The sequence below is a fragment of the Triturus cristatus genome, chromosome 8, assembly GCF_964204655.1.
Source record: "Triturus cristatus chromosome 8, aTriCri1.1, whole genome shotgun sequence".
NCBI classification, from domain to species: domain Eukaryota; kingdom Metazoa; phylum Chordata; class Amphibia; order Caudata; family Salamandridae; genus Triturus; species Triturus cristatus.
The window spans coordinates 960,095,081-961,248,513 of record NC_140591.1 but is presented as its reverse complement, the minus strand read 5'-3'; the positions used below and the strand labels follow the sequence as shown (position 1 = coordinate 961,248,513).

At 45.6% G+C, this 1,153,433-nt stretch overlaps 1 protein-coding gene, 1 long non-coding RNA gene and 1 pseudogene across 2 annotated transcripts; 1 reads left to right on the top strand and 2 right to left on the bottom strand.

The window, feature by feature from the left end:
- Positions 1 to 247,618: 247,618 nt before the first annotated feature.
- SMS (spermine synthase) lies at positions 247,619 to 834,179 on the top strand. The gene is made up of 11 exons (XM_085622475.1): positions 247,619 to 247,919; positions 439,763 to 439,883; positions 516,068 to 516,155; positions 525,222 to 525,286; positions 559,325 to 559,500; positions 610,635 to 610,789; positions 617,359 to 617,448; positions 683,300 to 683,414; positions 752,626 to 752,705; positions 800,553 to 800,668; positions 830,636 to 834,179. Exons 1-11 carry the CDS (start codon positions 247,862 to 247,864, stop codon positions 830,676 to 830,678), a joined length of 1,107 nt encoding a protein of 368 aa, XP_085478601.1. The 5' UTR covers positions 247,619 to 247,861; the 3' UTR covers positions 830,679 to 834,179.
- A 165,945-nt stretch (positions 834,180 to 1,000,124) lies between these two features.
- On the bottom strand, positions 1,000,125 to 1,002,092 carry LOC146805290 (28S ribosomal RNA; annotated as a pseudogene).
- Positions 1,002,093 to 1,057,855: 55,763 nt separating this feature from the next.
- On the bottom strand, positions 1,057,856 to 1,058,837 carry LOC146805289 (uncharacterized). Its single transcript, XR_014967445.1, has 2 exons — positions 1,058,761 to 1,058,837; positions 1,057,856 to 1,058,025 (listed from the first exon to the last, which is right to left on the bottom strand). It is a non-coding gene; the product is annotated as an uncharacterized LOC146805289 (long non-coding RNA).
- Positions 1,058,838 to 1,153,433: the final 94,596 nt, after the last annotated feature.

Here is a 1,153,433-nt window from a genome sequence, read left to right as displayed (position 1 = left end):
CTTCCCTGTGAAATGGATCCAAAAAAGAAAAACACTCTTGCGGGAAATGCCCTTTTTCTGACATTTTTCTATTCCAAAGTGCAGCGGGATGGAGAGAAATAGAAGGTTTTAAATATGAAAAATAAATACATAACTAAATAAAGCAAGACAGAGTGGTTGCAAAGTGGCCAGATTGGTTTTATTCACATCCAAATACATGAGCCTCAATTTACAGAGTTTGCCAGTGGAGCACTAGCTTTGTTTTCTAGTCTTTCTTTGAACAGCATTGTTGTCCCCAGGTGGGAAAGTGTACCATTCCTGGAGGGACTGCAATACCTGGTTGATGGGTGGATTGGAAAACAAAAGGTGTGCCATGGCTCTGTGTTTATGGATGTGGTCTTTTTAAACCATACTGCTTACGTTTTGCAAGGATATAAGCAATGGACATTGAAACGGTTCCCTTCAGGGCCCTGTAGTCATGTCCTTAACTTTTCAGGTAAAACCACTCGCTGATTTCTGAATAGTGAGTGAGAGATCGTTAAGGTAACCATGTTGTTTCTGCTTACTTTTCACATGCTTTACTTAATCTTGCATTCCCTATGAGTGTTTGCTTTTACTTTTTTTTTTAAGGCAGCATATTACTCTTATCAAGTGCATAATTTGAATTGAGCCACATCCAAGTGTTTATAGCGGGCACAATTAGGTTGTAGCTGAAGGCAGTGCGAGTTTCTCTCAGTGGGGCAGTATGGTGTTCAGTGGGGGAGAGGATGTGGCACTATGGCCAGAGCTGTCGAATTTGGAACTCGGGAACTGGGTTCAGCCTTCATGACCAGTCCACCAGACCACTCTACTAAGGGAGCATATTCCCATGCTAGACCTGAGAAGGCCCCACTAGACCTTAGAAGGCTTGATGTCTTAGCACAAGCAGATGTACCCTAGTGGTGTCAATTGTGAGTTAACCTTGAAGGCCTGTCCACCACAATCCATACTGAAGTTCATCTCCAGTCTTGCGGGCAGACCTACGAAGCAGCACACCCTAGAGCAACAGTGATCCAGTCACTGTGACTCTGTCACTGAGGTCACATGAACCTTGAGCAGGTTAGGGCGGTGCGAACGGTGTGACCACACTGGGTACCTATTTCGGGTGGGTGCGTAGTGTTTGAAAGTATATCATGGTTTAAAAAAAACTTGCTGCCTCCTTCTTGGCCTCCAGCAATTTTCAGAAACAATAAAAATGTCATGATAACTTCGGTGATTAATGTTCTTCCTGGAGAGAGATCCGAGTTTTGTCTAGTGGTAGGGTTGACTCCTGGAAAGGTAGCACAAGGGGTTAATGTGCCTGCTGCAAAGAACATGTACCATGCAGATCACAAAGTGCACTGCTTTAATGGGAGGACCATGATGAATGGTCATTTAATGTCAGCTGTAGATAATGGATCCCTTAACAGTGTCATGTATGTGCATGTTTGCATTGTGCTGAGGGGATTACCAGGTAATTGTTCACGCAGCTCTCTGATCGATGTCACATGCGGTTTTTCGGAGTCCCCAGATAGATCATGCAATCTGTGTGTTCTCTTTTTTACTTCCAGTCACTGCCAGTCACCGGTGTATTCAACTGTGTAGCCTTGGACCGTGTCATGTATGTGCATGTAACGTGCATGATTCAGGTAACTATTAGCGGCGATACTACGTGTCTCTCGGTCCTCTTTCAAGTGCTTGCCGTCCTTTTTCCCCAGCAACCCCCTGCCCCCCAGGGGCGGCAATCTGAGGGATAGCCCCGGGCGCCACAAGCTCTAGCTACGCCTCTGGGCCTCAAATATTGATCTTGGGAGCAGGCACCCTTGCAGGCTTTTTCCTTCGTACTCAATGCCTTCTTCTTGCCTGTCCATGGGGTATTGGACCCTAAAAATCTATTCAGAGTACAGACCCACTGTGCACATTTAAAAGGATTAAAAAGATGGTGCTTTTTCCTCACCAGTTTAGGGCGTTTGGAAATATAGACTGAGCCTACTGAATTTAATTTAGCCTCACTGTTTCCTGAAAGTAAACTGTGATTTCCCCCTTCCGTTGCTGATCACAATACATCTGTTGCTAAGTCAATACTCTAGGTAGCTCGTGGGGTATCTTGTTCCCCACCTCCGGTGACAATGGGGCTCCTGTATTAAAATGTTTAAGAACAGTATTCTTTATTGAAGTGACAAGAGGTGAGCATGAGGCTTTCCCATTTGATAGAGAACTTAGATCAGATTCAACGATCACCTTCTTCCCTCCTGTTTTCCTCCTTTTACAGACTCTCCCTTGAGATCTTCCTTTAGGGGCACCTGAAAGGGCTCTCTTGCAGCAGAGCCCTGGAGGTGAAATATGAGTGGCGGTATTCATTACTGGTCAAACCATGCAATAGGCGAAGTTACAGCCAAGTAAACTGGAATTATACTTTCCTCCTTCATAAACATGCCCCCAACTTAGAGCTGCGGCCGCTGCCACATCCACTTATCAAAGAGTCTCTTGGCACTCCTTAGAAGACCTTTTAAACATGCTTAACTTTTCACAGGGGTAAATGAGTAGTCTTCTTCCATGATATGGAGATGAGGACCAAAGAATAGGAGACCAGATCTGGGGGAAGGGTTATAGCTCTGGGCCAGGACTCCTTGGGTTCCACAAGCCTACCTGGGATCTGGATAGTAGGTTGACTGCCAGATGACTGAAACCAAGGACCCACTTCTCTCCCTGCCGCACGTCCAAACCCCCCTGCTCCCCGAGGGGGATATGATGCAGTGGTGGAGGGGAGCATCTGGAGGTTGACTGACAACAACTACCTCCTGACTCGCTCCCCTCCTAGTTTCTTACAGCAGCTCACAAGTCTCCTGGACTGACCCCGACCGGGAGCCAGGCTTGGCTCTGCAGCCTTACGAACATAGGGGTATGTCTAAGGCTGCCCGCGGCAGGGGCAGAAATCCCTGGCGTTACAGTCCAATATTACTCAATATTGCCCAGTCATGCAGTGTATCCCAACGCAATGCGGTCAAGAGGACACCAAGGCGGAAACGAAATTCCTTACTGCCATTTAGAATGGTACGTTGAATAGTCTAGCGCTGCATGGTCGTGTTGCTAAGAGCTGCGATGTCACAGTTCCGAGCAGCCTGAACTGGCCCAACCTGGAACCAGAAATCCAGAAGAGTGGAACAGCGGAGCATCTGAAGCAGAAACACGGCTGGGAGGTCAAACGGGCGGAGAAGCAGCAGTGGGCGTGCAAGGAAGGATGAAGAGAAGTGACTGAGTGCCCCTTTTTTATGTATATAGGTATATATTTGTCATGATTTTTTGGGGGGAAAACGTGGAGCTGGAAAGTTTAAGTTGTCTCTAGGCCAGACCAACTGGAACAGAGTCCGACACTGGCATCTCCTCCTCACTCTGCTTCTCTTCAGACCTACTCTGTAAGCCTGTTTTTTATGTTGTTAACATTGTATCTTACTGTGTACTTTTATAGTTCAAGGACCGAAATAAAGTATGTAACTGAATTGAATTAATTTGCATTTTCTTTTACCTGATATATCTACGAGGATTAATAAATAATACTGACTTTTATGCTTACTTGATTTATTTATTTACTGAATTAAAAAGTTTGTAACTTTGACTAATCTGCTAATAAACCTTCATGGTTTGTAAACCATCCTTGCTGTCGTTCTTGTGTAACCAAATAGGTTTCACTCTAATTTGAAATTGATTAACTGATGTTAGCTTTCAGGATACACTTTCAGCAAATATTCAACGGTCCATGCGGCCAGTGGCGCAATCTGTTAGACGACCATGCCAGAGCCAGAATGGATAGAGAATTGCGCTGTATCACTGCCTTCCGCGGCTGTATTAAAGGTCTCTTTTGTATCATGAAAACTATTGAAGACACATGCAAACAATTATTATAGAGAATTTATACGACTGGACTTTTTCTGTGGGCTATTTCCTTTCTGATGTAAAAAGTAAGTTCTTGTCCTATATTTTTAATAATCATTGTTAGAAATGTAGGACAAGCATTTCTTCTGTTCTTATGGAAAGTATCTATCTCTCTGCCGGCCCACTGTATTGACCCCAGCATCATTTGTCTATTTATTTATGAGTTTTATATAGCACTGGCTAGACCCGAAGGTATTGGAGCGCTTTACAGAATCAAGAGCAAGGCAATCACCCAGTCACTAAGTATATAAACGTGCAACAATCTTACGTTCAAGTACCATAACAACAATAAATGCACATAAAATATATTAGGCAATGCAGGTGGAATACAATATGTACACGACAAAGAAGTTCGGCCCTGAGGGCGGTTACTGAATGTGGTCAAGTCACAAATTTTTAGGCCAGTGAGAGAACGCCCTTATAGGCACAAGAGGCAAGAAGTAGACAGCCAACTGTTAAGCGGGGTCAAAGAGAGACTAATAGAACTGAGTTTAAGAATTGCTCATGTCAACCTTTTACCACACTATATGGGACTGCCCGTACATACGACCCATATGAGAGGGGGCCCGACGCACTTGCATGAAGCAATAGGGAAAAAGTAAAATTTTACTACTTCATTGGGGCTCCTTAACATCTGGGACGCAACTGATCTTACAGAGGTGGAGCACCAGTTCCCTACTTTGGGGTACACACTAGTAAAAAGAGCTATATAGGGATTGCGGAAAGACCATCAACCAGAACCTGGGTGGCTGAACTAGACAAGTGCATGATTGCAGAAAAATAATTATACAAATCTAGAGGCTGTCCTAAGAAATGGGATAGAAAATGGAGTGGGTTGAATGCGCATCGTGGAGATTTATGTATATCCCCGACTGTAGAAATGGAACTGTCAAAGGAAAACCACCTATTCGTCTGAACTGTTTGAATGATTAACCATCTGCTATTTCAATACATGCACTTGATGTCATAGGGCTGTCATGTATGCATACCACTGACTGTGAATATTTGAAGTTTGTACTTGATAAAAAGAAAAGAAAAAAAGAATTGCTGAGTTCCATATTGTTGGAGGGAGGACCACCGGGGAGTCGGAGGGACTACTCCGGGCACCTTCCTACCACCAAGCTATAGCCGAGCGTCGCTGAGAAGCCTCCTAGGAGAGGTCCTTCTCCTATAATCGTACTAGGCCCAGTAACACCACCACACAGGACTCCGTATCAGTTGCTTATCTTGGTTCTTTTATATAAAACAAAGGAGCACGTTCAATATGTACAATGGGATCGAGAGATCCAGTAAGAGTCTCAATATTTTGGAAGGAATAGGGTAGCGGGACAGTCTTAGTACCAACCAGGTACGGGAGGGCTCTGCACCAGACCTTGGATGCTGTCTCAGAGCGGCTCGGACGTGGAGAGCCGCGACGGCGTCAGCAGGGCTCGGGTGGTAGTTCCGCTTGGGTCGAGCCGCGACACAGTCAGCAGGGCTCCGGTGGTAGGTCCGCTTCGGTCGAGCCGCGACGAGGTCAGCTGGGCTCTGATGGTCTGTTGCAACAAGGTCGGGCCGCGACGGCGTCAGCAGGGCCCCAAAGGTTCGTGAAGGTCTTGTAAGCACGATGGAGCCGCGACGTCGTCAGCAGGGCTCAGCAGGTAGTTTCAGGAAGAGTCTTTCTCCGTAGGGTCAGCCGCGATCCGATCAGCAGGGCTCTTGACTCCAGGATACAACTGTCATCTTGTTGTCGGGTCGCCCCAGATATAGGTCTTGAGCCCCTTTGATGTCCGGACCCTTGCGCCCAGGAGGGCGGGGAGGCCGGGTAGGGCGCGGCCAGACGCCCAGCAGGAGAGGCGCCAGGCCCCAGAGAGCTGTGGGGCGGTCGCACCTAGGTGTGGAAGGACGGTTGGGGGTCCCATCGATACTGCCCTCCGCCGGGAGTGGGAAGGGCTCACGTGGTATCCCCCGGGCCAGGGGTGGGCGCCTCGATGTCGGGCCTCGCTGGGACCGAGGCCGGGTAGAGTAGGGTCACGGAGGTGGTCACGTGGAGTGGCGTGTAATCCAAGATGGAGGAGCCCCGAGGTGCATGGGACCTCGTGCAGCTGAGCGAGGGGGAACAGGACCACGCCACGAGGCCGGCTCCAACACGCGTCCCCCCCAGCTGAAGGCAGGGAGAGTCACCCATCTCCTTGGGGGTTCTCCTCGCCGAGGCGGAAGAATCGGGACAGGCCGTCAGCATTGGCGTGGTCGTTGCCGGGCCGGTGCTCCACGGTGAAGTCCATCCCTTGCAACGAGACGGACCATCGCAACAGTTTGGGGTTCTCGCCCCGCATTTGCATGAGCCACCGCAAGGGCCGGTGGTCAGTCTGGACCCTGAAGTGGGTGCCGAAAAGGTAGGGCCGGAGCTTCTTGAGAGCCCATACCACAGCGAAGGCCTCCCGCTCGATGGTGCTCCACCTCTGTTCTCGTGGCAGCAGTCGGCGGCTGATAAAGGCCACAGGTCGGTCGAGGCCCTCGGCGTCCATCTGGGAGAGGACCGCCCCGACCCCGTACTTGGATGCGTCGGTCTGCACCACAAATTCCTTGCTGTAGTCAGGGGCCTGTAGCACCGGGGCAGCACACATGGCCGCCTTGAGGGCTTCAAAAGCGGTCTGGCAGCGGGGCGTCCAGTGCACCACCTTGGGCTGTTTCTTGGAAGTGAGCTCCGTAAGGGGGCCCACAATGCTGCCATAATCCTTAATGAATCGCCGGTAGTAGCCTGTGAGGCCTAAGAAGGCCCGGACAGCGGTCTGGGTTGCGGGGGGCTCCCACGCCTGGATGGCATCGACCTTCAACTGGAGGGGCGCTACCTGGCCACTCCCCACCTGGTGGCCCAGATAGGTCACAGATCCTTGATCGATCTGGCATTTGCTGGCCTTAATTGTGAGCCCGGCCCTTTGGAGAGCGGCCAGGACTTTGCCGAGGTGTCCCAAGTGCGCGGCCCAATGGTCGCTGAAGACTGCAATGTCGACGAGGTAGGCCGCGCTGAAGGTTTCTAGCCCGGCCAGGACCTTGTTTACCAGCCTCTGAAAGGTCGCTGGGGCGTTCTTCATACCGAAGGGCATCACCCGAAAGTGGTAGTGCACATCGGGGGTGGAAAAGGCGGATCGTTCCTGGGCGCCGGGAGTGAGCTTGATCTGCCAGTACCCAGCGGTGAGATCAAAGGTGCTTAGGTAGCGGGCGGCCCCTAAGCGATCGATCAGCTCGTCTGCCCGGGGCAGGGGGTGGGCGTCGGTCTTGGTGACTGCGTTCAGGCCCCGGTAGTCTACACAAAATCGGAGTTCCGGAGAAGTACCAGGGGCGGCGGCCTTCGACACCAAGACCACCGGGCTGGCCCACGGGCTGTCGGAGGGCTCAATGACTCCGAGGGCGAGCATCTTGGCGACCTCGGTCTGTATGCAGGCCCGGACTCGGTCGGGTACTCTGTAGGCGCGATGTCGCACAGGGGGGCTGTCCCCGGTATCCACGTCATGTACGCACCAGGGGGTCACCCCGGGCGTGAGAGAGAAGAGGGCAGCGAAGGGTTGCAGCAGCCTCCGGCAGTCATGGCGCTGTTCTGGGGTCAGCGTGTCGGAGAGGTGGACTCCCTCTAAGGAACCGTCTTGGCTCGAGGACCCCAGGAGGTCGGGCAGGGGCTCGGAGTCGCTTTCGCCCCCATCATCAGTAGCCAGCAGCAGGCTTAGTTCAGTTCGGGCAAAGTGGGGCTTGAGCCGGTTGGCGTGCAGGACCCGGAGGGGGTTCCTCGGGGACTCCATGTCGACTAGGTAGGTGACGGGGCTCTTCCTCTCAACCACCTTGAAGGGCCCGGTCCACTTGTCCTGCAGGGCGCAGGGGTCCACGGGTGACATGACCCAGACTTGCTGGCCTGGCTCGAACTCGATGGTCGAGGCGTTTGCGTCATACCAGCGCTTCATGTCTTCTTGGCTGGCTTCGAGGTTGGCTTCTGCCAGGGCCCGGAACTTCCGAGTCTGGTTCCGCAGGGTCAGGAGGTACCGGTAGACGTCGGGGGGGGCATCTGGGACGTTCGCCTCCCAGCCCTCCTTGACCAGGCTGAGGGGCCCTCGGACGGGGTGCCCATACAATAGTTCGAAGGGGCTGAAGCCCAGGGATTTCTGCGGTACCTCTCGATAGGCGAACAGGAGGCAGGGCAGCAGGACATCCCACCTCCTCCGCAGGGGCTCTTCCAGACCCTGGATCATCCCTTTTAGGGTCCTGTTGAACCGCTCGACCAGTCCGTTCCCCTGGGGGTGGTAAGGGGTAGTGAATCTGTAGGTGACCCCACATTGTTGCCAGAGGGATTTCATGTACCTTGAAATAAAGTTTGTACCCCTGTCGCTCACCACTTCTCGGGGGAACCCCACCCTGGAGAAGATGCCCATCAGGGCCCGGCCCACCACTGGGGCTGTCACAGTGCGGAGTGGGATGGCCTCTGGGTATCGGGTGGCGTGGTCGACCAGTACCAGGATGAAGCGGTGTCCTAGGGCGGTTCGGGGGTCGAGGGGCCCCACGATGTCGATCCCCACTCGTTCGAACGGGGTGTGGACGGCTGGAAATGGTTGGAGGGGGGCTTTAACTCGACCCCCAGTTTTCCCGCTAGCCTGGCAGGTCTGGCAGGACCGGCAGTGGTGGTCCACATCTCTCCGCATTCGGGGCCAATAGAAATGGGTCACTAGACGGCTGTAAGTCTTGTCCCGCCCGAGGTGTCCGGCGAGGGGCACGTCATGCGCCAGGTTCAGGAGGAACTCCCGGAACCGGAGGGGAACCACCAACACCCGGCCGGCTCCCAGCTCAGCGACTTTCTGCTCGCTGTATAGTAGGTCATTGTCCCAATAGACCCAGTGGGTTCCCGTGGGGTCCCCCGAGGCCTGGGCGGCCGCTTGCTGTCGGGCCCCCTCGAGGGACGGACAGGCCTTCTGTTCCTGCTGGAACTGTTCGCGGGTGGGGCCCCCATCGTGGCGCCACTGAGCCAGCTCGGGGATCTCGCTGAGGGAGGCGGCCTTGTCGGGAGACAGTTCGGACGGCCCGGCCTCATCGTCGGGTTCCTCCGTGCCGGAGGAGGGTGATAGTTCTGGGCCCGTAGGCTGGTCGGTGGCCGCGGCAGCGGCGGGTTAGGCGGTCATGGACCGGGTGGTGGCGCAGGCCCACTCAGGCAGCCCTAGCATCCCCAGATGCTCTCTGCGCTCCACCTGGGCCCAGGGGGAGCTCTCTAGGTCATTCCCCAGGAGGCAGTCCACGGGGGCGTCGTCGCGGACAGTCACTTTTAGGGTGCCGGACACTCCTGCCCACTCGAAGGGGATCCTGGCCATCCGGCACATGCTTTCGGTGTTGTCCGCGGTCCGGACCGGGCATAGGACATGTGGCAGGATTTGTTCGGGGGTCACTAGGTGGCAGCGGACAGCGGTCACGCTAGCCCCAGTGTCCCGGAGGGCTTCGGCCCGTCGTCCGTTGATGGTGACCCACTGCTGGTACTTCTGGGTGTTGCTCGGGATGGCCGCTCGGGGCACCATTTCTCGGGAGCCCAGGCAGATGAGCGACATGGCAGCTGGTTCCCACTCGGGGGACCCGTCCTCGCGGTTTTCCTCCTCTTCTTCTCCTTCCCCCAGGGCAGCGGCGGCTATTTGTCGGGGAGGGGGCCCAGCGGCCCCGTTTCGTCGGTTCACGGGGCACGCCGGGTCGCTCGCATAGTGGCCGGTCTGTTGGCAGCCGAAGCAGGTCACTGGTGGTCGGGGCCCTGGTCGGGCGATGGGGGTCCCCCTTCGGCCCAGGGTCGGGGACGTGTGGTTGGCGGCTTGGCCTTGTGGCGGGCTTCTGGGCGGTCCGGCCGGCGAGCTTCCGGGGCTCGGTCAACTTACTGTCCAGGAGGTGTTGCCTTAGTTCTACAAAGCAGTTGTTGGCGAGGTGCTCCCAGACAATGAGGTCGAACAGTTCATTGTACGAGGTGACCTTGCTCCCTTTTATCCACCCTTCAAAAGCCCGGCTGAAGAAGTCCACGTACTCGACCCAGGTGGTACCGGGGAGCTTCTTGCAGTCCCGGAAGCGCTGCCGGTACATCTCGGCTGAAAGTCCGTAGCGGGTGAGTAGGGCTTCCTTCATGTGATCGTAGGAGGTCATCACTGCGTCGGGGAGTTGCAGCAGGGTATCCCGGCCCTCGCTGAGAAACCTCCCCCATAGGCCGGCACCCCAATCCTTCCGGGGTACCCGATGGGAGGTCATGGCTACCTCGTAGGCTCGGAACCACTGCTGGATGTCGTCGTTCTTGTAGTACTCTTTGACGACATCCTTGGGGATATGAACCTTTGGCTCGGTCAGTGGCAGGGCGTCCCGGGCCCCGGGGGTGCTGGTCTCCCCCGTTTTGGATTTCAGTTCGAGTTCTTTGAGGCTCCTCTCGTGCTCGAGGGTTAGCCGTCTCTCTTCGAGCTCCCGATGCCGTTTCTTCTCCTCGATTTCCTCTTGCAGCCGTAGTTGCTCCAGGGCTATTTTCTTCTCCGCTAGCTGGAGCTCGCCGTCCAGCCGGAGTCGTGCGAGGTCCATTTCGTGTGCCCGGACCCTCTCCCGTTCTCGTATTTCTTCGTGGGATAGGCGGGCTTCGGGGATGCCTTGCCCCCCATCTGTCGGGGTTGTGGTCGGCAGGTTTTCGTCCCGGGCCGAGGTCCCTTCGGTGCGGGGCGGAGTGGCCTCGGCTTCGGCCCAGGCTTTCAGGGCTTTCTGCATTTCTTCCTTGGTGCCCAATCCTGTGGTTGGGATCCCTTTGTCTTTGCAGAATTGTTTTAGTTCTTTGTGGGTGTATTCTTCCAGTTTTTCCAGCTGGAAGGTTGCGGCCACGGTTGCTTCTTGTCCGTCCATGGTTCCCTTTTTCTTTTTCCGTCTGGTTAGGTAGTGGGTGCGTTACTTGCTTGTACGATTGCGTCTGGCTCGGATCCCGTCGCTGGCCACCAAATGTTGGAGGGAGGACCACCGGGGAGTCGAAGGGACTACTCCGGGCACCTTCCTACCACCAAGCTATAGCCGAGCTTCGCTGAGAAGCCTCCTAGGAGAGGTCCTTCTCCTATAATCGTACTAGGCCCAGTAACACCACCACACAGGACTCCGTATCAGTTGCTTATCTTGGTTCTTTTATATAAAACAAAGGAGCACGTTCAATATGTACAGTGGGATCGAGAGATCCAGTAAGAGTCTCAATATCTTGGAAGGAATAGGGTAGCGGGACAGTCTTAGTACCAACCAGGTACGGGAGGGCTCTGCACCAGACCTTGGATGCTGTCTCAGAGCGGCTCGGACGTGGAGAGCCGCGACGGCGTCAGCAGGGCTCGGGTGGTAGTTTCACTTGGGTCGAGCCGCGACACAGTCAGCAGGGCTCCGGTGGTAGGTCCGCTTCGGTCGAGCCGTGACGAGGTCAGCTGGGCTCTGATGGTCTGTTGCAACAAGGTCGGGCCGCGACGGCGTCAGCAGGGCCCCAAAGGTTCGTGAAGGTCTTGTAAGCACGATGGAGCCGCGACGTCGTCAGCAGGGCTCAGCAGGTAGTTTCAGGAAGAGTCTTTCTCCGTAGGGTCAGCCGCGATCCGATCAGCAGGGCTCTTGACTCCAGGATACAACTGTCATCTTGTTGTCGGGTCGCCCCAGATATAGGTCTTGAGCCCCTTTGATGTCCGGACCCTTGCGCCCAGGAGGGCGGGGAGGCCGGGTAGGGCGCGGCCAGACGCCCAGCAGGAGAGGCGCCAGGCCCCAGAGAGCTGTGGGGCGGTCGCACCTAGGTGTGGAAGGACGGTTGGGGGTCCCATCGATACTGCCCTCCGCCGGGAGTGGGAAGGGCTCACGTGGTATCCCCCGGGCCAGGGGTGGGCGCCTCGATGTCGGGCCTCGCTGGGACCGAGGCCGGGTAGAGTAGGGTCACGGAGGTGGTCACGTGGAGTGGCGTGTAATCCAAGATGGAGGAGCCCCGAGGTGCATGGGACCTCGTGCAGCTGAGCGAGGGGGAACAGGACCACGCCACGAGGCCGGCTCCAACACGCGTCCCCCCCAGCTGAAGGCAGGGAGAGTCACCCATCTCCTTGGGGGTTCTCCTCGCCGAGGCGGAAGAATCGGGACAGGCCGTCAGCATTGGCGTGGTCGTTGCCGGGCCGGTGCTCCACGGTGAAGTCCATCCCTTGCAACGAGACGGACCATCGCAACAGTTTGGGGTTCTCGCCCCGCATTTGCATGAGCCACCGCAAGGGCCGGTGGTCAGTCTGGACCCTGAAGTGGGTGCCGAAAAGGTAGGGCCGGAGCTTCTTGAGAGCCCATACCACAGCGAAGGCCTCCCGCTCGATGGTGCTCCACCTCTGTTCTCGTGGCAGCAGTCGGCGGCTGATAAAGGCCACAGGTCGGTCGAGGCCCTCGGCGTCCATCTGGGAGAGGACCGCCCCGACCCCGTACTTGGATGCGTCGGTCTGCACCACAAATTCCTTGCTGTAGTCAGGGGCCTGTAGCACCGGGGCAGCACACATGGCCGCCTTGAGGGCTTCAAAAGCGGTCTGGCAGCGGGGCGTCCAGTGCACCACCTTGGGCTGTTTCTTGGAAGTGAGCTCCGTAAGGGGGCCCACAATGCTGCCATAATCCTTAATGAATCGCCGGTAGTAGCCTGTGAGGCCTAAGAAGGCCCGGACAGCGGTCTGGGTTGCGGGGGGCTCCCACGCCTGGATGGCATCGACCTTCAACTGGAGGGGCGCTACCTGGCCACTCCCCACCTGGTGGCCCAGATAGGTCACAGATCCTTGATCGATCTGGCATTTGCTGGCCTTAATTGTGAGCCCGGCCCTTTGGAGAGCGGCCAGGACTTTGCCGAGGTGTCCCAAGTGCGCGGCCCAATGGTCGCTGAAGACTGCAATGTCGACGAGGTAGGCCGCGCTGAAGGTTTCTAGCCCGGCCAGGACCTTGTTTACCAGCCTCTGAAAGGTCGCTGGGGCGTTCTTCATACCGAAGGGCATCACCCGAAAGTGGTAGTGCACATCGGGGGTGGAAAAGGCGGATCGTTCCTGGGCGCCGGGAGTGAGCTTGATCTGCCAGTACCCAGCGGTGAGATCAAAGGTGCTTAGGTAGCGGGCGGCCCCTAAGCGATCGATCAGCTCGTCTGCCCGGGGCAGGGGGTGGGCGTCGGTCTTGGTGACTGCGTTCAGGCCCCGGTAGTCTACACAAAATCGGAGTTCCGGAGAAGTACCAGGGACGGCGGCCTTCGACACCAAGACCACCGGGCTGGCCCACGGGCTGTCGGAGGGCTCAATGACTCCGAGGGCGAGCATCTTGGCGACCTCGGTCTGTATGCAGGCCCGGACTCGGTCGGGTACTCTGTAGGCGCGATGTCGCACAGGGGGGCTGTCCCCGGTATCCACGTCATGTACGCACCAGGGGGTCACCCCGGGCGTGAGAGAGAAGAGGGCAGCGAAGGGTTGCAGCAGCCTCCGGCAGTCATGGCGCTGTTCTGGGGTCAGCGTGTCGGAGAGGTGGACTCCCTCTAAGGAACCGTCTTGGCTCGAGGACCCCAGGAGGTCGGGCAGGGGCTCGGAGTCGCTTTCGCCCCCATCATCAGTAGCCAGCAGCAGGCTTAGTTCAGTTCGGGCAAAGTGGGGCTTGAGCCGGTTGGCGTGCAGGACCCGGAGGGGGTTCCTCGGGGACTCCATGTCGACTAGGTAGGTGACGGGGCTCTTCCTCTCAACCACCTTGAAGGGCCCGGTCCACTTGTCCTGCAGGGCGCAGGGGTCCACGGGTGACATGACCCAGACTTGCTGGCCTGGCTCGAACTCGATGGTCGAGGCGTTTGCGTCATACCAGCGCTTCATGTCTTCTTGGCTGGCTTCGAGGTTGGCTTCTGCCAGGGCCCGGAACTTCCGAGTCTGGTTCCGCAGGGTCAGGAGGTACCGGTAGACGTCGGGGGGGGCATCTGGGACGTTCGCCTCCCAGCCCTCCTTGACCAGGCTGAGGGGCCCTCGGACGGGGTGCCCATACAATAGTTCGAAGGGGCTGAAGCCCAGGGATTTCTGCGGTACCTCTCGATAGGCGAACAGGAGGCAGGGCAGCAGGACATCCCACCTCCTCCGCAGGGGCTCTTCCAGACCCTGGATCATCCCTTTTAGGGTCCTGTTGAACCGCTCGACCAGTCCGTTCCCCTGGGGGTGGTAAGGGGTAGTGAATCTGTAGGTGACCCCACATTGTTGCCAGAGGGATTTCATGTACCTTGAAATAAAGTTTGTACCCCTGTCGCTCACCACTTCTCGGGGGAACCCCACCCTGGAGAAGATGCCCATCAGGGCCCGGCCCACCACTGGGGCTGTCACAGTGCGGAGTGGGATGGCCTCTGGGTATCGGGTGGCGTGGTCGACCAGTACCAGGATGAAGCGGTGTCCTAGGGCGGTTCGGGGGTCGAGGGGCCCCACGATGTCGATCCCCACTCGTTCGAACGGGGTGTGGACGGCTGGAAATGGTTGGAGGGGGGCTTTAACTCGACCCCCAGTTTTCCCGCTAGCCTGGCAGGTCTGGCAGGACCGGCAGTGGTGGTCCACATCTCTCCGCATTCGGGGCCAATAGAAATGGGTCACTAGACGGCTGTAAGTCTTGTCCCGCCCGAGGTGTCCGGCGAGGGGCACGTCATGCGCCAGGTTCAGGAGGAACTCCCGGAACCGGAGGGGAACCACCAACACCCGGCCGGCTCCCAGCTCAGCGACTTTCTGCTCGCTGTATAGTAGGTCATTGTCCCAATAGACCCAGTGGGTTCCCGTGGGGTCCCCCGAGGCCTGGGCGGCCGCTTGCTGTCGGGCCCCCTCGAGGGACGGGCAGGCCTTCTGTTCCTGCTGGAACTGTTCGCGGGTGGGGCCCCCATCGTGGCGCCACTGAGCCAGCTCGGGGATCTCGCTGAGGGAGGCGGCCTTGTCGGGAGACAGTTCGGACGGCCCGGCCTCATCGTCGGGTTCCTCCGTGCCGGAGGAGGGTGATAGTTCTGGGCCCGTAGGCTGGTCGGTGGCCGCGGCAGCGGCGGGTTAGGCGGTCATGGACCGGGTGGTGGCGCAGGCCCACTCAGGCAGCCCTAGCATCCCCAGATGCTCTCTGCGCTCCACCTGGGCCCAGGGGGAGCTCTCTAGGTCATTCCCCAGGAGGCAGTCCACGGGGGCGTCGTCGCGGACAGTCACTTTTAGGGTGCCGGACACTCCTGCCCACTCGAAGGGGATCCTGGCCATCCGGCACATGCTTTCGGTGTTGTCCGCGGTCCGGACCGGGCATAGGACATGTGGCAGGATTTGTTCGGGGGTCACTAGGTGGCAGCGGACAGCGGTCACGCTAGCCCCAGTGTCCCGGAGGGCTTCGGCCCGTCGTCCGTTGATGGTGACCCACTGCTGGTACTTCTGGGTGTTGCTCGGGATGGCCGCTCGGGGCACCATTTCTCGGGAGCCCAGGCAGATGAGCGACATGGCAGCTGGTTCCCACTCGGGGGACCCGTCCTCGCGGTTTTCCTCCTCTTCTTCTCCTTCCCCCAGGGCAGCGGCGGCTATTTGTCGGGGAGGGGGCCCAGCGGCCCCGTTTCGTCGGTTCACGGGGCACGCCGGGTCGCTCGCATAGTGGCCGGTCTGTTGGCAGCCGAAGCAGGTCACTGGTGGTCGGGGCCCTGGTCGGGCGATGGGGGTCCCCCTTCGGCCCAGGGTCGGGGACGTGTGGTTGGCGGCTTGGCCTTGTGGCGGGCTTCTGGGCGGTCCGGCCGGCGAGCTTCCGGGGCTCGGTCAACTTACTGTCCAGGAGGTGTTGCCTTAGTTCTACAAAGCAGTTGTTGGCGAGGTGCTCCCAGACAATGAGGTCGAACAGTTCATTGTACGAGGTGACCTTGCTCCCTTTTATCCACCCTTCAAAAGCCCGGCTGAAGAAGTCCACGTACTCGACCCAGGTGGTACCGGGGAGCTTCTTGCAGTCCCGGAAGCGCTGCCGGTACATCTCGGCTGAAAGTCCGTAGCGGGTGAGTAGGGCTTCCTTCATGTGATCGTAGGAGGTCATCACTGCGTCGGGGAGTTGCAGCAGGGTATCCCGGCCCTCGCTGAGAAACCTCCCCCATAGGCCGGCACCCCAATCCTTCCGGGGTACCCGATGGGAGGTCATGGCTACCTCGTAGGCTCGGAACCACTGCTGGATGTCGTCGTTCTTGTAGTACTCTTTGACGACATCCTTGGGGATATGAACCTTTGGCTCGGTCAGTGGCAGGGCGTCCCGGGCCCCGGGGGTGCTGGTCTCCCCCGTTTTGGATTTCAGTTCGAGTTCTTTGAGGCTCCTCTCGTGCTCGAGGGTTAGCCGTCTCTCTTCGAGCTCCCGATGCCGTTTCTTCTCCTCGATTTCCTCTTGCAGCCGTAGTTGCTCCAGGGCTATTTTCTTCTCCGCTAGCTGGAGCTCGCCGTCCAGCCGGAGTCGTGCGAGGTCCATTTCGTGTGCCCGGACCCTCTCCCGTTCTCGTATTTCTTCGTGGGATAGGCGGGCTTCGGGGATGCCTTGCCCCCCATCTGTCGGGGTTGTGGTCGGCAGGTTTTCGTCCCGGGCCGAGGTCCCTTCGGTGCGGGGCGGAGTGGCCTCGGCTTCGGCCCAGGCTTTCAGGGCTTTCTGCATTTCTTCCTTGGTGCCCAATCCTGTGGTTGGGATCCCTTTGTCTTTGCAGAATTGTTTTAGTTCTTTGTGGGTGTATTCTTCCAGTTTTCCAGCTGGAAGGTTGCGGCCACGGTTGCTTCTTGTCCGTCCATGGTTCCCTTTTTCTTTTTCCGTCTGGTTAGGTAGTGGGTGCGTTACTTGCTTGTACGATTGCGTCTGGCTCGGATCCCGTCGCTGGCCACCAAATGTTGGAGGGAGGACCACCGGGGAGTCGAAGGGACTACTCCGGGCACCTTCCTACCACCAAGCTATAGCCGAGCTTCGCTGAGAAGCCTCCTAGGAGAGGTCCTTCTCCTATAATCGTACTAGGCCCAGTAACACCACCACACAGGACTCCGTATCAGTTGCTTATCTTGGTTCTTTTATATAAAACAAAGGAGCACGTTCAATATGTACAGTGGGATCGAGAGATCCAGTAAGAGTCTCAATATCTTGGAAGGAATAGGGTAGCGGGACAGTCTTAGTACCAACCAGGTACGGGAGGGCTCTGCACCAGACCTTGGATGCTGTCTCAGAGCGGCTCGGACGTGGAGAGCCGCGACGGCGTCAGCAGGGCTCGGGTGGTAGTTTCACTTGGGTCGAGCCGCGACACAGTCAGCAGGGCTCCGGTGGTAGGTCCGCTTCGGTCGAGCCGTGACGAGGTCAGCTGGGCTCTGATGGTCTGTTGCAACAAGGTCGGGCCGCGACGGCGTCAGCAGGGCCCCAAAGGTTCGTGAAGGTCTTGTAAACACGATGGAGCCGCGACGTCGTCAGCAGGGCTCAGCAGGTAGTTTCAGGAAGAGTCTTTCTCCGTAGGGTCAGCCGCGATCCGATCAGCAGGGCTCTTGACTCCAGGATACAACTGTCATCTTGTTGTCGGGTCGCCCCGATATAGGTCTTGAGCCCCTTTGATGTCCGGACCCTTGCGCCCAGGAGGGCGGGGAGGCCGGGTAGGGCGCGGCCAGACGCCCAGCAGGAGAGGCGCCAGGCCCCAGAGAGCTGTGGGGCGGTCGCACCTAGGTGTGGAAGGACGGTTGGGGGTCCCATCGATACTGCCCTCCGCCGGGAGTGGGAAGGGCTCACGTGGTATCCCCCGGGCCAGGGGTGGGCGCCTCGATGTCGGGCCTCGCTGGGACCGAGGCCGGGTAGAGCAGGGTCACGGAGGTGGTCACGTGGAGTGACGTGTAATCCAAGATGGAGGAGCCCCGAGGTGCATGGGACCTCGTGCAGCTGAGCGAGGGGGAACAGGACCACGCCACGAGGCCGGCTCCAACACATATGCTGGGAGCATTACTGGAAAAAGAGCAAGCCTGGGTATATTTATTTTTTAGTTTGGGAGGAATGAGAAGAAGTGTGTTGGAACTTCTCAGTGATCTACTTGTTCCTGCCTTTGTGAGTTTGTTATCTAAATAGTCATGGGTGAGTGACTGAAAGGCCTTGTGAGTGATACAGGCAGTCTTGTAATTGCATCTTCCTTCGATGGGAAGCCAGTTGAGGGTCTTAAGTGCAGACGTGATGTGATCATACTGTTTAATATCTGTTATGAGTTTGGCTGCCATGTTTAGTACTGATCTGAGGGGAGCAATGTGCGATTTTGGGGTTCCTGTAAGGATAGCATTCCCGTAGTCCAGTTTGGAGAGGACCAGAGATTGAACGACCCATTTGAAATCATCCGAGGGAATGAATGGTTTGATTTTTTTAAGGTGTTTTAATGTGTAAATCGCTCTTTTGGAAGATTTTTTGATGTGATCTTTTATTGACAGGGCTTTATCCAGGTTGAAACCTAAGGGTTTAGCCGAATTGGAAAGAGTGAGAGTACAGTTAAGAGCCTTCAGGTCACTGATCCAGTCTATGATTGGGAGGTGGTCACTTTTGGGGGAGAACAGGATTATTTCTGTTTTGAAGGGGTTTAATTTTAGATGGTTAGCATTAAAACAAGATTTAATATTACTCAGTGTGATGTTGAGATGTAGGATGTCTCTGGGTGATTTAATTTTGTAGTAGAGTTGAGTGTTGTCTGCATAGAGGTGACATTCGATCCCTGCTTGCCTCAGGATGATAGTAAGGGGTTCCATGAAGAGATTGAACAGAGAAGGGGAGAGGATTGAGCCCTGGGGGATGCCAAGAGAGACAGGTGTGGGTTTCGAGAGGCAAGACTTGATTCTGATTTGTTGTGATCGGTGTAGAAGGTAAGAAGTGAACCATTTTAAAGCAGTGCCATTGATACCGGAGCGGAGCTTCAAGGATTCCAGTAGGGCTGGGTGGTTCTCAGTGTCAAAGGCCGCTGGTAAGTCAAGTAGGATAAGTATGCATGCATCACCTTCATCTATGATCTATGGATGTCATCTGTGATATTGAGCATGACAGTTTCTGTGCTACAGCCTTTCCTGAACCCTGATTGTAAGGAGTCAAGTAGGTTAGAATCCTCAATATGCCGGTTGAGTTGTTGGAAGACGCATGTTTCCATAGTTTTGGCTAGGAACGGGGGGTGGGAGATAGGTCTGAGGTTGTTGAGATAATTCAGGTCCGCCCTTGGGTTTTTGGGAATGGGTGTGATTTGACCTAGTTGGAGAGAATCCGGTACACAACCCGAGGCGAAAGAAGAATTGATGATTTCATTACAAGAACGGAGGCTACATTATGCATTATTCCTTTAATGCAGTCCAAGCAGCTGCTTACATCACAATATTAAAAGGTTCCAGAATAGAACAATAGCAACACATGAAAGGCATGAGCCATCAACAATCTGCCTCTTTTAAATGAGGCTCCAAGCAGATAAGTTCATTTTGCTTCATTAACATTATTCATTTTTATCTCTATTTTGAAGTTCCCTTGTGTGTGGCTTAACCCCACCCCCCCTTCCTACTGCCTCTATACCGATCTCCAATTTACGGAGATCTCCCTGCACCCCCTTCCCTAGTCCCATCCTTGCGTGACTGACCAGATTAACCTGCCTTTTCCTTCAGCTTATGTACTATTTCTAATGTTTGAATATATTTAAAGATTTTTAGATGTTTAATCAAACCTTAATATTTTGTTTTTTGTGTAAACGATTATTCTTAAATTTCATCCTTGTTCTTCTTCCTCATGCCATAATGAGCTTACCTAATGTCTTCATTTAACTCAATTTTTTCACCTCTTTCCACCGATGCAGGCCGCGCACTCCAACACGGCTGTACATCGCTACCTTTTATTATTTCAGATTTCATCCGCAAGTAGTTATTATTTTACAAACTTATCCATTAAAAAAAAAAGGGGGTTTTAGCAGGAAATCCTCATATAACTGGCCTTTTCAACATTCTATAACAAAATTAATTATAATAAGAGAGGAAGTATTCTCTTGACATTCCTTCATCTACAAACCTTGTCACTATTATTAAGGGAAATCCTCCCTAATTATCTTTCATTAAAGGGCTTTACCACTTTTTACAAGTTAACATTTCCTATATACCATGTCTGACTCTGACTCAGACAAGGCTCCTGCCCCTACTCCTAACATAGACAACGAAGCCCTGCAAAAAATCCTTCATAAGGAATTGAGGTCCTGCATGTTTGAGACCTTAAGTCAGATCATGTCCTCTAAAAGGTCACTCCCTGATGAGGATGAAATCTCAGAAATTCCATACCCCTATTCTGACAAGATCACTGAATTAAGGGGTACAAGACTTAAGAAAAGTAAAAACATTGATAAGAGCAATATAGAAGGTCCAAGCATCTCATCAATTCAGGGAGGTCTTAGCACCTCAACTTCTAATGGAGGTCCTCGCACCTCGAACTCCCAAGGTGTCCCTAGCGGCACAACTTATCTGGGTGTCCTTAGCGGCACAAAACATCTGGGTGTCCCTAGCGGCACAAAATATCATAATGCTCTTTACAATATGGGAGATAACAAATCTAATGATAAAGAATCTTCAGACACACCTGATGAGTATGTCCTTGATCTTGATGAAGATGATCAAGAATTTTACAATCCATAAGAGGAACTCCCATTATCCTCTAAGGACATTACCCATGACCCCTTAGAGAAAGAAATGTTTTCCCCATTAAATATGAAACACCTAAGAAGTTCTGAGTGGTTCCCTCAGGACCACGTCACAAAATTCATTAAAAAAATGGATAAGAAACCTCTTAGAAAGGGACACTCATAACATCCTTAGAGCTGAATGCTCTAGACCTTCTACTGAGGATAAAAGCTGCTATACCCCCAATTTGGACCCTGAACTCATTAAATTCCTATTAGAACTTGGAAGTGATCCAAGAAAGGGATGGAAAAATCCCTGAAAGGGTGCCAAGACCGTCTTCTCTACGTACTGGGACCATTAGCCAGAATTCTAGATTCCGCAGGAGACAGCCACATCAATGGCACCCCTCTCAACACCAATCTCATCAGGGGATGGAGCCAGAGAGCATTAATTCTACTGGGTAATGCCAACGCTAGCATTAATGCAGAAAGACAAAGAGCCGTTTTTACTCAAATAAATCCAAAAATAACTGACATGGTGGATAAAGAACCCTCGCAAAACCCAAAAGGTTTACTCTTTGGAGAAGACCTCATTAAATCCTTGGGGAAATACGTCTCCACTTTCACCGCCCTGGACAAGGCACAGCAAAATATGCGCAGAGTTTTCAATTCTAACCTTTTTGGGAGGGCCAGAAGATGGGGCCTCTCTTCCGGCCGCTTCAATCAAAGGCCATTTCCAAGATTCTGTGGTTTCGGAAGAGGGTATCAGCAGTACAACGTGCCTCAATTTTACCCCCAGAGAATTAGAGGCCAACGCATCAGAGGATTTAGATCCCGTGGAACCTTCATCTCAAACAACCCTGCAAGTGAGAACTCTCTCCCCTCTCCCTTCTCCTTCTTTCCCCCAAAAAGTGGGTGGCAGACTCAAATACTTCCTTCACAACTGAAGATTGATCACTCAAGATCCTTGGTTCTTAAACACTGTCAATGGGTTTATGATAGATTTGACTCGCATACCTTACAAACCTCTTTCCCGAGAGACAAGCCTCTCTCTCCAGAGCAACAAAAAATAATAGAGGAGGAGATCTCCTCTATGCTTCAGAAAGGAGCCATAATAGAGGTCCCATTAGAAACTTTAAGATTTATAAGCACACTCTTTCTTGTAAAAAAGAAAGACAAAGGTTGGAGACCTGTCATAAACTTAAGAGAACTAAACAAATATTTGGTTTACAGACACTTCGAGATGGAGGGCATCCATCTCTTGAGGGATTTACTTCTGGAGGGAAACTGGCTAGTCAAACTGGACCTAAAGGATGCTTACTTCACCATTCCTATGGCCGAATCCCACCAACCCTTTCTTCAATTTGTCTGGAAAAATCACCTTTACCAATTTCACGCTATCCCCTTCGGACTATCCTCTGCCCCTTGGTGCTTTAACAAGGTCATGAGAGCTGTTGCCTCATCTCTAAGAATAAGGGGCATTTGTTTAATCATTTACTTAGACGACATTCTTATAATGTCTCAAGATCCTTCACAACTAGCCAAAGACTTGAAGACTGTGATGGATGTCCTAGAAACATCATAAACAAAGAAAAATCTATTCTGTCCCCTTCCACATCTCTGGAGTTCCTAGGTTTCATAGTAGACACATTGAAATGTCTCCTTTTACTACCTTTCAAAAAGATTACCAAAATCAGGAAGGAAATAAGACATGTCCTGAAACAGCAGGACTTATCTCTGAGAGAGCTAGCTAGACTTCTGGGTCTCCTCTCCTTCTCCATCCAAGCCATCTTTCCCGGTCCCCTCAACTATCGGGCCCTCCAAAGGGTAAAGGCGAGAGCCTTAAGATCTGGCCTGTGGTACAGTGATCGGATCTGTCTGGATCAAGAAGCCAAATTGGAACTAGCCTGGTGGCTCGAGAACCTAGACGCGTGGAACGGAAAAGCAATCTTTGGTTCAAAACCAGAGTTTGTTATAGAATTAGATGCGAGCCTTCATGGCTGGGGAGCTTGTCTTCTCAATCAGAACACCTGCAGTATCTGGTAACAAGAGGAATCATCTGACCACATAAATTATTTAGAACTAACAGCTGGTCTTTACGCCCTCATGAGCTTCAAACACTCTCTCCAAGGGAGGTCCGTCATTCTAAAAATAGACAACATGTCAGCGGTAGCCTATATAAATCGTCTGGGAGGCACCAAATCTGCGCACCTCTCGAATCTAGCAAATAAACTTTGGATATTCTGTCTGGAACACAAGACAAAGCGGAATACCTTCCGGGGAAATCGAATATCTCTGCAGACTGGAACTCAAGATTCCTGTTAGATCACAGCAATTGGAAACTGAATGTTTCCGTGTTCAGTACCCTAAACAAGATCTGGGGCCCTCTAGAGATAGACTTATTTGCGAGCTAACCTTTCAACTGGAGAACAACTTCAGCTGGATGCCCGACCCGAGTGCTCTAGCAGTCAACGCCTTACTACAATCTTGGAAAGGAGCCAAGGTGTTTGCATTCCCTCCCTTTGCGATGATTCAGAGAGTTCTTCAGGGAGGGAATGGATACCAACCAACCTCAGGCCCTGGTTCTCCTCGACCTCTCAGCCGCCTTTGACACGGTGGACCACTCCATCTTACTCTCCCGTGTCAGGGCGGCGGGGATCGGGGGTACCGCGTTGGTCTGGTTATCCTCCTTCCTGAGGGATCGCACCCAGGCTGTCCGCCTGGGTGACTTCACTGCAGACTTCCGTGACGTTCAGTGCGGGGTTCCCCAAGGTTCCTCCCTTTCCCCCCTCTTATTCAATCTTTACATCTCCCCCCTTATCTTTTCATTGCAACAAATGGAGGTCACCGTATTTAATTATGCGGATGACCTCCAGCTTGTGTTCAACCTCTCCTCTTCCCCCGATTCTGTCTCCAACTTTCAAACTATCATGATTCACATCCGAGACTGGATGAACCACAACCATCTTAAGCTCAACCCAGATAAGACCGAGCTGGTGTTGACGGGTGGTTCATCCAGCCCCTGGTCCCCCATTTTCTGGCCCCCTTCCCTTGGTGCCCCACCTGTTCCTTCCACCTCGGTTAAAACCCTAGGCATCAAGCTCAATTCACAACTCACCCTTCACTCCCAGGTGAGCTCTGTGGTTTCTTCCTCCTTTCTGGCTCTTCGCACCATTCGCAAGGTGTCCCGTTTCTTTTCTTTTGATGCCCTAAAACTTATCACTCTTGCCATGGTCGTATCCCGCCTGGATTATGGCAACGCCCTATATGCAGGTATCCCTGCATATAGTCTTCGGCGTTTGCAGCAGATCCAGAACCAGGCGGCACGCCTGGTGTTCAAACTCCCTAAATCCTCCCACACCACTCCCCTTTTGAAAGCTTTACATTGGCTTCCCGTCTGGGCCCGTGTCCAGTTTAAGCTTGCATCTATCACCTTCCAAGCACGACTGGGCACGGCGCCAGCTTTTATCTCCTCGGAGATCATTCCCTACGTTCCATCTAGGGAACTGAGGTCATCTTCCCAATCCCTTCTCACTGTCCCACGGTTCCGAAGAAAGAAATGGGGAGGCTCGAAGTTTGCGACTCTCGCCCCGACTTTTTGGAACTCTCTGCCTGCAGAACTCAGGGCTTCAACCTCATATCTGTTATTTCGGAAACAACTCAAGGCATACCTTTTTGCCAAATCCTTTAATTAATACCTTAGTCTCTCTTTTTTCCCCTAACCCGGGACTTCTTCTCTGACCTCTTTCAGTTTTTAGCGCCAAGAAACCGCTGGTGTACGTGCGCTGTACAAATAATTTTAAATAGAAATAGAAATAGTGAGACAGGATCAGTGCTTCCTTGTCCTAATAACTACCTTTTGGCCATCCCAAGCATGGTTCTCCACCACTCTAGAACTAGCTTGCAACCCCCCCTTCTTAATTCCTTTCCTAGAGAATCTTCTTGCAGACGTAGACGGAGGAGTTCACCCCCTAATTCAGAACAGGAGTTTAACCCTTCTTGCCTGGAGAGTGTGAGGAGATCCAATGAAATCTCATGACTTTCGGCGACGGCTGCAACTCTCCTCAGAGAGTCTTGGGCCCCAGGCACTCACTACAGATATAACAACATATGGAGAATCTGGGTACGTTGGTGCCTGGAAAGGAACCTGGATTCCTTGGAAGCACCTATTGTTGACATAGTTAACTTCCTTTTTAAACAATGTGATAAAGGCCTCAGCTATAGAACTATCAATTGCTATAGATCGGCTATTTCTGCTGGTCATGTCCTTGTCTATGGTAAAACGGTAGGTAAAAATCTCATTGTTTGTAGAGTGATGAAAAGCATTTGTTTAAGAAGACCTCCTAAACCTAAATATGAAAGTCTTTGGGATGTCAAACTAATCCTTGATATTTTCAATAACTGGCCTGTTAATACTCACCTCAATAGAAAAAAAAATCCATTAAGGTGGCTACTCTACTATGCCTATTCTCATGCAGAAGGGTCTCTGATGTCAAAGCCCTGGAGATTACGAATAGATCTTATAACATGTTCGGAATCAAATTTGAGATCTATAGAAGAACAAAGACTATGTCTGATTCAATCTTTTACCCACGTTTTGATTTATGTCCAAAACTTTGCGTTGTTGACTGCATGAGAGAGTATGATCGCAGAATGTTTGCTCTTCGCCCTCAGGATGTTAACCAATTACTTATATCCTTTGTTAAACCCCATAAAGGCATAACCTCTGCCTCTATTGCTAGATGGATTGAGACTGTTATGAGTTTAGCAGGTATTGACTTAACGAAATTTCAAACTCACTCCCTTAGAGGGGTACTATGGCCAGTCAATCTCTCTAGTCTGGAGGTAAGTTGGGCAACATTCTCAAAGCTGCTGACTGGTCAAATACGAGTACCTTTGCACGTCATTATTGCAAGCCTATTGAACATATGTCTGATGTTGTTTTACAAAGCTACCAACATGCATAATGTAGCCTCCGTTCTTGTAATGAAATTGCGATTCTCATATTACTATGACTAGAGAATCTGGATTTCATTAAAGACATGGAGGCTGACATTATTCCACCCACCCTTACAATGATTTAATGCTGTTTTTGTTACAGTTTATTACTGTACTGTTTATTAACAGTACTTGTTTCATCTCTTTTTCCTTTTAGATTGATAAACTTGACACTATTTTTTACATTCAAGAGATATTTACTTCTTTCTCTTTTCAGGTAACGCTCCTTAACTGTGTCGTCTGGCCTTTGGCTTTACCTTCGTTCTTCCTTCTGCTTCATCCTGCTCATCAGAAGATCATTTTGATGTTTCAAGTTTCATTAACTTATTTTCCTCCACATTTAAAAGAGGCAGATTGTTGATGGCTCATGCCTGTCATGTGTTGTTATTGTTCTATTCTGGAACCTTTTAATATTGTGATGTAAGCGGCTGCTTGGACTGCATTAAAGGAATAATGCATAATGTTAGCCTCTGTGTCTTTAATGAAATCCAGATTCTCTAGTCATTGTAATATGAGAATCACAATTTTTGTCCATCATGGGGCGATAATGTGGTTAAGCTTATGTACTATTTTTGCATGGAGGGGATCTTTGGTGTGAGAAGTGGGCTTCAATGTCACAATAATATTGAAAACGTAATGTTCATGGGTTTGAAGACCGACCAATTGGTGTTGTTTTTCAATTGTATGTTGAAAAGGTTGGCGTTAGTTCCATTTGGGGCCATTTGGTCATGATGAGATCAGGAGGAGTGACTGTGGTGAAGTAGGGAGTGTCAGAGCAGATTGATTGTAGGGGGTGTGGGGGGTGACTTGAAGAGAAGATTGCTCAATTTTAGTTATTTTGACAGTTAAGAAGCTGGCAATTTCTTAACATTGTTCATTAGAGGCTATGATTCGTGTGGGGAGAAAAAAGTGGTTTGTCGTTTGACAATGTTGAAGAGTTCTCTGGGCCTGTTCTTTGCATGGTCAAGTTGGATGAGGAAGAAGGTGGCTTTTTCTCGGAAGATTGCTTCTTATATGCCATCCTTGCAGTTCTGAGTAGATTTAGATGTAATGCCGATGGGTTTTGTCTCCACTTCCTTTCAGCTTGTCTAAGATGTCTTTTGCGTTGTTGAGGTTCGAGTTAAACCAAGATTCTGATTTGGATTGATCTCAGTTGTTTTAATTTGAGCGGTACGACTTGGTCGAGCGCTTCTGTTATAGCAGTGTTGAAGTGGGAGGTGAGGTCATTTACATTAGGCAAGGGAGGGCACTGTTGTAGTTGCTCACAGATCTTGCCTTCAAGATCCGTACTTGGGACTTGTTTGAGGTTTCTGGTCCACTGCTTAAGTTTATTCGTTGAGTTTAAGTGTGTTTTGACAAAGGTATCGATGGTGAATAGTATGAGATGGTGGTCTGACCAGTCTATAGGTTAGACAGCACTAAAGGAGACCTGTTCATTGCTGGTGATAATCGCGTCAAGTGTAGCGCCTTTAATGTGTGTAGGTTTATTGCAGAGTTGATTTAAGTCATTCATTTCCAGAAGGTTCATGAGGCGCCTGATTGTGGGGTCTTCTGTGGTGTTCCAGTGTAAGTTAAAGTCTCCCACAAACACGTCCTTCGTGTCCGTTAAGGAGAACCGAGTTAGTAGGTCTGATAACTCTTCTGCGAAGAGGGCACAATTCACAGGAGGGTGGTAGATGGTGTAAAGTTTGATAGGAGAGGAGCCTTTACCTTTAGGTTCAACGCCGAGGTATTCAAAAGTTGAGTATTCTGCGTTATTTTATCAGAGTGGGGAAATAGAGTAGAGGTTGGGGCTGGTGTGTATGCAGGTCTGTGAAGCTTCTGCTGGTAGAGATAGGTTGTGGTAGGTCAGCATTGCATTCCAGCACCTCACTGTTACCACGGTATATCTACTGGTCTTGTCCCCTTCCACTGGAGCCATGTGTGGGAGCCAGTGTGTCTACCTTGCCACAAGCCTTAGCCCTTATCAGCCAGAAACCAGATATGAGAGTTGATGCTACAAGCAGAAAAAGATCCTATGTCAGCCTCTGTGCTGGCACATTCAGTTATGACTTCAAATGATTATCAAATCTTAGATTCCTAAGACGTGCTGGTAAGTGCAATTCCGGCTTTTTAAATACACACACACCCACACCCACCTTGGGACCTGGGCAAAGACCGTGGATTTAGCCTATCTCTAATAGAGACTAGAATTATTTCACACTATATCTCACTCTATGATTGTTTAGGGTTATTTAAAGGTATAATTGAGCTGCGTCTCAAATCCTGTATATTAATGGGAGTATTAGCGCTCCCCCTTTGGAGCTATTATTGGGTGTGACAGACGGTTTGTATTAAAAGATGGGCTACAACTGACAACTCTAGGTTGTTGGAAAGACATTTAACCAGAGGTAGTACTCTCATTTGGGTTAAATGCTAGCAGTGCCCTGCCTTCTCCGATGCAAGGCACTTTGTTCCTATCTATAGCCACTTACAGAGCTATCTGCTCCTCTTCAGAGTATTCTCCTCATCTTCATTTTGCTGTATGCAGCCTTCTCTCCTCTTACCATGTGCTTCTCTGCACAGTTTGATGACATTCTTCCAGTCCACTCCTATTCCTAGCCCTCTGGCTCTCCTCAAAGCCTGCAACATTTTTTGGATATTCTTTTGCCTTTCTTTACGGCCCTCTTCTTCACTTGACGGACCTCCTTCCCTTGGGAACCATTTGCACCTGTTGTTGGCAATTTAGTCTTCTTTACATCACCTTAGTCGTCTTCTCTGTCCGCTGAAATATGTATTTTTCAAAAGTCAATATGTTTGCCTTGCTTTGCCAAAGCATTCAAATACAAAAACATCAATTGATGGACAGAATGCAGAACAATGTCATACATTCACACCAGTACAGAGATCTGGGCCTAAATCCATAGTTTTTGTGTTCACCATGCCATTCCAGTTTGAACCCAGCCAGATGCAAATCAGTCTTGACCCTGTGCCCAATGGGAACAGTCCAGCCCGAACTGTCAGGCCAAGTCCTCCCTGGAGTGGGACGGGTATGCCCAGACGTGGGTCCCGTGCTCTCCATGCCACTGGAGATAAGCTATCCTGGCTGAAGAGGGGTGAAACCCCGAAGCCGGTCCTAGGATGATTGTTTCCGGTCCAGGGAGGACCTGGCTTGGCAGTTCGGTCTGGTCTGTTCCCATGAGGCACAGGGTCAAGACTGATTTGCATATGGCTGTGTCTAAATTGGGGTGGCATGGTGAGCAAAAGAACGATGGATTTAACCCAGATCTCTTGACTGGGGGTGAATGTATGATTTATTCAGCATTCCGTCCATCATTTGTTTGCGCAGTGCTAAAGCATACAAACAGGCCCATATTTATCATGGGTTTGCACCGCCCTTAAGCCACAAGACCTTGAATGATATTTACCAAGCCACGCAAGGCCACCTTTTAGCTTAGTAAATGCTTGGTAATGGCTTCGTAAATGCGAAGTAATGCAAGACAATTCAAATTGTTGCCCTGCGCTACTTTGCCCCAGGGAGGCGTTACATGGGTGGAGCATAGGTGTTCCCATGCATCCACCAATGAATTATGGCTCATTCCCAGATTTACTATTAGTGGTAGGGCTGGGAATGCGTTTAAATGCTATGCCTCTATAGGGGAGGCGTAACAATGAGAAATATGAATTTCTCAATGTTTTTTCCTCTATTTGCATGTGGGCAAAGGACCCAGGTCTGGGCATACCCTGCCAATTTATGGCAAACACAAGTAGATGATGGACGGAATGCTGACCCTTTTCAGATGCTCACCCCAGTCACAGATCTGGGTTGAATCCCTCAACGTTCTTTAGCTCACTTCGCCACCCGAGTTCAGACTCATCTATATGTAAATCAGAGTCCAGTCCACTTTGGCACTGGATTGAAACTAGCCTGGCTGATGAGTGGTGTTACCCCAAAACCGGTCCCAAGATGCTTGTTTCTGTTCCAGTGAGAACCTGGCTTGGCAATTCGGGCTGGACCGTCCCAATGAGGAACAGGGTCAAGACTGATTTGCATATTGCTGGGTCTGAACTGGGGTGGCGAAGTGAGCTAAAGAACTATGATGGATACAACACAGATCTGTGATGGGGGGAGTGTCTGAAAAGTTTCAGCACTTCGTCCATCATCTCCTTGTGTTTGCTTTGTTAAGTTAACTTATACAATACAGTCAGGTGTGCCTGGAAAAGCTAAAGAAAACAAGGCAGCAACAAGGGTTAATCAACCGCAATACGGTCAGTAGCAGGCAGATCTGGAGAAGGGGTTGTGCCATACAGCCAGGCTGTGCTATTGGCATAAGATCTGAATTCAGGCACCATCAACAGGCATCATGTATACTATTGAAATAAATCATATCACTCATCCAGTCCCTGACAGGGTCCTGGAAGCATCTATAACTCGGACACCCTTCTATGGGAAATTAAGCCGGCCAACCACTGAACCCATTATATTTTATGAACAAAGTGGTACTAAAATATTGCAGCTTGGCAAAATGGAGGGCAGTGAGTTGAATTCCCACAAGACAAAATCCGCAGAGCAATCCCATACCAAACATATGAAATTCGCTGCAAAGTTCTATCTAGTGCACACATCTCAATAGTTTTTCAATCAATGAAACGTAATATCTGCATTCTAAAGCCACAGAGCATATATTTAATGTTTGAGGCTGAACCAAACCGAAGGAATACATTTCTAGTTAAGCCTAGAATAGCGGGTGCTGCCGTACGTAAGGCAGCAGCCGTGACATACGACAGTAACACAGACAAACCAGAACTGGGCAAGCATTACAAATATTTGCACAAGGAAGGACTGTACATAATATTAGTCTGTGATTATACCTTAGACTGAAGCAAGAACAGGATCTCATGACCTGAAAGCCCAGTGATAAAGGTGTTTTGACGAAGAGTTGAGTTATTAGACACAGAATAGGTATTGACTTTCTCCCGTTTACATAAAGGAACCAGAAATGCTAGATTCAAATTTATCCACTTCTATTATTTACACCACACCTATCTTACACCACACAATTACATGTTTTCTGGCGTCTCAGACAAGTGCCCCATGTGCTGTGGAGAAGATGCTATATTTTACAATACGATCTGGTCATGCCCAGTGATTTAGGTTTTTTGGAATAAGAGAGTAGATCATATTTTCAAACTGGACAGGTAGGCAAACACAATGCCATAGATTGTTTTTTGGACCTTCTACCCAGTCCCGGAATGGACCAAATTGCCTACATTTTTATTGACCATGCTATGGTAATGACCAAGATGGGTATAGCCAGTGCAGGAAAGTAGGGGGATCGCAGGGGGGGGGCAATTCCGGCAGCTATTTCTGGGCCAGATCTGGCTGACCCAAGAAAATATGCTGGATAGTCCTTGTGTCATTTTCCGACACATGGACCTAATTAAACAGTGCTCACGCTTTGTCTGCATTCTATTCAGCACAGCAACTGCAGGCAGTGAGACAGGGTTCTTATTTTCTCTTCCAGCTGGGCATAAACAAAGGCCTAATTTAAAGGTTCATCAGCTCTTCTTTTGGTCAAGGATTACCCTTGCTGGGAGCTATCCGGAGGCTAACATCCAGATAGCAATTCAATATAAGGAAATAAAGGCACATAGGTATCACATCACAGGTACTTTAGAGAAACTATGACTTGGAGACAGGTTTTTGACTATGGTCAACCTTCCTTATGTAAGAGATGTGGAAGTACTGAGAATAGAAGAGTTATCTGTGTGCAAGAATAATTACACTAATAATGATTTAAACACCACCTACTAATTTGATTGGTTTTTTTTTAGTTTTTATGGTACCACCCACCCCAGTGTAGGGTATTAGAGCCCTGACATAATATACAAAGACACATTAAATCATAGAAGTTTGTAAATCAATGTACAGAAAATGTTACTTAAGGCAATGAAGGTTCTAAGGTGTAGAAACCAGATATCGTCCATAATTGTAGACGTTATATGTTAAGAGTGAATGCTTAGGAGGAATACAAAATCCAGATATAAAATGTAATGCATTGATTGTTTATTAGACCTGGAAATCTTGGTGTGGTTTCCCCTGACATTTTGCCTTCTGACCACCTGTTTTGCTGACTTCATATTTGCTGACCTGAGGACTCTGGGCACTTTACCACTGCTAACCAGTGCTAAAGTGCATGTGCATTGTACATAACACATTGTAACATGGGCTTATCCACAATTGGCATATTTAATTTTCTTATAAAGTCCTAATAAAGTGCTCTACATGTGCCCAGGGCCTGTGAATTACATGATGCTAGTGGACCTACAGCACTGATTGTGCCACCCACTTAAGTAGCCCTTTAAACATGTCTCAGGCCTGCCACTGCAGAGCCTGTGTGTGCAGTTTTAAACTGCCATGTCGACCTACCAAGTTAACCCTCTTGCCAAGCCCAAACCTTCCTTTTTAATACATGTAAGTCACCCCTAAGGTAGGCCCCGGACAGTGTCAAGGGGGGCAGAGTGCTGTGTATTTAAAAAGCAGGACATGTCCTTTAAGTTTCACATGTCCTGGTAGTGAAAATCTCTTAAATTAGTTTTTCCCTACTACAAGGCTATCAATCCCATAGGTTAACATTGGGACGACCTTATTACACATTAAAAGTGTAATTTCCCATTAGGAATAGATAGACTCATCTAGTTTGGTAACTCTGGACTCAATTTAAAATCTCAACTTATGGTGATGTTGGATTTTAAGCTGCAGGGTCTGAAAATGCCACTTTTAGAAAGTTGGCATATTCTTACTTTAACGATTATGTGCCTTCTACCTGTCTTTGAATACATGTCTGGGGTGGGTGACAGCTCGGTATTCTGCATTCCCGCCAGACAGCCATACACAAATGGAGCTTAGGTGTGACTGATGGGCCATCCACATCCTGATGGGTCATCCTGGTCAGGCTGGGAGGGAGGAGCTGACACACCAGAATAGGCTGTGCTTGTCCCACATAAAGTGCTGCGTACCCCCTGTAGTGAGTCTGCACCCAGGGAAGGGAACCTGTGCACTTCAAAGGCCTCTCTTTGAAGTCTCCCCACTTCAAAGGCACAACTATGTATAAGTACTGGACCTCAGAAACCACCACTTCAGTACAAGTCTGGACCTGAGGATACTCTGCCAAGAAGAAGGACTGCTATGCTGCTGAAAGGACTGTCATTCTGTTGGATTTTGCTGGACTCCTGCTTTGCTGTGCCTATCCTGCTGCCTGCTACACTCCTTCCCTGAGAGTGAGAAGGACTGGACATCTCTACATCCCAGAACAAAAGTGACTCCAAGTGCTTGCTGGCTTGCTTCCAGTTCTGAAGTCTCAAGTATATCAAAGACTTCCAACAACCCTGACACAACACCTGGACTCTGCCAACTGAGAGTCTTGCCCAGTGAAGTGGTGCCAATCTAGCCCTGGGCCCTTGGTGTATTTTTTCTGTATGGTATCTGCAAAATCCATGCATCGCTGTTATTGAGCCTGTCAGAACCGACGCATCTCCCCACGACGCTAACACATCACTGCTGCTGGCTAGGATGAGGACATCACATCGCTGGGGCGCTGCTTAATTACAACGCATCGTCTACCTCCAGTACAAATCAATGGCAATGCATCTCCAAGTGCGAGGCTCGATGACGACACATCGCCTACGAATCCTAAGGATCGTAACTGATGCATCGCCTCCCTGCTCCTCATATCTTGCCCTCGACATCCATCCCCCGGCTTCCAAACAAGGTTGGTCCCTGTACCCGACCGGCACTCCATCACGGTCAGCCTGAACCTTTGGATTTACACCGGTCAAGCGCGACCAGATTGCCCCGGTTGGTGCTTTATGCTTTTTAAGCACTATATTTGCAGATATTCTTTAAAAATTCATAACTTCGGTTCTATATATTGGATTTTTGTCGTTTTGCTCTTTTTTTGTTCAGTAAATTAAGCTCTACTTTTCTACCTAGGTTGGGAATATATTTTTATGTGGTGTTTTCATTGTTTTACTATTTTAAGTGTTGCACAAATACTTTACACATTATCTCTTAACTTAAGTCTGACTGCTCTGTACCTAGCTACCAGAGGTTGAGCACATGTTAATTTAGGGTGTGTATCTGACTTACCCTGACTAGGATTTTGGTTCCTACTTAGACAGGGTGCATACCTCTACCAACCAGAAACCCAATTTCTAACAGTTACTTCAACCTTTTTTCCAGTGAATTTCTAGTTTTTTTTAGATATAAAGTAATATTTTGGTACCATACATAAAGCCAAACCCCCATCACACACAGTCTTCAGCAGGGTGCAGCAAGGAGTTGGCCACTGGGTATGAAAATTTATGAGAAAGCTATATCTTTACCCAGAAAGTGTTCTATTTGTGATTTGGTTTAGGTCTTTTCAATAGTTTTTGAGAAATTAAGGTTCAGAATGTATGTATATTTCATGAAACAGAGGATTTGCAAACATGACCGTTCAAAAGATTAGATCTGATTGGATACCGTCAACATCAACAATGATGTTGCTTCAACCATATTAGAACTCAGGGACTCAGTCTCCTGTACTGAGAAAAGAATTAAAAATATATAGCGCAGTAGGAATACCCTGACCCCGGGGGGCGTGGCCAACCGCAGAGAGCAATTGGTGCTTTCTAAGGCAGCTCCGTCCGCACTACAAAGATCCGGCAACTGAGAAAATTCCATACCGGGGGACGCAGGAGCTCACCCTGAATGAAAGGAGCCGCTTCCCGGTGAAATCCGACTGGCCGGTCCGGTGATCGGCCCGCTGGTGCACATCGCGGCTGAGAGGAGGAGCCGCCTACCACATTGTGCGGAGTGCACTGAGCTAGGAACCGCGGCTCCGGCATTGCGATCGGGCCATGTCTTTTTCTCCCAGCAGGGCGACGCTTGATTGCCATCTGACCGGGGCCCTGAAAAACAGAATTGGGCTTGGCACCCATGCTTCGAGTCTGGAGGGGAGTCATCGCAGTGGAAATCCAGAATCACCTCGAACTGCCTGCCTGCCTGCCTCCAGCCTCTGGGACGCCCTTGGCTGTGCGGGTGCACAATACCAGGGGCCACGACCTGCCCTGCACTGCTGGTGAGGGGATCCGGACACCGCCTGCTCTGTCCTGTGGTGGTTAGGTGGTACCGTTTAGGTCACAGTGAGTGGATTAGGAGCTGGGCACGGCGACTTGGCCCCCTCCCCCTTCCTTGGGCTCTGTGACCTCTGAGCATCACACGGCACTCCCCCCAGCTGACCCCAGCCCTGTGCAGTGACTGCTCATTATCTCCGAGGCGGCCGCGTCCGTGCGCAGCAGAAGCTGGGATTTCGTCTCGCCACGGAGACTCTGTCATCATTGAGGCCGCCTTGGGCTCCGAGTTGACTGCGGCACGAAGCTGAAAGAGGGTGCGGGCCCTGTTGACCCTGTGGGCAGGTGGAGCACCAGGCCATATCGGAGGGACGCCCTGACTGCCTTGCGGATTGGTGTGGGGATTGACACCTGGCCCCCGGAGAGACGCCGTTGGCGGGGCCCACCTACCTGCATCATCTTCCCCGCGGTGCTGCACCGGGCCCTTGCTGGCGAGGCCCGACTGGCAACCTTACCAGGCCCCCATCTGTGTGGGATGGCCCTGCCCTTTCCCCGCTGCACCCTGCACGGCGGGAACAGATTGTGCCATGGCCGGAGGTTGCGGCTCCAAGGCGGCCGCCCAGGCCAAACTGACCAAATCCGCATGGGTCGGAGGCCCTGGCGCAAGCCCAAAGGGGGGATCCACCACGCAGGATAAGCCACAGAAAGGTGAGAAGAAGAAGGAGACGACGCTACAGGATATCCTCAAAGCTATCATAACCGTACGTTCGTCGTTGGAATCACGCATCGACTCTGTGTCCTCGGAGGTCTCTCTTATCCGGGCAGACATGCGCTCGATGAACTAGCGCATAAAGGACGTGGAGATCAAAACCATCTATCTGGTCGAGGATACCTCCGAGCTCCAGCGCAGGATGGACGATATGCAGACCCACACAGCCAAACTGGAAGCGCAACTTGACGACTATGAGGGAGGCTCTAGGCGTAATAACATCTGCATTTTAGGAGTGCCGGAACGGGCAGAGGGACCGCCGACGGACCAGTTTGTGGAAGAATTAATCTCCACCCATCTCAAACCGAAAGGGCTCTCCAACTTCTTTTCCGTTGAAAGAGTGCCGGGTGGGTGGCCAAAGCCCGTGCCCCCTCACGGCCCATGTTGGCTAGGATTTTTAACTTCCGGGACAGGGATGTCATCCTGCAGTGTGCTCGATCGGTGCCTCCAGTGGAGTATCAGGACAGCCGTATCACCTTTTTCCTGGACTTCACCCTCAAGGTGCAACGACAAAGACGCAGCTCTCTGGAAGTTAAAAAATCCCTTCGCGAGAAGGAGTTGAAATACGCCATGCTCTTCCCGGCCAAACTCAGGGTGAATGTCTTCGGGTCGCCTTCCACGTTCTCAGCGTAGGCCGACACTGCCCCCGTGATGTCGATAGGGACCCACAATGGCTACGTCACGTCATGGGAGTCAGTGTTGGCCTTTACCGGGGACGCGGAAGGCCTGCCCCACCCCTGTAACACTGTGGTTGTCAAGCAGCTCCAGGGACACCATCAGGGATTCCTTATTGTCTGCGGCTGTATTTGTATTACAGCCACAGGGCCATGTTCGCAGAGCCCCTGGGGTTGCTAACGCAGCCCTAGGGGCTGTAAATCAAATGTCTGCTGCAAAGAATGTGTACCAGGCAGACCACAAAGTGCACATAATGTAAATACGGCAGTGGGTTACTGTTTTTCTAAGAGACAGCCTTTTGTTACTTGCAGTTTATTAGTTAAAATCCTAACATAAAATGGTGAAATATTAACTGTCATCAAAGAACAGCTTGGACGCTGCAAAGTATAGATATGAGCATGGATTATTGTTGCAAAAAGGCGTCATTTGGGTAGAAAACCATTCTTATTATTTAAAAGAATCCCCCAACTAGGGTGTGGTGTTTTCAATTCTAAGTTTGTTCTTCCCCAGACCAGACCCTCTTTAACTATACTGTCTACCAGTAGAGATGACATGTGACTCCTACAACTTGTACTCCTCTGGCTTATGTAACATTTCTTATAGGTTGATTTAAACCCCTATGCTTGTGTGTCTCTACGTAATATGTGTGATGCAAAGAACATATACTGTGTAGATCTTAATGTATGTAAACTTTAGTTAGTTCATTGGGTTACTGCTTTTGTCAGAGAGAGCCTTTTGTTACGTGTAGTTTATTGGTTAGAAATCCTAATATAGAACGGGAGGCTATTAACTGTCAAAAAGAGCTGTATGCAAAATTTAAGGTATAGTTAGGATTTTCCCCACATCTTTTATTATCCCGAGGTTGTAAAAAAACCAAAAGCGTTCAATTTGTATAAAGCTTTTTTTTTATATATATTTGCAATGTTTTTGGGCATAGTTGTATTACGTTTATTATCTTGATGCAAGTGCTGATTGTAGCAGTGTTTCTTTTTTTTTTTTTAATAAAGAAACCTTTATTTGGCTTCAAAGAGTTACAGACATGGGCCTACAACCACTTGGGCCGGCCGCTAAGTGGTACAAGAAGAGTTAGTTCATCGTTATACAGACATGTCAATCAAAAGATCCCGTTAGTCCGTCCGCACTCTAATTGAAGGCAGCGGTTGTATCTGAATACCAGTATAAAGACAGTTTCAGCTTTTAATGTAAAACTTATAAACATTTCACACGAACAAGGCAATAAGAATTATAAGTATCAGTACGTGCTCCCCGGGGTAGGAAAGTCCCCTTCACATAGTAATCATGAATGGTCTGCGACAGAGGAGGGGGGGGGGGCCAGGGAGCGGAGAAAAAGTCAAACTATAACATACTCATCACATAGCAAATTAGGAATGTTCAGCTAGGGGGACAAAGGGACATCCAATACTATCGCCAGAGGAGGGGCGCAGATGTCTCCGCGATAATAATTCCACGGACCCCACACCTTAGACCATTTCCTGGGCTTGCCTCTCGCCACATACACCGTCTTTTCTCTAAACATGCACCAGTCCATATTCTCCTTCCATACCGAGATCGTGGGTGACCTCTGAGAACCCCATAACTGTGCGATGTCGCGTTTAGCCACCATATTCCCCAAAGTCGCCCACTGCGTCTGCGCCACATCATAATCATTTGGCTCCCACACGTTCAGCAGACACCTTCTAGCTTCTGGTAACAGAGCAACGTGTGTGACCTCTTCCATTACCGCATGCACCCGATTCCAAAAGCGAGCCACCTCAGGACATTCCCATATGACGTGAAGGAAAGTACCCAGCAAACCACAGCCACGCTTACACAGGCCATCCACAGAAAGACCCATGCGCATCAGGCGGGGTCCAGTGACATACACTCTATGGAGTATCTTCAATTGTACGAGCCAAAGGCGAGCCGGAATTGCCACCTCCCTCGGGGAGGCCACCGCCGATACCCAGTCCTCATCGTCTAATACCAAACCGTCAGCTACCCAGACCTCCCTCAGGTGGGTCAACAGGTCCGCCCGGTCGTTTATAAGCTTTTTATAAATCAAGGAGATTGTGCTGTCAGGCACGTAGCCATCTAGCACCCTGTCCTCCAATGGGGAATATTCCGGGATAGCAGTAGCATCAGGAAAAACCGAACACAACGCATGGCGGACCTGAGCATATCGGAAGTACTCCCTATCGTTCAGCTTATATTCTACTTTCAGCATGTCAAACGTTTTAAACTTCCCTTTCACCCAAAAATCACTCACCTTACATATGCCAATCAGATCCCATTTCTCAAATCCTTTCGTCTTCCACATACAGCCCAGCCTTTCTGAAGCATACAGCGGGGTCGCTCGAGTCAGGCGGTCCTTCCATCCCATCGCAGCATTCGCAGCATGCCACACACGTACTGCTATCTTTGTAGGGCCTGTCAACTGCACACCGGGAGACTTCGAATAAAGTGCCCTATTGTAATCCCCACCAGGCAATAACATTATATCCATTGCAAACGCCGGGTTCAGGGCCGGTCCGTACATCCCGTGATTCACCGCCACCAGTTGGGACGCCCAATAATATCACTTGATATCAGGGAGTGCAATACCCCCATCATACCAAGGGAGTGTCAATTTTGTGAGAGCGATTCGCGATCGCCCGTCCCAGAACAATTGCCTCTGCAAACTCTCCACCTCACGAAAATAGCGGGCCGGTATAACGTCAAGCGTGTTTTGTAGTGCATACAGGAATCGTGGTAGTGACATAATTTTAAACAACGCCGCACGTCCGAGCGGTGAAAGCGGAAGCCGTCGCCAACCCAAAACGTCGGCTTTTAGTCGCTGAAGTGGGGGGAGCAAGTTCCGCTCATAACGGGCCACAGGGTCTAATGTTATGAAGACTCCCAAATATTTAAACCCCGATTGCGAAATCTGGATAGGGCAGCCACGCGGGAGGAGAGGAGCATCACCCGAGAGAACGTAGACGCATGACTTAGTCCAGTTAATGACCAAGCCGGAGTTACGACCAAATGAGTTTAGAACATCGACTAATACAAGTAAAGACTGCCGGGGAGATGTGAGGTACAGGAGAATGTCATCCGCATAAAGAGAGATGCGGTCCTCAAATTCAGGCGTCCATCGAATGCCCCGCAAGAAGGGCTCCCATCGGAGCCAGGCAGCCAGAGGCTCCAAGGCAAGTGCGAAGAGAAGAGGCGACAACAGACAACCCTGCCGCGTGCCTCTTCCCAACACAAAGGGTGTCGACACTCTGCCATTCACTACCACCTGAGCCAATTGTTCATCATACAACAACTTCACCCAACCGATAAACCCAGGGCCAAAACCAAATTTCGCGAGTGCCGCCCAAAGATACGGCCACTCGAGAGTGTCAAACGCCATCGTCGCATCCAGAGATGCCAAAATGGCCGGCTCACGTATGTGCGCCGCTCTGGCGAGCACTCCGTGGAGACGCCTCAGGTTGAGAGCCGTGTTACGGTGAGGTATGAAACCAGACTGATCCGGATGGATCAAGTCGCCAACGACCCTAATCAGACGATTAGCTAAAACCTTAGCTAGAATTTTGGGCTCCGCATTCAACAGTGAGATAGGTCTATAAGAGATACATCGATCCCGCGACTTCCCCTCCTTGTGAATCACGACTATTGTGGCAAGACGCTGATCGTAGGGGAGGGAGCCCACTTCTCGTGCTTCAAGGAACATTGCACGTAGATGAGGCGCCATCTTGTCCGGACGCAGTTTATACAGTTCGATGGGAAGACCATTAGGACCCATGGCCTTGCCGGAAGCGACCGAGCGAATGGCCAAAGCAATCTCATCAGGCGACAACGTCGCGTCCATCAGTATCCTATCCTCCTCTGACAAAGACGGCAACGCAATATCTCTCAGCAGTAGGTGAGAGTCATCCTCAGAGCGATCCGAGACTGGAGAATATACTTCGCGGAAATAATCCACGAAACATTCAACAATTTCCACAGGGTCAGTCACACGCACGCCATCCGCTCTCTCAATAACCGGTACCACTCGACTCGCTCTCTCTTTCTTGTCCAACCATGCAATCAACTTTCCAGCCTTATCCCCCACATCGTATAAGCGCCCTTGTTGCTCTCTACTCATCACCTTGGCGGCATCGGTGACCAGCGCTCTATAGTCAAGCTGCTTGAGACTGAGAACGTGCAACTTCTCATTCGTAACACCCAGCTCCAGGTCCCCTTCCAACTCAGCTATTTCATTCTCAAGGCGAACCACCTCCTCAATCTTGCTTTTCTTGGTGTGGGAAATTAGGGAAAGGGCTTGCCCACGGATCACCGTTTTGAAGGCTTCCCACAACGAGACAGCAGATGATACTGACCCCACATTTTCATTAAAATAGTGTTCGAGAGACTTAACCAGTTCCGCCCGGATTTTAGGATTACGCAGGTACGAAGGGTTAATCGGCGCTACCCTCCCCCCAAGCCCCGGGGGTGACCTCCATGTGCAACAGTAGTGGGGAGTGGTCAGAAATACCCCGGGCCAGATGTCTTACTTCCCTAACCATCACAGCTTGAGCCGCCGGCATAAGGACATAATCAAGTCTCGATAGACTTCCATGAGCCCCTGAGTGGAAAGTGTATTGCGCCTGTCCCGGGTGCAGTAATCTCCAGCAGTCTATAAGTCCGAGGGTATCTATAAACCCACTCAGCCAGGGCTGCGCCCCATGGAGATCCCTGGGCGGGTGACGATCCGCTCTACCGGATACGACAGAATTAAAATCGCCCCCCATCACCAGAAACCCCCCCGGGAGTCCCAAGACCATGCGCCCTAAGTCAGCAAATGTTACAGTCTGCAATCCTGGTGGGACATACACAGAAACCAGCGAGACAGTTCTGCCCTCCCACCGTCCTACGAGTGCAGCATACCGCCCTCTGTCATCACAGATTATATCGTCCACCTCCAGCGGGAGAGAGGCTCTAACCAAGATGCCCACCCCCCTCGAGCCAGAAGTGAAACCGGAGTGAGCAGCGAGACGATATCCCCGCCTATTCATAGCATGGCAAGAATTCCCAATTAAATGCGTTTCCTGCAGAAAGACAATGTCTGGCGAGAGCCGTTTCAAAAACTGCAGCACTACCCCACGTTTAATCCTGTCCCCCAAGCCATTCACATTCCATGAGAGTACTCTCAATCCCCTACCCCCATCCCAGCCTCGCGCACAACCCCCTCCCCAGAGAACACGACCCCAACCACCAGTCATATAGCGTTACGTTGCCTTCCCACCAACATTCCTGTTACAACTCCCCCCTCCCTGCACCCCTGCGTGAGCCCATGTAGCCCCCCCAACTTGCAGTGTGCCTGTCGCCCTACCATTGACTAATCTACGAAAAGAAAACCCCAGAGGAGGAAAGAGCCTCACTAAGCACCCCACAACCCCCGGGCATGTAAGAATAAGGCACTGAATAGAAACATCGAACCAAGGTATCGAAGTGTCCTCGCAATGTTCAGTCACCGGGAACCTCCAGTCTGTTCCTCTCGACTGCGTCGCTTGGGCAAAGTATCAAGCCAATCTCCAACCACCTCCGGTCGATCGAAGAAATGTGACCGATCCTCAAACTCAACACGCAACCTGGCCGGAAAGAGCATCGCATATTTCAGCTCCATGTCCCTCAGGCGCCGTTTAACACGCATGAATCCCTGTCTCTGCTTTTGGACCGATTGTGTGAAGTCCGGGTAGAAACTTATATTAGTGTTCTCAAACTTCGTCGGCCCACTCACCCTCGAGGCCTGCAGGATAGCGTCCCTGTCCCTGAAATTGAAAATTCTGGCAATAATAGGCCGTGGGGGAGCGCCCGCTTTCGGCTTACCACCTGGAACTCTATGGGCCCGCTCGACCGCAAAAAAGTTACTCAACCCTTTGGGTGCAAGATGGTTGACCACGAGGTCTTCCACGAAGAGGTCGACCGCAGGAACCTCCGATTTCTCCGGCACCCCTATTATGCGCATATTATTCCGCCGAGCCCTACTTTCAAAGTCCTCCAGCCGACGGACAAATAAATCATTGGATGTCCGCTGATTACGGACCTCGGTTTGCAGGTCGGACACGTCTGTTGTCAGGCTCGACGTTTTCAGATCCAAGTATTTGACCTTTTCATTCGTTTTTGAAAGGTCCGCTCTGACTAGATTAACGTCGATCAAAACCGTGTCCAATTTATGGGCCAAGGTGTCGAATTGCTGACTAACCGCAGCTTTCATCTCGTCGATGGCACCCATGACATCCTGCAATGTTAATTCTATGGACGATCCCGGGTCCTCCTTGGGTCTCTCCGGTGACTTATGCAGTCCACTAGGGGATCCTTTTGACTGAGCATAGCGGTCCATGTTATTTGCTTGGGTATAACCTCCCCGCCTGGTCGTCTTGGATTTTTTTTTATCTCCGTCCGATCTAGCTGCCATTGTCTGAGGGCCACCAAGGTTGTCGTCCACCAACACGATTAGTAATCACTGGACAGCCGATCTGATGAGCCTCGGCGATCACGAAGTGTAGGCCAGGCTAGTGTCCAAGATCCAGTCAGGATTCCCAATCTTCCCACTATCGACGTGTCGTTGACAAGCCAGGGTCTCTCAGCCAGTTTCAGCGAGGAGACCCGAAACCGAAAGTGAAAGTGCGGGGTACACACCAGCCCAGGTCCTGCATGCCGTTGTTGTTCACGTTCTGCCCGGGCACCACGCCAATTCGAGTCCGGGGCAAGGCCAGGAGTAGGCCGCCAACTTGAAGCCACTGCTATCCCGGTTCCTGAAGTCCGATTTCAATTTGGACGACGGGTATCACCTCCGCTTATGTTCGCCTATAGAAGCCCGTCGATAGAATCAGGATTTATTCAAGATAGACGTGAGAGGTTGTGGAGGCCCTCGGGAGCCCTGTGCCTACGCGGCCATCTTGGTTGCGCGCTAGGCTCCTCCTCGTAGCAGTGTTTCTTATGTATTACCAGTGCACAATTACTTGCAAACTGCGAATATGTTTGAAGGCACTGCACTTCGCTAAACATGTATCCGCATTTTTCTGAGGTAGATGTAACAATGGTAATGCTTTGTTTATTAGAGTTGTTTTTATAGCAATCCTGTCTGATCTACCCCCCCAGGATCTCCCAGAAAAAACTTTGAGTGATGAGGAAATGCTATTTTGTTAACTGGGGTGTCTCAACACATTAGTTTTTCTAATTGTATTCTTATGTATATGTGTTTTAGAGGTTATGACGTTGAGGTTCGAGTGGTGATCAACGCGTTACAGCAAATCCTAGAGGCTCAAGTCGCAATGCTGAGCGTACAACATAATCATGCTCTTACAGTTAAATATAAAGGGCCCTGCTATAAAAACTCTGTAATCATTAGGCCCAGATAGCAAAAAAAAACATTGAGTTAGTCAAGGTATTGTATTATACTGTAAATCTGACATTTCTTTCTTTTTCTTTTTCTTTAAAGTTCCCATGGAGGCGTACAAGGACAGCGTACTGCCGCAAAAGGTAGTACTGCAGGCAAAAAAGTAGTCCAAAAAAGGAAGTCTTCAGTGTCTAAAGACGGTCCTGCTACAAAGAAATGGTCACCGCAAAGGAAAATATTAGGTGTTTTTTTTTACAAAATGCAGATTCAAAAGGACCCTACTGTCTTTTTCTTTCAATCAGCTTGTTCCTCCAACATATAGTAAGGGGTATAAAATGTGATGTCGAAGTTAGGTCGGAGTGGGGGCGGCCTTGGGGGACTGTAAACAGTTGTATAGACCTTTTATTCTTTTTTCTGATATATATTTTTATGTGTATATCCTAGAAACACCGCAAAAGATCTCTGGAGAAGTTCCCCATAAGGCTAAGAGAACATCAACACCTTTAAAGGACATCAGAAAGACCCTACATAAAGGCCACACATCAACAACCGGTAAGAGCAGGCGTATGTGCCAGGACATACAATGCTCTGACTATGTATACATGTCATAGACCCAGTACTGTGTGTTTAACCAGGGCACCACTTTACAAGTCAAGCCTACAACTAATATATTGAACACTCCTGCAGGAACTCCTTTTATGCAAGTGGTTGAAGACCCCAGCAGGTGCATGCTTACAGTCCCAGACACACGCCAGTAGGAGTTGTGTAAAACCGTTGAAGAGGATCTGAAAAAATGCCAAAATCCAAAAGTGAATCGCCTTTCCTTAACAAATCAGAAGAAGAAGCCATTGGTCCTTGAGCTACAAACAGTTCATTTAGACCTCTCCTTAAAAGAAACCGTTACAACTCAGACCTGTATCCGAAACCCGCAGGCCTCTAAATGTTCAGTGGCTGAGGTGTCTAATGTAGATTTGCTCCTCAGAGGTCCAATCCCAAAACCTGCTTAACCCCTTCGCTGCTGCGGACATTCCGCTGCAGCGCTGGGGGGGGCAGGGGGGCAGCGCGGCGGGCCTGTGCTCATGACGGAGCCGCTCCGTCATGAGCCACAGTTGAGCTGTGCTCATGACGGAACGGTTCCGTCATGACTCCGCCCATTTGCGTTGTCGCCCCGCACAGGCGGGGAAACAGCGCCGCGCAGGCGGAGCGGCCGCCGACAGGATTGTCATGACGGAACCGTTCCGTCATGAGCACACGGCAACCGTGGCTCATGACGGAACGGTTCCGTCATGAGCAGGGAAGGGGTTAAGCCAGCCCTCATAGTCTTATGGACTCTAGGCATGAAAATGAGCTGCCCATAAAGCACCCTTATCTGTGTGTATAGGGTTTCTCAAGGCACTGACAGGGGTGGTGGAGAGTTCTGGAACATCTGTCGAAGCCGCACACAGTGGTCCTTTTAGTGTAGACCCCGAAGTCCGCAGGCATCTGTTCAGAAAACACCTGTTCACAGTCCCAACCATTCCTACACCTCTGCAGCCCTGAGTTATTACGACCAACATTTAAATTCCCCGTACCCTATGTCCCCTATTACACCACCAGGCACATATGGCCCCACCAGCCCCCTGTCAAGTGTAAATCCACCATCACTTGCCTCAACATACCCCGACAGTAGTACAGGATGGAGTTGGTGTCAAAATCAATATTTGGAAACAACATCTAGCGGGTAACCATCCTCCGAAGCACCAGGGTGTTCGCACTGGGACCCCATTTCTTTGATCTCCCCAAGTCCCACCGCCCAGAAAGGGGCTTGGGCACTAAATAACTGTCTTTAGGGTGCTTCAGGGTAATATACACACCACCCTAATGGCCACCCCTAATGCCCTGGAATATGATTCACTAGACCAAAGAACTGTACTAGGTACAGATATCAAAGACATACAACAGGCTGTCAGAAAGCTAAAACGCAAGCTGAATTCTAAGACCTTAAATTTGGGGAAGGCGGGAAGCAAGAAGCAGCCCTTGACAGATGCCCAGGGGGAAATAATTCAAAGATTGGAAAGGTGTGGAAGAGAGGTGCTACAATCTTGTGAATCAACCGTGTCAGACATAGGGGTTATACCAGCATAACTAGGCCTAGGGCGACTCCTAAAGGACGACGGTTCCTTATTTATTGATAAAACTGGACATAGGTCAAAATATAAAAAGAATGTTCACAATATACTAACTAAAGCTCTTCGGTTCTTGTGCATCCTCAAGAACAAAAAGCAACCTCAAACATGGTCTTGAAGTTCAAAACACCTTGACAGAGCCATATAAACCAGCCCCTAATAGACGGCAAAACATAATTATAGGCGAGAACCTCCCAAGTTGAAGACGTTTGATGCACTGAAGAGGTAAAGTTGAGAGACTGCAACACCCTGAACACACAGAAGGGTCAGATGGAGGAGCTGTAACTGGGGAAGCAGCACAGACGGTGCTCACAAACACAACCCAGACTGAGCAGTGCAGGCATTTAATAGGTTAATTAAAGAAAGGCAGAATATGCGCTACACTGCGGCTTTAAAATACATCTGCACACAGCCTAAGGCAGACACACCAAAATTATTCACCCGAGAGCTCACCAACAAACACTATTCCTCAATCTGAGGATTCTGAGCCCCGGCTTTTAGAGAGCATTAGAAGTTGCAGGTATACTATACAGAGATGTAACGCTACATAGCAATACGAGGAATTTAGGTTTGTTAAACTTGAGCACATAAGTTCCTCTGATCATGGGGTTTTAGCTATCCATCAGACAATACAAATGCTCATAGAACAGTTGTTACACAATGTGTGTCCGAATTATTTTTTCCAACAATGCTTCCAGGGGCAGCTTATTGACAGCCCGTTGTTCACCAGACGAACACACCGCAATGTGTTTGACGCTGTGGAATTTCTGGAAAACCTTCTAGTCTTTTACAGAGTAAGTCTGAAATAATAGCATATGGCACCTCCAGAGTCAAAGCCCTATATGTGCGGGGTCGTGAGGGGGTTGTTTCCGGGCCTTCAAATAGTTGTTTTGTACAGTAAAATCATTGGAAAGAAACAGCGTTAGTTGCTCAACTTTAACAACGGAGCGACCAACACTTATCTGGCGGTTTGCATCATAGGGTTACTGCTGGATTGCAGCACCCCAGATGCTGTCATTATTCCTAGAGCGGCTGAAACCCACACAGTGCTTAAAATACCACACAAATACCTGGTAGGCTTTGTAGACCTAGGACTTTTTGAGAAGTATTTTGCCGTTACAGTGAAAGTTCTATACCACCACAGGTCTTCACAACCACTGAGGGTGTGAAAAACAAGACTGTATATGTTCTCCACCATGAAAATCACTTTTACGGCATCTTTAACCTCAATAGCTTTCTAGAAGCCAAGTATGTGTGCGCCCATTGCGACCACAACTACAACACTCAGGCAAATCACCAGTGTGAAATGCACTGTAAGATGTGTGAAAGGGACGGATGCGCCGTAGTCACCGACCACAAGGTGCGGTGTCGCAACTGTAATCCGTTTTATCACTCACAAATCGTCTTGAGCTTACATACCAGGGATGTTATGTGTATCCTTAAAACAAATTGTGCGGATGTGGGCACTACATGGCAGAAGATCACAAATGCAAAGGCAAGAAAGTCCCAGGTGTCATGTGTCTTTTCAGGCTGGAACAGAACACATGTGTTCCATGGTTTAATGGCGACTCCGGACCAAAAGAGAAGACTACATAATGTTCGATATAGAGTATACACAAGAGACAGATGTACAACAGCCTCAATACATTTACGCTCATCATCTAACTTCCGATGACAACTGGGAGTTTGAAGGACATTCAGGGCTTTAAGTGGGATGAAAAAACTAGGGGGGCTCTCAAAGGGGCGTGACCAAGGTAATTATGGGCGTGGCTTAAAAACACCAGCTAAAAATCTGTGCCGCCTGACTTGTATTTAGCTATTTCATTGCATCTAGATATATGATACAAGTAACATCATACATACAAGAAGTTAGGATTATTGGGTTTATCAATGGTTGTTAGTTGCTTAAGATAAATAAGCAGCAAGTATGGCTTGTATAGAATATTGAAAAAGCGTCCACTTAAAGCCCTGGTGACACCAGGACAATGTTGTTGCTCCCGAGTTTCAAGAAGAGAAGGGAAATTCAGAGAGAAAATGTCTCTCTTTAAAGGATTTCCCTTCCCCTACAACGCTCACCTGGCATGACGTCATGCCGTAACTTCTCCACATCGATGTGCCCGCTGTCTCGAAACGGGTCTCTATCCTGCTCAGTTTTGCGCCCTGGAACTTTTTTCTGGAATGCAGTGACAGCAGACTGCTGTCGCTGAAGTCCAGAAAAAAGACGGACTGCCTGAGCCAGGGCACAAAACAGAGGCCGATAGAGTACCGTTTCGAGGCCTCCTTTAAAAAACTCCCGGTGCCCAGACCCGGTGAGACCCGGCCCACTTAAAGCCCTGAGGACATTCATGCGTGAACGACTTCCTCAACACTTTTATACAGCCAGAATTTAAAGAATATACCGTGATGGTACATAACTCAAAAGCATATGACTCTTTCTTTATTTTGCAAAATATAATTCGCAAAAAGATGGCCATAGAACTTATCACCCAGGGCTCCAAACTGATGCTGTTAATGGCTGGGCCGTTATCAATAAGGTTCATAGATACCCTGATTTTTTTACCCATTGAATTTGAGCAAGCTGCCAAAAGCCTTTGGTTTTCCAGGGTGTAAAGGTTATTTCCCACACTTTTTAAACTCCTGGGAGAATCAGAATTATGTGGGCCCCATCCCGCCACCTGACAGCTACAGCATGCATTATAGGATGCCTGCAGAGAAAGACAGCTTTCTACAATAGTTTGGTGAAAAACGTTAAAATATGTTTCATTTTCAAACCAAGTTGAAATCTTACTGTCAGGCTAATGTGATGATCTTGTGAAAAACAGCAATCTCTTCCGAGATGTTGTTGCAAAGATGACTAAACAGGAAAAGGTTTTCAAATCTAACACATCCAAGATGACAAAATCCATAGACCCTTTTAAAAACATTTTGCTGGCTTTCATGTGTAGGTCTATCTACAAGCACATGTTTTTAAGACCTGTAAGTATCACCCTAGTACCGCCAGACCTTTATAACTGTAAACACAAACGTTATTCAACCCCATCCATCCAATGACTCATGTACGTCTCTGCCAAGGAAGGCATCCATATTCAACATGCCTTACAGGGTGGTGAATACCACTTGGGCCCTTATTACCTAGATAGGTATGTTATAATTAAGGGTGTGCCAACTTCCTTTAAATACAATGGGTATTTTTACCATGGTTGTCCTCGTTGTTACAAACCCCACAACTCTGACAGACTGCTAGGTACCAAGTTTGAACATCTACACCGCTGTACTCAGGTGAAGGCCCAATATGTTGAAAACTGTGGTTTTGTTATGAGATTACTTTGGGAGCACGGGTAGTTAGAAATAATAACAGCCAATGTGGAACACTTTCATTAAGAGTTGCACGTTACAAGAACCTTAGGAGCTCCGCAATGCCTTATTTTGGGGACGCACAAAGGCTATACAGCTGTACAGGGCCCCAGGTGAGGGGAAGTAAATACACTATTCTTATCTCATTAGTCTATATCTGTTCACGAACATGTTAAAGCAATACCCCTTAGGACACCGAATCATCATATATAGGTACTTAAAACCCATAGCTGAATACTTTTGACTAGTTAAATGCCAAATCTACCCTCCACAAGAGCTTTACTTTCCCGTACTACCATACAGAGTTGATGGGAAGCTAATGTTCCCCCTACGTCGAACAAGTGCTGAAAGCAAAGAGCCTAACGAGTGCAGGCACACTGAAGGACAAAGGATGCTCACAGGGACCTGGTGTAGCATCGAGGTACAGTCGGCCTTAGAGAAAGCATACCGGCTAGGAAGAGTACAAAAAGTTTGGCACTTTAAGAGGACAACAACCCAGCTCTTTTCTGAGTATGTTAACTTGTTTCTCAGAGAAAAACAGGAGGCATTGGGGTATCCAGAATGGTGCATTAGCCAGGCTGCAAAGCAAAAATACATTGAGGACTACTACGCTCATGAGGGTATATGTTTACTGCCCTAGTTCATAGATGTCAAACCCACCAGACGGAAGTTAGCCAAACTCTGTCTCAAACTCATTATGGGGAAAATTCGCACAGCGTATATACCTGCCAAACACAACCATAATCTCTGATCCTGACAAACTGTTTAAGTACCTTTTTGTGCCGTGTTACAAGGTGTCTAGCTGTGAGTTTATAGATGATGAGACCGTAGCTTTGTATTGGAAATACACAAAAGAGTAACCCACAGCGTGTAACAATATAGAAATCTTCATAGCCTGTTTCACAACCGCTCACACTCTTTTAGAGCTTTACATGGTTATGGTAAACTACAGGAACGGTGTTTGTATCACAATACCAACTCTCTTATTTTTGTGAATAAAGTAGGGGATGAAGACCCTCCGCTAGGTGATTATCTAGACTATTTGACCAGTGAACTCAAAAAGGACAAGTATATTGTTGAATTCACTTCATCAGATCCCAAGACCTATTCTTACAAAGCGACGTACAAAGTATGTATGAATGTCAAAGGCATCACTTTTAAATGTTAACAACACCTGCAAAATCAATTTTGACAGTCTGCAGGATCTGGTGAATGAATACTCGGCATCAAGCGGCTGTGAAAATCTGCCTAGCATAGTATGATCCAAAAAAGGGGGAAATTATAACCCAACCCTTAGATAAATCCTTGTGCGTGGTGTTTGATAAAAGGGTCCTGACTGAGGACTACAAAACCCTACCGTACGGTTATTTTTTTTTTTTTATTTTTTTTTTTTTTCAAAAACCTTTATTTGTGCATAGTAAAAGAACAAATACGGGCCTACAACCATCAGGCCGGCCACAATACGGTTGAGCACAGAGACAAACAATACATCCCCTGTGCGTCAAGGTCAAGATTAGCAACGATTCAGGATTCATACACTGGAGGGAGCCTTGACACCGGGGGAAGGAGAAGTGAAGGTTAATTTTAAGGTTTTCAAAAAAAAATTTTATCGGGAAAAAAGTCAGTAAAGGATAGAAACAAGGAGATTCGAGTCCGCAAGTCGGCTTCATACACTGGAGAGCAGCAGCATCATTAAAACAGCCATAGAAAATCTCATACAGTAAGGCGATGCAATTAGATAACAGGATCATCACAGTAGTAAATACGCACCCCCTAAAAGCCGCCCCCACTCAATCCACCCCACACCCGGACCCCGAATCGAAACAAGTATAGCGCAGAGACATGAAAGAAAGAGGCCCATAGAACTAAAAAAGAAACAGTAAATTACCCCCCCACCCTACACCAATGCGGAGGCTATGGCCTACCCCCCCCCCAGCATAGTGCCTGTCGCCCAATGAACCCGAAATATAGACGAGAGAGAAAGTAGGAATAGAGTAAAGAAACTAAGAGAAGAAAGAAGAAAGGAGGCGGGGAGGAGCCCACGTATCCTCAGGAGCGCCCGACACCACCGGCCAACCAAGCCTCCACACACTGAAACCCCACTACACCCAAAGGCGGTCGTGGGAAGACAGCATGTAACACCACGGAAATGAAGGCAGACAGATCGCGACGAGTGCGCACAACATAAGTAGACAATTCCAGTCCCAGTCCAGCCCGGCCGTGAAGCCATGATGATAGAAAGTAATCTAGCCCTGGCCCGATCGCGGGCGTACGATTAGACCCGCCCCCTCGTGAATGCCCCGCATCCCGAACAGACAAAGACAATATGGCCACTTGGGAGAAGATGGAGAAGTAGAGTCACAAAATGGCCGCCGATCATCTATTGAGGTCCCCTTGCACACCATATAAAATCCAGACCTGGCTTGTAAAGTACATGAGTTCCACATAAAAGGAGTCGTAGGCCACCGTGAACAGTTCCTCGAGGTCGCCAGGTGTAGTTCAGCTGGAAACTCCTGCGGGCACGGTGAGGCAGGCAACAACAAAGCAGGCGGCAATGACCGGGGAAACAAAGTATCTGCCATTGAGCAGGAGAGCGATTGATCCTGAGCGCCGGGAAAGCCAAATGCAGACACCAGTGTAGCACCGTTATACCCAGTCGTTGCTTCCCCGCAGGAGGACCACAGCACTGGCAGACTCACGTCTTGTTAATCACAAACGGGGCGCTCACGGCCCGCAGCAGACAGTGTAGAGTCGAACCGCTCACTCAGCGTTTGCAAGCCGACACACAATTGCAGACGAAAGTCCCGCAGGGCAGCCAGAACGGAGCCGTATGTCAGCGGAAGCTGCGTCCCCCCAACGGCAGCAATCCGGGACGGCACTGGGGAGCTGGAGTCTGGTAGAGGGAGGGCGAAGCGGGCAGCGGGCGAGACCGGAGCATCACCCCCCAGCAGCGAGCAGGCAATCAGCGCCATGTTTTACCGTTGAACGGTACCGTGGCCAGGGGGGGGATCGTGTCAAGGAGGCAATTCCCAACAGGTCTGCGCCGCAACAGGTGAAAGCCAGCAGTCTCTTCCCCTCCCTCAGGCTCTCTTTGCAGCCGACTAGACCATAGAAGAAGGGGGTCTGCAGCCTTCTACAGCGTGGTCCACAGAGCGGGGTAGGAGACCCGCCACACCGGGGCTTACCCTCTGGCTCCAGCCCATCAGATGCAGGGTACAGGAGGTGTCCGGGCGTCTCTCTCCCGGCTCTTCTGGCGACCGTGCGTGGCGTGAGGCGGGATCGGGACCTCGGGCTCAGATTTGCACCAGCGGGTCCGGTGACTGCAACGATTCCAGGGGGTCGGCCGAGGCCACAGTAGAGCAAGGGTCCAGGGCGGGGAACAAAGGCACCAAAAACTCCGGCATCCGGGCGGGCTAAGACTTCGGGAAAGCGGCGGCGCAGTCAGCGCGTCGTCGCACGCGTTGCACCTCGAAAATCGGCAAGGATAGGAATCAGGATGATAGTCCGAGGCCAAGGGCCGACGGAGCCGGGCGCTCAAGCGACTGCTCCGGTCGCCATCTTGGCTCCTCCCCTACCGTACGGTTATTAAAAGGCATTAGAGCAGAGGGCCCCTACATTATGGTCACTAGATTGCAACATCCGTTCTCCTGCATTTTAGCAGGTCCTTCAAATTGTGGCAAAAGCTACTTTATAAAGAAGCTTTTAGAAAATGCTCCTGGGGTTTTATCCCAAACCCCTAACAATATTGTATGGCTTTATTCATGCTGGCAAGATCTTTGTGCTGAACTCTCCCTAAGGTTCCCACACATCAGGTTTATAGAAGGTATTCCTAATAATCTCAACGACAATGCATTGTTGCCTACGAACCTTGTAAACATGGTGATTGTAGATGACCTTATGCGTGAATGTGGGGATTATCCAGGGCTAGAGAAAGCCTTTACTCAATATTCACACAATCGGGGGCGTGGCCAGGAACAGGGCCAACTAGCAGCGTCTGCCGGAGCTCCGGCAGACCGACATTCATCCTGTGCATAATCCTGCCCTCTTAGCTACCATCCGCTGCTCATTTACGCTTACCACAACACACAAGCATGTCTAACGCTGTTCCCGCTGTGCTAAGCAAGGAGTAAAAAATTGAGACGACCCGGAGGTGACGTGCAGCCGCCCAAGATGGCAGACGGGGTATGCTGGACTGAAAATACAGGCCTGCGTCTTGAGCTGAGGCCGGATGTCGGTCCCCCTGTCCCACCCCGTGGAACACTAGGCGTTGGGGGTGCATAGAGTGGCAGTGACAACAAGTAACCAGAGACTCCACCCCCAGCGGAGAAGCCACGAGAATCCGGCCTACCCTATGCGCAGGTGAGAGGGACTGTTCTTGAGCGAGTGGGAATGGGTCGAGTTGCGTTCTCCTGCTGGGCTGCAGAAGGAGCCCCAAGGCAAGTGATGGCCAGGAGACCCCCATGCTGTGCGACCGGACCTGCCTGGAGATAAGGGGAGGCCCCACTGGCAATCAGGCTGAGAGCGCATTGAGCAGCAGCGGAAATGGGGAGGACGAAAAGCAGAGACTCAACCTTTATCAGAGGAGCCACAAGAATCTGGGCCTCGCACTTGGACGACTGAGAGCGGATCGCTTTTTCTCGCTAGGTTGTCAGCAGAGCCCCAGAGCGGGGGGCGGAAATCGCCACGCTGAGTGAACAGTTTTGCCTGGGGCCGTCGGCCGCCGGGCAGGGGACGCGTCGAGTGGCTGTGAAAGTGAAGAATCAGGAGTCCTTGTCAGAGGAGATAAGAAAATCTGGGCATAGCCCTTGCGCAGGTGAGAGGGGCTGCGCCCTGGAGAGTGGGGATGGGCTGAGTCCCATTCCCCTGCTTGGGCTGCGGATGGAGCCCCGGAACGGGTGGTGGTCCAGGGAACCCCCCAATAAAAGAACAGGCCTTACCTGGAGACAAGTGGTGGCCCCACAGACAGCCAGGTTGGTGCGATGGGGCGGCTCGCCGTCCCCAGTGCCATGAGGTACCCGTGACCCAGGCCGATTCTCAGGCAAAAGGGGTTGTTCAGAGGCATTATAGAGCAGGCCGTGCCGTGCCTTTGTACCGGCTGGAGGGGAGGGCAAGGAGAGGAGAGCCATCTGGAGGATACCCCAATACAGCTTGGGGTATGCGTGTGAGAGGAGTGACCCCGTAACCCACACGAGGGGTGAAGTGGAGACACTCTGAGTATTGGGTGGAAAAGTTAACATTAAACACCAGCCTATACCTCCAGAAGCCTACAGAAACCAAAGAGTCAACACTGTTGGCCTGGTGAAGGGCGTACATGACAAAACCAAGGCGGACGCCTGTGCCACAGATCTGAAAAAGAGGGAAAGAGTCGAATAGAGCCCCCAATAGTGAGATCATCCGGAGGGCACCCAAGAACGGAACACAAACACCCAGAGGGCACCTAGAAATACAGCACACTCTTGGCTGAAACAGGGGGATGGCCTGCCACCCACCAGATCAGGGGGCAGGAGACCCCGGGCAACCTCTCGCAGCGCAACCATTACCGGTACCTGGCATATGGACGGGCGAGAAAGACTGCACCTAGACGGCGCTGGCCACACTGGACCGTGTCCCCCTCACACTAAGAGGTGGAGGGGTGACACAGGAGTCCATCCAGAAATCCCAGTGACATCAGGAGGGCTCGGGGTTGCTCTACTCCCAGAAGCTCAACAAGCAAAGGGAAACAATGGGTGCGATCCCAAATGGCCGTAGAGAACAGACTAAGATGCAGGCCCACCCTGTGGGCCTCAGGAAACTGATTCCACCGATAGTGGCTTCAGAGGAAAGATCGGCCAAGGGGCACTCAGGCGGGTACCACAGCATTCGCTGCAACAACCAGGAGGCCTGCCACCCACCAAGTGGCCTGCGCGCCGGAGACGGGATCCCGTATCCAATGAATAAGTCGTGCTCCAATACTGCTTAATATGACTACACAGCACTTGCCCTTCAGACCCCCGAAAGAGAATATAGAGCTAACTAAAAGCATACTAGAAGATTCAACCCCTTCAACTAAATAATGGCGAGGAGCAAAGAACTCAAAACCCAAAAGCAGGGCAAAATGGACAAATATGCAAAAGTGCTTCCGCCGCCAACAGAAACAGAGGGAGAACCCCTGGGACCACCAGATGGCACGACCATCCTTCAAGTGAGCCACACCTCCAGAGATGCCATTGAGGCAAAATGGCAGAGATAAGGTCAGAAGTCTCCCTCCTGCGTCAAGACGTGCAATATCGTGGAAAGGGTGACCCAAACTGAAACTCTCAGTAGAAGACACAACACACAAACTGCATTCAGACATCAAAGATCTGAAGACAACTATGAGAGAGGTTGCATGGAAAGTGGATGATGCGGAAAACAGAGCAAGCAGAAGCAACTTGCGCTTTATCGGGTTCCCAGAGGGAAGGGAAGGCTCTGACCCAGTGGCATTCTTGATGTTGTGACTGCAAGACTCCCTCCCTGTGGCAAAGTTCTGACCGTGTTTTATCATGAGCTGGGCCCATAGGATGCCCAGCGCAAGACTGCCATCTGGCACTCCCGCGACCATTAATAGCAAAGTTCTTAAATTACCGAGATCGGACACAATTTTCAGAGAGTCACGGTGCACTGGGGAACTCGGGCGAAGTGCAGAAGATGAGGTGAAAATTCAACTCAGTGAAGGTCAAACTGAGAGCCATGCAGATTGAATATAGGCTCCTCTTCCCTGCCAAGCTCAAAATGATCTTTCAAGGCACCTCACAATTCTTTCAAACCCCAGAGGAAGCATGGGCCCGGATAGAGGAACATCCCATGCTACAAAGGGAATCGAGAACCAGTGTGTCCCAACCCAAAGACACAACAGCACGATGGAAACTGAAACCACAGAGAGTGAAAAAGAGGTGTCTGCACAGGGGAGGACACAGAATACGGATGGGGACCCCACTGAAGGACCCCATACAGGCCAGAGACGCAGATGCACTCAGAATCAGATGAAGACTCGACTCATGCCCGAGCCGAGGGAAAAAACACTTCAACCAGTGGGAAAGCACCCACACAGAACAATCGGACAAAGAATCTTTTGCGAAAACGAACTGTGATTATCCGCTCTTCAGAATATTAACAGCTGCAAGATCTAGGCACCGAGACATGAAATACAGAGAAAATGCACCAGCAGCAGGGAAAGAGTGGTGGGGAAGGTTGAAATATGGGCTACACCTATGGCAGATGAACTGCAGAGCTTCCACAAAGTCACCCCAGATATTATTGGGCTTAGTGTTACTAAGCGAAACATTTCTCTTGAAGTTCATATCCTTTATTGCTTTGGCTAGAATTGAGTGGATTTGGAAAAGGGTGGGACTACAGACCTCTCAAGCTGAACTTATGCCAAGTTGTCATGTTGACAGTTCAGGGAATAGACGTAGGAAGGGGGAGACATTGGGGTGGGGAGGATAGGATAAGGGACCAAAATCTTTATAGTTTAATTGTTAAATACGTTCCCCATACAGCCAGCAACAGGAGTGTTGAAGTTTAAAAAACAAGAGCAGAGGGAAAGAGGTCAGCAGGCTGACCCACCCGCGCACACGTTGACTGATATGAGATATACACACAATGAGTGATGAAGCACACACATCAGTGACAAGTAATGTCAATGGACTAGGTAGCAATATCAAGTGGGGATTGGTTGCCAGACAATTAAGAGACTTAAACCTGATATCATCTTTTTACAGGAAACCCACCTACAGGGCACACATTGTGCCTTCATTGGAAGGGGGACTTACACAACCCTTGCCCACGCGGGATTTTCCCTGAGTCACGAGAGATCGCAATACTACTTAGAAAATCCCCTCCCCCCTTCTGTACAACTAAAATCTGGACAGATCCCAATTGGACCTTTGCCGCCGTCCAGGGGATCTGTAGACAATGCGAGCTCACGCTAATCAGTGTCTATGCCCCGCCACGACTGCAACCCCAAATCCTAGATGCAATTGTCAAGATGCTAATAGAATCAGGCCCATTCACGCACATCATTTGAGGTGACTTTAATGATGTAACTGACCCAAGCCTCGGCCGCACGCACAATGCCACAGGAACCCGCGTTCCCACCCCACTGGCGGACTTATTCCTATTTCTCCGGGGCACACAGGGTCTTTTCAAGACTTGATTACATTTTTGCCCCGGCGGGTGTAATACGAACAGTAGATAAGGTGGTCTACCTTGCAAGGGCCATTTCAGACTACTCACTGCTGTGGTTGACAGTAGGAGGTAGAGGTGACAGACAGCGATCAGACTGGAGCCTGAATGCATGGGAGCTCCGCGACAAATCAGTAATAAGGACAGAAACTGAGCGATACTTCCAAGAGAATGAGGGCTTGGGGGCCTCACATACCACCCTCTGGGAGGCCTACAAGACGGTGGTTCGGGGCAGAGTGCAGGATGTTATAGAGCGTAAGTGTAGGGAAGAAACTCACCAAATAGAAACCCTAGAATATAAGCTCCTGAAACTAGAGAGAAGCATTACCTCAGAGACTGAAGCCACCCTACTAATACAACTAGCAGTCACGCTTAGGGAGCTTCACACCCTAGCAGAATGAGAGATGCAGACCCAAATTCAGGCCACACATCATAGACTCTATGAGATGGGAGATAGAGCAGGGAGATCCTGGCTTGGTTGGGCAGGAGGGAAAGAGAGGCGAGTTGGGTGAACCAAATACAGGAGCTGGCAGAACGACACACAACCACACATACTATAGCAGGAGCCTTTGCACGCTTCTATATGGAGCTATATGAGCCGAGGCCACTAGCAGATGACACACAAATAGCAGCATGCCTTAGCAGTATAGATACTCCTGCCCTGCAGTGAGACGATAGGGAAGCTTTAGAGACAGAAATCACCCTCACTGAAGTGCAAGACGCCATAAATAGACAAAAATTGGGGAAATTTCCAGGGCCAAATGGATTGCCAGCGGAATTCTTTAAGCAAAACGCTGGTTTGTTAGCCCCTCATCTCCTAAAGATGTTACAGGCGCCACAGGAAGTAAACCCCCGGAGTATTGTGGTTCTTACCGCCCAATATCGTTATTAAATATTGAAACCAAGATCTTGCCTGTATGTTAGCGGCACGACTTTTAACAGTAATTACATCATTGGTCCACCGTGACCAATCAAGCTTTATGCCCGGCCACGCCACATGCTTCTATCTCCGCTGACTCGACAATTGGCTAGACACAGTGAAGGACAGGTCTACCCCGCAGATGCTTCTCTCACTAGATGCAGAGAAGACCTTTGACACTGTCCACTGGTCTTTCATGGGACAAGTCCTTGCAAAGTTCGGGTTCAGACGAGAATTCATAACTTGGGTGGAATTATTGTATACTCATCCCAGAGCCAGTGTTAGGATCAATGGGTTAAATCAGCTGACTTCCCCATCCAAAGAGGACTACGACTATCTCCCCTGCTCTTCGTGCTTGTCTTGGAGCCACTGACATGTCAGATCAGGATCCACCCAGAACTTGAGGGGTTCCAGGACACCGGAGGTCAGCTTGTAGATGAAGAAATCTCCCTTTATGCTCTACTGACTGCCTCACTCACACCATTACGCGAGTTTTGGTGTAGTTCTGGGATGACGTTGCTAGATGGCGACGTCTCCCCCTGACGCTGCTGGGGAGAGCGGCCATGTATAAAATGATAACGCTCCCCAAACTACTGTGCATATTCCAAAACACATACCATAAGATCCCACAAACAATCTTTATAACAATTAATGGGGGCCACCCTCGAGTGGTGTTGCAAACATTACAGCACAGTCTATATAACGTGGGAATTGCCCTGCCAGATATCCAAGCTTATTATCGGGTGGCACAATTAACAGTGATCAACGAATGGTGTCATGCTCCGGGAGACCACCCTACGCATGCCCTAGAGAGGGTCCAATTCCAGAAACACTCTTACCGTCACTATTTATATGGGGACGCTGGGGTGCAAGGCTTACTACCCGATACCCAGAGGACGATCAAAGCCTGGAAAGGGGCTGAACAACAGATGAACTGGGGCAGGAAACTAACTAAATTTACACCCCTGTGGGAGGGTAGGCGGTTGCCAGAACAGGCGAAACTACAGGCTTTCAAGGGCTGGGACACAGTCAGGATCACAAAGCTAGGTGACATAATTAGAGGAGGAGACTTAATTACATTTGCAGATCTCTAAGCTGAATATCAACTATCAAATGAGCAACAATACAAATATTTACAATTGCTTGGAGGACACAAAACCCTGACATCACAGATCTCCCCAAATATGCACCACTAAAGGTCCGACTGCTACAGGAGGAGATACCCTCAAAGGCAGTCTCCGGGACATAAAACCCTAATAAATAACATAGATAGACTGCTAGCCCTCAGGTGTAAATGGGAGGAAACCACGGGCTCTCTAGAACACATTGATTGGGAGGCAGCACTGATGCATCCAAGGGAGGTGGCGATTTAGCTCCATCTCAGGCTAATACAGTTCAAAGTTCTGCACAGGGTATATTATGATAGGGCACGACTCCATACAATGGGCAGGGCAGAAATGCCTAACTGTTTGCGCTGCAAAACAGTTCAAGGTACCTATATACATAACTTGTGGGAATGTTGGCAGACACAAAGATACTGGTCACGAATAGTGAAGGAACTTAATGACATATTAGAAACACAGATCCCAATAGATCCAAAATATATAATCCTGGGCATCCCCACAGATATTGATAAAGCCCTGAATATCAGCTACTACTGAGTAATCTGGAGCTCATAGTTTCAAAAAGAGACATCGCAAGGTACTTGGGAAGAGCAGAACTGGGGAGAGGATGTAGCCTTACGGCTAGAGCGGTTGACCTCGAAACTGGGGAACTGGGGAACTGGGTTCAAGTCTCGGCATCAACGCTCAACATCCTGTGATTCTGTGCAAATCCCTTTAACTCCCCCATGCCTAACAAAAAATTTATGTGTCCTTGTGTTACGAAACTGGTGCTCATGTAAAGCACCCTGATATCTTCAGGTCTAGTTCGCGCTAAATAAACCGCAAAAACAAATATTTTAAAAAAGAACTTCCCACCATTGCGGAATGGCGTGCCAGTATGGATTTATATATGGGGGCTGAGAAAACAACATACAAGGCCAGAGGGTGCCCCAAAAAGTGCAGGACAATTTGGCAGCCGTAGCTAAGATACTACAACCTTGGGATGATGGGGGCTAGGATTGATAATGTATACCCCGACACACAGGACTCGTAATCTGTCAGTGGACAACCTTATTTTTTCCAAAATATGCCATGAGAGAGGGTGATGCCTAATCTAGAGAGTGGGAGGGGGAGGAGTATTGGAGGAGGAACTACTGTAATGTAATCTCTGTATCCTTGAAAGTAACAATGGATTATAATAATGTTAAACCCGATGTGTATAAGACTCACCTTCTGATGTTTTGGCTGATGTTTAAAAATGAAAATCTGCTTAAAAAAATATTCACACCATCACAATTTAAGCATATGCTGCATTGTGCAGAATTTGTTCTACAAGGGTAAAGGCAGTTGTTCTATAGCTCTCAACGCCTCATACCTTGTTTTATTTAAACCCCCGTGAAAAACAGCAGATATCAATCATAGCTAAACAGATGTACCCGATAAACACCCAGTTTTTCATGGAAGCATTTAATGACGCTACAGAGAAACCCCATGGCTACTTGCTGATCGACTTAAAGGGTGCTTCCCTGTTATTGAAACCAGAGCAAGATATTCTCTGATAAAATTAGAGGTTCCAAAACTGGATGTGTAGGGTTTTTCAGGAATCACAGATCCCTCGTAGTCCATCGCAGCGTAGTTGATGTTATAGTGTTTGAAATTGAAAGGGTTTGCAGTAAAGAGGCCGCATAAAGCTGTATTGTCCACAAAATCAATGATAATTAGTTTGGGTCGTTGCCCCAAAAATAAACTTTGCTGTTGGGTTAATCTGCTACCAACTGAGATGCTGAATATCTTCAGAGCTACTCTTACAATTGCATACTTGGCGTTCAATAGATGTAAAGCATCTGCATGAGCTAGTCTGACGCTTGGTGACACTTCCACTCTCTTTACAAACAGGCTCGCGGACAGTATGACCAGTTTATGCTGTTCAGCACTCCCTCTGATGAGACAGAATAAGTTGCGGTTAAGTTTGATCTTAAGATCAATACCAATGATGAGCAGTTTATCTTAGAAGAAGAGGCCTGAATGTGTACGCTTTAGGAGGTCAAACTGTCTACTGCCTGTGACTAAGCTTGCTCTTTTTACAAAATGTGATTGTCACTGTCCAGTTCCTTGTCTTCAAACATCCTTGTAGAAGAGACCCTTTAAAGGCTGTGTGTCAAGGCATCGCTACTGTAATTTAGAATACTCTCGATGTAAGCTCTGTAGGCATACATGTTATCACTCTGCATGATGAGTCAATCGCCGATGGCGCTGTCCACTTCATTAAACATGGATGTGATGGGGTAAGTGACTGTTGCCACTTCAGCGGCTGCGGCTATGTTGGTACCATCTGCGTTTACGATTTTGCATACAAGAGGCAGCAGAGTGTTGTTGAGATCCAGATACATATCTGTGGACCCTGACACAAAAAACTCCATCGGCGCCAACTACGTCAAATGACTAGAGGCAACAACTCCATAAAAAAACTGCTTTTGATGCTGGTCTGCATGGGTTTTAGAGAAAAGCAGTCTACCTCTGAATTGGCGCATTCGCCCGATGCGCAATATACGAAGGCCATGTTTCAGGTTGCAGAGCTTTAAAAAATATTTACTTTAGAGGCTGTTCCCTTCTTCTTTGAAGCTCTCTTCCATCTTGGGGTTCTTCTTTTGTGAGCGCTTATTGAAGAACTCATTCTGCTTTTATTGGGAACCAGAGGCCCCCTGCGCCTCGAAGACCTTCACTTCCTTCTAATACTTGTAGCGGCTTGTACACAAGTCCTACTCCTTCTTGGGGTTGCTTGTACATGCGCTCGGCGATAGCTCACGTCACAGAACTAACCACATCATGGGCAATGTTTGTAGCCGCCGCTTTAACGTGGGGTTTTGCAATTTCGTAGCATCTTCTCAATAAAGACATAGCTCTTCTAAACAAACTACAGAAGAAATCTCCCAAATCCTCCCCGTACATAACGGGTGCCCCTTGAAAGTATCCATCACCACCCCCTTTTGTACTGCTTTGTTTGCCATAAGTTGGCAGGGTATGCTCAGACGTGAGTCCCTTGCTCACTTTGCCACTGGATTCAAGCAAGCCTGGCTGAAGACGGCTGAAATGCCAGAAACCGGTCCTAGGAAGCTTGTTTCCGGTCCAGGGAAGGCATGGCTTGGCAGTTCGGGCTGGACTGTTCCCATGAGGCACAGGGTCAGACTGATTTGCATATGGCCATGTCTGAACTGGGGTGGCAGAGTGGGCTAAAGAACGGTGATGGATCAAACCCAGATCTGTTGACTGGGTGTGAGTGTTTGATTGGTTCTGATGCTCCGTCCATCACCACCCCCTTTTGTACCGCTTTGTTTGCCATAAGTTGGCAGGGTATGCTCAGACGTGAGTCCCTTGCTCACTTTGCCACTGGATTCAAGCAAGCCTGGCTGAAGACGGCTGAAATGCCAGAAACTGGTCCTAGGAAGCTTGTTTCTGGTCCAGGGAAGGCATGGCTTGGCAGTTCGGGCTGGACTGTTCCCATGAGGCACAGGGTCAGACTGATTTGCATATGGCCATGTCTGAACTGGGGTGGCAGAGTGGGCTAAAGAACGGTGATGGATCAAACCCAGATCTGTTGACTGGGTGTGAGTGTTTGATTGGTTCTGATGCTCCGTCCATCACCACCCCCTTTTGTACCGCTTTGTTTGCCATAAGTTGGCTGGGTATGCTCAGACGTGAGTCCCTTGCTCACTTTGCCACTGGATTCAAGCAAGCCTGGCTGAAGACGGCTGAAATGCCAGAAACCGGTCCTAGGAAGCTTGTTTCCGGTCCAGGGAAGGCATGGCTTGGCAGTTCGGGCTGGACTGTTCCCATGAGGCACAGGGTCAGACTGATTTTCATATGGCCATGTCTGAACTGGGGTGGCAGAGTGGGCTAAAGAACGGTGATGGATCAAACCCAGATCTGTTGACTGGGTGTGAGTGTTTGATTGGTTCTGATGCTCCGTCCATCACCACCCCCTTTTGTACCGCTTTGTTTGCCATAAGTTGGCAGGGTATGCTCAGACGTGAGTCCCTTGCTCACTTTGCCACTGGATTCAAGCAAGCCTGGCTGAAGACGGCTGAAATGCCAGAAACCGGTCCTAGGAAGCTTGTTTCCGGTCCAGGGAAGGCATGGCTTGGCAGTTCGGGCTGGATTGTTCCCATAAGGCACAGGGTCAGACTGATTTGCATATGGCCATGTCTGAACAGGGGTGGCAGAGTGGGCTAAAGAACGGTGATGGATCAAACCCAGATCTGTTGACTGGGTGTGAGTGTTTGATTGGTTCTGATGCTCCGTCCATCACCACCCCCTTTTGTACCGCCTTGAAAGTATGGCGACTCTTCATATCCGGCCTGGTTTCTGTAATAGTTCTTGTACATAGAGGGGTCGCCGTATGTTTTCATGATCGCCATGATTTTTTTTTTTTTTTTTAATTATTTTTATTGCAGGAATCAGTAAATCGTTACCTGATCGGCCAACATTATATCGTAAACCAGAGCATTGAAACACAACCCTCCATCCCCCTCCGGATGTTGCTTACACAGCCATTCAGCCCACAACCCTGGGGTCGGGCGGCGAAATTCAATGGGGGCTCAGGAGGATGTCGGGGTTGGCCCGGAAGATCCATTGTCCTTCATCTGCTTTTCTAAACAAGCCTATAACTCCAAAAGAACCCCCCACCCTCAAAACACCCCAATCCCAGGAAAACCCCTCCCCCCCCCCCGCCATCAACGCGCGGCATCAACCGCAACCGGATCTTCTAGAGGACCCCTGGGGAAAACAATAAAGCTGAGAAGTGCAACCATCTAATGGGACTCGGGGCGCGCCGCTTCCTCACGTTCGGCATCGCCGGGGGCGCAATAATCCCTAAGGGCCTGCACTAGCATCTCCCACTCCAGCGCTGTCTCCTCAGCCTTCTCGTTACGCTGCCTCCAAGCTAGCTGGTATCTAAGCGTGCTCTCCCCTGCTGCCCACTTCAAAAATTCGCTGTGCCACCGGCTCCCCGTCGGGCCGGCCCGTGCCTTCCAGTTCCTGGTCACCTCCCGTTTAGCAAGGAGCAGCCCCAAATCAATGAATTTACTAGATATTTTATTCTTGGGGGTATGAGGGAACCAGTGCAGGAGACCCACCGCCGCATCCAACGAAAGGGATCGCCCCGTCGTCTCCTCCAGGGTCTTCCCCACTTCCTCCCAATAGGCCGACAGTCCCGGGCAGGCCCACAGCATGTGGAGAAGGTCCGGCTCCTGGGCCGGGCACCTGGGGCATTCCGCCGATGCCGTAGCAAAATATCGCCTGATTTTCACCGGGGTCAAATATGCTCTATGGAGCACATAATAGTGGACTAATTGAAAGCGGGCGTGGCGTGTGCCCTTCCAGGCTCGCCGCACCAACTGAGCCCAGGTCGTCTCTGGGATCTCCCTGCCAATGTCCTCCTCCCATCGGTTTCTCAGGGTGGTGAGGGGAGCCAGCCCCTCGTTGAGCAACCTTCCGTAAAGGCAAGTGACCGCCTTTACCGTGCCCGCGGACATCATCACGTATTGGCACACCGGGGATAAAGGGGGTTCTGCCTGCCCGGACCGCCAGTGCGCCTGGATCGCTCGAACAAGGGCCGAGTGCAGCAAAAAGTCGCCGCGGGGAATCCCGAAGCGATCAATGAGCTCCTGGAATGGCAGGATCGTCCCGTCCTCATATAGATCACCGATGAGCTGCAGACCGGCGTCCTCCCAGGTCGCCAAGCGCGACCAATCACCCCCATGGGGCAGAGCCGTTAGCATCCCCAGCGGTATTTCGGGTGCATACGGTGTTCGCTGGTGGCCCCGGGCGTGAGCTCGGTTCCAGCACAGGCGAACGGTCCGCTCCTCCATTGACAAGTCCTGCAAGGCCAATCGTTGCCTCATCACTATGAAGGAGAGAACATGCCTGGCCATACCCGTTCCCCTCCTGTCCTCGGGGCCCCGGAACTCCCGAGCGATCTCCTGGGTGAAGGTCTGGAGCTGCGCCGCTAAGTAATACTTTTCGAAGTCCGGCACCGCAAGCCCACCCTCCTCCTTCGGCCTCATCAGGGTCTTGAGGGCCACCCGCCGGCGGCCCGAGCCCCAGAGGAATCCGACTATCAATGACCGTAATAGTCGAAACGTGGTCGGTGGGATCCAGATCGGTAGTGTCCGGAAATAATATAACATCCGGGGGAGCGCCACCATTTTAAGCAGAGCAATCCGCCCTGCCACCGAGAGCGGCAGCGTGGCCCAAAAGCCCATACTGCCTCGAAGTGCCCGGATGCCCCGGGCAATGTTCCCATCGAGGAGGCCAGAGGGTTCGTGATAAACATACACCCCCAGATATTGGAAGCAGTCGGGTTCCCATCTAATCTCCCTACTTAAAGCAGGTGTAGGGGTGCCCCTGCGAATCGGGAAAAGACAAGTCTTAGTCCAATTCACTCGGAGGCCCGAGACCTCCCCAAACTCCGTGAGCGCCGTCGCAGCTCCCTGTAGGGCAGCAAGCGGGTCTTCTAGGAAGATCAACAGGTCGTCTGCGTATAGTGAGACGTAGTGCGGGCCCGACAGGGTCCATAGGCCCGCGTAATGGGCCCCCGACCGGAGATGCAACGCAAGAGGCTCCACCGCCAGCGCAAATAGCAGTGGGGACAGCGAGCAACCCTGCCGCGTGCCCCGTTCCACCGGGTATCGCGAGGAAATCAGCGGTCCCGCCCGGACCCTGGCCGACGCCGAGGCGTACAGCACCCTGGTCCATCTGACGAAACCCTCCCCGAGGCCGAACCTCCGCAACACAGTGCAAAGGTAGTCCCATTCCAGGCTATCAAAAGCCTTCTCTAAGTCCACTGATAGGACAACCGGGCACGGGGCGTCTACAAGCGGTTCCCCAAGCAGGCGGCACAACCTGCGAATGTTCATGGTCGTGTTACGCCTGGGGATAAAGCCAGCCTGGTCCTCATGCACCAAGGAACTCATGTGCCCAAGCAGCCTCGTGGCCAAGATGCTGCTCAGTATTTTATAATCCACCGTCAGCATCGATAAGGGACGGTAGGACCCCGGATCGGATGAGTCCCTGCCGGGCTTGAGGAGCGGGACCACCAATGCCTCACACATCGAGCCTGGAAGACGCCCCAGCCTCCTCGCCTCTTTATATACCCCCAACAACCTAGGGGCTAGGAGGTCGGCATAGGCAGCGTAGAACTCTACAGGAAGCCCGTCCAGGCCCAGGGTCTTATTTCTCGCCATCTTTTTAATGGCGCTACGGATCTCTCCCAGTTCTATGTCGGCCCCCAAGGTTTTCGCCACCTCCTGCTCCATTGTTCGAATCTCTAGGGGCCGCAAATAATTATCTAGCAGGTCAGGGTCTCGGACAGAGCGACTGCGGTATAAGCACTCATAGTATTGCCGGTAGCAGCTCAGAATCGCAGGCTGAGTATACACCAGGGTTCCGTCTGCCCTACGCATGGACGTTGTCAGTGAAGTCTGCCGCGTAGGGTTGGTCAGCCAAGCCAACAGCGCGCTCGACCTATCATCATGATCACCATGATGCCTCCTTAAAAGTCACTTTCATGTTGCGGTCTTAAATGAAGCTTAACAATAACTTTCCTGTTTAAAGGACACCGGCACAGACTGGTCATTGAAGATCATGATTGAAATAGTGTCAAAATGTTTTTTAGAAATTGCTACAAAGTCGGCCTTATTAAATTGGATATTAACCATTGTTTTATTTTCACCCTTCACCTGGACCCATCTTAACAGCGGTGAATAACTATCCCCGATCCTCTGCGCCTCTACATTATTGCTATACATGTAAAGTGTATAGAACCCCGTAAATATCGAGGCACGTAGGATCCAGCTCAGCCTGGCTTTTTATATGTTGTACGGAACATAAAACTCTTCTTAATTTACCAGTGCACCGAAACATGGTATTGTGATTTGGACCTATAGGAAACACCTTCCTTCTAATGTTATCTAACATCAGATGCTTATTTAAATATGTTTCAATGCTGGCTCTGGATTTGTTAATGGCGTCAACAACCGCTGCGATGGTAGGGTAATAATCGGGTGGAAGACTGGCGTGTATGCTTAAAGGGTCCTGTTCCCGCATTATGTTAAATATGGCCTTGGTCATTGTAAATGTATTCCAGGTTCTCGAGTATTGTATTTCTGTTAGGGCTATCTCCCCCATACTCACACTCTCTGCAGGGAGCTGGCTAGCACCCAACTGTTAAATTTCTCGGGCCATCCTCTCCATTTGACAAATGCCTGCCTGATAGCCCGGCTACCTTTCCTTTTCAGAATCCTTTCAACCCTGTACACCCTGTGCGGACCGTCAGGTAACTTTTGTAACTCCTCTTTGTTAAAGACGCCTGACACAGTTTCCCCATCGTAGTCCTTTTACCTGTAAATCTATACATCCTCTTTAAGCTCCACACTTTCCACTGTAAATATCTCATCGCTAAAAGTCTGCTGGTCCCCTTTCGTAAAGACCCCTTTCAACTTTGAAATCCTAACACGATCACCTTTTTTTAAAAGAGGTTTCTTTACCCTTGCAGCGAAGCAGGTCCCATTCACCATTCTCCATACAATTAATGAATTATTCGGGGTTACCTGTACAGGGAATGCTTTGATGGTTCTGTAAAAACCAGCCTTTTAAACATCTATAAAAGCCTGTAGATCAGAGGTCTTCAAACTTTTGGATGCCGAGACCCCCCTGTCAAAATTTTCAGGCGTAAGGACCCACTCCTGACAAAAATTTCAGACTTGGTACTCTTCATCATCGACAACCATAAACACCCCCAGTTCCCATGGCAAATCATTTTTACTATGGGGAAATATTATTAAACCGGGTTTAGCAAATCAAAGGTTTGTGGGGGACTGTGGTTCAGAGTCGGAGGCTTACTACACAGTTTAAAGAAAAAGTCTCCAAAAAGAATTACCCAAAAAGGCACAACAGTACTTTATTTTTCCCCAAACACAACATAATTTGACACAGCTTATTTGGATAATTACACATTTCTGAACGAATGTGTGGGTGTGCCAGTTTTTCTCCAGAGAAACTGTCAATTTGTGGATGTATTCTGTGCTCCACCTCAAGTCTTGAACTGTACTTCGTCTTTAATACTGCCAATGCTGAGAACCCAATCTCACATAAATATCATGGCTAAAAGGCAGAAGAGCCTAGAATGCAATTTCTGACGAATATTAATGTTCTTCACAAATTGAGGCAAATCTATAGCTGTGTGGAACGCACATCACCAAATCTATAGCTATGCAGAATACACAGCAACAGCAACACTGCATAATTCTAGTGTCCCTCCCTGCCTGTAACCAGGGCAGTCTGAGCCTAAGCACTACTGCTCAACCAGGACCATTCACTGTTCCCTACCAAGCCTGCATGGCACTCTGCTCCCTTGACACTGCACTGCTCCCCATCCTTTGGACCCTGCACTTCTCTCCACACCTTTAAATGAAGCGCCAATTACTCAATGCTGCAAACACCTTTTGAAAATATACAAACATCAAAACAACTATAATTGAAAATGCTTGTTTTCATTGTGGCGGTAGTTGTTTTCTCTGCCTGCAGCAACATCCACATACAGAGTAAATTTCAGTTTTGGTGTCAAGGCAAATCTTTTTAACAATGCTTTGTTTTTTGAATGAATCTTATGTGTAACTGGTTTCTGGTCCAGACTTTCTAAAGAGAAAGAAAAGGACAAATATTTGGGCAAAATATTTAAAAAGAGAGTGCGTGAGATGAAGATTGACGACAGTCACAAGAGAGTGGTACGAAAGAGTCCACTGATAAGAGAGAGAGGCATGCTGAACTAAGACAGAGCACAACCGCACACTCAACCATGGAAAGGGGTGAGACGCACCAAGCACCTCTTGTTTCCACTGGCATCAATGTCCATGCCAAAAAAGAAATCCTGAGACGGGGTCACCCAGTGACCCGGAGGTGCTGCAGATTTACACTTTTGAGAATTTGTAGATAACATGTTTGCAGTCTGAATAAAACCTCTCTTAGTCGCTGATCCTTCCCAGTCTGTAACTAGAATAAAATGGTAGAGTTAAGCCAAGTCCTAAACTTCACACTCTCCAAAAGGTCTGATTTCGTCTCTCTTTGGGCTCAGTATAATTTTGAGTGTACGAGGTATATGTTGGGAGTATAGAATGGATGACAAGATCCCTGTCCAACAAGGAATGTACAAGCACTTTTCATGCCTCTGAGCACTCTCATTGAGCTCTTCCACAGTCAAATCACGAACTGGTACATCATTTGTGATCCCCTAGAGCTGCCAAACCTCATGCTCCCTCGCGTTAGAGGTGGGGTAGCCCCCAGGTGTCTGACAGCAAAGCTTCAGCTGGCTCCGCCATTTTACACCTTTCTCCGGTGGACTTTTACACACTGGGTCACAGTGTCTGAAGTCCCTATGCTATGTACGGCAGAGATTCTGATGTTGATTTTTCCAGGTTGGGTGTGCCATGCCAAAAAATGTGCGTGAAAACTCTGTGCATGTCAGGGACATTACAATTGTGTTCTTCAGACATAGAACTTTGGAGGTTTCTTTGTGCAGAACAAAAACATGCAGAGAGCGCCTTAAAACCCGGTCATCCAACCTGGCATGACGTTTTGCTGAAGGTTCTCCCATGGCATCAACAGAAGCAGTTTCGGTACAAAACGATCACTGCCTGGCTGGCGGAGAGTCGAAAATGGTGCAATTGGTCCTGCCAGTGGGCCACCCGCCAACATCAAAATAACTCTCTCGGTCATTCACTTTTCAATGGTAAGATGCCTACAGACATATGAAGCACTGCTAAAAAAGTGTTATCATTAGGTAGAAACAGGTGGATAATTCCAAAAGCATTTCACATATGCATGCATTTGTATAAGATACATTAATGTGTGTGTGGGTCTGTCCCTCCTCATTTGTACATGAACGCATGCTTGTGTCTGTGAATGATCATTAACATACGTTTATGGTTGTGGCGACAAAAGCATTTGATTATTGTTGAAATACTTGCTCCCTTTTCACTTACTTGGGGGATGGTCATCAACCTGTCTTATGTCAGAGACCTCATCATCCAGAGGGCACAGATCTACCTTTTCTTTCGCTCGTAATGCAACTACAGAACCTGGTTAAGAGTATGTTTGTGTGTACGTCTGCGGGGTGAAAAGTCAGGGCACGGTGGATGAGGCGGGGGAAGAGGCAGCTTAATTACAAGTTCTATGAAGCTTTGGTTGCCTTGGCAACATGGAAACAGTTTAGAGAGGATTTCAAAGGCTGCCACGAAGAAGCATGAAAAGGACACCAGCTGAAAAAATAAACAGCAGCAACGAGGAAGATCAGGAAAGGCAACAGGGCGGAGTGCAAGGAAGCGGGACAAAATAATATTGAAGCACTCCAGAGCATTCCACAGGTGCATATTAATGGCCTCAGTTCCCAGCATTTCCTGATGTTCATCCTACAGTCTCTCTGATTGGAGGACAGTCGTGGATGACGTTGTATTTCTTAACGATGTCCTCCAATCAGAGAGCACATTGAGATGCACTGATTCAGAATCCAAAACGAAGAGCAAACGTTTTGGATTCCGGATCCAGACAGTTCCTTGCTGGAGTGCGACTGGGAATGCGCGACCCACAGATTGAAGACCCCTGCTGTAGATCATCCATGTATCGGTAGGTGTTGTAGACCGTGAAACATCTCCACATCTTAGACTTTAAAGTTCTGTGTAAATGCTCTATAACAGCTGCTTTTACCTCTGTGTGCATTAGAAAGTGCTGAACAGAGTGCTGCTTTAATAATTTCTGAAACAATTTCTTTAGGAATTCTTTTCCGGCATCTGTTTGTAGTTTTTGAGGGGTTTGACCATTCCCAAAGATAGCTTTAAAATCCTCTGTAACGCTAGCCCCACTTTTATCGCTTAGCTCTTCTGCAAAGGCGTACTTGGACAATACAACTTTGACCATTAATATATATCGAGCTTCGTTATTATGCTTTGCTAACTCTTGAAGACTGATTATGTCTGCCTGCCACTGATAATCTATTTGTGCATTAATGATTGTCGGTCTCCTCTTAAAGCGCCTCCTGGATGGTTTGTGGAGTGAATACTCCTCCTCCCCAGATAACCATGTCTGCACCAGGGCTCTTTTTACCAGTTCGTTTTCAACTAAAGCCCTTCTAAACAACGCTTCTGCGCTTCCGACCCCTCTTGTATCGTAATAAAGCTTTCTTAACCCATCCACTGACAGGCTATCAACCGCTACAGCCCAGGAAATGAGAGAAGCAGGTTTTGTGTAAGGACATTTTATTAACAATAAAGAATGTTAGCAAAACAGAAACAGGACATACTTTACATTTTTGTAGTACAGGTATTATCGGCATTGATATCTTTACACATATACACTCCATAGCTAGAATGGCCTTCCAACTCTGGCAATACACATGTATCTAAGACATACTGCATCAGCATCTTGCACAGTGTAATTCTGGTGTTCGTCCTAAAAATGCGTAAGTATGTAACATTAAAAAATAAAATAATAATTTTAAAACAGTCTTTGTGGGGCTAAAGACCCAATTCTTCTATTTTTAAAATAAAAATTGCGCATACGCCTTTCTATCATCTTTCTATCAAATATGTGCACAACCCCAGCTTACAACAGAGTTTTGAGCATGGTTCGCTGGAGCATCGGATCTCTTTGAGAGCTGCTGACAAGATCTTAACCATATCAGGGTGGACATATTTATTTTCCTCGGACAGCCCATGCACCACCCTTAACAGTTTTTACACCTTGTATGGATCTAACAAACTACATATATAATGGATTGTTCTTGTTCTGTATGAGTCACACAGACACTCGTGAGCTTCCTGCTGCGGATCTTTAATTTTATGACCGTAACAAAGGCTTGAATAGTCACATTTGACACATGCTGGTACAACAGTCGCCACAAAACCTTTTACAGGCAATATGGCATCGTAGGGGATGCCTGGAGTTTCCTTTTCAAAATCGACGCTTTTAGAATTACAAAGTAATTTCTTACAAGTCTCATTGTTTTGGCTTGTGTAACTTTCATCTGTTTCAGACAGCATCAGCAGGCAGTAAAAAGTTACGCCGTTAACTCTTGACAGCTGACCCTCTGCCACGGTTCTTTTTGTTGAGGCTTTCTACAGTTCAAAAGAAGAAAGAGAGACAATCAATTAGTTAATAAAGTTGTTATTAACCTTGTCATTTTCATGGCACTCAACGGCGGCTCTGAAATCTTGCGAATTGCTAATGGTCCATCAAAGCGTCACAGGCGTCAGAGCTCACGTCCGGCTGTTGCACGACAACAGCCTCGGGAGCCGTTTACTCCAAAAACCCATATCTTCATGGACAGGTGAGTTCAAAGGAACTATACATTCTTCAATGTCGAACATTTCCTTCGTTACTCGAGGCCTCGCTGCTTCTGCTATTTACCTTAATCGGGGATACCAGCTCAGGCAGTCCTTAAGGCTGAGCACTTCCATCTGGCGGCAGAGTTCCTCGTGAAAACCTGTAACGTCGAACCCACATCTTTAGGAGCTCCTTGTTATGCTTTCTCGTCTAAAACCGAAAGTGTTAGGCACTGACAATATCTATCTATCAATCGTGGCCTGGCCACCAGCCAAGGGGTTCCTTTTGATGAGGGGGATGCATCTCTTCATGTTGACACAGTGCTCTCTTTCTGTAGTACGGCTCTCAGTTGTTGCAAAGCTCGCTTAAGGGCTCCTTATATGTATGCTAAGCAGCCCAGAAGAGGTGTACACCTCTACAGCTCATAATGGGTACATGATCTCCAAGGATTCTGGATCACTGAGGGCTCCCGCATAGCCACGTCCCACCTGTAGGACCATGAACATGTGTCTATCGCATGACCTCAGTGATGTCATAACACAAGTGATCCCACCCTTAGGGCACGTGACCCCTACAACAGTTCTGGAGTGCAACCCTGAGAGACCGGAAGTCCCGGTCAAAAATGATATCCCTTCCGGGGCGGGACAACTGTGACTTTTTGGATGATTAGTAAAGGTAACCCTCCTTTCTACTGGCGGCAAAGAAGAAGCAACTCTCAAACTGACTTCTAAAGCAAGACTAGTCAAATTAATGAGGCTTGACTCTCTGGCTAGTGCTCAGTCACACCAGCTCATATATAGAAATAGTATCTTAGTTTCCTGCTGAAGCAGGAATGCAACCAGTGGGAAATAAAAAAAAACAAATGTTACCTTAATTGTTGCATTATATCACTGGTCATGGACACAGGAAACAAAATAGAAAGTGTTTATGGTTACACATCCCAAAGTAGTGATAGGGGGCAGAGCTTAAGTAGGAGATGAGGCTTTAAAGACTATTTCTGAAATAAGTTTGTTAAGATACTATAGGCAGATGGATCCTGTCTGATAAACAAGACAACTTCAATCTGTTAGAAATAGGACAAGGAAGAGAGACGAGGAGGTAATGCCCAAGGCTTTAAGTGGGACAGATTCCCTTCAAGTCTCATACCTGGTAGTAATTCAAAATGGACATTAAAATGTGTACCTTTCGGGCCCTATATTCATGTTCATAGTATTTGTAGCAAAAATACTGATTGATTACTGGAAAATGTATGGAACAAACGTTAAGGTAATCCATGTCAGCCATTTATTTCCAATTTACATTTTATATCTTTTACTTGACCTTGCATTCCTAAGAATGTTTGCAATTTTTCAGGATGTTGTGTTTCTGTATTTTTGTGTGTGTGTCATTTTATTCTTGTATAGTGCATAGTTTGAACTGAGTTGCCTCCAGGGGCCCTATTATGTACAGGGCACACTTTCTCTGTTTGTGCCTGACGCAACTTAAAACAGGTACATTTGGCATAACCCGCTTGCAATTTTAAAGGGAATTAGAGATCCCTTTGCAGGCGGGTGCAGTGGGTGACTGCACCCATCTGCAAGAGGATGTCTGGGCAGTCCATAGGATACCCTTTTCCCTTCCAGAGGGCTGCAATCAGGAGGCACACTTGACAGTGTGCCACTTTTTAGGTGATGCACTGTCAGTGCGCCCCTGACAGCTTTTTTGCCTCTGTGCCTGCGTCTATAATTCGGCGTGGGCGCAGAGGCAAAGATATTCCCTCATTTCTGTGGGGCTGCGCCCCCATGCAAATGAGGGAATGTGCTCTTGAGAAATCGCTGGCGCTGTATGTGTGCCAGCACTTTCAGTATTACAGAAGGGGCCGCACAAGCGCCTGCCGCCCCTTCTGTAATACCAATGTGCCCCGGGGCCAGATAAAACGGGCGCACTTTGTTAAAAGCGGCCCCAGATGTTTATAAAGAGCAACGATTGAAGCTGCTGATAATACATGGTCATCCACCCTTGACCTTTCTGCAGAACGTACAGAGCAATGGTCACATATTCCAGTTGCATTCGTGATTCTCAGAAAATGAGCGTGAAGGAGGCATACATTTGTCGACATATTTACAAGGCGAAAGTCAAAATAAATGCAGTGCTTACAGGTGAGTGGATGTGTTGCGTGATTAAGGGTGGTGAAGAGAAAGAGGTCAGAGATGAGGTTGTGACATGCGAAGTTTGACGAGATGTGGAGAAAAAAAAAGGTGTACATGTCTAACACAGAGTAAACGTAATGGGAGGGTGTAGGAGAGTGGCATCGACTGCATAGTTGCCCCCAACTTTTTGCTGATGTTTTGACTGTTTTATGACACTAGCCAGGCTGTGGCCCTGCTATCCAGGACCCCAGCCTATCTGCTTCTTCTCTAAACTGATGTGAGTACCCTAGGTACCTTCCAATTGGATACTGAGGACACCCTATCAGCCCCTTGTAGATGGTACCCTAGGTACCCAGGGCATGGGTCCTTCAGAGGCCTACCAGGGGCTGCAGCACTTATTGTGCCACCCCTGGGACAGCCATACCAAATGGCACCACCAGACCACTACTGTAGTCTGGGTAAGGTGGTCCTTGCACTCCTTACAGGGATATAGGTATCCTGTATCCCACTTAATACAACACATATATCCTCAAAGGTCACCCCTAAAGCAGGCCTTGCTAATCCTACAAGGCAGGGTGCTGAGATATGTGTGAGGGGGGACCCCTACCAGAGTAGGGCCCCTCTGCAACCTTCATAAAATCATTGCTGGGTTGTTTGTAGTGTAGCCATACCATATACTCTTAACCGCATTATAAGTATATCGCGATAGCGTGATAACTTGAGAATGGCTAGACAGAACCATATCGTGTTTGGTGTCAAACATGTAGGAATCATACCCCCAATCCAGCCATGGGACTGAGGGCATGATTCCCCCCTGCTAGAGCGGCGATATGGGAAAAGCGGCAGAATTTAGACACCAATTTAAAAGTGCACACGTAGTACAAAATGGATGCTACCCGCCACCCACACGACTCTGGCTTCCTGTTGCTGGGCAGAACTCCAGCCATGGCAGCTGGACAATAGGGATCCTGTTGCATGGAGGTGTTCCCACCTCCCCAGACAGACTATGTGGATTGGAACTGGGTGGGTGCACCATAGGATGCTTTTCAGAGTTGCACGTAGGCTTCTCCAGTGCCTACATTCTGCATACACCGCCTGGAACCGGTTCAGGGGCATCCTGTTCCCTGCCCTGGTGGGAAACACACAATGGGTAGAGGGTGTAACCACCCTTTCCCGCCTGACATCTCATTGGTGATCTGGACACTCCCCTAATCTTTGGATAAAGGTGAATACTGGGTCCCCAGAGCCTCAGATTATTCTTGAACTTCACAGACTTGAACTTCGACTTGCTGCCGCACAGCTGACTGAAGAAATCTCCCTTGGGGTAAAGGAGTTACCCCCCTGCTTGGCAGGCACCTGAAACACTGCAAGTGACCCGGTTGGAACCTTGCTGCTCTTACGGACATCAACGACTCTTTCCAACCTTGAGGTGGGTTTCCAAGCATCCCAGAGGCCAGTGAGTGCGCACAGCAAAGCTCAGCACCGTGGACCCCGTGGGTGCCGAGATCCCCAATACCCCAGGACATCGGCCTCCTCTTGCACAGCACCCGACCCCGACAAGTGGAGAATTTGTGCTTTGGCCCATTATTGTGCCAACCTCTCAGCATCATCTGTGCCAAAGATCGACGCCCTAGCCCGCTCCGGCGACCCGCTGGCGCATCTTTACGCACGCCAAATTGCTGCCTCCCACGGTCCCTTGTCTCTCGACTTGTGGGCCCTAGCTGAGGTCAATCTTCGATTCCAAGAGTTCCCCTGGTTGCTCCAGGCCTGCTCTTCAGTCTCCTTGCTGGAGACCTTGCTCAGACCTCGTGGGTCTGCACCAGTAGCAGTTTTGTGTTTCTTGCTTGGGTTGCAGTTGTCAAGGCTTAGTGGATCCAATCTGGCCACTAACACCGCAGCGACCCTCATCCTTTGTGGCACAGTCGCCCTCCAGAAGCTGGCCTTCCTTGACACCTCCTGGTCCCCGTGGCTGACGATCCACCTCCTCCACCTGGAAGCACCCGACATTGAAGGGCTCCTTCTCTTGAGCCCCCTGGGCACTGTGCTGTGACCCAGACTCTGTCCCCTCTGCTTTCAGGTCCTTCTCTACAAGATCTACATTTTCATTCTTCACGACAAAGACAACGCTTCTGGCTAGCAGCAGTTCTTCACGTTTTGCCATTGAAAATCAGCCCGCGAGCCAACATTGAAAACGACCTATGCACCCGGCTTCCCTGGGGCAGGTAACAGTGGTACCTCGGTACTCTTGTGGGTGTGGGCTCTTCAAAAGCTTAACTCTAAAGTATTGAACTTGAACTCCTGCTAGAAGTGTTTTTAAACTTGTAAAATTCAACCGCGACATTCTCCATAGGCTTTAATAGAGATCCCGACAGTAGCTTTAGCCACTGCCCGCGTCTCCCGTGGGTCCCCTTCCTCACTACCTTGGGTGGTTTCACAAGGGGCCAGCGGCCCTAAATGCCCTAGGCATTGTCTGTAGAATTGTTGTGGTTCTTATACCACTTTTTGTTGATATATGGTTGGTCCCCCCCTGGGGCCCTGTGATTCCAGTGCTATTTATTGTAACTATCAAAGCTTGTTTGAATTGTATCTTCACCTCTAGCCTCATAAAGAGACTAGTGGGGTTATACCTAGAATAAATACATATATTTTATATATATACCTGTGTGGACTACTCTTTCATTTGGTCATTCAAGAGGTTATCTATGGTAAAACAATAAGCTTAACACTCCTTTAAGACTTAGCCTGAAGGCTGCTCTCCACAGCTACCACTAGGATCGCTTTCTTTAAAGGTTGTCTTTAACCTATCACCATAAGAGTCGAATTGGACTGGTACAAGGTGTCCCCTGTAACTAGAGGACAGCATATGCCAGGCCAACTTCTCACAGAGGGACTGAGACACTTTGAACCCCACTACCTTTTCCATAGGCTTCAGTAATGTTTGACTCAGAGTCTCATAATTTCAGAATTAAAACAGTTTAAGGGGGCAAGGGGATGTGGTTTGACTTAATGCAAGATAGTCACTGCTCTCTAGAGATCCATGTGGCTCCAGTGGCAAGGTGAGAGTAACGAGCCTCTAGCCTACTCCCACGTAAGTACATCTTCACCATAAACGCTGCAGTGCGGGCGTTAGATGGGAAGATGATTCTTTTCGACTCACCTCCCGGTACATAACAGGCTTCTGGTTTGGTGCGCTTCCCGGCGGCCACCATTTTGTATGCGGGATGCCCCTCTGAGGTAATTCTCCTTGTGGACTTACTTTTGTTTTATTTCCACAGGGCTGCAGAGCATCCTTTTTTCACTGTTCTCTCTTTCAGGATTCCACTACTTGCATTCTTCACTGATGACTCTCTATGACTGCCTTATTTACATTATGGCATCTGGCATATGCGTCACATCCCGAACACCACATTTCTTGCCCTGCATGAATTGCTTGGATTTTGTGCTTGATCACTGGGCATTAGTCACCTTGGATTCCATCCTGGTTGGTTTCTAATCTCTCCATACCACGAAGGTTGGGGCTGAATGAGTGTTCCTATACCCTACTGCTTACATTGTGCTCTTCTATAGAGAGATCTTGAAAAACTCAGGATGATAGAAAGAATTCTACTCTGCTTAAGTCTTTGAGCACTTGACGCGCTAAGCGTGCACAGTCAGTCAATCCCTCCTCCTCATCCTCTGGAGAACGTTGAGAACATATCAGAGTTGGGAGTGAGTTCTTGCCTCCCTCTCAAGCCACTGGTGCCATTCCAAAGAAACCTACTACTTCTATTTATGTTAAGCGACCTAAAAAGGATTTAGACTCCCCCCTCAAAATCACCTCCACCTCTAACTCTGGCGGATGATATGGAGGAACTGAGGACACAAAAACTGTTTATAATTTACACTAATGCCTCCCTTCAAAGAACTAAGGACAAATGGTCCTCCCACGATCAACCCATCTCTACCTGGAAGCAAAGAGCTTCCTTGAGGATTTCACTCCAAATGTTTCCAAAATTGCCAAGGGTATTGATCAACTTGAACAACTAACAGAAAATGTGGAGAATAGGAACAGAAGGAGCAACCCCAGTCTCTTTGGCATCCCAGAAGGTTCAGAAGGATTCAACATGATTTTCTTACAAACAGCTATTCCTTCAGTCTTGCATCTACTGCATATCCCTTCTTTCTCCATACAGTGGGCTCATTGTCTTGCTCCATGATCTTCCTCCGCCTCCAGTTCACGGCCCAGAGGTATCCTCATTCCATTTCTCCAATTCAGGGAGCTAATGCAAGTTCTCTCAGCAGCAAGAAAGGCGGGAGTTCTTCAGTGGTATGGACATAAGTTTTTGTTCATATAGATGTCTCTCCCACTACAGCCTCTTGGCTGAAACAGTTCCTGGCCATACTACCCCAACTGAGATCCAGGAACATCAGATATGTTCTAATACATTATTACCGCTTCAAAATCACCTTCACGGATAAAGTTTATTATTTTGAGGAACCTTTGGACTTATGAACCTTCATCAACCAGCACAAAGCTGAAGCTATGGACTTTGGACTTCTGATTACTAGTTGATATTGTACAATGTTTCATTGACACTTATTTATTTTACTTTCTTCCAGGTGACTGGTATACTTGCTGTATGTTACACTGCTTACTAGTTGAATTTCTTTTAGCTTCCTTCTGTATATAAATATGGATCATTTGTTGATCCCTTTTTGGTTTTGCCTCCTCCATGTTCATTCTTCCCGAAATGATTCTCCAGAATTGTTACTCTTTTGTATACAAACTCCTCCTAATCTTATACGTTCTTATTCTTCATTTTTCTCATCCTTTTTTTGGAGTCACAACTCGCCTGTTTTATTCAGGTGCTGCTCTATCCCTTTGCCCAACCGCATGTTCCTTATCTATTCTCAGCTTTGCCAGCATCTGCGACCAAGTCTATGTCATGCCACATATTCTCACGTCAACTTCGTGGAGGAAGTTTTCCTCCATGTCTTTTCTTTTTTCTCCCCTTTCCTTCTCTCTTTCTCTATGAATGTTTATTTCAATTATTTTACAATGAGTCCTCTGATGTTTGCTTTCCACAATTGTCATACAACTCAGAACGATTACATGGAATGTCAAGGGGTAAAAAAACTTGGTTAAACGCCATCGTATATTGTCTCATTTAGCTTGCTTGAAATGTCACATAGCCTTCCAACAGGTTAAATCTAAATGATTCAGAGATTATTTAATTAAAAAACAATGGATAGGAGATTTTATTTTCTCCCTCTACTACCAACAGGAATGGTGTGCTAATCATTTGTCATAAATCCCTCAACATCATCACACACTCCCAACATCAGGACTCAGAGGGTCGTTGGATATTGTTAACACTCAATATCAATGATACCACCCTTACCATAATAAACATTTATGGTAAAAACTCACCCAGACCCAACGTCCAGACGCACTATCTCTGAACATGCTACTGGCAATTTACTAGTTGGTGGCAACTTTAATGAAATCATGTACTGCTTCCTGGATCAGCAATCTACTTCACGATTTCTTCTTCATACCTCCTATAAAGCCTTTAAAACTAACATTTCTCAACAGTCACTCTCTGACTCTTGGATACTCTATAACCCTGACCTTCAGGAATACTCCTTCTACTCGCCCATACACCAGTCTAAATCTTGTCTGGACTATATATTTCTTAGTAAAAGCTTAGTCGAGCACATGATTAATTCAGTTATATATGTTCCATCCTGATATCGTACTACACTCCAGTGTTCACAGATTTGGATATTCTTGTTGGCAAGCCTACCAACTCTTGTTGGAGATTTAACAACTCTTTGCTCTTCGTTGACTTACATGCTGCTCGGCATTTGTCTGAATATTTCTCGATCAATGATACTTGCCATACCCGGCTTTGCAGTTTGGGCTGGACTGTTCCAATGAGGCACAGGGTCAAGACTGATTTACATATAGCTGGGTCTGACTGGGGTGGCGAAGTGAACTAAAGAACGATGATGGATTCAGCTGGGGGTGAGTGTCTGAAAAGTTTGAGCCCTTCGTCCATCATCTCCTTGTGTTTGCTTTACTATCAAAATGATGCCTCTTCCCACTATCAATTTCTTTCTTATGATGTTGCCTATTAAGAACTTGAAGGGATTATTTTGTCCTGTTGACAGGATCCTTTCTAAATTAAAACTTCCTAAGTCAATAGGCGGTGTTAACTTTCCCGATTTTATGATATACCACAAAGCATTTGGCATTAAGTAAATTCACAGTTATGTATATCAGTCAGTCAGTCAAAATAACTTTATTCGGTTCCAAAGATCATAAAATGTTTCACAAACATACATAACATTTTAAAATGTTCTCATCATATATGTACAGAGGCATAGATAAAATCAATTAAACGACAATAGATAGCATTCAAATGATTAAATAGGAAAAAAAAAACCCTTGCACCAAATACCGATTGCAACAGTCTATGTTAACAACCATAAGTTTTCATAAATAAGAATGGTTATTATCTAAAAGGTTAAAAGAGTTCAGTGCATCTATTGTGACTCATAGCGCTTTCTTATAGACATTGCAACTTTAATATAATTAGATACTGCAATGCAAATCGGTAAAGTAGACAAGGAATGCAAAATGTTTAAACCTAAATGTTAGAAATGGGATTTCAGGTTAGCTAGGCCTTGCGCCTAAGCCAGGCAGAAACCATCACTCTAGTCAGGGCAAGGAAGCTTCACGCTGAAGATAACCCCTGCTCACCCCCTTGGTAGCTTGGCACGAGCAGTCAGGCTTATCCCAGAGGCAATGTGTAAGGCGTTTGCGCAGCACACATACAGCAGTAACACACTAGGCACACCACAAAAGGAACTCCACACAAGGTTATATATAAAAATAGCCTTTGTATTATCCAAAACACATTAGGATAGTAATCACACAATCTACACGGTGCCAACTGGCACTAGGCAATATTTACAGGGGATTATATACACACGACAGGGCCAACTGGGCCACTGTCAGAACCATCACAAAGTGAAAATAGTAAATGTAGAAGCAATAATAATGTAGAACAAAACCAGTAATACTGGCAAAATACTGTACTCAGCATTATCCTGCAACATAGATCATAGTATGCAAAACCTCATAATCATAAATCACATTAGGCATATCATCATGTAAGGGTCATAAAACACAATATGCACCAATCACCAGCATAAACACATTATGGAACTTTGTAGAGCCTGGCGCTCTACCAATCTCCCCAAAATGACCCCAGGCCAACTGGCCTTCCTCTGGGGCGTAAATGCCCTATGTTCAAAATGTCAGGGCTTCTAATGAGGCCTTCCAACTGGCCCCCTGGCTGCCTCTGCAGCGAAGCTACTGCGCAAATGCGCTGGGGCGTGTGGTGCAACTCACCCCCTGTCTCATTACCAATAAAATGCCCCCAAATGTGGCAGCTGCCCACTGTCCGGTGGGGCAGCTGTGAAAATGACAAAGGCACGGGCACCTCTTTGCCTTAGGTCGACCCAAGGGGGAGGGCACACCCCCTACCTCTGGGTCAAGACAACAGTGCCACAAGGGAGAAAATGGCACGGGCACTATACGTGCCGCCTGAGCCCTATTCCGGGACTCTTAAAGTCCAAGGTGCCCTCTTTAAAAAATGCGCACTGGCACCACTATGCATGAGGAGCCCGTCCGTCTCGGGGCTCCTCTCTTGGAAACAAAATGCCCCCCTGCAACCAAGGAGGCCTCCAAACTGGCACGGGCACCCCTATGCCACTCGAGCCCCACTCACCAGGCTCTCCGGGGACTCCTTTCAGGCTGCGGGGTAGGACCCGACAACGTGCCTCGACCAGCCCCGTCTCCTTTCTCCACTTCCCTCCTGGATGGGGTAGTGCGGGGTAGGCTCCCGCCGGGATGTGGACTTCTCTTCGGGTCCTGCGGCTTCCCTGTTTCATTCAGGCTTCCTGGAACGCAGGCGCAGCTCCGCCTGTGTTCTGACTGGCACTTTTCTTCCAGCCCGGTTCTCTTTGGCCCGCCCACAACCAGGCACTGCCGCCTGGCTTCCGGGTTGAGCCGCGGCGGTAATCTCCTTAATGCAGAGGCAATACGGGGTAGGCTCCCATTTTAAATAAATACAAAAGCAGGGTGGGCACCCGCTCTCTCTGGTGAAACCGTGGGGTGGGCACCTGCTCAATTTGAAGATACTGGCAGGGTGGGCACCCGCTCGGTGTACAGCAATGCAGGGTGGTCTCCCACCGAAATCGGCAAAACGCGGGGTAGGCTCCCGCTGAACACCTGAAGGCACACACAAATGCGGGGTGGGCTCCCGCTTCAGAAAACAGTGCAGGGGGAATCCCACACGCCGGGATTCCCTCGGGGGGACGTCACAGCCCCGCGCTGCCATGCCACATGCTCCTCTCTTCTTGGCAGTCTTGGAGTCCCCTCCTCTGGGGCTCCAGGAAACAAGATATAGCGCTCTTGAGGCGCTAAGCTCCTCCAAGAATCCAGCAGGCAGGAATAACAAGTCCTTGGGGCTGGGGACACCCAAGCAGAGTGCAGCCAGGCAGGCCAGCATGCAGGGACCCCAAGAAGGTGCAGCTGGGTCCCACGGCGGTTCCTCCTGGCAGAGTGTCTCCCCCAGCCCAAGTATGCACAAGCACAGCACCCTTTCATGGAGTCACAGCCCTTATATTTATACTTCATTTACCTTTGTCTGTAGCACAGGGCATGGGGGAACCAGAGGCAACTGGTTCAGGGGGGAATTGGAGCACTTTGTTTTCCAGGCTCCTCTTCCCCTTTGTCAGGTGGGGGCTCAGTGATAAGACGCACCACAAGGGGCAGAGCCAGCATTGTACAGGCTGGGCACAGTCCTTTTCAGAGTCAGGGGATTACTCCTCCCACTATTTCCAGCACAGATGTGCCATTCAGCCTAGTGCTGACTCTACCTGCCCCTCCTGGAGCCACACACACCTCCCAGCCCCTGTCACTCACAAGCCAGACATGCAATTCACATCAAGCAGGCAGACAAATAGCACACAGAAATGCCAACTTCTAAAAGTGGCATTTCTAGAATAGTCATAATAAATCTGCGCACACCATTGCGTAGCATTTATTATTACTATTCCAACCATACTAAACTTGACCACACTGCTCCTCTCATAACAGGAATTACCACTGACACACTCATCAGGGAACTCCCCCAATGCATTACTATGGGAGGGCAGGCCAATCTCACCAAATGTAACACAGAGCAAGCACGCACTTACACTGGACAGCAACGCTAAAGTGCCCAAAGTCCTAAAACCACTACCACCATGTTGGGAAAAAAGGCTAGGAGAAAGGCAAAAAGTTTAGGGATGACCCTGCAAAAAGGGCCAAGTCTAACACTCAATATAAGTACAGGGCTGGATGTCCCTCAAAATTGAGGCTAAAAAATTTCCCCTCTGATCTTTATAAAGAGGGCAAAACAACATAAAGTGCATAGTGCTCTGAGCTGCCAAGTTGTCGCATGGGCAAGGCGTTAGTTTATTAACCCATCCCGACTGTATTGGAAATGCCACTAAAAAGTGTAAGGTACTTCGACGAAATCTGGTCAAAAAGAATCGTGCCGGAACGTTGGTGGTAAATGTTACATAAAATTGCTGTTGTGCAGGAAGCAAACGAGAGGGACCTGTCACTACCAGTTGTAAGCGGCGCATATTTGTCCCTAGATGATGCGCCTCTTTTATAATGGCTTTCTCATTTGTATGGATACTGGCAGGGTTGTCATAGTAGTGCCCCGAACCTACCTCATAAAGTTTGTCTTTCACGAAGCAGAGCCAAGTGATCAACAATGCGCTATCTAAGTTAATACAATGCTTAATAACTTCCCGTGAGAGTATTAAGTCCTCAGATAGCCAGATTTTTGCCCAAAGGAACAAAGGGGCAATATCTATTCGATCCTCAAGATAGTCCAGCCCCAGCTCATGATGACAAAATAGTGTGGGGGCACTATTTGGGGCAGACAACAGCTTTTTTATTAATGTATTTTCCAAGACCTGCAAGTGCCGGCTTGTGTGGTAACCCCAAACTCCTGCCCCATAGGATGCCACAGATAAGCATTTAGCTTTATCGACGATAACCAAGTCCATCACCGACTTGTGGCCTAACTTGCAGGCGAAGCGAAATAGACCTTCCTCAACCTGACTAGTATGTTAAACCCTTGCAATGATAAGGGAATTCCAGTTCATAGTTTATTAAAAATGTTCCCTAGATATGTAAAATTAGACAACTTATCAATGATCTTGCCCCCTACAGCGAATTTTCTTGTTTTAATTGATTTTGGGCCACACACCATAACATATGATGTGATAAAATTGACTTTTAAGTCTAGAGCTGACAAAAAATCTGTAAAAGCATTAAGTGTTTTTGAAAGCTATTAGCTGTTAAAACCATTAGCACAGTGTCATCCACAAAACATAACAATGGAACCGAGTCGCCTTCAATTTTATGAAAATCAAATTCCTTCTCTATTATATATGCCTCTAAACCATTTGTATACAATAAAAAGAGAAATGGAGCTAAAATGCACCCCTGGCGAACACGTTCTGTGGAGACAATGGGCATAGTCTTTCCCCCCAGTGGCCATATCTTATGACAACCGTAGTGGAAGTATGGAGACTACGCTACGCAGAAGGGAAAAGAGAGCCTCCTCAATACCCATTTTCCCCATTAGTCCCCACAATTTCTCCCGATTAACCATGTCAAAAGCACTGGACAAGTCCATGAAGGCCAGGTGGATAAAACCCCTCCTGGCCTTCATGTACTTGCCCAGAATCAGTGACAAATTAAGGCACCTTTCTGTGGTGCCCATCCACCTTCTAAAGCCATATTGCTTTTTGGACATGATCCCTGTACTGCTCGTTCAGGTCTCAAGGCGTGCGAGGACGACCCTTCCCAGTACCTTTGCAGTGGCATTGATAGAGCAGGTAAAACAACATTTTGTATACCTCCTCTATTTTGCATGAAATTTATTACGTAATCATTCTAAGAATTAACTTGCACTAATTAGTTTGAAGTGAAAAGTATTAACCAACCATTACACCTTGATAAACACAAGATACACGTGGGACTAAAATGCTAATTGCATGGCAGAACAATTAAATTAATTAACTGTGGTACGCAAACTAACTTTAGATTATGGTGAAATAGAGAATTGCATGATTCATGTTGCTTTGTGATGGTTTGTGCTTTCAGCAATGCAGAATGGTGAGTATTATTGCTTTAAATGTTGCTACAAGCTAGGAAAATACTAATATACATTGGGATTAGAGTGGGAATAAACATTAGTATCTTCATTTCTATATTCTAATTACGGTTATGTCTGTTTTTGCTTAAGTTGGCATTCGGGGTCTTCTAGGCCTCAGTACTTAAAATGGAGCTCCTGTGGTGCCGCTGTCATGTGAGCGCGATAACTTCTGCGCAGAATCGGATGGCTCTGGAGATCTCCAAATGACCTCAGCTCCTGTACCATTGTGTTCCTTGTCAAGGATAGGAGCATGGAGGGTTGCCAAGAGATGAATGGTGTGAACTACCAAGGTGACAATGGCTTGTTATTACTTCGGAACTTCCGCCTGTGAACCGAAGGATACAGGACATTTTACGCTTTGCTATGCCAAGTCTCATGGACAACTAGTTGGTCCTGGGTAATTTTTAACAACTTACAAATTGAAATGGAGTGACCAATCCGAACAGTTTCTACCCCTAAAATTATTGCATATTGATCTGAAGTAAGCGGGGAAAAAGCGTATAAAGACCCTCATCCACCCAAGGGGGGTGGTTCACTGGGCTGATCTTCCGTGGCGTTGGGTCTACGTTGAGCTGATAAAGATTTCAATGGTTTACCTTGGGTTTCTTTGATTTTTGGGAAGTTATTTCATCTGATGGTTTGATCATTGCTGTGGCTTGGAAAGTTTTACTGGAGATTGTAGCAGAGAGTTTGAATAATCCTCTGTGTGATCGGAGGGTCGCCAAATTTTGCTACCTGGTAACTATCAATTGCATTTCTAAATCTATGTTTATGTTCCAAAGATTTGATTTCCTCTTGAAATAAACTGAATTATGTTATATTCTGTAGCGCCTAAATGCTAATTCAGAGCAAATTAATATTAGATAAACAAATTTGGATTAATAAGAAATAAGTTTGTGATTCTTTAATGGAGTACTGAAAATTAATCAAATGTTTCCTAGGCTTTAATTGTGTTTTAGCTGGTTCTAAATCACCATCAACCAGTCCAACTAATTGGTCCATCGACCAAGTGGTGGAGTGCCTTGATGTTAAGGTCAGGACTCAATAGGTGCAGATGTATATAATGTGTATAAGGTAAAGAAATGTAAATCCTGATAGGTAATAAGGTACCCACATGTCCAGCGCTTTTTCTCCTGTGTACAGATTTGTGTAAGACGAGTGCGTGTTGGTGTTATGGGCCCCACCAATGAATGAGTGTATGGATGAGTTAGTGTGATGACGAATCTGTGACATAGGGAGAATATGTAAATTTGCCTTTTCCGCTGGAGCAGTTTTCTTGGTAGCAGAATGATGGTTATTATTGACTAGTTTGGTGATTAGTAATGGTTATTTTACTAGTTTAGTGTATATAAAAACCCTATATTCAAAGGTTTATGTCTAACTCTTGATGTTGAGTTTGTGTTGTGTTTTATGGTGTCAAATGTTCTAAAGACTTCCGGGAAGTAGGAAGTTGGTTGCCCTGTATGCAGGCAGGGGAAATGTGTGGCAAGTGAAGTTGCACAGCACATTGTCTGGTTTCAAGGTGGTAACATCGTCGTGTGTTATCGATAGGGACATTTCCGTGTGAATGTGTGTGAGTGAAATAGCAATAGGTACTCTTGTGAAACTCTGGCCTTAATTCTCAGGAGCACTGTAGTCTCCACATGTGTTTTATCCCCAGAGAAACAGTTTGCTTTTTGCTTGTTAGAAGGGTAAGGTAGAGGGAAGTGCTACTTTATCGGCGAAATGGAAAATTCTGTGGTAGGGTAGAGGTAAGTGCTGCCTACTGGAAAGACAGAATTCTTGTGTAAGTGGACAAAACTATCACGTTGGTTTAGCGAAACAGGCAATGGAGATGTTTTATGACGTTACTAACAGATTTGATTAAAGAAAACGTAAGAAAAGTTTGCCGGAAATTTTTGTAAAGGAGGGGTCAGCGGGAGTAGGAGTAGTAAGAAAGGCAGACGTCAGAAAGACCGCGCTGGGATTGGTCAGTTGTAGAGAGACAAAGCTTTCACTGATTGGTGCATTAGTGTGAGCCGCTCTGGGATTGGAGAATTACCGGTGTGACGTAGACGCCCAGGATTGGTGCGTTAGTGTGAGTCGCGCTGGGATTGGAGAACTTCAGGAGTGACGTAGACGCCCAGGATTGGTGCGTTAGTGTGAGTCGCACTGGGATTGGACAGAATACGGAGAAACAGCAAAGAAAGTGATGTGCAAAGCCTAGTGATTAAGAACTTTGAAAAATAAAAATGATGTACTACAATCCACCTGAGAAAGAGAAAAAATCATGGTTTGGGAAAATTAAAACCCTATTTAAGAAGGATAAGCCGATTGTGACTAGGGAAGGACAGATACTTCCTCCACCTAAATCACCTGCATCTTTTATGGTAGCAAAATATGGTTATCACACATGTATCTGGCTGTAGAATTGAGCAAGGTATACCAAAGAGGATGGAGTACTAGCGTTTCCAGAAAGTGGTTTGTTTAGTTTGGCTGTATTATGAAATTTAAGCGAAAGAATGATGAGGTTAGAACCGAAACCCAGACCTACCCAATTCGAGGCTCTGACTGAATGGGAAGAAGAGATGTATGAAAGAGAAAAGCATCGGAGTAAAAGAAGGTATTATTACATGTTTGGTAGACATTGTGGTCAAGAAAGTCATGATGACAGAATGAGAAGATGGCGGAATGCGAATATGACTGATGGTATGTTTCCTCTGAGAAATGCTGAAGAGACGAGTGGCAGGAAATGTATGGAAAAGAGAAATAACACAGGGTCGGAAGGTTATAGATATGGAGTGAGTGAATCAGAAGATGAAGTGTTGGAGGACATGTTCTATAAAAATCCACCCCCATATCAACCGAATTCTATGTTACTGACGCCGAGTGCGCCGGTAAAAGAAACTGTGATGAATAAAAATTTTGAGCAAACGCCACCTAATTTGGGAAAAATTAATCCATTTAAAGATTCTGAAATGCCACAACCCGTTAGAACTGGAAATGAAAATTCAGCCGAGTTAGCTAGAACTACACTGGAATTAACTGAGAAAATTAGAGAGTTAACTAAGAATATGGAAGCAGTGACCGTACCTGTAACTATAGGGCCGGTGATGCCTGTCTTTGATAAATGGAAAGATAGTGAGCATTGTTTAACAGTTCCTTATAATTGTAGTAGGCAAAAAGAGACAGAAGGAAGCGGTTCCGGCGGGAATTAATGGAAAAATATGGCAGGAACATCAGGTTTAAGTACTCTTAAAAATTTAACTGTAAACCAAAGTCCAGCAAGTAAGACAATTATGACAATGGAATCAGAAACTGAAACCCCAGAGAGAATAACGGATAAAATAAGAATTGAGACAACCCCTGTAGGACCCACATCTGAGCAATTAAGTGATTGGTTAAGAAGTTTACAGAGGAAAGATACAGAACCACAACCTTTAGATGTAGCAAAAGTAAAGGTAACATTAGAAGAATTATTCGTAGGAACCATTCCAACTGAGAAATTAAAAGCATATCAGGATGAGGAGCTAATGTTCCTCTGCAAAAGTATAATTTGGAGAGCGAGAACTTTGCATGAAAAATTAGAAGAGATAGAGAGTGAAGTGGGAATTGATTTTGAGAAAATAAGGTCATTACAAAAACCATATAGAGTAGATTTTTCCGAAAAGGATATTGAAAACTTTAATACGGCAGGAAGGTTGACCTAAATTAAAGAGCTGATTGCCTTGCTGAGGAAATGGGGAGATGTGGATCGGTGGAAAAGTAGTTGGTTCCGAAAAAGAGAGGAAACTACAGATAAGGCTTTTTCAGCATTCCTGGTGAGAGAAAAAGAGCCAGTGGTAACCGAATGTCCCATGAGGGAAATACCAGGAGGAGGTTATGTGCATGTCCCTTGAATTACACAGGATAGTTTGTCGTTTACCAATGATTTCCCAAGGTTAAGATAAAAAAAATGTAAATGGTACCGATAGGTTGTCAGCTCCGATAGCTTCAAGTAGAGTCCGATGACCACCTCGGAGTTGGTTCGTTGCACAAAGGGTTCCACCTCTTGATCGTTTCCTCTCTGATTGCTATTATAGCACAAGAGATAGATCGGATCAAGTGAGGGAAGGAAAGGATGGGAACAGCGGGGAGGGAGACCTGTAAAACATAAACATAGACCATTAACTTTATCTATACTTCCTTTCTACATAACTACATAAAGCATGGGAATGTACCCTGTGAAAAGCTTTCGTTACCTGTAAAGAAAAGAATTAAGAACTTAATTCAAAAGGCATAGGCTATTCCAATCTCTGTGAAATGTCTTGTATCAGGGGTTTGTATGGAGCTTATAGTTTTGTTACTCAGTGAACCAGGTAAGCGTTATAACAGCACCAGAAACAACAGGGATTGATATTCATAGCTCCATATGATTTGAACTCCACCGTTTCTCAACACGGTTTCGGCAAAATAGATTCTGTGCACTACAGATGCCGGTTCTCAACCCGGCTTCGGCCCTCAGTGCTCCCCGTTACTTCACTGGGTTTCTCACGCTCTCTCTCTCTCATTCAACAGTAGAGCCGTTCACTTCACGGCGAGTTTTGTCACTCTCTCTACTCTCTCAAAATGAACAGTGCCGTTACCTCACGGCGATGTTCTCGCTCTCACACGCACTTCTGCTTTCTCCAGGTTTGAGGGGCACCCCAATGTTTGACACCGTTCTCGTATCACCTGTCCCAACACCAATACCCTGGGAAGCGGTACGCCCACGATGCAGTTTGTAGCGTAGCGGCTTCCCCGAACCCAATGCCTCCACACTCTAAATATACCAGAGACTTGACTGGTGCAGCGGCACCCTTACCCGACCTCCGCCTCCTTCCGACTGACCCTCCGAATCACCGCAAGACTGGAACCAAAGTAGGAATATCCGACAGCGCCATGGTTCCTCCGTTCTTCTTTTCACGGCGCGTAAAGCCGGAACACGACGCAGAGCGTCGGAAGTGACGTCAGCGCGTGAGCACTGCGCCGCACAGGCTGCTGGGTAGGGTAGTTCCGGTGAACCTGACAACGTATCGCTAATAACCCCGTAACAGTACATCCCTCCTAACGGGACGTTGTCAGGGTCTTGGTTTCAGTGGATTCAGAGCGTGAAACCTTTTTATCAGACGCGGAGCATGTACATCCTCCGCAGGCTCCCACGAATCTTCCTCAGGTCCGTATCCTTTCCAGGATATCAAATACCAGATCTTCCTTCCTCTTTTCTTGGAGTCCACCACTGCACGTACTTCGAATTCTGGTTCATTGTCAATGAGCATTGGCTTTGGGTGTTTGAGTGCAGGAGTGTGGGCTGGTTTTAACAAAGACACATGGAAGACCGGATGAATCCGCATGTGATTTGGTAACGCTAGTCTGACCGCTACCGGGTTGATGATCTTGAGTATTTTGTAAGGACCAATGTATCGAGGGTTGAAGATGCTATAGCGTCGGAAGCGGATATTCTTGGTGGATAACCATACTACATCTCCGCTCTTATACAAAGGTTCGGGCCTCCTATGTTTATCGGCTTGTGCCTTATACTTGATCTTTGCTGCCTGGATATTTCTTTGGGCGTTCCTCAAGATGCCTTGGATTCTGTGGATCCTAGTTTGCACTTCTGGTACCTTACTGGTGTTCTTGGGCAGAAGGAATGGGAGGAACCGGGGATGAAATCCATAAGTAACAAAAAACGGTGCTAATTTTGTGGTACTGTGTTGAGCGCTATTGTAGGCTATTTCTGCTAGCCATAACCACTCTACCCACCTTTCGGTAGTGCTTTGGACGTAGGCTTTCAAATATTGTTTCAATGTTTGATTTAACCTCTCCGTCTGTCCATCTGTTTGTGGGTGGAAACTAGTTGACATGTTAGACGTTATTTGCAAGGCAGAACACCATACTCTCCAGAACTGAGACGTGAATTGGGTGCCTCTATCTGTTATGATAGTCTTGGGAAGGCCGTGTAGTCGTACTACATGAGTCAGTAAGAGTTTGGCTACTTGTCCGGAAGTAGGAAGACTCGCACACGCAATAAAGTGTCCCATCTTAGTCAAACTATCGATCACCACCAGGATGGTGGTGCATCCGTTATCCTTAGGTAATCCTACAATGAAATCCAGCGATATGTGCTCCCAGGGTGTGTCTGGGGTGGGCAATGGCCGTAGCAGCCCATACGGTTTACCTCGATCCGGTTTCGTTTGCATGCAGACCTGACATGTTTGTACTAGTTCTCGTACATCGCTGGACAGTGTGGGCCACCAGAATTGTCTAAGAAGCCTGTCTTGGGTCTTTTCCCTTCCGTTGTGTCCGGCTGTGGGTGACGCATGACACCAATGTAATGCTTCCTGGCGTAAGCTGGGAGTGGGTACGAATAACTGTTTTCCTTTCATAGGGAGGCCTTCTCGCACCTTCCACTCTTTATGCTCCACCAGCCATCTTCTCCATTTGGGTTTTCTCATTTCTGTTTTCACTTTAGTGAGGAATTGTTCGGACTGTACTGCACATATTGCCTGTTCAGGATGTATGATGGATCTCGCAATCGGTTCGGCTATTGTGGGTGTACTCTCCTGTCGTGAAAGGGCATCTGCCTTTTTGTTTGCACTTCCAGGTCTGTATGTGAGCACGAAACGAAATTCTTCAAAAAATAGCATCCACCGTAGTTGTCTGGGTGAGAGGAGGCGAGCGGAAGTCATATACTGTAGATTCCGATGATCGGAATATACAGTGGTCATGTGTTTGGCCCCCATTAAATAGTGTCTCCACTCCTTGAAAGCGTCTCGTATAGCGAGTAGCTCCTTTTCTGCGATTGTGTAGTTAATCTCCGGTCCACTGAGTTTTCTAGACATGTAAGCTATGGGGTGTAGCAGCCCATTCTGAGGATCCCTTTGGGATAGTACCGCACCAATTGCAATTTCGGAGGCATCGGCCTCTACCAGGTATGGTCTGTCCGGATCCGGGTGGGCTAGCACAGGCGCAGTTGTAAACGCTTCCCTGAGTTGAGTGAACGCCTGTTGTGCCTCTGGAGTCCAACTGAATTTAACCTTTTTTCGGAGGAGTTGTGTTATGGGGGCTACTATATTTGAGAATTGAGAAATGAACCGCCTATAAAAGTTGGCAAATCCTAAAAAGGATTGCACGTCCTTTACATTCGTAGGGGTTGGCCACTTCTGTACTGCCGAAACCTTTCTTTCCGCCATGGTTTGTCCCCGAGCTGACAACATTACCCCCAGAAACTCAACCTGATCTGCATGGAACTCACACTTACTGAGTTTACAGTACAAATTATTGGTTCTCAAGGCCTCTAACACTTTCCCTACATGTTGTGGGTGATCCTGGTCGTTGTCTGAATAGATGAGGATGTCATCTATGTAGACAATTGCAAACCGATCCAAATATTCTCGCAAGACTTCGTTTAGAAAGAATTGGAATGCGGCAGGTGCATTGCACAGCCCAAACGGCATCACTCGATACTCGAATAACCCATATCGAGTGCGAAAAGCCGTTTTCCACTCATCACCCTGTCTCATGCGGACAAGGTGGTAAGCGCCCCTTAAATCCAGTTTGGTATAGATTACTGCCTTTTTCACTTGGTCCAACAGGACGGAGATCAAAGGAAGCGGGTAACTATTTTTTATTGTTACTTTATTCAAGGCGCGAAAGTCTATACAAGTTCTTAACTCGCCGTTAGCCTTGGGAATGAAGAAAAGGGGCGATGCTGCTGGGGACTTTGATGGTCTAATAAACCCATTTGCTTGGTACTTCTCGAGATAATCTCGCAAATGCTCGTTTTCTCCTTCCGAGAGAGCATAGATCCTCCCGCATGGAACCACTGCCCCCGGAACCAGATCTATTTGGCAGTCGTAAGAGCGATGGGGAGGAAGCCTATCAGCCTGCGTCTCATTAAAAACATCTATATATTCTTGATATATGTCTGGTAATTTGATGTCCTTTTCTGCCGCCGTAGCGATGGTATACCCCTGTGAAGGAGGAGCTTCCGTCTGCTTCTTCTCCATCCCGCAACATTGCTTACAAAACGGGGATGCGAAAACTAAACTGTGATTTATCCAATTTATGGTGGGGTTATGTTTGGTTAACCACGGTAACCCCAAAATTACCCCATACATAGGAGTCTTGATGATATTAAATGTCAACCATTCACTATGTCGTTCCCCACATCCAACCTTCAGGGAAGGGGTACAGAATCCTATGGGTCCGGAAGCTAGATTCCTACCATCCACCGTTAGCACAGTTTCCAACTGTTTCTTAGCTACTCTAGAGATGCCCAACTCCTGTACTACATCGTCATCCATAAAGATACCTGTAGCGCCTGAATCCAAAAGGGCAGTTGCTTCAACTGGTTTCCCTTTGACATGTATCTGAATTTTAACAAAAAAATGTTTTTTCTGTCCTATCACTGAAGGTATTTCATATTGGCCCATGGAATTTCCTCCCCCAATCCCGGGGCCTGCTAGTTTTCCGTCTTAGTTACTGTCAATGGAGGAGCCCGTAAAAATCCGCTCTCCTTAACCTTGGGTTTAGCCATGCATTCTCTTACGTAATGCCCTTTCTTCCCACAATACATGCATAAGCCTTGCTTCCTCCTTGTTTCCCTTTCTTCCTGTGTAAGGGCCGCTCTCACGGTGCCTATTTCCATAGGTTCCACCGCTGGGCCGGACATAGCTCCCTGTGAACGTGGTCTTTCATTCCTCACAAAAGGACGATCGTATTTTCTTCTGTCTCCCTTTCTATCCATGAGACGGTTATCTAAACGTCTCGCTAAATTAATGAGGTCTACACAGGACCTCGGTTGTGGATCGATTTGAGCAATCACATCCTTCAACTCATCCCGCAACCCGTGGTGAAAGACCGCTGCTTGCTTTTCTTCAGGCCAATTCGTCTCTGCTACTAATCGCTGAAACGCATTGACATATACCAATAATTCACGATTCCCTTGCTTTAACTCCAACAACTCTCTATCCACAGAATAGGTCTGAGCCCTATGGTCAAAAACACCTTCAAACTCCTCCCGAAACCCATCCCAATCATATAATAAGGGATCATCCTTCCGTACCAAGGGGACCGCCCATTGCGCTGCATCTCCTGCCAAATATGAGATTAGAAAGGCCACTCTAGCCTGATTTGTACTGAATACCTTGGGGCGACACGTGAAATGGAGCATGACTTGTGTCATAAATACTTGCACTTTCTTCTCGTCCCCATGGAACCGTTCTGGAGCGGCTAAGGGAATTGGGGTGGGTATTTCCACCGTAAATGGAGTGGACGGTGTTGTGGTAGCTCCCTCTGCCCAACTACCTCCACTAACTGTTCTGCTTCCCACTGCATCAAAAGGATTACGCTGTATCCGGTCTACGCGGTCCTGCAACACCGCTGTTTCTGCTCGGGAGGCTGCTACCTCGGTCTGCACTAATTGTAATGCCGCTAAAATCTCATCTAGGGTGGCCATTGTGCCCCGAACCAACTGGGAGGTAACAGTGTAAATAGGTCGGATATTCTGTCAGCTCCGATAGCTTCAAGTAGAGTCCGATGACCACCTCGGAGTTGGTTCGTTGCACAAAGGGTTCCACCTCTTGATCGTTTCCTCTCTGATTGCTATTATAGCACAAGAGATAGATCGGATCAAGTGAGGGAAGGAAAGGATGGGAACAGCGGGGAGGGAGACCTGTAAAACATAAACATAGACCATTAACTTTATCTATACTTCCTTTCTACATAACTACATAAAGCATGGGAATGTACCCTGTGAAAAGCTTTCGTTACCTGTAAAGAAAAGAATTAAGAACTTAATTCAAAAGGCATAGGCTATTCCAATCTCTGTGAAATGTCTTGTATCAGGGGTTTGTATGGAGCTTATAGTTTTGTTACTCAGTGAACCAGGTAAGCGTTATAACAGCACCAGAAACAACAGGGATTGATATTCATAGCTCCATATGATTTGAACTCCACCGTTTCTCAACACGGTTTCGGCAAAATAGATTCTGTGCACTACAGATGCCGGTTCTCAACCCGGCTTCGGCCCTCAGTGCTCCCCGTTACTTCACTGGGTTTCTCACGCTCTCTCTCTCTCATTCAACAGTAGAGCCGTTCACTTCACGGCGAGTTTTGTCACTCTCTCTACTCTCTCAAAATGAACAGTGCCGTTACCTCACGGCGATGTTCTCGCTCTCACACGCACTTCTGCTTTCTCCAGGTTTGAGGGGCACCCCAATGTTTGACACCGTTCTCGTATCACCTGTCCCAACACCAATACCCTGGGAAGCGGTACGCCCACGATGCAGTTTGTAGCGTAGCGGCTTCCCCGAACCCAATGCCTCCACACTCTAAATATACCAGAGACTTGACTGGTGCAGCGGCACCCTTACCCGACCTCCGCCTCCTTCCGACTGACCCTCCGAATCACCGCAAGACTGGAACCAAAGTAGGAATATCCGACAGCGCCATGGTTCCTCCGTTCTTCTTTTCACGGCGCGTAAAGCCGGAACACGACGCAGAGCGTCGGAAGTGACGTCAGCGCGTGAGCACTGCGCCGCACAGGCTGCTGGGTAGGGTAGTTCCGGTGAACCTGACAACGTATCGCTAATAACCCCGTAACATAGGTAGAAAGATTTGTCAAACTGTCAAAAGTGTTGTGGATAGATCTGAATGGTCTTTTTGATATAATTGTACCTGCAGATTTATGGGCAGAATGTAAAATTACAATAGATTGGCCAACGCAAGAGTATCCTAGGGATCCTAAGACGGGAGCCCCTGATCCGGAGGTAATGAAAAAAAAATATGATCAGGTAATTACCTTTTTGAAAAATAAAGTACCTCCCAAAGAAACTGACTGGGTAAAAATTGACAGAACTCACCAAGAGGCTAAAGAATCTGTACATGCATATTATGAGAGGTTATTATTAGCCTTTAAGCAATATAGTGGAGATGAGAAATTAAGTGAAAAGGATCTGGGTCATTTTGTGTATAGATTTGTTTATAGTTTAAAGCCTGGGGTTAGTGAAATGATCAAACAACATACAGTGGATTGGCAGAATAAAAAGATAGATGAGGTGTTACGACATGCAAAATATTTTAGTGATGAAATCGAAGCCAAACAACATAAACTGAAAGAGAAAGCAATGTGGGCAGAGGTTAAGGTAGCTGAACGACAAGAAGCCCAGTTGATCGAACAAGCTAATGGCATGGGCCAAGCTAAACAAAAGCCTAATATTGGAACAGGACAGGTCAGGATAGAGGAAGCTAAGAAGAAGTGGCCATGTCATAATTGCGGAAAATTAGGGCATTGGAAATCCGAGTGTAAATTGCCACCGAGAGCTAATGGTGATAATTCATCATTGAATCCAAAGGTGCAGAATGAGGTGAGTTGCCAACTGCCGCGACAGCAGCAGGTTGTTACCCAACAGTGTCAGGTGCCAAAGCCACCTTTTCCACAGCACAGCACGTAAATCCTCAGAGATACAGTAATGAGACAGGATTCTACACCGAGTAACAGGTAACAAAGCTATCGCGCGCTTGTGCTGTTTCATAGTATTGGCTGCAACGCGATGAGAGTGAGTCAGAAGAGAGTTATTGACGGTGCCTAGGAGAGGTAGAGGAGTGCGTACTTGGCGCAACTTTAGAGGTAGACCAGACAGGACCCTTTTTGGATGGAAAGGTGAATGAAGAGAACATTACTTTCCTAGTAGATACTGGTGCTACTCGTTCAACTGTTAGATCAGCTGACGTTAAAAATCTTCCTCTCTCTGGTGAAACAATCCAAGTAGTTGGAGTCTCAAACAAACAGATAAAAACTTATCTTACGGATCCCGTTAAGGTTAAAATAGGAAAATTCACCGACATGCATCGATTTGTCGTGTGTGACACTAGCCCGTAAATCTGTTGGGGAGAGATCTGTTGTGCAAAATGAATTGCGCTATTTTTTGTACCCCTGATGGCATAGCTTTTAAAACTCCTGACAAAGACGTACTGTATAGAATGACAATGGCAAACTTAGAACCTGAAATCACTGAGGCATTTGTTGCATTTGATCCGGAAGGATTGCCTCAAGAGTTGAAGAAAACCGTAAAACCTGAAGTATGGGATTTCACAGGAGAGGATATTGGATTAATGAAAATAATTGTAAAAGAAGGAGTAAATTACCTGGATATTCCTCAGTATAAACTAACACCAGGAATAATTGCAGGAGTCACGCCTGTAATTGACAGAATGATTGAACAAGGAATTCTGAGAGAGATAATGAGTAGTCCATGTAATTCTCTAATCATGGGTTTGAAAAAACCGAATGGGACTTTTAGGATAGTACAGGATTTGAGAAAAGTGAATAAAATCGCTGTCCCATTGTACCCAACCCTTCGGTAATCCTATATCAGATTCCCCATGATGCAGAATGGTACACAGTCATTGACTTGTGTCATGCTTTCTTTTCTATCCCATTGCACCCTGATAGCCAACAAATTTTTGCGTTCCGGTTCGGTGCGCGTATTTTGGCATGGTGCCGTATCCCTCAAGGGTATACAGAAAGTCCATCAATATTTAATCAGATTCTAAAAAAAATCCCTGGAAGATTTAAAAATGCCCGAAAATTCAGTGCTCGTGCAGTACATCGATGACCTATTGGTGGCATCGAAGACACAAGAGGCATTTGTGGAGGACACAGTTGCACTGTTAAATCATTTGGCTCATGGAGGACTCAATGTATCCCCATCGAACTTACAGTTTTTTCAGAAAGAAGTACAATACTTAGTCCATAAGATTGAAAAGGGTATGAGAAAGGTGACTGTGGACAGGATTAGAATAATAAGAGGAATTAGAGCACCAATAACACAAAGAGAAGTCAGAATGTTTCTTGGGATGGTAGGATATTGTCGCCAGCGGATCAGCAACTTTTCGCTGATTGCAAAACCATTGGTACGCTTAACAAAAAGGGATGTGAAAGATCCCCTTGAGCTGAATAAAGAAGAGATGAAGGCTTTTATACAATTGAGAGACAGCTTGTGTGAAGCACCAGCTCTTGGAATACCTGATTACGAAAAGGAATTCAAGCTCTATTGCAGTGAGAGAGATGGATGTGCACTTTCTGTGTTGGTACAAAGGCATGGAAGATTGAGACTACCGATTGCCTATTTTTCGGCTGCATTGGATCCCGTAGCTGTAGCTTTACCTGGTTGTTTGAAAGCTGTGGCAGCCACGTGTAAAAGTTTGGAACAGAGTTAAGGAATTGTGATGGGATATCCTGTGAGAGTGTTTGTGCCCCATGATGTGGCAATCCTTTTGACAAGGAGCAAGACTCAGTTCATGACGCATAGTCGTCTGACCAAATATGAAAAGGTCATTTTGGGTGCTACAAATGTGAGTCTTGTAAGATGCACTAATGTGAACCCATTGACATTACTACCTGATGCTGTGAATGCGGAAGTGAAGGATGATGTTGATCATGACTGTTTGGAAGTGCTTGATTTTTGCACCAAACCGCGTTCGGACATAAAAGATGTGCCCCTGAAAGAGAGTGACTATGTGATGTTTGTGGATGGGTCATGTCTGCGAACTGGAGAAGGGATTTTGAGTGCTGCATATGCTGTATGTACTGTAGCGACTGTGTTGCAAGCATCTTGTTTGAGAGCAGTACGATCTGCTCAAGTTGCTGAGTTGTTTGCACTGATTAGAGAATGCAAGTTGGGAAAGAATCTGCGAGTCACTGTGGTTACTGACAGTCAGTATGGGTTTGGAGTGGTGCATGAATTTGGGCAGATTTGGTCCCAAAGAGGTTTCTTGACGTCGAGTGGAACTCCAATCAGAAATGCAGAGATGGTTGGAAAATTACTTGAGGCGATACAGCTGCCTAAACAAATTGCAGTTATAAAATGCGCAGCGCATACGAAGGGCACTGACTATGTGTCAGCCGGCAATGAGTTTGCCAATGACATAGCACAATATTGTGCGCGAAATCAAAACTCCTTGAATCGTAATCGGGAGAGGGAAATGGAGTCATGTCCCTTGCTTTTTACTAACACCGTGAATACATGGGAGGAGGTGAGGCAGTTGCAAGAAGAGGCAGGAGAAGAGGAAAAGAAACAGTGAATAAAATCAGGATGTGCACCACAAGAGGCAGACAGAGTTTGGGTTTATCACAATGAAAGACCAGTAATGCCTGACAGCATGATCTCTACCATGGCACGGATGTACCATGGGCAGGCTCACATAGGCATCTGTGCAGATCAGTTCAAAATAATGAACCACCTCATTTGGGGGAAGAGTCATCTTGAAGACATCTCTTAATAAGGTTTAGATTTGCCTTAACAATTTTCTCCTCAAATTGGGTAGGGTTTATTTTACCCCAATTTAGACTTACCCCTTTATTACAATTATAGTGAATAGGGCAACCATCGCCTTTTTCTACCTGACCTATTATACTGATTGAAGCGGTGAGGGGATTATGGTCACTCTCATGTTTTGGTTTCACCGACAAGCGACGAACACTTTATTGTAATGAACATGAAATCAATAACAAATTCTCTGCCTCCTCCAACATAAGTAGGGCACTGTGGTAAGGGACTGCTGACCGAGTTATTAATGTTAATAAAGCCCAGGTCATTTTCAGTATTAATAGCGTTTGGAGCCTCGCCCTGTGGTGGGTGGATAAAATGTGGGTGGATAAAATGCGGCTGAGGCTCGCCCTCTATGTCCAACAACCCACAAACTCCTTTGGTGCTGTACAGACTGGTGGTACAGTTAAAATCCCCCACCCAGAGGATACATTAAGGCTGCCACTTCCCAGCAATATTATTTATCCTCTCCTGTAGGGCTTCAATAACATGAGATCTATTTTGGTCAAAGATGTTATAGTACCAGTTTACCAGTAGTAACTTAACCCAAATCAAGTTAGAGATGAGGATTAATTAATACCAGGGTGAAGTATTTACAACAATGGCTTGTATGGACCCATATTTAACAGAAATTAGAGTCACCAGCCCTCCTTTTGCCCTCCCAGCTGGTGAATCAACCTTATGCCATGTTTCCTGGAGGCAGACAATATCAAAACTCCTAATATACTCCATCCAAACCTCATTAGACAGATTTGCTATACCTGCGATATTCCAGGAAATAATTTTGCATGGAGGGATAATTTGACCCTGGTTCACGAGCCCACCTCTGTCCAGTTAGTGACAGGCAAGGTTGCTATGCTAGACCCAACTCCTCCTGAATTATAATTGGGAATTGAGATAGAAAGCTGAGAACAGGTTTCAAGGTTATCTACATCATTACTAAAGCTGCTGGTGTTTTGCAGTGGGACCAAATGAATTTACAAGCTGTCTGTTAGCAGTATCCTCTGTGGGTGAATCTCTCCCTAGGTTGGCACGTTGTGAACTTATTCTTCTCAGTTTGGCTAGGCTACCAGGTCATACAGGTAGTCAGTCAATATTTGTCAAGCCAGAGAGAGCGTCAAAGTGATTGGGATGAAAAAAACAAGAGGACTGGGGGGAAGGGATCTATTCAGCCCTAACCATGAGGGGTATTGCCACTTACTGGTCCCCTCTTGGGGGGATAGAAAAAGCCCAATGAATAAGCCTTTATCGACTCGCTAGGTGAGTTTCTAATGTAGTTGAGAGCAAAACGTGCACACCTAGCATTGTTAAAATTAAGTACTACACAGTCCTCTTCCACACATTTAGCTGTGGGAACCAACCAGCCGACCCTCCTTGCCATGATGATATGTTCTGACCAGATTATCGCGATGGAATTTTCCTAGAACACCAATTTGATGATTTATTTATGAGGCTGTGGCAGCTTTCTTGTTGGCCTGGGAGAAGGTGAGTAACTCCTATAAAGATCAATGTGTACGGGGTGCAATCAGGGGGTAGATTTAGGGTGTTATTAGCCCCCGGCTCGGTTAGGAGACCATGCCCTGAGCCTATTATATTTATGGTTTCTTGTGGCAGTCTCCCTCCACTAAGAGGGCCAGATCTTAAGTGTTCCATCACCCTGTGCCCTCTCCTTCGGTTATAACTGTTAAAGGTCTTACCCGGCCCAGCTTCCCATGCTGTCGTAACCATTAACTGGTTATTTGCGTTAATGGGCGGAATCTCATGCGTAGTGGGCAGATTATTTATAATAGATAATCCAATTGCGAGGGCCAGTACACCCAGGGAGGCATTAGCAGGAGCATCATCTACCCTTTTATCTTTGTGGCTAGATGGACTGTCCATATCATTTTGTTCTTTAGGTGGCATTTGTTTGCTTGGGTCCTGCAATAGTCGGGCAAGGTTCTCCTCTATGCTAACCAAACAAGATAATATAGGTCCTAAAGCCTCTTGTATTGCTTTACTTACTTTTTCAGTCAACCTGTCCATTTCAACCTGCGCCGTGGCTTTTCCACCAATATTGCGAGTTCTGCCTGCAGTACCTTGAGAGTGGGATTGTTTAGTCCTCTTAACCCTTGGTGACTGACCCTTCAATCTATGGTCAATCCCTTCCAGATCAGTGTGCTTCCTCTTCCCTCCTGTTACGCTCTGGGGTCCAGTTGTTTCTGTAGTTGGTCAAGAAACAAGCACATCTGCCTTTTGCATAGCATATAAGTTACCCTGGCTCAAGGTAATGACCGTAGGCGAAAGTGGAGCTTGTGTCCTCTGTTCAGAATCTATATCAATCATAACTATGTGGGACTCCCCAGTAGCAACAGCTGGTGGGTCAGGCAGTGGGGCAAGTGAAAGTCTTCTCTCAGCCATTTCTATTTCCTTATTAATTGCCCCTACCGCCTCATCTAAGATAGTGTCTGTGTTTTTTGCAGCAGAGGTGGGCATCCGTTTTCCCATAGTAAAGAGGGCCTTATATAAAATAATTAGGTGGAATTACAGATTTTAATTTCGCACTGCTTCACCAACTTCTGAATTGATGCCTGTATCCTGGTGTGAAGACAAGAAGAACCAAGAGAATGGGCCCAGCCCAGCCTCTGACGGGCGTGCACGGGCCAACCCTTGGCCGGGCTTTGCCCGGGCACGGCCTTGGCACGCCCACATGCGTCCCGCACTGAGGGAGCCAGAGGCTGCCTTTCTGCGCCTCCAGTGGACAGAAAGACACGTTGGCGCCTCCTGGCGCTATGGCAGATGGGGTACGAAGTCCCCGAAACAAAGTGCAGAGTGCTGACGCTGTGGCTGGTGGGTGAGGGCCAGTTACATATATCACCCTATGGATACCCCCACACAAATTATGGATGGTTCTCTCTGCAAGCCAATGTACATGTGTATAGTGCACTCCCTATTTATAAAAAAACAAATTATTCCAAATGATCTTGTGTTGCGTACACACCTTATCTTATGCTGCCAACATAAGTGAAAAGAATCACGAACAAGGCCAAATATCAAAGATTATTTGGACTGAGTATTCTCTGCTGTTGGTAATATCCACAAATTAAAAACAATTCTCCAATTAATCAACAGTTATCCTGTTTAATTCAATGCTAATTGAAAACGATTTTGCTAATACATAGACCATGCCTATTCTGATGACCTGATCGATGTTTATTTCACAATATAAAGACACAATAGTAATTTCATTGTTTTTTCGCATTCAAAATGAATACTCCCAATGCATTTCGGGATGAAATCCTCTTTTCAGGGGCTGTTCTAACCAAAAAAACAATGATACCAAGATTGGGAATTATCACAATAACAATATTCATTGTTCACTTGTTTTCATTTTGTTCAATTTATGTAAAGTCCCTTGCTGTGCTGCAAAATACACAGTTATAAACACCACCAGAACGCCAATACTGCTATCTTTTTAATCCATTACTTATGGAGGTGACACATGGACCAACTCAATATGACACCAAGATTCATTTGATTTTCTTTTTAATTTTAAAATTATTCGTCATTATTTTTTCACACATTTTCTACACGTAAATTTTGTAAAACGGTGGGAGTGGTTTGTAAATTGGTTATGTGAAAATTGTTGAAACTTTTTTGATACATGAATGAAAAAATAATCACGAATAATTTAAAAACTTAAAAAAGAGAATCACATGAATCTTGGTGTCATATTGAGTTGGATTAAAAAGATAGCATTATAGGCGTTCTGGTGGTGTTTATCAGTATTGGGCCCAGCCTTACTGTTTAAGGGCCGAACCTTCTGCTGTTAGTTGGCAAAATACATAGTGTCACTGCAGGAATTAATTGCCAACTCTTGTGTGTGACATTAATCAAATGTTTGAAGTCGTTAGTCAGTGATCAGTTTATCCAAAGAAAGCCTCTTCTACTGTGATAAAGAAACCTCTAACTAAAAGAAGTATTGGCAAGCCAATAGGTCTTGCCTTTGGGACCTTGCAAGTGTTTAGCCAGAAAGATTGGCTTTGACTATGTCTTTAAACTATATTGTAAAGCAGTCTGGCTGCTGTGAGGGATGCTGAAAAGTTATAATAAGAAAAAGTGTTATAAGCATTTTTTTACCTTATATATAACCAAGAAGACATTACATACAACTGACCAACGTGTGTGCAACTGAGTTGAGGTCTGTTGAGCTGGGTTTGTGTGGTATTTGAGCAAGGTATTTCCTTTCTGCATAAGGTGATAATAAGTTTCACTTCATTGTGTTTGAAAATAAGATCAAGGAAGGGTAAGTATAATCATCGCTATTGCTGGTAAATTTGAGATTCTCTTGGGTTGTGCAGAGTTATAGGAATGCCAAACATGACTATACTATGAACGCAAAAAATAAACATTTTGCAACATGAAGCGGCACATTTAATGGTATTATTATTTCATTATTTGTCATTTTAATTCAACTGAATACTGTCTGGGAAAAAGTGTCACCTCATCAGTGGCCGTCTGGCAGCAACTAAAAGGTAACCAGTTATCCCTTGCAGAAAAGGTCTACCAATTTACAGCACCACTTGTGGCAAATTTTGAGTAACTGTTGACCTGGTTGCGCTAGATTCATTTTTTTGGTTCACATCTAAAACAGTGCAGCATATGGTGAATTAAGTGATAAATGCAGTAAATCCATAATTAAACTAAACGTGTGTCCACTGAATCACATAAATTCAGAGGCCCCAGACATCTAAAAACAGAGTGACAAAGAATAAATAGATGCAAAAGAAACAATTGATGGACGGAATACTGGACAATGCAAACATTCACCCCTAGTCACAAGGACATGGGTTTAATCCATCATTCTTTTGCTCACCACACCACCCCAGTTTGGACCCAGCCACATGTAAATCAGTCTTGACCCTGTTCCTTGTGGGAACAGTCCAGCCCAAACTGCCAAGCCAGGTCCTCCCTGGACAGGAAACAAGCATCCTGGGACTGGTTTCAGGGCATCACCCTTCATCAGCCAGGCTAACTTGAATCCAGTGGTGTACTGAGCATGGGACCCACGTCTGGGCATACCTTTCCCACTGAGGGCGACATATGCAAAAGAAACAATTGATGGACAAAATGCTGGACAATGCAAACATTCACCCCCAGTCACAAGTATCTGTGTTTAATCCATCATTATTTTTCTCACCACACCACCCCAGTTTGGACCCATCCATATGCAAATCAGTCTTACCCTGTTCCTTGTGGGAACAGTCCAGCCCGAACTGCCAAGCCAGGTCCTTCCTGGAACAGAAACAAGCATCCTGGGACCGGTTTCAGGGCATCACCCTTCATCAGCCAGGCTAGCTTGAATCCAGTGGTGTAGTGAGCATGGGACCCATGTCTGGGCATACCCTTCCCACTTAGGGTGACATATGCAAAAGAAACAATTGATGGACGGAATGCTGGACGATGCAAACATTCACCCCCAGTCAAAAGGATCTGGGTTTAATGCATCATTCTTTTGCTCATCACACTACCCCAATTTGGACCCAGCCGTATGTAAATCAGTCTTGACCCTGTTCCTTGTTGGAACAGTCCAGCCCGAACTGCCAAGCCAAGTCTTCTCTGTACCAGATACAAGCATCCTGGGACCGGTTTGAGGGCATCACCCTTCATCAGCCAGGCTAGCTTGAATACAGTGGTGTAGTGAGCACGGGACCCACGTCTTGGCATACCCTTCCCACTTAGGGCGACATATGCAAAAGAAATAATTGAAGGACGGAATGATTGACATTGCAAACTTTCACCCCCAGTCACAAGGATCTGGGTTTAATCTATCATTCTGTTGCTCACCACACCACCCCAGTTTGGACCCAGCCATATGCAAATCAGTCTTGACCCTGTTCCTTGTGGGAACAGTCCAGCCCGAACTGCCAAGCCAGGTCCTCCCTGGACCGGATACAAGCATCCTGGGACCGGTTTCAGGGCATCACCCTTCATCAGCCAGGCTAGCTTGAATCGAGTGGTGTAGTGAGCACGGGATCCACGTCTGGGCTTTCCCTTTCCAAATTAGGGCAATATATGCAAAATAAACAATTGATGGACGAAATGCTGGACAATGCAAACATTCACCCCCAGTCACAAGGATCTGGGTTTAATCCATCATTTTTTTGCTCACCACACCACCCCAGTTTGGACCCAGCCATGTGCAAATCAGTCTTGACCCTGTTCCTTGTGGGAACAGTCCAGTCCGCACTGTCAAGCCAGGTCCTCCCTGGATCGGAAACAAGCATCTTGGGACCGGTTTCAGGGATTCACCCTTCATCAGCAAGGCTAGCTTGAATCCAGTGGTGTAGTGAGCACAGGACCCATGTCTGGGCATACCCTTCCCACTTTGGGCGACATATGCAAAAGAATCAATTGATGGGCGGAATGCTGGACGATGCAAACATTCACCCCCAGTCACAAGGATCTGGGTTTAATCCATCATTCTTTTGCTCATCACACCACCCCAGTTTGGACCCAGCCATATGTAAATCAGTCTTGACCCTGTTCCTTGTTGGAACAGTCCAGCCGGAACTGCCAAGCCAGGTCCTCCCTGGACAGGAAACAAGCATCCTGGGACCGGTTTCAGGGCATCACCTTTCATCAGCCAGGCTTGCTTGAATCCAGTGGTGTAGTGAGCACGGGACCCACGTCTGGGCATACCCTTACCATTTAGGGCGACATATGCCAAAGAAACAATTGATGGACGGAATGCTGGACAGTGCAAACATTCACCCCCAGTCACAAGGATCTGGGTTTGATCCATCATTCTTTTGCTTTTCACACCACTCCAGTTTGGACCCAGCCATGTGCAAATCAGTCTTGTCCCTGTTCCTTGTGGGAACAGTCTACCCCGAACTGCCAAGCCAGGTCCTCCCTGGACCAGAAACAAGCATTGTCCTGTGCTCTCCATGCCACTGGAGTCAAACTATCCCGGCTGATGAGGGGTAAAACCCCAAAGCCGGTCCTAGGATGCTTGTTTCCAGTCCAGGGAGGACCTGGCCTGGCAGTTCGGCCTGGACTGTTCCCATTGGGCGCAGGGTCAAGACTGATTTGCATATGGCTGGCTTAAAACTGGCATCGCATGGTGAGCAAAAAAACAATGCATTTAGGCCCAGATCTGTGTACTGGGGTGAATGTATGACAACGTTCTACATTTTGTCCATCAATTGTTCTTTTTGCATTTGTCACTCCGAGTGAGACGGTATGCCCAGACATGGGTCCTACGCTCTCCATGCCACTGGAGTCAAGCTATCCTGGCTGATGATGGGTGAAAGCCTGAAACCTGTCCTAGGATGCTTGTTTCCAGTCCAGAGATGACCTGGTCTGGCAGTTCGGGCTGAGCTGTTCCCATTGGGCGCAGGGTTAAGACTGATTTGCATATGTTTTCTAACTGGGTACTATCCCGGCACTCAAGTGTTGCTGATGACAATGTCAGTCAAAATAATTTAGGATATAACACAAATATGCAGTACCAATACAAGTGGTCCTTGCTGTCCCCAAATACTATCACTCAAATAAGAACTGAAGCACTTTTTTTGGATGAATAGGAAAAAACAGTAATGTCCCAACATATGTTCTTCATATGAAATCATGAAATTTAATGTGTCTTGTAACAAATTATATACAGTTCAAAAAAGACCTATTCTCCTTGTTGCGTTGATATATTAGAACAATACAGTGTACACATGAATATATCATATTTTTATATGAATTCCAAAGGAAAACCTTTCTCCTTATTGACTTTGTACATCATAACAGTATAGTCTACACATTTAGTCCCTTAAGGACGAGCCAAATCCCCGCGAGGTGAGAAGAATCAGATGTCGAAACCCCGTCGAGGAAGTAGTCCGGAACAGCCGACTCGTGTTTCGTTACGCAATGTAACTTTTTCAAGGCTGTAAATGTAATCATTGCAAGAAAAACTTATGTTGACAGGTAAGCATAGCAAAAAGTATTCTCTGAACATACATTTGTTCCTTTATATACGATATATAGTGATGGCAGAAGGAAAAAACGTCCCAGCAACGTCCCAGCAAGAGATTCGGTCCAAACATGTGCGTATTTCATTGCTCACTAGATTAGTTATACTCCATTTCTGTGCAAACCCAACAGTAAAGAACCAAGAGCAGGGAGATAGCCCAAAGAGATTCCATGCCAAAAGTACAAATATAAATATTGGTCATAGTATTGTGAAATGAAGGAAATCCAGAATTGTGAGTCAAAAAGATAAAGTATGTCAGGCAGCCTAACGGACAATGCCCAGAAACAAATTTTTTATCATGCAATTACCAAACAAGGTGTATTAAGTTGGAAATACGTGAATCCATCCCCACTGTCTAGTAGGAGTTGGACAGTACCTTCAATATAGTAGCGATGTTGAAGAAATTTAAGAGTATATCCTAGTCCAAAAGTATGGTCATCCGACGAGTGAAAGTGTCAAAAAACAATCCTGTTTGCTGGGTTCACCCTTCAGTTGTCTAAGACAAAGACAAAGGTAAAAATTAACATGCAAATGTATAGATTTGTGCTATTGGTTAGTTCCCAATGCGGGCTGAGCCTCGCAGACGAAAAGCTCGGAAAATATTCCAGTATTCCTACAGTGTCCCTGAAAAGGACGGTCCATACCTGAAAAAGACAGATCCCAGAAAACTATCACAGACACGTCACGTTTATTTAAAAGAGGCGGTGTGACAGTGTATAAGGTTGTTACCATTCAGAAATATGGCATAAATTCATCTAATGTAAAACATTCCACGAGGTGCGATTTGTAAAGTAACTTACTTCTAGCTGCCGTAATCCAGCAGCAAATCCGTAAAAAAATCAGTGGGGCTGTCACAGTAGGACAATCAGCGATTTTAAGGACCCTTAAGGCAAGTTATCTGAAAAAGAAATATAGTGCACAGACCATGTGTCACAAAAACTGGTCGACGTATGTAGCCCATTATCCAATGTTTTGTTAGAGGCTGAGGTATGTTACATCAGTCTCATTTCTCATACAGGGCGAAGTCGAGAAATCTCTACTATGAAATCACACACGCCTCAATCTGTGCTACAGTAACACAGACACATGTAATGTTCACACTTGTCACCAAGGTTTGTAGCCCATACAAATCACTATTGTGGGTGCCAGAACGATACATCCAATAATTCAAAAATTATGTAAGGCCATTATTTATGCCAATACCCAAAGTTATCACAGTCATCCAATCATCACTGGCGGAACTTACTTTCCAAAATTTGGAGATAACGTCCAAACCTCAGGGCAGCCCCAATCAATCGCTGCACCTTTCTTTTTATTTTTAAGAATACGTCGCCGGAAAAGGTATAGGGACTATGAGTCCCCTGAGTGTTCTTCCTAAACGTAAAAGGTAAACCAAAATTTATCACACGAAGGGAATCCAAACTGTTAACCCTCAAACTACGTTAGTATGTAACCGTCAAATAGTGTACTCACTTGGCCCAGTGCCTGATTTGCATATGGCTGGCTTCATCCTCGAAAGGCATGGTGAGCAAAAAAACAATGGATTTAGGCCCAGATCTGTGTACTGGGGTGAATGTATGACATTGTTCTACATTCTGTCCATCAATTGTTCTTTTTGCATCTGTCGCCGCTAGTGAGAGGGTGTAGGAGAGTGGCATCGACTGCATAGTTGCCCCCAACTTTTTGCTGATGTTTTGACTCTAGCCATACCATATTGGAACAGAAGGGAGCGGTCACCTACTTGGTGGACCTTGGCACTCTCAGAAGTCCCCACAGGGTACTTCACGTAAACAGACAAAAACATATGTGGACAGGGCTGACATGGGCTTGCTCATGGCAACTGATGAGGGACAGGAGGAGGAGAGTGACCCTCTCCCAGACCTGCTCTCTCACAACCCTGATGATGGGTCAGTATATGGTGTATCCTTGGCAGACAGCCTCACTGCCCAGCAACAGTCTGACTGCAGACAAGTTCTCCAGTCATTTAGACATATGTTTTCACTGACTCCAAGTCAGACCACCTGGTGCACTCATGAAGTGGACACTGGGGACAGTCTGCCTGTAAAGAATAAGATCTACAGGCAACCTGACCATGTGAGGGACTGCATAAGGACAGAAGTCCAAAAGATGTTGGAATTGGGAGTTATTGAGCCCTCAGATAGCCCTTGGGCTAGCCCAGTAGTCCTGGTACCCAAGCCTCACACCAAGGGTGGCAAGAAAGAGATGAGGTTTTGTGTAGACTACAGATGACTCAATGCAGTCACTAGGACTGATGCACATCCCATTCCCAGAGCAGATGAGCTCATAGATAAATTGGCCTCAGCCAAATATCTGAGCACATTTGATCTGACAGCTGGCTACTGGCAGATAAGGTTAGCTGAATCTGCAAAAGCCAAAACAGCATTTTCAACCCCTGGTGGGCACTATCAATTTATTGTAATGCCCTTTGGTTTGAAAAATGCACCTGCCACTTTTCAAAGGTTGGTGAACCAGGTTCTCACAGGCCTTAATGACTTTAGTGCAGCATATCTAGATGATATTGCTGTCTTCAGCTCCACCTGGGAGGATCACCTGATCCACCTGAGGAAAGTTTTGGAAGCCCTGCAAAAGGCAGGACTCACTATCAAGGCTACCAAATGCCAGATAGGGCAGAGTCAGGTCATGGACTGGGTTGCTCCAACCACCCAGACTCAGGTCCGAGCTTTCTTAGGCCTGACTGGATACTACAGAAGATTTGTAAAGGGATATGGATCCATTGTGACCCCCTTAAATGACTTAACCTCTATGAGGATGCCCAAAAAGGTTCAGTGGACTGTCAGCTGTCAGAAAGCTTTTGATGACCTAAAACAGGCCATGTGCTCTGCTCCAGTGCTCCAAAGCCCCAACTACTACAAAGAATTCATAGGTCAAACTGATGCATCTGAGGTGGGGGTAGGTGCTATATTATCACAACTGAATGAAGAGGGCCAGGATCAACCAGTAGCTTTTATTAGCAGAAGGTTGACCCCCAGAGAGAAACGTTGGTCAGCTATAGAGAGGGAGGCCTTTGTTGTGGTCTGGGCCTTGAAGAAGCTGAGGCCATACTTGTTTGGCACTCACTTCATTGTTCAAACCGACCATAAGCCCCTCCTATGGCTAAAACAGATGAAGGGTGAAAACCCCAAACTACTCAGGTGGTCCATTTCCCTACAGGGGCTGTACTATACAGTGGAACATAGACCTGAGAGCAACCATGCCAATGCAGATGGCCTCTCCAGATATTTCCACTTAGAACATGAAGACTCAACTGGTCAAGGTTAGTTTAATGTCCCTGCGTTGGGGGGGGGGGTTATGTAGGAGAGTGTCATCGACTGCATAGTTGCCCCCAACTTTTTGCTGATGTTTTTACTGTTTTTTTTACTCTAGCCAGGCTGTGGCCCTGCTATCCAGGACCCCAGCCTATCTGCCTCCTCTCACAACTGATGTGAGTACTATAGGTACATACCAATTGGATACTGAGGACACCCTGTGAGCCCCTTGTAGATGGTACCCTAGGTACCCAGGGCATGGGTCCCTCAGAGGCCTACCAGGGGCTGCAGCACTTATTGTGCCACCCATGGGACAGCCATACAAACTGACACCACCAGACCACTATTGTAGTCTGGGTAAGGTGGTGCTTGCACCCCTTATAGGGATATAGGTATCCTGTAGCCCACTTAATTACAACACATATATCCTCATAGGTCACCCCTAAGGCAGGCCTTGCTAATCCTACAAGGCAGGGTGCTGAGATATGTGTAAGGGGTAACCCCTACCTGAGTAGGGCATCTCTGCAACCTTCGTTAAAACTATTGCGAGGTTGTTTGTAGTGCAGCCATACCATATACTCTTAACCGCATTATAAGTAATCGCGATAGCGTGATAACTTGAGAGTGGCTGCACAGAACCATGTCATGTTTGGTGTCAAACATCGTGGAATCATACCCCCAATCCAGCCATGGAAGTGAGGGCATGATTCCCCCCTGCTAGAGGGGTGATATGGTAAAAGCGGCAGATTTTAGACACCAATTTAAAAGAGCACACGTAGTACAAAATGGCTGCTACCCGCCACCCACACGATTCTGGCTGCCTGTTGCTGGGAAGAACTCCAGCCACGGCAGCTGGACAATAGGGATCTTGTTGCAGGGAGGTGTCCCCACCTCCCCAGATAGACTATGTGGATTGGAACTGGGTGGGTGCACTTTAGGATGTCTTTCAAACATGCATGTAGGCTTCTCCAGTGCCTACTTCTGCATACACCGGCTCAGACCGGTTCAGGGTCATCCTGTCCCCTGCCCCGGCGGGAAACACACAAAGGGGAGAGGGTGTAGCCACCCTTTCCCACCTGAACTCACATTGGTGGGCTCTGATTCAGACACTCCCTAATCCCTGGATAAAGGTGGGTGCAGGGTCACCAGAGCCTCAGATTAATCTTGGACGAGAACTTTGCTTCAAAGACTTGAAACTTCGACGAGCTGCCGCTCAGCTGAAGGAAGAAATCTCCCTTGCAGGCACCTGAAACACTGCAAGTAACCCGGTTGGAACTCCGCTGCTCCTACGGACAACGAAGACTTCTGCCTACCCTGAGGTGGGTTCCCAAGCATCCCAAAAGCCAGTGAGTGTGCGCAGCAAAGCTTAGCAACGTGGAGCCCGTGGGTGCCGAGATACCCAATACCCCAGGACACCGGCCACCTCTTGCACAGCACACGAAACCGACCAGTGGGGAAGTTGTGCTTTGGCCCATCATTGAGCCAACCTCTCAACATCACCTGTGCCAAAGGACGACGCTCCAGCCCGCTCCGGCGATCCGTGGGCACATCTTTACGCACTCCAAATTGCTGCCTCCCGCGGTCCCTTGTCTCTCGACTGGTGGGCCCTAGTGGAGGTCAATAGGTTACAGCAGAGGGACCCTGAATATATTAATAAGTGAGGAAGGAATCAGGGAAAGAAACTATTCAAAAAACAAAACTTCCTACACTATTCTATTTAAGTGGAAGGCAATATGTCCATGAAATAGAGTAGAACCCACAGTCAACGGTGTATAAAACTATATTATTTCATTTATTAGTTCATTTTTTCATTTTTTATCATTTTTTCAACAACCTCAAAGAACATATACATAGACATTTTTCAGACTGTATAATGATACATGTAATACACTTAACATCAAAATGTTGAAACACAATTGTGATTAATCATAAACATTATACAACCATGACATAAATAAGAAACATATATACAACATATATTACACACAATTAAAGACAATAAACCTGAAAACTCAAAAAAAAAAAAAAAAAACAACAATATATTGATAATTAAAATCATAGGTTGTGGAGTTTGAACATAGGACCAGCCCCTAGTGGAGGTCAATCTTCAGTTCCAAGAGCTCCCCTGGTTGCTCCAGGCCTGCTCTACAGTCTCCTTGCTGGAGACCTCGCTCAGACCTCGTGGGTCTGCACCGTAGCTGTTTCTTGATTCTTGTGTGGGTTGCGGTTGCCAAGTCTTAGTGGATCCAATAGGGTTTAATAGGCATCCCAACTGAAGTTTAAACACTGCACCCGCTTCCCGTGGGTCCCCTTCCTCACTACCTTGGGTGGTTTCGTAAGGGGCCAGCGATCCTAAGTGCCCTAGGCACTGTCTGCAGAACTGTTGTGGTTCTTATACCACTTTTTAGGTCTCGCCTGATCCAGCGCTTGCGTTGCTCTGGCCGAGACATTTTGTATACAGGCTTTTCAAAGTGCTGCCGTGGCGTAAAGCTTCAGTGCACGTGAACGTGCACGCGTGCAGCGCCATGTGTCTTTCCTCCGTAGCACGCGATCGTAATCGCGATCACTTTCACTTTCGTGGCCGCGTTGCCAAAGCTTGTTAATGCTTGTTTTTTTTTATTGCCGAGGCACATTCTTCTCAGGCCGCCAGCTCATAAATTTAAAATGCACGGCGAGCGCTTTCATTACTCATTTCTCATTACCATGTTGCCCGCTTCACGGGCTGCCACCATGCGTCTAACTTATGTACACAGGCGCCGTGATATCTTTCAGCACGGCGCTGCTTTCATATATTTCTGGAAGCCGTATGCTTAGCCTGCTTGTGCGGCTACGTTGTCACCAACTGTACAGTGTTAGGTTTCTGTTTCACATAAATTTAAAATGCACGACGAGCGCTTTCATTACTCATTTCTCATTACCATGTTGCCCGCTTCACGGGCTGACACCATGCGTCTAACTTATGTACACAGGCGCCGTGATATCTTTCAGCACGGCGCTGCTTTCATATATTTCTGTAAGCCGTATGCTTAGCCTGCTTGTGCGGCTACGTTGTCACCAACTGTACAGTGTTAAGTTTCTGTTTCTCATAAATTTAAAATGCACGGCGAGCGCTTTCATTACTCATTTCTCATTACCATGTTGCCCGCTTCACGGGCTGCCACCATGCGTCTAACTTATGTACACAGGTGCCGTGATATCTTTCAGCACGGCGCTGCTTTCATATATTTCTGGAAGCCGTATGCTTAGCCTGCTTGTGCGGCTACGTTGTCACCAACTGTACAGTGTTAGGTTTCTGTTTCACTTCATATCTCAGTTACACAGATGGGAGCTGAGGCTTCAACGTGTGCTTAAAGTCTGGAATCATGAAAAGGAAATGTGAGTTCAGGTATTCAGTGTAAATTAAGTCCGCTATTTAATGTAACGATATTTATTTGAAAAAATAGACTTTTGGCAGCGGTGGGATTCGAACCCATGCCTCCAGAGAAACGGGAGCCTAAATCCAGCGACTTAGACCTTCTGCCACGTTAATACATACGAATTTGGTCTTCCATCTGCTTATGGGTCTGTCCTCTAGTTTATTGATGGCAGTTTATCTTTCCCCATAGCCAAACGCTATTTCACTATTGAGGCCGCAAAACGACCCAGTATATGCTGTGGGAACTGTCTCCCCTTGGACTGCGAGTACAAAGCCATGGCATGGCCTGCCACTGTTCAACCACAAACATGCAGCGTGTGCTCTGTCAGAGCGTGTACACTACCATAATACAGCAAAGCACACCTCCACAATCTGCAGCCTCGCAGCGCTATGAAATATCCGATCCATTGTGTGCATCTGGCATCACGTTTACCATTAAAACCAGCAACTCAAAATGATCGTCACTAGTCACGCATACAACATGTAGAAACCTGAAATGAGGGGAAGAACTGATTTTTAGTAGTTAATTGATTGACTTGGAAGCAAGATGTAAGTAGTTCTAAAACTTGGTTTTCGGACACCAAATTGTGTGATCTTGGGCTAGCAACTTTTTCACGCGCCTAAACTTTGTTTTGCATTACGCAGTTTGTCCACTGCTACAGCGATACTTAAGCATCTCCTGGCCATAAAAAAATGTCATTTGAGGCAAGGCATTTTGGCATTGGATACACCGAGAGCCTGGGTGGTAACGGAAAAAGCTTTGATAACTGGGGAAAGAGCTAAATGCGCCTATAATATTGTCAAACATATTATGCCTAGGAGAAAGCAAATCGACTGGTAGATTCGCCACCACATTTAGCACGAACTCTGCAAATCCTAGCGTTTTCCATTACCACATATCTCTAGACCAGGAGCGGTGTTACCCTGATCCAGTGGGAATAATTCATCCAGTCCTGGTTTTTCATTTGCTTTTATATGTTATTTTATTTTGGGCAGTTTTATATAGCGCAAACTCGACCCAAATGTATTGGAGCGCTTTAGATGAGCATCTGTTACATTACCCAATGACACATTCATTTTTTGGCAGGAACGGGATTAAAGGGATTTGCCCAGAATCACAGGATGTTGAGCTGACACGGAGACTTGAATCTGGTTCTCCAGCCCCAAAGTCGTTAGGTCTGGCCGTTACGCCACCTCCTCTTCCTGTAATCCTGATAATTGCATTATACAACCAGGAGTACTACTACCAAACTGCAAAGAATTAACACGGACTGGACAAGCAGCTCACACATAGAACTGAGATTCTTCAGCACACTGGTCTTAGATAGCTTCAACAATCACAGACACTTCTTATCTTTTTGGCGCTCATTCGTTTGTCGTTGCTAATCTGCCTTAAAACATGCTGAGTTTAGGGAGAGTAAATAGAGGCAGTGAAAATGAGTTAAAATCAGAAATGATGTTGCTTACTGTGATCGCCAGCATGGAGGGTGCTCTTCCCAAGGACAGTGCCCTGTGCGACCACTATTGAATCCAGGCTCCAGGAAAGCAGCAAACGAGCGATTTGGAAAAGATGCCAGAGGATGTCATTACCAGCTGCGAGCCTCCAATGAAGAAGCAGGAAATAGGATCTTAGTGGCATGTACAACAAGCATTTGCAATGCAATAGGGCTCGCATTCGAGCTATTGGCATTGTAAATGACAATGCCTTTTATTTTATGCGTTTTGAAAACCTGCAAGCGGTTTGTAAACAGGCACCTTGTACTTATAGTCGTTGCTTAAGAGAAGCAAGGCTGGCAGTAACTGTGCCTCTTTTACTACCAGCCTTGCTGCTCCTAAGCAATGACTATAAGTACAAAGTGTGTCTTTACGCACCGCTTGCAGGTTTTCAAAACACATAAATAAAAGGTTTACAGCCTCATGCATCAAGCCGAAATCCAGTCGGTAAAATACCGATTCGCTAATAGCTCCCGGTATTGAGTTAAAAATACCCAATCCCAATGCATCAACCCAAAAGCAAAAATCGCTATTTAAGGAATCCTTAAATAGCGAGTCCTTAAATAGCGATAGCATTTAAGGAATCCCAAATTGAGATTCCTTAATTTAAGGAATCTCAATTTGGGATTCCTTAAATGCAATGCATGAAAGTTAAAAAATTAGCGAATTCGCTAATAGGGGGAGCAAATTACCATGAAGATGAACTGCATGGTAATTTGCTAAAAGTTTGAAAAATGCACTTTTGTGCATTTTTCAAAGTTTCATGTTGCGCACACACATGCCCTTAGAGCATGTGTGTGTGCAACATATGTGCACATATCAATTTCAGGGGTGCAATAGGGTGTCATTTTGACACCCTTGCACCCTTGAAATTGCATGAGCAATTTGCGAGAACCTACTGGTACTCGCTATTTGCACATGCAATCTCCAATTCATTCCTATGGGCCTGGAGGCCCATAGGAATGATTGGGATGGCATTCCTTAATTGCTACTCGCAATTTGCTAGTAGCAATTAAGGAAAGTTAAGGAATCGCTATTTGAATAGCGATTCCTACATGCATAGCCTTTTGCTATTCCTTATTAGCGATTCCTTATTTTTCGCTAATAAGGAATCGCAAATGGCATTGTTGATGCATGTGCCCCATTGTCATTTATAATGCCAATAGCTCAAACTCTCGCAAATGCGAGACCTATTTCATTGCAAATGCTTGTTTAATATATGGTTTGGTCCCCCCCTGGGGCCCTGTGATTCCAGTGCTATTTATTGTTGTTATAAATGCTTTATTGAATTGTATCTTTACCTCCAGCCTCACAAGAGACTAGTGGAATATGGATGAACGGAGGTAAGTACACATTTAAATAAATAAAACGAATTTCGTTGCACGCGCTGCTTCGCATTTTGCGATGCAGCGCGCGCAAAGGAATTCGCTTAATTTATTTAAATGTGTACTTACCTCCGTTCATCCATATTCCGGTGTTTACATTTAAACTTAAATCTCTGTCACATCCAAGACCAGTGATAATTAAACCTTTAAGGTACCAGCATTCTGAACAAATTTTAGCTCACATGAGGAGAATTAGATCGCTACAATGGGAAGGCCACAAAATCGCTATCTCTCAAGACTTTGCCAGAGATACAGTCATCCATCGGAAAGGTTTTTTAAATCTACGAAGAAGACTTCAAGAGATGAGCATTCCGTTTTCATTTACTGGCCCTTCGCGCTTCAGAATAACTTTTAGAGGTCGCACCCAGATATTTTATGAGTCAGCGGATCTGTCCACTGTTTTGGACAATCAGTTTGAGTCTCGAATGGATTCGGATTCTCCTGCAGGCACATCTAATTCTTAATCACTTCTTTTTCAGGTGGTTGGGTTAATGCTAATCTGTGCTTTTCCAGGTCCTTGTGGTGGGTTTAATGCTCATTTGTACTTTTCCAGGTCCTTGTAAGTTTTAGTGTAAGCTTTAGTGTTTTGTCGAAAATTTGGATGTAGGGTCCAGTAGTGATTTAGGAAATTTGGCTGCTGTTGTTTTCTTCTCATAACGTTACTAATTTTCCTTTACAGAAGCCTTCATTCAATCCCAGGATAATGGTCTCTTAGTATCAATTGTTTTTATATGTACATTTATTATTTATGTCTTCTTGTCTGTTTGTTTTTGTATATACTCATTCTATATATATATTTTTTACCCTCCATTTTCTATGATTCATGTCTCCTCTTCCCTCGTTTAGTTTGCTTTCATGTTAATCCAGACATTCTATTTGGATTTGTTCATCCTGTATTATATGTTCTCTCTTTCTTTTTTATGTGTTATATGTCGGTCTTATCATTGCTTTTTGTCTCTGAAGTAGGGTATTTTTATGGTCTGTCTTCATTTGTGATACTCGCCCTATTATTCTCTTTTGGCATTTCTTTTGTATGTTTTAACATATGAATTTATTATATGTAGATTTCTAGATTATCGTGCATATTCATAGACATAAAAAATGAACTATTTGGGGTAATAGCACGTTATGTATATCAGTCCTTATATATTGTTTATTTCTTAGTATGTATATTCCCTTTTCTACGGATAGAAATGGATTAATGTCTTATGCTTACCCTTAGTTTGCCTTTACTATTTAAAAGTAGGTTTTGATCCATTTTATCTCGTTATATAAATGGATCATTTCTCTACATATTCTCTAATTTTCAGAGTAGCTTATCATCTTAGTCTGTATATCCAGATTTATCTAATATTTAAATTTAAGGATTAGTTCTGAGAATTATTAGATGCCGGTAGTTATTACTTTTTAATTCAATATTTATTATCCATTCTTGTGCCATTGATTAATTAACAGAATGATTTTGTACAGGTCTCTCTTTAAATTCAAATGTTTAGTTTTTTTTTTTTGGACATTCTAGTGGTTCTGCTACTTAATGCATTATATTTGTTGTTGAGTAAGTTGAGTCGTATGTGCTCGCCTCTGTGGTTGCTCCTTCATGTTTTCCTCCCATGCATTTTGTCTACTACAGACATCCCCTGGTGTGCTTTTTTGTCTTTTGTGTTAAGTTTTCTCTTGTTCTTTCTTTCGCTATCTTTCTATTTTTTCTAGCTTTTGTTCGCTCTTTCTTTATTTCTTATTTCCTGGGGACTCCTGCTTCAGTCAATTCTTTATGTTTTTTTTTATCTTCCATTTACTGTTATATCCGAGTTGAAATCAATGTGCCTTTCTTTTTATCATACATCATATTTGCTTATTGATGTTGTTTTCTGTCCATTATGTCCGGTCTGAATGTGCTCTCACTTAATGTGCATGGTTTAAACCATCCTGTTAAGAGGGCCAATATCCTAGACTACTGTAAAAGCTTGTCTGGTGATATTGTTTTACTTCAAGAAACTAAGGTTGCTTATAAAGAAGCCTTATTCTTACGGAAAGAATGGGTATTGGATGTAGCTTGCTCTGAAGCTTCTGGTAAAAGAAATGGGATTATAACGTTGATTTCCAAGAATTCCGGTCTAACTATTCTGGCTGCAGAGCCCGATTCAGATGGTAGAAGGCTGCTTTCTCGCTTGTCTAATGGATCGACTGAGTTTTACGTTATGAATATTTATGCCCCCAATAATGACGATCAATCTTTCTGGCGTGCTATTAGTAAAAAACTTTCTGACATCCCTCAAAATGCTAAAGTGATTGTTGGTGGGGATTTTAATCTTCCTATGGATCCTATTCTAGACAGACAATGGGCTTGTAATTTTCGTCCACCTAGAGCGCATAAACAACTGATTGATATGTGCTCTTCTCATCATCTTCTGGATGTATGGAGAATGCATAAACCTAATGGTAGTGATTTCACCTTTTTCTCCTCTCCACATTCTACCTTTTCTCGTATTGATTATCTCTTAGTGGATGCAGCACTTTTGAAACATACTACTAATGTGACGATCCATCCAATTCTTGTCTCGGATCACGCGGCGGTTTCGGTTACTCTTCTTAACTTTACAGATAATCATAGATCGCGGCCTTGGCGCCTGAACACAGAAATTATAGATGATAATGAGGAGGTTAAACAATTGAATGTAGATACTCATACTTTTTTCAAAGACAACGTGTCTTCAGTAAGCTCCCCAGTAGTCTTGTGGGATGCCTTTAAATGTACTATTAGAGGTCATATTATAAAAAAATGGCGAAAAGGAACGCTGATATTAGAAGATCACTCATTGCCTTGGGTGATGAAATTAAAAGTAAAGAGATCTTATATAGAGACTCTACAAGAGATCCATAGTTACCAAAAGGGCTCACATTGGGGTTCAGGCACACAAATCTAAACATTTAATTCTACGTAACCGCGCAGGTAAGATGCTAGCTGCTACACTAAAATATCAGGATATAAATGTTAAAACGGCTCAGATCTCTTATATCGATGATATTTCTGGTTCCAGGAAGTTTCATACTCAGGACATTCTTGAGGTTTTCTGTGATTTTTATAAAAAAATATATGCCCAAAGTTCAGTGTAACCTAGCTACATGTCAACAATTCTTGGCCTTTATTCCTACAAAAACTATTTCCAATTCAGACATGGCTGACTTGGGGAAACCAATTGATGCTGGAGAAATAATTCAGGCCATTAGGGCTACTAAGTCAGGGAAAGCTCCAGGACCTGACGGGTTCCCTATTGCCTTCTATAATACTTTTCTATCTTCTTTTTTAAATTATCTCAAAGATGTTTTTGATAATTTTGTCTCGTCTGGTAAGGACTCTGGCTCAGCTGCGGAGGCCACTATTGTTGTAATTCCTAAGGAAGGAAAGGATCATTCGGACCCTAAAACTTTCCGCCCAATTTCCCTTCTAAATATGGAAGCAAAGATTTTTGCCAAAATTCTGGCTAAACGCTTGGAGGGCCATATCCCTAGTCTTATCCACTCCTCCCAGACTGGATTTGTTAAAAGAAGGTTGGCTAGAGATAATATTCAAACTTTTTGTCATATTCTGGAAAAAGCGAAACTTTGTAACCTTCCTTCAGCAGCGATTGCCCTCGTCGCGGAGAAGGCTTTTTTGATAAAGTCTCTTGGCCTTTCCTACAAGCAGTTCTTCAATCTCATAATCTTGGAGATTCATTTATTAATATGGTAATGTCCCTATATGCTCAACCTAAAGCTAATATTAGGATCAATGGGGCTACATCTTCCTTTTTGGATCTTTGCCAGGGCACTAGGCAAGGCTGTCCATTGTCTCCTCTTCTTTTTCTTCTGTCTATAGACCCACTTCTTCGGTTACTTAACCTCAATCAGGACATTAGAGGTTTTCAATTTGGTTCGCAGACCATTAAAACAGCCGCTTATGCAGATGACGTGCTTATTTTTTCTGAGGATATTGTGAAGGCGATCCCTGCTGTTTTCAACACTATTGAAAATGTTTCTCTTGTTTCAGGCTATACTCTGAATAAGGATAAGACAGAAATGTTCCCCCTGAACGCGTTATGCTTCCCTTCACACATGTGGAATGTAGGGTTTAAATGGCAATCGACGCGTATTAAGTATCAAGGGATTTGGTTCTGTAAAAATATGTCAGATACTATTTCATATAATGAATCTCTTATCATAGCCAAGGTTAAAGACCTACTGAACGCGTGGTCACCTAAATACATTTCCTGGTGAGGACGCTTTCAAACCTTGAAGATGATGATTACTCCCATTGTTAATTTTGTTTCGTCTATGCTGCCTATGAAGCTATCCTCATCCTTTTTCCATGAGATTGAGGTTCTTACTTCAACATTTTTATGGAGTGATAAACGCGCTAGAATAACATATAAACATCTTAGAAAACCCTATGCCCTGGGGGGATGCAATCTTCCGGACTGGAACTTGTATCAAACTGCCTTTTTAGCATCCCAAGGGGCTATCTGGTTTGCACCGGATTCCAACCACACCCCTCCATGGATCTTTATTGAATGAGAGTTGTGCTCTCCTCTTCTCACTTCTACTTTTATGACCGCATCTACGTTGACCCTTTCGTTCTCAAGTAGCATTATCTCAGATACAATCAATGCATTAAAATGCATAGACAAAAAGGTTTCTAAACCAATTCATAAATCCAGGTGGTCCTCTCTATGGCATAATCCTAAAACTGTGACTGATATTGAATCTGGTACGATGTTTTCCTGGGCGAGGAAGGGTATTACGTTGGTCAAAGACCTTTATGATTCTAAGCAAGACCCGATTCCTTTTTCCTCTTTAGCTAAAGACTATAATCTCGGTAATATGGATTTTTATTCCTTTCTGAAACTGAAGGTAGCTTTATCTAAAATACCTTTTTATCCTGAGTCAACTACCTTTTCGCTTCTCTCTATGGGGTACAGATCAGGTCATATTGCCTCCAAGATTTATAAGTTTTTATCTGCTACATCGCCTTTACAGTCTACTGTTACACAGGAGAAATGGCTACACCATTTTGAACATGATAGAACATATCTCACAGGCAACCTGGCAGCTCATCGGGAAGTTTTCGCTAAGGAATAAGATTGCTCCTCCTCTTATTCAATCAAAAATTTTACTCTGAATCTCCTACACTGGACCCCGGTTCGTCTACATAAAGTAAAACGTAAAGATAATGATCTTTGTTGGAGTTGCAAACTAGTTGCTGGAACCCATCAACATGTGTTTTTTGAATGCTCGATATTGCAACCTTTTTGGGAATTGGTCCACAAACACTTACTGCTAATTTTTGGTATTAATTTTGAGCTCTCAATAGCTTTAATCTTATAAGGCTCATGGGATGCACCTACCCCATTACTGCTTGATGATACGGATATGCAATTGCTAGACTTGCTTATATCAATTGCTGTTAAAATTATATTAACAGAGTGGAAATCTTTTAATTCAGTATCGTACCATGCTTGGTGGGCTTGAGCATCATTTCTTCGAGGGGCTCATACCTTGGTTGAAGACAGGCACTATACGCCGTCTATTTCTAGTGTGGTTTGGACATCTTTGGATAGATACATGGACGTGGGTTCGCAAGGGCTGGTGGCTCAATTTCCTTTTGTGTCTTCCTCTTAAGCTATTTCTCTCAAAGAAGCAGGCGTTCCCATCTCGTGCTCATATTGGTATGTGTAACGAGGCGAAACCAACCGTGGAGAACCCCCTCAGAACAGCAAAGGTGATCGACACCCTTTCCCCTCTTCTCTCTCGCCAGCAACCGGAGTGGACTCCCTCGGGCCGCAGTTCCCCTTCTCAGCCGAAGAAAAGGGACACCGCTCCTTTAATTGGGAAGGTCTATCACTCAACCCTGCCCCCAGCAGTGACGACGACGAGGGATGGGCTGAGATACCCGGAAATGCGCTATCGCAGGTGTGTGCTGACACCGGAGGACGAGAGGAGGAGGAAGCAGTACAGGACGGCGGACAGAGAGGAGAAAAGAAGCGAACAGGATCTCGAGGAGAAGCCGACTACGGGTCATCGAAGCCAGGAGGCCAACGACACCGTGAGCCGCCCAGCCACGTTGCCGGAGGAGCGTGGCTCTCGCAGGTACGCGAGCGCTTCACGGGCTGGGTGGGGAACAAGGGAGGGTGCCTGTAGCAGCTTAAGGGAACCTCAGAGCATGTACTCGTGATACCCTGGTGATGTACCGGTAACAATCCACCCCGAGCACCAACCCACACAAAAAGCATTGTCTTGAGCACTGAGTGGTCCCTCATTCCCCTTTCCTCACCTCCTTAACTAAAGATAACAGGCCACTGACCTCTGGAACCCTTTCTGGTTTTTTTCTTCCCGGGATCATCGGTACTACGCCGCCACCCGCGGACCGAGCCAACCCAAACTGGAACGATACCCAGGGAGGAGGAGGACAGCAGGAAGGAAGGAACCCCGAGGGAGCGATAAAGAGACTCCACTACCATATTACTGACCCACTCCCATACGCCGACGTGTGCACAAAGCAATAAAAACCCTTGAAACACCAAAACGGTCTCCAGTAGTGTCTACCCGCTCACAGTATGATTTATAAGACTTGTTGTATTGTATTCTATATAATCTTAATTATCTGTATTCCTTTATTAAAACAATAAAGAATATTGTAACAAAAAAAAGAAAAGAGAGGTATTGGTTTAACTCAGTTCACGTTAAAAATGTTCGAACTTAGTGTAAGGCAATATCTTTAACAGCACTGAGTTCATTTTACAGAGGATTTATCTTTTGGCCAAGCATGAATGTTTACGATTCTGATTGGCAGTTGTAATTTCGTAAGTAGTGTTGGACACTCAAACTGTTGTTATTAGTCATGCTTATTTAATCACAATAAAACAGTTGACACCAGTATGTGTTTCATGGTTTCCTTTAATGTATTGTTTTCCTTTTTTCCTTTTTTTAGTTAGAGGTTTCTTTATCACAGTAGAGGAGGCTTTCTTTGGATAAACTGATTACTGACTAACAACTATATACATTCGATTAATGTCACACTCAAGAGTTGGCAATTCATTCTTGCAGTTACACTATGTCTCGCAGCAAAGACCTGGAACACCCTGCCTCTCCAGTTCAGGCAATTGCCGTCACTGCCTCAATTCGGGAAGGACCTCAAGATCTGGCTCTTTGACTGAACCACAGCGCCTTTGTCAAACTAGCTGTTCCCCAAGCCCCCCAGTGCCCTGAGACCCTTACTAGTGAGTAGTCGTGCTTTGCAAGTCTCTTGATTGATTGACGTGTTTTGCAGCACAGCAAGGAACTTTACATAAACTGTACACAGTAAAAACGTGAACAATGAATATTTTTATTGTGATAATTCCCTCACTTGTTGTCATTGTTTCTTTGTTTAGAAAAGCCACTGAAGAAGGGATTTCATCCCGAAATGCATTGGAAATCTTCATTTTGATTGCAAAAAACAATTAAATTACAATTGTTTCTTTATATTGCGAAATAGACATTGATCAGGTCATCAGAATAGGCGTGGTCTATGTATTAGCAAAAGCTTTTTGCAATTTAGCACTGAATTAAACCGGACAACTGTTCATTAATTGGAGAAACTTGTTTTAATTTGTGGATATTACCAATAGCAGTGCGTACTCAGTCCAAATAACCTCTGATATTTGGCCTTGTTATCCCCCTTTTCTCACAAACACATTCTATTCATGTCTAATCCCCCCACGTTTTGGCTCCCTGCAACTATATCTCACTCCTCCACCCTACTGAAACCTGTTCTTCTCTACTTTATCTCCAGTTAATAAGTTCTTAAACAACACTATTTGGTATAATAATCTGCTTAAGAAAAATGGTAAGACTTTAAGATGGAAAGTATGGATTAATAAAGGCGTCTCCCTCATCTGTCAGTTATATAACTCTGGAAATCTCATACCATTTGCAGAGTTATTTTTCTCATACAATCTACCGTCTAGTTTACATATCCAGTACAAAGAACTTTCGGTCCTGGCACAGCATGTCTTCGCACAACTTTACTCTCATGTACCCTCTCACCGTAGTTCACCTCCTCTCCAATTACATTCCAAGGCTGCTATCTTTTACAAACAACTTAGATCACTTGATCCTGACATGGCTAAAACAAACACACAAGCAGCCTGGGAATCTGATTTAGACTTTATTTGGTTGGTCTCCATGGGATAGAGTGTTTGTTGTAAAATACCCGTACTGCCAGTCTCACCCAAATTTTTTTTTTTCACAACAGATTTCATTGGGTTTTGCAATAAGACAAGGCCATTATGACCTGCATGTTTAGACAGAAAATTATAGGGTGCATACCCTTTAATAACAATAGGATAGAAAACGTGCACAGTCCTTCCCAATTCCCCCCCAAAACCCGGAATCCCCCCCCCCATGGATCCCCACTGCAAGTACAATTGTGGTTCATTTTTTTTTTAAACAAACTTTATTGCAGTTTTATTTCGACATGACAGTAAGCACAACAATAACCAATGCGAGATAGGCCGTGCCTGAATACGTCACATTCGCTAGAGTTCCTGTTAAGGCCTCCCGAACAACTACTGTTGCCTCGATGACCCTCTACCCTCCACAACATAAGACAGGGTCGTTCCTTAAGCCCCCAATGCTGAGATCTCATCCTGCACATACAGTATCTAAGGCACCTGGAAGGAGCATCGCTCCTCTTACCCTTATTCCCCCCCTTGGTCCTTCAAACCCGCACATCGTCAGCAGCGTCTGGTTAGGCACGGCCTATAGCCCCTTCCGGAGGATCCAGTTCAAAAGTGATCTACAAGGCCTCGCTGTACGCCTCCGCAAAAGATAACAAGTGAACAAAACACCCTCTGCCCACCCCCAATCCCTCCAACTCCCCCCCCCCACTGTCAGACATGCCGCTCCATTCGCTATCTTTCAGTATTGACGATGAGCCCCGCTGATCAGACCACTGGTAGCGCGCTGTCAGGGGACGAACGAATGAAATTTACCACTCAATACCTGCCACCCTCCAGCCCTGCCACCCGCTCAGGAAGGGCGGTACGGCCATGCCTGTGTACTAGTGTTGTTGTGAAGGAGATCAGTCAGTGTCAGCTGCCGTTGTCTTAAGCAGGTCCACCAACGCCGCCCATGCTCTGGCTGCAGTCAGCATTTTGTCATTATCGGCTCTTCGAGCCATTTGAAGTCTGAGAGCCCCCTCGCAGTCAGCCCACTTTGTAAATTCTCGCAGCCATCGCGCAACATTAGGCGCCGTGGCCGCTTTCCAATGACTGGTGATGTCTCGCTTAACTAGGACTAGTCCCAAGTCAATAAATTTACTAGTCACCTTGTTGCGGGCAGTGTGGGGAAACCAGTGAAGTAAGCAAAAACCCGGGGTCTGATCAATGCTCCTATCCGTTATGTCGCCTAGCTTAGCCGTTACCTCCCCCCAATACTCATGTAACAATGGGCACTCCCAAAACATATGCAAAAACGTGGCATTTTCAAATTGGCAGCGGGGACAGGCAGTTCGGGAACCGAAAAATTTGTTGATTTTGTGCGGGGTGAGGTACGCCCTATGGAAGACATAAAATTGTATCAGCTGAAATCTCGCATTTCTAGAGCATTTCCACGCCCGCTCCATCAGGTCCTCCCACGGTCTCTCCTCAATAGGCATCCCAAGGTCCGCCTCCCATTTGGTCCGTAGCCTCTCCAATGGGGACCTAAGCTCCTGAGTAAGACGCCTGTATAGGCAGGTTACCGCTTTAATCGTCCCCGCTGCATATACCACATATTGACAGGGGAGAGAGGTCGGGGGCTCCTCCATTCCCCTCTTCCAGTGCTTCCGGATAGCTGCCGTCACAGCAGCATGTAAAAGAAAGTCCTGGCGGGGTAGTTCGAACCGCTCCAAGAGGTCCTGGTAAGGCAAAAGCACGCCATCCCCATAGAGGTCCCAAATAGTGGAGACCCCCATTTCCTCCCAACTTCGCAGTCGCTGCCAATCCCCCCCATGTGGCAGAACCTCGCAGACCCTCAACGGGATCTCCGGGGCGTACGGAGGACCCAACTTGGCCTTTCTGCTCGCCTGATTCCAGCACTGTCGCATCACCCACAGCTCCCTCGGAGTCTCCCGCTCCCGCAGGGGAAGCTGGAGAAGCGTCCGAGAGAGCTGGCGCAGGCCCGGGCCCAAGCCCCCAGGGTCCTCCCCCAGGCGCAGCCCCCTGGCCATCCATTAAGTAAACCATTGAAATTGGGCAGCATGGTAATAGGCCTCAAAGTCGGGGACTGCAAATCCCGCCTCACGCCTGGGGCGCTGCATGGTAGAAAGCGCCACTCTGCGCCTCCCAGATCCCCATAAAAACCCAGAGGTCATAGTATTGAGCTGGGTGAAATATTTTCGCGGTATCCACAGGGGAAGGGAGACAAAATAATACAAAAGATGCGGTAGGGTGACCATCTTTAACAACCCCACCCTCCCTGCCACTGAAAGGGAAAGGGTCCCCCAGAATTCAAAGTTGCTCCTAGTGGTTCGCAACGCCCTTCCGATATTCCCTTCTAGTAGGTCAGAGGGTTCATGATAGATCCGGGCCCCCAGGTAAGTCAGGCAGCTGCCTTCCCACCTCACATCTGGTACACCTGGAGGTGCCCCTCTACCACCCCGGATAGGGAAAAGGCACATCTTATTCCAGTTGACCCTGAGGCCTGCCACCCGGCCCAGTCTGCCCAACAATTCTCGGGCCCCCTGCAGCTCCTCACCAGCATTGGCGAGGAACATTAGGAGATCGTCCGCGTACAGAGCGATGCGATGAACCTGGCCCCCCGTCCAATCCCCGGAAATATCGTCCTAATCGGGCATGCACCGCCAGGGGCTCCATTGCCAGCGCAAACAGGAGGGGAGACAATGGACATCCCTGCCTCGTCCCTCTGCCCACATTGCAGGTCTCTGAAATCACCCCCCGTGTGAACCCTGGCAGTCGAGAGGTGGTATAATATCCTCGGACAATCCACAAATCTCTCGCCCAGACCGAAGGCCCGAAGAACTCGGAACAAATACGGCCACTCCAAGCTATCGAATGCCTTCTCCATGTCAATCGATAAAATACACGTCTCTTCCCCGAAGTGCACTGAATTGTGTAGCAATTGACATAGGCGGCGAACATTCATGGCCGTGTTCCGGGAAGGAATAAACCCGGCCTGATCCGGATGGACCATTGTGAACATATGGGTCAGTAGACGGCCGGCCAGGATACTGCTCAAAATCTTGTAGTCAAGATTAAGCATTGCGAGGGGGCGATAAGCGGCGCGATCCCACTCCGGTTTGTCCGGCTTGAGAAGTGGTACAATTATTGCCTCTCTGGTTGTGCGAGGCAGGTAGCCCTCCCGCCTCGACCTGTTTTAGAGAGCTAATAAGCAGGGGGCCAACTGGTCTACAAATGATGCATAAAACTCTATAGGGAGTTTTATTCCTGGCCATCCGTTTTATTGCTCCCCGGACCTCCTCCAGTTCCACGTCACGACCCAGTTTCTCCGCGTCTCTCGTCTCAACCTGAGGGAATATCCAGGAAATCATCCTCCTCCAACACCCGGGGGTCTAATTGACTTTGATAGAGGGCGGTATAATATTCTAGAAACTGGCCATTAATAGCCTGCTGCTCATAGTGCACTGCCCCATCTCCATCCCGCAGCTCTAGGATTGGAGTTCGCCTGCGCGCTGGGTTGGCTAGCCACGCCAGTAGGGCCCCAGATTTGTCTCTCTCAGCGTGCGCCCGCACCGCGTATGCCCTATAATCAAAACATCGCAGGCATTCTAAGTGGGTCGCCAGACCTTCCTTGGCCGCCATAAGCCCCTCCTGTCCCTCCACCCGTTCAGGTCTCTCCCTTTCCGCATCCCGGAGTTTTTGTTCTGCCCTCTGAACCTCCTGCAACAGGGTTCAGAGGGCTTCTCCTATACAACGACCTCTTATCACTACTTTAAAAGCATCCCACTCATTATGAATGCTAGCGGTCGTGTTAGTGTTGGTCTGGAAGTACTCCTCGATGGCAGTGCTTATTGTAGTGCGGAAGACCTGGTCTTCCAACGTCTCCGGCCTAAGGCGCCAGCTGGGAATAGCGGACCGAGCTCGCAGCCAATTCAGGGATACCAGTAGGGGATTATGATCTGATATCGTCCTGGCAAAATATTCACTCAGGGTGAAGCCGCCATGCACATCTGGGGAACAGAGGATGGAGTCCAGCCTAACATGTAGCTCATGTAGAGCCGAGAAATAAGAATAGTCCCGCTCCCCTGGGTGATGCGCTCTCCAAGTGTCTATCAGGCCCCAGTGCCGCTGCCAGGTACGACGAGCTTCTGCTATTCTATGCGTGGAGGCGTCGGGGAGGATGAGACCGATCCAGGGTCACATCAGTGACACAATTAAAATCCCCCCCCAACAGCACGGAACCAGTCAGGACCCGCGCCAGCTTCTGAGACAGCTGTGTAAAGAAGGCCGGCTGATCTACATTAGGAGCGTATATACTTGCCAGAGTGATATCCCAGCCATCCAGACGCCCCTTTACTACCACAAAGCGCCCCTCAGGGTCAATGATCTGTCGTACACATTGGAAGGGAACCCCCGCTCACACCCAAACCAATGTCCCTCGCGCAAAGGCCGAGTACGTAGTTTGGAATACCTGACCCCTCCATCGGCGCTGTAGCACAGCCCCTTCAGTCTTAGTCAAGTGAGTTTCCTGGAGTAAGGCTATTTGGACTCCCCTCCTCGTCAGATAGGCATGTACTTTGTGCCGTCTGTTCATCGTATGCAGCCCCCTGACATTCCAAGTCATTATTTTTATGCCTACGGAGGTACCCATGATCCTGACTCAATATATTGATCGCTATGAATCCCCTGAGCGACATGTCTGACCCCCCCCTCTTGTCCCAAACACTAAACCCTACCCAACTCCCACACCCCAGGACAGGCACACAAAAGCAGGTCCCCATCCAAACTAAGGCAGTCATGCTTGAAGCTAAGAAAAGGTGGAGGTACGTGTCCCACTCCCGATGTCCCCAGAACCCCCCCCCCCGGCTCCCCCCGCCAACACTAAGCCATCCTACCGGGCCCCATGATATAGGCAAGCCCCCCCATCAGATAAGAATTAGGCCACCGGGATCAGGACCCACAGAGGGCTGCCCACCAGCTTCCCGCCAAGAGACCGGTCAGCAACCTAGCCAAACACCTCATCCGCCGTCTGTGGAGTGACATCCGGAAGCTCGACATCAGAGAGCCCCAGGACACTACTCGCCCCCGAGCTCACAGATCTGTCCCTCTCGCGGTCTGTTGCAGCGTCAGCCGGATCACCAATCCCACGGCTAATGGTTGCCACTGCCAGGACCACCCTGTCTCGTTCTCGCCGGCGGTCGGCAGGAGAAAGGGGCCTCCGCGGGGGAGAAACAGGGGACAACCGCCGCCGGGGCGAGTTCAGAGGTGGCGAGCGTGGCCCAACGCCACCTCGGGTGTCCAGCCAGTCCCAGGCGGCCTGCGGGGTGAGGAAGAAGTGCGTCTTGTCCCCAGAGGTTACCCTAAGGCGGGCCGGGAATAACATTGCATAGTGAAGATGAAGCTGGCGCAGTTTCCGTTTAACTGCCAGGAAGGAGGATCTCTGACACTGCACCTCCCTAGTATAGTCCGGGAATATCATCACCTTGCTGTTCCCGATCTGTAGGTTCTGCTTCTCGTGGGCCCTCTGTAGAAGAAAGTCTCGATCCCGGTAATGTAACAGCCGCACCACAAATGGACGGTGCGGTGCCCCAGGTCCAGGCGGGCGAGCCGGAACCCTGTGAAGCTGCTCCAGTGCATAGAAGGGGGAGAGACCCTCCGGGGCCTACTCAGCTTTCAGCCATCTCTCCAGGTACTGCACCGCGTTAGCCCCCTCCTCCCGTTCCGGAACGCCAATTATGCGGAGGTTGTTCCTCCTTGAGCGCCCCTCGCTGTCCTCAGCCCTCATCTCTAGGACCTTAACCCTGTGCATCATCTCTTTCAGGGAGCCTTGAAGGCTAGTGACAGCATCTGGGATGGCCTTCATGGTGGTCTCGTTGGTCACCACCCTCTCTTTGAGTTTCCGGTGGTCATCTTTCAAGAGGGTAAGATCCGACCCCATGGTGTCTATCCTCGCCTCCAATGCCTCTCAAGAGGATATGATGGCCTGCATAATGTCGCCCAGCGAGGGGTCTCCGGGCCGCTCACCACCTCGTCCCTCAGCCATGCCGCCTTCGTCATCCGTGTGTTGTTCCGATTCGGACGGCCGCAGAACCTCGTGTCGCTTGCTCCTGGACACCCTCCCCATTTTCCAAGGCAGAGCTGGGAGAACAGTGGTGCGGGCGGAAAGGTCGTGGGCCTCACCCTTACAAGTCAAGTATGGGGTCGCTTCTTCCTCCCGCGGGTGCGATGGCACCTCAGCCCATGCACGAAGTGCTTGACAGCATGTGGGCCCAACGTCTCCAGCCCGGAGTCGCCCCAGGGAGTCTCCCCAGCCCCCTCAGCAGGCTGCCGGATGGTCCATCCAAGCGCAGGCGGGCTCGCCCCCGTGACGGTAAAGGAATTAGAAAGCCCCGCAGTACTGTCGCTGTGGGCCTCCAGCGCAGCGGGTCCTGGGCCTTAGGCGGGATGGGCCTGCCCCTCCAGGGACGGCAAACCTCACTTCCCCCACTGCAAGGCGGACCCCAGCGCCAGCACGACCAAGCCGCGAGCAGCGGCCTCGCTCCCCATCAGTCCCGCTCACTGGTGAAGTCTCCGTGCTACTCAACTTGGGCGAGCGAGGGGCCCACCAGTACGCACCAGGGGGAGCCTGCACTCTCCACTCACCACATCCCGGGATCGCCGACTCCCTCGGGTGCCTCCAGCCACAGGCCACGCGCACCCTCTTCTTCTCAGGGTCTCCGGAGATCCACGGCAGTCGCTGCAATCGCTAGTCCCCCTGGGCACCGCATCTGTCCGCGAGCCGCGGGATCACCAGGCGTGCGGACCGCAGAAGCGCCGGTCACAGGTGCAGGCGGATGGCACCACAGTCCGCCGCCACAGCCGGACGGGGCGCCCCAAATCTCTAGCTGGCGCCGGTGGGCTCTGTGTTTAGGATAGGCGGCCTGGGTGCGGGCAGGCTCAGTTCAGGGAAGTCGGTGTCCCTCCATCCGCCATTTTGAGGTCAGGCAGCCCCAGTCAGTCCGCCCGCCGTGTCGAGCCCGTCCCCGCAGCCTCACCATCCCGAGGGCTCCCAGGTCGTGCCCCGCCTCCAAGCAGCTAGTCCACGATAGCCAGCAGTCGCGCCAGGGGCCCCCAGGTTCCCTAAAGGCTGGCGTCACCCTCTCCCGGCGCAGCCGCCATCTTGGGTCCCGCTCCGGCAGGGAGCAGCTCGCAGAGAGCGTCTGGATTTCTCCTGCGATCGGCGCCCCTCACGCCTCAGCAAGTTTAGCCAGGGGAGCACCCGGCATTCCGCTCCAGTTTGCAGTGTTGGGGGCCTCAGTATCTTATGAGGATAAGCTTCGGCGGAGGGCAGCCACTGAGGAGCTCCGAGGTCCGCTGCTGCTCACATCGGCGCTAAGCCACGCCCCCTACACTTGTGGTTCATGACATGTTCCCTCATGTGGTATCTCCATATGTTCGTATCTCAGTGTCCAACTGGGAGTCGACAGTACTTACAGGGGCTAGGACAATACCCCTATAATTGTCCCAGCCTTTCCATATATTTGGGTGTTTTGGAGGACAGCCCCTGGCCTGAAAGACTATTATTTCCAAACTTATACAATGGTCATTACATCTTTTCCATGTGCCCATGAACTGTGGGAGATCGCTTTCCGCTTTTTGGCTTTGTCCCACTTGGCCAGTGTGAACCCCAAAAATAACAGGTGTCGTTTAAGGCAGTTTTCACCAAGACCTTCTGTACTAAGAAGAAGGATCAATTTGGGATCTCCCACAAAAGGACATCTGCGAGGCAAGATGTCACTCTCTGCCAAAAGCACTTCATGGATGAACAATCCCACATGATTTGTTGGAAGGTGCCCCTGTCTATCCCACACCAAAGGCACGTCAGGGACCCAATTACTCCCATGCGCCACAGGCGCTGCCTGATGTAATAGGCTCTGTGCAGATATTTGAATTGAATCTGGTGGAGGCATGAGGAAATAGCTGCTTCATGGTGGGACACCACGGCCTCTGTACAGTGTTCTTCTTCAACCTCACCTTGTTGCAGCGTGGAATGTCAAATCCTCCCTTCGTCACAGACTAAATATCGCAATAACACATTAACTCAATACATTCATTGGTGGGGCCTATAACACCAACACTCACACTTCATTGATCTGCTTTCCCGGGAGGGATAAGTTTCCATACACTGACATGAAAGGAATATCTTTTCACCTAAACCCTAATATGCATTGAATACCTTTATTGGCTTCAAACCTCGTGATATTCCACTCATTTGGCGATGAATCAGTTAGTTGGTTTTGTAATTTGGTAAATCAATTCTTTTATTTATGCTCTTCTCTTAATCTAATTTCTTCAAAAAAACAACTCAACACATTTGTCTATTAAATAAAGCATCGTTTATCTAATTAAATTCCAAATTTTAGAAAATCATCGTCTAAACCGCAGAACATCATATTTACCTAATCTGGCTATTAGTCGTCCTCTAAGTCAGTCAAGTCGTAAAAAAAAAAAATCTTTAAATTCATCAAAGTCAGGCCGCAATTCAGTCTCTCAAAGATTCAGGATAACAGCTGTCCAGCAGTGTCACCGTCAGCATAACGTCAGGAAATTCGCAGCAAGACAAATCGAACGACGAACATTCTGATCTCACTATTCTACCGACTTTTATAATGATTTTAATGTCAAAATGTATCAAGAATGAGTTTTAGACAGTCCTGATTGGTGGATTTGGGGTCATTCAGTAAAGTTCTCACATAGTCCGTTAGATTAAGTCATCGCACTTGCTGGTTCCGGTTTTAAAGACAGTCCTTTGTTTTGTGGTCCTGGTAACTCTCCCAGTACGACCTTGGTTGGTACATCTTGCCTGGGGTCAGGACGAGGCCACTGTTGCTGGCGGTGGCGCAGGCGCACTTCACCCAAAACCTCGTGGGACTGTAGCAGTCACGTTGTGTGTCTCAGTCAGCCATCTTTACGAAGGCCCAAATGGTCAACTTAAGTCAAACAAACACAAAAACGTAATTAAAACATTGAATTGGCTAATAAAATGTTAAACCCTCACTAATTCCCCTATGTGTAAGTAATTATCTAGCCTAATAGCAACATTTAAAGCGTTTATATTCACCCAGTGATGTCATCTGGTGCAACTTACAATTACGTCACAAAAGCAACATACATCATGCAATATTCTAATTTTCAACCATTAGTATGCGTACATATATTAGTTTACAATTAGTTTAGCCATGCAAAATGCAAATACCACGTGTAATTATTTTGTTAATACAATTGGTGAGTTATCACTTCAAACAGATTAATAATATTACAATTAATTGATTATTCGGATTAATATAAACATGCAGAATGGGGGGGTATACAAAATTTTGTACTACCCGCTCCAGCAATCCCCCCTTTGGTGAATATATCACCACACCAACAAAATTATGTATCCCTTTTACGGAATTTCAAAGTGATTTCTTGTTTTTATTCATATTTCAGTTTCCCCTGTTTCTTCTCTTTTTGTTGATTTATACATACGCTCCTTGATTTCCTCCAATTCTATTTCTTCAAATTCTCTTTCTTGTTTCTTATCTCTTCTCCTTAAATTTTGTCTTCTTAACTTTTTCTGATTTTTATCCTTTTTATGACAGATACACCCTAATCTAATTATTAATACTATGAAAATCACACATGTTAATGGAAATAATATCTTACCTAAAAATGTACTACCTAGTTTTACTACGAAATCTTTAATAGCGGATAATTTCTTTCCGATCTTTTCCCAAACACCTTCAACCTCCAGTGGTGCAATTTCGTCATGCAATTCTGTAATATTTTTAATATAAATTTTCAAATCTTTACTTTCGTCAGGAATGTAAGTACAACAGTGTTGAACTTTCAACATTCCACCGACTCCACCCTCTTTTGCCAATAATATATCAAGGGCAAGTCGATTTTGCATTACCATAGCACGCATGGCAACCATTTCAGTATTTACTAATAAAAATCCTCCAGCGGTGCTTGTTGACAAGCGATCCACTACTGTTGAAAGTCTTCTAATTTTGTTTGCATTCAGAGATATTCCCACTGCTGGTATCAATGCTCCAAAAATGTCACCCACAATTTCTGTCCAAGATTCTCTCTTACTACGTGCTAAATAACTACCTAATCTATGTACACCATCTTCTCCTCTATCCATATGAAAAATCTTTGGAAAAACCACGCCTACATAACATGTGCCATACCAATGGTCTGGCAAACGATAATATGCCCTGTTCCCACAAATGAAATATAGTCCAGGAAAAACTGGATCTTTTCCACCTTTAAATCCCCATCCACCCATGATTCGGTATGTATCATGGCACTCACTATTACCTACAAAATAATTATCATATGCAGTTTGATTCCTCCTAATACACAATTTCCCTGTCTGAGGCCAATCTAAAGCCATAGTTGGACTAGCTTCACCTTTCAGATGTTTCTCCATTTCTACATCCCAGCCTGTCTTCTCCACTTCTCCTTCAGATGCTTTTCTTTGCATTTTCAGTCTCCTTTCTTCAACCATATCTAAAAATGTCTTTTCCTCTTTCTTTAAACTGCAAGTCAAATTCTTTTTAAATATATATTCTAATGTTAGTTCTTTAGTCTCTAAGAAAAATTCACCTAACACCTTTGCAGGTTTTACCTTATTTAACTTGTTAATTGCCGGTACTTGTGAAAATATAGTATCTACATCTGAAAAATAATACTCTAATTTCCCTGTTTGATAAAAATGGACTAGCTATTACACTAGATGTTATTCCATAAGTTACTGGAAGGTGGTGATAAGTCACTCCCTCCGATACAGAGGCAGGTAACTGCATGCAGACATAGCAGTCCCTTACATCCATTGTCTTTACATATTCATACAACAATTTTGAAAACACATTATTAGAAAAATCAGTTATAGACCTGTCTTTATGTAAATAATTTTGATCTATTCTAGTCGGAACTATCTTTTGAATCTTCCCTATATTAGTTATGTTTTCATTATGTCCTTCTAATGTATCTATAGTAACTTTAAATGAGATCAGTAGAGCAAGTATACTCCATAGAAGCATTAATAATCCTGTACAACAACAACACATTTTACACCATCTCCTCAAAAATGTACATCTACCTTTGCTACTATCTATGTTTGCCATCTTTGCTAAAATGGACCGTGTCTTTTGACTTAGCCTCTTCTACTTCACAACTAGTTTTTCTAACCCAAGGCTCTAAGCACCTACTTGGTTCTACCAGTTTTTGTCTTTTTTGGTATTTAATTGTCTTTCTCTCAGTTGGTTTCTTGACTCATTCAGTTTGGCATTTCATTATTTGTCACTTTTTCTTCGTTTTCGGTATACAGAATGTCCTGAACATCCGCTTCTTCTCCAATATCGGACAAGACAACTCTCAGGATTTCCGATTCTTCGTCTTCCTCAACCACTTCCGGTACAACCACCTCTGGATTTCCTTGGCTATCCGCCTCTTCTTTTACTTCAGGCAGGGCCACATACGTCCATTCTGGTGATTTATACTTCTGGTTAGGTTTCCTTCTTCTTTTGATTTCTCCTGACTCGTCACTTCATTCACCTGTTCAGCCCTTGGTGAATTTACTCTTGTCAGTCGATATCTCAATCTTTTCATTTTATTCGGCCAAACGTCGTCTTTTGCAGTTCTTTTCAATTTACTTCCTTTATCGTTCGTTTCAGTTCTCCAAGCTCTCTTTCTTAGAACTTGACCTTCAGGTATTTCATCTTCGCTTTCCTCTGACTCTGTTTCGACTTGCTTTTTACTCTCAACAGTTTCTTTTTCCACCACTTCTTTTGTTTTCCCTACTTCTGTCCCTCCTCGAATCTCTGACACGCAATCCTCCTGCTGACTGCTTGTCCCTGCTTCTAACTGGATGTTGGTGTTCCCTACACCTCCTCGGGGGTCTTCCGCAATAACCTTTCCCTCTCTCTCTGTATCTTGCACCTGTCCATCTAAATGTGTTGTTTCAGGTGGAATTTCTCTTAATCTTTCATCTGGCACTTCCTTCTCATGAATCTCTTTTATCGTCTCTTCACTGTCTTTTTCTTTGTTCTTTCCTTGTTCTTTCCTGGAAGATTGTGCTCCTTGTTCGGTTTCTGAGTCTGAACTGGTATCAGAAATCTGTAACCTTCTCCTCAGGGAACTACTTCTGGGGACAAAAGTTAAACTTGGTTCGGTTTCTCCCCTTGCCGGGTTTTCTTTGGCTGTTGGCTCTCTGTCATCTGACTCAGTACTAGATTCTGATTCATTAAAATACTCCTTTTCTGTGCTGTCCACTGGATTTGGAATTCTCAAAGTATGACTTGCATGGATCCAGTTTTTCAATCCAGCACACTTCACAGCTGTTGTTGTGGTCAAGATTACTTGTCTTGCTTTTCCCCACCTTGGAACCAAACAGTTTCTTCTTCTGTGGACTTTTATCCTTACCCAGTCCCCTGGGCTTAGATCATGGGCTGGCTTCTTTTCAAGGGTGGTGGCATCCACTGCAACCTGATGAAACACAGAATGAACTGCGTCAGCCAGGCTTTTACAGTATTCCAACACCATGTCATCAGTTATAGTCATCAGCTTGTTGACTGGTATAAACACGTGGCGCATGGCTCGTCCCATGATGATTTCATGTGGACTTAACCCTGTAGTTCTGTCTGGAATTGATCTAATAGTCATGAGTACTAGAGGCAAGACATCAGGCCATTTCATACCTGTGGCTAAACACATTTTCCCTATCCTGTTTTTGATAGTACCATTCATCTGTTCCACCACACCAGAAGCCTCTGGTCGGTAGGCACAATATAGTTTTTGACGTACATTTAATGCTTCACAAATCAGTTTTATGATCTCATTATGAAAATGTCCTCCTCGGTCTGATTCAATTGTCACTGGGAACCCAAATCTAGGGATACATTCCCTCAAAAGTAATTTTGCCACTCTCATCCCATCATTTCTTCTTGTTGGAAATGCCTCTACCCATCTGGAAATTAGACAGACCATAACCAAAATATACCTCAACCTGTTACAGGGAGGCATTTCAATAAAATCCACTTGCATTCTGGTAAAAAGCCCTCCTTCTCGACCTATTGTTCCTAGACTCACTACTGTCTTTCTTCCTGGATTGTATTGCTGACATATTAGGCATCTCTGACAAAGACTTTCTGCTACAAGTCTGAACTTTGCATTATACCAGGTTTGTTTAAAGGACCTAATCATAGCGTCTCTCCCTATGTGTCCCTGTTCATGATACATCTGTGCCATGGCAGACTTCATGCTATCAGGCATGACTGGTCTTCCATCTCGTTAGACCCACACATGATCTTTCTCTCTGGGTGCACATCCTGCTTTTACCCACTGCTTCATTTCCTCCTCTCCTGCTTCTTCCTACAATTGTCTTACTTCTTCCCATGTTCCCACAGTGTTAGTAAACATCAAAGAACAAGAAATCACCTCTTTTTCCTTAGCCCGATTAATTGAATTCTGATTTCGTGCACAGTATTGTGCCATGTCATTCGCAAATTTATTTCCAGTAGCGATATAATCACCACTGCGACTATGGGCAGCACACTTTACAACAGCCAATTGCCTAGGCAGCTGTATCGCCTCAAGCAACTTTCCAACCACTTCAGCATTCTTAATGGGAGTTCCACTTGAGGTTAAGAATCCTCTCTGTAGCCATATCTGGCCGAAGTTGTGGACAACTCCATAGCCATACTGGCTATCAGTTATCACAGTCACTCTCACACTTTTCCCAATCTTGCATGCTCTCGTCAAAGCAACGAGTTCAGCTACCTGGGCCGATTTTACTCCTTTCAAATAAGATGCTTCCATTACTGCTGCAACTGTGCATACCGCATATGCTGCACTTAACACTCCATCATCTGTCCTCAAACAAGATCCATCAACAGACATAACAAAATCACTTTCTGGTAAAGGTTCATCTTTTATGTCAGGTTGTGGTTTTGTACAGAAATCAAGTACATCCAAACAGTCATGATCTGCTTCATCTCTTACTTCCACATTCTCTGCATCAGGCAACAATGTTGAAGGATTCACATTCAAACATCTCACAAGACTTACATTTGTTGCACCTAATATGACCTTTTCATACTTAGTCAGCCGACTATGTGTCATATACTGAGTACGACTCCTTGTTAAAAGGATCGCCACATCATGAGGTACAAACACTTTCACAGGATATCCCATCACAATTCCCTCACTTTGTTCCAAACTCCGACATGTAGCAGCTACTGCTTTCAAACACCCAGGTAGGGCTACAGCTACTGGGTCCAACATTGATGAAAAATATGCAATTGGTCTCCATGCTTCTGTACCAGAACAGAGAGTGCACATTCATTTCTCTCACTGCAATACAACTCAAGTTCTTTCTCATAATCAGGCATACCCAATGCAGGTGCTTCACACAACCCATCTCTCAATCTTTTGAATGCTGCCAATTCCTCTTTGTTCAAATCAATGGGATCTTTCACATCAGTTCTTGTCAATCGTACCAAAGGTTTTGCGATCAACGAAAAATTGCTGATCCATTGACGGCAATATCCAACCATTCCCAGAAACATTCTCACTTCTCTTTGGGTCATAGGTGGACTCATTCTTTTTATGATCCTGATTCTGTCTATTGTTATTCTTCTCAGTCCTTTTTCAATGTTATGTCCTAAATATTGTACTTCTTTCTTACAAAATTGTAATTTCGATGGTGACACCTTTAGTCCTCCATCTGCCAAATGATTTAGCAAGGCTATCGTGACTACCTCACAAGCTTCACGGGTTTTCGATGCCACAAGTAGGTCATCGATGTATTGAACTAACACCGAATTTTCTGGCATTTCTAGATTTTCCAAGGACTTCTTCAATAGCTGATTAAATATTGAGGGGCTTTCTGTATACTCCTGTGGAATTCGGCACCAAGCCAAAATACGCTCACCGAAACGAAATGCAAAAAATTGCTGACTGTCATGGTGCAATGGGATGGAAAAGAAAGCATGACATAGATCAATCACTGTATACCATCCTGCGTCATGGGGAATCTGATATAAAATCACAGATGGATTTGGTACAATTTTGTTTATCTTTCTCAGATCTTGTACTATCCTGAACTTCCCACTAGGCTTTTTCAGTCCCATTATTGGTGAATTACATGGACTACTTATTATTTCTCTCAAAATACCTTGTTTTATCATTTTTTCAATCACAGGAGTCACTCCTTCGATTATTTCAGGTGTCAATTTATATTGAGGGACATTTGGATAACTTACTCCTTCTTTTACTGTTATTTTTACTGGATCTACATTTCTCATTAATCCTACGTCTTCTCCGGTGAAATCCCAAACTTCTGCTTTAACAGATTGTTTTAATTCTTTAGGTAATTTGTCAGGGTTAAATACAGCATAGGTTTCAGTAACCTCCTTCTCCCTGTTTGCCATTGTCATTTTATACAGCACATCATCATCTGGTGTTTCAAATGCTATTCCATCTGGGTTACAAAATATAGTGCAGTTCATCTTGCACAACAAATCTCTACCTAACAAATTCACAGGACTGGTGTCGCACACGACAAAGCGGTGCATTTCAGAAAATTTCCCTATGCTAACTTTCACTGGATCTGTAAGGTAAGTTTTAATCTGCCTGTTGGATACACCAACTACTTGGATCGTTTCATCCGAGAGAGGAAGATTCTTAACATCAGCTGATCTAACAGTTGATCGAGTAGCACCAGTATCAACTAGGAAAGTAATATTTTCATTATTGACTTTTCCATCTACAAATGGGCCTGTCTGATCTACTTCTAGAGTTGCGCCAAGTACGCACTCTTCTTCCTCCCTTCGGCACCGTCAATAACCCTCTTCTGAATCACTCACATCGCGTTGCAGCCAATACTGCGAAGCAGCGCTAGCGCGCGGCGGTTTATTTACCTGTTCTCCGTTGTAGAATCCCGTTTCGTTACTATACTTCTGGGAATTTTTGCTCTGTGGAAAAGGTGGTTTTGGCACCTGATTCTGTTGTGTTACAACCTGCTGCTGTCGCTGCGGTTGACCACTCACCTCATTCTGCACCTGTGGATTCAATGATGCATTTTCATCATTAGTACTCGGGGGAAATTTACACTCGGATTTCCAATGCCCTATCCTACCGCTATTATGACAAGGAAATTTCTTCTTAGCTTCCTCTATATTTCCTTTACCTTTCCCAGGACTAAATTTTTGTCTTGATCCTGTATTATTCGCTTGTTCTGCTAATTGAGCTTCCTGTCTCTCCGCTACCTTTACTTGTGCCCACATAGCCTTTTCTTTCAATTTTCGCTGTTTTGCTTCAATCTCATCACTGAAATATTTAGCATGTCTCAGTACTTCGTCTATTTTCCTATTTTGCCAGTCTACAGTATGCTGTTTTATCATCTCACTAATTTCTGGACGAAGACCATATACAAACCTGTATACAAAATGACTTAGATCTTTTTCACTCAGATTTTCGTCTCCACTAAATTGTTTAAAGGCCAAAATTAACCTCTTTATAATATGCATGTACTGACTCTTTGCTTTCCTGATGTGTTCTGTCAATTTTTACCCAATCTGTCTCTTTAGGAGGTACTTTGTTTTTCAATAACCTGTTCGTATTTCTTCATTACCTCGGGGTCTGGAGCCCCTGTTTTTGGATCCCTTGGGTATTCTTGTGTTGGCCAAACACTATCATGATTTTGCACTCTGTCCATAGATCTGCTGGTACTATTATGTCAGACTGGTTAGATCAATCCACCATACTTTGGACAATTTTACAAATCTGTCCACCTGTCTATACCACTCGACGGGTTTTTCACGTAGTCGAGGGAAGTCATTTGTAAATGACAAAATATCTTGCCTAGTCCATGGGACATGTACATATCCTCCTCCTGGAATTTCTCTCATAGGGCATTCTGTCACTACCTTCTCTTTTTCTCTAACAGGGAAAGCTGAAAAGGTTTTATCTGAAACATCATCTCGTTTTCGATACCATCTACTTTTCCATTTGTCCACATCTCCCCATTTTCTCAACACAATAATGATTTCCTTAATCTGACTCATTCGTCCTGTGGTATTCATATTTTCAATGTCCTTTTCTTTGAAATCTACTCGATATGGTTTCTGTAGGGCTTTTACCTTTTCAATATCTATACCCATTCCATTTGCCACTTCTTCTAATCTTTCATGGAGACTTTTTGCTCTCCACGTTATGCTTTTACACAGAAATAACAACTCCTCATCTTGGTAGGTTTTTAACTTCTCCGTAGGGATAGTTCCTACTATTAACTCTTCCAGTACCATTCGTAATTTGGCCACATCTATTGACTGAGATTCTTTGTCTTTCTTCTGCAAGCTTCTCAACCATTCACTTAATTCCTTTGTAGATGGTCCTACTGACTTCTCTACATTTCCTTGTCCAAAATCCTTTTGTGTTTCTAATATTGACTCCACTGTTGTTATACGCCTTTCTGCACAATTCTGGCCTACAAACGGATTATTTGAAACATTTGGTTCAATCATACTTATTGTCTGTCTCCATGGATTATCATTTTGACTCAGTTTTGGTTGTTCCACCTGTTTATTGCTTTTATAAGGGACCGTCAAATAATGATCGCTATCTTTCTGTTTATCAAAAATAGGCATTACTGGACCTATCGTTACGGGAACCGTTACAGCTTCTAGATTTTTGGTCAATTCTCTTATTTTCTCTGTTAATTCTAGGGTTGTCTTTGCTAGTTCTGTTGAATTTTCATCATTTATTTTACCTCTGGACTTCTTCTCTACCTCTCTAATGGAATTGTTTTTTCCAAAATCTTGGAACTCTGGTTCTGATTTTATGATTCGTACAGTTTCTCTCATTGGGGCACTTGGGGTTAATATTTCTGGTTCTGGCCGATATGGGGGTGGATTTTTATAGAACATGCCAACAAGAACATCATCTTCTGATTCATTCACTCCATACCCTCGCGATTCCACATTATGTCTCTTTTCTACGCATTTTCTTCCTTCATTTTCTCCTGCAGTTCTTACGGGAAACAAACCCTCAGTCATACTTGCATTCCACCACCTTCTCATTCGATCATCATGATTCTCATGTCCATATGATCTACCAAACATGTACCTATACCTTCCGCCACTTCTCTGTCTTTCTCGGTCGTGCATCTCATCTTCCCATTCTGTCAATGCTTCAAATTGTGTCGGTCTAGGTCTTGGTTCTCAATTCATCATTTTCTCTCTTAAATTTCTCAAAACTGCCAAGTTAAATGAACCATGTTCTGGAAAAGCCAACACTCCGTCTTTCTCAGTATACTTGACCCAATTGTCTAACCAAATACAGGTGTGATATCCATATTTCGCAACCATAAAGGATGCGGGGGTTTTCGGTGGAGGAAGTAACTGTCCTTCCCTTGTCACAATCGGTTTGTCCTTTTTAAACCACTTTTGAATTCTACCGAACCAGGACTTTTTTTCCTTTTCTGGTGGATCGTAATACATTTTCCTGTCTTCCGTGTATCGCTAGTCCCTCCTTACAACTGCACCGCTATTCTGCCCAATCGTAGCGCGACTCACACTAACGCACCAATCCGGAGCGTCTACGTCACTTTTGCAATTCTCCAATCCCAGCACGACTCACACTAACGCACCACTCAGATGCGTCTACATCACCCTGTGCTTCTCCACTCCTAGCGCGGCGTACACTAACGCACCAATCCGGAGCGTTCTATGTTTCCGACTTACTGGCCAATCCCAGCGCGGTTGTTCTGACGTCAGCAGCCGCTGCCGCAGCTCCTGCTCCTGTCTACCCCTCCTTTACAAAATGCACTCGGTAAGTTTTGTTTCAAATTTTTAATTCTGTTAGTAACAACACAAAAACACCACCATTGTCCGCTTCGCTAACCAAGGAATAGCAATAGACCTTTCTCACAAGAATTCCGTCTTTCCCGAGAGAAGCGCTTACCTCTGCCCTACTACGGAATCGTTACTTCCGTTGATAAAGTAGCACATCCCTCTACCTTACCCTTCTAACAAGCATTAGCTAACCGTTTCTCCAGATTTAAGACACTTGGTTGGAGACCCAATGCTCCTGAGAAATAAAACTAGAGTTTCACAATTAACCCGAATGCCTTCACATTCACGCACTTTCATACACGAAAATGTAGTATATTCACACAGAATCCTGTCTTTCCCGAGAACAGCGAACAGTCTGTCCTACTACAGAATTATGACATGCGTTAACAAAGTAGCACTTCCCTCTACTTTATCCTTCTAGCAAGCTCAGAGAACATCTGTTACCTTTCCAGTGATAGGCGTTATCGGAATGCCATTTGGACTCCTGGTACCCAAGACCAAAATTTCACAGGTGACCTTCGCTATCATACACACTTCTCTCACACAGAAAACGTCTCTAATGGCAACACATGACGATGTCACCGAATCGAACCCAGACAATGCATCGTGCAACTTCAATCGTTACACGTTTCTCCCTGTGTACCTACAGGGCAAGAACAATTCCGTGTTTCCCGAGAGCAGCGCTTACCTCTGCTCTACTACGGAACCGTTACAAACTTCCGACTTCCTACATCCCAGAAGCAGTGCAAACAACATAGAACTCGACGCGACTCAACATAGAGTGTTAATACATATGCCAATATCAATCAATAACCAATAATCAATAAGCAATGTACAAGCTATATTCACCAAACCAAAACAATAGCAACCATCATTCTGCTACCAGAAAAACTGTTGCAGCGTGGAATGTCAAATCCTCCCTTCGTCACAGACCAAATATCGCAATAGCACATTAACTCAAATACATTCATTGGTGGGGCCCATAACACCAACACTCACACTTCATTGATCTGCTTTCCCGGGAGGGATAAGTTTCCATACGCTGACATGAAAGGAATATCTTTTCACCTAAACCCTAATATGCATCGAATACCTTTATTGGGTTCAAACCTCGTGATATTCCCCTCATTTGGTGATGAATCAGTAAATTGGTTTTGTAATTTGGTAAATCATGTCTTTTATTTATGCTCTTCTCTTAATCTAATTTCTTAAAAAAAACAACTCAACACATTTGTCTATTAAACAAAGCATCGTTTATCTAATTAAATTGCAAATTTTAGAAAATCATCGTCTAAACCGCAGAACATCATATTTACCTAATCTGGCTATTAGTCGTCCTCTAAATCAGTCAAGTCGTGAAAAAAAAATAATCTTTAAATTCATCAAAGTCAGGCCGCAATTCAGTCTCTCAAAGATTCAGGATAACAGATGTCCAGCAGTGTCACCGTCCTTTCTGTCAGCATAACGTCAGGAAATTCGCAGCAAGACAAATCGAACGACGAACATCTTGATCTCATAAGTCATCGCACTTGCTGGTTCCGGTTTTAAAGACAGTCCTTTGTTTTGTGGTCCTGGCAACTCTCCCAGTATGACCTTGGTTGGTACATTTTGCCTGGGGTCAGGACGAGGCCACTGTTGCTGGCGGTGGTGCAGGCGCACTTCACCCAAAACCTCGTGGAACTGTAGCAGTCACGTCGTCTCAGTCAGCCATCTTTACGAAGGCCCAAATGGTCAACTTAAGTAAAATAAACACAAAAACGTATTTAAAACATTGAATTGGCTAATAAAATGTTAAACCCTCACTAATTCCCCTATGTGTAAGTAATTATCTAGCCTAATAGCAACATTTAAAGCGTTTATATTCACCCAGTGATGTCATCTGGTGCAACTTACAATTACGTCACAAAAGCAACATATATCATGCAATATTCTAATTTTCTACCATTAGTATGCGTACATATATTAGTATACAATTAGTTTAGCCATGCAAAATGCAAATCCCACGTGTAATTCTTTTGTTAATACAATTGGTGAGCTATCACTTCAAACAGATTAATAATATTACAATTAATTGATTATTCGGATTAATATAAACATGCAGAATGGGGGGGTATACAAAATGTTGTACTACCCGCTCCAGCAACCTCACCCACGTCCCCCTGCCATGTCTTCTGAAGAGCGGATAGTGTCGTTGTACTATTTGTGATCAGTGACTGGTATATTTGTGTAATTTTATGCGTGCCTAAGTCACCCATTATTAATTTACCCTCCAGAGAGCTGATCTCTGGCAACTCCTGAAGGTCACATAGATAGGGGGATGTGGCATGACAGAGCTGTAGATACTTATAGAACTGGCTACGATAAAACTGAAACTCGGTCTGCAGCTCCTGGAATCATTTTAAGACGTGACATTTCATAACCTCGCCCAGTATGGACACCCCTATGTCATCTCATTTTTGGAACCCATTTAGTAAGGCTACCTTATGAAGAAGGTTACCATGCCACAAGGGAGTCTCACATATTAATCTCCCACACCACCCTAACCTCCAAAGGGAGCGCTGCCTTAGGAATATAACTAATGCTGTCACAGGGGAAAGCCCAGCCGCATGCCACTGTCCAGGAGTGGGGTGCCTCCCATTGCCCATTTCTTCGAAGCATATGCTGGGTCATCTTGAGAGCTATACCACCATTCATTAATGATCAGGAAGTGTAAGGCACAATACTAGGTTTATACTTCGGTTGCTGCGATTCCCCCGCAATAAGTGGACTGAAAACATGTCCGAAGGGCAACGTGTGTCACGCTAACACCCCATAAAAACTACTTTAGCACGGCATTGATCAGTTGGAACCATGACATTGAAATAGTTTAAGGGCGATTCTAGAGCTAATAGAGCATATGCGGGATTGAAACCATTTTAAAGATTGTTGATTTGCCCCACAGAGAGAGTGGCAGGTGAGACCAGACTTTCAACTCCTCTATAACACGTGACAGCATTGGACAATTGTTGCGGGGCCATGATTTCGCATGGTCGTGGGAGATAAATACCCCCAGGTATTGGAAACTGTGTCAAGCCATTGTTAAGCCAGCTGCCCACTCCATGTATTTGTTTTAAATAAAATACTTTTTTTTATACTGTTGTTCATCTCTTTCAGGGCAAATTCACACACAGTGACACCTGCTGGCGTTGTAATACTCACACAGGAACATATTTTCATATGTTTTTTTCTTGCCAAATCTTATGTAATTTCTGGTCCTTGGTTTGGGAACACATTACAGCTATTACCCAGGTGCAGTTACCTCTTTCATATGATTTACTTTTTCTGGGTAGCTTGCATAATATTTAGTCCTCCAACAGAATGCTTGGGAAATTTGTCCACCTCCTGATTTCAATCTCTTTTCATTTAAGTACTTCCATTTGGAAGTCCACAGACAATATAACCCTTCAATGTTGGTAGAAGTTAGTATGTCTTCATCACAGGTTAGATACAAATAATCTTAATTCTGTTCAGTTATCAGCTAAGCGCAGGGGCGGCTCCTCCGCTATGGCGGAGGAGCGTCGCCCCACTGATTGCTCACAGTGCGACAAGCCAAAACATAAAATGGTAATAACTTTCAGTTATTACCATTTTATGTTTGCTTTGCGGGCTGCTCTGCTATGCTCTCCGAGCTAGGCAGGGGAGGAGTGGTTTGCCCGCTCCTGAGTGCATAGAGACTGTTTGTCCGGCCCTCTGGGGCCGCCCAAACCAGTCATGTGCACTTTGCCCTTCTCCATACAGGCTTTACACATTATGAGCCCACCGCGCGCCCCCCACTGACTGAGTGACCCACCCACGCCTACCCCCCACCCACGAGCCATTCCGCCTGCTACTGAGTTGTGGGTGGGGTGGACTTACCACTTACTTGTCCTGCAGGATTGGTGTTCCTTTTCACTCCAGTTAAATTCTGGCTATTATTGTATTTCACGTCTAATTTTGTAACAGCTTCCGGTTTTACATGTTCCAAATGTTATTTATTGACTCATCTTTTATATTTATCACTTTTCACCCTTTCCTTCTTCTTCTATCCTTCTTTCGATCTTTAAAATCTTTAACTAAAAAAAAAAGAAAGAAAACACCTTCAATATTAATTTGTAGTAATGCAATCACTCTTGGTTGCACTACCTTACTCGAGCATACAAGCGTGTGCATTCTTTCCTTCACATTCCTCTTAGAACGTGTGTCTGAATGTAGTGTCAGACAGTTGCTGTACTTAGATTTGGCTGCCGCCATGTGGCTCTGCAATTAAAGTACTTCCTAGTTTAGACCTGAACCCATTCTTGTTACAATTTGGTGAGGAGGTTGACGAGCTTCCTCACAGAGCCCATCAGCCATTTCCACAATGGTTTTCCTCTCAGCCTGGTCTGAATCTACCGCTACCGTTTGAAAGCGCCTCCTCCTACAGTTAAAGCTCTCATAAAGATGGAACCTCGCTAATAGATAGTAAATCTCGATATTGGCTGCCAATTGGTATTGTGGGTGCATGGTAACTGTTTTGAGCAATGTCAGTGTCCGCATCTCTGCTCCCACGCAGTACGCCTCCGCCGGCAGTGCTCCAAAGCTGTTGTGTTCAGGCATATATTCTGCCTGTAAGCACTTCTTTGTCGAATGACATCCGGCAATAGCATTTTCTATGTGTTTCCTTCCTTCAGAAAATAAAATAAAACTCATCTTTAATTGTTTGTTTCAGCAATTAATAAGCTTACACAACTGTTAGCTGAAGACGAGTAATGTGTGGATGTTCCCTTGATCTCTATCAGCCGTGGTATGTTGACTGTTTGCATAAAGTGACTTTGGTATTAGTTTTAAAAGTTGTTTTCTGGTGCTCCTGCTATGGCTCTGACGAATTGCACCATCATGCCTCATCAATGTGGAAATCCTCCACCTTATTTTTTAAATGAACCAGGTTAAACTAATATGAAGTGGGAACAATTGTTACATCTATTCAAAAACTGCCTGCTTGCTATTGATGGGGATTCATTTGATTCCAGCTGGAAAGCTGCCATTCTTTTAAACTGTATTGGCATTCAACGGGAGGACGCTTTATGAGGGCTTACCTCCATTGGCTGCTCCTAGTGGGAGAGCTGAAGAAGATTATGATTAATTCACTGAAGGAACCTCATTTAGTAATGGAACATTACAATTTTTACACAAGACATCAACTTGAAAATGAGTCAATTAATTCATATGTAGCTTCTTTAAAGGTTCTTGCAGCGAATTGTGTGATTAAGATCAAAGACAGATATTTATTTATATTAGAGGTCAAATAATTCTTAGATGCTCTAACAAGAAAATATAAGAACACATTTTGCGACCAAGGAATTCTTATCTTAAAAAGACGATAGGCATGGCTACAAGTGTTGAATGTACTGTAGCTTCATTTATGATGCTTAATGTAGATAGATTCCTTATCGTTGGAGGTTGTGGAGGCTTCCAAGAATGTGGAAGAGAAGAAGAGACTAGAAAAGAGTAGAGTTAAAACCAATTTTGGAGTGAGAGAGAGGATCAAGGGTTCTAGATGTGGTTCTAAGATGCATGTATCTACTTTTAAGTAATCTCCTATTTTAAGAAATAATGTTTTCAATGTGGCAAGATGGGTCATTTTTAGGTCTCGGCCTGACGTAGGCAGCGCATGCGCTGTCTCGTCATACGAGGCTTCTTGGAATCGATACGATTCCAGAAGCCTCCTCCCAGCTCCGCCTTAAGTTTTGATTCGTGCGCGTCCTTTTGCGTCACGAATTATGCCAAAGGCAGTGCAATGATTGCACTGAAGGCATGCCACTCGCTGATTGTTGCCACCCTGTCTCCTTTAATCCACGCCCTGCGGGATTGGATCTCTCACCAGCGGCGTGACACAGTAGGTTTATTGTAAGCATGCTGCACTTCTTTTTTTTAAGACATCGCATGCGTTTGTTATCGCAGGCAGCTTCAACTAGCCGATTCACTTGCTGTAAGCTTTACTTCACGGCGCTTTGTTTTCCGGCGGTTTTCCTTATGTTTCAAGCTAATAAGTAAGTGTTGGATTCAATATGAGGACTCATGGAGAGAGCATGCCAAGCAGTAGGTGAATTCATGGTTTTCGAACACAACTCAGGATGCAAAGTAAAAGATGTTCCTTGTCTGCTCAGTTTTCAGTGTGACTTATCAGTTGCGAATTCATCACACACCTGAAGCTGCAATACCCAGACATAAACTGTACCTTTTATGAAAATGCTCAAAGTCAATGCATGCATTGGCCAGAAGCAGTGTGGCTCCATATCTGAAATAAGTGTTTGAAATTGAGCAGGTGAAGAAGACAGCTTCAGGTGTAGTTCAGTTTGCGTCTACGGTGAAGTACTCTTCTGCTGCTGGTATTGCGCTTTGTGTGTTAACCAGTGGATGTGTTTGCGTAATTGGGTGTGGTGATGGGTGAGTGAATAAATTGCTGCTGGTGTACTCACTCTCTAATCACTCTCTACTCACTCTCTACTACTCTCTCTCTACTACTCTCTACTACTCACTCTCTACTACTCACTCTCTGCTACTCTCTACTACTCACTCTCTACTACTCTTTCTCTACTACTCTTTACTACTCACTCTCTACAACACTCTACTCTCTACTACTCTCTACTACTCTCTACTACTCACTCTCTACTACTCACTCTCTACTACTCACTCTCTACTACTCTCTACTCTCTACTACTCACTCTCTACTACGCTCTACTACTCTCTACTCTCTACTACTCACTACTCTCTACTACTCTCTACTACTCACTCTCTACTACTCACTCTCTACTCACTCTCTACTACTCTCTACTACTCTCTACTCCTCACTCTCTACTACTCTCTACTCCTCACTCTCTACTCACTCTCCACTACTCACTCTCTACTACACTCTCTACTACTCACTCTTTAGTACTCACTCTCTACTACTCTACTACTCTCTCTCTACTACTCTCTCTACTACTCTCTCTACTACTCTCTACTACTCTATTACTCTCTACTACTCTCTACTCTCTAGTCACTCTCTACTACTCTCTACTACTCACTCTCTACTACTCACTCTCTACTACTCTCTCTTTACTACTCTCTACTAACTCTCTACTACTCTCTACTACTCACTCTCTACTACACACTCTCTACTACTCACTCTCTACTACTCTCTACTATTCACTCTCTACTACACTCTCTACTACTCACTCTCTACTACTCACTCTCTACTACTCTCTGCTACTCACTCTCTACTACTCACTCTCTAATACTCACTCTCTAATACTCACTCTACTACTCACTCTCTACTATGCTCTACTGTCTACTACTCACTCTCTAATACTCACTCTACTACTCACTCTCTACTATACTCTACTATCTACTGTCTACTACTCACTCTCTACCACTCTCTACTACTCACTCTCTACTACTCACTCTCTACTACTCACTCTCTACTCACTCTCTACTACTCACTACTCTCTACTCTCTACTACTCTCTACTACTCACTCTCTACTCACTCTCTACTACTCACTACTCTCTACTCTCTACTACACTCTACTACCTACTCTCTACTACTCACTCTCTACTACTCACTCTCTACTACTCACTCTACTACTCACTCTACTACTCTCTCTGTACTACTCTCTCTACTACGCTCTCTCTACTACTCACTCTCTACTACAAACTCTCTACTACACACTCTCTACTACACACTCTCTACTGTTCTACCTCTCTACCTCTACCTACCTCTCTCTACCTCTCTACCCCTCTACCTCTCTACCTCTACACCTATACCTCTACACCTCTACACCTCTACCTCTACACCTCTACTTCTCTCTACCTCTCTACACGCACACATATGCACATATATATGTATATATGCCACAAATTTCCACAAAGGAGAGTCGACGCCGTGTCGTTCAGTTAATCCACTTTAATGTCAGCTGATAATGTCAGACGCGTTTCGCCTGCCCAGCAGGCTTGCTCACTAACAATGCAATAAAGTTTTTCCACCATTTTAACTGAAAATTATACCGTGTCACGTGAAGACTACAAAAACATGAAGGGTGAAGACAGACTCGTAGTTTTTGATTCTAAATTGCGGCATTTTACCCAATCAGTATCAGACCTTGTACAATTTCATTTTTAAATTTTTAAAACAATACAAATGCAAGTGCAATTCGAATTATGACTTCAAAATAACCCATTTGGTAAACATTAGATTGCTAAGTTCACTGCATTGTAAACTTTATAACGGTTGCAATTTATCGCAAGTAACCATGAGCGAGCATCTCGAATTTTACAATGTTGCTGATCACGATATTACAATTCATTATGTTATATTGCACTCTATTTCTGTCACTGCCCAAGTGGGCCGAAATGTATGTATCATTTTTCATTGTCCTTCATAACCAACACTAAACGGTCAAGTGACCAGACTCACATATATTATACATTTTATCACTCGCCAGTAACTTCATTACTTTACCCACCACATGGTCTTAATGAAAACCGTATGTATAACCCCAGTGGGTTATTAACCAATTCAATATTGGGTATAGTTTGAACTATTTACAAGGAACTGGTCATTACAAAGCCTGTTTGCTGTCTGTTATTTCCCTCTTTGTTATAGTGTAAATAAAATAAAACAGTTAAAAAAGAATGACAAGATCGTAAGGATAATTACAGGTATGTATGGAGATCTTCTTCCATGTTTAACCCCATTGGGGTCTTCGTGTTCAGTTTGATAATATAGCTAGATTCTAGCTTACGTAATGCTTTTTGGCGATCACCTCCTCTGATGTTCACTGGTACCGGTTATTTTGAAGTCATAATTCGAATTGCACTTGCATTTGTATTGTTTTAAAAATTTAAAAATGAAATTGTACAAGGTCTGATACTGATTGGGTAAAATGCCGCAATTTAGAATCAAAAACTACGAGTCTGTCTTCACCCTTCATGTTTTTGTAGTCTTCACGTGACAAGATATAATTTTCAGTTAAAATGGTGGAAAAACTTTATTGCATTGTTAGTGAGCAAGCCTGCTGGGCAGGCGAAACGCGTCTGACATTAGCAGCTGACATTAAAGTGGATTAACTGAACGACACGGCGTCGACTCTCCTTTGTGGAAATTTGTGGCATAGTTGGACCGAGTCTCGGAGGTCCGTAAACGCCGACGCGCCCTTCGATCTGGAGGTGGTGGGTTTACCGAGGCACCAGTGGAGTTTATATATGTATATATATGCATATATATGTATGTGTATATATATATATATACTAATATAAACATATATATACACATCTGCATATCTATATAAATACAAATATAAATGCATGCATACATATACATATACGCATACATATGCATGTTATGTACATGGAAGTTTGAAAAACACTAATAAAAGCAAAGCTAAAAAGCCACCTAACAGAATTGCTTTAACTTAAACGAGGGCGAGACCTATTGCATTTTCGATGCTTGTTTGAATGTGGGCATGAGTATGAAAATCACTACAAGATCTTTTAATAGGAAAATGTTGTTAGCCGAGGACGAAAATGCTAACGAGTGTAAAGAAAATACCATCTTAATAGTTCAAATGTCCACAGTTGAGTGTGTAAAAGTTTCCAAGGATGAGGAAAGGTTAAGTGGTGAAAAGTGCAAGATGACTACTGTTACTACTACAGGTATCAATGAAGAGTCAGTACAAAACAAGGGTATCTTAACCATTGAAGGTGAACATTTCAAGCAACCCACTTGTCGTATAGGACTGGGTAGTATAGTTGTGGATGTGATGGCTGATTCTGGCTCACCATTCAATATTATATCAGATGTTTTATTTGACAAGCTAACGAGGTATTAGACCCTAGTGACATTGTTGTGTTTGGTTTTTGGAGAAAAAAAGCATTGGCATGCTTGATTAGTTTTAGCTAATATTGTATTCCTAGATAGGTCTATAATTGACAACGTGTATCTTGCCATTGATAGGCAGCATGTGTTAGGATGGCATTATCAAGGAAGCGCGGGTATTTCACTTAATCCAAATGCAAACTTTCATGTATTTTGTGTGGATGATTTTGATCATAATGAGTTATGTTTTATGTCTATTCATGAAGCTAATCAGAGCTTTTGGCTCAGCAAACCCCTTGGTAGGATATCTGGATTCCTATATAAGATTGAGTGACGTTAAAGTATTTATCCTGTTAAGCATACGTTAAGGAACATACCTGTGAGTGCAAAGAAGAAGCTGTGTGAGATTTTAAAAGAAGTGTGTGATAGTGGGGTGATTAAGTCTGTGGATTTTCTCAATGGGTCTCCCCAATTGTTTTAGTAAGGACAAAAATAACAATTTGAGGTTGTATGTCGACTTGAGGCCTGCCAATAAGCTAATTGTTGTGGATTGTCACCCTCTTCTGCACATTCAATATTTGCTGGCAAAGTTGGATTGTGCTTCAGTTTTCAGTGTGTTAGATCTTCATTAGGCATATCATCAAACTGGTTATCCAAATAATCAAAAACACATTACTAGTTATATTACACCTGAGGGAGAAAATAAATATCCCAGAATCTCTTTAGGTTTAGCTTCGACTGCCTCAGTGTTTGAAAAATTAATGCATATTTTGTTTGGGAACATTGAGGCAGTCTTCCCATTCAGGATGATATACTCATGTATGTTTTGATATGGTGGTGGAAAAACATTCTATGATTTTGAGGAAAGCTTTGATTATCCTTCAGGACAGAGGATTAACTCTGCAACTGGACAAAAAATTGTTTTTGGCAAGTGAATTCGAATATCTTGGCTACAAAATTAGTGGCAAAGGTATTGCTACCAAAGATAATTTGATTAGGCAATAATGAGGTCTATGTGAATATTATTCCTGTTTTGTTGCCATTTTTTCAATCATTCCTGCACTATTAAGGAGTCCTTTTAAGTAAAGTGAAAAATATAAATGGTCAAGTGACAAAGATTATGCTTTTCACGGTTCACTGACAAAATATCAACTCCCAAAATATCCTCATACACAAATATCGTCACAAAAATATCAATGTCAAAAATATCGACATCCTATATTTATTATTGTAACTACAAAAATATCAGAAAAGAAATATCGATGTAAAAAATAAAAATGTACAAAATATATATATTTTTAATTTATATAACAAATAATGTTAAATATATTAAATAAAAAAAATAACTTTTAAAAATATTATTTACATTTAATATACATTTTAACAAATATGATAAATAAATGTAATGAAAAAAATATTTAAACATACATACATAAAGGTGCCGATTCCGATCCGGTAAAACCTGGGTACGAATGGTCGTACGGAGCGTATTCTCCGTACGACTCGTACCCGGGAAATGCACCTTACAAACCAGCAAGTACGATTCGTACAGAAATACCATTTCCGTACGAATCGTAAAAAACTACGTGCGACGAAAAAATACCCACAATTCCGATCCGGGACATCGCGTACGTGACGTCCGGACGGAGTCAGGCAGCGTTCTACGGACCAACAAGTACGATTCGTGCCTACGTCACTCTGCACGGATCATTTTTTACGGCAGCCAAAAACTCCCGGGAAAGTGAGGACGAAGCGAAGAAGGAGCTGCGGGACGCGACGGACAGCCATGGACCCCATCCTACGTGTCATCCCGGCCCTCCTAGCCTACGACCTGGTGCACAGAAACCGACGCAGACGCCGCAGAAGATCAGCACAACACCCAGGGGCAAAGGGGGGGGGCGAGGGGCAGGAAACATAACCTCCACCAAATTTGTAAAATACCATATACTGCCCTAACATTACCTCCAGGGTCTGGTCACTTCGGGGGGCGTGTCCATCAATCCCCGCGTACGCGTACCTGTCACCACTACAATGGTGGTACGGGCCGTAACCACGCCCTCAGAGCGTGGGTATGGCCCGTACCACCATTGGAGTGGTGATGTAGGGGTACGCGTGGTACACGCCGTACCCACGCCCTCAGAGCGTGGGTACGGCCCGTACCACCATTGGAGTGGTGATGTAGGGGTACGCGTGGTACGGGCCGTACCCACGCTCTGAGGGCGTGGGTACGGCTCGTACCACCATTGGAGTGGTGAAGTAGGTGTACGCGTGGTACGGGCCGTACCCACGCTCTGAGGGCGTGGGTACGGCGCGTACCCCTACATCACCACTCCAATGGTGGTACGGGCCGTACCCACGCTCTGAAGGCGTGGGAACGGCCCGTACCACCATTGGAGTGGTGATGTAGGGGTACGCGTGGTACGCGCCGTACCCACGCCCTCAGAGCGTGGGTACGGCCCGTACCACCATTGGAGTGGTGATGTAGGGGTACGCGCCGTACCCACGCCCTCAGAGCATACGAGGGGTGGGTGCATATCACTCCCAGCAGTGGCCAGAGACATGTGAGGGGTGGGTGCAGAGGACTCCCAGCAGTGGACAGAGACATGTGAGGGGTGGGTGCAGAGGAATACCAGCAGTGCCCAGAGACATGTGAGGGGTGGGTGCAGAGGAATACCAGCAGTGGACAGACACATGTGAGGGGTGGGTGCAGAGGACTCCCAGCAGTGGACAGAGACATGGGTGTGTGTACATCATGATCAGATGAGCACAACTCCATGGGTGTATGTACGCATCCCTAATGTTCGACTATGTTGATAGTTTCATAAGAACACATCACTGACAGCAGTGTCCCACTCCCATGAGGATGGATGTCCTTCCCCCACTGCATGACACAACACATGTGGGTGTGAGGACAAATGACACATGCATACCCACCCCTGGCGGATGCAGCACAATACACACACAGAGATCATGCCACAAGACTGTATACTCATGTCAATGGCCACTACACTAAGAAAGCCAAAGGGAACACACACTGTCACACACATCCCAGGACTGATAGGAATGTACAGGTGTCGGGACAGCCACCAAGATGTTGCCCCTCATGGAAGGAATAGGGTGGACTTCCCACAGATACAATGCCCACAATTGTCAGTCAGGTGCTCAAATACCCTGCAGAACAAGTACCAAATGTGTGGCATGACAACATACTCAATACACAAGTACAGTGACTATCAAGGATGGCACAGAGGATGCAGCCGGAGACATTCCTGAGCAGGCATGGCCATAGTTGAAGGGATCCGTCACCAACAAAGGAAATTTAGACACAGGTCAGCACTACAAAAGTGCAACTCCCTGCAGGGTAGATGTCAGGTGCCAAGAGGAAGGAACAGTCCTTGGGTCCACCCCATTAGCATCAGACGACAACTTTCTCCTGACACATAACACATTACCACCACCCCAACTACGGGACCATCAGCACCCACATCAATACCTGAAATGCAAAGGTGTTCAAACAGAAAACAAAATGCTTTATTCAGCATTAAATGAAAAAGTAGTTAACGACATTATTAACAAAGGCACATGGCCAGTCCAGATCTGAAGTCCTTGGGGGGGACACATGGCCACGCGTCTCCCCTAGCTTGCCTGCACATTAGAACCCGCAGGTTCCTCGACTGGGGGGGGCATCATGTGGGGAAGGACCAGGCACCGCAGGGACAGGAGGTGGAAGGGTAGGTGTGGTGGGTATGAGGAAAGATAGAGGGTTGTGCCCTCTTAATTGGTCAACGTTGGTAAACAATAAACATCAAAGAATTTTTCTGATATTTATCACGTGCTTGGTTTTATTTGTATATCCATAAATAGAGTGCAGATAGAGATTATGAAAAGAAAAGCCGACACGTGTTTCGCCCTAGTGGCCCATTAGCTGTGGGCTTTTTCAAGGCAGAGCTTCGCTATCATCAATATCTTCCTTTGAAAATCAATTCCTTCGTCTCTGCGGTCCCAGGTGTGGTGGGTGCAGGGACGGATGCCTCCACCACAGGGGGTGGGGCAGCGCCAAAGGTGGAGGTCAGCTCGGCGCTGCACACTGCTGCCAGGTCGTCAAGCGTCTCCCCTTCACCCGAAGACAACACAGCCTCAAAGGAGGGGGGTGGTCGGAGTGATGGGGTGCAGCGCTACTGGGGGAGGGGGGGGACGGGGGGGGGGCTCAACTCCCTACCCGTGGAGTGCCGTTCCCGTTTGTGGGCTGGAGAGACAGAGAGGCTGAGGCCCAGCACAGCCAAGTAGGCCTCTTTCTCTGGAGGTATGGTAGGGGAGCCGAGGGGAGTGCCTTTGGAGGGACTGGTTAGTGCGCCATGCGGCCTCGGACTGTGGCTGCGTGTATGCCTGTGTGCCCCAGACCCAATGGGTGTGCCCTCATCCCCCTGAGTGTGCGTGCCAGGAGGAGTGCGCTTGCCCTTACGTGGTGGTGTGCTGGCTGTGTCTGGTGGGGTGCGTGCTTGTGAATGTCTGTGTGTGCTTGGGACAGGTATGGGAGTGGGAAGTGTGGATGGTGCAGGGGTAGGGGGGAGACGAAGCGCTGCAGGAGACTCACTGCTGCCGTCAGTGAAGAGTCCATGGACCTCAGCAACATCCGTTGGTCAGACATCGCTGATCACATGCCCTCCATGTACAACACCATCTGCGTCATCATTCGGGTCTGGCCATGGAGGACATTCAGCAGTGATGTCTGTCCAACCTGCAACTGACGCAGAATGTCCACAGACTCTGCAGTGAGGGCAGCAGGGGGGACAGGGGCAGGCGGTGCGGTGCCTGGCACGAAGGAGACACGGTGTTGCCTAGCACGGACAGAAGGGACCGGAGCAACTGGGAGGGCGGTGATGGGAATGGAGGGGGCGGTGACAGATGTACTGCTGCTGACAGGTGTCGTAGCAGCCTCCGCCCCCTGGAGGAGTTCAGCATCGGACCCGTCTGCGTCATAGTCAGTGTTGTCACTAGACAGGTCCTCCGCCTGACTCCCCTCGCCCTCCGTGCCACTTGCTCCCGCAGACTCCGCAGCAGTGGTGGCAGCGGTGCTGGATCCCTCCTCCACGTCCGTGCAGGTGTCTCCCTCGGTGTCCTCCGATGATGCTGTGGGCAAGGTGAAGAGACAGAAAATAATCAGTCATCTGTATACAACAGACACATGAGTCACAATTAAAATGTCACAGTGCATATCAGGAAATGCATCATGAGTAACATCTAGAATAGTCCGCACATATGTAACCCTGCACTCCCCAGTTGGTTGACCCACCATGACACTTGGAAACAATGGAGATCATGACACAACAGCAAATAACTTGATATCGAATTATACTGAGAAGCTAGTGTCTGGGGACAGTTGAGCACAGCAAGAATATGAATCCATTCCACCTCTTGTTCACTGTGAACGAAACAGTATTGGTGCACCCAAGGCCAAATAACACACCTTAATATTGAAGGTGTCCCCACACTCTGAGACCTGCGAGTACTTAGGAAACCATAGCCAAAAACATTGCAAACCCTTGGGACTCATAACACTTTACACAATGTACATGTTTAGAATGTGTGAATGTGCCACTTTGTGAACAGAAGACACATCTGTCTGCATGACAGAAGTCACACAATGATGTGCACACAAAAATACTTTTACACAGTCATTGTATGAGCTGGCAGCCGAATTCTAAAAAGCCACTGTAAATAATAAATGGTGTATAAGTAAGTACATATACATGGCACCACGGTGGTCTGGATGACTTGACACTTGTAAGTTTGTATCAGCAACAACCAAGGACTTACACACATGCAAACACACTGTGTGAACATGGATATGTATATTCAGAAGACAAGAGGTAATCAAACTGTGCCTTCCAGTGAAATGTGCCTGCGTGTCCACGGAAAGCGTAAAAGTATTTTCTTTTGCCCTTCCCTGGGAGACATCTGTCATGCAGGCACATTATTGTCCTTCACAACCAACTAGCAAAAAAGAAGCATAGGAAAAATGCAGACATGTTGACAAGTGTAGTGAGTGCCAACGTACAATACTTATTGACTGAAAACTTGAATCATGCCACCTGTCACATGGCCATCCGTACCATGATGACACAGTTGGTAACACATCTGACCCACTGCCTGTCATGTGGAGTGGCACACATGTCCAAACACAGGACAATGCATTAGCTAATGGGCCTGCAATGTGTCTGGATAAGGAGCACCTGCACTGAGGAGACACCCTCATGGCAAGCAAGAATGTCCACACAGATGTCAGCACACACAGACCAAACTACGTAGCATCTCGACCACGCACTGGTGGCAAAAATGGATGAGCATGAGCCATGTATTTCCATTTTTGACACATGCTGCAAATCACAAACATTAAACCCAGCAAAACCTGACTGGGTCACTGCATGTTGAGTGTCTGTCCAGACAATTATCACACACAGGTCAGACACGGCAAGGAGACATAAGGTTTGGACATGTAGGCCTGGCCCGCACAAACCCCCCATACCTGAGACAATGTGATTGAGACAGATCAAGAAGTGACACCTCTTAATCTGGGTTTACTCCAATGTGCATCACGAATTCCTAAATGTACTCCACATCACCTCGTGAGGCTGCCAACACATATTTGTGACCACCAACCATCAACAGATAGCTGTACATAGACACACAGGCACTGCCCATTGTGATGATGCACACGCTAAATGGGGTCAGCATGTACAATGGGCACATGTAGCACACTTCAGAGAAATACAAATGAGGGCAGGGAACTATGCCACAGAGGCGAAACTATGCTGAACACACAGAGAATGGGCACAGTGTTGGATGACACACATGATTCAGAGGCAAGGGTGTCTTAGGGGACTGTAGTGGGAACACAGCTCCATTGTCCTGGAATTATCTGACTGGAACCTGAGCTACCGTCCCTGCACTATGCATATCTCCCACTCATGCACATCATGTCTGAGGCCACAACATTGTTAATGCATGCTGCAAGTCTGTTCATTAGAAAACTCACACTCCTATGTTGAGACTCAGCATCAGTGCCAACTAACATGGACACCCAAATGACTGTACCGGACAGGGCACAGGCAAGGTAACAACACATGTCTCAGACCCCCCCACATGATGCAGAAAGCAATGTGCACTTGGATTAACTGGCAGCCTAGATGACCATGTACAATAGTGATTACACACAGACCAGGGAACACATGTCATTTAGGGGAAGAGAGGAGGAACAGCCCCGTTTGACTTTGGGGAACATGATATGCACTGCACAAATTAATCCTCGCTGTGTATCCAGGCAACTGAGCACTTACAAAAGCTGGTGACACACAACAAACACACATGTACCTACCCCCTTCCTGCTGCTGCAACTCCTGTAACTGCCTATCCAACTCAGGGAAGACCACCGCCAGGACACGCTTCATCTGTTGGGTCAGTCGTCGGCCCCCGCCGTGCTTGTGTGGAGGTGAGTCCTTGAGCTGCCACCGGGCGATCCTCCGGGTGCAGCACTGGATGTCCTGCCAGCGTTTCTTCACCTGGGCGAGGCGCCGACTGCGACCCTCCACAGATCTCACGGCTCTGACGGCCTGCTTCCATATCTCCCCCTTGGCGTAGGCGGTTACCTGTGAGGATGAAAAAGTGAGACAACATCACTACACCTGCTCCATGTCACAGAGACACACATTTGAACATCTTTGATATTTAGAACAGGGCATATTATGCTGGCAACCAATTGCACCTTTCTCATAGGGACATTAGCCTATGTGGAAGCCCCAAAGCAGTACATGGTATTGAAAGTACACAGGTGGCATGAGGGGTGCAACACACTCCATGATCATGGCACAAGCTGTGCATCACATGCAACACCAGGCTGATGGACAGCACCTCCAAGCAGTCACATGCCGCAGGCCACTGACGCAACCTCAGCAGAGTACACAGACACACACAGGCACAGATCAATCACCTGCCATTGGCAACAGCGGATACAAACCTCACTCTGCACATGTGCCACTTGCCTGTGGGGTGTCACAGGTGTGGTGCTAGCTCAGCAAGTCAGACACTCTGCACGGCTTACTTAAACCCCTCAGATGGGTGGAGCTGTTGCCTCCTCCATGCAGCTGGGGTGCAACACTCCACATAGACACTCCCCCACATGACAAGGAACATTCACACACATCAATGTCCAGGGGGCGTACACATCATTTGGACACTCTCAGCACAGCTCCACTCAGCTCACACACATCTGGGGGTACAGTCACCTGTCACACCGGGGGGGGCCAGGGAATCACCTCTGGACAATAGGACAGAATTCGGCATAAGGATTGGGTAGGCTGAATGTGCCATGCACTATGCAGTGATTGTCACAGTAAGCACAATGCAAGTGAGGAGTGCACACAGGAACTACATCATGCTCTGCATGGGAGACATGAGCCATCCCCCCCCCCCCTGGGACCCACGCTAAACAACATTGCATGTCTGCCACACCTGGACACAATGCCAGAAGTGACAGTCACAAAAAAGGGGCACAGTCAAAGCTAGTGGAGTCAGCACTCACCTGATCCCCTGGTCTCCCATACAGCCTGGAGTACTGTGGGAGGATGACATCAAGCAATGCCTCATTCTCCTCATGGCTGAAAGGCTGGGCCCTCTCCACAGTCCCTAACATGGTCCCAGAGGAATCACAAGCAGCAGCAGTGGTGTCGAGTGTAAGGTAGTGCAGGCAAGTGCCCTCTCATGGGTTCTGGCTGACTTATATCTGCCTTGCTGGGCTGTTTCATTTACAGGAGTACAGAGTGATTGGTCAGTCTCATTTGCATCCTACGTTTCCTCCAATCCCTTTAAACATACCCCAGTGAGGGCCTTTGCATGGTTCAAAATTTGAGCATGATGTGAAGTCAACAACCACTTTGCAACATTGTATTTAGTTGCCAACTGCCTATTCCAGGCCACATGATTGAAAATTTGAACTTGAAAATCGGTATCCATGACAACCAGCATGCATTTAGGCCCCAATACTTGTCCCTCATGTGTCCCTATGTAATTTAGCTATCCACACACAGGTACGGTGCGTTTCACACGTACTCCTACTGCACCAGTTGCACATTGCGTTAGCCACGTACGTGTACGACCAGTGTGTACACGTATGTGGACTACCAGTGTGAACACGTACATGTACGACCAGTGTGTACACGTACGTGGACTACCAGGGCGTACACATACGTGTACGACCAGTGTGTACACGTACGTGGACTACCAGTGTGAACACGTACATGTACGACCAGTGTGTACACGTACGTGGACTACCAGGGTGTACATGTACGTGGACTACCAGGGCGTACACATACGTGTACGACCAGTGTGTACATGTACGTGGACTACCAGTGTGTACACGTACCTGGACTACCAGTGTGTACACGTACGTGGACTACCAGGGCGTACACGTACGTGGACTACCAGGGCGTACACGTACGTGTACGACCAGTGTGTACACGTACGTGTACGCCCTGGTTGTCCACGTACGTGTTCACACTGGTAGTCCACGTACGTGTACACACTGGTTGTACACGTACGTGTACGCCCTGGTAGTCCATGTACGTGTACGCCCTGGTAGTCCACATTCGTGTACACACTGGTAGTCGACGTACGTGGACTACCAGTGTGTACACGTACGTGGACTACCAGGGCGTACACGTACGTGTACGAACAGTGTGTACACGTACGTGGACTACCAGGGCGTACACGTACGTGGACTACCAGTGTGTACACGTACGTGTACGACCAGTGTGTACACGTACGTGTACGACCAGGGTGTACACGTACGTGTATGACCAGTGTGTACACATAGGTGTACGACCAGTGTGTACACGTAGGTGTACACACTGGTTGTACACGTACGTGTGTACGGTCCGTACACACACCCGTACTCCGGCGGGAACAACAGTGTGATGATACGGACCGTTCATACGCCCTCAGAGCGTGTGTATGGTGCACTTCATAGCTTACACAGGTGATAGGAGGCGCACACACATGGAATGGAGGTGTCAGACTCGTGCACGGCTGTACATCAAGTCATAGTCATTCCAGTCCTACATGTGCAGAGCCTAGGTGTGTCAGGCAGTGATGTGGCACATGTCTCCTCATGTTTTAGCACAATAGATGTGTGATGACCTGTGTACACATGTCATGTGTGATGGGGCAGTATGTGGCACACTTCCCCTTCCCACAATGCACATGTGTGCATGTAGTACAAACGTGTCAAGCACTGCATCACTGGTATGGCACAGTCACCAACACCCGCAAATGTCCCCTGATGCCAGGGACAGGGACACTAACACCTGACATCTAAGTAACAGCGTGCCCCGATGTGAACATGTCCTATGTGTGTCATGTGTTCCCATGAGCTTGCTGGTGTTGTTCCGTCAACTGCATCTGCTGTTGCTGCATCCAACATGAGTCTGTGTGTAGATGGGCATGGCACACATATACGCACACCATGCCACATGTGGATTCACACGTTACGTGTGTCTGGATGCTTCAAAGATGATTTTATGACATGAGGACATATCTGCGCCGTATCCATGTCTGTGTTTTCGTGTTACACGTGTACCCCTTCATCGCTATGTGTATGATCTGTACATTTCCAATGACATGTGACCTGTGCGTCTAGCTTGCCGCCAGCAGTCTGTATGAGATGACATCCTTCCAATGCAGATTTGTGGATGTATGTCACTCCTGTGATGTCTCTGGCTGTTCACTTACACTGGCCCACAGCTAGTTCCGGGCCATGTCATGTAGAACGTGACTATCAACGGGTATAGCTGGATTGTCGTAGGAGTATCACCTGGCTGCCATACGTGTCCTGGATGTGTAGCACAGACCTGACTCTGTATTTCGCTGTTGTGTAGTAGCAGTTGAGCATGTGCTCAGTTCATTGACATTGATGTTGTTAGGTACTCACTTTTCGTTCTTCCTTCCAATTATCTGCAGGGCACCGCCTCTCCCCCGACCAATGCCAGACTTGGCTGCCATGAGGGAACATGACTGCCTAAGACGTTACCGCTTCTCGCAACAGTTGATTGAGAACTTGATCGCACAGCTTGAACAACACCTCCAACCGCGACACAGGTATCCTACTGCGCTAACCCCCAAGATGAAGGTGATGGCAGCCCTACATTTTTTTGCCACCGGTACGTTTCAATTCACCATAGCTGATGTAGGTGGCATGTCCCAGACCATGTTCAGCCGTGTCCTGCATGATTTGTTAGAAGCCATGTTGGAGCACCTGGATGAATTCATCCATTTTCCAACTCGTGAGCAGTTGACAGGTGTCAACGGTGAGTTCTATGCCCTGGGAGGGATGCCCCATGTCATAGGGTCTATTGATGGGACACATGTGGCTTTGGTACCACCACAGGCACAGGAGGTGGCCTATCGCAACCGTAAACATTACCACTCTATAAATGCCCTTGTGGTGTGTCTTGCTAACATGCTGATTTCCCATGTCTGTGCACGTTTTCCAGGGTCAGCACACGATGCCTACATCATGAGGCGTAGCAGGGTGCCAGAAATGATGCTGGGGCTGCACAACGAACGAGCATGTCTTGTTGGTGGGTATACTCTGTTTGTCCTCTATTTAGCGCTATTTTATTATCTTACGGCATCTCCTGACCCACTTCTTTACATGATGTTTCCATGTAGGGGACTCTGGCTATCCCAACATGCCATGGCTGATGACACCCCTCCGCAACCCCAGAACAGCTGCAGATCACCGTTACAACAACGCACATGGGCAGACCAGGCAAGTGATTGAGAGGACGTTTGGCCTCCTGAAGAGCAGATTCCGGTGCCTTCACAAGACAGGCGGGTCCCTCCCATATGCACCGGTGAAGGCATGCAAGATCTTCCTCGTGTGCGGCATGCTGCACATGGCAGTGGAGAAGGCTGTGCCACTCATCCTGGATCCGGATGAGCAGGAACATCCACCCGTGGAGGATGAAGGGCTTGGTCATGAGGCAAGTGACGATGAGGAGGAGGAGGAGGACGACGACATCCGGAGTCAGCTCATACGCAACTTCTTCTCATAATGGTGAGTCCATGGGTCTGAGTGTGCACGGCTGGAGCCTTGTGTGGCATGTGTTGCAATGTGTGTGTGTCCAGCTGACTGTATGCTAAGTGACTTAGATGTGTGTTCAGATGTGTCACTCGAGTGATGATGTCCTTCCACACATTTTAGCTTAGACACTCAATTGTAATATAGCATGGTGACAGACTTATTCCTGTAGAGTACATTACTATGCATGCGGATGACAATCTCTTCCATGACTTCTTGTGTCTCCGTCATCCCCAGGTTGTATGGCATGCTGTCTGCTCGTGTCATCGTTGGGCTCCCGCTATTCCTCATGAGTATTGCAACGTGTGCTGAATCAGTGTCCCATGCACGGACATGGTGAAAAGTCTATTTGGTTAAGGATTGCTGCACGGCATTTTGGTGTTGGTAGGTGTTTGTAATGTGTGGGCACTGCTCCTGTGCATGTTGTGTTACTATACATACATGTCGACTCACCATGGGGCACATGACATGTTGCATGACTCCCATGTATTGATAGTCACCCTTCGTAGCAGTCATCTGTGATGGGACAGTGGATTCTGATGAAGGCATCAATGTGTGCACAACTTCCCTCTGAGACATACGGGATGCTACGGGTGGACATAGTGTGGGACATCCACATGAGAGGATAAATGGGGAATTGAAGCCCCTCCGTGTGCAGAAGGGGGTGTTTGGCTCACACACTTCACTTGTGTGCCAGTTCAATGGATTTACAGCATCTGTATTGTGAAGGGGGTGTCCAGTGTAGGTCCCACATGTTATGCCAAAAGACCTGTGAGTCTGTTCCTATTGATCCATTTCCCTAGGTGTGAACCTGAGTAATAAAGGTGTACCTCACCCTCCAAGGTGCCTCATCTCTGTCAATGAGTCTATGTGTGGTTTAGCAACATGCATGCAGTTCTTCAGGGATTAGAATATCCATTGCGCATGATGTCCAGGGTTGTGTATGTATTTGAGCATGTTGGTTGCCACAACAGACCGTCAACACCTGCTGAGGGTGTGTATCCTGTGCGCAGCTCGTCCTTCAGTTTAATGATCCGGTGTCAGTCATCTTTGGGGATTGTGCATCCATTGTCTCTGGGTGTGCCATGGGGAACCGGACACTCCTCCTTTACATACGCCTGTTGCAGTAGTCCTTTCTGACATCCTTGTCTTTGTGTGCAACTAGTGGCATAGTTTCCATGTCATGCCGCCTGCTGATGCAGCCCCTGCAGCGAGGGCACTGAGAGTTTACAGATTTGGCAACACACACACCTCAAAGATGCTCCTCCCTTCCTCCCTCCACCCATGCATTTGTCTGGCATCAGCTTGTCTGTGCCACTGTTGCGCACACGCGGTGCCAAAGGCTGGACCTTAAGCACATGCAATGTGCACATTACATGAACCTCATGACCCACATCACACTACAGTCTGATGTTCCAGCCACCGTCCAAGCATTCTCCATCCAAGGATCTACCGCCTGCTCTCAGCCATACCCTAGACGCACACACAACACCTTTGCATGATGATTTTGCAACTCCAAATGCCTACACAGCGCTGCCCCGCCTTCCGTCCCTGTCACAGCAACCAGGTAATGTCCCTCCTGATCCCCACCAGCTCCGTACACCAGCAAGCCCATGGGAGTGGGACTCATGCCTTCAGCATGTAGTATAGTGGCATAATCTGGCACATGGCCCAAGTATCATCTCTCAGCGTGTCAATCCTCAATGTGTCCAGGTCCCCCTCACTGGCATCACATGCACACAGCACCTCTTCATCAGCTCGTATGCCATAGACAGCCAGGTGCTCCTCACCCTCACCAAAGGCACAGCCATTGACAGTTCCAACATTCAAGATGGCATGAGATCCATTGATGGATGGCTGAACATCAGCCACCTGAGGCTGAACTTGTACAGGACTGAGGTAATCATCTGAGGATTGTCCCCTTACAGGTGGCTCAACTGCTTATGTCCCACCCGCAAGAGCCCTGCACATGCACCCAGTGGCCACGCACACAAGATGGTGTGCATCATGGAATTGTCGCTCACATTTACCATGCTAATCACCAGCATCTGTACCTCAGGGTGCAACACCCTCTGCATGATGCACATGATCCACAGATAGATCCACTCCAGGGAAAGACAGACCATGCCCCAGGAGCACAACACCAGCCGTGTCAACTACTGCCCCGCCCTCTACGGAGCGAGGACATCCTAACACCCGGGAAACCAGTACACATCGAGCATACATGTGCACTCCTCAGCTTCAACATCATGCGCCCCAGCCACCTCACCGTCCACCAGAGATAGCTGCAATGTATCACTGTGTGCTGCAGGATGACCTTCAGACTCCTCACCCACACTCAGGAGGCAGGACACAACCCCAGAGCCCACACCAACCTTGGCCGTCTCTCATCCGAGACCCCGTTGTGCCAACTCCGTGCATCCAACCTTGCCCTGGCCACCATTCTTCACATCCACCGTACTCCAGCATGCTGGACATAGTTATCCCACCTGGCAAGACATACCTGCTACTCCCTCCCCGGCAACATCCAAATGAGCCTGTCAAGAATTCCTGTCATGCGAGGGGAGGAAAACGGTAACCAGCGAAAACGGACTACATCTCCCAGGATGCTTAGCGGTTGAGAGGTTATGTAAACAGGAGAGCTGTTACATAACTCAAGGAAAACACGCCCTTATGTAAAACAGGAGAGCTGTTACATAACTCAAGGAAAACACGCCCTTATGTAAACAGGAGAGCTGTTACATAACTCAAGGAAAACACGCCCTTATGTAAACAGGAGAGCTGTTACATAACACAAGGAAAACACGCCCTTATGTAAACAGGAGAGCTGTTACATAACTCAAGGAAAACAACGCCCTATAAAGGGAGGAACCGGGAGGTACAACGCTGTCGGATATTGTGTTTACACTGACGTACCTGCTTAGGGAAGAGCAGTGTTCAGGAGTGGTGCTCCAGTAAGGCAAGAACGGAGGTAGGTCGAGTCGTTACTCCCTGGGCCGTGTCTTGCCCCATCGTCACCTGTGAAGGACCCGGAAGCTCTACCGGATAACCATTGAGCTTCGCATTTTGACTCGGCTGAGTCAAAGCGCAGTGGCGCTTTTGCTGGTTGGAGTCGTAACTCCCAGCCCGACCAGAGATACAGGGACTGCCAGCTGTAACGCACACCAGGAGGTATTTGCCGCGTTACAGACTCGGAAGTCCACAGGATCGATCGAGCGGCTGCTCTCGGTTCAGTCTTCTTTGCTTGTGATTGGGGTATCGGTGACGCATCACCAGGAGGTGACTCCGCGTCCCGGTGCAGTCTGAGGAAGAGGTTGAGCGGCTGCTCCCTTCAGGTAGAGACCCCGGCTGGGTGTTTCCCTGACTCCTCGATTCTCCCCAACACTCTTCGTGCCCCTCACAGCCTACCGATTGGCATTGTCGGCCATTTCATTTCTGCCCTCTGTTGGCATACGCCGGGATCGGCGTATATGCAGAGGACGGTTAGGACCATCCGTGCTGTGGGCTGGTAACGTACTTAGCCTGGAGGATTCCAGTGACTATAACCTTTGTTTATTCCTTGTATTATTTTTGCCTTCATTAAAATAACTAAACCTTCACAAGTGGTTGCGTTCTCATTATCGTGTCTGTTAAACGATCCTGAGACGTTCAGGGCGTTACAGAGCCATGACCTCTACGCCTTCAGGATACTCTTCCCAATTGGTCTGTCCGCACAGTAATGCATGCCCCCCCTCAGCATCTTGAGGCCATCACGGGTGAGTATTGTGCTCCATGTCTGTATAGTATGATACATTGTGACCCATGTGTGTCCTGTCCCAGACACAGATTCCAGGGAATGGATGGCTGGAGTTAGTTCAACACTCATGCCTAGTTTGACATTTCCCCACACATAGGTTGTGTACTCATGCAAAATGAATGCAACATGTAATTGTAGAAAAAGAGATTTATTCTCGGTGGGGGGCCTGTTTAGTGTGGACAAATAGGTGCTATACAGTGTGCATGGAATCCAAAGTTCACAGGGGGAGATGGCATTCTTGCAAGTTGGAGTCATCAGAGTCCAGACCACAGTGTTGGTCATCATTGGTCAGACTGTGACCAGCAAGTCCATGTGGCAGAGAATGTCATTGGATGTTATGTTATGTTATGTTACTCCGCACTTTTTGAGCGCACGGCTACCCCAAAAGGGTGTCCCGGCGCTTTGGCAAAGTGACCCAGAGAAACACGAAACCAAAGGGAAAGACCTACTGCCGTCACACTAGGTTACTTAGTAAAAAGCAGAGTTTTCAACTCCTTCCTGAAAGCCAGAAGATTATTCGCTTTCCGAAGGGAAAGTGGGAGCTCGTTCCACAGGCAGGCTGTCACATACTGGAAGGAGCGGCCTCCCATCCGGACGCGTTTAACCACCGGCACCTCCGTTTTAGCCAGGTCCGCTGACCTCAGCAGCCTCCGCGGCACATAGAAGACGATACGCTTCCTCAGGTAGTGAGGGCCAATCGCATGAAGGGCCTTGAATGCCAGAGAGAGGAGCTTGAATCTGATTCTCCCCAAAATTGGGAGCCAGTGCAGCCTAGCCAAAAGCGCAGAGGCACTAGCTCTCCTAGGCAACCCATAAATAACTCTGGCCGCCGAGTTCTGGACAATCTGCAGTTTGGATAACAAATACTTAGGTAGGCCTGCAAAAAGAGCATTTGCATAATCCAGGCGGGAGCCCACAAGCGCCTGGACAACCTTCCTACGATACTGCAGTGAAAGTAGGGGAAGAAATTTCTTAAGCATCTTAAGGATGCTGAAACATTTCCCTGCTAATCCCAGGATGTGTGGACGAAAAGATAGAACATCGTCAAACACCACTCCAAGATTTTTTACCTGGGAAGATGGCTTCTCTGGGGGGGACATGTCCTGGGGCCACCATGACTTCCAGCCCGGATCAGGGGCACAGCCGAAAAAGAGCAGCTCAGATTTGTCTGAGTTGCATTTCAGGCTGTGCCGCTGGAACCACGCAAAGACTGCACTCAGGCAGTCCTTAATTCTGCCGCCGCTAAAGGCCTCTCCCTTCCTGCAAGTGAACAAGAGCTGGGTGTCATCAGCATATGAGATGACCCGGGCCCCAAACGCCTCCGCTACCTCCGCAAGAGGGGCCATGTATATGTTAAAGATGGTGGGGATGGATGAGGTGCTGCTGTTGCGCCAGAGGGCCAGGTGCCAGGCCAGGTGACCTGGGAGATGTGGATGGTCCGCTGCCTCTCACGGTCTTTTCCGTGGACGACCCACCTTCCGCGGGGGACCCTCCGATGCAGGCCTTGACAATGCTTGGGACGCTCCATCGGATGAATCCTCCTCCTCCTCCCTCCCTGTGGCTGGTGCTGGTCTTCGCCTGGTGGCACAGGGAGGGTTGCCCATGTTGTCGGCGATCCGACGGAGTGAACGGCTTATGTCCGTTTGCACCGCCAGGAGCTCAGCCAGTCTTGCCTCCATCCGTCCTTGGTTTTGTTGTTGACTGGCATGTTGCTCGGCCTGCAGGTTCTTCATCTCGTCGAGGGTCCCCTTCATCTCTGTGAGGCTCCCCACTACCTGGCTGATGCCCCTGGTGTCACGCCGGTATGTCTCCAAGATGCGGCGTATGTGTGACATACCGGTTCCCTCAGCTGGCTGGTCAGGTTCGCGCCTCCGCCTGCCTCCACTCCCACCACCCCTGCCCACACGAGCCTGGCCTGCCGTTGTGGGCACATCAGGTCTACCGGACCCCTGAGGGATGGCATTTGCAGGGTTGTCTGCCTCCTCCTGGGTGGCCGGAGAACCTTGTCCCTCCAGGTCAGACTGGCTCAGTTGTTCTGTGCGGGCAGGGCTCCTGGGTGTCTCCTGGGATGTGGCAAGAATGGGGGTGGTGGTTGGCACAGATGTACCTGACGCAGGTGCTGCAGGGGCTGGGGCACCAGAGGGTCCAGGTTGGTTGGGGTCATCCACAGAGTGCTGAGAGTCGTCGATGCCAGTGGGATCATCTTCCTGCCGAGCCTGTTATTGTTCCCCCCCAGTGTTGGGGGGAGATCCATGACGTTGCCCTGTGTGTGAGAAGGAGACAATGTTAATGCATTTTCATGCGACATCCATGTTTCATACATGTTCAGGTTGCCAAAGTTCCTCCAGGTAGTTGTATGTGCCTAGCATTCACATCAATGTTCACTTGTGGATGGGTATGTTGCAGGGGACAGATTGAAAGGTTATCCATGGTCTTTGACAGGTCGCATTTGGCCTTGGATGCTTTTTTGGCTGAGGCTTGATCTTGTTGTGTCAATTGTGAGAGTGTGTGACTCCCTTGGCTGCCCCGGGGGTGTGTGCTTGTGTGAGGGGTGAGTGGTCATCACTCAGCCCGACGCTGTTCAACATCCACATGGCCCCCCTCACACAAGTGGTCTGCCACCACAACCTCTAAGACATCTCCTACGCCGACGACACCCAGCGCATGCTCTCCCTCACCAAGCACCCTCACACCGCCAAGACACACATCGACGAGGGTCTGAGGGCCATAGACGACTGGATGCAGAGTGGCCATCTGACACTGAACTCGGACAAGACGGAGGTCCTCATCCTGGGAACCATACACTCAGCCTGGGGCGACTCCTGGTGGCCAATTGCTCTGGGGACATCACCGACACCCACCAAACACACACGCAACCTAGGATTGATCCTCGCATCCTCCCTCTCCATGTCCAAGCAGGTCAACGGCGTCTCCTCCTCCTGCTACGACAGCCTACGCACGCTCCGCCAGATCTACTAGTGGATCCCGAATTAAACAAGTAGAACAGTGACACAGGCCCTCGTCAGCAGGTGACTGGACTACGCCACTGCACTCTACGCAGGACTCCCATCCACACACCAACGGCGGATACTACGCTTCTGCAACGCCTCGGCACAAGCGATCGTCAACGCCCCCCGCCACAGCCACATCTCCCCCCTCCTGAGAGACCTGCACTGGGTCCACATCGACAAGAGTATCACCTGTACGCTCTTCGGCCACGCACACAAGGCACTCCACACCCATGGACATGCCTACCTGCACATCAGACTCAGCTTCTACACCCTAACCCGCAAGCTCGGCTCCGGCATCCTCGCCCTCGCAGCTGTCCCCCGCATCCCCCGCATCCAACGTACGCCCGCCAGCAGCAGATCCTTCTCCGACCTTGCCGCAAGGAGCTTGAACACACTCCCAACCCACCTACGACTGACCCAAGACCTACTTGCCTTCTGATGTCTCCTCAAGACCTGTCTCTTCGAGCAGTATTGTAACCCCCACTCAGCGCCTTGAGACCCTGACAGGTAAGTAGCACACCTTACAAGTACCCAGATCAATTGTTGATTGATTGACGGTGCCTGCTGGTGGGTGTAGTGTGATTTTGCGGTTGGTCTCCCAGGTGATGTATCTGTCCCCCCATGGCGCATGCTGCCATGTCAGTGAGTGTGAATTCCTGTCCTACGTATCTGAGCTGGTTGTGTTTGTGTTAGATTCGTCAGTTGTCACAGGAGGGCCTTGTGCTGCCTACAGCAGGGCCAAGTGTCAGCTACCTTGTCAGTACTTTGGCAGTCCCTGTGCATTGCGCATGGTGCATGTGTATGTACCTGGGCCATATGGGCTAAGGGCATTGGTGTCTGTTTCTGAGTTTTACTATATGTTTAATGATCCCCACCCTCCCAGCATCCCGGTCATCCTGTCTTGGGTTTGTGGTTTGTGTAGGCTGGGACATGGCATGGCCTTGCTTTGTAAATGGGGCATACTCATGTTGGTGGCCTGAGCGTTGTTTAGAGTGTGGTTGTGTCAGGTGAAGGCTTGGGGGTAAGTGAGTGCATTTGTTGTAGTTGGGGTGTGGATGCCATTCCCCCCATGTTACGTGAGTTGTTTGTGTACTCACCAGGCTCTCGGACTCCTTCGACTCCGTGTACTCCCACCGGCGGAAGCAGGGCCATCACCTTCTCCTCCCAGGGATGGTAATGTACCGGTCTGCGGGGCAGCCCACCTCCTGTGATGTTACTCTGGGTGTATTCCTCGTTCATTTTGCGCTTGACTGCCCTGCGCAGATCGTACCACCTGGCTTGACATTCATTCCTGGTCCTTCTGATAGGCGCAACAGCATTCACCCGATCAACGATCCTCTGCCACAGGCTAGTTTTTTGGGATATGCTGGTCTGTCTGACCAATGTTCCAAAGAGCTGTGGCTCGACTGATGATTTCGTTGACAAGGATGTCCAGCTCCGCCGTTGTGAACTTTGGATTCTTGTCTGTGGGCATGGTGTGGGGTGTGGGTGTGGGTGGTTGTGGGTGTGTGGGTGTGAAGGTGTAGGTGTGTGTGTGTATGTGTAGAGGGGGTCTGTGTGAAGGAGGTTGTGTGAAGGTGTGTGAGTTAAGGTGTATGGGTGCAGTTGTTTGTGTGTGATGTCTGTCAGCAGTGAGTCTGTTGCAAAGGCTCATGGTTTGTGTTTTTTTTATTGGTCCATTTGTGGGTGTGGCTGTGTTTGAACTTTAGGTGGGTGTGTATAAGTGGTGGTTGTGATTTTGGGCCTCTGTTTGACTGTTTGGATGTGCCAGGTCAGTCTTTTAGTATTTTTTTGTCCTGTAGGCGTCTTTTGTGGTGTTGTGCGAGTCGAATTAACGGTCCTTGTGCTGTTTTACAGTGTCCTGGTTCAGTACGAGTCTTTTTCGCATAGGTAAGGTGCGTCCATGGCTATGTTGTTGTTCTGTGTTCACATGTGCAATGGTGTTGTACGGCTCGTACATACGCGATGCTGGGGTACGGTGTTTGGGTACGGTGTGTCCAAGTACGGGGCAGGGGTGGGGTGTACGGAGCATACATACGCGGATGCTGTGGTGGGGGGTACGGCGCTTACATACGCGTGTACTGGGGTACGATGCGTACATGGGGGATGCTGGGGTACGGTGTTGGGGTACGGTGCGTCCGAGTACGGGGCTGGGGTGGGGGGTACGGCGCTTACATATGCGTGTGCTGGGGTGGGGGGTACGGCGCGACCATACGCAGGTGCTGGGGTACGGCGCTTACATGCGCGGGTGCTGGGGTGGGGGTACGGCGCGTACATGTGCGGGTGCTGGGGTGGGGGGTACGGCGCGTACATGTGCAGGTGCTGGGGTGGGGGGGTACGGCACGTACATATGCGGGTGCTGGGGTGGGGGGTACAGCGCGTACATACGCGGGTGCTGGGGTGGGGGGGTACGGCGCGTACATACGCGGGTGCTGGGGTGGGGGGTACGGCACGTACATATGTGGGTGCTGGGGTGGGGGGTACGGCACGTACATGTGCGGGTGCTGGGGTGGGGGGGTACAGCGCGTACATGCGCGGGTGCTGGGGTGGGGGGTACAGTGCGTACATACGCGGGTGCTGGGGTACAGCGCGTACATGCACGGGTGGGGTAGGGGGTCCGTACGACTCGTACCCCGTGCACAAGTGTACCAGGGTAGTGGTCATACAAAGTTCGCTCCATACGGGACGTTTTCCATACGCTTGTGTATTCGGAACGCCGTTACGGATCGGACTTGTGTGCTCGGACTTCAGTTTTACGACTCGTACGTAAATCTGTCCGGGGACGTCTCGTAGACTTTTCCCGAGGCAATTCGTATGTAATTTGACAGTACGAATCATACTTGCCAGTTTGTACGGGACTTGAACGACTCGTACGTAAAAAAATACGGATACGAGTCGTACGGGAAATATTTTTACCGGATCGGAATCGGCACCAAAATGTAATATAAATATATATTTACTTTAAAACAATTGATAAAGTATCAATTTTAATTTATTTTATCATTTCATTAATATATAACAATTTGCAAATATAAATGATATTATAAATTAAAACATTAAAATATTTAATAGTCTTTAAGCTAAAATGTTACACTCCAATTAGTACCATAGTAGGGAAAATGATGGGTAGCAAACTAGTAAAATGTACTAATCCCACTCCAGTGAGTGCAAAAGTAAGTTTTGGATAGCGGAAGGGTAAAAATTAGTATTCCCACTCCAATCAGTGCAACATTAGGGAAAGTGTTGGATAGCCGAGGGTTAAAAATTACTATTCCCACTCCAGTCAGTGCAACAGTAGGGAAAGTGTTGGATAACTGAGGGGTAAAAATTACTCACTCCAGTGAGTGCAACAGTAGGGAAAGTGTTGGATAGCGCAGAGGTAAAAATTACTATTCCCACTCCAGTGAGTGCAACAGTAGGTAAAGTGTTGGATAGCGGAGAGGTAAAAATGACTATTCCCACTCCAGTGAGCCCAACAGTAGGGAAAGTGTTGGATAGCGCAGAGGTAAAAATTACTGTTCCCACTCCAGTCAGTGCAAAACAAACAAACAACATATCAACAACAACACAAAAGATTTTTGAAAACAAAAAAATAAAACATATATAGAAATATAAAAAATTACAAAAGGTAGAAACATATTATAATGTTAAATAAATATAACAAATACCTGGAAAGATTATATTAAAAAATTAAAATTCTAATTTACAAACAAATAACTATTTTTAAATTGAAAATATTTATTAAAAAAACATTAATTATTACATAAATTAAATCTATTTTATTTCCTACCCTATAACACCACAAAATTCACACCATACATCTAAAAACAATTTAAAAGTACCTTCATAATTAACATAATTAATTATCAATTAAAACATATATTAATTAAAAAACAAATTAAAAGAAATACAATTAGTTTACTTTCCAAACTTTAGCCCTATAACACCAAAATCAACACTCAAAATTAAAATAAACAATTACCCTAATTAATTATCAATATCAACTAATTATTAATTAATTAAACATAAATTACTTTCCACCCTCTACCCCAATAAACACCACAACCGACACCTAAAATTAATTAGCATTAATTAACAAAAAATTATGAATTAATTAAAAATAATATACTTCCCACCCTTTCAGTCAATCAATCAATCAGGGAATTGTAAGCGCGCTACTCACCCATGAGGGTCTCAAGGCACTGAGGGGGGGGGGGTCCGCAGATCTGTTTAGCCAAAGAGCTAGGTCTTGAGGGTCTTCCTGAAGGTGTTCAGGGATGGGGCGCCTCTGATGTCTGCCGGTAGCTCGTTCTAGGTCTTGGCTGCAATGTGAGAGAAGGATCTTTGCCTGCTCTGGCGCTGTGGATGCGCGGGGTTTCGGCCAGTGAGAGGTTGGAAGATCGGAGGTTTCTTTTGGGTATGTGGAAGTTGATTCTGCCATTGAGGTATTTGGCTCCGTTGTGTAGGCATTTGTAGGCGTGAGTGAGGATTTTGAAAGTGACTTTTTTCTCCACAGGGAGCCAGTGGAGACTTCGTAGGTGTTGACTGATATGTTTGTGCTGGGGGATGCCGAGGACGAGTCTGACGGTGGTGTTCTGTATTGTCTGGAGTTTGCGGAGTAGGGACTTGTTGATGCCGGCGTAGAGTGCGTTTCCATAGTCCAGTCTGCTGGTAATTAGTGCGTGGGTGACTGTCTTCCTTGACTCAGGGGAGATCCACTTGAAGGTCTTACGGAGGATGCGGAGGGTGTTGAAGCAGCTGGAGGTGACGGCGTTGACCTATCGGTTCATGGTGAGTGATGAGTCGAGTACGATGCCGAGGTTCTTGGCGTGATATATAACGAAGTGGTTCTGTCGGGAATGTGGCAATTTCTTTTTTTTAATATTCAAACACTCAATTTTCAATAGAAAACATTTACAAACTTAATAGAATAAAAAGGTTCAACATCGCTTTTAAAGAACCAAATAGAAATACGCGGAACACACCACAAGGACAAAATATTTTCCGGTCAGAAATGACAATTTATATTGTATTAGTATTATGCACACAAATTAATTAATATGGCTGTCAATAAAACAATACAATGCAAGGCGATAAAGTGATTGAAGTACAGAAAGAGTGACTCGTGGTGATAAGTGAAAAAAGTGCTATACATATATTATACAAATAGGTAATACATAAGGCAAATAGAAGTTATGCTGTACTGTCCATTTCTCAATGCATGAATACATGACCCAAGAGTGATTTTATGTTGGGGTCAGGGAAGCTGCATGGACTAGTGTGACTTGGCGTGGTCTGAGGGGGTAGGTGGGCTTTCGAGGGTGGTCGGCCACCAGGTGCTGTCCCATGCAGAAGGGGTGGTACCGAGGACTTCTGTCTTCTCGGCGTTGAGCTTCAGGCAGCTGTTGGTCATCCAGACTGCGACATCTTGCATTCCTTTCTGGAAGTTGAGTTTGGCAGTGGTGGGGTCTTTGATGAGGGAGAGAATGAGCTGGGTGTCGTCGGCGTAGGATACGATGTTGAGGCCGTGTTGTCGGACGATGGGTTCGATGGGGACCATGTAGATGTTGAAGAGGGTGGGGCTCAGGGATGAACCCTGTGGGACTCCGCTGGAGATTTTCGTGGGGTCGAAGAGGAAGGGTGGGAGTCTGACCCTTTGGCTTCTTCTGGTGAGGAATAATCGGATCCAGGCCAGGGCTGTTCCTTGTGTTCCTGCTTCTTGTAGTCTGGCGACTAGTGTGCAGTGGGAAACGGTGTCGAAGGCCGCTGATAGGTCGAGTAGAATGAGGGCTGCGGAGTGGCCTTGGTCCAGAAGGGTGCGGATGTCATCTGTGGTGGCGAGTAGGGCAGTCTCTGTGTTGTGGTTGCTTCGGAATCCGGATTGGGTCGGGTCGAGGATGGCGTTCTCTTCAGTTTCCTTTGGACTGTTTTCTCTGCAACTTTGGCTGCGAAGGGGAGGAGCGAGATGGGCCGATAGTTCTTGAGGTCGGTGGGGTCAGCGGTGGGCTTCTTGAGCAGAGATCTGACTTCTGCGTGCTTCCAGTCATCTGGGAAGGTGCCTGTTTTGAAGGTGGTGTTGATGGTGCGTTGTAGTTCGGTGCGATGGCGGCCGCAGCACTGTGGTCGATGTGAAGGGGCAGGATTCGGTGAGGGTCCCCGAGTGGATGCTTTTCACAGTTGAGGTGGTGTCTTCGGTCGTGATCGGTGTCCAGTTGGAGATGGTGGGCTGGCTGGTGTTTCTGGGGGGCCGTCTGTGGCGCCTGGTGGATGGTCAATGAATTTGTCATAGAGGTTTTTGATCTTGAGGTGGAAATGGGTTCCAAGCTTGTCGCAGAGGTCTTGGAATGGGGTGATGTCTGTGGCTTCACTGCGTGGGTTGGTGAATTCTTGAATGACACTGAAAAGTTCCTTGGAGTTGGTGGAGTTGGCCAGGATTTTGTTGTGGATGAAGTTCCTCTTGGTGGTTCTGATCTGGTTGTGGTAGTCCGTCATGGCGTCCTTGTAGGTGGTGTGGTTTTCGGTTGACTTGGTGTTTCTCCAGTTCTTCTGCAGGCATTTGCAGATGCGTCTGGCTTCTTGGAGAGCGGTGGTGAAGCAGGCGGCTTTCCTGGGGCGTTGTCTGTCGGGATTGCGTAGCAGGCGAGCTCGTCTGCGCAGTCGGAGATCCAGGTGTGGAGTTCTCTGGCTGCGTTGTTTGTGTGACGATTGCCGACCGGCGGAAAAGCGGCGGACGGTCTTTCCTTCCGCCGCGGTATGTGGTAAATTGTGGTATGATGGCAGGTGGATCGCCACCGCCGGCCGGGCGGTGGTGATCTGCCCGCCATCATAATGTCCCCCTTTGTCTCTACACCGCTTTTTCACATCTAAAACTGAAAATGATTGAGGCAATTCCTCTTAGTCCTCATTCCCATTTTGGTATGAATATTATTACTGTTGATGCCATTGCTGATGGATTGTTTTTACCCAAGTCAAAGATGGTAAAGAAGAAAACATTGCTTCTGCCTCTAGATCATTAACATTAGTAGAAAGCAGATATGGCACCATTGAAAGAGAGGCACTTGTATGTGCCTGTAGTATGGAACAATATCAAACTTTGGGGTGGCGCAAATCATTAATTAATAGAACTGATCATAAGTCTCAGCCTGCAGAACAGTAATGGTATTGGCATGGTTTCTACACAACTCATCAGAATTTTAGCACGGTTCTGGGAGTAAAATGTTAATGTTTTAAGGTTTGATACCCCCTTAGTGTTTTGCAGTGCTCTGGATGATTGCTGGGAGATTCGCTCGGTGCAAATAAAGCATTCTAAAGTATTTAGCGCAAGAAGGAACAAGAGGAGGGTATTTACCAGCTAAATGTTTTGGATTATGGGACTCAAGTCATAACACATTTGAACTTTAGAGCAACAATTAGGGCTGATCTAGTGGTAACACTTTTTAGTGTCATATAGCGTATAGAGAAGAATTGATCTAGTTGTGTATGAGAAATGTTTATTCCAGCAGTGTCTGTCATAAAGTATTGATATAGCACCAGTATACAAGTTAACATACCCGCTTGTTTTGCTGAGTGGAATAAATTACCAGGCCCAGGTCCTGAAGGAGGTGGTCAAGTAAACTCTGAATTCACAGAAATGTGTTTTGACCAAGGTTGCTTTGAAACCCCAGGCAAAGACTAAGCAAGGGAAGAACAAAAGAAGTGGCCTCCATGTTGGGTTGTTAAGGAAGTTATGGGTTCCTGGAAGAGTTTTGTTTTTAGTGTGCATTAGTGTGGTGGCCAGGTTTGATTCAGAGATATTGAATAACGAGTGAAGTGGTTTGTGACACATTCTCTATTGATTTAGTTGCTTTGCTATTTAACAGTTGTAATTTTTGGTGTTATAAGGATGTGTAATTTGTAGGCTTTTATTGTAAAATATGAAAAACCTTAAATAAATATTTGTATAAAAATATGAAATGCATGTAATTTAAAGTTATTTATAAATAATGTAATAAATATATGAAGGATATTGCTGGGTCAGTGACTATTTTGGTTTAATTCCTTGCATTAAGTAGAACAGGCTGAGTGGGAATGTTTATTCATAATTGAAGGCTTGTTTCCCTCTATTCCCGAACCTAAAATATTATATTTGGGGGTGCCCATTCTGTACGAGGCAATATTAAGGTCAAGTACATTCCAGGAACAGATAATGTTTGTGCAGATTGTTTATCTAGCTTACCAATGATAGATGATACTGTATTTTTGAAGGACAATTTGGAAAAATGTATTGTAGCCTCCTTAAGTGATGTGCAGTATGGTTTTAACTAAAGTATTTTGGGAAAAAAGTGTTTTTTATCTACAGATTAAGTTGAAGTGTTGAAGCAAGTTAAGATTTCCATTATTGAAGGATGGCCTGGTGCAATCTTTTTTGTTTAAACTCTTTTTATTAAACAGTTGCTCAGGTCACGTTTTAACTTATAATACAAGGAATAGACATATATCAACGCTTTTTTCCCATACTTCTCAGAAATACCCTCGTCTCTGATGGTTCGCAGAAACCAGGGTCCCCATAATCTACATATATATACTATCCTATTCCTATATCCTCCCACACTCTCTTTCAGCGTCCACTATACTCACTCCACCTACCCCAAACTTTACTCCATTTTTGTGGGAATCCTCTGGCTTTGTAGATTACCTTTTCTGCCCCGGAACACCAATCTAAGTCGGTTTCCCATTCCCTCAGGCCTGGTATCTGGCACACTCACCATTTTTTGGCTATGTTCCCTTTGGCTACCATTGCTGCTACTTTCAACCATATTAAAGTGTACTTGGGCCATTTTTCTTTTTCAGTGACACATAATAGTAGCCATCTTGGGTCTGTTGGGATTTCCATGTCAGTGATTTTAATCATGCCTCTCGTCACCTCTCTCCAGAAGACATGGATATATTTACATTCCCATATGATGTGAAAGAAGGAACCTATTTCACCACATCCTCTCACACAGTACCTAGACACATCCCGCACATTCGATGCAATAGTGTTCTGGATGCATATGATCTATGAAGTATACGCAGCTGGACTAGACAAAACCGGGCCCTTATAGCTACTTTGCGTGGGCTCTGCACTGCCTCCTCCCAGTCATCATCCGCCAAAAGTCCTAGTCTATCTCCCATGCCACCCTCAAGGAGTCCACAGGATTGGGTGAGTTGTACATTATTTTCTTATATGTTAATGAAGTGGCCTGTGTAGCCATTGGGTTCATCAATAATCTGTCTTCTAATGGTGAGGAGTCAGGCAGAGTCTCCCCCTCTCTGAGATATTGGTGAAAGCATGGCTTAGTTGCATAGATCGATATTGTTCTGTCTCTGTTCATACTCACTTTGTAGGTCTTCAAAGGTGTGCTGACTCTGTCCCCTCCATATATCCTCCAGCCTTTCAATTCCCAACATTTCTCATTTTTTAAAGAATCCCCTTAGGGCTCCCACTTCTGCCAGTTGGTCACTGTCCCACAATGGAGTTATCCCTGTCAATTTTCCTTCCCAGCCTATGTGTTTTAGCACTTCTCTCCAGGCTCGTACTACTTTCTGAGCGTGTGGCGGGAATTGTTTTTCTTTACTTCTACTGTATAATGCTGCCGGATATCCCCTTTTACCCATAGCCCAATGATCCGACCTGAAAGCTGGATCTCCACGGTCAGTAAATGCCCAATCATACACTTCTATCAGCTGTGAGGCCCAGTAATACTTGCATACGCCAGGGATTGCCAGTCCTCCCTCGTATACTCCCCGCAGGAGCATACAAAGAGCAATTCTAGAGCTACCTCCATTCCATTGAAGTTTACACAGTTCACTTTTCATATCTTGGAACACCTTCTTAGGTATTTTATACAGAGTTTTCTGCAACACATATAGCAACCTAGGTAGGGTCATAATTTTGAAAAATGACGGCCCTGCCCATCTGTGACATCGGTCATTTTCGCCAATGCTCCATATCGTTCCCTAGTCGCTGTATTTGGGAATATAGATTGTCTGTTAGGAAGTCTTCTTCCTTTGTGGATTTCTGGATACCCAGGTACGTGAACCTTGCCTTAATTACCAACTGAGTGGAAGAGAAGGGATTTATTCAAATTTATTGTGTACCCCGAATAGGTACCAAACAGGTAGAATATTTGGAGCACCCTATGTACTGATCTATACGGTTTGGTCAAATACAGGAGTATGTCATCTGCATACAATGATATTCTATCTTCCCAGTTGCCCCCTCCCTGTATGCCTTGTAGTACTGGGTTGTTTCGGAACCATGTGGCTAATGATTCCAATTCCAGTGCAAAGAGCATTGGCGAGAGCGGGCAGCCCTGCCTTGTGCCTTTCCGAGCTGAAATGAACGAGACACCTCTCCATTGACCTTCACCCTTGCCTGGGGATCTTGGCATAGGAGTTTTACCCACGCCCTGAAATTTGTTCTAAAGCCCAGTCTATCTAGTGTTTGCCGAATATGAATTGCCACTCGATACTATCGAATGCCATTTGGGCATCCAAGGAGAGCAACACTGCCTCTTCTGTTCTTACCATCTTTGTACGATGTAACACCCCATACAGCCTACAGAGATTAAGCAGTGTGCCACTATATTGGCATAAACCCAGAATGATCTGGGTGTACTAATGTGGATATGACTGCCCATAGTCTGGTTGCCAGTACTTTTGATATCACTTTTGCCTCGACATTTAACAGAGATATCGGTCTGTACGACCCACACTGTACTGTCGATTTGCCCTTTTTGGGGGCCACCGCTATCGTGGCGATACGTTGGTCCAAGGGTAGTTCCCCGTTTTCCCTTGACTAGCGATACATATTAAGGAGATGGGGAGCAACCTTACTTGCTATGTTCTTCTATTGGAAGCCTGTTTGGATCGGCTGACTTTTCTGATTGTAAGTCGCCTATGGTACCTGCTATCTCTTCCACTGTAATATCCTGCTCTAGTGCCTGCCAGTCTTCCACCCCTAGGCCTGGGAGATTCATTTCCCATAGCAATTCACTACAGTCCTCTACCGTTCTCGTAGTTGAGGACGTATAGAGTTCTTCATAATATTGTGCAAATGCTTCTTCTATTTCTTTACCTGTACGATTGTCTCCTTTCTTGTGGTACCCCGTACTTTATTCGCAGCTCTCCTAAATTGTCCCGACTGTGCTAGAAATGGGAAAATATAATCTATTCTGGAGTGGCTTTTATGTGCAGCTGTGGTATGTGTGTTGTCGTTCCATTAGATTGTGCGCGCACCACATGTGGACCATGCCCATCGCTGATATAAACCCCTCCAATAGGCCTCCATCGTGTGTCCCCGTAGCTCCCGTCATCCTGTCCAGCTGCAGGTAAATGACCGTGTTCATATCGCCTCCCAGGATTAGCGTGCATAAGGGCATCGCAAGTATAATGCTTCCCAATGCTGTTAGGGTATCGCTCTGTAGTCTTGGTGGAGTATACACTAAGCAAATAATTCGAGTTTTCCCCTCCCATGAGGCGGTGAGCACTGCATATCTTCCTAGCTTATCTTGCCAACATTTTTCACTGTCAGCAGGACAGAGGTCTTAGTTAGTATCCCAGGACCCCTGGAGGCTGAGGTGTACCCTGCATGCACTTGTAATTTGTACCCATATCTATCCATTGCCTTGAAGTAGTTGCCCCACAAGTGGGTTTCCTGGAGGAGCACCACATCTGAACAGTGTCTCCAAAGGTACTGGAGCACCGGCGTTCGTTGTATCTTACATCACAACCCATTGACGTTCCACATCAGTACCCCAAGTGTCATCTGGGAAAACTATTCTTATCTTGATGAATAAGGATCATCTGACCACCAGATTTACTACTGTGTGATACTAGCTCCTCATTGTGCTGTATGTCATCCCTTAGAGACAATTTGTATGTCTTAATGCCTTTGTTGGCATACTCTTGTGCGTTTTCAAGTTTAATGTCATTGAGCCTATAACTACTAACTTTTACAAAAAACTTGTAGGAACCCTGATCCTTGAAGTTGCACCCCCTCGTAGCTTCCCTGCTAGACAGGTCTATAACTACCAGCCCACCAAACTTGTCGCCCCATAAAATTTGCTTCTCTCTAGCGTAGGCCAGAGGCCTCACCCGTCTCGCTCTCGTCTACATTTCCGGCCCATTTAAACTTACTATAATTTATTCCATTGCACAGTGTCCAGGGTTTCAAGTCTTGGTTTGTTTTTTCCCTTAGTCTGCTGTTCACCCCTCCCCCCATCCCCCACCCCTCAGACCATCAGCGACCAAGGCTGTGCAGTAGGGTCCATTCACTGCTGATCTCATTTCAATGTTTTAACAACATGGCAGCCCTTCTATTGGGTTTCAGATTTCTACTTTACCGTGTGTCTCTATCCTCCACCTTGCGAGCGCTCTCGACTCTGCCTGACTCCTCCGTACCCTGTATTTTTCTTTGGTCTAACTCTTTTGAGGATTTTGTTTCACCACTCACCAGTCACCACCCCTCCAGCCACTCCCGTGGCGCTCTTCAACCCCAGCCCCGACCCTTACCGGCAAAACGGCAACAATGCCTCCATCCTAATCCTCGTCAAAGAAGGGAGGGGGGAGCGAACGATGCAGTTGCATTATTCCCACCTTCGGCGGCTTCACGTCCTTTGATCGTCTTCTGGTCTCGCGTTTGCTCGCCGGTGTGAGCTCTCGCGTTTCGCTGTTGCTAGGCCTGTCCGCACGGTCCCAGTTTTCTCAGCTTTTTGCCCCTCGTAGTGGATTCTTCTCACTCGATTTTGAACTTGGAGGTGTTGCGGTCTCCTCAGCACTTCCCTTCTCTGTAGCAATCTGGATTTAGTACGGATATCGGGCTTTTCTATTCTCCGGCACACGGAGCTCTTCTAGTGAGCAACCATTTCCAACGGCTCCAGTCCACGCCCCCTCCAGCCTGGTACAACCTTGAACATCCAAGCTTGCATACCTAGTGACCACACCGTCATCCGCTTCAATCAACACGCATGCACAGACGTCACCCAATGATTACACTGACACTTTCTTTGTGGGTGAAGAACTGCTGCAGGTTTATTTCATACAACATAGTATGACAATAAAATTGGGTTATCTTACGGGCGATCCAGGGCAAGCAGCCCCTAGCTGCTCCGCCCGCCTGGTGAGCCAGCACACACGGTGGGTCGATGCCCGGCAGTGTGGCACATAATTATTTTCAGATCATCCACTGGGTCACGTGATCTGTCTCCTACTCCCGCCCCTTCTGACAGGGGCGGAGCGTGTTGTGGCACACCCCCGGTTGGTCAGGCCCCCCAACCGCCCGAAGGACTAACGGGGCGCCGTCGCGGTCTTCCCAGAACCCCCTTCGGCTCCTGGACCTTGGCTCGGGCACCCTTACTGTGCCGGACAGGGGTACCCTTACTGTACCGCCTGTCGCAGAGGTACCCTTACTGTACCCGTCTGCATCCAGATCGCCCTGTAACTCCGCCTGCAACGCAAAAGAAAACATTAAAACATTCCAATAACGCGCTGTCTCCGCCACGCAGGGTAAGCGGAAAGGGTGGGAATACGCGTGTCCGAGCTGGAGCGGCGCGCAGGAAGCAGAGGAGGAACTGGGCGAGAGGGCCGCCTAAGTAGGGGGGCTAGCCTCGCCCCCCACCCCCAACGGCCCGCCTCCACCTACACACTATTGGGAGGTCTCCTCCCTGGGCGTAGCCTCGCGCGCGAGGCAGAAGAGGGGGAAGGCTGCGACGGGCGGCCACTAGAGAGCTGCCCTGCTGATGTCCCACTGCGTGGGACGCGGGCAGCGGCATAGTGACCACACCGTCATCCGCTTCAATCAACACGCATGCACAGACGTCACCCAATGATCACACTGACACTTTCTTTGTGGGTGAAGAACTGCTGCAGGTTTATTTCATACAACATAGTATGACAATAAAATTGGGTTATCTTACGGGCGATCCAGGGCAAGCAGCCCCTAGCTGCTCCGCCCGCCTGGTGAGCCAGCACACACGGTGGGTCGATGCCCGGCAGTGTGGCACATAATTATTTTCAGATCATCCACTGGGTCACGTGATCTGTCTCCTACTCCCGCCCCTTCTGACAGGGGCGGAGCGTGTTGTGGCACACCCCCGGTTGGTCAGGCCCCCCAACCGCCCGAAGGACTAACGGGGCGCCGTCGCGGTCTTCCCAGAACCCCCTTCGGCTCCTGGACCTTGGCTCGGGCACCCTTACTGTGCCGGACAGGGGTACCCTTACTGTACCGCCTGTCGCAGAGGTACCCTTACTGTACCCGTCTGCATCCAGATCGCCCTGTAACTCCGCCACAGCTCTGGGGAGGCTACCGTCGCTGCCAGAGCCCCCCTTCCTCCCTTCGCTGTTTATAGGTGCCCTGCCCCTGCGAGCCAGCTTTTAGTGGGCCAAAATAATGGGTCCTGTTCTGTAACCGTAAATACACGGCATTAATTTGCAACATTACTCAGAAGCCCAGGGCAGACTAACAAAGTATGTCTTTTGGCCCCAATGCCGCTCAGCTTGGACGTGACTTGAGTTCCTAGCTTTCTTAGCGGTGCCACTGCAGATCTTTCTAACGTAATTATGGGAAGATCTAGCACCTACATATGGAGCCAGAACTGAACCATAGCTGAATTTGTCAATCCATCGATTCCCTTCATATCCCAGCACTAAGGTGTTAATTTCCACTTTGTCTACAAAGGTGATGTATGGATAGCGTCATGGTTCCTGAATTGCTGCTGCTGCTGCGGGGATTGCATGATTTCGTTAGCAGGACAAAACGTTTTAACGTAACTTGCTAAATGGACGTATTCTTTTTTTCATGGCTCCGGATAAAGCCAATATGACTGACTGAGCTGCCGAAGATACATCGCTCAGCTCGAGGACCCAAAATTTGTGAACGGTTCCCACCTCCCTGACTCCAAGGAAAGGCTGGGCGAGAAGAGCAACACCTAAATTGGTTCTCAGGCTGGTAAATATGGCATCGGTAACAACGCATTGGTGAAATAGGCGCTTATGGACCTGCCATCCTATAAAGATTTTTCAATTGGCCAAATTAGGTGCCACCTGGCTTGGAATTGTGTTCCCAACAGCTACAGCACAATGAGCAGGGTGAAGGTAACGTGTGATTTAACCACTTCACCTACGTATATAAACACAAGCTGACATCCCGGTTACCTAAAATTGCTTCCTTTCACATCGTATTAGTCTATTGTTTACTACAAACTGGCCCATATCTTAGCAACATCTCCTCGTTTTAGCCTCTCTACTTGAAAATTAAGTTACCTTAAATTGGACGATAGAGTCTTGTACTAGCCCCGCTGTCCATCCCAATCTTTTCCTGCTCTCCGCTGGGACAGCGTATCAAATTGCCTCGCTTGTTGATTAGAAGCTAGCTTTCGAACTTTATTGCTGCTGGAAAGGGTCAATAGGTTTGCCTACAGTCCTAGTTATACCGGTGTTGCTGTGCTATAGGTAATTCGTGGCACCGCCATAGTGGCTTGAAAATGAAACGTCTTATTTTATCAAATGATTTGTTGTGAGCCCCCAGTTATGATTTCGTTCATATCTTCATAGTTGACAGTGTCTCTATCTTGCCAATGCCTGGGTCACGTCCGCCTTAAATGACGACATTACATCTGGCTTTCCGCTAGCCTTGCCCATTAACCTGTCAAATGTCTGTGGAGAGCAGCACATCTCTGGTCATGCGCATGGTCGCTCTCTGCTCTCTCAATATTACTATGTAGCTGAGGGCATGCCATACACGGGTGTCTGATTGAAGTATGCACAAGTCATTGACACCCTCCCACGCGCAGTGCTGTGAACCGGTTGAAGTAGTTCATCAGATTCGGCCAGCCACCCCCTAGGTGGAGGCTTGCACTCCCAAACGTCTGCTCATGTAAAACCCGGCCACACCTCCAGTTCAGTGAAATTTTGTAATTCACGACACTGACAACCCCAGGGGCCAAATACTGAGCTGTGTAAATGCGGCCCGATACCACCATGACAATTAGCTTGGAGTGGGTGGGCAATAACCTAGGCTGGCTGAAGGCATAGAGCTAGGAACGCCCCCCCGTGCTCCTTGTGCTTACTGAATGGACCCGCTCCTTAGGTTACCTCACATAATGCACTTAAATGTCATCTGGCCCTGGCGCCTATCAAACCAGTGACCGCCTCTGTCACCTTCATACAATACATAAACAAACCTCACAAGGTCGCAGAAGCGGCAGCCAGGCTAAGTTTCGGTCAACCATGTCACTCTTTGCTTTCCCTGTCCTCCCTGTGGACAGGGAGAATAACCTCAAAGATGTTAAGTGTGATAGACAAGCCTAGGCCTTCCGCCTGTCTCAAACAGCTCATGCTGCTGCCTATCCTATATAGACTAAGCTGCCACTATGACTGGGTTGCAGAAAATATCACACCAGCTGTTTCCTAATAGCAAGGCTAAAGATGAAAGGCAGCCGCATCTCTTGACTTCAGCGTGGAACTACACAATACCTTCAAGATGTTATGTATGATACACAAACCCAAGCCCACAACTTGCCTCAACACAGCACAGGCTGCTGACTTTTCCATATACGCTAAGCTGCCACTATGACTAATTTGAGAGAAACCTTACCCCAGCTGTTTTTTAATAGCAAGGCAAAGATGAGACAGCAGCATCTCCTGACTCAAGCGTTGAACTTACAATAATAACATTGGTCGCTCCATTACTGTGTTACACCTTTCCACAAGCTGACCATTGCATCATGGTTGAGACTGGGATTTAGGCTGACCATTGACATATTTGTACACCTGCTGCCAGGGGACATATATCTACCTATATACCTGCCCTTATCCTGTTGCACCACTTGGGACACAACTTCGTCCCTTCGCACCCACCGGCGGAACTAATGCCAACGAGATACCCCCTATTACCGGATAATCCTAATAAATGCTGCACTTTGGTACAAAATTACCAGGGGATAAATGCAAAGGGGGGGCTCTCGAGTGCGTGGGAACCCATGTCATTGCGATTAGTAACAGTTGCTCTGTTCGAGCTAGAACATGCGACTTTATTCATTTAATCAATTAATCTGTATGAACTAACTGCCACTTATGACCGAGTTGCAGAAAACATTACACCAGCTGTTTCAGAAGAGCGAGGCGAAAGATGAAAAGCGGCAGCATCTCTTGACTTAAGCGTGGCACTCACGGTAATAAATACCTTTCAGATGTTCTGTATGCCCCACAAACCCGGCCTTCAGCTTGTCTCAAAAAACAGCGCAGGCTCCTGACTTTCTGCATAGACTGCTGCCACTATGACTGGTTTGAAAGAAACCTTACACCAGCTGTTATCCAATTGCAAGGCAACGGAACGACTTACACAAGGGGCTGGTAACACAGTAGATACTGCTAGATGCTTGCACTTGGCCACACAAGAACTCGCGCACTGGTCAGCCTGCCTGTCCCAACGCAAGCACTAACCGAGAAATCACACCTCCTTCACGGCCAAGGCTAAAGTTGCATCACACACTATGCAGTGTACACCGGGGCACAAGGTGTACCAACAGTACACTGCAGAAACAGCCTTTGGGCACAACAAGCACACAGAAGGCATTAACGGGCTAAAGGTAGCACGGGCCGTGTATTATTGCTCTGATAATCTTCTTTGGCACAAGACGCGTAAACAACGTTGCCACGAAGTACTGACAGTGCATCAATGCGACAGCCTGCGGGCATGAAAAAACAGAGTGCTACTAGAAAATGTCCAGGCACAGGGAGCGCCCCGGGCATTACTGCGACGATCTGTGGGCACAAGGTGCACACACAGGGAATAATTAACACGCATCGGAAAGTAGATTCACTGTCTTTGCTGCCTACGCACTAGCCAGCCAAATTATTTAGGCTACACGCGGCACCACCAAGATTCTTGCCAGTCCCCCCTCCGCCCCCAGGGTCCAGGCTGGAGCTCGGGCAAAGCGTTCCCCGGCTCAGGCTTCCGTCCTGTGCGCCGAGCCTTCCATCAACAACTGTACAGTATTAAAATTATTGACGACCAAACGTTTAAGTGTGTCACGTCAGCAAATCCTTTTAAAAATGCCGCCTTTACATTTCGTTGTGGCCTGCCACGCCCACAAGTTACCGCTCCGATTGCTGCCAGCAGCGGGAATGAAAGGAGGGAGCACAGGCACAGGACCGGTAGAGAGCGTGGATAACAAAGCAAAACAGCCGAAACTGGGGGTCACTGAGGCAGCAAGTGAACTGTCCTGCGGGGAGACTAAACTCACGGAACACTCCAGCCCAACCAAGCGGTCGTGCATTCGGGGCAGTCAACAGCGCCTTTTTAGAGAGGATGCGCCGGCATCCCAGCGATGGGGCGCAGTAAATTATTTAACGGTGAACATACCATGTGACAAGCAATACGGCATTATGTTCGCGTTAACATCGGTAAGCGCGCGCGTTGGGTTATAACGGCGAATTGCGGCATGGAGAGGATGGAATGGGATCGTTACAACAGGGGGGGGGGGGAACTGCTCGTGCTTAGTCCATGGTAAGACCACAGGGCGACGCAAATACCCCCAGCACCGACTGTGAGCCCCCCCTCAATGGCTTATGGCCACGGGGCTGCCGGCGACGCGGTGTGCAGGCAACTGGGCACAACAACCAAGACAAACTGCCCACTGGTAGCGGCGCCACGCGCAAACAAGAAACCACACGTGTAAAGCGTGAACAATCACCCGTCCGGGCCTCCGGGCGCCAATTAGCCGCCGGCTCCTGGGAGAAGCGAGACCGATTGCATTGCAAATGCCAGCCCCTGTTAGGCAGGGGTAGATAGGGTGATTTGCAGAATCACCGGATGCTCAGCGTCTATCCCGAGCCTCGAATCCGGTCCAGGTTCGAGGTTGGCCGCTCTCGCCGTTAGGCCAACCCCGCAACCAAGCACAACCCTCTCGCCCCAACTAAAAGGTGAGCGTACCATGCCGGGGTGGCCTCCCGCCCACCCGGCCCGCCTCCTGGAAGAGAAGCCTCGGGACGCCAGCCGGTTGGTCGCACTCCTGCAACGGAGACACTAAATGACCTACCCAGCATCCCAGCCCCCAAAACTGGCAGAGCCAGGAGGCCTTGTGTGCGAAATGCATAACGGATGCAGGAAAAACGCTCATGCAACACAGCGCCCTTGCCGCCCTTGGTCATCGCTCCCCGAGCGGTTTTCCCTGTTGCCTGGCAGGCTCACGCATTCATCGCCAAACAATCCTTAATATAGTACCGAATCCGGCTCGCGCGTGTTTTAAATCGCGTGAAAGCCCGCCCCCCGCTGCCCTTCTAACATTGTGGGCTACATGCACGCGCCCGAGTTTCCGGCGTGGGTGCGGGGGGGAGATGTTCGGAGCTATGCAAGAGATACCGTTCCATTTACCCCGATGGTACCACACATGGTCTGAGAAGGCACCAACAGCTGGGCGAGCAAAGCCGGGGGCGCTAATCACCGCGCGGAGGCCACGTGACTGTACGGTTACCTGCGCATGTCCGTGCACGCTGCTGCCGAAAAGCTAGAGCGTCCCTGCATTCTACATCTTTGCGTATCAATATCTGGCGCGAACTCAACCAGCCGTAATGGAGCGCTTTACACGATCACCGAATCACATTACACATTCAGGTGCGGGAGAGGGAGTTATTGCCCAGAATCAACCCCCCGGGGTCTATTAACGCGCCACGCCGGCCGATGGACCGTGTGGGTTGCGCGCGAACGGAGAGCCTTCCTATTTCGCAACTATTTAGCCACTTTTTCAAATACCGGAGGCAGCGGCCTAAAACACCCAGGCCGGAGACTCACCAAGCCGCGACGAACAGTTGAAGCTGGGGGGGAGAATGCGTTGCGATTTTAAATTTAGCGCGAACCCCACCGCCGGCATTGGGGCGCTACAAACGGTCACCGCATTCGCATTACAAATTCAGGTGGGGGGGGGGGGTTAACAATCACGCAATGTGGACGCTACGTCCAAACAGGCACCAAACCCCCTGCGGCCCGCCCTGTGGCGGAGGAGCCCCCACTCTTCCCTCAAGGCCTCCTGCGGCCCTGTAGTGGCCCGCTCGCGCCTTGCCACCATTACCTTCCAGACCCGGGTGCAACATTTCAAAGCGCTGCGAAATTGAGGACACGCCCGAATCCCCATTCCCTTCCGGACCCGGGTGGATCAGTCTAAAGCGATGTGCAATTAAGGACCCACCCGAATCACCCGAACCCGATATTGCGCAGCGGCGCAAAACCTGTCCCACGAGAGCCTTGGTACCGTGGAACCCCAAGGCAAGATGGCCGCGCAGGGTAGGGGGGGGGCTTGGGTTCCAAACACCCATACAACGGAACGAACGCGCGTGGCCGCTACGCAGATTGTTTGTTGGGCATGGGGCTAGCAAAGCCACCGAAATCGGCGGCGGGGGTCGATTAGGGGTGGGGAGAGTCTTCACGCGATTCGCACGAGGGCCCCCACGCGGCAGGCGCCGTCGGGGGGGTTGCTCTCAAGCATCCCCATCCCGCATTTCAACGCACTGCACCCATGACACCGGGACTCACCCCCAACCTTCTGAAAAGATCACAGGGCCGAGCGCGGTTTGAACTCGTGACCGCTGGTAACTAGACCAGTGCTCTACCCCTGAGCGATGCTCCGCGGCAACTCACCATGTTGGAGTCCCGACGTCTAACCTCCAAGCACACGGTCCCGTCTACCGGCGCTAGAAATCGCGCTGTCCTGCAAGCCCGCCCCGCCTTTGATTCTCTCGCCACGAAACCGACCAAGGCGTCCCCCCGACGCGCATCACGCCACTTGCGCCCCCCCCCCCACCCGTGGACATCGAGCCACAGGGCCCCGTCAACCTGGTACTGCCCAGGGACAGGGCCGGGGTGGGAGGGGTTGCGCAAGACTCACCATTGCGTTGTTCAAAAGATCCCGAAGGCCCGGAGCGCGTCGCAGGTCGGAACGTGGCCAGGAGGGGCGGCGCAATACGCGTGTCCGAGCTGGAGCGGCGCGCAGGAAGCAGAGGAGGAACTGGGCGAGAGGGCCGCCTAAGTAGGGGGGCTAGCCTCGCCCCCCACCCCCAACGGCCCGCCTCCACCTACACACTATTGGGAGGTCTCCTCCCTGGGCGTAGCCTCGCGCGCGAGGCAGAAGAGGGGGAAGGCTGCGACGGGCGGCCACTAGAGAGCTGCCCTGCTGATGTCCCACTGCGTGGGACGCGGGCAGCGGCAATTCCCTTACATTCCTTTTAGAATATGTTTTTTTATGTAGTACCAATTGCTGTACCTAGATTTGGCTGCTGCCCTATATGGCGTGTGACCTCTGAAAATAAAAACCTTTCTCATTTAAACGTGGACTGATTCTTACTACATAGTTATTTACAACAAAATCATTGTTACTCATTTATCTTAAATGGTTAATAGTCCTGGCTGATTTTACGTGTATGTCAGTTGTTGACTTACACATATTGATGCAATAACAGAAATCCCAGAGAGGCGCCAAAATAGCAGGTAAGTGGCATACTATGGAACTCACAGAAACGTGTCTTAAAGCCACGCCCTTAATTACATAGGCCACTCCCCCTGATGGAACAAACCACTTTTTTATCCCACTTATATTCCTGGTAATGCCCCAAGGTTTTATGTGACTACGGGTTGAATGTGACAACAAGATTCATATCTGCAGTGCAAACTTCATACCTTTTCTGGTACAGACACTAGGAAGTAACCCACTAATTACTGGTTAGTAAAGCTATGCAAAAACCAAAGGAAATGATGGACGGAGTGTTGAACATTGCAAGCACTCACCCCCAGTCAACTGATCTGGGTTTAATCCATCACCGTTCTTTAGCCCACTCTGCCACCCCAGTTCAGACATGGCCATATGCAAATCAGTCTGACCCCGTGCCTCATGGGAACAGTCCAGCCCGAACTGCCAAGCCATGTCTTCCCTGGACCGGAAACAAGCTTCCTAGGACCGGTTTCTGGCATTTCAGCCGTTTTCAGCCAGGCTTGCTTGAATCCAGTGGCAAAGTGAACAAGGGACTCACGTCTGAGCATACCCTGCCAACTTATGGCGAACAAAGCAAAAACCAAAGGAAATGATGGACGGAGTGTTGAACATTGCAAGCACTCACCCCCAGTCAACTGATCTGGGTTTAATCCATCACCGTTCTTTAGCCCACTCTGCCACCCCAGTTCAGACATGGCCATATGCAAATCAGTCTGACCCTGTGCCTCATGGGAACAGTCCAGCCCGAACTGCCAAGCCATGTCTTCCCTGGACCGGAAACAAGCTTCCTAGGACCGGCTTCTGGCATTTCAGCCGTCTTCAGCCACGCTTGCTTGAATCCAGTGGCAAAGTGAGCAAGGGACTCACATCTGAGCATACCCTGCCAACTTATGGCGAACAAAGCAAAAACCAAAGGAAATGATGGACGGAGTGTTGAACATTGCAAGCACTCACCCCCAGTCAACGGATCTGGGTTTAATCCATCACCGTTCTTTAGCCCACTCTGCCACCCCAGTTCAGACATGGCCATATGCAAATCAGTCTGACCCCGTGCCTCATGGGAACAGTCCAGCCCGAACTGCCAAGCCATGTCTTCCCTGGACCGGTTTCTGGCATAAAGAACGGTGATGGATTATGGATGGTTTTTGCTTTGTTCGCCATAAGTTGGCAGGGTATGCTCAGACGTGAGTCCCTTGCTCACTTTGCCACTGGATTCAAGCAAGCCTGGCTGAAGACGGCTGAAATGCCAGAAACCAGTCCTAGGAAGCTTGTTTCCGGTCCAGGGAAGACATGGCTTGGTAGTTCGGGCTGGACTGTTCCCATGAGGCACAGGGTCAGACTGATTTGCATATGGCCATGTCTGAACTGGGGTGGCAGAGTGGGCTAAAGAACGGTGATGGATTAAACCCAGATCAGTTGACTGGGGGTGAGTGCTTGCAATGTTCAACACTCCGTCCATCATTTCCTTTGGTTTTTGCTTTGTTCGCCATAAGTTGGCAGGGTATGCTCAGACGTGAGTCCCTTGCTCACTTTGCCACTGGATTCAAGCAAGCCTGGCTGAAGACGGCTGAAATGCCAGAAACCGGTCCTAGGAAGCTTGTTTCCGGTGCAGGGATGACATGGCTTGGCAGTTCGGGCTGGACTGTTCCCATGAGGCACAGGGTCAGACTGATTTGCATATGGCCATGTCTGAACTGGGGTGGCAGAGTGGGCTAAAGAACGGTGATGGATTAAACCCAGATCAGTTGACTGGGGGTGAGTGCTTGCAATGTTCAACACTCCGTCCATCATTTCCTTTGGTTTTTGCTTTGTTCGCCATAAGTTGGCAGGGTATGCTCAGACGTGAGTCCCTTGCTCACTTTGCCACTGGATTCAAGCAAGCCTGGCTGAAGACGGCTGAAATGCCAGAAACCGGTCCTAGGAAGCTTGTTTCGGGTCCAGGGAAGACATGGCTTGGCAGTTCGGGCTGGACTGTTCCCATGAGGCACAGGGTCAGACTGATTTGCATATGGCCATGTCTGAACTGGGGTGGCAGAGTGGGCTAAAGAACGGTGATGGATTAAACCCAGATCAGTTGACTTGGGGGTGAATGCTTGCAATGTTCAACACTCCGTCCATCATTTCCTTTGGTTTTTGCTTTGTTCGCCATTAGTTGGCAGGGTATGCTCAGACGCGAGTCCCTTGCTCACTTTGCCACTGGATTCAAGCAAGCCTGGCTGAAGACGGCTGAAATGCCAGAAACCGGTCCTAGGAAGCTTGTTTCCGGTCCAGGGAAAACATGGCTTGGCAGTTCGGGCTGGACTGTTCCCATGAGGCACAGGGTCAGACTGATTTGCATATGGCCATGTCTGAACTGGGGTGGCAGAGTGGGCTAAAGAACGGTGATGGATTAAACCCAGATCAGTTGACTGGGGGTGAGTGCTTGCAATGTTCAACACTCCGTCCATCATTTCCTTTGGTTTTTGCTTAGTAAAGCTATGCACCAATTGGTAGCCTAAAAAACATGCTAAAGCCCATTTATGAAGAGACAACCAATCCTTTGAAAACTTATATGCAGGAAGCCGTAGAATCAGTGGTCCTGGCAACACAAAACTGGGGACGAGAGGGCCTAAGCTACGTGGCAATCAAAAACAGATTAAACAAACATATCTACCAACTGTCATGGAAAGCAGATTTATCAAGCTACACAGCACGGGGAGGCCTCCTGGGGCTGATAACAACATATAAGGAGCATAAAATACAGCCTTATCTGACGCAATCAGTAGGAAGGAAGGCTTTAAAAACATACAATGGGGCAGGCTAGTGCCCCTACTCACCAAAGAATTAAATGCTGGATGGAATTGCCTGGCCTCCATAACCAGGTGCAGAATCTGTGATTAAAAAAAGGAGTCTCAGCTACATTTAGCCTGCCGCTGCCCCGGCCTACTAAAATAACGTTAGAAGCTGCTAAAAACGATATGTTGTTTGAAAGGGGTTCGGACATGCAAAGAAGCGGTAGCAGCTGTGTTTGTCTGCACTACACCAACAGATTTGGCCAAATTTGAGAAATATATGGCTGAGATGCGTGTTCAGCTCTCTGACAAAGAAGGTTTGGTTATCATCTGAAGAGCTTTTATTTTTATTGTCAAACAGATTTTATCTCCATTTTTTTGTTAACAGCTGTCCTGTTACATATATTCATGACTTGTATGTTTCTACACGATTTTCACATTTCCATTCTGCATTTGTTTAATGCATTGATTCTATATCGTGGAGCTGTCCATGTTACAACAAACCCCCTCAACTCCCTCCCCTCCCACTTCCCCACTGCAAGTCACTGAATTATCAATCTATGCGTGCATATGATACTCTTTATTAGTTACTGTGGCGACTGACCTTTCTCCCTTTTGTAGTCTTCACCTTTGAACCGCCTCTGGTCCTCCAGGCCTATCTAGGGTTCCTCCTCCAGTAGTGTCTGCTCTATGGCCCCTGCAGGTTCACGTCTTATTGGGCTTCACTGTTGGGTGTGGTGCTTCCGGATTTCAGGTCTTCATGTTGCATGCTCTCTACGAGTGCCTCCCACGCCCTGGCCCTCTCAATTTTACCTAGTGCATTCCTAAGCAGGATCCTGCCCTCACTAGCCGCCCATTTCTCCAGTTCACGTTTCCACCTAGCTATATTGGGCCCCCCTGGTGCTTTCCATCGACTAGTAATTTCTGGTTTAGCTAGAATGAAAGCCAATTCCTGAAACTTGTTGGTGATCTTTGTTTTAGCTGTGTGGGGGAATAGGTTAAGAAGGCAATGTGCTGATGTGCATGGAACCTCTCGATCAATAATTCGAGCGAGTTCCATTGTCACTGCCTGACAGAGCCACAGCATGTGTATAAGGTCCGCTCCCACCTCACTGCATCTCGGACAGCCCGCATCCTCCAATGGAAGTAACGGTTTATACGGTTTGGAGTGAGGTATGCCCAGTGTAGTACATATAAACTCATCAGCCTAAAGCAAGCATTTCTTGAAATCCTGAGTGTCTTGTCCATTATGTTCTCCCAGTCCTTATCCTTTAGGGGCCTACCTAGGTCTTCCGTCCATTAGTCTCTCAGTGCTGTCAAAGGTCTGATGGCGTTGCTGCCTATTGCCCTATAAAGGCAGGTGACCGCCTTTATGGTGCCCTTTGCCCTATGTATTTGCACGTGAAGTGATGGTCTGGCTCTACTTTGCCCCCTCCCCAGTGACTTCTTATGGCCCTAGTGATCACTCTATGTAGCAAAAGCTGACCCTGAGGGATACCCCAATCCGTTCTAAAAGTGTTGAACGGTATAAATCTCCATCTTTGTACAAGTCTCCCACTTTTGTAGCCCCTGCCTGCGTCCAGTCTTCTAGCCCCCTCCACTGCCCCCCATGTGGTAATACTCGGAGTGCTGTCATTGGTAGGTCCGGGGAGTAGGGTCATTGGGTCCGCAGCTTCTGGATGCACCTGTGCGAGCATCGCCTATCACTTTGGATTCGTTCGTGTCTTCCCGGGGCGTACCCTCAATTCTCCGGAGAGTATGCAATAGTATGTCCCCCTCAGGGGTGAATGGTCCTACCTCCTTATCTGGTATTAGCCTCCCAAACACCCACTCTGTATGCCTCTGCAGTTGCCCTACCAGATAGTATGATGGGAAGTCCGGGACAGCTGGTCCTCCCTCTGCAGCTGGGCGTTTCAGTGTCGCAAGGGCCACCCGTCATCGGCCAGACCCCCATAAAAAGGCAGAAGAACATGAGTCAAGCTCTCGGAACTATGCACTTGGGACTCATATTGGGAGTGTGGTAAAGTAATATAGCAGTCTGGGAGAGTCACCATCTTCAATAGAGTGATTCCGCCCACCACTGATATGGGGAGTCCTCCCCAGAAAGCCATGCTATCCTTTAATGAGCGTAGTGCCCTCCCTATGTAGGTCTAACTGTGAGTGATATATCTTAACCCGCAGGTGTCTAAGGAAGTGTGGCTCCCACAGCAGGTCCCCCAGTCCCTCTGGCGGGAGTCCACCAGCTATTATTGGGAAAAGATTAGATTTCTGACAGTTGACCCTGAGTCCCGATAGGACCCCAAAATCCTCTAGCATGTCCCTGGCCTCTCGCAATTCCACCTCCAGATCCTTCAGGAATAAGGGAAGATCATCGGGATACAGCACAATGTGGTGCACCTGTCCTCCCAGATGCAGGCCTTGGTATCTATTGCCCATTCGGGCAAGACAGGCCAGGGGTTCCATGGCCAGGGCAATTAGCAGAGGGGACATCCCTGGCCATGCCCCTCTCCACTCCGTACTGTTCTGATATTGTGTGGCTTGTGCACAACCTGGCCAGTGGTTCCGAGTATAGCAGGCACGCCCACCTTATGAAACCCTGCCCCACTCCCATCTGTTCTAGGACAACATAGAGAAACTCCCACTCCAGGCTGTCGAACGCCTTCTCTATATCAATGCAGAAGATTGCTCCCTCCCGTTCCTCGCATCCCCTGCCTCCAGTGTGGAAAGGAGTCGTATGATATTTAGAGTCACGTTCCTTCCCGGTATGAACCGTGCCTGGTCCGGGTGGACAAGTGTGGCCATATATGCAAGTAGCCTCATCTCTAGAAGCTTGCTATTTTGAAATCTTGATTGAGCATCGACAACGGCCTAAAGGCTGCGCATTCCAGGGGGGATTAAGTAGGGAAATCACTAGTGTTTCTCGTGTGGTCTTTGGAAGGAGACCCTCCTCCCCGGCTGATGTATACATCTCCACAAGCTTGGGGGCCAGTTCCCCAACATATGTGGCATAAAACTCTCTAGGGAGTCCATCAGTTCCCGGAGTCTTGCCCCTGGCCAGTCCTTTAATGGTTGCCCTAACCTCAGGCTCTGAGATTTCTGCCACCAGCTGTTTCGCGTCATCGTCAGTCAGGGTGGGGAGGAGGAACGTAGCCAAAAACTCCCTTATCTCCCCTCTCTCATGGTCCCCGGAGCATTTTTTTACAGGGACTTATAAAATTCAAGGAATGTACCATTGATGTCCATTCTGTTATTGCCCCTATGGGCCAGGTTGGCCAGCCAAGCCAGAAGTCTACCCGCCTTATCCCTCTCCACATGGGTATGGTCCACGTATGTTTTGTAATCAAAAACATTGCAATCGTTCTTTTCGAACTGCCACTTCCTCTTCTGCGTCGGAGCTCCGGGTGTTCAGGTCATCGTGTCTCTATGTCCCGCAGCACCCTGTTCGCCCATTCCACGTCTCTTAGTAATGTCCTACGGACCCCAATAGATGTCGCTATGCACTTACCCGTGATTACAGCCTTAAGGGCTTCCGACTCCGTCAGTCTGGAGTCGGTTGAGCTGGCATTATCATCGAAGTATAAAGTTATGTGTTCTCTAGTTTCCTGAAGCAAAACCTGGTCCTCCAGTGCTTCAGGTTTGAGGCGCCAGGTAGGAATGGACTGGTGTTTCAATACCCAGTGTAGCCTCATCAGGACTGGTTTATGGTTCAATATTGTACGTGTTAGGTACTCCACCCCCTGCGTTAGAGCATGCATGTCAGGAGAGCATAGGAAAGTGTCCAGGCGCACGAGTAGTTCGTGGGTATGTGAGAAGTGAGAGTAGCCTTTGTCAAGTAGATGCGTGCTCCTCCAAGTGTCCACCAATCCCCATTAGGTCTGCCACCCTCTGAAGGCCTTCGCCACTCTATGCACTGGGGAATCCCTGAGTGGAGGATGAGATCGGTCCAAGGCAGGGTCCGCTACACTGCTAAAATTGCCTCACATAATGATGGAGCCAATCAAATAGGGTGACAGAATGCCAGCCATATTATCCAGGAAGGCAGCATGTTCGAAGTTTGGCCTGTATATGTTAACTATTGTTACATCATGCCCATCCTGGCATCCAGTGAGTATTAGATACCGGCCCTCCGGGACGACCTTGTGTCTCTTATAGTGAAAGGGAACTCCCGCCCTAATCCAAATCAGTACTCTTCTGGCAAATGCCAAGTATGCAGTGTAGTATGCTTGTCCTCTCCACCTGCGGTGTAGTGCTACCCCATCCGAGGCCAGGGTGTGGGTTTCCTGCAGTAGGGCGATATGTACCCCCGTCAGTTCAGGCGGGAGAATATTTTATGTTGTTTCTGCATAGTATGCATGCCATTAACATTCCAGGACATTAAATTATATTTAATTCCACTGCCCATTGCATCTAACTCCTCCCTCTCCATTCTTCATTTGTTCTTGGCCATTCCTCAAAGTATGTGTCAAGCGGCCTGTGTTGGCATTCAGCTTCTGATAATCAAACCTGAGCTCCCTGCAGTGCCTCCAACTTAAAACAACATAACCCCCATAACTCCCCTTCCCCAGGACAAGTGAGAAACTCTCCCCCATCCAAACTTTGCACTCGCATGAGACAACTGATAGAATTAGAAACTCAAGTGGGGTAGTCCATGCGGTCATTCCAGAGAGTAGCAGTGCCCACTTGCCCCAGCAGCTTCAACCCAGTCCAGCGTTCTCATAGATCAAGCTGTAAGCCTGGCTCCAGGGCCTAGCATTTCCCGCTATATCATTGCCCTTCTGATGTGTTCCCTCCCCCAGCTTATCCCATCCTACTATACTTGCATGACCACCAACGTTCAGATAATGTCGTCCGCCGATCTGGGAGTCACCGTCGGGAGTTCTTGACTGGCTTTCCCAAATGTGCTAGAGCTTTGGTCGGAGTCCGAGTCCCTGGAGTCATCCCCTGACAGTGAAGCAGTTTCTCGTCTTCCCGACGCACTCAGGGATGCAATCGCTGCCACCGCCCTATCTCTTCCTTGTGGTGTCTCTGCTTCCGATGGGGCGGCCACTGTCTTCACTCCTCTCTCTTTTTGCCGGTCTTGCCCCCTTTCCTTTTTGTCCTGCCTGGAAGTGCCATGCTCCCGTGGCACCTGTTGGTCAATCCAGTCCCACACCTCCTGTGGCGTGTTAAAGAATTGTGTCCAGTCGGTCTTTGTCACTCTCAATTTAGCTCAGACATCATAGAGTATTGTATGCCCAGCTGGCACAGTTTCCTTTTGGCAGCCACATATGATGCTCTCTGCTACTGTACCTCCCGTGAGAAGTCCGGTAATACTTGAACTGTGTTATTATCCACTACCAGTTGACCCTTCAATCGAGCTTGGCCTAGCACGTGGTCTCTGTCCTTGTAAAATAGCAGGCGTGCCACTCCTTCTTCCGCCACCCAAGTGCGCATCCAGCCTTATAGGTATGTGGCCATATTAGCCCCCATATTTTTTCGGGCAGGCCAATAATTCGCAGGTTGTTGGGTCTCGTCCTGTTTTCAACATCCTCTGCTCTGAGCTCCAGCGTGTGCACCCTTTCTTCCATATCTTAGAGTCTATTTGTTGATGTGACCAGCATAGGTTTAATTTCCTGGATATCGCTTTCAGACGTTGTGACCCATTCCACCAGCCACCTATGGTCCGCCCCGGGCAGTCCCAGGTCTCCCATGAAGGTGTCAATTTTCGTCTCCACCGCCACCCTTGAGGTCTCGATGGCTTGGAGTATATCCTGGAGCAGGGTTACTCATAGTACGGCCCGCGGGCCGCCAGCGGCCCGGCAAGCCTTCCTCGGCGGCCCACGGACCTTGCAGACATCCTACATGTGTTTTATAAAAAAATTTAAATAGTGTTAGCAAACACTGCCGGTTGCAGCAGCCCGGACTCTGAGACTCTGCTCTGTGGGGGCCGGGAGATTCCAGTGATTGTCAAAGTGGAGATGCAGGGGCCTAAGATGTGAAATACAACAAAGCTTTATTAACATGTAAATGGTCTTTTAAAGACCTGTGAAGTACTCGGGTGCGGCTGTGTGTGAGAGCTGGGAAGCTGTATCAGGGCGGCTGTGTGTGCGCGCTGGGAAGCTGTCTCAGCCCAGGCTTGAGGGCTGACACACACGGGTGAGATGACAGAGGGTGACGGAGGGAGGGAGAAGGACAGGGAGAGAGACAGGGAGAGATAGAGGGAGGGAGACAGAGAGAGAGAGACGGAGGGAGGGAGACAGGGAGACGGAGGGAGGGAGAAGGAGGGGGACGGAAGGAGGGAGAGGAAGGGAGAGGGAGGGAGACGGAGGGAGACAGGGAGGGAGGGAGACGGAGGGAGACAAAGGGAGACAAAGGGAGACAGAGGGAGAGGGAGGGAGACGGAGGGAGACAGGGAGGGAGGGAGGGAGACGGAGGGAGACAGAGGGAGGGAGACGGAAGGAGAGAGACAGGGAGAGAGAGAGACAGGGAGGGAGACGGAAAGAGGGAGACGGAGGGAGGGAGACGGAGGCAGGGAGACGTACGGAGGGAGAGGGAGGGAGAGAGACAGAGGGAGAGGGAGAGGGAGGGAGACAGAGGGAGGGAGACAGAGGGAGAGAGACAGAGGGAGAGAGACAGAGGGAGAGGGAGAGAGACAGAGGGAGAGAGACAGAGGGAGAGAGACAGAGGTAGGGAGACGGAGGGAGGGAGATGGAGGGAGACAGGGAGGGAGGGAGATGGAGGGAGAGGGAGGGAGAGGGAGGGAGACGGAGGGAGAGGGAGGGAGACGGAGGGAGGGAGAGAGACAGGGAGGGAGACAGAGGGAGGGAGGGAGACGAAGGGAGAGGGAGGGAGACAGAGGGAGAGAGACAGAGGGAGAGAGACAGAGAGAGAGAGACGGAGGGAGGGAGACGGAGGGAGAGAGATGGAGGGGGACAGAAGGAGGGAGACGGAGGGAGACAAGGAGGGAGGGAGACGGAGGGAGACAAAGGGATACAGAGGGAGAGGGAGGGAGACGGACGGAGGGAGGGAGGGAGGGAGGGAGACAGAGGGAGGGAGACGGAAGGAGGGAGACAGGGAGGGAGAGAGACAGGGAGGGAGATGGAAAGAGGGAGACGGAGGGAGGGAGACGGAGGCATGGAGACGTACGGAGGGAGAGGGAGGGAGAGAGACAGAGGGAGAGGGAGGGAGACAGAGGGAGGGAGACAGAGGGAGAGAGACAGAGGGAGAGAGACAGAGGGAGAGAGACAGAGGGAGACGGAGGGAGGGAGACGGAGGGAGATGGAGGGAGACAGAGGGAGGGAGGGAGAGGGAGGGAGGGAGACGGAGGGAGAGGGAGGGAGACGGAGGGAGAGAGAGAGACAGGGAGGGAGACAGAGGGAGGGAGGGAGACGGAGGGAGACAGAGGGAGGGAGGGTGACAGGGAGGGAGGGAGACAGGGAGGGAGAGAGACAGAGGGAGGGAGAGAGACAGGGAGGGAGACAGAGGGAGGGAGAGAGACAGGGAGGGAGACAGGGAGGGAGGGAGACAGGGAGGGAGGGAGACAGAGGGAGACAGAGGGAGGGAGGGAGACAGAGGGAGGGAGGGAGACAGAGGGAGGGAGTGAGACGGAGGGAGACAGAGGGAGGGAGACAGAGGGAGAGAGACAGAGGGAGAGGGAGGGAGACAGAGGGATAGAGAGAGACAGGGAGGGAGACGGAGGGGGGAGACGGAGGGGGGAGACGGAGGGAGAGAGACGGAGGGAGAGGGAGGGAGACAGAGGGAGGAGGGCGACGGTGGGAGGGCGATGGAGGGAGGACGACAGAGGGAGGGCGACGGAGGGAGGGTGACGGAGGGAGGGCGACGGAGGGAGAGAGACAGGGGGAGAGAGACAGGGGGAGAGAGATGGGGAGAGAGGGAGGGGAGAGAGGGAGGGGGAGAGAGGGAGGGGGAGAGAGGGAGGGGGAGGGAGGGAGAGGGAGGGAGGGAGGGGAAGGGAGGGGGAGAGGGAGAGGGAGAGAGAGATAGAGATCTGTGTATGCTGGGTCTGGTGGCTCAGTGGACAAAGGCGTCTGCTGCAGGGACCTGTGTTCAACCTCATGGTCACAATTTTTTTTTGCTTTAGCCCCCGCCCCTCCCCCTCTGACCCCGCCCCCACCGGTGCGGCCCTCGGCCACAAACCACACTGTAAATTTGGCCCCCGAGAGAAAGTTTGTGAGTACCCATGTCCTGGAGGGTAGGGCCATTGGGGGTAACTCCGCGACCTGCTCTCTGCTCAGCACCTCCCGGGTCATCAGTCAACTGCTCCTGCTGATCCAAATCTTTTCTCCTGGACACTTTCCCCATGGTGACAGCACTGAGTACATGCTGTTCCATCAGATTGATTCTGCTACCTCTTCTCGTCCAGTCGTCCCGTCCCGCAGCCCAGGACCATATGGGGGCTAGGGTCACTCTGTCTGCAGCGTTTTTCGCCTCTCTGGGGTGTTCGTTATCGGTATGGTGCACCCCAGCGGGCACCCTTGTATCCAGAGAGGGCTGGAGCACGTCTGGTTCCCCTCTTCTCTCTTTCCAGTGCAGCGCTCCCCCAGTCCTACCAGGTCCCCCCTCCAAAGGGTCTCAGTTCTGGGCCTTGATTATTTAGGTCCTCCACTCTCCGTCCCGCTCTGCCTAGTTGTGACCCTCTGCTCCTTGCTCTGCTGCGGGGTATTGATGCAGCGGAGTTTACCAGCTTTAGTCACACACATACACACAACTCTCGTTTGGGCCCATATACATTCATACATTCAATGAGCTAGCAAATATCCGCTGGTCATCAACTTTGATTTACCTTAGAGACCTGTTACACCAGTATTATTACCATTCCCTGTCTCCTTAAGTAAATGTACTTTTGTCGATAGATCTAGTTGTAGATTACAATAGGGAGGAAATAATAACCCATTTAACCTTTTGTTTAAAAGAACCACAGACTTATTAGGAGTTTTAAAGATTTATCTGGATTAATAATTTTGTGAGTCAAATCAGAATACACGTAGGTACACCAAAACTCTCCATCAGGAAAATAGTACAGTTAGCTTAAAATCAATTCACAGTAATTAAATTCTCATGGTGACAGTACCTGAGGAGAGAGAGAACAGAGAGCAAATACAGAGCATTACCCTCAGAACTATAGTTACCTAGAATGGTATGAGGACCTGGGCATCTGAGTATCAAAGATTCAGGAATGGTTCAGGACCGGGAAGGTGACCTCTTCTAGTGCAACGCCAGCATTACACCCCTCTCTGGTGCTACTCTCTCCAGCTCGGGCTCGTCCGAACCCCTTCCTAGATGTGCCTCCTTGGTTGTTCTGCAATTCTTCCCTAGTATTGGATTCTTCAATCAGCTTGCAGCGATTTGGGCAACCCCTCAGCATAGCATCAGCATGTGCAGCATCAAGTGTGTCTAACTAACTAAATTTACCTGTTATACCAATTCGAGTGTATGATCCACCCCCAAATTCAATTCTATGTACACCCCTCAATTTGATTGGGCCAGGCAGTGGGGTAAGGACATCACACCATACTAAGTGCAATAACCTTCTTTAGTTCTATTGTCTAATTTACCGCCCCGTAATTTTAATACCCACAAGGTTTATTCCCACAATCATTTCATATGTGGATCGATAGATTTGAAGTACAATGTTTCGGCTTCTTCCTTTTGCAGGTTCAAGAGTTTAGTTTCCCATGTCCTTGCTAGGCACATGTTCTTGGCAGAAGTTCAATGACTTCACTGGTTTCAGAATAAGGATGCAGTGCGCATGTGTAGTTGTCGCAAAGGGATAAGAACATCGGTCACCCTCCAAGGCCCAAATACAAACTATTAATAAAGTCAGAAAAAACATGCTAGAACACGAAATTAAATGAATTCACTGTATACCACTTACTTCTACTCTAACCCCATTTACTTAATATCTGTTTTGCATTAATAGCTTAGTAAAACTTGCACAGGTTAGTTTCAGCACAGCATGTGCGTTAATGCGAGGGTTTTGAGCAGCCATGTTAAAAGCTATTGCGCAGCTGCAAAGATTTCCCACCAAGCGACGAAACGTCATTACTACGTAGATGCAGTAGACGCATGCGCAGAAAGTTCCCACGTTTTCGGCGGCCATTTTTAGGACACTCAGGTTACTGGTTAGTAAAGCACATAGAAAAGCTTCCCCTAAATACAGTATGTAAAATGTGATGCAACGTTAGTACCCACAAACATGTTGGTAACAGTATTATAAGTTATTCGAGAGGATTGCATACGAGCAAGTATCTTTTATACGAAACCTTGCTCCATCAATCCCCTCTCTGATGGCATTTTATGCCATCACTAACTTCTATCATTAAATCAGATGCCAAGTTTAGCATTCTATACAAAAATCAAAAAGGAGTGGATCACTAGTCCCAAAGAACCAGGGTGTGCAAAAGCAGTATAAGGTGCTGTTTAAAAAACCCTCAATCACGTTATATAGGGATCGATGTTAGCGGTATATTTTCATTCTCCGCTTCGTTATTGGTAACGTGACAGCATCATCATTGGGTTTGTTGTAATGCTTTCTCCACCTGGAGAACGTACCACTGGTTGTATTGGTAGTGATCGTAAATAAAAAGAGTGAGTTTGGTGAAGTGTTTAGTGGTGAGAAAAAAGGAAATATTTAAAATCCAACAGAGCCATTAAAAAATCTTTAATTGTACTGGATGTAGGAGAGTTTCGTAGGTTCTTCAGTGTGCACTCAGGGGTGAGTTAGGACCCTGTGCATTCTAAAAAAATGTCCTTAAAAAAGGTCGACATTTTTCAGCCCTTGTTATGCCCCGAAGGGTCACACGGGGTTTCTTCAGGACCTAAGAGGTGAGAAAAGACCTGAATATTCACAGGATCTTTAAGGTGAAAGGAATTGGGTTAATTAATCCCAAAGGTAACTGTTCATTTGAACCTGTAGTTGTTATTCCAATGAGTAGAGGTGGGGAAGAGAATAAGGGGAAGAAAACAGACCTTGTTAGAACAAAAAAGTTTTCGTTAGATTAAAAACAGTTTTCGTTAGATTAAAAGCAGAAAGCAGGTCGGGAGGAGCTTAGCGCGTGATCAAGATGGCCGCGTGAGCCTAGAGCTCCCGAGACCCTCGCTCCCTCCGGCAGCTATCCTGTCTATTATCCTGCTTTTGATGCCCGGAATATTGGAGGGGAGCTGTTGCTGAGGCGAGAGCCGCTGTCCGGATCGAAATCGCCCACCGGAGACCGAAGTTGTACTGCCTGGAAGTTTGTGGCCTACACCCCGCACGGTGCCCGGGACTTGCGTTGGCACAGTGCCCGTGCACTAATTGAACAACAGCGGCCAGGCTGGGGAAGAGTCGGCGGAGGGAAGGTGTTTTCACTTTCACTTTCACTTTCGCCTTCCAGTCTCCACAGCGCCCGGGACGGGGCGTGCGTAGTGCCAGCCACTGGTTGCATGGTCGTTTACTCTGTATGGGCAAGGAGATTGTCTACATGGCAGATTGCGATGTCGACCAAATCGGACGCCGAAAAACAGAAGCCCAAGAGTACTAGGCGGGGCAGCTACACCCAGACTAACAACATGGACCGTTATGCCCATCAGAAGGGGTCTCCGGGCGGATCGGGCCCGATACTGGAGGCCTCGAAGGACGCGACACCTCCCTCCGCAGAACTAACCCTGCAAGATATCATGGGGGCCATCGAAGGGATGAAGTCCTCGATTGGGCAACAATTTGAGACCCTGGCACATAAAGTGGATGCCATATCGATTGACGTCAATCTGGTTCGGGCAGACCTGGGGAAAACTAATGAGCGGGTTCAGTCCTTGGACCTCAAGACTGCCGGCCTCCTGGGCGACGTCTCCGGCCTTCAGCAGGAAGTCCGTACCCTGCGGACGGCAAATGATCACTTTGCCCGACGGTTGGAAGAGTTCGAAGGCCGTGCAAGGCGCAATAACGTGCGCATCATTGGGGTCCCGGAAAATTCGGAGGAGCAGTCGGTGGACCTGTTCGTGGAGGACCTGGTGGTGAACCATCTGGCGCCCAAGGGCCTCAGTAAGTTCTTTACTGTCGAACGGGCCCATAGAGTCCCTGGCGGGAGGCCCAAGGTGGGGGCCCCTCCGAGGCCGATTGTCGCCAGGATTTTTAACTTCAGGGACCGAGATGCCATTCTGCAAGCATCACGGGTGGCCGGCCCGCTGCCATTCCAGAACACTACCGTAAGTTTCTATCCAGACTTTACCCAGATGGTGCAGAAACAACGGCAAGGCTTCCTGGCGGTCAAGAGAAGGCTACGTGAGATGGGACTGAAATACGCCATGCTCTTCCCGGCCAGGTTGCGTGTGGTGTTCGAAGAGCGGACTTTCTTTTTTGAGTCACCTGACATGGTCGGAGACTGGCTGGACACACTGCCCCAAGGACGGACTGGCATGGAACGCGCCGGTGGCGCAGGCGGTGGTGGGGATGAACATTGAGCCGTGACTCAAGTACTAGGACTCCGGTGCCTCCGGGTGGTTGATAATCCGGGGGGTAGCGAGGGCAGTATGGGAGCCTTTTCCTCCTCTGGGGTTCTTTTTGTAGATTAGTCGTTATAAGGGGCGACAGGCACACTGCAAGTTGGGGGGCACTTTGGAGCTTACGCAGGGGTGCAGGGTGGGGGGTGGATGGGGGTTGTTGTTGGGGTTGTTGTTGTTTTTGGTTATGCAAGGCGTAAAGATGCAAGCTTCTGTGACTCGGGTCTGGTTCCACGCGGGGGGTGGTGGTCTCCTTACATGTTGGGATGGGGGGTAGGGGCCTAAAAATACTCAGTTGGAATGTAAATGGCTTGGGGGATCGTATTAAGCGTGGGATTGTCCTGCAATTTCTGAAGCGATGTACCCCTGATATTGTCCTATTGCAAGAGACGCACTTGATTGGTAACACGTGCTATGCACTCAATCGTAAAGGCTATAAATTTGTTGCACATTCCGGGTTTTCCGCGGGTTCTAGAGGGGCGGGAATACTAGTCAGGTCCTCTCTGCCATTCGAGGTTGACTCCACTACTGTTGACGATAGGGGACGCTTTGCGGCAGTGGCGGGGCGGTGGGAGGGCAGGACGCTGGTCCTGGTGTCGGTTTATGTCCCCCCTGCACTGCAGCCCTCTACACTAGCGGACTTAGAGAGGACATTGTTGGATCTCCCAGAGGGAATGTTGGTGGTGGGTGGCGACTTCAATGCGGTTGGTTCTGGCCTGCTCGACAGACACCCGCAGAGGAGTTCGGGGGGGGGCTCAGAAGTGGCTTCCTGATTTTATAGATACCCTCGGGCTGGTTGATTGTTGGAGACTGTTGCATCCCACACAACGACAATATACTTTCCACTCAGGGGCGCATGGCAGTCTCTCCAGAATTGATTATGTTCTTACCCTAGCTGCGCACGCCTCCTTTGTCTCTGAGGCCAGGCACATGGCACGAGGTATTTCTGACCATTCTCCGGTGTGGATCTGTATGGATGTTGGCAGAGGAGTGGGTGGTAGGGTGGCCCCAATTAACCCGTGGTATTTCAGGGACCCTGCGACTCGTAGTGCGGTACTGAAGGCGGTCGACCGTTATTTTCAAGAAAACCTCGGCTCGGTCACGTCGGCGGTGTCCTTGTGGGAAGCGTTCAAAACAGTGATTAGGGGTGCGGCCCTCTCCTTGATAACAGCGGCCAAGCGTCGGAGAGACGCGGAGGTCGCCCGGCTTGAGGCGGAGATCGCGGATCTAGAGTTGGCTCTGGAGGGGGAGGTCACGGCGGAGGCGCTGCATAACTTGAGCCTTAAACAATCGGAGTACAGGGCCCTCGTGACGGATGCGGCCAAAGCCCTGAGTAGGGAACAGCGGGGCCGTCTGTACGACGTCGGGGACAAGGCCGGGAAGTTGATCGCGTGGCTGGATAAAAAGGAGCGGGTCAATCGTGTTGTGCCGGACCTTGTGACGGAGGATGGCGTCATGGTCACGGAGCCGGATGGCATAGTCCAGTGCTTTGCGGATTACTTCCACACGGTCTATACCTCCGTGTCGGACAGGCCAGTGGAGGATTCATGTGAGCTCCTGCGCGATCTTGCCCTGCCTTGCCTCTCCGACATAGACAGAGACGATCTTGATGGCGACATCACAGTCGACGAGATTGCGGGGGCTATCCGTTCTTTGCGTCCGGGCAAGGCCTCGGGTCCGAATGGCCTGCCAATTGAGCTTTACAAACTCCGACCGGACAAGATCGCTCCGCATTTGCGAGCTATGTTTGTGGAGGCGCGGGAGACGGGCTGCCTCCCGCTTGACCAGCGCCTGGCAACGATCGTGGTCATCCATAAAGATGGCAAGCCCAGGAACAGGTGCAGCTCATACAGGCCGATCTCGCTCCTTAATGCTGAGCCGAAGATCCTTGCCAAAATCCTCGCAAACCGGCTGGTCAGGGTGGTCGGTGATCTGATCCACCCTGACCAATCTGGCTTCATCCCGCATCGTAATACCGCGTTGAATCTTAGGCGCATCCACGGAGTGATCGCAAGGGTGGGGACGATGCGGGAGCCGGCCGTGGTGGCTGCGCTCGATGCAACGATGGCATTCGACACAGTAGAGTGGGCATACCTGTGGGCTACGCTTGCGAAATTCGGCTTCGGGCCCAGATTTGTGGGCTGGGTAAGGCTATTATACGAAGGACCTCTCGCCAAAGTCGCGGTTAACGGTAGGGCGTCCCGTCCCTTCGACCTGGGGAGGGGTACCAGGCAGGGTTGTCCTCTATCGCCGCTGTTGTTCGCTCTCACCCTCGAGCCGCTGGCGGCCTGGATACGATGGCACCCAGATGTGAGGGGGATTCGTTGGTCCCCTGATCACGAAGACCGCATCTCCCTCTATGCTGACGATATTCTGCTCTATCTCACTTCACCCCGGAAGTCCCTCATAGTTGTTTGCGACATATTGACTTCCTTCGGGAGGAATTCGGGGCTAACCATTAACTGGGGTAAGTCATATCTGTATGCCCTGTGTGGAGACGTCCCGGTTCCCCCGCGGAATTGCCCGATCCAGATCGCCCGGGAGGGTTTCCTGTATCTTGGGATTTATATCTCTGCCGACCCAACGGTGCGGTATGAGAGGAACCTGCTCCCTCCGTTGGCGCGCCTGCGGCGGGACGTGGCGGGACGTGGCGGGCTGGCGGCGGCTGCCGCTTTCCCTCCTTGGCCGTGCGGTGCTATTCAAAATGATGTCTCTTCCCCGTTTTCTCTATGCCCTGCAGAACACCCAGGAGCTGGTTCCGGCCAGCTACTTTCGGGAGGTTGAGAGTCTACAGCGTTCGCTGCTGTGGGACGGCCGCCCGCGTATAGCGATAGCAAAATTAACGCTCCCTTGGTACGACGAGGGCATCGCGCTTCCCGACATCCGAAGATACTATTGGGCCTCCCAACTGAGCACGATCAATCATGGAGTATACGGTCCGGTGCTTAGCCCTGGCTTTGCTATGGACCGGTGGTTGCTGCGGGGTGGTGGCTACTATAGAGCACTTTATTCGAGGCCCCCGGCTGGGTCCCTCACAGGGCCTACCGGGGTGGCGGTGCACGTGTGGAAGACAGTCACAAACTCACTGGGATGGAAGGATAGGCTCACCCTCGCCACTCCGTTGTATGACTCAGACATGCTGGGGAAACTCTGGCACTCTAAGGGATTCGACAAATGGGATCTGATTGGCATCTCCAGGGTGGGGGACATGCTGACCAAGGGGCGGATTAAGTCGTTTGACGAGCTGCGGACGGAATATGCGCTTGAGGGCACGGAATACTTCCGGTATGCGCAGGTGCGCCATGCGCTGCAGTCGGTCCTCGTTGAGGGGGAAAAGGTACCTGAGTCCTCTCCATTGGAGGACCGGATCCTGGACGGCCATATGCCGGAGAGCACAATCTCCCTAATCTACAAAAAGCTTGTGAACGTTCGGACCGATCTCCTCCTGGGGGTGCGGGACCAGTGGACTAGAGACGGTCTTGAGCTGGACGATGAGGATTGGCAGTACGCTGTCTCCTCTCCTAAGGAGGTCGCAATCCCCGCCAGGTTGCGGCTGGTCCAGCTTAAGATACTCCACAGAGTCTATGTCACTGGCCCCCGATTGGTCCATATGGGTTTCTCCGAGGATGGGCTGTGTAAGAGGGGCTGCGGGATGGTGGGCATCTTTCTGCACATTATATGGGAGTGCGGTGTGATTGCAGAGCTATTGAAGCGTATTCACGTTGTGATGCAGGAGGTCACGGGTATTGTATTGCACCCAGAGGCGCGGCGCTGTCTCTTGAATGTGTGGGGTCCTACAGACTACGAAGCTGCGCAGACTCAATGGGTGACCCTAGGAAATATGGTGGCTAAGCGAGATATTGCAAGATTGTGGGGATCCCCTGGCCCGCCCACCCTGGATGCGTGGAAGGACAACATGGACTGGTGCATGTTTCGGGAGAAAACAGTGTATAGTGCGCGGGGGAGGCCCAAGAAATGGCATAAGGTGTGGGGAGGTTTGAACCAGTACAGGGGGTACATATGTTTGCCTCCTGCCATTGACCCACTAGAGGAGCAACTTTCCCCCTAGCCTCACTTCCGACCTGGGTTTTTCTGACGCACCTCCGTTAGAATGTTAGCGCCTCTGCTTCTCCCTCCTCCTCTCAATCGGTGGCTTGATCTGATGTTGGAATTGGGGCCGCCCCCTCGTTGGGAACTGACGCGAACTTATGATGTATATTGCCTTGCTTGTTGTGTTCATTTTCAAAATTGGAACCTTTGTTTTTATCCTGCATGAGAGCTATAGATGATTGCACGTGTTGATTGACGAGCTGCCGAACCTCCGGGTTGTCGGCTGAATAGCTGTGTATCTGAATTATACGAATAAAGGTTTAAAAAAAAAAAAAAAAAAGCAGAAAGCAAACAGTCTGAAATCATTGATTTCTCTTCAGACAATATGGATGTCTGCAACAACTAGAAAATGGCAATTCTTTTTTTTTTTTTTTTTTTTGAAAAACCTTTATTGACGTTTCAATCATTTACACGTATGGGCCTACAACCCCCCGGGGCCGGCGGCTAAGCAATCAGAACAATAAAAGCACGTGTAAACACAGGCGGCACCTCGGAGAGCAAAGTCTACAATACAGTATAGTCCGGCCAATGAGCCGCTCAGGTAGGACACCAGGAGAGAAAAGGTTTTTCATTTTATAATAAAACAAAACAGTAGGATCAGGTGCCAAACAGTTTCCCAACAGCGATAAGGGCTAGGATAAGAGACGCAAGCAGCAAGCAGCAATACATTGAATCAATGGCGCAGACACGGGAAAGTACGGATAGGGAGAAATATCAAAGATAGTTGCGCCTACAGGTCCCCGTACCTAACGCCCAGCGAACCCCCCGGAAACTGTGGCACACAGTAAGAGCAAGCGATTCACGATAAGAGAGGTGTACCGCGCTGATCCCAGAAAAACAAGCAAAAAGAAACAGAGAAGAAAAAGGAGGCCATGGAAAAAGAGATAAAGACTAAAGAGTCCCCTCCCCCATCCCCCCACCCTGCACCTCTGCGAATGAGTATGGCCCCACCCCCCAGCAGTGTGCCTGTCGCCCTGGAACTAGACCCGAAATATAGAAGAGACAGGGAAAAAAGGAGTAAGAAAGAGCCCCCCCAGACGGGGGGGCCGAAGAAATGTAATAAAACTGGAGGAGGGCCTTCAAAACATACCCCCGGCTTCTCCCTCCCGCACGGTGAAGTCTCCCCACGGCAAACAATTAGCAGCACCAAGTTGATCATATCAAAAAAGGAGGGGGGGAGTGGGGAGCATTATGCACCAACTATGCGAATAACCATGAGAGCACGCAACCATGAGTCCGCCTGTCTACTAGGTGACCACTCCCGAAGGATCAGCCTCAGCCTTGACCGCTCTTTGCAATTCTGCCCATGCCTGCCCCTCGACCCAGCACCATGTCCGATGTCCCAAGGTACAGGAGTGTCCAAAAACAGTCGGGAAGCGACGCACACAGGTGGGGTGGAAGTCTCTGAGCATCAGCACGGACCGCTTCATGGGGGGGCGTCTTTTCCAGTGCTGCCCCAGGATTTACACTGCACACAAGGTCCAGACAGGCTGAAGCAGTCGAATGAGACACACGCTGCCGGAATCGTCCCTGGGCCGCCAGAGACCGCGCACGGGACAAGGCCTCCATCTTCCGCTCAGGTCCAATACCTCCGGAGCAGATCAAGCCCACAGTTAGCCGACCACACGGTAGCATACTGTCCGGAGTGTCCGGCTGTACACTAATCGCGGGGGGGGCCGCAACATCTTCCTCCTGTGTGCAGTGTGGAAAGCCACTATGTACTGGTGGACCAGCATGCCGCCACTGTCCCAACGCTGATACCACACCATCTAGCTTCCTCCCCAGGACCCCGGCGCCATGAGCCAAGGAGTAATGAAGGGCACCAAGGGCCTCCAGGAGGTCGCCGTACCCCAGGGCAGCTCTCTCCGATCGCTCTGCCACACTCCCGACCGTCACACACCCCCAGTCCCGCTGCGTCCCAGCGGACAGGATGGTAGGCTGCATAGTGACAAAATGGCCGCTGGGAAGGCCCGACTCGTATTGGGGCCAGGACCCCGGGACCAACGCCTCAAGGTCCACGTCGCTGAAGACAAGGATCCTGGGGGAGGAACAGATGCAACCGTTGCGCGGTCACGGGCAATAGTCGTCTCCGCCACGGACCAGCTCCCGCAAAAAGCCGGGAGCAGCCCGCAAGGATCAGGGCGAACCAGGGACGGCGTCCGGGCAGCTCACAGTCAAAGGCAGGGGCAAACACCACAGAATCCGAGAATCGCACACCCGGGCATGTCCTCGGTCCGCAGCGCTCAGCAGGGGGGGAGCGACCACAGCAAAATGCAGGCCGAGGGGAGCAACACTCCGGCGGACCGACTCCACCCAGTCACCACAGGCCGCTGTTGTTAAACTGCCGCCCGGCCAAGGCGTCCACTCGAGGTCCCGGCTTCGGGACCGCACGGGCCGCAAAGTTCAATCGCTGATTTCTCCGGCGGTACTTCAGTCGGAAACCTCAGGATCACACGATCGGTTGCCACTTTCGTTTACAAACACGATCGCGTGGCGCAGAATAAGGATCTCATGCAGGATATCCGTGCGGGATGCGGAGGTTCACGGAGCCGGGAATCTACGCTGCCGTCCCGGTCGCCATCTTGGCTCCTCCTCCCTCGAAAATGGCAATTCTTATTTGTGTCGAGACAAGACACTGAGGAGTGTCCTGTCTCTTATGTGGCAAAATTCGTCCCTCCTTCCGATACTTGTAAGAGAACACACATTCCATCTTGTCATATATGATATACAGAGCGCTCATTGTGATAGCAACATTTCTTTTAAGTTCGTAAATTGCGAAATGCATCTGAACGCATCAACATTATCAGTATTGAGACAGTATGGCTAGCATACGCTTGTGAGGTAATTACTAAATGAAAAAAATTGACTGTGAGGTTCAGAAATAGTTTACGCGCTTAAATGTGGCTTAGCATAAAATATACCAAGCTAGATTAAAAGTGCGCGTAATTATGGCAGCAGTTATGATCTTGTTACAAAAAACAGTAGAGCTTATGCGTTTAGGAGTGGCTTAATAGGAAAGATAATAAGTTAGATTATGAAAACGCATGATGTTGTCAGCAGGTAGGATCTTATAACAAAGGAGGGTGGTTTAGTATGTTCCATACAAGTAAGTGTAGTATTATAGTAATCCTAGCAGTCTAAATATAAAAGACGCGTAACCGTTTAGAATAGTTGGGTGCTTGTGTCAAAATGCTTAAGCTGAATAAAAGAGACATAATACATTTACATAGCGCCAGAAACGGTGAAAGAGAAGAGCAGCCGTACCTGTTTCCCGTTTCTGTGGGCAACAGCGGGTGTTAAATAGGGCGGTCGCTCGCGCTCTTCAAAAACAATAAAGAAACAGAGGGAAAAGGGAAACTGTCAAATCTTTGACCAGATTATACATTACAGTGCTTCCGTGAAGATGAGTCCGCCATCCTTCTAACCTCTTCGGCGCTGAACGTGGGTTCTGTGCTGACTCTGCCCTTGATGACCCGGTACTACCAGTGGGGCCTGAGGACTCGCGTTATAAGCGATGTAAGGGACATGGAAATAGAGGAAGGACCAATACGAGATGATTATTGTAGATCGAAAATACCTTCTCGGTATGTAGTCGTCTTCAGCGGTTTACATATATCATCAAAGTGGAAATGGTGACATAGAGGCGGGTTACTTTAGATACACTGAAATAAATGATGTTGTTTTTAAAGCCAATAAGACTATAATATTAACCGATAGTAATCTGTACAATATTGTCAGTAGAAAGTATTCTCTGACAAGACAGCGTGTGGTTGGACAAAAAATCGGAGAATACGGAGGTAGTACAATGATTAAGTGTACTGCCCCCCTGTGTATTTTTTGGGGTGATACATGGTTAGCATGGCTTGATGTGTAGGTGGTGTCTGTTTTTTGTCAATAAAGTTTATTCAAAAATCGGATTTTCATTTTCTCAAGACGCTCAACCACGGTATATTGTCATTCAGACCCTGAGTATTTGTACAAAGTCGATGGACCCATCTTTGTTCTTTTTCGAACAGTACCTTCTCAGCGTGGTTGTTCTTGATAGTGAGGGTTTCCAGGATCACCCAACGTAGATCATTTACAGTGTGTCCTTGCTCCAGGAAGTGATTGCTCATCTTTGTAGTGCTTCTCTTGCACTTGATGTTACTGCGATGCTCGCAGAGTCTCTGTTTCACTTTCCTACAGGTCATTCCAATGTAGCGCAAACCGCATGGGCATGTGATCATGTAGATAGCGTGGGTGGTATTACAATTAGTGTGGGTTCTCATGGTCCAATTCAGATTGGGTGACAATTGTAAATTTTTGGTTGCCGTTGTCAAGTGGCAGACTGAACATGACCCGCATGGAAAATGTCCTGTAACCGGTGTATTGTGCCAAAGTCCCTGTTGGGTCTTCGTAGCTGGTTTTTCCAAAGGTCTCGTGTGTACGAGTATGTCTTTAAGGTTCTTGGTCCTTTTGTTTGAGAATCTAGGTTTGGGCCATTTCAGGTTTCCAGAAGTTAGAATTCGCCAGTTCTTATTGACGATTTTTTTGATATCGTTTGTCACTGTACTGTAAGTGCTCACACATGTCATCAAATCCGTAGCGGGTTCTTTCGCTGTGATGTCTAGAAGGGTCTCCCTTTGTTGGTTCCTTGCCCTTTCTTGGCATTTTTTAATGATGTTCATGGGGTAATCTCTGATTTGTAATCTATCACTCAGTTCCTTCGCTTGACTCTTGTAGTCTCTGATGTTACTGCAATTTCGTCTGAGTCGAAGGAACTGTCCGTAAGGGAGGTTTTCCCTCAGTGGGCGTGGATGAAAGCTTTTGTATGATAACAGGCTGTTCTTGGCCGTAGGTTTGAAATAGGTCTTTGTTTGTAATTTGTCCCCTTCGATGAAGATAGTGACATCTAGGAAGTCCAGTTTACTTGAATCTGCTGTATATGTGAACTTCAAGCAGTCTTCCCTGGTGTTGAGCCATTGGTGGAATTCGCACAGATCTTCATTATCTCCTTCCCATATCAGGAGAACGTCATCTATATAGCGCTTCCAGAAGACGATGTGACTCAGGAAGGGATTAGAGGGATCGTGGATGTAAGTGGTCTCAAAATTACTGACATAGAGCCCCGCTACACTCGGCGCAAAGGTACTGCCCATTGAAGTACCATGGCGCTGTTTGTACATGATCTTATTGTATTCAAAGTGGTTTTCTGTAAGTGCTAACCTACAGCATTCGAGTACGAAATGTCTCGGTGTCCTGTGTTCCCATTGTTGGTTAAAGAGTAATGTCTCTAAGGTTTCCAAAGTTCTCTGTTGTGGGAGGCTGGTATATAAACTTTCAATATCAAGCCCCACTAGTAACATACTGTTCTCTGAGTATTGTAGATTCTGTAGGAGATTCAGGAGGTCTTTTGTGTCCTTTAAATAGGTGGGAGTTTTTTGTACCAGTGGTCTCAAGTAGTGGTCAGCGAATTGTGACAGGGGTTCTAGAAGGGAACCAATCCCAGAAACAATGGGACGTCCGGGTGGCGGGCGTCGTTCTTTGTGGATTTTGGGTAAAGAATAAAAGTAAGGCATTCTTGGTGTCTTGGTTATCAGGAAGTCTGCTTCAGTCTTGGAGACCCAATTGTTGGTTTCTGCTTCATCAACCATGATAGCGATGGTGTTTTGTAAGCGTTGGGTTGGGTCTGTCAGGATGATTTCATAGAACTTTTCATCAGAAAGTAATTCGATGCACTGTTGATGGTACCCTTCTTTGCTGAGTAGTACAATACCACCTCCTTTATCCGCTGGTTTAATTATTAGTTCTTCGTCTTGCCGTAATGTGTCTAGTGCTCTTTGTTCAGCGTTAGATATGTTCATGAAAGGTCTTTTAGTTTGGTCTTTTAAATCACCCACTTCCTTCATTATTGCCTGTTCAAAGGCTAGTACTTCTACTGGGACTTGGTGGTTTAGTGGACAGAAATTGGATTTCCGGCGAAGCGTCGTGTCGCCGTCTTTTGTTACTTCTTCTTGTCCATTGAAAAAGGCTTTCAGCTTGATTTTTCTACAGAACTCCGCCATTTCACACTGGAGTCTGAAGATGTCTAAAGGTGGTGTAGGTACGTAACTAAGACCTTTATTAAGAACGTCTTCTTGTTCTTTGGTGAGTGTTACATTAGTGAGGTTGAAGATCAGGTTGTTGTGCTGGTCCCTGGTTTTGCGCCCGTCATGCTCCTCGTGTGGACTTGGTGTTGCTGGTCTGACCAGGTGACCCCTTTGCGCCTTGACCTGTTGGTTGTCTGGCCTCTCCCTAAAAAAGGCGGTCTATGCGTGTAGTTGGATCCCATGTCAGGCATTACTGGAGGGCCCATAGGTGGAGGACCTGGATAGAAAGGGTTAGCCCAGCCTGGAAGGTTAGGATTGAATGGTGTAAAGGGCATTTGGGGTGTCTGTGTGCCAAAATAAGGATTAAACCAGGTGTTTGGTCTTCTTCTGTTTTGGCGTCTGTATTGACCTCTGTTCCTCCTCGGCGTGTAGGATTCCTCTCCATTCCAATCAGAGCCATTATTTGTAGAGCCTGTGCTCGAGTTGCTTGAATTGTCGAATGTATCATCCGGGATTTTATAATCCTCTGCGCTGTAGGGGTGCATCTTTTCCATAGAGAATCTTTTGAGATCCTTCCCCAATTTCTGAATCTTATTCTGTGTAATGTAGTCCTTTGTTTCGTTCATTTCTTTATTGATTTCTTCCAACCTTTTTTTGTATACAGTCAATAGTACAATGCTCTTAATTTTCGTTTCTAGCACTTGTATTTTGATTGTGAGTTCTTCTGTGAGTCGTGTGGCAGTTTTTATTATGAGGACTAGGTAGTCTCGGTGCACTTCCAAGAGATGGAAGACCAGTCTTTGCGAAAGACTAGGTCTTGAAGGAAGATACGTGGGGCATTGTTTACCCAGAGTCCTCTTGGTGCTGCGTTGGCGCGCAGGTACTCAGTCATAATTACGCCATGGATGGCTGTGCGTACTTGTTCTTTCTTTGTTTCTGATAACTCTTCCGAGTCGGTAGTTTGGGCTAGGGTCTGTGTGATGTCTCTGTCATGTAGTAGTGAAGGAAGGGACAAAATCGCATTAATTTCTTCCGTGGAGTAGCTCAGGCCCAGATTCTCAGCCATGATGGTCTCCACAGGCGGTAGTGTAGGGGGAAGTCTTAGGGGGGGGGAAGAAACTCCCACAGCTGCACGCTGCTAAGTATTATAATAATCAAACTGGAGGGAGAAGGAAGAACTTCTGATCCACTCAGCTTCCTTGTCACAAGTATACAAAAATCAAAAAGGAGTGGATCACTAGTCCCAAAGAACCAGGGTGTGCAAAAGCAGTATAAGGTGCTGTTTATAAAACCCTCAATCACGTTATATAGGGATCGATGTTAGCGGTATATTTTCATTCTCCGCTTCGTTATTGGTAACGTGACAGCATCATCATTGGGTTTGTTGTAATGCTTTCTCCACCTGGAGAACGTACCACTGGTTGTATTGGTAGTGATCGTAAATAAAAAGAGTGAGTTTGGTGAAGTGTTTAGTGGTGAGAAAAAAGGAAATATTTAAAATCCAACAGAGCCAGTAAAAAATCTTTAATTGTACTGGATGTAGGAGAGTTTCGTAGGTTCTTCAGTGTGCACTCAGGGGTGAGTTAGGACCCTGTGCATTCTAAAAAAGTGTCCTTCGGGGCATAACAAGGGCTGAAACATGTCGACCTTTTTTAAGGACACTTTTTTAGAATGCACAGGGTCCTAACTCACCCCTGAGTGCACACTGAAGAACCTACGAAACTCTCCTACATCCAGTACAATTAAAGATTTTTTACTGGCTCTGTTGGATTTTAAATATTTCCTTTTTTCTCACCACTAAACACTTCACCAAACTCACTCTTTTTATTTACGATCACTACCAATACAACCAGTGGTACGTTCTCCAGGTGGAGAAAGCATTACAACCAACCCAATGATGATGCTGTCACGTTACCAATAACGAAGCGGAGAATGAAAATATACCGCTAACATCGATCCCTATATAACGTGATTGAGGGTTTTTTAAACAGCACCTTATACTGCTTTTGCACACCCTGGTTCTTTGGGACTAGTGATCCACTCCTTTTTGATTTTTGTATACTTGTGACAAGGAAGCTGAGTGGATCAGAAGTTCTTCCTTCTCCCTCCAGTTTGATTATTATAAAGTTTAGAATTCTACCATTCCGGTTTCTTCAAATCTTTCATTCCTTCCTTTATCCTTTTTAAATTGTGATCCTTTCATTCTTTTGTAGATATTTCCTTTCAATTCTTCAAGTCGTATTTCGTCTAATTTTCTTTTCCTACATTTTTCATTCACTTCTTTCTCTTCCCACTACATTTGTGGCAACACATTATTATCAAAACTAATAAAGTTATGCCCATGATTGGCTAACATTTGACCTAGGATACTTTTACCTATGCTAGAAAACCAACCACCTATAGTGGAAAACTATTAGTTATTTTCTTCCATACACTGTCAACCTCCAGTGGTTTCAGTTGCTCTTCCAAATGTGTAATATTTTTAATATACCCTCCAATTTCTACACTTTTATCTGTAATATAAGTGCAACAATGTTGCGCTTTCAACATTTTACAGGCTCCGCCCTCTTTTGGTAATAAGCTATCAAGGCCAAGTCGATTTTGCAAAACCATAGATCTAACAGCAACTAATTCTGTATTGATCAATAAGAATCCTCCAGCAGTGTCAGTCGATAACCGATCAACTACTGTAGACAATTGACAGATTTTTCGAGAATTCAGCAGAACCCCCACTGAAGGTATCAATGCACCAAATATGTAACCTACTATTTCAGAAAAACTAGCTCTTGTATATCGGGTTAGTCCATTACTGTCATCATTGCTTCCAGTGATTCTTTTAACATGATAGACTTTAAGGAATACTATTCCAAAATAGCAACTCCTGTACCAATGATCAGGTAGCCTAAAATAGGCTTTGTTTCCACAAATATAATATATTTCAGGAAATACTGGATCAGTTCCTCCTTCTAGTCCCCAACACCCAATTACTAAGAAGTTATGTTCACACTCACTGGAACCAATAAATGCGTTATTATATTCTGTTTTTAGTCTATGGAGACAGATTTTTCCTTTCTTTTCAAAATCCAGGGTCATAGCAGCATGAGTCTTGCCAGTTACCAAGATGTATTCCTTCTCAGCCCATTTAGGTATCTGAGGTTTCGGTTCAGAGGCACTTCTTTGGAAATCTTGTCCCCTTTGTTCTACTAAATTCAAAAATATCTTTTCTTCTTCATGTAATTTACAAGTTAAGTTGCGTTTGTGTGCATCATCTATATCTATTGCTTTCATTGTTAGGAAATATTCACCCCTGAATTGTGAGTCTCTAATACTAAGGACAGGGTTCATGCTCTTTCGCATAGGGACCTCTGAAAATATTACATCTACATTTGAATAATAATACTGTAGGTTTCCAGTTCTATAAAATAAACTAGCCAATACACTACATGAAATACCATATGTCAAAGGTAAGTGATGATAAGTTACCCCTTCAGCTACTGAGGTTGGCAATTTCACACAAACACAACAATCACTAACTTCCATTGTTTCTACATAATGTACTAATAAGTTTGCAAATACATTTAAATCAGTTTTGTTTTTATTCACAGTGTGGTGTAAATTTAACTAATCTGGTGTTTCTAAGTCTACTCTATCTCCTTTAATGTTTTCCACCTTTGCATGTATATTAGTACTATTCTGTTTGTTCGTAACCATCAAATAGGGAATAGCTAATATTACCCACATTATGAAGACTAATAATAAGCTACATATACAAATCCTACAGCACTTCTTTATACAGCTTTGTTTTGATTTTCCAGTAACTTTATTTTCAGACATTTTTGGACAAGAAGATTGTCTCTTCTTTAATTCAGAAACTTGGTATGTGATAACACATTAAGGGTGCATATGTAGGTACCTAAATACCGGTCGGTAACGGCCGAAAATCGGTAAATATCCCGTTACCGACCGGTATTTAGGCAATTGAGATGTAGGTGGCTAGATTTCAGGATTCGGTAATTTACCGAATCGGAATTTTAAGAAATCGGTAAAATACCGATTCGGTAAATTACCGAATCCTGAAATCCTATGTAGGGGGAGTGCATTTGTGGTTTCTGGATTCGTTATTTACCACCAACTACAAGTTGATGGTAAATAACGAATACCTTTTAAAAAGCAATTTTGTGCTTTGTGAAAAGTGCCATGTGGCAGACATACATGCCCTTAGGGCATGTATGTGCGCCACATGTGCACACATGCACGATTCAGGGGTGCAACAGGGTGTCAATGTGACACCCTGCAACCCATGAATATGCTCCCCCTATTACCGAATCGGTATTTACCGAATCGGTAATAGTGAATGGCTTCCCATTCATTCCTATGGGCCTCCAGGCCCATAGGAATGAATTGGAAGGGATGCATTATTACTGACTCGGTAAATACCGATTCATAAATACCGAATATTACTGATTCGGTAATAATTACCGAATGTTTACCTACATTCTATTTACCGATTCATCAATACCGAATCGGTAAAATTCGGTATTTATGAATAGGTAAATAGAAATTATCTACATATGGCCCTAAGTGTCTTCTTATCTTTCAAGTCGGTCTCACTTCTTCGTCAATTCGTTCAACATTCAGTTTTTCGTCACTTTCTTCATTTAAGTCGAGATTTTCAAAATCTTCAAGAATGACATATGTCCACTCAGGACCCTTGAACTTGTTATTCAATGTCTTCAATCTTTGGCTCCTCCGTTTTGGAGTTGCAGTGGAAGGTCCAGATTGGCTGGATACTTCGTTTACTTGATCAGGTTCTTCACTGATTGTGTTAAGGCGATATTTCAGTCTCTTGATAATCCTTGGCCAATTATCACCTTTTCGGCTTTTCTCAGTTTTCACTGCACTGTCAATTTCTTCAAAGCTTCTTTTATTTTATTTTATTTGTGGCACAATTTGATCATTTTCATCTTCAGATTTCCTCTCTATCTGACAGTGTCCAGGGCTTATTGTTTTGGCCTGTTCTGCCTGGATACGTTCATCTACCTCAATCTGACCCTGTTCAGGATCGGTGATGTTTTGGTTTTCTTCTGTATCCTAAACCTGTGTTTCTATGCCTGTCTGGTCCTGTTCAGGTCTTCTTACCCTTTGACTTTCTTCCGCCTGAACGTTTTCTCTAAACCCTACCTGTCCCTCCTCAGACTCAGGAATGGGGCTCGGATTTTCTTCTGAGTATATTGATCTCTCCTTAACTGTTCCTTCTCAGGTTCCCTAATAGTTGTATCCCCACTCTCCTGAGTTTTTCTATACCTGACTGATTCTCACTCTTTCCCTGTCTATCTAACTGTGTTTGGCTTCTAGTTCTTACAGTTACTTCAGGTATGTCTACCACTGGGATCCAGTCATCCTGATAGGTGCTTGGTTGTTCTTGGGCAGCTACTTCAGGATCCTCTATGGGAGACTCTTCAGCTGCGCAACCTTCAGCAAATTCAACTGCTCGTGTCACTTGAAAATCCTTTTCTTCGGGAGCTGGTACCCTTTTAGTATGACTTGCATGAATCCAATTAGGCAATCCTGCACTCTTTACAGCTGTTGAAGTAGTTAGTATAATCTGATATGGTTTGTCCCACCTTGGTGCTAGGCATGATTCTCGAGTGTGATTCTTCACAACTACCCAATCACTGTGATTCAGATCATGCGCTTGGCTCAGCTGTCTGTTGACTGCGTCTTCCCCTACCTGATGAGAGATAGAACGCACTCTGTCAGCCAACTCTTTGCAATATTCCAAAACCAAGTCATCAGTTATATTCAACAGCTTGTGTCCTGGTACACATGCTTGTCTCATTGCTCTTCCCATGAGTATTTAATGGGGACTCAATCCAGTATTTTTGTCAGGAATACTTCTGAGTCCCATCAGAACAAAAGGTAAAGCATCAGGCCATTCCAGTGGGGTGGATGCACACACCTTTCCGGGTCTTGACTTAATTGTGCCATTCAATTGTTCTACCACCCCAGAAGCCTCTGGGCGGTAAGCGCAGTGCAATTTTGGCTCGACTTTGAATGCTTCACATATGAGTCGAATTATTTTATTATTAAAATGAGACCCTCTTTTTGATTCAGTCATTACTAGAAAACCAAATCTAGGGATGAGTTCTCTTAATAAGAGTTTGGCCACTGTCAAGCTGTCATTTCTTCGGGTTGGGTATGCTTCCACCCACTTTGAGAATAAACAAACTATGACAAGTACATATTTCAATACTCGACAAGCAGGCAGTTGAATAAAATCTAGTTGAAGTCTTACAAAGGGACCTTCTGCCTTTCCAATCTTTCCCATACTAATCATGGTCTTCCTACCAGGATTCATTTGTTGGCATGTTAAGCATCTTTGGCAAAGACTCTCTGCTACGTTCCTGAATTTTGCGTTAAACTAATCTTGTCTGAAAAATCAAATCATTGCGTCTCTGCCTACATGTGTGTCTCCATAGTGCACCCTAGCTATAGCTGCAAGCATACTGCCTGGCATTACTGGTCTGCCATCATAACAAACCCACACACCATTTCTGCTCTTCTTTGACATCCTATTTTCACCCACTCTCCCTTTTCTCTCATTTCTACTGCAACCTGCAGATCCTTTACCTCCTCCCAGGTCCCCACTCCTGCAAGTAGCATAAATTGGCAGCTGATTCCACAAGTTTCAATTTTCCTATTTAATGCGATTTTATGTCTTGCACAGTGCTGGGCAACCTGGTCAGCATATCAGTTACTGGCTGTCACATAGTCATCTCCTGATTGGTGAGCAGCACACTTAACCACGGCTACCCCTTTTGGTAATTGAATTGCCTCAATTAATTCTCTCACAAAATTTCCATTTTTAATGGGAGGTCCTAAGGAAGTCAGGAAATACCTCTGCATCCATAGCTGGCCAAAATCATGCACAACCCCATAACCATATTGACTATCAGTAAATATGGTTATTCTCCAATTTTTTCCAATTTTGCATGCTTTAATTAAAGCGATTAATTCAGCTACTTGTGCAGATCTGACTTCTGGTAAATAGGATGCTTCGACAATTCCAGCCAATGTACACACAGCGTAAGCGGCACATAATCCTCCCTTCTCGTGTCGCATGCATAAGCCATCTATAAATAGCTCATGATCTGCATTTTCAGGGGTTCCTCTTGTATGTCAGGACGTGGTTTGGTGCTAAGTTCAGTCACGTCAAGACATTCATGTTCGATCTCATCTTTCACCTCTTCTTGGTATGGATCAGGTAATAAGGTGGCTGGATTGAGAACAGTACATCTTACTATAGTCACGTTTTCAGCCCCCCGTATTATTCTCTCGTATTTGGTTAACCTACTGGGAGTGAGATACTGCGTTCGGGTTTTGGTCAGCAAAATCACAATTGAATGGGGAACGTACACCTTTACAGGGTGTCCCATCACAATTGACTCACTTTATTCTATGCTTACACAGGTTGCAGCTACAGCTTTCAAACAACCTGGCAATGCACACGCCACAGGGTCTAGTGTAGCAGAAAAATATGCCACTGGTCTTCGCATTAATCCATGTCTCTGTGTCAGGACTGAGAGTGCACAATTATCTCTCTCATAGCAGAACAACGCAAATTCTTTTGAGTAGTCTGGCATTCCCAGAGCAGGTGCTTCGCACAAACAATTTCGTAATTTTATAATCAATTCCATGCTTTCATCGTCCCATTCTATGGGGTCCTTTGCTCTCTTCTTGGTCATCTGTATCAGGGGTTTAGCCAGTAAAGAAACCTACAATCCACTGTCTACAATATCCTACGACCCCAATAAACATTCTTATTTCTCTTTGGGTTTGTGGCAACTGCATTTGTCTTATTATTCTGATTCTTTCTGAGGTCACCTTTCTAATTCCTCTCTATTTGATGTCCCAGGTATTTGACTGAGTTTTTATAAAACTGAAGTTTTTCGGGGGACACTTTGTGTCCACCTTTTGCCAAGTGATTTAGCAATGCAATTGAACCAGTGACATAGTCATCTTGTGTGTTTGACACAACCAATAGGTCGTCAATGTACTGCACCAGGACTGATTCTCTGGGCAACACAAGAGATTAAAGACTTCTTTTAAGAATCTGATTAAAGATTGAAGGACTTTCAGTGTACCCTTGAGGCACACGATTCCACACGTAAACATGCTATGAATTTAAATGAAAATAAAAACTGACTATCTGGATGCAGTGGAATGGAAAAGAATGCATGACATAAATCTATTACTGTGAACCAACCTGCTTTCCATGGTTTCTGGTAAAGAATCACAGCTGGGTTGGGCACCACTGGACAACATGGTACAACAATTTTATTAATTTTTCTTAGGTCTTGAACCACCCTATATTTCCCATTAGGTTTCTTAATGCCAATTATAGGAGAATCACAAGGGCTACTCAATATTTCTTTCAATAGGCCTTGTTCGACTAATCCCTCAATCTCTGTTGCAACACCTGCGTTTATTTCAGGACTCATTTTATATTGACGAGTATTTGGATAGATAGCACCTTCTTTCACTGTCACTTTTACGGGATCTACATTCGCCATTAATCCTATTTCTTTTCCAGTAAAATCCCATATCTCTGCATTTACAGTCAGTTTTATTTCGGCAGGTAATTCATCTTTGGTTATCATTGAATACATTTCATTTGCTTCTGTTCCTTGTTTGACTAACATGAACTTGAAAACTCCATCTTCATCTGGGGTTTGTATTGCAACACCATCCGGTGTGCAGAATATGGTGCAATTCATTTTGCACAATAAGTCCCTTCCAAGCAAATTTACAGGACTTGAGTCACAAACTACGAATTTGTGCATTTCTTTAACATTACCAATGTGTACCTCTACGGGCTCTGTGATCGGGGTTCTAATCTGTTTGTTCGTGACACCTACTACTTGGATGGCTTCACCCGAGAGGGGCAGGTTAGGAATGTCTGCTGTTCACACAGTAGACCTGGTAGCACCAGTGTCCAACAAGAAAGTGATATAATTTCCTTCTACTTTACCTTCTATGTATGGACCTGACTGATCTAGCGGTAGGGATGCGCTAGGTACGCACTCCCCTTCCTCCCCGTCAGGCACCGTCATTCCTGCTCATAATTGAGAAGTGGGTCCTGCAAAAGAAACTGCAAGGTTAACAAAATGTTCTTACCACTTCCTTCTGGGAATCCGGTGTCCACACTGTACTTGGCTTGACTCACAAAATTTGGCTTAGGGGCTGATGGCAATTGACTCTGAAGATCTATACCCTGTTGCGGTTGTCTCATTAACACCTCATTCTGCATCTGTGGATTTAAATTTTGATTCGGGCCATTATTAACTTGTACAAATTTACACTTGTTTTTCCAATGCCCCAACTTCCCGCACCAGTGACAAGGAAACCTTTTCTTTGCCTCTTCCCTGTTCAATTTCCCCCGTGGCTTACCCCCATTATTTTCATTTTGACCTTGTACCCTTCCTTGATTTTCTGACTGTTTATTCAATTGAAGCTCTTGCTGTTCAGCTAATTTTACTTGAGCCCACATTACTTTTTCTTCTAAGGCTTTTCGTCTGTTATCAATTTCATCCCCACAATACTTGGCATACTTTAAAATTTCGTCTATGGGCTTTGATTGCCAACATAACATGTGCTGCTTAATCATTTGAGATATATCCAATCTTAACCTTGTCACAAATCGATACACAAAATGAGTCATGTCCTTGGTCTCTATACTTTCAAACCCACTATACTGTTTGAACACCTGTAAAAGACGTTCATAGTATGCATGTACAGACTCATTTTTCTCTTGGGTTGTTCTGTCTATTTTTACCCAGTCAGTTTCTTTGGGGGGAATGTTACTCTTCAGAAAAGTGATCACCTGGTGATATTTTTTCATTACATTTTCTGACGGAGCTCCTGTCTTTGAATCTCTTGGATACTCTTCACTAGGCCAATCTACAGTAATTTTACACTCTGTCCACAAATCTGCTCGTACTACTATGTCAAACAGACCATTCAGATCTTTCCATTTGTCAAGATCTCCCCATTTTTGTAATAGAAATAATAACTCCCTGATCTGTAGTTTTCTTCCGGACATATTCATGTGTTCCAAATTTTTATCAGAAAATTCTGCTCTATACGGTTTTTGTAACACCTTTGACTTCCCTATGTCAATTCCCATTTCAGATGCCAGATTTGTCAACTTTTCATGAAATGTTTTTGTATTTTGGGTGATGTTTCTACAAATAAACAATAACTCTTCCACGCTGTATGTGTTTAATCTGTCTTGACTCACATTTCCGGCTACCATTTCTTCCAATTCTACTCGCAATTTGAAAATGTCTAATATTTTTGGCTGTGGCTTTGGCTTCTCTATTTCTTGAGTCCATCCCTCTATATCTTCTGGGGTTACTATTGTGGCACTTCTGGTTCCAGTTTAGGTTTCTAGTCTAACGTCCTTTGAACAACTGGGCAAATTTCTCCTCGGGGTTTCCACTATTGGTTCCCATATGGGTAAATCCATTAATGATATTACTGATTCACATTCACTTGCTTGATCACCTATAATGACCTTTTCTTTTCCAGGTTCAATGCTTGGGGTAGGCATTACAGGAACTTTGGGACAGTTTGACTTTTCGCCATACAATGGGACTACTGGACCTATTGTCACTGGTATGGTCAATGAGCTATTTCCTGGATTAATTCATCTCTATTCTTATTTATTGCTTCCTTTTCTTTTTCTTGAAGTACCCTGTCCATTGTTGTGTCATGTACTATTTGTGGAACCAAAGGTGTTCCTATCATCGGGGCACTAGGGGTCATTCTATTAAATCCATCATTATAAGGTGGAGGACTTTTCATCAATATGTCTCTTCTAAGTATCCTTCTTCTCCTTCTCCACTACCTGTCATGGTTAAATGCTTGGTTTTCTCTGTACATTTGTCTCCAGTCTGCTCTTCTGACCTTATCACAGGATATAGGCCTTCTGCCACCATGGCCTGTCTCCATTGTTTCATTTGACTATCTCTAGTCTCTCGGGGAAATTTTGGATAATATTTGCTTAGGGTCCTGTTACTTCGTGGTCTGTCACGTTCAAAGACTTCCATTTCCCATTCTTCTAAAGCCTCATACTGAGTCAATCTAGGTCTGGGTTCTAATTCATTCATCCAAGTTCTTAAGTTATACAGTATTCTCCCATTAAAGCTTCCATACTCTGGAAATGCTAATATTCCATCATCTTTTGTGTATTCTACCCAATTTACTAACCATACACAGGTATGATAGCCTCTTTCTACCATCATGTATGAAGCAGGCGTATTTGGGGGAGGAATAAGAATCCTTTCTCTACTTTTAATGGGTTTGTCCTTTTTAAAATAATTCTTAACCCTTTGCATAAATGGCATCTTTCTCTTTTCTCCATACATTGCGTGCTTGTGCTTGTTAAGATACTGTTCGTAAGTGAACCCTATCAATCTTCTGTTTGGACGAGTCCCTGTTAATGTTGGATTGTACATGCAAACTCCACTATCTATTATTATTCTTGGGATTTCTATTTTGGTGACCAATCAAAAGCTTGCTTTATTTCTAATGATTATCCAATACCAGCGCGTTTTCTTATTCTTAGGACCAATCAACTTCAACTCTGCTCGCTCCCGTAGACAATGCTTGCACGGCTTTTCTGTGACGTCAGTATCACTCCTTACTACTGACCCCTCCTTTACAATTTCACATCAACTACACTCCCGCTGTTTTAACCAATCCCAGCGCGGCTCTCAGTGACGTCATTTCAGCCCCCTCAACTGACCCCTCCATTACAAAGTAATGCGAAAACTTATTTCTCTCACAAAATTCACACAAATGTTCATTAATTAACAACATAGAAACATTCGCCATTGTGTCTGACCCACAAAGAATAGTAAAATTTCTTTCACTGCGAGTAAAACCCTTCCACTTACTCTTCACACAAGCATTAGAGAACCTACTACTTCTTCAGTATTACCCGTTCTATGTGATATAAAACCAAATTTTCACCAGCGAACTTCTTTGCTACCAATTATTCTCACGAACATACAAGAAATTAATCCCTAACTTAGTGCTTCTAGTCCTGCGTAACTTTCGGCACTTTCTCGATCCAGACCAATAACCTCACTGCAGTGTGGCTTCCATTCACTACCCGCTATTCAATATTCCCGGGAATTTCCAAACAACATAAAACAACACATAACGGGTTTGGTTAAAACATAAATTAATAATTCAAATTTGCAAATACAATCCTCACCTAACTAACTAAACAAACCATGCCTCTGCTACCAAGAAAAACTGATGCAGCGGAGTTTACCAGCTCTAGTCACACACATACACACAACTCTCGTTTGGGCCCATATACATTCATACATTCAATGAGCTAGCAAATATCCGCTGGTCATAAATTTTGATTGACTTTAGAGACCTGGTACACCAGTATCATTACCATTCCCTGTCTCCTTAAGTAAATGTACTTTTGTCAATAGATCTAGTTGTAGATTAGAATAGGGAGGAAATAATAACCCATTTAACCTTTTGTTTAAAAGAACCACAGACTCATTAGGAGTTTTAAAGATTTATCTGGATTAATAATTTTGTGAGTCAAATCAGAATACACATAGGTACACCAAAACTCTCCATCAGGAAAATAGTACAGTTAGATTAAAATCAATTCACAGTAATTAAATTCTCATGGTGACAGTACCTGAGGAGATAGAGAACAGAGAGCAAATACAGAGCATTACCCTCAGAACTATAGTTACCTAGAATGGTGTGAGGACCTGGGCATCTGAGTATCAAAGATTCAGGACAGGTTCAGGACCGGGAAGGTGACTTCTTCTAGTGCAACGCCAGCGTTACACCCTTCTCTGGTGCTACTCTCTCCAGCTCGGGCTCGTCCGAACCCCTTCCTAGATGTGCCTCCTTGGTTGTTCCGCAATTCTTCCCTAGTGTTGGATTCTTCAATCAGCTTGCAGCGATTTGGGCAGCATCTCAGCATAGCATCAGCATGTGCAGCATCATGTGTGTCTAACTAACTAAAGTTACCTCTGTTATACCAATTCGAGTGTATGATCCACCCCCAAATGTTTCAATTCTATGTACTCCCCTCAGTTTGATTGAGTCAGGCAGTGGGGTGAGGACATCACACCATGCTAAGTGCAATAACCTTCTTTAGTTCTATTGTCTAATTTCCCGCCCCATAATTTTAATACCCACAAGCTTTATTCCCACAAGCATTTCATATGTGGATCGATAAATTTTAAGTACAATGTTTCGTCTTCTTCCTTTTGCAGGTTCAAGAGTTTAGTTTCCCATGTCCTTGCTGGGCACATGTTCTTGGCACAAGTTCAATGACATCACTGGTTTCAGAATAAGGATGCACTGCACATGTGTAGTTGTTGCAAAGGGATAAGGACATCGTTCACCCTCCAAGGCCCAAATACGAACTATTATTAAAGTCAGAGAAAACATGTAAGAATACGAAATTAAATGAATTCACTGTATACCACTTACTTCTACTCTAACCCCATTTAATTAATATCTCTTTTGCATTAATAGCTTAGCAAAACTAGCACGGGTTAGTTTCAACACAGCATGTGCGTTAATGCGAGGGTTTTGAGCAGCCATGTTAAAAGCTATTGCGCAGCTGCAAAGATTTCCCACCAAGCGATAGAAACATCATTACTACGTAGATGCAGTAGATGCATGCGCAGAAAGTTCCCGCATTTTCGGCGGCCATTTTTAGGACACTCGGGTTACTGGTTAGTAAAGCACATAGAAAAGCTTCCCCTAGATACAGTATGTAAAATTTGATGCAACTTTAGTACCCACAAACATGTTGGTTACAGTATTATAAGTTATTTGAGAGGATTGTATATGAGCAAGTCTCTTTTATACAAAACCTTGCTCCATCAGTATCGGGTTTCCTCTTGGGCCGTAGCCAGTTGTATTAGACATGGACATTGCCCTGTCTTTATCTGTACTCTCTGTCTAAGTGTCAGCCTTATCCCTCGTAGCGCCACGCCAACCAATTTTTGCCGTCGTCCTCTACTCCTGTATGCAGCTAGGTGGAAACTATCCTTGCTGGTCAGGGCCCACCAGCTTAAGTCAGGCCGCCATCCACAATATTCTTCTGTTTCCCTGCACCCCTCTCCTTTATGCCGTGGGTCTCTTCGTAGGGTGCCACGTCAGCCTTCCATTAGTTTCCAAATCACCTGTGTGGGTCCTTTGTGGCCGCGAGGCACTCGTGGCCCTGTATCTGGCCTCAGGCGCCAGAGTCCTTTATCCTCTGGTGCTCCCAGGGAGCCCTCCCAAGCACCAAGGCCCGTCTTCTGTATAGTGCCTCTGGGGTCTAGCCACTTCTCTGCTCCACCAGCCCCGTCAGCAGATGTGTTCCCTGCTCAATTGCTCAGTCGGGAGGCGGCCGCCCTCGCAGCTTATTTCCAGGCCCCAGCCTCCGGAGATTCGCAGTTGCCTCCGCCTCTGATGGAGAAGTCCGGGCCCTCCGGCACACCTCCTCTGCTGTTCCCTCCGGGTATACGACTCACCCACTCTCTACCCACCGAGACCTCCAGTGCTGGTCTCCTCCTTCCTGGTATGCGGCAGTCGGGTGCTGATCTTACTCGCGGCTTGGCTTCAGTTTTTTTTTCTGTCCCTTGTTTTTGTGGCAGCCGGGGGCCCGTCGCGCTCACCTCCCCTCTCTTTCGGCTTCCAGTCGGCGATACGCTATGCCCCGGGGCCTACTAGATGTTATCAGCCGCTGCGGACGCCATTTTGCCTTTTCGTGCAGCTCGCTGTTTGGTCCCGGCAAGCAGCTTCCTGCGCTCTATTGGCTCTCACTGTCGGTGTATAATGTGCACCCCCAGTGGGAATCTGGCCCCTCTTGTTTGCGCGCCTCAGGGCCCCTTGATCGTGGCAGGATGGCACTGGATGGGGATCGCCGAAAGGAGCAAGGCCAAAGCTTCCTACTTCATAGGTGCCTGGCCACGCCCCCATCTGAAGAGCTTTTATGGTAGCAAAGTAAATTAACAGGAAATAGACGTACTTTCCAATTTTAACATCAAACTCTCACATAACACAAGGCGCTCAGTCACCCTAAACAGGGCTTTAAGTGGGATGAAAAAACTGAGGGGTCTCTCAAAGGGGCGTGACCAATGTAATTAAGGGTGTGGCTTAAAACACATAAGCTAAAAATCTGTTCTTAGCATAGAGTGCCACCCGACTTGTATTTTGCTATTTATGTCATTGCATCCAGATATATGATACGAGTTACATCATACCTACAAGATGTCAGGACTATTGGCTTTGTCAATGGTTGTTAGTTGCATAAGAAAAATAGGCAGCAACTTTGGCTTTTATATAATATTGAAAAAGCTTCCACTTAAAGCCCTGGTGACACTACAACAATGTTGCTGTTCCTGAGTTTCAAAAAGAGAAGGGAATGCAGAGAGAAATTGACTCTTTAAAGGATTTCCCTTCCCCTACAACGCTCACCTGGCATGACGTCATGCCATAACTTCTCCACTAGTGACAAGTGAGAAGTGTGAGCTGCGCACATCGATGTGCCTGCTATCACTGCAGTCCAGAAAAAAACGGACCGCCTGTGTCAGGTCACAAAACAGAGCCCGAAAGAGACTCGTTTCGAGCCCCCCTTTTAAAAATCTGCCGGTGCTCAGACCCGGTGAGACCCAGCCCACTTAAAGCCCTGTCCCTAAACCTAGTGGTGCTTAGACAAATGGTGGCCGATTTACATGTCACTACTGTTCTACACTTCCGCCGCCCGATGGCTTCAAGACACTGAATTGGACACTCATTTCTTAATCGCTGCTAAAATAACTCGTTTTTTTGGGAAAACAAGCATTTTTAAACAATCTTACTATGTTGATCGGTTTGCATTTTATTCATGTTTTCTATTTACAAATGTAAGAAACATTGCAAATGTTTCTAAGTAATTGAGCAATACATTTTTCGTTCATTCACTCCAATTATGGCTTACTTTTACTACTAAGCCGTGGGAGGCGAAGGGTACCAGGCATTCACGTTGGAACTAACCCCTCTTCTATTGTTTTCTGTGCTTGTTTTTCCAACAGTCTGTATCTGTCCTTGTCTTATTATGCATGCATATTTCCAGCTAATTTCCTTTGAAGGTATTGCATTCCAGTTTTATCTGGTTGCCTCCTCCTTGCTATGTATCGCCTAATTGGTGTTTACTTTTCCTGTTTGTGGCGTTCCTCTATCCATTTTGCCCACTTGTCTGTTTTGTCAAGCACTTTGGTTTGCTTTCTGTGTTTAGGTCTCGCCTAGCGATGCAGCGCAAAGCGTTGCTCGCTATCGGCGAGATCTATTGCTGCCGACTTGAAGTCGGAAGCCGGACAGGACCTGTGCACGCGCGTACCGCAAGACATGAGCTGTGCACGTGTACGGCTCGCGGCGTTATTACAACTCCTGCTGGCACCATACGCGTGCACATCTCCTGTCTGTGCGCGCCGCTCTTACGTGAACACGTGTGGCCAGCGTGTAATTAAATCTACAATCCCCAGCTGTCCTTGCACCCCCTCCAGTGTCAGCCAGCCATGCGCCATCTGCCAACCCCCACCATATTCCTCCACGACTACACACTTCATTTCCTTCCCCCGCCAGGACTAAGGCATCGCTTCAGAACATTTCAGCCCCTGAGGCCCTCTCCATACAGCTACTCTCTCCCCGCATTCCTTACCGTCGTTCCGCCATGCTTCAGCGCGATGCCCTGCAGTGTGTCCCCAGAGCTCACAGGGTGCTCGGTGAACCTCTCGGCCCAGGCGGCCGCCGTCACGCTGGCCGTGCTGCCGTAGAAGCGTGTCTTTGAGCTTGTGCCCGGACAGCCGATGTGCACGCTCATGGCGTGCCTACAATGCGCGCATGGCGCGCTTTCACTTTCCCTTGTCATTCCAGCCACTGTAAAACAATGTGAGCAGTATAGCAAAGTCTGGAGGCTGCAAACAGAGATGGCTGAGCCGTGCCGGGTGCCCTTCATCAGTCTTCCTGCCACCCAGGTGGTTATTGTGGATGATGAGGTGAAGGGACAGGTCGGACAAGTGCTAGAAAAGCAGCGCCAGCCCTCGCTGGGACACGAGGTGGATTAAAGACGTCAGGGTCCGCTGCAGCAGCTCGAGGCACCCCAGCGCCAACTTGAAATAGGCTTTTTTGAGTCTGGCTTAGAGAGGTAAACGTGCTCTGTAAGCAAATGGTCTGGTTTGTGTGATTTGTAAGGACAGTGTGCATAGCATTCTGTTCCGTCATTGAAATGCTATCGGCTGCTGTCATCGCCGAGTTCAGCAGACTCCTCTCTTGAAAGGTCTCTTTCTAAAGACATTCCTGGATAAGAACCGGCGTGAAAGCCCTTAAACATGTTCAGCTTATTCAAAAACGACGGAGGGTTGCATTTTCATTCTGGCGCCTCAGAATGTGTGCCTGTTAACTAAGAGTGGAGCAGTGTTCAAGTGCGAGTGAGCGCGCGCAGCCAACTTTCAGGTCGTTTTAGGTTTTTCCAAACAAAGAGCAGTCATTGCTTGGCATGTGGAAACATACAAACATAATAAATACTGTACAGAAATACAGTGCTGTTGCCACGGCTGCGGATGGACGTCAGTAGCAAAGCGTCATCAATCCTGAAGGTGTTGAATGCAAGAGAATGTGTTTTTTTTCACCAGTGCTGGCAACTGTGAAGTATTTTATTTGCAGAACTCACAAGCAGTCCTAGATGAGGTCATACATTAACAACCATTTGCAGTTGGCCACAAATCTTTGAGATGCATGTGCTACCAAGAAACCAATACTTTGTTCTTCATAAGAAAGACGCATGGATTTGTCCCTCATTCTGTACCTGTGCTGCTTTGTGTGTGTGTGTTTTTAATGGGGAACAACCTTTACAACGCAACTTTTACAACGCACTACACTTACAACGCATTTTTTACAACGCACAATCCATTACAACGCATGACATTACAACGCATGACACTACAACGCATTTTTAAAAACTACCTTTACAACGCATTACATTACAACGCATACTACCATTACAACGCATACCATTACAACGCATAATATAGTAATTTTTACCCCTATACTATCCAACACTTACCCTACTGTTGCACCCCCTGGAGTTAGAATAGTATTTTTTACCCCTATACTATCCAACACTTACCCTACTGTTGCACCCCCTGGAGTTAGAATAGTAATTTTTACCCCTATACTATCCAACACTTACCCTACTGTTGCACCCCCTGGAGTTAGAATAGTAATTTTTACCCCTATACTATCCAACACTTACCCTACTGTTGCACCCCCTGGAGTTAGAATAGTAATTTTTACCCCTATACTATCCAACACTTACCCTACTGTTGCACCCCCTGGAGTTAGAATAGTAATTTTTACCCCTATACTATCCAACACTTACCCTACTGTTGCACCCCCTGGAGTTAGAATAGTAATTTTTACCCCTATACTATCCAACACTTACCCTACTGTTGCACCCCCTGGAGTTAGAATAGTAATTTTTAACCCTATACTATCCAACACTTACCCTACTGTTGCACCCCCTGGAGTTAGAATAGTAATTTGTACCCCTATACTATCCAACATTTACCCTACTGTTGCACCCCCTGGAGTTAGAATAGTAATTTTTAACCCTATACTATCCAACACTTACCCTACTGTTGCACCCTCTGGAGTTAGAATAGTAATTTTTACCCCTATACTATCTAATACTTACCTTAAATGCAATTTAATATTATGCGTTGTAATGGTATGCGTTGTAAAGATAGTATGTGTTGTAATGGAAATGCGTTGTAAAGGTAGTTTTTAAAAATGCGTTGTAGTGTCCTGCGTTGTAATGTCATGCGTTGTAATGGATTGTGCGTTGTAAAAAATGCGTTGTAAGTGCATGCGTTGTAAAAGTGTGCGTTGTAACGTCATACATCCGTTTTTAATGTAATTAGCCTATTTGAGATAAAACAAAATCTAAATCTTTTTTGTTGTGATCATTAGCATTGGTTCCGTTATATAGAGGTTTGCTAATTGTTTGACATCAACCTGAAAGAGACAAAGCAATGTGTTAGACCTGTCAGCCCTAGGGTGGTCTACCCCGTTTTGTTTTTTTTGCCCTTGTTGCCTCATTTTTTCCGCCACCTTTTTGTTGGACCTAGGTCTCTGGGCGCCTTACCACTGCTGAACAGTGCTGAGGTGCAGGTGCTCTCTCCTAACAACATGGCTGCCACAGGCCCCTGCTACTGCGGAGTGGCCATTGCATACACACACTATTGGTTGGGAGCAGGCTGGGACATTTTGATACAGTATCTTTTTCCATCCCGCCTTTTTGTCCCATAGACTGTTATGTGGAAGCTCCTGGAACCTTCCAGCCTTGGGAGGGATTATGCTTTGCCGCCTTTGCAGGAGGGTCACCTGACCTGGGGGTATAAGAGGAAAGGAGGGAAACCTGACTAGTCAGTTGGGGCACCTGGGGGAACCTCTGCCGGAGCGTAGGCGGTTGGGCCTAGGGGAGAAACCTACACTACTGGGACTGACTGAGTCTAGGCCCTGCTGTACCCAAGTTAGATGATGGACTCCGCCTGCCTACTGATCTTGCCTGGTGAGGGGGCAACCCAGGGGACCATCTCCAGTGTGCTGCAGGGACCTGCCCTGCCTCTGAGGCCTGCCAACTGCACCCCCTTCTCCCCCTCATAAGCCTACCAGGGGGACCTGCCATCTTCCCCCCCCTAAGACAAGTGCTGCCCTGAAACTTGGACTGTCGCTGTGCACCCTGCAGGACCAACAGGTAAAGCGCTGTGTCCACCGAGCGCTGTGCTGACGGGACTGTGCCCCTGAGGGAGAAGTTGCCTACTGTTATGCGCTGAGTCACCTCACGGCGCTATCTCCCTGCTCCAGGACTGAATCGCTGCTGTCCTCCCCCCTGCCTGCACGTGGTGCCTTGTAAACGTGGTGCCTTTTAAGCGCTATGCCTTTTAAGCGCTATGCCTTGTATGCGCTGTACCTTGTAAGCGCTGTGCCTCTTAAGCGCTGAGCCTTCTCGGCGCCGTGAGCCCCCAAGTCACCGCCGCGGCCCTGGCACCGCGATCGCTGAAGCGCTCTCAGCCCCGATTCACCGTCGCAGCCTGGCACTGCCAGAGGACCCCGCTGCGGCCCCCGAAGTCTGGGAGGGCCGCCACGATCAAAGAGAAGGCCGCGCTGGGCCTCGCCACGTGACGCGAGTGCCGGGGAAGGCCGCGCCAGGCCTCATCACGTGACGGGGGTGACGGCCGCGTCACCGACCGCACCCCCGCTCGAATCGCACACCCGTTGGCGGGTGTAGCTGTGCGAGCTGCGCTCTGATTGGCTCCCGGGCCCCGGGCGGAGAGGGAAGCCCGGAGCCCTCCGAGAAGCGGTGTGGCGGGGCCGGGGCCCCGAAGAGAAATCACCGGACCGGAAAGGATTCCACCCCCCACCCCCCCCTCCAGGCGAGGCCCAAGTGCAGAGTGGAACGGGCCACCTGGGAGCAGGGGTGCGAGGGGCTCGCCAGCGCCAGTGTGCCACAAGTCGGCCTACGGGCCTCAAGTGCAGAGTGGTGAGTGCAGAGTTCCTGGGGGCCGGAAAGAACAAACTGCCCTTGACAAAGCGGAGTATTGGCCTAAGGTGTTGATGCTCTTTTGAGGCCAGACTTCTGGAAAGGCATGAATTGTCCCCCCTGAGAACTACCTGCACGGGTGACCTGAGCTAATTAACTGTGCTGAGAAGTTGTTGGTGCTAACCCCATGAGTGAATTTACCCCAGATTTACTCAAGTAAATTGATTGTTGCCATGACATGCATTATCTCATTACAGAAATGAATTTATTGTTGCATTGAATTGCCCTATTTGATGCTCAGGGATGAATTAATTGGGGTATTGAAATGCACTACTTTGTTCACAGGTATGAATTAACTGTTGCACTGAATTGCATTGCTCTATTTGCAGGAAGGGATTAATTGTTTCCCTGCGAACATCGGTTGAGTTACTTAAATGAATTGATTGCTACTTTGAATTACCTTCCCTATCCTTGAATGCATTGATTGTTACCTCGGAAAGTGTTGATCCGTGGACTTGAATGAATTTAGGGTTGCCTTGCATCTGCCTGCCTTATTCCTGAAATGAATTGATTCTCCCCACCTTGAAGTTGATAAAGAATCTTGTTTTCATCAAACCACTTGGTGTTGTGTCCTTCATTGTGTGCGCAAGGCTGAGTCCGTGAGAGTGAGTGCTGCACAACTGCTTTACACATTGCCTTCGGGTGCCTTCCTACCTCGCGCCAAGCTACCACGTCGGAATTGGTGACCCCAGTTCTAACACAATGTCTTTTAGTATTTATTTATTTGTAGTATTTATATAGCGCAGACCCAGCCACACGGGCAACAGAGCGTTTTACATACAACTGGAAAGAGAACTGTTTACTATCTCTCTGCTGAACTTAAAATGAGAAGGCTCCACTGAATAGGCGGTTAGTCTTCCACATCATGTAAGTGGATATAGTTTCACTTGCTTTTGAGTGGCTCCTGTAGTATCCTTTCACATGGATAGTTTCAAAGCATCACACGAGCCCCCCATACATTAATAATTAATCATTACTTCTGTCTTTGAAAAGTCTGGCTGAACGATGTTATTGAAGTTTAGCATTCAAACAGTATGCCATGACAAGCTCGTGCGATGGCTACATATTTTTTGATTTCTTATTGCAAGCATATGCAGTACAAGCATTGGCATAGCCAATAGGTCTCGCCTTTGGGACCTGATATGTGGACTACTGTTAACAAGTAGGCAGTAGCCCTTGTGAAAAGCACAGCGCTCTAAAAACAAGCATTTGCAGTGCAATAGTGTGAGAAAGTGGCTCTGTATATACTGTTCCCAAATAGGTACAGTGTGTACAGAGTCCACAGTCCCCAAAGGTTTGGCAGAGGCTAAAGTTAGATATAACCTTACTCTCTAAAGTGGTAGCTTGGTCGAGCAGTAAGGCAGTATCAGAGGACAGTATAAAGCATTTGTTGTACACACTCAGTCAGCAAATGGTCTCACACACTCAATAACTGAACTCTAGGCCAATGGTTTATATAAAAAAATATATGTCTGTTTTATTTTAGAACCAACAATAGGTATGTCAGGGGATCTCTTTGTACGATCAGCCACCTGAAGAGGACGATAGACATCTTCCCCCCTTATATCTCCCCTGTTCTTTGTTTACAGTCCACAAGAGGAATAGAAACCGACGATCCCTTTAACCTCTTCTATGCCCATGACGAGATAGTCTCGTCATGGAGCGCGGTTGCGCTGTGCCCATGACGAGACTATCTCGTCATGGACCCCGCCCGCTAATACAATGCCCGGCACAGGAGGGGGAAAGGGCGGGGCACTCAAGGGGTTAAGGATGACCCGGCGGCAGATGACATCACACTCCATATGACCGCATCACGTGCTTTTCCCAAACCTCCGTCGGATGGCACGAATTAGAGTTAGGGACCACTGGAGGGGCCTACATCAGCAGCAGTTGGGGGGTGGGGTGGGCGGGGGGCGAGTTCCTGAGGTAGGAGGGTAGTGTTAAATCGAGTTGGATGGGGAGAGAATCTGATTGGACAGAAAAGCAGAGGCTCTCATGGGGCATGGACCGGGCACCGCTATGAGGCGATAGTTGTGTTACTTTGCTTAACTGTCTATATATGCCGCCCGGCCCCCGGGATGTGGGCTAAATGGCTGTGTGCATTGCTAAACCGAGGGGTGTGATCGGAGATTGTACGGGGGTGTCGGTTGCCCCGATGGTTATTTTGCTGAAAATGCTGCAATAAAAAACATATTTAAAAAAAAAAAAAAAAAATCACGTGCTTTTCCCAACGAAGCCTACCCAATCGCGGCGGTACTTGAATCAGCGGAAGGCCGCGAGGTGCGCGCTGCTGTTGTTGTGGCGAGGAGGAGACTCACGGAAGGGGAAGAAGCAGACAAACGGGACCTCATCATTAACCTGGCGGCGTCATCCAACTCATCCCACGGGTCGTCAGAAGCAGAGGTTGCGGACCCCGAGGAGTCCCCAAGGTACCGAGGACAACGACGCGGAAGAGACCCACAGCGGGACCCAGAGAAACCCGTAGAACAACAAAAGAGGAGACGGACCCAGTCCAGTACCGCGAAGACTCCAGCCACGCATCAGGAGATGCGTGGCTTCCTATGGTACGTGCAAGGGTACGGGCTGGTTTAGGAGGAACGCCCGACTCGGGGGAGAGGGAGGGTACCGTTAAAGCTCCGGGGCTATCTTTTCTTAAGCTCTGGAAACACGTGGTGACGGTATGGGTGTGCAACCCTCACCCCTTCCCCTTTAAAGAGCAGGATAAAGAAGAGGATTCGTCCTTAAACATTTTCTTTTCTTTCTTCTTTTTTTTTCCTTGTTCTGTGGTGCATTCGGACTCTCTCGACTGAGTGTCTTCACCTACCCGACCCGGGGGAAGAACGCCGGAAAAGACTTGATATACAGAACCCTGTCACGCCCTGAATAACAAGAGCGGAGAGAAGGACTATATGATTTATATGGCGGGCCTGCTTGAATTAATAAAACGCCCTGAACTAACCCCTCTTTCTCTGGCCTCCTCGTGTTTATGTACAAGGTATTAAAATATACTTTCTCAGAATGAGCTGCTTTAGGTAAATACTTTTGCAATATTCAATTGACTTTTGTAAATACTGGGTACAGGTTGTTGCAATAGGCAACACAATTTCAAACACAATAATGCATTGAGCTCAATGGAATTTTTAAGTTATTTGCAATAGATTACATTCAGGATTACTTTTGTAACTCCAGGACTGGATTCTAGATTCAGTCCTGGGACAGTTCTTAGAAACAAGTGATAAAAGTCGACTTAGTTACTGTTGTGATTTTTAGGAAATATTTAGCTATTTTAAAAGTTGACAGAAGAAATTTCATAGAAAAACAGTCAATGATTCCCTATGGAAGAAAATTCAAGTTGCAGGTAAAGTAGGTTCTTGTTACTTTTGTAATCCAGTACTGGGCTCCTAGACTCAGTACTGGGACCTCTATCTAAAATAGGTAAGTAATTGTGTTTTCACAGTTAGCATGATTTTTTAAGAATATTTAAAGTTTGCAAAAATCGACAGAAGAAATTTCACAGAAAAACAGTCAATGGTTTCCTATGGAAGAAAATTGGGTTACTGGTAAGTACGGTTGTGAATATTTTTCAGGGTCAGTGCAGGGCACCAAGATCCAGCACTGGGATCTCTCCTAAAAGCAGGTGAGTATTTTCGTTTTCGTTACTCGGCTGATTTTTGGTGAATATTTTAAGTTTTAGAAACTCCACACTTAGAAGAAATTTCAGAAGAAACCAGTCCATGTTACCCTATGGAGAAAATTGAGTTATCGGCTGTTGGGTAAGTACTCGACTGGCAAAGTTAAGGTTCTGGGCACAGACTCAGGGGTCTCCCAGGGTCAGGTAGGTACAGTTATTACACCCTCAGCGGCGCCGGGGCAGCCGGGTGCAGAGTGAGTTAGGCCCAATGTTATCCTATGTGAGGCAGGGGGGCCTTGGTTGGTGGCTGCTGACTAGCAGTCCACGCGGCTGTGGGAGCTGTGCTCCTGGTCACTTGCTCAGGGCAAATGGGGAAGTAGATAGGTGTAGAGGTTAAACTGCCAGGGCCACTTGGGCGGCTGGGTGTAGGGTGCTTTTGAGCCTTCAGGCGCTCAATTGATTTCAATGGGAAAGCTCCTGGTTGGAAAAAGGCTGCAAGCTCGGGGACGAAGATTCTTCAGGTGCCACCACCACTTCGAGAGGTAAGTTGGGGGATAGGTAGGTACCCAGGAGTTGGGCACAGGGGGCCGCAGGGCGCCGGGGTGCCTTTTGGTGTCGGGAAATCTTACCTTCTGTTGATTGCGGTTGGGAGGGTACCTGGTTCTGAGGCTGCAGGCATTGGCAGGAGCGTCGAAGGAAGTCCTTGGGTGCCGGACTCGGGGTCACAGTCGCCGGGGGGTCGTCCTCGTGGTCTTTGTTCACTCCGGCACAGGCCAGGCTTGGCGGGTGCAGAGTGTGCAGGGTTCGTGGTTCCGGGCTGCTGCTAGGGATTAGAAGCTGATTTTGAGCAGAGCCTCTGCTCATGGGAGTCCCAGGTGCTTAGAGCCAAAAGGTAGCCAGGTCCTCCGGGGTTTGTGAGGTTGCTGGCCACAAGAGGTGCCGGTATGTAGCAGGAGCAGGTTCGAGGGTCAACAGACCGGTAGGGCTGGGGCCAAAGCAGTTGGTGTCTTCCTCTTCTTAGGAGCTGCACAGCAGGTCTTCTTTCTTCTTGCTCTTCTTTGTATTTTGGAGTCTGGAATCTGGGGAAGGAAGGTTCAGGGTGTCCTTAAATACTAGATTTAGGGGCGTTTCAGGTAGGTGATTGGGTAGGGCCTCCCATCTTCAAGATGGCGAGTGCCCGGAGATGTGCTTCACCTCGCCTCCCCCACCTGAGGGGTGGGGTTGGCAGGCTGGCACATCCCCTGTCCTTATTTGGGGTTTCCGAACATGGCTTCCCGCCAGAGTGGGGGCTGCAAGTGGCCTGGGGAAGCTCACAGAGGCGGCATGCCTTTGAAGCTTCCCCCTGTCCATCCTGGGGGAGGAGACCTAGCACCTCACCCAGGATGTGCATTGTTGCAGGCCCAGGAGAGCAGGGGCTCTCCTACCCAGGGGTCCAGCAACATGTCTGCTGTGTGCCAGCCTAGGCAGCCTCTCAGACCAGACGTAGATTGTAGGTTAGGTTTCAGGGGGCATCTCTAAGATGCCCTCTGTGGTGCTTGGTACATTAAATCCCACACTGGCATCAGTGCGGGTTTAGTGTGCTGAGAAGTTTGATTCCAAACTTCTAAGTCTTTAGTGTTGCCATTATGGTGCTGTGGAGTTCGTGTTTGACGAGCTCTCAGCACCATGTACTCTTAAATGGCAGCACTGCACTTACAGGGCCCAGGAATGGACCTGGGTACTGTAGGGGCACAGGGCTCATGCTCCTGTGCCCACATCACTGGCATAGGACACCCAGCTAGAGGGGTGGCTGATGTATGCCAGGGCAGTGTAGGTGGTGGGCATGGCACATGTGTGCCATGTCGACTCTTTGTTTTGTCTTGTACCCAGACACTCAGCCTGCAAGGGCAGTGTGTGTGTGTGTGTTAGGGTACAGGGCCTCTAAGGGTGGCACAATGAGTGCTGCAGCCCTTAGAGGCCTTCCCTGGTCACAAGGCCCTGGGTACCTAGGGTACCATTTACCAGGGGCTGACATGTGACCAGGGTTTGCCAATTTGGGTCTTAGGTTTTCGTAGGGAAGGAACATAGGCCCTGGGCACCTGATTGGCAGGAGTCCAGGGCACAATCAGTCAACGTACATTCAGCAATTCAGCAAAAAGTGGGGGCATAGCATGCAAGAAAGATGGCACTTTCTCACAAATAGGTCTCGCATTCACGCTAGTTTGAGCTATTGGCATTGTAAATGACAATGCCTTTTATTTATGTTTTGGTTTTTAAAACATAAATAAAAGGCATTATCATTTACAATGTCAATAGCTCAAACTCGCGTGAATGCGAGACCTATTGCATTGCAAATGCTTGTTTATCTACCTGCCTGTCTGCATCTTTCTCTGTCTGGCTGCATATGTTGCTATCTCGATGTATGTATTCCTCTTCTTCTACAACTATTTCTGTGTTACTGTGTGACCCTGGTTGGCTGCCATCATTTATTTAGACCCCGTTTGTCATTCAGCCCCACTATGTTTTATTTCCCTATCTCGCCTTTGCTCCGTTCAGATCCTCTCCGCCATCTGCGTGCACGTCTCTCTCCCAATAACTGCGTCCAGACAGCAAAATATCCGCCCAACCCCTGCTCTCACCTCCTTTGCCCCGCCCCCTCCAGCCCCTGTCAGTGTGCGAGCACAGCAGAGCGGTGGCGGGTCTGGGCGTGCTGTTGTCCTCCCTCCTCCTCAGTTGCACAGCAGCGGTCGGTGCTCCGCTGCTCTCGTGTCCCGGTGGGAGTGCTGTCCTGCCCTCCCCTCTTTCGCCCTCCCGCATATACTTCCTTTCGCTGCTCGCTCGGGCACTGGCTCTCAGTTGCGGCCGCCGCCACCAGGCATGGCACAGGGCTCCGCCTCACTATGGCAGCAGCAGTGCGACACAACACCCTCAACATCCAGCTCACTGCAGCAGTCGCAGGTAACGGCAAGTCGCCTTCTCGGGAAGGGGGTGTAGATCAGGAGTCAGAGTGCTCACAAGGCGTCCGGCTGCAGCTCGTGCACGCTCCCTGGCTGCAGCCTGCTCACCATGGCGGCTCCTCGACTCATTGCGTCCTGTGGTGCAGTGATCCATGCTTTATATGAGAGCGCATGGTGTTTTCCCTTCGGCGCCCGTCCGCACCTTTTCTTGGCTCTGCAGGCCCAGAGGCTGCAGCAGAGTCATCAGAGGACGGGGCCTGCTGGCAGCACCGCGGATTGCTGGTGCCGGGCGGCACATGCTCTGCCGGGTCTTTATTAGTTCTCTCTTTTGTATTTGGTATCCGAGGGCTGTCTGTCGGGTCCCTCTTTCTATGACAGGTGTGACCTTTACTTATCTATTCCCCGGCTGCCTGTCACACACCGGTGGTAGCAGTCCTGTGGTCACACTTCCTTCGCTCACTATTTTTGTAAGTCGTGTGTCTGATGTTGCTGTGTTACCTTTTTAAAAAGACATTTCAACTGATATATGAACGTTTGTCGAGTCCTGTCAAATTCTGTTTATTGGTAATAAACAGGACGCAGTCTGTACATTTCTCGCATTTTTGCTCAAAGTTTGTTGTGCTGTACGTTAGCAATAATGACGGATCTAAATCTCAGGTGACGTTACCCAATGACTACATTACAAGTTATAGGTTTTATTTAATAGACCGATGCATTCTGGTAGTTGTAGTCGTGCATCCAAAAAATATTGCTCTCGATATCAGTTACTTTTTGCAGCCCTTCTATGTACTGGTTGGTGTAACGGTAACAAGTAGCCACAGGGTAATCCTAACCACAGATCCTGTAGCAAGTTGTAGTGGCCGAGGAGTAAATATTTCAGCATCTCCCCCCCCACCCCCCCCAATATTCTTAAAAATCACGTCTGAAAAACGCCAACCCTATTTGTGCGTGGTTGTGGCAGCTCTCATATTAATTTTTAAAATGTTGATGTGCTGGTGCCTTAAGAAAGCAATGTCATTTGTATTGTAGAAATGGAGCCTGTGGTATTAAGTGACATGACACTTCATGTGTCCCTCATAAAGTATATCTGGAGTATGGACATGGCTTTTTGTGTTTTCTTTAGCATGTTGAGTTATATTGGCCTGACTGTATCCAGTTTAAACTTTTGGATCTTTTTCCATTCTTTATATTTATTTTACGTCTGTTCTTTGTTAACCTCATGCTTTTATTTCATTAGATGGACCAGGCGTGGATACATTTTTAAGACGAAATAACTTATGCCAATCAGACAAAAGAATAAGGGAGGAATACTTAAAATAGTCCAACCACTGGCATTTGCTCGGGGAGCATTACAATCCATTGTTTATATCTGTACTTCAAGTGAAAAATAATCTTAAATATCTAATACTGAAAATTGACCAAATATGGGCGGAAGACAATACTTGAAATGTGGCCCCATGCTTCATTTAATTTACCTCCAAGTAAACATTAGTATTTTCCAAGATTTTAAAACAAAACCCTATTTATTTTCATTGCACAGACATGTTTTTTTCTGAAATGTGTAATTTAGAGAAATTTTCGCTTTGCATTGGAGGGAGTGAGAGCCTTCCTAGAAGGAAAGGTTCTGGTTGAGATATTCTGAACCCTGAAAGTTAAGGGCTTCAGTTATGAGTCAGGCATTTTTCATAGTGCACATTGCCTTTCAGAGACAGGAAAGAGAAATTTGGGTTAAGACTTTTGAGTTTGTGGCGTTCGAACCTGCCCGATTTAGCCATAACTTGGATGTGACTTTTAAGGCTAAAAGAAAACCAAAGGATGTAGCAAAGGTGGGCAGCTTTCCTGTGATATCTGCCAATTTCAAGATTCAAGTCCAAGAACATCAAAGCTGGGTCAGGTTTGGGTGTAAGATGAGAAATTGTCTTCCCCACATTGTATTTGAGATGTTTTTGCTCGATCTGTCTGTGGATGCCGAGCAGTGAGGATTTTAAATCTGACATACAATAAGGGGAGTCGAGTGTTAGGTAGACCGTCTTGGCGTAAGGCAGAGACTTCATGAATTTATTAATTGAAATTATTCAATTGAGGCATATCCTGTCTTTCGAGGACGATTTGAAGGTCGACTTTTTCAAAGGCCACAGATAAATCGAGTAGGAGGAAACAGCATGCATATCCTCGGCCAAAAGTGCAGAGGATATAATTGATCACCATGTGCGTTGGAGAGTCTTACTGAGCCCTCCCTAAAACCATATTGGAACAAAAATAACAGTTCATTCTTCACTATGTGCTTTGTCATTTGGAAGTCTCCAAAATGGTAGCTTTGAGATGAAGCGGTAATGGTTAACAGAGGGGTCAAGGTTAGTTTTTAGGTTTTTTTTTTGGGCCTCACATCTGCATATTTGAAGCACTTGGCTACAACCCTTTTTGGAGAAGTGAATTGGTGAGGGCAAGCCAGTTAGGAAGAAGGTCACTAGGGTAAGGGGAGGGTTTGGTATCGGAGATGGGAGACAGTGTAGAGTGGTTAAGTATCAAAGATAGCAAGGAATAGGCTTTCTTCTAAGATGAGGGAGAATGTATTCTAAGAAGACAAAGATTTAATTCCGGGTTGGCTTGTGAAATCAGAAATTAGGCAGAGTGAGTTTTGGAGAGTTATGAACTGTTTGAGGAAATGTTATTGACTATCAAGTTCCAGTCCGATTTTGTTGATTTTTCTATCAGGGAAGAACTAAGAACATTTGTTGCATTTGAAGGCAGCAGTGAAGGAGGCATTGCAAATACAAAAAACAGTTTATTAGACCTGTTTTGGGAAGTGGGAGGTGATGCTTGCAGCTTTAATCGAGAAAATTGAGCATGTGTTGCTTTTCCTTTTTAGTTTCCTCTTGAGTAGTGATGGAAGAAAGCTTTCGATTTTTTTTTCTCTCAATCCTCTTAGGCTGGCCGATTAAACCCTCACTCAAAATAGCCCTCTACACATATTAGATGACTAGGACGATAATTGCTATTCTGAGGCCTTCCGAACTGCATGGATTAGGGGCATGAATCGGTAACCTTTGCCAGAGAGAGAGACTGTTTATTCGGTTAAGGGATGGCGTCCAAACAACGTGCGATCTGGGAACTCTGGCATGAGCATTTTCAATCAGCATGCCGGATGAGTGCTCAAGGGGGAAGCTTGGTAGGGTGGGGGGGACGACATGTTAGTTGTTTCTTCTTTAATCTTTTCTCTTGGGGCTTGGTTCAAAGGGATAGCCGGTTTATTCCAGGGTGATTTGGGGCTTAATCTTTTAGCAAAATACTTGTTGGAGGCATATTGATATAGATGTGCATAATGTATGAAATGGCAATACATATTCTATTAATTTTCTGTTTATTTATTTTTTAGTATGTCCTTTAACAGTGGCTCCACCAGCCTCCTGCAATAAAAAAAAAATCATAAATAAAATATACATATATAAATACAAAAAGCGGCTTTTCGGTGAGCACTCTTCATTCATTGGTCTGTTAAGCTGTTTTTCACATTTTGCTAACCTCTTCCCCCTAACACAGCATTAATGCTTGGGATAATGGGTCAGCCCTCTTCAGCCATTGTTTCTATTGCGCTGTGAATGGCAGCATTTCCTGAGAACGTGCACATCTTCCTAAAAAGAAGTGCATTTCAGTGCTAAGGCCCGTGGGACAATACTTTATTTCTATTGTTTTTTCTTTCCATTCTTTATGCACTATTGTGTCATTCTTGTGTGTTTAGACTGTCTTCATGTTACAGTAATTCAAAGCAAATAGTAATTTTTTTGGGGCTAATAATTGCAAGCATATAGCTGCCACGATTATGCACTGACAACCCCCCCCCCCCTTTTTTGGGGGGGCCTATGCCTGCTATAAACAAATCATGCCAGCTTGCTGAAGCTTGTGTGTGTGGGTGTTTTACTGTTTTTGCAGACACCCACAAAGAGCAAGTGGTCAGTATTATATGCCTGCTCCACAAATTCAGTTCCACTAGCCCTGGTTTTGTTGAGAACTATTCCTTGACAGAAGTTGATGTCACATATAATAATGAAAACAATTGAGCTTTTGTTACCCAGCGCCGTGGTTCCTAATCTATTAACCTAGTAAGGATGAAAGGCTAAGCAGATCCTGGGATCCAAGCTTGATTTTTTTTGCAGAATTCTCATAAATCTAAACAGTACACGCTTAACCTACTCAACTATATGAATGTTATGTCGATTACTTGACTGACTCTTGTGATTCCTCGTATGTATGTATGTGCGGGATTTCGGTGTTTGTTTTCAAATTATTTCATTCAATCATGTGTACAACATGATTCCCATTGACTATTGCGTGCCTCCGTGTGTGTGGTCCACGTGAAGAAAAAAAAAATAAACATAACATTTTCTTGAAATGTAAACATAAGGAGCTGGTAACCCAGTAAAGTGGTACTATTGTGTCACCACAGCTTTGACACAGAAATCACTTGACGTTCTGTTCACATCTACCATGTCATTAGAAACCCTCGGTGGCATTATTGGAATAGCATAAAATCAATAAAATGTTATATAAAAAAAAAAAGTCATGAAACCAGTTCTGGAATCGCCTGTTGTGGATGTAAAAGGTTAATGGTGTTTACATACTTGCCCTATCTCACCGACATTTCACTGCTTCAGGCCTGCCAGACCGTTAATTTAAAAATACCTTGTTTCCACTTAGTGTGTTCTGGCCCAGACACAAGAGGTAGGAATTAGGTGTTGCTTCCAGCTCGGTCATGGTAAAATAAAACAAGACTGTCCACCTCAACCCAAACGGGATGCTATACTGACAACACCAGCTGCAGGGCAACTAACAAAACACTACATTAACCTCTTATGCCTCATATAGGTTTAAATCTTGTTTTGACTGGAATGAGTCTTACTCGTTTCAACATGCTCTCGACTGGATAGTCTCAGAAACTTCTAAGCATATTCTTTGGAATCAAAGTTATTTAAAAAATATATATTCATTGATCAATACTGCTGCTATGTTACTCCTGAACAGGCAATTCTACATACATCTCCTCTGGTATAGATAGATTTTAGGATCTGTAAATTATTAAATCACACTAATTTGTCGCCATTCCACTAGTGGCTGTCTACAACGTTTAAGTAGACTCTGAATGCTCCTCTGAAGCACTACCATAACAAATCAATGTTTCAGTGGCTAGTCATCTCTGACGATCCTCATAAAGAAACCTGTTGCCGCCAAATACTACTCCAGTGGTTCTATGCTTTTAGCATCGTCAGTCTCCATCCTTCTTTTGATGTGGCCAGAGAGGTTTCTGTATGAAACTCATCCTCCCCTACAGTAAAGACTGTTGTCTGATTCTGGGATATTCCATTCTAGATATGCCTGATCTTTTATGTGTGTTCGTTCCTGGTTTAAGGCAGAGTCCACAGCCATTTCAAGTGTCACCTCTTCCACCCCATTGTGAAGGGCACATATCCTTTACCCCTCCCGTTCACTGTAGAACTTGCTTCATTCTGTTTAAATCGCCGTAGTCAAACATTGAGATCATCAATGTGGTTGGGAAGGAGTGTACTTACTTTCAGCATACAAGTAAACAATTCGTGTTGTTAGTAATAGTCAGAGATAAATAGTAGTACTTGATGTTACTAAATGAAAAATGTACACATTGATGCCTTCAGGAGAGCAGTAAGGGATAAAAGGGAGACAATGCTAACAACAGTTTTTATCCACCTCGACTGTTAAAAATTGACGTGTGCTCTGGAGATACAGTTAGGGAACCCTGCACAATACCAAATGCACTCCCTCTAACTATGTTTTCCCTGGTTATAAAGGCTTCTTCAAGCTTGTGACTCCTCGCCATTTAGGGTTTTGACTTCAAAAACTGCTTTCTTAGTGTCCATCACTTAGTTGGCTTGATTAACGTAAAGCTCTTTATGCTTTATAATTCATAGAGTAATTCCCTATGCCCACTCTTATTCTGGCAGTCTAGTAGATCTCCACACCAGGCAGACTATTATGCTTGCATTTTTATAATAGTTTGTACACTAATGTGACTGCAGAAAAGGTGTTCCAGCACAAGGAGAGACTACAGTTTTTTGCCAAAGAGAGATCCAACCATTCAGTCTTCGCTCAGAGAAGAAGTCTGCACTCAAAAACAGATGGACGTGAGCTGAGGCAGTCTGATCCCTCAAGAGTTACACATTTAATTTCCACAAATTGTTTTTTTCTTTTCTTCTTCAATACAGCACAGTACAGTAGTAATTTTCCCTCGAACCTGTGTGCCTCCTCATACACATTTTAATTTATTCTATGTCCCAAGCTGTGTTCCAGGGGAGCAGAAAAGCTTAATACTGGACAAGAACCAGAGGTGCCTTAATGCCGAACTCTTCTCCTGTGTCTCCTATCATTGAGCAGGTGCCTAATTATAAATATCTCATGTCCATGCCAGAGACTGGACTCGACTTTGTTTTTTAAGCTTTATCCAGTGAGAGTGTTGTCCATCACTATTTGAAGGTGGTTACAACCACAAAAGGCATCTCACTCATTTAATGATTCTGTACGCCACTGAGAGGAACTTGGGATGTGCCTGATACTCTGGCCCTTGAATCCCTTTGAGAGGACCTAGAAGGCTTGGACCATTGGGCCCGCTTAAATGACTGTCGCATGAGATTAATCTCTTGGTTTCCTCAGGTTGACCTGTGATTATTCCAATAGTAGCTGCACAACAGCATGTGTTTTCTAGGTCTCCCTGTGGGACAGGTGTACTGAGTGTAACTTGCTTATAAGTTGACACTTCAGGGTTAAACTTCCTCTCTCATGACATACTCACGGTGAATTTGTTTATTGTGTTCTATGATAAAATGATGTGAGGGACTTCCGCTCTGCTATGTTATGGACCAGTGTGACCTCAAGCTTTTGTGTTGCTCATGCCTTGCCCTCAATAAGTGACCTCCCTCCAAATCCAGTCATACTGAATATCTCTCAGACCACAAGACATTCAGACTAGGAATAATTTAGTATCTGATCCACAAACCTAGAATGTCTACTAGTTTGATCCTCTCGAATTATAAGGGTAACCTATCGGATTGCAGTTGCCTCATGCTTACAATGTGAGATATTGTTTGACATGGTAATGGGAATTCAGTGTGTTTTAGAGAGAAGAAAAACTAACACTAATTGATTGAAACCACTCTCTTCCATTTCTTTTTAATCCTTTCTGGATTTTAGTATTTCTCTACCACGCCTTCAATGCAGCGTGTTTAAATTTCAGCATCTGTAAGCATCATCAAACTGAAAAAAAGTTGTAGCAGTGCCAGTAGGTCCAGCTTATAACTTAAAGTGTCACTTATTTTTTTTTGTGTAAAATCTGTTTTTATTGATTTGCAGAGTTTACAGTTTACAAACAGGCAGTAGTCAACTATGAACATCGCCGTGAATCAGGAAAGCCCCCCCACCCGGCATATAGAGGGGTCAGTGAGAATGTGGTGACAATACAAACTGCAATACGGTACCCGGTATCGTGCTTTGGTAGTATAGGTCCAGTGGTATGATGCATAGAGTCTACGCAGTGTCTTCAGGATACGTACTTATACAGATAGTAAGAACAGAACATGAAAGGGCAGAACTTCGGGAGTCCCCAAAAAACCAAGAACAGCAGCAAAGTCCGACATGCAAATTTCCATCCCACGGCATTTCCCCAAAGCCCCCCGCCCTCCCAACTTAGTGTCTCCTATGCTGAGTTTAAGCATGCAGTAACTTCACACATGCACTCTCTCTCATTCCTGCACTCATACATCCATCCATCCATCCACTGACTGAATCTTGCAGTCACCCAGTTACCATTCACAATAAAATACACGCATAGTAAGTCAACACACATATGCACTTGATAGTAGAAAAAAACCTGAAGCTACCTTAACGTGGTAGGTGTATGCTTGTGATAAACAAAAATAAACATAGCATTAGGTGGGAGTCTTGCAGTGGTATTGTACAGTTGTTTTGAAGTTCCAGCATGGGTGCCAAGTTAAGAAACAAGTTGGCTATTTTTGAAAGGTAAAACAATGATGCACTAAGGACAATACCATTTCAAGATTACTGTGTGGGTTAGAAGCTCTGGATGTAGCACACTGCAGATTAAAAGAGAGGCGGATAAGCATCGTCTAGGGAGCTGCAGTACACTTTAATAAACAAGCATTTGCAATGCAATAGGTGTCGCATTTTAGAAACTTTGACCTATTTGTATTGTAAATGAAAGTGCCATTTATTATTGCAGGTTTTTTTGTACACATAAATAAATGGCATTGTCATTTACTATGCCAATAGGTCAAAATCTTGCAATTGCAAGACCTATTGCATTGCAAATTTGCATTGCGTTTTACAGCCATGAAGCTGCCAGGAACTTCCAAACACCTGGCATTTGTTACCCGAATTAAACAAATTCGGCACAGCATGTGAAAGCGGGCGCCTGGGTTACAGTGAAAGTGGGTGCCCGGGTTACAGTGATGGCGAGCGCCCGGGTTACAGTGAAAGCGTGCGCCTGTGTAATTGAAAATGGGTGCCTGGGTTATTGAAAGCGGGCGCTCGTGTTAGGGGGAAAGCATGCGCACATGTTGTTAATTCATAAGCAGATAAGATAAAGCGCGGCTGTGATGCTTAAAAAAACACAAGCGGTTCCAGCTGAAGCAGTGCATGTCCTGTCTGCAGTTAGAGAAACTTAATAGAGAAAATAGTGCTTACAGACTAAATAACACGTACCATGTAACAACCGAAGTAAAAGGGCCTGTCGCCATGGGAGGTTACAAATGGAAGACAAGGCGGTACTAAGGAGGGACTAACAGGCCTATTTACAAATCAGAAGCCACCATTTATGAAGGACAATGACACAAGCCAATGACAAATATGGGAGAGAGTGGGTGGGCTTCAAGTGCATACGCCAATACAGCATGACTTGCAGAACAGAACATGCGGTGCCCAGGCTCGACCTAAAAAAGAGAACGTTAAAAAGGAGGAGGAAAGAAATGAAAGGGGCCCTAAAAAAGTAGAAATAGAAAAGGAAGGAACTGGCCCACCAATCCATGCACTGAAGCACACCCATTTTCATGCATAATTCTAGACTTTTATCATAAAAGGTGTCGTCATGGTAGCAGTTGATTCCAAATGGATGAAAGAGTATGAATAAAAGACAGATTGACGGTAGAAGAGGGCTGGCTAAAGCTGTGTGTATGTGCATATATACATATCTAGTGAAAGTTAGGACCTAGTTTCTATCAGAAAAGCTTTTTTTGTTTTTGGTTTGGTTATACTTTAGGTGGCATTTGATGAATCTTCAAGAAATAATCCCCCCCCCCCCCCGCCCCCCCCAAAATGGCCTGGTTTGTCTAGTTCTTCATGGAAAGTTTCGGAGTGATCCGTCAAGCGGGGGCCGAGAAAAGGGGGGGGGGGGCTTGGTGGGTACTTTTCCCATGCAATTTCCCATGAGGGATTTTTAACACGACTACAGACCGAACTGCTTGACGGAATTACTACTGCTGGAGGGAAGAGCCCTTTTTGTGATTTGATGTAAATCTGTTCAGTAGTTGCAGAGTTATTAAAGAAAAAACAAAATTGTATATCGAGGGAGGCGGAGGTCATTTTAAGTATCTTGGAACGTTCCCGCTCTTTTAAATTTATCTGCAAAATGATTAAAGGGGTCAGGGTAGAGGTACCCTGACCCCATGGGTGTGTCAGAGGGACCCACGTAAGGAATCCGCGGATCTACTTTGAGTCTCAGCGCAGCCCCTGTGTAAATCTGCGACCAACTTGCAAATCTTGACGCACTTTGAAAAGGAAAATAAAAGCACTTTCAGATTTACTCAGACACCCGCACAGGTACTCTCACCCCCATTTACAGACCCGCACAAGCAGTCACACACCCACTCGCAGACTTATGCAGGCATTCACACACCTACTCATAGAGCCATGCTGGCACTCACAGACCCACTCACATATCCATGTAGACACTCCAAGACGCATGCAGGCACTCAGACCCGCTCACATACCCATGCAGGCACTCAGGCTCACTCACATACCAATGCAGGCACTCACACACCCACTCAAAGACCTATGCAGCTACATATAGACCCACTCACAGACTTATGTAGGCACTCAAACACCCATTCACATACCCACTCAGGCACTCACACACCTTCTGACAGACTCACACAGACACTCTCTCTCACACACACTCACACACTTTGAGACCCCCACATGCACTCTCATACCCACTGACAGAACCACACAGGTACTTACATACCAACTGACACACCCACTCGCACACTCATAGCGCCACTCGCACACCCATAGTGCCACTCACAGACACATACAGGCATTCACACACCAAGTGACAGACCCACACAGGAACTCACACACTCACCTGGAGACCCACTCAGGCACTCACAGACCCACTCAGGCACTCATACACCCACTCACATACCCACTCGGACACTCGAACACTCACTCACAGAGCTATAGTGCCACCCACACAGGCATTCACTTACAGACCCACACAGCCACTCACTTACAGACCCACACAGGCACTCACACACCTAATCACAAACTCCAAGCACCACTCATGCACCCATAGTGCCACTCGCAGACCCACTCGGGCACACTCACAGACCCACTCGGGCACTCTCACATCCACACAGCCACTCACAGACACACACACCCACATACAGGCATTCACACACCCAGTGACAGTTAATAGAGAACTACAGGGAAACCAGCAAAAGTTATGACTTGTTAAAAAGTTTGGCATGTGATGTAAGAAGCTCCTCTGCTCATTTTGATCCTGATAACACCCGTTCCACTAGCAGAACCAGAGCGCCTGATAGTATCTGTCATGGGAGGGGCGGGTCTGACACCTAAAAGCTGTGCATGCGCATACTATCTGTTTGTGGCTCGTTATGTTCAGACAGTTCTTGTAATGGACAGTGGGACGCTTGCGGGAAGGTCTAATGTATAACAGCCGGCGCTTATAGGAAGAGTGTCCAAACTTTGAGACTGTCTTAGCCACCAGTACTTCTAAAGCAGAGGGGCTGCATATGAGTCCGTTTTTCTGCTTAAAAACACTGTGGCGAGGTATTAGAAATGTTGTGCTTTTCTTGTAAAAAAAAAAAAAAGGTTGGTCGACTTCCTGGTGCAACAGTTTTGTACGTCATTGAAATAGGCACACTGAAACCAGTTGAGACTTTGTGTTACTTAGTCCCACCCGCTCCTGTTTTTTCTTCCTTTGTCCCTTCTCCCCCTAGCATCCACCTCATCTCTATTTCTACCCACGTTAGTCACCCCCACCTAATTGCCACAGTCAGTAGCTCTCCCATGGGCGAGACATGTTGGCTTTGCCAATACTTGTTCAATGTTATTTCCTAACTCTAACATTCCTGTAACCTTTGTTTTTTTGTGTGTGAATGAATATAAATATATATAATATATATGTGTGTGTGTGTTTGGGTATTTTTACCTTTTTAGGTCTCGTTACGTAAGCAGCGCATGCGCTGCTCTCATCTTACGAGGCTTCTTGGAATCAATATGATTCCAGAAGCCTCATCCCAGCTCTGCCTTAAGTTTTAATTCGTGCGCGTCGTTTTGCGTCACAAATCATGCCAAAGGCAGTGCAATGATTGCACTGAAGGCATGTCAATAGGCGCTTGTTGCCACCCTGTCTCCTTTAAGCCCCGCCCACCGGGATTTGATCTTTTACTTGCGGCGTGAGACGGTGTCTACTAATTAGCCGCTTTGCACTTTTTTTGCGATCATTCCCCTTTGGCAAAGGCATTGCGTGTTTATAATTGCATTGCGCTTTCACTTTAAGTGAAAGCGCGATGCAATTATAAACACGGGGCTGCCTTTGCCAAAGCCGAGAGCTTTTTGAAGGCAGACACAGGAGAAGACCCATTGCATTTGGTGAGGGGAGAGAAAGGGGTTCGTTAAGGACTAGCTAGTTTCTGTGTTACGAAAGTGTAACCCCATGTCAAGCCGCTCCCTCATCTTCATTAGCGCCGGGCTTATCCGTCCAATAATAAGGCGCTATCCGTTCGGCAATGGTGGGAAAGCTGAAGACTGTAAATGAATTCAAGTGTTTGGAACAGGCACAGCGAACCTGTGTTGCGTATAAAGCCGGAGCCCTCTCAGACACAGTGTCACTAGCACAGGTAGGTGGAAACCGAAGCGGCCGGGGTCACTGTCTTAAGCTAACTTCTCTGTGTGACGCGGCCTGGCGACCTGCCAGAAAGCCCCCGCTTCCTCATCCAGCGCTGTCTGATAAGAGTTATTGACTCCAGAGGAAGCAGGGCAAACTAAGGATAACACAGCCGAGAGCTGAATCGTGCAGCTGGACATCAGCCGCTTCTCCAACTCCCCCAGGAGGCTGTCCGGCTGTTTCAGCACTCTCCTCCTGCAACTAGATCTCGTCCTGCCCACACTTTTAGCCCCCTTCGTCCGAGTCTCTTACTCAATTGAAACTTTCTTGCCAGACCATTGTTCTGCCTACCCAGCCACAGACTGCAAGAACCCTGCAGGGCTGCCCCGGGTCCACGCAGGGGGCCCCCCTAAGAGGTGGGACAGCCTCTGAGCCCGAATTGCCTATTGCATATAGGCAATTTGGGCTCAGAGGCTGGCCCACCCGCCGAGAGGACGCGCGGCCTGGGGTGACCTGCGAGCCAGCCGTCGAGTTCAGAGTTAGGTAGCACTGAGTGCAGGCGGGCTCGGCAGCGTGAGTTGGCGCCTCCACGGCCACACAATTAGCAACTGCAGGGCAGAGCCGATACGCCCCAGTGTACCGGTACCTAGGGACGAGGACAGGGTCAGTCAGGCTTGATAGGTAGCACTGAGTGCAGGCGGGCTCGGCAGCGTGAGTTGGCGCCTCCACGGCCACACAATTAGCAACTGCAGGGCAGAGCCGATACGCCTCAGTGTACCAGTGCCTAGGGACGAGGACAGGGTCAGTCAGGCTTGTGGGCATCGTCGTGTAAACACTGTTCAATACATGCCATGCTGGTAAAGTACTTTTCACCCTGAAGTGTACCAAACTACGTGTTTCTCGCCGTGTTTTTGCAACGATTTCCTCTGGGTACATACTGCATTTGCAGCGGGTGCTAGAAGTCTAGAGGCTTTTATCAGGTAGTTTGTGTGTCAGCTGTCCCCCGACATACAGGCTGCATGTTTCATTCGTATCGAGTGTTGATTGCTTTCGATCCCGGGGGTAAACGCTGCGCTGGCTGCTGTAGGTACAGTGCTCGGAACTGCACAGGATATGCTTCGATGCTGCCCCCCTTTACAGGCGTCTGCTGCCTAGGAGTCGCTTGGCTTGCAGGGGCCTTGATTCCCCTCTTCATTCAAGGCTGGCAGAATCCACTGGACACAGCCTGACAGTGGGTGCGCGTCGCGTGGGCACACATACCGCATGCTGGCGCCGCAGGTACCTGCGGTGCCTGCTCGGGGATTGGGTTTCATGTTAGTGGCAGGGGGGCATGCCCCCTTGGCATGTCATGGCGTTGTTGCGTGTCCGGTAGGTAGGCCGGAAATTTCTAGGGTGCCGGGCAGAGGCATGCGTGGTGCACGTGTGTGAGCCGGCCCCCATTAGGCTGCTGGCTGTGTTGTGTGTTTTACCGGGTCCACACCCCAGCTGCGGCTCGGCATCCCCGTGCATAGGCACGCACTAAATAGGAACAAAAACGCACATTTCTTAATGTCCTTAATGCAGTGTCGATTGAGGACTAGTGGTTATTATACAACTTCAAGTCATGATGATAATAACATTTAGAGACATTTATGAGACATTTATGGGCAACCCCTTTATGCAACAACTCAGCAACTAGTCTAATACCTCCAAGAGACTCCTGTGCCACTGGCAATACATCAGCTTTTCATGTGTACACATGAAGGGCCTCAACTTTGTGTTGTCAGTTAAATTTATTTTTTGAGGGGCAGTCGTACCTTGCACTGCACGGTCACAAAAGTCGTGAGTCAGCTTCACACAGCCATGTCTCTGGAACTATGCAATGCCGTGGCTCATTTCGGATAACCATGGGCTGGCCACATATTCCTTCATCTCCAGCATGCTTTGCTGTTTAAAATGAAGAAAGTCACATATGTTTTTAGCTCAAATAGAGCTACAGTTACTAAAACGCAATGACATGGGTTCACACGCAGTGGAAGGCCCTTTACATAGGTTCACTGGTAATCTTTTGTCCCGACATCCAGTATTTATTTAGGGTAAACAGGTACTAAGGTGGGGATATCTTTGGCAGTAGTTCCATGCCTGTTGGTACGAAGTGACGAAGTAATGTGTCCCAAGTTGTGCAACATGATAAGGGAGGGTATATATATATATATGTTACCTTGGATTAGCAGGAGTACAAATTATGTCAAAGGTTCAGCCTAGGAACACAGTTTCAACCAAAATGCAATGGTCATCTTGCAGAAAGGTGTAACACGGAAATTGATCTAAATCAGGACTAGACTTCCTGTTAAGGAAAGTGGTTGAGTACTCTCTATGAAGGGTTTTTTTGTTCTTTTTTCTAGTACAGCTAAATGACCCGGGAAACTCTCTCCCTGTTCAGGTACACTTACTCCGCGACAGCTAGCTGTCAAGGGAGCAAGCCAGCCTATCTATGATGCAGTGTGTTGGCTGCATGATGCAGTGCGAGACTGCCTGTGTGCACTGTGCTGTAAGAGGTGATTGAGAGAAGACAGCCTGTGCGATGGCTGCATGGTGGAAGGCGAGACCACCTTTGTGCACTGAGCTGTAAGAAGGGATTGAGCGGAGGCAGCCTGGGCGACGGCTGCATGCAGTGTGAGACTGCATAGTGTGCAATGTGATGTAGGAAGTACTTGTCCCTTGACTTGATGAGCGATTTGTTCAATGCTTTTCTTTCATAGAACTATTTTCGCTCATTTTTAATTCAGCAGTTTTGGATGGCGCCTAAGTCTCAAATCCATCACTATTTCACTGACGATCTGGTGACTCACTTTTAAGGGCATGTCCATGGTTCTTTGCACAAAGACACCCGTTTTAACCGTATGGCCAAGACAGAGAAACTATTCAGGTCTGATTCATTAGGCCACAGGGTGGCACAACAGAATAATTATAAACCTGCAGGTGGCACATTTTAAAAGGTGCATGCTAATCATGCCGTCTAACATTGTGGTATCTGGTTTTTCCCGCCCTCCACTCCTCGCTATTGTCGGAGGGGATTTGCAAGTAAACCAGGTGGTAGATACAGGACGAAGAGCCTGAACGGTGTGGCACGCTATGCCTGGATAAGTTTACAGCTTACATGTTTTAACCCTATGCTTTGATAGTCTAATCGTCAAGGCCTGAATCATGGGGCCACCTGGTGGCTCGACTAGTTACCTTTTAGCATACAGAGGGCACATGTGGTTTGGTGCAGGGTAATTCCTCCCACTCCACCATGTGCCAGAGGGGGTGACTGGTACTTGGAGGCATATACTTTATTAATCTGTACTTCATGTGATTTGGTAGGGACTTTGGCCTATTTTCTGACTGGCATTTGTCCATTATTCGTTCCCACTCCCTCTGCGACGGGTGTAACAGATTGTACCATTCCCAGATGCACTGCGCCAAGCTGTCCCTAGGGTCCCTCTTAGGACTCAGCTGGCTATCTTACTACAGAAGTGGTTATATCAAACAGTTGGCATCATTGTATCCCACTCACATTTTACATCAGGGCTTTAAGTCCGTGCGACAAGGGGGAAGGGTCTTTCAAACTGTGCCTTTAATTTTATTTAGGTATGTTATATGTTAAAAGAGATTCTTCTATTTTTGCATTGCCTCAAAGGCCCAGTTAAATGCCACTTGATTTTTGCATTGCCTCAAAGGCCCAGTTAAATGCCACTTGATTTTCTGTGCCCTACAATCTAGTGCTGGGTCGGATGTTGCTTTCCCATACCAATCGGTCTACAGATTTCCACACTAGGAACAAGAACTCTGTGCTACCTTAACAGCAGTACAAACGCTTCTTTAGTAAGAAGAGCTCAGTGGAGTAAGGCGTGCACTGCAAGGATTGGTGGGTAACCGTCAAAGGTTTGCTTACAAGGATGCGATGGGTCATTTCTTCCGCAAACCACTAGGCATAATCTATAGGTCAGAGATTTGCATGCTAGTACATTTCATATAGTGTTCTTGCATTTGGCATAGAGATCGAGGTGTAATCCCAGGTCAAAGATCCTTTCCAAACAAGATAGCTCACTGGGGTATGTGCCTGCTGCAAACCCCATCTGTACTGTTCACTCTGAGTGTGATAAAAAGAGTACCAGTAAGTTGCATTGCAATTAACAGCTTTAGTAATTTTAAGGAAAGTTTTCCGAGTGCATTGGGTGTAATATGCCCAGTTATTATTAGTGTAATGATTCTGCTACACCTGCACAAGTTGGACTGGGATGGGGACTGCGTCAGCTGAGCAGGACCTCTTATTCCCCGTTTCTGCGGGCTCAGCGTACACTGCGGGGGTCGGGGTTCTACCTCCAGTTTCCCCCTCCCCGTGGGGTTTCTCTCAGCCTGGCCCCTCTCTTCAGCTCCTACATGCCCACAGGTTCATGCGCTTTCATAGTACATTTTCAGAGCTTGGTATCAACACAAGAGGACTCGTGTTGCTCTGAAATGACGGTGAATGCATAGTAAATCGCACTCCGTACAAACTCCCAGGCTCCCCTCCAGGGCGGAATCTATGAGGTCTCTATTCGTCACTGTACCAGGGGCCTGGCGGCACTGCACTTCTCCCAGGTTCACCGCACCCTGCTGCTGGCTCACCAGCCAGGGAAGACCAGATAGCGCCTTGCACCGAGTGAACCCTCCGGCTTCTGGGAGCTAGCGCACTCCTGTGAATTCTAGGCGGGCTCACGCAAGGCGAGGGGCGCCGGACTTAAGGAACGGGCCTGAATCTTTCAAACCGAGCGCTTGGATTAATGTATCTCTTCCTCATAGTTCCTGGGAGGATGGGCCGGGTGGCAGATTAACCGGAGACTGCACCTTTCACAGGTAAACGGCCCGTTTCCTGTCTTTTTTTGTAAAGTTTGTATTCGTTGCTATAGTCATGCATACACCGGAGGCGAACTGTGCACTTGAAGGGGTGCCCTAAATGACGTTCTGTTTTTTATTTTTCTATTGACCAATATGCTGTCTTGCGAAAGATCAAAACTCGCGTTTATGCCAAACTCTAATTTTCAAACTCTCGTTCTGCTTCATGCATTCCTTGAGCTAGATATACTTTGATTGTTCAGTAATATACGGGGATAACCGGGCATCCTCTCAACTTTTTTTCATTAAAGTAGCAACCGGTAAGAGATCTTTCTGAAGGTTCGCAGTTGCCAGGGTCGGGCCAGCCTGGCAGCGAACAGTCCTCCATCTAGCATTTGATGTACAGACTAGACTGGAAGTAGCTTCCTGGACTTTAAATCCACCAGCTTCAAACATTGGGATCAGTGTGGTTTCTCTACTTTACCCGCTTTCATTTCAAAAGCAAATGTTTAATATGGGGTTACTAGAGTCAGAGAGAGAGATTAATATTGGCAGCTTGTTTATTTAGTAAGGGCTGTGCATGGTGAACCCCGATAATGTTGAACAGCGAGCGAGAAATGAGGCCCTTGCTGACAACATGCACTGAGTAAACTTAAATATGTTTGCCTTGCTTGTGAAGCCTCCCTCAATTCGTTGGTGTCCCTGTCAAGTTCCCGCATGAAAAGCAGCTTTCGTAGCGGGCATCACTTAGCTGGATAGGTCGCTTCTGTCGCATTATGCCTCAGAATCGTACTTGGGCTCTTAGAGAGAGAATGACGAAGCAACTTTCAGTGTTAAGTAGAAGCATATCCGTCTTGTATTTACAATAGTGGGTCTTAAGAAATCTTCACAAATGAGACGATTTAGTCTCAACACTTCCTCCTTTCTAATTTTCAGTGATTATGGACACCTGAACTACCATTTCTGAGTTTGCTGACTCCTATTCTTGCTTTCAAACAGATTACTCTCTCAGGGATATCTTAAGGATTTTGGGGGCCCTGGGCCAAACATATTTTGGGGGCCCCTTTTCAGAACAGCTTTGAATTTATGATCCAATTTGAGTCCCTGTTTCCCACGCAGTTTTCACTTGCTCAGCTGCGGTAGCGATCCAGTTTGCATCATAGGCATTAGCCTATATAGTCCCGCTGCAAAATGACGCACACAACTGACAGTGGCAGGATTTAGTGTTTCCTGCCCTGCTACTAGGTTTTTAATACTTTTTAAATTGTATATGTGGGGCTGAATTACTCTGTGCTTTTTAACAATTTCTCCTACCTATGCGCACTTGCACTTTACTTGATTCTGCTTGCCTACACCTCCTTAGCTGCTCCAATTCGCATCTCGCTTTTCCTCCAGTCCTGGTCCGCCACGGATTATACGCAGATTGTGCGGAGGGCTGGGGCTACTACTGGGCTCCTCACTTCCACCCACGCAGTTTCCGCTTCCTCAGCTGCGTTAGTGATCCAGTTTGCATCACAGGCATTAGCCTATATATTCCCGATGCAAACAGACAAGCCCGTCTGCGCCCGTCAGCTTCGCGGAGGCGTCCGGCGCCAGCCATGCTGCCCAGTTCCCCTCTGGTGAGTTTCTTCCACTATATTACAATAGGGAAAACTGCTTAGCCTTAGGCAGCTACCATTATGTCAGTGTACAGCGGCTGATATGAGCTTGGAGGTAGACTTTCGATGCAATAAGTGCAACTGGTCTCTCCTCCAGCCCAGGAAACTCGCACCCAAGATCCTCCCACGCACCAATAAGTGTAAAAACAATAAGAAAACAGAGGACTAATAGGCCACCCTTTTAAATTGTTGCTCTATGCAAAAGCATGAACCACACATTTATGGCCTACTTTGAGACGAACAGCCTGATCTTGCATTTCTCACTGAGACCTGCCTGTCTGAAGCCTCCAACTCTACTATCACCTCGGCCATTCCTACGGGTTATAAAATCCTTTGGAGGGACAGACTGAGTGGGAAGGGAGGCGGTGTCACCATAATTTACAATAAAAAACTAGACTGCTCTCCCATCCCAATGGAAAACATCGAGGGTGCAGAGAGAGTCCTTAGGCTTCCGCTGTACCTTATCCCCCCATTCATAGCATAGCTGGTTTTCTGATTTATAGACCTCTCGGTGCAATAGGAAATTTTATTACTACACTTAATACAGCCACCACCTCCCTGGACTTAAAATACAACAACTGCCTTATTCTGGGAGATTTCAATATACATATGGACAATGGAAAAGACCCTCAAACAACCTAGAGATAGCCTACTGGTTAAATCTCTTAGATTTAAACAAAGAGAGGTACTTCTAGCAAGGAAAAAAGAATTGCAGGAAATAGCCTGGTCAAAACTGACTCAAGCGGCGGAGATGAGGGATAGTAAGTTATTTTTGGGACACTGTTAACTCGTCTTGTTCAAAGGATGATTCCCTTTCTGACTTCCTGGCATGTCACCTGCGAGGCATGGGTGGCGCACTTTACTAGTATCTTTAATCCCCCTGTAGCAAAAAGGGGCCAGTTGATAAATCCATCGTTACCTCTGGATATTAAAGGTGAAGGTACCAGCATAATGGACATGATACTCAGGAACCTGGAAATGGTCCACGACCTAGCAAAATCTACCAAGCTTAACACGGATCTTCCTAGTGAGACTCTTCAACTCACTGACTCCCTCCCTTTGTTCTCCCTGACCCTTGCCTTTAGTGGATCCTGTCTTTTTCTGGATCGCTAATTTATCCGGGTATTGTAGGTGTTATCTTTCTGTAATTAATGCGATTTTCTTTTGCCGTTTGTTCCCCCTCTGTTGACCTGCCAGTTCCGACCCTCCTCCTAGCCCCCTGTCCCTTGTTGCCCTTTGACTAAGCACTCCTTCTCCCCTTGTTGGAGAAAGATCTAATATTCTTACTTTGGAGTCTCAGTGAACCCTCTGAGAGAGTCCACGGCATCAAGGGAACCACTCACAGTTGAGGCATGGTATGGCGCCCCTTACCAAAGCACTCCCTCTCCCCTTGTTGGGGAAGGATCCAGTAGGTAGGCCTTGGAGTCTCAGAGACCCCTCTGAGAGAGTCCACTGTGTAAAGAGAGCCTCTTGCATCTGAGTTAGGAGAATGATATCACTTCCCCTGGGATCACAGCTTACTGGACTTTGGACGCAGCTTTTACTTGTCTACTGGTTTGTGCCCCCGTCACCCTCCCCCCTCTTCTTCCATGCTGTGTCTCTCACCCTCCCCCTCCTCTTTCCCTCCTTCATTCGCTGTCTACTTCCCCATCTCCTACCCTCTCCCCACTGAATCGCTCCCCTTGCCTGCTTTTTCCCTTACGCATATGCCCTTATTGTTTGTCTCGACTGAACATGTAACTATGTAGCTATGCTCGAATAACTGTGTAACCTTTGTAACGATGCAACCTGCAACTATGGTCTGATACTCATGTAAAGCGCTCTGATACTTCCGGGTCTAGCCAGCGCTATATAAAATCTTTCAAATAAATAAATACCTTACAGGAAGTGGTTTGGGCACTGAATGAAAGCAAAGGGGGGAAGCACCGGGCCTGGATGGGGTACCAGTGGATGTTTTTAAGCAAAATGTTAGTTTATGGGCACCAATTTTAACTAGAGTTTTTAATATGGCTGCAGAATCAACTCCTCCTCTTACTTGGGGTGCATCTATCATAGCTCATATTCATAAGTAGGGCAATAAATCAGACCCCAAAAATTACAGACCAATTTCATTGTTAGACTCGTCTGTTAAAGTGATGAGCAAGGTATTACTGAAAAGATTAGAAGAATGGGCAGGGACTGTTCAATTCTCTCACCTGCGCAGTTGGGTTTCCGGAAAGCCCTAGGGTCTATCGAGCAATGCGTGAATCTTGACCTGCTTATAGGCAAGTATACTCGTGCCAAAGGTGGAAGATTATATCTTTGTTTCACTGACTTGAGCAGCGCTTTTGATCTAGTAGATCACCTCACTCTTTGGACTACCTTGCTTGGTATGGGTGCCCCTAGACCACATGTCTTCAGACACACACAATAAATGAAAAAACAAAGCAAATGAAACAAATGTTTTGAAAATATACTGTCTTACGTTATAAACCTCAGTTAGCTAAAGCAATAACTGCAGATTTCTGTCTTACCAGAGATTCGCCGATTTGAATCCTGGTTTTTACAGTGGGAAATAGTAACTAGTGTATTTATAGAGCTACAACTTCCATGCCTGTGGTAAAAAGCACTCTGACTCCAACAGTTAGAGCATATATTAGCTCCTCAGCAGCTTTTGTGTGTTGCTTAACCAGTTGCATAGGGTCCAGCGTCATGAGGCCAATTAAAGCCAGGCTCACCGGAATTATGCGGCAGGGGAGGACCAAATTATGTGGCAGTGTTGACTAAATTATGTGGCAAGAAAAGAAAAATTATGTGATGTTATACAGCACATTTTGTCATACATTTATTTTGTTATTTTGTCATTTTTACATTTGGTAAAAACTATCTGGGCATAGGTTTCACCTCATTAATACCGGTTTAATACCCAAATATAGCAAAAAGCATACTAGTCAAGCTTTGAAAAGGACCTTTCATATAGAGATGAGAGCACCTTTGCTGCAAAAAGGTGGGGGCAACACGCTGGAGCTCTTTTTTTCTGAAAGGGAGGAGTTGTAGCCTAATGGCGTGAGCTGCCTACTTTGGAACCTAGTTCAGGTCCTCATGTCAGCGCAACTCAAATCACTTAATCGTCCAATGCCTAAAATAAAAATAAAAATATATGATGAATGAATATGAAATAGTGTTTGTGTAATGTATATGGTGCTTTTGTAAAGTTTTCCAATGCCCTTGGGCCAGGTCCTCCCTCCAAAAACCAAAAAAGGGATGGATAACCTGATTCAAGATTGGAGTGATGGCCATGGTCGATAAGTTGTGAAAGAGGCAGAGAAGGGTAGACTTCTACTTAGGGCCTCAGCTATCATTAGTGTAGTAAGTGCAGTAGCATTGGAGCCCAGGAGTGTGAGGGGCTCACAATAACCAAATTATGGAGAGAACAGTTTTTAGTCAATTTCTGTTATTGTTTGATGATTTTCCCTATTATATGTTTCACATTTATTGTGGATTATGAGCCACAAAAAAAACGTATCCATGATATGATCTCAAAAGCTCTGCCTCTGCGCTCAGCCCTGCATTTCCTGTTTTCCGATCCTTGCCATAAAGTTTTGCAGGGGGGCCCCGACTCCAAAACATCGTCGACCTTATATTGAGCCTTGTTCTCTGAACATAAAAATCTATTTGGTTGTGGAGGTTTTCTGCGTCACACATAACCTCTACCTTGTTCAGATGCTGGTTGTATGAAGTTTGTGAGAGTATGCATGTGTTCGAATGGCTGTGATATGGATGTATTTATTGAAGTTAGTCCAGGGGTTGTTTTTCTATTAAATGGATTTGTGCATGTGAAATGTTATGTAATTATTGTGATGATTTTGTTTTTTGTACAAATTTTCATAATCAGTTTTTTCTATTTGAATGAAAGAAAGATATACATAAAAAGAAAAGTGAAATGTTATAAAATATATAAAGCAATGAAATAATAAAAGTAATGACAATTTATATGTCAAGTGTCACTGTTGTGATTATATGCAAGAGAGAGCAAGTCCTTGATGTAAGGAATAGATAGGCTATGAGGGAGCATATTTAGTGGTCTCTGGTTCTTTCCCCTCTTCTCCCTAGCCTTTAGAGGGGCTCCCCTATAGTGCAACGGTTCTCTGGGAGAACGCACTAATAATTTTGCAGTTAAACGTGGCTTTCGACAAGGTTGTGTTTTAGCCCCTATTTCATTTTCTTTATTTATTAATGGGGTGGATCAGACTTTGCAAACTGTCTATGCTGATGTCCCACAAGTGGATGGGTGCCCCATTCCGGTACTACAGTACGCAGATGATGCGGTCCTGCCGGCCACGACCCCTCTGGGGTTGCAAAGTCTAAGGGATGCTTTTGGGGATTTTATTGATGCACGGAAACTGGTCATTAACAAAAGTAAAACTTACACAATGGCATGTCGGTCCAAGGTTAAAAAATGTAGATCATTCCTTTTGGATAAATTACCAGTGGCTTCTGTTGATTCATTTTGTTACTTGGGCATTACCTTCTCTGCTCCTGGACTCGTGAACTCATTAATGTTAAGAGTAAAATGGACAGAAGTACACATGGCATTTTTAGATTTTCTGCCAAGTTGGGCGCCAGACCAGTTAAGGAGATGACTGAAATTTATAAGGCAAGGGTTTTATCCATTGCAACATATGGGGCTGGTTTTTGGGGTTATTTTAATAGTAAAGTTTTGCAGACTAAGGAAAATGGTTTCCTAAAACGCTTACTTTGTCTGCCTACCTCGGCTTCATCTGAGATTATTCACAGAGAAGTAGGACTACAGTACCTCACAGATGTAGTTGCATCACGCCCCCTATTGCTTTGGCATTCTCTATGGTCCAAAGACAAAACCAGCTTTACCAAAGCAATTATCCAAGACAGTCTTAAATTGGACCACGCCATTATGATCCCTTGGCTAAGCTATATCAATTCTGTGTATAGCAAAATGTTTAATATGTCAATCCAGAATAACCCCCTTCAAGTTTTAACACTTAGTAAATTGTCCATCAGAGAAACTTATATATGAATATTAGGAGGGAAACCCGGCTAGTTAGTGAGAATATAAAACCATCAGTTATGTTTTATCTAACGCTTAACCAAGTACAGGGCTGCCAGGATTAGCTGACCTATATCCACAATCCCATGCATCACTTTGTCCTAGTTGGACTAAGATTGGGTATTGTCCATCATTTGGTTGCTTTGCCCATAAAAATCCTGTCCCTCAAACACGTTTCCGTGCCCATGCGATGGACAAAGTAAACCGAGCACAGTGCTCTTTGTGTTGTTTTGCTAATTTTATACTGGTTTCAGAATTTACTACCTTAAACCACTTTTGCTCGCATTTGGTGGTGGATCACATCTTGCTGCAGCAAAATTTTTGTCCTAGCTCAGCGATGCTAGGGTCTGTTTTAACATGGCGCTTTTTTATTATAAATGCACTTAATATACGTAAAAGCATAATTATTCCCATGGAGCGCTGAATTCTTGATGATTTGATGTAATTGTACTATCTTTTTAAAGACATTTTATGAGTTTTTATGTTATGAACTACTCGCGATGTACTGTATTTTCTGAATACCTTTATGGTTGTTTCTACACACTGAATAAAGTTTAATAAAATGAAATGATCCTCAAACAATTTCCTTATTGGAGATGCTGCAGGCGTGCAACATGTTCCCATCTATTTCTTCACCCACCCATGAGAAAGGGCCATACCCTAGACCAAATCTTTCACAACTTTGACATATCAGTAAGCCTACCTCTTCCCATTACCTGGTCTGACCACCTCTTATTAAAATTCGTCATTCCCAACTCTGACACAGCCCCTCGGGCTAACGCAGGGCAGGGGGTCCCTATTTACAGGACGTTCCATAAAATATCCATCCCGATGTTAGCAGACTCCCTCGGTCGTTCCTCACCAGAGCTGTCTAGCCGCCCCGACTCGGACGCCCTCTCAATAGATTCATGTCTCCGAACCAACATGGGTGCAGCGGTACCGGTATTTTCTCGCTCCTCAAAGAGGTTGGTCCCACCAGCTCCATGGTTTAACGATTCCCTCAGATCTAGCAAAAGAAATTGTAGAAAAATGGAACTGAAATGGCGTAAATCCTATCTACCTGAAGCCAGGAAGGTGTATAAAGACACCTTAAAAGCTCCTTACATTCTTGTGAAGGCAGCCAAGAAAAACTTCTTTAAAACCAAGATCGAAAATGCCCAAAATAAGAGTAAGGAAATCTTTAGCATAGTTAAATCCTTTACAGCACCAAAAGCCGGCACAAACCAAGGGCCATGCATGGAAGTATGGTCTAAGCAAATAGCTCAATTCTTCCACAAAAAGATCTCCATGATCCAACAAGCCTTCACTAACATCTCAGAGGAAGAACTGACCTTCTACCTCTTGGATCCTCCATCTTACTAGCTTTCCCTGAGTTTCAGCTTGAAGAGTCACTGACCCTTCTCCAAAGCATTAACTCCGACTCTCCTACCGACCTATGTCCAGTGAATATCCTGAACCTATTAGCTCCCACCATAAACCCCATGGTAAACCAGCTCTTTAATTCTTCCTTTTCCTCAGACAACGTGCCAAATTTATGAAAGAATGCTAAGATTCTCCCACTGATAAAAAAAAAGCTACAGCCAAACCGACCGACCCTGCCAACTACAGGCCAATCTCCCTTCTTCCGGACCTCTCCAAAGTATTAGAGAAGCATGTAAACAAGGCCCTCCAAAAACACATTGAAGATGGGAAGCTCCTTCCTGAGTCCCAATTCGGTTTTAGGGCAAACTACAGTACGGAGTTCGCTCTGATGGAAGTGACTGAGTTTGTCAAACGTAAGCTGGACCAGGGAGGCAAGGCTGTTCTGATACTGCTCGATCTGTCGGCAGCCTTCGATACGGTCCCACTTGAGAAGCTCCTGGAGAGACTTGCTAACATTGGCCTGGGGAGGACCGCCTTAACATGGATGTCATCCTTTTTGGCAAACCGATCTCAGGACATCTGGCTCCCCCCTTTCCCAGCCCCGGTTCCGGCCATGAATGTAGGTGTCTCCATTCTCAGTCCTACCCTTTTTAATATATATCTATCCCCCCTTGCATTTCTGGTAGAGGAAGAGGGTGCCAAAATTGTTTCCTATGCTGATTTTTACATGTGAAAAAGGAACTGATATTGATAGGGCAATGATTAGGTCTTGCCTCACAAAGGTTTTTAACTGGCTTAAGATCAACCAGCTGAAGTGCAATCCTGACAAAACTGAAGTTGTTTTCTTTGGTAATATTATATTAACTCCCTCCTCACGGACCACATGAATTCCAACAACAGGCTTGACCCTTCCCAAAATGGCTTTCGCTCTGGCCACAGCTCAGTCGGCGCTCTTGGCGGTGACAGAACATCTTTGGACAGCTTTGGATGCTGGACAGACATCGGCACTGATCCTTCTGGATCTCAGTGCCGCGTTTGATTCAGTGTTCAACGCCATTCTGTTGCGATGCCTGGAGAAGGCTGGAATTGTTGGTTCAGCCCTGAAGTGGCTGGCCTCATTCCTTGCTGATAGGATGTTTCAGGTGATAGCTCCCCGTATACCTCTGGCATCTTTCCCATCAAGCAAGGGGTGCCACAGGGCTCTTCCCTGAGCCCTCTGCTTTTCAATCTATATGTACAACCTCTGGCCACAGTAGACAAGAGCAGAGGGCTGACCATGGTCTCCTATGCCGACGACACATAGTTGGTGGTAGCTCTCTCGAGCGACTAAGCAGGATGCTTTTAAATTTCAAGGCGATCTTGGGGTAGTCGCCGAGTGGATGACCGCCAACTGTCTCCAACTTAATGCCAACAAGTCGGAGGTGTTGTTGATAGGAAAGGACCATGGTCTATGGAATGAGCTCTGGTGGCCCAAGAGCCTAGGCACTGCCCTTCCCCCAAGCAGGCAGTGAAGAACTTAGGGGTTTGGATGGGTGCGTCCCTTAACTTCCAGACTCAAACGAAAAAGGTGGCGGGAACCTGCTTTGGGTTGTTGCGAGGGCTCAAACCCATTCTGGGCTTCTTTGATGCTCCCACCAGGCAAATTATAATCCAGGCCTTGATTATGTCAAGACTTGATTATGCTAGCTCACTGTATCTGGAAGCAAACAAGACAGGAATACATAGGCTACAGAGAGTTCAGAATGCGGCCGCAAGATCTCTCCTCGGTCTGCACAGAGCCTGCTCAGTGACAAATGCTATTCGCCGTCTCCACTGGCTGCCTGTGGCTAGGCGGATTGAGTTCAAGGCTCTCTGTATAGCCTTTAAAGTTCTGAAATTTGCCTCTCCTAATACTTTGACTGACTTGCTTCTACCTTATGTTCCCTCCTGCCAGCTCCGCTCCATGGGACAACACCTGGTGGTGGCCCCCCCTGGTTAGTAAGGTTCGTGCCGGAGGTAGTTCTTTTCGGAACAGAGCGGCCATCCTTTGGAACACGCTGCCGGCCCACATGTGGGGGCTCCATAATTACCTCGAATTTAGGAAAGCCATCAAAACCTTTCTCTTTCCCACTTCTTAGGCCTCCTTGGGCCCTCCCTGATCTTGGTCACCTCATTGCTGTCAGTGCTGGGACGCCTCTTTGCTGGGGCAGCTGTCACGCTTTATAAACCCACTAACATAACATAAAATAATCCAGAAACGCCTGACTGGAGCTCTTGGTGGCCAAAAGATCTGCCTGCACCACATTATACCTGCGCCAGGTACAATGTATGCAGGGTGGGTTTTCCCCCCGCAAAAAGCCTCATAGAAGTGGCACATTGAAATCTTTGAGAACTCAGTGCACCACTTCTAGGACGCCATTGCGTCAATATCTTATACCTGCCTCACAGCAGGCGTAAGACTGATGCAGGCCCTTTCACATGGGGCTTGCCACATGTGAAAGGACCCATTGCTGGACCTGCGTCTATTTTCAGACACACCCCAGCAATGCATCACTTTTGCGCCTACAGATATGTCAGAAATACTGACGTATCTGTAATCATGTCGCAAGGAGGGCGCACTAAGAAGTGACGCATCCCTGTTTTCACACAGCGATGCATCACTTCTCATAAATAAGGCCCTAAATGAGTTTAAATCTAATATTCAGGGATAGTTATGTGTGTTTTCAATATTGTAACACAGCAGCAGCTCACCATTATTACTGCAAATAATCTCTGTGACGCCCTCCCATTTCTTATATGTTAGGCCTTGTTTTGATCTAAAATAAACTTTTTTTTATGTATATTTCATGAAACAAACACAACATTTCTCTGCAAAATGGCTGCACTAGACTCACACATCAGGTACATAAAAAATAAATTAAAGGAATACAGTATTTAAAATAATCTGTTTAAGAAATATTCAAGGTCATTAGGGCAAAACTCTGGAGAACGGAGCTGACTCTGTCAGGGGGCCCCTTGAAAGGCTGGGGCCCTGGGCCAGAGCCCACTTTGCCCCTGCATTAAAACGTCTCTACTCTCTTATTGACATGGATATGATTGTAATTCACTAATTGTCGGAAACGTACGATTCACTCAAGATTTTGCAAGGCTGAGTCACTCTGGACATAATCAAATATTTGGGCTGATCATTTTTCTATTTCGTTTGCTACTAAGAACTTAGAATGTAAGAGAAGTGCAAGAAATGTATTTCTGAAAACAACCACCAGTTTGTTGAAAACGGAAAAATTGAATGTTCTGGAAATTCCAGCATTCAGAAATGACTGTGCAGCTTTTTTGATATTAGACTTTTCACGTTGTTGACCAACACCCTTAGTCACATATGTAGCATCTCGGCACAGTAGTCGCTGTCAAAACTGTAACTAGTAAGTAAGTAATATTTTATTTCCAGATCAATTAAAATCATTGCATTTTACATAAAATGTCTGGGTAAGAAAACATTTACAAGTTAAAATAATTAATTCATTATTAAGATTTCATTACTTTACAAAAATACGGTAGTGTAAAAGAGGTGATAGTCCATCAAGTGCTCCAAGAATTTTGACAACAAAGGTTTTTTATTTAGCAATAAAAGGAAAACTGGAACTAGTTTCTTGCAGTATATGAGACTAACAACTCTGTATTATACTGTGTCCCCTTTTTTGGGTGGCATATGGTCCCCGAACAGTAGAGGGGACTTGGCCCTGTTTGAAAGCTCTAAGAGCTGACGGAGCACTTAGGGGTACTGGTATAGTATGATACTAGTAAAAAGGGTAGTAATTAGCCAGACTGCCTACTCTTCAGGGAAATCCTCTAAAGTGCATCCACCACCTGCCTTGTTTACTTTGGGCAATATAGGAGTGTGGGAGGGCGGGCCGGATAAACAGACGCGGAGGCTGAATATAGTGAGCCAGTGGATAGGTTTTTATTTTTATAGCAGTTGGTATGGCCGGTGGTTCAGATATCAGGGACTCTTGATGTGGTCTCAGGATCTCTTCCGCTTCGTCCTCTTCTCTACGGTCTTCTCCCCCGGTGGCTTGCTCCGGTCCGGTCGGGATGGATTCCCCAGGGAGGCTCATGAGAGGGATAGAGAAAAAACGGAAGGCCGTCGGGGAGTTTGTCCTCTTTGGTCTACACTAAGAGAGATAGATCCGACACCACACCCGTGTGGTTTGGGGGGGGGGGGGTGTTTTGGCCGGTTTAGGGCACTGCACCCAGGGATTGAGGGGGTTGAGGAATGAGGAATGAAAAAGACCCGATCACCAATCTTGTCACAAGCCAGGGGGGGGGGATTGGGTTTGTAGCTTTTAAAATATCAGTGAGGAAGGAAAAATGAGAGACGTTTCTATACTGCAGCACTGCACCGCCACCACAACACACTACACCCTGTGTTCCTGTAACCACCTTCCTCCCCGTTACCCCTCCCAGTCTACCACCCTCTTCCCCGTCCTGTTTCCCCGCAGTTTAGCCACTCACCGGCCCCGCCGCAACACTTCCTGGTTGCGGCCGCTCTCCAGCCTCCTCCTGTGGGGTCCACCAGTCCTCGCACCACGCTTCGTCCGGACCCTCCGCGGTTTCCTCCTCTTTGGTCCTCTGCAACCTCGCGCTCGCTCCTCGCCGCTCCGGTTCCTCGTTCCGCTGTTCCACGCTCTCTGCTTCGCTTCTTTCTTCTTCCAGTTCTCGCTCCACCTTCGCTGCTTCCTCCGTCTCCCGTCTCTCTCCGGCACAAGTGCGCCCGTCTCCTCTCGCGGTCCTTCTTTTCTCCTGCAGTAAAGAAGGACATCCGGGTTTAATCCCTCCCCCTTCCGGGTCACTCCTGTCGGAGCCAGCACCTGCTCGCCTCTGAGGGTCGCGGGGCGGGGCCCGCCTCCGGAATGGTAATGGCCGATCGTGTGAGTTCTCGAGGACTGTCTCCCCAGGCTGAGTCCACAGGTAGGAGCGGGGAAGGGGCGTCGGCATTGCAATGTCCGGGGATCTCTCACAAGGAGCTCAGAAAGTAAATAAGCAACCTTACAAACGTGGGAAATATGCACAAACTTTAACCCGTTACAGTCCATTGCTCACCTGCCAAACTAGAGAAAGTAGATGGAGCCCAAGCCCCTAAAACATGGCACAGAACAGTTACTTTCACTTGGTATAGAATAAACTGTCCTTAATAGGAATCATTAACTTTGCCTAAAATTGATAAAGAAACAGATGTAGAAGTTCTTAAAATTGTGTCAGAGAGAAAACACTGCCAATCTGTACCTGACTGAAGCTGAAGTCAGCGCCCTGTTTTTTCCTTGGCAGGATAACCACTTTCCTGCATCTAGCTTTTGGGATGAGTTTAGCCCAAGTTAACTAAGAGCAGATTTCAGTTTTACTAGACGGAAAAATCCAAGAGCCAGCCACAGAACCAGTTGTTACCTCTCGGCACAGGCTGACGAGAAATGAAAATATTCGCTCGGCTCCTCTCCTCAGAAAATCAACCTTCAGAGACTGTTTTATGGTACTCTGCATGCATAGTATTTATAGAGTGCTGCTACTGAGTGGTCCCTGATGCTGACCTATAGGAAGCTAAAATCACAGACTTAACACAATGACAAAGAGACGTAAAGTAGTCTAAAGTTTGTTCGTAAAAGCAATTTCATCAGATTAGATCAACAATACTAGAGAGAACCTAAACTTTAAAACATGGGCCTAAGCAAAGAATGCCTTGCCACCAAATCTTTCTCAACCATATCTTGCTAGTCTTAAGAGAGTTGAAAATGTAAAAATCCGTGTTTCCTTATGCTGGAAAGGCTTCTGTTGTTGCAGTAGACCAGAGAAGCTGGTACTGTAATAGCGTAGGGATCCAAGCAGAAGTCCTTAAACCTTGTTCTTGCTGTGATAGGTAGCGACCGATGAGTGTCCAGCATTGGGGAGGCATAGTCAAATTGGCACTTAACATAACTCAAACGTACGTCTTCAAAATGAACGTTCTGGAATCTTTCAAACAGGTTTTCAGGGAGGCCTATGGACAAAACGTTGCTCAGTCCATTTTGGTACCAGCAATGATGGCCGTAGCTAGTTTGCAATCCTTCAGTGTCAGCCAGGGTATAATTTGACATAAGCCCTTGAGAGGAATTGAACCAGAAGTTAACTGCGTTGAAATTAAGTTTGTATGACGAGTATTTGGGAATGGGACAATTTCTCATGTTAGAAGGGCAGAATATTTCCCCAATGTTCTTTCCCTAGCACATTCCATGCACCAACCTACATAACATCTGTTTTCTATATTTAGTTTCAACCAGTTATTGCACTTCATTTATGAGTTGGTGGTAAACACCGTTGAAAAGTACCAATGATCACTATCTGGAACTAGAACAACTCAACCATACCCAAACGTACTTAGTTTATACAAACCAGGTACACATTTGATTGACAAACACACCCACCAGTCATACTTGGAATCACTTTGAGCATTCACAGACAAAATAACGTTCATGGAGGAAGGAGGGTCACATATCGTTCTTTCCAGTCAATGTATTGTTCACACATATTGCAGATATCATCATTGTCTCTCTCATGCATTGCCTAAACAGATAGTCTTTGAAGGGAGATAGCAACTAGAATGTTGTGCTCAAGTGTTTCATGTAAAACAAGGTCCATTTCTTGCCTTTGGCAATGTGATCAGTCCCAGTGTAGAAGGGAAAATGTAATGTATTCCTTTTCCCTGTCTGTAGCCCGCAGTAGTCCACAGTTCTTCGCAAATTCAATTCAAATGTAGTTAATTGTAGTTTAAAAACATATAAACAGTACAGCCAAATGGCAAAGTGAATATGTCTGGATTGCATTATAAGTTACAGCTTGACGTAATGATACACCAAACAGCCAATAACTCTTTTGGATTGATTTGAGATGCGATTGACATTGTTCAAAAGTATTAGTTGCATATTTTCCTGTGAGATATTTCTAATACTAGAGAATGAAGCATGCAGTGACTGATCAGCTGATCTACGTAAGTTAGGAAAACACACAAAAAGAGTGCTAGGTCTACAGGAAGCTATTCCAACTGAAGACCCTTATTTCCACGTTAAATTTGTTGACATTTTGGATCCTCCACCCAATAAGAGTCACGAAAGGCTTAAGATCTCAGATCTGGCATATATGGCAACCATATTGTGGGAACTGTAAGTTAGAACTGACATGATTTTCCAATTATAAGCCTTAACAAGTGGAAATACTCTATGAAAGCCATGCATTTTGTAGAAGTCATGAATACTCCACCTGATATTTTCACACCTTTTATTTTTTTCTTGACTTCCCTTTCTCAAACTGATTTATCAAATATAACTCAAGTATTTGTACACTTTCTCATGGGACAGCTTAACACGTCTAACTGCCAACTTGGTTTATAAATTGGAGAGCCATGCATCAGAGTTTGGGTTTTAGGTCGATTAATCCCCAAACCATTTGCCAGTGCAAACTTGCCAGGCTTTTTAGCTGTATGGTAGTGCCAAGTCACAAAAAAACAATGACATTAGCATAATTATAGACGCTGAAAATGTACCATTTCAAAATTTAAGGAGCTGAAAGAGTTGTCCCTCTTGATTTGTCAGCCTGGATCGACAAAAGGGGTGTGAGATATGGACACAGTCCCAATGCCCCACTCTAAAGTTTGCTGACTTTATTGACAGCAAATTTAGCAATCACTCTCCAAGGCTTTTTGTACATATTACATATTAGGATAGCAAAATTCCTAATAGCACCCCACACAAGACCTCCATTAAAAAAAAAAAAAGAAATTAAACGGGTAGGCCTACCAATGATGTTGGGCTTTCAAAAGGCTCTATTTAGCCCAACGTGGTCGATGGTTACACGCAAAAGAATGCTCTTCAGCAATTGTATCCATTTTACCTTAGCTCTGGGTTTTTTTTTTCTTAATTTGATTTTTTACGTAAGGTGGCCTGAGTTTTTTAATCTCAGTGACACAGTATCTATTAATACACAATTTAGCATAGTGCAACTGTGAGGTTCAGTGTCCTTCCATTTAAAGAACCTTACATTTGCACAAACCATTTTTAACTACAAATATGTACTTATTAAATCGTTTTTGTTTCCGATTGATACGATCAATCATATTCATTGTGCTCTCTAATAGGGAGGAATGTTTTTAATTGTATATAGTGGTGAATCACCCTAAGCAAAACTATCCTTGTAGACTAATCTCTTTAGAGGAGTTTGAATTATTCTTTGGAATACTGACATATTACAGGATGTCTGTTTCAACAGGTAATGTAGAGCACTTTCGTTAGGAATTATTTGATTTGTAATTTTTTTCAGTTTAATAGAGAAACATTGAGGGAGGTGGTCTCTTTCCAATTGAAGGCCAATACAAAAGGAAATAAACCAATGGAAAAAAATTGGCCATATAGAAATGTAAATCAATTTGAGCCTGAGGTGGAGTCCGATATGGGAATCCATCTAGGCTACCCAGCCTGCGGTCCCGGGACTTAACCTCCACATCCTTTACCAAGTAGTGTTTTTCACCATAAAAGGAATTCAACTTGGCAGGTTTAGTAATCCCCAAACGCATATCAAGAGCTAACACTCCATCACAATAGAGGTTACATGATATTCGATGATTGTGTGAGCCAAGTCATTTGTCTGCTTCCATCCCTAACTTGTCACCAACAGTTTTCAGCATATTGTTATCCACATCCTTACTCATGGAAGGATAGCAGCTGATGATCAAGACCGGATGTAAAGAGCCTCGGTTCCCAATTCTCTAATAAGCGATGCACTACTAATAGGTTAGGCATTACAATAAAGATAGAGATTCCTTTAAGACAAAACATCTCAGAAGTAGCTGTCAACAGCCCGCCATTCAAATTCTCTCTGATGTCATGAATAGGAGAGCTAATAACACCTCATACCCCCCCCCCCAAAGACAAAAGTATCCATTAACTGAGTTCCCCAAAGCATTACAAAATCTTGACTTCACAGAAACTCTTTCAAGCCATCATTATCCTCTTGTTTAGCCAGCTCAACTACGTTCCACATGATCTTTCTTCTTCCTGTCATTACCATTACTAAAGCCTCTTACTGTTTTGCCCACCAAATCCTTAACAGTGCTCATTAAATCAGATTCTGCACACCTTGCGGGCCAGAACTTACCATGACTCTCATTCATATCTGGGCTACAGAGCATCATCTCAGTGTAAGTTTTTCAATTCTTGGTCTCTGGACCTCTGTTGTGGTGCAAGCCTTCCTAATATAAGGCAACCTCTCTGTGGACAGGTAGTGTCATGGACTCTGGATAGGTTGTAGGGGACATGTAAGGCAGTGTATGTGCACTGTGCATATTGCTTGTGTGGATTAGAGTTAACATGGAGAGTCTGAGGTGCTTACTATATGGGGACAGAACTCCATTATAAATCTTCTGTGTGTGGATAGCACACTAGATGGAGGATTACAGCGGCCTGACATTGGATACATTGGAGAGCCAAGCATCATTGTTTGGGTTTTCAGTCAATTAATAACCAATTCTTTTCAACAAGAAGGAGCATTAGAAAGGAAAAATAGTTAAAAAAAGGGCACCCTCCTCTCAACAATGCCATTTACAAAAGTCCTTTTTGTGCACTTCACAGCACGCCAATATTTCTTTGGCTCCACTTCTTCTTATTTTAGTGGACAAGGGTCTAATAGCTACTTATGAACCCTCCGATATGTGTATATAAATACAAATATAGGTCCTATGGTCAAAGGTGCTTCTCGCATAGGTTAAAAATAAGTGAAGTAATAAACGTGTGTTCAGGAAGTGCCTCATAGAAGCAACCTCTAAGGAGTGATTCACAGGTTCTCACGAACTTGCTCACTTTTATCATCTGCACTTTGCTTCAAAGGAACGAAAACCAACTTTCATAACATGAGTTAAAAAGAAATGTGTGTGTACCCTAAAATAATTTAAGTGCACATCTAAAAATATGTTTCCTATAGATTCCCATCTAAAGAGAAGACGATTCTTCCTCATAAACACTTAAGAATGAGTTACGGAGGAGCACAATGCACTTGTCTTTAATTTGTTGTGCTCATACTCATAATTAAAAAACATACCACGTTTAGACCATTTTAAGCTTAACGGCCAACATGTTTTATTGCCACGCACTTTTTTGGCAAATTCATCAGGACACTGGGATCCCTTTCCACCTGTAGGATGTAATGGACATGTAGATTAAAAGAAATAAAGGGGACAACATATAGCATAGAGAATGCAAAGTGTAAAACCAAAGGGTAGCTTTATATTGACTAGGCCTGGGCTAAATTTCCGTTTCGCTCGCGGAAATTGCGATAATTTGACATTTTCGCGTTCCGCGGAGAGCGCGAAAATGTCAAAATTTCCGCATTCCGCAGCTTAGTGATAATTTGTTACTTGCTCGCGCTGTAAAATAATACATTCTCGCGCGCCCGCGATCGCCTTACCTGAATCCCCGCGTTCGCCGACAAGTTTTCCCGATCCGGTCGCGTTCTCCACGAGATGTTGGATTGTTGGTAGCCATTTGCGCTGTCTCGCGACAGTTCGCGCCCGCAGTAATGTCAATGGTCGCGCGATCACGTCTTTCTTCTCGTGATCATGCACCGCAAGAAGAGTGAATACAAGATGGCCACGCCCGCGAGCAACCGCATGGGTACGTTGGCGAGCAGCAACCACACAGAAAATACCGCAAATGGGCGGGAAAAAAAACTTCCGCATCTTCGCGATATTTCCGCGTGTTTGCGGAGATTTTTAACATTTTCTCGATCATTTGCGAAAGTCACTTTCGCAAATTCCGCCCACCCATAATATTGACAGGAAATAACTTCTAACCAAACAACAAATTATTTCACTTAATGTAGAGTGTAGTTACCATGTGGCTACCAGGTGGACTCCTCCTGGCAGCCCACATGCAGAAGCGTAGGGAGAAGTTTCCACTCAATCGCCTATAAAATGAATGTAAAGGACCAGTCTAAAACTTAGCAACCCATATTCAGCATTGAAAGGTTAGTCAATAAATGATCGCAGAAAGGTATTTCTTACGCATATCAATCTATTTGTTGGTAGGGTACCTGTCCATCCATTCTCTGTTTACTATCTGGGCCAAAGGGCAAGATATTGTATCAGCCCAGTGTCCCCAGAGACACTCCAGTTGTTTTATAAATACCATCTACTGTTTTGCATATATAAAATATGCCTGTCATATCCAGACTAAAACTCTCCTACAGATAGGTTGTCGTAGTGGACCTTTTGTAGCACCAGGGTGCTTGCTCGTACATGACAATACATATACTCATGCACACTGACATGCCCTCCTGTTAAACACTGCTACTGCTCACGGGGAAGGAGGAACTCTCACACCATTTTGCGGTCCCTTGCCATGTCTTAGGGGTACATTACTTTTACAGATCACAACTCGCACACCACATGGACAGTATTCAACTCAAGAAGCCCTGCTTACTTTAGTGTGTAGCTACTGCGAGCACTTTGTATCCTCGTGCTGGCACTCCGGCTCGAGGATGTCTCGCTCTTTCATATGTGTTCTTTGAAAAGGGTTCCACGATCGGACGCTGCTCGGCGTGTTCCAGGGTTCTGACCACGTTAATCAGTTGTCGGAAATCCTGGTGTGCGGCGGGAGCGTCTGGTTGTGGGTGCTGCATTTCCAGGAATAAACTTCATCCTACTTACCTTACAAAAGCCTTCAGTCTTTCATACTACATTTGGCAACAAGCGGACGAAGCTACGCGTCCAGCACCCACCAACCAAACCTTTTCCCTCTCGGCATTTCCTCGTTGAGCCTCGCTCCTCCACACCATTACTTCAAGTGGAAGACTACGGGCGGTTCCTGTTTTCTCAACCACGTCTCCCCGACGAACAGGATTTCAAACAAGTTACGGAAGTTACTAGATGACGTCATGTTCCTCGGCATTGGTCTCCCTACTTTCCATCACCTAGCAACAGGAGCAAAACACCGATGTTCATAGACGTTCTTCGACTCAGCTTCCTGATGCCGCAAGGTCTTCACGCAAGCGTCATCACGTAGGCGGCCATCTTGGCTTCCTCTGGTTGCCTGGTAACACATCGTCACAATTATCCTCGCTGCACAACGCTGCAAGACGCATCCTGCGCAGGGCACAGGTAGGATCTAGCCTGCACGCTTTCGCGGTGACAGGCACACCTTCGCTTCATGTTAAAACTGTCAGCACTTGTAGAATAATTCAGCCTGCACGATTTAGCGGTGACAGGCACTCCTTTTGGCTTCATTTCAAACTTTGCAGTTCTTGTCTCCTTCTGAGCCCTCTGATTCGGTGATAGGCTCACCCCTTTTAACTATTTTATGATGAATTTAAATGTGGCCTGCCCTGTGAAAATCGCGGACATTCTCATCTATGAACAATTTATTTACTGCTTATTACCATTCTGTTTATTTGTTCTTGTTAACTATATGGAAAATGTTGTTTTAACCACAACTTTATTACACTGATTCTTTCTTCATAGTTTCTTGGCTCATTCAATCCTCATTAATGGCTACCTCTCAACAATTTGCGCAACCTCCTCCCTTTTTACAACATCCTGGCAAACCTAGTATTCCATGGCGTCAGTGGGTAAAAGCTTTCGAGAACCATATCGTTGCCTTTGATGCTGTCAAGTTTTCTCCGGTTGCAATTTTGTACGGTTGTCTAGGTCTTGCTGCACTGCATGTCTTCGAGAATTTACCTACATTTCCTACACCTAGTGGAGAAGCAGGTGATGCCGAGCATTGGCATTCTTACAGGAAGCATCATCTCGCCTAGCAAGACATTATGACGAAGAATCAAATATAATGCTTGAAAGACACAACTTCTTTAGGAGAAAACAACGTGAAGATGAAACAGTTGAATATATTGCGCAGTTGCGAGTCTTAGCCTCGACTTGTGAATTTGAGGCGGATCCTGACATTTATATTCGTGATCAATTTGTCTTCGCTTGCTATTCTAGGAAAATTCAAGAACACCTCCTCAGGTGCAGAAAACCCACACCTACCAGAATCAATAGTATTGAATATTCTGAAACTGTTGATGATTGTACAGATCATTTTCAAGATATGATTGTATCAATTGAGTGTACCTCTGTTTTTACTCCTCATTTTGTCAAAGGCCCTATAATGACCGCATGTTTGGGGAATATAGAAATTCCCATCATGGCAGATTCTGGGTCACCAATAACTATCTTATCAGATGTCATGTTTCTTGAGAAATGACAAGGATCCATATCCTTATTTCAAACTGTCGTCAACCCTCAAGCTTTTGGCGAGTTTGAGATAGACATGCTAGGCTACTTCAATTCAAGATTAGAATGTTTAGGAAGGTCCCTATTTACAAAGGTATATGTTGCACTTAGGGGACGCAACATCATTGGCTGGCAAGACCTTGCCAAAATGGGTATACGTCTTGTCCCCGACTCTGATAACCCAATCACTCTTGGTGATCCTCCCCCAGACAACAGTCCTGCTGTTTCTGGGAATGATCCACACCCAAGAACTGATTGTTTAAGTCACACTGACCACACCTCTGACCTTAAAAAAGGTCTGGACAAATTTCCCAGACTCTTTTCTAATAAATTGGGTACTGTCAAAGGTTTCCAACACCAGATTAGATTTAAGCCACACGCTCAACCCTTTGTCCATAAGGTGCGTCCTTTGCCCCTTAGTGCGAAGGATGAACTCAAGTCAGTCCTCAAATCTTTGAGTGATGATGGTGTTATTGCTCCTTCTGACTCCTCAGAGTGGGTTTCCCTCATCGTCATTGTCCGAAAGAAATCTCTAGAGGTCAGATTATGTGCGGACTTGCGCACCTTGAATAAAAACATCTTGATTGACTGTCACCCCCTTCCCAAAATTCATGAACTACTTGCCAACTTGAGGAGAGCCAATTTTTTTTCGATCATTGACCTGCCTTCAGCCTACCACCAGATACCTTTAACTGCAGATTCCCAAGAGTTCACCACGTTCATCGCACCTTTCGGGGTTTACAAGTACCTCCGACTCCACTTTGGCCTGGACTCTGCGGCCAGCGTTTTCCAGAAGATTATGGATAATCTTTTTCAAAACATGCCGGGGGTCCAGACCTACCAAGATGACACTTTGTTTTTTTCTGATAACTGGGAATCACACTTGGCCAATTTGTCATGTGTGTTGACTAGGTTAGATGAGGCAGGCATGACAATTAGGGCTGACAAATGTAAATTTGCTACGCAGCAATTGGATTATTTGGGTCATACCTTGACTCCAGAAGGAATTAAACCCAAAGTGTCCCTCATTAAAGCCATCAGCCACGCTACCCCCCCCCCTCCCCCCCCCCAAAGACAAAGACTCATTTCGATCGCTCTTGGGCCTAGCAGAATACTACGCCGGTTTTGTCCAAGGATATGCACAAATGGTTGAGCTATTGCGTGCTCTTTTGCGGAAAGGCTCCAAGTTTGATTGGTCAAAAAGCTCATTGTCGCAGCACCTGCCCTGCATCCCTTTCATGACTCTTTAAAGTGTTTCGTAATGGTGGATGTCAGTCTCACAGGATTGGGGGCTGTTCTTGGCCAATGGGTCTCAGGAAAAGAGCACCCTATAGCTTTTTCATCAAGAATGCTTAAACCATCTGAGGAGACCCATTACTGAACTATTGAACGCGAATCTCTTGAAGGTGTTTGGGGTATCGAAAAATTTAAAAATTACATTAGGGGCGTGAATTTGGACTGTTCACGGATTACAAACCCCTTACTCAGCTACTCAATGGTAATGGTCTTGGTAAAGCCTCAGCCAGGCTTGTTAGACTGCTTTCGAAGTTACAGGAATTTCGCTTCTCCATAAAACATATTTCTGGAGGGAGAAACTTCAGGGCTGATTGCCTTTCACGTATGGCTTTTCATGATCCTTCAGAAATTGAGGATTTAGAAGATACAGAATGTGTGGTCGCTGCTCTAGATGCTGCTAAATTGTGTCCCAGCATTACTGAATAATCCTGGTTGGAAGCACACAACAAGGACGAAAACCTAAAACTTGTAACTGATTATATTGTTAAGGGTTGGCCAGAAAATAGGAAACTTTCCAATGAGTTGAAAGCCTTCGCCATGGTTGCATCTGAATTATCCTTGGTTAACGGCATGGTAATGAGACATGATTCTTTTGTTCCCCCTGTCCAGTCTCAGAAATGACATCATTAAATGTGCGCACCAAGGTCATCTTGGAATTCCAAAGACTTCACAACTCAATAAGTCACACTATTGGTGGCCATCCCTAGAATCTCAGGTGAAGTTTTATATAGATTCATGCCCTGAATGTCATATATCTGACAAAAAATGGAAAGTTATGAATACACCTTTACATCCTGTTCCTTTTCCCCCACTAAACCTTGGGATAAAGTTGGTTTTGACTTCTCTGGACCTTATGATCTCCTGTCACATGACCTTAAATATCTCATTTTGTTAATTGATTATCACTCCAAATGGGTTTACCACATGTTCTGTCACTCTGCCAATTCCACCAATGCCATTACGTTTAAAAAAAAAATATTTTCTGTATAAGGATCACCTTCTGTTATTGTTACAGACAATGGCACCCATTTCATTTCCGATAAGTTTAGTTCATTCCTAACTGAGCGTGATGTCAAACATTATAAGGTCGCTCTATATTCACCAACCTCGAATGGTTTGGTGCAAAGGGCACACAGGTAAGTTAAGGATGCCATTCAAACAGCCATTTCCTCTCATCAAGATGTACAAGAATTCCTTGAAGCCTGTGGTCTTATAATATTTCCCCTCATTGTACCACAGGTGTATCCCCATTTTCCCTTTTAAGGAGTAGGACTGCTCACACCAGTTTGTGTCCTAATTGGTTACTTAACAAGAACAACAAGAGCATTGATGGCAATCAAGACTTGGCATCCAAAGTTTTACAAAAACGAAATCTCATGAAGTCTGTGCATGACTCTGCAAAAAAGTTCTACATGCTAGAATTGAAAGTTGGTGATCGGGTTCTCACCAAAAATCCCAAAAGAATAGCAAAAGGTTTATCAAAATTCTCCGCACCTGTACAAGTCACCAGTGTCAGCAGAGGTTCAGCTTTAATTGGCCTTAAGGGAATGCTGGAACAAGAGCTCGCTGGTACACCTTTCTGATTCACAGGCTTGTTCCTTACTTAACTTAAGCAAACAGGAAATTGAGCATTGTGAATGGTCTTATTGTTACATGATCCAGCATCTGATGTTGAAACTCCTCCACAGTTCGGAGTCCCGTTGTACATTCCAGCCCAGTACGTGCTTCTGCCCCTGACACTGCTGTGACCACTGCTGACACCTATTCCATACCACCGGAATTGGGAGTTAGTTGTAGAAAATTACCTTCCAAGTTGAATGATTATGTTTAGTCATGATATTATATTTCATGATAATTTTGTCTGCTCAATCTTCTTTAATAGTTTTTGTATCGCCTCTTCTTAATGTTCTTTGTTTATGTTTTTGCCTCTTCACTTTGTTCCTTGTGGAGAGGGAGAAGTTGTAGTGTGTAGCTACTGCGAGCACTTTGTATCCTCGTGCTGGCACTCCGGCTTGAGGATGTCTCGCTCTTTCATATGTGTTCTTTTAAAAAGGGTTCCACGAGCGGACAGCGTGTTCCAGGGTTTTGACAACGTTAATCAGTTGTCGGGAATCCTGGTGTGCGGCGGGAGCGTCTGGTTGTGGGTGCTGCATTTCCAGGAATAAACTTCATCCTACTTACCTTGCAAAAGCCTCCAGTCTTTCATACTACACTTACCTACATCACATCCCCCGGGGCTTTCCGATCACTCACCGCCGTGCTCGGCGTCTTCCGTGTTTGACTCCCCTGGCAGCATCCAGCCGGGGTCGTCTATTTGAAGTTCAAGGCACGCTGACTGAAGTCGGGACGCTGGAGTTGGGAGCCAAAGCAGCTGACCAAATCCGTCGACATGGGCGCCACATTGAAATGTGGGAATCAACCGATACACTAGGTATAATATGGAGCCCAGTGTGCCTTTAAAAAAAAAAAAGAAGTATAACCTCATTCCTTCTGCTATTTTTCTGAGTTGAGCAGATGTATTCGTAGACTCTAGAGAAGGCATCTTTAGGTGTAATTAATTTCCGAAGCCACCCAATCAAGTTAAAAACTTTATACCGGTGTAAAGACTCTTCAGTGCCCACCCAGAGCTTTGTGGTAGATGCATCATGCTCCATTACATATTCCAGTAACTATGGCTAATCACAAAGATGTAATTCTGCATACTTTTTGTTTCCCAGTATTTTACAGCATAGGACAGAAACTCGGTCTGGGACCATTCATTACCACAATTATTTGTGTAATTTATGCCATTCAATTAAATCATTCAGGCCCCCTTGATCAGTCTTCTACAAAAAGATCCAGCAACCTCTTTTCTGACCAAGGTGTTATCAGCGGTATTACAGCCTAATACTGTCCACTTAAAGTCTCTGGGTCCATGTCCTGTCTCGTGAAAGGGTCTGACCAGTTGTGTCGTATGTTTGCCTGCTTTTAAAGTACCAATGTGTTCCTGAATTCTGATCTTAACTTTCCTGGAAGTTAAGCCACTATAGTGCATTCCGCAACTAAAGGTCAACTGATATGACATTGTTTAAACCTGTTTTGGAACCATGTACGGCCATCGTTCAAGATAATACTCCTAGATGTCTGAAGATTAATTACCAAGCCATTTGACAGTGCAAAACTAGGCAATACATTTTAGGCTTGTAGCAGTATGGCATTGCCAGGTCACAAAAAACAATGGGATTCCCATGTCGAATTGTAGGGGCTAAAAAAAAACATTGTTCCCCTTGATTTGTCCGCTTGGATAGAGTAAAGGGGTGTGTGATACAGACACAGCCTCAATGCTCCACTCTAATGTTGTTATATTATTGACAGAAAAGTTAGCAATCGCTGTCCAAGGCTCCTTGTACATATTACTGATTAGTATTACACTATTCCTAAGAGCATTCCACTCAAATCTTTCATTTTAAAAAGACAAACGGGTGGGCCCTCCAATTATGTTTGGCTTTCAAAATGATCAATTTAGCCCAATGTGGTCAGTGGTTACATGCAAAAGAATGGTCGTCAGCAATTTTATCCATGTTACATTAGCTCTAGTTTTTTCTTCGAATTTTATTTAGGTTGACTGAGTTTTTTTTATCTCTGGTACACCGTATCTATTAGTATGCAAAGTAGCATAGTACAACTGTGAGATGTAGTGTCCTTCCATTTAAAGAACCTTATATTTGCCCCAATCATTCATAACTCTAAATGTATAGTTACTAAATCGTTTTTATTTCCGCTTGATACTATTAATCATAATCATATTGCTCTCTAATAGGGAAGGACATTTTTATTTGTGTTTAGTGGTGAATCACCCTAAGCAAAACTAACCTTTCAGACTCCTCTGGTCAAAGGAGTTTGAATTACTCTTTTGAATAGTGCCATATTACAGGATGTCTATTTCAACAGGTAATGTAGAGCAATTTCTTTAGGCATTAATTGATTTCCCATTTGTTCCTGTTTAATAGAGAAACAATGAGGGAAGTGGTCACTTTCCAAATGAAGACCAATAGAAAAGGAAATAAACAAATGGAAAACATGGCCAGATAAAAATGTACAGTCAATTTAAGCCCAAGGTGGGGCTGAAATGGGAATCCCTCTTCTCCAAGCATCAAAAGGCTAACCAGCCTACGGTCCTGGGACGTAACCTATGCATCCTTTACCAAGAAGTGTTTTTCACCAAAAAGGTGCTGCAGCGCGGAAACTTGGGTAACGGGAATTAAATCAAAACCCCGTACCTAATATCCTCCCTTCGTCACAGGCCAAATATCACATCAACCCATTCACTCTCTCATTCAGTGGTGGGGCCCATATCACCAACAGTCACACTTCTTTTCTCACTGGCCTGCACTTACAGGATAGAGAAATGTTCCAAGCGCCGACATGAAAGGAGTACCTCATAACACAAATATGTACATTAAATCATAACTTAGAAAACCTTCAAAATACTCCTCCCACGTATTCGATGGAGCATTTAGTTGGATCAGTGAGGTGATTTATTCCGACTAAATACATTTAAGATCCTGCTCTATCTCCTCTCAATAAAGGACCAGAACACATTTGCTAGTTAATCAATATTTAGTTTATCTAATCAAATATAAGAATTTAATTCAATTTAGTAATTTTATTAATCATCACACAAATCACAGAATACCATATTTACCTATTCTGGCTATCGATCGTCCTCTAAGTCATCAAATTTTGTCGTCAGCACGCTACAGTCCCAAAGGTCGGGTCAGAGAACAAAGTCGTGCAAATATCGATCAGTGCCCATATGGTTTCAGAAGTCTCTGGTTCATCAAGAAATTGGGCAGCAATTCAGTCTGTCAAAGATTCAGGAACACAGCCGTCATGTAGAGTCACCGGCGTCTCCGTCAGCAAAGAACATCAGTCATCAGAGCGAGCAAAAGCAAGAAGCGAAAAGCAAAAAGCACACCCCTCTCTATTCCAACATCTTTTATAATAAATTTAAAGTCAAAATGATACATTCTAAAGATTTGGGCATCATCCATTGGTCCATTAAGATCGTCCGGTGAAGTTTTACATATTTAATGATGTCATAGCGTCAGGCATGATCCATCCGGTTTCTTGCAAAAGTCCTTTGTTTGAACATTTGGCAAGCCTCCCGTCGTGACCTTGCTTGGGTACATCTTGCTTAGGGTCATGTCAAAGCAACTGTCGCATGTGGTTGGCGCAAGCGAACTTCACTCGAAACCTCGTGGAATGGTGGCCATTTTGTCGAGTAGGTCGGGCGGCCATCTTGTTTTTGGGCCCAAAGGACAACTTAAGCAAAACAAACACAAAAAGAGATTAAAACATAGAAATAACGACTAAAAATGTTATACCCTCACTAATTCCCCTATGTACTTGTAATTAGCTAACATATAGCGACATATAAAGAGTTCATACTCACCCATTGATGTCATCTGGTGCAACATACGATAACGTCACAAAAGCAACATATATCAAACAATATTCTATTTTTCTTATGTTAATATGCGTACATAAGTTAGTAATAACAATTATTTAGCCATGCAAAATGCAAACCCCACATGTTTTCGTACATTAGTAATTGTTGATTAGTGTTCACACAAATACATTAATACTATTATAATTAATAGATTATTCTGATTAGTTAAAACATGCAGAGATAAGGGGGTATACAAAATTTTGTACTACCCGCTCCATCAAAGGCATTAAACATGGTAGGTTTAGGAATCCCCAAATGCATATGAAGAACAAACACTCCATCAATAAAGAGGTTACATGATATTCGTTGATTGTGTGAGCCAAGTAATTTGTCTATTCCATCCCTAACTTGTCATCAACAGCCTTCAGCATATTTTAATTCACATTCTTACCCATGGAAAGATAACAGCTGATCAGGACCAGATGTAAAATGCCTCCATTCCCAGTTTGCTAATAAGCAATTTACTAATAACAGGATAGGTTTTACAATAAATGTAGAGATTCCTTGAAGACAAAACATCTTTGATGTAGCTGTCAACAGCCCAACATTCAAATGCTCTCTTATATCATAAATTGCAGAGATAATAACACATCCTATCCTCCCCAAAGAAAACGTATCCATTAATAACTAAGTTACCCAGAGCATTACCAAATCTTGACTTCAGAGAAATTCTTTCAAGCCATCATTATCCTCTGGTTGAGCCAGCCCAACTACATTCCACACAATCTTTCTTCTTCCTATCATTACCATTACTAAAGCCTCTGCCTGTTTTGCCCGCCAAATCCTTAACAGTACTCATTAAATCAGATTCAGCATACCTCGTGGGCCAGAGGTTACCATGACTCTCATTCATAGCTGGGCTACAGAGTCAGAGTCAGTTTTTCAATTCTTGACCTCTGGACCTCTGTTTTGGTGTGGTGTAATCCTGCCTAATATATGACAACCTCCCTGTGGACAGCTAGTGTCATGTTCTCTGAACAGGTTGCAGGGGACATGTATACATAGTGTATGTGCATTTTGCATATAGCTTGTGTGGATTAGGGTGAACATGGAGAGTTGGAGGTGCTTTACTATATGGGGACATAACTCCAATATGAGTCTTCTGTGTGTGAATGGAACACTGGATGGAGGATGACAATGGCCTGACATACTAAGATATAAATTGTAGGTCTAAGAACAAACAAACCAAGTAAGATACATTTCAGGACAAAACACCCTCACATGCTTCATCATTGGGCCTCTCTTGACATAGGTCTTGGGGATTCTGGTGTGAGCTACTACCTCCATGTAGTGAAGCTCATGAGGTGTTATAAAGGTTGATAACCGGATTGGTGATGTCAGATGAGCACGTATAGATGTTAGATGAGGCGGATATACTGCACTGAGGAATCGGTGTAAGTGAAAACGACCTATTAATGGAAAAAAAGTTTTTATTCTATCTCCAGCAATAGGAGTAAAATAAGACTGGGGTTAATTTGATCCACAAAGAGAAGTCAACTTGCTTCTGCCTAAAATGCACTCTAAATTGACCATGGCATTCTCAGATTCTATTTTTATAATCTATATTTTGATGCACCTTGATAGCAGTGAGGAGTACAAGGTCCTCATGACTGCCCATACAATTCAATTAAGGATGCTTATTGGGGAGAAACATGTTTTATGTTGACCTCTCTGTGTGGGTTGAATTAATCCCAGCCTTTTTTATTCCTACCATTTGGGATACAATGACATTTTCTTTTTCACTAATCGGTACATTCAACCTATGTCCTTTACCATCTGCACTGTATCCCCCCCTCATCTTACACCATAAGTGTTCATCAAGCAGCACCGATCCTGTTATCACCCTCTTAAACACCCCTAGAGCTCCCATACACAAGGATAGCAGCTTGCAGTAGAATTGCCAAGACCAAAACCAGGACCCAAGGATCGATAAAGCATACCACTCAAGGGTAGGTGGGGGCCTTTTGTCCTGAAATAAACAGCACTTGGTTTTTTGGCCCTTCAAGCTACTGCAGTGTCTAAAGTGATTTTCTAAACCCAAGCAAAGAATATTTGTGTTGGCGTAAACTGGAGAACATAGGTCCTTGCTTTCTCTCCTCTCTTTCCCTCAGTTGTGATTTGATTTAAATTGTAGGATCATTCACAAGGTCCTTTGAGTGGACCAGGCTCTTGTGAATGAAGAAAGACGACAAAGGCCCAGCTGAATTGTAGGGACAGTGTCAGTCACCCTTTTCCTTTATTTTTTCCCAGAGGTGTTGCTGCTGACTGATATGAGTAGTGGCTGAATGAGAAGACCGTTCTCTCTTTTGTTCCTTTTGTCTCCGATTCCCCTGCCAGGGAATACCCAGCTCCACCCATTCATCCTGTTAAATTTGAGTGACAGAAATTGTAGCCTGACCAGTGTGACAATAATAAACAAAACATCAGGAACAGCATAAAATCAACTCATGAAATGTATCCGTGGAATCCACATCTACATCTGCAAAACTAAGATCAATACAGGGTAGAAACCCAGGTCGGTGTGCCAGGATTCTCATTGACTAGTGCTAGGTCCATAAAGCAGTGCGGTTGAGAAAAGTTCTTCTTTTATTTAAAGAGTATTATATAGCGCGAACTTGACCCAAGACATCCCGGTCTCAGAACGCTTTACATGAGCACCAGTTTAGTTACAGAAGGACACATTCATTTTTTGTTAGGCACGGGGAGATTAAGTGATTTGCCCAGAATCACAGGATGTTAAGCGTCGTTGCCGAGACTATTTTCCCCAGCTTCAAAGTCGACCCCTCCTAGCTGTACGGCTGCATCCTCTCCGGATTCTCTCTAGAGCCTAGACCCCTAATTGCTAGATTACTTCATAGGTGACTACAAACCTAAGAAAGACCCATGCAAAAAAAATCTGTGGACATACTGAAATAGGAAGAACTGCCTATTGGACCAAGGATATTGCAGTACTGCATGGTTGAGAGGATAGATGTGTATTGTGGAGCCATGGGCCTAACTGCCTAGTAACTAAGAGGATGTTCAAGAGACTTTGATTCTTTTCTTGCTAGGAGAAGCTGTTTTGAACTACCTTGAGATAAGAGTTTACTGAGTGGTGAGGGGTACTGCTGGTGTCCATACTCTATGTAAACGCTGCCTATGAAAGGAGGTCCTGACGGAGCTTTTTTTGGAGTAACTGGCAGTGGGCATGTTGCAGCCTAAGAAAGGATCTCTACTACGAGGCTGTGTTGAGAGCCAGTTGTGTCTCAGGTTTCCTCCAGTGGGCATCCCAAAAGAAACTCCAATCTGCTCCTAAAGTCCCTTGATTGTGAATGGTTTTTTGTCCTCTCTTGAAAAGTCCTCCGAGAGATCTGGGAGGCAGCTTGAGAAAGAGAAGCTGCCTATGAGTGATAGACATGAAGAAGCTTTTTTTGGGAGGGCGAGGGGGGTGGATTTTTATTCAGTGTATTGAAAAAGAAATAAGCATCATTGTACCAGCAGATAGCATAAATCTACACAATATTACAAGTGGTATATATATTAATGAGCGTCCTTAATTTAGTACACCTTCATCTTAACATATAGAGTCCTCTATGCATTTACAATAAACATGAAGAAGCTTTTTTGGTAGCTTGGCACTAAGAGAAGCACAATCGCATCCAGCAATCCCACATCTGCGACCGAGGGTTGGCTCTTCATCTTTTTGAGTAGTGGGGTTGATATTGGGTATCTGGGTGTCCTGAAAGTGAGATGCAGGAGACAACAGATTCAGATTTCATCTTCTCTCTGACCACACGGCCCTTGTCCTGGAGTTGGAGGTGCTAACTCCCAGACATCGGAGAATCTGGATGTTGCCGCTAGAGCAGCCAGGACCAGGGCAGAGGTAACAAGACCATTACCCGTGGTTCATGCTTTCACAAGCAGTGTACCTTTACGCCTGAAGGGCAGCCCACAGTGGTGATGGACTATTTAATGATATAGCCCATATATTGGGAATTAGGGCATGCTGACCCCTTCCAAAATGAACACTTGCTCTGTGTCCCAATTGGCTTCTTCTTTTGCGGAGATACAGGCATCCTAGGTGAGTGACATTCAGCATGCAAAACCCCCTACCTGCGAAATGACAACATCCACTAAGAGATACAGTACTGTGACCATGATTTTAACAATATTTAGGTGCCAACAGCAGTAATTTAAAAGGCATGGGGGCAGCCATTTTATCTGAGAACCGTATTGTTTTTGTCCCTTCTGTCCTAATAAATTTATAGAGAACTGTGTCCTAAACACCACTGGGACAACCTATTTTTTCTGCTGGTTTTACAAGAAGTTATTTTTTCCTGCCGGAGCTCAAGAGGAGCCTGAAGCTGGATGTGACTTTACTAAGGGATTGTTATTCCCATAAAGAACTCGTTCACTATTTAGTATACTGTTTTGTCAATTCTATATTCTGTAAGTATTTGTAATGTTCTACATAGTATTTAAATTTGAGAATTATTTTTCCTATTTTATAATAAAGGATCTGATTGTACAATGATTTGAGTGTTATGTGTTCTACTGACTTCTGAATTTCCAACCCAGTTCAGCTCCCTGAGGAGGTCTTGGGCTGCTTTGCTATCACTGCTCTGAAAGTTCACTGCTGAAGTGCTGTGCTTGGGTTTCACTTTGACCTAACAAATTCGAAAATTCGCGGACACCCCCGGTAAACGACCTTGGTAAACACAATGGAGGCCCAGTTACCCCTGGATGCCCTCGGACTGCCCGAACAAGCCCTCACACTGTCACTCCACTGAGGTGCCAGGTCTCTACAACTTATCCATTGGGGGATGCTACTGTTTGAACCAGATGAGGGCAGTGCCCGGCTTAATTTATTAAAGATTTTGTTCCGGCGTCCATAGCTCTTTTTATGGGCTCTTCGCTGATGCTTCTGAATCCTAGTATTCCGAAAACCATTGCTGCCAAACCATTGCTGCCTAGTTTTGATCCGTCTTCGTGTTTGTTTCTTCCACCACCCTACATTTCCTTTCTCTTTGTCATACTTTTGCAGGTTCTCTTTTTATTCCATCTTTCTCCCTTTGTCATTGTTATTTGATCTTCCTCGTCCCTTTTATCCCTTTCTCTCTATTGTCTTCGTTCAAAATCTGCTATTGATAAGTAAGTCCTGGTGCAGAAAATGAGTGCTAGTGTCCACCACTGGCATACATTGAGCACTGGGATAGGGTCCAGTTAGTCTTGTGGCCACCTTTAAATATCGTGAAGAATGCTAGATGGTACAGAATTCTAACAATTTTACTCCAGCTTTTATGTCCCAACGGATTTGTGTTCTTTTTGTTAGATCTTTGCAAAATGTTTCAGCAGCTAGTAAGCTGTCCAGGTGTGATGTAAAACAATGTTAGAAGACGAGGAATTGTCCCACATAATCGGTTCTGTTATAAATGGGAAAATATCATGTTCCTTTGCCAAAAAGGAAGAGTTTTCTAAAGTGAATTTAGGTAGCAATTGGTTTTGTATGTGGCAGCACAAGACAGACTTTTAAAGGAGGTTTACTTGTCATTGTTGTTTCTAGAGAAAGGCAAGATTAGGTAGCCATCTAGTGCAGCACCCTAAAAGGTTGTCGACAGCTGAAAACTAGATCGTCATTACAGGCGGGAAGATCACTTTGTCTAAAGCAGCAAAAATGCTAGCACTGGTCTTCATTACCCTTTCCTACTCCATCCCCTCAAATAGCTTATCTAATTTAATTTTAAAGAGTTAGAATCAATAGGAGTCATAGTCTTTATGTACACGTTCATAGTTTACGTTTTCTTGGTAAATAAGCCCAATATTTCTCACTGAAAAATGTTATGAGACTGCAAAAATATTTGCTATTTCAACAACTAAAAACAACTTCCGCTTGTTTCACTTGTCGAATAGCTGTTTTTTTTGTTAACGTCTCCAGTTGGCAAAGCATGCTGTTTTGTTTTTGTTTCTAAGAGCCAGGTATCTGATCTGGATGTCCTGGAATGAAGATAAGTTATTGTGAGAGCTAGACTTCCCTTGTTATAGTGGTGGAAACATCCTTCCCGAGAGCTTGTGCTTTGTCCCCTCTGTTTGAAACTCCCATGATTATGGGAAACTTCTGTCTACAATTGTCATTCATTTGTGTTTTTGTAAGCTAACTTCTTTGCTAACTTTTTTAATTAAATGTAGAATTGTAGACCGCAAACCTATTTTATAGGTGTGTGTGTGTGTGTGTGTGTGTGTGTGTGTGTGTGTGTATATATATATATATATATATATATTCTCGCCTGCTCCTCGAGTATTTCCTGCCCCTCCTGAACAAGAGTTGCGTCGTCGCTTGTGACTCCTCGGGGCGAGTCAATTAAATATTGCAAAAGGATGACGACGCCGTGTGTGGTTTCCAAACGTTTATTCTTCTGCCGCTACCAAACGCGTTTCAACTGCCAAGCAGTCTTGCTCACTGGTACGAATCAAACAAACGCGGCCATATTTTTAAAGTGCAACACGTGCAAAACAATACTACATCTCCAAATGACATAAAAAACAGACTCGTAGTTTTTTGTAAAAATGCTCGTATGTGGTGTTAACTTTAGGCATTGTTACTTAGTTTTTTAAACGTTTTCCTATTTTCTTTTCAATTCATACATTTGCAACATTGTTAATATAGTTACTGGTACTTTGGTTACTATTGTATATTATTTAACATTTTGTTAAAGCGTTTTTTTGAATCTAGTTCAAGTGAACTTTATCAATACTATTGTGGAAACAAATGTATACCATTCAACTAAAAAAAGCATGCGTTAGACTCTTTTCAAGTTGCCACAAAATAAATCACATGTTGATCTTCTGAGTGTGCTTATTTAATACTAGCACATTACTCGCATGCATGTACATTCTATTCGTGTCTTTTTACCACTTCATAATATTACATTTTTCACGCTATACATATACTAATCTTGCCCCTGTGGGCCGATATCATGATTGTAACCATCACGCCCAAGTGGGCTTAGACCGACCTATGCTAGTTGCATAGCCTAAAACCATATCTAGCTAGTATTTTGAGTCTGTTTAGTTTGTATATTGTCTAAAGCAGCAAAAATGCTAGCACTGGTCTTCATTACCCTTTCCTACTCCATCCCCTCAAATAGCTTATCTAATTTAATTTTAAAGAGTTAGAATCAATAGGAGTCATAGTCTTTATGTACACGTTCATAGTTTACGTTTTCTTGGTAAATAAGCCCAATATTTCTCACTGAAAAATGTTATGAGACTGCAAAAATATTTGCTATTTCAACAACTAAAAACAACTTCCGCTTGTTTCACTTGTCGAATAGCTGGTTTTTTTGTTAACGTCTCCAGTTGGCAAAGCATGCTGTTTTGTTTTTGTTTCTAAGAGCCAGGTATCTGATCTGGATGTCCTGGGATGAAGATAAGTTATTGTGAGAGCTAGACTTCCCTTGTTATAGTGGTGGAAACATCCTTCCCGAGAGCTTGTGCTTTGTCCCCTCTGTTTGAAACTCACATGATTATGGGAAACTTCTGTCTACAATTGTCATTCATTTGTGTTTTTGTAAGCTAACTTCTTTGCTAACTTTTTTAATTAAATGTAGAATTGTAGACCGCAAACCTATTTTATAGGTGTGTGTGTGTGTGTGTGTGTGTGTATATATATATATATATATATATATATATATATATATATATATATATATATATATATATATCTATATATCCAAAAAACAGGTTGCCCTTGAAGAAACGCCACTCGCGGGGAAGTTTCACAGCCTTTAATGATGGACAGCAGTGCAACAGCCTCTGAAATCCCTTCAAGTAAAATTCTGATGCCCAACGCGTTTCGAGCACCCCTGTGCTCATGTTCACGGGCTGAAAGGTGAGTGATCAAACCGGCAATATTCAACAGCTCATTTAACTGGAAAAGAGTCCCGCCCTCAATGGGCGTGAGCCCAGGGGCATACTGGTCTCGATAGTTCCTTAAGTATTAATCCCAGGTGGGTGCCGATCTGTCACAAGTACCATATGCTGTTATTTCTCCCAAGTGGGTTTGAGGGGGTACAGGCACTGCCGCATCTGTCAATGATACAGTCCTATCATGCGGCCTTCTCCGCTCCTTCGTGCTTGGTGGTTACCAAACATCGGATCCGCTTACTTGCAGCGGGGCGTTTCCGCGACTGAGCGAGCCGCAATAAATCCAAAAAACAGGTTGCCCTTGAAGAAACGCCACTCGCGGGGAAGTTTCACAGCCTTTAATGATGGACAGCAGTGCAACCACCAGGCACGAAGGAGCGGAGAAGGCCGCATGGTAGGACTGTTTAATTGACAGATGCGGCAGTGCTTGTACCCCCTCAAACCCACTGGGGAGAAGAGCTCAGGATACTTGAGGCAGATCGGCACCCACTTGGGATGAATATTTTAGACACTATCGAGACCAGAATGCCCTTGGGCATACGCCCATCGAGGGCGGGACTCTCTTTCAGTGAAATGAGCCTTTGAACATTGCCGGTTGGATCACTCACCTTTCGGCCCGTGAACAAGAGCACAGGAGTGCTCGAAACGCGTTGGGCATCAGATTTTAGTTGAAGGGGTCTCAGATGCTGTTACACTGCTGTCCATCATTAAAGGCTGTGAAACTTCCCCGCGAGTGGCGTTTCTTCAAGGGCAACCTTTTGTGTGGATTTATTGCGGCTCGCTCAGTCGCGGAAACGCCCCGCTGCCAGTATGCGGATCCGATGTTTGGTAACCACCAGGCACGAAGGAGCGGAGAAGGCCGCATGGTAGGACTGTTTAATTGACAGATGCGGCAGTGCTTGTACCCCCTCAAACCCACTGGGGAGAAGAGCTCAGGATACTTGAGGCAGATCGGCACCCACTTGGGATGAATATTTTAGACCCTATCGAGACCAGAATGCCCTTGGGCATACGCCCATCGAGGGCGGGACTCTCTTTCAGTGAAATGAGCCTTTGAACATTGCCGGTTGGATCACTCACCTTTCGGCCCGTGAACAAGAGCACAGGAGTGCTCGAAACGCGTTGGGCATCAGATTTTAGTTGAAGGGGTCTCAGATGCTGTTACACTGCTGTCCATCATTAAAGGCTGTGAAACTTCCCCGCGAGTGGCGTTTCTTCAAGGGCAACCTTTTGTGTGGATATATATATATATATATATATATATCCACACAAAAGGTTGCCCTTGAAGAAACTATATATATATATATATATATATATATATATATATATATATATGATTTAGGAGCTGGCTCTCTATATAGTGCACTAACATAAAGTGCACTATGCAGAGAGTTCAGTGGCTCCCCAGTTAGTTTAGAGATGAAAAAGTAGATTAATACTGGCGCTCTCTTTTATGGTAGCGTGGGCGAGCAGTTAAGCTTATCAGAGGGTAGTGCTGAGCATTTGTTGTACTCACAGAAGCAATAAAGGAGATACATGCTCGAAGAATAAATCCAGGACCAAATTAGAAAAATAACACTTCTTTATATGTATGTTTTTAAACTCAAGAACTTCGATCAAAGGTAAGTAAAACAATCAAACCTGTGCGCTTTTTATGCACAATGCAATCCTATGGGAGGAAAAGTCAAAGATGCATAAAGTGAAGTACAGTTGGTTTCAGGGGTTCACCTTCAGGGACTGGGATAGTAGTGGGCCAAGGTTCAAAGCAGTACCAGCAGTTCTTCGGGAACTGCTCGGGTTGTACCGGGAGCAGGGTGCTGGTGAGACTGGTAGTTGGCCTGCTACGGAGAAGGGAGGCGCCACCTGAAAAAAGGCTGCACAGGGGGACTTCAGGCTAGTCAGAGGGCTCCAAACTGGGTCTGAGGTCGCAAGGGGTCTTGGAGCACGGGGGCACAACTCCAGTGCGGAGTAGTGAGGTCGGCTGGGCAGGGCAGGGTGCACAAAGATTCACCTCATGGTCAGGGATAAATTCAAGCAGCTGGACTATGGGCCTGGGTAAATAATGTCTCCTCACCAAATCTTTCTCAACCATATCCTGCTAGTCTCAAAAGAGTTGATAATGTAAAAATCTGGGTTTCCTTATGCTGGAAAGGCTTCCGTTGTTGCAGCAGAAAAGAGAAGCTGGTACTGTAATAGCTTCCAGATTCATGCAGATGCCATTAAACGCAGTTCTGGCTGTGATAGGCAGCTTACGATAAGTGCCCAGCACTGGGGAGGCATAGTCAAATTGGCACTTGACATGAATCCAACGTACGTCTGTTGACTAAACTTTCTTGAACCTCACAAACCGGTATTCAGGGAGGCCTATGGAGAGTGTTGCTCAGTAAAATTTGGTACCGGCAATAGTTTGCAGTCCTTCTGTGTCAGCTAGGATCTAATTTGACATAAGCCCTTGACATGATATGAACCAGAAGTTAACTGCATTGAAATGAGGGTTGTATGACCAGTATTTGTCAGTCAGGAATGGGACACTTACTCACGTGAGAAGGCCAGAATATTTCCCCAACGTTCTTTCCCTAACACCTTCCATGCTCCAGCCTTCATAACATTGGTTTTACATATTAGTTACAACCAGTTATTGCACTTTATTCACAAATTAGTGGTAAAAACCGTTGAAAAGTACCAGTGTTCACTATTTGGAACTAGAACAACTCCACCGTTCCCAAACTTACATAGTTTATACAAAGCAGGTACACGTTAGCATAGCTGCCAAGGTTTCAGATTGCTTATGTGTGACATGTTCATAATCTCAGTGCAATTATGAGTGACATTCAACAACTATGAGTGACACTTTCTCGCGAGCAAAATCAAGCAATGAAGACGAGTGAAACTTATAAATATAAGAAATTACACCCATTTGAGCTACGAGAAACTAATAACCTATTACAACTGCTGCAAAGCACCAGAAATTGAAGGGCACTAACCTAGTAAAAAGCAGTAACTAACCGCTAATCCTCATAAAATACAGTTTTGCGAATATGCGTGGTTCATGCTCTTTTGTGAAAACTGTTACTAGAGTAACCGCTGATCTTGCTCCAGCATGAATGTTCTGTTCCATCGAGTGTCCCATTGACGTTCGGGCTGTGCTCCTGCTTGCTGCACTTTCTTCTAGCACTGCACTAAGGCCTCATGTCGGTCTCTAGCAGCTGCTCCTTGATCGAACCCCTCCAGTCCAGTCAGCCAGTTCACCGGCACCCACAGAAAATCTGACAAGCCTTTCACCGATGACCTTCAGCCCTGCAATGACTGCCAACTTTGCACATACATCACGCATTTCAGTCATACTAGTCCTGATGCCCTGCACTGGAAAACCATTTCAGTAATAAAATGAGGACAAACAAAATCTACTGTACTGGAAAACACACACAATAGAAAACACCTCCTGCAAACGCCCCCACGTTTGAATTAGAAATCAGGCAGAGCACATGCCAAATGCTGACTAAAGCACAGGTAGAACACATGTCTGCGGATCTTGCACTGACAGTCACTGAATCACGAGCATAAATACCACAAAAGCTAAATCTGCATTCCTGGGGTGACATACAACATGCCAGTTTCATTATAAAGAACATTCACAAAGAAAAGATTGGTACGTCCCTCAGCATTAAGGACAGGCAGGCACCATACGTGCGTTATGGGTTCATATCATTTTGCACCGCATTACTGACTGCATTCACGGAAACATTCACACAAGCCACTCTCTAAGGGGCAGAGTGGAACAAGACAGATGAGATGGTGCTTTGGGGCCAAGCTGGCACACAATCCAGTCCGTGCTGCAGAACGAGACGGCATGCGTGCTAGGCTCTAGAGAGAGGTGGAACTAATAAATGTTAGCAAATGTTGAGAGTGCACAGACCTGCACTGCCTGCACACGTGCCTGGAGGAGGTCAGGGCAGCAAACCTAAATCGAAAACTAACAATACCTGTATTCATCTGGGGCAGCCAGCCCGGCCTGCAATGTGACCATAACGCGGCACGCCAAGCAGCACTGCCATTGAGAACATTTATTCATCACTGGCTGCTCATTGCGCCGCCACGGGCGGCTGTAGGACATGACATCACATACGCCTCAGCCTATTGTGTGTGTCACAAACTCACCACCCCAGGCTGATTGTCTCCTTAGTAATGATTGAGCACACAGACTCTGCAGTGAATGCACTGAAATATGGTGCAGCACTGCGCCGTGACGGGGCGGTGAATGATCCATTTTATAATATTGTTACTGTTGAAACCAGAGTAGCAGCTGATAGAGCTGCGGACTCTGAGCCACCACCCCGCACTGGAGCAGCGCACTGCCACTCCAGTTTACGTGCTTTGTTATGGTAAATACTAGCGCTCCTTGACAGCTCCGGGACACTCTTGAGTAGCCGAGCACGTTACAAGTGGAATTAACATAACATAACAGCTCAGGAGGCACTATTAAAACTGCTCCAGCGTGGAATCCAAATTCCTACCTCCGTCACAGACCAAAGATCTCACTAACACACTCAATCAATAAATTCACTGGTGGGGCCCATAACACCAACATTCACTCATCATTGGTCTGTCTTTCTGGGAGAAGATTGTTCCATACGCTGATATGAAAGGAAATACTTTTAACCTAAAGAGCAATAAATCTACATAACTTTATCCAACTTATTCATCCTAAATCCAATTTTAGATATCCCTTTCATATGACTTCGATAGATCTGTTAGTTGCTGGTAAGGTGAATTTCTAATTCTCTATTTACTTTGAATTAATACATTCCCTTTAAATAAACAACCCAACTCATTTATTTTTCAATTAATATCAAATTTTATCTCAATTAATGCAGTTAAAACCATTTATTATTCTGACCGCAAATCATCATATTTACCTATTCTGGCTAATTGTCGTCCTCTAAATCAGTCCGATCGTCCTGCAGCACACTATAGTCCCATAGATTGGGTTGAGACCATAAGCGCGTACCCGTCAATCTATGCCCATTTAATTTTGAAAGTTCAGTTCATTAGGAAATTGGGCAGCAATTTAGTCCATCAAAGATTCAGGGAAACAGCTGTCCTGCAGCGTCACCGTCCTCTCCGTCAGCATAACGTCAGGAATCAAAAGAGTGAACGAGCATAAGACCTCACTATTCTACCATAATTTATGGTGATTTCAATGTCAAAATGTAACCAGAATGAGTTTTAGACTGTTCTGATTGGCTAATCAGGGGTTGTCCGACAAAGTTCTCACAAAATATAGTCCATTAAGTCATCACGCTTGCTGGTTCCAGTTTTTAAAGATAGTCCATTGTTCCCAGGGTCCTGGCAACTTTCCCAGGATGTCCTTGATGGGTACAGTCTGGCTAAGGTCAAGACGAGGCCACTGTTGCTGGCGTTGGCGTTGGCGCAGGCGCACTTCACCCAAAACCTCGTGGAGTGGTTTATGTCACGTCGAGTGCAGGAGGTGGCCATTTTGTGGCAAGCCCAAATGGTCAACTTAAGCAAAACAAACACAGAACATAATTAATACATAGAAATGGCTAATAAATTGTTAAACCCTCACTAATTTCCCTATGTGTATGTAATTATCTAGCATAATAGCAACATTCAAAGCAGTTATACTTACTATTTATGCGACTTATAATTTACATCACAAAAGCAACATATAACATAATTTCTCTAATATTAGTATGCGTACATAATTTAGTTTACGTATTAATTAGGCCATGCAAACGCAAATCCCTCTTGTAATTCATATATTAATAAGGTTGATTTAATAAATCACTTCAAACAATTAATACGGTTATAATTAATTGATTATTCTAATTAGTATGAACATGCAAATGGGGAGGGTATACAACATTTTGCATTACCCGCTCCAGCACTATTATGGGCGAGTACGCATTTCACTGCAGTAATGCGGACCACCACACTGAAATGTGTTAGTCTAACGCCTGTTGCGTGATACTTGGCAAGGCTGTATTAGAGTGACAAACACACTGACCAGTCATACTTGGAATCACTTTGAGCATTCACAGACAAAATACCATCCAGAGGGGGGTCACATATTTCTATTTGCAATCAATGTATTTTTCCCACATATTGCAGATATCATCATAGTCTCTCATTCATTGCCTAAAAAGATAGTCTTTAAAGGGACGTAGCATCAAGGTCAATTTCAAGTCCTTTGGCAATGTGATCAGTCCCAGTGTAGAAGGTAAAATGTAATTTATTCCTTTTCCCTGTCTGTAGCCTGCAGTGGTCCACAGTTCTTGTCAAATTCAATTCAAATGTAGTTAATTGTAGTTTAAAAACCTAATAATACAGTCAAATGGTAATGTCAGTATGTCTGGATTGCATTATAAGTTACAGCTTGACCTAATGATACACCAAACAGCCTATAGCTCTTTTGGGTTGATTTAAGATGTGATCGACATTGTCTAAAAGTATGGGTTACATATTTTCCTATGTTATATTTCTAATGCTAGAGAATGAAGCATGCAGCGATTGATCAGCTGATCTACTTAAGTTAGTAAAACTATTCCAACTGAATACCCCTACTTTCACATGAAGTTTGTTGACATTGTGATTCTTCCACCCAAATAGAGTCATGAAAGGCTGAATCAGATCTCCCCTGTGTGGCAACCATATTGTGGGAAGTGCAAATTAGAAGTGACATGATTTTCCTATTCTAAACCTGAAGAAGTAGTTAAGAATCTCGGGGTAAAATTTGATGCCTCTCTCTAGTTACGGCTACAGGCCCTTGCAGTGGCTGGGATGTGCTTCAACCTAATACAAACTCTTAAAAAGTTTGTTGATCTCATTCCCTACTCTGCAAGGAAGACAGTAGCAATAGCACTTACCCTATCCAGATTAGACTACTGTAATAGCCTGTTTGTAGGGGTAAACAAACAAGTACTAAAAAAGTTACAGCTGGTGTTGAAACTGCCCCGGGCCTCGGCAGCCCTTAGAACACTTCATTTGCTGCCTATTTAAAAAATAATTTTATTTAAATTTGTGTTAAGGACTTTTAGAGCCTTTCGCGAATTGGGACCCAAATACTTAGCTGCCAGGTTCACACCGTATGTCACTGCTAGGAGACTTGGACCCTCCTAAGCAAACTTGCTAAAGCCCCCTACCTTTAGGTACAAAACCAATGGAGGAAAATCCTTGGCAACCCTGGGAACCAGAGCGCGGAACCTCATGCCTATACAGTTGAGATTGACGGAATCAGAAACCCAATTCAGGAGAGCCTTGAAGACCTGGATTTTTGTATCCATCGATGCACTCTGTTCCTCACTCAAATAAATTGCGATATATCACATGTCTGTCTGAATCTTTTTGCTTACTTCTGCACAGCGCCAGGATGCTCCTTTCGGAGTGATAGTTGGGCTTTACAAATACATAAATCAACTCAAGTGGAATTACTGAATGACAGCCAATCATTTTTTACAAGTCATGAATGCTCCACCTACTAATATTTATGCCCCTTTTTATTTTTGTTTGACTTTCTACCTCAAACTGCATTATCAAAAATAACTCAAGTAATTGTACCCTTTCTCATGCGGCAGCATAACATGTCTAACTGCCAACTTGGCTTCTACATTGGCGAGCCAAGCATCATATTTTTGGTTTACAGTCGATTAATCACCAATTCTTTTCAACGAAGGAGCATTAGAAGGGCAAAATAGGCAAAAAAGGGTACACTCCACTCAACAATTCCATATACAAATAATCCCTAATTGCGCACTACACAGCGCGTAGATATTTCTTGGGCCCCACTTCTTCTTAATTTAGTGGGGAAGGGTCTAATATCTTCTTATGAACCCTCCCGTATGTGTATGTAAAAACAAATATAGGTCCTATGCTCAAAGGTGTTTCTCACAATTGTTGAAAATAAGTAACAAATGTGTGTTTAGGAAGTGCCCTGCATAAGTAACCACCAAGGAGCTAATGGCAGGTTCTCACCAACTTGCTCGCTCTCTCATCAGCTGCACTTTGCTACAAAAGAATGAACACATGAGTGAGAAATAAATATGTATGTGTGCCCTAAAAAATGTTATGTGCATATCTTAACATATATGTTCCCTATAGGTTCCTGTCTTAAGAGAAGATTCTTCCACATAAAACACTTAAAATTGAGTTACGGTGGAGCACAATGCACTTGTCTTTAATTTTGTAGTGCCTGTAATTAAAAATCATACTACGTTTAGACCATTTAAAGCTGAACGGTGGACATGTTTCATTGCCATTCACTTTTTTGGCAAATTCATTAGGGCACAGGGACCCCTTTCCACCTGTTGGATGCAATGCACCTGTAGATTAAAAGAAATAAAAGGGGACAACATGTAGCATAGAAAATGTAAAGCCTAAAACCAAAGGGTAGGTTCATATTGACAGGAAATTGCATCCTACCACCCAACAAGTTATTTCACTTAATGAATAGTGTAGTTACCATGTGGCTTCCAGGTGGACCCCTACCAGCAGACCACATGCAGAAGCGTAGGGAGAGTTTTCCACTCAATTGCCTATAAAGTGAATACAAAGAAGGACGGGTCTAAAACTTAGCAACCCATATTCAGGATTGAAAGGTTAGTCAATGAATGATCGCAGAAAGAGAATGGTATTTCTTATGCATATCAATCCATTTGTTGGCAGGGTACCTGCTCATCCATTCTCTGTTTACTATCTGGGCCAAGGGGCAAGATAATGTATCAGCCCAATGTCCCCAGAGACACTCCAGCAATTTTATAAATACCACCCACTGTTTCGCATATATAAAATATGCCTGTCACACCTAGACTGAAACTTTCATTCAAATTGGTTGTTGTAATGGACCTTTTGTAGCACCAGGGTGTTCGTTCATCCCTGACAGTACATATACTCAGGCACACTGACATGCCCTCCCATTTAACAATGATACTGCTCGCGGGAGAGGAGAAATTCTCACATCATTTTGCGGTTCCTTGCCCTTTCTTAGGGTTACATTACTTATACAGATCACAACTCGCACCCCACAGGGACAGTTTTCAACTCACGAAATCCTGCTGACCTACAATGCATCCCCCCAGGCTTTCCGATCAATCACTGCCGTTCTCGGCGTCTTCCGCATTTGACTCCCCTGGCAGCGTCCAGCCAGACCCGTCTATTTGAAGTTCTAGGCGTGTGGACCGAAGTCAGTACACTTTGGAGTCGGGAGCCAAAACAGTTGACAAAATCCGTCGGCATGGGCGCCATATTGAAATGTATGACCCGACCTGGGATACACCTATATAATAAATCCCAGTTTTGCTTTAAAAAAAAAAAAAGTATAACCTCATTCCTTCTGCTATATTTCTGAATTGAGTAGAACTATTATTGGACTCTAGAGAAGGCATCTTTAGGTATAATTGATTTCAGAAACCACCCAATCAAGTTAAAAACTTTATACCTGTATAAGGACTCTTCAGTGCCCACCCAGAGCTTGGTGGTAGATGTATCCTGCTCCATTACATATTCCAGTAATTATGGCTAATCAAAAAGATGTAATCTCCATACATTGTTTCCCGTTATTTAACAGCATGCAACAGAAACTCAGGTCTGGGACCACTCATTACCACAGTTATCTGCGTAATTTATGTCATTTGATTAAATCATTCAGGCCCCCTTGATCAGTCTTCTCGGAAAAGATCCAGCGAGCCTTTTTTCTAACCAAGGTCTTATCAGCGCTATTACCGCCTAATACTGTCCACTTAAAGTCTCTGGGTCCATGTCCTGTCTCTTGAAAGTGTCTCGCCAGTTGTGTCGTAAGTTTGACTGCTTTAAAGTACAAATGTGTTCCTGCATTCTGATATCAACTTTCCTGTAAAGTAAGCCAATATAGTGCATTTCGCAACTACAGGTTAGCCGTTATATAACATTGTTTAAATTGCAATTACTGAACATGTTTTGGAACCATGTACAGCCATCATTCAAAACAACACTCAGATGTCTGAGGATTAATCACCAAGCAATTTGACAGTGCAAGACTAGCCAATGCCATTCAGGCTTGTATCAGTATGGCATTGCCAGGTCAAAGATCATGAGGTCATGAGATTAGCATAATTTTAGCCTGAAAATGTCCCATTTCAAATTTAAGGGGCTAAAAAACGTGTTCCTCTTGATTTGTCAGCCTATAAATAAATGGAAAAAAATGGGCAGATAGAAATGTACAGTCAATTTAAGCCTGAGGTTTGGCCTGAAATGGGAAACCCTTTTTCCACACATTGAAAGGCTACCCAGCCTATGGTGCCGGGACATAACCTCTGCATCCTTTACCAAGTAGTGTTTTTCACCTTAAAAGGCATTAAACATGGTAGGTTTAGGAATCCTCAATTGCATATCAAGAACTAACACTCTATCACAATAGATGTTACATGATATTCGATGATTGTGTGAGCCAAATAATTTGTCTATTCCATCCCTAACTTGTCATCAACAGTCTTCAGCATATTATTATTCACATTCTTACCCATGGAAAGATAGCAGCTGATCAGGACCAAATGTAAAGTACCTCCGTTTCCTGTTCTCTAATAAGCAATGTACTAATAACAGGATAGGTTTTACAACAGAGGTAGAGATTCCTTGAAGACAAAGCATCTTAGATGTATGTGTCAACAGCCTACCATTCAAATGCTATGTCGTGTCATAAATAGCGGAGCTAATAACACCTCGTATCCTCCCCAAAGAAAAATGATCAATTAATAACTAAGTTCCCCAAAGCTTTACAAAATCTTGACTTCACGGAGATTCTTTCAAGCCATCATTATCCTCTTGTTTAGCCAGCACTACTACATTCCACATGATCTTTGTTCTTCCTCTCATTACCATTACTAAAGCCTCTTCCTGTTTTGCCCACCAAATCCTTAACAGTACTCATTAACTCAGATTCAGCATAGCATGTGGGCCAGAGATTACCATGATTCTCATTCATATCTGGGCTACAGAGCTTCATCTCTGTGTCAGTTTTTCTATTCTTGGTCTCTCAACCTCTGTTGTGGTGTAAGCCTTCCTAATGTATGACGACCTCCCTGTGGATAGCTAGTGTCCTGTTCTCTGGATAGGTTGTAGGGGACATGTATAGATAGTGTAAGTGCATTGTGCGTTTTGCTTGTGTGTATTAGCGTGAACATGGAGAGTCTGAGGTGCTTTACTATATGGGGACAGAACTCCATTATGAATCTTCTGTGTGCGGAACACTAGGTGGAGAATGACGAGGGCCTGACATACTAAGATATAAATTGTAGGTCCAAGAACAAACAAACCAAGTCATATCAATCTCAGGACAAAAAGCCCTCACACACCGTTGCATGTTTCATCATTGGGACCCTTCTGGCATAGGTCTTAGCGATTCTGGTGTGAGCTACTTCCTTTATGTAGTGGAGCTCATGAGGTGTTTTGAAGGTTGATAACTGAATAGGCGATGTCAGATGAGCATTTATGGATGTTAGATGAGGGGGATATACTGCATTGAGGAATCGGAGTAGCTTAAAACTACCTATTAGTGGAAAAATGAGTGTTATTATATCCCCAGTGATGGAAGTAAAAGAAGACTGGGATTAATTCTACCCACAAACAGAAGTCAACTTGTCTCTGCCCAAAAGGCACACTAAATTGAGGTGTATGGGCATTGAAGCATGGCATTCTTCGCTTCTATTTTTACTAATCTATATTTTGATTCACCTTGATAGCAGAGAAGGTCCTGATGACTTCCCACACATTTCAATTAAGGATGCCTATTGGGCAGAAACATGTTGCCCTCAGAGTGGGTGGAATTAATCCCAGACTTTTTTATTCCTACCATTAGGGAAACAATAACATATTTCCTTTTCCATCAATCAGTAATTTCAACCTATATCCTTCACCATCTACACTGTAACCACACCTATCCTGTTATCACCTTTTAAAACACCTCTGGAGCTCCCATACATAAAAGTAGCAGCTTGCAGTTGAACTGCCAAGACCAAAGTGAGGAGGGGCCTAATGATAAAGCATACCACTCAAGGGCTGGTGAGGGCCTTTTGTCCTCAAATGAACAGTACATGGTGTATTTGCCCTTAGAGCTACTGTAGTGTCTTAAGTGATTTCATAAACCCAAGCAAAGAGAATGTGTGTTGGCGTAAACTGGAGAACATGGGTCCTTGCTCTCTCTCCTCTCTTTCCTTTCATTGTGATTTGATTTAAATTGTAGGAACGTTTACAAGGTCCTTTGAGTAGACCCGGCTCTTGTGAATGAAGGAAGACAAAGACCCTGCTGAATTGTAGGGACTTTGTCCATCACCCTTCTTTTTTTATTTTTTCCCAGAGGTGTTACTGCTGACAGATATGAGTAGTGGCTGAATGAGAAGACCGTTCACTTTTTTGTTCCTTTTGTCTCAGATTCCCCTGCCAGGGAATACCCAGCTCCACCCAATCATCCTGTTAAGTTTGAGTGACAGAAATTCTAGCCTGACCCGTGTGACAATAATAAACAAAACCTCGGGAACAGCATAAAACCAACTCCTGAAATGGATCCGTGGAATCCACATCTTCAAAACTAAGATCAATGCAGGGTAGAAACCCAGGTCAGTGTGCCAGGATTCTCATTGACTAGTGTCAGGTCCATAAAGCAGTGCGGTTGAGAAGTGATTACGTTCTAGAGCCTGGATCCCTAATTGCTGGATTATTTCATAGGTGACTACAAACCTAAGAAAGACCCAAGCAAAAAGATCTGTGAACATACTGAAATAAGAAGAACTGCCTATTGGACTAAGGGTATTGCAGTACTGCATTGTTAAGAGAGGATAGATTTGTATTGTGGAGCCATTGGCATACCTGCCTAGTAACTAAGAGGATGTTCAAGAGACTGTGATGCTTTTCTTGCTAGGAAAAGCTGCTTTTAACTGCCTTGAGATCAGAATCTACTGACTGATGAGTTGTACTGCGTGTGTCCATTCTTGAAGTAAATGCTGCCTATGAAAGGAGCTTTATCGGAGGAACTGGCAGTTGGCATGCTGTAGCACAAGAAAGGATCTCTACTACGAGGCTGTGTTGAGAGCCAGTTGTGTCTCTGGAGTTTCTTTGGGATGCCCACAGGAGGAAATATCTGCTCCTAAAGTTCCTTGATTGTGCATTAGTTTTTGGACTCCCTTGATAAGTCCCCTTCGAAATATGGGAGGCAGCTTGCTAAAGAGAGGCTGCTTACGAGTTATAACATGAAGAAGCTTTTTTTAGTGAAAATCTTTATTCAGTGTATTGAAAATGAAGAAAAACAAAAATGCATCAGCCTGCTAGCAGATCATGTCAATACATACAATATTACAAGTTGTATTGATGTGTATTGATGAGCGTCCTTAATGTAATACACCTTCATCCTAACATCTACAGTCCTCTACGTACTTTAGGCAAACATGAAGAAGTTTTTTCTCAGCTTGGCTCTAAGATAAGCACAACCGCACCCAGCAATACCACAGCTGCGACAGAGGGTTGGCTCTTCATCTTTTTGAGTAGTGGGGTTGATCTCCGGTGGGTCTAAAAGTGAGAAGCAGAAGACAAAGGTTGACTTCACCCTCTTTGTGACTGCACGGCCCCCGTTCAGGAGTTGGCGGTGCTAACTCCAAGACATTGGAGGATCCGGATGTTGCCGCTAGAGCCGAGGAGACTAGGGCAGAGATAAGACCATTTCCCATAGTCCATGTGCCCCCCAAGTGGTGCACATTTACCCCTGGTGGGCAGGGCACAGTGGTGGAATTAAGGCATGCTGACCTCCTCCAAAATTAAAACTTGTTCGGTGTCCCCTTTAGCCTCTCTTTTTAGGATGGAAGCATGCCTGCGGAGACACAGGCATCTTATGTAAGAGGCATTCAGCATGCAAAATACCCTAGCTGTGGAATGGCACAATCCACTAAGGTATACAGTTCTGTGACCATGATTTTAACAATCCTTAGGGGCTAACAGCAGTAATTTATTTAAAAGGCAAAGGGGCAGCAGTTTTATCTGAAAACTGTATTCCATTGCCAGCATTGTTTTTATTACAAGACGTTATTTTTCTGCTCCAGTGACTTTACTAAGGGATTGTTATTCCCACAAAGAACATATTCACTATTTGGTATACTGTTTTGTCATTTGTATATTCTGTAAGCAATTGTAATGTTACACATAGTATTTGACTTTGAGAATATTCATTATTTTTATTTTTCCTTTTTAAAAATTAAGGATCTGATTGTACAATGATTTATTGAGTGTTTTGTGTTAAACTGACTTCTTCATTTCCAACCCAGTTGAGCTCCCTGAGGGAGTCTTGGGCTGCTTTGCTATCACTGCTCTGACAGTTAACTGCTGAAGTGATGTGCTAGAGTTTCACTTTGAGGTAACAAACACACAGGAATCCGCGGACACCAATAGTAAACTACCTTGGTTAAACACAATGGAGGCCCAGTAAACACTGGATGCCCTGGGACTGCCTGAACAAGCCCTCACACTGTCACTCCACTGAGCTGTCAGATCTCCACAACTGATCCATTTGGGGATGCTGCTGTTTGAACTAGACTAGGGCAGTGCCCGGCTTAATTTATTAAAGAATTTGTGACGGGGTCCTTAGCACTTTTTATGGGCCCATCGCTGATGCTTCTGAATCCTAGTATACGGAAAACCATTGAAGCTTAATTTTGAATCCTCCTTGTGTCTATTTCTTCCACTACCCTACATTTCCTTTATCTTTCTCATATTCTTGCAGGTTCTGTTGTTATCCCAGCTTCCTCCCTTTGTCATGCATTTACTAACATTATCCTCGTCTTCTTCGGCCCTTTTCTCCCTTTCTCTCTTTTGCTGTCGTTCAAAACCTGCTATTGAAAAGTAAGTCCTGGTCCACAAAAATTGGTGGTTGTGCCCACCACTGGCATACATTGAGCTCTGAGATAGGGTGTAGTTAGTCTTGTGGACACCATTATATATTGTGTAGAATGCTGGATGGTGCAGAAGTCTATCAATTTGCCCCAGGTTTTATGGCCCAACGGACTTGGTTTACTTTGGTTATATCTTTGAAAAATGTTTCAACAGCTAGTAAGCTGTCCAGGTGTAATGTTACATTTTTTTTACAAGATGAGGGATCACCTGTTAGAAATGGGGGTCTCTAGTTGGCAGATGTAGGTACCTTTGACCAGATAGGGACCCTTCCTTCTAGTAAGGGGAAGGGGGATACACACTTTAGATAACCCCTGCTCACCCTCCTTGGTAGCTTGGCATGAGCAGACAGGCTTATCCCAAAGGCAATGTGTAAAGCATTTGTACCAACACTCACAGTAACACAGTGAAAACACACACAAATGGACACCACACCAGTTTAGAAAAAAAAAATATCTTTATTTAACTAAACCAGACCAAAACAACAAAAATCCAACATACACAGTTTAAAAATATGAATTTCAAAAAGTTTCTAGAACTTGTACCACAGAAGACTATGGATGCATGACTTTTCACCAAAGTACTTGTAGTTGCGTCAAAGTTCATCAAGCCAAACAGCCGCAGCGTCGGAAAACAGAGATGCGACACTCCTGAGACCCTGAGGAGGCAATGCAACAGTCCAGCTGCACGCAGAGGAAGGGTTGCGTCAATTCCGGTCTGTATAGGGAGCGATGCATCAATTCTTCGTACTGGTTCCGACCCGCAGGTGATGCGTCGGAAGAACTTGCCACACAGGTATGATGCGTGGAAATCCGCGAGGCGTCGGTGAACGATGCGGCGGCATTGCACCGGTCCTCTTCAGCCGCTATCCCTCGATGTGTAGATTCTTGCAGCAACGACAGGCTCTGCGACGGTTTTCGCAGCGGCACAGTGATGTGTGGAAATTCTTCTCGCACTGTGAAGATGCGTCGGAAAAACAGCCACAAGAAGAGCGATGCATCTATTTCTGTAGTTTTTTGAGTTTCTTCTCTCTTCCAGCTCCCAAACAGTAGCAACAACCTTCAGAGGCCCAAAACTGGCACAGGCACCTCAAGGCAGGTCAGAACTCATAACAGCAGAGTTCAGGGGAGCTGGGGGTGAAGTCTTTGTGTCCCTGAGACTTCTGAACAGGAGGCCAGCTCACTTCAGGCCCTTGGAGATCTCCTTCAAGCAGAGGACACAGCAAAGTCCTTCTCCTTTCCTTGGCATAAACAGCAACTGCAGGCCAGCCCCAGGAACACAGCAAGGGCGGTACTTCCCAGTCCCTCCAAAATCAGGGAAAACCACGCCGAGGATGCCCGGTCTAACATCGCCCAACATAATCCGTTCTATTACAAATTGTAAAATATTCTGTGCCTTCGCTAAAAAGGAAGAGTTTTCTAAAGTGAGTGTAAAATTATAACTGTAGCAAATAGTTTTGTATGTGAAGGCACAAGACTGAATTTAAATGAGGTTTACTTGTCATTGTTGGTTCTAGAGCAAGTCAAGATTAGGTAGCAGGGTGATCTTTGTCTAAAGCAGTAAAAATGCTAGCACTGGGCTTCATTACCCTTTCCTACTCCATCCCCTCAAATAGCTTATCTAATTTAATTTGAAAGGGTTAGAAACAATAGGAGTCGCAGTCTCTATTTACACATTCATAGTTTACATTTTCTTAGTAGATAAGCCCAATATTTCTCATTGATAAATGTTATGAGTCTGTAAAAATATTTACTAATTTGACAAGGAAAAAACAACTTCCCCCTGTTCCACATGTTGAATAGCTGTTATTTTTGTTAACGTCTCTTGTTGGCAAAACATGCTGTTTTGTGTTTGTTTCTCAGAGCCCAGTATCTGATCTGGATGTCCTGGGATGAAGATAAGTTATTGTGAGAGCTAGACTCCCCTTGTTATAGTGGTGGGAACGTCCTTCCCGAGAGCTTGTTCTTTGTCCCCCCCTGTCTGAAACAGCACATGGTTATGGGAAACTTCTGCCTACAATTCCCATTCATTTTTATTTTTGAGCTATTTTCATTGCCATGTTTTTATTCAACGTAGAATTGTAGAGCGCAAATATATTTTTACCAGAAATAATAGGCTTTTTTATAGATATATATATGTGTGTGTGTATATATGTGTTTGTGTGTGTGTGTGTGAGTGTGAGTATGTATATGTGTGTATATATATATATATATATATATATATGTGTGAGTACATATAAAGAAAACATGTTTGCCATTATTCAAAGCACTGTAGGAAGCTGGCTCTCCATATAGTGTACTAAAATGAAGTACACTGTGGAGAGAGTCTAGTGGGTTCCCAATTGGTTTACAGAGGCATATGTAGATAATACTAATGCTCTGTTTTGTAGTAGTGTGGGCAAGCAGTTATGCTTCTCAGATGCTATTGCTAAGCATTTGTTGTACTCACAGAGGCAGTAAATTAGACACACACTTAAAGAATAAATCCAAGACCAAATTAGGAAAATAACACTTAATTTTATATATGTTTTCAACTCGAGAACTTCGATCAAAGCTAAGGACAGTATTCACAGTTATGTAAAATGTTCAAAGCTTTGCGCTTTTACGCACAAAGCAATCCTAGGGGAGAACAAGTCATTGTCTAAAGTTAAGTACAGTTGGTTTCAGTGGTTCATCTTCGTGGATTGGAGTAGTAGTGGACCAAGTTCAAAGTAGTACCAGCAGTTCTTCGGGAACCACCCAGGTTCTACCGGGAGCAGGGTGCTGGCAAGACTGGTTGCTGGCCACCTGAAAAGAGGCTGCACAGGGTGACTTGTGGGCAAGTCTGAGGGCTTCCAAACTGGGTTTGGGGTTGCAAGAGGGTCTTGGAGAACGGGGGCTTAGCTGGTTTGTCTGGACCTGGGCAGAGCGACTCAGGTGTAGGGTGATCAGGTTGCATGGGCTGGGTGCTCAAAGATGCACCTCTCCATCCGGGACAAACAGCTGGCAGGGGCAAAATCAGAGCAGCTGGGCAAATCTTAAAGTGGGTGTCAGTGATGGTGATGTCCCTCGACAAGTGCTTGGTTCTGGTGCATTGAGAGTCCGGGCTGGACTTTTGCTGTTGGTGTAGAGTGCAGGGCGTCCGGTACCCCGGGGATTGGTGCTGCATGGCTCCGGTTGGTCCTGGTGTCTTCACACTTGGTGGGGAGACAGATCAGACCTTCCAGAGCACAAATACCTTCTCCTGGTTGTCTACGGCATTGGTCGGACCGGGTAGCTGAAGGGGGTGGACCAGACTCTGCTTATAGGTGCCTGCGGACTGCAGGAGGGTAGATCCTCTATTCTAAGGGAGACTGTCAGTGTTTTTTGAAGTGCTGGCAGGCTTCCCAAGGCATTGGTAGTTCTCCAGCTTGCAGGACAAGTCACTATGTCATGATTGTTGCGAGAGGGATGAGAATGGCAGGGTTTTGCGCCAGAGTCCTAAGTTCTTTAGCAGTTATCTCCAGGCAGTGACTTCTTCATCCTTCTTCTGTTGATCCTTTGAATCTGAGGTCTTGGGTTCAGTGGTGCCACCTACATTCTCAATTTAGGGTTGTTTACAGGAAGTGACAGGAAGTAGCCAATAGTCTAGCTACCTTTAGGATGTCCACACCTTCTATAAGACCACTTTCTGTGGAACCCTGAGCCTAGTATGAGAATTCCATCCAAAACGACATGGAGGAATCTGAAACGTGGGGTTCACATCAGCTGGCCTGCCCTAGGGGTGGTGTTGGATGAACATGGGCCCCACCTGTTTTGTTGCCAAAAAGTGGGGTCAGGTCAGGGGGTGGGCACCTCCACTTTCTGGGGAGGCCCGGGGTGGCATAACAATGGTGGCAGGGCCTTTGAAGCATCCCGCTCTGGAATTCCCATCCTGTTCGGAGGAAGTGTGAACTCCTCTGCCCAGAGCAGGCTTTGTTCCTGACATCCTAGAGAAAAGGCTCTCACCTCTGGTGTCAGAAACCTGTCTATGGTGGGTGGCTGGTCGTGACCAGTCAATCAACACACTAGTAGCCGGTAGGTTTTCAGGGGCACCTGTAAGGTGCCCTCTGAGTGCATTTATTAATAAATCAAACACTGGCATTAGTTTGTGTTTATTTAGACGATGTGTTTTGTAGCAAATGCCTTGGGGTACAGTGAAACCATCATGCAGCTGGGGAATTCTTAATGATAAGTGTCCAGCCCATGTACTCGTTATGCTCCCTTGTGTACGAGCAATATCTAAGGGTGAACTTGGGTATCACAGAGGCCTATCCACTCTCACAGATCTGCACACACACAGGTATAGTGCATCCTTTCTTAGGGCTTTAAGGCCTGCCATAGGGATGACTTGCCTTTACCACATGTAATGCTGGCAGGCATGACCTAGGGATGTGTTGGTTGTTTTTTGTGTGCCATGTTGACTCTTCGTTTTCCTCTGCACTAAAATCCTCAGGCTGCATGAGCTTGGTGAGGGCTCCCTTAGGGTGGCACAATTCGTGCTGCAGCTCTTAGGGACCCTCTTTAGTTCCAGGGCCTTAGTTACCAGGGGTGCCACTTACTAGAGACTTACAGGGATCCTAAAGGGGTAGCCAATTGTGGAACAAGTTACAGGTTAGGGAAAGAACACTGGTAGAGGGGACCTGGTTAGCACGAACCCAGTACACACTCATAGTTGCACCCGCTACCAGGCACAAAGTGGGGGGTAACCATGTAAAAAGGAGCACTTTCCTACAGTCGGTTACATCAGTGAGATGCGTCATTCAGTTACAGTATAGGCCCCCATGTGGCTTGTGACCGAGAATTGCATGCATGGGGACTTGATCAGCACTACACCGGCTGCAAAGCAATGGCGTGCTGTGAGTAGGTGGCTGCTAAATATTGCTCTCATCATAACTTGTAGTTAGTGCTCAGTTCAGTTGTCTGCACCAGAAAAATTCAATGCGGTGTCCCCCTCTCCTACAGAGCAGATTGGATTGATAAATGCCTGTCTTGTGGCATTTCTAACGATCCAGATTTAGGAGGCTTGAAGGTAAGAAGCCGATTTTGGGGAAAGAAGCAAATTGTGTTTAGGAGAGGCAAGCAGGGCACCAGGCACAAATAACTCCATTAATAGGATTATAAATGTAATGGATGGCTAGTATGGGGGTCAGTGGCTTTGTCAGCTGTCTCTGCCCCTCAGTTCAGTTGGTATGAGAGTCTCATCGGCTACCTGCAGTCTTCTTCTGGCAGGCTTGGTTGGTAAACTGCTTCTCCTCCTCTCGGTGCATTCTCTTTCAAAGCCAATGAGGATGCATACCCTTAACACACCTCTGGAGTGGTCTTGGCCTGTGTATTGTTAGTCCCCTCTCTCTGTGCCGGGAGTTTCCTTCCACTGGTTCATGGCTATTGTCTTTCTTCCACTTCATTGTATGACCCTTGTTTTTTAATGTTTTGTTTAAATTAGTTTTTTGCTTTTCATTTTGTGGTGTGCATCAGTTTGTATAGTATAAAATCAAAATAAAGAGGGGAGTTACCCCAATGTGCACCACACAACGGGACGGGGGATAAGTAATAGAAAATACACACAAAGTCCCTAATCAAACTAATCAAGATTGCTCATGGGCATAAACAGAGGGCTGTTATAATTTACCACACTATCAAAGTCTACCAAGAACACTGTATATTACATCTGCACTTTAGAGAAGCTCTGTAGGAGGCATGTTGCTTGAAACACAATCATTTATTACAAATCATAAAAAAGCATAAAAACATATATCTCTACACCTCCCACTATTGGGTTACAATCTATAGTCGTTATAGAAGGAATTGATCCAGTTCATTTAAAAGCACAAAGATTAAAAGTCGACGCAGCTTTTCGGTGTTATTAGTAATATTTCCACCTTCTTCAGGACTAAAAACTGTTTTTATTCATCTAAAATAAAAGAAGAAATGTATCCATTTAGACATTTATAAACATAAAAGTGCAAAATAACAATGTTCTCCTATCTCTTAACAACGTCCTCTGTTTTTTTACATAAGTGCTACAGAGCAATCCCACAGTAATGTTTGGTTACATGTCTGTCATTTTGGGGTATATTTGTATAAAGGGCTTCTATATCAAGTGTCACAAGCCATTGATTTACTGGATGGTATGAAATACCTTCGATTTTTTTAATGATAGAGGTTGTGTCCTTGATATAGGCCTTCTGCTTGACTACTAATGGTTGTAAAAATGTATCCACATATTTGCTAAGGGGATCTGTTAAGGAATCCATGCTGGATACTATTGGTCTCATAGGAGGGTTATTCAAATCTTTGTGCACTTTGGGCAATCCATATAATGCCGGGAGTTTAGGATTAGGGTATACAAATATACCCCAAAATGACACAGTTCAAATGCTAGAGGGCTTGCTGAGAGATGAAAATGATGATCTATCAACCCACTCATCGTTCATTATTGAATGTGTAGAAGTCATCTTAAAAAACAACATTTTCCTATTTGGAACAGAACTATACAAACAGATCAAAGGGACCAGCATGGGGGCTACCTGTGCTCCCAGCTTGGCCTGTTTGTATGTAGCAAACTTTGAAGAGAAACATATCTTCAACCCAGCGGCACCATTTTATGAAAACATCTCTTATTGGTCCCGTTATATTGACGATGTCTTTTTTATCTGGAGTGGGACCATTGAATCACTCAATGAATTTATAATATGGTTAAATTTAGGAGATGTCAATCTTAAATGTACGTCCACCACAGATAGGACACAGTGTGACTTCTTAGATATCAAAATAAAACATGTGGAAGGTGAACTTAAAGTAGAGTTGTTTACTAAACCGACAGATTGTAACACCATGTTACATTATCATAGCAATCACCCCATGTGTCAAAGGGATAATATCCCATTTGGACAATTTTTAAGAATACGCCGCAATTGCACTGATATCAATGACTTCAACAGACATGCGACCGCTCTATCACAAAAACTCAAAGACTGGGGATACCCCAAAAATCTTATACGAAAAGCCTACAAAAGAGCTAAGTATTTTAACCGAGACTCCCTATTCAGAGATAAGGAGAACAAAGACATGGAACCACAAAATTTACCGTTAATTTTTGTGACTAATTTCAGCAGTATCAGTAATAAAGTAAAAAACATTATCAATAGGAATTGGCCGCTTCTTAAAGAGAAAAATGATACTAATTTAACAAGACCGATGTTTTCCTTTAGAAGAAACTGCACTATTCACAATAAATTGGTACACACATACAGAGAAAATAGGATATTTAAACAAAGTACCATTGATAACGAGCCCTTTCCTGTTGGCACTTTTCCTTGTAATTCATGCAAGAGTTGTGGCAACATTAAAAGTGGCAGTTGTATAACACATAATGGATATAAGCACTATACAAGAAGTTTGATAAATTGCAGAACTCGCAATATAATCTATATGATAGTCTGTCCATGCAATAAAGCATACATTGGCGAAACGTCTCGCGAAATCCGAACAAGGATCACTGAACATCAATCCGCAATCAGAACCAAAAAAATGACAGCTCCACTTCTGGAGCATTGGTTAGAGGCAAACCACTTGATAGATGATCTGAAATGGTGTGGCGTAGAAACTGTACTCTGTGACATACGCGGCGGCGATGTAGCTTTAAAAAGAAAGAAACGTGAACAATTTTTTATGTCCCGTTTTAACACATACAAAAACGGATTAAACAACAGGGAGGATTGGGAGAGATTACTGTAATTGATTTGTAATAAATTCTTTTCCCCTATGTCCCCATGTTATTTCTATTCCTTTTTTCTATCCATTTCTATCTCTTGCTCTGTAATTATCATATGGGATCCAGACGTAATCCACCCCCAGGGAATGCCTGACACAATAATTAGGGGGAGATGTAAGATAAAAGATTAGGGCTATACATTAGTCGTTTTAATATAGACAATAATGTGATCCCTTCGTTCTTGTTGAATTAAAAATAGGACCACCTTTCAGTAACACTTGCGTAAACTATCGTATGAGATTTACAAAGAAGACTTTCATAATCCTTGATGTAAAAACAATGTATAATTTATCAATATATTGGCGTAAACCTCCTTTTCTCACGAAAGGTTGTTTTAAGATGACCGCTCTGGTCGCCCAGATTTTTCCAACTCCTTTGAGGAATAGACAACATGCCCCTATTCTATGCACAAAGAAATCAAATTAACTGTCCAAATACCTACTAATTGTCAATTCTAGATTAAAATAGAAAACCAGGGCTCAAATGCCCCCGAGGTATAGAGAATTATCATCATTCAAAAAGAATAAAAAATTTTTTGGGGTAAATAGATCCCCGCACATATGGTAAACTAATGGTAGGATGGACATAGTAACTATATGAAAATACGCAGCAATACGAGTATTTGGAAGGAGTTTATGTTTATTCTTCGTTCATCTATACTATCCCTTCCATCTTATTTTTGAGACTTAAAAATGGCTGCCATTGTTACGCAGAATAGTGATAGTCAGGTAGACTCAGTGCGATCGGCCGACATACTGGAAATGACGCAAATAGGAAATCTGGTATACACGGGTTTAAAAGAAAAGGATATCGCAACCCCCTCGATAACCCGCCTTGGATGTTCCGCGAAAGCAGGGAGGCCGAATTAATTCGACAAGGTAAGCGGCATGAGTTCCCACATGGCCGTAGGTAGATTTATCTATTTAGCCTTTATTAGGTGGTTTTTCTAGTTGCACTTATTCGATCGTCTGGCATTAGTTAGGTGCGTGTTCTGGATTTATTGATCGTATCTGGCCATACAAGCTCCTGTGTTTTTGTATGAATAACATGGGTGTTTAAAAAAAAGCTAAGAGTGTATAGCACATTGCAGACATTTTAAATAATATACAATGCAACTTAAACTAGGATAGGGACTCAGTCGTCCTAAGGTCCGTAAGTTTAGTAAGAGCATGACTTATTGTTTCAATAATCAATCAAAAAATAACCCGTTGCAATTACTATATGCGACTAGGGCGTTTTTTTTGTCTCCATAGAATGTTAATATAATTAGAAGTCAATAGGGAGCAAGAAATGTCATTATCTCTAAGCATTGACAAAGGTGAATAGCCAACAAACCAGCTTAAATTACAATCCACAATTTAGAGGATGATAATCTCGATAAAAACAAAGGGTACCTGACTCAATGACAACACAATGTTGAAATTTATCGTCATATAGGTAATTCTACAATATGCCCCTAACGTTTAGGTATCTATGAAACTGAAGAAAAAAGAAATATCTTCAATCTGATGCATTGACATCTTCCTAAAGACTGATGATAAGGACAAGAACCTTGATCTACTTTATATTGCGGTGAGAGTTTTCAACATCTCCCTAGACACACGAATATGTTTCGGGAGGATTCTTAGCTAATGAAGTCCCTCTCTATATGCTTCTTAACAGAGAGTTAAAATCCCAATGTTTTAAAGTGGTCTCTGTCTTCCTGTGGAAAAGGACACAATTTTGGTGGCTTTCGTGGAACAAGTACATAATCCTGAATATTATTAAGGTATGCCAGCCCATTCCGTTCAAATTAAGAAAAAATGAATATAGTAACGTAAAGGGCCATTCATTGTTCTACTTAAAAGTGGTTTTTGTTTACAATATAGGCTAAATAATTAACCGGCAGAGAAATTTGATACTGGAAGGTCATCCTCCTCCTCTGAACGCATTTTCAATTGAAAAAAATGAGGTATGCGGTTCTTGGTATATTGAATTATATAAGAGACGTCTTAGACATTTGGTGGATGCCAGAAAAATTAGAACATGTAACCAAACATTACTGTGGGGTTGCTCTGTAGCACTTATGTAAAAAAACAGAGGCCGTTGTTAAGAGATAGGAGAACATTGTTATTTTGCACTTTTATGTTTATAAATGTTAAATGGATACATTTCTTCTTTTATTTTAGATGAATAAAAACAGTTTTTAGTCCTGAAGAAGGTGGAAATATTACTAATAACACCGAAACGCTGTGTCGACTTTTAATCTTTGTGTTTTTAAATGAACTGGATCAATTCCTTCTATAACGACTATAGAATGTAACCCAATAGTGGGAGGTGTAGAGATATATGTTTTTATGCTTTTTTTATGATTTGTAATAAATCATTGTGTTTCAAGCAACATGCCTCCTACAGAGCTTCTCTAAAGTGCAGATGTAATATACAGTGTTCTTGGTAGACTTTGATAGTGTGGTAAATTATAACAGCCCTCTGTTTATGCCCATGAGCAATCTTGATTAGTTTGATTAGGGACTTTGTGTGTATTTTCTATCAGTTTGTATAGTTACATTACAATACAATCATTGGAATTCATTAACTTTCCTGAGCAGTTTTACATCTTAGTGTGAATCCAATAAAATATTAAACTATGTACAACATAAAATTGATTTAACAGGGTGAATGACACATTTATCTCCTCAGAGTTGAAACAATAATGATAGCGTTTCGTTCAGAACATCATATAACACACTACCATACAGCCTAGCTGCTCACGTGTGGGTCACACACGGTTATGTGTATTCCTGGATGTATATCCCTGCCAGGATCCCCACTGCTCAATTGATATTTGTCATAGATTGTATTGTTTGGCCTGGGCAAATGCCAACGGTGGGACACACTTTCAGCTATACAGCGTATAGTATTAAGTTTTAACGTATACATTAACTCCCCTCATGCACGTTGTTCCAGTCACTAGGTATTGGCTAGCCGCTTATTCTGGTGTGCTATCTGATTCCTCAGGGTGATTCTGTCATATTCTGCGGAAGTCCACCAGGATCGCGTCCCATTCCATCGCTAGTGGTGGCTTCCGGATACCTATTGCACATTTCCAATGCAGCGCTATGCTCTCCGCTTGCGCCCAGGAAAGTAGAGACTGAAACCAGGATTTCGCTGTTGGGGGTTCGGGGGATTTCCATCACTTCGTGAGTATGCGCTTGGCTACTATAAGCCCTAAGTCCATTTAATGAGATGTCACTTTGTATTTACTAGACCTCTGGAATAATCCCAGGATGCATACCTCCCAAGACCAGTAAAGTGTGCACTCTGTGCACTGTGCTAGACTTCTGGTGACTGCATTCCACTAAGATTGTATGGATGTACAGGCCCATAGTATATGTAGTAAATCCGCTCCCGTTTCACCACATCTTTGGCAGCTGGCGTCTGTTCGGTTAAAGTATTTGTTTATTTTGGCTGGGGTCAAATAGGCTCAATATAGTACTGTATGAGCCGAAACCTAGCGCTGCATGGGATATGGGTAGGACTCTTGAGGATTTCTTCCCACTCTCGTTCAGTGCTGGGGTGTTGAAGTTCTGCGTCCCAGTGGGTGTGAAGGGACTCCTGTCGTGGTGTTGTGTGTACCCTCAGCGATTCCGCAAACCAACAGACTAGATGGCAACCCTTGCCCAGCTTGTGCAGGTATTGCACAGTCAGATGTGTGGTCAGCTCCTGCGTGATATTACCCCATGCCGTTTGTAGCATGTGAGCCACCACCGCATGTAACAAGAACTGACCCCGGTGTAGACCTGAGTCTTCAGCAAGTGCATCAAACGGTAAGAGCTGTCCATCACTGTATAAATCCCCTAATGTTAAGATTCCTGCCTCCTCCCACTGGGGCAGCTCCGCGCCCTCGACAGACCAGTGCCCTATTCTGGGTGTACCTAGAATAGGGAGAGACGGCGCATATGGAGTCACACGGCTCGTGACTCGCAGGGAGTAGCGAAAGCAGTAGTGGGCCACCTTCACCATAACTGGGCAGGTGATCTGCCCTTCCTATTGGGATGGAACAGCGCTATCATCTGAGACTGGGTGAGTCCCGGGACGTGGGTCATGGAGTCTTCTAGGTGATGCACTCCGAGCCACCTCGTCACCCACTGAAGCTGTGCCGCCAGATAGTATTGCTCCATATTAGGTAGTGAGAGCCCTCCGTCGGTTGGTGAGGGGTACATTTTGACTAGCGCCACCTTACTGCGCGCCCCGCCCCAAATTAATCTCCGCATATCCATTTCTAAACTTGTAAAAAGCGCTGGTTTAAGGCATAGGGGAACATTTACAAAGTGGTACAAAAGTCGCGGGAGGACTACCATCTTAAGTAATACTATCTGCCCCATGGCCATCAGGGGTAGAGTAACCCAGCATGATAATCTGCGCTCTTATTGCAGTTATCCTCAAGAAGGTCGGCGGGATCTCTATAAAAAAATTATCCCAAGGTATCGGAATGTCAAATTTTGCTAGTGTACTGGCTTGCCGCTAAGTAACAACTGCGGGTCTAAAGTGGATTCCGAGAAGGGGTACAGGCATGATTTGTCCCAATTTACTCAGAGCCCTGAGACGCTAGCAAATTCAAGCAGTATTCCTTCTATCGTGGCATACGATGACCTAATGTCTTTCAGGTATATGAGCAGGTCATCTGCGTATAATGAGACGCCATGCATGCCATCCCCCAGATGACCCTTGTGGTCTGATTTTGCTGCAAGTAATGCCCAGGCTGGAGTCTTCCAGTCCCCAGTTGTTTGACTGGCATGATGTGAAAACGAAGAGGTCATCCGGAAGAAAACTATTATCAATTAAATAAAACAAAGGAGTGTGAAAATCAAGAATTCTGATTTTGAGTAATTATGAAGGTAAAGTTTTTTACCTTTTTTGCTTTTTTTTTTCTGTTTTGGTCATTCCAACATAATGACTAGGGGTGTTTCACCAGCTGTCCCATTGTGCAGTATTTTATTTTTTTTACCCCTGAAAGTCAAATATTGTATTTTGGGCATTTTTTTCATCTGGTTTGGGAGTGATGATTGGAGTGGCGTCCCAATTTAAGGGCATTCCCAAGTGACAACTCCGATGCTCTCCAAGGATACCCATCGAGCCATCTGGTACAAGGGAGATGCCAAAATAGTCTCCCCAAGGTATATGCCACAAGGGGATAGCCTTCTCGACCTCATTACTACTGTCCGTTTTCTGTCCCCTATAGCTGCACTAAGGGGATATAGCTGTTTACCCCCTGACATAAGTTGAGTTCTGCATCTTCTGATAAAGGACATAGTCACATTTTTTGTGGTTAGCATGTGTTCTTGAATTTTAACATGATGGTGAAATTTCTTTTTTGGTTTAAAAGCGAAACTTAAAAACAGCGCTTGGAAGCTGCCCGTTGATAAGGACATGGTCAGACCCCCCATGTCTTCCTTTTGTTCTCCAGGGCTTTCTGGGTGCAATAGAGATTTTTTCATGTTCTCATATTACATTAGGGCAACTTTTGATGGGAACCAATCTTTTATGAAAGAGTTCCACCATTGGGCCTTAAGCCTCTCCCACAGTCCAAATGTTACTTCTGTGGGACATCGTTTTGGAATCTTCAAGCCTAGCTTTTAGCAGTTTGTGTAATTATGTAAGCTAAATGCGTCTTGAGTTGATGACTGGCTTTTCTGGCCTCTTCACATTCGTCTCCACCTCAACCGCTCTCTCCAATTCTTTCTCATATCACACCTAAGGAGATTCAGCTCTGTCTCCCCAGTGTCAGTTTCGTTCTAAACTGGTATCTGAACCCTCTGACCTACCCATTACGATCTCGCAGGCAGATGGCCATTGCACTAGGGTCGGCTACACAAAACATGCATACACACTGGCGCACCCCCGACTTTCACAGGCTGGCTGCACCGTCTGTGGTATGTCCTTGGTATGGAGAAATTAGCACTTACTATGGCGGGGGAGGGGGCCAAGTACGGCGAGTTGTGGCAGCCCTTTCTGTCGCTATTAGCTGCTGAATTCAGAGAAGTCACATGCCCCCGATACCTCAGGCTGTTGCGCCTTACAGAGGTGCGGGGGGAGGACTACTGAAGGGGTCGATGGGTGTTCAGCAAGGCTTTGGGAACGGACGTGGAGCATGAGGAGGGGAGGGATGGGGGCAGGGGAGGGGGGATTTTGGGAGTTTTCGCTTATCCTTTTTCACTTCACTGTTCTTCCTTGTCAGGGTTATTAATCAGCTACGCGCACACTGTTAAGACGACGCTCTAAAGCTACTTAGAACACTGGTTATACCACAGCATTATATGATGATCGCTATGTGTACGTGGTTGTGTTTGAATCTTGCAAATTAATAAAAACACTTAAACCATAAACTGGTATCTGAGAATTCTGGATCACTGTCAGGATGACTGTGGTATCATAGAGCTCCAGTGTCTATCTTGTTCCAGTTGCACTGCTTGTGCCTGTATCCCCGATAGGTGTTACAGCAAACAAATGATGGACGGAATGCTGACAATGCAAACATTCTCCCCCAGTCAAAAGATCTGGGTTAAATCCATCGTTCTTTTGCCCACTACGCCACCCCAGTTTGGACCCAGCCATATGCAAATCAGTCATTACCCTGTGCTCCATGGAAACAGACCAGACCGAACTGCCAGGCCAGGTCCTCCCTGGACCGGAAACAAGCATCCTGGGACCGGTTTCCCCGATAGGTCACTTCATTCTATTGAAACTCTCTGTTGTGTTAGCCTGAAACACCGGTTTCCCTATCAAGAGCCTCCAGTAAACAACCAGATATTAAGAGATGGAAAAACAAACGGAGCAGACTTAATCACCAACTCCGCCCCAGTCATGTGATGCTCACATCCGTTCCAGTGTATCCCTACCCAGCGCTCACATAAAGCAGAAGACCCCATGCATTCTCTCATGTACCCATCCACTGTATCGTTGCAGAGCAGGAAAGTTCTAGAAGCTGCTCCTGAAAGGCTATTTGTTGCACCAAAAACTTCACTTAAGGACTCGATGTCAATCACCAGGGGACTATTAGTTTCACAGCAAGCAACCCAACCTGCTTTCTCCCACCTCATAAAAAAAGGGGAGTAATTATTGACCCAAGTTAAAAGCCCATAATCAGTAAGGGTATCCAACCTTTTCTGTAGTGAGAGCTACTTCTCAAGAAATGTCCTCCCGAGCTACTAGCAAATGTTATAACTGTAAAGTAGTAATGACACATATTAACATCACACTATGGCTCCTCTAAGCAGGATCATCAGTAGCAACCTCCCCACCCCCTCCCAAGTATTCCAGCTGAGGCTATCAGATGAAATGCCAGGGAAAGATTTATTAAAATTAAATGCCTCCACCTTATTAACGAAGTAACATTAAAATGTTCATATGGGGCGTGGCTTGCCGCCGTCTAAAGATGGCCGCATACTAGAGTAACTCCGGGGACGATGTAGACTCCCCTAACAATCCGGCATATTATCCGTGGCTTTATCCGACCTTGAAGTCGACCAGCGACGACCGGAGTCGCCGGTGCCCCGATCGGTCTGCCTTCCGGGTGACTGCACCGCTTAGAACGCGGGAGGAATCGAGTGCGGCGGTGCAGCCTGCCTGTGCGACGGGAGCCGGGGACTACCCTGAGACGAGGACCCAGCGGGTGGCACGCGGCCTTCAGCTGCGTGAGTGCGCCCGGCTGCGGCATTAATTCGCGGGGGGACGGTGGGGCGCGGGCGGGGCCCTCGGTCGGCTGTGTGCCCCCCCTTGGATGCGCTGATGCGAAGCAGCTGATGGAGAAGCGCCCGCGGCGCTGGATCCTGCGAGTCCCGCAAAGAGGTGGGCCCTGAGATGCTCCGATTACATGACGATCATGTGGCATGCTGCAACGATGCACCGCGGTGAGTGAGGGCATATCGGGGGTTGACTCGGACCCCGGCCCCGGGAGAGACCTGCTGCTGGGAGGGGTGAGGTGAGGTGAGGGAACAGAGTGAGGACGCCCACTTACTACAGAATAGGGCCTAGTGGGCGCAGCAGAGACCCAGCCTTTGCCTCTCCCGGGCCCCATCATTGCGTGCTCTTCTCCAGAGGCCCTAGCTTGGGCACAATGGAACATTCTGGGAGAAACCATGGACATTAAGGGCGGCCCTGGGGGACAAGTAGGGCCGCAATCACCAAGACTTGATACCTAGGCATTGGCCTCGATAACCTTGGCTCCACCAAGCATACTCCCTGCAGATTGAGTCTTGACTGTCGGTGCACCCGGGGTGGCTGACGAGGGTCACCAGATCGGGTGGAGTGCCCCAAACACCCCCCCCCCCGGTGGACCGCATATATTCGAGTGCAGCGACCACTCTGGGCTCCGGACCCCACCCCTGTATAGGTCTGCCTTTTTCTCAGTGGAAAGGGCACACAGGGTGCCGGGCGGTAGGCCTAAACCTGGAGTGCCTCCTAGACCAATCCTGGCCCGAATTTTTAATTTCCGCGACTGGGATGCAATACTACAAACAGCAAGAGTGGCCCCACCACTTCGCATCCAGAACTCAGTGGTTTCCTTCTTTCCGGACTATACAGTGGCGATTGCCAAACGCCGTAGGAGCTTTCTAGAGGTAAAAAAGGAGCTTCGGCGCAGAGAAGTTCCTTGCTCCATGCTATTTCCGGCAAAACTGCGTGTGGTGGCGGAGGGAAAGACCTGGTTTTTCGATACTCCGGACGAGGCCCATGATTGGCTCTAGGGATGGCGACGGAGGGACGGATCCGGGCGATCTGGGAGACGCCAGCAACAGCAGGTGGCGGAGGGACATCCCGGGGAACGCAGTCAAGAACAGGACGACGATAGTGCACAAGGGTCGGAGGCTAAAGACTGACCACATGGGACAGGGAACTGATTGATAACGCCGGTCTTCCGGGAGGTCCCCAAGGGCTACCACTAAGGAAGAAAACTAAGCTCTGCCGGGCGGCCCCCGCTTGCCGGGACTGCCTTTGACAGCAAGGAGGTGGGCCAAAGCCTGCGGCCATGGGCCTAGCTGAGAGGCGACTGCGAAACTCAAGTGAACAGTGTACTTCAAGGATGGGGGAGGCTGCGGTGTTCCCCGGACTTCTCACCCCCGAACCGCAAGTACTGTTATAGGGATTGGGTACTAAGCGCTCTGCAATGTTGGGGTGGCGGGTAGTTTTAAATCCGTCGAGCAGGGAGGCAGGGAGGGGGGCGGAGGGAAGGGGATTGTTCTGGTTCTGTTTTTTTTTGTTAGTATGCACCACGCAGGCACAAGTATGCAACACTTTCCCAGACACGGGGTGGCAGTGGCACAGTTCAGGTGAACTTGATACCCTCAATACACACGCTATCAGCAGTGGCAACACCAAATTCACAGACCTCTGAGGGAGAGCAGGTCCCCAACACACAGATGGCCACCCTGTCGCTAGTGACGTGGAACGTACATGGCCTGGGGGACAAAATTAAAAGAGGTTTAGTCCTACAATATCTTAAGCGATGCTCCCCGGCGGTGGTCCTGCTGCAGGAGACGCACCTCACTGGTACCGCCTGTCGGGCATTGGACAGGTGGGGGTTCAGGATGGTAGCCCACTCAGAATTCACAACAGGCTCCAGAGGAGTGGGTATTCTAGTGCGAAAACAGTCACCACTCATAATACATAGAACGGCAGCGGACAGGGGTGGTCGCTTTGCGGCTATCATCGGTCAGTGGGAAGGACACCTTATCAATATAGTGTCAGTTTACATTCCCCCGGTATTACAAGCAGTCACACTCCCAGCACTCAGCGATTTCCTCCTCGACCTCCCGGCGGGAGAGCTATTAATAGGGGGAGACTTCAATGCCACGGAAGATGGGACACTAGACAGACACCCTGCGAGGGAGCAAACTAAGGGGGTATCGCAACTAGGGAGCTTTATGGATGCATTGGGGCTGGCGGACGTATGGCGGTACCGCCTCCCCATGGTGCGTCAATTCACTTTTCACTCTGGGGTGCAAAACAGCTTATCCAGAATAGACTACTTTCTTGCATCCCCAGATAGTTTGAAGAATGTGGACAAGATAGAAATTGGACCGAGGGGCATATCTGACCACTCCCCAATTCTTTTAACATACACATACTATCAAAAGGGGCGGCAGCGAATTTTCCCCATACTCCCTGGATACCTGGAGGTTCCCAGGATCCTGAAAACTATGGTCACTGCAACACAACATTACTTCCAGGAAAATGTCACGTCGGTCCACTCCCCGACCAACCTGTGGGAGGCATATAAGACCGTGCTGAGGGGGCAGACCATCGCCGCTATTACGGGATATAGGCGTGAACGGCAGCAAGAGCTCACTACTATTGAATTAGAATTGCAGAAGGCTGACACCCAGCACTCGCACAACCCAACTCCGGCCGCAGCCCGGCACTTGCACCTTCAACAAACCCGGCATAGGGAATATCTCACGGAGATGACTCATCTCCGACTCACGGCTACGAGACACAAGGTATATGAGGCCGGCGATAAAGCCGGGAAGCTTCTGGCATGGCTCGATAAAAGGGAGCGAGACCGAAAGTGGATAGCACAGCTTGGCACAAGGGATAACCTAACAGTGACCGATCCGCGCGCTATAGTGCAAATGTTGGCACAGCACTTTCAACAGGTTTACACATCGCTCTCTGAGATGTCCGTGGAAGAGGCGCTGACTTATATAAAAGATATAGCAATGCCCAAGCTAACACCGGAGGCGGCCCTTACACTGGAAGTGGACCTTACCACTGATGAGCTGCAGGTGGCAATTGGTGCCCTGCAATCTGGGAAAGCGTTGGGGCCAAATGGTATACCCGTAGAGCTTTATAAAAGGCTGGCGGGGAAGGTGGCCCCGCACCTGTTCAATATGTACTGCGACTGCTTACAAATAGGCAAGCTCCCGCTGGATCAACGTTTGGCCACGGTGGTGGCGATCCCAAAGCCCGAGAAGCCCCCGGAAGACTGCACCTCCTACCGCCCCATTTTCTTAATCAATGCGGAGGCCAAAATTCTCACAAAGCTTCTCGCGGTCAGGCTGACCCCGCACCTCACAACCCTAATTCATCCGGACCAGTCCGGCTTTATGCCCAATAGAAACACGGCATTGAACCTGAGGCGCCTGCACGGAGTGATAGCCCGCATACCATATCTTCAAGAGCCAGCCGCATACCATATCTTCAAGAGCCAGCCGTTCGCTGTGCTGACACAATTGGGCTTTGGCCCAAAGTTTTGCGCATGGGTGCGTCTCCTGTATGCAAAACCACTGGCGCACGTGACTGCTAATGGTCACATATCCCATGACTTCCCGCTGTCCCGGGGCACGCGTCGGGGCTGCCCCCTGTTACTGTTATTTGCCCTAGTCTTGGAGCCGTTAGCGGCATGGGTCAGGTGGGAGCCAATGATCCGGGGTCTTAGGTGGACGGATGGCTGGGCAGACCGCATCTCGTTGTATGCAGACGATGTTCTATTGTACCTTACCTCCCCCAGACGATCCATTCTAGTACTCCTGAATATATGTGACCAGTTTGGTAGAGCGTCTGGGTACACAATAAACTGTTCCAAATCGATACTCTTTGTGCTTCAGGGCCCACCACCACAACTCCCAAGGGATTGCCCTCTACAGATCTCTGGTGACGCCTTTAAGTATCTGGGTATTTATGTCACGACTGACCCGGGTGACTTTCTAAAAAGAAATCTATTGCCTCCCCTGGAGCGCTTAAAGAGGGATGCAACTCATGGGGGGACATTGCCTTTGACGCTGCTAGGGAAGGCGGCGCTATTTAAAATGATGGCGCTGCCTCGGTTCCTGTACGCCTTGGAAAATACACCATACCCCGTGCCAGCTGACTATTTCAAAAAGATAGCGACCCAGGTCTCCGGACTGTTATGGGGGAACAAACCGGCACGCATAGCGCAGCGCTAACTGACTAAAGGGTGGTATGACGGCGTCATTGCACTCCCCAACATAAAACTATATTATTGGGCGGCCCAACTGAAAGTAATCAATCCATGGATACACGCCCCGCAGGCAGATCCCGCTTTCAAGGCAGATAGGCATGGACTGGGGAATGAGGGCATGCTGTCCGCACTATATAACAGAAGGCGTACACCGGCGGTGATCGGACCCACCAAACAGACGATCGACCTATGGCATGAAGCTCACGCTAAACTGGGCTGGAACGGAACGATAACCCGACTTACCCCTTTGTGGGACACACAAGGTTTGGGCGGCCTGAGACAGTACAAAGGCTTTGACAAATGGGACGCAATTGGTATATCCACTGTGGGGGAAATGTGGCACAAGGGGGAGGTGATATCCTTTGAGCGCCTTCGAACGCAGTATGAATTAGCACCCTCTGAACTCATTCGATACCTGCAAATAAAACATGCATTGCAGTTGGTCTTGCCGTCCAGCACTGAGGTTCCGGAGGCCACCCCCCTGGAGGATAGGCTGCTGACAGACTACATGCCGAAGCGGGCGACCTCTTTTGCCTACCGAAAATTAGTAAACAATTTACCCGACCCACATGTGGCGCTCAGGGAGAGGTGGTCCCGGGATGTGGGCGACTTCGATGATTCTGAATGGCGGGAGGCGCTGGCCTCCCCGCGGGAGGTGGGAATACCCTATAAACTTAAATTAGTACAGCTTAAAATCTTACACAGAACCTACTACACGAGACACACTCTTCATAAAATAAGGTCGGCGCCGCACCCATACTGCCTGAGACGCTGTGGAGAGGAAGGCACATTCTTTCATACGGTGTGGGAGTGTGCTAAGATCAGGGAATACTGGGTAAAAGAAATGGGGACCATATCACAGGCGGTAGGGGTGTCATTAACGCTGGAACCCAGGAGATGCTTGCTAAATGTGTGGGAGCCAAACGATCTCACGCGCCCAACGCAGGAGTGGGCCACGCTGGGGATAATGATAGCGAAGCGCAACATCGCACAAAAGTGGGGTGCGGTAGAATCACCAACACTCACTGCATGGTGTGGAGTGTGCTAAGATCAGGGAATACTGGGTAAAAGAAATGGGGACCATATCACAGGCGGTAGGGGTGTCATTAACGCTGGAACCCAGGAGATGCTTGCTAAATGTGTGGGAGCCAAACGATCTCACGCGCCCAACGCAGGAGTGGGCCACGCTGGGGATAATGATAGCGAAGCGCAACATCGCACAAAAGTGGGGTGCGGTAGAATCACCAACACTCACTGCATGGTGTGGAGATCTAGATACTGCTATGATGGCCGAAAGGGCAGTTTTCATCCATCGAGGATGTCCTAAGAATTGGAGCAGAGTATGGGGGGCTTGGAATAAATTCAGGGAATATATCTGCGAGCCTCCTGAGATGCGGGCGGAGGGGGAATCCGAAGATGGAAATGATGGGGAGACTGGAACTTAATGGATGGGAAGTTGTCCACTGCTACGATACATGTAATGTCACCGTGCCAATTACTGAAAAACCACAGATGTCTGGATATAATGTTTCTGTGTACTGTATGCTAAACTTGTGTCAAATTATATATACAATAAAAAGTTTATTAAAAAATAATTTAAAAAAAAAATGTTCATATGCCTTGTGGCACACAGGACATAACCATAGTAGTAAGTCTCCCCAATTCAGTGTGAATCAGTCAGTCAGTCAGTCAAAGGTCTTTATTCGGTTTAAGTGCAAACCATAAAAGCATACTACATAACAATAAATAAAAACAATTGAAGGTACAAAAATCATTTTGAGTGATCAATAGCTCCTAAAAACCTATAAAAACAGCTAATAAAACAGTTAAAGAAAAAAAACAATTCCATTTTAAAAGCGTTTAAAAGAGGACATACATAGTATGATTACACATTCATTTCCTCAAAAGTCTAATAACTACAGATAAAAAGTTAGCAATGTTAAAAGTTTCTTAAACACCAGTTAACATTTGAAGGTGGAGAAGAGCAGGTCTCACCTGCACAAAGCCTTTGTTTTTTAAAATAGGGACTAAGAAGCATTTCCTGATATCAATAAAGTGCTCACAGAAAAAAAGGAAATTTGTAATATCTTGTGGTGAAAAATTATTGTCAAGAATTCCTGTCATACGAGGGGAGGAAAACGGTAACCAGCGAAAACGGACTACATCTCCCAGGATGCTTAGCGGTTGAGAGGTTATGTAAACAGGAGAGCTGTTACATAACTCAAGGGAAACACGCCCTTATGTAAACAGGAGAGCTGTTACATAACTCAAGGGAAACACGCCCTTATGTAAACAGGAGAGCTGTTACATAACTCAAGGAAAACACGCCCTATAAAGGGAGGAACCGGGAGGTACAAGGCTGTCGGATATTGTGTTTACACCGACGTACCTGCTTCGTGAAGAGCAGTGTTCCGGAGTGGTGCTCCAGTAAGGCCAGAACGGAGGTAGGTCGAGTCGTTACTCCCTGGGCCGTGTCTTGCCCCATCGTCACCTGTGAAGGACCCGGAAGCTCTACCGGTCAACCATTGAGCTTCGCTTTTTGACTCGGCTGAGTCCAAGCGCAGTGGCGCTTTTGCTGGTTGGAGTCGTAACTCCCAGCCCGACCAGAGACACAGGGACTGCCAGCTGTAACGCACACCAGGAGGTGTTTGCCGCGTTACAGACTCGGAAGTCCACAGGATCGATCGAGCGGCTGCTCTCGGTTCAGTCTTCTTGCTTGTGATTGGGGTATCGGTGACGCATCACCAGGAGGTGACTCCGGGTCCCGGTGCAGTCTGAGGAAGAGTTTGAGCGGCTGCTCCCTTCAGGTAGAGACCCCGGCTGGGTGTTTCCCTGACTCCTCGATTCTCCCCAACACTCTTCGTGCCCCTCACAGCCTACCGATTGGCATTGTCGGCCATTTCATTTCTGCCCTCTGTTGGCATACGCCGGGATCGGCGTATATGCAGAGGACGGTTAGGACCATCCGTGCTGTGGGCTGGTAACGTACTTAGCCTGGAGGATTCCAGTGACTATAACTTTTGTTTGTTCTTTGTATTTTATTTGCCTTCATTAAAAGAACTAACCCTTCACAAGTGGTTGCGTCCTCATTGTCGTGTCTGTTAAACGATCCTGAGACGTTCAGGGCGTTACAAAATATCCGACCTTAATAACACTAACTGTCTCCCGGTCTGTGGAAATATGGATTTTCCCGATCAGTTATGTCCCCTATCTTGGACCCCAACGGTTCTATGTGCATGTCACAAGTACATGTACGTTCCCTCCAGTTCCAATTATGAAGACGCAAATACATGTGCGTCCACCGTCAACATGTCCTGTCAGGTCCGCCATGAATAGGCCGGATATTCCATTCCTAAGTATGAAAGGCCACCGGCTTTGTATGGTTCACTTATGCTATTTTACAGTCCAGGCAAGTAGGCCCTGATTCTGTCATCAAACTCCTCTTGCCTTCTGCCTCTGAAAACTCCAGTTCGAGCCTGCATCTGTGACCATGAACTTTGTCTCATTCTCTGCGCGGCTCACGAAGCCTGACATCAGCCTATTCTCTGCCAAGAACTGTATTCCGCCTTCGAGTTATCTGCTTCCCCCTCAGCCGATGCATTCCTGTCTAGTAGTTTAAGTAAACATTCTTCCAGCTACCGAGCAAAAGGCTCGACTTCTCTGCCCTCATGCAAGTAATTCATAGTCCTGTTACCATGGAATATTTCTACCCCCTCGCATTTAGTGTAGACACTTAGACGCTTGTACACGCACGCACAGTCAGTATAGAATAGATTCTGTCCGAGAGTCCTTCTTTTAGGGATAACATAGTTCTTTAAACATAGGATGTTAGATATGATTTGGGATTAGGTTGACTTGACCCCCCAGACTTTTTGTCTCCACATGTAGAGCTAAATGTCAAGTCCCCTTCACCCCCTAGTTGCACGTCAATTACACGTCATACTGCTGCGCGCGCATCTATGCCAAGTATTATCTTATAGATCCACCTATAGGTGACATCATAACCAATTATGTTCCTTTTTACTCCTTGTTCCACCCATTTTCGGTTACGCAGACAACTCGTCATTTTCCTTATCAATTGTTACGCCTATTGCATTCGCTTCATTGTAATGTATGTACTATAAAAGTCATTTCATGTCAATAATGTATGTACTTCACTTCCTGAACCTCCGTGGTGATGGAAATTGGAGCAACCGATTATAATCGATTATTGGAATAAAGCCCATTCCGAACCTCTAATACCACGGATTCTGCCTCTCATTTTACTGAGCTATTTAATTATGTTTCTGTATCAAATTATGTCCAGGTAAAGGAAAATTATTTACCACATGTATGGCGCCCGAACAGGGACACTTTCTCATCTCACGCGCCGGCGGTGAGTTGCAGGCCCGGTCTCCTGCCACAGCTGGACGGACAATAACGCGTACCAGCAGGATTTCCTGTATCTCCCTCCGGTCAAGCGGGGGCGACTGAGACTGCGATCAACACCCAGACGAGGCGGTGAGAAGTGCGAAGTATCCCGACCAGAGCCTAGCTGAGAGAGCAAGATCCGAGGTATACAGAGACCCACCAGCTCGAAGTCAAGCCCAGTGTCCGACGAGTCGAGTCGAGTCCAGTCCGGTTCAAGTTCAAGCTACCGAGGCCTTCCGTTTCTGAAGCTACCCGGTGAGTACCATTGCTGGGGAGGCATTTCTGACGTGCACATAGGTTGTGCCGGTCAAGACGGGTTTGGGTACACAAATCCGGTCTGCACTGTTTTAGCAGTGTATCTGTACTGTTTAGCAGTATATCAAGTATTCCGAAGTATCAAGAATTAAGCTTGGTGATTAGTTATGCAGACGATCATCATTGTTGTTTCAGTTAAAGGTTTAATGTTAAATGTTTAAATGTGTTTAAAAACGTCCTGCATATTGTGGTATGAATGACTGTTCATTATCGTGTTAATTGTATTAAGTCTGTTCAAATTCAAGTATCAGGTCAGTTGGTCAAAATCAAGTATAAGGTCAGTTCTCAATATGCCGCTCTTTTCGAAATTAAGACAGATCACTACTAGAAAAGGGGTTCTCGAAGAAGCCGTTCCTATTCCTCCTAGGGACACTCCAGGGCACTTTATGTATCACAAACATGGCTTAGACGCTATATTATTTCTTGATTTATGGGTAGACTACACCAAGGGATTACCAGAAAGTCAGAGGTGGCCCACAGCGGGAACCTGGGATGCAGAGTGCATCATGAAAGTCGAGGAAGAGTTATGGAAAAGGAAAGTCAGACAGTCACAGAAAGACGCCATTGAATTATGGCGTAAAGAATCTCACAGGCGCACAGAAAAAGCACGTAGACAGGAAGAAAGGAATAAAGAAAGTTCAAATAAAGTTCGAGAGAATCTATTAATTGAGGAAGGTATCCGAGTGAAATCAGAACAAGTAGACAGACAAAGAAATGCCCTTATGAATGGTATGTATCCCCTTCTGGCCGAAGGATTACCTAAGGCTACTCCAGAAATACCGAAAGACTTGCCACCCCCATTGTTCCCAATAAAGGTGCACCCTAAGGGGCATCCTAGAACCGCAGAAGATGTTTTTCTTTCCTCATATTTAGATGACGCAGCTCCCGAATATGCAAATTCCGCCCCGCATAGATCGCATACCGGGGAGGTCCAACGCCAAGATCCAGCACACATATCCCTACAGCAACAAATCGAGTCACAAGTTCTGGCAAGCACATCTGTTTCTGCATCCGCTCCTACAGCTACTTCTATAGCTGTGTCCACACCTGTAGTTGCTGTGTCACGTTCGACGAATCCTTTCACGCCCGACACCCCAGATGGGGCTACGGGAGGTGCTACCAATATCTTCTCTACGCCACCCAGAATAAATAAACTTACTTTTCAAGAGTCAGCACATTCACGTACACCCAAACTCATAAGTGCCCGTACGCTGAAGGAACTTCTTATAGATTGTAGATATGACCCTGTGCCCGGTAAAGAGGACGAAATGACCCTGGCATCATTGCGTATCAGACGAGCCGCAGTGTATTTAGGAAAGCTACCAGGAATGACTGAGCATCTAGATAAAATATATCATTTTGTCCAAACAGGGCGAGATCCAGAATGTATTAACAGAGCTATGGAATACCAGAAAGTAGAGATACAGGGGGAACTGTTACGTTTCCTCATAAACTGTGTGATCAGAAATCAAGACCGACCGGGGGTAGACCCGGAAGCAATGCGAGTTCTTACAAGATGGAGCCAGAATATATCAGAAGGGAGACATGATAAACAAAATTGTATAATAGCCATGTGCCGAAAGATCCGTAAAGAAATAGAACGCCTACACGAAGAAAGATTAGAGGTAGACGAGTTCGAACAAAGCGAGGAAGAAGGGTCAGGACTGCCCACAGGACAGTCGGACACCATAGCCTATGTAGGTAGAGGAAGATCTTGTAATAATAATAGACGTCTTACTGACTCGATACGTCCGATATGTCCAGATAATAACAGGAATTTCCAAATACCTATAATCAATATAAGGTCTAACGAGCATTCGTTCCAAACCGCCGACAAACTACTCCGAGAACGAAGGGGTTATCATTTTCTCGGTTCTATGGATGAACAAGATTTAGCCAGGGCAGCTGTCCATTGGGTGGACAGTCCCGGAAAATATAGTGATGATACAGTAGCACGCACATTTTTGAATCTCACCCCAGACGAACAGAGGTTAGCTGGGATTTATATGATTCAACAACTCATTATACTATATCGGAGTCAGCATTCGGACCCTGGTCCCTTACCTGACATACTGACTGAATTGCTTATGAATAAATGGAGAGGTGCAGGTACTAAATTAATTAAAGAAATTCTAGAATCAAGAAAGCAGTATATTCTTTTTGTATGCACAGAGCATGCCTCATTGCCTGTCAAGGAAAGAACCACGTATCACATGGATAGACAGAATCCCTTACGAGAAGTGCACCCAATAAAAGGCGAGGACAACGAGTTCAAGCGCGTATTTGTATATACGCCCATATCGAAAATAGAATTGTTACAAATGAAAAAAGTGGTACCCAGTCATGACAAAGATCCAGCGGGTTTTCACCGAGAAATTAAGGACATGTTACTCATGGGAGAGTATACCTATCCCGACATTATGACAATATTAAAGGTATTGATGCCTGCTGGTATTTATGAGAAACTCAAGGAAAAAGAGTGGGAGGTAGGAGACCAAAAGATAGAATGGTCAGTGTTAGAAGCAGAAGAAAAGGCCCGAACTGCAGGAGCAGGACTTGGGGATAAAACTAAAGCACTGCCAGGTTTATTAGTACAGGTACTGCCACGTTTGTTAACTACGAAAAAGGAAGATTGGGGTACAATTTCAGCCTGTAAACAGAAGCAAGATGAAGACACTAGTGATTACTATGCCCGATTTGAGAAATGTTTTGGTATAAATAGTGGCATAAAAGCAAGTAGCGAATCATACCCACATCTGTTTGTAACAAAATTAGTAGAAAATGCCCTGCCACCAGTAAAGAATAGAGTATTAAAATTCGAGAGTACCTGGCAAGGTAATACTCCATCACAAATGTTACAAATGTTACAGTACCATCACAATAGAATTAGAGAGGAACAAGAACATGAACACAGACGCATGAAAGACACGAAAATGAAAATGCTAGTTTCCCAGACAGTTCCAGCTGAAGGACATAAAAAGGGTATGACACATTCCGATTCAGCAGGACCTGTAAAAGGGACATGCAATTATTGTAAAAAGCCAGGTCATTACGTACACGATTGTCCAGTTTTGAAACATAATATCAGCATAGGTAAAACACAAGAAAGATCACGGCCATTTAGACAAGATCAGAATGAACAAGGAGCTCCGCAGCATGCCCAGGCCATGCCAGCCGCACAACAGCCAGTACAGTTTGTGCCAGCTGCACCACCGTTGCCTGTCGCTGCCACACAGACAACAACACGACAAATGTATCAGACCGCACAGTATGAATATCCTGAGTATCAGCGTTACGCATGAACTAGCCTAGAGAGGGAAGTTGACTTACCCCTTATTGAAATCCCAGTAGATCAAGAAGGACCTTATGTACATAGTGAATTATTAGGCCAAGATAGAAAATTTCTACTCGATACAGGGGCAAGTCGAACGACCATAAAACGCAGTGAAGTTCCAGGGGCACCCCTCTCAGGCTCACAGAATATTTCCCTTGGTTTTTCAGGAAAACCTATTGTTAATGAAGTATCACAGCCACTGCCACTTACGATAGGACCTCTGACCCGAACTACAGATTTATTGCTTACTAAATCATGTCCAGAAAACTTGCTAGGAATAAAAACGTTGAAAGCTCTAGGAGCCATAATATGTTGTTCTCCGGAAGGAGTAAGGTTGTTTTTACGTGATTTTAAAGGCCATTATGTGTCTAGAGACATGGATCCCCGACTACAGACATTACCTACACATCTATGGGCACAAGGCCCCACTGATGTTGGTTGCATGAATATCACACCATATCGAGTCACATTAAAGGCAGGAGTGGTGCTACCACGAATGCGACAATACAAGTTACCCCCAGATGCTGTAGTGGCTTTACTGCAAATCATTGACGAGCTCATTGCCCAAGGAGTAGTCGTGGAAACAGACTCCAATGTATGTAATTCACCGATAATTCCGATTCTTAAACGAACAGATCCAAAGGCCCCGCCAGTCTATCGATTGGTTATTGATCTGCGCGAGTTAAACAAATGCATTGTGCCACAATTCCCTGTGGTTCCAGATATCTCGTCATTACTGACAGCCATTGATTCCGAAGCAACATTCTTTACTGTAATCGATCTCAAGAATGCCTTTTTCAGCGTCCCAATAGATCCGGAAAGCCAATATTTGTTCGGATTTAGTTTAAATGGACGTAGCTTTAAATTCTCACGCGCACCTCAAGGATTTACAGAAAGCCCCAGCATCTATAGCCAAGCACTGAAACGAGAACTAGATAGTATCCACATGCCAGTTAACACTGCTCTGCTCCAATACGTCGATGATTTGCTGATCACCGCAAGAAGCGAATCAGAATGTGAAAAAGCATCACTGACAGTTTTAAAATTTCTAGCCGAAAAGGGGCACAAGGTGTCCCCTTCTAAGCTGCAATTCTGTGTCCAGCGAGTTGTTTATCTTGGACACTCGCTGTCCAAGGAGGGAAGGCAGCTTACACCCGACCGCATTCAGTTAATAGCTAACATGCCAATGCCCAAGACACAAAAGGAAGTACGGGCTTTCATAGGCCTCACTTCATATTGTAGGCAGTGGATCCCTCAGTATGCATTTCTAGCAAAACCACTCATTCAGTTGACAACACAGGAGGCAGCCACATCGACTGTTCTCCCTTGGACTCAGGAACATACACAAGCTTTTGAAAGCCTAAAGAAAGCTTTATGTCAAGCACCTGTTTTAGCAACGCCATGTTACAGAAAACAGTTTACACTCTTTGTTACAGAACGCGAAGGTACTGCCTTGTCAGTACTCACACAGGAACAAGCAGGAGCACACAAACCATGTGCTTATTTTTCTAGTACATTAGATCCCGTAGCTCAGGCTTTGCCAGCATGCCTGAAATCAGTAGCAGCGACAGCTTTAGCAATCAGACAAAGCGATGCCATAGTGTTAGGACATCCATTGACAGTTCAAGTACCGCACGCAGTAGAGGTTCTTGTAAATAGAACGCAAACACAACACTTGACTATAGCGCGACTTACAGGGTATGAACTTACATTGTTTCAGCCACATATAGAAATCAGACGCTGTAACACATTGAATCCTGCAACACTTTTGCCAGTAACCGGAACAGACCCACTAGCTCATGACTGTATTGAAGTTATTACTATAACGACAAAACCCAGACAAGACCTGACAGATGTTCCATTGTCCGATCCAGACCTGACGTTGTATGTAGATGGTTCATGTATGAGAACAAGTACAGGAGAGTTAGTGGCCGCTTACACAGTCACAACAGATACTGAAGTCATTGAAACTAATCGTATAAATACTTTGTCAGCTCAAGCCGCAGAGCTCATCGCTCTGACACAAGCCTGTATTCAAGCCACGAATAAAAAAGTCAACATATACACTGATTCACGTTATGCATTCGGAGTTGTACATGACTTCGGCGTGCTGTGGCGAGAGAGAGGTTATTTAACTTCCCACGGTGCCCACATTCAGCACGGACCCCTCATTCATGCTTTATTAGATGCAATACATCGACCCACTGCAATATCAATTATGAAATGTAAGGCCCATACGAAGGTTACTGATATCATTTCCCAAGGCAATGATCTAGCCGACAGAACAGCTAAACAGACTGCTCAAACTCAAACCCCCGACATGACAAAGACAATAGTCCCGATGCCGACACATTGTATGACAGTTAAAGATCCTACTCTTGACGTAATTGACATACAGACACATGCTACACAAGACGAAATAAAGAAATGGACTGAATTAGGAGGGATCCAAACGGACCAAGGATGGATGATGAAGGAAAAGTCTGTATGGTTCCTCCCTGATTCAATGGTCCAAGTTATAATTAACACTATACATAGTCCAGCGCATCTAGGAGAAAAAGCTATGCTAGACAGCATTCAACACATTTGGTTCAATAAACATTTACGAGCAGCAGCCAAACAAAAGGTCCGTACCTGTATGATCTGTTGCCAGTTCAACCCAGGAAAAAGCGTTCCCGTAGAACAGGGTGGATTTCATCCTCCTGACCACCCTTTTGAAGTCCTCCAGATGGATTATATCCAGATGGAACGATGTCGAGGATTCAAATATGTTCTCGTAGTTGTCTGCGCTCTGTCCCGTTGGACGGAGGCATACCCGGTTTCAGATTACACTGCCCCGACTACTGCCAAACAGTTGGTTCGAGAATTCTTCCCACGATACGGTTTACCACGTGTTGTCTACTCAGATAACGGCCAGCCGTTCTCATCCGAATTAATGAAACATGTTTCACTTCTGTTAGGATATCAGTGGAAATTCCACTGTGTTCGACACCCCGAGGCAGCAGGTCTCGTAGAAAGACATAATCAGATACTGAAAATCAGACTGTCCAAAATATGCAGAGAGAAAGGGGTCGACTGGATAGTAGCATTACCAGTTGCACTCTTTTACATGAGAATGGTAGCACACTCTCGAACAGGGCTATCCCCGTATGAGGTGATCTTCGGCAGACCCCAAATATGTGGGGGACGCCTATTCCACGCAAAATAACTGATGTTGACTGTAATATGCTGACAGATTACTTGGCTTCCTTGATGTCTGCACTACAATCTTGTCGTTCACAGGTAACTGCAGCCTTTCCCGACAACACTGAGGTGAAACCCCATGACGTAGTTCCGGGTGATATTGTATTTGTGAGAAATTTCGACCGAAAGACTCAGCTGGAGCCCAGGTGGAAGACACCCAAGTTGGTTCTGCTAACCACAAGGACAGCCGTGAAGATCGAGGGCCGCAAGGGCTGGATTCATTCAAGTCATATCAAGAAATTTCATGGACAATCCTCGGATATAGACATTGTACCCTGCACTCCCTCACAGACTGATTCAAAACTTCCTTTGGTTGAAAAAACTGAAAATGAACTCTATAAAGCTAAATTGAGGCCTAGAACGTCAGACGGTTTGATTGTTTAAGTCCTCTCCTAGGTGAAGCGGTTGAATCTGTCTCTGACATGTATCCTCTAGACCTGAATCATGGACAGTCGCGAAAAATGATGAAACGACAGGCGTATTGTAAATTACTGCATAGCCATTGCATAGTGACATTAATAATCTTGTTTTTCTTGAGTCTTTTAATAATTACTGCAAGTATATTGTTGCACATATATTACCCTATTTCAAGACATATTTATAATGTTACTGCTGAACATTCTTTTAGTGACTTACCTCCGCATGAATTATCTTATAGACTTGCGCTGCGCAATAACACTTTCATTAGTATGTTACATCATTCCCATCAGACTAGTAATGCCACTAATTGTTGGGTGTGTGGCCGACTCCCTCCCTATCAGAATTATGAAGGAGTCCTGCCATTCTTTCCACACCCATTTACACATAATGGATCCTGTGGAGCATGGTTTAGTTTAATCAATTCCATAGACTCAGACACAGCAGTTTACCAGGATCAGTGGGTATGGGGAAATCTGAACCTAGTTTTACTCAAGGTCTGCTACCCTGACAAGGAGGGTCGCCCCAAGAGAATAGGAACTGATCTAGAAAATGAAGTATATGGATTAGGTAATTTTACACCTAATCTCATGATTCTAAATGTTGTATCCGAAGTTGAACTAGTCTTGCCCACCATGTCAGTATTCCCAGCGAAGGGTGAATTATGTGTAAGAAAGGTTGGTTCCATACATATGGGCCATAGTAAATGCACTACTATAGTAGAATTCAGTGATCAAGGCAAATCTTCATTTAGAGCTTATCACCACTCCTACTTTATATGTGGTCAGACTGCATATATGCGTCTACCTCTAGATTGGGATGGTACCTGCTACATTGCATTCCTTTTGCCACCTGTTTTTCTAGCTCCTCCTGATTATTACAGAAATATTCATTTAGTACACAACAGAGAGCGGAGAGATCTCCCAATTGTAGATTACACTGAAACAGCATGGGAAAAATACACAGATTTCAATAAAGGCATCTTTCCCTATATAGGTACTGTTACTAATAGTAAACTGATATGTAGATTAACTAGAACCCTTGAAGCAGTAGTGAATGAAACTATTTCCGCCCTAGGCAATTTAACAGAAGAGCAGTCTGCTATGCGGATTGTTGTGCTTCAAAATCGTCTTGTCCTTGACGTCATCCTGGCTGATAGGGGCGGAGCTTGTAGGGTCATCGGATCAAGCTGCTGCGTATTCATACCAGAAAATTCGCCATCAGTATATAAAGCCATAACTCGCCTTCATAAGATTGTAAACCAGATACACCAGAACCCAGGCACTTGGACTTGGTCCAGTTGGTTTTGGAGTGTGATATCAGCCTGGGGATGGAGAGTTCTATCCTTCCTAGGTATTGGCCTTCTCATACTATTCAGTTGCTGTCTATGTCTACAATGTGGACCAGCGATCTGTGGTCTGTGTACCACATCGTGTATTCCACCACCAAGATCTCGTTCGTCCCGGAAGAAGAAAGAAGAACAAATGATGTTATATTAACAGATCAATGGATTGATGAAGATTGATATCTCTTAACGGGCAAGTAGGGGACAAGGAGGGAATGTGGAAATATGGATTTTCCCGATCAGTTATGTCCCCTATCTTGGACCCCAACGGTTCTATGTGCATGTCACAAGTACATGTACGTTCCCTCCAGTTCCAATTATGAAGACGCAAATACATGTGCGTCCACCGTCAACATGTCCTCTGTCAGGTCCGCCATGAATAGGCCGGATATTCCATTCCTAAGTATGAAAGGCCACCGGCTTTGTATGGTTCACTTATGCCATTTTACAGTCCAGGCAAGTAGGCCCTGATTCTGTCATCAAACTCCTCTTGCCTTCTGCCTCTGAAAACTCCAGTTCGAGCCTGCATCTGTGACCATGAACTTTGTCTCATTCTCTGCGCGGCTCACGAAGCCTGACATCAGCCTATTCTCTGCCAAGAACTGTATTCCGCCTTCGAGTTATCTGCTTCCCCCTCAGCCGATGCATTCCTGTCTAGTAGTTTAAGTAAACATTCTTCCAGCTACCGAGCAAAAGGCTCGACTTCTCTGCCCTCATGCAAGTAATTCATAGTCCTGTTACCATGGAATATTTCTACCCCCTCGCATTTAGTGTAGACACTTAGACGCTTGTACACGCACGCACAGTCAGTATAGAATAGATTCTGTCCGAGAGTCCTTCTTTTAGGGATAACATAGTTCTTTAAACATAGGATGTTAGATATGATTTGGGATTAGGTTGACTTGACCCCCCAGACTTTTTGTCTCCACATGTAGAGCTAAATGTCAAGTCCCCTTCACCCCCTAGTTGCACGTCAATTACACGTCATACTGCTGCGCGCGCATCTATGCCAAGTATTATCTTATAGATCCACCTATAGGTGACATCATAACCAATTATGTTCCTTTTTACTCCTTGTTCCACCCATTTTCGGTTACGCAGACAACTCGTCATTTTCCTTATCAATTGTTACGCCTATTGCATTCGCTTCATTGTAATGTATGTACTATAAAAGTCATTTCATGTCAATAATGTATGTACTTCACTTCCTGAACCTCCGTGGTGATGGAACTTGGAGCAACCGATTATAATCGATTATTGGAATAAAGCCCATTCCGAACCTCTAATACCACGGATTCTGCCTCTCATTTTACTGAGCTATTTAATTATGTTTCTGTATCAAATTATGTCCAGGTAAAGGAAAATTATTTACCACAGGTCGATAACAGACATGGCAACACTTGATGATGTGCTGGCTGCTTTAGCGGCCATGCAAGTTGAAGTGGCTGCCTCTAGGCAAGAAACAGCCGATGTAAAAGCCAGACTGGATGCTATCCAATTGGACCCGCTCACGCCCAGCACCTCCCTCACGAACCAGACCCCTGCGGTAGTAGTGGAAATGCCGGTAGCCATCCCCTTGGCAACACCAGAGAGGTACAGTGGGGATCCTAACACAGTGCAGGTATTCCTCACACAAGTGGCGCTACATTTATCGTGCAAACCAAAGGCGTTCCCCACGAGTCAGGCTCGTGTGGCTTTCCTTATATCCTATTTGGCTGGAAACGCGGCACAATGGGCCGTACCTCTGGTGAGCAGGGACGACCCCCTCTTATGTGATTGGGGTGCTTTTCGCGAGGAATTCCTGAAGGTATTCGACAGAAGGGCTGACTCGTACACGGCGGACCGTGAAATGCTTGAGTTGAGACAGGGATCCAACGACCTGGTGCAGTATCTCAACGCGTTCCGAAGGCTGGTTGCGGAAACCAAGTGGCCTGTTGCTAAACAGACGGCGCTCTTCCATCAAGGGCTGTGCGATGAGCTCAAGGACGCCGTGGCTCATATTGACCCTCAACCCAAGACATGTGAGGGCCTTATCAACCTGGTATTACGGCTGGAACATAGGCTAAGTGAAAGAAAGGGGGATCATGGGAGAAAAGGAAAATCCCTTCCATCCTATGTGACGGTGGGAAGTCCTGAAACTTCCACCGCATCCAAGGGAGAACCCATGGACATCAGCGCAATACGAGCGAGCCTCACAGCCACGGAGAAAGAGTCACGCCGTAAACAAGGATTGTGCCTATATTGTGGCAAAAAAGGCCACTACGTACGTGAATGCCCTGCCAAACCGAAGACGTCACGTTATCGGGCCAACCGGTCGGTAACAGCCGTGGTGGACATACCGGCGGAAAACTAGAGGACTCCAAGACCAGAGAAGGGGCATCTCGGAGTCACTCATCCATCCCTTCACTTTCCAACTCGGTCACTAAGGGACAACGACACCTGTTTATCACGGTGCACGTGGGAGTGCATGACCAGTGGATACCCGTTGTGGCCATGGTGGATTCAGGGGCCACTGGCATGTTTATGGACCACAACGAGGCATGCAGGCTAGGGCTAGTGCTTCTTCCCAAAGCAGTACCCGAAGACGTCTATGCGGTAGACGGAAGGCGATTGGTGACGGGGCCCATCGGACAGCACACGGGGGTCCTTCCGATGAGATATGGGAGGAACCATTTGGAACAAATCGATTTTAACATCATCCGAGCTCCCCAATATGGCGTCATATTGGGATTGCCGTGGCTACAGAAACACAACCCCTTTGTGGATTGGCCAACACATCGCATCGAAATGACGTCACCGTATTGCATCCTGCATTGTGGAATAAGAACGGAATCCCTTGACGCAGATGAGAGCGGGAGTCAGACGGTGGCTACAGCGGCAGAAAAAGATGTGGCTCTCCCCCAGGCTTATCACAGTTTTGAGGATGTATTTGATGAGGTGAAGGCGGAAGTGCTACCACCACATAGACAGTTTGACTGCCAGATCGACCTGGTGCCAGGGGCCAGCGTTCCCAGCGGCAGGCTGTATGCCCTGACGGAGCCTGAAAACGTGCATCTCCGGGGGTACCTGGATAAACTCCTCAAGCTAGGATTCATCCGCCCGTCCAAGTCTCCGGCCGCCTCGCCACTCTTCTTCATCCCGAAGGCTAATGGGGAGCTGAGAGCCTGTGTGGACTTTAGGGCATTGAATGCGATAACCGTAAAGAATCGGTACCCCTTGCCTCTCATCAGTGTACTTCTGGAACAGGTCAAGAAAGCTCGTATCTACACCAAGTTGGATTTGAAAGGGGCATACCATCTGGTGCGCATGAGGGACGGAGACGAGTGGAAGACCGCCTTTAAGACCAGGTTCGGCCTTTTTGAGTACCTCGTCATGCCGTTCGGTCTGTGCAACGCCCCGGCAGCCTTTCAGTACTTTTTGAATGAGGTATTCAGAGAGGAGTTGGATATCTACGTGGTCGTATATATCGACGACATCCTCATCTATTCGTCCAGTGTGGAGGAGCACGTACACCACGTCAAAGCTGTGCTCCAAAAGCTGAGGGAAAACATGCTGTTTTGTAAACTCAGCAAGTGTGACTTCCACGTCACATCCGTGGAATTCCTCGGAGTGATGCTGAGTCCAGAGGGACAGGAGATGGCAGAACGAAAGATCAAGGCGGTGAAAGAATGGCCGGTGCCCCAAAGCGTGAAGGACGTCCAAAGTTTCATTGGCTTCGCCAACTTTTACAGGCGGTTTATAGATGGATTTTCAGGAGTGGTGGCCCCAATCACACAGCTACTGAGGAAGTCCAAGGAGTTTGTCTGGTCCCCTGAAGCGAACAAAGCCTTTGAGGCCCTGAAAAGCGCCTTTGGTAAGGCGCCGGTGTTGGCTCACCCCGATCCGGATCTCCCCTACGTGGTGGAAGCGGACGCGTCGGATGTGGCGCTGGGGGCTATCTTGTCCCAACGCAACCACGACACAGGGGTGCTTCATCCCGTTGCGTACATGTCCCGCAAACTCAACGACGCCGAACGCAACTACCATATTGCGGAGAAGGAGCTTCTCGCAATCAAGGACGCCTTCACCGAATGGAGGCATTGGTTGATGGGGGCAAGACATGTGGTATCGGTGTACACGGACCATCGGAACCTACAGTTCATGACGGCCACTAGACACCTTTCTCCCAGGCAGCTGCGGTGGATGATCTTCTTTGCGGGGTTCAACTTCCGCATCACATATCGGCCGGGGACGGAAAACCGGAAGGCGGACGCCCTGTCCCGTCAATCTGCAGTTAAGGAACCATTGCCTGCAACCGAGCGTTCCATCATTTCCCCGAGGATGGTATTGGGGGTTATCCAACCGGATACTTTCCTGAGGGGAATAAAGAGAGGGATCAGGTCATTCGCATGGCGGAGGTGGCTCCTCAGTCACAGAGAATGGCAGCTGAAGGACGGGATACCCCTGAAGGGCAGGTGCCTATTGATACCCACGCCTAGGCTAAGGAAACAAGCATTCATCTGGTGCCATGACTCTCCATGCGCAGGTCATTTGGGCTTTGAAAAAACGGTGGCTAGCATGGGACGGCATTTCTGGTGGCCAACCATGAGAGTGGATGTCAGGAGGTGGGGACAGGAGTGTCCTACGTGTGCTACCATGAAGGCCGACCATGGCCGAACCCAAGGGCTCTTACATCCACTTCCGACCCCGGATAGACCATGGGATAGCATATCACTGGACTTCGTGGTGGGCCTACCGGTAGACCAGGGGATGACGGCAATACTGGTGGTGGTGGATTACTTGACGAAAATGGGGCACTTCATCCCCTGCAAGAGAGTCCCTACGGCCGGGGAATTGGCGTCACTACTCCTAAAGAATGTGGTACGACTGCATGGATTACCTGGGGTGATCGTGTCGGACCGGGGGTCGCAGTTTACTGCGCAATTCTGGAAGACTTGGTGCACTGCGCTGCATGTTAAGACCGCCCTGTCCACCAGCTACCACCCTCAAACGGACGGTCAAACCGAGCGCCTGAACCAAACGCTCAAACAGTATCTGCGATGTTTTGTGGACCAGGGCAGGGAAGAATAGGTCGACTTGCTATGGGTTGCAGAGATAGCCTATAACAACGCCACTCACAGCTCCACACAGTCATCTCCGTTCTATAGCAACTATGGCCAACATCCCAGGTTCTTGCCTTTTCTACATCCGTTCAGAGAGGACAGGATTCCCGCCACAGCGGACAGGGTGGCACACATAAAAGACACGTTGATGCGCTCAAGGGCTGTCCTAATAGAGGCCAAGAGAAGATACAAGGCTGCGGCAGATAGGAAGAGAAGGCCCGGGCCACTGTACCGCACTGGAGAGTACGTCTGGATATCCACAAGAAACATGAGGTTTCGAAAGAACAGTGTGTTCCATCCCAAGTACATGGGCCCCTATCGAATTACCAAGTGTATGGGTCCCGTGAACGTGAAGGTGTGCTTGCCCCAGTCATTGCGGATACACCCTGTCTTTCATGTATCATTGCTCAAACCAGCACCCTCCAAGCCGTCTGGGACACCTAGGCCGGTATGCGTGGAGTCGGAGGTGGAGTATGAAGTGTCGGGCATACGGGCGTCCAAATGGCGCAGGGGGAAGCTGTGGTACCTGGTTGCGTGGAAAGGCTATGGCCCGGAGGAGCATTCATGGGAACCGGCTGAAGGGGTTCATGCTCCGCGCTTGGTCTCCTTGTTCCATCGGCGTTTTCCTGCCAGCGCTGGACCCGTGGGGAGCCGCTGAGAGGGAGGATGTACTGTCAAGAATTCCTGTCATACGAGGGGAGGAAAACGGTAACCAGCGAAAACGGACTACATCTCCCAGGATGCTTAGCGGTTGAGAGGTTATGTAAACAGGAGAGCTGTTACATAACTCAAGGGAAACACGCCCTTATGTAAACAGGAGAGCTGTTACATAACTCAAGGGAAACACGCCCTTATGTAAACAGGAGAGCTGTTACATAACTCAAGGAAAACACGCCCTATAAAGGGAGGAACCGGGAGGTACAAGGCTGTCGGATATTGTGTTTACACCGACGTACCTGCTTCGTGAAGAGCAGTGTTCCGGAGTGGTGCTCCAGTAAGGCAAGAACGGAGGTAGGTCGAGTCGTTACTCCCTGGGCCGTGTCTTGCCCCATCGTCACCTGTGAAGGACCCGGAAGCTCTACCGGTCAACCATTGAGCTTCGCTTTTTGACTCGGCTGAGTCCAAGCGCAGTGGCGCTTTTGCTGGTTGGAGTCGTAACTCCCAGCCCGACCAGAGACACAGGGACTGCCAGCTGTAACGCACACCAGGAGGTGTTTGCCGCGTTACAGACTCGGAAGTCCACAGGATCGATCGAGCGGCTGCTCTCGGTTCAGTCTTCTTGCTTGTGATTGGGGTATCGGTGACGCATCACCAGGAGGTGACTCCGCGTCCCGGTGCAGTCTGAGGAAGAGGTTGAGCGGCTGCTCCCTTCAGGTAGAGACCCCGGCTGGGTGTTTGCCTGACTCCTCGATTCTCCCCAACACTCTTCGTGCCCCTCACAGCCTACCGATTGGCATTGTCGGCCATTTCATTTCTGCCCTCTGTTGGCATACTGCCCTCTGTTGGCCACGTGCTGTGGGCTGGTAACGTACTTAGCCTGGAGGATTCCAGTGACTATAACTTTTGTTTGTTCTTTGTATTTTATTTGCCTTCATTAAAAGAACTAACCCTTCACAAGTGGTTGCGTCCTCATTGTCGTGTCTGTTAAACGATCCTGAGACGTTCAGGGCGTTACAATTATCACAAGAACAAGGGCCCAGATCCTCTACCCTTTTCCAACCTTTCTTTTCTCCAAAGAGTAGATACAGTTGATTTAGTCTAAATCTGGTCAATAAAAAACGGTGATTGGCATTTGTGACGTATCCTAGGTATGGTTCCATGGATGGTGTTGTTTTACATAGCTGGTGAGCCCTAACAGTTTCCTTTAACAGCTCACTCCCTTCCCTATCCATGGTAACTATGCGCAAAAAGTTTTCCTTACACCAATTTATGTCTCCTTTTACTAGGGCTTCTGGTGACTGATATAATTCAGGGCGGCCCAACTTTGTTGCCAGTTTCTGAATGTATTTCAGCCAGGGTATGCATAACCCATAATCTAATGACATACAATCTTTCATGATCGTACGATTGAGCTGTAGGTCCGGGTTTAACCAAATGCTTATCCATTTCAATAATGGTGCCAAAGCAATGGAATCTTCTACAAAACCAATTCCAAGCTCCTGGTGGGTATTATAATTAGCAGTTGTTATCGGAACTGATAGGAGGTTTTTTAAGAACCTATCCTCAACAATCTGTATACTTTTAACATTTTTTATGCCCCATACCTCGGCTCCATACATTGCTAGGGAGAAGCATTTAGCTCTATATATTTGAATAAGGGCCTTCATTGGCCTGGCACCTAGCTTTCTGGCAAAACCTAATACAGCCAAAGTCGCTCTAGTTAAGACAATCTTTTTTGCTGTTATTTGGGTTACCCAGGATCCTTGATCATCAAAAAGTACACCCAAGTATGGGAATGACGATACCCTGGATAATGAATGGCCCCCACATTTAAAAGTTTTAATCTTTGAAGATTTTTGTCTAATGGCCATTACATGCGATTTTGAGAAATTAACAGTAAGATCCAGCGCCTTCATAAAACCCGCAAGAGAGTCTAACAATAATTGAAGACCCACCGCCGTTCTTGCAAGTAAGGCGGCATCATCCGCGTATAAAAGTGCGGGAATTAGGCATTTCCCTGCACGCGGAATATCATTACATGAGGCGATTAGGGCATTATCTAAATTATTTATGCATAGGGTAAAGAGCAAGGGTGCCAAAATGCACCCCTGTCTAACTCCATTAGATATAGGTATATCTTCCGTGCAGTTGCCCTGTTGATCATACCTGACCGTGGCCGATAAGTCCCTATGTAAGTCAGCTAAGAAGTAGACGATGTTTTTGTCTACTCATAGGATAGGAGCAAGGACCACAATTTTGACCTATTTACGCGGTCAAAGGCCGAAGACAGGTCCATAAAGGCTACCAATAATGCTCCCTTCTTGGCCACCGTGTATTTGCCTATTAATAATTGCAGGTTCAGGCATTGATCTATGGTGCCCATCCCTTTTCTGAAGCCGTACTGGGCCATAGAGAGTGTTCCAGATTCCTCTAACCAGCCAGTCAATTGGGCAAGGACCACCCTACCCAGTACTTTCACAGAAGAATCTATTAGGGATATCGGGCGATAGCAACTCGGGTCACTTCTGTCGCCTTTTTTATATATAGGTATTATAACCGATTTCGCCCAAGTGGAGGGAAGACCCAAATGACAGGCATTGACAAAGACATTAAATAAAATTTTGGACCAAGTTTTTATATCTGATTTAAAAAGGTCTGCCGGGACTCCGTCGGGTCCCGGAGCCTTATTACTTGTCATTTGCATGATGGCATGTGTAACTTCTAATTCTGTAAAGGACAGAGTATATTTCGCCATATTTAAAGTTGGGCCCTCCATCATCCCATCTCCATCATACACCTGTTTAAAATGACTAAACCATTTATTTTCTTGAATACCGCAGTCAAGCTCGTTGTTGCTTTTGCCCTGAAAGAAGGGCTTATTGACCACAGACCAAAATTTGGCACTATTTTTAATTACATCTATAGATAAAAGTTCATTCCATGCTTCCTCCCTAATTTCATTTTTACGCTTGCTTTGCGCCTTTTTATAAGCTTTTCTGAGTGCAGCGATTTCCGCTTTGTCAGGTGGCACAGCTTTCAACGCCACCATCAACTTCCGTTGGGCTATTGAGCAATTGTGATCAAACCATTTCTCCCCGCTCTTGAGTTGCCCCTTCCATACTTTTTTAAGGTCACTATCGACCTGGGAACAAATTTTGCCATAGGCTACCAAGACCTCATCGCCTATAATCCCTTCTTTTAAACAGGTAGACATTTCATCCCCAACCTTTCCCATCAAGTTTTCATTGAAGTCCTTCGGTACCACTCGGCACCATTTCAGACGACGTGTTTGGTCAATGGGCCTTATGTCCATAATTCCAACAGTCAGGGTGTCAGATTCTTTTTTCCTTAAGTCTTCAGACAGGGTCACCTGGACAGGATTATGATCACCATAAGCAGACCAGCTGACCTTGTACTGGGTCACCCTGTTTACTAAATTTGTACTCACAAAAATGTAATCAATAGTGGACCCCAGGCCACTTCCTTTATATGTTGGGATATCACCTGTATGATTAACGGGGTAGATCAAAGCATTTCCAGCGATGAGGTCCTCTAGGTACAAACCCTACGGGGTATGTTCAAAATGAATATTTTCTTGGTTTGGTGGACCTAAACTGTCCCAAACAAAACAATTACCTAAACAACGATGAACATTAAAATCACCAAGCACTATAACCGGATAGGGATTCCTATTGTTGACATTATACATTTCCAAAAAATCATATAGACTGACTAAATGTTCATTTGGCATACTCTTGGCAAAAGAATTGTAAAAATTGACAATAAGCCAGTTCCCATTTGAGTTAGTTTGGATTTCCACTGCAAGGCAATAAGGCGAACCTGTCTCCACTTTGATATAGGTTCCCTCAAGTTTCAATGAGATAAGGGTTAAGAGTCCGCCCTTTGCCCTCCCCCTACAAGAAGCCACTGCAGCTGACCAGAAAGCAGCATACCCATCCAACAAAAAAGTATTTTCCGTGTCCCAGGTCTCCTGTAGCCCAATAATTTCACAGCCTAATAAGCAATTCCTCCACAGAGGATCTTTTGCTTTACCATTAAGCCCAGCTATGTTCCAAGTAAGGACCCTCGTACCTGGATGCTGGAGTGGCGCTCCCACCAAACTATTCGTATTGTCATCATTAACATTCCTCTCTATAATCATAACATTTGGGGTACCCTCCTCCCCCGTACACATTAGATTTTCATTTATCCCCTGATCCTCCTCCATGGTCAGAATGGGAGCTTCCATAGTGGGTATGAGAAGGTCCCGATCAGAATCAAGTCAATCGTTTGAGTCTAAATCACTCAAAGGTTGATAACGATTGAAAGTAGCGACACCATGGACAATCTGCCCTTCAGAGCTAATTGGTCTGCCCCTGGATGAATCATTTAAAGGCTGTTTTGTCTGATATCTATAGAAGTATCCCAGTGGGCGAAGGGTGATACCCTGGTCAGTATGTGGGAGCGAGGAAGCTCTTAACAGGGCATTATTAACTAGGAATGGATTACTAAAGTTTATGATGACACGGTCCCCCTTAATGTTCTTACGTGAGTGCCCTATCCATGAGACTCTCCTAGTAGTTAATATCTGATGTGATAACTCTACAGGGAACCCACACTGTTTATTTAACCACGAAACAGATTTATTCTTTAAAGATTCGTGGGATTCTGGTTTATTTGTCAATTCAGCATCTAACAGAGGTGGGACATTAGTCGGCACTGCCACAAGTGGGGCACACTCAGGGGGTAAATCTGGGTGTGCACCCGCCGTGGGCTTAATCCTAGTTTCCCTCTTACTCTTTGGGCAAATATCTAAAGGTGTGGTTTTATTTACTACTGTCATGGGTGCAACATCTGTAGATTCGACTGGATTTGATACTTCCTTAGGGGGCTTATGTAACTCAAAATTTCCCCTTGGGCCCCCAGCTGCAATACTAACATTTACAGATGAATCACTGCGGGGACCCAGAAGGTTTCGTAAACTTTCAATTTCTGCCGATAGTTCTCCAATTTTAGTCACTAGGGGTTCAACTATCTTAAGAATTTTAGCCTCCATGATACCAACCAAACAATCTAGTTGTTCAGAGTCTATTTTTGTTTTGGAATTGTTTAACGGAACTTCCCTTGAAGTATCCCCAGTTATGGGCACAAGGCCTGTTTTTTTGTGGCTACTTCGACCACCTCCCCGTTTAAGTTGTGTGTATTTACGGGGTCTCAACACTCTCTGGATTGCCGGAGCCAAAGACTCCTCTAATGGAGCCTCATTGTTGTCTATAGGGTCATCCATATTAGCTTGGATCAACTCTAAATCGGAAGAAAGAGGAGCTAATTCTGCCAGAGTTGCCGAGTCGTGCTTTTCAATACTGCAACTCACACCATGAGAGGGCGGAGATAATATAGTGGGCGTACTGATCGGTAAGGGGGAAGTGGGGGTAGGAATAGAACCCTGGCCTAGTGATTTGCGTCTTTCGCTATTTATTTTAGTGACGACTTTCACTAGATAATTATCAAGTGTTGCAGCAGTGGATGGTGTTTTGCCTGACGTGGATTTCGACATTTTCACAGATACCTTGGGATGTGTTAAAAGATAATTAAACAATACCAGGCTATAATAACGCCTATACAAATAAGAGGTGGCCAAATGAGTCAATTAAGAACATCAAACAGTTCCTTATCCTATAATTTAACACCTCAGTTCGTGGGACAATACAGTTCACCAAGTCCAACAAAAGGGTAATGGAACAAATACCTGACACCTTAATAACGTGGCCCGTCCCGTCCTCCTCGTGCCTCTGAGGGCCACAGAGGGCCCGCCCTTTGCCCGGGCTTAGCCCGGCGCCGCCTGCGCGCGTCCCGTGACGCGGAGGGAGCCGCGATCTTTTGAGTGCCTCCGGGCGCGTTGGCGGCGTCAGCGGCCGCAAGGGAGCCTGGGGGCTGTAGTCTCCCCCCGCGAGGTGCAGTGGCGGCGGCGGGGGAGACACACAGCAAGAAAAGGCCCAGGGACTGCGGCAGCAACGCTGAAGTGGCAGGGCAGCAAGATGTTCCCCCAGCAGGTAGGCGAGGCTCTAGGATTCAAGTTTCCCGCTCCCCCGAGGGAGCCGCGATCTTTTGAGCGCCTCTGGGCGCGTTGGCGGCGTCAGCGGCCGCAAGGGAGCCTGGGGGCTGTAGTCTCCCCCCGCTCTCGGCCGCGAGGTGCAGTGGCGGCGGCGGGGGAGACACACAGCAAGAAAAGGCCCAGGGACTGCGGCAGCAACGCTGAAGTGGCAGGGCAGCAAGATGTTCCCCCAGCAGGTAGGCGAGGCTCTAGGATTCAAGTTTCCCGCTCCCCCGAGGGAGCCGCGAACTTTTGAGCGCCTCCGGGCGCGTTGGCAGCGTCAGCGGCCGCAAGGGAGCCTGGGGGCTGTAGTCTCCCCCCGCGAGGTGCAGTGGCGGCGGCGGGGGAGACACACAGCAAGAAAAGGCCCAGGGACTGCGGCAGCAACGCTGAAGTGGCAGGGCAGCAAGATGTTCCCCCAGCAGGTAGGCGAGGCTCTAGGATTCAAGTTTCCCGCTCCCCCGAGGGAGCCGCGATCTTTTGAGCGCCTCCGGGCGCGTTGGCGGCGTCAGCGGCCGCAAGGGAGCCTGGGGGCTGTAGTCTCCCCCCCCCGCTCTCGGTCGCGAGGTGCAGTGGCGGCGGCGGGGGAGACACACAGCAAGAAAAAGCCCAGGGACTGCGGCAGCAACGCTGAAGTGGCAGGGCAGCAAGATGTTCCCCCAGCAGGTAGGCGAGGCTCTAGGATTCAAGTTTCCAGTGTGAATCATCATCCAACTATCAAGTTTAAATGTGTTTTGGAACTGCAACCTTTTGTCTTTGTCAGCATATCAGTTTCTGAAAATGCACATAAATTTCTATCAATTAACACTTTACGTTTTGGGCAATCCAACTCAATTTTTCTAAAGGAAACCTTTGTTTGAGAGACAAATTGCCTTTAAAATATCTGTTTTCATTTTTAGGAAATACACAGTCCCCAAACAAGAATTTGTCATTTTCATCAAGTACTCACCTGTACAAATGCCTCACATGCACAGACTGGTTTGAATGCCCAAAAATTACAGTCCTATGCCATGGATGCTCACCATAGCACTAGGGATGCATGTACTAGCCAAGACTGCCTGTAATGCCAGGGACACAATTGTGCCAACGCTGGATACCATAAGAGGCATGGTGGCCACCCTATTTCAGCCATGGACATTATTAGGTGAGGGGAAATCACCATTTTGTCAGAGATAGCTAAACGTAGGTCAGTCATGCTCGTAAAATTTCAAAGATGGCTGTCAGTATGCCACAAGTAGCACCAAGAAAGCCCACAATATCATGGATGACCATTATCATGCCTTTGGCACTATAATGCCAGGAACGGACATAATTGCGCCAGGGATTAAACCCTTATGATGGGGCTAGCATACACATCTGGTGACCCTTGACACCAGGCGTAGCTTTCAGCAAGTGATCGTGTTTATTATGGATACTCACATAAATGAATGCAGAAGAGCTCCTCATTTTATCTGCTCTCAATCATTCTGAAACCGATCTGAAATTGGTGGGTCAGCACTGATTACTGCTCAAACTACTGCTTTCACTTTTCTTTTATGGTCCACTGTTAACACAGATGGTGCATCTGATAAAGTTGGGAGGATAACATGACCAATCTCCTTGCGACTTAGATTGGATTTGGATAACGGTGGTCAACTGGTAGACCCCATTAGTGGACACCGTGTGTGTTTCAGTATTGGTGTTAGTCCCTGCCATAGGTTTGGCTAGCTGTCACTCTAAAGGGCTTGAGATGAGCAGTGCTTCCCTTTTCCTGAATGAGATACTGAGCTTGAACTTCATCCCTGAGCTACTTTGAGGGTACTGGTGAGCAACCTGTAGTGCCTGAGCTATTCAATGGAGATCACTGCTCTAGACCGAATTGCAAATCTATTGTCCAGCGAGCTTGTCAGTATACAGGGATAATAAAATTTGCAGGTGCTACAACATACTCCCAGGATACATTGCTCATGCCCAGAACAATGCTGGCAGGAGGCATCACAACCCCTACAGTGTACATGATGATGTACAGTGATCAACACCTGTCCACTATCAGCTTGCAGGCATGATCAGTGCTTTCCACCTCAGCCAGCATCAGCTTCTGCCCCACTAGTCATTAAAGATCAAAGGAAAATGTCCAAGGCACTCTGAAGATGCTGAAGCTCATGCCTGCGGCTCACCCCTTGGAGCACTCAGGGCAAGCAGGGACACCACCAATACTCTCATTCTTCTCCCTATTCCTATTGCAAACTCGCCCCGGAGGACATTGATGAGTACAAGATTAATTAAAGCACAAGTCAAATACTGGGGTATATTTGTTTCATGCAGAACAAGTTTGTAAGTAAATAAAAATTAAGTTGGGAATCGAGTTCAAAAAATTTGTAAATTTAAAAAAGGACTAAATCATGATGCTTGTGAGTGGGTGCAGTTCTTTTTGGAAGGCATGAGTGGCTTGCCACGGGGCCTGCCCCTTGCCAGGCATACCATCTATAGCACGTAGTTCATGGCCAGAGCGGCTAGTATTCTGGTTGGTGAGTGCAGGACCTGGCCTGAATCCAGTTCCTGGTTTATCTCCTGCTGTGCATGGATGAAGGCTGTGTGTAGTAATGGTTGGATCCAGAGTGGTTGGGTGCAGGGCCAAACTGCAGACTAAGCTTGGCATCTAACTCCACCACACAGTGCTTTTGGCTGTGCTTAGCAGAGTCTGGATGCAAAGGCAGTAGTTGTGTATCGATTCACTTTAAAAAAAAAAAAAAATGTTTTAAATCAGAAATTTACTGAAAATACCTCGGTTTAAATATAGTATGGTTCAGGTAGTGCAAACACAACAATAATGTTAAGATGTGTAAAGAACTGAAGAAATTACTTGGAAAAAACATAGCTAAAGCGAAGTTATGCTTACCTTTGGCTATACCACCTTTAATTTATCTCTGCATGACATAAGCCTTGGCCACAGGCAGCCAGTCGGCACTGCACATGGCTTTTGTGCGTAGTGGGCTGCACCCATTCCACATTTGTACTTCTGTTAATTCGTCTGCCATAGGCGGCCAAACCCAGCAGCTCGCTACTTTTGGCCCTGCACAGTGAGGTTTGGCAGTAGGACCTGAGCTGCAGCAGTGGTATTCACCTAGTATGCATTAGCCATGACCTACGGGTACACATTGACTTTATTTGATTATCCGTGTATAAAAAGCAACAGCTCGAACACGGTGAACACTATGATGCTATTGAAATAGTTCTACTTTTTTCACAATTTAGGGTGGTCTATTATTTGTGTTTAGGGTATTGTTGTTTTTGGAAATGTTCTAACTTTTGACTTTGTATTTTTTTTTAATGAAATAAATGAAAACTGTGGAAACACGCCTTACCTTGCAACAAAAACAAGTGAAAAAATGAAAGGAAAAAATAAAGAAGGCGGAGTTCATTTTTGTGGCCCTTAAGCAGCATTTCCTATCTATGCGTGTTTTGCTTACTGTACTATATATCTGTTTAACACACTTTGTAATAGACTGCCTCTCGACGTATGTGGATATTAATAAGATTTTTCTGCTATACCTCTGCCAGAACTTTATCACGTCCATGACTTCTGATAGCCCTTCTTTAGGTTGAGCCTACTAGACAGCGCAAGCACTGTCTGTTGCAAGACCTGTTATTGGCTTACCAAAAACATATAGAGCTTGGCTCCTGTTCATTGCTTAGTATATGTTCGCTTTCCTGTAGCTCTCATTTGCCTGCTTCTTATTTGTGTCTCAGGCTGTCAATCTTTGTGTTTGTTCCTCCCCTAGAGCGTAGCCTCTCTATCATGATGTCTTTTGAGTGTCTGGCTTATATGCTTCTTCTGCTTGATTCCCAAGAACTAATATTTTCTTTTGGATTAAGCACTACACGTGAGTTCATGTGTTTTCCAGCTGTCTCCCTCATGTATTTCTCTCCCTCTACACTCTGGGTTGTTCCCTGTTGCCCATATGCTTGTCCCTGCCCCCTCCATGTTGCGTGATCTTACATACTCCCCACATTGCTTCCTCGTCCATGCGCTTCTCCCTGCCTGCTCCATGCTGGTGTCTTGCTGTTGCTTTTTCTCCTCATCCCTATGCTTCTCCCCTCCCCTCCACCCATGCCCTCCTCCTTGCTCACCATTGCTTCTCCTCTCCTCATCATGTTGCTTGCCCTCACTCTTGTACTTGTTTCTCGCCCGTTTCTTTTCTTTCCAACCCCACCCTCCATGTTGCTTTTGTCCCCCACCTACACCCCTCTGTTTCTTACCTCCCACACACGCCCTCTGTATTGCCCCTCACCGCTTAGAAAAAAAAACCACTTTTGCACATTTGTTTCTTTTTATTTGTTGATTCATCGTGGTTGTTTCAGCGTTTCTTTTAACTGCAGTGCTAATAACCTAATGTTTTTTTCACCCTGCTAGTAGTTCATTGAAGTTTCGATGGGGCATATTCCACTTATTTTGGTCATATTTACACTGTTCAAACTGCTGAAGGAGGGTTTCTGAGGGCTTCATATTCTACTTAAGGGCGAGGGATCTGATATTCCCATCCAGAGTTGCCTGCTTTTTCCAAGGCTTTTTTCTTTGCTATAGCCGAGCCTGTTGTAGTGTCCTCCCCAAAGGCGTTGCATGCAAATGATCACGCCACACACGGAGTTTGGTATTACATGGGTTTATTCCTCAGCGTGTAACCGTTAACTGAACATTCTACATCATGAAGTCCATCTTCCACACCCACGCACTTACGTCATTGTTCTACTGAGTACATCAAAAGGTTCCCGTCTTCTATAACTCACAGGACGCTACATCTCCCCTTTGTTATATATGTATTATTGGTACTTTTTATTTATGTTGCATCTCTTCAAAAAGTCTTTTTGGTGCTAGAATCAAGCGCCCAGATCTGGTCATGTGAGGCTGCGGAGATAACAGAGAAGTGTCCATAACTGACATTGGTGACAGAGTCTTTGGTGCAGTCATTGGGCTCGCTGGATTCTCAGGTGGACAAGTCTCACTTCTGACATATGGAATTGGCTATGGTCGAGGTAGGTGCTTGAAATACCGAAGGATGGTGAGCAGTCACCAAGTGTCGTTTACTAGTCACAACCCTCAGTGGGTCAGCATCAAAAGGAGCATTAGACTTGCGTTTCCGTTTCTGCAAGACGATAACTTGGTCTCCTCTATTGAACACAGTGCTCAGAGCACAGCGGTGTCTGTCCGCATAAGCCTCTATTTTGTGTTTATGAGACGAATTGGTGGTTCGAAATTTATCAATTTCAATATATCTCTCAGTGGTCCATTGTGGCAATTTGGTTCCCTAGGCTCTCCCAACATTAAGGTGGCAGGGCTCTCACCTTTGGTAAAATATGAGTTGACCTGTATGCACAAACCGTAGACTTTAAGAACTGATTCAAGCTTTTCCAGTGCAGCGCGCTAGACAGTCTTCTCAAGGGTACTCCTAAATCTCTCGACCAAACCATTCGCCTACGACGAGAAATTTTTGCTTTTCTGATACTTGACATTAAATTAAATTAGTGAGAATATCTGCAATTCTCGACTATTGAAAGGCAGGCCACTGTCCGATCTCAAAATCGAAAGAACACCTGCAACAGGCAGAATATGGTACACACTTATGTTAGAGCTTTATCCTGTTCCTTTTGTGTGGCCCCAAAAACTAATATGTCATTACTGTAATTGAAATCATTTGTCACTGGCTGTTTTATTGGACAAATGACAACCTAAAAACATTCTGCAGCTGATGACACTCCGAAACGTAGCCTTTTATATCTAAATAAACCAACGTGAATCGGAAAAAGAGAGTAATGTACCTGCTGTTCTCTTCCTGTTCAAGCTGGTGATAACCTTTGCTCAAATCAAGACAGGAAAAGACTTTGGCTCCATTAAGCTACATAATCACGCCTGCAATGTGCAGACCTGGGTGGTGGTCTCTTTTGATTGCCTTGTTCGCTTGATGCATATCAGTGCAGATAAGCACGACTCTTCCGCTATCTTTTCTCTGCACTACCACTATGGATGAGACCCATGGCGTCAGACCAGTGGATCGCTCAGTGATGTCGTGCTTTAATAGTGTCTCAAGTTCTTTCTCAGCAAACTCTTGTAAACGAAATGCAATTCGATGATTTTGTTGAGCAACAGGACGGATGTCCTCATTTATGTGAAGTTGCACTCTCATGGTCTTAAGTCTTCCTAGATAATGAAATAAGGATGGAAACTGATTTACTATCTCATGATAAGCTTTGAAGTTAACAGCAATCATCCCCATGTCAGTTGCAGTACTGAAACTGAGTCAACATGTGCTGGATGTAGTGCCTGGCAATACACGAATTGGCATTTGTACCTTTTGTCTTTTTATGCTTCCCGGTTGCTATGAATGAAACTTGACTTTGCAGTCGCATCAAAGCCGCCTACATATGCACTTGGCATTTACACTGGGTTAAATGGGGCACTCTGATCTACCTCTAAGAGTACGTCAAGTACGCAATCTTCCTCCCCTCTCAGGCACCGTCATTGAGTCTGAGCCTAAGCCATCACTCTTGAAACAGGAAATTGCTGAAAAGCATTCTGACCAGCATTAAGTAACTGTTGGAATGCATTTTGATGTATATTCAAGCAGGAATTTGCGTTTGCTCTTGCCATCCATTTTCCATTGAGGCTTCTTTCTTCACGGACCAATAGAATGGCAGCCTTCTCCGGTAAGCAGGTTCAGCTCCTCCAGTCCCACGAAAATAAATGCGGCTTGTAACTTTAGCACAAGGTTAGTTACAGTCAGTCTTACGTAGTTCTATTCTGGAAACATTCAACTTGGTTTCCATATGCTTTAAAACATAGATTGACCTACATCTCAATTTATTTCACTGCAAGAAGAATGAACTGTTAACTAAAAAGCAAATCACTGTTATCATTCCTTTTACTAAGAAGTAAGCATTATTGTTTAAATTGCACAAGTTATTCTATTCAAATGTAATTTAAAATATGAGAAAATAGAAAGTTCATGACATTTTAAATAATAGAATGTTGCTTTTAAGATGATATTTTTGTTAAATCGTAACATTCTGCAGTTATGGCAATCTTTCTGAGCATACCAGTCTAAAGACAAGCTTTTAATTTGTGTTGTACACATCTCAGCAATGTTACATTTGCTTCTAGTAAAAGAAAACATACTTCATAACTTTTCTATGGCATTCACGGGTAACTATGACTGCCTATTATAAATCGGCACATTTCATCCATTTGTCAAATATTCTTTATCCAGCAAGATGTATTGTGATGATGTCATGATGGTTCGAACAGTTCAGATCTCACATCACACAGATCATCACTGTGACATTCAGTACTCTGTCCAGATAGTAAGATTACTCGGGTGCTGAATACCTTCGACAAGGTACGCTTACTCTTTTTGATCTTCTCAGCTTTTGTTGATTTTCTCCTGTAGCACTTTCTTCACTTGTCTCGGTTTCTTCTAGTTATTATCAATGCAATTCGATCTGTTAACAAACTTTGCTTCAGACTTCCTTGATTACACATCTGAGGCCATACAACTTCACTGGTGACTCTTCTAAGTTCCTTCACCTGGATTTTCTTGCTGTACTGATGCTGTGTCAGTTACGTTACCAAATTGAGGTTCAATCCCTGCTTCTACTCCGTTAAGAAACTTCAGCGCCACTTGGTGTAATGATTGGTGCTTGAATTGGTGCTATTGATTACAGTTCTTCACCCCTTTCTTCTTCTTGCTGGTAGGATCACTGTACCACTGCTCCACACGGTCTCACAGCTTGTGATGGTGCAGTCACCAATGCTCCTGGTTCAGGATGAAAGATTCTTCTTCGTGATTTCTCACTTTCTAGGTATGTGAAGCACCAACCAGTTTGAAATCCTGCCACACTTCACTGCATTATTGGTCACCAGAATGAAACAATTCTTCTGAACATTCTTCTTGATCACAACTCAGTCACTAGGATTGAGGTTGTTGCACTGTTCTTGGTATGGATATTTAGAGGCTGCTCCAACATGGTAAGAAACAGAACGCACTACATCAGCCAATCTTTTGCAGTAGTCCAGTATCATCAGCTGTGATGTTCAATAAGGCATTTGCAGGTATAGCAGGGGACCTCATTGACCTTCCGATCAGTATTTCTTGAGGCAAAAGGCCAGTCTTTCTATCCGGGATACTTTGAATACTCATTCGCACCAATGGTAAAGCGTCCGGCCATTCCAGTGTTGCTGAAGCAGAAAAGTTTGCCTAACGAGACTTGATAGTGCCATTAATCTGCTCAACTATGCCGGAAACTTCAGGTCGGCAGCTGCTATGTAGTCTTTGTTCATTTTGTAATGCGATTCAAATCCTTCTCAGGACCTCATTATTGAAGTGGGTCCCCCTATCTGATTCCAAAGAAACTAGCATTCCATACCTTGATATCAGTTATTGCAATAACACTTTTCCTACCGTGAGACTGTCATTTCTTCTGGTTGGGTAGGCTTCCACCCATCTCGAGAAGACCTTTACTGTGACTAGGCCATATCGCAGCTGTGAGAAGTTGGCCTGGTATATGCTGGTCACTAGTTAAAGTGGCCACCTTGCACCAGTACAATTCAACTCTTATGGTAGATAGGTTTAAGACAACCTTTTAAAGAAAGCTATCCTAGTGGTAGCTGTGGAGAGCAGCTTTAAGGCCAAGTCTTTAGAGGAATGTAAAGCAGCTTGTTTTACCTTATAATCTCTTGAATCACTAAATAAAAGGACACCACACAGGTATATATATAAAATATATATGTATTTATTACTAGACACACTCTGCTAATCTCTTTGAGATTAGAAGTCAGGAACATATTCACAAATCAACGTTTCACAACAAGTTAAGCACAAATATGGCTGGGGCCCTAGGGGCGTACCAGACCATATACTAAAAAAGAGGTTTAGGAATATCGACTTGAGAAGAGACAAGGCCTAGGGCCTTCAGAAGCGCTGGGGCCTCACTAATCCACCTAAGGCAGGTAAGTAAAGGACCCACGGGAGACGCATTCAGTGTGAGAACACCGCCGCGGATCCCAATATAATAATAATAATAATCCACATTTGTAAAGCGCGAGCAATCGCCCGTAAGGGTCTCTAGGCGCTGGGTGCCGTCGGGAAGATTAAGCAAGCTATTGCCCAGAGTCAGATGGTGCTGGGCTAATCTGCCACCGGCGCCGGGGATCGAACCGTGATCCACCAGATTCCGGAGTCAGTCGCCCGGGCCGCGGCGCCACACCTCTTCCAATAGACTTCAATGGAGCAACTCGCGGTTGGAATTTTAAAGTTTTAGGATACTTCGGGAGAGTCTACAAGCAAGTTACTTACAGGGTAAGTAGTTCTAGAGCCAACACACACAGGAGCACCGTAGTGCAGGATTTACCTCCCCCCAGGGAAGCCGGGTGCATAGGTGTCTTTTGGTGTCGGGTCGTGGCGTCGTTTTTAATGGGAGCCAAAGAAGACTTGCTGCTTGTGAAGACAGGAGAAGTGTCCGGTGGAATCCAAGACTGGATTCAGAAGAAAGAAGACCTGAAAGCAGAGGAGACAGTGTTCAAAGTCACTTGGCAGTGACCCGGGGCAAAGAAGCTGGTTTCCCACAGTCGTCGGGTGATTTCAGGTGATCACGGGTGTTTTGACTCTTCAGCCACGAGGTCCAGGAGGCGTCGACGACGACCAGGAGCTGGATTCGGTGTGTCCCATGAAGTCTGCAGCTTACTGCGGTGTCGGTGCCAGATAGGAGCCAACAAGTCTTGGTAACAGCAAGTCTTGTGAAAAGTGTAAAAAGTCAGCGGTGCAGACCAGCAAGGTCTGAGGGACTCACCCAGCGAGGGTAAGTCAGGGCAGGCCTGGAGCAACCAGGGGAGCCCTTTGGTTCTGTAGAAAAGTCTTCAGGGGACCCACAAGCCAGCCGGCAAGGGATCGCGAAGACGCCTCGGGAGGATTCACTCACCAGGAGCCCACGGTCACTCGGGACGAGGTAGGCCTCTGATCTTCGGAGGAAATCCTGCTGGAGGCTTGAACCACACATGGTCCAATGCACAAGTTCATAGAACGTCGTGAAGGGGTTGCACTCGAAAATAGTGCCCGGTACCCAGGTATTACAGTTCCTCGTCACTCGTGGGGTCCACTTGCCTCAGCTTCGCTGGGGACTCACGATGGCCTTGGAGAAGTCAGAAAATCCACTTCCGGGGCTGCGGGAAAGTTTGCGACCGTTGATTGCAAAGTTTGGTGCCTGCCAAGCAGGGGAGTCACTCCTTGACTCCAGGGAGATTCTTCAGTGTTCCAGACGTAGTGGAACGTCGAAGGTTCAGGATTCTTCTTCAGAGCGTCGTCCAGGGTAATCTAGTTTGCAATGGCAAGGGTTCCCTAACTTATACTAGAAGGAAGGGAGGGACTAGGTCTATGACCCCTCCTATGGGAGGGTCAGGGGAGTGGGTGGCTACACCCACTTCCCTTTGTCCAGTTTCGCGCCAGAGCAGGGGCAGGTAGTCCCTGAACCGGTTTGAGCTGGCATATGCACAGAGGAGCCTACTGCTCCCCCAGTGCAAGACTTCAAAGCACTCTAGGAGTGCACCCACCCACCCAGCCCCAATACACTAAATCCTGTCTGGGAGGTGGTGACACCTCCTTGTGACAGGATGCCTATTTTTGGGCCTCCTCCACTGCGAGTTTTGGTCAGCAGCAGGAGGGCAGCCCAGTGTCTGTGACTGGTGGCATCCATGTTGTGATGCCAGGGCTCTTCAGGATTCTACCGTGTTTCCACAGTGGGTACATGTCTATCCCTCTATAAGGGTGGGATCATAGTCCCACACCAGTTACTGGTGTGGGGGTATGATTCCAAAGCGTTTGATACCAAACACGACATGTTTTGATGCAGTCATCCCAGAGTTAGCATTTACCGCGAGGTTATAATGCAATTAAGAGTATATGGTTTAACCGCATCCACAAACAGCCACAGAGAATAGACTCTGAGAGCTGCAGAGGGGCCCTGCTCAGGCAGAGGCACCCCTCACATGGAAACCAAGCACCCTGCTCTCAGGCTTGATAGGGCCTGCCTTAGGGGTGACTGATAGGTTTATATGTGTGTGCAGGTAGAGATATAGTGTACCTATATCTCAGTAAGGAGTGCTAACACTAACTCACCCAGGCTGCAGTAGCAGGCCTGTGGTGTCAGATTTAGTCTGCTTCCCAGGAGTGGCATAATACATGCTTCAGCCCCTGGTAGGCTTGTGAAGTACCTATGCCCTTGGTACCTAGGGTACCATAAACTAGGGGCTCATAAGGTACCATAGTATCCAATCACTAGTGCATCTAATATGCACTCCAAGTTGTTTACAGAGAACAGAGAGGCTGGGGCCCTGATTAGCAGGGTCCCAGCCAGACTATAGCCAGAAACCAGTGTAAACATCAGAAAAAAAGTGGGAGCAACATAAGTGCAGATCCTACTCTCCTACAGCAGCTCATTACAAACAAGCATTTGGCTAAAGCCTATCTGCGTTCTGTTAAATGGACCACCTGATCTTCCTATGTGACTCAGTGTGATGTGTGCTTTTTCCTGCATTCGTTCGTTAACATGACACACATCTTTGACACACTTCTGCTAGCATCCTGAAACTGGGAATACAACAGTTCTGGCAAAACAGTCTAGTCATGGCCTCCCTACCTAAGTGTGTGTATCTATGTAAATATCGAGTGATTGGGAACAGACACCTACCAGTTAACACTGGCCTCCCATCAGCTGACATCCAAATGTCCTTGGTATTTTTAGCACAATCTGCTTTAATCCAACTCTGTTGTTCTACTTCTGTAACATTTGCTTGTACCCTTTTCAACTCATCCCAAGTGTCGGTCCCTTTCATTAGCATAGAAAATGAAGTGTCTTCCTCAGACTTGCATGTGAATGCTCCATTAAATGTGTAAGCCAACAAAGTGCAATACCGTGCATGGGTCAGCATACCATTTCCCATGTCAATGTAGCCATTCCCACTCTGATGAGCTGCACATTCAAGAACTGCAATTTCAACTGGCAACTGAAGAGCATCCAACAAATCTTTCACCAGCAGCCAATTTCTAATTGGGGTTCTTGAGGTCATGCAACCTCTTTGTGAACATAATTGCCCAAAATCATGGACAACGCCAAAGCCATACTGACTATCCATAAATATAGTCACTTTCATTTGAGCAGTCAAACTGCATACTCTGGTAAGGACAATCAATCCTGCAACATGTGCTGAGGCGACCCCTTGAAGCCATGAAGCTTCAATAAAGTCATTTATTGCACGTACAGCAAACGCTGCTCTCAGGGTAGCGTAGTTATTTCTCACGCATGAGCCATCTACAAAAATTACATGATCAGGCTCAATCAGGGGTTCATCTTTGATATCGGGTCTAGGCTCTGTGCATAAATCCGTGACATTTGACAATCATGTTCAATTTGATCACAAACATCATTTGCAGGAAGCAGTGTAGCAGGATTTAAAATCTGACCGCTTTTAATTACAACATTTTCTGAAGATAACATTCTCTGCTCATATTTTGTCAAACGATTATGGGTCATGTGCTGTGTTTTCATTTTGGTCAATAGAAGCTTCACAGGGTGAACGACCATTACAGTTACTGGATATCCCATCACTATGCTCTCACTTTTTTCCAGATTAGTGCTTATTGCCGCAACTGCTTTAAGACAGCTTGGCAGACCTGCGGCTCCAGGATCAAGCGTAGTTGAGAAATAAGCATCAGGTTTCAAGCATCACCAGGAATCTGTGTTAGCACTGACAGAGCGCATCCCTCTCTCTCACTGCACAATAGAAATAATTATTTACTGTAAATCTGGCATTCCTAGTGGCGGGGCACGACAAAGATTTTCTTTCAGTTCTAGGAAGGCTTTAAAACATTTGTTGTCCCAAAGAAGCTGATCATACACATCCCTATGCTTCAACCTCAGTAAAGGTTTAGCCACTAGGGAAACGTTTGGTATCCACTTCCTACAGTAGCTAACCATTCGCAGAAACATTCTGACTTCTTTCTGAATTTGAGGTGCATGCATCTGAAGGATTGCTTCCACTCTCTCTCTGGTGACACCTTTCTAGCTCTCTTTTCAATTTTATATCCCGGATATTGAACTTCTTTCTGACAGTACTTTAGTTTACCTGGAGACACTTTATGTCCGTTCTCAGCCAGGTGATTTAACAAAGCAATGGTATCTTGTTTACGGTTTTCCTTTTCAGAATCTGATTAAATATTGATGAACTCTCTGTATACCATTGTGAAACTCAGAACCATGCCAAAACCCTTTGAAACATGTATGAAAAAGGAACTGGCTATCTTCATTCAATGGCACTGAGAAGAAAGCCTGGCAGAGATAAATTGCGGTGAATGCAATACAAGGAATTTGAAACAACGTTGTGGCTGGATTCAGCACCACGGGGCAACATGGGACAACCCTCTCATTCATTTTCCTCAGATCCTACACAATCCGATATTTCCAATTGGGTTTCTGAAAACCCATGATCAGTGAGTTACATAGACTCCCAATTGGCTCCTTCAAAATTCCTTTTTGTATTATGTCTTCTATTACAGGTATATTCCTGCAATTGTTTCTGGGGACAGATGATATGCAGGTGTACTTGGAAACACTGCATTTGTGTTTACGGTGATCTGGATAGGTTCTACCCTAATGTCTTTCCCTGTGAAATCTCACACTTCTGGATTCGCATCTTCTCTCAAGTCAGCAGGTAATTCTTCATTTGCTATTAATGGTGACAAACCTACAGCTGTCTTTTGTTGAATCATTTTGAATCCTACATCTTCATCATATGTTGTAATTCCACACCATCCGGTGTGCAGTAAATTGTTCAATTAAACCTGCACAATAAATCTCTCCCTTACAAATTTACCTGACATGTCACAAACGACAAATTGATGATTGTACTCAAAATACCCTATTTTTACAGGGACCTTCTCAGAAATTGAATTGGTAATCTGTTTATTTGAAACTCCTACCACTTGAATCTTCTTTCCAGAGAAGGGTAGGTCTGGAACATCAGTTCTAACAGTGGATCTGGTAGCACCAGTATCTATCAGAATGAATACTGGGGGGCCATTTACTTCATCAACTTCATATGGACCACTCTTGTCTACCTCTATGACTGCACCAAGCGTGCAACCTTTCTCCCCCTCAGGCACCGTCATTGAGAGGTGTCTGAGCCTAAGCCATCACTCTTGAAACAATACATTCCTGAAAATCATTCAGACCTGCATTAGGTAACTGTTGGAATGCATTTTGATTAATATTCTGGAAGGAATTTGCATTTTGGCATCTGGTTCCCATTGAATTTAGGGTTTCCTATATTTTGTAGGTTCATTTGAGCCTGTGGAACCTGTTTCTTTGGGACTTGGTTTTGCATTGACACTTACAACTGCTGTATTGGCATATTTTGCATCTGAACTTCCCTCTGTATAGGCACATTTCCGTTTGCATTATCAGGATTAAATAAACACTCCCGTTTCCAATGCCCGATCTTGTGACCGATGTAACAAGGAGTCCTCTTCTTTAATGCTGAAACCTTCATTCCTGAACCAGGGTCAATAGGTACACCTCTACCATGTGAAGTACCAGAACCTCTGGGATTTCACTGGAAACCAGTCTGTGGAACAACACCTTGCATACCTCCTTGATTTAATGCAAAAGACAAATCTGGAAACCTTTTTGAGCCAACTCTGTTTGAGCCAGTATACATTTCCTCTTACATTTTTTTCTGCTTAATTTTTAGTTCTTCCTTAAATACTTTGCATATCGCAGATTCTCATCAAGTGACTTATTCTGCCAACAAATTACACTATGTGATATGCGGGAACTAATCTCTGGTCTTCATCCTAGAAGGAACTGGTATACAAAAATCATCATGTCCTTTTCATAAGGGTATTCTCTTCCACTGTGCTGTTGAAACACCTGCAACAAACGCTCCTAATACTCATGAACAGATTATTTTGCTTGGTGTGTGGCTCGGTTAATTTTCAACCAATCTAAATCTTTTGAAGGCACTCTGCCTATCAAGAAAGGTAATCACTGCTTCATATTTCTCCCTAACTCCAGGAGATGGTTAATTTGTGCGTGCATCTCTTGGTGGCTCGTCAAGTGGCCATTGTACAAGTAGTCTTGCACTCAGCCGACAAATAACTTGGCACCACAATATCCAATAAAGTATCCAAATCAGTCCACAATACCTTTGAATTTCTCATAGATCGATCAACTTGTGTGTACCACTGCACATTTGCCTCATAATTTTTGAAAATTGTTATTAAAAGCTGCAAGATCACCTTTGTGCCAAGGCACATGAACATACACTCCTCCCGCTAATTGTGGATAAGCCGATGCTCCTTCATTTGGCTCCTTATTTTCCTTTCCTATTTTTGGCTTTTCTATTTGTTTCTTTGCCCATTTGATCTCTAATTTTTCAAAATCGTTCCATTTATTAATGCATTTTATGAATTCGGTAACGTGTAACCGAAACTCTACTGGTAAGGAGAGCTTTTTGGAATATTAACATCAAATAATTTTCCTTGATACGCACTCAAAATTTCAAATCCAAACATCCCCATATAATTTCCTCTAGTTCATCTTTTAATTTTGAGATATTTAATGCCCTCTCTTTCTCAGGTTCTGGGCTAGTCACTTGCTCTGTGATTTCTGTCTTTTTTTGAATACCCACAGCTTCCTCAAATAATGGGAGAAAAATTCCATCTTCAATGAAGTTAGTTTCCTTCTGGGTCTTTAGTGTCATAAATAGAATGCTTCCCAATCTCTTAGTGCTTGAACTGTTTGAGATGATCTCCACACAACCGTCTGTGAATTTTGCGAAGTCTGGACAAATCCTGAAGTAGGTAACCTCCCACAGCTCCTTGCATCTCTGGAGTCCGCTTTATATACTGGGGCGTTAGGAGCTGGTCTAGACACTGTCTGTACTGTTGCTACTTGTAGTGCTTGCACGGTACATGCATAACAGGTGGATTTACCACAGGTTGAGGCACAATCTATCTCTGAGCAACATGTGGTGGGGCAATCCGCGGTATTTGAAGCGATCTCTCAACTTGTACCACTCTAGTTTCCATAGCAGCTGTCGCTACTGTGCTGCTTGCTTTGGTACTACTTCCAGGTCTATCAGCTGAAGTTGCATAGGTGGGTTTCGTGCAGTTAACATCTCTTCCAATATATCATCTCCTGAATCGCTATCAGTCTCATTGTAATCCTCTTTTCCCTCCTTGTCTTTTTCTTTAGTATTTTTCATCTTTCCTTTTTTCCAGCATTTCGGTAGAAATTGCTGGATATAATCTAGTGCCTTTGACTATTGCTGTCCTCCATCTACACTGTTCCTCATCCCATGTAGCATCTGCTTAATTATGCATTGCTCTTTTTGTCCTTTTATGATATTTTTCTCTCTTTGTCTCTTGCAGCATTTTCCCACATGCTTAAAGCTTCAGTTTGTGTGGGTCTAGATGGTGGCTTGATCTTGCATAATTTTTCCCTTAATTTGTCAATAATTTGGTTTTAAAACTCCTATATGTTGGGAAATCTCAATGGACCCTCTTTCTTAGTAATTTTGCATCATTGACAAAGTCATAAACTAGTATCTAATACAACTTCAGGTAACATAAAATGTGCAGGCGTACCCTCAGGTGGTGCCTCTTCACCTTTCTGTATCTGAACTATAACATCTCCTCACACAAATCTCTTAAACTTTTTTTTACATTCATGTTTTCACAAGATTTGCAAAATATGCAATTCACAGTTCAATGTTATGATTCTGTTCAGTGAACATCAATTTTTTTCCTTTCAATACTGTCTCGGTTGTCATTTATCAGAATCCTGTTAACAAATCCCAATACAGCATTCTCAAAGTCGCTGACTTAACAGTGTGGCACCTTGATGTCACCAACCAATCCCAGCGCGTAAGCACACCAACTAAACAATCTAAGCGTGAAACACTGTGACGTCGTGTCCCGCTCCTTTCAGTAGTTCATCCTCCTTTACAATTTCTGTTGTACTTGCACAAACCAAATGAAAAACGTTTTAACAAAACAAATATCAGTTCTTGTTTGCTTTCTCTAAAGGAGAACAAAAGCAATTCAACAACCCGAATAATAGGGGTTCTACACCTTCCGACTTTTATTATACACACAGAAATTCTATCTGTAAGTGAATTCTCGACCATTGTGAAATCACCCTTATCAAAACAGCATCCCCCGGTTTGCCCAATTAGGTTCTGCTAACATCATTCAATATTGGACAACCACAACAGATCATTAGTATTTTTATCTCACTTGTGTAGGTGATGATACCTAACACTCCACACCACAAATCTCTCATAAAAAGAAATACCATTAGAGTATGACTCAATTAAAGTGACTTGCACACTTGTTTCAATATCTCTGATTATCCTAGGATCTTAGACTGAGCCAAATCTCAACTCTGTAATCTCTTCACATAGAAACTATAAACCTCTTTATTAATCAGACCATTTACTCTCAACTCACTAATATAAATACAACAATAAACACAATTGCCAAAGACAGCACATCACCCTATTAACACTCACACCTCCAAAACAGCAACCACCTTCGAAAATGGCTGTTTGTCAGCACCTCAAACTCCGGGCATTGGATCCTAGGATTGTGTATTTTATTCTAACATGGGTAATTATTTATAGCTCCTTGTTCCAAACATTAAACCATTAATCTGCTACCAGAAAACTGATAGCGTGGACTGGGCCCTAATCTTTTTGTATTATTTGTTTATGTATATGAGAATTTTCTAAAACCTTTATTTATTATTTTCATTAAGAGATTAGTAAATTCTTTTATTTCGATTAGTCCGGAAATCAGATAAATTTACAGAAATCTCCTCAAAAAAATGTTTAGAACATAGCAAAAAATACATAGTGCATTAAGCTCATTCCATAAAGGAATAATTCCCTGTTCTAAGACCAGGATCAGAGTTTTTGATTTTTAGAACCGATGAAGAGTTCAGGTTCAAACGAAAAGAGTGAGATCACAGGACCATAAAGCTCAACAATCATTTGCAATGCACTAGGTCTCACATTTGCGAGAGTTTAAGCCATTGGCCTTGTAAATGACAATCCCTTTCATGTATGTGTTGTGAAAATCTGCAAGCGGTGCGTAAACACGTACTTAATACTTAGTTGTTGCTTACAAGAAGCAAGGCTGGCAGTAACTGCGCCTATTTTACTGCCAGCTTTGCTTCTTGTAAGCAAGGACTAGAAGTACAAAGTGCATGTTTATGCACTGCTTGCAGGTTTTTAAAACATATAAATCAAAGTCATTTTCTTTTACCATGCCAATAGCTCAAACTCTCGCAAATGTGAGACCTATTACATTGCAAATGTTTGATTTATATTTACATTTGCTCCCACTGAAGTGCTGAAAAGAACACCAGCTTTATCTCTCTCAAATGTTTACTGTTTTAATAGTGGGTTGGGTTTTCAGCAATTGACCATTATATGTGGCAAACACACGTGTAATACTATAAATCCAGGTGAACAACAGACCAGATCATCTCCCTGCTAACGCCAAAAGAACTTGCAGCTTCTCTACAAACAACTTTTAAACAGCCAGGGGAATAGTGCAGAGGAAAACTGTTTTGCTCTGAAACGTATTATCCCTTTTTTTTTTTTTTTTTTTTTTTTTTTAAAAATATTTTTATTGCAGGAATCCGTAAATCGTTACATAACCGGCCAACATTATATATCACGCCCGATCAATGAGACGCAACCCTCCGTTCCCCCACCGTAAGTTACTTACACAGCCATTCAGCCCACAACCCTAGGGTCGGGCGGCGAAATTCAATGGGGGCTCAGGAGGATGTCGAAGCTGGCCCGGAGAACCCGCTGTCCGTCATCTGCTTTTCCAAACAAACCCATAAACCCAAAATAACACCCCACTCTTAAAACACCCCAAACCCAGGTAAACCCTCCCCCTCCCCCCGCCATCAGCGCGCGGCACCAACCGCCACAGGATCTCCAAAAGGACCCACGGGGAAAGCAATAGATCTGAAAAGTGCAATCGTCTATCGGGACTCAGGGCGAGCCTCTTCCTCAAGCTCAGAGTCGCTGGGGGCGCCATAATCCCTAAGGGCCTGCACCAACATCTCCCATTCCAGCGCTGCCTCCTGTGCCTTCTCATTACGCTGCCTCCAAGCTAGCTGGTATCTGAGCGTACTCTCCCCCGCCGCCCACTTCAAAAATTCGCTGCGCCACCGGCTTCCCGTCGGACCAGCTCGTGCCTTCCAGTTCCTGGTCACCTCCCGTTTAGCAAGGAGTAGCCCCAGATCAATGAACTTGCTAGAAATTTTATTTTTGGGGGTATGAGGGAACCAGTGCAGAAGACCCACCGCCGCGTCAAGCGATAAAGATCTCCCCGTCGTCTCGTCCAGGGTCTTCCCCACTTCCTCCCAATAGGATGACAATCCCGGGCAGGCCCACAGCATATGGAGGAGGTCCGCCTCCTGGGCCGGGCACCTGGGGCATTCCGCCGAAGTCGTACCAAAATATCGCCTGATTTTCACCGGGGTCAAATAGGCTCTATGGAGCACGTAGTAGTGGACCAATTGAAAGCGGGCGTGGCGTGTGCCCTTCCAGGCCCTCCGCACTAGCTGGGCCCAGGTCGTCTCCGGGATCTCCCTGCCAATGTCCTCCTCCCAGCGGTTTCTCAAAGTGGTGAGGGGAGCCATCCCCTCATTGATCAGTCTGCCGTAAAGGCAAGTGACCGCCTTCACCGTGCCCGCAGACATCATCACGTATTGGCATACTGGGGATAAAGGGGGTTCCTCCTGCCCGCGTCTCCAGTGCGCCTGGATCGCTCGAACAAGGGCCGAGTGCAGCAAAAAGTCGCCGCGGGGAATCCCGAAGCGCTCGATGAGCTCCTGGAAGGGCTGAAACGTATTATCCCTGATGTGTGCACCTGCTGTACACATTCATTGTTTCCACCAACAGGGACTTCGTGCCCTAACACAGCAGGTGACAGGCATGTGGCATCACTAGGAGGGCTTTTCCGGGCAAACGTTAACATGACATCATGTTACAGCAGCGCATATCTGGGAAAAACTGCTGATGTGATAAGTGTCCTTGTAAGGTGCAAGTGGCGGACTCATCACGTCAATGAAGAAGATGGTTCGAAGTGGGGTTAACCATTAATGACTGAACTAGGTGAATGGAGATACCAGTGGGTGAACCATAAAAAGTTTTTTTTAAGGCGCTTCGGCAAGGAATCAAGTTTATAGCGCATGCTCTTGCATAAAAAACAGTAGCATCGCGCAACAATCAATCAATACAAACTTGATGACTTCTTAATAAATAATCATAAAAATTACCGATAGTTAATATGGCAAAGTATAAGTAGTAAAAAAGCAGAAAAGTTCAATAAATTTTGTTAAACATCCAAAGTAAAACAAACTTCGGGACCAGTTAGCACCTGCAGACGGACACAGCGATGTTCTGCATTTAGAACAAGTAACAGACAGCAGCTCACGCCAAGCCAATGCACACCATTGCTGGCAGCATGTAGGGGAATGGAACTGTAAATTACTCTGCGACACACAACCATCAACAAAAGGACCGCTAAAAGTGCCCACTCCATTTAACTGTACCATACAGTTTCCCTTTGAAAGTGGGAATAGATATCTGCGAGGAGTTCTAACAGCAGGCTCCGTGGCAATGTGGACAGAGGCTTGGTCTTGCTGGGCTCCCTCCCTCCCACCCCACCCCACCGATAAAACGTGCAGTGTGATCGGTAGCAGCTGAAGTGGATCGGCAGTGCCGCCGCTGCTTTTTAAAGGTGGACCAAGAGAGATTGCATGAAAGTGGGTGCCATGAAACAAAGTGTGGCCCCCAATCCCATAAAAAATATTGCGTGGCTGCGAGTAAAGCAGCATGCTAGTAAATAAGTAATTGGTTCCCGGCGCGGGCGCCATGTTAACCAATAAATAATTGTCGCTGGGTGCCCGTGCACAATGAAAAATTGTCTAGCAAGCGCGACAAAGAATTTTCAATTCTATTAAGGACACGGAGGCGAGGATTACGCTTCTCTTTGCTTTACTGCAAAACACAGCAGCCAATAAAACAACTTTAAACTCCAGCATACCCCGGAAGTACAACCCCCTCCATAGTATGCCCCAATCACTGTCAGTACTTTAGTATATAAAGTCCGAATCACGACATCACTTCCTCTTTCTTTGCATGAAAACTCTTAACACAGTCCACAAACTTGACCGTCGAACACTGGACCACCGATTTCCCCATCGACGTGCGTCCAAACTTGAACTTCGAACTTCCTCTCCGGAAACGCTGTCATCTGTCCACTGCCAAGATGAGTTGTCTCCCTGATGAGCCGTATCATCCTCGCCGATGCCAAAACTCCAGAACCTCAAGGTTGCTTGGTCTGTTCTCCTGAAATGGAAACTGACATCGTAACGTCCCTACAAAAAGACGTTGAAGGCAATGTATAGGATTACCGGGTGGGTACAACATTATAGCAAATACACAATAATGCCATCATTCCAAATGCTTGGGTGGGATAATCCTCGCCTCCGTGTCCTTAATAGAATTGAAAATTCTTTGTCGCGCTTGCTAGACAATTTTTCATTCTATGGCAGTCCACGGAGGCTCCGATTATGCTAGTTTAAAGTTGATTCACCACGCAATAGGCATCACACTTGCGTATGTTTAACTATTTACATTGCAATAAGCCAGACTGTGTAGCCAGTTCTGGACAGTTGGAATCGATTTGCGCCCCCAATGGATACCACCTCTCGTTACGCTAGCAGGAGACCCAGAGATGCAAACCGTCTGATATTCTTGGGGAAATTGACTGTATAACCCAGTAGGGGCACTTCAGGAATGGGAGACAGAGGGAGATTAAGCATTTGCCCTAGCGTGTGGTGAATGCGTTCCCAGTAGTGTTGCTCTTTCGGGCATGTCCAGGTGAGGTGTGCGAAGTCTGCTTGGGGTGTGGAGCACTTACGGCAGTTGTGTGGCTTGGACGGATCTATCTTGTGTGCCAATGCGGGAGTGAAATATATACGGCGCAGGAATTTGAAGTGTCGGAGCTTGTGCCTGCTATTTAGTGAGATGTCCTGTGTGACAGCAGCATTTGGCCCACTGCTCATCCGTGATTGTCGTTCCCAGGTCAGCTTCCCACGCGCTGCGGATCTTGATGTCATTTATGGGTTTCAGTTCTGCACATGCCTTATAGAGCTTTGAAATTAAGTGTACGTTATCTGCGTTTTCTATAACCATCCTGAGAGGGGGAGCGAAGCCGGCTCAACTGTTAATAAAGGTAAAATTGACACTTTTATAAGAGCAACTCTGCCAATTAGTGTGAGATGTAGAAGTGTCCAACTATCTAATAAATCTCAGATTTTTTTCAGCATTTCCTCATAGTTCAATTTATAGAGCTCTGCATAGGAATTAGTTACATGTATCCCCAGGTATCGGATCAGGTTACTAGAAAGAACTTGCTGTTGAAGAATACTATGGAGGATACTACAAGAAGTATTAAACATCAATATTTCTGTTTTGCTGTGATTAATTTATATCCTCCAATTGATTGATACTGCGCAAACTCCACCAACATTGTTCTAATATTTTGTTCTTCTGGCCTGAGATATAAAATTATATTGTGCGCAAAACGTTTTAGTTTAGACATGCCTTCTGTTGGTGCTACTATAACCAAATTTGCTCTGATCCTGACTGCCAGTGGTTCAATGAAAAAAGTGAATAGTATTGGCGACAGGGGACAACTCTGCCGAGTTTCCACAATTTTTATCAACTGTTCCTGCTAAGTTGGAATATTCCAAAAACCTGGGCCTGTGCTTCTTGATATATATATTACATAGCATATTAGTAATTTGAAGCGGAAACCCCACACTCTTAAGAATATAGAAAAGGGCGTCCCATTTTACGAGGTCGAATGCTTTCTCAGCATCTACCATCAATTTAAGTATGGTTATCTTATTGGTGTTAAAAAAATCAAATGCGTTTATTAAAAATTCTGTATTTGATGACATTTGTCTTCCTGGCACAAAACCTGTCCGATCGTTGTGAATAGCCATCTGGGCAGCTGGAGTAATCTGATTTGCCCAAATTTTCATTAATAATTTATAATCGGTATTTAATAGATTTATTGGTCTATATGAGTTGACGTCACTGGGATTCTTTCCCCTTTTAACAAAGCGGACAATGGTGGATTCCTTAAAAGTTGATGGAACCTCTCCTCCTGCTTTCACAAAATTAAAGACCTCTACTAAGAAAGGTATTTACTCTTCTAAAACGCTTCATAAAACTCTGTTGGAAGGCCCTCATTCCTGCAAGCCTTCCTGCAAGGAATTAAAGCTAAAGCCTTCTGGATTTCTAGCACTTTAATATCTACAACTAATCACTCCGCCTGAATGCTTGACAGCTGCGATAAGTTGATGTCATGAGAATACTGATGCATTGCCAGTCAAGCAATAACTTTATTTTGGCAGTTGCTGCCATAAGTGTCACATGCATACAGTACTATACAGACATAATAAAACATTCAAATTTAAAATAGTAATCTGGAATGACATGAAGATTTTTCCTTTGAGTGTTAAGACTTCCTAATACTCTGAGGGATGAAAGAAGTCCGTGCAAGTGCATTGAGTATAAAAAATGAATAACCATCATACAAAGCAGATACCTAGGATTGATAAAATCGGCCTTATCCCCAGCTATCACATCAAAGTGCCAGTGCCTAAAGTGCAAAGAGACAGAAATTTGATTACAAATTTCCAAAAGCTAGTTCAGCGCAGACCATCCAATGCAAATAATAAAACAGATTTTTTTAAAGTAATAAAAACAGTTAAGATTATATCCAAACACTGTATCGGCAAAGGTCTGTACCGTAAGATTTAACGGCATGACCCGTCATGCGTGTGCAGTTCTAAGATTAGTTCAAAGCCAATCAGATACCTGTATGTAATCATTGAAGAATATTAAAAAAGCATAAGAGTTATATCAATTGCGTGGTTGATGCGTACCTCCTACTGATCCACATTTTGCCTAGAAATTTAGTATCAGCACAGACAATTAATATGCTAGAATCGGATTTTAGGATACTTAATGCATCACTGTGACAGCATGTGCCTAGCTGTCTACAAACAGTAGTTATCCACCTAGATCTCAAATATTGATACCTAGGACACGCAAAAAGGATGTGACTGATTGACTCTGCTGCAAAAGAGCAGCCTGGACAGAGCTGGGATCTGGAAGAAGGCTGGCACCAGTAGGCAGAGAAAGTGTTAACAGAAAGGGAACCTAATTTAAATTGCATGTAGAGTTTCCTATCCAGGGGATTTGTGATGACCTCCAAATATTGCTCAAAGGAGCCTTCCATCAGAACTCCATGAAATCAATTTCTTGACCTGGGCTTTTGTTGGAAGAGATTCTGGAGTATCTGTATCCCATGAGCCTGCTGTCCCTAGAGTGGACAACAATGATTTCACCCTGGTTAGCCAGCCAATTTTCTTATAGCGGTTCAACGCATAGACCTCGCCCAAAACAGGAACGTATGGGTGCAGCTCAGGGGTGTTTTTTAAACGCAGCCAAAAGAGCAGAGGGTGTAGCTGTGCTTTTTGTACAATCGAAAATCTGCCCAAGTCTAATCTCAGCGGTAGCAGGGGGTACTCTGTGGAAGGGAGCTAAGTGATCTCAAGAATTTATTTTCGGTCACAAAGAGTGAATCCAGCTTTTCAAACCCCCAGAGTTCTGCCCCATAGAGAGCTGCTCCTACTGCTTTGTGATCATAAATACATAGTGGGGCGGCTATTGGCTAGTTCGATGAAATCTTATGCTCTTTGATCAGAGCCCCTGAGATACCTACTCCTTAGCTGGAGGTTCTGCCTCTTAACATGATGTCTCCAGGAAAGGTCGTCAGAGAGAGTGACACCCTGATATTCAAAGGTACTCTCTCTCTCTAGAGGTTTTGCCTCTAGAAACAACTCCCCCCCCCCCCCCTCCCCCCCCTTAAAGGATCGGCGAGGGTTAATCTTTAAGAGCTTGGTCTTTGCAGTGTTTATCTCAAGACCTCTTAGCGCGCAAAAGGACTCAAAGTGTTTTCGAAGGGATTGCAGGCCACTCTGGGTCTTGGAAAGTATCTGTCGTCTGCAGAAAGTAAGGTTCCCTCGATCGACCCTGATCAGGTCTAAAAATCCCTGGTTTCCCAGCGTACCCTTGCATAGTTGTTCTCATGCAGGCGAACGGTCAGTGCTAAGATTTCAGGAGGGATGCCCATATCCTTCAAGACACACCAAAGTTTGTGTCTGGGAATAAGGTTGAATGTAAACCGTCAATCATTTAAAGCTACATATAAGCTTCCCGAGAGATTGTCACTGTCTTCCAGGTCAATAATAGGAAGCAGAAAACCTGATCGACAGTGCAGAATTTCTGTCTAAACCGGGCTTCAAAGGGGGGGAACAGAATGTTGTTGTCGTCTATTCAAGTTTGAATTTTCATAAGATGTGCTCGGGCAAAGACATTTTGGGCACTGCCGATCAGGCTAATGAGTCTGTAATTCAAAGGCAGTGAGCGATCACCCTTCTTAAACACTGGGATTACCCAAGCCCCTTTCCATGAGGACAGAATTGCAGAGCCAGCAGCTATTCCGTTGGCCAGAGCCAGAATATTCAATGACCAATTCGCAAAATTGCTGAGAAATAAGTCACCCGGTCCGGGGGCTTTAGATCTAGTTGTATTAATACTGGATCTATTTCAGTTAGGGTGAAACCCCATCAATCTTTGGACAATCATAAACTACTGTTGGGTCATCGTTAGCATGGACAGGCTCCCCAGTATATAGAGACGAGAAATGACTATGCCATTCCTCGACAGCAATATTATTGTCAGGTGTCTGGGACTTATTTTCCTCTCCCCTAGTTACTAAGCCAGAAACGTTTTATCTTTTTTCGTGCAAGCATCACTGATCAGTAACCCAACGCTCCACTTACCAATCCTTTCTGGCCTTATAAATTGCTTTTTTGTAGGATAGCCTGGTTTCCCTCACTTGGATCACTTTTGAACGAATTGCAGTGGCCAGTTGGCTTCTAATGTTCCTGCACTCTCACGTGTATCAAGCAAACTGTGATTTTGGGGCTTTTTTTTTCACCCCCTGTGAGCGTCTTTGGATTTTAAAATGAGTAGCCAACAAGTTAAAAAAAGTTAGTGTGACATTCAGCAATCTTGGCTCGATCACCCGGAGGTTCAAGCAGACTGAGCATCAGTCTAGTGCGAGCCTCCAAGTTGGTGTTAATGAGGTCTAACTTCTCCGGGTCCATTGCTACACGTGCCCATTTAAGGCGCCTATTATTGTTGGTGGAATGAACCACCCTGTTGACAAGAGTAGTAACAATGGAATTTAGGCATCTAGCCCAAGGAGAGATTAGAGTTAGCTTGAGGCGATTATGATCGCTGTCCGTAGTGGACCCTAAAACCATGCCAATAAATTTGTACCATAGTCTCAAATCTAACAGAAAATAATCAAATTGGCTCATATTGGTGGTCCGATTAAAAGTATTTGCTCCTGACTTAGCAGAGTTGGTTCGCCCAAGGGTAGCCCTCAAACCAAATTCGAAGGTTGCTTTGAGCCGCAGAGCTGTCTGGGACCATTTCTTAATAGGAGTAAGGTCCAAAGGGGAATAAGCTATAACTCATCCTCCTCCCTACTACCACACAGATCCTCCTGCCCAAGTGGTTCGAAGGTGCCATTAAAGTCATCTATGACTATTAATGGTAATTGGGTATTTCTGGCGTCTAAAAGGTTCTCCAACTCCTGGAGGGTGGATAAAGTGCTTCCTGCTTTTGTTCCTCTGGCGTACACATTAAAATAATCTACCCCCATTCCATCCTCCGCCCTTGTCTGGACAGCTAATGTTAGAAATGGGGTCTCTAGTCGACAGTGGCTGGCGCCAACTTTTAATAGTGACCCTTCTTCCTAAGTCAGAGTAAGGGGGCTACGCCCTTTGATAACCCCTGCTCAACCCTGTGGTAACGTAGCACGAGCAGACAGGCCTATCTCAGAGGCAGTGCGTGAAGCATTTAGGACCATACACAATAACGCAGGAAAGACGTTACAAAATAGACGCCACAAGCAGTTATAAAAATAGTTATCTTTATATTGATTAAACACGAAACTGAGGAATGCTCGAAGAACCACAATGCACGTAATTACAGATTTGTCTCGAGCGATGAAAGCACTTGTGCATGCGGGTGGAACAAACTTAGTTTAGGACGGGGTCTATGCGACCCGGTGATGCACAAGGTACTTAGGATTTAAAGGAGCACGGTGCACAGCTCCTCAGGGAAGGTGCGGGATGGCAGGCTGACTCACAGCGGCCACAGTTCTTGGGCGGTGGCGATCCGCAGCATGCACTCACGATAATCCTGGGACGGGCGTGGAAGCGGCACACGCGGAAGTTGACAAGATTCCCGATGTGGGACTAGCGTGGGCACTCAGCGGCGTAGCTCTTCAGCTGCAGCGGCCCACGATAGCGATAGCGATGATTCATGTGGCAAAGTAAGGATGGGCACTTATTGTGTTTCATGCATACTGTACTTTAATGCTCCTTTCTATGCAAAAACTGAATTAAAATGTGTTTAAAAAAAAAAAAAAAAAAAAAAGTAAGGATGGGCACTCAGTGGCACTGCTTCTCGATGGTGGCGGCCCAAAACAGTGATACTAAGGACTCTCGTAGCAAAGCCAATGCGGGCCTGCAGCGACACAGCTCCTCGGCTGCAGTGGCCCACAGTGGCGGTGGTTCTGATTCTCGTAATAGGGCAAATGCGGGCACCCAGCGGCCCAGCCCCTCGGCTGCAGCGGCCCACTATGGCATCAACAATGGATCTTGTTGCAAGGCCTATGCGGGCACTCAGTGGCACAGCTCCTCAGCTGCAGCGGCCCACAATGGCAATCGCAATAGTTTCCGTAGACAAGGCAAATGCGGGCACTCAGCGGCACAGCCTCTCAACTGTAGCGGCCCACAATGGCGATAGTAATCATTTCCGTAGGCAAGGCAAATGCGGGCACTCAGCGGCACAGCTCCTCGGCTGCAGAGGCCCACAATGGCGATAGCAATAGTTTCCGTAGACAGGCAAAAGCGGCGTTCCCCACAGTAGATCCAGAGACCTTGGATTTCTCGACAGAGGCCTCACCTGTGAGTAGGATTACTCTCAATAGGAATCCGGGCTGCTGAGGAATGAAGTCTAATGTCCCTGAGACTTTGGCAGGGGGCAAGCTCTATTCAGGCCCTTGGGTAGTTGCTTCACTGGATGGATGAAAGTTTCAAAGTCCTTTCCCTCTCGTTTACACGGCCAGAGGTTCGTCTTGGCATCCCGAAGTTACACACCACGAGGGGGTTTCAGCTCAGATCTTTATACCCCAAAAGTCTTTGTTCTTGAGAAAGTCACAAATCACTCGGCCCGGCCAGAACCAGTTTGGTGTCGACTTGGGTCACTTTATTTACGAGGCTGCATCCTCCCTTCCAGGGAGAGGGGCCCACCATCAGACACCCAGTGGGAGGTGGAGCCATCATTCACCTTGCCAGGCACAGCCCTGCTCAGATCAAAGGGGTCACCCCTCCCCATACTTCAACGGCAGATTTCTCCATTCGACCCAGGTCGGCCCTGGCCTGCCCTGGCCCTCTAAACCAGACAACCAATACACATACCAGTGAAACACACAGAAAGACTTAGACAAAAAGATACCTACTTTCCAAAAGCGGCAGTTGCACACGCAGAACATAAAGACAATCACTACTACCAGATGCGCGTTAATATTTGGAGCGGAAGCATATACCAAATTCGACCTCCCTAGCATGTTCCTTGGTACTACTAGGACTACACTGGTTCATCAGTTATTTTATAATAAGGAGCATTTGCGCTGTCACTGAATGGCAGTGGCACAGCGCCCAGAACATCTAATGCCAGCAACCATGAAGGAGACCTAAACAACAAAAATGGAAGGGAGACCTACGCCAATGGTGCCAGGTCTAACAGCTAGTATATCTGGGCTGTTAGTCTTGAGTTCTTTGACAGTACAGTGAAGATCGATTTTGATTAGAATCAGTAAACCCCCAGCTGGGCGCCCAGATTTGTTAGTGATCGCAGGGCGATGGTGTGTGATGTACCCAGGGATAAAGATGGGCGAAGGAGACCACGTTTCTTGTAGAATGCAGATGTCATGCTTTTTCTACGTATTGGGTCCAATGGGCAAGTGTGAGTTTTGTTCTCACCCCGGCAACATTCCATGACAGTAGGGTGAGTTTGGTTGCATGATCTCTATTACCTAAAACTAAGGGGTTTACTCCCACTCCCATAACTCCTTACTGAGATCCAATCTGGAGTCCTGCAGGATTGCCCCCCTCAATGTGGCCACTTGATGCGGTCAAGCACCCTTCGCCGGTTGCAGTGCGCAGGGCAGTGACTAGAGGTAAAATTGAAGCATCAGGGTAGGTGGTCTCAAGAGGATAAGAAAATAGAGTGGAAGGCTGTAATATAGAGTCTGGTGACGAAGTTTGGTATGCAAGTCAGTCATTTGCATCGAAAATCGATCTGTATCCCCGTGTGAGTAGAAGGATTGAACCTAGCTTCCAATGCGACTAAATTGAGGGCAAGGTTCACATCACTTAAAAGCATCTCTGTAGAGTCTGACAAGGAATTAACTCCATTGATCCTTTTGGCCCCATAGATGTCCTCTCTGAATATTGAGCGACACCCCCTCACATTGCGTATGTTAATTTTAATGTTAATCAAGGATTTATAGAGCGCACAGCTACTCGACAGAGTGTCCCGGCGCTATGACAGTAGAGACAAAGCAAAGACTATGAAACAAGACATTTTTTTTTTTTTTTTTTTTTTTTTTAATAAAGTTTTATTGAGATTAGAAAAATCAAATAAGACAAAGGTTGCGGCTGTGCGTACAACATGAAACAAGACATTTAACTGAGGAGATCCGTTATGGTAACTGTTGAAACATCCAAGTTTTTTTTTTTTTTTTTTTTTTTTTGAAATCCTTTATTTCAAAATTCAGGACACAGCTATTCAGCCGACAGCCCGGAGGTTCGGCAGCATTGAGAGTTGGATACAGTGATGTGTCCCCAATACAGTTCAAAGAGTAATGCAAAGGTCCAATTTTTAGTAAATACAGAAAAAAATCACAACAAACCCCAGCAAGGCAAGGACATTGAAAGCCCATGGCGAAAGCCCCCAGGGGAGGCCGGACCCCACTCATCTACTAGTTACAAGACTGTGTACGGAGGAAGAAGGGGGACAGCAGAGGCCCAAAACGGTTCCTAGAACCCAACTGCGCTGGAAAGTAGGTCAGGGGGAAAGCTGTTCCTCTGGAGGTTCCAGATCCGGGGCAAGACATATTCCCCCCCCCTGTATTGGTTCCACCGCCCCCAGATGGCATGCCACTTCCGGGGGCGACCTCTAGAGCAGTAGACCGTCTTCTCCCTAAACATGCTCCAGTCCATGTTCTCCTTCCACGCGGTCAGGGTAGGGGGTCCCGAGGAGCCCCACAATCGCGCGATGTCCCTTTTAGCAACCATGTTACCCAGAGTCACCCATTGGGTCTGCGCCTCATCGAGGTCAGTGGGCCCCCAGACGTTCAGGAGGCAACACCGCGCCTCCGGCTGTAGCGCAGTGCCCGTCACCTCCCCCATAACTGCATGGACTCTCCTCCAGAACTCCACAATGACACAACATTCCCAGATGATGTGCAGGAAAGTACCCACCATACCACATCCCCTTCTGCACAGGCCGTCCTCCGAGAATCCCATGTGGACCAGCCGTGGCCCCGTCACATACACCCGGTGCAGTATTTTAAGCTGCACCAGCCTCAGACGCGACGGGATCGCAACCTCCTTAGAAGAAGAAACCGCTGACTGCCAGTCCTCATTATCCAATTCAAGGCCATCCCTAGTCCACTGTTCTCTCAGCCCCAAAAGCATATCTGCCCGGACATTAATCAACTTCTTATATATGAGCGAGATCGTGCTCTCGGGCATATGACCATCAAGGACTCGGTCCTCAAGGGGAGAGGACTCCGGCACCTTCTCACCCTCCACGAGGACTGATCGGAGGGCGTGACGCAGCTGGATATACCTGAAGTACTCTGAGGGCCCTAGCTCATACTCAGTCTGCAACTCCTCGAAGGACTTCACCCTCCCCTTATGCAGCACATCTCCCACCTTGGATATACCTATCAGGTCCCACTTATCAAAGCCCTTCGTATGCCAGAGTCTTCCCAGTCTTTCCGATTCAAACAATGGGGTAGCGAGGGTGAGCCTATCCTTCCAGCCCAACGAGTCAGTCGCCATCTTCCATACACGCACCGCCACACCTGTGGGCCCCGTGAGGGACGAGTCTAAGGACCGCGAATACAACGCCCTGTAGTAGTTGCCGCCACGCAGCAGCCACCTATCCATGGCATACCCAGGGCTGAGGGCAGGGCCATAAAACCCATGGTTGATCGCGCTCAGCTGCGTGGCCCAATAGTACCGTCGGATGTCTGGGAGCGCAATGCCCCCATCGTACCATGGGAGCGTCAACTTTGAAATAGCTATTCGCGGCCGCCCATCCCACAGCAACGTCCGTTGGAGGCCTTCGACCTCCCGAAAGTATTTGGCCGGTACCCAGTCCAAGGTGTTCTGGAGGGCGTAGAGGAAGCGGGGAAGAGACATCATTTTGAACAGGGCCGCACGCCCAACCAGGGAGAGCGGCAGCCTCCGCCAACCTTCAACATCTCGCCTCAAGCGTGCCAAGGGGGGGAGCAGATTCCTCTCATAGCGCACAGCAGGATCCATGGATCTAAAAATCCCCAAATACACGAAGCCCTGCTGGGCGACCTGTATCGAACATGTTCTAGGGATCGGTGGGACCTCGCCACTAAGAACGTACAAGTACGATTTGCCCCAATTAATCACAAGCCCCGAGTTCCTACCGAACGATGCGAGTACGTCACAGACCACTATAAGTGACTTCTTAGGTGAGGCAAGATACAGCAGGATATCATCGGCATAAAGCGAAATACGGTCCTCGTGATCAGGCGACCACCGAAGGCCCCGTATATCCGGGTGCCAACGTATCCACGCAGCCAACGGTTCAAGGGCAAGGGCGAACAACAGAGGCGACAGGGGGCAACCCTGCCGAGTACCCCTACCAAGCTGAAACGGAGTAGATGCCCGACCATTCACCACAACATTCGCTAGTGGCCCCTCGTACAGCAACCGAACCCAACTCACAAAACCGCGACCGAAACCAAACTTGGCCAGCACGGCCCATAAATATGCCCACTCCACCGTGTCAAAGGCCATCGTGGCATCAAGAGATGCCACAATAGCCGGTTCACGCAGCGTGCCCGCCCTGGCGATGACGCCATGAAGACGCCTAAGGTTTAATGCTGTGTTTCGATGCGGGATGAAGCCAGATTGATCCGGGTGGACCAAATCGCCAAGTACCCTGATCAAACGGGTAGCCAGGAGTTTGGCCAGAATTTTCGGCTCAGCGTTGAGGAGTGAAATGGGCCGGTAGGAGGCGCACCTATCTCGGGGTTTACCCTCTTTATGTATGACCACGATCGACGCCAGCCGCTGATCCAACGGAAGGATCCCATCCCCCCGCGCCTCCAAAAACATGGCGCGCAGGTGAGGGGCGACCCTATCCGGGAACAGTTTGTACAGGTCGATCGGCAGTCCATTCGGTCCAGAGGCCTTACCCGAGTTTAAAGCGCGAATCGCCCCCGCCACCTCGTCAACCGTTATGTCACCATCCAAATCGTCCCTATCTATGTCAGAGAGGCAGGGCAACTCAATATCACGGAGGAGATCAGACGAGTCCTCGAGCGGCCTGTCCGACACCGAGGAATAAACCCTACGAAAATACTCCGCGAAACACTTCACAATCCCCTCAGGTTCCACAATCGCTTCTCCCCACTCTCCCGTCAACTCTGGCACCACTCTATTGACCCGTTCTTTCCTGTCCAACCACGCCAGGAGTTTCCCTGCCTTATCACCAACGTCATACAGGCGGCCCTGTTGTTCCCTACTGAAGGTCTTAGCGGCGTTCGTCACCAGGTCCCTGTACTCCGCCTGCTTCAAGCAAAGGTCATGCAGTGAGGACTCTGTAACCTCCTCCTCCATAGCCCCCTCAAGGGCCGCGATCTCCTCCTCCACTTGCCGCACCTCGCCATCCCTTCGATTCTTGGCAGCCACCACCAGGGAGAGGGCTTCCCCCCGAAGGACGGTCTTAAAAGCTTCCCACAGCGACACCGCCGAATCCACGGTTCCCAGATTGTCCTTAAAGTAATTATCTACCTTCTTTACCAGGGCGCTGCGCATCTTGGGGTCTCGGAAATACCATGGGTTAATGGGGGCCACCCTCCCTCCTCCCTCCCGACCTAGATCCAGCCGGATCCACACTGGCGAATGGTCAGAGATACCGCGTGCCATGTGCCTCGCCTCGGATATCAACGAGGCATGCGCGGCCAGAGTGAGCAGGTAATCTATCCTGGAGAGGCTACCATGCGCCCCGGAGTGAAACGTGTATTGACTCTGTGTGGGGTGCCGGAGCCTCCAGCAGTCTATCAGACCAAACGTATCCAGGAAGTCTGGAAGCCATTTCTGAGCCCCCCCTGTGTCCCTGGGCGGGTATCTATCCAACAGTCCGGAGCCCACAGCGTTGAAATCCCCTCCCACTACCAGCATTCCCCCCGGGAGAGTCAGCAAAGCCCTGCCCAGTTCAGCAAATGTGGAGGCCTGCAGGGCCGGCGGGACATAAACCGAAACCAAAACCAAAGTCCTTCCTTCCCACCGCCCCGCCACCGCCACGAACCTCCCCCTGTCGTCAACAATGGTGGAGTCCACCTCAAAAGGCAACGATGCTCTAACGAGGATGCCCACACCCCTGGACCCAGAAGAGAATCCCGAGTGTGCAATGAATTTATACCCCTTCCTATTCAGGGCATAGTACGTATTACCTATGAGATGCGTTTCCTGCAGCAGGACAACATCTGGCATTGAGCGTTTCAAAAATTGCAAAACAATCCCCCTCTTGATGCGATCCCCCAAACCATTAACATTCCAGCTTATAACACTTAAGCCTCTACCCCCCATCCTCAAACGGAAAGAGGCCCACCCCACACCCGAGGAGCCACCATGGAACAGCCCTGAGGATAATCATCATGCCTTGCAAAAATAAACCCCCCCAACAACAAACTCAAAATCCCAAAAACTCCCCCCACCCTGCACCCCTGCTGCAGCTTACAAAGCCCCCCCAACTTGCAGTGTGCCTGTCGCCCTACAAAAACAAAAAATCTACAAAAAGTACCCTAAGGGAGGAAAAGAGCACCCCTCGCCCTCCCGCAACCCTCCACAGTTACTGCACTCTGTTCAAATCTTCAAGGATGGTCAAATCAAGTCAGGCCGGCTCTGGGATATCAGCCCTGTCCATCCCGGCCACTGTCTCCATGCTCGGCTGTGTCGTCCCCCGTCCGTCGCCGGGGCAAAGCGTCCAGCCATTCGTCGGCCATAACAGGAGAGTCAAAAAAGAATGTCCGATCTTCATGCACCACCCGTAGTCTGGCAGGGAAAAGCATGGCATACTTCAGATCCAGTTCCCGAAGTCTCCGCTTCACCCCCAGGAAGCTCTGTCTCTGTCTCTGCACCTGCTGGGTGAAATCCGGATAAAAATTCACCGACGCATTCTGGAAGGGGACTGGGCCCGTCACCCTCGAAGCTTGCAGGATAGCGTCCCGATCTCGAAAATGAAAGAGCCGGGCGACAATCGGCCGCGGCGGGGCACCCGCCTTGGGCCGCCCGCCCGGCACCCTATGGGCCCTTTCCACCGCAAAAAACTTTCCAAGGCCCTTAGGCTTCAAATGATTGAGGACCAAATCCTCCACCAGCAGGTCCGCCGAAGCCTCATCCGAAGACTCCGGGACCCCGATGACGCGCACGTTGTTGCGCCTGGCCCGGCTCTCGAAGTCCTCCAGCCGGCGGGCGGCTAGGTCACTCTCGGCCCTCAACTTCCGAACCTCGGTCTGCAGATCCGCTACATCATCAGTGAGACCCGTGGTCTTGTGGTCCAGGTTCTTAACGCGTTCGTTCGTCTTGCCCAGGTCCGAGCGGATCAGATTGACATCCACCAGGATGGCATCCACCTTATGCGCCAGGGCCTCGAACTGTCTACCCATCGAGGACTGCATCCCGTCGAGCGCGCCCATGACATCCTGTAGGGAAAGCTCCGGTGTCCCAGGCGAGTCCTCCTTCTGGGCATCCGGCGCCTGGCTCGATCCACTCGGCGATGCTTTCAGGAGGGCGTAGCGGTCCATACTGTTGACTTGGGAATACGTTCCCCGCCTGGTGGACTTAGTCTTCAGCCGATCCCCTTCTGCTTTGCCCGACATAATGGACTCCAGGCAGTCCAACGCAGTTAAGACTGTTCCCTCTCAGAGAGAGGAATAAGGAGTGAGCAGGCCCGCCGTGTGCTGCCAGAGTAGCCCGCCGAGCGTCCTTGGGGTAATAAAGCCACCCAGAGCTCTACAGTGTCCGGGCAGACAAAGGGAACGAAACCGAAAGTGAAAGAGCGAGGACCTCCGTCTGACAGTTCACACCTCGCCAGGCCGTTGTTGATCAACTAGGAGTCGGGCATCCTGCCAACTCTAGCCCCTGGCATCCCCAGGAGTTAGGCCGCAATCTTCCGCCAGTCGTAAGTCCGGTTCCCGATGGGCGATCCGACCGTGGGTAGTAACAATCGCCTCCCTGACAACTCAGCAACACGGTGCCATGCATACCATCAGGATTAGAGACAGGATAGTCGACGGAGGGCGCGAGGGTCTCGGGAGCTCTAAGCTCACGCGGCCATCTTGGTCAAGCGCTAGGCTCCTCCGAAACATCCACGTTTTTAACTGCTTTCTAAACTCCAGAAGGGTAGTGGTCTGTCTCAAGGGGAGAGGCAGGGTATTCCAGGTGCGGGCTACTTGCACCTGGAAAGACCGTCCTCCACGGCGGGCTCTACAGAACCTCGGTGCCGAGATCAGATATTGATGGGCTGATCTAAGCGATCTACGTGGGATGTAATAGAGAATTCTTTTACGCAAGTAATGTGCCCCTAGCCCATGCAAAGCTTTAAAGGCAAGGGTTAGGGCTTTGAAGAGAATTCCACACCGGACCGGGAGCCAGTGTAATTTCTTCAGATTGTGAGAAATCCGTTCTCTGGCTCCTAACTTAAGGACCGCTCTGGCCACTGAGTTCTGCACAATCTGGAGCCTGTTCAATAAGCACTCCGGGAGGCCAAGATACAGGACGTTAACATAGTCCAATCTAGAAGTAATGAGGGCCTGCACAACTAGCTTTCTATGAGCCATTGGTAGTAGATAGAGAAATTTCCTAATCATTTTTAACAATCCAAAACAAGTACCAGTCACTGTCTGAACTTGAGTTTTTATGGATAACATGTCCTCCATTTTCACTCCCAGATTTTTAACGATGTTAACTGCCGTCTGGGGTGGCGACATTTCGTCAGGCCACCACTGTTTCCAAATGTCCAGCGGAGGGGAGCCGAAGAAGATAATCTCAGACTTCTCCGGGTTACATTTGAGTTGGTAGGATTGAAACCAGAGGAACACTTCAGCCAGACAGTCTCTAATCTTCTGACCATTAAAATCTTCACCCTTCCTACATGTGAACAACTGAGTGTCGTCCGCATAAGATATAATCTTCGCCTCTCCTGCCTCTGCCAGCTTGGCTAGGGGGGACATATACAGGTTAAATAATAGAGGGCTCAAAATAGAGCCCTGGCGGACCCCCACATTTAGGAGCGGGATCCTGGCAGTGAAGGGGGGAGACCATACCTCCATCTTTCTGTCCTTCAGAAAGTAGGCAAACCATTTCAACACCGTGCCACCAAAACCACACTCCTGCAATCTCTGCAGTAGGCGATCATGGGGTACGGTGTCGAAAGCTGCCGAAAGATCTAAAAGAATCAAGACCGCTTTTTCTCCCTTATCAAGGGTTTCTTTGATGGTCTCAGAGACCTCAAGTAAGGCCGTCTCCGGGCTAAAGTTAGAACGAAAACCTGATTGACTTGAAGGAAGGAGGTTATTAGTTTCAGCCAAGTTGGAAACTACCGAATGTACATATTTTTCTAACGTTTTAGCAAATAATGGGAGAAGGGAGATAGGTCTATAGTTGGAGAGTATAGTTTGGTCTGCAGAGGGTTACTTCAATAACGGAATCACTTTTACACTTTTCCAATTCTCAGGTACCTGACCAGTGCTCAAAGACAGATTCAGGATGCTGTTAACTGTTGGATTCAGTATCTCTGCCATCTCTGCCAGTTATTTGGCCGGGCAAGGGTCGGGGAGCCGGACTTCAGACCCTTCATTATTACTAAGGAAGATTCTAAAGGGACCGGGGAAAAGCAGGAAAAAGAAGCATTTCCTATCCTGTTTTGACAGTTTAGCAGGGGGATCCTTATTTTCAGATTCCTCCAACAATCCAAACGAGGATTGGATCTCTGTTATTTTTTTAGTAGAAAAAATTAGCTAACTGATTGATCCAATCCGCGGAAAAGGAGGGATGGTTAGATCCCACATTAGGTGACGAGAAGCTTTTCACTATGTTGAAAAGTTCTCTGATTTTATTCCCGGCAAATTCAATTTTTCGAGCAAAAAAGACTTCTTTTCCTCCTGTATCCTTTTATAATAAATTCTTGTTTTCTATACTTTTCTTTCTTTTACTTACTAAAGTCTCTCCTCCAGGCTCTTTCCAGACGTTTACAGTCTTTCTTGGCCTGCGACAAAGTGGCATTAAACCACGGCACAGTCTGGGTAGTAGTAGTGCAGGTTAAAGATATTGTGGGAAGCTGCTTAAAAGGTTGGGCTTCAGTTCACCTTTATTTAGTAGCAATTTAATTTGATCCGTTAACTCTTGGACGGCCTTTTTCAGAAAGTCCACCTTGGACCTCAGATCAACTATGATCTTAAGAGAATCTTGACCCCTCAAGACCTGGTCAGTGGTGGCAATCTCGCATATGGACTGTGCTAGAGTATCTCGGGGCCCTAGGTCCAGTCTCGTTTACTGACTCCCATTATCTATACTGTGGGACTCACCTAGGCCCATCCCCACTAGTGGAAACTTATGTATGTGCTGGAGTGGGAAAAACCTACTGAACATTATCTATTGCCCTGAAGAAGCTCATGTTTGGGCGAAACACGTTGGCTGTCTATATGATGCAAACCAAGCGCCTTTGAAATAAAGGAACAGAAAGACAACAACTATTACGTCTAATTATTGCCTTTGCCAACTGTACCCTAAACTGTATCTACTTACTAAACAGCTTGTGTTGCCTCTCATCTCCTGTTTTGCATGTTTTAGTTTTGAGGCCTGCAGCAGTATCTGCGTTTACCATTATGTTGGACTCTTTTAGATGCTTCCCCATAATGTTGAACTGGAGAGTTCACTATTTCAACCTCCGGGTGAACTGGCGGGGGGTGTTGGGAGGTTAACACAGCGACCCAATACCAGGGCCCCCTTCAAATATGGACTCCCTTGGGTGACTACCCCTGGTGTGAAACCCGAGCTACCCCACTACACAGCCCTAAAATTATACTGATCTTAAGGAGCTAATAAAAGCTTTGGTTCGCTGAATCTACTAATGCTGAATAGACTGTTCTTTAGTGTCCAGTAACCAAGTGGAGGCCTATAATACAAATGCATATCTGTTTAAGTTCAATGCCACTACTGCCGGGGTCTATTGCCCTTGCTAACAAAGTGTATTACCCAAGTCATTGATACCCATGTTATCGACTTTAGAAGGATGAAAAGTCGAAGATAACAAATGCTCGCAGACTTGAACATGGGCGTCTGTAGTGGATACATGAATCCACTCAACCCCCACTCCCATTCTCCTCCTGTGGGCAATCGTTTTCAGAAGTTGATGCACTAATGGATTATTGTTAATGATATGCACGGGTATATATGGAGCTCAGGGCGGGTCAGTGCCCACTTCCATCCAGTGTAGATAGAAGGGGCTGGTGGCAGCAAAGCATTGGGGCCTTGCCTATATATCCGCAGTCAATGTCTCTCCATTTTTTCTAATAGAGGGGCATGCGAAGGTTGTATGATCACATGCTCACATACATGCCAATGTTTGTATGAGTAATAATTAATATGATACTTATTGTAACTGTTGATCCACTCCATTGCTCGCTTCTGAATACCTGCCCAGCAGTATGAGTCGGTTTTTAAACATTTCTAATTGATTTGCCACCCCCCTCCTTCAGTCGAACATATAAAATTACTTTTCCTTGTCATGTTGGCATTAGTTTTGCCCACTCGCACACTCTACTTTCCCAAGAATTTGCGCATTTCCTTTAAATCATGAGGACTAGTCCACGTACTCAAATATGAGGACGACGGTGTCCTTAATGGTGGCTTAAGCTGCATTTTGAAACTTTCATAGTTCTCATCGTGTTTCTATCTAATTCTGGCATCTTATTCGTCCGCATAGGAGTGGGTTTAAAAGTGTTTTTTGTCATCATTTTACTTTTACTGTGCGCTTTGTGGTTGCTAAGTCTATTTAGCTCAATTTTGGATGCCCGGTGTCATTTTATGAGCCAGTCCAGCTTATTTTTAAAACTATAATTAAAAACAATAATTCTACGCAGTATTAGGCGCCCTTGTTCCGTATGTTTGTTTACATTGTGTGGAAAGTTACCCAGGCTCAGGAGCCCAGCCTCGATAGTGAGACCAGAGGATTATTTGAGTGTCATCCAAAACGATTTGGGCTTTTAGCCAATCATTGTCGTGCTCGCTTGTCGTGGGAGGGTCACGGCAGTCCAGGACGTTGTTCTGAATAATAGCCATGTTATAAACCGAGTGTATATTTGGTACTTGGACTGAAACAATCCATGTTTAGGAGGGAGGGAGGGCGGAGGCCGGTGACCTTGTGCTATGCTGACTTTGGGAATGCACCGCGCTTTTCGATACTAACTTGGCCGACGTTTGTAGGCTTGTGGCCTCCGATGAATACGCGCAAGGACGGATTATTCCTCCTTAGGCGTGTAACCTTGACTAACTGACGGCATACTGCACGTAGGGGCTGCTTGTTTGTAGTTAGTAGTGGTAAGAGGGATTACAAGTGGTGTTTTTGCTGAAAGGCAGCAAGCATAACTCAGAGGTCCGAGTACCCAATTTGAAGAATAGGGCCTCCCTTTGTCGAAGCAGCGTGGTATGGAAATGCCTTCAAGTGCAGGCATTAGCCTGTGACACGGTGTGTTTTTTTAATGCAAGTATTATGAATATGTAGCTCTGGGCAAAGAGTCTTTAATGTCACCCTTCTTTACATGGAGCAAGTGGTATGCACGTGGGGAGAGAGCAATAAGATGCCACTGTTTCTTTTCTGCTGCCAGTCTAGAAGTGACATTCCTGGTGACTCGTAGGTATATTTAATTTGGCAGACTGAGGTAGAGGGAGATAGTCTGGTTGAATCAGAAGTTTATGGGAGTACTATCTAGTATCAATGATATATATGGGCATTTGCCAATACCGATTCGAAAATAACTGCTCGGCCTGAGTGCTGACCTTGTTCGTCTGTTTGGAGCGAGGAATGGTAGTTCTGTATAGAACGTTCTGCGTTTGTGGAAAATCCCTCCCACTCAACTGTTGACAAATTCGTCAATGGCTTTGGGATTTAATTGAATGTCACCCCAGGCTAGCAGGCTAGTGGGTTAGGCTGCCTGGCTGGTCTGCATGACGGCTACTGTGAGTCAGAGCTGTTCGGTGGCAAATAAGGTGTAGAGCTGCCTAAAGAATAGGAATTGCTATCTCAAACGATTTACTAGACTGGAGATAAAGTTGGTGCCTTTTGAAGTGTGAACAGCAGGGGCCTGCTCTGGAGGAGCTTATGAACATGGAGTAGATGCAAAGCTAAAAGGAATGTCTCCCCTGCCCCAAGTCCTGCCAGCTCTGAGGGATGCACCAGATGGTGCTGCAGCCCCCAGAAGACGGGCTTTATCTAAGAACAATCCTGGGGCATGTAGGAGCGTGTGAAGAGGCAGTGCAAATGGATTCATGAAGATGAAGTGGCTGCATAGTAGTATGAAATGATAACACCAAACAGGTAAACTGGGATGAACAAATCTAAGTTAGAATGACCGCATAGATTAGAGTCCAAGGCACTACATTGGCGGTCACAAGCTGAAGGAAGTGAAACGTTTTAGAGAGCGCACCGGGAATTGCAGACCCTCAGATTTGTATGGACCTGTTTGGAAGGAAGAATAGAGTGATCAGAAACCTGTGTAAGAGTAGCTGCATTAAAGGAAAACATAATCCCAGTAATCTTTGTTTTACAACTGGGTGACTTTTCATATAAGTAATGGATCACATAACAATTGAGGGGGAAAAAAGTGATGATGTGAAAAAAGTCTTAAAGAAAATGCTGCAAACTAACAAAGAAATTAGATATTGTCAGATTAAACAAACGCTGAATCTAAAGTTCAATCTAGTAACAAATTTTGATTACAAAAGATATATTTTTATTCAAGAACGCCAAAGAGTTTGTGAAACCATTGATGAAATTGTGGAGAGACTTGATATGCTCATCAAACACTGTAAGTTAAATGAATTTAATGATGAGGAAGCTATAAGACTTGGAGTTATTTATGGATGCTGAGAGAAACACTTGGTCTAGAACGAGTGTGGATGGCTGCCAGAGCTGATGAGCGTGCTGAAAGACAAACCACTAACATGGAGGTCGGAGGTGCCCAAAATGAATCGGTCATGAGCATGAAAAGAAAGTCAAAGCTAAAGCCTGAAGGACACAAAGTGCTTTCTGTAAGCAAAAAAAAAAATTGTTTTAGATGTGTATTTTTGTTTCACATCTTTGTTTCCACATGAAGGTAAATGTCCTGCCTTTGGACAGATATGTAAAGGCTGTGGAAAGAGTGCCATTTTGTGACAGTTTGTAAAGCGAGGAAAAAGCAAATGCATGATGCTGTGAAGACAAAATGGCCGCCTCTACATTCCAGATTCAACGTTCAACGCAACCCCACAAGGCCAAGCGGCAACACCACTTGAGGCAAATTGACACTGAAAGAAGTTGATTGTCATCTAAATCATTGTCATACACTTCGTCCGCCTCAGCACCCAGTGAAAGTGAGAAAGATGGTTGCGCCATGTCAATGTTTACCTCGGAGAAAAGAACACAAGTCTGATTGGCTGTGTGCGAAGAAAAATGTCAGTCAAAGCAAAGTTGTCAAAGCACCAAAGTCATACAAACATTGTCCGACAATAACATTAAAAATAAATGACTGCTCGATACCTTTCTTTATCAACAGTGGTGCATCGATAAATATAATACCTGAAGAGAAATATCATGAACTGTCTCCATTACCTCAACTTACGCTATCGAAACCAAAGTGCACACACTTGAGCTGCACCGACGCCCATAAAAAGTCAAGGTTCATTTGAAGAGACATTGAAAGACAAGAAACCGAAGGTGCAAGCACCCATCCATTTGCTCCAAAGTACATGAACAAGTGCCTGTCTGCTCAGTTTCAGTACTGTTGCGGCTATGGGACTGATTTCTGTAAATTGCAGCCTGAATGCTCACCAAAAAATAGCAAGTCAATTTCCTTCATTGTTTCATGGTTTGGGAAAGGTAAAGACTATGAAAGTAAAGTTAAACATTAATGACTAAGGGCCTCATGTAGGTAGCTAAATACCGGTCGGTAACGGCCGAAATTCGGTAAAAATCCCGTTACCGACCGGTATTGAGATAGTTGAGATGTAGGAGGCCAAAAACACATATTCGGTAAATATGAATCGGTAAATACCGATTCAAGTTTACCGACTTCAAAAACACCGCTTCAAATTTACCGAATTCATATTTACCGAATCGGTAAATATGAAGTGGTAAATATGAAGTGGTAACACGGAAAAATGAGATGTATGTAAATTCGGTAATTAAGAAATCCTCCAAAATCGGTAAATAAGAGTCGGTAATTAACACTGATAGAAAGCAGGTGGTAATTTCCAACAGTGCATTTAAGCAATCCCAAAATGCAACAGCATGGACAACATGGCCGCTCTGTATGTCATTGCAAGGCGGCTACGTCTACAGGCTGCAGGACTGAGGATATGGAGACGGGAGGAACGGATCTACAGACAGCGCATCACACTCTTCCAACTCACTGACGCAGAGATACATGAAAGGTACAGGCTACACCCCCAAACCATCTTGGACCTGATAAGGGACCTGCACCCACTCCTGGACCAGCCAACAAGAAGGGCCCATGCCATACCACCACATGTGCAGGTGCTCTGTTGCCTACACCTACTTGCATCTGGCAGTTACCAGGGGGTGATAGCTGCGGTGGGCGGTGTATCCCAGAGTTGCCTGTCCCGTTTCTTCAGGAAGTTCCTGGATGCCATGATGCAGAGAATGCACCACTACATCAGCTTTCCAAACACACAGGCTGAACTGCAGAAAACTAAAACTGACTTTTATCAAATGGCACAGTTCCCCCATGTCATTGGCTGTATAGATGGCACACACATCCCAATCTGCCCACCAGCTGCCACTGAGCACATCTACAGAAACAGAAAGTCCACCCACTCCATCAATGTGCAAGTAATCTGCGATGCAGGGAACATCATCACTGATATCGTTGCCAAATTCCCTGGGAGCACCCATGACTCCTACATCTTCCAGAACAGTGGGATCTACACACGACTGCTTGCGGGAGAATTTGGAGAAGGATACCTGCTAGGTAAGTAACAGTGAAGCTACATAGTACTCAGTGCCAAACATAGTGTATTGAGACATGTGACTGATGTCTCCCTTTTACTCACCTAGGGGACAGTGCATATGCCGTGCGGTCATTCATCCTCACTCCCTACCTACACCCATCAACCCAGAGCGAGAGACGATATAATGTGGCACACAAATCTACTCGCAATGTGGTGGAGCGCACGTTTGGACTGCTGAAGAGCAGGTTTCGCTGCCTCCATAAGAGTGGAGGTGCACGCCAGTACACACCCATCCTCTGCTGCAAGATTATTGCGACTTGTGCAATGCTGCACAACCTTGCCACAAAGAGAGGCATAGAGGTCGAAATGACATATATTGAGGACAATGATGATGAGACTGCGCATGCAGAGGCCAACGCAGCAGGAGTACAAACAGCAACAGATGGAAGAGTGAGACGGGCAGAGATCACATCCAACTATTTCTGAATGAGTAAGGGGACACAGCCTGTAGTTGGATGCCATGACGTAGTTTAATCAGGCAGCACTACGCCACAACACAAAGGAAACTGTATTGAAACAACAATGAAATAATAAATCATGTGACTTAAGGGTTACTTCACCCAAATGTGTTATTGTTTTGCATGGGGCATTAATGTTTGCGGCCACGCGCAGCAGTGCGGGAAGGATTTGAGGGGGCGTCCTCAGTGGCTGGGGTACCTGTGGCACCACGGTGACGCCTGTTGCTCAGACGAGTGTCTGGGACGGGGGGGGTTATGCTGCTCGTGTCTTCAGTGTCGCCAGCATCCAAAGCGCCAGTTGCTGCAGACTGGCTGGTGAGCAGCACTTCCAGTGCACTTGTAACCCTAACCATCCCCCTGGACACATCTGTTCTGCACTGTGCAAGGCCCTCCTGCATCGCCACAGAGCGCCTGCAGATCAGCGATGTGGCAGTTGCCAGTCGGTTCACTGCCCTCGAGGTCTGATCCTTCCTCAGATGTCCCCTGCGCCGTGTGGCCCTGTCCTCATCGAACCTTGAGCACAGCTCCATGATGGATTGGGACATGTCCCGCATGCCCGCTGCAATATCAGCAATGCCCCCTGCCATGGTGGTGATGCCCTTTTCAATGTTTCCAAAGGTGTTGTTTAGCCCACGCATCTGTCGCTGAACGGACACCATTGCCCTTGCCTGGACGCGTTGGATTTTCACCATGGTGCCCTCAAGACCTGAGAACACTCCATGGCCCTGCCCAAGGGGAGGTGGACTCTGCGGCCGAGCCCTGCGGCGCCGTCTGCCAACTGTGTGTTCTCCCTCAGACTCGGAAGGCACACTGGCATGGGTTGCATCCTGGGGTACAGTGGACGTTTCCGGGCCCCTCGACTCCTCGGATGATGAGTCGGTCACATCCAACCTAGCTGCAGGACGCCTCCTCAACCTGTGCTGTGCAGGAGGTGAAGATGGTGGTGAAACCTGCAGGACTGGGGATGCAGGCAGGAGCGGCGATGCTGGCTGGGGTGGCGTAAGTGCCTGTGGTGCCGTTCCCTGGCCGGAACTGGTGGTGGCCGTCTCTGTGCTGGGTGTGTGGTGTGCCCTCTCTCCCTTCTCATGGCCAGTTCTGTGGGCAGTAGTGCCTGTGGACAGAAAAGCGACATCAGCTAAGTGTACCTGAAGCATTGATTTGCTGACATGACAAAACATTTTCTAAACAGTATCTCAATGTCCTCTGCCTGCTTCTCGCTACTGTGTGTCACATGTCCTGTTAATCTGTGCTAATCATATCATGTTTGGGCTTTCAGGGACTACATCTCCCATGATGCATTGCTAGCATGCACTAACACCTGCACTGGAGTGGGATTCTCATTGCACATTTGGGGAGTTGGGTTAGGGGTAGGGGGGGCACATTGCTGTGCAAGCGTCTTACCTTGTTTGGAGGTGCCTCTGGCGGAGCTGTCAGCGTCCCCAATCCCCACGATGCTTTCTGGCTCGATCGTTGTCTCCACTAGCTCCTCAAGTTCTGTCAGGGCTGGTGCTCTGTTGCGTCCACCTCCTGTCTGGCTGGCCTCTTTCTTTAAATCTGCCACCTTCCTCTTTGTGATAATGCGGATGTCATACCACCGCTTCTTCAGGACATCGATGTCCCGGGGGGTCACTCCTATGGCATTCACCTGTGCCTGGATTCCAAGCCAGATCTTTCTTTTTTCTGACTCAGGCACTTGCTGTGACAGTTTCCCAAATAATTTTTGGTGCTGCTTGACAACCTCCTCCACCAGAACTTGCAGCTCCTTCGGGCTGAATTTGAGCTTTCGCTTCCTCTCCCCTCCTTCCCTCTCTGCGTCCTGGCTGGCCATTCTTTCAGTCTCCAGGTCTGAATCTGGCAGTTGCTCTCTTCCTCTCCTCAGCACTCCCTGCCTCTGCAGAGTCTGCTAATTGTGTGCACCTGCCTGGGTGTGGCCACTCCCTGGTTGGGTGGGGTTGAGGTTGCACAGGATTGGCTGCTTGGAGTCATGTGTTTTTGAACTGCCGATTCGGTATTTACCGATTCGGTATTTACCGAATCGGAATATACCACGTCGGTATTTACCGAATCGGAATATACCACGTCGGTATTTACCGATTCGGAAAATACCGCTTCGGTATTGACCAAATCGGTAAATTCCGATTCATGTTTACCGAAATTTACCGATTCGGTAACTTTTACCGAATGTTGACCTACATATAACTTACCGATTCTTAAATACCGATTCGGTAAAATTCGGTATTTAAGAGTCGGTAAAAATTTTTTACCTACATATGGCCCTAAGTCCGTCCTGTTGCTCAGAGACACAGACAAGTTGATTTTTATTTACAAGAAGCTGTTAAAAAACTTGAATCATTACTTAAACATGACATTATTGAGCGTTCAAATGGTCTGACACCATGGGTTTCTCCCATAGTAGTAGTTCTCAAAAATGACACTGAAGGAGCTGTACGCATTAGCGTTGATATGTGCGAAGCAAACAATGCAATTAAACGGAAACGATATCCAGGTCCACATATTGGTGACATTATAACGCAACTAAATGGTGCAGTGTATTTTTCATGCCTTGATTTCAATAAAGTGATTTGGGACTCGAAGAAGTTTGCAGATATCTTACCACCGTTTCTACATACATAGATCTGTTTCGATATAAAAGATTCAGTTTTGGTGTGCAGCGCTTTTCCAAATGCATGTCATACAGCCGGTTGTGAATGCATTCAACTATAGCGAAGACTTTTACTTTTTGGAGCTGCACAAAAAGGAGCATGATAAAGCTCTCAATCAAGTATGTCACTTACTGACTGATGCCGGCTTGACTTTAAATGCAGACAAGTGTGAGCTCACAAGACTGAATTAAAATTCTTTGACCAAATCTTTTTTGATGGGTGTAAGACATGCGATCCTGCTAAAGTAAAAGCGCTGTCTAATGTTGATCTGCCACAAGATGTTTCTATGATACCTTAATTTCTTGGTGTGGCCTGTTACTGTTCAAGATACACACTAGGCATTGCAACCATAGGGGCTCCCTTACGAGAGTCAACTAAGAAAAATGTTTCATTCAAGTGGTCGCAGGAATGTGAGGGAAGTTTCAAGAAATTCAAACAAGCCACTGCAACTGCTACGGAAATGGTCTATTTGAAGCCAAACCTTCACACACAGGTTGTTGTTGACTCTAGCCCCGTTGGGTTATGAACTGTCTTGGCACAGCACAGCGGACACCCCATGCTTGAAGGTATATCGTGGCATTTGTCCCAAACAGAATGTGCGTACTGTCAACCCGAGAAAGAAAGTTTTGCTATGGTATGTGCTTGTGAATATTTGCATATATACTGCATGAAAGGCCTTTTACGCTGGTAACTGATCATCAAGCTTTATTGACTATCTTCGGCAAGCCATAAGCCAAGATGCCTTTTGGCGTTGAACGGTGAAGATTTCGATTGCAAGAGTATGATCACACCATTGTACATAGTCCGGGGAAGGATCAAAACCCTGCTGACCACTTTTCCAAAGTGCTTAAACAAGGTACTCCATCCAAGACGGCTGAAGCCTACATTGTGGAAGGCAAGCGCTGAAACGCATAGACTGTCCCCTGTATGCACTGATGAAATAATATATAAAAAAGAAGCCTTGTAGTGCTGCTTTGTTTCCTTGTCCTACTATTCTGCAGTAAATTTATGCTGAGGAGTAGATGTGGTGAAGCTCTTTTGAAATTACTAAATATATAAATATATAAAAATATATATATTATTTAATAGAAGGGGAGATTTAGTGTCTTGCAATACTTTAGAACAGAACCTTTTTGTCTTCTAACAGTCTTCGTAGAGCAGATGTAGTGTCTTGATATAGTTTAGACAGGAACCCTTTTGCCTCCTAATGGACTCTAGAGCTTTGACGTCCGTGAAAGAACGCAATGTCATCAAAGCTTGTTTTAGAATGTTGAGTTAGCAGTTACACGCAGCATAATAAAGACGTGTAATACTAAGCTCCGTATGTGGCTTGGTAATTGGCAAGTAACTAGGTTGGGAAGACTACAATTAGGACATGATTGAGGATCGTAGCATACCAAAAGGTCATGGCCAAAACATTCAAGAGTTTCTAATGATCTGCATTTCAACTTAATAGTTTTGCCTGTTGTCTTTTTCCGTTACCTCTAGGATCCCTCTTGGGATGCTCTTCTCAGAGGGTCTGTGAGAAGGGACAATAGATGTTGGTTCAGCTGTTAATAGTTGGAAATGTAAATTATCCACAAGAAGTTAGCTGTGGTTAAGACTTTTCTAGTGTCTACACTTATCTTTTGGCAGATTTATGATCTTTGAAGTTGCTCAGGTGTCAATTTGGATCTTGAAAAGCTTTGTACAATAATTTCAATCAGTATGCAAAGGCACTGTTGTGGAGGCAGCCACGGATCTGCGCGAACATCACCCTTGGAAGTGATTTTGACTGATCATGAAGGTGTCACCCATACCAGTTGATGCTGGACTGCTTATTTTATGCATGTCACATAAGCAAGGATAAAAAGTTGGAGTCATAACAAAAAGTAGCTAGTTACCTTCTGAATAATAGGAATTTGGAAAGCCTATGGGGAATCTGTGAGAAGACATGGTATTCACTATAAAGGTCACTGATGTACGTAAGTAACTTGTTTTTCTAATAGATATTTCTTCCTGCATATTCCTCATCTTTAAAAGATTTGAAAAAAAATGCTTAAGTTAGGAAAGCCAGAGGAATCTTTAAATACCTGTGTCCTAAACCAAGGAATGTTTAAGTAGTTTAGAAGTAAAAAAGGCCTCCGCAGTTTGCTTCCATGCTAAGACAGTTATGTTTAGGGAAGCTATGGAGGCATGCCATCTTTGCTGCCCGGCAGACATCTGTGACAGGTACTCTTTACAAGAGTGCAGATGTGGCTTCTTTTCCTCTAATAGAATGAGCTTTATTGTGATCTGGAGACTCGGAGGCGAGATTGATACAGAGAAAATCGAATCTGGGTTTAGTTTTTTTAGAATCCTTCAAATCTGACAACATATTCTACATCTTATCTGATTTTATCCACTTTAAAACGTTGGCCTTTCGGTTGTTAAGACTGTGCTAACTTTCTTCGTCCATGAATAGATGTGGTGGCAAAAGGACTGTACATAAAGATCTTTTAAGACCAGTGAAGAGCTGAGACAACTTTATGTAAATAGGATGGCTGAACCCACCGATTGATGAAATTGGAATTTTAAATAATATCATGAAGGCAGAGGACTGCAAAGATTGCTGCTTAATATTCTTGTGTCTAGTTTCAATCCTCCTTTTGCTACAAAAGGGTAAGCAGGGGGTTAATATGGACTTTTGCCTCCAAAAGATTACAGCAGTGCACCAGTCTGCACGTTCATTCCATTAGTCCACATCTACTGATTTTTGTAGAGGGCCACAAAGCCCCACTCTTGCCGTCTGTTCTTGCTAAGCAGGGCATAAGCTTCTAAACTTTACTTCTTACCTCCAAGCTCAACAACTGACATTATGAAGGTTCAGACTAAGCATTGTTTCTTGCTGTTGCAGTAAGACATTCATCCTTAACGTGGAGAAACCATTGAGTTTCTTTAGATCGTGATAGCATTTTTGTCTTGTTCCAATTGATGCAATTAAAATCACCTCCGTCCTTTACTGCTTGGTCTCCTGTGTTACCTTTTGTCTCACTGGCACTTACCGGAACGCATAATGTCGCAATTCCTGTGAATCATTCTGGGTAAATTCCAGAGATGAATATTGATGACATTTCTTGTTTTGACAAATGTGTCCAATTTCGAGAAATAACAAACATTAATTTTTGTATAAGCTCATCTAGGGTGAGTTCCTTTCATCCATGGCAAATGAAAGACTGAGTTTGTCCGCTCATGCTTTGTAAATCAATGTCAGATGTTATTTCTATACTTGGATGTTCCTGAATAGGTTACAAAGCCCCAGCTGCATGGCTTCAAGATAGAGACAACCCAGCCCGACACCCAGTGTCCATTCCATGTACACCCCTTGAATGACACTGAAACGTCTCACTCTTTCTGCTGAACAGGGCGTTTGAAAGCAATCTTTCAGTCAGTGGCCAATGCTCAACCCAGGAGTCTTGCTTCAGCGTCAGATTGTTGCAGCTCAGAGCTTACCATTTAGCTCTAAAAACATTTCTCACATTGATAAAGGACGGCAGGTTCAAAAACAAAGAAATGACACCTCTGTCATGTAGTTCGTTCGAACTGCCCATCTTTGTACTAAGAGTCTGAAACTAGCTTTGTATTTGAAAATATTTAAATTTTGAGATTCTATTATCCGCTAACTCACAGAGCTCTTCCCAAGTTATCAGCTTATCATCTTCGATTAGATTGCCCCCATCTCTGAAAGCCAGCCTCTTTTAGGGGAATGCCCATTTATCCTTAGACCATTCAGGAGAGCCTGAAGACTCCCAAAAAGGGGCAAAAATACTGAACTAGGTACGTTTTGTTATTTTCTTAATGCAATACCATATATCCCCCATGCTTTGCAGTACTTTCAATCTTATCTTATAGTACTTGGGATAGCCAAATTTGTGCATAAAGTCATAATCACCCCCGTATCTTTCAGCATGGCTCTAAACATTCTACCTATTTCTGAACTATCCGGGCTATCAAGTAACATTTTCTCATTCTTCAACAAGAACGCCCAAGCATAATATCGCAAGTCTGGGAGAGTTAGGCCGCCTTTTTCGCTCTGTAGTTTCTTCCATGGTATATGTGACCCCTTTGAGGTTCAAATGAAGCTGTTCATCTTCCCTTGTAGTTTATCTAACCACTCCATTTTAAATGGCAGTGGTATTGCATTAAATAAAATGTAAACTTTGGCAAAATAACCATTTTAACCAAATTTGCCCTTCCATATATAATTAAGGGTAAATGAGCACAGCTAGACATCAAATTATATACCTCTTTCTTAACTCTTATAAAATTCTCCTCTGGGAGTCTCATAATGTCTTGTGTTATTTTGACCCCTAAATACCTCCTCTCCTTCTTAACTTGCTCATTTCCTCCCTTAATATTCCAGGCCATTATTTCTGTTTTGCCGCTGTTGACTGCATATCCAGCTTCTTGGCCAAAATCTGAGGTCAGGCCTAGCAATTATTGGGAGTGTAGCTTGTAGATCTTATGTATAGATCATAAGATCATCTGCACACAGGGCTACATTCTTTTCCCAATCATTACACCTAAAAGGGGATTTTTCTTGCAAATGGTTTGATGTATTAGTTAAATATTAGCGGAGACAGGGCAGCCTTGTCTTGTCCCTCTAGCTATTCAGAAGGAGGTGATAGAGATCTGGGTATCTTAAATATTCCCACTACCACGGATAGAGTAATCTCACAGTTACACGCACATACATTCATCATACGCTAGGGCCCATTTCACTTCCATACATTCAAAAACTCTACCAGCAATAAACCTGTGGGAAGAAAACCTCCTGATCACCCAGCATCTATATCGAGGTCGATCAGACCTGGTTTTGTGACTATCCTAACACAATCTATACATCATATACAATAATGATCAAAAATATAAACCCAATAATTGACAAAAATAAGTATTCAACACCATGTTTATAATTATATTGCTTTATCTAAAATTAGGTAACAAAGGGGAGGGATCAAGGGGGCTTTTTCCGCTCACAAGGGGTGAGTGGGAGGTCCAAACTGGTAAGGTGCCCCGACAATGAAGTTATGAGAAAGTAAGCTACCAGTAGTTCCTAAGGGAGAGGAAGGAGGTGGAGATGAATCGGGAAATTTATCCTGGAAGGACTACATGTATACTATGTGTAAAGTGGGTAATCCTTTTGTTGGATTTTAATGCCCTCACACACCCTTTCAGGTGTCATGCTTCATCATCTGGGCTGCTCCTCGTCGGGCCGGCGGTGCAATGCCTAACGGGCTCCCTAAAAAGGGGCACTTTATCGGAGTTCTTTTAATCCAACAGCCGTCAGGTGAAGTGCGGGTGTGTGGGCCTAAGTGTTGTAGATATAAAAAAGTGAATTTAAAACAGGGTCGAAAGTACCAGTGTGAAAAAACAATTTATTTTAATGGTCTCCTTCCCTGGTTAAAAAGGTGTATGTAGCACTAGGTAGAGTGTAATGTCTCTAGTTGTAGTGCATGGGATTGGTGGTCAACATGTTTCTCGCAGTGAGCACGTGCGCTCGCGATTCGTCAGGACCTATCAAAAAATATATCTACAATGGTAACAGGGGACTATCTAAAATATAGTGGTCTCCTAATCATAGTTGGTCATGTGAACAACAAACTTAATCCTAAAATACCTGTTGAGGTCTGGTGCTACCTGCAGAAAGAACAATACATTAAATTGGTCAGTGTGAGGACATAAAGCCACAGGTATCATGGATTATAAATCAAACAAAAAGGCTTACAAAGTGGTTCATTCTCCAACATAGTTAAAAATGTAACAGTGGTGACTGCTGGTGATCGAGCGTCAACAGCTGCTCCTAAAAAGTGGTGTACCAACATGGTGAACTACAGTGGCTAAACACCTATGTGGAACATGTAAAAACAATCAGAGCGGCAGAAACCAGCGTTAGACTCACCCTAATCAGTAGGACTGTGGGCCACAACAGTTCTCGGTGGATTCAGCGTACGGCGAAGGACCTCTAAAAGTAGGTCTAAACTAGAGAGTGACAACGGACTCAAATAATGCAGTAATTACAGCTAGAACATATGGGGACATAAAACGCTTTAAAATTTAAAATTTAGTAGGAATCAGGATACGCTGATTAATTAGCCCCATAGACAGGCTGCATTCCCACTGGATGTGTGAAAAAATGTCAGATTAAGTGAATAACATGTTACCGAGCACTGGCTGCTTGTGGTGATGTTGTGGCGTTTAGAACAATGGGGTCCCACTTCTATGGCAATGATACTCCAGGAGCTCCTGAATTTATAACAAGTGAATCGGCCGGTGCCTAGTTCTAGCAGCCGATGCAGGCAGTCATATGGCAGCGGTGTAAGTAACTAGCTAGTGCTCCTGACACGAGTGTTACACAAGTGCTCGGGGAAGGGGAGGAGTGGTTATTAATCAAAGAAGAGAAAACACGGGTTCCGTGTATGTACTCACATCTGCCCCGCTCGCGCTCCGACATTTGACCTGCCCGGTCCACCGAGTCTGGGAGGTGGCGACCTGAGCGTTCGCTCGAGGTAAAATGCTTCCGGTCACGTCATGTGATCGGGTCACGTGATCGCGGTTTCAACTCGCGCGAGTAGCGAGGATTCTATTATTGCGGGCTGGGTTGATGTGTGAGCACGGTATGTGTGCGCAATCTATCACTTTTACAAAATATACAGAATATATATAATAAATCAAACTCTACAGCTGTGAGTGAGTTTGTAAAAAGCAAAAAAGGACAATATCGTCAGCCATCTTGGCTTGGGAAGCCGGGTGTCAATAAAGTTTTGGTATCAATTGGATGCACAGTAAAGGCAGGGTGCCTAGAACACCTTGATCAATTATATCAAAGGGTTGTGGAATCAAAGTGTGAGCCTAGGTGTAAATTGGAACTCATATTTAAATGTTGATGCATTTGGAACATAAAAGTAGAAGGGACCAGTTGCCAGGAATATGTCACGTTATAGCTTCAGGGCTCCCCAGGGGATATCATCATTAAGCCCAGTGACATTCGAAGACAGACGGTGTATCCATCTTTGTTCCTTCTTAAAAAGACTGTGCTGTGACAATTGAGGGTGGGTTTCTAGAACCAGCCATTTGACAGAGTCTGGAGAATGTTGTTTCTCGAGAAAGTGGGCACTGATTTTGGTGTTCTGTTTTTTACACCGAAAATTGCTGCGATGTTCAGAGATTCGTACTTTAATTGGTCTAGTCGTCATCCCCACGTAGTACAGATCACAGGGACATGTAAGGAGATAAATGCAATTACTAGTGTTGCAATTCGTATGTGACCTCAGTTCCCAAGTAAAAGTGGTGTTAAGGGTGATGGTTTTGTGTACAGATGTAAATGTACAGGCAGTGCACATGCCACACGGGAAATGTCCCTTCACTGCAGGCAGTTGCCAGAGTGTGTTCTGTGTAGATTTAGTTTTCGGTCTTGGTCTGGTTAGTATTACCAAGTCTTTAATGTTTTTCGTGCGTCTGTATGCAAATCTTGGTAGTTCGAGATTCATTTGCCCAGTGTTAAGGATATTCCAGTGTTTTTTAAGAACCTTAACAACCTGGTTGGTGTTAGGTGAGAAGGTTGTCACACAGGTAAGGGTGTCAGACACAGAGATGGTGTTCTCTCTGGGTTCTAAGAGGGCTTCTCTGTTGTTATTTCGTGCCCGTTTTTTGGACTTGGCAATACTTCTCAGCGGGTATTGTCTTTCTCGTAATTTATTGGAAAGGATTTCGGCTTCACTCTTGAAGGTATCAATCGTGCTGCAGTTTCGTCTTAATCTTAGAAACTGCCCGAAGGGCAAGTTCTCCTTGAGAGCTCTCGGGTGGTGACTGGTAAAGTGAAGCAGGCTATTACGATCAGTGCTCTTTTTGTAAAGAGTTGTAGAAAGAATACCCTCGCTCAGCATAATAGTTAGGTCGAGGAATGCGATCTGTGAGGGGGATACTGTAATGGTGAAGTTAAGGTGAGGGTTCAACTGGTTGAGCCATGTAAAGAATGCTTCGTAGCTCCCAGAGTCTCCAGACCAAAAAATCAAAATATCATCTATGAATCGTCTCCATAGTAGAATGTTGTGACGGTATGGGTTCGTGTCACAAAAGATGTGTAACCCCTCAAACCAAGCCATATACAAACAGGCTAGACTTGGAGCAAAGGTACTCCCCATGGAAGTACCTTGAGTCTGGTGGTATAATTGGCCTTTAAACTCGAAGAAGTTCTCTGTCAAGGCTATGGTGGCGCATTCAATGATGAAGGACACTGGAGTCGGTGATTCCCAAGGTTCACCTCCAAGTACCTCCTCAATCACTTCGAGAGTAGCCCTTTGTGGAATATTAGTATAAAGGGCTTCCACGTCTAGAGTGATGAGGAAGTTGATGTTATTAGTGTCATCTGTCTGATCCAATAAACGTAGAACATCTGTCGTGTCCTGTATGTAAGAGGGCGTGCGTTTCACTAATGGTTGCAGGAAGTGATCGCAGAACTTAGACAGTGGTTCTAGAATTGAGTCAATGCCCGATACTATGGGGCGTCCAGGTACTGGTGTGACCCCCTTATGGATCTTTGGTAGAACATAAAAATAGGGGGTCTTAGGTTCTTTTTGGATCAAGAAGGAAGCCTCCTTCTCGCTTAACCAGCCATTGCTTTCTGCGGAATCAACCAAACCAGTAATGGTAGTTTTAAGACGTGGAGTGGGGTTGTTCGGGATCGGTGTATAGTACTTGCTGTTGCCCAATTGACGCAGACACTCGTTGTCATAATCGGTCGTTGCCATTATAACAGTGGCCCCACCTTTGTCAGCCTGTTTGATTGTAATAGATGGATCGTCCGCCAACGTTGTGATAGCAAGCCTCTCTGCTCTGCTGAGGTTATTGAATTGCTTCTGTGTGGGAATGGATTTTATATCTTTAAGTACTGCCTGTTCATAGGTGAGTACTTCATTTGGTATCATCCCTGAATGGGGAGTGAAGGTGGAAGGGTTACGTAAACCTGAGTCAATGTCTGATATGTCGTCTTTGCCCTCAAAGAAAAATCTCAACCGGATCTTGCGAAAGAATTGGTGTAATTCGCAAATCTGGTTGAAGGGGTCAACCTTGGGGGTGGGGACAAAACCAAGTCCTTTCTGTAGGACGTTGTCCTCTATGGCTGTCAATTGTCTTGACGACAAATTGACAACTAAGTTTGTTTCCTGGTGTGGCTCCTGGTTTCCACTCCCCGTTGTGGTGGTTCCTCCCATTGTACTCTTTTCTCTTGTGGTGCCCCTCTTCTTCGCCCTCGCCCTCTGCCCCAACCTCTGCCTAAAAAAGGTGAGGGCTGGATCATACCCTGAGGTGCAAATTGAGGTAGACCTTGAGGGCCAAATTGAGGGGGGCCCTGTGGGTACATAGGGTATTGCCAGAAAGCTGGTCCCTGAAATGGTGTTTGTGGAAAATAGTTGTATCCACGTCTCCCTTTCTTACCTCTAGCCTGATTAGGTCTCATATTCTCATTGCTAGAGTCACTGTTGGTAGAGGATCCTCTCCTTGAGGAATCCGAATCAATGTCTGATGAGTAATTAGTGTTGGGCGGGACATAATCTGCTTTAAGGTAAGGGTAGACCTTTTCCTTATCAAAGCGTTTGATGTCTTTCTGGAGCTTTGTTACTTTCTGTTTCATCAAGTATTCCCTATGTTCGGCTATCTCATTGTTGATCTCAGTAAGTTTTGATTTATACTGGGAGCCGGGATTGTTCTGTTTGAGGTTACTTTCCATCGCCTGAATGCGTGTAAGTAACTCGTCTGCCAATCTCTTAGCAGTGTTGACTATCAGAATGAGAAGGTCCCTGGTGCACTTCCACGATATCTGAGACCATTCAATTTTAAATTGCCCATCTTCCCAGAAAATTCTTGGAAAATTCTTTACTACGAGGCCATTTGGAGAGATATTGGCCCTGAAGTACTCTGTCATAAGGGCACCATGTAATGTTATGCGTACCCATTCTCTTTTCATATCCGAGAGTGTTTGCCATTCAGCTGATTGGCTGCCAGTTGCCAGTTCTTGGTCGAGACCCAAAATGGAAGGGGTCCGTAGGATTTCCGCTGCTTGATCGTCCCCATAACTCAAGCCCTGTCCCTCCATGGATGAAAGGGTTGGATGAGAGGAAGGGGTGTAAAAACAGTTACAATATGGGTAACTGTACTGCTTTCCCAAGGGAAAGGAGAATATTCAGGTAAGTTGGGGGATAGAACAAATCTCACCCACCAATAAGAGAATCCCACGGGGGTTTAAGCCGTGCAGAACGTAGGTAACAAAGGGGAGGGATCAAGGGGGCTTTTTCCGCTCACAAGGGGTGAGTGGGAGGTCCAAACTGGTAAGGTGCCCCGACAATGAAGTTATGAGAAAGTAAGCTACCAGTAGTTCCTAAGGGAGAGGAAGGAGGTGGAGATGAATCGGGAAATTTATCCTGGAAGGACTACATGTATACTATGTGTAAAGTGGGTAATCCTTTTGTTGGATTTTAATGCCCTCACACACCCTTTCAGGTGTCATGCTTCATCATCTGGGCTGCTCCTCGTCGGGCCGGCGGTGCAATGCCTAACGGGCTCCCTAAAAAGGGGCACTTTATCGGAGTTCTTTTAATCCAACAGCCGTCAGGTGAAGTGCGGGTGTGTGGGCCTAAGTGTTGTAGATATAAAAAAGTGAATTTAAAACAGGGTCGAAAGTACCAGTGTGAAAAAACAATTTATTTTAATGGTCTCCTTCCCTGGTTAAAAAGGTGTATGTAGCACTAGGTAGAGTGTAATGTCTCTAGTTGTAGTGCATGGGATTGGTGGTCAACATGTTTCTCGCAGTGAGCACGTGCGCTCGCGATTCGTCAGGACCTATCAAAAAATATATCTACAATGGTAACAGGGGACTATCTAAAATATAGTGGTCTCCTAATCATAGTTGGTCATGTGAACAACAAACTTAATCCTAAAATACCTGTTGAGGTCTGGTGCTACCTGCAGAAAGAACAATACATTAAATTGGTCAGTGTGAGGACATAAAGCCACAGGTATCATGGATTATAAATCAAACAAAAAGGCTTACAAAGTGGTTCATTCTCCAACATAGTTAAAAATGTAACAGTGGTGACTGCTGGTGATCGAGCGTCAACAGCTGCTCCTAAAAAGTGGTGTACCAACATGGTGAACTACAGTGGCTAAACACCTATGTGGAACATGTAAAAACAATCAGAGCGGCAGAAACCAGCGTTAGACTCACCCTAATCAGTAGGACTGTGGGCCACAACAGTTCTCGGTGGATTCAGCGTACGGCGAAGGACCTCTAAAAGTAGGTCTAAACTAGAGAGTGACAACGGACTCAAATAATGCAGTAATTACAGCTAGAACATATGGGGACATAAAACGCTTTAAAATTTAAAATTTAGTAGGAATCAGGATACGCTGATTAATTAGCCCCATAGACAGGCTGCATTCCCACTGGATGTGTGAAAAAATGTCAGATTAAGTGAATAACATGTTACCGAGCACTGGCTGCTTGTGGTGATGTTGTGGCGTTTAGAACAATGGGGTCCCACTTCTATGGCAATGATACTCCAGGAGCTCCTGAATTTATAACAAGTGAATCGGCCGGTGCCTAGTTCTAGCAGCCGATGCAGGCAGTCATATGGCAGCGGTGTAAGTAACTAGCTAGTGCTCCTGACACGAGTGTTACACAAGTGCTCGGGGAAGGGGAGGAGTGGTTATTAATCAAAGAAGAGAAAACACGGGTTCCGTGTATGTACTCACATCTGCCCCGCTCGCGCTCCGACATTTGACCTGCCCGGTCCACCGAGTCTGGGAGGTGGCGACCTGAGCGTTCGCTCGAGGTAAAATGCTTCCGGTCACGTCATGTGATCGGGTCACGTGATCGCGGTTTCAACTCGCGCGAGTAGCGAGGATTCTATTATTGCGGGCTGGGTTGATGTGTGAGCACGGTATGTGTGCGCAATCTATCACTTTTACAAAATATACAGAATATATATAATAAATCAAACTCTACAGCTGTGAGTGAGTTTGTAAAAAGCAAAAAAGGACAATATCGTCAGCCATCTTGGCTTGGGAAGCCGGGTGTCAATAAAGTTTTGGTATCAATTGGATGCACAGTAAAGGCAGGGTGCCTAGAACACCTTGATCAATTATATCAAAGGGTTGTGGAATCAAAGTGTGAGCCTAGGTGTAAATTGGAACTCATATTTAAATGTTGATGCATTTGGAACATAAAAGTAGAAGGGACCAGTTGCCAGGAATATGTCACGTTATAGCTTCAGGGCTCCCCAGGGGATATCATCATTAAGCCCAGTGACATTCGAAGACAGACGGTGTATCCATCTTTGTTCCTTCTTAAAAAGACTGTGCTGTGACAATTGAGGGTGGGTTTCTAGAACCAGCCATTTGACAGAGTCTGGAGAATGTTGTTTCTCGAGAAAGTGGGCACTGATTTTGGTGTTCTGTTTTTTACACCGAAAATTGCTGCGATGTTCAGAGATTCGTACTTTAATTGGTCTAGTCGTCATCCCCACGTAGTACAGATCACAGGGACATGTAAGGAGATAAATGCAATTACTAGTGTTGCAATTCGTATGTGACCTCAGTTCCCAAGTAAAAGTGGTGTTAAGGGTGATGGTTTTGTGTACAGATGTAAATGTACAGGCAGTGCACATGCCACACGGGAAATGTCCCTTCACTGCAGGCAGTTGCCAGAGTGTGTTCTGTGTAGATTTAGTTTTCGGTCTTGGTCTGGTTAGTATTACCAAGTCTTTAATGTTTTTCGTGCGTCTGTATGCAAATCTTGGTAGTTCGAGATTCATTTGCCCAGTGTTAAGGATATTCCAGTGTTTTTTAAGAACCTTAACAACCTTCGGGCAGTTTCTAAGATTAAGACGAAACTGCAGCACGATTGATACCTTCAAGAGTGAAGCCGAAATCCTTTCCAATAAATTACGAGAAAGACAATACCCGCTGAGAAGTATTGCCAAGTCCAAAAAACGGGCACGAAATAACAACAGAGAAGCCCTCTTAGAACCCAGAGAGAACACCATCTCTGTGTCTGACACCCTTACCTGTGTGACAACCTTCTCACCTAACACCAACCAGGTTGTTAAGGTTCTTAAAAAACACTGGAATATCCTTAACACTGGGCAAATGAATCTCGAACTACCAAGATTTGCATACAGACGCACGAAAAACATTAAAGACTTGGTAATACTAACCAGACCAAGACCGAAAACTAAATCTACACAGAACACACTCTGGCAACTGCCTGCAGTGAAGGGACATTTCCCGTGTGGCATGTGCACTGCCTGTACATTTACATCTGTACACAAAACCATCACCCTTAACACCACTTTTACTTGGGAACTGAGGTCACATACGAATTGCAACACTAGTAATTGCATTTATCTCCTTACATGTCCCTGTGATCTGTACTACGTGGGGATGACGACTAGACCAATTAAAGTACGAATCTCTGAACATCGCAGCAATTTTCGGTGTAAAAAACAGAACACCAAAATCAGTGCCCACTTTCTCGAGAAACAACATTCTCCAGACTCTGTCAAATGGCTGGTTCTAGAAACCCACCCTCAATTGTCACAGCACAGTCTTTTTAAGAAGGAACAAAGATGGATACACCGTCTGTCTTCGAATGTCACTGGGCTTAATGATGATATCCCCTGGGGAGCCCTGAAGCTATAACGTGACATATTCCTGGCAACTGGTCCCTTCTACTTTTATGTTCCAAATGCATCAACATTTAAATATGAGTTCCAATTTACACCTAGGCTCACACTTTGATTCCACAACCCTTTGATATAATTGATCAAGGTGTTCTAGGCACCCTGCCTTTACTGTGCATCCAATTGATACCAAAACTTTATTGACACCCGGCTTCCCAAGCCAAGATGGCTGACGATATTGTCCTTTTTTGCTTTTTACAAACTCACTCACAGCTGTAGAGTTTGATTTATTATATATATTCTGTATATTTTGTAAAAGTGATAGATTGCGCACACATACCGTGCTCACACATCAACCCAGCCCGCAATAATAGAATCCTCGCTACTCGCGCGAGTTGAAACCGCGATCACGTGACCCGATCACATGACGTGACCGGAAGCATTTTACCTCGAGCGAACGCTCAGGTCGCCACCTCCCAGACTCGGTGGACCGGGCAGGTCAAATGTCGGAGCGCGAGCGGGGCAGATGTGAGTACATACACGGAACCCGTGTTTTCTCTTCTTTGATTAATAACCACTCCTCCCCTTCCCCGAGCACTTGTGTAACACTCGTGTCAGGAGCACTAGCTAGTTACTTACACCGCTGCCATATGACTGCCTGCATCGGCTGCTAGAACTAGGCACCGGCCGATTCACTTGTTATAAATTCAGGAGCTCCTGGAGTATCATTGCCATAGAAGTGGGACCCCATTGTTCTAAACGCCACAACATCACCACAAGCAGCCAGTGCTCGGTAACATGTTATTCACTTAATCTGACATTTTTTCACACATCCAGTGGGAATGCAGCCTGTCTATGGGGCTAATTAATCAGCGTATCCTGATTCCTACTAAATTTTAAATTTTAAAGCGTTTTATGTCCCCATATGTTCTAGCTGTAATTACTGCATTATTTGAGTCCGTTGTCACTCTCTAGTTTAGACCTACTTTTAGAGGTCCTTCGCCGTACGCTGAATCCACCGAGAACTGTTGTGGCCCACAGTCCTACTGATTAGGGTGAGTCTAACGCTGGTTTCTGCCGCTCTGATTGTTTTTACATGTTCCACATAGGTGTTTAGCCACTGTAGTTCACCATGTTGGTACACCACTTTTTAGGAGCAGCTGTTGACGCTCGATCACCAGCAGTCACCACTGTTACATTTTTAACTATGTTGGAGAATGAACCACTTTGTAAGCCTTTTTGTTTGATTTATAATCCATGATACCTGTGGCTTTATGTCCTCACACTGACCAATTTAATGTATTGTTCTTTCTGCAGGTAGCACCAGACCTCAACAGGTATTTTAGGATTAAGTTTGTTGTTCACATGACCAACTATGATTAGGAGACCACTATATTTTAGATAGTCCCCTGTTACCATTGTAGATATATTTTTTGATAGGTCCTGACGAATCGCGAGCGCACGTGCTCACTGCGAGAAACATGTTGACCACCAATCCCATGCACTACAACTAGAGACATTACACTCTACCTAGTGCTACATACACCTTTTTAACCAGGGAAGGAGACCATTAAAATAAATTGTTTTTTCACACTGGTACTTTCGACCCTGTTTTAAATTCACTTTTTTATATCTACAACACTTAGGCCCACACACCCGCACTTCACCTGACGGCTGTTGGATTAAAAGAACTCCGATAAAGTGCCCCTTTTTAGGGAGCCCGTTAGGCATTGCACCGCCGGCCCGACGAGGAGCAGCCCAGATGATGAAGCATGACACCTGAAAGGGTGTGTGAGGGCATTAAAATCCAACAAAAGGATTACCCACTTTACACATAGTATACATGTAGTCCTTCCAGGATAAATTTCCCGATTCATCTCCACCTCCTTCCTCTCCCTTAGGAACTACTGGTAGCTTACTTTCTCATAACTTTATCTAAAATTAGTCAAAGTAAATCAATCAGAGTAAATCATTTCTCATAGTTACCTATTCTAACTATGTGTCAGAACGGGTCAGGACAAGTCTCTCGGTAAAGTCTCTCAAGACGAAGTCCCTTCAGCATCGATCCTCAGCAACGCAGATTCACGCGGCAAAGGCAAAATGGCAAGTGGCAAGTGGCCCTCCCTAGGCTAACATTCTTATAGTAAATATTACAATGGAAACACACATTAGAGCTTGCAAAATCCGCTGAATCACCAAGCAAAGCGAGAAGGAAAGGATGTAACATTGCTACATCTGAAAATCTTCGCTCAGGAAAGTTCACAAAATATAAAACTACGGAACAGGAACCAAAAAAACATAATGTTTCAAAAATAGTTCCGTCTCTCCCCGGCAATCGAGCCACAGTTCATGAGTTTTCTCCAAGGCTCCTTTGTTTCCCAAGATCACCAAGGACGTTCCATTTCTTTTGGAGATCCTCCAAAACTGCTGATGTCCTCATGGAAAATTTTACAGACGAGGACTATGGTCAGTTGACTTCAGGACCACTTCCAGCAGAGGTCTCCCTCGTCTCAGTTTCCACAGAATATGCCACAGCCAGGCTTCAAAATTCAGTCATCTTTATAAAGGCCTCCATAGGCCACAATAGACCATCTTAATTAAAGAGACAAAATAAACGTTACTACAGCATAGTGATTAAACAGTGTTAACCCCACTAATACCCTTATGTGTATGTATTTATCTAGCATTGCGACATAAATAAGCATTAATTCGACAAGCGTTTTGTGCTCAAAAATAAACAGCACACAGCAACGTTTTAAACATGGAAACACGCACGTTATTATTAAAACAGAAACAGCACACACATGCTAACCCTCGTGTAACTTTCTCTTATGTTAAGACAAACGAATTGATTAAAATAAACACACTTCCACAAGACAAATAATTAATTGTTAATTATTAATAATTAAAAAACACATAGACATGCTAGAGCTTCAAAAGGCCCTGAATTTTCTAAATGAAAACTCTGCTCCAGCAATCCCCCCTTTGGTGATTTTATCACCAAATAAACCCATAAAAAAAAAAAAATTTAGTGAAAATTTAGTCCCATTTTAGGAGAAATCAGAAATGTCTTTTCCCCTTACACAACATTACACACCAGTCACTCTTTCATCATCCCTCCTTGTCTCCAAATAAACACTCTCCCTCAATTCCTCCAATTCAATTTCTTGCGGTTCTCTTTTCAACCTTTTGTTTTTCTTTTCTTTATTCACTTTCTTTTTCCCTCCCCTGTTTTTACAACACACACACACTAATCTCAGTATCAACAAAGCAACAATTATACAAGACAGAGGAATCAATATTCTACCTATAATAGTACTACCTATTTTTGCAATAAAATCTTTAACAGCTATCATCTTATTAGCTATTTTAGTCCACAAACTCCCAACTTCAAGTGGTACTAATTCTTCATGCAAATCAGTAATATTTTTGATATAGACCTTCAGGTCTTTACTTTCGTCTGGAATGTAAGTGCAACAATGTTGAACTTTCAACATTCCACAGACCCCACCCTCCTTGGCCAATATAATATCAAGGGCAAGTCGATTTTGCATAGACATGGCACGTACGGCACTTAATTCCGTATTCACCAAAAGAAACCCTCCTGCGGTATTTGTCGATAAGCGATCAACCACTGTGGACAGTTTCCGAATTCCATAAGCATTTAAAGAAATTCCCACTGCTGGAATCAAAACCCCAAAAATATCACCCACAATTTCAGACCAAGTTTCCCTCTTAAAACGTGTTAATAAGTTAATATCTTCTACATCTTTTATTTTATCTGTATGAAAAATCTTAGGAAAAACTAAACCCACATAACACGTACCATACCAATGGTCAGGCAAATTGTAATAAGCCTTGTTTCCACAAACATAGTACACTCCTGGAAAAATTGTATCTTCTCCACCTCTGAAACCCCAACCTGTTGCAATGAAGTATGTATCATGGCATTCACTAGTTCCAACAAAATATGTATCATATTGGGATTTCCTCCTTGTAATGCAAAGTTTACCCTTCTGTGGTGCATCTAGAGCTAAAGTTGGACTAGCCCCATTTCTCAATTCTTTCCCCATTTCAATGTCCCAAATTGTCTCACTCACTTTATATTTCCCTGCTTTCTCATGCATGTTCAATCTTTTTTCTTCTACCATATCCAGGAAAGCTCTCTCCTCTTCTTTCAAACTGCAAGTTAAATTATTCTTAAAAATGTAATCTAATGTTAGTCCCTTTTCTTCAATAAAAATCTCACCAAAAGTGTTAGCTTCTTTAGCTGGATTCAGCTCTTTGTTCATTGGGAAGTGCCCAAAAATACTATCTCTGTTAGACATCTTATAATCTACTTTCCCTAACAAGTAAAAAACACTACTTAAAATACTACAAGAAATACCATATGTAGCTGGTAAATGATAATAAGTAACACCCTCTGAAACGGATGCAGGTAATTGCATACAAACGTAGCAATCCCTCACTTCCATTGTTTTCACATATTCATATAACAACTTTGAAAAAACATTACTAGAAAAATTATTAATTGACCTATCTTTGTTGTACCCCATAGAAGCATTAATAATCCAGTACAGCAGCAGCACATCCTACACCACCTTTTAAAGAAGGCACATCTATTTTGATTATTCTCTACGTTAGCCATTTTACTATTTTACTTTAACCTCTACTACTCCACTACTTGAAATTAGAACGTTTCAAATTCTTCAACGTTTGTTCCAAACTCTTCAGTTTTTCCAAATGATCTTTTCGTTCACTCAATCCAAGTGAATCCTTCTTTTATTCAGTTTGGATACTCATCGTTTTTCACTCCAATTTCTTCAACATCAAATTGTATTAGATCTCCAACATCACAATCCCCAGTATCTGACTCTTCTCCAATGTCAGTCAAGAGTACTTTCAGGATTTCACCAGTATCTTCCTCAACCACTTTTCTCAAGACCACTTCCGGATTATCTCGAGTCACTGTTTCTTCTTTTCCTTCTTCAGACAGTGTCACATAAGACCATTCCGGTGATCTGTACTTTTGGTTGGGTCTTTTTACTCTTTTAATTTCTACTGGTTCTTTTGATTTCTTTGATTCTTCTCCTTCAGTCTTTGAAGTTTGACTCGATACTTCATTCACTTGTTCAGCTTTCGATGTATTTGCTCTTATTATTCTGTATCTCAGCCTCTTAACTCTGTTGTTAGGCCATCGATCTCCTCTCACAACCTTTTTCGGCTTCACTTCTTTTTCACTCTTTTCTCCAATCCAAGTTCTCTTTCTCAGAACTCGACCTTCTGTTTGTTCATTCTCATCATCCAATTCTGTCTCAAGTGCCTTTTGTTTTCGTTTCACAGCAGTTTTCTTTTTCTCCACAGATTCTTTCACCACTATTTGAGACTTCCCTACTTCTCTCCCTCCTCGGGTCTCCGACACGCAATCTTCTTGCTGTCTACTTGTCCCTTCACCTAGCTCCTCATGTATGTTCCCTACACCTCCTCGGGGGTCTTCCGCAATCTGTCCCTCTCTATCTTCTTCTGACCCTGCTTCTTCAAGTATAATCTCAAGTGGTTCTTCAATTTCCTCCTCTTCTGATTCAGGAGTAATCTCTGTGTGATTTCTCTTTTCTTTTCTTTTTCCTCCACTGCTACTTGAAACTTCAGGCTCTTTTACAGAATCCGATCTTCTTTCTGATACTCGCAGTGAATCTCTTGAAGCTCTCTCTGCTTCTTTTCTCACTGATTCCGTATCTTCAGTATCTTCACCATCACTGGAATCTGACTCTTCAAAATACTCTTCTCCAGTCCCTTTTTTTGGATTTGGAACTCTCAGAGTATGACTTGCATGTACCCAGTGCTTTACTCCAGCACACTTTACTGCAGTCGTCGTAGTCAGAATAACTTGTCTCGGCCTTCCCCACCTTGGAATCAAGCAATTTCTTCTTCTGTGAACTTTAATCCTCACCCAGTCTCCTGGACTCAGATCATGCGCTTGCTTCTTCTCAAGTGTGGTAGCTTCTTCTCCAACCTGGTGAAACACAGAATGAACTGCGTCAGCCAGGCCTTTACAGTAATCCGAAATCATGTCATCAGTTATTGTCACCAATTTATTGACAGGCACGAATGCATGGCGCATTGCACGTCCCATGATTATTTCATGCGGGCTCAAACCTGTGGTTCTATCTGGAGTAGATCTCATAGTCATCAGAACTAGAGGTAACACATCTGGCCATTTCATGCCAGTGGCTAAGCACATTTTTCCAATTCTATTCTTGATTGTGCCATTGATCTGTTCAACCACACCAGAAGCCTCTGGTCGGTATGCACAATGTAGCTTCTGCTGTATTTTCAATGCTTCACAAATCAAACCTATGAGCTCATTTTGAAAATATAGTACATACACACAGAATCCTGCTTCCCGAGAACAATCTGTCCTACTACAGAATTGTAACATACATCAACTAAGCAACTTCTCCTTGCCCAGTTCTTCAAACAAGCTCAGGAAATACCTATTACTCCTCCCGCGATAAGCTTTAACGGAAATCTTTACAGATCCCTGGGACTTAAGACCAGAGTTTCACAGATAACCTTCACTATCATACACACTCCTTATATACTAGAAATATATTCTAATAGTAACATACAATAATGTCACTGATTCCGAACCCAGACAATGTGACGCGCAACTTCAATTGTCACACGTTATTCCTTACAATTCCGTCTTTCCCGAGAGCAGCATATACTTCCCTCTGCTCTACTACGAAACTGCTACCAGCTTCCAAGTTCCAGAAGCACTACATATAACTCAACATTACGAATCCAACATATAGTATTAGTACATATACCAACATCAACCAATAATCAATAATCAATAAGCTAATGTACAAGCAATCTTATCAGATCAAGATAATCATCAAAACCATCCTACTCTGCTACCAGGAAATTGATAGAGATCTGGGTATCTTAAATATTCCCACTACCACGGATAGAGTAATCTCACAGTTACACGCACATACATTCATCATACGCTAGGGCCCATTTCACTTCCATACATTCAAAAACTCTACCAGCAATAAACCTGTGGGAAGAAAACCTCCTGATCACCCAGCATCTATATCGAGGTCGATCAGACCTGGTTTTGTGACTATCCTAACACAATCTATACATCATATACAATAATGATCAAAAATATAAACCCAATAATTGACAAAAATAAGTATTCAACACCATGTTTATAATTATATTGCTTTATCTAAAATTAGTCAAAGTAAATCAATCAGAGTAAATCATTTCTCATAGTTACCTATTCTAACTATGTGTCAGAACGGGTCAGGACAAGTCTCTCGGTAAAGTCTCTCAAGACGAAGTCCCTTCAGCATCGATCCTCAGCAACGCAGATTCACGCGGCAAAGGCAAAATGGCAAGTGGCAAGTGGCCCTCCCTAGGCTAACATTCTTATAGTAAATATTACAATGGAAACACACATTAGAGCTTGCAAAATCCGCTGAATCACCAAGCAAAGCGAGAAGGAAAGGATGTAACATTGCTACATCTGAAAATCTTCGCTCAGGAAAGTTCACAAAATATAAAACTACGGAACAGGAACCAAAAAAACATAATGTTTCAAAAATAGTTCCGTCTCTCCCCGGCAATCGAGCCACAGTTCATGAGTTTTCTCCAAGGCTCCTTTGTTTCCCAAGATCACCAAGGACGTTCCATTTCTTTTGGAGATCCTCCAAAACTGCTGATGTCCTCATGGAAAATTTTACAGACGAGGACTATGGTCAGTTGACTTCAGGACCACTTCCAGCAGAGGTCTCCCTCGTCTGTTTCCACAGAATATGCCACAGCCAGGCTTCAAAATTCAGTCATCTTTATAAAGGCCTCCATAGGCCACAATAGACCATCTTAATTAAAGAGACAAAATAAACGTTACTACAGCATAGTGATTAAACAGTGTTAACCCCACTAATACCCTTATGTGTATGTATTTATCTAGCATTGCGACATAAGTAAGCATTAATTCGACAAGCGTTTTGTGCTCAAAAATAAACAGCACACAGCAACGTTTTAAACATGGAAACACGCACGTTATTATTAAAACAGAAACAGCACACACATGCTAACCCTCGTGTAACTTTCTCTTATGTTAAGACAAACGAATTGATTAAAATAAACACACTTGCACAAGACAAATAATTAATTGTTAATTATTAATAATTAAAAAACACATAGACATGCTAGAGCTTCAAAAGGCCCTGAATTTTCTAAATGAAAACTCTGCTCCAGCAGAGGCATTCACGAATGTTGGTTAAAATTCATTTAGAACTCTAGAAATCTCTTGCCCAGATATCATCCATCTTCTGCGAGCTGCTGTTTTTTCCGTCAGACCTACAGCACATCCATCGCCCTTGATGATAGCATGTTTCTGCTCCTGATTTTGATCTCGAGCAATTGATGAGAATGCATGGTTGCTTTTATTGACAGCAAACTTTCCTTTACGAAACTCTAAGTAAATGTGTGGGTGGCATTCTGCTGGTGTCGCCATGTCGCGAATGTGGACGGACGGCCATCGAGAATGACTATTTTTTGTAGCAAACATCCATGGAATCATCCGCTCAAGTTCTTGTACATACAGATCAAAGTTACCTCTCTAATTGAATAAACAAATTCAAGTTCAGGTATCTGCGGAGCCATAACAATTGGCCAAAATTGGAAGTGTGAGTGCGCCTTCGATTTCCACTTCATTTAATTACAAAACTCCCTCATTTCTTCATGGCATTGTCTAGATCAAGATAACTTTGACAAGCCTTCCTCTGGAATATGTACAGCACAGTAACAGTAATTTGATGAGCATGACATGTACAGGTTAAGTTGGAAACCTCAGTATAGCATCAGCTTTTCCTGTGGTAGTGATGTCAGTTTGCACTAACATACTGGCCCGTCCACTTTTATAAGTGCTTTTAAAGAAAGTCATTTCGATATGAAGTCCCCTCATCACTGTAACATATTTACCTTCACCATACAGCTGTGGTACATCCATTGAATTTGCTTTGCTAGGGTGAAGAGAGGTTGATACTTTGAAATAATTGATGTTTTTCCTGAATTGAGATAATGAACAGACTCTTTAATTAATTTCATGCAATGCAAGACTGTGGATGTAGAATGAGCACTTACTGTGAATAGCGGCAACAATGCAGTAGATGGCAGTTGTCTATTGACAGGTGGTAGCAGTGATGCATGATTTCCTTTCATCCGGAGAAATATTTCCACTTACAATATTGCATATCACTCTTTTAATGCATTTATATTCATAGGTGCTAGCAGTATAATTTAGATCACTTTGGCTATCAAATACTTCAGATAGCAATGGAATGTGATAACCGGTATTGTTCATTGAAGCTGGTTTGATATTTGTATACAGCACTGGAAGATTTGTAATCTGTTTTGACTTTGTTATATTATGATTAATTGCCACAATATCACGATCAATTCCTTCTAGTTCTTGTTTTGGGTGTTGTCAGAGCTATTGCTGGTCCATGAAAGTTGTCTTTAGCTGTCATGGCACTTGGGTTGTAATCTGTGTTATCAATATTTCCGTGGTGAGTACTTGCACTTCAGTTTTTACTTCAAATTTATAACCAATTTGATTTGAAAGTTTACTACTGGATAGTGGTGGCCATTTTGGTTTTATATTTAGGACATTGCAGTGTAAATCCAAGGTGGGCATGTGCATGACATGCACTGACGTGTACACATTAATTTTTGCACCAAATTTGACACAAATCGAATGATTTAAAATGATTTTTTGATATGTCGGTCATCTTGGATTTTGATTAGACTTATGACGTCATAGGCAAGATGCACTTGGGGTCTTGCTCTTACATGATTACCATTACAAAGACAAATGTCTGTACAATGTCTTTCTATCTCAAAGTGAACGATTTTCTTTGGAAACCAGGCCAACCAGCTGTACTAGAAGGAGGCCTTCCTTTTTGTGATGCCAGGTGGCTACTCAAAGGGATTGTGTTTAGGATACATTTGGTGTCGGTGCTTCCCACTCTCTGGTTGTGTTAGGGTGTATTAGGAAGCATCAGCTGCAAGAAGCAGAGCCCTGCTCAACCCTCCTCCCCCTAAATATGACCTGCAAGATAAATGATAGGAGAAGACCGACGTCAACTTCTACATTTCTGCTGTGATTTTAATGTTGTTGGTGTTAATTATGACAAATATACTGTGCAAAGGAAGAGATAATAGAATGTTATTTATGACAAATGTACTGTGCAAAGGACAAGATAATGCTCCAAAGAAAATCTTTGGTTTGATGAGAATATTTCAGACTATTTGGCTGAGATCACTTCGGAAACTTGAAGTTTTAGTTCTTTCCTAGAAAAGCCATCTGAATATAAAGGGAAGTTCCTTAAAGCTGGTGTTGGTCTGCGAACATGGACTGAGGGAATCCAAAACATTTCATGAACTCGGACCTGAACCAAACGTTGCCCATAAGACGCCCGGTTTGTGAACAAAGGGCCTGGTTGCAGCATAATGCTTTTCCATTCCAGATACGCCAGCCTCACCATTTCTGGTGCGACTGACTAACAAAATTCTTAACTACCGCAAATGAGCTGTTTGAAGTGAGGGGCAAACTGCCTGCTTCAATAATCCTAACAGCATTGCGACCGCTGTCCCTTACAGCGACAGGGGTCACAAGGCCACAGAATGTGGCACATGGTTGATCTGAGGAGACTGCTCCCTACTCTTCCCTATGTACCCAGACTACTCCCTCACAGTGTAAACTATCGGATATTGACAGTTTAGACTTTGCAAATAGTTACCGCCTGCAGTCCGTAACCATTCTATGTTTTGCAATTTCGTTAGCAGCAGCCCAGCATTCGCACTTGTAACTTACAAGGCTTTGCAATTTGTAATGGCAATTATGAATCATAATGTGCTGTGGGCATTGCAGTTTCCCTTTGCATGGATACAAACAGCTCTGCAGTTTGCATTGCCTTTATGCATCTGCCCCCCTAAATCAGCCCTCTATGATTTGCCTATTTGACACATGATGATTAATCCATAAGTTAGAGCTACTCAATGAGTGATTGTGAAGATGGCAGTTCTTTGGTGATGGTTGGAGTGATTGTCCTACAGAAGCTCATGAGTCTCTTCTTGGGTGTATGTATATATCACTACTTTGCTTCACCTTCTAGTGTTGGTTCATGTATAGGAATAAATGTATCTCTTCGCGATCTTTGGCTTGATTAGACTGTGTGGAATTATCTACTTTTCCAGGTGAGACGAAATGAAAATGGAATGGATGTGTTCAGATAACGTAATAAGCCTCTCAATGATCCCGATTTCGACCATAAAAAGCCAAGTGCCATCTTCTGTGGAGGACTCCTCAAAAGCCCTTGACGAGAGAGTCTTGCTGGTTACTAAAATGGTTGTGCATCTGTTTTAACTACTCTGTAAAATCTGTATTCCTCATCAGTAAACCCCAGGTTCTAATGATAATTTACGTTAGTGAGAGTTATAACTTGGTGTGTAGAATTAACAGCGGTTTTCTAGGACAGTCTGCTTTATGTAATTGTATGTCTCTGTCTTATTCACAGACCTCTCCTAGGGCCATAACACCACTTTTATCAAAGGTCTTTCTATCAGTTGTTGCATTTATTTGATTTCTTTCAACATAAGTTGTTTATCTCCAATTATGTCTTTAGCCTTCAAACATTTTGTTTTATCTAACCTTTTTTTATTAACTATGGCTAGTGTTGATCTTGCTACAAAAGTGGATTTTTCGAGACTGTTTTTAAATACATTTGTATGTTAGGTTTGTGGATAAATGCTCATCCTTTCAAGTAATCATTTTTAGTTGATGCCAGATGTTACCAAATACAAGTTTGGTTTATCCCTGATGATGAACGTTGCCACCCAAGCTTGAAATCCAATTCCAAGAGCAACTTCAAGGCGTCAAACGTCTTTTTTTTTTTTTTTTTACAATATGTCACTGACTTAAACTCCAGTTGCTCTGTTGAATTGGATGTCCCCTTTTAGTTTCCTAACTTCACTAGCCAGTTATTTTACTTTCTAGCACTGCTGTTCGCCCTGGCTTCTTTTGAGATAAATGATCATTTCTTAATTGGGAGGGGCTTCTTAAGAATTTGTGGGCATATTTATGAAATAGTGGCACACGCAGCAAGTCGCCTTGCTGCGCTATGTCACTGGGAAAGGGCAGCAATATGTCATATTTAAGGCATAAGGTGCATTCCTGACTTTTCCCCCTGCGCTGGTGCACCCGGGCAGCCTAGCGCCAATGTAGGCACCCTTGCACCATGGTGCAAGGTTGCCTACGTTGCATGGCATTGATGTGTGCAGAAAGGGACACCTTCCTGCACGAAAAAACCTCCGAGGCATATTCGGCAGCACACATTGAAAGAGGAAGTAAAGAGGAAAAATAAAATGTGTCCTTATTATGCCTCTCCTGGCGCATTCCCATGTTTACAAGGTCTTGTAAATCTGTGAATACATAAAAAAATAATGTGAGTTGCATGGGAACACCCACGCTACACCCATGGAACGCCTTCCCCGGGCAGAGTAAAGCAACACAGCGCTTTGCGCTGCATTGCATTACTACAGATTTTTGGAGCCACACAAAGCCATGCAAAGTGGCTTTGCATGGCTTCAAAAATCTGACTTCAGGTTTGCGTCGCTCTTGCACCACATGGCGTCGCTCTTGCACCACATTGCTTTGTGCAAGCGCGACACAAACCGGGTCATAAATATGGCCCTTATTGTGCAGCACTCCGTGTCTGTTATCGCTAGTAATAGATCAGACTTAACACGTGGTCAGGTAGCTCTTGTAGCCACCTGTCCCTTTTACCGTCTAGTCCAAACACTTACTTTTCACTGTACAACAGCTGACTTGGGGTTCGAAAGGTAGAGACCACATTTATTGTTGCCAGACATCCAATTCCACCTGGACAACCAACTGGTCCCAGCATGACATCCCTCCTGGACAACCTCCACAACCTTGGACTCTGCCAGATCGTGACCGAACCCACGCACTCAGCAGGACACACCCTCGACCCCCTCTTCACAACAGGGAACTCAATCACATTCTGCCACACCACCGAACTCCCATGGACTGACCATCGATGCGTCCACTTCACCTTCAGAACACCCACCATCCACAGACACCAGCACCTGTTCCCACAAAGAAACTGGACCAGAATCACTGACGACCAGCTAACCTCATCACTCAGCAACTCCACCCCAACCATCGCGGAAAACAACGACGCCAACACCGCAGCCCGAACCATGCACAGATGGATCTCTGACCGCGCCAACACAATAGCCCCCCCTCAAGAAAAACAAAAACACCCACACCAAGAAAGCTAGATGGTTCGCCGCCGAACTTCGAGAGTCCAGACGCACTTGCCGCCGCCTCGAAGAGGCCTGGAAGAACACCAAATCCACAGAAGCCCACAACAACTTCCGAGCCGCCACCAACACTCGCCACCAACTCATCAGAAAAACAAGGAAAAAAGCGATTGAAGACAGAATCTCTACTCATGCACACAACAGCAAAGAACTCTTCAACATCATCAAGGAGTTCGCCCAACCCACCAGCGAGTCCACCGACATCCCTCCTTCACAAGACCTCTGCGACAAACTCAGCACATTTTTCCACCACAAAATCAAGAGCATCTACGACAACTTCGGCGAAGACAACCAACACACTGAACCCTCACCAACCACCCCCGACACCCTGAAGCCAGCGATGGACAACTGGACAGCCCTCACCACCAAAGACACACTGAAGACGATGAAGTCAATCCATTCCAGGGCCCCCACGGACCCCTGCCCCACCACATTTTCAACAGAGCCGCCGACATCATCACACCCATTCTCTGCCACACCATGAACCGCTCCCTGGCAACCGCCTCGTTCCCTGATGACTGGAAACACGCTGAGACCGCCTCGTTCCCTGATGACTGGAAACACGCTGAGATTATCCTCGGCAGACCCCACCGACCTCAAAAACTACAGACCCTGCTCCCGTTCCCAGCGAAAGTCATCGAGAAAGCCATCAACCGCCAACCCGCCACATTCATCGAAGAGCACAACATCCTCGACTCCTCCCAATCTGGCTTCAGAAAAAAACCACAGTATGGAAACCGCCCTCCTCGCCGCAACAGACAACATCTGTACCTTACTAGCCAAAGGAGAAACAGCAGCCCTCATCCTCCTTGACCTCTCAGCGGCGTTTGACACAGTCTCTCACTGCACCCTAATACGCAGACTCCATGACACAGGGATCCAAGAAGAGGCCCTCGACTGAATCCGCTCCGTCCTCTCCAGCAGAACGCAGCGGGTCAGACCCCCCCACCCCCTCCTTTCCTCTCGGACCCTACACCTACCACCTGCGGAGTCCCCCAGGGGTCCTCCCTCAGCCCTACGCTCTTCAACGTCTACATGGCTCCGCTCGCCCCCATCGTCAGAACCTACAGACTCAACATTGTGTCATACACAGACGACACCTAACTCATCCTCAGCCTATCCAACGAACCCTACACCGCCAGACACATCTTTCGAGAAGGCATGGAAGCCGTCGCCAAATGGATGAAAAACAGCTGCCTACACCTAAACACCAACAAAACGGAAGTACTCATCATGGACCCAAACCCAGACGCCTGGAACGACACCTGGTGGCCCCCCGCCCTCGGAAGCCCGCCCACCCCCACAGACCACGCACGCAACCTGGGAATCATCCTGGACTCAGAGCTCAAAATGGACCGCCAGATCAACTCCGTCTCGTCCTCCTGCTTCCACACCCTCCGCCTCCTACGTAAGACCTTCAAATGGATCCCCCTCGAACACAGAAAGACCGTCACTCACGCCCTGGTCACCAGCAGGCTCGACTACAGCAACACACTCTATGCCGGAATAAACAAAAACCTCACCCGCAAGCTACAGAACATCCAAAACGCCGCCTCAAGACTGGTCCTCAACCTGCCAAGACACTGCCACATCTCCCAGCACCTGCGCACACTCCACTGGCTCCCCATCGAAGCTAGAGTCCGCTTCAAGACGCTCACAAGGCCCTCCACTACACCGGACCAGCATACCTGAATAGCTGACTCAAATTCCACGCACCCCAAAGGACCCTACGATCAGCCCAGCTCTCCCCGCACCAGAAATACCAGATTGGGAGGCGGCTCCTTCTCCTTCCAGAGCCTGGAACGACCTTCTGCTCCACCTCAGACAGATAACATCACTCCCCATTTTCGCGAGAAACCCCTCTTCGACATACCCCCTCCTTGATGGACTGGAACCTGCGACCCCCCCCCCCCCATCCCCCCCGCACCCTCCAGCGCCTTGAGACCCTTACGGGCGAGTAGTCGCGCTTAACAAACCTGATTTAATTTCAGACATCCATGTGCATCTTGTTGGCTGCCTCTCCAGTGATGTGTTGGATAGTTGAATATGGAAAGACAGAATTTATACTAAATGTATTCTAATATCAAGGCATGATGTGCAGAGTAAGTATTGTAGTTAGTGAGCAGAAATAATTATTTAATTTAATTAGAACTATACATGTGATATTCCTGTTGTAAAGTTGTAATATTGTTTACGGATCCTAAGTTTGTGATTAAACTAATATCAGGTTTTTACATTTCGGTTCTGGATATATCGATCTATCTGTCTGTCTATCTATCTGTGTATCTATCTATCTATCTTACTGCCGGTCGCTAGTAGGTAGTTACAGTTAGGACCTTGTTTCTATTCAAAAAGTGTGTTTTCTTTTGCCAATATCTTTGGCGCCTTTCGATGAATCTAAGCAAATATTTTAAAACGAATGGCTCACTTAATTCAGCTGCTGTGTGGAAAGTTTCGGGGTGATTCGTCATGTGGGGGCCAAGAGAAAGGGGGGTCCCAAAATGCTTTTTCTCCATGTTAATATCCGTAGGAAACTGTTGACGCAGCTACAGCCCGAACTACTGAACGGAATTACACCAAATTTGGCAGAAAGTTAGCACTCTTTTTGTTGAATGATGTTAATCCATTCAGTAGTTCCTGAGAAATGTAAACATTTCTCAGATATACAACTGTGGCTGCGGTGGATTTGTTAACCCTCCCAATCTCGAGCCTGCAATCTGATTGGCTGCCAACACTTCAAACCAGGAAGTGTTTGCAGCCATCTTGTGACTCGAGTCAACGGAGTTACAAACAAAGGTTAAAAATTAAGAAGAGAGCGCACGGTAAAAACAACCTGACACCCTAGGCCTGCTCAGGACCAAAGCAAGAATAAAAAAAAAAAATTGGGCGGGTTCCGGGAGTCCGACCGAAATTTTTTAAAAATTGAAACGCAGGATCCCGCCCCTTGTTTTCTTTAAGCCTCGGGGTGGGCCAGGTCCCGGGGGCAATGATTAAAATAGATGCGGGGGCCTGCGTGACCCTGCAGACCCAGGGACCGCGACGTCCTGGGGACCACCACTTCCCAGGGCTAAATTCAAAAGATGCTTGGGGGGCTCCCGTCCCCACACTGATCCACTTGGACCGCCACCTCCCCAGGGCTATATTAAAAAATAAAGATTGTGGGGGGCTCGAGCCCTGTGGGATGGGCTGGCTCCAGCAATGTCCGGGGTGCCCACCCCCGGGACATTGCAGTATGCTATGGGATGCTCCTGCCATCCCATAGCAAACGGTATGCTCGCTTTGAACAAGCAAGAGCACTTTGCTCTCGCTTGTTCAAAGCAGCTCCCTGTGGGTAAAACCCCATGCTGACTCCCGCAGGAGGCGGTACCCGGCCTGATCATGGGGGCCTTTTGCTTCTCCTGGGGCCGAAAAGGGCCCGGAAGGAGGGCTGCTCAGTCCCCCTCCCTTTTTTCAAATGTCCGGGCCCCCGGGGGGATGGGGACCCCGGGCCAAAATCGGCCTAGGGAAAGGGGCCGCTCTGCCCCCTTCCCCTTTTGTGAATGATATAAAAAAAAAGGCCTAGCCCCGTGGGCTGGGGTCCCCAGGCCGAGGGCCCCCCCCCCCTTTCTTTTTTTTAAAAAAATGGGTCAGGTCCCAGGGCCCAAAACGATCAAGGGATAAAGAAAAAAAAACACAAAGCCGGCAACTCGCCAGAGGCCTCGCCCCATCACTGCACTACTCTGCAAACGTTCCTCCTTATGCGCTCTTGATTGGGGATGAAGTCCCCTTCGCTGCTTAGGGTCCTTGGGGCGGGATTGCTGAGAGGTGGTCGGAGGCTACGCCCCTTTTCCCACCACTCTACAAATGCTCATCTCAGCGCACTGCTCATGGGGCGATGAGGTCCCTTTGCATCCTGAGGGCCTCAGGACAAAAGTGGACTTAATCCCCCAATCAGCAGTGCGCCAGGAGGCACGTTTGCAGAGTGGTGGAGAAAGGGGGCATGGCCTCAGACCACGTCTCAACAATCCAGCTGTATGGGGCTTACTAGTGGTGACAGGAGGACTAGTTGGCCCCCAGGGACCTTCAAGGGAAAAGGTAATTTCATCCCCAACCAAGAGCGTAGCCTGGAGGCGCATTTACAGACTGGAGGAGAAAGGGGAGTGATGTAATATGTGACGTCATCAGCAGTGCATTGCGGGGGTGCAAGTTCTAGTTAGCTCAGCTAACTACAACGGTTGAATTTCACAAGTTTTGTAAAAGTGAAATATCAGCCTAACTATAAAGTTCCTGTAACCTGTGTTTTTTTTCCGTGGAAAAAAAATATATATATCATTAAGTGAAGGATGAAACAAGTTGTTAATGTTGAGTAGTTTACACTAAAGGTGGTAAGAAGACGTTACCATTGACTGTGCTTATTTACATGCATTGCACACCTTTACACATGAGGAACCAATGGGTGAACTATAAGGTGTCTAGAGACAATGGCAGAAGTCCTAAAACCTTAAAAGTTTGAGAAGACATTTCCAGAAAGTGATCGCCTACAAATAAAAATTTGGAATTTTTTGAAGCAGTGTAGTTGGCTACAGAGACAGATGTTGGAGTATGTACAATTGGAAGTAGATCTCGTACAGGATGAGAATAAGCAGGACACTGTAAGATTCATTAAGGGCTTGAAGTGTGAACTGTCTCCACCAATCCATACATCTCCTTTGCTGTCTGCATCTCTGGCTCTGTTGCAGTCCGTCATTCTTACTTAATCAATTAGTGTCTTCTTTTTGGGTCTCGTTTGTTCTCTCTCACTTTCATTGCCTAGAGTGAAAGTTAACCAATGGATTTAGGCACCAAGATGGAGGTGGATTAGTGCGATATGCAGGGGCTGTGAAAGTGCAAAACCTCAAGCCAGTTTCTTGCTCTGGTCTGACGGAGGCTGCCACGTAGGCTAGGTGCAGTGAGTGAAGCATGCCTTTGATTTGAAGAGTGTATTTGTTTTTGGAAATCATGCTTTTTTTGTCCACAATTTTGTGTCTTAACTTAACAGATGAAGTCAATTGGGTTTAGGCTTTCAAGTTGTTAACATTTATTTATTGGTTCTTCTCTTTTCAGCTGATGGCCATGTCATCCTTGAAGGTCTACAACCCGTTTTTAAAGAGCAGGGAATGACAGCAACCATACATAACTGGGAGGACCATGGATGTTTAGCAACATTCTGCAACAAAAATGGAAGGTGAAACATAATACCTTGAATTTTTGAATAAAGACATAATTCAGCATAGCGTTTTGTTTGATAGTGTATTTACAAACCACTTTAATCAAATCAGTTCTGTGAGCACCACTTTTTGCCACCTTTGATGTGCCTTCCTTTTTACTTTCCTTAATAATTGTTTAAAATTATGCCAATGCCTTTCTAAGACTTTGATGAACACTGACCTGTATGCATAGATTTGACAGCAAATATGAAAACTGTATTGGCAAATATAATTTTCATAGGGGCGGAACAGAAGCTTAACTTGTGTTCTTTCTCTGGTCTGGAGGTTAGCTTTTTTTGTTAAGGTATTCTTTATAGTCCTACCTAATGTCTTTTGGTCCGGAGGAGAAAGAGATCAGTTTCCTGTTCGTTTCCATCTTATTACGAAACACAGAATTGTAAAGTCTAGCTTCTGTGTTCATGTTGCAGACTTACCTCACTTGTGCCTTCTAGTCATTTTGCCAGCAAGAAGGCAAGACTCCCAAATCTTTGGTCTCATCGAGAACTTCTTATAGTTTAAGAACATATATCAAGATACTAGTTTACAAGTGTCTTCAAATGCTATAGCCTCACCTGAAAATACAGGTATGGCTTGATCTCCCCTCTGCCCAGCTCCTTTCAGGCTAGCAAAGTTCAGTGCAATGGATTTAATAAAGTAGCAGGGGTATTGCATTTACAGTAATGACCTCAGTAAAGTGGGCAAACACAAGGAGATGATGGTCGGAGGGCTGAAACCTTTCAGACACTCACCCCCAGTCACAGATCTGGGTTGAATCCATCATCATTCTCTATCTCACTTTGCCATCTCAGTTTGGACCTAGCTATATGCAAATCAGTCTTGACCCTGTGCCTCATGGGGAAGTCCAGCCCAAACTGCCAAGCCAGATCTTGCCTGAACCGGAAACAAGCATCCTGGGACCGGTTTCTGGGTAACACCCTTCATCAGCCAGGCTAGCTTGAATCCAGTGGCAAAGTGAGCAAGGGACCCATGTCTGGGGATAATCTGCCAACTTAGGGCAAACAAAGCAAACACAAGGAGATGATGGACGGAGCACTGAAACTTTTCAGACACTCACCCCCAGTCACAGATCCGTAAAATGGGACCATCTAAGGCCTTCTCAATGTGAAGATGGCCACTTCTTAGTCGAGACTACGATGCAAGTTAATATGTTTCTCAAATAAGCAGTGTCAAGACCCTTATTTCACGTTGCAGGACCAGCATTACTCAGCAATTCCAAACTTAATCCTGGCCCAAATCAGCTGATCAGGTCATCAACCTAGAAAAAAAAATAGTCTGTAGTGAATATTACCAGACACATTTTGGAAATGTAAAGGTATTTCAGCAAAATTCATTTTTTTAATTTATTTATTTAAATTTTCCAAATCCTTTATTGAGGAAGTTCAAGTCAAACACACCACATTGTGCTACAGAGCTGATCAAATTTTCACCGTAAAGACCAAGTCTAACATTCAGGGACAAGTCACCTTAACCTTGCAAGAAACATTAACATGTTAAGGCTAAAATCACATCATCTTTGTACGAAGTTCCCTTGCCACATGAGGATCACACATTCGGCAATGGCAACAGTGGGAAGCGCCATGGGGCGGGGGAAAGCCTATAAGGAGGGGGGAGGCAGTGATCTGTCAACACCGGCGGCCGCTGCGGGCGCAGGGCCGGCGGTGAGCGCGGGAGAAGCAGCGCCGCTGGGAGGAGTACAGGAGTGGAGGTAGGTTACCAGAGGGCCCCAAATGTTAATGGGTCGGGACTTGGCGGGTAGTAAGTCCCAGAACTCCGTTAACAAGAGTCTGACACCGAGAAGCGTTCTCCAGCCAGCTCTCAACTCTAGGAGCACGCCTGCGACCCCAACACATAGCCACCCTATGCCTGCCAGCAGCATTGCTATCAGGCGCCGAGAAGCATCTGGACAGAATTTTACGAAACCAAGAAGGCAAAAGGGAGGGTCGGGATACACTGTAGTGCTAATAATGTCCGAGATGGTGGAGCACACCCCCCGCCAGAAGTCGGAGACCTTGGGGCATAACTATGCTAAATGTGCGAAATCTGCCGCAGGGGCAGCACAACGCATACAAGTGTCGTTTGGAATGAGCCCAAGCTTGTGGAGCTGAGCGGGGGTGCTGTACAGCCTGTGCAAATACCTGAAATGTATCAGACGAAGTCGGTAATTTGGTGACAGCTTCTTCGTCTGGTTGCAGCAGTGTAGCCAGTCTGCCTGCACTATAACCGTACCAAGATCTGCGCCCCACGCCTCCCGCGCACGGTCTGTAGAGTTAGAGGTGGATGCTTGAGTAAAAGCATATAGTTTGGTGACCAGTTTATGTGGGGAAGAGGATTTATATATGAAGTCAAGAGCTGGCATTGTGGGTGGGGGATGAGGAAAAGTAGAGTGTAATTTCCGACAAATAGCATGCAGCTGGTAGAATAGAAGCGTATCCAACGGGCCTGAAGAGTCAGGAAGTGAGTAAAAAGTGTTCCCTGGGTAAAGGTCCGCCACTGTCCGCAAACCCAGACGCGTCGCATGTTTAGACATGCCGGAAGGCTGGAGTGGGGGGAAATCAGGGTGGTTCACAAGTGGCACAGCATTTGCAGAGAGTAGGGGAAGATTGGAGAGCCGGCGAAGGCTGGACCAGACCCAGCGCAATGTCTCAACCGTGTCCACCTCCGCCCGCGGGCGCACCGCCGGCACGAACAATACTGTGGACAAAGGCCAGGGGGATGCTATATCCGTCGTAACGGTCACATGAGGTTGATGAGGAGTAGGATGGATCCAGAAGTGTAGAAAACTGGCCTGAGCGCACAAGGCATATATCTTGAAATCGGAGGTGCCCAAACCTCTGGCAGACATGGGGAGAGTGAGGATGTTGTATGCAACTCTTGGTTGTTTTCCCGCCCAGACGAGCCAAATAATTAGAGAGCATATTTTGCGAAAGAAATGAGTGGTGAGAGGGATAGGAACGTTCAAAAACAGGTAGAGAAATTTTGGCAAGACCACCATCTTGGCAATGGCGATCCAGCCAGCCAGGGAGAGCGGAAGCCGGCTCCAAGTCGGAATCTTGGATTCCAACCAGTCAACTGCACAACCGAAGTTAGATCTCCACAGTTCGTCCAGGTCCCTGCTTAACCAGATACCAAGATCCCGTTTGTGTGGGCCTCGGGCCCCACACGCTAAGTCCGGTGTGAATGGCATAGTGGCATCAGTTAAGGGAAACAGCACCGATTTGCTCCAGTTTACCTGAATACCAGAAAGTCCACCGAAGCGTATGATTTCCCGGACCAAAGGGCTGAGGTTTTCCTGAGGGTGATGGACATATAAGGGAACATCGTCCGCGTACATGGAGACAAGAAGGGAGCGGGCCGAAAAACCTATTTCCCTGTGAGTGTGGTGCTGCCGGAGCCTGACCGCCAAAGGTTCCATTGCAATGGCGAAAAGCATGGGTGATAGTGGGCAACCCTGCCTGGTGCCACGACCAATGCTAATGGGGTCAGAGATCTGGCCATTAATACGGAGATGTGCCGAGGCGTTGGTGTACAGGAGCCTGATCTTGCGAATAAATATTTCACTGAAGCCCATGCGTGGTAAGAGGTAGAATAGAAAAGGCCACTCAAGCATATCAAACGCCTTTGTAGCGTCCAGCAGGGCAGCCACCGCGGGGAGATAGGGATTGATTTGGTGCAAAACTGAAAAGATTGTATGAAGGTTAAGCGAGGTGGCTCTACCCGGAATAAAACCAGATTGGTCCGGGAGGGCATGAGGGGCGGTAGGAATTGCCACGGTCAGCAGGCTTGTCGGGTTTAAGAAGCAGAGTTATCATAGCCTCTCGGAGAGACTGAGGGAAAAGTCCAGTATCGAAGGATTCATTATACATAGCCACCAAGTGTGGTACTAGAAGATCTGCATACATTTTATAGAATGAGGCCGGTAGGCCATCCAGACCAGGAGCCTTATCGCCGAGTAGGCCACTGATGGCTGCGAGTATTTCCTCCCTAGTGAATGGTACATCTAAAAATTCCCGGTAGTAGTCCTCAACCCAGTCAAGCGCAATAGACTCGAAGTATTGATCGAAGGCGTCCCGCGACGGGGGGATACCAGCAGAATATAGCTGAGAGTAGAAGTCAAGGAAACTGGACTTAATCTCCTCCGGGGAGGTAGTCCTAGACGGACCCCCGTCTCTGAGGGCCGTAATATAGGAAGCCACACGTGGGGGGCGAAGGAAATTAGCTAAAGTACGTCCCGGGCGGTCGCTTTCACCAAAGCGGCGAGCACGGCCCTCCCTGCCCAGAAAGGAAAGTTCGCGATCTGCTTCTTCAGAAAATTCCATGTGTTTTTGGCGGATTAGTGCCAGCGTATCAGGACTGGGGTGTGCAGCCTGGGCAGCATCCAGATCCCTTATTTCCATCTCGAGCTTGTCCAGAGTGGTGCGGATGGAACGGAGAACACCGACCTGTTTGGAAATGCATCCGCCCAAATGACGGTCTTGAAACCTTCCCAGAGTACAGAGGCCGAGTCCACGGATCCCGTGTTTAAGTCAAAATAATTAGTAATAGCAGTTTGAACGTCTGCGCAGAAGAGTGTCCCGGAGGGCGTTTGGGGGAAGACGCCAGGTGAATGCACGTTGCGGGGAGTGGAGAAGGCTAAGGCGAATCTGGACCGGCGCGTGGTCAGGGAAGGTACGCGTCATGTGTGTGGCGTCGGTGAGCCAGAACAGGACATCCTGGGATGTCAGCCAAAAATCTATGCGTGACCAGCAATCCCTCGCACTGTTGACACAGGTACCCTCACGGGCATCAGGCCAAAGGTGGCGCCAAGCATCCTGAAGAGAGTTATTGGTCACAATAGAGGTAAGGGCCACGGTGGTGCACGGGTGGGACTCGTGGGAACCAGACCGATCAATTGCCGCTGATAAGGTGACATTAAAATCCCCTCCCCAGCCGACAGCCGCTGGGCCACAAGCGGATATGAGATGCCATATATGATTAAAGAAGTCTGGGTCGTCCGAGTTGGGACCGTAGACTGCAGTGATCGTCACAGGCTGGGCCAATAGTGAGCCATGGAGTATCACATACCGGCCCTCCGGATCAATAATTGCCATAGCAGTACGCCAGGGAAGGCCCCTGCGTATCACAATAGAAACCCCCCTAGCATATGATGAGTTGGTAGAGTGTGATTCTCCCCAATGGCGTGCCTGGATTCTGGAGAGGAGCCGGGCATCAAGTGCGTCTCCTGTAAGAGGCATATGTCCACCCGGTGTCGCTGTAAATGTGAGTGGATCAGTATGGCCTTACGATGGTCATTCAGGCCACGGACATTCCAGGTCCAGCAGATGGTGTTAGTCATGAGAAGGTGGCCCAAAGTGTAACTTTACACAGCACAGGTGGGGAGTGCCACGGGCAGGAGCCATCAGGGTAACAGGTACACCAACTAGCGGGACAGTTTGGGGAGAACCCAAAGGAATTAATCTGGCGGATAGGGAGCAAAGATGTATAGCACGCCGGTAAACGGGGGCAGCGCCCAGCAATCCTAGACCAGGCAAATGCATTAAGCAAGTGGAGGGAAAGACGAGAAGAGCAGTGTGTTAATAGAACATAGCTAACAGTTGACTTGAGGCAAAAAGTGGACGGAAAAACAAAGCAGTGTCTCAGTCATGACATGTGAAAGCAATACACAACAAGCAAACCATGGCATTAAAAAGCCACATCCCCAATAGAAGGGCGAAAGACCCCGAAAACCCCCCCTCCCCAACTCATTCCAACCACCCCGGCAAAGCAACCCCTCCAACCCTGCACCCACTCCAACCCCCCAAATTGGGCTGAGTCACCCCCCCCCACCAAAAACTGTAGAATAGGGAATCATCCCGAGGGGGCATGGCAGGGCTAAGCGTACATCCCTGCAGAGAAGCAGGGTGGCCAAGCTTAGGTAGTAGTGGGCATCCCACAGAACAAGAGTTAGTAAAACCCCAGTAACAACACTTCAGTCATTGTTTCTAAGACGATCCGCGCCTTCAGGCTGAGCTTTGGGAGGGGAGGAGCGTGCCCCCTTTTCGAGTCTTTGGGCGAATGCCAGGGCCTCCCTAGGATCCGGAAAGACTAGTGTTTTGGCACCCTGATGGACCCTCCGTTGCGCCGGGTAAGCCAGGGAATACGAGACATCATGCTTCTGAAGAAGATGTTTGGCAGGAAGGAATTCTTGCCGGGCCGCTTGGACAGCGAGGGTGTAGTCCGGGTAGAAGGAGAGTGCGTTGCCCTGATGAGTGATGGTGCCCTTGTCCCGTGCCGCACGGAGGATGGCATCCCGATCCCGGTAATTCAAGATTGTAGCAATGATGGGACGCGGGGGCAGCCCAGGACCAGGACGCGGACCGAGAGACCGATGTGCCCGCTCCACAATGAACACCGGGGAGAGGACATCGCCGAAGAGCTCCTTGATCAGTTTTTCTACAAAGTCCTCCATCCGAGAGATGTTGGTGGATTCTGGAAGGCCCGTGATGCGGAGGTTGCTCCGGCGGGAGCGAGCCTCCAAATCCTCATTCCTCTCCCGGATGACCGCCAAGATCTTATCCATCTGGAGGAGTTTCTGACGGTCCTGAGCAGCAGCATTCTCGGTGTCCGACACCATGGACTTGACATGAAGTAAACGATTATCGTGGGAGTAAACACGGGCCTTTACTGAGTCCAAACGGGCTGATAGTTGGTCCAGCTGGATCGCGATACCAGTTGCGGTCGACTTGACATCAAGCATTATGGCTTTAAGGTCGTCATCCCGATTAGGGGGGAACGTCCATGGTGGCAGCCGAGTCGGCGCCTTCAGAGCCAGCGCCGTCCTGTCGGGAGGACCTTCGGAGCTCAAAAGCTATCGTGGGCTGTTTTGGGTCAGATTTCCCCATGATGATAGACCCAGCTGACAGGAGTAAGGCTTACGAGGGGCAGTGGGCAACAAATGACGACAGGGGCACGCTGTCTGCCCGCAGAAGAAGGTACGAGATGAATAAAAGCCAAACCAAACCCCCACAATGGGGGCTGCTGCAGTCCGGTGAGAGGACCCCTGGGAGAATGCGAAGCAATGAGCAGCTAAGGCCGCGAGTTAGGAGAGCAACCAGAGTCTCTATGTTGGCAGCCTCCCGCTTTAACTACAGGCAGAGGAGGAAGGCCAGCAGGAGCCCTAGCCAGCATCAGAAGGTCATTGCACAGGAGAACTGCCGGTCTCACAAGATCATGGAGAGCGAGGTAAGGGAGACACAGAGGAGCCGACAGTCACCACGCCCCTGAGATGGTCACTAATGGCCGCTCGTCGCTCCGCCAGTCCAGGCCACAGAACACCAGGGATCAAAAGATTTTGGGGCGCTCAACAGGTCACAAGGGGTCAGGCTAGTCGAAAAGGCACATCCAGGTGTAACACGCAGTGGTAGGATAATCCCAGGGCCAGTGCTGCCCCAGGAACTCGCTGGAGCTACAGTGCCCGGCAGCAAAGGAGTAGAGGCTCTCCACCTGAGAACTCGTGTAGGCCCCAAAGGCGGCGAGACGAGCCCAGTGCCGGTGTGGGGGCGGATACTCCAAGCCCCAGCAGCATGCCTCCTATTCAGGCAACTGTCAGGCTAAAGGCCCAGCGGGGCCACAGCAGGCCCGGGGCCCGGGACCTGATCCCTGAAGCACGGCCCTCGATGGGAGAGCCGGGTCGGGGGAGGTGGGTTAAACGGATGTGTCGGGTGCTGATCAGGCGGACGACAACAGTAGACAGCTCCCGCCCGGCGGGACTGAAGGGCAGCCAATGGAGGAGGGAAGCGCCCGCCTAACTGAGGCAGCACCAACGGGGAGCTGCGGTGGGCCCGCCTCTCGCATCACCGAGCCCGAGTGCCCGCGGCAGCCGCCTAGATGGTAGAGGAGCGTTGGTGCCTATGCTGTGGCACCCCGAGCCGGGCAGAACAGCCCGCGGGCCCCCTATCCCCCCAGCTAAGCCCTAGAGGCGGCGCCACTCACCCGGTACTGTCGATCGCCCTCCCAGAACGGGCATCGGCTGTGTGTGACGCCAGGAGGCCGCCGCGGCCCAGAGCATCAAAGGCCAACCCTCACGGGCTCCGGAACGTAGGCCCAGCAACGGTCTCAGATGACGTAACTCTACTGCAGAACCCAGCCAGGAGTCAGCAGTGCGATGGTTCGGCGCCTCTCACAAAGCGGAATCAGCGTTGGTGTGCAGGTAAGATGCGGATGCAGGATTTTGCCGGATTATTAAGCTTGGCCGGCAGAGCCCACTCAGAGTGCTGCCATCTTGCAGCCGGCCAAGCCACGCCCCCGCAAAATTCTAATTTTAATCAGCCATTCCTGAGAACCGGTAAAGGAAATATTTTGTACCAAAACTGAAAGAAGCTCTGAATTTCATCAGTTGTAGAATGCAACACAATATTTTGATTATAAATTGTGAATCCCAGGAGTAAGCTAAACATGCTATGTCTGCGTAATTTTATTCTGCTCTATGAAACTATGCTAAAGTTATTAGATCAATCAAAAATGTTTGGACACACCATTTAACCTCACCTATGAGATCTGCATGAAACCGGAATTACCTGCTCTGGCTGTAACTTGCTGTCTGCCATATTTCATTCAGATTTATCAAGCGGTGCTAAAGTTATTAGCAAATGAATCTTACGGTGCCCTCCCTTTAACTTTACATGCTCCCTTATTATTAAAACACAAAAGTTGGCATAAAAAATTGAAGATTAACATTGTGTTCAGATTCATCACTTAGTGCCACAGTTATTAGGCAAATTACCACTTTATTCCTCCCTTCATTTTTAACTGGGCCCGATCTTGATGCACCTGCATGAATTTAAAAATAGAAGGGATAAGTTTACCATGCTGTCTGTCAAATTTCATGCATATTCATTAAGTTATAAGGGTACCAAAAATTTATTTTCACTATCACCACTCTCTCCTGGAGGTTCAGGAACTAGTATTTATAGATTTGGGAGTGAGAGGAAAAGTTCTATGTTGCTGAACATAAAGAGGTTGCAGTCGAAGTGCAGTTCCTGTTCCAGCTCCTTCTCCAAGTCGAAGGTCTTGTTGTGAGCTCATGGAAAGGTTATTTATCACCCCTTTCAGCCTTGCTGTATTTACCGGATATACCGTTGTTGTTTAATCTCTGGTTGTGTTGCATTTCATAAAGTTGAATTTACATATTTTCACAAAGCCGTTCATTATGCCATAATGGGACCTGAACTTGGCTTTAATGTTCCTCATGTGAATTTGTTAATTCCCTTTGAGCTAGTGCAAACCTGTTCTTTACCATTGTTGACTTTAAAGACTGTCTGTACCATTGTGAGTACTTTAGCACATTGAGTTAGTGAGCTGCAGGTACTATCATTGCAGCCACCCTACACCACCTTCTTTCCTGACATATTGGTACAGAGGACCAAAGTGGCATTTCTGTCCGAAGTTCTGATTCCTTTCAATGTTTGCCAATCCCACCCCACAAACGCTGCCACAACAGCATTGGCATGATGGGTACCTGTATCTGGAAGAGGCTATTAGTTATAAATCCTTACCTTAGAATTTACCCCAGGCGTCCGACAGGATTCGGAGAATTTTTCTTCAGCAATACCGCTGTGCATCGGTGGGTGGCGCCGGTCGACTCCACGTCCGTCTTCCGCGTCATGGTCGCTGGGATGACGTCGCAGGGCCTACTTAGACGCCGCCCCTGCGCGCAGACATCAGTTCTTTCTTTTTCTGTGCCAGCCTAGCGCAGAGCCGGAGAGAGCTTGCTCCTTAGTCGTTTTTTGACTATAGTTTTTTCGACTTTTGTCGGTGTCTTTTTTTCGAGTCTTCGACTCCTGGTGCGCGACGGATGTCCCATTCAAGCCTTGTGACACCTGTCACAAACTGATGTCTGTCACGGATCCGCACCTCGTGTGCCTCTGGTGCCTGGAGCCCGACCACGACTCGAAGTCGTGCTCCGACTGTCGGGCCATGAATCTGAAGTCTTTGCATGAGCGATCCCAAAAGCTTTTGGAGTCCTGGCGGTCGGCTCTGCGTCGCTCCTGGTCTCGCTCAAGGGGAAGGTCTCGAGACTGGTCGTGGAGCCACCACACCTCGTCAAAGTCTTTTCACTCATCGGGTAAGTCAAAGCACTAGAAGAAGGTGAAGAAGCACCATCGCTCTTCGCCTTCTCCCCGTCCGTCAGCCGTTGCGACACGGGAACCAGAGCGTCGTCGCTCTAAGACTGATTCAGAGAGGACTCTGCACCTCCCCCCCGTTCCTGGGAGCCGGGGCGCCCCCCGCCCAGCTCTTTGCTAAAAATGGAATGGAGAGCTTTGTAAAATGCAAACAGACTCCGCTGGCACGCCTTCGGGCCCCTCTGAGTCGGTTGGGGACCCTAGGCCACTTCAAGACTACCCCTCCCTCCATGCTACCGTCTCTCGATCACTGTCAGAGGATCATTTAGCGCTTCTCTGCCAGGACGTTTCAGCTCTCTTGGCCAAGGGAGCTATCGAGAGGGTACCTGTGCCAGAAGTAGGTTGTGGTTGCTATTCCTGCTAATTTCTGGTGTCATAGAAGGACAAAAGGCCTGCTTCCTATCTTAGACCTCCGGGCCCTCAACCGCTTCCTCCAGAAGGAGAAGTTCATATTGCTAACCTTGGCTCATGTCCTGCATGCCGTCGACCCTGGATGGTAGCGTTGGACTTCCAGGATGCTTATTTTCACTTCCCCTTCCTGCCAGCCCATAGGCGTTATCTATCATTCACGGTAGGCCACGAGCATTTTCAGTTTACCGTGCTCCCCTTTGGTCCTACCAGTGCGCCTCGGGTGTTCACGAAAGTGATGGCGGTGGTCGCAGCTCATCTGTGCAGATCGGGGATTCCAGTCTTTCCCAAACTCGATGACTGGCTGTTGAAGGCGGGATTGCCCCAGGCGGTCATCTCCCACCTCCAGACTACGGCGGACCTCCTACATTCGCTGGGATTCACTATCAGCGTGCTGAAGACACTCCTGACTCCCTCTCAGGTGCTCCATTTCATTGGAGCTGTTCTGGACACAGTGCAGTTTCAGGCTTATCCACCCGAACAGCGAGTCTGGGATATTCGGGCTATGATACCGATGTTTCAGCCTCAATCCTGGATTTCGGTGAGTGACTCTGAGGCACCTGGGCCACATGGCCTCCTGCATCCTGCTGGTAGATCAAGCCAGATGGCATATGTGGGCTCTGCTGTGGGACCTGATGTTCCAGTGGGCACAGCATCAAAGGAATCTTTCCGACTATGTCCAGACCTCGGAGGGTACTGCGCAACAACTGCAGTGGTGTTTAACGAACCAGGATTGGGTCAGAGGCAGATCCTCTCCCTTCCCCAACCAGACCTCATGGTGGTCACTGATGCATCACTCCTGGGATGGGGCGGCCACCTGGGGGAGGCGGAGATCAGAGGAGTCTGGTCTCCGGTGGAGTCCGGTCTCCATATCAACCTGTTGGAGCTCCGGGGTGATTTGTTTGGCACTGAAGGCATTCCTTCTCTCCCTCAAGGAAAAGGCAGTGCAGGTATTCATGGACAACACCACCGCCATGTGGTACTGCAAAAAACAAGGTGGGTTGGGATCATGGACCCTTTGTCAAGAGGCTCTTCGCCTTTGGACATGGTTGGAACATCAGGACATTACCCTGGTGGTTCAATACCTGGCAGGTTCTCTGAACGCCAGGGCGGACAAACTCTACAGCCGGTGCCTGGTGGATCACGAATGGCGTCTTCACTTGGAGGTGGTGCAAGGTCTCTTTCAGTAGTGGGGACAGCCTTGGTTAAATCTGTTCGCCACCGAAGAGAAGCGCAATGTCTGCACTTCTGCTCGTTGAATTTTTCTACATGCACTCGCTCGGTGACGCTTTTCGTAGCGAGTGCCGCTGCGGCCTCCTGTACGCCTTTCCGCCTGTAACACTTCTGCCCCAAGTGCTGAAGAAGATCAAATGCGACCGGGCCCAGGTCATTCTTGTGGCTCAACGACTGGCCACGAAGAGTCTGGTACTCTGAGCTCATGAGCATGCCATCAATCCTCCGATCAGACTGGCCCTCTGGGAGGATCTTCTGTCGCAGCAGCAGGGGACAGTCCTCCACCTCCTTGCATGGAGATTGAGCGGCGACAGTTGACAGCTCTATTGACTTTCCTCCCGAAGTCTGTAACGTCATCTTGGCAGCCATGTGTCTCTCCTCTAAGACTGTATACGCCGGTCGGTGGAATAAGTTAGTGGCATGGTGCACAGCAAAGGCTGTGGATCCCCTCTCCGTCTCTCTTTCTGAGGTTCTTTTACTCCTTCTTTCTTTGGCCCAGCAGGGCTCTGCTCTGGGCACTCTTAAAGGCTACCTGGTAGCCATTTCTGCCTTTCTTCGGCTGCCAAATCAGCCCTCATTGTTCAAGTTCCCTATTGTAAGTCGCTTCTTTTTAAGGCATTATTCACCTCTTTCCTCCATATCCTTTCATAATGCCTCAGTGGGACTTGAGCCTTGTCTTGACTTATCTTAAGTGTGCTCCCTTTGAGCCTCTTCACAACTGCCCTCTTAGGCGTCTCACACCGAATTTGCATGATTTGTAAATTTGATCAGATACTCCTGTGTTGTACAAATGTTGCATAATAATTGCATTTAATAAAGCCTACAAATCAGCTCATGATTTTGGAGCACTTATTGGATTTTGGCTCTTTTAATCAGTAGGTTGTCCTTTCCCCTTCCACTGCTTACAAACTCAGCGCCAAGACACCTTGGGGTATACGTTGCACTTTACAAGTAATTTAACATAACTCTGAAGACTGCTGTTTCTTGTTGCCATCAGCTCTGCAAACTTCAGGCCCTTTCTTCTTATCCTCCTTTCTTTTCAGTCCATCCGGACAAGGTGATGCTCCGAAAGAGATCCTCTTTCTTACCTAAAGTAGTCACTCCCTTTCACATCGGGCAGACTATTACTCTGCCCACCTTTTCCCCGCCTCCGCACCGTTCCAAAGAGGAGCAGAGACTCCACCGTCTGGACCCCAAACCTGCTCTCTCCTTCTACCCTGACCGCACAAACGTTTTCCGGGTGGATGATCAACTCTTCGTTGGCCAGGTGGGTGCCAAAAAAAGGTCTGACTGTTCAGAAGCGTACAATCTCTCGATGGGTAGTCCTTTGCATCAAGATTTGTTACACTTTGGCTAAAAAAGAACCTCCAGTGGGGCTGCGCACTCATTCCACTAGAGCTACGGCAGCAACCGCTGCTTTGTCGCAGTGAGTTCCACTCATCAATATCTGCCAGGTGGCCACTATGCACACGTTTACCAGACATTACTGCCTTGATAGTTAAGTCCGGAGGGACGGCTGCTTTGCCCGTTATGGCTGCCAAGATTTTCTGGTGTGAACTTCGTTTGCAGACCCTCCTCCGGGGATGGTCTTCGACTCTAGACAGCAACAGGTTAATCAAACATCTAGTCTTGAACACAAAGCTGCACGTAAAAAATTAGAAATGACAGGTAAGACATGCTCATTCAGCAAAAGCTACAAATAGAAAAGTGCTGGCTCTGCTTGTACAAAATCAAAAGCTTTCAGTAGTGGTTGTAGAAAACGTTTCCTCGGTACACTAAAATATTTACATAGCTAAACAAAATGCAGGTTATCCTGTGGAGATGTACCGTTGCAGCCACAGGCACCTAAAGTGCCTGAGGTTGACCAACCACATGGACTTGCCAGTAGATGATGTAATAAATTGAACCTAAAGCATTGAATCTGTCATTAGCATTGGATAGAAGAGAAAGGTATGGCTCCATTTCTTCAACTGATTTTAGTGGATTTTTGGTTTGCCACGCTCCACGTGTTCATGATGCACTGAAACACGTTCTAAGAACAAGTCCCTCACAATTGTGTGTTCCTTATGCCACAGGGTGCGATGGTTTTTAAAAAATGTCTTCCTGCCTCAAATTGGTGAAAGCGGTCTTCACGTAGGCAATCCAAAGAATTTTAAGCATGTGTTCATGGGAGAGACAATCCGATAGTAATAATCTGTTTAGTTGAGTGCCTTTCCCTGTCCAGATCCTTATCCAACACAAAAGGGGCCTGAGGCCTATAAGAGACTCGATGTACCTAACCTCAAGTTCCTCATGAATAGAGAAGGCCGGGGTACTATGTGTGACCCGCAAAATGCGTCTAAGAAACTTGTTCTCTATATTTTGCATCTTTGCAACAGGTTTATAGCCCCAAACTTCACTACCATATAGTACCTTGGAAATTGACTTGGACTGAAAAAGCTTAACAAAGGTAGTTGGTGGCCAGTATCCCAGTCTTTGAGCAAAACTGGCCACCGCCCCAGTTGTTTTAACCAAGTCCAAAATCTTACCCTCAACCAAGGGGTTCCATGTCAGATTGGCATTAAATACCACCCCCAGGTATGAGAAAGCTGAGACCTTAGAGGAGGTGCGAGTTCCTGCACTGAAAATGTTTGACTTTGTTGAACGTGGACCGACTGTCAAAATGTGTGATTAATTGAAATTAACCTCTAGATCCAGATTATTCATAAAACTGAAAAAACTTTCCAGCAGGGACTGCAATCCCACAGCCGTGCGGGCCATAAGTACTGCATCAATGGCATATAGGAGCACTGGTAGTGGTCTCTTTCCCACCCTGGGGCAGTGAGTCTTTGCAGAAAGAAGAGCAAGTTCCAGTCCATTAATATAAAGGGTGAAAAGAAAAGGAGCCAAGGTGCAGGCCTGGCGTACTTCCCTGGAAGTCCTAAAATATTTGGTGAGCTCTGCACCCAGGTAATACCTCACAGCTGCAAAAGTGTTGGTATGCAAGTTTGACAGGAGTAAAACGAGCTCTGGGTCCGCGCCCATCGCAAGGAGCATATACTACAACTTCTGCCAGTTTACCCTGTCAAATGGAGATGTGAGGTCCATAAATGCTAGATGAAGCGATCTAGGCTGGGCAACAGTGTACTTATTTATGCATAGGTACAGATTAACACATTGATCAGTGGTTGATTTCCCCAGCCTGAAGCCTTATTGAACTTCTGAGAATATTCCATTTTCATCCACCCAAGATGACAGCCTATCCAAAAGTATCCTTCCAAGGACTTCCCTGCTACATCAGTGAGATGGAACGGTACCATCGGGGGTTATCCGTAGCCCCTTTCATAAAGATTGGAACAATAGTGGCTGTAAACCATGATATTGGAGCTCCTATTCTCACTGCTGCATTTAAAACTATTGTCAAGATATGCCCCCAGACCTCAATATTACCTTTAAATAGGTCTTGGGGGTATGCCATCGGGGCCTGAGGCCTTATTGCATGAGAGAGCCTGGGTGCCATGAGACACCTCCTCAAGAGTGACGGTTACATTTGCATTCCCTAAAGTTAGGCCAACCTGGCCCGCCCCATTGTCTAAAAGCCCCATGTTATACATTCCCTTAAAGTGGGCCACCCACTGTTGACCTAACGTATGACATAAGACAGGCCTCTTGGGCTCTGCAAAACATGGTCTATGTATCGCTTGCCAAAAAAGGGCACTGTCCTTAAGCTAACTTGCTTGAGAAAGCTTCTCCCATGCTTATTTCCGTAGAGAATTCCTGCGGCTCTTAAGGGCAATCTTGTATTTTTTCCAACACCAGGAAACCTGCCTCTGGTCTGTGGGAGATTGTTGAAGACAAACTGTCAGGATGCGTTACCATTTTGAACAATCTCGATCAAACCATCTGGGATTTTCTGAGCTGGGTTTTTTCAATGGGACAAGAAGCAGTGCTTTCACCTTCTTGGTTATGCGTGTAAAAGCATCCAAGTTGTCATCCCCTGAAGCATTCTCATCTAGACATATAGCTATTTCACTACGGCACTCTCTGGAAATAGACCTATTAAATTCTCTGGAGTCCCCTATTAACCATTTTAAATGCCTGCCCTGATCTATAGGGGTGCGCCCTGAGATATCACCAGCAGCTGAATCCCACCCTTCATTCCCTCAACAACTAATGACAAGCGGGTATGATCGCTGCAAGGGATCTGAACCAAATTAAAACTCTCAATGAGCATAAATAGGCAAGAAGAGACACAAATGTAGTCTATAATAGATGCACAACCCCTACCTTTGATTGTGGGGATGATGTGGGGCTTGAGCGAGTTGACCAATTTCTCCAACGTGAATATCATCTTGTAAGTGTTTTAAAAAGTGTTAAACTCACTGCCTCTTGGGTATGTACCATGTGAAGCCCATCTATAATGGTATTGTTCATTTGTACTGTCCTGATACTTACACATGTGACAATTAAAATAGTCTGTCTTCTCCCGTCCCAATCTGCCCCCCCCCTCCATGGAATTAATAACGGAACATAAGCCACGGGAGATTGGAGGACCCACGAGAACCCACTTTTGCATTATAAAAATTAACAAGAATGAGGGGTGGGAAGCCCAAGATGCATAGTTTAAGGGCATGGAACACAGGTGAATCCCATTTGAGATATTTAACAAGACCAAGCTCTAGTGACATACAAGTAATCCGGCCCCTTTTTGCCCTCCCAGCTGATGAGGCCACTGCAGGAGAAAAAAACTTTTGGAACCTTCAGTAAAGTAACAGTTAATTTCCCATGTTTACTGTAAACAGATCACATGATGTGATCGAACGAATTGCACCCATGCACTGTCATTAAACTTAGCCACAAGCCCCACTATATTCCACAAAAGGAGCCTCATGACCTCTCCATCATCGTAAAGATTGTGATCCAGGGATTAGAGGCATAGGTGAAGACAAGGGTAATTCCACAGCGTCCCCAATACCGGACGGGGTATGTGACCCAGTGATAGAAGGCGCACGTGGAAGCGAGGATAACTACACAGCCTCAAGTTAATCACAAGAATCAAGATTGCCTAAGGCCGTGAATCTATTGCCCAAAGCCAAAGGTTGGTGGACTAAGGAAAATGAGGCTGGACGGCCAAGGTGAGCCAACCCACCCCGTATGCTAGCCCAAGGGGTTCTCCACACAAACTCAGGCTTGCAGAAAAACCCAATGATAGTTCCTTAATGTTGGTGGGTTTCGAATATTTGTTGGCGCCTATTGTGGACAAAATACTAGCATCTATAGTGGGTGTGTTTAAAGTTAACCACCACACAGTTCCCTGCTCAACACTTTATCTGAGCCCAGCCAACCTATTCTTCTGACAATGATGATGTTGTAAATTTCCATGCCCAAATTGGAATGATCCTTAACCAATGCGTCACCTTTTTCTTTAGTTCCCCAAAGGTTTCTGGTATAGGGTGATTGTGTGGAGGAACATTCCGTAACACTACAACATACGGATGTAATGCTGGTGGCAAATTTATCACCACCCCAGACTGTTTCGACAAAGAGCATGGGACTGGGGTATTGGAATTTCCTTGGGAACCTGGGAAAGGCAACCTCGGCAACAAGGGTGACTGAGGGCCGTGCTTACCCTGGTTTGCTACATAGGAATCAGACCACCTTAAACCAGAAATGGCTTGTCGCTGCAGCATTAGGCCTCCCATCCCTCTAGGGGCCAAGTAAAACACCCAACTGATTCCCTGTTTGTGAGACACTACGTTCAGGTGCTTCAAGTTTAGTGAGAATAGAGCCCAGGAAACAAGGTCTTACCTCAGTCAATTAAAATACATAGTTTCCAGAAGTAAGATGGCTTCAAGTTACTCCGAATTACACTGAAACTTGAAGAACACCACTCCCACATCAAATCAAGATCAATTAGTCTTCTAGCAAATAATAGGAGGTAGGTGTAAAATCTTGAGCCCCGGCAATTGACCGTAGGAAACCAGAGGGGAGAAGTCCGGTTCTTTCAACACCACAGCCAACAGCGCACAGCTGACTCTCTCCCTGAGGTACTTCTGGCAGCAAATACAATTAGGGCTCACTGTGGGCCATACATAATTTTTTGAAAGTGGATCTGTATACAGGAATACATCTGGGGACACTTTTGAATTGCTCTCCAGGCTAATCTTGGTATGTGATGAGCACAGCACCGATAGAAATCCTCCCTAATCTTGTTAATGATGCTCTAACTTTGACGCATCGTCCGCAAGCTGTTTGTCTGCTTAGCACAGGTGCAATTTGTGGTGGCGCACGTCTGTTCTCCCTAGCGTGCACACCACCAGGGTGCTTTGAGATTACGTATGCTTCCCTTCCTGATAGGATAATACGCACAAGATACATGTGTACGCTGTGATATATGGAAGTCACAGTTCACAGTGAAGCCCTGACTTTACATTTAAGTTGAGTCCGTACAGCATGGCATGTCGTTGACATAAACGCTATCAACTTAATGGGCACAACAGTAGAGTATCCATGCAAACGATCTCTACATTTCAGTTACCCTGATATAGGAGCTAGACACCCTATTGATTTGCTCACATCTTTAAGAGCTTAGCATATGAACATGAATTGAGAAGTGGAGATGACAAGAGAAGAGTAGTGACATCTGACAATAGTTTTTGTGATTATAAACACCTTTAGAGTCCTGATACCTGCTATGAAGGGACTTATGAAGGCGGAGTATGACAAATAGTCTTGAATTGATGAGGCTATACACAAACATATTATGCATTTTCACGTTTTTGCAGTGTTGGTAAGGGACACTGGTGCTTTGAAAACATTGGGAACTAGTATGATGCATACTGTGTTTTGACTTGTGTTTTCTATATCCTTACAGCATCATGTAGACCTAACTAGAAGCTGGTACTACTGACAATCTCCATACCAGTAAAAGTATGGTATCTGTTTATTATTTTTCGCACAAGTAGAGCAGAGTGACATAGAGAATGGTCCTGAAGAATGCCAAGAACCTTTTGGTCTATAGAGGCAGAAACATGGTGACCGGATTCCAATAGGGAAATATCCATAACCCTATTTGCACTTAGCTTATTCTAACCTATCCACTGGGTTATTAATGAAGGTTAATCTCACCCACCAGGAGATGGTTTTAAACTCACACTTATTTACGTTTTGTTTTGCACTCTGCCTCTCACTCATAGCCCTAGATTGGATGACACAAAAACATCTTGCGCTCCTCTCCTACGTGGGAGTTGTAGCCAGCACTGGGTATCTTGCTCTCCCAGTGTGAAGAGGGGACCCAATGATGAAGCATGTCCCCCTAGGGTGAGTGAGGGCTCTCGTCTTAACACGTGAGTGCTTCCTCCCTTCCCTCTGCTTTGGGTTGTGTTTTTCACAATATACCAGCCGGTTACCTTTTTGTGAGATAGATTATATGGATTGGTATCGTTGATGGTAACAATTACCCCTTCTAGAACCCTTACTGTGAGATACCAGCAAATAAAAATACTCTGGTCAAATACGGAATGTAAAAAATAAATAAGAGCGAAAAGTCCCACTCTGGCCCTAGAGCCAGGGGCGACAGCAGCGGCTTCCCCATCTAGAATGACCGATACCTTGCCAGAGTACTAGAGATGATAATCCCCTCAATCGCAGCCAGAGTACGCACCCCTGTAAAATAACCCAGTCACCAGATATAGTTCGAAGGCTGAATAGCGAAGAAGAAACCGAGTGTATTGCATGGACGGGGCTTCGAATGCCCTCTACCCAAACCTGTATGACTGTGATGTAAGAGCATCAAACTTCACCCCATAAGTTAGAGGGGTGACCCAGCCCAGCCATGTCCGGGCTTCACCAAGGCGTGGCGCATGTCGCGGGATCAAGGCTGCGCTTTTTAGCTCGATGTAGGGCTCAGCAGGTGCAGGCAATGAGGGTCGTCCCTCTCAACCCCATATCTCCTGGGACTCGTAGTCCCTGCAGTTTTCCTGGCATTCGGCTCCTGCTCCAGTGGATGAAAGGCTGCGCTTTGCAGTGCAATGCAGGGCTCGACAGGAGCATGTTTAGGCAATGAGGGTCCTCACTCTAGACCCCTCATCTCCTGGGTCTTATAGTCCCTGTAGTTTTCCTGATGTTCGGCTCAGATTCAGTCACATTCATTTATCTTTCAGTTTAATTCTGTACATTTTATATCTGTTTTTGATATATTTCAAGTATCAATTCTCTAATTGTCTTGAGTTTATGGTTCTTGTCCTCCTGTGGGTAAATGCTGTTCATCATGCATCGTGGTACATCGGAGTCTGTATTTTGTGGTCCTCTTTTATTTGAGGTGTTATGTATTCTATTTTAATTAATTCAGATCAGGCTTAAATTCATACAAAACATTCTGAGGCTCCGGCGGGTGCAGTCTCTGTTTTCAGTTAGCCATTTATTTCCCCATTTTTCAAGGTCTTTTTCAGTGACATTCCCTTCCTGCTGAAATTCTTGAAATTCTTTTTTCGTTGCCAAACTATTTTTGTGAGTTGTGTAACTGTGTAAAGTTTATTTTCAATGTTAGGAATTCCCCATTTTGGATACTCCACTTAAGACTTTCTTGATGTTGACTCCTGATACGTAATATGCTATTTGGTGCTGTAGACTTTCGATGTGATGTTGTTTAAATCCATGTTTATGCTGCCTCCGGCTTAGTTGAATTTTTTACTTTATTAGTTCCATAACTTAAATAAATGACGCGAGTTGCTCCAAATATTTGCTCAGTCTCGGCTCATGCTGTACTTAGACTTGAGGTCCAATTTATAATTTGGCCGGCGGAGGTTTGGCAGTCAGGATAATAGAGTAATTTACTTTGTCGCCTTGCATCTCTGCCCGCCAAATTATGAAATGACCACGTAGTTGGTGAAAATGTCTTAAAGGACTGCCAGGAACCCCTGTCACGGTGGTTCCTGTCAATGCTTTTTGCAGTTTGATGCACGGCGTCTTCAAGCATGATGGAGCCATATGGCAAACCGTTTTCTTTAAAAAATAATATCCTGAAGCAGGATTTTCTTTTTGAAAATAGAATAAGACCATGCTCTCCTCGCCATGGGAGTTTCCCCCCATGGCGAGGGGTGTATTTTGTAGTTTCACTTTCCCTTACCGTCAGGGATTTCCAGGCAGTGACGAACAGGTATGCCCAGACGTGGGTCCTGTGCTCTTCATGCCCCTGGAGTCAAGCTAGCCTGGCTGATGAGGGGTGATACCCTGATGCCGGTCCTAGGATGCTTGTTTCCGGTCCAGGGAGGGCCTGGCAGTTCGGGCTGGACTGTTCCCATGGGGAACAGGGTCAAGGCTGATTTGCTTATGGCTGGGTCTAAACAGGAAGAGCATGGGGAGCAAAAAAACTGGGGTGAACGTATGACACTGTTGTGCATTCTATCCATCAATTGTTCTTTTAACTTTGTAAAAGTGGCATTTCCAGAATTGTAATTTAAAATCTGACTTAACAATAATTTAAGATTTTAAATTGTGGTTCCAGAGATACCAGACTTGGGAGTCTTATATCTTCCCAATTGGAAATTAGACTTAATAAATGTGATAAAGTAATCCCAATGTTATCATGTGGGGTGATGGGCCTTGCAGTAGTGGAAAACGACTTTGGGAGTTTTTCACTACCAGGAAATGTAAAACTTTAACGCACATGTCCTGCCTTTTAATTTCATTTTACCCCGCCCTCGGGGTTGTCCAGAGCCTAGCTTAGGGGGGACAAATATGTATAAAAAGGGAAAGTTGGGGCCTAGCAAAGGTTTATTTTGCCTTATTGACATGGCAGCGTAAACTGCCCACACGAACTCTGTAATGGCATGCCCGAGACATGGTTAAAGGGCTACTTAAGTAGGGCGCATAATCAGTTCTGCTGACCTACGATTAGTAGCATTTAATTTTAAAGGCCCTGGTCACATGTAGTGCACTTTACTAGGTACTTCTAAGTAAATTGAATATGCCAATTGGGTATGAGCCAATGTTACTATGTTTTAAGGAGAGAGCTCAAGCACTTTAGCACTGGCTAGCAATGATAAAGTGCAAAGAGTCCCAAAGCCAACACAAATGAGTTAAGAAAAGTGGAGGAGGAAGGAAAAAAGTTTGGAAGTGACCCTGAAAAAACGGTAATTTCCAACATTACCCTTAACTATCCTTTCTGACAACATCCTCTCAGCCAAAGTATGTTTTGTCAAACAGAACGCTCAAAATAGAAGTATGACATAGAGGCCTAGTTTGTCATTTCTGTTTCTCTTTCTAAGCGACTAATGTCAAACCATTCCTAATCTATAGGATGTGCAGATACCTGTGTAAATTGCATGTTATAAATGCAGCTGTATCAGCATAGGCTGCAATGTGACACAGGACTGACTGACTCAAGAAATGGATATTAGAACACCGCTCCGCAACTTGTATTTTTACAGAGAGCCCCTGCCTGGGCTCCTAGCACTCTACTTAAGCTGAACCCAGTCACGCAACGCGGGACGCACGCGGACGGTGCCCGGGCGAAGACAGGCCCGTCTTAGCCCGTAATAGACTGGGCTGGGTCACGGCCCTTGGTCTGCGTTGAAAGGTACTGTGATACTGACTTTCTGCCTGGATATATTCTGCCCTGTAGATATCATAAATTTGTAGTTTTACATAAAGATTTGTCCTGCTAGTTTGCCCCCTCTAGTCTAAGAGCTTATAAATAATATTAGAAATAACATTGCCCTGCGAGATTGGTGTACACTTAGACTGGTTCTGGTTATTGTTGGGGAACCCGTGAGTTGCGCCTTGCTACATTAACAATCTGAAATGGGTAAGAGAAAAACCCTAAGTACCAAGAACAAAAGTCAGCCCATCACAGCGGTGCGCACACGTCAGACTTTACTCAACAATTTAACGGGAGCTATGGGCGCTATTGAACAGCAAATAATGACAGTAAAAGAGTCACTGAGTTCGGGCACGGGTAATACGATCTTAGGCGAGGACACACCTAGAGTTGATATAATTCAAAGACAGGTGGCCCCACCTATAGAAGTATCAAACGCTGGAAGTATGTCAGCAAAGCATAAATGGATGTATTATAGAGAGTTCAGGGCATATATCAGGATGTGATCAGGATCATGACAGTAATGATAGCCAACCACACCCTAAGCGGGCAAAAAACCTTGAAAAACCGCCCAATAAAGATGGGGCGAAAGGTACTACGGTTAAGGTAACTCCTATAAACGTCCGAAAAAAGGTTTCTAGAAAGGTTATATCCGTAGCAGCACAAAAAGTAGGGAGTAAGTAAAATCCTACAGACAGCCCTACCATATGTGTTCAGAACGAGGTAGTCCAGCTTAAAGTAAAATTAGACTCCCTTGATGCCTTTCTTAGAGGCACACTAGATAATATATTGGGAAGAATCGAAAAAATGGAAAAAGTACTCTCTAAATATCCATTAAAGACTCAGGACCCAGTACAGGAAATTTTAGCCGTACATGGAAATACTCCTGTCCAGCAAAGTAATACCACAATATGCCCTGATTCCCATAGTACCCTTGAAAGTAATCGGGATTCTGTGCGTGCAGTGTCACGCACAGCCAATCAAGGGGAGTGTACCACCATATTTCACCGGTGGATCCATCTACTGCTACTCAAAATTCAAACCCCAGTCGCAATAACACTAGCACCCAGTACGAGACAAGTGATGAGTGGCAAAAAATACACTTGGACTTACCAGTAGCTGCTACATTTTATGTGGTGGTATTAGCAAACGTCCCGAAAATACCGACTGGAGCGATAGAATCTGTGGAGCTCTTATGAAATAGAGTGTTGCACTGGTTAGGCACAAGGTCAGGCCTAACCGAAAGACTCTTTGAGGAATTTAAGATGGCAAGGAGAGTATCGTGGGTAGGTGGAGGCCGCAAAAATCTGACTGGGGACTGTGTAGTATTGACATTTAAAACACCATAATTGGTACAATTAATCCTGAGGAGAACTGGAAGTAAAATATTAACAAGGCAGGGAGTCAATTTGGTACCACTAGGTTATTTCTACCAACCAACGAGTAACAGCAATACCCCAAACTTATGGATCCCTATTGTTTTGGTCCAAGCCACCAGTTTAATGTGCCCACTTTTAATCGTTTTGAGACATTTAGTAACCTCGATTTAGTTGACTGACTACGATTGGGGGAACACTGCAACAACGTAACATCAAGCAGCTCAGAATTGTTGGATAATGGGGGCCCACTGGCATTATTGAATAGTAACAACACAACCTCTCAATATGGACCTTCCCTGACAACCATTTTGAATGATTCTACCTTACATTTCCCTCAATATGTTAATACTATTCCTATTATACCAACTGTTGAGAGGGGCTTCGATTGTGTAAAGGGCCAGGGAGATAGCTGTCGGCTCTTATTCTGGAACATTGCAGGCTTAAAATCTAAGATTACTAATGCCTTATGGTTTGAGTTCGTGAGAAATTTTAATATTATTAGCCTGCAAGAAACATGGGTAATAGACCCTATACATATAAGTGGCTACAAGACCTTCCATTCCCCAGCTATTACGTCCTCACATGGTCGAGCTAAAGGGGGGTTGTGTAGATATATATATATATATATATATATATATATATATATATATATATATATATATCAAACTACTTAAATATAGGGAAAATTGATTTAATTGCAACTGAATCCCAATATCAAATAATTAGTCTGCACATCGACGGTACATCCTGTTTGGTGATATTGAACTTCTATAATAACGCTACCCCAGACTTGATTAGAGATGTACTGAAATCAATGAACCAGCATATACAAAATTTGAATGCTCGCTTGAAGAAGGAGATGTTTGTGGTATGGGGTGGGGATTTTAACTAATTTTTATGTAAACATATTGATAATGATGTATGTGGCATGGCATTTGAAAAAGACCATACCTGTGTACATTTTCCACATACCATGTATGGTGACGCACTAAATGAAATTATGTTCATGCTTGATCTGGGGTTTGCTAACAACTTGTGTTAACCAACGGTGCTGTTCAGTTCCACCTTTAATGGCCGAGGCACATTTTCTACTATTGACTATATAATATTTTCCAGTAGATACTCCTCACGTGTTAGTAATTTTAAGACACATGAAATTGCTTTAAGTGACCACTTTCCCCTAAGTGTGGACGTAAAGATCTATAGCCGGTGCAATAATGCTAGAATTAATTCTGCTGACATTGTAGAGAATATTGCTCTGACCAGGCAAAATGGATTCGTACTTAAATGGGCTATGGTGGATTCTGAAGAATTTATTATCAAAGTGGTGTCAAACTGTAAAAGTATGTTTTTAATGCGTCTAGATGTAAGGTCCTCTAGAGAAGAAATTATACAAAATGTTGTGGCTATCTCTAATTATGTGAAAAAAGCTCTCACTGTCGAAATAAATAGGAGGCCTGCTAAGAAACAAGGATGGTTCGACACTGAGTGCACAAAGGCATATACCAAGCTAAAACATTCCCTTCACACGATAGTAAAAAATAGGGAAGATATAAGAGAGGCAAGAAGAAACTATAGATTAGCTTTAAATGCAAGAAAGACCGCATTAAAGGAAGGAGGCATGGTGCGCTTTGCGCGATGCCTCTAAGTTACGGGATTCTTCTGCCTTTTGGAAGGCGGTGAACACGCCCTTTTTAGCTGAGAAGGATAAGGCCTCCATAGAGATTGCCATTACTGAGGCTGAGTGGATACAGCATTATTCGACGCTGTACAGTAATTCCACAATAGTCCAATATGAGACCCTATTTAACATAGAGACCCTTGAGCGAGAACTACCAATGGAGTTTACACTAAGTGAAGTTATTGCAGCAATTAACTCAAGCCTGGACGGTAAGGCTCCAGGGCCTGATGGCATACCTGTAGATCTTTTTAAATCGAATGTAGTTTTATGGGGACCACTTTTAACACAGGTTTTAAACGCATGTAGTGCACGTGGTTTTTTTATCCACATGGTACGAATCTATTATTGTGCCAATTTTTAGGGCGAACCCAGCCTGCTATCGCCCGATCTCACTGCTGGATTCAACAGTCAAGATCATTGGGCGGATTTTATAAGATAGAATGCAGACATGGGCTGAGGAAAAGATTGTGATAAGCGATCTCCAATACGGGTTCCGCAAGGGCCTTGGTACTGTTGAACAGGGCCTTAACTTACATATTATACTGGATAAATACACTAGGGCCAAAAAGGAAAGATTATTTATGATTTTTGTTGACCTGACGGCAGCTTTTGACTGCGTCATGCATGCTAAATTGTGGTCAATTATAGCAAGTCTGGGGGTTGATGTTTTAATAATTACTTTTTTAAGGCAGCTCTATTTGGGGCCAAAGGCTAAAATCCGCTATGGACTGGGTAATGTAAGGAAAGGAGTGAGGCAAGGCTGTGTCCTTGCCCCATTCCTTTTTACCCTGTATATAAATAACCTTGAAACTATTTTAGTTAAAGAGTGCAGGGATCTACCGATGGTAGCGAAGCGCCAATCCCTGCACTCTTATATGCAGATGATGCAGTTTTAATGGCCCGTACAACTCTTGCACTCCAAAGGGTTGTGAATTCATTCCCTAATTTTATGACACAGCTTGGGTTCTGGATTAATTGCTCTAAAACATTCACAATGAATTGTGGGGCAGGGGCAAATAAGAGGATTAAATCTATCACTATTGATTCTAGGCCTATAGAGTGTACAAAAACATTTTCTTCTTTAGGAGTTGTATTTTATGGGTCTGGTTTTTGGTCAGAGGCAGTGAAGATTAGACGCCTACTGTTTGTGAAGTCATTAATGGCATTATCAAACTTTAGCCGTAAACTAGGCAGACGACCTACGGGGTGATTATTACACATCTATAGGGCTAAATGTGTGGCAATAGCCACCTATGGAGCGGCAATATGGGGCTACGTAGAGGTACAATCACTGCAAATCGCGGAAAATATTTTTTTTATATTTCTCCTTTCCCTCCCCGATAGTACTTCAAATTACATCTGCCACCAGGAACTGGGTATGCCATATTTGGAGGACACGATTAAGATCCAACCGGTCCTCCTTTGGCATAAAATTTGGACATTGGATGAAACTGGTTGCACTCGGGATATATTAACAAATGCGCTGGGGTTGGATGGTGCCAAACAAATGAGATGGCTAGAATATGTGAAAACATTCCTTTTAAAGTTAGGACGTTTGGAATATTTCACCGAGCCACATTTAGTGTCCCAAGAAAATCCCTGAAGGACAGTTGTATGAGTCTTTTGGGTGAAGGTAGTGCGATTATTGAATCGAGGAAATCAACAGTACAAGCCCACCAGTTAACTCTGTTGTTGCCAGCGATACAGCCATACCCATTATTAATAGTTGGTGATTTTGATCGTTTTCTGTTGACACGTTTTAGGGTAAATATTTTACATAGACTTTTAAGTTTCCCCAATGTAAATGATTGGGCACGAGTTTTGCCTAAGTGCCCATGTGATGACATCTCTGTACAATCCACTATTCACATTTTGCTATTCTGTAGGTACCAAGAATGAGATGGATCATCCCCGTTTTAAAGAAATTGGGGCTAAAACAGTGTCGTCCTGCATTTCTTGCAATACAATACCTAGAGAATTAATATGTTATTGCATCAGTTATTGCGTTTTTAAAAAACGCTTTTAAATTACGGAAAACGTTATTATTGTAAACTGTGAATGTGAACTTAAATGCTACTGAGATCTCATTATTTTATGAACAATATTGTGTTTTTATGATTATTATTTTAGTGTCATCGTGTATTTAAGTAGCAATGAATTGAATGAATTTTTTGTGCTTTTATGGTTATTTCTATCATAACCGAATAAAGACATTTGATTGATTGATTCTAGAAATAGATATTAGAATATTTTGTTGAATAATATATGAAATCACACTTTAAGATACATGAAATGTATGCAGGCCAGCAAAGAAATCTACTCATAGAATACAATCAAATACAATTTAAATAAAGACTGAATTTGCCAGTCTCCAAATTACAACTCTGTAACTATAATGCAACTGCCAAGGGATTGTAGCGTTGCTGAATTGCCCTCATTTAGGGTATGGATCATGAATCTGTGCAACCTGACTGTGCAAGGAACACAAATGAGGACGTGGATGTATCAGACCCTCACAGAGAATGTTTCCAACAAAGCATTCTCTGTTGCCAATTTTGATCGACGAAGCATCCTTTCAGTGTATATATTATTTCTGCAGGAGTGACCTGTGAGATCTTTATTACAAGCAATATCCCCCTCCATGCATTTCTCTAATTTCTTTGCTGTCTTCCAAATCCAAAATGTTTCTCTATCTCCAGAGTGGAGCCTATTGAAATTTTAACCAGGATACTTTGTCCTAGTACCTCAGTCCCCCGGAAGGGGGCACCGTGTGGCTACAGACAGATGCTGCTATGCTCCAGTAATGACATATGGGGCTTATAAAGCCACCACTCCTGTCTTCTGACAGCTGTTTCTTTCTTTCCGTGCCTCTAGATGCAGATCCAGAGCTTCTCTTGTCTCTCAGAGACTTACTGCAGTGTGCAAGGGGTGCTCCCTCCTGAGACGACAGGTTTTAAGCCCTGTGAGGACAGTCGCAAACAGATGTCTGTGACAAATCCCCACCATGTGCCTAGGGTGTCTAGGGTGGGGCCCCGACTTCGCCAGGACTGCGCGTTGATAAACATGAAGGCCATCAGGGAACGCAAGGCAAATCTTTACGTCGCTACACACAAGTAGACACAGCGCAGGGACCGCTGAAAGTCGAAAGCTTGTTCACCATCATGTTGACTGAGTCGATGGAGCTGCTCTCAAGGCAGGTCTTCATTGAAATCCTCAAGTAAGCATAAGAGACATAAGAAGTCGAAGAGGAGTTCCGCTTCTTCGCCCCGGACAAAGCGAGTGGGCGGCGTCAATGGTCCTGTTTTTGATCTTGAAGTCTGCTGACTTCAGAGCCAATTCCGCAGCTGGTTGCGGTGCAACCCGAGTTTCCAGGAACTTCAGCGACGCCGTGACAAATTAAAGAGTGTTGCTGAGCCATTTTCTGGCTCTTCGATTCTTAACTGACCACCTCTGGCGCACCTTCGGGCCCACAGATCAGAAAGGCCTACCACCTGAATTACTGTCAGCAGGATCGCCCTGCGTTCATGCCACTCTGATGGCGCCCTAACCCCATCCAGGCCAAGGGACGTTGATACCAACTTCGCCGTCCGAAGAGGTGACCCCGATTTATCCTTTCCAGCACCAGTCCGACTTCAACCGGCATCGCAATCAAATCAGATAGGGGCTTCTGATCTTGTCTTAATTCTAGACAGGCAACACTCTTTACATTCTCTTTTTGGCATAGACTCCGACAATGATCCTGATTGGAGTTCGCTCAGCCCTATGCCAAAGAATATTGCTTTTAGAATTGCAAGATGCTTGTGGGATAGACACCTTCCTGGAGTCTGCCATTTTCTCCTCTTCTGGTTCAGCCACAGTAAAATCTGCCTCCACCATCATGCATAGGGCTGCTGAACTCCTTGACCTTTAATTTCCCACTGTGGAGATAAAAACAAACATCTTGACCGAAGTCCTGCAGCCTGACCAGACTGCTTCTGAGCCTCTCCTTCAATGGGGCATTGATGGATACCCATGGGCTAAACCACAATTTAACCAGCAAATTGCCAGGCTCCACTTCCTGAATTTCTCTCAGCACCCCTCTCCAAAGAGTCCTGAGGTACAAGCTTCTACCAGCCGGACCGATCCTACCACTCCTCCTCAAAGGGAATCTAAGGTAGTGAAGACTTTTGGAAAACACTTATTCTCCACTGCTAGTTTGGCTCTGTGATCCATCAACAACTTTTTACTGGGCCGTTAAACTCATGCCCTCTGTGACTTGGTTGCACAGTTTTTTCCTGGATTTCTAGAAGACCTTTGCCCAGTTGCCTCACGGCCACCCTGGATGGCCATGAGGGTGTTCAAGCCACTACGAATCGTGAACTTAGCCGCAACAACTCTTTGGATGGTCCATAGGCCCTAGTGTCACCATCCTGTGCTGATCGTAGCTGCGATCCACTGGGTTCTCAGGCGACTTCCCAAATGGAGCTGCTGTTCGTGGGTCTCGTTTGTTCGAGTACAAACCTGACTAGGCCCTCAAACTATTTAAAGAGAGTAGGGCTACAGCTCACTCTCTGGGTCTTTCCATCCAGCCTTGCCAGCCACACTTCCTGTGTTTCTTTCATGGCTTCAGCAGAGGTATTCCCTACTGCCAGCCTATCTCACCCCCACAGAAACCCAGCACTTTCATGGGAGAGGCCATGGTGCACACCCTCCCCTGTGGCCAATGTCAGCTGGCTGCTCAGTCCACCACCACCCCGTCTGCATCCCCACCTGCAAAGCCCCTTTGGTCTAGCCTTACATGGTCAGAGTCACTTGGTGGGACGCAGAACCCACCAGTTCTATCCAGGCTGGCAGGCAATCATATTAAACAGATGGGCCCTCTAAATTGTTTGCAAAGGCAATGCTTTACCCCTCCTTTTGTCCATGCCGTACCTTCCACCATCTACGGCAGGATACGAAGTTCCATATTCCCATCCTGCCAGATCTGCGCTACCTGCAGTTTGTAGCGGGAAAGAAGCATTTTCAGTTCACTGTGCTCCCCTTTGATCCCACCAGCGCCTCTCTGGTGTTCACAAAGGTGATGGCAGTTGTAGCAGCTCACCTTCGGAGGTCAGGGGTTCCAGTCTTCCCCTACTTCGACAACTGGCTGTTGAAGGCAGGCTTGCTCCAGGCAGTTGTCATCCACCTCCAGATGACTGCGAACTTCGTGTCATCTTCAGAGTTCACTATCAATGTGCTGAAGTCATACCTGACTCCTTCTCAGATGCTCCCTTTCATTGTAGACATTTTGAACACAGTTCAGTTTCATGCCTTCCCTCCATGGAAGTGAGGCAGGATATTCAGGCTATGATCCCCATCGTTTGGCCTCTGTGCAGGATTTTAGTGAGGGAGACTCTGAGGCTGCTGGGACTGATGGCCTTCTACATTGTGCTATTGAGCATGACAGATGGCATATGCGGTTCGGCATTGGGATCTGAAGTCCCAGTTGGCCCAATATCAAGGGGACCCCTCTGACCATGTCCATATCTTGGAGGAGACTGCAACTGATCTGCAGTGGTGGCTACAGGACCACAGTGCGGTCTCCGGCAGATCTCTCTCTTCCCCACCCAGATCTGGCAGTGGTGACCAATGCATTGCTTCTGGGTTGGGGCAGCCATCTGGGAGAGCTGGAGATCAGAGGCCACTGGTCTCCGGCAGAGTCCTGGCACCCTATCAACCTAACATAGCTGAGAGCCATCCGTTTCGCGCTGAAAGCCTTCTTGCTATCCAACAAAGGGAGGCTGGTGCTCACGGACAGTACTACTGCAATGTGGCAGTGAAAAAGCAGGGTAGGGTCATGGACCCTGTGCCAGGAGGCTCACTTAATACAAGGAAGGGCAAACTCTGCTGTCGCTGCTTCGCATATCATGATTATCGTTTCTGGAGGTGGCTCAAGGTCTCTTCCGTGAATGGGGAGAACCTTGGCTAGATATTCTCGCCTCTGCTGAGAAAATACTATGTCAGCACTTATGCGTGTTCGAGTTTCCATGGCGTTTTCGCTCAGAGACACGTTTTGCCTCAGATGGAACTCTGGACTCCTGTGTGCCTTTCTACTGCTACCCCTCCTGCCCTGAGTTCTCAAGTAGATCAGGACAGACAGGGCTCAAGTAAACCTAGTGGCTCTGGACTGGACACAGAGAGTATGGTATTCAGAACTCCTTGGCTTGAGTATCTGTCGTCCAAACAGGCTGTCCTTCCGGGAGGATCTGCTGTCACAACTGAACGGTCAGATTCTCCACCTCGGCCTTCACAATCTCTACCTTCATGCGTTGAGATTGAGAGGCGAAAGCAGACACCTTTTGACCTTCTTCTGGAGCTAGTTGATGTCTTCTTGGGAGCCATGTGTCCCTCGACAACTACTGTGTATCCCTGCCGTTGAAACAAATTTGTGGTTTAGTGCAGCGCTCACCACATTGACCCCCCTCCGAGCCACACTGTCTGATGTTATTTTTTGTGCTCTCGGCCGGCAAGGGCTTGCACTGGGTACTGTTAAAGATTATCTTTCAGCCCTCTCAGCCTTATTATGGTTGCTTGATCATCCCTCTTTATTTAAATCACCTATTTTTATGCATTTTTTTAAAAGGGATGCAACATCCTTTTCCCCGTCTCCTTTTGTGATTCCTTAGTGAGACCTCAATCTTGTTCTCAAATATCTGATGTGTACTCCATTTGAGCAGCCCCACAGTTGTTGTTTACGACTTCTACCAATCAAAACTATGTTCCTAATCGCCAACACTCTTCTGTGTGCAAGGGTATCATTTTGTACCACATAGGCCAATCCATCACTCTGCCAGCTTTCTGTACTCCACCTCACCCATCTAAAGAGGAGATGCTCCATCGCTTGGATCCTAAGAGTGTGCTCAGCTTCTACATCGATTGCATCAAAGACCAACGGGTGGACGATCAGCTCTTCATGGGGTTCGCGGGAGTGTAAAAAATAGGCTGTGCACTTGCAAAGAAGCGTACACTGAAGGACTATGTGCCCATTCCACCAGGGCCAAGGCTGCTGCCACAGCCTTAGCATGCGGCGTTCCTGCCGTAGACATCTGCAAGGCAGCAACGTGGGCGTCCATCCATTTGTTCACAAAGCACTACTGCATGGACAGCCAAGTCTGCCGAAAAAGGCACTCTGCCCGTTTGACCCTGCAGGACTTACTGGTTTGAGTCCATCCACAGCCCTCGTCCCTTAGGAGCTGCTTTGTTATCTATTCAAAAGGCTAGAAGTCTCTTTCAGAAGAGAGTTTTTTTCCCTTTGGTAATGCTGTTTCTGGTAGAGACTCTATGTAGGTGCAGATTCCTCACCGGCCCTCCTATCAACCCCTTTCTGTAGTTGAACTCTATCCATTAATAAGATCCCAAGTCTAGGAATCTGCACACTGGTCTATCGATTTTGCTTTTAGGCCTCCACGTCTGGAAGCACGGACAGTCTCGAAAGCAACTCACACCAGTGTCCCGTATGGTGCCTTTGTAGCCTCTGCACATCATTTTTGGTGTGGAATGGCATCAGTGCGGAGCCATCTTCTGCCAGGCTGACGTTCTGATAACTTACTCTCCTTAATTGAAGAACTGGCCAATAGTGACATCAGTAAGACTAAAGAAATATGTCTCCTGTAAGCAACAGCCTTTTGGTCCTGAGCCAGATATTGTTTGTCAAGAAAAGTGACCACAACTGAGAAAGAATGGTGGACTGAGAGATTCAAAGGACCACATGAACATAACGATCAATGCTTACAAATGAAAAGAGAATACCCCAGTGCTGCTGATGGGAAGAGCTGAATTTGGATAGAAGTACAGACTGGGTTACTCAGTGGTCTACTGGTTGTTGCATTTTATTTTTCAGATCCAGGCTTGTGACTGATGTAGTTAAGTGTGCTGGTGTTTTTGCAAATATGTGACTGTGTTAATGGCTTTGAAGTTGGTCTTCGATGTTTCCCTAGTATGGTAATGGCACAAGGTGTTTTCAACAAATGATCTGAGCACATTATTGTTCATTTGTGACATTGACTGGCTCACAGTAGCATGAGGTTTGTGTCTCTTGACCGGACTTTTCAGAGTTACAGGGTTAGGAGAATGTATTTACCTTTTGCATCTTTCAATCTTTGTACTTTCACAGATGCTTTCAGCTCCAGATAAGTAAAGTAATTGTGGTTTTTGGGGTTTGCCTTTAGTCGGTCTTTGGACCTGCACCCCACTCCTACCTTTATCCAACAAACATTGACTTCTGTGCTTGCTTGTTAATCTGTCAAGCAGGTTTTGCCACACTGACAGAGAGAAGCGTGGGGGTAGAGTTTCAGAAATATTTCACACAAATGTTGCTTAGGATGATTAGGTATGTGATTTAAGTGACTAAGGAGGGTGGCACTATGATTCTGTTCCACTAAGTTTCTATGCCATTGCTCCCCTGCTGAGCTTAGTCCAGCTGCCCTCCACCTGGTTCTTTCCTCAGTTTTCCCTGCTCTCTCAGAACCACTGTACTCCTATCATGAGGCATCCTGGCAACCTAGACGTAAGACCTCCCTTCTCTCTGACATTCCTCTGTCCTTTACCCACTTGCTGTTTTCTGTGAATGCAAACTTCTCAGTTTCCCAATATGGTACAGTCTGCTCCTGTGGGCTTTGACTCGAACATGAGAATCTTGCAGATGTGTAGCCATGGTGGGCTCGAGTGTTACCCTCCATGGTGTGGATGGCTGGGGCTGTCTGTTGGAAGCCTTTTCAGTAGGGTTCACTGAGGGACATAGAACCCAGGCTGAATTAGCAAAATCAAGCTGCACCTGCCCATGTATGCATATCCTGAGGTAGGAAAGAAACTCGTATTCACCTTCTTAAAGATGTCTCACTTCAGACTCTTGTAGGACGTACTGTTCAGTCTCCTGATTGTACTTAATGAGCATTTGATTTCTAGTCTTGGAAGCAAGACTAGAACCAAGACTTAAACAAATGCTGTCTTATTCAGGTCTGCTATCTGGGTGATTGGAGAAGATCAACTGATTTTGGAAAGGGTGTCCACCTCAGAGTTTGATAGTGGATGTGGAAACCTGTAAATACTATGTAGTTGGAGAGTTTTGTTGGACCCAATTATGTGGAGGATTTATAGGGAAGTCTGGTGCAGGTTGCAGTTTACGATTACTCAGTCCTGATGCGATATGATATATTAGTTGTTAGAGCTTTAGCATCACAGGTGAGGTGAAATGGTGTTTAGTCACTGTGTTGTCTTTCGGTGCCTTGATGATTTGGTTTTCCTGGCTTGTCAACGCAGTGTTGGGTAAGGACATTTTCCATCAGACAGTATTAGAGAACAAGTATGCACAGTGCTGTAGGGCTTAAATGCAAAAACTGAGAGTTTGACAATGTTTAAGAAGAAAGTGTGTATGGTTCATGTTTGCTGCTATAGCTAGGCCTACATCTAAGATATTGATGAAGACTTTAGTTAGACAAACAGCTTACAGAGTATCCCGATATAGTTGGCTCTGCTAGTAATCTAGCAGTGCCTTGTGTTCACACAAGATATTTTGGTTAAAGTTGATGCCTATTTTAGAGGCAGAAAGACGTGCTACAGGCTTTCCAAAGCTAGGGAACCTCTGCAGGTTGTGAAAATTCTTTGGAAACGGTGGTTCATGCATTTATGTGTTGAACCCGACTCATCTGTGAATTGGCGTGTTGACTTAGTTCTTAATGTGCATAGTTCCCTTTGGTAGCTTGGATTTTTCTTTTGAGATAAATTGAGGAATTCAGAAGATTTTTGATTTATTTATGTTTTTATCATTTTAAATGTATTGCATCTCAATGATAAAAATGGATTGTACATACTTTATCACTTGACAGTTCTTATGATTTATGGGTATCTGTAACTGAGTTTAACTTAATGTAAAAAGTGACCTAAAATGTCCCAGATCTTTACAGCTTGGTCAGTTTCTTCTTCAAGACAAATATTTAAACATACTAAGTATGCTCTTTTTGGTGGTGGTGTATCTCAAAATTGGTTATTCTTTGTGGACGCGGAGGTTGCATACTTGTTTATTATGATTGTGGACGAAAGTAGAAAACATCTGCATTTCAAGGAGCACTGGACACGTGTTCCTTCTCAGAGTGGCTGTTAGATTTTTTTTAACATTACTCTTACTGTTGGTGAAGACAGTCTCACTGTATTCGATTGGTAATTCTATATTTTTTCCAACATAATTGGATTGTTTACGCTGCCATGCAATCAAGCTATTTTGGCCCCCTAGGTAAAGGTATACACGCTTTAGCTAAGGTTTTTGGTGGCCCAGGCAAAGTTTATGATAATCTTTGAGTAAAATGAGATGATCTGTTCTGTATTGACTGAATACCCACCTCATCAGATTGACCTGTGACTAGCTGGCGGTCACAATACCGTTTTGTCTGTCTTGGTGCACTGGCCATCATAAGCCCTCGGTCAGACATGAGGCATTGCTCCTGCTGGGTCAGATGCATAAGGTAAGTTTGCATAATCAATCACCCTGTTGGGCTGTTGATTGAAATTCATGGTTCTCTCCACCATAGCTTCAACATATTCGCATAGATCTTTGCCTTCACCCATTACTCATTTCTGAGATCATTTAAAGTAGAATAGTTTATTTAAAACCCTAGTCCAAGACCTAATTCCAGTACTTAAAATGGAATTCTATTTGCCCATAATGTTAGTTGATGCCTTAAGTGTGGTATTAGGAAAAACTAAGGAATAAAAATGTCCCCATGTTTCTTTATTATGCGTCTAGGTAATGCCCGAAATTAGTGCCATATCGGAGTTTTCTGCAGAATTGTGGAGTTTCCTGTATTATCCCATGTAATCAGCTTTAAGGGTGGGCTTCTATCCCATTGGATATTTACGTTGAGCTAAAGCAACCTTCCTCCACAGTTTATTTAAAGTACGAGAATTTTGTTGGACTGCTGCATGCATCACCTCCACGCAGCCCCCTGTGTGACCTACATTTCGATCGCTGCCGCTCGTGTTAGCCTCTGCCTTGGCGATATTCCTGTTGTCTCTGTGCCTCTCATCGCCCCTTTTGCCTTCTGTGCCCTGAGTGTTTGTGTCCTTTTGCCTTTTGTGCCCTGATTATCTGTACCACTTTTTTGCTTTCTGTACCCTTGATTGTGTGCCCCTTCCTCGCCGCCCGTTTCCCGCCGCTGCGTCCCGGCAGCCCCGCCCTCTTGTCACCCATTGGCCTCCCCGCTCCCAGCTGCTCCTCCCTCCCTCTCCCACTCATATGGAGGCCGCGCAGCGGACGCGCGCAGCGGGCGCGCCGCTGGCGCGCCGAAGACATGCCCGTCTGCGCCCAGCGCCAGACCCCCTGGCCCCCGCAGATGCCAGCCCACCCGCAAGTCCTACAACGCCGCCACTCTCATCGCACTCAACTCCGGCCGGATCCCCGGCTGCTGCAGAGCCACCCCAAGACGCACCCACGGACCATTCAGCTGCCATTCCTGCAAGTTCTCCTGCATCCGGCCCTGTACCGCGCCCGCCAAGCCGAGCACCAGCAGCAACCACCTGAAGTGCATCCTGCTCAACACCCGCTCCGTCCACAGAACTCTGGAACCTGCTCGACACCACATCTCCAGACGTCGCCTTCCTCATGGAAACATGGATGAACGCCTCCTCAGCACCCGACATCGCCATCGCCATGCCGGACGGATACAAGATCACCCGGAGGGACCGCGTCAACCAGACAGGAGGAGGCCTCGCCATCGTCCACAAGAACACCATCCGCATCACGACCAACTCCGACGACACCCTCACAGCTGCCGAACACCTTCACTTCCAGATACACACCGACCCCAAGACCACACTCAGAGGCACCCTCATCTACAGACCCCCAGGACCCCGCACTCAATTCAGTGAAGACATCGCAGACTTCATCAGCCCACACGCCCTCCCCTCCGCTGACTACATCCTCCTAGGGGACCTCAACTTCCACCTGGAGAACAACAACGACAACACCACCACCACCCTGCTGGACAACCTCGCCAACCTTGGACTCAAGCAACTGGTGAACTCCCCCACCCACTACGCCGGACACACGCTTGATCCAGTCTTCTCTTCCAGCAAGTACATCTCCTTCAGCCACGCCACCGGACTCCACTGGACAGACCACAGCTGCGTCCACTTCAGCTTCAGAAGAACCACGACTCATCACCACCCGCAACAGGCTCCCCGCAGGAACTGGAACAAGATCACCACTGACCAGCTCACCACATCACTGAGCCAGAACCCTCCCGCCAGCTCAACGGACCCCAACCAAGCAGCCAACAACCTCACACAGTGGATCACCAACTGCGCTGACGACCTCGCACCTCTGAAAAACCACCCCAGCAGGCCCGGCAGCAAGAAAGCCTCCTGGTTCAACGACTACCTCAAAAACTCCAAAAAGAACTGCCGTACCCTCGAGAAAGCCTGGCGAAAAAACCCGACTACAGACAACATGACCGCCCTCAAGCACGCCTCCCACAAACACCACCAGCTGATCCACACCACCAAGAGGACCGCATTCAAGGAACGACTAGACAACAACGCACACAACAGCAAGGAACTCTTCAGCATCGTCAAAGAGCTCTCCAACCCCAGCGCCGGAAACAACAACATCACTCCCTCACAAGACCTCTGCGACTCCCTCGCCTCATTCTTTCACCGCAAGATCGCCGATATACACAACAGCTTCGGCGCACAGACCACGCACCCAACCACCGAACCAACGACCCCCACCACCACCCTCCACGCCTGGACCCCGGTCAGCACCGAAGACACCATCCACACGATGAACACCATCCACTCCGGATCACCAACCGACCCATGCCCCCACCAAGTCTTCAACAAGGCCGACTCCGTCATCGCACCCCAACTCCGGGACATCATCAACTGCTCCTTTAACACCGCCACCTTCCCGGAGAGCTGGAAGCACGCCAAGCTCAGCGCCCTCCTGAAGAAGCCATCAGCAGACCCCTCCGACCTCAAGAACTACCGCCCCATCTCGCTCCTGCCTTTTCCTGCCAAAGTCATCGAGAAGACCGTCAACAGACAGCTTGCCGCCTTCCTCGAAACAAACGGATCCCTCGACCACTCGCAGTCCGGCTTCCGAGCCAACCACAGCACCGAGACCGCCCTCATCGCAGCCACTGACGACATCCGAGCCCTGCTCGACAACGGGGAAACAGCGGCCCTCATCCTCCTGGACCTCTCCGCAGCGTTCAACACTGTCTGCCACCGCACCCTAGTACAGTGCCTCAGCAACATCGGAATCCAAGAGAGGGCTCTAGATTGGATCATCTCGTTCCTCGCCGGAAGAACCCAGAGAGTCCGCCTCCCCCCGTTCAGATCCGAGGCTACCGAAGTCATCTGCGGCGTCCCGCAAGGATCATCACTCAGGCCCACCCTCTTCAACGTCTACATGAGCCCCCTCGCAGCCATCGCACTCCAACACAACCTCAACATCATCTCCTACGCCGACGACACTCAGCTGATCCTCTTCCTCACCAACGACCCAGCCACCGCCAGAACCAACCTACACGATGGGATGAAAGACGTAGCCGAGTGGATGATGAACAGCCGCCTGAAACTGAACTCAGACAAGACGGAAGTCCTCATCCTGGGATCATCACCCTCCGCCTGGGACGACTCCTGGTGGTCCCCCGCCCTGGGCAGCGCACCCAAACCTACGGACCACGCACGCAACCTGGGCTTCATCCTGGACTCCTCCCTCTCGATGACCAGACAAGTCAACGCCGTCTCATCATCATGTTTCAACATCCTACGCATGCTCCGAAAGATCTTCCGATGGATCCCCACCGAAACCAGAAAGACGGTCACCCAGGCTCTCGTCACCAGCCGACTGGACTACGGAAACACCCTCTACACCGGAACCACAGCCAAACTACAGAAAAGACTCCAACGCATCCAGAACGCCTCCGCACGACTCATCCTTGACATCCCCCGACACAGCAACATCTCCGGTCACCTGAGAGACCTGCACTGGCTCCCCGTCAGCAAGAGAATCGCGTTCCGACTCCTCACCCACGCACACAAGGCCCTCCACGACCTGGGCCCCAGATACCTCAACAACCGCCTGACCTTCTACACTCCCACACGCCAGCTACGATCGACCAGCCACGCCCTCGCCACTGTTCCACGCATCCGAAGAGCCACCATGGGAGGAAGATCCTTCTCCTACCTGGCAGCCAAGACTTGGAACTCCCTCCCCATCCACCTCCGCCTGACCCAAGACCACCTCTCCTTCAGGAAGCAACTCAAGACCTGGCTGTTCGAGCAGTAGCGGACCCCCCTCCCCCTAGCGCCTTGAGACCCTCTGGGTGAGTAGCGCGCTTTACAAATTTCTTGATTGATTGATTGATTGATTTGGCTTCCATGACTACTACCCTATGGAAACCTAATTAAGGACTAATTCTCAGTTTTGCAAGAGGTTTTTCCTGATACCTTTGTTTACTGCAGAGTATTTACCTCCCTGTAACCTCCTTCCATTGTGCTTTACTTGATAATCTGTTTGCCACCAGTTGAGAACCTGCCATGGAAGGGGATCTTTTGGTGTTCGGGCTTTTTTGATCATCATGCTCTTTTTTTCTCACTGCCACTTGTGTTAGGTTTCCCCTCTGCAATTGTCATTATGTTGTTGATGCCTGGCTTTCACTGTAGGGAGCTGAAATTGGGTGTACACCAGATGCAGCGTGTGTGGTAGGTCTGCAAGTAGGAATAGTGAGCATGTGCATTATGTGATGGCATTTTCTCCAGGCTGGTAATTTATTGGTGAACACCTAAGTGTGAAGATTCAGCCAGAGGTTTTATTACATCACACTTACAACTTCCATCCCATTTTATCCAGGTATTTGTTTATTTCAGTGGTACTTCTTTGACCTTTTTTCTGCTGACCATGTGTAAGCCAGTGGCCCGAAACACCTTCTTCCTTCTGCCTGATCTTGTTTCCCTTGTACACACCTCCGCACAAATTCAACCCGGACTGTGACCGGTAATGTCACTTCCTCCACCACTAGTCTAATTTTTTTTAGACTCGTACCTTTGTCCAGATCAGAACAGAAGACGTTGTTCTCATAGAGCATCCACAGAGCTCCCTTCTGCTGCTACAAATCAACAAGCCTAAGGGGTGTGATGTGCGGGCTAGTAATCCGGAAGTTGAAAACCCAGCTCTGGTGGATGACTTTCGTTGTTGTTGTGGGGACAATATAAATGTCAGATTATGTGACTTGTTAGGTTCAGGGGTGTGCTGTGTGAATAATAAGTTGTCCCTAAATAAAACATTCTTGAACGGTTACTAATAACAGCCTTTGATGTCATATCCTGGTTCTCGCTTACCCAAGACCGCAGCAGACGAATCCGCTATCTTTGTACTCTTCTTCAGGACGTTGGATAATCCAATCACACAACGTGAGCAACCTCAGAAATCTTGGTACCCTAACCATACACATATTTTTGATGGGGAACCACTGAAGAAGGGAACGTGTTACAAGCTGCAAAAAGGTTAACAGTGTCTAACCCACATGAGGCTTTCTTCAGTGAGGACATGATTGTGTTGGGACAGATGGACACTCTTGAGTCAGTATTTTTATTCAAGAAAGTGAGACCGTAGCTGGTCCTACACGTTCCTAAACTCACCCTCATTTGAAGGGTGGCATCTTCCTTCGACTCATTTTCACCTGCCAAAAAAAAATTGAAGCCCCTTCCATTTTCCATTGTATTGAAAAGCTTGCCTGGTCCTCCACAAAACCGTTCCTCTCCATTGATTTCCATAGGTTCCCCCCCATAATAATAATTCAACCGCACCCTCCTTGGAGAGTCAGATGTTTGAGACGTGTGGCTACCTCATGACCCTTGCCATGGGGCCACTTGCCTGACTTAAGATGCTTTACTTGTTCCTTTCGTTTTTTAGTGCGCATGCAGCGGGGTTGACACCATCCAATTTAGCAGCGGCATCCTTCACTTGTAAGGGGTGGACATATAACCAGGAGAACAGAGGCGTCATGAGGCGCCTTGTGACCTCTGTGTTCATGAGAACGCGCCGGGTGCGAGGGTTTTCGTTTTGAAGTATTTAATAAGCCGTTGCCAGAGGCGAATGTACGTTCATCAGCTGTGTGTTTTGAAAAACATTAGACCCGTGTGACTCGTGTCTTTTTCTGACTGTTTGAACCTGCACTGCATATGATTAATAATCTCTGAATGAACGAACGCCCAGAAAGCCTTTTCCTTCTTTGTCGAACTGGGCCTCCTAGTTGGTCATAGATTTTGAATTATTTTGCTAGGTGATTATAATTGTGTTTGTACATGTATAGCGCTTCATACGCCTTGCGCGTCTCCGAAGCACATCATCGGACAGGTGGCAGGCTACACTGTGGGGTGTACTTAGTTGAAATTGTATGGTATTTGTTTCAAGATCAATGCGGGAAGCGTTTTGGCGTGAGGGAAGCGCACTTTTCATTGGTCTCTTGCTTAGGAGGTAAGCTGCAGGTGCCAGATGGATTTTTTTTGGGGGGAGGGGTTGAAGGCTGAACCATCAAGGACTGACTATTTATTCAATACATTTGTGTGTAGTTATTTGTCGATTTCGTTCAAAACTAACGTGTCACCAAAGGCTCGTTTGGATCGCTAGACTTTAATGGGTCGGGGCTTGAGCGCCAACCCAAAGCCCAAACCTAAAAGCTTGTTTTAGAGTTTGGCGGACGTTTAGACAAACGTGACGGATACCCCGCCCGCCTTGGGTGGGAAACCCCTTGCTAAACTCTAAATAAGACCCTAGGAGACAGACCTCTTTCAGTGCTCTGCGTGCGTGATGTGTGCTGAGCTCTGAGGCAAGATTGCGGGGCCGACCCCGCCTATGAATCCCTCTGATCGCTGCTTGCACAGTCATTTTGTGGGTACAAATAAGAGCACTGTCATAGAAAGCATGTGTGTTTAAAGGGGATGCTTCTGCAGCAGTAGTAAGGTCCCCTGATGCAAACCCGTGTGTGTTTGTGGACGGCTCAGTAGCTGGTCATTCTGCCTCTTCCATGAAGCATTCTCTTCTACTGCGTTTAAATGCCATATTGTTTTCAGGCTCAGCGTGTTACCATCTGGCATGTGCAAGTGATTACATAATCCGATGAATCAGCTCTGCGTTGTTCTTTTCCGTTGATTTTACACATTTCCCCACCTCCTCCTGTCTTATTCTAGAGATGTGTTTGTTTTTACTCTCTGGAAACTCAGAACACCCCTACCGCGGGAAGGCTGGCTCTGGCGAGTTTTCCTGCTGCATTTGCTTCCACAAGTGAATGTGGCATGCGGCGTGACTGGGTGAAATATTGCTGAGCAGATGGCTGAAGGCTACGGTCTCATTCGCCCTTGGCTCAGCTCTGCACTGTGACCCAGATCGGCAGCGACTGTAATTGATTTCTTAAGCTAAAGGCTGCAAATATAGCTGTGGCATTAGACTCTTCCGAACGCCCTTACTTCATTTGTGCAGTTTAGCCGAAAAAGAAACCAGTTGCAACTCTAAAAATGTCTCGTATCAAGGTCCCACGTTAGCTAAGACCTTTTGATTTTACAAGAATATATATATATAGTTTATTTAAAAAAGGGTTTTAGCCAGTCTGTATATCCACTGCTCCCTCGTCCAGATTTTTCTTCCACCTTCAACAGCCTACGATATAGGGCAGTGGGTCAGCCCACCTTAGACATTGGCCAATTTCACTGTGAGTGACGGCATTATGCCTTCACAATGAGCACTTCCTCATACAAAGCAATGCCCTTCAGTGATCTGGATTTTAATGGCAACTTATGCCTCGAACATAGGTTTTATTGGTATGAAAAAGCATGTTTCTGTAGATACACATGCTTTGCATACTCCTGCCATCTCGTGTTGGGTCCGGATGTGTGCTAGTTGTTATTCTTTTAACAAGTATTTCGCGTCACAAGGTAGAGTGACTCCTTCTCTTGGTGATAATGCACATGGGCATAGATTCTATTGTTAGATAGTTTAATTTCTGCTGTCTCGTTTGGACGTGTGTATCTGCGCTCCGGGTTGAGACAGTTTTGGGCACCTTTCGGTTCACAAAACAAGCATGAACAATGCCAAAAGGATGGTGGCTAACATCAGATCTACTGGCTTTGTCAGTGCTTGTTTGTTTATTTACTAATTTTCCAATCTTTGTTATAAATCATGGACGGAACCACATTTACACAGTGTCTCGTTACTTGAAATTAGTAGGACGTTAGTAGTTGACAGACAGAAATATGAAAGGCATGATCTCAGTAGGTGATTGAGGATCTTACCTTGGACCATGCTCTTCAGTGTCACAAATAATCACTGATCTCTACTGCTCCATCTCTAATGCTTCAGAAGGATTGGCACCCATAAAGTCACTCTATGGTAGACTGTGTAGATGCGCCACTTCAGCTAGTTACACAAGTCCTTGGTCCATCTTCAGATCCATTGTTAAATCTTTTAATTGTGTGGTGGCTAACTTAATTGAGTGAGAGCCTTCTCTCCTTTTTCTCATTTTGACGTTTCAGCATCGTTCAGTGACTAATTATATACTTGAGTCTGTGGCTGTCTCTATTCATCAGTTCTCACCTGGATGCTACAGTGCTTGATTTTCTGTACATTACCCAATTAAACCTACAATAGTTCCCTCAACACCCAAAACTCCAACAACGATTGCCAGGAAAATCAGACCATTTTGAGGCATGTTTCTATGTTATTATTACTGGAAGGTCCTATTGGGATTCTATTTCAGTTGTTATATTGAGACAGCCAAAGAATGCTCATTTATCAACCACCCTAAAAAATCCATTGCCTACAAGCCCATGATAAGTAGCCACGATGGCATGCCAGAGGCTAGCCTGTCTAGCCTTCTGTTCAGTGGCAGCGAGCTATTGAAATTTTACTTGACTCTAGCAAAAACACATATTGCCTTCTTAGAATCCATTGTGTGCATTGGGAATGCAATAGGTCTTGCATTTGTTGGAGTTATAGACTTGACATTGTAAACGTGCAAGACTACCTACTATGCATGCAGCACTTTGTAATTGTATTTATGTAGCGCTTGCTACCCATGATGAGGCATTGAAGTGCGAGAAGCATGCTGTATATATAGCTCAACCATTGGACAAGGCTGTGTTGCTCACTTGGAGCGCCGAAGCACCACATTAAATCCAAGAAAGGCACTAGAAAACTCAGGAATGAACAAAGCCAACTGTGTTGAAAATAAATGTCATTGCGTCATGACTGCGGAAAGAGCCACCTCCAGATACAACAAACGTGCAAGAGTACCTAGTATGCATGTAGCACTTTGTATTTGTATTTATGTAGCGCTTACTACCTATGACTAGGCATTGAAGCACGAGCAGCATGCTTTATATCAGGGGTCCTCCAACCTTTTCACTCACAAGCCAATTCTGTTCAATGAAAGTCATCCCGAGCTACTAATATTATTAGTGTTGCACACATCTGATTATATTATCGGCCACTCCTGCAAGATTACCAGCCATGATCACCTCACTGCAGGATTGCTTGAAGTAATGTAAAAAAAGGATTAGTCAATTTGGAATGCCTCCACGGTAATACATAACAGCCACAGCTGCAATGCCTCTTGGCACCAAGTTAATAATAATAGTAATAAGTCTCCCAAATCTGCATGATTTATCATTCAAATATCCGCATTAAAAAGATTTTGGTAATTGTGTTCTGAAGAGGCACACGTTTTCAGATCAAACGCACACTTTTACATTTTGATATATCTACATTAAATCAAACAAATAAAAGCTTCGAATTTTGTAGGCTCAGCTGCACACAGGAGAGGTACTGACAGGTAGGTGGAGAGCTACCAGTAGCTCAAGAGCTACTTGTTGGAGAAGCCTACTTTATACATAGCTTTAATCAAAGTGTAACTAAAAATAACACAGTAACTGTAAAAGAGGAATTTAATTCAGAAGCATTCAGGGCTATACCTTAGAGAAGGACCTGTACTTATGTTACCTATGTGGAGTTCTGAATAAATGGTGGGGAGAGGGGGATGCTGACTCCATGGCGGACCCAGGTACCTCCAGTAACGGCTCTGCAGCTTCAAGGATCCTCTGCCTCTTGACACCCGACGGAAGCTGCAGCGGGACAGACAGCGCGAGCGCAAAGAAGACAAGGAGTGAGTCTATAAAGGGCGATGTAGGAGAGGGGCTGCTGGCATTCAGTAGTTTTAAAGAAAAGAAATAGGTTAAATACAGCATGTATATTAGATAAATAGCTGTACGGTGGAATTGTGAACTGGAAAATGCGGATTCAATTTGGTTCTCAAGTTTGGAGACTGAATGAAAAATATATGTTTAGTATGGTTCAATGATATTATGCTTGATAGGTGTAAAATAAAAACCCATATAAGCTGTTCCTGTGTGGACGCTTTGTTTAGATTGCCCTTAAATGCCAACTTGTGATTCTGAGGTTATGGCGTCCATAGTACTCTCAATCGGGCATACTTCAGTCATGAAAGACTCCATGATTTGTCTCCAAACCCACAGAAACTTGTGCCTCACTTGACCAGGCCCGCCCTCAGGCAGTTTACAGCACTGGCATACCAGGCTTTAACTATGGTACTTGGTTGTTGCCCTTTCTTAATGAGGTCATTTGAAAAGGAATTCCTTCAAATGAAAGGCTTAACAAAGCAAATAAATGAACTGATCCTGGAAAACGAGATGACATGCAAAATCTGCTCGCATGCCAATACCTGCCCAAACACAAATCAGGCTTTGCTGTTTATTGAAGCACTTAAAAAGAAAACCACTCTGACTCTCAGCTTCTCGCATGAATGAGCCCACTTCTATCACTGCACCCTTCAGCATGGCTAAGGAAAGGATATGGCGCAGCGGTGAGAGCTGCTGACTGGGGAGCTGGGAATCTGTGTTTGCATCTGGTGTCCGCCCGATTATTTAATTTCCCCCGAGCGCATTGATAGGTGCTATATAAATAAAAGCTATAAATGTAAAATAACAGAAGAATTCAATGCTCGGGGGCGGGCAAGCAGTGTTGTGAGCAAAATAGCAGTGGCCTCAGAGGTGTGGTGGGGGCCTGGAGCAGTGTTGTGGGAGAGGTGAGGGGAAGGCACAGGCAAGCAGTGTTGTGAGCAAAACAGCAGTGGCCTCGGAGTGGTAGTTGGGGGCCTCGAGCAGTGGTGTGGGAGGGGGAGGCACTGGGAGATCAGGGACCAAGAAAATTAAGTGACAGGACCGCAAGCTAATGAAGCTACGGGAGTTTACTGCACAAGGAAACAGAACTTTTAAGGAGCAAATATGCAGCCCAACCAAAAAAAACTTATTTCCAAGCATAAATAACCTGAACAGTAAGAACACATGTAAGAGGGCCAGTCCACATGGGAGGATACAACATTTAAAAAGGAAGGGCTACTAAGTGTATTCGCCAATTAAAAGCCAGCCTTTGTAAAGGACAGCAACAGGAACCAATGAAAAAGATGGGTGTTTTTTCAAGCCCATATCTTAGATACAGCATGTCTCGAAGAGACCGCGCAAGTGCTGCCTAGGGGCGACCTGAAAACTTGATGTTTGCATGCTCCTTTGGCCTTCTGACTCGATTGATCAAATCCAGATTACACCATTGCTACTGACGGACTCCACCACACTTTCTCAAAGCTAGTTTCAAACCCATAGCTCACCACCAGTATATTCTATTAAAGTCTACTCAGCCGTTAAGTGCAAACTAGAATTTTGAGGTCTAATTTAGACTAATCAATTTGCTGTTTTCGTTTTTCTCGAATCTTAGTCATGTATATCGACACATTTTAAGATGCATCTGCTTCCTTTAGATCTGCTATTTAGCTCACATTTTTCATTCAGCCCATTGTCATCTCCTCCCCATTTCCTTTATTCACTCATATTTGTAGATATACTTGTGAATTTAAGGTATTTTATTTTGATGTATATTATATAATTTTATAAAAGAGACATTCATTCATTATTTCCCATTTCCTTTACTCACTCAGTTTCCCCCAGATTCACAAAAGCAATGTATTAAGTCTGCATGTATTAGTAGGGTCGCAGAACCAGGCGTAGCATCTATCCATTTTACCTATTTAAAAAATAAAAAAGCTTATTCGATTGCTACTAAATATATAATCACATTTTTTTTTTTTATCTTGTAACTTCGCTGCAAAAAAAATCAAATGTACCAAATTATAGGCTAATTTCAACTGTCATGCTGAACTAAACAAATAGAACATTGTATTATTGAACAGCAACTTTCCAATGACAGTAACTTGGTCCATCCCATGCAGTGTGTTTTCACTACGCTGCATAACCCAGTCAGTGGTGATGTCACTCCTTGATGACCTTACATGGATGATCATTCCCTTTACATTTCAGTGGCGTTCAACACTGTTGGCTGTGTAATGCTTCTTAAAGACTTCATAATGTGCAGGCTCAAACCTTGTCAGTACATTAGATTCAACAATATGTAACCAGCCCAGGCCGTTGCACTTACCCCCTTTTAGTTCATCCTCGCAACATCTACATGGGTTATTTGCCCGATCCTGTCATAGCCTTGATATTCTTTTAGAGTATGTTCCAAGTATGTCTGATCAAGTGTGTGTGTGTGATGTAAGGTGTTGTACATAGATGTGCTTGTTTAAGGTTCTACCTAGAACCCTCATGTGTTGCCATAGTACTCGTGTAAAGGGGATTCCATGAATGTCAGTTGGTGCCTCTCGCCTGTCGTGAGAGGAGTGGTGGCTCATTGTTCCCACTAATAAAATATTTAAAAACCTTATTTTCTACCGCATCGACAAAAGCAATAAAACAGTCCTCCTTGTCAACATAAGGGTGTAATGGTAGACTTTTATCATGTGGTGTGGTGCTGTCCTATTATAACGAAATAATTGGTAGAGATGTTATAAGAGTTTAACAGGGCTACGGGCTGAATGGTCTCCTTCCCAATTAAACAATGCCTACTGGATCTGCACCCATTAAAAAAAACTAATTGAGTAGTAAATTCATGATGCTTGGCTTGGCCCTAGTTAAAAGACTTATTGCCATCAGATGGCTGACTTCCTTACCCCTCCGGATAATAGAATGGCAACGTGATTTCCTGGAATGGGCAGGAACAGGGTAGGTATATATGCGAAAGGTGAGATGCAATGAGAAACTGATCTCATGGGAAGCCATGATGCATGCCCTGACTGACCCTCCTGATGCCAGCCCTCCGCGAGGGGCCTAACGGAGACCCATGGGACGCTCCTGGCATGAGCGCTCTAGTATGTGCATGTGGTATATTGGTCTGCAGCTGAATGTGCGTGGGGGTTGGCTGCTCGTGTCTGCACCAATATGGTACAACAGGATAAAGAAGGTAGGCAGTGGGCCACACTGGCTGGACTGGTTGCTGGAGCACGGGGTGTGGGGTTAATTTGTTTTTGTTTTCTCCTTTTTTTACAGTTTAAGGTATTTATGATGTTTCCAGCTGCACCTGTACTAGGCTATTGCTCGACTTTGTTAGTCATGATGCATTGCAGCGAATTCTTTGATATTGTCAGTGTATTCACATGATTGCAGTTCTGATTGTGACAGTATTCGTGGTTTGTCGGCTGTGTACTCCAAGAAATGTCAATGAAAATACCTCTCAGAAAAAAGGGAGTCCGATCAAGCATGTCCACCGCCTCGATTTAGTTTGTTTTTATGACTATAGACTGTTTAGGCTGAAACCCTTTTTTGGCAGGGCACAAATATACTTCTGATAGTGCCGTCTTCACATCCGTAACTACAGGTGCCACATCAAACTAAGGACGAACCCAGATTACAATCATCAATGACACTGCAAATATATGCTCTTTTGACTTCTGGCTTCTTAAAGTTGGCACATTACTTTTTCCTGTCCTGTTGGTAAAAAACATGAGTCCCCTGCTGTCAGTGCGATCACAGGCAGGGCCGGCTTTAGGGCAGTGCGACCGGTGTGTCCGCAGTGGCTGCTGACCTGTGGAGGGGGCGCTTTGACCTCAAGGCGGGCGCTGTGTTCAGAAATATCTTATGATTGGAGAGATGAGAGGCAGTTTTGCAGGTGGTAATGAGAGAATTCTAGGAGGCGGTCCTGGGGTGTGGGGGCGCCAAAAGTGATTGCCGCACCGGGCCCCACCAGAGATAAAGCCGGCCCTGATCACAGGTGACAAAGGTTGTGAAGATAGGCTTTTCCCGTTTTAGAACATTAAGGGGGATGTACCCATTCCGGAGATTGCGCCTGTGAATTAGGTAGCGACGGTATTTGGTTTGCTCAGGATTGAATATGCAAATTGTTCTTATCTTCGACTCATACTATGTTGTCCCCTTACTTGCAGTGCCTGCAAAGTGTGGCATCTGAAAAATTGGAGGCTATGCCTCCTCTACTGTTGATCACTGCCTGACTCTAAATGTGTTAATGTTTTGTGCATCAGCTAAGTCATCAGTGTGTGAGGGCTGCCTTATGTTCATTAACAGGTCCAGTTCTACTTCTCTCCTGTGGCCTTGATTACAAGTTGTGCAGGATTGGGTGGGGTATTTACTACCACTGGTAAATACCTTGACCCTAGGGTGAGATATTTACCGGGATTGAGAAAAATCTCCTGTTTCAAGTTTTCAACTTGGAAATGAGGCTCTACAAGTTTGAGTGTTTAGCACACTAAATTATGCATGTGTTGAAACTTTTGCAGGCCTTTTTCTCTGATCAATTTCAGAAGGCTTTAAATGTCGAAATCTATCCGGGAAAACTGAGAGGTTATGACAATAATTATTTGTGATGATTATCACACTTCTGGTAATTCCAGTCACTGTGAAAACTGCTAACAGGGATTGAACTTTAGTCCTGAACTTATAATTGGGGTCTACCACTTTTTGCTTCGTTTTCAGATTGTAGTATCCTGATATAGAATGAAACCTGCAGATTGCTGTTCCTTTTTGTTCAAGCTACGGAATTGGAGAAAATAGTTGAATAGCTTAGTTCTGCTACTCAGAGCAATTGAATTTTAGCTATGGTTCACATATGCTCTCAAGACATTGTTTCTGTACACATTGCTTAAATCCTCCACTGTCTCATCCTTTAAACGTAAAACCAACAGGCCACACTGGTTGGTAGCTTGTTGCAAGTGCAAGATAAAGCTACGGGTAGCTACTCTGAACATATTGATGTAATATTGGTCTTGTTAGGAACAACTTTGCGTATGGGATGCCGAGAGTCTCTTTTGACCAGATACATACTTTTTTTTATTTAATTTTTTTAGAGTTTTATATAGAGCGAACCAGACCCGAGACATCAGGTATCAGATTGTTTTACCAACAGCACCAGTTTCGTTACAGATGTGACACATTAATTTTTGTTTGGCATGGGGAGATTAAATGATTTGCCAAGAATCACGGGATGTTGAGCGTCATTGATGAGACTCAAACCCGGTTTCCCAGCTTTGAGGTCGACCACTCTAGCCATAAGGCTACATCCTTTCCCCAAGAACAACTTAAACAAGAACTATAGCTTCAAGGAGTTACAACACAGATAGGTTTGACTCGAGACTTATTTCCTCTCGATGCTCAAAATAGAGATTTACGTTTTAATGGGGCATTCATGTTCATAATGTCACAGTGATAATACTCCCATTTCTGGACAGTGGCTGTGGTTTCTAAATCCCTAGTTCCATTTTCACCAATCTGGTAGCAAAGGTGTTTCTTTGTCTCAGTCTGCTAGTTTTTGACTAGCAGAACGGTTAGCAGATCGAGACACAGAAAGGACTGTAGTCTTTTTGCTGTGTTGGCTTGGTTTTTCAAGACTTCCTCTAGAGGTTCATCAATTCCGATGTTAAATCAGAAGTTCTAGAACAATGTCCAATTGTTCTGCAGCACAGACTGATTTCTGGGCCAAATTATCCTCTGGTGTTTCCCTCTTTTTAGGTGCAGTGCTATCAGTGGGCTGTAAGATAGTACAATAATTCTCTCCTCTGAGGAGGAGGGAATCACAGGAGTCTTGTTGGTGGCGTGTGATCTTACACATGAGCTTGGTCTCAGTGACTTAATGGCTAAATAATAATTTACAAACTAAACAAACTAGAGCCTCCACCATGTTGCAAAAGAGACCTATTTCACTATAAAAATATAAGTCGGATACCATATAACTATAGTATGTGTCTTGAAGATGAATATACTTTGTAGGAGAGTAGGATCTGCTTCACATGTTTACCCCCACTTTTTGCTGATGTTTCACTGTTTTTCGACTTTAGTCTGGCTGGTACCCTGCTATTCAGGCCCCAGCCTAGCTGCTTCCTCTCTAAATTGATTGCATTTACTTTAGGTACAGTTCAGATTGGATCTGGAGTGCCCTTATAAGTCCCTAGTAAATGGTATACTATGTACCCAGGGCATAGGTACCCCAGAGGCCTACCAGGGGCTGAAGCATGTATTATGCCACCCCTGGAAAGCCACCCAAAATGACACCACAGGTCTGCTACTGCAGCCTGGGTAAGGTGGTGCATGCACCCCTTACTAAAATATAGGTTCACTATATCTCACCTTATACTGCACATACAATCCTATCAGTCACCCCTATGGCAGGCCGTATCAATCCTGAAGGCAGGGTGCTTGGTTATATGTGAGGGATGCCCAGGCGTGAGCTGAGCCCCTCTACAGCCTTCGGAATCTCTTCTCCGGGGTTGACAGTAGTGCAGCCTGACCATATACTCTTAAGTGCATTATAACCAAACGGTAAATGCTAACTTTGGACTGGCTGCACGGAAACATGTCATGTTTGGTGTCAAACACCTTGGAATCATACCCCCACACCAGTAACTGGTGTGGGAGTATGATCCCACCCTTCTAGAGGGAGAGACATGGCAGCACTGGTATACCCGGTAGAAACTTAATAGAGCCCTGGCATCACAACATGGATGCTGCAGCCACAGACACAAGTCTGGCCTCCTACTGCTGACCGAAACTCCAGCAGGGGAGGCCTGGACAATAGGTTTCCTGTCACAGGGAGGTGTAACCACCTCCCAGTCAGGATTGTGTATTGGGGCTGGGTGGGAGCACTCTCTGAGTGCTTTGAAGTCCTGCACTGGGGGGCACATTTGGTGTCCCTGTGCATAGTCCAGCTCAGACCGATTCAGGGGCTTCCAGCCCCTGCTCTGGCGCGAAACTGGACAAAGGAAATGGGTGTAGCCACCCCTCTTTCCAAACCCTCCCATAGGTATGTCCCCAGAGCTAGTCCAACCCCTTCCTTGGGTACAAGTAAGGAACCTCTGTAACCAGAACTTTAGATTACCCTGGACGAAACTCTGAAGCCGAATCCTGGACCTTCAACGCTCTGCTAAAGAACAGAGGACTGAAGAAATTTCCCTTGGGGTCAAGGAGTGACTCCCCTGCTTGGCAGGCACCAACGAAGCAATTTGCCGGTCTGCATTTCCGAAGCTCCCGCCGGTCTCCAAATTATTTGTATCCCAGGAAGAGGATTTCCAGACATCTCAGAGGCCGACCCGAGTCCCCAGCGAAGCTGGGTCCCGCAGCTATCGTGAGTAGTGTGGAACCGGAACTCCTGGTCACCGTGCATTTCTGCAAGTGCATTGACTTCTCGACCCCTCTTGAAGTCGTGCTTGGGCTGACTTGTAGCCCCCACCTCGAGCACTGAATCCACCGAAGAGTGTCGGCCTAGTCATTCCGAGTGACCCGTGGGCCGCCATTTTGTGTTTCGTCTCGAGGTCCCTTCGCGATCCCTGGCCCCTTGACTGGTGGGTCCCTGAGGGGGTAACTGAATTTCCTTGGGCTTCCCTGGTTGCTCCAGACGTGCCCCGACTCCCTACCAAGTGGTGAGTCCCACAGACCTTGCTGGTCTGCACCGAAGCATCTTTCTCGTTTCTGTGTGGGTTGCTGTTGCCAAGGCTTGTTGTTTCCAATCCGGGCAACAACGCTGCAGCACTTGACATCCTTCGTGGAACAGCTCGAATCCAGATCCTGGTCGTCCTCGACGCCTCCTGGTCCTTGTGGCTGAAGAGTCAAGCTTCACCTCTTTTACCTGAAATCACCCGACATCGGTGGGCATCTGTCCATCGCCTTCCTGGTCACTGGCTAGTGACTCAGACTCTGTCCCCTCTGCTTTCAGGTTCTTCTCATCTTCGATCCAGGCTTGGATCTCTTCGGACACTTCGCATCTTCACGGCAGCAGCACTTCTTCGCCAGCTCCCATTGAAATAGACGACGAGACCTGACATCAAAAGACACCTATGCACCCGGCTTCCCTGGGTGAGGTAACACGAGTACTCTGGTGCTCCGGTGGGTGTTAGCCCTAGAACTTCCTAAGTCCAAAAGGGTTTGGTCCTGACTCATTTCTAAGTGTCCCTAATCTTTAAAAATCTAACTGCGACTTTCCCCATAGAAGCTAACGGGAGCTCGCGGCTGTGTTCACACACGGCCCCCGTGGGTCCCCTGTGTCACTACCTTGGGTATTTCCTTGGGGTCCCAGCGATTCTACAGGCTCTAGTCCTTGTGTCTAGTTAAGTCGTGGTTCTTATACCACTATTTAAGTATATGGTTTGGCTCGCCCCTAGGGCCTAACGTGTATTTGTGCTATTTTACTGTGGTTATTGAAGTGTAACTTATGTGTTTTGCCCTCTAGTCTCATAAAGAGACTAGGAGGGTGTGTTTAGTAATAAATACGCATATTTTATATATATACCTGGTGTGGATATCTTTCCTTTAGGCACTCAAGAGAATATAGACTGGTAAAACAAGCTGCTTTACATTCCTTTCCAGACTTAGCCTGAAGGCTGCTCTCCATAGCTACCACTAGGATAGCTTTCAATAAAGGTGGTCTTTCACCTATAACCAATAAGGCATTGTTTGGACTGATACAGGGTGCCCACTATAACTAGTGGACTGCATATATCAGGCCAACTTCTCACATACTTCAACCATACCAACTGAGAAAATGAAATGATGTGATCTCTTCTCTGTGCATTTACCTAACATTCATTCATCCCTTGTACTAATTCTTTGGCCTATCGATAAAGAAGTAATGGGAATAACCTATGGATTTAGTAGCCCTGAACTGAAACTCGAACCTGTGCATGCTTTTTCAAAATGGAAAGAATTGTCCAATTCACTCTCCAGTTAATTTGAGTATCTATTTAGCGTCTTTAGCATAGCATTTTAATGAAACATTTGGTATGTGGCTTCTGTGATGGTACACAGGTCATGAAAGCTTGGATTATTAAAATGTATGGTGAATTTAACAGACTGTCATGGAGAAATATGGAATTACCTGGATATTACTGCCAAAGACAACATGTAACACCAGGGCATTAAAAAACTAGCTTTAGTTTACAATACATCTTGGTTCTAGATCGTATGTTTTCTAATATAAGTAATTTTATGATGCTCTGTTTTCAGCTTTAATTTTCATACTTGGTGGTAAAATAATAATTATCACAACCTCACAGTTTTCTCTGAAAGATTGGTGACGTGCCCGGCAATATTAAGGTAACACTATACTAACCGATGTAACATGTAACCCAAGGGCGACGACCCCGACAGACAAATGTCCTGTATTTCCTGTATGTGTATAAAAAATACCTAATAAAAATAATATATATAAAAAAAAAAAAAAGTTCTGGTTGTGATATTGAGAAACCGTATCTAGTAGATTGTGGCAGTAATTAAGTAGGTAGGTCAGAAGACTATTGTTATCCGGACCTCTGAAAACCAGGGAGTTGAAGATTAGTTTGGGAGTGTAAATGCAATCAGTGAGCGTATTTTTATGTGTTAAGGAAATTGAAGTATGCTACGATTTTGCTAATGAGGAAGGCTTCCATCTTCATCAGTGGGTTGCAGAGAACTGCAATATTCTTGGGTGAAGAGGTATATTTCAGTGAATGGGGAGGGAATTAAGTGGAGAAGGAGAGGAAGGAAGGTGTAGACAAAAGAAAAATAGCACTACTATTCTGTCAGAATTTAGCATCCGTGAATGTAGTGCTATCCAGTAACAGTGGTGAGACAGAGGGGCATGCTTGGAGTTGCAAGGAGAAGGAAATCTGGATATTTTCAGCTCTGAGGTGATATTAAAAGCCAGAGGAGGAAATGATACCTCCAAGAGATGTGGTGTTTAGTGAGTAAAGAAGAGGTCCAAGGAGTCGGTAGAAATGACTTTTGAGTCCCAGATAACTGTAAATGAGTGATTAGATGGTAATCATAACACATGTTAGACTAATGAAGACACATGAGTAAAGAGATGATAATAATGTGGTGGGTCAGCAATGTTGAAGGCAGCAAAAATGTCTAGAATTATGAGGATTGACGAGAGAGAGTTGTGGTGATCAGAGGTGGCGATGTTGGGTACACGTATCAGAGCTGCTTCTGTAGAGTGAATGTTGCGAACATTTTATTGCAAAGGGCTTAGTATGCTGTTAAAGGTAAGTATAGTGTAATAAGAAGGGAGTGTAAACTCTCTGACACTTATGAAAGGTGGGAAGTTGAGACTCCCGATGAAAGTCAGCTAGAAAGGAGGGATGGGGTTTTTAGAGTAAAAATACAGCCATATCAGACTTGAAGCATGTAACGTATGTACCTTGGTAGAACGATTGGCTGAAATAAGAGGTAAAATAAAGTAGAACTTTGGAAATAAGTGATAAGAGTGTAATGATCCGAGGGCTGAAAAGGTAAAACAGTTCAGATGAAGGATTTCCAGTTTTATTATAGTAATGAATTTAGCTAGTAAATTGTTGTGAACTAAAACATGGTTGCTTGGGGTCTTGTAGGTTTCAAAGAGGAAAGAGGTGAATACCATTTTCAGATTATTGCTGATAGTTGCGATTTATGAGCAGTAGGTGGCAATGCCATTGGCTAACAGTTGGGATTGTAATCGGGAGGGAGTGCTATGTTAATTATTCAAATTAGTCTCTGAGGGTGTGGCAGGAGATATTGTAGAAGGCTTGAGAATGTAGGAGGATTTGGCACGGTCTGTAGCAGGTGTCACTGTGCAGGGTATGTCCCTTGATGGTGCACAGTAGACCCTAGGTGCGTCTTTTGGGTCTACTTGCACCCATTATAGCTGCCGTCAGTGGCCTTTCGGGCACTGAGGTTGTTCCTGTGTTTTTTATGTTGTTAAGCAGTTCGAAGAAAGATTCCACAATCCTAAGTATGCATTTTCCAATGACTGACCAATTTCAAGTTGATGGCTTTTTGCCACAATCTTGCATTGATTGTGACCACCAACATGCAGTTATTAAACCGCATACTGATTTTTCCAATAATTGTTTCCAGGAAGTGTGCCATTACTCACAAGTTCTTTTTCCAAGAGGCTGTTCATGTAAATGCTTCCAGGTCCATGGACTAATGATAGTGCTGCTTTGCCGCCATCTTGAAATGATCACAATCTTGGAACGGGTTGCATGGCTGGCTAGCTACCAAAGATCTCTTGGGGGGGATTGGCAATGACAATTGGGAGTTAGTTAGCTGGTTGGTGAAACTTGGTGTTGGTCATCTCGAAAGTGGTAGAATTGTGATTGTGACAAATAAGGAGGGTGGCATGTTTATCCTCTAGTAGCAATGGGGGCTAAAGATTACATCTGGTGTGTGCTGTTCTGAACGGGTAGCACATTTTACCAGTTCATATTTTTAAGTTAATCTTGAAGTATTGGGTAGATGTTTTAATAGGCTGATTAAATTGGGTTTAGAAATCCCCCAGAATAGTGAGATGGGGTTAAATGAGATTAGTTGAGGAGGTTGAATCAGAAAAAGGTTTCTCGAAAGATAGGATCACATTTAGAGTGATGTAGTAACAACAAATAGGAAAGCTATGGAAAGTTTGCATTATGTCAGTGGGCCTTCCCAGTAGTTTAGTGAAATTAGGGTGGTATTTGGCTTTATGGTTCTCTGTAGATGTTGACCAAGTCTCCAGGTCTTTTGAGGTGTTTTGTCTTCATCATTTTGGAATCTTGTGGCATGGTCTCCACCACTAAGGGACCAAAATCATCTGTGAACCAGGTTTCTGTTATGAAGACTAGGTCTAAGTTGTTTTGTGTAAGGAGTTCATACATTTCCTTCCATTGTTAAGAACCTGCACGACCACAACTTGTTGTGTAATTCTAAGGATCTGTGCATACGGCAGGTACTGTTCTAATGTGTGTCCCTGCACCTTTCCTTGCTTCAGTCTAAATGTCCCTGTCCAGATGTGTGCAGCAGTAGTCCTCTTAACGTTGTGGGGTGCTCTTGAATAGTGAATACGAAATAACATATTTCATGGAGAGGTTTAAGGTCGTAGGTAGCCGAGTACATCCTAAAGGATTTCTGCAGGGTCTGGAACCGCCTTCTGAAAAGTAAGGTATATGTTTAAATAACGTGGCCCGGTTAGGACAGACTACTGCCCGGAGCTTTGATGTTTTAAAAGATAATGCAGGAATTCAGGGATCTGTTAAAGAGATAGAGGAGTTTACAAATGATTGGTGGCTGCAAAAGTGAAACTTTCTGTAATTGCCTGATTTCCATTTCGACAGGTGGACAGTAGTTGTCGTTTTCTTGAGAAATGTAGTGTTTTTAAGAAGTTTAACTCTCGCTACTATGTTTTTTTCCACGAACACTTTTCAGTTCATTTCTGTTGCCTATCACCCATTATTTCATTTGAATTTTCCTTTTTAGGTCTCGCCTGAGACAGCGCTTTAGCGCTGCCCTGGCGAGACTTATAGTAAGCGAGTTTTGGCAGTGCAAACAGTGGCTTTTCAGGCCTCCAAATACAGTGCATGTGCGTCGGCCGGGCGCGCGCACCATTTGGAGGCCTGAAAGCACTCGTTTGCTTTCACTTTCGCGGCCACACGGCCGCTTTGATGTGTGATCGCGATCGTGATCACTTTCACACAGGCGCGCGCAGCATTTGGCAGCCTGCGTGACTGGCCCATTGTGCCCCTACCTCCCTGAAACACCGCCCCTCCATTTGCACTGCCCCCCATCGTGCGCTCTTCACACCCACTCCTCTTCACTCCCTGCGCAGCACAACTCTCAGTCTCACTCTGCCACAGCTGCACAATGAGTGGACCCTCCCTCTGCACCCCACCCTGCCCCCTGATCCTGGCGTCTTTTTTCCATACACACTCCACCCACCCTTCCGCTGCACATTGTGTGTCCTCCTTTTACATGCAAGTTCACCACCTCAGTCTTCATACACTGTACGTGCCTTTTAAAATGGTACCCATACGTTTCTCTACACCCCAACATTTCCTCGATCCTTCACTGCACCCCGTTACCTACTCTCCTTCACTGCACCCAGTAACCTACTCTTCCCTCTGCATAATCAATCCATATTTCCTTGTTATCCACTACACCTGGTTGTTTCCTTTCTCGGTACACTGCTTCCAACTTTTCTTCTGATTCAGCATTTCCGTTCTTCCGCCTGATGATGTTTCCGCCTCCTTTCTTTTCTTGTTTTTGCACATGATCATCAGTTATGTTACACAAGGACACGTTCATTCTTTGGTAGAAAGGGGGATATTAAGTAATTTGCTTGGAATCACAGGATGTTGAGCAGAGGACGCCCAGACTCGAATCTGGTTCCCCAGCGCCACAGTCGGCAGTCCTGGCCGTTACGTCACCTTCCTTTTCGGGCCTCTTGTACCTCTTGCTGTGACCGCTGCCTCTACTATGCCCTGTATGCCTCTCTGAGCATCTGCTTCCCCCGCCTCCCCTTCCTTACTAGTGCCTTTATATCCGCCTCTTCCCCCTGCCAGCATGTTCTCTCCCCACCCTCTCTCTCTCTCCAGGCCTCTCTTGTCTCCAGACCTCACCTAAATCCTTAATGACTTTCGTCCGTCCCCTATGGACACTGTCATCTCTCTCCCACTCCCAGTCTGCTCGCCCTCTCTGCCAGGCTCCCTCCCTCTGCCCCTCCACCCTCCCGTGTCCTCAGAGCTTTTCGCGCTTGGCTGAGCCCTCTGACTCCCGCAGCGAGCGTTAGTTTTTGACACAGCTGTACATATTGAGTGCATCAGTGGCTGCCTTTAAACACTGCAAATCCCCAGGTTTCACCACCACTTTCCTTTTCACCATTTATTTATTTTATTTTTATTTTAAAAGTTTTATATAGCGCTAGCTTGACCTGAAAGTATCAGAGCGCTTTATATACACACTGTAAACAAGCATTTGCAATGCAATAGGTCTCGCATTTACTCGAGTTTAAGCTATTGGCATTATAAATGACAATGTGTTTTATTTATGTTCCAAAACCAAAACATAAATAAAAGGCATTGTCATTTACAATGCCAACAGCTCAAACTCACGTAAATGCGAGACCTGTTGCATTGCAAATGCTTGTTTATATTTCGGCGACGCCTCTGTTACACAATGATGTGTAAACTGGGACGACAATTTGCGTTTTTTTATTTTTACTGGAATCTAATGCTCGTTGTTGCTTGGAGGCCTTTTCCCAGACATGTTTGTGCTCCATATATGGAACTGCAACGGCACACTTTTCCAAGTGTGTCCTTTAATCTCACCTTTCCGAATATCCGTTTGATCCCGAAAAAGTTAATGCTTTGGTTAAATGGTGGGAGCATACACAGCTTAGTTTACAGATCTTTTTTAGATAGTTTTTGAGTGTTGAAAGTCTATGCCAGTGGCAGATTCATGCATTACAAACCGAACACATCTCAGAATAACATTCTTTACAGTTGCTGTTGTTACCGTTTGTATTCTGATGGCTCTATTGTGTCACAAACACTTTGGCAAGCAGCAAGTGCTAAATGAATGGAAAGCAACACATGGTCAATGAATTGTTGATATGAGGATTACCTCACACTTTCCTGTTGTCATTTATCAAAACAATGACCCCGCGGCTCTCTTTGTCTGGACTAAAGCTTGGAAATTCCCTTTTGGCACATCAGTCTGGCCCATTTAATCCATGATTTGGTCTAACACAGGGATTAATTGACTAGCGCTCAATCAAAATACTTTCCTCTTATCATGAAAGTTAACACAGAACAGGCCATGGAATGTCATCGCTGCGGGTCATGCACATCCGTTTGAACCACTTGGTGGCTTAGTTTTTAGCAATGTGGATCTCGTATTTTCCATGGATCCTAAATGATTCCATTTAAAAACAAGATTTGGCAAAGCCAATAGGTCTCGCCTATGCAAGAGCTATTGGCTTTGCCAATATATTTTAGCAATCTTGTATACCAGAGTGGCGGCTGTTCAGCATGGCTAAAAGTTAGTGGTGCAAAGGAGAGTGGAGTGTTATGGAATGGAGAACAGTAGAGTTGAGTGGTGTGGAGAGGAGTGAAATGGGGAGTTCTGGAGTAGTTTATAGTGTTGGAGTGAGTAAACTGTTAGAGTAGAAGGGCAGTACGGTGGAGTGGCATAGTATCGTGGAGTGGTGCATAGTAGAAAAGTGGAATAGAGGATGTTGCGTAGAGTGTCGCAGAGTAGAATGGCCTGGAGCGGAGTAAATTATCATAGAGTGGAGTGTCAGAGTGGATTAGAGTTGAGTGGCGTGGAGTGACATAGAGCGTCAGCGTGGAGTAGTGTTTCATAGAATAGAGTGCAGTGGCATAGAGGGAGTTGTGTAGAGTGGAGTAGTGTCATAGAATGGCGTAGAGTTCTGTGTAGTGGAGTGTCACAGAGTGGAGTAGAGTGCCAGTGGAGCAGAGTTTAATGGAGTAGAGCATCATAGAGTGGAGTATTGGGAAGTGTAGTGTCAGAGTGGAGTAAAGTAGAGTGGATTAGAGTGCAATGGTGCAGAGTAGATTGGCGTAGAGTACAGTAGCGTAGATTGCATTGGTTTTGAGTAAAGTATTGTAGAATGTATTGGTGTAGAGTGCAGGGGCATAGAGTAGAGTGGTGCAGACTAGATTGTAGTGGTGTAGCATGCAGTGGCGTGAGTAGAGTAGCACAGAGTGGCGTAGAGTGCAGTGGCATATTGTACAGTGTTGTGGAGTAGAGGGCAGGGGAGTAGAGTGGTGCAAGGAGCAGTGACGTAGAGTACAGTGGTGCAGAGCAGAGTAGAGTGACGTCAAGTGCAATGGTGTAAAGTGACATGGCGTATAGAGTAGAATGTTGTAGAGTATAGTGGCATAACGTGCATTGGTGGAAAGTAGTTGGCGTAGGTGCATCGGCGTAGAGTGCAGTGGTTTAGAGTACAGTGGCATAGCTTAGACTGCAGAGGTATAGCGCGGTGCAGTGGCGTAGAGTGCAGTAGATTGTTTCAGAGTGGAGTGATACAGGGTAGAGTTTAGTGGTGCAGGGTAGAATGCAGTGGCATAGAGTAGTGGCATAGAGCAGAGTGGTGCAGCGTTGATTGAAGTGTTATAGAGTGGAGTGGCGCAGTATGGAGTATAGTGCAGAGGCATTAGGTGCAGTGGTGTAGAGTAGATTGTTTCAGAGTAGAGTAGAGTGGAGTGGTGCAGGGCAGAGTGCAGTGTTATAGAGTAGTGAGGTAGAGTGTATTAACATAGAGGCCAGTGTTGCACAGTGGAATGGCGTAGAGTGAAGTGGCATACAGTGGAGTGGCGTAGAGTACCATAAAGTGCAGTGGCTTAGAGTATATTGTTTCAGAGTAGAGTGAAGTGCAGTGGATTGGTTTAGGGCACAGTCCCGTGGTATAGGGAAGGGTGGAGTGTTGCAGGGTGGAGTGTTGCAGGGTGGAGTGGCAGAGAGTGCATTGGCTTAGAGTGCAGTAGAGTGTGCAGAATAAATTGCAATGGCCTAAAGTAGAGTGGCTAGAGTAGTTTCTGTCCACTCTGTACCTACCTTGCTGTGAGTCTTTACTTTGTCTAAACAATAGATCTCTTGTGGTATGTTTGTGGTACTTTAAACATGTTCAGCATTGGTGCCGGGAAGATTGCATAAAACAACTCCTCTCTTTTGGAATGGCCAGTATTTAGGGCGAAGGAAACAGTTTTCTGACTAGACGTTTTCCCCAAGCAGTCGCCTTTACTGCCAGGTTGAAATATCGGTTTATGGCCTGCAGGGGGGCGAGGGCCTTGGTGATCCGTCTCATAGGGTGAATGGGTTTCCCTGGAAATCGCCACAAGGAGGCGGGCTTTGGGGTAGCTCTTCGTTGTCGCTAAGCCGAATTCAAACTGCAAAAGGTTGGTCTAATTTTGGGCTGGTTTTGCTCTGTACCCAGTGCTTGAAATGGGAAAATAGAAGTGCAGGTACTCCGTACCAGAGTACCTGCTTGTTTCTGAGAAGTGCCGGTACTTTCTAATTAAAAGTATTACGTCGGTCTTGAGAAGTGCCGGTACTCTCCCTCTCAAAAAAAAAAAGGGCCGATACTCCGTACCGGACAGTACCGGCCCATTTAAAGCACTGTCTGTACCTGCTGGGCACATGATGCTAATATGTCATTGACACTGACAGGTGATGGGACCTCGTTATTATGGAGACCCTCCAATGCAAATAAAGCTCTGGCCATATTTCTGCCCAGACTGGGGAGGCTGCCTCTCCCTATTGGACTTTGATTAGTAATCTGTCTATACTGCCCCCTGTAGACTGACCTCCCAGTGCTAGTTATATAATTAAAGTCGGCATTATTTTGGGATTCATGTCTTTCCTTTTAACTAACAACGGTGTAATTAAGAGGGAACATTACCCACGAAGAGGATGCTCCTCAGTAAGACTTTTCTTGCCCCAGCCTCCTCTCATCTGTGACCCCTCGTTATCTGTGCGCTGTTTGCGTGCATTCAGGGGTATTTATCACCGCTACAGTTTGCGGTGGTTGCTTTTAACACTTTTTTTAAAATATCAAATGATCGTTTATACAGTTTTTCTCGCAATTAATTTAGTCGTCTGAGTTTCTACCAGGAACATCCCTCATTTAAAAAAAAAAAACAATCAAACCCAGTAACGCCAAGTCTAATCTTGACAAGGAGGGACCTGCGTTAGTGTTGCTGTTTTATCACCTGCTTTGCGTGGCAAAGCAAGCGATGACATTCTGTGCCAAACGGGCACGCTGTAAATTTAGAATTATCTTTGTTGGCTCTCAGTACAGCCTTTTTCCCACACCCAGTGACAAGATAACAACACCAAGGCCACTTGGGTAGTGTTCGTAGGAGATACAGTAATGGCCATTACTGCCAAACGTGTTTAACGGCTCTCCAGTCCGCGTGCTCGGTGCCCCGGGTGCGACTGTATTGGCACACGACTTAATTAACGGGACCTCGGGGTGGCACAGAGTCAGCAATGCGGGGAATGTGATTGTCGTGCACATTGTGACCTTGGGCGGTGTCATTGCTACAGAGGAAAATGCGAAACCCTGTTGTGGCTTTGGAGCTGTGAGCAAAATGCATGTGAAATGAACGGGCGCAGGTTGTGGCTGCGATAAAATATTGTTCTCTTATTGCAGCTGTAGGAAACCAAGCTACCTCCTCCTCGCACCAGCCTTCAATTGTGGACGATCCCTAGTAAAAAACACACATAATAATAATAGTGTTAATTGCGGCGGCAGACTCCATAGGATCTGGAAGGAGCCTTTTGTGGTCATAAGATTAGACTATTTCCTATGTTTTATTTTATCGATAAATTTGACTATTAGTATTTCCTATAATGTTTCATTTTATTGATCTAGTTCTTTCTTCTCCCTTGCAAGACTCGTCACTTTCTGGATGATTCGATTGTATTATTAGTGCTCCATACCCCTGGAATGGTTATTAAGCCTAGGTGCGCCAGTGCCTTCTCTTGTGTCCAGTCTCCTTTCTATCCGAGCGGTAAGATGTTCCTACCAACAGAGGAGGTGACGGGAGATTGTGCTGCGCAGAAGAAATATGAAAGTATGAGGGCCCGGGCGCTTGCTAGACTTATCTGTGCCGCTGCCCAGGACATGCTAACTGCGTACATGCTAACTGTGTACATGCTAACTGGCCCCGTCTCGGTCCGTTTTAGGTCTCGCATTAGCCAGGGCCTTAAAAAAAAGATATATGTATAATTAGACTTGATATTAGACAAAACTTTTTGATTTTACTAAAATTAGATCTATAATATACGTACTTAAAGGGGTTTTCAGCCATCTCTTTTCATTCCTTGGTCTGCTGCGTTATTCACATTTTGCTTCCACCCACTGCAGCCTGCAGCATACAGCATGGGGCAGTGGGCCAGCTTACTTAAGCCACTGACTAACTGCACTTTGAGTCGCTGCATGCTCTTTCACAACGAGCACATCCGCATACAAAGTAGTTCCCTTCCCGGACAGTGTTTATGCTTTCACTTTGTTGTTCAGTGTGGCCCTTGTTTTCACAGCCTGATGTGCTAGCAGGATGCTACCAGATATGAGCACATGGCTCATTCCAGCTTTATCAGTTCCTGTCCACAGCGAATTCCTTTTCATTAATCTTGCTTTATCTGACTCCTGCTGTTTCACAACATGCCAGATTGTGTCAATTTGAAAAAAGGCTTTATTAAGTAATCCTCTTTTTAATATGCATGCAACAAAGTACATTTATAACTGCATTTGTGTTGCATACTGGTATGTATTTTAATTGCAGACTGCAATTATACTTGTAAACAAATGTATCCGTTTTGTCATGCTTATATCGCTTTCTAGTGTGCTTTTAGTGTTCTTGTATGTTGTGCTTATAAAGGCATACACCTATTGTATTACTAATTAAAGCTGCACCATCTATTACAATTTACTGTCTATCTTTGAAACCCTATCTGTCTGTCTACCTATCTAATAGTCTTATCTGCCTTTCTGTCTGTCTGTCTACCAACATATCTATCTGTCTACCTTCCTGTCATGTACCTGTTGGTCTGTTTAAATATCTGGCTATCCATCTACCGGCCTGTCTGTCAATCTAGCTATCGGTCTGTACAGCTCTATCTATTTATGCAACCCTATTTGTCTATATCTATCTGTCCATTTACCTAGCTGTCCCTTTACCGATCTGTCTCTCTACTGATCTGTCTGTCTATCTACCTGTCTACCTACATGTCTATCGTCATAGCTCTATCTGTCTGCTTGTTTGTATATCTGTATATATATCTTGGTAACCCTAACTAATTTTATCTATCTTTACAATGTATCTGTCTGTCTACCTATCTATCTGCCAGTCTGATCTACCTACCTATCTGTCTAGCTATCTGTCTGTCTAACTATCCGTCTGTTGATCCATCTACCCTCTATTTACCTGTCTACAAATCTGTCTACCTACATGTCGATCAGTGTACCTACCTGTTGGTCAGACTGTTATCTATTTTTGTAACTCTTATTGGTCAAGCTGTTTGTATATCTATCTGTGAAACTATCTATGAAACCCTATCTGTCTGTCTATGTAGCCTTATCTAGCTATCTGCATATCTGTATGAGCAACCCTATCTATTTATATTCATCATAGCAACCCTATCTATTGCTATTCTATGTTTTCAGCCCTATCTATGATATATTTCTTCAGCCTTATCTGGCTTTTTGCAAATCTGTATCTTTGCAAATCCATCTCTCTTTCTGCCTGTTTTTTGCAAGCCTCTCTATCTATCTTTCGTTGCAAGCCCCTTTACCTGTCTGTCTCTGAAAGCTTCTATGTCTGTCTATAATAAAGATTTGCAAAAACATTTCAAAGGCAAGAGGCTGCCAGCCAATGCCAGTCCTATTGACTTTTTTAGGTCTATGTGTTATTATTTTTTACTAAAATTATGTGTGTAACGTAGTTATAGGGATTTTCAGCCAGACTCCATAAGTCTGTTGTGTCGGTCACATGTTCTTCTACCCACTGCATCATGCTTCAAGGGCCAATAGTTCAGCCCACTTCAGCCATTGACTAACTTCACTGTGACTGACTTGCCCCCCTTCCACAAGGAGCACATCCACACACAAAGTAGTTCCCTTCAGTGTCAGGGACTTCTATTTTAATTTGTGGTTTCTCGGCACTCTAACATTTAACAGAAAGTAGTTTTTTAGTAAAGTGATTGAGTATAGACAGATGGCCTATTCAAACGATCCTACATCAGTGATTGCTTTTTTATCTCATAAGTGAGAGAACATGGGAAATGCGTACATCATTTAGAGAGAAGAGAACATCAAATAAAAGTGTTTTTTTTATATATGATTTATTATTGTTTGACCCAAGATTCTTTCTTTTTTTGAAAACACTATATACAGTTCAAAGCACAATACATGTGGTTTCAAACAAAACAAAGCACATTATATGTAATTTCAAATTCAATACACAGTTTGAATATTGCATTGGAAGATTCTTCACTTTGAGCACTATCAACAAATATATAAGCCAAAATGATGGTCCTAATCCTAGAGCCTTCCAGATGATGGCAGTTGGGAAGCAGCCAAAGACAGCTGACACGTGTTTCGTTACTATGAGTAACTTTATCAAGGCTGTAAGCAAATTGGCAAGAAAATAGTGCTCCTTAAATATTCTGTCTGGTGTACGTATCCAAATACAAACATTCTGCAATTCATATGTGACTGATTTGTGCTTCAGAGACAATCCGTGCAATGATGTTCTCATTCTAGTGATATATAAAACAGTGATTAACCAGTCATTCCTGTGAAAGCCAGTGGGCAAACGGAAGGCTTAAAAAGCTATGTTAGTTAAAGAAGTGACTAAAAGGAAAAGAAAGCCAAAATGTGACTGAGAAGAAGAGTCTAATGCACTTTAGCAAAAAAAGTCATTCCCCAAGAATATAGTGGCCCAAGAGTAATGGGTTTAGGGATTATAGGAAGCTAGAGTAAACAACAAGTACCTTCTTTGCCGTATTGGTAATCTGTCACAGTGAAAAGAAGTTTTAATTCAATTGCCAAAGCGTTTTGTGGAGGTATTTAGTTGGTCCTGTAAAAATAAACGAAACGATGCATATAGTGACGTCCCTGTTTAAGTATCTTGTCACTTAAGGCCTGAGGTCTGTAAAATACAGACACTAAAAGTACACAGTAAGTACCTTAATTTTTTATATATTGAATTTCCAACCGTTGGGAAGAGTTATTTCCGTAACTAGGTCAGGCGACAGGTCTGTATTTAATGGACCTGTAAGGGATGCCAGAGAAAAGAAAAAACAAATGTTCGCTTCCTAATATAAGAAAAACCTAATATAGCGAATGTTCGCTTCCTAATATAAGTTGTCTTTATATTCTATTTGGTGAGAGCAGAGAATCTCAAATAATGAGGTTTAGAACAATTTCAGAGAGAAAGCGACAATTATTGCGACGTGAGGTCCAGTGTGAAAGTAGGCCAGCTGGATCAATGAGAATACCAAGATTCTTATGCATGTAATAAATTGTAAGGATATAGTGAGTACTCCGTTTAGTGTTGGTAAAGATATTATCAATACCTGAAAGTGTTAGGTGGTTCAATTCGCCCCTTCAAGGTTCCAAACCTGTCTATACAGGAGTTGGTTAGTCCATATAGGAGTGGGTCATAAAGGTCATATATAAAAAACCTCTGTAGACGAGAGAGAAGAAAAAAGCGAGTTGTATATCTAAAAAACGTGTTCTTAAAAAATAGGATGCACACCAAAGTCAGAAAATTTCTAATAAGTCTGTTAAATACATTTATTTGAAGATCAAGTTTAAAGTCATGTGCCACCCATTTCTATGGTAAGTAAACTTTACTCGTATGGACCAATTCCTAGCGTGTGAAAGAGGCTATTGGAATGCCTCTATGGAAAAAAAGGGAAAAGAGAGCAGTGCAATTAAGCCGTCTGCCGAAAAAGGGAATAGTCATTGTCTGACTAAGTATAGAGTACATAATGTTTACTTACAGAAAAAGAATGAATTGTGGTGCAACAAGGGCTCTGATGTGTCCCTGTAATGCAAAATGTTAGAAAAGGTAAGTTTAAAAAATAATTTAAAAAGATTTCCTTGGTATCAAGCTGCTATGGATATGTCGCGTATTCCTATCGTCTGGCACTACTAGTAAAGTGGCGTGGTCGAAGATTCAAAGGGATCCTGTCGAGTACGTGAAGACAGCCATTTACGGCTCCTTCCTCTTTTAAAGTGTTGGGATCATGGAGATAGAAAGTGGACAATCTGTTTCCTGCAATGGCCCTACCTAGTGAGTGAAATAGGAAACGGACTAGGATTCTTCTGGTTGCTGTCGTCCGCCATACTTGAAAGATAAAAAGTACATATTCGAAAGTACGATAGATATGGGGATTGGGCACGCGACTCAAATAATGTTTGATGATACTATAGTGACATATCTAATTGCGTCCAGCGAAGGTGTCGACTTGTTCGTTGAGTACTGGTCACAAATATTCACTTGTCGTCAAAGCCACTATGTGTCCCGCGAGAGTATCAACCTATTCATTTTCAAAGGTCACGCACATTCGAATATCGTCTAGGCTCCTATTCAGGGCTTGTTAGTGAGACATCCTCAGTAAAAGGGTGAGGGAATAAAGGGCGAATTCCACACTTCATCAGTACCATTATTTAGATCTTACTAATTGAAAAGTCCTCAGTGAGAGAGAGAGATATAGCAGAGAGGTGATGTGAGAGGGATTACCCCAACAATAGGTGTGGTTTTTAAATCATGGATGCCAAGCATAAGTTGCAATTCATGTAAATCAATGTTTTTGGTTTACGCCATAGGAAAAATATGATAGTACACATGGTCAAAAATCCCTAAGCCTGCTATAGTTAACATAGAGAATTCCATCAGATACACCATCCTAGAATAACAGTTGGTATTTGGAAATCTATGTAGGGAGCAAGTTATGGTCATTCATAAAGCTCGTGGCATATAATTTTGTGTGGTAAAAAATACATCACATTAAACATAACATGTTTTAAATGTGCAGTTGGCATATTCAGTCTTGTATGATAGTAAACAGATGTGAACTCCCAATAACAGCGATGTTAATCATTTAGAAACACATGTAGTTCTTTGTCAAAGTTTATGCCCTGTTCTACCACCCGAAGGCGTATGATCCATTGTGCTTCCATTTTTCTGAGAGTGGAGGTTCGGTCCCCGCCCCTGGGGTCATTGTAGGCCTGGGCTATCCCATGAAACCTGATGTTTGTTAGGGACGTTTTAGGATGGGCTCTGTTAAAATGAACTGCCATAGGCTAACTACTGTCATTGTTACGTATTGCCCTTACATGTTCTTGAATCCTTTCTTTCAGTGCTCGTATGGTGCTACCAATGTAGATCAAGTTGCAAGGACATTTTATACAGTACACTATATATTTGGATTCACAATTCATGAAATCCTTAATATAGTGTACTGTAGAGGTGTTATAACAAAATTCCTTGATACCGTTGTTGGCCAGGGAGCACATGTTGCAGTGAGCACATTTGAAAAAGCCTTTCGGTTTGGTAGGTAACCAAGTGATGATGTTCGATCTAGCAGGTAAATAACTAGTGCAGAGAATATCCCTAAGGGTTTTACTCCTATGTATTATCCTAAGTTTTTTGGTCAGATGTTTGGTCAAGGATTTTTCCAATGTGAGGAGATGCCAATGCTTGGATATGATTTTGTAGATGGCATTGCTTTTGACATGGAAATCCATGATTAAATCTAGTTTGTTTTTGTTCTCTTTGTGCGTGTCCTTATGTTTTTTCTTTAGCAGTATGTGTCTGGGTGTCTTCATTATTTGCTTTTTGGTATGTTCTAGCATGTCTGGGGAATAGCCCCTGCATGTGAAACGTTCCTGTAGATTGTTTAACTCTTGGAGAAAAACCTCATCTTCACTGCAATTCCTACGTATGCGAGTCATTTCTCCCAAAGGTATGGCTTTGATTTAGGGTCGGCACTAGTGGCATGTAGAACTGCGTTGCATGCTGTTTTCTTTCTGAACAATTTGGACATGATTTTAGGGCCCTTCGTGTAGATTATGGTATCTAGAAACTTTATTTCTGTCTTATTAAAATTTGAAGTACATTTTAAATTGAAACAGTTATCGTTCAGATACTCTGTTAATGCTGTGAATTCCAGCTTACTTCCAGCCCAGATGACAAAAATGTCATCAATATAACGGCCCCAATATACAATATGTGTTGTCAGATTTGGGGGGCCGTCGGTCCATAAATGTTTTTGTTCAAATTTGCCCATGTATAGATTGGCTACAGATGGAGAGAATTTGGAGCCCATTGCCATAGCCATTGCTTGTTGGTACCAAATGCCTTGGTGTCGGAAAACATTGTTTTCCAAAGCCACCCGTGTCATGTCTATGACCATCTCTGTGTGTCCATGTAGAGTGGCATCTCTTTGGTAGAGAGTGTCCATCAAGGCTTGTAAACCCTGTTCCCAGGGGATGCTAGTGTACAAAGCGCACCCATCCATTGTGGCGAAAGAAAGCTCTGTTGTCCATTCTATGTCTTCCAATTTGTTGAGGAGATCCCCAGTGTCCCTAAGATATGAGGGAAGATTTAATACAAAGGGTTGCAAAAAAATGTTGATGTATTCTGATAGATGCTCTGTGGGCGATCCGATACCCGAAACAATGGGTCTACCTGGAGGGAATGTATCTGGCTTGTGAATTTTAGGGAGAATGTAAATACATGGTGCTTTTGGTGTCTGTGTGTGTAGGTATCTGGCCTCCACAGCTGAAATGAGGCCACGTTGTTGCCATACTGTGAGTTTGGATTCTATGAGGGTGGTAATTCTCTTCAGTGGATTAGTAGACAGTTTAATGTAAACTCGTTGGTCCTGTAGTTGTCTGTCTATTTCCCCTATGTAATCCTTCACTTGCATTTGCACTATATTTCCTCCCTTATCAGCCTCTTTTACAATCAAACTAGAGTTGGTAGACATTGTTTTGAGGGCCAATTGTTCTAGTTTCGTGAGGTTGTATTTGTATGGTCTGTGGGTACCTTTTAGATTGTCGTCCAAGGTATGGAGATCCTTTGTCACCGCTCTGTAAAATGCATCTATCATGTTGTCTGATTGGAGGTTGGGGACAAATCTGGACTTTTCCTTTAACCCACTATCCATGTTCAAATTCGGTCCTATGCCTAAGTCATCTAGTGTGTTAGTCATTGAGACAGAGCTATCATTGAGTGATAAAAGTACATGTACATTTTTGACATCACTGATTGTCTTATTGCATAATGGTATATTTAAGATGGTAGGAACAGTGGCAGTCGGATTTTCTTCAAAGAATTTCTTTAATTTTGCTTTTCTTGTAAATTTATATAAATCCACATGAATGTTTACAAAGTCCGGTCTCGCAGTGGGGCAAAAGCTGAGGCCTTTAGTTAGTACTCTTTCATCACATTTGGTGAGATCATAATCAGATAAGTTCACAATGTTAACATGATTTAGAGAGGTAGCCGCGGTACCATCTGTGTTTAGTTCGATGTGAGAGATCTGATTCAATTCTTTGCATTGTGGGCCATGGACCTGGTGTTGGTGGCTCCTTCCCACTCGCTTGTTCCTCCTCCCAACCCTTCTGGTTTTTTTGGGGCGTCCTGATTGTACGTATTTCTTGAACCCTTGAGCGATTCATCTCCTCTCAAAAAGAGGACATTACAGGGATGACGTTAGCACCTGAGGTAGTGGGTTCTGGTTCTGTTGTGGTACTATTCTCACTTTTCTGCCTGTCGTGGCCTCTCTTCATCAAATTTTTTTGCGAAAGTAAAGACTCTCCCATTTCTATAGTCTGTCTCGTCACGTTTGAGTTTTCTCATTTTCTTGTGTTTAATGTATAGTTGGTAGCCACTGAGCACTTCTTTGAGTATTTTGTAATTCTTCTCAGTTGGTTCTGGCATATTCAGATTTTTATTTCCAATTCAAATTGTTCTATGTCATTCAATAACTTGTTACGTTTGCGTTCCGCATGGCGGATCAAAACATCCATCATTTTGTATGAGGAGGTTAGGATTACTTCTTCCCATTCTTTTAGTAAATCAGGGTCCAAGTCCTCAAAGGAGGGAAATATTATGACCCGTAATCCTCGAGGTATTTGTCGGATATCTAAATACCTTTTTAACCCCTTCGGTGCTCATGACGGAACGGTTCCGTCATGAGCCACGGTTGAGCTGTGCTCATGACGGAACCGTTCCGTCATGACCACGCCCGCGCAAGATTCCGTCAGCACAGCGGCGGAATCTGCGCAGCATGGAAGGGGTTAAGGTGGTGGCATCCCACCACCTAGATAATTCTTGTTTTTTCAGTCGTTCAAGTCTTATGAATTTTTGTTTTAAGCCTTCCTCTTCACTACTTTTTTGTTGTTTTGTTGAATTCTTAGTAACTCCTGTGAGTAATTCAGAGAAGATTTTATCTTTCTCATCATCCTAAGTGGCCATTTTATGAACTAAGGTCTTGTTATCAGAGAATGATTCCAAATATTGAAAAAGTAAGCCCCAAAGGTGAATATAGTGTTAGCTTGCAATGCAAAGAAATGAGTGCTGACTTCCACGTGAACTTTACAATATCACGCAACGGTAGTGGTGGTTTGACAGTCGCACATCAAATTCTATAGTTTACATAGTTTTTGTTACTATTTAATATATCATTTGTTTAGATTACGGTGCCCTTCAAGGTAACATAAACATCCCACTACCAAGGATGTTCAGTAAACAGGAGTTTCTAGAAAACCTGTTGTTGCATATGTTAAAAAGCAGTTGTACCTCGGCACTAACATTTAACAGAAAGTAGTTTTTTAGTAAAGTGATTGAGTATAGACAGATGGCCTATTCAAACGATCCTACATCAGTGATTGCTTTTTTATCTCATAAGTGAGAGAACATGGGAAATGCGTACATCATTTAGAGAGAAGAGAACATCAAATAAAAGTATCTTTTTATATGTGATTTAATATTGTTTGACCCAAGATTCTTTCTTTTTTTGAAAACACTATATACAGTTAAAAGCACAATACATGTGGTTTCAAACAAAGCACATTATATGTAATTTCAAATTCAATACACAGTTTGAATATTGCATTGGAAGATTCTTCACTTTGAGCACTATGAACAAATATATAAGCCAAAATGAAGGTCCTAATCCTAGAGCCTTCCAGATGATGGCGGTTGGGAAGCAGTCCAAGACAACCCAGTTGGGAAGCAGCCAAAGACAGCCGACACGTGTTTCGTTACTATGCGTAACTTTATCGAGGCTGTAAGCAAATTGGCAAGGAAATAGTGCTCATTAAATATTCTGTCTGGTGTACGTATCCAAATACAAACATTCTGCAATTCATATGTGACTGATTTGTGCTTCAGAGACAGAGAAAATATATATTTTTTAGATTGATGAGGGCTGGCAGCTTCTGTATGCATAAGTTATGCAAAAATCCGGAGAGAACAAAATAGGAATTGTCAAATGTTTGGTGTCCAGGACCAGACCTATTGGGTTTGCCAATGCTTGTTCTGTATTTGATGTGAACAGACAAAGACATAGCACAGTTCGCTCGAGTACCTTTTTCAACTGCTTACCTATGTCCCCTCTTTGCCCCTTGGTGGTTTCCTTTGTTTCTGGCCTCTTCCTTATGTCACAGACCATCGGCATGTCAGTAGGGCAGTGCTACCAATCCCCACTTTCCTCCTTTGCAAGGCCCCTTAGTATAGTCTGGTTGACCTATATTTTCACGTGTACCCCACTGTATCCCTGTTTTATATGTGTGCTCTGTTGTTCCATGTTGACTTCAGCTAGGTTTATTGCGGTGGTTGTACCACCACTGGATTCTTTGGAACACAATCATCTTCTGTTTTTTCTCCCTCATGTGGAAAACACATTGCTGAGCTCGTAAATAAACCAGTCTTATTGGGATGCTGAATGTCATGTTCAAGCAGGGAACTCATGGACTAAAGTGAAAGTGTTTAATTGGAGATTAATAATTCAAAGCTGTATTTGGGATAAATGAAGACAATTTATGAAATTGAGTATGGAGTTTTGATTAATAATAGTAGGAAATTATTGGTTATAGTTTGATTTTGAATCGCAAATCTGCATATTGAGCACAGGAACGCAGTTTGTAATTGTTTAGTGTTTATACAATTTGTTTCACTTGGCCAACTATTGTTGATCAAGAAACGGATCATGAAGGAGATGATTAGTGCTTGGTTTAGCACCTGCTTTTTTATGACTGTAAGCGGAAGAACAGCTTGTCTATTAGTCTAAACATCTGCCACTTCATTCACTTGATTGCCAAGAGATCACTTAAGATGGTCAGTTTACCTCATATCCTCTTAATGCTGCAGCTGGGGGACTTGCTGTGTTCCATAGACCTCATGGAATTCTTACCGGGGATCTTCACAGGATAATCCTGAGGTTCGGGGCCCGTGGCAGTGTCAACTGTTAGCACAAGGGTCTCCCTTTGTCTTTTTTCTGCACAAAGGGGATTTTTGCCAAAAAGTTTTCTGATGGCTGAATCAGGAACTTGCTTCCATTGTAAGCAAATTTTCCTGTTTATATGATTGGTTGTTAAGAGCTACTTTTCCTTTGGATGTTCGTTTCCTGACAGTGTCATCTCCCTCTACATTCATCTGAACTGGTTGCCCAAGTCTGTGTTTATTCATCATCCCCTTTCAATCACGTTTTGTGATGGACAGAGCGGAGAAACGTATCTACACAGTACATGAATAAGGGTCTTCATAAAGCCTCCAGTCACTCCTCCATTTATGACATCCCACCAAGTCATTGTGATTTCAGAGGTTTAAGATTTGATGCTGTTTACTGCATCTACAGCTTTCCCCTTTCTCACCGCAGAATCCGAGCCGCATAACCTCATGTTTCCAAATTCTGGATTAGAGATGGTCCCGTTTTCATTTGGCCCCGTTTTCATTTGGCCCCTGTTCTCCCCGGTAAGAGAAAGCCTTGTTGAAGGATGGATTGCTCCACCTTGTGTAAATCGTCCCTGGTCCTCTTCTGAATGCGGAGGTCTACGTCTTCTCCGATTACAGATCAGGAACAACACTGAGCCCACTTGAGGCGCACAATCTTTGGTGTCTAAATAGACAATTCCAATATTCTTTGCTAGGCCAGTCACAGAAGAGTACTTTTCTACTCTGACAATATTAGATGGGTGGTTGCATCAGTTAATCGGGCAAGTGAGCAAGCTCTGACAAGTCCGCAAGCTCCCTGCATGAACATTGTAGGTGGTTCACTGCTGTGTCCTTGTAGGGAAACATCCCATGTAAAGACAAAATACATTTCTCTATGCCACCTGAACGGTGATAAGTAAAGGTTTAAGGGACCATGTAATGGTGGGCACTAAGCTGTGCATTAGGATGCCATGAGCAGCAGTCTCGGATGCTAGATTAGCATGGCATTGTTAGCGAGTGCCCCAGGAGCGTACAGCTCCCTAAACTTTTCCTAGCGTAGCCACAAGCGGACACATTGCCACAGTTGTAAAGGTTTGTTTTGTCCTTCCTGTGTCCAGCAGAGTTTTCCATATCAATGGCTTTAAGATCCCCACTTATACAAATAAACAAAAAAATACATCTTAAGGTACAAAATGTAATTAGAAGCTTTCTTTTGGACAACCATTTTCTAATGACGTTAGATGTCACTTTAATCTGCTGTTACCAGGATCTATTATATGTATCACTATAGAGTTTATCACTCCAGTATGCAGCTGTTTTATTCTTTCGATGATATGCTGCTTGTTTTTCTGATAAAGCGGATGATGCTAGAAGCATGAATCAGTTGCATGAGTTTTACTTCTAGTTACTCTCTATCCAATGTTTCCTACCTTGCTTGACTGGAAATAGTGGCATGCCATTACTAAAAGCAGCTGCTTAAATCGGTTGTGCTGCATTTTATTGATGAACAAGGTCCTAATGTCTTCTCAATCCCTTTTGTTTCGTAGTTTTGCAACCTTGAGAATATATCCTCACGGCTTAGTTTTGCTGGATGTGCAGACCATCTGCAGTGATCCCAAGGATGAGATTGAACATGTAAGTATATCATCTGCTAAATAGATCAGTTATTCCTATATGTTTGGTTTTCAATGTTTGTGCACTTTGTAAAGGACATTTCAGTGTCTGCTTGCTGTATTTACCTATGTTAATCGAAGGCTATGTAAGTTTGTTTGTATGTACATGGTGTTCGTATAATGTAAACCTACCCAAAAAGGCAACCGAGAGCTGTACAGGGTCAAAGGCAAGCTTCCAGTCAACACAACATCTGATGGGAGAGGTTGCTGGGTTCTGGAAGCAGAAGTGCACTATTACTGCAATGTGGTGTTGTGTTTCTAAAGAGATGTGTCTTTCAATGCTTTCCTAAATTGAAGTAGCGTTGTAGTGGATCATATGGATACAGGTATGTGGTTTCTGATCCTGGGTGCATAAATGGAAAAGCCTTGCTGTCTTATTTTTTTCTTTATTACATTTCTTAGTCTCCTGTATGATGATTGGCTGGCTGCAAGTGTGTTGAGAGCCACCAGAGATTGTGAGCTTGTGTGGTAGGCTGAGGTGTAGTAAGTTACCCAATTATATTAACTGTTGTATAATGTATGCTCTTGCTCTGTTGTGGCTCAGCATCAGTCAGTCTGCCTCGTGGGGTTACCTAGGTGTTTGTATTAAGTAAGTGAAATTATGCATGGGTAATATTCCATGCGGGCAGTTGACGGCTGGCTGACTGAGCAGAGGAGGCAGTATGGTACGGGGCTTCTTCTATGTAATAAACTTCATCTTCAAAAACATCAACAGTCTTGGTGTGGATCACTACATAATTATTGGCGACAAGGATGGATAATTGGGACCCAAACATTGTTTAAAAGTCCGACCGTAAATTACACGTGGGCACAACGGAAGATTTCCTGTGACAGGATTTTATTGGAATTGAGTGCTACATGCATGGGGACTTGCTGATTTGGTACACAGGATGGAGATTTTTTTTTTCTCATTTATTATTTTGTTTGTACCTATTGGAATCAGAATGGCAGTTGGAGTCCGTACGTACTGAGTGGCTATTGTGAGCGAGCCTCCGCGAGCGTTCTTCTCCTCGAGCACTCTTCTCCTCGAGCACTGTGTGACCATTGCTTTTGCAGTGTTGTTCTGTCTCACAAGTGGCTTTTCTTGCTGTGTGAACATCAGTCATCACATATGCATCATCATTTCTTACACTCACTACTACAAGGCCTAATTGTTAATGAAATAGACCACAAAAAGTGGATACGCTTGCGTCATCACAGTAGGGGCGGCATCTTGAAAGTATTTTGCTTGCTCCTTTTCAACCACGGTCTAGTGGTGTTTGGTGACGGCCACACCACTCTCTAACAGCATACACTACAGTTAAATAAAAAATTACATGGTGCACATCCTTATCGGTGATTCGCACACCTTTCCAAGATTTTTCTTTGTGCTTTTGAAGTACTGGAGGAAATGTTCCACATTAACCATTGATGAGGTATTAAAATCCTCAAACTCATTTTTTTTAGCTTGAAGGAGTCTCCGTTCTTTTGGTTGGGTTCCTGCACTTTAATTTATGGCTACACAATTGTTTGTTGCCCAACCACAGCCAGTTTTGCATTCTGCAGGTAAACCAATTGTGAAATGGCACACGTGGAACAGAAATTTAGAGAACTATGTGTTATCCATTGATTCCAGGAAATGTCATCCTGAGAGGAAAAAAAGCTATTTTATTGAGCGTGCCGTGGTGCTGCATCACAGGACATTTCTGACAACTTGCCATAGATTGAAGTACCTGACAATGAGGATTCATCATGGAATGACTTGTATGAAGCTGTTGCACATTTGGATAATCAATTTAGTGAACAGCCGAATGTAGCAAATGAAAGATTCATTGTTTTACATAAACAAAGTAGTGATGAAAGATTTGATGAATTTATAGCTAGTTTGAGGATTTTAGCAGCATCTTGTAACTTTGGGGGAAGCATTGACGCATATCTTCAGAATTAACAGGTTTTAGGCTGCTTCAACAAAAAGATACAGGAAATACTTTAATAATCTCTCTTTACCTGAAGTAATTGGTATTGCCAAAGGGGTAGAAAGATCTATTTTATCCTCAAAAATGTTATGGACTAGCAAAGAGGAAACCAGTATAACAGCGGTATGTGTAGATAGTAAAAGAGAGGAAAAAAGTGAATAAATAGAATTTAAAACGAGTAATCGCCCAAAACACAACAAATGCTTCTCACTCAATTACAGAGTATCTTTCTTCTGCGGCCTTCAGTGAATAGGAAGCAAAAGCCACTACTTTAGATTCACCATCCACCACCTGGGATAACGCTCCCCAAACCTCGAATACTGGCATCAGTTGACAACACTGTATTCTTACTGGCATCAAAATGTCCTAATGTAGGTAGTTTCCTAATGTCGTTCTTGATATCACCAAAAGCCATTGCACTCTCATCGCTCCACACAAATTTTGAATTCTTTTTGACAACAGTCCCGGAGATAAATTGATAACATTTTGAATACATTTAAAACAAAACTCCGCCAACCCCAAAAAGGAGCGCACTTGATCTTTGTTCTATGGTGTAGGTGCTTCCACGATACTATTGGCTGAATCCAACTTTGGACTTATTTCCTCACTAGAGATTGTATACCCCAGATAAGTCACAGGGGTGCCACAGATAAGTCACAGGGGTCACGCAAAATGTACCTTTCTCTTTATCAACAAACCAGCCTCTTGCAAGTGACCTAGTACCTGCCACAACTGCTTTTCATGCTCTTGCTGTTCCTTGCAATAGACCAAAGTGTCATCTTGGAAGAACAGTACTTTATGTAAACCTTTTAGCACTTTTTTCATGACTCTTTGAAAGCAAGCAGCAGCTGAGGCCAACCCAATAGGCATTCAGATACACCTATAGACACCCAAAGGAGTTACAAATGATGTTAGATGCCTAGATTCAGGGTGAAGCAATACCTGGTGATAAGCAGAGGACAAATCCAGAACACTGAAGAATAAAGCGAATGTTTCTGAAATATTCGGTAAGGGTTGCCTGTCTACCCAAATGTTTGTTCAATCCACTTAAATTCACATACATTCTAATCTCTTTCCCACCATCCTTCAAGGCCAAGACCACTGGAACCAACCACTCTGAGCATTTAATCTCTTCAATCACTCCAGTTTTTAGCAACTTGTTTAACTCTTGTTCAAGAGATTCCATCATTAAATGAGGCACCTTCCTCACCTTGCTTATAAATGGTACAGCCCCATTTTTCAAAATGATTTTGTGCTCCAAAGTTTTTCAGCATCCCTAGGCTGCTACCATACACCTTAGGGAACCTGGAACACACATCTTCTGGTAACCATACTGTTCAGCGTAATAACACTTTATCAAGGGTATTGGGATTCAGCGTTGTTCCCATATCTCTCTAATGTCTCCATCCCAGCAGGTTATCATCTCTTTTAGCTACGTACACTTTACCCACTGTCTCATGGTCTGAGAATTAGATTTTCATCACATCATATCCAAGAATATCTATTTTGACACCTCCATACCCCACTGGGTTTATATCTGGTGGAAACAACTCGCTTTTGTCCCCACCAATACCATATCCCACCTTTTGTCACCCACCATAGTATAAGGTGATCACAAATCAGCTAACACATCAATTTATTCCCGCCAACTGTAATATTCCATTCAGGAATCTCCGTCCACTTATCTGTCTTCTCTTACACTTCACAGAAACTTCTTCTCTTCTTCCACAAAATGTAGTCCTTGTACTTTAGTCCCCAGACACACGCGCATAGTGTCCCCTTCTCCAATTTCTTTTCATGTAGCTAACTTTGCAAAACAACCTGGACTATTTGAGAGATGTCCTTCACTGCCACATCTAAAACATTTTATGTCCACGTTTCTGTTAATATTAGCATTTTTCACTGTTCATATATGTTTTGTATTTTCACTATCAGCATGTTTTTTTAACATCCCTACTCTTGTCAATTGCTTTTTTATCTCATATGCAGAGATTTTTTCAGCAAGAGTGTCTTTACCTTTATCTTCTCTCTTTTCATGCACCCACATGCCGTTATTCTCCACACCTTCTACAATGGCTATCGCCTATTTCACATCGGGATTCTTCGCCAGAATTTTTCCCTGAACATTAATATTGTTAGTACACATACGAATCTGATCCCTTACCAAAGAATCAGTGAGTTGTCCAAATTCGCAGGGACATGCTAATGTTTTTATCAGGGCAACATAACTCCCAATCTTCTCCTGTCTGCCTTGTAACCTTGAATTTGTGCCGTTCCAGTGCAACATTAATTTGGGCTCCAAAATGATTTTCAAGCATCATAACCAACATGTCATATACATTATGAAGTTTACCTTCTCCATGCCGTATTGTAATTTTGTTCAAACTCTCGTACACATTCCTTCCCTCAATCTCCAAATTACAGAAGAAAATTTTCCCCCACCAATTGCAAGTGAATAAGAGCCGAAAAGTTGTTTCTACCTCTTTCAAGGTAGAATTGGGCCACCCTTATCAGTGAAAAACCATGGTGGCTGAGACATGTTTGCTGCTGCTATTGGTGCTTACACAGTAAAAATGAAAGGTGACATTAAAAAAAAAAGAAATGTTCAAAACTTGACTATGCAACCTAACATAACCTTCAGTTTCCACACTAAAATACCCAAAATGATAAGCAACTACGATATTGTATTTGTAACACAATGCTAACTTCACACATCAATTAGATATATTATTAGCATGTAACTGCTGTTCAAAATGCAGACACTGTGATTACTGGTACCATCCAGTTGAAAACTAGCTTGTGAGAATAGTTCCTCTGATCAAAGAACACTGTTTAAATTTGTGTGCCAAGTTGCTTTCTTCTAGTAATCACGACTGTGTACCCCAACCACTTCCTTGAGTGTTCCAAGACACTCTCTTCCTCCAACCAAAGCACACTTAGATAAAAACCTGTGTGCTAATGTACTTTCCTCTAATAAACACGTGACCGATGAGGTTGGAGAGGAGACCGACTTCATCAACTTGGAGCAAATATCAACAGTGAGTTAAGAACAAATTCTCGCTGCGAATTCCACATTGGCGTCACCACTAATAATCGTCTCTCTCTTTGTTTCCTTGCCTTTGGGCATACAGGAGATGCACATTAGCCTCTACAGTCTCCCACATGCATCTCCTTAAGTCCTGGGAGTTTGTGTACACAAGCAAGTGTTGCCCGTTGCCAAGGCTTCCCACCCTCCGCGTTGCTACAGACATTCCCTCTCCACGTTCAAGCACATGGAGTTAGGCTGCGTGTGTAAATGCTGCGCTTTGCCAAGGCTTCTAGCATTAGTCCTTGCTATGGGCCTTTCACTGTCCATGCTTGAGCGCGCCGTTTATTAAATCTAGCTAAACCTCCCCCCCCCCCCTCCCCAACCAGGTTAACGGCACCAGTACTCAAGGCTGCCTCCACCAGAACACCGTGGCCTTAAGTCATAAAGTCATTCAAAATGTGAACAAAACAATCCAGTTTAGGATTTCCCTCTCTGGCTGCAGCTTTTCACTTTGAGGGTTCACGAGGAAGTTGGTGGTCACGCGCTTAAGTTTATAAAGTCACCACATGCTTCTGACATATTTCCAAGTATTTATTCCATACAGGTTAAAGGCCACCAACCCGCACAGGCAGAGTGACCAACTGACACAATATTCAAAACATTCCCCTAGCCCAGTGTGAGATGCTTTGAGCTGTCATCAACGACCTAGACACTGTTCTAATCACTCAAGCAACAATGACATGGGTAACATTCCAGTTACAGGGTGATGAGACAAGCAAGCAGATCATAACACTTACTTGTGCTTGGAAAAAGTAATGTCAAGGTGTTTCCAGCCACGCTGCCTGAAATTAGGACACAGCGATACCAAAGAGGATGATGGACGGAGCGTTTGAGCTAATCAAACACTCACCCCCAGTCAACTGATCTGGGTTTAATCCATCATCATTCTTTAGCTCACTCCACCACCCCAGTTCAGACATGGCCATATGCAAATCAGTCTGACCCTGTGCCTCATGGGAACAGTCCAGCCCGAACTGCCAAGCCGTGTCTTCCCTGGACCGGAAACAAGCATCCTGGGACCGGTTTCGGGTTCATATCCCTCCTCAGCCAGGCTATTTTGAATCCAGTGGCAAACTGAGCAAGGGACCCACATCTGGGCATACCCTGCCAACTTGGGGCGAACAAAGCAATACCAAAGGGGATGATGGGCGGAGTGTTTGAGCTAATCAAACACTCACCCCCAGTCAACTAATCTGGGTTTAATCCATCATCATTCTTTAGCTCACTCCACCACCCCAGTTCAGACATGGCCATATGCAAATCAGTCTGACCCTGTGCCTCATGGGAACAGTCCAGCCCGAACTGCCAAGCCGTGTCTTCCCTGGACTGGAAACAAGCATCATGGGACCGGTTTCAGGTTCATAACCCTCCTCAGCCAGGCTATCTGTCCATCAACTGCTGTTTTTGCATTTATCACCCCGAGTGGAATGGGTATGCTCAGACGTGAGTCCCGTGCTCTCCATGCCACTGGAATCAAGCTATCCTGGCTGAAGAGGGGTGAAACCCCGAAACCGGTCCTAGGATGCTTGTTTCCAGTCCAGGGAGGACCTGGCTTGGCAGTTCGGGCTGGACTGTTCCCATGAGGCCCAGGGTCAAGACTGATTTGCATATGGCTGGGTTCAAACTGGAATGGCACGGTTAGCAAAAAAAGATGGATTTAGGCCCAGAACTGTGCTGGGGTGAATGGATGACATTGTTCTGCATTCTGTGCATCAACTGTTTTTGCATTTGTCACCCGAGTGTGACGGGTATGCTCAGACGTGAGTACCGTGCTCTCCATGCCACTGGAATCAAGCTATCCTGGCTGAAGAGGGGTGAAACCCCGAAACCGGTCCTAGGATGCTTGGTTCCAGTCCAGGGAGGACCTGGCTTGGCAGTTCGGGCTGGACTGTTCCCATGAGGCCCAGGGTCAAGACTGATTTGCATATGGCTGGGTTCAAACTGGAATGGCATGGTGAGCAAAAAAACGATGGATTTAGGCCCAGATCTCTGTACTGGGGTGACTGTATGACATTGTTCTGCATTCTGTCCATCAACTGTTGTTTTTGCATTTGAAATTAGGACACAGCAGAAGAAAAGGTCTCTGCAGCAATAAGTGGTTCTCTTATCAGACCGCAGAATAACCATACTTCAGTGTTCATAGTACACTGCGAACGTACAAAGATAAGCAGTCTGGGGAGAATACGATGATAATACATGGTTCTTTTCCTATCAGGTGGAGCCTAAGGAAGTGTTTGAAACCCTCCAGTTTTCAGTAAGGAATGTAAGCAAAATAGCTTCCCTCCTAATATTAGAGTTATTATATTTTCACCTACAGAAATATCAGAAGATCTTGTGTATTTGTATGTCATGATATTGGTTATTTATGTAACATGGACGGGGCACAAGTCTTAAAAAAATAAATTGTGGGAGTAACTAAGTTAGGCTATATGCGAGTGACATCATGGTGCAAGACATCACAGCGCGTGACATTGCACGTGGCATCACATCTCATGATCTCACATGAAGTGACATCAGATCTTAACACCTCACACATATGTTTAACAGGTCTATCATGAGTACATGTTAGCGCATTTAAATATTTAACAAATTACATTTTGCATCCGGGTTGTGCCAAAAAAGTGATGCAACCTCTGTGCAGAATCTGAGACTCAATATATACATTTATTGTTTAAAACTCTGCCACTAAGAAATTTGCAACAGGGAGAAACGTGGTATTTAATCTGTTATGCTTAATTTGTTGCAAAGTCTGCATTTTAAAATTTCCTATGTAGTTAAAGCACCTTGTAACCCACACTGTCTAATATAACATATCCTTTACATCGATTTACACACTTATGATTTATTGGCATCAAATCAACTAAGAGTGAATTTGGGCCCCATGATCTTTTAGGGTATGTTGTTCTAAGCCAGGAGTATTAAACCTGTTCTCAAGTATTGCTTATGAGGGGTGAATAAAATGTACGTATAGCCACCTCAATCACCCTGTCCGTTAGCCCTGTGCCCCTAGACCGTAGTCATCCTATATGCTGGTATTTGATGCTATCCAGTGCTAGTTTCATAGTACATGAAAAATGACCCTCTTCAGGTGTTAATATTAATAGTAGCTCAAGCTCATGAAATAGATCAGTTTCATCCTAGTTAGGTAAATGTAACCAAAAAACGCTAGCCGGGAGGACCCTTTTTGTGAACCGAGCAGTAATCCCTCTACCTGTCCTTAGTTTTAGTTTGTGCCACCTGCCAGGTTTACAGAATATCCGTAAAAAACTTTGAAATTGAGAAAGCTATATCCTCAGACCCAAGTTGATTCAGTACACCTTCATTCTTGCACGCTATGATGTGCTTCTGAAGACATATTACATCACGTTTAAAGTCGGAATCTCTTCGTTTATTATTACTTGTGCTTTGGAAACACATTTATTTCTGTAACATTTCAGATTTTTATAGCTCTCTCCCTCTATCGATCGATAGATAGATAGATAAATGGATAATTGCACTATACTTATGGCCTGTGAAGTTTACACCTAGACAGTAGACAATCAAATTCATTAGCGCTTCAGTGACTTGACCTCACAGATAAATGAGTGAATTGGAAATTTACGATATACACACTAAAATTCATGGCCTCTGCATGGTCTAAAACATGGAATTGCATATAGCGTGGTACATAAAGTTGATGTTTTTTGCCTTGACAGTCCTTTATCATGTCTCAGTGAGCATAGCCTCCTCCGCTGACATCTGTGTGGAGCCCATCCCTTTCCATTCAGTGTGCCATCTTTTCAGCATTGTTGCAATGTGTAGCATTCCGTGGTGCTACAATGTACCGTTGCTAGTGCAACAATGGAGGATTCTGTGTGTGGTGTTCATTGCACAATTAGTCAGTAATGCAATATATTGTGAAACCATAGGCAGTAGTGATCCCATTAGTAGAAAATGTGTTTCATGAAAAATATTCAAGCAGCTCCTCATTTTTATTTATTTTCAGCTATTAAACAAGGTGGAAGAAAAAATGAGGGCTCTTTTTCACAGTGGTATCCGGAGGGTAAAACGGTAAGTCCCTTTTATCTAGCATTGTGAACGGTATTTTCTATGTTGTTGTGTAAAACTGTAAATATTATTTCGAAATTTCTCTTGCATTTCCTTTCCAAAAACTATGTTCATACTATAGCATTGGGGTTTTTCGTTGTTTGTATGTTATGACTGTCTCAAGCAAACACCGACGTGAAATTGAAAGGGATCCCGGTTATTGATGTGCAGAAAGATAAGACTATCAGAATGCAAAAAAAAAATCCCCATTCATTTAACGATCAGATGACTTATTGGGGAACTTTCCCTTTACGGTTTCAGAGAATGTTGCAATAAAGGCAGAGTGACAACTAGGCCTGGGCGGAAAATTTCGTTCCGTTCGCGGAATTTGCGGAATTTGGGTAATTTCGCGTTCCGCGGAGAACGCGAAATTGCCCAAAAATCTGCGTTCCGCGACTTCGCGAAATTTTTTGCTTGTTCGCGTTCTCAATATGCGTGTTCGCGAGATATTTCACCCCGAGCACGCAAACAGCGATCGCGAACAGGAAAAAAGTATCGCGAACAAGTAATTCCGCGTGTTCGCGGAATTTCTGCTTGTTCGCGGAGATTTTTTACCGTTTCGCGAAGATTTGCGTAACGCGATTACGCAAATTCCGCCCACCCCTAGTGACAACCCCCTCTGGTTCTTCTCTCCTAAACCTATCCCCCTTCTCTTTTGAGGAGTAGCCCTTTTATTCTAGTGTTTTTTGGCCTCTGTGGCCCCATATCCTTATAGGACTAGGACATTCTGCATTCTATCGATGCCTCGGGCTCTTTCCAGAGTTGTAGGACACCATCTTCAGCATCCATTCGTCCATAAGGTTCCTTTCCCCACCTCACGCCCACACTGTCTGGGATTGTGCAACCCAGTCTGTTTCACAAGGGTCCCTTATCTATGTGGGCATATTTCTCCCTCTTTGTTCTCCACAGCTCTAGGTCTGCCTCTCTTTTCTGGATATCGAGGACCACAAACCTGGGAACTTTAGGATTTCATCCATAGCTGCCAAGTGTGACACGTCAGCCAGTCGCGGCTTTTTAGTCTGTGCTATTGGCTATAGTTACAATGTTAAAAGTGAATGTGCAATTTCCAGAAAGCACTGTATTGCTGGCACAGAAGTCATGATTGGCAGAATTTGCTACACATGACATGGAACCATGTGAAAAATATGCCCATCCTCTTTCTCTTGAATCCTACATACCCCTTTCTTGATGTAGGATGTCTTCTCCCTCCTCCGCGTAGTGCTATCCTCCTTCTTATATCTCATGGGGACCATAGTGTAATCCTTTTCCCTATGTGGCTTGAACCCTCATCTCTTTCCTTCTTTGAGCTCCCTCCTCGAAGAACTAGTACCCCACTGCTCCATTGGAGTCTAGGTCCCTTCTCTACCTCTGAGGCTTGAATACTCTTCCCTCTCTTTTCTGAGGCTGAATGACTCAAAGGAAAGCTCCCAGAGAGGGTATCTCTCATCCAAAGCTCTAGCTCTATCCACAAGAACTGCTGCTCGAGTCCAGCCACTCTCTGAGCCTTCCTAAAGTTGATATGGTCAGTTGGGTAACATGGAGCTCCTCAGGGAGGCGCTAGAGAGGATAAAGCTCTGGGCCATATACAACAAAACTTCTTGGCAGTGGAGACAAAGGAAAAGCAAATCTCTCTCTCTCTCTCTCTCTCTGCTCTCTCTCTGCTCTCTCTCTCTCTCTGTTCTCTCTCTCCTACTTCCTCCTACTGTGGTATTGCAGCAGACCTTCCACACACTGTTACTCTGGTGGCCATATGACACTGAATTGTCATTTCTTTTCTTAAATGTTTGGAGTCCCATATGTGGATAGAAGCCTCTGTCACTGAGGTGCAACGATGCCCTGCCTCATTGGGGCTCAGTGGCCTCTCTTCCTCCCTTCCGGTGTTCCTACGTACTTTAGCCCCTTCCGGGATGTTTGCTTTCTTCCCCTTTCTCTGCGGCATGGAATTTCCCTGTATTTTTCTGTGACATCTGGAATCCACATCCCCTTTCTCTCTCTGGTCCCTGGAGCCCCTGTCATTACACATGGTTTGCCGATTTGTTCTCTTTTCTGGACAGTCTTTATGGCCCCTGCAGTAGGAAAGCTAGATTAGTTGGGCCGATTCTGGAAATGCAGTCCCTGGGAACCCCTTCTGCAGTGGGTCTCCTTTCATAAGCTATTTTCCCCTGGTGTAGGAAACTGATGTATATTGCACCAGCTAGCGCTCCACTCCTGGGAGCAATGCCAAAGTAATGTCCCAGATTGTCCAACATGGCCAGTCTTTTGCTTCCCACGCAATTGGATGTGAGAAACTCAACCCTCTCCTGTGAACTGAAGAGATCTGCCTTGAAGTGTACTAGTCCCTAGAGCACATGGCGGCCGCCCCTCTCTATGAAACTCTGTGATGTCCTGATCACCTCAATGGTAAACTCCTCTAATCCCCATGTAAACATGCTCAGTGGCGGCTGGTGACCTTTCAAAATAGTGGGGTGTAAAGGTTGGGGTTGAGAGTTGCGTCTGCAATCATAGTGGTTATCAAATGTTCTCCTTCCAAGTAAACTTCTAAAAAATGAGTAGTAAATGGGGGATTTTGAAGCAAGTTTGAGAAAGCAAGGTTCATAAAGCAATGTGTTTTCTTGAAACATTTAAACACATTAAGAACCGCCTGAAGTGAGGAATTTGGTGAATTCCGCAGGACTGGAATGCTGATCCTTAAACGACCATAGTCTTCATTGGTGAAGTGGGTGTGCGAGGCTGGACTGGGACGTCTATACTTGACTGGTTTCTGCCTGCATGGTGTTGTGTAATGTCACCTCACAGTAGTGTTTCCTAATTTGTAATGCAAGGTGCAAATATGTAGTTCACTTCATTCATGTTATGCTCCCCCAGACACTTCTCTTTGGGTTTGAGGCGATGGCAAAACACAGTTCTGTAATATCATTTTTTGTGTGCACGAATGGACAACATATGGGCTCTGGCTGCAAACTTTGGGGAAGAAATCCCAGTATTACCTTTGATGTGCATGCTGCTCCTGTGATCCCAGGGTTAGCAGATGTGCATCTTCCATTCTGGGCCTTAGGGTGCCGATGGAAAGTGCATTGGGTCCATTTATCTGATCTGCTGAGGAAATATGAATTTTGTGATCAGTTATGTCCCCTATCGTAGACCCCAACGGCTCCATGTGCATGCTATAAGTACATGTATGTTCCCTCCTACTCCAGTTTTGAAGACGCAAATATATGTGCGTCCACCGTCAACATGTCCTCTTTCAGACCCGCCATGAATGGGTCAGATATTCCATTCCTAAGTATGAAAGGCCACCGACTTTATGTGGTTCACTTTCCACATTTTACAGATTCAGGCGAGTAGGCCCGAATTCTGTCATCAAGCCTTTTCCTGCCTTCTGCCTCTGAAAGCTCCAGTCTGAGCCTGCATCTGTGACCATGAACTTTGTCCTACTCCCTGCGCGGCTAACGGTGCCTGATCCAGCCTGTCGCCTGCCAAAAACTGTATTTCACCTTCGAGATTATCTCCTCCGCTCCTCATCCGATGCATTCCTGTCTAGTAGTTTAGGTAAACATTCCTCCAGCTACCGTGCACAGGGCCAGGCCTCGCTGTCCTCATGCAAGTAATTCATAGCCCCGTTACCATGGAATATTCCTACCCCCTCACATCTAGTGTAGACACTTAGACGCTTGTACACGCACTAACAGTCAGTATAGAATAGATTCTATCCTAGAGACCTTTCCTTTTGGATAACACAGTTCTTTAAACATAGGATATTAGATATGATTTGGGATTAGGTTGACATAACCCCAGACTTCTGTCTCCACATGTAGAGCTAAATGTCAAGTCCCCTTCACCCTCTAGTTGCACGTCAATCACACGTCATGCGACTGCGCGCGCATCTCTGCCAAATATTTCTGCTGACATTGCAGGATTCTTTTATGGATCCACCCACTTGTGACATCATGTTTAATGACGTATTTTAGTTACACCCATGTTTACGCCTCTATTAGTTACGTATGCACAGTTTTTCTGTATTATCAGCTGTCACGCCTCTTGCATCTGTTTCACTGTAATGTATTTTCTATAAAACTGCTTATCTGTCAATAATGTATGCCCTTCCTTCCTGAACTTTCTTGGTGATGGAATAGAATGCCTACAATTCGAATTGTATTCCTTTGTATAGGAATAAAGCCTTTTAAAACCTCTAATACCACGGATTCTGCCTCTTATATTTACTGAGTTATTCTTAATAGACTTTACCGCATAAAAAATAGTACCGGTAACGAAATATTTACCACATAAATTGGCGCCCGAACAGGGACACTTTCTCATCTCACGCGCCGGCGGTGCGTTGCAGGCCCGGTCTCCTGCCACAGCTGAACGGACAAAAACGCGTACCTGCAGGATTTCCTGTATCTCCCTCCGGCCAAGCGGGGACGACTGAGGCTGCGATCAACACCCAGACGAGGCGGTGAGACGTGCGAAGTATCCCGACCAGAGCCTAGCTGAGAGAGCAAGATCCGAGGTATACAGAGTCCCACCAAGTTCCGAAGTTCCGAGTCCAGTCGAGTCGAGTCCAGTCCGGTCCAGTTTCAGTTCCGTTCCGAGGCCTTCCGTTCCGAGCTACCCGGTGAGTACCATTACCGGGGAGGCATTTAACGTGCACATAGTCTGTGCCGGTCAAGACGGGTTTGGGTACACAAATCCGGTCTGCACTGTTTTAGCAGTGTATCTGTACTGTTTAGCAGTATATATAGTATGTCTTGCATATAAATAAGTATTATCTAGCGTCAGTATTATGTCAGTAACCAGTTTTCTATTAGTTATCATTGTTCGTAAAACTGTTAAGCGTTAAATGTTTTAAATACGTTCTATATATTGTGGTGTGAATGACTGTTCATTATTGTGTTTTCTTGTATAAAGTGTGTTCTAGTAATAAGGTCTAAAAATGCCGCTCTTTTCGAAACTAAGACAGATCAAAACTAGAAAAGGTGTACTCGAAGAAGCTGTTCCCATCCCACCTAGGGACACTCCAGGATACTTTATGTATCATAAGCATGGCCTAGATGCCGTATTATTTCTTGATTTATGGGTGGACTACACCAAAGAATTACCAGAGAGTCAGAGATGGCCCGCAGCGGGGACCTGGGATGCAGATTGCATCATGAGAGTAGAAGAAGAATTATGGAAAAAGAAAGCCAGACAGTCACAGAAAGATGCCATTGAATTATGGCGTAAAGAATCATATAGACGTACAGAAAAAGCACTCAGACAGGAAGAGAAAGGTAGAGAGAATTCAAATAAAACCCGAGAAAATCTATTACTTGAGGAAGGTACCCGAGTAAAATCAGAACAAGTAGATAGACAAAGAAACGCTCTTATGAATGGTATGTATCCTCTCCTGGCCGAAGGGTTACCTAAGGCCACTCCGGAAATACCAAAAGACTTAACTCCTCCATTGCTCCCGATAAAAGCACATCCCAAATCACATCCCAAAACAGCAAAGGACGTTTTCCTTTCCTCCTATTTAGATGACGCAGCTCCCGAGTATGCTAATGCCATACCACCCACACCGATTGCCGATGGTGTTCAACACCAAGAGCATTCGTCTGTATCCCCGCAACTACAAACCCCTACGCAAGTCCCAACAGGCCCGTCCGTTTCTACAGTTTTTCCCACATCTACAATCTCTATCCTACGTACAACGAATCCTTTCGTGCCTAGCACCTCAGATGGTGCTACAGGAGGTACGACAGACATGTTTGCCACACCGCCGCGAAATAAACAGACCCTTAGAGATTTAGCACTCCAACGTACACCCCAACTAGCGACATCCGACATGTTTAAAGAACAGCTTGTAGATTGTAGATACGACCCAGTACCAGGTAGACAGGATAAATTACTCATATCATCACTACGTGAAGACGAGCTACATTATATTTAATGACGATACCAGGAATGGGTGAACATCTAGACGAAATATATCGCTTTGTCCAAACAGGGCAAGGTCCAGAAAGTATTAACGAAGCTATGGAATACCAGAAAGTGGATGTCCAAAGACAACTACTACGTTTTTTTATAAATTGTGTAATTAGGAATCAAGACAGGCCAGGGGCAGATCACGATACCATGCAAAGACTTGCCAAATGGGGTCAGAACATATCAGAAGAGAAACATGATAGACAGGCGTGTATAATCGCCATGTGTCGAAAGATCCGCAAGGAAGTAGAACGAATACATAAAGAAAGACGAGAAACAGACAGAGTAGAATCAGAAGAAGAGGAGGAGCAAGAGTCAGAGCAAGTAGAAACGATAGCTTATGTAGGTAGAGGAAGACCCCATAATAATACCAGAGGTTTTAACGATCCGATACGTCCAATACGTCCAGAATATAATAGACATTTTCCAAACCCTATGTTAAATACAAAATCCCCTGAACACCTATTCCAAGCCGCTGATAAATTACTCCGAGATCGAAGGGGGTACCACATGCTCGATTCCATGGACGAACAAGAATTAGCCAGGTCAGCAGTACAATGGGCTGACGGTCCCGGCGAATACAATGATGATGTACTTGCACACACGTTTCTGAATCTAGACCCATATGAACAGCGTTTAGCTAGTATATACATGATTCAACACCTCCTTATATTATATAAAAGCCAACACTCCGATCCAGGACCCTTACCTGACATATTGACAGAACTACTCACGAACATATGAGAGGGTCAGGTACTGATTTGATTAAAGAAATACTAGAATCCCGAAGCCAATATTTAAATTTCGTATGCCCAGAACACGTTCCAGTTCCCATTATGGGAAGAAAAATGTATCACATAGATAGACAGAACCCGTTACGCGAAGTGCACCCAATAAGAGGTGCCGGTGATAATTTTACACGCGTGTTTGTGTACACGCCTATAACTAAATTAGAATTGTTAGAAATGAAGAAAGTAGTACCAAGCCATGACAAGGACCCAGCAGGTTTCCACCGTGAGATAAAGGACATGTTACTCATGGGAGAGTATACCTACCCGGACATTATGAAAATATTAAAAGTCCTATTACCCGCCGGTGTTTATGAGAAACTCAAAGAAAAAGAATGGGAGGTGGGAGACCAAAAGATAGATTGGACCGCGTTGGAAAACGAAGAAAAAGCCCGAGCTGCAGGAGCAGGGCTTGGGGAAAAGACTACAGCACTAGCAGGATTATTAATACAGGTATTGCCGCGTTTATTAACTACGAAAAAGGAAGACTGGGGTGCAATCTCAGCCTGTAAACAAAAGCCAGACGAAGACACTAGTGATTTCTATTCCCGATTTGAAAAATGTTTTGGTATAAATAGTGGCATAAAAGCCAGTAGTGAGTCATATCCACATCTGTTTGTGACAAAATTAGTTGAAAATTCTCTGCTACAAGTCAAGAATAGAGTATTGAAATTCGAAAGTACCTGGCAAGGTAATACCCCATCACAGATGTTACAGATGTTACAATATCACCACAATAGAATTAGAGAAGAACAAGAACACGAACAAAGACGTATGAAAGATACAAAAATGAAAATGCTTGTTGCACAGTCAGTTCCAGCCGATGGTCATCAAAAGAGTGATTCCGCAGGTCCAACGAAAGGGACATGCAACTATTGTAAACAACAAGGTCATTATATACACGATTGTCCAGTCCTGAAACATAATATTGCCACAGGTAGAACCCAGGAGAGACCACGTCCACCTAGACAGGATCAGAATCAACAACAAATCCCTCAACATGCACAACCTAGGTTAGCTCCGCAACAATTAACTCCGCAACAGGCAGCTCCACAACAGATCGTAGCACCACCACAAGCGCAGCCTATTGCTGCAACACAAGCAACGACACAACAGATGTATCAGTACGCACAAACAGATTATCCCGATTATCAGCGATACTCATGAGATAGCCTAGAGAGGGAAGTTGGCTTACCCCTTATTGAGGTTCCTGTAGACCAAGAGGGACCTTATGTACATAGTGAACTATTAGGGGAAGACAGAAAGTTTTTACTTGATACAGGGGCAAGCAGAACAACTATAAGACGCAGTGAAGTTCCAGGGGCACCCCTCTCAGGCTCACAGAATATTTCCCTTGGATTCTCAGGAAAACCCATAATTAATGACGTAACACAACCTCTTCCACTCACGATTGGTCCATTGACACGTACTACAGATTTATTGCTTACTAAATCATGTCCAGAAAACTTGTTAGGTATAAAAACATTGAAAGCTCTAGGAGCCATAATATGTTGTTCTCCGGAAGGAGTACGACTATTTTTAACGTGACTTTAAAGGTCACTACGTGTCCAGAGACATGGATCACCGATTGCAGAATTTACCTACACATTTATGGGCACAAGGCCCCACTGATGTTGGTTGCATGAACATTACACCCTATCGAGTTACACTGAAAACAGGAATAGTACTACCACGAATGCGACAATACAAGTTACCACCAGATGCTGTAGTGGCTTTACTGCAAATCATTGACGAGCTCATTTCACAAGGAGTGGTTGTCGAAACTGACTCCACTGTATGTAATTCCCCGATAATTCCGATTCTTAAAAGAACGGATCCAAAAGCACCACCAGTATATCGATTAGTTATTGATCTGCGCGAATTAAATAAATGTATTGTACCACAATACCCTGTGGTCCCAGATATCTCTTCATTACTCACAGCTATTGACTCAGAAGCAACGTTCTTCACTGTAATTGATCTCAAGAATGCTTTCTTTAGTGTCCCAATCGATCCGGAAAGTCAATATTTGTTCGGATTCAGTTTAAATGGACGAAGTTTTAAATTCACACGCGCACCTCAAGGATTTACAGAAAGCCCCAGCATCTATAGCCAAGCACTGAAACGAGAACTTGACAGTATCCACATGCCAGTTAACACTGCCTTGCTTCAATATGTCGATGATCTGCTGATCACCGCTCGAAGCGAACCTGAATGTGAAAAAGCGTCACTGACGGTTTTGAAATTTCTGGCCGACAAGGGGCACAAGGGGTCCCCTTCTAAGCTGCAATTCTGTGTCCAGCGAGTTGTTTACCTTGGGCACTCGCTGTCCAAGGAGGGAAGGCAGCTTACACCCGACCGCATCCAGTTAATTGCTAACATGCCACCACCCAAGACACAAAAGGAGGTGCGGGCTTTTATAGACCTCACTTCATACTGTAGGCAGTGGATCCCTCAATATGCATTTCTAGCAAAACCACTCATCCAGTTGACAACACAGGAGGTAGCCACATCGACTGTCCTCCCTTGGACTCAAGAACATACACACGCCTTTGAAAGCTTAAAGAAAGCTTTATGCCAAGCACCTGTCTTAGCAACACCATGTTACAATAAACAGTTTACACTCTTTGTTACAGAACGCGAAGGTACTGCCTTGTCAGTACTCACTCAGGAACAAGCAGGATCACACAAACCATGTGCTTATTTCTCTAGTACATTAGATCCAGTAGCTCAGGCTCTTCCTGCGTGCCTGAAATCGGTGGCAGCAACAGCTTTAGCAATAAGACAAAGCGATGCCATAGTGTTAGGACACCAATTGACAGTACAAGTACCACACGCAGTAGAAGTTCTTTTGAACCGCACACAAACACAACACTTGACTATAACGAGAGACTCACCGGTTACGAACTGACATTGTTTCAGCCACATATAGAAATCAGACGTTGTAATACATTAAATCCTGCCACACTGTTACCAGTAGGCGGAACAGATCCATTGGCACATGATTGTGTCGAAGTCATTACTATCACGACGAAACCCAGACAAGACTTGACAGATATCCCTTTGTCAGATCCAGACTTGACATTATATGTAGATGGGTCATGTATGAGAACAAGTACAGGAGAGTTAGTGGCCGCTTACGCAGTCACAACAGACACTGAAGTCATTGAAACAAATTGTATTAACACTTTGTCAGCTCAAGCAGCAGAGCTCATCGCTTTGACACAAGCCTGTATTCAAGCCAAAAATAAGAAAGTCAACATATACACGGATTCACGTTATGCATTCGGAGTCGTCCATGACTTCGGCGTGCTGTGGCGAGAGAGAGGTTATTTAACTTCTCACGGTGCCCACATCCAACACGGACCCCTCATTCAAGCCCTATTAGACGCGATTCATCTACCTACTGCAATATCGATTATGAAATGCAAAGCCCACACAAAGGTTACCGATATCATTTCTCAGGGTAATAACCTAGCTGACAGAACAGCTAAACAGACTGCTCAGAATCAGACTCACACAACTGACATGACAAAGACAATAGTTCCGACGCCAACACATTGCATGACAGTTAAGGATCCCGCCCTTGATGTAATTGACATACAGACACATGCTACACCAGAAGAAATAAAGAAATGGACTGAATTAGGAGGGATCCAAACAGATCAGGGATGGATGACGAAGGAAAAATCTATATGGTTTCTTCCCGACTCAATGGTTCAAGTTATCATTAACACAATACATAGTCCAGCGCACCTAGGAGAAAAAGCTATGCTAGACAGCATTCAACACATTTGGTTCAACAAACACTTGCGAGCAGCAGCTAAACAAAAAGTTCGTACCTGTATGATATGTTGTCAGTTTAATCCAGGTAAAAGCATCCCCGTAGAGCAGGGTGGATTTCAAACTCCCGATCATGCTTTTGAAGTCCTCCAGATGGATTATATCCAGATGGAACGATGTCGAGGATTCAAATATGTTCTCGTAGTTGTCTGTGCTCTTTCCCGTTGGACAGAAGCATACCCGGTTTCAGATTACACTGCCCCGACTACTGCCAAACAGTTAGTTCGAGAATTCTTCCCACGGTACGGTTTACCACGTGTTGTCTACTCAGATAACGGCCAGCCGTTCTCATCCGAATTAATGAAACACGTTTCCCTTCTATTAGGCTACCAATGGAAATTCCACTGTGTCCGACATCCCGAGGCAGCAGGTCTCGTGGAACGTCATAATCAAACTCTGAAAATTAGATTGTCCAAAATATGTAGAGAAAAAGGAGTTGATTGGATAGTAGCCTTACCAGTTGCGCTCTTTTACATGAGAATGGTAGCACATTCTCGAACAGGGCTATCCCCGTACGAGGTGATCTTTGGTAGACCACCAAATATGTGGGGGACGCCTATACCGCGCAAAATCACTGATGTTGACTGTAATATGCTGACAGATTACCTGGCTTCCTTGATGTCTGCACTACAATCTTGTCGTTCACAGGTATCCGCAGCTTTTCCCGATAATACTGAGGTGAAGCCCCATGACGTGGTTCCTGGGGACCTGGTGCTGGTCAGGAATTTTGACCGGAAGACCCAACTGGATCCTAGGTGGAAGTCACCGAAGTTGGTTCTACTCACCACAAGGACAGCCGTGAAAATCGAGGGACGGAAAGGGTGGTTGCACTCGAGTCATATCAAGAAATTTTATGGACTACCATCCAGTGTAGATACTCAACCCTGTATTCCCTCACAGACAGACTCAAAGCTCCCCTTGGCTGAATTAACAAAACCAGAACTTTACAAACTAAAATTGAGGTCTAGTAAGTCAGACAATTTGATTGTTTAAGTCCTCTCCAAGGTGAATCGGTTGAATTTGTCTCTGACATGTATCCTCTAGACCGGAATAGAGAAAGAAATCATCAGATGCAGCTCAAAAAGCATGCGTATTGTAAATCACTTCGTAGTCACTGCACAGTAACATTATTAATTTTGTTTTCTCTAAGTCTTCTGATTATTTTTTCCAGCATACTACTGCACATGTATTACCCTATTCCTAAGCGTGCTTACAATATAACTGCAGAACATTCTTTTAGTGAATTACCTCCGCATGAGTTGTCCTATAGATTTGCGCTGCGCAACAACACATTCATTAGTATGTTACATCATTCCCATCAAACCAGCAATGCCACAAATTGTTGGATATGTGGCCGACTCCCTCCCTATCAGAACTATAAGGGAGTTTTGCCCCTCTTTCCCTATCCGTTCACCCACAATGGCTCCTGTGGAGCATGGTTTAGTTTGATTAATACCCTAGATTCAAATTCCGCAGTTTATCAAGACAACTGGGTATGGGGAAACCTGAACCTAGTTTTACTTAAAGTCTGCTACCCTAACAAGGAGGGACTTCCCAAAAGAACAGGAACTGATCTAGAAAATGAAGTATATGGATTAGGTAATTTTACACTTAACCTCATGATCCTGAACGTCGAATCTGAAGCTACACCAATCTTGCCCGCTATGTCAGTATTCCCAGTAAAAGGGGAATTATGTATCAAAAAGAATGGTTCCATACACATGGGCCATAGTAAATGCACCACTGTAATAAAATTCAGTGATCAAGGCAAGTCTACATTTAGAGCTTCCCATCATTCCTACTTCATATGTGGCCAGACCGCATATATATGTCTACCTCTAGATTGGGATGGTACCTGTTACATAGCATTCCTTCTGCCACCTGTTTTCCTAGCTCCTCCTGATTATCATAGAAATACCCATTTAGTACACAATAGACAGCAGAGAGATCTCCCAATTGTCGATTACACTGAAACAGCATGGGAGAAATACACAGATTTCAATAAAGGTTTCTTTCCCTATATAGGTACAGTCACTAATAGTAAGCTGATACGTAGATTAACCAGAACCCTTGAAGCAGTAGTGAACGAAACTATTTCCGCCTTAGGCAATTTAACAGAAGAGCAGTCTGCTATGCGGATTGTTGTGCTTCAAAATCGTCTTGTCCTTGACGTCATCCTGGCCGATAGGGGCGGAGCTTGTAGGGTCATCGGATCAAGTTGCTGCATTTTCATACCAGAAAATTCGCCGTCGGTATATAAAGCCATAACTCGCCTTCATAAGATTGTAAGCCAGATACACCAGAGTCCAGGCACCTGGACTTGGTCCGGTTGGTTCTGGGGCGTGTTGTCAGCCTGGGGATGGAGAATCCTATCCTTCCTTGGTATTGGCTTTCTCATACTATTCAGTTGCTGCTTATGTCTACAATGTGGGCCAGCGATTTGTGGTCTGTGTGCCACCTCGTGTATCCCACATCCAAGTTTTCGTTCAAGATCCCGGAAGAAGAAAGAAGAACAAATGATGCTATATGAACAGATCGATGGATTGATGAAGATCGATATCTCCTAAGGGTCCGTAGGGGACAAGGAGGGAATGAGGAAATATGAATTTTGTGATCAGTTATGTCCCCTATCGTAGACCCCAACGGCTCCATGTGCATGCTAAAAGTACATGTATGTTCCCTCCTACTCCAGTTTTGAAGACGCAAATATATGTGCGTCCACCGTCAACATGTCCTCTTTCAGACCCGCCATGAATGGGTCAGATATTCCATTCCTAAGTATGAAAGGCCACCGACTTTATGTGGTTCACTTTCCACATTTTACAGATTCAGGCGAGTAGGCCCGAATTCTGTCATCAAGCCTTTTCCTGCCTTCTGCCTCTGAAAGCTCCAGTCTGAGCCTGCATCTGTGACCATGAACTTTGTCCTACTCCCTGCGCGGCTAACGGTGCCTGATCCAGCCTGTCGCCTGCCAAAAACTGTATTTCACCTTCGAGATTATCTCCTCCGCTCCTCATCCGATGCATTCCTGTCTAGTAGTTTAGGTAAACATTCCTCCAGCTACCGTGCACAGGGCCAGGCCTCGCTGTCCTCATGCAAGTAATTCATAGCCCCGTTACCATGGAATATTCCTACCCCCTCGCATCTAGTGTAGACACTTAGACGCTTGTACACGCACTAACAGTCAGTATAGAATAGATTCTATCCTAGAGACCTTTCCTTTTGGATAACACAGTTCTTTAAACATAGGATATTAGATATGATTTGGGATTAGGTTGACATAACCCCAGACTTCTGTCTCCACATGTAGAGCTAAATGTCAAGTCCCCTTCACCCTCTAGTTGCACGTCAATCACACGTCATGCGACTGCGCGCGCATCTCTGCCAAATATTTCTGCTGACATTGCAGGATTCTTTTATGGATCCACCCACTTGTGACATCATGTTTAATGACGTATTTTAGTTACACCCATGTTTACGCCTCTATTAGTTACGTATGCACAGTTTTTCTGTATTATCAGCTGTCACGCCTCTTGCATCTGTTTCACTGTAATGTATTTTCTATAAAACTGCTTATCTGTCAATAATGTATGCCCTTCCTTCCTGAACTTTCTTGGTGATGGAATAGAATGCCTACAATTCGAATTGTATTCCTTTGTATAGGAATAAAGCCTTTTAAAACCTCTAATACCACGGATTCTGCCTCTTATATTTACTGAGTTATTCTTAATAGACTTTACCGCATAAAAAATAGTACCGGTAACGAAATATTTACCACACTGCCATGGACTTTCTGTGTACATGAATACATCACTTGCTGCGTAAGTCTGTTCTATGTAAGCGGCGTTCTCATGCAGTGCTTAGTGTTGCAAAAAATTGTGTTCCCCTCACCATAAAAGTTACATCCGTATATCAATTTAGCACCACATGTTCACGCTACATCTCGCATTACGAATGTTCTCTTTGCCAACATTTCACAACTTGTTGGTAGGCACTGTAGAAAACAAGTTAAGGATATCTGGTGCTTGTAGTAGAAAATAACACAAATGTATTCGTCTTACTAAGTACACATACACACATTTTTATGTAGACTGTGCACAATACTAAAAGTAGCTCATGACACGTAGCTAAGCAAAGCAGCTAATGTTCTGCTAGCTTTCATTAAATGTATACTTCTACAGCTTGTTATGTGACGTGAAAAGTCGTACTTATGCTTTATGCCACCATAGAACAAAATAAATATAGCTGAAGCCCTTGAAGCTTGCCACCAACCAAACCTCACATGTAACGGTCACATGTGTGCTACATGTGCACCAACTAGGGGCTAACCTTTTGAAAACGGTTTTGCAGAGCGATAGAAGTAAAACAGAGACCGTTCACTGTCATTGTCAACAGTGAGGAAAATGGGTGTACAATGTCAATGTTGACTGCTGGTCGACATGCACATGTAGGATTAGCTTCTTGCAAGGAAGAAAGCTGGTTGAATTGGGGTCGAAAAGTGAAAGTGTGAAATTCATTTGGACGCTGTTCAAAAATCACACTGAAAGTGAATGGGTGCTCCATACCTTTTTATCATAGACAGTGGCACGTCGATAATCATGGCAGTGGAAAAGTAAGATGAACTGTCTCCAGTGCCCCTTTTGACACTGTCGAAAACCAAAGTGTATACGTGGGCTGCTACGACGCCACTTCAAAGGCCAGGTTCATTCATAGCAAATGTGAAGCAAAAAAAGACGTAAGTACAAGCACCATTTCATGTCCTGCGAAGAACTTCGAGTGCATGTTTACTCAGTTTCAGTACTGCTGCTGACATGGGGCTGATTTCATTAAACTACAATGTCGATGCCTATCATGAGACAGTGAATCCGTTTCCATCCTTTATTCATGGACTAGGAAGACTTAGGACCATGAAAGTGCAACTTTACTTTAATGAGGACATCCGTCCTGTTGCTCAACGACATTGTCGAAGTGCGTTTCATTCACATGAGGCGGTTGAGAAAGAACTTGAGACACTATTAACCCCTTCGATGCTCATGACGGAACGGTTCCGTCATGAGCATCGGTTGAGCTGTGCTCATGACGGAACCGTTCCGTCATGACCACGCCCGCGCTAGAACCCTTCAGCACCGCGGGGGAATCCGCGCAGCGCTGAAGGGGTTAAAGCACAACATCATTGAGTGATCCACTGGTCTAAAGGTGAGGTATCACCTTTAGTAGTAGTGCCAAAGAAAGATAGTGGAGGAGCTGTGTGCATCTGCGTTAATAGGTGCCAACGAACAAGGCGATTGAAAGAGAACGATATCCAGGTCTGCACGTTGCTGACATGATCACACAGTTGAATGGAGCTAAAGCCTTTTCACGCCTTGATTTGAACAAAGGGTATTACCAACTCGACCTGCAAGAAAATTGCAGGTACATTACTACCTTTTTGACTTATATTGGTTTATTTAGATATAAAAGACTGAGTTTCGGTCGGTCATCAGATGCAGAACTCTATCAGGATGTCATTCCTCGCATAATACAGCCAGTCACAAACAATTTCAATTACCATGACATACTGGTTTTTGGGGCCACATGAAAGGAACATGATGAAGTTCTTACAAGTGTGTTGTGTGCTTTCCGATGCAGGTCTCACTTTACATGCAGCAAAGTGTGAGTTTCATAAAAACAAACTCAAGTTCTTTGGTCACATCTGGGGGAGTGACTCCGGATCCAAATAAAGTACAGGCCTTGTGATCCACTTCTCCCCCACAAGATGCAACTATGCTGTGATCCTTCCTTGATATGGCCAGTTACTGTTCAAGCTATATATGTGACCTTGCCACTGTAAGTGCCCCATTGAGAGACTTGACGAAACAAAATGTTCGATTTCGACGGTCACATGAATTTGAACAAAACATCAAGAAAATCAAGTATGCAAATGAGAATGCCACTGAAATGGCATACTTTGAGCCAAAATTGCAGACAGAGGTTGTTGATACAAGCCCAGTGAGGTTGGATGCCATCCTTGCCCAGCACACTCGACATACCAATGCCACAAGCCACATTGTAGCTTATGCTAGCCGAAGTTTGTCATCAACAGAATGTGCCTGTTCACAACCTGAAAAAGAAACCCTTGCTGTGGTGTGGGCTTGTGAGTATTTTAATGTGTTCTTCTACAGCAAGCATTTCACCATTTTCACTGACCGTCAAGCATTGCTCACCAATATTTGGCAATTCTTAAGCCAAGATGCCCACTCGCATTGGTTAGAGGGGGTTGCGATTACAGAAATATGATCATACGATTGTGCATCGTCCAGGAGTACATCAAAATTCTACTGACTACTTCTCATGTGGGCCAATACAGTGTCATTGCCTTACTTCTAAAGCGGCTGATGCTTGTGTTAACTTCATTGTGAAATCTACTAACCCTGCTGCCTTAGCGATGGAACAAATCATTGCTGCCACAAGCACTGACGAGAGTTGCTAATACTCAAAAACATTATTATACACCATTCGCGGCAAAAACATACTCAACCTCTTCATGATGACCTTGAATACTAGAAACTAAAAAAAAGTGCAGGAAAAACGAAACCGGTGCAGGAAAAACGTTCAGGTATCCCTGAAGGCATCCTCTTACGAGGATCGAGAATTCTCGTACTCGAGAGTTTGAGACAACAAGTTATTGAACTGGCCCATGAGAGATGTAATGGGGTTGTTGCTACTAAACGAGCTGTTCAGGACCGAGTGTGGTCCCTCTTCTTGACGAAATAGTTGAAAAAGAGTTAAAGGCATGTCATTTGTGCAAATACTTGTCATCCAAAACAACCCTGAATCTGTTACACATATCTGATCTTCCAAAGCATGCACGGGAAAAGATTACAATTGATTTCTTTGGACCCCTTGAGAATGGACATCTACTAGTAATTGTTGAAGAATATTACCTTTTTCCCCTTGTGAAAGATCTTTAGTTAACTACTCATGATAGTCATTGAGAGATTAGAAAGTATTTTTGCAACATGGGGTGTTGCTTCGATTTTGATATCTGACAATAGCCCACTTTTCAATAGACGAGAATTTAAAGATTCCGACTCATCTAAATGTCAAGCATCAGAAAAGCACATCTCTCTGGCCACAGGCAAATGGTGGTGTTGGGAGATTTATGAGCACCCTCCCGAAAATTCTTCAGCACACTCCGCTAGATAAGCTTGAATCAGTTCTTCAGTCTACGCTTTGTGCATATAGGTGAACTCCACATTTCACCACGGGTGAAAGCCCCGCCACCTCAATGTTTGGGAGAGCCATAGGAACCCAATTGCCACAATGGACCACTGAGAGATCTATTGACATAGATAAATTTCGCACTACTGATTCGTCTCACAACTGCAAACTGAAGATCTATGTGGATAGACGCCGCTGTGCTCCGAGCACTGTGTCTATCCACCTGATAATCCAGAGAGCCCAATGTCTCTGTCTCCAGTGCCTGTCCTGGACACTTCTCCGGTAATTCTCCACAACTTCACATGACCAGATCTGGGCGATTGATTCGAGCACCGAAACAAATTATTGAAGAGTTTTGGTGTACACATGTATTATTTGTAATTTTTATTTAACAAAGTGGGAGATGTAGTGTCTTGTGAGTTGGAGATGACCGGACCCTTTTGGTTCCTGACCAACTCTATAAAACAGCGTTGTAAGTATGTGGTTGATAGAATTCATGGTGTAGAATGCTCAGTTAATGGTTACATGCTGAGGAAGAAAGACCTGTAAAACCAAGCTCCGTGTGCGGCATGATCATATGCATGTATCTGGGCTGAGGAGGGCGCTACATCATCCACATGAAAGCCCTGGCCTTTGGACACAAAGGCAGATTTATAATGCTGGAGGAGGGGCAAACTGCTGCACTCACTTAACCTGCATTTGAGGCAGAAGAGCGATAGGAAAGATGTCTCGTCTCACGGAGGTCCATAAAGCTGCTTCCTGGGTTGCTGCAGTGCACCTAGTGGGCAGATAATTTGTTCCAGTTCCTAGAAGCGTGGAAAGTAAATGGCTCGTTTTTTCTTTTGAATTCTGGCAGTTCTTATGACAGCTGGTATGTTGGGTTAAGGACCTGCAACTAGTTCATTGTGAAGAAAATGGAATTCTCTATACGTGTGCACAGGCTTTTCTGTCTTTCTCCTTGAATACGTCTTGTGATTGCTCTACTGTAATAACAACACATCCCCCTGCCTCGCTATATTCTTCACAGCTAAGTGCATTGTTTTTCAAAAAGCCTCCTTTTTGCCATGAAGTGCTTTGGGGAAGAAAACCACCTCAAAAGACAGGGCAGGGTTATTTTTCCTCCACCTAAACAGGCACACTGTATCCCATACCATATTTACCACACCACTTTAACATCTAACCTCTGTAATTTGGACACGCCTGAATCCGTGCACTGCCCCCTGAACAACGATGGAGGCACATTTGCATCGTTTAGTGGGGCACATACCTGTCAATGCCGTTTTTTGCAGTAACTGTGAAACGCTCAGCCGCTACCTGCGCGGTGGGTGTGTCCCTTTGTCTGAAAATAGAGGGTGACCTGCTTCCAAACACAGGGACTGGCTACTTCAGGGAGCGTGTAAGGCACTTCCTCATTGGAAAGAAATCTGGCGTACGCGGCAGTGAGGATTCAGACCAGGTAAAGGATGTGATATTTTATTTAAGAATTTTTAAAACGCGCAGTTAGGGATGAACATGTGTGGTGATCTGAACTGAAAGAAGTGAGCTTTTGCTTACCAGCAACTATGAAGTTTTCTCACATTACTCTGCTTCCCTGAATCTGGGGCCTGGCTGCTGCAACGCACAGCCTCCAGTTAGCACCCCTATATAAGGGCACTAGGTTAGTGCCCTTCAATTTCTGGAGCTTTGCAGCAGTTTTAAGATCTTAGCGTTTCTTGTTGCTCAAATGGGTGTACTTTCTGATATTTATATATGTTTCCCTCGTCTTCATTGCTCGATTTTGCTCGCGAGAAAGTGTCACTCATAGTCATTGAATGTCACTCCAAATCACACTAATTATGCAAATGTCACACATAAGCAATGTGAAACATTTGCAGCTATGTAGCAACACCTAATGCTGTGACAATTCTACACAAATCCCCAGCAGCAGTTGCAGCATCTTGGCCTCTGAATCTTTTGCTTGCAGCACACATGCCCAACACTTGGGTCAGGTGTGAGTGGAAGTGCCAGCAGTGCTCCAGGGGGATATGTGATAATGCAGGCCTGTGCTTCAGTTGTTCTGTGTTCACTGGAGTCTTTGATTGCTGCTATGTTCTAGGACATGCTGAAAGATTTATGTACTGCTGTGCACTGTCTGCCTGTGTTTAAATCTTGCAGTGCTGTATTCTATGATCAACTGGGTGTGTACTGTTTTGGTGAGTGTTGGTGATTGAAGGTTGCACTGCTGCTCTCTCTGCAGAACGTATGTCGTGTGTTAGGGAAGCTTGCATGCCAATGCTTTTGCAGAGCCTGTCCTGAGTGTAAAGGAAGCCTGCGCACCTGCACTCTTTGGCGATTTTCTGATCTTTGTGTAATGGGAGTTTAATTTGCTGCTACAGAGCTGCACTTGTATTTTTGAGTTGAAAGAATCTTCTACTGCTGCCGGCATCCAATTACTGTTTTGCCTTTCTGTCTGGGACTGTTGTAAGGCAGTTGTATATAATGTATCGTGTGAGTGTCTGTGTCTTGCTAACAATGTTATTCCAATTCTCTGCCTGTGGAAAGCATGGACTGCTTTATACTGCACTTCTGTCGTTCTGAAATGTTGTACATAGCGTGTTTTAGTATTACTGATTGAAGTGATTCAAACGAGTGAGACTGCCAAAATGCACCAGTAGAGTGTGTGAATTCACTGAGCTACTCTTGCTGCGCTCCATGATGCGTATTTCTGTGTATAATAGTGCAACTTAAGAATTAGATACGTAAGGGGTTAAGTTAGACATTGCCCGCTGAGCAGGAGTCACTTGAAGATTCACAGAGGTGAGTCATTGAGAAATCCACTTTTACTGGCTATTCTAATCGAACACAGGTCCTTTGAGGTCTCTCCTAGGTTCACCTTGTGAACCTCAGTCTATCCAGGTCTCAAGATACCAGGACTGATGGCTGTCTGAGGCTCACCTCATCTGACTACACCCCAGAGTAAATTTGCAGAAACTGCATCTGCAATTTATCCAGCAATGTTTGTTAACTTTGTAATACTATAACAAACACAACAGACTGGCACAGTACTGCGAGCTTCATTTAAGGGACAAGGCTATGGTTGCCTCTTCCATGAGGCATAAGGAATTACATTAAATATATCCAATCACTGCACAGCTCTGCTCTCTTCCTCAGGGATGAGATTCTGAACCCGTGCAAGACAGTGTGGTCTTGACAAAATCTTTTCAAAACTACGGACGGCTTCATCATATGGGCAGCTGGAGAATGTCTCGCGGGGTATCATAACTTCGTGTTCAAACTGACTTGCTCTTTAAGCCCTGCAGTTGAATCCAACTGTTGTTGCAAATATTGCAAAGGCATTAACAGTCAAGCAGTATGTGGAAAAAGAAAGTTTGTCATAGTGTTTCTTTTTTCTTTTTTTCTTTTTTTTTATTGCAACCGTAGGCATTACATTGACATTCCATTCAATTGTAAAATCATACAACATAAATCATACATCATTGGTAATGATCACGAATCAGAAATTGTAAAACAGAATATCGAAGGATTCAAGAGAGTGATTCATTAAATATTCAGTAAACATAGTTCAAGAGGGTTACCGCTGGTTCATTTATACAGATCTATTATTGTTGGTCCAGATCTCAATGGGTTTCCATATCGTGTTACCCAAGGCCCTAGCCGCCTTTCCTTTACAAGCAAAAATTGCACTTTCTTGATTGTACATGCCCAACAACCGACCTAGCCATACCTGAAAGGAAGGGGCATCGCTATCCTTCCAGCGAGCTGTAAGGATTATCCTATAAACCGCCGTACCCAAAAAAAGACATGTTTCTTCCTCCTTAGTGTGTTTCAGTGTATTATCATAGCCCAAGATGTATAGTGTGGGAGATTCAGCTATCGAGTGCCCAAAGACTTCCTGCCAGAAGCTTGCTATCATACCTCTCAACACAATAAGTTTGTCACACTCATAAAGCATATGTAGTAGATGTGCTCCGATTTTACCACATCTTGGACATTCAGAGGTTGCTCTCTTCCCCCAAGAGTGAAGTTTGGCAGGTGTAAAGTACAGATCAAATATGGTCTTATAGAGCTGAGCTTTCATATTAGAAGCAACAAACACCTTCATTGCAAGAGCCAGAGACATATAAATATCCACATTGGGGTTATTTAATTTGTTTGACCACCTCTCTTCCCTATATTCAAGATCATCCCGTTGGCTTTCAATTAGAATATCATAAATAGTCCCAATCCTGGTCGTGCATATGGCCATACGATCCAATAAAGGAATATTATCCAGGGAATACTCAGCTCTTTTTAAGTTCAACATCGTGTTGGTCTGAATAAATTTAAATATCCCATTATCTGGGATTGAGAATTTACTCTGTAGGGTTTGAAATCTATTCCCATTCCTAGGCAATAAAAAATCACCTATCGTTAATACTCCCGAGTATTCCCATCTTCTAGATATTTTATCATACATTTCTACTGGTAGTATTGTAGAATGCCATAGCGAGGTATATTTGTTGTATTTCGGAATATTTAGATGTCTCATAGCTTTCCTCCAGATTGCCCAGGCACTGGATAATATCTTGAACTTAACTTTCTTGTAATATGAGGGTTCCAGTTGCTTTGCCAAGAGGCCATTAGCCTTATCCCCAATAACCAATTCGTAAATAGAAGGTATATACTTATCCCTTACAACTTCTTCAGGTATTTTAACAAAGAATAGTACAGTCATCTGTTGAATCATGGTTGCCCACAGGTAGAATCCCAGATTGGGGATTGACAAACCCCCTCTTATAGCTGGCAGAGAGAGGTATCGGATAGATCTCCTTATCTTTCCGTAACCCCAAACGAACTTAACCATCTGGGATTCCAGGGCCTTAATAATTTTATCATCCACTAACAGTGGAATCGCACGGAACAGATATAAGACCCTGGGTAAAATGTTCATTTTAAGGAAATTCCCTCTTCCAATAATTGAGAGATGCAATCCATCTACCCTTTTAAGATCGTTCTTAATTTTTTGAAGTAGAGGATCGTAGTTTATTTTAATAATTTCCTCAATCTTGGGGGATATGCGAACTCCCAGATATACTGCACTCTCAACCCTTCTTGCATCTAGAAATTGAGTATTGTGGGTGCATAAAACCATTGTTTTATCTCGATTTAGAGAGTATCCAGAGATCCGACCAAAGAGTTGTGTAATTCGTTCTATTTCCCGGATTGCATCAGTGGGATGAGATGTTATTACTGCCACGTCATCTGCATAGGCTAGAATTTTGGTGTCGAATGAACCTACTGTAACTGGTTTAATTGTTGCTGCCATAGCAAGTTTTAGAATTAGGGGATTTATATATAGGGCAAAGAGAATCGGGGAGCATGGGCAGCCCTGCCGAGTTCCGCGAGATATATCAAAAAGGCTAGATTCCAGACCCATAGCAAGAACCCTCGCCTTAGGTGTGGAGTACATAGCCCTGATAGACTTCAAAAAGCGCGGACCGATGTTATTTTGCTCAAGAACCGCCCACAAGAACTCCCACGACACCCGATCAAAAGCTTTTTCAGCATCCAGAAGGATCATCGACATCTGATCCCCCCCCGACCCCCATGGCGTCAAACAGAGCAATAGCACGACGGGTATGATCCGTGGTACCCTTGCCCGGGATGAATCCGTGCTGCCACGGGGAGACCAGATGCTCGACGATCCCCCTGAGACGATTAGCTAAAATCTTGGAATAGAGCTTCGAGTCAGAATTTATAAGAGATATTGGACGGTACGATGAAGTTAGGTCAGAAGGCTTATCTTTCTTTAGAAAGATCACTATATTCGTTTCCATCCAAGATCTTGGAGGAAGGCCACGGGCTTGAATACCTATAAAAAGATCAAGTAATAAAGGTGTTATAATATTACCCAAAATTTTATACAGCTCTAATGGTATCTTGTCCGGGCCAGCCGCTTTACCTGAAGAAAGCTCTGTAAGAGCCGTTTGTACCTCCAACAGTGTTATATCTCTTTCTAGGTCTTGTCTAGAAATGGTCCCAATTCCAGAATTAGTATCCTGCTCAGTTGCCCACCTGGCAAGTTCATCTCTGATTATAGCCGGTTCTAAAGTGTCCTCATTTTGATATAGCTTTTGATAATATTTTCTAAAGACCTCCACAATAGTCTCGGGTGTTGTATATTCTCGACCATCAGCCTTAATGTTAGTGATTAAATTAAGGGATTGTTTTTGACGAGTGCGGAGCGCCAGTTGTCTACCGACTTTCTCACCTGCCTCATAGATCTTATTTCGGTGCGATTGATAGATCTCGCCCGCTCTCTGAGATAACCTACTATTTATCTTCATTTTCAAAATCAACATCTTTCTGAGAGTTGGCCCTCCATCGCCACCTTGCATTATTATATCAGTGTGCTTCTCCTCTATGCCAGCTAGTTCCAAAAGTTGCAATTCGTAGGCCCTGGCGAGTTCCTTCCTCTGTCTGGCCACAAAGCTTATTGTTTCCCCACGAAGTGAAGCCTTGAAACAATCCCAGACCATATCTCGAGAGGCACTATAACGATTACAATCAATAAATCCCTGTGCCCATAACCTGATATATTCTATATACTCGTTGTTAACTAAGAGTTTTCTATCAAAGGACCAGCTTGAACGAGGTCTAAAAAAATTATCAATACTAACTGTGAGTACTAACGGATTGTGGTCCGAGATAGTCTTTGGTAGTTTATTTATTTGTGTCTTGTTGACAAAGTTAGTAGTCGTCCAGATGTAATCAATACGCACATATTTATTGTGTGGGTAGGAGAAATACGTATATCCCGGGTCATGATAATTTTTTGTATCCCAAACATCCGCCAAACCCAGGCTTTCTTTAAGTTGTGTGATGGCTCTATATACCTTTGGTTTGCGACCAATATATTTGGATCGATCTTGATTATGTGCTTGCCCTTTTTGCTTCAGTGATATGTTAAAATCCCCACAGAATATTAATGTATGCGGCCATGATGCTAACTCCATCTCAAGATCGATAAAAATAGAGGGGTCGTCCAAATTAGAAGCATAAACTGAACATATAGTAATCCCAATTTTGAGATCAGCAATCGCCCACCTACCCAAAGGATCAGCTGCCTTCCGTGTAGGCTGTCCCAAAAAGGATTTAGCCAAAATGGCTACACCTCGTGTTTTAGCGGTGTGGGTGGTACTCACCAATAAATTATACCCGGGGATTCTCAGTACATCTCTTTCTGCCCATGGTATATGAGTCTCTTGGAGACATAATATATCAAAAGAGTTTTGAATAATCATTCCAAACATTTGATCCCTCTTTCCTCTGTCATTAAGTGCTGCTATATTCCAGGAGCACAGCTTTAGTCTAGCCATATTCTACTGTATTTCTTCTTGACTCGAATTCAACCCCGTGATCAGACTCAGAATCAGTATCAGTCTCGGTATCAGTTTTGTGAATTCCTTCTCCTTTGCCATTATCCGTTCTAATTACATTCCCAGCCTTGCGGTTGCCATTTTTATGTGCTTTCTTCCCCCTATCTTTCCCCCTACCCCTGACCTCCCCCCCCCGGAACCACCACACCCCCCTCCCAAGCCCCCCATATTTGAGGCAATTAGACTCCATTAGAGTCTGTAGCAATGGACGTGCAGTCCCTGACCGATGATCCAATGTCTCCTCACATGTATTTGTTTAATCATTATACTTTATTTTATTTTTTATTTCCCCCCCCCCCCCCCCACCCCCTCTTTCTTCCACCTTTTCTCTTTTTTTTTTGATTCTCTCATTTTATGTAGGAAAGAAGAAAAAGATCCCTAAAGGCTGTCTAGGTACTCTTTGGCCTTGATTTCAGAGGTAAAAATTTTTGTCTGATCCCCATTAATAACCTTTAGACAAGCTGGGTTGTTCAAAAAAACCCGAAGCTTCTTGTCTTGGAGCGGTTTAATGAGTTGGCGTAAACGCCACCTCCGTTCAACCGTTGCGTGACAGAAGTCAGGGCGCACAAAGTAGGTTATAGGCCCGCTAGTTTTTTTTGCCTCAGGTCTCGCTTTTTCCCAGACTGCCTGTCTCAAGAGAAAGTTCCCGAAATATACCAAGATAGCCCTTGGATATTCTCCTGATTTAGGTATCTTTTTCAACGTCAAGGGCACGCGATGTGCCCGCTGGACCTCCACCTCCCAATTCCACGATGATAGTTCTGGGAGAGAGTCTTGAAATACTTTAATCATAAAAGAGCGAGGATCCCCCCCTTCTGCTCCTTCAGGAATACCCAAAACACGCAAATTGCTTCGCCGCATCCGATTTTCCATGTCCTCGAGCTTCCACATCATATCAGAAAGTTCTTTTTCATGCGTGTCAATCTTTTCACGGTTTAAGACTGTCTCTGACTCGTTGACCAGCACTCTAGATTCCATTTCAGTCATTCTGTCATTGAAAGAGCCAATTTTTCTTGATAGTTTACGAACCACCCCCTGCACCTTACGTAGCTCAGCTTGAGCTTTGCGACCATCAAGGGATGTCTCCTCCCTGTGTGCGGCTATAGCAAGTAATACAGTTTCCAACGTTGGTGCTGTTGTGTCTTTAGGATTACCAGGCTCCTGGTGCTGAGCGGGAGTTGGCCCATATGTTTGTGAAGGAGTAGCCACTGGAAGTAGATTACTAGTAGGTGCGTAATCCCAAGTCAAATCCGCCGATTCGCGATGGCCTTTTCTATACTTAAGCGACCTTTTCCGAGCTGTTTTTGCTCTGACGGTGCTGCCTGCTTCACTAGATTCGCTCGAGTGGGACGCTGTCATAGTGTTTCTAAGAACAAATGTGCGCTCTTGAAAACATTTTTCATTAATTGAACTTTGGTGCTACTGAAAACTGGACACGTTTTAGTATATTTGTCGGTGTACAAAACGATGTTCTTCAGTTTTAGTATTTTGATAATGTTGCTGTAGGCCTAAAAGCAAGGATTAGACACAGTACATGTTAAGATGACTTGCATGCTTCTCAAACCCCTTCCAGGTTTAATAGAGGCCTGCTTATGTTAGCACATCACAACGCTAAAAACTGCTATTTAAGACGTGATAAGAGCATCACTCGTCACTCGTGCAAAACACCCACTCAGCGTTCTCCTCGGTCTCCCGATAAAAATGATACTTTACTTGTGTGGGTGCTCAATTCATTTAAATAAACCCAAACCCATTTCTTTTAAGGGAAAATGCCTGCATTAAGAAAAAAAAAAGCAACGCCAGGCATGGTGGCCTGCTGACCCCAGCAAGTTACCATCCTTGCAATGGCCGCCAATCATGAAGTCTCAATTTGGGCCCTACCTCATGAATATTGATGATGTAGGTCGGATTACAACCCACTGCGATTCGTAATTTTGTGAACCGACCCATTAGTGGATACGTCGGTTTGCACAATTCCACCCTGGTTGCAATTTGCAACCACTATTTAGCGGTCGGTGTTTCGTACATTGGGCCCAAAGAGATGTAAAAACATGCAGACTTTGCGGGCCAAATACACTGAGAATCTTGGGTGTCTGAAAGAATAGGGTCACAAGGGTTAAAGCATTACTCTGCAAAGGTAGACTATCTCTCAAGCTATGTCACCCAAGACGTTAGCCAACCATATACATACAGGCATGAGAATGTACATAATTATATCTGGGGATTGAGGGTCTGGTATGGCAGGTTAAATGGAGGGAACATGACTCACTTTAAAAGCAAACTGACAATAGATCTACATTCTTCATGTATGTAGTGAAAGAAAAATGGAGAACGTTCTGTCCTGGAGAATACAAACTACACAAACTTTGAAAATAAAGGGGCCCCTTTACAATATAGACTTGCCCATAACAGGGAAAATATAATTTAGGAAAAAGGGCCTGAACAGGGCAATAATAAGCTAAACACAGGCTGAAAGATCTAGAACATAAATCACATTATAACATGTGCATGAACAATCATCTCAAATAATACACATAAATATTATTTAATTATTTATTTTATCATATTTCCTCTCTCATTTTTTGTATATAAAACCGGTATGCACAATTGTATTTAGAGGCTATGGCAAAGACAATTTTAGTGTGTTGGCCAAATTCACAATGGATACATACATGTTAGTACATGCTTAGTCAGAAAAGAAACAAAGTACAGTTTTTGTCTCTTTCTTTATTAAAAAACTTTTAAGTTGTGACAATTAATGAGGACTGGTTGCTATTTAAACATGATATGCAATACAGATGGTGTTAGGACGGCAAGTCTCCTGCATGTCTCTGGAGAGAGTGCTTCTCCTGCCTTATGCTAATCTCCAGGCAAGTCACTCAAAAGCTACTGTATGGTTTCTAGCACCCTACCTCAGTGAGCATGACAGTCCTACATGTCTACTGAGGGTCTCCCTGTTTACATGGATTGAGATCCTAGAGCTTGGCTCTGAGGACGAGGGGGCATGCCTAGTGCACTCCTATTTTTCAGACAGTGGCTACTGCCCTCTCTACCCAGGCTGTGGTAGACTGACCGTGGTGGCAGCAATAAATCTGTAGTCAGCAGGGGTGAGTCAAAGACCACCCTCCTGGCCAAGTGTGTGCAGTCTGCCATGCCTGTTGTCCTGTTGCCTTTGTCTACCTGACGTGTGTTTGAGAGCCCTTGGGTGTACTGGGGAAGAAAGGTGAGTTGAGCCAGTGTGAGGAATGCAATCTGTTCTGCTGGACATCCCAGCTCCCCCTATGCCCCATCCCATTTCTTTGGAGAGGCTTGGTTGGCTGGGGTAGACACTCCACTCTTATCTGGGTTTAGCTGGACTAACTCTGCTAAGAGGACCCTCCCCCACTGGTCAGTGCCTCCTGGCCTGGAGTTAAATAAAATTGATCTTTAGGGGATTGCACAGGCTGGTTCCAGGGAAGACTGTAGGTCATCTTTGCATTCTTTAGCCATGCATTGAACATGCCATGAATGGTTTGCGATTGGAGGGGTATTCAGGATGCAAAAGTAGCAGACCCTCTGATTGGATGAGCCTATCAATCAGAGGTGATAAGTCTGGCCTGAGTGGTCAGCTGTTGTTCAAAACTGGTTTTCTGACTGAAGAGGCGGCCACACCAGGTCCGCCTGAAGGTAGCCAGGCGCGACCCGCAGTGTGAAGGCAAGAGATAAGACTCTTGCTCTCTGCATCTAGAACTTAAGGAAGTTTTCTCTATGACGGATGGAGTCTGCTGCCAAGAGTTCAATGAGAATCTTTGGCATCAGCAGCATGGGAGAAGACCAGCTGTTTCTGTGAGACTTGTGGAGCGTGCATTTTTGAACAAGGAAATTGCAGACCGCTGCCCAAGGTGTGGAAAGGAAAATTACAGCACTCGAAGGGAGTTGGTGTGGAAAGGAAGCTTGTGGCACATCAAGGAAGCTGGTGTGGAAAGGAAGCTTGCAGCACATCAAGGGAGCCAGAGAGGGGGAAGCTTGATTCTGGTCCTTGAAGGGGAGATCAAATCCCCTCTAAGCTCCTCTTCTGCACTGTGGGAGCCTGTACAAGCAGTAGCTGGGAATAGAGGCCAGTGAAACAGGCCCCCACCTTTCTTTTTGTGATCTCAGGGGTGAACTGACACTGTCCAGCCACTGCCCTCCTACAGCTAGCCAGCGGCTACTGGACTAGTGGGACTCCAGTAAACTGTGCCAAGACATCAGGCACCTGTGGTCAGATCCCCAACACCACTAGAGCAGTGTCCTCACTCAGGACAGGAGGGCACTTATGTTGCTTTGGGTGGAGGTTATGGGTCTGATCAAGAACATATGACTTCACATCATATGCTGAAACTATATCTTTTCAAGCCAAAGATTGGTATCAAGGCTCTAGCGAATGAGAGCAGCCCTGTGAAACATGGTCTGTAATATGCAATGCTAATTGTGTGTTTTTATGTTAACTGTGTTTTTATAGTGCTTGGTGTCTAGGCACTATAATACTGTTTGGGATCAGAACTCTGGCCCAGAGGGATGTAGAGATATCTGTTTTTCACTGTTTATCCTAGTTTTATGTGAAGTATAACGATCTTGTGTGTATTAAAGTACTTTTCTTTGATAAAAAGTAAAGCACTGACTGGAAATTGAATTTCAGCTAGTAGTACGGTGTGCACTGTATTCTGAATGTCTAACCCCACCTCACCTCCTTGAGTAAGCCTTGGACTGCTCTGTCTCGCTACCCTCAGAGATTCAAGTGCTGGAGAGGAGTAATTGGTTATCCAGTTTTGGGTCCACTAGTACTGATGCCCCAGGACACCAGTGGGGAACACTCCAGTTGATGTGATTGGACCGTAGTGTGCCCTGGTGCCCAGGAAGCCGGGTTTAACATTGGTGGCAAGCGGTGTTGGATCACTAGACTTCAGGCTCAGTGGACAGTGAGGCCAGTTGTTAAGTCCAGCAGATACCCATAAGCTATATGTAAAATGGCAGATAACATTGGAGCGGAATTGGAACTGCAGAACTTGACTGTGGAGCAATTAAAGCAAATGTGTACTGACAGGGGGTGGAAAGTCCCAAGGTCTAAGGACAGGGAGCACTTGATTAGCCACATGACAAAATGCTTTGAGCAAGAGATCACTGTTGTGCAGAAGGTGGAGAGCATGGGATCACAAGCCTGCCAAGTCAGTCTGTGCAGGATTCCCCTATACCAGCCCCTAGGCTGTCCCCTAGGTTTTCCCATAGACATGCCCCAAAATTTCACCTTTCGCTATCTCAAGGACTAACTTTTCCCTGTCTCAGGATTCGCCTCCTTAGGAGGGACTGGGCTAGCAGAGACCCTTAAACTTCAGCTGAAATTCCAGGAAGCTAAGGATTTAGCAGAGGAGAAAGCAAGGGAGTTTGAGAGGGAGAAGCGAAGGATTGACCGCCTGGTAGAAGAGGAGCAGCGAAGGGTCAGACAGGAAGAGTGGGCTTGGAAGGAGAAGGAGAGGGAAAGGGAGAGGCTGGAGAAAGAAAGGGAGAGACAGGAGAAAGAGAAGGATAGGGAATTGAGAAAGAGTGGATAGCCCTGGAGAAAGAAAGTCTCAAGTTAGCAGCTGATAGAGGGCTACGCTCTGTGGAGGATGAGTCTACTTCAAAGTCCCAGAGAAAGGAAAACACGACTAAGGTACCAAAATAATTGATACACATGCATGTCCCTGGCACTGATATTCTCAGTTGGATGCATGCCTTTCAACTAGCATGTAAGGCTCAAGGTCTTAATGGTCAGTCCACAGCAGCGACTTTACTGAGTCGCCTCCCTCAAGAAGGGACTGAAGTAATTGAAAGGATGCCTGAGAAAGACAGTCTGACATATGAGTGCATGAAGGATGCTTTGATTAGGCGGTTTGTGTTGAAACCAGCCCAGTAATTGCAGAGGTTCCGTGAGAACAAGAAGGCAGAGGGGGTTACTTTTGAGAGTTGGGCCCATGACATAGTGAGAGACTGGAATGAGTGGGTGAGAGGGATGGAAGCAAATGATTACCAGCCCCTAAATCAGGTGATGATAGCAGAGCGTCTCCGGGAGGAGTGCTCTATTCCATTCACAGTATCTTTCTGACCTTCCCGAGAGGGATCCTGAGAAACTTGCACTGATGGCAGATAAGTGGCTTTCCAACAGAGTGAACAGGGGGCAGGGAGAACCCCTTTCCAAGCCCAAGGGGGAGAAGAACTCCCAGCAGGCTGGCCCTAAACCAGAGGGGAATATCCTACGTTTTTTTTGTGTGACTAAGCATGTACTAACATGTATGTATCCATTGTGAATTTGGAGAACACACTATAATTGTCTTTGCCCTAACCTCTAAATACAATTGTGTATACCTGTTTTATATACAAAAAATTTGAGAGAAAAATAGATTTTTATAAATATCAAAAATATGATCAAATAAATAATTGAATAATATTTGTGTATTATTTGAGATGATTTTTCATGCACAAGTTATAATGTGATTTATGTTCTAGATCTTTCAGCCTGTGTTTAGCTTATCATTTCCCTGCCCAGGCCCTTTATCCTAGAATACAAACCACAACAGTTGATGGGAAGCCACTTCTCCCAGCAACATGGGCAAGTGACTAGGGAGGCACAGACATGTAACAATATCTACCGTAGCCACTATTGTTCCTGTTTGTGTTGCAAGTTTTATAAGGCCATTACACAACATCTCCTTGCTGAGGCCAGAGATTGGCTTGTATTATTGTAGTAATTATTATGTATACCATTCTTTCTCTGTATGCTTGATGGTGCATGCCACTTGCTATTCTTTTTTAATTTTGTCACTTAAATTCTTTTTTTTCTTAAGAGCATGATTCGGTGAAGGAAAAGGAAGGGAAATTGCTTAGATGTTTGGTGACTGCATAAATACAGATTTTAGATTTCCTGTAAAAAAAAAAGCAGGGCATTGTCTACAGCTTTTATGTCTGTGGGAGGGATGTCCAGATTTTGGTGCTTTGAACTGTGAACAGCAGCTCTTCAGTTATACATTTCTGAAACAGTGGATGACTTTGAGTTTTATTTTTGCCAAACACAACTTGAATGGCTGATGAGATTGACTGCAAAGGATCTTGAGTTAAATTAAAGTTTCTAGTCTAGAAATATGTGGCCAATAACGTTGTTGAAAGAGCTAAAGTTCACCTGTTGGAAAAGTTATTGCCATGAGATTTGAACTGGTCTTACTGGTCAATCAGTAAAAATAGTTTTTTTTAAGAGGATATGGAAAAGCAGAAAGCCGTATTAAACTAAGGCGACAAGTTTGTGGCAGATATGGCTTTCAGTGTCGCTTACGACAGTATGTTGAGGAATAAGCTGACCTGGTCAATTACTTGTTTGTACGCCTCTTCAAAGTCCCACAATCTAGGTAAAATTGTGGAATTATTTACATTGGGAATCGTCGGCAATAAATACAAACGGATCCCGGGTGTCACCGTCTCCACCTGAATCGAAGTGGAACAGACTTCCAGTAAAGTGATTTTTCTATGGTTTTTGCCTTGGTTAGAGCCAAGCTGCAAGTCGCCCCACAGGTTAACGGGTATCAGGTGTCAAGTGACAAGAAACAGGGTCTTAGAAGCTGGGAGGTAGCTGGATGGAAAATTGGCATGAGGGTTCTATTTTGTTAAGGTTCGATTGGTTCAAGAATGTTTTGGACACTAGTAATTTGTGTTAAGAAATCTACTAGATGAAGATGCTGAACATATATTCAAAAGAACATTGCTTAATAATTGTGTTAGGGCAGCTAATGGAGATGAAAATGGTTTGTGTTATTGCTGAATGGTGTGATGGGGACGATTTCCAAATGAAGGGGCTTTAGAGAGGAAGTGCCCTCCATTTTTATGACTCGCTAGGACAGCGCATGTGCTGTCTCTTTGAGACCTTTTGCTTTCTAACAGTGGTCTAAGAGGTCGCCTATTTCTTACCATTGATTGGCTTAATTGTCACTATCATTTGCTTGCTTCCTAATAGTTATGTACTGTAGGCTTCCTTTCTCTTTGTCTGTCTCTCCCCTGGAGAACAGACAATTTACTTGTGTCCTTTTTGACGTACAACTTTTTTCTTTGTATTTAAACACTCTAATAGACTGTGCCTTTTTTAGTTGGCTCGCCTCACCTCATGTTTCTCCTCTGCTTGTTCGTATTACTTGCCCTCAACTGCCCGCCCTCCCTCATCTGTGTTACTTGCCCTCACCACCCTCCCTCATCCGTGTTTTAATTAAATTCCAACCTATATTCTATTACTTGGATTATTTTCAGGAGCAAAAGCACTTTTTAGGTCTTGCCTGACCCAGCGCATGCGCTGGTCTGGCGAGACTTTTTGAGAGGGCTCCAAAAAGAGCTACCAGGCCAGCCTAGACCTACAGTGCATGTGCGTGGGTGCGCGCGCCACGCTTGACCGCGATCACTTTCACTTTTGCGGCCGCATGGCCGCTTTGATGTTTGATCGCGATCACTTTCACTTTCATAGCCAATAGGTCTCGCTTTTGGGACCTTATAAGTATTTAGTTATGCAACTGTTGCGTGGCTAAACACTTATAAGGTCCCAAAGGTGAGACCTATTGGCTATGCCAATGCTTGTTTCTCTTTAGGATGATACACTGCCTGTAATTCCTGTAACAGTGACTAATATTTTGTATTTGTCAGGCTATTTATATGTTACTGGGAACGTGTTGTATTTTTATTTACATAGGAATATTACCAGTAAGGCTAGTAACATTCCAGAATTGTCTCTGTATAGCTGATAGGTATGCTTTGCATTTCAGGTTGCCCGCCATTATTCGAGGAGGGGAGGTTGACAGATACTGGCCCACCGCGGATGGACGTCTCGTTGAGTACGACATTGACAAAGTTCTCTTTGATGAAGAGTCACCTTTTCAGAACATCAAGATTTTGCATTCAAATCAGTTTGGGAATATTCTTATTCTTAATGGTGATGTCAGTAAGTATGAACTTAATAAACATAAATTACAAAAATGCGTTTTTGAAATTAACTTTGAACGCTTCCTGTGTTGAGTGCCAGAATGTAGCATTAACTGAAAAGAAAAAAAACGAGTTCTGCAATTGATGTGAAATTATAATTTACATCTTAGTTACAAAATTGGCAAACTCATTTGGATTCCTGGTGGTAGAGAAGGCACTATGGATGTTTTGAGGAAAACAGTAAATCCATAAGTATATTATTATTCAGAATTTAATATTTATTGATTTATTTTTGAGGCAGACAGTCCGCTTCTACTTTCAGTGCTGTTTTTTGTAGGGGTCTTAAACAGTTTTTACCCATATCTTTCTGTTTTTGCACAGATAATGCTTTAATATGCATTACACCCAAAAAGTTATTGTTTGCAAATCTGAAACAGTGGTTTATGTTGGGATGTTGAATGGCATCCACGCCTCATTCCATTATTACCTAAGGCAGTGTAAATTAAATTAAAAGCTCTGTCGTACAATCCAAGTGGTTCTAATAGTGATTGGGTATAAGACCTTAACAAATGTTTATAAAATGCTGAAATGCAACAAACATACAGTTAAAATACAGACATTGTTGCAAATTAAAAGTGCAACCCATAACTCACACAAGAGCCATGCAAGCCATAACTAACACACCAAATGCCATAATCATGACTTCAAACTTGATGTAACAGAAGCAAATGTCATAAATGATCTGAAAGGCCAGATTACATGTCACATTACCATTAACACTATCAGCGAGATGACTATATTATTATATATTACTTGGATATGACTTCGTATTGAATGTTTGCCCGTGGTTTCATATCTCGCATTTCACAAAATAGGGTTCCTTGTGAGCTATTTCCCATAATTCACAGTGATAATTTTTGGGGTATTTAGCTTCCGTAAACAAATAAAAAAAGCTAAACACTGCATTTCCTATTTCTTCCACGGATGTTAAAAAAAGCTTTCACAATAACAGTGTTGCTCTTAGACAAATATTCAGCACACCTGACAAGCTCACCTTTGCAGGCCCATCCCTGTGCCAGCATTTATCAATGAATTTTCACAAGTGTGTGAAAATAAACATTGGAAATGCAGAATCCTGCCGGCAAAACTCGTCATGGTCCTAGATAGCACTCTATTATTTTTCTTTATGTGTCGTGTTAATCCTACTCTATAATGCCAATGGTACTACAAAAGAAAATCACATTTTAGGATTCTTGTTTTTAATTGCCTTACAATATGTTTTGCATTGAAAATTAGATCTAATAGTAATATATCACAATAATGCACTTTTTTGTTGTGTAAAACACATTTTTAATATCAGCCCTTTATCTTCAACAAAAACACGCATTTCTCAAATCATTGATTGACCTATCTGCAGCCTCATGCAAACAATGAATGCTAAATGGATGATGCTTACATGTTCTAAATCTTTCTGAAGAGTACTAAAATCAATGAAAAATACATAGGAAATAACGTGCAATATGGTTCTATGTTGCCATCTTGGGGTTCAGGTGACGTTTACAACCCACTTTGTCTTTGGCTCTGTGAATCGTAAATACCACCTGAACCCCTTGATGGTAATATTGTTACATAGTTACCCATTATGTATTATTCTCTCTTTATTCGTTGGAGTATGTGTTATTTAATGATGTTGTGCCGTTAGGTATTGTTGCTTATTGGTATACATATTGTGGGGTCATAAGCCTTGCGTTTGGTGTGTATGGTTTGGTTTACATGGCTTTTGTGCGAGTTAATGGTTTTGCAGAGCTAACCATAAGCAGCAGATTACAGTGGTTTTTAGGTATCGCCTACGCAGCGCGCAAGCGCTACTTAGGAGGGGACCTTTAGCCATCGCTCAGGACTTTGCTTGACACTCATGCATGTTTTGCATTACCACTTGTGCACATTTGGCCTTTCGCTTGCGGGAGCGAGCGGCGCCATCTGTTAGCAATTATCACGCTCTCTCCCGCAAGGTAAATGATGCACGTCTCTGCTCTCTGCCGCACTCCCCCCACACCTCCCACTTCTTTCCCGAGCGTCAGTTAACCCGCGGGCTACACCGAGAGTGAGACACATTTGTACTTGTTAAAGTAGCATTTTACTCACATGAGCCACACACAGATTTTATACAGTCTCCTCTCACACACCTTGGTGGTTTTCCATTCAAGCTTCCCAATGCAAAAAAAGCATTTTTCGATCAATGGTAACACTGAGCTGCTGCCCTAGGCAAACAGCTGTCCAAACACAACAATGCACAAACCCAGGGTTAAACACGGCAGTCATTCCCAACAAAGCGCCGGCATGGGAGTGAGCCTTATGAAAATAGACTGCACCGGCGCAGTCCATCTAGCAATGTCAACATGGGTTTATCTGCTGTCTATCGAGGCCTGTCCGATCCCTGCAAGCAACCCAGGGGCTTTTGCGAAGCATGCTGGGACAAAGCATTGCATCTGGCCTCCCCGCTCATTTATTGTGCCGCTCTGATTATTATTTGTTAATTAGGTGTCATGTTACCATCTCCCACGTGGCGCAGTGTGCAGCAGATGTCACTCACTTGTAGCAGAGCAGGGGTGGCAAACCGGCTTCTCGAGAAGCACAAACGCCGACACACTCTGCAAAGGATGCTACGAACGCATTTCTAAAATAAAATATTTTTATTTGAAAGCTTACACTCCATATATTTGGGACATGCACCTTTAAAAAATGAATTCTACTATGGCGGGCGCCTGTACAGAAAACATGCAAATTACAAAGAACCCTCCAACGCCTCCTCGCAGCTGTTTCTTTTAACTGACCCTGGGATGACATTTTGCAATGCATATATACAACTGCAGGGCTCCCTGCTAAGTGAGCTGCTCTGACAGGTTAGGTATCGGACACTTTTTTAGTCACACTCATTCATTCATTATTTCTTTATTCGATCAGTTTAAAAAAGATTATAAAAGCACAGAATATATACATAATAACAATTTCCTATCCATAAGATACTTCATATCCCTTGTATAAGAATAAAATAAAAAAAAGAGAATAATAAAAAAAAATAACCCGTTTTGCCACAACCTTATGTGAGCCACACTCTGATATACAGTACAGGATAACTTTTCCAAGGCCCTTGGGTGCAGGCAACCCCCCTCTTCGTTTTTCTCATACAGGCCCAGAGAAAAGAGGCTAGTGAAAAACATGTTAAAGGGTCGGATAGTGATTTTATAAAGAAGGGTGCAACTCGACACTGCCTGATATTCTTCTAACTTAAAAGGGGCTTAAGATAATAATACCTCTTTCTTGTAGAGCCTACAAAATAAAACCAGATGCAAATCAGTTTGTCTTGAAAGGGAAACGCATGGACATAAGCTGTGCTCCGCATGATTATACTTTTTCTCTGAATAACCTAACATTAAAGGAATCGCATTCGTGCAGAACCTCAACAATATAAATCTGTGCTGTGGAATTGTAACATCTGCTAGGTAATAGAACCCTCTCTCTGACAATGGTGGGTTCTGGCGGTAAGTGATGGCTGCAGCTTTTCCTTTATGGTGCTCCTTACTCTTGTAATCCGCCAGTGCAATAAAGATACTAGAGACCTTTTTCTTTGAGACCCTTCTGCACGTTGAGGGTTCTTTAAATAGACCATGAAGGCCAAGCTCCTTCAGAACGAATTCCACATAGCCAAGCCACAATGGTTTTCTACTTTTTTCCATGCTCAAACAATCCCTTAATACAAGTTGTGTGAGTGGCACTGTTTCCCTGCGCCAAGTTGAGTGCCACAAAAGGATTGGAGCCAAGTGGATTGCATCTTGTATATACGGGAGGCCCAATTCCTGATGTAAAATATAGTTTGATGAAGAGCAGGGGAGGCCAACCAGGGTAAACACAAAGCGAGGTAGTGGTGGATATACGGTGGCACTTCAAACCCACTCAGATAAACTGGCTAGTGTGAATAATTTAGCTTTGCAACAATAAGTATATTTGGTGCCTCTCAGGGTAAAATACCCCACTCCCCAGGGTATCAAATAACACAAGAAACAAGAGTAACTTGTGTAGCATAATCAGCACAAAGGAAACCCCGGCACTCGTAATGTTTTACATCAATTCAATTATGATACATTATTTATCTCACCAAAAACCCAAAAGATGAGGAGAGATCCCTCCTTTTTCCAGAAACCACGAAAACTGTACCATTAGAGTAGTCTTGGTAAATTTATTAAGAATAACAAGACAAGACTGGCACATTACAATTTGTCACTATATTTGTACAACAGATGTTCGTGTTAAGTGCATAGTGGGCCAGTCTTCGTTGTGAAGAACACCGATCACAGCCAACATGCGTTTCGTCACCACCGTGACTTTCTCAAGGCTCTTAGACTGCTCGAATAGTAGATGGAAATACTAGCGGCTCTTTGGTCACGAATCGAAAGGTCCTCCTGATCTGATGCTTAGTAGTTAAAAGATGTAGGAACGATTCCTTATTTCCTTTTCGGTTCCGAGACTGGAGACACGTCCTTCTTCGAAAATCTTTTATAAGCTCTCAAAACATAAAAATGCCAAATCGTTCCTATTCTTTTCCATTCAGTTCTGAAACAGGAGGTTAGCCTCTCATAAACGTTCTTTCCATATCAGTATGTAAACAGTGATATCATTCCTCGTCATGTGGTCAAACCGTATTCAACTGTTAAGGCACTATGATAAGACCCTTGATTATAGGCTTCATGTAGCCCCTGCAATCCGTTCCTCCCGATTAGGAACGGATTGCAGGGGTACTATGGTTGAGGGAGGTGTACATGGAGAGGTGCTAGCGGCGAAGATGTTTCCAAAATGAGTTACCCATGCTTCCTCACCTACATTACTGTCAAGGGAGGGGTCCTTAGTATTTTTAAAATGTGGAGTATTCACTATTCTCCAGAACTCTGTACTGTTGCCTGTTCTTGCTGCCTGGTCAAGGTCTACCCATATTTCGTCCTTCATGTCCTTTTCTCTATTCCGTCGAGCTAGCTTGTACATAGCCCTTAATACCTTTATTTGGTCATAATTTCTAGGGTTTGTTTTTAATGCGTGTATTGGAGCCTTTCTAGATTTGGTACAGGGCAAGTTAAACCAGCCTTTACCTGCTTCTGACTTGACCCTCTAGGTCACGTCAGCGCCATTTTTACTTGTTCTAGGATACTGCAAAAGGCCGTTAACATTTCCCCTGGCTCAGTATCTGGTTCTAGGCATAACCATGCCTTACTCTTTGTACTTTGAACAATAGCCACGATCAATTTGGGTTTGTCAATGTGGGCCCACTTTAGCTGTATACCGTTTCTTCTAACCACTAGGGGAGTGCGGATGTTTTGTTTGCAGGGAAGATTTTCTGGGAATACATTTAGCTGCAATGAGAGGATGGCGTGATCACTAAAACTTGAGAATAAATTTTGGGATCTAGTGGCCCTTTGACTAATTGGGGTGGTGATTAGTATGTAATCTATAGTTGACACTGCCCCGTTTCTCTGAAATGTGCCCAGCAGATTGCCGGTTACAGGTTCGGGGTCATTAGTCATTTCCATGTTTCTGGAGGATGATATCCTGACGCACCGTATTCATTATGGGTGAAGTGATGCGAAGGGTTTCCCCCTAGATCCTCTATCACTCACACGGGGGCTGTATTATATTTGCAGGGGTGTGTGTTGAAATCTCCCAGCCAGATGATATTTGGTTCCTCCTTTCTGGAATTTCCTATGATATGGTTGAGAAACCTATCAACCTCTCCCACAATAGAATGGATATTCGTACCAAATCTAGTATTATAGGTGTTAATCAGGATCCACTTGCCTTCCTGTTTTATCTCGAACAAGAGAATATGAAAGTTTGAATTGGCGGGAATAAACTTTGTTACCTTACCACGGAAGTCCTTTGGAATCAGGGTCAGAATGCCCCCTTTTGCCCTTCCTCATACCGAAGGATTAGCTGGAGTTTGGAATGAGCGATAGCCATTTCAAAATATTGGTTCCGTGGACCAGGTCTCTGGAAAACAGGAGATGTCTTTTCCCTGCAAAAGTTGTAGCCAGTCGTTGTCACCCAGTTTAGTAGAAATACCAGCCATGTTCCATGATACTAATTTGAACAGATGTTGTTTGGCCTGCCTTGGGGAATTAAAAGGATGTGGGTGCTCTCTGATAACAGGGCCTGGGGTGACACGGGTTTCGCTATTTAGTGGAGTATTGGAACTTGGTTTATGCAGTCAATCACATGCCTCAAGGTCCGAAAGTGGGGGCAAATCTATTTTTCAGGATTATATCCGGGGTCCCAGGATGGCCCCCTTGTTCATTTCAGGCCAGGCCCTTCCGCGGACTACAGTTCATTCTGGGTGCCACCTGACAGGGGGGTCTGTAAAAATAGCCTAGGGGAAGCACAATAATCTGCGATCTCTTTGATGGACCTCCCCTTAAGGACTCTAAGAGGTAACTAACAACAGCTTCATCCTTAAAGTTTAGGGCCACACAGTCTCCTATCAGTCCTTTCTTAGCTGGACCTATCCAGGGTATCCTTCTTGCCATTATCAGTCTGTTTGGAAGATTTCTGCAAAAACCCTGTCTCTCTCAATTTCTGTGTCAACCAGTGTAGTGCTTTAATCATTAATTGTTCCGTCGTCTCCAGTTGACCCTCCTTCAGCTCTTGAACATCCCCTAACACTAATACTAGGGGTGTGGCTGCAGGGGGGAGATGTAGGAACTGCAGTCCAGAGGCCCGTTGACAAGTGGTCGATCTTTCTGTCCCTTGGTTACCAGGGTGGCCGCCCTCCCTATTTCGTGGCCCACCCTGAACCACAAGTACTGTATTGGGGTTAGCGCTCCGGTGAGGTCTTGCATCCCCTGTCCCGTTCAGATGTTGCATCGGAGGATGGCACGGGGCTGCTGTATTGGGGTGTGTCACCAAGTGTGTGTTCATGTTGACAGAGACATTGGTATAACTGTGTGACAGATTTGACCTTTCAATGGGCATAGTCCAAGTCCCAATCTTTGGACAACTCATAGATGGGATAGTTCCATACGCCTGTGTTTTGCTTTTGGACGCTTTATCTGGTCTTGAGTCTCATTTAGTAAGGGGCTCGCATTACACGTGGGTACTTCGCTCAAATTTTCTCCACCATTTACATCACAATCCCCTACTTGATCTTCATTACCCTTTACTTTTGCTGCTCTGGGAGTTTTTGCTGGTTTGTTATTCTGTGGGCCACCACCTCTTTTCCTCTTGCCTGGGTTCCCCTTACTGGCGCCCGGCGGCTTCTTCGCCCCTGTGGCCCTGGATGATGACCTATTTGTTGGCTGTGCAAAATCTTGCTGCTCCGGGACTCCACCATTCTGTGCTGTTATTTCTACCTCCTGTATTAGTGGGGGGAGTTGTGTATCAGCAATATGCACGATTACATCCCCCTGCGTGGTCCCTGTTAGCAACACGGGCTCCAGAGATAGGCGACACTGTGTCAGTTCAATTTCATGATTTAAAACCGATGTGGGTCTAGTTAGAAAAGAGTCATTGGTCCCCACGATTCCACCTCCCGGGCGATGGTTCACGGTCTTGCGCGTGGACATTTTGCTCATGTTTGCTACAAGATAAGAGGGTGGTGCGTCAATTAACAAGCAACTGGCCAATGTGCAAATAAGCAAATGCGGTGAAATGTACCTTTACAAAGTGAATGGTGTCAGACGTCAGGGAGGGTGCCCCAGCCCAGCCCCCTCCAGGCTCCAATGGGCGTGGATGGGCCCGCCCTTGGCCCGGGCTTTGCCCGAGCACAGCCCGGGTGCGTCCCCATGCACGTCCCGCGCCACGGGAGCGCGTTGCGCTTTTGAAGTGCAGTGGGCAGGAGCCGGAAGTGACAGCCGCCTGCCAGGGGAGATGAGAGATTTAGTTCTCTCCCTGGCGGTGCTCAGCCTCCCCCTGCGAGATCCTTCAGGTCAAATTAGGTTGCCGGTGGCCAAAACAAATGCCTGGTTACGTGTCCCGATAAAAAGCCAGTCGGTGGTTTGTTTGTAGGTAGAATTCGACTGGACCAGTGGTGGGCGTAGCCCCGGAAAGCGTGTTCATACCAACACTTTGTTACATCGCGTGACTGTGGCGACTGAGCTGAATGCCTTCTGGAGTTTTGGGAAGGGGTGAGTTATACACGTGTTATACACGCGTCTACAAATTGTGTGCATTTCCTCAGGGCTGTTTGCCTGGCTGCGTAGCTAATGATCCTTCCGGGTTGCCCACCCGTAAAATCAACACCCTGGTCCCCAGCCTGTCAGAGCACTTCCTTTGTCCTATGTGGCCAGCCCAACCCCCTGCTGGATTTTTAAAAGTATATCAGCTAGCACCCGACTTCGGCCATAATTACTCCATGTTACAGCAATGCCCTGCCGAGGCAACGTCTAAAGACATGGGCATTTAGTTGTATTAGTTAATACAACCCAGCTACGTTAGCCCTTGATTTTAAGTTATTTGCAAGTATTTCAATCAACCAAAACATTTTTGCACCAGATTTCCACCTTTCACTCAAGATATTCTCTCAAATTAGGCCCACCCCCTTGTTTTGCACAGCTATTTCGGCTATTCTCTACCAGGGGGAAACCATGCAAGAAGGAATACTGTGTGCTAAGATCTTTTTCGCATGTTTTTGTCCATTGCATGTCACAACAAGCATTGGCATAGCCAATAGGTCTCGCTTTTGGGAACTTATAAGTATTTAGTTATGCAGCACAATATCCTTGGTGCAACAACATTAACTGTTGCATGGTTAAACACTTATAAGGTCCCATAGGCGAGACCTATTGGCTATGCCAATGCTTGTTCCGTTTTGATTTGCAGCCATCACTGTACTTCACTGTGTATGAATGTCAGCGTTTTTAAAAAGAACAAATATTCTAAGCTCTTATAACTGATACTAAACCAAACTTCACTTTTAACTGTGCTTTTTCTTTAAGTGAATGCTTGAGTGTGTTTGCTGTAATGTAAATTCATCTTGTATGAAAGTATTGCCTTACCTTCTGTGTATGGCATTTAGCCTGCTCTGTGGGGTTTTCTGAGGGTATGGTCTGTATCTAAATCTTGCGCCCAACCTGCAGCAGGGAGAAAAACGCGATGTGCCGAGTCTGGTGGCTCAGTGGACTAATGCATCCACTGCAGGGGCCTGTGTTCGACCTCATGGTCACACGTTCAAATCCCGGCGGGTCCACTCAGCCTTTCATCCATTTGTGGTCGATAAAATGAGTACCATTGAGTTGGGTAACAATATACATCTGTTATTCAGCGCCAAGATGCCCCGTTGCTGAGGTGTACGTGCGCTTTACAAATACACATGTTATATTATGTTATGTGCTAGGCCTTTGGCCTACACAGCATGGTTGCAGCCTGGCCCTCGACTAGACCCTATCCCCAACTCACCAAAGGTGCCTAAAGCTTTAGCATATGGTCTTTGACTCTGCCAGCGGGGACTGGTAGCAGCAGCTGGCTGTCAGCTAGGCCTACGTACAACCAACCGCCTCCAAACAAGGCCTTTGGCCAGTGCAGAAAATGTGTGCTAAATGACCTGGGCTGCAGAAGGGAGGTACTCTCTTGGAGTTGATTATTCTTCTCCCTATACACAATAGTATGCTAGTTTTTAATAAGTAAAATGCCCCAGCTAATGAATACTACTGTGTTTATATAAATGGTTCTGTGCCTTCGCATTGGAAAGTATCTCAAAAGAGGACTTTTTGGGGGGTTATGTTTTTTTTTATTTTTTTTAGGTTTTTTAGATTGTGTATGCTTTCTTTCTGAAGTAAAAGTGGAAAACGAAAACTTAAACTCGGAACTAAAAATAATCGAGGCTCAAACTCTGTTGTGGGCAGTTTTCGCTGAGTAGGAGTGTTCTGCTCTCGATACCAAATGCGGGTTTTGCACTCCGTGCAATTGATTGCCATCTGCTGCATGTTTGGATCAAATTCAGTCTTCCTCTTGCTGACTCATCTGGAATAATGCTCGGAATGTGGCATATGGTGGCCTTCCCTTTGTCCTGTTCTCGGCTCCTCTTTCACCATGAATGTCATATCTGGCTGGCTGTTAAGTGTCAAGGCAAAAATGGTTGTCGCAATAGAATATCTTCCAACTTTTACCCAGCTGAGTTTTTGCTCCCAAACGTTTTGCAAGCATTTACTTTTTTCCATTAGTTGACTACGTGAAAAACACTATACTCAAGATGTCTTCGGGATTTCGCCAGAGTCTTCAGTTGCAATGAGGTCCGCAGAATACGTTGATGCTTCTTGGAAACTGCACTGTGGGATGGTGCTGTCTCGGATGGGCCTCCTTATGTTTCTGAATGTGAGGCCAGTTCCTATCCCCTACCAATGGACACCATTATCCCCTCAACCTGGACAGAGATGTTGCAGTTAGTCCTCTGAACAGCAGAATGCTATTCATGCACTAAAGCATATCTTGTTTTAATAGAGACTATGTATAGAAGTTGATCAATACTAGTGATTTGCCCAACCAAATACTACTTTGGTGCATTTTTCAGAACTGCCAAGCCCCGAACAGGAACTTAGCAAGCCTGCGCAATGAAGTTTTGAAGCGGGATTCTGTTTTCGGCTTTTGGACCGCTGCTTCCATGCTTACAAGGGCGTCATTTTAAAATAGAGACTTCAGATTCTCATAATTGCACAGTATTATAAAAATTATGGTTCTGGGAATCATCTAAACATTAAATTTAATGGAGAAAGTTTTTATTAAATATATATATATTTTCATATCGTGGGCCTGCGGACTTGCAATATTAAAGGAAATAATCAGTTTACCACAATATCACACTGCAGTCGACAAATCGACATAAGGCATCACCTAAGAGTTTAATGTTAGGAGCAATGCATGTTCTACAATGTTTTAAATCGTCTTCATCTGTAACATAGGCCCACGGAATGTTTGGCAGTCCAACCTTTTCTTAAGTTCTGTTGCAATTTGGGTTTGCTACTAAATACCGTATCGGTATTTTGAAGGGAAGTGCTTAGGATGTCTCTTCCAAATAGCGATCGAAATTTGACATTTTAATGTTTTGCAACTCACACCTGGTTGCAAAGCTTTCGTACTTTATCGAGTACTCAAGGGACCCTTCCCCTTCTGAATGTTGACAAAACCTTGGGCACTCTCTACCAATGTTAGCTAATTTTTATTTTTTTAACGCATGCCGTTCTCCTTTGAGGAAAATGGGCTGCATTTAAAAATAAATAAATAACTGCAAAAAACACCGACATTGTACCTGTGATTGCTGAGGATCATAGAGGGTCTCCGTTTGCAGCCTACCTCATTGATCATCATTAGGTAGATTGAATTGTGAACCGCTCCAATTCATTATTCTGCAAACCAACCTATTGGTACATAGGCAGTTTGCAAAATACCACACTGGTCTCAAAAGTACTGGTCGCAAATTGCAACTAGAAATTTGCAACCAATTCTTTATGTATCTGGCCCACAGTCTTCCCAATTCATCCTTATAACAAACTTAGTCTGGTGCAGATTGGTTGATGAGGTCAAACATTATAGGTGGCGTTGGTTCCAAATACAGTAAGGTTTTCAAATAACATGGAAATTTCCTTAAGTGACAGCCTCCGCAAAGAAGTGAACCTTAATTGGCACGGATGTAGTGTTTAGCTCCATTCGGTTCCTTTTCTTGATTTTGTTGGGTTTTCATTCAGCTATTTTTGTGTTGCCAGGCCGAAACTCTTAAGTTATGGTTTGCAAAGCTCATCTTTACTGCAGAATTCCAGTGATATTTTTTTAATTTTGCTTTGTAACAATATTAGCCTAGAGGCAAGCATGCCTGTTATAATTGACTTGCGCTATTCCTTTCTCTAGCTGTGTCTTTCCTGCTGCTCAGCCAGGATGAGTGTTAGAATGCCTGATGACCTCACGGAATGCTTTAGTGCCTGTTTGTGTGTGGAGTGTCAGTTGCTGGATGCAGGCTGAGCGGCAGGGAGGCTGCTACTGGTGGGGCTACATTTCCATCCATCTGTCTTCTTCTAATGAACTTACCTTGTAACTAAGCTTCAATAAATCCAGCCTGTTTTATATACCTGGCTCAAGGACCTTCAATTTACCACATTAGACCTACACAAATCTGCTGTGATTGCCCTACAGCTTTGAGCTGTCTCTAATGGGAGCAAAAGTTTTCTTTTCTCAGTGCGGTTTGACAGATTTGCCTAAAATGTGTTTGACAGCAGTTTAAGCGGTATGTCAAGTTTCATGCAGATCTGTCAAACGCCACTAATATTATTAGCAAATCAAGTTTTTTAAACTTGTTCTTTCACTTTGTAGCCCCTTTACAGCCCGCATGAAAGCTCAGATGCTAGCAATGGACTGCTCCTGATGTCTGCAACCTTCATGAGGAATCATTAAACTGTGCCATAGTGATTAACAGGTGAAGGATGTTTTTGACAAACCTTTTTCTTTGCCCTTCTTGGCAAACCTGCACAAATCGTGATAGACCGAGAGCAATCTAGAGGTGCTTAGTGTCAAATATAAGGCATATTCATCAAACTGCAAAAAGTAACAAACCCATTAAAAACCACATTTATTTGTAATCAGGCGCTTAACCAAATCATTTGCATGCTAACATTTGCAAACGTGCGGCAAATCCTGTGCCTGGAAATCAGTTTTTCCTGGGTAAAACAAACATTTTACTCCTTTGTGGCACCTGCCCTCTCTTACTTTGTGTTCCATGTATACTCATTAAGTCCCCAACTCTCTTACATTTTTTATTCGACAATACTGAATTCACGAATGTGAAAATACCCCTTATGCTTTTCACCAACCAGTCTCCCGAAAATCAAATTTCAGAAGAAATTGCAGTTCTAATGGAGACTTCTGTCTGCAGGTTCCTCATCTCGTAAATCTGCCCGGGAATTAGTTGGCTTGAGCTGGTAGATGGTGCCATGACTCCAAAATGATGCCGGCACATTTGATGTGATGTGACTTATAGACCACCTCAGATGTTAGTCCTTTTGTCCACGCTTTTTGATGTGGAACCAGAGTTGCTCTCTGATTCGACCCCTTTTTAGGTCTCGCCTGAGTCAGCGCATGCGCTGCTCTGCAAGACATTTACTAAGTGACTTTTAAAAGTGCTGCCACACGCTTTTGCTGGCCTAGCGCTTGCGGTAACGTGCGCGAGCAGCCGCCAGCTTTCAGCACCCGATCAGGCACCATCTGGCTTTCCTTTATGGCTTTCCATTGCCACGCGCACCACTCGCAGTCTCACCTCCTGCTCCCCCTCTCAGTTAACAGCCCCTCCCCCGCCACAGAGCGTGTCTCGCGGCCATGCGTCTTGTTTTAGTTTTCGTCTTGTTACTTTTTTCTACTGCCACTGGTCTCCTCTACCCCCATCCCCCCCCCCACCCGTTGCTGGTATCCTCAACCCCTTGTTCACTTATGATAAATGCTCGGACCAGCTGATTTCCAGGAGTTCGCAGACACTTTCATTTTCGTTCCAGTGTTGTTGTGCAGAACTCACAGGGGGATGGCAATAGGGGGACAACACCCAGCAGGCAGACGCAACTCACACAAACCTCTACACAACAGCCCAATGGCACAGACTGCAGGTATGTCCGCAGCAGAACCACCCCACAATCAGTTAATATATAAAGTGCTGCTGTGTAGAAAATGAACTGCCACGGTTTCCTTTTCTAAACAGTTGCATCTCAGAGTTCTGTTATGCTCCGTTTTCAAGGCGTCGGTTGAATTGTTCTTTTTTTGATGCTTGACACCAGTGAAACAGGACGTGTCTATCTGTCTCGCAGGCAGCATCCCAGTAGCCTGTTGTCCTGCTTAGCGCTTGTTTAGAGTTGGCTGAAGTATAGGGAAGGGGAGCTGTACATGTGTTACTGATTATGACTGCACTATTTTTTTACTGTATTGTTAACATTATGTTTTACTATACATAGGCTTGTGTACCCGCACATATGTGTGTCACTGCACGTGCTTGTGTTACTGTATACACACTGATGCTACTCATTTATTTTAGCGAGTGTTGTTCTGCACACACCCCTGCGTTTGTGTACACCCACACACTCGCTCGGGTGGTGGTAGACACATTTGTTTCTATACACCATTATTTGTGCACACATTTGTGCAACAGTGCTTACAATAATTTTGAACAGATGTGCGATTGATTCTGTACACAGATTCCAACTCTTGTACACAAACACACCAGTTTAACATTTTTTATTTTAGACATGCTATTGCATAGACGCCTATTTATTTACACACAGACCCACGCACACACGCAAACACCCATATTTGCGTATTCCTGTGCACTTTATTGTTTTTCTGTAAACATGCTTGGGTTGTTGTTTACACGTTATACCTGGCCCTTTTTACAGGGTTATCCCAAAACATTTTGCCTTCCTCCTGTATTTTTTTCTGGCCTGTTTTTGTTGGATTTATGACTCTAAGCACTTTACCACTACTGATCAGTGATAAAGTGCATGTGCTCTCTCCTTTAAACATGGTATGATTAGTACTTTAGAACACTAGAATTAGTACTTCAATGGGTGTTCGAATGCCTTCACTGCAGCCTACTCCCATTACAAATGGGCTGGCTTTTAGTACAGTATTTGATGTATGTGTCAGTACAGTTAAAAACTTGCAGAAGTGAAGCATACAAATGACTGACCTGAAGCAACGGAATCCTGTGGTTCAGAGGCATTGTGAAAGTTTTTCTTTCATCTCCATACTGTGGCTATTGCTGCTGTTTTGTTGCTAATTACAGTGGTTTGTATATAGGAAGACAGTATTTACCAGCACTAACTTTCTTAATTTGAGGTATAGCACCAGCAGTACTCTGAATGCCTTGGCATTCTTTTCATTGGCTTTATTACATGAATCCATGGATACAAAAATAGGCTTTGTCTTTCTTGATTAATAGCTTTACTGGAATTGATGTGGACAAATGGAAGCCGCCTGAGTGGACCTCGTGTCCAAATGAACCTCAGTGGTAGGTTACTGAACTGTCCTAACGCGAAAGGAACATCAGAAAACGAACAAGCCATTGCAATTCCTCATTGAATTCTGTGTAGATCACTAACTGATGTAAGCCCAGTGGTTCACAAACTGTGCGCCGCAGCACCCCAGCATCCCTGGATTCGGCTGGATGTGTCCAGCTTCAGTTTGATCACACATGAACAGCAAACAGATGCATAGCCAATAGGTCTCGCATTTGAGCCCTTATAAGTGTTTAGCCGTGCAACAGTTGGTGTTGTTGCACCAAGGATATTCTCCTGCATAACTAAATACTTATAAGGTCCCAAAAGCAAGACCTATTGGCTATGCCAATGCTTGTTTTGTGTAGTATTTGAGTTGTCACAACATCATCCTTCAGCTGTGCGACATTACATATCCCCGTCACAACAACCCCTCCCCTGTGTCACCCCTTTATTTCAGCTCATTCTTAACCAATTCTTTTGCAGTGCTTTTCAATCAATCTTCTCTTTATTCAATTATTAAAAATAACCATAAAAGAACAAACACGCATCACATTAAAAAAATGCAATAAAATTACAAAAATAGGTTAAAAAGGAGGCATAAATCAGTAACACATTAAGAATTCAGAGTTGTGCCAACATGTTGCGTTTTTGAGAAAGGCTCCCACCGCAAGACTGTAACATCTGCTGCCATGCACAATAAAAAAAGGCTGGCCTGCTCTGTAGAGAACCCTGCCTTTTTAGGTCTCGCCTGACCCAGCGCATGCGCTTGTCTGTCGAGACTTATTGAGAGGGCTCCAAAAAGTGCTACCAGGCCAGCCTAGGGCTACAGTGCATGTGCGCGGGCGCGCGCGCCACTTTTACCGCAATTACTTTCACTTTAGCGACCGCACGGCCGCTTTGATGTGCGATCGCGATCACTTTCACTTTTCCGTTTGATCGCGATCACTTTCACTTTTGCGGCGCACGGCCGCTTGGCATAGCCAATAGGTCTCGCTTTTGGGACCTTATAAGTGTTTAGTTATGCAACTGTTGCATGGCTAAACACTTATAAGGTCCCAAAGGCGAGACCTATTGGCTATGCCAATGCTTGTTTAAATAGGTAATTGAAATCTTTGCCTAAAAGGTTCATAAATTTTACAAAACAAAGTAAAGTGCAGTGTGCGGGGAGATATCACAAGAGCACACAAATACATTTTCGATCGAACTGCCCCAACAGGACACAAAGATTACACCTGATGATGCCCATCTGAAAACTACTTATGAGCCACCTATCCCATACATTGTTAGTCTGTGAAATGTAGGGCTCTAAGCCCTGGCATGTCTTTAGCATAACAAAGTCTCTCTCAGACGGTATCCCTAGTTCCTTCGATTCCCTAGCAGCCTGAACCAATTTGTGGAACTCCCCATTTAAAAAAAAAAAAGTTTTATTTTCCAGTTTTAGACAAGAAACAAACAGTACAGTAAACAGTCAGTGCACGCCATCATGTGCAATCAGCGTGCCTCATCCCTAGCCTCCCCCAACCAATAAACCATACAGATGAAGTAGTAGTGTACACGCCAAGGCTACAAGCTGACCCCACCTGCCAACCAGTGGAATCCGTATTAGGCGACCTCCAGGATTAAGCTCAGTGTACATCACCGTGCCTCCCGTTCACTTTGTTCAGTGTTGGAGTCAGGAGCCCCATATGTATTGAACTTATCTAACGGCAGCCTCCATGCTGCCACTGCCTCAGCTACACTCTCCTCAGTGGGACAGACGTATATGAAGCTCTTCTGCAGCTCCACATTCCAACACATAAACGTGATCCACAGCTCCACGCCAGAGACTCCATCAGCCCTATATCCACCCTAAGCTTAGCCAAGAGCAATGTTAGTTGCATAAATTTGTAGGATGTCTTGTGCCTTCTTGTCTTCTTCACCATCCTCAGGAGACATACCTCAAGTGTGCAAGAGATAACCAACTCCGTGGTACTCTCCAAACTTGAAACATCCCCCTTCCAGAATCCATGGACCTCAACACACTGCCATGCTAAGTGCATAAACGTGGCATTCACTTCCCCACAACATAAACACTTCACTATCCTGATAGGGCTTATTCTGTGGAGCTGAGGGAGTCCAATACGTATGATGCAAGCAATTAAAGTGTAGCAATTTAAACCTGTTATTGCAGGAGACAACCGTCACCAAGCTGCATGCAAGATCGAAATAGGAGTCCTCGAACGGCGACACTAATTCCATTTCCCAAAGCCATCCTCCCCTTATAGGAAGTCTTAGGTAAGTCCTCATAAAGAGCCTTGCAGAAAAGTGTGATGAGGTGTCTACCCTCTCCCCATCTAATCAGGCCATCAGTGTATGTGAGGATGGCGGCCTGCCGGGTGAGTGCACTAAATATCTTTGACCGCTTTCTCCAACTTGGCGTAATGGAGGATGTGTCCCTGTCCCACATTGAAAGTGTCCTGCGCATTTTGGAATGGGAGAAAGACTTGTCCTGGATATAGACCGCATGTTGCAGGTGCGCTGCAGAGTAATAAAATTGTATCTCTGGAAGTGCCAATCCTCCCTCCCCCATGTCCCTCTTGAGATTAGACAGAGCCGCCCGACTGCCCTTCCCTACCTATATCAGGGAGATCAACAGACTGTCAAGACAATGGAAACAAGCATTGGCATAGCCAATAGGTCTCGCCTTTGGGACCTTATGTGTTTAGCTATGCAGCGCATTATCCCCACTCACATGTTTATATACTCCAACACATAGAACACTGGGACCAGTAGGGCCAATCTTATAAGAAGAAAAGTGAATAGACCAGGTCTACTTTTGTTGGTTACAAATAACAGAACTGGGAGAAGTACATTATTATGCATGGGTCAACTTTAAAATCTAAGCAGTTTTGTAAAACTGTGAACAACCACAGACATTAATTGCCCTGTTGGTGCTAGTGAGGGGCAAAGATGATTAAAGGGTGGTTAAATAGCAATTGTAGTGTAAGTAGATATAGGTTCTCAGGATAATCCAGGCTGTTATTTTCCTACAGAAAGTAGCATTCTAAGCCCTAGGTGGTTTGCCGCTGAGTCCATACATGCAGCACAGTATTGCGCTACCCTGGAGAACATAACATGCACAGCCTCAAAAGAGAGCGTGTGTCAATCTAATGAACACATATGGCACTAGTGCGTGTGCGTTTGTGTGGAAGTATTTAACATCTCCGGTGGTGGGATCGTGGGATGGATTGCAGGGCTGTTCTTTTCAGTGAAAGAGGAAGTCTACCTCATGGGAGCCAGTAGCCAGTGACTTATTAATGGCTGTATTTTCCTTCTCCCATATCCGCATTGGCTCATCATGCACGATGCATATACCACACATATATACATTTTTAGAACTCACTAAAAGTAAAAAGGCGACTGACTTCTCAGTGATGGGCCCAACCTTCCCCAGCGCATTAACTATGCCTCTGTTTATTTAGGACAAACCAAAGAACCCGGTTTTTTAGGCAGCCAAGTCTTGACATGGGGAACTCCATAGCATTGTAGCCCAGCGACCCCAGGCCCAGCTGACAAGTAGTAAATACCCAAACAAAAGATCCTTAATGCCCTAACCAAATGAAGCACCCTTACTTCCACCAACTGGCTGCAAAAGCCTTACACACCAAAACTAGGCACTGTAATAACTGAGTTAGTTATTTAGTGAGAGAGTCAGTTAGTGAGTGAGAGAATGAGTTAGTTAGTGAGAGAGTTAGTTAGTTATTGTGAGTGAGAGAGTAAGCGAGTTAGAATGAGAGAGTTAGTTAGTGAGAGAGTCAGTGAGTTAGTGAGTGAGAGAGTTATAGTCAGTTAGTTTGTAGGACGAGAATGAAAATTGTTATCCTGTGAAATGTTTTAAGCCAAATCGGACAGAGTGACACAGTTGAATCCTCAAGCAAAAAGTGTTTCAACTACCACAAAAGGAGTCGAGGAGCATGAAATGTTGCCGATACACAGGCAGAGGCTGGGTAAAAACTCAGAAATGAAACCAGATTCAAAAATAATTTGTTAATTTTATCTTACAATAAATAACCTTCTAAACACCTACCTTACAGGTGTGCATGCAGGTAGAAAGTATCCAACTGTGAACTGAGTCACTGAGTTGGCAAATAAGAAAATCCACTAACAAAGTCAATGTAAAGTACTGTACTTGATTAGGGTGGCTGGGGCTGATCCCCGAGAGCATAAAGAATGCACATTATAGCAGAGTTTCGGGGAGTACATGATTTAAAAAATGGTCCAACATTTATAAACATTACATTATGATGTCCAGAAACAAAGAACAGTTAACACACCAAAAATAAATAGACAAGACTTGGGAATGCTTTTCACTTGAAAAATATTTACTAGAAACTAAATTTATTTTAAAAAAGGAGTGAAATCAGTATGAGTATTTTTTGCGGTTAAGAATTCCCAAAAAACACTAATGTATTCAAACTTGTGTGCAAAATGTGGTAAAATGCTCTGAATAATTCAAGTGTACTCTTGTGGAAAAGGGCACCAGTACTACCCAACAGTGAGCAGTTTACATCTTCTTATTACTTTGGTGAGTTTCTTGACCAGTGCAGTAGAGGTGCGGGCATTAAAACAACGTAGCACTTCAATCTTGCTCCATCAAGATGATGGCATAGCTTTACGGGCCACTAGCCACAACCTTCACAACGCTAAGTCACTCTGCAGTTGGATGACCCAAGAGGCCCTGCATCATGTGGGAGGTTCGACAACTGAGGGCTGCTTAAGGGACCGAGAATCTACCAAGCTTTACAGTTTTTATTCACCTTCTTTTGGTTTACACCATCGCAATGTTATCCTAAGCTGCCCAGATACCCAACTCATCTCCACTGTATGCTTGAAAAATCTTACCTTAAATAAGCATGAATGTCAATCAGATTCCAAACATTTCAATGAAAAGGTAAAGTATTGGGGTGCCATGGCAGCACAAGTGCAATGGGGCCCCCTGAATCACACTCCTCCTTTCCTGAAGTATTTAAAATGATCAACAAGCATTGGCTAGGTCAAAAGGCTTACGTAATCACTATGGCGGTGACAAAAGCAATAAAAAAAGTCCGCTGCAGTGAATAATTGTTTTTTAAAAAATATCGATTACTCACACAGTGCGTATACAACATATGGATGAGAAATAATTAAATGTGAGTTTACAGTATATTTTTCAGATGTACAAACCGCTTTTTATGCATTCCAAAGGAGGCCCAGTAATAGAGAACAGGAGCGGGATAAGCAAGTAAAGCGCTATTAAAGGGGCTCCCTATGAACAGACTTAAAGCACAGGGTGATCACAGTTGAAGTGTGCGGATCCCCGATCTCGCGGATTTATGGACTAACTTCCTTAGTGCTACACGGGCAGCTGCCGTCTAGTGACATTGCAAGGGTCGTCAGCTTGTGCCTACGTATTATTTGGCTGATTAGTGGGTGTGTTACAAATCAATAAAAAGAATCATCATGGCCACTGCAGCATAGAAGTTTGCAAAAAAAACTCCATTGTTCATCACCTATGCTTTGCCACAAGGTGGAGCACTTTTTAAACAATACTAAAAGCACAACACAAAAGAACGCGTGGCACTAATGAATGTGCATATGCTCATGTTGTGCGGTTTTCTAAAAAAAACTGATCTGCCCATTATGCTCCCACGAAGAAACCAATTAGTGAACTGAGAATAACAAGTGCCATCCCATGAATGATCTACGTGATCAGCCATTTTGGTGCAAGAGAAACGAGGAATGTGCGTGAGAGAGGGGGAGCAGGAGGTGGGCCCGGGAGTGGTGCGTGCGTGCGCACGCAGTCTGCTCATTTTCAAGCACTGTACTTGTGCTTGTGGCGCGCCCTTGTTCACTCCCGCAATGTGGACGCCACCACAAGCACGAGTGTGTGCTTGAAAATGAGCAGAGCGACGGCTAAATGCCCTCCTAAGCAGCGCATGCGAGACCTAAAAAGGAGGTCCCAGAGGGAAGAGAAAAGTCTGAACTAGGTAAAGACAACAGGGAAGAAAGACCATATTTGCAATAGCCGCCTATCCGATTACCAATGGGGACACCGTCTTCCAGAACACTACTGACCCAGTCAGCCTCAACACTCTATCTACATTCAGTGGATAGCGTGACCATGAGTCCTAGGTAACAGAAACTCCCCCTCTGCCAGCGGATTCCCAGCTCAGGCATTCACTCAGGTGGTATTGCGGCCATCCTACCCAGCTAGAACAGTAAGGTCTTGCGAATATTGACCCTTAGGCCTGAGACCTGGCTAAAAGCCACCATGTGCTGTGGCCGAAATGGAACCGATTCTGTGGGTGTGTGAAGGTAGATTAGAGCATCGTCCGCATACAGAGAAACAATGTGGTTTCATTCGCCCACTTGTATACCCCATGGCTCCAGTTCCTTGCATAGCAGGATAGCCAGCGTCTCTTTAGCAAAAGCAGAAAAGTGGCGTGTGGAGACGACCCCGTCGGCTGCCCCTCTTGACTGCCCAGGCTTCGGAGACCTCAACCCCCACCCGGATCAGAGTGTCGGGCTTTCGGTACACGCTGACTACAGTGGCGCTGGTTCCCGTGTTTGAAAGCAGAGAAGCGAGCCCCGCCCGCTGGTCTATGACAGCGGACGAGGGCGGCGCTTAATTGGTACTTAAAGGAGGGGTCCGTGCTGGCAACACGCTTTGCGTTCAGCACAGATCCCACCAGGCCTCCCATCTGTTTTTCCCCCGACTTAAAATCCATTTTGGCTGCAGTTTCTTCCACAGCCTCTCGCTCGTGTTGCTGGGCTCCCGGTGTGTCTCTCTTTGTCCGGGATCCTCTGGTGTTCTTGCGGGGCTTGTAGACACGCTGCGCCTTCCCGGCTGGTAACTTTGTTGTAGCAAGGTGGTTTCTGTTTCTCTTAACCCTTCGCTTCCTGGCAACTTGTCCCTGAAAGAAAAGAATATAGGCAAGGGCTATAAAGAATCATAGTATCTTTGTTTTCTTTTGTATTCAGAACTGCTTTTGTGAAAATAGAAAAGGCACTTATCTGATGCTTCTACACTCTTGACTGGTTAATCTTGAGGTTCTCTTTATTTCTGGTAAACTTCTTTCTGGCCGCAAAAAACCCCCCCCAAAAAATTTAAAATATCCAATGCCTCACTATTTGTCTTTCTTAAAATTGACCCCTGCTCTTTTTGCCTTTTTTATATCCCGCGCTTCCTCCTGAATAGGGAAATTCGTTTTTGGGCTTTTCCCTAATTGCAGGAGTAACGGGTACATTATTAGTTTTTGACTAAGGGTCCTATCCACTCCTATGGAGTCTCTAGCCTAGGTTTGTATTTTATTGTTCCTTTCTTGTTTCAAATGCAAACTTCCGCAGTACTATTACATATTGAACCTTGTCTTTCCTTGTAAACAGTTGGAGTGTTCTACCGTCCCTGGGAATAGTTTCTTCGCACGCACTTGGCATATTCCATTCAAGGTATCTCATTAGAAATAGGGGAGAGGCAACTTATAGCCAGCTCTTTTCACCCATGTTCAGTACTCACCTTGTGCTTTCTCCTTCAGAGTTCTAGAAGACTACCAACACAGAAGATAATGCGGACGTCTACCCCTTCTTCCTTCCCTTGTTTTGTTTCCCTCCTTCCCTTGTTTTGTTTCCCTCCTTCCCCACCTTCCCTCTTTTGCTTGGACTAAGTTGGGCGAAAGAGGTAGGTGAAGGAAGTTGGGATTTAGCTTTGCTTCCATTCATGTTGTCCCTGCAGTAAATCCAGGTCAGCCGTTACAGAGAGACGTGGTGGTCGTATGAAACAACTGCACCCAACCCCGAAACACTGGACCAAACCCCACCTCCCGCAGCACTCCCATGAGATAGCCCCAATCCACAGTATCGAAAACCTTCTCCAAGTCAATCAATATGAGCGCCATGTCGTGATCTATATTAGTGGACTCAAGTAGTATGTTACAGGCACCCGAGATAGTGGGCATCGCTGCGAGCCGGGATACACCCCCATTGATCCTTGTAAACCAACCCACACACCACCCCATGCAGGCATCTCGCTAGTAATTTGCAGAGCACCTTGACATCAGAATTTATCATGGTAAGAGTGGTACGATGCTTCTCCCCTCAACACTGCAGCAGTCCTGACAAGGCCCACCGCAGGCCACGTCCTCAACTCTTGTAGTCGCCGACACTGGCCTGACCGCAGTACTCAATAGGCCAACGGGCCATCCCCTGATCTCTGTCAGGCATCCCCCGGCACATCCGTCCCAAAAGTTCCGGGCCCCGGTAGCCGCTTGCCAAGCATCCCACCGGCACCAGTCAAGCCGGCCTGCCGCAGGCCCCGCCTGCTCTCTTTCTGCCTGCTTTTGCCTCACTTCAGGGGTTTCACCGAAGCAGCCCAGCGCTTCCCTCAACCCGGCGATGTTTTCTTGACTGGGGGGCTTATTCCTTAGGAAACTGCAGCGGCATTGGCACAGAATTAAGCAGCATTTTACAGGCCAGACTGGGAGCTGCTCAGGAACGTGTTCTTTCAGCCATCTTGCTTGGCCCAGCCTGCCTGCCTTTTATTCAATTTAGTATTAGAACAGTGATTCTTAAAAGCAATGGTTAAGTAAATAGAATAATTACAGACTTGAATCAGTACTATAATGCGAGTGTCCAGCCGGACAATCAATTTAATAAATCAAAAATGTCAAAGAACAAAAATACAAACGTAGCAATTACGTGGGACACAATCCTGCATCCTACATGAACACATGACAAATACATTTAGAACAAAAACAGATCAGGCAAGACGGGGTAGCTAGTGAAATATTGAGCCCAATTTCTAAAAAGCTTAGAGAAACAATAACTGCACTTTTTTTTATCATGTGCGATAAACGTGCAAACTGTTTACAATAGTCGACGACGTTTCGATCCTTTAAAAACAATAATAGGATCATTATCAGGACAGTTAAGGTGCAAGCCTGAATCAATGAAAATAGCCTGTGGAAAATGAGGAAAATGCAGGAGATTAGGGAACGTCTAATACCAAGCCGTAAAACATTGTGCCAGCCGTGGGGCAGTCAAGGTGTGAAGCAGATGCAACATGCACGTAGTTGAGTGCACTTCGACTTTGAAATGGCGAAAGGTTGGACTTAGGAAGGTGATGCACGGTGACAATTAATGAAGTGCCTATATAAAGGATAAAGGATAAAATCACTGGAATGCTAGCAGCAAAAGATATACAACAAGCACGTCTGCCAAGAAGGTACGAGTAGCTGATGGACAGAGGGCTTGGTTGTGAGCGAGTGAAAACCGCCAAGCGGGAAACTGAGAACTACAGGTAGTGTGGGCTGTGCAAGGGTACGACGGGTGATAACGTGCACGTGGTACTTCTCAGAAGGTACGAGTGGCTGATGGCTTGGTTGTGAGCGTGAGAGTTGCGCCAAGTGGGGCAAGGCAACTTCAGGCAGTGTCGGATGCGCTAGGGTACAAGAGAGCGATTAATGGTGTGAAGGCTGCGCAATTACGGGTATGCCAGGTAGGCTGAAGATGAGTCCAAGGCAGAAGGTGTGGAACGTAGCGCGCTAGTGATAAGGGCGAACAATAATGGATTAAGGGTTAGGTTCACCTGGCTAGTGCTTGCGGGAAAAGGATAGCTGTACACGGACTCAGGAGGGGCCGGAGCCGCAGTAATGATGGTTCTAAGGGAATGGAGAACCATGCGTTAGGTGCCGTGATGGCTGGTCCAATATTGTGTTAAAAGGTGATTAGCTATGCGAAAGTGCTCACCTGTGGATAAGGTGGTGAAGATATTCGGGCGTTTTTTCAGCAATACGTGATAGTATATTCAATAAATTAGCATGTGGCGATGCACTGCAAGGTAAGGAAGGAATAAAAGGTTTAGGACCCATATCATAAGGAGTAGCAGGGGGTCGGGTGAATGAACTGGACAGCGCGCTTACCAGAATGATGTGAGATCCGATGCTCAATCGCTGGGAACCAGCCGACCAATAAGGTTGCATCTCTTTATAGTGAACAGTGACTCAGCATATTGGCGGCCATGTTGGTTGAGGGTTTATGCAGAAAAATAGAGGGCAGACTATCCATGGCAGAGATGACTAGAGAGCAGATCGGTTGCATGGTTTGATAGAGGGTTAGCTACCACGACTCAATGGTACTAATAAATTATTACTGATAATCATCATAATAAGGGAGAAGAATCCCTCGCTGCATTTGGACGCTCAGGGTTGAGCCATAATAACGAGTGGGGTGTTAGTTGAAAGTGTCTCAGGGCAGAATTATTTGGAAATAAGAATTATTGAGCAGAGAATAGGGAAAGCCATAGATTTAAAGTTTTTAAAACCATTTATACCACTATAAAAAACATATGTGACAAGTGAATTTGCAGTAATGGTATATAAGTGACATAGTGAGTGAACAATTAAAATCATAAACATGTTAATGAGATTGTATTAACGTGGCACGCTGGCAGCAAACCATATTCAGAGTTAGAACCATACTGTGGGTCCAAGGAGCGGTCCAGAGCAGGGTGGTCCAATCCTCATTCCGGTTCAGTACATTCCTAATGCTGTTCATGCGGATGATCAGTCTAAGCTCCTCTTTAGTCAGGAGTTGCGGCATGTCTCCTCCCCTTGGAGGTTGTTTCACAACGTTAATGACTGTCCATTTGATGTCATCCTCATTATGGCCGGCCTCAGTGAAGTGATCCACTAAAGGAGCGTTGGGAGTTTTGCTGCGCACTCTACTCCGGTGTTGTCCAGTTCGGGTCTTCACTTTTTGTGTTGTTTGGCCAATGTAAATAAGCAGGCAGGGACATTGAATCAAATAAATAACATTGCAAGTATTACAGTTTGAGAATGATCTTGATTAGATTATCACATTATTGAAGGTGAATTCTTTGCCTTCCATGGAAAAAGCAGACATTACAATTGCTACATTTAGCGTGTCTAATTAGTGGTTCAAGACCCCGGTGTGCATCAAGGGTGGTGGCTGGCTGGGGGTTAGGCAAAGCTGCCCGTACAAGATGGTCTTTAATTAAGATTGCGGCTTTTGCAGAAAGCAAAGAGTGGTCGTTCAATACTAAGAATGCCTGTGTTCACAGTGGGCCAGTGTTTTATGATAGATTTGCGGATGGGGTTAGAGATAGGAGAGAATGTGGTCACACAAACTATGCTATTGTTATCAGACTTGATTTTGGGGGAGAGCAAGATCTCTCTAGGGCAATACCAGGCTCGTTTCTGTGCCGTGCGCACCAAACGTTTGGGATAGCCACGCACTTTCAATTTGGTGAATAAGACTGTGGCTTAGCGAAAGTAATCTTCTTTGGTGAAGCAGTTGCGTCTTATCCGCAAGAATTGGGAGTATGGTAAAGAGTCACGTAGTGCTTGTGGGTGATTCCTTTCGTAACGGCATAAGGTGTTACGCTCTGTAGGTTCTCTGTAGAGCCTGGTTAGTAGTTCGCCATTGGAGTGGTAAATGGTGAGATCAAGGAAAGGAATCAATGATGTGTCATGTGTGAGGGTGAAGTGTTGTGTGTAGATTTAGATTGCGTATATAGGTTTCCTGATTTATGCCCTTATATATGTACAATTCATATTGCCCTTATTTAGGCATAGCAAATCCAGCCCTTATTTAGGCATTGTCCACACTAACCAAATACAGGCATGGTCTCGTCCATCCACGTCACGAGTTCTTGGAAAACCAGACTCGTAAGCCTTTGGGAATTTCCCTTGCTTGGATATTGATTTCTCCAAGAACTCCTTTAGTATGCATGAACATCTATTCCTTAGGGGTTCATTCATGACGTTCCGATGCCCGACTTTTACGTCTATACAGGCATTCCTAAACACCTTCAAGGTATAAATATACCTGCACTTGCCCTGTCAAACCACGGTTCCGGTACAGTCCAGCCCGACTGCCTACTTGCGGTTTGCCACGGCAAGTTTGGAAGGAAATAGAGTTCCGGCCTGACGCACTGATCAGACGCTGTCATCGTCCTTGCAGAGAATCCAGCTCCAGTGTTTCTGATTCCCCTTGCGGGGTGTTAGATATCGAGTCCCGGAAAAGTATGGAGCAGACTAGAACTTAGAGAAACTCTTGGCAACCCTTGGCAAAGCTAAAACTATAGCTATAGCTAGCTATACTTTAGAAAACAGCACCTTCTTCTTACCTCGTACTACACTTAGGTACGGTACACTGGGGTAGAACTATTTAGAAGCTTCAGATGTGTATCCACATTTTAGCCTGTGTTATTTATGTATGTATTTTATGAATATATGTCATAGCTACAAACCATGCTATTGCAGTATTATTTTAACTTACTGCTAACTCTGTACATATTGTACTTCGCAGCCTGTCTTACGATTGTAGCAGTTCATATCTCTTGCATGAGAAATAAGACTGTTCAATAAACCCTTTTTATTGAAACGCCTGTCTCTCTATTTCTGTGCAACTCTGTAGAAATGAAGCATGCACAATTGACTGAGTGAAACTGTTATCTATTGTTTCCACGGTTCTGAGATTGTACCGACTCTAAGGGAAACAAAGTTGTCAAGTTTATGTGGTTGTCAGACATTAATCCCTCCTTGTATATTCGAGAAGTTTCTAGTGACCTCTGAGTTAGCTGGCACACACAAGTAATTAAGTTTAATGTACTCGATAGAGACATACTGACCTCAGTCCTATGGCAAATCTATAGTGTATATTATTCCAATGCGCAGAGCCTATCAGGGATATAGGAACTACACTACATGGTGCCCAACGTTTGGTAAGGCACTAATTTAAGGCTAGATACTGAAGTAACTCAGTCGTGCTTTTTTCAGAGACCCCTACTCCTAATACTCCATAAGACATCTGGAGTGGGTAGGGATAATATCCGCCATAGCTGAGTAGGACAAAAATCCTTTGTATTAGCTGTTTGGTTTGTTCAACATTGAAGGATACAGTGTTCCAAAAATATTGTGCACCTTATCTTTGTTCCCTTGAAACTTGCTCTGAAACTTTCATTAAACAATGACCGAAAACGGCACAATCACCAATGCTGGTGGAGCTGCAGCTGACCAAGTCACAGCAGCTTTTAATCGTACAGGTTTTCAAGAAACCGACGAGGATGCTATTATCATCCATCCAAATTTAAGGAGAGCCATCACTCTAAAACTTATAAAACATGGCCTAATGCCAAGAGGTGGTAGAGCAGTTTTTGTGACAGAGGCACATGAATCTCACCAGACAGAGGTAATCTATTCATGGATAGTATTCCCAGAATCAAATCCAGTAACCATTTGTTTCACTTCTACAAAGAAGATGATCCACCTGAGGAATATATTCCTTTCGAGGATATTGAAATTCCACTCACATACCAGGAGCATGAGCTCTGGTTTAAAGGCGCCCTAAAATATTACAATCACATTACCAGGCTCGGTACACTAGGTAGACCAGGAGCAACATGGCCGATTTTAGCCTGCTACACACCTGACCCTGACATTGAATCAATGTCAGACGAGGAATTACTTAATAACATACAAAAGCTAATAGAACTATACAGTTAAACCACAATAGTCTGAAAGTCCTGATAAGGTCTTTCCAAAAAACACTCCTACCTCTTCTAAAAAGTAGTGGGAAAATAGCAAACAGCATTCCAAAGAGAAGCGTTCTCAATCCCGAGGTAGGTCTCCTCAAAAGGAGCCCTCTGAAAGGAGGTACAACCTCAGGAATAGGGATAATTTGAGAAAACCTTACAGATATCAAGATACTGATACACGTTCCTCTCGTACCTTTCAGATATCATCACAGACATCCAAAAGAAGAGGACGGTCAGAGAACAAAGAAGAACGCGTGAAGTCAAAAAACGATCAACACGTTCAGAAAAACAAACAAAAACCACAATTCTCCAAGAAGAAGGTAGCCGGTCTGAAGATCAGACATGCAGAGGATTCTGAGAACGCAACTCAAGAACAGAGAATGGGCTCAGACAATGTTGGACAGTGCAGCAGAAGTTACAGTAGCTCGCCAGAACCTGAAGGGGCTTCTGGAGACAGTGGACATGAATTAGGACATTCAAGTTGAAACTGCAGACACCACGGTTAGTTCTCCGCATATGTCATATGAAATAACACTCCGGATGGAGGGAGACATACCAAGAAAAGTGAAAGCACTCTTTTGGGAGCACCTTTCAAGGGGTTATGATACACTTCTAGCAGAACAAGACTGGCCACCAGAATTTGTCAGTGCCCACATGGCGAAGACATCATTATGCCAGCCTTCTCCAACAATGTTCCATTACATTTAAAATATACTTATGCCAGGAAATGGGCAGTGGCACAAGCCCCAGCATTGTACAAGAATGATGTAGGATGGGATGAGGACTCACCTCATCACATAATCCAGTTAAAAAATCAACCAACTGCACAAAGGCAGTACCCAGTTAAGCAAGAAGCTAAAAAACAAGTCAGGGAGATCTTAGATCAACTTGAATACCAAGGGGTGATTGAAACATGCACCTCATCAATGAACAATCCTTTGTTTCCTGTTTCCAAACCAGACAATACATATCGTCTAGTTTTGGATTACAGACATCTAAACTCATGATGTTAAACATTTGCAGTGCAAAATGCACACAGTACAGCATTAATGAATAACATTGTGCGTAAAAAGTAGAAAACCACATTAGACATTTCAAATGGTTTCTTTTGTCAAAATATTGCACCTGAAAGTAGATATTTGACCGCATTCTCAATAATGGCGACCCAGAGACAATTTTGTCGACTCCCACGGGTTCAAGACCAGCCCGGGGTTATTCTCAGCAAGAGTAACAGAGTTACTACAAATTTATGATGACGAGGCATTGTCATATGTCGACGATATATATCTGACAGACTATGACCTGGATAGACACTTGAACAGGGTGAACACCATTATATTGGGCTTCGCCTCTGAGGGTTACAAATTCAACTTTAAAAAGTCCAGAATTGCCCATCTCAACATCCTTTTCCTAGGATATGAACTTTCAAGTGAAGGCAAAAGCCTGGCAGCCAACTTTTTAGAAAAGTGTGCGCTGCTCCAACCGCCAAGAACGTTGAAGAACTTAGTCGATTCTAGGTTTCCTGAATTTTGGAAGAACATACATTCTAAACTATGCAGAGAGGGTTAACCCTCTCTACGAATTAATCAAACTTGATTTCAAAGCCACAACTTGGACACAAGAAGACACAGGAATTCTGCGTTCACTTCAAACAGACATGTTCGCAACTAAACTCCTGCAAACACGCGTAAACGTACGCAACTTAGTGATCCGAATAATTCTGGGTCAATGCGGATACACCTACTTAACTTTTAACGTAGGTGAAAAAGTACCCATTGCATACAAATCCCACTTGTATACACAAGCAGAAATGAAATTCACTTCTACAGAAAAAATTCTGACAGCAGTTCAAACCGCTGTAGCAAAAGAAAGAGCCCTAGCACAGGGGAAACACATAATGGTTGTGACTCCTGTACCAGCCTTAGAGGCAGTTACTAAAGCTAGCATTCCGAATGCAAAAGCGTTACATCCGAGATGGATACAATGGGTTAATTCTCTTGCTGCAACTGATGTTGAATATGTTTTTGATCCTTATTTGAAAACGCAAGCATTCCTGCAATACGAACACGAATGTCCTCTGCCTACTGAAATTTTCCCTCTTGATCAGTACGAATTTATACTGACGGATCTGCACAACCCGCTACAGGGAGTAAGCAAGCTTACAGTGCAGCATGCGTGATCGTTAAAGGTCGTATGCGTAATGGTAAATTCAGACCAATGGTCACAAAAACACAATCTCTAGGAGATTCTATAGCTCAGCGAGCTGACCTACAAGCATTCAAGATGGCACTTGAAAACACGGATCGCGAATTCTCCACACTCATAGTGTGCGATTCTTTTTACTGTGTTCAATCTTACAATGAATATTTACAGAATTGGCTTCAAAACGGTTTCAAAGATGCAAATGGTGGCACAATCAAGCATAAAACACTTTGTGAACAAGTAGTTCAGTTGCGAAACGGACTACCAATCACTCACGTGATACACACGCTGAGTCATCAACGTGATGGCGTTCACGTTGAAGGGAATTCATTGGCTGATGAAGCCGCGAAAGGGGCTGTGCAAACGGCTTCCGTAGCTGCAATCACTCGTTCAAAAACTAAAATAGACAGTGAAATAATGCTGGCTGTCAATGCTTCAAGCAAAGGCAGCGCTGCAGTGTTACCTAAAAGGTTTCCACTCAAATACTCCTATGTAATTGATGCGAACAATGTTCCGTTTGCTCGAATCCCTGGAGTGGGGGATAGGGTAATACAAAACATGGAACATAGATTAGGACTAGTCCTAGCAGCACATGAAGGGATCGCCTCTGCCCATGCAGGTGTTTCCACCACAGTATCGTTATTAAAACAGAGATACTGGTGGCCAGGCATTAGGAAACAGACCAGGAATTATGTTTTGGAAAGTGAAATATGCCAGAAGATGAAAGTCTCTACTGTGAAACGCCCTACCTAGACGCCCCAGATAAACCATTAGCTTGTGTTTACCTGGACAACTGAGGTCCCTTACAAAGGGATGGTAACTATAAATATATCATGGTCGCAGTGGATTTGTGTTCCTGGTTCCTATGTATGTGGCCTCAGCGCTCGGCTGACGCTCGAACTGTTATAAAAGATTTGCAAGTCTTTATCGGCACATACGCAATTGGCACACTACATTCTGACCAGGGTCCTACGTTTAGCTCTCGAGCTTACAAAGAAGCTATGGCCAGTTTGGGCGTAGCATTGCGGTATTCTTCTCCATTCCCTCCTGAGGGAAATTCTGTTGTGGAAAGAAAAAACCGGGACATAAAGCAGTCTATAACAGCTTGGGTATTAGGTTCGGGTGATGGATGGGTCAAACACCTTTATGGAGTCCAGCACGCACTTAATAACTTTCCAAGAAGTTCTCTAGGGGTGTCACTCCATATGAAGTTCTATTTGGAACTAGAATGTTGGTACCGGACCTTGATATGCAAGGCACAGTGATGAAAAATAAGAAATTTGATATCAAAGATCATTTGGCTGTTTTACAGGACCTAAATGAACTAAGAACGAAACAAAGCAACATGCTCCTGAAGCCAACCATCACTGAGGGAAAACCGGCTGTCCCAGCAAGGCCTGTCTGGATCCCAAAGCTTGGTGATCTAGTCAGAGAAAAGATCACGGGTAAGAAGGAATTTGGACCTTCTTACAGACAACCAGTACCTGTCCTAGCAATCCACGAATCGAGAACAGTACTTTTGCCACCCCTTGCTGGTAAAAAGGAGAAAAGATTTGTGTCCATCGACCTGATCAAACCACACTATGTGGCCGATACTAAGCAGTAGGCCAAGTGGACTCCGCCAATGTAGCAGACGCACTCCTCTAGCTACAATCCAAGAGGTTCAAACTGAGAGACTCTTCACCTTTTGAAGATTCTGCAGTGAGAAGTAAACGACTAAGCAACAAAGCTATGGAACTTGTCCCTCTTGAAACCCAAATCACAGTTCGTCCTGATATACATGTCTACAACAAAGTAACAAGTGATCAACTCGTTCCAGCGAATTCAACAAATCCTTATGCAATTCCAACCATTGACAGAACTGCCTCTGGCTATTTCATGAACTTTGATACGTTTTCTGAGGATCCGAGCGAACCTGAAACAACGCCAGCACAAAGAACTTTCAAAGAACAAGCAACAGAATGTTTTCATCTCCTGAAAGACTTATCTGGTTTCACCATGGATTGAACTATGGATTGTTTTGGGAATATTCTTCTTTCTACTTTGGTTAGCTCTGGTATTAACTTTGGGTATGGTGATAAATGGAAGATATATTCAAATGGACACAGCAAGTAATTGAGTGAACTTACTTCTCCAGCCGCACACATCATCCCATCGTGAAGCAAGAGACTTGTCAGCAGTGAATATCACAGCTGTTCCTATACATGATGGTATAGTTTGGGACCAAACTCAAAATGACATTTTTGACCCGTCGGAGCTTTTGAAGATTCCACATTTATTTAAGATTTCATTAAGTGACTTTATTACCTCTAGTACCTTTTCTGACGATTTGGGCCTTCGAGACTGTTAAGAATATGATGTCTGATCTAGAGATGTCTACTGTATTCACAAATCACGAATATTTAGAGGATTCATCAGACTATGAACAAATGTGTTGTTATAACCACTATGGTCATCATTTCTTGCATAAATCTGCAACACCTAGGAATGTATTTATGTATAACCAATGGGAACATTGTCCTACACCTCCAAAGGGTAGTTCAAAAACTTTTGCAATGAAGTTTCCATATTTTTCAGGCTAGAATTTGTCTAATCCGGGAACGTTTTACTTTAAAAATGTGAACAAGACAGGAACGAAAAATATGTTAACCAATACTAAACAAATTTATTCTTCAGCCTTTATTGCCCAACTGTCTAGACAGGGTTTCGTCTTTTGGAAAGACAACATTGAGACAAAATCTGTCTGGGGTACAAAAGATTGGCAAGTACGGGGGTAGAAGCTTTATTTAGAGCCTGTATCATCCCTGAACAAATTGTTTTTGAATGACACTGTCCAGCAAACGTCTTGCCTTGGATTAGCCAGGATCAAAGACATGAACACACCGACCATCCCTATACTGTAAGTAATAGCACTACATGGGGGGAGGTCGACGTACATAATATTTTGCATCACAACAGATCAGATCCAGAATGGAAAAAATGGTTACTCTGGCCCACAGACACAAATAACTGTCAAGATCGATTCCTGAACAAAACGCAGGGTTTCACTATCAATAGGCCAGACCCACGCTATGTTCAAAGACAGCATCCAGGGGTAGTAACAACATACAGTGTAGGGAAACTCTGCCTTGATTGGCTACAGAAAGCTACACTGAAGGATGTAAAACAACACAAAACTTTACTTCAAGAAGGCGCAGACCTTAGGGAATTCTTGCTAGGACCAAGAAAACCGCGTCAAAAACGTTTCATATATGCCGGTATCTACGCTGCTTATAATGAAGCATGGAAGGTTACCCAAGCAGAGACTGCAGAACGAATACGAGAAATTGATCGTATTAATTTAGAGAAAACTCTCTCTGTAGTAGACAATGGGTTACCGACTGTCGTCCAGAATATATTCATTGGACAGCATTGTGTCTTCTGTCATAGACATCATGGAACAGGACTTGGTCATGTTGCAACATGGTCCGTCTCAGCTACGTTCTATCATGCTATTAGGCTGGACTCTACAAAACTTGCTTTCAGGCTATGTGCCTTGGCGTTTAATCAATACTACGTCACAGTTTTCAGAATTCAATCTCACTGATAAACAGATCAGACTGGCACAAAGGGGAGCAGACTACACTATGCTGAGCATTGAAAAACTGGAAAAATTACCATTCACGGTGGGAGAAAAAACAGCTACTGGGTGGATCATACATGGTAAAATTACTCTGCCTGTTACAACTTTCCATTATCAGTATTGCCTAAAACATATACCAGTTAGCAAATATGAAACGTTGGGTAAAGGATACATCAAGAAATCCTGGGATTTACCTTACACACATAGATGTTGGAGTGGGGAACGTGAAGTGTTTCTTAGTGGTGAAAACTGTGAACACACACTAAGTGGTTCTCTCCTTTGTCAGGGTATTAACTGACACGGGGCCTGTGATGGTTCCACTAGAAACTTATCCTATCACCTGCAAGGTTCACCGGCTGCAGTGATTAATCCAATTTTTGGCCAACTTTCTAATGGGAGTTACATTATGTTGAATGATCACAGCTGCTGTGCATGTTGCCAGGTATTCCATATCTAGTTACGGTTACATCTAGGGTCACTTGCTGTATCCAAGTCTTGTTTCCACAAATGGACATAGTCAGGGAGTCGCCTTTATGGCCTTCACTGAACATCTCTTCTATACAAATTGATACTCTAAGCAGAATGAAAGCCATTCTTTTACAAAAAACAGTGCCACTGACCTCGGCCAGAGAAACCTATGATCTCCAAGTCGCAAGGACTCCTGCGTAGATGCATACTCTTTTGTATACAAACTGCCCTGTACATTTCTCGGAAATGTTAGGTCGTATCTTAAACATGTCTGATACGAGTGGTATTATACATGTATTTAAGACCGTATATGCAGGACTGTTAGCACCTTTTCAAGCAGTCCTCAGCATATTTCCAAACTTCGCGCACTCTGTGTTTGGCAGACTGCCACTCCTTTTAGCACTCGTTGCAGGGATTCTATTTATGCTCCTTCTGCTACAATATGGCAAGCCTCATCACCAGCATCCCTCCAGGCATCATAGAGAGAGCTCCATTGGAGATGAAGTGTCGTGAGCGCATCGTCCAAATTTTGGGTTTACGTAGTCTACGAGAATTAAACACCACATGGTTTCTGTCATTCAGACCAATCTGGCAAGATTGCATCTTACCTGTTCTACGCTGCCTGCTCTGCGGTGAAGAATGCGTGCTAGACATCTGTCTAACGCTCCCATCAGTCATGCCTACGGATATCGATACTCTGCTGGACCCAGTAACGGCCCATGCTCTGTGTTGTCCCCAGCGCCTACCAATCCTGATGACGGCATTCATTGAGATCTCACAGACGCAAATTGCTACTGCTCAGGTACGAGAGGAAACAACAGGCACGCAGGTAACATCCGATTCAAACACTGCTGATGCAACCAATGCTGAAGGCGATAGTTCACATCTATGTGCAGTTAATCTTCTAAACGAAGTATTCCAACTTTGTCCTACAACGGTAGACAACTTTTTGTCTACAGGATTAGACGATTTCATGTTTTCTCCAGATCCACACACTGACTTTTGATTCAGGCACACAGTGTTCTGAATTTGGCCTTCGTTCTTTTCAGACATGGGACTAACTTTGGAACTTTTTTCCTATGATAAAAAAAATTTCTCCAAATTTGTATTTTTTCACTTTTGGCACAGTAATCTGCTCATAGTAGAACTATTCATAGAGAACGGAATTCTTTGAAAAACGTCCAGGGACATTATGCCACCTTGTCACATTAACAATTGATTTGTGTTAACCTAATATGAAATGGTTTTGGCCCTTTTTTCTTCTGTATTAACGAGCCATTTCATCATACGTATATATTTATGATTCATTCTTGTTGGCGTTTTCAATGCACGCATATACTTCGAATGAAACATTGCTTTTAATATGTACAGCACCTTATGCATAGCAATGGGTGTGTAATGCACTTTTAGGACATATGTTTTCGATTATCATGCGATATTCTCTTTTAGACATGTTTAGGATTTAGTAATGTCGTTCATACGAAACTTGAGTGGGTGTTGTGTGCAGATTTGAATTCCGTATATAGGTTTCCTGATTTATGCCCTTATATAGGTACAATTCATATTGCCCTTATTTAGGCATAGAAAATCCAGCCCTTATTTAGGCATTGTCCATGCTAACCAAATACAGGCATGGTCTCCTACATCCGCCCATCCACGTCACAACGAGTTCTTGGAAAACTAGACTCTTAAGCCTTTAGGAATTTTCCTTGCTTGGATATTGATTTCTCCAAGAACTCATTTAGTATGCATAGACATCTATTCCTTAGGGGTTCATTCATGACGTTCCGAAGCCCGACTTTTACGTCAATACAGGCATTACTAAACACCTTCAAGGTATAAATATACCTGCACTTGCCCTGGCAAACCACGGTTCCGGTACAGTCCAGCCCGATTGCCTACTTGCGGTTCGCCACGGCAAGTTCGGAAGGAAATCGAGTTCCAGCCTGATGCACTGACCAGGCGCTGTCATCCTCTTCGCAGAGAATCCAGCTCCAGTGTTTCTGATTCCCCTTGCGGGGTGTTAGATATTTAGTCCCGGAAAAGATATTCCAACCTCGCACATTCTAAGGTATGGAGCAGACTAGAACTTAGAGAAACTCTTGGCAAAACTAAAACTATAGCTAGCTATACTTTAGAAAACAGCACCTACTTCTTACCTCGTACTACATTTAGGTTAGGTACACTGGGGTAGAACTATTTAGAAGCATCAGATGAGTATCCACATTTTAGCCTGTGTTATTTATGTATGTATTTTATGACTATATGTCATAGCTACAAACCATGCTATTGCAGTATTATTTTATCTTACTGCTAACTCTGTACATATTGTACTTTGCAGCCTGTCTTACGATTGTAGCAGTTCATATTTCTTGCATGAGAAATAAGACTGTTCAATAAATCCTTTTTATTGAAACGCCCGTCTCTCTATTTCTGTGCAACTCTGTAGAAACGAAGCATGCACGATTGACTGAGTGAAACTGTTATCTATTGTTTCCACGGTCCTGAGATTGTTCCGACTCTAAGGGAAACAAAGTTGTCACGTTTATGCGGTTGTCAGAAACTAATCCCTTCTTGTATATTCGAGAAGTTTCTAGTGACCTCTGAGTTAGCTGGAACACAAGTAATTAAGTTTAATGTATACGATAGAGACATACTGACCATAGTTCTATGTTGAATCTATAGTGTATATTATTCCAATGTGCAGAGCCTATCAGGGATATAGGAACTACACTACAGAAGTTAAGGCCAAGACAATTATTATTCAACCAGTGTAAGAATTGGTTGAGGGTTTCGACATTATTGTGCCAAATCATGAAAATGCCATCAATGTACCGACGCCATAATGTGACGCCGGTAATGAAGGGGTTAGTGGGAGATAGGATGTTAGTCATTTCAAGGTGGTCCATGAAAAGTATAGCTAAGTTGGGGGCGAAAACGGCCCCCATTGATGTGCCTTTAACCTATTGATAATACTGATTGTCAATGGAAAAGAAATTCCTAGTAAGACAAATTTCAAGTAGTCGGAGTATGAACAAGGTAGGGACAGTGTGGGGGCGAGGCCTCGAGTCTAGTACTCCTTGGATCACGTTCATTGCCAGTACTTGCGGGATGTTCGTGTACAAGGATTCTACATCCATTGCACAAAGTATGCCACTAGTCTGGTCAAATGGGTGGTGTTCGACTAAGTTTATCATGGCCATACTATCCCTTACATGACATTCAGTACTGGGTACAAAATCTTTAATAAAGTAGTCAACGTATTGGCCCGAAGGTTCAAGTATAGAGCCACAACCCGAAACTATGGGGCAGAGTTCGAGAAAGTAAAATTGTGTCATCAGCATACAGCAGAGCCAGCATGTCTTTGCCATTCACAACTGAAATGTCTTTACATTGGGAGAATAAAATGGTGTGCATACCATTAGTGTATAAAAGGAAATCAAACTGGAGCTAAAACACCCCCCCCGACTAACACCCCATAAATGATTTTTTTTTAATGGAGTGCACTCCCACTCCATGCCAAACCTGACAGAAGCTCTAACTCCATCATGGAGCACCTGTTAAAATTCCACTATGGTGTAAGGCACACCCAGCTCATGTAGAATTCTCTAGAGTTTGGTGCGGTAAACCTAATCAAATGCACTACTAAGGTCTGTGAAAGCAAGGTATGAAGTTCCTTTCTTGGTGATTGTGTATTTCCCAATTAGCAAGTGCAAGGTCAAACACTGCTCGAGTCCCCAGCCCTTCCAGAAACCCATACTGTGCTGGGCTCATAATGGCATTTTCTTGGGCCCAATTCTCTGTTCTAGTCAGTCAAATGTGCCCCAGGATCTAAAGCTAGCTTGCTTATATTGTAGTCTAGCCTTTTTTTTACCCTCGATCTATCTCTGGCCTTACTGTTGAAAGCCTTTCTCAGCCTTTTGTTAGCAACTCTACATATGATATCAAACCACTCAGGGTGGCGATTACTTGCAGGTCTGCGGGCACCATTGATCAAGTCCCTCGCTGAACTATTCAGCTTTTCCATTGAAACGATCCATATTGTTCACAAGAGAAAATCAGGTGATGTGCCAGCCTGGGATACCTGCAGTTGATGACGACATAGTCCCCCTCCAGTTGCTTAGAAGATTGTCATACCCACCCTATTCTTCTCATAAATAGAATGTCCCTATATTCTGCGGGGAGAAAGTCCGAGTTCCTACTCAGCCAAAAGTAAATCCATTTTTCGGTTGCGCCATGGATTCCCTCATTTCCAGTGACAAAGGTGTTACGTTGGCTAGAACAGCATCATAGGGGCAACACTCTGGGAGGGGATTGAGCCGTGAAAAATTGCCAGTAGAATGGTCCGCCCCAAAACCAGCTCCCTCATGTGCAACTTGAGCGCTTTTATTACATTCGGGCGTGCTACTTTTCCCATATTGCGTTATCATAGAGTTGCCCTCTCGGAATGCAGGAGGGGTAGGCCTGGATAAGTTATTTAGCTCAGCCCCTGGCAGGGGACCATCCTGTTCCTCAGAAGCTGGTCCAGCACCTGCCACTGAGCCTTCTACAGAAGTAAACCCCCCCCCGGACCAAATTAGCTTCAGGGCATGAACCAGAAGTGCGTTGATGGTGGCTGAACTCAAGAGAGAGCCTTCTCTCTGCCATGTAAATTTCTTTTGAGACCACCCGTACTGCTCTGGCCAGAAAAGAGTCTAGGGTTGTATTAGGGGTTTCTCTCTGGGGCGCAGATGACTACTTCACCCCAGCTGTTTTCTCTTTTCCATCCTAAGGGCTAAACGATAGAGTTCTATCAATACCTTGAGGGAACACAGAGCACGAGGAAAGTCTCTCAACCCAGGCCGTCACTGGGTGTGCCAAGGACTCAGTTGATAAGCCATCGGCTCCCACCGTACACACAGCAGAGCTTGTCCCGAACCAAATTAATACAATCCAAGTCCAGAGGGAGGTTCACTCACCAGAATGTCCTGTGTTCAAAAATCAAAAGCCAAGAGTGATGGCCCAGCTCTGCCTCGACTGGCCACATATGGGCACAGACGGGCCCGCTCTTGGCCAGTCTTCACCTGGGCATGCTCCTGGGCACGTTCCTTGCCGCAGGGTGCTTGAGGCGATTTAAGCACGATGAAAACAATATGCCCCTCCTCTCTGGCAGCAGTATCCTGGGGGCTGCATTCCCACCCCACAAGAAACAAGCAGGTAAAATGTGGCAGTTCGTAGCGTCCCACACTGCGGGTTGCTCGAGGTGCCTTAAGCACGATAAAAACTGAATGCCCCCCTCTCTGGCAGCTGGTTTCCTGGGGGATGAATTGCCACCTCAGGAAGAAACAATCAGGTGAAATGTGGCAGTTCGTCTTTTGCAGTGCTTGTATGCCAGCGTCGCCAAAGAAAAGATCAGGTGGTCATAAACACTACTTGGGTCACTCTTCTGATTCCCCTTCGGACCCTTAGGATACCTGCCCTTGGGGTTAGGACCCTGTACACACCCATAGTCCCCTCTTGACTGTGGCATCTGAGGACATATGGAGGCAGTGATGAGTGACTTAGCTGGTGTTTCTTCAAGCCCTGATCCTGGGACTAAATTTGAACTTTGTTTTTAAGGAGGTTGTTCTATTGGAAGTCCAGGACATATCAGAGTTTTTTTTTTTTCCCATCCTAACTTTGCTTCCTGTTTGCGGGACAGGTCTTACAGTAGGTGGGCCTGTTCCCCAACTCAGATTGCGATGTCCTCAAATCTGTGTTCTGCCTTCGCGGGTATGAGCCTGATGCTGGCACCTGGATCAGTTCTGGCTCTGCATCAAGTGCTGCTGTACATAAATCCAGCTTTTTCTGTGCCAGGTGCTGACTCCACTCAAGTAGCGGCTTTTAGCCTGGCTTTGCTGACTTTTCTGCAATACCCCAGGTCCCACTGGTGTGCCCCAAAGATTCTGTCCTCGACCACTGCTATCTCTGACTCTGTACTGACTGAGCCAATCTCCGTTTTGCCACTGAAAGACTTCCTGTTGGATGCAACATCAACACTGATACCAATGCCATCTACACCTCTGGCTCTGACCCGGTTCGCTGAATTTTATGGGGTCAGAATGGCTTGGGGCACACAAGAACACATTTGAAAGGTCTCCTTTTTAGCCCTCATATGTGCCTTATTCCAGTTCTTGTTCAGTAGTTAGACATTCTTGCTTCAGTAATTTTTTAAGCCAGAAGAGTCCCCTCCTTGGATCTCTAGACCTCCCTTGGATTAAATGTTTATCCTGAGATTACCCCTCTATGGTCTCTTTGGATGATTTTCTATCTTTTAAGGTTTCTTGGGCTTTGAGTCAGAGGCCCTAGCATTGCCCATGCAGCTGTAAAGATTAGGGAAACATTTTCACTGAATTCTTTCAATCTTGCTCGTCCATATTGTAGCCCCTGTCACCTTTTAATGAGGCACTCTTAGTCTGTGTTTGGTTTGTCTGGGTAATGCCAGACTCTGCGAAGGCGCTGCCAAGTTGCTTGTTCTTATACTTTACTAAATGACACTTCATTTCTCAGGGGATAGGGCTGATGGCCATTGTTTTTACAGTACTTAATGCAGGTCGATTTTACCTTCCTTGTTTGACAGGGAGTTTAAGTGAATTGAGTCTGCAAGTAAGAAATTGTATTTTTCGGGGGACTTGGCTCTTTGTATTTGCAACTTGACTTGCCTGTTGGCACGTTATTCCCTTGCTCTTTGTGAAATGGCTCAGATGGTGGTTCCCCACTTTCTGGGCCACACATACAAGGACATTTTGCTGAAATGTTTGGATGGCTCTGAGGTTTTAGGCAGCTTCTTAGATCCTGTCTTAACACCATGGACTTGGTGGGCAGATAAATGGTTCTTCATAGGCATGTTTGTTTGTGATTGTTGAACCTTCCTGGAGATTTTCTAAAGATGACCAGCAAATTTTCTGCCTGTGATGGGTAACACCTCTTAGGCAAATAGGTTTTATTAGGAATGACATTAAGTAGGAACCTGCTACGAGCATTTCTCATAGATGGCATGGGCGGTTCAGGAGCTTTACAAGGCTGCATCTTTACAAACATCACCAACCCTCTTGAACTGATCATCAACCATATCGCCCTTCCAGTGTCTAAGGTGAGTGTGGTTTTGAGCGTTAGAAGTGGCAGTTTTACAAAATGTTACTCCCCTTAAAAGGCGACAAATGTGAGGATGCTCTCCCACAGGCTTTCCGTTGATATGGGGATGATGAGTTGAAATCGCTGACCGGTAAAGGTTTACAGTGTGATAGGTTTTACCCGCACTAGCTTGCGATGCTAGAATATGTATGATAAGAGATATCTGCTGAAAAGGGATCGATAGATTGACCCACACACCAGCTTGCCCAAATAGACCAGGCTGATTTGTAAGCTTTGGTAATGCCTGGGGCACAGGATTTCTGGTAATATTCTGAAGCTTCTGATGAAATGCCAGGAAAAGATTTGGAATACTTGCTACTATCCAAGCAGAGAGGGTAAGCGTATTGTCCAGTATTAAGTTGTGAGGACTACCCTGCGAATATGAAAGCAGATAGTGAAACGAAGGAAGATGAATGGTAAAGTTAATTGCTAGTTCTAAGAGGGGAGGAGACTACACCTGGGCTTGCCAGAAGGGGACCAAAATTACCAGAATAAACTTCCTACGTCTGACCTGCGCTAACACTCTGTTGATCATAAGGAAGGGGTGAAAGGCATAATTTATTGTTTGGGACCAGTAGAAAGGCGTCCCACACTAAAGCTAGTGGATCGGGATGCCAGCTGAAAAATATAGCAAGTTGGGAGTTGAGGCGTGATGCAAACAGATCTGTGTGAAAAGGACCCCATTTTGAAAAAAAGTGTTGAAAACAGAGGGATGAAGTTTCCAGTCACTGAAATCGTGTATGTGACTTGATTGCCAATCTGCCACAGAGTTGAGATTTCTGGGCAGATATGCTATGTGAACAGATACATTGTGAAGAAGTTCCTCCAACAGTCTGGACTTTGTACTGCCGAGTTGATTGATGTACCATACAGCAGAATATTGTCCATGCGAAGAAGAATAGAACAGTGATGTCACTGTTTTGCTAGGCTTTTGATTGCAAAGGAGCCTGCAAGCATCTGCAAACAATGTATGTGCAATATGGACTCCTCATGAGACCATGAACCTCCAGTCGAGATCTGCCCACACCGAGCACTCCAACCTGTTAGACTTGCATCTAATTCTAACACAAGATGTGGGCTGATGCATTCCAGGCATCTAAATGGTCAATTAGTCCAATAGATATTACTGATCTAACGGGATATCATCTGAGTAAGTGAGTCCCTTTCTTAGATGGCATATTTTCAGTCTTTGCCGATAATGAAGAGGTCCTAGAAAGATGACCTGAATTAAAGAGGAGAGCAGACCGACAATCTCCGCCAAAGACCTGAGGGAGATGGATGAACTTCGTAGACTCTGGGCAATTTTTGCTTTGATGGCTTACATTTTGGCTAAGGGCAAATGAAGGGATGCGTCCACCAAGTTTACTAGAAACCCTAGAAACTCCATCTGAGTGGAAGGAATTAGAATAGATTTCTCCTTGTTGATAAAAAAAATCTGAGATTCAAAAGAAGAGAACAAGTGAAGAGAATTTGAGACTGAAGGGATTGAATGTTTTGACACTTCAAGAGAATGTCGTCGAGATAAATATACTGATACTGTGGAACTGGAGATGGGCAACGAAGCACCATAGGGCAGATGACGGGCTGAAAGGAAGACAAGAACACTGACATTGAAACTGGAGAAATTTCCTGGAATCGTGAAAGATAGGAATGGAGAGATATGCGTCTTGCAGATCTAAACCAACCATCCAGTGGTTCTGCAATAGAGCGTCTCTGAGATGGACAATAGTCTCCAATTTGAAATGGTGATTAACAACTAATTTTTTGAATGTTTTTAAATCGATAACACGTCTCATCTTGTTGCTTTTCTTTTGAACTAAGAAACGCAAACTTATGAAACCTAAAGAAGTGTGAAAGGATAGTTGGATTACTTTTGTAAGAAGTAATCAGTTTCTTGTGATATTAGGGTGGACATTTTGTTCAAGAATTTCTGGGGGAGGGGGAATAACATGCTGAGAAGGAATTGCATAGAGTTCTATTGAATAACCCTGTATTACGCTGAGAACCCAAGGGTCTGTAGGTATAGTTTGCCATTTGCTGGGAAAAAACTTTAGACGTCCTCCTATAAAAAGTATGCCAGAAGGGAGACTCAATTGATTGGTTGTAAGACCTGACGTTCCTTTGACCTCTCCCACGGAAACCCTTTCCCTTTGTGGGGAGAATTGCTGTTTGAAGTCTTGATAACTGGAGTTGTAGTAGCCTCGAAATCCCTGGTTTCAAAAGTTACAGCCTGTAAGCAGCTCCTGACACTACCGGCCCTGTCAAAAACACACTGGGAGAAAACTACTAAGTTCCTTGATGAAGGAATCTTCAAACAATAGCCCCTCTGCCTTAATGCCAGGATCCATTGTGGGGAGATTCACTATTTTAGAACCTAATTTGAGCAGTAGACTGTTCCTACGTTTGTGGGTGATAACAGAATTGGCATTTCCTAACAAAAAACACTGAGTCCACATGTACAGTTTCTCTGCATCAATAGAAGTGTTATCTAACCTCTCAAATTCCGCAGTATCAAAATACGTGCAAAGGGACCTATGATTTCCAGCATTTTGTCCTGACATGTAGACCATGCCTTGTCTATACCCTTATGATGATGCTTGCCAAATTTGGAAAATAAAGTAAGCAAGCATGTTGGGGTCAATTGATGGGATAGAGGAAATTTGAGAGGGCAAAGAAGGATGAGACATTCAGACTTAAGTTTGGCCTGGTCTGTGTATCCAGCAGCAAAAAGAGTCTTGAAGCAATATAGTCCCCCACGTGGTCCAAAGGAAACCATTCTGTAGAATTTGGATGACGTATTAGCATTGGGTCAAACATAGGCATTCCCTTTGTGTTCAACACAATCTTAGCGTTCTAGGTATACCCATCCTATAAGTGCGTGTGCATCTCCTCATCCACATTCAGAACTCCTGGATTTATACTATCTATCTTCAAAATGTATGAGGACTCCAACCTCCTAAAAATGTTTTCCCTTTCCCCACCCCCAGTAGTCTAGGGTACAGCATATATGACATAATAGTTTAGGTCTTTATCCCTGTGGTTGTGTACTTCTGCAAAATGTTTGGCCACCGAATAAGTCTTATCCTGGTGCTTCATGGCCCTGACATGTTGTGATATACATTTGTGTGCCAGAAGTTTTGTGCTGCCTATATATCACAGCCTACATGGGAACTGCAGCACGTACACAGCAAATTCAGTTCTACATGTGAAGGCTCCCCTTATGGTCTGTGGTCTACTTTCCATTGGGGTGTTGTAATGTGGTTCGTTCACCTCGTACTGCCTGGCCTTGCATTTGCTGCATTTCCTGAATCCCTGACTGGCAGCTAGTCAGTTGCTCTTACCAGGTTCTGATAAGCTACTCTTTACCAGTTCGTCCTTCATGAAGCGTACTTGTTTGAAGATGTAGCCTAGTTTGTTAGGGAGTGTGGCCTATGACTGGATCACTCTGTATCAAGTTCAATGTTTATTGAGTATTTTCCTGATGGTATGAAATTGTGTGCTGAAGTGAGTAATTAATCTGTATTCGTGTGTATTTGGTGTTGAGGGATAGCGTTTTTTTAACAGAACTGCTTCTCTTTTCATGTGTCTGACTTTCTCTATGGACTTGTTCACTGCTTCTCTCGGATAGCCTCTTTCCATGAATCTAACCACCAATTCTGCAGTAGCAGCTTCAAATTGATGGTCTTCTCTGCAGTTCCGATGTATTCTAAGTGCCTCCCCATATGGTATGCTCACTTTTAAATTGGTGGAATGGAAATAGCTGCCATGCAAAACCATAGTACTCATTGTGGGTTTGCGGTAAACTTTTCCAAACTTGACTTCTTTGTACAGACTTTAGATCAAGAAATGTCACTTCTGTTTTACTTATAGTGTCAGTGTAAATTGAGATTATTGTGATTGATTTTTTTTAACAAACTCTCAGGCACTCTGTTTTGTCCCACCTGATCACAAATAATGTATATATCTATGTATAATATTATTTTCTTACCTCCTGCCGATAGCCAGTAGGTAGTACTAACTTCTCCGATAGACGAAGCATTTTTTGTTTTGCTAATACCTTTAGTGCCATTTCACGAACCTTCATGAAATTTTCCAAATAAAGTGTCCTATTTTGCCAACTTCTGCATGGAAAGTTTTGAGGTGATCCGTCTGGCGGGGGTCGAGAAGAATTGGGGGGCCTCAAACCCCTTTTTCCCATGCAATGTCTGTCTTGACACCAAATTTGGCAGGAAGCTAGATCTTGATCAAGAAACATCTTTTTTTGTAATTTGGTGTAAATCTGTTCAGTAGTTATGGAGTTATTAAAGAAAAAGAAATATAGATATACACACAGATCACATGGTGAGACCTGATTGGTTGCTTTTGTTGTGCTAATAACTGGAGCTGTTTGATGAATCTAAATGAAATTGTCACAACTATTAAGCCAGGCACTTCAGCTGCTGTCTGAAAAGTTTCAGGGGGATTCGTCAAGTGGGGACCGAGAAAAAGGGGGATCCCAAAACACTCTTTCCCCATGCACTGTCTATGGGGATTTTGCATGTTTTTAACACGACTACAGCCTGAACTGCTGAACAGATTTACACCAAATTCTATTTACGTTAAAAAAAACCATACAAATTCACTGAAAAAAGCAAAGGGTTGACACTTTACCCACACGAAACCATAGAAATTCTGCAGCTTTAGTATACTTATTGAAGAAACTATAACTCGTGCCTGTAAGTAACTTTGGGTCACAAGTAAACTTTTCTTAAAATAAGTATGATTAAAAGTCTAACTATAACTGCTTTATTTCTTTTGTTTTGTGTGGGTAAAACGTAAACCTAACTATAAAGTCCCTGTAACCTTTGTTTTTTTCAGTGAAAAAATATGTATTCACTGAAAAAAGAAACTAAGATTAAAGTAGCGGTATAGTTAGGTGAAATGTTCAGTTTTGAATTCTGAAACCCACTGAAATTCACCATTTATAATTAGTAATCTGAAGTAACTATAATTCGGGCCCTGAGCTAACTAGAACTTGTGCCCCTGCCATGTACAGTGATATTATCAGTGATGTCAAAGAACATGTCATGAGTGATGTAATATCTAGGGTAATTAACAGTTCATGGCAAGGGCATGAGTTAAAGTTATTTGAGAACTATAACTGGTGAGTTTAAAATGAAAATTTCACCTAACTATAACATTACATTAAACGTTATTTTTTCTGTGTATTCTAGTTTTTTTTAATGTAAAGTAATATTTAATTACCATACATTAATCCAACCCTAGCAGCACATGGCCTCACAGTGCACGGCTGCAGCTAACCTTCTGCATGCAGCCGACCCCATGCTGCTGAGGGCGTTCGGTCGTGCAGGCCGCAGGTTGTTCACAGGGCTTGGCCTGCGGCCACACCCCCCACATGCAGCTAACCCCCCCCACTGTGCACAGCTGAATGCTGTGTGCTATGGGGAGTTGTCCACAAAGCCTGGCCAGCGGTCATGTCCTGTGGCCAATCCCCTGAAGACAGCCAACAGGAGTTGACCACAGGGCCTGGACCTGGAGACCACAGGGCCTTTTTTATTTTTAAAGAGGAGGGTGGCCATATGGGCCTCTCCCCAAACCTATTATGGCCCTGGTGATCCCAACCTCCCGGGACCTGGCACGATATTGACAGAAGGGAGGCATGTGGGCCCCCTCCCAGGGCCCTGCCTTATTGTCCAAATGGGGAGGGGGCAGCGCAGCCCCCCTCCTCAGGCCAATTTACGCCTTGGTGACCCCATTGCCTGGGGCCAGGCCAACAAAGGGTGGGTACACTGGTGCCAACCTGGGTACCCAGCACACTATGGTTTACAACCATAAGGGAAGCTCCACAGCCCCAGCCAGCTTTCCACATTCAGCAGGAGCCAGCATTGCTTCCGCCCACATGGAACAGCTAAAAATGCTGCTTTGTTTGGGTGGGAGCAATCTTTTTATCTGTTTTCCTGCTTGCTTCAAAGAAGGCAGGGAAACAAATGAAAAGTACGCTCTCAGCGGCAGGAGCATTTTTCATGCTTCTTCCCGCTGGGAGTGAGCTTGGTGTTTGCTTCCGCTTTGCAGGAGTTTTGAAATTGCTCCCGCCAAGCAGGAGCAAACAGAGGTTTCCCTGCCTGCGCTAGTCTGGGCAGGGAAAGCACAATGTCCTGGGGTGGGCACCCCATGACATAGCATGAGCCGGCCTTGGGGGATTGGAGCTGTGCGGCCCGCCTCCCCTTTGTAGATGTGGCCGGGGTTGGGGTCTCCGGGGCGTTAATCAGCCCAGGGAGGGGACTGCGCTGGATCCCTCGCCCTTTGCATATTTGGCTGGGCCACTGGGGATGGGCTCCCCTGGGCTGAAATCTGCCCAGGAGGAGGGCCCCAACCCTAGGCCTAGGGGCCAGGTGTCTGTTTTTCACTTTTTCTTAGGACTCCGGTCCGAGTCCTGAGATGCCTGCCGCCACTTCCAGGTTGAGGTGGTGGCAGCTAATCAGATCTCACTTTGATATCTATCAGGATCCACAGTCTCCGCATCCCTATATATGCAAAGTTTATTTTTCAGGGATTACTCAAAAACTACTGAACGGATGTCCACCAAAACACAATAGCATTCTTTCTGGGCCTATAGTTAGCTTTCTGTTTCTATGGGAGAATGCGTTTTAGGACCCCCTTTTTCTCATATCCCGCTTGATGGATCACCCGAAAACGTTCCATGCGCAAACTAGGCAAAAAATAGCACTTTTTTAAAATGCTTTGTGGAAATTTGTCAAAAGACGCCAAGGTTATTAGCAGGACAACATTTTTATTTCCTATGGAAACACAATCCTAACTATAACTACCCAGTGGTGACCCAACTGGGCTATATATAACACCACCACGCTGTGCATGGCTTTTGGTCGCGCATGGCATGTGGTTGGACAACTGGTCTGTCTTGCATTCAGGCCCTGCCACCAACTCCCAGCAGGCAGCAACCCCCTCGCTGCACACAGCGTTTGGCATGCACATTGAGGAGTTAGCCACGGCATGTTCTGCTGCTAGGCCCTGTAGCTAAACTCCCAGCAGGCTGCCAACCCCCACACCATGCACCGTCTTTGGCATGATCAGCGTAGGATTGGCATTCAGGCTCGGGGGACCCCATTCCCTGCAGCCAAAACCTATATATTAAAGGGAGTGGCATGCAGGCCCCCTCTTCGACTCTTAATTAGGCCCTGGGACTCCATCCCGGGAGGCCAAATAAAATAAAAAAATGAGTGGGGTAGGCCTGTCTCCCATCACAGAGCTTATTAGGCCCCGGGCACCCCATCCCCCTGGGAATAAATATAATGTAAAAAAAAGGGAGATGTGGTTACCCTGTCCCTTAGCCTTATTAGGCTGCGAGGACCCCATCATGTGGGGCCAAATATAATGAAAAAGGGGAAGAAGGATATGCAGGCCCTCTCCCGAGCCTTCTCAGGCCCTAGGAACCCCATCCCCAGGGCTGTGTTTATTTTAAGGGGGGGGGGCTGCGCTGCTACTCTCCTTAGCCTATTATGACTCCATTCCCTGGTGCCTGATTTTAATATAGGTGGGTGCTCCGGTGCCCACCTGGGGCACCTGCAAACAATACGCTGGAGGCTGGGGGAAGAGCCCCAGGGCCCCCTCGGTCCCATGCGGCTTCCCTGCATTGTGTGGGAACCGGCATTGTTCCGACCAGAGGGAGCAGCTAATTATGCTGCTCCCTCCAGGCGGGAGCAGTATGTTGTTCTGTTTCCCTGCTCGCATCAGTGTGGACAGAGAAACAGAAGTCAAGTCTGCTCCCAGCCAGTGGGCAGGGAAAACAATGTGTCCTGGGATGAGCTCCCCAGGGCACAGCAAGTGATCTAGCCCCACGGGATGGAGTGCCCCTTATTAAACACATTGGGCCCCAAGGGATGAGGTGCCAGTGTCTAAAAACAGCATGAGTAGGGGGCCGCATACCCCCTTCCCTTAAATATAGAATACGGCCCCAGAGATGGGGTTCCTTGGGCCCAAAAGGGGCAAGGGTGCCCTACTCAAGCCCCCTCCCCATATACTTGGCTGCAGACATATATATATTTTAGGTTTTTGTTGCAATCCCTCTGAGTATCCCTACCTTGCCTCCTTATACTATTTTTTTTTTTTTTTTAAGGTTAGGACAGGGAATAGTCCCTAAGCCCTGTAAAGGCTGTGAGGAACATTATACTCATGCTGCTGACAGCTCATCAGACTATTTCCTCCTGCTGGAGTCTGACTCCTAGGGGAGCAAAATGTCCAAATGAAAAAAAAGCTCCTGCGGCCATTCAGACCTCTCTATTTTTTAATTATGCTGTCCCACGAGACTCTCGTGGACCTACCTGTCCTGATATAACAAATATTTTTAAACCTTAATTTCTCTAACACTACTTAATGGATTTACAGTAAATCACAAAACTTTCCATGCACAAACTAGGCAAAAAGTGCAACTTTTTGGGAAAGTTTTGTGGAGATTAGTCAAACGGTGCCAAATGTTATTACCAACACAAAAACACATTACCTATGGAAACGCGGTCGCCACTTAGTAATATATCTACCTATTCCTGCTCTTTTTATCTGTTTGATATATTGCATTAGCCCTGGGCGCAATATTAGGCTGTTTGATACTTTGAAGTCGTACATCAAGAACAGCATTCACGCCTGCCAATGTTTGTCTGTTAAAAAGAAATGCATTATGCTCCTCAACCCTATTAATGTACGTGTGTTGTCAAAACGCACTTTATCTCTACCCATCTGTCAGTTTTCAGCATTTTCTATTTGCCAGTCACACCGTATAAGTTTCATCGAGCTTTGCTAAAAGCAGCTTAATTAGTGTGTTTTTTGTTCTAATTAGAATTGTTTTACTGCTGTCTTTTTTTTTTTATACTCTTTTTTTATCTTTCAGGTTTGGTTTTAATTACCTAAGGCAGGAAATAAATAAAATATGAAATAAAAAAATGAGGACTGCACAGACTTTAGTGCAGTATATATTTTATATATATATATGTGTGTGTGTGTATAATAAAAAATACACACACATATTTATATAATCTAAATTAACTAATTTATGTTTATAGATGATTGACTTTTTTTATATTATTTAATAATCAGCTTCTCATTTTCTCCTGTTATATCCACAGATTTAGCAGAGAGTGACTTGGCATACACACAAGCCATAATGGGCAGTGGAAAGGAAGATTACTGTGGAAAGGAAGTGCTAATTCTCGGAGGAGGAGATGGGGGTATTCTGTATGAAATAGTGAAACTAAATCCAAAGATGGTCACGATGGTAGAGATATCCTTTTGCGATTCATGCAAAAACTTTCATTGGCTCTATGCTTGACATATCTTTGTGAACTCAAAGTAACTGTTTCTGCGAAAGCTGCCTAGAAGTAATCCTACAACTTTCATTAACTGTGATATTGCATCTCTTAAACCATACAGTTCTCACTTGAGGTACAAAACATTTTTGCTGAATCCTTTTCTTAAATTCTCACTCTTTCTTGCTAGTCTTTTTTTCCCCTGTCTCAGTCTTACATACCGAATTTTGTCACAGTCTGCCTGTGTTTTCTCAATCAACGTTTATATATTTAATTAACATATTTGTCTGGGATTTGCATGTATGCGGTGCCCCTGAAGGAGCATTAAGAAAGCGATTCTCCATTATTCGTGGTTGTGGGATTGTTGGAGGGGGAGCCTACCTTCAAAGGGGGAAAAGGTTTTGTAGGTTTGACCTACGAGAATAAATGCCAGTGAGTGGGTTAATATTGCAGATGCCTTTGACCCAATGCTGTACTATGTCGGCTTTGTGCAATGATATCTTGATCCCGGCTTCGTCCATGTATGACACTCAAGCCCTCAATGAACACTACACTAATTCCTTGTAAAAAATCATGGACACTCTTACCCCCAAACAACTAAAGAGAACCCGGTTTAAAAGATCCAACGTCTGGTTCAATTGGTTCCGTAACGAGGAACGCCGACACCTCAGACTTGCAAAAAGATCATGGAGACATACCCCCTCACTGCCCAACCTCAAGCTACTATGACAAAGATTGAGTGCCTATAATAGGCACATCAGGAGCTCTAAAGGAGCATTCTCCCGAAATCTACTTGACACAGCTATTAACCGCCCCAGAAAATTGCCCATAATTGTTAAAAACCAGATGAACTGAAAAGGGGATCTCCCATCCTCCGACAATAAAACTACCTAACTGCGAAAACTTCGCCTCCTTTTTTGCAAAGTAAACCAAGCTAAACACCACAGATATGCGGAACACTACAAAACATCTACCATGTGATCCCCCTCCCCCACACAAACAGGAAGATTGGTCAAGAACTTCTCCACGCACACCTAAAAACAACGCCACCTGGTCTAAATTTAAAACTTTCGATGAAGAGGACATCTTAAAACTATTGACCTATCTGAAATACTCCAACCACTTCAACGATCCCCTTCCCTCCAAACTCCTAAATGAGTTTCACCTCCTTCTCCCCTAATGGGCAATGATAATCAATGCTCACTCACCCAAGACTCCATACCTGACTTATGAAACCCTTTTAAACCTATTGGAGCACATAATGGGCGTCTCCGGTTCCATGCTAAAACATTTTTTTTCTCTTTACTTCACAATAGATCTCAGCTCATTCTAATCAACCACGCCCTTTCTGATCAGTCGCCAATGTCACTTGGCGTTCCCCAAGGTTCTACTCTCTCCCTGACATTGTTCATCAACAAAAATCCTCAAAATTCACATCTCCTACCACATGTATGCAGACAACACTCGGCTCTATATGAAAATGGCCTCTCCCGACGACATCAATATCCTCAATAACATCCTGATAAAAACTCAGCATTGATTGACTCACAACCGCCTCAAACACAATAACCTCAAAATAGAATTCCAATTGATCTCTCCGCCCGCCATCGTCCCTAATATCAAAGAAAGGCTCCCACAGCTCACTGGCTTGAACTGTACCCCGCGTATCATTGACTCTGCAATATCCTTAGGTATCACTTTGGACAATGCCCTCTCCATGCAAAAGCACATCAGTGCTGCCTCAGGAGGAGCTAACCTCCAACTGAATCCACTAAGGGAACTAAAACCTTTCTGCCCCTCAGCAGACCTCCAAACAGCAGTAAAAGCTGTTGTATTATCAAAATTAGATTATGGTAGTGCTACCCTTGTAGGCTTCCTGAAAATCACAGTTTCACCGCTAAAGGCTACTCTGAATGCGCCAGCCAGGCTGATCACTAGATCAAAACAAGTGATCAAATCACCCCTGGCCTCCAGTCACTGAAATGGCTACCTTACGAGGAGGCTAGGATCCATTGCAAATTGCATGTGTGACCCATAAAACGCTGCATTACAATACCCTCTCTTACCTAGCCCAGAAACTGACCGTTTCTGGTGGAAACAAACCCTCCAGAAGCACAAGCTCCCTACTACTAAAGCCACAAACATTTAACAAAAAAAACCTCTGATGACCCTTCTCCAGAATTGCCCCCAAAATCTGAAACTCTCTCTCCCTCCTGAGATCAGATGTAACCCATCCACATCCATCTTCAGGAAAGAAGTAAAAGCTCTATTATCCAACAAATTCCTCTCACACTGAGGGCACACACACCCCACCTCATGAGCGACCTTTTCCTGCTTGTGTCGTTGCTTATTGCCACGCCGTTCGTCTATACCCCCGAGATCCTCGTCTCTCCTGTTTCCCAACCATCTACACACTTCTGTGACACCCATTGGACTCTGCACATGCCAGTTCATGACTGTGCGCTTCTCACCATTGGTTTATGTAATTAGTTTCCCCTACCTAACTTTTATTATGCCTCTGCATACTACCTACCGTGCTGTATCATACCTTTCCTTGCTATTCTTGTGAAGCGCTCTGTCACCCGAAAGGGTCTTGTTCGTGCTATATAAAATCTCTTTATAAATAGTTATTGATTTGGGGGAGACATTCATGCTTCACCACACTATTTTTTTAAAAAAAAAAGATTTTATTAAGTTTTCACACCCAAGGCCTTACAGACCAACATTACACATATGACCAGCAGATGAGGAATCCCCTCTCCAAATACACATCAGGAGAAATCTGTTCCACTGCATGTCTACCCTACATCCCCCACCCGCCGCCCCCTCTACCCCCACCCCCCCCAGTCAGTGTGCCCGCAGTAAGTCCTCAGCAGCCACCTTCCATCTGGCCCTATGGCCCAAGACATCCCCGCTCCGGGCAAACGGGCAAACCCCTGCTAGTAGTCAGCCCGAGAGAGAGGGCCCCGCCGTGGCCTCCCGCCGCAGCCCTGTTCCCACCTGCGCTCTTCGGCCGCTGTCCAGGTAGAAAGCAGAGAGCAAGTCCTCCATGAGTGTAACTAAGTGACCCCGTCCTGCATGCACTCCCCGGCAGATGCTTCACCACACTATAGCATACTACATCACAAAATAATGGATTTCAACATATATTTTTTCCAGCGCCAGGTAAAACAGTATATTTAAAGCAGGAAGAGAATGTCTATTTGATTTATAAGTTTATTTACAACTGAGCCCTGGAGTAGATGGAAACTGTTAAAAAAATAAAGTTAAATAGTTAACACCCCCACACACACTCCACCCCTTAGTCCGATAATGCTTCATGTCCCACTCCTCAGATGATGGATGGAGTCCCAAAGTCCCTAGTCCCTTAAATAATAGGTGTTATTATTATCCAGTTAGTGCTACTGTAGAATGGTGGGAAAAGCCTAGGATTTTGGGGGGGCTTAAAGGGCCTGAGCATTTTTCCATGAGGATGGACATTAGCTGGTGCTGTCCTCCAGTAGCCCCATGAAAAATATGCTGCCCTGCAAGCAATACATTTTGGTAATGGTTCATAAAACATGGAAGTAAAGAACACAAGCTCAGAGTAGCATAGTATGACTCTCTTCCTGTAGAAAACATGCGCCATGTCTAACTCCCATGGTGAAGAGACAGTCCTAGGAGCGTTATTGGGCACCAGTCTCAATCTTCGTCCTGGAAGCAAAGACAATACATATGCCTGAGTAAATAATCCTTCAGATTACTTACTGGGCATTCTTTTTGTTTACAATCTCTACATGTGGGAGAACTTGGAAAAGAATACCTTCATTTTCCATGAAGAGGCATTATTGGTCTTCTGTCAGTGTGCCCAAGGCAGTTGATCTGGAACATTTGAACATATTGTGCGTTTCGTCTAGGGGCAGCTTGCGCCACGATGAAGGAAATGTTCTTTATATCATCCCAGTTTCTTAGGATGTTGTTTGACTACTTTAACCTTTTTACGTTCAGCTAGGAAGTGTGTATCTGTAGTATAATTCAGATGAATGAGTTGGCACACGATATGAATACTACATATTACCATATACATTCAGAAAAATCACTTTACGTGGTCACTAGAGAAGCCAGAAATGTTTCGATGTTAATCACCAGTTATAAAACGTCAAAGAATCTTCAAAGTCACCAGTTTCATGAGATAATGTAAGTATATTATCGAAAAAGTCTAAAATAAGAAACTATATTACAAGAGATTGTCCAGGCTTTTCTTCAGCTCAAGGAACCTGGAAGGTAGACTGTTCCTTGGACCATCATCAAAGGGACTGATGGCGTTTTCATGTCATACAGCAAAGTGGCACCTTCTTGTTCAGCTCTGACCCTCCCCCATGTACGGTGAAATAAGTCCTGGGAGCTAGTGCTATTTTAATCCCTTGTACCTGTTGTGTATCATTGGGTTGGCAACTGGAGGTCCATACCCTGTTGTGGATCTCTTCCTTCAGTAGCACTTTCTCTCATTGGAAAAGCTATATAGGGAGCTACACACTTCTTTTTTTTTTTTAGCCAGTAGACCTTGTCTGGCTAAGCATAGTGTGTATTACACTGGACACTTTATTACCTAAAATAACTTTACAATCTCTGCATACTGTGATTCTCAGAAACCAAACTTCTGCCAGCATGAAGCAGTATGCTTTTAGATTTCTTTGCACCTCGCTCTCAACTCAAAAAGAGAGGGCCAATGCTACCAATACCAACATGTTCCATTTTCAGTATGGAAAATGAAACAGCTTTGTTTTATTGATGGCCTTCGAAAATTGTCCCTACCTTATTGCTGATTCTCTGGTCAGTCTCGTGAGAAAAAGTGCTTTACTTACAACACAGGATTTTAATGCAAAAGTACTGTTGCTGACTGGTTATTGGTGTTGTTTTGTATTAGTTGCCAGTAGAATCAATCTTGCATTTTCAGTTACTAGCTGGCCCTGTTTTGGTTAGGCAATTTTAAAAAAATGTAAAATTTTAATAAAAAAAAAAAATGTTTAAAAAATAGACCTAGTAGCAGGGCCACTGGTATTACACAATTCTGCGGCCGTGGTTTTTATGCAAAAATATGGAATTGCGACTTAATTAACCATCAGCTGCTTAATCTGCAGATTTTAACAAAAAAATTGTTTCTATCTCAAATGAATCAAAAGTTCCTAAAAACCTGGCAACTTGTTTGCGTGCAGTGGAAGGCCGTGCGCAACGGCTAACTGGTCATCACTCAGTTGCCTATTTCTGTATATGGGTGTTATCTTTGTACTATTAAGTTTACATTTTTGCCCAGACAGTATTACCAGGTGTAAAAATTCCAAAATTATGAAGTAATACTATGGAAAAATGTACCACAATATGCCACATAATTGACCTTTTCTTGGCCAACCTTTCTGCTTAATTTGGAGCTTACCTGCTGCATAATTCCCTTGGCCCTGGTTGTTCGATAAAACGGTTCTTGTTTTAGGTGGTATGATATTAGCTAGAAGGGAAAATCTGATACAATATTTTACATTGATTCAAGGTAGTCTTTGGTACTTGTTTAAACGGCATTCCCAATCTTGGAAACAGGCTTTCATATTTACCAAGAAATATCATTGCCTGTTTCAAGCTCTACAATGCCTGGGGAGTGTTGTACAGTGATATGAAACCAGGGCTTGGCAAGATGGATACTCCTTGCTTTAGGTTGTCTTATCAAAGACAGCATATCCTACAATAGAATTCCTCCTTGCTTGCAATGGTATCCTTGCAATGCACCTGTACAGGAGTGAGGCAAGTAATATTGGAAGCACCATTGAATTGGACTCCAACTGTCTCACAGCGCCAGGTGATCCCTGTTTTGTATTTTTTTCAAAACATTCGAATTTTATAAACTTGAGTGCTCGAGACGACAGTCACTCACAAGTAACTCGTTATCCAATGCCCTCATCGCAACTGCACTAGAGACCTATTAACTTCATGCCTGAAAGAGAGAAAGGAACCCAAATAACGTGGGCGGCCTATACAGCTTTATAGGTCATGTTAAAGTAATTCTCAACTGTTAAATAGCTTTGTAACTAAAATCCTGATGTCAGGAAATATTTGATGCATATGAATATATGTTGTAAAACAACGCAGGAGAACTACAGCTAGGGGTAAGTAATTATTTCTCGTTCGATGTGATTTATGTCCAGTATGGGGTGGTTTGGGGTTTCCGCTGTCCATTCACGGACTAGTGTTATTTTAATGTGAGTAGATTACTTTCATACCTTACTCCTAGAGGGTGAGAAATCTACAGAAAGGGTAGTTCAAATGCAGAACAAAATCCTGCTCTGGAACTGCAGAAAGCCTTGTTCCAAGATGGTGCAGTACTTCGGGTTATGTCTGGTATATGTAGTGCATTATGAATTTATGATTTGCAATGTCTACATTAAGTGTTTAATACGTTTTTGATGCATAAGAACTGTAATCCTACCATTACTGGGTTATCTATGCATTGATTTTTTAAAAACATCTGTTTAATTATAGTTTTCAATGAAGTATTACTCCTTAACGTGTTTCAAACATTGATCAAATGGTCATCGACGGGTGCAAAAACCATATGCGTAAAACATGTGGCAATGTTTTAGACAATCTAAAAGGCGACTGCTACCAGGTAAATATTTTTGTGTTGCTATTTGTTTCCTTAAATGACATGCTTACCTGGGCCTTAGATTTACAGAAATTGAGGAGTGGAAAGAACATAGAGAATCCTGTGTTGCAAATATGGCTAGAAATAACAAGGCTATCTTCAGATTCGCCACCAAGCTGGGATCTAAATGTATACTAGAAATTATAAAATTATACAATGCCAAGACAGTATCTGCCGCATCCTACAGGGCTGGCATATGGGGAATGGGTACAACAAAATCTTGCAAAAACAAGAAGACAAATTTCTGAAAAGACTCATAGCGGTCCCCAAATCTACTTCAAGCACCATTGTACATCTTGAATTAGGCCAACGACCCATAGCAATGATTTTAGAACAAAATACAATTATACTTTGCATTCTATATGTGTAAAAATGAAGCTAAATTAACCTAGGACATTTGCAGGGACTACATTGTTGCTGGGATATATGGATAATATCAGGTGGTTATCCTTGATTAGGAAAACATTGTAAACCATCAAAGATAGTGACATGCATTTATGGGAGTCTCCGCAAAAGATAGCACAGATCCTCTCCCCACCCCCAAAAAAAAACTCTGAAGCAACTGGTAGAGGGACAAAGTGCGTTAGCTCCTGCTATTGGGGAGGGGACACGACCCTCAGTCGCACTTTACCTATTCTATGCTATACACCAAGGATTTCAGAGATACCTTGGCTGGGTACGTAGCCCATGCCATAGATTTCTCCTCTCCAGGTTTCGCTTCTCCATTTTTCATCAACTGGTCGCATTTCCGACAGGTACAGAGTGAGTACAGAAAGATACCAAATGCCCCAATGATAAAGAGACTGCTCAATCCACTTCACATGTAACTATTGTTTTGTAAGTTTTATCTTGCAGGTATAAAAAAAGTTCTTAAGGCCCCTTTTTCTAAGTGAAGGTGTGTAAACATATAAAATGCATCCCAACACCGGACGGTTTTGAATGATACTAAGACCTATTTTACTACAGTGTCTTTCTTAGCATATATCATTAAAAGAAGAAAAGCACTCCGGATTACTTAATACATTGGAAACTGTACTGCCTATAATGTGACTTATAGGTCTTTCTTGCCCCGTTTTAAATTTAATGTGATGTATATGTATTTTATACATTTTAAACTTGTACATTTTAAAATGAATATGAATGACTAATACCTTTTGATATATTGTTATATCAAATGTTCATTTGATGTACTTTTTTTATGTGCTTTTATGGCCATGTTCACATGTGCCGAATAAAGATAATTGACTTGACTTGGCATAATAGTGCTTGGAGAAAGAACCTTGGGTAATCCTTTTCTATGTAACTTCAATATTTGTATGGCTTATTTTAAGGACAAATGGATCTACAGTGCCAGTGACGTCATTAAATTCTGGCACTGGTACATCGATAACCTTTTTTTGTGTTTGGCAGTGCCCCCCAGATACCCTTCTGGAGTTCCATAGTTGGCTCAGTAACAGATCTTCTGACTTTCACTTGACCATATCTCAAAGTACAGAAAGACTGAGCTTTTTGAATCTCTGGTTGTCCTTCGAAGAAGGCAAGATATACACCAAATCATATACCAAGTCCCACAGATTGTAACACACTTCTTTATTATAAGAGTAATCATCTTAAATTGCTCAAAGGCAATCTGCCATACTGCCAATTTCTGTGGATACGAAGGAATTGTAGCCGCAAAGATTACTTTTTCAATGGCAGAATCCTATGCAATAAACTCATGGATTGTGAGTTCCCTAAAAAAACTGGTGAAGAACTCTTTGAAAAGAGTTTGGTTCACACCAAGAGGAAACTAACGCCTAAAACTAGGGACAATAATATTCCACTCACATGTGTACTGACCTTCTTGACCATCTCCGATGAGATGAGAAAGATCATACTAAACAATTTAAAAATGTTGGTGCCATTCCAGATTTCCAGCAAGTGTTCTTCCTTAAAAAGGGCAAGAACCTACAACACCTGGTTAGGGCTGCGTGAAAAACTGAGCCAAAGATTTATCACGATTATTGAAACTTCGTCCGATTACATGACACCATAAATGTGGCCAATATTTGGCCTGCAATTTCACCTCTAAATCCAAAGTAGTCACCATTCATAGAGTGAAACATAAACAGAATACATTTTCTAATAGTAACACCAAAAATATTGTTTACTGTATATAGTGCCCATGCAGAAAATGCTGCATAATGCAAACTATCCAACCAGTAAAAAAACATTCTACAACACAGATCTAGGATTCATTGCAGAGCGACTGGTGACCCCTTCGTTGACCATTCTGCTGACACAAACCACTCTGAGAATGACATCAAATGGTCAGCACTCTTTGTGGCGAACATAGACCAGCAAGGTGGTTCAGTTGAATCTCTGCTTCTTCAAACAGAGTCCAAATTCATTGAGAAATTTCATACTCGCATGCAAGGCCTAAGTTAACATGATTAATTATGGTCACTCATTAAAACATGAGGTACACTTCTTGAATGCTCTACACTCCTCATGAGTTTGTGTACCAGTCTGTTTGATATGCCATTTGTATATTGATCACATTTGATTCAGTTCTAGGTATATAGATATATTTATTTTTCTTCTTTCTGAATATGGTTTCTTGATAATGTCTCATGCGCCTACTAATGCTGAAGTTCACGTAATTGTTTGTGTTCACATTCATCTTCGAAAGACTAGCTATAAATTTCTATTTTACGCTACACTCACTAACGTTTTTAAACTTTCTTTATCACTAGTATGCAGTTTATCTATTCAGTGGCACCATGAGCACACAAGAAAATTATTTTCTCCTCTACCCTGGATTACATATATCCATCAGCTGGCTACAAAAGGTTCAGTGGAAGCTCCATTTTATAGATGACCACACCAAGCAATGTAGCCTGAGCCCACTCCCGGTATCCCCCACTCCATCATTGATTCAAATGTATGGTGTGGTGGGATAACTATATGTATTCACCCTCTCCAGTATATTCCGATCCATTTCCAGATAGTGGCCATGTGTCTACACGACTGCTCGTGACTACACTGTCAAATACATTTTCTTGACTTATGACCTTTGTTGGTGCCACCTGATTTTTATAACCACATTAGCTTTTTATATTCACTTATACTCCTTTGTCCATGGCATGGTCTTCATGCATTCAATGCACCCCCACCCCCTTTTGTTTTCACCAAACTGGTTATTCTATCGCTACATTCAATAATAGAAGCGATAGGTGCTCAAGCTTTTTCCAACTTTTAATTTAAAATGCACTGAGCACAACTATGAGCTCTGTTCCAGACATTTTCCAAGTGGTGTCTGTTTTTGACAACAGTGCAAGAGGAGTTTCCTCACGCCAACCCGTTGTCTATATCAGGTGATGCTTTCCAACTGCTCCTGCAACCTTTCATATGGCGCAGTCTCACACGGGGAGAGGCTATCCGTTTAGAACCAGACTGCATCTCCGTGTGGATTGCGGTCGCGACCTGAGTCATCCTCTTACAGAACTGCAGTTTGTGGCACCACTCCAGTCGTCTGAGCCTGCAAAGTAAGTTATTTACGTCCCGCCTGGTTTGCTCCATAAGACCATGCCTACGTTGTCTTTAAACAGTATGTTCAATTACTCATTTGCTTTTCCCTCCTATACAGAGCGGTTCATTTCGCTTACAATGGGTGATTACCTCTTTTTAGGTGGAGCCTGGGCAGCTCATGCGCTGCTCTGGGAGGCATGCTGTATTCAGATATGGACTTGAAGCTCCACCCTCACTCTGCCCATATTTTTCATTGGTTTGTGTCATTATCCTTGGTAAATGCTGGCTTTTGATGCATTAATAGGCTTGTTAGTCCCTCCTTAGTACCGCCTTGTCTTCATTTGTAACCTCCCATGAGGACTGGAGTGGACACTTGAAAACGAAGCAGACCCCCAACATAAACTTCAAAGACTGAGTCTCTAAATCACATTTGGTGTATGGAAATAGACTTTAGGAAGGGAATCTTGAGACCCCAACAATTGTCAACTGTCGAGCAGCCAGTAGGGCTGTGCAAGGAGGACAAGCTTTGCAAGACTTCTGCCTTTGACCAGCACTAGGGGCCAAGGCTCCCAGCTGGGTGAGGGGACATAACCCAGGGAATCCAAGACCACCTCCCCTGAAACGTGGAGTACCAGTGCATGCCTGCTTGTCAAGACCAGTGTGCCCTGTGAAGAAAAGGAGAGTGTTTGAGGGAACGAAGTCCAGTGTGAAATCCTGTCTAGTGGACTCTCTTTGCGAGGTATGAGGAGACAGCTTTCTGCACCGATTGGGTCATTGTTCCTGTTTCAGGAAAATATTGGCTGCATTTGTATGCCAGAGGAGGTGTTGCTGTGAAGTGAGCCGTCGTCATCGCTGTGCTGAACAGTGTGTACCGTGAGTGATAGGCGACCCGATATGCCAGGATGGGCCTCTGCAAAGTGTTCTGTGATCAGTGCTGGGCAGATGTGTAGTGAGAGATAGGCAACCCCATATACTAGGTAGAACCAACATGGACAGATTGTCACGCTGAGTGAGCCCTAGTTGGCGACCCTGTAGGCCAGGAGGAGCCGTCATGAAGGAATCTGCTGAGCCCATCGGGTCGAAAGAGAGATACAGTGAGACTGTACGCCAGAGGGGGTCACTGGGTGCAAGCAAAAAGTATGCCCTGATAGGGATCATTGCCAGAGGAGTGAGGCCGCCATGGGGACCCCTCCACACCCACAGCGGGACAAAGGATCATCATCGGGACCTTTGCACTACTTACCCTGCACTGTGGGATGGACAAAAGACTTACCATGCCAGGAGGAGTTGCAATGAACCTCCAGTCGATGTGGTTTCATGAACGCATTTGAGGAACTCGATTGCTGATCGTAGCACACCTTGGCCGCCTGCAGTGAACTCACCTGAACCATCTGCTGCCGCTGAAGCTCCTGCGGAGGGTTCGCTCAGGAACACCGGTCACACCGACCCTGTCGGTGTGGGTAAGACTGAATTTGAGCCAGTCGGCCCTGGGGAAACTTGCTTGCTGGATAGTCAAGTGCTAAAGGAGTACTTGAGCCAGTTGCTCAGGAACTATAGTAGCTGGAGCCCCAGGACCTATAGTAGCTGGAGCCCCAGGACATTAGGAGTAAGAGGCTTCAGCCCCCATGGCTGGACCCAGTAAGTCCAGTGGTCATCTGAAAGGGGTTCTGAAAACTGATAAGCTCGCCGACCGGATCAGATCCAGAAACATGTTCTCTAGTCTGTTCATATTCAGTGTGCATTTCAATGCTTATGAAGTTTTAGCACACATGAAATCCTGATTACATAAACCAATTCTTTTTTCTTCTTTAGTACCGCCTTGTCTTCATTTGTAACATCCCATGAGGACTGGCCCTTTTTAGGGCGAGGCTAGACTGGGCAGCGCATGCGCTGCTCTGCAAGGCATGCTGCATTCAGTTATGGACTTGAAGCTCTGCCCATTCTCCGCCCATCTTTTCAATTGGATCTGGGACTGTCCTTTGTAAATGTTGGCTTTTGGTTACTTAATAGGCTTATTAGTTCCTCCTTAGTACCTCCCTGTCTTCTTTTGTAACCTCCTATCAGGACTGGACCTTTTACTGTGCTCTTACGGTATAGCTTGCATTAACCCTTCGGGAGAACTATTTGCTTAATTAATTTATAGAGCACTTGTGGGACACCAGCTTTAGTAATGGCGGGTGCTTTTTTTGAGGCTGGGGTATTTGCTGCACACTTTCACAATGGAGCCACACGCACCACTCTCCGGACGGGCGCGCAGCTTGTTTTTTTTTTAATCGCCTTGCCTGCAAAAACACCACTACCACCGCCTGAACAGCATTAAACAGCACAGGTGTCTTTTTCGTACCTTGGCTAAAGAAAGGCTTTTGTCACAGTTACGTATATTTCCACTGTGTGCAGGATGTTGTTTATTGCACGATCATGCTGATCAGATCTAGAGCAGAACAAATGTATCTTTTATGCTATTTATAAATGTTCTGGAGGGCCACTCCTGTAGGACAGACCTACAAATCAGGCGACCGCTTTAAGTGGGAGGATGGAAAGGAGGCAGTGCCAGCGCTTCCCGCAGGCTCTTTAAACCAAGTGTAACCCAGCCCTCTGCTGACTGCAGTGGTCGAAGTGGGGGGGAACGGCAGGGCACGGCGTGCCCCTACTTCTTCATTTCCAGCGATTCCGTTCCCCTACTTTTTTATTTTCAAAATGCGTCCCGGGACGCAAGAAATCACCATCGCCTATAAAGCTCGACGTTCGAGCATGAGCGTAGGAAGTGTGGGGGACGCGGGGGGACAAGGGTGGGGGGGGACGAGGGGACAAAGGAATTTCCCCTCATCCTTCTGTTATCGCAGGGCCATTAGCACGCGAAAGCGCTACCTAATGGCCCTGCACTTGACCTGCCTGGAGTCAGAGGCCACCCGCCCTCTGCCTTTTGTTATGCTGCAGGAAGGCTCAGCCGTTCTGGGAAGGGCAGAGAACGGAGAAAAAATAAACGCTGTCTCTTTTCCTTCATGGCAAGGACCGTGTCCACTACTCCTGATCTGCCTCTGGCGGCTGCCCTCCTCTCTTTCATCCTCCATCTCTTTATGTCTCTGTCTCGCCCCTGCTTACGTGCTGATTTCAAGAGGCAGCTCTTAAGGTACTCTCTCTTGCCTCTCCTTTTCTTTATTTGTTCCCCTGTGAAATTGATCCAAAAAAGGCTGAACACTTTGGCTGTAAATGTCCTCATTTTCTGACCGTTTTCTATTGAAAAGAAAAACCTCGGAATGTAGAGAAAAAATAGTTAAATACCTAAATAAAGCAATACAGAGTGGACAGCAGACAGGCCAGACTGTTATTTACACCCACACACATTAGCGCCACTTTACAGAGTTTGCCAGTGAAAGCGCTACTTTCTTTTTATCTTCATTCTTTGAACAACATTGTTTTCCCAGGGTGGGTAAGTGCGCCATTCCTAAAGGGACTGCAATACCTGGTTGATGGGTAGAGTGGAAACGTTTAATATGATCGTTTTCAATTATTTTAGCTTATAAAATGCGGCTCTGTGTTTGGGGATGTGGTCTTTTTTAAACCAAACTGCATACATTTTGAAAGGATATAAGCAATGGACATTGAAAGGGGTCCCTTCCTGGTCCTGTAGCCATGTCTTGAACTTTTCAGGCAAAATCACTTACTGATTTCTGAATAATGAGTTTAAAACCGTTAAGGTAACCATGTTTTTTTCTGATTACAGTTCACATGTTTTGCTTATTCTTGCATTCCCTATGAGTGTTTGCTTTTTCCAGGGTGTTATTCATCTTTTTTCAGGCAGCATTTTACTGTTGTCTAGTGCATAATTTGAATTTAGTCGCAGCACAATTGAGTTGTGCTGAAGGCAGTGCGAGTTTCCCTCAGTGGGGCAGTATGGAGTTCAGTGTGGGAGAGAATGTGGCACACTGGCCCGAGCTGCTGAATTTGGAACTGGAGAACCATGTTCAGACCTTCATGACCAGTTCACCATACCACACTCCTGACGGAACTTATTCCGATGCTACACCTTAGAAGGCCCGATAGACCTTAGAAGCCCAGGTGTCTTAGCACCCGCAGGTGGACCTGTCCACCACAATCCATACTGCAGTTCACTTCCAGTCTTACGGGCAGGCATATGAAGAAGCACATCCTAGATCGACAGTGAATCTGTCACTGAGGTCACAAGACCCTTGAGGCCAGTCCACCTCACCCATTGGTACCTCCATTGGCCTTTTTCCAGCACTAGCAGTGCAACTTGCCAGGGGTTGGCAATGTAGGATTTGCATGCACACCAAACTTAGGGGGTGATTATAATGGCAGTGGGACCACGTCGGTGGCGGTCCCACCGCCATTGGTGACTGCATCACAGCCCGCCATATTACAATGGCGGGTGGTTACCTGGCGGTCGGAAAGACCAACCACCACGCACCCGACGGGCTTCTTGAGCCCGCCGGTGTGGTGGAGGGGCTCGTGGTTCCTACAATGCTGGTGGTGCCTACCATGCACCGCAGCAGGGATTACGATGTCCCTTACCCGCCAGCTTATCAATGGCGGTTCACCTGCCATGGAAATGCTGGCGAAAGGGACATTGGGGGCCCGTAGCAGGCCCCTTTACCCCTGGCCCCCAGACATGGGTCCTGGGGGGCATCTATGATGCCCCACAACATATCACTGCACCATGTGGCAGGCACCGATATATTTAACATGTTCCTTTTTTATTACTTTGCAGCGGATGATGCAGCCAGCAGCACCTGCTGCAATGTAAAAGATAGGCACTGCGAACACCGTAGTGGCAGTCGCATTGTAATGCCTATCGTGGGGCCTCCACCTTGAAGACCAGCGGTCCCATTCCCCGATTCGATGGCGGTGGTACTGAAGTCCGCCTGCCATCGTAGTCAGCCCCTAAGTTTGCTTTTTATGAATATGATTCAGCGGGAAATAAATTGATGTTTGCAATTTATTTGACTTTGGTTGGCCTCTTATCTATGAGATTTCCCTGTTGAATGTGCCCTTACATTATACATTTTCGGTTGTATGAATTGATTGCATACTACACTCTCCTACAGGTATTAACTTGAGTGTCATTAGGAGTGTCTGGGACCATTTGTTTTCTTAGGAATTGTTTTCTTTACTAACCATTGCAAAGGGCCCTAAACTTCACAGCAACACAAGTCACATTTCTTTTAGTAATTTGGGATCCGTTTGAGCTACAAAATTGTTTTGGAGGAAATCGTTAGATTATGCAGCAGATGATGTATTATGTGGCAAATATGATACAGCCATAGTTAAGTGGAAAATATTTTTCCACTTAATTTTGCCCCAACATTGTAGTTGATCAATTTGTAAGTTCCCCAAACCCAAAAGTCGAGTTTGGGCACAATTTGCATTTTAAAAGCAGCCCTATAACACAGGGCTACTTTTAAACTGACCTCAGGCTTCAGCAGTGCAGACATGCAAGCGCAGAAAGGGCTGCTGGCCTCTAAACTGCCATGCCTTATTATATTCTAGGGACTTAAAAGTAGTTCTAATCCCCCTGCCCTATTATGTACTAGGGCCTTATAGGAGAGGTCATGCCAATCATAGGGGTACCCTAACCCATAGTGCACCCTAGTGTATGTAGGTGTTTTCACTGTATTTTTAAGTGCCTCTTTCAGAATAGCACTGGCTGTTTAGGCAGAGGCCAGGGTCAGTCAGTCAGGTACCACCAGTACCAGTCAGCAAAAAGTTGGGGAGTGCCCAGGGCGGCTTTGCAACACTAGAGAAACACAAACTCAGAATGTAAAACAAAACACCATGGTTGGGGGCTTCTCTTCAATAATCAGAATTGATTTCTATCCTAATTAACCCATTTTCCAACATTAGGATAGGGAAAGACTGGGGAAAAATCATAACGTTCTAATCTATACATTGAAGTTTTTATGCAGCTCTTTGATGACGGTTAATAGCTCACTGTTCAATGTTAGGATTTTAACTTATAAACTTCAAATACCAAAAGAATATCTCAGACAAAAGCAGTAACTCACTGACCTTTTGAATTAAAACTTTCACTAGACAAGCCTTCGATCTCTCTCAAAAAAAGAACATTAATCACCAAAGTTATCTTCACATTTTTATTGTTGCCTGAAAATTGCTGGAGACCAGGAATGCAGCAGCAGGTACTTTTCAAACCATAATGCACTTGCAAACACGACGCCCCCACCCTAAGTCAGCGGCCTTTGTTTGCTTTGTGCATTAAGATGCAAGATTCATATATATGTTTTTTTTAAGCATTTGGTCTCATTACTATATGAATGTAAATAACAATAAAGCATACATGCAAACTGTGACTACATGCCTGCTTTTCTCAACATTTCACTTCGAAAGTATGCAATTGTATTTGTGTAACGGGCGGTGATTTGTATAGGGTCACTGGAAAGTGCACAAGGTTGTCGCTGTCCCCCCCAGAATTTTAGTGTCTCCTACGCCCCTGCGTTCGAGGACGGGCGGCAGAGAAGTAACAGGACTCTGTCTTTTTCTTCTTACCCAGAGAAGCAAAATACAGTGTCCGCTTCTGCTCTGTAGCTTCAGCTGCCTTCCCCCCTCCCCCCAACTCTTTCCCTCTTCCCTCTCTTTCTGTCTAGCAGTTCTTCTCTTACAGAAAACCGAGATTTCAAGACAGGGTTTTCACTCTCTTTCCTCTCCTTTCTTTTATTTCCTTCCCTGTGAAATGGATCCAAAAAAGAAAATAATTTTTGCTGGAAATGTCCAGCATCTGGAATAAAAGGTTAAAAATAGGAAAAATAACTAAGTAAAGTAAGACAGACTGGTAGCCAGAGGCGCTACTAGAGCCAAATTTCGGGGGGGGGGGGGGCTTAATCTTTAAGCAATAGGCAGAGTGGAGCTGCAGGGGCTCCTGGAGGGGTGAAACAACAGCAAGGCCTCGTTAACATGCAAATGGTCTTTAAAAGACCTGTGAAGTGCTCAGGTGCGGCTGTGTGTGTGCCAATGGGCTGCTGGTAGCAATCAGGTAAGCCTAATTAGAGGTAAAGTTGCCTTCACAGGGACCCACCAGTCGACGGACTAGGGATCGCGAAGGGACCTCGAGAGAAAACACAAAGGGCCAGCTCACGGAACACTCATGCAGTGTAGGCGGGCAATCTTCAGTGCAAATGCTGCTCGGGGTCAGCGCTATAAGTAATCCAAAGCTTAGCTGCAGGAGTTGTTGGAAAGCTGATGCTTCTGCAAAGTGACGTGGTGTCCAGGGGTTCGGTTTGCACAGTCGCCACGAGGGATACGGGCTTCAGACTTGCTGTGGGCACTGTTCGACCTCTAAGACCACGGAAACCCACCTCCTATGTTACAAAATTCTTCGGAGTCTGGCGGGAGCTTCGGAGCTGCAAACCGTTCAGATCTGTCTTCGGTGCCTGCCTTGTAGGGGAGTAACTCCTTTACTCCAAGGGAGATTCTTTACTCATCTAGTTCAATGTAGATCGTTGAAGTTCCAGGATTCAGTATCAGAGTTTCGTCCAGGTGTAATTTAAAGTCCTGGAGCCAGGGGTTCCTTTCTTATACCCAAGGAAGGGGTGGGACAAACTCTAGGGACCCACCTATGGGAGGGTCAGGAAAGAGGGGTGGCTACACCCATTTCCTTTGTCCAGTTTCGCGCCGTTGCAGGGGCTGGACTATGTACAGGGACACCAAATGTGCCCCCAGTGCTGAACTTCAAAGCACTCTTGGAGTGCACCCACCCAGCCCAGATACACTAAAGTCTTTCTGGGAGGTGGTGACACCTCCCTGTGACAGGAAACCTATTGTCCAGGCCTCCCCTGCCGGAGTTTCGTCCAGCAACAGGAGGGCAGACTCGTGTCTGTGGCTGGCAGCATCCATTTTGTGATGCCAGGGCTCTGTTAGCTGGTGCCGGGTATACCGGTGCTGTCATGTCTCTCACTCTAGAAGGGTGGGATCATACTCTCACACCAGTTACTGGTGTGGGGGTATGATTCCAAAGTGTTTGACACCAAATACCACATGTTTCCGTGCAGCCATTCCAAAGTTAGCATTTACCGTTTGGTTATAATGCACTTAAGAGTGTATGGTTTGGCAGCATCACAAACAACCCCAGAATAAAGGTTCTGAAGGCTGCTGAGGGGCTCTGCTCATGAATGGGCACCCTCTCACATAAAATCCAGCACCCTGCCTTCAGGATTGGTAATGCCTGCCATAGGGGTGACTGATAGGTTTGTATGTGCAGTGATATGGAGAGATATAGTGAACCTATATCTCAGTAAGGGGTGCATGCACCCCCTTACCCAGGCTGCAGTAGCAGACCTGTGGTGTCATTTTGGAAGGCTTCCCAGGGGTGACACAATACATGCTGCAGCCCCTGGTAGGCCTATGGGGGTACCTATGCCCTTAGTACATAGTATACCATATACTAGGGACTTATAAGGGTACCCCAGAATCCAATCTGGAGTGTACCTATAGTACTTGTAATCAATTTAAGGGAGAAAGCAGATAGGCTGGGGTCCTGAATAGCAGGATCCCAGGCAGACTAAGTCAAAAACCAGCAAAACACCAGGAAAAAAGTGGGGCAACCATGTAGTCAGATTCCACCTTCCTACACAGATCACAAAGTGCACATAATGTAAATAGGTCAGTGGGCTACTGCTTTTGTCAGAGAGCTCCTTTTGTTACTTGCAGTTTAGAAGTTAAAATCCTAACATACAACAGTGAGCTATTAACTTTCATCTAAGAGCTGCATACAACCTGCAAGGTATAAATTAGAGCGTTATGTTTCCCCCCCCCCAGTCTTTGATTATCCTAATGTTGCAAAAAGTGTTCTTTTGGACAGAAATCAATTCTGATTATTAAAGAGTACCCCCAACCATGGTATTACGTTTTAAAATTCTGAGTTTATGTTTCTCCAGACCAATCACTATTAAACTATAGCGCCTAGTAGTATGGTTGTCATGTGACTCCTACACCTTGTAGTCCTTAGTCTTATGTAACATTTTCTATACAGTGATTTACACACATATTGATTGTCTCTGAGTAATGTGTGTGATGTAAAGTGCTCTGACACCCTACACTGGTATGAGTGGCGCTGTAAATCAAATTAAATGGAGACTTGAGGGGCACTGTTAAAGGGTGGTAGTGAGGGAATCCATGACAGAGGTGGCCATTAGAGGGTAATAACAAACATTAATGCACAGGGCACCGCCAGTGCCCTTGAGGCCAGTCTGCCTCACCCATAGTTAGCTCCATTGGCCTTGTTTCAGAAGTAGTAGCTGCAACTCACCAGGGATTGGCAATGCAGAATTTGGCACGCACACCAAACTAAGTTCGCAAACTTCACAGTCTCTCTGCTTCATTCACAAGCACTTTAAACATGTGCTGCTTGCTGTGGGGCCACTGGAATTAAATATGCAGCAAAGGAGGACACAATTATGCCACAGTGTTGACTAAATTATGCATTTTAAAAAAGGCTGCAGCGTAATGCAGTATATTTTCTGATATTTTATTATTTTGACGTGTACACATGCTAACAGTCTTTGGAAAGATTTTGCCTTATTAGCACCAGTGTAACATACAAATGCAACAGTGAGAAAGATGATCAGTCAACCTTTGCAATAAGCCATCCACTCCGCAGCAAAACAAGTCACATTTTTTGTTAACTTTTGATACATTTGAGCTATAAACAATTTATTAGTTTAAATGATCAGATCATGCAGCAGATCTTGCATTAGGAGGCAAATATGGCAGAGCCAGAGTTATATAGAAAACATGTGCATACTAGGATATTTTGCCATTCATGTTTGAACTGCTGTTGTGGAAAAAGGGAGAAGTGCTGCTGATAAACACCATGGCTCTGCGACAAATGGCTTGTGCTTCCACATTTTATCGGGACATTCTGTGATTAGAAGCATATCCCACTTTGTGAATGTGTTTTACTGTCAATAACTCATTATAACCTTATATAATCATGTGTATCCATTGGTTGATTAAACTGGGGAGTGAAATGCTATCAAATACTAAAAATTGGGATATTTGCGCATTCTGGCCACACCTCTGGCTCCGCCCACTGAGCCAATCCTTGGGTTATTCCCGCCCTCTGATTCTCCGCCCACAGTTCCCCTACTTTTTTCCCCCACTTCGACCACTGGCTGACTGTACATTTCACAAGACTTGCTTGGTGCTGCCCATGACCCCCATGTAAGAGCAGCACCCAGTAAACACTCCCTGCAGCTCAGCCATGCCTTGGCGGTTGTAAGAGGTGGCGAAGCAGGCTTGCATCCCTTTGCGAGCAAGATTGTCGCACATACAAATGAGGACGTGCCGTCAAGATCAAGGATCTAAGGCTCAAGTTCCAGGAGACCTTCGACTTAAGCGCAAACCACCATAGGCTCTTCTACTGGGACTAAAAAAAAGACAAAAAATAAGGTTCAAAATACAAAAACTGATCCGATTGATTTTTTTTTCACAACCAAACAGATTAGCGCCACTTTACACAATTTGTTAGTGAAGCGCTACTTTCGTTTTCTCTTCCTTCTTTAAACAAGTCAGTGTTCACTTCTCCTGCACTGCCCCTCCACCTCACGCTTTCTTCCTCTTCGTCTCCCTCCTCCTCACTTACTAAAAACTAGCATTTCCAATGCAATAGGGCTCCCATTAGCGAGAGTTTAAGCTATTAACATTGTAAATGAAAATGCCTTTTATTTATCTGTTTTCAAAACTAACACATACATAAAAGGCATCGTCCTTTACAATGGCAATAGCTGAAACCCTCACAAATGCGAGACCTATTGCATTGCAAGTACTTGTACTTCTGTTGTTCGACAGTATATATGTTATTTACAGCCTGTGAGCACTATTTTATTTAATGATTTTCTCCTACTGCAGGCACGACTTGTTTTGCTGCAACGGTGCCCGCTTTGCCTGCAGCCCGGGACAATGGCGTCCGCTTCTCGTTATACTCAAGGCGTGTGTGTCTCTCTTGTGCTCTGTCATTATATCACTGTTTTCCTCTCTGTCTGTCTCGCTCTCTTTGTTTCACTGTCTAGCTATCGTTCATTTTCTCTATCTCATTATCTCAATTTGTACTCTCTGTCTACCTCTTTCTGCATTTAATGAAGGAATTAAGGGTCAGTGGAAATACCTGGCAAAAAACTTGTAATAATGAAACTTTTATTAATCCCAAATTATAGAATATCGTTCTTCTTTAAGGCATTCTTGTACAATCTGTCCATGAAAAAGCCTAGTTACTGTGAGCTGCAACTGCAGAGTACCTCTGTCGAGTATTCCACAATATTCTCTTGCACGGTGGCACACCCTTCACATGAGTACACGTTGACACTTGCATCCAGCACAAGGCCTGTGGAAGGGATCACCATTAAAGCGGTCCATAATGCCTCAGGAGCGCACCTGCCTATCAGGTACCTCTGAAAGGCACATATCTTCAAATGCAAAAAGAACTTTTATTGAATAAATGATGCTGGCTGCTTACGAAAAGTTGTCCTCATTGGCACCACTTGGGGGCAGTTCTGAGCTCTGGAGCCGTTATAACAAGCATTTGAAATGCAGTAGGTCTTGCAGTTGAGCTATTGGCATTAAATAACAATGCCTTTTATTTATGTGTTTTGAAATCTGCTAGCGGTGCAGAAACACGCTCTTAGTACTTATAGTCCTTGCTTACGAAAGGCAAGGCTGGCAGTAAAAGAGTCGTAGCCAGCAGTGCTTCTCGCAAGCCACGGCTAAGTACAAAGTGCGTGTTTACGCACCGCCTGCAGGTTTTTAAAATACATAAAAAAGGCATTGGTATTTACAATGCCAATAGATCATACACTCGCAAATGCGAGACCTATTGCATTGCAAATGCTTGTTAAATAAGATTCCCTGGACTTGGTACAGTCTCCCAATCTATGGTAAGCGCAGAATTCCTGTCCTCCAAGCACTCTAGCATTATCGTGCTTTCGCTTGTTCATTCACCCCACTTACTTGCAATATGTCACATGCTTGTTTTTTCTAAGGTGGTCCTGTTTTCAGCACCTTGTACTGGGCCTTCTTCTAAAGTTTTGTGCCACTTACTACTGCCGGGTTTCAGCCTTTTTTATAAATGAGACACCAATTACTATAATACTGCACTACTAAAATTCACTACTTTTACGGCTTTGCATGTGCACTTTTGCACTAAATAGAATCCCACACTTAAATAAGACTTAGGTTCATATGACCGTTCTTTGACTAGTGTACCCTATTTATTATTCCAAAGCTGCAGTGCACACCCTGTCCTGAAGAGGCCTAGACTTGTAAGGCCAAACGCGTTGACCAACCTATCCCAGGAACGTCTACCTACTAGGAATATAAAAAGTATTTCCAACTTTCTTAAGACCAGTGCTCTAATTTACTAGAGAAATTTGATTTTCTTTTTACTCCAAGAGCTAGTCTTCATCTTAGGCGACTTACCTGGTGCCGGTACTTCACTCCTGAATAATGGATTTGTCCTTCAATTTCTGTATACTGTACTCCCAGCAAGGATTGAGCATGATATTTAAATGTGATTGTATTACAACATATGAATGTGTAGCTTTTCTTGGTTACACAAAAGATTTCTTATGTATAGAATTTTTGTATTTTTATTCAAACTGCAGACAAAAGTAAAGATTTCTCTTTGTCAGTTTTGTATGGAAATTGCCTTTCTTTATTACATAACAAAGAAGTCTTGTTGACAAAATTTTGAACATTGCCAATCACTAAATGATTTAATGATCAGTTATAAATATTCCATTTTTGGATAACTACTAACAAGTTATCTCTGATAAATTTGGTTTAATCTATCCTGCTAGAGCTCTCCTTTTCTTTCCTCATTTCACTGAGCTGATGCTCTAGAGGGGGATATAGTCTCAACCCGTTCCCCTTTCTTTTGCCAGGACTTGAGCAGCACGAGTGTTGTGGCGGTAGCATACCATGCAGTGATCAGAAGTAATGAACAGGTCCTTTTTACCTAGGTCATGGGGGTGAGGCCTACTGGCTCACACATGTAACGTTCTGCTGCTGTGTGCTTAACTAATCCATGTCCTGCATTGGTTTGGTGTGGAGTGCTGTGCTACGCATGAGTGATATACCTGTGTTCGGTATATGTGTGCCTGGGAAGGGTACAATAGAGGGATAATGCAGTACTGTGCAGTGTCTATATCTTATATGCATGTGCTGGGTGTATATGTGCCTCTAAATGTTACAATACATGGAAGACTCTGGGTTCCATTTTTTGGGAGACCCAGAGCTGCATGGAGAAACAGTAGTAGAGGGATTCTCCCCCCCAGACAGATTTGTGTACTACTGCATTCCTGTAAGCTGGGCGTGACACTAAAGAAGGGGAAGCCATGCTCCCCCAGGGCACGTCAAAGGATGCTCTTTTATTCAGAGATAGGTCACAAGGAAGGGGCCTGGGCACCTCTCAGGAAGGAGATGGGGCTGATATGAGAATCGTAAAGAGTAGGGCTGAGGCCCTTGGCTAAGCTTTTGTTACTCCTATCACTGTGGCTAATATCCAGGTGTGAAGTCTAGTCATTCCCATGGATGGTGTTGTGGGTCTATCAGAGTCACTCCTGCTGTAACAGACTGCTTTCTGGAGGAAGAGAGAGGACAGGAGTGGACACTTGAAAACGAAGCAGACCCCCAACATAAACTTCAAAGACTGAGTCTATAAATCACATTTGGTGTATGGAAATAGACTTTAGGAAGGGAATCTTGAGACCCCAACAATTGTCAACTGTCGAGCAGCCAGTAGGGCTGTGCAAGGAGGACAAGCTTTGCAAGACTTCTGCCTTTGACCAGCACTAGGGGCCAAGGCTCCCAGCTGGGTAAGGGGACATAACCCAGGGAATCCAAGACCACCTGCCCTGAAGCGTGGAGTACCAGTGCATGCCTGCTTGTCAAGACCAGTGTGCCCTGTGAAGAAAAGGAGAGTGTTTGAGGGAACAAAGTCCAGTGTGAAATCCTGTCTAGTGGACTCTCTTTGCGAGGTGTGAGGAGACGGCTTTCTGCACCGGTTGGGTCATTGTTCCTGTTTCAGGAAAATATCGGCTGCATTCGTATGCCAGAGGAGGTGTTGCTGTGAAATGAGCCGTCGTCATCGCTGTGCTGAACAGTGTGTACCGTGAGTGATAGGCGACCCGATATGCCAGGCTGGGCCTCTGCAAAGTGTACTGTGATCAGTGCTGGGCAGATGTGTAGTGAGAGATAGGCAACCCCATATACTAGGTAGAACTAACATGGACAGATTGTCATGCTGAGTGAGCCCTAGTTGGCGACCCTGTATGCCAGGAGGAGCCGTCGTGAAGGAATCTGCTGTGCCCATCGGGTCGAAAGAGAGATACAGTGAGACTGTACGCCAGAGGGGGTCACTGGGCGCAAGCAAAAAGTATGCCCTGATAGGGATCATTGCCAGAGGAGTGAGGACGCCATGGGGACCCCTCCACACCTACAGCGGGACAAAGGATCATCATCGGGACCTTTGCACTACTTACCCTGCACTGTGGGATGGACAAAAGACTTACCATGCCAGGAGGAGCTCCAGTCGATGTGGTTTCATGAACGCATTTGAGGAACTCGATAATTGCTGATTGTAGCCCACCTTGGCCGCCTGCAGTGAACTCACCTGAACCAGCTGCTGCCGCTGAAGCTCCTGCGGAGGGTTCGCTCAGGAACACCGGTCACACCGACCCGGTCGGTGTGGGTAAGACTGAATTTGAGCCAGTCGGCCCTGGGGAAACTTGCTTGCTGGATAGTCAAGTGCTAAAGGAGTTCTTGAACCAGTTGCTCAGGACCTATAGTAGCTGGAGCCCCAGGACATGAGGAATAAGAGGCTTCAGCCCCCATGGCTGGACCCAGTAAGTCCAGTGGTCATCTGAAAGGGGTTCTGAAAACTGATAAGCTCGCCGACCGGATCAGATCCAGAAACATGTTCTCTAGTCTGTTCATATTCAGTGTGCATTTCAATGATTATGAAGTTTTAGCACACATGAAATCCTGATTACATAAACCAATTCTTTTTTCTTCTTTAATACCCTCTGAAATTTAATTTTGCAGGGCACTATTCGAACATTTCAGGTGAAAACGTTTTTAGAAGTCCAGTACCTGACTCCTGCATGCATTTAAACCCCCCTTGTCTAGCTTTTGAAATTCCATACCAGTAAACTCGCTCAAATTCATCAAAGCTTGCCTTCGATACATTGCCTGACATTTTGGAATGTAGCTATTGAGAGTGCTGGGTAAATGGGTGTTACTAGTCACTCGCATAGAAAGTGAGAATATACAAGGTTAAGTGTGTTTACTATATCATCCGCAGTTATGATGCATACCTGTCAAGTACAGGAGGAGGGTTTTGGCACTATCTTCTGAGACTTAAATCTCTCCCACATGCACGTGGAACTTCCATGTCCAGATAATCCATGCACTGCGACGAGTGCCGGCACGTTGCTTGTACTGGTTTCTCTCTCCACATGCAGACAGTCAGCTGCTGTTGACCTTGCGAACACTGTACACAAGGACTCCTATGGTTGAATGCTCTTTAGCACCATCCAGCTAGATGTATCTGCTTCTCGTACCAAAGTTTAACTGCTAAATTCCCTATCCATATCTAGGTTTGTCCTGTGGAGGAGCTTCAGGAGTTGATCTTTCTTTAAAAAAATTGAAAGGCCACCATAAAATCATAGATGATTCTCATCCACCCCCAGGAGTGGAATATTATGTTGTGCCCAGCTATAAAATGTCTCATGTGTGACCCAAGGAAGAAAGTCAGGGGAGTCACCAGCATTTATGAAAATTGATTGATCATTATGCTTTAAATCCATTAGTGCTCTTCTAGCTGAAAAAGAAAAAAAAATCAGTATTCAATACACAAACTGCCATGCAAGTGGGGCAGCATCTGAAATCTCTCCAGAGCCCTACCATGAAGATCCTTTGTTCAACGCAATGCATACAAAATCGAGGTTTATTGTGTTAAACCATATAAAGAGGGGTGTTTTGAGCCTTGTATCTGTCACAAATTAATTGTGTTCTCATGCTTACCAATGTTCAACGATTAGATGGTCACGTAAATTCACACATTTCTAATATCCTCTCTAAAATCTGGGGGATAGTTTGTAGCTGAACTATATGGGCTTAGCACGAGTTGTTGCAACAAAAATAGTTATCAAGTGATACACCAGTTGTGTCAGTGGGTTATCGTTTGTATGTTCTGTCCCATCTTTAGACAGTGAACCTTATCTTTGTCACCACCTCTTTTATAAACTCTGTGGGAAACCATGTTCTTATCCTACCTTGCTAGTATGCTGCTGGTGGACTTCAAGTCTCTACTTAACTTCTCTTCTGATTCTTGTCTGGTATTGTGCGTGTTGTTTGTGATCATTTGTCTTACTGCACTAACCTTGATATTACCTATGCATGCTGTGACATTTAGATTGTGCAATTCAGGAGCCTTTTCTCCTGTATCTGGTCTCCCTTGCTTGACACCCCCCTAGTGGTTTCTTCTGTTGTTGCTGTACATGACTGTAATTTTGGTTACTGAAGTCAATTCTATGACTTGATCCATGTCCATTCATCCTACATCCCCTTAGCTGCATACCTGGCTGCTCTTCTATTAGGCCTGGTTCCTTGGAAGCTATACCCTCCAGATGCCATCCCTCTGTCAGCACCAGCTCTGAGTTTTATATTTCACCAGAGTATCGATGTGGGTAGATGGGGAAAGGGAAATTAGGGTGAGCACGACAGGGAAGGAGAACCGGAAAGGAAAAAGGTTAGTCAACAATTCTTAATTCTACTTATATGAAGAATTGTTCTTACGATTCACACCAGAAAATTCTGGTTGTTTCCCCTAAGAAAGCAAAGTCCAGAGTTACAGTTCCTTAAGTTATATTACTCAAACTTCGTGATATTTCTGATTTTAAAAGCTTTAGCAGTTCTTTTCAAGGTTCACTGCGAGTTCCTTAAACAAGTGTGTACATCCAAGAACAATTCTCTTCTGAAGGGAACTAGGAGCTAGCTCCCAGTGTGTGTCTCGTGCTGCAGCTGGTTGATCGCCCTTCACCAACCCCTAGTGCAGGCTTAAACATGCACCCCAACATGCCACCATACCAGAGTGCTGTTTTTCCCCAATTGCCCAGATTTCCTGCTTGAGTGCTAGAAGGCGATACCTCATTCAAGTTTCTGAAGAAGGAGAATGGGGAGTAAAAGCGCACAGAGTCAGAGAGCGCGGTGTCTGGAAACAGGTGCAGCCTTGACCTGCCCAAAGAACAGAACAGAACTCTCGAATCGAGAAAACCTCTCATTGTTTGGCTCCTTAATTGGACTGCTCCTCTCAAAACCAACCATGAATAGCAAGCACTGCTGAAAAGACACACACTCTTTAAATAGAGGTGCCGTCCCAGGAGAAACATGCCTCAAGCATGTGCCAGTACTTACTTGTGCTGCCAACGGGAAACAACAAATGAGTCATCCGAGTCATCCTAAACAAATGAGTCACATAGTGAAGCCCATTACTGGCATGGGCGTTAAAGAAAAACAAAACAATAAAAACATTGACGTAATACAAGATGCCTCAATACCGCAATGTTTAAGCATTGAAACATTATTGATACATGCATGATGAAGAGATGGACTTTTATCACACACAGCAGAGTTTGTGACATCGTCACTCTCCTACCAGAGAAGGTAAAAATGTAGTCTTCTGGATTGATCCAAACCTTTCTCTCGATAAACAGATTCAGAAAATCTTGGGCTCCTCTTTCGCTCTTCTGGAAACCATAGGAAAAACTCTTCTGTTTCTCTCACAGAGTAGCTAGTCCAGACTAATTGGTACCGTTGTTCTGTCCTGCTAGATTATGGAATGCTGTACACATGTACTTACCAGGTTTTCAAATCTGATAATTTCAAAGGCTTCAAAACATAGCTGTACATCTGTCAACCATCCTAAGGAAATTCAGCCATGTAATGGAGGCATGACAGCCCATGCACTGGCTATCAGTAAGAGAATTTAGTGAATAGCTCTGACTGTCCAGTCCCAAAATGTTGTGTTCCCTGATCTGTCACTACACCCCAGCCAGGCCTCTTAGGACTAGTTCTCTGGCACTACTTCAAGTCCATTGATTTTTGTGGGCTGGGGAACAACTTAAATGTAATAGTTCAACAAACTACTTTGCACTCCTTGTTCTGGAAACTTGTGAAATCAAATACTATCCTATCTTTTATATTAAGCTTCTTCTTTTGCTCTTCATCCTCTCTATTTCTCTTTTTGATCTGCTGCCCTACCGCCAAGATGACCCGGGTGATAGTTGCGCTATTTAAATAAATTAACTAAATAAACTTGTTTTGCCTGTTGATTTTAGTTTGCTCCTGTTTCAACCAGATAATTAATTTAGAAGTGGCCTTATCTCTTTTTTCAGATTTAAGATTCTGATGAACTCCTCGATTTTTGAATTTACTCATCCGCCAGACTGGAAGCGGACACTTTTCCACAAATTGCTCCCTTGTACTGACAAGGTGGCACCATCAGACTCCACTGGGGCTTCGTCCTGCTTCCGAAAGTGACAGCGATGAGCCGTTTATAGTCCTTATCCTTTTGCAATGATGTCAGTTAACAAATTAATCCTCACCATTAAAAGTGGAATGTCATTACATATCATTTAACATTACTTTTGGCACAATACAACCTGGGATCTTAATAAATCTTGAAGTTCACTCAGAACGGGGAGGAGAGTGAACGGTGGGTGAGAAATCTGCAATTAGATAGTGTTCTTGTGAAGGAGCATTACCAAAGGTAAGTAACATGTTCTTCTGATGGATACATATAACCACAGAATCCCCACTTTTTGAATAGTAACCAAAGCAGTACTTCCCTAAAGGCGAAGGGTTGATAAGTGGACTCCACTCAAGGAAGTTCTGCAAGATCGAGTGTGCAAAATGGTCATCTCAATGAACGTGTGAATCAAGACTGATGACTGGTGAAGCTGTGGGCGGACGTCCATGTAGCCGCTTTAATAGCAGTCTTATCTCTGGAGGAATGAGCCTAAAGTCCCTCGGTAAGCTACTTTTTTGCAAAGGGATAGCAATCTTTTAATCATAGAACAATCCATCCTAGTCGAGCACATTTCTGGGCCATCTTCCCTTCTTTGCACAAGGGAACCACACAGAGGTGCTCATCCACTTAGTGCTCTTTATTTTGTTCAGTGCAAAAGCTGAAAGTTCTGTTCGGGTTCGACCGATCAAATCTTTCCTCTTCTTTAGAAGTATGTGTCATAGAGAAGACCTTGGATAGAAAGTGTACCCGTTTCCACAGAACCCGCTTGTTCAGAAAGATGTTGACATATTGATGTTATGCTAACAATGCCTGCAGCTCATTGGCACGGTGTGCCGAAAGAATCGTAATGAGAAAGGTAGTTTTAAGTGCCAAAAGTCTTAATCAGCATTTGCGAATGGACTTGAAAAGCATACACATCAAGATGGCTGGAACGAAAGTAACAACCTTCATCTACACAATATGAGATGCAAGGCGAAACATATATGTAAGCCTTTTAAACCCTTGAAAGAAATGCATCACAGTTGGTGACTTAAAGGGTGGGCAAATAAGGCAAGTGTGTAAAAAAGCCAAGAGTGACTACAAATAACCTTTAACCGTTGCTCATGACTTGCAGGGCCAATGAAAAAGAGAAAAACAAGTCTATCAGACAACTTAGCCTGCAGTTGATAGGCCCAACATTCCTGGAACAAGGCACACACTTCGTCCAATATCCAGAGTAATTAGACTTCATGGGCAAACGGCGCACCGCCCAGATGACATCCTCAAACTTTATAGGTCAGTTACAGCCACTCAAGTGGTTCCACTCTTTCTTTACACATTGAGGTGTAGATTGTTGAGAATTGGATGAAGAACCCTGCCCTGTTATGTAAATTAGACCCTCCCACAGAGGTAGATGGAGCAAAGGCCAAATGCACAGACTTCGCTGTTTGGAGTGACACTCTCCAGGCCCTTGGGGAGAAATGTGGGTTACAAAGTATCTTCAGGTAGATTGGGCTCTTGGTCTACTGCTGAAGCTGCTTCATCTGTATTCTGCATTTGCGGAATAACCATATATTTAGTGAACGCTGTAATTTTGCCTTTCACGTTTGCTGCTTCACTGTTTAATTCGCATTGCCTGGACTCTTCAAGATGTCAAAGAGGTCCTATTACCAAGACCCCTCAGGGGAGTCGAAGATTGTTGTTTCTGGCTATTTACTGCAGCAACGGGAGGCCACAGCTCCAGGGCCAATTAAAACCAGTGTCGGGTGGAAGCCACTCCGCTTCAATGCCTTTAGCTAAGTGCTCAGCTCTCACATTGTCACTATTGGTGCCCAGTATTCAGATGGCTGAGGAACAAAGGACAGGCTTCCCACCACTGTTGCTCCTTAGACCTTAGCAGCTTTTCTTCTTCTCCTTCACAGAAGTTCACTTGTAATTTTATTTCAGGGCCTCCTCAGAGTAGAAACTAGGTGTTGATTTTGCATAGCCAAGTAAACAGCTAAGGCATGCGCTTATTAAATGAGCAACATTAAAGTGAGATTAAATGAGGCCACAACAAATCCTTCTGTGAAAAAACATTTGTTGCAGGTTTATTAAACAAGGTAATGAGTTTGGTTTCACTTACTGTTGATTCAAGGGCACTCATTGGTAAGATCTAAGCTGACTGCCTGCAAAGCTGCTCAAAGGTCCAGGAGCTTCAGGTGTCTTGTGGGAATACTAAAGCTTTCAGGAGTTGATTGCGGTACAAAATCCAGGGACCGTCGACGCAGCAGTTCTGTTCCATCCTTCAACTTGAACCCAGTCATGGCTGCCATCCGGATCACTGAGCCCCCAGACACTAAGTAGTATGTATACAGGTTTGCATAATATTATATGCTAGGGAGAATGATTTCTTTGTCCCAATTCTCTCCGCTCAATCACCATAGTTGATTGATTCCTTCAATCTTTACCACCAGCTGCGCCAAGATCCACTACCATCGCCACTGGAGGCTGACCTCAGTAAAGTGGTCCCTCTACCCCACAGGACCAAGTAAGTCAGTGGGCACCAGATCTCTTCGCCATCAATCTGAGACCGAGCACCCACTCCATAGACCCAAACAAACTCATGGATGAATAGAAAGGGAGCTCCTGTGAGGGCTGGCATTAGCCTGCTGGTCAAATCTACATTTTAGCCTGGTCTTGGCTGCTCCTCCATTCTGCAGCACTGGAGGTCATCTTGAAGTTATGGTGTCTGCACCTGTAAGGAGGTTGAATCCTTGGGTTGTGCACCATCTCACAAAGACATCAGAAATTGCTTAAAACAGCACCAGCTTAGCTGAACTGTGTTTTTTGCTGAGGATATCATCTGGTGCTAATTTTTATATAATGCTTGTGCAGTTCGGGCAGCTAACTGGGACCTCAGATCCTGAGCTCAACATGGAATGCAAACATATCCACCCGCGTCCATGCTCAGACCATGCTTTTCTGTTGTAAATTGATTGTTAAACAGTTACTCTGTTAGTGGTTCTGGGTGACAGGACAGGGTTTTGTGTTGCTGAGTGATTGTCACATCCTGTTTGAGGGTCACAGGGCAGGCAGAGGCTACTGGGGCCTAAGAGTGATGGTTGAGATAATTTGCCACTAGTGTAAAGGGACCGTCCCACTGTGGCTTTTCAATGAGGGCCTAGTACATCACTTTCAGTGCTTGACTCTTAGGGTAGTGAGGGTGAGCATTGCAAGGCTTCTCAGGTAGGTTTGAAGAGGGCAGGAGCTGAAACTCAACACTCAAACACAATAATGTAATGTCCATCCTAGCTCTTGTTTTTGTAAAAACGTTTTTTTATCACACAAGAAAACTAAATCCTACACAACCTAATTAGGTTATCCAATAAAAGGTTGTATCCCTGCTTATTTTCTTAGTGTGCTAAAACCTCCCATTCCAGTATTCTCTCCATAATCCGAAAACACTAGCAGTTACAGTCCCCCACATTCTGTGGCAGAGATATGAATTAGGAATTGGGGCAGATTAGGTTACTCTTCACCCCCACAGGGTTTACATGAGCAACTAAGTAAAAAGTTCTTATTCCTGGTTGAAGTTGGGCAGAAAGTATGAAGTTCTCAAGGCCGACTTTCTTGGAGCGCATCTTCGTACTTAACCCCAGTCATGGTTGAAGCCTCACAGTGCCTGTGTGATGATCCTGCAGATTGGGTGATGTGACTGGTAAGACTAGAGCCTTCCGTTCGCGTGGCAGAATCTTTTCGACACTTGCGTTAATGAATGATTGAAGTGTTGAGAGGGTCACCACATGGCATCTGCAGCAGTTGTGGCCCATCAAGCCATTTGGTTCTACTCAGCTGTGAGGCATCAGCTTTGTTAGGGAATCACAGCACTGCAGGTCCGAGTGTCTCAGCATGCCTTCTCAATCAGGTGTGGCCGCTGGCTGATCAGCTTCCCTCCGTGATGACATGTAGTTGCCGACATTCAGGCCAGCCGGGCTTCACTCAGTGGTGGCGCGTGTTCCTTCTGACATTAGCAGCAGCACCAGCTTGTGGCGGGCAGAGGCTGTAGATACTGCCACCCTCAATTTGGTGAAGTCTTAGTGGCAGTTCTCAGCAAGAACTGCACACAGAGACCAGGAGACTCCTGTTATGGTGTGCTTCTGGTTTGGTCTCCAATGCAGTCTGCTTTTCCTGGGTGTTCTTCACACCAAACGTCTCCTGCTGGACAGTCTCGCTTCCTGCAGGTCCAGACCCGCTCCTTTCCTCTTTCATATGGCATGCAAGCTCCTAGGCAGATCTTCCAACAGGTTGTGCAGACTTCAGGTGATTTCCCTTGCCCTCTGGGAGACTTGCTGCCAGGCAGACACCTGCCCTGGTCACAAAACAACTCCTTCAGTGCTGTGTGTGACACTTCCTTCCTTGGACAGCAAACTTGTGACTTAAGCACTGTGGGGTGGCATGGATTCCATATTGTTTTCAAATTTTCAAGTCCAGGGATCTGCATCCACAGTCTCAAACGTAAGAACCGCTTTGGGTTGGTTCTTGTTGTCGGTGCCTTTCTTACCCTGCTTTTACGACACTGCCTTTGTGAGGCTTCTCACAGCAAGTAGCACTGGATGTATCTCCAAGCAGGAACACCTACCACATGGGCAAAATAAAGTACGAGTTTTTTTGCTCCCCGTTGTCCTCAACCTTTCTGACACAGTAGTCTGGGGCTGACTAAAGGGCAGACCTGACCTAGAAAAATTCTCAACTATCACAGACTACAGTTTCTCCCTTCACCTTGGAAGGAAATTGAAAAATATCTCTCCCTTGAACTTAAAGCCACTATTATATTTGACGACTTAATTCCTGTACTAGGTTGCTCTGTGAACCATACTCCATATGACGAGTCCTTTTTCATAGCCTCTTTAATAGCCAAATCCCTTATTTTGCAGTCCTGGAAAACTGATCAAGTACCAACTTTCCAGGCTTGGAAGGCAAAATTACTACGAATCCAGGGCAGGGAAAGAAAATACGCATTGAGATCAGGGGCACTTAAGAAATATGAGAAGTTTTGGAGTGTATTTGAAACGTAGTCTTTTCTATTGTATTTTCTGACAGCATTCAATTTTAACTATATTATCTTAAATAATAGTCTGCTAGATTGTTTTTCATTATGCATTTTGCGCTTTACAATTGCACACTGCACTTTACAATTATGATCTGAATTGTGCCTTGTATCGTATTCATTCTATTACAATTGTGCTTTGTATCATTTACTCTGTTTTTATGAACTCTCAATAAAAAGAATTTTAAAAAAATTTAAAAAAAAAAAAAGATTCTCCCTTCACCTCTTCCAAATGGTGCTCAGGGAGAACTAAATCAGCTGCCCCTTGCTAAGTCTTCATGGAATTTCTAAAGGTAGCTGTGTCTCCATCCTCCCAGTTTCAGTGCCTGGATCTCCACCCTCCAGGCACAGGAGAGCAGGCAACACACTTCCACCGTCTGGTAAAGCTGTCCTCCTTCATTTTCTTGCGTGCTAAACCCAGGGCATTCAAAATGGATTCCATTGACTTCAGTACTCAAACTCCCACATGGGAGCAGGCTTGATGAAGCTCATCAAAAGTAAATGTGTTTCTATAGTTGTGCTGTGGATTTTTACCTTATGCGCTGTACCTGATCCCTCGCTGGAGTAAATAAAGATGGCCACTCAAAGGCACTGATTCACAACCCATGTTTACAGTGCGCAGGACTCAGTGTGCTACTCGGAGCCTCCCAGTGCCCTCCTAAACACCCTTTAATGCCATATGCAGGACCATAGTAAGGCGAGGGCATAAGGGACATTATGCCACATGCCCACCTCCCCCATTTTAGGGCCCCCGCCCATTACTTCAGAATTCATTTATAGTTTTTCTTTAGAAAAGCCTTCCTGTTCATTAATGACGCGGCACCTAAACATGTTCTTACCAGTAGACGCGACGAGGCAGCTAAACATGTTCTTACCAGTAGACGCACCACATGCTGGGTGTGCTCTGTTTACTGGATGATACATTCGAAACAAGTGCTCAGGGCACCTGTAATAAACAGAAGAGCTATGCGGAGCCTGCATTCATTTTATTTTATTTTTTGACCCAAGACCCTCAAAAACTATTGACAGGCCTGCAAATATGCATGCTCCATTTAGGCTCCACTCTGATTTTACACACATTGGTAGTTTATAACGAGCATTTGCAATGCAATAGTTCTCGTATTACTGAAAGTATGAACCATTGGTGTTGCAATACTGGTGTTATTTCTGCTACCGCTCAGCGTTTCAATGAGCAGTGATCGTGGTCAATTTCTGTATCATACCTAAAACATATTTTTCACTTATTTAGTGAATAGGCACCGCGGGACAAGCTCCGCTTCAGACTCTTCCCACCCATAGGAATCGTCTCCTTTGGAACAATCGCTATTTAATCTGCAAGTGGAGCCTGATGGCTTTAGAGATGCGGCGGCGTTGATGGCAGCACCCCCCCCCCCCCCAGAAAATTGTTCCAGCTTCACCGCCTTTGCCAACAGTAATTACGCGGTTCCTGAAATGCGGTTGTATATTACCATTATATTGATTTATCAGAAGGTGTAGCAATAATTCACGAAAATTGCCAAAATTCTTCCTTTACAGCTAATCCCAAAAGCGCCCCCAGAAAGATCTCAAAACATCTCTTCCCCCCCCCCCCCCCCCCCAATAATGGTTGATGTTTCCTACCTCGCTGTTAATTTATGTGCAATCAATATGAATACTTGGGGTGTAATTTCCTGGTTAGTATAATAATGTTTTATTTTGTCGAGGTTTGTTTAAATCAGTTAGTTGTAGTTGTTCGTTTGCTATAGGGCAGCGCGTTCTGCCAAATTTTTGCATAAAGGATCGTCCATGGTTGAAGTGCAATTTATTTTGTCTGCTGTATTTTAGTGTCCGATGTAGCGCTCATTTGGTTCTGACGGCGCTCCCTTGTATTTTTACGCCGCTTAGTGCTTTCGTTTATCAGTTACTTTAATATTTTGCATTTGTTTTCAATGTGTGCTTTAACGTAATGTAAGCGACTAGCGCCATCATGTGGGTGTATTGATGTATTGCGATTGTTACTAGCACATTGACACCTGTATCCTACATCTCTAACAGTTTCTCTTAAAAACAAGCATTGACAAAGCCAGCAGGTCTCGGTAATCCGAGAGCTGTAGGCGTTGGCAATGTAAATGCATTTCTGTACGACTCTGGGGCAGTTTTTATTGATATACACAAATGCATTTACATTGCCAACAACTATAGCTCTCGGATTGCCGATACACAGGTGTGAGACCAAGGATAACAAAGTGACAATTTGGATGTAGCGCCAAGCACATTGTGGAACCACAGTGGCGGCCTCTCCGCTAAGGCGGAGGCGCTTCGCCCCAGTGCTTTTTTGCAGTGCCACAAAGGGAAAATAAAATGATGATAATTTGTTATTATCATTTTATTTTCTCCTACTTATGCCCACTTTGTGTTAGGGGGTGGGGGCAGGGGAGGAGTGGTAGCACCCTCCTAAAGTGCTCAGTGTCTGCTTGGGCCTCCCAAAACAGTCTTGTGCACTTTGCATGTTCTCCAAGCGGGCCATATTAAAGCCCCTAGTCAGCCTCTGAGTGCTAAAACACGGCGCACAGAGCAATGGCAGCGTTGTGATTGGCTGACTGCTCTCCTGGGTGTGCTTCCCGTAAGGCCACGTGAGGGAGGACTACGGAGGCAAGGAAGCCGCGAGAAGGTATGTTTTTCCCGCGTCCTCCACCCTCACGCCGCCTACCTGCCGCCCCCCCCTACCTCTGATCAGTGCCGGTTGCTGCTGGGTTTAGTGTGCCTGATGAGGTAAAGAAAGTGACTTATTTTGAGGTAGACCACAACAATAAAGTCAAATTCGGATATCACGAACAAGATATTTGCTCAAGGGTCACAAACAAAGACATTTTGGTAAACCGAACAGGATAATTGAGATTTCACAACGAATACATTTAGATGGGCCCACAATATAGTCAGAAGGAAGCCACTAGGTAGACATCAGAAGGTTACAAAGGAGAAAGGCTTTGTGTTGAGAGGGGAGGGCCAGAGCAGCATACAATGTCTAAAGACTGTACCACTGATGAAACGTTTTGGAAGGGTGATAAGACATTTTTGGTATGTCACAACCCTGGAGGGGAGGCGTTCCTAAAGGACACTTGTGTGTGGGTCACACAGTAGAGAAACTGGATAGAAGCAGATTTCTGGGGTATTGCAAAGTTCATTTACTTCTCTTAATTAATATGGAACTAGTGAAGATGGTACTTTGTCGAGTGCAAGACTCTGAGGAGGATAGCGGGCAAAATGCCAAATGCACATGCAATGGAGCATACAACAAAGTTTAAAGTAAAAGTACTACTACAGACTTGCACAACACACTACTATTAAGGTGCTGCTGTTTCTCCCACTCCTTCATACCTGTCTTACTGGTGACCATGTGGAGTTTGTAGGGAGCAGTGAGGACCTGTCAATCGTCCGCCATTATCGTGGTTTCCGATAGTGGTACAATCAGACAGAGTGCCTCTTCCTGCAGGATTGCGCTAGACGAGCGTATGACTCAACGCTCTTCCCTCACACATCCGGGCCTGCCAATTGGCTGTGTCAAATTAATTGACAGACGATCTAGACATGCAAGCCCGCAGCAAATGGAGTAAACAAGCGGCGGTTCTTGCCTTGTAAACACTATACTGTCCTATACAAACTGAGCAAGGGTTTCCCATTTGTGATGGGGATTGCGCAGGCTTGAGTGAACTTCTTCTGGGACAACAGCATAAAGTGCTGCTACAGTGGTTGACCTCGAAGCTAGGGAACCAGGTTCGACGCTCAACATCCTGTGATTCTGGTTAAATCACTTTATCTCCCCATGCCTAACAGAAATGAATGTGTCCCTCTGTAACGTAATTGGTACTCATGTAAAGCGCTCTGATACCTTCGGGTCGAGTTAGTGCTAAATAAAACTCCCCCTCAAAAAAAAAAGTGCTCTACTGCCCCAAAGAAGCTCTGCAATCACGATCAGGATCTGTAGGATCCGGGGTTGTGCTCTAAATGCCAGCACATAGTACACATCTTCTATGAAGCAGTATCGCGCGAAGGGTAATGGGCTGAGCCAACCGTTTTTTTTGTCATACTTTGCCGCGCACCGTGACTTTCGCACCTTGGAGCCTGCGTTACACTTTTGCATTTAAAGGCTGCTTGTGCCTCATTTTCCTTATATTTGCAAAGTCCCAACACCAGCGTGCCCTGAAGCCCGCGGCCACACCCACCTCGAACTTGCAGGGTAAGCGGTGGCTCTTGCTGGGATCCTGGCAATTCGACGTGTACTCTAGCAGTTTAAAGTGTGACAGACCAGTCATCCATTTCCCAAATTTGAAAAAAATAGTCCCAAAACAGTGCATAACAAGCATTGGCATAGCCAATAGGTCTCGCCTTCGGGACCTTATAAGTGTTTCGCCATGCAACGGTTGATGTTGTTGCACCAAGGATATTGTGCTGCATAACTAAATACTTATAAGGTCCCACAAGCGAGACCTATTGGCTCTGTCAATGCTTTTTTATTCTAGACTAAGATTTTACTCTACTATGAACTTGAAAAACAAAACGGATGCTTTTGTGCCATTTTTTTCTCAGCTTCAAGATACACCAATGCCATAAGCATGTGCATCCTTATCAATATGAACAGTATTTTACTAAAAAAAATGATATATGAAGTGTCTCAAATGTTTTAGTTCTTTAAATTTCCTAGTACAATTCATCTGTACAAACATGGCACCCTTCCTTCACTTGTTTGTGGTGGAAATGGCAAAACTGTTCAAAATGTGTACTAAATATCTTTTCCTAAATTTAACAAAAAATGCACCATTCAGGCGCCTCTGTCCAGGGAAGAGCAGGAAAACCGGGCACCTGTGCCAAAAGCATCCTGACTGTACCTCCATCTTGTTCACTCCTTGCTTCAGTGTGCTCCTGTTACGCTGCACCATTCAGGCTTTACTGTCCAGGGGGGAAAAGCTTGGCACCTGCGCCAAAAGCATCCTTACTGAACCCCCATCTTGTTTTCCCCTTTTTCGGTGTGCTGTTGTTTACACTGAACCATTCAGGCTCCACTGTCCAGTGAAGGGGAGGGAAGCTTGGCACCTGTGCTGATAGTGGACTTATGTTACCAAATCCCAGCCTGGAAAGTGCTGCCAGCTCTTACCGAACCGGAAAACTGCGGCCCACGCCAGCTAGCCATTGAAGTGACTCCTGTCTCAGGGGCCGTATCTGCGTGTCAGATAGCGCTGTGCACCCAAGCTGAGCTGTCCATGTGTTATTTAGATTAGAGAGCAGCCTACATTGCTGGGGAGGATGGCGAGTCAAAGGAAATTAATCAGTTCTGCAGTGTGGCTGATCTACGTTGGGGAAATGAGCAGGTCACAGAGGGCAGCGGAAAGATATGACTAGCTGCCTGCAGATATTGAGGATGAGAAAAGCGCGACGCAGCCTGCAGATTACACTCTGCCTGAAAAGGGTATGTGCGAGTGAGTGACTGCCTGGCCCACTTAAAGCCCTGACTGTAGCCCACAAGGTTAATTGAAAGTAGAGGATCAGAGCTAGTGTGTCAGTTAAGTAAACTTGCTGTGAACTGGATGGCAGGGAGAACCGAGGCATATGTGCGGTGTAGGGGATAATGGCTAAGTAAACGAGCAGAATTTGCCAATGATTGTTTAAGTCAATGAAAGTTTTCCCACCGTATTCGCTCCAGTGGGACTGTTGGAGAGTTACTGTTTGCATTGATTGATGAGCTTGGACCTTTAGCACTGCTCAGTCGCTTTACAGCTTTGGTGCCCGTTTCGCTGCATGTTAAAGAGGCTCCATGGGGGTAGCCGATAAGCGCTTTCCCGGGCCATCCTTCCTTATGGAAACCCCGATTTAAAGTAAAAGCGTTCACCACCGCCAGCACAGATCCTATACATAGCGCAGATCTCCTTGGTAATTAACTAAAAATATGTTTACCTGCCTCAGTAGAAACAAGTTCTTCGCAGGTCTTTTCAACCAGAAGAAGGTGTGAACTTTTCCGAACAGACAGCGATGAGGGAAGAGTCGAGCGGGGCTTTGAACAAAATAATTTAATTAACAAGACAAGTGAGGCCCGCGGCCGCGAAAGTTAAAGTTAACGAGTACTCGTGCATGGCGATCTTGCGAAGGATGCCTGTAGACGGTGAGGGCAATGACTGTTTTGAAGCATACTCGTACTTGTGGCGGCATCCGCCTTGCGGGAGCGAGCCGCGGCCAGTTGGCACGCATGCTGCTGCTCGCTCCTGCAAGGTGGATGCCGCCACAAGCACGAGTGTGCTTCACAATGAGCAGACCGATGGCTAAAGGCCCTCCCAGGGCAGCGCATGCGCGCTGCCTAGGCGAGACCTAAAAATGGCTGCTGTGTATGTGTAGCAGTAGTTGGCTGGTGCTCTTGGCGAAGGCTAAACACTGGAAGAAGCATGACGTAAGCATGCTTGGGTGAACTTCTTCTGGGACAACAGCATAAAGTGCTGCTACAGTGGTTGACCTCGAAGTTAGGGAACCAGGTTCGACGCTCAACATCCTGTGATTCTGGGCAAATCACGTAATCTCCCCGTGCCTAACCGAAATGAATGTGTCCCTCTGTAACGTAATTGGTACTCATGTAAAGCGCTCTGATACCTTCGGGTCGAGTTAGTGCTAAATAAAACTCCCCCTCAAAAAAAAAGTATCGAAAGGAATTGACAACTAAAATGTGGATGACGGTTGGTGACTAATGAGTTAGAGTAGAGAAGCCACTACAAGCTAGGAATAATAAACCCGGCACCAAGAACAAAGCACAGTTCGTTTATTGCATCTAAAATACTATAAACTGTAATTGTTAGTGTATCAAAACTATAAAATGTATTAACCTACTTAACATGCCACCATTATATATGTTGGCAATAAAAAATAAATATATATTATGTGACCCAGTAGAAGGCGCAAGCCGAAACGTGTAGGTCATTCTCTTTGTATGCACCCCTGCACTTTGCTCTTGCTGGCTTCTTAACCATGAGGCTTGCTGTAATAACTAAATAAAGCCCTTCGTGTCCAGGACCTGTTTTTGCCGTCCTTCTGTATCGCCCTGAGATTGTGTGGAAGTTTCGAGTAAAGGGAAGGGAGGGGGAGGGCGAGAGGGAGAGGGAGAGGGAGGGAGAGGGGGGGAGAGGGGGGGAGAGGGGGAGAGAGAGAGATATAGATATCTTGTTCATTTGTTTTTCTTTTCATGCACAACATAACAGGATACAATCTTGCATCCTGAAAAGTACAGCCCATCGTACTCTTTCCAGGGACCCATACTTTATGGAACTTTCGGGGACACCCTCTGCTCGCGTATGTAACCTTCTCTGCAACCATGTACATATCCATCCCACTCCTCCATTCTCGTAGCGTGGGGACCTTTGGTACACCGCAGAATCTGGCAAAGTCACTCTTTGCCACCACCAAGCCCAAGTTGCTGAAGAGCAGCTTGGCCCAGGGGACATCCCTATCTTTCAAGATACCTAGGAGGACATACTTCGGCTCAAGTGGGACTTCAACCCCCTGGTTACTGCACAGTTCATGCACTGTTGTTTCCCAGAATTCCTGGATCACTGAACAAGCCCGGATTATATAGCCACCTCCAGCGGATGCATCAGGTCAGCTTCCCAGTCCGTGTTATCGATCTCACCCATATCCCTCACCCAGTGCCCTCTGAGTTTAAGCAGAGTGTGTGGCATATTGTTGTTCAGTGTCTTATAGGTGAGGGAAATAGGTCCCCTTCCAAGCTCCTCCATGAGCAGCCTACATTCTAGGAGCGCATAGTCTGGTATCTCAGGCTTACCCAGTTTCTCTGCCTGCCATGCATGCCTCACTTGAGTGTATTGCAAATATTTGTTTAGGTATAGCTGATACTTTATACAGCAATTGTAAGGACCTTAATCTCTCACCCCCCCGCAGGTCCACAACCGTAGATTTCTATTATGTCCCATGTTTTGAAGCCCTTTAACTTCCCCAGTTCCTTCAGCATTGCCTTTGTCCATGCCTCCAGCGCCACCCGTGTCGCCGGTATACGCTGCTGGATGCCTTTCTCTCTATACAGGAATTGGGTGTGTGGTAGTGTCCTCAGCTGTGCCCTCTCCAACAGGTATGTCTGGTGGGTACGGGGACATAAATCCATTTGTTTATATCTATTTAGTGCGTGGCCCAGTAGGATGCCCTGACATCCGGGAGAGCAATCCCTCCATTATAGGGGGTTTGTTGTAGAGCCTGCAGCGCTATTCTAGGATGACCCTTATTCCACAACAGGGACCTCTGCTCCCCTTCTATAGTGGAAAACAACTCTTCAGGAGATTGTGCAGTAAGTGTTTTGGAGGACGTAAAGAGGGTTGGGGTGTGTGATCATCTTAAAGGTAGTGGCACGCTGTCTCCCTGAAACTGCTGGACAGCCCTCCCCAGATTTCGGGTCAGGCAGATCTCCCTGTTGGTTGTGATGTAGAGATCTAAGTATTTGAAGCCCCTTCTGTCTACTGCTAACCTGTGATGAAGTGTGGGCAGATCCAATACACCAAATGGCTGGCATAACACCGATTTCCCCTAGTTGATTTTATAACCTGAGTAAGCACCATACATCTCAAAGGCTCGAAAGATGACCGGAATAGTCATATAAGGTTCAGTGATGTAAAGCAGGACATCATGGGCATGCAAGTAGTTCTGTCTTCCTCAGCATCTGAGGGCTCTATCTTAAATCCTTGTAATGCCTGGATGTCTGCGTAGCATACAGGGGTTCATAGTGAGGGCAAAAAGTAAAGGGGACAGGGAGCATCCCTGTTGGCTTCATCTCTCAATCGGGAAAGATGGGTCGACTGTGCTGTTATCCCTGACCACCGCCGTCAGGGCTTGGTATAGCAGCGTTATCCATCTCCTATATTGGGGTCCAAAACCAAATTTCCATAGCGTTTGATGAAGTTTCGTGTCCGAGGAAAAAAATAAATGGTGATCATCCCTATCCCAGATCTCGGCCCTCCAGTTATGGAGCCGTCTTAAGTTATATCTAGTCGACCTTCCTGTCTTAAAGCCCGATTGGTCTCTGTGGATCAATGAAGTGACCACCTTCAGAAGCTGAGTGGCCAGCAGTGTGGCCAATATTTTAACTTGTTTTCAACAGTGAAATTGTACGGTAAGAGTCACAGCTATCCCTGGGTGTGCATTCCTTATGGATAACCATTATAATTGCATGTTGGAGGTCCTGTGGAAGTGCACCCCTGCCTCATGCCTCCTGAAACAAAGTGGGGCCCCAGTTGACCGGCATTTACACTGACCAGTAAATTTGTTCTAGCTTCATTGTTCGCAAAGGCTACATTAAAAAATATCTTATGGGTTTAAGGCACCCACTGCAGATGTCTTTGCGTGACCAGTAAGTCTCGGGGAATAATAATACTGGTATTATAACTCTAGTGGTTAATGCAGTTGCTGGAGAGATCTGTGTTCTGTTAAGTCACGACTCGTAGAGTAGCATAAAGGGTTAATACACATTCTGCAAAGCACATCCTGTAACATGCAGATGACTGATTTTTATTTTAAGTAGATAGGTGAGTGCTTTTAACACTGAGAACCTTTTGTTACTAAGTTCACAAATGGGAGTCCCAGTATAGTCCTAATATAGCAGAGTGAGCTATGAGTCGGCATCAAGGACCAAACTGCAAGGCATGAGATTAGTCAGGGCCAGTGGTTTTATGTGATTCACCCGCTGCAGCATTTTTCCACATAATACTGAATTTGCCACATTTTGCACATAATCAGTCATCTGTTGCATAATCTGCAGATTTTAACCCAAAAATCTGTTTCTAGCTGAAACGGATCAAAAGTTACTAAAAGTGTGGCGCCATGTGTGTTTGCGCTTTGGAAGGCCCTTTGCAAATGTTGACTGGTCGTCTTTCAGTTGTATACTGCTGTATTTGGGTTTTATACTGGTACTAATAAGGTGAAATCTTTTCCCAGACAATGTTGCCATGTGCAAAATAATGGAGTAATGCTATCACAAAATGTCCCCATTATCCTGCAAAATTAGCTTTTTCTTGCTGCATAATTTAGTCGACCATGCCACATAATTTAGTCATCTACTGCCAGCCACATAATTCTAGTGGCCCTGGTTTAGACCTTATGGTTTTTCTCAATCTGTCGCTATCATAATTCTGCTAAAAAAGTGGTTCTTTGGGTAGTAATAAAGTCTTATTAGTACAGACAACCCAAAGCACTTCGTTACATTTGAATTCCTGACTTTGTTTCTCCCGGCCATGCAATATTAACACAATGCCTACCGGAAAGTGTGATATGTAACTCCTACACCTTGTAACCCTCATTGTCTCTTGTACTGCATCCTGTACATTGATTTACACACTTGTGAGATTTGTCAATGTATAATGTGTGTGAAATAAAGTGTTCTGACACACTACATTGGGATGTATAGCTCTAAAAAAGAATACGATTTTAAAAATAGTGCCATTTAAATTGTGGTTCATGTAAATACTCATGCAGGCTGATACAGCTGACATTCTTATAGTGCATGTGTATCTATTGTATAAAGGGACTGAACAAAGTGAAAAACTGGCCACCAGATCTTAGTTTCTTGTAAGTACTTGTAAAGTGAGATGTTGTGTGCCTTTGTTTGCCCTCCATTGTATAGGCATCTAAATGTTAGGCCCCAGATAATCCCCAGCCAGGTTGCTACTGGAACAGAAGGAAGATTGATGGCCACTTAAACTGGGCCTTTGTTATGAGCCCAGCTGGAATCTTCGATAAGAAAGCCCCTTTGCCTCAGGCACGCTGCTGCTCATGTCGGAAAGCATACAACGCACAGGTGCTGCTGAATGTGTCCCGTTGTCGGCAAATTACAGCGGGACACATTCAACTTATTTCACTAGGTCCCAACTTTGTTGTAGGGGACAGCATCTACCCTGTGAAAATAGTGGGTGGACGTCTTTCACCCGGGTGTACCCCCGACTTGTGCCCTGGCTATAAACCAAGTGTGCCAGTCGAATCAGTAAATGGCACACTCCAGCTCTTGGTAAAACCATAGATACCTTGACCTAATTCAGGGCATAAGTCGAGGGTTCATGCTGGAAGACTGTCGTCTAACCAGTCTTTTTACAGAGTGGACACTGTCTCCCCTGCCGTGAAGTTGGGCCCCACAGAAATATGCTGAACTCGTCCCGGTGTAATTTTCAGACACCGGGACTCATTCAGCAGTGCCTGAACGTTGCCTGCTTAAATTCAAGCAGCAACGTGCAAGCGAGGGCGCTCTGTAATTTTAAATTCCACCTGAGCCAAAAAAAGAAAGGAGGAAGTTAAGGGGGCCATCAGGCCTCCTTTTGATTGAATATCCTGGCTGGGAGGTATCTGGAACCTCACACCCAGCTACATATGCAGTGGAGGGGACACAGAGGCTCACAGCTTTTTATTACTTCACAGGTACGTAAGGGAGGCATGCTTTTTGTTCTTCAATCCCTGGATATAAGACATAAGCATGCACTGTTAGAATGTCAGATGAGTTGGTCTGTCCCACTATTTACACAAATAACAAGTTAAATATGCCTACTTTAATTTCCTGTATAGCACTACTCGTTCCCAACCCAGGGTGTTGGGGCACTTTACATCACACATACACATTCTACTTTGACAATAAATCATGTGTGTAAATCAATGTACAGGATGTGTTACATAAACCCCTGAGGGTTACAAGGTGTAGGAGTATGTCCTTCATAGCTCACTATGCGATATTAGAAGGATTAACAGTTATGAACTGCAAGTAATTAAGAGTACTCTGTGTTAAAAGGAGGCACCCACTTAGCTACATAAAACAAGGATCTGTCATCTACTTGTCACATGATGTGCTTTGCAGGAGACATATTAACCCTCTATGCTACTTTGATTCAAAACTGGGACTAGACACAATGAGGATCTTTCCAGAAAGTCCATTAACTTTTAGAGTTATCTCACCATATTAGAACATTGGAATGTTAAGTGCCTCATTGAAGACAAAGGAGTGCTCAGGGCTTCTAATGGCTGGTAGAAGCTGGGAGCATCAACATTCCAATGTTTGCTCACAGCAACAGCTGTGAAAAAAGGCCTCACGGAGCCCGAGGGGAATTCAACCGCTTCGAGGTCTGTAAGGCCTTTGTTTTACAAATTAGAACATTCTCCCCTCTAAAGGGAGGGGGGGGGGGATTTTCTAACAACCTTATAGCCGTCTGTAGCGGGCTCTACCTGACCATTAAAGGCCCTTTCCCTTTAATGCTGGAGTGGGCCTTTAATGGCTTGAAGAGCCTGCTACGGCGGGCTCTTAGGCTAGATTACTATTCCCTGATATTTACTGGGCATTCAAAGATCTATGGAGAAGGTGCCTTAACCCCATAAGATATTTTAAAGTGCAGACTTTGCAACCAATTAAGCAGAAGAGATTTACTGTAATGTTTCTCCTTGTGTCCAATTTCTTTGTGGCATAGTTTAAGAAATAAATGTATAAGTTGAGGTTTAGACTAGTTGCCTCACTTTTTTGGCACAACTCCAATGGAAAAATGAATTTGCTAAGTATTGTAATGCGCTCAAATGTACCGATGATAGACCTGCTAAACATTTGTGTGAGGTCTTAAGATCTGATGTCACTTCTTGTGATATCGTGGGTTGTGATGCCACATGCAATATCATGCTCTGATGTCACGTGATGTGATGTCACGCACCATGATTTTACTTTCATACTGCCTAACTTAGTTAGTCCCTCACTTCATTTTTTTTTTTAGGACTTGTGCCCTGACTTTGTCTCTTTCTTTGTGTTAGGGGAACACTTAGGCTATACTGACGTAATGTTGCCAGGTTTTCATCGAGACTGAATAATGACCAACCAAAATGGAATAACCACGATCTGTACAGTTTTTGTATGAATCAGAAATGAAATAAACTCATTTGTCTTCTGGAACAGCATATCGAAGAGTGTCTGGGCTCACACTGTTCACCCCATTTACAATTTGACAGAAACATATAGAATTGCCTTGGTGAATCACTGTAAACATTTCGGATAATTACTTTATTTGCCGTATAAGTACTCAGTATGATTTTTTTTTCTCTTTAAATTGAGAAGCCTTTTGGTATTTTTCATTTTAGCATTTCTCCTATTTTGTACATGGAACTCTTTTCTTCGATTAAAACATTGTGCATCAAACCAAACAGACTTTTTTCATATATTGTCTTAGAATGGAAATGGCTCTGTTTGGGTGGGTCAATTGTAAACATGACAGTACCTTTGCAATTAAATAAAATATACCATTCAAAATCATACTTTTTGAAGAAGGCAAGTTCATCCATTTTCATCTTGGATATTTTCTTATATAATTTTTACCATGATATTTTTAGGATAATTTTAATTTAAAGACAGTCTAGTGAGCCCTTTTAGCATTTAGTCCATTAAGCTGCAGGTCCATTGCAAAATGATCACTGATTTTAAAATAAATGACAGTAAAATTCTTGCAAGCAAGAAAATGCTCATATGAGACAAATGTATGGGCATTTGGGACGGCTCCCTTGCCATGCCTAATTGTACTTTTTGCAGGATTATCAGAAGGAAATCTACAATTTAAATGAACTAAGTTATGCTGAAATAAAGTTACAAGCAACGTTTAGATCGTATAGAACCACTGTTTTGGCTTAAAGACGTGTCTAGGATACCAAAAGTTGAACATTTACCATGCAGGGCATCGTCCAGGTTATTAAGACCAAGCTTTAAATTAAAATTATACCTCTTTAGATAATCTTTGGATCAAGATAACCATTACTTATATTGGGGAGGTCAGCATCACATTTAACAAGACAACCCTCAAATGATTTTATAGCTTGATTGATATAAATGTTTATAATAATAAAACCCTCTATGGAGCTTTCTTATTTTTTATGGTAATTTGGGTGGCTAAAATCCAACTGCATGTTGTCAGCATCTTTTTCATGTCTTTGGCAAAGTTAGTAGAGAAAAGTGTTAAAAACACCGGAGGATCGACCTTCTCCAAAAGTATTGACCCTTTCAGAGAAGACAACAAGCCACTAACTTCAGGACTTACCTGCGGCAAGGTTCTAGGAATTGCAAGATTGCATATTTTCTAGTACAGTTTTTTAACCAGGCACATTGTAGATAAGTAAATCTGTGACTGCAAACTTCCCCAACACCGAAGTACAATCTCTGTGGTTGTTCAAAGACCTAGCTTTGTCTTTAGTGATTATTATGGGTGTGTATCCCCTGCTCACTATTATTAAGCTCATTTTGGATTAAGCCACAAATTCTATGCTTCTTCGCATACGACATTCAAGGTGGCCTTTTTGTCCATAATTGATATGGATGCCAGGAAGCGTCCGAGAGATCTACTTGATTGGGAACAAGCCCAAGATTTTTTTTCATGAATAAATGATCTAATTTGTTGATGGCTCAATGGGTCCTCTCAGAATTGAGTCCAACATTTATGAGGATGTGACAGGCAGCCTGGTTCACGGAGGCAGAAACTTCAAGATAAAAGGAAACTTTATTTGTTCTTAGCCGGTAAGATCACAAAAAGCTATTTGATCCAGCTCTTTAGAATTTAACCATAACTTTCACCAGCCTTGTGGATTAATATTGGTCCACGGGAAATATAGACATGAGAGTTGATAAATGTGGCCATTCTGGGATTTGTATCGTTGTTACAAAATATGGGGACCCTGATGCTGCAGATTCATTACAAGAATTGAGAAGTCACGATAACATCAAAGTGCCCTGCAGTCTCGCCCCAGGTCCCCTATTGACTAGGTAATTCTGCTGCTGACCCTGATGTACTCTGAATTTCCAGGTCCGGCAACAAAGCCACAACAGATTGAGGCATTTAAGGAAGCCATGAGCTGCATTTTTGGCATGGTTCCGCGATGGCCGCTTGCCTGGTTACTGCTGGCTGATTCGATTTTGGTGCCAGCTGTACCTCCTGAACCTGCTTCCAGTTTAGCCCCACCTCCAGAGCCTACTCCATCCCTGGCTCCATGATCCATGCTGGTTCCTGGTATGTTGATGCTAGCGCTAACGATGCAGAGCCAAAGGAAAACATCTGTTCCATTTACCGTTCGACTCCGAGCCAAACCCGTCTCGACCTCTGCTGAAGGCGTGATTGAGCACAATCGCTGTCCCCTAACCACAGCACCCAAACACTTGGACTCTGATAAGACAGTGCCTTTGTCTAGAACCCACCCTCCAGTGCTTCAACAATTGCTCGGTTATACTCTGACAGGAGCTAACCAGCTTTTGTTGATGGTTGGAACAAATCCTGCCATCAATATTATAACAATTTGTTCGAGGCATATGAGCTGCAGATCACACACTAGCATAGATTGCCATCTGGTGTTGGGCTCGGATGCTTGCACGTTGTTGTTGTCTTGGAAGAAGTCTTTGTAGTCACGAGATAGGCGACTCCTCCCTTGGAAGATAGTGCGCATGGGCATCAACTCCATCGTTAGATTGTTTTTTCCGCCATCGGGTTCGGATGCAACTTTTCCGCTCCGGTTGGAAATCTCAATTCCAAGCTTCTCGAAGCGCAAAATGTACAGAAAAACCATCAAATCACCTTCAGCTTCGACATCGATTTCATCGGCTCAATTCCGGACGTCGACGTGGGCAGCTGGGCTGATCCACGCCGTAAGGCCTACGGCTCATGGAAAGGACACCTTTCAAAAAATGCCCCCAGGGTGGAGCAAAATTTCCGCACAGTGACCATCACAAGGTCTGCCACCTGTGCCTATCACCTGACCACGACGAGTCCAGCTGTCCAACCTGTGCATCCTTTCGATCCAAAAAGACCATCCGCGATCGAAGGGCTAGAAGACACATCATGGCACAGAGACCAGGCCCGGAACCAGAGGACATCTTTGATGAAGGCCCCGATGTCCCAGAAGAAGATTCAGAGGATCTCTAAATCATCTCCGAGGCAGAAGACTCAGACGATCTCATCACTCCTGGGCAACGTGTGAGTACTACTGCCCCTGCCCCAACCCCTCCAAAACCAAAGGCAGTGGTCAAGACTTCGCCTGTTGGCCCCAGTCGAGACCAAAAACATCCTTCAGAAGCCCCGCCTCCGAAGAAAAAAGACAAGCCCCACCGGCACCTTCGGCACCGAAGCCAAAAGAACACTCGGCGCCGAAATCGGCTCCGACGCCTTCCACCTCCAAATCGGCCCTGATAACGCCACGGCCCATAGAAAAGCCGGCTTCCAAGGTTCCCAAGCCTAAAGATCTAGCTTTGGCTCCGAAACTAACATCCTCGGCACCGAAATAAATGGCTAAGGACTCTGATACACCTCCTAAAGCCAAAACCTATAAGGAACCACAACCTTGCTCGGAACCGAAAAAAGCACTTTTTCATCCAGATCCCATCGATCCAAGGCAGAAAAAGATTTATATCAACCCAAAGACTGGACATGTCATGGCTGTGCCATGTCCAGAAAGAAAACTGAACACACCATCTGCTCCAGTTCCTGTACACAAGAAGGACTCATCGCCTATGCCCCCTTCTTCTCCTACACTGCCTTCTAACCCACCTCCTCTGCCTACACCACCCTTACCTGTCACTTCTCCACCACATACACCACCTCCAGATGATGATGACGACCTAGGGGGTGGGGGATGATCCTAATGATCCGTTCACAAATCCCGATACCTCACCACTTGATGATTGGGCATTTCCTATCCCAACAGACCTACCAGACCCACAGGCATATCCCTCGAAACCATCTCCCCCAGATGATCACCTGGGGTTTGGCCAATTATTAAATAGAGCTGCACTTTATCATGGGGTTACAATGCACTCCGACGCACCAGAGGAAGAATTCCTCTTAGATACTTTTGAACAATCTCAAAAGTCGGTGCAAATTTTACCTATGATCAAAGGAGTCATTAAGCATGCCCCCGAAGTATTTAAAGAACGTGTCCGTGCCACGGTTCATAACCCTAGAATAGAAAAGAAATATAGGCCTGCCCCTGAAGATCCTACTTACATCAAAGGACAGTTGCCTTTGGATTCTCTGGTCATTTCCAATGCTAGGAAACGCGCCAACTCCTAGACCTCCGGAGATGCACCACCCCCGGATAAAGAACCAAACTGCTAGAAGCTTCTGGCAAAAGAGTAGCTGCATAAGCAGCTAATCACTGGCGTATTGCCAACACCCAAGCACTACTGGCACGCTATGACAGGGCACACTACGACCAGTTAGAAAACCTCTTATAACATCTGCCTGACCAGTATAAAACCCAGGCAAATGACCTTATCAAAGAGGGCAAGCTAATTTCCAATGCGTCAATTAAATGTGCACTTGACCCGGCAGACACTGCCTCTAGATCAATTAACACCAGTGTGCTCCTTAGACGCCATGCCTGGCTAAGCATTTCGGGCTTTAAGCCAGAGGTACAAACAACCATACTCAGTCAGCCATTCAACCAACAACAGCTATTTGGGCCAGCTGTAGATACTGCCCTTGAAAAAATGAAAAAGGGCACCGAGACTGCTAAGTCCATGGGAGCATTACAGTCTCCACAAACGCGTGGTTCCTTTTGGCGCTCCTTCTACAGCGGAGCCTCCAAAAATATGGGCGCAGACACCGCGTCTACATTTAAACCCAATACACAAACATCTCCCATTAGAGATGATTTCAGAGGCGGATACAGAGGGAACAACAATAAGGGACGAGGTCGAGGTAATAACACTCGCACCTCCCCTGCCACAAAACAGTTACTTTCCTCCGCTCCCCCCCAGACCATTCCACTCCAGTCGGGGGCAGACTAACACAGTTCCTACCTGTCTGGAACTCCATCACAACAGACAAGTGGGTAAGACAAATTATCCAGTATGGTTACTGCCTGGAACTTACAGCTACCCCTCCACACATACCACCCAAACAGCATCCAATGTCCGCAGACCATCTTGCGCTCCTCAAACAAGAGGTTCTCTCACTGCTTCAAAAGCATGCAATAGAGCCAGTTCCCTTAGAGCATCAAGGAACAGGAGTATACTCACTGTACTTCCTAATTCCAAAAAAGGACGGGACTCTAAGATCAATACTCTACCTCAGACCCCTAAATCTATATATACACTCCGATCATTTCCATATGATCACTCTTCAACAAGTGCTCCCACTGCTGCAACAAGGAGATTTCCTTGCCACACTAGATCTCAAGGACGCATACTTCCACATTCCCATACATCCTGCTCACAGGAAGTACCTAAGGTTTGTGGTGGACGGACAGCACTACCAGTTCAAAGTCCTTCCATTTGGGGTAACAACCGCGCCCAGAGTATTCACAAAATGTCTTGCAGTAGTAGCAGCACATCTCAGAAGACAACAAATTCATGTCTTCCCGTATCTAGACGACTGGCTAATAAAAGCCAAGTCATTAGACCAATGTGTTCTACACACTCACCAAACCATCCAACTATTACACAACTTGGGGTTCACTATCAACTATCCCAGGTCTCATCTCCAACCCTCTCATATACACCAATATCTAGGAGTTACCATAAACACCTCCACAGCCCTAGCATATCCCAGTCCAGCCAGGATAGCCAGTATACAAGCTCTTATAACAACATTTCAAAACCAACACTCTCTTGCAGCCAGAGTGTTCATGCAGCTCATAGGCATGATGGCATCTTGCATCTTCATTTTGCCTTATGCAAGACTTCAAATGCGTCCCTTACAGGAATGTCTAGCACATCAGTGGAACCAGGCTCACCGACAACTCCTAGAACTGGTGTTGGTGGACAGCCGCACACCTCGCTCTCTGCAGTGGTGGAACATAACAAACTTGTCCAAAGGGCGGCCGTTCCTAGAGCCTCTTCCACAGATAGTGCTGACAACAGACGCATCACTCACAGGATGGGGAGCCCATCTCCTTGGACACTCCACTCAGGGCAAATGGACCACTCAACAGAAAGTGCTCCATATCAATTACCTAGAACTACTAGCAGTATTCCTAGCACTAAAATCCTTCCAACTACATGTACAGAACAAGGCTGTCCTCATCCGGACGGACAACATGACAGCCATGTATTACATACAAAAACAAGGAGGTACACATTCACTGCAGCTGTCCCACCTTGCGCAGAATATTTGGAGATGGGCAATTCCTCAGAACATATACCTACTTGCAGAACACCTTCCAGGAGTTCACAATCACATAGCCGATCTGTTAAGTCGACAGACACAACAGATCCATGAATGGGAATTACATCCCCAAGTTCTACTACCCTTTTTCCAAAAATGGGGCCAACCAGACATGGATCTGTTCGCCACACACGAAAACGCAAAATGCCCAACCTTCGCCGCCAGGTTTCCCCAACCGCAGTCAAAGGGCAATGCGATATGGATGAACTGGTCTGGCAGATTTGCGTACGCTTTTCTGCCTCTCCCACTAATTCCACTAGTAGTACGCAAGCTCAGGCAGCAGTCTCTCAAACTGATCCTAGTAACTCCCACATGGGCACGCCAGCCGTGGTTCACAACACTACTAGAACTCTCTCTAGTTCCACAACAAAAACTGCATCACTCAGAACCATGGAGAGATCAGACATCCAGATCCAGGTCAACTGAATCTAGCGATCTGGCTCCTGAAGTCCTAGAGTTCGGTTACTTTAACCTGCCACCAGACTACATGAACATTATAAAAGAAGCCAGAAGACCTACTACTAGAGCGTGCTACGCTGCAAAATGGAAAAGATTTGTCATTTACTGCACTAACAATAATATACACCCACTGGATGTATCCATCCAGAACATTATTTGCTACTTACTACACTTGCAAAGATGTAATTTAGCATACTCATCCATACGTCTCCACCTAGCAGCATTAGCAGCTTACTTACAAAATCGACAACACTTGTCACTCTTTAGAGTCCCTGCGATCAAAGCCTTCATGGAAGGACTTAAAAGAATTATTCCTCCCAGATTACTACCCTCTCCAGTGTGGAATCTGAACATTGTTCTTACTAGGCTCATGGGACCCCCATTTGAACCTCTACATAAATGCGAACTACAGTTCCTCACGTGGAAAGTAGCTTTCCTTATCGCAATTACATCCCTCAGAAGGGTAAGTGAGATCCAGGCTTTAACCATACAAGAACCATTCTTACAATTACGTCGTAACAAAGTGGTTCTTAGGACAAATCCTAAATTCCTTCCAAAAGTCATATCTCCTTTTCATCTTAACCAATCAGTGAAGTTACCAGTGTTATTTCCAAACCCGGACTCTGTAGCGGAAAGAGCTCTCCACACCTTCGATGTTAAAAGAGCCCTTCTTTACTACATTGACAGAACTAAATCTTTCCGCAAAACAAAACAATTGTTTGTAGCTTTCTCTCCACCACATAAGGGCAACCCCATCTCCAAATCTGGGATTGCTAGGTGGATAGTTAAATGTATTCAAATATGCTACCAAAAAGCGAAACGCACACTAACAGTTCCCCCTAGAGCGCATTCCACACGCAAACTAGGGGCTTCCATGGCATTCTTAGGGAACATTCCCTTAGATATTTGTAAGGCAGCCACATGGTCTACAACACACAACTTCACTAAACACTATTGTGTTGACGTACAAGCAATGCAACAAGCTTCTGTGGGCCAAGCTGTCCTTAAAACTTTATTTCAAACTGCTGCAACCGATACAGGTGACCACCGCTAGGGGAGATACTGCTATATAGTCTATGCTAGTGTGTGATCTGCAGCTCATATGCCTCGAACGGAATATGCTACTTACCAGTATGCATATGTTCTTGGCATGTAGAACTGCAGATCCACACACGCCCACCCACCTCCCCGGGACCTGTATCTGTTCCAGCTTTATCTTACTTAGATATCACACATGGACATCTTTCTCTTCTAACTCCATCATTTCCCATCATGGCGAAAAACAATCTAACAATGGAGTTGATGCCCATGCGCACTATCGTCCAAGGGAGGAGTCACCTATCTTGTGACTACAAAGACTTCTTCCAAGACAACAACAACGTGCAAGCATCCGAGCCCAACACCAGATGGCGATCTATGCTAGTGTGTGGATCTGCAGCTCTACATGCCAAGGACAGATGCATACTGGTAAGAGGAATATTCCTTATATGGACGCTTCCACTGACACAGGGTTGGTTCACCCCGTTGCCCTTCCACTGAAGAGTCTGCTTCATTTGCCATAGTCATAAGAAAGGCAGTAAAAGGCTATGGCTTATCTACAATTGAGTTTCTGCAAGGTAAAGACCAACGTCCTCTCAGAAGTGTTCTAACCTAGACAGTCCTCATCTGAACCCCTATTTACGTTGAAAGAGGAACCGACTGATGCACTCATTAGCATTTGTGCCAAATCCTGCTCTTGGCCACCCATAAACAAACAGGTGGCATGTTGCCACAGACCTGATCCGAGTGACCCTGCCTTCTTAATGCTGCACCCTACGGCTGAGAGCCTGGTAGTACAGAACTTCACTAGCAGGGTTAACCCCAAATAATTTCCCACTCTGCCCAGTCAAGACGAACCCCATCCCCCATACCAAACCAGAGAGTAAAAAAAAATTGAGTATTTCAGAAGAGGATGTTTTCTTCCACTGCCCACATTCTCAAGTCAGTCGGCTGTTTGCTGGAAAGGTACTCCCATGCATTATGGAAATTGACTTCTGAAGTTTTACTGGCAGTCCTGAGAGAGTTTCACGTCAATTTAGCACAGACCATTCAATACAAGTACAAAAGCCTGATTAGGCATAGTGGTCAGCACTAGTGCGGTGCTCCGGAGCCATCTGTTGATGAGATCCACAGGCTTCTCAGGTGATGTTCAGGCATTATTCATAGATGTATATTTTTGTGGGTCTTTCCTCTTTGGCAAGAAAGCAGACTGTGTCCTGGAGTGCTTTAAAGAGTAGAGCTACTGTGTGCTCCCTCTGTCTTTCCACACCTGCAAGGCAGAGTCCCCAAACGTTTTGCCCCCTTCGAGGCATCGCTAGGGGTTTTGACTTCAGACAGCATCAAGGCCCACAACGCCAACACCAGTCACCCTAGTCCTTTCAGAGTCAGAGTAGGGGATCCGGCAGACTATGTCCAGGCCAGCAGGAGCAGTGAACTTCCTAATCTCCAGTAGCAGCCTGCAAGACGCTTTACTTTAACCTTAGCGGCACAAGATCACCCAGTGTGAGGTACAATCACTCTTTTTCTTCACAAGTGTAAGGCCATAAAATCCGATTAATGGGTTCTGCAGATGGTCTAACGAAGCTACGCGCTTCCATTCCTTTCCGCCCTGCCGCCTCTTTCGACTACATCAGAGCTGCTTTTGGAGGGCCATTTGTCACTTTTGCAGCAGGCAGTCCAGGCTCTTTTAGAGAAAACAGCCAACGAAAGAGTCCCGGACTTGGAAATCTGGACTGTGTGCTATTCCGGTTATTTCCTGTGCCAAAAAAAGGTGGAGTCCTTTACCCCATTTAAGATCTTCAATCCCTCAATTTTTGCCTGTCGAAGGCCAAATTCAAAATGATCACTCTGGCCCAGGTTCCATCAACCATGAATCCATGAGACTGGAGGGTGATATTGGATCTGCAGGACTCCTGGTTCCATATCACTGCCATGCAGTCCCTCAATCCCTCAACTGCCCCTCGCTTGGTCACAAAGCTGATGTCCAAAATTATGCCTGCATTAATTTGTTATCTTTATTTATTAATTGGCTTACTTTGGAGGCAAGGGACACATTCAAACTAGCCTTCATCATACTCAAAACACACCACTGTAGAACACCAAACTATCTGAAAGAAACACGTTAGATTCCTCACCTTAGAATATCCCCAGGCGTCAGGCTGGATCTGGAAAGATTTTTCGTCAGCAATACCCTTTGCGCGTCGCTAGGCGTCTGCGGCTCCGCGTCCGTCGTCTGCGTCGTGCGCCGGAATGACGACGTCGGAGTACTTAGACGCCGCCCTCGCGCGCTGACGTCAGTTCTTCTTTTTTCCACACCACACAGCGCCGATCCGGGAAGAGCTTACCCTTTTAGTCACTTTTTGACTAAACTTTTTGGACTCTTTTGTCTAATCTCGTCGATTCGATCTGGTGCTGGTAGGATGCCTGGTTTCAAAGCCTGTGACTCCTGTCACCGACTGATGTCGGTAACGGACCACCACCGCCGGTGCCTTTACTGCCTTGGGGCCGACCACGATGCGGAGTCGTGCCTCGACTGCCGGGCCTTGACCTCGAAGGCTAGGCGGGAGCGGTCCCGCAAGCTTCTCGAGCTCCGGCACTCGGCCATCATCACCTCTCATCGGGTTCCAAGTCTTCGGGTAAGTCGAAGCATAGTAAGAAGTCCAAGAGACGACATTGCTCTTTGGACTCCCCTCGCCGGTCGCGCGACTCGGTCGAGGGTCCGGGTGGTACCACCCCCGCAGCTCCGTCAGAGCCGCAGGAGCCGCGTCCGTCCCCATACCCGCCGGTCCATGGGACTGACGCGACTCTGGCGGAGATCAGTGCCTTCCTCTCGGCCATGAAGGGCCTGGCTCCGCCGTCGACGCCTGCCGGCGTGCCTTCGGGTCCTGCGGGCTGGACTGGGAAGCCTAGCGAGCCGGCGGCTCCAGCCCCGGCGCTGTCGTCGACTCCGGTCCCGACGCCGCAGGTCCCCGCGGGATCCAGGCCTGGATCTCAGTCGGTGCCGGTCGACCTCACGACCCCTCCTCTGCCGGCGCCGACACAGGTGCCACCCCCGTCGCCGTCTCCGGACGACGCCATTCCCCAGTTCAGTCCCGGTCCGGGCCCGATGCCGGTGCGGCGCCGTCCGGTGCCGCATCCGACGCTGAAGGGTGACCATTTCAACTTCCGCCCGGCTCCAATCATTCCACCTGTTTACCAGGAATCGGATGACGGTGGCGACTGGGAGGGGTCTGATGACCTTCTGGCCCACCAGGGTCAGTTATCACAGGACTGGGCAGATGAGCTGGGGGATGCCAGGGGCCTTGACACCTCCCCTGGCTTCATCTCTCCTCCGACCGTGGCTTCGGAGGATGGTGCAACCTTTTCTGTGGCAATGCGTAAGGCGGGCGAAGCCCTGGGGCTGGAGCTACCTACTGTGGCCGTGAGGACTATCCTCCTCACTGAAGTGCTCCAACCGTCAGCAAGCTCCTCGGAGCCTCTGCTGCCGTTTAGCAAAGCACTAATGGACGTTCTGAAGGGCACCTGGTCCAAGCCCTCCACAGTACCTCCTGTGGACCGGAACGTGGCCCGGCGCCACCGCCCTGCACCGGGCGACCCCAGTTTCCTGTCCCAACACCGCACGCCTGAGAGCCTGGTTATCCAGGCCTCTACTTCCCAGACCTCCATCCTGTCCGCTCCCCCGGATCAGGAATCCAAGAGACTGGAGCAGTTTGGTAAAAAGCTGTTCTCCTCCCTTAGTTTAGGGCTGCGGTCTATTAACACCGCTTGTCTCTTGGACCGTTACTCCCACTCTCTGTGGGATACGGTGGAGGACGTGCTGCCCCAGTGTCCGGAGGAGGCCCGGACACGGCTCGCCCAGGCTCTTGCCGAGGGGCGGGACGCAGCACGGTATGCCACCCGATGAGGTTTGGACACGACGGACTCGCTAGGCAGGGCAATGTCGTCCACAGTGGCGCTTCGTCGTCACGCCTGGCTGCGGTACACAACTTTTTCCGGGGATGTCCAGAGCACCCTCATGGACATGCCCTTTGATGGCAGTCGCCTCTTTGGCGACAAAGCGGACAGTGCGCTGGAGCGCTTAAAGGACTCCAGGGCTACGGCCAAGTCCTTGGGTCTCTCGGCCCACGCCCGCAAAGTTCCGCTTTTCGCCCCTTTCGTGGCCAAGGAAGGGGCGCACCCTCACGTCCGCCTAGCCACAGGCCACAGAACCAACATCCACGCGGTCGCGGACGTGGATTCCGCCGAGGCGGTACAGGGGGACAACGTGCCGGTCCATCCACATCCACCCCAGCAGCATCCGCCTCAAAGCCCTCCTAGTCCGTGCTTTCAGGTCCATTCCACGCCAGTGGGAGGCAGAGTTCGCCATCACCTGCTCCACTGGCGTTCCATCACTTCAGACAGGTGGGTGCTGCAAATCGTCCGAAGGGGCTACTCCCTCCCCTTCGAGACGACTCCTCCAGCCATGCCACCACAGTGCCACCGCATGTCGGGGGATCACTTGAATCTTCTACAGGAGGAAGTTGCGGCCCTCTTGGCCAAAGGGGCAGTCGAGCGCGTTCCTGGTCCAGAAGTAGGTCGTGGTTGTTATTCCCACTACTTTCTGGTTCCCAAGAAGGGCAAAGGGAGCCTACGCCCTATCTTGGACCTCAGGAGCGTCAACACCTTCCTCCGGAAGGAGAGGTTCAAGATGCTCACCTTAGCTCAGGTTCTGGCTGCCCTAGACCCTGGAGACTGGATGGTAGCGTTGGACTTGTAGGACGCTTATTTCCACATCCCCTGTCCTGCCGGCCCACTGGCGTTACCTCCGGTTCACGGTGGGTCAGGAGCATTTTCAGTTTACCGTGCTCCCCTTCGGCCTCACCAGTGCCCCTCGGTTGTTCACGAAAGTGATGGCGGTGGTCGCAGCTCATCTGCGCAGATCAGGGGTTCCAGTCTTCCCCTATCTCGACGACTGGTTGTTGAAGGCGGGCTCGCCCCAGCAAGTCGTCTCCCACCTCCAGACTACGTCTGACCTCCTGCATTTGCTGGGGTTCTCCATCAATGTGCCGAAGTCGCATCAGAGTCGCTCCCAAACGCTCCTCTTAATCGGGCGGTTCTGGACTCGGCGCAGTTCCGGACTTATCCTCCGGAACAGCGGGTCCGGGATATTCAGGCTCTGCTTCCCATCTTTCGGCCTCTATCCCGGGTTTCGGTCAGGTTGGTGCTGCGGCTTCTGGGTCTGATGGCCTCATGCATCCTGTTAGTGCATCACGCCAGGTGGCGAATGCGGGCTCTGCAGTGGGACCTGAAGTTTCAGTGGGCCCAGCATCAGGGCAACCTGTCTGACCATGTCTTGATCTCGGAGGGCACTGCAAGACCGTTGCAGTGGTGGCTCACGGACCGCGATTGGGTCAGTGGCAGATCCCTCTCCCTACCTCAACTGGAGCACGTAGTTGTGACGGATGCATCCCTCATGGGATGGGGGGGCCACATGGGGGAGGCGGAGATCAGAGGTCTCTGGTCTCCGGCGGAGTCTCGCCTCCATATCCATCTTTTGGAGCTGAGAGCGATCCGACTTGCACTGAAGGCATTCCTTCCCGTTGTCCGGGGAAGTGTAGTGCAGGTGTTCACGGACAACACCACCGCCATGTGGTATTGCAACAAACAGGGCGGGGTGGGGTCGTGGACCCTTTGTCAGGAGGCTCTGCGCCTCTGGACATGGCTGGAACACCAGGGCATCACCCTGGTGGTTCAACATCTGGCGGGCTCTCTGAACGCCAGAGCAGACGAACTCAGCCGCCGGTGCATGATGGATCACGAATGGCGTCTCAACTCGGACGTGGCGCAAGGCCTCTTTCGGCAGTGGGGAGAGCCTTGGTTAGATCTATACGCCACCGAAGAGAACACGCAATTTCAGCAGTTTTGCGCGTTGGAGTTTCCAAGGCGGCACTCGCTCGGGGACGCCTTTCGTCGCGAGTGGAGTTGCGGTCTGTTGTACGCCTTTCCGCCTATACCACTTCTGCCCAGAGTGCTGAAGAAGATCAGGCGCGACCGGGTCCAAGTCATCTTGGTGGCTCCGGATTGGGCACGAAGGTACTGGTACCCCGAGCTACTCAGTCTGTCGATCGATCCCCCGATACGACTGCCTCTTCGGGAGGACCTTCTGTCGCAGCAGCAGGGGACGGTCCTCCACCGAACCTGTCCAGTCTCCACCTCCATGCGTGGAGATTGAACGGCGACAGTTGATGCCATTTGACTTGCCTCCTGAAGTCTGCGATGTGATTCTGGCAGCCAGGCGTCCCTCCACAAAATCGGTATACGCCTGCAGGTGGAACAAATTTGTGGCATCGTGCACAGCAAAGGCTGTGGATCCACTTTCCGCCCCTCTTTCTGAGGTTCTCCTCTTTCTTCTTTCCATGGCCCAGCAGGGCTCTGCTCTGGGCACTCTTAAAGGTTATCTTTCAGCTATCTCTGCTTTCTTACGGCTTCCTGATCAGCCTTCTCTTTTCAAATCCCCTGTTGTTTCTCGCTTCTTCAAGGGCATTACTCACATGTTTCCTCCTGTCCCTTTCGTAATGCCTCAGTGGGATTTGAACCTGGTATTGACATATCTGATGTGCGCTCCCTTTGAGTCACTTCATAATTGTCCCCTTCGTCTTCTGACTCTTAAGACTGCTTTCCTGGTTGCCATCACCTCTGCTAGAACGGTGAGTGAGCTCCAGACTCTATCTTCTAAGCCTCCTTTCCTTTCTGTCCATCCGGACAAAGTTGTTCTCCGGACTCGTCCTTCCTTTCTTCCTAAGGTGGTGACTGCCTTCCACATCGGGCAGTCTGTCATGTTGCCCAACTTCTTTCCGCCTCCTTCGAAAGAGGAAGAGAGGCTCCACCGTCTGGACCCAAAACGGACGCTGTCCTTTTATTTGGACCGCACCAAGCAGTTCTGGGTGGATGACTAGCTCTTTGTGGGCTAACTGGGCGCTAAGAAGGGGAGGACGGTACACAAGCGAACCATCTCTCGGTGGGTCGTATTGTGAATCAAAGCTTGTTATTCCTTGGCTAAAAAGGAACCTCCTGTAAGGCTGAGGGCCCATTTCACTCGGGCCACGGCGGCGACAACTGCCCAGGCTCGGGGAGTCCCCTTGCAGGACATCTGTCAGGCAGCAACGTGGGCCTCGCTGCACACGTTTGCCAAGCATTATTCCCTGGACAGCCAAGTCCGGAGAGACGGCTTCTTTGGCCGTTCTGTTCTCCAGGACTTTCTGGTGTGATCTTGGTTCGCAGACCCACCACCGGGGTTGGTATTGCTGGGGTATCTATTCTAAGGTGAGGAATCTAACGTGTTTCTTTCAGATTAACAAGTTACTTACCTTCGGTAACAATATATCTGTAAGAAACATTAGTTAGTTAGATTCCTCACCGACCCACCCATCCTCCCGTTCTGCGAACCGACATCTAGGGTTAAGGTTACCCTTTTCAGGGCCCTAGACTTTTTGGCACCTGTGTCGGTCTCTTGCATGGCTCTGCGTTCCTGGCGAGGAAAGCTATGTACAAGAACTGTCGTCCGCGTGCGAGGGCGGCGTCTAAGTACTCCGACGTCATTCCGGCGCACGACGCCGACGACGGACGCGGAGCCGCAGACGACGCCTAGCGACTCGCAAAGGTATTGCTGACACAAAATCTTTCCGGATCCAGCCTGACGCCTGGGGATATTCCTAGGTGAGGAATCTAACTAACTAATGTTTCTTATAGATATATCGTTACCGAAGGTAAGTAACTTGTTCATCTTGCACATAAACTGGCATTTTGTTAGGTCAGCAGTACCTTAGGATCTTAGACAACCTCCTCTTTAAAAATGTGATCTTTCAGGTGGAAAAAACACCCAAGTAATTTTTATTGGGCACTACTCCCAAGGCTTTGAGTTCCATCACACCAATTGTCGGGACAAGCCCATTCGAGACAGCCTTCAAGGGAGAGCAGAAATGTGTTATTCGAACAGAACTTCCCCCAGTTCAATTAATGGCTCTTGATTTTGTTTTTCTTTTGACTTGAATGTATCCCACTTCATGGAAAATGATGTTATTCGGTAACCGCAAGCTGTACACTATGTACATTTTGTGTGCTTGGCCACATTATGCATGGGTATATTGTTTGTACTGTTGCTTTTTTTATGTTCATCCCATGTAAAATGCTGTGCTGCACAATACGTCAGGTCCATGTTATATGAAACTCGTGATATGGCCATTAAGTGCGCAACATTTAGGATTCTTTATCCATTTGTCAAAGACTAATTCATATTCGCGGTTATCCACCATATATTTGTTTTATTAGTTTTTATAACTTATAGCACGGTGGGTAACAGAGTATTAATCTGTGTTTTCATGCACAGTTTGTCGGGCCGTATTAACAAAATCCGTTCATGTTCCTATTGTTTTTCTTTTATGTGTCATCAACTTCCAGAGATGCAGGGGGAAGGTGCACAATTGAAGCAAGAGAAGAGTACCCACTTTAGTAAAAGTGGTGTGCCATTAGTTTTTTTTATATTATCTGCCTCCACTTCTCTTCTGTGCCTTTGCTCTGGCACTTTGCTTCAGTAAATTATCTCTAATTCGTTTGAAAAAATAGAAGAGGAAAGACTGAAGAATGCCCTGGCTTTCAAAATATTAAGTCCTACAAGCACATATCTTATTCTGTCAACTAGCCAGAGTTTTAAGAAGTTGTGCATGTAAAGGTGCATCAGATATCAACATTATCAAGCTCACTGTGTTTAGTAAGATTTCCTTATTGAAATTCTTAATTGTATTGACCTTATTAGAAGATCAGTTCAAATTTGTGGTGACGTAGTTTCAGTAGCAGGTGGGGCTAAAACAGCCATCATGAATTGCACTGAATGAGAAAGCAACCTGATCCAGTCTATCATCTCTCCCTTGTGGGATTAGAGAGGGTTGTGGCATTTACCAGCACAGTGGCAAAATGTACTACACGCCTAACTTTAAATATGTTTTAACTGTACCAATTTCCTCTCCCCTGCAGATGCTTCTCATGTGCGCGCTCTGTTCACTTTGTGGCCTCGTTCACCCAATAGAAAAACGTGCAGAAGTACAGTTTATTCATCCAGCCCACTGGCTAAAAGTTCATAGAAGCCTGCACTGTGCTCTAGGACAGGGTGAGACCCAGAGATGACAGACTTGGGGGCCTGGGTGACAGGAGAGATCAGAACACACAATTTCATAGAATTTTTGTTATCTGATCATGCCGACAAAGCAACCAGTACTGGCACAGGGAGACTTATGCAGTAAGGACAGTGAAGAACCATGCCACGAGGGAGACTGTGTACAGAGCCTTTAAAGTCACAAATAACATTGGATAGCGAGTGCAGGGTCTGGTAAGGTACAGGGGGGAGAATATGTCAAGTTATTGCAAGGAAAAGCAGTGTGGTAATAGGAAAGCCATATTACAATGCACCATGTTGAGAGTGGGCGGTGGTTTAATCTAGGCCTGGGCAGTAAATTCCGTTCCGCTTGCGGAATTTGCAGAATTTGGGTAATTTTGCGTTCTGCGGAGAACGCGTAATTGCCGAAAATTCCACGATCCTCGGCTTCGCTTACGTTTTTTGCTTGTTCGCGCTTTCAAAATGCCTGTTCGCAAGATATTTCCCCCCGACCAGCATACAGCGTTCACGAACAGGAAAAAAGCATCGCGAACGGGCGGAACAAGCAATTCCGCATGTTCACTGAACTCTGCGTGCTCGCGGAGCTTTTTTACCGTTTGGCCGAGCTTTGCATAGCGGGACTACGCAAATTCCGCCCACCCCTCGTTTAATCGTGAATACAACATGCGGAATAAGAACCTGATTAAGGTGCAATTTACATGCGCTGTATTTATTTGGAGCAAACGCTACATTTTTTTTGCAGTTTTATATAGCTCAAACTCTACTGGAAAGTATTGGAGTGCTTTACATGAGCACCATTTACATTTACATAAGGACTCAGTTATTTTTTAACACACCGGGAGATTAATCGATTTGCCCAGAATCACATGATGTTGATCCTACGCTGAGACTCGAACCGGTTCCCCCAGTCAATTAAAGTCACTAGGCAGGCAGTGTGTCTTCAAATAAAAAAATTAAGAGCATGAGATGTAACAAGCATTGGTAAATGCATTTGGTTTCATCTATGTGATTAATAAGCTTTTTGTTGTAAGTTGTAGTTTGCTGAGTAGTTGATCGGTATAAGTTACAAAAACATTCTGTTAGTGTTATGACTTTATGTACAAAAAGGCAATATATATTGATGTTGCTAGTGGTATAGTGAGGGTAAATAATTGCAATATTTTGAAAAATGAAAGGAAATTAATATAATTAATTGATATAATAACAATATTCTGTGTTTACAGGAGTTCCACACACTATGAAGGGGTGAGAGGCTAAATCTCTCTACTCTGGCCTCCCCAATCACATAACTACAACACACAAGGAGGAGTAGCGAAGAGTGATAGAAAGGTGGCACATGCTCTGTGTATAAATACTGCCCTCACTCACAAAATTGTGATCAGCTTCATTATTGTGCTTGCTTACAATGCACCCCTGCGCAGACCAATGCCTGCGGTGGAGCAACAGGGAGGGGAAGACAATACACACATAAAAAAGAAATTATAGCTTAATATGCATTGGGATCACCGAAATAAAGTGCAGCAAAGGTATAAAACTAGCTCGGTGGTGACTCTGTGCACCAATGTATTCCTGGACCCTCTGTCTAGGTCTAAAAACGTGAAGGATGGTGGTGATAGGAGAACTTTGAGTCCCTTCCTCCCTCTTTACTGCCAAAGAGTTGACATGTTTCAGCTGTGCTAAAGTGCCCACAGTGTTGGGTCACACCAGCAATCTTCAGGACCAATCTGATCCCAAGAATTATATTTACCCTCTGTACCAGAGTAGGTTATATTTGGAATCTGTAATTTCCAATCATAGGGTATCTCTAAGTAACGTACATTCGTTTGTTGAGTTTCATCAAAAGCAATGCTTAAAATGGCGAGTTAATGGGAGAGAGACCCCCTATTGTCAAACTTTCGTCAAGGGTGGTACTCTGCATCGGATTGTTACCAAAACTCGCCGTGAAGGCTGCTGCACCATTTAAATCTTGCCCCTGCAAGATAACTGCATTTGTGACTGCCTGTTTAGTAGTAAAATATTGCAATATTTGTTGCTTAGAAGGGTTCCTAAAATTTTCAGCCAGGTGTTACTGCACCTGCTGCATCATTCAAATCATGCCCCTAGTGCCTGCAAGGTAACTGCACTTGTGACTGTTTATTTAGTAGTTCAATATAGCAAAATGTGGTGTTTAGAGGAGGTCTGGCAACTTTTGGCCCTGGTGCCACTGCAACTGCAGCACTATTGAAATCATGGTCCTAGTGCCTGCTAGAAAACTGAAATCGTGACTGCCTGTTTACTACTAAAATTTAGCCATATTCTGCGTTTAGTGGGGCTCCTAGAGCTATTGGCCCCGGCTCCACTGCACCTGCTATATCATTCAATTCAAACCCCTTTTAACTGCAAGATAACTGCAATTGTGTCTGCATGTGTAGTAGTAAAATATAGCAATATTAGGTGTTTAGGGGATATCTGACAACTTTTGGCCCCGGTGCCACACCACCTGCTGCACCATTTAAATCATGACCCTATTGCCTGCAAGGTAACTGCACTTGTGGCTGCCTGTTTAGCAGTAAAATATAGCATAGCTCTTGTATGATAATTTATTTTTAACATGCAATGTTTATAACCACATTTAGAATTTGATCATAATGACCAAATAGATTAAGTTGAAAAAAATAAATCCGATAATGCCTACAAAGTGCAAATAAAAAGTGCCACAAACGTTCTAAGGCTAAAGCATCTGCTAAGTAATAAAAAGCAAGCATTCAAGGATACTGTTAGAAGCTGTCTGCCTTTTCAGTGGGAAGAGATCTTATCTTGACAGTTAATGGACCTTTAATAGTGTGAACAGCTTTAGTAGAAGTAACGTAAATGCGTGCAGCCAGGGGAAGTTAAAAAAAAGTTCCACATAAAAGCGAATGAACATAGTAATTCAGCGTTGGGAACTGATAAGAGCCCCCTATCTGAAAGAAACACGTTAGTTAGATTCCTCACCTTAGAATATCCCCAGGCGTCAGACTGGATCCGGAAGATTTTTGTAGCAATACCCCTTGCGCGTCGCTAGGCGTCGTCTGCGGCTCCGCGTCCGTCGTTGGCGTCGTGCGCCGGAATGACGTCGTCGGAGTACTTAGACGCCGCCCTCGCGCGCTGACGTTAGTTCTTCTTTTTTCCGCGCCAGTAAGCGCCGATCCGGGAGAGCTACCCCTTTAGTCATTTTTTGACCAACTTTTTTTGACTCTTTTTGGTCACTTTCTCGACTCTGGTGCCGGTAGGATGCCTGGTTTCAAGGCCTGCGACGACTGTCACCGACTGATGTCGGTGACCGATCATCACCGCCGGTGCCTGTATTGTTTGGGCCTCGACCACGACGCGGAGTCGTGCTCCGATTGTATGGCCCTGACCTCGAAAGCTAGGCGGGAGCAGTCCCGTAAGCTTCTCGAGCTTCGCCACTCGGCTCCGCGCCCCTCTCGATCCCGGTCCAGGAGGAGGTCCAAGGATCGGTCGTGGAGCCGCACTCGACATCGTCGCTCGTCTGGCTCGAAGTCTTCGGGTAAGTCGAAGCGTTCCAAGAAGTCCAAGAGGCGACACCGCTCTTCGGACTCCCCTCGCCGGTCGCGTGACTCGGCCGAGGGTCAGGGTGGTTCCACCCCCGCGGCTCCGCCGGAGCCGCAGGCGCCACGCACGTCCCCATACCCGCCGGTCCCTGGGACTGACGCGACGCCGGCGGAGGTCAGTGCCTTCCTCTCGGCCATGAGGAGCCTGGCCCCGCCGTCGACGCCCGCTGGCGCGCCTTCGGGCCCCGCGGACTCGACTGGGCGACCTTGCGCGCCGGCAGCTCCGGCCCCGTTGGAGGCTCCGGCCCCGACGCTGCAGGTCCCCGAGGCGACGCCGGTCGACCTCGTCACGCCTCCTCCGCCGGCGTCGACACCGGTGCCACCTCAGATGCCGACTCCGGTCGACGTCGATCCCCGGTTCAGCCCCTGTCCGGTCCTGACGCCGGTGCGGCGCCGCCCGACGCCGCATCCGACGCCGCTAGAGACACATTTTGTCTATCGACCGGCTCCGATCATTCCTCCTGTTTACCAGGAATCGGATGACGGGAGCGACTGGGAGGGGTCCGTGGACCCTTTGGCCCTTCAGGGCCAACTTTCACAGGACTGGGCAGATGAACTGGGGGAGGCCAGTGGTTTGGATACCTCACCGGACACTGGATTCATCTCTCCTCCGACTGTGGCTTCGGAGGAGGGTGCAGCTTTTTCTGTGGTGCTGCGCAAGGTGGCCGCGGGCCTTGGGCTTGAGCTGCCTGCCGTGGCTGTGAGGACTAACATCCTCACTGAGGTGCTTCAGTCTGCCGCATGCTCCACTGAGCCTCTGCTGCAGTTCAATGAGGCCCTCATTGACCTTCTGCAGGGCACCTGGTCCAAGCCCTCCACAGTTCCTCCTGTGGATAGGAACGTTGCCAGGCGCCACCACCCTGCTCTGGGCGACCCCAGTTTTCTTTCCCAACACCCTACCCCCGAGAGTCTGGTTATCCAGGCCTCTACCTCCCAATCCTCCTTCCCGTCCGCTCCTCCGGACCGGGATTCCAAGAGACTGGAACAGTTCGGTAAGTAGCTTTTCTCCTCGCTCAGTTTGGGCCTGCGGTCTTTGAACACCGCCTGTCTCTTGGACCGTTATTCCCACTCTCTGTGGGATACGGTGGAGGACGTGCTGCCCCTGTGCCCGGAGGAGGCCCGGGCACGGCTTTCCTCAGCTCTGGCCGATGGGAGAGATGCAGCGCGCCATGCAATCCGATGTGGACTCGACACTACGGACTCGCTGGGTAGGGCGATTTCTACCACGGTGGCGCTTCGCCGTCACGCCTGGCTGCGGTCCACGTCCTTTTCAGGGGATGTCCAGAGCACTCTCATGGACATGCCTTTTGATGGCACTCGCCTTTTTGGTGAGAAAGCGGACAGTGCGCTGGCTCGCTTCAAGGACTCCCGGGCTACGGCCAAGTCCTTGGGCCTCTCGGCCCCGCGGCCACAAACGTCCGCTTTTCGCTCCTTTCGTGGCCAAGGAAGGGGCACCTCCTCACGTCCGCCTAGCCACCGGCCGCAGAACCAGCCTGCATGCGGTCGCGGACGTGGTTTCCGCCGAGGCGGTACTGGAGGACAACGCGGTCAGTCCACATCCACCCCGGCAGCATCCGCCTCAAAGCCTTCCTAGTCCGAGCTTTCAGGCCCATTCCTCGCCAGTGGGAGGCCGGGTTCGCCATCACCTGCTCCACTGGCGTACCATTACTTCGGACAGGTGGGTGCTGCAAATCGTCCCACTACGTTCTGGTTCCCAAGAAGGGCAAAGGGGGCCTACGCCCTATCTTGGACCTCCGGAACGTCAATGCCTTCCTCCGGAAGGAACGGTTCAAAATGTTGACTTTGGCTCAGGTTCTAGCTGCCCTAGACCCTGGAGACTGGATGGTAGCGTTGGACTTGCAGGACGCAGTCGTCTCCCACCTCCAGACTACGGCGGATCTCCTGCATTTGCTGGGGTTTTCCATCAACGTGCCGAAGTCACACCTGAGCCCCTCTCAGAAGCTCCTCTTCATCGGAGCGGTTCTCAATTCGGCGCAGTTCCGGGTTCATCCACCGGAACAGCGGGTCCGGGATATACAGGCCCTGATTCCCATCTTTCGGCCTCTATCCTGAGTTTCGGTCAGGCTAGTGTTGCGGCTTCTGGGGCTGATGTCCTCCTGCATCCTACTAGTGCATCACGCCAGGCGGCGCATGTGGGCTCTGCAGTGGGACCTGAAGTTTCAGTGGGCCCAGCATCACGGCAACCTGTCTGACCATGTCTTGATCTCGGAGGGCACTGCACAGCAGTTGCAGTGGTGGCTCACGGACCGCGATTGGGTCACGGGCAAGAGCCTCTCCCTACCGGAGCATGTCATAGTGACGGATGCGTCCCTCCTGGGATGGGGTGGCCATATGGGAGAGGCGGAGATCAGAGGCCTCTGGTCTCCGGCGGAGTCTCGCCTCCACATCAACTTGTTGGAGCTGAGAGCGATCCGACTTGCACTGAAAGCCTTCCTTCCCTCTGTCCGGGGAAGTGTCGTGCAGGTGTTCACGGACAACACCACCGCCATGTGGTATTGCAACAAACAGGGCGGGGTGGGGTCGTGGACCCTTTGTCAGGAGGCTCTGCGCCTCTGGACATGGCTGGAACACCAGGGCATCACCCTGGTGGTTCAACATCTGGCGGGCTCTCTGAACGCCAGAGCAGACGAACTCAGCCGCCGGTGCATGATGGATCACGAATGGCGTCTGAACTCCGAGGTGGCGCAAGGTCTCTTTCAGCTGTGGGGAGAGCCTTGGTTAGATCTATTTGCCACCGACGGGAACGCGCAATGTCAGCAGTTCTGCTCGTTGGAATTTCCAAGGCGGCACTCGCTCGGCGACGCTTTTCGTCGCGAGTGGAGTTGCGGTCTGTTGTACCCTTTCCGCCTATACCACTTCTGCCCAGAGTGCTGAAGAAGATCAGGCGCGACCGGGCCCAAGTCATCTTGGTGGCTCCGGATTGGGCACGAAGGTACTGGTATCCCGAGCTACTCAGTATGTTGACCGATCCTCCGATACGTCTGCCCCTTCGGGAGGATCTTCTGTCGCAGCAGCAGGGGACGGTCCTCCACCCGAACCTGTCCAGCCTCCACCTCCATGCGTGGAGATTGAGCGGCAGCAATTGATGCCATTTGACTTGCCTCCTGAAGTCTGTGATATCATTCTGGCAGTCAGGCGTCCCTCCACAAAGACGGTATATGCCTGCCGGTGGAACAAATTTGTGGCATGGTGCACAGCAAAGGCTGTGGATCCCCTTTCCGCCCCACTTTCTGAGGTTCTCCTCTTTCTTCTTTCTTTGGCCCAGCAGGGCTCTGCCCTGGGCACCTTGAAAGGTTATCTTGCTGCCATCTCTGCCTTCTTACGGCTTCCTGATCAGCCCTCTCTTTTCAAGTCCCCTGTAGTGTCACGCTTTCTTAAAGGCATTACTCACACGTTCCCTCCTGTCCCTTTCGTAATGCCTCAGTGGGACTTAAATCTTGTTTTAACATTTCTGATGTGCGCTCCCTTTGAGCCTCTTCACAATTGCCCTCTTCGTCTTCTGACTCTTAAGACTGCTTTCCTGGTAGCCATCACCTCGGCTAGACGGGTGAGTGAGCTCCAGGCTCTATCGTCCAAGCCTCCTTTTCTATCTGTTCATCCGGACAAGGTTGTCCTTCGGCCTCGTCCTTCCTTTCTACCGAAAGTGGTGACCCCCTTTCATCTTGGGCAATCTGTCACCTTGCCCACCTTCTTTCCGCCTCCGCATCCTTCCAAAGAGGAAGAGCGGCTCCACCGTCTGGACCCAAAACGTGCGCTCTCCTTTTATTTGGACCGCACAAAACAGTTCCGAGTGGACGACCAGCTTTTCGTTGGCTACGTGGTTGCAAAGAAAGGAAAAGCTGTGCACAAACGGACCATCTCCCGGTGGGTCGTTTTGTGTATAACAACCTGTTATTCCTTGGCAAAAACGGTCCCTCCTGTTGGGCTGCGAGCCCATTCTACTCGGGCCACAGCGGCTACTACTGCTTTGGGACAGGGAGTCCCTTTGCAGGACATCTGTCAGGTGGCGACGTGGGCTTCGCTGCACACGTTTGCCAGGCACTATTGCCTAGACAGCCAAGTCCGGAGGGATGGCTTCTTTGGCTGTTCTGTCCTCCAGGACTTTCTGGTGTGATCTTGGTTCGCAGACCCACCACCGGAGTTGGTATTGCTTGGGTATCTATTCTAAGGTGAGGAATCTAACTAACGTGTTTCTTTCAGATGAACAAGTTACTTACCTTTGGTAACGATGTATCTGTAAGAAACATTAGTTAGTTAGATTCCTCACCGACCCACCCATCCTCCCCGTTCTGCGAACCGACATCTAGGGTTAAGGCTATCCTTTTCAGGGCCCTAGATTTTTTGGCACCAGTGTCGGTCTCTTGCATGGCTCTGCGTTCCTGGCGCGGAAAGCTATGTACAAGAACGGACGTCAGCGCGCGAGGGCGGCGTCTAAGTACTCAGACGTCATTCCGGCGCACGACGCCAACGTCGGACGCGGAGCCGCGGACGACGCCTAGCGACGCGCAAGGGGTATTGCTACAAAAATCTTCCGGATCCAGTCTGACGCCTGGGGATATTCTAAGGTGAGGAATCTAACTAACTAATGTTTCTTACAGATACATCGTTACCGAAGGTAAGTAACTTGTTCTTTAAGAAATATTAAATATAAGAGATTTCACTAGCACAGCGCAAGCGCGGTGCAGGCGAAACCTAAAAAGGAGGTTTCACCCTAACAAAGGATCTGAGAGATGACCGCATCATGCAGGCGTTCTATATCCAGCGCCCTTTGAGACCAAAATTCCCTCGGCACCAGTCTCTTTCCAGCAGCCCATCTGCTTTGTTAACTAAGGGCTGTGAAAACTTAAGTCCGAACATGTGCTGTGGGCTGCTTTTCTGAGCCAGACAGCCACAAACTGTTTGCAATGTTTATAAGACAAACTCAATACATTTAACTTTGTGCAAATTAGAGGGACGGGCCCCACTGACCTAAAGCAGAAGCCGCTGCTGCTTAGTTGTTATAAATGAAGACGTCGACTGAAAGTGCAGAAGGTTCTTGCATGATTTCTGCTGCAAGACCTGTAACCTTCCTTCATGTCGTTTTCAGCTGGTGGTAATATGTTAATAAAACCTACGTGCCCCCTACCTAGATAAAGGAACAAGGGTATTAGGGGTTAACGTGCTTATGCAAATTGCTTGTTAAGTAAAAACAGTTTTCTGTTTTTCTTTTTTTTTCAACCGTTTATTATCAATTCGATTAAATTTTTATTTCTCCCGTAGGTTTTAGTGGAAGACTGTATTCCAGTATTGAAGAGGTATGCCAAAGAAGGAAGGACCTTTGATTTTGTAATTAATGATCTGACAGCTGTTCCTATTTCAACATCTCCTGAAGAAGGTGAATTTTATTTCTTAGATATACAATTTATTCTTGATGTTGGCATAGTCTCTTGCTTGTGTACATTGTTTGTTGAGTGAAATCATTGTATTGCTATTTTTGCTTTTAAAGTTATCTTCAAAAGGCATACATCAACCAATGCAAATAAAGTTGGGTTTATTGAAGAACCACTTAGTAAAAAATGTAAACAGAAATACGAAATTTTAGTAATTTAATAGTACATCATTGCCAAACGAAACTTAGAGGCTCATTACGATGGCGGAAGGCCCGCCACCGACAGCTGGTCGATGGCGGGCCTTCCGCCATCATACTGCTATTTTCCCCCTCCGCCATATTATGATGGCGGGGGGAATCGTTGGGTAGCGTGGTGGTCGTAAAGACCGCCTGCCACGGTTCTGACAGGCAGTCCTCTTCCGACCGCCTGTCAGAACAGAAACATAGCCCAACATTGCGGCGGTGCTTTGCAGGCACCGCCATAGGGATTATGATATCCCTGTCATTTCCACAAATCATTTAGGAACAACATCATTCTAGATAGAATCCATCTCGAGAGAGTTGCTACTTTTGATTATCTTGGCATACGCCTTTCAGAAAAAGCACAGTGGAAGTTCCGTCTTGACAAAATGCTCCTGAATCACAAACGAGTGGCCGGGGCACTGAGCAAAGAACATCGCTCATCGTTTACTAGACCTATTGCTTCGGCACTCACTGTGTATGGAGCTAAGGCAGTTAGCTCGGCCCTTTACGGTGCCGAGCTGTGGGGTTTTGATAACCTCGATGAGCTCAGCAGATCAGAAAATAAGTTTTTTAGGGACCTGATTATGCTACCGCAGGGTACACCTTTAACTCCTTTGATATACGATTTGGATAGGCGCCACAATAAAAACCTGGCCAAACTCCGCCCCCTGTTGTATTGGGTACGCCAAATATGCCGAAGCTTTCACTGAAATAATGGGGTTGGACATTGGTAAAAAGATAAAATGGATCTCTAATGTTAAGGCATTGATGACGACTCTGGGTCTCGAGGAGTCATGGGATACTCAATCCCCGCCAAGTAAAGCTGAGCTCAAACGCATCTATTGGGACTGGATAGATGTCAGAGATCTTAGCAACCCAAACCTAGGAAAGCTCACGGAAGAGTTTCTTCAACATAAGCCATCTAGAGGCCTCGAACCCTACCTGGACGTAATCCAGACCCCAAGGGATAGGGCATTATACACCCAATTTAGATTCGGCTCACTTACAGTCCAAGAATTTACTGTAAAGTAGCGCCCCTCTAATCAGATTGTCACAGAATGCCCATCCTGCGGGACCACCAAAGAGATTATTGCACATTTTATGTTTGTTTGCCCTGCTTATACTAGTGCTAGGTCCTGCTGGCTTGTGCCAATTTGCAAACAATTAGACACTTTAGACGATCGAGTTGCCCTACTTATACTAAGAACTGACCCAAGAACCCTATATGTTTGCGGAGTCGCGAAGTTCTTGGGCCGAGCATGGCTAATCAGGCTCAGGGCTATATGAAGGGCGTCCTTAAACCGACCAGGATTACCATAGAGCATGAATAAAGGATCATTGAAATTCGTAATGTCATACTTCGCCCTTGATAGCGAATATTAATTATCTGAATTTTAACTATTTTTATTATCTTAAATCGTATTAATTAAAATGAATTTTTCAAGGCATTAAATAGCTTTAGTTTTAACTTCTGGGGGATAATTGTATTGTCACATTTTTACTATTATGACGCGATGAGCCATATTTTTATCCTAAAATTGTTCTGTATTGTGATGCTTTTATGATTTTATATCGAAATAAAGCTATTGACTGACTGACTGACTGACTGATATCCCTTTTCTCCGTTATTTTTGCGGCAGACAAACAGCAGCAAAACGAATGGCGGAAACGGATTTGGGGGCCCGTAGCGGGCCTCCCTTAATCCCTGGGGTAGGGAGATGTACCCCCCCTACATATCCCTGCACCATATGGTAGGCACCGCAGCGTGCCTGCCACATAGTGCAGGGATGTGTCTGTACCCTATATTTTGCATTGTGGTGGGGGCTGCTGACCGCATCCCCGCCACATTGCAAAATATAGGTGATGCTACCGCCGTTGTGGAAGTCGCATTGTAATTCGGATTGTGAGGAGGCCGCCTCATAGGTGGTCGGTCGCAAATCCGTAACGATGGCGGACGGACTGAAGTCCATCTGCCATCGTAATGAGCCCCTTTCTATGAATTTTCTTCATCAAATTCATTATGATTTAATCCTTCTCGACTTTTATGCGCCAGATTCTCCAGCGTACCCATTGTCTTGGCTCTCGGTAATCATTAAAACTCCTTTGGTCTGTGCTGGTTTTTTGCAATGTTACAATTAAATCATGGAAATATCACCATTTTCTTAGTGGTTTGTGAAACATTTTTGGTATCTTATTTTTTCAACTGTTCGGTATTGCTAGATGGTTTACTGTCTGTTTTAGATCCAGTTTGTTCTGCTTCGTGAGTTTTTCTTCGATTTGGAATGTTAATGTTTCTCTTTTCCCTTTTTCCCTGTATTAGAGTTTCGTGTTTTGAGTGGTTTCGTTTTATTTTCTCTGGGTGCAGTCTAGGTTCACAGGTAAATTAACTTTAAAATGTGGGATCCTCAAAAAATATACAAGAAAGGCACACTGTAAGGACTTTTGTGAATGCTGAGTGTTCGGTAGAGAGCGTAAAGGCACGCTTATACAGGCTCTCAACTCACCTGAACATAGTAAGTCAAAGGCAGACAGCAATCAAAAATCCTTAATGAACTCCAGCCTTGTTCAGTAGTGTTGCTGAACTCAAGGCTTGATGTAGGCAGGAAGTGATGAGAAAGCAACACAGTTCTGGGCACTCACCCAGAAATAGAATGTAGGGTTCAAACCAATTAAAAATGTATTTGTTTTTATTAGTTAAAATGATTCCTAGTGTCTTACTACCACAAGCAAGATAATAAGAAAATTGGCAACAGCAATTGCAAGTTACAATCAGGGCCACTGAAATTATGCAGTGCTTCAGTTTAATCTGCAGGATTATAGTTTTTTTATAAGCCACATAATTCTTCCTTGTTTCAATTCCCCAGTCGCCAGACATCATCCGAATCATTTCATAGCAATAGTTCCCACACTGGCAGGTGGTGCTACTGGACTCTGGCGTAACCTCTCTCTGCCTGCAGAAGTGATGGCAGGGAAAGATTATGTTAGTTCTTCTTTTTCTGCATCCTTTCGTGTGGATCCTGAGCTCCAAGCTTTGCCAGTTTCTGTGGACGCCAAATTTACAGAGCAGACAGCGTGCTAGAGAAATGTTCCCTCCAAAAAACAGCTTTAAGCCATGCTGCTACTGCAGGAAGCAGATGTTGACCACCAATCCACATAATGTCTGCTTGTTGTGTCTATGTTCTAAACACGATTGGAGGCTATGAAACAAATGCTCCTTACTGCACCTGAAGGCAATCAGGGGACAGGAGGCAAAGTTCTATGTTGCCAAACACAAAAAAGCAAGGTAGGTCATCCAGCAAGCAGTAGATGCACTCCCACTCGCGGGTCTGCTCTAGGTCCAAGTCACGCTCTATGGGCCCCATGCATCAAACAAAAAAACGATCGCAAACGGGCAGATTCTCAGAATCTGCCCCTTTGTGACCGGTATTTTTGCATTTGGGATGCATCATCCCAAATGCAAAAATCGCAATTTAAGTAATCTCTAAATTGCGATTACTTAAATTGCGATTGCATTTAAGGAATCCCAAATTAAGATTCCTTAAATGCAATGCATTAAAGTAAAGAAAAATGAGCGATTTCGCTAATAGGGTGCGCAAATTACCATGAAGTTGAACTTCATGGTAATTTGCAAAAGCTTTGAAAAAAGCACTTTTGAGCATTTTTCAAAGTTTCATGTTGTGCACACACATGCCCTTAGGGCATGTGTGTGCACAGCATATGTGCACAGGTCAATGGTAGATGAAGCTCTATGTTAATAAACACATTCAGAGAGGTGGGTTGTGTACAAACAAACAGCCACAATACCGTATGTTTTGAACGTGTAGTTAAATACCTGCTCATCGAGTACCTCATTGGCTGATCATTCCATGGCACTACCAAAATTACATTTGGACACATTTGCTCAACTGTAACACACTCCCTTTTATGGGTCATTTAGCAACTCAGGGCTTTGGGGTTAGGTAACCTACTTTGGATGCTGTGTAAAAGAGTAAATACAAAAATGTATGCAATGAAACTAAGCAACCAGTACTGTCTAAAACACTGTGAAATCTGACACGTATTCTGGCATTTTGTTTAGTTAATGGCGATTTTCTCATAGATGCGTGTAAAGTACTCTTAATATCTTAATGAAATTGGCACACTTTTAACGAATAGCACCGGGCGACCTTTGACAACTAGGCAATGAAAACATTTTCATGTACCCCCGAAGCCCCCCCTGCCCCCGCCCCCTTGACAAACTTCAGTGCCTCCCAGTGTTTGGAGGATAACCAAGACGCAGGAGAGTGAGTCAAATAGTCTAGAAAATGAAAGAGAAGCCGGGATTCGGATTCACATGCTCCGATCCCGATCGCGTTGGTTAGTCTGTAAGCACTACTTTTATTAATGAGTTTCGCATTAGTAAAGCACCACGGTGTGCATGTGTGGTGACACTTCACCCATGAGGTACGTGCCAAGCAATTGTTGACACAATCCACACTTGCGTCTTTTTCAATATATTTATTATGAAGTGCAGCACCTTTCCAAGGGATTTTGCACACTACATACATTCACTCCAAAAATAAATCGTGTAGGTAAAAAACATTGCCATTTACAACGTCAATAGCTCTAACTCACAAATGCGAGACCTATTTGCATTGCAAATGCTTGTTTCATTATAATAATCACTCTGCTTTCCCTCCGGCTCTGTCTCCTCTTCTTCAAGAGACTCCTTTCCTTGCCTTACATCTCCTGTACACCGTCACTTCCGCAATCCCAACCACTGAACAAAGAGCAGTGATCAAAAGCGGTCCCAATGTGGAACCAAATAAACCACTTCCCTAATTTGCAAACCATTTAACTATAGCACTAAGTCAATTTCCGACTGAATCCCAAACACCTGCAGTTGCCAATCCACTCAACTCTGTGTATGTTAGTAATGTTCTCTTTGTATACTTCTGTCAGCCCTTACTTTTAGCTGAGATATAAGTACAACACAGTTGAACCTTTAACATTCGGCAGTCTCTGCCTTCTTTTGTGAGCAAAATGTCTAAAGCAAGCTGATTTTGCGGAACCATAGCCCCAATAGCAACCATTTCAGTATTTAAAAGCAATAAAGCTCCAGCAGTACTGGTAGATTACCCATCAACTAAGTGGATCATTTTCTACTCTTGATATCATTCAATATCATACCGACATTTAGTATTATGGCACCAAAAATATCTCCCACAATTTCTCAGCGCTAGCACCGTGTTTATACCTATATTTTCCTTCCCAAACAGGATAATCAAAATTTCTACATCATAAACCTTTGGAAACACTACTCCTAGATAACATTTGCCATGTCCTTTATTAAGCAATTTGAAATAGGCATACTTCCCACAAATAAAATAAACTCCAGGAATTACATAATCACTCATCTAAAAACAATTGCCAAGTTCTTTGCACCTCAAAGGTATGGTCACATTCACTCTTCCCTACAAAAGTAGTATCATATTAATTATTTTGTCATTTTGTATGCTCCGCTTCCCTTGGTGTTGCCAATTTAATGTCAATGTTCAGTGTTCCCTGATGTCTGGTGATCCTTTTCTTTTTGTGACCAAATAGGAAAGTGATTTTCCTTAGTTGTGTTTGTCTTCACTGCTCTATATCTATCTTCTACTTGATTAAAAATGTATTTTCAATGTTAGTGAGAGCACAGGTCAGGTTATGTCTATGTGCATAAACAGTATCTAACATTTTAACTTGGCCAGTGTCAGTAATCTGAGCATAGGATGTCTATTCAGTTGCTTGAATAAAGGAACTTCTGAAAGAACTAAATCATTAAATATTAATGCTGAAAATGAAAGTTTCCATAGAAAATATTCAACAGTAAGCTACAAGTGACACCATATGTTAGAGGTATACGATGGTAAGTAATGGCTTCAACTACTGAGGTAAGTAACTGCATGCAAACATATCAATCCCTTGCCCCCATAGTATCAACATAGTCATAAGTAAGTGTTTCATGTGTAATCTCCTCCAGATAAAACTACATGTAATCTCTGCTCACCTAATGAGTACAATCCTACATGTACTTCATGTGATAATTTCTGCTCAGCTGTGTGGTTTACTTCTACCGAGCTAGCTGAATCTGAAGATAATCCTACAAGCAATATTATTAGGCCTAACACTATAACTGTTATTATTACACCTATTATGTACCTACAGGAACAGTTAGATTTATTAGTTTCCATACTATTTAGAGTCCGACCAAGTGGGTAGACAAATAGCAGTAAATAAAATCTTCTCTGTTGGTCTCCACTTGTGTAACAGCAAAACACAGTCTTTGTTTGTTAAAACTTTATTTATAAATGTATGTACAATTCTTTATGAGGCTCCCTTAGCCCTACTCCGTGTTCTTCTAGATGGCACCCCTAAATGTATTCTTCTTCCACTCAGGCTTAGGTAATCTTCTTTTAAGCAACTCAACAAAGTTCATTCAACAACTCTAATGATAAAGGGAACATGTTCATTAATGAGCATTTCTAATGTCATAATTTTGAGTCCGTCAATGAGCACAGGAAATTTCCCCAGAATCCAGATAGGGAAATTCAGCTTCATTCAGTACTAGGCGTCTCAAGTCTTGTTGGGTAAGGACGTTCAAAAGTGAGAAGTTCAGATCAAGTTCCAAAAGTCTCTGCTGAAATTCCACTATTATTCCAGAATTCCCGAAATTCGCCCTCGCTGTCATTCGTAGCAAGAAACATCCACTCAGGTCAAGAGTACCTCCAACAAGGCACCCTCGATCTCTTGGACCTTCTTAGATTAGACCTTTCATTTTCGTCTCCACTCAGCTCAGTTTCTCCAAATGCTTCAGCTGTGTGTGCACGTGTTCTTTCAGAGGACAAATGCAGTCTTCTCCTCGCCTGAATTCTTGGCCAGCTTTCTTCCACTGTTATTCGTGGTCCCACTGCACAAGGTCCCTCGTTGATGTTGGAATCGGACTCATTCACCACCACAGTACCAGCTTCCTCCGAATCAGCTTCAACCTCCGCCTCGTCTGGACCCCCCTCAGAGTGTTCTAGTGCTGTATCACGCTCTATCTGGTCCCCTACAGCTTGGCTAAAACCTCGTCCCGTGGCCTTTCGACCACTGCTGCTTTCTCTTCAGGGAGCGGTGCTGTTACTTCTACAAAGGGACACAAGACCCTAAGAGTTTGAGATACATGCACCCATTTAGGAAGGTCACCTCCCTTCATAGCAGTCGTAGGAACCAAGATCACCTGTTACGGAGCACGCCACTGACACTCTAGACCGTTTTTTCTCGCATGCTTTTTCACCACGACCCAGTCGCTGGTACTAAGGTCATGACACTGCGCCTGATGTGGTGGGGCTGTTGCTGCTTCAACCTGGTGAGAGACAGAACAAACCACGTCCGCAAATCCTTTACAGTAATCGAGCACCAAATCGTCTGTGATATTTACAAGCATATTCGCAGGCAATCGCATAGCCATCCCCTCTGATAATCTCATAGGGCGACAATCCTTTTCTTCAATCTGGGAAACTCCAAAGACTCTTCAGCACAAGAGGCAAAGCATCAGGACATTTCAGAGATGTTGAAGCACACACTTTAGCCAGTCTAAATTTCAGAGTGCTGTTGACCTGTTCCACGATACCTGAAGCTTCTGGTTGATAAGTGCAATGCAATCTCTACTCCAGTTGCGATCCTGCGCATAACATTCTCAGAACCTCATTACTAAAATTAGTTCCTCTGTCTGATTCTAAAGAGGTTGGAAATCCGCATCTCTGAATGAGCTCCCTCAATAATAGCTTAGCTACCATGAAACTGTCACATCTCCTAGTTGGGTAGGCTTCAACCCAAGGTGTGAAAATACACACCACTACCAAAATGTACCTCAGTCCATTGAACACTGGCATCTCGACAAAGTCCAGTTGCATCCTGTTGAAAGGTACTCCAGATCTCCCTATGTAACTCCGTGTTACAGAAGTTCTTTTTCCACATTCATTTGCTGACAAATCACACACCTATAACTCCGTGCCTCAGCCATCATCGAAACCTTGGATTCAACCAAGTCTGCCTAAACAACCTCACCATACGATCTCTTCCTACATGCATTGACCTGTGGTAGTGTCTCGCCATCGGCGGCAACAAACTATTGGGCAGTACTGGTCCTCCATCTGCCTAAACCCAAATGTCCTCATCTTGTTTCACACATCCTGCTCTAACCCAACTCTGCTCCTTCTCAATAACTTCCTCTTGCAATCTCTTTCCTTCTTCCCATGTATCAGCAATTGTCATCAAAGGTTGAAATTGGTTTCAGCTGCTTCCTCATTTGTGTTTTCACTGTTGAAAGTGCAAACATTCAGTGCACAGTAACGATCAACCTCTTCCGCATAACGATTCCCAACTGCGACAAAATTGTTTCCTTTACAGTGGGCAGGACATTTTACTACAGCAATCTAATCGGGCATTTGTAAAGCCTCTAACAGTTTCCTCACATTTTTTCAATTGTGGATAGGGGACCCTGATGAGGTCATAAATCCCCTTTGATACCATAAATGTCCGAAGTCCTGAATAACACCAAACCCATACTGGTTATTGGCGAATATTGTCACCTTCAGCTGGTCTGAAACACAGCATGCTCAGGAAGGGCAGTCAATTCGGCCACCTGCGCAGAGAATACTCCTTCAAGCCAGGCAGCTTCCACCACTCCCACAACAGTAAAGACAGCACTGACAGCCCTCAGGTTTCTCTCATTATCCCTTAAACAAGACCCATTTACAAATAGGGTTAATCAGATTCAGGTAATGGCTCGTCCATTATATCGGGACATGGGTCGGTGCACAGTTAAGTGACATCGAAGCAGTCCTGTTCTACTTCGATCTCATCCGGATCAAAATGGTATGAGAGAAGCAGGATTCAGAACTGAACATTTTTTCAGAGTTACATAATCAGCAGCCAAGCTAGTTTGCTCATACCTACTGAGCCTCCTATTCGCCAAATGCTGATTACGTGTCCTAGTCAACAAAATTTCAACAGTGTGTGTTACATAAACAGTCAGTGGGTGACCCATCACAATATTTTCGATGCAGACACCTGTTGTAACAACGGAATTGAGACATCCAGGCAACGCTGAATATACTGGATCTAACGTAGCTGTAAAGTAGGCAACTGGTCTGTGGGCACCTCCATGAGACAGCACAAATTTCCCTTTCACTGCAGAAAAGCGAAAATGCTTTGTTGTAGTCAGGCATTCCCAGTGCATCAGCGCGACAGAGGCTCTCTCTCAACTCCAGGAAGGCATTTAAACAGTCCTTGTCCCAAGGTACCGGATGAGACACATTCTTGTATGACAACCTCTGCAGAGGTTTGGCCCCTACGGAGAAGTTGGGGATCCACTGACAGTAGCCCACAATTCTGAGGCGGATTCATTTGCATGATCACCAAGATTCTTTCTTGTAACACCTTTCTCGCTCCTTTCACTATGTAATTTGTAATTTTTTATTAACTGTGCCAAAACACATGACCAACCCCCCTCCGCCCTTGCTCCCACCGCCCTCAGAGCCTCTCGTCCCTTGAAGTTAGAACACGCCATGCTTGCAAGTATACCAGTTGTTGCTTGGACCCTTCTTAACCTACGAGCAGGGTAATACATTTTAATTGCGCTAACTTTTCTTAACAAATGGATTAAAAATGTAATTCTTTGTCATTAAGATAGGGATTTGCTTCTGTTTTTGCGAGCATTGCCCAAGAACCTGTTAAAAGTTATATAGTTCAATAAAATCAGTAGGGAAAGTGAAGTCATTGCCATTAAGAGGGTTGTCAATATATTGCACAAGCCTTTCCCCCTAGACATTGGGAAGTTCGTAAGTTCTAATCCCTGAGTAAGACGGTTCTTGGGAGTTGCCAGGAGTCTTTTTTATATATGGGCACTCAGCCCCCATTTGTTGTCCTCTTTGGGCATGCCAAGCGATACTCATTTTTATGGGTCTGAGTCCAGTGGCCTCGGTTTTGAAGTTCCTAATGTGCTCGCTGCTAGGCCCGCTGCTTCCTTTGTGGTCGAGTTACCAATATGGTTGCCCCTCGATTAAAGCACTTCATTGGCCTGCTTGAGCTGCGAGAGCACCGTCAAATTCTGTTACTGATTGGTACCGACCCTAGATTCTCTGTGATAATTGCATAGCCGACAGGAGACTGCACTGTCTTTTCGGGCCCATGTTGGATTATAGTCTGAAATCTTAAGGGCGATTAGCCACATGAACACAATTTTCCTTCAGACTTGAGGTAAGTGCTATTCACAATTAATGTTGGGCTTTCCCTGGTATGTATGACCTGTCCAGTGCCGTTTGTGTGAGTGTTGTGGCGGAGTGAGGCTCGATCCAATTTGATCGAGGTGAAGCGAACCTGCTGCTTCACTGCGTTTGCCCAGGCGGAATGTGGGGACTCATGTAATGGCATGCTTTCTGCTTCTATTTTCAGGGTTCCTATTGCTTGGCCCAGCTTAGTGTGCCACAGGGTTTCTGCTTCTCTGAAGATCCTTTTCAGGTAGTGTTTAAGGAAGGTGTCTGGGGCTTCAAGAACCCTGATATAATAATATTTTATTAGGTCCCCCTGTAACACCGGGTCCGGTCTGCTAAATCCTAATTCCAACCGTAGCTGGGTGTTCCTTACTTGTCTGGGCACCTGCAGCACTAGCTTATATGCTTTTGTCTGGGCTGTGGTTATAAGTTTCCCTGAGGCTCCTGGGAAGGCTAGGTGGCCATAATTGATTGCTGGAATTAATTTTGCCCTGAGCACTGTCAGCATAGACTCTGCTGTTGGACTTCACAGGCGCTGACTTAGGCGTCTAAGTGAGAGGATTATTTTGTTGATTATTAAGTTTAGCTCTTTTATATGTTTGACTGCTGTAGCCCTCTGTTAGCCAAAACCCCAAGTAATCGTAGGCTGATGTTGTCCTTATTCGGTGGTCGCCCAATATCCTGGTTTCTTGCGCGTTTTGTGAGGATGTTTGCCAAATACAATTATCTTTGTCTTGTTCTCGTTTACTAGCAAGCTGTTTTCCTTATTGTACAATGCTAGGCACTTTAAAACTCTCTGAAGCCCTACCCTAGTGTGGTCCATTACTACCGTATCGTCCGCATTCTGAAGGGTTGGGAGGCTCCCCTTACCCATTCTCGGTGGCACTAAACTGGCATCTTTCAGGGCTTGCCCCAGGTCTGCAGTGTACAAGTTGAATAGTAGTGGGGCCAGGACACAGCCCTGCTTGAGGGGTGGGTTCTTCTCCTTAACTGCCTGCTTGGAGATAGAGGACACTGCGATGATGTTATTCATTGTGGAACTGTTTGCCCTGAAGCCTGTCTAATGGGGCGGGAGGATTCCGTTGTTGTTCACCCAGCCCTCTAAATCCCTTAGTAATAAACATGCATTGGCCTTGGCTTTAATGTCGAGCAAGGTTCGAGTGGTCTCCTTTCTTATGTATTGGGAAAAAGAGTGAGCCTTTCCAGGTCTGTGGTATTGTTGCTGTAGCGTAGGAGTGATTATACAGTGGATTGAGAATTGGTACAAAAAAATGCTTTGCCAAACTTAAATACTTGGGCGGGAATGCCGTTTGGCCCTGGAGCCCCGTCGTTTGTTGCCCTGACGATCTTCCCTTCCTTGATGCGATCAGTTTGACTGGCCGCTGTAACTGCATCCTTCATGCTCTTAAGCTGAGGTTCTGTATCTTGGGCTGCAGCCTGGATGCTCTTGTTAGTAAAGGGACCAACCTTGTGCAAATCACTTGTATACCGTCCCTTCACATACATTTCCCACTCGTTGCCTGCAACGCTTTTCTCTATGGGCAGGCTTCGGGAGCTCAGTCTGTTGATGTATCTCCAAAGGCTGGAGTTGTCCTTTTCTTTAATTAGGGAGAACACTTTGAGCCAATTCTTTTCCATAAGCTTTCTCTTCAACTCCCATACTTTCTTCTTGTATGTTGTTCGCAGAGCCAATATGGAAGTCACTCCTTTCTTTTTTGCCTTGATTGCCTTCCGAAGCGCACATTTGCATTGTTTCAGGCACTTCGGTGCTCGTGGCTCATGAGGTGGTTATTTTGAGCTGAGGGTCTTATTTATTTGATGGGCATTTCCCAAGTTCTTCTGTAGGTCCAATATTAAAGTATTCCAGTAGCCTATAATGTTCGTAGTGAGCCTTGTCCAAAGGTTTTCTTCCCTCACTGCTACATACTCCTACAGTCTATCCCCGAGGTCCATTTTAGTCTTTTGAGGGCTTTCTATCGTTCTTCGCCTGTGGTTTCACCAATTATTTCCCCAACATCCGCTGATTGCAGTGTCAGGTAGAAGATGGCACTGAGTGGCCTATGGTCACTTTCCTCTCTCATCCACTGCAAAGTCGCTCAGCTTGTGAGCCTGCCTCTTGTTGATTAGGATATAGTCTATGGTAGATATGCTGCTCAAGGTCGGCTTAAGGGACCATGAGGGGAAGATAATTTTTTTTTTATTCCATGGGTTGATTGTAACTTGAAGCTTTTGAGGAGAGAGATCAGCGGCCCGACTTAATCCCAGTGATGAATGTATCTGGAGCAAGGTCCAGTCCTTTTGTGGTAAAATCTCCGGCGATGATTACATTGTAGTGTTCAAATTTACTTAGTACATCTTCCAAAATGCTGGTGAAGGTTTCCATGGCGGATTGCATTTGACACTTTGTTGGATTAATATAGCCGAGTCCCTCAATTGTCATGGCTTGGAGGTCAGGTGTTTTAACTTTTATAGCTGTGGTTTTAAATTTGCGGGCATGACTTAGGAAGACGCATAAGCCACCTGACGGGCGTCCAAAGATGTTCTTTTTAGTCGCGGGTGTATGATGTTCACAAAAGCTGCCAATTGGGGTCGTTGACTTTACCCAGATTTCCTGAAAACACAATATATCCCCCTTTGCAAGAAATAATCCTGCGTAGCCTTTTCCCTGAAGACGTTACTTAACCCTGCAATGTTCCATGAGATAAGGGTTAGTTTCTGTTGTTGAACACTGAATGTTGTTCTTTCTTTCACAATGTGATTTCCTAAATAGAGGACTTCTGTCATGCAGTATTGCAACTTATTTGGGGACACTTTGTCCATTCTCAGCCAAATGGTTCAACCATGCAATTGTATCAGTTTGACATGCTTTCCAAGTGTCTGATGCAACTATAAGGTCATCACTATAGTGGACCAGGACCGAATTGCAGCTCATGACTAGAGATCCGAGATTCTTTTTCAAGATCTGGATAAAGGTGGAAGGACTTTCCATATACCCTCGTGGAACATGGCACCACTTTAAAACACGGTTCTCCAGTCTGAAAGCATACAAAAACTGTCTTTTCTTCATGCAGAAGAATGGAGAAAAACCCCTGGCAGAAGTCAATGACAGTGAATCATCCAGCCTCACATGATATTTGAAACCGTATTACATAAGGATTTGGTATCAGAGTACAGCATGGAACCACTGTTCTGTTTATTTTACCGAGATCCTGTACTATCGGTACTTACCGCTTGCCTTCTTCCAGCCCATAATAGGTGAGTAACAGACTCCTCAGGATCTCTTTCAGACTGCTTTGCTCAATCATGGTCTCTATTACAGGTGTTCTTCCAGCAACGGTCAAGGGCGTCAAATTATACTGCCGTGTTCTCTGTGTTCAAGATTTGGCTTAACTTTGTTATGGACAGGTTCAACTCCATTAATGCATCCAATATCCTTCCCGAAAAACCCCCCAAACTATGTCTCTCACTGTGTCTCTGAGATCCAACGCAAATCTTCCACCGCCAGCATTGGGAACAATGAGACCCGCACATTTGATTTGCCAATTTAAAGGCAATGTCATCATCATTCGTTTGAAGCTCAATACGCTTCGGTGTGATAGATGGTGCAATTTAACTTGCACAACAGGTCACATCTTAAAAGACACACAGGACTTGAATCACACACCACATATTGATGACTATCTTTAAATGTCCCTATCTTAACAGTACTTCTTTAGACAGGGGACTCGACAACTTCTTGTTTGCAACTCCTAGAACTTGGATTGTTCCTCTCAAGAGGGTTTGGTTTGGAATCTCTGCTGTTCATACAGTGGAGCGGGTAGCACCAGTGTCGATCAAGAAAGTGACATTGTGACCATCTAAATCAGCATCAACATATGGTCCAATCTGGTCTACCTCTAAGACTGCGCCAAGTGTACAGTCTTCCTCCCCCCTCAGGCACGGTCATAAGGACTGATCTGAACCACAAGCATTGGAATTCTCAAACATGGGGTAACTGTAGGAACGGATTATAATTATGGGACTAATTCTGATTCCCACTCGTGTCTGCGTTCTGATGAAATAGTTATTTACAGCTTTCTATGGCATCAGGGGTTTTGGCACTTGTATTATGGGACCTTGGGGAACAACTGAATTCTAAGATCTCGGTTGGGTGCATTGTGAGGTTGCACAACATTACCCTGCAGTTGACTGAACCCTCAATTCTGCTTTTGATTCACAGAATTGAGACAACACTTGGGCTTCCCAAGCCCCAATTTATTACACTAGTGACATGGATTGGACCTCTTTAAAGTGGCAACATCAATTCCAGTCTTGATCTATAGGACCGCCTCTTTATCTCACCTTCCTTTGAAATCCCCCACCTTGTTGCACTGGAACCCTTAACTGATAGACTCCCTTCATAGTGACAGTATTCCCTACATAAGGCTGGTTTGGATCTTCTCTTTGAGCAGCTTTCATCTGCGCCATCATCAACTTTTCCTTCAACTTCTTGTGCTTCATCTCAATCTCATGACAATATTTAGCATGATGCAGAATTTTGTTGACTGACTTATTCTGCCAGCAAATCAAGTGTTGTTGAATCATCATACTAATTTTAGGCTTCAACCCAGTCACAAATCTGGACACAAACTGTCCCATATCTTTGGGTTCTAAGGTGTGCATTCCACTACACTGTTTGAAAATCTGCAACAAACTTTCGTAAAATACATAAATCATTTCCTTAGGTTCTTGAGTCGTCATTTCAATCTTAACCCAATCAATGTCTTTTCGGGCACCTTAGCTTTCAGCCAAATAATCACCTGATCGTATTTCTTCATCACTACAGAAGGAATGCCATGTGTCACTGGATCTCTCTCCGGTTCACCTTCAGGCCATTCTGTAGCTATTTTGCATGCAGACCACAAATCTGTAGTGATCACTATCTTGAACAGCGTATTCAAATCCATCCATAACACCTTTGAAATTTTCACAAAGCAATTGACCTGTTTGTGCCGTTCTACAGGCTTCTCTCTCAGCTTCAGGAAATCATTGGTAAATGCCGCAAGATCACCTCTGCTCCAAGGCACATGCACAAAACCTCCACATGGTACTTCTCGCAAAGGGAAAGCTGAGGCACTCGTTCCCGTTTCCCCTAAGGGAGTTGGTTCCCCCGTTGTTCTCTTGGAACCCTTTCTTTTAGCCCATCTTTCTTCCCATTTGTCTAATGTGCTCCAAATCCGAATGATCAAAATCAGTTCTAGAATTTGAGTCTTCAACCATGATAACCTCAGGTTCTCTGTCATAAATGCTGATTGCAAGTCTGTGATACTTCTGTAAAGCCTTTGTACGTTCTATATCAACATCGTATCTTTGAGCAAATTCAGATAATTTCTCATGAGCCTGTCTCCCTCTCCTGGTAACTTCTTTGCTCATGAATAGCAATATTGTTTAGTTGGTAAGTATCTAATTTGTTAGGCTCTAGACTTCCGCTTATCATTTCATCTAATTCAGTTTTTAATTTGACCACATCAATCAAATCGACCATCATAGCTGATGTTATGGTTCTGTGACTTGTCTCTACTCTGACCCTCGTTTGAATTATTATTGTGCGCTATCAACCATTGCTCTAAATCTTAAGCAGCTAATATGTGTTGGCCCTCAGAAGTTCTTTTCCGGGTGATACTCTCTTCAGGAGTACTGTTGCGTACGTTTGGGAGTGTTTTCCATGTAGATGAATCTAAACATGCCAATCCAGGAAAGGACCTTACTGCAGAGGGGTCCGCACTCGCTGCACAAGGTGAACTTGCATTAATTCCAGTTAAAGGGACAAAATGCACATTAGAGCTGTCTACTCTCCTCTGATGCCCTCACTTCTGTAGGAACAGGCATTTTCTGACTTTAATTCCCAACCAAACTAGGGTCTTGTATAGGGACTATAGGTCCAATGGTAACCAGCATCCGGAATCTTTGAAACCGAATAAGAATCACAAGTTTCAAAAGAGCCAGGGAAACACACTCCCATATTCCTTCCCACTATTGTTTGTGTCGTGCCAGTCGATATCTCTACAACAACACCAGAGCTTGAAGCTACTGGTGCTGAGTCTCCTCCAGAGCTCATAGTAGCATCTATATCTCCCCCGTTTCAAGTGCATGACTGATAATATGGGGATGGGCTTTCTGCTAACTGTCTGTCTAAAAGGCTGTCACTCGTTTCACTGTCACTATTGTCAAACCCATCTCCCGTATTCTTTTCCCATTCTTTCTCTCTCCATCCCAGTGTCACTCCCTTCACTCGTATGGCAGGATATAATCTTGCTCCCTCCATTATGTCTACCCTCCATCTCCTTTGTTTATCATCCCACTTACTAGGGGTCCTGAGCAGCTGGGCCAAGTATCTCTTCAGCACTTGACTCTCAGTAGTAGGGTGGGTCAAGCAGTCCAAGGCTTCATGGGGTGGAGGTAGATACAGGAGGGGTGAACACAGGCTCACAACTCAATGTGCACCGCAGCATCAATAAATGCTTTTCCAGTCAAATACTTACTTTTATGGAAAAAAGTATGTTCGAGGCATATGAGCTGTAGATCATATACTATTCATAGATCGCCATCTAGCGTTGGGTCCGGATGTTTACGCTTTGTTTTTCTTCGAAGAAGTATTTCCAGTCATGAGGTAGGTGACTCCTCCTTTTGGTGATAGTGCGCATGGGCATCGTCTCCATTGTTAGATTGTGTTTTTCCGCCATTGGGTTCGGATGTTAGTCGATGCGCTCCGGTTCGGCAGCGTTCCTTCGGTTTCCCTGGGTTCAGAATACATTCTAAATCAACGGTATAGTTTCCGATCGCGTATTCCATTCTTCGCGTGTCGTGTTCACTGACAAAAAACACTCTTTTGATCGGAGAGCTCGTGGTAGGCCGTAGGGCCTACCCACGTCGTTTCGACTCGCAGTCGATGGAACGAACTCCATTTAAATTCTGCCCTCGTACCATGCGAAATACCCGCGTGCCGACTCACACAAAGTGTGTAACCTGTGCTTGTCCCCTGAGCACAGTCACCAGGACTGCGACGTGTGCAAAGCTTCCCGCTCCAAGAAGATGCTTCACGACCGTCGGGCTCGACGTCGCAACATGCAGAGCCAGCACACAGGCTCCTTTCTGGACCTCTTCGGAACTGAATCTGAGGAAGAAGCCGGCGATGATATCGGGGCTGTGGAGGAACAGGAACCGATCTCCGTTTCTGAGTACGGCTCCGACCATAATGAAGTCATCCCACATGGACCGCGTACTGTAAGTACAGGTCCTCCCTTGCCCTGAAATCCACCTCAACCGAAAAAGAAGGCTCCGGAGCAACCCGCGCCCACGGGCTCCAGTCGGCACTGAGACCACGCTTCCGATGCCCCAGCTTCGGGCCTGGCACCGAAGCCTACAAAAAAGGCTTCTGGCTCCGAAAAACTTCACGCCAAATCGGGCATAGAGTCGAAACCTTCGGGATCGAAATCTAAGTCCGGCTCCGACCCACAACACTCTGCACCGAAACATACTTCGGATCTGAAAAAACCACCCCCTAAACCCTCTGCAACGAAACTTTCGGAGCCAAAACAACTGCAGGCACCGAAATCACCAAAAAAGTACAGTTTTGACGATCCACTCGATAAATCGGACCCGAAACAGAAAGTGCTGTACATTTATCCAAAAACTGGACATATCACCACCACAGTGACTCTAAAAAGGACTGATGCTGAAGAGGAATATCACATTCCTTTGAAGAAGAGAACTTTAGGAACTAACCCTTCCCCTCCTCCTCTTCCTCCTCCTCGCCTCAGCATTCACCACATACACCTGACAACCAGGAAGATGTGGATGATAATGGGGATGGAGATGACGATAGTCAGCCAATACCTGCAGACCCATGGGACTACTATAACATTAACTCGCCCACTGGCAATGATCCTGACTTTTATCCTACCAAACCCTTTCCACCAGACAGTGAAGGTTAAATTGAATTGCTGGGTAGGGCTGCCAATTACCATGGAGTGCAGCTCCACAAAGATTCCCTTTGAAGAGGATTTCCTTTTCGGGACCGTTGGCACTACTCAAAAGTCATCACACACTTTACCAATGCTCAAGGGTATGATCAGACATGTAGATGATATCTTTAGTTATCCTGTCATGGCACTATCATTACTCCTAGGGTAGACAAAAAAAATATAAGTCCGCACCATCTGACCCAGCGTACATTAGGGGGCAATTACCGTTGGACTCGCTAGTGGTGTCTAACGCACGCAAAAGGGCTAACTCCCAAATCACAGGAGATGCTCCATCCCCAGATAAGGAAATTAAGCTTCTTGATGCATCGGGGAAGAGAGTCGCATCTCAGACAGCAAACTTCTAGCGCATATCCAACACACAAGCGTTGCTAGCTAGATGCAACCGTGTGCATTGGGCCGAGATGGAACAATTGATCCAATATCTACCCCAAGAACATAAATCTAAAGCTGAAGACCTTTAAAGGGAGGAACAACTCATTTCCAACAATCAAATCAGGTGCTCCCTTGATGCTGCAGACACAGCTGCCAGAGCACTAAATACCAGTGTCTTTTTAAGAATGCACACCTGGCTACGTATCTCTGGATTCAAACCAGAGGTTCAAACCTCTATCTTAAACACACCTTTTGAGAAGGAACACCTTTTTGGCCCAGTGGTAGACTCTTCATAGGAAAAGATGAAGAAAGACACTGAAGTGGCCAAATCCATTGGGGCTCTTTAGTCACCACAAGGCCGTGGTTCCTTTCAACGCTCTTTCTATCGAGCAGGGTCCAAGAATTCTTCCTCAGAAAATATCTCCACCTACAAGGGTAATAACCAACCCTCTGACTCTAAGAACTTTTTCGAGGGGGTTACAGAGGAGAAAAGGGTAAGGGAAGAGGTAGAGGTTCAAACACATGCACCTCCCTCTCCAATACAAAACAGTGACTCACCTCTCCTTTTCCTGACCACCTAACACCTCTCGCGGGAAGACTGTCAAATTTCTTACCAGTTTGGCAGTCAATATCAACAGACAAGTGGGTTCTACAAATTATCCGTTCTGGTTACTGCCTGGAGTTCATCAACACTCCTCCAAACATTCCCCCAAAGTCACACAAACTCCCACCGGATCATCTACACCTCCTCAAACAAGAGGTACAGTCCCTACTTTTAAAAGGGGCTATAGAGCCCGTACCACTACAACACCAAGGGTCGGGCGTGTACTCCTTTTACTTCCTAATACCAAAAAAGGACGGGTCTCTCAGACCAATCTCAGAGAACTCAATTTTTACATAGTCAGACCATTTTCACATGGTAGCACTTCAACAGGTACTACCTTTTTTGCAAAAAGGCGACTTTCTGTCCACTCTAGACTTAAAGGACGCCTACTTTCATATTCCAATTCACCCTGCTCATGGCAAATTTCTCAGGTTTGTGCTAGCGGGCCAACACTACCAGTTCAAGGTACTCCCATTCAGAGGCACCACTACCCCAGCGTCTTTACAAAATGTCTGGCAGTTGTAGCTGCTCATCTCAGGAGACAAATCATCCACGTCTTCCCATACTTAGACGACTGGCTCATCAAAGCCAGCACGTACCAACAGTGTCTCAAAGACACTTCCATAACCATCAAGTTACTACATCGACTAGGGTTCACAGTCAATGTGCCAAAGTCGCATCTTCAGCCAGCCAATATTCAGAACTACCTAGGAGCCACTTTGGATACTCAAAAGGCTCTGGCGTTTCCCATCACAGCCAGAATTCGCAACGTTCTGCTTTGGTTCTTCAGTTTCAACCCAATCATTCTCTTCCAGCTTGGGCTTACATGCAACTGCTGGGGCTATGATATCTTGCATCATGATGGTCCCATATGCCAGGCTCCACATGCTTCCACTTCAGGAATGCTTAGCCAGTCAGTGGAACCAGTCCCACGGTCTATTAACCGATCTTGCGTTGGTAAGCAGCCGTACTCATCGCTCTCTGCAGTGGTGGAACACACAAAATCTGTCAAAAGAATGGCCTTTCATAGACCCGGTTCCACAGTCCGTACTAACAGCGGACGCGTCTCTAACTGGCTGGGGTGCTCATGTACTGCATCACACAATACAAGGCCTGTGGTGTCGCCAACAAAAGTTGCCTATGGCCATATTTCTAGCCCTCAAAGCTTTTCAAACTCATCTAGCGGGCAAAACTGTCCTGGTTCATTCCAACAACATGACATCTATGTATTACATAGAAAAACGGGGGGAACACACTCCCTCCACCTGTCCCACCTAGCACAGGACATCTGGAGGTGGGCCATTCATCACAAAATCTGTCTCCTAGCAGAACACCTCCCAGGGGTAGACAATCAGATGGCAGATCTGCTAAGTCGTCAGACACAGCAAATCCACGAATGGGAACTACACCCTCAAGTTCTCCTCCCATTCTTTCAAATGTGGGGCTTTCCAGCCCTAGACCTGTTCGTCATGCACCTAAATGCAAAATGCCCAAACTTCGCGTCCAGGTATACACACCCATTGTCCAAAGGCAATGCACTTTGGACGAACTGCTCAGGGATATTTGCTTACGTTTTTCCGCCTCCCACTCATTCCATTAGTGGTTCGGAAACTCAAACAAGCATCCCTGACACCAACCCTAGTTGCTCTCACATTGGCACGTCAACCATGGTTCACAATCCTGTTGGAACTCTTAGTAGTTCCTCATCGAAAACTACGTCTTGCACTCAATCTCCTCACACAGAGCCATGGAGACATAAGACACCCATACCCCATTCAACTCAATCTGGCGATCTGGCACCTGAAGTCTTAGAGTTTGGCTATCTTAATCTACCCCCAGACTGTATGAATATTATCAAGGAAGCTAGACGTCCTACCACAAGATCATGCTATGCAGCAAAGTGGAAGCGGTTTGTGATTTACTGTAATAACAACCACATCAATCCCCTTGATGCTTCTGTCTAAAACATTATATGCTATTTGTTACATCTACAACGTTCCAATTTAGCATACATGTCAATACGTTTACATCTAGCTGCATACCTACAAAATAGACAACATCTATATCTTTTTAGAGTACTGATCATTAAAACGTTTATGGAAGGACTCATAAGAGTTATTCCCCCAGAGACGGCCACCTGCTCAAATATGGAATCTCAACTTTGTCCTCACCAGACTGATGGGTCCACCCTTTAATCCATTGCACAAATGTGAACTGCAATTTCTCACATGGAAAACTGCTTTACTGGTGGCTATCACGTCACTCAGAAGAGTGAGTGAGCTTCAGGCATTAACTATAGAAGAACGTTTTTTTTTACAAATGCACCAAATAAAGTAGTTCTTCGGACTAATTTTAAATTTCTTCCCAAAGTCATTTCTGTGTTTCATATCAATCAATCTGTTGAGTTACCTTTGTTCTTCCCTCAACCAGATTCAGTAGCAGAACGTGCCCTACACACATTAGATATAAAAAGAGCATTGCTGTATTACATAGAAAGGACAAAACCTTTCTGTAACAAAATTCAACTTTTTGTTGCCTTTACTCCACCACACAAAGGCAATCCCATATCAAAATCAGGAGCTGCAAGGTGGATAGTCAAATGCATTCAAATCTGCTACGCAAAACGAACATTAACAGTTTCCCTCTAGAGCACACTCAACGCGCAAACTGGGGGCTTCTGTGGCATTCTTAGGAAATATACCCATAGATGACATATGCAAAGCTGCAACATGGTCTACACCTCACACATTCACAAAACACTATTGTGTAGATGTGTTAGCAAGACAACAAGCTAGAGTTTTTCAGGCAGTTTTCCGTACACTATATTTCAGACCACTGCAACAGATACAGGATAGCCACCGCTTCGGGAGATAACTGCTATATAGTCTATGCATAGCATGTGATGTACAGCTCATATGCCTCGAACGGAAAATGCTACTTACCAGTATGCATCTGTTCTTGGCATATAGAGCTGTAGTCATATGCTCCCCCCCCCACCTCCCCAGGTACCTTTACCTGTTGCAGTAACATCTTACTTAGATACGTGCATTCATGGACGTCTCCTTTTACTACTCCTACTATCTCCATTATCACCCTCTGCGGGAAAGCAATCTAACACTGGAGTCGTGCCCATGCGCACTATCACCGAAAGGAGGAGTCACCACCTTGTGACTGAATAGACTGTTTTTGTAGAAAAACAAAGTGCAAACATCCGGACCAACATACATGGCAATCTATGCATGGCATATGACTCTACAGCTCTATATGCCAAGAACAGGTGCATACTGGGTAAGTAGCATTTTCCTTATTTTACAGCTACTACCACAAAGGGAAATACGATATTCACAAAACATTTCCACAGTCCAGAGGTCAGAGCTGTATAGCCACTACCACAAAGGGAAATGCGACATTCACAGAAAAATGTCCACAGTCCCGAGATCAGAGCTGTAGTGTTTCTTAGGTGGTTCCCTGAATCCCACAGCTACCTAGCTCTAGGAGTAGTGGTTACTCCCTGTTTACTAAAAGCGGCACTCGGGTGAATCCCCACTAGTTCGAGTCTCAGGAGTCCCACTTGGAGTCTGTATTGAAGTCAAAAGTTCTCCCGGGGTTGACTGGCCTGAAATCAGTCTTACATGCCCCTGCTGGATTGTAGCGACCGGAGTCTCTGAGCGCACCCCCTCCGCAGGTGCTGGAGCTATAGTGACTGTCTCCGGTGAGTTTGTTGCATATGGGCCAGGCGGACTGTGTGTGTGTATGTACACAGTCCTGACACTGATCCTCACTCACCGTGCTGGCGCGTAGGCTTCACCACAGCATCCTCTGTCCTCCGGTGACAATCCTGAGCAGGTCGCATTTCTTGCTTGGTCCCGGTGTCCCCCCTCTAGCATATGGGGATCGTCGTCACTTCATTGCACAGGACTCCGACACGATCAGCACAGCAGATTTCTTCACAATGGTCCCTCCTGGCATACAGGGTCGCTGGCTCACCACCGCACGTGGGCTGCAGCCTACTCAGCATGGCATTCATTTTGTGGCAGCGCCTCCTGGCATATACGGGTTGCTACCATTCCTCCATACATAGGCTGTGGCCCACTCGGTACGGCAGTGTCCTTACGGTGGCGGCTCCTGGCATACGGGGTCACCGGTTCCTCACTGCATACTGGCACTGACCATTCGGCACAGCAACGATCATGGCTCACTTCACCGCAGACCATCTTCTGCATACGAGGGTCGCTGACTTTCCCTGCACATGGGAAATAACCCAATCGGTGGAGCAGTCGTCTCCTCGCACCTCGCTAAGGCAATCCACTCTATAAGATTCCCCACTGGACCTCGCTCCCTGCAACAGTTTCCTCTTCCTCATAGGGCACATTGGTCTTCGCAAGCAGGCAGGCGCTGGTGTTAGTCTTCAGGGCAGGTGGTCTTGGATTCCCTGGGTGATGTCCCCTTACCCAGCTGGGAGTCTAGAAGGCATTTGCCCCCCAGTCACAGGCGGAAATCTTGCAGAGCTTCTCCTCCTCGCACAGCCCAGCTGGCTGCTTGACAGTAGAGAAAATGTGGTATTTCAAGCTACCCTTCTTAAAGTCCATTTCGAGACACCAAATGTGCTTTAGAGTTTGAGTCTTTGAAGTTTAAATTGTATTTTTAATTAAACTTTCATGTTGAGCGCTGCACCCGTTTCAGGGACACCACGCTCTGTTTATTTTAATTTTTTTACTTTAACACTGAGTACGGCGCCCCTTGAGGGACACCGTGCTCCCCCCAAACCCCCCCCCCCCTTCTTGTTTTTTAAACTTTGGCACTGATCGCGACACCTGCTTCAGGGACACAACGCTCTGGCTATTTTTTATTTTTTTATTTAGCACTGAGCGCGGCGGGCGCCGTGCTCAGTGCTAAGTTTAAAAAAAAAAAAGGGACACAGCACTGTCTTTTTTTAACTTAAGCACTGAGCTCATGCGCCCGATTAACAGACACCGCGCATCACTTTTGCAAAAGTTTTAACTATTGGTGTTGTAAAGACAATGCCTTTTAATATTATAAGATACCAGTAGCTCAAAAGCAAGCAAGTGCGAGACCTATTGCATTGTAAATGCTTGTTTTTTTAAAGTGATTATTCCTCTGCCCTGTATTCCTCCAGAAATCAGTCTGTCACAGCAGGAGTGACTCTGATAGTCCCACAACACAGGCATGGGAGTAACTCTGAGTTCAGACCTGGATGTGATATGTGTATCAAAAGGTTAGCCAAGGGCCTCAGTGTAAGAAGTTGGCCTGGTATATGCTATCCACTAATTAAATTAAACTGGGCACCTTGCACCAGTTCAAACGACCCTTATGATGTATGAGGTCAAAGATACCCTTTAGAAAGCTATCCTAGTGGTAGCTGTGGAGAGCAGCCTTCAGGCTTAATCTTGAAGGAATGTAAAGCAGCTAGTTTTACCAGAATATCACCTCCTGAATTATTCAAATGAAAGGAGAACTACACAGTAGTTATATAAAAATATGTATTTATTAATATAGCACTCTCTAGTATCCTCTCCACGAGGATCGAACACAAAGGACACAATACGAGATCAATAGAACAGTTGTAAGTAGCACAATACACAGTGGGCTCCAGGGAGAGACCAAACCTTATACTAAAATAGTGGTATATCAACCACGACTTGGGTCAAGACAAGGTCTGGAGCACCTAGAATCGTTGGGACCTCAGAGAACCACCCAACGTGAGTAGATAGGGATCCCACGGAGGACGGGTGTAGTGTGCTAACACGACCCCAGGCTCTGTACAATTCTGTGGGGAAGTAGTGGTTGCAATTTTACAGTTTAAGGACCCTTCTAGGAGGACTTTGAGGAAACCCTTTGGAACATAAGAGGTTGGAGAGCCACCCTACCTGTGGATACTGTAGTACTGTAGTTATCTATCCCAGAGGAGCCGGGTGCATAGGCCTGAAGTGGTGTCGGAAACCTCAGTCGTTCTCAATGGAGGGCTGCGAAGAAGTACTGCTGCCGTGAAGGTGAAAAGGGTCAGATGGAATCCCAGCCAGGATTCTGGAAGAAAGGAACCTGAAAGCAGAGGGGAGAGACTCTGGGTCACTTCAGAGTGACCAGGGGCTCGGAAGACGAATACCCACCTATGTTGGGTGCTTCAGGTGCGTAGAAGGGATGCTTGACTCTGCAGCCACGAGGACCAGGAGACGTTGATGAAGAACAGGAGCCAGATTCGAGCTGTCCCACGAAGGATGTAGAGTGCTGAGGGGTTGATGTCCAGCTTGAGCACCAACAAGCTTTGGCAAAAGCAACCCACGCGGGAAGGTCCAGCAGGTTACGGTGTGGACCAGCAAGGTCCAGGAGACTCCCCAAGCAATGGGGACTCGGGGCACGTTTGGAGCAACCAGGGAAGCCCAACAGAATTCAAGATGACCCTCAGGAGGACCCACAGGCCGAATGACCAGGAGTGGCGAGGGCACCTTGAGCAAGATCAAAAAGTACCAGCCCACAGAGCACTCGGTGCGAGGAGGCAGGAGTTCTTTGGTGGAAATAGTGCTCAGGTTCAAGACTACACGAAGTCCAATGCACAAGCTCAGGAATCGCCAACAAGCATATGCATTTGCAAATAGACGCGGTGCACAGGGGTTGGGGTTATGCAGTCCCCACGAGGGATACTGGCCTCAACTTTGCTGCAGATCGACCTCAGGGACTTTCAAAACCCACCTCCTGTGTTGCTGTAGTCTTCAGAGTCCGCAGGAGCGCGAGAGCAACAGACCGGTCTGTTGCGTTACGGTGCCCGCAAATGCAGGGAAGGGACTCCTTCGCTCCAAGCAAGATTCTTCAGTTGTCCTTAGTGCTCCACAGGTCCTGCACGGAGCCTGTAAGGAGAAAGGGCACAGACAAAGCTTTGGACGGAGACGAAGTCGGGCCCAGTCGAAGTACAGCGAAGTCCAGGGTGTCCAGACGGTCGAAGATCGGTGGTTTCTTCTTGTAGAATCTTATCCACGTAAAATCTAAAGAGCTACAGTCAGGTAAGCCCTTTTGTACCCACTGGAGAGGGTTGGACAGATTTGGGGGACCTTCCTAGGGGAGGGTCAGGACAGAGGGGTGTTTACACCCATGTCCTTTGTCCAGTTTCGCGCAAGAGCAGGTGCCAACGGCTCCAAGAACTGGTTTGAGCTGGATTATGCACAGGGACACCAAATGTGCCCCAGGTGCAGACTTCCAGGCACTCTGAGTGCATCCACCCAGCCCCAATACACTTAATCCTGTCTGGGAGGTGGTCACACCTCCCTGTGACAGGATGCCTATTGTGCTGCCTTCTGCTCAAGCTTGGCTAAGCAGCAGGAGGGCAGAAATGTGTCTCTGGTCGCCAGCATCCATTTTGTGCTGACCGGGTCGAGAAGGCTGGCACCGGGTAGACCAGTGACCCCACGAAGCTCGCTGCAGAAGGGTGGAATCATACCTCCCATACCGGTTACCTGTATGCAGGTATAATTCCAAGGTGTTTGATACCAAACACGATATGTTTCTATGCAGCCGGTTTCGAGATAGCATTTACCGTCCGGTTATAATGCACCTCTACCTATATGTCCGGCTGAGTCACAGAGAACCCCGGAGAATGGTCTCTGAAGGCTGCAGAGGGGCTCTGCTCATGCAGGGGCACCCTCTCATGTAAAACCCAGCACCCTGCTTTCAGGATTGTTAAGGACTGCTATAGGGGTGACTTACAAGTTTTAAGTGTAGTGACCTATAGGTATAGTAAACCTATATGTAAAGTAAGTGGTGCAGGCACCAGCTTACACAGGTTGTAGTTGCAGACATGTAGTTCCATTTTGCATGGCCTATTATGGGTGGCATAATACATGCTTCAGCCCATGGGAGGCCTCTGGGGTACCCATGCCCTGGGTCCATGTGTACCATATACTAGGGACTGATAAGGGTACCCCAGTATCAAATCTGGAGTGTACCAAATTACATGTAACAATTTAAAGGAGAAGGCAGATAGACTAGGGTCCTGATTAGCAGGATCCCAGTCAGACTAGTCAAAAACAGTGCAAGATCAATTAAAAAGTGGGGATAACCATAAGGAGAAGACCCTACTCTCCTACACATAGCCCTACTCTTTATGATTCTCTTATCAGCCCCATCTCCTTTCTGTGATGTGCCCAGGCCCCCTTCCTTGTGACAGTTTTCTGAATCAAAAAGCCCCCTTTGAAGTGGCCGATCTCTCCTGATCGCCAGTGTATCCCACCCTGCATACAGGAATGCAGCAATACACAAATCTGTCTGGGGGTGATTCATTGACCTCCATGCAGACCTGGAACTCCCAAAATAGAGCCCACAGTCAACCATGTATTTTACCACTCAGACACACATACACCCAGCACATGCATATAACATGCATGAACTGCACAGTACTATATTCTCCCTGTATTGTAGCATTCACAGGCACACATGCACTCAGCACTTGTACATCTCACATGCAGTGATCAGCACTACACACAATGCCGAAGTAGGCCAAAGGTGAGTACAGCACTCAGCAGCAGAACTTTAAATAAGTGACCATGTAGGCTTCACTCCAGTGACATGGGTAAAAAGGACCTGTTCACTCCTACCAATCACTACACAGTAGGCTGCCACCACTGCGCTCCTGCTCCAAAACTCCTTGTAAAGTCATTAGCTTTTCACCACTATGAATGCAGTGGTTTGGGTGCCCCTCCCAATTCAACAAGACTGCAATCCTTGAGACAAGCTGCTATCATGGCGCAAACACCTGATCTGTGTTTGGCTATGACAACAAAAATCAGCATTAGCGATCCAGACATCCGTACATTTGGCGCACCCAGGGTAGGTGTGCACGTTTATTACCATGCAGAGGACTTTTGCGTCCCACAACTGGTGCATTTTTTTAGTTAAATTTTGTTTTTTATTACATTTTTCGTATCTTTATTATCAAAATTACATCAACAATAGAGATTTAAGATAGTTATAAATGTTGAATTTTAAAACATAGGTTGAGAAAGCGACTAAATTAACTAATGGCACATCCGCTGATTATGTGACTATTTGTACAATAATGGAATCATAGTTAAGTCCCTACCTTGAGACAGGCATGATGTGCAACAGATCAGTGACAATGATATTTTTGGGTATCTGATTCCAATAGTATGCTATATTTGCAGTTCGATGGAACATAAGAGATACATTTGTCTTGGAACTGAGATTTAGTTAAGACAACGGTTTTGGTGGTTTCAGATTTTATCCCCAAACCGCTTTAGGAGTTACTTGGTCAATGACCGTTGTGCGTTATTTTGGGTTCTATACAAGGACATAAATTGAGAATTCGTTTCATTGTACCTTACTGTGGAGCATAAGAGAAGCTACCCCTTAGAATGTGGGGTGTACTCTTGTACTCTACTTGCACTTGTCTATTCGCTTGTTGTTTTGAATGGTGTAGGATCACTAGGGCTGGATTAATAAAAATGTGTTCGAGGCATATGAGCTGCAGATTATACACTGTGCATAGATCGCCATCTGGTGTTGGGCCCGGATGTTTGCAGTTTGTTTTTCTTCTTGGACAATGTTTGGAAGTCACGAGTTCGGTGACTCCTCCTTCGGTCCGTACTGCGCATGGGCTTAGGCTCCATCCTCAGATTGTTTTTTCCCGCCATCGGGCTCGGATGTAATACTTCGTGCTCCGGCTTCGAACCTTTCCAGTTCGACCTTCGACGAAAAATCCTCGTCTATCGAGATTCTTCAGACAAAATCATCTTCTTTATCTCTCTCTTCGGCACTTCCTCGATTCCAGGCATCGGCAGCGGCCTTCGGGCCTATCTCGACTCCGGTCTCGGCCGATGGAAAGGACTCCCTTTAAGAAGTGCCCTAAATGTGGGTCTAAATTTCCCCACACCGATCTACATCAGGTGTGCAACCTCTGCCTCTCTCCCGAACACGAGGCCCGAGACTGCCCCGCCTGCAAGTCTTTTCGATCGAAAAAGACTATTCGGGATCGACGAGCTCGACGCACCATGGCGCACTCATCGACCTCGGCTCCACCGGACATCTTCGGAGAAGACATCGGAGCTTCGGGACAGCAGCACACCGAACAGGAAGACGACCTCGTCAGCGCTTCTGAGGCCGACGACTCCGACGTGGAGGAGATCACACCGGCGCAGAGGGTCGTGAGTACTCTACCCCCTCCCACTCCCGCCCCCATACCGAAAGAGACTCCGGTTACACCTTCGCCTCCGGGCCTAGGCAAAACCAAACATACCGCTTCCATCCCCCCACCTTCGGGCCCGGTGAAGAGGCATCATAAGTCTCCCGGCGGCTCGGGCTTGAGCCAGCCTACTAGCGGCGCCGAAAAACACCCTTCGGCACCGAAGGAAACCACACCAAGCTCCGTTCCGATGCCATCGGTGTCGAAACCTGGCCTCTCGGTGCCGACCAAACATAAATCCCTCGGCGCCGAAACTCCCGTGCCGAAGCTTGCCTCGGCACCGAACAAAAAATCAGAGGCCCCGAAAAAGCATGGCACAGATAAACCAAAGAAGCCGTCGGCCCCGAAAACATCGGCACCGACAGATCAATCGGTGCCGGAGGAGCTATTCATGCCAGATCCTCGACAAAAGACTTTAACAAAGGATCCAAAGACTGGACATTTGACTTTGTCTTCAAAGAAAAGACATTTAGACAAGCCAGCTCCTCCTCCACCGCCAAAACGGAAGGACTCTGCCACATCCCCTTTCAGAGTACCCTCCCCACCGCCTCCACCTCCTCCACCCCCCCCCCCCCCCTCTCCGCCTCCACCTTCTCCACCCTTGCCTCATCGCTCTCCAACCCCGTCTCCAGACCCTGATGACCATGGGGATCCATACTATGATCCAACAGATGCCCCACAGGACCCCACCCCTCCGGGAACACCAGACCCATGGGAGGGTTATCATAATCCAGATGTGCCTCAGGATGATCTTTATCCATCCCGGCCATCTCCACCAGAGGACTCCCTGGGGTTCCACCACTTGTTACAACGGGCGGCACATTATCATGGGGTGGAGTTACACGGTGATCCAGTTGAGGAAGACTTCCTACTTGACACTTTTGACATCTCAGATAAAGCTACTGCCATACTACCCATGCTTAAAGGGGTGACCAAACATGCGGCAGAGGTTTTCAAAGACCCGGCCAGGGTCTTAAACCCCAGATTAGAGAAAAAATACAAGGCAGCCCCCACAGATCCTGCCTATATTAAAGGACCTGCGCCCTTAGACTCATTAGTAGTATCCACAGCTAGGAAGCGGTCCAATTCTCAGTCATCGGGTGAGGCTCCACCACCCGATAAGGAGTCCAAGCTCCTAGATGCGTCAGACAAACGCACTGCCTCGCAAGCTGCCAATATGTGGCGCATCGCCAACACGCAAGCGCTGTTGGCACGGTACGACAGAGCGCACTATGATGAGCTGGAGACTATCATGCAACATCTCCCAGAAAAATATAAAAATAGGGCTCATGAACTAATACAAGAGGGAAAGATCATTACCAACACCTCTATTAAATGTGCACTTGACGCAGCAGACACAGCTTCCAGGGCTATAAACACCAGTGTTCTGCTTCGCCGCCACGCCTGGCTCAGAATCTCAGGCTTTAAGCCGGAGGTCCAAGCATCTATTCTGAACCACCCTTTTGACCAACAACACTTATTTGGCCCAAAAGTAGACGAAGCCCTGGAAAATATGAAAAAAGATACAGATACGGCAAAGTCTATGGGAGCATTACAGTCCCACACTCCTAGACGCTCTTTTTGCCGCTCCTCCTTTCGAGGCACTGGCGAGTACAGTGGGGAAGGGTAGAACAGAATGGCATAGAGTACAATGCTGTAGATTGCAGTGGTGTAGAGTGTTGCAGAGTAGAGGATAGTGGCATAGAGTGCAGTGGTGCAGAGTAGATGTGCTTAGAGGGCAGTGACATAGAGTGCATTGTTATTAAGTAAAGTGGTGTATAGGGCATTGGCATACCGTGGAGTGTAGATTGCAGTGGCATAGAGTGTCTCAGAGTAGATTGTTTTGCCACATTCATAAACACACTCTCAATCCTTAATTTTTGTTCCTTTTAAATATTTTGCAAATTATCTTTAAACTTGTATACAGAACTGTAATTTTTGGATCAACAAATACGAAACTATTCTTCCAACAACAGTCTTATTTGCTTCTCTACAAGAAGTTCTATTTTTTGTACAATTAAAAAGCCCTACAGTTCCCATGCAACGGAAAGAGCGCCTAGCGCAAGGCGAGGAAATTAATGAAACAATTCATCTTGGTGAAATTGTTATATTTATGTCAATAAAACCTCTCATTATCTAATGAAAAGGCTAATACTCTGTGTTTACGATGCAGAATACATCGTGAATTTGGAATGCGTATTACGTGAATCACACTATAAAGTAAGCGTGCTTTTCAAGCAGCAACAATGACATAAAGCCCAGCGGCAGCTCCTCCGCTAAGGCAGAGGAGCGCCATCTCACTGTGAAAAAGGGAAAAAAAAATGATGATAATGCACGTTATAATCATTTTAATTTTCCACTGAGGTTTACGGGCGCGGCTCGACGGTCGTCACAGCCAGCAGGGGAGGCTGGTTGGGGATGACATTTCGGCCGGCCAAACAGTCATGCACACTTTGCATGTTCCCCACCGTGCTGTAATGCACAGCCTGGTGAGGAACATGCACAGGATAATAGTCCCTGTCTGAACACAGAACCACGGCGGTCAGACCAATCACTACGCTGCTGTCATGGTGACATCGTGATTGGCTTTGTGGAGCCTGTGTATGTGCTTCCTGCTGGAACAGAAGAGGACAGATGCAAGGCATGGCTGTGGGCGGCAGCCAGGTAAGTCAGTTTATTTATTTTCCTCCCTCCCCGCCCATTTTATGGATTTTTTTTTAAAATGTTTTATTATTGGATTGGTATCAAGGAAAGAACACGTATGCTGCTCCCTGTTACATCATGTGTCCTCTTTGTTCCATATGTTGTTAAATTACACATGCATCTTCGAAATTGTAATGCCTACACAAGCTCAAACCGATTTAACTTCAGATACACGGAAAGCAAAGATTAAATTAGGGGGAAGACTTCTAGCTTTTACCTGTGCACTACTGCATTAGAGGCCGGCCCTGTCTGTAGATTTGAAATACGGTGCATGGAGTATTCATTTACCTGACCACTCTGCTGCCTTCAAAACTTTTTCAAATCTTGCCTTACTGAAATATCGCCTCAGAGAGCAAACTCCGACAATATGCAGAACTATTTCTGCATGTTTTCTCTAGAACTGTTACTCACTGATACAGAAAGCTGTGATTATTAGTAATTCCTCAACAAAAGCAGCTCTTCCTCAAAGCCATTGTGGGCAAGGGGGTACCTAGAAATTTTAGATGCCCCAAACTTTTACCTCATTTATAATGCCCACATTCACTGGATCGGAGATGGTGATGAACCTCAATTTCCTGAGGCAGTGTGTCCCAATGTTAAGGCACCTCCCAAAACATCAAAATTCTGGAAAAATTAGGTAAATGGCCCACTCAATAACTGAATTCTAGATCAATTGAAAGTTAGTGTTTTATTACAAAATTTAAAAAAATCTGAAAATATTTTGTGGGCCGCAAAATCATGAGAGTAACATACAGCATCTATAGTAAAACATGAGTCTTCTGGCTCACCCCCAAAATCGAGGGTTTTTATACATTATATTTGAATATGAAATCTCAGAAACTGCAGAATACCTGTGGTGTGAGTAAATGTATAATTTCATCAACAAACCAGAGCACATGAAAAATAAAGGTCATATTACCTTAACACATAAGCACTATCCCTACCAGATAAACACACTTCTACACTGTTGTAAGTAATGAAGACATCTGTAGTCTTTTAGTTGTTTATTTATACCACCACAACTTCCAGTCAGCTGAGTAAACAGTTGGGATGATAGTTGGAATCTTAAGGTGACAGAGGGATTTAATCAACAAGGAGGGGAGCAACCAAGGAGAAGGGAAGGGGAGGTGGAAGCAAGAAGGGGAGGAACCATTATTACTGCTATAACATGACACCCACAGCATAGAGCATTTGTTTCAAAATCAATAGTACTATGTCAGTGCATACATATGTAAAAAAAAGTGTGAATATTCCTTCTACACATTATTAATGATGCATAAAAATATAAACACATACAAATCTTTTACACCATCAGACATTTAATCATAATCCGTTTTGGCAAACCAGAAAAGGTCAAAAAGATTCTTGTCGCGGCTTAATTTGAGCCGGTGGGGGCCAACAGCACCTATTTTTGGGGAGCTACACTTATTTTTCCGCAGTTGACATTTACCAAGAGAAAGAGAGGGAAAACACACAAAGGGAAAAGGAGGAGAAAGGAAAAGACGAAAAAAGCATCACAAAGAAAGAAAGCAGGAACCTGCAAGAGAGAGATAAAGGAGCAAGGCGTGCCCTGTGGTAGACTAAAGAGTTAAGAGGTAAATACAAAGCTATGCTTTGCCTCCACCTCACCAATGTTTAATTTCACCGGCCGCAGGCTTCTGAGCAGAAATGTGGGCAACAGTACTCATTCTTTTACAAGCTAAGCATTGGTTCTTGTATTAGACCATATCCTTCTAAAAATTAAAACAGACTCCTTTGACATACCCAGTGTCCTCCCATTTAACACCTCTGTCATGGAGTAACATTGTGGCTTCGTCAAAAGTAGTTGACGGGCAAGATTTAGTTATTTAGATATTTTTGAAACGTCTCTATTCCTTGGTCATATCTCATAAGTAGAAACACCTGAGAGCCACCAGATGAACGTGGCATGGTGTCTTCATCAATCTGCACACTGTTAAACTCCATGAGCTTCTTAGATATTTTTCTGACCCGAAAATATTGCTGATCTGTATGTATTTTTCAGTGGCCTCGCCCTCTTCTTAAAGATTGCTAATCTGTTCTATGTAAAGCACTTTCATACCCTCTTGAGTGGAGATGCATTAGGAGGAGAAAATACAGATAAATGGTAAAGGTTACTATCTGGATCTTCTGGCAGACTGTAAGCTTTTTGAGTGATATTTTCGAGTTTTTTTTCTCATTGACGGTGTTTTCACAGACTACAAACTTATTGAGGTGCTCATTTGTCGAGTTTCACTCATTGAATGGTCTTGGATTACGGATTTTTATTTATTTACTTGACTATATTGTCAGTTTTCAAGCTTGCGTGTAAAATACTAATAAAGTAGTTTAGAAACGCCATTACAAAAATTATTTCATACATTTAAACTACTGAACTACTACATCAATCCAACATGATAACATATTTAAAAAGTTTCTAGAACGCATATACGTCAATATTCTGAGTACATATGGGTTCTCCTGGCTCACCTGTCACAGTACCTGATCTGTTCTGCAGGGATGTCAAGTGCTGAAATGATTTTTCCACCTCGCCCTCCCTGGATCTGGACTTGAGCTTATTAAAGAAAACCCAAAGGCCAGATACGTGCAAGGAAGAGGGGATGGGATAGAAAAAACAGCAGCCGATAACTCGGTGGAGATAAACCCTTCTGGCAATGGATGGAATCTGAGCCAGACATAACACATGGGGATTAACACCAATTTTTATTCATGGCAGTTTGATATACTTAACTGTTCTTTGCATACCTCATGTATTACTTGAGATTTCTCAACTCTTGTTTTCTTTTTAACTTAAATGTACTGTATTAAAAAAAATAAACAAAAGAATGGAAACATTTAAATGCAGCCCCTTTCCATATTCCCATTCCCTACTACTAAAAAACTGTGTTAATTATTTCTGGTTAAATAGCCTTTAATTTTGAAAGTTCTAAATAATACACGTTTACAAATTCTTCAATATTTTTCATTTGCAATTGGAAAGCAAAGTTAAGAAATTGTGTTTTCTCTGAAACCACCAGAGTCGAAGTCATAAATCATTCGTAGAACTTGTCAGTATACTCGCTTTCTTATCTCCAAGTGAAGCAAAAGTGATAAACAGGGTAAACGTCTTTTCCTTAAATGTTGCTATTAAAAGATCTGAAAATTGCACTGGGCTTCAAAGATGATGTACAAACTAGTCTTTTTCTGTCTGCTCTCGAAATGCAATTCCTTATTGTAAAAATAAATAAATGGAAGTCCTCAATCTCCTTTAAGAAATTATTTGCAACAGAAACTCCCAACACAGCTCTGAAACTTTGCAGTTGAAAAGCACTGCCTGGATTATTCCAGTTCCTGATATGATGTCTTACTACCTGAAAACACTTGAGCAGCTCAGGAGAAATGTTTGCTACACTTCCAACATGGTGTTTACAATGGGAGGAGAACCATTCCTGTGAATTCTTTTCTCAGAGCTCTTTACCACTGAAGACTGCATTCTATATGCAGTTCATTACAGCTGCCGATTGACCTTGCGTGGAATTGATTGAAGACTGTGCTGCAATTTCAAGACTACACAGAGGAAAGGTTCTTCTGCGATCAAAATGTGCAGATATCAGCTGAATTCTAAGTTTAGGTATAATACTTAATTATTTATTAAAGATTTGGATCTCCAATGAGGTCAACATAAAATATACATACAAATTATTACATAAAAAATATCATAAAACATAAGGACAATTTATTTCTCAGTCCATTAATAAATATCAAAAGCCTTCATAGCTGGTCTTAGATTTTCCCTTACATGACATAAATGGATATTGTCAGTTACCCTAATGAGCGAGACATATAAAGTTCTCAGCATTAAGACCAATAAGCAGCAACAAAGTCCCCAAAAAACCTCTACCAAAACATGTGGCATACGTTTAGGTCCATACTAAACAATAGCAGCTTCGTGATAGAATCAGTGTAGGATAATGTACATCACATCAGTTGCTTTGTAAAAAACAGAAAAGTGTTCTGAGACAATCAGCGTATTTGGATGAACAAAACATTTCCCTTTAACAACAGAACCTAAAAAACTAAATATAATCTAATTTTGTGCGAAAATGCATTAATAGCAGCAACTACATATGCAAATTTCTAAAACATTATACAGCAACATATAGTAACAACTTCTGTAGAAAATAGAGTTTGAATTAGCAGCAAGAGAGTGGGAGAAATAGAACATATCCCAATTGTGCAAAGAACAGTTGAATAGCAGCCAATACATGTGCAAAATACAATTGAAAAAAGTAGAGTTATAAGACTTCATAAAAAGACACCAAGGCCCAGAGATTACTAATACTTTGACTAATACTTCAAATGAGTTAGAACTTCATCCAAAGTCTACACACTACTATTCTCTGAACACACAGATATTTACCAGTGTTTGTTCCTGACACCACCCTTGAAAATAAATTTTTCATCAAGTAATCAGTACCAAAAAAGACCTGCAAGTGAGTAAAAAAATAAGTACAGTAAAGAAAAATGTGCAGTTCATACTTTACTTGCTGAAGTTACATGTACATTGGCCTCTGTGGACACCTCACTGTGTCCTATCTTTGTTATAAGCCGTAAGAGCACATTCTTGCACCATTCCTTGGATTTTTGACTAAGCCTAAATATGTAAGAAGGGTTTCGTCTGCAGCAAAGTTGGAATAAAGCTTAGAAGTCAGTAGCGAAATTCCCTGGTCAGGTTGTATAGCCCATATCCGCCTGAAAACATATTTGATGTCACAGATTGACAACAGTATATTGTCACAGTTGGCAATATTAAACTAATTGAAGCAAAATGTCAAGTGCCTGGACCTTTTCTGTTTTGCTTCTTGAGATTTTCTTAAACTGGATATCTTAAAAGCCCAGAATAATAAAAGACCCTGGAAGGTCTGAGCTGTAACAGTATGTGAGGCCTCGCTTGCAGTAGATTTCTACCCTCAAAATATGTGCTTGAGTTCTTTAGCGTGTACAGCATGAGAGTTGCTGATAAAAAGGCAAATAAACTGGAGCACCTTTTGTAACGGTTGGTACCAGTTTTGGTTGAGTAGACTTTAAGACTGGCCACCTCACAGCTGTTATCTGCGCACTTGGTATTTTCACCATGAATCCAGAGCGCCAGGCCAGGTTATTATCAATCATAGTACCCAGGTATTTACAGTTAGTAAATATTGGTAGTTTTTGGACATTAATTCGCCATTGTCTACCTGTAAGCATCTTACTGAAGGACATCACCTCAGTTTTCTTATGATTCACTAATGTTAAACCATTCTAGGCCAATCGGTCTGCGGTGGTCCATGATGACAATGCCATCTACATTATGGATCAATCCTAAATGCTTAATAACAGCCTTGGATCAATAAATATACCCATGTTTCAATTCCCCACATAGATCGTATAGTTATATATCAGAAGGCATGAGGCTCGTAGACCCCTGCTTGACCCCTTTTCTAAAGAGCACTTTTTATTAAGCTCTTTGAGTCGTCCTGATGTGTCCAGGCATCATTACTGTGGAACTCACTGCTGATTTGATAATAAAGTCAATGCCTGGATATAATGCTGTACAGAATTGCTCTTTAAATTCATTATAAGCGGTTGATAACACTCCTTGTTCAGAAGCTCAGTATTTAGGTCCTCCATCAGTGATGCTACAGGTATCTTTGCCAGTTGACTTACCAGTGCTAGACGTATGTAACTGGTAAGGACTATATTTTATTAATAATGATAAAAGCACGGATTTAAAAAAATAAAAAAATCTTGAAAAGAGTTGCATAATTTAAATTGGAAAAAACTAATTATGTTTGGGAATTTGTTCTTTTAGAAGCTAGGTACTTAAATGAGTGACTGAAAACTTGAAATATTGGTACAACTAGTTGAAGTTGTAGCAGTTATACTAACGGTGCTCACAATAAGGACACTTTTATATGAAGATGCATGTGGTACTACTGGAGAATCTGTTACTAGTAGCATCCGGAATAGTAGTAGAAGTGTTGAAAGGGGAGCCTTAAGGTATTATTAGTAATGACAGGAGATTACTTTAAGGTTATAGCGATAGTGCTCATAGTAAGGGCACTTGTATTCTAATATGACACATGTATGGGTAGCAGTACTGGAGAAACTAGTGCCAGTAACACCAAGAATAGTATTAGTGTCTGGAGGGGAGACTTAAAGCATTGTTATTAGTAGTGACAGGGGATTACTTTGAGGTGTCTAAACGTGCCCTCTAGTTATTTATATTGCATGAATGCTGTGCATTTTCCTGATTTCATTTGAAAAAGTAAATGAAATGGGACTGTACGAAAACAACGCCGTGATTGACCCCCATATGGTAATGTACTTTAATGCGTGAAAGAATCCAATTAAATGAGGTTCATGAGTTTGTTAGTTGATGAGTGTAGACTTTATAAAATAACACACATTCAAATAAAAAGGTAATAAAATAGGCAATCTAAGCTTGTCGAGTGGATAGGTGTGGCGCAGCGGCCAGAACGGCTGACTCTGGAGCGCGGGGCTGCAGGTTCGATCGCCTGCGGCAGCTCAGCTCGGCATCGTGTGACTCTGGGCAATAGCTCACTTAATCTCCCTGGCGGCTCCCCAGCGCCTGGAAACCCTTAAGGGAGTGATATGTTCGCGCTTTACAAATAGGAATTATTACTATTATGTGGAATCGATTTCACAATCCAGATTTAAGCTTACAGCACCCGCAACCCAGTCAAATCTAGCTCTTGATTTTGTGAAGCCCCTTGAGAAAAAAAGTCAGTTAAAGGTTAGTTATGGTTCAGCGAACACAAGCATTATAGTGTGCACTGCACATCATTACTCACACCCACCAGCATGTTTTGCTCTTGGTAGACTGGCTTTGTATCCTCATGTCACCCTCAAAGAGGTGTACTGAGCACAGAAGGAAGTGTGACTTTTGTTGGGCGTCGCATAACATAACTGATGAATTTCTGGCCGTTTTCCTACTTCTGTTCGGTGAACCCTTTAACTCTGTCTTTTTAATGTTTTGTTTTTATTAATGTACTGCATTTGCCTTCCATGTACCTGTGCCATGGTGCAAACGGACAAGGCTGTACGTAGCAGGGTACCCGCAGGGCCTGCACCCAGCCCCAGTGGGCGGATAAGCTAAAGACTCTGCAGCACAGGATGTCCTTCAAAGTGTTTTTAGGTTTCGCCTGAGCTAGCGCATGCGCTGCCCTGTGAGACATTTAGTATACGGATTTTCAAAGTGCTCCCAGACCTCGCTGGCCTAAAGCTTGCGTTCACGAGCTCAGCCGCCAGCCTCCCTTCCAGCGCGATCACTTTCACTTTGAAACTTTGTCAGTTTCCGCGCTTGTGCTTGTTTACAAACTTGTGCCTTGGCGTTGCTGTTGCATGGACACGCGCCATGCACGCTTTCAGTTTCCGCGCTTGTGCTTGTTTATTTTTTCGCGGTACAAGTGACCAGCTGGAGGCGGGTTTTCACGGTCAACAAACCTGTGCCTCGGCGTTGCTGTTGCATGGACAAAAAGCGTTGTCTAGCCGGTCAGATTTTAGAGTTAAAGTAAGTTCTGTTGTAAGCGTGGCCAGCTATAGTGAAGCCCTGACGCTGGGAGCCGTGGGTATTGTCCTTGTGTACTTGTAAATTCATTGGCATGGTTTTTCTCACAGATTGTATTAACAAGTGATTTTTCGGGTAAGTGATTGAGTGTTTATAAGTAACCAGTTGATATTGTGTTCACCATGGTTGCAGGGTTGTTTCTAAGTATCCTGTGTTCTCATGTCGTTCTTAGTGAGATTTGTCGATGCATCAGGCATTCGCTAAGCCTTTTTTCAGAATTTACTTGATTTGGTGGCAAGGCAACTGATCTTTAGAGGTTTGACAAGCATGTGCACTACATTTGCGTTCAGACGCTGCGTGGTTTTGGCACCCCACAGATTGTTAGTTGACATACTTTTTAATGTGTCTCTCACATGTCATTGGTAGTGGGTTGTGCACTTAGCTATGTTTTCTATGCGACTCCCTACAAGTGACACTGCTCTGTTTGTGGGCAAGCGATGCACATGATCAGTGAAAATGTTGGACAGCCCAAGCACCACTGTTTCTAATGCCTGTGTATGACCCAGCCAATAGGTCTCGACTTTGGGACCTTATAAGTGTTTAGCTAAGCAACAGTTGATGTTGTTGCACCAAGGATATTGTGCTGCTTAACTAAATACTTATAAGGTCCCAAAAGCGAAACCTATTTGCTATGCCAATGCTTGTTGAATCTGGGGGCAACTGCTATGAGAAAGCACTTACTGCTGCACAGAATGCACGTTGCAGTAACTCAACAGAGGAAAACAACGCTGCGAATATCTCCGTTTGAGTGGTATTTTTTTTTTTTTTGTAAATCTTTTTATTATTTTCAGACAACGAAAACACAAAACAGGTCACACAAGACAGGTCTCTTTCATGCAGTGCATCTAGGGTGACGCAGCACCGGAAACTTATGAGGACAGTCCAAAGACCAGGCCAGCAGCCCGAACCGGCCTGCAGCCTATATGACGTCCACACTTTCGAGGCCGGATAAGCGGGCCCGCGGCGGCTCAACTATATCCCCCCGGTATGCGTTCCAAAGCGACCACACCTCCTCCCATTTCCTGGGACACCCTCGTGCCGTGTATACCGTCTTTTCCTGTAGCATACACCAGTCCATATCGTTCTGCCAGTCCCTCAATTTCGGCAGGGTCGATGCCCCCCAGAGGCGGGCTATATTCCTTTTGGCGACAATTTGTCCCAGTGTGACCCATAGTCTCCCCCGTTGGGACAAGTCCGTGGGTTCCCAAATGTTCAGCAAACATCTCTTAGCCTCCGTGCGTAGCTCAGTTTCCCACACCTCCCCCATACAGGACACCACTCGTCTCCAGTACCGCTGTACCCCCGGGCACTCCCATAGAATATGAAAAAAGGAACCTCTCTCTCCACACCCCAGATGGCACAGTCCCTCCCCTCCCCTACCCATCGCCTGGAGCCTGGTGCAGGAGACATACACCCTGTGCAAAATTTTTAACTGCACCAGTCGGAGTCTAGCTGATATCGCTACTTCCCTAGGAGACCCCAGCGCGGTAATCCACTCCTCATCATCAATCTCCAGCCCGTCTGGCACCCATTACGCTTTCAAGGAGTCTAGGGGGTCGGGGGGGTTATTAATCAGTTTTTTGTATGTGAGGGAAACGGCATGCTCCGGCATGTGGCCGTCCAACAGCCTGTCCTCAAGCGGGGAGGCCTGCGGAGGTCGGGTCCCCGGAGGGATGTTAGCTCGAAGGGAGTGACGGACCTGGAGGTACCTGAAATATTCTGTTCGCGCCATGTCGTAGGTGTCCTGGAGGTAGGCAAATGGTCTGACCCCCTCCGGCCCCCAAAGGTCCCCCACCCGGGAGATCCCAATGAGGTCCCAGTTACGGAACCCCTTCGTGTGCCTCAGGCTGCCCAATCTCTCTGACGCCCACAGGGGGGTGGCCAGTGTAAGTGTGTTAGCCCACCCCAGCGCCCGGTGCGCGGTGTGCCATATTTGAACAGAGTGTTTCGTTGGCCCCGTGAGGTGGAACTTGCCCGGTCTAGAGTATAGCGCGACGTCATAGTTCCCCCCTGGGAGCAACCACCTGTCCATCCCATAACCCGGGTCGTTGCCGTCGCAGTATGTCCTCTGGTTTATTGCCGACAGGTGGGCGGCCCAGTAGTACTTGCGGATATCCGGGAGAGCGATCCCCCCGTCATACCACCCCAGGGTGAGCTTCCGCAGCGCTATTCTGGGCGCTCCCGACCATAGGAGGGCCCTCTGTGCCGCCTCCACCGCCGCAAAATACGAGGCAGGCACCAAGTCTGGATGGTTTTGGAGCGCATACAGAAACCTAGGGAGGGCCATCATTTTGAAGAGGGCCGCGCGGCCCAGCAGCGACAGCGGCAGCCGTTGCCACGAGGCTATGTCACGCTGGAATCGTTGCAGCGGCGGCAGGAGATTCCTTTCAAACCGGAGGGCTTTATCCAGTGTGACAAACACTCCGAGGTATCTAAAGCCCTCATCCGCGATTGCTAGTGGACAGGTGTCAGGCAGCCTGGGGGGGTCGCCGTGCAGAACATAGAGGACGGATTTCGCCCAGTTGATGCAAAACCCAGAATTCTTCCTGAAGCTTACAAGAATATCCATCACCGCCAGTATAGATCTCCGCGGGTGGGAAAGATAAAGGAGGATATCATCAGCGTAGAGGGATATTCTGTCTTCCCATCCGTCCGCCCACCGTAGCCCCGTGAGGCATCTGTCCTGTCGGATCCACGCCGCCAGCGGCTCGAGAGAAAGCGCGAAGAGTAGAGGGGAGAGCGGGCACCCCTGTCTGGTGCCCCTCTCCAGACCAAACACCTCAGACACCCTGCCGTTAACCACTACCTGCGCCAGTGGCTCCATGTATAGGAGGCGAACCCATGCCATGAAGCGCGGCCCAAAACCCAGCTTTCGGAGTACTGCCATCATGTAGGGCCATTCGAGTGTATCGAATGCCATTGTGGCATCAAGCGATACCACCACCGCGTCCTCCTGAATCGTGTGGCACCTACCCAGTACCCCGTGCAGGCGGCGGAGATTGAGCGCCGTGTTGCGGTGGGGCATGAGCCGGATTGATCCGGGTGGACCGGCATGGGGAGGACTGAGAGGAGCCTGTTCGCAAGAGTCTTGGCAAGTATTTTCGGCTCTGCGTTCAGTAGAGAGATCGGTCTATACGAGGAGCAGGCATCACTGGGCCTCCCCTCCTTGGGTATGGCCACTATGGTGGCCACGCGTTGGTCACGCGGCAGTATCCCCGCCTCTACACTCTCTCCGAATATTCGGAGGAGATGCCTGCCAAGGACGTCTGGCTTCAGCTTGTAGAGCTCGATAGGCAGACCGTTGGGGCCCAGCGCCTTCCCCGGGCGGAGGTCCAAAATCGAGCGCTCCAGTTCAGTCGCGGTGAGAGGGGCTTCCAGAGCCTCGCGGTCGGCATCTGACAGGCTGGGCATACGAATATCCGCCAGCAAATCGTCTGAGTCTCCCTCCGGACGGTCCGACCCTCTACTGTATACCCGTCGGAAGTGCACTGCGAATTCCGCGACAATCTCTCTGGGCTCCGTTACCGTATCCCCCGCCCGTGTCCTGATCTCCGGCACCACCGTTGCGGCCCGCTGCTTTTTCTCCAACCACGCGATAAGTTTGCCTGCCTTGTCTCCCTGGTCGTATATCCTGCCCACCTTGTGCTGAATGGCCGCCTGGGCCGCGTGTGTTACCAGTTCCTTGTATTCTGCGGTTTTAAGACGCAGCCGGTGGTGTACACCCTGCTCCGCCTCCTCACACGCGGCCTCTTCAAGCGCTCGCAGGTCCGCCTCAGCCGAGGTGACCTGCGCCTCTCGTTCCTTACGGCAGCCGGCAATAGCCGACCGGGCCTCCCCCCGCAGCACCGCCTTGAAGGCCTCCCACAGGGTGACTGCAGAGTTCGTCGACCCAGTGTTGAGCTCAAAGTAGCGCTCAATGGAGCTAGTCAGCTCTCTTCGCATGTCCTCGTTCCGTAGGCGCCAAGCGGGTATGGGGAAAATACATCCCTCCCTTCCACCCCCTAGCTCCGCCCGCACGTACACTGGCGAATGGTCAGAGATGCCCCGTGCCAGGAGCGAGGCCTCCCGGATGTGCATATCCGGCTGCAGGGAGGTCAGGACATAGTCCAGCCGAGAGAAAGAACGATGCAGACCCGAGTGGAAGGTGAAGTGTCTACTCTCAGGGTGCATCAGCCGCCAGGCGTCCGTAAGCCCGAAGGCCTCGAGGAAATCCGCCAACCACCCCTGCCCCGGGGGGGTCACCCTAGGCGGGTGCCTGTCCAGTGTGCCGGAGGCCACCGCGTTAAAGTCCCCCCCAACCATCAACTGTCCGTCGGGGAAGGAGAGCAGAAGCTTACCCAGGTCTGCGTATGCCGGCGTCTGCAAGCCGGGGGCAATATATGTGGAAACGAAGTTGACCCGCCGACCCGCCCACCTCCCCGACAAACCCGCGAATCGTCCCAGGGAGTCTATTTCCGTGCGGTCAATTTGTAAGGACAGGGAGCGTCGCAGCAGGATCCCCACTCCCCTCGAGCCAGAGGTGAAGCCGGAGTGCACCGCTAGGGTATATCCAAATCTGTTGAGGGCCTGGCACGTGTTTCCCATCAAGTGCGTTTCCTGTAAAAGCACTACATCGGGAAGGTGGCGTTTGATAAACTGCATAACAATAGTATGCTTGAGCCCGTCCCCCAGCCCATTGACATTCCAACTAAGGAGCCTAAGGCCCTCCCCTCCACTACTAGCCATAGTCCCTACAGAAGATCTCCGCCCGTCCCCGTGCCCCGGCGCTGTCCGCCGTCCCCCAGCAACTAGCAATGTGTGACCATAACAACCATACAACGTCCCCCCCCCCTCCCACCCATCCCCCCCGCAACCTTCTGCTGTGAACATCACGATTAAGTCCAACTCAAGAGGCCCAACTTACGGCGTTAGCCATAACTTCCCTGCAGCCCCTAGAACAGTCCCCCAAACAAAACCCCCCACCCCCCTCCCTGCCCCCTGCTCTGCGGGCCTGAAACTACCCACTACCCCAATTAGCAGAGCGCCTGTCGCCCAGCCCAACCCGGAGAGAGTAGCCACCCTCCCCGGAAAAACTCTGTTAGGGAAAAACTGAGGCCGGCGCCAACTCTAGCCGCCGCCCACACTATGCTGCCCGCAGTAGAACACCATGAAATGTGCAAGGCAATTTTGGGTACCAGCTCAATGTCATTGAAAAGCACTAAAGAGAGGGGGAGGTGAAGGGATCCCCAGCCATCCCACCTCCCTGCCGCCCCTCCAGGTCCCCAGTTCTGGTCACATACTTTACTGTGCGTTGCGGCCTGCCGCCGTGGTCAGAATGTTCAGCGCTTCGTCGTGTCCGGGGGGGAGTCCCATCGTGGACTGTTCGATCTGGACCGCCACGACCCTTGGCTCTGTTCCGCTCTCCCCACTCCATTCTCTAACGATCCAGGGGAAGTTTCCACCACCCGGGGCAGGCGGTCCCGGTCGCGTCCGCCGCTGCCCTCCGCCGGCGCCGCGTCCAGCCACTCCCCGACCGCCTCCGGCGAGGTGAAGAAGTGCGACTTGCCCTCTGCGATGATCTTCAGTTTAGCGGAGAAGAACATCATGTATTTAATCCCTCGCTCCCTGAGCGCCGCCTTGACGCCCAGGAACGAGCGGCGCTCCTGCTGTACCCGGAGCGTGAAGTCAGGGAAGAATCTGATGGTGGCCCCCTTGCGTTGGAGATCCCCTTTCCGTCTGGCCTCTTGCAGGATGGCGTCCCGGTCCCGGTAGTTCAGGATCTTCGCGATGATTGTCCTAGGTGGGGCCCCCGGCCAGGGCTTAGGGATCGGGGCCCGATGAGCCCGCTCTATCGTGAAGAGCTTCGAAAGCCTTCCGGGCTTCAAGTGGTGGAGGATGAGGTCCTCGAGGAAGAGCTCCACACTGCCCTCCTCCATTCCCTCCGGCACACCCACGACGCGGATATTACTGCGCCTCGCCCTCCCTTCTTGGTCCTCAAGCCGCAGAGCCATTTGGCGGTGTTGAGAGACTAGCTCATTGATGCGGACCTCCAGCCGCTTCTCTGCTGTCTGCAGGGCCTTAATGTCCGTCTCGTTGGCTTTCGACCGCTCTGTAGTCCTTCCGAGGTCCGTGCGCAGTAGGTTGACCTCGATTGAGATCTTGTCCATTTTGGTTTCCAGGTTCGTTCCCAGCGTCTGGATGGCGGCCATAATGGAAGTCAGGGAGGGTTCCGCTTTCTCCGCCGTGGGATCCGCCATCGCCCCGGGGAGCGCCGGACCAGCGGGCACTGTATACTTGTCCAGCTTGTTAGTTTGCGAGGGTTTCCCCGCCTTGGGGCGCATGGCAACAGTATCTCGGCGCTCCGTCAAAGACGTGCCCCAGTCCGGGCGCAAGCCAGGGCCCCGGGCTTCGCGGTGTGTCCCCCTGCCGCCCGGGCCAGCGCACCGTCGCCTCTTCCACGGCCGGCGTCGCACTGGTTAAATAGCCTTTAATTTTGAAAGTTCTAAATAATACACTTTACAAATTCTTCAATATTTTTCATTTGCAATTGGAAAGCAAAGTTAAGAAATTGTGTTTTCTCTGAAACCACCAGAGTCGAAGTCATAAATCATTCTTAGAACTTGTCAGTATACTCGCTGTCTTATCTCCAAGTGAAGCAAAAGTGATAAACAGGGTAAACGTCTTTTCCTTAAATGTTGCTATTAAAAGATCTGAAAATTGCACTGGGCTTCAAAGATGATGTACAAACTAGTCTTTTTCTGTCTGCTCTCGAAATGCAATTCCTTATTGTAAAAATAAATAAATGGAAGTCCTCAATCTCCTTTAAGAAATTATTTGCAACAGAAACTCCCAACACAGCTCTGAAACTTTGCAGTTGAAAAGCACTGCCTGGATTATTCCAGTTCCTGATATGATGTCTTACTACCTGAAAACACTTGAGCAGCTCAGGAGAAATGTTTGCTACACTTCCAACATGGTGTTTACAATGGGAGGAGAACCATTCCTGTGAATTCTTTTCTCAGAGCTCTTTACCACTGAAGACTGCATTCTATATGCAGTTCATTACAGCTGCCGATTGACCTTGCGTGGAATTGATTGAAGACTGTGCTGCAATTTCAAGACTACACAGAGGAAAGGTTCTTCTGCGATCAAAATGTGCAGATATCAGCTGAATTCTAAGTTTAGGTATAATACTTCATTATTTATTAAAGATTTGGATCTCCAATGAGGTCAACATAAAATATACATACAAATTATTACATAAAAAATATAATAAAACATAAGGACAATTTATTTCTCAGTCCATTAATAAATATCAAAAGCCTTCATAGCTGGTCTTAGATTTTCCCTTACATGACATAAATGGATATTGTCAGTTACCCTAATGAGCGAGACATATAAAGTTCTCAGCATTAAGACCAATAAGCAGCAACAAAGTCCCCAAAAAACCTCTACCAAAACATGTGGCATACGTTTAGGTCCATACTAAACAATAGCAGCTTCGTGATAGAATCAGTGTAGGATAATGTACATCACATCAGTTGCTTTGTAAAAAACAGAAAAGTGTTCTGAGACAATCAGCGTATTTGGATGAACAAAACATTTCCCTTTTACAACAGAACCTAAAAAACTAAATATAATCTAATTTTGTGCGGAAATGCATTAATAGCAGCAACTACATATGCAAATTTCTAAAACATTATACAGCAACATATAGTAACAACTTCTGTAGAAAATAGAGTTTGAATTAGCAGCAAGAGAGTGGGAGAAATAGAACATATCCCAATTGTGCAAAGAACAGTTGAATAGCAGCCAATACATGTGCAAAATACAATTGAAAAAAGTAGAGTTATAAGACTTCATAAAAAGACACCAAGGCCCAGAGATTACTAATACTTTGACTAATACTTCAAATGAGTTAGAACTTCATCCAAAGTCTACACACTACTATTCTCTGAACACAGAGATATTTACCAGTGTTTGTTCCTGACACCACCCTTGAAAATAAATTTTTCATCAAGTAATCAGTACCAAAAAAGACCTGCAAGTGAGTAAAAAAATAAGTACAGTAAAGAAAAATGTGCAGTTCATACTTTACTTGCTGAAGTTACATGTACATTGGCCTCTGTGGACACCTCACTGTGTCCTATCTTTGTTATAAGCCCTAAGAGCACATTCTTGCACCATTCCTTGGATTTTTGACTAAGCCTAAATATGTAAGAAGGGTTTCGTCTGCAGCAAAGTTGGAATAAAGCTTAGAAGTCAGTAGCGAAATTCCCTGGTCAGGTTGTATAGCCCATATCCGCCTGAAAACATATTTGATGTCACAGATTGACAACAGTATATTGTCACAGTTGGCAATATTAAACAAATTGAAGCAAAATGTCAAGTGCCTGGACCTTTTCTGTTTTGCTTCTTGAGATTTTCTTAAACTGGATATCTTAAAAGCCCAGAATAATAAAAGACCCTGGAAGGTCTGAGCTGTAACAGTATGTGAGGCCTCGCTTGCAGTAGATTTCTACCCTCAAAATATGTGCTTGAGTTCTTTAGCGTGTACAGCATGAGAGTTGCTGATAAAAAGGCAAATAAACTGGAGCACCTTATGTAACGGTTGGTACCAGTTTTGGTTGAGTAGACTTTAAGACTGGCCACCTCACAGCTGTTATCTGCGCACTTGGTATTTTCACCATGAATCCAGAGCGCCAGGCCAGGTTATTATCAATCATAGTACCCAGGTATTTACAGTTAGTAAATATTGGTAGTTTTTGGACATTAATTCGCCATTGTCTACCTGTAAGCATCTTACTGAAGGACATCACCTCAGTTTTCTTATGATTCACTAATGTTAAACCATTCTAGGCCAATCGGTCTGCGGTGGTCCATGATGACAATGCCATCCACATTATGGATCAATCCTAAATGCTTAATAACAGCCTTGGATCAATAAATATACCCATGTTTCAATTCCCCACATAGATCGTATAGTTATATATCAGAAGGCATGAGGCTCGTAGACCCCTGCTTGACCCCTTTTCTAAAGAGCACTTTTTATTAAGCTCTTTGAGTCGTCCTGATGTGTCCAGGCATCATTACTGTGGAACTCACTGCTGATTTGATAATAAAGTCAATGCCTGGATATAATGCTGTACAGAATTGCTCTTTAAATTCATTATAAGCGGTTGATAACACTCCTTGTTCAGAAGCTCAGTATTTAGGTCCTCCATCAGTGATGCTACAGGTATCTTTGCCAGTTGACTTACCAGTGCTAGACGTATGTAACTGGTAAGGACTATATTTTATTAATAATGATAAAAGCACGGATTTAAAAAAATAAAAAAAACTTGAAAAGAGTTGCATAATTTAAATTGGAAAAAACTAATTATGTTTGGGAATTTGTTCTTTTAGAAGCTAGGTACTTAAATGAGTGACTGAAAACTTGAAATATTGGTACAACTAGTTGAAGTTGTAGCAGTTATACTAACGGTGCTCACAATAAGGACACTTTTATATGAAGATGCATGTGGTACTACTGGAGAAACTGTTACTAGTAGCATCCGGAATAGTAGTAGAAGTGTTGGAAGGGGAGCCTTAAGGTATTATTAGTAATGACAGGAGATTACTTTAAGGTTATAGCGATAGTGCTCATAGTAAGGGCACTTGTATTCTAATATGACACATGTATGGGTAGCAGTACTGGAGAAACTAGTTCCAGTAACACCAAGAATAGTATTAGTGTCTGGAGGGGAGACTTAAAGCATTGTTATTAGTAGTGACAGGGGATTACTTTGAGGTGTCTAAACGTGCCCTCTAGTTATTTATATTGCATGAATGCTGTGCATTTTCCTGATTTCATTTGAAAAAGTAAATGAAATGGGACTGTACGAAAACAACGCCGTGATTGACCCCCATATGGTAATGTACTTTAATGCGTGAAAGAATCCAATTAAATGAGGTTCATGAGTTTGTTAGTTGATGAGTGTAGACTTTATAAAATAACACACATTCAAATAAAAAGGTAATAAAATAGGCAATCTAAGCTTGTCGAGTGGATAGGTGTGGCGCAGCGGCCAGAACGGCTGACTCTGGAGCGCGGGGCTGCAGGTTCGATCACCTGCGGCAGCTCAGCTCGGCATCGTGTGACTCTGGGCAATAGCTCACTTAATCTCCCTGGCGGCTCCCCAGCGCCTGGAAACCCTTAAGGGAGTGATATGTTCGCGCTTTACAAATAGGAATTATTACTATTATGTGGAATCGATTTCACAATCCAGATTTAAGCTTACAGCACCCGCAACCCAGTCAAATCTAGCTCTTGATTTTGTGAAGCCCCTTGAGAAAAAAAGTCAGTTAAAGGTTAGTTATGGTTCAGCGAACACAAGCATTATAGTGTGCACTGCACATCATTACTCACACCCACCAGCATGTTTTGCTCTTGGTAGACTGGCTTTGTATCCTCATGTCACCCTCAAAGAGGTGTACTGAGCACAGAAGGAAGTGTGACTTTTGTTGGGCGTCGCATAACATAACTGATGAATTTCTGGCCGTTTTCCTACTTCTGTTCGGTGAACCCTTTAACTCTGTCTTTTTAATGTTTTGTTTTTATTAATGTACTGCATTTGCCTTCCATGTACCTGTGCCATGGTGCAAACGGACAAGGCTGTACGTAGCAGGGTACCCGCAGGGCCTGCACCCAGCCCCAGTGGGCGGATAAGCTAAAGACTCTGCAGCACAGGATGTCCTTCAAAGTGTTTTTAGGTTTCGCCTGAGCTAGCGCATGCGCTGCCCTGTGAGACATTTAGTATACGGATTTTCAAAGTGCTCCCAGACCTCACTGGCCTAAAGCTTGCGTTCACGAGCTCAGCCGCCAGCCTCCCTTCCAGCGCGATCACTTTCACTTTGAAACTTTGTCAGTTTCCGCGCTTGTGCTTGTTTACAAACTTGTGCCTTGGCGTTGCTGTTGCATGGACACGCGCCATGCACGCTTTCAGTTTCCGCGCTTGTGCTTGTTTATTTTTTCGCGGTACAAGTGACCAGCTGGAGGCGGGTTTTCACGGTCAACAAACCTGTGCCTCGGCGTTGCTGTTGCATGGACAAAAAGCGTTGTCTAGCCGGTCAGATTTTAGAGTTAAAGTAAGTTCTGTTGTAAGCGTGGCCAGCTATAGTGAAGCCCTGACGCTGGGAGCCGTGGGTATTGTCCTTGTGTACTTGTAAATTCATTGGCATGGTTTTTCTCACAGATTGTATTAACAAGTGATTTTTCGGGTAAGTGATTGAGTGTTTATAAGTAACCAGGTGATATTGTGTTCACCATGGTTGCAGGGTTGTTTCTAAGTATCCTGTGTTCTCATGTCGTTCTTAGTGAGATTTGTCGATGCATCAGGCATTCGCTAAGCCTTTTTTCAGAATTTACTTGATTTGGTGGCAAGGCAACTGATCTTTAGAGGTTTGACAAGCATGTGCACTACATTTGCGTTCAGACGCTGCGTGGTTTTGGCACCCCACAGATTGTTAGTTGACATACTTTTTAATGTGTCTCTCACATGTCATTGGTAGTGGGTTGTGCACTTAGCTATGTTTTTTATGCGACTCCCTACAAGTGACACTGCTCTGTTTGTGGGCAAGCGATGCACATGATCAGTGAAAATGTTGGACAGCCCAAGCACCACTGTTTCTAATGCCTGTGTATGACCCAGCCAATAGGTCTCGACTTTGGGACCTTATAAGTGTTTAGCTAAGCAACAGTTGATGTTGTTGCACCAAGGATATTGTGCTGCTTAACTAAATACTTATAAGGTCCCAAAAGCGAAACCTATTTGCTATGCCAATGCTTGTTGAATCTGGGGGCAACTGCTATGAGAAAGCACTTACTGCTGCACGGAATGCACGTTGCAGTAACTCAACAGAGGAAAACAACGCTGCGAATATCTCCGTTTGAGTGGTATTTTTTTTTTTTTGTAAATCTTTTTATTATTTTCAGACAACGAAAACACAAAACAGGTCACACAAGACAGGTCTCTTTCATGCAGTGCATCTAGGGTGACGCAGCACTGGAAACTTATGAGGACAGTCCAAAGACCAGGCCAGCAGCCCGAACCGGCCTGCAGCCTATATGACGTCCACACTTTCGAGGCCGGATAAGCGGGCCCGCGGCGGCTCAACTATATCCCCCCGGTATGCGTTCCAAAGCGACCACACCTCCTCCCATTTCCTGGGACACCCTCGTGCCGTGTATACCGTCTTTTCCTGTAGCATACACCAGTCCATATCGTTCTGCCAGTCCCTCAATTTCGGCAGGGTCGATGCCCCCCAGAGGCGGGCTATATTCCTTTTGGCGACAATTTGTCCCAGTGTGACCCATAGTCTCCCCCGTTGGGACAAGTCCGTGGGTTCCCAAATGTTCAGCAAACATCTCTTAGCCTCCGTGCGTAGCTCAGTTTCCCACACCTCCCCCATACAGGACACCACTCGTCTCCAGTACCGCTGTACCCCCGGGCACTCCCATAGAATATGAAAAAAGGAACCTCTCTCTCCACACCCCAGACGGCACAGTCCCTCCCCTCCCCTACCCATCGCCTGGAGCCTGGTGCAGGAGACATACACCCTGTGCAAAAATTTTAACTGCACCAGTCGGAGTCTAGCTGATATCGCTACTTCCCTAGGAGACCCCAGCACGGTAATCCACTCCTCATCATCAATCTCCAGCCCGTCTGGCACCCATTTCGCTTTCAAGGAGTCTAGGGGGTCGGGGGGGTTATTAATCAGTTTTTTGTATGTGAGGGAAACGGCATGCTCCGGCATGTGGCCGTCCAACAGCCTGTCCTCAAGCGGGGAGGCCTGCGGAGGTCGGGTCCCCGGAGGGATGTTAGCTCGAAGGGAGTGACGGACCTGGAGGTACCTGAAATATTCTGTTCGCGCCATGTCGTAGGTGTCCTGGAGGTAGGCAAATGGTCTGACCCCCTCCGGCCCCCAAAGGTCCCCGACCCGGGAGATCCCAATGAGGTCCCAGTTACGGAACCCCTTCGTGTGCCTCAGGCTGCCCAATCTCTCTGACGCCCACAGGGGGTGGCCAGTGTAAGTGTGTTAGCCCACCCCAGCGCCCGGTGCGCGGTGTGCCATATTTGAACAGAGTGTTTCGTTGGCCCCGTGAGGTGGTACTTGCCCGGTCTAGAGTATAGCGCGACGTCATAGTTCCCCCCTGGGAGCAACCACCTGTCCATCCCATAACCCGGGTCGTTGCCGTCGCAGTATGTCCCCTGGTTTATTGCCGACAGGTGGGCGGCCCAGTAGTACTTGCGGATATCCGGGAGAGCGATCCCCCCCGTCATACCACCCCAGGGTGAGCTTCCGCAGCGCTATTCTGGGCGCTCCCGACCATAGGAGGGCCCTCTGTGCCGCCTCCACCGCCGCAAAATACGAGGCAGGCACCAAGTCTGGATGGTTTTGGAGCGCATACAGAAACCTAGGGAGGGCCATCATTTTGAAGAGGGCCGCGCGGCCCAGCAGCGACAGCGGCAGCCGTTGCCACGAGGCTATGTCACGCTAGAATCGTTGCAGCGGCGGCAGGAGATTCCTTTCAAACCGGAGGGCTTTATCCAGTGTGACAAACACTCCGAGGTATCTAAAGCCCTCATCCGCGATTGCTAGTGGACAGGTGTCAGGCAGCCTGGGGGGGTCGCCGTGCAGAACATAGAGGACGGATTTCGCCCAGTTGATGCAAAACCCAGAATTCTTCCCGAAGCTTACAAGAATATCCATCACCGCCAGTATAGATCTCCGCGGGTGGGAAAGATAAAGGAGGATATCATCAGCGTAGAGGGATATTCTGTCTTCCCATCCGTCCGCCCACCGTAGCCCCGTGAGGCATCTGTCCTGTCGGATCCACGCCGCCAGCGGCTCGAGAGAAAGCGCGAAGAGTAGAGGGGAGAGCGGGCACCCCTGTCTGGTGCCCCTCTCCAGACCAAACACCTCGGACACCCTGCCGTTAACCACTACCTGCGCCAGTGGCTCCGTGTATAGGAGGCGAACCCATGCCATGAAGCGCGGCCCAAAACCCAGCTTTCGGAGTACTGCCATCATGTAGGGCCATTCGAGTGTATCGAATGCCATTGTGGCATCAAGCGATACCACCACCGCATCCTCCTGAATCGTGTGGCACCTACCCAGTACCCCGTGCAGGCGGCGGAGATTGAGCGCCGTGTTGCGGTGGGGCATGAGCCGGATTGATCCGGGTGGACCAGCATGGGGAGGACTGAGAGGAGCCTGTTTGCAAGAGTCTTGGCAAGTATTTTCGGCTCTGCGTTCAGTAGAGAGATCGGTCTATACGAGGAGCAGGCATCCCTGGGCCTCCCCTCCTTGGGTAGGGCCACTATGGTGGCCACGCGTTGGTCACGCAGCAGTATCCCCGCCTCTACACTCTCCTCGAACATTCGGAGGAGATGCCTGCCAAGGACGTCCGGCTTCAGCTTGTAGAGCTCGATAGGCAGACCGTTGGGGCCCAGCGCCTTCCCCGGGCGGAGGTCCAAAATCGAGCGCTCCAGTTCGGTCGCGGTGAGAGGGGCTTCCAGAGCCTCGCGGTCGGCATCTGACAGGCTGGGCATACGAATATCCGCCAGCAAATCGTCTGAGTCTCCCTCCGGACGGTCCGACCCTCTACTGTATACCCGTCGGAAGTGCTCTGCGAATTCCGCGACAATCTCTCTGGGCTCCGTTACCGTATCCCCCGCCCGTGTCCTGATCTCCGGCACCACCGTTGCGGCCCGCTGCTTTTTCTCCAACCACGCAATAAGTTTGCCTGCCTTGTCTCCCTGGTCATATATCCTGCCCACCTTGTGCTGAATGGCCGCCTGGGCCGCGTGTGTTACCAGTTCCTTGTATTCTGCGGTTTTAAGACGCAGCCGGTGGTGTACACCCTGCTCCGCCTCCTCACACGCGGCCTCTTCAAGCGCTCGCAGGTCCGCCTCAGCCGAGGTGACCTGCGCCTCTCGTTCCTTACGGCAGCCGGCAATAGCCGACCGGGCCTCCCCCCGCAGCACCGCCTTGAAGGCCTCCCACAGGGTGACTGCAGAGTTCGTCGACCCAGTGTTGAGCTCAAAGTAGCGCTCAATGGAGCTAGTCAGCTCTCTTCGCATGTCCTCGTTCCGTAGGCGCCAAGCGGGTATGGGGAAAATACATCCCTCCCTTCCACCCCCTAGCTCCGCCCGCACGTACACTGGCGAATGGTCAGAGATGCCCCGTGCCAGGAGCGAGGCCTCCCGGATGTGCATATCCGGCTGCAGGGAGGTCAGGACATAGTCCAGCCGAGAGAAAGAACGATGCGGACCCGAGTGGAAGGTGAAGTGTCTACTCTCAGGGTGCATCAGCCGCCAGGCGTCCGTAAGCCCGAAGGCCTCGAGGAAATCCGCCAACCACCCCTGCCCCGGGGGGGTCACCCTAGGCGGGTGCCTGTCCAGTGTGCCGGAGGCCACCGCGTTAAAGTCCCCCCCAACCATCAACTGTCCGTCGGGGAAGGAGAGCAGAAGCTTACCCAGGTCTGCGTATGCCGGCGTCTGCAAGCCGGGGGCAATATATGTGGAAACGAAGTTGACCCGCCGACCCGCCCACCTCCCCGACAAACCCGCGAATCGTCCCAGGGAGTCTATTTCCGTGCGGTCAATTTGTAAGGACAGGGAGCGTCGCAGCAGGATCCCCACTCCCCTCGAGCCAGAGGTGAAGCCGGAGTGCACCGCTAGGGTATATCCAAATCTGTTGAGGGCCTGGCACGTGTTTCCCATCAAGTGCGTTTCCTGTAAAAGCACTACATCGGGAAGGTGGCGTTTGATAAACTGCATAACAATAGTACGCTTGAGCCCGTCCCCCAGCCCATTGACATTCCAACTAAGGAGCCTAAGGCCCTCCCCTCCACTACTAGCCATAGTCCCTACAGAAGATCTCCGCCCGTCCCCGTGCCCCGGCACTGTCCGCCGTCCCCCAGCAACTAGCAATGTGTGACCATAACAACCATACAACGTCCCCCCCCCCTCCCACCCACCCCCCCCCGCAACCTTCTGCTGTGAACATCACGATTAAGGCCAACTCAAGAGGCCCAACTTCCGGCGTTAGCCATAACTTCCCTGCAGCCCCTAGAACAGTCCCCCAAACAAAACCCCCCACCCCCCACCCCCCTCTCTGCCCCTTGCTCTGCGGGCCTGAAACTACCCACTACCCCAATTAGCAGAGCGCCTGTCGCCCAGCCCAACCCGGAGAGAGTAGCCACCCTCCCCGGAAAAACTCTGTTAGGGAAAAACTGAGGCCGGCGCCAACTCTAGCCGCCGCCCACACTATGCTGCCCGCAGTAGAACACCATGAAATGTGCAAGGCAATTTTAGGTACCAGCTCAATGTCATTGAAAAGCACTAAAGAGAGGGGGAGGGGAAGGGATCCCCAGCCATCCCACCTCCCTGCCGCCCCTCCAGGTCCCCAGTTCTGGTCACATACTTTACTGTGCGTTGCGGCCTGCCGCCGTGGTCAGAATGTTCAGCGCTTCGTCGTGTCCGGGGGGGGAGTCCCATCGTGGACTGTTCGATCTGGACCGCCACGACCCTTGGCTCTGTTCCGCTCTCCCCACTCCATTCTCTAACGATCCAGGGGAAGTTTCCACCACCCGGGGCAGGCGGTCCCGGTCGCGTCCGCCGCTGCCCTCCGCCGGCGCCGCGTCCAGCCACTCCCGGACCGCCTCCGGCGAGGTGAAGAAGTGCGACTTGCCCTCTGCGATGATCTTCAGTTTAGCGGAGAAGAACATCATGTATTTAATCCCTCGCTCCCTGAGCGCCGCCTTGACGCCCAGGAACGAGCGGCGCTCCTGCTTTACCCGGAGCGTGAAGTCAGGGAAGAATCTGATGGTGGCCCCCTCGCGTTGGAGATCCCCTTTCCGTCTGGCCTCTTGCAGGATGGCGTCCCGGTCCCGGTAGTTCAGGATCTTCGCGATGATTGTCCTAGGTGGGGCCCCCGGCCGGGGCTTAGGGATCGGGGCCCGATGAGCCCGCTCTATCGTGAAGAGCTTCGAAAGCCTTCCGGGCTTCAAGTGGTGGAGGATGAGGTCCTCGAGGAAGAGCTCCACACTGCCCTCCTCCATTCCCTCCGGCACACCCACGACGCGGATATTACTGCGCCTCGCCCTCCCTTCTTGGTCCTCAAGCCGCAGAGCCATTTGGCGGTGTTGAGAGACTAGCTCATTGATGCGGACCTCCAGCCGCTTCTCTGCTGTCTGCAGGGCCTTAATGTCCGTCTCGTTGGCTTTCGACCGCTCTGTAGTCCTTCCGAGGTCCGTGCGCAGTAGGTTGACCTCGATCGAGATCTTGTCCATTTTGGTTTCCAGGTTCGTTCCCAGCGTCTGGATGGCGGCCATAATGGAAGTCAGGGAGGGTTTCGCTTTCTCCGCCGTGGGATCCGCCATCGCCCCGGGGAGCGCCGGACCAGCGGGCACTGTATACTTGTCCAGCTTGTTAGTTTGCGAGGGTTTCCCGGCCTTGGGGCGCATGGCAACAGTATCTCGGCGCTCCGTCAAAGACGTGCCCCAGTCCGGGCGCAAGCCAGGGCCCCGGGCTTCGCGGTGTGTCCCCCTGCCGCCCGGGCCAGCGCACCGTCACCTCTTCCACGGCCGGCGTCGCACTCGTGGCCCGACCAACAGTCGCCTCCCTGCTCCGAGCGTCGGCCACTCGCGCCCTCCGTGCGCGCCAACCTCCGGCGTGAGTCACTCTCCGGGGGCCCCCAAATGGCGGGCGTTAAATTGCGGGATGGCTGTTCCAGTCGCGCCTCGCCCAAAGCAGTCCTCTGCCTCCGGTCGGTGCCTCCCCGGCAGCCTTATTCCCAGGGTCGCAGCTGCCCACCGAGTCCGTGTGCCAGGGCCTACTCACTCACGTCCCGGGCCGGGCGTGGGCTCCGCATTCGTGGGGTCCAGTACAGGCCTCACCCCCGCAGCGACCCCGCTGTCTCTGCCTCTGTCGCAGCCTGGTCACACTGTCTTGGAGCACTTCAGGGCCCGAGCCCCAGGGCCACGGCTCAGCGCCGCGGAGGCAGCCTCCCCCGCCGGATCTCTGCAGGCTCGGCCCCCTCGCAGCACAGTATCCAGGCCTCACGTTCTCTCACAGCAGTCCGGCCGCCTCCCGCGAGCGCGATCCAGCCGCGGCCCCGCAGGCGAGACAGGCCCCAAGCCGGGACCTCGAGTTACGGCCGGCCCGGGTCTCAGGCTCCAGCCGGTCGCAGATGCCGGTGCCGCACCAGCCGATGCGGCCACCGATCGCCCCCTCTGTCGCCGGGCGCTCCCGCTGGCCTCTGCCGAGCGCGCCCCCCTTCAGGAAGGCGGCGCGGCTGCTCCGGTGCCTGCAGGGCGGATATAGAGGCGGATTATGTGGGCAGCACAGGTAGCTCAACGGAGCTCATGAGCTAGGCGGCCATCTCCGTCGGCGCCTGGCCACGCCCCCTTGAGTGGTATTTTTAGCTCAATGAATAGTTAACCTCTTGTGTAAAAGTTAACCTGTTGTCAAAACTTTGTTTAATATTACCAAAAATGACAAAACATCATGGAATAAAAACATGCAGATATGCTGTGTAATTATATTTAATGCTTACGCCAGAAAAGGTTTTTGTGCGCATACATAATTTCTACATGATTATCACAATTGAATAGATGTTCAGTTAAATGTGTGCCACTATGCGTTATATATGCAAGTGTTACATAAACACACATACATCTTCACTCTGCCCTGCAACCCCTCTAAAATTTTTAATTGACATTGCAAACTCAATCAGCCAACGAAAATGCAATGTGCCTCCTACTAATTTGGAAGGTTCTGGATATTCACAACCATCTTCTAATACGCGCCTTAGCTTATCGGAACATTCAATTAATCCTAGAGTGAATTTGCTGTAATTGCTCCAAAAATTGCGGGGAAGTGCATAGCTCAATCCACTTTTTTTCTTCAGTATGTTTACAAAGGAGTAACGTATTTAATAACCAGTTACTAAGAAAGTAGTAGCGAAAGTAAATTGAAAATCTCAAATATCCCTAGTAGGCATAGTAGAGGTGTTGTGTACATTATGCACAAGTAGTGCATCAAATGAGTTCAAGTTCCCATTGTATGTGAGTACAATAAAGTATGGTCATCAATACTATAGTCCTAAATGAAAGTACGTGAATGGCTTAAGTGTGCATTGTGTAATTAATTTACACATCTAGTTAACACCTTTGTGAGTAGATCCAGGGTACTTCCCAATGATTTATAGTTGAGTTTTCCCTGGCAGACCTCTTAGGAGGACTGAAAAAAAGAAAGGACTGGACACTTTATATAAAGGCGGGGCAAGGATAGAAAACAATCTTGCATACTCCAGGATGGAATGATTGGAACCACTGATGTACTCTGGCATCTTTGGGACTGCCATTCACAGAATCATCATCATCATAAAAGGAAATGTGTAGCTCGCTACCCATCCCTCATCCTGTATGGAAGTATTTTTGGTCTTCATCTCTAGATCCAGTTTCTAATTAACAAAAGGTTCAAGTTCCTCAGCGTTTAGGCAGAGAGCAAGAAGAGTTCTGTCAAACTCATTTTTTTCACATTTTAGGTAATCTTGTATAGGGTGGCCAAGCTGGTAATTCAAATGTCTCAGGGAATGCAGTTGAGGGAAATGACGACATGGATGAGCTGAGGCAGAAGATTTACAATGTGAAATTATCAGTAAGCTTGCTTGTAAAGGTGAGTTTTCTGATGTTTTCAGAACCTTTTGTAATTTTCTTTAAGCTGTGTGTTCTTTGAAGATCATTCTTAATTTCCTCAGTAAGGTCTCTATAAAATCCATTGCCATGATGGATGTGTGATAAACTTCGGAAGTGATAGATGTTGCAAAAGAACGTTTGCTCACATTCTTAATTTACATGATGGAACGAGCCTGACTCACACATTTCGGACAAAGCTTGAGACAACCATGTGTTGGAAGTATTCAAGGTAGAATAAAAAAGGCAAAGTATTGGGTCTGTAGAGCCTACTAACTGTATCCCTTTTTTCTCCGGATTGCGGCAGATCTAGATCAGAACCATCCTTGCAAAGGGCAATCGGCGGCAGCATGGTCGTTTCCTAGATCCTTCAGTATCTTGACTTTGATCTGGGCATCATCAGTATAAGTGTAGCTGATGTGCTTGATGAACTTGATCAGAAGAGGAGCTATGAAATTGTTGAGTAGGATCTGATATAGGGAAGAGTCTTGAGTTGTGACACAGGCTACTTAAGTGATTTTAGAGTTTTTGGAACCAGTTTTTGCCAGTTAAATAAGATTTTATAGAATGACTTCTAATCCATCATTTGCAAATGTTATCTCTTGTGTGCATGATGTTGTAGTCTACTGTATTGAAGGCTAGGGAAAGGTTGGGTATTAATGCACAACACTGGCTCTCTGGCAGTAAGACCTCCCATCTCTAATGTTTTTAAGTTTATTTTGGGTCCCCTGACCATCTGGCTCGAAATTGTTGTTGAGACTGTTTGAGTCCAAGTGGGCTCGAAGTTTTCCGAAAGTTTGCAGCTGCAACCTGGACATTGGCCAGTAGTTTGACAGAACCTCTATAATTGTATTCCTTTTTTTAGTAGCTGGCTTATGATTGAATTATGTAATTTTTTGGGAACTATTCTGATGTAAGGGAAACACTGACCAACTTTGTGAAGATTATAATGATCTCCTGTTGTCGTGGTATGATCAATGTATCACAGCAAGGATTCAAGGATGGCACAGAGGATTCAAGGCTGCTGGTGATGTTGATCGAATCCAGAGACTTTTAAGACATGAGCCAAAATGGGTTGGTTGTGTACAGAAGCACTAGGAGCCTGTGGAGAAAGCTAGCATGAATGAGGTTGGCACCAGGTGCACTACTCTTCTTGCTGAAGAAAAGCATCATATAGTCAGTAAGTTATAGATCCTGTCACTTCAGGTAATTGAGAAGGTGAATAAATCAGTTTATTGTAGACCTGGAAGAGCTCTTTGAAGTGTTTTCTCCTTTTTTAATGAACAACAACTTTTTAGGATGTCCAATTTGCAACTGCCATCATGGTTATGGCACTTCAAGCGGAGAAGGTGTTTCTTCCACCTCTTTTCAGCAACTCTTTATTTGCTTCTCAAGAGGTGATGTTCTTTGTAGAACTCTTTAAGTTCTTTAGCAATTTTGGCTTTTTATTTTCTGATCAGCAACACTGTTTTAAGCGCAAATGTGTGACATCACGTATGTGATCTAGGTGAATATGTTGTCCCTCCAGGAAGTATGCAGTAGTTAACTGCGCTAGTGTGGCTCTTCATTGACCAGATTAGGTCAAAAATAATTATTTTGGTCAATGTGGCCTGTGAAAAAGATAAGAACATCATTACACGATTAAAGGAATATTAAGAATTAGTTTCATGTAAAATAAATTTCCATCAAAATGTATTTACTTCAGAACAGTTCATAATTACATTTTATGTCAGTCCTTTCTTGTGCATTAATTATTCATTGGGTCACGTTTGAACGTTCATAGTTTCACATGCTTTTGCATTGTGAGATGCTCACTACTTTGAAGAGGAATCATTCTCCAGTTCCAACAAATGGCAAAAAAAAACAAAAAAGTAAACTTGTGACAGAATTTAAATAAGTGAAAGAGAGGGTTAAAGTTGAAGAACTGTCATCCATGAGACCAATTCCCTCAACCCCTTTGCAACTCTGAGCTATCAATGCTCTTGAGCCTCTCCTACAAATTATCAAACCACCTTTGCTACAAGAATCTTCATTGGTGACCCCCACAGTGTTGATCATAGCCTTCTCTTTACCTACAAGTAATGCTTCGTCTAATTCCTGCCCATGTTCGGTAGTGGAATTTTTGCTTGAACACTTTCACGGCTGTGAATGCAACTGAGTGATGTGGTGTGCAACTATGCAGGCAAAGCAGCTACTGCTTAAAAGTAGGCGTAGAGGCTAGAACCCCTCTGCCTCTACGCTGTATAATATGTGCCATGAATCGCATGCCAGTTACACTGCTTTATAATGCCTAAAAATGAGATACAATGTCTACTATCGGATACTGTATCAGTTACTGGAAAATATAACCACTGTTCATCAGTTACTGAGCTACGTATTGTTTGCCTTTCAGTTCCTGGGCCACAAGCTAAAACCCCAGGAGGTGTTAGGGCTTTTCATACTTTCCTAAACTTTACCTGTCCATATAATAGGTGTATCAATCACTGTGACAAACTGGTCTGTAAATCACTGGATCATGTTCTGGCTTCCATTGATCAATGGGTCACAGGATTTCTTCCCAAAGTTTAGTGGGCTATATAATGACTGCCATACGTCAGTGATTCACAGGATTTCACTAGTTACAGGGACTCTTGATGCTTTGGCAAACTTTACTAGGTGCTATATTAATGACTTCTTACTCTCTGACTCTGTTGTCCTCTGTCTCCATTTTTCATTCGGTGCCTGCCTACCTCAAACTTACTCACTCCTAATTCTCGCTTTCTCACAAACACATCCATGCTCACTCCCTCTCACTGTAAATATCTAGTTTGTTCTTCTTAATACACTTCTCATGCACGTTTTCTTCCTGTGACACTCATATTTTCTTGCTTCTCATACTCTCGCTATAAGGTATGCCTTACAAATATAGGCTGATCACAGGTACTTGTAATGTACAAGTTACTAGGCAGCTTACACCTCTTGGTCCAATCTGACAAGTTGCTAGCTAGTCGTTAGTGTAGACACACATCAGCTCATTCCTCTGGCACAGACACCTAGCCTATCAGGGTCTTCACCAAGGTATTGGCGGTAGTTGTGGCATGTGTGCAGATTAGGAATCGTAGTATTACTATACCTGGACGATTCGTTGCTAATGGTGGTCTTGCTGCAACTGGCGTCGGACTACTTGAATGCCACAGCATCCATGCTGTTCGACTTGGACTTCTCCATCAATGTTCTCAATTCATACCTGGAGCTCTCCCATGGCTTCCGCTTTCATAGGAGCATTTCTGGATACAACATCGTTGAGAGCCTTTCTGCATCCCTGGAGGATTCAGGACATTCGGAATAGATTTTGATGTAATGGAAAGGTGCTCAGATTCCAGCCTTGAAGGTTCTCCTTCTTCTGGGAGTTGTGACTTACTGCATTTTGCTGATCACTCGCATGCTGGCGCACGGGGGATCTCCAGTGGTGCATCTGTCTGCAGTGGTTTTAACATGGGGCATTCATCATCAGGATCCCCTCCCCCCCACACCGTTACAGATCTTCAGTACTGTTCTGTAGAGGAGAATCTATACTGTGTGAAAGTGGGTGCCCAAAACCAGCATTGGCACAGTGGTGACGAATACCTGTACCTCAGGGTGAGGTGCCCAAATAGCTGACTTGTATTTCAGAGACTCTGGTTTCCAGAGGAAGAAGGATTTCAAATCAATTTGTTCAAACTATGGGCATTTCGCCTAGGGCACACGACCTTCCTACTCTCACATGGCAATTGTTCTGTTCATGTCTTGACAGGCAACATAATGGTGACATAGTATGTGCTCAAGCAGAGATAGTGTAGGCTCTGTGCTTTTCTGCTGGCAAGCACTGAGACTTTGGTCTCAGGCTCAGGCCCACGAACTGGCTGGTGACCAACCATTTGGCTGATCTGGTGAATACAAGAACAGACAACCTGAGTAGGTGTCATCTTGCTGACAAGTGCATCTCCACCAAGAAGTGGTAAAGAACATCTTTGCACTAAGAGGGGCCGACAATATCATATACAAATAAGCACACAAAATCAATGCCTCAAGAGGCATCTGGACTTCACTTGATCTGATCTTTTTCTCCAGAAAGTTGACCCCCCACCCCGCCATAAATACAAACATCTCGTACACCAATGCTGTGCCTTGCAGACCTGCTCCTTCTGTTTCACACACAGTGGTAACGACTACCCAAGGATTGTCCCCTGCACCCCCCCACCCCTCCCTCATTTTTCTTCTTTTCACACTCTTGCACACGTAACCTTCTCTCTTTACAATTACACCTACTTTCGATTGATGATTTATAATCTAGAATCTACTTTACAATTACTTCCTCGATAACATCGTTGCAGGTACAATAGCCTCGACGAAGTACAATGCTGACTTGTCATTAGGTCTGTTTCTACCTGCTTAAACCCCTATGAGTGTATGCCTACTCTCCAGATCATTAGGCCTCTATGGCAGGGCTACTTTGCCCATAGAACTTATGCAAAGGTTTTTTTCATTGTTTGGACGACAATCTTCACATCTGGCTCAAAATGTACTGGGGAAGCTCCGCGCACTTTCCGCCTATCATTTTGATTCGCCGCAATTCTAAATGCTGCATTTTGATTTGTTTTCGGGAACTTAATCCCGCCTCCTGACGGCCGTCATTTTCCTCCTTCCGAGGCTATCGACCCCTTTACTTCCAAAACTGTTTTGTTCCCCTGCCTCTCCCCGTTCTCTCCCATAGTCCGTAACTTCTTAGACCATCATCACCCACGCCACCCTCTCCCGTCCATGCCTTCTTTCACGCACGCACTTCTGTTGAAAATGCAATAGGTCTCGTGTAAATGAATCCTATTGCATTTTCAATGCTTGTTTATCGTGTGATTGGTCGCTGGATTTGCACTCTCGCATGTGCGCGAAGCCTTACATCGTACGCATGCGGGACAAAACAGTGGCGTTGCCCGCAGCGCCTGCACCCACCCCTCAGCCACAACCGCTCCATCCCAGGTCTCCCTCGGCCGCGGCCACCCTTGTCAGCCTGCAGCACCAGCTGTCACGGGTTCACGTCGGGCGGGCTAAACAGGCAAAACCGCTCCAGGGCCGAGATGTCAGCGGCCCCCGGACCGCCCCGCATGGGCCCGGAGTCTCCCGCAGAGCTCACATGGGCCCTGAGTCTCACCCCGGATCCCGGAAGATTCCCCGGCCTCCCACCTCACTGTCCCCGGCTGGCGGGCCTCTGTCCCCATCCACCCCTCCGGACCTGGCTCCCGAGTGGAGCTGCGTACTGTGCTGCCAGGAGCTGGAGGTGCTGGCGCTGGGCTGCTGCGATCACGCCGTCTGCTTCCAATGGTCCACCAAGATGCGGGTGCTCTGCGAGCAGAGGTACAGCGCCGTGTGCCGGAAGGTGCTGGACAAGGTAAGGGAGCGGCATGACTGGGTAGTGGAAGTTGTCAAAATGGCAGTCTGGGGGAGCTGGGCGAGGGTGGAATAACCTACCCTCTTGAAAGATCAATCTTACTTCCCTACCCTAAACTCTACTGTATCAAAACAGACCGCTTCCGTGACCTTTTCTATGGGACCCGGCGTCCCCGCTGTTGCCGGTGCAGGGTGCCACCCCAGGACACCTCGTAAACCGTGCACAAACACCGTGTGTGCACCAGAGTAGGGTGTGAATGGGATGGGTGTGGTTAGGGAGCTGCTAGCGGGCACTGGCGGTGAGGAGGGCGATTCAGCCCCTACGGTGGGCACAATGGGTCAGTGTGTGTGCTGTTGGACTGGAGGTCCCGGGGTCTTACCAGGAATTGGGGGGGGTTCTCAATGAGACGCAGAGGACAGTCAAAGTTTAGGAAAGCACTAGCTGTACCGGAGCACCAGCAACAGCGCCCTTGGGGTGTCACTTCCTACTGCCGCTGGGCACTCACGAACTGACGAGTAACTGATGCTAGGGCGCCAGTGTTGAGCTTTATGGCTCCATTGATATCAGTCTTGGGGTGGTACCCAGCACTTAGATGGAGCCGAAGGCCACCCAATGGTGCAGGAGAGCCATTGAAATAGAGGAAGCTCCATTATACTGTTCGAAAACAGCAACTTGCAGCTAATAATTAGAACTTGAACTCCATGAATGTACTCGTCACAGCGGTCCGAGACGAGGTCTCTGCTATTACCCGCGATTGAACATCGTGGTGTAGCCCAGTGTGGACTAGAAATCTGGCAGCCATTTTTCACGATTACAGCCTTTATCAGACAGGAATAGGAAAATGTTCGTACATTTTACCGTTCTAAGATGGCCGCTACCTTCTCTGAGACGTTATTGAGTCCTTTCTCAATACCTACTCTACCCCTTTGACCAATTAGCTTTGAGCATATAAAACACGAGATCGCCGTACAGCTTTACCGGCGACTCTGGAGGCACCTTAGGTTATCAACGCGATTTCCCGGGGCAGATGTAAGTACTTTGTATGCTATGTAGCGATGGTCGTTATAGTGTTTGGGTCCCTTGTCTCAGACGACGTGGCTATCCTTGGCTAACCCGTGTGCGAGCCACAACCCACCCCACCCCCGAACATGACTTATGCTGCTTAATTCACAGCTGTAGCCCCCGCCCCAGTTTGTCAAGATCCGGTACAGCTTGGACCCTGACTTCTTACGGGTAGGATTGTTTTTCAAACCTTGTGTGAAAGCATGTGTCATTTCTCAACGTCGTTTTCACGTGCCTCTCACACCTGTTTTTTGCATTGTGACATGCCCAGCACCTGCAATTCTTGGTATGATATTACAGCACGCTCATGCCTTATTCATAAGTGCTCACCCTACTACACCTGGGCTACGTTATTGAATCATTGCCAGGGATACATCCCCAGTACATTCCGCCTCACTTGTATGAGTAAGTCAATCATCCACTGGTGTGTGCACAACCTAGGCACCTCGCACACCGTTCTAACTGAGTCTGGCATATGTCACCATCACATTTAGGCTGGTTCTCTCTGTAGGGACATTTTACTGGCAATCTGAGTAACCTCAATTGCAGTTTGCGTTTGTCTTGTTTTTCTTTAATATCCCCAGTGTTGGGCATTTCCACTGACGTTACACAGGGCACGAGCACCTATTCCTAGCACGATTTCGGCAGGAATATTTTCCTTATTGGTGCATGCTTCTTGAGCCCTCTACCGTAGGAAGCCCAACATTACTCTTTATGTTTTATTCTCTCCCTCTCCCCCACAGGTTCGACGTCTAGGACACGAATAACCCGTGATCCTCCAACTATCCTTTTTTTGTGTGTCTCTGGGATTACAGCAGACTCCCCCTCTTTTTTCTGAATCCCATCCCTTACTTTGTAATCACCACCTCGGTCCTGACGAAGCGCTAGGATCCATTAGGGACCGGCAACAGCGCGAAACATGTTGACCACCACTTGTACCCCCTCTCTCTCACTTTAAACCCTCACTCTTACGGGTCGAGAGTAGTGGGACGTATTTACCGTTCTTCCCCACTCTGTATGTTTATATAACATCAATCCCCGTTAATTTTTAATAGACCTCCTGGACCCACCAATAAATAGTTAGGGCACCAGTAGGTCTTTTTAGTTTTCACCACTACACACCCCCCCTCCCCACACACCCACACGCACAACTACGGCGACTCCACCAAAAGATCTCCGATAGAGAGCCCTTTTAGGGCCCGTGAGGGACTGCAGCGCCACCCCCACGAGGAGCACAGCCCGATGATGATGCTTTGCACCCGCAAGGGTGTGTGAGGGCACTTCTAGTACCATCCAGGAGTCTCTAGTCTCCACCACATTACGACTTTCGAACCTCATCTGAGACTACTTGTCATTTCCCCTCCCCTTTTTTCTTCCCTGCTTAGTAGACCATACTGGCATATATATTTCTTTAGGAACTGTTACCTTAATTTGTATGTGGAGCCATTTTTAGCTGCCAGATTTCTGTCCCCTTGGCAGTTAAGTGGCTTCTGAATTCAGCTCCGTGTCCCTGTGTTTGAACCACCTCTCTCGGTTGCCCTCTTCATTTATTTGTTTTTGTGTCTGTAAAGAGGGCCCATTTTCTGCCCCCCACAAAGAGACCGCTCAAGATCGCCCTGGCTTCTGGTTCGGAGAGCGGATATGCCGCTGCCCGCTTCCCAAGCAGTGGGACATCAGCAGGGCAGCTCTCTAGTGGCTGCCCGTCGCAGCCTTCCCCTCTCCCCCTTCTTCTGCCTCGCGCGCGAGGCCACGCCCAGGGAGGAGATCTCCATTAAGTGTACAGGTGGAGGCGGGCCGTTGGGGGGGGGGGCGAGGCTAGCCCCCTTACTTAGGCGACCCTCTCGCCCAGTTCCTCCTCTGCTTCCTGCGCACCGCTCCTGCTCGGACGAATGTTTTAATGTTTTTCTTTTGCGTTGCAGGCGGAGTTACAGGGCGATCTGGATGCAGACAGGTACAGTAAGGGTACCTCTGCGACAGGCGGTACAGTAAGGGTACCCCTGTCCGGCACAGTAAAGGTGCCCGAGCCAAGGTCCAGGAGCCGAAGGGGGTTCTGGGAAGACCGCGACGGCCCCCGTTAGTCCTTCGGGCGGTTGGGGGGCCTGACCAACCGGGGGTGTGCCACAACACGCTCCGCCCCTGTCAGAAGGGGCGGGAGTAGGAGACAGATCACGTGACCCAGTGGATGATCTGCAAAGAAATATGTGCCACACTGCCGGGCATCGACCCACCGTGTGTGCTGGCTCACCAGGCGGGCGGAGCAGCTAGGGGCTGCTTGCCCTGGATCGCCCGTAAGATAACCCATTTATCGTCATACTTATGTTGTATGAAATAAACCTGCAGCAGTTCTTCACCCACAAAGAAAGTGTCAGTGTAATCCTTGGGTGACGTCTGTGCATGTGTGTTGATTGAAGCGGATGACGGTGTGGTCACTATTTGTTTGCGGGTCTTGATGACAACCTTGAGGTCACACGTGGATGGATCATGGGGATGTGTAGGGTGGAGGCTGAGAGCAGAAAAGAGGAGGTTCCGCGGATACGTAATGAAGCACGTTCCATGAATCTCAGAATATGAAACGCTTTTTTTGCGCATCGGCTTCTGCTTAGCGATTCCTAAAGCGTTCATGTTTTTTAACAGTCTTCAGTCTCTAGTTCGTACTAGCCAAGTAGCTATCTAAACCACTGCTACTTCCAGTGAGCAGGTTCTGAGCCTTGTATGGCGCATTATTGTTGAGATGAGTGTTCGTCACCCTTGAAATTTGCCATTAAATGTGACCAGGTGTACATATAGAATGTGGCAGGCAACTACCCAGTGGTAGTGCTCTATAAAACTTTTATTGTTGCTATAATATTGAATGACTTGATATTTGCTTTGTTAACTCTTTTTTCGAACGTGCCTTTTTTTGTCTTGCCTTATCTCCTTTATATATTTTGAACTACCCGACATACAACTTTTATATTCGGTTTCATTTCAGATTCTACCTGGGAATTTTTGAGCCTAATTCTTGACCTTTCGATGAAAGTTCTAAAGCAGGATGGAAAATATTTCACTCAGGTACAGTATCACCTTATACTTTGCATTCCTTTTCATGCCTTAGATGACGAAAACAAAATGATTAAACCGGGCCCCTTCCAAAAAAAAACATTATACGGTAACGAGTCAAGGTCTTGGATTTCCAGAGCAAACTCCACGAATAACCTGTCCTACCTCGTCCCATTTTATTCATCGCTATCTGAAAGACCGTTCCTATTGGAGGTGTTAAGAGTTCAGTGATTCTCCGATAGCAAATAAACCTAATAAGTTACTTTGTTAAAAAAAGTTACAGTAAGGCGAACACAGTCGTGCTCTCAGACAAGAAAAGTGATACCAAAGGGGATGATGGACGGAGCGTTTCAGCAAATCAGACACCCACCCCCAGTCAACTGATCTGGGTTTAATCCATCATCATTCTTTAGCTCACTCCACCACCCCAGTTTAGACATGGCTATATGCAAATCAGTCTGACCCTGTGCAACGATGGATTTAGGCCCAGATCTCTGTACTGGGGTGAATGTATGACATTGTTCTGCATTCTATCCATCAAATAGTTCTTTTTGCATTTGTCACCCCGAGTGGGACGGGTGTGCTCCGACATGAGCCCCGTGCTCTCCATGCCACTGGAATCAAGCTATCCTGGCTGAAGAGGGGTAAAACCCCGAAACCGGTCCTAGGATGCTTGTTTCCAGTCCAGGGAGGACCTGGCCTGGCAGTTCGGGCTGGACTGCTCCCATTGGGCACAGGGTCAAGACTGATTTGCATATGGCTGGGTCCAAACTGGAATGGCATGGTGAGCAAAAAAAAACAAAAAACGATGGATTTAGGCCCAGATCTCTGTACTGGGGTGAATGTATGACATTGTTCTGCATTCTGTCCATCAAATAGTTATTTTGGACTCAGACAAGAAAAGGGCATAATCCTATTTACAAACCTATCGGTCTGCTCGTACAGCTAGCTGTATATACATACATAGTCCTCCTTGGCCATGCGTTACCTTCAAATCACCACCATGGTTCTAGTTAGTTTTTTACAAATATAGGTGTAATGCACATTCTGTCCAGTTTTTTAAAGCGCTTGTGGGATCACACAACTGTACATATAATTTAGGCAATATATTTGGGGTATAGTACCCCTGCCGTACAGTATAAGGATATAGCAGGCCACCGAGAAGTTCATCACCATATGGAGGATTGTGACTGAAGGCTGAGTTCCTTTATAAGGTCATGAAATTCTGAGGTGACTTGCAATAATACACTTTTAACATAGATTGAAAGGGTATTTTATTCCTTAATTCTTCGCACAAACCTCTTAAATCCACCATCATTGCATCACTCTTCCCACAAACCTCACAATTCCTTGGTGTTTTGCTCCTTCCTTTTCAAGAGATAGTATGGTTGCAGATTTTAAGAATAAAAGCTAAATCTGTAATGTAGAATTAAGCGCACCAAAAAGCAGTTATTAATTTGTTTCAAACCTTATTAGAATCGGTTTAATGTAGATCAGATAGAAAAGGGTCTGTAGTTAAGAATGACTAGTAACTTGCAAAAATAGCGAATAAGGAATTTAGAGAAAGATTTTAATACTGGGATTACACACTTACAAATAATATGTATGGGTAAAATACTTCAACTGTATGTTATGAGGATATAATACATGGGATCCTGCAATCTCTGTATAAAAGCCTGTGTTCAATTTCCTTATAATAGGTGACTTGTGATGCACCCAGTCTCTGATAATAAAGAAATGACATCGCCTCTCAACTGTAATAACTTGTTACAGTTGGGTTCTGCCGTCACAGTGCCTGCTGTAAGAGCCAGCAGCTGAGGGGAAAGGCAGGTCAGGTGACAGGGCATCCTTAAAGCAGCTGTTTAAAGAATGAAAACGGAATGTGGCTTTTGTTTCTTCTGTTCTGTTTTTCTAGCCATACAGTGCCAAACAAAGGATATATTTATGGTAACATGTTTAGTATTCACATTCCTTAGGTAATTGTAGAAAAGTTAGAATCTTTCTGCATGTTTCTACACATTTCAAACTATTGCACCTTTTTTTAAAAAAAAATGTGACTTGTGTTATGCTGATTCTAGTATCTTTTTTGCAACAAATATCTAACAGCTTTTTTGATGTGTATAATTTTTCACCAGGGATACTATTTTTATTCTTAATGTTTGCAAACACGATCTAACTTTCATGTGAAAGAGCTAAGCACCAGTGATGCAAAGGTGATGGTGTGATCGTGTAGTATATAACGAATAAAGCATCTCCTGCCACACAGTATTAGGATATTGCCCGTCACCTCGGAGCTCCATGACCTCATAAAGGAGCTCTGCCTTCAGCCTCGGTCCTCTTTCTGGTCATGGAACGCCTCGGTGACTTGCAATATCTTTAGAATGTACGGCCGGGGAAACTTCATCCCATGTACATGTAGTCAAAGAGGAATTATGTGGCTTGATAAGGAAAGAGGCACAATCTGAGCTGCAAAGCTTGCACGAAAAATTCTTTCTTGCATGTTTAGCGTATCATAAATGTGGCTTGCTAGTCTATTCGTTATGTATGATGAATCACACCATTAGTGACTCTTGGAGTTGATAGCAGGAGAGCCCATGGGTACATGAGAAGAAAGAATGTTTTGGCAGGGACTATCTACATATGTTATACCAGCCATAATGTCAGCTATTGACTATGCCAACAGTTTTGGCGGCTTCTATTGATAAAACAAATTGTTTATTGACTATCAAGAACTGTTGTCTGTGTTTTTTTTTAAATTGAGTGCAGGTCATGGCAAAAATGTACCTGCACTGGCAAGAAATGCACAGACACCTGGGCTGGCAGCTACTTTGGCACACAGAAACATGGACACTGGGACAGGGAGTCCCAAAATATTTGACATGGAGACCCACTAGACTGCAGACAGGGTCTCATGTTAGCAGCAAATTATTAGGGTCACAACCAGTAGAGCCCTTCAACCCACGAAGACATTTTTACCTTTTCAGAGAAAAGGGAAACTGGCGTGTTTCTCACTCCTCCACTCCTGGGTTAAGACCCCACAGGTAGGAATAGTAGCGATCAGGCGGACCTGTCAAGAGAGTCTCTCAGCTGCAGGTGGTGTACAGATCCTCACCATTTATCCCAAAACCAGTACATACAGAGTGGCTGGTATTTTGCATCAGAGGGTTATTTATTAGACACTATCTGCAAATAATGTGCATTAGGATCAGTATACATATAGAAACGACTCGGCAGTCATTATTACAAAGAGTAAATAACCGCAATCACGTTTCAAAACACACACACTCCTATCCTTAGACTAACACCTCCCTAAATGATAACCAATCACCTAGAAGCATGGCGGTAGTAGTTTTCCATAACATGCCATATAAACATTCATCCAGGTCTGTATTGCATGGAACCTTAAACACATCATATAGAAGCCTGTCTGCTACTCGTCTAGGGAGGCTTTGATACCGTGGGAGGGAGACGTCACTGTTACGGGGAAGCCGTCTCTTGGTCAGTGGGACCAGGAGACACAGGCTGCCTTTATCAAAGGGAGCCGCGGAGACAGTCCCTGGGCCAGGGACCCCCCAGGCAGATGACCTGGGCCCTGGAGAGACAGACGTGTACGCTGGGACAGGGAGACATGGATATGGATGCGGGTGTACACTGAAACACTATAGCTGGGGCACACCACAATAGAAACTAACAATGCAGGCAGCTCTCGGCGTCTAGTGGGCAAGTTGTTAGTATATATTACGCTTTACATATGCCTCTTTACAACAACAATATGCTTCTTATTCCCAACACAAAAAGGAAAATTAGTTTATGTCGTTAGTGTGTGTTTGGAAAAACATAGTCTTCTAACATCAAACAAAACTGCTCCACGTCATTGTCCTTTTTTATATTTGTATCATACGAGTCCAGAACTATAAAATGTAAACATCAGGCCCCAGCTTGCATTATCCTGAAAGTTGCTTGTTCTACATTTTTAGACAAAATTTCTTTATTACTTCCCCTCCATTCTTGTACTGGAAAATGTTAGCTGTATTCAATGCAAACGGCCTATGACCAATAGAGGGCGGTAGAGGATTGTAAAACGAAGGCTGCTAAGGTAGTCGCTTATTTACTTAACCATGAATAAATCGGAAATGCAGGTTTCACCAAACCTGGATCTGAACGACGTAATATATGTTGTTGAAGGTTCGTGATATTACTGTTTCATAAACCAGTTAGGGAAATTTCTTTCAGAAGTGTTCGTGATTTATGAAGTCTTCCCTTAGCTTCATTACGGGGATTATTGCCTGCTGCATTAATTATCGGGGGTTTCACGGCATACTGAAAATATTCCATGTGCTCCAATTGTTCATATTCTGTGTTCAAGCGATTGTTGGATTACATTTCCCAGACCTGCAGGGGAGCACCTGTGTGCAATTATGTTACTAACACAGGGAGTTTACCTGAATTGACTAAATGTACGTTTTCCAGGGCGGTAAATGTACCTTCAAGAGCATTCATACCACTTTAGTATCATAAAAAGCAGCTCCCTGCTTTTCCAGAAGTTATTTTAATATTATTCATCACATCTCCAAGGCACTCCACTCCCTTTCTGTGCTTTTTTTGTTGGTGTTGGGGAAATGCACGTTGGAACATTGAAACCTGCCTACAATTTCGAGGAAGTCTTGCCCAATAGTAGATGATGGTTCTTGAGGCGTTTGTTGCTACGTGCTATACATAAGTAGCACGGTTCCTGACTCACCGGGCCTCGGCTAGAGTTCACAGTTCTGCCCAAAAGAGATACCGGGACCGAGCTTAATAATGGCCAATACCTCCTAGTATAATAACAGGAATTACAAGTCCCTTTCACCCCTCGCCCCCCAGAATGGGGACTACTAATCAGGCGCGCAACGCCCATTGGACTCAAAGGGCTTCAGCCCCCCCCCTCCCCCGTCATGTTTGGCTGCCCGGGCTGAGACAGCTTCCCGGGCACTCACACAGCCGCACCGGAGTACTCCACAGGTCTTTAAAAGACCTTTTGCTTGTTAACGAGGCTTTGATGGTTTTCACCCCTTGCTTAGAGGCCCTGCAGCTCCACTCTGCCTTTTGCTTGAAGAATCTGCCCCCCCCCCCCCCCGAAATTTTTTCTAAGCCCCCCCAAAAATTTGACTCTAGTTGCGCCTCTGCTACTAATACATGGACCTGGTAATACCGAGTCCAGTTGCGCATGTTTTTCCCCACTCCCCATGGAATAACAGGCCTGATCTGCGCAGGCTTGTTTTCTTGCCGGGGGTGAGGGGGGGGGGCAGTAGACCCGAAATCCTTTCACTTTAGCTGAGAGGAGCCTTTCTTGCTTCCCCCCAGTTGAAGTAGAGGTGGGTGGGAGGTTTCGGTGGCGGGGGGAGGGGGTCAGGAGGCTCCTCAGAGGTAAGGTTTCCAGTGCCGGTGTCTTCTGGGTCAGAAATATCGGGTCACGTGCTTGAGAAACCGATAATTCCGTCCCTGGAACTCTCAAACTTGAAGTTGCCCTGAATCTGCTCAGGTAAGGGAACTTGTGCCTAGTTATAAGCCATTGAGACGTGAGAATGACACCAGTGACTTAGTGTCACAATACAGAGTTCAAGACCACAGTAATCAACCCTAGAATTCACCAAAAGATAATGTGACTATCTCAAATAAATCAAAACGGATTGCCTCCCATCCAGTGGATGGAGGAGGACCGCTTCATGCAAGAAGGGTTCAAACAAAAAAGTGTTGAAGCTTTCGGTCTGTAAAACGTGGGCCTAAAAACCACGGTCCGTATCAAAGAATCAACTGATCTGCAGACCAAAGCAACCTGCTCACCCAAACACCAAGCTTATGTAATGGTCACCAAGAAAAGAGCATTAAAAAACAGAAGCTGATTGAGAAAAGACTCTGAAGGTACAATAAGCAGTTCCTGGTACCTGCAAAAACAACTTAAAGATCCCTCAAAGGAGTCAATGCCTTGCTGCCAGTATGTGATGAAGCAAAACCCTAAGGAGTCCAGGCAAAATCAGAATCTCCCGCACATGCCTGTCGAAATGCTCAGATTGGCTAACAGTACACTGTATAAGCATGGGCAAAGCACTACGCTACGCTCGCGTAGTTTGAGAAGTTTGCGCTACTTCGCACTACGCGAATTGCACGTAGCACAGTGCAAACACGCGTAGCGTAGCGTTGCGTAGTGCAGCGGTAATTTTTTGCTTGCTCGTGGTCCTCAACGTCAAGTTGGCGACCGCGAGCAAGCAAAATGACATCCCGGCGAGACTTTTTCCTCGTTCGCGATCAGCAACATCAAGTTGGCGATCGCGAGCGTGGAAAATGAACCTCCCGGCGAGATTCTCAACGTGGGGAGGTAGGTTTCTCATTGCGAGTGGTCGCGTATGCTCGCGACCACTTGCGATGAGAAACTACCAGTCCGCGTTGAGAAAGCTGCAGCTCGAGTAAAAATCTACTTGAACGGCAGAAAACTACAGCTCGCACTGTGCAAGATGCCGTTTTCAATGATTGCACAGTGCCGGATGCTTGTCCGCACTGTGCAATCATTGAAAACGGCATCTTGCACAGTGCGAACAGGGTACTACGCAGTTCGCGAAGTGCTACGCGTAGCTCGCGAAGTGCACTTTGCGTAGCTATGCGTAGCGCTACTTCGCGAACTACGCCCAGGGTTAACACTGTACCCTCAGAGTAAAGGGAGACAAATATTGTACCATTCCTGTGGCTTTTGGATGGATGCGAGCATCACACACCTGATGTATTTGTGCTAATTGCTGTCACCTGCATACATCCAAGTGTCAGCTGGAGGCCCAAAGGACTAGTGGTTCTCCCAGCCCCTTTTGCCACTATAGCACTGGGAGGAGAAGGTCTTACAAATATTGCATCCTGAAGGTCTGACAGGAATCCCTGGTTGAGTGGAGAATGGTAAGTAATACTTTTGAATGTGTCACTAAACATACACTTAGTTTTTGCTTTTAAATTAGCTGTTGCAAATGTGTTTTGCCATTTTTTAACATAGAGCCTAGCAGCCTCCTCACTACCACCCCAGTCACACTCACTTATACGCCCCAACTGACACAACACATAAGACATAAGACACACACACACACACACACACACATGAAACTGCAACCACAATCACACACAGTTGAAACTGCAATCACATACACACACACTTGAAACTGCAACCTCAATCACACATATATTTTAAACTACACCTACCACCACAATAACACACACACTATTGAAACCACACCTACCACCACAATAACACACACACTCACACTATTTAAACTACAACCACCACAAAAACACGCACACACACTATTGAAACTACAACCACCACCACAATAACACACACTATTGAAATTACAACCACCACCACAATAACACACACACACACACTATTGAAACTACACCCACCACCACAATAACACATACTATTGAAACTACAACCACCACCATAACACACACACAGTATTGAAACTACAATCACCACCACAATAACACACACACAGTATTGAAACTACAACCACCACCACAATACCACACACAGTATTGAAACTACAGCCACCATCACAATAACACACACACACTATTGAAACCACAGCCACCGCCACCACAATAAAACACACACACTATTGAAACTACAACCACCACCACAATAACACACACACACACTATTGAAACTACACCCACAACCACCAACACAATAACACACAAACACACTATTGAAACTTCAACCATCACCACAATAACACACACACTACTCTATTGAAAATACACCCACAACCACCCCCACAATAACTCATCAAAACCAACACACACAACGACACACCTACACACAATACAACACCAACCAATAGCAAACATACTCACCAGAATATCAAACACCAGCCATAAAACACACATCCAAGCCTACACAAGCACCAGACCCACAAGCATCTGCTAAACATACAGACGCAAGCACATCACCTACTCCAGCTTCCTCTACCTCCAAAAGCCACTTCTCTACCACCCCTCCTACCCTTATTCCTTTAAAAAAAATATATATTTTTGTAAATGTATTAAAGTACATGAGAGAATTACCGAAATATATTTTCCATATTTTTAATTTTACAATTGAAATTTGATTTTTAAGTGTTAATACAGGTGTTTATTTGAAAAGAATGAACACATATGCATTACACATAAGATAAAAATTGCAGGTAAGAGCAATTTAAAAATGCATGAGTCCAGAGCAGATGTAAACAGGCAATTCATAGGAAAACAAGTAAAAAAGTAGTTTACCTTCGATTCCGGCAATAATAATAATAATAACCTTGAATTTGTAAAGCGCACAGCTACCCCCGAAGTGGTTTCCCGGCGCTGGGGGCCAGCTATTGCCCAGAGTCACATGATGTTGGGCTGACCTGCCGCCGGGGATTGAACCGTGAACCCCGTGGTCCGGAGTCGGGTACCCTGGTCGCTGCGCCACACCTCTTCCACAAATACAGAGTTGACTTTTTTCGTGGTGAAGTAGCAGCAGCAAAGGAAGAATTTGGACATCTGGTTCATGACGGAAAGCTGAAGTGGAAAACCGAGAAAAAGGTATGTTTCTACCTCATATCCCTTCGATTCCATCAACTCATGTTTGAAAGTTTACCCGCCACAGTTTCCTCGACAGAAAGGCACCTTGTGATTAGCCCGGTGATAATATTGGCTGGCTTCCCTCTGGCAGCCACTTTTGCCTCCGACGCCGTTGAAGCAGGAGGAAAATTCTGGCGAAGACGACGGATCCCGGACAGGCTAACGTTCATAGACCCCCAGCATCTGAATTGAGCAGGCTGACCACCTAGTAGGCGGGTGGCGAAACCGTCGGAAAAGTGACGACTGGACCAGATCTGCCATGATCTTAATCAGGCCCTGAGCTAAGTTCTGGCAAGTTAATGAGACAATATCATAATGGGTGATCGAATGGCTGTATCCCAATGTGTATAGGTTTACTAAATCCCATCTTATCGCCACCTTACATCTGACACCGGAAAATGACACAGGTGACCCTTTATGGGGAAACACTTGCACAGCATACAAAACATTCTACCTGGGCAGATTTTCAAGCACCAAAGAAAAATGAGAAGTCTTAAATGCTCTCATGTGTTTGTTTATTACCACCCTCCCGCTGTTTTTTGTGTGTGCAATTTTAGATACAGCGAACATGACACCAAGGTATCAGAGCACTTACTGCTTTCCGGTCCCACCTCCCGCCTAATATAAACACAGGGCCTTTGGTCTCTAGGGTTGGTTACCTGAGGCAGTCTCGCATAATTTGGCGATATTTGCTTGGGCAGGGACCCAACATTTGGGATGAAATCCACCCAGTGTGTAGCGGATTCAGAAAATTGTGTAGCCCAACCGAGCACCAGCACAGGATTCGCTCACCACACCCCTCCTCATGATTTAGGTGTGTGCCTGCCTACAATAACACCTGCAGGGCCATACATCTTTTGATGCGCTGGAAATTCCTATCTTTGAGGGTCCTACATTGACCTCTGACCTACCCCCATAGCCCTGCTGGCCTGCCTGTTGGTTCCTTTGACCCAATCGTGGTCAGATCTTTGCGTCACTGCATGGACGTGTCGAATCTTTTCTGGTCTCACCCCATACCTTGTTGCCCTTTATTTTTTGGCCTCACCTCGTTCTTTCTCCTTTTTACCTGCATTGCGACTGCACTTGATTTAAGAAATGACACCTCCCTGTCACCTGAAGCCATGTGTGTTCTTGGTCCACGGACCTGCCGCCCAGCAGTTAGCTGTTCGTCGCTGGCCCAGCCCTTTCCCGTTAAACAGCATGTGTTTGCTGCCAGAGCTCTGGCTCTCGAGTGGGCTCTGTGCCAGCCCCCGAGCCAGTTGAAAGCAAAAGGCAGGGCACAAGTCCTAAAAAAAGAAGTGGGGGGAAGTGACGTCACGAAAGGTGGCTTGCACCATCAGACTCATTGCCTCCCCTCACTCACCCCTTAGATGCGATTGCATCAGAGAATCCAGCGCGTGAGCAGCGTTCTGAATGAGCACTGATCTCGCCCAAGAGAGGCCAAAGAGTGAATGTGTGGCTCCATTTGCTCCAGTTATCGAGCTCCCGGTAAAATAAGTGGGGGGACGCCGTCCACCCGCGTGGTACCCCGACTCGAGCCCTGGCAAAAGGTAAGTGAAAGAGAGGGTGTACTTGTGTTTCACTTTCTGCACCACAATGGCCAGTTTAAGACCAGCTGCTCTTATCTCACTTCAGCAGGTGTTGCACGGTGAGTGGGCGGGGAACGCTGTAAGCACTGTGTCCTCGCTGCTCATGTAAAGCGATCCAATACCTTTGGTCTAGTTCCCTTTACATATAAAAAAAAACACAATGTTCTCCGAAACCACAACACTCTAATTATCCCTTCAAGTTATTGCCCATTTAATAAAGAGCCTTTTTTGGCTAGAACGTTGGGAAGTAATTCGCTCGTCACAATCCAGAGCATGTGGGATTTGTACTACCTTTAAACCTGGATCTCTTGGCAGCGATCAGAATTGGAAGGTGAAATGTTGTCGTTCTCCTTTCCCTTTGCCACCGACCAGTATTTTGGGAGCCTCTCTAGGTTTTCAGTTATTGCGTCCAGATATCACAGGTGGAGGGAGCCTCTGATAACTCAGGCCTGGAGCTTGGGCTCGAGGTCCTATCGGAACCTCAAGCTTATAAAAGGCTTCTTTTTGCCACCGCTTCCACCCATAGTATGGAGTTACGGCCAGAGCTGCCAACATATGTTGGGGAACCGGGCTCGAGCTTCTTCATCGGCTCGCCATCCCATGATTTGGGGCAAATTACTTAACTTTCCCTGTGATTGTAAAAATGAATGTGACCTTGTGGAATATAACTTGAGCAGCTCACTTCTTCCATTGACTGATGGCGACCCCACTGGCGTTCTGTCTCCCAGCAACATTTTCCGATGTGTGCTTCAGGACTGATTGTTCACCATGACTGCGGGGAAACCTTTGTGCCCTGTTGTATGTTTTGTGGTAGATTTTGGGCACACATGCAGCAGGTTTTTTGTAGTTAAATTGTCTTTGTGTAAGGGAGACAGTTCCATCTGTTTGTATGCTTTATGAACATTTTTAGGTACAACAGTATTTACCTAGAATTTTTTTTGTATCTCCAAGACTCATTAATATGTAACAAACGTGACCCAGAACTTTACGTTGATGGTTGTCCAACAAGCATTGGCAAAGTCAATAGGTTTCGCCTTTCTAAAATCTATTGGCTTTGTTAATTTTTTGTACATATTGCACTACAGTTGAGCTGCTGTGCACCATGGCTTAAAATAAAAAGCGCTATGATCAGCCAGTATTGTCGTGTCATAGCACTCTATTTTCCATTCTAAGTTATGTTGCACAGCAGCTCAACTGCTCTGCAATATGTAAAAAAATATTGACAACGTCAATAGAATTGGTGTAGGCGAAACCTATTGGCTTTGGCAGTGCTCATTTTGGCTGTCTTTTCTAGGCCTGTTTTTTACTGTTGACTTGTCTGATAGTAAAACACACATTGCCTGCAGCAAGCTTAAATCCATGCAGCATTCCTTGTAAAACACTTACTCACTTTGTCTTTCCAAGTTCACAACTGCCCCAACTTGCAAACACGAGCTACTGTTTTTTCCAGTTTTCTAATTCATGAATGGAGGCCACTTTTAGTTTGGTGTCCGTGCCTATTTCCTTTCCCACTTGGACTCTGACCATGAAATCCTCAGTCCGTCTCCCGCCGCCTACCAAGCCGCATTGAATAGATCAGTATTCGTGCCTCAATGAAGGCATGGACGTTTTCCATGCTGCTGCATAATGCATGCGTACACAGAGCAACCACATAGCAACATTTGCTTTGGTGTCCTCTTTCAAAACTAGTCAGAAGCCTTCACACTGCTGATGTTTGTCTTCCATACTGTGCCTGCCTGCATACACACATCACACTTTATCTTTTAAAATGAGCCCACATTAGACCGCAGAAAACGCCTTACTCCAAAGCTAAATTTGGGTTTTACATTTTCTGGTCATATGGTTGGGTTTCCTTGCAGATGGACTTAATTTAGCAAGAAATGCATTCATGTATTATTTTTATGGGCACTTCCTCGCAATATAGTTTACTGCTGAGACTCAAGTGTGCCAGAGCTGTTTGCAAACTAATAAATATGTCTATGTATAGCGCCCACCACAACGTGATATGTCTCTATGCGCTCAGAGTGTTGCCCCAAGAATGCTGATCCAGCTCTGTTGGGATTCAAACCCTGTTCGCTCGGAGAGCCTTTAGCTGAGTAAGTAGGGAAAGCCCATACATTTTTCTCTCACTATATGATGTCAAAACACTATCAAAGGAAGCTTGATGTCATTCTCACTCCTCGAGAACCGGAAATTCATTTAGTGATGAAGGTGAGTTAAGTCAAGTTACTTTAGCGTTTAGCATAAAGAGCGCGTCCAGAATCTAGCTTGGTATTGTATTGCTTATGAACAGCTGCCAAGCTTCCTTTTCACGCCCTCTCTTCTCAGTGCAGCCACTCAGCTTTTTATGTTTTTTACACAGGAAGTGTTTTTATACCTAGTGGGTGACCAACCATGTCTTAATTCTAGAGGGCCCGGCTGTGTGCGCCGAATTTGCTATTTCTGTACTTTTAAATTCAGAAAGAACAGCGTAATAATAGGCACTGAAATTGCTGTGGTCAATTCCCCATTTAGTCTGCGAGTGTATTTTGGTCTTCAAACAAACCTGTGATTTCCTGGTCATTGCGCCCTACTCCGCAGGTGGACATTCCCACAAATAACCTCAGTAATAAGGCTTCTGTTTTTGACCTATGCCCTTCTTCCGTAAACAGAGCGCCCCTCCGTGTCAGATTTTGGCGGGCCGCGTCTTGGCGCAGTAATTTGCGGGAGTGGCATTGCTTATTTCAGTCAGAAGATGAGAGGCAGTACGATTCTATTGATGACATCGCCCAGTGCTCCAGGACTTGTCAAGGGCATGTGACTTACATTTTTTCATGGTTTACCATTTTTCACACGTTTTGTACCACTGAGCATGTGTAAGGATTGTCAGCCGCGACATGCTGTTTGCAAACCTGCCAATTTCTCAATAAAATTAGGCTTTTGAGAAGGGGTTGTAGTATCGAAGGGGGTGGGGCTTGATACAGACAACAGCCCGACAGGCCCTTCTGCCTCATTCTCAGTTCCCCCCCATCGACCTCCTTCCCCTATAAACAAGCATTGGCATAGCCAATAGGTCTCGCCTTTGGGACCTCATAAGTGTTTAGCCATGCAACAGTTGCATAACTAAATACTTATAAGGTCCCAAAAGCGAGACCTATTGGCTATGCAGAGCAGCCGTGCGGCCGCAAAAGTGAAAGTAATCGCGGTAAAGCGCGGCGCGCACGCACATGCACTGTAGCTCTAGGCTGGCCTGGTAGCACTTTTTGGAGCCCTCTCAATAAGTCTCGCCAGACCAGCGCATGCGCTGGGTGAGGCGAGACCTAAAAAATAAAGGTTGCTGAGGTTGATACCGATGGCCTGGGGGGTTTTCACACCCTTTAATGGATATCGGCCTCGAAAATGAGCTGAAAATCCTGCCGAGTGCAGGGGTCTCACAGCTCGCCTTCCCTGCCACCGTGTGATATCGGCTGCTCACCGGTTGGGTGACTGTATGAAAGGAGACTGTATCGTGTGATACACGGTGGCCCTCGATGAGTTGGCAGATCTTTGTTTGTATGCACATTTATTGTTAAGCAGCATTGAGTAACATGATTTGCCTGATTTGAGAAGTTCAAAAGAATTCAACCATTTCAGTCACATTTTTATTTGAAACGTGCTATGAAGTTGTTCGCATCCTCTTGCACTAATTTTAGGAACACGTACTGTAATAGTATTGGACCAGGCTGTGAGGCAAACAGAAATCATACCCCAGACTATTACATCCAGTTCTCTCCAGTCCGTGTGTCGGCCATCACGGAGCTTTAACCAGAAGCTATTGCAATTAAGAGTCTTCCAGTTCCATCTCTTTGTCTCAGGAAGCAGAAGAGAAAGGGGCTAAGTCCCATTGAAGGGGCTCTTGCCATGGAGTACCTGCACCGTACCCCGCTAAGACTCGAACATCATTATTATTAAAAGTAAATCAACACCTCCCTTTGGCGGTTGGTAGCTCTGCTGAAACGGGAGACATGCTAAATACAGAAACTGTAGATATTACAGAAATACTTTTTGGTTACAAGGATCTGACAGTCATGAGTAAAGAGTATTTCAAACAAACAGATCTGATAGAGACTTCTAGCCACAGATTCCTTACCTTAGAATTATCCCCAGGTGTCAGACAGGATCTGAAATATTTTCGCGAGAGTAACCCTGCGCACTGGTAGGTGATGTTGTTCGACTCCTTGTGGTGTTATGCACTGTTCCAATATAGGTGCCACCCCAGCGCACTTAAGTCAGTTCTTTTCTTTCTGCGTGACTCAGCGCAGGTCCGGAAACAGTAACCCTGTCAGTCACATTTTGACTGTGCTTTTTCATAGTTTTGTCAAACTTTTTTGAGACTTTTTTGAGACTTGTCTCCTGGTGTGGCAGGTATGTGGACTAGGAAGGCTGGTTTTAAGCCCTGCAGTGCCTGTCACCAGCAGAGGTTAGTGACGGACCTTCATCTCTTCTGCCTCTGGTGTCTCGAGCGTGACCACGATGACAAGACCTGCATTGATTGAAACGCCATGCATCCCAAGGCCTTCAGGGAGTGATCCCTCAAGCTCGATGCTGTTCTATGTGTGACGCCACAACAGTCTCGATCCTGGTCGAGAGGAAGGTCCTGGGATCGGGTGCGGAGTCCTAGATTTTCATCGCACTCGAAGTCGTCCTCCGGTAAGTTCCAGGAAAAGAAACAAAGCAAGAAGTTGAAGAAGTTGGGAGAGGCCACTGTAGCCTGAAGAATACCAGCCCTTTGACCCCAGTATGGACTGGTGTGAGGAATTGGGCTACTGGACTGGACACCTCCCCAAATACTGGTTTGGTCTCTCCTCCTACCGTGGCTATGGAGGAGGAAGCCTTATTTGCATTGGTGGTGAGATGGGCACCTAAGATCCTTGACCTTCAGCTGCCCACTTTGGCAGTCAAGACTAACATCTTGTCAGAGGTGCTTCAGCCAAGGGTTTCCCCATCAGAACCCCTTCTCACATGTAATGAGGCCCTTACAAACGTTCTGCTTGGGGTCTGGTACAAGACCCGCATAGGGACGCCTGTGAACAGGACAATTGCCTGCTGCCATTGCCCCACCCCAGGAGGACCCCTCTTTCCTCTCATAACACCCCACCCCAGAGAGCTTGGTGCTCCAAGCCTCCACTTCTTGAGTACATCCTGGTGCTTTCCCTACCACAGGACCCAAATGGAGAATCCAAGAGGGTGGACACTTTGGGGGGGAAAAATGTTTTCTTCATCCAGCCTGGCATTGCGCTCTATAAACATCACATGCATTTTGAGCCAGTACTTCCATTCCTTTTGGGATTTGGTTGTGCAGGTGCCCATGGTACCGGAGGAGGCCTGGGCCATACTCTACCAAGGTTTCGCAGACTGGAGAGATGTGGGTAAGTTCACAATTCAATGTGGGCTAGACACGACTGAATCGTCGGGCAGATCGGTTTCTTCATCGGCAGCCTTACGGCACCACACCTGGCTGAGGACAACTGGCTTTTTGGGGGATGCCCAAGCTTCACTTATGGTTCCCCTCCCTTCAGAGACCATGTGGACTCAACACAGGCATGATTCAAGGACAACAGGACTACGACTAGGTCCTTGAGCCTTTCTGTGGCCCTCCATCAACCCCAGTCCGGAACTGGTTTCCTGGCGCATCCTTACCCGCCCAGCCACCATGGCGTGTAAGCTCCCCAGCCTCCATGGCTAAGGACTCGGCGTCCACAGACCGGGTGGGTCAGCCAGAGGTCTGGCTAGTCCACCACTCAAACCTCCGCTTCTCGCCCAAGCAGTCTGAGCCTCTAAGCCTCTTTAGTTTGCCTTACAACCATCATGGGCATCCACTGAAAAGCTGGATACAGCATCACCTGCACCACTGGAGGTCGATAACATCCGACCGCTTGACTACTCCATCCCCTTCTTGACTACTCCACCCATGCCACATACTCTACTTGCGAAAGGCAGACAGAGGACCATCTCTAATTACTCCACCAGGAAGCGACAGCTCTCTTGGCCAAGAGAGTCCTACCAAGTATGCCAACACCAGAAGTAGTAATACTTGAGGTAGGTTGTGTTGCACTCTAGATTCTGCTTTTAAACAAAAAAATTAAGATTTTCTTGTGCTTTGATTAACTTTGTGTGCACACTGTGAATAGGGCTCCACCTAAGCCCTAAGTATAAATTGTATCAACATTTCTAGAGCCAATGTCCTAGACACTGTGTGCACTACTGTGCCCAAGGGCCGCCTGCTAATCTTAGCAGGTAGCCCTTGGGCATAGTAGTGCACACAGTGTGTAGGACATTGGTTCTAAGAAATTTTGATACCAGAAGTAGGTCATGGTTTATTTCCACTACTTTTTGGTGCCGAAGAAGGACTGAAGCCTTTGTCCTATCCTAGACCTACGCCCTCAATTACTTCCTTAAAAAGTAGAAATTCAAGATGCTTAATCTTGCTTAAGTTCTGTCTGCCCGGGAGACTGGATGGTAGCGTTGGACTTGCAGAACGCATAAAGCACATTCCTGTCCTGCCTGCTCACAGACATTACCTGCGGTTAACAGTGGGCCACAAGCACTTTCAGTTTGTCATGTTCCCTTTTGGCCTTACCAGCCCCTCTCTGGTGTTCACCAAGGTGATAGAGTGGTTGCACTCATCTGTGGGGATCAGGACTGCCAGTCTTCCCCTATCTCAATGACTGGCTGTTAAAGGTGTGCTCAACCCGGTCAGTTGTCTCCCACCTCCAAACTACAACAAACCTCCTGCACTCGCTGGGGTTCATTGTTAACGTGCCAAAGTCATACCTGACTCCCTCTCAGGCGCTTCCTTTCATCTGAGCTGTTCTGAACACAGTGCAGGTTCGAGCTTATCCTCCAGAAATGCGAGTCTAGGATATTCAGGCTATGACACCAATGTTTCAGCCTCTATCCTGGTTTTTGATGAGACTCATATTGAGGCTACGGGGTTCCTGCATCCTGCTTTTGACACATGCCTGCTGGCATATGCAGGGTCTACAGTGGGACCTGGCGTTCCAGTGGCCGCAGCATCAGGGGAATCTCAACTACATGGTTCTGATCTCTGAGGGTACTGCACAAGATCTGCAGTGGTGGTTAATAAACCACGAGTGGGTCAGTGGTAAATCCCTTTTAAGTCCCCAACCAGATCTAACAGTAGTGAGAGATGCATCACTCCTTGGAGAGGGGGAATCTGGGAGAGGTGGAGCTCAGAGGCCTCTGGTCTCGATTGGAATCCAGACTCCACATAAATCTATTGGCACTCCAAGCGTTCCAGCTGACATTGAAAGCCTTTCTACCCTCCATCGAGGGAAGGCTAGTGCAGGTATTCACAGACAACACCACCGCCATGTGGTACTGTAACAAGCAGGGCGGAGTGGGGTTGTGGACCCTTTGTCAAGAGGCCCTGCGCCTCTGGACATGGCTGGGACATCCCTGGTGGTTCAACACCTGGCGGGCCCTCTGAACGCTGGGGCTGACAAACTCAGCCGAAGATCCCTTGCGGATCACAAATGATGTCTCTATCCGGAGGTGGTACAAAGCTTATAGCAGTGGGCAGAGCTTTAATTAGTTCTGTTCGCCAATGCCTAGAACGGGTAATGTCCGCATTTCTGCACCCTGGAGTTTACAAAGCGTCTTTCACTCAGAGATGCTTTTCATCTCAAGTGGAGCTCAGGCCTCCTGTACACCTTTTCACCCATGCCACGTTTGCCTAGAGACCCCAAGAAGATCAGGAACGACCAGGCCCAAGTCATCATTCTGGCTCCGGACTGGGCTTGGAGAGTTTGGTATCCTGAGCTGTTGAGAATGGCACTCTGTACTCCAATTCGGCTGCCACTTAGGGAAAATCATCTGTCACAGCAACAGGGGAGGGTTCTTCACCCAAACCTATCAATGCTCCACCTTCATGCATGGAGATTGAGCAGCAACAGTTGACAGCTTTCGACCTTCCCCCCGAAGTCTGTAATGTATTCTTGGCAGGCAGGCGTTCCTCCACCAAGCCAGTATACACCTGCCGTTGGGGCAAGTTTGTTGCATGGTGTGCAGAAAAACAGGCTGACCTCCTTTCTGCTCCTCTTTCTTAGATTCTTCTGTTTATTCTTTCTCTTGTCCAGCAAGGCCCTGCTTTTGTCACCTTGAAAGACTATTTTTCTGTCATCTTGGCATTACTTCGGTTGCCAGATCGGTCATCCCTGTTTAAATCACCTATTGTACATGGGTTTTTTAGAGGTCTCCAACACATTTTCCCTCCTTCACCCTTTATCATGCCTCAGTGAGACTTAAATGTAGTACTCACATTTCACATGTGTGCTCCCTTCGAGCCACTACATAATAGTCTTATCAGGCTCCTTACAATCAAAATGGCCTTTCTGGTGGCCATAACACTTCTGCATGGAGGGCCAGTGAGCCTCAGGCTTTGTCATTTATGCCTCCGTACCTCAATCTTCCCGGACAAGCTAATCTTTTGCACCAGAGCATCTTTCCTCCCAAAGGTGGTCACTCCCTTTCAGGTAGGCCAATACATCACCCTGCCTACCTTTTTCTCTCCGCCTTATCCCTCTAAGGAAGAGGAGCGACTCCACCAACTGGACCTAAAAAGAGAGTTGTCATTCTACCTTGACCGGACAAAAGAGTTTGAGTGGATGACCAACACTTTGTGAGGATGTAGGAGCCAAGAAAGCGAAGGCTGTGCAGAAAAGTCTTCTGGGCACACGTTCACGAAGCACTACTGCCTGGACAGTCAGGGCTGTCTGGACCGGCACATTGCCCGTTCGATTTTGCAGAACTTTTTGGTGTGAAATTGTTTTCGCAGACCCACCTCCCGGGAGGTATTGCTTGGATATCTATTCTAAGGTAAGGATTCTGTGGCTAGAAGTATTACTTTCCTTCAGTAACAACTTATTTAGTAGAGACTCTATCTAGCCCCAGATTACTTACGAACCACCTATCCTCCCCGATTTCCGAACGGATCACTAGGGACAGAGCTATTCCCCTTTCAGGGCCCTAGATTTACACACCAGTCGTCCGTGTTCTTCGTCACTCTGCTCTCCTGGCATGGAAAGTCACTAAAAGACACTGATGTCAGCATTCTGGGGTGGTGCTTATATAGGAATAGAGTATGTCTCTTTCGGCGCAGGCAACCCTGTGCGAAGCCAAACGACACCACCTACCAGTACTTGTTGGACTTGGCCCATTTTGCAGGGTCATCCCTGAACTTTTTGCCTTCCTCCTGTATTTTCTCTGACCTGTTTTTTTGGTTTTAGGACTCTGGGCACTTTACCACTGCTGATCAGTGCTAAAGTGCATATGCTCTCTATTGTAAATTGTTGTAATTGATTAGTGACTCCATGATTGGATTGTTTGATTTACCTGTCACACCTTAGTATAGTGCACCCTGTGTGCCCAGGGCTTGTAAATCAAATGTTGCTGGTGGGCTTGCAGCACTGATTGTGCCACCCACAGAAGCAGCTTGTAAAGTGAGTCTCAGGCCTGCTATTGCAGAGCCTGTGTGCAGTCTAGTACTGGCAGTTTGACTTGGTAAGTGCACCCACTTGCCAGTCCCTAAACCTTCCCTTTTCTACATGTCAGACACCCCTAAGTTAGGCCCTAGGGCAGGGTGCATTGTATGTGAAAGGTAGGTCATGCCCTGATGTGTGTGGCATGTCCTGATAGTGAATTTCAGCCATTTTCATTTTTCACTATTGCAAGGCTACCTGTGTCCATAGGCCAGAATGGGCAGTTTGACTATATTCTCTTATAATCCTAACTGATCCAGGGAACATGGTAGAAATTTGAGTTTAGTATGCCTGAACTCAGAGTGATAAAATATATCTTTTAGTGAAGTTGGTTTTAACATTCTGTGTTTGAAAATACCACTTTTAGAAAGTAGGTATTTTCTTACCTTACCATCCAGCCTGCCTCTGCTAGCTTGTGTATTGTATGTCTGTTTGTGAGTGACATGGACTGGGGGGCTCCAGGAGACAGAGTGAGTCAGCACAGGGCTGAATAGACCTATCTGCATGTAGAGTGGTGGGAGGAGTAGCACCTGGGTCTGAATAGGGCTGTGCCTGCCCTTCACAATGATGGCTCCACCTCCTGTGGTGTGTCTGAGGACCCTGGCCCACACTGACAAAGGAAGGTGTGCACTGGCAGAATGCACCCAGAAATGGTTTGAACTAGGTACAGGACCCTCTGCCTTCAGAGGACAAAGGATATATGAGTATAAATACTGGGGCCCGGACTCCAAGACTTTAGATCACTTCTGGGCAAACAAGACAAACCTTTGCCGGTGGAGAAGAACCAAGGAAGCTGCAGGAGTTTGGACTGCCTCCCTGCCAGTGTGCTGTGTTGGCCTGCAGTGGTCTCTTCATTGTCATGGAAAGGAGAAGGAACTTTTAAAGAACTTTATCATCTTGCAGACTATTACTCGAAGGGCTTGATTCTAGCTTGCCCCCTGACCGAAGTCTCAGGGATACCAGACTTCACCCCTTCTGTTTGCCTGCATCTGGAACTTGCTGTTCTAGCTGCTACAGAAGGAATTTTGCAACGCCGGCGAGCGTCGCCGTAATCTGCATCAAAGCCGCGAGCGCTGCTCCGACTAGAAATGTAGACCCGCCGCCGGCCGCCGTGCCACATCGACGCCAGCGAACGACATCGTAAGCCTGCCATAGCCGTGAGCGCTGATCCGACTTGCGACGCAGGCCCGACGCTTGCTGCTGTGCCGCATCGACTCCGAAGCCGACATCATCGCGGAGCCGATCTTCGACGTGGGTGGTCAAGAATCCATCGTCATCGTGACATTGTACGGACCCGTGGTTTTGGCGCCATCGTGACATCACCTTCTCTCCGGTCAGGAACCGACACCTCCCCTGCGTGCGCAAGCATCCAGGACACCAATGCATCATCTCCCCCGAAGCAAGGAACCGGCGCCGCACCTCCCTGACGCCGTGAGCTGTATTTGTTTTCGCTTTTCCAAGGTACTGTTCTTTGTGGGTCTGTTTTGACTCCGGGCCCGATGCTGCGCACCTCGTGGTCGGCGCCGTACTTTGGGATTTCTTTGACCTTGACGTCGTGATAACTCCAGTTCGGTTTATCTGTTGCTAAAGACTTTTTAAGTGAATAACCTATTTTTGAACTATTCCTACCATCCGGAAGAAGTATTATTGATTACAGTATTGTGGATTTTTGTCGTTTGTGTTAAGTCTACATAAAGAATGCTTATGTTTATAAAACCTGTTTGGTGTCCATCTGTAGTGTTTTCACTGTATTACTGTATGTGTTCACAAATGCTTAACACACTGTCTTTGAGATAAGCCTGTCTGCTTGTGCCAAGTTACCAAGGGGGTGAGCAGGGGTTATCCAGGAGTGTAATCCCCTTTCCCTGCCTTAGAAGCAAGGGTCCCTATTTGGTCAAAGGTACCTACCTACCTCTGCCAACTAGAGACCCCCAGTTCTAACAGTACTGCTCACTAAAAAATGTAGGATCCAGTCTGAAGCCTGGAGATAATTCTAAGGTAAGGAATCTGCGGCTAGATAGTCTCTACCAGATAAGGCAATACCGAAGGTAAGTAACGTGTTCATCACAACCAAGCATTCATATTATAAAAAGTTGAGTGCTAAGTCATCCATCTTCTGGGATCAGTCCTTCTGATTTATTTGCTGGACGTGTCCAGTCTTAATGCCCGTCTGAGAGAGAGAGAACTTCTAAAACCCAGGGTAAGTAAATACATTCCTTCTCATATCACACTCTTGTCATCCAAGAAGTCAGAAGTCCAATGGATACTGCCTGTTGACATATCTAAAAAAGCTGTATCAGGCATTTGTTTTTACCTCATGTTCTTTTAACACTGAAGAACTAAATCCAAATCCAGTAAACGATGCTAAACGGTATCTCCCAAGGAGTGTATCCTGAAAAGGGACAAATGAATGCTTCACGTCCAACATTATTATTTTTTTTAAACGAGGTCTATGTACAAAGACAGCCAGCACACAGTAGTCCTACAGGATTTGCCTGCTGTTGAGTTGGAAAGCAAGAAGTGCTACTGAATTAAAACTAAATACATTGAAAAACCTAATCTCCACACCAGTGGTGGCAAATAAGGCTGGAAAGATTGGAATCTAGGTGGGATATTTTTTGAATCCGTTCTCACCGAACTGTTTAGCCATGCATTATTAGTTTTCTTTAGGAAATTAAATGCCCCGGTAACTCTATAATATGGCAGCCAATGATGGCCAATTTGTGAGTTGGCTTATGATTGGGGAAATTGTACCACATGCATATTCAAGCAAAAGAGTTATTGAACCTCAGAATCTTGCACCTGTAGGTACTCACATTTGGTGGTCAGTGTCGTGTCTTGCTGTGTCGTTTGAGCCTAAACGCCTGAGAGGCAAAAAAGTAAAGCTATTCGGAACTAGCAGAGTAGATTATAAGCTTCTGATGAGGTGAAGAATGGTTAGAAGTAAGAATTAGTGAGATGATGACTAAATATCACCAAAGGAAGCAGAGACAATAAAGATACGAAGAGAGGGAAAGCGTTCTAGAAAAAGACAAACAGGGAAAAAAGAAAGCCATAGAAAACACTTGATCATTCTGCCCCCCCCCCCCCCCCCCTTCATTTTGCTGTCTTGTATAGTGCTCACGTCACTTCGAGGTCACTGTGTGTCTTGGTTACAGGCAGAGTAGGTGTTTGCTCAGCTTGAATGGAATCCTTCAAAGCGTAGGGTCTGATCCTTCTTGCAAGTTGGTCAGTAAAAGCATCCGCGAGGCCCTTCCCCTGTGCACAGTCGGCATAGTCTCCATGGGCTTCATTCCATAGTCGCATTAAAAAAAAAAAAATCCTGAATCTAGTCCGCTTTGGCAGTACTTGACTTCAGGGTGCAGGTAATTCCATAGGTCTCTACCATGAGCCTTGGTGGATGTGCTCTCCTAACTGTCCATCTCGAAAATAGGTCTGCAGATCAAGCGGGAGCCGCTGGACCTGAGTAAGTGTGTGTGGTGCAGTGTGAGGCAAGTTTCTTGTGGTGCTGCACACAGGTGAACAAGATAAATGTTATTCCAAACCAGTTGGCGCCATACTGACGTTAAGAGGGCTGTTTCGTTTTGCATAACGCAGCACTTTAAAAATAAAAATAAAAAATACTCTGAGCTAACCTGACACTGCTGGACCAGAGAGCCCGAGTTCGGTCATTGTGGACTGAATCTCTTGGGTCTCGGTAAATTACACCCTTCTGCTGCCTCTGTTGCCATGACCACAGGGTGAAAGTGTGACCGATCAAGATGGATTGCATTTCCTATTTTGTCTTCCGAATTCGTTAAAAGATACGATGCCATGAACACCATATTAAATGACATGCATTTTAGTCGTGTGCTGTTTAAAAAATGATATATTGTACAACATTTAAACCATTAGTAAAACTGAATTTCTAAATATTAAACTGCAACTGAATCGCAGACTAAACCATAACAAATGAAACGATTAAGCCCTTAAATTGCTTCATTGTCAAAGAAAACAAATGAATCGTGCCGTCTCTTAAAATTGCTGCATAGTATGTCGAAAATGTAATACTTTCCCAAGACTCCAGCCAACTGCAGAGACGTCATAAGGCAAGGGCAAAGTGCTCCCCGCCCCCCAAAGGCAGCTCTTTTATTTAGAGCGTCTCGCCCTGATGACCTTGAAAAATTCTTGAACACATTGTTAATTATATTTAGTACTGTTTTCCTTTAATTTGTTTTTAATGTGGGTGGTGTGTGGGAGTCTATAAACATTTTGCAGAGGGAATGCGAGGATGTCCGAGATTATTTGCAGTAATATTGGGGAGCTGCTGCCTTGTTACAATATTGAAAACACAAATCACTGTCCCTGAATATTAGATGTAAATACATTGAGAATTTGGACGAATATGTGTCTGCACGTGTCGGTGACCTGGCTAAAAAGGGCATGAAAGAGCTGAAATTGGATCATAAATTTGAAGCTGTTACGAACATGAGCTCAATAAAATGCGTTTGTCCCCGGCCCCCCAAAATCACTAAGATGACCCCGACTAGCTGCACAATAGGGTGACCAACTGGCAGTGGTGCAAATTCAGGACGGTGAGTGTAAAAATTCAGGACAAAGGGTCAAAATTCAGGACACAAATTCAGGACAGGAAGTCAAAATTCAGGACAAAACTTCAGGACAATAGGTAAGTTTTACAGACACATCAGAGGAGGTTGCGCAATAGTATATAAGTAAGCCCAGCCATACAGTGCTTAATTTGTAAAATATGAAGTCCAGGTGCTCAAATGTTTGTAGGAGGCCACATCTACTTGCCCTGGCTCCACTCACTTCCTTCACTGACTCCACCCACTTACTCTAGGAGCATTATCAACTCTGCAGAGGTCCTCGCTGCTGGATGGCAGCCTGCCAGCCGGGCACTAAGTTAGCCACAGAAACCAACTGGCTCACCTCGCCGAGCTGTGATCCAATGACCTGGACGAGGGTGGCATGAAACCAGTACATGAAACCAATGGGCCACCAAGTGTTTACGTTTATGAAAGTGCCCTCAATTCAGCCCTCTAGTGTTGGTCACGCACATAAGTCCCTAGCCGGAACCATCCACTAGTCACGCACATACAGTCCCTTGCCCGAACCAGCTACCGATGAACACGCACATACAGTCCCTTGCATGAACTATCTACTGATGGTCACGCACACAGTCCCTCGCCCGAACTGTCCACTGATGGTCACGCACATACAGTCCCTAGCCCAAACCATACAGTGCTGGTCACGCACCTACAGTCCCTAGACCGAACCATCCACTGATGTTCACGCACACAGTCCCTCACACGAACTGTCCACTGATGGTCACGCACATACAGTCCCTCACCCGAACCATCCAGTGCTGGTCATGCACATACAGTCCCTCGCCTATATATTCAGTGATGGTCACTCATGGCAGTCCCTCATCCGAGGCTTCCAGTGTTGGTCACACGTGGCAGTCTCTCACCTGATCCATCAAGTGATGGTTACTCATGTGCTGGTCACTCATGGCAATCTCTCCCCCGAGGCACCAAGTAATGGTCACCTATGGCATTCCCTGAGACATCAAGTGATGGTCACTCATGGCGGTCCCTCACCTGAGACATCAAGTGATGGTCATTAATGGAAGTCCCTCGCCTGAGGCATCAAGTGATGGGCACTCATGGCAGTCCCTCACTTGAGAGATCAAGTGATGGTCATTCATGGCAGTCCCTCGCCTGAGGCATCAAGTGATGGTCACTCATGGCAGTCCCTCACTGGAGACATCAAGTGATGGTCATTCAGGGCAGTCCCTCACCTGAGGCATCAAGTGATGGTCACTCATGGCAGTTCCTCACCTGAGACATCAAGTGATGGTCACTCATGGCAGTTCCTCACCTGAGACATCAAGTGATGGTCATTCATGGTAGTCCCTGAGGCATCGAGTGATGATCACCCATGGCAGTCCCTTCCCTGAGGCACTGAGTGACAGTCACATGCACGACAGTCTCTAGTCCGAACCTATATTAACAACGTGGCCAAACTGCAGCAGTATATATGTAGCATTGATGCAGATGCGCCGAGTGTATTATGCTATTTATTTTCACTGTGAAATGTGGAGAGGGGCCATCAATAAAGAAGGCAAAGCCTCAAGTGACTCCTGATGTCCTTATCTGCTCTCAGCAAAGATGCCACCAAGTACCATTGATAACTGGAATAATACTTGTTAGTTACAGTGCTTAGAAGCATGAGACGTTCTTTAAGGAGCATATTTACTTCCTATGATAAGAAGTTAGAGGGCACAGTACTCTTAGTGGGTCAACGCATATATTGCAAGTCATGCTGTTTTATTATTAATAAAGTTATGTTTACAGCTCCATACCACCCTTCTGCCCCTTTCTACGATCTGTACACAACAGGTGTTATTATTTACCAGGTCAAAGGGTCTCAATTACTCACCATGGAGGATGAAAGGCTGAGCGGCCCTGCCGGGATTCAAATTTGTGACTTAAACAAAAGCCCACAACCCCATTCCTCTTAACAGGAGGATGCCATACGAAAACACAATTTATACACAAGACAAAAAGACCAGTTCTATAACTCAGGAAAAAGAAAACATATTATGCAGCCAATGACCAAAATAGCCATTTCACAACACTCGAAGGAAAAACACCCGGTGAAACTAAATTCCCAGTTCGCTCACAGAAAACGGAAGCCCCAAAAAGCTGTGAAATACTATTTCCGATAAAGGAATTATTTTCCAGCTGTAGTATAGTCGGCCCACAGAACACCACTAAACTGTGTAATCACCCATGCCTCATGGTGCAACTCGGCACCCTTCAAGAACACGCAACATAAACCCCCTTAGAATGTGCTAGCATAGTAAGGCGGAGTCCTATCAGGAGGCAACCGCAAGGCCATGTTAAACTCCACATGATGTACCGTAAATAGGCATGACCCCACGTCACATGTGAAGTGTACATAACACAGAGAGCATCTCATGGCTCCTTACTCAACCACACCCCCCCCCCTACAACATAACGCTATCAGGTACCACTGACCGGACGTCTCAACCGCCACAAGAGCACAGCAGAATCACATCCATCCTTACAAAAACCTCCACAAAAGCGCAGCAGGGAATCCCCTTTGTTCATGTATTTTTTTTTTTTTAATTACGTTCACCACCACTGCCTCCTGAAAATAATTTATAGCCCCGGCCCTGACAATGAAGTGCCGGTGCTGAGCACCGGAAAGCAGCGGCACAAATTAAGCACTGCAGCCATATCCAAACATATTCAACCATTTGCAAACCTAGCCATCATGCATCCTTCCATCTTTCATTTCACCGATCCATCCCTTCATCCATCCTTTCACTCATCCATCCATTATCCATCCATCCACCCTTCCACCCTATCCATCTGTACACTCATCCATCCACTCTTCCACCCATCCATCCATTCACTCATCCATCCAGCCATTTACCCTTTCACCCATCCAGCCACTCACTTACTCATCCATCCACCCAGTCACTCCTCCTTCCACCCATCCACCCTTTCAGTCATCCATCCATCCTTCCTTTCTCTCTCCATCGACCCTTCCTTTCTCTCTCCATCGACCCTTTCACTTAGCCATCCTTCCTTCCATCCACCCACCCATCCATCTACTCATCCACTCATGAATCCATCCATTGACCCTATCACACATCCATCTATCCTTTCACTCCTTCACTCATCTATTCATCCTTTTGTCCATCTACCCCCCCTTTCACTCACTCATCCATCCTTACATCCACCCTTTTACTCATCTGTCCATCCATTCACCCTTGCACTTATCAATTCATCAATTCATCCATCATTTCACTCATCAATCCACCCACTCACTCACTCATCATCCACCTTTTCACTCATCCATCCACACTTTTACCGATCCAGCTACCTTTCCACCCATACATCCAGCTATTTACCTTTTCTCTCATCCACCCTTCCACTCACTCATAAATCCATCCATCCTCTCTCATTATCCATCTATTCAATTGTTCATTCATCCATTCACCCTTTCACCCATTCATCCAGCCATCCACCCATCCCTTCACTTACTCACTCGCCCACCTTTTCATATTAATTTTGAGCTGAGCCTTTTTTGAGAAGAGGCCCATCAAGAACTTCACCCTCGCTGCAGGTGCTATTCCAGGGCTGGGACAGAAGTCACCCAGGATGGAGACAGGATCCACCACGGGGGGGGGGGGGGGCAGGAGCCACCACATGGGGGGACAGGAGCCATCACTGGGGGGGGGGGCAGGAGCCATCACAGGAGGGGGGGACAGGATCCACCAGGGTGGGCACAGGGGTGGGCATGCAGTATTCTAGTATCATCTTGGTCTCTTCCAGGGAGGGGTAGGGCTCCTCACCCCCTCCTGGACACGACAACGAGAAGACAGACTCTCTTTCCAAAATGTTAGTTTTGCCATCCCTCACTGTGATGTACAGTACTTAAAGGAGATACTCCCATATAACTGATTTAACTGATTGTCCTCCATACTTTGTTAACCAGTGTGGGTGCGATTGTGCCATTTCTTAATTTTATTACATTATAGACTGCATGTTTGAAGAACCGAAGTTTGCTTACAATTTAGTGACAGTAATTAAGCTCTGTGAAGAGAACCACGTGCTGCCTGGTGTAATCAGGGCCGGTTGTTTGGGGGCCCTGGGCAGAAAAGGAATGTGTGAGGCCCCTCTAAATTGAAAAGACAAGACGCATTCAGGGCTGTTTGCATCTGAATAGATGCCCCTGCTCCCGAAGCTGCAGCCCCTCCCTCTCAGTCACCTTCAAGCACCTCTTAACAGCTCATCAAGGGCTGAAGGTGTGAGCGTTACCATCCCGCTGTGCCTCTCCAGTGCTGCTGGGGATCTGAGCTTTGGTACTGCATCGGAGTCCAGAAGGGAGGTGGGTGGAAGCTGTGCTGGCTTAGGGTGGTGCGACCGGTGCCCGGTTAAAATTACGGACAAATAGCGTCCGTTAAAGAATCCTTCACGGACAACGGACAGACGGCCGAAATTACGGACTGTCCGTGAAATTTACGGACGGTTGGTCACCCTACTGCACAATGCAAAGGAAACGAATAAAGATGTAATTCTTCCAAAGTGAACTCCTCTCTCTGCTGCACCCTTGAAATGGCGAAATGACTGCGCAGCTGCAGAGCTCGATATGCCATGAATGTGGTATCATCAGCCAACCGCTGAAGTCTATGATGAGCGGCATACATCCAACCCCCGATCAGAGTGTCACTTTCTAAACTACAGGAGCTCTGGGAGGCAGATAAAGGCATAAAGTGCATAGCCCAGCGTCCCTCTCCATACTATACGAGTGCCTTGTGGCTGCTTTATCGGCAGCCGAAGATTGCAGTGCAAGTTGACAATAGAGTTGCCCTCCAGACTCCTTGTTTTAGATTTGCTTACTGATCCTCACCTTAATACTCTCAGAAACATTGCGTCTTCAAAATGGTGGGACGTCCGTACTGTGTGAACAAAAGGCTTCGGGTGACCTTCCTCATGCAATTCAAAGGACTACGGAGATCACTTTAGATATAACGCCTGCTACAGCTTAGCAAACCTGCTTCATGAGGATGATGCACAAAAGTGTTGTATGTCATGTGGGTGCCCTTACAGCAGGAATGTTAACAAGTTTGTCAAACTCCAAGACGTATCTAAAATTCTTGTCATTTAATAAAGTATCAGGCGATGCTCCCTCCGGAAAGATGGCTGTGTTGAGTAAATTCTTATGGTCCAACAGTTTCTGCACTCAGGGCCACAAATTGAGTTTTGTGTTATTTGCATATATTCATATCTGGCTCTCCCTCCTTGATATTAATTGACAACCAACCTATCCCTCCATCCTTGCTCATAAGTGTTTCAAAATCTAAGCTGTGGCAAGATGGTGTGGTGTACTTAACAAATTCACCTCTTTGGTCGAAGTTTGGGTAGTTTTCAATGAAGTGAATGTTCTACTAAAATTGTTGTTGTCTGTGAGCATTTAATAATGTTTACTACTATGGTAAAACATGCCAGGACTCTCGATGTGATTTAGAGGAATGTATCTGAAAGAGACTTCTAGCCGCAGAGTCCTTAACTTAGAATATCCCCAGGCGTCAGACTGGATCCGGAATTTTTTTGCAGCAGCACCGCTGCGCGCCGGGTGACGGCGCCTCACGACCCCACCCTAACGTGGTCCATGTACGTGTCGTCAGCGAGGTCATATAAGTCCCTCTTGGCGCGCTGACATCAGTTTCCTTCTTTTCCGCATGCAGCGCGGATCCGGAGTGAGCGGTTCCTCTGGCCTGTTTTCGGGCCCTTTTTCGACGCTTCGCGTCTGGAACAGTGTGCGATGCCTTCGGGTTTTAAAACTTGTACTTCCTGCTCGCTGCAAATGTCCACGACTGACCCACATCTTTTCTGTATGTGGTGTCTGGGCGAGCACCACGACTCCATGGACTGTGACGCCTGTCAACACCTCAAGCTGAAGTCCCGGCGGGAGTGCCGGAGGAAGCTTCTTTCGGCACGGCTGTCCCGGTCAGAGTCATTTTGTCGCCGGCCTCAACGCCGGCGGGTCCCTCTACTTTCCAGTTCTGCTGTTGATCTGTGGCCCCTGTGGGGCCCGTGGCCGTCGTTCACGGTCCTCAACCTCACTTTCATCTGTTGTCGGGGGCACTGGTTCCCAGAACATTCCGGACATTCGCCCCCAACAGTCTCCCCGCCTCTATCTGCCCTATCTGGGTGCGGGGGCGACTCGGACCCAGATGGAGGTCTATGCCGCGGCTCTGCAGGCCTCCCTTGGGTCCTCTCACGTCCCTGGGACCTCCTCGGGGCCTCCGCTACTTGCAGGGTCCCCAACGGACTCGCCGGTGGGTTCGCCCCTGACGCTAAATGAGCCCGTGCCCTCCAGGGACATCGGCGATGTGGTGTCGTCAGGGCGCGGCCCGGCTGGGTCCCCCTCTACGATCCATATGGTGTCGTCAGGGTACGGCCTGGCTGGGTTCCCCTCTACGACCTATAGCACCCCTGCCGCGCAGCATAGTCCCGTGGGGCTCCCTGTGGTGTCGCAGGTGGTTGCTGGTGCTAAAAGCCCTCCTTCGAGCACACCTCGGCCTTCCGGGCAGGCGGCCGCCTGTCCGGAGTCAGGGTCGGCACCGTTCCGGCGCCGTAAATTTGCCTCCCCGGCTCCGCCTCTGCTTCTTTCTTCAGAGTCTGAGCCTGTTGTGGTTGACGATGAGTCGGTGCTGGTGCGACACCGAAGGATTGCCTCCCTGGCTCTGGTACCATCTCCTTCTTCGGAAGGGGAGTTTGCCATGGATTCGGTGCCACCTCGACGCCGGACAGAGTCGAGTCGGTGCCGGACGGGGCTCGATCGGCGCCGACTAAAGTTGTTTTGGCACCGCATCGACAACTGGTTGTTGACTCTTCTCCGGGAGTGTCTGGAAAGAGTTTGGTGTCGCCCTTACGCCTGGCGACGCCGGATGTATTCTTGCCTGTGCCCCCCTTAGAGTATGTGGACCCGGCAGGATCCCCGCCTCCTCAGGAGCCCCCAGACCCATCAGGCTCCTCGCCTCCTCAAGAGCCCCATCAGGACCCCCCCATTTGTCAATGGGGCACCCCTCAGTTGGGCATGGTCACACCCTCAGTGTCTTGGAAGGGTTAGCTTACAGCCCTCACCTACAGATGAGCTGCTGTCCACTCCACGGAGGGCTACCGAGGCTGGAGTGGCTTTGCTGAGAGTGGTCTCCTTGACCATTCGGATTTTGAACATGCAACCCCCTTCAGCACCCTTGTCTGCGGACCCTCTACTTGATGTCCTTCACCGTGGTTCAGAGAATGTGGAGCCGCTTTTGCTCTTTGAAGCTTCTCTTTATGATGCCCTTTTGGGTACCTGGTTCGGCCGGCTTCCGGTGATCAGGTGGCTCGTTCTGTCTTGCACGCCACCGTCCTGCTCCACATGATCCAGTTTGCTTATTTGTGCATCCTGATGTGCAGGGGTTTGTTTTGCAAACTGCCTTCCCTTCCTTTCCTCGGCTAATGCTTCCTCCCTCCCGGGAGTCCAGATAGCTTGAGTCATGGTGTCGGGACATCTTTGCATCCACTAGTGCTGCCCTACGGTCACTAAATACAGTGCCCTATGGGACTCTGCAGAGTCTCTGCTCACCGCCACTACTGAAGGCGCTCTTGTTGACCTCCTTCATCTTCTCCGGGATGAGTGTGACCTTGCTGAGTTTACGATCCGCTCTGCCTTGGATACTGCTGATTCCTTAGGCCGGGCTGTGGCTGGTTCAGTTGCCTTGCTGCACCATGCTTGGTTGCGGGATGGCATCTTCCCGGAGAATATCCGGGAGCGACTTGTTGATTTACCCTTTGATGGGGTGTTCTTGTTTGATGCTCACGCCGAATCCGCTGTTCAGCGCCTCCTTGCAGGCTTTCGCCCTCCCCCTTAGGCCTGTATTCCTCACGCGTTTGTTCTGGGGTGTTACCTTTTCATTTAGCATCCTTTAGATGCGTTATGTGTTTTAGGCTGGCAGTAAGCCTCAGGTCTTCTTTTCCCGTGGTCGGGGGTAGTTACCCTTTTATTTAGCATCCTTTGGATGCATTCTGCATTTTAAGCTGGCAGTTAGCCTACTGTGGCAGTGTTCCACAGATTGTTATCACCTGGTGCTCTTATCTGCCGTTGTATGGTGCTCAATGTTGTGTGCCTTGGCGCCTCTTCTATATGTCATGGGTCATCTTGCTTATGTGCCTCATTCTCCTCCTTGGGAGGTTTTCAGGGTGTTTATCACGCTTTAAATGCGGCTACCGTCTGCCATTAATGCACTAGGTGTGTTCCTGTGCAGCCATGTTGCATAGTCGTGGCCTGTTTACCCGTCTTTGCTATATATATTTATATTATGCATATATACAAGTTCCATGGGTACTCTTCATCCTACGTCTTCACCTCTCTTCGAGGCTGAGAGGTCTGGTCCAATGTCTCCATGTGTCAGGGAGCTTTTCAGTGATACATGCGGATTGCCAATGAGGTCCCTTTTTGCGTTCCAATTACTGGGATGGTTCCCCAGTTTTACACTGCTCCCTTCTTGGTGTTCAGATACTGAATGTTATCTCTCTTTCTGGTCAAGGGTTACTTTCCTTCCAGTCAGATGGTGTGGTCTAGAATTCTGAGATTCTTCCTCTGTTTCTACGCCTTGGTACTTTGGTGCCTCTGCTGCCCCTTCTTTCGGATGTGCTTTCTTCATTTGGTATCACCCTCTATTATATCAGCTGGGCATGCGGGACGGCTCTTCTGATGTCATTCGTCCTAGGTCTACACCCTGCATATCTGTATTTCGTGTGTCGGTTCTCACCTTAGTCTTCAAGCTGCCTGGTCGGGCAGTCTTATGCTTATTTTAGCTATGTCACCTTGTGGTCTCTGTGGCTGTTTGCTCTGTGCATGTTTCTGTGGTGGCCCGCATCAGCGTGCTTCAGATTGTTACTGTTTGCCCCTGTCCCCTCTTTGGGACTGGGTGTGCACTTGGCGTGTTTCTTGTTTCCGCCTGCGCTTCTAAAAGCATTGCTGAGTTCTACCTCTTGACCTTTGGTTCTTGGCTGTAGCCTCTCCGGCCTTCTTTCCGTGAACTAGCCTGGTAGGCTCTGGTTGCATCTCTTCATGCTTCTTCTCAACCTTTGGTGGGTGTTCACATAGTGTGCCATTAAGCTGAGAGTGGCCCTTTTTCCTCTCTCTTTTATTCTGGTATATGGCTGGTGCCGTTTCTACCTCTCATGCTTGTACAGCTATGGTGTTGCGCCATTCTGGCACTTTTGGGGATGTCTGCATCCCGTTCTCTCTTGCTCTTCCGCTCTAGTTGGGTTGCCGTCTGGCTGTTCCCCCACAGCCTCCCCGATTGTCCGTCACTCTGTTGCCGGCTCAAGTGCTTGCCGCTTTTTGTTGTTCTGTCACAGACCCACCTCCCCCATGGGGTATGGCTGTGGTATCCATTCTAAGTTAAGGAATCTGCGGCTAGATGTCTCTATCAGATGTACGAGTTACTTACCTTCGGTAACGATGTATGTGGTAGAGACGTTGTCTAGCCACAGATTCCTTAATGCCCACCCAGCCTCCCCGTTCTGCGATGACCTTACCAAGTGGGGTTCTCCACTGGCCTCTTTCAGGTACCATTGGTTTTTCTCTCACGGGTGCTCACATTGTTGCATCTCTTTGAGAATTGCCATATACAGCTGACTCTCTCCAAGGGGTTTCTTCCTGTAAAATGGTGCCTCTTGGTTCACCTTCACCAGGAGATTCATCTTCTTTTTCTTTTCTCTCCTGCTGCCTTCCCTCCCGCCTTCTCTATTGGCTCAGGGTTCTGGTCTCCTCTACAGTCGTGCTTTGGGGATCTGTTGACCTCTGTTTCAGGCCTCCATTACTATAAGGACAGTGCCAGTCTTTTATACCTTCCTGCAGTGGACTGTTGTTTCCTTTGTGCTCCATTCTTGCTGGACAACACAGTTCCACATGGTAATGACAGTCTATTTCTGTCTGTTGAGATATTCTTCCCTTGTTGCAGTTGGGGAAGGGTCTTCGCTTAGCTTGCAGAGCTCTTTCTCGCAGCTTTTTCACTTGTATGTGGGCAGTGTCTAATTCTGTCTTTAACGATTGTGTCTTGCACCACCCTCCTTTATTCATGGATTTTCATTCCTCGCACACTGTTCCCATACTTTCACAGTTTTTTGTTGGTGGCTCCGCGTTGTGCCGCGGAAAAGTTTCTCCGAAGAAAACTGACGTCAGCGCGCCGGTAGGGACTTATATGATCTCGCTGATGTCGTGTAAGTGGATGACGTCAGGGCGGGGTCATGTGGCGCCGTCCCCCGGCGCAGAGAGGTGCTGCTGCAAAAATGTTGCCGGATCCAGTCTGACGCCTGGGGATATTCTAAGTTTAGGAATCTGCGGCTAGACAACGTCTCTACCAGATACATCGTTACCGAAGGTAAGTAACTCGTACTTCAAGCATGTAAATCTATTAAAGAAATGAACACTTGAGAATTGTAGCTGCAGATAAGTAACTTGTTTCTCTGCCTCTGTGCAAAAGACATAGAAAGAAGCATAGCCACCAGTGACAGTCGTTTGAATTATTATTATTTATTATTAATCGGGCTTATAAAGTGCCTGGTTACACTATACACTGTGTCCCCGCGCTGCGGTGCTTGATGCTCTGAAGATTACAGAGACCTATCCAGGCGGGAATAGATGAGTTTTCAGCTTCTTCCTAAACATGCCCTCAGATGGTTCCAGCCGAAGGCTCTCAGGGAGTTTGTTCCAGAGTTGGGCCGCCAAAAAGTGGAAGGAGCGACCACCCATCCTAGCTCTCTTCACAGCCGGGACGCGTACCAATCCCCTCCCCTCAGACCTCAGGTGGCGGGTTGGAACGTAGGGGGTAAGGAGGTTCAACAAGTAGGCAGGCGAAGTCCCCTGGATATTGCGATGACATACACATAACGCTTTAAACCAGACTCGTTCTCGTATAGGTAGCCAGTGGAGAGAGGCAAGAGCCGGTTTAGAGGCAGTTCTCCTCGGGCGCATCAGGGTCAAGCGGGCTGCTGCGTTCTGAACGCATTGGAGTCTTTATGCACCTTTCGGGCCTTTCTCTGAAAATAGCAGTGCTGTTTTTGCATCAGCTCAGTCTTCCACTTTGGTAGGGGCCCCAGTACCATTGTCATAATGAAAACTTGATTCGGTTTTGAAAAACAATTTTCCCCTCCCCACTGTCCGAAGATTGGGTTTAAGTTGTATTTGGGGGTCACATGGTTAATAATTTGTGTTCCTAAACACAGGGATCGATAGAATGCATTGATCCCCCCATCCCGAAACAGAACAGACACTGAAGGGTGTCTTCTATATGCTTATATCCTTGGTAAATGACTGGTCTAAAAACATGTACTCAGGTTTTCATAGATTCATTTGCATAGGTGAGTGATTTACCTGGATCCATACATTCTACTCCTCGGGGTCAAATAATTAATCAAAGTTATGTCATGTTACGAACACATTTGACAACTCATTTCCTTCAATGACTACCTAAAAATCTATTTCTTTCAGATGAAGGATTGCTTTATCTGCTAGATAAACAATATCCGTTTGTTTCTATAGTATTAGGCATTTAAAGCATCACAAGAAGGTTTAAACCAAGCAGGATCAAAGTCCACCTTTAACACTGGCAACTGAAATAAAACCAGACCAATTTCTCTCATCTGCAAGTAGCTATAAATATTTGGTTCTTTAGGTTAAATAGAGTCCAGGCCCTACAAAGCCTCCCAGTAATGGTTCCATCCATTGTTTGTTGTTGATTTGGCTTCAACTTGCAAACATTTTCTATTACTGCACGCACAGTTTATATTTTATTAGGACATTGACTTGCTGAGAGCTGCATAGCACCTAAAGAAATGGTTCAGGACCAGTCATGGTTGGTATAGACATTCTGCTCCAACATTCCAGTGTTAGTCTTCCTGTTTCCCCCTTTTTAATTTGGAACATTCAATGGGTACAATTCTCAAAAGTAATATAGTCCTTCTGCTTCGGATTGTATATATTGTTCAAGGCCATCACCCTTGTTAGAGGCCCTCGCCTGCTGCATTTTCTGATATTTTGCGTTCAGGGTCTTTTTACAGTCGGTGTAGCTCTCTACAGCGGTCTGTTATACTATAATCCTATATTATTTTTTCTTGACTTTGGTTCCTGAAGGAACATCCTATATTCAGAAAAATAATGTAATCAATTGTTCATGCCTGAAATATCCTCTTCAAACAAGTGTGCATTTTTAATATTTTTGTTTAGAAAATGCATACACGTCAATATTTTATCTCTATAACGAGAATCACAAGAATAAATTCAGCTTATCAAGGCTTCCCACATGAGCGACAATCTTTCATTACTGCGAATAATCTCAGAATAAAAGGGATCATATTAATTAATGGCTTCTGTGACTGTTCCCAATCAAAGGTTAGCACTTATTATATTTATTTGGCAACTCAATGTTTTCCTGTCTGAAAGGTAGCCCTTGTATGAGTAAAAAACTCCAATCTTGTAATTACAGTGCACACTTCCTTATGGGCTAACCAGGACCTGCCTTAGGAGTTACGTATATGGAGTAAAGGGGTAGTATAAGGCTTGGTTATGTTGCCAAGTTGAATTAGCAGTTTGACACTGCAGTTATGCTGCAATGGCAGACCTGGGGAATGTTTTAAGGGGTTACTTAAGTAGGTGGCACAATAAGTGCTGCAATGCCAGTAGCATTTAATTTACAAGCCTTGGGTATATGGTATACCACTTTACTAGAGACTTATACATAAATTAAATATGCCAATGAGGTGTGAGACAATTTTACCATGATTAAGGAGTAAGTACATGCACTTCAGTACTGGTTAGCAGTATTAAAATGTGCTCAGGAGCCCACATGGTAGTTTGCATTGTAATTGAAAGGTTGTACATGCACGTTTAAGTTTGACATGTTTTAGTAGTGAAAAACTCTTAAATTTGTTTTTCTCTCTGAGGCCTACCACTCACATAGGATAACATTGGGAGGTCTTATTACATTTAATAAGTGCTAACCTTTGATTGGTAACAGGTAGGAAATGTATGTTGGTGTCTGAGAAATTGTAATTTAAAATCCTCTTTAATGGTAAAGTCAGACTTTAAGTTACAGTTTTGAAAATGTAACTTTTAGAAAGTTTTGATTTTCCTGCCCTAGCTATTTTGTGCCTGCAGCCTTTTCTTGGGTCACATGACTGGGTGTAGTTGGCAGTTGGTCTTTGTTTATTCCTCCCAGACAGCCACATTATAAAGAGATTAGGTGTGCCTGGATGGGCCATCACTGGCAGGATGTTGGGGGGCGGTGCTGGGCACAGCCCAACTTACGAGTCAACAGGCTTTGCCCTGCCTTCACACAAAGGACTTCACGCTACCTCATTGTTCACGTAGTCAGGCTGGAGCCAGGGAAGGAACGGCAGATAACTCTAAGCACTTTAAAGGGAATTCTCTAGAAACCTCTTATTTAAAGAAGTGACCATGTATGAAAATGGGACCCTTAGATCCACTCTTCAGTTCTCTTTCTGGACCTGTGGGTGGACTATGAGGACTGCCTTCTGCTGTGGCTGTCTGTGTACTTAAGAAGACTGCTTTTCTGCGCCTGGGAGGATTGCTCTGCTGTCAGAAGCCTGTCTTGAACCCTCAGAGGCCTGCCCTGTTGCTTGAGTCTTGTCGTCAAGGATGCCATCAATGAGGGGTTTGGGTTGCGAGATCCTGCGTACTGCAGTGGCGGTCGCGAAGTGGTTGCGTGTAGACTCAATGCATAGGATCTGCCCACAGGGCCACAGTTGGGCTAATGGAGCACCTTCAGGCCTAGTTCCAAGGGTACAAGACTGGGGTGGCAATACTTGGGGGTGAGGGTGTTTAGGACTTATAGCAGACATTCAGTCCAGGTGCTTGGTTCAAGTGGTGTGAGTCTATTCTGTCCCTGAGGCTCTGATTAGGAGGTCAGCCAGCTAGCTCTTGGAGTCACTCCGGTGGTCCTGGGATCAATATGCATGTCCATTCCTTGCACTCAAACAGAGAAGTAGCAGTCCTTTTTGCTGAGATGCATAGCAGTCCTTCTTAGTCTTCCACAGGTCTAGAGGTGTACTGAAGAGTTGGGTCTGAGGGTCCATAATCATTCCTGGTGTCCATTTTCAAGTAGGAGAAGGTTCTGGAGGTTTCCATCCCCAGAGGTATTTGGAATTTCCAGTTCCTCCACCTCTTCAAATCAGAGATGGCCTATCCTGCCAACACCTGTGCTCCTTTGTCCCACTCTCTTGGAGCAATACATAAAAAACAACTGCCACCTACACCTAGTCACGTGACCCAGGTAACAACCTACAGATATCAAATAGACCAAGAAAATGCCAACTCTCTAAAAATGGCATTTTCAGAATTGTGACTTTAAATCCAACTTTAATTTTAAAGAGAGTTTTAAATTTAATTTCTTTTTATATACCAACCTCGACATTTCTACCTGCTCCCAATTGAAAGTTATCACTTATTAAATGTAATTAGTTAATCCAATGCTATCCTATGGGATAGTTAGGCCTTGCAGTAGTGAAAAACAAATGTAAGAGTTTTTCTCTACCAAGACATGTAAAAGTTAACCTTTTGAATACACTGCACTCTGCCATGTGGTCTGTTTAGGTCCTACCCAGGGGTGATCTGTATGTATTAAAAAGGAAGATTCAGGTTGAGTTGGCAGTTTAAACTGCATACACATGCTGCAATGGCAGGCCTGAGACCTGTTTAAAGGGCCATTAAAGGGCGGGAGGGGTCAGTCAGTGCTGCAGGCTTACTAGTAGCATTTAATTTACAGACCTTGGGCACATGTAGTACCACATTACTGGGGACTTACAATTACATTAAATGTGCTAATTGGGTGTAAGCCAATTTCACAATGTTTAAAAGAGAGAGGACTTACACTTTAGCTCTGGTTAGCAGTGGTAAAATGCACAGAGTCCTATGCCCAACAAAAAGATCAGCACAAATTAAGAAGCAAGGCAATAAAATTGGGGGAAAACCACTGGTGACTGGCTGACGGGTCTAACACTTCTCATCAAACAACCACTCCAGGAAGACCTTCTGTCTTAGTAATAGGGAAAGGTCCTCTTCCCGAATATGGCGCAATCTACACCTACTTGTCTGGACATTGATAGTTGGCAGTTGTCTGCAATTGATTTGACACCTGAAATGGTGAAAGTTATCCTTTGCACAAGACGTTCTTCTAAAACATTTATGTTTAGCATTGGGGCAAAATGTGCAAGGCTGACCTTTACCAGCAAAGCTGTTGTACATCCTTTTGTTTGCTTTATTTTTGGTCCAGTGATATCTTGAAGTGGACACTATTGAAGGTTATTTGTTTTTGCCTTTCGACATTAATGCTTTTGCCAGACCATCCATCATTGTTTAAATCACTGGTTGCAATGTTTTTATAAAAGGTTTCACTCACCAGTTAACTCCCAACCCGCTAGCGAAACGGGAGTGGGACTTTAACTTGGTCTTGACATTTCTCATGTGTACTCCCTTGGAGACAATGCACAGCTACATCTCCTGACATTAAATACTGCCTTCCTCGCTGCAAGTACGTCAGCTCATACTGTGAGTAAACTTTGGGCACTTTCACTGCAACTATCCTTCATTACATTTTTCTCGCACATTTTGCTGCTGAGGACTCAGGCGGCCTTCTTACCAAAAGTCATGACCCCTCGATGTTGGACAATCCATCATTCTATCAGAGTTCTTTGCTGTGCCTCAACCCTCGAAAGAGGTAGAAAAGCTATATTGTTTGGTTAAGCTTTCACCTTAATTTGTACCAAGGACCTTCGATTGGACAGTCTGCTTTTTGTGGGATTTTCCGGGGTTGAAAAAGGAATATGGGTGCAGAAGAGAACCCTGTTGAGGTGGATAGTCCTCTGAATCAAGATCTGATATATGCTGACAAGAAGCAGCTGCCAGAATGTCTGAGGGCCTATTCCACTGGGGTTAAGGCTGCTACCAATGCTTTAGCAAGCTAAGTTCCTGTCCTTGACATCTGCCAGGCTATGACATGAGACGTCTGTGAATACGTTCACAAAGAAGTACTGCCTTGACAGCCAGACTCATTAGGAAGGACATTTCGCGCTCTTGGTCATACAGTACTTGGTCTGAGCCCACTTTACACACCCTCCACTTTCGAGACTTACTGCTTTCATATCTATTCTAAGGTGAGGAATTTGCAGTTCGACATATTAATCAGAAGAACAAGTTACTTACCTTGAGTAACACTCTTTCTGAGGGATACTTTATGTAACCACAGATTCCTCACTGCCAAGCAATTATTCATGTACCGTGTCTGAAGGTGCAGAAAGGGAAAAGATAACAAACTGGCATCAGCCTTCAGGGGTAGTGCTGATGTATGATTTCGGTTTGTCACTTCTGATGCGGTGTGAAGTCAACGCAGAGCCACACAATGCCACCCAGTACCTGCAGGAGATCTGCTATGGCGAGTTTTCCGGATGCAGTCTGGAGCCTGGAGAGTAGTATAAGGTGAGGAGTCTGCATTTAAATAGAGAGTATCGACCATAAAGAGGCATTACCAAAGATAAGTCGCTTGTTCATTTATGCAAAGAACAGTTTGTCTAGGCTTCTTTCAGGTCTTGGGTTTATCTTTAAATGACCCCTTGCTAAATTCATAATTTGTTCTCATTTTCAGAAATGTATAGCTTTCCGGGATCCATTATACCTTTCAGACCCATTTCTACCACTAACTGGAAGTAGGTTAAAAGCACAAAAAAGTAGCAAAAATAGGCCATGTCCCAGTAAAATGCCAAAACTGTGTAAAAGCTTTTGGTATACTAACAAAAGTCTGCTTGTCCCTGAAAGCTGGGAAGATGATGATTTCAGCACCAGAAACTCTTTTTTGATACCATTTGCAGGGAAAAAATCAAATGCTTTTTTCTGCAGCACTTTGTCCCCATTTCCTCCCCCAAAAAATTAAGTTTAGCTGTATTTTGTCTAATTTCTGGGTCCCCTCCAGGGGAATTCACAAACCCTGGCTACCTTTACCATCCTCATGATGTTGGGAGAAAAAGACACAAATTTGGCTTGGACGCCTTATGTGGACAAAAAGGTTACGGGGGCCCAAATAGCCCCAAAAAAAAGGCTTAGCACAAGGGGGGAGGCCTAGCAGCAAAGGGGTTAATACTCTGCTTGGAGGTTGAGCGTGCCAAAATATACATAATTTTTTAACACCTTTAGACAAAAGTGCAAAAGTTAATTCAAGTATCAAGGACTGGGAGATCTGTCACTCCGGTGGCCCCTGTAAGTGTGATTCTCAGGCGTTTTTTTATCTCCCCAGCTCAGAATCAGGTCTGTGATTTTGGGGTTCCTGGAAAAGATATAAAACGGTTCTGTTTTGTGTGAACTCCCAATCTGACATGTATAACTTTAGTCCCGCAGAGTTTAAATTATTTTAAATCTCTAGTGATAAACAATTGCGTGGTCTCCTCGATTGCGAAATATGTACATCATTGAAAATTAAATATTACATAATTTATTTCTTTTATGAGACTACTTGGAGGAAGCCTTCTACTGATGTCTTAAGTCCTCAACATTATTCTGTTTTATAAGAAATGCTACACTTAAAAACATTTGGTATTGATATGACCGTTTGTGCCCTCTCGGAAATGGGAGTAGATTGGTTAAAAAAACCAAAAGCTCATTGTATCGTGTGGCTTTTTTTGGTCGTTTAGTTGGTCTCTGTTTTTTTAATCGTTATTTTGTGGGGTTATCAAAGGTATGCACAACTATTCTAAATTTATTTCGTTTATTTTTTTCTTCATCTACTTCCTCTGCAGGTTTACTTAAATCTAGCCTCGGAGACCATCTTTTTGGCACTCCGTCCTGCACCGTGAGCGCCTCTCACGCGTCTGCTGAGGTATTTGAACAGCTCTAGTCAGCAAGGTTTTTTTCTCTTCTATGTGTGTAAGGCGAACTTGGCTGTGAACCCTGCACCAATCCGAGATGTGAGTTAAATTGGTGGTTTGCTCTAAAAACTACCTACCACGTTCTCTATTTAGGAGTTTAAAATTACACACGTGGGTTGTTTATATACCGTCACAATCAGCTTGGCAGGGGAAGGAAATTACATGTTTGCCAAAGGGGAAGTTAAAGCAAATAGCTGCTACAGACGTTTGCATAGTTACAGGTTACTAAATAAGGCAGAGCCGAGTAAAAAACTATATTGTCTGGGCAATGTTGTTGAAAGGAGTTAGAGCACTCCGTTATTTTAAATAGAAAATATGTTCCTATCAAAGATCTAACACAAAAGACGATTTTCGGAAAAATATAGCATTCTCCTACATTTTACAACCCCTTGACCCTCTGCTTCTGTTAATGCAAGAGAAGCAAACGATAGGTTCAACAACGATAAAAAATGTAAATGCAAACGTACAGCTGCTTTGACAAATATATTTCAAAATTAAACTAAAAGTAAACATTCTATTTTGCTGCTGTCTAGCCCTGTGCGTGCTTGATTAACCTCTCAATAATTATATTTAGAAATGCTCACAGGAGGACTTTAGATAATATATCTATTTTTTTAAATTAGAACAGAAGTGATGCACTTCAACTATGCAGCAGGGTATAAACAACTGTGCTACATTACAGTATATAAGAAGGGCCTATCTTTTATCAAAACTTACAGCTGCTGTTAATCTTAATTTTATAGGCAACCAAAGCCGACATGCACCGGTTGTTGTAAGGTTTGTTTTTTACTTATTTATTAGGTTATTTACCCATTTATTTTGCGATGCTGCCCTACTGGAACAACAGTCATTTATTTTACATTTACCCATTTTTGGAATTAACTTCCTCCAACCATAGTAATTGGCCATTAAAGTGTGTCGTTGTGAAGCTGAAACAGATGCTTCCTCTCTCCCAGTGTGTATGTGTGTATGTGTGTTTGTGTGTGTTTTAGTGGAGTTCTTCTCTCCTCTTTTTGGAGTAAGAAAAACTTACAGGGTTCCACTTTTGTCTAGGGATGCTACTCCTTTTCCCTTCTCACCCCAAGAAGCTTCTCCCTTGCAGACTGCTGCATTGGAGCCACCTGTAACCTCTGCCACAGAAACCCCTTACAAAGCCTATTATGTTTTGTCTTACTGTGTCCAGTCAGTGGCAGTTCCTTCAAGAGGGTCTCTTTTGCTCCTCTGACCTCTTTTTTGTTAGTGGTATGACTCCGTTGCACGTCTTACTCGGGGCACCCACTCTCCGGTTACATAATGACTGAGACTGCCTACCTCCAGGGCCAGTTAGGGCCTCTCTAAGAACACCACAAACCCAGACCAGTTTTGTCTATTTTTCTGTTTAGAGGAGAATACTGAGTGCAGTGAAGTCGAATGAGGCCCAGAGTAATTACCTGTGGCTGAGAATAATCTGAGCATTCATCCATCACTTTGTTTTTCACAGCCTGATCATGGGTGTTAATTGTTGCCCGCAAAACTTTCCCTCGAAAGGAATCTGGTCAGCCCATTTTAGAGGATATATGATAGTCTAGTAAAGTTGACCTAATTTCAACTGTCATGGCCCCTCACAGAATTTGGGCCCAGTGTCCTTCGGGTGATTGCAGGCAGAGACCCTCCCGTCCACTCTACAATACTCTGCAGGGAAGCCCATGGGATATTGGATCTCCTTTTTGATGACAAGGTTTTTTTTTCTTTCTACCTTCAGTAACTAACCATTTTTTGCAAGGTGGCTTTTTTGTGAGTGCTTCTGCGGAGCTGCACTTTTACTGTTTACTTCCTTATCAAGGGGTCCTTTTGAATCTTTCAACGAAGGCTCCATTGGATTGCCTGATAGAAACTCTAATTATGACCTTCCTACCATTGCACAGTTGTCCTCCGGTGCACCTTCCTATCTCTGGAATTTGGAAGCTTTAATTAAGAGTTCTTATGTGGCTGGTAGCCTACTACTCCGCCTCCTATATTGTTATGTTGCCTGTAGTTTAGTCCTTCTTTTTTCATTTTGGACATGGTTGGATTCTTGGGAAAAGATGGAGTTTATTTTCTTCCCCTGCTTAATTTGAGTGTTTATTTAGTTTTTTTCTTGGGCATCCTATTTCTGGGATTTCTCAGTCTGATCATCTTGCTTCAGCACTTAGGAAGTCATCTGAGAGGTAGCCTCACCGGGTGAATCTCCTTTGCAAGACTGAGACGACTTCTGTCCTTTAATATGATTTTAGCTCACTCCCATAACCCACAGGGTAACAGCACCTTAAACAGAAGGGAGCCTTTTTGTTTCCTAGGCGTCAGTGGTTTCCTTTCTCTATTTTCACTGTCATAAGTCCCAGTCCTTTGATCTTCTAGCTACGGGTCATTCCTTTGTTTGACTTTTCTCCCCCTTATGAAGTGGTTGTAGCACCAGAGACCAAGGGTTAATTCAGTGCAGTTCTTCTGGCAGTATCCAGGTTCTCCCTGGTTGCAGGTCTAGCTTACCCACTCAAACTGGGCCCCTCACTCTTGTGTTCTAGTAGACCGGATTGCTTGTGGATTTGAGATGTATTCCTATCTACTTTCTAGCTTGTTGGACAGTTTCTATATTACTCGCATGGGTCTGGAGGTGCAAGAAAAACTAAGTACAAGTTACCACACCCATGTACCTATAGCACTTAGTGTGCCTCTTTCTGACAGGCCACCTGGCTAGCTTATTCTTGTGTAAGTAGCCTCTGGCCTCCTCTTTGGGAAAATTCTACATAGGGATCTGAAAGCCAATGGGTGTAGACAACGAGGCCTGTTAGCAGTTGGACCACATATGTAAATATCTTTTTGTAACCTATTCTGGTTGGCCAGAAATAATCTTCTTGCTATGACCTGCCTTGACTATGTGTCCTTTGAGTTTGAAGGAAGGGGGATTTGGGACTAAAAGTACAAGCGCCGCTGCAGTGGTTTTAACATTTTCTTCTGCCATGCAATGTATCTGCATGTTTCCTCAGAGTTTCTGTGAATTCTCCTGTAAGCAGCTCTCTGCTGCTGTGACACAAAGAAAACTGAGAAGAGCTTTAAAATAGAAATGAGGGATGACCGTGATCACCGACCATTATGCTTGGAAGTAATAGGCCACTTAGCGTAGCATAGTCAACCAAATACTGATTTACATTATGTGCAACCCTTAGTAGGGAATAACCGAAGATCTATCGGGTGGCCGAAGATCACAGGTAGCCCAGAAATTATGACTAATATCTGTAATACTTTTGTAGAAATAGTGGTTGCACACTTCGAGTCAAGCGATCGGTCTATAACATCTATGCATGCTGCCCTGGTCTCAAAGTTGGAGCCCCTGCTCACCAAAAACAATGGGAACAATTTGAAACCCAATCCTAGGTCAGAACTAAAGGTAAACCCATGGTACACAACTGAATGTAGAAAATCTAAGTCCGCTTTACTTGTATCAATGAAGCAGGGAAGTGCTGATTCAGTGAAGAGCGCCAGGGATGCACACCGGAAAGCATTGGCCACTGCCAAGCGGAATTGGGAAGAAAAAAGCTGGCTGGATCTTCTGGAGGCAGCAAAAACAAATAACCAGGCAGAGTTTTGGAAAATTATAGCATGGGGTGGGAAGGACCAAGTACGCAGAACAGGGCATTATCTGGACTTGACCTCGTACACAGAAGCCTATTATGGGAGTCACTTGAAAAAACAAGGTGCCCCCCCCTAATTTGTTCACGCAGCTAAAAAGGTTACACAATGGGAACTACACTAGAGTTCTCTGCGGTATGAATGGGGAACTAGCAAAGCCAATCCCAATAGAGAGAGGAGTGAGACAGGGTTGCGTACTTGCTTCCACCCTGTTCTCACTCTATTAACGATGTGGTGGATCACCTACAAGATCAAGTAAATTATCCACCAAGGCTAAATGGGAATTTGGTGCCAGAGATGGTCTTCGCAGATGACACCATTCTGATATCACAGACCATGAAGGGGCTACAAAATATGTTGAACGGTTTTAATAGATACTGCACAGAAAAGGGTTTAGAAATAGATGCAAATAAAACTAAGTACATGGCCATAAACCCACAAAAGGCCCTTAAAAAGAATCTCGTGCTGAGTAATCAGAAAATAGAATATGCCACCAACTTTAATTACTTGGGCATATTACTAGACACAAAACTAGCCTGGAATCAGAAAATTAGTCACTCAGCTTTAAGGTTAGCCCAAGGTTCAGGGGCAATCTTCAAGAAGTATAGCTCAACTACAAGCAAAGCTGTGACACCAGCACTCGAGATATACAAATTTAAAGTCCAGGCTGCAGCATTGTATGGGGCACAAGTGATATCAGACAATTAACATCTGGGGAAAATAAATTTGCCACGAGAATATTAGGAGTACCCCAATCAGCACCACTTGTCCCAATGTTCCACGACCTATCTAATCTGAAGCGAATAGGACATCTCGCAACCCTACGCCCACTGCTCTACTGGATATGGCTATGGACAATGCCAGAATTACTAGCATATAGAGAAGGTGCACGCAAATTATTGGATATTGACGCATGTCTTACCTTCCCATGGTTAAGATTTGTCTGGAAATGGCTGATAGAGTTAGGCCTTGAATCATATTGGACTAATCCGCATAGTTTAACGCCAAGCTGCAAAGGCAATCTGAAGGGTATTTACTGGCAACCCACATTGAATGCACTTCATTGCGATCCTAGATTAGGAAGGTTAACAACTGAATTCCTTTCTATCAAGCCATATCAGAATAGCGAGGATTTCCGTGATCAGGTACAACTGTTTCTAGCAAGAATTCTGTACCTAAAGCTAAGATATAACATGTTACAGATCAAGAGCCATTCTGCAAAGTGTGTGTGGGGGGGGGGAGGAAGATCTTGCCTGTACTCTATGCACTAGACGCACTTTAGGGCCTACAAATACCATCGAAAACATTGCACATATTTTGTTTTTCTGCCCGGCGTATGATAGAGCAAGGAGTAAATGGATTCGACCACTATGTAATTTGCTGGGATTTAGAAAACACCAAGAGGCGCTGAGGGTATTGACAACAAGTACCCTACAACATGTTATATTTGCGTTATCAAGATATTTGTTTATAGTGGGTCTAATAAGGAAGAGAATGGGGTTAAAACTGTGATATACTAAAGATTAAGATATCTGTGATCATTGAACTTGCCTTGTGCTGTATGAATAATTAGACATCTACTCCTTGTATATTTTAAAAAAACAATTATTGATTGAAATTGTTGTATTGCGATCAACGATTCTTTTATTGAAATCATGTAACATTTGGCCGGATACATTTTAGATTATTTTATGAATGATGTTTTATATTGAAATCTTTTATGGCCTTTGACCAAAATAAAGAATTTATACGAGAAGTGTCTATTAATCAATTTGTGGGAAATTCAACTGCATTGATATTTAATAACAGCTGATGCAGAAGAGCACAGTATCTGAACTGAATTTGTATCCTTGAGCAACTTAATGAAGGTGCTTCTGTCCAGTGTTACAATCCATTTAATAGTACATGTTTGCCTAGTATTTTTAAAAAGTTCTCCTTATGCTTCTCTTACAGGGAAACTGTGTGAACCTGACTGAAGCTTTAACACTATATGAAGAAGAGCTGGGCAGGCTTTATTGTCCTGTGGAGTTTACAAAGGAGACTGTGTGTGTTCCATCTTACATGGAATTGTATCCTTTGTGAGTGTGGGCTAGTAATTCATGTTAATCGAATGCTGTTTTCCATTATTTTGAAATGCTTGTTGTACATCGACATTTGTGAATAGTGGGGCTGTCAGTTTCCGCATTCCCGTACACTTTAGTATTAGTAGCTTCACCTATGCTGTTTAGTCACGCTGACTAACTTACAGAGCAAGTGATCTTTCAATATTTGGCCAACATATTAATAATTCGGTATTGATGTTGGTCCTCCCATCTTAAAAATGTATTGCTTTTATTCTAAGAATAGGGTAATGCATTTTATAAATAACTGGCTAAATTTGCTGCATATTTAAAGACTAACCCAAACGTGTCCCATCGACATTCATGATAGCCAGATATTTTAGCCAAAGTATTTATTAGCCACCTGATCTATTTTATGTTTTGAGCTTATTAAAAGGAATTATGTTAGTGACACATAACGAATCCCTGGCCTAACTGCTCGACCACACTCCCGCAAATAGAGCCGTTAGTGATCATCTAATTTTGCCTCTGCTATACCTCTGGGGATCCCCTGACTCTGTGCACACTATACCTTACTTTGGTTTAGTATATGCGGAGCCAACTTCCTGCAATTGTGCTATATTTAATCGTGCCTCATTGCTAGTGGGAAACATTTAGGTTCTGGACAGAAAGTCTGTATTGTCGCATACTGAGACTTTTTATTTGATTTTTTAGAGTGTTATATAGCGTGAACTAGACCCGATGATATCTGGTATCGGAGCGCTTTGCATACACCAGTTTTGTTACATGAGGACACATTCATTTTTTTTAGGCATGGGGAGATTAAGTGATTTGCCCAGAGTCACAGAATGTTGAGCGTCATTGTTGAGACTCGAACCCTATTCCCCAGCTTCGATGTCGACCGCTCTAGCCGTAAGGCTACATCCTCTCCTTACATTGCCATCGGAATGCTTCCCAACCCCTTCTGCGCACTGAGGAGGAGGTGCAAGCTTTTTTCTTGGTTTGGATGATCTTCACTCTCTGCCTAGCAGTCCCGTCTGGTGACTTCTACGTTGTGCATTTCATTCGGTAGCAGCTGGTGAGCTTTGAAAATGGTGAAGCATAAATGCTCAAGCAAGTTAAAGAAGCAAGCCTGACTGCCTCCTGGATAATTTGGGATAGGTTCTCCTCCACCAGCAAACTTTGAAACACGAGACCAAATATGCATTCTACAGCACAAATTCCAATACATTTGGTAAAGGCAATATGTTCTGAAAGAACACTTGGAATATTCGAATACCTTCATGGCAAACCTGATCCTTCTCAAGTGTTAGAGGTTCATCCACCCCAGGAAACTGTAGAGCTGTTGGTGCATAATGGTTCGTTTTTCAGAATAATTTCATTAAACAACTTTAGGTGATAAATGCAGTTCAGAAACTACAATTTCACAAGGTCTACCATCTTTCATAGCATATTTCCTCAAGTCCAAATTAAGCTTTCTTAATTCCCCATATTTTTCTTTTTAGCAAATTCTCAGTCCTATTTCATGACGGAGAATCCCTTTGGAGGGGGCAGGGTGGCAAAAATACAAGAATGACAGGTCTTATAAACACAGGCTGAAAAACAAGTCTAGACGTAATTGAACGGTTCACACAACTGAGCCAGCTATCAGCTTAGAGCAAAGGTCTTCAACCTTTGCCGGCCCCGACCAAGGCAGGGCGCAAATGCCTCTGCAATTGCTTGTAAATGAAGAGGGTGTAAAAGCGCAACCTTGCTTATTTGTTGCCAGGGTGTCTTCAATTATAGTTTTTTTTTTTTTGCATACAAAAAGCACAGGAACTGTGATCCTGTGTCCTGAGGGGCTGGATGTCGGCGAGTGTGGTGGCAGGATCAGAGACATGGCTAACGAGCAAAATATTCCGCAACTCTTTCGTTGTTGGTTGGCTTTCAGGCAACTGCATAAAAATAATGCACATACCTTAAATGAACAATAAATCCAAGTTAAACCAATTGGTGGGAAATCCACTCTTTTAGTTATACAACCACAATTGTTTAATATGAACACAGCAGATGTCTGTGTGGGACCAGAGAGTCACATAATTTAATTCTGGTTGGTGCAGTGTGGAAAAGTGACTTGTGTATTTATAGTGCTACATGTCCCCACTGTGACCAAGTAATTATTTTAAACTATTTTACGCAGTATAAGATATTCGTTGCAAAATGATTGTGCTTAAGATAACAGTTGCTTTCAAAGTATATACTTTTATAATCGGACTGTACCTAGCGTACGCTTTGTAAAAAATAATTTCATTAAAACCATGCATTACCTCTCAAAAAGGAAAAATCTTTGGCACCATAAAGGTTTAAGTGACTCCATCAATTAAAGCCAGGTTCCCAAGCAGTGACTGCATTTAGTGATGAACCTATTTAACACACATTTACATTGCTTTCAAGTAGAACTCACTCTGGTCTTTCTCAGGGCGCACAACACAGGAGACACACACCCTCTTTATTTTCAGCCAGAGGCACCTCAAGGTCTGCAGTTACTGTTCAGCTATGGCTGTATTTTTTAACAAAAAGTGTCAAAACTGTTTTTGTAAAATGAAAAAAGCAAAGGCATATTGGTCCCTATAGATCCCACCCACTTTAAGCTCTGTTTGCAAGCAGATGTCCTTACAGGTGAGTTAACTTTGTGGCAGGCAGGAGGCCAGCAGGGTTGCATGCAGATGCACAGCCCTGATATGCCACACCCCTGGGACCTCAAAGTAATGACATAGGAGAATAAGGAAAGGTGTGAGGTCCATGATACTGTCAAAGAGATGGACCAAAAGGGTGCTGTGTGGCAGTTAATATTTTATTATACAAAAAGATAGACAGATTCCTCAGAGAGATGCCCTAAAGGACGGGGTGTAATTTTGGGCTTGATTTTTTTTTAAGTGATATTATTAGCATTAGTGCAGCAAGTTCAGTGGAACTGGGCCCATAAGTGTGAGGGGCCACTGCACCCCATTTATGGCTGTTTTACTACCAAAGAGGAAAAAGGGGCCTGTTTTCTGTGCTAGCATTAGGGACCCAGGTCACCTTTCCTCTCTAGATAATAGGCCCATGCAACATAGGTAAGGTGTGGGTCTTTTATTTTTCTTTCATATATAGAGGATGCCTATGCACGCTGACGTCAGTTCTTTCTTTTTCCGTGCCAGCCTAAGAGCAGATCTGGAGAGAGCTACCCCTTAGCTGTTTTGGCTAGCCTTTTTTTACTTTTGTCGATTTCCTTTTTGAGTCTTGGACTCCTAGTGCGTCGAGTATGCCCCAGCGTAGGACCGGCTTCAAGCTGTGCGACTCTTGCCATCGGATGATGTCTGTGACGGATCCGCACCTTGTGTGCCTCTGGTGCCTGGAACGCGACCACGACCCGAAGTCATTCTCCAAGTGCCAGGCCATGAATCTGAAGGCTTTGCAGGAGCAGTCCCGTAAGCTGCTGGAGGCCCGGCGCTCAGCTTCGCGTCGCTCCCGTTCTTGAGAGGGAGGTCCCGAGAACGGACGCGGAGCCCACTTTCCTCATCGCATTCCAAGTCGGGGAGGTCAGGTAAGCACAAGAAGAAGGCGATGAAGCACAGACATTCTTCGACTTCTCTTTGTCAGTCGGCCGACGTGACGCAAGACTCTGAGCATCGCTGCTCGAAAGCTCCATCCTTTGAGCCTTACTCTGAGACAACTCCACGCCTCCCCGCTTTTCCGGGAACCGGAGCATCTCCTGCCCAGATCCAAAAGTTCTGTTAGGCTCTGTGCCTCATTTTTGTGCAGCCCGGCTCCGCTCAAGCGGCTTCAGGCCCCGCTGAGTCAGTCCTTCCACACTAGCAGCTTCAGCCCCGATTCCGGTGGGCCCCGTAGAACTGTTATCGGATCTGGCCTGACGCCAGTCGATCTTGCTCGAAATTCCCTGGCACGACCCCATCTCGTCCCCGAAGTGGACTCGGAGCCGGACCAATGGTGGTTCTAACGAGTGAAGGGACTTTTGTCCCTGTGTTCCTCCATGGTCCTGATTTGATGCCAGGAGCAGGGGCAGCTGAACCCTTTAACTGACCAACTTGGACATGCCCTTTGATGGCACTCGCCTTTTTGGCGACAAGGCAGCCTCGGCACTTGAGCGCTTCAAGGAGTTTCGCGCTACGGCCAGATCCTTGGGCCACACTGCTACCACTCGTCTCCCTCAGCTACTTTCTGGTGCCGAAGAAGGACAAAGGCCTGCATCCTTTCTTAGACCGCCAGACCCCCAACTTCTTCCTCTGGTAGGAAAAGTTCAAGATGCTTACTTTGGGCCAGGTCCTTTCTGCCCTCTACCAGGAGACTGGATGGTAGCGTTGGACTTGCAGAACTCTTATTTCCATTTCCCCATCCTGCCTGCCCTCAGACGTTACTTATGGTTCACGGTGGGCTATGAGCACTTTCAGTTTACCATGCTCCCCATTGACCTTACCAGTGGCTCTCGGGTGTTCACAAAGGGGATGGCAGTGGTCGCAGTTCATCTGCGCAGATCAGAAGTACCAGTCTTCCCCTATCTCGATGACTGGCTGTTAAAGGCGAGCTCGCCCCAGGCTGTCGTCTCCCACCTCAACTACGGCGGACCTTCTGCACTCACTGGGGTTCACAATCAACGTGCCAAAGTCACACTGGACTCCTTCTCAGATTCTACCTTTCATCAGGCGGTTCTAGACACAGTGCAGTTTGGGCCTATCCTCCCTAGAAGTGAGTCTGGGATATTCAGGCTATGATACCGAAGTTTCAGCCTCTATCCCGTATTTCGGTGAGAGTGACTGAGGCTGCTGTGCCTCATGGCCTCCTGCATCCTGCTGGTGGATCATGACAGACAGCATTTGCAGGCTCTGTAGTGGGACCTGAAGTTCGAGTTAGCGCAGCATCAGGGGAGTCTTTCCGACCACATCCAGATCTGGGAGGGAACTGCACAACAACTGCAGTGGTGGCTTACGAACCAAGATTGCGTCAGAGGCAGATCCCTCTCCCTTCCCCAACCAGATCGAAAGGTGGTGACGGATGCGTCGCTCCTGGAAAGGACAACCACCTGGGAGAGGTGGAGATCAGAGGTGTCTGGTCTCCGGCAGAGTCTGATCTCCATATCGACCTTCTGCAGATTGGGGAGATCAGACTGGCACTGAAGGCATTCCTTCCCTCCCTCATAGGGAAGGTGGTGCAGGTGTTCACGGACAACACCACCACCATGTAGTACTGCAACACAGAGGGCAGCTTGGGGTTGTGGACCCTTTGTCAGGAGGTTCTCTGCCTCTGGACATGGCTGGAACATCAGGGCATAACTCTGGTGGCTCAACACCTGGCGGGTTCTCTGAATGCCAGAGCGGACAAACTCAGCTGTCGGTGCCTGGTCGAACACGAATGGCGTCTCCATCTGAGGTGGCGCAAGGTCTCTTTCAGCGGTGGGGCAAGCCTTAGTTAAATCTGTTCACCTCTGAAGAGAATACGCAATGTCAGAAGTATTGTGCGTTGGAGTTTCCAAGGCGGTGCTCGCTCTGCGATGCTTTTCGTCGCTAGTGGAGCGTTTGCCTCCTCTATGCCTTTCCGACTATACCACTTCTGCCCAGAGTGCTCCGGAAGATCGAGCATGACCACTTCAAGTCATACGTGTGGCTCCAGATTGGGCACAAACAGTTTGGTATTCTGAACTTCTGAGCATGGCCATTGATTCTCCGATCAGGCTGCCCCTTCAGGAGGATTTTCTGTCGCAGGGGAAGGTTATCTTGCAGCTATCTCTGCCTATTTGAGACTTCCTGATCAGCCTTCCTTGGTCAAGTCTTACATTGTAAATAGGTTCTTTAGGGGCTATACTCACTTATTTCCTCCATCCCCTTTCATAATGCCCCAGGGGCATTTGAATCTAGTCTTGACTTTTCTTATATGCGCTCCCTTCGAGCCTCTTCATAATTGCCCTCTCAGGCTTCTAACTCTTAAAACTGCTTTCCATATTGCCATCACCTCTGCTCGCAGAGTTAGCGAGCTTCAGGCTCTATCTTCCAAACCTCCTTATCTGTCTGTCCATTCGGGTAAAGTGGTGCTACGAACGAAAGCTTTGTTCCTCCATAAAGTGGTCACGCCCTTTCATGTGAGACAATCCATCACCCTGTCCACCTTTTACCCGCCCAGCAGCCCTCCGAAGAGGAGGAGAGACTCCACTGCCTGGATCCAAAACGTCCGTTGTTTTTCTAACTTGAACGTACCAAAGACTTCAAAGTGGATGATCAACTCTTCATTGGCTATGTGAGCCCCAAAAAAGATCGGGCTGTGCAAAAACGGACCATCTCTCGATGAGTTGTCTTCAACATTAAAATATGCTGTGCATTAGCAAAAAAGGAACCTCCTGTGGGGTAGCGTGCTCACTCCACTAGAGCAACAGCAGCAACGACTGCATTAGCACGTGGAGTCCAAGTCCTTTATCTGTCAGGCAGAAACGTGGGCATCCCTGCACAAATTTACCAGACACTACTGCCTGGACATCCAAGTCCGGAGAGACTAGCACTTTGCCTGTTAGTCCTGCAGGACCTTCTAGTGTGATCTTGGTTTGCAGACCCTCCTAGTGTGATCTTGGTTTGCAGACCCTCCTCCGGGGCAGGTCTTACTGGGGTATCTATTCTAAGGTAAGGAATCCATAACTAATAGTCTCCATCAGATGAACAATTTACTTACCTTCGGGAACTATATTCTGGTAGAGACGTATATTAGTTGTAGATTCCTTACAGCCCCACCCATCCTCCCTGCTCTTATTTCTAGGGAATGGGACTCCCCTACAGGGCCCAAGTTTTGACGCACCAGTGGTCAGTGTCTTGCGTGGCTCTGTGCTTCTGGCGTGCAAAGTGGTGCTAAGAACTGATGTCAGCGTACATGGACGACATCTATATAGATAGGTCCTGCGATATCATCCCGGCACCAATGATGGACGCTGAGCCGATCGACACCACCTACAGTCAGGCAGGGGTACTGCCATTGAAAAATCTCCTGAGCAAGACTGACACCTGGGGAAAATTCTATGGTAAGGAATCAACAACTAATATATGCTCTCCCAGATATATTGTTACTAAAGGTAAGTAACTTGTTCTTTATGTAAACTAAGATCTTATTACCACACCAAACTATCATGTCAATTTAATTTTGTCTTTTTTAGTGAATTTCTGCGTTTTCTATTATATACAAAGTAGAGCATCTGTCTAACCCCATCTGGCTATCTGCGCCCAACACCCTACAAGTTCACAAACCCTCGCCTTCAGCCATGCCCAGTGTTTGTGTAGCCCGGTGACCAACCCCCTGAAGGACTCTAATAATTGTTTTTAAATGTATTTTTCAGTAATGCTACCTCATTATGGCTGTGTGGGTTGTTGTACACAAAAATAAATATATATATGTATAATATGAAATTATTTAATTTTGAGGTAAGATCGGAGCTTATCTGGACAAAAAATCAGCCATATTGCTCTAACATTTTACCAGTGTTAACCTCTTCATGCCCACCAAGCACCTTTTTAAACATCTTCATGCCCACCAAGCACCTTTTTAAATACTGATTTCACAAAAACGACTTAGCCCCTTAGCTGCTAGGCCTTTAACCCCATGTGCTAAGCTTTTTTTGGCTTTTCGGGGTAGTTTGCGCTTAGGCCCCTGTAACTTTTTGTCTACATAAGATATCTATGCCAAATTTGCGCTCCTTTTTCCCAAGGTACACAGGGTTTGTGGATTCTCCTGGAAGGCACCCAAAAATTAGCTAAAATACAGCAAATCTATTTTTCGGGGTGAAAAATGGGAAAAAATTGCTGCAGAAGAAAGCATCTGTTTTTCCCCCGCAAATGGCATCAACAAAGGGTTCATGGTGCTGAAATCACCATTTTCTCAGCTTTCAGGTACAGGCAAACGTTTGTCAGAAAACCAGTTTTCTACACAGTTTTGGCATTTTACTGGGACATAGCCTATTTTCGCGCTTTCAACCTCCTTCCAGTTAGTGGTAGAAATGGGTGTAAAAGCAATAATGGATCCCAGAAAGCTATACATTTCTGAAAAGTAGGCAAAATTCTAAATTCAGCAAGGGGTCAATTGTGTAGATCCTTAAATTTTTTTTTTATAGAAACTAAACAGTCGAAATTAAAAATATTGAAATTGAGTTAAAAAAAACAGCCATTTGTGCCAACGTTTTCACCTGTAACTTCTCCTAAGGATGACAGATCTTTGAAACTAATATACCATTACATTCCCTGGCCCTTCTGGTTGTGGGGATATATAGTACTTGTAGGTTCACCAGCAACCTGAGGAACCCAGAGCTAATAATGGAGCTGCGTCTTGCAATGGTTTTTCATTGTGTACCGGGTATATAGCAATTAGTTTGGTAAAATATAAGGAGTGAAAAATAGTTGCAAAGGAAACCTATATATTTCCGAAAAGGGAAAAATATATAGAGTTTACAAGCAGTGGTTATTTGCACATCTCCGTTTGGAAGGGAGAAATGTAAAAGTCAATTGGTAATAGCACTTATTCAACTATTCTGTGTTCCCCTAACGCCCCAGATAAAAGTGCTACCTCACTTGTGTGGGTAGGCCTAGTGCCCGCAACAGGAAACAGCCCAAAACACAACATGGACTCATCACATTTTTCCAGTCAAAACTGACCCAATGTGCCTAGCTGTGGATTTCGAACCCTAGCTCAGCCGGCACCTAGGGAAACCTAGCAAACTTATACATGTTTGAAAACTAGACACCCAGGGGAATCCAAGGATGGAGTGACTTGTGTGGCACTCACTAGGTACTATTACCCAGAATTCCTTGCAAACCTCAAAATTTGCAAATAAACAAAATAACACATTTTCCTCACATAAATGTGGTGGAAAGTTCTGGAATCTGTGTAGATCCTCAAACTTCTACCCATCCTGCATTCCCCAAAGTCTCCCAATAAAAATGGTACCCAACGTGTGTGGGTGAGCCAAGTACCCACAGCAGGCAAGGGCCCAAAACGTATTGTCGAGACATTAAGATTACCAATCCCAAAACAACCTGTTTTTGCAAAGGGGGTCTCCTGGGTTTTTGGCCCCGGGCTCAGCGGGAAACCTACCAAGCCCAGACACTTCTGAAAACCAGACACCCGGGGGAGTCCAGGGAGGTATGGCATGTGTTGATCCCCCAACGTTTTCCTACTCAGAATCCCCTGAAAACCTCAAATTTTGCAGAAAGAAAATCACGTTTTCTCATGTTTCTTTGTGGGAAAGTTGTGGGATCACCGGGCTGCCACAAAATTCCCACCATCCAGCATTCCCCCATGTCTCCCGGGTTGGTTTTGCAATGAGTTCACCTGGGTTTTTGGCCCTGGGCTCAGCGACCATCTATGGAAACCTTTCAAACCCCCACATTTCTGAAAACAAACACCCGGGAGAGTCCAGGGAGGTGTGGCTTGCGTGGATCCCCCAGTGGTTTCCTACCCAGAATCCCCTGTATCCCTCAAATTTTTCTGAATAAAAATCACATGTTCAAGGCATGTGAGCTGTAGATCACATGATATGCATAGATCGCCATTTGGTATTGGGTCCGGATGTTTGCACTTTGTTTTTGTTCGAAGAAGTCTTTCCAGTCAAGAGGTAGGTCACTCCTCCTTTCGGTGATAGTGTGAATGGGCATTGACTCCATCCTTAGATTGGTTCGGGACAATTTTCGGACCCCTTTGACGCGCAACCCACTACCCTCGACAGTATTGTTAACGATCGCGGTTCCCCTTTCGACGCGCATCGTCTTACTTCAGAAAACCTTTGATCGGGAAACTCGTGGCAGGCCGTCGGGCCTACAGGCGCCAATTGCACTAGCAGTCAATGGAACATACTCCATTCAAGCTATGTCCCAAGTGTCGTGCTAAGTTTCCACGCACCGACTTGCACTAAGTGTGCAACGGCTGCCTGTCCCCGGAACACAACGAGAATTACTGCAACGCATGTCGATCGTTTCGATCAAAACTGACTCTTCGTCACTGTCAGGCTCGACAACATGAAATGCAACACCAGAGCAGCTCCGCACCGGACATCTTCAGCAAAGATTCCGACACTGAACATCAACCGCAAGGAACCAAAGAGGAAGAAGAACTTCTCTCCGTGTCTGAAGCCGACTCCGACATGGAAGAAGAGGAACAGATAACTCTGTGTCAGCGTACCGTGAGTAAAGATACCCCTTTGCCCCCTCATCATAAGACAAAGGCCCCGGTCCCTCCTCTGCCCTCGGTCCAAGGTCGACACCGACAAAAAGTTTCGGATGCTCCAACCTCGGGCCCGGCTCCGAACAGAAATACAAGCCTTCCGGCTCGAGCCGGACCCCACCCAACACAAGTCCAAGTCGTCTACACCGAAAGGCTCGGAGCTGAAACCTTTGACGCTCAAAGGCTCGGAGCCGAAACCTTCGATGCTGAAACCGACTCATAAGGAGAAACACTCTCCCACTAAAGAATCTCTGTCTGATGTGCCGCCTTGGGATCCGAAGCAGAAAAAAATGGTAATCAACCCTCAAACATGGCCTATTCATGCCACTCTTCCAGAGAAACGGAAAATTGACCTATCAGAGGACTACCACATTTCTCTCATAAGGAAAAGTGTGGGTACTAACCCTTCACCTCTTTATATTCCACTTCCTTCTCCCATTGATCCTAACTTGCTCATTTCACCAGCAATTTCACCACCACCACTTTTGCCTGACCCACAGGATGAAGGGGATGGAGATGGCGATGGGGGTGAGGCTCAGGATAGGTTACAGGAACCTGACCCTTGGGACGATTATCAGCCAGACCCAATTACATGTAATGAACCTGATTTGTATCCCTTCCAGACCCTCCCCAACTGACGACAACATCGGGTACATTGAGCTCTTTTTTTTTTTTAAACCACTTTTTATTGTTTTTTTCATACCATATATAACAATCTTTGGCATTGCATACAATGAGGATCACATCAAATACAGCATTACAGTAATATGTCAATACTTTATCTCGTTTCTGCGAGTCAGTGCTCCATCCAGGACTTCATCATTGCCCACCCTTTTCTCATATATTCCCTCAACCTGCTTAGTCACTGAGTTATAAATCAGAGTTCTCCCTAGGGGGTTCGCATATATCCCCTCGATAACTGTTCCATCTCCCCATATCTGTGTCCATTTCTTGGGGCACCCTCTGTGAACATACACTCCCTTTTCCGCAATCATGATGGTATCCATGTCTCCACACCACTGGGGGAGGGTAGGGGTCTGCCTGGATCCCCACCTCTGCGCTATATTTCGTTTTGCCACCATCATGCCTATTGTTACCCACGTTTGCATTGAACGGTTAAGATCCGTGGGTTCCCATATGTTAAGGAGGCACCTCCTAGGTTCTGGGAGCGTCGTGGTTTTTGTATCCTGAGAAAGTGTACGCATTACCGCCTCCAGTATTGGATCACTATGGGACACGTCCATAAAGTGTGAAAGAGAGTCCCCTCCTGTCCGCATTGTCGAAGACATAGTGGTGAGTTTGTCTGCTTGAGTTTGTATAGGAGAGTTCGGGTATAGTACGTGCGGTGTAGTATTTTCAACTGTATCAGTTTGAGTTTGGATGGTATCGCTACCTCTCTGGGGGAAGATATGCCCTCCCGCCATTCCGCTTCGTCAAGGTGTCCTAGTTCTGTCTCCCACTTCGCTTTAAGGGCTACCAGGGTGTCCGGCTGATTGTTTATAATTTTACGATATTTCTGAGATATGGCTCTTTTGGTGAGATGGTCTGTAAGGAGTCTATCCTCCAGTGGTGAGGCTTCCGCCAGCTGTGTGCCTGGTGCGATCTCTGCCATAAGCGCGTGCCTGATTTGTGTGTAGCGGAATCGTTCGGTGTCCGCCATGTCATAGGCAGTCTGTAATTGATTGAATGTAAGCACCTCTCCCTTCTTCCAGAGGTCCCCGACTCGCGAGATCCCTATCAGGTCCCACTGCCTAAATCCTTTAGTGTTAAGCAGCCTACCCAGCCTCTTTGTGTCCCATAATGGCATAGCCTGCGTTATCTTTCCTTCCCATCCCAGGTTCCTCTGCGCCTAATGCATACTTGTATAGTGTGTGCCGTCGGGCCCGTGAAGTTGTGTCTCTTACTCTTGTTATATAATGCCCCCATGACTCCACCCTCGCCCAGCAGTTGCCGGTCCATACGGTACGCTGGATCATCTCCTGGTGCGTGGAGCCACTGGTTTAGAACTACAAGCTGCGAGGCCCAGTAGTATATTTTTATGTTAGGGAGGGCAATGCCTCCGTCATAGCAGCCTTTTGTTAATTTATGTAGTGCTATTCGTGGTGCCTTTCCTTCCCATAATTGGCTGGTGACCTCAGCGTTTATTGTTGCAAAATACGCGTAGGAGACCGGAAAAGGCGTGTTTCGTAGTGCGTACAAAAATCGGGGGAGAGCCATCATTTTGAAGAGGGCCGCTCTGCCCAGCAGCGTCAGTGGCAGGGAGCGCCAATGCTTGACATCACGACGAAGCCGCGTAAGGGGCTGCGTGAGATTCTCCGCGATAAATTGCGCCCTGTCAGTTGTGACATATATTCCCAGATATTTGAAACCCTCATCTGCTATCTGTATCTTACATCCCTTGGAAGCCACAGTGGGGAGCCCTGGAGTACATAGAGGTGCGATTTCGCCCAGTTAATAGTATATCCGGACGCTCGGCCGTATGATGTACATATGTCTAAGAGGCAATTGATTGAGCGCGCTGGGGACGCCAGGTATAGCAGGATATCGTCTGCATATAAGGATATGCGATCCTCCCATCCCCTTGCCCATTTCAGACCACGGATAACCTGGTCCTGTCGAATCCAGGCCGCCAAAGGCTCCAGCACCAATGCAAAAAGAAGCGGTGAGAAGGGGCATCCCTGCCTTGTTCCCCGCCCCAGCGGAAAGGTGGTCGATATGTGGCCATTTACTACGACCTGGGCTAGAGGGCGTGTGTAAAGCAATTTGATCCAGGCACAGAACTTGGGGCTGAATCCCACATTCTGAAGGACTGCAAAAAGGAAGGGCCACTCCACCAGATCAAATGCCATTTTGGCATCCAGTGATAGAATAACAGCCTCCTCCTCTATAGTGGGTTTGCGTGCAAGGACACCGTGGAGACGCCGTAGATTCAGGGCGGTGTTTCGATTGGGCATAAAGCCAGATTGGTCCGGGTGTATTATTGCGGCTAGATATGCCTGCAACCTTGTTGCCAGCACTTTTGCCAAAATCTTTGCCTCCGCGTTGATCAAGGAGATCGGTCTGTAGGATGCACACTCGTGCGGCGGTTTATGGGGTTTGTGGATAGTCACTATAGTGGCCAACCTTTGATCTCTTGGTAGGATCCCCTTCCCCAAACTGTCTGTGTACATGGGGCACAATCTGTGTTACCGCTTTTTTATATAGCTCCACTGGCAGTCCATTCGGTCCCAGTGCTTTCCCTGTGTGTAGCGCGGTTATTGCCGCCGTGAGCTCCTCAGGAGCCAGATCTTTTTTTCAAGGGCGGTCACTGCCGAAGGGGCCAAAGTGGGCATAGTTATATCTTTGAGGAAGGCTAAATCGTCTTCCACGGTGTTCGTGGCTTCTGGGGTATATATTTTCCGATAATGTACTGCAAATGCCTCCGCTATCTGTTGTGGCTCCGTCGTGGACGTGTCTTCATCTAATTGGATTTGTGCCACCCACCTATTAGCTCGCTCTCTTCGCTCTAGCCATGCTAATAATTTTCCCGCTTTATCTCCCAATTCGTATATAGTGTGCCGCGTTGCGGTGATTTTGCTTTTCGCCATTTCCCAGACATATGATTTATATTCCTGTTGTGCCAGGTGCATCTGGTGTGTTGGGTGTTCATCAACCTGCAACGCATGCTCTGCTTCCGCCCGGGACACCCTCTGCACCAGCCTGTCAACCTCTTTTTTCTGGGACTTCTTGTGATCTGCTACCAGCGAGATTGCCTGCCCTCGAAGGACTGTTTTATATGCTTCCCACAATGTCGTCGGGGATGGAACCGTGTTTTTGTTTTCTGCAAAGTATTGTTTCGTTGTCAAAAGAAGCCCTTTGGCAATTTTCGGGACTTTGAGGTATCCGGGAGACAGTGGGAACACCCTACGTCCCTGAGGGGTAACTGCTGTGTATGTGATTAGGACTGGGGAATGATCAGATATGCCTCTAGGGAGGTGTGTCACCCCTGTAACCCCCATCACGGTCGCTAGCGTAAAGATATAGTCCAGTCTAGAGAGGCTATTGTGTACCCCAGAATGGAATGTATACTGTCTTTCTTTGGGGCATCTAAGTCTCCATATATCTATTAGTCCAAGAGCCTCAGTGAATTCTAGCAGTTGAAGATTGGCCGTATTGGGCCCTCTGGAGGGCTGTCTATCTATGGATGCGTCCATTGTCGCATTGAAATCTCCTCCTATTATTTATTCTCCGCACGGAAGGGAGAGGAGAAATTCCCCCAGCGCACGGAAAGTGGTCTGGTGCAATGTAGGAGGGATGTATACCGTCACTATGTTATATATCTTCCCCTCCCATTGGCAGGTTACTGCCGCAAAACATCCCTGGTCGTCTTTCCGGGAGTCAGTGATTATCAGCGGGAAGCGCTTGTTTACCAATATCCCTACTCCTCGTGATCCTGTGGTAAAATCAGAGTGTACCATCATTTTGTAGCCCCATCTATCTAGGTCCCTACATGTCGAGCCTGTCAAATGTGATTCCTGGAGCAGTGCAACAGCCGGACTTCTGCGCTTGATATATTGCAATACCAGCCCTCGCTTTATTTTATCACCTAACCCATTTACGTTCCAGGACAGTACTGTGAATAGTCAGGCGGGCGTGCGGGGAGTCTGTATGTTTTTTCCCGTTTCAGCCATTAGGGTCTGTACTCGCATCATGCCTGTCTTCCACTGCACTGGAGCCCCATGAGATGTATGTCGTGCCTCTTGTTGCAATGCTGTGGGTGCCATTTGCTATAATCCTATGCGTCACAACAACATTGCTAAATAAACCAATAGTAACTCTTAAAAACTGTGCCCTCCCCTCCTCCCCCCTCCCTGCTTTCCTGCCCGGCGGATTCCGAACTACCCGCCACCCCAACTCAGCAGAGTGCTTAGTCCCCATAACTGTATACTCGCGTAGGGGGAAAGAGTCACTTCGTGCCGTTCCGCCACCCCCGAAATGCATCGCGATTCATTGCGAGAACCTGAGAGTCCAAAAAGCATGAGTCTTATACAGTGCAATGTGCGCAGATCCACACACCAGCCCTCCTTCAGCATCACCCTCATCTGGTGCCAGTGCAACATCCGTGCATCAGTCTGCAGTGCGTGTCTCATTCACCTGTATTGCGTCGTCTATTTCTGAACTAGGGTCGCCTGTGAGTTTCGATAGTTGTGACTGCTGCGTATGTGCCGGACCTGCACGTCGAACGTCCTTTGCTCGTTGCCAGCCTTCCAGCCAGTCAGAGGCCTCTTCGGGCGACTTGAAGAACCACGTCTTCCCTTCCGCTTCTACACGCAATTTTGCTGGATAGTGCATTGCGTATTTGAGTTCACGACTGTGGAGTTCCTTTTTCACATCCAAGAAGTCCCGACGTTGTTTAGTCACCGCAGCCGTGTAGTCCGGGTATAGTGTTATTGTACAGTTGTCCACCCTCAGGGGGGGCACCGCTTGCCCGCTGTAGGATGGCGTCCCGGTCTCGAAAGTTAAATATTCTTGCCAGGATCGGCCGCGGTGGAGCGCCTGGTCGGGGCCTGCCCCCAGGCACTCGATGCGCCCTCTCCACGGAAAAGAAATTGGACAATCCACGAGGCTGTAACTGGTCCAAGATCAGCTTTTCCACGAATAGGTCGAAGACCGGACCTCTTACGCTTTCCGGCACGCCCACCAGGCGTATGTTGTTCCTTCTGGACCGTCCCTCCTGATCCTCCAGCTTGTCCAGCAATTGTTTAAGCATCGTTTCCAGTGTATGTATCTGTTTTTTGAAAACTGCAGCGTCTTTGGTTAGAGTCTCGGTGGTTACTTCTATCTCCTTGACTCGCGTGTTCATTTTAGAGATGTCTGCACGAAGCAGCCCAACATCGGTCGAGATCGTTCCCATGGTTCCATTCATCTGAGCCAGTGCGGCCATCACATCTTTGAGGGTGATCTCCGGTGGCGTCTCAGGTGGTGGGCCTGAGCCCGTGGCTTCTTGCGGCGCCAGTGTCTCAGTACGCCCTTTGTGATATGCATATTTGTCCAGCTTGTTGTGAGACGCGCGTTGCCCCTTGCTCCCCATCTTGTCCAGTGAGTGAAGGCGGGGTCCAACACACCAGGGAATTCACCTATATGGGAGGGAACCAACCGTCGCCGCCGCCTCCCACGGGAGTGTTCCCACGTGCGGCCTGTCGGTTTCACCGGTCCTCAACTAGCAGATCCTGTGGGATCCAGACCGCCTTAGCCTCTTCTATCCGCCGCGGGCAGTCTGCGATGCAGCAAGCTTCCCGCGATTTCTCCTACTCGCCCCACACAGCCGTCCCATGGGGTGTCCCACAGTTCTTGATATGCAGCGCAGCTTCACCCTGGCACCTCATATGATCTTGCACTGTCCCCCGAGTTGCATCTGTTCATCTCACCCCTCAATCTCTTGGGGGAGGCCCTCGCTGATGGATATTCAGGCGGCTTCGGATGTTCCCCTGCGCCTCTGCCCCGGATCCTGGGCCTAGGGATCGCACCAGGCCGCAGGGGTCTGCCCCGTCCGAGGGTATTCTGTCTTCGGCGCTACCCTGGATGTCCCTTCGTTGGCAGCGTCTATTGGGACCCAGGCGCCCCCGGGGCACACGTCCCGAAGCACGATGTCTCCTACTTTCGCGCAGGGCGGTGTTTCAGGCCACGGCCCCCTCTTATGGAACAGTCCCGGGGAGCGGTCGTCCCGCAGCATTATTGTCCCTCACAGGCTTTTGGCCGGCTGAGTCCACCGCGGCAGGCCCTCGTGCAACACGCCCCCCCCCCCCGTCGTCCGCCTCACCTTTCCGTCGCTTCTCCGGGGGGAGTCTCAGGGCCCTTTTTCAATCTCTTCCCCCACCACTGGCGGGTGCGCGCCTCACAGGCCAAGGACACAGTCCGTCCGCCGCCGCGAGTCCCAAGTCGCTTCACCGCCGTTCAACCGGATGCATGGAGGGGCCGACGTCCCGCCCCGGTCCGCGCCCCCAGTCTCGTATCTCCACAACGCCGCCAGATCATTCGGGGCGCCACGGGCTGCTCCCGCATACGCGAGAGTCCGAGCCGCCAAGCGCCTCCCTCAGTCCAGGTGAAATCAAGGCCCCGGCTCCCTCGCCTCCACTAGGCCTAAAGCTTCAGGTTCCGTTGCGCCGTGTCTGGGTGCCCGCGCGGGGCCAGAGCTGCTCCCAATCGTCACCACCGTATAGGCTCTCGGTTTTCGCTGTATTTGTGTCAGGATTGTTCGGCGGGCGGATTTCAGGCACGGAGCTTCCCTAGGCTGCGGCCATCTTCGTTGGCTGCTGGCCACGCCCCCCCCCCTACATTGAGCTCTTTAATAGGGCCGCTCAATATCATGGGGTGGAGTTCCATAAAGAACCTTTAGAAGAGGATTTCCTCGTTGAAACACTCACTTCTTCCCAAAGAGCTACTCGCACCTTACCAATGCTCAAAGGCATGTTAAAGCACACGGATGAGGTATTTAAAGACCCAGTAAGATCCAGGATAATTACACCTAGAGTGGACAAAAAATACAAACCCGCTCCTACCGACCCGGTTTACATTAGAGGCCAGCTACCCTTTGACTCTCTTGTAGGCTCCAACACTCACAAGAGAGCTAATCTGCAAACCACAGGCGAGACCCCTCCTCCTGATAAGGAGTCTAAGCTAATTGATGCCTCGGGCAAAAGATTGCATTCTGTCCATCAGCTGTTGTTTTTGCATTTGTCACCCCGAGTGGGACGGGTATGCTCAGACGTGAGTCCCGTGCTCTCCATGACACTGGAATCAAGCTATCCTGGCTGGAGAGGGGTGAAACCCCGAAACCAGTCCTAGGATGCTTGGTTCCAGTCCAGGGAGGACCTGGCTTGGCAATTCGGGCAGGACTGTTCCCATGAGGCACAGGGTCAAGACTGATTTGTATATGGCTGGGTTCAAACTGGAATGGTATGGTGAGCAAAAAAACAACGGATTTAGGCCCAGATCTCTGTACTGGGGTGAATGTATGACATTGTTCTGTATTCTGTCCACCAACTGTTGTTTTTGCAAGAGTGGCTTCACAGGCAGCAAATCACTGGAGCATTGCCATCGCTCAAGCTTTGTTGGCTCGCTATGATAGGGCTCATTACGATGAGTTCGAAAAACTCATACAACAATTACCTGATGAATACAAATCTAAGGCTAATGACCTTATTCAGGAAGGTAAACTTATTACCAATACATCCATTAGGTGTGCCGTAGATGCAACAGACACAGCAGCTCGTGCAGTCAACACCAGCATACTATACACAGACATGCTTGGCTAAGAATATCTGGCTTCAAGCTGGAGGTGCAAACCTCCATCCTTAATCAACCGTTCGATAAGGAGCACCTCTTTGGTCCAGCTGTTGATACTTCGCTGGAAAAGATGAAGAAAGACACTGAGGTCGCAAAGCCCATGGGGGCTTTGCAGTTACCCGCCACTAGGGGCTCCTTTAGTCGCTCCTTTTACAGGGGTGGTTCAAAACGGTGTCCACCGAAAATCCCTCCTCCTCTTACAAGGGCAATAACCAATCCCCCACTTCAAGAGGTTATTTCAGAGGAGGTTTTAGAGGAAACGATGGCAAGGGAAGTGGCAGAGATAACTCTACCTGCACTTCCCCCTCAAACAAACAGTGACTTCCTTCCATTATCCCCCGATCATTCCACTCCTGTCAGGGGACGATTCTCCCAATTCCTGCCTGTCTGGAATTCAATCACCTCAGACCAGTGGGTACTACAAATTATCCAGTATGGTTACTGCCTGGAGCTTACAGACACTCCCCCAATATCCTTCCAAGATCACGTGCAAAGTCGCCAGAGCATCTCACCGTCCTAAACCTGGAGGTTCTCTCTCTCTTGGAAAAACACGCTATAGAAACAGTCCTATTACAATACCAAGGGACCGGAGTATACTCCCTGTATTTTTTAATTCCCAAAAAGGACGGCTCTCTCAGGCCTATACTAGACCTCGGAGAACCCAATCCGTACATTCAGTTGGTCCACTTTCACACTCCCGACAAGTGCTCCCACTCCTTCAGCAAGGTGACTTTTTGTCCACCTTGGACTTAAAGGATGCATCTTTCCATATTCCCATTCACCCTGCTCACCGGAAACACCTCAGGTTTGTGGTGGGCGGACAACATTATCTATTCAAAGTTCTCTCATTCGGAGTAACTACAGCACCCAGGGTTTTCACCAAGTGTCTAGCAGTAGTCGCTGTTCATCTAAGAAGAAAGCACATTCACGTCTTCCCCTACCTAGACAATTGGCTAATAAAAGCCAGCTCACAACAGAGCTGCATAAAACACACTCGAAATACTGTTCAACTGCTTCACGACCTGGGGTTCACAGTAAACCTTTCTAAATCGCATCTCCAACCATTCAACACAAGTGTACCTGGGAGCCACAATAAACACTCAAAAAACTCTAGCATATCCCAACCCAGTCAGGATACGCAACATGCAAGCTAATAGCACAGTTTCAGCCTCTACACTCATTGCCAGCTCGGGTGTTCATGCGATTGCTAGGAATTATGGCACCTTGCATTCTAATCGTTCCTTATGCAAGACTCAAAATGCGTCCCTTACAAGAATGCTTAGCACGTCAGTGGAACCAGGCTCAAGGTCAGTTATCAGATCTAGTGTTGGTGGATGGCCGCACTCATCGCTGTCTGCAGTGGTGGAACATACAAAAGCTTTGCAAGGGGCAGCCATTCGTCAGTCCTGTTCCACAGATAGTACTAACAGCAGACGCATTTCTCACTTGTTGGGAAGCTCATCTTCAAAAACATACCATTCACATAAACCATCCAGAACTGCTAGCAATTTTTCTAGCATTGAAAGCCTTTCAACTTCACCTGATAGACAAAGTTCGCACAGACAACATGACAGCAATGTACTACATACAAAAACAGGGAGGAACACACTTTCTCCATCTCTCACAGCTAGCTCAGAGCATCTGGAAATAGGCCATACCTCAAAAAATATATCTGCTTGCAGAACACCTTCCAGGAGTAAACAACCAGATTGCAGATCTACTCAGTCGTCAACTACAGCAGATCCACGAATGAGAACTTTGCTCTCAAATCCTCCTCCCATTCTTCCAAATGTGGAGCTAAACACAAAATACCAAACTTCGCATCCAGGTATCCACACCCATTGTCCAAAGGCAATGTGCTATGCGTGAATTGGTCAGGGATATTTGCTTACGCTTTTCTGCCTCTCCCACTCATTCCATTAGTGGTTCGGAAGCTCAGACAGCAGTCCCTGACACTGATCCTAGTTGCTCCCACATGGGCCCGTTAACCATGGTTCACAACCCTATTGGAGTTATCAGTAGTTCCTCACCAAAAACTACACGTTACTCCCCATCTTCTCACTCAGAACCATGGAGAGATAAGACATCCAGATCCCAGTCATCTCAACCTTGCGATGTGGCACCTGAAGTCCCAGAGTTTGGTTATCTTAATCTTCCGCGAGACTGCATGAATATTATAAAAGAGGCTAGGTGCCCTACTACAAGAGCTTGCTATGCAGCAAGGTGGAAGCGGTTTATCGTTTACTGTAACAATCAAATCAATCCGTTAGACGCTTCCATGCAAAACATTAATTGCTAGCTATTACATTTACAGCATTCAAATTTAGCATACACATCCATACGCTTACATCTAGCTGCGATAGCTGCATATCTACAAAACAGACAGCATTTGTCTCTATTTAGAGTGCCTGCTATTAAAGTATTTATGGAAGGACTTAGAAGAATCCTTCTTCCCAGACTTCCACCTGCTCCAGTGTGGAATTTCAACATAGTTCTTACAAGGCTCATGGGTCCACCTTTTGAACCATTGCACACATATGAACTACAATTTCTCACTTGGAAGGTAGCCATCCTCATAGCCATCACATCTGAGAAGAGTGGGTGAGCTTAAGGCACTAACCATAGAAGAGCCTTTTTCACAAATGCATCAAAACACAGTGGTTCATAGGACTAACCCCAAATGTTTACCTAAAGTCATTTTTACCTTTGATATCAACCAATCTGTTGAATTACCTATGTTCTTCCCGCAACCAGATTCAGTGGCTGAACATGCTCGTCACACATTAGATGTCAAAAGAGCATTACTGAACTACATTGAAAGAACAAAACCTTTCAGGAAAAAACAGCAACTTTTTGTTGCCTTTGCTCCACCACATAAAGGCAATTCAATATCAAAATCGGGTATTGCAAGGTGGATAGTTAAGTGTATTCAAATATGCTACATTAAGGCTAAACGCACATTAACAATTCCCCCTAGAGCGCATTCCACTCGCAAACTAGGGGCCTCTATGGCATTTTTAGGAAATATTCCCATGGGTTACATCTGCAAAGCTGCAACATGGTCTACACCACACACCTTTACAAAACACTATTGCATAGATGTGTTAGCTAGACAACAGGCTAGTGTGGGCCAGGCCGTTTTACGTACACTATTTCAAACCACTGCAACAGCTACAGGTTAGCCACCGCTTTGAGACGTAACTGCTGTATAGTCTATGCATAGCATGTGATCTATTGCTCAGATGCCTCGAACGTAAAATGCTACTTTCCACAGTATGCATCTGTTCTTGGCATGTGGAGCTGTAGAATCTCATGCGCCCACCCGCCTCCCCGGGTACCTATACCTGTTGCAGTACTAACTTACTTAGATACAATATACATGAACATCTCTGTCCTTTACTAATCTTACTTACTCCATCATCACCCTTTACGGCAAAACAATCAAAGGATGGAGTGGATGCCCATGTGCACTATCACCGAAAGGAGGAGTCACTTACCTCATGACTGGAAAGACTTCTTCAAACAAAAACAAAGTGCAAACATCTGGACCCAACACTAGATGGCGATCTATGCATAGCATGAGATTCTACAGCTCTACATGCCAAGGACAGATGCATACTGTGGTAAGTAGCATTTTCCTTTCCTCACATTTCTGTGTGGGATCACCGTGCCGGCATAAATATCCTACCACTCAGCTATTGCCCCAATCTGCCTTCCGGGGGGGAAGACAAGCTTTTTGGGGGTAGGAGGTATTAGCATGCCCATTCTTGGCAGCCCCCAGCCCTTCGTATAAAAAAAAACAACATAATCCCTGCTGCCTAGTGGGCTTTCTGCCCCCCTTCTGGGGACAGATCAGGGACTATCGGGCCCCATCTGCTTCCCGGGGGAGTCAGAAAGACTGTGGCTAATTTCTTTGGGGGGTGGGGGCATTGGCTTGCCAATTCTGGGCAGCCCCGCCCCTACATATAATAAATAACTTAATCCCTGGTGCCTATTCGGCTTTCTGCCCCTCGGGAGGCAGATAAGGCCCTTTTGCCCCCATCTGCCTCCCAGGGTGGAGGGGCGGGGGGGGGGGCGGAAAGACTAGCAATTTTTTGGGGGGTGGGGGCATTGGCATGGCCATTCTGGGCAGCCCCCACCCCAATGTATTAAAAAAAAAAAACATAATCCTGGGTGCCTAGCGGGCTTTCTGTCCCCTCAGGGGGTGGGGGCAGATGAGGGGCTATTTCCATCATGTGCCTCCCGGGGGAGGCAGTAAGACTGTGGCAAATTTGTTTGGGGGGTGGGGGCATTGGCTTGCCAATTCTGGGCAGCCCCGCCCCTACATATAATAAATAACTTAATCCCTGGTGCCTATTCGGCTTTCTGCCCCTCGGGAGGCAGATAAGGCCCTTTTGCTGTGGCAAATTTGTTTGGGGCATTTGCATGCCCATTTTGGGCGCTACGTATAAAAAAACAAAACAATCCCTGGTGCCTAGAGGGCTTTCTGCCCCCCCCCCCGGGGGGGCAAGTCGGGCTAATGCCCCCATCTGCTTCCTGGGGGGGGGCAGAAAGACTGGAATTTTTTGGGGGTGAGGGCATTGGCATGCCCATTGGGGCGGGGGGGGGGGCAGATCGGGGGCTATTGCCCCATTTGCCTCCCAGTGGGGGGAGAAAGACTGTGGAATATAGGGGGGTCATTGGCATGCCCATTTTGGGCAGCCCCTACCCCAAAATGTTCTCTATAAATAAATCCCTGCCCCCCCACCCCCATTAATGATGAATTGATGTCCAACCACACAAAAATAAACAGGCGTATGATGACAGGTTGTGGGACCATATCAGATGCTGCAGGGAGGTTCAGAAGGTTGAGGGCTGTTTGATCTCCTTTGTCTAGAATCATGAGGATGTGACAGTGATGAGTGCTGTTTCTGTACTGTTGTTGGGTCTGAGGCCTGACTGCCTGTAGTTGAGGAGCTGCTGGTTGCTGAGGGGTTTGTTGAGGCATCGCTTGATGAGCTTCTCTAAGTCCTTGGACAGGTGTGTTAGGAAGGAGCTTGGCCATGTTTGAGCTATGCCTATTGCAATAATGTGATAAAAGGCACAGAATTGACGCACCCCAGAATGTGTGAAAAACTGTATTGAACTGTTACCCTGCTTGTGTCTTTTTGGTGAAGTTGGTTTTAACCTGCATGTTTGAAAATGTCACTTTTAGAAAATGTCAATCAACAACAGAAGAGGAAGGGTAATAACACGACTAGTCCCCTCAAGGGAAAAGTTCCAAAACAACAAAGTCAGTGTAGTGTCTACAAGGCACTTACCATCCAAAAGGCACGGGTCTCCAGAGTCGGAACCTACCCAAAACGTTATAGGGAGGAACACAGACCTAGGGAGGTAATACAAGTTATGTACGAAAGCCCTCGCTCACCAACCTGGTTGGTGACATGCTTCATCATCGGGCTCCACTGGGTATGGCCGAGTGCCATCCCAGTGTGCTGCAACGCCAGGTTACTGCGGAGCGGGATTTTGTGAGGTGACAGTGAATTTAAAATTCCCAATTAAGTCAAAAAAATATATAATTTAATAGTTTTGCTAATTGGAAGAAATTAAAAAGGAGTGAGGGTCAAAAAAATAACAGACCGGATTCACTCCATGGCGGTCAACATGTTTCTGCCTTCATGTGTGTTTAACAGGCTTTCATCAGGACCAGAGTGGGAGTGTGGGAGCCCCGGTGGTATGAACGCGCTAAGGTTCAACCTACCGTGGGCTGTTGTGTGAAAAAATATGAATAAACAATTCAAAATCCGCCAAGTGGTATCGAGGTGGAGAGAAACGAGTTTACTTGTGAGGCAAGACCGTTCGTCGCCTCAGGGATCCCGGGGTGGGGGTGCCGGTGGCTTGAGGCTTTGCAGGTTCCTAACGGGTGCCGAGCAGCGAGGGCGGTGTGCCATATTGTTCGCACCCCCACCCCGGGATCCCTGAGGCGACGAACGGTCTTGCCTCACAAGTAAACTCGTTTCTCTCCACCTCGATACCACTTGGCGGATTTTGAATTGTTTATTCATATTTTTTCACACAACAGCCCACGGTAGGTTGAACCTTAGCGCGTTCATACCACCGGGGCTCCCACACTCCCACTCTGGTCCTGATGAAAGCCTGTTAAACACACATGAAGGCAGAAACATGTTGACTGCCATGGAGTGAATCCGGTCTGTTATTTTTTTGACCCTCACTCCTTTTTAATTTCTTCCAATTAGCAAAACTATTAAATTATATATTTTTTTGACTTAATTGGGAATTTTAAATTCACTGTCACCTCACAAAATCCCGCTCCGCAGTAACCTGGCGTTGCAGCACACTGGGATGGCACTCGGCCATACCCAGTGGAGCCCGATGATGAAGCATGTCACCAACCAGGTTGGTGAGTGAGGGCTTTCGTACATAACTTGTATTACCTCCCTAGGTCTGTGTTCCTCCCTATAACGTTTTGGGTAGGTTCCGACTCTGGAGACCCGTGCCTTTTGGATGGTAAGTGCCTTGTAGACACTACACTGACTTTGTTGTTTTGGAACTTTTAGAAAATGGTCATTTTCTTTCTGAACCATTCTGTGTCTGGGCTGGCTGACAGTTGGGCTATTATGCAATCACTCTAGACAGTCACACAAAGGGAGCTGAGGTGTGCCTTGCATATCCTGATGGCCCATCACCAGGCTGATTGGCCTTCTTGCGCTAGAGTGGTGGTAGGAGTTGTCACTGACACCTAAATAGAGATGTACCTGTCCTCACACAAAGCTTTCGTAGTGTTGGAATATGGAACCTGTGGAACATGGTGATGTAGGGTAGAATGTAAGCAACTGGTCAGTTGGCCGTTGCAGGGTGTTGATGCTGGATGGGGTTGTTACTTCTGGACTGCAATAAACCTGCTTTGGATTCATAAACCTTTGCTGTGCCTTCTACTTCTTGTAAGAATCTGATCTTACAGCTGTCTCCACCCCCCTCCCACCCTGTAGTGTGTCTGGAGCAAGGTCAGGGAAAGGCAGGGTCTTGTGCACTACAAAGACTTTTCTTTGAAGTTTGCCTACTTCAAAGGCAGCAAGGAGTATAACTATTGGACCTCTGACACCCCAAAATCAGAATACTTTTGGACTAAGGACATTCTGCCAGGAAGAAGAGCTGGATGTTGTAGGAGGGACTGCTACTCTGCCTGTTGCTTTTTTGTGCTGGGTTCCTGCTTGCTGCTTTGATTGAGGTGAGCAAAAACCGGAGGGACGCCGAGCACTAATATGATAACACAAAAACAAAAGTACATAAAAAAAACAGAAGGAAGACAATTGGATTTGAAAGGAAACTCTGCAAAGCATAGTGAATGCTCTTTAATTCAGAAAGAACAAAAAATTGCCACCAATTGGGATCTTGAGGAGAACCCAAAAGGATAAGAGGTTTGAAATGTATCGACTGACAATCTTGTGGAGAGTTTCCATTTGATTGAGGCCTTCCTGAGCTAGAGTGGTGGGAGTAGTTGTCACTGACGCCTGAATAGGGCTGTGCCTGTCCTCGCAAAAAGCTTCATCCATCCCCCTCCCTCTTAGTGATTCTGGATCCAGGTCAGTGAATAGCAGGGTCTTGTGCACTTCAGAGACTTTCCTTTGAAGTTTGCCTACTTCAAAGGCAGGAAGGGGTATAACTATTGGACTTCTGACACCTCAAAATCAGAACACTTCTGAACAAGGGACATTCTGCCAGGATGAAGAGCTGAATGCTGTAGGAGGGACTGCTACTCTGCCTGTTGCTTGCTTCTGTCCTGAAAGTGCTTCTAAGGTTCTCCAAGTGTTTGTGCTTGCTTGCCTCCTTTTAAGAAGTCTCAGGGTCATCAAAGACTTTACCTACCAGTGTCTGGGCTCTTCTGCTGAGAGCTTTGACTTGCCAAGTGGTGGCAATTTCAGTTCTGGGCCCTTGTTAGTGTAACCTGGTAAGAAAATCCACGCATCGAGTCTTGGCACCTGTTTTCTTGACGCAGCACCTCCGTGCGGTTGAAAAACCACTGCGTCCTAACCACCAGGTCACTGACATCCATGACACCCGCTCCAACTCAGACGCAGCCTCTGCTTCATCGCTGAAGAATCAACGCATGACCTGCTTCTCAGCTGTGAAATCTATGCAGCGCAGTGCCTGCATCTCCACTATTCCATCGACCGATGCACGTCTGGATTTTTGATACATCGTCTCGCAATACGTTCACTTCCTCTGCAGTACCTCCCTTGTGCAGAGGATGTGAACGTCTCCTCTTGTGTCAAGGGTGCAATAAATCCTTCTACTTACATCAGAAAGATGTACTATTTAGAAAAACATCAGGACTTGAGGGAAGAGCTTCCATGTGCATTAATACAATGTCCTCTCATAATAAGTACGTGTCCCCAGGAGTTCCTTGCTTGCAGATCACTGCTGGAATGCCATCTGCAGTCGGAGATCAACTCAGTAGATGCCAGGGACTTAGAGCGAGTAACTTCATCTTTGGCAAGGGCAAGACAGTGTTTCTGCCCACGGGGGGGGGGGGCATACTGGGTGGCGTACCCCTCACTGCTAGCCCATATGTCAAAACTACACATGAGGAAATCCCAATGTACGAGGCATGTGTGACTGCAGATACACATTCTAAGCATAATCCCGCTTTCTAGTGTTGGGCTAGGAAATGTGCAAGTTGTTTTTCTTCGTAGAAAGTCTTTCAAGTCATGAGGTATGTTGACTACTCCTCTTGCTGGTAAAGCGCATGGTTATTAGCTCGATTGTTAGATTGTTTTCAGCCGTGGGATTCGGATGTGACCTCCTCTGCTCCCTCTCGACATCGTAATTTCCTAGTAATTGGGCCTTAACGTCTGTATTGTTTTCGATTGTGGTTATTTCTAGATCTACATTGATTGCTCGTTGACGTCAATCTCGATGGAGCAACTCCAGTCAACTGAGGCCCCGGAGGGCCTTCTCCCTTTCGGGTAGTTCTCCATTTGTCAATGTCTTGCCCGCGCCATGTCTCGCCCACGCCAAGTGCCATGCACCGACCAACATCAGGGGTGTAACTTGTACCACTCTCCAGAACACCAAGAAACTACTTGTGAGGCCTGCTAGTCCTTCCAGTCCAAAAAGACGCTGCGTGACCGACACGCTCGACGGCTCAAGATGTCCTGCCGCAGTGCCAAAGACACTTCAGACCTCTTTGGTTCCGAAGATTTCCAGCAAGAGGCCCTTGTCCAGGTGCAGACGGCAGATGCGGACATCTTTTCCCATGAAGACAGCTCGGGATCCAAGCTGGTGATCCAGGACCTTCCACCAGGCCAGTATGTGAGTACTGTGCCCCCTCTCACCACCATAGCCTCAGCAAAACATCCCAAAGGGTCTCCCATCCTGTTCCGACTGACCAAAGTCTTCACACGGGCCACCACCACCCTCGGTTGACACCGAACAGCTGCATTGGCTATGCCCTGCCCTGGCGCAGAAAGATCAGCAAAAGACTCATGCTCACCAACCATTGGACTTGAGCTGAGCCTCGGAGTAGAGTGCCAGCACCAAAACCTCGATCCATCTTATTGCCAAAAGCAACCACTTTCGGAATCAAGATCCTCGGCATTGAAACCCACGTTGTTGAAAACCACTTTGGAGCCACAATCCTACTCCTTCTCCAAACACAGGCTTGGTTCCGAACCTGGAACCTGTGGAACCTGTGCTTCAAAGGTTGCGGGAAGAAATAGACTAGACAAACACCTGTTCATACACCCACATCCTGGTTGTATTCTCCTCCTCATCCTGTGGCACAGCCAGCCAAGAGGCAATTGAGATTTGAGGATCTTTGGAGATACCGATCCCACCAAAGCACAGGAAAAAAGTGGATAAGGCTACCAACCCACCCCCCCCCCCCCTTCAGCCCACCACGCACACACTTTGCTCCACCTTCACCTCCTACAGAGACTCAACATTCTCCACAGGGTTCCATCCACTCTTTTAGGAAACATAGGGATGACGGAGACCAATTCTCCATTCCATCTCAAGTTTAACAGTGGGACACATATGATATAGACCCATCTGCAGAGACAGACCCAGATCTGTATGCGGCAAAGCCTTACCTCCAGATGATACCACTACCTATCACAACATTATAGGTAGGGCCGCCAATTATCACATGGTTCAGCTCCACACCGAACCACTAGAGGATGACTTTTTATTTGCGACCCTTTCCTTCAAACAACACTCTGCACAATACCTGCTGATGCTGAAAGGCATGATGTAACATACTCCAAACCTTTTCAAGGACCCAGTCGAGGCATGGGTCATCACTGTAAGGGTCGATAAGAAATACAAACTGTCCCCTACCGATCCTGCAAACATAAAGGGCTAACTAACACTTGACTTTAGTGGTTGCAACAGCAAGGGAAAGGGTACATTCACAAACATCTTGGGAGGCGCCCCTACCAGATAAAGAAAGTTAAAAAAAATTAGCTGCAGGTTAGAGTGTGGCTACCCAATCTGCCAACCATTGGAGAATTGACAACCGCTTTGGTTTCCTCTCCCGTTTGACAGAGCCCACTGTGATGAAATGGAAGGGCTCCTCCAACATTTTCCTGAAGAATACTAAAAACGGACATATGAGATTGCCTCGGAGGACAAACTAATTGCAAATGCCTCTATTTGCTGTGCTCTTGACACGGCTGATACCACCTCTAGAGGTGTTAACACTAGTTTTCTCATTAGACGACATGCCTGGATTAGGGTCTTCAGTTTTACACCTGAAGTGAAGCGAACTATCCTTGTACTTCTCTTTGATGGAGAACACCTCTTTGGCCCTGAAGTAGATATTCTACTTGAATTTTTTTTTAAAGATAACAAAACGGGCAAAGCTATGAGGGCGTTGCAGACACAGCGACATTATTGCGCTCATTAACATTTAGGTTGTGAAGTGAAGACTGAGTACCATTTAGCATTTGAACTAGCATCTTGTAATTTAACCTAAAGTTTCCCTAAAGCTTTTTAAAATGTTTTTTTAATAAACGTATATGATTAGGTGATATCTCAATTTCCTGTTATAGGTCTTTTCCTGAGCATTGACATGCATATTAAAGAGTTGGAACATTCAATGAGAATATGTTTATTAACGCTGTTTGAGCATAAAAACCTTAGATTTTGCATATTATCTTTGCAGTTACGTATCACAAAATACAAAACTAAATACAATTACCTGTCCGCACACATGGTAGTGATTAGGCTCACTGCATGTGTTGCACTCCGTTGAAATAACTAAAACACAAGGGAAGTATCTTAAGCGGACCCAAGAGCGTAATTAACATTTTACATTCATCATCAGTTTTGGGCTTTTCAGGATGTTTTTTTCCCCTATTTCATGTTGTTGTACTCTTTGATGTGTTTCATGCTCCCATTGTTTTTCTTTTCCTTAACGTTTACTTTCAGATGGGTGTTTTACACTGTTTGGAAGAAGCAATGTGATTCCTGAGGAGGCGGCATACACCGATTGATCCTGCGCAGTAGTACACCTTTGCCCTGTGCTGCATGTTTGCATCTTGAAAATGTATACTCTTGATCATCCTGAAAACTAACCTTGCATTTTGATTGTGAATTCCTTACCTTTTTTATGAATATTTTTTATAGTTTTAATTTAAAAAAAAAAAAAAGTGAAAAGGAAAATTTACATTTTGATGAGATGGGACTTTTTTGTTCTGAAATGTCAACTCATTGACGATCTCGGCAGCAGATCTAGAGCTGCTAGATGCACTGGACCTCTAGAATGTGACACTTTTTATTAATAGTTAGTTTTTAATATAGGTCTTTGCATAGTGTGGAAAAGCAGGACTTCTTGAGTAAATAACCCCTCAGGGTAGGATTTAGCCTTCATCTACTCTTCCTTTAGTAGCTTTACTCTGATTTTCATTTCCAGACCTTTGGTGCTTTTAAAGGCCTAAGTAAGTTTTTGTATTGAACAAACAGTGCTTCCATTTCAGGCGAGACAGAGTGTAAGAAACAAGATTATATGTGCATTTTCACATTGGGCTAGTCTTCCTTGTTTGTTTATTTACTTCAGTTTTTTTTTCTTGTGAAATTGTAGAAAGTGTATGGTGGGTGGTGGAAAGGAAATGTAGAGGGTCTGTCACGGCAAAGAGAAATTGCTCCAGTTATTTCACACTAGTTTTTTTGGTTTCAGAATTAATTAATATTGCTAAAGATGACAACCTCAAATGCTATCACTTATTAAATTAAACACCCATTTGTTATTGATGGTCTGTGTTGATAATGGTAATAGCCATTTAAAAATGCTACTAAGGCTTCTGTATAACAGTGGCAGTGCACTCGAGGTTCCCAATTATTTTTCTTACACCACATGGCTGTAGTAGTTTGGGCCAAAAAAGATATAACCAAGATATTTGAGCGTTTTGGTTTTCAGTTTTCATAAAAGCCTCTACCACCCTTCTTAAATTGCTTGTGTTACAGGGAATATTTTATCATTAAGTGATCAAATCGTACACTGTGTAGCATGTCTTCCACTAAATGATCATAGTCAACATCATAATTTTAAGCACTGAATATCAATTGAGGGGTATTTTCTCTAGCCTATTTTGGCGGCAAGTGGAAAGGCTAGGATTTTACTTCTATGGTCTTGACAGCATTCACTCTTCTGATTTCCCTTCAGTATATGCCTTTGGAGCACGTTATATCCACACAACCACACACACATTCCTCCTTTGGAGTTAGGTGCATAGAAGAGTAAATTGCAGTGCTGTTGATTTAGATGAGGTTTCTTTTGTGCTTTGACCTGTTGAACAAATCTTCCATGATGGAAAGTGCCAGTATAGTGAATGTCCATTTTCTTAAAGTACTTTTCTTGTCATTATTGATCATCACCAATAAGAAGATTTTGATTTAAAATGGTTTGTTTTAACTGTTGACGATGTTTATCGGGAGTTGTACTTCTGACACTTTAACCCAAAGGTTACACAGCTTTTGTACGCTACTAAAAAGTGTAAAAAAATAATAAATAAAAATAGGGCAGGAAGGGCGCTCTTTCACTCTTACCGGAGAACAAGATTATGTTGCCTAATCTGTGCATTCAGCACTGGTGCTGTTGTGTGTTGGGTGAAAGCAACCAGAGGATACTCAACACTGCATGAGAGACAATCAAGAAATGTTTGCTTATCTTAGGTAGCATAAATACATTTTGAGTCCTGTTTAAAGCAGATAATAGTTTGAAATTGCCTAGGCTGGTCTCATTTTTTTTTTATATGTGCATGCAGTAAAGCAAAGCAGTGTCCAAACACCATGTCCAAGGTTGAAGCATTATAGTAGCATACAACCTTAAGCAAAACATTGGCGTGCAACAAACCTTTCACTTTAGGATATGATACCTCTGTGACATTTGTTGTATGAGAGTGTTTTGCTGACTACATTAATCTGAAGAAACAACTGCAGGTAATATTGATATACCATCATTTGTTCCTTGTTTTTGCTTATCTTAAACTGTAGACCTGATAATTCTAGCCTCGAAGACTGGTGAGGACCTCTGGGGATGTGGGCAACTGCTGCGCTTGTTCCCCACCTGCCCTCAAACTTCAGTGTAGGGGGAGCAGATAAAGCTCCCTCCAGCTGAAGTAAATGAAAATGCCCTACTGCTGCCCCCACGTCACTCCCCTGCCCCACCCTTTACCAACAAAAAAAAGCACCTGCAACATTTAAATGTGTGCAGATTTAAGCTTTTTATGACTCAATCCGAATTGTACCCATTATTTACAGGTCTGCATGTTCTCCTCAATTTAATTCCAGGGAAAATAATTTGAAATCCTAGTTGACTTACAAGACCAGAATTTCTAATTGCAGTCCTGATATCTCACTCCGGAGTTTAAAGGGAACTCTTAATGGAGGCCCTTGTGTGATCCCCTGTAGATGATGTTTTTCATGCAGCTTTTCCAGCTTTTCCAGGTCACCTCTGTGGTACCTTCAACTCAGGTTTGCATAACTTTGCACAACATATTCCTGAGTTTGTGGACTTGATGGTGCCAGGTACCCACGAATGGACCGTTTTGAGATGGCATTTCACAACCATTCAGTGGCAGAACCCAATATCATTATATGTCTGTTGTCGAGAGTTTACGTGCTTCTCCTTTTGCCGTAATGAAAAAGGATATAAAAGCAGCCAGAGGACATGTAGCCTTAAGTAAAAGGGAATTTGGGACTTGTTTCTTCCAGAAAAAATATGCCCCCTTGCATGTATTCCTTCAGTAGAGACCTTCAAATTAAGCATGCCATCCTTGAAATTTAGCAGCAACATTGTATTGCCTGTGCAAGAGCAGATCTGTGTACATGGTTCTTAATTGTTCTGTTCAGGTTCTGTAGGTGTGCTGCTTTATAAAATCTAAAAACTTGATGAAGTCGTGGTCTGTTGCACAGTATTGGGTCAGCAATTGCGAAACATCTTAAATTTGCAGTACAATGGGAAGAAAACTTTTCAGAGAAGGAGATGTCAGGGCAAGCATTTAACTACTTTTGCACTCTACATCTTACACCTGTCTTAAATTAAATTTGACTTTGGGCAAAAGTAACCCCTGCAAGAAATTCTTCGAGGTGTTTTGCTTTTCGAAATGCATTTTAAAACATTCTGAGAGTGCACTATTAATAAGTAACTCTTGAGCAAAAGGTGAATTTAGCTTAAGTAGTGCATGCCATTGTTGGTATCTATCCAGGTATAACACTCCATCAATCTTTCCTCCAACTTCCTTTTGAATATTTGGGAAAATAATAATCACTGTTTGAAAACAAATAAGTAATAGTGCCCCCACTTGTTCAATGTACACATATTCATGTTACGGTCTGGTCTTTTTTGGACCAGCGTGTTGCTACAGATGCCCCAACAGCACACCCAACACTGGCATTTTTTTATTTTATTTTTACTGTTGATGAACATTTTAATGGTGTTTAAAATAAAACGCTGTCTTTCAGTTTTTGTTTATTTGCATTGTGTATTGCTGTAGAATATATAGAAAAAAATATTTGAGGTTGTGAAACATGTCCACTGAAACGTGGTGAAACAGATGTTCTGTTTTTGTGTGTCGGATAGCAGCACGCACTAAATTCAGAATTGCACACACAAATCGACACCAGCTGCTGATTGGCATGTTTTTGTGATTCTTTGCACTAAAAGCTGCTTCGATTGAAAATGTGATAACAATTTAAATCTTTACTGCTAGCAATTTGACTTGCTGAAAGAAGACTGCTGGCATTGTATCTACTGCACTAGTGCATTACCTATGTTTGAATAAAGGTACGCTCTAAAAAATAATGTTGCATATTGTCTTATTTATTAATTCTGCCCAAGGTTCAAATAAGTTAATGTAAATTCGTGCATCGTAGACTATGTAGATAGGTTATTTAAGGAAGCCAGGTTGCCAAAATTATTAGCGTCGCCCAGATCATATGAAGAGCCTCTCTAAGGCCTAGTGTTGTACTCATGTGTGATGAGACCTGTGACATTGGGAGTAATGTTCCTCACAATTAGTACCGTACACTGAAGGTGACTTTTGTCTACCTCAACCAGACCATGAATCAATGTGGGCAATGTGCTGGTGCACAAAAATAAATATAAAAGTAATTTTTGTACAATTTTTATTAATTCAGATGTAAAATTGCTCTTTCAATAAGTACACAGAAAGGGAGTGTTCGAGGCATATGAGCTGCAGATTGTACACTGTGCATGGATCGCCATCTGTTGTTGGGCTCGGATGCTTGCACCTTGTTGTCTTGGAAGAGTCTTTTGTAGTCACAAGATAGGTGACTCCTCCCTTGGACGATAGTGCGCATGGGCATCGACTCCATCCTCAGATTGTTTTTTTCCACCATTGGGTTCAGATGTAACTTCTGCACTCCGGTTCGGCACCATATTCTCCAAACCTTTTCGATGCCCAAACTATCTAAAACTCGACTGTATTGTTTTTGTTCGCGTGATCTTCGATGCGCACCTCATGTACTCGATTCCGGTCGTCGACGCAGGCCGCTGGGCCTATCGACACCGTTCAGGCCTACACCTCATGGAAAGGACTCCATTTTAAGAATGCCCCAAGTGTGGAGCTAAATTCCCACACAGTGACCACCACAAGATCTGTGACCTGTGGCTCGCCCGAGCACGGCGAGAACAATTGCCAGGCCTGCACCTCTTTTCAATACAAAAAGACCATCCGTAATTACCGGGCCCGACGACACACCATTTTGCAGCAAGCAGTTCCGGTACCGGTGGACATCTTCGATGACGGCCCGATGTCCCGGAGGAGGATGCTGAAGACCTGGAAATCGTGTCCGAAGCAGACGACTCAGACGACCACATCACTCCTGGTCAATGAGTGAGTACAATTGCCCCTACCCCACCCCCACCTGTAATAAAGAAGACCCTGGTCAAGACTTCGCCTGCTGGCCCCTGTCGCGACCAAAAACAATCTTCAGACGCCCCGCCCCTGGCTCCAAAGATAAGGGACAAGCCTTCTGGTAGCTCGGGATCGAGCAAACTGCATCTGTGTTCCGCAGGCACCATCGGCACCGAAGCCGGACATGCAGCCTACTCCCAAAAAGACACCGGCACCGAACACCTCGACGCTGAGAGAAACGGCATCGGATCAGAAACCAAAATATTCAGAACCGAAAAAGATTTCCACCTCCACATCCAAGCCGAAGGACCCCAAACCACCTCCCAAGGCCCCGGAGCAGAAATCCAAACCTCGCTCGGACCCAAAGAAATCGGTGCCGAAAGCGATTACCGAAGAGGAAGAGCTTTTTCGACCGGATCCCATCGATCCGAAACAAAAAACTCTCCACATAGACCCCAAAACAGGACATGTGGCTACTGTTCCACACAAGAAGAGGAAACTGGACACACCAGGCATTGCTGTAGTGCCTGTGAATAAAAAAGACTGCCACTTCACCTATACGCCCCTCTTCTCTTGTTCTTCCTCCTATGCCTGTCTCTCCTCCACATTCTCCTATACTTCCACCATACTCACCACTACCATACGTTGAGGATGATTTAGGGGATGCGTGAGGCAACAATGACCCTTTCACTGACACCGATGACTACACAGACATACTACAGGACGATTGGGACGATTATGATGACCCAGTAGATCCTCCAGACCTCCCTGATCCCCATGCATATCCAACAAAGCCATCTCCCCCAGATGACAATATTGGCTATGGTCAGCTTGTAAATAGAGCTGCTCTGTACCATGGTGTTCAGATGCATTCTGACCGCCAGACGAGGACTTTCTACTAGACACGTTTGAACAGTCACAAAAGACTATACAAACCCTGCCAATGTTAAAGGGTGTCATTAAACACGCCCCTGGCATATTCAAGGACCCAGTTAGGGCTAGAATTCTCAATCCCAGTATTGACAAAAAATATAAACCCGCTCCCAATGATCCCGCCTACATCAAGGGTCAACTACCTTTAGATTCACTAGTGATAACTAATGTTAGGAAACGTGCTAACTCTCAGACCTCCGGTGATGCGCCACCTCCGGATAAAGAGTCTAAGTTTTTAGATGCTTACGGCAAGAGAGTTGCTGCCCAAGCAGCTAATCACTGGCGGATAGCCAACACACAGGCATTACTTGCTAGGTACGATAGGGCTCACTATGACCAACTGGAAACCCTATTGCAACATTTACCTGATCAATATAAGACCAAGGCTAATGATTTAATTCAGGAGGGCAAATTAATAACTAATGCATCAATCAAGTGTTCCCTTGATGCAGCTGACACCACCCCTAGGTCCATTAACTCTAGCGTGTTACTCAGACGACATGCCTGGTTATGCAGCTCTGGCTTCAAACAGGACGTACAAACAACTATCCTCAATCAGCTGTTCAATCAAGAACAACTTTGGCCCGACTTACGACTGCCGAGGAAGTAGGACACACCATTCGGAGTCTCCGCTCTCCCTCATCTAGCCCTAGAGTATCCATCGCCATCGGGACCTGGGATTTGGATGCCGTTCCCGCTATAACACCCTGCTTACAGGCAGACTTGATCTACCGGCGCTCAGGACACTCTGGAGCAGAGTTTGTGGCAGGGGAGCAGAGATCTGACGACAGAGAGCGGCCGGCCCGCCATCTTGGAGTCCGGCGTTGAGGGATCGACTCGCCCCTACAAGGCTAGGGACTTTATCTGAGCCTGCCGGCGACTGCCTCAGGGGGCTAAGACACGGACTCAGACTGGGGATGGTTTCCGCCCTTCTGCTCCCCACCCGGCCTGGAATTGATAGCGGCCTGCTAGTTCAGGGCCAGCGGCACCATCTTGTGAGCCCAGGACGCCAAGCCAGACCCACATGCCAGATGGCCTGGTGAGTGAGGCTCCGCCTTTTGCAGGGAGCAAGGCCTCACGGTCTGATCGAGACCCGGAGCGGGCTGGACTTGAGCCCGGCTTCCTTCCTGCATGGTCCCGTAGGGGGGCCTTTCTTACACTCTCCTTCGCCGAGGCCGGGCTGGACTGCTTTGCTCGGCGTTGAAGTACCAGCGGCCCGAGGCATCCTCTACCCTCAAGTCTCTGCGACATCCCCCAGGACACCAGAATAGGATGATCCTGCTGGCAATTATGCAAGGGGGGAAACTGGTTGGTCCTGCCTGGGGCCCTCCGCACCCTGCGTTGATCTGCTTTTGGACCCTCTGAGCAACTCAATGGCAAGGTAAGAGGGGGCACGAGAATTTGCCTCCGTGGAGGGCCACTGCTTTGTCGGGCAGCGGGTATGTTCCCGCTCCCTCCCCCCCTCTCCTAGCCTGATAAAGTTCCCGAAGCACTCAGTGGAGAACCTGAGGGGGACCCACCCCTGGGTAAGCTGACCACAACCAGCATCTACAAGTAGAGCTACATTTGGAACAGGCCAGTTCATTGACCCTGTCCCTTAGACCTCTCCTCTTACCACTCTCGACCTTGGGGCGAGCTGGAGGATAAGGAGGACGGCCCTCCTTCTAACACCGTGACCAATGCTCTTGATGGAACTCTGACAATGCCCTCTGGGCGGAAACTGTAACTGTCTGTACTTACCGCGGTGCCCGAGCAACCTTGCCTGATGCCCGGTGGAGCTGTCCGATACAGCTACAGAGGAGTTTGGCTCTAGTTCACCCCTCGGCCGTCCCCTACCCAGCTGGACATCAGACATGGTTTTCCTTGTTTCCCCGTTGTGTTTCCTACCTGCATTCCTTACCCCTGTTTTACTTTTCCCCCTCTACCTATCACTCCCCATAAGACGTGTGTACGTGCTAATAACTCATATTATTGTGTAATCTCATGTTTTTTTAATGCAATGTCTATTCTTAAGCTATGTAACTATGTAACTTGTAACTCGGTGATCGTCATGTAAAGCGCTCTGATACCTCTGGGTCTAGCCAGCGCTATATAAAACTCTTCAAATAAAATAAATAAACTTTTTGGACCAGCTGTATACCCCACTCTAGAAAAAATGAAAAAGGACAGAGAAGGCTAAATCCATGGGGGCATTACAGTCTCCATCCACACGTGGTTCCTTTCTTCGCTACTTCTATAGAGGAGCATCCAAAAACATTGGAACAGAAACTGCCTCTTCTGCCTACAAGAGCACCACACAAACATCCCCCAACAGGGGATATTTTAGAGGCGGATACAGGGGAAATAACAAAGGGAGAGGCCGAGGTAACAACAACACTCGCACCTCCCCCTCTAATAAGCAGTGACTTCCCTCCAGACCATTCCACCCCGGTCAGAGGGAAACTATCACAGTTCCTACCTGTCTGGAACTTAAACAACCCCACCCACCATACCACCCAAACAGCGACCAATGTCCATGGAACATCTCACGCTCTTAAAACAGGAGGTTCTCTCACTGCTTCAAAAGCAAGCAATAGAACTAGTTCCCTTACAGCATCAAGGAACAGGGATTTACTTGCTGTACTTCTTAATACCCAAAAAGGACGGCACCTAAGGCCAATACTCAACCTCAGACCTCTCAATCTCTACATACAGTCAGATCATTTTCATATGATCACTCTTCAACAGGTCCTCACACTACTTCAACAAGGCGACTTTCTTGCCACACTAGATCTCGAGGACGCCTACTTCCACATTCCCATACACCCTGCTGACAGGAAATATCTAAGATTCATAGTAGATGGACAACACTATCAGTTCAAAGTCCTTCCATTCGGGTTGACCACCGCACCCAGGGTGTTCACAAAGTGCCTTGCAGTAGTAGCAGCACACTTAAGACAACAAATTCATGTCTTTCCATACCTCGACGACTGGTTCATAAAAGCCAAGTCATTCAACCAGTGTGTTCATCATGCTCATCAAACCATCCAGCTACTACACAACTTGGGATTCACAGTAAACTACACCAAGTCACATCTGCAGCCCTCCCACATACATCAGTACCTAGGGGCCACATTAGACACCTCCAGAGCTCTGGCATATCCCAATTCAGACAGAATAGCCAGTATACAAACCCTTATCACCAAATTTCAGCCACAGCATTCCCCCCCAGCAAGGGTATTCATGCAACTCCTAGGAATGATGGCCTCTTGCATTCACATCGTACCTCACGCAAGACTTCAGATGCGCCCCTTACAAGAATGCCTAGCACGTCAGTGTAACCAGGCTCAAGGACAACTTACAGATCTGGTGTTGGTGGACAGCCGTACACACCACTCTCTGCAGTGGTGGAACACACGAAACCTATCCAAAGGGCAGCCGTTCCTAGAGTCAGTTCCACACATAGTGCTAACAGCAGACGCATCACTCGCCGGCTTGGAAGCCCATCTCCTAAACCACACAATTCAAGGCAAGTGGACCACTCAACAAAGAGTGCACCACATCAATCACCTGGAATTGCTCTCAATATTTCTAGCATTAAAATAATTCCAAGTACATCTACACCACAAGACTGTCCTAGTCCGGACGAACAATATGAAAGCTATGTATTGCTTACAAAAACAAGGAGGCACACTTTCTTTGCAGCTCTCTCAACTAGCACAAAGCATATGGAGGTGGGCCATTCCACAATACATATACCTTCTAGCAGAACACCTTCCAGGAGTTCACAATCAGATTGCGGATCTGCTAAGTCGACAGACACAGCACATACACGAATGGGAACTTCATCCCCAGGTTCGTCAACCATTTTTCCAAATGTGGGGTCAACCAGACATAGATCTGTTCGCCACACACGCAAATGCAAAATGCCCAAACTACGCCGGCAGGTTTTCACACCCGTTGTCCAAGGACAATGCGATATGGATAAACTGGTCAGGCAGATTTGTGTATGCTTTTCCGCCACTCCCACTGATTCCCCTAATTGTACACAAGATGATCCTAGTAGCTCCCACATGGGCACGGCAACCGTGGTTCACAACACTCCTGGAACTTTCAGTAGTTCCACACCAAAAACTACGTCTCTCCCCAACGTTGCTAATGCAGAACCATGAAGAGATGAGGCACCCCGATCCAGTACAACTGAATCTAGCGTCCTGGCTCCTGAAGTCCTTGAGTTCAGTTACCTTAGCCTCCCACCGGACTGTATGAACATCATTAAAGAAGCAAGACGCCCTACTACTAGAGCTTGCTGTGAAGCAAAGTGGAAAAGATTTGTCATCTACTGCAATAACAATAAAATCGATCCACTGGATGCTTCAATCCAGGACATCATTTGCTATCTGCTACACTTACAAAGGTGTAATCTAGCATATTCATCCATAAGATTACATCTAGCAGCACTTGTCGCTTATTTACAAAACAGACAACACTTGTCACTATTTAGAGTACCTCCAATTAAAGCCTTTATGGAGGGCCTTAAAAGGATAATTCCCCCCAGACTGCCACCCTCTCCAGTGTAGAATTTAAACATTGTTCTTATCAGGATCATGGGTCCCCCATTTGAACCTCTACACAAATGTGAACTGCAGTTCCTCACAAGGAAAGTAGCTTTCCTTGTCGCAATTACCTCTCTCAGGAGAGTAAGTGAGATCCAGGCTTTAACCATACAAGGACCTTTCATAGAAATACAACGTAACAAGGTGGTTCTTAGAACAAATCCAAAATTCCTTCCCAAAGAAATCTCTGCTTTTCACCTTAACCAATCAGTGGAGTTACCAGTCTTTTTTCAAAACCCGGACTCTGTAGCAGAGAGAGCTCTTCACATACTGGACGTCAAAAGAGCCCTACTTTATTACATTGACAGGACTAAGCCCTTTAGAAAGACAAAACAACTGTTTGTAGCCTTCTCACCACCTCATAAAGGTAGCCCCATCTCCAAAGCTGGGATCGCTAGGTGGATAGTCAAATGCATTCAAATATGCTACCAAAAGGCTAAACGCACATTAACAATTCCACCTAGAGCGCACTCAACACACAAACTAGGGCTTCCATGGCATTCTTAGGGAACATTCCCTTAGATGGCATCTGTTAAGCAGCAACATGGTCTACACCTTCACCAAACACTATTGTGTTGACGTGCAGGCTAAGCAACAGGCTTTTTTAGGCCAAGCTGTTCTTAAAACACTTTTTCAAACCACTGCAACAGATGCAGATGACCACCGCTAGGGGAGACACTGCTGTACAGTCTATGCACACTGTACAATCTGCAGCTCATATGCCTCGAACGGAAAATGCTACTTCCAGTATGCATCTGTTCTTGGCATGTAGAGCTGCAGAGTTGTACACGTCCACCCGCCTCCCCTGAACCTGTATCTGTTCCAGTATTATCTTAATTAGATACATTCACATGGACCTCTCTTTATTTCTTACTAACTCCATAATTTCCCATCATGGCGAAAAACAATCGGAGGATGGAGTCGATGCCCATGCGCACTATCGTCCAAGGGAGGAGTCACCTATCTCGTGACTACAAAAGACTTCCAAGACAACAACAAGGTGCAAGCATCCGAGCCCAACACCAGATGGCGATCTATGCACAGTGTACAACTCTGCAGCTCTACATGCCAAGAACACATGCATACTGTTAAGTAGCATTTTCCTTATATTTGTCAGCAGTCAAAATAGATTAAATTAAAACATCTTTAAAAGTATATATTTACCTTGTTCAGGAGGATAATTACCATGTTACTGTTTTGTTGGAGTAGCATTCTCCCCAGCCAGGGTACCCGCCAATGACTATACCACACACGTAGCTTAGTTTTGCACGTTTTTATTCATCTGCTTGTAACTGCAACCCCAACATTCTAAACCAGCATTCAATGCATTCCGCTTTAATACTTACGTTACAGTTCTATGGAGTTCTTCAGGAGCAAAAGTGTTCCATCATTTCTAACTCGCAGGACACAACATCTCCCACTCTGTTAAATAAAAACAAATTAAACATTTTGCAAAGTAGTTAGACAGACCTATACAATTAAATCTCCCCAATCAATCTGTTTGGCGCTTTAATTGTTCTACCTGATCTTGTTCTCGAAGCACATGGATGGGTGTTTGCACCTTTGTTTTCTTGGGTTTATTGGTCTCTACAAATGAACCTTGACTTTTTGAGGGCATCGATGCAGCCCAAGTGTATACCTTTGTGTTCGATGGCGTAAGTTGCAGCCAAACATTGTCAGTGTCATATCGGATTCAGGGCAGCAGGCATCACCTGCATCTCCTCATACATCTGAGGATGAATTTTTGGAGGAGGCACCACGCAAAGAACGTTTTTCTTCAGGAAAGTTTTTTACTTTTCCCGGATGAGAAACACTCCTGCGCCTTCCACCTCATCGCAGCCGAGCGCGTCAAAAGTGCATCCATCAGCCCAAAACTTGGACATCCGTCCTCAATTTCAATATTTAAAAGTGCTCTGCACTAAGTGCAATGCGACTTTGTGCTACGGTGAGCAGTCGATCGATCTGATCTGCCGCCGGCAAGAAAGTCACATTTGCTAGTTTGTTTTTTTTTGTTCCCTGAAGTTCATTGTTTGGTTCCGCCTGTTTTTTTTTGTTTTTTCCAGAAAAACCAAAAAAATCACAAAATTGTTACAAAACCCCCCAAAAAAAATATGAAAGAAGAAAAAAAAAAGTTCTTGTAAGAACTAACTTTCCTGGTTTAATAAAAGCGCTAAATTTCTTTGTTAGTGTGTGACAGTTTAGATGAATGTATGTGTAGTACGTAATTGAGTGAATTAATGCATTAGTAGCGTATGGTGAATGTATAAGTGCAGAACTATGAGGAAGTGCTGCAGCATCACACAGTAACCTCTTTAACTACATGTGCTGTTTGTTTTTCTGCAGGAAGACACCTTCCTGCACAAAAACAATGAGAAAATGCATTTTTCTCCTTCAATGTATGCTGAACATTTTAGCATGCATTGAAGATATTAAAATGTGGAGAAATACTAATAATTTTCCTTATTGTGCTTTCCTACACCAATTTTAGAATCGAGATTTATGATAAATCTAGAGATGTATCTTGTTCTATGAGTATTCAGTGCAATCATGCACAACAACACTTATAGAACACCCTTTCAACGCAAAGTGGTGTGTATGATGAGGTTGTATTTACATGGAGTAGAAAAAGTACACAGAGTGCCTTTTCCTCTCTTTGTAAATATAAAAGAGCGTCTTGCACAATAACTATGTTACAAAAAATGACATATTTCCTGTTTTAAAATTACTTGCGAATGATAGAAGGTAAGCACAGAGTTTTGTCTGCAAAGATGCTCAAAGAAGAATGATTGCAATGATTGCGGTCCTTCAATAGGTACAATGGCAAATATTATGAACACCTCAAATCTCTTTTTTTGCAGGTCACATGATCTCTGATCATGGTCAGATTTCAAAACTACATAGGTATAAACAGAGTGTTTTTAGAAATTGGTTTCAACTTTGTAGCTTCTTGCAGACCTCCTCATTCTGCATATTGAGACTTAGTTAAACTTACCTTCACAAAAATAGGAATAAAAAATGGTATACATTTTTTTTCAGATTTTCATTGCAATCTAAAATCATATAAATTGCTTATTTTAAAATTTGGATCTGTGAAAGAAAAGAAAAAATAAATTATAACATGTAATAATACATTTTTTACAACACCGCATAATTTCCACAAAGTAATTTGTTTGCCTTTTTTGCTGTTGTCAATATATTGAATTTCACTAGAAATAGTGATTTCAATCGTACTCATCACTTAACAGTGGGCAAAAAAAAAACAATCAGAAAGATTGTTAAAAAAAAAACAACATACTATTCTCAGTAAAATACCAGAAAATACAAATCACACATATATGAAATGCTTACAGCTTATAAAATTTTATAACTTTAACTTATAAAAACTGTAAATATTGCCACATTAAAATAATCACTGAATCAATGACCACCAAAAAGTCCATCATTAAAAATATACCTTTCCTTGAGGCCAAATGTTTTTTTTGCACTCCTTCTTTATGTAAATTGTCCAATGGTAGTCCTATTAAATTATAATAATAAAATCCTCAGAGAGTGAATTATCTTCCTAAAACTTTGGCTTTAAAAATATTAGGCAAACGTTGTTTGAAAACCAACTGGGCATCATTACAAAGTGTCCAGCCTTTGTCACATTTTAGATAGGCAGTGTAATGTCCAGATGTTGTGGAAGGACCATCATGGAAAATTATTGCAATTGCTACAAAAGTCCTTCCTGATATTGATAGTTGTGCTGCTACAAATTGCTTTATTAAAGTATCCAATTTTCTTCCGTCAGCTGTACAACGTTGCATCATTAAAATTATGTATTTTGTTAAGAATAATGTGGATAACATTTCTGATTTACATTGGCTACACTCCATGTTTTGAATTGCACCTTTAACTAATTTATTGAAAGACACTGATTTACAGTCTGGTAATGTTAAATACAGAAATTTCTCAGTGTCTACATTAGTGCTACATGTATACATGCAATTTTCACAATAATGTTCCCATTTGTAAGAAAGGCCAAAAATATTTTCTATTTCTACACCTTCATTTTCAAAAATGGTAAGCATATACATTAAAAATTCCTGAGCATCTTGTTGGATATTTTGTGTAAATTGTGTAGAACCAGAACACACATCCAAAAGACTACGAACATCTGAAACAGATTGTATTTTACTTCGATCTGTTGTAAATTTTTCTTAAACAGAATGCAACAGAGAACAAAATCTTTTTTGCCGATTCTGCATAATTTATTCTTGCAAACCTTCAAGATAAAAAACAACATTGACCACTACATTAGCATAGCAGTTGACAACAGAACTATTTTCAAACTGATAACCAACAATCTCTCCAACAGTGTCCAATTTTTTTTTACCTGCAATCTCTAACCTTCTTTTTCGACCAACCACACGCTTTTCAAATACAGGATATTGACCTAAATTTGGAGCATACACCCTTCTTAACCTATACTCTTTTATTTACACAGTTTGCATCTGCAGTAACCTTTGTCTCATCAAAATCAATCAAAAACAAACCAGATAATGTTCTGACTCGCGACAAAGCAACATATGCATTACCCTCTTTAAATACGGTAGATCCAATGTTCACCAATGCACTCTCTACACTTAATCCTGGAGATTTATGAATAGTCACTGCATATTCCAGAGAAAATGGAAATTGTTTCCTACAGACATATAAATCTTTAACAAGCAAAAAACAAACTGAACAACGACCAATTTCTTTAACTTCATCAATCTGATCAAATTTAATTTTTAAAAATTCAATTCCTTCTTTTTTCTGATAATTCACAAAATCCACTACTTTGCCCATTGCACCATTAACTAAACCTTTCTCTACATCCAAATTACGCCTTCAAATTACCCGACAGTTTACACACGCATATAGTGTCTTTTCTAAACCAGCAGTTTTAGATATTTTTTTTCTAAACAATCCAGTTTTGATCTCAACTTTCCCGTCAAAATAATAGTGATTCCTTCATGCAGTATTTTATGGATGGCTTTTATTTTTACAATTTCTTCATTTTCCAGTTTCAATAATTCTTCGTTGAATATTGAACACTTGCGCAGTGTTGGCATTAAGCAAATCACTGACTTATTTTTAGCAATTTCCACGTACACTTTTGCAGGAACTGCATTTTCATTTGGAAAGACTTTGCAAAGTAATCGACTCTCCAAAGCTTCTTTCCCTGGTTTTGAAAGAATTCCAATTCTTATATCTTGAAGCATACTTCCATATTCAGCATCATTTGCCTGTCGCATATTTGTTGTCAGTTCTTTGTATTCAAAATTACTCCAAATGTTCACATTACCAACACTGCCAAGAGACTTTCTGGTATCTTCATGGGCAAGTGTTTTAAATACCGGTTGTCCTTTTACCGGAGTCAGTTGCAGTAGATCTCCAAAAACTATGACGTGTTTTCCTCCAAATAACACGTCATACTCTGTTTTAAGAATTTGCTGCATTCTTAAATGCACAAAGGCAAGCATCAAGTTTGAGACCATGCTCACCTCATCAATAATGAGAAGTTTCATTTTCTTCAGGACTCTTGAAACTTCACAACAAGCTTCTCCAGAAAGCTTGTGGTATTCCAATGTGTTCTCATGCTCTACTGGCAGCATTAGTAAACAATGTAAAGTAATTCCTTTAATGTTATGAGCTGCCAACCCTGTTGGAGCAGTGACAACACAAGACAAATGCGAATCATTTGTTTTCTGCACATAACTTGTAATTACTTTAATTAAAAAACTTTTTCCTGTTCCAGCTTGACCACTCACATACATTTGGATAGGTTGAAATGATGTACATGAGCACCCTCTCTTTTCATGAAGTAATCCATGGTCAATCTGCTCTCTTTCACTTGCTGATATATTTGTTTCTGTTCAACATTTAGTTGCTCTTCCAAGTTTCCTAACTGTATTGCATCTTCTTGTGCTTGATACATTGCTGTTTCCACCTCATTCATTGCAATTGCTGCTTCATTTTCAACAATTGGTTGTCCTAGTGGATCTTGACTCAGTGCAGCAGAACTTTGACTGTCTTGAGAACTGTCTCTAGCAATCTCAGCTGCAATTATAGCTTCTTGATCAATTTCATCATTCAACATTTTGACATAATTTCGAAAGCCCTGCATTGTATGCTATCTTTACAAGCATTAAATGAATCTTCATAGCTGGGAATATCTCCAAGTAATTCCAGTTCTGAACGCCACGGTTTGAACATTTGCAAAAGGGCTAAATAGTAAAATTCCCTTTTGTCAGCAGTGTCGCAACTCAGTTTCCTGTGATTAATTAAATTTCCTTTCCTTTGTTTCACCAGACATCCTTCGGAACCAATCACTCCATATTTTCCATCGTTTATGTTCTCTGTAATATTCCGTTTAAAAGTGTAGTTTTGCAGCACTTCATAGAGACACATGTTCTCAAGATGATGACTTCTATTTGGATAGTATGTGTCCAACATATTCGTTTTCAAAATATCTGTACTTTCTGGGTCATTTTCTGCTAAATATTCAATTTCTTGAACAGATTTCAGTACCCGATTTCACATTCCTGCAAGACCTAGACTCACCCAAATGATTCTTCTACTTTTGGAATATAGACTTGCAGATGATAACCGATCTGAACATTCATATGCTCCAATTTCACGATGCGATAACATCTTCAAACTGAAACTGTATAATTTCTTACTTAGAGACTTCTCGTGAGAAATCTCTTCCCACATTTCTTTCAATTCAGTCTTTTCTGATTTAGTAATGTAAGACGTTACTGTTACAACCTTAGTACAAGTGTTGGGTTGGTATGTTCCACCCCCCCCTCCCTGTCCTGCAAATGGTATAACCCTGGGGAGTTCATCTTAGAATGTTGGTGCTTCTGTGGTCATTGCTGTGAGAGCGGATGGCCAGAATAAAGACTATTGATTTACCTTATCGGTGTGCATTTTCTTTTGAATTTCAACACTGGCGACGAGCTGTGTAGGGGCAGCTGGCCATCTCCCCTTTGTTTATTCTCTCTGAGCAGTGGACAGATGGTGGCACCACGTCTGGGAAATTATTCCTTTGAGTTTCCACGCATCTGGCGGGTGCCGTGCTGTGAGGCTACTCGGATATTCCAGGCAAGCGTCTGATGCCTGTTGAGGCTGGTTGGAACTTTATTTTAAGAAGTTGTGGAATAAGGAGATCTTCAAGCACGTTCAAATCCAGTGGATGATCTGTGTCAGTGGAGTCACCTTACTCAAGGGAGTGTGGAAGCGCTTTGGCCGAGTTCTGATCAACTGATATCGGAGGAAGGCGGTGTGAGGTGAGCTCGCAGCCGGATGCTCCCTGCCTTTAACGTGAGTCTGAGGAGATCGTGCGGTCTCTGACGGAGAATCGTGTAGTTCAGCCACGTCTTAACCGCGGAAGTCCAGTCTTCGGATGAGGTCGGTCTCCTGCCTGAGGAGAGTGCAGGGTGCAGCCTTGTCCCGGTCGGTGTTCCACTGTGTGGCTCTGGGTTCTGACGAAGGCAGTCGTCCTGTGAGGCAATTTCCTCTCAGAAGGGCCGGCGCGCCAGCTTCTGAGAGCCGCTGATCTGCTACGCGGGAGGTCAAGTGCAGCTGGGAAGCCCGGCGCCCAAGCCGCGTGTGGGCCGCCAAGAGAAGAGTGAAGTACAGGGGCAGTTCGGTGAAGTCTACAGCGTGAATTTGTGGAAAGCTATAATCTGACATCCCAGCTGCGCCAGAGAGTTAGTGTGTGTTCACGCTACCATTCAGGTACTTCAGCGAAGGAGACAGTCCTTTTCACCTATCCGTGTGGGGGAAATGAGGTGGATTGGTGCCGGTTTGTGCAGCTAAGTAAGATCGTGGGTGTCAATCTAGTATAAATGGTGGGTTAGCGGTTTTCTGTTGAGTGAATTTCGTGGACTTCCTTTTAAAGACTTGTCAGTGGGCCTTCTGGTTGAATACTAGGAGGGTTCTGTAGTTCTGCGCCGTGCAGTGTGGGCCAGCTGGACAGTGCTTCTTTTACAGTGGAACTCTTACATAGGTAATTTACGATGGGCACCCCAGGCATGAGTCAACCCCTGTCTTTTTTGAATGACTGTGGGGATCCAGAAATCCACTGGAAAGATTGGGCTAAGCTGTTCGAATCATATTTAATTGCCATGGGTGGTAAAGTTCTCAGCGTTGAGGAAACAGCACATTCTTCTGCATAATTTGGGCGTTCATGGGCGCAAAGTATACGAAACTCTCCCTGAACCTGAACTGGAGGATGAGCATGAGTGTGATGTGTTTGAGGTCACACTGATGAAGCTGGAAGCACATTTTGGAGATAAGGTCAACGTAGTTCTGGAACGTCATAAGTTTTTCAGCAGAGTACAAGAGAAGTGTGAGTCGATCAGTAACTACTTTGCAGCTCTTAGGGGTCTTACTCAGCTGTGTGAGTTTGGGGATCTAAATGACTCACTCGTACGAGACCAGTTAGTTAGGTGTACAAACAATAGCAGGGTACAAGAGAAACTTCTGGCAAAAAATCCTACCTTGAAGGATGCAGTGGCGATTGCTCATTCCATTGAACATACCGCGAAATGTGTAAAAGAGATGAAAGTTAGGGATGAAGTAGTAGCATCAGTACAAGTAGAGGAGCAGAGTAAGGATGTTCAAGTCCCTAAACCGAACAAGGAAATGCATAATTTAAAATATTTTAGATGTGGCAGTAGCAACCATCTTGCTAATAACCCGATGTGCACAGCCAGAAGTGTCTTGTGTAAAAATGCAATAGGAGGGGGCATCTAGCAAGGGTGTGCAGAGAAGGAGTAAGCAACACAGTTAGTGTGGTTAGTACTTGCGAGGAGTCTCATGCAAAATACGTTTTTCAAGTAAGAAGTAATGCTGTGTGTGGGAAACAAAACTACCCTAAGTGTGTTATACTGGTCAATAGCAGACCGCTTGAAGATTTTGCAGACTTGTGTTCTCCATTCACGTTAGTAAATGTGCATGATTTTGAGGAGTCACTGGGTGGGTCTAGAGAAGTATTAGAGCCGCCAGATATCTCACCAGAAGGGTACACGAGAGATCCCATTCCCCTGGTTGGCATGTTGAATAGTCAAATTGATTTCAGAGGGAGGATCACAGTGGGTGATGTGTACATCGTAGAGAATGGTGCCAATCTTCTTGGATGGCAACATCAAAGAGAGCTGGGAATTATTTTAGATCCCAACAAAGAGAACCAGGTCATTATGGTTGACAGATCTAGTAGTGAGAAAGATCTTCAGGCTACGTTCGCTGAACTTTTCACTGAGGATCTGGGTAAGTTACGTGACTTCCAGCATAAAATTAAAGTCAGACAGGGTGCCAAACCTGTGGTTCACAAAACACGGTCGGTACCTTTCCACCTAAGAGAGGCACTTAAGATGGAGTTAGATAAACTGTGTGAGATAGGAGTCATACAACCCATTGAAGCAACAGAATGGCTTGCGCCTTTGGTTTTGGCATCTAAGGGTAATGGTAGAGGCATTCGTCTGTGTATGGACCTTCGTTCCTTAAATGAAAATATTTGGGTAGAGAGATTCCCTCTCCCCAATATAAATGAGATGATAAGTACCATGGGCAAGGCTTGGTTTTTTTCAGTAATCGATCTGTCCAGAGCTTACCATCAGGTGGAGCTGCATCCTGAGTCGAGACCGTTTACGGCATTCACTTCGCCTTTTGGGGCATTTATGTTTGTAAGGATGCTGTTTGGTCTCGCCTCAGCGGCCTCAGTTTTTCAAAAAATAATGCAGAAAGTGCTCAAGGGGGTCAAGAACACTCTGTTTCCAGGACGACATTCTAATGTACGGGGAGACAGAAGAAGAACATAATGTCACCCTCAATGCAGTGTGTCGTAGACTATCTGATGCAGGGTTAACGGTACAGCTAGACAAGTGTAAGATTAAGGTCACGTCAGTCGACTATTTGGGGCACACCATTTCCAAAGATGGGTTTAGACCCAAACGCAGCCTAATTCAGGCAGTCAGGGATGCCCCGCATCCATCAAACAAAGAGGAGCTAAAATCGTTCCTTGGGTTGGTGGAGTACATGTCCAAGTTTGTCAGAAATTTTGCTGATTTGTGTGTTGGTCTACATGATCTTCTAAAGAAGAGCACTGCATTTGTTTGGGGAAAAGAACACAGCGAAATGGTTGAGGTGATAAAACAACGCATTTTGGATTCTTCAGCACTGGGGTCGTTTGATCCCAAAAGGAGAACCATCTTAACCACTGATGCATCAGGCAAGGGATTGGGGGCTATGTTATCCCAAAAAGGAGCATAGCTTTTGCATCCCGCACATTGAGTGAGTCCAAACGTAACTACTCAGTTATTGAAAGGGAGGCGTTGGCTTGCTTTTGGGCGGTGCATCATTTTAATTTTTTTTGTGGTGAACAAAGTTTACGATTCATACGGACCACAAACCTCTAACCTTCATGTTTTCACCTAGACATGCTCAAAATGTGTCTCCCAGGATAAGCAAGTGGGTTTTAGGGTTAGAAAACTTCTGCTTCAAAGTTGAGTACTTACCAGGTCCAGAAAATGTCATTGCAGATTGCCTATCACGGTTACCACTCAAAGATACACAAGGTGAGGAGGCACTAGATATACCCATTTTGGCAGTGCATCTACCCTCTCTAACGGATGCAGAGTGGGGACAAGGGCATGAAGGAGGATAGGGCCAAGGATATGCTAAAAGACCTCATTTTCAAAGGGTGGCCAGAGAAGATTTTAGAAGTTCCCAACCAGGTTAGAGACTTCTGGGAGGTGAGATTTGAACTTTCTATCATGTCTGGTCGTGTGCATCGGGGGGACAAAGTTGTTCCACGCGAAGGGTTGAGGAACAAAATCATAGATTTGGCCCATGAAGGACATTTGGGTAGGAGCCTCACTAAAAACAAAGTGCGGAGCTGTTTTTGGTTCCCTAAAATGGATTCCAAGGTAGAACTGAAAGTTAAAGAGTGTGTCAGTTGTGCGAGAAGCGACAAAAGCAAAGTTAATAACAAAGCTCCATTGGCTCCTGTCAGCGTGCCAATGGTTCCATGGACTAAACTGGCCATGGACATCGTGGGTCCTATGGAAATTCTGGGGCCCCAGAAGAGATTTATTTTCGTTCTGGTGGATTACACCTCCCATTGGGTAAACTTTAAGTTTACGTCGTCCACCACAACGAACAGTCTTATCTCATTTCTTAAGAACATATTTGTGTATGAAGGCATCCCTGCCACCCTTGTAACGGACAATGGAGTGCAGTTCGTTTCTGAGACAATGAAAGAATTTTTGGAGGAACACAACATAAAGCATGAAAGAACTGCTCTCTATTGTCCTAAAGCTAACGGGTTGGTGGAAAGGGTGAATCGGATGATCAAAGAACACATACAGTTAGCCATCACCAATGGTTTCAATGTGGAGGATTCGTTGAGAGAGTCCATTTGGGCATATCACACCACGCCCAATGGGGTCACGGGGATATCCCCCTTTGTGTTTCTCAGAGGAAGGGAACCCAGCACCAAAATGAATCCGAGATGGTTGGGTGGGGGTAAGAGTGTGGTACCTGACTTAAGCCAAAGTGAAGAGAGAGTTGAGTCACATCAACAAAAATATAAGTTATGGTATGACGAGAAACATGGAGCAAAAGAGATGGATGTAAAAGTAAACTCTCCTGTGTGGATCAGAAAACCTGGCAAAGTGCAACCAGGATTGAGCAAGTATGGGGTACCTCTAAAGGTGGAGAAAGCAGGTAGAAGCGTAGTCCGTTTGGAAAATGGACAAACATGGAGCAAGGGCAGAGTTGTGAACACTACGTGAATATATGTTTCTAGTTGTATTCCCTTCAGGGAGAGATGTGTTACAATCTTAGTATAAGTGTTGGGTTGGTATGTTCTACCCCCCCCCCCCTCCCTGTCCTGCAAATGGTATAACCCTGGGGAGTTCATCTTAGAATGTTGGTGCTTCTGTGGTCGTTGCTGTGAGAGCGGATGGCCAGAATAAAGACTATTGATTTACCTTATCGGTGTGCATTTTCTTTTGAATTTCAACAGTTACATATCGAGCAACAGCAATGGAATTGTCCGCAACATACTGAATATCCATGTTAGCGTTCCGCATGGATAAAATAACTGGATTGTAGTCATTTATATATTTTGATTCTTCGCTTCTTCTTAAGTTGTAGGTGTTTTTCTGAGACTTTCGTGTGATGGTATGTCGCATAGCTGACATAAAACTGTTCACTCTTCCTTTGGATAATACAGGACGTGGAAATCCAAAACGACATTTGGTATAGAACTTATCCTTTGACTTGTACTTTCGTCGACAGTATTTTCCACACCTGTGGCTTTGAAATCGTAAGACTTGTTGTTTTAAGTTTTTGTCTTCTCTGCTATTTGGAAGAGCACATGTAGCATAGTCTTCAATGAAAGACAAAACAGTTTCATCTGAATCTGTTCCAAATTTGGGGGCGTCCTTGACCCATAACAACATATGTACATATGTATGTGAGGAGCACCTCTTGCTTGATACTCCTTTCTCCAAAAGAAATCCACAACTTCACCAAGAGGAGGATTCTTTTTATTGCAGATGAAAGACATCATAGCTTCAAATCTATGATTGAAATATCTGCATACATTGACAGGATCCAAAGAGCACAATTCTCCAGGTGTCTTGTATTCAATATTTTTTATATTGGAATTTGCCTCTCGAAGAAATTCAAGTAAATCATCCCAAGCATACTCAGCACAGCTTAGTGTAACGAACCATGTAGGAGTTCCCAAGTTCCGTAGCATACATTTCAATTCTCCATGTCGACGGTACCAATATTCATTAGTCCCACGCTGACCTGCCATCAGATTAATCAACTGAGATTCTAAATGATCATCTCTCTGATGCACTTTATCCATAAAATCCTTTGCAGTTACATTTTGCAGATGCATTCCAGTTTTTAAAATGTGATTTACTGCATATGAATGTCCAGACAAGTCACTTTCAAACAGAAGATGAAACATAAAAGGGATACATTGTTGAAATCTTGGATCTTCTGCATATAATCTTGTTGTCCGATATTCAGATTCAGGAATCTGCACAGGACGTTCATCATATCGTCCACCTTTTCCTGTTGGAAACAATTGCGGGAAACAACGAGCTTCCAAGCTCTCTTCCCATACACTCTTGGGACTTCCTGTTGCTTTTTTCATTTGAAACAACTCAATTGTATTCCCCATCACCTCTTTGGAATGAAGTGGATGTACACTGTAATGTTCATAGATTTCTTCACATCTGGGCATGTCCACTTTTTCTATTTGTCCACTTAATGTTTCAGTATCTTCTGCTAAATCTATTTCTTCTTCTCCTACAAACACATTTCTACAGTACTCATTATTTTTTAACAGATACAATGATGCCTTTTGCACTTTTCTAACATCCACTGACTCTTGCCAAATTTTCTTATTCTTAGTAGGAACACCATTAACTAGAATGACTAGGGGCTCATTTTCTGCGTGGTCTACACCAATAGTTTCAATATTTTTCCTTAAATCTAACTGTAAATACACAAATCTTCCTTTCAATCCTCTTTGCAACTCTGATGGAGGTAATTTACCTGTTTTGGGCTCCATACGAACAATAGCCTGAAACGGGTGAACACATTGTATGAGAATAGACTCATACGTATTTAAATCTATCGGCTCTGGAGGAATAGAAACCAACTCTAGATTATTATGAACAGCTCTAGCAGGCATTTTATTCTCATCTAATTTGTTATAACAATATTTGCAAATACGCTGCTCACATCCCAAATCAAAACAATCCTCTACCAGCAAATAAGTTGCAAATTCCATCCACTTATCATTATCTTCTATTTCACTTTTTAAATACAGATTGACACCCCTAGTCTGATTTTTATAGTGACTTCGCCGACAACAAATACAAGAAACATTTGGCCTTTCACTTGAAATTCCCTTAAACTTTGTGATTTCATCCTCAAATTCTTCTGTAATTACGGGTTGTACATTGTCTTCAACATTTTGTTATACTAATGTGTCAGTTTCTTCACTCTCTTGCTGAGGACCAAAGTAACAAAACTCAATATCATCACAGAACTGCTTCACATCTGATACTGACCCAAGCAAAAGAGCACTGTTCAACTCACTTAACTTTAGTGCTGGACTTTTTGCATAATACAACCTTCTCACTAACTTCCGCATTTGAGTAAGATGTACTGCCAGCATTCTGAAATGGTGAAAAACACTTTGACAAACATTCCTAGAAAGACAAGCCAGAGAATGACCTTGCAAACCAGTATGTTTTCTCACTCTGCAAGGGTCTAGTCCTTGCAACAGCTTAATCTTTTGTTTTACACTTTTTTTTAGTGTAGGCTCGTAAAAAACTACATAATTTTTCAATAGATTCCTGTCGTACACTGCAAACACTACTGCAATCCCAAGTGTACACAGGGTTTTTAGCACGTCTCCCTAAAACTTCATCAGCTATCACTTCTTCTGCATTTCTTTAAACCATTTTCTCTTTCTCAATTGGACAACCGTCACTAACCTCATAACCTCTACCACTGGTGTCAACTGCAAACAATAATTTTTCGCTCACTGAATAACTCTCTACAGTAAAAAAAGGCTCTGAACTGGAACTGTGTTTCCATTCTCCCAAGAAAAACACAATTTTTTTTTTTAATTAATAACTCTTTTCCTCCTACGTTTGGCCTTCATTACATGTATTGGTTTATCTAGTGATCGAATTCTGTTTAACACTAAAATAAACAGTTTCCTTTTTACTTCAAAAGCCTTTTCCACAATGTTTTCAATATGCTTCTTCTTTTTATAAAATAAAGCTCTTTTTATATTTCTTCACATCTTTCAGCAAATTATGCACTACTCTCTTGTAAAATATTTTTTTGCGTAATTCCTTATACTGATGTTGCCTTCTTTTACCATACTTTATCTCCTTTGACTGACCATTTGCTTTTTTACTTTTCCTCTTATTTTGAATTTTTTTCTTACTTGAAGAATTCTCAGTAGTTCCAGCATTATCTACATTCTGTTTGCTCCTACAAACATTTTTAATAAATTGCTTCGTGATCTTACCAGAAGATTTTTTCCTTTTAGCCACATTATCTTGTACATTCAATACTTGTGGTTGATGTTTCTTCAAATAATCCTCCTGTCTCTGTTCTTTTCTTTTTCTGGCATGATTTCTCTATTTTAACGTTGAAAAACAGTGTCTGTAAAAAAGAATCACAAATAAATATATATTAATAACTTTCAAATTTATACTATTCCATTACTGTACAAACACATTTTATATAAAAACTGACTAAGAAACTATAGCCCTGAACCACAAGTGAGACGATGGTTAAAACACTACATGCTTAGTGCATACTACTTTGAACCAGTTCATGCCCCAAAGCCTACCTCACTAAAAGACTACATACTAACTGACTGAATGATTACAGTACTATAAGGAGACACACTGGGTGAGTAACAGGGTGTTTGCTAGAAGTGTATGGATACTAACTGGGGAATTGAAGGTGTGAAAGACAAGTGTGTAGGTGGTTAGAGGACTGCATGCATAGTGGATAGGAGTTTGAAGCAGTCTATGTGATAAGGCTTGGCTCACTGCATGAGTACTTGGGTACTGACTGAATGATTAGAGTACAGCAAGGAGAGTGCCTTGGTGAATTTATAAGTGGTTGGCTTTTGGCACAGTGAATGGATTAGTACTTTGTACTAAATGGGTCACTAGAGGAATGCAAAGGGAGTGACAGGGTGTTTCCTGGAAGTGTATGGATACTGACTAGGGAATTGAAGGTGTGAAAGACAAGTGTATAGTATGTTAGAAGACTGCATGCATACAGTATAGACATTTGAAGCAGTCTATGTGGTAATGTATGGTTAACAACATAAGTACTTAGAAACTGACTAAATCATCAGACTACTGCTAGGACAGTGCCTGGGTAAAAAATTCAAATTTTCAGTTCTGGCATAGTGAAGAGAATAGTACATGGTACTGCACCTTCGTGTCAATGCCTGACTCATTTAATCAAAGCATAAGCCATAACTGTCTTCTAATGTTACTAAAACTTGACAACATGACCGGTTTTAAAACAGTTATCTGTCAGCAAATACACGATGTTACCAAATGCTTCTCTCACAGTGGTTCCCAAATGCACATAGACTCACAGTGTGATTCTAGACAACAACCACTATCCCTAGGAGTTTACCTAAACTCATTCACTACAGTGGAAGTGGTAAGGGAACTGCACACAATCTACACATTTCAGGACTGCACTTTTGTGTCAAAGCCTGACTCATTTAATCAAAGCATAAGCAAAAACTGCCTTCTACTGCTACTAAAACTTGACAACAAGACAGGTTTTAAAACAGTTATCTGTCAGCAAATACACAATGTTACCAAAAGCTTCTCTCACAGTGGTTCCCAAATGCACACAGACTCAGTGTGATTCTAGACAGGCACCACTATCCCTAGGAGTTTACCAAAACTCATTCACTACAGTGGAAGTGGTAAGGAAACTGCACACAATCTACACATTTCAGGACTGCACTTTTGTGTCAAAGCCTGACTCATTTAATCAAAGTATAAGCAAAAACTGCCTTCTAATGCTACTAAAACTTGACAACAAGACCGGTTTTAAAACAGTTATCTGTCAGCAAATACACAATGTTACCAAATGCTTCTCTCACAGTGGTTCCCAAATGCACACCGACTCACTGTGTGATTTTAGACAAGCAACACTATCCCTGGCACTATACCAAAACACATTTCTTCATCTAGAAGGGGTACTACATTTTAGTGTAGAAACATAACTCATTTCACAAATTCATAAACAATGACTGGTTTCTAATTCTACCAAAATATAAAAACAGCACAGTTATCTGTCTGCAAACACATGAAAAACACAAATGCTTATCACAGAATTGTTTCTACATGCACACACACTGTCAATAAGATTGTAGAGAAAAAAAGTACTCCCTACACTTTAGCAGGAGAAATACATTAGTCTGATTAAAATAAAAATAGTCTACATACATCCTCTCACAATTAAATAACTCACCTTTCAAGTTGTTTTGTAGATTAAGAAGTATATCAGTCACACACCAGATATCAGTCACACACCAGATTTTCTTATACAGAATCTCTGCACTGTGCACCTGTCAGCAGAACCAAAGAATGGCAAAGTTTCCCTCTCATTTTCCACACATATACATGTAAACATCAAATCACATTCCTTCCCACATAAATTCAAAAGCAAACACACATTTCTATTGGTTAAGCATTTCAACCCTTTCCAAATGATATAAATATCAGCTTATCATATATAATGTTCCTTACAATCAGTTTTTGTTAACCAATAAGAATCATGCATTTAAAAAACATAAATATACACCCTACCTTTCAGCGTAGAAGGTTGTCAAACAACCAATGATTTCTTGTCTTTTTTCAAAATTGCATCTTAGCCACCATTTTAGAAACATCTTACTTTCCAAACTGCCATTTCATTTACCGAGACCATCTGAGTGCATCCAGACCTCCTTTCAAGATGCTTAGAGTGTGGATTGTGGGACACAGCTATATTTTCTGGAGCCAAAGGTATGCAGAAAACAAAGGCATTCACAAAGACCTAGTTTTGCCGAATGTAGACATTAAATGGATTGGACAGAGAGGGTTAAAGTGGCACCAATTTATGCCATTGGTGAAATCCTTCATGCAAATCCAACACCCTGACCTCCTAATAGTGCACTGTGGTGGCAATGACCTAGGCACTTTGACTGGGGTAGGTCTGGAAATGCTTATGAAGGACACCTTTGTAGAACTGATTCACTTTTCCCCAAAACTGCCTTTGTGTATTCTATCATATGCCAAAGGCAGAAATGGAACTGGTCCGATAATTTTTGTCCACAGATTGAGAAAGCTAGGAAACGTGAATAAATCTGTTTCTGCTTTTCTCCGAGACTATAGAATGGGGTCCATTTACAATAACAATCTGCGCTTTCATATGCAAGAAATGTATAGGAGAGATGGAGTACACTTTACTGATGAAGGAAACAGAGTCTTCCTCAACAACTTTAGACTCTGTATAGGTACTTACTTATAAGTACCAAAAACTCTCAATGAACACTTTTTAGAGCCACTCAAGAACAAAACACTTGAGCTTGATCTTTATCTCCCAACAATTTCAATTTTTTTTCTCTTGGATCCACGCACCCAACGCGAGAGAATCCGTGCACCCAACGCGATAGGATGGCATTTCGCTGTTTTTTTTTTTTTTAAAAGGGGGCCCCAGGGGTTCCTTCTGGGACCCCCTAAGCACCTCTAAAGGGTCAGAGTATTTCCACTCTGCCCCCTTTATATGTTTTACACACTTATTCCCCTTGCTTCTTCAGCCTCGCTTCTACCAAGGCAGAAAATGGCCGCCAACAGTTCCTGGTTTCGAATGTAAACACACTCGACAGCCAATTAGCATTCAGTGCGCGATCGGGAAGGTGCGCGCTCGGTTCGGGGAGGGTGCGCTTACGGTGCGGGTAGGGTCCGCGGATCCTCCCCGGCCATAGATATATATGTACTTTTAACTCTAGTTTTCTCAGGAACTACTGAACGGATTCACACCATTTATGCAAAAGGCACAAGTCTGAACTGAGGACTACCTCTTTGCCAAAATTGGTGTAATTCCGTTCAGCGGTTCGGGCAGTAGCTGCGATAACAGATCCTATGGGAAATTGCATGAGGAAAACGTGTATTGAGACCCCCCCTTTTTTCTCGGCCCCCGCTTTACGAATCACCACGAAAATTTCAGGGTAGGAGTGGAGCGGAGCTGGCCAAAAGTTTGGAAAATTTTGCAAAGATTCGTCAACCGGCGCCAGACTTAATGGGAATAGAATGTTGCAGATTTCCTATGGAAAATAGGTCCTAACTATAACTATCTACTGGCGACTGCCAGTAGATAATATATATATATATAACGCTCGATATCCACTTACAGCGGAGCACTCACGGGCGGGTGCCGGTTTGCGGTAGTAGGTCCCGCTATGTATTTTCGCTCAATTCCTTGAATAGCAAAGAAATACCGCACTTGCGGGGGGCGCTTGAAAACTTTATTCAGCAACCAACAGCAAACAAACGCGTTTCGGCGAAAAGCTTTCTTCGGTGTTCATGACGCACCGAAGGAGGCATGTTTAAAAGGCATTTAATTTGTGCACTGAATTCAAGAAGGGACAAGCACTCTCCTTCTAAAGCGAGTGCCATCTTGAAGTTTTGTATAAATATACATTTCATATAGAAATACACAATTCATTGACAATATACATAAATATTCATGATTATGGTCAGAGTTAGCCTAAATCAGCCTCTTGCCAATTCAATTAATTCAGCCGTATATCGGCTGTACTGTACTGTACCACATAACATATTGCTAAATCTAGCCAATTTTTTGAACTTTTGATGAAAATGTATGGGATTTAAGCAAATGCACAAGTGCACGACTATGGGGTTGCATAAGAAGGGACTTTTGCCGATCCACGGCTAGATTTAGCAACATGTTATGTGGTACTGTACAGTACAGCCGATATACTGGAGGTTTCATGTGGATATATATATATATATATATATATATATATATATATATATATATATATATATTACCTACTGGCGGTCGCCAGTAGGTAGTTATAGTTAGGACCACGTTTCCATAGGAAATCCGCAACATTCTATTTTGAATAACTTTTGCGCCGGTCGACGAATCCTCGCGAATTTTTCAAAATAGGTGGGGCGCTACGCTCCGCTCCTACCCTGAAAGTCTCGGGGGGATTCGTCAAGCGGGGGCTGAGATAAAAGGGGGGTCCCAAAACGCGTTTTTCCCATGCATTTTTCCATAGGACCTTTAGACACAGCTACAGCCCGAACGGCTGAACAGAATTACTTGAAATTTGGCAGAGAGGTAGTCCTCAGGTCAAGGAAGTGCCTTTTGTAGGTTTGGTGTAAATCTGTTCAGTAGATTCTGAGAAAATAGCCTTTAAATCAATATATATATCTGAGCCAGCTTACGGTGCGCTTACCGTACGCGTACGGTGACGTGCGCGAGCGCCATTCTGATTGGCTCTTAGATCTTAGTAAACATTCGAATCGGCCGAAACCAGGAAGCGGCGGCCGCCATTTTCTCTCTCGCACTGAGTGTGGTTTAAAAATAAAGGACAAAAACATGTAAAGGGGCTGTTTGGACAGCTCCAAAGCACCTAGCCATGTTGAGGGAGTCCCCAAAGATCCCCCAAGGCCAAGAACGGAATTTTTTTTTTTTCGGTAATTTATCCGATTACGCTTACCGTACGCGTACGGTAAAAAAATATTTTAAAAAAAACAATTATCCATACTCTCCCCACCCCATGTGTTAATGGTGCCCGAAGGGCACCATTTGTACATGGCTTAATAAACGTGTGAAAAATTAAAATATTACCTTTCAAAACGAAGTGCATCATATGTCCTCCATGTGCGCACGGTGCGCGAAGCGCATCGTGCGTACATGGCCCATCTAGCGTAACGTGGGCACGCGGTGCGCGTAGCGCACCGCGTGCCCACCGTGCGTGCACGGCACTAACTGCGTAAAGTGGGCGCGCGGTGCGCGAAGCGCACCGCGTGCTCACTGTGCGCGCACGGTGCGTGAAGCGCACCGTGCGCGCACGGAACGAACTGCGTTAAGTGGGCGCGCACGCCACGAATGGCGTAAAGTAACTTAGCATTTAAAAAACCGTACAAATTCACTGAAAAAACCATAGGTTTCACACACGTTATAGTTAGGAATTAGCATTTAAAAAACCTTGCAAATTCACTGAAAAAACCATAGGTTTCACACATGTTATAGTTAGCGGAAATTTTACTGATAAAAAACCAATGAAATTCCCCCGTTATAGTTAGTGCAGGCAACTATAACTCACGCGACCGCAATCTTCTGCTGATGACATATGTGTCTTTATGAAAAAAAAATATTTGTAATATATGTATAGCTAAAAATGTATGGAAGAAGACATGGGCAAATAAGTGTCTAAATACAGTATTAGCATCAGCAGAGGATTGCGGTCGCGTGAGTTATAGTTGCCTGCACTAACTATAACGGGGGAATTTCATTGGTTTTTTATCAGTAAAATTTCCGCTAACTATAACATGTGTGAAACCTATGGTTTTTTCAGTGAATATAGATATATATAAAACCTACTGGCAGTCGCCAGTAGGTAGTGATAGTTAGGACCTATTTTCCATAGGAAATCCGCAACATTCTATTTGGAATAACCTTGGCACCGATTGGCGAATCTTCATGAAATTTTCCAAACTTTTGGCCAGCTCCGGTCCGCTCCTATCCTGAAAATTTCACGGTGATTTGTCAAGCGGGGGCCGAGAAAAAAGGGGGGTCCCAAAACGCGTTTTCCCCATGCATTTTCGAATAGGACCTGTTGACGCAGCTACAGCCCGAACTGCTGAACGGAATTACACCAAATTTGGCAAAGAGGTAGTCCTCAGTTCAGACTTGTGCCTTTTGCTTAAATGGTGTAAATCCGTTCAGTAGTTCCTGAGAAAATTAGAGTTAAAAAGATAGATATATCTGGGCGGAGCCTAACCACACATCTCATCGTGAGATCTGATTGGCTGTCAGTACTTCATCCAAGAAGTGTTGGCAGCCATCTTGGGACCAATATACATGATAGCACCTCATTAAAAAGCATTGCAGTTAATAGAAGGTTTTAAGACTTTAGTTACATTATAAATCATTTGTTGATGGTACCATACTCATTTTAGGAATTGTGGAGTGTTCTAAGGGGATTTTACCATGTGAAAAAGCCTTCTGCTGAGATATCATGAATCATGTTTGAGAGAGAACTATTTTCTCATGCTTTTCCCACAGAGGTTTGGAAGGTGATCTATAAGCTAAACTGAGAGCATATTTTCTGTAAATTCACATTATCTTTCTCAGTCATGTGAGAATGAAGTCTGACATTCTCAGTAAAACATGTACATCCAACAAGGGCAGAGACTGTCAGTTGATTCCTTTGTGTTCTACTGCAGCTTCCCAGAGTGTTCTAAAGAACAACTAGAGCGCTAACAGTCCTACTTATGACAAATGTATTGCACACCTGAAGCCATCTTGATTGGAATAAAGTGGTAACTCTTAAAACATTTAATTTAAAAAGGAACAACATGAGGGGGTTCATTTTGCCATAGAAAGTATGATTAGTGCTGCAGAAAGAAAAATTAGGGCACATTTTGAGTGACTTCTCAAATCCTCTTCTATTTCATTAAAAAATTCTGACATGCAGACTGAAACATGCACTTTGAATACCAGCAGCAGACTTCCCTGGTGAGCAGTAGCTTTACTACAGTGATCTAATGGGCCACTAGAGTGCTAACATTCAGAATTTATGGCACATGTGTGACACATCTGAATGTCTTCTTGATGGAACCAAAGTAAAAAACAAAGTATTTCCTACTGAGGAGACTGCAGTAAATTAGGAAATTAGGAAACTTCATAACAAATAAATCTCCCAAGATGGCCACCAGAGACAAAAGAGCCCAAATGGAGCCCAAATATCACCCAGATGTAGCCCAATGACAGAAGTGTGCAAAACACTTATTTTTTTGTGTATTTGCAGTTTTATTTAGTGCAGACTTGTCAGGTATTGGAGTGCTTTACATGAGCATTGGTTACATCAGACAAGAACAAATTCATTTTGGTTGTAGACATGGGGAGATTAAGTGATTGGACCAGAATCACAGAATGTTGAGCTGAAGCAGAAACTCCAACCTGGTTCCCCAGTTGCGAAGTCTGCAGCTCTGGAAGTAACACCACATCCTCTCCCCAAAGTGCAACATTTAATCAAGTGGTCAACTGGATTAAAAAACATAAAGATTACAAATAATTTAAAAGTTCTTTGTCGCTATTTGAAAACTCAGAAAATATGTCCTCATTTTAGTTTTTTAGAGCACTAACCATAATTTTGATGCAAATAATACCCTCTCATATATGTAATTTCTAAAAGAAATGCTCTAGGTATTACAGTTTTGATTACATCAAGATGACGTCAGGCGTTCCACACTTTTGTAATAAATATAGAATGTTAGCAATCTAGTTGTTCATTGGGATACGGTTGAGAGGCAGAGGCAAGGGGCACTGACTCTGAAAATTGAAGGCAGGTAGGAGAGTGCAGAGGCAACAATTTGACCACACTGGGCAGGCAGGAAGGGACAGTGGCAGCACAACAGACTATGGAGGGCAGTGGAAAGGGGGGCAGTGACAACAAACCAACAATACAGGACTGGCAAGAGAGGCTGTGGCAATATAATAGACCATTGTGGGCAGAAGGAAGAGGCAGTGGTAGTACAACCATACATGCCAACAGACCCGTTTCAGCCAGGAAACATGCAATGTTTTTAAGCTCAAATGGGCTTTATTTGATCTGTCTCCTGTCTACAATCTCCTCTTTTTCAATGTAACTCAAAGGGGAAAATCAATACCCCAGTTTTTTTTCAAAATCTCCCTCTTACCAAGTTCAAAATGTTCGCAAGTATGGTACATTGGATTATGGTAGGCAGGAGGAATTGGGGTAGGGACATGGACTCTGATAACAGAGGACAGGAGGGACATTAAGAGGTGCACCAAACTGACCATACAGGGCAGGCATCAGAGATTGCAGCAGCACAATACACCACACAGCGCATGCGGGACGGGAGTGCAGCACAACAATCCATAGAAAGCAATGGGGAGGGGACAGGACCATGCACATGGACAACAGAGAACAGAGGGGAAAGAGGCAATGGTAGCTAGCTGACCATAATGGACAGACAGGAGAGAAAGCTGCAGCATAACAGACCATAAAGGGCAGGAGGGACGGATCAGGGGTATTACAATGGAACAGACAAGCCAGGAGGGAGGGAATAGGGGTCTGCACATGGAAACAGAGGGCTGGGGGCAGGGCAGGAGCAGCAAGATGACCATGGAGGTCAGGCAGGATGGGCACTAGAAACAAGACACACCATGGAGAGCAACAGTGAGACTATGATGGCATACACACAGACCATGGAGGGAAGGTGGGAGGTGGTCAGGGGCAGCTAGCTGACCACACAGGGAAGGTGGGAGGGGCCATGACAGCACAGAAGACCATGCATGGCAAGCGGGAGGGTTAGTGGCAGCACAATGGCTATGATGGGCAAGAAGGAGGGTGCAGGGGCATGCACAAAGGACCATGGAGGATAGAAGGAAGGGGCAGGACCTGGGCACAGACAAGAGAATTCAGGGGAAGGGGCCTCACAACAGACCGCACGGGGCAGGCAGGAGGAGCAGTTGCAGCACAACAGACCAGGGAGAGCAGAAGGGTGTGGCAGTAAAATGGACTATGGAGGACAGGAGGAAGGGGATAGGGGCATGGCATGTGGACAGGCAGGGTGGAGGTGGCAGGGACAGGTTACAGTCATCTGACAATGCTAGGCAGGTGGGAGGGGAGTGGCAGTTCAACAGAACACTCAGAGTAGATAGGAGTGGTAGGTCCATGGAACATGGTGGGCAAAAAGGATGGAGCAGGGGCATGCACAAAGACATCGGAGAGCAGGGGGAAGGAGAATAGGGGCAGCAAGCTAAGCACAGAGGCTAAGCAGGAGGTCAATGATGGGCCATAGAATTGGGCAATGGAGGGCAGGAGGAGTGGACTGGTACATCATGCTAAATGGAGGGCAGTGGCAGCACATCAGACCATGCATGGCAGGAGGGAGGAGGCTAGTCCATGAATTCAGACAACAGAGGATAGGGAGGAGGTGGATGGGGCAGCAAGCTAACTGTTCAGAGAAGGTGGGTATTAGGAACTTTATTGTTTTTAAAATGTGTGTCTGTGCAAACTACTTAATATATGAACAAGTATGCAGCATAATCTCACTTTTATTCAGGAAGAAGAGGACGTTTGTGACTGTGACTCTGGGCTCACTTGGCAGAAACACCCCCTGACCCTCCACCCCCATCGCAAAATGTAATGCCCGTGAAAAGGGTAGGTGGATGCAGTGTTGTATAGAACTTAGTCCTGAGAGCATGATTGAAAATGAAAACTAGATATAGTATATGGTGTAAACTATGCACCAAAAAGTGTGATATAAGATGAACCGGGGCGTGAAATATTATAGGCAATACATTGTGCGCAATGACAGATTCATTGGAGAGCGCGAGATAGCACAGGCACTAGCGCGTGCTATGCGATATGCGCCTTGGAGTGTAATATGCACAGGGCAGTGTTGTGTAACCTAACTAGTCTCTAACGTTGTAATATAAAATATGTGCTGGGGAGTGTAAGGTTGCATATGCACTGTGACAAAGATATGGATCCCAGATTGTAATATGTATGGCATAGCGCTGTGCATTATAACATAGGCATCGAGGAAGGTACGTTAGATGGGGCAATATAACCCGTGCGAAGGCAAGTGTGACATGACATATTCACAGGGTGGTGTTACAGTGCACATGGGCTAGAGAGTGTCATAGCATACGCACTAGCTGGTGGAATACAACACAGAGGTGCGTGGCACTCGGCGGGCACTGGTGGGTGTAACACAGCATTGGGCTCAGCCAGGAGCACGCTGTGACTCTCAAGTGAAGTTTGTCTCCTTTCCAGAGAGTAAAATAAAAAGTATTACACATCCGGCAGTGGATGTGTGTTTTATTAACCGTGAGAGGGGTTTCTTGCATAGTTTGGTCGAATTCTTGTCGAATCCCCTTTGAATGGCTTGGTGTGCTTGTGTACTAAATGTGCCCGTCAATAGCTACCCATGTTTGTATAAATAAACAAGGGTGTCTACTTGGAGAGTACCCACCGGCCGGGGTGCCGGGATTAGGCACCGTAGGGCGTCAGACACGTCAGAGCTTCACTAGCGGTGTAAATACATTCCACGTGGATTCATTGTATGCATAGTCGCCTTTTAATGAATATCACGCAAATCGTCATGTTGATAGGTACATACGGTTTGTCCAGCATGTCCTAGGTGTTTCTATAAATATATATTTTTTTTAAATATTAAAAAACAAAGGCCGGCCCCGGGGGATGGGGTCCCTGGGGCCATAAGTGGCCTGAGGCGGGGGGCAACGCTGCCCCACCTCCTAAAGAATTAAAAAGAAAAAAAAGGCCATGACCCGGGGGTTGGGGTCCCCGGGGCAGATTAAGGCCTTGGGAGGGGGGCCCTTCCAGATTTATTTTTTGCAACAAAAAAAATTAGGGTGCAGGCCCTAGGGGATGGGGTCCCAAGGGCCAATAAATTAGAAAAAGAAGGGGGGGCACACAGCCCTCCTTCTTAATAAAATAAATAGAAGACCGGCATTGTGCCGGAGGCCACGCCCCCTCCTTGCAGCACTCTGCAAACGCGCCCCCTGGCCAGTTGTAAGTTCAGGAATTAATTTCTCTTCAATACTGAGGGCCCCCGAGGGCCAACTAGCCCAACCGGTATCTCCAGTATGCGCCAGGGAGCTGCGTTGCAGACAGGTGTTCTGAGGCCACGCCCCTTTTTACACCTCTATGCAACGCAGCTCTGTGGCGCTTACTGGAGGTACCTAGTGGGCTAGTTTGACCCTAGGGACCCTTAGGATTCAAGGGGACTTAATCTCTCAACTTAGAACGCCCACAGGGCGCGTTTACACAGTGGTGAAGGGTGGGGACGGGGCCTGAGGTGATGTGTGCAAACACGCCCTGTGGCGCGTTTTAAGAGGTAGTTTTAAACCCCTGCCCTATTATATACTAGGGGCTTACAGAGGAGGTCATGCTGATCACAGGGGGACCCCAACGCATAGTGTTCCCTAGTGTATGTAAGTGTTTTCACTGTATTCTGAGTGTCTTTTAACATAGCACTGGCTCTAGGACTGGTTAGTCAGACTCAGTTACCACCAGTATCCATCTGGAAAAAGTTGAGGGTACAGGATGATTTTGCAACAAGGCTTCTTTCTGCTCTTCTGTTTGTTCTTTCTGCACGGTATCCTTCTTCCTGCACTTTTCTTCGTCTTTGAGGACTTCTGTTGCTTCTTACTGCATTTCTTTTTCTTCTTTCTGTGCGTTTTTTCTTCTTTCTTCACATGTCCTATCTCTGTAGGCATAGTTAGAAATTAGCATTTAAAAAACCTTTGAAATTCAATGAAAAAACCATAGGTTTCAGGCACGTTATAGTTAGGAATTAGCATTTAAAAATTCACTGAAAAAACCATAGGTTTCAGGGGTGTTATAGTTAGCTGGACCTTTCACTCGTACAAAACCCTAGAAATTCCCCTGTTATAGTTAGTTCAGCTAACTATAACTCGCGCCCCCGCAATGCACTGCTGATGACGTCACATATTACATCACTCATGACAAGGTCAGTGACATCACTGATGACATCTCAAATGACATCACTGATGACGTCATCCATGTGAAAAATTAGTGCATCTTCTCACACCCTAATATAACCTTTGATACACCGACTCAAAATTTCAGACGGCCGTTTTGACAACCATAGATACTCCAATACCAACAACTACTCACCCACTCATTGACTTTTAAGTCTACATACATCTCCACTCACTCACCTGTACAGTCACTCACACTTACAGTCACTCTGTGCATTTATACACCTATATAGACACTCACACACCGCCAATCATCCATTGAGGAACTGACACATCTAGTCAGTCATGCAAATAATTAATCACAGTAAAATTTGCTCACCTATACAGTTAAAATCACTCAAGTTCACTTACTCATACAAATACTAACAAATTCTGTGTCTTCCTGCAGAAAAACAAGCAGCACATGACACAGATATCCTTGCACTATGGCGCATACAGCCACTCCCAAAATCACACACTCTCACATATAGATAGTGATATACTCTTACACACATATACACTGCGTTTCACATATGTAGTTACTGACACATGTACAACTGAGATATACATTCAATCACTAACACACCCATACATACACTCACCCAACCATACAGTCCATCACAGATGCACTCTTAAAAACATGTACCCACTGAAACACCCACTCGCACATCTAGTCACAGAGTCACACACACCCTACCCACACAAACACTCAGGCACCCATACAGATACTCAGAAAACGAATCAATAACCCATATAGACACTCATATAGCTATTCACAAAACCATGCAGCCACTTATAAACCAACACACAGACACATACAGAGATTCACACAGTTTAGTCACTAGTCTGCAGTAAGATACATTTAATGACTCACTTATAGACTCAGTTACGCACCTAGAAAATCATCCATTCATACACTTGTACACCCACTTATTTTTCAACAGGCCTTTCCCTATATATATTAAACATAATAAAACTGTTCAGAAACACATACTCAATGGATGATGTCATCAGTGATGTCATTTGAGATGTCATCAGTGATGTCACTGACCATGTCATGAGTGATGTAATATGTGACATCATCAGCAGTGCATTGCGGGGGCGCGAGTTATAGTTAGCTGAACTAACTATAACAGGGGAATTTCACGTGTCGTTAAATGTTCAAGAAAATGTTACAAAAAAATATCGTAAAGTTTTAAAAAATTGATGAACTTTTAACCTGCACGTATTGTAGAATGTTCTAGAAAGTGTGTTGATAGAATACGTTGCACTTCAGACTTCTATGTGTTATTGAATATTAAAAAAAACGGTTCATATGGAAAATTAAAAAGAAACCAATAGAGAAGTTTTGAAACCTAAAAGAATCAAGGAACTATTCTAATTTATTCTTTACATGTATTTGTGTGCAGCAACAAAATTATAGACACAACAGCACTAGGAAAAGGAAGAAACAGGGAGTGGGGGGAGGGGGGAGATTGGCAGAATGGCACACATGCACAATTAAGTACAACACACATATAGACTAACAGTGGCCAAAATGAAACACACCAACAAGGAGCACAAGTCACACAACCTGCCAACATCACACCACTGAACGAGCATAGAAGTGAAAACCACGGTGCATTCATACAGGATGTGTACAAAGGCCAGTCGTTAGTGTTGTGGGATGTCTGCGACCGTGGTCATCATGGATGAGATGCCCAGCATGTGGCACATGGTCGAGTTCACTGTGTGTTATGTTGCCACACGGCTGCTCCTACCTCCCACAAGCCCCCACACTTTTGTACGGTGAGCTGTTGTATCTCGTGCACTCGTACGGCACGCCACTGTAATGCCTATTTGCGCATGTCCTGCTACATTCCAACTACAACATCACAGTGCCGTTTGAAGGTGGTGGATGCCACTTTACAACATCGACTGCTGTGGCTCTTGTAACAGGCCACACCTGAACACAGAGACACACTTACCGCACTTCCTGTACACGGACATGTCCGAGACACCCCGTTCCCCTTGCCGGATAGGCACACCCCTGCACTGACTTGTGAAAGACAGACCTGCACACGCCAGTTGTGCATGCAGGAGGATGCGTACGTAGCTACACATCCAGGCTCACTGCCAACGCTGAGGTGACAGCACACTGTGATGTTGCAGGGCTCGTGCCTATCATGCTAAGACAATGACCACAGGGACACACTAAGATGTGGGTTTGGGGGGCATTGGCGGTCCTGGATTTGTTGAGATGAGTCTTCTGGCCCTCATGGGTATCCCTGTATCATGCTCATTGACTCTATGGCACCTGTGGGTGTTCTGGTGTGGCTCTTGGATGTGTTCCCTTTCATGGTGCAGGTAGTTGTCCTGCTTAACACCAGCAGAAAGCAGGTGTAAAATCCCTGGTGCTAACGTGTCTTATCGCCGGAATTTGTATCACATTGCAATTGGTGTGAAAGTTGTAATGTGATTTTTTTTCATGTGCACAACAATATACGAACTGAGCAGTGTATCTCGTCAAGATCCAGCACCTGACGCACTATTCCCAATCAATATAAATACAATGAGATTTCTTAATAGATTTTGTGTGTACACTGTAAGTGCAGCCAATACCTCAGTGCAATACAATACAGGATTTTAGTATTTAGAATAAATCACAAAGGTGCACCTCGTGTCTTTTTGCACAGGAACGGCTACTCTCCATTTCATTATCAGCACTTTAACGGAAGTAAAGTTGAGATAAATCTAACACACTATTCAGAAGTTGGTGCAAACTGCAGATATCAACAGTATTCCAGCGATAAGATCCCCAAAATTGAACACCATGGTGGACTCAATCAAATAACAGTAATAAGAACAAGAAAGAGTCACCCAGCAGTTAAGAGAACAACCAAAAACATTATTAATTTTTTTTTCAAACTTAATTTTTTATAATAATAAATATATAAACGATAAACTATTTTCAAACTTAATTTTTTTATTAACATAAATAGAAACAATAAACTAATAAACAAAATGTAACAACAATAATACAAAACAACAAGGCGGAACACTCCTGTGGGAACCACGGATGTCGACGACAGACCTGGAAAATCAGAAAGATTGTTAAAAAAAAAACAACATGGTATTCTCAACAAATACCACAAGAAACAAATCACAGATATATAAAATGTATACAGCTAACAAAATTTTATAAGTTTAACTTACAAAAACTGTAAATGTTGCCGCTTTAAAATATTTACCGAATCTGAGGATTTTTTTTTGCAGAAGGCACCACGCCCACAATGTTTTCTTCAGTGGTGAAGACATTTTTAACTTTTCCAAGGGGCAAACAAAGACCAATGCCACCTTCTTCATTCGCAAGATTTGCCAAAGAGTTCTGTTACGAGGGGATCCTAACAAAAAATACTCGTGCAGCACAGCAAGTATGATGAAACACCTAAGGACCCTTCATCCAAACAATCTTGCACGAGAAGAGTGCAAACAGATGAGAAACACTCCTGTTCTGTAAAAAAGAATAAAAAATAAATGTATATTAATAACTTTCAAATTTATACTATTCCATTACTCTACAAACACATTTTATATAAAAACTGACTAAGAAACTATAGCCCTGAACCACAAGTGTGACGATCGTTACAACACTACATGCATAGTGCATACTACTTTGAAGCAGTTCATGCCCTAAAGCCTACTAAAAGACTACATGCTAACTGACTAAATGATTACAGTACTATAAGGAGACACACTGGGTGAGTGACGGGGTGTTTGCTAGAAGAGTATGAATACTAACTAGGGAATTGAAGGTGTGAAACACAACAGTGTAGGTGATTCGAGGACTGCATCCATACTGCATAGGCATTTAAAGCAGTCCATGTGCTAAGGCCTGGCTCACTGCATGACTACTTGGGTACTGACTGAATGATTAGAGTACAGCAAGGAGAGTGCCTAGGTGAATTTATAACTGCTAGGCTTTTTGCACAGGGAATGGATTAGTACTTGGTACTGAATGGGTCACTAGAGGAGTGCAAAGGCAGTCACAAGTGCTGGACTGTATGGATACTGACTAGGAAATTAAAAGTGTGAAAGACAAGTGTCTAGGTGGTTAGAAGACTGCATGTATAGTGCATAGGGGTTTGAAGCAGTCCATGTGCTAAGGCCTGGCTCAGTGTATGAATACTTAGATACTGACTGAATGATTAGAGTACTGCAAAGAGAGTGTCTTGGTGAATTTATAAGTGGGTTTTAGCAAAGTGAATGGATTAGTACATGGTGCTGAATGGGTCACTAGAGGACTGCAAAGGGAATGACAGGTTATTTCCTGGAAGTGTATGGATACTGACTAGGGAATTGAAGGTGTAAAAGACAAGTGTATAGTATGTTAGAACACTACATGCATACTGCATAGACATTTGAAGCAGTCTATTTGGTACTAAGAAACTGACTAAATAATCAGACTACTTCTACGACAGTGCTTAGGTAAAACTTTTAAATTTTCAGTTCTGCCACAGTGAACAGAATAGTACATGGAACTGCACCTTAGTGTCAAACCCTGACTCATTTTATCAATGCATACGCAAAGACTAGCTTCTAATGCTACTAAAACTTGACAACATGAGAAGTTTTAAATTAGTTATCTCTCAGCAAATACACGATCTTACCAAATGCTTCTCTCACAGTGGTTCTCAAATGCACACAGACTCACAGTGTAATTCTAGACAACAACCACTATACCTAGGTGTTTACCAAAACTCATTCACTACTGTGGAAGTGGTAAGCGAACTGCACACAATCTTCATATTTCAGGACTGCACTTTTATGTCAAAGCCCGACTCATATAATCAAAGCATAAGCAAAGACTGGCTTCTAATGCTACTAAAACTTCACAACATGACCGGTTTTAAAACAGCTATCTGTCAGCAAATACACGATGTTACCAAATGCTTCTCACAATCCTTACCCAAATGCACACAGACTCACAGTGTGATTTTAGACAAGCAACACTATCCTAGGAGTTTACCAAAACTCATTCACTAGTCTGGAAGAGTTAATAGTACTGCACACAATCTACATATTTAAGTATACCACATCAGTGTCAAAGCATGACTCATTTAATCAACACATAAGCAAAGACTGGATTCTAATGCTACTAAAACTTCACAACATGACCGGTTTTAAAACAGTTATCTGTCAGCAAATACACGATGTTACCAAATACTTCTCTCACACTGATCCCGAATACACACTAACTCACAGTGTGATTCTAGACAAGCACCACTATCCCTAGGAGTTTACCAAAACTCATTCACTACTGTGGAAGGGGTAAGGGGACTGCACACAATCTACATATTTCAGTACTGTACTTTAGTGTCAAAGCCTGACTCATTTTATCAATGCATAACCAAAGACTGGCTTCTAATGCTACTAAAACTTGACAACATGACGTTATGGCTGTCGCTTTTTGGCAATAAAAATTGAATTTGCACGATTCTTTGGTCTGTGTACCCTGCTTTGTCGACGTCCGGAGGATTACCGAGACCAACAAACGTGGTAATCAGGATATATATATATATATATATATATATATATATAACCTCATGGCGGTCGCCAGTAAGTAGCTATAGTTAGGACCTTGTTTCTATTCAAAAATCGTTTTTTGTTTTCCTAATAACTTTGGTGCCGGTTGACGAATCTTCGCGAAATTTTCAAAACTTATGGCCCGCTCCGGTCAGCTCCTATCTTGAAAGTTTCGGGGCCATTCGGGAAGCGGGGGCCGAGTGAAAAGGGGGATCCCAAAACGTGTTTTCTCCATGTTAATTCTCATAGGAAATTTTAGACACGACTACAGCCCGAACTTCTTAACGGAATTACACCAAATTTGTCAAGAGGGTAGCCCTTGGTTCAGAAAGAGACCTTTTTTTTTTCAAATGGTGTTAATCCGTTCAGTAGTTTCTGAGAAATTCAAAAAATAAAAGTTTGGATATATATGGCCGTGGAGGATCCGCGCACCCTCCCGATTACGAGCTGCATTCTAATTGGCTGTCAACTCTTCAAACCAGGAAGTGTTGGCAGCCATCTTGTGCCTTGGTAGAACCGAGGCACAAGAAAACAGGTAAACAAACATGAAAAACAATAAAAGGGGGCAGCGTAGAAACACCCTGACTCCCAAGGCCTGCTTAGGGGGTCCCACAAGGACCCCCAGGGCCAAAAAAAGCATTTTTTTAAAAAAAATTGCGAGATGCGCGGAGGATCCACGTATCCGGCTGTGAAAATAAAAAAAACAAAGCGCTGGCTCCCACGCTTCGTTATTAATTAGCCCCCGGGTGAGCCAAGTCCCGGGGGCATGTCAAAAAATATTTGCGGGGGCGCAGGGGGACCCCCGCAGCCCCGGGGACCGCCACCCCTGGGGCTTTCTATAAATATTTGCAGGGGGCCCACAGCCCCCCCGCAGCCCCAGGGACCGCCACCGCAGGGCTTCTTTAAAAAAAAAAAAACCTGTGTGGGGGTGGCTCGAGCCACCCCACATGCCCCGGGGACCGCCACCTCCCCGGGGCACTAATATGTAAATTTGGGGGTCCATTAAGGACCCCCGAGCCCAAGGGACCACCACCTCCCCGGGGCTGTGTAGACAATGGGAGGGGGGCCCCCTCCTGGAGCCTGTGATGGACCTGGGGACCGCCATCCCCTAGAGCCAGCTATTGCAGTGTCCCGGGGTGCCCACCCCTGGGACAATGCTGTTTGCTATGACAGGGCGGGAGCCTGGCGGCTCCCGCCCTGTCATAGCAAACACTGGTTTGGATTTTGGAAGAGAGAGCAGGAAGCCTCCCTCCCCATTATAAAAATAAAAAACAAATTAAAACTTGTCACCGGCACCTTTGCACAGTGGTGAGGGGAGGGGGCGGGGCCTGAGGTGAAATGTGTGCAAATACGCCCTGTGGCGCGTTTTAAGTTGGGGAATTAAGTCCCCTTTAATCCTGAGGGCCCCTGGGGGCCAACTAGGCCACCAGGTACCTCCAGTAATCGACACAGGCCTGCGTTGCAGAGAGGTGGTCCAGGCCATGCCACTTTTTACACATCTGTGCAACGCAGCTCTGTGGAGCTTACTTGAGGTACCTGGTGGCCTAGTTGGACCCAAGGGACCCTCAGGATTCAAGGGGACTTAATCTTCCAACTTAAAACGGCCACAGGGTGTGTTTGCACACATGTCACCTCAGGCTCCCCCCTTCACAAGTGTGCAAACATGCCCGTGGTGCGTTTTAAGATGTAGTTTTAATCCCCCTGCCCTATTATGTACTAGGGTCTTACAGAGGAGGTCATGCTAATCACAGGGGTACCCCAACGCTTTGTGTTCCCTAGTGTATGTAGGTGTTTTCACTGTATTCCAAGTGTCTTTTAGCATAGCACTGGCTCTAGGCCTGGTTAGTCAGAGTCCGTTACCACCAGTACCCGTCTGAAAAAGTTGTGGGCACAGGATGATTTTGAAACAAGGCCTCTTTCTGCTCCTCTGTTGGTTCTTTCTGCACATGTCTTGCTTCTTCCTGCACTTTTCTTCGTCTTTGTGGACTTCTGTTGCTTCTTTCTGCATTTCTTTTGCTTCTTTCTGTGCGTTTCTTCTTCTTTCTTCACATGTCCTACCTCTGTAGGCATAGTTAGAAACTAGCATTTAAAAAAACCTTTGAAATTCACTGACAAAACCATAGGTTTTAGGGAAAGTTATAGTTAGTTGGACATTTCACTCCTACAAAACCATAGAATTTCCCCCGTTTTAGTTAGTACAGCTAACTATAACTGGCGCCCCCGCAATGCACTGCGGATGACGTCACATATTACATCACTTATGACATGGTCAGTGACATCACTGATGACATCTCAAATGACATCACTGATGACATCATCCTGTGGCTGTGTGTTTCTGTAAAGTTTAAATATGTTTAATATATATAGGGAAGGGCGTATTGAAGAATGAGTGTGTGTATAAGTGTCTGAATGGATGATTTAGTAGGTGTGTGAATGACTCTAAGTGAGTGGTTAAACGTATCTTACTGAATGCATGGGCTAGTGACTAAACTGTGTGAATGTCTGTATCCGTCTGTCTGTGTGTAAGCGGCTGCATGGGTTTGCGATTAGCTACATGAGTGTTTGTATGGGTCATTGATTGGTTGTCTGAGTATCTGTATGGGTGCCTGAGTGTTTGAGTGGGTGGGGTGTGTGTGACTCTGTCATAGATGTGAGTGGGTGATTCACTGGGTACATGGTTTTAAGAGTGCATCTGTGATGGACTGTATGGGTGGGTGAGTGTGTGTATAGGTGTTTTGGTGTGTGAATGTATATCTCTGTGGTAGATGTGTGAGTAAATATATATGTGAAAGGCAGTATATATGTGTGTTGGAGTATATAAATGGCTGTAAGTGAGAGTGTGTGATTGTGAGAGTGGCTGTATGGATGAGTGTGTGCTTGTATCATTGATTGTATAAGAGCGTAAGAATGTGCTAGTATTTGTATGAGTAATTGAGCTGGTGTGTGCATGTTGGACTTGGCCCTTCTGGCAGGTTCACCCCTAAACTTTTCGCTTTTACTGGTGACCTGGTGGTAGTGATTTTTTGGTTTCTGCGCACTTTCCCTGTGTCCCAGAGTAAAGTGCGTGTGCACTCTGAGTGCATTTGGTGAGATAGGCCTGCCCTCCCATAGGAATGCATGGGGAATGTATGTGTCCCTGGTAGTTCCTGATGCGTGGGGTGTGCAGGCTCGAGTTTGGTATGTGCGGACTCAGGTGATTGAATGCTTCGCAATGATGTATGATGCGTGATTATGTCATGTGCGGAAGTGCCACTTCAAGGAGTTGGCATATTAGTGTAAAATGTGCAGTGACTGCCTGTCGCGTGATTGGCTGGCTGAGGTCATGTGACGGGGTAGGGAATCCCCAGAGTCAGGAGGAGTCACCCAGTGGTGAATAGGGAGATCAGCACCTAGATGGGTGGGAGGAGTACACCTGGGTCCTGAATAGGGCTGGGTTTTCCCCACACAATGCTGGCTCCGCCCCCTGTGGTGCGACTGATGACCCTGGCCTGCACTCTGAATAGGGAGAGGGGCTGAGCAAAACAAAGTGCTCAGGAACCAGTTGTAACTGGTTCGCCCCTTCCCTGCACCTTGAGACAAAGGGTTTTACTGTATAAAAATGGGGCTGTGTCCCCACAGAAACTGTTCTCTTGCTGATCCTAACCTGAGGGGGGGCTGCTGCTGCTGCTGGACCAGATGACCGCCACTTGGACTACCTCCCTGCCTGGAGGCCCAGTGAGTTGGCTCTGGGTCCAGCCTTGCCCCCCACCCCTGCCGCATGCAGGGGAGAACTTTGCTGGACTTTGTGCTTACTGGCACCCCTAAGCGCCTGGAAGCGCTTTTATTTTACTTACAGCGCTAGGAGCGCTTCCTTTGGGACCCCAGCAGCGCTGAGCTGCAATAATTAGCGCAGGAACCCCGGCGTGGGATTCCCCGCTTTTCTGCCATGTTTTAAAACGGGTGCCCACCCCGTGGGCTGCCGGTGTCACGGGAGCCTACCCCGTATTTGGGTGCTTGTTGGCGGGTGCCCACCCCGCTTATTTAATTATTCCTACGGCGGGTGCCCACCCCGCCGTATATCGTATACCGAGGGAGCCACCGCTCTTATCACAGGAGAAATCACCGCAGCGGCCCGGTCCGTCCCCGGAAGTCAGGCGACCTCCGTCGGGACGTGGGAGGGACTTCAAAGCAGGAAGCGACGGGAGCCTACCCCGCGCTCCTGCACTGGGCGGAAGAAAGTGAAGCAGGAAGTCCGGAGCCGGGTAGGCTCCGCTCCCAAGTCCCGGGTCCCAGGAGGGGGCCCGGGCGAAAGAAGGTCCACGCCGCGGAGGAGACCCTCGAGTAAGGAGACGCCGCCTCTCTGACCAGAAGGTGAGTGTAGGCGTCCCTGTCGGTTCCTCCTCTGCAGCGCCCAGCGCTGGTCCTGTTGCTCGGCCCACCGCGGCCCCTCCAACCACGGGGCGAGTATTTGTTTAGAGCCCCGAGGCTCCAGCGTTACGGGGGCATTCTTGTTTCAGAGCCCACGAGGCTCCAACGTTACCCCCTCATTGGCGCCAGAGTCCAGTGTGACTCCGAAGACGGGAGCAGTGTTTCCGAGCCCCGAGAGGCTCCAACGAGGCCCGCATTGGTGGCTCAGAGCGCCCTGAGCGCTCCAACGTACGGGGGCAGTTTCCTCAGGGTAAGAGCAGCCCCGGAAGGCAGCGGGCCGCTCCAACGTTGCCCCCCCCATCTGTTCCGAGTCCAGAGGGACTCCAACAACGGGCATTGTGTTCCCAGAGCCCACAGAGGCTCCAAGTGTGGCAGATTGATGTGCATGCACAGTGGTGCCCAGGCTCCCTCCACAGCTGTCCAGCACTTCGTGGGCAGCTGCAACGTGTAGGTTGTGCCCTCCACGCTTGGGCTTGCGCAGCTGGCTCAGTCTGGCCCTGACATTGACATAGGGCGTCCTAGCCCCCCCTACAAGGCCAGTTGGCCTAGGGACTGCCACAGGTGGTGGCTAATGTGAGTTTTGGCGCTAATTTTCCTTTCCTGCACCTCTGGATGTGTGTTTATGCGTCATGTGCCTTGTGTTTTACACCGCTGAATGTATTTTATGCATCATGTGTTTTCCTTCCCTACACCTCTGAATGTGTTGTGATGCATCATGTGTAATGTGCTTAGACCCCTACAGGTATTGTGATACTTAGGTGGTTGTTTTCTCCTAGTACAGGTGGTGCTAGTGAGGTCCTAGTTCCCTGCGCGATATTTTCCTACGGTGGTTAGGGTTGCGTAGGTGGTACTTACCTGTTACCAGTAGTTACTGGTGGTGTGCTACATGTGTTATTTAGTGCTACAGTGATTGTATGTGCTATGTTCTCAAGTATTATTCCTATGTTCTAAGTGCTAATTTCTACAAAGTGCTAATTCCTGACAGTGGTCCATGTGGCTCTGTCCCCTGTACATATAATCCCTTGTAAACTCTGCCCGTGCCTGTTGGCACATTGTAAAGTGTGCATTTTTATCTAATGTGTTTTGGTAATACAAAGGCTATTTTTATATAATACCTTGTGTGGGGTTTCTTTTGTGGTGGGCCTTGGGTGTTGTTGCTGGGTGCGCGCGCAAACGCTTTACACATCGCCTCCGGGATAAGCCTGACTGCTCGTGCCAAGCTACCAAGGGGGTGAGCAGGGGTTATCTTTGGCGTGTAACTCCCCAGCCCTGACTAGAGTGGTGGTTTCTGCCTGACTTTGGCGCAAGCCCTAGCCAACCAGAAATCCTATTTCTAACAGTGCATAACTGCATAGGTGAGTAAATGGCAGTGTGATTCATTATTTGCATGACTGACTAGGTGTGTGAGTACTTCTATGGATGAGTGGTGGTGTGTGAGTGTCTATATAGGTGTATGAGTGCATATGATAGTCCTGTTCTAAGTGACCATAAGTATGAGTGACTGTACGGGTAAGTGAGTGGATGTGTGTGTAAACCTAAGAATCAGTGATTGGGTATGTAGTTAATGGTGATGGAGTGTCTATGGTTTTGAGAATGCCAGTCTGTAATTTAGTGGGTGTATCAAAGGTTATATTAGGGTTTGAGAAGATGCATCTAATTATCACATGGATGATGTCATCAGTGATGTCATTTAAGATGTCATCAGTGATGTCATCAGTGCTGTCACTGACCATGTCATGAGTGATATCAATATGGGACGTCATCAGCAGGGCATTGCGGGGGCGTGAGTTATAGTTAGCTGTACTAACTATAACAGGGGGAATTTCTATGGTTTTGTACAAGTGAAATTTGCAACTAACTATAACTTTCCCTAAAACCTATGATTTTTTCCGTGAATTTCTAAGGTTTTTTAAATGCTAATTTCTAACCATAACATGCCTGAAAACTATGGTTTTTTCAGTGAATATATATATATATATATATATATATATTATAATAACTATTCAAAATAGATATGCAGACATATATATAGATGTGTATATATATATATTCACAGTAAAAACCATAGGTTTCAGGCATGTTATAGTTAGGAATTAGCATTTAAAAAACCTCAGAAATTCACTAAAAAAAACATAGGTTTCAGGGGTGTTATAGTTAGCTGGACTTTTCACTTGTACAAAACCATTGAAATTCCCCCGTTATAGTTAGTTCAGCTAACTATAACTCGCGTGCCCGCAATGCACTGCTGATTACGTCACATATTACATCACTCATGACATGGTCAGTGACATCACTCATGACATCACTGATGACATCTCAAATGACATCACTGATGACATAATCCAGTGAATGTGTGTTTTTCTGAAAATTAAATATGTTTTATATATGTATATCTCAAGGTCGATGGAAGAATAAATGGGTATATAAGTGTCTAAATGGATGATTTGTTTTTGAAAAATTGCTTGTGTAACTGACTGATTAAGTGTATCGTAGTGAATACATGGCTTAGTGAGTAATGTTTAAATATGTAAATATCTGTATCAGTCTCTCACTTTGTGTATAATTGGCTGCATGGGTTGGTGAGTATCTACATGGGTGTCTATATAGGTTATTAGTTGGTTTTTTGGGTATCAGTCTGAGTGTCTGCATGGTTCGGTGGGGGGTATTACGTAGTGCATAGGTGCATGAATGAGTGACTCACTGTTTGTATGTGTTGAACACAGCATGTGTGCAGGACTGTATGGGTGGATGAGTGTGTGTATGGGTGTGTTAGTGAGTGAATGACTGTCTCAATAGTGTCTTTATGAGTAACTACATATGTTTTAAACTAGTACATGTGACTATTGGTGTGTATATGTGAGAGTGAGAGATTGAAAGAGTTCCTGTATGAATAAGTATGTGTTTCTATAAGTGATTGTTTAAAAGACTAAGTATGTGTAAGTTTCCGTAGAAGTAAGTGTGGTGGTGTGTGTATAACTGTATATGCAAGTAAATGTATGTTTGATTCTTTATTAGCATGAGTGACTGTGTGTGAGTAACTATGGATGAGTGGCATTGTGTAACAGGATGTATAAGTGTATGAGTTCATATGATGAGTGAGTACATGTATGAGTGACTGTATAGGACTGTTGGTGAATGAGTGGATGTGTATGTGGATCTTAGAATTACTGAAGAGGTTGTTGTAACTGGTATTGGTATGTCCATTGTTTTGAAAATTGTAGTCTCTATTTTTGAATGTGTGTATCAAAGGTTATATTAGGGTGAGAGGAGGTCTGCCACTCTATCACAAGGATGATGCCATCAGTGATGTCATCAGTGATGTCATTTGAGATGTCATCAGTGATGTCATGAGTGATGTCACTGACCATGTCATGAGTGATGTAATATGTGACGTCATCAGCAGTGCATTGCGGGCGCGCGAGTTATAGTTAGCTGAACTAACTATAACAGGGGAATTTCAATGGTTTGGTACAAGTGAAAAGTCCAGCTAACTATAACACCCCTGAAACCTATGGTTTTTTCAGTGAATTTCTGAGGTTTTTTAAATGCTAATTCCTAACTATAACGTGCCTGAAACCTATGGTTTTTTCTGTGAATTTCAAAGGTTTTTTAAATGCTAATTTCTAACTATGCCTACAGAGATAGGACATGTGAAGAAAGAAGAAAAAATGCACAGAAAGAAACAAAAGAAGTGCAGAAAGAAGCAACACAAGTCCTCAAATACGAAGATAAGTGCAGGAAGAAGGATAACGTGCAGAAAGAACAAAAAGAAGAGCAGAAAGAAGCCTTGTTGCAAAATCATCCTGTACCCTCCACTTTTTCAGACGGATACTGGTGGTAACTGAGTCTGACTAACCACTCCTAGAGCCAGTGCTATGTTAAAAGACACTTAGAATACAGTGAAAACACCTACATACACTAGGGAACATTATGCGTTGGGGTCCCCCTGTGATTAGCATGACCTCCTCTGTAAGCCCCTAGTATATAATAGGGCATGGGGATTAAAACTACCTCTTAAAACAGGCCACAGGGCGTTTTTGCACACGTTAACTCAGGCCCCGTCCCCTCCCTTCACCACTGTGTAAACACGCCCTGTTCATTTGAATCCTGAGGGTCCCTAGGGTCCAACTAGCCCACTAGGTACCTCCAGTAAGTGCCACAGAGCTGCGTTGCAGAGAGGTGTAAAAAGTGGCACGGCCTGGACCACCTCTCTGCAATGCAGCTCAGTGACGCTTACTGGAAGCACTTGGTGGGCTAGTTAGCCCCCAGGGGCCCTCAGTATTGAAGGGAAATTATATCCCCAATTTAAAACGTGCCATAGTGCGTGTTTGCACACGTCACCTCAGGCCCCGTCCCCTCCCTTCACCACTGTGTAAACGCGCCCTGTGGCTGTTCTAAGTTGAGAGATTAAGTCCCCTTGAATCCTAAGGGTCCCTAGGGTCAAACTAGACCACTAGGTACCTCCAGTAAGCGCCACAGAGCTGCGTTGCAGAGAGGTGTAAAAAGGGGCTTGGCCTCAGAACACCTGTCTGCAGCGCAGCTCCCTGGCGCATACTGGAGATGCCTGTTGGGGGCGCGTTTGCAGAGTGCTGCACGGAGGGGGCATGGCCTCCGGCACAATGCCAGTCTTTTATTTATTTTAATTTTTTAAGAAGGGGGGCTGTGTGGTTCCCCTTCTAATTCTAATTTATTGGCCCTGATGACCCCATCCCCCAGGGCCTGTCTCCTAATTATATTTTTTTTTACCCCAATCCCCAGGGCCGGCCACTGTTTTTTATTATTTTTAAAAAATATATATTTATAGACACACCTAGGACATGCTGGACAAACCGTACGTACCTATCACCATGACGATTTGCATGATATTCATTAAAAGGCGACTATGCATGCAATAAGTCCACGTGGATGTATTTACACCACTAGTGAAGCTCTGACATGTCTGATGCCCTACCGTGCCTAATCCCGGTAGACACCCTTGTCGTTTATTTATACAAACATGGGTAGCTATTGACGGGCACATTTAATACACATGCACACCAAGCCATTCAAAGGGGATTCGACAAAAATTCGACCAAAACTATGCAAGAAACTCCCCTCACGGTTAATAAAACACACATCCACTGCCGGATGTGTAATACTTTTTATTTTACTCTCTGGAAAGGGGACGAACATCACTTGAGAGTCACAGCGCTCTCCTGGCAGAGCCCAATGTTGTGTTACACCCACCATTGCCTGCTGAGTGCCACACACCTCTGTGTTGTATTCCACCAGCTAGTGCATATGCTATGACACTCTCTAGCCCATGTGCACTGTAACACCACCCCGTGAATATGTCATGCCACACTTGTCTTCGCACTGGTTATATTGCCCCATCTAACGTGCCTTCCTCGATGCCTATGTTATGACGCACAGTGCTATGCCATACATATTACAATCTGGGATCCATATCTTTGTCACAGTGCATATGCAACGTTCCACTCCCCAGCACATATTTTATATTACAACTTTAGAGACTAGTTAGGTTACACAACACTGCCCTGTGCATATTACACTCCAAGGCGCATATCGCATAGCACGCGCTAGTGCCTGTGCTATCTTGCGCTCTCCAATGAATCTGGCATTGCGCACAATGTATTGCATATTATATTTCACGCCCGGTTCATCTTATATCACACTTTTTGGTGCATAGTTTATACCATACACTATATCTAGTTTTCATTTTCAATCGTGCTCTCAGGACTATGTTCTATATAACACTGTGTTCACCTACCCTTTTCACGGGCATTACATTTTGCGATAGGGGGTGGAGGGTCAGGGGGTGTTTCTGCCAAGTGAGCCCGGAGTCACAGTCACAAACGTCCTCTTCTTCCTGAATAAAAGTGAGATTATGCTGCATACTTGTTCATATTTTAAGTAGTTCGCACAGACACACGTTTTAAAAACAATAAAGTTCCTAATACCCGCCTTCTCTGAACAGTTAGCTTGCTGCCCCATCCCCCTCCTCCCTATCCTCTGTTGTGTGAATCCATGGACTAGCCTCCTCCCTCCTGCCATGCATGGTCTGATGTGCTGCCACTGCCCTCAATGTAGTATGATGTACCAGTCCACTCCTCCTGCCCTCCATTGCCCTATTCTATGCCCCATCATTGACCTCCTGCTTAAACTCTGTGCTTAGCTTGCTGCCCCTATTCTCCTTCCCCCTGCCCTCCGATGTCTTTGTGCATGCCCCTGCTCCATCCTTTTTGCCCACCATGTCCCATGGACCTGCCACTCCTATCTACTCTGAGTGTTCTGTTGAGCTGCCACTCCCCTCCCACCTGCCTAGCATTGTCAGATGACTGTAACCTGTCCCTGCCACCTCCACCCTGCCTGTCCACATGCCATGCCCCTATCCTCTTCCTCCTGTCCTACATGGTCCATTGTACTGCCACACCCTTCTGCCCTCCCTGGTCTGTTGTGCTGCAACTGCTCCTCCTGCCTGCCCTGTGTGGTCCGTTGTGAGGCCCCTTCCCCTGAACTTTCTTGTCTGTGCACAGGTCCTGACCCTCCCTTCTATCCTCCATCGTCCTTTGTGCATGCCCCTGCACCCTCCTTCTTGCCCATCATAGCCATTGTGCTGCCACTAACCCTCCCACTTGCCATGCATGGTCTTCTGTGCTGCCATGGCCCCTCCCACCTTCCCTGTGTGGTCAGTTAGCTGCCCCTGACCCCCTCCCACCTTCCCTCCATGGTCTGTGTGTATGCCATCACAGTCTCACTGTTGCTCTTCATGGTGTGTCTTGCTTCTAGTGCCCATCCTGCCTGACCTCCATGGCTATCTTGCTGCTCCTGCCCTGCCCCCTTGCCCCCAGCCCTCTGTTTACATGTGCAGACCCCTACTCCCTTCCTCCTGGCTTGTCTGTTCCATTGTAATGCCCCTGATCCGTCCCTCATGCCCTTTATGGTCTGTTATGCTGCAGCTTTCTCTCCTGTCTGTCCATTATGGTCAGCTAGCTACCATTGCCTCTTGCCCCTCTGTTCTCTGTTGTCCATGTGCATGGTCCTGTCCCCTCCCTCTTGCTTTCTATGGATTGTTGTGCTGCACTCCTGTCCTGCATGCCCTGTGTGGTGTATTGTGCTGCTGCAAACCCTGATGCCTGCCCTGCAGGGTCAGTTTGGTGCACCTCTCCATGTCCCTCCTGTCCTGTGTTATCCAAGTCCATGTCCCTATCCCATTTCATTCCATGATCCAATGTACCATACTTGCGAACATTTTGAACTTGGTAAGAGGGAGATTTTGAAAAAAAAACTGGGGTATTGATTTGCCCCTTTGAGTTACATTGAAAAAGAGGAGATTGTAGACAGGAGACAGACCAAATAAAGCCCATTTGAGCTTAAAAACATTGGACGTTTCCTGGCTGAATCGGGTCTGTTGGCATGTATGGTTGTACTACCTTTGCCCCTTCCTTCTGCCCACAATGGTCTATTACATTGCCACAGCCTCTCTTGCAAGTCCTGTATTGTTGGTTTGTTGCCCCTGCCCCCCTTTCCACTGCCCTCCATAGTCTGTTGTGCTGCCACGGCCCTTCCTGCCTGCTCAGTGTGGTTAAATTGTTCCCTTTGCACCCTCCTACCTGCCTTCAATTTTCAGAGTCCGTGCCCCTGGCCTCTGCCTCTCAACAGTATCCTAATGAACAACTAGATTGCTAACATTCTATATTTATTACAAAAGTGTGGAACGCCTGACATCATCTTGATGTAATCAAAACTGTAATACCTAGAGCATTTCCTTTAGAAATTACATATATGAGAGGGTCTTATTGGCATCAAAATTATGGTTAGTGCTCTAAAAGACTAAAATAAGGACATATTTTCTGAGTTTTCAAATAGCGACAAAGCACTTTTAAATTATTTGTTATCTTTATGTTTTGTTATCCACTTGATTAAATGGTGCACTTAGAGGAGAGGATGTGGTGTTACTTCCAGAACTGCAGACTTTGCAACTGGGGAACCAGGTTGAAGTTTCTGCTTCAGCTCGACATTCTGTGATTCTGGTCAAATCACTTAGTCTCCCTATGTCTACAACCAAAATGAATTTGTTCTTGTGTGATGTAACCAATGCTCATGTAAAGCACTCCAATACCTGACAAGTCTGCACTATATAACACTGCAAAAACACAAAATAATAAGTGTTTTGCACACTTCTGTCATTGGGCTATATTTGGGCTACATCTGGGTGATTTTGGGCTACATTTGGGCTATTTTGTCTCCGGTGGCCATCTTGGGAGATTTATTTGTTATGAAGTTTCCTAATTTCCTCATGTACTGCAGTCTCCTCAGTAGGAAATGCTTTCAGTTTTTTACTTTGATTCCATCATGAAGGTTTTCAGATATGTCACACATTTGCCATAAATTCTGAATGTTAGCACTCTAGTTGATCATTAGATCACTGTAGTAAAACTACTGTTCACCATGGAAGTATGCTCCTGGTATTAAAAGTGCATGTTTCAGTCTGCATGTCAGAATTTTTTAATGAAATAGAAGAGTATTTGAGAAGTCACTCAAAATGTGCCCTCATTTTCTTTCTTCAGCATTAATCCTAATTTTTATGGCAAAATGAACCCCCTCATTGTGTTCCTTTTTCAAATTAAATGTTTTAAGTGTTACCAGTTTATTCCAATCAAGATGGCTTCAGGTGTGCCATACTTTTGTCATAAGTAAGACAGTAAGCGCTCTAGTTGTTCTTAAGAACACTCTGGGACATTCTGTCACTGGGCTATGCTTGGGCTTCATCTGGGTGATATTTGGGCTACATTTGGGCTCTTTTGTTTCTGGTGGCCATCTTGGGAGACTTATTTGTTATGAAGTTTCCTAATTTCCTCATTTACTGCAGTCTCCTCAGTAGGAAATACTTTCAGTTTTTTACTTTGATTCCATCAAGAAGGCATTCAGATGTGTCACACATTTGCCATAAATTCAGAATGTTAGCACTCTTTTTGCTCATTAGATCACTGTAGTAAAGCTACTGCTCACCAGGGAAAACTGCTGCTGGTATTGAAAGTGCATGTTTCAGTCTGCATGTCAGAATTTTTTAATGAAATAGAAGAGGATTTGAGAAGTCACTCAAAATGTGCTCTAATTTTTCTTTCTGCAGCACTAATCATACTTTTTATGGAAAAATGAACCCCCTCATTTTGTTCCTTTTTAAATTAAATGTTTTAAGAGCTACCACTTTAATCCAAGCAAGATGGCGTCAGGTGTGCCATACGTTTATCATAAGTAGGACTGTTAGCGCTCTAGTAGTTCTTTGGAACACTCTGGGAAGCTGCAGTAGAACACAAAGGAATCAACTGACAATCTCTGCCCTTGTTGGATGTACATGTTTTACTGAGAATGTCAGACTTCATTCTCACATGACTGAGAAAGATAATGTGAATTTACAGAAAATAAGCTCTCAGTTTAGCTTATAGATCACCTTCCAAACCTCTGTGGTAAAAGCATGAGAAAATATTTTTCTCTCAAGCATGATATCGCAGCAGAAGGCTTTTTCACATGATGAAATCACCTTAGAACATACCACAATTCCTAAAATGAGTATGGTACCATCAACAAATGATTTATAATGTAACTAAAGTCTTAAAACCTTCTATTAACTGCAATGCTTTTTAATGAGGTGCTATCATGTATATTGGTCCCAAGATGGCTGCCAACACTTCTTGGATGAAGTGCTGACAGCCAATCAGATCTCAGGATGAGATGTGTGGTTAGGCTCCGCCCACATATATATATGCTTTTAAATGCTATTTTCTCAGGAAATACTGAACAGATTCACACCAGACCTGCAAAAGGCACTTCCTTGACCTTATGGCTACCTCTCTGCCAAATTTCAAGCAATTCTGTTCAGCCGTTCGGGCTGTAGCTGTGTCTAAAGATCCTATGGAAAAATGCATGGGGAAAACGTGTTTTGGGACCCCCCTTTTTTCTCGGCCCCTGCTTGACGAATCACCCCGAGACTTTCAGGGTAGGAGCTGAACGGAGCGCCCCATTAGTTTTGAAATTTCGCGAGGATTCGTCAACCAGCGCCAAAGTTATTCAAAATAGAATTTTTAGATTTCCTATGGAAAATAGGTTGTAACTATAACTATCTACTGGCGACCGCCAGTAGATAATATATATATATATATATATGCACATATACACTTCTACACTAGTCTTGTTGCGTGGAAAAGTGCAGGACTGTTGACCGTCGATGAGTTCAAATTCCTAAAAAATGACCATCCTGTTATGCCGGTGGTATATTATATACCTAAAATCCACAAAGATGTGAAAAATCCACATGGAAGGCCTATAATATCTGCCTGTAACAGCATAATGGAGAATGCGTTGAAGTATGTTGATTACTATTTGCAAGAACATGTGAAAAGCCTTCCATCCTTTGTGCAAGATACCAGCGACCTGCTAAGAAAATTTACCAGTATCAAGTGGCACCCTGAATATATTTTGATCTCGCTTGATGTTTCGTCTCTATACAAGCATCAATCGTAGAGCCGGAATGAAGGCGATCAAACACTATTTAGACACTCGACCTATGTATTTTAATCAACATAATAAGATGTTACTAGCAATGATTACAGCTTGCTTAGAATTTTCTTATCCAGAACCAGGTGTTCACACAGGTGAGAGGTGTGGCTGTGGGGACATGTTTTCCCCCAGCTACGCCTGCTTGCACATGGGTTTCTGGGAAGAAGAGGTCCTCAGAGTGCTTTTGCCGAGACTGTGTCCAACCATGTTATGCATTGGTACCGCTACATCGACGATTTGCTCATAATTTGGAAGGGCACTGATGAGAGTGCCATCCATTTTATTCAGCAAATTAACGATAATAGCCTAAATTTACAATTCTCCGGCAACCTCATCAGGGATTCCATTTACTTTTTGGATGTAGAAATAATGCTTGTCGGTAACAAGCTAGAAACCAGATTGTTTAGAAAACCAACAGCTGGCAATACTGTTGCATGCTACGAGTCATCCTCCCGCACATCTGGTCCGCAGCATCCCTTATGGCGAGAAGCGGTGAATTCGTAGAATTTGCAGCACAAATTCGGAATGTGAAAATGCCCAACAAGACAGCTGTAGGAGATTCCTGGCTAGGGGTTACTCTATAGGCGAAGTCAACAAAGCCATAGAGAAAACCAGAAGGATGGAAAGATCACAGGCTTTGATTTGTAAAGCTCAAATAACAGATCAGCCTACATTATCCGAACAGCCATCAAGACTGATCATGATCTATAGTAACCAACATAAGGCTATCCGTAGGATAGTCAACAAAAATTGGATCTTGGTGAAAAACGATCCTGTATTGGGTGCTAATCTTACAAAATCACCCAACATAACATTCAGGAAGGCAAGGTCCATGAGTAATTCTTTGGTCAAGAGCAGCCCAGAGTTAAGATCTAACAGTTCTTGGTTGGATGCTAGTAAGGGTTTCTGTAAATGTGCAACTTGCAAGGCCTGTAAATACGGGATTAACAAAACAGAATATGAAACACCATTTAAAGATGAGCCCGCATGCATAAACAAGAAACTAACATGCAAAACAGAGTTTGCAATTTAATGTCCTTGTGGCTTGTGGTACGTAGGCAGTACGAAGCTGCAGGTCCACAAGAGGATACTCCAGCACATAAGGGCAATCAACAATGGTGATCAGGCTTATCCCGTTGCCATGAGAAAGATGTCAGTGTCCTCAAGTATTTTGTGGTGGACACAGTCCCCCCTTTGAGACGAGGGGGTGACCGAGAGGCTCTCCTTAGACAACTTGAGACAAGATATATACTAGAATTACATTGTAAGACACCTCAAGGTCTGAATTCTAGTGAGGATTTTTACACTTGTCTTTAGTTCTTTAGCTATGATCAAACATGTATATATGTTTAACCACTGCCTCTGCAAATGTTTTTATCATTGTGTATTTACTATATGTATTTTTGCACATTCATACCTTATTGGCACTTGCACTTTTTTGATCATCAGACATTGAAGGTTAAGAAGGCCCACTTGGGCCTAATCAACTTAACATCTAGTACAATCAACAACTTGAGATGGTGTTGTACTGATGGTAATATTTACTTACAAAAGGTTTATTGAAAAGCTTTTTAAGGTGTATTTTACCATGTATTTTACCATTTAAATCTCGTCTTGCATTCAACAGGTTATTAACCGTTTTTCCACCTATTTAAATATTTATTTTTTATAGATGCATATTTATTGATATTTTATCAAACTGTTTTAAATGTATTGAACATTGATTAATTTACCGTTACATGCAGTTATCAGTGCTGATGTTTTCGCCCGGTAAGTGCGCCCATTGGCCAACAGCCGTCGTGGGCACTACCTCGGTAGTGCTGCGCACGTCCATTGGCCGACGCGGCCCCGCCCTCTCAATGCAATTAATTAGTACTACAACTGTGATTAGCATGAAAACAGACTTGTAGTTTTTGCCATATCGACAAAGTTGCACAATTGGAAATTACATTCTTAATACATCCGATCACTCTTCATGTTACAACATTAAGTTCTTATGTTGAAAACCTATTTTTATAAATTTAACGCCACATTATCATGTTTCCCTGGTGTCTTATTTTTTGCTTTTTTTTTTAAATATATGTACGAGAGCGACCCCTTATGTCTTTCAAGGGAATGGGGTACTTCTAACACTACATCAGATGCAATCCCTCTGCTGGGACACAATGGTACAATGCTAGTATAGCAAAAAACAAAAATAAATCCTATTACACTCAATAAGTTAAAATATGTTGATCACATTTATTCTATAAAAAATGCATACATGTATTTAATAAAATCCATTATGCATTGACATGAATATTTAATAACACAAGATTACACAACAAATATAATTGGACAAATGTAAATTCAAGTACATATAACAACCTGTTATGAGCCCGCATAACAGAAAACAACAAGAGACAGTATACTTTGTCATGAGTTACACATCCTATTGGGTAATAAATCGATCTCCGTGGTTTGTGATATGTTGCAAAATTATATCTACTCCTGTAACCACAGTTCTCCCAAGATTATGTAGTTCAAGAGCGTCGACGCGTTTCGATGGTATGTCTGATTAATCCATCTTTATCAAGACAAAAATATAGGCTTCTAGTCCTCAGTGTTTGTTCTGGGACTTCTCAGTATTAGAGATGATATTCTTGATTTAAGCTATCGTCAGAAATCTTGAATTGCGTCGAGGTAACGGGGATCTAAGCTGTCTCTCCTCCTGTGCACCTCACTTGTATGTTCCACGGATGGATTTCTTGGTAAATACAAGGATCAAAATGACGGGGGTCCGTATTAACTCTCCCTCAATGTGCGTCACCTCTGTGTTTGATAGTTTCGACTTCGAGTGCGGAAATGCTCCTGTCTCATCTCGTCTTATTTTTTGCTCCAGTGAGCTTTATTGACACCATTGTGCTCTTCGTATTCTCAAGCACTGTTTCACACAAAGCGTTTCAACTGCTTTTGCAGTGTTGATTATGTGATTAAGACTGTGGAAGCAGTGTAAACGCATTGTATGAAATAAACAACTTGCTAAATATTGGAGGTGAGACCTGTTTGTTCTGAAAGCGCACATCATTAGAGACTTGTGTTGGAATATATGTATACATACATATATATATGTACCTATACGTGGATATATATATATATATATGTGTGTGTGTGTACATATATGCATGCATATGTATGTGTGTATATATATATATATATATATATATATATATATATATATATATATATATATATATATATATATATATATATATTCTACTGGCGGTCGCCAGTAGATAGTTATAGTTAGGACCTATTTTCCATAGGAAATCCTCAACATTCTATTGGGAATTTCATTGGCGCCAATTGACGAATTTTCGCGAAATTCTCCAAACTTTTGGCCAGCTCCGCTCCGCTCCTACCCTGAAAGTTTCGTGGTGATTCGCCAAGCGGGGGCCGAGAAAAAAGGGGGGTCCCAAAACGCGTTTTCCCCATGCAATTTCCCATAGGATCTGTTGTCGCAGCTACAGCCCGAACCGCTGAACGGAATGACACCAAATTTGGCAAAGAGGTAGTCCTCAGTTCAGACTCATGCCTATTGCATATTTGGTGTGAATCTGTTCAGTAGTTCCTGAGAAAATTAGGGTAAAAAAGTTAGTGATTTCTATGGCCGGGGAGGATCCGCGGACCCTACCCGCACCGTAAGCGAACCGTCCCCGAACGGAGCGCGCACCCTCCCGATCGCCCGCTGAATGCTAATTGGCTGTCGAGCATCTCTCTACATTCGAAACCAGGAACTGTTGGCGGCCATTTCTGCCTTGGTAGAAGCGAGGCTGAAGAAGCAAGGGGAATAAGTGCGTAAAACATATAAAGGGGGCAGAGTGGAAATACTCTGACCCTCTAGAGGTGCTTAGGGGGTCCCACAAGGACCCCCTGGGGCCCCCCTTTAAAAAAAAAAAAGAAAAGCGGCGAAATGCGCGCACGGTGCGCGCATCCTATCGCGTTGGATGCACGGATTCTCTTGCGGTGGGTGCGCGGATCCACGGCAACGTTTTTTGAAAAACGACAAGAAATCATTGGTTGTATAACAACTTTCTACACTGAAAGGTAGGGTGTATATTTTTGTTTTTTAAAGGTATGGTTGTTATTGGTTAACAAAAACAGATTGTAAGGAACATTATATATGATAAGCTGATATGTTGAAAAGTCAAGCACACTTCCTGTCTTGTGTAGGAACATTGTGTGCTGAACTTGTGACCTGTGAGCTCAGTGCAGTGTTCCATGACCTGTTTCTATGGTAACAGGCAGAAGGCAGATTGGGGGAAGGGTTGAAATGTATTTCAGTTGGAAAGGGTTGAAATGTTTAACCAGTAGAAATGTGTGTTTGCTTTTGAGTTTATATGCGAAGGATTGTGATTTGGGGCCATATGTAGGTAGCCTAATACCGGTCGGTAACGGCCGATTTTCGGTAAATATACCGTTACCGACCGGTATTTAGGCTTTTGCTATGTAGGGGGAACATTTCAGGATTCGGTAATTTACTGAATCGGTAAAATTACCGATTCGGTAATTTTACCGATTCGGTAAATACCGAATCCTGAAATGAGATGTAGGTGACACTCAAATGAGTGATGTGTAGGGAAAATAATTCGGTATTTAGCACCAAATATATGTTGGTGCTAAATACCAAATTCATCGCAAAAAGCAATATTTTGCTGGACTGACAGTGCCATGTGGCAGACATACCTGCCCTTAGGGCATGTATGTGCGCCACATGTGCACACATGCAGGAATCAGGGGTGCAACAGGGTATCAATGTGACACCCTGCCACCCTTGAATGTGCTCCCCCCATTACCGAATCGGTATTTACCGATTCGGTAATGAGGCATACCTTCCCATTGATTCAATCAATGGGAAGGTATTCCTCATTACCGAATCGGTAAATACCGATTCGGTAATTACTGAATTTCTCCGATTCGGTAATATTTACCGAATGATTACCTACATACGAGTTACCACGTCTTAAATACCGAATCGGTAAAGTTTGGTATTTAAGACGTGGTAACTTGTATGCTACCTACATATGGCCCTAGATGTTTACATGTATATGTGTGGAAAATGAAAGGGAAACTTTTTCATTCTTTGTTTTTCCTGAGAGGTGCACAGTGCAGAGATTCTGTACAAGAAAATATGGTGAGTGATTGATATACTCCTTAATCAACAAAAGAACTTGGAAGATGAGTTATTTAATTGTGAGGGGATGTATGTAGACTATTTTAATCAGACTAATGTATTTTTCCTGTTAAAGTGTAGGGAGTACTTTTTTTCTCTACAATGTGTGTGCATGTAGAAACCATTCTGTGATAGGCATTTGTGTTTTTCATGTTTTTGTAGACAGATAACTGTGCAGTTTTTATATTTTGGTAGAATTAGAAACCAGTCATTGTTTATGAATTTGTGAAATGAGTTATGTTATATTTCTATACTAAAATGTAGTACTACTTCTAGATGAAGAAATGTGTTTTGATATAGTGCAAGGGATAGTGTTGTTTGTCTAGAATCACACAGTGAGTCTGCGTGCATTTGGGAACCACTGTGAGAGAAGCATTTGGTAACATCGTGTATTTGCTGACAGATAACTGTTTTAAAACATGTTATGTTGTCAAGTTTTAGTAGCATTAGAAGACAGTTATGGCTTATGCTTTCATTAAATGAGTCAGGCTTTGACAGAAAAGTGCAGTCCTGAAATATGTAGATTGTGTGCAGTTCCCTTACCACTTGCACTGTAGTGGATGAATTTTGGTAAACTGATAGGGATAGTGGTGCTTGTCTAGAATCACACTGTGAGTTAGTGTGTATTTGGGATCCGTGTGAGAGAATCATTTGGTAAAATCATGTATTTGCTGACAGATAACTGTTTTAAAATCTGTCATGTTGTGAAGTTTAGTAGCAATAGAATCCAGTCTTTGCTTATGTGTTGATTAAATGAGTCATGCCTTGACACTGATGTGCTGTACTTAAATATGTAGATTGTGTGCAGTCCCCTTACCCCTTCCACAGTAGTGAATGATTTTTGGTAAAGTCCTAGGATAGTGTTGATTGTCTAAAATCACACTGTGAGTCTGTGTGCATTTGGGTAAGGATTGTGAGAGAAGCATTTGGTAACATTGTGTATTTACTGACATAGTAATGCGTTTTGGTAAACTCCTAGGGATAGTGTTGTTTGTCTAGAATCACACTGTGAGTCTGTGTGCATTTGGGAACCACTGTGAGAGAAGTGTTTGGTAAGATCGTGTATTTGCTGACAGATAAGTGTTATAAAACATGTCATGTTGTCAAGTTTTAGTAGCATTAGAAGACAGTTATGGCTTATGCTTTCATTATATGAGTCAGGCATTGACAGTAAATTGCAGTTGTGAAATATGTAGATTGTGTGCAGTTCGCTTACCACTTGCATTGTAGTGAATGAGTTTTGGTAAACTCATCGGGATAGTGGTGCTTGTCTAGAATCACACTGTGAGTTAGTGTGTATTTGGGATCACTGTGAGAGAAGCATTTGGTAACATCATGTATTTGCTGACAGATAACTGTTTTAAAACCTGTCATGTTGTGAAGTTTTAGTAGGATTAGAATCCAGTCTTTGCTTATGCGTTGATTAAATGAGTCATGCTTTGACACTGATGTGGTGTACTTAAATATGTAGATTGTGTGCAGTACCATTAACTCTTCCAGAGTAGTGAATGAGTTTTGGTAAACTCCTAGGATAGTGTTGCTTGTCTAAAATCACACTGTGAGTCTGTGTGCATTTGGGTAAGGATTGTGAGAGAAGCATTTGGTAACATCGTGTATTTGCTGGCATATACCTGTTTTAAAACCTGTCATGTTGTGAAGTTTTAGTTGGATTAGAATCCAGTCTTTGCTTATGCGTTGATTAAATGAGTCATGCTTTGACACTGATGTGGTGTACTTAAATATGTAGATTGTGTGCAGTACCATTAACTCTTCCAGAGTAGTGAATAAGTTTTGGTAAACTCCTAGGATAGTGTTGCTTGTCTAAAATCACACTGTGAGTCTGTGTGCAATAGGGTAATGATTGTGAGAGAAGCATTTGGTAACATCGTGTATTTGCTGACATATACCTGTTTTAAAACCAGTCATGTTGTGAAGTTTTAGTAGAATTAGAAGCCAGTCTTTGCTTATGCTTTGATTATATGAGTCAGGCTTTGACATAAAAGTGCAATCCTAAAATATGAAGATTGTGTGCAGTTCGCTTACCACTTCCACAGTAGTGAATGATTTTTGGTAAACTTCTAGGTATAGTGGTTGTTGTGTAGAATAACACTGTGAGTCTGTGTGCATTTGAGAACCACTGTGAGAGAGGCATTTGGTAACATCGTGTATTTGCTGACAGATAACTAATTTAAAACCTGTTATGTTGTCAAGTTTTAGTAGCATTAGAAGGTAGTCTTTGCTTATGCATTGATAAAATGAGTCAGGGTTTGACACTAAGGTGTAGTACCATGTACTATTCTGTTCACTGTGGCAGAACTGAAAATTTAAAAGTTTTACCTAAGCACTGTCCTAGAAGTAGTCTGAATATTTAGTCAGTTTCTAAGTACCAAATAGACTGCTTCAAATGTCTATGCAGTATGCATGTAGTGTTCTAACATACTATACACTTGTCTTTTACACCTTCAATTCCCTAGTCAGTATCCATACACTTCCAGGAAACATCCTGTCACTTCCTTTGCAGTCCTCTAGAGACCCATTCAACAGCATGTACTAATCCATTCACTGTGCCAAAACCCAAACACTTATAAATTCACCCAGACACTCTCTTTCCAGTACTCTAATGATTCAGTCACTGCCTAAGTATTCATGCACAGAGCCAGGTCTTAGCACATGGACTTCTTCAAACCCCTATCCACTATGCATGCAGTCCTCTAACCACCTACACACTTGTCTTTCACTCCTTCAATTCCACAGTCAGTATCCGTTCACTTCCAGCAAACACCCTGTCACTCCATTTGCACTCCTCTAGTGACCCATTCAGCATAATATACTAATCCATTCACTGCGCCAAACCCTAATAAATTCACCCAGGCACTCTCCTTTCAGTACTCTAATTATTCAGTCAGTACCCAAGTACTCATTCAGTGACCCAGGCCTTAGTATATGGACTGCTTCAAACCCTTATCCACTATGCATGCAGTCCTCTAACCACCTACACAATTGTCTTTCTCACCTTCAATTCCCTAGTCAGTATCCATACACTTTCAGGAAATACCCTGTCACTCCCTTTGCAGTCCTCTACTGACCCATTCAGCATCATGTACTAATCCATTCACTGTGCTAAAACCCAAACACTTATAAATTCACAAAGATACTATCTTTGCAGTACTCTAATCATTCAGTCAGTGCCTAAGTAATCATACACTGAGCCAGGCCTTAGCACATGGACTGCTTCAAACCCCTATGCATGCAGTCTTCTAACCACCTAGATACTTGTCTTTCACACACTTTAAATTTCCTAGTCAGTATCCATACAGTCCAGCACTTGTGACTGCCTTTGCACTCCTCTAGTGAGTCATTCAGTACCAAGTACTAATCCATTCCCTGTGCGAAAAGCCTAGCACTAATAAATTCACCTAGGCACTCTCTTTGTTGTAGTCTAATTATTCAGTCAGTACCCAAGTAGTCATGCAGTGAGCCAGGCCTTAGCACATGTACTGCTTTAAATGCCTATGCAGTATTGATGCAGTCCTCTAATCACCTACACAGTTGTGTTTCACACCTTGAATTCTCTAGTTAGTATTCATACTCTTCTAGCAAACACCCTGTCACTCACCCAGTGTGTCTCCTTATAGTACTGTAATCATTTAGTCAGTTAGCATGTAGTCTTTTAGGGCCATATGTAGGTAAATTACATTTACCGATTCTTAAATACCGAATTTTACCGATTCGGTATTTATGAATCGGTAAATGTAATGTAGGTAAATAATTACCGATTCGGTATATGTCGGTATTTTAGAATCGGTATTTACCGATTCGGTAATGGCAACTGGCTTCCCATTTATTCCTACGGGCCTAGAGGCCCATAGGAATGAATGGGAAGCCAGTTGCCATTACCGATTCGGTAAATACCGAATCGGTAATGGGGGAGGCATCATCATGGGTGGCAGGGTGTCACATTGACATCCTGTCGCACCCCTGATTCATCCATGTGTGCACATGTGGCGCACATACATGCCCTAAGGGCATGTATGTCTGCCACATTGCACACTTCAAATTGCAGAAAAATGCTTTTTCACAGGTATTCGTCATTTACCATCAACTTTTAGTTGGTGGTAAATAACGAATCCCCACACCAACGACACACTCCCCCTACATATCATTTCAGGATTCGGTATTTACCGAATCGGTAAAATTACCGATTCGGTAATTTTACCGATTCGGTAAATTACCGAATCCTGAAATATGTCCCCTACATACCAAAAGCCTAAATACCGGTCGGTAACGGGATATTTACCGAAAATCGGCCGTTACCGACCGGTATTTGGCTTCCTACATATGGCCCCTTGTGAGGTAGGCTTTAGGGCATGAACTGCTTCAAAGTAGTATGCACTATGCATGTAGTGTTTTACCGATCGTCACACTTGTGGTTCAGGGCTATAGTTTCTTAGTCAGTTTTTATATAAAATGTGTTTGTACAGTAATGGAATAGTATAAATTTGAAAGTTATTAATATACATTTATTTGTGATTCTTTTTTACAGATACAGAAGAGGAGTGTTTCTCATCCGTTTGCACTCTTCTCGTGCAAGATTGTTTGGATGAAGGGTCCTTCGGTGTTTCATCATACTTGCCGTGCCATACGAGTATTTCTTGTTAGGATCCCCTAGCAACAGAACTCTTTTGCAAATCTTGCACGTGACCAAGGTGGCATTGATCTTTGTTTGCCCCTTGGGAAAAGTAAATAAATTCCACACCACTGAAGGAAAACGTTGTGGGCGTGGTGCCTTCTGCAAAAAAAATTCATCAGATTCGGTAAATATTTTAAAGCGGCAACAATTACAGTTTTTGTAAGTTAAACTTATAAAATTTTGTTAGCTGTATACATTTTATATATCTGTGATTTGTTTCTTGTGGTATTTGTTGAGAATACCATGTTGTTGTTTTTTTAACAATCTTTTTGATTTTGCAGGTCTGTCATCGACATCCGTGGTACCCACAGGAGTGTTCCGCTTTGTTGTTTTGTATTATGGTTGTTACATTTTGTTTATTAGTTTGTTTATATTTATGTTAATAAAAATATAAAGTTTGAAAATAGTTTAACGTTTATATATTTATTATTATAAAAAATAAAGTTTGAAAAAAAAACTTAATAATGTTTTTGGTTGTTCTTTTAAGTGCTGTGTGACTCTTTCTTGTTCTTATTACTGTTATTTGATGGAGTCCACCATGGTGTTACATTTTGGGGCACTTATCGCTGGAATACTAGTGATATCTGCAGTTTGCACCAACTTCTGAATAGTGTGTTAGATTTTTCTGAACTTTACTTCCGTTAAAGTGCTGATAATGAAATAGAGAGTAGCCGTTCCCGTGCAAAAAGACATGAGGTGCACGTTTACGATTTATTCTAAATATTAAAATCCTGTATTGTATTGCACTGAGGTATTGGCTGCACTTACAGTGTACACACGGAATCTATTAAGAAATCTCATTGTATTTATATTGATTGGGAATAGTGCATCAGGTGCTGGATCTTGACGAGATACACTGCTCAGTTCGTATATTGTTCTGCACACGAAAAAAAATCACATCACAACTTTCACAGCAATTGCAATGCGAAACAAATTCCGGCGATAAGACACGTTAGCACCAGGGATTTTACACCTGCTTTCTGCTGGTGTTAAGCAGGACAACTACCTGCACAAATGTTAATGAACACAGCCAAGAGCCACACCAGAACACCCACAGGTGCCATAGAGTCAATGAGCATGATACAGGGATACCCATGAGGGCCAGAAGACTCATCGCAACAACTCCAGGACCACCAATGCCCCCCAAACCCATATCTTAGTAAGTGTGTCCCTGTGGTCATTGTCTTAGCATGATAGGCACGAGCCCTGCAACATCACAGTGTGCTGTCACCTCAGCGTTGGCAGTGAGCCTGGATGTGTAGCTATGTACGCATCCTCCTGCATGCACAACTGGCGTGTGCAGGTCTGACTTTCACAGGTCAGTGCAGAGGTGTGCCTATCCGGCAAGGGGAACGGGGTGTCTCGGACATGTCCGTGTACAGGAAGTGCTGTAAGTGTGTCTCTGTGTTCTGGTGTGGCCAGTTGCAAGAGCTGCAGCAGTCGATGTTGTAAAGTGGCATGCACCACCTCCAAACGGCACTGTGATGTTGTAGTTGGAATGTAGCAGGACATGCGCAAATAGGCATTACGATGGCATTCCGTACGAGTGCACGAGATACAACAGCTCACCGTACAAAAGTGTGGGGGCACGTGGGAGGGAGGAGCAGCCGTTTGGCAACATAACACACAGTGAACTCGACCATGTGCCACATGCTGGGCATCTCATCCATGATGACCACGGTCGCAGACATCCCACAACACCAACGACTGGCCTTTGTACACATCCTGTATGAATGCAGCGTGGTTTTCACTTCTATGCTCGTTCAGTGGTGTGATGTTGTGCTCCTTGTTGGTGTGTTTCATTTTGGACATTGTTAGTCTATATGTGTGTTGTACTTAATTGTGCATGTGTGCCATTCTGCCCATCTCCCCCCCTCCCCCCACTCCCTGCTTCTTCCTCTTCCTAGTGCTGTTGTGCCTATAATTTCGTTGCTGCACAAATAGTACCTTGATTCTTTTAGGTTTTGAAACTTCTCTATTGGTTTCTTTTTAATTTTCCATATGAACCGTTTTTTTAATATTCAACAACACATAGAAGTCAGAAGTGCAATGTATTCTATCAACACACTTTCTAGAACATTCTACAACACGTGCAGGTTAAAAGTTCATCAATTTTTTAAAACTTAACGATATTTTTTTGTCACATTTTCTTGAATATTTAACGACATGTGCAGGTTAAAAGTTGATGATTGTTTTAAGTTCCAACAGTGCCTTCCAAATGCAAGTAGCAGGTGTGGTTGATCTGAGCAAAGTTTATCCTATGATATGTACTCCACGTTGAAACTGCTTTTTCTTAACCAATCACAAAGATGCTTTTTCACAAAACTAATGTGCACCCTACTTTTAAAAAAGAATGCTTTTCATGATATCTTTAGAGATAAGTTATAGATAGGAATTGGCATTTAAAAAACCTTTGAAATTCACTGAAAAAAACATAGGTTTCAGGGGCGTTATAGTTAGGAATTGGCATTTAAAAAACCTTAGAAATTCACTGAAAAAACCATAGGTTTCAGGGTGTTATAGTTAGCTGGACATTTCCCTCGTACAAAACCCTCGAAATTCCCCTGTTATAATTAGTTCAGCTAACTATAACTCGCGCCCCCGCAATGCACTGCTGATGACGTCACATATTACATCACTCATGACATGGTCAGTGACATCACTGATGACATCACTGATGACATCTCAAATGACATCACTGATGACATCACTGATGACGTCATCCATGTGATAAATTACCGCATCTTCTCACACCCTAATATAACCTTTGATACACCGACTCAAAATTTTAGACTTCCATTCTCAAAACAATAGATACTCAAAAAACAATATCTACATACCCACTCATTAACTCTTAGGTCTACATACACCCCCACTCATTCACCTGTACAGTCACTCATACTTACAGTCACTCCTTACAAGACTATCATATGCATTTATACACCTACATAGACACTCACACACCACCAATCATCCATAGAGGTACTCTCACACCTAGTCAGTCATGCAAATAATTAATTACACTCCCATTTACTCACCTATGCAGTTATACACACTCAAGTTCACTTACTCATAAAAATAGTACCACATTCTTACGCTCTTATACAATCATTGATACAAGCACACACTTATCCATACAGCCACTCTCACAATCACACACTCTTACATATACCAACTTATATACTCTTACACGCATATATACTGCCTTTAACATATGTAGTTAGTCACAAATGTACCACTGAGATATATATTCAATCCCTAACACACCCATACATACACTCACTCAACTATACAGTTCATCACAGATGCACTCTTAAAACCATGCACCCATAGAATCACCCACTCACACATCTATGCGCAGAGTCACACACAGCCTACGCACACAAACACTCAGGCACCCATACAGATACTCAGACAACCAATCAATAACCCATATAGACACTCATATAGCTATTCACAAAACCATGCAGCCACTTATACACCAACACACAGACACATAGAGACATTCACACAGTTTAGTCACTAGTCTGCAGTAAGATACATTTAATGACTCACTTATAGAGTCAGTTACGCACCTAGAAAATCATCCATTCACACACTTGTACACCCACTCATTCTTCAACAGGCCTTTCAATATATATATTAAACATATTAAAACTTTACAGAAACACAGACTCACTGGATGACGTCATCAGTGATGTCATCAGTGATGTCATTTCAGATGTCATGAGTGATGTCACTGACCATGTCATGAGTGATGTAATATGTGACGTCATCAGCAGTGCATTGCGGGGGCGCGAGTTATAGTTAGCTGAACTAACTATAACAGGGGAATTTCTAGGGTTTTGTACAAGGGAAATGTCCAGCTAACTATAACGCCCCTGAAACCTATGGTTTTTTCAGTGAATATATATATATATACACATTTGTATCTATCCATAGATGTATGCCTATACATATGTGTATGCATATGTTTTGGGATGATTTATTTGAATGCATACATTTTTATATATATATATATATATATATATATATTCACTGAAAAAACCATAGGTCATGAGTGATGTAATATGTGACGTCATCAGCAGTGCATTGCGGGGGCGCGAGTTATAGTTAGCTGAACTAACTATAACAGGGGAATTTCAAGGGTTTTGTACGAGGGAAATGACCAGCTAACTATAATGCCCCTGTTAATGTGGTAAATTAATTCAATATTACCTCATCTCAGAATTTCTATACTTAATAATCATAATTTGAGTCAAAGCAAAGAGAGGAGTCCGTGGTGTTCGAGTAAAAAAAGGGTCCAGTAACTCGAGTTAAGGGGAGAGCTCCAGCACCAAGCGGGTACAGGAGTGGTCTGCAGTTTTATTCACACATCAGAATATTTATACAGTTTTCAGTCAATAGGAAAAAGAAGAAAGGAGAAGTGACAAGAAAAAGGGAAGTGACAAGCAGTAATTTCCAACAGATGTGTCAAGGTAGGGTCGTGTCTTGTGTCTCGTGAGAGGGCATGTGATGTGTGGAAATGTGTTCTCTTTCAGTTGAAGGCCCTTACTCATTCGGGGGTTTATATCTTGTGTAAAACAGGAACTATCTTGCTGGTTCTGGGAATTGGCAGAACGACAGAAATGTGTGTTCACAGTGTACAGCCTTGTGCTTCCTCTATTAGTTGGTGTGGTTTCAGGGCCTAACCTCGTGCTTCCTCTTTCAGTTGGGGGTGGTCACAGGGCAGCTGGTGTGACAGGCTGAGTCACCAACAATGGACAGGATGTGGCTGAGTCTCTGGCACAACTGGGGGAAAGCACACAGGCAGGCTTCTTGGAATTGGCTCGACCACAAGGAGCAGGGGGTTGTGCAAGATTCAATGGGGATGTGAAGGACAGTTTTCAGACAAGTTGCTGAGAGCATGTCACACACAAAATGGGTGTTTGTCTGAGGCAAATGGCTACCAGGCAGAAACAGGGAAATGATGGGGCACAATTGTCAATTTTATTTCCACAAAGCCTATGTTTTTTTCAGTGAATTTCTAAGGTTTTTTAAATGCCAATTTTTAACTACAACGCCCCTGAAACCTTTGGTTTTTTCAGTGAATTTCAAAAGTTTTTTAAATGCCAATTCCTAACTATAACGTGCATGAAACCTATGGTTTTTTCAGTGAATTTCAAAGGTTTTTTAAATGCTAATTCCTATCTATAACTTATCTCTAAAGATTTCATGTTTAATGATTTTGATTGGATTTGTATATTTTTCAAATTCAGTGTGTCAATTTCATTAATTACATTTTTTAAAAAAAAATACTTTTTTATCACTATTTTTTAAACTTATTTTTTCAATTAATTCTTTTAAAAATGAAAAAATATTATTTTAACTTAATGGGTTTTTCAAACATTTTTTTTATATTTTTCAAAATATTTTTTTAACTGTATGTTCAAAACTTTATTTTATATCTTTTTTCCATGTTTTTGGATCCGCGCACCCAACGCGAGAGGAACCGTGCACCCAACGCGATAGGATGCGCGTATTTTGCTGTTTTTATTTTAAAAGGGGGCCCCAGGGGGTCCTTCTGGGACCCCCTAAGCACCTCTAGAGGGTCAGAGTATTTCCACTCTGCCCCTTTTATATGTTTTACACACTTATTCCCCTTGCTTCTTCAGCCTCGCTTCTACCGAGGCAGAAAATGGCCGCCAACAGTTCCTGGTTTCGAATGTAGAGAGACACTCGACAGCCAATTAGCATTCAGCGCGCGATCGGGAGGGTGCACGCTCGGTTCGGGGATGGTGCGCGTACGGTGCGTGTACGGTCCGCGGATCCTCCGCGGCCATAGGTATTTATGTACTTTTAACTCTAATTTTCTCTGGAACTACTGAACGGATTCACACCATTTATGCGAAAGGCACGAGTCTGAACTGAGGACTACCTCTTTGCCAAATTTGTTGTCATTCTGTTCAGCGGTTCGGGCTGTAGCTGCGACAACAGATCCTATGGGAAATTGCATGGGGAAAACGCGTTTTGGGACCCCCCTTTTTTCTCGGCCCCCGCTTGACAAATCACCACAAAACTTTCAGGGTAGGAGTGGAGCGGAGCTGGCCAAAAGTTTGGAAAATTTCGCGAACATTTGTCAACCGGCGCCAGACTTAATGGGATTAGAATGTTGCAGATTTCCTATGGAAAATAGGTCCTAACTATAACTATCTACTGGCGACTGCCAGTAGATTATATAAATATATATATATATATATATATATATATATATATATATATATATATATATATATATATATATACCTACTGGCCAGTAGGTAGTTATAGTTAGGACCTATTTTCCATAGGAAATCCGCAACATTCTATTTGAAATAACGTTGGTGCCGATTGACGAATCTTCGCAAAATTTTCCAAACTTTTGGCCAGCTCCGGTCCGCTCCTATCCTGAAAATTTCACGGTGATTCGTCAAGCGGAGGCTGAGAAAAAAGGGGGGTCCAAAAACACATTTTCCCCATGCATTTTCCCATAGGACCTGTTGATGCAGCTACAGCCCGAACTGCTGAACGCATTACACCAAATTTGGCAAAGAGGTAGTCCTCAGCTCAGACTCGTGCCTTTTGCTTAAATGGTGTAAATCCGTTCAGTAGTTCCTGAGAAAATCAAAATCAAAATCACATATATATCTGGGCGGAGCCTAACCTCACATCTCATCGTGAGATGTGAGGTTAGGCTCCGCCAACACCTTGCCAACACATCCTAGAAGTGTTGGCAGCCATCTTGGGACCAATATACATGATAGCACCTCATTAAAAAGCATTGCAGTTAATAGAAGGTTTTAAGGCTTTAGTTACATTATAAATCATTTGTTGATGGTACCATACTCATTTTATGAATTGTGGTGAGTTCTAAGGTGATTTTACCATGTGAAAAAGCCTTTTTCTGTGATATCATGAATCATGTTTGAGAGAAAACCATTTTCTCCTGCTTTTCCCACAGAGGTTTGGAAAGTGATCTATAAGCTAAACTGAGAGCATATTTTCTGTAAATTCACATTAACTTTCTCAGGTATGTGAGAATGAAGTCTGACATTCTCAGTAAAACATGCACATCCAACAAGGACAGTGACTGTCAGTTGATTCCTTTGTGTTCTACTGCAGCTTCCCAGAGTGTTCTAAAGAACAACTAGAGCGCTAACAGTCCTACTTATGACAAAAGTATGGCACATCTGAAGCCATCTTGATTGGAATAAAGTGGTAACACTTAAAACATTTAATTTACAAAGGAACACAATGAGGGGGTTCATTTGGCCATAGAAATTATGATTAGTGCTGCAGAAAGAAAAAATATGGCACATTTTGACTTCTCAAATCCTCTTCCATTTCATAAAACAATTCTGACATGCAGACTGAAACATGCACTTTGAATACCAGCAGCAGACTTCCCTGGTGAGCAGTAGCTTTACTACAGTGATCTAATGAGCAACTAGAGTGCTTACATTCTGAATTTATGGCAAATGTGTGACACATCTGAATGCCTTCTTGATGGAATCAAAGTAAAAAACTGAAAGTATTTCCTACTGAGGAGACTGTAGTAAACGAGGAAATTAGGAAACTTCATAACAAATAAGACTCCCAAAATGGCCACCAGAGACAATAGAGCCCAAATGCAGCCCAAATATCACCCAGATGTAGCCCAAGTATAGCCCAATGACAGAATGTTCCAGAGTGTTCTAACGATCAACTAGAGCGCTAACAGTCTTACTTATGACAAAAGTATGGCACATCTGAAGCCATCTTGATTGGAATAAAGTGGTAACACTTAAAACATTTAATTTACAAAGGAACACAATGAGGGGGTTCGTTTGGCCATAGAAATTATGATTAGTGCTGCAGAAAGAAAAAATATGGCACATTTTGACTTCTCAAATCCTCTTCCATTTCATAAAACAATTGACATGCAGACTGAAACATGCACTTTGAATACCAGCAGCAGACTTCCCTGGTGAGCAGTAGCTTTACTACAGTGATCTAATGAGCAACTAGAGTGTTTACATTCTGAATTTATGGCAAATGTGTGACACATCTGAATGCCTTCTTGATGGAACCAAAATAAAAAACAGAAGTATTTCCTACTGAGGAGACAGCAGTAAATGAGGAAATTAGGAAACTTCATAACCAATAAATCTCCCAAGATGGCCACCAGAGACAAAAGATGCCAAATGTAGCCCAAATATCACCCAGATGAAGCCCAAGCATAGCCCAGTGACAGAATGTCCCAGAGTGTTCTTAAGAACAACTAGAGCGCTTACTGTCTTACTTATGACAAAAGTATGGCACACCTGAAGCCATCTTGATTGGAATAAACTGGTAACACTTAAAACATTTAATTTAAAAAGGAACACAATGAGGGGGTTCATTTTGCCATAGAAATTATGATTAGTGCTGAAGAAAGAAAAATTAGGGCACATTTTGAGTGACTTCTCAAATCCTCTTCTATTTCATTAAAAAATTCTGATATGCAGACTGAAACATGCACTTTTAATACCAGCAGCAGACTTCCGTGGTGAGCAGTAGCTTTACTACAGTGATCTAATGAGGAACTAGAGTGCTAACATTTAGAATTTATGGCAAATGTGTGACATATCTGAATACCTTCTTGATGGAATCAAAGTAAAAAACTGAAAGCATGTCCTACTGAGGAGACTGCAGTAAATGAGGAAATTAGGAAACTTCATAACAAATAAATCTCCCAAGATGGCCACCAGAGACAAAAGAGCCCAAATGCAGCACAAATATCACCCACATGTAGCCCAATGACAGAAGTGTGCAAAACACTTATTTTTTGTGTATTTGCAGTTTTATATAGTGCAGACTTGTCAGGTATTGGAGTGCTTTATATGAGCATTGGTTACATCACACAAGATCAAATTCATTTTGGTTGTAGACATGGGGAGATTAAGTGATTTGACCAGAATCACAGAATGTTGAGTTGAAGCAGAAACTCCAACCTGGTTCCCCAGTTGCAAAGTCTGCAGCTCTGGAAGTAACACCACATCCTCTCCCCTAGGTGCGACATTTAATCAAGTGGTCAACTGGATAGAAAAACATAAAGATTACAAATAATTTAAAAGTGCTTTGTCGCTATTTGAAAACTCAGAAAATATGTCCTCATTTTAGTTTTTTAGAGCACTAACCATAATTTTGATGCAAATAAGACCCTCTAATATATGTAATTTCTAAAGGAAATGCTCTAGGTATTACAGTTTTGATTACATCAAGATGACGTCAGGCGTTCCACACTTTTGTAATAAATATAGAATGTTAGCAATCTAGCTGTTCATTGGGATACTGTTGAGAGGCAGAGGCCTGGGGCACGGACTCTGAAAATTGAAGGCAGGTAGGAGAGTGCAGAGGCAACAATTTGACCACACTGGGCAGGCAGGAAGGGCAGTGGCAGCACAACAGACTGTGGAGGGCAGTGGAAAGGGGGGCAGGGGCAACAAACCAGCAATACAGGACTGGCAAGAAAGGCTGTGGCAATATAATAGACCATTGTGGGCAGAAGGAAGAGGCAGTGGTAGTACAACCATACATGCCAACAGACCCGTTTCAGCCAGGAAACGTCCAATGTTTTTAAGCTCAAATGGGCTTTATTTGATCTGTCTCCTGTCGACAATCTCCTCTTTTTCAATGTAACTCAAAGGGGAAAATCAATACCCCAGTTTTTTTTCAAAATCTCCCTCTTACCAAGTTCAAAATGTTCTCAAGTATGGTACATTGGATCATGGTAGGCAGGAGGAATTGGGGTAGGGACATGGACTCGGATAACAGAGGACAGGAGGGACATGGAGAGGTGCACCAAACTGACCCTACAGAGCAGGTATCAGGGTTTGCAGCAGCACAATACACCACACAGGGCATGCGGGACGGGAGTGCAGCACAACAATCCATAGAAAGCAATAGGGAGGGGACAGGACCATGCACATGGACAACAGAGAACAGAGGGGAAAGAGGCAACGGTAGTTAGCTGACCATAATGGACAGACAGGAGAGAAAGCTGCAGCATAACAGACCATAAAGGGCAGGAGGGACAGATCAGGGGCATTACAATGGAACAGACAAGCAAGGAGGGAGGGAATAGGGGTCTGCACATGGAAACAGAGGGCTGGGGGCAAGGGGGCAGGGCAGGAGCAGCAAGATGACCATGGAGGTCAGGCAGGATGGGCACTAGAAACAAGACACACCATGGAGAGCAACACTGAGACAATGATGGCATACACACAGACCACACGGAAGGTGGGAGGGGCCATGGCAGCACAGAAGGCCAAGCATGGCAAGCGGGAGGGTGAGTGGCAGCACAATGGCTATGATGAGCAAGAAGGAGGGTGCAGGGGCATGCACAAAGGACCATGGAGGATAGAAGGGAGGGTCAGGACCTGGGCACAGACAAGAGAGTTCAGGGGAAGGGGCCTCACAACAGACCGCGCGGGGCAGGCAGGAGGAGCAGCAGTTGCAGCACAACAGACCAGGGAGGGCAGAAGGGTGTGGCAGTAAAATGGACCATGGAGGGCAGGAGGAAGGGGATAGGGGCATGGCATGTGGACAGGCAGGGTGGAGGTGGCAGGGACAGGTTGCAGTCATCTGACAATGCTAGGCAGGTGGGAGGGGAGTGGCAGCTCAACAGAACACTCAGAGTAGATAGGAGTGGCAGGTCCATGGAACATGGTGGGCAAAAAGGATGGAGCAGGGGCATGCACAAAGACATCGGAGGGCAGGGGTAAGGAGAATGGGGGCAGCAAGCTAAGCACAGAGGCTACGCAGGAAGTCAATGATTGGCCATAGAATTGGGCAATGGAGGGCAGGAGGAGTGGACTGGTACATCATGCTAAATGGAGGGCAGTGGCAGCACATCAGACCATGCCTGGCAGGAGGGAGGAGGCTAGTCCATGGATTCAGACAACAAAGGATAGGGAGGAGGTGGATGGGGCAGTAAGCTAACTGTTCAGAGAAGGTGGATATTAGGAACTTTATTGTTTTTAAAATGTGTGTCTGTGCGAACTACTTCAAATATGAACAAGTATGCAGCATAATCTCACTTTTATTCAGGAAGAAGAGGACGTTTGTGACTGTGACTCTGGGCTCACTTGGCAGAAACACCCCCTGACCCTCCACCCCCCATCGCAAAATGTAATGCCCATGAAAAGGGTAGGTGGATGTGGTGTTATAAAGAACATAGTCCTGAGAGCACAATTGAAAATGAAAACTAGATATAGTATATGGTATAAACTATGCACCAAAAAGTGTGATATAAGATGAACCGGGGCATCAAATATAATATGCAATACATTGAACGCAATGACAGATTAATTGGAGAGCGCGAGATAGCACAGGCACTAGCGCGTGCTATGTGTTATGCGCCTTGGAGTGTAATATGCACAGGGCAGTGTTGTGTAACCTAACTAGTCTCTAAAGTTGTAATATAAAATATGTGCTGGTGAGTGTAACATTGCATATGCACTGTGACAAAGATATGGATCCCAGATTGTAATATGTATGGCATAGTGCTGGGCGTTATAACATAGGCATCGAGGAAGGGACGTTAGATGGGGCAATATAACCCTTGCGAAGGCAAGTATGGCATGACATATTGACGGGTGGTGTTACAGTGCACATGGGCTAGAGAGTGTCATAGCATATGCACTAGCTGGTGGAATACAACACAGAGGTGTGTGGCACTCGGCGGGCACTGGTGGGTGTAACACAGCATTGGGCTCAGCCAGGAGCACACTGTGACTCTCAAGTGAGGTTCGTCTCCTGGATGTGTGTTTTATTAACTGTGAGGGGGGTTTCTTGCATAGTTTAGTCGAATCTTTGTCGAATCCCCTTTGAATGGCTTGGTGTGCGTGCGTATTAAATGTGCCCGTCAATAGCTACCCATGTATGTATAAATAAATGACAAGGGTGTCTACTTGGAGAGTACCCAACGGCGGGGGAGCCGGGATTAGGCACGGTAGGGCGTCAGACACATCAGAGCTTCACTAGCGGTGTAATTACATTCCACGTGGATTCATTGTATGCACAGTCGCCTTTTAATGAATATCACTCAAATCGTCATGGTGATAGGTACATACGGTTTGTCCAGCATGTCCTAGGTGTTTCTATAAATATATATATTTTTAAAATAATAAAAAACAAAGGCCGGCCCCGGGGGATGGGGTCCCCGGCGCCATAAGTGGCCTGAGGAGGGGGGCTGCATTGAAAGAATTAAAAAAAAAAAAAGCCATGACCCGGGGGTTGGGGTCCCCGGGGCCGATTAAGGCCCTCCTTCTTAAAAAACTAAAATAAATAAAAGACCGGCATCGCGCCGGAGGCCACGACACCCCTCCTTGCAGCACTCTGCAAACGCACCCCCTGGCCAGTTGTAAGTTGGGGAATTAATTCCCCTTCAATACTGAGGGTTCCTGAGGGCCAACTAGCCCAACAGGTATCTCCAGTATGCGCCTGGAAGCTGCCTTGCAGACAGGTGTTCTGAGGCCATGCCCCTTTTTACACCTCTATGCAACACAGCTCTGTGGCGCTTACCGGAGGTACCTAGTGGGCTAGTTTGACCCTAGGGACCCTTAGGATTCAAGGGGACTTAATCTCTCAACTTAGAACGGCCACAGGGCGCGTTTACACAGTGGTGAAGGGAGGGGATGGGGCCTGAGGTGACGTGTGCAAACACGCCCTATGGCGCATTTTAAGTTGGGGAAATAATTCCCTTTCAATCCTGAGGGCCCCTGGGGGCTAACTAGCCCAGCAGGTGCTTCCAATAAGCGCCACTGAGCTGCGTTGCAGAGAGGTGGTGCAGGCCGTGCCACTTTTTACACCTCTCTGCAATGGCGCTTACTGGAGGTACCTAGTGGGCTATCTTGCCCCTAGGGACCCTCAGGATTCAAGGGGACTTAATATCCCAACTTAAAAAATGGCCACAGGGCGTGTTCACACAGTGGGGAAGGGAGGGGACGGGCCTGAGGTGATGTGTGCAAACACGCCCTATGGCGCGTTTTAAGTTGGGGAAATAATTCCCCTTCAATCCTGAGGGCCCCTGGGGGCTAACTAGCCCACCAGGTGCTTCCAATAAGTGCCACTGAGCTGCGTTGCAGAGAGGTGGTGCAGGCCGTGCCACTTTTTACACCGCTCTGCAATGGCGCTTACTGGAGGTACCTAGTGGGCTATTTTGCCCCTAGAGACCCTCAGGATTCAAGGGGACTTCATCTCCCAACTTAAAAAACGGCCACAGGGCGTGTTTACACAGTGGGGAAGGGAAGGGACGGGGCCTGAGGTGACGTGTGCAAACACGCCCTGTGGCGCGTTTTAAGTTGGGGAAATAATTCCCTTTCAATCCTGAGGGACTCTGGGGGCCAACTAGCCCACCAGGTGCTTCCAGTAAGCGCCACTGCTCTGCGTTGCAGAGAGGTGGTGCAGGCCGTGCCGCTTTTTACACCTCTCTGCAATTGCGCTTACTGGCCTTCCATAGTGGACTATTTTGCCCCTAGGGACCATCAGGATTCAAGGGGACTTAATCTCCAAACTTAAAAAACAGCCACAGGGCGTGTTTACACAGTGGGGAAGGGAGGGGACGGAACCTGAGTTAATGTGTGCAAACAAGCCTTGTGGCGCATTTTAAGTTGGGGAAATAATTCCCCTTCAATCCTGAGGGACCCTAGGGGCCAACTAGCCCACCAGGTGCTTCCAGTAAGCGCCACTGCGCTGCGTTGCAGAGAGGTGGTCTAGGCCGTGCCCCTTTTTACATCTCTCTGCAACGCAGCTCTGTGGCACTTACTGGAGGTACCTAGTGGTCTAATTGGACCTTAGGGACCCTCAGGATTCAAGGGGACTTAATCTCCCATCTTAAAACGGCCACAGGGTGTGTTTACACAGTGGGGAAGGGAGGGGACGGGGCCTGATGTGACGTGTACAAACACTCCCTGTGGCGCGTTTTAAGAGGTAGTTTTAATCTCCTGCCCTATTATATACTAGGGGCTTACAGAGGAGGTCATGCTAATCACAGGGGGACCCCAACGCATAGTGTTCCCTAGTGTATGTAGGTGTTTTCACTGTATTCTGAGTGTCTTTTAACAAAGCACTGGCTCTAGGACTGGTTAGTCAGACTCAGTTACCACCAGTATCCGTCTGAAAAACTTGAGGGTACAGGATGATTTTGCAACAAGGCTTCTTTCTGTTCTTCTGTTTGTTCTTTCTGCACGTTATCCTTCTTCCTGCACTTTTTCTTCGTCTTTGAGGACTTCTGTTGCTTCTTTCTGAATTTCTTTTTTTTCTTTCTGTGCGTTTTTTCTTCTTTCTTCACATGTCCTATCTCTGTAGGCATAGTTAGAAATTAGCATTTAAAAAACCTTTGAAATTCACTGAAAAAACTATAGGTTTCAGGCACGGTATAGTTAGGAATTAGCATTTAAAAAACCTTAGAAATTCACTGAAAAAACCATAGGTTTCAGGGGCGTTATAGTTAGCTGGACTTTTCACTCGTACAAAACCATTGAAATTCCCCCGTTATAGTTAGTTCAGCTAACTATAACTCGCGCGCCCGCAATGCACTGCTGATGACGTCACATATTACTTCACCCATGACATGGTCAGTGACATCACTCATGACATCCCTGATGACATCTCAAATGACATCACTGATGACATCATCCTTGTGATAGAGTGGCTGACCTCCTCTCCCCCTAATATAAACTTTGATACACACATTCAAAAATAGAAACTAAAATGTTCAAAACAATGGACATACCAATACCAGTTACAACAACCTATTCAGTAATTCTAAGATCCACATACACATCCACTCATTCACCAACAGTCCTATACAGTCACTCATACATGTACTCACTCATCATATGTACTCATACACCTATACATCCTGTTACACAACGCCACTCATCCATAGAGTTACTCACACACATAGTCACTCATGCTAATAAAGAATCAAACATCCATTTACTTGCACATACAGTTATACACACACCACCACACTTGCTTCTACAGAAACTTACACATACTTAGTCTTTTAAACAATCACTTATAGAAACACATACTTATTCATACAGGAACTCTTTCAATCTCTCACTCTCACATATACTCACGTATATACACCAATAGTCACATATACTAGTTTAAAACATATGAAGTTACTCATAAAGACACTATTGAGACAGTCATTCACTCACTAACACACCCATGCACACACTCATCCACCCATACAGTCCTGCACACATGCTGTCTTCAAAACATACAAACAGTGAGTCACTCATTCATGCACCTATGCACTACGTAATACCCCCCACCGAACCATACAGCCACTCAGACACTCATACTGATACTCAAAAAACCAACTAATAACCTATATAGACACTGATGTAGCTACTCACCAACCCATGAAGCCACTTATACACAAAGTGAGAGACTGATACAGATATTTACATATTTAAACATTACTCACTAAGCCTTGTATTCTCTAAGATACACTTAATCAGTCAGTTATACAATCAATTTTTCAAAAACAAATCATCCATTTAGACACTTATATACCCATGTATTCTTCCATCGACCTTGAGATATACATATATAGAACATATGTAATTTTCAGAAAAACACACATTCACTGGATGATGTCATCAGTGATGTCATTTGAGATGTCATCAGTGATGTCATCAGTGATGTCACTGACAATGTCATGAATGATGCAATATGTGACATCATCAGCAGTGCATTGCGGGCGCGTGAGTTATAGTTAGCAGAACTAACTATAACGGAGGAATTTCTATGGTTTTGTACGAGTGAAATGGGCAGCTAACTATAACACCCCTGAAACCTATGTTTTTTTCTGTATATATATATATATATATATATATATATATATATATATATATCCAAAACACTGCCTCCAGGCACAGGAGCCCCAGACTCTACAGGGCGGCCTCCAAACAATGGTCCCGGAGAGACCCATCAATTGACTTCCGTCAGAAACACAAATGAGGCCCATTACCGGAGAAAAGCATTTATTAGCAGGTACAGCAGCGCAGTAAGTACTCCTTCTTACGCGTTTCAGCAACCTTTGCCTTGTTCACAGGTGGAGTTTTGTAAATGCACAGTGCAATCGTGCGCGCCTTTTAATGTGAAAATCACGTGACAGTCTTTCAATACTGCAATCCCCATGATGCATTGTTACTTGCTATGTGCTGCATGGACATTCGTAAAATCCATATGCTTTTTAAATAAAAGTTCTTTTTTCGTACCTGCATCAGTATAGTGGGTTTTAATTTATTCATGCTGTCCAGAGATTTCTTTCGCGTTGCATGACAGATTTAGGCATAACGCGATGTTCCTGCGATAATGCCTGTCCTCCGGCACGATCAGAGTGAGGAATCACCCCTCCCTGAATCCCTTCCTGCACCATCGCAATTTTGCCATTTATATAGTTATATATATATATATATAGTTATATATATATATATATATATATATAGTTATTCACTGAAAAAACCATAGGTTTTACACATGTTATAGTTAGCTGGACATTTTACTCATAAAAAACCATTGAAATTCCCCCGTTATAGTTAGTGCAGGCAACTATAACTCACGCGACCGCAATCCTCTGCTGATGCTAATACTGTATTTAGACACTTATTTGCCCATGTCTTCTTCCATTAAATTTTAGCTATACATATATTACAAATATTTTTTTTTCATAAAGACACATATGTCATCAGCAGAGGATTGCGGTCGCGTGAGTTATAGTTGCCTGCACTAACTATAACGGGGGAATTTCAATGGTTTTTATGAGTAAAATGTCCAGCTAATTATAACATGTGTAAAACCTATGTTTTTTTCAGTGAATTTGCAAGGTTTTTTAAATGCTAATTCCTAACTATAACGTGTGTGAAACCTATGGTGTTTTCAGTGAATTTGTACGTTTTTTTAAATGCTAAGTTACTTTACGCCGTTCGTGGCGTACGCGCCCACTTAACGCAGTTCGTTCCGTGCGCGCACGGTGCGCTTGGCGCACCGTGTGCACACAGTGAGCACGCGGTGCGCTTCGCGCACCGCGCGCCCACTTTACGCAGTTAGTGCCGTGCACGCACGGTGGGCACGCGGTGCGCTACGCGCACCGCGTGCCCATGTTACGCTGGATGGGCCATGTACGCACGATGCGCTTCGCGCACCGTACGCACACGGAGGACATATTATGCGCTTCGTTGTGAAAGGTAATCTATTCATTGTTCCTTTATGTGATATGCCATGCACAAAAGGTGGACTGCGGGCACCTTTTGCACACGGGGGTGGGAAAGTGTGGATAGTTTTTTTTTTATATAAAATTTTTACCGTACGCGTACGGTAAGCGTAATCGGCGTTTTTTAAAAAAAAATTATAATTGAATTTATTGTCTTGGGGGTTCTATTGGGACACCTTAATCAAGGCTAGGTGGTTAGGAGCTGTCTAACATGCCCCTTTACATGTTTTCAACCTTTGTTTTTCCTCCCCCCCTCAGAGTGCGAGAGAGAAAATGGCGGCCGCCGCTTCCTGGTTTCGACCGATTCGAATGTTTACTAAGCTGTAACAGCCAATCAGAATAGCGCTCGCGCACGGCACCGTACGCATACGGTAAGCTTACCGTAAGCGCACCGTAAGCGCACCGTAAGCTGCCACAGATATATATATTGATTTAAATGCTATTTTCTCAGGAACTACTGAACAGATTTACACCAGACCTACAAAAGGCACTTCCTTGACCTGTAGACTACCTCTCTGCCAAATTTCAAGTAACTCTGTTCAGCCGTTCGGGCTGTAGCTGTGTCTAAAGGTCCTATGGAAAAATGCATGGGAAAAACGCGTTTTGGGACCCCCCTTTTTTCTCAGCCCCTGCTTGACGAATCCCCCCGAGACTTTTAGGGTAGGAGCGGAGCGTAGCGCCCCATTAGTTTTGAAAATTTCGCGAGGATTCGTCAACCGGCGCCAAAGTTATTCCCAATAGAATGTTGCGGTTTTCCTATGGAAACAGGGTCCTAACTATAACTACCTACTGGCGACCGCCAGTAGGTAATATATATATATATATTCACAGAAAAAACGGTAGGTTTCAGGGGTGTTATAGTTAGCTGCCCATTTCACTCGTACAAAACTATAGAAATTCCTCCGTTATAGTTAGTTCTGCTAACTATAACTCACGCGCCCACAATGCACAACTGATGATGTCACATATTGCATCATTCATGATATAGTCAGTGACATCACTGATGACATCACTGATGATATCACTGATGACATCATCCACTGAATGTGGTTTAGTTTGAAATTTAAATATGTATTATATAAATACCAATCTGTATTGAAGATTGAGTGGATATATAACTGTCTGGATGGAGGATTTAGTAGCTGTCTGACTGTCTTTTTAAGTGAGTAATTAAAAGTGTCTCACTTAATACATGGATTAGTAACTAAACTATGTGAATGTGTGCAGCACTGTCTCTGTTGTTGTATAACATGCTGCCTCAGTTGGTCACTAACTACATGAGTGTGTATATTAGTTATTGATTAGTTGGGTGAGTATTTGTATGGGACACTGAGTTTGTGTGTGGTTTGATGGGGTGTGTGTAACTCTATGCATAGATGTGTGAATGGTTGATTGACTAGGTGTATGGGTTTAAGAGTGCATGTGGAAACAGTTGTTTGGGTGACTGAGTGTATTTATTTGTGTGTTGGTGAGCGAATATATGTTTCAGTTGTACATCTTCAACAAAGTAAAAAAATAAAAGGCATTGTATGTGAGAGTTGGTGTATATAAATAAGTTTGTGTAAGAGTCAGTGATTGTGAGAGTAAATATATGAATGAGTGTATAATTGTAATGGTGCTTTTTTAACATATTAACGCTGAGTTACTATGTGTTTGCATAAATGAGGTGTCGTTGGATAATTGTGTAAGTGAGTAAATTTAAGTGCGTTACATTTTTTTCATGAGTGAGTAGGATGACTGCATAACCGACTAAGATGACTGCTGATGTGTCAATGTTTATATATGTGTATAAGTGCATTTGATAGTGTTCTATTAATTAATGACTGCATGTATAGATGATTCTGTTGTTGAATGGGTAGTTGTATGTGTAGACTTAGGAATCAGTGAGTGGGTATGTAGTAACTGGTATTGGTGTGTCAATGGTTTCAAATATGGTACTCTGTATTTTACAGTGAGTGATGAAAGGTTATACTAGTGTATGATGTGGTGTATCGGATTGTCAAGTGGATGATGTCATCAGTGATGTCATTTGAGATGTCATCAGTGATGTCATCAGTGATGTCACTGACCATGTAATGAATGATGCAATATGTGACATCATCAGCAGTGCATCGCGGCGCGTGAGTTATAGTTAGCAGAACTAACTATAACGGAGGAATTTCTATGGTTTTGTACGAGTGAAATGGGCAGCTAACTAGAACACCCCTGAAACCTATGGTTTTTTCTGTGAATTTCTAAGGTTTTTTAAATGCTAATTTCTAACTATAACGTCTCTGAAACCTATGTTTTTTTTCAGTGAATTTCAAAGGTTTTTTAAATGCTAACTTTTAAATGTGATAGTAGTTATATCTCTTTTTTGTACTGATTTTCTAAAGTTTTTTAACTGTTTATTTATAAATATTTTATTCATTAAATAACATTATATATTTTTCTGAAAATTGCAAAAAAACATGTTTTAATTAAAACTGAAATATTGATTATTTTCTTGTTTTCATTTTTTATTTGAATACATTTATATCATTTTCTTAAAAAAAAAATCCAATTTTTTTCGCAGTCGCGCTCTCAAAGTGTACACATCACGGTGGGTGCACGCATTCTAGCCGCCATTTTAGAAAAGTCATGAAGGATCCGTGTATGGTGTGCGACGGCTGCGTGTTTTTCAGTTACATCATATATATTTAATATCACGTGATATGCGCGATTGGTATGCGACCAGTCTGCGACTCCTGCTCCCGCGCATTCGCGACACATGCGCATTACGGTACGAGATGTTTGCACGCTTGCGGGTCCCGCGTGACATCATATACTTGCTGGGTCGCGCTGGGTGCGTGACTCCCGCAAAAAAAATGTATGTTCCAAAATGATATGTATGTGTCTTTAATATACATATTAAGGCAAGAGATTATGTAAGATATTCATTAAATTATTATATTTGTACTTATAAGAAACTTATATTATTTTTAAATATATTTTCGCGAAGTCGGGTGCGTGCGTCGTGAGTGCAGAAAACCAGGTCAGCAGAGCTGCTGTAGAGCCAGAGAACCAGGTCAGCAGAGCTGCTCTAGAGCCTAAGAACTAGGTCAGCAGAGCTGCTATAGAGTCAGAGAACCAGGTCAGCAGAGCTGCTGTAGAGCCAGAGAAACCAGGTCAGCAGAGCTGCTTTAGAGGGAGAGAACCAGGTCAGCAGAGCTGCTTTAGAGCCAGAGAACCAGGCCAGCAGAGCTGCTTTAGAGCCAGAGAACCAGGTTAGCAGAGCTGCTTTAGAGCCAGAGAACCAGGTCAGCAGAGCTACTCTAGAGCCAGAGGACCAGGTCAGCAGAGCTGCTTTAGAGCCAGAGAACCAGGTCAGTAGAGCTGGTCTAGAGCCTAAGAACCAGGTCAACAGAGCTGCTCTAGAGCCAGAGAACCAGGTCAGCAGAGCTGCTGCAGAGCCAGAGAAACCAGGTCAGTATAGCTGCTTTAGAGGGAGAGAACCAGGTCAGCAGAGCTTCTATAGAGCCAGTGAACCATGTCAGCAGAACTGCTTCAGAGCCATAGAACTGGGTCAACGGAGCTGCTTTAGAGCCAGAGAACCAGGTCTGCAGAGCTGTTGTAGAGCCAGAGAACTAGATCAGCAGAGCTGCTCTGTAGCATAAGAACTAGGTCAGCAGAGCTGCTCTAGAGCCAGAGAACCAGGTCAGCAGAGCTGCGTTAGAGCCAGAGAACCAGGTCAGCAGAGCTGCTCTAGCTGACACTGACTGACTGACTGACACTGACTGACTGACACTGACTCTGACTGACACTGATTGACACTGACTGACACTGATTGACATTGACTGACACTGATTGACTGACACTGACTGACTGACACTGACTGACTGACACTGACTGACTGACACTGACTGACTGACACTGATTGACACTGATTGACTGACACTGACAGACTGACTGACACTGACTGACTGACATTGACCGACATTGACTGACACTGGCTGACTACTCTCTACTACTCTACTACTGACTCTCTACTACTCTACTACTCTCTCTCTACTACTCACTCTCTACTACTCACTCTCTACTACTCTCTACTACTCACTCTCTACTACTCTACTACTCTCTACTACTCACTCTCTACTACTCACTCTCAACTACTCACTCTCTACTACTCTACTACTCACTCTCTACTACTCACTCGCTACTACTCTCTACTACTCACTCTCTACTACTCACTCTCTACTACTAACACTCTACTACTCTCTACTACTCACTCTCTACTGCTCTCTACTATTCACTCTCTACTACTCACTCTCTACTACTCACTCTACTACTTTCTACTACTCTCTACCACTCACTCTCTACTACTCACTCGCTACTACTCTCTACTATTCACTCTCTACTACACTCTCTACTACTCTCTCTCTACTACTCACTCTCTACTATTCACTCTCTACTACTCACTCTCTACTACTCTCTACTACTCACTCTCTACTACTCTCTGCTGCTCTCTAGCACTCACTCTCTACTACTCTACTACTCTCTCTCTACTACTCTCTCTCTACTTCTCTCTCTCTACTACTCTCTACTACTCACTCTCTACTACTCACTCTACTACTCTCTACTACTCACTCTCTACTACTCTCTCTCTACTACTCACTCTCTACTATTCACTTTTTACTACTGGGTCAACGGAGCTGCTTTAGAGCCAGAGAACCAGTTCTGCAGAGCTGTTGTAGAGCCAGAGAACTAGATCAGCAGAGCTGCTCTGTAGCATAAGAACTAGGTCAGCAGAGCTGCTCTAGAGCCAGAGAAACCAGGTCAGCAGAGCTGCTTTAGAGAGAGAGAACCAGGTCAGCAGAGCTGCTTTAGAGCCAGAGAACCAGGTCAGCAGAGCTGCTCTAGCTGACACTGACTGACTGACACTGACTGACTGACATTGACTGATTGACACTGACTGACACTGATTGACACTGACTGACACTGACTGACTGACACTGATTGACTGACACTGACTGACTGACACTGACTGACTGACACTGATTGACTGACACTGATTGACACTGATTGACTGACACTGATTGACACTGATTGACTGACACTGACAGACTGACTGACACTGACTGACTGACATTGACTGACATTGACTGACACTGACTGACTACTCTACTACTCTACTACTGACTCTCTACTACTCTACTACTCTCTCTCTACTACTCACTCTCTACTACTCACTCTCTACTACTCTCTACTACTCACTCTCTACTACTCTACTACTCTCTACTACTCACTCTCTACTACTCACTCTCAACTACTCACTCTCTACTACTCTACTACTCACTCTCTACTACTCACTCGCTACTACTCTCTACTACTCACTCTCTACTACTCACTCTCTACTACTAACACTCTACTACTCTCTACTACTCACTCTCTACTACTCTCTACTATTCACTCTCTACTACTCACTCTCTACTACTCACTCTACTACTTTCTACTACTCTCTACCACTCACTCTCTACTACTCTACTACTCACTCTCTACTACTCTCTACTACTCACTCGCTACTACTCTCTACTATTCACTCTCTACTACACTCTCTACTACTCTCTCTCTACTACTCACTCTCTACTATTCACTCTCTACTACTCACTCTCTACTACTCTCTACTACTCACTCTCTACTACTCTCTGCTGCTCTCTAGCACTCACTCTCTACTACTCTACTACTCTCTCTCTACTACTCTCTCTCTACTTCTCTCTCTCTACTACTCTCTACTACTCTCTACTACTCACTCTCTACTACTCACTCTACTACTCTCTACTACTCACTCTATACTACTCTCTCTCTACTACTCACTCTCTACTATTCACTTTCTACTACTGGGTCAACGGAGCTGCTTTAGAGCCAGAGAACCAGTTCGGCAGAGCTGTTGTAGAGCCAGAGAACTAGATCAGCAGAGCTGCTCTGTAGCATAAGAACTAGGTCAGCAGAGCTGCTCTAGAGCCAGAGAAACCAGGTCAGCAGAGCTGCTTTAGAGAGAGAGAACCAGGTCAGCAGAGCTGCTTTAGAGCCAGAGAACCAGGTCAGCAGAGCTGCTCTAGCTGACACTGACTGACTGACACTGACTGACTGACACTGACTGACTGACACTGACTGATTGACACTGACTGACACTGATTGACACTGACTGACACTGACTGACTGACACTGATTGACTGACACTGATTGACTGACACTGATTGACTGACACTGACTGACTGACACTGACTGACTGACACTGATTGACTGACACTGATTGACACTGATTGACTGACACTGACAGACTGACATTGACTGACATTGACTGACACTGACTGACTACTCTCTACTAATCTACTACTGACTCTCTACTACTCTACTACTCTCTCTCTACTACTCACTCTCTACTACGCACTCTCTACTACTCTCTACTACTCACTCTCTACTACTCTACTACTCTACTACTCACTCTCTACTACTCACTCTCAACTACTCACTCTCTACTACTCTACTACTCACTCTCTACTACTCACTCACTACTACTCTCTACTACTCACTCTCTACTACTCACTCTACTACTTTCTACTACTCTCTACCACTCACTCTCTACTACTCTACTACTCACTCTCTACTACTCTCTACTACTCACTCGCTACTACTCTCTACTATTCACTCTCTACTACACTCTCTACTATTCTCTCTCTACTACTCACTCTCTACTATTCACTCTCTACTACTCACTCTATACTACTCTCTACTACTCACTCTCTACTACTCTCTGCTGCTCTCTAGCACTCACTCTCTACTACTCTACTACTCTCTCTCTACTACTCTCTCTCTACTTCTCTCTCTCTACTACTCTCTACTACTCTCTAATACTCACTCTCTACTACTCACTCTACTACTCTCTACTACTCACTCTCTACTACTCTCTCTCTACTACTCACTCTCTACTATTCACTCTCTACCACTCACTCTCTACTACTCGCTCTCTACTACTCACTCTCCACTACTCACTCTCTACTACTCGCTCTCTACTACTCTCTACTACTCACTCTCTACTACTCACTCTCTACTACTCTCTCTGCTACTCACTCTCTACTACTCACTCTCTACTACTCTACTACTCTCTACTACTCGCTCTATTACTCACTCTCTACTATTCTATACTACTCACTCTACTACTCTCTCCTACTATCTACCACTCACTCTCTACTACTCTACTACTCACTCTCTACTACTCTCTCTCTACTACTCACTCTCTACTACTCACTCTACTACTCTATACTACTCACTCTGTACTACTCTCTACTACTCACTCTGTACTACTCACTCTGTCCTAATCACTCTCTACTACTCTCTACTGCTCACTCTCCACTACTGATTCTCTACTACTTGCTCTCAACTACTCTCTACTACTCACTCTACTTCTCACTCTCTACTACTCTACTACTCTCTCTACTTCTCACTCTCTACTACTCTCTCTACTACTCACTCTCTACTACTCACTCTCTACTACACACTCTCTACTACTTGCTCTCTGCTTCTTGCTCTCTACTACTCTCTAGTACTCACTCTAATACTCACTCTCTACTACTCTCTACTACTCACTCTCTACTACTCCACTACTCTCTACTACTCACTCTCTACTACTCATGCTCTACTACTCTACTACTCTCTCTCTAGTACTCACTCTCTACTACTCACTCTCTACTACTCTCTCTACCACTCTCTACTACTCACTCTCTACTACTCTATACTACTCACTCTCTACTGCTCTCTCTCTACTACTCCCTACTACTCACTCTGCTACTCACTCTCTACTACTCTCTACTACTCCCTCTCTACTACTCACTCTCTACTACTCTCTACTTCTTTCTACTACTCACTCTACTACTCACTCTCTACTACTCTCAACTACTCACTCTCTAATACTCACTCTCTACTACTCACTCTCTACTACTCACTCTACTACTCTCTACTACTCACTCTCTGATACTTTCTCTACTACTCTCTACTACTCTCTACTACTCACTCTCTACTCTCTATTACTCGCTCTCTACTCTCTACCTCTCTACCTCTCTCTCTACTACTCTCTACCTCTCTACCTCTACCTCTCTACCTCTACACCTCTACCTATACACCTCTACCTCTCTACCTCTCTGTACATGCACACATATGCACATATATATGCATATATATGCATATGCATTTATATCTATGTATGTGTATATATATATATATACATATATAAATATAATCTGCATATCTATATAAATATAAATCCATGCAAACATATACATATACATATACGCATACATATGCATGGTATGTATATGAAAGTTTGAAAAACTCTAATACAAGCAAAGCTAAAAAGCCACCTAATTACAAACAGAATTGCTTTAACTTAAACGAGGGCGAGACCTATTGCATTTTCAATGCTTGTTTACTTTCATTCCATCAAGAAGGCATTCAGATGTGTCACACATTTTCCATAAATTCTGAATGGTAGCACTCTAGTTGCTCATTAGATCACTGTAGTAAAGCTACTGCTCACCAGGGAAGTCTGCTGCTGGTATTGAAAGTGCATGTTCAGTCTGCATGGCAGAATTTTTTAATGAAATAGAAGAGGATTTGAGAAGTCACTCCAAATGTCCCTTAATTTTTCTTTTTTCCTCACTAATCATAATTTCTATGGCAAAATGAACCTCCTCATTGTGTTCCTTTTAAATTAAACTACTCACTCTCTACTACTCACTCGCTACTACTTTCTACTACTCACTCTCTACTACTCACTTTCTACTACTCTCTAGTACTCTACTACTCTCTACTACTACTCTCTACTACTACTCTCTACTACTCACTCTCTACTACTCACTCTCTACTACTCACTCTCTACTACTCACTCTCTACTACTCTCTCTACTACTCACTCTCTACTACTCGCTCTACTACCCACTCTCTACTACACACTCTCTACTACTTGCTCTCTACTACTCCCTACTACTCACTCTACTACTCACTCTGTACTACTCTCTACTACTCACTCTGTACTACTCTCTACTACTCCACTACTCTCTACTACTCCACTACTCTCTACTACTCCACTACTCTCTACTACTCACTCTCTACTATTCTATTACTCCCTACTACTCTTTCTCTACTACTCACTCTCTACTACTCTCTACTACTCACTCTCTACTCTCTACTACTCTCTCTCTCTACTACTCACTCTCTACTACTCACTCTCTACTACTCTCTACTACTCACTCTCTACTACTCTCTCTCTACTACTCTCTACTACTCACTCTCTACTACTCTCTACTACTCACTCTCTACTGCTCTCTACTACTCACTCTCTACTACTCACTCTCTACTACTCACTCTCTATTACCCACTCTCTGCTACTCACTCTCTATTACCCACTTTCTACTACTCTCTACTACTCACTCTCTACTACTCTCTACTACTCACTCTCTACTGCTCTCTACTACTCACTCTCTACTACTCACTCTCTACTACTCACTCTCTATTACCCACTCTCTGCTACTCACTCTCTATTACCCACTTTCTACTACTCTCTACTACTCACTCTCTACTACTCACTCTCTACTACTCACTCTCTACTACTCACTCTACTACTCTCTCCTACTCACTCTCTGCTACTCTCTCTGCTACTCTCTACTACTCACTCTCTACTCTCATCCTCTACTCTACCTCTCTCTACCTTTCTCTCTGCTTCTCTCTACACCTCTACCTCTACACCTCTACCTCTCTCTACCTCTCTCTACACGCACATATATATGCATATGCATTTATATATGTATGTGTGTATATATATATACATACATATATAAACATATATATATAATCTGCATATCTATATAAATACAAATATAAATGCATGCATACATATACATATATACATGTTATGTACATGAAAGTTTAAAAAACACTAATAAAAGTAAAGCTACAAAGCCACCTAATTACAAACAGAATTGCTTTAACTTAAACGAGGGCGAGACCTATTGCATTTTCAATGCTTGTTTACTTTGGTTCCATCAAGAAGGCATTCAGATGTGTCACACATTTGCCATGAATTCGGAATGGTAGCACTCTAGTGCCTCATTAGATCACTGTAGTAAAGCTACTGCTCACCAGGGAAGTCTGCTGCTGGTATTCAAAGTGCATGTTTCAGTCTGCATGTCAGAATTTTTTTATGAAATAGAAGAGGATTTGAGAAGTCAAAATGTGCCCAATTTTTCTTTCTGCAGCACTAATCATAATTTCTAAGGCAAAATGAACCCCCTCATTTTGTTCCTTTGCAAATTAAATGTTTTAAGTGTTACCACTTTATTCCAATCAAGATGGCTTCAGGTGTGCCATACTTTTGTCATTAGTAGGTCTGTTAGCGCTCTAGTTGTTCTTTGGAACATTCTGGGAAGCTGCAGTAGAACACAAATGAATCAACTGACAGTCTCTGCCCTTGTTGGATGTACATGTTTTACTGAGAATGTCAGACTTCATTCTCACATGACTGAGAAAGATAATGTGAATTTACAGAAAATATGGTCTCAGTTTAGCTTATAGATCACCTTCCAAACCTCTGTGGGAAAAGCATAAGAAAATAGTTTTCTCTTAAACATGATTCATGATATCCCAGCAGAAGGCTTTTTCACATGGTAAAATCACCTTAGAACATACCACAATTCTTAAAATGAGTATGGTACCATCAACCAATGATGTATAATGTAACTAAAGTCTTAAAACCTTCTATTAACTGCAATGCTTATTAATGAGGTGCTCTCATGTATATAGGTCCCAAGATGGCTGCCAACACTTCTTGGATGAAGTGCTGACAGCCAATCAGATCTCACAATGAGATGTGTGGTTAGGCTCCGCCCAGATATATATGTGATTTTACTTTTGATTTTCTCAGGAACTACAGAACGGATTTACACCATTTAAGCAAAAGGCATGACTCTGAACCAAGGTCTACCTTTCTGCCAAATTTGGTGTAATTCCGTTCAGCAGTTCGGGCTGTAGCTGCGGCTAAAGGTCCTATGGGAAATTGCATGGGGAAGACACGTTTTGGGACCCCCCTTTTTTCTCAGCCCCCGCTACATGAATCATCCCGAGACTTTCAGGATAGGAGCAGACCGGAGCAGGCCAAAAGCTTTGAAAATTTCGCGAAGATTTGTCCACGGGCGCCAAAGTTATTCCAAATAGAATGTTGCGGATTTCCTAAGGAAAATAGGTCCTACCTATAACTACCTACTGGCGACCGCCAGTAGGTAATAAATATATATATATTCACTGAAAAAACCATAGGTTTCACACATGTTATAGTTAGCTGGACATTTCACTCGTAAAAACCATTGAAATTCCCCCGTTATAGTTAGTTCAGCTGACTATAACTCACGCGACCTCAATCCACTGCTGATGATGTCACATATTACATCACTGTATTCACTAAGATACTGTTAATAAGTCAGTTATACAATTAATTTTACAAAAAAAAATCCATTTAGACACTTATTTACCCATTTATTCTTCCATTAACCTTTAGATATGCATATATAAAAAATATTTATTTTTCAGAAAGACACATATTCACTGGATGATGTCATCAGTGATGTCATTTGAGATGTCATCAGTGATGTCACTGACCATGTCATGAGTGATGTAATATGTGACGTCATCAGCAGTGGATTGCGGTCGCGTGAGTTATAGTTAGCTGAACTAACTATAACGGGGGAATTTCAATGGTTTTTTACGAGTGAAATGTCCAGCTAACTATAACATGTGTGAAACCTATGGTTTTTTCAGTGAATTTGCAAGGTTTTTTAAATGCTAATTCCTAACTATAACGCGTGTGAAACCTATGTTTTTTTTAGTGAATTTGTAAGGTTTTTTAAATGCTAATTTATGTATGTATTATTATAATTTTTATATATTTATTTTACAATAAACTACCTATGTATATAGTTATAGATTGACTGTATCCTGTAATATGGAATGGCGCAGCTCTTTTTTTTTTATTTGGATAAAGTTGAACAACATAGTTAATATCTTCTATAAACTTATAAACAGTTTAAAATGTTTTTTTTTTTTAAGGGTTTTTCACCGTGCGCGCACCCCGCGACTTTTTGAAAAAAATACAATGTTTTTTTCACCCTTCAGGGTCCTTCAGGGACCCCCTGACAAAGGCTAGGGGGTCAGGAACTCTCTACCCTGCCCCCTTTTCACGTTCTCCACCTTTCTTTTTCACTGCGACACACAAAATGGCGTCCGACACTTCCTGATTTCGACCGATTCGAATGTTGACTGACATCTAACCACCAATCAGAATTACGCTCGCGCACATTTGGTGCGCGCATATAGATATTTATGTACTTTTAACTGCAATTTTCTCAGGAACTACTGAACAGATTAACACCATATATGCAAAAGGCACATGCCTGACCTGAGGACTACCTCTTTGCCAAATTTCAAGTAATTCTGTTCAACCGTTCGGGCTGTACCTTCGACTAAAGGTCCTATGGGAAAATGCATGGGGAAAACGCGTTTTGGGACCCCCCTTTTTCTCAGCCCCCGCTTGACAAATCACCCCGAGACTTTCAGGGTAGGAGCTGAGCGGAGCGCCCCATTAGTTTTGAAAATTTCACGAAGATAAGTCAACCGGCGCCAAAGTTATTCAAAATAGAATTTTCAGATTTCCTATGGGAACTCGGTCCTAACTATAACTATCTACTGGCGACCGCCAGTAGATAATATATATATATATATATATATGTATATATATATGTATGCAGATATATTTATGCATATTACCTACTGGTAGTCGCCAGTATGTAGTTATAGTTAGGACCTATTTTCCATAGGAAATCTGCAACATTCTATTTGGAATAACGTTGGTGCCGATTGACGAATCTTCGCGAAATTTTCGAAACTTTTGGCCAGCTCCGGTCTGCTCCTCTCCTGAAACTTTCACGGTGATTCGTCAAGCGGGGGCCGAGAAAAAAGGGGGGTCCCAAAACACGTTTTCCCCATGCCTTTTCCCATAGGACCTGTTGTTGCATCTACAGCCCGAATTGTTGAACAGAATTACACCAAATTTGGCAAAGAGGTAGTCCTCAGTTCAGACTCGTGCCTTTCGCTTAAATGGTGTAAATCCGTTCAGTAGTTCCTGAGAAAATCAAAATTAAAATCACATATATATCTGGGCTGGGCCTAACCACACATCTCATCGTGAGATCTGGTTGGCTGTCAGCACTTCATCCAAGAAGTGTTGGCAGCCATCTTGGGACCAATATACATGATAGCACCTCATTAAAAAGCATTGCAGTTAATAGAAGGTTTTAAGACTTTAGTTACATTATAAATCATTTGTTGATGGTACCATACTCATTTTAGGAATTGTGGTGTGTTCTAAGGTGATTTTACCATGTGAAAAAGCCTTCTGCTGTGATATCATGAATCATGTTTGAGAGAAAACAATTTTCTCATGCTTTTCCCACAGAGGTTTGGCAGGTGATCTATAAGCTAAACTGAGAGCATATTTTCTGTAAATTCACATTATCTTTCTCAGTCATGTGAAAATGAAGTCTGACATTCTCAGTAAAACATGTACATCAACAAGGGCAGAGACTGTCAGTTGATTCCTTTGTTTTCTACTGCAGCTTCCCAGAGTGTTCTAACGAACAACTAGAGCGCTAACAGTCTGACTTATGACAAAAGTATGGCACACCTGAAGCCATCTTGATTGGAATAAAGTGGTAACACCTAAAACATTTAATTTACAAAGGAACTAAATGAGGGGGTTCATTTTGCCATAGAAAATATGATTAGTGCTGCAGAAAGAAAAATTAGGGCACATTTTGACTTCTCAAATCCTCTTCTATTTCATTAAAAAATTCTGACATGCAGACTGAAACATGCACTTTGAATACCAGCAGCAGACTTCCCTGGTGAGCAGTAGCTTTACTACAGTGATCTAATGAGTAACTAGAGTGCTAACATTCAGAATTTATGGCAAATGTGTGACACATCTGAATGCCTTCTTGATGGAACCAAAATAAAAAACTGAAAGTATTTCCTACTGAGGAGACTGCAGTAAATAAGGAAATTAGGAGACTTCATAACAAATAAATCTCCCAAGATGGAACCAGAGACAAAAGAGCCCAAATGCAGCACAAATATCACCCAGATGTAGCCCACATGTAGCCCAATGACAGAAGTGTGCAAAACACTTATTTTTTGTGTATTTGCAGTTTTATATAGTGCAGACTTGTCAGGTATTGGAGTGCTTTACATGAGCATTGGTTACATCACACAAGATCAAATTCATGTTGGTTGTAGACATGGGGAGATTAAGTGATTTGACCAGAATCACAGAATGTTGAGCTGAAGCAGAAACTCCAACCTGGTTCCCCAGTTGCAAAGTCTGCAGCTCTGGAAGTAACACCACATCCTCTCCCCTAGGTGCAACATTTAATCAAGTGGTCAACTGGATAAAAAAACATAAAGATTACAAATAATTTAAAAGTTCTTTGTCGCTATTTGGAAACTCAGAAAATATGTCCTCATTTTAGTTTTTTAGAGCACTAACCATAATTTTGATGCAAATAAGACCCTTTGATATGTGTAATTTCTAAAGGAAATGCTCTAGGTATTACAGTTTTGATTACATCAAGATGACGTCAGGCATTCCACACTTTTGTAATAAATATAGAATGTTAGCAATCTAGTTGTTCATTGGGATACTTTTGAGAGGCAGAGGCCAGGGGCACGGACTCTGAAAATTGAAGGCAGGTAGGAGAGTGCAGAGGCAACAATTTGACCACACTGGGCAGGCAGGAAGGGCAGTGGCAGCACAACAGACTATGGAGGGCAGTGGAAAGGGGGGCAGGGGCAACAAACCAACAATACAGGACTGGCAAGAGAGGCTGTGGCAATATAATAGACCATTGTGGGCAGAAGGAAGAGGCAGTGGTAGTAGAACCATACATGCCAACAGACCCGTTTCAGCCAGGAAACGCCCAATGTTTTTAAGCTCAAATGGGCTTTATTTGATCTGTCTCCTGTCTACAATCTCCTCTTTTTCAATGTAACTCAAAGGGGAAAATCAATACCCCAGTTTTTTTTCAAAATCTCCCTCTTACCAAGTTCAAAATGTTCGTAAGTAACCCCCAAAAACAGTTACAAATAATTGACACTACACAAATCCTAATTTCCTAACATGCCCCACCTAGTCAGCCAAATATACTCATATATGTTAAAATAATGAGAATAATATGCCCCTCAAGTATTAATTACTATCAGAGCACCAGTCTTCCAGCTTCTCTGAATTTTTAACTGTGATTATTGGTGACAAAGCAAGCAAGATACACCCAGAAAAAATAATAAACTTTGAATTAGTGGTGAGTCATGCAACTAGTACCCAGATTCTCAAGTTCAGGGGTTTTCTTTGATTTTTCCCAAACATCCCATGCAAAATTCAAATAATATCCTTATCAGAAGAAATGCATGTCTGATGGTTAGCTTTGAACTAAAACCAAACTATCTGCCTTAGCCTTTGTAACCCTCCCCTGAAAAACAAACATTTCACAGCATTAATTAATAATGAGGAAAAGTTAACCTCTCTACTAAATTATTTTGTAGACAACTGGATTGGCCATTGAGCTGGCTGAGTTTCAGAAAATTGCCACTTTTTAATATTGAATGGTGGAACTGCTAAATTACCTACTTTAGAGGGGTTGCAAAAACTAATGATGACATTGAAGGTTTCCGAGACTGCTTTGCCTGCCCAATTGGAAATCCTCATCATACCTTCTGTTGATTCATGGAAACTTTAAAAAAAGAGCAAACTTTCCACGAAATGAGTCAAGCTCAGTATTTCTATGGAAACTACCATTGGAAATCTTTAAACAACCCCAAGAAATGAGCACCCAATTATTCGAAAAATGACAAAGTCAGTCATTATTCTAGGGTAGAGTACCTCATGCTAACTGCCTACATCCTACTTGACTAACAAAAACATTTAAATACAAAACGTACAATACTTAACACCTATCTCCAAACCAGATCGGGTCCAAACAAACCCGACCACCAGAAGCACCACCCCTACAAAAACAATAACAACTTTAACACAAAGAAACAGACTACACATTATAGAATTTCAGTTTGTATACCCCCAAAACAAAATTTCTAATAAAACGTAATTTTAGGGATATTCATTAAAAAGAGGGGGGTTCAGCTACTCAATCCAAGTTCAAAACCGTAAAGCTCAAATTAATCCATCTCTTTGATCCAAATATGAGACCATCCAAAACTTACATGGAGATAAGCTCCCGTAAAATTGAAAATGAAGAAAGTGGAAGATAACCGGACACCCCTTCTATATTTTTTTTCCAATTTGTTTTTTTCAATGAACTTCATCCACGATGTGTTCAAATAAGCGCTGAGTCTGGTAACGTGTAAAAAAACTGAAAAACAAATACAAACACCAATTCTTACCTTTAAATTTACCCTCTCCCATCTTTACCCAGCAATAGACATACCCCACAATACAAAATACTGTAAAATGTTCAAAAACAAGACTTTTTACATGACCGCTGCAGGTGCATGCATCTTCCCTTAACCGATTTCAGCAGAAAAGGCAAAATTGTTTATATAATAAAAGTAAGGCAGAAAAAAATCCCTTCAATGTTATTTTTTGCTGCAAGTTTGTTTAAACCTCTTGGGGAAAAAAGGAAAAAATATTTTTAAAAAATACATTTTCAACATTCTTTACTAATATTTCTACACACACATTTAAATAAATGTATACATAAATATTTGCACTATGTTACTGAATATTTATACACTTTAATACAAATATTTTCTATTTTTATAAAATATTAAATAATTGTGTTATTTTTTGTGGCAAGTTCGTTTAAACCTTTTGGGGAAAATGGAAAAAATATTTTAAAAATGTACATTTTCAACATTCTTTACTAATATTTCGTCACACACATATATACATGTATACATAAATATTTATACTATGTTACTGAATATTTAAACACTTTAGTGCAAATATTTTCTATTTTTACAAAATATAAAATAATTGTTTTATTTTTTGCTGCAAGTTTGTTTAAACCTTTTGGGTAAAACGGTAAAAATATTTCAAAATGTAAATTGTCAACATACTTTACTAATATTTCTACACACACATATATACATGTATACATAAATATTTGTACTATGTTGCTGAAAATGTAAACACTTTAATACATATTTCCTATTTTTAAATTTTTAAAAAATATAAAATTGTGTTTAAATTATTAGTATAGTAATTCAGATTAATTGTATAAATGTTTTTAATATTGGTACACATATTTATAGATATGTATATGTTAAGTTATATATTTTTACTATGTTTTAATTATCAAACACTTTATAAAATATATTTTATTTTACAAAATTGAAGATATTTTTATACTATTTTGATGGTCATTAATTGTTTTTAAATTCCTGAAATATTGATTATGCAACACCATTGTAATATATTGAACCGTAAAATTAACGAATTGCTTTTTTTCTAAATATGTTTTTTTACTTATAATAAAACACCATTGCTTAAATCAAATACTTATAAATCTCATTATTTTTACTGCAATACATATTCTCAATATATTATTTTTACTTCAATTCGGTGTATTTCATTCAAAGTTTCTATGTTCAACACATTTAAATCCCTTTCTTTTAAATACAAATTAGCAGCAGGGGAAGAGTTTGCTCATATCATGATGTAAAAACATTGTGGTAAGTGAATTGCCATGTAATAATCTTGAAGTAAAGGTATTGCACCCTTAGTGGATCCCTCACCATAACTCTCATTTGTGACAGCAGCAGCTATGACTTGTGTTGCTGTTTGAAAAGACACAGGATTTCTGAACATGGGCAATGTGTACAAGAGGCAACCTATGAAAGTTTTCAGAGGCGAGGGAGTTGTTTCAGATCCAAGAAGGCCAATACTTGCATATGGAAGTATCAGATGGTGGTTAGAAACTGCTACTCCTCAAATTTCTCACATCAAACAACAATCCTTTTATGAAGCACATCCTTGTAATAACATCTTGAAGAATGAAGCATACACTGTGTTGTCAATCTCTTCTAGTACATCCAGTTGCACCTCTGAATCATTGTCCAGCACATCTGATTTATAAATGAGGTTTCATGATTTCAATCTCTCTTTGCATGATAATCACTCTCTTGCGCAGGCAGTAGGCCCACAATTGTTTACAGAAGGAGGTGTGCCTCTTCCTAAAAATTATGACTCAGACCTGGCTTCCGAAAGCAAAAATTGTCCTATTTCTTTGTCATCATCATCTGCCGGGCTGCAAAGGACACCCATATCCTGAAACATACTCAGACAAACTGTTGTCTCGGCCCTTTTACAGTGCCCATTATACTGGCAATGGCGAATAATCTTTGTTCGGATGCTGACAAGGACAGTGCAATGTCATGATATTATTAGATCTATTGAACATGGCTTACTGCTGAGCAGGCTCTCATAGATGGATCTGGGAGCCTCTGCTCCTTGCTTTTCTGATTTGTTCATTACTGAGTTTACCTAAGGAATGTCATTATCTTCCTTTACCTCTAGAGTCCCCACCTCCCTATGCCAAATGCATATTGTCCTACTGGCTTCTCTCTTAGGCTCCTAGGACCTCCATTTTGCATGCATGCAGATCCTTCACAGCTCATGTTTCCAGACCAAACGACTTCCAGCAACGCATATAGGGAGCGTGGATAAGAAGCAACTGACTTAAAAGTTAAATTCAAGGAAACAGAGGTCTTGGTAGCAGATAAAAGCATGTATGTCTGTCACTCTTATTTCTGCCTTATTGCTATGGGTTATTTCCCAAACCTGCCACAGTTTTAAATTGGCAGTGGCCTCCATACAAACAGTCAGGTTTCTGGTGTTGCATCCACTTGCACTTTTTCACTGAGAAGACATCAGAAAATGATGTAATGCCTGACCCCTAAAGACCACCACTCTACAGTTTCTGCCTTGGTGTAATCTAGGGCTGACTATAACTGCAAGTGTTTCAGATAACACAATATATCATTCTTCTTTCAAAGGAACCCTCTTTATTTGTTCTTCCCTCGGTTCCCCCATTTTAGTATCCATTTTAATATTTATTTTTTTAGCTAGGATTTCAATTCTTAACTAGTTGATTGCAAACTTCATTTGCTAGGGAAAAGCACCTAAAATTGTTCATAGTGTGTATTGTTGCAGCTATAAAAAATAATTAATTCAACTAAGAAGCCTTGTCTGCTTGCCATGTCAGCAAGACTTCCAATAAAGAGTTAAGATTTTCAGTGTCTGCTTTTTTACAGTGAGCTTCAGTGTGATCCCTTTGCGGTGATATCAGATTCTGCATCATAAAATGACAAGTTTGCCCCCTATTCATTTTTAGGACATGCAAATCTGCATTCCTCCCTCATGGTTTAACTCTCTTGTCTTGCTTTTTGTGGAGCACTCCCAGTTCAAGTTTCTCCTCTGTGGCTCCACTTCCACTCCTAGAGTTGATGCCTTAATTGGTTGCCCGTGGGGTGAACGAAAGCATTCAATGTGATATTTTGACAAAGTATTTTAATTTCTCATCATCATGCAAAGTTTATTCATAATGGTTAAGAACTCATTCATTCACAAATACTTTATTTGATTTAGTCACAGTAAATCATAGAAGTACATGATCATAAAATTCATTAGTCAAATAAAAACGTTTTCAATCAGAAACTTATCTCACAAATCAGAATGAAACACCCCTACCAAAAACCATGATACATAAAAACACACATTAATACTGGCTAAAAATTGCAAATATAACAAAGCTGGCCGTACCTGAGTATAATCCCTATACAGTAATAAGGCGTGGATATACTTATGTTGTCCATTTTTAATTTGGGACAAATAAAAACTATATAACGTATTCAATGTCACACACATTTCACTTTTGCATTTGGAGGGACTGAGGGTCTGTGCCAACCCACTCGCAAAAGAGCAAATAAATTCAATCGAAAGTAGGAAAATAATAATCTATACAAAACTGGCATATCAAAAGTAAAATGCAACTCTAGTTCACTCATAATTTTTATCATAACATAATGAGTAACCGGTTAAGAACTCTACTGCAATACCAGCCTACTATTTGAAATCAGTGTGAAGTATGTTGGATTCTGATTAGGGCTAACTTTTCCCTTGCAGTGATTGCATTGCACAACTTCAGAAATGTCCCTCCACCTCATCCAGGTGTCTCAAATTCAGTGGTTATTATGCTTTCCTTTTAAGAAGCGTTTAGTCATTGTTCCCTACTGAAGTTTTTGGAAGAGATTCCCAGGCATTTCTGATGAGTCAAAGATAGCAAGCAAACCAGGAAGTCTTTATCTCCTACATGTATCAGCCCAACTTGCCAGGTTTTGAATGGTGAATGTCACAGAAAAATTGTCTTGCCACTGCCATGTCTTTTGTCTTCTGAACAGGAAACAGCTTATTTCTTGGGATACGGCTAACAGAAGGGATTCATGAGGTATGCAAGAAGAAAACTGTCTGCTTTAGACTAAAATTTTAAGTTGATTTTCAGTTGTTTATTGTGGTTTGGAACAAGAAAATACTGACCATAATGGAAAACACAACAATGGACAGATGTTCACTTGATTTTGTGACAATTGCAAATGAAATATCAACTAAAGTCTCACCTCACTTAATAAGAATCATTCATAAATGCAAGTGGGAAAGTCCCTACTAATCCCTCTCCACATGCTAGCTTTGTTTTTTTTCCTCTCAGATGTAGGTGCAGCACTAGGCGCATTTAAGGGGGAAGAGTTCCTTGTCTAGAGAGCATCCAGCGGACCTATTTCTGTCTGATAAGGATATTTGGTCAAAATATATACTGACACTTGCTAACACAATAGCCCATGGTGCTCCCATCCCAGAATCTTGGCGAGGTGCCAAGATTATTCCAATTTTTAAAAAAGGGGATCAATTTCCTCCTAGTAACTACAGGCCAATAAGCCTAATCAATTCAATGCAAAATGTGGTGGTAAGATTAGTTGTGGCAAAAGTACAGGACCCAACATTGTTCTCTTTATTCCTGAACGGGGTAGCACAATTTTTTGCTGGCCATTCTACAGATGCCCCGATCCTTGCAAGGAAAAAAATAACAATTCTCATGTTCGCAGACGACATGCTTACTATTTCCACAACACAGTGTGGACTGCAGCGAGCACTTTCCGATTTGAAGAATATTGTAGGATGTGAGGACTAGCGATTAACACGAGTAAAACTAAATTTATGGTTTCAAACAATCATTGGGTAATTAAGGGTAATGTGTGCTTAATTGGTGAGCCATAAGAACAGCAGACAGAAGTATTTAATTACCTAGGAGTTACCCTAGCTAAGAAACTGACCTGAATGCTCCAGATCGAAACCATGGCTCTAAAACATGGCAGGCGCATTAGTGAAAGAACACAAAACTTCTTTAACAAAGCCAATTAGCCCTTTGAAATTCATATTCCTCATGTTAAGAATATCCTCAGGTGCCAGTCTAGATCAAGATTATTTTCTCAGTAAGGCTCCCACACGACAATAGGTAGCGCCATGTGGCTCCTTGGTAACTCCCCTCTGCGACCAGAAGTGATGGAATTGAGCTGCCAGTAACTAAGAGATGTTTATCAAAGCTTTTGTTAGTGCATTAATGTCTACATAATACTAGCCAGCCCACCTACTTGCCCTTTCTTTTTTCCTGGTTCATTCTCTCTAGGGATCTACAATATAAACAGCATTTTTGGTCAATGTCCCTAGATTTACAAAGGCGATACAAGTGGTCAACTGCCTGGTGTTGATTACATCTAAGCCTTGGAATTCCTTCCGTTTAGCTATTTGGTTGCAACTGAACCTTTTATTCTTCACGAAACCGCTCAAAACTAGGCCTGGGCATAATTCAAATTAGGAAGGCTGGGCTGGTGATGTGATTCATTGAGTTGGCACACTAATAGGCACACCCATACTTGTCCATTGGCTGGATTGGCCTTGAGAATGAAATGTACTTGGTTACATTTTGGCCACACCAAGCTAACAAGCTAACTGGTAGACATCTTGAAACCTGACAAACCCTTGTGGGTGGGGGGGCCGCCCTATCCTGGGCAGATTCGAAGGCTTTGCCTGCTGGTTGGCACCGCCTGTCTACGGGGACCAGGCCTCCAATGGGGACATTACGGGGGCTGGTCATGGGAGCCCCAGACTCCTCTCTGGTCCTAGTTCACTCTGGGCCACGTATGGAAGATGGCCTTGCCTAAAGTCCTGGCCTTTATAGACCGTGCCTTACCAAGCGAAAGCCATGACTTCACCTGTCTTTCACAGGGATTACTTGAGCTGTTCAGACCGCAAGAACTCCAGACTCCTCCCCAGTCTCACACCGCCTTAACCCGGGTAGGGAAGGTGGTGCTGCCCAGTGCCTGGATCCCTGTTCTGCAGTGACCGGGCCTCCCAGGTGAAAGCCATGACTTTGCCCACTACTCACAGGGTATTATGGGAGGTGCGCAGCCCACATGAGTCCAAGACTCCTCCCCATCCATTGCCACCCTGACCTGTGTTGAAGAGGTGGCCCTGCCTGGTACCTGAAACCCTGGGATTTGGGTGACTGGTCCTCCAAAGCAAAAGCCATGGCTTTGCCCGCTTCTTACATATATATTTAAGGTGGCCTTGCCTGATGCCTGGTGCATGGAGCCCAGGCCTGGGGGATCTGGCCTACAAGGCACAAGCAATAGCTTTGCCCGCTTGTTATGGGGGATTACGGAAACTCTTCAGCCCACAGGAGCCCAAGACTCCTCCCCGGTCCAACGCCACCCTGCCCGGGATGGGTTTGGGCCTTCATGTTGGGTCTCATCTCTGCTCCACACCTTGGAAGGGCACAAGAGTCCTCCCCAGTCTGCATTCACCATGCCACTCCAGTCCACTAACATAGGATGGCCTGGGTTGGTACCTTCCACCTTCCCGGTACTCGAGCAGGGGGGCAACGAAGGGTTAAACCCTTAGCCAATCCCCCTCTCCCCTTGGGCTTGCCTGGAAAACCATTTCTCCTTGACTATAAAGCCCCCACAAAGTGGAGGGTTACAGACCACACAGGAAGACACAAGTCAGAGTTAGCTGTTCCAGCCCACCATCTGGTCGGCCAACCACTGACCAGTCATCTGTTCACACAGCCTGGCTACTGGATAGCTCCGACCAACCTGGAGTCCAGAGTGCTCAAGGGGCAGCCGATGATGAGGCCAGCCTTCAGGAGGCTCCTTCCTCGAGCCACCGAATGGATTCTTGCATCCAGGCGGTTCCACTGGTACCAGCCCCGGCCATTTGGTCATGCTGATGACCTGTGAGGGATCAGGGCAGAAGGGGGAGGCCAAACTGTATGTGGTGAAGGCACCTTCCCACGGGCCTACACCTCGTTCCTCTCATTAGCCTAGTGGCAAGGCACCCATGGATGGAAACAAAAGCTTGGTTCAGAGGATGAATTTCAATAGATGTCAGCAATGCATCCACCCTTGTACCTACAAAACCCTGACCCAAAATCAGGTCTACAAATGAATTAGCACCAGGTGCACCACAAATTAGCAGTGTATTAAGGACATGGGCGGCAGCACTCTTCCATCTGCACTCCTGTCCCTGAGTGAACATCTCTATGCACCAGCCCAAAGGACAGATATCCCAGGCCAACCGAGGCTCTGCTGCACTGCAGTTAGTTACGGTTTCGGGGGGATTCTGACTTAGAAGCATGAAGTCCTAATCCCAAAGTTGGTAGCTTCGCCCCATTGGATCCTCAACCAAGCACATATACCACATTTCTGAACCTGCATTCCTCTAGTACTGAGTACGTTTACTTTTACTATAGCACATCACCAGTAGGGTAAAACTAACCTATCTCACGGGGTTCTAAACCCAGCTCACAGTTACCTACTAGTGGATAAACCATCCAAAGCTTGGTGAATTCTACTTCACAATGATCGGAAGAGCCGACATTGAAAGATCAAAAAACGATGCTGCTATGAACGCTTGGCAGCCTGAAGCCATTAATCCCTGTGGTACCTTTCTGAGACCTCCTGCTTGAAACCCAAAAATTCAGAAGGATCATGATGCCCTGCTTTCATGGTCTGTATTCATAATGAATATCAAGATCAAACAAGCTTTTGCCCTTCTACTCCATGGGAAGTTTCTGTCCTCCCTGAGTTTGCTTACTGCACTTGTGTTATTGTTTGACTGGTGTACTGCCCCAGTCAAATTTGGAGCTAGAAGTGAGAGCCTCTCGCTGCTCACCCCCGCCTCACCAGTAAGTTCAAAACAATAAGTAGTGGGTATTTAACAGACAGCCTGAGGGACTCCATCTTATCCTATAACCTTCATGTCTCTTCATAATGCCAGATTAAAGTCAAGCTCAACGGGGCGTCTTTACCCGCTGATTCTTCCGCACTTGTTCCCTTGGCTGTGATTTCCCTGGATAGTAGGTAGGGACAGTGGGAATTTTGTTCATCCATTCATGAGCATCACTATTTAGATGACAAGGCATTTGGATATTCTTGTACCACCTTGACATGGCTCATTCTGGGTTATTATTGCTGCCCATCAGTGTCAAATCGTTCTTGTTTCCAACAACACAACGATTGTTCCGAAGTACAACTATGCTTGAAAATTTTCCTCATGGGAACTGGGAACATGAATCACATATCGGATAGAGACAGTACACCGTCCTGTACCTCTCTAACAAAAGAAATTGTCTTTTTTACCGCACTTCTGGATCATCTGGATACAAATGTCCTGTGCAAAGTAAGATATGTTTAGCATATGATTAACAAATATTGATGTGATCTGTGCTAAATATGTTTATGCAATTACGAGAAATCTAGCTTAAATTCACACACATATCTAAGTATCAACAAATGTAAATACATGTATTATTATTTGCTTCAATTAAATTCACACAAACAACTATTGTAATAATAAATATGAGATAAACATTAACTATTTCTAATACTATGATTCAACTCCTAACAAGATAATAGAATTTAAGAGTAGAACAAACAAATACTTGAAGAAAAATGTATTAAACAGTACTGTGTACAGTAGAGTTTTAAACTAATCAATGAATTGTCCTTGAATACTTGTCACATTTTTAAAGTGTCCATTAAAGTTCTCAGGCAAACATTCTTCTTGAACAGGAAAGACATTTGTAGTCCAAGACCAGCTAGAGAACCTTCATTCCATTAAGGCCAAATACCCCAACATCCTATAACAAAACCATGAAATTTTACAGTGGAACCGTTTTGTGAGATTTTTGATTTCTTGTGAGAAATCCTGGTAGTAGTTTACTTTAAAATGCTTGTTCAAGGGTGGGAATATCAATTCTCCTAATTACAATGCCAAGAGAATCTGAATTTCATTAAAGAAACAGAAGTTACTATTATGCATTAATCTTTTGATGCCAACGCCACACAGCCACTTTGAAGTATTACACGCACAATATGGATTGTTCTGGAACAGAGTACAGCTAGGCTATAATAGCCAGGCGCACAGTATAATCTGCCTCTTTGAAATGCGGAATAATGTTCTCCGTCATGTATTATGAAATAACTTGCAACTGTATGGTATAACAGGAGAACTGAAGATCTTCAGTAGCAAGGAAACAGCAACACAGAAACTCAGAAGTTAGGCATCCTGTATGTGACTTCTTCCACGTGGTGTAATCAGAACGGTCCGAATATTTGAGAATTACCTGTAAATAAAGCAGAATCTTTTACAGACATAAGTGAAAGGGTTTATTCAGAAAATGACATGACAATTCATGTCAAATAGATAGACATTGCATTAAAACATTTACATTCCCATAAGTTAATTGAATATATATTAATTTCCACTTCTTTTCCTTTTTGGGGGGGAAACTGTTTATCCATTGCAGGGATGGGAGGGTGGGATAATGTTAGCCTCTGTGCCTTCAATGAAATTCAGATTCCCTTGACCTAGTAATTAGGAGAATCGCTATTTCATTACAAGACCGGAGGCTACCATTATGCATGTTGGTAGCTTTGCAAAACCATGTTTGACATGTGTTCAATTGGTTCACAATAATGCTTTACAAATTTAGTAGAGTTTGACTGATCTGCGGCCCTCAGGATGTCCTCTAGCTTATCACCTTTACAAAAAGATTGACTAGCCATGGCGGCCCTCGCAGAGTGGGTTTGAAATCTATTAAGGTTAATACCTGCTAGTTGCATACTTCCTTTAAAACATTGAGCTATCATTGCACAAGTCACTGCTTCAAAAGGTTTTACAAAAGAAATCAGAAGTTGATTAACCCCATCTGATCGATGTTCGCTCATTCCAGAATCATATTCCTTCATACAATCTACCACACACAGTCTTTTGCACGAGTCAAAATTGGGATAAAAATGCAATTGTCTTAGTTCTTCTAATGATCTCAAACTTCACTCCAAAGGCATCATAAACTCTGTTGCTTACCTCTAAAGCCTTGACATCCAATACACAATGACAGGAAATCAGGCACAGTAAGGAGGCTAGCTTCATAGAAAGCATCTTTTTTTAGAACTAGATTCACATCCCAGAGTGTCTCGTACTTAGGCTTCAGTGGTCTTCTCTGTCTAATACATTTAATTATTCTATAGACCATCTAATTTTTTCCAACACTTCTTCCATTTACTAAGGCGTGACCAGCTGAGACTGCAGATCTATATCAGTTAAGCGTTCTGTAGTTAAGCCTCCAGGCACCGACATACCCATTTCTTCCATATTCCTTTGTATATACTACAGGTACCAGGAGCACAGGATTCCTTGAGGAGCTCCCCAGCTCTTCCCAAAAACCCTGTTGTCTCTTGAAATCTCCTGATACCTTCCAGGCAAGAAGGTTCAAAGTCCCTGTCAAGATCAGAGGATGTTCCTCCCCATCTCTGTTTCTTAAGAGTCCTTTCTTTGCTGGAAGAAGAAAAGGTATGTTGCAGGCAAGTTCCAAAAATCATTGGAAACCATGCTTGAGATGGCTAAAAGGGAGTTATCAAAACTAGAGAGCATACCTCCTGTCTAACTTTCTGAAGAATTCTCTGGATTAACGGGAAGGGTGAGAATGTGTAAGCCTGAGTTCCTTTCCATGGTTGTAGGAAGGAGTTCCCTTCTAGAGCACCCAGGTCTGGCATCCAGCTAAAAATATCTCTTCAACTGGAGGGTGAAGCTGCTTGCCAACAAATCCCAATTAAGTGGCCCCCATAGGAGGCACAGTTTTCTGAAGACTGATACGTTCAGCTTGCAGTTGCTGTAGCCCCTCAGAAACCTGGAATTCCAATCTGCTGAAAAACGGGCTTCCCCAGTATTCTGGCTTATCAGTATTCTGCTTTGAGGGTGATCTTGTGTTCCGCACAGAACATCCAAAGTTTCTTGGCTAGGTTTGATAGATCTGTGAATTTTGTGCCACCTAGATGGTTTATATAAGATACTGCCAAAACATTGTCCATTTTCAGCAGTACTGATCTTGCCTGTAAGAAATGTGTGAAACTCATCGGAGCATAAAGCCTTGCGGGTAACTCCAGAAAGTTTATATGGTGAGACCTCTCTGTGTGGGACCACAGACCCCCAGTATTCCCGGTTTCCAGACTACCGCCCCATCAAGGAGGTTCACAACAGATTCGAGAATGTAATCCAGCTATGATCCAAAGATTGCACATCCGTTCCAGGCATCCAGGTTGCCAAACCACCAACTCAGCTACAATTTGGCTTCCTTAGCCAAGAAAACTTTCTACCCATACCACAAACATGCACAAAGAATTCTTGCTTTTATTCTCTGGAGAGTCCGTAGTGAAAGGGGCCCGGAAACATGGCCTGGATGGAAGAGGACAGGAGGCCTAACAGTCTGACAAGTTCTTGCAGGGATAGCTAATGTTGCTTTAATACAAAGTGTATTCCTATGCAAATTTTGGAAACTGTGTCTATAGTGAAGCCCAGAGATTCTAAGGATTTTGAGGGTGTAAGAACAGATTTGTCCTTGTTTACAATGAAACCCAAGCTCTCAAGAAGAGATATTACTGTATCCAAGTCCTCGAGAATTTGAGTTCAACATTGGGACATTATGAGAATGTCGTCCAGGTAGGCATATTCCCCTCTCTCTGAGCGCGACATGACCACTCTCATCACCTTGGTGAAGCACCAGGGTGCCTAAGCGAGTCCAAAGGGAAGTGCCTGAAAATGAAAACGGTGGTTTTGCCAAAAGAATTGGAGGTAACATTGGACCGCCATGGCCATGGACAAATAGGCATCCTTGAGATCCACTTTCACTAGCCAGTCTCTTTCCAATAAAATATCTCTTAGGAGATGAATACCTTACAGTGTCTGTAAATGAGAAACCTGACTCATCAGACTGCCCGAGCCACTGCCCTCTTCCAGCTCCTGTCACTCACAAGCCAGACATGCAATACAGAAACCTAACCGAGGCACACTGGATGGTGTGGCAAGAAAATACATACTTTCTAAAAGTGGTATTTTCAAACACAGAATGTAAAAATCACCCTCACCAAAAGATGTACTTTAACATTCTGAGTTGAGGCATACTAAACTTTATTTTCCCATCTTATTCCTAGGGCCAGTTATGGGTACAAGATGTTATAAACTAACTGCCCATTCTGGACTATGGGAACAGATAGCCTTGAAATAGTGAAAAACTAAATTGGCAGTATTTCACTATCAGGACATGCCACACACATCAGGGCATGTCCTACCTTTCACATACAATGCACCCAGCCCACAGGGGTACCTTGGCCCTACCTTAGGGGTGACTAACATGTAGAAAAGGGAAGGTTTAGGGACTGGCAAGTGTGTGCACTTGCCAAGTCGACATGGCAGTCCCAGACTGCATACAGGCTCTGCAACGTCAGGCCTGAGCCACATTTTACAGGCTGCTTCCGTGGGCGGCACAATCAGTGCTGCAAGCCCACCAGCAGCATTTGATTTACAGGCCCTGGGCACACATGGTGCACTAGGGTCTGACAAGTAAATCAAATCAGCCAATCATGGAATCACTAATCCATTACATTAATTTACAACAGGGAGCACTAGCACTTTGGCACTGAACTGTAGTGGCAAAGTGCTCAAAGCATCTAGACCAGCAAAAACAGATGAGGCAACAGCAAAAAAATGGAAGGGAAACCCACGCCAATGGTGCCAAGTCTACCAACCCCCTACTTTTTCTTGGGAAGAAGAGAAAAGTTGAATGTTTATGCTTACCGTGGAAAGGGCCTGTGTTTTGACCACAGCTCCAGAAGCCTCTTGATCGGGTACCTCGGCCATGTTGGGGGTAGAATATTGGTGGTGTTCCTTGTTGGGAGCCCCTCCCAGAGACCCTTTGTCTAAAATAAGACCTGTATGAAGTACTGCCAGAAGAAAGGCCCCTTCTCCTGGCGAGTCCCAAAACACCCTGGTTAAAGACTCTCTTTGTGTTTGATTGGGCTTCATCTTGTGCAGTAAATGTGGCCACATAGTTACCCAGGGATTTAATCATGCCTTCCCCAAATAGGAGCCCTTTTTGATTTTCAGTTGGTTACTGAATGGCTAGGTCAGTCTGTTTAAGGTTTATTTTGGTGATTATAGCCCTTCGGCCTTCTGCATTTTTGCGACGGTTAGCATTACTTAATTAGATTAGGCCCCTCTGGCTCCAACCCCTAAGAAGAGTAACATTTACAGGGGTTCATTGAGATGGCATTCCTCAGCCATGTCAATTATCCTGGTTAGGGGTCTAGGACATCTAGAAGACGGTCCTGGCAGGCCTAAAGGGGTCTTTCCATCCCCTTCCTGAGATCTCTGACTAGTTTGAACAAGAATGTTATTAGTTCCGGTTCCAGATTGGGTGTTGTGCAGACCTTTTTCTGAATAACAGGTCTTGAGCATTCAGCTCACAAGACGTTACTTGCCTTTCTTTTAAGTGGATTCCTGATCCATTTTTTGAAATATTTTGCAACTTGTTCTTGGGGCCACCATTCGGCACTCCTGGGGTGTCTAGTATTATTAGGGGAGAACATTTCCTACCGCAAAGGATCCAATACTAAGCCCTTATGAGGAGGGACAATCCTCTTCTATAAGGAGTCCATCAACATCTAGGTCACGTTGGTCCAAATCAAATATATATTCATCAAATGTTTCTTCATTTTGAGACTTACTTTGTTATGTTATGTTAATTTGATCTTATTAGGCGCACAGCACCAAGGGTTTCCCGGCACCGCCTGTCAGATGCAGAGGGAGAGAGAAAGATAGATTCTACATATTGAACAGCCAGGTTTTTACGCACTTACGATAATTCTCATAACTAGTTTCAGTCCGAAGTGCTATCGGAAGGAGTTCCACATCGATGGGCCAAGGTAAGAAAAGGACCGACCACCCATGCGGGACTACCTGATCCTAGGCACCTTGAAATTAGCCTGTGTGGCAGAACGTAAGGAACGTGAAGGAAGGTAAAGATGAACTAGAGCATTCAGATATTGAGGCGCATTCCCATTTTTGATTTTGAACATGTAGCTCAGGGCTTTGAACTTTATGCGGCTCTCAACCCTGAGCCAATGAAGATCATGGAGGGCACCTGAAATAGAAGTTGTTTAAAGGACCTTGCAGAGCAGCCTGGCCGCCACTTTTTGTACCAGCTGCAACTTCTATACCACATCCTTATTGGCTCCAAGATACAGAATGTTGCCATAGTCCAGCCTAGATGTGATGAGAGCATGGACCATAGTACGTTGTGTGGACAAAGGCATCATCCAGAGGATTTGTTTGAGCCATTTGAGGATAGTAAAACAAATGGACAACACTTTCACTGCTTACTTCCTCATTGAGAGTTGATTGTCAATTATGACACCTAGGTGCGGAACCTGCTGATTGGGTTGGGGCAAGACACCCATTTGAATATATGTTGTTACTACGCATTCCGTTGCAACGCATGCCTTTACCACGCATGCGTTACAATGGAATGTTTTTTCTACGCATTGCCTTTACCTCTATTTTTCCTTTACCCCGCTTTTTATTTTTTGGGGGGGAGACCCCCCCAAGCCCCCTTTCTTCTTTTTTTTGCCTTTTTCTTAGCTCTTCGCCGACACTAAAAAGGGACTGACGCATTTTTTGGGTTGATGAAGACGTTGTTCCGTGATGACGTTGCTTGCGTGCTAAGGCGGTCGTTGAAGCAATACGTGTTGTGACGACGTTTACGAGGTAAGTGTACCGTTGTAAACATAACGCGTAGAAAATGCTTCGTGGTAAAGGCTGTTTCCCCACCCATTTCAGGTGGCCAGTGTTGGAGGCCCTAAAGATTCTTATTCTTACCCAATATCATCACCGCTGTCTTATCACCATTAAGTTTGAGCAGGTTGGCTTGCATCCATCCTGCAATATTCCTCAATCCAGATTAAAGAGAGGATGGTTTGGGTGCCCTGTCAGCTGATAAAGAAAATACAATCTGGGTGTCATCAGAGTAAGAAAAAAGAGACAACCCCGATTCTTCCACAATCAGCACCAGAGGCCTAACATAAATATTGAATAATAAAGGGCTAAGGATCGAGCCCTGAGGGACACCAGAGGGTGAGGAGTAAGTTTTAGAATTGGATGTGGGAGAGAAAACTTGGAAAGTGCGGTCTGCCAGGAAATCTTTAAGCCAGTTAAGTGCTACGCCAGACACTCCCAAGGATTGCAAAGCTTGCAGGAGTAACGCATGAGAGACCATCTCAAACGCGGCACTTAAATCAAGGAGTATAAGAGCTATGGTGTCACCGTTATCCACACGGTTGCGTAACATTTCTGTGACTCCAAGCAAGGTAGTCTCCGTTAAAAAACCTGTTTGAAAGCCGGACTGTGAGCCATGCAAGAAATTCTGTCATTCAACAAAAGATGATAGTTGGATGTTGACATGTTTTTCCAAAGTTTTCGAAAAGGCCGGGAGCAGAGAAATGGGTCGGAGGTTAGACAGTCGTGTAGGGTCAGTGTTAGATTATTTTTAAAGTGGAAGAACCATTGCATGCTTCCAAGCAGATGGTATCTTAGCTTTCATTAAGGAGGCATTAAGCAACTCCATGATTAACAGCAAAGAAGACGTTTCAAGTTTCTGGAGCACGGAAAAAGGGACAGGGTCCCTATGAGAACCGGATTTGAGACTATCCAAGATTCACCTAAAATAATTAATGTCTAGAGGCAACCAGGTTTCTAGATTGCTGATGGATGTCAAAGATGCTCTAGCCATAAGATCCGTACTTGTAGTAGGCTGATCAGGAATCTTCATGTGCTGTTGACCATTTACTGGTTGGACTTCCATCAGTGTGGTATAGATATTTTCAACTTTTTTGAGAATGAACCTAGCAAGATCGTCACATTGTGATTCTGTGAGATCGGGAGATTTATGTAGGCCTGATAGTTCTTCAACAAGCTTGAAAAGTATTTTAGCATTGTTTTATGCCTTAGAGATAGTAGATGTCACATGCTCAGCCCGGGCAGCTTTACAAAGTGCATGATAGTTTCTTATTTCCAGCTTGTAGGCTAATTTAGCATCTGGGGCGTTGTTCTTTCTCCAGCGTCTCTCAGACGCTTTGCATTTGCTTTTCTCCACTTTCAGACTCTCAGAGAACGAAGGGGCTGGTGGCCGGTGATTCTTCATCTTCTTAGCCCAAAGTGGAAGGCAAATATCGATGGAATTAATTAGCCAATTATGTATTACATCCACACCTGCTACTGAAATTGAGCCAGGGATAGGGGCCTTCTCAGATAAAATCTTATTAAAGGTGTCAATATTTAATTTACCCCAGTTTCTTGAATTAGGCTTATTGCTGGGCATGTTGGGGACTGTGAAAGGTAAAACTTCAAATTTGCATGTGTAGCAGTCTTTATACATAATTGCTATACCTCCTCCCATTTTAAAAGTCCTGTCTCTCCTAACTATTAAATAATTAGGCTGTAATGCTAGCACAATGTCAGGTCCGGAACATTCCTGTCGCCAGGTTTCAGTAAGAAAGACTGCATCAGGCTGTTCACTGACCAAAAGGTCAAAAATGTCTGACTTGTGTTTAGGGAGTGAACAACAGTTTCTATTATAAAATACATAATTTCTTTCGTAGTTTTTACGATGATTGGTAGCAGCATTAACCTTGGCCCTATCAAATCTTAAAGGGGTAGTAAGCGAGCTGTATCCTTTATATAAGTGTACGTCAGCAGCAAAGCTGCAACACGGACAGTTAAAAATCAGTGAATCTGGGTTAAAAAGCTCACATTCGAGGGGTAGGACACTCTTAAGATTTATCAACCACTCTTTAGAGTACCTTGTAAAAGTCCTCCTAATTGGACCAGGGGTCGTGGCCCCTGGCCCCGGCCAGACGCGGACGGGCGCAGACGGGCCTGCCGATCCATTAAATAAGGTAATGGCAGGACGGCGTGCAAAGACTAGCGTGCTAACCGCAGAGAGCGCGTGGCAACCCCAAAATGGCCAACCGCGATCCACTCGTACAGTAAAGTTCAGCTATGGGAGTATAACATACTCCTCCACAAAAGAATCGCTACAAGCCCCCAGATAATTTGTTGAAATTCAGCTCCCCGAAGGTTAAAACCAATTTCAATGTTTCAATTTCAATATTTCTTTAAAAACACATAAAAAGAAGGTAACAAGCATTTACAATGCAATGGTCTCGGCATTGTTAAAGTTAGAGCTATTGGCATTGCTCCTGACATTCTTTTTAAAAAAAATATTTAAAGAAACTGCATTGTTATTTACAATGTCAATAGCTTAATCACTCTCAAATGCGAGACATATTGCATTTGCACCCACACACAGAGCCACACACACATAGCCACCCACACACACAGAGCCACTCACATAGCCACCTACACACTCACAGAGTTACCCACACACAGACAAAGCCACAACGCATAGAGCCACCTACAAATAAAGCCACCCACACAGAGCCACCCACACAGAGCCTCCCACACGCACACAGAGCCACCCACACACACACAGAGCCACCCACACACACACAGCCATCTGCGCTCCCTCAGCCGGCTTGCGCAACACACACACACATCAGTGACACACTAGGCACACCACAAAAAGAGACTCCACGCAAGTGTATATAAAAATATCCTTTGTATTATACATAAAAACATTAGATCACTGTGCCACTAGGAACTTGTCATAGAAATGCATGGATCGTAAATCTCTTTGACACTAGGCAACTGTCATAAATATAGAGATCGTAAATCACTTTGCCATTAGACGTAAAACACCTTAGACCACACTCACATTGTATGTTATGTAAATCAGATCAGACCAGATCAGATTGCTGTCGCTCTCCTGGAATCCGTATCATCCTTGGCCCATCTTACTTCCAATTTCTCGATTTTAGGAGACCTAAACATACACTTCGACGACCCTCTAGACACAGGGGCATCCGACTTGATCAATGACCTGGCGGCATACGGCCTCCATCTTGCCAACTCCGGAGCCACACACAATAAGGGACATCTGTTAGACCCAGTGTTCACTAACATCCATCCCCTACAAATTAAAGACTCTCTCCCACTCCCGTGGACAGACCATTTTTTGGTCACTATCCACTTACCAGGGGCATTCAGGAAACCCCACAAACCAGCCACCTATACCAGGGATAGGGCATGGGCCAGACTCTCGGCGGAGGACTGGTCCAGAGCCCTAAACTCAACAACCCCTAGGCTCCCGTATGACCCGACCACTGCGGACAAACAGCTCAGGGAGTGGATTTCCACCTCCCTCGACTCCGTCCTCCCCATAAAAACTCGTGAGGAAAAAAACGGGAAAATGGGCTCTGCCCCTTGGTACACCCCTGAACTCAGATCTCTCCGCAAAGAGTGCAAAAAAGCAGAGAGATTGTGGAGAAAGGACTGGCTCCATGCCAGTAAGGATGCTTACCGCAGCGCGGTAAGAATCTATAAATCCACCTTGAAGCTTGCCAAAGCCGCCTACTATGACGCCAGAATAAAAAACTCCTTCAACTCAGCGAGGGAATCTTACCTCATAGCCAAAGAACTACTTAAAATACCAGCGCCACCCTCATCGCACCCACCTCCTCCGGACAGAAGTAAGGAACTGGCTACCTACTTCGATTCCAAAATTGCCCGGATACTAGCCTCCCTCCCACCTACCAGTCCATCCAACCACACGGACAAAGAGGCGGCCACTAACCCTATGGGTAACAGCCTACACCCTCAGCTGTCCACATTTAGAGCAGTATCTTTGATTGAAGTAGTCTCTACACTGGCCAAGATGAAAAGCGGCTCTCCCCTTGACCCTGCCCCTGTAAGATCCTTAAAAACAGTGTCCCCTAGCATAGCTCCCACTATCATGGAACTAATCAACATCTCTCTTTCGCATGGCTCTGTTCCTCCGAACTGGAAGAGCGCTGTTGTCAAGGCTCTTCTCAAAAAACCTCAACTGGACCCTGATGACATGGCTAACTGCAGACCAATCTCGCTTCTCCCATGCATCAGCAAGATGGCTGAGAAATTGGTTAATGTGCAACTTTCCCAGTACCTCGAGGCCAACAAACTCCTGCGTCAGTCTCAAACTGGATTCCGCCCCGGCCATGGCACGGACACCGCACTCCTCGCTGTCATCGAGGAGGCAAGGTGCATTCTGGATTCAGGAGGATCAGTGGCAGTGATCCTCCTGGACCTCAGTGCAGCCTTTGATACGGTGGACCACCGTGTCCTTCTCCATCGTCTGGCCAGGGCAGGAATCGCGGGCGCTGCGCTCGCTTGGATAGACTCTTTTCTATCAGGCCGCTCATTCCAGGTTTGGGACTGCAACTCACACTCTGCCCCTCTACCACTCTCAAGCGGAGTCCCCCAGGGGTCTTCGCTTAGTCCCACCCTGTTTAATGTTTACATGGCCCCCCTTGAGGATGTCGTTACCCCTTACGGGATAAAAATAGTGAGCTATGCGGACGACACGCAACTGGTCGTCTCATTATCTCACATTGACAACCACCCAGACAACCTATTGAACTGCCTCCAGGACGTTCACAGCTGGATGAGCGAGTCCTCTCTGAAGCTCAACGGAGTGAAAACTGAAATCATGCTCATGGGCAAGAAATGGACAACCATTCCCCCGTCGGTCTGGCCAGACGTTTTCGGTGAGGTGCCAACCCCGAAAAAGGAAATTAAGACACTGGGAGTCTGGCTGGAACCTGAGCTGACCATGAACACCCAGGCAGCCAAAACAGCAGGAATCTGTTTTGGACTCATGCGATCCATCCGCAAGATCTTTCCACTTCTTCCTCCCCTATCCAGAAAACTACTAGTTCAGGGTCTCATTCTTGCCCGGCTAGACTACAGCAACGCCGTCTACCTCGGTGCCCCCGAATCCACCTTGGCGAAACTCCAACGCACTCAAAACGCGGCGGCGCGGCTCATTATGAGTCTCCCCCCCAGAGCTTCGGCCAGGCCTGCCCTCAAGGCCCTACATTGGCTGCCTGTGCGCCAGAGGGTAGAATTCAAGGCTCTGTGCACTGACCACAAACTCATCAACGGTGTAGGCCCAGCTGCCCTGAAAGACATGGTCACCCCCTACAAAGCTCCCAGACTCCTGCGCTCGGACAACGAACGCCTGGCCACTGTCCCTAGATTCAGGAAGGTACGCACCGGTGGGCGACGCTTTGCGGTCAAAGCGTCCTCAGGATGGAACTCACTTCCTCGCAGCCTGCGTCTGGAATCCTGTCACCTCCTCTTTCGTAAAAGATTGAAAACGTTCCTTTTTCCCAAATAGTATCCCTCCCCCTCCCCTCAGCTCTCCACTGATCTCATAGCGCGGGGATGCCTCCGGGTCACCAGGCGCTCTATAAATCGCTAAATAAATAAATAAGCGCACAACCCTAATAGTCACCTTGCCATAAGGCACTGGTAATAAACATTGCAGTTAGCGTACTAAAGCACTTACTTGTAACTGGCACATTAGTCGGCAGACGCCTTGCACTATACATAAAGCACATTTGCAAACAACTCGGCAAACATCATGCTGCCCCTTCACATAACAGTTGTTAGTCTGGCTAGTAAAGTCTCAGAATGACCAAAATCAGGACATCAGATCATAGAATGTAGCAGTCAGGTTACACATCAGTGGCCTCTTATCACAGGATTTATAATACTTTGCTGTGTGCAGAGATGGCATTCCTGTATGTTTTATACATTGCCCCTCGGGTCAAGGTATGTGCCCAGATAGGGAGGGCAGACAAGCCCTGCTGCCATTGGCGGGAAGACCTCGCTGGCTCCCCCGAAGGCCAATATCCCAGTTGTGGCTTCCTGTAGTGCCAGGCAACCGCATCAGACCCGATGCAGCCTCCATAGGTCCCCGACAGACACGCGTAGTCTTTAGGGTGTACGGGGGCGGTCAGTGGCCCGCGAATTCTGCTTTGGAGATGTTTATGGGCTGAGAATAGAGACGAACCGCCCCCCCCCCCCCCTTTTTGTAATCAGTCTTGGAACTATGCTGACAGTAATGTCGTCTGGTTGCCCGCTTTTTTCTCGGCTCCGCTCCTGGCATCTCCTTGGAATCCTTAGAAAACCTGGAGGGCAGTATTCTTGCCCGCTGTGTTTGCCCCAGCCATGAGTGTATCCAGACCATTCAATCATTGGCCTCTCTTTAGAAACAAGACCTCCCGACCCCCCTTCTTTCGGCAAGGAAGTAGTGGCATTGCCAAGGAATTCCAAGGTTAGGAGACATAGACGACCGTTGACATGACAAAGTGTCAGCCCCTACGCCTCTCCTACTCCTCCTCTTCGTCTTTCACCTCACCTGATTGTGCCCGCAAGAGCCTTATCTGTTTGTGAGTTGCTGCTCTCCTCGCTGCCAGATGTTCCTACCTGCCCCTCCCATGCCCACATGTTTGTTGTCACTAGCCCTGCATATTGTGGAAAGCCCTCTGCCCACCCTCCTACCTATTCTCACGTGACCAGCCCTCTGCCCACCCTCCTACCCACTCTCACGTGACCACCCCTCCAGAACCCCATATGTGCGCCCAGGTTTTCAGTCACGTAGCCAGGGTGACACGAACTATAGCTTAAGTGAAGAAGAATTGTCCCCTCAAATCGCTATTTCACACAGCATTTTTTTGGGGGGGGGGGTTATATAGCGCGAACACGACCTGAAGGAATCAGAGCACTTTACATATGATCACCAGTTGCTTTACACACGGACTCACTCATTTTGTTATGCACAGGTAGATTAAGTGATTTGCCCAGAATCACAGGCTGTTGAGCGTACCTGCTGAGACTCGATCCCTGTTCCACAGCTTCGAGGTTGACCGCTGTAGCGCTTACTCCACATCCTTGCATCCATGCATGGTAGGGGCATGGAACGCCCCCATACTCCAGGGTCCCAGTGCTACTGCAGATGCTGCGCCATTGATAGCTGTGCCTATGCAGTTGTATCAAGTTTTTGCCCCATCCTCTTCTTGAACCCTCAGCTGAGAGCACTGTGGTGCCCACAATTCCGTCCTGCCCCCGCTTACACTCCCTGATGGTCCTCCTCATCCGATCCCTCCAGAGGGAGTCCTGTTTGCCTCACCTGCCCCTAGAAGTCGACGCTTTTAAACCCCCCAACAACACTTTTGCCCCACCCTGCCCTCCTCACCTGCTTGTCGGGCAGCCCTCTTAATTCCCGTACCAGGGCCAGCAGCAGGCCCGGGCCCTCCATCTCGGCGGCGGTACCCGAACTCCCCATGGCTGCGCCGCGAGGGAAGCGCGGCGCTGTGCGCTCCACGGCCGAGATAAGACGAGGAGTGACGCACCACACCTGGCAGCCGCAGACGGCACACCCAGGCCCAGCCCACACACCCGAGCGCACCCCGGACACCTCCCAGAGCACCTCCGGACAGGGCAAGCTTGCAGCACACAGACAGGGCAGGCGCAGTACGAGCGGACGCAGGGCACCGGCACACCCCCCCACCCTAATTTAAATGTAATGCATGGCGGTATGAGCAGAGCCATTGCCTCTGCAGTCCCACAGCTTACTTTACGCTCAGGTCCCGGGCGGCGGTGGTGATTTCAGGGGCACAGCGCTTTTCTTCCTCAGCGCGTCGCAGTGCCTTAGGGACCCCATGCTTCCTGCACGCGCCAGTAGGCTCTCTGATTGGTTGACAAGGTCCACCAATCACAGTGCTTATTTGGTAGTTGCCAACCAATCAGAGAGCCGACTGGCGCGTGTAGGCAGCGTGAGCAAGACATGCCTCTGTCTTATGGGCATGTTTTAAAAAAAGAGAAAAGAAGCGAAAAAACACACCCCCAAATCGCAAAGAGACGGGGCTTGCATGGAGAGACAAACCTCTTCTCCAATGGCTGACCAGCATTTAAGAGGCCAGCCAATGGAGAAGAGGAGAGAAGAGAGGCGGGTTCAAGCCCCTCTTCTCCAAGTCATTAAATCTCGCGAGCGAGACTGCGCTAGCGCAGCCTTCGCTAGCCGAGACCTAAAAAGCGTGTTTCAGACAACTCTACAATTCTCGTAGTACTTTCTTCCAAGACATTCTCTTGTGCCTTCCTTTGGGCACTTACCGGTGTGCTGTTTTGTGCACTCTTTAAGTTCGTGCTGCATAGAGCACCCAATGTAATTGAGGTGCTTAGACCTCCAACTTGCTTTGAGGTAGTTAGACCCCCTCGTAATAAACAAGGAAGAAAGTCCTTCAATATGCTTACTCTTTTTTGACCTCTTACCCTCTTGTTTACAGCCATCTGACTCCCCACCAGATACTGAATCTGGTTCAATTTCCTCATCTGAAAGAAAAGGTCTTTTATTGCCCATAACTTGATGTAGGGTTTCACACACACAGGTGCGCCTTTCTTGGTGGATTATTTTCTTAATCATGTCCTTCTTAACATTGGAGAGGGGAGGTTCTTAGCTCTGGGTGTCTCGGTCAGAAATTGTACAAGCAAGCAATTAAAGTGTGTTAAAACAGGAAAAATAGTATACCAAATGAAAGTGCCCCCTTTATGGTATAGCTATACTTAAAGTCCCTTTTAGTAGTATTGTAATAAATGCACGTTTTCCCTATCTTCAGTTTTTTTGTTATACATCTAAACAAAAACCGGGTATTCCCAAGGCTCTCAGCTGATCGCCGGAGATGCAGCAGCACCTGTCAATGTTGCTAGTTATCTCGAGCCATCAGTAGCGTCTGTGCTGTAATCAACAGTTGCTAATGCCATTTCTCCTGACACACTACGTCATACAAGCATGTTCGCAAGAGAAAACCATTTGGGAAATGGAGACGCTCGTCCGGTCAGTCTCCCAACATAGAAGGGATCGGAGTAGAGGCTAAAAGCCTTGGCGGTGCTTCGTTTCTCTGTCAGGGCTCAGAATGCCCCCGTGAAGTAGGCGGAGGACATCGGAACTCGGGACACAGTAGATCGGCGCCGTGGAAGCGCTCATTGTAACCATGCTGTGCGTCCCATTACCGGGCTGAACAAGCAAATTACTTCAATTTACGGTAGTAGTGGGAAAATAGAATTGCCGTTAAGGTGACCTTTAATTCAGTGCTTAATTTGAGCAGGTGCTTTCCGGTGCTCAACACCTGCACTTAATCACCAGCACTGGCGCTTGAGCACTAGTTAAGGACAAATTCAATTTTGGTGAGCACAGGGACATTAAGTGATTCGTCCAGAATCACAGCAGGTTGAGCCCACCCCGAGGTTTGAAGCTGGTTGCCCAGTTCTGAGGTCGGCAGCTTGGCCATTACGCTACATCTCCTACCCTCTTGTAGTGTTTGTTGGTTCTATGTTAGCCAGTGACAACAGGGGAAATGGGCTGGTCAAAGCTGGCTCGTGATGGGAGTCCCAGCACTTCTTATTTTACAAATTAACCACTGCTTTAATTGGGAGCCATTGTTAGTTATAATGCTGCAGCATAAACAATTTATCACAACCAATGCTGAAAAATAGTGTAAATTTAAGCAACATAACAGTTAGTTGTTACCAACGCATAATACCTTCAACAGCTTTAAATAAAGGTATAAATGCTAAAGCTATAAACAGGACACAACAGCCAAAGCCATACAAGTTATACTTAAGGATAGTGCAATACTTATCTGTGTGGAGCCCCATTTAAAAAAGTCAGATTATACTGTGCGCCTGCCTATTATAGCCTAGCTGTACTCTGTTACAGAACAATCCTTATTATGTTGCAATACTTCAAAGTGGCTGTATGGATTTGGCATTTAAAGATGAATGCATAATGGTAGCCTCAGGTCTTGTAATGAAGTTTTGTGAGTTTTCATACCGGATTGAGACATCAATTACCACGGCAGTACCATCTTTGGTGAACACTACATCGGGTTTCCTTAATACACCTTGACAATTTTTGACATGAGGTTCCCTATATTTAATCCAAACAAATCTTTTTGCTCTATCAACGAGAAGTTCTAGGATTTGATTGTGTCTTTTTATTCCTATGTCCTTTTGTTTTAGCACATGTACCTGATACATGAGCAATTGTTCCGCATACATCTTTGCAGTATTCGCAGTTAGTGAACGTTTGATCTCTTACTCTAAAGATGGTTTGCCTAGTGTATAAAACATTTTCTCTCAGCATCACTGCAGCTGTATATTGGTTTTCCATTAATTTCATGCACTCGCTAATCCAGAAATTTGAAGTTGGATTGTTTTCTAGATCTTTAATACCATTTTCTTGTAGAGGGAGATTTTTCCATCTCTCAAATTCTTCTTCCCTCCAATCATATGATGCTAACAATTGCAGATCATAGCTTAGGAATCTACTGTCCAATATGTTTAGTTTTGCTTTTGTAACAATTTCATTTTCATTTTTGTTAGAAAATAGAAATTCACATCCAAAACAATATGTTCTTCCACCAAAAGTGGGTAATGCGATAAATAAGTAGACAAGGAAATATTTTTAAATTAGTTAGGTACAGGTAATGATCCCAGGGTAAACCACGCAAAGGTAGCAGATAAAAGAATGATTTTGGTTGAACATATTTCCAACATGATTGATCTCTACAGCAACACCTTTCTCTCCCCATCCTCCCATCTCAGACTGATTCCACCCCATCATGGCCTACAAGGCCTACAATAGCTATCAGAACCTGGGGCATGCAAATGCTGTGGTGCAGAGTTCTCTTTCACATATGTTAAAAAGAGAGTCCATATGTTATCAAAGTGCAGCTTCATGTCTCGTATCAAAGCTGTCAAACTCTCCATGGCAAATAAGTCCCAGATTTTCACCCACCACGGAGCCAAAGTAGGGATCTCTGGGCCTTCTCACCGGAAGACAATGACCAATGTCATGGCCGTAAAACATTATGTGATCAGTTTACCTAAAGGGACTCGAGCGGATCGAGTCCCTCTTCATCCGGCACCCCTAGGAGTACCTTAACAGGGTGGTGGTTGAGTGTAACGTTTAGGATGTCAGATATTTGGTGGAACACCTGCTTCCAAAAATTGGCGACCACTGGTCACTCCCACCCAGGGTGAGATACCAGAGCAGGAGAAATTTATAGGCACTTTCCTTGTATTGGAAACATATAGAGGTCTTAGCCGCTCTCTGACATATTGCGCCCCAGTCACTGTCGATTTCCATACCCAGATCTTGTGACCAACCTTAGTAACTTCAAAAGGGGTTCCCAACGCCCGACAGAATTGAGAAATCGGTTTCCGCTTGTCCCCTCCACTCAAAATATCTTCTACCAAATTTGTCTCCCCTGTCCCCCCCCTTCCATAGTCTTGGCCTGGCGAGCCTAATGGATCTGCTGCGTCACTCTGTAGAAGTCAGTGCGATCTAATAAGAAATCAGTCACACACTAGTCTCTGGTATTGGGGACTCCGTCCACATATAAATCTTGCATGGTGAGCACTGCACTCCCTGCTCCACCGGTGGAACCTCCTATCCAGTATACCCGGTAATAAGTCTGTGTTATCAAGAATTGGGGCGTGTGGGGCGGGGTATAACCTAAACTGTCACGTTTGGACAGCCCTACTCCAATCTCTTTTTTTTGTTAAATATTTTTATTAGCATTTCCCTATAGTAAACATCTCACATGGCAATGTATTGCAATTGATATCATTACATACGTTTCAAACATTTGTACATGTAATCGCCTGTCCGGAAGAACATGTACTCGATACATAGTGTGGTCACCGCATCATATCTTATCATATTGTTGTGTATGCCTTTAAATATGGAAATTAATCTCCTTCCTATTTTCTACCAGTGTACCAACTACTGGTTGTGTTTTTTAACTATGAACTGGGGTGTGAACCTGGGGTGGTGTTCGTAAGGTCTAAGGTGTGTAAGTCAGGTGGGGTACCGGGGCTGCAATATGTCCTGTTTGCTTGCATAATTAAGTTCATCCAGGTGGAACCTATCTGGCCGCCACTGTCTTTCTGGCTGTTCTAGGTAATGTATGGTTGAATGAATGTACGCTGTTACATGCTTGCAGCTGTTGGGGAATAGTGAGTGTGCTGATGGACTGGGTCCGTGCATGTGAGCCTGTAGGGCCTTGTGACGATGAATGCGAAGCATCTCGTGTGGTTTGGTGTTTGAATTTGTGTAATAGTAGGGTCCATTCCATGGAAATGTGCCGTTTGCGTATTCCTTTTATTTCTTCCTCCCGTATTGCCTCCTCTTCTGCTGCTGCCCCTTTGCCCACTGCTCCCTCCCAGGCTGCTATCGGGGGTCCCATAGGGGCTCGCCAATGCATATTGCTAGCGACACAAATCGAATTTGTACTTTGTATTGTTTCCATCGTCGGAAGATACCGAGTGCACAGGCCTCCCATGTGTTCATGTCAGATAGACCTGTGATGTCTCTTAATGTCTCATGGACAGTGTTCCAATATGACTGTATTGTGGGGCATAGCCAGAACATGTGATGGAAGTCAGCATCTGGTGATTGACAGCGGGGGCATAGAAATTGAGTGGACGGATAGTATCGCTGGAGTCGCGCTGGTGCTTGATATGCTCTGTGTAAGATGTAGAATTGTATATTTTTAAAGTGCGCGTTGTGGGACACCTTTTTGGGGAACGCGAGTGCAGTCTCCCATTCTTTTTATGTTTAAAACTTTTTATTGAAACAAAACAAACCATGGGGGAGGGGGATAGGAGGCAGGATACATGGAATACAGTCAAAGAAGAGGGGATGTATCTCCAGAGGGTTGGCAATAGGTGGCGCGGTGGCTCAGAGGGAAGAACACAGTGACTGAACGCTAGAATTGCAAGCTGTGGAATCCCACGCGCGTATCCGAGACCCCAAAGCTGAGCAAGAGCATCCCCCCCCATCAACACCTCAACAGAACACCATCCCCCCCCCCCCATCCCCCATCCTCCCATTAACAAAACAACAACCCTCCCCCCTCCCCCCCGTCCTATGGTCCCGCATCAAAGCAGCCCTAGCCAGGAGCCCCGCACTCCCCCCCCCTCCCCGGGGGTCCCCATCTCACATGTAAGCTAGTCCGCCGGGGTCACCGGCGGCCTCAGCCTGAGAAGCCTAAGGTACCTCGGGCAGGTGAGCTCCCGGAATTCAGTGGACAGCAGCGCTAGAAAGGGTTGCCATAGCTCTTCAAATTGGTCTACCTCCCCCGCAACCGTAAGCGACAGCTTCTCCATCCCCAGCACGTGCCAGAGCCTATGCAACCAACCGGTGATGGAGGGGACGGTGGATGTGCGCCAGTGGACCAGAATGTTCTGAACCGCAGACCCCAGCGCTATTGCAATCTGCCTACCCCTGCGGGACTTCAGTGGGTACATTAGGGCATTGGGGAGGCCCAGCAGGACATACGCCGGGAGACGCGGCAGCTCTATCCCAAAGTGCTCATCCACCTCGTCCAAGACTTCTTTCCAGTAGGCGGTCAGCACTGGGCAATCCCATAGAATGTGTGTAAGGGTACCTTCCTGCCCGCAGCTCCGCCAGCACCCCTTGTCAGTGTGTTTATGCATTTCATACAGTCTCTCCGGGGTGTAGTACCAGTATGTGGACACCTTAGTGAATGTCTCCGTAAGGCCCGTGTGGTATGCAGAGTGCCGAGCCCGATACGCAATTTGGTCCCATTCCTTGTGGCTGAGTGTCCTACCCAATTCCCTGTGCCAACGCTCCCTCCCCGGGTTGTAGTAGTGAAACGGCGGGGGTTGTAGGTGTTTATACAGATCAGTGATCAGTTTAGCGTCGGAGGTCCGAGTAGCCAACCACCGCTCGTACGGTGTAATTGGACGGGCAGCGGTGGCACGCACCTGAGGCTGGAGGGCCCAATGCCGAACTTGCATGTAGCGCAGTCTGTCCAGCTCCGTCAGGCCGAACTCCTGGCGGAGTTGCTGAAAAGGAACCACGCCCTCCGGACCATAGATCTGGAAGAGTGCCCTGCAGCCCGCCCGTACCCAGTGGGAGAAAACCCCCGGCTCCATCCCCGGGGAGAAGTCCGGGTTGCCCGCAATGGGCGAGAGCGGCGAGGGGAAGGTGGTGAGGCCCCGGGTTTCGCAGACCGCGTCCCACACACGCAGGGGGACCCGCGTAACAAAGGAGGCGTAAAGATTAGGGGGGCGGTGCGTGCGGCGCAAGAATGGGACCTCTTGTAAGGTGCGGCCCGCCACTGCCTGGTCTTGAAAAAGCCAATGTTTGTCGGACTCCCACCTGCTCCACTCCACCAGATAGCGAAGCTGTGCCGCCTGAAAGTACTTACGGAGGTCCGGAATGCCGAGGCCCCCCGCTTCCGGAGCGAGCGTGGAGAGGACCCTCTTCATGCGTGGCCTGCGGCCCTGCCAGACAAAGCGGGAGATGTCAGCCTGCATTTGTCGGATCCAGCCCACCGGGGGCTGGAGCGGAAGGGCTCGGAAAAGATATAGTATCTGGGGCAGCACCGTCATTTTGACCGCCGCGATTCTCCCCAGCCAGGACAGCAGGCCTTTGTTCCATCGGCCAAGCTCGTCCTTGATCTTCCTGCTGAGGGAGGCATAATTGGCCGTAACCATCTCCGATAATGTAGGCGCCAGCAAAATCCCCAGATACGGCACCGTGGACGAGGACCACTGCATGGGGAAGAGCCGTTGAAGATCCCTCCTGGTGTCCGCAGCCAGGGACACGTCTAATGCCATCGACTTGCTCATATTCATTTTGAAGCCGGCCACCCCCGCAAAGGCGTCCAACTCTCGGAGGCAAGCAGGTAGCGACCTCCTAGGGTCATCCAGAGTCAGCAGGACATCATCCGCGTAGAGACTCACGGTGTGGACGTACCGGCCCATCCGGACCCCGACAGCATCCGGATTATTACGGATCCTCTGAGCAAACGGCTCCATGTAGAGGGCAAACAGGAGCGGCGAGAGAGGGCAGCCCTGCCGCGTGCCGCGCTCGATGGCGAAGCCACCAGAGCTACACCCGTTTACCCGCACCGACGCTGAAGGATGCTTATAGCAATTAAATACCATGGTGCGGAACTTATCGCCGATTCCCAGTTTTGTGAGGACCCGCTCAAGATACGGCCAGTGAACTCTGTCGAAGGCCTTCTCCGCATCAACGGACAACAACATCCGCTCCCCCGAGATCCTTGAGGCCTTCTCCAGAACATGCACCACTCTCTTGGTGTTGTCAACCGTCTGTCTACCGGGCACAAAACCAGCCTGGTCCGCCTCCACCAAATCGGGGAGGTGTGGACCCAGCCTGGATGCGAGAATCCCCGTGTACAACTTGAGGTCGACATTTAGGAGCGAGATGGGCCGGTACGAGCCGCAGAGGGCCCGATCCTTCCCAGGCTTCGAGATTACCGCGACCGTCGCCCTCAGGAGATCCGGAGGGATGGCTCCCGGTTCGGAGAAGGAGTTAAACAGCCGCGTAAGGACAGGGGCCACGGTCGTGCAAAAAGTCTTGTAGAAGAGCGACGTGTACCCGTCCGGGCCCGGGGCCTTGCCATGTTTCAGCCGCGCGATAGCCGAAATCACCTCCTCCACATGGATGTCCCGCTCCAGGTGGTCAGCCTGAGCCGGGTCCAGTACCGGGAGGGTCACCGACTCCAGATAGCTATCGGCATCCCGTGGCGGGGAGGGCTCCTCAGCATATAGCGCCTCGTAGAAGCCGCGGAAAGTCTCCGCTACCTCCGCGTCCCCGGAGACAACCCCCCCGTCCGCACCCACCAGTTCTTTCACCACGCTGCGCTGTTGCGCGACCCGGAGCCGGTGTGCTAGGAGCTTGCCACATCTGTCCCCCCCAGTGTAGTAGGCATGTTTCAAGCGTAAGGCGGCGTACTCCGCCCTATCAAGATCCAGAGCCGAGAGGAGCTTCCTCGCTGCCTGCAACTGCCTCCATACCCTCGGCGCTCCCGTACGGCGGTGGACCTGCTCAAGCTCCCGGACTTGAGCTGTCAACTCATCCCTCTTCAGTTGCCGCTCCTTATTCTCGGCTGCAGAGATAGAGATGAATTCCCCCCGTAAGACGGCCTTCAGTGCCGCCCATTGTGTCGCCTGCGAAGTGTCAGTGTTGCTGTTGTGAGTGAGATAGTCCCGTATGACCTCCCCGACGCGTTGTACCACCGATTTTTTGTGTAGAAGTGTGTCCCGGAGGCGCCACGCCCCCCGAGAGGGGGAGGCCGCCGGCCACCGGAAAACGCCGGTGACTGGAGAGTGGTCAGACAGGGACAGGACCCCGATGTCCGCCGCCGTGGCAGCGGCACGCATCGGTCCACTCACCAGGAGGTAGTCCAGCCGTGAGTAGGTGCGGTGTGCGTGCGAGAAGAAAGAGTAGTCCCTATCCGTGGGGTGCAGGGAGCGCCAGAGATCATGCAAGTCCATTTCCGCAATCCGGGCCTTCCCATCCTGGGACAGCTCCCCCGTCTGCGGGAAGCGCTGGGCCGATCTGTCCATCCCAGAGTCAAAGACAATGTTGAGGTCTCCGCCCAAGATAATGTGTCGGTCTGGGGAAGCAGTGACATCCACCAGCGCGGAATCTAGGAAGCGCTCCTGATGCTCGTTTGGGCTATAAACGGAGCCAACTGTAAATGCTATGCCTCCCAGGCGCATGCGATACGCAAGGAGCCTCCCCTTCTGTTCAGCACACTTATGCAACACCTCCCCCCGAAAGGAGCTCGCTAGGAGAATGGCCACCCCCGCTGTCTTGTTCGCTGCCGAGGAAAAGAACTGGGTGGGGAACTTAGCTGATCGCATCCTATGGCAGTCTCGGGGCAATAAGTGTGTCTCCTGCAAAAGGCAAATGTCCGCCTGCGTCCCCTCCAGCAACGACAGGATCGCTCTGCGCTTCACCGGGTTATTCAGACCCTGAACATTAAGGGTCACTACCTTTAGGCCCGGCATTCCTCACAGGGATCGGGAGCGCCATGCAATGGGTAGGGAATCAGCGGGCGGGGCGCGCGGGGCCGCAGCGCGGGACAAGCCAAAACAAAACGGGCATAGACAACATCGGACGGGACCTTCCCAACCCCAAAACAACCCCCTCCCCCACCCAAAACCCACCCTCGGCAACTAGCCATCCCCAAACTCAAACACCCCATAGTCTCAGTCAAGCCCCAAAGGGCAAGTCCGTAGAGAAGAGCAAAGTGGACGTCCGGCCACTCACCTCCCCCCGCTCCCCCCAACCCCCCCGCCCCGTGCCAAGCATGTTAAGAAGCTAAAGACATCTCCCCCCGGAGTGCGTGTTAGGCCGTCAAGGCCACGCTAGAGGAGCCGGTTGAGTCCCCGGCCGCCGCCCTCAGGGCGTCAGCCCTGTCCGCCCTAATGGTAGGGGAGTCCGGGCGCCCTGCACTGGTCGCTGAGCGCCGCCTCGTTGACCTCCGCCGATTCCGTCCCTCCGAGGACCTCCACGACGGCGTAGCTCCCTCCTCCTCCGCTGCCGTGAGCCCCAGGACACCACAAATGTCTTGCAAGGAGCGTAGCTGGTGTAATACTCCGTTCCACCGAAAAATCAGGCGGAAGGGGTGACCCCAAGAGTACGGCGTCTCATGCTCGCGCAAAAAGTCAGTGGCAATCCTAAAGGACCTGCGTTTCTGCAGAGTGATGGCGGAGAGATCCTGGTAAAGCGCCACTGGCCGATCCCGAAAGGTCAGGGGCTGTTTCCTGCGGGCTTCAGCCATAATACGCTCCTTTAGTGAAAAGTCGGGCAGGAAGGCCAGAATGTCCGGCGGGGGTGCCGATGGCTGGCGCTGACGGCCAACCCTATGCGCCCTGTCGATGCTGATGGGAAAGTCCGTAGCCTCCCCCAGGATCTCTCGGAACAGGGCCCGCAGGTAGCCCCCCAGATCGGACCCCTCATCCGCAGTCGGCACGCCCCGCACTCGGATGTTGTTCCTCCGAGATCTGTTCTCAAGGTCCTCAGAGTGGGCCTGGAGCTCCACACACTGTTCCCGGAGGCGAAGAACGTCCTGCTGGAGATGGACTATCTCCTCCGCTCGCTGTTGGCCCTCCGTCTCCGCCGCTTCCACACGCTCACCTAGGCCCTCCACCTCTCTGCGCACTTCTCGGACCTCGCTGGCCACCTCCCGCTTCAGTGTCTGAAAGTCCTCCCTGAGGGAGCTAAACAGTTCCTCCATAAAGGCCCTCGTGACGGGTGGCTCCCCTCCAGTCACATCTGCCGGAGCCCGGGAGGGCCCCGGTGAGGGCTGTGCCCTGTCCCGCAAGTGCTGGGCCCTGCCAAGCATGTCCGGTAGAGTACGGTCCCCTTTCTTCGGGCCTCCTTTTCCAGACATCGCCAGCTCCGCAGTCGGGCACTGGTCCAAGTGCCCCAGGGAAGCTCAGCCGCCGGCTAGCACTCGGCCCGGGTATCCCCCACAAGTGAGGTCGCTGCGTCACAGGTGACAAAATGGCGGCCTAGTCCGGTCACCGGCAGCCGCAATAGCTAGCGGGAGACAACCAAGGAGGCCGCAGCGGAGGGGTCCCAACAGCTCATCCCTCCGGTAGGCAGCCCAGCAATAGCGGGAGGTCGCCCGCCGCCAGCAGCCAGGACTTCAGCGGAAACCGCCACCACTGCTCCTTCGGGGACAAAATGGCGGCCGGTCGGAGCAAGCCAAAACGACTAGGCCCGGCGACACCTCTGGGGCCCCGAGGCACCCCGCAGTAAAATAGGTACCACCCCCGGCTCCCGATTGTCACGCACAGGGGGCCAGATGGTCCGACCCCATCAGAGAGTCCGCCGTACCTCGGCTAGGGGTCAGGGCTTCCGCAGTGCAAGGTGTCGCCATCACCAGCCCGAGTGCCGGGGCACCCGTCCTAAGCCGTCCACACCGTTGGGCCCCTTCCTGCCAGGCTCCTTCAGTCACCGTCAAGCGGCGGGCCAGATCCCCTCCAAACCGCAACTTTCAGCACCAGGCCCAACCGAGGCGCCCGGACAGCTCTTCAATACGCTCCGCCCCTCGGGCTCGCCGCCGTCGTCCCTTGATCTCGGGCGAACTTTTGGGGGGGTTCCCCCGGGGCGATCCGGACAAAAACAGCACCGGTGTATGCCCCTGATGTTCCGCCACGCTCCTCTCCCGCGCTGAGCCTCAGCGGGGGGAGAGAAGCATAAGAAAAGGGCTTTAGCTTGGCCGGGCCGGAGGAGCTACGGGAGGAAGCGTCCGCTCACCCCGCCATCTTGGCCACGCCCCTCTCCCATTCTTTTTCATGTAGCTGGTGCCCCACTTCATCCTCCCATGTTGCCCATAGCGCATCTAACGATTTGTTTATGAGCTCCCGTATGGCTTTATAAAGCCAGCTGATCAGGTGGCGGCCCATTCCCATGTGCATGATTGTGTGTATGACCGGGTGTGTGGCGGGCTTTCACTCTGTCATGTTGAGAAATGTAAGGTAGCTTGTTATGATCTGCCTATGTAGGAGGAACTGTCCAGGAGGAAGGTCGAATTCTTCTATTATCTGGGGACAGCCCTCCACCAATGGTGTAAGGTAGCCAGGGTAGAGGATAACAAGCTGCCAACGGAGGGAAGGCTGCGTAGTAGTAACCACAGTCAATGTTTAAGAGGGAGCCTGCACGAGAGCTGGTCTAATCGAACCCATGGCTTAGCGTGGTCGGATACCCAGTCTAACAATGGAACAATTTGGGAAGCTTAATATAGCGAGAGACATTTAGAACTTCCATTCCACCCTCCCACAAGGAATGATAGAGAGCCACTTTAGCCATCCTAGGGGGCTTGTTGTTCCATATAATGGTCAATAGCTTCTTCTGGATAAGTGTGATCATTGCTTTTGGAAACTGGAGTAGGAGAACCCGAACTACATACCCGTCTCAGTAAGAAGTTAATTTTGAGATAGTTGACCCTGCCCAGCCAGAAAATTTCTAATCGACCCCACCTATAGAGGGTATTAAAGAGACTGATCAGGAAAGGCGAGATGTTAAAAACAAATACATCTGAAGGTTCTCCAGGTATAGAAACCCCTAAATACTGTAAATCATTATGGGCCCATGCAAAACCCCTGGACTCGACCTGTTGTTGGTGATCAGTCATCAAGGGACCCGCCCACATACTGACCGATTTTGTGTAATTGATTTGGAAGCCGAATATCTCCCTAAACTCTCTGTGTGGCTTTGAGTGCCTCTAGAGAGACATCGGGTTAGTCAGAAAACAGAGTGAGTCATCCACAAACACCACAATTTTTAATTGTGTATCATTCATAGGAAGCCCTCGTATATCTGTATTCGCCTGAATTTTCTGTATAAGAGGTTCAGCAAAGAGGGCAAACAGCGCCGGAGACAGGGGGCACCCCTGACTGGTGCCCCTGGTTAACTTTATCAGGTCAGACATGAGAACCCGGATCTTAATCTTTGTGGATGTTGTTACGTAATTTGGCAACATACAGGATCATAAATGTGGGCCCAACTTAGTCAGGGATAGGACCTTGGTTAAAAACGGCGATTTCATTCTATCAAATGCTTTGTCCGCATTCATAGACAAGAGACGCATCTGCGCACCATCTGTTGTGGCTTGTTCAATAGTGTAAAGTGCTATCCTAATGTTGTCCCCAGTCTGTCTATGCCTAATGAAGCCACTCTGGAGGGGGGATATAAGCGTGGGCCAAACCCCAGCCTAGTGATTTGCTAGAATTTTAGTGAATATTTTGATGTGACTTCTTACGAGTGCAATCGGTCTATATGACCCACATTGGTTGGGGGTTTGGACAGCTTCAATATCATTTAAAGTGTAAATTCCATCATTGACAGTGCAACCAAGCCAGTGCACAGGAAAGAATCAAGGACCTTTGTTAAATGAGGGGCAAGCAACTCCCTGAAAGACTTGTAAAAAGAATTAGGGAACTCGTCGGGGTCCCTGAGCTTTATTGTTTGGTAGGGACTTAATAGTAGCCCTCATCTCCTCCTCCGTAATAAAGGAATCCAGTTCCTCCCCAACCTCTTCAGGGATATCCTGGAAGTGGAGGGCTGCTAGGTACTCGTCTTTCTAAGTTGAGTATATGGTTTCCCCCGGTACAGCTACCCTATAAAAGGAGGCAAAAGCATCACCAACGTCTGTATCGGAGGTCAAATAGGATCACTCTGCAGTTATGATCCCCTTTATGTAATTGTGGTCCTGGACTTACCTAATCTTGTAAGCAAACAGTCTGTTGGCTTTGTTACCTTTCACAGTACAATTGTTCGGTCTCCAATCCTTTCTAAGCCACATCTTTATTAATCAGGGATTCTAATTCTCCCCTCACTTTCCAAAGCTTTGTTCTGATGCTCCGTCCATCACCACCCCCTTTTGTACCGCCTTGGCTAGAGGTCACCTGACCTAGGGCTACTTAAGTGAGGGAGAGAACTTTTTCCAGTTAGTTGGCCAGTTGGGGTGAAGCAGAGCTGGAGAATCCATGCAGGAGTTTTAGGCAGTAGGGCCTAGCCAGGGACTTATGCCTCTGAGAGTGACAGGGCTTAGGTGCTGCCTCTTAAGTGAGTGAGGGATCCTGTGAAACCCACTGATCTTGCCCAGCAGTAGGAGGACCCAGGGAACCTCTGCCCAGCCTGACTAGGAAGGACCTAGTCGCCAACTCATCCCCTACCCCCCAAGGAACAGAACCCCAAGGGCGCCAGTATCATCTGCGCCGCAAAGACTGAATACTGAAACTGCAAAAGCGGAATCCTGAAACTTCATGCCAAAGCTGAATATTGCAACTTCATGAAACGACTGATTGCCTGACTGCTGGGGATCGACCAGGTACTGGCGCTATGTCTCCTGCGCTGCCAGACCCGGCCTGGGACCCCCTGCGCAGATCTGCCATCGAGCGCAGAGCTGGCCGAGCTTCCGCTTAATTTGTGACCCCCCCTGGTGCGAGGACCCGCAACGCGATCACCGCCGCTGCCCGTAGGCCTCAGGGACGTGTCAGCGCCAAGTCGGGGCCTGCGGAGAAGCCCGGGGCCCCGCCGCTGCCGTCGCAGCGTGCGGAGAAGGAGCGAGTGTCCGTGAGTGACCCGTGTCGTTGCGTGCATCTGACGAAGGGCCCGGAGCGGAACCGAGCGACGAGACAAAGGTAATCGCCGGGGACTGGGAGGTAGCGAGGCCGTGTGGCGGCCTGAGACTTGCCCCCCCCTGCACCCCGGGAGTCGTGGGAAGGCCCGGTGCGCCCCCTGCCGAGTGGGAGCGACACCGCATGCAGAGACTGTGACTTTCCCCCCTCCGTGGGATTTCCCTCCGTATTGTTGAGTCTCCCCTCCGTGGGATTACCCTCTCCTGGGGTCTGCCGTTCGCAGGACTCACCAGTGCTCCATGCGTTCTATGTCTAAGTAGTGCTGATCATTCCTTTGTATTCAACAGGGCTCAATGCGTTCTATGTTGGAGTAGCGCTGACCATTCAATTGTATTTACCAGTGCTCTAAGCGTTCTATACCTAAGTAGCGCTGATCATTCCTTTGTATTCACCAGTGCTCAATGCGTTCTATGTCTAAGTAGCGCTGATCATCCATTTGCATTCGCCAGTGCTCAATGCGTTCTATGTTGCAGTAACGCTGATCTGTCATTTGTATGCATCCGTACTCAATGCGTTCTATGTCTAAGGAGCGCTGACCCCACGTGTTGCATTCCCAAGTGCTCAGGGCGTGCTAAGTCCAAATAGCGTGTAACCTCAGTTTGTGGTCTCAAGCGCTCCCTTCTCCAGTTGAGGTCCCAAGTGCAAGGCGCTCCGTGTATGAGCAGCGCCTCATCTCTAAAGGGTGTCCAGCAGGGCAGTACGCTCCGTGTGCCAGTAACGCTTTATCCGCAGGGTAGGCTTGGAAGTGCTCATGGTATTAGGCAAACATTATTCAACCCCCAGTTATGCTCATGTGCCTTTGTTTCTTCGTAAACACCAGGAGCACCTCTTGGATAAGTGCTTTCCCGAGCTGCGCCAACATCTGGTGGACCGCAAGTTGATGGATCCCCGTGAGCTTGCGCAGGAGGCAGATATTTGGGTGAGCACCCGGGTGTCTCACAAGGGCCCCGGGGGAGATGGCTCGAAAGGCGGACAGGGTTTCCCCCAGAGGAAAGAGGGGGGAGATAAAAAAGTGGAGTTCTCTAAAGGCCCCCAAAATAAGTTTGGGAAGGGAGTAGGAACCCCACCCCTGTCCAATTCCACAAGACCCACTTACCCTGACAGGAATCAGCAGCCAAGGATTGTGCGGTGCTACGAATGTGGGGAGATTGGACGCTACAAAGGAGATCCCAAGTGTCGCAAGCGACCCCCAGCCCCAACGGCCGGGAAAAGTCCCGGGGTGAGTAGTATAGCGCTGAGGGTGGAGCTGCCCTTAGACAGGGAAGGGGAGTGGACAGGCCTGACCCTGGTTTCACTCGGGGATAGAGAGGTGGTCCCTGTAGTGTCCCTACCCCCGAACACTGCTAAATATCAGCGGAGGGTGAGAGTTAACGGGAGGAGGTAGAGGCTCTGAGGGACACAGGTACCAGCATGACCACCGTAGTGAGGCGGCTGGTGTCCCCAGACCAAGTAGTCCCCGAGGAGTTCCATCCGGCCGTATTGGCTGACGGCAGTGTGAGTCACTATCCAGTGGCTCGTGTTCCATTTGAGTGGGGAGGAGTTAAAGGCCTACTAAGAGTTGCAGTGAGCCCTGCCTTGCCTGTGGGGTGCTTGCTAGGGAACGACCTGGAGCACACCAAGTGGAAAGATGTCGAGTTTCAAGCTCACACCGAGATGCTGGGATTGCCAGGGTGGACTTGCGTAGTCAAGCGGTCCATGGCTGCCCAGCATGGAACTCACCCTGGGTTGGAGCCTGGAATCATGGCCCAACCCAACGCCAGAAGAGGAAAGAAGAAGGTGGTAGAGGACACGCCCCGTGAGATGGATGGGGAGGCCGCAGAGGTGCCCCCGGAGTCCGTGGAGGTGGATGTTCCCGTGGAGGACTTGCCGACCCTTGCTGACTGGCATGTGGAAGGAGGTCCTACCCGGGAGGAATTTTGTCAGGCACAAAGTGCGTGCCCCACGCTTGAAGGCATGCGGCGACAGGCCGAAGCCCAAGTGGCCAGTCCGGAGATGGGAGGATGTCATGTGTATTGGGAGGATGGTCTCCTATACAGTGAGCCCAGGGTGCCGGTACATGGATCTTCGAGGGCCATAGTGGTCCCCCAATGTTACCGGGCCTTCCTGCTGGAGTTAGCGCACAAGATTCCCTTAGCCGGACATCTGGGTCAGGACAAAACCTTTGCACGGTTGGTTCCTCATGTTTATTGGCCCAGGATAAGGATTGCCTCAGACACCTTTTGCAAGACCTGTAAGTCTTGTCAGGCAAGTGGCAAGACTGGGACTAAATTGAAGGTCCCTTTGGAACCGCTCCCAGTGGTTGGGACCCCTTTTGAGAGGGTCGGTATTGATATTGTTGGGCCCTTGGACCCTCCGACCTCAGCGGGACACCGGTTCATTCTGGTTTTGGTGGACCACGCCACTAGGTACCCAGAGGCTATTCCTCTGAGGACCATCACTGCACCGGTGGTGGCGCGGGCACTATTGGGGATTTTTACCCGAGTGGGATTCCCCAAGGTCGTGGTGTCGGACAGGGGCACGAATTTCATGTCGGCCTACATGCAGGCCATGTGGAAGGAGTGTGGGGTGACCTACCGGTTCTCCACTCCTTACCACCCCCAGACTAACGGACTTGTAGAGCGCTTCAAAAAGACATTGAAGGGTATGATCCGAAGCCTGCCAGAAGGCTTGAGGCGTAAATGGGACGTCCTCCTCCCCTGCTTGTTATTCTCCTACCGGGAGGTACCGCAGAAGGGAGTCGGGTTCAGCCCGTTTGAGTTGCTCTATGGCCATCCCGTTAGGGGGCCCCTCAGCTTGGTTAAGGAGGGGTAGGAGAAGACTTCGCAGAAGCTTCCCCGTGACATTGTCAGCTACATGCTGGCGTTCCGCAGCCAGATGGCCAAGCTGTGGAAGGCGGCATCAGAGAACCTAGAGGCTAGCCAGACCGTGATGAAGGAGTGGTATGACCGCAACGCTCGGATGGTCGAGTTGGATGTTGGACAGAAGGTGTGGGTCATTGAACCTGGGGAGCTTTGCGCCCTCCAGGACCGATGGACTGGCCCGTATGACATTGTGGAGCGATGAGGCCAGACCACCTACGTAGTGGATTTGAAGACCCCCCGACAGCCCCTCAGGGTGTTCCACGTCAACCGCCTGAAACCGCACCATGAGCGATCAGAGCTTGCTCTCCTTATGGTGACAGATGGGAGCGAAGAGGAAGAGAGTGAAGCTCTACCTGACCTTCTAGCGGTACAAGAAAAGGATGGTTCGGTGGAAGGTGTAGTCCTCTCCCCATCCTTGACCCCAGAGCAACAGAGGGACTGTCGCCATGTCCTGGGACGGTTCGCCTCGTTGTTCTCCCTCACGCCTGGAATCACTCATCTGTGTACCCATGATGTGGACACAGGGGACAGCCCCCCGGTGAAGAACAAGTCTTACTGGCTCTCTGACCGAGTGAAAGATAGCATCCAGCGTGAGGTGGCAAAGATGCTGGAGCTGGGGGTGATAGAACCTTCCAGCAGCCCGTGGGCTAGTCCAGTGGTGTTGGTGCTGAAAGCGGCCCCACCGGGTACGACGCCGGAGCTTCGGTTCTGTGTAGACTACCGGGGGTTGAACTCTGTCACGAAGACAGATGCTCACCCCATCCCACATGCAGACGAGCTGGTGGACCGGCTGGGAGCAGCCCGGTACCTCAGCACAATTGATCTGACATCCGGATATTGGCAGATTGCCATGGCCGAAGGAGCAAGGGAGAAGACAGCGTTCTCCACCCCCGAGGGCCACTACCAGTTCCGAGTGATGCCCTGTGGGCTCAAAAATGCTCCGGCCACATTCCAGCGGTTAGTGAATCAGGTACTATCTGGTCTGGAGTCCTTCTCAGCGGCCTACCTGGATGACATAGCTGTCTTCAGTAGCACCTGGGAGGACCATCTGCAACACCTCCAGGAGGTATTGCAGGCGCTGCAACGTGCTGGCCTAACCATTAAAGCCAGCAAGTGCCAGATTGGACAGGGATCTGTCGTGTACCTGGGACACCTGGTGGGCGGAGGTAAGGTGCAACCCCTCCAGGCCAAAATAGAGACCATCTTGGCTTGGGAGCCCCCCAAGACCCAAACAGAGGTCCGAGCTTTCCTCGGCCTCACTGGGTATTACCACCGGTTCGTCAAGGGATATGGTACCATCGTAACCCCCTTGACGGAATTTACCTCGAAGAAGCAACCTCGCAAGGTCATATGGACAGCTGCTTGCCAAGAAGCCTTTGCCACGCTGAAACATGCGATGTGTACCGCTCCAGTACTAGCAACACCGGATTTCAGCAAGGAATTCATTGTGCAGACAGATGCCTCAGAGCACGGCATAGGTGCGGTGCTCTCGCAACTCAACACCGAGGGTCAAGATCAACCAGTGTCCTTCATATCCAGGAGACTCCTCCCTCAGGAACGGCGATGGAGCAACATTGAGAGAGAAGCCTTCGCGGTGGTCTGGGCTCTGAAGAAGTTGAGACCATATCTCTTTGGAACTCACTTCCTCATTCAGACCGACCACCGCCCCCTTCGCTGGCTCATGCAGATGAGAGGCGAAAACCCCAAGTTGAGGTGGTCCATTTCCCTACAGGGGATGGATTTTCGGGTGGAACATCGGCCCGGAGTTGACCACGCCAATGCTGACGGTCTCTCCAGGTTTTTCCGCCTTAGCAATGAGAACTCCCTAGAGGTTGGGTAGCTCTCCCCTCTTTCGGCTGGGGGGGACGCGTGTTAGACCTGTCAGCCCTAGGGTGGTCTCCCCATCTATTTTTGATTGTGCCTCATTTTTTCCACCCTCATTTTTATGTTGGACTAGGTCTCCGGGCGCCTTTTCATTGCCAATCAGTGTTAAGGTGCAGGTGCTCCCTTCTCCCAAGATGGCTGCCACAGGCCCCTGCTACTGCAGAGTGGTCTTTATTAGTAGCACCCTAGCTGCCAGGAGCTGGCTGGGACCCCACAACAATGTTGCGACACCAGCCCGCCTTTTGTGTCCCATAGGTAGAATGGGGAAGCTCCTGGAATGTGCTGGAACCTTCTAGAAGGGAGGTGTGGTTTTACTTTTGCCGCCTTGGCTAGAGGTCACCTGACCTAGGGCTACTTAAGTGAGGGAGGGAACTTTTTTCCAGTTAATTGGCCAGTTGGGGTGAAGCAGAGCTGGAGAATCCATGCAGGAGTTTTAGGCAGTAGGGCCTAGCCAGGGACTTATGCCTCTGAGAGTGACAGGGCTTAGGTGCTGCCTCTTAAGTGAGTGAGGGATCCTGTGAAGCCCACTGATCTTGCCCAGCAGTAGGAGGACCCAGGGAACCTCTGCCCAGCCTGACTAGGAAGGACCTAGTCGCCAACTCATCCCCTACCCCCCAAGGAACAGAACCCCAAGGGCGCCAGTATCATCTGCGCCGCAAAGACTAAATACTGAAACTGCAAAAGCGGAATCCTGAAACTTCATGCCAAAGCTGAATATTGCAACATCATGAAACGACTGATTGCCTGACTGCTGGGGATCGACCAGGTACTAGCGCTGTGTCTCCTGCGCTGCCAGACCCGGCCTGGGACCCCCTGCGCAGATCTGCCGTCGAGCGCGGAGCTGGCCGAGCTTCTGCTTAATTTGTGACCCCCCCTGGTGCGAGGACCCGCAACGCGATCACCACCGCGGCCCGTAGGCCTCAGGGACGTGTCAGCGCCAAGTCGGGGCCTGCGGAGAAGCCCGGGGCCACGCCGCTGCCGTCGCAGCGTGCGGAGAAGAAGCGAGTGTCCGTGAGTGTCCCGCGCCGTTGCGCGCATCTGACGAAGGGCCCGGAGCGGAACCGAGCGATGAGACAAAGGTAACCGCCGGGGGCTGGGAGGTAGCGCGGCCGTGTGGCGGCCTGAGACTCGCCCCCCCCTGCTCCCCGGGAGTCGTGGGAAGGCCCGGTGCGCCCCCTGCCGAGTGGGAGCGACACCGCATGCAGAGACTGTGACTTTCCCCCCTCCGTGGGATTTCCCTCCGTATTGTTGAGTCTCCCCTCCGTGGGATTACCCTCTCCTGGGGTCTGCCGTTCGCAGGACTCACCAGTGCTCCATGCGTTCTATGTCTAAGTAGTGCTGATCATTCCTTTGTATTCAACAGGGCTCAATGCGTTCTATGTTGGAGTAGCGCTGATCATTCAATTGTATTTACCAGTGCTCAATGCGTTGTATGTCTAAGTAGCGCTGATCATTCCTTTGTATTCAACAGTGCTCAATGCGTTCTATGTTGGAGTAGCGCTGACCATTCAATTGTATTTACCAGTGCTCAATGCGTTCTATGTCTAAGTAGCGCTGATCATTCCTTTGTATTCAACAGTGCTCAATGCGTTCTATGTTGGAGTAGCGCTGACCATTCAATTGTATTTACCAGTGCTCAATGCGTTCTATGTCTAAGTAGCGCTGATCATTCCTTTGTATTCACCAGTGCTCAATGCGTTCTATGTCTAAGTAGCGCTGATCATCCATTTGCATTCGCCAGTGCTCAATGCGTTCCATGTTGCAGTAACGCTGATCTGTCATTTGTATGCATCCGTACTCAATGCGTTCTATGTCTAAGGAGCGCTGACCCCACGTGTTGCATTCCCAAGTGCTCAGGGCGTGCTAAGTCCAAATAGCGTGTAACCTCAGTTTGTGGTCTCAAGCGCTCCCTTCTCCAGTTGAGGTCCCAAGTGCAAGGCGCTCCGTGTATGAGCGGCGCCTCATCTCTAAAGGGTGTCCAGCAGGGCAGTATGCTCCGTGTGCCAATAACGCTTTATCCTCAGGGTAGGCTTGGAAGTGCACATGGTATTAGGCAAACATTATTCAACCTCCAGTTATGCTCATGTGCCTTTGTTTCTTCGTAGACACCAGTAGCGCCACGTGTGCAGGCCCCGGCCCGCAGCACTAGGGAAGTTCATACTGCAGGGATTGCTGAGGTAACTGTAATGAGATGCTGTAATGCAAATGTTAAAGTGTACAAGTTAAGATACATTGCCCTACAAGATTCCCGTGTGTGCTCCTTTGATTAGATGAATCTGATTAATTTGCATTCACCTTACTGTGTGGCGTCCATTATTGTGTGCGTTTACTGCTTCAGAGGATGCGTGTGTTGTATGGTCGCTTAACACATAGGCGCCCAGCCGCTCGTGTCACGTTACCCCCTTAGGGCCTGGAGACCCCAGGTCTTACAGGCATGAAGAAGTCCTCAACAATAACTTCTCATGAAACTGAAAACAGGCCATGCCTCCCTCTGCTCTCCATGATACAGCCAAACCTTGTCACTAATAGTAAAGCAAAAAACAAAAAGGAAATCACACTAAAAACCACAACAATACATCTCCAATGTAATCCATCCAAAGAGGCATCCCATATAAGGGAAGAAAAATAAAGGAGCTAGCCCCCTATGGTGTCGGGCCCCATTGCCCCAGCCACTCCAATGAATTAAACTTAACAGGCTAAGGAGCATATTGATTAAAGCCATACACAGCAGAAGAGGCATCTCCATCAGTCATGAAATACTAACATCGTACTGCACCATAGAGATGGTCTGGAGCCAGCACCGGTGGGTCCCAAGCAGCTCTATCACCAGGGCCAGGCAGCTGGATCTGCCGGGAGATGGAAAAAAGACAAGAGAGACTTAGACCTCAAGGCAGTCAGAGTTCCTTAGTGTTCATCTACAGTTCACCATTCACATTTTGTTGGTCGTATCTCGCTGGCGCTGTTGCAATCTCCTGGATAGCTGCATCTTTCATTTGGTTTGGATTGATACCTGTGAGCTCGCAAAGTCCACCTCCTCAGATGACAGTCTCAGCAACCACATTGCTTCATCAATAGAAGAGAGCGCAATGTATAGTCCTTGTAGCGAAAGAGAATTTTGAAGGGGAAACCCCAGCGATAGGAAATGTTGAAGCTCTGAAGATGGTCTGTAATGGGCTTCAACAACTTGCATTTTAACAGGGTACATGTTGATATGTCCTGATAGAGTTGTAACGTTGAGCCTTGTCTTTGTTCAGGACTGCCCCCAAAATATCATCCTTAATCCAGATTAAATTAACCCGGACCAGATAATCAGGGGTGAGTTTGTTGCGAATTTGGTATGCTTTCGTAACACTGTGAAACCGGTCCACTGCAGCTTGCCATTTGAAGTAGCAAGAGCGTGTCTCTTTGTTGCCCTTCCTGATTCACCTATTTCTGGTTAGGCAGTGGGGGGTTAGAAGGCTAGTGGTGCTTTGCCACTACATAAGCTGATGCTTGCATGAGAGACGCAGCGGGTGCTCAAAAGGCAAGTCTGTCAGCACCCGTTCACGCCTGGATCGGGCCTACGGCCTGCCCCCCTGGCCTGCAAAATAAGGAGGGTGTGGTACGGAACACCTTCTCCAGAGAGGAGCTGCTGACTCTAAACACTCCAAGTTACAGGATCTTCTGCCTTAAATGTGCCCCTCTGCTACCGGGACCATTAATGGATAAATGTGGCACTTGTGGGACTCTTTCTACTCCTGGGGATATCAGGGAAGGGGCACTGGTGTCTGCACTTGCGGGCCCAGGTCAGTAGGTCACTCTTTCGGATTCAGGTCCAAACGTTAAATGTACCTTCATTTATACTAGATCTGTAGTGAGGCACCACTTGGAAATGGCTGAGTTAATAGATACCCAGCAGTTGGATATTGTTCTCGTGACTGAAGCCTAGGTAGATCAGTCCTCCGGACCTGATATAAATGCATTAGTCCCACCCAGATGTAGGATGCATAGACAGGATAGGGAAGATAGGAAAGGAAGGGGGCTTGCTGTAATTTATCCCTATATTTTTTTAGCTATCTTTTCCACCATTCCAATTTACAGTTTGAAGATTTGGTTTTTAAATTAGAGCTTTCAAAAACCCAGTTGTTCAATGGTCTCCTGTTGTACAGACCACCAAAACGCCCATTTTCTTAATGCCATTGGTCAGCTCTTAGACTCTTCTTTACTTACAACTGTTTTTACCTTATTGGGCAACCTCAATTTTCACTTAGAGAATTGCAGCGACCCTGACACTGCTGCTCTGTTAGACTTTGTCAGTTTTCAGCTTAGGGTAACTTGTGGTGGGGCCAACCCACTGCGCAAGCCATGGCCTAGACGGTATTTCTTTTTTGCTATCTGGTGAACTTAGCAATATTACCAATAAAATGGTTTGATCACAGCGCAGTCGCTTGGGATATCTTTCTGGGCCAGAGTACAGTGCAGGAGAAGGCTCCTAAGAAGTTAATTCATTTCCGGGCATGAAACAAGATTAATTTGCAAGAACTGAATGCAATCCTACTAAACTCACAACCTGCCATGTCTGAAGATCTAAACAAGATGGTATTTAATTATTCTGCATGGCTGACTGGAGCGGTCAATACGCTGGCTCCAGTCAAACAGATGGTTTCTGGGAGAAATAAACCTACATATCCATGGTTCACGGAAATGCTTTGGTCAGCTAAGACAGTCTGTCACAAACAAGAACGCAGGTGAAGGGAAAACTATGATAATAAAGAAAAGAATAGTATATATCTCGGCTCGCAGATTATAAAAAGCTTATAATGAAGTAAAAATCACAGTACTTTATTAATTCTATTGAAAACGCTTGCTGTACCTCTAATGCCCTTTTTCAAACAATCTCAGAACTTTCCTCTTCGGCAGTTGAGAATATGGATAATATCAATCGGGAATTCTGTGACTCCTTGGCCTCGTTCTTTTTTTAATAAAGTAGACATTATTTTGAATAACTTCACTTCGAATATAGCAATACCTCCCATTAGGAGGGACATTTATCTTGGGGACTGCAAGAAGGTCTCCTTCACTGAGTTGAATCCTCTTTCAGTAGATCAAGTTATACAGCTGGTTCTATCCACCAAATCGCACACACCTCATGATCCTTGCCCTACCAAACATTTTACAAATTCTTCCCGACCTGATTGCTGCCCAGCTGACCTCCATCTTTAATGCTACTTTTAGTATTGGTCACTTTCCTAAAGATTGGAAAGCTGCTTCAATTCTCCCGCTGCTTAGGAAGCCAATATGAAAGTGCTCAACCCAAATAGCTACAGTCCAATCTCCAGGCTGCCGTTTCCAGCTAAAATACCTGAGAAAGAAATGAACTGTCAGTTATCAGCCTTTTTAAATATCAATCAGCTATTGGATGTTTCCCAATATGGGTTCTTCAAGGGGCATTCTATTGAATCTGCTCTCATTACAGCTGCAGAGATGGTTAGGGCTACAGTGTATGGTGGGGCCATGTTGTCCTTATTCTTCTTGACCTTACCGCAGCCTTTGACACAGTCAATCATGACGTTTTGTTGAATCGGCTTGAGGATTTGTGTATAGAAGGGGCAGCTTTGCCCCTTTTTAGATCCTTTATTACAGATCGAAGTCAAACTGTGTCCATAGGCGATTTCATATCAAAACCATATTCCTTGCTGTACGGAGTTCCAAAGCACTCCTCAGGGAGCCCAACTCTTTTCAAGATCTATGTTATCCTGCTGGCCGCCCTGGTAAAATCATTCAGTTTATTAATCATCTCGTGTGCGGATGACACACAAATTGTTGTCTCCCTTTCTAGGAAGGGTCCCGACGTAAATGAGTCTTTCCAGAATTGCATGCGGGAGGTCGGTGCTTGGATGGATTTAAACTATCTTAGACTGAGATCTGCAAAAACAGAGGTCATCTTTTTTTGTGAAAAATACCTCCTGTTGGAATCCCACATGGTGGCTTGACTAATTGGGTTTGCTCCCGGTTTCAGTGAAAAAGGTTAAAAACTTGGGTATCCTGATTGATGATAAATTGACATATGAAAAACAAGTCAATGAGGTAACTTCCATAGGATTTTTTGTGGTTCAGATGATCAGAAAAATTGCACTGTTTCTACCCCAAAACCTGTTGAAAACAGTGGTTCTTTGCCTTGTAATGTTCAAATTAGACTATTGCAATGGTCGAAATGCTAGTTTAGCTAAAGCTCCCTTGAAAAATCTGCAGACCTTACAAAATACAGTGGCAAGGATGCTGATGAAAATCCCTTGGTTTCAGACGGCCTCACATGCCCTGGTGAACCTTCATTGGTTACCTGTGCACCAATGGGTTCATTTTAAAATGCTTTGTATTGCTTACAAAGCACTTCTGAAACAAGGTCCTACCTTTTTCAAAGAAAAACTCTGATGGTCCTGTTCAGCTAGAAATTTGATTGTACCACCCTACAAGCTTGCCTCCTGGGGAGGCAGGAGCTTTATGCGTTGCGTGACTAAAAACTGGAATCACCTTCCCTTAGAGATGAGATCTGCTCCCTCTCTTTGGAGATTCTGCAAGCCACTAAAAACAAGGCTCTTTACTAAACCCTAACTGAGATAATTTTGTTCCTTGTTTCTCTAGCGCGACATGTCTCAGGGTAATTGTTTATGCCTTATAAATTTCAAATCAAGTTCATTCTGTTGCTCCTCTGTTGAAGACAGTAGGGTGTGAAATAGGCCCTGGACATCGGTACCTGCAACTCAGAAGCAGTGACCAACTCTGGTATCCCTTGAATGGGAACATTATTTCTATAGGACCTGTTCTCATTATCATCGATTTTGTCTTGTAGAAGTCTGTAGTACCTTTGTAGCTCATGGACACTAGTGTTGAAAATATCTAATTCAGGCAATCGCTGTCTCGAGTTCATCCACCCTGTGGTCGATCTGCTATACATTTTGATCCAATTTGGTAAATGCATTATGAAACTCATTCTTGCTCACCTCCAAGTCTTTGCGGAACTCCTCCATCACTTCACGATTGTCAGCCTTGATCGTCAAAGCCCCCCTGACGGGCATCGTCGATTGCGAGGCAGCAGCCTTCGTCATCTCCACTGAGTCTGGGCTGCTAGACTTGGGGTTGTGCTGGAGAAGGTCGGCTATGCTTGTGCCTAGGACTCATGTAGACGTGTCCTCGCCGAACTCTCTTGATGTGATGGCCCCATGCACCAAGATGGCTGCATCTATGGCGAGGAGCGGGGAAAGCCTTGAGGATTCAGGTAGAAGAACTGTCCCTCTACATTATGAGATCAACAGTGAGCCTCTAGATGCTGGGACCGAGGAGTTCAGCAGCGATCGCCGAACCCCAGGCGCGGCTGCCCCTTTTTAGGTCTCGCATGACCCAGCGCATGCGCTGGTCTGGCGAGACTTATTGAGAGGGCTTCAAAAAGTGCTACCAGGCCAGCCTAGAGCTACAGTGCATGTGCGCAGGCGCATGCCGAGTTTTACCGCGATTACTTTCACTTTCGCGGCCGCACGGCCGCTTGGCATAGCCAATAGGTCTCGCTTTTGGGACCTTATAAGTATTTAGTTATGCAACTGTTGCATGGCTAAATACTTATAAGGTCCCAAAGGCGAGACCTATTGGCTATGCCAATGCTTGTCTTCAGAGCCAGCTTTCAAATGCTGGGTTTGACGAATTCCAAGGCGGCCTTGTCTTGATTCCACTGCACACACTTTTCTTCTACCAACCCGCACTTCCTGTCTCTTTATCTCACACACTTTTCTTCTACCAACCTGTACTTCCTGTCTCTTTATCTCACACACTTTTTTTCTACCAAACTGCACTTCCTGTCTCTTTATCTCACACACTTTTCTTCTACCAACCTGCACTTCCTATCTCTTTATCTCACACACTTTTCTTCTACCAACCTGCACTTCATGTCTCTTTTACGCACTGTGGCACATGCTTTTGCATCCTTGCTTTCAACCATTGTGCCTATTCTCTGGCAAAACGTGATAGATATCCTGTCCACTGTATTACAATTGTCATACGCTATAATGCGCTTGTGATATGGGTGTTGGCACATCTGCTGTGTTTGTAATGGAATATTCCATCTGCCAAACTCTAAACAAAACCCAAAGCATTCATACTTCACATCGAGGAGCTACATGCACGAAAAAGGGCTGCCGCAAATACACATCTACACATTGGTATTATTATTATTATAATCATTCAGTAATGTTACATGTTATAATAATAAAGGCTTCCCCAATCTGACTTCTTCAAATCAAGTTTCCTTGATTCTGTAGTGTCTCTTTAATGAACAAAAGGAAGCATTATTATAATATTTTTTATTGCTATAATTATTATTGCTATTATTAGTTGTAATATTATTTAACAATAACACATAATAATAATAATACTCATACTACTACTACTAATAATAATAATAACATTAAAATACAACTAATAACAATAATTCTTTGAATACTATTATTATTATTAGCAATACTAATACTAACAATAATATTTTTCAATAGACACAATATAAGTACTGAATATAAGAAAACTTGATCAGAAGAAGTCAGAGTGGGGCAGTGCTTAATTTGAGCCAGTGGTTTCCAGAGCTCAGCACCGGCACTTATGACAGCCTGCCACATGGTGGGCCGTTTGTCTGATTTAGAGTAAGCACAGCAACAGTTGTTCACACATTCAATATACGTTAAAAATTACTATTACCTGCTGCCCATGCTAATCTTACTGCTTTGGGTGCCTGGAATAGTCTGAATTGTCACACTTGTACGGTGTGGTGTTTAGTAGTTGTGTTGGTACTGTCATTTGGAGTGCTAGCCAGGGCAGTGGGTGGTATAGGCTGAAGTGGCCTCCTGATGAGAGACCTGGCACTTGATTTTTTACAAATTAAGCACTGGAGTGGGGAAGTCGTTATTATTTTTCTTTTTCTTATTATATTCTTGTTACTCTTTTTCTTCTTAAAATGCGTGCCGGTGCCCACCACTAGCAATCAAATTAAGCAAAACTATTACCTCTACTCCGTAGGATGTATTGACTTCCTCTTTATGTGATGCTTTCTTGTTTAAAGACTGACTGCATTGCCTTCAAGACTATTTAAACTGGGACACTAGGTTATCAGGTTCAGAAATTAGTTATCTCTGGAGGTTCCATCTTGACCCTAAACCTTCACTTCCTGATTCAAGGGATTTACTTTTTAAAGACAGTTCTTCTCAGCCCTTGGCATGCAAATGTGGAATTCCATTCTTTTATGAATAATATCCTTTTAAGTCATGTGTAAAGGTTTGTAAAGTCTTGCATCCGGGCTCTTGGTTTTATGTGCTTTAGTTAGATGCTAGTGTAGGGGATTACTTTTGATTTTCTGATACATTTTGGTGCCTTTTCATGTTAACTCGGACTGTTACTTCAATTTAGTTGTTTGTGTTCTGCAATACACAGGCAAATCCTGCTACCATTAAATGAGATATGTTTGGCTATGTGTATTTGTACTTCGTGTGATTCTTCCACGATGTCAGAGTGTGAGATACAATGGGAAGAATGCATTTACTATCAAATGTGTTGTGGGGTGACAAAAACCTTTGGGACCTTATAAGTATTGAATTATGCAGCACAATATCCTTGGTGCAAGATCAACTGTTGTATAGCTAAACACTTATAAGGTCCCAAAGGCGAGGCTCGTTCATCGTTTAGAAATCACTGGCCCCTAGGACGTTGAACCCCCAAACCAGAGGGCCCTTTTCATGGAGAGGCAGAGAGCTTTTTACTGGAGATCAACAAGTATTGAAGTGCAAATGAAGCAGGCTCCCACCTTGGGCTTATTTGGTTACTGCTTTGGGAGAAGGCTGCCCCGGACATCAGCGGTGGAGGGCATTTTAAGGCAATTAGGACTGGCTCTCCTTGGAGAATGCTCTCAGGGGACCCCAAGCCACCAGGGGGTTTTGTTTGCCTTAACGTTGTTCAGATCTTAACTCAAGAAGTGTGTGCATTTCCCCCTGGAAAGAGTGAGTGGGTGGAACTTGTTCTGGGATCCCCCTCCCTCCCCTGTCTTTCTCTGCTACTTCTTGGCATGTGCTTCAATGCCTGACCTCACCCCCTCAAAATGTTTAGTTTGTGAGTTTTGTTGATATTGTTAATTTTATCGTTTAGTATATCCCCTGCATATATGTATGAGTGAGCAAGGTACAGATCTGGAGTTTCTCTGAGATGTAAAAGATTGTTGATTTGGTTGATTAGAGGAGCCCATCACAGGTGTATGCAGGTAGGTGGAGGAAGTGTTTGACATTTTTTTTATTGTCTGGTCTAACTCGATGACAGTCTTCGCTTCTGTGACTGCCATTTTTTGTTTAAATGACAGCTTAAAAACCAGATATTGACATTAAAATTTCAACTTTTTGTGTGGCCTTGAGTGGTAAACTGTAATGTTATTGAGCCTAACTTGTTTGTACCTCATTTATTTTGCTGTTTCAAGTCAGACCTGTGTGAGTATCAACGTTCAACCCAAACTATCTCTCACTGTCACCTGGATGAATGTTTTCAGTATTTTGTTTCTCGAATTCACCAGAATATATATATTTTTTTTATGTTTTATTTCGACAACTTGTATCATAAAAGCTTCAGAAGACGTTCAAAATGACGTAGAAAAATGCAAATTACCATATAATACAATAAAATAGTCCAAAGATGTATACATGAACATGCATGAAAGTGCAATAATAGATCTAATAAATACTATTGTCGAGAGCTGTACAATAGGTTCTATAAAAAATTAATAAATAAAAACGTTAGTGATTTACAATAAAACTGCTATTAAAAATATACAAGCAAGAGGAGGAGCCTAGCGCTCAACCAAGATGGCCGCGTAGGTGCGAGGCTCCCGAGGACCTCCGCGACCTCCTGAATTAATCCTGGCGATATCCTGTCCTTGTTGAGGGGACTGTGTCGGTGAACCCGAGCTGAGGCGCCACCCGTTTTTTGGGCTCGAATCGGACCCCGAACACCGGTGGGAGCATCGATTGAAGGTTGCGGCCTTCTCCTCGCCGGCCCCCCGGATTGGAGTAGTGGGGCGATCCGGGGACGAAGTGAATAACAGCGGCGAGCGGGGCTGGGCGACTCGCGTACCCCGCACTTTCACTTTCGCTTTTGCGCCCTCCTTGCCTCAGGCGGGGTCGGGCTGCGGAGCGGGGTGCGGTGGTGTTGCCTTGTCCAGGTGCTCGGCTGACCCGCCGGCGGTGGGTTGACCCGCGGTTCGGTGGTCGCCCCTGCCTCCTGGCACCCGTGACTTGGTGTGGCGGCCCGTTTGGAGATCTTGGCACGACGGTGGAAGGGCCAGCATGTCCACCAAACAAGATGGCGACCGGGCGAAGATGAAGACAACCCGCCGTGGCACGGCGCACCAGGCCAATAGTATGGATCGCTATACGCTCCAGAAGGGTTCTCCGGAGACATCGCGGTCATCCCTGGTGGGCCCGACGGAGGCGCCTGCCCAACCGGTGGATCTGACCCTCCGGGACGTCATGGGCGCCATCGCAGAGATGAAGGCCTCAGTGGACCAGCGTTTCGATACCTTGGCGCAAAAAATTGACTCGGTCCTGGTGGATGTGGGCCTTGTGAGGGCAGACTTGTCAAAAACGAACGACCGAGTTGACTCCCTGGCCCACACCACAACGAGCCTCACTACGGACGTGGTGGCCCTCCAGAAGGAGGTGCGCCGGCTTGGCCAGGCGAGCGCCCTGATGGACCGGCGACTGGAGGATTCCGAGGGTCGGGCCCGGAGGAACAATGTTCGCATTATTGGTGTGCCGGAGGGCCGAGAGGCGGAGGCGGCAGATCTCTTCGTGGAAGAACTGATCCTGACCCATCTCCAGCCCCGGGGGCTGAGTAAGCTTTTTGCGGTGGAGCGTGCCCACCGGGTCCCTGGGGGCCGCCCTAAGACCGGTGCCCCGCCGCGGCCTATTATTGCCCGGATTTTTAATTTCCGGGACAGAGACGCCATCCTCCAGACCTCCAGGCAACAGGGACCGGTCAGGCTGGACAACATGGATGTACACTTCTACCCAGACTTTACTCCGGCGGTCCAGAAGCAGCGACAGAGCTTTCTTGGTATTAAACGTCGCCTAAGGGACCTAAACCTCAAGTACTCAATGCTCTTTCCGGCTAAGCTGAGGGTGGAGGTGGATGGCCGTACGCACTTCTTCGACCGGCCCGAGGTGGCTGGGGACTGGTTAGATACTTTGCCTGGAGATCGGGGTGGGGGGGGCGCGGCTGGCGGGGAGGGCCCGCCGGATCAGAATTGAGGGGTGACTATATAGGCCTTGCTCTGGATATTGTTCCTTTACCATATATTGCTTTCGTATGTTCCCCTCCCATGGAGGTCGGGTGGGGTCTGCTGGGGGCTTCCCTCCTCCTCGGGGGGACTAGTTAGTACTTAGCTATGGGGCGACAGGCACACTGCACTTTGGGGGGGCTGTCTGGGCTCATGCAGGGGTGCAGGGAGGGGGGAGTTCTGTTGGGACCGGGGGGTGGGGGGGGTGTGTTGTTTGTTAGCACCGCAAGGCAAACCCGCAACTGTTTTGTTGTTTTTAAGATGCTCGGTGGGGGGCGACCGATTGTTTTGACGTATGATGGGGGGTAGGGATTTGATTGTGTTGTCATGGAATGTTAACGGCCTGGGGGATAGGATTAAGCGTGGTGTGGTCCTGCAGTATTTAAAACGTATCTCTCCAGATGTTGTCTTCCTGCAGGAGACACACCTTATAGGTAACACCTTTCATGCAATGAATCGGCGGGGATATCGTTTGGCGGCCCACTCCGGCTTCACTTCGGGCTCGCGGGGGGTGGGTATTATGGTCAAGAACTCGCTCCCGTTGGAGATTGACGAGGTGCGCCATGATGAGAGGGGACGTTACACTGTTCTGGTGGGACGAATGGAGGGTAGAGTGTTTATCTTTATATCAGTGTACGTCCCGCCTGGGTTACAAGCCACTACATTTGCGGACCTGGGGCGCCTCCTTCTGGACCTCCCGGGTGGCCTGTTGGTGGTTGGAGGGGACTTTAACGCGGTTGCCTCTGGGTCTATGGATCGCCATCCCCCTAGGGACCTCCCCCGGGCACAGGCGTGGCTGCCCGGCCTTTTAGACACGCTGGGCCTGGTGGATTGCTGGCGCTTAAAGCATCCCGTATTGCAACAGTACACCTTCCACTCGGGGGCCCATGGTAGCCTCTCGCGGCTTGATTACATCCTTGTCCCGGCGGCCCAGGCAGGGAGGGTGGGGGAGGTGCGCCATTTGGCACGGGGTATCTCAGACCACTCCCCATTGTTGTTGCATTTCGATGTCTTCCCGAGGGGGGATGGCAGAGTGGCCCCGATCAATGCATGGTATTTGCGCGACCCCACCATTCGTGCCGACTTGATCAAATCCTTACAGCGCTATTTCGATGAGAATGTGGGGTCGGTCCCGTCTGCCATCTCCCTGTGGGAGGCTTTCAAGGTGGTTCTTAGAGGGGAGGCCCTCTCCTTTATTTCCAATGCCCGGCGGCGCGAGCGGGAGGAGGTGACCCGGGTTGAGGCCGAGATTGCAGAACTCGAGGGTGACCTGGGGAGCGGGGTAACAGACGCCAAGTTGCATGTTTTGCACTTAAAGCAGGCGGCCTATCGGGCCCTCGTCACGGAGGCGGCCAGGGGCCTCAGTAGAGAGCAGCAGGGGCGATTGTATGATGTGGGTGATAAGGCTGGCAAATTGATTGCGTGGTTGGACAAGAGGGAAAGAGCGAGCCGCGTGGTGCCTTTGATTGAGAGCGTGGATGGTGTGTGCGTCACTGAGCCGGAAGCCATTGTCTCCTGCTTCGCGGATTATTTCCGCGAAGTCTACTCCCCGGTTTCTCCCTGCTCGGAGGAAGATTCCCATGCCTTGCTTCGGGACATCGCACTGCCCTCCCTTACGGTGGAGGACAGGGATTCGCTGGATGCCCCGCCCACCTCGGACGAAATTGCCTCGGCTATTCGCTCGGTTGCATCCGGCAAGGCCATGGGCCCCAATGGTATTCCCATTGAGCTATACAAGCTACGCCCGGATGTGTTGGCGCCCCACCTGCGCGCGATGTTCCTTGCGGCCCACTCGCGGGGCTCCCTCCCGCCGGACCAGCGTCTGGCTACAATTGTGGTGATCCATAAGGAGGGGAAGCCCCGTGAGCGGGTCACATCCTATAGGCCGATTTCGCTTCTGAACGCGGAGCCCAAAATCCTCGCCAAGGTGTTGGCCAACCGGTTGGTTGGCGTGGTGGGCGATTTGGTCCACCAAGACCAATCGGGCTTTATACCACACCGCAACACGGCGCTTAATCTGCGGCGCTTACACGGGGTGCTCGCGCGTGTCCCATTTGTGCGGGAGCCGGCCATCTTGGCGTCCTTGGACGCCACCATGGCGTTTGATACGCTCGAATGGCCATATATTTGGGCGATGCTGGCGAAGTTTGGGTTCGGCCCGGGTTTCGTCAGCTGGGTCAAATTGCTATATTCGGGCCCGTTGGCGCAGGTGGTGGTGAATGGGCGAGTATCTGCCCCATTCGCGCTGGGGCGGGGCACGCGACAGGGTTGTCCCCTGTCGCCTCTCCTGTTCGCCCTGGCCATGGAGCCCCTGGCGGAGTGGTTGCGGTGGCACCCTTCTATCCGTGGTCTCCGCTGGACCCCCGAGCATGAGGACCGTGTGTCCCTCTATGCTGACGATATCCTTTTGTATCTCGCCTCCCCGCGCAAGTCACTGATCGTCCTGGTTGATGTTTTGCGCTCCTTCGGTCGCAACTCAGGCCTGGTCATCAACTGGGCGAAATCCTGTGTCTAGTGCTCTCCGGGGAGGCCCCGGTCTTGCCACGGGACTGTCCGATCCAGATTGCCTCCCAGGGTTTCCGGTACCTGGGTATATATATCACTCTTGACCCGGAGGCCCGCTATGAGCGTAACTTGCTGCCCCCCCTCCAGCGTCTGAGGGAGGACGTGGTGCGCTGGCGGCGGCTGCCGCTCTCGCCGCTCGGCCGAGCGGCCTTATTTAAAATGATGTCCCTGCCGCGCTTCCTCTACGCCCTCCAAAATACCATGGACCTGGTCCCGGCACGCTACTTTCGCGAGGTGGAGGGCCTCCAGCGGCGCCTGTTCTGGGACGGGAGGCCGCGTATTGCTCTGGCTAAATTGACGCTCCCGTGGTACGATGGAGGGGTCGCCCTCCCGGACATCAAACGGTATTACTGGGCCTCCCAACTAGCTGCAATTAATCATGGCCTTTACGGGCCCGCCTTGAACCCGGCATTTGAGATGGACAGGACGCTTCTGCCCGGTGCCGATTATAATCGAGCGCTTTACTCTGGCGCGCCCGACCCCCGTTTGACGGGACCGACGCGTGTCATGGTGCGTGTCTGGCACGCGGCTAATGCAGCTATGGGGTGGAAGGACCGTTTGACCCGAGCGTCTCCGCTGTATGCATCTGAGAGGTTGGGCTCCCTGTGGACGTCGAAGGGCTTCGAGAAGTGGGACACGATCGGAATCAGCACGGTGGGAGATCTCTGGACGAGGGGGGGATTCAAAACTTTTGAGACGCTGCAGGCGGAGTTTCAGCTGCAGGGCAGTGAGTACTTTCGGTACCTACAGGTCCGCCATGCGCTGGGCTCCGTCTTCCCGGATGTTGCATCCATTCCGGAGTCTTCCCCCCTGGAGGACAGAGTGCTAGATGGCCATGTCCCGGACAGCACGATCTCCCTCATTTACAAAAAATTGATTAACGATAGATCGTGTCTGCTGACTAGTCTCCGCGAGGCTTGGGTTGCCGACGGGCTGGAGCTGGACGACGAGGATTGGATTTCCGCGGTGGCCTCTCCGAAAGAGGTGGCCATCCCGGCTCGCCTTCGTTTCGTCCAGCTCAAGATCCTTCACCGGGTCTACGTGACGGGGCCAAGGCTTTTACGTATGGGTTTTGCCGGTGATGGAACGTGTAAGCGTGGCTGTGGTGCGTTGGCGACTTTCATGCATATACTGTGGGAGTGCCCGAAGGTGGAGCGATTCTGGCGTGGTGTGCATGAGGTTCTACGAATGGTTACGCGTGTCGCGCTGCTGCCTGAAGCGAGGAGATGCTTGCTGAATGTCTGGGAACCAAATGACTACTCGGTCCCGCAGGCGCGGTGGGTGACTCTGGGATACATGATAGCCAAGCGTGATATTGCTCAATTGTGGGGATCCCAGAGGCCCCCTGCGGTGTCGGCCTGGAAAGAGCATATGGATTGGTGTATGTTTCGTGAAAAGGTGGTGTATGTGGCGAGGGGTAAGCCTGGGGCGTGGATGAAACTCTGGGGCCCCTGGAACGCCTACCGCGGGGGTATTTGTGAGCCGCCGCTGCTACCGGCGGCCTCGCCGGCTCCGTCTCCCTAGATGGCGCCCCTCCCTTGGTCGCGGGCGCGCGGTCCCCCAGTCCCTGATCTACTCCCGTCCCCCTCTTCAGAATTTTGCTGCTGGTTTGGATCCCCCACTTATGGAGCACGTGTTGTCGCTTTGGATCGAGGGTTGCCTTGCGGTTGTGGTTTGTTTACGTTGTTTTGCTTTAAGAAAATGGAACCGTACTGTGGGCATGGAGCTGTGAGGCCTGCACCATTGATCACTCCTGTCTTCCTACTGTGCACCGCTGAGAAAGTTTTTTGCTGTATGTATGTAATATGCTTTTGATGCTCTAGCGGCCGGCCGTGTGGTTGTAGGCCCATACCTGTAACTTCTATAAACTGCAATAAACGGTTTCAAAAAAAAAAAAAAAAAAAAAAAAAAAAATATACAAGCAAAATAATCCTCCCTGGCGTGAGCCTCTTACTACATGCAGTGTGGGGCCCCCAGTAACTGTCCAATAAAACACCTATGTTGGGCCTACTTTCAAATAACAGAAACAGTAATCTAATCTAATATAAAGTATAAAGTGCCAGTGCATAGAATATAGAGCCAGTAGGGGGTTGAACAGCCATCAAGTGCTTAAGTATTTATTTACAACTTCAGGGTACACTATTTAGTCACCCTGGCAATGCTTTGCATCTGATTAGCCAGGCATGGTCAAGGAACTTGGCTATACCACACACAAAGAGAGCTCTTGTATCCAACTTTAGAATACTCAGAGCAACCCGATGATCCTGCGTGCCCAGTTGTTGGCAGATTGGTCTTAGCCATTTAGACCTAGGTGATTTATACGCCGGACAAGTAAACAAAACATGTGCAACGCACTCCAACGGTGCACCGCAACAGGGGCAGTCTTCTGATAACTGTTTCAGTGAGTGCCATTTTGCAGTGAATGAGTGGACAGGGAGCGTGCCGAATCTAAAATGAATATACAATGTCCTGTTCCTTGGGACCTGAATTAAATCTAAATAAGGCTCTAGGCGTCTAGTCTGCTTATGGAGGTAGAATTCTTCCGTCAGTCTACCCACTTCAGGTGTATTGGTTCCCTGGCTATCCACCCTCAGCCAAAACATCTGTTTAATCTCCTCTTTGCTTGGTGCGTCCTGCCTGTCCCAATGTCCTAGCAGGCCCAAAGCTGTCAGTGCCTTCCTGATGCTTCAGATCCATTTAATTCTATGACCGACATCTAGATGTATGACCTCAGTCAGTGCCTCAGCATATTTGGAGCCCAAAAGAACAATGGGCGCAGCTTTGCTATGTCACTTATTGACCTCCTGCCCATATCGAGCATTAAAGGTGATAATGGTATGTTATGGGGAAGCATCACCAGGTCCCTCATAAACTTGTGTTCAGATCTGCAGATGTCCTCGACATTATCAAACCCCCCATAACTCGGCTCCATAAAGAGCCGTGCTGACTGCCTTGGCATCATAAACAGGGAGGGCCGGTGCAACTGGCCTACTCTGTAAGGAGCGATGTTCTTTGCCTAGTGCTCCGGCCACACATTTATGGACCCATAAGCATCTTAGCTAGGTGGGGACTCCTCGACATTTTGTCAGAGAGCCAGACACCCAGATAGTCAAAGGTGCCGACTCTCTCCTAGGGTACCCCTCCCAGCATAAGATTGTTTCTAAACGATTTATGGGGGTTAAATACCATGAACTTAGTCTTTGTGGTGTTGCTAACCAGTCCTTAGGAGTCACAGAAGAGTTGAAATCTGTTGAGTAATCTTTGTAAGCCTGCTGGGGTCTTAGACACCTGCAGGGTGTCGTTAGCAAACAGGAGAGTAGGTAACTTTTTGCCTGCCAGGGTTCGTGCATCAGCTGGATCTTCTTGCAAGAAGCTGACCACCCCGTTCATATATAAAGAAAACAGGGTGGGTGCCATCACACAACCCTGGCTGACTTCCCTGTTGACTGGGATCCGTCTGTCAGCTGGCCTTGTGTCCCCCATCTCACCTGGGCATAATTGCCCTCCTGGAGCCAAAACAACAGGTTAAGGATCAAGGGTGGAACACCCATATCTCCAAGTGTGTGCCACAACTTGTCCCTGGGTACCAGGTCAAAGGCAGTCTTTAAAACGATAAATGCGAGATAAAGACTGCCCTTACCAATCATCACTATCTTCCAGTATATGAGGAGGAGCCTGCAAACCTGGTCAATCGGTCCAGTGCTGGCTGCAAAGCCTGCTTGATATTGGGAGAGGATAGCTTCGTCTTCTGCCCATGATTGTATCCTCTGTAACAAAACTCTGCCGAAGATCTTTTGCATGGGATCAATCAAACTGATAAGTCTGTAGTTCGAGGGGTCGTCTCTGGTAACCTTTTTGTATATCGGGCCCACTTCAGCGCCCTTTCAGGACCCCGGTAGAGGACTACCACTGGCAGCGTTAACGAGGAGAAAGATATAGCGTGCCTAGTTTGTAGTATCTGTGAGGAACAGATGTCCAGGCAGCCCATCCAGTCCAGCTGCTTTGGCAGGGACTATCTTCTTTAGAGCAGCCTCAATCTCCTCCATTGCGAAAGGCTTAGTGTCGCTATCAGTGTTAGAAAGGTTGCAAGGGTCACATGGCTCCTCAGATGACACAATCTCTGGTGCTGAATAAAGCTTCCCAAAATGGTTGTGCCAAACATGGCTAGGGATGTGATTAGGGATTGAGCAGGCATCTTTCTTGTGCCTCGATTGACTAGGGTCTAGAATAAATTGGTGTCTTTATTTAGACTAGATTCCTTCAACTTCTGCCAGTGAGATTCATCCCATTCGATCTTTGCTTGGTGCAGAGCTGCTCTGTAGTTCTTCCTGGCTACTTTAATCAAGGGGCAGTTCTTATCTTTGATTGCTATTGTTAGAAGCTGTTGCTTATGTCTGCTTTCTTTTGTATACCAGGCATAAGGCCCTTTGAAGGGCAAATTGGGCCTAATACTCTTGCCGGGGACTAAAACGTATGCCCTCAATTGTTCCACAGTGCAAACATGGACAGTGCTAGCATCTACCGACCCGCATGGATCAGAGACCACGGCCTGTAGATCCCGGTTGCTCTGGGCCAAGACTTGGCGTATACCAGCTATTTTAGATTCTTGTAGCACGACCTTGCGCCATTTTAGGAATCTTTTGCAATTAGAGGGAACGAGCTCTCTGGTGATGATTGGAGTTGAAGTGCTCTCAGGATGGTAGGGGGCAGCCCATGGGGGCTTCAATGTGGCGCAAAGGGGGTTATGGTCACTGTCGGTAGTATTGCTCACATACATATCTGCCTGATCACCCCAAAGCCTTACATCTAGTAAGATGTAATCAATGCGTGAAGGACAACTGGCCCTATTATAGGTGTTTGAACCCTGCCTGTACGATGGGGTTCTTCCATTCAATGCCCTCAAGCCAAATTCTGTTGTGAGGGCATTGAGCTGAAGGGCTAACTGTGTCCATCTCTTAACCGGAGGTGAATTTAATGGGGGAACGGCCCATTTATTGTCATCATCCTCAACACCAAGCAAATCCTCTGTGTCCAGGGGCTCAAAAGTAAAGTTGAAGTCTCCTGCCACCACAAGTCTAGAGTGAGACGAGCAACTAACTAGGCTTTCTTCCAGAGATGTAATAATAGGTGAGGGCCTACCCTCTTTGGTTCCCCTTACATAGACGTTAAACAAACAGTGCGTGTATTTCACATTCAGTTTTTGGCCTTTTAAGTTACTGGATTTTTCAATGATCTTCAAATTAGTACTCATTTCTTTCCATGTGCTACTGAGTACTGAGTATGTCGTCAGCAGTGGCCAGAGTGGTGATTCGCTCAATAAGTCCATTTGATATAAATGTGAAGCCTTTGCCGTTTGTCTGAAGATCACATATTAGAGGATCAATGGCAATACTAAACAACAGCGGGAACAGTGAGTCACCTTGTTTTACTCCAGATGTCATTGTTGTTTCTGGTGTTGATTCATTGTTTTTGCCCTTGAAGAATGTTGATGAGTCTGTGTATAAGTCTTTTATTAGAGCTTGGATGTGTGACGGAGCTCTTTGTCTCTCGAGACTCTGTATAATGTGGCAACTGCAGAAAGAGTCAAATGCTTTTGAAATGTCTATGAACACCACTGCAAGAGTGTTTATTATGTTCTGCACCTTTTATGATGTTTTGTAGCAGTATCAGGTTTACAAGGCATCCTCTCACTTACATGAATCCCTTTTGTCTTGTATTCAAATTAACAAAGGAGATAAGTCTTTTGGTAAGTATTTTTGTAAATAGCTTCATGGATGCTGTACCATCTGTAATCGGCCTCCAGTTGCTTATTTTGTATAGTTCATTGATTGGTACATTCTTTGGAATTAGAATTAAATGTTTTTTATACATACTGGGACTCTTCTCATTATTAACTGTAGGAGAGTAGGATCTGCCTCTTATGTTGCCCCCACTTTTTTCTGATGTTTACACTGGTTTCTGGCTATAGTCTGGCTGGGACCCTGCTAATCAGGGCCCCATCCCCTCTGTTCTCTCTAAACAACTTGGAGTGCACATTAGATGCACTAGTGATTGGATACTGTGGTACCTTATGAGCCCCTAGTATATGGTACCTTAGGTACCAAGGGCATAGGTACTTCACAGGCCTACCAGGGGCTGAAGCATGTATTATGCCACCCCTGGGAAGCAGACTAAATCTGACACCACAGGCCTGCTACTGCAGCCTGGGTGAGGTAGTGTTAGCACTCCTCACTGAGATATAGGTTCACTATATCTCACCCTTCACACACATTTAAACCTATCAGTCACCCCTAAGGCAGGACCTATCAATCATGAGTCCAGGGTGCTTGGTTTCCATGTGAGGGGGTGCCTTTGCCTGAGCAGGGCCCCTCTGCAGCTCTCAGAGTCCATTCTCTGGAGCTGTTTGTGAATGCAGTCAAACCATATACTCTTAAGTGCATTATAACCTTGTGGTTAATGCTAACTTTGGAATGGCTGCATCAAAACATGTCGTGTTTGGTGTCAAGCGCTTTGGAATCATACCCCCACACCAGTAACTGGTGTGGGAGTATGATCCCACCCTTCTAGAGGGATAGACATGTACCTACTGTGGAAACACGGTAGAATCCTGAAGAGCCCTGGCATCACAACATGGATGCCAGCAGTCACAGACACTGGGCTGCCCTCCTGCTGATGACTGAAACTCGCAGTGAAGGAGGCCCAACAATAGGCATCCTGTCACAGGGAGGTGTGGCCACCTCCCAGACAGGGTTTCGTGTATTGGGGCTGGGTGGGTGCACTCCTAGAGTGCTTTGAAGTCCTGCACTGGGGGAGCAGTAGGCTCCTCTGTGCATACACCAGTTCAAACTGGCTCAGAGGCTACCTGCCCCTGTTCTGGCGTGCAACTGGACAAAGGGAAGTGGGTGTAGCCACCCACGCCCCTGACCCTCCCCTAGGTGGGGTCATAGAGCTAGTCCCTCCCTTCCTTTCAGTATAAGTTAGGGAACCCTTGCCATTGCAAACTAGATATCCCTGGACGACACTCTGAAGAAGAATCCTGGACCTTCGATGTTCCACTACCTCTGGAAGACTGAAGAATCTCCCTTGGAGTCAAGGAGTGACTCCCCTGCTTGGCAGGCACCAAACTTTGCAATCAACGGTCGCAAACTTTCTCGCTCCCGCCGGAGTCCCAAGTCCCTGCAGCCCAGGAAGAGGATTTCCTGACTTCTCCAAGGCCATCGTGAGTCCCCAGCGATGCTGAGGCAAGTGGACCCCACGAGTGACGAGGAACAACAATCCCTGGGTACCATGCACTATTTGCGAGTGCAACCCCTTCACGATGTTCTATGAACTTGTGCTTTGGGCCTCGTGCTGTCCAAACCTCTAGCAGGATTCCCTCCGAAGATCAGAGGCCTACCCCATCCCGAGTGGCCGTGGTCCCCTGGTGAGTGAATCCTCCCGAGGCGTCTTCGCAATCCCTTGCCGGTTGGCTTGTGGGTCCCCTGAGGACCTTTCTACAGTTCCAAAGGGCTCCTCTGGTTGCTCCAGGCCTGCCCTGACTTACCCTCTCTGGGCGAGTCCCTCAAACCTTGCTGGTCTGCACCGCTGACTTTGTACACTTTCCACGAGACTTGCTGTTACTAAGGCTTGTTGGCTCCAATCTGGTCACCGACACCGCAGTAAGCTGCAGACTTTGTGGGACACACCGAATCCAGCTCCTGGTCATCGTTGACACCTCCTGGACCTCGTAGCTGAAGAGTCAAGACCCCGATGGATCACCTGAAATCACCCGACGACTGTGGGCATCCATCTTCCTTGCCCCGGGTCACTGCCAAGTGACTTTGAACACTGTCCCCTCTGCTTTCAGGTCTTCCTTCTTCTGCATCCAGGCTTGGATTCCACCGGACACTTATCCTGTCTTCTCAAGCAGCAAGTCTTCTTTGGCTCCCATTGAAAACGACGCCGCGACCCGACACCAAAATACACCTATGCACCCGGCTTCCCCTAGTGAGGTAACTCCAGGACTACGGTGCTCCTGTGGGTGTTGGCTCTAGAACTACTTACCCTTTAAGTGACTTGCTTGTAGACTCTCCCGAAGTATCCTAAAACTCTAAATTTCCAATTGCGACTTGCTCCATTGAAGTCAATTGGGATCCGCGGCTGTGTTCTTACACTGCATGCGTCTCCCGTGGGTCCTTTACTTACCTGCCTTGGGTGGATTAGTGAGGCCCCAGCACTTCTGAAGGCCCTAGGTCTTGTCCCCTTGCAAGTCGTTATCTCTAAGTCTCTTTTTTAGTATATGGTCTGGTACGCCCCTAAGGCCCCAGCCATATTTGTGCTTAACTTATTGTGAAATGTTGATTTGTGCATATGTCATTCACTTCTAATCTCATAAAGAGATTAGCAGAGAGTTGTTCGTAATAAATACATATATATTTGATATATATACCTGTGTGGTGTCCTTTCATTTAGTGATTCAAGAGATTATAAGGTAAAACAAGCTGCTTTACATTCCTCTAAAGAATTAGCCTGAAGGCTGCTCTCCACAGCTACCACTAGGATAGCTTTCTTTAAAAGGTTGTCTTAAACCTACTACAATAAGAGTCGAATTGTACTGGTGCAAGGTGAACAGCATATACCAGGCCAACTTCTCACATTAACCAAATGGATACAATTTTGGGCAGCATCCTTGGTTCTTTTTTTATGAACATTGTATAGGTCATTTAAGTCAATATTTCAAGGCCCCACTTCTTTGTGTAAGTTAGAGTCTTCACATGCTTCTGTTATTTTGAGAAGTGTAATTTCTTTACACAAAAGTACGAAATCTCATTGTTAGGTACTCTGTCAATAGGGATCAATTTCAGATTTTTCTTATTTTCTTTTTCAATGATGTCTTTGTAATACTGAAAGATATTATGAGCATTGATATGGTAAGTGGCATCTCTTGTACCATTGGTGATTATTCTGGAAATTCTATTTTTGTCTTTCTTGAACAGTGCATGATATCCCTTATAGTTGCCCATTGCTTTTGCATATCTTTTTTTCTGCGATTTATTAAGCCTTTAATTTTTCTTATCTATTTTTGGTATGTTATTTTGGACTGGGTCATTCTGATTCTCATCTTGAGCATTGCCCATAGACTCATAACCAATTTCATTTGGATGTTCATTGTGATTGACTGTATTTTGATGTATATCACTGGTATTTTCTGAGATATAATTCGCAATATCTTCCATCAGGTCCCAAACAGCGTCATGATGTTTCGGATTTTTGTAGAATTTTTGAGCTTCTATCATTTAGATCATGAAAGTTAGGGATTTTAGGCGATAGTTTTCTGTTGATTATGTCTATATACCTTTCTTTGTCATTTCCATTGATATTTCAGGTTCATCACTGTAGTCACGTTCAGTATTGGCGGATGCTTGCTGTACAACCTTGACAGGTTTTTTGCCTTTTTGTATTCTATCCCCTCTTTTCTCTGCAATATGTTTTCTACTTTATTGTCTAAATTTTGAACCATGAGCACATTTATATTTCTCTTCCTTTCATTCACTTTTTTCATTTCAGCTAGTAGCAATATTTCTTTTTTTCACTATAGTTTTGATGGTTTGCTGCTTGCTTGAGGTGCAAGTCTGGCATAGTTTTGTGCTTTCAGGTGTGTATGTCTTGCATGCTGAGGTCACAGAACCTACAAAGGAATCGTAGATCTCCTTTCTTTATTCCACCTTTGCCTTTTGCAGAGTGGCCTGCAGTGTTGTAGAATTCAGCTTGAGCAATATGTGTTTAGGTGGACACGTTTTCTTAGCTCTTTAAATGTTCCCATTATGTCTCCACACAAATCTCTGTTGTATTTTCATTGGAATATTCAGTGTGCAATTGTTTTGGTAAAATCACTTCATTTGTCCTTGGATTTATCATTGACCTCTTACACATCTGTCAGTTTTTTCAAATGTTAATACAATTGCATCACTCCTGGCTGATGAGGCTACAAGTTCAATGTTTTCACTGTGGTTTAAGGTTTCCTCATTGTCTAATAGTACTGAGGGTGCACAGGGCAATATAGTGTGATATGATTTGTTGTCATCTCTGTGTTGTTAGATCTGGGTGTGGAGTTGACAGAATTGTTAAGGAGGTCAATAATTTGTGGAAAAGACGGCATTTCCTTTCCACCACATCTGGAATTGGGATCATTATCTTAGCCATTTCTCGCTATTATGCCAGCGGCTATATTTGTTTGTATGGCCTAACCCTATACACATCTTCTGAAAGAGTAAAGTGGTATAGAGGTAGTTACCGGTGGGACCACTTGAAGGTAAAGGCAACTACGACTGAGAAGAGGTTAAGAGAGTCCTAGTTACTCCCGCTGTTTACCCGCGCTTCCTTTCTACACTTTGACATTGTGTACTGAGCAGAAATCACATAACGTCAGCACCCACTTCAGGCCTTCATGATGTTTTGTTTTAATTAAACAATCTGATTCCCCTATTCTGCACCAGTGCTAAGTCACCTGCTAGGTGCTGTCCGAGCAGAACTCTAGCACTGTGCTCAGTGGAGGGGCACGGGTAGTGGCAACCACTGCAGCTGAGATGATCCACAGTAAAGGGCCTGGCATACAACCAGAGTCACTGCTGCCCTGGAAGCCAACACCCTGTCCATCCGCAATGTGTGCCCAGGCCCACTTCTCCCCTCAGCCAGCCTTAGAGTCAATACTTATCCCGAAGTTACGGGTCTGACTTGCTGACTTCCCATAACTACATTGTTCCAACATGCCAGAGGCTGTTCACCTTGGAAACCTGCTGCAGATATGGGCACAACTTGGTGCAAGATTTACATAATCTTCCTCAAAATGTCAAGGCCTAGTGAGAGCTTAACAGACGCAGCTGGAACTGCAACATTTTCCAAGGCTCCTGCCCCTCTCTCAGGGTGAGCCCATTCTAGGGCACCCTGCCCTTCACACAGAAAAGAGAACTCTTACTGTGGGCTCCCATAGGCCTATCTGGGATCATTTGTACTACCTTACTTGACAGTGTGAGGGTGCCCGACTCCACCACTTTGAGTTCTGGGATCTTAACTCAACTCCTTTTTAATCTGCTGAGGGCAACTGAGGCGATCGCCCATCCCTTCCGAATGAGATTGCCCATTTCTTAGAACCAGCTGACCCACATTCGGCTGCTGTTTACATGGAACCCTTATCCATTTAAACCTTCAAAGTTCTCATTTGAATATTTGCTACTACCACCAACATCTGCACCTACTTCGGCTCCCCCGGGCTCCCTCCGGGGCTTCTATTCATACCACAGTGGCCCTCCTACTTGTCGCAGCTTAGCCCTCATGGCTCTCAGCACTGGGGATGGCCGGGTATGGTCTGACACTCTAGTGCCACCTATTTCCAGGGCTGGTTGATTCAGCAGGTGAGTTGTTACACATTCCTTAGTAGCTTCCAACTTCCATGGCCAACGTCCTGCTGTCAATATCAACCAACACCTTTTCTGAGGATTGATGAGCGTTGGCACCGGGCGCCTTAGCCTGGTGTTTGGTTCATCCCGCAGCATAAGTTCTGCTAACTAATCTAGGCACTCACATTCGATGCCCGTCTCTACACCACCAAGCACCTCTTTTTACCCACCAAAATTTTGAGAATAGGTTGAGATCGTTGAAGCCTCAGGACCTCTATTATTTGCTTAAAACTAGGGGTTCCGAGTGCCAGCGATCCTGAGGGAATCTTAATACAGAACGAGCTGCTAAATGGTTCAATTAGCCTTTCACACCAATACCGAGGTTGGATACCAGATTTGCACTTCAGGACCATGACTAACCTCCACCTCCCTGGCATAGTTTACTATCTTTCGGGTTCTATCACACACGATCATGCTTCACCTCCCCAATTAAGTGGGTTAAGTGCTGGTGTTGCGGACACTGTGAGGACGCAGTGGGATCCCATCTCTGTTGGCCCACATCCGTCCACACCATCATTGCGCCACAGAGTTTGGATCAGCCCTCTGACTCACTCACATATTAGACTCCCTGGTCCATGTTTCAAGATGGGTCAGGTGGGTAACCAACATTGGCTCAGGCCTCCCCACCCAGAGGCACAACTCTGTCAGGGTGCACAGTGCACAGTCCTCCCCAGTTGACAGTCTCACCGGAAGCAGGGGTCCCCGTACCCCTTCCCTGCTCCACCGTACCATGAGAGGGACCTAGGTCATTGCTAGGAGAGGGCATGAAGCTGATCAATCTCTTTCTGGCTCACAGAGACACCAAAGCTGTTGCCAGGAGCGCTGTATCGCTCTCCGCCAGGGCACAGAGCCACCTGCCATACCAAACCCTTCCCAGTCAACATGGAGCTGGTTGCGGTGCACTGCTGCAGAGGGAATGTGAGGGTTTAACGTAACCAGGCGGCGGCCCCATGAAGTTCATCCACCCTCTTGGGTGACCAGCCTTCCTGCCATGTTGATTGCTCTGGGCGACCTGCACGGACCCCACTCATTTACCTCTTCATAGTTTCACTCCCTCTTGAACTCTCTGTCCAAAGCTTTAGATTGAGTTTACCTCCTGCTTTGGGCTGCACTCGCAAGCAACCCAACTCCAGGTCTGATTCCAGTACGTGGAGGGGACTACTACTGGCCTAACCCTATTTGTGGGGTTCAACTTCTTGGTCCTGCAGGATGTCATCCTCTGCACTTTCCGTGACAGCTGGCTAGATAAGGGAGTTGAGGCTGGGGTCTTCCAACTAAGCGCCAGCCGGAGCGGTGACCTGGTCAGAGCTTCTTATCGAGGGCAAGCAGCAGAGACCTACCTGCTTTTGGGAACCCCGCTGGGGCATTTTGCAACACAGTGGGCAGGATAAGGAGCCCCAGGGCATTGGGCTCCCACTCCTGGGCCTGCTGGTCAGAACTTTTGAACCCAGGTAAGCAGGGGACACCTCCCTGGCCCTGCTGGTATCAATCCACCATACATTGAGACTTGACCAACCAGGGAATGAGCCCAGAGCTGGGGATTATCCCACCAGGGCCTGCTGGGGCTCTGACCTGGGGCACGGTAAGTGATTTTAAATCCAGACAAGTAGGGTAGACCTCCCCAGAGATGCAGGAACCAGTCCTGGGCACTTTGCGACACTGCGGGTCAGTGAAGGGAACCCAGGACCTGGGGCTTTCACCTCTGGTGCATCGGGGCTATGTCCCCGGGCCAAGGCTCGGGGCTTCCATCCGCCCTCCTCTCCACCAGGGCCAGCCAGAACTTGGTCTGGGTTTCTTATCCTGGGCAAGCCAGGGAGTCCTCCCTGGGCCTGCGGATCCCATCATGGGCTTGAAGTGACATGGCGGGCCACAGAACAGGGCCCAGGGCTGGGAGCTTACACCCCAGGGCCCTCCAGGCATCTGACCCAGGGCCTGGTCAGAGCTGCCTATCCCAGGGGAGGCCTCCCTAGGCCTGCGGATCCCCATTCTGTGGCACTGTACAATATGATGCATGGAAGCCAGGTCCATGGGGTCCTCACCCTGGGCCTGCCAGACCACTATCCATTCTTGTAATACATGCAAACAGAATGACGTGAGACATTAAAGAAAATGTATACAGCCTCTTGCCCTGACTGAGATTCAAGCTTCAAATGAACTCTCATTGGAACTTCCAGTGCATCTTGGAACTCTAAACACGGAGTCACGTGAGGGAAATTATGCCTTTTGTTTACTTGTTTTAAACCAGGACACCTAATCAGAAGTTACTGTTCGCTCACTATAAAACAGTTCAAAATATAAGCACCACTCTTGTGTGCTGGCGTCAGGTCCATTTTTCCAAGCGGATCTAGAGCTCTGCTCCCAACTTTGTCAGTTTTCAGATGTCCTTAACAAAAGTAGGCTTAGACAGTGTGCCAGGGATGATGTCGCCCCTAAAGACTGCAGGATGCAGATAGACATGTGCCTTCGATGTTTGAGCTCTGGTTATGACTCAACATAGTGTGATAAATATGCCCTCATGCACCTGAAGACAATTACAGAGCAAGATGCGAAATTCAACATCGCTAAACATAAGAAGAGGTCACATTTGAAAAATAGATCCTGCTCCTGCTTTAAGTCACTGGGCACTTTGTAATCCCATTCAAGGAGTCAGTCATGCACAGATTCCTGTTGGATCTCCAAGTCTTCTGGTAAGTCAAAGACTTGGCATAAGTGCTAAAAGGCCAAGCAAAACTTAGCCCCACCCCACCACTTGAAATCAGTCAAGAAGGTGTGAGGGTGTCATTCTAGTGGCTATAGCCAATAAGCGGCGTTTGATCCAGTCCCACAGTTTGTCCTGACACCCCCCAAATTCCTTAAGCCATCATCAACCCCCATGGCAAATATTATCCTTTAATGAGGCCGTGCTGCAGCTTTTCCACGTGCTTTTAGCACCCTGTAGCATGCTTTAAGTCCTCACAGAGATGCAGGAGGCTCCAGCTGAGCTTTCGCCAGTGGGCCCTGACTCAACACCAGCTGGCCCCATGGAACTTATTCCTGGATGAATTCTGGCACTGGTTCATACTTCCACTCTTGCCCCAGGGTCACGTCAGCCCCTTCTGCTGCTGACTCCGCTGGACCAGGGCCTGATACCGAATGCCAGTATCAGATGCCAAGCCATGGTCAGTTTGCTCCTGGCCTATGTCACGCTATTAGATCACAAAAGCACAAACAGTCAGTTTGCAACCAAACTAATCCTCGACTTCTGACTTAGCTCCAATATTATCAGAGACTGGAGGCTTTGTATTTTTGCACTAGTTGTGTGAATGACAGCAGTACTTGATTTACTTTTGAGGACTGTTGAAATCAAGGCAAGCTTGAGATCCTTCAGCCAGGCCCACCTTCGTCTGAGCCCCTATTGCCAATCAGTATCCCTTTCTCATAATCTTTTTATGCCAATGATCCTTGAGCAACAGAGATTGCCCCTAACACCACTTAGCATAATCCCTTCAGATCTATCAATAAGGGCATAGCACTCATTTGTGTTCTCGTCTCAATTGCACTTTATGCAAATACGGTCTCATCTGGTCTTGTAGCTGCAGTGTATCCACAAAGTTCTGGTTTCAGGTTCACTCTGTCGCAATCCTCCTGAGTAGAATGTGTGCAGTTGAGTAGAGAGAACTAACTTGTCTCACAAGGGCATATTTGTATGTATGTACGCATGTGATAATTCTATAGACCAAACAATGACCAAAAGGCAGCAGAGCAATGTACAGGGTGACAGAAAAGCATAAAATCAATAAATGATAGGTAGAGAGGTAGCTTGTTTGGGGGCTGTTAATGCATTGTGATGTAGTGTTCTTTAAGAGGTGCATCTGTTTCCTACATTGAAGCAGCAGTGTGGCAGTCCTCATGCATACATGGATGTTGTTCCAGAACCTGGCAGTATAGATGGAACAGGCCTGCTATCTTGTTTTTTCATTTTCACACTTCTTATTCTGCAGTCTTATGGTGTCCTGGCTGTGGGTGCACTGAGAAACACCATTGATAATGAGCTTGTCTGGAAGATAAGCAGGTATGCTAGTAGTGAAGACTTTGTAAATGATAAAGCTGGTTTTGAAGATGTGCGGGCCGGCAATTTATAGTACCATAATGAGGGGGGGGGGTGTGTGAAATGCTTATATTTCTTCAGACCCTGCATGAGACATGCTATCGCATGTAGGATGCCTTATAAAGGGTTCCAATGTGAAGTCTAGGAAGCCATAGAGCAGAGCTTTGCCACAATCAAGATGCGAGTATGGCTTAAACAACAGTTCTGAAGGCGCTTTCTGGAAGAAACCGGGTCATTTCTTTAGAAGAGAGATATGATACAATCCATCTTTGTTATTTTTAGGCAATGTGTTCCTTGAGGGTCAGGTTGGTGTGCAGGGTTAATCCAATTGACTTGGCATTCAGTGAAAGTTTGGGTTTGAAGTTATCAAGGTTCATGCTATGAGCCAAGTTTGGTCTGTTTCTTGTTTGTTGTTTTTGGCAAATAACAGGAATTTTTTCTTGGTTGGGTTGAGCTTCAGGTAGGCGTTGGACATTCAGCTCTGGATGATGTTCATCCAATGTTTGAGGCGTTGGATGTCTGAATCAGAAGAATCATTCAAGTAGAGTTGTGTATCATCAGCACGTGGTGACTTAAAGGAGACAGTGAGTCAAATACTGTGATGGGTGATTCAAAAAATGTTCTTCAAATGTTCTGGATTTATTCCTCTATTAAGCTAAGTAGTAACTCAATGTTGATATAGTTATTAGCAGTCTGATATCTGTATCTATTTTCAATTGGTAACTTCTCTAGGTTCATCAATTTTGCCAATGACTGAAGGAGTCATAATGTGCCAACTCCCTCAAGCTCCAAAATACGTGACGGCTATAATACATGGAAGTCTGCAAGTTCAGTATAAAACCAGTCTCTAATTTCTTATATTACAGTTGTGCTGCGTAATAACTTATTACAGTTGAGTTCTGACATCATAATGACAGCTACCAGCAGCAAAGGTGAAAGGCAGGTCATGTAGCCTCATTACAGCTGTAGTTTAAACACTTTAATTTCTTATGATCTGATTTTCTAAATGAACAGTGATCAGCACAAAGGACATATTATAGGAATGTGTTTATTTTTCCATACTATTATTCATTAAAAAAAAAAAATTATCTCTTAGTACAGGGTTCTCCAAAGTCAGTCCTGGAGGGCTGGATCCTTGCCAGATCTTTAAGATAATTACATTTATCTAAATGTGGATATGCTAATAATCTGGCATGGATTCGGCCCTCCAGGACTGACTTTGAAAGACTGTGTCTAAGTATGTTACTGTTTATCATAATCTACAGCCCTTTTTATCTGATTTACATTAAACTGAGTCCAAAAAGTGTGTGCAACAAATTTATAATTGCTCTGTTGTGTATTATTTTACACTATGTATTATGATTTTATTCTTCATGTCTACAACCTCAGTATCCATTTCATGTGAATGAGCAAGAATCCTGGGATTTAAGTGATGATGGTGTGATCGAACACACAAAAGGTGAAGGTAGGTATGCTTACAAATAGTCTAACTACTGACAATTGTCCAGGACAGCAATCAAGCCCAGAGTGTTTTTGCCCACCATGCCATCTCAGATTTGATTCATCCATATGCAAATCAGGCTTTGTCCTTCTCCAATAAGAACAGCCCAGCTAACTGTCAAGACAGGTCTTATCTGAAGTGAAAAAAAAGCAACCGGAGGCTGCTTTATGTTATTTTGGGCCTCCTTAGTCTGGTGCAACTTGGTGCTAATGGCTCAGTAATCATGGGATCAACCTGTGGCCACATCCTTGGCCACTTACGGGATTGCATCAAATATACAAAAGGTGCTAGGAGGTATGCTTGCAAATAGTAACTACTGGCAATCGCTCAGGGTGGCATTCCAACCTATCATTTTCTCCCTCAATCCACCTCACATTAGACCAAGACAAATCCAAATCAGCCTTGGTCCTGCTCTAATAAGAACAGTTCAGCCTGAATTGGCAAGCCAGGTCCGCTCTGAACTGGAACACAAGCAATCAAAGACTAGTTTCGACCTATTTGGGCCATTTCAGTCAGGTTCAGTCTGGTTCTAGTGAAGGGGTGACCATGTATTATAAATAAATAAAAAATACCCTCTCCTGTACATTAAAAGGATATTGCCATTCACCTTGGAGTTCCATGACCTTATGAAGGAACTATGCATTCACCTTAGTTCATTTATATGGTCACAGAACTTGGTGAATTGCAATATACTGAGATTTTGTGTGAGGGGTACTTTATCCCGTTTTTAATATTGCCAGTTTTGAAAATATGTAACATTTTGGTTGTGATGAGCTCAGCAAGTGCCTGTTCTACCTAACACCACTTTCTCCAGTTCATAATAGAACAAACCGTGCTCAAAGCACTTTATACGAAGATCTGATTACTTTACACAAGGTCAGGTTCATTTTATTGAAGACTCAGTGATTTGCCCAGAATCACAAGATGTTGAATGGTGCCTGGGACTCGAACCTTGTTCGCCAGTTTCAAAATCGGCAGCTCTGGGCTTTAGGTAACATCTCCACTTTCCAGTGGAGGTACTGCGTGATTCCCACACCATATATATGTTTTCACACTGATTCTTACAAATTAGAATTTGTGTTGCGTTTGGAATACTTTTACTGCATAGTTAGTCTTTTTTGAAATTTCTCTGCTTGGGCTAGTGGTTGGATAGTTATTCCTTGATTTAAATAATTTACTTATGTGTCTGCCCTGCCTTCTTTAAACAAAAAAAACTAGGCTGATATTAGCAGTTTGCAAGCATCTTTGCTCGCCCCATGCGATCCTAATGGCCGGACAGCCTGAACTCCCTGTGTTCAACGATTTACAGTATGACTCCTTCTCTTGAATGATGAATGGACCTGCCTCTAGAGGTAGGTACTGTAACATTCTACTCTGATGCCACAATGATATGAATGCTTAGAGCCTGTCTCAGAAATCTATTGTTTCTCATTATCCCTTTGACATGTTTTGATTGCTATTTTTTGTATTATGATTGACAGTAAGGGAACTCTCTGAAGCTCAGGTGTCCTCAATCATCTCTTCTATTCCTGGGCACAAAGTCATGCTCATGTCCTGAAATAATTTGAGTTTTCTTAGAATGCTTGTCAGGGTTTGTCACTTTGCAGTGCAGCAGGTAAGATATATTGTGGGAGACAGCGTCAACGCTACTTATTACATGGATCTCGTAGGAATAGAAGATTGAATGAGTCCTTTTTGGATCTCAACTCATGCCCTTCAGGTTACCCGCATAATTCTGCGGCTGCCGAATGGAAACACAATCAACTTCACACGCTTCAGACAAAAGAGCTTGTGGGATGCCAGGGCAGATGGCACAGAGGGTAAGCGGGTATAAAAGCTCTATGTGCAAATAATGACTTTATTAAATATTTATTATTATGGAATACCGTTATAATGAAATAACTCTATTCACCTTTTTTTGGAGAAACCACAGTAACAACATTTTGGATTAAAACTGCACGCCCAACTGTAATTATTTTGTTATATTAAACTCTGTTAAGCAGAGCAGGCATTTCAGAAGTCCTCGCCCAAAATCACGCTCAACCCTGATTTATCCCGTGCCCTGCACCACCCCTAACTAATTCTTAGCAAACCCAAACTAAACCCTAATGGTTTTTAAATTTCCCCACCACCATCCTAACGTTTATTCATACAGTTACCCAGCTAATAAGTCTTAGCCTAACTGCCACTTATTTAAAACCATATATCGTAACATTTAATCGTCCCCTTCCCAATAATCAAATCCTAGCACTGACCCTCATCCTAATCTGCATCTAAACCCAACCCCCTCGCCTTCCTGCAGTTTACATTTAACTTAATCTTAATTGTAAACAGTTCCATGAATGTAAACCTGACACTTGTAGTCATTCTTAACACTTGTTTAAAAATTCGGTCTTGAAATGAAAAGAACTCAGTGCTATATTTTCCTTATTGGTGATTAAAATAAAATTCATTATAAACACGTTTCCTCATATTATTCTGACATTTTCGTTATTGTTGATTTCTCGGATACACGCAGGGCCGGACTGGCCGTAGCGGGCAGCGGGCAATCCCCCGGTGCGCCGCACGGTTGGGGGCCGGTTTTGGGCCCCTGGGGGCCGTTTTTGTTCCAGGGCCATATTTAGGCCCTGTAACAAAGTCGGCCGAAAACCGGCCCTGGCAAAGAGCTCGGTTGCACCTCCAAGGGGGGGGGGGGTCGGCCGAGCACTTTGCCAGGGCCGGTTTTGGTTCTTCCCAGTCCGGCCTTGGATACACGTTTCGGGTATGAGCTCTACCAAGGTTTTCGTTATAAGGACATGATGTGGATATGATGCCATACGACGTTATTTGACGTGGTATAAGATGCAATGTGAAGCATTTTTGACTGCTGGAGCCTCAACTTCACAACACTGCGGAATCACGTTTATCGATACTCAGTCACGTTTAAAGCCGCTTCACCGCTGTAAGCCTTCTCCCGTGGATGCCAGTGATCCTATTTCACAGATGAATGCCTCACAGCCAACCCGTGTGGGAGAATTTTGACTGAAGAAAAGGAAGTCCAATGATTTATTTGAGCTTATGCGTGTGCAGCGTCTAACGGGAACGATCAATTTTTGTGACCTTAGAATTGTGACAGTTCAGGGCCAGAAGGCTGAAGGGCACTGTCTCTTTTAATAAATGCAGGTCATTTTGTAACACCGAGTGCAGGCTAGAAATCCACGTCTTTATTACAAGGTCAGCATTCCATTCATCCGCTGGCAGTCCCTAAATTGGTCTCTAATTGCCTTGTCCCACTTTAGGGACCACCCAGAGTTAATAGCTTTATCAGAGAACGCTAAGGATGGTGCAATATCACATAAAGATTTCATTTTTGTGCTATGTGAACATTTATGATGTTTGGGGTCTCGTCAACTTTCTTTGCAATGTTTTATGCACTGCTTTGTCAGGTGTTTAATAAGCACAGATATGAAGAAACGTAACTGGCATGAAACATTTCAAGAACTGTGGGAACATATTTTTATGACCGAGTCCATGCTTTACATATTAACAGGGAGTGGAATAGATTGTTACGAGTGCCATAAATTCAGGAGTATTAATCCAGAATCCTACAGAAGTTAACGATTCCGATGGTCCTATTAACTCAGAAGGGGGGGGGGGGGCGAGAATCTTAAAATATTCTGGTTGGAACCCAGGGAATTACTCAAATCAGCAATTCCTAAATTTGCCCCGGACTTTGACGTGGAAGTTGTGCCTGCTGGCCACAGCTAGCATCCCTGGGTGAAAGTAAACATATCTGCAGTGTTCCTGCAGGTCTTATAGTTCTGTGCTTACCTGTCCTATTTCAATTAAAATGGGTATATTGAATCGTAAACCTAAACATCAAGATACATTGTGGTTCACCTAATAAATCCATTCTGGTAACTGAGCACCAGTAAAAGCTATTTTTCATTTTATAATGGAAAAATCATTAATGTGATATAATCCACTTCATAATAAAAACTGAAATGGATGGTATAGCCGTGAGCAAGATGGCGGTAAGAGCACTAATGTTCTTTCACTTTATTTATCTGGTGGTGATTTAACAGAGTTTCTAAATAAGTTAACATTCTTGAGTTATTCTAACAGCTCTGCACATTTTTACGGAAGAGATCACACTGGTTACAAGATGGTATTTAATCCTTTCCATTTGACAACTGACTTTCTCTGTTAACAAGTATGCATATATAGTTGTGAACTACAACCGTGGTGACATTCTTGGGTTTTGTTCTTTGTGTGAATAACACTGCATCATTATCAATAACAACATTCAAACACTGCATTGACAGACTATTCAACAAGAATTATTTTTTTCTCTGATTCTCTAGAATGTTCTGGAAGAGAGTACCGAATGTGTTGGACTGGTTAAACTGCATAAGTTATTGTAATCGATCATCACTACTACCTCTTACACTGTAGCAGATATACAGGGAGCATGAAACAACATTGGAGTTCATGTTTGGATGTGTGCACACACACGCACACACACACACACACACCACCCCCCCCCCCCCACCACCCCCCTCTACTGGCGGCTGCCAGTAGGTAGTTATAGTTAGGACCTAGTTTCCATAGGAAAAGCATTTTTTCTTTTCCCAATAACTTTGGCGCCGGTTGACGATTCTTCGTGAAATTTTCTAAACTTGTGGGGCACTCTGGTCAGCTCCTATCTTGAAAGTTTCGGGGTGATTCGGCAAGCGTGGGCCGAGAAAAAAGGGGGGTCCCAAAATTTGTTTTACCCATGTTAATTCCCATAGGAAGCTTTAGACACGGCTACAGCCCGAACTGCTGAAAGGAATTACACCAAATTTTGCAAAAAGGAAGCCCTTGTTTCAGAAAGAACTCTCTTTGTTAAATGGTGTAAATCCGTTCAGTAGTTCCTGAGAAATACTTAAAAAAAGAGGTCGAAAAATGCATTTCCCATAGGAAACTTGAGACACGGCTACAGCTGGAACTGCTGAACGGAATTACACCAAATTTGGCAAAAAGGTAGTGCTTGCTTCACAAAGCATACTTTTTTTAAATGTTGTAAATCTATTCAGTAGTTGCTGAGAAAAGCAAAAATAAACGTTTCAATATTTAAAGGCATGGAGGATCCGTGCACCCTCCCGACCACGAGCTGTATTCTAATTGGCTGTCAACACTCCAAACCAGGAAGTGTTGGCAGCCATCTTGTGCCTCGGTAACCGAGGCACAAGACAACAGGGAAACAAACACAAAAAACAAGAAAAGGGGGCAGGGTAGAAACACCCTGACCCCTAGGCCTGCTCAGGGGGTCCCACAAGGACCTCCAGGAGCCAAAAAAGCATAAAAAAAAAAAAATCAACAGAATTTGCGCAGCCTGTGCGAATCCGGCCGAGAAAATAAAAAAAAAACGAAGCCCGGGCTCCCGCGCTTCATTGTATTTAAGCCCCCCGGTGGGCCAGGTCCCGGGGGCACTGTAAAGAATGTGTGGGGGGGCCCCAATCCCTACACACTGCCCCGGGGACTGCCAACTCCCCGGGGCAAGAATAATGAGTTGTGGGGGGGCACGCAGCCCACTACTTTGTCTAGTAAGGTAGTCATCGATCCCATAGTGATAGATAGGGCCTTTAAAAGTTGCTCCAAAAAACAACAGCAGGGGAAAAAATCTGTCATCTGATAGGGGATCGAATTTCCACTTTGCTTTTCCGCTGCAGACAGCAGCAACTGCTGCTGTGAGCGCGGGGAGTGATGCATGGGACCTGGGAAATTACTCTGCGGAGCTGGGACGTCTCTTAGGCTGCAGCCCTACAGACAACGTACTCGCCTCAGTTTCCTCATCTGAGAGCCCCACCTCCTGTTCTTACTCACAGCTCCTTCTCCCGTATACACCGACCCCCCCACCCCCGCACACACACACAGAGCCCTCTAACCACATTTCACAATAAACAAACAAACATTGAGGGTGCCATGCTGTGGTATGCTACCCCATTCCGCCCCAACAAACGCGAATAGCTGCCTGCCCCGCATTTTCTTTGCAGCCTGCCCCTTCCAGGCTCTGATGCCCCTCCCACTTCCACCCTCAAACACACCCTGTAATATTTAATAGCACTGAAACACGAGATACAGTATGGCGACCGCTGAACACTCACCTTTAAAATACCGCAACCGTGAGCTGAAAAAAACCTACGTTGAAGTCTTTGAATTCATGGTCATAACCCGCTCGCGCTCCCTGTGCACCCTTGGAACGAGCCCACAGAAAGCGCCCCAGTGCCCACACAGAGGCACTGAGGTGTGCGGTGTGATGCCCGCCTCCACATCCCGCAGCTCGCACCTTCACCTTCCGAGCATGTCGGCTGTGTGGACGGGGAGGGAGCAGGTCTGATGCTCATGGCAGATAACTTTAGTCTCTTTCATCACAAGACCCTACCTGCGCCGAGCCTGCCAGGCGCCTGCTGTTCTGCAGGCAGATTCCTGGGCAAGGAGTAACTCCGTCCGAACTTTATCCACTGCCTGACCATGTTTCTTGTCAAGATCTGCATTCAGACGAGGCCACTGGCCACCTGCCTCAGAAGGCAATATTAGTTAAGTTCACCTGGCAACGTGGCCCTGCACAGCGCACACCGTGTCCCTCTGTGTGATTGTTTCACACAAATCCGAACAGGTTTATACGTTGTGGGGGCCGGGACGGTAGGGTGATACCAGAGGGGAAGCTGAGATCATTAATATCTTCGCTTCTGAAGTTTTAATTGCGACACTAGGCGAGGGCGGGAATCTCGTATGTGCAACCCAGGGTAGTTTCAGGAGCTGCCTACACCAACTGGCACCAACGCAGGGTTTGGCTAAATTAAACTTACTGGCGCCAACACAGGGTTTGGCTAAAAATAAGCAGCACCCAGCGAGACAACCAGCTCGGACCCGCTCATAAAATATTCTTGACTGGATGCACTAAATTGTGGCTGTTCAACTTTGCAACACCCAGTCAAAGCGCATGTGGATGTAAGTCACAGGAAAGCAAGCTTGGCCCTCGGATGCAGGTGTTAGTGTTACACGGCAGTTGTGAGAAGTGCAACAAATTCAGATCTGCTCACTCAGCTGAGGATTAGCTGTGGAAGAAAGGAGACGGGAGGGACAGAGAGATGGCGACAGTGTGAATAAGGGATGGGTTAAGGGGGCCTTGGGAAGGCAGGTTGAACCGGAGAGCCATGATATCTTTTCCTAATCAAATGAAGGTCGGAAGGAAGGCAGGAAGGAAGGGAAGTGGGAGGAGGAGGGTGAGAACCAAGGACAGCAGGGTGGAATGGAGCGATAGCAATGGGGGGCTTATTAAGCAGGTAAAAGCACACCGGAAGTGCAGGAGCAAGCACGTGGTGTGCTCAAACATACTGCCTGGTATTCTATAGCATGCCGGCAGCGGACACAGAGACAGGAGATAACCGTTAGTCCCTGCACAGTCCTGGAATCAGACAGCAGGCATAGGCTATTGGGGACAGGCATCCAGACAGCAAGCATGGATTAATAGGGAGAGTCTGTCCTCTACTGGGCATAGCATCCATCTATCTATCTATCTATCTATCTATCTATCTATCTATCTATCTATCTATCTATCTATCTATCTATCTATCTATCTCTCTCCAAATGCCACTTAAGCACCGCCTAGCCCTTTAAACGGGTGCCTCCATCGTGCCCAGTTGCCGCACGTAGTTTATTTATTTTTATTTATTTAATGCGATTTTATATAGCGCGAACATTACCCGAAGGTGTCAGAGCGCTTTACAAAAGAACCGGTTGCGTTACATAAGGACTTTGGATTACATGAGTTACATAAGAGATAAACAGGGAAAAAAATTGCAAGTGTACAAGAGGAGCGAAAGGAGGGAAAAATTGCAAATGTACAAGTTGTAAAGTTACTCAAGGAAGAGATACAAATAGATAAACTCTAAAATCACATAGGAATGGTAGTAAGTACAAAAGTCTACTACATATACTAGTGGTTAGAGATGTATATAAATTCACTTAAAAAAAACATAGGTTTCAGGCACGTTATAGTTAGAAATTAGCATTTAAAAAACCTTTGAAATTCACTGAAAAAAACCATAGGTTTCAGGCACGTTATAGTTGGAAATTAGCATTTAAAAAAACCTTAAAAATTCACAGAAAAAACCATAGGTTTCAGGTGTGTTATAGTTAGTTGGACATTTCACTCGTACAAAACCAGTGAAATTCCCTCGTTATAGTTAGTTCAGCTAACTATAACTCGTGCCCCCGCAATGCACTGCTGATGACGTCACATATTACATCACTCATGACATGTTCAGCGACATCACTCATGACATCTCAAATGACATCACTGATGACATAATCCATGTGATAATTTCATGCATCTTCTCACACCCTAAAATAACTTTTGATACACCCACTCTAAATTACAGACTGCCATTCTCAAAACCATGGACACTTCAACACCAATAACTACATACCCACTCACTGATTCTTAGGTCTACACACACATCCACTCACACACCCATACAGTCACTCATACTTACGGTCACTCAGTGCAGTACTATCATATGCACTCATACACCTATATAGACACTAACACACCGCCACTCATCCATAGATGTACTCACACACCTAGTCAGTCATGCAAATAATTAATCACACTCCCATTTACTCACCTATACAGTTCTACACGCACCAGCTCACTTACTCATACAAATACTAGCACATTCTTACACTCTTATACAATCACTGATACAAGCACACACTCAACCATACAGCCACTCTCACAATCACACAGTCTCACTTATAGCCATTTATATACTCTAACACACATATATACTGCCTTTCACATATGTAGTTACTCACACATGTACCACTGAGATATACATGCACTCACTAACACACCCATACACACACTCACCCGCCCATACAGTCCATCACAGATGCACTCTTGAAACCATGCACCCCGTGAATCACCCACTCACACATCTTTGCACAGCGTCACACATACCCCACCCACACAAACACTCAGGCACCCATACAGATACTCAGACAACCAATCAATAACTCATATAGACACTCATGTAGCTATTCACAAACCCATGCAGCCGCTTACACACCAACAGACGGATGGATACAGACATTCACACAGTTTAGTCACTAACCCATGCATTCAGTAAGATACGTTTAATCACTCACTTATAGAGTCAGTCACACACTTACTAAATCATCCATTCAGACACTTATACACCCACTCATTCTTCAACACGCCTTTCCCTATATATATTAAACATATTTAAACTTTACAGAAACACACAGTCACTGGATAATGTCATGAGTGATGTAATTTGAGATGTCATGAGTGATGTCATGAGTGATGTCACTGACAATGTCATGAGTGATGTAATATGTGACGTCATCAGCAGTGCATTGCGGGGGCACGAGTTATAGTTAGCTGAACCAACTATAACGGGGGAATTTCACTGGTTTTGTATGAGTGAAATGTCCAACTACTATAACGCCCCTGAAACCTATGTATTTTTCAGTGAATTTTTAAGTTTTTGTAAATGCTCATTTCTAACTATAACGTGCCTGAAACCTATGTTTTTTTCAGTGAATATATATATATTGTTTTTGGTATGGATTTTTATCATCAGAGGTCGGGTACTGCGATGGGCACCTGCTTCGCCCCCAGTTACGCGAACTTGTTCGTGGGCTGGTGGGAGGAGCAGGTGTCCAAAGTGCCCGGGGATATAGATATGAGCAAGGTTATTTCGTGGTATCGATATATCGATGACCTATGCATAATTTGGGATGGGTCTTTCGAATCTGCTGCTAATTTTATTAATAACCTGAACAAGAATGTCGTAAATTTGGAATTCAGTGGGGAGGTTAGCTCTGAGACAGTGAATTTTTTAGATCTTAAAATCAGAGTGAATAACAACCAATTGTTTGTGTCCCTGTATCGTAAACCTACGGCTGGCAATTCTATATTGCATGCCGCAAGTAATCATCTCCCTGGATTGGTCAGAAGTATCCCCTACGGGAATTTCTTCGACTAAAACGTAACAGCACTAGGGAGGAGGACTTTGAAAAAGCGGCTCAAGAAAGTATTAGCAGATTCGTTGTTAGAGGGTATAACAAAGAATTTTTAGACTTAACACTTCATAGGGTTAGGAGCATGTCGAGAGATACTCTACTAAACAATGACAAAAAGAGGAAAAAGGGAAATGAGTCAGGGGAAAGGAAATTCAGAATGGTGACCACTTTTTCGAGTGATGCCAATGAATTAAGGAAGATCTTGAGAAAAAATTGGCACATTTTAAAAACAGACAGTACTATAGGCTCAGATATTCCATCTGCCCCCCTGATAACTTTTAGAAAAGCCAGATCGCTAAGGGATAGTCTGGTGCAGAGTCATCTGTTTACCAAACCGAACAAAGCTGGAACCCTAAGGGATCTTAGGGGTTTTTTTCCTTGTGGAAAATGCAAGGCCTGTGTGGGAAGTAAGCGGACACTAACCTTTATGGTAACTGGCCTAAAGAAACCTAGACCTATTACCAAGTTTCTCACATACAATACCAATTATGTGGTGTATTGCTTGGAATGCCCCTGTGGCTTACGCTACATCGGTAGCACAATTCACCCAGTTAAGATACGAATCTTGGAGCACATGAGGGCTATAGCAAAGGGTGATGTCACCTATCCCGTTGCGAGACATTTCTCTGAGAAACATAACAATAACAGGGAGCTGTTACGTTATTATGGGTTGGATCATGTCCCAATGAGCATAAGGGGTGGCGATAGAATTAGACAGCTCCGCAGGTTGGAGTCGAGAAATATTATTGATCTGGGAACTAAGAACCCCTCTGGTATGAATGTGGGGGAAGAATTGGCAGTTCATCTTGGGGACTAGATATGTATTTGAGCTTTCTGAGTGCTGTTTTTTGATAATTAATGATGTCAGTAATATGCTTTATTTCAATTAATTCTTTTTATTTTTTGTTGCATTTTTGTGAATCAGTGAATTGTTGAAAATATATCTAATCATGTAGAAGCTCTAGCCGATTCACGGCGTAATCACAGATATGCAGTTGAGGCACCGGCAAGGCCGATATACGGCGGAATGGCTTAAGATGTTTTTTTTCTCAATATGAGGAAATTTATCTGAAAATATAATATAAGGTGAAGGCATTAAATGTGTAACGCTCTTCACACATCTTAGATTGATATTGGAGTATTTTAGAATCATACTCCAATATGGCACCGCATACTGCAATGGAATAGTCCTCTGTTGATTTTCATGTTTCATTATGTCACGTGATTCACGTAACGCAATTTAAAGTATGCCGTTTTGTGGCGCGGTAAATGAAAACATTCGACTAAGGCATAGCCGAAACGCGTCATGTTTGTCATGCTTTCCGTGGTTGCTATAAATTAAAGGATTTAAAAGACCGCCGTAGTCCCAATGGAGTGCTTTCCTGAATCGGTAAAGAGATGAGGAGTGAGCGCATATATATATATATATATATATATATATATATATATATGCAATGCGAAGAAAATTGCAGAAGCCCAACTCCGATTTAAAACCATGCTGTTGTTTTATTCATCATCAAAGTGGCAGCCAGTAGACTCATTCAATCCTGACACGTTTCGGCGATCGTGCCTTGTTCACAGGTGAGTTCAAACTGATGTAAAATGTCACTGCTTAAATCCATGTGGTCACGTGTCCTGAGGTTATCTCCTACAGGCCCCAGAATGCACCTATGTTGTTAATTCATGTTCGTTCACTGGTGAGCTTGTCAATCTATGCTTAATAGCATCTCTTTAACACCAAAGTTCGAGTTATGATCATTTTTATCTTCAGTGCAGACTGTTCATTTAAAAATTAGCTAAGTGCATTGTGTTGCTGCCACTTAATCTTGTTTGCACAGAAAACTGAATCTCCAGAGAGAGGAAAACCTCCCTCTTCACCCTTTCTCACCTGCGTAATTAATATTACCACGGAAGTCCAATGCTTAGTGCACAGGCAAGCAGGTCATGCCCCCTCATTAGTATCCACAAAAAAGAACTCCATTACCGGGGGCCTCCAACCCTGCAGGGCGGCTTCACCCTCATGAATGGAGAATCCTGTTGAAACATGCAATGCGAAGAAAATTGCAGAAGCCCAACTCCGATTTAAAACCATGCTGTTGTTTTATTCATCATAAAAGTGGCAGCCAGTAGACTCATTCAATCCTGACGCGTTTCGGCGATCGTGCCTTGTTCACAGGTGAGTTCAAACTGATGTAAAATGTCACTGCTTAAATCCATGTGGTCACGTGTCCTGAGGTTATCTCCTATTGCATGTTTCAACAGGATTCTCCATTCCTGAAGGCAGAAGCCGCCCTGCAGGGTTGGAGGCCCCCGGTAATGGAGTTCTTTTTGTGGATACTAATGAGGGGGCATGACCTGCTTGCCTGTGCACTAAGCATTGGACTTCCGTGGTAATATTGATTACGCAGGTGAGAAAGGGTGAAGAGGGAGGTTTTCCTCTCTCTGGAGATTCAGTTTTCTGTGCAAACAAGATTAAGTGGCAGCAACACAATGCACTTAGCTAATTTTTAAATGAACAGTCTGCACTGAAGATAAAAATGATCATAACTCGAGCTTTGGTGTTAAAGAGATGCTATTAAGCATAGATTGAAAAGCGCACCACTGAACGAACATGAATTAACAACATAGGTGCATTCTGGGGCCTGTAGGAGATAACCTCAGGACACGTGACCACATGGATTTAAGCAGTGACATTTTACATCAGTTTGAACTCACCTGTGAACAAGGCACGATCGCCGAAATGCGTCAGGATTGAATGAGTCTACTGGCTGTCACTTTGATGATGAATAAAACAACAGCATGGTTTTAAATCGTAGTTGGGCTTCTGCAATTTTCTTCGCATTGCATGTTTGAACAAGATTCTCCATTCCTGAAGGCAGAAGCCGACCTGCAGGGTTGGAGGCCCCCGGTAATGGAGTTCTTTTTTGTGGATACTAATGAGGGGGCATGACCTGCTTGCCTGTGCACTAAGCATTGGACTTCCGTGGTAATATTGATTACGCAGGTGAGAAAGGGTGAAGAGGGAGGTTTTCTTCTCTCTGGAGAATCCGTTTTCTGTGCAAACAAGATTAAGTGGCAGCAACACAATGCACTTAGCTAATTTTTAAATGAACAGTCTGCACTGAAGATAAAAATGATCATAACTCGAACTTTGGTGTTAAAGAGATGCTATTAAGCATAGATTGAAAAGCGCACCACTGAACGAACATGAATTAACAACATAGGTGCATTCTGGGGCCTGTAGGAGATAACCTCAGGACACGTGACCACATGGATTTAAGCAGTGACATTTTACATCAGTTTGAACTCGCCTGTGAACAAGGCACGATCGCCGAAACGCATCAGGATTGAATGAGTCTACTGGCTGCCACTTTGATGATGAATAAAACAACAGCATGGTTTTAAATCGTAGTTGGGCTTCTGCAATTTTCTTCGCATTGCATGTTTCATCAGGATTCTCCATTCCTGAAGTCAGAAGCCGCCCTGCAGGGTTGGAGGCCCCCGGTAATGGAGTTCTTTTTTGTGGATACTAATGAGGGGGCATGACCTGCTTGCCTGTGCACTAAGCATTGGACTTCCGTGGTAATATTGATTACGCAGGTGAGAAAGGGTGAAGAGGGAGGTTTTCCTCTCTCTGGAGATTCCGTTTTCTGTGCGAACAAGATTAAGTGGCAGCAACACAATGCACTTAGCTAATTTTTAAATGAACAGTCTGCACTGAAGATAAAAATGATCATAACTCGAACTTTGGTGTTAAAGAGATGCTATTCAGCATAGATTGAAAAGCGCACCACTGAACGAACATGAATTAACAACATAGGTGCATTCTGGGGCCTGTAGGAGATAACCTCAGGACACGTGACCACATGGATTTAAGCAGTGACATTTTACATCAGTTTGAACTCACCTGTGAACAAGGCACGATCGCCGAAACGCGTCAGGATTGAATGAGTCTACTGGCTGCCACTTTGATGATGAATAAAACAACAGCATGGTTTTAAATCGGAGTTGGGCTTCTGCAATTTTCTTCGCATTGCATGTTTCAACAGGATTCTCCATTCCTGAAGGCAGAAGCCGCCCTGCAGGGTTGGAGGCCCCCGGTAATGGAGTTCTTATTTGTGGATATATATATATATATATATATATATATATATATATATATAAGCTCAAAGTACCCTTACGTACAAGGAGCACTCGGGCCTCAGCTGCTCACAAGAAGCCCCAATAGGTAAGCACGCCTCCACCACCACGATTCCTTTCACTGTTTAAGCTGCCCTGGATGCCTGACGCGTTTCGAAGTGTCCCCACTTCTCTTCAGAGGCTTTGGCAGTTTAAAAAAGCGCTTAAGGCACCTCCCTCTTAATTGCATGGATGCACGCCCTGGATGGGCTTGTGGGACTTGTAGTGCCTTACGATGCGCAAATGTTCAGCTGGCGATATTTTAAGCCCACAGATGGGCCTCGCTGGGTGTGATTCGTGCAAGATCCATACGCTGCTGCCCCATGGTATTGGCCCATTGTATGGGACCGCATGGCCCCCGGTTCTCTCAGGGTGGTGCTCCTCCCGCGGCAGGGTCACCGCGTGAATATCAAAGCTCAAAGTACCCTTACGTACAAGGAGCACTCGGGCCTCAGCTGCTCACAAGAAGCCCCAATAGGTAAGCACGCCTCCACCACCACGATTCCTTTCACTGTTTAAGCTGCCCTGGATGCCTGACGCGTTTCGAAGTGTCCCCACTTCTCTTCAGAGGCTTTGGCAGTTTAAAAAAGCGCTTAAGGCACCTCCCTCTTAATTGCATGGATGCATGCCCTGGATGGGCTTGTGGGACTTGTAGTGCCTTACGATGCGCAAATGTTCAGCTGGCGATATTTTAAGCCCACAGATGGGCCTCGCTGGGTGTGATTCGTGCAAGATCCATACGCTGCTGCCCCATGGTATCGGCCCATTGTATGGGACCGCATGGCCCCCGGTTCTCTCAGGGTGGTGCTCCTCCCGCGGCAGGGTCACTGCGTGAATATCAAAGCTCAAAGTACCCTTACGTACAAGGAGCACTCGGGCCTCAGCTGCTCACAAGAAGCCCCAATAGGTAAGCACGCCTCCACCACCACGATTCCTTTCACTGTTTAAGCTGCCCTGGATGCCTGACGCGTTTCAAAGTGTCCCCACTTCTCTTCAGAGGCTTTGGCAGTTTAAAAAAGCGCTTAAGGCACCTCCCTCTTAATTGCATGGATGCACGCCCTGGATGGGCTTGTGGGACTTGTAGTGCCTTACGCGTCAGGCATCCAGGGCAGCTTAAACAGTGAAAGGAATCGTGGTGGTGGAGGCGTGCTTACCTATTGGGGCTTCTTGTGAGCAGCTGAGGCCCGAGTGCTCCTTGTACGTAAGGGTACTTTGAGCTTTGATATATATATATATATATATATATATATTATCTACTGGCGGTCGCCAGTAGATAGTTATAGTTAGGACCCTGTTTCCATAGGAAATCCGCAACATTCTATTTGGAATAACTTTGGCGCCGGTCAATGAATCCTCGCGAAATTTTCAAAATAGGTGGGGCGCTACGCTCCGCTCCTACCCTGAAAGTCTCGGGGGGATTCGTCAAGCGGGGGCTGAGAAAAAAGGGGGGTCCCAAAACGCGTTTTTCCCATGCATTTTTCCATAGGACCTTTAGACACAGCTACAGCCCGAACGGCTGAACAGAGTTACTTGAAATTTGGCAGAGAGGTAGTCCTCAGGTCAAGGAAGTGCCTTTTGTAGGTCTGGTGTAAATCTGTTCAGTAGTTCCTGAGAAAATAGCATTTAAATCAATATATATATGTGGGCGGAGCCTAACCACACATCTCATCCTGAGATCTGATTGGCTGTCAGCACTTCATCCAAGAAGTGTTGGCAGCCATCTTGGGACCAATATACATGATAGCACCTCATTAAAAAGCATTGCAGTTAATAGAAGATTTTAAGACTTTAGTTACATTATAAATCATTTGTTGATGGTACCATACTCATTTTAGGAATTGTGGTATGTTCTAAGGTGATTTCACCATGTGAAAAAGCCTTCTGCTGGGATATCATGATTGAGAGAAAAATATTTTCTCATGCTTTTACCACAGAGGTTTGGAAGGTGATCTATAAGCTAAACTGAGAGCTTATTTTCTGTAAATTCACATTATCTTTCTCAGTCATGTGAGAATGAAGTCTGACATTCTCAGTAAAACATGTACATCCAACAAGGGCAGAGACTGTCAGTTGATTCCTTTGTGTTCTACTGCAGCTTTCCAGAGTGTTCCAAAGAACTACTAGAGCGCTAACCGTCCTACTTATGATAAATGTATGGCACACCTGAAGCCATCTTGCTTGGATTAAAGTGGTAACTCTTAAAACATTTAATTTAAAAAGGAACAAAATGAGGTGGTTCATTTTTCCATAAAAAGTATGATTAGTGCTGCATAAAGAAAAATTAGGGCACATTTTGAGTGACTTCTCAAATCCTGGCATGCAGACTGAAACATGCACTTTCAATACCAGCAGCAGTTTTCCCTGGTGAGCAGTAGCTTTACTACAGTGATCTAATGAGCAAAAAGAGTGCTAACATTCTGATTTTATGGCAAATGTGTGACACATTTGAATGCCTTCTTGATGGAATCAAAGTAAAAAACTGAAAGTATTTCCTACTGAGGAGACTGCAGTAAATGAGGAAATTAGGAAACTTCATAACAAATAAGTCTCCCAAGATGGCCACCAGAGACAAAAGAGCCCAAATGTAGCCCAAATATCACCCAGATGTAGCCCAAGTATAGCCCAATGACAGAATGTCCAAGAATGTTCTTAAAAACAACTAGAGCACTTACTGTCTTCATTATGACAAAAGTATGGCACACCTGAAGCCATCTTGATTGGAATAAACTGGTAACACTTAAAACATTTAATTTAAAAAGGAACACAATGAGGGGGTTCATTTTGCCGTAGAAATTATGATTAATGCTGAAGAAAGAAAATGAGGGCACATTTTGAGTGACTTCTCAAATCCTCTTCTATTTCATTAAAAAATTCTGACATGCAGACTGAAACATGCACTTTTAATACCAGGAGCAGACTTCCAAGGTGAGCAGTAGTTTTACTACAGTGATCTAATGAGCAACTAGAGTGCTAACATTCAGAATTCATGGCAAATGTGTGACATATCTGAATACCTTCATGATGGAATCAAAGTAAAAAACTGAAAGCATTTCCGACTGAGGAGACTGCAGTACATGAGGAAATTAGGAAACTTCATAACAAATAAATCTCCCAAGATGGCCACCGGAGACAAAAGAGCCCAAATGTAGCCCAAAATCACCCAGATATAGCCCAAATATAGCCCAATGACAGAAGTGTGCAAAACACTTATTATTTTGTGTTTTTGCAGTGTTATATAGTGCAGACTTGTCAGGTATTGGAGTGCTTTACATGAGCATTGGTTACATCACACAAGAACAAATTCATTTTGGTTGTAGACATGGGGAGACTAAGTGATTTGACCAGAATCACAGAATGTCGAGCTGAAGCAGAAACTTCAACCTGGTTCCCCAGTTGCAAAGTCTGCAGTTCTGGAAGTAACACCACATCCTCTCCCCTAAGTGCAACATTTAATCAAGTTGTCAACTAGATAAAAAAACATAAAGATAACAAATAATTTAAAAGTGCTTTGTCGCTATTTGAAAACTCAGAAAATATGTCCTTATTTTAGTCTTTTAGAGCACTAACCATAATTTTGATGCCAATAAGACCCTCTCATATATGTAATTTCTAAAGGAATGCTCTAGGTATTACAGTTTTGATTACATCAAGATGATGTCAGGCGCTCCACACTTTTGTAATAAATATAGAATGTTAGCAATCTAGTTGTTCATTAGGATACTGTTGAGAGGCAGAGGCCAGGGGCACGGACTCTGAAAATTGAAGGCAGGTAGGAGGGTGCAAAGGCAACAATTTAACCACACTGAGCAGGCAGGAAGGGCCGTGGAAGCACAACAGACTATGGAGGGCAGTGGAAAGGGGGGCAGGGGCAACAAACCAACAATACAGGACTTGCAAGAGAGGCTGTTGGAGGGAAGATCTATTACGGGTCAAGGAAGCTAGGGGCGGTCCCCAGAGCCCCGGGAGCCACCACAGAACTGAGCAGGAGAGTGAGTCAGGGACAAAAGGGGCACCTTAATTTGAGCCGGGGTGCCTAGGAACGCTTGCTCCAAAAATGAAGAAAACAGACATATGAGACATGGAATTGGAGGCAGAATACAATGGCAGTTTAATGAGAAGATGCAACTTCAAAGAAACCGCAGAATAGAGACCTAAAGTACAAAATACAGAATCCAGATAATCATACAGCTGTCATGATATTCTCTGTATCTCAATTAATGGACTGACAGAGAGAGAGAGAAAACACATCTATAAATGCATCATGAGAAACAAGTTACACCAAGGAAAATGTTACCTAGGGACACTCACATTTACTCTTAGAGCAAGCATTCCTGCAATTACAATACAACATCTTTTAAATGCAAAAGTAAAGAGAACAATGGTTAAACATAACATGACATTTCATATAGGTAAAATAGAATAAGATACTTCAAGCAAAGCCGAGCAAGACATTTTAAGCAAAGGAAGACAAGAGCTCCCAGTTCTTGGGGAAAACCTGCACAGCCTGTTAACCTACATACAGACGGCGAGGTTGTCCATCGATATCTGTGGGTGCTCCCTTTTTATATCATTTTGTGGGCTCCTTTGCACGCTACATCTACCTACATATGCTACCCAAAAGCTTCGTCTGCAGATTTTACCAGACATTTCGTCATTTACCCACTTAATGCTGACAATGGACTGGGTGAAAAGGTCAGTCTCTCAGGCCAATCGCTTATCGTAAGTTCCATAGAGCAAGCAGAAAATAATGGGTATTGTACAGGAATTCAATATATTCATGTATAAAATCTCCTCAGTTCTCCTAACTTGACGCTCTGCGGTTGCCACTTCCTTAAAAGCGGGAAACCTGCCCAGGAAGCAAGTACCAGTCCAGGATGCAGCCTACTGTATGTCGACAGCTTCAGGGGGATGTTGAACTTTGATACCGAGCACGGAGCACTCGGGTAGGGTGGGGGCTACTAGTTTGGAGCAGAAGGCCTCGCAGACCTGCCTTCAGACTGCTATACACTAAAATTGCAGAGCTATGGTCAATTTAACAAAGAGGCCTACATATTGAACAGAAGGGCCTACACAGGGGTTTTATGCTGGCTGAGTGGTAAGGATGTCTCAGGATAATTATATAGCAACACAGGACCCGCTGGTCAATTTAATACGGCCTACAAATGCGGCTGGCAGGGCAAGGACAAGGGTTTCATACTTCAGGTGTGGACAGAACGGGCCAGGGGCCCCCTGTGATACAAAATCTACCCTCCTTCAAGGCTGTGGCAATGTAATAGACCATTGTGGGCAGAAGGAAGAGGCAATGGTAGTACAACCATACATGCCAACAGACCCGATTCAGCCAGGAAACGTCCAATGTTTTTAAGCTCAAATGGGCTTTATTTGATCTGTCTCCTGTCTACAATATCCTCTTTTTCAATGTAACTCAAAGGGGAAAATCAATACCCCGGTTTTTTTTCAAAATCTCCCTCTTACCAAGTTCAAAATGTTCGCAAGTATGGTACATTGGATCATGGAAGGAAATGGGATAGGGACATGGACTTGGATAACAGAGGACAAGAGAGACATGGAGAGGTGCACCAAACTGACCCTGCAGGGCAGGCATCAGGGTTTGCAGCAGCACAATACACCACACAGGGCATGCAGGACGGGAGTGCAGCACAACAATCCATAGAAAGCAAGAGGGAGGGGACAGGACCATGCACATGGACAACAGAGAACAGAGGGGCAAGAGGCAATGGTAGCTAGCTGACCATAATGGACAGACAGGAGAGAAGGCTGCAGCATAACAGACCATAAAGGGCAGGAGGGACGGATCAGGGGCATTACAATGGAACAGACAAGCCAGGAGGGAGGGAGTAGGGGTCTGCACATGTAAACAGAGGGCTGGGGGCAAGGGGGCAGGGCAGGAGCAGCAAGATGGCCATGGAGGTCAGGCAGGATGGGCACTAGAAGCAAGACACAACATGAAGAGCAACAGTGAGACTGTGATGGCATACACACAGACCATGGAGGGAAGGTGGGAGGGGGTCAGGGGCAGCTAACTGACCACACAGGGAAGGTGGGAGGGGCCATGGCAGCACAGAAGACCATGCATGGCAAGTGGGAGGGTTAGTGGCAGCACAATGGCTATGATGGGCAAGAAGGAGGGTGCAGGGGCATGCACAAAGGACGATGGAGGATAGAAGGGAGGGTCAGGACCTGTGCACAGACAAGAAAGTTCAGGGGAAGGGGCCTCACAACAGACCACACGGGGCAGGCAGGAGGAGCAGTTGCAGCACAACAGACCAGGGAGGGCAGAAGGGTGTGGCAGTACAATGGACCATGTGGGACAGGAGGAAGAGGATAGAGGCATGGCATGTGGACAGGCAGGGTGGAGGTGGCAGGGACAGGTTACAGTCATCTGACAATGCTAGGCAGGTGGGAGGGGAGTGGCAGCTCAACAGAACACTCAGAGTAGATAGGAGTGGCAGGTCCATGGGACATGGTGGGCAAAAAGGATGGAGCAGGGGCATGCACAAAGACATCGGAGGGCAGGGGGAAGGAGAATAGGGGCAGCAAGCTAAGCACAGAGTTTAAGCAGGAGGTCAATGATGGGGCATAGAATTGGGCAATGGAGGGCAGGAGGAGTGGACTGGTACATCATACTAAATTGAGGGCAGTGGCAGCACATCAGACCATGCATGGCAGGAGGGAGGAGGCTAGTCCATGGATTCACACAACAGAGGATAGGGAGGAGGGGGATGGGGCAGCAAGCTAACTGTTCAGAGAAGGCGGGTATTAGAAACTTTATTGTTTTTAAAACATTTTGTCTGTGCAAACTACTTAAAATATGAACAAGTATGCAGCATAATCTCACTTTTATTCAGGAAGAAGAAGACGTTAGTGACTGTGACTCCGGGCTCACTTGGCAAAATCACCCCCTGACCCTCCACCCCCTATCGCAAAATGTAATGCCCGTGAAAAGGGTAGGTGAACACAGTGTTATATAGAACATAGTCCTGAGAGCACGATTGAAAATGAAAACTAGATATAGTGTATGGTATAAACTATGCACCAAAAAGTGTGATATAAGATGAACCAGGCGTGAAATATAATATGCAATATATTGTGCGCAATGACAGATTCATTGGAGAGCGCGAGATAGCACAGGCACTAGCGTGTGCTATGCGATATGCGCCTTGGAGTGTAATATGCACAGGGCAGTGTTGTGTAACCTAACTAGTCTCTAAAGTTGTAATATAAAATATGTGCTGGGGAGTGTAACGTTGCATATGCACTGTGACAAAGATATGGATCCCAAATTGTAATATGTATGGCATAGCACTGTGCGTTATAACATAGGCATCGAGGAAGGCACGTTAGATGGGGCAATATAACCCGTGCGAAGACAAGTGTGGCATGACATTTTCACGGGGTGGTGTTACAGTGCACATGGGCTAGAGAGTGTCATAGCATATGCACTAGCTAGTGGAATACAATACAGAGGTGTGTGGCACTCGGCAGGCAATGGTGGGTGTAACACAGCATTGGGCTCTGTCAGGAGCGCGCTGTGACTCGCAAGTGATGTTCGTCCCCTTTCCAGAGAGTAAAATAAAACGTATTACACATCCGGCAGTGGATGTGTGTTTTATTAACTGTGAGGGGGGTTTCTTGCATAGTTTTGGTCGAATTTTTGTCGAATCCCCTTTGAATGGCTTGGTGTGCATGTGTATTAAATGTGCCCGTCAATAGCTACCCATGTTTGTATAAATAAACGACAAGGGTGTCTACCGGGATTAGGCACGGTAGAGCATCAGACATGTCAGAGCTTCACTAGTGGTGTAAATACATTCCACGTGGATTAATTGCATGCATAGTCGCCTTTTAATGAATATCACGCAAATCGTCATGGTGATAGGTACGTACGGTTTGTCCAGCATGTCCTAGGTGTGTCTATAAATATATATTTTTTAAAAATAATAAAAAACAGTGGCCGGCCCTGGGGATTGGGGTCAAAAAAATATAATTAGGAGACAGGCCCTGGGGGATGGGGTCATCAGGGCCAATAAATTAGAATAAGAAGGGGAACCACACAGCCCCCCTTCTTAAAAAAATAAAATAAATAAAAGACTGGCATCGTGCCGGAGGCCATGCCCCCTCCATGCAGCACTCTGCAAACGCGCCCCCAACAGGCATCTCCAGTATGCGCCAGGGAGCTGCGCTGCAGACAGGTGTTCTGAGGCCAAGCCCCTTTTTACACCTCTCTGCAACGCAGCTCTGTGGCGCTTACTGGAGGTACCTAGTGGTCTAGTGTGACCCTAGGGACCCTTAGGATTCAAGGGGACTTAATCTCTCAACTTAGAACAGCCACAGGGCGCGTTTACACAGTGGTGAAGGGAGGGGACGGGGCCTGAGGTGACGTGTGCAAACACGCACCATGGCACGTTTTAAATTGGGGATATAATTTCCCTTCAATACTGAGGGCCCCTGGGGGCTAACTAGCCCACCAAGTGCTTCCAGTAAGCGCCACTGAGCTGCATTGCAGAGAGGTGGTCCAGGCCGTGCCACTTTTTACACCTCTCTGCAACGCAGCTCTGTGGCACTTACTGGAGGTACCTAGTGGGCTAGTTGGACCCTAGGGACCCTCAGGACTCAAATGAACTTAATCTCCCAACTAAAAACGGACACAGGGCGTGTTTACACAATGGTGAAAGGAGGGGACGGGGCCTGAGTTAACGTGTGCAAAAACGCCCTGTGGCCTGTTTTAAGAGGTAGTTTTAATCCCCATGCCCTATTATATACTAGGGGCTTATAGAGGAGGTAAGGCTAATCACAGGGGGACCCCAACGCATAATGTTCCCTAGTGTATGTAGGTGTTTTCACTGTATTCTAAGTGTCTTTTAACATAGCACTGGCTCTAGGACTGGTTAGTCAGACTCAGTTACCACCAGTATCCGTCTGAAAAAGTTGAGGGTACAGGATGATTTTGCAACAAGGCTTCTTTCTGCTCTTCTTTTTGTTCTTTCTGCACGTTATCCTTCTTCCTGCACTTATCTTCGTATTTGAGGACTTCTGTTGCTTCTTTCTGCACTTCTTTTGTTTCTTTCTGTGCATTTTTTCTTCTTTCTTCACATGTCCTATCTCTGTAGGCATAGTTAGAAATTAGCATTTAAAAAACCTTTGAAATTAACAGAAAAAACCATAGGTTTCAGGCACGTTATAGTTAGGAATTAGCATTTAAAAAACCTCAGAAATTCACTGAAAAAACCATAGGTTTCAGGGGTGTTATAGTTAGCTGGACTTTTCACTTGTACAAAACCATTGAAATTCCCCCGTTATAGTTAGTTCAGCTAACTATAACTCGCGCGCCCGCAATGCACTGCTGATGACGTCACATATTACATCACTCATGACATGGTCAGTGACATCACTCATGACATCACTGATGACATCTCAAATGACATCACTGATGACATCACTGATGACATCATCCTTGTGATAGAGTGGCAGACCTCCTCTCACCCTAATATAACCTTTGATACACACATTCAAAAATAGAGACTAACATTTTCAAAACAATGGACATACCAATACCAGTTACAACAACCTCTTCAGTAATTCTAAGATCCACATACACATCCACTCATTCACCAACAGTCCAATACAGTCACTCATACATGTACTCACTCATCATATGTACTCATACACCTATACATCCTGTTACACAATGCCACTCATCCATAGTTACTCACACACATAGTCACTCATGCTAATAAAGAATCAAACATACATTTACTTGCATATACAGTTATACACACACCACCACACTTACTTCTACGGAAACTTACACATACTTAGTCGTTTAAACAATCACTTATAGAAACACATACTTATTCATACAGGAACTCTTTCAATCTCTCACTCTCACATATACTCACATATATACACCAATAGTCACATATACTAGTTTAAAACATATGTAGTTACTCATAAAGACACTATTGAGACAGTCATTCACTCACTAACACACCCATACACACACTCATCCACCCATACAGTCCTGCACACATACTGTGTTCAACACATACAAACAGTGAGTCACTCATTCATGCACCTATGCACTACGTAATACCCCCACCGAACCATGCAGACACTCAGACTGATACTCAAAAAACCAACTAATAACCTATATAGACACCCATGTAGCTACTCACCAACCCATGCAGCCACTTATACACAAAGTGAGAGACTGATACAGATATTTACATATTTAAACATTACTCACTAAGCCATGTATTCACTATGATACACTTAATCAGTCAGTTACACAATCAATTTTTCAAAAACAAATCATCCATTTAGACACTTATATACCCATTTATTCTTCCATCGACCTTGAGATATACATATATAAAACATATTTAATTTTCAGAATAACACACATTCACTGGATGATGTCATCAGTGATGTCATCAGTGATGTCATTTGAGATGTCATCAGTGATGTCATGAGTGATGTCACTGACCATGTCATGAGTGATGTAATATGTGACGTCATCAGCAGTGCATTGCGGGCGCGCGAGTTATAGTTAGCTGAACTAACTATAACGGGGGAATTTCAATGGTTTTGTACAAGTGAAAAGTCCAGCTAACTATAACACCCCTGAAACCTATGGTTTTTTCAGTGAATTTCTGAGGTTTTTTAAATGCTAATTCCTAACTATAACGTGCCTGAAACCTATGGTTTTTTCTGTTAATATATATATACATACATACATACATACATACATACATACATACATTCATATTCATATATATATATATATATCTCCTACTGGCGGTCGCCAGTAGGTAGTTATAGTTAGGTCCTAGTTTCTATAGGAAAAGTGTTCATTTATTTGCCAATATCTGTGGTGCCGTTTGACGAATCTTTGCGAAATTTTCAAACCTAACGGGGAGCTCCAGTCTGCTCCTGTCTTGAAAGTTTCGGGGTGATTTGTTAAGCGGGGGTCACGAAAAAAGTGGTCCAAAACATTTTTTCTCCATGTTAATTTCTAAAATAACTTTTGTCTCGGCTACAGCCCGAACTGCTGAATGAATTACACCAAATTTGGCAGAAGAGGTAGCTCTTGGTCCTGAGTGCACTCTTTCCTTTAAATGATGTAAATCCGTTCAGTAGTTCCTGAGAGAAAAAAAAATAACATTTTGATATCTGGTGACCGCGGTGGATTCGCGAACCCTCCCGATCATGAGCTTCATTCTTATTGGCTGCCAACTATCCAAACCAGGAAGTGTTGGCAGCCATCTTGTGACTCGGTAAAACTGAGTCACAAGAAAACAGTACAAAGAAATATAAAAGGCAAGACAAGGGGGCAGGGGTGGGCACCCCGGGGCATTTCCTATTATGGGGTGGGGGGGCCTCGTGGGCCCCCCCAAGCCCTGGGGACTGCCACCTCCTCGGGGCTATATGAAATAGTAAGTGTGGGGGGCTTGAGCCCCCCACAGAGCGCGTGCAACACCACCTCCCCAGGGCACTAATTATTGAAGCACGGGCATCTGTTGTGGACCCCCAGGGTCCACCACCTCCTTGTTGGGAGGGGGCTGCGCAACCTCCCTCCTGGAGCCTTCCATATCCCTGGGGACCACCACACCCCAGGACTGGCTCCAGCAATGTCCCGGGGTGCCCACCCCTGGGACATTGCAGTTTGCAATGGCAGGATGGGAGCATGGCTCCCGCCCTGTCATTGCAAACTGTGCTTCGCTTCATGGAAGCAAGAGCAGAAAACCTGCTCTCGCTTCCTGAAGCAAAACATGTTGCTTTTGGACAAGGGGAGCTGCATGTCAGTAGCTCCCCTTGTCCAAAAGCAATGCCGGCTCCTACATGAGGCGGGGAGCCAGCTGGGACCGCAGGGGAATTGGGGCTCCCCCATGGTCCCCATTGTGAGGGCTGACCCCGGTGGATGGGGTCCCCAGGGTCAGATGTGGTGCAGGGAAGGGGAGCAACGTGGCCCTCCTCCCTTAATGAAAAAAAAATAGAAAGAGGCCAGGCCCCGGGGGCTGGTGTTCCCGGGGCCAATAGTGTCCCAGAGAGGGGCCCCATGTGACCCCTACTCCCATAAATAGTAAAAAAAAACAAGACCAGGCCCCGTGGGCTGGGGTCCCCGGGGCCTGGCCAGAAGTTAAAAAAAAAAGGGGCTCAGGCCCTGAGGGATAGGACCCCCAGGACCCAAAAAATAGGAAGGGAAGGGGGGCCACACAGCCCCCCTTTTAAAAATATCAAAAGTATAGAAAAACAGCATCTTGTGGGAGGCCCGCCCCCCTACCTGCACCACTCTGAAAACACGCCTCCTGGCACATTCTGGGTTGGGATATTGAGTCCCCTCCAATCTTAAGGGTCCTTAGGGGCCAACTAGCCCATCAGGTACCTCCAGTAAGCCCCACACAGTGGGATTGCTAAGAGGGGGTCTGAGGCCACACTCCTTTGTTCACCACTCAGCAAACGCGCCTCTTGGCACACTGCTGGTGGGTGATGAGGTCCTCTTGTGTCCTGAGGACTTCATCCCCCCCAGCAGTAGTGCACCAGGCAGCACGTTTTTAGAGTGGTGTAAAAAGGGTGTGTGGCCTTGGACCACTCTCAGCAATACAGCTGTGTGGGGCTTCTTGGAGGTAACAGAAGGGCTAGTTGGTACCCATGGTCCCTCAGGAGCCAAGGGGACTTCCTCCCGCAACTAAGAGCACACCAGGAGGTGCGTTTGCAGAGTGGTGGACAAAGGACGTGTGACCTGCGTCCACCTCTCAGCAATCCTGCTGTGTGGAGCTTACTGGAGGTAACAGGTAGGCTAGTTGGCCTCTAACTACCCCCAGCAGCGAAGGGGACTTCACTCCCCATCTAAGAGTGCGACGGGGAGTGCTTTTGCAGACTGGTGGGCAAAGGGGGCATGGCCTGCTATGAGAACATTCCAATGCTGCTATGTGGAACTTACTGGAGGAAATAGGAGGGGTAGTTGCCCCCAAGGACAACCTTGGGGGCAACTACCCCTCCTGTTACCTCCAGTAAGTCCCACACAGTGGGATTGCTAAGAGGTCTTCAGAGGCCATGCCCCCCTTTCTCTACCACTCTGCAAACGTGCCTCCTGGCACACTACGGGTTGGCGGATGAAGTCTACTTTTCTCCTGAGGGCCCAAGAAGCCCTCCTGGTACCTCCTGTAAGTTCTATGCAGCAGGATTCCTGAGTGGTATTTGGAGGCCCAGCCCCCTTTCTCCACCTCTCTGCAAATGTGACTACTAGTTAAAGAAGCATTTGCAATGTAATAGGTTTTGCATTTGCGAGAGTTAGAGCTAGTGGCATTGTAAATGTAAAAGTGTTTTATTAATGTTTCTTGGAGTGGAGCGGATGTAGTAGGTTGTGTGTTATGGAATTATGTGGTAAATTGTGCAGTGAAATTATGTGGATAGAAAGTATGTGGTATTTAGTGTATAGGAATTATGTAGAGTGGGATTATGTGTTATGGAGAGGAATTGTGTGGTTTGATAGTCTGTGTTGTGGAGTGGTAACCTCAGGTTTAGTCTTCCTAGTTTCCATTGAAGCTAAACTATAAACCCAATGAGACGAAAAAAAGCCTCTTTCTGTATTTTTGTTGCTTCTTTCTGCACCTTTCTTTTTCTGCACTTCTTTTGCCTCGTTCTGCACCTCTTTTGCCTCTTTCTGTACCCCTGTTCCCTCTTTCTGTACCTCTCCTGCCTGTTTCTGCTCCTCTCCTGCCTCTTTCTGCAATTCTCTTGCATCTTTCTGTATCCCTCTTGCCTCTTTCTGTACCTCTGTTGCTTCTTTCTGCACTTCTCTTGCTTCTTTCTCCACCTCTGTTGCTTCTTTCTGCACCCCTCTTGCCTTTTTCTGCACCCTTCTTCCCTCTTTGTGCAACTCTCTTGCCTCTTTCTACACCTCTCTTCCCTCTTTCTGCACCTCTGTTCCTTCTTTCTACGCTTCTCTTGCCTCTTTCTGCACCCCTCTTGCCTCTTTCTGCACTTCTGTTGGCTCTTTTGCACTGCTCTTGCTTCTTTCTGCACCTCTCTTGCCTCTGTCTGAACCCCTCTTCCCACTTTCTGCACTTCTCTGTATGCAGCCCTGTTTTCTCTTTCTGCACCTCTGTTGCCTGTTTCTGCAACTTTCTTGCCCATCTCTGCAGTTCTCATGCCTCCTTCTGCACCTCCTTTGCTTCTTTCTGTACTTGTCTTCCCTCTTTCTGCACCTCTCTTGCTTCTTTGTGCACTTCTGGTGCTTCTTTCTGCAACTATCTAGCTTCTTTCTGCACCCTTCTTCCCCTTTTCACATCCATCTTGCCTCTTTCTGCAGTTCTTTTGCCATTTTCTGCACCTTTCTTGCCTCTTTCCGCACCTCAGTTGCCTCTTTCTGCACTTCACTTGCTTCTTTCTACACTTCTGTTGCTTCTTTCAGCAATTCTCTTGCCTCTTTCTGCACCTCACTTGCTTTTTTCTATACCTCTCTTGCCTCTTTCTGCACCTTTCCTGCCTGTTTCTGCACATCTCTTGCCTCGTTCAGCACTTCTCCTGCTTCTTTCTGCACCCTCTTGCCTTTTTCTGCAGTTATCTTTCTTCTTTCTGCACCTCTTTTGCTTCTTTATGTACTTTTCTTGCCTCTTTCTGTACCCCTCTTGCCTCTTTCTGCACCTCTGTTGGTTCTTTCTGTACTACTCTTCCGTCTTTCTGTACCTCTGTTGCAAATTTCTGCATCCCTGTTGCCTCTTTCTGTACCCCTCTTCCCTCTCTCTGTACCTCTCTTGCCTCTGTCTGCACACCCATTTCCTCTTTTTGAACCCCTTTTGCCTATTTCTGCAACTATCTTGCCTTTTTCTGCAGTTCTCTTGTCTCCTTCTGTACCTCACTTGCCCCTTTCTGCACTTCTCTTGCTTCTTTCTGCATCCTTCTTCCCCTTTTCTGCACATCTCTTGCCTCTTTCTGCACCTCTCTTGCCTCTTTCCACACATCTATTGGCTCTTTCTGCACTCCTCTTCCCTCTTTCTATATCCCTCTTACCTCTTTCTGCACCTATGTTGCTTCTTTCTGCACTGCTCTTGCTTCTTTCTGCACCTCTCTTTACTCTTTCTGCCTCTCTTTACTCTTTCTGCACCCCTCTTACCTATTTCTGCAATTCTCTTGCCTCTGTGTGCACCCCTGTTCCCTCTTTCTGCACCTCTTTTGTCTGTTCCTGCAACTCACTTGCCTCTTTGTGCAGTTCTCTAGCCTCATTCTGCACCTCTGTTGCCTGTTTCTGCACCCCTCTTGCCTCTTTATGCAGCCCTCTTGCCCCTTTCTGCACCCCTCTTGCCTCTTTCTGCACCTCCGTTGGTTCTTTGTGCACTTCTCTTGCTTTTTTCTGCATCTTGCTTGCTTTTTTCTACACCCCTATTACCTCTCTCGGCCCATCTGTTGCTTCTTTCTGCACTTCACTTGCTTCTACCTTTTTGTACACAAATTTACAGAGTATGCTGTTTGAAACACAGGTAATCAAATAATTGTATGTTTATTTTTATGTAACGTGTCACTAGGTAAAAGCAGAGACAAACGCATGCATACCTTCACAAACTTGGTCATACTTACAACAGTGATATGCTTAGGATTGCTGTTTTACATTTGGTAGGCCTAACATTCTGAGCAGTCGATGAATATTGAACCTTCGAAAGAAAAGTGAGGTTTAAGACATGTTGGGAGATGGATTAGTGACTAGGCTACTTTGTATGTGTCTGTTGTAAGGTACAGTCAAAGTAGGCCTCTTTCTACACCTCTGTTGGTTTTTTCTGCACATCTCTTGCTACTTGCTGCACATTTCTTCCTCTTTCTGCAACTCTCTTGCCTATTACTGCACTTCTCTTGCTTCTTTCTGTGCCTTTCTTCCTCTTTCTGCACATGTCCTACCTATGTAGGCATAGTTAGTAATTAGCATTTAAAAAACCTTAGAAATTCACTGAAAAAACTCAGGTGTCAGGGACGTTATAGTTAGAACTTTTCATTCAAAAAACCTTTGAAATTCACTGAACAAACCATAGGTTTCAAGGACGTTATAGTTAGAAATTTGCATTTAAAAAACCTTCGAAATTCACTGAAAAACGACAGGTTTCAGGGACGTTCTAGTTAGAAATTAGCATTAAAAATCCTTATAAAAATCACAACTTTCAGGTACGTTATAGTTAGTTGGACATTTCACACGTACAAAACCAGAGAAATGTGTCCGTTATAGTTAGTTGAGCTAACTATAACTCACGCTCCCGCAATGCATTGCTGATGACGTCACATATTACATCACTCATGACATGGTCAGTGACATCACTGATGACATCACTAATTACATCTCAAATGACATCACTGATGACATCATCCACGTGATCATCTGATGCACCTCCTCACACCCTAATATAACCTTTGATACACCCACTCTAAAATACAGACTACCATTCTCGAAACCATAGACACACCAATACCACTTAGTACATACCAACTCACTGTTTTATAGGTCTACACACATGCACTCACTCACTTATACAGTCACTCATACACTCAGTCACTCATCAATATAGCATCTGATCTATGCACTCATACACCATACAGACACTCACACACCGCCACTCACCCAGAGAGTTACTCACACACCTAGTCAGTCATTCAAAAAATCACACTTCCATTTACTCACCTACACAGTTATACACACACCACCTCACTTATTCATACAGAAAGTAACACATACTTACTCTCTTATACAATCACTGATACATGCATACACTCATCCATACAGCCACTCTCACAACCACTCACTCTCACATATAGTCAGTTATATACTTCAACACTCACATATACTGCCTTTCACATATGTAGTTACTCAAGCTTATACCACTGAGACATCCATTCACTCACCAACTCAGCCATATGCACGCTCACTCACCGATACAGCCCCTCATAGATGCACTCATGAACCCATACACCCACTGAATCAGCCACTCACATATCCATGCGGGGAGTTACACCCCCACCCTCCCACACAGGTACTCAGGCACTCATCAAGGGTACTCAGACAACCAATCATTAACCCATATAGACACTCATGTAACTACTCACCAACTCATGCAGCTACTTACACAGCAACTGACAGACTGATACAGACATTCACACAGATTAGTCATTCAGCCATGCATTCACTAAGACATGTTTAATCATTCACTTATACAGTCAGTCACACACCCACTAAATCATCCATTCAGACACTCACTCATTCTTCAACACACCTTTGCATATCTATATATAACATTCTTAAACTTTTTAAAATCACCCAGTCTCTGGATGATGTCATCAATGATGTCATTTGAAATGTCATCAGTGATGTCACTGACCATGTCATGAGTGATGTAATATGTGACATCATTAGCAATGCGTTGCGAGGGCCAAGTTATAGTTAGCTGAACTAACTATAACGGATGAATTTCTCTGGTTTTGTATGAGTGAAATGTCCAACTAAATATAACGTCCCTGAAACTTGTGTTTTTTTCAGTGAATATATATATATATATATATATATATATATATATATTATCTACTGGCGGTCGCCAGTAGATAGTTATAGTTAGGACCGTGTTTCCATAGGAAATCCGCAACATTCTAATTGGAATAACTTTGGCGCCGGTTGACGAACCCCTGCGAAATTTTCAAAATAGGTGGGGCGCTCCGCTCTGCTCCTACCCTGAAAGTCTCGGGGGGATTCGTCAAGCGGGGGCTGAGAAAAAAGGGGGTCCCAAAACGCGTTTTCCCCATGTAATTTTCCATAGGTACCTTTAGTCCAAGGTACAGCCCGAATGGCTGAACAGAATTACTTGAAATTTGGTAGAGAGGTAGTCCTCAGGTCAGGGAAGTGCCCTTTGCAGGTCTGGTGTCAATCTGTTCAGTAGTTCCTGAGAAAATCAAAAGTAAAATCATATATATATGTAGGCGGAGCCTAACCACACATCTCATCCTGAGATCTGATTGGCTGTCAGCACTTCATCCAAGAAGTGTTGGCAGCCATCTTGGGACCAATATACATGATAGCACCTCATTAAAAAGCATTGCAGTTAATAGAAGGTTTTAAGACTTTAGTTACATTATAAATCATTTGTTGATGGTACCATACTCATTTTAGGAATTGTGGTATGTTCTAAGGTGATTTCACCATGTGAAAAAGCCTTCTGCTGGGATATCATGAGTGAGAGAAAAATATTTTCTCATGCTTTTCCCACAGAGGTTTGGAAGGTGATCTATAAGCTAAACTGAGAGCTTATTTTCTGTAAATTCACATTATCTTTCTCAGTCATGTGAGAATGAAGTCTGACATTCTCAGTAAAACATGTACATCCAACAAGGGCAGAGACTGTCAGTTGATTCCTTTGTGTTCTACTGCAGCTTTCCAGAGTGTTCCAAAGAACTACTAGAGCGCTAACCGTCCTACTTATGATAAATGTATGGCACACCTGAAGCCATCTTGCTTGGATTAAAGTGGTAACTCTTAAAACATTTAATTTAAAAAGGAACAAAATGAGGTGGTTCATTTTTCCATAAAAAGTATGATTAGTGCTGCAGAAAGAAAAATTAGGGCACATTTTGAGTGACTTCTCAAATCCTCTTCTATTTCATTAAAAAATTCTGACATGCAGACTGAAACATGCACTTTCAATACCAGCAGCAGTTTTCCCTGGTGAGCAGTAGCTTTACTACAGTGATCTAATGAGCAAAAAGAGTGCTAACATTCTGAATTTATGGCAAATGTGTGACACATCTAAGTGCCTTCTTGATGGAATCAAAGTAAAAAACTGAAAGTATTTCCTACTGAGGAGACTGCAGTAACTGAGGAAATTAGGAAACTTCATAACAAATAAGTCTCCCAAGATGGCCACCAGAGACAAAAGAGCCCAAATGTAGCCCAAAATCACCCAGATGTAGCCCACATGTAGCCCAATGACAGAAGTGTGCAAAACACTTATTTTGTGTGTATTTGCAGTGTTATATAGTGCAGACTTGTCAGGTATTGGAGTGCTTTACATGAGCATTGCTTACATCACACAAGAACAAATTCATTTTGGTTGTAGACATGGGGAGACTAAGTGATTTGACCAGAATCACAGAATGTCGAGCTGAAGCAGAAACTCCAACCTAGTTCCCCAGTTGCAAAGTCTGCAGTTCTGGAAGTAACACCACATCCTCTCCCCTAAGTGCAACATTTAATCAAGTGGTCAACTGGATAAAAAAAACATAAAGATAACAAATAATTTAAAAGTGCTTTGTCGCTATTTGAAAACTCAGAAAATATTTTAGTCTTTTAGAGCACTAACCATAATTGTGATGCCAATAAGACCCTCTCATATATGTAATTTCTAAAGGAAATGCTCTAGGTATTACAGTTTTGATTACATCAAGATGACGTCAGGCGTTCCACACTTTTGTAATAAATATAGAATGTTAGCAATCTAGTTGTTCATTAGGATACTGTTGAGAGGCAGAGGCCAGGGGCATGGACTCTGAAAATTGAAGGCAGGTAGGAGGGTGCAAAGGCAACAATTTAACCACACCGAGCAGGCAGGAAGGGCCGTGGCAGCACAACAGACTATGGAGGGCAGTGGAAAGGGGGGCAGGGGCAACAAACCAACAATACAGGACTTGCAAGAGAGGCTGTGGCAATGTAATAGACCATTGTGGGCAGAAGGAAGAGGCAATGGTAGTACAACCATACATGCCAACAGACCCGATTCAGCCAGGAAACGTCCAATGTTTTTAAGCTCAAATGGGCTTTATTTGATCTGTCTCCTGTCTACAATCTCCTCTTTTTCAATGTAACTCAAAGGGGAAAATCAATAACCCAGTTTTTTTTCAAAATCTCCCTCTTACCAAGTTCAAAATGTTTGCAAGTATGGTACATTGGATCATGGAAGGAAATGGGGTAGGGACATGGACTTGGATAACAGAGGACGGGAGGGACATGGAGAAGTGCACCAAACTGACCCTGCAGGGCAGGCATCAGGGTTTGCAGCAGCACAATACACCACACAGGGCATGCGGGACGGGAGTGCAGCACAACAATCCATAGAAAGCAAGAGGGAGGGGACAGGACCATGCACATGGACAACAGAGAACAGAGGGGCAAGAGGCAATGGTAGCTAGCTGACCATAATGGACAGACAGGAGAGAAAGCTGCAGCATAACAGACCATAAAGGGCAGGAGGGACGGATCAGGGGCATTACAATGGAACAGACAAGCCAGGAGGGAGGGAGTAGGGGTCTGCACATGTAAACAGAGGGCTGGGTGCAAGGGGGCAGGGCAGGGCAGCAAGATAGCCATGGAGGTCAGGCAGGATGGGCACTAGAAGCAAGACACACCATGAAGAGCAACACTGAGACTGTGATGGCATACACACAGACCATGGAGGGAAGGTGGGAGGGGGTCAGGGGCAGCTAACTGACCACACAGGGAAGGTGGGAGGGGCCATGGCAGCACAGAAGACCATGCATGGCAAGTGGGAGGGTTAGTGGCAGCACAATAGCTATGATGGGCAAGAAGGAGGGTGCAGGGGCATGCACAAAGGACGATGGAGGATAGAAGGGAGGGTCAGGACCTGTGCACAGACAAAGTTCAGGGGAAGGGGCCTCACAACAGACCGCACGGGGCAGGCAGGAGGAGCAGTTGCAGCACAACAGACCAGGGATGGCAGAAGGGTGTGGCAGTACAATGGACCATGTAGGACAGGAGGAAGAGGATAGGGGCATGGCATGTGGACAGGCAGAGTGGAGGTGGCAGGGACAGGTTACAGTCATCGGACAATGCTAGGCAGGTGGGAGGGGAGTGGCAGCTCAATAGAACACTCAGAGTAGATAGGAGTGGCAGGTCCATGGAACATGGTGGGCAAAAAGGATGGAGCAGGGGCATGCACAAAGACATCGGATGGCAGGGGGAAGGAGAATAGGGGCAGCAAGCTAAGCACAGAGTTTAAGCAGGAGGTCAAAGATGGGGCATAGAATTGGGCAATGGAGGGCAGGAGGAGTGGACTGGTACATCATATTAAATTGAGGGCAGTGGCAGCACATCAGACCATGCATGGCAGGAGGGAGGAGGCTAGTGCATGGATTCACACAACAGAGGATAGGGAGGAGAGGGATGGGGCAACAAGCTAACTGTTCAGAGAAGGCGGGTATTAGGAACTTTATTGTTTTTAAAACGTGTGTCTGTGCGAACTACTTAAAATATGAACAAGTATGCAGCATAATCTCACTTTTATTCAGGAAGAAGAGGTCGTTTGTGACTGTGACTCCGGGCTCACTTGGCAGAAACACCCCCTGACCCTCCACCCCCTATCGCAAAATGTAATGCCCGTGAAAAGGGTAGGTGAACACAGTGTTATATAGAACATAGTCCTGAGAGCACGATTGAAAATGAAAACTAGATATAGTGTATGGTATAAACTATGCACCAAAAAGTGTGATATAAGATGAACCCGGCATGAAATATAATATGCAATACATTGTGCGCAATTACAGATTCATTGGAGAGCGCGAGATAGCACAGGCACTAGCGCGTGCTATGCGATATGCGCCTTGGAGTTTAATATGCACAGGGCAGTGTTGTGTAACCTAACTAGTCTCTAAAGTTGTAATATAAAATATGTGCTGAGGAGTGTAACGTTGCATATGCACTGTGACAAAGATATGGATCCCAGATTGTAATATGTATGGCATAGCACTGTGCGTTATAACATAGGCATCGAGGAAGGCACGTTAGATGGGGCAATATAACCCGTGCGAAGACAAGTGTGGCATGACATATTCACGGGGTGGTGTTACAGTGCACATGGGCTAGAGAGTGTCATAGCATATGCACTAGCTAGTGGAATACAACACAGAAGTGTGTGGCACTCAGCAGGCAATGGTGGGTGTAACACAGCATTGGGCTCTGCCAGGAGCGCGCTATGACTCTCAAGTGATGTTCGTCCCCTTTCCAGAGAGTAAAATAAAAAGTATTACACATCCGGCAGTGGATGTGTGTTTTATTAACCGTGAGGGGGGTTTCTTGCATAGTTTTGGTCGAATTTTTGTCAAATCCCCTTTGAATGGCTTGGTGTGCATGTGTATTAAATGTGCCCGTCAATAGCTACCCATGTTTGTATAAATAAACGACAAGGGTGTCTACCGGGATTAGGCACGGTAGGGCATCAGACATGTCAGAGCTTCACTAGTGGTGTAAATACATTCCACGTGGATTCATTGTATGCATAGTCGCCTTTTAATGAATATCATGCAAATCGTCATGGTGATAGGTACGTACGGTTTGACCAGCATGTCCTAGGTGTGTCTATAAATATATATTTTTTAAAAATAATAAAAAACAGTGGCCGGCCCTGGGGATTGGGGTCAAAAAAATATAATTAGGAGACAGGCCCTGGGGGATGGGGTCATCAGGGCCAATAAATTAGAATAAGAAGGGGAACCACACAGCCCCCCTTCTTAAAAAATTAAAATAAATAAAAGACTGGCATCGTGCCGGAGGCCACGCCCCCTCCTTGCAGCACTCTGCAAACGCGCCCCCTGGCGAATTGTAAGTTGGGGAATTAATTCCTCTTCAATACTGAGGGTCCCTGAGGGCCAACTAGCGCAACAGGCATCTCCAGTATGCGCCAGGGAGCTGCGCTGCAGACAGGTGTTCTGAGGCCAAGCCCCTTTTTACACCTCTCTGCAACGCAGCTCTGTGGCGCTTACTGGAGGTACCTAGTGGTCTAGTTTGACCCTAGGGACCCTTAGGATTCAAGGGGACTTAATCTCTCAACTTAGAACAGCCACAAGGCGCGTTTACACAGTGGTGAAGGGAGGGGACGGGGCCTGAGGTGACGTGTGCAAACACGCACTATGGCACGTTTTAAATTGGGGATATAATTTCCCTTCAATACTGAGGGCCCCTGGGGGCTAACTAGCCCACCAAGTGCTTCCAGTAAGCGCCACTGAGAAGCATTGCAGAGAGGTGGTCCAGGCCGTGCCACTTTTTACACCTCTCTGCAACGCAGCTCTGTGGCACTTACTGGAGGTACCTTGTGGGCTAGTTGGACCCTAGGGACCCTCAGGATTCAAATGAACTTAATCTCCCAACTAAAAACGGACACAGGGCGTGTTTACACAGTGGGGAAGGGAGGGGACGGGGCCTGAGTTAACGTGTGCAAAAACGCCCTGTGGCCTGTTTTAAGAGGTCGTTTTAATCCCCCTGCCCTATTATATACTAGGGGCTTACAGAAGAGGTCATGCTAATCACAGGGGGACCCCAACGCATAATGTTCCCTAGTGTATGTAGGTGTTTTCACTGTATTCTAAGTGTCTTTTAACATAGCACTGGCTCTAGGACTGGTTAGTCAGACTCAGTTACCACCACCATCCGATTTTGCAACAAGGCTTCTTTCTGCTCTTCTTTTTGTTCTTTCTGCACGTTATCCTTCTTCCTGCACTTTTCTTCGTCTTTGAGGACTTCTGTTGCTTCTTTCTGCACTTCTTTTTTTTCTTTCTGTGCATTTTTTCTTCTTTCTTCACATGTCCTATCTCTGTAGGCATAGTTAGAAATTAGCATTTAAAAAACCTTTGAAATTCACAGAAAAAACCATAGGTTTCAGGCACGTTATAGTTAGGAATTAGCATTTAAAAAACCTCAGAAATTCACTGAAAAAACCATAGGTTTCAGGGGTGTTATAGTTGGCTGGACTTTTCACTTGTACAAAACCATTGAAATTCCCCCGTTATAGTTAGTTCAGCTAACTATAACTCGCGCGCCCGCAATGCACTGCTGATGACGTCACATATTACATCACTCATGACATCACTGATGACATCTCAAATGACATCAGTGATGACATCACTGATGACATCATCCTTGTGATAGAGTGGCAGACCTCCTCTCACCCTAATATAACCTTTGATACACACATTCAAAAATAGAGACAAAAATTTTCAAAACAATGGACATACCAATACCAGTTACAACAACCTCTTCAGTAATTCTAAGATCCACATACACATCCACTCATTCACCAACAGTCCTATACAGTCACTCATACATGTACTCACTCATCATATGTACTCATACACCTATACATCCTGTTACACAATGCCACTCATCCATAGAGTTACTCACACACATAGTCACTCATGCTAATAAAGAATCAAACATACATTTACTTGCATATACAGTTATACACACACCACCACACTTACTTCTACAGAAACTTACACATACTTAGTTTTTTAAACAATCACTTATAGAAACACATACTTATTCAAACAGGAACTCTTTCAATCTCTCACTCTCACATATACTCACTTATATACACCAATAGTCACATATACTAGTTTAAAACATATGTAGTTACTCATAAAGACACTATTGAAACAGTCATTCACTCACTAACACACCCATACACACACTCATCCACCCATACAGTCCTGCACACATGCTGTCTTCAACACATACAAACAGTGAGTCACTCATTCATGCACATATGCACTACGTAATACCCCCCGAACCATGCAGACACTCAGACTGATACTCAAAAAACCAACTAATAACCTATATAGACACCCATGTAGCTACTCACCAACCCATGCAGCCACTTATACACAAAGTGAGAGACTGATACAGATATTTACATATTTAAACATTACTCACTAAGCCATGTATTCACTATGATACACTTAATCAGTCAGTTTCTCATCAAATCGAGAATTATCATTTAATATATGCACTCGCCTCTCGCCCTGAACTCTCGCTGCTCAACCCTGCACCATGACTGACTTCGGGGCCTGCCTTGCGGGCGACTGTGCCTCTTGCAAAAGGTGTTCTTGGATCCCCCTGTCCAGAACCAAGTCCTTCAAAGAAACCTTAGACATATATTAACCCCTTCAGTGCCCATGACGAGCTGGACTCGTCATGGGCTGCGGTGGCGCTGTGCCCATGACGAGTCCAGCTCGTCATGGACTCCGCCCGCTAATGCAAAGCGCGGCACTGGGCGGGGAAAGGGGCGGGCATGCAAGGGGTTAAATGATAATTCTCGAGGAACCCACGAATTGTTGGATATCGTTTAAGTGATACCAGATATAGAAATCTTCGCCCTGACGAAGTTCCTTTTGGAACGAAACACGTTGGCTGATGTCCAAATTTTAAAATCGAAAATAAAGAATATATTTTGGAGTACATCTGGGACTATCGGACTTCATTCTGGTGCACCGTCCTAATCTTGAACTAGACGTGATATGTTTCTAAGTGCTCTGCTCTAGCATTTTGTTTTATACAAGTGTCTAAGTGTCCTGTGTACAGTATAGAATAAAAAAGCGCGTTTATCATACAGTGACTAAGCAACCTACTATGACCTGCATCAGAGTGTCTCCCTCATCTATATATGAACTAGACTATGATTGTATGTCTGACATAACCCATTGTGTACGGGAAATGCGGGACCCACTTCTGTTCTATCTTTAACCTATGTGTGTCCACAGCTCTTCTTCTCTGTTGAGGCCCCATGGTACACAAGTCCTCAATTTCAAAATGTACCTTGATTCGAGTTGCCACAAGGATCTAATTCTGTCCCCTCCTCTTTCTCTGTGGGCCACCTGGTCAATACAAAAGAAGCTTAGCATGTCGCTGGTACTGTTGTGTGTCTCTGCAAAGTGTCTTGCTTCCGGATATGTGACATCTTGGTTCCATATGGCCCGGGTATGTTCCATCACCCATTTCTTGGCAGGGTAGACTGTACTGCCAATGTATTTCTTCCCACATGGGCATATCAGTCAATATATCACAAAATTTGAGTTACAGTTAAGTAACTTTGTGATACTCCTCCGCTCTCTTTTGCCTGGTATCTCATAATCCCTGACTTTCACACTGTTCCTGCATGCTTTGAATCTAGTACATGGCTAGAACCCTGTCACATCTGTTTTTGTCACTGGCTTATCAATATAGTGAAAATGCACCAGAAAATCTTTAAGGGACACACTTTTTCTATGAGTAACATAGGATACTCCAGTGTTTCTGGATAAGACCGCAAATCTGGCTTGATTCAGCAGAAACATTCAAGCCTTGTAGTGCCCTCCTCCTCTCTTTGTCTTTGCTTTGAGGTACGGAGTTCTTGTCAGTATTTTTTCTGGACCTTATTTGCTGCCTTTTTTAACACTTTATCAGAATAGCCCTTTTACTTAAATCTGCTGAGGGCCTCTCTTTCTGCTTCAATTAATCATTGTGCTTCACCCATGATCCAGTGCTCAGAGATCAATACATTTGCAATGAATAAGGCTCAATTACATTACCCAACAGGTCTGTTCATGCTGGGTTCAGTGTAATGCAAAGTTTGAACCTAACTTACCCAATCTCCGACTGAACTTGCATTTCTCATAGAAAAATAATGTGGCGATGACATCTTTTTATAGTTGAATAGTTATAGGCAATATTCTATAAACACACCCTAAATAAAGATGAACACAGTGTGTATTTTTATAATGTTTATCTAAATAATGTGAAATAATGCTCATCAAGTACCAATATACAGTACTAATCAGGAAATATCACTCAGTAAATTATTAGCAAAGAAAATGACAAAATTAACATCATTTCGTGCATTGAAGGAGTGGAAAGGCGAAGAGAGAAAAGGTTCAGAGACAAAATACATTTGCAAATGATTATGCAAATTCAGGTTTCTATCTATACCAACCCAGTAGGAACAGGAAATACACTCTCTGGCCACGAGAGCAGAAAAGGCCCCTCAGGAAGATTTGAAAGGGCAAAGACTAGTCAGGTATCAGGAACAGGAAGAAAACGGGTAGGCCTCTACAGCAAACCGACGACAGTGATGATCTCCCAAGGATCTGCCTGAACGCCTTCCACACTCCCCTCCCACCAGACACCTCAATTATTCCCTAAAACCCAAATGTCCAACCCACATTTGTTTCAAGTGAAAGAAAATTTTCCATTTGATTTGTTAAGGAAGGGGGTTACAAGTTACACCACACTCGACATGTCCATCTTACCCAATGTTTTATTGTTTTTTTTTTTTTAAAACATCACGACTACATCATCCCTGGAAATACAAATATACTAATATCAGGCTTCAGTTTCCTTCGCTCCGCTAATGTTCCAGTTCTATTACTTCTTGTTCCACTCATGCGCTTCCAGAGAAAACGTTCATCACTTGGTGATTGTTTTTTGTCTCCTCGTTTAACTTTTGGCAGGCATTCATAAATTCGATGGTCGCTCGCCTTGGCCTTCCCTCCACATTCTCTTTTGCTTTTTCAGTTAATAAATGATTTTCTGAGGGGGCGTGGTTAAGCGCGGCAGCGTGATGGCCGCGTTCTAAAGCAGCTCCGGACCTGTCGTCCAAAACCCACAGATCCGCCTCACCCATCCGTGACCCAAAGAAGGGGACTGCTGCCTAGGTTGCTCAGGACTGCAGTGGGCCGCTGCCTGGAACAACCATGCCCGGCCTGACAGAGTGCTGCCCCCCAGAACTTGGGGCCTTCCCGCAACTCGAGGCCACGACCTCAAGTAAATCCTAAGACCGCGGAGGTCGCGCCCACCTGGGAGTGTGACGCAAATCTACACTGTGGCTTCCGGCACGGTCTGCGACTTGTGGGCCAGCCAAGCTCGGCAACTGACGTGCTCCCCCTTCTCCCGAGGTGCTGATACCCTGCAGTGGTGAGTTCATCTGCCCTGGGGGGGTGAGCCGATGCTTCTTGTGCCTCCCTGTTGCGGTGTGGTTGGACTCCCCCCCTCCTCAGAGACTGTGTTGCGGGCAGGGGACGGTGGGGTTTGAGAGGGCAGGTGCCTGCAGCTCGGTGGTGCCCCCTGCCTGGGTACATTCGGCTCGGCAGAGGGAGGGTCTCGCTCCCGGTCAGCAGTGCCGCCTACCATTGGGATGGTGAAAGACTCCGCTGCTTGTGTGGGCCCCACCCCATTTGGACTTGTCTGGCCTTCTTGTGCATTAGTTGGCAGGACTCATGGCAATGAGGGTGGCGTAGGAAGGCCCAATCCTGCTCACGGAAGGCGCGATGTTGGGCGGCAAAGGCCTTAGGGCTACACTGCAGAGCAAGCTGGACAAGTACACCTGTTCCAAGGCTTCTGTACTGGAGCGCCACTCCCGGGGGGGGGTCTGCAAGTGGATCGGAGGGTGAGAACCCCAAACTGACCCTAAAAGACGTGATGGAGGCTATCGCAGGGGTGCGGACGTCAATGGAGCAACTCACTGACGCCATAACTGTGGAGATGACTTTGATTAGGGCAGACCTCACTAAAATGCACAAAAAGGTCAAGCAGCTTGAAGTAACCACCAAAAGCCTCATAGACGATGTCTCACAGCTCCAGAATGAGATTCAGGTCCTCAAAACCTTCAGGAAATTTGCCAAAGATAAGATGGATGACTACGAAGGGCGTTCCCGGAGAAACAACGTCCGCATCGTTGGTGTACCGGAGAAATCTGAGGGGCAGGCTCCGGACCTGTTTGTTGAGGACCTCATTCTCCACCACCTTAACCCTAAGGGCCTCTTGAAATTCTTTGTGGTTGAGAGGGCCCACAGAGTGCCGGGGGGGGGCGCTTGAATCCCGGGTCTCCTCCCCTTCCTATTTTGGTCAGACTCCTAAACTTCAGAGACCGGGATGTGATTCTACAGAATGCCAGAAGCTCACCGCCGCTCAAATATGAAAATTCCACCGTCTCTTTCTTCCCAGATTTCATGCAGGCTGTGCAGAGGTAGAGACAATCCTTTCTAGCCATCAAAAAGAGTTGCAGAGACAAAGGGATGAAGTACTCTATGCTCTTTCCCACCCGCCTGCGGGTCAAGGCAAATGGGAAGACCTGGTTTTTTGATCATCCGGAGGCAGTGGTGGACTGGCTAGAGGGCTGGAAAGCTGCTGGGGAGCATAACCCACGCTGACTCTTGTTCTACTTAGTCTCATAGATAACGTCTGTTCTTGATTTGACAGACCCGAACCCTGGTTCTTTTCCACACTGATTGTTGAAGTTCGAAAATCTCCCGGCACTGCTTTTGTGCGGAACTGTGCACTTTGAGTCTTGAGACTTATCTCTCCTGTTGTTAGCATATTGGTGTTTGCCCCACTTGGGGAATAACTTCTTTTTCTTCCTTTTTTAGGGGGTGAGTGGAGGGGTGGGGGGTTGGAGCCTTTGTCCCCACATTTAACTACTGTATGTATCTTCTTTGGGGCGACAGGAACTCTGCACAGTTTGTTTCATGGGCTGGTTTATGCCCAGAGTGCAGGGGGGCAGGTAGGGGGGCTCGGGGTTGAGGGTTGGCCGGAATTGTTTGTTTGTTGTTGTTCAATCGGCATCACTGATTAATATGGCTCTGGGAGGAGGACTCCTACAGCTTTCACTGTTATGGGAACGCACTGGGATAGCAGTTTTACCCTACTGAGTTGGAACGTGAATGGGCTCGAGGACAAGGTGAAACGCAACCTCGTCCTGCAGCATCTTAAGCGCCAGTCCCCGGAAGTGGTCTTCCTCCAGGAATCCCATCTTGTGGGTAACAGGTGCAAAGCCCTAATCAGGTGGGGGTATAGGCTCATTGCTCATTCCGGCTTCACCACTGGGTCTAGGGGCGTGGGAATCATGATTAAAAACTCCTTCCCCTTCTCAGTCCAATCTTCACTTTCTGATGGGCGAGGGAGGTATGTTGCAATCACGGGCCAGTGGGAGGGGAATGCGCTAACCCTAGTATCAGTGTATGTCCTACCCGGACTGCAACACCAATCATTCACCGACCTAGGTACTCAACTGCTCTCCCTCCCGGAGGGCCTACTGCTGGTGGGTGGCGACTTTAATGCTGTTGCATCCAGTACGCTCAACCGTAATCCCCCCCGTGAGGTGAGCCCATCGAGTCGCTGGCTCCCTGACTTCCTAGAGGCGTTCGGCCTATTGGACGCTTGGAGGGCGCTCCACCCCAGGGACATGCAATACACCTTTTTCTCGGGCGCACACCGTAGCTCCCCATGCATTGATTATTTACTCCTGCCTGCCTCCCAACTCGTACACCCCCACGGGGTACATCACCTTGCCCGTGGCATATCTGACCACTCCCCCGTGGAGGCAAAACTGGTCCTGGGGGACCGACGAGCTGACTCGGTGGCGCCCATCAATCCCTGGTACTTCCAAAGCCCAGCTGTTCGCAAAGACCTTTGCGAGCCATTGACTGTCATTTTCAGGAGAACCTTGGCTCAGTTGACTCCTCTCGCTAATAGAGGAGGTCGGGAAAGAAAAATTTAAAGAGCTTGAGACAGCAGAGGGTGATAGCCTTAGACTGGAAGCAGTCCTTGGTAAGGTGGACTCACCAGAAACACTGCATCTCTTGCAACTAAAAAAAAAGATGAATACAAAGGCATTGCCATGGATCGGGCCAAATCCTGGGGCAGAGAGAGGGATGGTAGGGTGTACGAGTGGGGTGACAAAGCCAGGCAGCTGCTCGCCTGGTAGGACAGGAAGAAAAGGGCCAACAAACTTGTTCCTGAACTGACGGTTGACACGGGTGCTAAGGTCACCGATCCCACCCAGATTGCCGGTGAGTTCGCAGAACATTAAGCACGGTATATCGGACACAATCATCCCTCCTTGAAGCTGACTCTGCTGACCTCCTGTGGGATATCCAACTCCCAGTCCTCTCGGAGGATGACAGGAGCTTTTTGGACAAAGACATCACCAATGACGAGATTGCGCAGGCGATCAGAAACCTTCAACCGGGCAAGGCGCTGGGGCCCAAAGGGCTACCTATCGAGCTCTACAAACTAAGCCCCGAAAAACTTGCCCCGCACCTGAGGGCTATGTTTGAGGAGAGTAGGAGAGTGGGAGTGCTGCGTCCTTAGTGGTCATCCCTAAGGAGAGTAAACCCAGAGACAGATGCGACTCCTACCAAACCATCTCCCTGCTTAATGCAGAGCCGAAAATCCTTGCTAAGCTTTTGGCCACCCGACTGTCATGAGTAATTAGTGCCTTGGTACACCAGGACCAGTCAGGCTTTTTTGCCCCAGCGCAACACAGCCCTGAATTTGTGACGAGTGCATGGAGTATTGGGAAGGGCAGATACCATCCGGGAGGAGGCTGTGATTTTGTCATTAGACGCCTCTATGGCGTTTGATACCATCGAATGGCCTTACCTTTTTGCTGTCCTTTCCAAACTGGGGTTTGGGCCGGAATTTGTATCATGGGTCAGACTCCTCTATTCGGCGCCTTTGGCCCAGGTAATAGTAAACAACAAACGATCTGACTCCTTTGGTCTAAGTCGAGGTACCAGACAGGGGTGTCCGCTGTCGCCCTTGCTCTTTACCCTCTCATTGGTGCCTCTCGCAGCCTGGATCCGGCGTTACCCGGCCATATGCGGTCTGCAGTGGTCAGCGGAGTGGGAGGATCGTATTTCGCATTACGCAGATGATATTCTCCTCTACTTGGCCTCCCCCAAGAAGTCTCTCAGATGTGTCTTAGACATCTTCACATCCTTCGGGAGATTCTCTGGCTACTCTATCAATTGTAACAAATCTCTCCTCTACACTCTGAGTGGTGATGCTCCGGCTCTCCCTAGAGATTGTCCAATACAGGTGGTTAAGGATGAGTTTCACTACCTAGGGATCTTTGTCACCACTGACCCCAAACTCCGCTACGAGAAGAATCTGCTTCCGCCTTTGCAATGCCTGCGGCGCGATGTGGCCACCTGGAGGGCTCTCCCTCTCTTGCTGCTCGGGGGAGCTGCCCTTTTTAAGATGATGTCCCTGCCCCACTTCCTCTCTGTCCTACAAAACTATCCCGCCCCAGTCCCTGCAAGATATTTTAAAGAAATTGAAAGCTTACAGAGGGAGTTGTTATGGGATGGGAGACCTAGAATAGCATTCAACAAGTTAGTCCTCAACTGGTACGATGGGGGTATAAGCCTCCTTGACATTAAGAAATATTATTGGGCAGCCCATCTTGCCGCCATCAATCAAGGCTCATACCGAACACCGGATGACCCAGGCTTGCCATGGACAGGTGGCTACTGCCGGATGGGAGATACAACAGTGTCCTGTATGCGAATCTCAAGAAACTCCTCTTAACTGGGCCCACCAGTCACTCTGTGCAGGTTTGGCATACGGTAAACAGAAGTCTGGGTTGGGACCGTAGACTAACGCTGGCGACCCCCTAATGGGACTTGGAACAGCTCGGTAACTTGCATTCCTCTAAGGGTTTTGAGAAGTGGGACCTCATCGGTATCTCTCGGATAGGTGACCTCTGGGTGCAGGGTGACATGATTAGTTTTGAAAATCTACAACAGCAGTTCGAGCTCACAAACACAGAGTTTGTCCGCTACCTGCAGGTCCGCCACGCACTGGTTACAACCTTGAAGAAGGGTTCCTCCCTCCTCGAGTCCTCCCCACTAGAAGACAGGTTATTGGATGGGTTGCTTCCTCAGAAGGCCATATCACTGACTTACAAAAAGTTGATCAATAACACGCCAGATACCCTTGTTAAGCTGTATGAGTCTTGGGAGAGGGACGGCTTAGTGCTTGACGAGGAGGAGTGGCGGGAGGCGGTGGCTTCCACTCGTGAGGTGGCAATCTCCGCGCGTCTGCACCTGGTCCAAATAAAAATTCTCCACAGAACCTATGTCACCGGACACCAGCTAGTCCACAAGGGTAGAGGGGAGGGGGACACTTGTAGACGACAGTGTGGCCAGGTGGACACCTTTATACATGTCCTTTGGGAGTGGGAACTGATTCAGAGATATTGGAGGAGGATAATTGTGGTCATGAGGGACGTCCTGCACAAAGACATCCACCCAGAGGCCAAGAGGTGCTTGTTTAACATTTGGGGACCCACTGACTTGACAGGGGCAGAGAAACTTTGGGCCACTCTGGGTGCTATGGTTGCCAAGAGAGATATAGCTCAACTATGGGGGGGGGCACAACATTCCCGACGATTGCCACATGGAAACAAAACCTTGATTGGTGCATGTTCAGGGAGAAAACAGTATATGTAGCAAGAGGCTGCCCTAAAAAATGGTCTAGTGTGTGGGCCAAATGGAACACCTACAGGGGAGATATATGTGTCGCACCGACAGCCCTCATCGAAGATGAATCATTGTCCCCTTGATGTGCATCCTAACCCAAGTGTTGTATTCCTGTAACTGCCTAGATTTCCAGATTGATTGCCATATGAAAATATAATTTTGCTCTCTTCCATGTGATATACCGAATTTGTTTGTTATTAAAATCAATAAAAAGATATTTAAAAATAAATAAATGATTTTCTCTCCTTAACCCCTTAGTTGCCAGGCCTTTTCCCCTCCTGTGCCTCGCCCTTTTTTGGCTACTTGGGGTAGTGCGCGCTGAGGCCCCTGTAACTTTTTGACCACATAAGGTATCCACGCCAAATTTGAGTCCTTTTCTTCCAACATCATGGGGATTCTGAAGGTACTCAGGGTTTGTGGATTCCCCTGGAAGGGTCACAGAAATGAGCCAAAATACAGCAAAATTTAGGTTTTTTTTGGGAAAATGGGAAAAACGGGCTGAAAATGAAAGCTTCTGGGTTTTTCCCTGCAAGTGTTATCAAAAAAGTGTTTGTGGGGCTGAAATCACCACTTTCCCAGCTTTTAGGGGAAACCAGACTTTTGTCAGAAACCCAAAATGTTTTACACAGTTTTGGCATTTTTCTGGGACATAGCCTATTTTTGCTATTTTTTGTGCTTTCGACCTCCTTCCAGTTAATGGTAGAAATGGGTGCAAAAGCAATAATGGATCCTGGAAATCTATACATTTTAGAGAAGTAGACAAAATTCTGAATTCAGCAAGGGGTCATATGTGTAGATCCATCAAGGTTTTTTTTATAGAAACTAACAGTTAAATATAGGATAAATTGAAAATTTGTTGAATAAAAGACTTTTGTGTCAACGTTTTCACCTGTAACTTCTTATAATTATGACAGCTCTTTGAAAGCAATATACCGTTACATCCGCTGGACATTACTGGTTGTGGGGATATATAGGACTTGTAGGTTCACCAAGAACCAGACGAACCCAGAGCCAAAAACTGAGCAGCAACTTGCAATGTTTTTTTATTATGTACCGGGTATATAGTAATTATTCTGTAAAAATGTGTACATGGAAAAATCGGTATGAAAGACACCTATGTATTTCTGAAATAGGAACAAAATATAGAGTTTAGAAACAGTAGAAATTTGCACATTTCCGAAATTGGGAATACTCATACTAGCATGAGAATTATCAGTCATTTTTTAGAATGACTTCTTTTTTACACAATGTCTTTCATTTGGAAGGCAGAAATGCATCGAAAGTCAATAGGTAATAACAGTTCCTTTACAAATCTGAATTACCCTAAGTCTCCCGATAAAAATGGTACCTCACTTGTAGGGGTAGGCATAGTGCCCACAACAGGAAATGGCCCAAAACCCAACGTGAACACACCACATTTTCAAACAATGCAAAATTACCCTTTTTTAGCAAAGTGCCTAGCTGTAGTTTTTTAACCCTAGCTCTGCCGGCACCTAGGGAAACCTAGCAAACCTATAAATTTTTTAAAACTAGACACACAGGGGAATCCAGGATGGGGTGACTTGACTGCCTCCCACCAGGTTCTGTTACCCAGAATCCCTTGCAAACCTAAACAATTGCCAAAAAAACACTTTTCCCCCATATTTATCTGGTGATAAGTTCTGGAATCTGCGTGGATCCATACATTTCCACCCACCCCGCGTCCCCCAAAGTCTTCCGAGAAAAATGGTACCTCACTTGTGTGGGTCAGCCTAGTGCCCGCGACAGGAAACGGCGCAAAACTTAACATGGACACACCTCAATTTCGTAGGGAAAAATGACCCTTTTTTGGCAAAGTGCCTAGCTGTAGTTTTTGAACCATAGCTCTGTCGGCACCTAGGGAAACCTAGCAAATCTATACATTTTTGAAAACTAGACACCCAGGGGAATCCAGGATGGGGTGACTTGACTGCCTCCCACCAGGTTCTTTTACCCAGAATCCCTTGCAAACCTTAAGAATTGCCAAAAAAAACACATTTTCCCCTTATTTCTGTGGTGGAAAGTTCTGGAATCTACTTGGATCCCCAAATTTCCACCCGCCCAGTGTTCCCCAAAGTCTTCCGAGAAAAATGGTACCTCACTTGTGTGGGTCGGCCTAGTGCCCGTGACAGGAAACGGCGCAAAACGCAACGTGGTCACACCTCATTTTTGCTGTGAAAAATGACCCTTTTTTGGCAAAGTGCCTAGCTGTAGTTTTTTAACCATAGCTCTGCCGGCACCTAGGGAAACCTAGCAAACCTATACATTTTTGAAAACTAGACACCCAGGGGAATCCAGGATGGGGTGACTTGACTGCCTCCCACCAGGTTCTGTTACCCAGAATCCCTTGCAAACCTAAAACATTGCCCCAAAAAACGCATTTTCCGTACATTTCTCTGGTGGAAAGTTCTGGAATCTGCGTGGATCCACAAATTTCCACCCACCCCGCGTTCCCCAAAGCCTTCCGAGAAAAATGGTACCTCACTTGTGTGGGTCAGCCTAGTGCCCGCGACAGGAAATGGCGCAAAACGTAACGTGGACACACCTCAATTTCACAGCGAAAAATGACCCTTTTTTGGCAAAGTGCCTAGCTGTAGTTTTCTAACTATAGCTCTGCCGGCACCTAGGGAAACCTAGCAAACCTATACATTTTTGAAAACTAGACACCCAGGGGAATCCAGGATGGGGTGACTTGACTGCCTCCCACCAGGTTCTGTTACCCAGAATCCCTTGCAAACCTAAAAAATTGCCAAAAAAACACATTTTCCCCACATTTCTCTGGTGGAAAGTTCTGGAATCTGCGTGGATCCACAAATTTCCACCCACCCCGCGTTCCCCAAAGTCTTCCGAGAAAAATGGTACCTCACTTGTGTGGGTCGACCTAGTGCTCGCGACAGGAAACGCCGCAAAACGCAACGTGGACACACCTCATTTTCGCTGTGAAAAATGACACTTTTTTGGCAAAGTGCCTAGCTGTAGTTTTTGAACCATAGCTCTGCTGGCACCTAGGAAAACCTAGCAAGCCTATACATTTTTGAAAACTAGACACCCAGGGGAATCTAAGATGGGGTGACTTGACTGCCTCCCACCAGGTTTTGTTACCCAGAATCCCTTGCAAACCTAAAAAATTGCCAAAAAATACACATTTTCCCCACATTTCTGTGGTGGAAAGTTCTGGAATCTGCGTGGATCCACAAATTTCCACCCACCCCGTGTTCCCCAAAGTTTCCCGAGAAAAATGGTACCTCACTTGTGTGGGTCGGCCTAGTGCCCGCGACAGGTAACGGCTCAAAACGCATTGTGGACTCACCTCAATTTCGCAGTGAAAAATGAACTTTTTTTGGCAAAGTGCCTAGCTGTAGTGAGGCGACATGAAAATTGCCTATCTCAAAATGACCTGGTTTTGCAAGGGGGGTCACTTGGGTTTTTAGCCCGGTGCTCGGCGGCCACCTAGGGAAACCTACCAAACCCACACATTTCTGAAAACTAGACACGCGGGGTATTCCAGGGAGGTATGGCTTGCGTGGATCCCCCAACGTTTCCTTACCCAGAATGCCCTGCAAACCTCAAATTTAGCTGAAAAAATCCCCTTTTTCACACATTTTTGTGTGGGAAAGTTGTGGCATCAGCGGGCTGACACAAATTTCCTACCACCCAGCGTTCCCCCGGGTCTCCTGATAAAAACGGTGCCTCACCCGTGTGGGAGGCCCAAGTACCCATGACAGGCAAGGGTCCAAAACGTAGTGCGCCTCAACAGGCAAGGGTCCTAAACGTAGTGCGCCTCACTACCTTTTGGACCCTTGCCCGTGGCAGGTCCTTAGGCCTGAATATTCAAATGGGGGTTGTGGGGCGCACACCTCTTCTTCTCATTTTTATATAAATTTCAATTGTGTATCTAGTGGTCCTGGTTGGCGTGCTCATCGGTAAAATGCCTAACCCAACAGGCATCTGAATTTGAACAACATGTATAGGGAGGGGCACTGTCATGCCCCCATCCGACCGCACAACTGGATTGCGCCTCTTTGGCTAACAGTTCATGTTTTTCATCCGTTTTTAATCCAATATTTAACCATGTAAACCATACTTTATGTATTTTTCCTTTCATTTCACATTTTTAATCCACACGCGGGACGTTGTGCTATTTTCAAAACTTCTGATGTAAAAGCTGTGCCCATCCGGACCTCTTGCTCAAACACGACAAGTGCAGGAATTCATTCAAAGCAGCGTTTATTTTAAAAGACCAATGCATTTCGGGCCCCAAGTGCCCTTCATCAGGGTGCGCTAGAAATAACAATAAAACGAACATTCATTACCATCATCACAATGCTTAACATCTAACATCATTGCCATGAGTCAATGCACTTAACATTAATTGCGTATCTCATTTTTTGCTTTCATTTAACCCCTTACGGGAAACGATTTAGATGTTACCCCTGTCTACATGAAAAGCTAATTTTCCTCACTACTGAATTCCCAACAATCCCTTCCCTTCTGTACAAAAATTATTCACCCCTCTTCTGGATATAATGTACATTTGAATGAACCATTTTCCTCATTTCCTGCTTGGTATACTTAAACTGTTCAACAAATATGTTAATCAAACCCTCACCCCCAACATGACCCCTGCTCTCTCCTCTAATAACCTTACGATCCTCATACTAATCACCCGACTAACTAACGAATACATTCTTCAAGCCTTCACCACCAACATAACCCCTGCTTTCTCCACGTGCATCCTTACACTCCTCATGCTAATCACCCAACCGCTCACAACTACACTCACATACTAGCAATCATACTTCCAGATTTGTTACGATGCCGTCTCTCCCCATTCTCTCGTAATTATCACACACAAACACTCCCTTTCATAAAGTAAACTCAACTCTAATTTACAACTCTCGTATTCACCCATAAACGCTAACAATCAACTTCCCCACATTCATTCGTCAGTTTAACTAAACGTAACATTCTTCTCACAACCATCAACCCGGTTATCAAGCCGATAGATTCACATACCTGCTTCAAACACTCGCGCTAATGCGTCTCCATCTTGATTACAATAAGTGTTTATGCAACCTTTAGTCCAACCCTTATTTAAGCCCAAGCCTCTCACGACCACACCTCCTAATTAAGGCGTTAATTATCTTTTTCCCGCCGTAAAAACATTCGCAATAGTGTCTACAGGTCAAATCGCACTGCATTACCCATAGTGCCTTATTCCCAAAAAACGAAACATGGTTGCTATTGTTTTGAATTCATCGTTATCACTATTAGTTATGTATTAAATCACATTGTGTCATCCTAAATATCAACAAATGAGTGTCAGTTTTCAGTCCTTTGCTCCACGTAAAAACTCCGCTTCTTGCTTGGTCCTTAGGCCTCCCACACAAGTGAGGCACCGTTTTTATCGGGAGACCCGGGGGAACGCTGGGTGGTAGGAAATTTGTGTCAGCCCGGTGATGCCACAACTTTCCCACACAAAAATGTGTGAAAAAAGTGATTTTTTCAGCTAAATTTGAGGTTTGCAGGGCATTCTGGGTAAGGAAACATTGGGGGATCCATGATAGGTAATTTTGATGTCTCCTCAATTGGTTTTGGGCCCTTGCCTGACGTGAGCACTAGGCCTACCCACGCAAGTGAGGTACCATTTTTCTCAGAAGACTTTGGGGAACGCGGGGTGGGTGGAATTTTGTGGACCCACGCAGTTTCCAGAACTTTCCACCACAGAAATGTGAGGAAAATTTGTTATTTTGGACACATTTTTAGGTTTGCAATGGATTCTGGGTAACAGAACCTGGTGAGAGCCAGTCAAGTCACCCCATCCTGGATTCCCCTCGGTGTCTAGTTTTAAAAAATGTACAGGTTTGCTAGGTTTGCCTACGTGCCAACTGCGCTAGGGCCCAAAATCCACAGGTATGCACATTGCTAAAAAAAAACGGAGCCCAGTGGGCTTTCTGCTGCCCTGGGGGGGGAATCGGGGAAGGGGGTTTCATACCGATATGCCCCTAAAGGGGCAGAAAGACTGTGGCTATTTTTTCACGCATAAAAAAAGCCTACGTACTCGCTGGCACCTAGTGGGCTTTCTGCCCCCCCGGGGGCAGATCAGGGGCCGCTGCTGCCAACTGCCCTCCCGGGGGGGCGGAAAGACTGGAGCATCTCTGGGGGTGGGGTGGGGGTATTGTCATGCCCATTTTGGGGAGTCCCTACCCCTACACTAATAAAACAAAAAAATACATGGTTTCTAGTGGGCTTTCTGCGCCCCCCAGGGGGGGCCAGATTGGAGGCTACAGCTCCCATCTGCCTCCTGGGGGGCAGAAAGACTGTCATTTTTGTGGGGGGGAGGGTGGGGGCATTGGCATGCCCGTTTCGGGCAGCCCACACCCTAAAAACAATTGCGCCAAAAAAATCCCTGGTGGATAGTGGGCTTTCTGCCCCTCGGGGGGGCAGATTGGGGGCTACTGCCCCATCTGCCCCCCAGGGGGGGCAGAAAGGCTGTAATGGTGGCGGGGGGTGGGGGCATTGGCGTGCCCGTTTCGGGCAGCCTCCACCCTAAATAAAATCTATCACCCTAAATAAAATTGCGTGAAAAAATTCCCTGGCGTCAAGTGGGCTTTCCGCCCCCCCCCCGAAGGGGCAGATTAGGGGCCAATGCCCCATCTGCCCCCCAGGGGGGGTAGAAAGGCTGTAATGATGGCGGATGGGTGGGGGCATTGGCGTGCCCGTTTCGGGCAGCCCCCACCCTAAAAAAAATCTAAAAATAAATCCCTGGTGTTTAGTGGCCTTTCTGCCCCACCGAAGGGGCAGATTAGGGGCCAATGCCCCATCTGCCCCACGGAGGGGCAGAAATACTGTAATAATTGGGGGGGTGGGGTGGGGACATGGGCCTGCCCGTTTTGGGCAGCCCCACCTCTATTTTTTTTAATTCCCTGGTGTCTAGTGGGCTTTTTGCCACCCAGGGGGGGCAAAAATACTCAATGGTGCTAACGTTATTTGGGAGGAGCAAAGGCCCTTGCCCAAGGTGCCGCTCCCCCCTCCCTGGTGTCTAGTGGGTGGATCCCTGCTTGGGGATCGCCCTCCTGTGGCAATCCCCAAGCAGGGATCCACTGGGGAGGGGTACCATTGGAAAGGGGAGATTCTCCCCTTTCCAACTATACCTCTCCCGTCTTTCTACGTGCTCAGGGGGCTGAGATAGCCCCCTGAGCACATAGAAAGTGAAACTGAAATGAGCCTCTTGGCTCATTTCAGTTTCACTTTCAGTGTAATGACGTTGGCGCGACGTGCGCGACGATCGTCATTACACTGAAAGGGGGGGGGGGGGGGGGGCTCAGGAGCAGGGGAGGCTATTTGTAATTAAAGGGAATCCCTCTGATGCCCGCACCAGAGGGATTCCCCAGGGAATGCCTCATGACGAGCTGGACTCGTCATGGGAACAGCGCGACTGTGCTCCATGACGAGTCCAGCTCGTCATGGGCACAGAAGGGGTTAACCCATGCTTCTACGGAAAATAAAAGAAGCAGTATTACTCATCTTGCAATGCTTTTTCTTTACACACCCTCCAAATGCTGCATCTAACCATGCCCAACCTATGTTAATATTTTTCCTATCAAACAATAACATGCACAAAAGCAGCATTAGTCTATTTTATTTTCATCAGTCAAGCATTTGCAGCCTAGTTCAGTGCTTTAGTATGCGCTTGCGCTGTATTATTTTCCCTCATGTTAGTCTTTTAAACCACACTTTTTTCACTGCACACTACGAAAACCCTGCTTCATCAATGCCCCCTTTGATGGCGTCTTTGAGACATCACCAAACACCCACAATACAATTTGTCACTTAGAAAGCTGTTGTTCTCTCTCGTTTTACCATTATTCCATCTAAATCTCTCATCATATCATAATAAAATTCCTCTTCTATCTTCTTGTTCTATCTCTTTTCTCTTTCTCTTTCTTGCTCTTCGTTTGTTATCAGATGTCTCTTTCTTGCACTTGCAACACGTATATATTAAGAAAATCATTAGTATTACTGTAACCACTGCGATGATAGGTGTTAATATTATCCCTAATAAACTATTCCCAAATGTAGAAAAACAATTTCCCACAGAGAAAAAACTCTTACCTAGTTTCTCCCAAGCACCATCAACCTTCAATTTGGATAAATCTTGATTACGATTTGTAATATTCGTCATATATCCCTCAAGACTCTTACTCTTATCAGGGATATAGGTGCAACATTGTTGTATTTTCAACATATTGCAGAATCCACCCTCTTTTGCCTTTATTACATCAAGGGCAAGTTGATTTTGTAAAACCATGGACCTAATTGCAACCATTTCAGTATCAACCATTAAGAACCTACCAGCAGTATCTGTAAATAAACGATCAACCACTGTGGACAATTTTCTAATTTTGTGTGAATTCAGAATAACTCCAATTGAAGGTATCAATGCTCCAAAAACATCTCCTATTATTTCTGTAAAAGTCGCTCTCTTATTACGTATTAGTCCATTCCTTACTTCATTGATTCAATTATTCTTATCCATATGATATATCTTCGGGAATACTATTGCTAAATAACAACACCCATACCAATGTGCAGGCAACCTATAGTAGGCGTTCTTACCACACTTATAATAAATTCCCATAAAGACGGGATTAGTTTCTCCTTTTAACCCCCATCCTCCCGTTATTAGAAAGGTATGATCACCTTCACTAGAACCAATGAAATAATTATTATAATCAGTGTTTTGTCTAAGCAGACAAAGCTTTCCTTTATGATACAAGTCTAGGTTCATGGCAGCGTAGGTCTCGCCCTTCTTGTAATCTCCTTCTCTAAAAGCCCATGGGGGTACATGAGACTTTTGCTCAGTAGCTTTCCTTTGAAACTCTTGTCTTCTATCCTCAACCATGTTAGAATTCTATTTCTTCAAATCATAATCTACAGGTTAGATTATTTCTATGTGCATATACTGTATCTATTGTTTGTGTTGAATGAAAAAATTCTCCCATGTATTCCGCATTTCTAGCACTATTTATTTTATTCATATTCTTTCTAATAGGAATCTCTGAGAATACTAAATCTATGTTAGAATAATAGTATTGGAGACTTCCCATCTTGTAGAACAAACTAGTTAAGACACTACAAGACACACTATATGTTAAAGGTAAGTGATGGTATGTCACCCCCTCTGAGACAGACAAAGGTAATTGCATGCACACATAACAATCTCTTGTATCCATTACATCAACATACTCATACAATAACTTGGTAAAGACATTTAACAAAAAATCATTAATTGATTTATCATGATGATGGCTATTGTCATCTTTCATCTTTTCTATTTTAGTATGTGAATCTTCCTCTAAACCTTTAGAATCTACTTTTTCACTCATCACACCATTAGTAATAGTATTATTTTTGTAATTTGTTACCATAAAGACAGACACAACAATTAATGCTAACAAAATCAACATTAGAAATAAGATACTACATAAGCAAGCATTAATACATCTACGTTTTAAAATACGATTTAGATGTTCAGTCTTTGCTGTACAAAAAAATTAAGAAAAAAATCAAAAATCTATCAATAATCTAATACATTTTTCATAAGATCTATCAAAAGTAGTATAGCAAAGCAGTGTATCCCCACACACTTCATGGCTTTCTTCTTTACCCCCTCTTTTTTTTAATTTTTTTTTTATTTATAACTTGTTGCACCTTAATTTTCACAGCTCTATTAAGGTAGTTCAAAATTGTCTCCTTCACTTTGCTCTGTACCAGTGTTTTCTTTGATCTGATCTGTGTTTTCAATTTCTTCCAACACCACATACGTTCTTTCTGGTGCTATGTATTTCTTATTTGGAACCCTCACTCTTTTTGTTTTACAAACTGGTTCTTCTTCAGACTCACTTTACTCAGTCTGATCTAAAACTTCAATTATTGTGTCAGGTGATCTTTGTTTCTGAGTGTATTTCCGTCTTTTCATTTCTTTTTGCCACACATCACCTTTTCTTGCTTTCTTAGCTTGCACAGCTTCCTTTGATTTGTTGTCAAGTTTGCAAGTTCTTTTATTCAGTCCTTTTCTCTGTTGTACATGCTCTTGATTCTCAATAATCACTTTCCCTTTTCTTTTTCAACAGCAGTCTTTTGAGACCCAGTAGCTGGTGCCAACTCTATTCGACTTGTTTCTTGTTCACTTTCAGAATCTATAATTTCAGACTCTATGACTTAATTTTTTCCACTTTCTGCTTCTTCTTCCTGCCTTTCAAGTGGACTTGGAACTCTCCTTGTACGACTTGCATGTATCCAATTCGGCAAGCCAACACACTTTACTGCTGACGTTGTTACTAGTATCACATGATAAGGGCCGTGCCATCTAGGTTCCAAACACGATTTCCTCACGTGTTTCTTCACCAGGACCCACTCTCCTGGACTTAAATCATGTGCTTGTTCTTGCTGAGTTGTAGTTGCAATTTCTGATAAGACACAGAACACACTACATCAGCCAATCCTTTGCAATAATCAAGCACCAGATCTTCAGTAATATTTATCAGTTGGTTTGCTGGTACAATCAGCTGTCTCATTGCTCTCCCGATAATAATTTCGTGTGGGGATAATCCAGTCAGTCAGTCAGTCAAAAGTACTTTATTCGGCAGCCAAGAGCCATAAAAGCAAACAGGTTTTTTTTTTAAAAAAAGGAACATTTCATCCGAATACATTTTATGCATAAAACTTGAATCCCATAATTAAAGGCGGAACATTTAAAAATATCTACACTAGGTGATAAAAGGCGTCCAACATTACTGTTTCAATGGTCACATAAGAAACCTACAAAGGGTATATTATATAAAGCGCAGCAGTGCTAAACAGTAAACCAAGACCATAAATATTATCTCATTAAAAGTACATTGCATGGTTTAGAAGAACATATTTACACTGACTAATAGATAATACAGGATAACTACTGCAACTGCAGCTTAGCCCTGTGCCTGATGGCCCCAATTAAAAAACTTGCCACCGCAAAACAGACAATGGGTGAGGCTAGCATTTGAAGATAAAGCAAGGCCGGCCTGGCTTGGACAAACTCACAATCTCTGAGTAGTGGAAGAATGTGCTTCCTGCACAAAGGATCGTAATAGGCGCAGAAGGACATTAAATGGAGGGTATCCTGCTCCGAGAAATTGTCACAGGGGCAGGGTTTTAGTGATTCAGGTTTCGTATAACCTTTGGGGAATGCCAGTAACCAGGGAACCATGTTCAGATGGAATCTCGTCAAAACAAAACGGTGATATGCTTTGTTGACGTAGGATGAATATGATAGCATCTGCGGGCCCAGGCTCAATGTAACAAACCTTCTCACCGAGGGTTTGACTAGTTCGATCTCCTCCCTAAGGCCTTGTCGTCTGTCCATGAACTGCTGTTTAAAATCTCTAATGGCGGTCTTGCCCAGGGGCCTGGGGGTCAGGGACAATTCAGAACAACCGAGACATCTTGTCTGTTCCTTTATGTATTTCAACCAGGGTATGTGTAAAGCCCCCTCCAGTGCAATGCAATCAGAGATTATAAATTGGTTTAAATTTTGGGTGGTTGAACCCAGATTCTCAACCAACGTAACAACGGGGCAACCGCGATCTGATCCGAAATATAACCCGCCCCCATTTCTTCATGTAAATTAAAAACGGGGGCAGCAGCAGGAACCGCAAGGAGTTTACACATTAAATTATTCTCAGCCCCCTGAACTCTCTTAGCGTTCTTGTAGCCCCAAATGCCACATCCATACGTGGCCATGGGGATATATTTTGCATTATAAACCTTTAATAATACGGGAAGGGGCTATGACCACAATCTTTTTACAAAGTCCAGAGTAGCACCTGCAGCTCTGACTAAAACATTTTTTTTAAGTATTCGTTGCGTGCACCAAGCTCCTTGGTCATCAAAAAGTACCCCAGGTATTGGAACGTAGACACTTTGGTTAGCTCGGCCCCCTTACAATAAAATTGTGTCTTCTTAATATTTGTGATTAGGTCTAATGAATCCGTAAAATCCATAAAACAATTTAAAAGTTGTTGCAGACCCATTGTGGTTCTGGACAATAAAACCGCGTCATCAGTATTCAGAAATGCGTAGATCTTCTTGGTGCCGGCCCTCGATATGTCTTTGCAACTGGATATTAGAGTCCCCCAGTAATAATCCAGTCTTTTTATCATGAATACTCCTCAGACTCATCAATACCAAGGGTAAAGCATCTGGCCATTTCATTGTTGTGGATGCACAAACCTTTGATAGTCTAGATTTGATAGTGCCATTAATTTGCTCGACCACTCCTGATGCTTCTGGTCGATAGGCACAATGTAGCTTTTGTTCAATTTACAATGCTGCACAAATCATCCAAATTATTTCATTATTAAAATTAGTTCCTCTATCTGTTTCTAAAGAGACTGGAAATCCAAACCTAGGAATTGTCTCTCTCAAAAGTTATTGAATGAAATAAGCTTTATTTCGATATAAGCATATCTTAAAAGCGTGTACATTTATAACATAGACAAATATAAAATCACAGAACTAGTCATAAAACAGTGATATCACCAGATTTCCAAAGCAGACAGAAGGTAAAAAGTACATATAAACAGAATAAATAAGACAATTTCTTTAAAAGAGAATATAAACAATCAATATGACAAAAGAGAAAAATCTGCTTATGTGTGGACTGCGAGGGCTTTAGATCTTAAAAGCCAAGACCACCTCAGAAACTTGGATAATGCGCAAACATACAGAGATCGTGTATCTGATTTAAAAATGCGCAAAGCTATGAGATGGTCTTTTGTGCCTAAGTCCCTACACAGGGGTTTGAGCCAATAGGTCCTTGGGATTTTATATTCAGGACATGCAAATAGAACATGTGCAATTGACTCGACTCGAGTCTCGCAGAAAGGACAAAATGGTGATGTCTGAAGAGGTGGCTTCCAGCGCGCGGTTAATTCGCGCACTAGAAGTGTGCCAACCCTAAATTTAAAATAGAGGGCTCGATCAAAAGGCATCTGGATAATATCAAGATAAGGCTCATAACGCACTTCATCCTTAAGCCTTAAGAACTGAGTGGTGCTTCTGGCACCATAAAGACTAGAATTCCTCTTCGCAGTGACCCAACTCCAGTACAATTTCTTCAGTTCAGCTTTCGGGGGTGAAGTTCTATTCACCCAAGCGTCTTTAAGACCGAGGTCACAAAGCAAGGTCTTAACATCTTTCAGCCATTTAATTTTGTACCAACAAGGCATAGACAATATTTCAGTCAGTCCCTCAGCATACTTCGCTAACTCAGGGGTTCGCCAAAGCCGGGCCCATAAAAGAAGGGGGCGGACTTTTGCCAAGTCTTTCAACGTGTAATGTAATGTAATGTAATGTAAAGTGGATTTGTAAAGCGCGATTGCTGCCCGAAGGCGTCCAAGCGCTACTTGAAGAGTGAAATGAGGGGCAGCCGGAACATTTGGGGAGTTAATTTTGAAGAGTGAAGAGAAAAGTCTTTAGGTGTTTACGGAATGAAGAGAGGTTGGCGTTGGACCTGAGTTGGGGGGGTAAATGGTTCCACTGCTTGGCGACACTATATGAAAACATTCTACCGCCAGCCCGCGCTCTCCTAACCCTAGGTACTGTCGCTAAGAAGGCATGGCTGGAGCGGAGATGCTTTGGAGGATGGTAGTGAGTCATGAGGTTACGGCAGATTGCCGGACCTGTGTCCCAAAAGGCCTGATGAGCAATGCACAGAGCCTTAAAAGAGATTCTCTGGCGGACCGGGAGCCAATGTAGTTTCCTCAGTCCGGGTTTCACTGATGATTTCCGTGGAAGTTGCAGTAGTGTACGGGCAGCACAATTTTGTACCGTCTGTAATTTGCGGAGGGTATAGTCAGGGGCACCCAGGTATAGGGAGTTACTGAAGTCAAGTCGGGATTGTATCAAACCCTGCACGGCGACCTGCCTGGCCTCCATAGATAGTAATGGGAGCACTTTCCTAAGCGTCCTAAGTAGGCCAAAACAGGTTGCAGACAGTTTTGTGGCCTGGGTGTTGAATGTCAGGGCCCTGTCCAGCCAAATGCCCAGACTCTTTATATTGTCCTTGGGTATTGGCGGAGTACCAAGGCAGGAGGGCCAGAGAGGGTCCAAGGATATGGGGGAGGCAGGCCCCGGGAACATCAACTCCGTTTTATCCCTATTGAGTTTGAGGAAAGATCTTGTCATCCACACTTTCACAGCCTCCAGGCAGTCCCTTAGTCCACTTTGCCTGGGGCTACTGTTCTCCTGTGCCATGGATACCACTAGCTGAGTATCGTCCGCATAGGAGACAATTTTGATGCCAAATGGGCGGACGATCTCAGCCAGCGGTCGCATGTAGACATTAAACAGTGCAGGGCTCAGCGATGAGCCCTGCGGGACCCCGCAGCTGAGAGATTTCCTGGTAGAGACAGTGTCTCCCTCAAACACCCGGAAAGATCTGTTGCTTAGAAAGGATCTAAACCAGCACAGAGCCTTGCCCGAGATTCCTATCTGAGAGAGACGGCCGAGAAGCACATCATGACTAACTGTGTAAAAAGCTGCGCTCAGATCAAGGAGGATCACTGCCACTGATCCTCCCTGGTCCATCATTCTCCTGGCTTCTTCGGTTACTGCCAATAAGGCAGTCTCCGTCCCATGTTTTGGTCGGAAGCCAGTTTGGGTGATATCTAGCAGCTGGTTTGACTCCAGGAAAGCCATAAGGTGGAGATTGATGTGCTTCTCCAGGATCTTGCCTATCCAGGGGAGCAGGGAGATGGGACGATAATTACTGAAGTCGCCCGGGTCCAAATTGTTTTTTTTTAACAATGCCCGGACCATGGCCTGCTTCCAAGGTACTGGGACTATGCCGGCAGCGAGAGACGCATTGAGGAGGTCCTTGATGGTGGGAAGGACCGTCTGGATGACTGACATCATGGCCTTGGGAGGGGCAGGGTCGCAAGGAGATCCAGATTTCACCTGCCGTGCTAGTGATTCGACGGTGTCCTGCTCCAACATGGGGAAACATTCCAGGGTAACCACGGGTTGGGTAGGAAGTTCCGCCCAGCAGGGCAATGTTTGAGGAGCCCGATGGGAGTCACTGGCAGAAAAGGAAGAATATATATTATGGATTTTTTGATGAAAAAACGCTGCCAAGTTGTTACAATGCGTTAACGTATTATCCAGTAGTGTGGGTGGTTGAGGGGGTTTGATGAGGCTCTTTACTACTTGAAAAATTTCCTTGGATTTAGATTTGGCTTGTAGGATTTGAGTGGAGAAATAGGTAGCTTGAGCGAGTTTAACCTCGTTTTTATAGGCTCTGATAGCCTTTCTATACAGCGCTTTATCACTAGCAAGAAAGTCGAGTCGCCAACGTCTCTCACTTTTCCTACAATCCCTCTTTTTTATCCTAAGTTCCTCCAAGAACCAAGGGGCAGATTTTTGCAGCCGTTTGGTTGTGATTTTTTGGGAGGGGAGGACGGTCTCAAGGGAAAGAGAGATCCATTCTTCATACTCTAGGTTAGCAGCGTTAAGATCCATATTTAGGGAGGGGCGTGAGCTGGCAAGGCTTTTGGACCAGGATACAGCAGAGAGTTTTGACCAGTTTCTAAAATTATTTCCACGGTGAGTTATCCGGGGAGATGTATAGGTGGACCAAAGAAGAGGGACGAGCAGGTGATCTGTCCATGGCAGAGCAATGGGGGATCCAGCCTTCAGGTCAGAGCAGTTGCTGAACACAGGGTCCAGCAAATGGCCCTTAACATGGGTGGCGGAGTCAACCAGTTGCTCCAATTGAAGAGCCGCTAAGTCATTCACTAGCTCGCTGGCGATGTGATCACAGGGGGTATCGAAATGAAAATTAAGATCGCCTAGCATTGTGTAGTTTGCGAATATAGTGACATCTTCGGCTAGAATCGAGGGCAAGGCTTTGTGGAACTGTCTCGAGGGGCCTGGGGGTCTATAGACCAGGGTGCCTGAAAAAGAGGTATTGGGAGAAAGGTTGATACTGAACACAAGGCTTTCACAGTCGGGGATGATGCTGGCCAAGCTTCTACAGGTATATTGTTCCTTATATACAATTGCCAGACCACCTCCTCTCCCACCCGATCGATCCCTACGTAGAATCTGGAAGCCCAAAGGTAAGGCAGATACGATGTCTGGGTCGGAGTCTGGTGTCAGCCAGGTTTCAGTTAGAAACATTATGTCCGGTCTATATTCCTCCAACAACAGCCTAATTTCAGTCTTATGCTTTGGTAGAGATCTACAGTTTAGGAGCAACAGATTGAAGTCTTTTTTGATGGAGGGAGACAGGGTACTATGAAACACATGTTTACATAAAGGACAGACCCCCGGGAGATCCTGAGCATGAAAAGAGTGCTGGCACTCTGGTTTCATAGCGGCGCGTAACTTTGTTAGATCATCAGTGCTATAGGGCTTAAGTTGGTAAGACCGAGGGGCAGGGGGTATGGTCCCTGGTCGCGGACGGGCGCAGACGGGCTTGCCTTTAGCGCGCCTTCGGCGTGCTGGCGGCGCGCCCGCTGCGCTCGCCCGCTGCGCGCTCGCGCTGCCATGCAGACTTATAGTCCTGCTCAGCCAATAGGCTGGAACGCAATCCGCCCCCTGCCCTACCCAAGATGTCTGCCGCAGTGACCGCGCAAGTCCTCCCACGCCGCAACTAACAGAAGCGGTGGGGGTCCGGACGGCGGCGTTTGGCAAGGACACAGAGCAACGAGCAAGATAGGCAGCCCGGAGAGTGCCGGTAAGACAGAAGACAAAGTGCACAAATTTAAACAGTGAGCTAAAATCAGTATTTTTTTAAAAAAGAGTTAGCTAAATCTCCCGGCTTCCGCCTCAGGAGAAACTTCAAGTCTGCGCGCTCGCGCTGCCATGCAGACTTATAGTCCTGCTCAGCCAATAGGCTGGAACGCAATCCGCCCCCTGCCCTACCCAAGATGTCTGCCGCAGTGACCGCGCAAGTCCTCCCACGCCGCAACTAACAGAAGCGGTGGGGGTCCGGACGGCGGCGTTTGGCAAGGACACAGAGCAACGAGCAAGATAGGCAGCCCGGAGAGTGCCGGTAAGACAGAAGACAAAGTGCACAAATTTAAACAGTGAGCTAAAATCAGTATTTTTTTAAAAAAGAGTTAGCTAAATCTCCCGGCTTCCGCCTCAGGAGAAACTTCAAGTCTGGTTCAACGTGTGGCACCCTAAGTCCAATAACAGAGGTACCACTGGAGTGCTCTGGGGTAGTGCCATCAATTCCTTGTAAAAACTAGAATCAGACTTAGCAAGCTCGTCAATATTATTTAGGCCCCATAATTCGGCGCCATAGAGTGACAAACTCACACCTTTTGCTTTATATATCTCTAGGGCTGGGGCTATTGGCCTAGACAAAGAAGAACGATGTTCCCTGAGGAGGGCACCAGTAACCCTCTTATGGTTTAGAAGCATCTTTTGTATGTGAGTTGACCAATGCATAGTATCTGAAATGCGGATTCCCAGGTAATCGAATTCTTTTACCCTATCAAGGTTAACCGCATTCTGAACTGGGGGCCGTCCTAATTTTTTGGGTGGATTCAAAATTAAATATTTGGTTTTGGCGGAATTAATTATGAGGCCTCTGTCATTACAGAAGGTTTGAAAGCTGTCGAGGAGAATTTGAAGACCCATAGGTGTTTTAGACAACAAAAGAGTGTCGTCAGCGAACAGGAGAGTTGGAATACGTTCGCCCGCCAGGGATGGCGCATCAGAAGGGACTTTCATCAGGTGCTCCACTACACCGTTCACATAAAGTGAAAAAAGGGTAGGGGCAAGGACACATCCCTGGCGTACACCCCTGTTTACTGGGATTCTCTCTGTTTTCTGGCCCTGAGAACCCCACCGCACTTGTGTGTAGTTTCCCTCATGGAGTTTTATTAATAGAGCCAATAGATAAAATGGGATCTTCATACTGGCCAGGACATCCCACAGAGTAGATCGGGGAACTAGATCAAAAGCTGTTTTAAGATCTATAAAGGCGAGATAAAGGTTGCCCTTTCCAAGGAGGACAACCTTCCAGTAGATGAGGAGCAATCTGAAAACTTGTTCTATGGTACCTGTCCTGACCCTGATGCCTGCCTGATAGTCTGAAAGGATGTTATTATCATTCGCCCAGAATAAGATCCTCTCCAGGATCACCTTCCCAACAACCTTCTGGGTTGAGTCAATCAGACTAATTGGGCGATAGTTGGCTGGGTCATCCCTGCCACCCTTCTTAAAAATCGGGACTACCTCAGCCCCCTTCCAAGATTCAGGGACCGAAGCACCATTAGCGATGGCATTAATTAGGGTGGAGAGAAGCTTCCCCCAACTGACTGGGTCTAATCTGAGGACGTCACCAGGGATACCATCGGGACCAGCTGCCTTCTGGGGGACAATGGACTTAATAGCATTGAACACTTCCCTTTCAGTAAAAGGATTAGTATTCGGTGTTCCCACTGAGGGGAAAGCCTCCATAGAAAGAAGCTCCCCCTCGCTCTCGGGCAAGGAGGAGTAAAGTTTGGAGAAATGCTCAAACCAAACCACACTAGTGATGTTATAAGTCATAAGCTCATGGGCTGGTCTGTTCTTAGTCCTAATCATACTCCAGAAATGACCAGAGTCGCGTTTTAAGGAAGCCTCCCTTAGTGCCTGCCAATACTGTTCTTCCCAAGCCTTTTTAGCATTTGACACGCAGATCCTATACTCCTTCCTGGCTAGCTGGATCTCAGGCGTGATCCTACTTTTAAGGGCCGTAATTAAGGCAGATTTCTTCCGCCTACAGTTTTGTGTGTACCAGCCATCCATAAATTTGTGCTTAACCCCCCCCCACGCTGATCCGCCTTTACCATATACTAGAAATAAATTCCCCAGCTCTTTGATAATACCTTGAAAAACGATTGGTACCTTGCCACAAGCAGCTTCATGAGTATTAAACGAGGCCAACTCAACTTGTGCTGCGCACAGTATTGCCCCAATCGACTGAACTTTCTCATCGTCGAGCATCACTTTACGCCATTTGAGGCGCCTCTCGCAGTTTGCGGGGTGCACCTCGAGGGTTGACATAAAGCTACCTATTGATGGAATCAAAGACCCATTTACTCCCTCCCAAAGCGGTTTCAAACTTAAGGATAACTGATTGTGGTCGCTATCAACAGAGGGAATTATTTTCATGTCCACCACATATGACCAAAGTTTAAAGTCGAGAAGTATATAATCTATCCTCGAAGTATGATATGTCCTGTTATAGGTGTGAGCACCTTGCAGGTCTGAGGCTGTTCTACCATTTGTCGCCCTTAATCCAAACTCTAAGGTCATAGTGTTCATATATATAACTGATTTTGTCCATCTCCTAATGGGGGGCAATGATAATAAAGGAATGCCTCTTTTGGCGTCATCCTCCAATAAATCGGGGAGGTCTAATGATGCAAGGGGCTCAAAAGAGCAATTAAAATCTCCTGCTACCAGGACGTGAGATGCGTGATGGCACTTACGCAGTCCACCCTCAAGAAGTGTAAGTGTGGGTGACAAAGCTCCTCCGCTTAAACCCCTGGCATAGATATTTAATATATCAAAAGATTTCCTTCCCTGAGCTCCCTTGAGAGTGAGCCTTAAGATGTCAGGAGAGATATTATGGGCCTGCCTAATAGTGCACCCAAGAGAGATGCTGACCCAAATGAGAAGACCGCCCAAAGGGCGTCCTCTCCCAGACGAGGATAGAATGGCCGGCTCAAAAAAGGTGGAATAGCCAACCATATGATGGGGCACTGTGCTCCAAGTCTCCTGAAAAATACAAATACTATAGGGCTCTATCAAAGAATTCCAAGTTGGAAGATCTAGTTTGCTAGCAACGCCAGCTACATTCCAGCTAAGGACCATTAGAGGAGGGATGTCTGTGAGTAAATCTCATGTTATAGGAGGAATGGCAAAACTAGGAGTGACCTGAGACAAGTTAGATATGGGAGGCGATAACGGATAGTTTATATCCTGAAAATTTGGACCAAACTGTGGTCTTTGGTGTTGGGCATGGAGTGTCAGAGTGATAGGTAGGGGATCCCCAGCTGGTTCAGAGAGAGCTTCTGTGTCTTCATTCTATTGGCCGCCAGTGGAGACACAAAAATCAACCGCAGCAGGGTTTCCATGTCAATAAGAATCATAATGTCCATGCGATTCTCGATGTCTAATAGAGGCAGAAGTGGTGTAATCATTGTCACTGGTGGTCTGGGCCCCCTTGTGGAACCCGTCATGGGCCAAGTGGAAAAAAGACTGTTAGTAGTGGAAATATGCAGAATCTGAATATAATTGACTTAAGTCAAGACATCCTATACCATTTGTAGCAGAGCCTGAATGATGGTTACAAATTAGCCTTGTGACACGAGGATCCCTAAAATTTACAAGAATGCAATCGCCAGACATGTTCTTACGTCTATTACCCACCCAGGAAACCCTTCTAACATGGAGAACATGGCCATCCAGGTGCCTAGGAAGCGGCTTGTTGTTGTTAAGCCAATGTGTTGTTTTATTTTTTAATTCAGTAAAGGATTCAGTTTTACCAGCTTTAAACTGAGGAACTCCTGTTAAAACAACCACAAAAGGTAGGCACTCCGTTGGCAAATTAATATGAGGTAAGTTGTGCTGGGTGCAGATAACATTATCGTTCGGTTGATCTTGTACAGGACCCTTACTAGATGATTTGGACAGACTCTGGGTGGATTCTGTCTCGTGTCCTAATGCTTCAGGATTTTCGTGACTATTAGTTGGACCAGAGACTAGTTTGTTATTTTTCGTGGATTTTTTATCCAGGTTACGCATAGATGCTGAGGATTTACGACCTGGTGCAATGGCTCCATTCTTGGGCCCTGAATTTGAAGTAATATTCAAATTTGGCAGAGTAGGTTGGGAAATAGGCTTCCTTGGAATATTAGGGATGGGGTCAACAATAACAGGATTATCATGGCCAATCTTCGAATGCAACTTAATTAATGATTTAAGAGAGAAGAAGTTGTCTAAGGAGGCCTGCTCGAATCTCTCGAGCCTCTCAGACAGAGTCTTCACTCTTTCAATCAAGGGGAGTGTGAAGGATTTAATAAGAATTTCAATTTGGTCAACAAGAGAAGATTGAAACTCGGGGCCGTATGAACCAGGATTCAAAGGTAGCAGCTCTACAGATGTTGTTTGAGGGACCAAATTAATAGGGTGTGCAGTGGATGATTGTATCCTCTGTTGTTGAGGTGTAGATATCGCTGTGCGACCCGCTTTCATGTTGATAGTATTGCACGATTTGGTTTTGCATTTCTTGGGTGCTTTTGGACGGTCCCCCTTATGGCCACTACCCACTCTTTTCCTTTTGCTTGGAGCAGTTTTAGATCCAGCAATATTAGATGACACAAGGGGAACAGGAATATCAGGAGTGGGGACTATGTCAACAATAGACTCGGAGGCCACAGTTGAAATCACCAGCAGGGGAGAATGGGACGAGTCTAACTGTGATAAAGGGCCATGACCTATAGAGCTATCTAGATTTATATCCATTCTGGACGCCGTACATTGGTTGTTCCCCAGTGTGATAGTATTTGTTTGATTATTTTCTGTAACGGGGGAAACAGCCATTGCTATTTTGCCCAGTGACGATCGTTTGGCATTGAGCTGATCAAGAGAGAATCGGCGTTCTGTGATAGCTATTTCCTTTTCAAGGACAGAACAGGCGCGTATTAAAAATTGATCTAAGGTGCCACTAACTGTGCCCCCGCCAGACCCACCTCCCTTTCCCGAACGCATAGACATTGCCATAAGTTCGGTTAAATAGTACAAAACTAGACGAGTGGTGTAATTAACTGTATACTATTGCAAACACATCCACACTTAGTCCACAAAATACTTGATAACGGGAGACTTTACCAGAAACAACAAAATGAAGGGACCAAGGGAATTGGCCCGGCCCGGCCTCCCTCGGCCCCTGACGGCCACAGACGGTCCCGCCCTTGTCCCGGGCTTTGCCCGGGCTCGTTCCCGCGCGCGTTCCGCGCTGCGGAAACAGTGATGGATAGATATAGAACCAGTGGGCGGGAGGTCAGGTGGGCGGCCCTAGGCCCAGGTGGCGGTCAGCAAAGGGCGCCTGGGGGATGTAGTGTTCCTCCCTTCCTTCCTTCCCCACGGTAAGAACCAGCAGCGGTGGCTCGGTTTGAGCAGAGGACCGCAGAATACAGTGTTGCAGGATACAATGTTGCAATCGTTCCGAAAGTTTCCAACAGCGAAGCGGGACCCGCGCCAGCGGGTTCCGCGAGGTTTCTTGAAGGACCGGTGGGCGGGAGGTCAGGTGGGCGGCCCTAGGCCCAGGTGGCGGTCAGCAAAGGGCACCTGGGGGATGTAGTGTTCCTCCCTTCCTTCCTTCCCCACGGTAAGAACCAGCAGCGGTGGCTCGGTTTGAGCAGAGGACCGCAGAATACAGTGTTGCAGGATACAATGTTGCAATCGTTCCGAAAGTTTCCAACAGCGAAGCGGGACCCGCGTCAGCGGGTTCCGCGAGGTTTCTTGAAGGACCGGTGGGCGGGAGGTCAGGTGGGCGGCCATAGGCCCAGGTGGCGGTCAGCAAAAGGCGCCTGGGGGATATAGTGTTCCTCCATTCCTTCCTTCCCCACGGTAAGAACCAGCAGCGGTGGCTCGGTTTGAGCAGAGGACCGCAGAATACAGTGTTGCAGGATACAATGTTGCAATCGTTCCGAAAGTTTCCAACAGCGAAGCGGGACCCGCGCCAGCGGGTTCCGTGAGGTTTCTTGAAGGACCGGTGGGCGGGAGGTCAGGTGGGCGGCCCTAGGCCCAGGTGGCGGTCAGCAAAGGGCGCCTGGGGGATGTAGTGTTCCTCCCTTCCTTCCTTCCCCACGGTAAGAACCAGCAGCGGTGGCTCGGTTTGAGCAGAGGACGGCAGAATACAGTGTTGCAGGATACAATGTTGCAATCATTCCGAAAGTTTCCAACAGCAAAGCGGGACCCCTCTCAAAAGTTATTTAGCCTCTGTTAGGCTATCGTTTCTTCTTGTTGGCTATGCTTCCACTTAACGAGAAAACAGACAAACAACAACCAACACATATTTTAGTCCATTACAAGGAGGAAGCTCAATAAAGTCTGCCTGCAAACTAGTAAATGGTCCTGCTGCTTTTCTAATTCGACCCCAACTAACAACTGTTTTTCTCCCTGGAGTTTGCTTCTGGCACACTGTGTATCTTTGGCATAGACTCTCTGCAATGCCCCTAAACTTTGGCTTGTACCATGACTGTTGAAAAAGTCTAATCATAGCATCTCTCCCAACATGTGCTATTCCATGGTACTTCCTCGCCATCTATGAAAGTAAAAATTCTGTCATTACTGGTCTGTCATCTACATATGCCCAAACTTCATCATTGGATCTCTTTTTACAACCTGATTTGATCCAAATCTCTTTCTCCACTTCGCTAGCTTCTTCCTGCAACTGTTTGATTTCTTCCCATGTTTTAATTTCACAGAACATCAAGTGACAATTTGTATTATTATTCTCTTTTCCTCTGTTTATTGAAATTGAATTTTGTGCACTGAAATGAGCCACTTGGTCTGCATATCTGTTTCCACTGGTCACATAGTCATTTCCTGACTTATGGGCCGAACATTTAACCACCGCAATCTTTTTGGGTAATTGTAGTGCATTCAGTAAATCTTTCACATTTTTACTTCGGATTGGTAATCCTGAAGAAGTCAGAAATCCATGTTGCATTCACAATTGACCAAAGTCGTGTACCACCCCGAAACCATATAGACTGTTGGTGAATATCGTTACTCTTAAATTTTCACCAATCATTCATGCCCTGGTCAATGCGACCAATTCAGAAATGTGTGCTGAATATGCCCCTCTAAGACAAGATGCTTCAAGAACCATAGTCACTCTACATACAGCATACAAAGCACTCAATACACCCTTTTCATCTCTCAGACAAGATCCATCTACAAACATCACACAATCTGATTCCTCCAGTGGTGTATCTCTTATATCAGGTCTTGGTTTTGTACACAACTCTGTTATATCCAAACAATCATGATCTGCCTCGTCTTTCACTTCTTCACAATTTGAACTCGCAAAAAAATTGCTGGATTCAATGTTGTACATCTTGGGGTATATTCTCAAGAATGTGTGATAACTACCACAAGAGTAGCGTAACGTAAATCTCAACATCGTAGCCTACCGTGGGAAAATTAAGCTGCGTCAACCAAGTATTCACAACGCGGCGGTACCATGCGATAGTCACCAGATAACGCATCAAATGGCTGCGCAAAAATCAACGCCACGCGTCAAAAATGCGAAACACTAATGCCAAAAAAGCTGCGATGAGGCCAATCGCGATACAAAAAGCAGCGAAAACCAGCGGCAGGCCAGCAAATCCCACACGTCTGGTGGGGAAATGCACTATAAAAGCAAAAAAAACAACATGCTAGAAAGAATCCAAATTCGTAGCAACATGGATGCACCCTGACCCAGCGCAGAGGCCAATGAGAACCCCACAACCCCCACAGACCACCAGCAAGGAACAAGGGGGTCGGCGAAGGCCAAGGAGAAGAGGGAGATGAAGACTGGGTGCAGACCGCAGGAAAACAAGACCAGCATCACGGAGGGGACAGTAAACTACCAGCAACTGACCCACAATCAGACTATCCAGAATGCAGACGGAGTGTCAAGAAGGCCAATGGAGGAGGCCAAGAGGCGCAGGCATGACGTGGAAACCTAAACCAGGCACAAAGCCGCTGCCAACAGGAAGGCAGCAACGGTGACAGGAGGTGGGAGTCCTGCTCCACAGGAGGAGCTGTAGGAAATGGAGGCCAGTCATCAGTGTTGAGACGGTGCAAGGAGGTGGGAGTCCGGACATAGCTCGATAGGACCTAACACAACAACAACAGGGTGAGGATCCAAAAGGGACTGGGGGGACGGGGGAGATGGGCACAATGGCACACATGCGCAACGATGTGTAGCACACTGCACAACCACAAATACTCATGGACTTGTCCCCCATCCCCGTGGCACACTGCAGCGCACACCACCACACCTTCGACACCGACGCCCTACAACAGCCCATGGACATCCCACGCAACCCACCACCAGGTCCAGGGCAGACAAGTTACTTAGAGGAGAACCCAGCCCTTGCAACAGACCACACAGCATGAAGCACCCGCAAGCACGGCTGGCACACAAAGCTTCCCCGACCCACACATGGCACACCAATGGCAGGTATCAGAACGCCAAAAGAAGGTGGCCCAACAGGTGCGGGTCTGGACCGAACCCATGGAAGGCCAACTAGAACACATACGTGGGTGTCCATTACCCTTCAGGGACTACCCACACCCCACAAAGGAGACCCACACTGCCATAGAGACACATGCAGATGCACATTCCCAGTACAGAACCATGCCCAGGAGTGTGCACATATCAGTCACACACCCACGTTGGCTCTACTTACGTCGGCACAGTCCACTGCCCTTATGAATTGAGTGGGTGACGACAAAGCTACGTGTCCAAGCTCTAACCCGCTGCCTGCGGTGACATTTCTGCGTCCGCTGTACACAGCACAATGTAATGTCGTAGGGCCCAGGGCCCTCATGCATACAACAAGAGCACAGGCACACACGCAGATATTATGTTGAACTGGCTACGGGCACGTGCGCCCGGCCCCTTTATTGGCAGGGCCACATGTACAATGATGCCTGTGCTGGATGTGTGTGAGGTGAGTGCAAGCCAGTCCTCAGGGAATTGTTGATACTGGTAACTAATACAACAGTGAACACAATGAAAACGGAAATAGACAACACCAGCATTACAGAGACAACTGCAGAGCATCATGGAGGTAGCCTGAACAAGTCCAGAGGGCACACAATGAGCAAACAGAAATGTCCGTGAGTTGCAGTACGCTGAGTCTGGGGCACCAGATCTGAGCCCGTTCATGTGAAGAGAAGGTCCAGGATTCTGTCCCTTCGGGACCCACATAATGCAGCTGCAGTGGGGGGGTCTCGCACCTGCATCATCTTCCTCATCATCATCTCAGGCCTCCCAGACCACCTGAGGTGACATTGCTGCATGAACTCACCACAGTACAGCACAGGCACCCAGCCACAGGACGGCGACTTGCGGTGCAGTCAGATGGGCCATGCCACCTGAGCGGGTCCCCATCAATGTCCGAGGTGTGTGTTGTAGAGGTTTGTGGGGGACAGTGGAAGGTGTCCTCCAGGGCATTATGCAGAGGGTGGAAGCTGTCCGGAAGCAGCAAATGGAGGAGTGGAATTCCACGGCATCATTTTCGCCACAAAGTCAGTATCACTGACATGATGGCGATGACAACCCCAAGTCCATGGACTCAGTCGCCAGCAAAGTCCAATCAGAAAGTGTACATGGGTCTCGGGGAATAGACATAGTGGCATCGGGGCTGAAAGGGGATGCAGTCTGCGTTGAGGCCTGTACAATGACATCAAGTCAGCCATAAAAAAATCAAGCAAAACCAAAGGGGATGATGGACATTGCAAACACTCACCCCCAGTCAACCAATCTGGGTTTAATCCATCATCATTCTTTAGCTCACTCCGCCACCCCAGTTCCGACATGGCCGTATGCAAATCAGTCTGACCCTGTGCCTCATGGGAACAGTCCAGCCCGAACTGCCAAGCCATGTCTTACCTGGACCGCAAACAAGCATCCTGGGACCGGTTTCTGGCTAATCAGCCGTCATCATCCAGGCTTGCTTGAATCAAGTGGCAAAGTGAGCAAGGGACCCACGTCTGGGCATACCCTGCCAACTTAGGGCGAACAAAGCAAAACCAAAGGGGATGATGAACGGAGTGTTGAACATTGCAAGCACTGACCCCCGGTCAATCGATCTGGGTTTAATCCATCATCATTCTTTAGCTCACTCCGCCACCCCAGTTCAGACATGGCCATATGCAAATCAGTCTGACCCTGTGCCTCATGGGAACAGTCCAGCCCGAACTGCCAAGCCATGTCTTCCCTGGACTGGAAACCAGCATCCTGGGACTGGTGTCTGGCTAATCAGCCGTCATCAGCCAGGCTAGCTTGAATCCAGTGGCAAAGTGAGCAAGGGACCCATGTCTGGGCATACCCTGCCCACTTAGGGCGAACAAAGCAAGGGCCCACAGCCACGTTTTGTTGTCTTGCGATGCAGAGAGTTAGTGACACCAGAGAGGTTGTCGGTACTGTCCGATCACCTCCGTGACCATGATCCTTTTTTTCCTCCTACCTGAACCGCATCTTCCTCTTACGCTTCTCCTTGCGTGCAATGATTCTTACTCTGCCTTTGAATGATCGATGTTTAGTTCCAAATCTGTGGCCTATTCGAGCGCAGCGTCAGCCGGGAGCAGTAGTCCGCGTGGGCCCACAGCCACGTGTCGTTAGGATGCTATGCACATGGTTGCTGCCACCTGGGCGAAGGGAGTACAGTGAAGTACAATCTTCCTTATTGTGCGTACACGGACAAGGTATGATCAAGACTCAGTTCCAAATGTGTAACCTACTTGTCCATAGTGTGGGCCTAAGGCAGTGGTCAGCAGGGGACAACAGACATGCACAGAGTTGGTGGCACCACATCGAAGGGAGTATACTGATATATGATCTCCAATGAACATATGTACTCTGCCATCGTGTAATCAAGACTCAGTTCCAAATGTGTGACCTACTTGACCGTGGTGTAGGCCAGAGGCGGCAGTAGAGTACGTCAACAAGAAAGGACTAAGGCAGACCTGTGTCTTGGAGGCCATGATGGTCTGGGGAGGCTGCCATGGTCACGGTCCTCGGGCTTGGAGCTTGCGCTGGCAAGTGGTGGGCTCTCCTTGACACACGCTGGTGTCGGCAGGTGATCAGTGTGGCCTGGCTGCGCTGGGGCAGGCCGGATGGGTTCGGGGTCCAGCGGGACGGGGTATGGCAGGCGCACAGGTTCGCAGGCAACTCTGCTCAGGAGGACGGCGTCGGCCTTGTGGCGGGGTGAGAGGCGCTGCCCTGGCAGTGACGTTGGGCTTTCCGGAAGAGGACCACACCCAGGGCTACGTGCTTTTTATTCACACCCCTACGCTGGCCTTGCTTACGCTGGGCCATCCCACTCCACTCATGCTTACGGGGTCGACGTAACAGGGAACATTTACGTGAACTCCCCCACTGGCTGGGGTGACATGGTTGCTGCATCCACTGTCCACTGCACTCCATACACCAGAGATGTATGTTGCCATGGATATGGGTGTGTTCTGCATACTGCGGTCTGTCCAGCACATCTCCGCCACTCTTGGCATTGTGTACTTTCCCAATCATGGTTCTCCTGCATCTTTCACACATGCCTGGTTGCCACCACTACCCACAATCAGCTATTGTGTGGCTGAGGTGGCATGCCGTTGATGGCTCATGTTCACGGCTTGCCCAGGTTACCATTGTAAGTTGTTCTGTCGTGTCTGGTGGGTGAGCATGTTGTTTTGCATGTTGTTTGTGATTTTGTGGCGTGTGCATTGCCAGAGTTGTGAGTTGCATGGTTGTGGAGTTGAGGTGAGTGGGGTGTTCATTTGGAACTTGCCAAAGGGCTGTGCATTTCCCTTGGTGCCATCCTGGGAATGCTGGTTGATGATGGACTGTCGGAGGATGAAGGACTCATGCACACTGGCTGGGTATTTGGAGGCGGCATTGGTAGAGGTTCCACGGTGTTCGGATGTGGCCTGCACATTGATGTGATACGTGTGCTTTCTGTTGCGGTGATTGTGTGCTGTGTCACCAGGGGGCACAGGTAGGACATATGTACTGTGGATTTCCCCCAACACGTGCGTGCATCCAGCTATGACGTATGGTCCTTGCTTGGTCTCCTGCAGATCCTGCACATTGTGTTGGACGTATAGGGACTGGGGTACCAGGCTGATGGTGATGTCCAGGACAGGTATGAGGGACTTGGATGTGGCTGGCTGTGAGACTCATCCGACTCTGGCGGGTGTTGTTTGGGGGGTACCAGGGTCCAACAGATGCAGCACAGCACGGCCGCTGTGTTGGTGCCGTCGGCCTGTTGGGCGATGATAGTCAGGATGCGTAGGATGGTTGTACTTTTGCGCCTGTAGTGGACAATGATATTGTCAGGTGTTGGATCTGTGAGGCTGGTGCGTTTCCTGGGGGGACGCTGTCTTTGTCTGCACTGCCTATGTGGTGGTCCGGGGGGTTCTGGGTGGGGGTTGGGGTCCTGGGGTGGTGGCGGTGGGTGTTGTGGCCCTCTTAGGTGTCCAGGTCGCATGAGCAGTGGCTCCATGGCATCTGTTGCCCTTCCGATGTAACTCTGGGCTGTGCTCCATTTTGTGGTGCAGGCTGCCATCCGACTTTGCACCAGGTCATAGCAGGTATTAGTTTCCTGGTGCTAATGTGCCTTCTCGCCTGTTTTGTGTTCTTATCGCTGATCTGGCTGATCGTTGAGAATGTTGAGGTGTGGAGTTGTCACGGCTTTTGGCACGTTAACGCCTACTCTGCATCTCATTAGCGATAGTTGCAGGGATCGTCTGTGGCGATGTTTTTTGTAGCTGCTATTTCGGATAAACTGGTGCTGTGGGCTGTTAACACCAGCTTGTGATTGGGGCGATGTTTTTATCGCAACTTTGGCTGCGATGAGGTGCAGTTACCTCAGCGATAGATCCTTGGGAATATGCCCCTTGTCACTGTCACATTTTCAGCACCCAGAATCACTCTCTCATACTTAGTCAAACGACTATATGTCATGTGCTGAGTGTGGGTACGAGTACAAGCCACTGCTTTCAAACAACCTGGTAAGGCTGCAGCCACTGAGTCCAAAGTAGCAGAAAATATGCCACTGGTCGACGTGCCATTCCATGTGTTTGTGTCTGAACTGAAAGTGCACATCCATTCTTTTCACAACAGAACAATGCAAAATCTTTCGTATAATCTGTCATTTCCAATGTAGGTGCTTGACAAAGACTATCTCGCAGCTCAATAAAAGCTTTCATGCTCTCTTCATCCAATTCAATCGGATCAGTCACATCTTTGTGAGTCAACCTCTCAGTGACAATCCACTGATCCATTGCCTTCAATATCCAACCAAGCCCAGACACATTCAAACTTTTTTCTGTGTTTTGGGAGGTTCCATTTGCAAGATTGTATTAATTCGATCCTGTAATACTTTCCTAACTCCTTTCTCAATTTTGTGTCCTAAATATTGAACTTCTTTTTGACAAAATTGTAATTTTGCGGGTGACACTTTATGCCCACTTTCTTCCAAATGGATCTGTAAAGCAATTGTATCTGTCACACATGCTTCTCGTGTTTTTGATGCCACCAAAAGGTCATAAATGTACTGCACTAAAACTGATTTCTGTGGCATAACTAATGTCTCTAGACATTTTTTTCAAAATCTGATTAAAAATTCAAACCCTTGAGGAACTCAGCACCAGGCCAAAACACGGTCTCAGAACCGGAAATATTGGCTATCCGGATGTAAAGGTATCGAGAAAAATGCTTTGCACAAATCAATCACTCTATACCATTCTGCATCACAAGGAATTTGGTAAAACATCACTCCTGGGTTTGGCACTATCAGACAACAAGGTACCACAATCTAATTAACCTTACGCAAATCTTGTACTATTCTATACTTCCCACTCGGTATTTTAATTCCCATAATAGGTGAATTGCAAGTACTTCCTAATATTTCTTTCAGAATGCCCTGTAACTCCTGCTATGGTCTGAGGACTCATCTTATACGGTGGTGTTTTTGGGAACTCTTCACGTGGTTTGACCATAACTTGAATAGGGTCAACACCCTTCATTAATCCGATATCTTTTCCTGTAAAATCCCATGCATCAGTTCTTACTGTGTCTCTCAATTCACCAGGCAAATACTCCAATGTGAGTAAGGAATATAAATCATTCACTTCTGTGACTTGCTTTGCTAACATTATTTTAAAAGCATCATCTTCATCTGGTGTCTGGAAAGCAATACCATCCGGCGTACAATAGATGATGCAATTCATTTTGCAAAATAAGTCCCTACCTAAAAGATTCACTGGAATTGTGTCACAAACCACAAAATGATGCATATCTCTGAACCTCCATTGGTTTTGTTATTGTAGTCTTAATATATTTATTTGAGACTCGGGCAACTTGGATAGTTTCTCCCGAGAGGGGTAGCTTTGGAGTTTCTGCTGCTCTTACAGTAGAACGGGTAGCACCAGTGTCCACAAGGAATGTAATTTCATTACCTTCCACTTTCCCATCAACAAAAGGACCTGATTGATCTACCTCTAGAGATGCGCCAAGCACGCACTCTTCCTCACCCCTCAGACACTGTCATTGAGATAAATCTGAATCACTATCAGGACACTGCAAACAATCTTTCTGTACATTTTGATTCTTACCAACTTGTTCACCCGTGTTAAATCCAACATTCGCACTGTATCTCTGTACCCGAGCATTCAGATTATTTGGCATAGGAGCTTGAGGTACTTGTATTTGTTGAACCTGTGGTGTAACTATCTGTTGCTGTTGCAGCTGTTGTTGATTCACAACGACTTCATTCTGCGTCTGTGGATTGAAATTTTGAATCATTACATTATTTCCTTACAAGGACTTACACTCGTTCTTCCAATGTCCAAACTTTCCGCACGCATGAGAAAGATATTTATTTTTCATTTCTTCTCTATTATTCTTACCTCTACCTTTTCTGCCATTTAATGCACCATTCAATTTAGGTAGCTGACCATTCTGAAAATTCTGATTCTGTCCTTTCATTCCAAAATCCGTTTGAGAACCATTAACATAATTCCCATCTTTCTGTTATATCTTGTCTTGACCAAGGAATGTGAATATATCCACCACCTGGAACTCCTCTCTTTGGAAAATATCATTTCAACTTGCTCTACTTCTCTTAACGGAAGTAAAGAAGATGTATTCACATTTTTACTAGCAATAATTTCTTCCTTCTTTTTCGCCCATTTACCTTTCCACTGTTCCACATCACCCCATTTCCTCAAGGTATTAATAACTCTTTTATTTGCATTTGTTTACCAGACATATTCAAGCTCTCCAAATCCTTTTCAGTAAAGCCCAATCTATATGTTTTCTGTAAAGATGTAGATTTCCCAATATCCACTCCATATTCCTGTGCAACTTTTAACAATTTCTCATGCAAATTCTTCGCTCTCCATGTAATATTTTTAGACAAAAATACCAACTCTTAATCCTGATATTTACTCAATATCTCTGAGCATATTGTACCATTAATCATTTATTCCAGATCTACTCTCAATTTACCTATATCTATACTATATTTGGACTTCTTAGTTTCTACTCCTTTTAACCAATCATCTAACTCCTCTGTCGAAGGTCCCACTGAACTCCCTGATACTGGAGTCGTTTCTCTCACATTCTGCACTAATTTTCTAGGATCTATCTGCACACTTCTTTTTGGTGTTTCAGCCACATTTCCATTTACCGGAGGATCAATTAATGAGACACTCCTCTCAACTTGTTCCGATCCACTAGCATTGCTTTTCATTATTAATAGGAATTGTCAATGTATGCACTCTTTAAATATTCTGACCCTCATTATACAATGAAACTATAGGACCAATTGTTACTGGTACTGACAATGCTTCTGCATTTAAACTCATCTGACAAATTTTCTGAGTCAACTCCTCTCGTGTTCTATTTAACATGTCAATCTCCCTTTCCTGTAACTCTCGATTATCTAATCTGTGAGGCTGCTGGAACATGTGTAACTTGTGAAACTTGTGGAACTTCTATTTCAATTAGCGGTGCACTCGGAGAAATCCCATCCAGGCTCTCCTGATATGGTGGAGGTCTCTTTAATAGCCTCTCATCTAGTAATTCATCATCAATTTCATTTGGATCTATATCTAATTCTGAAGTCTCTACATTATTCTTTTTCTCTTTACTTTTTTCTCCAGCCTGCTCCTCAGCAACCATTACTGGATATAACCTATCCGCAATCACTTCTCTTCACCATCTTTTCATCTGATCATCCCACCTAGCTTCTGAATATATCCTCAATGTATTTCTATATCTTAACCCATACCTGTCTCTCTCCCTTTTATACGCCTCATGTTCCCACTCTTTAAGCACTTCATACTGCATAGGTCTAGGATTTGGTTTTAAAGAATTCTATTGTCTCCTCAAATTCTCCAATATCCTCACATTAAAAAAACCATGCTTTGTAAAAGTCAAAACTCCATCATCTTCTGTGTAACCCACTAAATTCTCTAACCATGTACACATATGATATCCACGCTCTAATATCATGAAAGAAGCAGGTGAACTTGGGGGAGGTACCGGAAGTCCCTCTCTTGTAACTATCGGCTTATCCTTTTTAAAGGACTCTTGTATTCTTTTTACCATCTTCATTTTAAACTCTCCTTTTCTCGCTAAATAAATCCAGCGCTCAGAGATCAATACATTTGCAATGAACAAGGCCTAATTACATTACCCAACAAGTCTCTTCACGCTGGGTTCAGTGTAATGCAAAGTTCATACCTAACTTACCAATCTCCGACTGAACTTGCATTTCTCATAGAAAAATAATGTGGCGATGACATCTTCTTATAGTTGAATAGTTATAGGCAATATTCTATAAGCACACTCTAAATAAAGATGAACACAGTGTGTTTTTTTAATAATGTTTATCTAAATAATGTGAAATAATGCTCATCAAGTACCAATATACAGTACAAATCATGAAATATCACTGAGTAAATTATTAGCACAGAAAATGACAACATTCACATCATTTCGACAGTGCATTGAAGGAGTGGAAAGGCAAAGCGAGAAAACGTTCAGATACAAAATACATTTGCAAATTAAGGTTTCTATCTATACTAACCCAGTAGGAACAGGAAATCCACTCTCTGGCCACGAGAGCAGAAAAGGCCCCTCAAGAAGATTTGAAATGGGCAAAGACTAGTCAGGTATCAGGAACACCAAAAAAAACAGGTAGGCTTCTACAGCAAACCGACGACAGTGACGATCTCCCAAGGATTTGCCTAAACACCTTCCACACACCCCTCCCACTAGACACCTCAATTATACCCTAAAACCCAATGTCCAACCCACATTTGTCCAATAAATGTCGTGCGTGCACAGCTGGTGTTCTCTGAAAAGTTATTAAATTTGCCATGCTGCCTGGGTATCACTCTCTGAACCAGAGTGTAACAATAAATGAACTTAAATGCATCCCCAAGAACGTGGGGAATGTCCCCAGGGCACTGGTCAACGGTCCTCTAATGAGGCTCCAACGTTCAATAAAGACAATAATCCAAAACAAGTTCCAATTTAAATGTCAAGTTGTATTGTTCATTCACAACACAATGATTTCATTGGGGAGATTGAACTTTATTTCCCAGGATGCATCGATGATGAATCATAAATCACAAACTTTATATATCCCAATGCATTTCAGCCACTAAGGCCTTCATCTGGGGATAATCTGAAAAGGTAAACAGGCGTGTGTCATTATACAAGGACCGTGGGGTAATGGTGGTAATGTGCACGAAAAACCGTGAATAATAAAACTTTATAATTCAATGTGCCTAGGGTGTGTATACTTCGTGAAGTCTAGGTGAAATAAAACCATAATTCATGCTGTCAGAGACTCGGAAAACCCACATTTGTTTCAAGTGAAAGAAAATTTTACATTTGATTGGTTAGGGAAGGGGTTGTACATGTCATACTGCACTCGACATGTCCCTCTTACTCAGTGTTCTATTGTTTTTTTGTTTTTTTTAAACATCATGACTACATCATCCCAAGAAATACAAGTATATTAATATCAGACTTCAGCATCCTTCTCTCCACTGTTTCCAGTTCTGTTACTTCTTGTATCACTCATGCACTTCCAGAGGAAACATTCATCACTTGCTGACTGTTTTTCGTCTCCACGTTTAACTTTTTGGCAGGCACACATAAATGCGAAGGTCGCTCGCCTTTGCCTTCCCTCCACATTCTCATTTGTTTTTTCAGTTAATAAATGATTTTCTTCCCTTAACTCATGCTTCTACGGAAAATAAAACAAGCTTTATTACTCATCTTGCAGTGCTTTTTCTTTACTCACTCTCCAAATGTTGCATCTAACCATGCGGAACCCATGTTAATATTTTTCCAAGCAACCGTTAATAACATGCACAAAAGCAGCATGAGTCTCTTTTATTTTCATCAGTCAAGCATTTGCGGCCTAGTTCAGTGCTTTAGTACGCGCTTACACAGTATTATTTTCACTCATGTTAGTCTTTTAAAACACGCATTTTTCACTGTACACTGTTAGAAAAATTATAAAATATTACTAGGGAGTTTTAATCCGAGCACGTTTTATTTTACAAAAACCCTGCACCATCACCCACAATAGTTTGCCATAGGGGATGCTGTTGACTTAACTACTTGGGTGCTGACTCTGCACATGTAGCGTGGAATTCCTGGCTGTGTGTTTTCTATATATCTTGTGGCATAATTTGTTATTTTTGACAAATACCAGTAGATCAAGGAACATCACTTCTGTCTGCTAATGTGGCTTGTGAATCTCAGATTTAGAACATTCTCATTCAAGATATGTTTCTGCTTCTGCTTGAGTGCCCTACCAGCCAATAAAAAGGTCGTTAATATAACTGCCCCATAGGGCCACCTTTTCTGCCCACTGCTCATTAGGCCCCGCCCAGGCCATGTGTTTTTCCCACCAGCCTACAAAAAGCTTTTTTATAACTGGGGGCATAGCACGTGCCCATGGAGGTCCCCTGTGTTTGCAAATATAGCTGCCCAGAAAAAAGAAATGTTGTTATTGAGGCAGAAGGAAGCAAGTTGTAATTGCATAACATTGTGTTCCTGATATTTTAATGATCTACTTTTCGGAAAGAACTCCAGTGCCAATAGTCCATGTTCATGTGCTATGCAGGTGTACAGACTGGTGATATCCAATATGATAGGCATGAAATTGTCCTCCCATGGTATGTTTTGTATCATTCAGATAAAGCCTGTGGTTTCATGGATGTATGAGCTTAAGTCCCTAACCAGAGAAACAGGACTGAGTCTACATTTGTGGATGCGTTTTCCAATAAACTTTCCTACGCGGAGATGATGGGATGCCCCGGAGGCCGCTCTTGATCCTTCTGTATTTTTGGTATATGGTAAAATGTAGGTAGGACTGAGATTTGATATTCTTCTTCATCTAGAACACCTTTATCTCGCCAGCTGCCCATCATTTTTCAGAAATCTTTGATGCTAATGTTATACTGCTCTCTCTTTATCCGTGAGTAACTTTGGGCATCACTGAGTAACCACAGTGCCGCTTCATGATATGCTGTCTTGTCAAATATTACAAAATTTCCGCCCTAGTCAGAGGGCTTTATGATCAAAGATGTGTCATTCTTAAGGGATGTAATTGCTTCCCATTGTTCCTTTGTCAGGTTGTATCTTTTTATTAGGAATTTTAGGTTTAGCTGTTGTCCTCAAATTATCCAAGTCCCTGAAAACTCCGTCATGGAAGCTGTAGATAGCGTCAAAGGGGGTCTTTGCTATGTATCTGGATGTTGCCTTGAATTTACCTTTTCTGCTTTTTTGTTATATTGATTGATTGACTTTTTCTTATTATTATTATTCTTTCTTCTCTATATTCATGTTACTTTGCTGGGATTTTTTGCACATATGTGATTGAGTAGGCCCATTCAGGCACAATTTTGATTACAGGTAGCCGGTCCCCATAAATAATATTTCAGCAATCTGCATGTGCATAATAGGAATTGAGTAGTGTTCCTATGATTGGGAAACAAAGGTTGTGGTTTCTTACAATATAGACAGGGCCAACGGGATGTGTTAAAATGGCCGACACCTTAGTCATTCATTGAAGTAAAAGATGTAATGTAGTCCATTTTTGATGTTTTGTACTCGCGTAGCTGGCCAATTATATTACTTGATGATAAAAGATTAGTTAGTATTCATGTTTGCTGACATTCACAAAGGCCAGGGGACTGAAACACTTTTGTCAGTTTCTCGGTTGCTGAAATCAATAAAATTAATGTTTATTGAATACACAGCCCATGAGTGCGCGATGTTCCTGTGTGGACTATTATATATATATATATATATATATCTCGAAGCAGTACTGGCAAAAAGCAAATTACAGCGTCCACACAACAGGAACAGGCCTCTCAACGCGGGTAAGATGTTTCCAAAATGTAGCTTTTAATCAGGTTTCATTCTTGGATAAATCAATACAGAAGGCATCCGCCTTCCGTCCTTGACGCGTTTCGACCACTGACGTGTGGTCTTGATCACATGATATAAATATATTGTCCCACAATTTCTCACAATCCATTCCAAAAGAAGTACAGGCACTGTTCTACTTGGAATAAACAAGCAGATTACAAATTTATGAAGAGCCGATTCCGCTTCTTTTATTATGGAGGCGTTTTGCATATATATATATATATATTATCTACTGGCGGTCACCAGTAGATAGTCATAGTTAGGACCGTGTTTCCATAGGAAATCCGCAACATTCTATTTTGAATAACTTTGGCGCCGATTGACGAATCCTCGCGAAATTTTCAAAATAGGTGGGGCGCTCCGCTCCGCTCCTTCCCTGAAAGTCTCGGGGGGATTCGTCAAGCGGGGGCTGAGAAAAAGGGGGGGTCCCAAAACGCGTTTTCCCCATGCATTTTTCCATAGGACCTTTAGTCCAAGCTGCAGCCCGAACGGCTGAACAGAATTACTTGAAATTTGGCAGAGAGGTAGTCCTCAGGTCAGGGATGTGCCTTTTGCAGGTCTGGTGTAAATCTGTTCAGTATTTCCTGAGAAAATAGCATTTAAATCAATATATATATCTATAGGCGCGCTCCGAGCGCGTACCGTAAGCTTACCGTACGCGCACGCTGCCGTGCGCGAGCGCGATTCTGATTGGTTGTTAGATCTTAGTAAACATTCGAATCGGTCGAAACCAGGACGTGTCGCCCGCCATTTTGTCTCTCGCAGTCTGAGGGGGTGAAAAACAAAGGTGGATAACGTGAAAAGGGGGCAGGCTGGACAGTTCCTGACCCCCTAGCCTTGGTCAGGGGGTCCCAGAAGGACCCCCAAGGGCAAAAATGTATTTTAATTTTTTTACGGAAAATCGTGGAGTGCGCGTAGCGTACGCGCACGGTAGAAACGGAAAAATTCTGCGAACTACGTAACGTGGGCGCGCGGTGCGCGAAGGGCACCGTGCGCGCACGGTACGCGCACGGTGAAAAAACTTTCAAAAAATAAATAAATAAATACATAAATTAGCATTTAAAAAAACGTACAAATTCACTGAAAAAACCATAGGTTTCACACACGTTATAGTTAGGAATTAGCATTTAAAAAACCTTGCAAATTCACTTAAAAAACCATAGGTTTCACACATGTTATAGTTAGCTGGGCATTTCACTCGTGAAAAACCAATGAAATTCCCCCGTTTATAGTTAGGTCAGATAACTATAACTCGCGAGCCCGCAATCCAGTGCTCATGACGTCACATATTACATCACTCATGACATGGTCAGTGGCATTACTCATGACATCACCGATGACATCATCCTTGTGGTAGAGTGGCGGTCGCGCGAGTTATAGTTATCTGACCTAACTATAACGGGGGAATTTCATTGGTTTTTCACGAGTGAAATGCCCAGCTAACTATAACATGTGTGAAACCTATGGTTTTTTTAGTGAATTTTATATATATATATATATATATATATATATCCAAAACGAGTGCCCTCTGCACTGAAGAGCACTCGAGACAGCGCCGGTTTGTGACAACCTTCATTCTGGGGAGAGCAGGATACACAGCGTGAGTTAGTGTGTCCGGTTGCTGTTTAAAATCACGACGCGTTTCGGGCGGAACGCCCTTCTTCCTGGTGCTCAACAGCAACGTTCAGCATCACGCAGCTGTTTAGCTTGAACCAATTTCTTGCCCATGAATGAGCCAATCATATAGGAGGTCCACCCCAGATGTATTCTGGGATTTGCAGTGCGTGTCATCTTTGCCACAATCTTTATGCTGCAAATACTTGGAATAAAGCCCTGGATGGGCCTCACCGGCATGCTCCTGCTCAATATACATCCAAGCGCTGCTCCATAGACCCAATAGATACCAAGCCCTCCGGCCCCCTTTGCAATCCTAGGGGTGGTGCTTCTTCCCGCGGCGGGGCGGCCACGTATAACATCCAAAACGAGTGCCCTCAGCACTGAAGAGCACTCGAGACAGCTGCGTGATGCTGAACGTTGCTGTTGAGCACCAGGAAGAAGGGCGTTCCGCCCGAAACGCGTCGTGATTTTAAACAGCAACCGGACACACTGACTCACGCTGTGTATCCTGCTCTCCCCAGAATAAAGGTTGTCACAAACCGGCGCTGTCTTGAGTGCCCTTCAGTGCAGAGGGCACTCGTTTTGGATATATATATATATATCAAATCCAAAGAGTTGCCTGTGAAGGAAGGAGCCCACAGAACAGGTGAGTATCAGCCACAATCTTTATTCGAAGCAACAGCGGGGAAAAATGAAAGGCGGCAACAAGTTCATCTTGCCTGACGCGTTTCGTGCATTGCGCACTTTCTCAAAGGCAACGGACGTCAGAGGCAGCAGCATGACATTTTCAGGCACCACTGTTAAATAATGAGAGGTCCCGCCCCAGTGGCCTCTGAAGTCCGTTGCCTTTGAGAAAGTGCGCAATGCACGAAACGCATCAGGCAAGATGAACTTGTTGCCGCCTTTCATTTTTCCCCGCTGTTGCTTCGAATAAAGATTGTGGCTGATACTCACCTGTTCTGTGGGCTCCTTCCTTCACAGGCAACTCTTTGTATTTGATGTGCAAGCGGCCTGCCTGAGCCGCGGAGGGGAGCCTTGGGGCTGCGAGCAGCCCACCATTGGAGACGCCGAATGTATGAATGTTTTTAATCCTCACTCCCTTATATACTAGTGTATGTAAATAGTGAAGAAAGAGTGGTATGGTGTCTCACCTCATATTATGTTATTTTTTCACAGATGCGTGATGAGTCTCAAACGGAGAGTAGAATTCAAGATCTATTTATTTTGTCAGTCTAAGAAGTGGATATACGAGTGAGCAAGTAAAAACATTAAGTACCTTAGTTTGAGAGTTCACATTTACCCACTGGGGTTGGACTTGTGTGCCCACTGGGCGTTGAACTTGGTTGCCCATCGGATTTAAGGTGGTGCAATGGCGTCTAGAAGCGTGATCCAACAAAGCATCCAGAAGAAAATATTGATTATAAGGGCCTTACACTTTTCTCTCCCCAGGTAGAGATTCACATCTAACAACACTCTACTAAGTTAATCATTAGCCCCATTCGTTAGATACAAGCATGTAATAAGTTCATGTCAAAACATTGTTACTGGGGAATAGAAAGAGTGCACTTAATCACCAAATTGTTCTCTCTACATTTCCAGAAGGCCATGTCACATACTGTCCTCTTGACTGACCTGCATATAAAAAGTTTAGGAATTTTAGGCGGTGTGTCTCTGTCCAGGGAGTTGGTCCATTTCACAATTGAGGTCCCCTGCCCATGTCATCTATGTAACTGCACAAAGGCCACACACACTGTCCACAACCATGGAAAAAATAATTTGTAGCATAAATATGGAACTAGCAAAATTTGTCCTCATCATGCTTACCTGCTAATAGCACATACCCCTCACAGGAGTCCAGTGATTAACCAGCTATCATAAGTAGGACCCCAGGTAATAACCCACACAGTTACATAAGTGAATAGGTACAATACAATGTATGGTAACCCCCCCCATCTTCTTTCAACTCTCTTCTTCCATTACGTAATGTATTCCATAAGAACTATTTGAAACCTTTATCGTTGGATAGGATGCAACCATTTTTTCTTGACATAAATGTTCACCCCTCTAAGAGCACATATTACAAAAATGCAATACATTTCCCAGCAAAAAACTAAAATGTAAAGCTTCAAGAAGAATAGAACTAAATCTACAGACAGTGTCCTGCAAGCCTCTACACTAGCACAACCTTTATTATACATAGCATGTTTGCTCTAGTATTACTCTATGTGACAGTGACTTAAATAGTGTAACCCCTTCAGCCATATTCCCACTGAGAAGGGCATTATAGAACATACCCTTTCAGCATCAGATGAGACAGTATTTTTGGTCCTAGTATGATCTGTCTCCACGACCCTCGCAGAACAATGCCAAGAATGTAACCTGATGTGGGTATAACACTGCCCTAAGTATGAACAACTGATGTAAACACCAAACCCACCAGATTATTGGTTTTGGATTCCTATGCTTCTTGCAGGCACTGTCTAGGTGCATACTCATTGCATCCACCCACACAATCAACGTTCAAAGACAGGCAGTGCCAGAGTGAGTGACCAATACTCCTACCAATGTCTCCCAATTTACAAATGCCTCAGCCAGTTATTTATATGTCACAGACTCACCCTCCTGCAGGGCCCTTAAAAGAAATATACAGCAACCTCAATCTTTCACATCCTCCCATCTAGTACAACATCGAATGTCGCATTAAAGCATCCATGAAGATCCATGCAACCTTTAAAGAACTTAGAACAAAAATGTAAGGATCAGAAAATGTAAGTAAACATCAATGGCATTCTTTTTAGAAACTCAAGACTTCTCATTCATTCACAGGCAGCAGGGTTCACGGGAGTAGCCAGCAAATAAAAATATTCACCACTTTGATCTATAACTCGAATGCGAAGAGAGTAAGCTCTACCGACTCCGGATGAGGTCATTTATTAACCCCTTTCATTCATCTTTAAGCCTTTCATGTATACATCCATCTTTTCATATGTTCATCCATCCTGTTACCATTCCATCCATCCACCCTTTCATTATTAGTTTCCGTCATCCATCCTTCTGCTCACACATCGCAAACATTCATGTTTCGTTTTACCCTTCCATTCATCCATCTATTTTTCTTTCATCCACTGACCAATTTACTCTCTACTTTAATCAATCCAGCAATCCATCCTTCCACACCTCCATCCAGGTGACCATTTATCCATTCATCCAGACTTTTATCATTCCAGCCACTTTCTTTTTCTCACTCATGCAAATATTATTTTATCCTTTCATCCATAAGTCCATTTACCCTTGCATCCATCCTTTCATCCTTTTTAACATTCCTTCTCATCACAGTTTCTTCCTTATTTTCATATGCCCTTAATTTCGCTCTACCTTCCAACCCTCGCTCTTTCTTTCCCTCTCTTTTCCTTTTCATTTCTTTGTTATAATTAACTTTCCTTGCTGATATTGGTGTCCTGTATTTTTAGGAGCTTTTAGCTGCAGACAGGAAAGGCTCATAAATAACTGTGAGTGTCAACACCACCCCTGCTTAAGCTGCAAACGTGGAGGGTTCACTATGCCACTGGTAGGGTGCCACTAGTCTCCCCAATTAAAGCCTGAGTGTCATGGGCTGCTAGAGCCCATGGCACTTCCAGGTGACCTTTCTGTTGGAGGTCTGTGACATTTATCTTTCTGCCACCTTGCTACCAGCACAATAAACCCAGTCAAATTCCAGCTCCAAGCCAATCAAATAGTGGAACCTACTACTGTTAACCATTTTTAATTTATCTGGAAAGAGGAACAAATTCTTTACTTTCACAGCTGTGAGCTTCCTCTTCATAACATTGAAGTTCTTCATTGCCTCTGTTCTATTTGAGTATGCTCAGAGAACTACAGCAGTCTTATATTATCTGATGGGATCCATTCTCCTAGATGCTTTAGGAATGGCAGCTATATCGATCTAATTCAGTAGGAGGAATGTCACTCTTCTTAAAGGAGCTCGCAGTGGTGTCGTAAATTGAAACAATGACGTGATTAAGCATTTACTAAAGACATTAATTCCCTTCTCTAGATCATGTTTTCTCCGTTATGTTGACCGAAGTTCGGACTCCATTTTGTATTGTCATGCTTCCACGTGTTCCCCACGAGAAGAGTCCAACCTCTGTGTTAGTTGCTCTTGTGATCTGCCTAGTAACAGTCTATAAATAGCTCCTTTGTCCATCTGGCACATGCCCAGACTTGACCACATCTGTTATCAGTTAGCCTTGCTTGACCATGTTTTCGCGGGCTCAAGGAGTGTGTCAGCTCCGCCCACATATTGATCTTGTATCGAAAATGTCCATAAAATGTAACATTCCTTGCCTCATGTTGTATCCACCCACTTATGAGCCCCTCTATTGTGTATAAAAGGGGACCATGTACGCAAGTTCTTTGTGCTACTCTATGCAATGCTGAAGAGTGTTGTGTGGATTGTAGGACCACCCTTAAGGGTTAATAAATGCTGTCTTTGTACTTTGCAGTTTCCGTGCCAACTTCCTTATAGATTCCATTACAGGAGAGCGAACCCTTGTGTCCTGCGGGCCTAGCTGGGGCCTGTATTCATCAATTGGCGCCCGTCACGTGGGGCTCATCGGCGACTCGGATGCTCAAAGGACTGGTCGCGACGAAGGTGAGGAACTTGGCCGGGGACGTGATCACTGCCAGCGGCGTCTTAGCCCTGGCATCCAGAGGTTTTTCTTCCTTCCCTTCCGAGCTGACCGTCTGGGTGGCGCCGGTCCTCGACTGAGACCTCTTCTGTCGGTCCTGCCGTGAAAGCCGTTTGGGCGATTGTGGAGCTTGGCAGTTGGAATCTGGACTCTTGATTGGTAAGAACCGGTGTACGGTACTTGCTCCGAGTTTTTGAAGCCTGGTCCGGCTATTTGAGTTTGATTTGTGATGACTAGTCATATTTTGTATTTGACTTTGTGAAAAAATATGCGTTGCAACACATATAGGCAGGTAATGTGGAGAGATTTCTCCGGAGCTGTGTAACTTTGAACGGCGCAACGATTAAGTGCCATTTTCTCTATAATATTGCATATTTTGCATTATTCCTGAGCATGCCTGCTTTTAGCGCACTCCGTAAGTGGTGTTGCTGTTTTGGAAATCGGTTGAACCTCGAGGAATCTGCTCCAGCTCCCCCAGAAGGGACTCCTAATAGGGATATGTATGTGAAGCATGGTCTTTCTTCCATAATGTACAGCACAGTATGGAGGAAATATACTAAAAAAGATCCTGAGTTACGATGGCCTTTGTATGGATCGTTTGATATACGTAAGATTGAGTATGTGGAACAGTGTATGTGTAAGCGGCGTGCTCGTCAGGATATGTTTGAGTGTGTGCGGTTGTGGGTGAAGGAGGTGCGTGAGCGAGAGAAGCGTGAGAAAGCGCTGTTTGATAAAGAACAACGGAAGAATGATCATGTGCGAGCACAGGAAGCGAGGCGTCGGGAGGACAAAGAACAAACGGAGAGACAAGAGAAAGAGCGTAGGCTGCAAGTCTCGGGTCAATATGCTGTTCGGCAGCCACTCTCTCCTGTCCTTAATAATCTTGATGATGATTTTTATTTACTAGATCGCTCTCCGCCCCCTTATGTTGGCGCATCTGCTCCGAGGCCACAAGATTCTGTCCCGGGTACGGGTAAGGTAGATACGCGGTCCATGTTATCGGCTGAACATATGGCTGAGCTTCGACAAATTTCTTTCCGTGCACTTAAGGGCAAGGTGTCCGTGGATGAATTGTTCCATACTTGGGGGTCGTGGCAGGATAGAGAGAGATTGTATTTTTTGAGTCATTTCGCGGAGGAAGTGATTGCTGCTTTTCGGAAATATTCTAGTGTCTTTGAGCCTGAAGAAGTGACATCGGATGCTAAAGCATTGCATGATGGTGTTTTTTCACCCTCTAAGGCTCCTGATACGGCTCGGCGGCTATTCGCCTTGCGGGACGCAGTGCTGGCCCATAAAGAAAAAGCGCGCCAACGAGCAGGGGAGGAGACGCAGTCGGATTCGTGTACTACAGAAGGCCACTCATCCACCTCTCAATCAGATAAGAGCGATCTAGTGCATGCTAAGCCAATGCGCGAGGCGGCGCCTTTGTATGTTCCTCCTAAAGGAGCGGGGACTAGCTCGGATATTACCTCCGCCGATGCTAAGGGATATTTTGTGTATAATTGGGTTTATACTCCGTGGCATAGAGCTGATGTGATGGCATTAAAGAATGCGCTGCCTGACCCCCGCAAGAATCCAGCGGCCTTCTACGAAGAAGTCGAGGGGGCCTTGAATTCTTGCGTTATGACTTTAGCAGATATAGACCTGTTCTTTGGCCTTATTCTACCACCGGATATGTGGCGATCTGTCCGAAAGGTAGATGATGTAGTTGCCTTTAAGGCCCGGTGGTCTGACCTTGAGGATGAGGATAGGGAACGGAAGCCCGCGCAGAAACCGCCCCAGAGTATTTTAGATCTCCCTGCTGCTATTGTGGCTAAGTTGAAGACAATTATCCCCCCTAAAAAGATTGACTGGAATATGTTAGCGGCATGTAAACAGAAAGTTGACGAGTCAGTTGCGGACTTCTTTACGCGCTTTGAGGAGACGTTTCATGATTTTAGTGGCCAGTCGCTTACTGGCGATACGGGCCGCCACCTTTTTGCGGATAAATATGTGGCTAATCTGCTGCCGGCAGTTGCGGCCCGTTTAAAAGCGAGTGAAAGTTCTTGGTCTTCCGCTACACCGACAGCCCTCCTGACTATCGCCCAGTATTATGAGCGTCAGGAGCAAGAAGCAAAGGGCCAGGAGGAAAAGAAATCGAAAGATTTGAAAACAAAGGTGATGTTGGCACAAGGCTATGGCCCGCCCCGGCGGGGTAGTAATAGAGGTAGAGGAGGATCTTATGGTCCTCCCTCGGGCCGATCTGATTTAAATAGGAACCAATGTGCGTATTGTAAGCAATCGGGTCATTGGGCTAGGGACTGCCCGGTGTTGCATGCATCGCGTCAGGGGCATACCCACGGTGGCCCGCGAGGTAGAGGGGGTTTCTCGAACTTTCGAGGGAATTCTAACGAACAGGCTCGTTTTGACTCTGCTGGGCAGCACCGAGACAGATCAAATGTTTTCGATCGTCAGCATCAGTATCAAGTGTCGGGGATTGACCGGTCGGGGTACCATGACTCTCAGCATGCATAGGGATGCGTTGGATGGGGGTTGGAATCAGTTGAGGTGCCGGTCGATCAGAAGGGTCCTTATGTATCGGCTGAGGTTTTGGGCTCTACTGATCAGTTCCTAGTGGATACAGGAGCGACACGTAGTGCACTGTCTAAGCAATTGGTTCCGGGGGCTCCCCCATCCGGCTTAATGGTCACATCGGTAGGGTTTGACGGAACACTCTCCCGAAGCCCTCTTTCGCAGCCCCTCATGTTTAAAGTTGACTCTTTTTCTGCACCCTGTCCGTTTCTGCTTGCCCCGTACACACCGGACAACATTATAGGTCTTGATATGTTAAAGCATTTTAGGGCTACGATCCGCTGCTCCCCTGCTGGTGTACGGGTAATATTGAATGATAATTACCCCCGATCAGAACGGATGTGTACGATGTCAGAGGATGCGCTGTTAGCTACCCTCCCTCGTGCTTTGTGGGCAACTTCGGATACTGATGTGGGACAAATGGTAATTCCACCGGTCCACATTAGCGTCCAGGAGGGGGCGGTGTTACCACGCCTCCCTCAGTACCGTATTTCCCAGGAGGGTGAGGAGGCTCTCATACAGATAGTGCAGGATTTGATGGCGGTAGGGGTAGTGGAGGAAGTCCCCTACAACATTTGTAACAGTCTGATTCTTCCCATACTGAAAAAGGATACGGATGCCAGAGTTTATCGGTTTATAATTGATTTGAGAGAAGTGAACAAGATCGTGATACCTCAGTACCCAGTGGTTTCCGATATCACGACGTTGCTTACTTTGGTACCACCTACGGCGACTATGTTCTCCGTGATCGATTTGAAGAATGCCTTCTTTTCCATTCCCATTCACCCTGATAGCCGATATCTTTTTGGGTTTACATTAAATAATAGATCTTATCGCTTTTGTAGGATCCCCCAGGGCTACACAGAAAGCCCTAGCATTTACAGTCAGGCTTTGAAACGACAATTGGATTCCTTTGCTCTGCTTGAGGGGGTCGCCCTCATTCAATATGTCGATGACATCTTGCTGGCGGCCGACACCCTGGAGTTGTGTGAAAAAAGTACGTTATCCTTACTTTCCTTTTTAGCATCCCACAATCATAAGGTATCTAGGAAGAAATTGCAATTCTGTAGACCAAAGGTGACTTATTTGGGTCACCTTTTGTCTAAGGAGGGACGTGCACTCACACCGGATCGTATCCAAGTAATTTTGGATACACCGAGACCGTCCACACAGAAGGATGTGCGTGCATTTCTGGGCCTTGTTTCTTTTTGTAGACAGTGGATATTGGGGTTTTCGCACATAGCTAAGCCATTATTAGCCCTCTTGACAAAGGACACGCCTATCCCAATCCCTTGGTCAGATGAGTGTGATACTGCTTTTCAGCAACTACGACAGGCCCTTTGTTCAGCACCAGTGTTAGGGACCCCTGATTATGCAAAACCCTTTTCGTTGTATGTGCATGAGAAAGATGGATGTGCATTGTCAGTTTTAGTGCAGATGCACGGCGATAAGCAGCGCCCTTGTGCATATTTTTCGGCTGTACTTGATCCTGTCGCCCGAGCATTACCAGGGTGTTTTCGCTCGGTTGCGGCGACAGCTGTGTCAATACGCCAAAGTGAGGGAATTGTGTTATCTCATAAGTTGTTGGTATTAGTCCCCCATGCTGTCGATGCCCTGCTTAATCAAACGAAGACGCAGCATTTGACCAGCGCCCGTTTAACCGGATATGAGTTGACGCTTTTGGCTCCTCATATTACGTTAAAAAGGTGCGTAACGTTAAACCCGGCAACATTGTTGCCATACCCCGAAACCCAGCCTGAGGCGCGGAAAGCGCATGATTGTATTCTCGTGACTGAGGAACAAACAAAGGGTCGTATTGATCTCCAGGATACGCCCTTTCCAGATGTAGATGGAGAACTGTGGGTGGACGGATCATGTCTGAAGCTACCAGATGGTACGACTTCAGCAGCGTATGCGATTACCACATTGCAAACGATAGTGGAGACAGCACGCATACCACAGAAATCAGCTCAAGCAGCGGAACTGATAGCATTAACACGAGCATGTGAGCTCAGTACAGGACTATGTGTGAATGTTTATACAGATAGCCGCTATGCCTTCGGAGTAGCGCATGACTTCGGCCTACTCTGGAAGGAGAGAGGGTTTTTAACGTCACATGGAGTACAGATAATGCATGGAGAGTTAGTTCACAATCTTTTAACCGCATTGACATACCCAAAGAAAATTGCCATTGTTAAGTGTAGCGCCCATAGGAAAGTAGTTGATAAAGTTGGAGAAGGGAATGCGTTGGCAGATCGAGTAGCACGGGAGACTGCGATGCAGCCCGGTGCTACTGCCGTGTATGTAGTAAAGTCACAGGTGGAAAGATGGCATGATGCGAAGGAGGAAGTGCGAGAAATGCAAAGGACCGCTTCTGACAAAGAGCGGGAACAATGGGCTAGTGAGGGAGAACTGGATGACGAGGGCTGCTGGAGAAATAAGCAGATGGATAGATGGAAATTACCCACGGCCTTTGTACAACCTATGGTTCAGATGGCACATGGGCTAGCACATGTTGGAGCTTCCGCAATTGTGAAATTGCTTACCCAAGTCTGGGAGCATCCAGAGATTGCTAGCACAGCGAAGAGGGTAGTGCAGACCTGTATGATCTGCCTGAGGTATAACCCAGGAAAGGGTACTCGAACTCCGGCAGGAGGATTTGTGACACCTACTGCACCCTTCGAGGTTTTGCAGATGGATTACATCCAGCTTGAGCGCTGTAACAATCTGAAGTATGTTCTAGTAGTGGTCTGCGCTTTCAGCAAATGGGTTGAAGCGTACCCTACGAAAGACAATACTGCAATGACTACTGCGAAGCTGCTGCTGAAAGAATTCTTCCCTCGATATGGCGTCTGTAGACTCCTGTGGAGTGATAATGGGCCTCACTTTGTAGCGGATGTTATAAAGTACGTCTTGAAGGGCCTGGGCATCACCCAGAAGTTTCATGCGGTATTCCACCCTCAGTCTGCAGGACTAGTCGAGAAGTATAATGGTACACTGAAGCTCAAGATCGCTAAGATTCAAGCTTCGACGTCCTTGACTTGGCCAGACGCTCTGCCACTGGCGCTATTGTCAATTAGATCGGTACCGCACTCTCGAACTGGCCTTACACCGTATGAGATTGTCTTCGGACGCCCAATGAATATTTGGGGTCCACCAAAACCTAAGGCTGTGTATGATGTACCCAGTGTAATGATGAACGATTATCTGGCACAGTTAACGGATAACTTGGTTTCTATTCATCAACAGGTCCGAGAGGCGCTCCCTGATCGGTCTACCGGTGAAGGACATGGTCTCCGACCTGGTGACCACGTGATGGTGAAAATATTTGACAGAACAAACAGCTTGGAACCGAGATGGGTGGGTCCTGAGCAGGTCCTCCTCGCAACGAGGACGGCTGTGCGAGTCTCCAACAGAAAGAATTGGATCCATTCCCTGCACTGTAGGAAGGTGCCGCCCGGATTGGTGGAACCTGCCGTGCTGACCGATCAACGAGAAATCTTGGCTGCAGAGACAGGCCGTGCTGCGGAGCCAAACGCCACTGAGGAGCTCTTTCCGGACCACGCGACTCCTGGAGGAAGGCGATATCATCTTCGACCAAGGAAGTGAGTTTTCCAGTACCGGGACATACTGTCAGAACGGCCCTTGGGTTAGTGAAACGGAGAGCCGATGAGGCAAGGGGGGGGGATCAGCCCTGCATTAGTGTAGCGACACCCGTCTTGGCCCGCTGGTGAAGAAATCAAGCGCTGCCCAAGGGGAAGAGTTCTGACAGACTTTTAGTTTCAGGAAGATATTGGGTTTTATTTTTTTACTTTGACATGGAGAAAAAGAAAATCCTTTGTGCATTAGGGTTCATGTTGACAGTAGCCATTGTTGGGATAACCACATGGTTCGTGGAGGATGTAACACCCGCTCGGAAGATTCTTGTGTTGACAACTCCGGTGCCTGAGGAGCACTACTTTTATACATTACCGTATCAAGAGTTGAAGCATCGACAGTCTTACTTGAACAACACTTTCATCCAGATGCTGCATCATACCCACGTTGCTACGAATGCTACGAACTGTTGGATATGTGGGATGATGCCAGCTCATCAGAAGAAAGGAGGAACGCCATTTATACCACTTCCTTTCTCTCATAATGGCTCTTGTAGAGCATGGTATACTTTGCTTTTTGCTACTCGGAAACCGACAGTGGGACGATTGCTCTTCAGACTCAATAAAGAATGCCATCAAGACAAAAATGGGTATCCACAAGCGAATGGGACAATTTGGGAGTGGGAAGAGTACCGACCAGACAATGAATCCATTCCCTACATCTTCACGAACACAAGAGACACTGTGGGAAAGGACAAATTTGTGATTCAAGTAGCACAAGCTCAAGCGGACCTATGTGTCCAGAGTGTGGGTTTTATCCCTGTTGGTGTTAGTGATTGTATTACTGTTCTGAACATTGACGGGTTGAACAATAGTACCTTTTTAGCCTCCCATAATACGTACTTTGTGTGTGGAAATAAAGGTTATTACCGTCTGCCGGCTGGGTGGTCTGGGGTATGCTATGTATCATTTCTATTACCTCCTGTATTCCTAGCTCCCGCATCTTATCATAAGGATCTGAAATTATTGAATAATGTGACTGTGAATAGGTATAAACGTACTTTATCACTTGACGATGTAGATCAGACTGATACCAGTCTGCAGCAGTATATTGATTTTAACTTAGGATTGTTTTTCTTTGTTGGAGCTGCCCTGAACAGTAGGAAGATCCGAAGATTAACAAGAGTGGTAGAAGCTGTGTCAAATCAGACTGCTGCTGCACTTGGGAATCTTACGGAGGAATTGCAAATTACTAGAATTGTTGCATTGCAGAATCGCATGGTATTAGACGTTATGCTAGCTGACAGAGGAGGAGCATGTAAAATTATTGGAAGTAGCTGTTGTGTGTTTATCCCTGATCATACGCCATCAGTTTATAATGCCATCAATAAACTGCATAAAATTGCAGCTGAGATCCATACAGAAAACGGCACTTGGTCCTTTTCTGGATGGTTTTGGGCGTTAATTACTGCCTGGGGATGGAAGGTTCTAACTGGTCTCTGTATCATTGTAGCGGTTCTGTTTTCGTGCTGTATCTGCGTTCAATGTGGACCTTTACTCTGCTCATTATGTGTATCATTCTGTATCCCTGATAAGAAAGCTATTGCCGATGTTGCTCACCAGAAACGTTTAGCTAAAGAAGTTGAAGAAATGATGACAATTGACATATATGATGATTATCCTAACAAACCGGATGTCTTCAGTAAATGCTGAAAGGGTCGTCTGTCGTAAATTGAAACAATGACGTGATTAAGCATTTACTAAAGACATTAATTCCCTTCTCTAGATCATGTTTTCTCCGTTATGTTGACCGAAGTTCGGACTCCATTTTGTATTGTCATGCTTCCACGTGTTCCCCACGAGAAGAGTCCAACCTCTGTGTTAGTTGCTCTTGTGATCTGCCTAGTAACAGTCTATAAATAGCTCCTTTGTCCATCTGGCACATGCCCAGACTTGACCACATCTGTTATCAGTTAGCCTTGCTTGACCATGTTTTCGCGGGCTCAAGGAGTGTGTCAGCTCCGCCCACATATTGATCTTGTATCGAAAATGTCCATAAAAGGTAACATTCCTTGCCTCATGTTGTATCCACCCACTTATGAGCCCCTCTATTGTGTATAAAAGGGGACCATGTACGCAAGTTCTTTGTGCTACTCTATGCAATGCTGAAGAGTGTTGTGTGGATTGTAGGACCACCCTTAAGGGTTAATAAATGCTGTCTTTGTACTTTGCAGTTTCCGTGCCAACTTCCTTATAGATTCCATTACAGGAGAGCGAACCCTTGTGTCCTGCGGGCCTAGCTGGGGCCTGTATTCATCAGTGGAGGGATGGTACAGGTGAGGTAGGGACACAATCAACAGATAATAAGCCCAATAGGCCTCTCAGCTTCAGCTTCAAGAGGTCCTTGATCCACCCTTTACCTTTAACAAAGAGTTCCTGGCTTATAAGAAACAGTGTGCAGATCCATGTTCAAGATGCACCACAGTAGACTCCACACAGATCTGATTAGATTGAATTCTTTGAAAAACTGAGTGGAAGTCCAGCTCATATTGAAGAGTATTTAGTAGTTGGACAGCAGCTCCCTGCCATTAGGTGGTCGTGCATCCTAAAATTTGAAAATGCTAAGGTTCAAGCAAAAGTTCCATCCTCTGAGAGGATAATGGGCAGAGCAGGCTTTGTTATATTCCATGAATGCACGGTGAGAACTGATGAAGTGATGACTATATAATATTCTTCAATAATTTGCCCTAATAGGAAACCTTGGAGATTCCCCTCAGATATGAGCTTGAGAGAAATGAAAGTGAGCAGGAAAGAAGTGGAGCAGAACAGGACTGTGCTTGCCATTTCACTTTGCACAGCAACATCCTCCTCCATCTTACACACACTGTTCATACTATAATGATACTGCACTGAATTGACCACATAACATCTGTGTGATGGTCTGCCAGGTAGGGTGCTCCCTCCTCCTTTTGTGAAAGGCTCCATACCATCAATATGTTCACCATCATCTAAGTGTAATCCTAACAACAGGTGCACCAAGTGTGACTGCGATCAGTCTTTCACCTGCACGCGTTTTGATGGTCATTAACAATATTGCAAAAGAAGGCCATGTTCATGAACACTTACTGTATTAAAATTTGTAATAGCGATTACCTAATTGCGATTTTCAGTGAATTGCAATTAGGTAATCGCTATTGCAAATGTATGAAACTCAGAGTTTCATTTAGCGATTTGTAGGGGCTCGCAAATCGAGCTACCTCATAAATATTAATGAGGTAGATCGCAATTTGCGACCCCCTAGGAATCGCTAAAATCACAGGGATGGTGGCCTACTCGGGTCAACCGACCACCATGTCTGTGAGTGCTTTTAAATAAAGCAACCTGTTTTTGTTTGTTTTTAAATGCAGCTCCTTTTCCTTAAAGGAAAACGGGTTGTGTTCAAAAAATGAAAAGTTTTCTTTTAATTTTTTAAGAGCAGGCAGTGGTCTGTGGGACCACTGCCTGCTCTTACAAAATGCTTTTATAAACATTCACAAAGGGGAAGGGGTCCTCAAGGACCCCTTCCCATTTGCGAATGGGTTATAACCAACTTGAAGTTGGTGGTAAATTGCAAATGTTTTGCGACTAAATTCATGGTCACAAAACACTTACATATACCGCTGCAATACTCTATTTGGAAAAGACACCCCTAAACACTTCCCTACCAAATCACAAACTCATTTTGCGATTTGGTAACAGGTTACCAAATCGCAAAATATGATTTGATACATGTAAAAAACCTTTTTTGTGTTCGCAAACGGGCTGATTTTGCGAATAGGCATTTTTGCGAACGCAAAATTGGATGATACACATGGCCCTATATTTTAGGGAGAAACCCCTTCAAAACATTTATTTTGACCCATTTGCTCTCTTTCTCATCCACTTAAAATCCACCATACACCTGCTTACTCTCCCCTACCCTTAAACCACTCACACACTCATCTATACAGCTGCTTTCCCTTTTTAGGTTGAAGCCTAACCAACAGCACGGCTGTCTGGTTTGCTAAATGCATCTTGGGGACATTCTGAAAGCTGACCTAGAAAGGCCTTCTGCCCATTGCTTACCATTGTCTTTGTGGCTTGTAACTCACATTTTCTTGCTTTCTATTTGTTGGCTTTATTCATTTTAGGCTGTCCACTATGTCTTCATCCCTCCTGTGGAGTATTGCCTACATACCATTCCTTCTTGTATTCTTCCACTTGTGCTCGATTTCTGTACAGAGGTCTTTAAATGTTGTTTTTGTCACATTTTCTGTGCATTCAAGACAGAGGTCAAATGTCAGGCTCTATCTTCTGAGGGAGCTTTGTGGTTACTTTTTTTTCTCTGTCTTCAAAGTAAGAGGCTTTATCTGACAATCGAGGAAAGTGAAAGGGGTATCTTTTTCGCTTTGATTCTGGGGATGTTTCTTTTCCTTTGGTTCTGTGTAGCGTTTTCTGGTCTTTTTCATTTGATCTCCCTGCCTCTTTCACATCTTATGGGTTTTCCTAGCACCGTGACACCTTTGAGTACTGTGTGCGCTACAAATCTATTTTACTTTTGAACTAAAGTCTATTTTCTAGCACACAACAAAAATTAAATGTCTGTAAATGAACTGTGCAAATATTTCAGACTATATCAGATTTAGGAAAGCACAAACAAAGCACATTTTGTGTTGTTCTGATGTGAGCTGGAAACAAATATTTGGATATGATAAACCAAATCAGTACACTTGGCGATACCATTCCCACACATTATTGTTTGTGCACTGGATAGTTTTATCAGTAAAGCTGCATGTCTGTGGAAATTTGCAATGGCCATTTCAAATGAAAATGTGTTGTCATGGCAGTGCACTACTACACCATTCATATTCCACTAAATGCCACTCCACAACAGTCTACTCCACTCTACACCACACTAATCTACTCCAGTCTGCAATACTCTACACCACTTCACTCAATGGCACTCTACTCCACTCTTCTACTCAACTCACATCACTCTACTTCACTATACAACACTCCACTCTACAACACTCTATGGCACTCCACATCCCTCCACTCTATGACACTCTACTCTACATCAATCTATTTTGAGACACTCTATGTCACTTCACTCTAGGTTACTCTACTCCTCTCTATGACACTCCAATCTCTGCCACTCTATGTAAGTCCACTGTATACCACGTTATGCCACTCTACAAAACTCTATGCTACTCCATTCTACTACACTGCATGCCAAATTACTCCATTTTACAACACTACACGCTGCACCACTCCACCCTGACACTTTACTCCACTCTATTCTATGGAATCCCACTGCACTCCACTTTACGCCACTCCACTCTACCCCACTCCACACCATTTCACTCTACTCCACTCTACAACATGTTAGTCCACTCTAGGCTACTCCTCTCCACTTTCACCTTAGCTCTATCTATCCCCCTGTGCTCTGGGCCCCTGTGCTCTAAGCCCCTCTGTTCTATGACCCTCCACTCTACAATCCTCCACTCTATGCCACTCTACGCCATCCCATGCCACTCTTCAGCACTCCATGCAACTTTGCAACACTCCACGACTCTCTGGAACACTCCATGGCACTCTACGACACTCTCCAACCTTCCATCACACTCCACAAAACTCTATGCCAGTCTACTCTACTAAGCTATACTTACTCCACTCTATCCCACACTACTCTACATTACTCTATACCAGCCTACTCCACTCTACTCCTATCTATAGCACTCCACTCTATGACACTTTACAATACTCCACTCTTTGCCTCTCCACTATAGGCCACCTCACTCTAAGCCAATCCACTCTACACCACTCTTCTATACTCCACAACACACTATGCCACTACACGACATTCCACTCTACGAAATTGCATTCCACAGCACTCCACAGCACTCCACGCCACCCCTCTTTATCGCACTCCACGCCACCCCACTCTAAGACACTCTACTCTATGACACTCCACACTATGGCATTCTACTCCTTTAATGTCATTTTACTCCCCTTTACGCCCTCCACTCTATGCCCCTCCTCACTATGACCTTCCACTCTACAATCTTCCACTCTTTGACCCTTTAGTATACTACCCTTCTCTCCACTCTATGACACTCCACTCTATGACACTCAACTGTACACTACAACACTCCACTCTACGCCACGTCACAACACTCTATGCCACTCCACTCTTCAAAACTCTACTCCACTCTGTGCCACTCCATAACACTCTACTCCACTCTGTGCCACTCCACAACACTCTACTCCACTCTATGCCCCTCCACTTTATGACACTTTTAATTCACTCTACGTGCCTCCACTCTATGCCACTCCACTCTGACACTCTACTACACTCTATGCAACTCCGTCTATGCCACTCCACACCACACCACTTTACTCTAATCTAGGCCACTCTGTGGCACCTCGGGGTATGACACTCTATGCCACTTCACTGTATGACACTCTATTCCACTTTATGCCCCTCTACTCTATGACCCTCCACTCTGTACCACACTACACCACTCCATACCACTCCACTCTACTCTACTTTCTACCACTCCATTTTACTCCACACCACTTCACCCCTCCCTACACCACTCTGCTCCATGACACCCCACTCTACTACAGAACACTCCGCTCTACTTTATGTCACTCCACTCCATGCCACTTCAACCAAGTCCACGACATTCAACTCTGACACTCCACTCTATGGCATTGCATGACACTCCTCTCCACTCTATGCCACTCCACAACCATCCACTCCACGCCACTCCACAACACTCTATGTCACTCCACTGCACAAAACTCTACTACATTCTTCTCTACTCTACATGACTCCCCTCTCCTCTACTCCACTCTTCTGTATACCGCTAACTTTTAGCCATGATGAACAACAGCCAAGCTGGTGTACAACATGGGTAAAACATATTGACAAATCCAATAACTCTTGCATACGGAAACCTATGGGTATTGCCAATGCTTGTTCTGTCATGCATTTACCCACACAGCAGCTCACTGATTCACCCACCTCTATTCCACTTACTTGGCCAAGAAGAGAGATGTTATATTTTGGGGAATTTATAGACAAATGTAAATGCATCCATTTCCCGCAAGATTTCTCGGCCAGACAATAAAGACGAGGGACAACTTCTTCCCACCAATATATTCCTTAGTGTATGCAGAAATTGAAAATACATGCTTTTCCTATATTTTTCTATGGTCCAGAGATTACAGTCTTTCAACAAATGTCAAAAAATCTATTTGGGTTCCTCCTGAAACTGTCTCCATCCGCTGCAACCTATTTAGTTTCTGTGGAAACCAAACCATTAGGAAACCATGTAGATGTTTTAAATACTGGCCAATCTTCCTCACTGTCATGCTTCCACATGCAAAAGCTAATTTAGGAAGTCAACCTTTTTTATAATTTCATAAAATAATAAAAAGTCTCCCATCTAAAAAGTTTCTGTATTTAAGTTTCATCTTCCACTGAAGAGGAGGAGAGTGAGGTCTAGCTTTCTTGGACTGGTAAAAGAATAGATCAGAAATTGGTGTGCTTCAAGGGTCACTTGAAACAAGGAATTAAAAAAACTGAAAAGTTGTGAATAGGATCTGCCTAATAGCTAACTTTGCATAAAATTATTATTTCAGGGGTTTCGTATTTGGAAAATTACTATTACTTTAAGAGTACACTAGAATAAAAGAGATGAAGATCTGAAAGTGAATATGGTACAACACAACATTGTGGCGAAACTGCTCATGAAATGTGATTGTCAACAAGAATAGACACTATACCTAAACTTGAAATACTTCTCAAACAGAGGACTGAGAGCTGTAATGGAAGTACACCACATTAGCGACTAAGTTACACTTCAGATGTCTAAAATTCACCCTGTTCTTCCCCAGCTTCTAGTTCCACTTAAATTCACTGTTAGGCAACAGCATCATAAAATGTAGTTTCTTTTTGGTAAAGGATGCTTCTTGTTTCTCCTGTTAGACTCACATGCAGAAAATTTTAAAATATTCTATGTTCTACTTTAAGCCCTTACACTATAGAGTATTTGAAAACAAAGGAGCTTATTTATTGCATCACTTTTTGTGAGCTACTGATGGCGCATCTTGCTGTCCCATATTTACAAGGACACGTAAAGCCACCCTGCATGGATTTTCGTGTCCTTGTAAATATGGCCCTTTTACACGAAGCACTAAGTGTGAAAGGGGGGTGTCATGGGTGTTGCTGTAGGTGTTCCCACGCAACACCCATGGCTTCTGCTGCATTTCCAGATTTACGAGAAATTGTAAACCTGGAAATGCGTCAGAATGCTACGCCTGCCCAGGGGAGGCGTAGGGAGGCGCAACAAGGAGAAATGGCTTTGTTTCTGCAGCATGCATGGAAAGAGGAAATCACCTTTTGTGATTGATTTTGTGCCGGAAGGTGTCCCTTCCTGCACAAAAACATTAATTCTCGCAACACAGACACCCTAGCACCATGTTGCAAGGGTGCCTGCGTCAGCGCATGGCAGCCCATGGTGCGCCAGTGCAGGGGGGAGCAAAGGGATACGTCATATCGTTGTAGATATGAAGCATCTCTTTGCTTTCACAGTAACGCGACACAACGAAGCCGAATGGCTTATGGCACCGCACTGCATTACTTTGTTGTAGATAAGGCTCAAAATGTACAACAGGTCAATGTGTCATTCGCTATAGATTATAGAACTGTGTGTTTCAATGATAAAAAATTGTCAGATGTATCCTCGAAGTCAATAAATAAACCAGCTTAACCCCGGTAGGCATGGCGCAGAGCAGACAGGCTTAGCTTAGGGCAACATGTAAAATATTTATGCAGTACTAAAACAGTAATAAAGTCAAAATGCAAAACAATAAAAATTAAAAACTGAGTTTGAAGATAAAGTAAAATGTAATAAAGTGACACCAAAGTTTTTAAAATATCCCAAAAAAGGAACCAGAGATATGCATTTTAAACTTTTATGTAGGAATAGCACCAAAAAGACCTAAGTACCAATGATTGTCAATGGTTGCAATAAACCAGGACCTAGGCGTAATTTCAGGAAGCCATTATCAAGCACAGGTCAGATACACCAATCAGGTTTGTTCTGGTAAAAGATTTAACTTTTGGACTCAGTCCTCTAAATCCCAAACCACCACAAGAGTACAGTTTGAAAGCTCACCAGGACTTCAAGGGGGGTCACTTAGAGAATCACAGGATGTCAGACAAAGGCCAACAGAAGGGCTCAGTCCAGGTCCAGTTGCCACTGGTCAGCTGTGCAGTTCCATGAAGGGCCTCTTGTAGCTTGTTGCATTCCTATAGTTTGAACAGGAGGGCAGCCTTTTTACTCTTGGAGTCCACTTCTTTGTCCTGGCTACAAGAGGGAGCTGATCCAGCCCTTCATGGCTCCTCTCAGGTTACAGACAGCAGGTCTAGTTCTCTTCTGTTATTCCTGAGGACCAGCAGTGCTGTAAAGTGAGTACCTGGAGATGTCACATGAAAGTCTGGTACATGCTAATAGATGGGAATAACTCCTGTGCATGCCATAAGCAAAGGGGTCAAAGTTTCTGGCGCCAACCCTACCTACTTTAGGCATTGTCAATATGACGGACATCTTTGGCCACATTAAAGTTGTGCTTTAAGGGCTGTGTTGGGTGTGTGGGGTTTGTACTATGGTAATCCTAGTGTCTTACCAAATCTAACACTACAATCTAGGTTAAAGCAGCCACTGTACCCACAATAAACCTAGAGACAGTCGCCTGGTAGGAGAAAGGCAGTATCCTTCAGTAACTAGACAGTGGACACAAAAAACTTACCTTGACATCATGATCCCTAACTTTCTAGTGTGCCCCAAATGTTATATATATGTAAAACCCAGAGACAGAAGTCTGCTAGGACAAAGAAAGGTCCTTTCACAACCCAGACATTGGATACACAAGAATTATGGATGCATCCTGTTCCCTTTCTTTCAAGTGTGCCCCAAGTATTATATGTAACACCAAGAGACAGATGTCTGGTAGGACAAAGCAAGGTCCTTCAGCATCCAGACCATGGCTACACAAGAATGGTCTTGGCATCAAGTTCTCTCTCTCTCAATTGTTGCATATAGCTTTGCAGACCTCTGAATCAGAGTTTGACACTATGCTGTGAAAAAAGGCCCACAGCCCGCACCCTGCATATTCTGGGAAGCTGAGAGGTGCCATCTTTACCCATTCAGGTGAGACTGTTGTTTGCTTCTGGGAGGCATTACACACCTTTTTTATACCTATTTAGATGCTTTCCAAGACAAGGCTGAGGCCCTCAAATTCAGATCCATCACTTCTTGTGGACTATTTTAGTGCAGATAAAGGTGGGGCACAGATCTGTAAGGTCAGTCACTTAAGCCTCCAAACAAGAGAACATCTCCATGAATTTATTACAAAAGAATGATCAGCAATTTCCATTGGTTATGTACGATATATATGCATTACAGATGGTTTAAGTTACTTAGTTCACAGACTCCATCAAAGTTTTTCTTCAAAAAGATTTCTTTATTCACAATCTTCTTGTGCTTTCTTTAAAAAAAACTCTTCTTCCTTACATCTCAATGTAGCCCAGCATTTTGTTCCTTAACAGAGACTTTTTCAGGGCAACAAAATACAGACAATACATAAAAAAATTTAAAAGTCATTTTACAAGATCATTACACACAAAACACCAATGCTGCATATATTTCAGATCTATATGTCATATCATTATATGTTATATAAACACAAAATAACACAATTTCTGTCCTAAAATGACATGATCACTGTGCACGTAGTATTTTCCACAAATTTTGTTTGCCTAAACTCAGTAGGGTATCTTTACTCATGGGGCTATTTTGAATGATATTCAGATCATAATGTTTGGATTGCAAAGTTCATGTAATTTATATGGAAAGAGAAACATTCAACTAATTTATTCTCACCAAAAGAGTCAATTGTTACGATATGTGTGCCATGTTTTCCAAATTTATCATCTCACCACTCCACCCCTTTGAGACTTCCATCCTCCCATTAGCATATCATCATATTGGCTCTTAGCTTGTAGGAGTTCAAAGATTGGTTTGATTCTAGTATACTGTGAGACTAAATTCATACATGAGTTAAATTAAAAACTTTTTTGTCAACTCCTAAATAATTGTTGCAAATCATATCAGTTTATCTAAAAAATATATATATATATATAAATATATGTATATATATATATATATATTCACAGGCAACTATAACTCACGCGACCGCAATCCTCTGCTGATGACGTCAGATATTACATCACTGTATTTAGACACTTATTTACCCTTGTCTTCTTCCATTAATTTATAGCTATACATATATTACAAATATTTTTTTTTCAGAAAGACACATATGTCATCAGTGATGTAATATCTGACGTCATCAGCAGAGGATTGCAGTCGCGTGAGTTATAGTTGCCTGCACTAACTATAACGGGGGAATTTCAATGGTTTTTCACGAGTGAAATGTCCAGCTAACTATAACATGTGTGAAACCTATGGTTTTTTAAGTGAATTTGCAAGGTTTTTTAAATGCTAATTCCTAACTATAACGTGTGTGAAACCTATGGTTTTTTCAGTGAATTTGTACGTTTTTTTTAAATGCTAAGTTATGTATTTTTATTTTTATTTTTTAAGTTTTTTCACCGTGCGCGTACAGTACGTGCACGGTGCGCTTCGCGCACCAAGCACCCACGATGCGTTGTTCGTGCCGTGCGCGTACGGTGCGCGCACCCCGCGATTTTTCGCAAAAAAAATATTTATTTTTTTTCCCTTGGGGGTCCTTCAGTGACCCCCTGACAAAGGCTAGGGGGTCACGACCTGTCCATCCTGCCCCTTCTCACGTTTTCCCCCTTTGTTTTTCATTGCCTCAGACTGCGAGAGACAAAATGGCGGCCGAGACTTCCTGATTTCGACAGATTCGAATGTTTACTGACATCTAACAACCAATCAGAATTGCGCTTGCGCACGTCACCGTGCGCGTACGGTATGCTTACCGTACGCGAATGGTGCGCGCTTATAGATATATATATGCATTTAACTGCAATTTTCTCAGGAACTAATGAACAGATTTACACAAGACCTGCAAAAGGCACATCCCTGAACTGAGGACTGCCTCTCTGCCAAATTTCAAGTAATTCTATTCAGCCGTTCGGGATGTAGCTTGGACTAAAGGTCCTATGGAAACATGCATGGGGAAAAACGCGTTTTGGGACACCCCCTTTTTCTCAGCCCCCGCTTGACAAATCCCCCCGAGACTTTCAAGGAAGGAGCGGAGCGGAGCGCCCCACCTATTTTGAAAATTTCGCGAGGATTCGTCAATCGGCGCCAAAGTTATTCCAAATAGAATGTTGAGGATTTCCTATGGAAACACGGTCCTAACTATAACTATCTACTGGCGACCGCCAGTAGATAATATATATATATATATATCTCCTACTGGCAGTCGCCAGTAGGTAGTTATAGTTTTATAGTTAGGACCTATTTTCCATAGGAAATCCGCAACATTCTATTTGGAATAACGTTGGCACTGAATGACGAATCTTCGCGAAATTTTCCAAACTTTTGGCCAGCTCTGGTCCGCTCCTATCCTGAAAATTCCACAGTGATTCGTCAAGCGGGGGCCAAGAAAAAAGGGGGGTCCCAAAACGCGTTTTCCCCATGCATTTTAAAGGACCTATTGATGCAGCTACAGCCCGAACTGCTGAACGGAATTACACCAAATTTGGCAAAGAGGTAGTCCTCAGTTCAGACTCGTGCCTTTTGTTTAAATGGTGTAAATCTGCTCAGTAGTTCCTGAGAAAATTAGAGTTAAAAAGATAGATATATCTGGGTGGAGCCTAACCACACATCTCATCGTGAGATCTGATTGGCTGGCAGTACTTCATCCAAGAAGTGTTGGCAGCCATCTTGGGACCAATATACATGATAGCACCTCATTAAAAAGCATTGCAGTTAATAGAAGGTTTTAAGACTTTAGTTTCATTATAAATCATTTGTTGATGGTACCATACTCATTTTAGGAATTGTGGTGTGTTCTAAGGTGTTCTAAGGTGATTTTACCATGTGAAAAAGCCTTCTGCTGTGATATCATGAATCATGTTTGAGAGAAATCTATTTTCTCATGCTTTTCCCACAGAGGTTTGGAAGGTGATCTATAAGCTAAACTGAGAGCATATTTTCTGTAAATTCACATTATATTTCTCAGTCATGTGAGAATGAAGTCTCACATTCTCAGTAAAACATGTACATCCAACAAGGACAGAGACTGTCAGTTGATTCCTTTGTGTTCTACTGCAGCTTCCCAGAGTGTTCTAAAGAACAACTAGAGCGCTAACAGTCCTACTTATGACAAACGTATTGCACACCTGAAGCCATCTTGATTGGAATAAAGTGGTAACTCTTAAAACATTTAATTTAGAAAGGAACACAATTAGGGGGTTAATGCTGCCATAGAAAGTATGATTAGTGCTGCAGAAAGAAAAATTAGGGCACATTTTGAGTGACTTCTAAAATCCTCTTCTATTTCATTAAAAAACTTCTGACATGCAGACTGAAACATTCACTTTCAATACCAGCAGCAGACTTCCCTGGTGAGCAGTAGCTTTACTACAGGGATCTAATAAGCAACTAGAGTGCTAACATTCTGAATTTATGGCAAATGTGTGACACATCTGAATGCCTTCTTGATGGAACCAAAGTACAAAACTGAAAGTATTTCCTACTGAGGAGACTGCAGTAAATGAGGAAATTAGGAAACTTCATAACAAATAAATCTCCCAAGATGGCCACCAGAGACAAAAGAGCCCAAATGTAGCCCAAATAACACCCAGATGAACCCCAAGTATAGCCCAATGACAGAATGTCCCAGAGTGTTCTAACGAACAACTAGAGCGCTAACAGTCTTACTTATGACAAAAGTATGGCACACCTGAAGCCATCTTGATTGGAATAAGGTGGTAACACTTAAAACATTTAATTTACAAAGGAACACAATGAGGGGGTTCATTTTGCCATAGAAATTATGATTAGTGCTGCAGAAAGAAAAATTAGGGCACATTTTGACTTCTCAAATCCTCTTCTATTTCATAAAAAAATTCTGATATGCAGACTGAAACATGCACTTTTAATACCAGCAGCAGACTTCCCTGGTGAGCAGTAGCTTTACTACAGTGATCTAATGAGAAACTATAGTGCTAACATTCAGAATTTATGGCAAATGTGTGACATATCTGAATACCTTCTTGATGGAATCAAAGTAAAAAACTGAAAGCATTTCCTACTGAGGAGACTCTAGTAAATGAGGAAATTAGGAAACTTCATAACAAATACATCTCCCAAGATGGCCACCAGAGACAAAAGAGCCCAAATGCAGCACAAATATCACCCAGGTGTAGCCCACATGTAGCCCAATGACAGAAGTGTGCAAAACACTTATTTTTTGTGTATTTGCAGTTTTATATAGTGCAGACTTGTCAGGTATTGGAGTGCTTTACATGAGCATTGGTTACATCACACAAGATCAAATTCATTTTGGTTGTAGACATGGGGAGATTAAGTGATTTGACCAGAATCACAGAATGTTGAGCTGAAGCAGAAACTCCAACCTGGTTCCCCAGTTGCAAAGTCTGCAGCTCTGGAAGTAACACCACATCCTCTCCCCTAGGTGCAACATTTAATCAAGTGGTCAACTGGATAAAAAAACATAAAGATTACAAATAATTTAAAATATCTTTGTTGCTATTTGAAAACTCAGAAAATATGTCCTCATTTTAGTTTTTTAGAGCCCTAACCATAATTGTGATGCAAATAAGACCCTCTCATATATGTAATTTCTAAAGGAAATGCTCTAGGTATTACAGTTTTGATTACATCAAGATGACGTCAGGCGTTCCACACTTTTGTAATAAATGTAGAATGTTAGCAATCTAGTTGTTCATTGGGATACTGTTGAGAGGCAGAGGCCAGGGGCACAGACTCTGAAAATTGAAGGCAGGTAGGAGAGTGCAGAGGCAACAATTTGACCACACTGGGCAGGCAGGAAGGGCAGTGACAGCACAACAGACTATGGAGGGCAGTGGAAAGGGGGGCAGGGGTAACAAACCAACAATACAGGACTGGCAAGAGAGGCTGTGGCAATATAATAGACCATTGTGGGCAGAAGGAAGAGGCAGTGGTAGTACAACCATACATGCCAACAGACCCGTTTCAGCCAGGAAACGTCCAATGTTTTTAAGCTCAAATGGGCTTTATTTGATCTGTCTCCTGTCTACAATCTCCTCTTTTTCAATGTAACTCAAAGGGGAAAATCAATACCACAGTTTTTTTTCAAAATCTCCCTCTTACCAAGTTCAAAATGTTTGCAAGTATGGTACATTGGATCATGGTAGGCAGGAGGAATTGGGGTAGGGACATGGACTCGGATAACAGAGGACAGAAGGGACATGGAGAGGTGCACCAAACTGACCACACAGGGCATCCGGGATGGGAGTGCAGCACAACAATACATAGAAAGCAATAGGGAGGGGACAGGACCATGCACATGGACAACAGAGAACAGAGGGGAAAGAGGCAATGGTAGCTAGCTGACCATAATGGACAGACAGGAGAGAAAGCTGCAGCATAACAGACCATAAAGGGCAGGAGGGACAGATCGGGGCAATACAATGGGACAGACAAGCCAGGAGGGAGGGAATAGGGGTCTGCACATGGAAACAGAGGGCTGGGGGCAAGAGGGCAGGAGCAGCAAGATGACCATGGAGGTCAGGCAGGATGGGCACTAGAAACAAGACACACCATGGAGAGCAACAATGAGACTATGATGGCATACACACAGACCATGGAGGGAAGGTGGGAGGGGGACAGGAGCAGCTAGCTGACCACACATGGAAGGTGGCAGGGGCCATGGCAGCACAGAAGACCATGCATGGCAAGCGGGAGGGTTATTGGCAGCACAATGGCTATGATGGGCAAGAAGGAGGGTGCAGGGGCATGCACAAAGGACCATGGAGGATAGAAGGGAGGGTCAGGACCTGGGCACAGACCAGAGAGTTCAGGGGAAGGGGCCTCACACCAGACCGCGCTGGGCAGGCAGGTGGAGCAGTTGCAGCACAACAGAACAGGGAGGGCAGAAGGGTGTGGCAGTAAAATGGACCATGGAGGACAGGAGGAAGGGGATAGGGGCATGGCATGTGGACAGGCAGGGTGGAGGTGGCAGGGACAGGTTACAGTCAGCTGACAATGCTAGGCAGTTGGGAGCGGAGTGGCAGCTCAACAGAACACTCAGAGTAGATAGGAGTGGCAGGTCCATGGAACATGGTGGGCAAAAAGGAGGGAGCAGGGGCATGCACAAAGACATCGGAGGGCAGGGGGAAGGAGAATAGGGGCAGCAAGCTAAGCACATAGGCTAAGCAGGAGGTCAATGATGGGCCATAGAATTGGGCAACGGAGGGCACGAGGAGTGGACTGGTACATCATGCTAAATGGAGGGCAGTGGCAGCACATCGGCCATGCATGGCAGGAGGGAGGAGGCTAGTCCATGGATTCAGATAACAGAGGATAGGGAGGAGGTGGATGGGGCAGCAAGCTAACTGTTCAGAGAAGGTGGGTATTAGGAACTTTATTGTTTTTAAAATGTGTGCCTGTGCGAACTACTTAAAATGTCAACAAGTCTGCAGCATAATCTCACTTTTATTCAGGAAGAAGAGGACGTTTGTGACTGTGACTCTGGGCTCACTTGGCAGAAACACCCCCTGACCCTCCACCGCCCATCGCAAAATGTAATGCCTGTGAAAAGGATAGGTGGACACAGTGTTATATAGAACATAGTCCTGAGAGCACGATTGAAAATAAAAACTGGATATAGTATATGGTATAAACTATGCACCAAAATGTGTGATATAAGATGAACCGGGGCGTGAAATATAATATGCAATACATTGTGCGCAATGACAGATTCATTGGAGAGCGTGAGATAGCACAGGCACTAGCACGTGCTATGTGCTATGCGCCTTGGAGTGTAATATGCACAGGGCAGTGTTGTGTAACCTAACTAGTCTCTAAAGTTGTAATATATAATGTGTGCTGGGGAGTGTAACGTTGCATATGCACTGTGACAAAGATATGGATCCCAGATTGTAATATGTATGGCATAGTGCTGTGCGTTATAAGATAGGCATCGAGGAAGGCACGTTAGATGGGGCAATATAACCCGTGCGAAGGCAAGTGTGGCATGACATATTCACGGGGTGGTGTTACAGTGCACATGGGCTAGAGAGTGTCATAGCATACGCACTAGCTGGTGGAATACAACACAGAGGTGTGTGGCACTTGGCGGGCACAGGTGGGTGTAACACAGCATTAGGCTCAGCCAGGAGCACGCTGTGACTCTCAAGTGAGGTTTGTCTCCTTTCCAGAGAGTAAAATAAAAAGAATTACACATCCGGCGGTGGATGTGTGTTTTATTAACCGTGAGGGCAGTTTCTTGCATAGTTTGGTCGAATTTTCGTTGAATCCCCTTTGAATGGCTTGGTGTGCGTGTGTATTAAATGTGCCCGTCAATAGCTACCCATGTTTGTATAAATAAACGACAAGGGTGTCTACTTGGAGAGTACCCACCAGCGGGGGTGCCGGGATAAGGCACGGTAGGGCGTCAGACATGTCAGAGCTTCACTAGCGGTGTAAATACATTCCACGTGGATTCATTGTATGCATAGTCACCTTTTAATGAATGTCACGCAAATCGTCATGGTGATAGGTACATACGGTTTGTCCAGCATGTCCTAGGTGTTTCTATAAATATATATATTTTTTAAATAATAAAAAACAAAGGCCGGCCCCGGGGGATGGTGTCCCCGGGGCCATAAGTGGCCTCAGGAGGGGTGCAACGCAGCGCCCCTTCTAAAAAATACAACAAAAAAAAAGGCCATGACCCGGGGGTTGGGGTCCCCGGGGCCGATTAAGGCCTTGGGAGGGCCAAATTTATTTATTTCAACAAAATAAATTAGGATGCAGGCCCTGGGGGATGGGGTCCCCAGGGCCAATAAATTAGAAAAAGAAGGGGGGCCACACAGCTCTCCTTCTTAAAAAAATAAAATAAATAAAAGACCAGCATCGCGCCGGGGGCCACGCCCCCTCCTTGCAGCACTCTACAAATGCGCCCCCTGGCCAGTTGTAAGTTGGGGAATTAATTCCCCTTCAATACTGAGGGTCCCTGAGGGCCAACTAGCCCAACAGGTATTTCCAGTATGCGCCAGGGAGCTGCGTTGCAGACAGGTGTTCTGAGGTGACGCCCCTTTTTACACCTCTATGCAACGCAGCTCTGTGGCGCTTACTGGAGGTACCTAGTGGGCTAGTTTGACCCTAGGGACCCTTAGGACTCAAGGGGACTTAATCTCTCAACTTAGAACAGCCACAGGGCGCGTTTACACAGTGGTGAGAGGAGGGGACGGGGCCTGAGGTGACGTGTGCAAACACGCCCGGTGGTGCGTTTTAAGTTGGGGAAATAATTTCCTTTCAATCCGGAGGGACCCTGGGGGCCAACTAGCCCACCAGGTGCTTCCAGTAAGTGCCACCACTCTGGGTTGCAGAGAGGTGGTGCAGGCCGTGCCCCTTTTTACACCTCTCTGCAATGGCGCTTACTGGACATACCTAGTGGGCTATTTTGCCCCTAGGGACCCTCAGGATTCAAGGGGACTTAATCTCCCAACTTAAAAAACGGCCACAGGGCGTGTTTACACAGTGGGGAAGGGAGGGGACGTGGCCTGAGGCGACGTGTGCAAACACACCCTATGGCGCGTTTTAAGTTGGGGAACTAATTCCCCTTCAATCCTGAGAGCCCCTGGGGGCTAACTAGCCCACCAGGTGCTTCCAGTAAGCGCCACTGAGCTGCGTTGCAGAGAGGTGGTCCAGGCCGTGCCACTTTTTACACCTCTCTGCAACGCAGCTCTGTGGCGCTTACTGGAGGTACCTAGTGGGCTAGTTGGACCCTAGGGACCCTCAGGATTCAAGGGGACTTAATCTCCCAACTTAAAATGGCCACAGGGCATGTTTACACAGTGGGGAAGGGAGGGGACGGGTCCTGAGGTGACGTGTGCAAACACGCCCTGTGGCGCGTTTTAAGAGGTAGTTTTAATCCCCCTGCCCTATTATATACTAGGGTCTTACAGAGGAGGTCATGCTAATCACAGGGGGACCCCAATGCATAGTGTTCCCTAGTGTATGTAGGTGTTTTCACTGTATTCTAAGTGTCTTTTAACATAGCACTGGCTCTAGGACTGGTTAGTCAGACTCAGTTACCACCAGTATCCGTCTGAAAAAGTTGAGAGTACAGGATGATTTTGCAACAAGGCTTCTTTCTGCTCTTCTGCACGTTATCCTTCTTCCTGCACTTTTCTTCATCTTTGGGGACTTCTGTTGTTTCTTTCTGCATTTCTTTTTTTCTTTCTGTGCGTTTTGTCTTCTTTCTTCACATGCCCTATCTCTGTAGGCATAGTTAGAAATTAGCATTTAAAAAACCTTAGAAATTCACTGAAAAAAACATAGGTTTCAGGGGCGTTATAGTTAGCTGGACTTTTCACTCGTACAAAACCATTGAAATTCCCCCGTAATAGTTAGTTCAGCTAACTATAACTCACGCGCCCGCAATGCCCTGCTGATGACGTCACATATTACATCACCCATGACATGGTCAGTGACATCACTCATGACATCACTGATGACATCTCAAATGACATAACGCCCTAACCTATGGTTTTTTCAGTGAATTTCTAAGGTTTTTTAACTGCTAATTCCTAACTATAACGTGCCTGGAAACCTATGGTTTTTTTCAGTGAAAAAAAAAAAGAATATATATATATATATATATATATATATATATATATATATGTATATATATATTCAAATCCTCAATGTCGGTGCAGACTGCAACCAAACAGACGCCTTTTCCCCTCCTCTTACAATGGCGGTCCGTGGAGAGGAAGCGAACCTCTACTTATTAAACCAGGCTGAATTTTTCTTCACGAAAAAACACGACAGCAACCACGGACTCTTTAGATCAAAATGCGCTATTTTATTTCGCAGAAAATAGCCACTCGGCGCGTTTCGGGAGAAATCCCTTGATCACGAGTGTGGCAGTCACCGCACAATTGTGTTTAAATAAAGTACATTGAAACACAAAGTTCATGAACATAGAAAACAGACTATACATGTGGGAGTTAATTCACTCCAAATTTGCCAAATGCAACATCGCCATCTTTAAGTGGTGAAAGTGAACCGTATCATATTAGGTGTAAGCTCTCATAACATTGACAATGCCCTGATGCAGATAACATAAAACATACTGAATAATACAGGCTACTTTTTGCAAAATCAACGGAAGATGCAATCCATGATAATGTCAATATCTTCCTAACTACCTGCATAAAGGAACCGAAAAAAATAAACAGAAAATGTTACACCCAAGTGGGTATTTAAACACTATTCTAATTTTTTCGGGATAAGTCCTGGTTTTTAGATGTTAATGTCACAATGTAAACCTATAACATTTAAACATCCCTCGACATAGAGCCACTCCTGCTTTACAACCCAAGTGGGTAAAAAATTCATCCTGACTGGCGTACACATTAACCACATTGATACTTATTCTTAGTGGTGGAGATAATCCACCCATACTTTGGCTTTCTTGCATTTCTGCTTAGTCAATATCTATGGAAAAAAGAAAAATAATCTCAATACAGTGTTCCAAAATTAAATACAAAATGCTGGCTGCCACAAAAAAGACACTTCTAAGAAAATAAATATGTACAATAAAATCATGAAGCATGTAATGCACAATGGAACTAATTTCTCTCTTCAGTGAATACACAACTGACATATTGCAGCTTGAGTTCCTAAAACCCTATCCTAAATGGACTTCCATTTCCTCATCACAATTGTGCCCTATAGGTACTAGAGTTTTGTATTGTATGATTAACTTTGATTCAAGGCGTCTAAGATTTTGTACTCTATTTCCGCCTCTCTCATTGAGTCTTACTGAATCAAGTACAACAAAACTGAGTAATGAATTGTTCTGTTTGTGTGAACTTTGGAAATGTCTCGCAATAGGGTATTGCTTGTCGCCGTTTTTAATTGCACGAAGGTGCTCAAGTACCCTTTTCTTCGCTTTATGGATCGTGCTTCCAATGTATGCTTTTTTGCAAGGGCAGACAAGGGCATATACTGCAAATTCAGTGTTGCAAGATGTGTGTTTGGTAATTCTGAATGGTTTACACTCAGCTGACAAAACACATTCTTTCATATGCCGACTATTTTTACACGCTTTGCAGTTGCGGCATGGATAAAACCCTTGGATCCCAAGGTTCTTAACTTCAGTTGGTACCACTGCTCTGCAGAGAGTATCTCTAAGAGATCTGGCCTTTCGGGAAGTGATCTGAGGTAAAGTTCCTATATTGCTAGTTAGATCATTGTCAGTGGTCATTTTTTGTTGAAGTATATGAATTGGTCTTAGATACAGACTTTGATCCTATGGTTACTCCACTGGTTCCCTTATCCCTGTCCCGAGGAAGACCCGTAGCTGAGGAGATCACTTACTGCTTTTTGTGTCTGGGTCGAAACATCAACGGATTTCCCCCCATTTGGCCTGTACTCTATGTACCCCACCCCTCTTCCATGGTCACAGATGAAGTATCACTGTGATGTGACTAATGAATAAGAACGTCTAAAGTTTTGAATGACAGTAGGGACAGGCCTGATAAACCTAAGGACTTCGGCCTTAGCAGATATTGTATATTGTAAAAATATTGTGTTGTCTATTATTCTGACTCTGTTTTCTTTCACATGAGCACCAACTCTTCACCTTGCTTCACACTTCCTGGTAGTAACCCCCCTCCTTTTTGGTTTAAGTAAAATGTATGCTTTGAATTGAGTTATGGAGAATTGACTACGAATAAATTAATTGTTTCTTCAGCATAATTATACCAGTGGATACTGTCTTAATTTGAATGTATTTGGCCTTGCTTTTTCTTGCTTTTCCCTTGTTTATTTCAGGATTTAAACATTTATCAATAAGAAATATGATTATCATTGACTGTATTATTTAACCAAATTGTCAAGGACCAATTGTTTCCTGTACCAATTGATACCCAGATCCTTTGACATTTTCTGGGTCACCCCATTTGTATTAATGAAAGGTCTTCAGCCAGCAAAAGCAGTTAAGGTGAAAATCTAGGAGTAAGTCACACAAAAGATGGTAATCTCTTCCAAAGGCTAAGTCGAAAGCCAGCTAGGCATTGCCCAAAATTTGGTAAAGGCTCACTCATTAGACCTGAAGACTTCAAGACTTCTTGCTTCTTCTGATTGTCATGAGGGTGAAACTGGAATCTTTTAACTAGCATCAAAAGTGCTCCCCTCTTCCCCATGTGAAGAAGACAATACAGACCGGACATTTGGCCGGGACACCCATTATACCTATGCAAGATAGCCGCTGCACAAGCATTCTCGAAAGTGGAGTTTTGCTCAACGTACGGCCGAAGATCACCCTGAGGTAAAAAATGATGTACCCCCCACACAGCAGCGAAGATCAAATATTGTCACAGTAGTGACTGCTAGAAAAAGTGCTCAGACAAGGTTTGAAAGTAATGCAGTGCAGTTAGACATTTTCAGGTGGGACCTGTTGAAGATGGCTCCTTTGAGAACCAATCCTTGTTAGTGGTTCATGCCATCTTTAAATGTAGGGTGTTCAAAAGTAATTCTCTTTCACATTCCTTGCTGTGTGTGACCTACTAAGGAGGAGGTGACATGACCTAGGCTTGGGAGGAATAACATAGTCTGCACTTCCAGGGAGTATACTGATAATTTTCCACCCTTATGTGTGTGTGTAAATGTGGGTGAGCCTGCCTCACCTCAATAATCACAAACACAAGTAGATATAATGGGACCCAAAAGAGCAACTGTGGTAAAATGGAGCAAAGAACGTAAATGTAGCCAGGTTAACACAGCTACATGCTAGAATATCCAGCACACAAATCCTGTTACATGGAATTGTAGCCACAATCTCAAAAAACAAAAATGAATGAACATAAATGTGTAATAGTAAGATTAGATTTACTATTCTTACCCACAAAAGTACATACCTTGAAGATTTAAATATTAAAAGGGTGCACACACGTGAAGATAAGCATAGTAAACCTATACCTACTTGTATAGCCTTCCCTTCACAATATGTTGGTAGTCAGTATTCTGGGATTTATATTTTTGTAGCACAGTATTTCAAAGTCAATTTCAGATAGTATCCATCTAACATACACTAGCATGAACAATGGTTTTCACTATAACCACACCCAAACACAGAAATGAAGTTGGTTTATTCCCTGTTTCTTAAGCAAACAGATATGCACTATTTTGTATTACCCCAAGGAGCCAATCTATGTTCAAGTGCACACCTATTCCCATTATATAGATCTTTTGGTAGGTACTGGCTGAGATGACGTGCTCTGTGAGGCTGTTGGTAAGATGGGTTGAGTCTCACACACTGTCCTACAGAATGTATGGCAACATGATGCTTGCATACATTAGGTCCAGCAACCTAGGCCACAAAGCAAAACAGCAATGATGAAATGAGATGGTTGTCAACCGATGTAATGGATGAGATACTGCTGATCGGGTTCCACTAGCCTGCAAGAACCAGGCGAAAGGTGAAAAGCTGGCCCGACAGGCCTGGGTGCAGTAAATGCTTAAATGACCACAATTTCAGTGGCACACTTAAGGGCTTATTTATGGGAATGTCATGCAGTGCAGCGCAACAAGTCACCTTGCTGCGCTGTACTGCGTTACAGGGAAAGAGCAGGAATGTGCTACATTTAAGGCAATACAACACATTCCTTCTTTTTCCCCTGCCCTGGTGCCCGTTTGGCAGCCTAGTGCCAACACAGGCAGCCTTGCACCATGGTGTTAGGGTGCCTGTGTTGCATGCAGGATAGTTTTTGTGCAGGAATGAAAACCTTCCTGCACAAAAAATTCCTGAGAGGCATATTCCTCTTTCTATGTGTGCTGCAGAACACCTTCTCAGGGCAAACTAAGGCAATTCAGCAAGTTGCGCATCATTGCCATTTCCAGGTTAATGGAACCACTCAGGGCCATGAACTTGGCCTTGCCTGGCTACATAAATCACATGTAAGGTTTGTGTCGCCCTTGCACCATGCAACGAGCAAAACAAACTGGCTCAAAAATATGCCCCTTAGGGCGTGGCTTGCAGCCAAGCGTAATGGCTGCAACCTAACTGAGCTCCGGCCAGCACGATAACATCCCCTAATAAACCGGCCACTATTCTGTGATTAAACTGACTCACAAGGCGATTTTTCGACAACGGAACACTGAGGGCTTGTTCCGGCTCAGTTTGGTGTAGAGATGACACTGCTTACTTGATCTGCGGGCAGATGACGGAAAGCGGTCTGCGGCCTCACATGAAGTAGCAGACTCCCTTACTCAGACAGCTCACGGCCCCCTCCGGCCCGGTGCGACACTTGAAAAGCGGTGAAAGGTAGGCGGCGCTGAACGCACTAAAGAGACTGTGCCCCAGTGGCCGCAACACATGACGCAGCCCAGCACTGAGCGGGACCACGCAAGACCCGCTCTTAGCATGATGGCTCCAGGCAAGTGAGAAAGGCCCAGCGACGCCCCACGGTCCACATCCTGTGGGTCCTCACAGCCCTGCCGGCGGTGCTAGAAAACCGGTGGAGCCTTTCGGTCCAGCCAGGGCCAGAAACCCGATCTCCTGTGGCCCTCCGGGTGTTGCGGACGAGAGGGGGCCAGTGGGACACGACTCAACAAAAGCCCCGTCTGAGCTGCTTTGACACCCGACCAATGCCCAATACAAAAGGAAGAAGCGCGACGGAGAAGCCTGTGCGTCGCCTCCCAACCGGTGGGTGCACAACCTGACGGCTCAGTCCCACACATTCTCAGTGGCGTCGAGAAGACCCCACGCCACCCTGGTGGAGCGGGCGGCTTCCACTCAGGACACAAGGTCTCCTGGCACCCCAACACCGTCACCACTGGCACAGTTACCACATGGGATAAGGGGCTCAGAGACACACGTGGGGCTGATTGCAGCCCCCTTTTTTACAATCTTAACCTTCCAACTGCCTTACAGCAATAAAGCGCCGGGTCCGGCGGGTGCTGCAAGTGGGGGAGCCACGCGGCCTCAGTACTTCAAGAACCCCATCGCCTCGAGCCCCTCACTGACATTAGTGGAAGCATGCAACACTGACAATATTGCATAGATAATCACATCCTGCGGAGCCTGACTGGGGTGCAGGTTGGCTCGCCGATTACCACCCCTACATACCAAGATTCGGGACGAGTGGCCATCGTAGACCCCCACATAGTGAAGCAGGAAACCCGACAGGCCGCAAAGTGACCCGCTGTCACGAGGCAGGTGGCGGTGAGTACTGCGCAACACCAGACTTCCCGCGGAGCGTATCCAGTGGGGGGCCGGGGTCAACGAGCGACGCAGCAAGCCAAATTGGACAAGTATGCATTTTCCAAAGATGTCACGGACACAGCCACCCAACGGGTGCTCATGGAGGTCAAGGGCACACCTGAGGGCCAACAAGAAGTCACATTGCAAGATATAATGTCTGCTTTGACATACGTCCAAACAACGGGTGGGGTCTATTTCTGCAGATGTGTCGTTCCTCCGAGCAGACTTCCAGAAAAGTGACCGAGGTCGAAAACACAATGGCGTCACTCACGAAGGACACTGCCAGACTACAGCGCAAGGTCCAATAATTAGAAGCTCAAAATCGACAGATGGCAGCTAAACTGGACGACCAAGAAGTCAGGTCGAGACGCAACAATGTACGTATTATAGGAGTTCCGGAGTCCAAGGGGGTGCCAGCTATGAACCTCTACATAGAGGACCTCATCAAGACCCAGCTTCAACCAAGGGGACTCTCCAGTTTTTTCTCAGTGGAAAGGGCCCACAGAGTACCGGGCGGTAAACCAAAGCCCTGAGCACCCCCCCCCCTCCGACCGATCCTGGCTAGGATTTTTAACTTCAGGGTCCGAGATGCCATTCTCCAAACGGCAAGAGTGGCTCCGCCACTGCGCATAGAAAACTCAGTAATCTCCTTCTTTCCAGACTACACGGCGGCGGTCACCAAGCAGAGAAGGAACTACCTCGAGGTCAAGAAGGAACTTAGATGCAGGGAACTCGCTTACTCCATGCTCTTTCCCGCAAGACTCCGGGTGGTAGCAGATGGTAAAACCCTGTTTTTCGACACACTAGAAGACGTCCATGACTGGCTGGATGGTTGGCGTCGGGTCAATGGATCTAGAAAAGACAGTGGAAAACACCAACGTCGCCCCGCGGAGGTGGTGTCGCAGGGCCGGAGTCACAAAGGAGGAGAAGACGACCAGCCTCAAACGGATCCAGATTACGGAACCTCCAATGATGGCTGACACCGGCTTCACAGCCACGAGGCCCACAACAGAGACGTCCAGTCGCTCTACGCCAGGATGCACTACCATAACTCGGATCGCCCAGGATGGTCTGGGACTGACCCATTAGAGACACATTATTGAACTTAATTTCCCAATTCCGATGCCGTACTTTCTGCGATGCTTTGACCTCTCCAAAAGCCAGTGAGCAAAGGGATGTACAAAGTGCTCCAGATATCCTCTCCCCTTTACGTAAGTACTGTTCATGGGACTAAAGCACTCTGCACAGTTGGGGTGGCAGGTAGTTGAAAATCTGTCTAGCAGGGAGGCAGGGAGGAGGGTGGAAGGGGGGGTTTCGGTTCAGGTATTGTTTAAGTTTGTAATTTTTATTTTAGGTATGTTCAATTGTTTAATGCTGATGCCATACACTTTAGGGTTAGTACATAGGGAACCCACCGACTCGTATGCATGACTCCAATGTCCCAAAGTCGTTTTACAGCCTGGGAGACGTAATTCCCGAACTCTTGCATTTGCATTTGGAAGACACTCACAAGCCCAGCCCTCCTCTCACCCTCATTTCCTGGAAGGTTAATGGCTTAGGTAACAAAATAAAAAGAGGGTTGGTACTACAGTATCTCAATAGACAAACTCCATCAGTGGTCTTCCTACAGGAAACCCATTTAGTGGGAACAGCCACTAAAGCACTGGATAGATGGGGGTTTAAAATGATAGTTCACTCCGAATTCACTACGGGATCTAGAGGGGTGGGGATACTGGTGCGAAAGAGTTGCCTGTTGATAATCCAGAACACCCAGAAAGATGACCAAGGGCGCTTTGCAGCACTTTCTTGTCAGTGGGAAGGACGAGCTTAGAACCTGATTTCAGTATATGTTCCCCCGCACTCCACAGTCTAGCCTTTCCAGCCCTCGGTAAGTTCCTGCTTACTTTACCCCTGGGGGAAATGATTATAGGAGGCGATTTTAACGCCGTTTTTGATGCCTCCTGGGATAGATTGCCACCGAGAGAACAAGGGAACCCCTTCACGCAATTACGAGATTTCACGGAGGCGCTTGGGCTGGTGGACATTTGGCGTGCACATCATCCCACACTGCGACAATAGACATATCACTCAGGAGCCCACAATAGAATGTCCAGGATTGATTATATCTTTTCCTCCCTGACAAGCCCAGAGACGGTCACGGAGAACACGTACCTTCCCAGAGGAATATCTGATCACTCCCCTGTATTGGTAACAAACATGTCACAACACTCTGGGCAGAGATGCATTTATCCGATATATCCAGGATACTTGAAGGTCTCAGCCATTGGGAAAACATTACACAACTCCACAAAGCATTACTTTCAAGAAAACACACACTCAGTGGGTTCTCCTACTACTCTATGGGAGACCTACAAAGACAGTGATACGCGGTCAGGCCATATCCGCATTTACCTCACACAGACAAGACCCGGCAAGTACAAGAGCTTGAAAGCGCAGTTAGTCTAGCAGAAAGCGAACACACAAGAGACCCAACTGACGAGACAACACATAACCTAGCCTTAGCTCGACATGCTTACAGGGACTATGCATGGGAAGACGCCAGGGCGAGAGCTACAAAAACGCAGCATACTATTTATGAAGTGGAAGACAAAGCCGGTAAGTTGCTGGCCTGGCTAGATAAGAAAGAACGCACTAGTCGCTGCGTGGCCCAATTACATTCGGCTTCTGGGGAGGACATAACAGACCCACAGGACATAGTGACAGCCTTTGTGCGACACTACGAGACAGTGTACACACCCACTACGGATACCACTGTAGAAGAGAATTTGGCCTTCCTTAAAGACATACGTCTGGCAGCTCAGGAGGCGGACACACTGGATGAGCCACTTACAATTGATGAAATCACAGCGGCGATTAGGGGGCTGCAACCGGGCAAAGCGCTAGGTCCCTACGGTATTCCCGTGGAGCTCTACAAAATAGAAGCAGATAGGCTAGGGCCTCACTTATTGAAATTTTACGAAGACAGCCTTAATAAGGGAATACTCCCCAGAGCTCAGAGGATAGCGACTCTTGTGACGATCCAAAAACCAGGCAAACCCCCTCAGGACTGCACCTCCTACTGCCCAATTTCACTCCTCAATGCAGAAGTAAAAATATTAGCGAAATTAGTGGCATCCAGACTACAACCGTACCTCACGTCCCTTATACACGGATGTATGATGTTACAACGCATGCTTTTACAACGCATGCTGTTACAACGAAATTTTTACAACGCAAATGCAGTGACAACGCAAGTCTTTACAACGCAAGTCTTTACATCGACTTGCACTAGATGGCGTGCTAACATTAAAAAGTGTAATTTACTATTCTATCTCCAGTCCACGTAACAGTAGGGAAGGTGTTTGGATAGTAAACTACACTATTTTTAATGTTAGCACGCCATCTAGTGCAAGTCGATGTAAAGACTTGCGTTGTAATGGCATGCGTTGTCAATGCATTTGCGTTGTAACAGTTTCGTTGTAATGGCAGTGCGTTGTAAAAGTTGCGTTGTAAAGGTTGTTCCCCCTTATACACCCCGATCAATCCGGTTTTATGCCGGGACGTAATACGCAATGAACCTACGACGGCTCCATAGAGTAATGGCCCGTTTGCCCACCATCCAAGAAGAGGCGGTCATCCTATCGTTAGACGCCAGTATTGCCTTTGATCGGGTGGATTGGTCCTTCATGTTTGCAGTGTTACAACATTTTGGCTTTGGCCCCAACTTTTGTGCCTGGGTCCGGCTACTGTATACACAATCCATGGCACACATAGTAGTTAATGGACGAATATCGGAGAACTTCCCGCTGGGGTGCAGAACCAGGCAGGGCTGTCCTTTGTCCCCGCTCCTATTTGCCCTGGTGTTTGAGCCGCTCGCGACATGGATAAGAAAAGACCCAGTGATACGCGGTTTGCGATGGACAGAGGGCTGGTAGGACCGTATATCATTGTACGCAGACGATATATTATTGTACATGGCCTCCCCCAGCCGTTCAATTAATTGTCTATTAGATATCTGTGCATCATATGGCAGATTTTCAGGCTACATGATTAACTGGGCGAAATCGGTTCTGTTCGTCCTCCACGGTCCCCCCCACACTTGCCCAGGGGAGTGACGATACAACTCGGGAGCGATGGTTTTAAGTACCTGGGCATTCACATCACATCAGACCCTACACAATTCTATGAGCGCAACCTCGTGCTCCCTGTCCTGAGACTTAAAAATGACGTGAAACACTGGCATGCACTACCTTTGACCCTCCTGGGCCGAGCGGCATTATTTAAAATGATGGCTCTCCCTCGGTTCCTATACGCCCTGCAAAACACGCCAACCCCTGTCCCTAAGTCATATTTCAAAGCCATCAAGGCTGAGGTGGGACTACTCCTCTGGGGCAGAAAGCCCCTAATCATAGCCATATCCAAACTCACTAGAAGCTGGTACGATGGTGGAATCGCCCTGCCCAATGTGCAACTATACTACTGGGCTTCAAACTTTATATTGGTAAATCAATGGCTACACACCTCGCAGGAGGAACCAGCCCTCCAGCTTGACAGACACACCCTTGGTACCGACGGACCCCTGGTGGCGCTATACAACAAGGCCAAGAAAAACGCGTTGACCTTCCCCGCTGCACATACAGTACATACATGGTTCACGGTGCAGCGAGCGCTCGGCTGGGAGGGAACCATCACCCAACTCACACCACTGTGGGACACACCAAAACTAGGTATGCTCCGCAATAGTAAAGGTTTCGCTCAATGGGACCTTATTGGTATCTCTAGAGTTGGAGACCTTTGGAAGAAGGGAGAGATAGTGACATTTGCTCAGCTGCGCACAACGTATCAAATGGCTGACTCAGAGCAGTTTCGCTATTCACAAATTAGACATGCACTTACAAAAGCCATACCCCGAGGCGCCGTCCTCCCCGAATCATCACCACTCGAGGACCGCCTCCTCACAGACCACCTCACAAAAAAGCAATTTCGCTCACTTATCGCAAACTAATCAATAATCACAAGGACTGCACACACACCTTGCGTGAAAAATTGGCGGGCTGTACTGGGTGACATGGATGACCAGGACTGGCAGGAGGCATTGGCATCCCCGCGAGAGGTGTCAATTCTGTCCCGATTACAACTTGTGCAGCTGAAGATACTGCACAGGACGTACTATACTAGAAGGATGCTCCACAAAATCGGACAGGCCGAGACACCTTTGTGTCTGTGGGATGTGTGCAAAAGGGCACATTTTACCACAGGCTGTGGGATTGTCCCAACATAACACACTATGGGGAGACAGTCATGGCGACAATCACCTGGGTCTGTGGCTTTGGGGTTTCCTCCAGAACGATGAAGGTGCCTGCTCAATATTTGGCAGCCAACGGACCTCAACCATGCAGCACAGGCCTGGGCAACCCTCTGGATTGCATTAGCTAAACGAAATATTGCACAACATTGGGGCGCGCCTACTGCCCCTGACATCAGCACTGGTGTCAAGACCTCGATAGAGCAATGGTGGCAGAAAAGGCGGCATTTATACACAGAGGGTGTCCAAATAAGTGGGTGCAGATGTGGGTCAAATGGAATTCGTTCCGTGGTAATATTTGTGCTCCCTCAGTGGAAGAATCAGACACAGATTTAAGCGACTAACCCATACGATCTATCATAAAACCACTTCAATACTCAGGATCGGAGACCTAGACATTCATGTATGTTATGGGGTAGGGCCACTGTGTACAATTGTGTTACTTGACAAAATAACCTGTAATAAGTATATCATGATACTTGCAATTGATATATGTAATCAGCACTGTTCTGAACTTATAACAATAAAAAAAAAATTTCAAAAGATTTTACAAGTTAACTTACAAGTTAACTATGATGGTGGGACATACTTGACACCGGCGCACCTGCAGATCATGTATCTGAACACAGCATTTGCTTGCCCTATAAGTAAAGCTAAAGGGGCTACCTATGGCTACATGGTGTGGCCCTGTAAGGTGCTGATGGAGCGGGGGAAATATAAAAAAAAATTGTACCCCCTTCGAAGTTAATGACCTCATAACCTTAAAAATACTAACTGTTTGAATGAATGAAATAACCAAAAAAATTGCACCTTTAATTAGACACTTCACGTTGGAAACTAACTGGCATTTGCAAAAATCTAATTTATTTACAAATGTGAAATTAAATTAAAATAGGTTTGTGATTCATGTAGAAAATAGGAGTAAATTGCATGTATTTTGTTGTAGTAAAAATATTGTGGCAAGAAGAATGCAGATGGTAAGTAAAATGGCTTTAAATGTCGCTTATGCTAGGTAACACCTAACAAGGGTCATTAGAATGGTGGGTGGTAAACAGAAGGGCTTATTTTTCTATGTCTAATTTCTGCTATGTTGTTTTCATATTAGTTCCGTTTGGGCCTGCTATGCCTCGCTGAGAAAATGGCCACTGCCGAGAGATGTGATTACGTGTAACAAAGATGGCCCCCGTGCATGAGCAGAATGGAAGTTTCAGTCACGAGTGTGTGGCCTATGCCCGGAGTGAGAGATGTCAAGGCCGAACTGACCTAGGACAAGAGTTGCGCCAAAACTTTCTGTACAAAGGCCTGGGAACGGATGAGAGACTCGAATTGCAGAAGCATTATTGATGGAAATTGTTGCAAATGCATTAACAAAGTTAAAATATTAGGACTTGACAACCGGTTTAGGCAAGGAGGACAATGAGGTGACCATCACCACCCCTCCAATGGACCAATCAAAATGAATGCAGCCCCTAAAAAGTTTCAATTTTGGGTGTAGCAAGTTAGTGAAAGGGTATAAAAAGTTGTGCTTGTAATGACGTTGCGGGCACTTGCTTATTCTACTAATCAACACGACACGCAGTCTTTTGAGATGATTTTTCTTCCCGATGCTGAAAAGACTCTGACAAATTTGAACTTCGAACTTTGATGGGGAAAAGGAATGAGAACATCGCGGGATTCTATCCTGGGAGGTAATACGTCCAAGGAGGTTAGAGGGACAGTCAGTCAGTTTAGGAACCTATACAGTGATCTGCGGTTATTAAAATTCAAGTTATGATCAATAATTGTTAAAGGTTTTAATTGTAATTGAGCTGAACTTAATCGCCATCAACTGATTCTTACTAGTTGGTCCATCGACCAAAAATAGCGGAGTACCTTGATGTTTAGAACCAAAAATCAGTTAGATAAAGAAAATATTAACAAGGTACACCGTATGTCTTGCAGCTCATCTACTTATCACTGATCCAGAAAACTTAGAGAATGTGTATTGTGTTTCGGTGTTATGGGCCCCACCGATGAATAAGTGGTGTAAGGGTTTTTCTGGGTTGGTGTCATCTATAAAGGTTTTTTTGTTAACGCCGCGCTGCATCAGTGCTCAGACCTTGGAGGACAGCGGTCACGAAATGCATCACAATTTGGACTGGCGAAATTATCTAAATGTGCCAGGGTGTGCCTTCTGGAGCTTATAGAACGACCCATAGCCTACAAATCGAATAGTAAATTCGTAGACCTTGCATTAGTTCTTGCTAAATGACAAATTGCATGACATGGAGATCCTCGTTGCCTCCAGACCTCCATAGGTGGAGAGCAGATTTGCACAGATTTGCCAGAGGGGAGACCAATGCAAGTGCTCGCCAGAGAGGCACAGCGCCTAGACCTAAGTTGATACTGGATGTAAATGGTGAACCTCTCCAAAAGGAATTGTAGCAGAAGACAGCTTCTAAATCCATTATAAGAATTTTTCATATAATAGATATATATATAATATATAATAGATGTCCCATGGAGGGTTGGTCTGAAGTCATGTTTGGTAGGCCGTATAACAGTAGCCCTGACATAGGTTTCTCTGAGCCTCAGAGGGTCGGAAGCTGGATGGGCTGGGTGGTGGGGGTAGGTTTTCTTGTTGTTGTAATCTTAGGTTTTGTTATATGCCTAATCTTGGCCACATATGACCAGCTATTCAGTGTGATATATATGTGTCCTGTATTGCTATCCGTATATGTGAATATGAGATGTTATTTCGCATGCCATTACTTCGCATGCTATTACTACGCGGTTATTACTTAGCAATAACCGTTACTACGCAAGTTTTTACTTCGCATACCATTACATTGAAAGTGTTAATGTATGCGAAGTAAAAACTTGCCTAGTTATAAAAATGCTATGCGGAATAACATGTCATATTTAAAAAAAAAAAAATGTTTATAACACGACACTATAGAAAATACACTACGCTACACATCTAAAACACTACCAAAACACTAAAACACTAAACTACCCTACACTACTGAAACGGCGATGCGTTGTTACATCGCATGCGTACTAACGCTTGCGTAGTAATGGTACGCGAACAAATGTCTGTGTACTAATGAATGTTTCCCGTATATGTATTCCTTTTGGTATACAGGCATAGATATGTTGCAACAGTAATTCTGTGCCCAAGATAATCAATGGGTTGTATTGAAATGTATTGAAAGCAATAAAGATCGACCTTAAAACCGAGTAAATTACTTCTTAGTTTCAATCCTGTGATGATATGTTTTGTCTGTCTACTTCTTGGGAAATTCGTATTCCACCATGCTACCACTACGCTATGCTGACTCTAAGTACGTCCTTCCCCTTTCACTTTCTATGTCAGGCACAAGACACCCCTTCTTGGGGGAGGAGCACAGGAAATAGTGTCCTGTGACCAGAGATAGGCCAGCGCCCTTAAGGTTCTGCTGGCACTCGTGAAGAGATGGCAGATGGGTTCCATTCCAGAGAGGATGGACTTTCCATGTCAGCTAGAAAAATAGATTCCCTTCTTGAGCCTTGGATGAATGGTAAGGAAAAGCCTTGATCAGCAGCTGGCTGTGAACTTACAATGCAAGGTATCATGTTCTGGTAGCACAATGGCCTGCGGTCTTCTGGTCTGGATTTGATGCAGGGTTGGGCAGACCCTCCACTCAAGACACAACCTTCAGGTGTCTTAGTGGTAGACCTGGCTGCCTAAAAAAAGTATTTAGCAGCAGAGCCAATCGGCTCAAGCCTCTGAACACCTCACAATTCATGAGCTGATGGTCAGAATCATTAGCCAATCAGTATGGAAGGCAGATTAGGAGGACCAAAAGCTCTAGATGCATCACCACGAGCAATGTTCAATCTCTGTCCAGAATGGTGCCAGTGCATGACAGACTTTGGCAAGGTTTGCAGGTATCAGATCGGTGACATGGTTTGTGGGTTTGAGCATCACAGAGGGGCATATTATCAAGCATGGCGTTAAAATTATCGCCGCTTTAGCGGCAGAAAACTGCCGCTAAAGTGGCGATAATGGGCTTGATAATATGCCCGTGAGCATTCCAATAGAATCCCATGTTGACACCAGAACATGGGCTTCTATTGGAATTCTCAAGCGGGGATAATTTTAACGCCGTTTCTTGATAATATGCCCCTATGACCTTCCTGGTGGCCTCCTCGCTGATTGTACTTAATTCGCTCTACTGTGTGCTGTTCTATGGGAAGGAAGCCAGTTATTAAAAATCTGGCGAATCTACATCTGGAGGTTTTCAACGTCATGCCAGGAATAAAAATGGGAATTCACAAAGATTTCCCACATTAGGCCTGGAAACCTGGATGGAAAAGCTTTTGTTTACTGGCTTTCCACATGTACAGTTGAATATCATGCACAATTTTGGATGAGGAAATGCCATCACGTTTGTGCAATGGCTTTAAAAATAAAATCTCCACCAAGAATATACTTTTTCCTATTGGAAAAACGCTTCCCTAAATGCACCGAGCGATTTTGGGTGTATTCCCCCCCCTATCCCGCTCCATACAGGCATTTATTCCTGCCCTTTGAAGGTGCAAATCCCTGACTACCACCAGCGTGAAAACTAGTTTAAGAAAAGTTCAATATTCCCCTCAAACACTTCAGTTTATGTGTGCAAACATTTGAGTGTTACAAATTGTCCAGGTTTCCCTTGTACTGAAACATTCCCCTTGAGTTTGATCTACTCATGAGCAATATGACAACTTCCTGGGAATATTACTGTGCACAAATTAAATTAAGAGGTGCAAAGTCCTTTTTCCAAAAACTGTGCACTCTTGAATGAAATTAGGCCCCGCTTAAGGGGTCCACATTTACACAAACAAGCAAGTGGCCTAATAAAGCAAGTAAGTAAATGTGAGACTGTAGTAACCTTGATACATAATTCCACTGAACAAAGGCTAAGAATGCATATAATGTATTTCAAGAATTACAATTTTGACGCATTGGGAAATGCCAACTGTTAATGACTATGTCTCTCAACGCATGGCTCCCAATGTGTTTAGGTCGCTAGAAGTCAGAGTTTACAATTTGTTTTCTTTTTATTAAAAGAGTATTTATGCAGAGAATATAATGCTTTGAGTCCCATTGTTCATTAAGGCCCAGATTTACTAAGCCTTTGCATTGTCCGTGCTTCACCTAAGACTACGCATGCGTAACCTGAAGGCTCCCGTAATGTTTACAAAGCGACACAAGAAGCTATTTGCGCCGCGTAGCTTTTTGAAGAAATGTTGCTTTATGTTACATTTCGAGCTGGTAGGCGTTCCATGGGTGGAGCTTGGATGTTCCTGGGCATCCACCTATGGATTTGACTCAATTGCAGATGTACAAAGGTTTGTGAACCTAGAATTGCGTCAAAACGGTACCTGTCCCAGAGGATGGTTTGAAGAGGAGAAAAAACTTTTTTTCGTCTCATTATTTTCTCTTTGAATTGTTTTTGTGCGGGAAGGTATCCTTTTCTGCCCCAAAACAATCCTGCCCATAAGGCAGGCACGCTTGCCCTATGGTGCAGGGGTGCCTGCATTGGCGTGATGCAAAAACAACAGTTGATGGACAGAATGCAGAACAATGTCATACATTCACCCCAGTACAGAGATCTGGGCCTAAATCCATCGTTTTTTTGCTCACCATGCCATTCCACTTTGAATGCAGCCATATGCAAATCAGTCTTGACCCTGTGCTTCATGGGAACAGTCCAGCCCGAACTGCCAAGCCAGGTCCTCCCTGGACTGGAACCAAGCATCCTAGGTCCGGTTTCGGGGTTTCACCCTTCTTCAGCTGCATCTGCAACTGCATCCTCCTGAGGTGTGAGCCGGGAGAGACGCGGTACTGTACAACCTAAATTTGCGAAGTTTGCACAATCTATTTTTAAGCTGTTTTTATTGTTGAATCTTTGGTCCACATTATTTTTATGGTAAAATAGCCGTTTTCGTCTATCTCCATACTAGTACAGCGCATGATTGGTGGTTAGTGTTTGTGCCTTAGCTCATGCGCGCTGACACGGACACTACAGGCTGCTAATTAGGGTGGCGAGCTGTGAACCAATCACGCTGCATCAGGGTCACTATTTGAAGAGCAGGCTGGCGCGAGCGCGCTCAACTGCATCCTCCTGAGGTGTGAGTCGGGAGAGACGCGGTACTGTACAACCTAAATTTGCGAAGTTTGCACAATCTGTTTTTAAGCTGTTTTTATTGTTGAATCTTTGGTCCACATTATTTTTATGGTAAAATAGCCGTTTTTGTCTATCTCCATACTAGTACAGCGCATGATTGGTGGTTAGTGTTTGTGCCTTAGCTCATGCGCGCTGACACGGACACTACAGGCTGCTAATTAGGGTGGCGAGTTGTGAACCAATCACGCTGCATCAGGGTCACTATTTGAAGAGCAGGCTGCAGCGGGCGCGCCTAAGGCAAGCCCGTCTGCGCCCGTCCGCGCTCGTTTCACGCTCAGCGCCAGCCATGCTGTTGTCAGCTCCCCCAGGTGAGAAAGTCGTGGTCTAAAGAGCAGCTGCTTGCCTACTCTCACTCGGATTGCCTAGAACCTTTATGCTTTAAACCTGACAAGATGTATGCAAAAGGAAGAGGGCGTGTTGAGTTTCGTTGTGGGTTCTGTAAGTTTGCTCTGAATAAGCCTCCCAGAAAGGAAGTCACAAGACCTGATACACCCGAGGAACTGCCTGGCTGTAACTCCCCTGATAATTCCAGCTATGGACAGCAGATCAGGGCAGGTTTGATCAACTGCAGATCCCTCCCTAAACATGCTGAAGAAATCTGGCTGCTGTTACAAATGCATGATTGGGACCTGCTGTTTGTAACAGAGACCTGGTTGAGAGAGGGTTCTAACCCTGATATTTGCTTAGCTATTCCTATGGGCTATAAGATAGTTAAGGTTAACAGGGCTGAGAATAGACTTGGGGGGGGGGGGGCCTTGCCATTATTTTGAGGGATGGCTGGGAAATTTCTTATAAAAAAATCGAGGGCATGGGGCCCATCGAGGCTATGTCCTTTTATGTTAAGTTCTCCAGTACTTCCTCAATGGCCGGACTTTTAGTCTATAGACCCCCTAACACCGTGGCCACCCATTGGGTGTCACTGTTTGACTGTATTGCTAATCTTTCTGTATGATATACGAACTTTACCGTGCTTGGAGATTTTAATGTTCATATGGATAATGCGAATTGTTCTTTATCCATTCAATTAGGAGATGCTTTAAAAAGTTTAAACCTGATGCAAAAAGTACTATCTCCAACTCATGCAGCTGGCCATATTTTGGACCTTCTTTTTACTAATGACCCAGCTATCAAGGTGGAAGAGCTTCTACCTGTAATTTGGTCAGACCACTTGCTGGTCACTTTTAGGATAAGCCGGAAGCTTTGTGATAGCGTTAGTGGATTGGTCACTGAGAATAGGAGAAACTGGAGGAAGGTTACGCTTGAATCAATGGGGGATGAATTATACAATACCACCCTAGAACTATCTGGGAATCCTAACGGTGATACCCCCCTTTTTGATTCATGGCTCAATCTAGCTCTTGATAAATTAGCTCCGATTAGAGCATGTAAGGTGTCTAGGAGCAAACCATCAGCTCCCTGGTTTACTACGGAGCTTCGCTGCGAAAAAAGTCATTGCAAAAGGCTCGAGCGAGCATGGAGAAAGAACTATGATTTTTCAGCTAAAAAGATATATAAGGCAGCACTGAAAAAATTCCATACGCTGAAACGTAAGGTTATGAGAGATTTTATGGCAAAACAAATTAGGGAGGCCGACAACTCCCCCAGGGAGATCTTTAGGATAGTAGAGGGCTTTATGAAGCCCCAGATCCTAAAAATCAAGATTTCACCGTCCCTGGCTCTCTGCGAGGAACTGGCTGCATTCTTTCATGAAAAAATTCTGACTATTTATTCTGCCTTCCCGGCGACAGAAATGCAGGATTTGGCAATTGTCAATTCTCCAGACAACTGGTCTACCTTTCACCGATTCGAGAAGGAAGCCTCTCTGAAGGAATTGCTGAAAGTGAAATCAGGGTCTCCTCTTGACCCCTGTCCGGGCAGAATTTTTAAACTCTTAGCGCCTATTCTCAATGACACCTTGAATCTTCTCTGGAATACGTCCTTGGAAACTGGAATCTTTCCTTCTGACTGGAAAAAAGCCTTTGTTCAGCCGATCCTAAAGAAAGAGGATGCTGACCCAGCGGAGCTAAAAAAATTTAGACCTATATCACTACTGCCAGCCCCTGCAAAAGTTTTAGAAAAGGAAGTCCAGAGGCAACTCTCAAACTTCCTTGAATCTAACAATCATCTGCATGACTCCCAGTCAGGCTTTAGGGCAGGATACAGCACCGAGACAGCTCTCCTAGAGGTCGCAGAGTCGATTCGTGAAACCCTTGACCTTGGAAACTGTGCTATGCTGGTGCTGCTCGATCTATCTGCCGCGTTTGACACGGTCTCCCATAACATCCTCCTGAATAGGCTACATAATTTAGGAGTGACGGGGACCGTGCTGCGCTGGTTTCAGTCTAGGTCACAACAGGTGTTTCTACATCCTCATGTTTCCGGGCTCAAAGTCTTTGTCACAGGGGGTGCCACTGGGCTCGGCACTTAGCCCCTCACTTTTCAATGTTTATCTTGCTCCTCTGGCGGCAATTGTGGAAAAATGGGGTGTGCGTGTTGTCTCGTATGCAGATGACACGCAACTTGTCTTCTCATTTAAAGAACAAAGCGAGTCAGCTTTTGCTAACTTCAGGCAATGTCTTTTAAATATCTCGTCCTGGATGACAGACAGTTGCCTAAAATTAAATACAGATAAAACGGAGGTCTTATTTTCTAATCAACCTATCCCTCCTAGTACTGAGTTATGGTGGCCAGCTGAGCTAAACCCGCCTCCAAAACCAGTAACCTCAGCAAGGAATTTGGGTTTCAGGTTTGACTCGCAGCTCACAAGTAAGGCACAAATTATGCATGTCTCCTCTCAATGTTTTTGGAGATTAAAAGCACTTCGTAGATTTCTTCACTTCCTACCTATGGAATGTAGGAAGTCAGTGGTCTATGCTCTAATTACGTCTCAACTTGACTATGCGAACAGTCTGTATTTAGGCATCCCTGACTATTTGATGAGGAGACTGCAACGTATCCAAAATTCAGCAGCTAGGCTCATTAGAAATGTGCCTCTACGTTATCATATCACTCCTCATTTGCGTAGCCTGCATTGGCTCCCTGTAAGGAAAAGAGTCCAGTTCAAAGCACTCGTGCTGGCCAATAAAGCAACAAGAGGAGTAGGCCCTCTTTATTTAAAATGAAGGCTTCAGAAATATCATCAAGTAAGGACATTGAGATCAAACAGCTGCAATCTTTTGGTCACCCCGTGCTTTAGGAAGGCAAGGATGGGTGGACGTGCTTTCTCCACCAAAACAGCCTTGCTATGGAATACTCTGCCAAATAACCTTCGCCAGCTAGAGACGGAACTTCCTTTCAGAAAGGCTCTGAAAACCTGGCTGTTTGGACTACCTTAAAGACTCTGGTTTATGCTGCTTAACCCTCCCCTGTCTCTCTTCTCTCTTGATGGATGCTAGCGCCGGGACACTTCCGTTGGAAGTAGCTGTGCGCTTTATAAATATTAATAATAATAATAATAATAATTCAGCCAGGATAGCATGATTCCAGTGGCATGGAGAGCACGGGACTCACGACTGAGCATACCCGTCCCACTCGGGGTGACATATGCAAAAACAACAGTTGATGGACAGAAAGCAGAACAATGTCATACATTCACCCCAGTACAGAGATCTGGGCCTAAATCCATCGTTTATTTGCTCACCATGCCATTCCAGGTTGAACCCAGCCATATGCAAATCAGTCTTGACCCTGTGCCTCATGGGAACAGTCCAGCCCAAACTGCTAAGCCAGGTCCTCCCTGGACTGGAACCAAGCATCCTAGGACTGGTTTCGGGGTTTCACCCCTCTTCAGCCATGATAGCTTGATTCCAGTGGCATGGAGAGCACACGACTCACGTCTGAGCATACCCGTCCCACTCGGGGTGACAAATGCAAAAACAACAGTTGATGGACAGAATGCAGAACAATGTCATACATTCACCAACTGGGGTGGCTTGGTGAGCAAAATAACGATGGATTAAACCCAGATCTGTGACTGGGGGTGAATGTTTTGCCAATGTGCAACATTCCGTCCATCATCTTGTGTGTTTTGCTGTTCGCCCTAAGTGGGAAGGGTATGCCCAGACATGGGTCCCGTGCTCACTACGCCACTGGAGTCAAGCTATCCTGGCTGAAGAGGGGTGAAACCCCGAAACCGGTCCTAGGATGCTTGATTCCGGTCCAGGGAAGACATGGCTTGGCAGTTCGGGCTGGACTGTTCCCATGAGGCACAGGGTCAAGACTGATTTGCATATGGCCATGTCTGAACTGGGGTGGCTTGGTGAGCAAAATAACGATGGATTAAACCCAGATCTGTGACTGGGGTGAATTTTTGCCAATGTGCAACATTCCGTCCATCATCTTGTGTGTTTTGCATTGGCATGAAGCAGCACACTGCGCGCCTGTGCAAGGAGAGAGCAGAAATGATCCATATCTTTGTAAATATAGAGCATTTCAGCTCTCATCTTTTCACACAACGCAGCACAGTAAGGTCACTGGCTGCGCTGTGTGAAAAAATAGTAAATATGCCCCTAAATGGGAGTGACAAATTGTGTAGTCTCTTGGGCCAAGGAAGGCTGACTGGAAGGAGAAGAACAAACTGATTTTAGACATGTAAAGGTTTTGTGCGACTTTGTGAAGTGTTTACTGCCTCACCCACAGTCTCGGCAGACAGTGCAGTACAAGAAATCTGACACCTCGCCATCTAGCTTTTAAACCCAAGTATGATCAGTAGTGCTGGGCTAAATGTTTCCTTGCTGTTTTCTGGAGTAGGTTTCCTCTGTTGGTTGGGGGTATTTTTGGCCTCTATTAGATCATTCATAGGGAATGGCAGCCTTGTAACCACGTCTATAAATATGATGCTGCTATTAATCTGAAATGCAGTGTGGTTGATACAGTTAAACCACGTGTGGTTTCATCTCCAAAGGCATCTGGCGCCACCTCAGGACGGCTGTCAAATGAGTGGATGAAGCAAGGAAGACAACTACTGTCACATTCTCTTCCTCCCTCAAACCCCTGACCCATCACAAATGCTTCTTAAAACGCACAACACGTCTCTGTGGATATAATGAGAAGAAAAGTGGGTACTTTTTCCACCACAGTTACATCAGAAAAGTTGGTCTGAAATGTCACACTGAATCAAAACAACCAAACCACACATCTGCTAGGGTTACAGATGAGGTAATGGCCACTTCTAAGTACGCGCAAAACCAAAGAATCAAAACAAACAGCAGGTCTCTGAGTGAGAAGACGAGCACTCTCAGGATGCTGATGTGGAAGACAGCCTAAGTGAGAATGGTAACAGTACTCACATGTTTACTCATTCATAGCGTATGCATTCTTCTGAGTGACTTAAGCACCTCCTCCACATATCCATCTGTAACCTACTTGTCGCTCGTGCCTTAACTGTACACATTCTGTGAGCGATGAAAGCTTGTACCAGTCGGCCCATCTAGGTCTAGCCTGTGAGGAAAGTAAGATTACTCTTGCTGCCTTCCGTGAGAAAGGGAAGCTTGCTCTGCTACTACCATGATGTGCCTGTTTTGTGAAGAAGCACAGTTTGTACTGCTGCTGTCTGACTTGTACCATCTCTGTAATGGGGGAAAGCATGTGCTGATCTTGCACTATCTATATCAGTCATCTGAAAGAGGGAAGCTTGCACTGCTTCTTCCAAAGGTGTACCTCTGCTGTTGTTCTATGTTATGACAAAAACAAAGGATATATTAAATCTGCTTAATTAACAGGCTTATCAGCCAAGGGCCTCATTTATGAAAATTGTTGCATCGCTGCTTGAAAACAGCTGTGCATCAGTTTTCACTGCCCCCTCCTTGCGACACGATGGATGCGCCGTATTTAATGTATGGCGCTCCATGTCACAAGGAGTTACAACTATGTCAGTATTTCTGACGTATCTGTAGGCGCAGTAATGACGCATTGCTGGAGTGTGTCACAAAAGTGACGCAACTCCAGCAATGTGTCTTTTCACATGGGGCAAGTCCCATGTGAAAGGGCCTGTGTCAGATTTTGGCAGGAGTTAGATTTTGACCAGTGGCGTCCTAGAAGGGGCAGGGTGAAATCTGATAGATTTCACTGCGCCACTTTTACGAGGATCTTTACGTGGGAACGCCCACCCTGCAGATATTATACCTGTCGCAGGTATAATGTAGACCAGGGCTTTACAAAGAGACGCATCTGCTTAGATGCATCACTTTGTAAATAGGGCGCAACATGGCGCATTTTTTACGCCACCGGTGCGTCACAAAAAGTGGCTCAACGGCGGCGTAAAAGTGTCGCAAGGCCTCATTAATAAGGCCCCAAGATTTTTCGCAATATTTGAAATATCTATAGTCCTGAGGAAGGTGCATGACCATGAGAGGTAATCTTTTGAGCCACAAAACACGTAAATGGCATCATGTCATAGTGTCAATTGGCAGACTTGTGAAATCCAAAATGTAACTTGGTTCCTGACTTTCTGTCTTTTTCCTTGGAGCAATCATGGGTTAAACAGTCCAGTGAATGAGAGGGCAGAGATAGTCTTTCAGATGCAAATGTGAGCATCTCACTGCTAATGGGCTAACACTAACACTTCTTGGAAAACTGACATGCTAAACAAAGATGTTATTTGCCAGAACAATGCAAAAATGAGCAGATAGATGAGTCTCAAGTGACAGAGGAACGAAAAACAATGTGCTGGCACCCTCTTTCCGAGTCCATCTTTGGCCTTGAAGTTGATACAAGTTAGGTGGAGTGCAGGTGGTGCCCGATCATGCTGCCAGTAGGTAATAGCTCATCATCTGATATGGGAACGCGTAATTTTGATTTCAACGTGAGATAACGTAGAAGTGCATCATACTCACCTATAGTTGGCACTCAGTTATTATGTGTGACTAATTTTACTAAAGAAGGGGTAATGTTCATTTAGAATATGCCATGTAAAGGTAAATGTAAATAAACTGTGCATAAATGTGACTAATGAAAAGTATTGTAACGGATTAGAGTTTACGAAATTTAAATGACTAACATCTGATATTGCGATATTAGTAATTAATGTATGAGACAATTTGAAATGTCATCAGTGATGTCATGAGTGAAGTCACTGACCATGTCATGAGTGATGTAATATGTGACATCATCAGCAGTGCATTGCGGGCACGCGAGTTATAGTTAGCTCAACTAACTATAACAGGCAAATTTCTCTGGTTTTATATGAGTCAAATGTCCAACTAACTATAACGTCCCTGAAACCTATGTTTTTTTTTGTGAATTTCAAAGGATTTTGAAATGCTAATTCCTAACTATAACGTCCGTAAAACCTATGTTTTTTCCAGTGAATTTCAAAGGTTTTTTAAATGTTAATTTCATATTTTAATGTTTATAAAACCTATATTTTTTCTATTTTTTTTGTAATATTTTGGAACTCTTTTATACTTCTTTTTTTTAACTTTAAAAATTAAGTAATGTTTTATATCTTCCCCAAAAATATGTATATCTTTTTTTTGGGGGGAGAAAACTGCACTCCCATATCAGTAGTGTACCAAGCTCCATCACCACGCGAATCCTAGCCGCTATATTGCTGAACTCTTAAAGGATGCGCATTTCACATCCGATGGATTCGTGGCACCGCGTCCCTCATAACATCATAAACGTATGAGTTTGCGCCAGCTGCTACATAGGTATCCGACGGGTACGCAGTACCAAGCCTCGTGTTAAGTCATGTACGTATGGGGTCGCGCCCTCTGCGCGGAGCATATGCGATGAGTGCACGCTGTCAGGCCCTGAGTTATGTCATAAACGTATGGTGTTGCACCGGGTACACCATTCCCTCGGTTTTTTTTATGTCTCAAAACTATATCTAAATAACTTTAAACTGGATGTCGTCGGCTATGGAGAACCATGCCTCCGGATAGTCGTAGGTGACCGCTGCCCCACCCTCAACATGGCGACTCGTACCTGGTGTGCTGCCGGCTGATGCTCCGTGTGAATTTCATTGCGTCTCTTGCCGGGATTCTGGAGGAGAAGCGTGGCAGGCAGCTTTTGGATCCCAGGCGTCAGATGACAGGATTGAGTGCGCCCTCCCGGAGTCTGTCCGCAGTACGTTTTCTTTTCGGCAGTCACCGGGGGAGTTGATTGATGCGGCAGCGCTCGAGAAGGTGAGGGGGAGACGAGCGTTTTTTTCCCAAAAAAACGACGGCCGGGATTGCCACGGGGGGATGCTGTGTGACTCAATGTCGGGTGCAATCAATTGAATATCGGCCTGACCCTTCTTTAAACTGAAGTATCCGAAATTGCAGAAATTTCAAGACTCGCATACTCAGAGGCATTTGTGGCTGAAAGGGGGGAATTAAACAGAAGAGGAAAGGAATAAGCGGAGTTTGTAGACTCTGGGTGACTTTTTCGTGGGGGGAAAAAAAAGTTGGATCTGGGACAAATAAAGGCGAACAATAAAGTAATTAAAAAAAAAAAACAGAGGTAACAATGGGAAAACCCCAGAAGGATGCAAGGATTGCTGTCAAATCAAGCAAAGCAGACGCGGCAGCTTGCCTTAAAGCCAAAGCACGCCAGGCTCAGGAAAAAAAAGCTGCACTCCGGGCCAATAAGGAAAAGAATAAGGGAAGTAACTCCAGCTCCTCTGTTCTTAACAGCACCCCCGTGAGCTCTGAGGACGAGTCCCCCTCCATCACTGTTTCTCCACAACGCGAGGGGCCGCTTGAATTAACGATTGACCAGGCTTGTGCTGCACTGGAGCCGATTGAAGCTGCCATCGTCCCAACAATGTCTCCTCAAAGCAGCCCAGCTCAGGACGATCCGAGGAAAGCTGGTAAAGGATTGAAGGACTTTCCGCTGTTTATAAAGAAATCTATCTTCCAACTGTCACAGTCCTCCTCACCAACTTTAAATTCGGTTCCTAAACCATCGAGGGCATCACCGCTGGAGTCAGGATAGATCTCATCAGGATCTCCAGAACAACTGCCTTCTAAAGATCAGGATCAGGCTATAACCCGACGAAATTCTGAAAGTGATCCCTTGGAAATTCAGTATCAACAGCAGGATTTAACTCAGGTACAAGCTCCGGCAGTACCCTCTATATCTCCAAGCTCCAGGAATACAGGGGGAAAAGCTATGCCTAGGTAAAATCCCATCCAGGCTCAAGATGTGGCAGACGAAGGCAGAAGTAGCACGATTGATACCGCGGTGAGCTTGATGCCATTCCAGCCTCTGCTACAATCTCAGCCTCAACCTCAATCAAGATCTCAAGGGCAAGCACTGCCAGAAGCTGTGTCGGCCCAGGCGGACCCACAGGTGGGAAATACAAGTATTGGAACTGATGACCCGCTAAGTAATTCCTGTCAGAGAATGGAGACTAAGGGGATCTTTCAGTTAGATATCAGGGATATGCTGAATTTAATCTTGGAAAAGGTCAGCGAAATAAAAAAAAACGCAGCAAATGGGAATCGCTGCTCTGCATCAGAGACAGGGGAAAATCGAAGTAGCAATGACTGGATTTCCCGCTAGATTGAAGGAAGCGGAAGCTAGAATATCTGTATTGGAGGATCAAATGAATATGGCTATGGGAGAGGCAAAAGAGGTGGCTAAAAGGAAGAACTACCTCGAGAACTGGAGGAACTTGAAAATCACTCTTGGAGGTCCAACCTCCGGATTGTCGGGGTTCCGGAAGGGATAGAAGGCTCCCAACCCCTCCCATGGGTAAACTCATTTATCAAACAGCATGTCCTACCCGAGTTTGAGGGTGACCTTACCATTACAAGAGCCCATCGAGTCCTAGCGCAACCTTTTCCAAACTCTACAATACCAAGAACTATCTTGCTAAACTTCGCAGACTTCCGTATAAAGGAGAGGATTCTGACAAAAGCCATCCAGCAGAGACAGTTTTTTGTGAATGAGACTAATAAGTGTCGCATATTCTCGGATATGACTGCTGCTGCTGCATGCAGGAGAAAATAATTTGTTAAAATTTTGCATTTGTTTAAAGCTCATGGCGCGCAACCATCAATCGCTCAGCAGTCAAAACTGAGAGTTTTAGTCAAAGGAAAGTTCTTTATGTTCTCAGACCTTGATGAGGCCCAGGCTTTGTTAAAGGAGATTTCAGCAGGACCTAGCACCTGAAAAATTGGTATATACATAGAATTACCAGCAGCCATGGCAATATTAAGGGTGCCCTCACCAGAGATACAAGCTGGATAGGCTAAGAAATGTATTCACTGATAGGCAACTGTGAATTTGTAATTAAGAGTACTGATGATATTGGTTTTATCTTATTTAGATTAACCTTTCGGTAAATGGAAAAAAAACAGGGGGTCTCCCCCACATCTAGTGTATAGACTCTGGTGTATACTTAGATTGATTATTCTTTTTTATTGTTGGGGGGCTCGGGGCTCGGGGCTAGCAGGGTCACTCAGGGTGTAACTCCATGACATCCAGGAAGTTAGACGGGAGGGGTGAAATGTGTTTAGCCGGGGGGTAGGGTCTTTTCCACATTTCAAGGGGTGGGTTTCTTTTTGGGGAGGGAAGGGCGGCACAGCAGGAAAAAGAGCACGAGCAGAAGGTTCTGAAAGCTTAGGAAAAGCACAAGAAAAAAATTAATCATGGAATCCAGTAAATGCAACATCAATTTATCAGTCAACACTAATGGAATACTAAATAGAAAGAAATATGCCGCTCTTATTAGATGGCTATCTTTATTAAATCCCCAAGTTTTGTTTTTACAGGAGACACACCTGAAATCTAATTTTCCAAAAATTTTTATACCTAAGATTTTTTCCAAAGTTTTTTTTGCATCTTCAGGAGGTGCGGTTAGAGGAGTAGCAATCTACTTGTCTAGTAAACTCCCCTGGAAATTTATTCAAGTACACAGGAATATACATGGGAGGTGGTTATGGGTAATAGCCAAGTTACAGGTGAAAACGTTACATTTTATAAATTACTATGGTCCAATCTCAGATGATATTGCACCCTTGACTCAAATTAATGATTTGTTGATAGGATCTCCCGGGCAGGTGGTATTTGGTGGGGACTTCAATTTCATACAGGACATAAAAAAAGATACTTCGAATAAAAATAAAAAACAATTAAAACCAATTACAAAAAAAATAATGGGAACCATTATACAAGAATATCAATTGGTGGACCCATGGCGGAAAGCAAATCTTGATAAGGAATTTTACACCTGCTATTCACACCGTTTTCGGACAGCATCCCAAATAGTTTTTTTTCTTACCTCCAGCTCCCTTCAGATTCAAGATGCTGGCATGGGCTGTAATCCTTTTTCAGACCATGCTTATGTTGGGATAGAAATGGTGCTTGGGGGAAGAAATAGGGAACGTCCCAGGTGGCAGCTGGATCGTCTCCTTTTGCAAAATGAGGATTGGGTTCAAAGATTTAGAAAGTGGATTCTGGAATATTTCAAGACTAATGAAAATACGGCCGCCCCCTTTTCAGTGGGGGGATTTTAAGGCAGCAGCTCAAGGACAGATAATAGCCTATACGGCCGTCCAGTCCAATACCCGGCGTACTAAGATACCCCAATTGCAAACTGGGGTTGATCGGGAATATGCTCTCCAACTTCAGCTTCTTCCCAACAAATATGAGCAGGCAAGAACAGCGTTGAGGGATTTTTTTGTTTTAGAAGAGGTTTGCAACTCACGAATATTCCAACAGAGGGTCTATGAAGACAGCCAGTTAATTGGCAAATTCTTAGCAAATTCCACAAGGAAAAAACAAGAATCGGCTATAATAACCAGAATTTTAGACCCTCTGACCGGTCAAGAAATAGTTAACAGTAGTGATATTTCACAGACTTTTGTAGATCATTTTCACCTGCTGTACTCTACTGAGTATCTAGTGGAGGAGGGGCAAATCCAGGAATATTTTATAAATTTGAATGTACCCAAACTATCAGATAACCGGATTGGTGAATTGAGAAGGGAAGTAGAAGCTACCAAAATCTCAGCAGCTATTAAATCAACAGCCAGGACAAAAGCTTGTGGGCAGGACGGCTTTCCCATCAAGTTTTATAAGATATTCTTAAAAGAACTTGCTACTCCGTTGAAAAATGTATTGAATTTTGTTAAAAGGGGTGGCACAGTCCCAGAGATTTTTAAAGAAGCAATAATTGTTTCTTTTGTTAAAAAAGATAAAAATCTGGAAGATGTTAATTCATATAGGCCCATTAGTCTGTTGAATTCCGATTATAAAATTTTGATGAAGGTATGAGCAGAACGTTTTTTTATTTGCCGCCCAAGAAATAATCCATAGAGATCAAACGGGCTTCATAGCCGGTAGATCAATGGCGGCCAATACCCAGTTTTTAATACATGCGCTGGATTATTTCAATACAAATTCCATCCCGGCTAGTATTGTAATGGTTGATGCGGCGAAAGCCTTTGATCTTGTGAATTGGAAAACCTTGTTTTTCACTTTGCGGCGGTTCGGGTTTCCTGCACAGGTTGTTAATATGCTACATAACATCTACCAGGGGGCTCCTGCCCAGGTCATAATTAATTCAAACTGTGCAGGAACCAAAAATATAAATCGTGGAACCAGGCAGGGCTGCCCGCTTTCGCCATTACTTTTTACTTTTTTTATAGAACCTCTGGTTTTAAAGATACGTAATAATGCTGCTATCCAACCCCCGCTACCTGGTATGGCTAAATTAAAACTCTTCGCTGATGACATTATTTTATACTTGATTCCCGATAAAGAGAACCTCAAAACAGCTCTGAGGGTATTCTCGGAGTTTGACCAAATAGGCGGGTACAAAATAAATGCTAATAAAACTGAGGTTCTGACCCTTAAAGCTGATTTGAATACTTTTCCCTTTTGTCTAAAGACACAAGCAACAAAAAACGATCCTATTAGATACCTCGGGATATATGTATCTAATCAGTATCATCAGTTATT

Bases quoted from the DNA above. Each gene is read 5' to 3' on its own strand.
- SMS (XM_085622475.1), top strand. From the start codon at position 247,862: ATGGCAGCAGCAGTGCGACACAACACCCTCAACATCCAGCTCACTGCA. The intron at 439,884-516,067 runs GTGAAACATAAT...TTTGTTTCGTAG, and splicing joins TTCTGCAACAAAAATGGAAG to TTTTGCAACCTTGAGAATAT. The intron at 516,156-525,221 runs GTAAGTATATCA...ATTTATTTTCAG, and splicing joins CCAAGGATGAGATTGAACAT to CTATTAAACAAGGTGGAAGA.